A 1,088,340-nucleotide genomic window follows, 5' to 3' on the forward strand; every position below is an offset into this window, starting at 1 on the left:
ACAGCGTGTGAGGAGAGGAGGGAGCCAGTGCAGCAGAGCTTGTGGGCTGGATCTGAAGTGTCCACAGCGCTGATGTGTGTCCATCCCTGGCTCATCCATGCTCCATCCCTGGCTCATCTATCCACATTCATGCTCCATCCCTGGCTCATCCATTCATATTCATGCTCATCCATGCTCCATCCCTGGCTCATCTATCCACATTCATGCTCCATCCCTGGCTCATCCATTCATATTCATGCTCATCCATGCCCCATCCCTGGCTCATCATCCACATTCATGCTCCATCCCTGACTCATCCATCCACATTCTTGCTCATCCATGCTTCATCCCTGGCTCATCCATCCACATTCATGCTCCATCCCAGGCTCAACCATCCACATTCATGCTCATCCATGCTCCACCCCTGGCTCATCCATTCATATTCATGCTCCATCCCTGACTCATCCAGCCACATTCTTGCTCATCCATGCTCCATCCCTGGCTCATCCATCCAAATTCATGCTCCATCCCTGGCTCATCCATCCACATTCATGCTCCATCCCTGGCTCATCCATCCATATTCATGCTCATCCATGCTCCATGCCTAGCTCATCCATGCTCCATTCCTGGCTCATCCATCCTCATTCATGCTCATCCCTGCTCCATCCCTGGCTCATCCATCCTCATTCATGCTCCATCCCTGGCTCATCCATCCAAATTCATGCTCCATCCCTGGCTCATCCATCCACATTCATGCTCCATCCCTGGCTCATCCATCCATATTCATGCTCATCCATGCTCCATGCCTAGCTCATCCATGCTCCATTCCTGGCTCATCCATCCTCATTCATGCTCATCCCTGCTCCATCCCTGGCTCATCCATCCTCATTCATGCTCCATCCCTGGCTCATCCATCCAAATTCATGCTCCATCCCTGGCTCATCCATCCACATTCATGCTCCATCCCTGACTCATCCATTCACAATAATGCTCATCCATGCTCCATCCCTGGCTCATCCATCCTTATTCATGCTTATCCATGCTCTATCCATGGCTTATCCATCCACATAAATGCTCTATCTATGGTCATCCATCCTCATTCATGTTCATTCATGCTCCATCACTGGCTTATCTATCCTCATTCATGCTCATCCATGGCTCATCTATGCCACATCAGTGATCATTCATGCCACATCAGTGCTCATCTGGGCCACATCAGTGATCATCCATGCCACATTAGTTATCATCTGTGCCACATCAGTGGTCATCCGTGCCACACCAGTAATCATCCATGCCACATCAGTGCTCACCCATGCCACATCAGTGCTCATTCGTGCCACATCCATGCCACATGTGTGCTCATCCGTGCCACATCCATGCCATATCAGTCCAAGTTCACATTGCTGCGGGTTAGAAATCGTGTGAGTTCAGCTGAACTCGTACAATTTCAACTCGGCAATGCAGCCTGACTTTGGGGCCATTTGACAGACATCTGTGTGGGTTCCTGCAAAGATGTCTCTACAAATCACCTCCCGCAGTCGCCAAGAGTAGTACAGGAACTACTTTTGGGAATCGGTGATGCACCGCAAAGTCGACACCAATTCGAACGGTGCCTATGCCAGCAATAGGCGGCGATTTGATGTGTCAAATCGCGTGCCTAATATGTCCAATGTAAACCTAGGCCTACTCCTCGTTCACACTAAATACAGGTTTGAAATCGTGCAACTTCATCTGAACTCGCACGATTCCAAATCCGCATTTCAGTTTGACCTCGGGGGCAACTTGAAAGATATCTCTGTGGGTTCATGCACAGATGTCTATTGAACGCGCCCCCAAAGTCACCAAAAGTAGTGCAGGAACTACTTTTGAAAATGATGCAGTGCATAATGAAACCACAAGTCGTGATGCATTACAACTACACCATGGGAGGTGTGGACAGAGCTGACCAGGCAATGACATTTTATCCAGCGATGAGAAAACAACAAAAAAATATTACAAGAAAATCTTCAGGCATCTTCTTGAACAGTGTTTGTGGAATGCCTTCATTCTGCTAAAAAAAAGAGTGACACGCCTGTGGTTAATGCGGACTTTGTTTGGAAAGTTGCCAAAATGATCTTTCTGAAGCACCAAACACCAACGGCTGTAAACAGATCTGGACGTCGTGCTGCTGGCGTTGTGAACCCGGAACGCCTGACTGGTTGTCACTTTATGGACCACATTCCACCAATGGAAAATAAGTAAGCACCACAAGGATGTGTGTGGTTTGCTGCTCTAAGCGTGACGACACTGGAAGGAAAATCAGAAAAGAAACCCGGTTCTATTGTCCTGATTGTGACGTCAGACTTTGTGCTGTCCCATGTTTCAAAATGTACCATACCCGGGACGTTTACTGAAGCAATATGACTAGTAATTGCACCCTTGTTTGGCCCAAAAAAAATTCAGTGTTTTTAATTTGATTGACTTAAATGTATTATTATTATAATATTATTTGTTATTATTTATAGTTATTTATTATATTATAATTCAAGATTTCAAACTTTGTCATACCCGAGATGTCTACTAGACTCTGGTTTGGCCAGATTTAAGTGAGTTATTCCTAAGAATTACAGGCCTACAATATAAAATGCCAAATTTCCATGCAAAATATTTGTACCGCTTTCTGCATCTAATATCTGACATAATCATACCGCCAGGAAGGTTAAAGTGGTATTAAACTCAAAACCAGGCTGCATTCATTTTCTTTTTTAGGTTTTTCCTCTCTGATGGTGATCAGGCCACCAACACACCTCCTGTATTAAAGTCCCCACTCTGGATGAAGAAGCACAGGGGGCACCTTTGGACAGCAGCATTGTGTGTGTGTGTGTGCGTGAGGGGGCTAAATACACTAACACATTGAAGCTAAATTACAGCTAATACTAATAATCAGCTAATAATCAGTTACAGCAGACAGTTTTTTTTTCCTTTTTGTATAAACGTTTAACATGAATAATTAAAGCTGATCATTGTAAGCACCCCTGTCAATGTTAAATGGTTTGTCTAATCTCTGTAACTGCTATATCTGCAGGACAGCTTTTATTTTTTTTTTAAATAACAGACTTATTAGCCAGATCACCAGATGAAAATAGAAGAAAGAAAGCCTAATAAAGAAAACAAATGTAGCCATCGCTTTTGGGATTAAAGTGGTAGTAAACCCGCATGTAGATTTATCCTTACAGGTATACCTAAAATAAAGCTTACCTGTAGGTTAAATGAATATCTCCTAAACGTGGAGATGAGATATTCTAGCGAGCAACAGCCGGTGATGTCACCGGTGCATGAGCTCTAAAGCAACGACATGCCCATGTTGTTCCTTCCGGGCTATGTGCCGTGGCTGAGACTCCCGCATGGATGTTTGGCAGTGACATCATCGCGGCCAGGGTTCGCAAGGCCACGAACCTGGAAGAAAGATGAATCAGAATGAAAATGGAAGCCCTTGCAACGGTGACAGTGGGCCACTGGAGGGTTTCGTTTCAAGGTAAGTCTTTCATAAGTAGAAAAGAAGGTATGGACAGCCGCACTCTGAAAAAAACCTTGATGGTTGTCTTTATTTTAAAAGGATAAATGCACTACAAATCACAGCAAAACAATACAGGGATGAGCAGCTGACGCGTTTCGCACTATCAACTAGTGCTTAGTCATAGCTCATGAGCTACATTCCCTGCACCCTTGATCTCCTGAGAGGACATAGATCATTTAAACACATCCACCTGGAGCGGTAACTCCCTTCCCCTAAGTCTTTCATAATGTGCTAGTATGTGGTGCATGCTAGCACATTATGATATTGCCTTGCAGGAGGAATTTTTTTTTAACAATCAATTTTTATTAAGACATTTTCCAGATATAATATAAAATAATTATGACAATCAAAAGGTATGACAATAAGGCACAAGTAATCCAAAAAAAGACAGTTACATCACTTAGCCCACAAAACCATCACTTAACATTGTCCCCATGCAAATGCCTAGAATCAAGCAAGTTCAAGAGCCAGAAATTGTAGCATCCCCTGGAATCCCAAACCTTCAAGAGGGATCATATTTACTACATCTACAAACTTATACATTGTCGAATACCATCATTAGTACACAAACAGAAGTATCTCTCTCTCCTCCGGGAATTTGGAGAGAGTAAAGAAGAATAGAGTCCAGAAAAGGACAAGAGAAGGAAGAACAGAGTATAGGAGAAGTCGGCAGAATGCCAGAGAATCAGTACACCCCAAGTCCCAGCCTAGCCAGGATCTCTGCTATTCACAGGGGGTCAGACAAAAAATTGGATCCAGGGTTCCCATATCAAATTTAGCTTGTTTATCCAACAGAATTGCCAATAGACGTTCATTTACCATAATCCAGGAAAGCTTAGATTTGACTAGAGTGAAGGGAATCACCGGAGACCTCCACGAGCTAGCGATCGCTATTCTCGCTGTTGTAAAAATAAAAGCTATGAGTTCCCCCGCCCGTCTTGGGGTACCCTCTACTGCAGGGGCGTTGCTAGGTAGCAAAAAGACCAGGGGCTTCAGCCCGAAGCCGGAACTGGGGGGGGGGCGCGGTGCGACTCACCTGACCTATGCGCGCGTGTGTCAGTACACACACTGACGTGTGTGTGTGTATGAATGTCAGTTACACACTCCATGAGATCAGCATGCAAGGAAGCTCTTAGGCACACTAGCATGTCTTTCAGGGTTGTTTCTGACGCCTGACCTGTCCCACATACACTGGCCTGACCTGTCCCACATACACTGGCCTGACCTGTCCCACACACACACACACTGACCTGTCCCACATACACTGGCCTGTCCTGTCCTACATACACACACTGACCTGTCCTGTCCTACATACACACACTGACCTGTCCTGTCCTACATACACACACTGACCTGTCCTGTCCTACATACACACACTGACCTGTCCTGTCCTACATACACACACTGACCTGTCCTGTCCTACATACACACACTGACCTGTCCTGTCCTACATACACACACTGACCTGTCCTGTCCTACATACACACACTGACCTGTCCTGTCCTACATACACACACTGACCTGTCCTGTCCTACATACACACACTGACCTGTCCTGACCTACATACACACACTGACCTGTCCTGACCTACATACACTGACCTGTCTTACATACACTGACCTGTCCTGACCTACATACACTGACCTGTCCTGACCTACATACACTGACCTGTCCTGACCTACATACACTGACCTGTCCTGACCTACACTGACCTGTCCTGTCCTACATACACTGACCTGTCCTGTCCTACATACACTGACCTGTCCTGACCTACACTGACCTGTCCTGTCCTACATACACTGACCTGTCCTGACCTACACTGACCTGTCCTGTCCTGTCCTACATACACTGACCTGTCCTGTCCTACATACACTGACCTGTCCTACATACACTGACCTGTCCTACATACACTGACCTGTCCTACTAACACTGACCTGTCCTACTAACACTGACCTGTCCAACATACACTGACCTGTCCTACATACACTGACCTGTCCTACATACACTGACCTGTCCAACACTGACCTGTCCAACACTGACCTGTCCAACATACACTGACCTGTCCTACATACACTGACCTGTCCTACATACACTGACCTGTCCTACATACACTGACCTGTCCAACACTGACCTGTCCTACATACACTGACCTGTCCTACATACACTGACCTGTCCTACTAACACTGACCTGTCCAACACTGACCTGTCCAACATACACTGACCTGTCCAACATACACTGACCCGTCCTGTCCTACATACACTGACCTGTCCAACACTGACCTGTCCAACACTGACCTGTCCAACACTGACCTGTCCAACACTGACCTGTCCAACATACACTGACCTGTCCTACATACACTGACCTGTCCTACATACACTGACCTGTCCTACATACACTGACCTGTCCAACACTGACCTGTCCAACACTGACCTGTCCAACACTGACCTGTCCAACATACACTGACCTGTCCAACATACACTGACCTGTCCTACATACACTGACCTGTCCTACATACACTGACCTGTCCTACATACACTGACCTGTCCTACATACACTGACCTGTCCAACACTGACCTGTCCTACATACACTGACCTGTCCTACATACACTGACCTGTCCAACACTGACCTGTCCTACTAACACTGACCTGTCCTACTAACACTGACCTGTCCTACTAACACTGACCTGTCCTACTAACACTGACCTGTCCTACTAACACTGACCTGTCCAATACACACTGACCTGTCCAACACACACTGACCTGTCCAACACACACTGACCTGTCCAACACACACTGACCTGTCCAACACTGACCTGTCCAACACTGACCTGTCCAACACTGACCTGTCCAACACTGACCTGTCCAACACACACTGACCTGTCCAACACACACTGACCTGTCCAACACACACTGACCTGTCCAACACACACTGACCTGTCCAACACACACTGACCTGTCCAACACTTACCTGTCCAACACTTACCTGTCCAACACTGACCTGTCCAACACACACTGACCTGTCCAACACACACTGACCTGTCCAACACACACTGACCTGTCCAACACACACTGACCTGTCCAACACACACTGACCTGTCCAACACTTACCTGTCCAACACTGACCTGTCCAACACTGACCTGTCCAACACACACTGACCTGTCCAACACTAACACTGTCCTGTCCAACACTTACACTGTTCTGTCCAACACATACACTGACCTGTCCAACACTTACACTGACCTGTTCTGTCCTAGCCTCGGGCCCACAGTAACCTCGAGCCAAAGGCTAAAGGGTTCCTTCCACAAATTATGTTTGGGAAGTATACCTGACAGTGACAATCATAAAAAAAAAAACATATTAAGAATATTAAATACATCTTCGTCGCAGAGATGGTAAATAGGGCTTACTTTGAGTTGGACTAGCAGCTGAAAATGACTGACGCCGGCGGCCTGCTTCCTAAGTTGTCCGGGGCGGGTGGGGTGTCCTCCCGGGCCGGCTCTCCCCCTGGAGTCACTCACGCTGGCTGGCTGGCTGGCTGCTCTAGCCGTCGACTGGCCCAGCCGTTCTCCACGCCGGCGCCTTCTCCTCAGTCACACACAGACTCCAGTCTGTCAGCTGCGCCGTCAGGGAAGTCACGCTTTGCGCGCTTTTCCCATTTGAAGGGTCCGGCCAATGTAAACAAGACACGTCACGTCCCGGCTGCGGATTTGTCCACTGTGATGTCCATCATAACAGCACAGCGCGCCTATGATGGACATCTCACTGGCCAATCCTGGGAATAGCGTGCATGCGTCGCACTCGCACGGCACAGACAGTGAGCTTGAATGACTGCACTTGACTAATTTTACGGGGACCCGCCGATTCGGGGCTAATAATGTTAAATTAAACGGCCGAGACTCGGGGCTTTTCGGGGTACCATTCGGGGCTCCAGCCCACCAAGCCCCGCCCTAACGACGCCCCTGCTCTACTGGGCGTCCCAAGAGAGCCAGCTGTGGAGACTTAAGTAAATTCACCTAAGTAAGTAAATATATGAAATTGTAAACACAAATCAAAAAACGCTTCACCCTAGGGCAGGCCCACCACACGTGGAGCACCGTACCTTCCATCCCGCATCCACGGAAGCAGAAGGAAGAGGGTCTCGGGACGTAAGATGCAATTCTCGACCATATACCACCTCAACAACACCTTATAGTTCGCTTCAATCAAGGAAGTGTTTATGTATGACGCGTATATGCACGTGTGGACATCTTAATCCAATCATCTATGTCATAGGTTTCACCTAGATCCTATTCCCATTTTAACATATAGAACAGTTTTTCCGGTTTAGAAACCAGGATGGCATATATCTTAGAGATATGTCCAGTGTGTTTGTCATAGGTCCTACACAAACACTCCATCGATGTGGAAGTGGTGAGATCGGAAGTACGCTGTAAGTGATTCAAAAGAGAAACAATTTGAACATATCGGAAAAATTCTGAATCAGGAAACTGATATTTGTCCTTTAAAGTACTTTTAGATAAAATCCCTCTATGGTCACATAAGTCAGCAATGCGCAGTAGACCTTTATTGGTCTACCAAGCGAAGGCATGAGGATTGAGACCCGGAGTGAATGCCGGATTATGAACTGATGGTGCCAAAGGGGCGTGTGGCAACTTAAAACCATGGGACTTAACAAGTCTATCCCACAGGTGTAGTGAAAACGACAGCGTCGGACACATTATGACCGGCCTATCATTGGATCGCAACCACATCAAAAGACTTAAGCCCCATACACACAGTTTTCCTGATGGTTTTCTCTTCAGGTTTACCAAAACCATCTAATATGAGGTCAAACCTTAAGCGTTTCAATTTGAATGCAATCAGGCAGGTCCTTGTACTACATGGTTTTGGTAAACCTGAAGAGAAAACCATCAGGAAAACTGATAGTGTGTATGGGGCTTGACCGGTCTCAATGGGTATAGGGAAGATTCCAATTTCAAGTAGGTGGTGGAGACGACTAATGAAATCATATCAATTGGGCAATATGTGCCGCATGATAGTACTTGGCCAGGTCTGGAACTCCAAGACCTCCTCGCGACTTGGGCGTATATAGGGTATGCTTATTCACTCTGGGTCTCTTATTCTCAAAAACAAATTTCAAATGTCTATTCTGAAACTTGTCCAAATCAGACATAGAGATCTGGATAGGCAAGGCTCTGAGCAGGTATAATAATCTAGGCAACAAGTTCATTTTGATAGTATACAGTCTGCCGAACCATGACGGTGGATTGCGGTCCCATCGTTGGAGGTCTGTTAACATCTTTCGATACAGCGGAGGATAATTCGCCAAGTATAGCTTATCAATTGTGGGGGTAAGAAAGATACCTACGTATCGGAGAGCATCCGGCTGCCATGTGAAGGAGAAGGAACTTTGCAATTGTGTAATCATATCTGCCGCAAGAGAAAGGTTCATGGCGACCGATTTCGCATGATTTACCGTGAGACCTGACACCAAAGCAAAATGCCGCATAACCCGCATAAGAGATGGAAGGGGCGTAACCGGAGAGGTAAGCAACAAGAGAATATCAGTGGCGAATAGTGCACATTTGTGCCCCTAAGCCACCACACCATATCCCCTTAATATCAGAGCAATTTCTAAATTTGATAGCCAGGGGTTCCAGAGCCAATATAAATAATATGGGGGACAGGGGGCAACCCTGCCTCTTTCCCCTGTGGACATCTAATTGTTGCGAACTGTACCCCTAACTACCACCTTAGCCATAGGTCCGTTATAGAGAGCCTGTAGAATTGTCAAAAATCTCGGACCAAAACCATGGAAAAAATAAATGTTATTTCAAAAGTTTACTACTGCTTTAAATATTAGAAGACAGAAATGGCACGACACATCAATGACATAACATGAAATCCGTAATATAAGGACTCCATCTTCTGTACTGATATAATCACCTGCAAAACTAGCTTATTAACCAATTAACGACCGCCCATTGCACATATACTGCGGCAGGTTGGCCGATCTGCGCCAGATCACGTACCTAGTACATGATCCGACACTTCTGGGTCTGGGGCCTCGTACGTTCTCCACTGGCGGCCCTCTCCCGCTGTGATTCTATGAACTGCAGCCTGATCAGTACCAATTAAATGCAGCCTGATCAGTGCCAATTAAATGCAGCCTTACCAGTGCCAATTAAATGCAGCCTGATCAGTGCCAATTAAATGCAGCCTTACCAGTGCCAATTAAATTCAGCCTGATCAATGCCAATTAAATGCAGCCTGATCAGTGCCAATTACTGTAAATGCAGCTATACCAGTGCCTATTAAATGCAGCCTTACCATTGCCAATTAAATGCAGCCTTACCATTGCCAATTAAATGCAGCCTATTACCAGTGCCCATGAAATACAGCCTGATCACACAGAGCTGTGAAACGGATTTGAATATCCCAGTGGCAACTGTAACATATTCTCGCGTCCTATGATACATATCACACTGATTCAATGTATCATTGGATCGGTGTTCTGTCTATCTAGGAGGTGGGACTTTGCTACAGTCCCCCACCTCGCACAGATAGGGATGCCATCACATCCGCCTGTCACTCAGTCACAGACAGAAGACAGAGCAGCCCGAGCGGCTGCCGCAGTCGTGCTCCATTCGGGCGCTCAGGCTGCTCTGACTTCTGTCTGTGTTGACAGGCCCAGCTGGGAGATCGCCCGTCACTGGCGGGTGTCCGTGAGCCCGCAGCAAAATGCGGGAGACTCCCGTGACTTAAGATATCTGGATCCTGCAGAAACACAGATCTTTGCCTTGCCCTACTCAAAGCACCGCCCCAACAGTGGGTAAGCACAACCCAGGCATACATTTAACCCTTTGATCATCCCTGATGTTAACCCCTTCCCTGCCAGTGTCACTAGTACAGAGACCGTGTATATTTTTAGCACTGATCACTGTATTAGTGTCGCTGGTCCCCAAAAAAGTGTCAATTAGGTGTCCGATTTGCCCGCCGAAATATCGCAGTCCCACTATAAGGCGCTGATCACCAACATTACTAGTAAAATAAATAAATAAAAATATCCCATAGTTTGTAGACACTATTAGCCAGATTCATAAAGAGTTACGCCGGTGTATCAGTAGATACGCCGTCGTAACTCGGAATCTACGCCGTCGCAAATTTAAGTGTATTCTGGAAACCAGATACGCTTAAATCAGGCTAAGATGCAAGCGGCGTAAGTCTCCTACGCCGTCGTATCTTAGGGTGCAATTTTTCCGCTGGCCGCTAGGTTGCGCTTCCGTTGAGTTAGGCGTAGAATATGTAAATTACTATATACGCCGATTCACAAACGTACGTGCGCCCGTCGCAGTAAAGATACGCCGTTTCCGTAAGAGGTACCCCGGCGTAAAGATAAAGCTGCCCCCTAGTTGGCCTAGTCAATGTTAAGTATGGCCGTCGTTCCCGCGTCAAAATTTTACGTCGTTTGCGTAAGTCGTCCGTAAATGGGGCTGGATGTAATTTACATTCACGTCTAAACCAATACGCCCTTGCGGCGTACTTTGGAGCAATGCACACTGGGATATGTACACGGATGGCGCATGCGCCGTTCGTAAAAAACGTCAATTACGTCGGGTCACCACCCATTTACATAAAACACGCCCCCCTCATCCTCATTTGAATTAGGCGCGCTTACGCCGGCCCCATTTACGCTACGCCGCCGTAACTTAGAAGGCAAGTGCTTTGTGAATACAGCACTTGCCTCTCTGATTTACGGCGGCGTAGCGTAAATACGATACGCTACGCCGCCGCAAAGATACACACATGTATCTGAATCTGGCTATGTAACTTTTTCAAAAAAAACAATCAATATACGCTTATTGGGATTATTTTTTTTTACCAAAAATAAGTAGCAGAATACATATTGACCTAAATTGATGAAGAAATTAGATCTTTTCATATTTTTTTATTGGATATGTTTCATAGCAAAAAGTAAAAAAAAAAAATTTTTTTTTTCAAAATTTTCAGTTTTTTATTTGTTTATAGCGCAAAAAAAAAAAAACGCACAGGTGATCAAACACCACCAGAAGAAAGCTCTGTTTGTGAGGAGAAAAGGACATCAATTTTATTTGCATGACCGTTGTCAGTTAAAGGGGTTGTAAAGGTTGTTTTTTTCATTTTCGAAATAGGTTCCTTTAAGCTAGTGCATTGTTGGTTCACTTACCTTTTCCTTTGATTTCCCTTCTAAATGTTTTTTTTCTTTGTTTGAATTTCTCACTTCCTGTTTCTCCTCAGTAAGCTTTCCACCATCATCCGAGCTGTTCTGGCTGGGGGTTAGTGAGCCAGAACAGCTTACTGAGGAGGAACAGGAAGTGAGAAATTGAGACAAAGAAAAAAAAACATTTAGAAGGGAAATGGAAGGAAAAGGTAAGTGAACCAACAATGCACTAGCTTAAAGGAACCTATTTAGAAAATAAAAAACAAACCTTTACAACCCCTTTAAAGCGGGAGTTCACCCTAAAAAAATGTTTTAACCTTAGATTGATGCTCATTTTGTCTAGGGGAATCGGCTAGTGTTTTTTAAAATCGAAGCAGTACTTACTGGGCGTTCCTATTTTGATTGACAGTCTTCCGACAGGCTTCCGACGGTCGCATCCATCGCGTCACGAGTAGCCGAAAGAAGCCGAACATCGGTGCGGCTCTATACGGCGCCTGCGCACCGACGTTCGGCTACTTTCGGAAAATCGTGACGCGATGGATGCGACCGTCGGAAGCTTGTCGGAAGACTGTCAATCAAAATAGGAACGCCCAGTCCCGCAGCCCATACCCGGAAGCGGCAGAGAAGATCGCTCTCTAAAACGGTAAGTACAGCTTCGATTTTAAAAAAACTACCCGATTCCCCTTGACAAAATGAGCATCAATGTAAGGTTAAAAAATAAAATTTCCGGGTGAACCTCCACTTTAAGGTAACACAGTGATGCATCGCAAAAAATTCACTGAAGTGGTTAAAGCGGTGGTTCCCCTAAAAATAAACTTTTGACATTGCATTTGCTATAATAATTACAATTAGAATCGGCTGGTTTTATGTAAAAAATACCTCCGTACGTAGCGTTTGGTATATTCGTTCCCACCGCCACTTCCGTGTACGATGCTGGCGGTGGGCGTTCCTAATTTATGGACAGGCATCCGACCGACGCATCCATCGCGTCACGAGATGCCGAAAGAAGCCGAACGTCGGTGCGGCTCTATACGGCGCATGCGCACCGACGTTCGGCTTCTTTCGGCATCTCGTGACGCGATGGATGCGTCGGTCGGATGTCTGTCCATCAATAAGGAACGCCCACCGCCAGCATCGTACCCGGAAGTGGCGGTGGGAAGGAATTTACCAAACGCTACGTACGGAGGTATTTTTTACATAAAACCAGCCGATTCTAATTGTAATTATTATAGCAAATGCAATGTCAAACGTTTATTTTTAGGGGAACCACCCCTTTAAGAAAAAAAAACTGCGCAAACTAAAACCGAAACCAATCATTCCCGACAATGACAAGTCTCAGAGCCGAATTGTTGTTTGTAAAACTGCCACTAGATGGTGCCAATGCGACAAAGCGATCTCTATGGTAATAGTTGTGCTGATCATATGACCGGAAGCGTCTGGAAGAAGCTCTTTCTGTGGTTTCCCTGAATTCTTCCCATGGGAAGATAGGGGTCCCCCATGCAGCTAGGCGGTTCCTATACTCTGCTAAAGGGGTTCCTCCATCATTAAGCAGTAGAGGTCCGGCTGCTGGTCCATGCAGAGTGATACCTTCACCCTGGGAGCCCTGACACCCACCTCCTCACACCCACACACTGCAAAATGAGTCACCCAGGTCAGTCCACACAGCTAACTAGCCCGAGCAGATTCCCCTGTATGTGTAGCCTTGTCCCAGTCTATCTGTCAGGCATGGAGGACATAAAGAGAGCCTGTATACAGTAACCCCTGACAGCCCAGCTTCCCTGTACACACATCATCATCAGTGAGAATACTAAAGATCCTCTGCTGTCTTCTCCTCCCTGCTGAGCCCCTTGGCTGGAAGCTCCTCACTCCTTCTTCTAGGTAAGTACACAGCAGCCTTCTATCACCTCTATGTCATATATATTAGTATCACATGATCACTCATCTCTCTTGTCTTTTACAGATGGATAGTAACACAGTGCTGCATTCAGATAACAAGGAAGGTAATTCTTGTCAAATATCCTTTTTTCAAACACAGAAATGACAAAAATACAATTTTTGTTAAAGTTTCACGTTAATCACTTTGGCACTAGAGCAGTTCTTTGCACATATGTTAAAAATCTGTAATTGTATAGCCAAACATGCAGAAAACACCTGAGCTTTATACATTTTCTAAAAGCAGAGGATCTGTAAAATAAAAAGTTGTACATTTTTTTTTTATTAATGTCGCACAATATTTGCGCAACTGTTTATTAAATGCTTATTTTCAGGAAAAATTGGAATACAAATTAATTTCAGTCCACACAAACACAATATAATGGCCATTTTTTTTGGCAGTAACAGATGATGTTGCATTGATTAACTGCTTCAGCCCCAGAAAGGATTTGCCCCCTTAAAGCAGAGTTCTGCCAAAACTTTTTTTTTTAAAGTCGCTGCTGACTTTTAAAATATGGACACTTACCTGTCCAGGGTGTCCGTGATGTCGGCACCCAAAGCCAATCTGTCCCTCGGGTGCTCCTGCCTCCATCTTCGGTAAGGGAATCAGGAAGTGAAGCATTGCAGCTTCACTTCCTGGCTCACTACTGCACCTGCACGATCTGAATGGTCCCTGCTGTCTTCTGGGACCAGTGTGTCTCGCAGAAGACAGCAGGGGGGAGACGGAGGAGGTGCCGGATGTGGCATAGATATCTGCGGATACTGCGGCTATCTATGCCCAGAAGTGGGAGAAAAATACCTGTTCTAGACAGGTATCTGCCCTCCCCCCCCCCCGAATGGTGCCAAATGTGACACCTGAGGGGGGGGGGGGATTCTGAAAAGCGGAAGTTCCATTTCTGGGTAGAACTCCACTTTAATGCCTGGGCTATTTTTTGCGATACGGCAGTGCGTCACTTTGACAATTGCGACGTTGTACACCAGGGCTCGACAAATCCTGGGCGCCAGGGAGCTGGCACCATCTGGTGGTGAGTCGTTGGTATTACAAGTTATTACCACCAGATGTGTAAGCTGGCGCCATCTGGTGGTGGCCGTTGGTATTACAAGTTAAGCATTACAAGTTAAACAGCAATTCTAATGTAATTTTTCACTATTTTCACTGCCATCTTCTTCCCTCTAATTAGAACCCCCAAACATTATATATATTTTTTTATCCTAACACCCTAGAGAATAAAATGGCGATCATTGCAATACTTTCTGTCACGCCGTATTTGCGCAGCGGTCTTGCAAGCGCACTTTTTTGGGAAAAAAATTACACTTTTTTTTTATTAACCACTAGAGTACCGGGCCATCGTCAAATGACGGCTCCACGGTTACTCTGAAAATTCAACAGGACGTCATTTGGCGTCCTGTATTCTTGCGGCCACTGGGGGGCGCGCGAGCGCGCCGGCGGCCGCGCGCGCGCGTCCGGCGCGTCCCCGAGATGCCGATGCGCGTGCCTGGCGGTCGCGATGTCCGCCAGGCACTCGGAATCGGCGGCTACAGGGACAAGACGTGGAGCTCTGTGTGTAAACACAGAGCTCCACGTCCTGTCAGGGGAGAGAGGAGACCGATCTGTGTCCCTTGTACATAGGGACACAGCATCGGTCACCTCCCCCAGTCACCCCCCTTCCCCCACAGTTAGAACACAATTTAGGGATACATATTAACCCCTCCCTCACCCCCTAGTGTTAACCCCTTGAATGCCAGTCACATTTATACAGTAATTAGTGCATATTTATCGCATTAATCGCTGTATAAATGTGAATGGCGCCAAAAACGTGTCAAAAGTGTCCGATGTGTTCGCCGCAATGACACGGTGACAGTAAAAAAATCGCAAATCGCCGCCAATACTAGTAAAAAAATTAATAAAATAAAAATGCCATAAATCTATCAGCTATTTTGTAAACGCTATAACTTTTGCGCAAACCAATCAATATATGATCATTGCGATTTTTTTTTACCAAAAATATGTAGAAGAATACATATCGGCCTAAACTGAGGAAAAAAAATGTTTTTTTTTTTTTAAATTGTGATATTTATTAAATAAAAAAGTAAAAAATAGTGTTTTTTTTTTAAATTGTCACTCTTCTTTTGTTTATAGCGCAAAAAATAAAAACCGCAGAGGTGATCAAATACCACCAAAAGAAAGCTCTATTTGTGGGAACAAAATGATAAAAAAATTGTTTGGGTACAGTGTAGCACGACCGCGCAATTGTCATTCAAAGTGCGACAGTGCTGAAAGCTGAAAATTGGCTTGGGCAGGAAGGGGCGTAAGTGCCCAGTATGGAAGTGGTTAAAAAATAAGACAACAGTAAAGTTATCCCCATTGTTTTTAATATTATGAAAGATAATGTTACGCCGAGTAAATTGATACCCAACATGTCACGCTTCAAAATTGCGTCCGCTCGTGGAATGCCGACAAACTTTTACCCTTCATAGGCGACGTTTAAAAAAATCTACAGGTTGCATGTTTTGAGTTACAGAGGAGATCTAGGGCTAGAATTATTGCTCTCGCTCTATCAATCGCGGCGATACCTCACATGTGTGGTCTGAACACCGTTTACATATGCGGGCGCTGCTCACGTATGTCTTTGCTTCTGCGCGCAAGCTCGTCGGGACGGGGCGCGTTTTCTGGCTCCTAACTTTTTTAGCTGGCTCCTAGATTCCAAGCAAATTTGTCAACCCCTGTTGTACACAAACAAAATGTATGCCCCCCCCACCCCCCTGTCAAATAGAGCTTTCTTTTGGTGGTATTTGATCATGTCTGCGTTTTTTAATTTTTTTTGTGCTATAAACAAACAAAGAGCGACCAATTTTTAATATATATATATATATATATGTATATATATATATATATATATATATATATATATATATATATATATATATATATATATATATATATATATATATATATGTGTGTGTATATACATTTATTAATCAGTTTAGGCCGATTACATATTTTTGGTTAAAAAAAACGCAATAGGCATATATTGATATCGCGTCTACAAACTATGGGATTGATTTAGGGACTTTTATTAATTTTTTTATTGTTTTTACTAGTAATGGTGGCGAGCTGCAATTTTTATCGGGACTGCGACATTGCGGGCGGACAAATCTGACCCTAAATTACTTTTTGGGGACCAGTGACATTATTTCATTGATCAGTGCTATAAAAATGCACTGATCAATGTAAAAATTGCACTGGCAGTGAAGGGGTTAACACTAGGGGGGGGGGCGCAATCAAGGGGTTAAGTGTGTTCCCTAGGTGTGTTCTAACTGTAGGGGGGATGGGCTCACTGTTCCCGATCACTGGGAACAGAGGATCTCTGACATGTTGCCTGTCAGAACAGGGATCCGCTAGTTTACACTGGCAGATCCACGTTCTGCCTCTGTGCTAGGCGATCGTGGGTCACCGGCGAACATCGAGTCCGCCCGACCTACGGGCACACTCCCGCAGCATGAAGCAAGAGTGCGCCACCGTACAGGTACAGCATTCCGCACAGTATAACGACATCAGCTGGTCGGCAAGTGGTTAACTACTTCAGCCCCAGAAGGATTTACCCACTTTCTAACCAGGCCATTTTTTGCGATACACACTGCGTCACTTTAACTGACAATTGCGTGGTAGGGCGACGCTGTACCCAAACAAAATTGACATCCTTTTTTTTTTTTTTTTACTACAAATAGAGATTTCTTTTGGTGGTATTTGATCACCTCCTGCGGTTTTAATTTGTTTGTGCTATAAACAAAAAAAAGTGACAATTTTGAAAAAAAAACAATATCTTTTACTTTCTTTTTTAATATATATAAAATTATAATATAAAAAAAAATATTCGTCAGTTTAGGCCAAAATGTATTCTACATATTTTTGGTAAAAAAAAACGCTGCAATAGGCGTATATTGATTGGTTTGCGCAAAAGTTATCGCATCTACAAACTACGGGATAGATTTATGGATTTTTTTTTTTTTTTACTGGTAATGGCGGACAAATCTGACCCCAAATGACACTTTTTGGGGACCAGTGACATTGTTACATTGGTCAGTGCTATAAAAATTCACTGATCAATGTATAAATGACACTGGCAGGGAAGCAATTAACACAAAGGGGCGATCAAGGGGTTTGCTGTGTTCCCTGGGTGTGTTCTAACTGTAGGGGGGATGGTCTGCCATGCACATGACAGAGATCACTGTTCCCGATCACTGGGAACAGCAGATCTCTGAGATGCCTGCTGTCAGAACGGGGATTTGCCTTGTCTACAAAGGCAGTTCCCCGTTCTGCCTCTGTGTACAAAGATCGTGGGCGGACATTGAGTGCGCTGGACCCACGGGCATGTGCCTGCAATTTCACACGCACAGACCGATGTACGGGTACGTTGGTTCGCGCAGGAGAGCCGACCTGCCACAGTATATGTGCGGTGGCTGGTCAGCAAGCAGTTAAACAGATGCCAAACTATTTTTTGGAAAGAAAGGATACTAGAAACATATAGTATAGGACTTTGCATATGCCTCTGAGAACATAAAATGCCAGAAATATCGGTAAAAAGGTATATTTATTGAATTTTGGAAACCGATAAAAAATGCTTTATAGGATATAAACACACATATTGTATCATACAGTACAAACCGTATAGTCACATAATTATGTAAACAGAGTACGCTTGATCTGGTGACGCGTTTCGCGAACTTCCGTTTCTTCAAGACCATACAAGCAAGTAAAATATGTGACTTCAATACATGTGTAGCATAAATCTGCATCGTTATGATAAAAATATAGAATGATGTAGATGGTATATATACATATATATGATATCAAACCCCGGATACAGATATGTGCCTACCGACCCATGGGGGGCACACCACCCAGGTAATGCCAAAATCGGATACATATCCAAGAGGTCCTTTTATACTGTATATGGAGAGTGAATGGTTGTTCAAGGGAATGTTGAATGTTCCGGAGATCATCTCAAGATTACATTCCTATCTCATACATACACTGCTCTTCAAGACCACTCTCTGCATCATATCAGGAAACAGCCTATGTCAAACTATGGTATTCAAAAATCTCCATAGGCAATGCTTTAAAAGCCTTTACAGCTCATCAGTTTAGAGTTAAGGGATAAGTCCACCCTAACACTAAAATCTCTGCATCTACAGACATCCACCATCTAACACTAACCCTGTAAAGAAGAAATCTGTATACATACCTTTTTTGGAAGCCGATCCAGTACGGTCTCCAGCAACGAAAGTTCTGTAGAGGACACAGTTGACAACGGCTGTTAAATTAATGGGAAGTCATGTCACTCATAGACTTACTATGGGTCTTCTGTTGTTGGATGTGTCCTATACACCCACCTCCAAAGCGAAGCCGCAGCTGACAGCTCAGCGTGGGATTGAGTCAGATTGGTTTAAAAAAAAGGTATGTACACAGATTTCTTCTTTACAGGGTTAGATAGGTTAGTGTTAGATCGTGGATGTCTGTAGATGTAGAGATTTTAGTGTTAAAGTGGTTGTTAAACCACTTGTATAAAAAGCTCCCCTTCCCTCTGTATTAGAACAATAGGTTCCCCTGTGTCTATAATAAATATACTTATCTGTACTGATAACACAGTGTCCTCATGTGATCAGTTGCCCTCTCTCCTCTGCCCTGCTCACAGTTCCATTGGGCGGGGCCGAGCACTGCCACTGACATCAGGTGGGGAGGAGAGACAGAGCCGAGGAGTCGCATGATCACAGAAAGACGCTGTATTATCAGTAGATGAACATATTTATGATATAACACAGGGGAACTTCTTGTTCTAATACAGAGGGGATGGAAGCATTTAATGTTAAGTATGAGAGCAGCAGGAATAGGGGGGCAGGCGCTGTCATGAGCAGACAGTCAGAGAGGGGAGAGGATGGAGGAGAGGACACAGGAGACAAATGGCAGGGCTGCGGATGACTGAGGCACATACGCTGAAAACAGTGTCAGGGCTCTGCAGCCCTGATATATCGTGGTCAGTGTATAGGGGGAGGGCACAGTCAGCAGGATCAGACGGCTATTACAGGTGATACAGTGGGCCAAATGACATGATTTAACCACTTCAGCCCTGGAAGAATTTGCCCCCTCCTTGACCAGGCCATTTTTTGCGATACAGCACTGCGTCGCTTTATCCGACAATTGCACGGTCATGCGACGTTGTACCCATGGGTGGATGGTTATGAAGTGGTGTGACATCCAGACTGATATTTTAGTCAGTAAATTAGTGATGCATGTGGAGACTGATGTTGTGAGCTGAGGGCTAGAGGGATAGATTTGGGTATCATTGCCGTAGAAACTATATTCAAAGCCATGGGAGGTTAACAGCTGACCCAGGGAGGAGGTGTAGATTGAGAAATGGAAAGGTCAGAACCTTGGGGGACCCCGACTGAGAAAGGAAGAGGAGAGGAGGAAGTAGAATTGTAAGTGACACTGCAAGGGTTAAATGACCATTAATGCTAGAGGATGAGGAATAAGGTGTAATTCTTGCCTTAGGGTGGTTTCACAGTGCCATTGACCGCAACGAGGGTGCATTGCAGTGTACCCATTGCTTATCTGTGGTTTCCCATTTCTATTAGATGCGTTTTCTGAAATTGCAGCAAATGTCCTGCATGCTGCATCTTTGGTTCAGAAAATGCACAAAAATGTGCAATCTAGAAGATGTCTATAGGAAACTGCATAAAAACCCTCACTGCAAACTAAACCCCAGCACGGCAGTGTAAAACTACCCTTATTCTTTACTCCTTCAGCCTTTACATCAGGGGTGTCAAACTGAATTTCATCGTGGGCCGCATCAGCATTATGATTGCCCTCAAAAGGGCCGGTTGTATCTGTAAGATTAGATGTCCAGGACATCCCCTCCCCTTATATTAGATGTCAAGAGCCACCTCACCATCAGAAGTTGAGTCCCCTACTCTTCCTTACATCACAGTGTTACCCCCCTTTCCTTATGCTGCTGCTGGGAAGAAGCTGGATGCATTGCTTGAAAGCAGAAAGTCTAGAGTAGGACCAGAGGAGGGATGGAGCTCTGCTGCAGCTGCAGGAGAGGTGCGAGGGCCACATGAATTGGCCTGGAGGGCCGGATTTGCCACCTATGCTTTACAACCACTTTAACTCTATACTAATGATACTGTAAGGCAGGGGTCTTCAAACTACGGCCCTCCAGTTGTTCAGGAACTACAATTCCCATCATGCCTAGTCATGTCTGTGAATGTCAGAGTTTTACAGTGCCTCATGGGATGTGTAGTTGCGCAACAGCTGGAGGGCTGTAGTTTGAGGATCCCTGCTATAAGGGCTTTTAAAGCACCGCTTATACACAATTGTCACCGTAGATTTTCAGCGCTTTACCATATATTTAGTAACTATTTTACTCAATGAGACCTAATTTTTATATATATTTTTGGGGTTTGGGGGCTTAAATAATCGTTGGGCCTAAAATGTGCATGTTGACATGTACAAAAAAATGAAGATAAAAAAGACTTTGGTGGTTAAACGGTTTTTACCAATGAGTATTTCACATGTCTACTTGCCTTATATGATTTACTTTAGTATCATGAAAATGATCTTGTGTACCCCTGATTTGCTGGGGAAAAAAAATGCTTGTAAGTGCAGAAACAAGACACAGTAAAACCTTGGTTTGAGAGCGTTTTGCAAGACAAGCAAAATGTTTTAATACATTTTGCCTTGATATACAAGCGATGTCTTGATATAAGAGTAGTGTCATGTCACAACTGAGTATAAAAGAGAAGAGAGGCGCCTGTAAGTGTAGCAATATGGTTACATTTAATTAAGGTACAACATTTAGCAACTTATTGCTACACTTAGAGGCGCCTCTCTTCTCTTTTATTCTCTGTAAAAAAAAAAATTGAAATACAAGTGCTTTGGATTACAAGCATGTTTCTGGAACGAATTATGCTCGCAATCCAAGGTTTTACTGTAATGATTTCTACATCCTGGACTTGAAAATGTATGTATTGGGTAAAGTCTGATCTGCATATTTGTTATGGGATTCAGCATGATAGCCAGATGACTAGCATTTCCAGGAGGAGGATGCTAATGACAGCCTCTATATTTCTTTCAGACTGGTTCCTATTTTATGATTGGTACAGTACATTATGGCAGTATTGAGTACTAGTGTAAATGAAACACTCAAGCTGAGGCATGCCCTTCGAGGTTATGAATGAAGTGCAAAGTTTGTTTTTCATTTGACATGGTTTGTGTTATCAAGCATAGGTGAAAGTTTTCGATTTCTCTTGTTCAGACCATAGACTAAGTTTACTATTTGCTGCCTGCAAGATCCTGTGCAAATACAATACACCTGTGTACATGAACCTTTAATGGAAATGTAATTTATTCCTAGTTTTAGGATATTTCTGCAAAAAGAATGTATAACTGCAGTTGTAACAACTAATGGCAAGCTACCGTCGGCTAATGTCGCGCTCACGTCCTGTACGTCCAGGACGTGAGCGCGGAAGGAGCCGAGACTGCCCGACTATACACGAGTGTACTGCGCTCGATATATGTCGGCGCAGTATTCAAACTCGGTGGCGGGAAAGCAGGTATCGGCGTATATCGCGCTCCCGCGATTTTTCCCTTCTTTTCAGGGCAAAAAAGTGCGCGATATACGCCAATAAATACGGTAGTTACATATTTCTAAACAGACTTCCGATGATTTTCCCTCTCAAAGGAGAAAAATTGTATAATTTCAAGTACTGTATGTGCATTCAAGCCAATGAAAACTTTGGCTGAGTGTTATTGGGTAATACAGTAAAACCTTGGTTTGCGAGCATAATTCGTTCCAGAAACATGCTTGTTATCCAAAACACTTGTATATCAAAGCATTTTTTTTACAGGGTATATAAGAGAAGAGAGGCACCTCTGAGAGCCGGTTCACACAGGAGCGACGCGTCAGGCAACTTAGCTGGCTCACAAATCAAGCTACGCTCTGTTCAATGGAACCGTTCTAATAGAAGCGACTCAAGTCGCTCCGACTTGGAAAAAGGTTCTTGTACGACTTTGGGGCGACTTGCATTGACTTTAATACAGAAGTCATTTTGCAAGTCGCCTCTGAAGTCTTCTTGAGATCGCCTTGCCGAGTTGCCCCCAAAGTCGTGCCGCCGGTGTGTGAACCAGCTCTAAGTGTAGCAATAAGTTGCTAAATGTTGAACCTTCATTAACCACTTAACGCCCGCCGCACGACTATTTACGTCCGCAAAATGGCACGGACAGGCAGAAGGGCGTATATATACGTCCTTGCCTTCTAGCGGGTGGGGGGTCCGATCGTGACCCCCCCCCTCTGCGTGCGGCGGGCGGATTCCCGCGGGGAGCGATCCGGGGCGGCAGCGCGGCTATTCGTTTATAGCCGCTCCGTCGCGATCGCTCCCCGGAGCTGAAGAACGGGGAGAGCCGTGTGTAAACACGGCTTCCCCGTGCTTCACTGTGGCGGCGTATCGATCGAGTGATCCCTTTTATAGGGAGACTCGATCGATGACATCAGTCCTACAGCCACACCCCCTACAGTTGTAAACACACACTAGGTGAACCCTAACTCCTACAGCGCCCCCTGTGGTTAACTCCCAAACTGCAACTGTCATTTTCACAATAAACAATGCAATTTAAATGCATTTTTTGCTGTGAAAATTACAATGGTCCCAAAAATGTGACAAAATTGCCCGAAGTGTCCGCCATAATGTCGCAGTCACAAAAAAACCGCTGATCGCCGCAATAGTAGTAAAAAAAAAACAAATTAATAAAAATGCAAAAAAACTGTCCCCTATTTTGTAAACGCTATAAATTTTGCGCAAACCAATCGATAAACACTTATTGCGATTTTTTTTTTTTTTTTACCAAAAATAGGTAGAAGAATATGTATCGGCCTAAACTGAGGAAAAAAAATGTTTTTATATATGTTTTTGGGGGGATATTTATTATAGCAAAAAGTAAAAAATATTGCATTTTTTTCAAAATTGTCGCTCTATTTTTGTTTATAGCGCAAAAAATAAAAACCGCAGAGGTGATCAAATACCACCAAAAGAAAGCTCTATTTGTGGGGAAAAAAACTATGCTAATTTTGTTTGGGAGCCACGTTGCACGACCATGCAATTGTCTGTTAAAGCGACGCAGTGCCGAATTGTAAAAACGCCTTTGGGCATTTAGCAGCATATTGGTCCGGGGCTTAAGTGGTTAAATGTAACCATATTGCTACACTTGGAGGCGCCTCTCTTCTTTTTTTTATATTCAGTTGTGACATGACGCTACTACTTATATCAAGACATCGCTTGTATATCAAGGCAAAATTTATAAAAAACATTTTGCTTGTCTTGCAAAACGCTCTCAAACCAAGGTTTTACTGTAGTTATTTTTATAGACTGAAACAATAGGGTGGCAGACAGGTGCTGTTTTTTTCTCACCCCTGTGGAACGCTTGTTTAAAATTCCAGAACAACTATGAGATGGGTGTCTGTGAAAAGTTAGTCATGCTTTCCCATTGGAAACATGAACACAGATGTTGCTATTAAATTACATTGCAGTCAATTAAAAGATTGCAACCACCTACCTAGCTCAGCGTGAGCTATTCCTATCACAGGTATAGTTTGTGGAGAATTAGGTACTATTGTGTCCCAAGTGGGTACCTAGGCAGTACTGAAGTGGTCTCCAATCAATTAGTCCCAGATAAGGTGCCCTAGCAAAGCTACTTTAGTGCCGGTTCAACCTACAGCGACTTGGGATCCGACTTATCAGACCTCAAGTTGTCCCAAGTCGCTGGACATAAGAAATTCAATTGAAGTGAATGGAGCCGTCTTAATGTACACTCCAACTTCAGAAAAAGTTCCTGTACTATTTCAAGGCAACTTGTACCCATTGATTTCAATGGAAGTTGCCTCCAAGTCGAATCTCTGTCTTAACTGAAGAAACTTTACAGGAAAAGAAAATCCTTTACCCAGGCAAACCCCTCCCTCCCACAGAGCTGATTATTCTGTGATTGGACACAGGCAAAATCGCCTGTCCTGGAGGCGTCTTGAAGTCACGCTGTAAGTCGTGTTGCCCCTGTGTGTTCACACTTTGTGACTTTGTGTTGTGTTTTTTTTTTTTTTTTGTGGTAATCGATACAGAAAATATATCCAGCTGGACCTTCTGCAGTAGTCGCCTATCTTCCCTTCATGAGGTCTTTCAGCCTTCTCCCTGGCTTTAAGCCACATATCCTGTTTCTGCAGGCTAATGGTTGGAACTGATTTGTGGAGTAATTAAAGGCAAATCTCCCCATTCTTATTCATGTGCATTGGGCGGTGACGTGTTTTGATGGGCCTAAATGTTTCTACTACTCTCGGTAAGGACATGACTTCACATGTTACTTTGCATTCGAGAGACTCTTTTTGTTCGCACTACCACTGGATATTCTTGGGTGATTGTCTCATGAGATTAATCCTGCCGGGTCATATTTAAAGTGAGAAAACTTGCCCAACAGCCTCCTGAAAAAGCGACTAATATATGTGATTTATCTGTGGGGAGGATATTATTCTCTAAAGCCCTTATAGGTGAGTCTAATCTCGTGTGTCAAAAATTAGGGGAATAATGGGGAAAGGGAAAGGCAAGTAAAACAACTGATATACAGGTGACTTGTGAAGAGTACCTGTAATAGATCAAGCACCCTATTGGGCATTGTTGTTGTTCCTGTAACCAATAAGCATAAACAAACAGAAGAAGGGGGGGGGGGAGAAGGGAAGTATAGCCTATGGTTAGGCGGGCTGAAAGGGGTTACTCTTAGCAACAAGAAATTAACTGGACAGGAATAATCCAAAATTGATTATGTTCCGATATCAAAAGTTTAATACGTTAAAAAGTGCAGTTATAAAGAACCATTAGAAAATGGAATCAAATAAAGGTAATTACCATGGACAGAAATGACAAACTGACAATACATAAAACAAAACACAAGTCCGGACGTATGGTCCAGCCGCGAGTGATGAGCACCCTATTTCAATTAATGTATTGATTTGACCCTTAAGGCCCCTTTCACATTGAGGAGTTTTTCAGGCGGTACAGCGCTAAAAATAGCGCTGCTATCCCGCCTTTAAAAAACTCCTTCACTGCAGACTCAATGTGAAAGCCCGAGTGCTTTCACACTGCGGCGATGTGCTGGCGGGAGACAAAAAAAATCTTCTGTCAGCAGCATCTTTGGAGCAGTGAGAGGAGCGGTATACATGTATACCGCTCCTTCCCATTGAAAACAATAGGAAACCGTGGCAATACCGCCCGCAATGTGCCTCTATAGAGGCGCATTGCGGACGGTATTAACCCTTTATCGGCCGCTAGCAGGGGTTAATGCCGCACCGCTAGCGGCTGATTCCCGCGGCAATCCCGGCGGTATAGCGCCGCTATTTTTTAGCGGCGTTATACCGCCACCACGGCTCCCGCCCCAGTCTGAAAGGGGCCTAAGGGAAGGTTCTGTATTATTGTAGTTAAAGGGTCACTAAAGGAAAACATTTTTTTTGCTGAAATGACTGTTTACAGGGTATAGAGCAGGGGTGGGCAATTATTTTTTCGATGGGGCCACATGAGAAACTAAAAATATTTTGGAGGGCCGGGCCAAAAGGCTAAACTCAATACTGCATAAAATCAATTGTATTTCTTTATAAAAAGCAGTAAATATCATTGTTGGACAACTGGTACGAGTACTTGTTATAGACATGGCACAGGAGGGGGACAGAGGCTGGGGACATGGCACAGGAGGGGGACAGAGGCTGGGGACATGGCACAGGAGGGGGACAGAGGCTGGGGACATGGCACAGGAGGGGGACAGAGGCTGGGGACATGGCACAGGAGGGGGACAGAGGCTGGGGACATGACACAGGAGGGGGACAGAGGCTGGGGACATGGCACAGGAGGGGGACAGAGGCTGGGGACATGACACAGGAGGGGGACAGACGCTGGGGACATGACACAGGAGGGGGACAGACGCTGGGGACATGGCACAGGAGGGGGACAGACGCTGGGGACATGGCACAGGAGGGGGACAGACGCTGGGGACATGGCACAGGAGGGGGACAGACGCTGGGGACATGGCACAGGAGGGGGACAGACGCTGGGGACATGGCACAGGAGGGGGACAGACGCTGGGGACATGACACAGGAGGGGGACAGACGCTGGGGACAGGCAGCCACTGTTTAATCAATAATAATTGATTAAACAGTGGCTGCATGTGATGGCACAGTGGTTGCGTTTGATGGGCACAGTGGCTGCGTTTGATGGCATGGCACAGTGGCGACAATTGATGGCACAGTGGCTGCGTTTGATGGCATGGCACAGTGGCGACAATTGATGGCACAGTGGCTGCGTTTGATGGCATGGCACAGTGGCTGTGTTTGAATGCACAGTGGCTGCGTTTGATGGCATGTCACAGTGGTGACAATTGATGGCACAGTGGCTGCGTTTGATGGCATGGCACAGTGGCGACAATTGATGGCACAGTGGCTGCGTTTGATGGCATGGCACAGTGGCGACAATTGATGGCACAGTGGCTGCGTTTGATGGCATGGCACAGTGGCGACAATTGATGGCACAGTGACTGCGTTTGATGGCATGGCACAGTGGCGACAATTGATGGCAGTGGCTGCGTTTGATGGCATGGCACAGTGGCTGTGTTTGATTGCACAGTGGCTGCGTTTGATGGCATGTCATAGTGGTGACAATTGATGGGCCCAGTGGCTGCCTGCATATGATGGGCACAGTGAGGCTTCAATTTTTTTGTTTGTTTTTTCGTCTGCGCCCCCCCCCCCCCCCCCAAAAAAAAAAAAATTTGAGCACCAGCCGCAGGCCACTGGACAAACTAATGCAGACAGACAGTGCACAGTACCATGAGGAAGTAAAAGCTGCCCAGGCCCCAGGCCCCCAGCACACATGCCACAGCTATACTTACTTTTCTTTCAGTGTCTGAGAGGCTGGCTTACACACACTGTCAGTCAGGTCGGTGGTCGGCCACACTCAGCACAGTCAGCACTGCAGCTCTCTCACCTCCTTGTCCACTCCTCAGCCCTCAACCCCACACTTCCCTGAGTTCCCTCACGCTGTGGACTCGAGATGGGCGGACGCAATTTGCAATTAGGCGCGGAGGCGCGCTGTGAATGCTGGGGCGGCCGCGGCGTCCTCGGCTCCTCCTCCTGATGTCCTGATCACTCTGCTTGCTAGGTGCCGTTCGTTTGAACAGCTGTTTTCCCCGCTGCGCATAGACACTCCCCCTTGGACGGATCTGTCCAATCGCGAGCAAGGGGGAGTGTCTATGTGACTCCCCCTTGCTCGCGATTGGACAGATCCGTCCAAGGGGGAGTGTTTATGCGCGGCGGGGAAAACAGCTGTTCAAACGAACGCTGTCTGTAATGTTCCCCGCCGCGGTGATTAACGTGGCAGCTGCGATTTCGGCAGCGGCGGGGGGGCCGGATTAAAAGGTCCGCCGGGCCGTAGTTTGCCCAGGTCTGGTATAGAGACATACAAGTTATCTGATTCCTTTTAAAAATGATTAAAAATAGATAAAAAATCAATCATATAATGTGCCTGCAGTTTCACTTTAGTTTTTAAACTGGTTTCATGTTTCTGTGAAGTAAAGAGACACACAGAACAAAAACAAACAAATCCAGGGCAGTGTTTTGTTTTTAAAATGAATCCGATTGGTTCTGAGGAGTTTTAGACACACAGCTTGGACCACAGTGAAAAGCTGCCATGAGATTTTTCCTAAGGAGCCAGACAAGCAGGAAGTGTGGAGATCAGAGCAGAATTACAGCTACTTCAAAGCAAAAACGAACAATGAGTACATGAAACCAGTACTGCAGTAAGGTAAAGGAAGCTATTTAGCTAAAAAAATGTTTTCCTTTAGTGATCCTTAAAATACTTGATAGTATCTCACTTGGGGAAATCTTGTGTGTGCAGCTTTGCTGCAGAGGTTGAAGGGGTGGGTTCAGCCTGTCGGTGACCATACGCTGCACACTGCATCAAATTTGGTCTGCATGGCTGTCGTCCCAGAAGGAAGCCTCTACTAAAGATGATGCACAAGAAAGCCAGCAGTTTGCTGAAGACAAGCAGAGTAAGGACATGGATTACTGGATTAAATGTCCTGTGGTCTGATGAGCCCAAGATAAATGTATTTGGTTCAGATGGTGTCAATCGTGTGTGGTGGCAACCAGGTGAGAACAAAGACAAGTGTGTCATGCCTACAGTCAGCATGGTGGTGCTGGGGAGCTACAGTTCATTGATGAAACTATGAATTCAAACATGTACTGTGACATACTAACAAAGCAGTTTCAAGCTTCGTTAGCCTGGACTGCTACTTTAAATATCATCTCTATAGCACACTAATGAATTCTATGCTTTACCATGAGGCCTCTGCATTACCAGTTCAGGGCCTTGCCTTTCAGCTTCTTGTCTGTACCTCGGGTATTTACCAATATGCTGGCCCCTGTACTTACTCTGCTGTGTTCTCGTGGAATACCCATTGTGGGATACTTACAATACCCCTTGTTGAGGGAGCAGTCGGCATGGGCTCTTTTGGACAACTTGAAATTGACCATCCAGACTTTACAGTGATTTGGATAGATCCTGAAAATGGTTGTAAAGGATAAAAGTTTTTTACCTTTAGGCCCCATGAATGCATATTGATCCAGCGATGTGCACGAGAGCAGCAGCTCTCCTGGGTTTCTCTCACCTCTTCCTTCCACAGGAGAAACTTGAGACACTCCAGTCTTTCATTGGAAATATCCAGTTCATGAACTGTCGCACTCCATTCTATTTTGCATGAAAGTCCTAGGCCTGGTGGCTGCCTTTTTTTGAAGCGGTCCCATTTAAATATTTTAATTTGAGCATATTGGCAAAAGGCTTCAAGCTGTGTTGGCTACATGACTTGGCATCTCAGAATGTCTGTGTATTTTGGGCTTTACTGCTGTATGTCAGTTATACAGCTGATCGCTTTTGCCTTGGGACCCCTGCATTACCTGCAACAGGACTCCCCCGCCCCCCCTTTTTTTTTTCAAAGTAAAACTATAAGGACCCAAACACTAGTGACTTGCACTAGTTAAAATTATGTGTTTAGGGTAAATACATTGATCAGCCATAACCTTATGACCACCCACCCTTTTGATGCTCACATTTCTATTGTAGGTACTTTTGGCTGTGGGCATGGGTCAGCTTGGGCATTCTGATTAATGTACAGCTACACACAGCTCCATACACAACAAACTGTGATGCACTGTGTGTTCTGACACCTTCCTATCAGAACCAGCATTAACTTTTTTGTTTTTGAGCCATTTGAGTTACAGTAACTCTCTGGATCAGATTACATGGGCCAGCCTGTGCTCCCCATGGGCACCAATGAGCCTTGGCTGCCCATGACCCTGTTGCCATTTAACAGCTTTTCCTTCCTTGGACCACTTTTGGGAGGTCCTGACCACTGCAGACCAGGAACATCCCACAACAGCCACAGTTTTGGAGTTGCTCTGACCCAATCATCTAGCCAGTACAATTTTGGCCCTTGTCAAAGGCACTCAAATCCTTATGCCGCGTACACACCATCACTTTATGTGATGAAAAAAAATGACGTTTTTAAAAACGTCACTTTAATTGACTGTGTGTGGGGGAAAACGTTGTTGTTTTATGTCTTGTAAAAAACTACCAAAAAAAATTGAAGCATGCTTCAATTTTATGTGTCGTTTTTCAAAAGTGCACTTTTTACTTCACAGAAATTGACCGTGTGTAGCAAAAAACTTCGTTTTCTAAGACGTTTTTTCATCCACGCATGCCCAGAAGCTACTTATGAAGCAAGCTTCAATGGTAAAACGTGGTGGAACGTAACCTCACTTTGCAAGATCATTGTGAGAAAACGATGGTGTGTAGGCAACTTCGTCTTTGAAAATTGAAGTTTTTTTTTCATCACATAAAGTGATGGTGTGTACGCGGCATAAGGCTCCATGCTCACTGGAGCTCATAAACGGAAGTTTTTTGGAGTTTGGACGTTTGTTTTACAAGCCCATAAACTCCACTCTGTTATCCTATGTGTCCATGCACACATGGACAGTGGTGTTTATGGGCTGTTTTCTGAACTCCCTAAAATCGCGTTGAAAGTTTTTGATCCATTTTTAAAAAAAAGGCGCTAATGTGGAAAAATTATAAACGCTATTGCAAAAAGGTTAAACACTGCAAAGCTACTGCCATTTTTATAACAACATTTTAGCGTCCAGTGTGCATAGAGCCTTACACTTGAATTTTTTTTTTCTGTTTTTTAGCACATTAACTTTAGGGACAACATTTTTCACTTGCTGTAATATAAAAAATTATAGCATTTTAACACACTGGGGATTCCTGTCAGGCAGGGGGAGAGAAGACATCACATTGCATGGTAAGACCTACCCCGAAAATAAACCCTACTGTGTCTTTTGTTGCCAAAATTAATATAAGACCCGGGCTTATTTTCGGAGAAACACGGTATGTGCAAAAGCATTGTACAGAGCAGGTAAGTATAACATGTTTGTTATTTTAGAAAATTAAAAACAAGACTTTAATATTGACTTGAGAGGATATAGGCTATCAGTCAGGTTACAGGAAAGTAAGAAGTGAAAAGATCTTCCTTTGTTTTGTGATGGTGTGGAGTTGTGGACAGTCAGTAGGGCTTGATTATATGAACGGTGAATGAGGAAAGCAGGATTTGGCTCTATGTATGGAATGTAACAGGAATCCACTTGTTGATGAGCCGGACTGATGGTGTGACCTTTGTACAAGGTGAAGGCTTTGATTGCATGGTTAGCTGACTTGGTGGACAGTGTGTGTGTTCTCCTGGTTCTGCTGGGTGAAAGGAATTTGTCCCTGGTTTTCTCTTTCAGTGAGCTGGCACTATGTATCTGTCCTTTCAGTTCTTGTTAGAGTGGGTGTGAGGAATCTGACTTTGTACAACACTGTTATATATAGGAGATTGTTTTCCTTTGAAAGACAGAATGTGCTTGCTCAAGCCTGCACCCGTGACGTTTCTTCTGGTTCTCTAACTGCTGAGGAATGTCAGGTTTGGCTCATGTACACAGTTGTTTGTCAGGAGCACTAACCCCCATATGTGTGAGGCATGCAGCATTGCTAAATCATTTTATATTGAACTAGGGAACATTGAAAAATTGAATACATTTCATAAGAGATGACAAAATGTAGAAATGTTTGTAATTGCAAACGCTTCCACCCTTGTCGAGCATATGTCAGCAATATCCTAATGTGGTCATGTAAACTTCTACAGATCATTGTATGGTTTCTGCAGAATTCCAAAAGTCCATCAGATGTCAGTCATATGTTCATGTGTCTGTGCTAAACCAGTCCCTATGCAAGCAAGATTACCTTTCTATTTACAAATGGATTCTTAACCCAAGAAGTATCTTAAAGGGGTTGTAAAGGTTTGTTTTTTATTATCTATATACCGTGTTTCCCCGAAAGTAAGACCTACCCCGAAAATAAGACCTACCCCGTTTTTCAAGGAGGGCTGCAATATAAACCCTACCCAAAAATAAGCCCTAGTTTAGGCTGGTTGTGGGCTGCTGGAGTCCTCTCTATTGCTGCTGGAGTCTTCCCCTTCCCCCAGCTGTCAGCAGGGGAATTCAGCCCCCCCCCCCCCCCTGCAAGGCTCCGAGCGGGTAGAAGAACTCGGGCAGGTAATGGAATTGTCGAGCCACGCTCAGATGATCCCTGCTGCTCTCCTCTCTTGCCAGCTGTCATCGGGGGATCTTGAGCCCCCCTCCCTCTGCAGTGCTTGTGCCATGGACGAACAATCTGGCAGGCCACGGAAGCGCTGAACGGCGCTGTGGGAAGGTATGTGACATGGTTAGAGTGCAGAGACTCATACCCTTTACGCTGAGCACACTGGGGATTAAATTGCAAGCCCTACCCTGAAAATAAGCCCTAGAGTGTTTTTGGTTGCAAAAAATAATAGAAGACCCGGGCTTATTTTCGGGGAAACGCGGTAGGTTCCTTTAAGCTAGTGCATTGTTAGTTCACTTACCTTTTCCTTCCATTTCCCTTCTAAATGTTTTTTTTCTTTGTCTGAATTTCTCACTTCCTGTTCCTCCTCAGTAAGCTTGCCTCCATCATCCGAGCTGCTCTGTCTGGGGGTTAGTCAGCCAGAACAGCTTACTAAGGAGGAACAGGAAGTGAGAAATTCAGACAAAGAAAACAAAGAAAAAAAAAATAGAAGGGAAATTGAAGGAAAAGGTAAGTGGACCAACAATGCACTAGCTTAAAGGAACCTATTTAGAAAATAAAAACAAACCTTTACATCCCCTTTTTAAGTCAGCCATAGCTGGTGCGATTTATTTTTATTTTTTACGGCAACTACTGATTGCCGGAAAGAAAATGGCTTGAATCCCATTGGAGCTATTCTGTTCTCCTGGCGAGGGGAGGGGGGTGGGGGTAGGGGGGATTGTTCTTGTTGGGAGAATATACAGTGATTATTGCTAGCGGCTATAGCTGCTGGCAATAATTACATGGGGGGGGGGGGAATCTGACAGGCTGGTGTACCTAAGTCGATCGATCAACTTGGGTACAATCAGCCTGCCCATACATGGTTCGATTCCTGGCTCTGGTCCCTGCTGAACTGGCTGGGATTCAAACTGTCTATGGCCGGCTTTACTATTATGGTGTCTGTCTTTTTAGACAGAGTGGGAAAGGTTTGGACCTTTTGTCTGTCACCTAGTCATTACCAAAGTAAAGTCTACAAAATTGGAACCCACATAGTAAAAAAAAACAGATGGATCGTTATCACTTACCAAGTCTATTTGATTGTTGCTTTTATTGTTGTCTTTATGCCCATTAGGGAGTTTTTCTCTCACAACCTGTCTATAAGCCCTATGGTTCACCCTGGTGCGGCTTTAAAATTGTGCTACTTCAGCGTAATTTCTAAGCCGCTGATCAGTACGATTTGCAGCTTGCAATGAAATCACCAAAAAGTTGTGTAGGGACCTTTTTAAAAGACACTGCAACATGAATTATGGCAATTTCAATGGTTCCATTGCCAACAATGGGGTAAACTTGTCAAAAAACAAACAAAAGAAAAACATAAATATCCCCCCCCCCCCGTTTTTTATAAGTGTTGACATTCCCTTTGTTCTCAGCTGCTCTTGCTTCAGGAGACAGAATGCTCAGATGTGAACAGGGGCCATTTAAATCATGCCTAGGTGTGAACTGAGCCGTTCAAAGAGATGAACTTCGGTCTGTGAATGAGATCAGTTTAACCACTTAAGGACTAAGCCTTTTTCTGACACTTGTTGCTTACAAGTTAAAATCACTTTTTTTGCTAGAAAATTACTTGGAACCCCCAAACATTTTATTTATTTATTTATATATATATATATATATATATATATATATATATATATATATACACACACACACACACAGAGACACTAGAGCCGAACACTAGCGAACTTTGGCACCCAAGATGTTTGGGAACTACATTTCTCATGATACTCAACTACACTGCAGATGGCATGAGCATCATGGGAAATGTAGTTCCGAAACATCTGGGGTGCCAAGGCTCGCCATCACTGCCCTAGAGAATAAAATGGCGGTTGTTGCAATATTTTATGTCGCACTATATTTGCTCAGCGATCTTTAAAATGTTTTTTTTTTTTTTTTTTTGAGGAAAAGATACATGTCAATGAATAATAAAAAAAAAAGAATGAAACAGTAAAGTTAGCTCAATTTTTTATTGTGATCTTTATTCTAAGCAAAAAAGATTGATTCTCATTTTATCTAGAATCGTGCAGCTCTACTGGAGGGTATAGAAGTGTGTGCGCTTGTATGGCCAGGGCTTTCAGCATTACTGGAGCCTATTCAATACAAGTGGCCTTGTTGCTCATAGTGACTAATTGGAATTCTTTTTTTATTCCTTGAGATGAAAAATGAAACCTGACAATTTTCTGCTGGCCACAACTCTACTTTTTGTTCTCATATTCGTTTCTCCAGTTTAATAACTCAGTCCGGATGTACAAAAGCTCATTGAGTCCTCTATGGGCTGCCTTACCCTTGTTTGTATCACTTTGTACATCACCATGAGAGGTGATGGTGAAATATATATCATTAATCATATTAATACGATTTCATCATTTATGTATTATATAGCTGCAGAATAAATATTTGTAGATCACCTCTACTAAGAATTTACAGAAAGTCTAATGGTTCAATAATAACTGTGAAAAGCCTATGTGTTCAAAACTTGCCTAAAATTTCAATGTTAGGCCATTCATGCTGTGAATTGTGAAAAATAAACAGCTATCAGAAAAAAACAATAAAAGAATATATATCTTACATTATATAGGGATATATACCAAAGACAGGGACATCTTCAAAGGTTAATTTGTCTGTAAAATGATTGTTTTCTTCTCTTTAAAGTGGAGTTCTGCCGGAAAAAAAATATTGGGCGATGTCGGCACCCGAAGCCAGTCTACCCCTCAGCTCTCGGGTGCTGCCGCCATCTTCGGTAAGGGGATCCGGAAGTGATTGGGACCTTTGTGTCTCCCAGAAGACAGCAGGGCGGGGGGGGGGACAGAGTAGGCACCGGACGTGGCGTAGGTCACCGCGGTGATATATACCCGGAAGTGGGCGCAAATACCTGTATTAGATAGGTATCTGCTCCCTCCTCCCCCCTCCCCCCTGAAAGGTGCCAAATGTGATACCGGAGGGGAGGAGGATTCCTAATAGCGGAAGTTCCATTTTTGGGTGGAACTCCGTTTTTAAACACTTATATTTCAGGTACATTTGTAGTAATTGAAGGTGATTATAAAGTGTCAACAATTTACATATTTCTGCAGAGTATGTAATGGCTTTACACACATACAGCATAACCAAGGGCTCTCTTTCGTGAAGGGGATTGTCATTACAGGAAGGCATTTTTCTGTGCAGGGCGGTACTTAGGCCACATTAACAATAGCAAATTGGCCTAACATCGCTTACATGGGAGAACACCCAGTAAGGGTCCTGCTGATCGCTACATGCAAGCGGCAGCAATTAACTGTGGAAGTCGGCACCCCCATTTTCTTTAATTGGGGCTGCCTCCCACAGGATTTCGCCAGGACCCATGCTGAGGCTCTCGAATGTAAGCGCTGTTTGGCCAATCCATAAGGGTGAATGTGGCTGAAAAATCCAACACTTTACTACCAAGGGCACTGTCAACAAGATTGACAAGACACTTGTGAAACCTGTTAGGATCATAGGTTTCAATCTATCAGATTGTAGCCCAATTCTTTTTTAATTGCTTCTTTATATGCAGCATTTAGCATTTTTGTGTCTTCTCAGATGCCCCTGTCCTATTGGCAGAGCTACGTCCTGGCAGAGAGCAGCTGTATGATTGGAAGTCCAGTTGTGAGACGTGGAGTGTTGCCTTCTCTCCTGATGGCTTCTGGTTTGCATGGTCTCAAGGACATGGCATCATTAAACTCATCCCCTGGCCACTGGAAGAGGAACCGATGTAAGAGAGTTTACTTTTTTTTTTTTTTTTTTTTTTTTAATGCTTGTATCAAAATGAAAGTACACTAGCATATATAACCCCATCTTAAACCATCATTCAAAAGTCCTAGGAAGATGGCGTTGCTCTGCTCTTTCTCCGGCCATTCAGCTTAGAGGAAGCACCGTTCCACTACTACAGTACATCCGGAAACTACTCACAGCGCTCACTTTTTACACATTTTGTTGTGTTACAGCCTTATTCCAAAATGGATGAAATTCATTATTTTTCTTTTAATTCTGCAAACAATAATGACAATGACAACGTGAAAGAAGTTTGTTTGAAATCTTTGCAAATGTATAAAAAAAATGGAAAAAAATAAATCACATGCACATAAGTATTCACAGCCTACTTTGTTGAAGCACCTTTGGCACCAATTACAGCCTCAACTCTTTTTGAGTATGATGCCACAAGCTTGGCACACCATTCTTCTTTGCAGGACCTCTCAAGTTCCATCAGGTTGGATGGGGAGCGTCGTTGCACAGCCATTTTCAGATTTCTCCAGAGATGTTCAATGGGGTTCAAGTCTGGGCTCTGGCTGAGCCACTCAAGGAAAGTCACAGAGTTGTCCCATAGCCACTACTTTTGTTATCTTGGCTGTGTGCTTAGGGTCGTTGTCCTGTTGGAAGATGAACCTTCACCCCAGTCTGTGGTCCAGGAGCAGGTTTTCATCAAGGATGTCCCTGAACATTACTGCATTCATCTTTTCCCTCAATCCTGACCAGTTCTTGCCGCTGAAAAACATCCCCAGAGCATGATGCTGCCACCACCATGCTGCACTGTAGTGATGATATTGCCAGGTGATGGTTTCCTTCAGACATGACGCTTGCCATTCAGACCAAAGAGTTCAATCTTTGTTTTATCACACCAGAGAATTTTGTTTCTCATGGTTTGAGTGTCCTTCGGGTGCCTTTTGGCAAACTCCAGCTGGGCTGTCATGTGCTTTTTTACCAAGCCTGATTGGTAGAGTGCTGCAGAGATGGTTGTTCTTCTTGAAGGTTCTCCTCCCTCCACAGAGAAACACTGGAGCTCTGCCAGACTGATCATCAGGTTCTTGGTCACCTCCCTGACAAAGGCCCTTCTCCCCCAATTGCTCAGTTTGGTCGGGCTGCCTGCTCTAGGAAGCGTGCCGCCCAACCGCCCCCTCCTGGTTGTTCCAAATGTCTTGGGCCACTGTACTCATTGGGACCTTCAACGTTGCAGAAATTTTTCTGCCCCCTTTCCCAGATCTGTGCCTCGATGCAATCCTGTCTCGGAGGTGTACGGACAATTCCTTGGACTTCATGGCTTGGTTTGTGCTCTGACATGCACTGTTAACTGTGGGACCTTATATAGAGGGGTGTGTGCCTTTCCAAATCCTGCCCAACCAACTGAATTTAGCACAGGTGGTCTCTAATCAGGTTGTAGAAACATCTCAAGGATGATCGGTGGAAACAGGATGCACATGAGCTCAATTTTGAGTGTCATGGCAAAGGCTGTGAATACTTGTATACATAGGATTTGTTTTTTATTTTTAATAAATTTGCAAAGATTTTAAACAAACTTTTTTCACATTGTCATTATGGGGGTATTTGTTGAATTTTTAGGAAAATACTGAATTTAATCCATTTTGGAATAAGGCTGTAACAAAATGTGGAAAAAGTGAAGCACTATGAATATTTCCCTGATGCACTGTATGCCTGCTTCTGAAGCACTGCCTGCGTCATCCAGTCTCGTTCCACTGCTTATCTACAGTGACTTGGTCATCTCCTGCCACCTTTGACTGTCATCGGCACCATCTGTACAAGTTTGCTAGTATGCAAGGCTTTGAAGGCGGGGCTACACAGGGGCTGGCTCAATTTTGTTTGCCAGTGTCCCAGCCTCCTGTAGGAGGCAGTATAATCTGACTGTTTGAGAATTTCCGTGTCTTTTACAATGGATTGCTAGAAAAAGATTTTATGTTTAGTGCAAAAATCTTATTTTCACCTTCTGGTCGAAATGCTTGTATAGGAGCAGTGCCATTTTCATTTCAGTTACTGGGAAACCTTTTATTTTGCCAGACGAACACCATCCTACAGGACGAAAAGTCAATGCTACAAAAGTGCAGAGGTTAAAGGAAAATGTAATCTGAAAGAGAAAATTCTGGACTGTGGTCAGATTGTCTGGAGCTTAGCATTTGGCTCCTCCTCTTCACCAGCAGGATGGAAGTTGTGGCCACGTTCCAGGCAACAAGCATCTGGATCTCTTGGGTCTTGGCAGCTTCTAGCAACAGGACTTAGTGATGGTCACGTCAAAATATGGGAAGTGCATACAGGTAAATTGCATGAACTAAATGGCTTTTTTTCTGCATACTCTGCCACTGATCAGTGATTGTTTTTCTATATTGTAGCATCATTTACGATTGTATTGCAGTGTTCATAAACAGTATTTGTCAGGATTTGTGCTTTGCCTTTCCTGTCGGAAGGAAAGGAACTAATTACCTCTATTAATTTCACAGGTCGTATGCTCTTCAATTTATCTGGGCACCAAGATGTGGTAAGAGACATGCGCTTCGCTACAAATGGCAGTCTGACCCTTGTTACTGCATCCCGAGATAAGACACTGCGTATCTGGGACTTAAAAAAAGATGGTATGATTCTTTCATTTACAAGGACTTTTTATCTGCTAGAATAAACAGAGAATAAAAGATGATGCACAGGGGCAGTATTTTTTTTTCTAGCCTGAAAAACTAGATGTTTTCTAAATAAACTAGTTAAAGGGGTTATAAAGGTACAATTTTTTTTTCCCTAAATAGCTTCCTTTACCTTAGTGCAGTCCTCCTTCACTTACCTCATCCTTCCATTTTGCCTTTAAATGTCCTTATTCCTTCAGAGAAATCCTCACTTCCTGTTCTTCTGTCTGTAACTCCACACAGTAATGCAAGGCTTTCTCCCGGGTGTGGAGTGACGTGCTCGCCCCCTCCCTTGTACAACAGGAGAGTCAGGACGCCCACTAACACACAGCTCCTTTCTCTATCTGCAACGTAGAGAGTGTCCTGACTCTCCGGTAGTCCAAGGGAGGGGGGCGAGCACGACACTCCACACCAGGGAGAAAGCCTCACATTACTGTGTGGAGTTACAGACAGAAGAACAGGAAGTGAGGATTTCTCAGAAGAAATAAGGACATTTAAAAGCAAAATGGAAGGATGAGGTAAGTGAAGGAGGACTGCACTAAGGTAAAGGAAGCTATTTAGGATTATTTTTTTTTTTTTTACCTTTACAACCCCTATAATATAGTAGATCCCATGTAGAATTTTTAAACTGGTTGGACCCCTTTCACACTGGGGCGCTTTTCAGATCCTATAATGCTAAAAAATAGCGCTTGCCCTGAAACAGTGTGAAAGCCCCTGGAGCGGTGCGCTAGCAGGACGGTAAAAAAAAGTCCTGTTAGCAGCATCTTTGGAGCGGTGTGTATACGGCTCCTCCACTGCTCCTGCCCATTAAAATCAATGGGCACCGTGGCTATGCTGCCGAAAAAGCACCTCTGTGGTGGTTTTAACCCTTGGCAACTAGCGGGGGGTAAAAGCGCCCCGCTAGCGGCCGAATAGCGCGGCAAAATTGACAGTAAATCGGCGCTTTACTGCCGACGGACCCACCGCCCCAGTGTGAAAGGGGCCTTTAGTGTTTCTTGGTTCTTCTCATGCTTGATTCATTCTTTAAAAAAAAAAAATTCTTTGCCAATGGATCAACAATTACCACAGATGCTCCCATTGGAAAAAAAATGAAAGTGGTTGTATATGTATGTACCCAAAGTGAAATGACTGGCCTCAGGTGATACACGGGGATGAAAAAAATCCTCCTACATAAGTTTTATCTGTTTATCTGCAGCCATCTATCCTCTACATTTTTTTTTTTTTTTTTTAAACACAGGATTTACACAGAATCTGTCAGCAACTCTATCAGCAGCAGTGGGGGGGGGGGGGGGGGGGGGGGGACCTGACCTGACCTGACCTGACCTGAATGCACACACTGTACAGCTAAGGGAGAAGAGCTTTGAGTCTGATTGGAGGGAACATATCCCCTCCTCATACTGCACAGGAGCCATACAGAGCTGATTATATGAATCACAGGCGGTGTGCTGCAGCTCTCCTCCCTTTTCACCTTTTTATTTCTGTGTCGGAAAACTTGTCAGAAGTGATTTATACTGATGACAAGGGAACTAGACAGCAGACAGAAATTAAGCTTTTACTTTGGAAAGAGGCAGGTGGACACTATGGAAATATGTGGTTTGTTCATATTTCATGTGTGAGGTTTACAACCACTTTAAAGCTGATCTCCAGCTTTTAGAAGGATTCGAACAGTTTTTGAACCAAGATGCAGTGGATTTCAGCGCTCTATGAACTGTATGTAGCCTCAGCTACATACTGTATACAGTGCCATGTTCCAGTAGTGGCACAAGACCATCATGCCCCAGTCCTGGATCAAGATTGAGCTGAGCTAAGAGGCACGCATGCCGCGTACACACGATAATTTTTTGGCATTAAAAAAACGTAGTTTTAAAAAAAAAATGTCATTTAAAATGATCGTGTGTGGGCTTCACATCATTTTTCGGGTTCTGAAGAACGACAATTTTTTTTCCGAACATGCTGCATTTTTTAACGACGTTTTAAACAATGTCGTTTTTCGGGTTGTAAAAAATGATTGTGTGTGGGCTATATATACTCATGCTAGTATAGTTACCTGAAGTGTATTTGTATAGTTGCTTAATCATACATTTTCCGTGGTAAAAGCATTCGCATAGGAGAGTGTGCAAAAAGATTGTTGTCATTCTGTCTGGTTATATACAAAGATCACAAGTTCAGGTTGAAGTCATAGTCATTGTTTGCAGTCAGGGGTGTGTGAATTTCTGAAATAGTTCTGCATCCGTAGCTATGCTTTCAGGAAAGTACACACCCAGTTGTCATGTAGAACTGGAAATGCAACTAGTTAAAAGAGCACATAGACAGATACACGTAACAAGATAGTTTGCATTGAATTTTAACCACTTCCCGACGGCCGTACGAATATGTGCGGCCGCAGGGTGGTTCTAAATCTCTAACAGGACGCATATATGCGTCCTCCGCTCTTCCAGGCCACTAGAGGGCGCGCGCGTGCCCGCCGCATTCCTGAGATGCCGATGCGTGTGCCTGGCGGCCGCGATGTCCGCCAGGCACTCGCGATCGACGGCTACAGGGACAAGACGCGTAGCTCTGTGTGTAAACACAGAGCTCCACGTCCTGTCAGGGAGAGAGGAGACCGATCTGTGTCTCTTGTACAGAGGGACACAGCATCGGTCACCTCCCCCAGTCACCCCCCTCCCCCCACAGTTAGAACACACCCAGGGAATACATTTAACCCCTTCCATGCCCCCCTAGTGTTAACCCCTTCACTGCCAGTCACATTTATACAGTAATCGGTGCATTTTTATAGCACTGATCGCAGTATAAATGTGAATGGCGCCAAAATGTGTCAAAAGTGTCCGATGTGTCCGCCATAACGTCGCAGTCCCAATAACAAAAACCGCAGATCGCCGCCATTACTAGTAAAAAAAATGTATAATAAAAATGAATAATAATTCTGTCCCCTATTTTGTAAGCGCTATAACTTTTGCGCAAACCAGTCGCTTATTGCGATTTTTTTTTTTTTTACCAAAAATATGTAGAAGAATTCGTATCGGCCTAAACTGAGAAAAAAAAATATTAAAAAAAAAAAAAAAAAATGGGATATTTATTATAGTAAGTAAAAAATATTGACTTTTTTTAAAAAATTGTCGCTCTTTTTTTGTTTATGGCGCAAAAAATAAAAACCGCAGAGGTGATCAAATACCACCAAAAGAAAGCTCTATTTGTGGGGAAAAAAGGACGCCAATTTTGTTCGGGAGCCACGTCGCACGACCGCGCAATTGTCAGTTAAAGCGACGCAGTGCCAGAAGCTGAAATTTCACCTGGTCAGGAAGGGGTATACGTGCCCAGTAAGGAAGTGGTTAATAATGAATGGCCATTTACTCAACTATGTCATGAACTGCTAAAGTTAATTGGGCACATTTACAATGTATACTGTAAAGTGATTTTATAAAGGAGTCTCAGAAAATGACTGTCATACTTAAGCCCCGTACACACGATCCGAAAATCGTACGAAAAATGCCGCTTTCGATACGATTGTACGATAATCGGATCGTTGGTACAGAGCTTCCGAGAGCCGATCAGGACAGTTCATCTGATTTTATTCTATCGGACATGCACAATTTTTTTTTCGTACAATGCCAGATCGTACGATTTTTGTTTAATCCGTACAGCTGTCGTTCGAAAATGCAATACAAATGCATTATAACACATGACGTCACTTCCGATTTTTTTATTCTGCCGTATGAGAATTTTCGTGACTTTAGTAAACTCATCAGATTCGACGTGAGATTAGCATACCAAAAAAAAAACGGACGATCATTCGTCCGATAATCGGATCGTGTGTACCGGGCATTAAGCTGGCCATAGCCCTCGGGAAGGAAAATAGCTTGATTCCTCCAACACAGTCAGTGTAGATGCAACCATTCACTAACTCGTGCAGCATAGTAATACTAAGACTGGAGTTCTACTTTTACAGGTCGCAAAAGCTGCTGTACATTCTACTCCGATATGTGGACTGAGAGCTTGCAAAATTTGCAGTTATTTATATTTTGGGCTGTAAAAACACACCTCTATGACTAGACCCAAATGGAAGCAACCATTCACTGACTCATGCAGCCTAGTAATAGCAGAGGAGCCAAACTCGGTCACTTTCATTGAGTGTCTGGCCAGAACCTGGGCAGGCCCAGGATTTCTATATGTAGAGCTAAGACATTTTGGTAAGGGCTAATTGTATGTTTCTGTATTTTTAGGTAAATTGATCCAGGTGCTATCTGGACACGTCCAGTGGGTCTACTGCTGTTCCATCTCGCCAGACTGCAGTATGCTGTGTTCTGCTGCTGGGGAGAGCTCGGTGAGATACCCCATACTTTATCCCCTTTGTCAATCGCTACACACGGCTACCCCCATTAGCCTATTAAATCATATTTCTGGACTGTTACAATTTAACAACAAATAATTGCAGTCACATGTAGTGTTTTTCGGAGGTTTAAAAGGATTATGAAGACCCATGGCATCTGCTAGGAAGGATATGTTTGTTAGAAGATGACTTTATACCCTGGCATGCACTGACTTTCAGTTGGTTACAAAATCACTTTTAGGCCTCATGCACACAGGGCGTTTTTGCCATCTCTCCTGGATGCCTTTGCTCTTGGCAGCGGGGCTTGTAGACTTATGTAACATGTTTAATGCTTGTAAAAGTGTGTGACATGTTTAGACTTGTCAGTCGCTTGGGCGCTAATCTATTTAATTGGTCAGAATAATAATTTATTCTGCCCATTGAAATGTATTTTTATTATATAGGACTTATATAGTGCCAACAGTTTGCGCAGCACTTTACAACACAGGGGCAGACAGTAAACTTACAATACAGATCAATACAGGAGGGATCAGAGGGCCCTGCTCGTTAGAGCATATTAACGCCCAAGTGCTAAATGAGCCTAGCGACGCATCAACACGCTTTAAAAGGGTTGTATGGCTTAGTTTTTTTTTTTTTTTTTTAACCAGTTCCCGACCACCGCATGTACATATACGTCCACAATATGGCACGTACAGGCACATGGGCGTATAGGTACGTCCCCGCCTTACCTCGGTTCGGGGGTCCGATCGGGACCCCCTCCGGTACATGCGGCGGCCAGGAACGGTGTACGGGAGGTCCGGGAGGAGGGGGCGGCTATTGGTTTCCAGCCGTCCCCTCTCGATCTCCCTCTGCGAATCGGATTGCAGCAGAGCCCTCCCTGCCTGTGTAACTGTAAACACAGGCAGGGAGGAAGTGACGTTTTCTCCCCTCTGGCGGTCTTTTCGTTTGATTCCAGAGGAGAGAAGACGTCAGTACTGTGAGTTGCACCAACAGCACACTGACACAGCACACATAGGCACATAACCCCCCCCGATCACCCCCCCAGCACCCCCAGATCACCCCCTGTCACAGTGTCACTGATTGCAGTGATCATTTATTTTCTGATCACTGCTTTTAGTGTCAGTGTGACAGAAAAAAGTGTCAGGGCAGTTAGGTTTAGGCCCCTTTAGGTCCAGGGTAGCCCCCTACCCCCCCCCCAATAAAGGTTTAACCCCTGATTGCCCCTAAAGTTAACCCTTTCACCCCTATTGCCAGTGTCACTAAGCGATCGGTTTCTGATCGCTGTATTAGTGTCACTGTTGCCGCTAGGCAGTTAGTTTTTTTTGAGGTTCGCCGCCAGGTTTATATAGCGTTAGGTACCCCCATAAATAAAGGTTTTAACCCCTGATTGCCCCTAGAGTTAACCCTTTCACCCCTATTGCCAGTGTCACTAAGCGATCGGTTTCTGATCGCTGTATTAGTGTCACTGTTGCCGCTAGGCAGTTAGTTTTTTTTGAGGTTCGCCGCCAGGTTTATATAGCGTTAGGTACCCCCATAAATAAAGGTTTTAACCCCTGATTGCCCCTAGAGTTAACCCTTTCACCCCTATTGCCAGTGTCACTAAGCGATCGGTTTCTGATCGCTGTATTAGTGTCACTGTTGCCGCTAGGCAGTTAGTTTTTTTTGAGGTTCGCCGCCAGGTTTATATAGCGTTAGGTACCCCCATAAATAAAGGTTTTAACCCCTGATTGCCCCTAGAGTTAACCCTTTCACCACTGATCACTGTATAAGTGTCACTGGTGACGTGGTTAGCCAGTTAGTTATTTAGTTATTTTAGGTTCGCCACCAGGTTTTTAGAAAGCGTTAGGTACCCCCATATATTACCGAATAAAGGTTTTAACCCCCTGATTGCCCCCTAGTTAACCCTTTCACCAGTGATCACCGTATAAGTGTTACGGTTGACGCTGGTTGGTTAGTTTGCTGTTTATAGCATCAGAGCACCCGCCGTATATAACCCAATAGGTTTAACCCCCTGATCACCCGGCGGGTGATATAAATTTAATTTTAGCGCCAGTCAGGGTCTGCGTCACCCCAGGCAGCGTTAGGTTAGAGCCAGTACCGCTTACACCCACTCGCTAAGCATACACCCCCCTTAGTGGTATAGGATCTGAACGGATCGATACCTGATCTGATCAGATCTATACTAGCGTACCCAGCAGTTTAGGGTACCCAAAAACGCATTGTTAGCGGAATCAGCCCAGATACCCGCTAGCACCTGCGTTTTCCCCCTCTGCCCAGCCCAACCCACCCAAGTGCAGTATCGATCGATCACTGTCACTTACAAAACACAAGACACATAACTGCAGCGTTCGCAGAGACAGGCCTGATCCCTGCGATCGCTTACAGTTTTTTTTGAAGCGTTTTCTACATTTGCTTTTCTATAGTCAGGTGCTTTTTTTACCTGTGAATCCTTACCATTGTACCACTAAATTTAGAGTCCAAAATGGCAAACCGAAGGTACAATGATAAGCAGGCCTTGGAGTTCATGTGCATGTCAGATAGTGAAGAGGAGGAGGTCACGCATCTGACAGATTCTGGCTCAGAATATGAACCCATTTACGACAGCGGCTCCATGTCAGATAGCTCGCACGACGAAGTTGAGGTCCCTGCTAAGGCCAGGCGTACCCGATCCCATTCTGATGTTGTTGAGCAGCAAGAACCGCAGGACCCTCGTATGGAGCAGAGATCCAGTACTAGCGCCGCTATTCCTTCTGGTGAATTGGCAAGCACCAGCGGCCTAGTACACCCTGGTCGTTTATCCAGCACTGCAGTAACACTTGGTGACGTGGCGAGTCCCATAAGTGCAGTTGAAGCTGGCGATGTGGCAAGCACAAGTAGTGTCCCGCTGCCACCAAGAAAAAGACAGAGACAGGCCCGTCGTGCCCATAGTGCCCTTCCTGTAGAATTTGCCTATCCTGATTGGGTCCCCACCACTTCTACAGCACCTGTACTTCCCCCATTCACTGGCCAACCCGGTATTCAGGTGGATACAGCGAACTTTATGTCACTTGATTTTTATTCGCTGTATTTCACGGAAGATCTCTATAGATCTATTGTGGACCAGACTAATTTATATGCTGGTACTTACATCGCCGCTAACCCCCAGTCTCGCCTTGCCAAAGAATGGAAACCTCTCGAGGTTTCCGAATTTAAGACCTTTCTGGGCCTTACCCTCAACATGGGCATACACAAATTTCCGTCATTGCGGATGTATTGGTCCACACATCCCATTGACCATATGTACATTTTCTCTGCTCACATGGCCAGGAAACGATACGAGGCGATCCTGCGGTTCCTGCATTTCAGTGACAATGCACTTTGTCGTCCACGTGGAGACCCTGAATTTGACCGGCTCTACAAAATTCGGCCCCTCGTAAACCATTTCAACGAACGTTTTGCAGCCTTGTTTAATCCCCAGCAGGTTGTATGCGTTGATGAGTCCCTGATTAAATTTGCTGGCCGCTTGTCTTTCAAACAGTTCCTTCCCAGCAAGCGTGCCAGATACGGGGTCAAGCTCTATAAGCTCTGTGACAGGGCCACAGGCTACACATGGAGCTTTAGGGTTTACGAGGGAAAAGATAGTCAGGTAGAGCCGGAAGGATGCCCAGATTACATGGGGAGCGCTGGCAAGATTGTTTGGGACTTGGTGTCACCCTTATTCGGAAAGGGGTACCATTTGTATGTGGACAATTTTTACAGCAGCGTGCCACTTTTTAGCCACTTATTTGATCAACAGATTGGAGCATGTGGCACCGTGCGACCTAATCACCGGGGCTTCCCCCAGCGGCTTGTAGATGCCCGTGTTAGGCCGGGGGCGAGAGCCTGCTGCAGATGTAAAAATTTGCTCGCTGTGAAGTGGCGGGACAATAGGAATGTTTTCGTTCTTACCACCCTTCACGCAGACACGACAGTCCAAATTCGTACGGCGACTGGTGTTGTGGAGAAACCCCTCTGTGTCCACGAATATAACCTTAATATGGGAGGGGTGGACCTCAACGACCAGTTGATGGCGCCGTATCATATTGCCCGTAAGACGAGACGCTGGTACAAAAAAGTGTCTCTACATTTATTTCAATTGGCTCTACTGAATGCTCATGTCGTATACAGAGCTTCAGGACGGAATGAATCCTTCCTTCAATTCCAGAGGGATATCATCACAGAACTCCTGTATCCAGGCGGTATTGTACCTCACCATCTCCTACCAAATGCAGTAAGCCGACTGCATGAGAGGCATTTTTCTTATGTCCTCCCGAGTACCCCTACCCAACGAGCCCCCCAAAGAAAATGTCGTGTCTGTACCAAGCGCGGATTTAGGCGTGACACCCGTTATTTTTGTCCCAAATGTCCTGGCAATCCTGGTCTTTGTATTGGTGAATGTTTTGAACGCTTCCACACACACGTTAATTATTAGTGTAGGGTGAAACATTTCACAGGCTAGGCACACTCACACAGGGTCTCCCAAGATGCCATCGCATTTTGAGAGACCCAAACCTGGAACCGAAAAGTTGAAGTTACAGTTCACAGTTACAAAAAAAAGTGTTAAAAAAAAAAAAAAAAAAAGTAAAAAATAAAAACACACAAAAAAATATAAAATAAAAAAACCAAAAATAGTTGTCGTTTTATTGTTCTCTCCCTCTCTATTCTCTCTCTATTGTTCTGCTCTTTTTTACTGTATTCTATTCTGCAAAGTTTTATTGTTGTTATGTTTTTTCATGCTTGCTTTTCAGGTATGTAATTTATTTTACTGTTTTCAGGTACGCCATTCAGCTGTTGCGCGGACTTATTTATCTTGACAGCAACAGCGTTTGCTCCCACGATATATAAAGCCGCGACTCCAGTGCTGTAGGAGGTGATTTCACCACCACAGTTAAAAAAAAGAGCATATATGCCGAAGCATGCGGGCAGCAGGGGCGGAGGAGCGATTTTGCTCCTAATGCCGCGTACATACGGTTGACATTCCTACGGAGGCTTTCCCGTGGAAAAGTCTGACCATGTGTACACGGCATAGAAAAGTCCGACCGTGTGTACGCGGCATAGAAAAGTCCGACCGTACGCGGCATAACTTTTTTGCGGGAGGATGCCCCCATGCTTTGGCATATATATATATTTTAGGCACAGGTTGCGTTAAAAAATGTTTTATTTTTTACTATGTTTTTTTATAGGTATTTGCTTTGCAGGTATGGTATGATCTTACTGTTATACTGGAATGTTACTTTGTTTTAATGTTAACCATCATTTGCTTAGCAGGTACGCCATTCAGTTGCAGTGCGGATTTATTTAGCGTGACAGCAACAGCGTTTGCTCCCACGATATATAAAGCCGCGACTCCAATGCTGTAGGAGGTGATTTCACCACTACAGTTCAAAAAAGAGCATATATGCCGGAGCATGGGGGCATTAGGGGCGGAGGAGCGATTTTGCTCCTAATGCCGCGTACATACGGTTGACATTCCTACGGAGGCTTTCCTGTGGAAAAGTCTGACCATGTGTACACGGCATAGAAAAGTCCGACCGTGTGTACGCGGCATAGAAAAGTCCGACCGTACGCGGCATAACTTTTTTGCGGGAGGATGCCCCCATGCTTCGGCATATATAAATGGTGCATGTATGCCCATCATTAGAAGTGGGTGGATGAAGGGAGGTATTCTAATGGTGGGCATACCCACCGATCAATCTTTTTTTTGTTCAGCCAACAGACTGCATGAAAAAAAAAAAGATTACAATACATGTCCAACAAGAACCATCAACGTACTGGTATGTTGCAGGACTTTGAATGGTTATACCAGAATGATGCCTGCGGGTTTAGGCATCATCTTGGTATCATTCTTTTCAGCCAGCGGTCGGCTTTCATGTAAAACCAGTCCTAGCGGCTAATTAGCCTCTAGACTGCTTTTACATTCAGTGGGAGGGAATGTCCCCCCCCCCAGATATAAACGGCGCCATTGAGAATATGGGAAAGCATTTTATCACACCGATCTTGGTGTGGTCAGATGCTTTGAGGGCAGAGGAAAGATCTAGGGTCTAATAGACCCCATTTAAAAAAAAAAAAGAGTACCTGTCACTAACTATTGCTATCATAAGGGATATTTACATTCCCTGAGATAACAATAAAAATGGTAAAAAAATAAATAAATGGAAGGAACAGTTAACAAATAAAATAAAAAAAGCGAAATAAATATATAAAAAAATAAAAAAAAGCATCCCTGTCCCCCCCTGCTCTTGCGCAAAGACGAACGCAAGCGTCGGTCTGGAGTCATATGTAAACAGCAATTGCACCATGCATGTGAGGTATCACCGCGAAGGGCAGATCGAGGGCAGTCATTTTAGCAGTAGACCTACTCTGTAAATCTAATGTGGTAACCTGTAAAGGCTTTTAAAAATGTATGTAGTTTGTCGCCACTGCGCGTTTGTGCGCAATTTTAAAGTATGTCGTGTTTGGTATCCATGTACTCGGCCTAAGATCATAATTTTTATTTCATCAATAATTTGGGCAATATAGTGTGTTTTAGTGCTTTAAAATAAAAAAAAGTGTATTTTTTCCCCAAAAAATGCGTTTGAAAAAACGCTGCGCAAATACTGTGTGGAATTTTTTTTTGCAACACCTACCATTTTAATCTGTAGGGCCTTTGCTTTAAAAAAATATATAATGTTTGGGGGTTCAACTTTACTTTCTTGCAAAAAAATATGTTTTTATGTAAACAAACAGTGTCAGAAAGGGCTTTTTCTTCAAGTGGTTAGAAGAGTGGGTGATGTGTGACATAAGCTTCTAATTGTTGTGCATAAAATGCCAGGACAATTGAAAACCCCCCCAAATGACCCCATTTTGGAAAGTAGACACCCCAAGCTATTTGCTGAGAGGCATCTTAAGTCCATGGAATATTTTAGATTTTGACCCAAGTTGCGGGAAATATAAATATATATATATATATATATATATATTTTTTTTTGCGCAAAGTTGTCACTAAATGATATATTGCTCAAACATGCCATGGGCATATGTGGAATTACACCCCAAAATGCATTCTGCTGCTTCTCCTGAGTACGGGGATACCACATGTGTGAGACTTTTTGGGAGCCTAGCCGCGTACGGGACCCCAAAAACCAATCACCGCCTTCAGGCTTTCTAAGGGTGTAAATTTTTGATTTCACTCCTCACTACCTATCACAGTTTCGAAGGCCATAAAATGCCAAAATAGCACAAAAAAAACCCAAATGACCCCATTTTGGAAAGAAGACACCCCAAGGAAACTGCTGAGAGGCATGTTGAGTCCATTGATTTTTTTTTTTTTTGTCCAAAGTGATTGAATAATGAGAAAAAAAAAAAAAAAAAGAAAAATGTGTCACTAAATGATATATTGCTCACACATGCCATGGTTATATGTGGAGTTGCACCCTAAAATACATTCTGCTGCTTCTCCTGAGTACGGGGATACCACATGTTTGGGACTTTTTGGGAGCCTAGCCGCGTACGGGACCCCGAAAACCAAGCACCGCCTTCAGCATTTCTAAGGGCGCAAATTTTTGATTTCACTCCTCACTACCTATCACAGTTTCGAAGGCCATAAAATGCCAAAATAGCACAAAAAAACCCCCAAATGACCCCATTTTGGAAAGTAGACACCCCAAGCTATTTGCTGAGAGGCATGTTGAGTCCATGGAATATTTAATTTTTTTGCCCCAAGTGATTGAATCATGACCAAAAAAAATTAAAATAAAAAAATGTACAAAACATTGTCACTAAATGATATATTTCTCACACATGCCATGGTTATATGTGGAATTGCACCCCAAAATACATTCTGCTACTTCTCCTGAGTACGGGGATACCACATGTGTGGGACTTTTTGGGAGCCTAGCCGCGTATGAGACCCCGAAAACCAAGCACCGCCTTCAAGATTTCTAAGGACATAAATTTTTGATTTCACTCACACAAATCTTGAAGGCAGTGCTTGGTTTTCGGGGCCCCGTACGCGGCTAGGCTCCCAAAAAGTCCCACACATGTGGTATCCCCGTACTCAGGAGAAGCAGCAGAATGTATTTTGGGGTGCAATTCCACATATAACCGTGGCATGTGTGAGAAATATATCATTTAGTGACAACGTTTTGTATTTTTTTTTTTTTTGGTCATTATTCAGTGACTTGGGGCAAAAAAATTAAATATTCCATGGACTCAACATGCCTCTCAGCAAATAGCTTGGGGTGTCTACTTTCCAAAATGGGGTCATTTGGGGGGGTTTTGTGCTGTTTTGGCATTTTATTGCCTTCGAAACTGTGATAGGTAGTGAGGAGTGAAATCAAAAATTTATGCCCTTAGAAATCCTGAAGGCGGTGATTGGTTTTCGGGGTCCCGTACGCGGCTAGGCTCCCAAAAAGTCCCACACATGTGGTATCCCCGTACTCAGGAGAAGCAGCAGAATGTATTTTGGGGTGCAATTCCACATATAACCGTGGCATGTGTGAGAAATATATCATTTAGTGACAACGTTTTGTATTTTTTTTTTTTTGGTCATTATTCAGTGACTTGGGGCAAAAAAATTAAATATTCCATGGACTCAACATGCCTCTCAGCAAATAGCTTGGGGTGTCTACTTTCCAAAATGGGGTCATTTGGGGGGGTTTTGTGCTGTTTTGGCATTTTATTGCCTTCGAAACTGTGATAGGTAGTGAGGAGTGAAATCAAAAATTTATGCCCTTAGAAATCCTGAAGGCGGTGATTGGTTTTCGGGGTCCCGTACGCGGCTAGGCTCCCAAAAAGTCCCACACATGTGGTATCCCCGTACTCAGGAGAAGCAGCAGAATGTATTTTGGGGTGCAATTCCACATATGCCCATGGCATATGTGAGAAATATATCATTTAGTGACAACGTTTTGTAAAAAAATTTTTTTTTTTTTTTTTGGTCATTATTCAATCACTTGGGGCCATAAAATTAAATATTCCATGGACTCAACATGCCTCTCAGCAAATAGCTTGGGGTGTCTTCTTTCCAAAATGGGGTCATTTGGGGGGGTTGTGTGACATCTTGGCATTTTATGGCCTTCAAAACTGTGATAGGTAGTGATAGGTAGTGAGGAGTGAAATCAAAAATGTATGCCCTTAGAAATCTTGAAGGCGGTGCTTTGTTTTCGGGGCCCCGTACGTGGCTAGGCTCACAAAAAGTCCCACATATGTGGTATCCCCGTACTCGGGAGAAGCAGCAGAATGTCTTTTGGGGTGCAATTCCACATATAACTATGGCATGTGTGAGCAATATATCATTTAGTGACAACTTTGTGCAAAAAAAAATCAGTTTGTCATATTCCCGCAACTTGTGTCAAAATATAAAATATTCCATGGACTCGACATGCCTCTCAGCAAATAGCTTAGGGTGTCTACTTTCCAAAATGGGGTCATTTTGTTTTGTTTTTTTGCTATTTTGGCCTTTTGTGGCCTTCGAAACCTTGATAGGTAGTGAGGAGTGAAATCAAAAATTTGTGCCCTTAGAAATGCTGAAGGCGGTGCTTGGGTTTTGGGGCCCCGTATGCGGCTAGGCTCCCAAAAAGTCCCACACATGTGGTATCCCCGTACACAGGAGAAGCAGCAGAATGTATTTTGGGGTGCAATTCCACATATAACCATGGCATGTGTGAGAAATATATCATTTAGTGACAACTTTTTGTAAACATTTTTTTTTTTTTTTTTTTTCGTCATTATTCAATCACTTGGGACAAAAAAATTAAATATTCAATGGACTCAACATGCCTCTCAGCAGTTTCCTTGGGGTGTCTACTTTCCAAAATGGGGTCATTTGGGGGGGTTTTGTACTGCCTTGCCATTTTAGCACCTCAAGAAATGAGATAGGCAGTCATAAAATAAAAGCTGTGTAAATTCCAGAAAATGTACCCTAGTTTGTAGACGCTATAACTTTTGCGAAAACCAATAAATATACGCTTATTGCGATTTTTTTTACTAAAGACATGTGGCTGAATACATTTTGGCCTAAATGTTTGACTAAAATTTAGTTTATTCGATTTTTTTTACTTTTTGTTATAAGAAAAATCATTTTTTTTCAAAATTTACGGTCTTTTTGCGTTTATATCGCAAAAAATAAAAATCGCAGAGGCGATCAAATACCATCAAAATAAAGCTCTATTTGTGGGAAGAAAAGGACGCAAGTTTCGTTTCGGTACAACATTGCATGACCGCGCAATTACCAGTTAAAGCAGCGCATTGCCAAATTGTAAAAACACCTCTGGTCTTTAGACAGCGTATTGGTCCGGAGCTTAAGTGGTTAAATAACAAACATGTTATACTTGCCTCCACTGTGCAGTTCGTTTTGCACAAAGTGGCCCTGATCCTGGTCTTCAGGGGGTCCCTCGGCGACTGTCTCGGCTCCTCCCCGCAATCACTAACCCTATTCATGGGAAGCTCTCTCCCAAGGTAGTTACTGTATTTATCGGCGTATACGCGCACTTTTTTGCCCTGATAATCGGGGCAAAATCGTGGGTGCGCGGTATACGCTGATACCCGCTTTCCCGCGCCGAGTTTTAATACTGCGCCGACATATACCGAGCGCAGCACACTCGTGTATTGTCGGTCAGTCTCGGCTCCTCCCGCGCTGACGTCCTGGACGTACAGGACGTCAGTGCGAGAGTAGCCGAGCATTGCCGACAATACACGAGTGTTCTGCGCTCTGAATATGTCGGCGCAGTATTCAAACTCGGCGCGGGAAACGAGCGGGGAGGACGCCGGACCCGACGAAGAGGGCACCCAAAGCCGCAGACGGACCCGACGAGGCCGCCGATGGACGCCGCGCAAGACACCAAAACTGTAAGTACAAAAAAAACTTTTTTTCCACAGGATTCGGGGCAACTTTAGGGGTGCGCGGTATACTCGGGAGCGCGCTATACTGCAATAAATACGGTAGCTTGCAGGTGTGCTCCCGTAATACAGCCGGCGGCTATAGCCGCCGACTGTATCACTTGGCCTTGCCCCCCCAGCGCGCCGCATCATTGGATGTGATTGAAGCAGCACGAGCCAATGGCTGCGCTGCTTTCTTTCAATCTTCTTTTATTTGATTTTAAATAGCAAAGCAAAAATACACAGAACCCTAGGAGGCATTCCTCTGGTTTAAATCAGTCAACTCATATATAAGGGGGTTATATACCTGATAATACAGACAATACAACAAAAGATAATAATTCACTTTTCGCCCTGTCATTCCTGTCCTTCTCCATACATAACCGGGGATCGGGGAAAGAAAAAGAAAATCCGTAATACATTATATAATTCTCTCTTATGCTAATTCCCTTCCCCGTTACCCCAAATCTACTTCATTAATCCACTCCCCCAATACCATTTTGCCTCCGTACCCTTTTGCCCCCGTCCCAGCAGGAAATCCATGTCCCGTCGAGATTGGGGCAAGTACTCTGTCCCTCTCTGCCTTACCTCCCCTATATCCCCCCATCTGTAACGTAACCCAAAAAACAAAATCCCAGCAATCAGACGAGCAAAACAAAACAAAACACCCAACAAAAAAAAAGGAAAAAAGACCCCCCCCCCCCCCCCCGGACCTCCCCACGTCCCCCCCCCACCTCAATCCGCATCTATCAAGGCCTTTCCCTCCTCCGAGTATCTAAATATGTTCCACTCCGCCCACGTTTCCAAATATACCTTCCGTTTCTGCCTTGAGGTCCATACCAGGTCCTCCATTCTGTTCAGGTCTTCCACTCTATTGAGCCACATCCTAATAGTTGGAGGCCGTGTCTGCTTCCACATCCCTGGGATACATGCCCGGGCTGCATTTAAAAGGTGGCACACCATCGTTTTCCTATATCTCCTCACTGACATCTCCGTATCTTGCAACATAAAGAAGGACCACTCGTCTGGTAGTTGTTCCCCACTGAATCTTTGCGTTATTTCTCGGACCCTGCTCCAGTATCTTAAAATCTTGGGGCAGGCCCAGAAGATATGTATTAAAGTTCCTCCTCTCTTCCCGCACCTCCAACATCTGTCTATCATATCTGGGTAGCACTTATTCAGTACCTCCGGAGTCCGATACCACTGTGACAAAATTTTATAATTCATCTCTTGTGTCTTTACACACATAGAGGATTCAAAAATATTCCGAATTATTTTGTTCTTTTGCTCTTCTGTGAAAGGCCTTCCCAATTCACGCTCCCATTTATTAAAAAAAGGTATCTGAGACTCCTCTGTTGGGCTATATAAAAGCTCACTAATTCTCGATAGGGAGTGCCTTAAGTCCCCCCCCCCCCCGCTACAATACCTCTCAAACCTTGTCAAACTTCGGCCGTATCTGGCTGGGGATTTCAAAGTATCAAGGTAATGTTGTAGTTGTAAAGACCGCCAAAAGTCAAGTTGATAGGGTAACTCACCCATTGTCATCTCCTGCCTAGTGATCCAAGCCCCCTCCTTCAGGAAGTGCGAAGCCTGGAACCGCCCCTGTTCTATTAATTTGCAAAATGGTCCTTTCGTCCAACCTGGTTTGAACTGTGGGTTTCCCAGAATTGGGAAGAGCAGTGAATCCTCCGTTGATAGAATCCCTCTGACGAATAACTTATGTGCCACCCGAAGAGTGGGACCTATCAACGGATGATTCTTAATATCCATTGAGAGCCCCCGATAGCACCATGCTGCCCTCTGCAGCATACATCCGCATTGATCTTGCTCTAGCCCTGGCCATAACTTATCTCCAGAATGTCTGCTCCAGTCAATAAGTCGACACAATAACGCCGCCTGGTAATATCTATAAAGATCCGGGGCCGCTATTCCTCCATCGCGTTTAACCAGTGATATTACGCAAGCCGTTATTCTTGGACGTTTATTCGCCCAGATAAATCTATTAATAAGGGACTGTGCTTGTTTGAAAAAAAAATTTGGTATTGCAATCGGGAGGGTCTGAAAGAGGTACAGAAATTTAGGTAATATGCTCATTTTGATGATGCCGGATCTCCCGAACCACGAATGGAACCCCCTCTGCCATCCATCCAGGAGGGCCCGGGTTTTGGACAATAAGGGTAAAAAATTAAGTTTAAAAACTTGTGTTAAGTCCGCCGGGATGGATGTACCCAGATATGTAAGTGAGGTGTCCGACCATCTAAATCTAAACTTTGATTTCAATTTCCTTAATTCTCTCCCTGGAATCGCCATTCCCATCGCCTCCGATTTATCATAGTTAATCTTAAAATTTGACCACTCTCCATACACACTTAGTTCTTGTATCAGGTTGGGAAGGGATTCCATCGGGCTGGTCAGACTAAACATCATGTCATCTGCATATGCTGAACATTTATATTCTGTACCTCCCAGAGACACCCCCTTAATACCAGAATTCAGCCGTATCCTACTCAAGAGTGTCTCCACCGTCAGAGCAAACAATAGCGGCGATAAGGGACACCCCTGCCTAGTCCCATTGAAAAGTTTAAAGGGTGATGACAGTATTTCGTTCACTCTGACCTGCGCCACCAGATGTGTATAGTTGCTTGCAATCCATTGCAACATCTTTCTACCAAACCCCATGTGTCTTAATACTGCAAACATAAATTGCCAGTTTATCCGGTCAAATGCTTTTTCTGCATCCATTCCAAAAAAGACACATGGGGTTCGGGAAGTACCAACCAGGTGGATCAGGTTCATATTCTTAACTGTATTGTCTCGAGCCTCCCGCATCTGCACAAATCCCACCTGGTCTTTGTGAACCAATCCTGGAATGTTCCGCTGAACTCTCCCCGCCAGAATCCTAGCAAAGAGCTTCAGGTCTTCGTTCAGCAAAGAGATCGGTCTAGAATTCCCACATTGGGAGGGATCCTTTCCTTCCTTAGGAATAACTGCCATCACCGCCTTCAATGAGTCAGGGTGGAATGCACCCGAGTCCCCTAAGCCATTAAACATTTTTATCATAAATGGGCCCAACTCTGACAGAAAGGCTCTATAGTATTGAATGGTATACCCATCCGGTCCGGGTGCTTTTCCCCTTTTTCACTGCCTCCTGTAGTTCCTCTATTGTAATGGGTTTTTCCATCTCTTGACTCATTTCTGATGTTAGACTCGGGATGCCCGAGGATGCTATGTAGTTACCCATTTCCGCCTGATCCTGCGAACTTATTTGCAAATTATATAGAGAACTGTAAAAGTCTCCAAATCTCCCTGCTATCTCTCTAGGTAACGAGATTTTCTCTCCGCCTGTGCCCTGAATTATTGGAATATAGGTCTTAGTCTGTTGTTCTTTTAGCAAGCTTGCCAGTTGTTTCCCGCTCTTATTCCCAAACTCATAGTCCTGCCTTCTGCCGTTTTGTATAGCCCTTTTGGCTCTGTATAAAAGTATTTCTGTAATCTGCCTGCGGGCCGCCCGTAAATCCCGTTCTAACTCTGGGTTAGGGTACTGTTTTTATGTCTTGTTTCCAAACTTGCAATCTCTGTCATTAAAGATGTTACCTTCAGCTCCCTTTCTCTCTTGATCCTTGACCCAAACTTCATCAGAACCCCCCCTATTACCGCCTTATGAGCCTCCCAAACCACTCCCAGATTACAATTGGGGATATCGTTAGTCTCGAAGTACCACTTTATTTCCTTCCGTACCTCCTCTAATATAGCCTCCTCCTGTAGTAAACTTTCATTCAATCTCCATGACCCGGACCCTGGGGGCCGGGAATCTCCTAACGCGTATCTCAAAAGAATTGGGGCATGGTCTGTCCACGTAATCTCTCCTATTTCAACCTCTTTTACAGAGTGTAGCTGATTGTGTGGAATAAAGTAGTAATCTATCCGCGAATAACTCTTATGCGGGATAGAGTAAAAGGAGTAGTCTCGTTCCCCCGGATGCATCAGTCTCCATATATCTATTAATCTCGCCTGTTGTAACATATGTTGAATACGCTTCCGGGTTCCCCCCCTAACTGATGATCCACCAGTTGATGTATCTACCTTTGAGTCTAATGGCATGTTCAAATCTCCTCCCATTAACAACTGGCCTTCCTGAAAACCTGCCAAGTTATCCAAGAACTTTCTCATGAAACGATCTTGTTGTGTATTGGGGGAGTAAAAAGTAGCCAGAGTTATTACCATACCCGCTATGGTTCCTTTCAAAGCTAGATACTGCCCCCCTGGATCCACCAACGATTCTGTAAATGACCATGGGGTGTTTTTTGAAATTAAAATAGAGACTCCCCCCCCCTTTAACCTCTGGATTCGTCGCGTGACATACCCATGGGAACGATCTACTTACAAGAAAGGGTGGTCCCCCCGTCTTGAAATGAGTCTCTTGTATTAAAGCAATGTTACTTCCCCTTTTTTTCAAGTCTTGCACCAAAATCTTCCTTTTTTCAGGTATATTTAAACCCTTGGCATTAATTGATAACACCGCCAGAGGGTCCATCTCCAAACCAATGAAATGCCCCAAGGGGGTATCACACTCTCTTCTAACCAGCAGTATCGGGTCAGGTCGCCGGCGCGGGAAACGAGCGGGGAGGACGCCGCAGAAGGACGCCGGACCCGACGAAGAGGACACCCGAAGCCGCAGACGGACGCCGGACCCGACGAGGCCGCCGATGGACGCCGCGCAAGACACCAAAACTGTAAGTACAAAAAAAACTTTTTTTCCACAGGATTCGGGGCAACTTTAGGGGTGCGCGGTATACTCGGGAGCGCGCTATACCGCAATAAATACGGTAGCTTGCAGGTGTGCTCCCGTAATACAGCCGGCGGCTATAGCCGCCGACTGTATCACTTGGCCTTGCCCCCCCCAGCGCGCCGCATCATTGGATGTGATTGAAGCAGCACGAGCCAATGGCTGCGCTGCTTTCAATCTCCAATGACGAGCCGCGCGAAGCAGGGGGAAACCATTGCGGGAACAAGCCCAGGAGTTTTGTGGCTTAGGTAAGTAGAACGGGGGGGCAGGGGGGCCCAAGAATGCAAGGTGTTTTTTTACCTTAATGCATAGGATGCATTAAGGTGAAAAAACATGAAGCTTTACAACCCCTTTTAAGCATTTTTCTGCCAAAACACCACTGCTCCTGGACAGTGTTTATTTTTTTTGCTTTAAAGTGTATTTTGGTCTTATTTGACCAGAGCATCTTGTTTCACATGTTTGCCGTGTCCCCCACATGGCTTCTTGCAAACTGAAAACCGGACTTCTTATGGCTTTTTTTTTTCTTCTTGTCACTCTTCCATAGAGACCAGATTTGTGTAGTGCTTAACTAATACTTGTCCTGTGGACAGATTCTCCCACCTGAGCTGTGGATCTCTGCAGCTCCTCCAGAGTTACCATGGGCCTCTTGGCTGCTTCTCTGATTAATGTTCTCCTTGCCTGGGCTGTCAGTTTAGGTGGATGTTCATGTCTTGGTAGGTTTGCAGTTGTGCCATACTCTTTCCATTTTCGGATGATGGATTGAACAGTGCTCAGTGAGATGTTCAAAGCTTGGGATATTTTTTTATAACCTAACCCTGCTTTAAATCTCTCCAACTTTATCCCTGACCTGCCTGGGGTGTTCATTGGCCTTCATGATGTTTGTTGACTAAGGTTCTCTAACAAACCTCTGAGGGCTTTGCAGAACAGCTGTATTTATACAGAGATTAAATCACACACAGGTGGACTCTTTACTTATTGGGTGACTTCTGAAGGCAATTAGTTCCACTAGATTTTAGTTAGGGGTATCGGAGTAGGGAGGATTGAATACAAATGCACGCCACATTTTTCACATATTTATTTGTAAAAAAAAATAAAAAATTAAACATTTTATAATTTTCCACTTCACAATTATGTGTTGGTCTATTACATAAAATGCCAATAGAATACATTTATGTTTTTGGTTGTAACATGACAAAATGTGGAAAATGTGAATACTTTTTCAATGCACTGTAGGCAGAAAAGCAGTCCCCGGGGTTTGTGATGCTTAAAGTGGATGTAAAGCCACTCTCATCCTTTCTAAACTACAGCCATAGTGCTGATCTATAAGGATATACTTGCCTACTGCATGTATCCTTACCTGTCAAATCTCTCCCCACTGTCTATTATGAGACCCGAAAAACTGCAGATTCTGTGGGTGGGTCTGTTGTCTGGAGCATGGTGGGTGAAGTTGTGATGTCAGTAGACTCCCCGCCCTCCTCTACACTCCCCTTGTCAACATGCATTTTTTCCCTATGTATTTCTTACATTGAATTCTGCTATGATCACTAACATCCAGTCAAAATCCAGAAAAAGTAACCACATGACTACAGAAAAGGAGTGGGGGTGGGAATTAAAAAAATAATGCCTGTCTGAAGCTAGTGCATGGGATATGTAAAAACCTATCACTCACAGCAAGGGGGTGGAACGGTCTAAGGTTTTTCTCTGTAAGTCTGTTTTATTTCACTGAACAATAAAAGAGGATTGCTCAGAGCTGGATTAACTCTGTGTGGCAAGACTGGGCACAGATGATAGTAAATCTTATACTGTACATTGTGACATCAAAAAAAATAATAAAAAAATGTGGGTTTCCATTCACTTTAACCACTTCCATACCAGGCACTTATACACACCTTCCTGCCCAAACCAATTTTCAGCTTTCAGCGCTGTCGCAATTTGAATGACAATTGCGCCGTCATGCTACACTGTACCCAAACCAATTTTTTATCATTTTGTTCCCACAAATAGAGCTTTCTTTTGGTGGTATTTGATCACCTCTGCGATTTTTTTTTATTTTTTTTTGCGCAACAAATAAAAAAAAGAGCGTAAATTTTGAAAAAAAAATAAGTTTGTAAATGAGTACCTTTTTCTTCTTCAATGACGGGCACTGATATGGCTGCACTGACGGGCACTGATATGGCTGCACTGACGGGCACCGATGAGGCAACACTGATGGGCACTCATAGCTGGCACTGATGGGCATGGATGAGCACTGACAGGTGGCACTGTTGGACACTGGTGGGTGGCATTGCTGGGCATCACAAATTTTGTTTGTGCCATGATGGTGCCAGTCAGTTCCCATTTGTGGGCACTGATTGGCATATGTTATGTATACATTTGTACATGTGGATGGCCATGGGGACTTACCTGGCCATCCACATGTTGGGTTCTTCCCTGGTGGTCCTGGGCGGCATCCTGGTGGCCCAGTGTGGGCATCCAAGGGGGGGCTGCGCTGATAAACAATCAGCGCAAACCCCCCCCCCCTGTCAGTAGAGCCGCCGATCGGCTCTCCTCTTCTTGCGTCTGTCAGACGCGAGTGAGGAAGAGCCGATCAATGGCTCTTCCTGTTTACATTGTGAAAAGCCGTGATTGGATACGGCTGATCACGTGGTAAAGAGCCTCCGCTGGAGGCTCTTTACTGAGATCTGTGTTTGCGGTGTGTCAGACTGACACACCACACCACCGATCGCCGCAATGCACGCCCCCACCGGCGAGTGGCGGCTGTTATTTTGCAGGACGTCAATAGACGTCCAGTCAGAATAATACAACCACTTCCAATATGCTATTGATTGCGCGGGAAGTGGTTAAGGACTGATTTTCTGCCTAAGGTGTTCGTTTATCAAATTGGAGATAAATTATCGCATTACAGTTCTCAGAGAAAAATCTCCTCTGGCACCCTGTTTATGAAGCGGAGAACATTTGTTCTCAGAAGAAGAGATGAGAAGTTTTTTCCTGTGAGAACACCTGAGATCTGAGTACAAGGGGGGAGGCGGGGTACCTGTGTGATTACAAAGCAGCCGAGTTTTAAAAGTGAAACCAAATTTAAAAAGAGCGAGCGTGTTATTACGTGAAAATAATAAGCTCTGACGCTTTTTTAAACGCACATTATTTTTTTTTTTTATATATTAATAGAGTTTCTTTAAATATATTTGTTCAAGAAAGGTGATAATTTTTTTATTTAATTTTTTATATATGTTGGCTGGTTTTGCACCCTTAGGCTTTGTTTACACCTGCTTTTCTGTCTGAAGCACATTCGGTTCACTCTTTATAGAGCAACAGACAGCGGTGAGGAGGTGTTATATTGTCACCTTACTGCAGAGGTGCCCAAACTTTTGAAGAGCGAGGGCCACTTAAGCGACTTGGTAACTGGTCGTGGGCCACAATGAGCGGAGCGGGTGGATGGCATGTCAGTGTCCGCTCTGCATACACAAAGCGGACACAGACACACAGCCCACTATTGCGGATCGGATTGGAGTCGGTTTATATCTGCCACTACTTAGAGGTGAATGGAAGGTCCAATTGGTCGGACTGACTGTGTGAAAGGGGCCCATGGCTGCTTTCACACTGATGCAACACAGTGTACCTTTGGCTTTCCTGCAATTTGCAATAGACTTCTATTATATTCTGCAGGTTTGGTGCAGTTTCAGAAAGCCCACCAAACTCGCAGGTAATAACAGAAGTCTATGACCCACAGGAGCACTGCTCAGTTTAAAAGCAGCCCAGTAACTACTGCAGAACAGATTTGCCCATATACACTGTGATTTTAGTAATAAACTGACCTTTAATAACAGTATTCTGTTCCATCCCAGAGCTGGAGGTCGCGGGCCACATCAGAGTGCTCTGTTGGCCACATGTGGTCCCCGGGCCACTGGTTGGGCACCCCTGCCCTACTGCCTGTTTTAACCCCCTAAATACCAGACAACTTTGCACATTCTGCTCGGTTTTGGCGCGGTTCTCGTTTGCTTCAGAACATTTTTCCATCCCGCTCCTTCAAATTTTCTCATCGCTGTGATGGGATATGAATGTCAATTTGACCACCCTAACGATTAGAAAATCTTAAAGCAAAACATTTACAACCAAATTCTACTAGTGTATGGCCAGCTAGGCGTGGGTTTACCACTTTAGGGAGAGATTTTCTCAAATTTGTGTCTAGGATAGAAAGTGAAGGGAAATCTCTCCATTGGCACACACAAGTCAAATAAAACCCCACCCTGACTGGTTCTAACCTGTCCTTTTTTTTAAAAAAAATTTTTTTATAAAATTGCATACATTTTAGTTCAAACGGTTATATTTTCTCAGTAATATCACTTTGGTGTCCAGATCTCATTTGTACAGTACAAAAATTATGCTTTTAAATGCATTTTATCTGAAAAAGAGAATTTTTGATGTTAGTTCCTAGCAGTGCTAACTGGCATGAGTCTGTGTATTGTAATATTGGCTGAGTATAATTACACATTTTGTAGCAGGTGAGGTTTCACAGTTTCAGAATTAGGTTAATGAATCCATTTGTACTGTTGTTGTAGTTCTCCACTCGAAGTGGCTGACGCTTGGGAATGGATGCTTGCACTTGTTTGTGAACTTGTTTTTTCTCTATCTTGTGGTAGGTGTTGCTTTGGAGCATGCGATCGTACACACTCATTCGGAAGCTGGAGGGCCACCAGAACAGTGTCGTATCATGTGACTTCTCTCCAGATTCTGCGCTCTTAATCACAGCCTCTTATGACACTACCATGATTTTGTGGGATCCCTATACAGGCGAAAAGCTAAGACAGTTTCTGTAAGTAGTTGCTAGTTTTAGGAGTTGCTTTAGTTTTAAAACTCTTGACAAAGTAATCTGGTTGGTTAAATGATGATAGATGCATACAAAGAAGGAAAAAAGAGGAGGCCCTGGACTGGGGGATGCGGTGAAGGCCCTGGGCTGAGGGGGAGGGGTTCAGCGGAGGTCCCATGATGGGAGGAGGAGGGGGGCGGTTAGAGAAGGCCATGGACTGAAGGGTGCAGTGAAGGTCCTTGGCTGATGGAAGATGCGGTGCCGGCCCTGCCTGGGCTGGGTAGTGCAGAGGAGGTCCTGGACTGGGGGGGGGGGGGGTGCACAGGGAGGTGCTGGAGTGGGGGGGGGGCTGTGTGCAGAGGAGGCCCTGGACTAAGAGGGGAGTACACAGGAAAACCTTGACTGGAGGGTGCAGAGGAGGCCCTGGACTGGTGGATGCAGGGGAGGCCCCGGACAAGGAGGGGGAGTACACCGGAGGGGGGGGGTGTAGAGGAGCCCTGGACTTGAAAAGTGGGGTTAACATGTTTATTGAACAAGACTTTAATATCGCTTTTAGGGTAGCTGTGTGTAGTAAAGGATATGCAATAGAACAGTTTTATTTTATTAAAATGGGTATACTGTGGTTTGTACTGTCTGCCACATACATATAGTTTGTGTCACAGTCATTAAAGCATATGGCCCTTTAGGCCACTGTTAATGAAATCTGACCACACCCACATTTTTCGAGTGGTGCCTCCCCCCATTTTTCTTGGGGGGGGGGGGGGGGGTGCAAAAAAAATGTCTAGTCCCGGGTTCCAGTTTCTACACCACTGATTGTAATAATATAGATGGTGTGATAAATATTTGTAATGCTTAGGGAAATTGGAGTAAAATGTCTTTTGTTGACCGCTGTACTTTACTCTTAGCCATATTTCGCCGTCTCGTGATCTGGACTATAGCTCTCCAGAACCACAGCTCAGCGCTCTAAGATCCGTCTGCTTTTCACCAGAAGGACTGTACCTTGCAAGCTTGGCAGATGACAGGTGAGAAGAGTTTTGTGCATTCATATAGTACGATGAAGGATTAAATACATTCAAAAAACACCTGCTGTCTGAATAGTAGATCAAGCTGCGACTTGTACTGTTACAAGAGAATTTTTCTTATAACTGATGTTTATTGTGTTCTCAGTTGTTATGTGGCTTATCATGTATAAAGGTTATAAGTAAAGTGGCAAAAAGCTAACCAGGAAACAACGGGACTTTTGAGGTGCAATCCATACAGAGACGTCCACTATACAAGGTGTGTCTAAAAAGTTGGTGAATGGTATCAGAAAACAAACAGAACAGAACATACAAATAAATGATTGGCCTTCAAAACAATCGCCATCCTTCACAACACACTTTTGGCAACGTTCATAAAGCTTCTGGCAATTGTTAGCAATTGATCTCGGAACCGCTGTCACACATTCTTGGATTGCCGCCACATCTACAAAAAACGTCCGCCTTTCATAACGCTCTTCAGGTGGGGAAACAGAAGTCCGTAGGCGCCAGATCAGGGGAGTACGGTGGATGATTGAGAACAGGTACACGGCGCTGAGCCAAGAATTGGCGCACACGAATCGCACAGTGCGCAGGCACGTTATCGTGCAGCAGAAACCACGGCCCAGTACCGTGAAACTGTGGCCAAACATGGCAGATGCGTCATAGCAACTGTTTCAAAACTTCCTAGTAGAATGTGGCTTTCAGCCTAGGTTCACATTGGCCCAATTTGGCATGCGATTTGACATGTCATTGTGGGTGGTTTTAACCATTTTTCGACCGCTAGCAGGGATTAAAAGTGCCTTGGACTTTTGCAGGTGACTATTTGCGTCGCACTCGCTGAATCATGTCTGGGGTTCTGCTTGTCGTGTTTTCAAATAAATTTAACCACTTAAAGACCAGGCCTTTTTCTGACACTTGTTGCTTACAAGTTAACCACTTGCCGACTGGGCACTTAAACCCCCTTCCTAACGAGACAAATTTTCAGCTTTCAGTGCTCTCACATTTTGAATGACAATTACTCAGTCATGCAAAACTGTACCCATACAACAAAAAAATGTCACACAAATAAAGCTTTCTTTTGGTGCTATTTAATTACCACTGAGTTTTTTTTTTCTTTTTTGCGCTATAAATAAAAAATACAGAACATTTTGTAAAAATAAAAAATAATATTTTTCTTTGTTTCGGTTATAAAATTTAGCGAATTGGTACTTTTTCGTCATAAATTTTGGCCAAAATGTATACTGCTACATATAGATTCTACAAGCTATGGTGCCAATGCTGAAAATTTATCACACCCGATGTACCTGAAATGTCAGGAAAGTAAAAATACCCCCCAAATTACCCCTTTTTGTAAAATAGACATTCCAATGTATTTAGTATGGTGAGTTTTTTGAAGTTGTAATTATTTCCCACAATTCTTTGCAAAATTAAGATTTTTTTTCCCCCCACAAAATTGTCATAAGTTATTTCTCACACACAGCATGTGCATACTTGCAATTACACCCCAAAATACATTCTGCTACTCATATGTAGTTTTGCGATACCACATATGTGAGACTTTTACACAGCCTGGCCACATGCAGGGAGCACCATCAGGTGTTCTAGGAGCATAAATTACATATCTAATTTCTTGACTAACTTTTGCACGTTTTAAGGCCCTGGAAGCACCAGGACAGTGGAAACACCCCCAAAAATTTTTGGAAAGCAGACACCCAAACTTTTATTCTATGAGGCATAATGAGTCTTTTGAACATGTTCTTTTTCCACAAGTTTTGGGAAAATGTGGAAAGAAAATGAAAACGCTTTTTTTTTTTTTTTTACACAAAGTTGTCAATTTATACGTTTCTTTTTTTTTTTGTTTGTTTTTTAACACATAGCAATGATGACACCCCAAAATTACATTCTTCTACTCGTATGTAGTATGGCGATTGTATGTAGTGTGAGAGTTTTACACAGCTTGGCCACATACAGAGGCCCAACCTGCAGGGAGCACCAGCAGGTGTTCTAGGGACATGCATTTTAAATCTAATTTGGCTTGTTACACTTTTGTGAGGCACTTATGTGGCATGAATGTGGCACAGATGACTACTGATGTGGCATTGATATGTCACACGAATGAGCACTGATGTGGCACGAATGAGCACTGATGTGGCACTGATGTGGCACGGATGAGCACTGATGTGGCACGGATGAGCACTGATGTGGCACGGATGAGCACTGATGTGGCACGGATGAGCACTGATGTGGCACGGATGAGCACTGATGTGGCACAGATGATCACTGATTGTGGCACAGATGAGCCATGGATGGGGATGAAAGAGACATGGATGGATGAGACATGTATGCTTGCACAGATGAGCGCTGTGGGCACTTCACATCCAGCCCACAGCACTGCTGCACCCCCCTCCCTCCTCTCCTCGCACGCTGTACCAATCGGTGCAAGGGGAGGAGCTGAACCGGACAAGCTCCAGTTTGTTGACATCTGATCGCTTCATCATTGGATGAAGCGATCACGTAATAAAAGGTCGCTGTCATTGGCCCTTTACTCCGATCCGTGACGCGCTGGGTCTGGAAGACCCGACGGTCATGGACATTCCAGGGTGCACGCCCTCCCAGAGTTATCCGACCGTGCTGTGGCTGTTTTTCAGCTATGGCCTGGTCGGCAAGTGGTTTAAAATCAGAATTTTTTGCTAGAAAATTATGTGGAACCCCCAAATGTTATGTCGGAACCATTGACGTATCGCGGCATAGTGCCTCCATATACTTTTAGAATGTTTATACTGAAATATAAAATATTATTGTATTTATGGAAATATGCTTTGGGAGAATTACAATTTACCTACAATATCAAAACAAGAAATCCAAACTTATTTTATCCATGCTTTTTTTAAGACAATTATTACAAATGAATATTTAAAATATATATATTTATTAATTAAAGATATAGTGCAAAATTAAAATCAGGTACAGTTTGTGATAAAACAAATAATTGATATACTTCTACAATCAGAGATACATGATGGTTAAATGTTCAGATAATATTTACATTATATAACAAGGTAAATTCACAGCTCTTATTTAAATCATCCTGGTATATTTAAAACCTGGTAACGTGTAAAATAACCTTCCGTGACTATACGGCTTGTGTTTATCTCTTCTCAACACAAACGGATCTACTCTTTCTTACTTCTTATATGTATACAGATCAAAGAACATTTTATACACCAGCTTGGCAAAACAGACAAGCTTATTTTAAATTTAGAGAGAATTTATTTTCACAGACATCACCCTAAAACCATTGTACAACTGTTGGCATTTAGCTTTTTAAAGACAAACATAATTTGTGTATGTCTCCTAATATTTGGAATATAATTATTTCATACTGCAGTTAAAAATAATATAACCCAAACTGCTTAGCCAAATATATTTAAATGGTTTCAGTTATGTGTATGTAAAAACATTAATTACCAAAAGGTAAATAAACAAAATTATACATTACCAGTATTTAGGAGTTCTTTCTGTTTGAGAAGCAAAGTCCTGTGAGGGACCTTTTTCACCATGGCTACATGTTTGCGTTCAATCTCTCCTTCCAAAGATAGAGAGATAGCCTTCAGAGATAGAGTGAGAGCTCTCCCATCAGCGACCCTCCAAGATTCCTCCAAGATTGATCAGAGCCCCCTCGTGCTCTCTACAACTACTTTAACACCCCCAGAAGTGGGTGTGTATCTCACACTACTACGTCATTGACAATGTCAAATGATGCTATGTTAGGTAGGCTGTCATAGCAACCAACTATGCGGCCATTTTAAATAATGCCACTTTTGACCTGTAGGGGCGGTGGTGTATAAGGAATAATGATTCTAATGTTGACTGACGTGACCTTTGCCCCTAGCTTGGTGGAATACCATTACTTGTTAAACCATGTCAAAGAAATGACAATAAACCCAGACACACCAGCAACTGTTTAAATTTATGTCTTGGGAAAACGTATCCCACATATTGCTAATGAGTAGTTAACATTTCTAGGAAAGTGAGATTATTTGAAAAATAACTAAGCAAAACACTTCACAAACACAGGTTCTCCTCTGACACTTAGAGCCGGTTCACACTGGGGCGACTCGTCAGACGGCTCAACCGCCTGACGAGTCTCTTCCCATTCAATGCAATAGAACCGTTCTAATAGGAGCGATGCAAGTATGAATTACTAATACACATATATTGTTAAGATATTTGAAAGAAACAATTAAGATATATTATTACACCGGAATTGTAAATAAGCCCTTTGGTCCCATTATACAAAGACCACCCTACACAGCTTGTAACAGCCTATACTAATCACCCCTTATCTACAGATGTCAAACCTTCAAATTTATGGTCTGAGATAAAGATACAGAAAACTGCTGTAGAAAGAAAATAAGGTCCAAAAATGGCTTTAGTATTGTTCATAATATATAGGAAAAATACATAATATGCATAATATAAAGGCCTATATGTATATTCTTTTAACCCCAAATGTTCCGACAGTTATTAGCAGAGACCCAAGAGATTAAAATAGTGGTTGTTGCAATATTTTGTCACAATGCATTATTTGCGCAGCAGTCTCTTAAACACAGTTTTTTGTTGAAAAATTAAACTTCAATTACATTTAAAAAAAAACGAAACCGTAAAGTTGGCACAATTTTTTTGTATAATGTGAAAGATGATGTTACGCTGAGAATCTTTGATCTTTATTCTAAGCAAATAAAATGTGATTCTCATTTATCCAGAATCGTGCGGCTCTACTTTAGTAACTGTCTGCCTGTATAGGAGCTGTTCTGAGTGTCTGCAGGATCTCATTGGTGGCCAACGGGCATAGTTTCCTGGTTAGGTTTTTGCTAGTTTCTCTGTTGAATAAGGATGTCCGTACATTTACATGGGTGCTGTGTAGAAATCAAGACTTCCTATATGGCCCTGTTCACATAGGGTGATTAGCTGTGTGCCCCTTGCAGGGCTGTCTTTTACTGGCATGGGGATGCACAGTGTTGTGTGCATCCCCGTGCCTGCAGTCCTATAGATGTGTTACATCTGTGCGGGTGAACGGCCTTGAATGCACCCAGGTTGAGTTTGGGGCTGAGAAACCCACACTGATGTAACATTGGGACACAGCAGTTGTGTCTGCAGCCATGGGTCCCAAAACACATCTATAGGACTGCCGGCACGGGGATGCAGGCAACACCTGTACATCCCAGTGCCGATAACACACGTCCCTTCGCAGGGCACACAAGTGGACACCTCATTTAAATGGGGCCTATAAGTAAAATAGATGGTATAATTGAGTAAAACAAACTGTAATTTGATAGCTAAAACTATAAATAATTTTGTGAAATTTAAGTGGTCTTTGACCCTTTTTTTTTTTTTTTTTTTATACCAGTGCTTGTTCATATAATGTGTAATGTAACATTAAAAAAACGTGTGGTCCTTAGAGTTCAGAATGTCACACTTTTTGGCATATTAGTGAAGTACATTTTCCAATAAAAAAAAAAAATCATTTTGAATACCTCCATTATTTTTTTTATTTTTTTTTTGAGGTCCTTACATTTTTTTTTTTTTAAAAACACAAATACAGATTTCTGAGAATATGGTCCCTGGAACATGAAGAGCCCTTGTCCGCCGCTCCAGTAACAAATGGACTGTGTTGTACATTCTTTCCACATGGAGGAATTCTCGCTACAGGGTAAGTGAAATGCAAAAGTGCATATGTAGTAATCGTATGATTTACAATACACCCCAGTCATCTTATTACTATGGATACCTAATTGCTTACCAGCCAGCTCAGTGTACTACCACTTCTACATCTGAGATTTCATTTTTAATTCTAAATGAATTTCTAAAGGAGGTATTGTGGGGCCATCGTTTAGTAATGATATTACCACATGCATTCTTTACATAATGTCATTCCATTAATATGAGGGCAGTCTGGCTGTTCTGACCAACTATCTCCAATACTTTATAAACCCCCTACCTGAAAGAAGTATGCAGTCCAAATAAGTCAGAGAAAGTCGGAACTACTGACCGCATACTTACACTTTTTCATATCAATAACACAAGGTGTTACAGGAGGAGAGTCGCTGTGACAGTCAGCTGGCATTTTCAGAAGGAAAGGTCATGTGGCAGACCTCCATGTGCCTCTAATAAATGTTTTAACGACCAATAAAAGAAAGCTTAATCATTGTTTATTTCCAATAATGACAGAATTGGTTGTTCATCAACAGGGGCTTTATAGAAAATGGAGATATAATGGTGCTATAATTTTAAGGACATATCATAGGTACAGCCCTAACAGTCATTTTGGAAAATAACGATAATCTAAGTAGACAGTGTAGTATCAACATTTGTTTTGAGTGTAGTCTTTAGAGTGGGCACATGCCCAGTCCTGCTAGTATTATTTCCGATGTGAAGTAAACAGTAGCTAGAATATGAAAAATAAGGGCTTTTGTTGCTTTTAGGTGCATTCTGCTTTGAATTTTCACTTATGAGAGAAGGAAGTAGTTGTGACCTGAACAAAAGCCTATTGGAGCTTTAACTGTGTATGCAAACCCAAATAATGAACATTTTCTTATTTGCTCCCTTCTGTGCTTTCTGTCTGCACCAGGAAGGGTTATGGAGATAAGGAGGTGTGGTGTTCTTTGTAATGCATCAGGCTGAGGGGAATTTACCAAGACCGGAGCTGACGGAATCTGTGCTATGCAGCCAATCGGCTTCTAGCTTTCCCTTTCAAAGCTTACCTGAACAAACTGAAGTTAAAAACTGGTAACTGCAAAGTTTCTTCAGATTCTGCGATAAAGCTGTTCCAGTTTTAGTAAATTTCCCCCACTGGGGGGGGGGGGGATTTCTTTTTTTTGCCAGTGTCCAATTACCTGAAGGTGGCAGCATGATTCTATAATAATAGATATAAAGATCCCCTGTGTCCTGTGATGTACTCCAAGAAAAGGATTTTATGGGTAAACAAAACCACACGTCCGTAACCCCATCCTAAGACTGAACAGTGAAAGGAACAGAAGCAGACTGATGAGCTCATCTTCCCATCACTCTGCTCTCTCCTCTTATCAGCATGTTGCTTGCCCTGCAAGTGATTGGCTCTTTTGGCTGCATCTTCCTCCCCCAGTCTGAGCTCTGATGTATAGTATTTGAAGGGGGTGATTACAGGAGAAATTCAGGTACATACAGTACACTGATTGTATTTTAACCACTTGCCCACCAGGTAAATTCTGGCACTTCTCTCCTTCATGTGAAAATCACAATTTTTTTGCTAGAAAATTAATCAGAACCCCCAAACATTATATATTTTTTTTTAGCAGACATCCTAGGGAATAAAATGGCAGTCATTGCAATACTTTTTGTCACACCGTATTTGCGCAGCGGTCTTACAAGCGCACTTTTTTTTGGATAAAAATCACTTTTTTGAATTAAAAAATAAGACAACAATACATTTTGCCCAATTTTTTTATATATTGTGAAAGATAATGTTACGCCGAGTAAAATGATACCCAACATGTCACGCTTAAAAATTGCGCCCGCTCGTGGCATGGCGTCAAACTTTTACCCTTAAAAATCTCGATAGGCGACGTTTAAAAAATTCTACAGGTTGCATTTTTTAAGTTGCAGAGTAGGTCTAGGGCTAGAATTATTGCTCTCACTCTAACGATCGCGGCGATACCTCACTTGTGTGGTTTGAATACCGTTTTCATATGCGGGCGCTACTCGCGTATGCGTTTGCTTCTGCGCGCGAGCTCGTCGGGACGGGGCGCTTTAAAAAAATTTTTGGGGGTTTTCTTATTTATTTTTATTTAGTTTTATAATTTTTTACACTGAAAAAAAAAAAAAAATTGATCACTTTTATTCCTATTACAAGGAATGTAAACATCCCTTGTAATAGAAAAAAGCATGACAGGTCCTCTTAAATATGAGATCTGGGGTCAAAAAGACCTCAGATCTCATAATTAGACTTAAATGCAAAAAAAAAAAAAAATGTCATTTTTTCAAATGACAAAAGAGGCTGGGCGGGACTGACGTTTTGACGTCACTTCCGCCCAGCAGAGCTATGAGGACGGGTGAAGGAGATTTCTCCTTCAGTCCCGTCCCCGCTCAGCTGCTGGACACATCCGATCCCCTCCGCCGCTACCGACGGCTCCGGTAAGCGGCGGGAGGCCCTCTCCCGCCACCGATAACGGCGATCTCGCGGCGGAGACCGCCGTTATCGTGTACACCACCGCCCCCTGAAAAGATGAATATCTTGGTTGTGGCAGCAGCTGCTGCCGTTATCGAGATATTCAACTTTAAAAAGAGGACGTCTTTTTGACATGGGGCGGTGGTCAAGAGGTTAAGAAACAATGATGCATTAATAAACCCAGAGCTGCATTCATTGTTATCATTTTTTTTTTTTTGCCTGAAGTTCAGCATTAAATAACGGACATACATATTTTTATATAACCATTACACAAGAGGTAATCTGTGACATTATAGGCAAATGACATGAAATATTACCTTGAATTGATCTACAATTGGGTCATCTTCTGTATTTCAGAAATCGAGATGGACAGGTGCAGTTCTGGACGTCCCCTCAGGTCCTGTCTTCACTTAGGCACTTGTGTCGCAAAGCACTGCGTTGTTTCCTAACCACCTATCAGGTCCTCGCACTGCCGATTCCTGGAAAAATGAAGGATTTTCTAACATACAGGACTAATTATTAGTCTTCTTACAGTAACAAAGAATATTGAGGAAATGGACTGCTAGAATCTGAAACTTGCACAGTAGCTGCAGCTTGTAGGAAATAAACTTGGTCAGCAAAGGTCACTTGTGTGAAGGCAAAGATCATTCCCAATGGGATGGTTCCTGAGCCGACGACCAGGTTTGATTTTGCAGCTCTCTTGTTTAAGGATGATGTTTTTATCTTGTAGGGTGCAGGACAGAAGAAAGCATCCCACTATCTTCACTTCATTAGATATATTCTAACAGCCTTTAAAATATGTCTTTACTAAGGGAAAGTAGACCAAATCCAGAGCAGATTGTCTGCTTGTGAGCTCGTTTTCCAATTTGGCCAGACATACATTTTCTTAGTAGACAAACAAAAAAAACGCAATGACTAAAGTGGAAATCAAAATGTTGTGGTGGTAATTGTAAAATCCCAACTAATGTAATTGTGGTAATTGCTTTAGTACTGTGGAAGGGGTAAAGTTTAGTTCACACAGGATATGCCCTTCCCATTTTTAAAGCAGAGATATTTTTTTGTAAATGCTCTGAAATTGTAGGCTAAAAAATGATACATGCATACTTGTAAATATGTGTTAACTTTTACATTATCCATATTTCATATGTATGCCAGCTTGCCTTTTGTCATCTGCATTAGTGAGGTGATGAAGGCAGTACCACTCTCAGAGGACGGTGATGTTATAATATCTCCCTCCCAGGAACTGGACCTGTATTAGGGGATGTTCTATCCTCACCCTAATCGCCCCCTTTTTCTTTTTAAGTTTGATTGTTTTACTAAATACAGATGAGAGTCATTTTGTTCTGTGCAGTTGTTTACTCTGCCCCTTAGGGCTCATGCACATATGATTTTATTTTATGTAGGATCTTTCTGGCATACACCCCTTATATGTCCATATGAACTAGAATGCTCCCCGCTGTTCAGGGCCTCCGCCCGCTGATGCCTTCAGTCATTGTGCAAATGTGCCACACGTGTCATTCATGCAGCAGCTGCTATTGATGATCACATCAGTAGTGTATATCTGTGATCACTGCCTGCCGATTCTACAATATGCCTTCAATCATTCTGCGCATGCTCCGCTGGCTACACATTGATATTGACGTGTCACACCTGAGCAACATCGGCCAATAGGGACCCTGTATTTGTGTAAACATTAGTACAAACGTTTACACATGTCTAGCGTTATATGCAGGACCATGGATGCAGATTTAAAAAAAAAAATTTTTTTATCCAGCTCCAGATTGTGTGCATTGGCCCATAGCATATTGTACAGCTGCATCAAGATCCATTAAAAAAAATATTCAGGTTGTGGATCTGAACGTAGTCCATCTGCATGAGCGCTTTCAGAGGCCATAAAGATTTCAGGTCCCAGCAGCTAAAAAACTTTGTGAAAAAGCCACAAGACACAGTTTTACAAGTGTGCATGCATGAGTTTTAAAAAATGACACAAAAGAACCCTCTGAGAGAAATGTAGACGCTGCCATTGCTGGCCTCCTAAAATTGCTAGTTGCTTGTCTATTCAATGGCTTCTGTCTGACTCACAAAACATGCAGTCCCATAACTCCTGATCTGCGTGCTTCCTTTCAAGTGTAGATTCACCTTTTTCAGAAAAGGTGCTCGAACACCGTATATCCTCCCCATCTCTCTGATCCCTGCTTCACATACATCTGTGGGTGGCGAGCTGTCGGTGCCCAGGCAGCCGGTGCAGCGATCTGGGGATTTGAAATCCACGCTTCCCCATTTTTCCTTTTGTTTCTGCAGTGCTTCTGGGACAGATTAGAGATTCTGATTGGTCAGTGTCAACACCTAGCATTGCTGTGACCTGTCTTGGAAGCCCTGCAGAAAGAAGAAAGGATTTCAAAACTTTGGACCACTGACAGCCCCTCACCCACACCTGTAAAAAAAAGCATGGACCAGGAGGTGGGGTGTACAGGGTTCCTAAAAAGGTAAACTAACTCTTTAGGTCTGTGGCTTGATAGCATGATAACCAGGCAAACTAGCATTTTCAGGGGGAGAGATCAGTAGATGTTTTAAAGTAACTGAAAAAAATATTTAGTTAATTGGGGGTAGACTTCTGTTGCCCACATCAAGCACAGTCATATAGAAGAGCCATAATGGAATGGCTCTGCTGAGATTATTATTATACCTTTTTGGTTTAGTTTATTCTTTCATTTCAGAATGGAGAGGACCAAGGAGGTAATTGGATAAGGATGCCACTTTATATTGAAAAAATAGAAAGAACATTCTTAAATCTCTCTAACGATAAGTGTAGTTGCATCCAAACATACAGGGTCACAAGATTTCTAGAGGATAAAATAAATGTGTAAATCCTGTACTTGAGTAGAAAGCTCTGTCTTCCATGTGTCCATGAGAGTCTCTTCACTCCTATATTAGTGCTGGCTCTGGATGTATGGAAGTGGCAGTGCGTGTAAACACAGGCTGGCGGCACAATAGGTGATTGGGTACCAAGTCTCTTTCCAATATTTGCAGCCCTGCTCGTTTGGATGAACCAGCACTTTTCCTTTTAAACTTGCTTGAATCTATTACCAAAATGATTTGTTCTGATGACATTCCTTTTATAAATACTTTGTTTATTCAATTTAGTAGTGCCTAGTGTAAGAATGAAATTCTATCCTTACAGTAATTGGGATTTTATTTTTTTGTGTTGTATGTGCACAGAATATTTTCCTCTGTATTTGTGTTAACACATGTATGTGCCTTGGTAGAATGTTGTAACCGCCAGGCTGAAAAACCCAATGCTAACTACATTGAGTGTGATTATAAAATGATATTTATTTAAAGTATTTACTCTTCATTAAACATACTTTTGGAATTTAAACACTGACCTTTTGGTCCATTGCAAACATTTGATTCACTCTTGGCCAACAATTCAACTATCACCCTTCCAATGTGACATTTTACCTCATATTGTGCACTATAAATGAGCATGGGTGCATTGCAAATGGTACATTGTATTTTTGCAGAAAATATTTCTATACTAAAAAAGTAAAAATCTCCTGGTGTTGCAGTACACAAACAGGAATCTTGTTATGCTTTGTATGATCAGAATGTGGAGATGTAATGAAATAAAATGCCTTATAATCAGTGTGTTGTTTTTTTTGTACATTCCCTGCATAATAGAAGTAGGCCATGCATTATATTACTGAGGACCTTTGCAGTTCTTGGCTTTGGATGGGATTGACAATAATTTAGCCAAATGGATGGTTTGGTTTCAGAAAACGGGATGAGCAGACTCACCCTCTGAGCTGTAGACATTGTGTACCTAAACACTAAGCAGTCGTAACATTATGACCACTGATAGGCATTGATTATCTTGTTACAATGGCACCTGAAAGTGTGTAGGATATATTAGGCAGCAAGCAAACATGTTGTCCCTGATGTGTTAAAAGCAGGAAAAATAAATAAATGGGGAAGCATTATGATTTCAGTGACTTTGAGAAGGGCCAAATTGTACTGGCTAGATGACTGTCAGAGCATCTCCAAAACTGCAGCTGTTGTGGGATGTTCTTGGTCTGCAGTGGTCAGGACCTCCCAAAGGTGGTCCAAGGAAGGATAACCGGCAACAGGGGTGGTGCACATGGGGAGTGAAGGTTGGACTGTGTAGTCCGATGCAGTAGATGAGCTCCTGTAACTAATATTGCTTAAGTTAATGCTGGTTCTAATAGAAAGGCGTCAGAACATACAGAGCAGGGGGTCTCCAAACTGCGGCCCGAGGGCCGAATGTGGCCCTTTGCTAGCCTTCATCCGGCCCTTGAGCACTATAGCTCCCAATGATATGAGGCACTATTCCTCCCAATGACACCAACAATGGGGCACCATTTATTCTACTAACACCAATGATGGAGCACTATTCCTGCTCCTACTGACCACCAACACTGAGGCCGTGTTTAGTCTCACTGATGCTTGGCCCAAGGCATTTTCTACCACTGGTCAGAATCCGGCCCCCCTGAAGTCTGAAGGACAGTAAACTGGCCCTTTGCTTGAAAAGTTTGGAGACTCCTGATACAGAGCATTGCATATGGACCTGCGTTCACTGCCAAAAGTGCCTACAATGGGAACATGAACATGCATTTAAGAATGGTTTATAGCTCCAGTCATTTTTGTGTTTATTAAGTCAGAAGCTACAACTGTTGACTGCTAATAAACACACCCACCTGTCCCACGATCCAGCGATGTGCTCACCTGAGCCGTCCCTTCTTCTCTCCCTGGCATTGCAACTGTGGACACCACAGCTTGTGGCTTCAGTCGGGTGCCTACTGCACACATACAAGTCATGTTGAACCTCTTGAATGGTCTGGTAGTCTTCTGGGACCTGTGACATGTCCCAGAAGGCAGCAGGAAGGGAAGAAGAGAACTTTAAAACTAGGTACCCCCCTTTTTGGGTGAAGCTCTGCTTGACATAACTGCATGCGCTCAGGAATACTTCCAGGAATCAGTCTGTAAACATAGTTCACTGTGCCATCCAACAATGCAAGTTAAAGCTTTATCATTGGAAAGAAAAGACCACTTCTGGGCACAAACACCACAATCTTCCTTGGGCCAAAGCTCATTTAGGCCTCTTTCACTCTGACGGTCTGATCGGGTCTGCCTCTCAGTTTTTCAGGTGTAGCCAATCGGACCATCCATTGCTCTCGATGGAGTGGCAGATGTCAGCGGACATGTGTCCACCGACACCCGATCCACTAAAAACAGGTGCAACAGTGTGAAAGGGACCTTAAAATGGTCTGTTGCAAAGTGGAAAACCGTTCTGTAGTCAGACAAACCAAAATTTTACATTCTCTTTCTCTTGACAACCACGGGTGTTGTGTCCTCTAGACTAAAGAGGAGAGGGCCCTTTTGGTTTATTATCAGCGTCAGTTCAAAAGCCTACATCTCTGATAGTATGGAATGGACAGCTTGCACATCTAGAAAGGCACCATCAATGAGGAGCATATTATCCCATTCAGAAGACATATTTTTCAGGGAAGGCCTTGCATATTTCAGCAGAGCAATGCTAAACTTCATACTGCATCTATGGTAACAGCACGGCTTCATAGTAGAAGACTCTGGGTGCCTAACTGGCTTACCTGTAGTTCAAACCTTTGAAATAAAATAATATGACAAAGACCCAGGACTGTCGATCAATTAGAATCCTATTTCAGGCAAAAAAAACTCATGCAACCGGTCTCCTCAGTTCCCAGGCAATTTATGTTGTTAAGAGGAGAGGATGCTACACCATGATAAACATGGCCCTGTACCAACTTTTACAAAATGTGTTGCTGCCATCAATTTGTAAATTGCCTTTTTTTCCCTTACAAATTGTACATCTTCTCAGGTTTAAACATCTGATGTTTCCTCCTTTCTATTGTCAATAAAATATGGGTTCATGAGATTTGCAAATCATTGCATTGTTTTTATGTAGATTTTACACAACACCCCAACTTTTTTTGTTGTAATTGGCTGTTCACATATGGGTAGATCCAAACGTGCACACAATCTAATGCACGTCAAAGGTTGTGCAGAAGCTAAGTAATTCCCACACACTTCTGAAATTACTCGTTATTCAAGCTAAAATTTTGATGTAATCACTTTTTCCACTGCCCACACATGGCATTTAGGGTAGCTTGTGGATTTGTCAGTGTTATAGTTCAAAAAGCAATAGTCCACCATTTTTTTTTTTTTTTATGCTACGAATGACTCTTTTATTTCTTTTTTTAGGACTATAAACTCTGGTGTCATTTTCTTTTTTTTTTTTTTAATCAATACATTTTTATTGGGTTTATCAATTTACAACACTTGAGATAGTTGCGTTGCATTCAATATACAACTTGAGTAGTATAATCACCATGTACAGGCAAACATTTAACAGAAAAAGAATACGGTACTCAGCGACCTAGGCCAGCCTACCCCAATTGGGTACAAACTGTAGGACTGGGAGGTCACCAAGATGATCAGTGGTACACCTATACAGCTAAAGTAAAGACAAATAAAGGAGGGGGGGAAGGGATGGAGAAAACTGAAATAAAGGCTGCCGTTAAAGTCCACCATTTTCATTGACTGCTATTTTACCAGGAGTGTTAGAGCCCTTTCACACGTGCGGACCATATGTCCGCATTTTCATCCATCCGTTTGTGGATGAAAACAGGACATACTTGGGTCCCTATGTGATTACGGGACATGGGTCCCTATGTGAACATCCGCTGACTCCCGTAATTTGTCCACCTCTGCAAATATCCACATTTGAAGACGGAAGAAATCCTATTTTTCTTCCGTCTGCCGGATCGGATGAACCCGGACATACGGTCCATGTTCGTCCGATCCACCATAGGGGACAGCGGAGGAAACACAGGGCGGTCCCTGCACAGTGTGCGGGGACCGCGCTGCCAGCTCAGCAGGGATTTTACGGAGGATCCCCGCTGAGCTTTGCGGACACACAGAGCGGATCATTACTGATTCGCTCCATGTGAAAGGGCCCTTAGTGTTTCCTGGGGTTTTAATCATTAGCTTTGGTAGCTCAGGTTTGTAAAGCTGCTTCCAGGTCTTCAGTTAATTTAGTAAGGTTTATGGCATGAACTTTTACAGCCGCTGAGGATGCTACCTTTAGTGGGCATTCTTTTTTTTTTTTTTATCCTACATATAAAATATTACTACATGTGCACACAATTGATCAATGTGAGAACATAAAGATCATAATAAATGCATAAAAATTAAACAAAATATAGCAACTAAATATGGTGCTCTTGTCGCAGATGGTTTGCACATTGCCAATGTGATTCCTCCACCACAATGAGATATAGTTGAGCCCTCAACTTTCCAGATGGAGCTCACAGGAGCATGCCGGTGCATTTTCAGATGCATTCCAGGTGTTTTTTCTCCGCACTGTACTGGGGTCCAGTGCATTTTTGATGCAATTTACCACGTTACAGTGCAGGAAAAATACAATATACCGTAAATAAAGAAATTTATTGGAAAGGTATAAAATTAAAAATGTAATAAAAAAATAAGCTTCTGGAAACACCACAACAGGACAGTTAGTGATAGAAACAAATATTAAACAATCAAAATAATGCAAATAGTAAAACAGTATCGTATTAAATATATATATTTGTTTATTTTACACACACATTTTTGTATATATTTTATCATATCTTTTCATGTGGCAAAAATTAAGAAATTACACTTTGCTACAATGTAAAGTAGTGAGTGTACAGCTTGTATAACAGTGTAATATAACTCAAAACACAGTCATTAATGTCTAAACCGCTGGCAACAAAAGTGAATACACCCAAGAGAAAATGTTCAAATAGGGCCCAATTAACCATTTTCCCTCCCCGATGTCCTGTGACTTGTTAGTGTTACAAGGTTTAAGGTGCGAATGGGGAGCAGGTGTGTTACATTTGGTGTTTATCGTTCTCACTCTCTCATACTGGTCAGTGGAAGTTCAACATGGCACATCATAGCAAAGAACTCTGAGGATTTGAAAAAAATAAATAAAAATTGTTGCTCTATATAAAGATGGCTTAGGTCAGTAATGGCGAACCATGGCACTCCAGATGTTTTGGAACTACATTTACCATGATGCTCAGCTACACTGCAGAGTGCATTCCATCACTGACCTAGGCTATAAGAAGATTGCCAAGCCCCTGAAACTGAGCTGCAGCACGGTGACCAAGACCATACAGTGGTTTAAAAGGACAGGTTCCCCTCACAACAGGCCTGGCCATGGTCGACCTAAGAAGTTTAGTGCACAGCGTTGTATCCAGAGGTTTTCTTTGGGAAATAGACATATGAGTGCTGCCAGCATTGCTGCATAGTTTAAAGGGGTGGGAGGTCAGCCTGTCAGTGCTCAGACCATACTGTTGTCTCAGAAGGAAGCCTTGCGCTATACAAGTCATTCATTCATTCTAAAGATGACGCATAAGAAAGCCCAGTTTGCTGAAGACAAGCAGACTAAGGCAATGGATTACTGGAACCATGTCCTGTGGTCTGATGAGACCAAGATAAACTTTTTTGGTTCAGATGGTGTCAAGCGTGTGTGGCGGCAACCAGGTGAGAACAAAGACAAGTGTGTATTGCCTATAGTCAAGCATGGTGGTGGGAGTGTCTGGGGCTCCATGAGGGCTGCCAGCAGTGGTGAGCTACAGTTCATTGAGGGAACTATGAATGCCAACAGGCACTGTGACATAATGAAGTAGCGCATGATCCCCCTCCCTTTGGAGACGGGCCGCAGGGCAGTATTTTGACATGTATTCCACTGCCTTGCCAGATCTAAACTCTATTCAGCATCTGTGGGGCATCCTCAAACGGAAGGTTGAGAAATGCAAGGTCTCCAACATTTACCAGCTCCGTGATGTCATCATGGAGGAGTGGAAGAGAACTCCAGTGGCAACCTGTGATGCTCTGGTGAACTCCATGCCCAAGATGGTTAAAGGGGTTGTAAAAGTTAGTTTTTTTATTTTCTAAATAGGTTACTTTAAGCTAGTGCATTGTTGGTTCACTTACCTTTTCCCTTCTAAATGTTGTTTTTCTTTGTTTTCTTTGTCTGAATTTCTCACTTCCTGTTCCTCCTCAGTAAAGTGTTCAGTAAGCTGTTCTAAATGACTTTCCACCGCTCGGATGATGGTGGAAAGCTTACTGAGGAGAAACAGGGAGTGTGGGTAAGAGGCCTGCCCACAGTCCCTTCCAAAACACACAGCGACTGTGGGTTCTGTCACACTCACCAAAAAGCAATAATCAAGACACCTCAATATATGCCTGGATTAGTTGTTCCTTTTGTAGAAGTATGCCATAGGATTCCCAACAATTGTAGCAATATTCATTGCATACATCTCCACCTTTCAGTGATCTTAAATCCTCATAGAAAAGAAACGGCCATCATTGCGCAACATTCCCTTCCCTATATTTGTATTTTATTTATAAAACATATAACAAATGTGCACTCACTTGGTATGGTGCCTTTAGATCAGGGATATGCAATTAGCGGACCTCCAGCTGTTGCAAAACTACAAGTCCCATCATGCCTCTGACTGGGTGTCATGCTTGTGGCTGTCAGAGTCTTGCTATGCCTCATGGGAATCGTAGTTCTGCAACATTTGCATATCCCTGCTTTAGACCATCACAAGTCTATCCAGCATTCCGAGCGGAGCCCCTGCTCGCCGTTCCATCTCCAGGAACCAGCGTGCGTGCAAGCCTCAGTTTCGTGTGGGTTAGGGACAGGATTTGATGCTGGCACTGCTCACTCAGATGACCTTGACCACATCATCATGTGGCCCCCCCTTACATTAGGTGTTGGAACACATCGGAACACCAATTATTGAGAAGAGCATGCATCATTAATGCATATGTGGTGAAAGAAAGACGGACTACAAGATATTGTTTTGTCTAATCATATATTGTTATAGGACTTTTGTTATATATTGTTTCACTTAAAAATCTATTGATTACACAGTGTTGGTTTTATATTATTACAAGCATGGTTTTTGGTTATTTGCACATTTTCATTAGCGCCTCAACATATAAAACACTGTTTTCCACCCAGGTTTAAGCCTCCTAACACAGCTGTTTCAACCTACATATGGAATTCATGATCATTAGCACCTGATTGGTATAATTGGTTAATCATACACCTGACTCTAATCCTACAAGATCCTTGACTTTGCACAAGTATACAAAGTGTGCGAGTGTAAGAACGTATGCTGGTTTGAAGCCATTTTAAGAATACACGCGGTTTATATCAATTCAGTTTATACCAGTCTACATCTGTTTTTTCTTAGATGATGTAGAGACCAATCGGAGGTGATAAAAGTATAAAACGAAAAAAGTTTCTTGCCTAAAAAACAGAATGGCCTTAAACAGATGGCTTCCGTTCCGTCTAAACGAAAAAGGATGCAGCCTTGTTCAGCTTAAATTTAAAAAATACAAATGTGTACAGACACAGATGTAGGCTGATGCAAACGGACAATCAACCATTTATATCCGCTCATCCATTGACATACATTGTTAGTTTTCCAGACTGAACCACAACCTGATCTACACTGAACGGCCATTTGAAAGTAGCCTAATGTTACACTGCCCCCTACATGAGGATTAAAAAATTAGCATGAAAGTGCTCCTGGCCTCACAAGTCCACGGAGAAGCTCTCCTTGGCATGAAGACTTGCCCCCACCCATTTCTAGGGTGAGGGGCCAACTTTGCTGGTTTGCAGACCAACAGACCTCCCTACTTTCCAACAAGTGGGCCAACTAACTGATTTTATTAAGTTAAAAAACTATTTTTTTTCTATCCTCCAGACAAGTTTTCCTTAGAGTCTTCATTTCTGTCTCACCTGCAGGCTCTTCACAGGCGGTGCAGGATTTCTTCATCCAGGGTGCTGTACCTGGAGGGGTTTAGAACCCGTTTATGGTTTTGAAGAAGGTGCCCATCGGATTCTGGAACTCAAAGCCATTTCTTTGTGATAGTTCAGAGGTTCAAAATGGAATACATCTGTTCCATGGTGGCCTCCCTTTATCAGGGAGATTTTCTGGTTTCCACGGACATCAAGGACGTGTAACCTACACATTCCCATCTGCGCCAAGCACTAATGTTTCTTGTGCTTTGTGGTCAGGGATGCGCATCAAGTTTGTGGCTCTCCCCGTGTTTTAACCAAGGTGCTGGCTCCAGTCCTGGCATTGCTAAGACAGCAGGGGATTGCAGTGATAGGCTATCTGTATGACCTCCTGTGAGCAGTCTCATTCAGTGCTGATGGACAACATGGCAAATCACCATGCCCACTATACAGACCAGGTGTTTGGAATATCTGGGGCCGATTCTCGACTTGGCGCAGGCCAATTTATTCCTCCCACCGGCCAAGACTCTGGAAATCCAGACTGCAGTCCAGCTACTGGTGACCCTCAGGTGGTGGTCTCTGCGTTTTTGCATGCAGGTTTTGGGCATCATTTTGTCAATCCTCTAGGCAGACCTGAAATCCTACCCAGGTGGGACAAGTCTCCTATGTCCTTTCTCCTTCTCTACTGATTGGTGGGCACAATTGATGGTAAACTGTCTGGCTGGGGTTGTTACAGGTTTAGCCCCTGGACATTAGCGGAATCTCAGCTACCCATCAATGTCCTGGAGCTAAGGAAGATCAGGTTTCATCTAACTCATTGAATGGAGCAGCTTCGAGGGCACCTGATTAGGATCCAGTCAGACAGCGCAACAAGGGTGGCCTATGTCAGTCATCAGAACAGGACAAGGAGCTTGGCAGCAGTGCTGAAGGTCCTACACATTTTTTGGTGAGCAGAACGTCATCTGCTGGCTTTCTGCGGGTTTACATTCTCTACGTAGAAAACAGGCAAGCGGACTAAATTAGTCAGGAGCAGGATCAATTAGAGTGGTCATTGCATCCGGATGCATTTCATCAAATCTGCCTGGGGTGGGGCAAGTCAGATGTGGATTTGCTGCCCTCCCGTCTCAACAGGAAGGTGGTGAGGAATTCTCAGGCACATGAAACAGAGGCTCTGGTGGCACCATTACCAACTTCTCCATTTAATGTGTCTGAAAAACTTTTATGGCTACAATCAACATTGTATTTGACAGAGTTGAAAAGATTGACCCCATCACCAGAGGGATCAAGACTACTGTGAACTATCTAGGCATACAATTTGAAGTTCTGGCCCAGCACATCTTCATTCTGGTAGGAATCATCATTGTGACACCTTTCCCCTTCATCTGCTGCGCAGGATAGAGGCTGAAAGGGATTACTGTCATTCCAGTGGCTCTGAATTGGTTTTGGCAACCCTAGTACACCAACGCAGAGCGGACGTCCCCTGGAGGTTCTTTTTGCAAGATGATCTTCTGTCTCAAGGACCAAGCTTTCACCCCGCATTGCTGGCATTGACAATTTGGCTATTGGATGACAGTTGGTACAGGCATTATCAGCCAACGTCCAAAAGACTGTCCTGACCCTACAGGTTTGGGTGGATCCTAAATCACCAGAAGTCTGTGCTATATGTATAGGTCTGATCCTAGATATGACTCTGTACAAGGTTTCTCTTAGCCTCCTGGGTACATTTTCTGCAGGGCTCCAAAAGCCAGGCTACACTAATATGTAACTGGCATTTGTTGCTAAAAGTTTTGCCCACATCCTAAACCGTGTGTGTGTGTGCATACATTTAAGAAAATATATAGACTATTTTAACCACTTGCCGACCAGCCGTCAGAGTTTTACTGCGACAGGTTGGCTTGGCAAATCGATGATACCTTACGTTGCTTTTTCTTTTGGCCACTAGTCGATGCGAGTGCTGGGCACCCGCGACCGCTCGTAACAGAGCAAGAACCGGGATTTCTGTGTGTCAACACACAATTCCCGGTTCTTTTAGGGGGTGCAGAGACTGATCGTGTGTTCATACCAAGTATGTAGAGCTCTGTGATGAGTATGAACACTGATCTATCTCTCCTCCTAGACAGTCCCATCCGCCCTACAGTTAGGTAACACATTTAACCCCTTTATCGCCCCTAGTGTTAAAACCTTCCCTGCCAGTGACATTTATACAGTAATCAGTGCATTTTTATAGCACCAATCGCTGTATAATTTTCACTGGTCCCAAAAATTTGTCAAAAGTGTCCAATGTGTCTGGTGCAATATCAAAGTCCCGATAAAAATCGCAGATCGCTGCCATTGCTAGTAAAAAAAAATATATATATAAAAAAATTCCATAAATCTAGCCTCCATTTTCTAGAAGCTATAACTTTTGCGGAAACCAATCAATATACTTATTGCGACTTTTTTTACCAAGATTTTGTAGAAAAAAATGGGATATTTATTATAGCAAAAAGTAAAAACATTATTTTTTTCAAAATTGTCGCTCTTCTTTTGTTTATAGTGCAAAAAATAAAAACTGCAGAGAGATCAAAATAAAGCTCTATTTGTGGGGGGGGGGAGACATCCATTTTGTTTAGGTACAGCGTCGCACGACCGCGCAATTATCAGTTAAAGAGACATAGTTCCGTATTGCAAAAAATTGCCTGGTCATGAGCAGCCAAATCTTCTGGGGCTGAAGTGGTTAAAAACAAATGAAGGCCCTATGTATGCTAAAAAGAAAATGGTGCAACAATAATTTTGGTATGCAAAGTAGTTAAATAATTATTGCAGGCAGCGTTCATAAGTATGGATCAAAATTTCTCACTGAATTTAATAGGTCACATTTCATAAAATGATAGACAGGGGGATGTAGTGGCGCTTGCAAATACTAAAAACCGACAATAATTTAAAACAATAAAATATTCTAAACAATGATTCCTAAAGTATGAGAGTGAGTCCGTCCTCTACTGGGGTAAAATTGTGTTCCACTCGAGGTCTATGCCCAAAGAATAACATCCAACATCAATAATTAGATGTGGAAGGAACTGCGAGTGAATAAATAATGAAATCCAATGGATAAAAGTGCCTAACTGGCCGCACATGGGATAATAATCCTTTTTTTTTTAAAAATATGTGTCATAAATCCTTAAAGTGCTTGATAAAAAACAAGTGCAAAGTGCTAATAAATAAAACAATAATAGCAGTGAATGAAAGCTCCAGCTCTCCTGGAAAGTGGTTAATTACTAATTAGCAAACACATGCAGGAAAAAGCAACAACTGAAAAGAAGTCCAAAAATGCAAGTGTCCTAAAAACCTAAACGGTTCAATCATAAAACTGTTTTTCTGTGCGATGAAAAAAATATAATAATATAATAATAAATAAAAAATAAAAAAAATAAAAAAATCATAAATAATAGTCCAAAAACAGATAGTACAATATCACTGCAGGATTAGTGATGGTGAATAAAACTATATCCAGTGCACAATCAAGTGATAATGATAATATTAAAAATAAAGTCCAAAGTGCAAAGTGCATCTGTGCTCCATTCAACAATTCAGATGATCAGTGGTTAATTCAGTGAAGACTTGTTACATTGTGCTCATTCAATGAATACTTGTTACATTGTGCTCATATGTCTGTGAATCAAACCAGCCCGATTTTCCTCAGTGTGGGGATTATTTTTACCAGCCTCTTACCTTCCTGAGGCTTTTACCAAGCCTGTAACAGGAGCTGCTCTGCAGTCACATAGATAAAATCCAGGATCCAAAAACGAATACACTCACAAACATTGCTGTGTTAAACAGCGTGTGTACAAGCCGCAAAGCAGGTGACTTCACCAGCAAGCCCTCTGTGTCCTCCTCACGCGTATCGCGACAGCCCTACGTCTTCACTGAATTAACCACTGATCATCTGAATTGTTGAATGGAGCACAGATGCACTTTGCACTTTGGACTTTATTTTTAATATTATCATTATCACTTGATTGTGCACTGGATATAGTTTTATTCACTATCACTAATCCTGCAGTGATATTGTACTATCTGTTTTTGGACTATTATTTATGATTTTTTTATTTTTTATTTATTATTATATTTTTTTCATCGCACAGAAAAACAACAGTTTTATGATTGAACCGTTTAGGTTTTTAGGACACTTGCATTTTTGGACTTCTTTTCAGTTGTTGCTTTTTCCTGCATGTGTTTGCTAATTAGTAATTAACCACTTTCCAGGAGAGCTGGAGCTTTCATTCACTGCTATTATTGTTTTATTTATTAGCACTTTGCACTTGTTTTTTATCAAGCACTTTAAGGATTTATGACACATTTTTTAAAAAAAAAAGGATTATTATCCCATGTACACTGTGCGGCCAGTTAGGCACTTTTATCCATTGGATTTCATTATTTATTCACTCGCAGTTCCTTCCACATCTAATTATTGATGCTGGATGGTATTCTTTGGGCATAGACCTTGAGTGGAACACAATTTTACCCCAGTAGAGGACGGACTCACTCTCATACTTTAGGAATCATTGTTTAGAATATTTTATTGTTTTAAATTATTGTCGGTTTTTAGTATTTGCAAGCGCCACTACATCCCCCTGTCTATCATATGCTGTCAGTGCGTGAGCACTATTAGTTGTGGCTGCTGCTTGATTGTAACTTTTAATTTATTTGTACCACTATATTTTTTCCCGGGTTAGGCTGGTTTGCGCATTAGTTCCCCCCTTGTTTTATACACATTTCATAAAAGACTCAGAGTGCATAAAGCGATGGCAAAACATACTAAGCCAGCCTTCCTCTGTTTGAGACTCGAACAAACTGCCAGCGCTGTTGTTCTCTTGATTCTGATTAGAAGACTTTGAAAGCTGTACTTAAAAGACCACGTTTTTTATCAAGATGTGTTGCTGAGAAATGAAGTGCGATACGTTACTGCAAGCAAGTAGGATGCAATTAACATACAATAAACACTGCACTGAAATGTAATAATACTCAAGAAGATTGGAAAAAAAAGTGAATTTGTTTGTATTCCATTCAGCAATAAAAATATAAACCTTGTACATTTTAGAGAATATACAAGTCCGTGTTCTAGGCACGATGTAAATCAAAGTAATTTACTTGGGTCACTGCATATTGAAAAAGCATTACAATACAAGCAACTTTCTCTGTTCTTTGCAAAGAACATAACATTCACACTTCTGTGTGAAAATAAGTTTTGGCATCTCCAAAACTTGGTCTCTGATGTTCTTTAAATACACAGTTTTGCTCCACTGTGTATACACAAATGTGAAAAAAATACTTCTTGCTCTGTCCTCGAGTAACCTTGACCACATCATCATGTTGCTACTTCCCACTCTGAGCTTCAGCTACAATCAAGTCTCGGGTGACTTGGAATGCAGCTATTAAGGAGCTGAGCTGTATCTTCTCACTGGTCCCAGAAGCCAGTCTGTATCTATCAAAAAGTAATAATGGTTATTTTAGCATTGTTTATATACCATAGACAAATGTAATCTCAACAGCAAATAAAGCTAAATAAGAATTCAAATTTGTCCAATAGGATCACCTGGAAATTTATGCCATTAAGATTAAACTGGACTTCTTTCTTAAACCGGTTAGTTATTTTAACCATACCTGAAAGTACTGCTTAGATATAACAGATCATGGGCACAACAAAGATAACCAAATCATTCCGCATCATGAGTGGCGTCTCAAGTCCAAACACAGTAGGGTTAGTAATAATTCATCAACAACCTATTGAGTCCTACCATTTGAGAGAGAGATATGCTCTGAAGACTGCAGACTATAGATTAAATCACCAGCTTTAAATCTAAAAAAGAACTAAAATCAAGGAGTATGTAAAGACAAAACAATACATTTCTTTTATTTGCTACCATTGGAAGAGAGAGACTATTTGACAAGTGGCAAAAAAAAAAAAGCTGATTTTGCAGCCATAAGTCTTCTTAGATAAAATGTAAGAATTTCTGCACTGTGTGTCAACAAATAATGCATTGAAAAACAATTCCGGCAGCTGACACATTAGTATAGCCAACTTCTAGATCATAGAATAAGTGTAGCGCCCAGAATTAAAGTATCAGAACTTTTCAAAATACGGATAGATAGTAGTCATAACAGAGGATTGTGTGATAATAGAGACTAGTCCATAAAATACCGTAAGTTATATTCAGCAGATCAAATGACAGTCTGTAGTGGAGGCCACCATCCCAGTGATCAAGATGTAAAACGATCAAATCCAGACAAATGGCAAAATTGCACGCTCTCCGGACTTACTGGCTGCCGTTACAGCAGCTAAAGAGCGTCAAAGACATGGAAACATCTCTGGAAATAATGCAGTAAGTCTGGAGAGCGTGCAATTTTACCATTGGTGACAGTTCTTTTGTCTGGACTCAATCGTTTTACATCTTGGTCACTGGGATGGTGGCCTCCACTACAGACTGTTATTTGATCTGCTGAATATAACATCTTTTATGGACTAGTCTCTATTATCACACAATCCTCTATGTTATGACTGCTATCTATCCATATGTTTAACAGTCTGATACTTTAATTCTGGGCGCTACACTTCTTCTATGATAAATCTTAGCTGATAACTTCCTGCCTCTGGAGTGTTATCAGTTAGCATTGTTCACGGCTATTTTAGTAGACAACATGACCCCTTCCCCAATCATGGAAAACAGAGTGAGGTGTTATGTAGGGCAAACACTCCCTGTCTTATGGTGACACAGCAATTTAGTCAATGCCGAGATTGCCACCACCATCTAAGGACCAGTAATCTGCAAGATTACCAATTCTGTTTTTGGATTTAAATACACTTTAAAATATACATAACTCACTCTATATCTGCCATCTTCGTCAACAAATGAATGCGAATAGATGGTGGAAAATCCACTGTATTGAAGAAAGAAAGAAAGAAAGAAAGAAAGAAAGAAAGAAAGAAATGTTAAAATATGCTTTGAGCAGAAACATGCAAACAAAATATTCAGCACATCCAAATCGTTTGGATCCAGCTACTTTCTACAACATAAAGTACATCTCTAGCCAAAGTTAGGGTAAGAACCTTTGTCAATTTTTTTATTTTATTTTTTCTTACTGCGGTCTGTCTCACCATTGTACATTTTCTCTCAGCCACTGTACTAGCGACCATTATCACCAGGTCAAAAGGTGAGGAGAAATCTAAAGTTGTTACCTGAACTGGAATAGTAACTCCCCCAGTGATACGCATTTTCCCCTTACTTGGGAGAAATTTAATGGTCGTTCACACCAGCAAGTCTGCTGTGGTGCGTTAACGCACACCGGTTTGCAAATTAACCGGTTTGCAAATTAACCCTTTCACGCCGACGGATCGCATATATGCGTCCTCGGCTTTCAGGGGTTATACCGGGATGATGCCTGCAGCCGCAGGCATCATCCCGGTACCGTTGTTTAGAGCCGGCGATCGGCTTTCCAAACATAACAACCGATGCGGCTAAAAGCCGCTCGGTTGTTATGCCGGAGGAGCGGGAGGGGACATCCCCCCCCTCCCGCCGCTCTGACCGGGCCTCCCGTCCCACCGGGAGACCCGATCCACGATCCGGCGCCTCCAGCGTCTCGGCGCGCTCTGAAACAAAGCCGTAAACGGCTTTGATTCAGTGTCCGCATCGAAACCACGGAAGCGGCGTCATGACGTCACTTCCGGGTTTCTCAGATGCCAATGGCGCCGGATTTAAAAAAGTATACAGTATTCAGAATCGCCGTTTTCGGCGATCTGAATACTTTGAAGTGCAAAGGAGGGCTCGGAGGTGTTTTAGACCCCCGATCCCTCCATAAAGAGTACCTGTCACGACCTATTGCTGTCACAAGGGATGTTTACATTCCTTGTGACAGCAATAAAAGTGATCAAAATGTAAAAAAAATAATAATTTAATATTAGAAAAAATAAATAAATAAATAAGAAAACAAAAAAAAATTTTTTTAAAGCGCCCCCCTCCCCGCGAGCTTGCGCAGCAAAGAAAGCGCATACGGAAGTCGCGCCCGCATATGAAAACGGTGTTCAAATAACACATGTGAGGTATCGCCGCGATCGTAAGAGCGAGAGCAATAATTATAGCACTAGGCCTACTCTGTAACTCTAACCTGGTAACCGTAAAAAAAGTTTAAAGCGTCGCCTATGGAGATTTTTAGTTACCGTAGTTTGTCGCCATTCCACGAGTGCGTGCAATTATAAAGCGTGTCATGCTTGGTATCTATTTACTCGGCATAACATCATCTTTCACATTATGCAAAAAAATTGGGCTAATTTTACTTTTTCATTTTTTTAAAATTCATGAAAGTAAATTTTTCCCAAAAAGTTGTGTTTAAAACACCGCCGCACAAATACCGTATGACATAAAATATTGCAACAATCGCCATTTTATTCTCTAGATTCTCTGCTAAAAATATATATATAATGTTTGGGGGTTCTAAGTAATTTTCTAGCCAAAAATATGGATTTTAACTTGTAAACACCAAATGTCATACATAGGCATAGGCATGAAAGGGTTAAGACAGCCTATTCATTTAAACAGACTGCCAAAGTAAAACTAAGCAAAAACAGTGCATGCATTATCAGCAACGCACATCAGTTCATTGCTGAAAGTTGCACCGCTGTGCTATTCAGAATGAATGGCATTGCACCAACAAGGGTTACTGTATTGTGATATTGTGGATGGCCCCCTTACTTTTAATTCATATCCATACTTCAGGAAAAGAAGTACGACCTAACTTACCCAATACAGACAGCAATAAATACTTAAGAGATTTTAACCTTTTTTTAGCTTTATCTAAAAACACGAAGTGCTAGTTAAAGGATAAGTTCACTTTTTTGAAAAAAATTCATGCATTTTTTTTTTGCAGATAAAAAAAAAAAAAAAAAACCTGTGTGAATTTTTTTTTGGGGGCCTCCTAAGCGTTGCACCAGCAGATCACTGGCGCCATGCAGGTCTCCTCCAGATCCATCTGCAGAGTATCTGTGTGTGTGTACATCCCGTACAGGAAAGCAGATACAATCCAACAATCCAAGTGAAGTAGCGCGATTTCAAAGTAGCATCATTGTGAACCAGGCCTAAAGTGTATTTTTTTCACAAAAACCACTGCACAAATACTGTGTGACATAAAAAATTGCAACAATCTCCATTTTATTCCATAGGATCTCTGCTTAAAAAAAAAATAAAAAAAAATTACGATTGGGGGTTATAACCAATTTTCTAGCAAAAAATACTGGATTTAAACTTGTAAACAAACAGTGCCAGAAAAAGCCTGGTCTTCAAGTGGTTAAAAACTGAAGCAAGAGGTTTCAGGAATGGATGGATGTGTCAGAAGCCTGTTCTTTAACCCCATCACTGCCAGGTCCCCAATGTGATAAAAATAAATAAATAATTAAAAAATAAAATAGAAATTTAAGTTACACCCAAGCACATAAATCCCCCCCACATTGCCTATAAAAAAATAAAAGGGCGCATGCCAATTTAAAGTTTGACATGTTGGGCATCTACTTACTCAGTGCAACCTAGAGAAATAAATCTGGGTAATTTACCTTTATGGTAAAAACATGTAACAAATCAAAATTGCAACTACCACCATTTTATTTTCTAAAGTGCAAAAGGGTTAAGGGTACACACAGCCAGATGCTGATCAAGATCGGAACTGACGAAAGACCAAGATATGAATAACAGACTATTACCTGGGACTCACAAATGTCCAGAGCATTTTCTTGCTCTGGATAGTATGGCAATTATGGAATCAGATCAGACCAGTGTCTCAACAGCCATGCCACTAAAGCCAGCGGATGAGAAGAAGGGTGGAATAGGGGCCTTGCATCAGTATATTTGGTCGGTTTGGAAAAAGGCCAAAGCTCTTTTAACAGGAGTCTAAGTGTGCTTGTGTACCCTGTCCTGGACCAATTCACTCAAGGAGGATCACCAGAACCATTCTTACCTCCATCTTGTGCAGCAGTTAAGAGATAATTGTTATTGGAGGGAAAGCATAGATTAGCTTGGAGTCCAAGGAATTACCTGGGCATCTACCGTGAAAATTAGAGAATCCCTTGTGCTTGCTACAATTCTGTGCAGTTTGTTATTGAACATGAAGGACAGAATGTCCACATCTGTTTCCCTTACCATTAACAGAGAATCTGAAAGATATCCAGGTGCAGAGCCAATTCTCCAAGGTCTATGGGTTGACAGCTTAGAAAATCTACCATACAACTGTCCAAACCAGTTATTTGGATGGCAAAGATAGATGGCAAAATCTGTTTCCCTTAGGACAACTTGACTTCTGGTGACCCCTTATGGTTTACGTAGGGCCACTGCTGTGGTATTGTCTGACTGCAACCTTGCAAAACGAAGGTCCATTTTTGTAGAGATAATCTGATGGCTTTTTATTCTAGAATGTTGATGGAATTTATCAACTTTGCTGAGGACCAGGTCCCCTTTAACTGGTAAGGCTGGAATGTTGTCATCAGGAATTACTTCCCAGAATGCAGGGCAGAGTTGGATATTTTCCATGCCAGGGAAAGATTTGTCCGGCCAGAGGTGCATATGTTTGTTCCACGTCATGAGGATGTTCAGTTGAAGTGTCCTGCAGTAAAACTGGGAAAGGGTATTGCCTCAAAGCAGGCTACTATTAGGCTCATGCAGAAGCACACAGACAAGTGCCTTTTAGATTTGAGAGTCCGCATGTGGGACCTTAAGGCAGGGTTCACACTGCTGCAATGTGGGACAATTCCTGTGCGAATTGCATGTGGTGTTTCTGGGGTGCGATTTAAACCATGGATTTGTATGGCTCAAATCGCACCAAGCTTGTGCAGGACCTTTTTTGTCTGCACCAGAATCGGATTGCCTGGGTGTTCACACCTATGCAATCCGAATCTGCAAATCGCACTGCATTTTGCAAACCAATTTGGGGGGTTTGGCTTAACATACACTCTGCAATTGGTTCACATGTACGGGTTGCGATTTTGATGCAGTGTGGATTTGCACCGCACGTAGTGTGAACCGAGCCTAAAGAAGCAACATTTTATGAAGGAAGATTCTGGCTTTGCCTGTGCCTAAAATTGAACTCAGGTACTTCAGACGATGTAAGGGCTAAAGAGAAGGTTTTGGAAAGCGGATTATCAAGCTGAAGGTTTGAAGGAAAAAAAAATAGTCATTTGGAGTACTATTCTGGAGGACGTTGGCAGACAATTTAATGACAGGGAGGTTGCTTAGGAGAAGGTTGAACAAGTACACCAACATGTACCATGAATTTGCAGAGCAAGACCAAAGAATACAAACTGTTGATGTAAAGGAAAGATGGGGATATGTAGATAGGCATGTTGCATGCCTGCTGATTCCAGAAATTCCTTGTCCAGGAGTGGCAATGACCAATCTTGCCGATTCCATCTGTCATTTTGGTACACAAAGAAATCTGTTCAGAGACTAAGTCTAGAATGTGCTGGATGCCCACACTTGGTTTTGGGACGGTGAATAAAAACCTTGGGACCCTTCCTCTGAAGGAACTGGTACCACAATTGATTTGCCACAGCACATGCCAATCACTGTGTCCTAGCCAGTGATTGACATCAGGCACCTAGTGATTATCTCTGAGCTTCATGGAACACAGCTCTGAGCGTAAACAGCACATAGCTGTGTTCAGTAGGGAATGAAAAACAACTAGATCCCCAGTAAAAAGTAGGACATAGTGCACACACTATGTCACACACTTGTTGGGTAGATATTTAACAACCCCTTGATTGCCCTAGACGTTAACCCCTTCCTGCCTAGTGTCATCAGCACAGTGACCGTGCATATTAGCACTGATCACAGTAATAACGTCACTGGTGAGGTCAGTGGCAGGCAGTTATTTCCCACAAAGCGTCAGATTGCCTGTTGTCCCACTATAAGTCTCTGATCACTGCCATTACTAGAGAGTGCGTGGGTGCACAGCATCTCACAAAAGTGAGTACACCCCTCATATTTTTGTAAATATTTTATTATATCTTTTGATGCGATAACCCTGAAGAAATTACACTTTGCTACAATGTAAAGTAGTGAAAAGTAGTGAGAGTATACAGCTGATATAAGTGTAAATTTGCTGTACCCCTCAAAATAACACACAGCCATTAATGTCTAAACCGCTGGCAACAAAAGTGAGTACAACCCTAACTGAAAATGTTCAAATTGGGCCCGAATAGCCATTTTCCCTTCCTGATGTCATGTGAATCGCAAGTGTCACAAGGTCTTAGGTGTGAATGGGGAGAAGGTGTGTTAAAGTTGGTGTTATTGCTCTCACTCTCTTATACTGGTCACTGGAAATTCAACGCGACACCTCATGGCAAAGAACTCTCTGAGGATATGAAAAAAGGGATTGTTGCTCTACATAAAGATGGCCTAGGCTATAAGAAGATTGCCAAGTCCCTGAAACTGAGCTGCAGCACATCGGCCGAGACCATACAGCAGTTTAACAGGACAGGTTTTACTCAGAACAGGCCTCGCCATGGTTGACCAAAGAAGCTGAGTGCACGTTTTCAGCGTCATATCCAGAGGTTGTCTTTGGGAAATAGACATATGAGTTCTGCCAGCATTGCTGCAGAGGTTCAAGGGTCAGCCTGTCAGTTCTCAGACCCTATTTGCCGCACGCTGCATAAAATTGGTCAGCATGGCTGTCGTCCCAGAAGGAAGCCTCTTCTAAAGATGATGCACAAGAAAGCCAACATGTTGTCACATGAAAAGATGTAATAAAATATTTACAAAAATGTGAGGGGTGTACTCGCATTTGTGAGATACTGTGTGCGTACAGTGCTTTGCAAAAGTATTCACCCCTTGCCATTTTTCGTGTTTTGCTGCCTCACAATCTGGAATTGACATGGATTGTTTGAGGATTTGCATCATTTAATTTACAGAACATAAAATATAGACAACAAATCCTTGATTAGGACCAATAAAAAAAGGACTTCTTTGCAAATGTGTGTGCTCAATCAAGATAATTTATTGGATGCACGCTTGAATTAAAAAACTACTATCAAATGAAAAGGATATGATTAAAATAGACATAATGAATGAAAGCTCATTCGCATGGTTGAAATAATCCGAAAATTTGTGTATACGATACTGCCACCACTCCAGGTAACATAGGGTTAACATCCACAAGTGTGCTCCCAAGTCCTGATCCTGACTGGATAACCAGATGGCTAGAAAGTGTGGAGGGAAAATAAGGGTGGAGCTCTCTAAAGTGCAGCTGCCACCTTGATTTAGGGTGTCCGACTCACTGTGCTGCGGAGGTGTGTTATAGTCAATGCCACTATATGTTGGTGGTCAAGCAGACTGATCAGGCGAATTGACACCTAGCATCCTGGATGGCGCTCTGAGAGACGCGCACTGGATCCTAAATGCAGGAAGCAAAAGGTCAGGCCCGGAACAAAGAGTACCCGGATGCTGTGCACATCGCAAACTCGATGTTGCTATGGCGACCGTGACTTACATGTTTCACGTTTCTTCGTCAAAGCACAGGCTCCTGTGATAGACAGAACACTGGTCCAATGCCGGTGGTGGAACTTGTGTGTGATGTGAGAGCTGAGTAAACAGGAGATGACGGCTTGTGTCCCCCTCCTTTCCCTCTGAGGTACACCAACAGCGTATAACACGCACCCGTGACTTGCCCCCTACTTTCGGGGGGAGGGGGTGCGTGTTACGTTGAATATATATATATATATCTCTAATTCAGGTATATTGCTCATAGTTTGTGGACACTAACTTTCAAACATAACACTCATTGGGATTTTTTTTTTTTTTTTAACCAAAAACATGTAGCAGAATACATTTAGGCCACAATTTATTAAAAAGATTTTATTTATTTTTTATTTTTTAATGAGATGTTTATAGCAGAAAGTAAATTAAAATAGTTTGGTCGGCCATTTTTCATTAAAATAGATAAAAAAAAAAAAAACACAGGTGATCATATAGCACTAAAATATAGCTCTATTTTTCTATAGTTTGGGTACAGTGTTGCATAACCACACGATTTGCAGTTAAATAAGCGCAGCACATAGGAAAAAACTGTCTGGTCATGAGGGGTAAAACCTTCCGCAGCTGAAGTGGTTAAATTCTCCAGAGCATACACATGAAAAACAAAAGGCCAAGGGCATCAGCTGCAACTGTGAGATCCTCAAATACAGGTTAATATTCCCTATTCATTTGTTTTGTACAGTTAGCAAATATAGTTTATAGTCAGGCAAATAGACAGAGCAGCAATGGCTGAAGGCAAGACTGGTCCTGCAAGTGCAAATGAGGCCTTTAATAGGGATTCAGAATGTTTAACAGAACCCTTAAAAGGAGGATCATCGTCAAGAGGAACTGTAAGATGTTTATTGAGAACTGAAATGGAAGAGTCTATTACCAGAACAGCCATTTTCTTCTCAATTTTCCATAGGATACATTTCAGCAAAAAGCTGAGAAGGAGACTAGGTCAATCCTCATAACGCACCTTCAATTTGTGCATAGATACAGTATCTCACAACAAAACACGAAAAATGCCAAGGGGATGAATACTTTTGCAAGGCACTGTACATACACACACATACAGTATCTCACAGAAGTGAGTAGACCCCCTCACATTTTTGTAAATATTTTATATCTTTTCATGCAACACTGAAGAAATGACACTTTGCTACAATGTAAAGTAGTGAGTGTACAGCTTGTATAACAGTGTAAATTTGCTGTCCCCTCAAAATAACTCAACACACAGCCATTAATGTCTAACCCGCTGGCAACAAAAGTGAGTACACCCCTAAGTGACAATGTCCAAATTGGGACCAAAGTGTCACCATTTTGTGTGGCCACCATTATTTTCCAGCACTGCCTTAACCCTCTTGGACATGGAGTTCCCCAGAGCTTCACAGGTTGCCACTGAAGTCCTCTTCCACTCCTCCATGATGACATCACAGAGCTGGTGGATGTTAGAGACCTTGCGCTCCTACATCTTCCGTTTGAGGATGCCCCACAGATGCTCAATAGATTGTAGGTCTGGAGACATGTTTGGCCAGTCTATCACCTTTACCCTCAGCTTCTTTAGCGAGGCAGTGGTCGTCATGGAGGTGTGTTTGGGGTCCTTGTGTTGGAATACTGCCCTACGGCCCAGTCTCCGAAGGGAGAAGATCATGCTCTGCCTTCAGCATGTCACATATGTTCCCATGAACTGTAGCTTCCCAGTGCCACTCATGCAGCCCCAGACCATGACACTCCCACCACCATGCTTGACTGTAGGCAAGACACACTTCTCTTTGTACTCCTCACCTGGTTGCTGCCACACACCATCTGACCAACAAAGTTTATCTTGGTCTCATCAGACCACAGGACATGGTTCCAGTAATCCATGTCCTTAGTCTGCTTGTCTTCAGCAAACTGTTTGCAGGCTTTCTTGTGCATCATCTTTAAAAGGGGCTTCCTTCTGGGACGATAGCCATGCCGACCAATTTGATGCAGTGTGCGGCGTATGGTCTGAGCACTGACAGGCTTACCCCCTACCCCTTCAACCTCTGCAGCAATGCTGGCCGCACTTGTACGTCTATTTTCCAAAGACAACCTCTGGATATGAAGCTGAGCACATGCACTTAACTTTGGTCGACCATGGCGAGGCCTGTTCTGAGTGGAAACTGTCGTGTTAAACCACTTGTATGGTCTTGGCCAACGTGCTGCAGCTCAATTTCAGGGTCTTGGCAATCTTCTTCTAGCCTGAGCCATCCTTATGTAGAGCAACAATTCGATTTTTCAGGTCTTCGGAGAGTTCTTAGCCATAAGGTGCCATGTTGAACTTTCAGTGACCAGTATGAGAGACAGTGAGCGATAACACCAACTTTAACACACCTGCTCCCCATTCACACCTGAGACCTTGTGACACTAATGAGTCACATGACACCGGGAGGAAAAATGGCTAATTGGGCTCAAATTCACTTAGGGGTGTACTCACTTCCGTTGCGAGCGGTTTAGACATTAATGGCGGTGTATTGAGTTATTTTGAGGGGGCAGCAAATTTACACTGTTATACAAGCTGTACACTCACTACTTTACATTGTAGCAAAGTGTCATTTCTTCAGTGTTCTCACATGAAGATATAAAACAGTTACAAAAATGTGAGGGGTGTACTTACTTTTGTGAGATACTGTATAGCCCAGGGTCTATGAATATCTCAGCAGTTTTCCTGTACGATTAAAAAAGACCTTTTTTTATTTTGCCAGCCTCTTCGTGCCCAGAGGCCTGTCCTTGGCTGGGGAGAATCAGGTTATGTTAGGCAAAGACTAGTTTAGTGTGTTGACAGTGGAGAGCAGCTGTCAAGAAGCAATAGCTTATAAAATGCAGAGGATGAAAAATCCTTTGCAGCTTCACCACAGTATGTGTGTCCCCATCCATTTCCACCATTTCAGTATGAAAGGGGTTTGGGGGTTTCCGTCTCTGAATTAGAAACAGTATTATGGGGGAAAGGAAGTGTAGCGGTTTGACCCCTGGAAACTAAAGGTTATTCCCAGGACAATAAGCAGTCAGATCTTGATAAAAAGGTCTACTGGAGGTTTCAAAATTCACAGACAAGATCAAAATTATTCCAGATAAAAATTCTGTAAATTGACCACTTGACACTATTGCATATAACCAATGCATGACATGATTTCCAAAAACAGCAGCAGATCAGCAACAACTATTTTCTAACATTTCAAAATGTACACCCAAAATGTGTACATCTTATGGGCCCTTAAGATTTAAATCATTGTATTCTTGCGTGATAGCATGTTGCAAAAAATAAATCCAGTGAACAACTTAGATACAGAGTTAGAGCTCCCCCTTGTGGGTCACACATAATATCCACACCCATAAAAGGTAGCCGTCTATACAGTTCTGGGGGGGGGGGGGGGGGGGGGAGATATGCAAAACACATTTAAACAGATGGCACTTGACTTAGGACCTAGTCTAGTCCCACTGTGCATTCCCCCGTCTCCAGCACAGCACAACAAGGATATCTAGTATGCTTTTTACACCAGCTAGGCCCAAGAGAAATATATAGACGTCATTCATTTGACTCCAGGGAGAACAAACAACTCACCTTGGCAAATCCAATGTTAAATTAATAGACCAACACCAGGCAGCTTCATCACACTAATACAGCATTACATAATTATATGCTTAACACACACACAGACCTAGAACACTAATACAATAAAAACACACACATACAGTACAGTATATATCCATACAGTCACATGTCCTCAGACCCACAAACTCCTATGATACTTAAAAACCTTGTCATTGATTTTGGATAGAGTGGAGAGGGTACAGACAGAAATGTTTATTGCTGTCTGTACCCACATTAGGGGGATTCACTCTCTATTTGTTCCGTTTACCACTAGCATTAAAATGAAAAAATGAAAATTAAAAGTGAAAATAAAAGAAAATCCCACATTTTAGGTTGTCTTCAGAAGAGTAATAGAAGGGAAATTTGGGACACTATTTCTAGTGGCCTGGGGGTCCCAAAGCAATTCCCTTAAATTTGCAGGGATTTCCTCCCGCTTCACCTGTTTTGGCTATGGGACAGGAAGAAAAGCTAAATCTCCCCAATGGGGCACAGATGGCAAAAAAATAAGCCAACAAGAGGTATAACCCTTCCCTACTCTATCGAAAAACAATAACAAATAAATAAAAAAGTTTTGCCTACTTCAAAAGTACACATTTACTTTTCAGTTCTCATTTTTCAAGTTAAAGAGAACCTCCCTCTGCTGGTCTCCTAAAAATGGGATGTTGTTCGGTTGTGTTGGTCTTCTGTACAGAAGAGTTGTGCACCTTAAGCAAGCATGCAGCAAGTAAAATGACACAGAAAAATACTTTTTTCAAAATATGTTGCCAATTTGACTCCCAATGAACTGAAGCTACTGTATTAGAATGACAGCCAGACAAACTAGCATTTTCAGACCAGGCAAGGAATGACAACCTTCTACTGTAATTCTCTGACGACAGGTTGCCTTTTAAAAGAAATTGCTTTTAACACGTAAAAGAAAGGGGAATGCTGTAAATGGTATCAGTGGGTTGGGGAGGTTCATTAATGGGCAAGGTGACAGGGTCTCTATAAGCTGTAGTCTAATACAGACAGTTTACACAGAGCTCACTTGTGCACTAGGTGCATCCGATTCCTGAAGTCTATACTCTATAACCCCTCTTTATGCCTGAATTTGACTGGTGTCTGTGGGAAACCTCTAAAACTTTGATACAGCAAGAATTCGGTCCTGAACTAAAAAAAAAAAAGAAAAAAAAAAAAAAAAGGTCCATAAAAGCGGTTCTCAGGTCCCTGACATAAGGGAGTTGGGTGTAATAGTAATCTGTATCATCAATTCTTCAAAGAAAAATCTTAAGCATCTGAATATTTCAATTTAGGTTTTGACTTGAGTAGGTGTTGATGTTTAAATGAAGCGTTTTGGATAATCCCATAATTCTAACAGATTTGATGAATACACCAACAAAGATCAGTCAGAAGTTGTTTTGCGTTACCTCGATGAACATATAGGTGAATTTCTGTCAAGATGTCATGAAGAGCCAGGCCCTTTAACGTCTTTAATTCCATGATATCTGAAAATTTCACATTTAAGGAGCATCATTTTTTTTCTGAGCAATGGATTACATTTACAGACAGCAAATGAGAAAAAAACCTCTGACCACTTAAAACGGGAACCACATCATCTATCATTATAAAATTGCAGAAGCTTCCAGTGACCTCAGAGACCAAAACCAAAAGGTAATACAGAAAACCATGAAAACCAGCTACCAACAGGTAGAAATTAGTGAGATATACCCTGCTGTCCTGGAAGATTTCTGGAGCTTGGAGTTACCAGGCAACAAACTTCCTAATCATCTTCCAGGATAGCATATGACAAGGACAAAAACACCCATTAGGGAGGGAAGCTAGCCCAACTTCAGAACTTTTCTGCCAAAGACTTGGTCTTGGCTGGATAAAAGGTCAATCTGACTAATGACTTAAAGGTTTGTCTTGGAGGCGGCTTCCAAATCTCAGACGAAGCACCCACTTTTAGCAATTCAGCCCAACAATGATGTTGCAATAGTATTTTTAAACAATCTTGCCATTGCTATTTATTGTTACCGTTTTCCTTCTTTGAAACAGAACAGGCTGCAGAACTTCCTCCAAGATTTCATAATCTCTATAATTTTCTGACAGCTCTGCAGTAAAAAGCCTTGTCCTCATTAGTGGGGTTAATGCAGAAAGAATGGTTACTTCCCTTGTTCTGTGGAAGTAGCCACAGTTTGGTACCGAGATTGTTTTGTCTGGTAAAATAATGAACTAGGGCTCTACTACATAAAAGAAGAAGTCACAAATTTTACTAACTCTCCAATCCAATACCATTGCTACCAGAAAGACTGTTTTAGAAGTTAAAGTGGAGTTCCACCCAAAAATAGAACTTTCACTTTTTGGAACCCTCTCCCCCTCTGGTGTCACATTTGTCACCTTTCAGGGGGGAGCAGATACCTGTCTAATACAGGTATTTGCTCCCACTTCCTGGCATAGATCACCTCAGTGACCTACGCTACTTCCAGCACCTACTCTGTGCCCCCCTGGCTTCTGGGAGACACACGGCTCCAAGAACACAGCGGGGACCGGTGAAGACGCGCAGCGCTACTCGTGCATGCGCAGCAGGAAGCTGGGGAGCGAAGCCGCAACGCTTAATTTCCTGATACCCTCACCGAGGATAGTGGCGGGGGCAGCCGAGAGACCATCCTGCTCGGTCTCGGCTGCCGACATCGCGGGCACCCTAAACAGGCAAGCGTCTATTAAGTGTTTATTTAAAGTCAGCAGCTGCTGTATTTGTAGCTGCTGTCTTTTAATAAAAAAAAAATTAAGTGGGACTTCCGCTTTAAGATTTACTCTGAGCAATTTTATGAGGGGGAGGGGTTTAAGGACATTTTGCTTTGCATTTCTATTTTTAACTGAATATGTAGTTAACACCAATATTTTCTATTTGTTTTTTTCAACCTGCATATTTGGCATTGAGCCAGCACAATCACACTATCAGCCATTACAGACACCCCCCCTTAAAGAGGTTGTACAATTACGTTTTTTTTACCTTTATGCATTCTCTGCATTAAGGTTAAAAAAAAAAAAAAAAAAAACTGTAGCTTCTTCCTCCCCTCAATACTCACCTAAGCTTGATCTATCGCTGCTCCCCTGTATTGGATGAGAATACTGGGGACCACTGGTTACTGCTGCTCCCAGTCAAAACCTATGAGCAGATATTGAGGGTGGGACCAAGCCAGGCTGTGCCTAAATAGACACAAACAGCCCGCACGAGTGCCTTCTGGTTTTTCTATTCACTATCTATATCTGAATCAGACCTCAAATAAGAACCTACTAGTCTCTAGTAGTCACTTGTGTTTATCATTCTGGTGCACTGCAAAAACTGGAATCAACGTATTTGCCATAATGCTTTGGGTCTGCCCAAAGCCAGCAAATTAAACAAATGGTAATCTCTCATAGGCTTTAACATTTTGTTAAAGGGGTGGTTCCCCTAAAAATAAACTTTTGACATTGCATTTGCTACAATAATTACAATTAGAATCGGCTGGTTTTATTTAAAAAATACCTCCGTACGTAGCGTTTGCTATATTCGTTCCCACCGCCACTTCCGGGTACGATGCTGGCGGTGGGCGTTCCTAATTGATGGACAGGCATCCGACCGACGCATTCATCGCGTCACGAGATGCCGAAAGAAGCCGAACGTCGGTGCGCATGCGCCGTATAGAGCCGCACCGACGTTCGGCTTCTTTCGGCATCTCGTGACGCGATGGATGCGTCGGTCGGATGCCTGTCCATCAATTAGGAACGCCAGCATCGTACCCGGAAGTGGCGGTGGGAACGAATATAGCAAACGCTACGTACGGAGGTATTTTTTAAATAAAACCAGCCGATTCTAATTGTAATTATTGTAGCAAATGCAATGTCAAAAGTTTATTTTTAGGGGAACAACCCCTTTAATGCCTATGTCTAATAGTTCAGAGGAAAGAACATTATCACAAATACAATAAGTAAGCCTGTTTGCAAAATATAATGAGGCAACTACCTGGAGTTAATGCAAGTAAGCAAGTCACACCGGCAATTAAGGCCAGTAAGAATTGTAATGGCAGTTCCTGCTGCAGCTCTCAGCAGCTAGATGGGGCCACTAACCCCGTTCACCATAATGGAGAGGTTCACCAGTGGCTGCTATTCGCAGCTCCCTGCACAATCAGTAATTACCTGCAGTGATCGATTCTGGGTGCACATCCAGCAGCGATCACCACAGGTAATTCCTGTCTGTACAGACAGCAGCAAATTGTAGCTGTTGCCAGTGACCTGTCATGATGAACCGGGCTGGCGGCTGCACCTACCCACTAAGAGCCACAGCACGAAACTTTGAATTCTCCTGCTACTCTACCCGTAATGGCTGGCTGTACAGACAGTTGCAAATAGCTGCTGCCACCAGCGACCTGCCATTAAAGAAAACCAGGCCAGCGTCCGCACCTACCCACTGAGAAACGCAGCACAAATCAGATTCCTGCTGCTACTATTCACATCAGCCCTAATTGCCTGTGTAAATGTAGCCTCAAATTTATTTTTTACCTATCATAGAGCACACTGGGATAGTTTTTTTTAGAGAAAAGAAAATAGCAAAAACTGTTTTGTCAATAGCAACCAAACAACATTTTTTTTTCTATAACACCACAACAAAACAAAGCACCTCTACATGTAGACTTAAGCAAAATTTTTATTAAAACTCACAAAATGGCCATTCACATGGTAAGGCTTGTCAATCAAAACCAGGATTCGATCGCTCGTCTCTAGGGAGATAAATGTCACAAGAGATCTGTGCATCTAGCTACCTGCCAGATGGGGAGGAAGCCAGCCGAGAAACCATCCAGCATCCAAGAGAGGGCTGGAATGCACCTGGACCACACTGTTGGCGTGATAACGTCACAGGAACAAGCAATTTAAAATAAAATTTCTGCTCAAGTCTACATTTTAGCTTCTCTTGTTCGCTTTTTTTTGCCTATTAGAGTGTGCTTCTTGCTCCAGGGATCAGCCTGCCCAAGTTGATGGACTTATAGGACTTTACATAACTTTTCATCTTAGTTGACTTATTGAATTTGGTTTTCTGGAGTGCTGATTTCATTGTGCCCAACCCTTTGCATTTTTTCCAAAAAATGAAAGGTAAAACTAAAATGGTTGCTACTGCCATCAATTCCTACATAAGGTAATATTTTTTCTTGCTGCAATATATTTTTAAATCAATTCCCATGTCATAAACAGAGGACTCAACACTGGTAAATCGATTGCCCCCAATTGTTGTATTACAAACTGTATAGAGGATACTATTATAGGCGGTGGTGAAGTCTTTGTTGAGCATCCAGTCTAAAATGTTGGCTATATCCGATCTCAAAGGATGCCCAGTGCAGGTATATACTGTGTCTTCAGTTACATTTCCATAAGCCATGTTTGTACTCTGCAGAAAAAAAAAAAAAAAAAAATCTAAATTAAATAATTGCAGTTCAACAAAATGTCTTCTACCCCAATCAAAATGTTTTAAGGTCAATAAAAAGGATTTGGTTCTAAAATTAGGATTTTTGGACTACCTATAAAATCCTACATCACAGAACACAGAGGACTTCATATTCATGACTACTTGGGTTGTGCTGCCACCTTCAGCTAAATGGACACGCGAGAGAAACCAACCAATGCTTGGGTTTAGGACAAAAACCAGAGTTTTATTGAAAACATTAAAGGATAGGAATCCGGCTGTCCTGGAAGACTCCCAGAAAAGGTGTTATCGGTGAGTCTAACTCTGGTTTTCTCAAGTCGACTTCCAGGACAGCCCAAGACGATAAGCAAGAATTTACCACCTAGGGAGGGACCATTACCTGGAGGACTTTGCATCCAAATGCCTGATCTTGACTAGACAAAAGATCCAAGTGATAATGTTTAACAAAAGTTGAATAATTGGACCATGTAGCTGCTTTATTATACAGGATTTATATATGGCGCCAACAGTTTGCCCAGCGCTTTACATCAGGGAAGAAAGTACAGTTACAATACAATTCAATACAGGAGGGATCAAGTTTGCTCAGGCGAGACACCAGCTATCTTGGGTCATGATGTTGACAAGGGTCCTGTTGAATGTGCATTAATAAATGGAGGGGAAACATAAGCGTTAGAAAAGGCTAATTGTCTCCACCTAGCTATGGTGGACTTGGATGCACTATAACCCCTATGTGACCTGAAAAAAAAAAAAAAAAAATCTGACTCTCAAAACCCTTTATAACAGTTGATCTCAACCTGGGGATCAAATGACGATTTGCCAGGGGTCACTGAATCCTGGGCTGTTCCTGAAGCCTGCACCGCTCTTCCAGCCTTTTCGCAGCCACCCAGCTGGGCTGTTCCTGGAGCCTGTGGCCGCCCACTGAGCCTCTTCGCAGCCGCCCATTCAGTTCACATCATGGCTGGGGGGAAGATAGTAGAGGTCAGCTGACTGAAGTGGGAGGGGCTGGAGAAGACCCAATCTCCTGATTTTGGCATAGGTGTCACTGCTGCAAGACACCACAGAGTCGGAGACACAGTGAGTAACACTACCTGTGATTAGAGTTACCAATAAAAGTCTCCACTACATTTCTCAGATCAGCAGATGAACTTGATCAAGAGCACCCAAGTTGGCTGATCAGAACTCCCCCAGCACTGCCACTCATCCCATTCCCCCCACCAAGGAGTAAGAGAAGGAATACAAATAGAGAATATAAGGAAGAGAGAGGAAAAGTGGGGGAGGAACAACGAAAAAGGGTGAGAAAGAATAAGAGAAAGAACAAGAAAGACGGCTAGAGAGAGGGATGGGGGGGGGGGGGGCAGAAATTAGGATATAAAAGATAAAAGAGAAAGAAAGGAGAAGACAGAGAGAGTTGTACTTCCTAAAATGTACATCATAATAATTTTAAGGTTAGGGGGTCCCCACAGCTTGGGAAATTTGATCAAGGGGTCACGGCACTAGAACTGTTGAGAACCACTGCTTTATAACCTTCAAGGACCAAGACTTCTTACATCCAAAAGACTAAACCTTTCTTTTCCCTCATTACTGGGAGAGGAACGGAAAGTAGGTAAAACGACATCTTGAGACCTGTGGAAAGAAGAGGCTACCTTAGGTAAAAAGCCTGGATCCACTTTGAGGACTACTCTAGCCTCGAAAATAAAGAAGGGTTCCCTAATCGAATACGCTTGCAACTCGCTTACCCTACAGGCGAAAGAATTGCAAAAAGAAAAACTTTTTTCAATGTTAGAAGTTTTACTGACAATTCCTCTGGGGGTTCAAAAGGATTCAAAACAAGTGCTTGAAAGACTAAAGACAAATCCCAGGACAGGCAACATTTAAAAGTAGAAGTTCACCCTAACCTGCATCTACAGACATCCACAATCTAACACTAACCTATTTAGCCCTGTAGAGAAGAAATCAGTATACATACCTTTTTTAAGCCAATCCAGTCTCCAGCGGTAGACGTTCTGAAGAGAAGAAAGCCAACAACAGCTGTGAAACGAATGGGTAGGGATGTCACCCATAGAGTTACTATGGTGCTTCTGTTTTTGGCTGCCTCCTTTGCACCCACCTCTACAACGAAGCTGCAGCTGACAACTCATGGAATCGGGTCGGATCGGCTTCAAAAAAGGTATGTATACTGATTTCTTCTTTACAGGGCTAGATAGGTTAGTGTTAGATCGTGGATGTCTGTAGATGCAGAGATTTTAGTGTTAGGGCGGATTTCTGCTTTAAACACCATTGGCCTAGATCTGACAGCTTAAAAAAAAAAATTGCCACAAATGTGTACTGTAAGAGAGAAACCTGGATGAAAACACTAAGTGCAGAAGCCTGAACTTTAAGCGTGCTGACAGAAAGACAATGGTCAGCCACACCCTGGAATACATTAAAAATGTATCATATCTGGGGACTCTCGCTAATGTGTCACAAGCCAGGAGTTAAACGTCTTCCAGAAACAGCCCTGTCTCAGGCTTACGCGGTTAACCAGGGTCTTAATGACCTTGTCTGAAAATCCCTGGAGACATTATGAGCTGTTCTTCAGAAACCACAATGACAGTTTCAGGTATGCCACATGCAGATATAGTACCAGTCCCTGCGAGATCACGTATTCCCTCAATGGAAGAAAAAAAAAAAAAGGAGGACCCAAAGTCAGTCTCTTCAGAAGAGAAAACAGTCTCATGGCCCAAAAAGGAGCCATTAGAATAGATGTTTATTTACCGACTGAAATTTCTGGAGAACTTCTGGAATGATCTAGTCAATATTCCAATCGCACACGTTCCTGGACTTTGAAAATGGCTCGTGGAAAGAAGGTGGGTGCTGAAACGATCACCAGCTGGGCACTGGAACCATCAAATAAAAAATATTCAGCAGCACACCATGGATCGCAGATAACGTCCAAAAATGTTTAATACAAAATAGGCATTACAAAAAGTGCAACGTTTCGAGGCCACGCAGGACCTCTTCGTCAGGCAAGTAATCCTTCTGAATGAGCAAGAACTTCTGGAATGAGTCTCATTGGAGCTAACACATAGTAAAGGGCAAAGAACCAAGGGTTCCCCAGAGCGTCTATCCACATTGCTTAATGCAGAGGGTTTAGAGAAGAATTTTTCTACCTTCTAGTTGTCCCAGGAGGCAGAGATCTGCATCAGATCTTCCCCACATTAGAGTGATGGCTGAAAAGACTTCTGGATTGAAAGACCAATCGTCCTGCCTCACCTGGTAACGGCTGAGGTAATCTACTAGGGAATTCTGATCACCATTCAGATGAATGGTGGAGATTAAGACAAGATTCATTTCTGCCCAGAAAGAATGCTGCAGGCTATCGCCTAAAGAAAATGCCTTCTTGGGCCCCTCTCGTTTTATGAGGTACGCCACCATGGTCTCATTGACATCCTCAAATTTGATCATACAATCTTTTACTTCTTGAAGTTTGAGTTCTATTTATTTTCTGGAAACACTTTTTTATTTGCCATGTCTTCAAGTGCCTCCTGGAGACTAGGCCCAAAAAGACGATCCCCTGAGAATGGCTGACTACAAAGATTTCTGGCAACACAAGTGGAAGCCAAGACTGGTTTTAGATTGATAATAGTAAGTTCCAAGCCCTGCGCAACAAAAGATGGCAATATGGCATTAGCCTTCTATTAGATGAAGTGGCATCCGTGGGGAAGAAGCTTTAGAGGGGGAAAAGGCATTAATTAGCCGATACTGACCCCACGGTGCCACCAACGCATTGTCACGTCCCCCCATGGGTCTTTTGACCTGGCCACAAACCTTAATACCTTCCAATTGAGTCGCGAGGCCAAGAGGCTCAATAGAGGCCAAGAGACTCAATAAAGACCCCACATCTCTCCTCCAGGCTGGGAAGCATATGAGATCGAAAAAAAAATAATATCCACGATCCTATGCTTACCAGCCACGATCGCGGCTTTGTTTACAACCACGGCACGGACACGACGTCATAACGGTGTGCCTGGGCCTTCGAAGGTTATAGAGATGACTGGTGATCATCTGGTCACCGGAAATCTCTATGGTCGTCATCCGATTCTTTCTCCGGGTCCCCGATGGCACAGGAGAGCCCGGAGAAGCACCGGATGGCGGTGGGATGGGGGGGGGGGGGGGGGGATGTACAGATATGACTTCTTTGCACAACAGAGCTTTATCTTGCATTTTTGAATGGCACAGTGAACTGTTAAACAGAGAATGATTTTTGGTAGTATTCCTGAGCCCACGTCCATCACAGAATCATACCCGTTTAATGTAGTGCCTTCTGAGGGCCAATAGATAACAGGCATTCGGCCTTATCCCTTGCGTACAGATATTTCTTCATATTCTCTGGCTCTTGAGATTATGTACTGCAGATTTTGATATTTAAAGTCATTGCAATTTTATGCTGAGAAACATTCTAAAATTGTTACATTTTTAGACACAGCTTTTTAGATTGGTGATCCTCTGCCCATCTTTACTTTTGAAATACGGACTCTCCAATATGCTCTTTTTATATCAAATCGTGTTATTGTCCACTTGCTAATTAACTTAATTAGTTGCAAAATGTTCTTATGGCTATTCAATATTAATACCACTTACTTTGCTAGCTTTTTGTTGCCCTGTTCCAACGTTGAGATGTGTTGCTGCCATCATTTTCAAAATTACCTTTTTTTTTATTAAAATGGTAAATTTTCTCAGGTAAAACGTTTGATATGTTTTTTATTGTGAATAAAATGTGTTGATGTTTGCAAATCACAGAATTTTGAATTAAAAAAAGTTTAGATTTTTTTTGCAGATTTTACACAGCGTCTCGACTTTTTTTGAAATTGGGGTTATAGAATCATTACTTCAAGACCTTAACAAAATAGGGGGTAGGGCAGCCACATGGCAATGAGGGTCAATATAGAAAAATGTAAAAAAGGTATGCACTTAAAACGCCAAAAATACACATGCCAAATACATATTAGGAGGGGCTCCCCCTGGGAAAATCAATGATGGAAAAGGTTTTGGGGTACTTGTAGATCACAAACTTAGCAAAAGCAGGTAATGTCAAGCCACAGCTAACAAAGCTAGCAGGGCCTTCATGGACTCTATTAGCCTTCAGAGGGAACACGGCCCTGGACTTGTAAAGCACCAGCCCAGTAAGGTTACCAGATACATTGTACTCTGTAGATCAATGCCCATAGTATTGTTTAACATAACAAGCCCACACTTGCATGTGGGATTTAGGTACAGTTCCTTCTGGCCATAGGAAACCAAATCAGACACGGTACTGTACTTTCCTACAACTGCAGGGGAATTAGAGTTAAGCCCCTGAAAGGAGAGCTTCAGAGAGAAATGTGTAGGCACATCCAGCACCTAAAAGGACACTAGCTAAAAAGTGAGGCTTAGCTGAGCTGGGAGATGTTATGCCTGGGTGGGGATTCCTGCCTTTTCTGTCCATTTATCTGAAAGTGGCAGCATAACAGAAGTAGCCAGGAACATTAAGTCCTCTGTGTCCTGTGATGTATGATTAGTCACTATGTGCAAATGACTATGATGTACCTTTCAAATGGTATCTTTCAAATAAAAAATATATATATATATATTATTGCTTGCATCTATGTACAGTGCCTTGCGAAAGTATTCGGCCCCCTTGAACTTTGCGACCTTTTGCCACATTTCAGGCTTCAAACATAAAGATATAAAACTAACTTGTTTTGAATAATCAACAAGTGGGACACAATCATGAAGTGGAACGAAATTTATTGGATATTTCAAACTTTTTTTAACAAATAAAAAACTGAAAAATTGGGCATGCAAAATTATTCAGCCCCTTTACTTTCAGTTCAGCAAACTCTCTCCAGAAGTTCAGTGAGGATCTCTGAATGATCCAATGTTGACCTAAATGACTAATGATAAATAGAATCCACCTGTGTGTAATCAAGTCTCCGTATAAATGCACCTACACTGTTATAGTCTCAGAGGTCCAATTAAAGCGCAGAGAGCATCATGAAGAACAAGTAACACACCAGGCAGGTCCGAGATACTGTTGTGGAGAAGTTTAAAGCCGGATTTGGATACAAAAAGATTTCCCAAGCTTTAAACATCCCAAGGAGCACTGTGCAAGCGATAATATTGAAATGGAAGGAGTATCAGACCACTGCAAATCTACGAAGACCTGGCCGTCCCTCTAAACTTTCAGCTCATACAAGGAGAAGACTGATCATAGATGCAGCCAAGAGGCCCATGATCACTCTGGATGAACTGCAGAGATCTACAGCTGAGGTGGGAGACTCTGTCCATAGGACAACAATCGGTCGTATACTGCACAAATCTGGCCTTTATGGAAGAGTGGCAAGAAGAAAGCCATTTCTTAAAGATATCCATAAAAAGTGTCGTTTAAAGTTTGCCACAAGCCACCTGGGAGACACACCAAACATGTGGAAGAGGGTGCTCTGGTCAGATGAAATCAAAATCGAACTTTTTGGCAACAATGCAAAACGTTATGTTTGGCGTAAAAGCAACACCGCTCATCACCCTGAACACACCATCCCCACTGTCAAACATGGTGGTGGGAGCATCATGGTTTGGGCCTGCTTTTCTTCTGCAGGGACAGGGAAGATGGTTAAAATTGATGGGAAGATGGATGGAGCCAAATACAGGACCATTCTGGAAGAAAACCTGATGGAGTCTGCAAAAGACCTGAGACTGGGACGGAGATTTGTCTTCCAACAAGACAATGATCCAAAACATAAAGCAAAATCTACAATGGAATGGTTCACAAATAAACATATCCAGGCGTTAGAATGGCCAAGTAAAAGTCCAGACCTGAATCCAATCGAGAATCTGTGGAAAGAACTGAAAACTGCTGTTCACAAACGCTCTCCATCCAACCTCACTGCGCTCGAGCGGTTTTGCAAGGAGGAATGGGCAAAAATTTCAGTCTCTCGATGTGCAAAACTGATAGAGATATACCCTAAGCGACTTACAGCTGTAATCGCAGCATTAGGTGGCGCTAAAAAATATTAACTTAAGGGGGCTGAATAATTTTGCACGCCCAATTTTTCAGTTTTTTTATTTGTTAAAAAAGTTTGAAATATCCAATACATTTCGTTCCACTTCATGATTGTGTCCCACTTGTTGATTCTTCAAAGAAAATTACAGTTTTATATCTTTATGTTTGAAGCCTGAAATGTGGCAAAAGGTCTCAAAGTTCAAGGGGGCCGAATACTTTCGCAAGGCACTGTATGTGGTCATCACTTAATTGAAATTAAAGTGGTTGTAAAGGTTTGTGTTTTTCCACCTTAATGCATCCTACGCAAGGTAACCACCTCGGGAGAGAGCTTCCCAAGGGGGTTATCTATTGCAGGGAGGAGCCAAGAGAGCCGCCGTGGGACCCCAGAACAGGAGGATCGGGGTCACTCTCTGCAAAACTAACTGCACAGTGGAGGTAAGTATGACAGGTTTGTTTAAAAAATAAAAAAAAACACATTACAACCCCTTTAACTTCGGCAATACTAGATGTATATGAACTTTCCTGAGAAATTGATGGGTGAAATGTGTGCTTTTATGGAAGGTGGGCATAATTTACTGCTAGTCCACAATAGTGTAAAGCACTGGCATAATATATTACATACCTGCAATATATTTAGTGCTCTGCGCATGTCTCCATTGGAGAGGGTCACCAGGGCCTTCATTCCATCTGGGCTAATTTGCACACTATCAAAGAGAAGGGTTGGAAATTATTTTTCAGAAGAAGCAGCAGTTGGAAATTTGTTGGAAAACAGCTTTGAAAACTAACTTCTCTTGTTGGACTACATGCTCCAGTCTGGGAATCATCATCTCTGAGTTCAAGGGACCAAAGCGGAACCGTGTGCACCTGGACTGCAGAGCTGGAATAATCTTAGACAGGTAATTACAAATCATACAGAAACGGGTGTTCTCAGTAAACTTCTCAATCACTGTAAAGATATAAAATAAGGAGCACATGAAAACATTTTTGTTTAAAAGATACAGAAAATTGTTAACAAATCAATATTTACTTAAAGCGGGGGTTCACCCTAAAAACGATTTTTTAACATTACATCCAGCTCACTCTCTACATTGACAGAATTCCGTTATTTTTTTGCTGTACATACCTTTGTACAGCCATTTTCTTCCCCGACTTCCGGGTAGTGCCTCCCGCGGGAGTGGGCGTTCCTATCCTGCAGGTAATTGACGTGATGACAAAAACGACCTCCACCCGTCGCATAAGGAGCGTCACGGGTTGCCAAAAGAAGCCGAACGTCGGTGCGCAGGCGCCGTATAGCGCCGACTCACCGTTCGGCTTCTTTTGGCAACCCGTGACGCTCCTTATGCGATGGGTGGAGGTCGTTTTTGTCATCACGTCAATCACCTGCTGGATAGGAAGGCCCACTCCCGCGGGAAGCCATACACGGAAGCCGGGGAAGAAAACAGCTGTACAAAGGTATGTACAGCAAAAAAAAATAAAAAAAATAATGGCATACTGTCAATGTAGAGAGTGAGCTGGATGTAATGTTAGAAAATCGTTTTTAGGGTGAACCCCCGCTTTAAGAAAACGTACCAACTGCAAGGCTGAGACTATAATGGCACAGTTTTCAACAAAGGCCCACCACAGCAAGAGGCTAATATACTATCTTACACTGGAAAGGAAAATACTTTAAACACAAACTCTAATTAAGATGGAAGAAATGCCTAGTCTAGGGGAAACCTTTCACTTGGAGATCTATAGGAAGGAAATCTATAGGGAGTAACATTCGTTACTACTAATAGTGTTAGAGGTTATACAAGAAAATATTTTTCTTTTAAATATTGGACTTTTTTCTATCATGTTCTTTGCACTGCACAAACTCTTAACCACACCAGCTCTTACTGGGCATGTACTTTACAGGTACATTTTATACCTACTATAATGGGATATTTTTGGAGGTAGAGGGAGCCAGGACATTGTATCGCAAACTGTGCATTATATTCCAAGGTCCACTTAAGCACAAAATTACTAAAAATGAATATGTCCTTTAAATACCGATTACAAGTTACAAGTTATGCAGGATCCACAATTTTGTCCAATCAGAAGTTCTGTGTTGTCACCATTACCTTACTTCTAATAGGAGGGCATGGTAGAGAAGCAGATTGTTAATCACAGCCAGGTCATTCCATATCTTTCAGAAAGATAAAGCTTCTCAGCATCAACACCACATCTTGGTATGAAGACAATTTGAAAAGTATTTTTATGCTCCTAAAAGCCATGTTATTTTAATTCACAGGACGTGCAAGCCTATTCAATTTAATTATATCAGTTTCACTCTGTATAAATGAAATCTCCAGAATTTGTGTCTTGACTTGGAGAAAAGGCAAAGCATGTGTAAATGTTAACCACTCAAGGACCGCCTCCTGCACATATACGTCGGCAGAATGGCACAGGTGGGCACATGTACGTACAGGTACGTCCTGTACTAGTACCCAGCCGTCACCGCAGGACCCGCGATCGCTCCCCGGAGCTGAAGAACGGGGAGAGCCGTGTGTAAACAAGGCTTCCCCCTTCTTCACTGTGGTGGCAGCATCGATCGTGTCATCCCTTTTATAGGGGGACACAATCGATGACATCACACCTACAGCCACACCCCCCTACAGTTGTAAACACACTTCAGGACACACATAACCCCATCAGCACCCCCTGTGGTTAACTCCCAAACTGCAATTGTAATTTTCACAATAAACAATGCATTTTTTGATGTGAAAATTACAATGGTCCCAAAAATGTGTCAAAATTGTCCGAAATGTCCGCCATAATGTCGTAGTCACGAAAAAAAAACAACGCTCATCGCCGCCATTAGTAGTAAAAAAAAAAAAAAATTAATAAAAATGCAATAAAACTATCCCCTATTTTGTAAACGCTATAAATTTTGCGAAACCAACCGATAAACGCTTATTGCGATTTTTTTTTCCAAAAATAGGTAGAAGAATACGTATCTGCCTAAAATAAAAAATGTTATATATATTTTTGGGGGATATTATAGCAAAAAGTAAAATATATTGTTTTTTTTCCAAAATTTACGCTCTATTTTTGTTTATAGCGCAAAAAATAAAAACCGCAGAGGTGATCAAATACCACCAAAAGAAAGCTCTATTTGGGGGAAAAAAGGACGCCAATTTTGTTTGGGAGCCACGTCGCACGGCCATGCAATTGTCAGTTAAAGCGACGCAGTGCCGAATCGCAAAAAGGGGCAAGGTCCGGGTCTTAAGTGGTTAAATTAGAATCCCAATCATTATGTTCTCCATTATGGCACATTATGTAACAAAACACTAAGCTTGTGTAGTGTGCATATGAAAAAACCCATGTTTTCACAAACTCAGTAACTGCAGAGAATTTATTATTACAGCAAGTCGCTGTAGTAAAAATCATGATAGATTTGCCAACTGCATAAATTCATCATCTGTAACAAAGACAAGACAGATTGTTATGTCTATCTAAAATTTTCAAAAGATCTGGCAAATTTGTAGCATTTCCAGGCATATGGCAGTGGAATCGTTTGCCATTTTACCTCGTCGTAGAGCGTTCTGCGCATCCTGAGTCATTGCATCTGCTTCATCCAGAATCACAAGCTTAAATCCTTTTCTGTAATGGAGAGACAACTGTCACTTTAAGACAAACAAGACTGCTACATCTGTAAAATTGACACAATTTACCAAGAAAAAAAATAAAAGGGAATTTTGACTTGCCTGTAAATTCCATATATTGAAACAGTACAGGACACAGGCATTCATACACAATGGGTTATAGGAATTTATCTTTAGACCTTTAGATGATTGGACACTGACAAAGCTTTAAAGGACCTGGGCACCTCCCCTATAACCCTATCCAAGGAATGGAAGAGGTTGCCTGTGTCCTGCACTGCACACCAAGATATGAAATCTACAGACGAGTCAAAATTCCTCTGTGCTCAACTGTACAGTAGAGGACAAAGGCAGAGTATTTATACACCATAGAGTGTCCCAATACAATGAATAAGAAGGAGCCGCAGCAATGAGGCAAACTGTGCAAACAGACTCAAACAACAAAGTTCATAAGACTTCAGAGTGCTGCTGCAAGAACCTTGAGGTCAAAATCCACAAAGAAGAATCAGCAGAAGATATGTTCACCTGATAAAACCTTAAAAACGTATGAACACAAGACCAGATGGCAGCCTTACACAATGGGGCTGCAGAGGCTTGGGGCCAAAATCCCCCGGAAACTCCTATCGATCTGGTTGAACGGGCATGTAAAAAGTGCAGGAGTTTTCTCTTTGAGAATGTAAGCTTTCACGATCAGATTCCTTATCCGTTGTGCCAAGGTGAGCTCTGAAGTAGCGTATACCTTGCAAGATCACAAGGACAAGACACACTGAAATTCATCAATATGATTTGACCAGTAGCTTTGGGGTATACTCTAAGGTTCAAAGTATAGTGCAAAGTACAGCGTTTACCCTGGGATATTTAAGAGCAGGGCATGAGGATGGTAGTACAATGTCCTCATTGGAGGAGGAATACCAAGACCAACATCAGGAGAAAGGATGTCCCTTTAGTGTAAAGCAACTTTGTGACTGTGAAGCATGAAGAAAGGCTCTTTACAGCAAAGGCCTGTGAGTTCAGAAACACGTTTGACAGACGTGATGGTGACCAAAAGGGCTACTTTGCAGGAGAGACCCTCTGGATCAGGGGTATTGAATTAAAATTCTTAGAGGTTTGATCAGTAAATTTTCTTCCAGCAGAGGCCCGAAACGCATGTTTATGTCACATCACATTCCCCCTCTCCTCTTATATCACAATCATGCTCTTACATCAGCATCCTCAGTCCCCCTGCATACCACATCCCATCTTCCGTTCACATTTCCCCCCTTCAACTACGTCCTCTGTCCCCTCTTAACATCATAACCCCACCACAGCTGCCTTCTTTCACATCACTGCCCCCCGCAGCAACTGTTTGATCAGCTTGGAGGACGGAGGAGGGATCGGAGTAACAGACCCCCGACTCTCCATAGAGTGCCTACTACCCAAAGCTAACACAAGGGGTCTTGTTCATCCCTTGCGATAGCAATACATTTTAATGAAAATGATCAAATTTGCCCTGGAGAGCAAATCAGTTAAACCCTTACACCCAAGAACATATTTAAAGAGAGGAAGGAAGGAAAAAACAAACAAAAAAAAACACCACAGACATAAAACATAGTGTCATTATATACTTACTTAAATATGGTTCTAGTACTGGAAAAACTTAATATGGGACCTCTTACAATATCTATGCCACGGTCATCTGAAGCGTTCAACTTTGGAAAAAAAAATAAAAAGAATATAAAAAAAAAACACACACACACTACATCCATCTGTAAGAAAAAAAAAAAAGCATGAAACTTCGCAAAACTGCCTAGTGTGTACAGTATGTGCATTGATACACATCTGGCACAAATCTCAGCTACGTGCGACATATCCTGTGGGTGCATTTCTCATCTTAACACACACAATAACATTTCAATACAAAAACAAAACAAATACATATATAATAGGATTGTTGTGCTCATTATAAAATCTCATCATCTTGGATCCATCAAGGGGCATAGGACGATACATAATGTTGGGTTTTGCGGCTGCCGACAGGAGGGATTTATCCCTGGCAAACAAGAAAGTCTGTAGGCCATCCCAGGATAGCCCCCCTCCTAATACCAGTATGCTTCATTTGTTAGTAAGCAGTACAAAGAGCATGGTCATAAACTTAAGGAACATAGGTCCCAACCCTCTAACAGACTCCAAGAAATGGAATGTATGGTGAATACATAAATGGCATTTTCTTTCTTGGTCTTTAAGGTACATGGACACTCATATACTTTCATGATACCCAAAAAGCAGGGGTAAGCAAAAAAGGGAGTATGATGGGAGGGAAAACCTATTTCCCAACATGGAAGGAGTGATAGCCTGATGTGTCACTAACACAAAGAACAAACCGCTCTCTCCAAGAACTCAGACCAGATAGGAGGAAACCAAAAAACAATGTCCCAGTAAGACCAGAGAAGCTTCTCAGCTTCAACTTACCTGAACCCATAGGGTCCAAAAGAGAAAAAGGGGGGGGGGGGCAAATCTGAGGGATGATTTATGATTCCTTTATATAAAAAGAATATGAAAAAAAGAAAGTACTCCCGAGGCAGACATTTACCCAATTACATCACCAAGGTGAGGATTAAGCAGAAAGAACCCCCAAGGATGACTTGCTCAGAAGTATATACAAGGAGAGAACTTTGTGTTTTGCTGAATAGGAAAGGAGGCACACAACTTTTGTTCACTAGATCACAGCCCATTCCTTTGTTGTAATGACATATCTTCTTGAAGGTGGGGGGAGATGTCCCCATCAGGAATGGAGGATTGATTCATCAGTCCAGAAACCAATTAATCTCCAGAGGAAGACACGTTAGGTCTGCTCAGAAAGTTTACCAGAATGGTCTTTGCAGCTGTAGGAGTTCTGAAAAACCTGATACTGCAGAGAATAGGTCAATCCACCAGATGCAGCATAGCATGTGCAGCATCAATAAGAGCAAAAACGGTCTCTTGTAAATCAGACTGCAGTGGACCCCGACTAGTCAAAAAATGTCATCAGGGAGAGACCCTTGATCAAAGTCAGAATTATTTGTGACCTCTGGCCCGGCTGCCTCTAAAGCCACAGGTGAATCAGAAATGGACTCTGCAGGGGAAGGCACTAAAGCCTTGTGGTCAGTACCAGTGAGAAAGGGTTACTTTGGTCTTGAGTCACTGCAGTAGAGGCCCCAGACAATAAAGCAGTCCAGCGAAGCTGATGACTTTGATGACTAGGTAAACCTTATAATCATAGGGTAACTGGGTTTCAGGTCTCAGTACCTTTGGAAAACACAAAATAAACATCCTCAAACTTTAAAGCCTCGTACACACGATCAAACTTCCATCGGACAAATCCGTGGATTGTTGTCCGAAGGGCGTTGGCCATGAACTTGTTCTGCATACAGACGGCAGAACTTTTTCAGCCAACATACACGAAACAACGTTTTTCAGCTTTTTAGCGCTACCCTTTCGACAACTTCTGCTAATGTCTGATGATTAGCATTGGTTCGGAGCATGCACATTTGTACTTTGGATTTTAGTTCAACGGACTTGTGTACACACGATCAGATAATCCGACGGAACACATTTATTGTTGGACAATTTGAGAGCATGGCAATTCCAACAACAATTGTCCGATGGAGCATACAGACTGTCGGATTTTTCGACAAAACCCTTCCATCACACAATTGCTGTCGGAATATCTGATCGTGTGTACGGGCCTTAAGGAAAGTGTGAGCTGGGTTCACCTGTTGCAGCAGAACTGTCACTTGCGTTTCTATATAAAAAGGATGTTGCAACCGCATCACAGTGATGCACCTAAGCTGAGGGAAAAAGGCAAGGCCTTGGGTACTCAAAAAACACAGACATTTAATAAATCAGTGTGGATCAGATGGCGGGAGGTGACCAAAGCCAGTGTAGATAAGCAGCAGGAACAGACCAGAGATTGAGGTCTTTGCAAATCAGGAGTAGCTGTGGGGAACCTATTCCTCTTCCTTTCTCAACAGTAAAAGCAAGAATTTAAAGGCGCTTAGCAATCCAAACAGCGAGGTAGCTCCTGACACTGAGCCAGACTGGCCTACTCAAAGTGAATCTACAGAAAGGGCAAGTACTAAGGCAATACCAACACAGTTCCGGACCTGAAAAAGCGCTCATGGCTAACTTGTTACCAGAACAGGGGTCTGTAAAGTGCCTAATGCAGAACCCAATGTCCAAAGGGCACTCCCAGTCTAGCTCCACAACATCTAGTTCATCAGGGTCCATGTAAAGCAATCCAAAACTAGCTAAAAAAAGGTCGCTCTGGGGTGCCGCTATTGTAGAAACCAGCTTAAGCAGCAATGTAATGAAGAATCTTGTTTATAAAAAAAAAAAAAAAAAAAAGGTAGGTTAGACTATTCCCAGCAGAGCTGAAGAGATGAAATTCATCCTCCTAGGACAATGACAAAGAACTGATGCATGCTGGTAATAGGCTGGTCTAGAGATAGCTTTGTTTGCCAGTGTCCAATCCTTCTGTATGTAGCGGCCTGCTACTGTTTAGCCAGCGCTGCTTTAAATTTAGAGGGTAGCCTGAGTGTTAGTTGACTCAGACCATATAATTTTTTCCAAATTTGGGCCTCTGTTCCAGCCATGGCTGTACTGCGAGTGACCACTATTGTTGTCTGGGGTGCCGTTACCACCCCATGTCAAGGGTGGCAGCAGTCAGGTCAAGGTGATTTGGGTGTTCCCCTTCGGCAGCCAGTGTGAGTTGATCGTCCCGCTGTGCATGCTGAGGAGGAGTACTTAAGGGACAGACGCCATTGGACTGGGGTCGTCGATCCTGGGTTTGTCATCCCCCCCCCCCCCCCCCCCCTTGTGTGGCCCTCCTGGCCGGGGGTGCATGTTAAAGTGTTCCTGGCTCCGGCACCACGTTGGTCCGGAGTTGTGATCTACTAAGTAGGCCCGGTAGTTAGACTGGGTCTACGTTTGCAGAGTGGTCTTGTGCTGTCTGTCCTGGAGGGAGGAAGCCACTCGAAGAACCTATCTTGGAGAGCACCGAGCACGAGGCCGGTATCTCGGGAGAGGCCTTGAACTTTATTGAAGGACACACCATTACTGAGGGGCTGAATGATGGTCGCCTGTCAGTTCTAATGTCACAAGAAGTTAATCGGGAGAGATCCGGGTGCTTAATCCTGTGTGGAGAAGATTTTGGACCGAATATACCACCATCTGTGGCAGAGACTGTACCATATTCCGTGCGCCATCTCGCCTGCTAGGCTAGTGAGAGAGGCCTATCCCAGTGTGCAATACCCACTCTAGCTAGAGTGGCTTCGAAAGCTGTAGAGGGCCGTTGTATTTAAATTTTCGGGTCCTGCCGTTACCCCACCTTTCACCGTCTCAGTACCAAGAGTCTATGATGAGAAATGTCAGACAGATGTGAGTGCCAATCACTTAGTCTTTATCCAATTCTTTAATAAACGAACTTGCAGGAGTAGAGGGATGGAGGATTAGGGGAGATTCAGATATCTTATTGCAGATCACTGAAGAATTGCTTAGATCCAGAAGACAAACAGCTTTTCTGTCAGCGGATCTTTGCAACACCCGGATAGGCCTCTCACACTGACCTAGCAGCCGGTATGACACACACAGACAAGTCTCTGCCACAGGCTTAGAAATCAGTGGAACTCCTGGATAATCCTCTGCCACAGGATTGTTTAGCCAGCAATCAGTTATAGAACAGCTGCACAGTAGCAGAACCTTTAAGCCATCCGGCAGTACTGTGAGGTAGATTAACTTAAATGCATCCTCCAAACGAGTCACCAGGCACTTCCTAAGAAACCAGCCTTCCGCCCGGTTCTCTCCAGCAAGGTCCTCCCCTGGAATCTTCTCAGTTTGCTTGGCTTCTTCCGCGCAGGCAAGACAGCACAGGGCCACCTTCAGTTAAGTAGACCCCAGACTTCTGGGCCTACTTGTAGTAACACAGCCTCGAGCCAGCAGCGCCCGAGGTAGGAGAGAGCAGTTCTCACATACCTTAGGCCAGGAGAGCCATGAGATCAGAGTGCATGAGCACAGCCTCGGGCCAGCAGGGCCCCGAGGTAGAGAGAACATTAGCACATCCTCAGGCCAGCAGGGCCATGAGGTAAGAGACATCACATGGTTTCTGCCCCCTTAAATATCCTCTCCCAGAATGCACAGTAGCAAGAACACTCCCACAGAGCTGTTTCTGGGGAAAGAACAGTCAATGCACTTCAGCTTGCTGTATTTCTCACACTGGCCTGTGGTGACAGTGACACAACAGAAGCCAATTTAACTTTGTACAATCAAATCTGAACTATTTACAATTCAGACAAACACTACATTTACAGCATAGCCCCTGCACTTTAGGATCAGGGCACTACATATTTAAGGGTATTGTTTCACAAAGATTGGAGATGTATTAGGTTAGAGTGTTGCCCTATAAGGTGTGCAATCTATGAATCCTACATCAGTAGGGTGTTCTGTCCAAAAGTGTGGAGGTACTTCCTGCATCATGAGATTGGAAATAGGCATATCCTCGTAGTTTTCAGTTTTAGCTACCAAAGCTTTATCATCATCAGTGACAGAAAGCCTGTAGTGAGGAGCCAATTTATTCCATGCCTTGGCACATTTACGCATGTATTTCTTATATATATATATATATATATATATATATATATATATATATATTATACACACACACACACAGTCCTGATCAAAAGTTTAAGACCACTTGAAAAATTGCAAAAAATCATATTTTACATTGTTGGATCTTAACAAGGTTCCAAGTGGAGCTTCAACATGCAACAAGAAATGAGTGAGACAAAACATTTTTTTGAGCATTCAATTTAATTAAAAATAACGATTAAACTGAAACAGGCTGTTTTTCAGCTGATCAAAAGTTTAGGACCACATGCCTTTAAAAGGCCAAATCTGTGCAAAGATGTGGATTCATTGTCATCTCCTGTCAGGTAGTCACACGTTGTGAAGGCAAAGGCAAAAAAATCTCTCCCTTTTTGAACGTGGTCGGGTTGCTGAACTGCATAAGCAGGGTCTCTCAAGACACTGGACGATCCTCGACCCAAATTAAGGCCCTTACTGGTTCTGACTGCAGCCCCATAACCATCAGACGGCATCTGAGACTGAAGGGCTTCAAAAACAAAAAACGTCTTCAAAAACCTTGTCTCCTTGAACGCCACAGAACTGCTCGTTTGGACTTTGCAAGAGAGCACCAAACATGGGACATTCAAAGGTGGAAGAAAGTTTTATTCTCTGATGAGAAAAAATGTAACCTTGATGGTCCTGATGATTTCCAACGTTACTGGCATGACAAGCAGATCCCACCTGAGATGTTTTCTACGCGCCACAGTGGAGGGGGCGCCATAATGGTCTGGGGTGCTTTTTCCTTCAGTGGAAAAATGAAGCTTCAGGAAGTGCAGGGGCGTCAAACGGCCGCTGGCTATGTCCAGATGTTGCAGAGAGCATTCCTCATGACTGAGGGCCCTCGTCTGTGTGGTAACGACTGGGTTTTTCAACAGGACAACGCTACAGTACACAATGCCCGCAGGACAAGGGACTTCTTCCAGGAGAATAACATTACTCTTTTGGCCCATCCTGCGTGTTCCCCTGATCTAAATCCAATTGAGAACCTTTGGGGATGGATGGCAAGGGAAGTTTACAAAAATGGACAACAGTTCCAGACAGTAGATGGCCTTCGTGCGGCTGTCTTCACCACTTGGAGAAATGTTCTCATTCACCTAATGGAAACGCGAGGCATCAAGCATGCCGAAACAAACTTTTGAACTGATTAACAATAACGGCGGAGCTACTTATTACTGAGTTAATGTTTGGAAGTTGAATTTCTGTTTTGGGGGGGGGGGGGGGGGGTTAGGTTTTTTTTGGAGGTGTGGTCCTAAACTTTTGATCAGCTGAAAAACAGCCCGTTTCAGTTTATTCGTTATTTTCAATTAAATTGAATGCTCAAAAAATGTTTTGTCTCACTCTCATTTCTTCTTGTTGCATGTTGAAGCTCTACTTGGAACCTTGTTAAGATCCAACAATGTAAAATATGATTTTGATCAGACATTATATATATATATATATATATATATATATATATATATATATATATATATATATGTGTATATGATTTTTTAATACAGCTTACCTGTGAAATACTTTGCTTGGGAATACATCACAGGACACAGAGCCTTAATTACTTAACGGGTTATGTAGTCACCACAGGTGATTGGACACTGCCAAACCCAATTAAAATTAAGTTCCTCCCCCTATATAACCCCTCCCAAATGGAGAGTACCTCAGTTTTGTAGCAAAGCAATAAGTGTTCCACGTTAACTCCGAAGAGGGGTGGGAGCTCTGTGTCCCGTGATGTATTCCCAAGAAAACTCTTACCCCCAGTAACATTCTTAATAATGTCATCCAGCGAGGCTCTAAATAGCCTCTACCCCTTGAAGGGAAAATCTGCCAGGGCCTTCTTTAGATGCCTGGTCCGCAGACCAGCATTTTAGCCAAATTAGGCAACAGAGCACCACAGCAGATACTGAGGCTCTAGAAAGCAAAGGAGCCGTATCTAAAGCCGCATCACAGACATACTTAAGGCCATGCACTAACTGGTCTGCCAGCTCCACGCAGATTGGGGAAGCCTGTTGCTTTTCCAACTCACGGTGCAACAATTTCGCCCATTCAGTAAGCGTCTGGGACACCAGGGCCGTGGCCAATACTGGCTGCAATGCTGAACCCACCACTGTGAACATGGACCGGGAGACCTATTGGCGGGGTCCTTAACCACTTGTCCACCAGGCCTATTCTGGCACTTCTCTCCTTCATGTAAAAATCACAATTTCTTTGCTAGAAAATTAAGCAGAACCTCCAAACATTATATATATTTTTTTAGGGAATAAAATGGTGGTCATTGCAATTTTTTTGCTCGCACGGTATTTGCGCAATAATTTTTCAAACGCCTTTTTTGGGGGAAAAAAATGGTTTTGTGAATTAAAAAATAAAACAGTAAAGTTAGCCCAATTTTTTGGTAAAATGTGAAAGATGATGTTACGCCGAGTAAATATATACCCAACATGTCACGCTTTAAAATTGCGCACACTCGTGGAATGGCGCCAAACTTCGGTACTTAAAATCTCCATAGGCGAAGCTTTAATTTTTTTTACAGGTTACTAATGCATGCAGCGATACCTCACATGTGGGGTTTGAACGGCGTTTACATATGTGGGCGGGACTTATATGCGTGTTCGCTTCTGAGCGCGAGATTCCTGGAGACAGGGGCGTTTTAATTTTTTTTTTTTTTTACACTTTAATAGGTCCTCTTTATGAAGAGAGATGTGGGGTCAATAAGACCCTACATCTCTCCTCCAGGCTTGAAAGCATGAGATCGTGAAAAAAAAAATTCACAGATCTCATGCTGACAGCCGCGATTGCGGCTGTCTATACTTCCGGGTACCCAGGCGTGACGTCACAACATCGCGCCCGGGCCTCTCTATCGTCATGAGCCATCGCTGGCCGATTCGTTCTCCGGGCCCCCGAAGCCTATAAGAATGAACAAGCGGCGGAACTGCCGCTATGATTGTTCTTATCGTGCACAGAATCGCCGGCATAAGATGGTGATATCTGAACAATGCCTGTAGCTGCAGGCATCATTCAGATATCACCTCACAAAGTGAAGGACGTCATATGACGTCCTTGGAGGGCAAGTGGTTAAAGGCCGGGGTCCCCTCCACCAGAATCGTGGTTACCTTGTTTAACCTGGAGACCGGGGGGTCCACAATCGGGGCAGATGTCCATTTCTTTAGGAAACTCTCCTCAAAGGGGTACAGTACCGCCATGCGTTTTGGGACCGAAAAAGTCAGCTGCGGCCGGTCCCATTCTTTGTAAATAAACTTATCAAAGTTAGGCAGGGAAACACCCTAGCCGGCTTGTGGGACCAAAAAGGGACCGGCACCTCTGTAGATGCCCCCACCGTATCCTCCATTTTTATGGTATCCTGCACCGATGTAATAAGTGCTCCTAAAAGCGCCCTTTCCGGCGCTGGCCCAGACACAGAGTCATCCTCACTGTCCTGGTCTGCATCCTCTGAAACGTCAGAACAGCATGGGGAGGAGGGAAGAGAGGGGGAGAGAAGAGGAGAAAGAGAACCCGAATTCAACCTCCCAGGGAATGCCCAGCTGCTCCAACCTGCCGAGGCAGGCGGAACCATACTTACCCCTCCCGTGAGGACTGCTGGACGCATTCCGCAGACAGACCCATCACCCGAGCGGTACAGGGTGGCTGTCGGCCACGGCACACTGTGACACGGACAGCAGTAGCCTGGTCATATGTGTGCATTGAAGCATATAGCTCGCCGGCCACCCCTGGATCTGTCATGGCTGACCTAGCGTGTAGCTAAGGCCTGCTCACGCTTGATGGCAGGGCTGGGGAGACTACCAGGATCTATATTATCCAGCCTGTCACCCAGCTTGACTGTTGATAGTAGACAACAGCAATCAAAAGACAGAAAAAAATGAAAAATCTCCAGGACCAATAGTCCCCACCGGGAGCCAGGTCCTTCTACACTAGGCAGAAAAAAAACTGAGCTGCTGGATGCAGTGTTAGGGGTTATAGCCAGTAGGACTGGCCCCCGGGGGCGGTACTGTGCAGTTTTGCTGTTTTTAACATGTTCTGCCTAGTGTCCTGAAGGTGGCGATATAACCCTAAGGTCAAGATTAAAGTGCTGTGTCCGTCAATGAACGAAAGAGAAATCGTATATTTTAATTAAACAGTCATTTGCCGCAGATGCTGAATACACTACCTTATTTACACATACTGTAACCATTGTAGGAAAACTTACCAATATGTGTATTATACAATAGGGCATGGATATGCAATTAGTGGACATCCAGCTGTTGCAAAACTACAAGTCTCATCATGCCTCTGCCTCTGTGTGTCATGCTTGTGGCTGTCAGAGTCTTGCTATACCTCATGGGACTTGTAGTTCTGCAACAGCTGGAGGTCGGCTAATTGCATAACCCTGCAATAGGGAAACTATAAAAAAACTAAGATGGTGAAACACGCATACAAATAATTTTACTATAAGAGAAGTCAAATCTAATAACCTCACTTGAAAACTTCATAACTACAATATTAAAAGAAAAAAAAGAGATACCTCCAAAACCATAGAGTTAAACTCCTTTTCTTTGTAAAGCTGTTTTGCACAGGCTAGAATTGTGGAAGTTTTGCCGGTTCCAGGTGGTCCATATAATAATAGATGAGGAAGTTTGTCTTCACTGATGAACTTCTGAACTAGTATTAGGAAAAAAATAAAAATAAAAACACAACAGGAAAATTAATATAGAACACAGCACGAAAAAAAAAAACACAATCACACCGAAAACACTTGCTTCTAGCAAGTTCTGTCTAGACACATAACATTTTGTTTAAAGATGAATTTCAGATATGGATATTTTGTACATTAATCCAGCTTAGACCAATGTAACTATGCACATACCATACCTTGTCAATTGCCCAAGAAGCTGAAAATCACTTAAGTATGCACCACTATTCCAGGGATCTCTGCTTCGGGGTGTCCTGCCGTGTAGTAGGGGGCATATTGCTTTAAAACAGGGTTCGACAAAATTCAGGCGCCTGGTTGCCATTGTGACAAGAAATGGCGACCTGGCTCCCGGGGAAGCTTAGGCCTGCAGAAGGCCGCAGCCTCAATTACTGGCCGGCGCGATCGCACGGCGGGGGAAGTGGATACACAGGATACCCCCATCCTGTGTCTCTGTGCGCCCCCACCTTCCCCGCCGCACGATTGTGGCGGGCCGGCGCCGGCCGGTAATTGAGGCCGCGGCTTTGCAGGCTTCTGCTTCCTTCTGTGATCTGGCGCCATCTTGTGGTGCCCGTAGGCAACACAAGTAAAACAGCAATTCTAATGTGTTTTTCACTGTGATCTCCTTCCCTCTAATTAAAGCCCCCCAAACATTATATATTTTTTTATTCTAACACCCTAGAGAATAAAATGGCGGTCGTTTCAATACTTTGTCACACCGCATTTGCGCAGCGGTCTTACAAGCGCACTTTTTTGGGGAAAAAAATACACTTTTTTTAATTAAAAATAAGACAACAGTAAAGATAGCCCAATTTTTTTTTATATTGTGAAAGATAATGTTACGCCGAGTAAATGGATACCCAACATGTCACGCTTCAAAATTGCGTCCGCTCGTGGAATGGCGACAAATTTTTACCCTTTAAAATCCCTATAGGCGACGTTTAAAAAATTCTACAGGTTGCATGTTTTGAGTTACAGGAGGTCTAGTGCTAGAATTTTTTCTCTCGCTCTACCAATTGCGGCGATACCTCACATGTGTGAGCTTAGCGGGACGGGGCGCGTTTTCTGGCTCCTAACTTTTTTAGCTGGCTCCTAGATTCCAAACAAATTTGTCCAACACTGCTTTAAAGGCAGGGTTTGACAAATTTTCTTGGAATCCAGGAGCCAGCTAAAAAAGTTAGGAGCCAGAAAACGCACCCCGTCCCGCCAAGCTCACACATGTGAGGTATCGCCGCGATTGGTAGAGCGAGAGCAATAATTCTAGCCCTAGACCTCCTCTGTAACTCAAAACATGCAACCTGTAGATTTTTTTAAACGTCGCCTATGAAGATTTTAAAGGGTAAAAGTTTGTCTGCATTCCAAGAGCGGACGCAATTTTGAAGCCCGACATGTTGGGTATGAATTTACTCGGCGTAACATTATCTTTCATAATATAAAAAAAAATGGGGATAACTTTACTGTTGTCTTATTTTTTTATTAAAAAAAGTGTAATTTTTTCCCAAAAAAAGTGCGCTTGTAAGACCGCTGCGCAAATACGGCGTGACAGAAAGTATTGCAACGATGGCCATTTTATTCTCTAGGGTGTTAGAATAAAAAATATATATAATGTTTGGGGGTTCTAATTAGAGGAAAGAAGTTGGCAGTGAAAATAGTGAAAAATTACATTAGAATTGCTGTTTAACTTGTAATGCTTAACTTGTAATACCAACGGCCACCAGATGGCGCCAGCTCACAAAAGGAAGAGCTGGGGACTTCACCTTCCACCTTCCAAGCCATTTTCGCCAGGATGCTATTTCTAGTCGCCATGGCGACCTTGCGACCGGGATTTGTCGAGCCCTGTTTAACCTCCTGAGACCCACGCTATAGTCGAATGACGGCTACAGCGCGGATCTGAATATCCAACAAGCCGTCAATTGACGCAGCGGGGAACTTCTGTGTTGGCCGTGTCCCTTGGACACAGCCAATTACAGATCGCCGCGAACGGCCAATCAGAGTGGCCGTTTGCGATGCGATCTGTGCGGCCAATGAGAGATGATCTCATATGTAAACATATGAGATCATCTCTCATTGCCGGCTCACACAGAGACAGCGTCCTGTCTCTGGAGAGGAGACCGATCTGTGTCTCTTGTACATAGGGACATAGATCGGTCACCCCCCCCCCCCAGTCACCCCCCCCACCTACAGTTAGAACACTATATAGGGAACATATTTAACCCCTTCCTCACCCCCTAGTGTTAACCCCTTCAATGCCAGTCACATTTATGCAGTAATTAGTGCATATTTATAGCACTGATCGCAGTATAAATGTTAATGGCGCCAAAAATGTGTCAAAAGTGTCCGATGTGTCCGCCATAACGTCGCAGTCCCAATAAAAATTGCAGATCGCTGCCATTTCTAGTAAAAAATAAATAATAAAAAATAATAATTCTGTCCCCTATTTTGTAGGCGCTATAACTTTTGCGCTTTTTTTTTTTTTTTTACCAAAAATATGTAGAAGAATACGTATCGGCCTAAACTGAGAAAAAAATATATATATATATTTTTTAATTGGCATATTTATTATAGCAACAAGTAAAAAATATTGTATTTTTTTTCAAAATTGTCACACTTTTTGGTTTATAGCGCAAAAAATAAAAACCGCACAGGCGATCAAATACCACCAAAAGAAAGCTCTACTTGTGGGGAAAAAAGGACGTCAATTTTGTTTGGGAGCCACGTCGCATGACCGCGCAATTGTTAGTTAAAACGACGCAGTGCCGGAAGCTGAAATTTCACCTGGGCAGGAGGGGGGTATATGTGCCCAGTAAGCATGTGGTTAAAGGTATACTTATCCTTTAGGATTAACATGGTTGTAAAGTTTTTTTTTTATCTTGATGCATTTTCTGGCTTAAGGTAAACAAAAAACCTGTTATGTTCCCCCACAGCACCCCCCCAATACTTGCCTGTGCCCGAGAGCAGCAACGACACACTCTCTCATCACTGGACAAAGAGGGTGTCAAAAAAAGCCTGCGAGATGGGAGCAGGGCCAAACCACACTGTGTTTCAATAGGGGCATACAGCATGGCTGGGGGATCTAGCCCCACACAAGTGGCTTGTTATGGGAGCACTCAGAAGGGAGGAGGAACCAGGGGCACCAGTGCCCAAGAGAGACGTTTTGTGCAAAACCATTGCACATAGCAGGTAGGTATAACATCCTTATTTAAAAAAAAATAGGATTTTATGCTCACCGTAAAATCTCTTTCTCTGAGTTCATGGACGGACACAGCCTTAATCTTGACTTAGTGGGTATTAGCCTTCCTTTAGGAGTGACTAGGCAGAAATGTATATATAAAAGGTGAACTTATCATACACACCCTATAGCCCCGCCCAGGGGGCTGGCCCTCCGGGTATAACCCCTCTCTCTGCATCTCGCAGATTAGTTCGTCAAAAAGTAGTACAAACATAAAAAGGAGGGGTGGGTGCTGTGTCCGTCCGTCCTATTTTCTCTTTTGAAAAAACAGCCTTAATCTTGACTTAGTGGGACGTCCCAAAGCAGTGTCAAAAAAATGAGTGGTGGGAAGAGCAAAAAATTAAACTTCACCCCAAAACAGAGCTCCTCCACTGAGGAGTTGCAACTCTAAACAGCCGCCTGCAAAACTTTGCGGCCGAAAAAAGCATCCGAAGATCCACTCACATCAACCTTATAGAATTTGGTGAAAGTGCGGGCGGACAACCAAGTCGCCGCCTTACACACCTGGGAAACAGACGCTTGATGTCGGAAAGCCCAGGAGGCACCTATTGCCCTGGTCGAATGCGCCGTGATAGGAAAGGGGGGCGCCCGACCCCCTATGGCCTAAGCCTGAATTACTGTCTGTCGGATCCACCTAGAGATGTTGGTCGATGAGACCGCTAGGCCCTTCTTGGGCCCAGCCTCTGAAACAAACAGTGAGTCTGACCTCCGGAACAGAGCAGTGGCAGATAAATATACTCTCAGGGCTCGGACAACAACGTCTCCCTAGGGTGCGACGGGTTACGACACAAGGATGGAAGTACAATGTCCCCATTGAGATGGAAGGCCGAGACGACCTTAGGTAGAAAAGATGGCTGCGGACGCAGCACCACCTTATCCTTGTGGAAGATTAGGTAGGGAGCCCTATATGATAAGGTGGCCAGCTCAGAGACTCGTCTAACTGACGTGATCGCCACCAAAAAGACCACCTTCTGAGAAAGTGTCAATAAGGGAATCTCCCTAATTTCTTCAAACAGTACCTTCTGAAGCACCGAGAGAACCAGGTTTAGGTCCTACGGAGGTAGTGGAGGACGAACCGGAGGGGCCACATGCCGAACCCCCTGTGCTAAAGTTCTCACCAGAGAGTGAGTCGCCAGGGGTCGCTGAAATAAAACAGCCAGGGCAGATATCTGCCCCTTAATCGTGCTTAAGGCAAGCTTTTGGTCCACCCAGCGCTGTAAGAACAGCAGTATCCTGGACACAAAATAAGTTTGTGGATTCCATATCATTTCTTCGCAAAGCGCTAAGTAAGCTCTCCAAGTGCCATTATAAATCCTTCTAGAGGATAACTTCCTAGCCCTTCTCATGGTAGAAATTACGGAATCCGATAGGCCCCGGTCTCTTAGTACCTGGCTTTCAATGGCCATGCCGTTAAAGCCAGCGACTGTAAAGTAGTATGTAGTATGGGACCTTGTGACAACAGGTCCTTTCTCTGCGGTTGACGCCAAGGGACGTCTGCTACTAGCCGCACTAGATTGGCATACCAAGGACGCCGAGGCCAATCCGGGGCAATTAGGATCATTGGAATGCCTTCTGCCTCTACTCTGCAAAGTAGAAGAGGCAGGAGCTTTAGAGGAGGGAAGGCATAGATTAGCCGATACTGACTCCATGGCGCCACTAACGCATCTGTGGCGTCTGCCCATGGGTCCTTCGACCTGGCCACAAACCTCAATACCTTCCGATTGAGTCGAGACGCCAGGATATCTACGTCTGGCGTGCCCCATCTCTGTCAAAGGAGCTGAAACACCTCCGGGTACAGAGACCATTCTCTTTGGTCCAACATCTGGCGACTCAGGTAGTCCGCCTGCCAGTTTTCCACACCCGGAATGTATATGGCCGACAGTGCCAGTATGCTCCTTTCTGCCCATCTTAGAATGTGCGTGACTTCTAACGCTGCAGCCGAGCTTCTTGTTCCTCCTTGATGGTTGACATATGCCACCGCCGTGGAGTTGTCCGACTGGATCCTGACTGGACGCCCCTGTAGTCTCTGAGACCATGCGGCGAGGCACAGCCTGATCGTCCGAAGTTCCAGGACATTGATCGGCAGGTGGGAATCCTCCGGGGACCAGCGACACTGGGTCGACTGAATCCCCCAGACTCCCCCCCCACCCGATAAGGCTAGCGTCCGTCGTGATGACTGTCCAGTGATAAGGAAGGAACGACTTTCCGGACAGAAGTGCCGGTGAGGTCAGCCACCAAACCAGGGAGGCCCTGAACAGGTGGCTCACCCGGATCAGATAATCCAGGGATGATGGGCACTTGTCCCATCTGGACAGAATTTCCTTCTGTAATTCTCGCGTGTGAGATTGCGCATATGGTACCGCCTGGAAGGAGGCCAACAATGAGGCCCAGGACTCGCATGCAGAAACGGAATGACGACCATTTCTGGGACGTGAACTGCTGCACCGCAGTCCGAAGGGTCTGCAACTTTTCACAGGGAAGAACACCCTTGCTTCTGAGGAGTCCAGGATCAATCTCAGATACACTAGGTGTTGAGTCGGTCTCAATACCGATTTCTGAATGTTCAGAAGCCACCCAAAATGTCTGAGGGTCTGACATGTTATAGACATGCTCTCCTCTAATTCTGAGGCTGGAGGAGCCCTCAGAAGCAGGATGTCCAAGTAGCCCACGATAACGATGCCACGTCGTCTTAGTAGGGCGAGAATTGGGGCAAGCCCCTTGGTGCCGATGCCAGGCCAAAGGGGAGAGCTACAAACTGATAGTGGTCTTCCCCGATGGCAAAGCGCAGAAGTCTCTGATGCTTTGTGCATATGGGGACATGTAGATAGGCATCCCTGATGTCCAAGGATGCCAGAAAGTCCCCCGGCTGGAGGGTAGTAATGACAGAGGATTGATGTCATCTGGAATCCTTGTACCTTCACAAAGCAATTGAGGGCCCTGAGGTCAAGGATAGGACCTTCTTTGGTACTATGAACAGATTGGAGTAAAACCCCTGAAACCGATCCTGTACTGGGACAGGGATAACCACCCTGCGTTCCAGCAGGTCCTGAACTGCCCCATCTAGGGCTTCCTGACGAGCCGGTAGTAGCTGGAGGGAAAAAATATGTTTGGTGGGCAAGATAGGAACTCTTGTACCCTGATGAGACTACCACGCAAAGCCACCGGTCGAGGACCCGAGATGTCCACCGGGCCGCAAATTCGCAAAGACGTCCCCCCACCCGAGGAATGGGTGGGGGCGCACCTTCATGCGGACGTGGTCTTGTTAACCGTTTTTTTTTACGAAACCAGGGATGTCTCTGAGCAGGCGCTTTATTGGCCTGTGGGTTTCTTCCCGCAGTGCTGGGCGGGCGAAAAAAAAAGCTTGGGTGCGGTAAAGAAGGGCCCCTGTCGTCGACATGGCTCCTTCCCCTTATAGGTCTGTGGGAGCAATGTGCTCTTACCTCCTGTGGCATCCTTAATAATGTCATCCAGGCAAGCGCCTGGATGACAGAGTCTGTCGCCCTTAAAGGGTAGGTCCAATAGGGCCTTCTTGAAAGCTTGGTCCGCCGACCAATTCTTCAACCAAGTTAGACGGCGTAACACAGCCTGAGCTGAGGCTCTGGCCAGCAGAGGAATAGTGTCCAGGGCTGATTCACACACGAATTTTAGGTCATGTACCAGTTGTTCCGCTAGGGCTACCTCGTGGGTGGAAGCGTGATGTGTTTGTAACCCATTGAGCAGTAACTTTGCCCACTCCGTGAGTGTCTGGGTCACCAGCGCCCCAACTATGGTTGGGCGTACCGCCAAACCTACTACAGTGTATAGGTTACGGGAAATGGACTCTGCCTTCTTGTCCGCCGGGTCCTTGAAGGCACTAGCCCCCTCCACCGGAAGGGTGGTAAGTTTGTTTAGTCTGGACACAGGAGGGTCCACTATGGGGGGGCGAGGTCCATTTCTATAAGAAACTCTCCTCCAGTGGGTAACGTACCGCTAGGTTTTTAGGGACAAAAAAATGTTTTTTTGTGGTCTGTCCCATTCCTTGTATAAAAGTTTGTCTAAATAAGACACACAAGGTAACACCTTAGCAGTGCAGGTCGCCTTACGGAATCCAAAGGGGACCGGCGCTTCTTTTGCTTCTACAGACCTCTCTATCTTTAGGGTATCTCGCACTGCGGTGATAAGGTCACTCACCAGAGCCTTCTCGTGAGCTGACCTGGGTCCAGAGTCAACCTCACTGTCTGGCCGATCTAGGTCTGCACCGTCAGATACCTCAGAGTCAGGGTCCTGAGTGGTAGCTAGACCTGGCTCCGTATCCGAGTTGTCCCCAGAAGATGGCGGGGGCGCTTTCTAGCCCCCGTTCTTCCATGCGCTGATTCCACCTTGGCAATGAAGGCATCTAGGATTGCCGACATAGCGTCCACCGATACATCGGGTGCAGGGGAAAATTGATACATCAATTGCCAGCTCAGGTGTTTCAGGGGAAAAAAACGTCTGCTTCTGATGCCATGCTGCCCACACGCTTGACACAGGGATTCCAAGCAAGGTGGACAACCCACCCTCCTAACTGCAGCAGAGATGAGGGGTACCCCCCCCCCCAGAGGACTCACCACCCTGGAACCAGCAGTGCAGTGCGGTTTAGCGGAGCTGCTTCTTGTCCGCTGATAATAACTGTCAGTCTGCTGAATGGCTGCCATCTACAAGGCTGCTGTCCTTGTTTGCTAGTCAGCAGCGTGTGTCTGTTTGGCTGATGATTTATAAGATGGCCGCCGCTCAGGCGCTAGACGACAAGCATACTGAGGCCCCAAATGCATGGCCGCCAGTGCTGTATACTCGCGTGGGCTACGCTAAAGCTTCATGGGGAAATGCTGCCGGAGGATAGCCGTTCTAAGCACTCTTCTTGGGGCGCACCACGCAGGCCGCTGAGCGGCCGGGAAACGCGGTACAACCGCCAAGAAAATGGCCCCCGTAGTGCATATAGGCCCCAGAAGTATGGCGGCCGAGCTCCGAGTAGAGGCCAACAGCGTGGCTACAAGAAAACGACCGCCAGGTATACAAACAAACCAGCATGGTCACAGAAAAAATGGTCGCCAGATACACAGCAGCAGAATCTCTTATGCAGCTCTCTACATTGAAAGAGGGAAGCAGCAGCTGACAACTTGGACACAAATAAGCAATATCTATGCACTTATACTTTATTTGGTTCTCAGGTGGATCTCTCCAGGGCAACACCCACCTCAGCAGTCTAGGGAGGAGGGGAGAAGGGAAAAATAGAGCCCTTTACTCACCTCTCCAGGGATGCCCAGCTCTGTTCTCTTGCTGAAGCAAGGTAGTAGCTACTTGCCCTCCTGTGGTTTTATGCTGGAGCATCCTGGGCACTGCATCTTCCGCATTGGTAACGAAGATGACTGTCAGCCAGGCTACTGCGACTCTGCCCTGTAGACCGGTCTTTATGCAAGCCCTGGAGCGTATAGCTCGCCGGCCACCCATAGAGCGACGGGCATGTCGTGGACGACCCAGCGCGCAGCTACGGTCGGCACACACTCGATGGCCGAAACTGGAAAGAATACAAGGATCTAGGATCCAGCCTGTCGCCCAGTCAGCAGTTGATCGAAGATCGCAGGAAAAAAAATAAAAATACAGAATCTTGAACTAACAGCCTTCAAGCCATGGGCCTGAAGGGAACCATGTCTTCTCCTGAAACTAGGCAGAAAAAAACTGATCTGCGAGATGCAGAGAGAGGGGTTATACCCGGAGGCGGGGCTATAGGGTGTGTATGATAAGTTAACCTTTTATATATAAGTTTCTGCCTAGTCACTCCTAAAGGAAGGCTAATACCCACTAAGTCAAGATTAAGGCTGTGTCCGTCCATGAACGAAAGAGAAATATATGCTGAAGTGGGGCTTTAACGTTTAGCTTCACATTGAAGTTTTATATGCTAATTTAATGTAAACAGACTTAGAATTAAACAGTGAGTCTGACCTCCGGAAGAATAGTGGTTAGCTTGTTTAGTCTGGACACAGGCGAAAAAAACGCTTGTGCGCGGTGAAGCAGGGCCCTTGCCTGCGGCGTGGCTCCTCCTTTTTGGATTGTGGGAGCAGCGTGCTCTTACCTCCTGTGACATCTTTAATAATGTCATCCAGGGAAGCTCCAAGAAGTCTGTCGCCCTTAAAGGGCAAATCCATCAGGGCTTTCTTGGAAGATTGGTCTGCAGACCAATTTTTAACCAAAGCAGACGGCGTAACACCACCGCATAGCTTAACAAAAAAAAAAAATTGGAAATAAACCTCCAGGCCTATGGGCCCGAAGGGAGCCATGTCTTCTCCTGAGCTAGGCAGAAAAAAAACTGAGCAGCTGAATGGATATAGCCAGTAGGACTGCCCCCTGGGCGGGGCTGTTCAGCTTTGATGTTGTTAACACATTCTGCCTAGTCACTCCTAAAGGAAGGCTAATACCCACTTTGTCAAGATTAAGGCTGTGTCCGTCCATTAACGAAAGAGAAATGGGTACCACTGCTGAAGCACCTACAAAGCGCTTTGAGGGCCCATTTAACCGTTTCTTAACCCGCTAGCAGGGGGTTAAAAGCGCCCCCCTAGCAGCCGAATAACGCCGCTAAAAGTAGCAGTGCTTTATGGCTAACACGGCCCGTGGCTAAGTGTGAAAGGGTTCTGTGTGAGGAAATTAGCCCAAATTTCTCTTTCAACTTACTTGTGTTTAAGATATCTTGATGCGAGATCAAATCGTCAAGAGTCTGTGGCCGGTACTTTTCAACCCTGTATAAAATATAAAGTCAAAGATTTATAAACTGTTCAAATACTCAAAACTTGTGAGGGAACTTTTTCATCAAAAACTGAACTCTTTTAAATAAGTCTGATACCGATTTATGTAGGTGTTCTTCCACAGCTTATTAAAATTATTGTAATGGTACTCACCTATCTTATGTGAAACAGCAGCACACTGATAAGTTCACATACAAGCTTACTCCTCTTGTATGTACGCTACCACTGCTAGGTTGACGGCATTGCACGGTGCAAAAAAGCCTGGCTCACAGTGCTCCCTCTCCCCCTCTGAGTGCTGACATGCAAGAAATTATGCTAATTTGAAAAACATTTTACAGTTATGGTGGAAGCTAGAGCTGCACGATTCTGGCTAAAATGAGAATCGCGATTTTTTTTCCCTTAGAAGATAGATCACGATTCTCACGGCATAACATCATCTTTCACATTAAACAAAAATTGTGCTAAATTTACTGGTTTTTTTTTTTTTTTATTCGTTGAAGTGTATTTTTTCCCCAAAAAATTGCGTTTGAAAGACCACTGTGCAAATACAGTGTGACATAAAACATTCCAACAATCACCATTTTATTCCCTAGGGCAGGGGTGCCCAACCAATGGTCCGGGGGCCACATGTGGCCCGCGGAGCCCTCTGATGTGGCCCGCGACCTCCTGCTCTGGAATAGCGGGTTGGAATAAGCCAGGGTTTGACAAATTTGCTTGGAGTCAGCTAAAAAAGTTAGGAGACAGAAAACGCGCCCCGTCCCACCAAGCTAGCGTGCAGAAGCGAACACCCCTGGACCCCTTTACATTGCACAGCACCTCTAGACCCCTTTGCATTTTACAGCACCTTGCACCTCCGGACCTCTTTACATTACACAGCACCCTGCACCTCCGGACCTCTTTACATTACACAGCACCCTACACCTCTGGACCTCTTTACATTACACAGCACCCTACACCTCTGGACCTCTTTACATTACACAGCACCCTACACCTCTGGACCTCTTTACATTACACAGCACCCTACACCTCTGGACCTCTTTACATTACACAGCACCCTACACCTCTGGACCTCTTTACATTACACAGCACCCTACACCTCTGGACCTCTTTACATTACACAGCACCCTACACCTCTGGACCTCTTTACATTACACAGCACCCTACACCTCTGGACCTCTTTACATTACACAGCACCCTACACCTCTGGACCTCTTTACATTACACAGCACCCTAAACCTCTGGACCTCTTTACATTACACAGCACCCTACACCTCTGGACCTCTTTACATTACACAGCACCCTACACCTCTGGACCTCTTTACATTACACAGCACCCTACACCTCTGGACCTCTTTACATTACACAGCACCCTACACCTCTGGACCTCTTTACATTACACAGCACCCTACACCTCTGGACCTCTTTACATTACACAGCACCCTACACCTCTGGACCTCTTTACATTACACAGCACCCTACACCTCTGGACCTCTTTACATTACACAGCACCCTACACCTCTGGACCTCTTTACATTACACAGCACCCTACACCTCTGGACCTCTTTACATTACACAGCACCCTACACCTCTGGACCCTTTTACATTACACAGTACCCTGCACCTCTGGACCCTACAGTACAAACCCCCCCTATAGTGCATAGACCCCCCCTAGCAACACAGACCCCCCCACAGTGCACAGACCCCCCAACAATACAGACACCCCATACAGTGCAGACCCCCTATAGCGCACAGACCCCTCCCACAGTACAGTAGTAGTGGCTTTGCAGGGGAGGGGTATTGTAAGCTGCATCTGAACCAGTCAGCACACTGTGACCCGGCGCCATGACAGACCTTTCCCATCAGACCCACCCATGTACCTCAGACCACACATGAAGAGAACGAGGTAGGGGGAGGGGTAACGCGAGTCGCACCTGAACCAGTCGGCAGACCCAGCGCCATGATGATCCCATTCTCTCCGTGGTAGCGCGGACTCTTGGCTCTGATCAGTCTCGGCAGCCGCTGTCACAGCCGAGCAGAAAGTGAAGCCGCCTCCCCCTCCTCCTGCATGCACAGCACTGTGTAGGCATAACGGAGGAGGGGAGGCGGCTTCACTCTCTGCTCGGCTGTGAAAGCCACTGCAGAGACTCATCAGAGCTGCGACCACGAAGAGGAAAGAATGTGATGGTTGCGCCGGGTCCCGGGTGTGCCGACTGGCTCAGGTGCAGCTCGCAATACCCTCTGCAAAGCCACTACCTCGGGCTCTACACGTGTGTCCTGTGACCCCTCCATGCTGCCGCTGCTTAAACCCGCGGCACTGTCTTCAGTCGCGGGAGGGACGCCGCCGGCCTGACACCCCCCCAGTGGGTGTCACCCAGGGCGGCCCGCCCCCCACTTAGTACGCCACTGCCTCAATCCAGTCCCCTAGGAAGCATAGACCGCAAAGCCGCAGGCCCTAATTAGCGGCCATCGCGGCGCTACGAGATCGCGGGTGGGTGTCCGACGTGCACAGGATACCCCAGCTCTAGCTAAATAGCTTTCTTTACCTTACTGCAGTACTGGTTTCATGTCCTCATTGTTCGTTTTTGCTTTGAAGTAGCTGTAATTCTGCTGTGATCTCCACACTTCCTGCTTGTCTGGCTCCTTATGAAAAATCTCATGGGAGCTTCTCACTGTGGTCTAAGCTGTGTGTCTAAAACTCCTCAGAACCAATCAGATTCATTTTAAAAACAAAACACTGCCCTGGATTTGTTTGTTTTTGTTTTGTGGGTCTCTTTACTTCACAGAAACATGAAACCAGTTTAAAACCGAAAGTGAAACTAGAGGCACATTATATGATAGAATTGAATCTATTTTTAATCATTTTTAAAATGAATCAGTTAACTTTCATGTCTCTATACCCTGTAAACAGTCATTTCAGCAAAAAAATGTTTTTCCTTTAAGTGGCCCTCACTCTTCAAAAGGTTGGGCACCCCTGCCCTAGGGTCTCTGCTAAAAATATATATATATAATGTTTGGGGGTTCCAAGTAATTTTCTAGCAAAAAATACAGATTTTAACTTTGTAAGAAACAAGTGTCAGAAAAAAGTTTAGACTTTTTTGCCTCATTCACACTACGGGCCGTTCGCATCCATCTGTCACGGACCTGAACGGCCGCTCCATGCATTACTATGGAGCGTCGGATGTCAGCGGAGACATGTCCGCTGACATCCGACGCGATCCGATTAAAACAGACGTATGGGGGCCACGTCCCGATCCGTCCATGCGGATGGGATCGGGTAAGATCTGATGAAAATGGACATGCTGTCCGTTTTCATCAGATCGCTCCATAGGGAGACAGCGGAGCCCGACAAGCCCCTCCCTGCTCAGTGAGCAGAGAGGAGCTTGTCATCCGTCGGCTCAGCGGAGATCTGCGGACTGATCTCCCGCTGAGCCGACGGGAGCAGGCGGACTCCATAGCGACGGAGTCCGCCAAGTGTGAATGAGGCCTAAGTGGTTAAACGTTCTGCATTTACACATAGAAGTTTTATCCCTTTGATCTAAGTACAAAGAGTTACAATGTTTCTACTTATCTACTAGCACAGACAATGTTGTTAAAAACTTGGCAGACTGCCAGAGTGAGCAGAGAAGTCTCTACACTTGTTACATGAAAGAATCTGGAAACTCTGCAATAGAGATTGTGAGGGGAGTTGAATCAAGATTGCGATTTTTGTGCAGTTCTAGTGGAAGCTATAGTTCAGCAACTGATACAACATGTGTTAAAGAGGAAGAAAAGCACCTAACTATTCTTAATAAATGTTCCCTTTCCCCTCCTAACTAACCTGTATAAAACCACACACACACACACACACACACACACATATATATATATATATATATATATATATATAAAAAACAAAACATTTTGTCGCTTTGCATCCTGAAATTAAGACGGACAATTTGTGTGTTATCCAGCTGTGGTTCACATACGCAGGGGTTACAGTGGTGGGGCAAATGCGCAGCAGGGGGTTACAGTGGTGGGGCAAATGCACAGCAGGGGGTTACAGTTGTGGGGCAAATGCACAGCAGGGGGTTACAAAGATCTGAGGTGTGAAGGTGCATGAATTGGGACTGATCTGAGGTGTGGAATTGCAGGAATTGGGGCTGATCTGAGGCGAGAGTGCAGGATGTTAATTTCTCACTACTAAAGAAGTTTACAGCATTTACCTAAATCCTTTTCGTGATTGAGTGTGTGAAGTTGACATTTTTTTGTTATAAAATCGCTCAATTTCTTTGAAAACATTTTTCGGCACACTGTGCTTAAAAGGTTGCCTACCCCTGATCTAGCGGAAATCTAACACAGCTCACCATCTAAATAACATCATTCCTACAGTAAGCCCAGGTTGGGCTGCGGGAGGGTAGCACGATTTCACTCCCGCCTGTCAGCCGCGATTTTAGAGACATCTGTGCAAACCTGCACAGATGTCAATGTAAATCGCGGGCCGAAATCGCAAAAAGATGCGGCGTCGCACCGATTAGGACGGTGCCATTGTCGCCAATTTCCGCTGATTTGACATGTGATTTTACATGCGACTTTAAAGTGATTGTAAAGCTTCATTTTTTTTTTTTTTTTAACATGTCATACTAACCTCCACTGTGCAGTTTGTTTTGCAGTGTGGCCCTGATCATCCTCTTCTGGGGTGCCCCGTCGGCGTCATCGGCTCTTGCCTGCATCGTTTTACCCCCTAGGGTTACCTTGCGGGCGCGCTCCTGAGCCCAGCATTTGCGTCCATAGACGATGATTGACAGTAGCAGGAGTCAACGGCTGCGCTGCTATCAATCTATCCAATCAAGAGCTGAGAACCCCTGGAAGAGAGGTATAGCGTGTCTCCGCAGAGAGATCGAAGGGGGTCAAGTGAGTAAAGGGGGGGGGGGGGCTGGTCACTGTCAGAGGATAAAAAAACATGAGGGTTTACAACCCCTTCATATAAAAGAAAATAATTTGAGTAGTTCTCAAACTATGTGTGATTAACCTAAAATCGGTTGTGATATCCCTGTTTTACTAAGATGACAGCGTATTATTCTAAATAGGAAACCTTCATTTTTGTTTGCAAATTTTAAAGATTCTAACTACCAGCAAGAATAAGTCCTTACATTTATAGAGTACCTGTTATATCAAATCCATCATGGCAGCGTCGGTTAGAGGGCATCCACTCACCTGCTGCCGCTACATCCCTCACCTTGTTGTGTCACTTGCCGTCCCATTAAAATGAATGGGACTGTCGTGAGTCAACAGCAGGACAGAGGAGGAGCCGCTGCAGGACAATGATGACAGTTGCTCTTTAAAAATGTCAAGTTCATTTAAATAAAGCCTTTTTAAATCAAATCCATCCGGGGGGGCTGGTATGGATTCGGGAGGGGACCCCACACTATGTTTTTTTTTTTTTCAAATACATTTTCCATTGCTAACATTGCCTCTGATCACAAGTCAGATCAGTTAACTGCTTAAGGACCAGCCACAACAGTTGTACTGCGGCAATGTGGCTCGATCCAGCAAATCGCTATCACTGTGCGTCCGCTTGTATACAGCGATTTGCGGCTATCCCCTACTCTTTACCTTCAGGCGATCCCTAAAAAACGTATCTCTTCAGGGAAGCCTCTCCAACTAATCTTTTACCACATCCATCAGCTCATTCCCCACAGTTACAACCTTGTGTACCACCTGCCCCACCCTATTAGATTGTAAGCTCTTCTGAGCAGGGCCCTCTTAATCCTATTGTATTATAACTGTATTGTGTCCCTTTTATATTGTAAAACGCTGCATAAACTGTTGGCGCTATAGAAATCCTGTATAATAATAAGTGGTTAAGATACTGATCCGACTTGAATGCAACTTCTCTTAAATTCAAAGGGCTACAATCAGACTCAAGTCAGACCAGAAGAAGTGCAGGGACTTTTTCACAAGTCTGACCAGTTAAAGCGGTTCTCATAGAGAAACATCGATATTTACATGTGATGTGACATGTGCTCTCAAAGTTTTTATTGCTGGTGTAGCAGGATTAAACCTCCAATCATCACTCCTCTCCATCAGCCTATCATTACTGACACACACACAGTCTGTATTGTTGTCCACTCCAAGACTACAGCGCGCACACACACCGCTCTACCATGCATTCCCCTACCATGGCAGGTTCCTGCTCTGTGCGGGCTGAGACTTGGCTTCGGGCACCATGATAACAGAACACACTGACACACACACTGCGCTCCTCCGCTATACAGATCACATCCCAGGATGCGGCGCGCTGTGTCAGGAGGCGGGGCTTCGGTTTCGCGCCCTGCCGCTTCCCGCGAGATCTCCTCAGCGATCAGTCAGTGAGCGAGGTCACTTCCGCTTTCGTCAGCCGCTCTGTGACTTCTGCCTGGTGCTGCGCTCTGGTCTGTGTTACCGTTATGTCAGTCATTTCCCTGAGGGAAAGGATCTATGTGTTTTATTACCCAGGCAAACTGTGCTGGTTTAAAACGATTTTCCCTCTTAACTAGCTAACCTGTTTTCTTTACTGTTGTGAGAAATGCCCCCAGCTCCTTATTATTCCTCGCTTCTCATAACCAACCGATGGAAGGCGGCTTTTCTGGAATCAAATCTCTCCTCAGTCCTCTGGTTTGATGTATGGAGCTTAATATAAATCTATTCAACGTCTGCTCTACACCATTTTATTTTTCATATGTTAACCACTTGCTTACTGGGCACATAAACCCCCTTCGTGCCCAGGCGAAATTTCAGCTTCCGTCACTGCGTCGCTTTAACTGACAATTGCGCGGTCGTGCGACGTGGCTCCCAAACAAAATTGACGTCCTTTTTTCCCCACAAATAGAGCTTTATTTTGGTGGTATTTGATCACCTCTGCGGTTTTTATTTTTTGCGCTATAAACAAAAAAAGCGACAATTTAAAAAAAATATATATATTTTTTACTTGTTGCTATAATAAATATCCCAATTTTTTTTTTAAAAAAAAACTTTTTTTTTTCTCAGTTAAGACCGATACGTATTTTTCGACGTATTTTTGTAAAAAAAAAAAAAATCGCAATAAGCGACTGGTTTGCGCAAAAGTTATAGCGCCTACAAAATAGGGGACAGAATTATGATCTTTTTTATTATTTTTTTTTTTTATTAGTAATGTCGGCGATCTGCGATTTTTATTGGGACTGCGATATTGCGACGGACAGATCGGACACTTTTGACACAAATTTGGGACCATTCACATTTATACAGCGAGCAGTGGTATAAAAATGCACTAATTACTGTATAAATGTGACTGGCAGTGAAGGGGTTAACACTAGGGGGTGAGGAAGGGGTTAAATGTGTATCCTGGGTGTGTTCTAACTGTGTGGGGGAAGGGGGGTGACTGGGGGAGGTGACCGATGCTGTGTCCCTATGTACAAGGGACACAGATCGGTCTCCTCTCCCTGACAGGACGTGGAGCTCTGTGTTTACACACAGAGCTCCACGTATCTGCTGTGTTACCGACGATCGCGTGTACACGGCGGACATCGTGGCCGCCAGGTACACGCATCGGCTTCCCAGGGATGCGCCGGGACAGTGTTTACCCGCTGCGCGCCCCCCAGAGGCGCGCACAGGTAATGCACTTTAAATGACGTCCAGTTGGCACCTGAGAGCCGCGCTGTTGACATTTTTTGTCAATAGCGCGGGTCTCAAGTGGTTAAATGTTAAAAAACAATAAGTGTATATTGATTGGTTTGTGCAAAAATTGTAACATCTACAAAATAGATTTTTGGCATCTATTTTTTTTTTTTTTTTACTAGTAATGGCGGTGATCAGTGACTTTTAGTGGAACTGTGACATTGCGGCGGACAGATCGGATACAACTGACATTTTTTACTCTTTTTTATTGGGGAGGGGACAGTGATCAGTGCTAAACATATGCACTGACATTGTACTGATGACATTGGTCGCCCCTGACGTTAACCCCTTCCCTGCCAAAGGGTTGAAGTGGAGTTTCACCCAAAGATAGAACTTCCGCTGTTCGGATTCCCCCGCCCCTTCGGTGTCACATTTGGCACCTTTCAAGAGGAAGCAGATACCTGTGTAATCCAAGTATTTGCTCCCACTTCTGGGCATAGATCGCAGCAGTATCCGTGGCGATCTACGCCATGTCCAATCCTACTACCTACATTTGTTGCAACATATTAACTATTGGGATGATACCCTCCACTGCCAAATTTTTCTAGTTGATCACCTACCCTATATATACCCAACAAACACACAAAGAAAACCTCTTGACTTTTTGGGAACCAGTGACACTAATACAGTGATCGGTGCTAAAAATATAATGTCACTGTCTAATGACACTGGCTGGGAAGGGGTAAACATCTAGTACAATCAAAGGGTTAAATATGTGCCTAGCCAGTGTTTATGTGTGCACTGTGAGGCTCTTTCCCTAGAAGATAGACTAAAAGCCAGCAATTCCCTCTGACTGGACATAGCTCTCTCCTTTCTTCCTTCTCACTAATCAGTGGGTGTCGGCAGTCATCCATTGGCTGGCACTCACTGATCGGCTTCTGCTATGACTAATCACAGCACACCCGGCATGCCACCTACCTGGAAGAGCAGAATCGCGTATTTATACAGTATTTTGCACAGCCGGCCCGCACTGCAGCAGTAAAGCTACAGTCTGCTAACATCAAGTGGTTAAGACCAGGCCTGCTTTTTGACGCTTTTTGTTAAAATTTGTATTTTTTGCTAGAAAATTACTTAGAATCCCCAAATATTTTATATATATGTATATTTATTTAGCAAAGACCCTAGAGAATAAAATGGCAGTCTTTGCAATTTTTTATGTCACAAGGTATTTGTACAACGCTTAATTTTTTTTTGCAGGTTACTGGTTTAGAGTTACAAAGGAGGTCTAGAGCTAGAACTATTGCTCTTGCCAGAAAGTTTGCAGTAATATCTCACATGTGTGGTACAAATGTTTAGATATGCATGCGTAACCTACGTATGCGTTCACCTCTATGTGCAAGCATGGGGAGACTGGGGCGCTTTTAAAAAAAATATTTTAAATTATTTTATGAAAACATTTTACACTGTCCCTTTATCACTTTTATTGCTATCACAATAAATAAAAACTTGCCTTGTGATAACAATAAATCTATCTATCCTTAAGCCCTGGTTCACACTGGTGCGTTTTGACATGCGATTTGGCATGTCAAATCGCATGTCAAAACGGCGGTATTTGCCACAAATTGCGGGCAAATTTAGCAACCTGTCCCCTGGGGAAGGAAGCATTGGCCTGTAGAAGGCCGCAAAGACGCGGCCTCAATTACCAGCCCAACGCGATCGCATGGTGGGGGCGCACGGAGACCTGTGTCCCCATCTCCCCTGCTGCGCGATCGCGTCGGGGCGTGCCGGCCAGTAATTGAGGCCGCGTCTTTGCGGCCTTCTGCAGGCCTATGCTTCCTTCTGTGATCTGGCGCCATCTTGTGGTGGCCGTTGGCATGACAAGATTAATGGAGCTTCCCCTGTGTTTTCACTGCCATCTCCTTCCCTCTAATTAGAACCCCCAAACATTATACATATTTTTTTTTCTAACACCCTAGAGAATAAAATGGCGGTCATTGCAATACTTTTTTGGGAAAACATACACTTTTTTTAATAAAAAAATAAGAAAAGTTAGCCCAATTTTTTTTATATTGTGAAAGATAATGTTACGCCGAGTAAATTGATACCCAACATGTCACGCTTCAAATTTGCGTCCGCTCGTGGAATGGCAACAAACTTTTACCCTTTAAAATCTCCATAGGCGACATTTAAAAAATTCTACAGGTTGCATGTTTTGAGCTACAGAGGAGGTCTAGGGATAGAATTATTTATCTCGCTTTACCAATCGCGGCAATACCTTGCATGTGTGGTTTGAACTTCGCTTTCATGTTCCGGCACTACTCACATATGCGTTCGCTTCTGCGTGCAAGCTCGGCGGGACGGGCGCGTATCTGGCTCCTAGATTCCAAGCAAATTTGTCAAACCCTGCTGTAACGAATCCTCATGGCAAAAGGGTGGGAGAAAGCGCCTGAGTACCTTATAAGAGCTGTAGGTAGAAGTAGCATTAAAGTATGCACCTAGTGGTATGATATAACACCTGGTCATCCCTGTTGAGACTGAGATCTGTATGCCAAGGTGAGCTGAGCTCCCCAGGCAGGATCCAGTGCTAAAGCAACATTACAGACTGTCTTCAAAGCATGGCGTCTGTGTATGGCTCCCAAGGTTGTACCAATCCAGATAAACTGCTTTGGTAGACAGTGTGGGTTGGTTGAAGAATTTTTTAGGAAAACAATAAAGTAGTCAGTCTGATTTCTTTGGGAAGGAGAATAGGTCCATCATATACAGACACTAGCAAAAACTGAGGACTCACAGACTGGAGTGAGGGTATGGAGGATTCAACATATTCAGATCAAACTCATTCACAAATAAAAGGAACCAAGCAGATTACTCTTTCTACAGTCTTTATGTGCAAACAAATAGCTAACGATAGAGAGGAAATCCCTAGACCAGAAGATGAATGTTATGAACATGACTCTGTTGATGTGATTTGCTGCATCCCACCACTTGACAACAATGTCAAGATCATTCATTTGCTGGGAAGAGATATCCCAAGAGTGCACAAGGTACATGAATAGTGCAGTAATTGGCGTGGCGACACGGACTGTCTAAACTGACTTAGGTTGGGTCATTGGAGTTTTCAATACAGTGTGAAGTAAAGTTAAACAAGTGTTAAAGATGGTCAAGATGATCCTTTCCATTTCAAACTCTCTGTTGCAGAGATCTCAAAGAGATGCCAACAATAACAGCAAAACCTCTCATGCCGCATACACACCATCACTTTATGTGATGAAAAAAAACGACATTTTCTGTGAAGTAAAAAACGACGTTTTTGAAACTTCAAGACGAAGTTGCCTACACACCATCGTTTTTCTCACAATGTTCTAGCAAAGCGAGGTTACGTTCACCACGTTTTTCCATTAAAGCTCACTTCATAAGTAGCTTCTGGTCATGCGCGGGTGTAAAAACGTTGTTTTAAACGACGTTTTTTGCTACACACGGTCAATTTCTGTGAAGTAAAAAACGACGTTTTGAAAAACGACACATAAAATTGAAGCATGCTTCAATTTTTTTTTGTCGTTTTTCACAAGACATAAAACAACGTTTTCCCCCACACACGGTCATTTAAAGTGACGTTTTTAAAAACGTTGTTTTTTTTCATCACATAAAGTGATGGTGTGTACGCGGCATCAGTGTCAATGAAAGCTGCATTCAAAATTTGCTAACAGTCTCAATGAAACAGATTTACACACTACCACTGAAAGCATTGTGAGTACATCTTTTTCAGATGAACAAGAAGACTTCACTAATATTAAGATCCTGCAAAACATTGTTGATGCTAAGCAGTTCATGGGCTGCGTAACAAGTGATCTCAATCAAACTATTTACTTCTGAAAAAGCTAGTTATTTCAGAAGACCAGCTGCAGTCTTGGGCTTGGGCTTATTCTGTTTTTGATGGAGCTGTACCTAGGAACTGCAGTATCGTAACATCTCTTTATTCAAAGAACCCAATGCAAACTTTAAAGCGGAGTTCCAGTCATTTTTGTGTTTATTAAAACTCAGCAGCTACAAAAAGTGTAGCTGCTGACTCTAAATAAACACACACTCTCCTGTCCCAGGATCCAGCAACACGGCTACTCACACCCTTGCTTCTCTCCCTTGCCTCTTCCCGGCGCTGGTGTTGTGACAAAATTACCAAACTGACAGAATGTGCAGCCCGCGTCATTTCCTGTGATGTGGAATCGTCTGTATCTCCAAACCGATCACACCACGCACGCGCAACGCGTCATACATCCCTTCCAAGGCTAACTTTGGTGCCTGACAAAATGCTTGACTGACTACTGCGCATGCACACGGCAGAAATAAACTAATACTTATGACATTAACGTTTCTAAGAATCTAGTGATCTACTCTGCCAAATAAATAATGTAACTGCTCATGTGTGCACTGTACGGAATAATTGTCTGCATATCACATTCACAAACAACAATGATTTTATAATGAAAATTTGTGAGATATATATATATATATATATATAAAACCATTGTTTGTGAATGTGATATGCAGACAATCATTCCTTACAGTGCACGCATGCACAGTTACTTTATTTACTTGGCAAAGTAGATGACTATTTTCTTAGCAACGTAAATGTCGTGTTAGTTGATTTATGCTGTACGCATGCGCAGTAGTTGGTCGAGCATTTTGTCAGGATGTATGACGCGTGCGCTCGGTTTGGAGATACAGCTGATTCCACATCACAGGAAGTAACGTGGGTTGCACATTCTGCCAGGTTGGTAATTTTGTCAGAACTTCGGCATTACAATGGGGGCACCCTGCTGTGACAGCTTGTGGCTTCACAGCCGGGTGGGCTCGGTAAATGCCTGAGCCACGCTGCACATTCTCAAAGGTTGGGCAGTCTTCTGGGACATGTGACGTGTCCCAGAAGATTGCAGGGATGGGGAGAGGAGAACTTCCGCTCGAGTCTGAAAAGTAGTGGGTGCAGTCACCTGTCAAAACTAGGTACCCGACCCCCCCCAAAAGAAAAATTACATGCCAAATGTGGCATAAGAGGGGGAGGAATGCTTAAAGTGGAGCTCTCTGGTTCTGGGAGGACGTCATATGACATCATTCCAGTAGCGCACCTCCTGCATGCTTTGGCAGCCACGCTGCTGCTTGATCTGTCACCATGTCACCGCTCCCTCATCACTGGCTTTAATTGAGAGCCCTGGGAGCCAGTGGCTTCTGGTGCCCCAACAAAGTGAGACCAGGAAGTGAGGGGAGAGAAAATATGCAGACATGCACAGGACAGGATCAAAGAAAGGCTCAGGAATGCATTAAAGTGGTTGTATAGTGTGTTTTTTAACTTTTACCGCATGACGGTAAATGGTCGCTGATCACTTGTAAACAAACCAGCGTCATGTGATGATGCCGATTCCTCCCTCCCCTCTACAATCGGTACAGTGTGAGAGGGGGAGAGCAGATGGCAGCAGTACTGTGGGCTGGATCTGTGACAATTGCAGTTACAGATCCAGCCATCAATCCCTCCATGCTCAGCTATCCCCGCTAATACTCTGCCCATACTGTGCAATGCCCTGCCCCAAACTGTGCAATACCCTGCAATACTCCGCAATACACCACAATACCCTACAATACTCCGCAATACCCTGCAATACTCTGCAATATTCCGCAATACCCTGCAATACTCCACAATACCCTGCAAAACTCTGCAATACTCCGCAATACCTTGCAATAACCACTTCCCGCCCACCGGCCGTCACATGACGTCCTTGACTTTGTGCAGGGATATCTGAATAATGCCTGCAGCTACAGGCATCATTCACATATCAGCTTTTTCAGCCGGCGTTTTCCTACACCATAAAAACAATCATAGTGGCTGTCCCTCCACTTGATCGTTCTTACAGGAGGCGAGAGGGGACGACCCCCTTCCACCGCCCTCCGGTGCTTCTACCGACTCACCGCTACGATCAAAGCCAGGATTGATTTTTTTTTATTGTTTTTGTTTCAGGCTTCCCAGCCTAGAGGTAAGATGTGGGGTCTTATTGACCCCATATCTCACTGTAAAGACTCAGAGGACCTGTAATGCCATATTCATATTACAAGGGATGTTTACATTCCTTGTAATAGGAATAAAAGTGATCAAAGTTTTTTTTTTGCAGAAAAACGTGTCAAACTAAAATAAATAAAGTAAATTGAACAATAAAATAATTTTTAAAGTGCCCCTGTCCTCGTGTGCTCGCATACAGAAACGAACACATACGTAAGTCCCGCCCACATATGAAAACTGTGTTCAAATCACACGTTACGCCGGCTCTTTGTGGATCTGGCCCAAAAATTTCATATGGGTACAGTGTTGTATGACTAATTGTCATTCAAAATGTGAGAGCACCGAAAGCTGAAAATTGGTCTGGTTATTAAGGGGGTTTAAGTGCCCAGTTGTCAAGTGGTTAGAGACCTTGGCCCGGATTCAGAGAGAATTTACGCCGGCGTATCCATAGATACGCAGTGTAAATTCAAATCTGCACCGGCGTATCTTCTTTCTGTATTCAGAAAGCAAGATACGCCGACTTTAGCCTAAGATACGACTGGCATAAGTCTCTTACGCCGTCGTATCTTAGGGTGCATTCTCAGGCTGGTCGCTAGGTGGCGCTCCCGTCGTTTTCGGCATAGAGTATGCAAATTACCTAGTTACGCCGATTCACAAATGTACGTGCGCCCGGCGGTAGTTTTTTACGTCGTTTGCGTAAGGCTTTTTCGGCGTAACGTTGCTCCTGCTATTAGGTGGCGCAGCCAATATTAAGTATGGACGTCGTTCCCGCTTCGAAATTTGAATTTTTTGCGCAAGTCGTTCGCGAATAGGGCTGGATGTAATTTACGTTCACGTCGAAACCAATGACGTTCTTGAGACGTCATTTGAAGCAATGCACACTGGGATATGTACACGGACGGTGCATGCGCCGTTCGTAAATCACGGCAATCACGTCAGGTCATCACATATTAGCATAAAACACGCCCCCCTTCCACATTTGAATTACGCGGGCTTACGCCTGCCCCATTTACGCTACGCCACCGCAACTTACGGAGCAAGTGCTTTGTGAATACTGCACTTGCTCCTGTAAGTTGTGTCGGCGTAGCGTAAATACAATACGCTGCGCCGCTGTAACATAAAGCGCAGCTACCTAAATCTACCCCCTTGATTCTAGGGTTCGGGTGAGTCGACTGACCAAGTCCTCCCTAGTGTGGTGGCTGACATCTCCGGTACTCAGGAACGGAAAGTTGTTTCTGCCGTGTCACTGGACAGTGATCACAACGGATGCCAGCCTCTCTGGCTGGGGGGGTGTCTGGGGTGTCCAGTCAGCCCAGGGGCGTTGGACTCAGGAGGAGTCCCGTCTTCCGATCAATGTACTGGAGCTCCGAGCGATCAAATTGTGTCTCTTCAAGTAGTCTCTGGGCCTACAAGGCTGACCGGTCAGAATCCAGTCCGACAACGCCACGGCCGTGGCATACGTCAATCATCAAGGGGGCACACGAAGCTCGGCGGCGGCGAGGGAATTCGCGCACATCCTCCGGTGGGCCGAAAGCTACGTTCCAGCTCTGTCGGCAGTGTACATTCCAGGGGTGCTGAATTGGCAAGCCGACTATATGAGTTGCCAAAAGCTAGACCAAGGAGAATGGTCGCTACACCCGGAGGTGTTTCAGACTGTGCCAGAAATGGGGCACTCCAGACGTAGACCTTCTAGTGTCCTGTCTCAATCGGAAAGTGTCGCGATTTGTGACCAGATCGAGGGACCCGTGGGCGGACGCATCAGACAAGCTGGTAGCGCCTTGGGTCACTACCGCCTAATATACGCCTTCCCTCCCCTGCAGCTTCTTCCTCGCCTGCTTTACAGGGTGGAAGCCAAGGGGATACCAACAATCCTGATCGCCCCGGATTGGCCGAACCGTCCCTGGTACGCGGACCTGGTGCGGCTGGTGGCAGACGTTCCTTGGCGTCTACCCCTGAGAGAAGACCTGCTGTCACAAGGTCCTGTCTTTCACCCTGCTTTACAGTCGCTGGCTTTGACGGCGTGGCTGTTGAGAGCCAGGTGTTGAAGGACCGAGGCCTGTCGGGCCCGGTAGTTTTCTACCATGCTACGGGCACGGAAGTCTACTTCACGAAAGATTTACCATCGTACGTGGAAGGCCTACATCTCTATGTGTGAAGAGATGAAATGGCACCCCCGTACATACGTGGTGTCCCGAATTTTGCTGTTTTTACAGCGTGGAGTGAATCAGGCTCTAGCCTTGAGTACGGTGAAAAGTCAGATCTCGGCTCTAGCTGTCTACTTTCAGCGACCCTTGGCGTCGCACTCTCTGGTGCGTACGTTTGTGCAGGGGGTCCGGCATGTGGCCCCTTCTGTGCGTCCTCCGCTACCTCCATGGGACTTGAATTTAGTTCTTTCGGCGCTTCAAGAAGCTCCGTTTGAGGACATTCGGGAGATCCCCTTGTTGACTCTGTCTCAGAAGGTGGTTTTTCTGGTAGCAATTACCTCGGTCAAACGAGTATTGGAACTGGCGGCCTTGTCTTGCAAGGCTCCCTACTTAGTCATCCATAAGGATAAGGTGGTGCTGCGACAGCAGCCATCATTCCTTCCAAAGGTTGTTTCGGCCTTTCATATTAATGAGGACATTGTTCTTCCATCCTTATGCCCTCAGCCGAAAAACCCGAAGGAGACCACTTTACATTCCTTGGACATGGTTCGAGCCCTACGGGTGTACTTGTCTGCTACGGCTCCGTTTCGGAGGTCGGACTCACTGTTCGTGTCGGGACTGGTCCTGAAAAAGGTCTGGCGGTCTCGTCGGCCACCATTTCTAGGTGGATCAGACAAGTCGTGCTCCAGTCCTATGCCCTAAAGGGGTGGGCGCCTCCCTTTCAGGTCACGGCGCATTCGACCAGGGCGATTGGTGCCTCTTGGGCTTTCCGTCACCAAGCGTCTGTCTTACAGATTTGTAAGGCGGCGACCTGGTCGTCTATCCACACCTTCTCAACATTTTATAAGGTGGATATGAGTGCATCTTCGATGCCTCCTTTGGCCGCAAGGTTTTACAGGCGGCAGTTTAAGGTTGAAGTTCCTCCGTTGAGGAACTCTGGTTTGTTTTGGGTGAAACCTGGTTTGCTGAGTTTTGCCTGGGCCCAAACTCAGCTAGACCCCCCCCCCCCCTTAAAATGTTTAATGGGCCATCAGAGGGGTGAGGAGTCTGATAATTCGGCCTATTTTATTTTTGGTTTGAAATACTCACTCAAATAAATGTTATACTGATGTTGGACAAGGATGTCTTTTTGTAATCTGATTGCAATGTTTATGTGCTAAAGTACTATTTTTTGTTTGACTCCACAGTTTCCTTCCATGCCACATGAATGGCAGACTGTGGCATCCCATTTTGCCCAGCGGTGGGACTTCCCTAACTGCAGAGGGGCAATTGATGGGAAACACGTCCACATAGTGCCGCCACCCCGTTTGGGGTCCTACTATTATAATTATAAAGGTTTTAATAGTATTGTGTTGATGTCGGTGGTGTCGACACAGTATGAATTCATGTATGAGGACGTGGGGAAGAATGGCCGGATGTCAGATGGCGGAGTATTCGCACAAACAGAGTTTGCCCAACTTCTCCAGACTGGTGGCCTGGCACTGCCACCGGATGATGATAATGTGGAGGGACTGCTGTTTGTGTTTGTCGCGGATGAAGCTTTCGGGCTGGGAACACACCTGATGAGGTCGTTTCCCCAGAGGACCCTCACCCCGGAGAGGAGGGTTGTTAATTACCGGCTGGCCAGAGCCCGGAGGGTTGTCAAGAATGCCTTTGGGATAATGGCCAGTCGGTTTCGCCTGTTCCTGACAGCCATACACATGGCGGAATATAAACTTAACTCCATTGTCTTTTGCTGCTGCATACTGCACAATTTTCTGCGCAGACATTCAGTTTCCTATCTTTCAAACCTTGGGCCTGAGGCCGGACATTCTGAAACCCTGACTGGCCTGGACACTGGCCGTACTGGCTTGGCCCCCAAACTGCTCAAATTGTACGTCAAAAATACGTGGAGTACTTCACGGGTAGGGGGGCCATCGCTATGCCAGAGCACATCTAATTTTTTAGATTCCAAAAAAATAAACACCAAATTTGATCTTTGAAAAAACAGTTTTGTCATTCTTGCTTGTGCTTCTTTTATCTGTCTCCCTGGTTCTCCTAGTGCACTTGTAGTGCCAAATGTATTTCTCTGTTTTAGTAAATAACCACAATTGTCACAGTAATCACTCACTTGTAAATGTACAAACTGGTATTGAGCATAGAAAGAAGAAGCCACACAAATTTTCCTATTTTTGGGGGTTTTATTCTGTGCACAACTTGTGCATATTTTTTCTAATTTTCTGATAGAAAAATCCCAATTTTTTATTTTTTTTTTCCTAAAACCAGGCATGTTTAAAACAAGCAAATATCTACAAACAATGGAACTTACAAAGTTCAACCTTATTTGAAACACATGAGATGAGGTGATGCCACCCCGGAACAAGCCAAAATTTGAAGATGCACACATTTTGTTGGGCAAAATAGGGATTTCTATCCTGATCCCATGCCAAATGTCAACATGTGCTATCTGCCATCATGGAGGATCAATGGCTGTGTTTTTGGGGTGCAAACCCTTCGTCTCACCTACTTGAGTAGCGAGGAAGGGGTTGCACCCACAAAGCACAGACATAGATATGGCAGATAGCACATGTTGACACACTGGGCCGGATTCAGAAAGAAGATACGACGGCGTATCTCCTGATACGCCGTCGTATGTCTGAGTCCGGCCATCGTATCTATGCGCCTGATTCATAGAATCAGGTTACGCATAGATATGCCTAAGATCTGACAGGTGTAAGTGACTTACACCGTCGGATCTTAGGCTTCAATTCCAGGCCGGCCGCTAGGTGGCGCTTCCGTATCTTTTACGCGACCAATATGCAAATAAGCATTTACGCCGATTCAGAAATGAACGACCGCCCGGCACTTTTTCGGCGGAAAGTTACCCCTGCTATAGGAGGGGTAAGTGCGGCGTATCCTATGTTAAATATGACCGTCGTTCCCGCGCTGAGTTTTGAATTTTTTATGTCGTTTGCGTTAGTCGTTCGCGAATACGGCCGGATGTAATTTACGTTAACGTCGAAACCAATGACGTCCTTGCGACGTCATTTGGAGCAATGCACGATGGGAAAATTTGCGGACGGCGCATGCGCTGTTCGATCGGCGCGGGGACGCGCCTGATTTAAATTGTACAAGCCCCCTAGCCGCGGAATTTGAATTCCACCGGGAGATTTACGATACGCTGCCGCAACTTTAGAGGCAAGTGCTTTCTGAATAAAGCACTTGCCTCAAAAACTTGCAGCGGCGTAACGTAAATCAGATCTAAAGATCCGCTAACCTATCTGAATCTAGCCCATAGTGTGCATCTTCAAATTTTGGCTTGTGGATTATCCAATGCAAATTTGGGCGCAGAACACAACATAGAAAAATGTTTGGGGGAGGGGGGGGGGGGGGTCAGTCTACTATTTGCCCCAACATGTCAATGATGTTTTTATATTTTTGTTCAATGACATTCATCCTATTCCTCATAATGTCCATTTCACTACTGCATTCCATTATTTCTTGTATCACGATTAGTAGTTGCTGTGACACCACCATATTCATCCCCTAAAATAAAAAAAAAGGGTTTATTAGAAATATGCAGGCCTACATCTCTTTACCTGAAGCTATGGTGACAGACGTTGACCTGTTGTGCTGATAATCTCCACCTCTCCTTCTTCCACACCTCCTTCTTCCACACCTCCTACTTCAACCTCTCCTTCTTCCACACCTCCTTCTTCCACATCTACCTCCTCCACATGCTGAGGTTGGTGGTGTTTTGCATGTTTGTGCTTCCTTGCCTCCTCCGAATGATGTCCTCCCAGTCTTCTATCCCCTAATAATATGAAACAAAAGGTATACTCAGCACACAGATATTGTAGAGCAGAACTTTGCTTGAAAGTGGGGTACAATTTTCTGTTTGGGATCATTCCTAAAATCATCACGTTTTTTTTCTGAGTTTCCCCAAGCTGGAATACTGACGCTTTTTGTCAAAGTGACACACATGGAGGCACCCCAAAGTATCCTTTGTGTGAGACCCTAAAAAGGTTGTTTTTGTAGGACACACAGGTGCTCCTGAGTACAGATGTGTAACCAGCTGCTTAGTATCCTCTCCTTTACACTGAATGAATCAGGTTTGCATTTTACATTCTAGTAAGTTCGAACAAACACATCATCTTGACAACAATGTTTATAAACGTTGTTTTACGCCAAATAGGCATGACCACGTGCAGTTTTCCTGGATCTGCGGAAAACAACGGATTTTGGAGGAACGATGTTTACTACGAACGCAAAAATACTACACTTTGGCCACTAACCTGAAAGTTGCCATTGTCAATAATTTTCTTGATCTTTCTATATTTTTTACGGAGCTGCTCCTTGGATCTCCTGACCCCAAATTTATGGTAAAGACTCCTCGCCACTTTGTCCATTATTTGGGCCTTCCTCAGATTAGGGGTGTGGTATGGCCCATGATCGCCATCGTAATCTTTCCTCCGCAGTATGTCCACCATCTCTTCAAGTGACATATTCATGGCTTTGTATCCTCTGGGCCTGGATCGGGACGTTCCCGCCTTTCCTCGTCGGTACGGGATATACCAAGCACATGTGACACAGCCATATTGTCGTTTCCCACTGAGAAGGGGCGTGGAATAGAGGAAAAAGTTCATCCTGGGCGGGCGAAGAGGGCGGCGTTTCACGCATGCGCTGGTTATATAATGAGAACGACGTGACTACGTTGGGTAAGCGGAGTAAGGACGAGCGGAAGTGCCGAACGACTGAAACGAAGGTAAAAATGAAAATGGGGCCAGCAGCGGCCTATATATACTTGAGTCATGATATCAAGACAGGGATGTCGGGTTTATGTTGATTGGACCCTTGACCAAATTAATCTTGGGGCCCCCATGCAATTTTGCTCTCCATCTGCTCTGAGACATATATAATATATATCTGCGAGACTCAAAAACAGATTATTTTGCTGTGTATCAGATCAGGCAATGATTGTGATTGTTGGACAAAAGTGATTAAACAGTGTATCATCTCATCAATGCAGAGGCGCATGATATACACATGAATGGTGCCTTTATAAATGCTCTCATTAATTTTGCATATGAATGCCGCTTATTTATTTAGATGTAAACACAGGGTCTGCAGGTAAATCATCATTACACAACAATGGTGCAGAGCTGGGCAGCATTTAGTGGCAACAGTACACACTGCATTTAAAGGTCTAGATTGTGATAAGATTAGGACAATTTAAGCTGACCTAGTGTTTATATGTGTTTTGTTTGATCTTCTAGCAATTATTATGGATAAATTGAGACAACCGGATAACATGATGAGGTTCATCGACAAATACAGAGAAATGCGAAACCTCTGGGAGATAAAAAACAACCAGTACCACAACAGCATTGTAAGAAAGGTAACAATTGAGCAATTAGCCATTTATATGCAGACATGGATCCCAGACGCAGATTCAACCATGATAAACAACAAAATAAATAACCTGCGGAATTCGTATAAGAAGCAGTATAATGAGGTCCGTGCTTCGCTGAGATCAGGAGCAGCAGCAGATAAAGTTCATGAGCCTAAGCTGTGGTACTACAAACACCTCAGTTTTCTGGACGATCAGATAGAAGCCAGAGAATCACTTTCCAGTTTTCCCTCCAGCTTTCCTTCCACCGTTCCACCCACCCCTCAGAGGGTGCCGAGGAGCAGGCTGAGATTGAAGAGCCAGATCTGAACATCTTCAGTCAGGTATAGTAGTTTACAACATATTTCTTGGCATCAAATTATTGTTGGTTTAACAAGATGTTTTTTTAACCAAAATGAAAGATTTAAAACGTAAAAAAAAGGCATTGCCAGATATTAGTGTGACAGGGATGCCAACTGCAGGGGTCAGAATGAGAGTCTGTTCAATTTCGATAATAACATTCTAATTGCAACAGTCATGAGCTTTAAAATGTGTGTGATTGATGAAGCAAAAAAAAAAATGTCCCTTTTTTATACACAGGAAGAGCTCAGCCAAGAGGAGGAGGCTCCGGAATGTGGCAGCTAGGAGGAGGAAGGGGTGAGTGGCAGACAGGAGGAGGCTGGGCCAAGTGAATAGCCATAAAACATTTCAGAAATACAATGTGTAATTAACAAAGTAAACAACATCTTTGGGGGGGGGGGAGAATGTTGTTGTGATAACTTGATAAAAAAAATATATATCACCTGAAAATATTTAAAAAAGTCAAAACAAAAAAAAAGGAGATGTGGAGTAAAAAAAAATATTATGGAGATCTGGCTTTAAAAAAAAAAAACATTATTCATGAGATCACAAGCACAAATTAAAAGAAGTCAGTATGTGAGAACTCTGTCTAAATAACATCAGCAAAACAACTTCTTTATTCTAGCATTAGAACGAAGAAAAAAATGCGCTGCATTAAACCATGCAAGATTTTTAAAAATGTAGAATGTGCCAAAATGTGCCAAAAATGTAGAATATGCCATCTCCATAACGAACTCTAGTTTTGCCAGAGTGAGCGCTCCCATCTCCTAATTTAGTCTGAGCGAGCGTGGATTTTTAACCGATGGACGTGCCCACAGACGATCGTTTTTTTCTATCGTTTTTTTAACCATCAGATAATTTTAAAACAAGTTCCTCGTTTTTTCACCGATGGATAAAAAACCGATGGGGCCCACACACAATCAGTTCGTCTGATGAAAACGGACCATCAGACCGGTTTCATCGGACGAACCGATCGTGTGTACGCGGCATAAGAGAAATTCCTGGTAGACACCCTACACTACGGAATCCCTTGTCTCAAGCCCTACAAACGGATACGTAGCACATGTTTTACTTGTAGTACCTTATTTGTTGCTTAACAAATGCTATCTAATGTTGGCTTGTAAACTATCATCTTAACTGCTGTTTTGCTATGGTTGGTTGCTGAGGAACATCTTAAAGGAACATACTTCCAAAAACCTGCGCTATATATGCCTCTCTTATGTTGTTGCTATTAGTTACCACTATTCTTACTAACTTACGTGCTTGACATAAGTTCCTAGTTGTTAAAGGGCCCTTGCCCTAAGTTATAGAACATGTTCGCTCTAACTTTTCTATGCTAGGTGTTGAAGGTATTCTATACCTACTCCCTTAGTGGCCTAATGCACTACTGTATGTTTAAGGGATATGATGTATAGAACCCCCAAACTCCTGTTCTGAGATTGGAGTGACGCCTGGGGTCCAATACTGATAATCCCTTGCATACAGCTGTGCATTGGAATCTCCTAGTGCATTGTATCTTTTAAGTTTAGGGTATGGTCGCATGTTGTAATGCGCTCACCCCTAGTGGCTCAACACATCCCTTTATGTGAGAGAGACATGATGTAGAGAACCCCCAAACTCCTGTTTGTGTGGAGTGACGCCTGGGGTCCAAAACTGAATTCTCACATAGAGAGATGCATTGAAATTCCTTGCTAGCCGCAGTTGTGGTTCACTTCGTTCACCAGAGCTGTTACAAAATAATAGAACCTCATCATGAACCCAGCGGAACTTGCAAACCATGTTGTCACCCTTACTTAAAAGGTAGACGCTCTTGCTCAAACTGTACAAAATCTTTGCAAGATTTAGTTGCTTTGACTCCAAATCTGCCTTGCTTCCCCCTGAACCTAAGGTTTATCCACCTGCTCCCTTTTCTGGTGATCAAAAGACCTATAGAGAATTCATTAATGCATGTAAATTAATGTTTGAACTTTGGCCGCGCACCTTCCCCAGTGACAGAATTAAGGTACTTACCCTTATATCCTATTTAACTGGAGAACCTTGTGCTTGGTCAAATACCTACCTAGAAAAAGAGGATGCAATCTTAAATTCATGTCCACAATTTTTAGCGACTACAGGTCATTCTCAAAAAATTAGCATATTGTGACAAAGTTCATTATTTTCTGTAATGTACTGATAAACATTAGACTTTCATATATTTTAGATTCATTACACACAACTGAAGTAGTTCAAGCCTTTTTATTGTTTTAATATTGATGATTTTGGCATACAGCTCATGAAAACCCAAAATTCCTATCTCAAAAAATTAGCATATCATGAAAAGGTTCTCTAAACAAGCTCTTAACCTAATCATCTGAATCAACTAATTAACTCTAAACACCTGCAAAAGATTCCTGAGGCTTTTAAAAACTACCAGCCTGGTTCATTACTCCAAACCGCAATCATGGGTAAGACTGCCGACCTGACTGCTGTCCAGAAGGCCATCATTGACACCCTCAAGCAAGAGGGTAAGACACAGAAAGAAATTTCTGAACGAATAGGCTGTTCCCAGAGTGCTGTATCAAGGCACCTCAGTGGGAAGTCTGTGGGAAGGAAAAAGTGTGGCAGAAAACGCTGCACAACGAGAAGAGGTGACCGGACCCTGAGGAAGATTGTGGAGAAGGACCGATTCCAGACCTTGGGGGACCTGCGGAAGCAGCGGACTGAGTCTGGAGTAGAAACATCCAGAGCCACCGTGTACAGGCGTGTGCAGGAAATGGGCTACAGGTGCCGCATTCCCCAGGTCAAGCCACTTTTGAACCAGAAACAGCGGCAGAAGCGCCTGACCTGGGCTACAGAGAAGCAACACTGGACTGTTGCTCAGTGGTCCAAAGTACTTTTTTCGGATGAAAGCTAATTTTGCATGTCATTCGGTAATCAAGGTGCCAGAGTCTGGAGGAAGACTGGGGAGAGGGAAATGCCAAAATGCCTGAAGTCCAGTGTCAAGTACCCACAGTCAGTGATGGTCTGGGGTGCCATGTCAGCTGCTGGTGTTGGTCCACTGTGTTTTATCAAGGGCAGGGTGAATGCAGCTAGCTATCAGGAGATTTTGGAGCACTTCATGCTTCCATCTGCTGAAAAGCTTTATGGAGATGAAGATTTCATTTTTCAGCACGACCTGGCACCTGCTCACAGTGCCAAAACCACTGGTAAATGGTTTACTGACCATGGTATTACTGTGCTCAATTGGCCTGCCAACTCTCCTGACCTGAACCCCATAGAGAATCTGTGGGATATTGGGAAGAGAAAGTTGAGAGACGCAAGACCCAACACTCTGGATGAGCTTAAGGCCGCTACCGAAGCATCCTGGGCCTCCATAACACCTCAGCAGTGCCACGGGCTGATTGCCTCCATGCCACGCCGCATTGAAGCAGTCATTTCTGCAAAAGGATTCCCGACCAAGTATTGAGTGCATAACTGAACATAATTATTTGAAGGTTGACTTTTTTTTATTAAAAACACTTTTCTTTTATTGATCGGATGAAATATGCTAATTTTTTGAGATAGGAATTTTGGGTTTTCATGAGCTGTATGCCAAAATCATCACTATTAAAACAATAAAAAGGCTTGAACTACTTCAGTTGTGTGTAATGAATCTAAAATATATGAAAGGCTAATGTTTATCAGTACATTACTGTCAGGGCTCCATTCCCGGCTCCATTGAGCGCATGCGCGGGGCAACTGGGCACTGGCGCACGTCCGGGCGCAATATGCGCGCGCGCGGTACAGCGGCGCGCCGTGTGCGTGGACGCGCGCACGGGCGTGCACGTGACAGCTCTGTGGCCAATCAGAGGACTGACTCTCCTATTTAAACTGGCCTCATCCCCTGAACAAGTTGCTGGCTTGTCTTCAGCTCCTATGTGTTTACCTGTTGCCGTACCTGCCTGTTTTGACCCGGAATTCTTGACGACTCTCCTCTCACCTGGAACCTTTGACCCTTTGGCTAATGTTACCTGGATTGCTGTTGTCTCCTGCCCCTTGACCTTGGCTTGCACTCACGGACTCCCTCTGAACTCTCCTGCTCTTGACCCACGGCCTGTGACTCGGATTTGCCTTTGTTTCCTGTGGATCCTACCGGACTTACCTACCAGTTCCTGCCTGACAAACGCTTGTCTCCAGTCTTCTGCACCTGCCCTGCTTCTGTCAGCTGCACCAAGTCTGCCTACCAGTTCTCGGCACCGGTGCCTCCTTGTGCCGTCCCTCCTCTGTTCCAACTCCAGGGAGTGGTCTGCACAGGGTCGCAAAGGTGAGCCGCCCTCAGCATCTCGGTCTCGGTGAGTACAGGTTCTGACAGTACAAGCCAGCCAGATCTCTGAGACCGACAGGGCGCGCTCACCCTTTGAGACGCTGTGCCAACAGGTCTCCGCCTTAAAGCGGTAGTTCACCCCCCCCCCCCGACACATTTTACCATCGAGACAGGCATTGTAGCGCGAGCTACAGTATGCCTGTCCCGATTTTTTTAACCCCGGACTCACCTTGTAATCGGACATCGTAGATTTCGGCTCCCGCGGGGAATGGGCGTGCCTATGGAGAGGGAGGATGATTGAAGGCCGGCCCTGGCACGTCACTCTCCCCGAAGACAGCCGGAGTAGGTCTCGGCTCTTCACGGCGCCTGCGCACAGGCTATGCGCACGCGTCGTGAAGACCAAGCCTATTTCGGCTATTTCCGGAGAAGCGTGACGCGCCAGAGCCGGCCGTCAATCATCCTCCGTCTCCATAGGCACGCCCATTCCCCGGTATCTTCGATGTACGACTACAAGGTGAGTACGGGGGTAAAAAATTCGGGACAGGCATACTGTAGCTCGCGCTACAATGCCTGATTTTAAGGTAAAAGAAAAAAAACATTTTTTTTTCGTCGATAGGGTGAACCCCCGCTTTAACAGAGGCAGTCCAGAAGCTTCAGGAAGGCTACCTCCAGATTGATGGCCGCCTCCAACAACTGGCCGGTTCCCCAGGTCCATCCGCTGCAGCCCTAGCCTCTTCACCCGGACCTTCTGCTGCCCAAGCTCCTGCAAGCCCTGCCATGATGGGGAGTAATCCCGAACCTCGGGTCTCCATGCCCGAGCGATTTTCAGGTGACCGCCGGAAATACCGGGCTTTCAAGAATGCCTGTTCTCTTTATCTGGCCTTGCAACCTAGAACTTTTGTGACCGAAGCTGTTAAGGTTGGATTCGTAATCTCTCTCCTTTCTGATGAGCCTCAAGCATGGGCACACTCCTTAATGGAACAACGCAGTCCAATACTTGACTCTATTGACACCTTCTTCACCCACATGGGGAAATTATACGACGATCCTCCAAGTGCAGCCACAGCAGAGGGTACTCTGCACAACTTGAATCAAGGGAGACGGCTGGTGGAAGACTACACCGCCGAATTTAGAAAGTGGTCTGCTGACACAGGCTGGAATGAGGTGGCCCTCAGGTACCAATACCGCCAGGGCCTCTCTGAGAACCTAAAGGATGAGCTCGCAAGGTCGGCACCCCCTGCCTCTCTGGAGGATTTAATACAAACCGCCACTCAGCTGGATAGGCGCCTTCGAGAACGTCGTTCGGAGAGGTTCCAGTCCAACCGGCCTAACTGGGTTCCACCAAGATATGCTCCAGTACCTCCGCCTCACCCAGCTCCACCGAACACCTCACTACCCGAACCAGAGCCGATGCAGCTTGGTCTAGTACGGGCCCCTCTGACTCCAGAAGAGAGACTCCGGAGGCGTCAATCTAACCTCTGTCTGTACTGCGGAGCCGCCGGCCACTTTTTGCGCACCTGCCCAGTAAGGCCTTGTAAGTCGAAACCTCCATCTGCTATCAATTACCCTGTTACCAGTTTGCCTCAGACTTATGTTATCCTCTTTCTTTCCCTACAGCTCCCGGAAGGGGCAACACGTCTGCCGGCGATAATTGATTCCGGGGCCTGCAGCTGCTTCTTGGACTCATCCTTGGCCCAAAAGCTGCGTATCCCCTGCCGTACCAAGGATTTTCAGCTGCAAGTTCATCTGGCTGACGGCTCTCTCCCCCGTTCCGGATTGATTACCCAGGAAACCCTTCCTCTTTGTGCCATCTCAGATTCTGGGCACCGGGAGTTCCTCTGTTTGGACTTGATTCCGTCCCCCATGTTCCCTATCATTCTGGGTCTCCCTTGGCTACAAGTTCATCTGCCCTGCATTGATTGGCTCAAGAAAGAAGTCAGCTTTTCTTCCACCTACTGTTCCCAGCACTGCCTTGCACCCGTTCCAGTCTCCTGCTCCACGTTAGCTACTCCATCTGAAGACCTACAGCATGTTCCTTCAGCCTACCTAGACTTCAAGGATGTCTTTGACAAAAAACAAGCCGATTGTCTCCCACCACATCGGTCATATGACTGCCCCATTGACCTCTTGCCCGGATCTGAAATTCCCTTTGGGCGCATATTCCCCTTGTCAGAGACTGAGTTGAAGGCCCTCAAGGCCTATATTGAAGAAAATTTAAGAAAGAAGTTCATCCGTCCCTCCTCCTCGCCAGCGGGGGCGGGGATCTTCTTTGTCGAGAAAAAAGATGGATCGCTTAGACCCTGCATTGATTATAGGGAGTTAAACAAAATTACCATCAAGAACCGATACCCGCTGCCTCTAATCCCCGAGCTCTTTCAAAGGTTCCGATCAGCTCAGGTTTTTTCTAAATTGGACCACCGGGGCGCCTACAATTTGGTCTGAATAAGGGCAGGAGATGAGTGGAAGACTGCGTTCAGGTCCAGATTCGGGCACTTCGAGTATCTGGTCATGCCCTTTGGGCTTTGTAATGCGCCCGCCACCTTCCAGCATCTAGTCAATGACATTTTTCGACAATTTTTAGATGACTTCCTCGTAGTCCAGCAAAACTTTCAGAAGTTACAGGAAAGCATGCAGCAAGCTCAGCAGGACTATAAGAGGTTCCATGACAAGGGGAGGAAGGATTGCCCTGTCTTCAAAGTGGGTGAGAAGGTCTGGCTATCCGCCATCAACCTCAAGTTACCTATTCCCTCTCGGAAGCTGGGTCCGAGGTTCATCGGGCCATTTGAGATCAGGCGAGAAATCAACCCAGTAGCTTTTGAGTTGGCTTTACCCAGATCCTACAAGATCCATCCTGTGTTTCATGCCTCCCTGCTTAAGCCCGTTGTGTCTGACCCCTTCAACGGTAGAGAAGAACTGCCGCCACCACCAGTGGAGATTGAGGGGGAAAAGGAATTTGAGGTGGAAGCCATCTTGAATTGTAGGAAGAGAGGAAGACAATTACAATACCTCATCAAATGGAAGGGGTACCCCCCTGAAGACAACTCCTGGGAGCCTTCCCGAAATCTCCATGCCCCTCATCTGATTCGGGCCTTTCATGCGGAGCACCCTGAGGTGATGGACAGTTTGGGCGTCCGGAGTCCGCCCCTTGGGAGGGGGCACTGTCAGGGCTCCATTCCCGGCTCCATTGAGCTCCCGCGCATGCGCGGGGCAACTGGGCACTGGCGCACATCCGGGCGCAATATGCGCGCGCGCATGCGCGGTACAGCGGCACGCCGTGTGTGTGGACGCGCGCACGGGCGTGCACGTGACAGCTCTGTGGCCAATCAGAGGACTGACTCTCCTTTTTAAACTGGCCTCATCCCCTGAACAAGTTGCTGGCTTGTCTTCAGCTCCTATGTGTTTACCTGTTGCCGTACCTGCCTGTTTTGACCCGGAATTCCTCTCACCTGGAACCTTTGACCCTTTGGCTAACGTTACCTGGATTGCTGTTGTCTCCTGCCCCTTGACCTTGGCTTGCACTCACGGACTCCCTCTGAACTCTCCTGCTCTTGACCCACGGCCTGTGACTCGGATTTGCCTTTGTTTCCTGTGGATCCTACCGGACTTACCTACCAGTGCCCTGCCCTGCTTCTGTCAGCTGCACCAAGTCTGCCTACCAGTTCTCGGCACCGGTGCCTCCTTGTGCCGTCCCTCCTCTGTTCCAACTCCAGGGAGTGGTCTGCACAGGGTCGCAAAGGTGAGCCGCCCTCAGCATCTCGGTCTCGGTGAGTACAGGTTCTGACAATTACAGAAAATAATGAACTTTATCACAATATGCTAATTTTTTGAGAATGACCTGTATGTCTTTGCTATATGATGACTTTAATAAACAACTCACTGCTAAAAATGCGATTAGGAACCTCAAACAAGGTAGACGACCAGTTGAGTACTTCATAGCCAAATTCCAGAGATGGGCCATTGAAACTGAGTGGAATGATGTCACTCTGCATAACCAATTTCGCCTCGGTCTTTCCGAACCACTCAAGGATGAATTGGCTACAGCAGATGTCCCTCGTACACTTGATGACATCATACAACGTTCGATCACCATAGATCGTAGGTTAAGAGAGAGACGAGCTGAACGTCAATCAGGTCCAATAACATCTCCTCCTATGTCTCGAAAATTGAGTTTCATCCCCTTTGATGGAAAAATGGAAATTGGAACTACGCGTGCCCCACTTACCTCATCTGAAAGAGTCCGTCGTCGCTCATTGAATCTTGCCCCTTATATCTTTTTACTTCTTTTTTTTACAGTGGGATCAAGTTAGAATTCCTGTTAAGGCTATGTTGGATACAGGCGCATGTGGTAACTTCATTGATTCAGACTTCGTCTCTTCACAAAAAATTCCACACCTAAAGAAATATCCCCTTTTTCTGTGAGTTTTATCGACGGAACAACTTCTGCATCTGGGCCTATCCTATACCAAACTCAACCTCTATTGACAACTTGTGGAGATAATCATAGTGAATTTCTGACCTACTATGTTATCCCCTCTCCTCTCTTCCCTGTTGTTTTGGGGTTACCATGGCTTAAACTGCATGTCTACTTTTCTCTGGGATCAAGCTACTGTACTTCTGCAGTCATCTTACTGCAAAAAAGACTTGTTATCAAGTAGCTCCACTACTCCACCTTGCCTCGCAACAGATACCATCTCAGTACCTTGAATTTTCTGATGTATTCAATGAGAAGAATGCGCAGACATTGCCTCCTCATAGGATATATGACTGTCCCATTGAATTACTGCCAGGTACCCCTATACCAATGGGTAGGATTTATTCTCTTTCCCAACCTGAACTCCAACATTTAAATAAATATTTACAGGATAATCTAAAAAAGGGTTTAATTAAACCTTCAACTTCTTCTGCCAGTGCTGGAATGTTCTTTGTCACAAACAAAGATGGTAGTCTCAGACCTATCATAGACTATCGAGCCTTGAATAAAGTAACAGTAAAGAATCGTTATCCGCTTCCACTCATTCCAGAATTGATTGAAAGACTACAGGCTTCCACCATATTTACAAAACTCGATCTCAAAGGTGCTTATAATTTGATTCGTATTAAGTCAGGTGATGAATGGAAGACTGCCTTTCGCACACGTTATGGACATTTCAAATATACCGTCATGCCCTTTGGCCTATGTAATGCTCCAGCAACCTTTCAAAGCTTTGTGAATGATATTTTCAGAGACCTCCTCGACATTTGCGTAGTCGTATACTTGGATGACATACTCATTTACTCAGATGACTTGATACAACATCGGAAACATGTCAGATGGGTACTTGCAAGACTCAGAGCTCATTCTTTATACGCCAATCTTGATAAATGTGTCTTTGAACAAACACCATTTCCTTCCTCGGCTTTGTTATTTCTCCAAAGGGAATACAGATGGATCAGTCCAAGGTGACTTGCATTGTAAACTGGCCTACACCTACTTGTAGAAAGGCTATACAGAGTTTCTTGGGCTTCGCTAACTTCTACAGAAAGTTCATAAAAAGAAATGTCCCTACTGGTGAAGCCACTTAGCCAACTTACCAGCTCATTGGTAAAATTCACCTGATCAAAGGCGGCCCAAAACGCTTTTCAACAATTAAAACATTTTTACTACAGCTACAATACTGCAACTTCCTAATTCTAATTATCATTTTGTCTTGGAAGTTGATGCTTCACAGTGCGCCTTAGGCGCAATACTTTCTCAGAGTTTTGCTCCTGATTCACCACTCCATCCTGTTGCATTTCTCTCAAAGACTTTGAATCCAGCTGAATGTAACTACCCTATTGGTGAAAAAGAATTGCTTGCAATTAAATGCGCCTTAGAGAACTAGTGACACTTACTAGAAGGATCAACACATCCCATAATGATTTATACTGATCATCGTAAATTACAGTATCTCAATTCTAACAAAACCCTTTCCTCTAGACAGCTACGTTGGAGTATTTTTTTTGATAGATTTGATTTTTTGATCACCTACAGGCCAGGTGCAAAAAATGGAAAAGCCGACTCTCTTTCTAGACTTTCAGATCCTGTTAAAGAACCTCCTCCTTCTCTTCTCATTCCTTCCCATAAGTTTATGCTTGCTAATATCAATCTAAAACAGTTACTTAAACAAAGTTTGAATACACAAGACACTATTATTCCTCCAGATTTAACACAAGACGAAGATGTTTTTTTTACAGGCATAATCAACTGTATATTCCTCTTACGATGATTATCCATATATTAAAAATTCTACATGATGCTCCCTTGGCTGGCCATCTTGGAATAGAGAAAACCACGGATCTCATCCAACGTTATTTTTGGTGGCCTAATATGACAAGCACCATAAAAGATTATGTATCGACCTGTGAGGTCTGTATAAGATCCAAACATGAGAGAAGATCACCTTATGGACTGCTGATGTTTTTGCCTATCCCTACAAAACCTTGGGAAGCATTGTCCTTGGATTTCATTGTTGAATTACCTCCTTCCAATGGATATAACACCATTATGGTAACAGTGGATATGCTTACAAAAATGGCTCATTTTGTCCCACTTAAGAAATTACCTTCTTCTAAAGAAACAGCGCAAACCCTACTTGATCATGTTATTAAATTACGTGGCGTTCCTTCACTTCTGATTTCTGACAGAGATTCCCAATTTATTTCAAAATTCTGGAAAGCTCTATGTCATATTCTCCAAATAGACCATAGATACTCCACTGCATATCATCCACAAACAAATGGACAGACAGAACATGTGAACCAATGTCTTGAACAATTCCTCAGATGTTACTGTACCCATCTTCAGGATAACTAGTCTACCCTTCTTCCTCTCGCTGAATTTTCTTACAATAATTCAACAAGTTCTTTGACTCGTTACTCCCTTTTTTGCAAACTATAGGTTTCATCCTAATATGCTACCGGAGTCTTCATTACTCACAAATATTCCCTCAACTAATGATTATTGGTCTACCCTGTCATCCGTATTGCAAGTTTTGAAACAAAATCTCAAACGAGCACAAGATCGTCCAAAAAATCTATTATGATCTTAGGCATAGACCTTCACCATCTTACAAAGTTGGGGATCAAGTATGGCTCTCCACAAAAAACGTACGTTTGCACTTACCGGCAAGAAAACTCGGCAAACTATTTTTTGGTCCATTTCCAATTTCTAAAGTTATCAATCAAAATACCATGCAGCTTTCCCTCCCTCAGGAATTGAGGATTCATTCCTCATTTCATGTGTCTCTTCTTAAACCCTACCAACCTAACCAATTTTCTGGTAGGAATCCTCCTCCTGCACCCCCTATTCTAGTTTAGGGTGAAGAACATTATGAGGTTGAACGTATTCTAGACTCTAGGAAAAGAAGAGGACGTCTACAATACTTGATTAGATGGAAAGATTATGGTATACAAGAAGATTCAGAAGAAGTGCATGCACCTACTTTATGTAGTCAATTTCATTCTACATATCCTCATAAACCTTCACCTATTAACTACTTAAGACCCGGACCTTTAGGCAGCTAAAGGACCCAGCCAGTTTTTGCGATTCGGCACTGCATCGCTTTAACTGACAATTGCGCGGTCGTGTGACGTGGCTCCCAAACAAAATTGGCATCCTTTTTTTCCCACAAATAGAGCTTTCTTTTGGTGGTATTTGATCACCTCTGCGGTTTTTATTTTTTGCCCTATAAACAAAAATAGAGCGACAATTTCGAAAAAAAAACAATATTTTTTACTTTTTGCTATAATAAATATCCCCCAAAAATATATATAAAAAATGTTTTTCTTAAGTTTGGGCAGATACGTATTCTTCTACCTATTTTTGGTAAAAAAAATCGCAATAAGCGTTTATCGGTTGGTTTACAAAATAGGGGATAGTTTTATTGCATTTTTATGAATTTTTTTTTTTTTACTACTAATGGCGGCGATCAGCGATTTTTTTTCATGACCGCGACATTATGGCGGACACTTCGGACAATTTTGACACATTTTTGGGACCATTGTCATTTTCACAACAAAAAATGCATTGTTTACTGTGAAAATGACAATTGCAGTTTGGAAGTTAACCACAAGGGGGCGCTGAAGGGGTTATGTGTGACCTCATTTGTGTTTCTAACTGTAGGGGGGTGTGGCTGTAGGTGTGACGTCATCGATTGTGTTTCCCTATAAAAGGGAACACACGATCGATGACAGCGCCACAGTGAAGATAGGGGAAGCTGTGTTTACACACAGCTCTCCCTGTTCTTCAGCTCCGGGGACTAATCGTGGGACTCCAGCGGCGATCGGGTCTGCGGGTCCCACGGTCACGGAGCTTCGAACAGGGTCGCGGGAGCGTGCCGTGGGCGCACGCCCGCGTCCCACGGCTGGGCACTTAAAGAGGATGTACATGTACGTGCTTGTGCCCAGCCGTGCCATTCTGCTGACATAAATGTGCAGGAGGCAGTCTTTAAGTGGTTAAGATCCCCAGGAAGGTATCCCTTAAGAGGGGGGTACTGTAACAGGTGCCTGGCGCCATAATGCTTTTCTACGCTGGAGAGCAGTGTGACGACATCATCGCCCGGCGGCGCGAGCATTCCGGCCAGGGTGGCTTTGGCCAATTATGGCTCAGGGGGTTTAGTACACGCCCCACACTATAAAAGGCCGACTGGAAGTTGGCCTTGTGTAATGTGTTGCAGGGGTTAAGAGAGAGACAGAGAGAGAGAGTGTCATTTGTTGCACGTAGATAGAGCAGGCAGGCAGGCTAGTCAGTTAAAGTTACAGTGTGTAGAGGATATACAGTACAGACCAAAAGTTTGGACACACCTTCTCAATCAAAGAGTTTTCTTTATTTTCATGACTATGAAAATTGTAGATTCACACTGAAGGCATCAAAACTATGAATTAACACATGTGGAATTATACATAACAAAAAAGTGTGAAACAACTGAAAATATATTTCATATTTTAGGTTCTTCAAGGTAGCCACCTTTTGCAGCAGACACATCTCTAGAACTGTTAAGAGGAGACTGTGTGAATCAGGCCTTCATGGTAGAATATCTCCTAGGAAACCACTGCTAAAGAAAGGCAACAAGCAGAAGAGACTTGTTTGGGCTAAAGAACACAAGGAATGGACATTAGACCAGTGGAAATCTGTGCTTTGGTCTGATGAGTCCAAACTTGAGATCTTTGGATCCAACCCCCGTGTCTTTGTGCGACGCAGAAAAGGTGAACGGATGGACTCTACGTGCCTGGTTCCCACCGTGAAGCATGGAGGAGGAGGTGTGATGGTGTGGGGGTGCTTTGCTGGTGACACTGTTGGGGATTTAATCAAAATTGAAGGCATACTGAACCAGCATGGCTACCACAGCATCTTGCAGCGGCATGCTATTCCATCCGGTTTGCGTTTAGTTGGACCATCATATATTTTTCAACAGGACAATGACCCCAAACACACCTCCAGGCTGTGTAAGGGCTATTTGACCAAGAAGGAGAGTGATGGGGTGCTGCGCCAGGTGACTATCTTTTGAAGCTCATCAAGAGAATGCCAAGAGTGTGCCAAGCAGTAATCAAAGCAAAAGGTGGCTACTTTGAAGAACCTAGAATATGAAATATATTTTATTTATTTTTATATTTAGTTTTGATGCCTTCAGTGTGAATCTACAATTTTCATAGTCATGAAAATAAAGAAAACTCTTTGAATGAGAAGGTGTGTCCAAACTTTTGGTCTGTACTGTATATGCACCCCAGGTGTTGTATATATATTTATACACTGTATTGAGTTTAGCTAGATCCGCTCTTCCTAATATACTGACAGGCAGGCAGGTGATTGTGAAAGCTGCAGTATTCTCACGTGGTGTACAGTCTGTGTCCTCTGCAGTGTGCACCTAAAGCTATGTGGTGTGTGTACTGTATGTGTCCTCTGCACATTGTGCACCTAAAGTTACATAAAGCTGGTGTTTCTCATATTTATTCCTAGAGGCAGGGATCTGCTCATATTAATACCACAGGCAGGGGATATTTCTGCAAGTACTTTTTACGTGGTGTACTGTCTGTTTTAAAAAAAATCCCAAGATTATAGCTTCCCCACCTCTCCGGTACCCTTTCAGTGTGTGTATGTGTATATTGTGTGTCTGTGTATGTATACTGTATGTGTGTATACTGTGTGGCCCCATAATCTATTGCCTGGTGGCCCTATAATCTCCTATTGCCCGGGGGCCCCATAATCTCCTATTGCCCGGGGGCACCCTGAGTTGTCAGTCCGCCCCGGGTGTTCAAGTTCAGTTTAAGTGCACTTATGGTTCCAACATTATTTGCCCGAAGTCACACCACCATGCTAATCCTCTGTGGAGACACTTTGTCCCCCTGGGGTCACCCTACCCTTGGGGCCTACCTAGGCCTTTGTCCTATATTTGCTCGGCTGAGCATATGATGAGTGTGCTGTTTTTGACTCATAACCAGTTTACAATTGCTGTTATATTAATTAGGAAAGATGGCTGTCCCTGTAATATCTTAGAACGTAAGGGAGGGATCCGAGACCCCCTTAAGCATACCATGGTATCCACTGCTCTCCACAAGCACCTACCTGCCATATGTGTACTGCAGGAGACTCATTTGGTACCGGAGATGCTGGCATGCCTGCAATTCTCTTGGGTGGAATCGGCGTATCATTCTACTCATACCTCCTACTCCAGGGGGTGAGCGTTTTGATACACCGATCCTTAGATTTTCAGCTGTTTGACAAACTGATTGACCTTGAGGGCAAATATGTAAATCTTCAATGTAGAATATTTAAAGTTACATTTTTGCCTTCTTTGAACGCTTTGGTGCTAAGAACTCTCTTGATGTACAAGCTGGGCAGCCCTGACATCCACCTCATACTAGTTGGTGATCTTAATAGCTATCTAGATCCTGTACTAGACAAACACCCCCCACCCCCAGTGCTGGGGGCTATGCACCCTCGCAGTACATTATGGAAATTTATAGAAGAAGCAGGCTGGATAGACCCATAGCGGTGCCGCAATCCATTCCAGAAGCAATTCTCATGCTTCTCTAAGTCCCATTTGTCCCTGTCTAGAATTCATTTGTGATCCTCTGTACCCTGGCTGCCTCGCTTTTCGTCCAGGACGTACAATACCTTGTAGGAGGTATATCCGACCACTCTCCCCTGGTGATTTCCCTAATGGTGGGACCTACCTCGACACTCCAGAGAGCCCCAATGCCTTTTGGCTAAACCTTTTCCCCTCTCACAGTAGGATGAGATTTCCACATATTTATAGAACAATGGGGACCACTCTGATCCCCCCTGAGATGCCTTTAAGGCATTTCTGAGAGGCTTAATCATGACTGAGGTCAGTGCCATTAAACACAATACTCAGGTACAGAGGGAGTAGGCTGCGCAGCTGGTTTGGAGGCGGAGTTTATTGTCAGCTCGTCTGATGCTACTAGAGAAGCATGGATAGCTGCTCAAGCGGCAGTGGACTGCTTGGTGACATCCTCGGCCGATAAGAAGTGCTTCTTCAGTAGGCTGGCCTTTTATGAGGAGGGGGAGCAGACGGGTAGGCTTTTAGCCAAAATTGTGCAATCAAACCTGACTTCCCCAGCTATAGGAGCTTTACATAATCATCAGGGAAGGGTGGTGAATGACACGACTATCATTATGCAGGAACTGGTGGAATTCTACTCCGATTTGTATTGCTCTAGGCAGGATTACACCTCAGAGGAACTGCAGGATGTCCTCCAGGGGATCGAGCTACCCTGTCTGTCAGCCTCCCAGGGGCAGCTATTGGATTCCCCCATAACTGAAGAAGAGTTGCAAAGTGCGATTGATTCCTTTCCTAACTCCAAGGCTCCCGGGGATGATGGGCTCCCAGTGGAGGCGTTTAAGCAGTAAGGGGAGGTAATCCTACCCACCTTCTCAAGGTGCTCAATGCAGCCAGACCTACCTCCACGACTAAATCTAACATTGTTCTACTACTTAAACCTAGAAAGGACCCGCTATATCCGAGTTTGTACAGGCCCATATCCCTTTAACAGGTGGATATTAGGATTCTCCCCAAATTTCTGGCCATGTGACTTAAAGTGGAGGTTCACCCAAAAACTTAATTTTTAACATTAGATTGAGGCTCATTTTGTCAAGGGGTATCGGGTGTTTTTTTTTAAATCGAAGCAGTACTTACCGTTTTAGAGAGAGATCTTCTCCGCCGCTTCCGGGTATGGGCTGCGGGACTGGGCGTTCTATTTGATTGACAGACTTCCGACAGGCTTCCGACGGTCGCATACATCGCGTCACGATTTTCCCAAAGTAGCCGAACGTCGGTGCGCAGGCGCCGTATAGAGCCGCACCGACGTTCGGCTTCTTTCGGCTACTCGTGACACGATGTATGCGACCGTCGGAAGCTTGTCAATCAAATAGGAATGCCCAGTCCCGAAGAACATACCCGGAAGCGGCGGAGAAGATCTATCTCTAAAACGTTAAGTACTGCTTCGATTTAAAAAAAAACACCCGATTCACCTTGACAAAATGAGCCTCGATCTAATGTTAAAAATTGTTTTTCGGGTGAACTCCCGCTTTAATAAAGCCATAGCTTCAATTATCCATCCGACCAGTCGGGATTTATACCTGAGAAGTCTACTGTGATTAATTTGCGTAGGCTGTTCCTCAGTATTAGTATTGTTTGCATAGAATGGCAATACTTGTGGGCCTCCATGCATAAGTTTGGGTTTGGTCCCAACTTCCTATCCTGGGTGAAATTATTATACAGATCCCCACAGGCGGCCATTAGAGAGGCAGGACATGTATCCATGCCTTTTCCTTTACATAGAGGGACATGAAAGGGCTGCCCTTTATTCCCTCTTTTGTTTACCATTGAGCCACTGGCTGTCTTGATCCGTTCCAACCCCTTAATTTGTGGCTTTAAATATGGCAAGATACACAAAAAACTCATGCTCTATGCTAATGGTACCATGCTACTTTTGGGGGACACGTCTGACTGGCGTTTCCTCAGAGGAGACCTGTACAGATAATCAGGGCACTGATCATCGGTGCCCTGATGATCAGTGATGCCAATCTGTGCACATCAGCGATGCCAGTCTGTGCACATCAGTGATTCCAATTTGTGTCCATCAGTGAGGTCAATCTATGCCCATCAGTGATGCTCTAAAAAAAACTTTTTTTTTAAATGTTGGCCTTTTTAAATTTTTTGTAAAAACCCAATGGTAATTAAATAACACCAAAAGAAAGCTCTATCTGTGTAAAAAAAAAAATATATATAAAAATGTAATTTGGGTACAGTGTTGGTATTGTCATTCAATGTGCGACCATTGTCATTCAAAGTGTGACAGCACTGAGAGCTGAAAATGTTCCTGGGGAGGAAAGGGGTTAAAGTGCCCAGTATTGAAGTGGTTAAAGAGAAGGATTTTCAAGCATCATCTAAAGATGGATGGATTAGGAGATAGTCTGACAGATTGGGGTATCGAGCTCCAATGGCAGAAGCTCGGGAAAAATACCTGGGGGCAAGCATGGGAGGAGTTGACAAGGGAGTTAGAGAGCAGGAGATCTTGGGAGGACCGAAGAGAGCGGTTTGGTTGATATTATGAGACCAGGTTAGTGCTTGAGCTGGGGGCAGAGTTGTGGATGGCTTTGTAAGTTGTTAGTACTTTGAATTTTATTGTGTGAGCGGAAGCCAGTGGAGGGAATTGCAGAGAGGAGTAGCAGACACTGAACGGTTGGTAAAATGTATGAGTCTGGCAGCAGCATTCATGATGGACTGAAGGGGGGATAGCCTAATAGATTGCAGCTTACCAATCATTAGATGTGGTGGCTGCATTCGTTTTAGATTTTTAGGCATTTTTTCACCTCTGTTTTCACCTGGTAATCTGACCAGTGCCTACACTCTTGATGAAGGAGCACAGAGACAGAAGCATTGTTAATCTGGTGTGTGTGGGGAGAGATGTTAGATGCACTAGCAAGTTTGGATAAACGAATCAATTGAAATCAAAGTCCAGCAAGTTAGTTAGTTACAGATATACTGTATATACTCAAGTATAAGCCGACCCGAATATAAACCGAGGCACCTAATTTTACCATAAAAAATGGGAAAACATATTGACTCGAGTATAAGCCTAGGGTGAGAATGCAGCAGCTTCTGTAAGCGGGTCAACAATGCCCATCTGCAGCCTATCTAGACAAACGAGACACACAGCTCTGTTTCTGGTTCCGAAACGAATGAATGCTTTAATAGTAAACTCTCAGCTTTTTATACAGTTAGAAAGCATGCTGCAGTAATCACAGGGACAATGAAACACTCTACCCAAAACATCACACAATGGGTGCTTAACGAGTCCCCCTCAATCCGCATCTTAGACAGACATTCTGGCACCGAATCTACTTGAATCAATTACTATAGCTGACATGGCAGACATTACTTTTAGAGTGTGTTAACTCACAACACATATTAGCGTCAATAGAACTTTCACACAATACAGGGCTAGTTAGCATAGCACAATGAAATATCTTAGGAGCCAGACTCAATTAACACCTCAACAGTCTGTGTCCCCACATGAATGAGTCACTCTGCTATTGACCTGTTGGGGTCAGAATTAACCACCTGTAATATTCCAAGATATCATGCAATACATGAATTATCATTATTGTCCCATCTCATGTAATTCATGATATAATTTCTCAGTCATCATATGCCCCTATCAGACATAGGATGACCCTAGACCCAAGAGTCATTAGTGAAGCTGGCACAGGAGTACCCTGCATTCTTCAAAAGTCTCTGGGTATCACGGGCCATACCGTTACATCTCTCCCCTTTCGGTGGGAGACTAACACAGGAGGGGACCCCAAACGGGTTGACTCCGAAGTTAGTCAGTAGTTTCAGTCCTCCAATGCCAGTATCCACACAGTACCCCAAATATATTGCTCCCAACAGAGCATTACTCACCCAGCCAACCTCTGCCTCTCTCATAGAACATGCCTGCCGCTGGGGAGAGGCCTGGACAGGCCCTTCTCCCTGGAGTCCTTTCAGCCGCTGGAGACTGGGCTCAGTCAATCATGCTGTTGGGGATCTGGGCCAACTGCCCCCCATCCCTGGGGTATACCAGGGGAGACTAAAGTCCCACCCACTGATGGTAGGTGAAAATCCCCCGGTGCTTGCAAAGCAAAGCTGACATCCTCCTGTCTCAGTGCCGCACCATTTTCTGGGGTTGTGTCAGTGAAGACTGAAGTCCCATCCACTACTACAGGAACTCCCTCTCCTGCTAGTTGAGAGCAGAGGCTTGTGGCACTCTGCTCTGTTGCCAGCTCTTCTGCTGGGTTGCTGTGAGTGGAGACCACAGTCCCATCCCCCGATATCAGCTCAAGCTGCAGTGGTGTGCAGCGGTCAGCAGCATCCTGCCCCGCTGCCAGTGATTCAGCTAGGAGTAAAAGCTTTACAACCTCAGCTTGTTGCTGGAGAGAGGGGCCAACTGCCCCGGCTCCCTGGAACTCCACATCATCCGCTTCAGCTTTAGGGATGGCAATCATCAGCCAGGATTTCAGAGTTGTCATCTGAAATTTCCTTATAGTCCCAGGCAACGGGAGCCCCACCCTGCTGCTGAGCAGAGTCTAGCAGCTGTCTATAGGCGATCTCCAGCTCCCATTCCTGAATGGCCAGAAACTCCAAATCTTCCTGTAACCAGTGCCCTTCCGAGACACTCAATTTTTGCTCTCTCTGCTCCATTATTTCCTCCAAGCGCCACTCCCGATCATCCCCAAAGTCAGGGTTACTGGACATCCTCCAATACAATAATCCCAGGCCATCAGTCAAAACCTTCCGTGGGGCTGTCATCTGCTGACCACAGGCACTCTTGGGCTACATACCACCGGAGGGCTCTGTAGCTCTCGTCCAACCGCATCTCTGCCCGGATCAGCCTGCTTAACTCTACTGTCCACTCCTGCTTCTGTTGTTCCCCCAACAACGGCATTCGTACGTCATACTGCGGCCAGTACCTTACATGGATGGAGGGGAGGACCTTTCCCTGGTGTTGCTGCTCAAGAGCTAGCGCTTCCTTCCAGAGTTGGCAACGGATCAAATCCGACCATCCCAGCAGGGCCTCCTCTGATACTGATCCTCTGTGCTGTATCCGCATCTCTTGTAACATCCTTCCGAGTTCCTCTTCCATGGAGACTGGTATCTGTACCTCTCCTCTCTCTTCAGTTGGTGCTGCTGTGACTTCTGCTGCTGCAGCACCTCTTTGATGTAGCCAAGTGGCATTCACAGCCATTTCTCAGTCATCCTATGCCCCTATCGGACATGATGACCCAAGAGTCATTAGTGAAGCTGGCACAGGAGTACCCCACATCCTTCAAAAGTCTCTGGGTATCACGGGCCATACCGTTACACTTCTCATTTAACAGACTACACAGAGGATATTTTTCTGATCACCACACTTGCAAAGCATTACACATTGCATGCTCAAGTCATTGCTTTGGCAACATATATAAAGCACTGATGATCTCAATCAAGCAATGAGAATGATCTGCCTATTTAAAAAAAGTATTTTATGGAAAAATCTGCAGCTCTGAGCCTAAGGGCTTCAGATGACATCAGGTGGAAGAGGTTATAGATACTACATAGAAACAACTGTGCCAAACCTGATGAGAGCCGTGTCGTGCATTGCCTTCAGACAGCGGCCATCCAGTGTACAAAAGCTGCGCCTCCTCCTTGTTCTCGTCCGTGATAGGCGGAACACTCGGTTTCCCAGCAGCCAGCAGTGAGTTAGTGTTCCACCTATCACGGACATCCTCTCATCCTTATCCATGGGACGAGGACGAGAGGACGTCCGTGATAGGCGGAACACTGAACATTGACTCACTGGTGGGAAACTGAGTGTTCCCCTATCATGGACGAGAACGAGGAGGAGGCGTGGCTTTTGTACACTGGATGGCAACCGTCTGAAGGCAATGCATGACACGGCTCTCATAAGGTATGCAGACACAGACTCGAGTATAATCCGAGGGGTGCATTTTCAGCACAAAAAAATTTGCTGAAAAACTCGACTTATACTCTAGTATATACAGTAGTTTTTTTTTCATTTTGGGATAAAGGTTTTCATTCATTAAAAAAAAAGCTGATTACTGTAAGCGCTCCTTTCAGTGGTAAGTTGTTTGTCTCAAACCTCTAACTACTACATCTGCAATACAACATGTTTTGTTGAAAAACAACCGACAAATTACTGGCTGGATCACCAGGTGAAAATAAAAAAGAAAGAAAGACTAAAAAAGAAAACGAAGGGCCTAATCCACAGCCAGCGGGTGTAACTTAAATATTCGGATTTAAGTTACACCGCCGGAAAATTTCTACCTAAGTGCCCGATCCACAAAGCACTTACCTAGAAATTTTCTGCCGTGTAACTTAAATCCGGCCGGCGCAAGGCGTTCCTAATTTAATGAGGCGAGTCCCATTTAAATTAGGCGCGCTCCCGCACCGGACGTACTACGCATGCTCCCGACGTCATTTTCCCGACGTACTTTGCGCGGTTTTACGTTGCGCCGGGTTTAAAGAATCGCGACGGGCGTAAAAAAAAAATACGAGTTGCGGCGGGAAAAAAAAAATTTGAAAAAAAAAAGACAGCGACGCGGGATAGAAGGGTCTACTTTTACAAGGCCTGAACAGTTTAGGCCTTGTAAAAGCAGCCCTAATATTGCGACGGCAAACTAATACTTACGGAGAAAAAACTAAGCGTAAAAGCTTTGTGGATCTCCGTAAGTGCTAATTTGCATACCCGAAGCGGCATTCCGACGAGAAATGCCCCCAGCGGCGGCTGCGGTACTGCATCCTAAGATCCGACCGTGTAAGTCCCTTACACATGTCGGATCTTCTCCCTATCTATGTGAAACTGATTCTGTGGATCAGTTCCATAGATAGAAACAGGGATACGACGGCGTATCAGTAGATACGCCGGCGTATCCCTTTTGTGGATTACCCCCAAAAAGAACATGGCATCTAAGAATTGGTAAGCTGCATTATAATACTGTAAATGTTTGCTTCTGGGTTTTAAATAAATACAGAAAAAAACAAAAGGCTGACGCTGCGCTAGCATAAATTGATAAATAAAATAAATGAATAACGTGAGCAATAAGCTGCTGGCACTAAAAAATTGTGTACAACAATTCAGTAAGACATAAAAAACAAAAAGAAGTGCAGCGCTGATATGTGATAAATATATAGTTCATGAAGATTAATATAAATAAAAGTTCATTCTGGAATTACGAACAGAGCCAGAAAAATTAGGAGAGGTTGGTGTGAAAAAGAAAACAAGACCTCAAAAACCGTTAAGTGATAAAAATTAAATGAAATAGTCCAGCATTAATTCTTGTGAGAAAACAGCTGCCAAGAAAGGTGATGTGATGAACTCCAAGTTGCTGCTAATTGGGATAGATCTCCACACTACACCCGTGAGATAAGACTGCCTGCTTACCAGAAAGGAAGACTGCTTTGCATCAGTCTTATGGAGCATATGGGAAGTCAGGTCTCCCTGTAACCAATCCGTATGTTGTTCAGAGTGGAACTCAGCAATGGATCCGGGATAAATACATGGGCGATAAGAAGAAAGGAACTCTCATAGCGTATTAAGTATTCAAAGAGGTAGATTTAATAAGTGGTTGCACTTACAATTAATCGATGGGATTAGGGCACAGAAGTAATGAAAGCGGTAATCACTCCACTCCGATGTTCCGATGCCTCTCGCTACTCGATCGAAAACACCGGCTAATCCCCCGTTGAAGTCCTGTCGAGATTAAACAATTGTAGGGTGCCGTGACGTCATCGCGTTCCGTCCTGAATGCCGGCGGTGTTTTCGATCGAGTAGCGAGAGGCATTGGAACATCGGAGTGGAGTGATTACCGCACGTCGTAGTGTTTTACGTCACCGCGTTTGGACAAGGTCGGATTTTTGACCGATGGTGTGTAGGCAAGACTTATGAAAGTCAGCTTCATCTGATATCGGACTAAAAAATCCATCGGATTAGATTCCATCAGATATCCGATCATGTGTACAGGGCTTTACGTAGTATAAATTCTGCCTATATGTCAATGCTTTAGAAAACCAAAAGACTCAATAAATGTGTTAATCCCTTTTGGCAAGAGGGTGTCTAAACTATAGATTCAAGCTGTCTCTCTTTTAGACATATGGCATCTGCGATCAGCCCCTCTCCAATCCTTTCCACTACAACAATCCCTAAGAAATTCAGCTATCTGGCATTAGAGCCAAACAATATGTCTCTATCGCTAATTATTTATATGTTTTTTAAAAAAATCTATCTTCAATATTTAATGACACAAATATTAGTCTTAAGTTTTACATATTTTTTTTAAATATAAACAGCAATAAGAAACACACAACTGCCCATAGCATCTCATCTATAATAATATTTTTTGATCTGGCAACATTAAACTTCTGAAACTTGACTGGTTGCTTGTGGCAATGCTGCATGGCTGCTCTTTGTTGTATTTTTTTTCTACAGGATCTTCTTTAATTTTTACTTGTCAAAAACAGTTCTAGAAGGAAAATTATGTAGCAAGTCTGCCTGGATAATGATAGTCAGCCACATCCAAGGCTCTAAAAATAAAATGATGGTTAGAGCAATAGCCATCAAGATAATGAAGTTCAGAATGGTGGCTTGAATTCCCCAACCTGCTAAAATATTTCTATAAGAGGTAAAATGTTGGTAAATTGCAGTTCAATATCTGTGGAATTAGTTATTCCTTATCCCTATCTGTGTTCTTGTCTAAATAATAATGAAGACTACAATCAAAAATGGAACATACAGTGGTGTGGCAAGGGTGAAACAACTGTGCTTTAAAGTGTAAATCCAGCCAAAATTTCTTTCAGATTTGAGCCAGACAGGAAGTGATGTCTATGGGTGGCCATGCTGACGTGGACAGGGGTAGTAACGCGTTTTTCAAAACTTCTGCTCCTTCTTCAGACCTCATATATTAGCTTTGCCTCCTACCCTGCCCCCATTCTTAGGAAATCAGGTATGCCAATGACCTTACAAAGAGAAAACCATCTCTTCCATTCCTAAAACATAAAACATAGAAGATCCCCTGTCAGCAAAGTATCTCACACATTACATAAAATATCTTGACCAAAATTTGGGAGACTGATTAGATTTATTACAAGACCTAGATCTTCATACTGGCCACCTGAACTTGGCCACCTGCAATGGAGGTTGTGTCTAAACCTGCTAATATTGTATGAAATTCATTTTTCAACAGTATTTTCTTTAAATGAACTCAGCTCAGTTTGTTATCAGATATGGCTTGATGCACTTATAAAGAAGTAAAGTGCAATAAAATCTTTTTAATACTGGTCTAGAGAGTAAAGCAAGCCCCCTATATTCTGTGTGATACCGCATATACTCGAGTATAAGCCAACCCATATATAAGCCGAGGCACCTCATTTTACCACAAAAAATGGGAAAACGTATTGACTCGAGTCTAAGTCTAGGGTGTCCATGTGCATGCCTCACTGTGCCTCACTGTGTCCATGTGCATGCCTCACTGTGCCCATGCCTCACTGTGTCCATGATTAGACTGACGTTTAACATGGGAGTCTATGGAAGGGGTGCCTGGCTTTTAAAAATCGGACAATAAACTTGTTTGTAGAGGAGAAATGAGGCTACATGTGTGCCAAGTTCTGGGTCCAGGAGACCTACGACCCGCCGGTACCGGGTCCCCAAAATCACCAGAGAAATTACCATTTAACATGGGAGTCTATGGAAGGGCTGGCCTGCTTTGAAAAATCGTTGCTCCCCGGCCGTAGGTCCCCCGGACAACAAACTTTGCACATTTGTAGAGGAAGAGTGGGGCTACATGTGTGCCAAGTCCAAGGAACCTACGGCTGGCCAGTACCGGGTCCCCAAAGTGTGGGAGATCAGGCGCAAAAAGGTGACTTGAGTATAAGCCGAGGGGGGCATTTTCAGCACAAAAAAATGTGCTGAAAAACTCGGCTTACAGTATACTCGAGTATATACGGTAAGTCAAATTCCAGTCCTGGTACATGCAGTATTGCTGTCTCAGAAATACAATAAATAAATGAAAAGTGAATGTTTTCCTCCAGGTCCAGAAACTAATTAAATTCCTTGCATCAAATAAAATGTTAGAAATATTAAAACAGCAATCAGAAGCAGGGAGAGGCTGGAATTTTAGTTCAGCCTGTCCCAGGTACAGTGTCAGATTGTTTAGTGTGTCATTCAGTATATGGATGTTACTGGGCAAACTTATAAAGAAGTAAAGTACAATAAAACCTTTTTACCACTGGTCTAGAGAATAAAGCATGCTCCCTATATTCTGTGTGATAAGTCAAATTCCAGTCCTGGTACATGCAGTAATACTGCCTCAGATATACAATAAATAAATGAAAATTAATGTTTTCCTTCAGGTCCAGAAACTAATTAAATTCCTTGAATCAAATAAAATTTTAGAAATATTAAAACAGCATCAGAAGCAGGGAGAGGCTGGAATTGTAGTTCAGCCTGTCCCAGGTACAGTGTCAGGTTGCTTAGTGTGTCATATGGATGTTACCGGGCAAACTTGTGGTCAGTACTGTGAAATCTTTATGCCATGAACGTAAGGTTACTTACTACAAATTATGAATGGTTGCAATGGGTGCTGTATTTTGCTTCTTGCATTATTTTATTAAATACATATTGAATTTTTTATTAAGCTAAATAGATAGAAAATTAAATAGTACAATTTGGTTTTATAAATGTTGCTGTTCTGTAATGTACAAGTACACAACGTTCTATTTCACAATCACTTGCTTTCTTGCAGTTAGAAGGTAGTTGTGCATTAACAGTGCGTTTTTCGTGTCAGCTGTGATTAGATGGAGTGATGATGGCCATGTTTGAGCACAGTGTGACTGCATATTTGGAGAGTGCGGTGAGGGGCACCCCCTCTCTACCACTTTGCCCTGGGTGGCTTCCCCTCTTGCCCACCCTTTTTTCCTGACCCTGTTCAGTAATCTGTGTATTGTTAAAGCAAACAGTATCTAAATATCAAAACAAACGTCCAAGTAAAAATTCAGGAGCTACAGACGATACTACAACTTGATCACTGCAGCTTCTGTTCAGGTGTGACTATACCAAACACCTGGGCTCAAACCTGGGACCTCTTCTGTGTCTGGCGTTGACTCTTTCCACTGAGCTATCTGGGATGCTGGACAGCTTACTGCCTGATCTATTCTACCGCTCGCTACCTGATCCATTGGACAACCCTGCCTTGTGTCTTGATTGCTGTTGAACCTTGAACTTCTTGCTCCTCCCATGAACTTTCTATATAAGCCTTGTCTCAGCACTTACTCTTTGCCAAGTTTTTGTGCTTTCTCAGCCAGTGCCTTGCTCTTGTTTTCCCTGCTGCTGTCTGTATTTTGCTACCACTTGTAATCGACACTTGGCTTGCTTCTTGACTACTCTACTGCCTGATCCCAACCTGCAACCACTCCTTACCGACCTTTTGACTTGTTTACTGACCAAGCTACTGTTATGATCCATATTTGCTCATCCGCTACTGGACCCCAGCTTGCTCACACCCTTGTGGGGCAAACCTGAGGACTGCAATTTGGTACTAATGCACAGCTAAATCCATTTCCACCATCAGGAGCTCTGGTGAACACCGGTTTGTATTTAGACTCCACACCTCAGGTGAGTCTGTGTCATTTGCCAGGGTGACTGCCTGTGTACCTATTTTGCTGGTCGGTGGTAGTCCTGCTATAGCAACTGGTCTTCAAGCCTGACACCTGATCGTGACAAATGGACAGCTGTGCTTACTGTCTGCCTGTCATTGCCTTGTGCAGGTTGAACAGCTGCAAATATCTACATCCACATGTGAATCCGGCTACAGGAATCTGCTGGAATCTTGATGCAGCTGGCAGAAACGTGCAGTGTGAATGAGGCATAGGGCTGATGCCAGACCAATGATTCTGCCACTAGAGATAAATTGGGCTGCCTTCAATTTGTTTTGTTTCATAGGTTCCTTCACCCATTTGTCTTCGGTAACGCAGTATGGGTTCCTCCTTTATGGGTATTTGGCTTTGATTATGGGGCTTTTATTAGGATTACATTTTTATCTTATACTATTTTTTTTACTTTATTTCACTTTATATCAAGTATCACAGAGGATAGAGGACACCATTGAGCAACTGGTAGTGCCTAAACCGTACCGCAAGATGGTTTTGGAACTGGCCCATGGGCACATTCTTGGGGGACATTTGGGAGCAGAAAAAACCTGGGAGAGGATCACCCAGAGGTTTTATTGGCTTGGGATCACTAAAGAAGTGGAATTGTACTGCTCTTCCTGTCCAGTGTGTCAGATTACTGCACCCATGCTACATTTCCGCAGTCCGTTGGTACCCCTGCCCATTATCGAGGTCCATTTTGAAAGGATCGCCATGGACTTGGTTGGCCCCCTTACGGAAGTCCACTAGAGGGCACCAGCACATCTTGGTAATAATGGACTATGCCACCCGTTACCCAGAAGCGATTCCTTTCCGAAACACCTCTGCTAAAACCATTGCCAAAGAGTTGTTTCAGGTTTTCAGCCGTGTGGGTCTTCCTAAGGAAGTCCTAACTGACCAGGGCACCCCATTTATGTCTAGGGTGACTAAAGAACTTTGTAAACTCCTGAAAGTGACCCAATTACTTACATCAGTATATCACCCTCAAATAGACGGGTTAGTGGAAAGGTTTAATAAAACCTTAAAACAAATGTTGAGGAAGGTGGTGGATAAAGACAGAAATAATTGGGATTATCTGCTCCCTTATCTGATGTTTGCAATAAGAGAGGTTCCCCAATCGTCCACAGGGTTCTCTCCGTTTGAGCTACTGTATGGGAGGCACCCCCGGGGCCTACTGGACATTGCCAGGGAAACATGGGAGAGTGAGAGTTCCCCTCATCGAAGTGTGATTGAACATGTGGCCCAAATGCAAGATAGAATTGCCCAAGTGATGCCGATTGTGAAGGAACATTTAGCCCAAGCCCAATTGGCTCAATAAAGGATTTACAATCGTGGGGCCCAGGTCCGTTCCTTTGCACCTGGTGATAGGGTGTTGGTGCTGGTCCCCACGGTCAAAAGTAAATTCCTAGCCAAATGGCAGGGTCCATATGAAGTGTTGGAAAAAATGGGAGTGGTGAATTATAAAATTAGCCAACCGGGAAGACGAAAACCTGAGCAGCTCTATCACGCTGAAACCATGCAAGGATAGAGAGTCCTTGGTCGCTAAGACTACCCGATTTTCTGCTCCATTTAACCTGGCTGTCCCTGAAGTTGGGATAGCGGAGACTATCCAAAACTCAGAAACAGGAGGTTAAAGAATTTGTGCTCCGTAATAAGGAGAAGTTTTCAGACCTGCCAGGTTGGGTCTCCGGAGTTGAACATGACATTATCACCACACCAGGGGATAAGGTCAAGTTGAAGCCTTATAGAATTCCAGAAGCCCGGCGAGAGGCAATTCGCCAGGAAGTAAAAAAAATGCTTGAGCTGGGGGTGATAGAAGAGTCAAATAGTGATTGGTCCAGTCCCATTGTCTTAGTGCCCAAACCAGATGGAAGTTGGCGGTTTTGTAATGACTTTCGCCGCCTGAATAAAATCACTAAGTTTGACACCTATCCTATGCCCCGCATAGATGAACTGATTGATCGCCTAGGCACTGCCCGGTACATGACAACGTTAGACCTGACCAAAGGTTATTGGCAAATTCCTCTCTCGGAGTCGGCCAGTGAAAAATCAGCATTTGTAACTCCAGACGGATCTTTCCAATATCGGAGGATGCCTTTTGGGTTACAGAATGCTCCCGCCACATTTCAACGCACCATGGATAAGACCCTTCGGCCTCATCGAACCTATGCTGCTGCATACCTCGATGACGTTGTCATCCACAGTGAGGATTGGGAATCACACTTGCCAAAAGTTCAGGCTGTGTTGGATTCCATCTGGAAAGCCGAGTTTACAGCCAATCCAAAAAAATGTACCCTTGGGCTAGAAGAGGCGAAGTATCTGGGGTATACCATTAGAAGAGGTCTAATCAAGCCCCAAATAAACAAAGTTGAGGCTATTCAGGATTGGCTCCGTCCCACCAACAAGAAACAGGTTCTTGCATTCTTGGGGATCGCGGGCTATTATCGCCGCTTTATCCCCCATTTTGCCTCACAGGCTGCTCCCCTGACCAATTTGACCAAAGGGAAGGAGTCGTAATGACCAAATGGACTCCCGAAGCAGAAACAGCTTTTCAGGCTTTAAAACAGGCCTTATGTAGTCAGCCAGTTTTAAATTCGCCTGATTTTTCACGGGACTTTGTGGTTCAGACAGATGCATCAAATGTGGGCTTAGGAGCTGTACTGTCTCAGATTATCAAGGGGGAGGAACACCCTGTTATGTACCTCAGCCGAAAGTTGAAGACCCATGAGGAGAATTATGTCACCATTGAGAAAGAATGTTTGGCTGTGAAATGGGCTTTGGATTCTCTCCGGTACTACCTCGTGGGTAGACAGTTTGAACTGGTGACGGATCATGCCCCATTGAAGTGGATGGCACAGAACAAAGAGACCAATAGGAGAATAAATAGGTGGTTCCTGGCCCTCCAGGAATTTAGTTTTGTGGTAACGCATCGCCCCTGTGCTAAAATGGGGAATGCAGATGGGTTGTCCCGAGTGCATGCCTGCCTGGCAACCTGTGTCTCAACCCTAAGGTTGAAACAAGAGGGGGGGTATTTGACAGTAAGTCAGGTAAATCTGTGGGTGTTGTCACAGGCAGGACATACATTTCTGCCTTGCCAATTGTTATTAGGCTTCGGCTGCAAAAGTAGCCAGAAAAGGTCTAAGGGCGTTGGAAAACTTCAGCTGTTCAGAATGAGGCAATTAAGGCCTCTATAAGTAATCCAGAGGATTACCACTGATTTGCTGCATCCTGAGGCTTTGTGAGTAAAGGAGAGCAGTAGCTGAAAGTCTTCTGAGGAGGTGAGCTGGTGATTGATTTTTCTGTGTGATAAAAATCAAAACACTATTGTTTTTCTGCTGTATGACCAGCAGTGTCTGCCCAGCACTAGGCTGTGCCAGACTCCCTAGATAGGTTCTTGTGTGGTGAAGGTAGACACCCCAAGTGGCCAGGGTTTATTTTATGTTTGATTTTGTTTATGCTGTTTGGATGCTTGCACTTGTTTCCAGCAAGATGGAAGAATAAACCAAAATCTTTGTTTTCAACCGTCTTCGACTGCCTGTCTGTATAAATTCAGTGTGTAGTGAACCCATCCAGGGGGTCACACACCCCGCTACCGAGCTAACCCCTTACAATACACACAGGACAATACGCTGATCGCAAGAAAGGCTCGGGGGGGAATACGAGAGAGGAACGCTTTATTCTTTCACGTGTTTGCATACACGGCTGGAGAGGCTTGGTGCCGGCATACAGGCACAACAAAATGTGAGCGCAATATATGATTTGTATTTTAAACTAATAAATTCTCTTACCTACTACACTATGAGGGGCACTCTTTTTCTGTGAGCTTTTATAGAGAAAGAGAGACCATACTATTATACCCAAGACATTTTTTTTTTTTTATCAAAAAGGTTTTTATTGCTCACAAAACATACAAACAATGAAAGAATGACATCCTACACACTGTATTCCAACAGTCACGACAGCGAAATTGCAGGTCAAACATCAAAAGTACAAAAATAAATTATGTTGCATATTGAAAATAACCTCTCTACCAGCTTGACACATTTTACAGAACCCCCTGCCCCGCCCGCCCTTCCACCCCTCCACCCTCCAGAGATCCTACCAAATGACCAAGCAGAAGTCCCTGTTAGTTAGCCTCTTCCCCTACATCCCCCCAAATAGCCTTGCCTGTACCAATTCCGAGGGGCTCAGCCCAGGTGTCGCAAACCATGGATCCTATAGTTTAAGAAATTTCCCTGCGTTCACTCTGTGTTGGTATATGTATTTTTCCATTAAGAGTGTTCTACCCAGATGTTGTACCCATGTCTTGGTCGAAGGGGGTTCCCTCGATTTCCGGTGAAGGAGAATGAGCTTTCTCGCCTGGAACAGTGCCCTGGCGAATGCCACTCTGGTCACCTCCTCCGCTATCGCCCCCTCCAGAACACCCAGCAGGCAACAAAGTGGGTCTAGTGGAACGTTGGTCCGGAACACTGAATTCAGCGTAGCCAGGACCTCCGTCCAATATCTATGCAACTTGGGGAAACGCCAGAGTAGGTGAATCAGATCTCCCTGGGCTGCCCTGCAACATCCACACAGCGAATCGGGGGCCCGACCCATTCTGAAGATTTTTACCGGGGGAAAAGTGCACCCTGAGCAATATATACAACTGAGAGACCCTCTGCGACACATTGAGCGAGCAAGTATTCACGGCCTGTAGCGCCTCCTCCCACAATTCCCCCTCAATGGGCCCCATGTCTGTCTCCCATTGATCTACCGCCCTCACAGGATGCCCCTCCAAAAATGAGGTCAGGAGCATGTTATAGCATTAGGAGATCATACCCTTGGTATCCTGTGCAGCACATTATGTATGGAAAACCGGCGTGGGGGACTGGGCCCACTCCACAGCTGCCCCCTGAGCCCTCACTGCGTGCTGCAGCTGCAGGTAATAGAACTGCATAGTGTGCGGCAACTTAAATCTAGATCTTAACTCACTGAAAGGAAGCAGGGCCCCTCCCCGAAAGACATGTTTAAGGTGCGTGACCCCAAAGGAACTCCACCTGTGTCCCTGCTCAATCTTGGCCAGCTCCTCGTAAGAATCATACCCCCAAAGGGGGCTGAACTCGGTGAACCCCGCCACATTTTGAAGCTGCTTAGCCTTATTCCATACCTTCTGGACAAGAGCATACGTTGGCATACGCTTATTGGGTTTCTGAAATTTATGAGCCTCCAACCCCTCAGGTATCGCAGCTGCCCCCGAGCCCTGCAGCATAAGCCTAGCCACCGAGGCCGCGGGCAGCGGCCCCATGGCCCCTATCAAGTGCTAAAGCTGTGCCGCTAAGTAGTATAACCAGGGATTGGGTAAAGCAAGGCCCCCCCCTCCTTCGGGCGCTGTAATTGTTCTAATTTTATCCTAGGGGTTTTGGTGTGCCACAACAACTGCCTGAAGAGAGAGTTGACTACTCGAAATATTTTGAGGGTGAGGACAATGGGCGTGTTATGGAGAAAATATAGCAGTTGTGGCATCAATATCATTTTAATAAGGTTTGTTTTACCCGCTAGGGACATTTTCAGTCTGTTCCAAATTTGAATCTTATCCCTGAATTTGGACAGCAGGGGGTACACGTTTAATTTGCAGTAGTCCGTTATTGTGGGGGATATCCAGAACCCCAGATACTTAAAAGATGGCACTACAGGGACAGGGCACAAAAGGCTACTCCCGGGCGCTGGCGCCCCGTCTAGGAACATCAGGGCCTACTTTGTCCAGTTGATGGTAAGGCCCGAGAAGCGGCCAAAGTCAGTGATAATGGTCATGACCTGTCGCAGGGACTCCTCCGCGTCCTCTAAAAAGAGGAGCATGTCGTCAGCATATAGCATGATTTTTTCATGCATGTTGCCGTATCTAAACCCCCGAACCGCCTTGCCCCTCAGCAGGGCCGCAAGGGGCACGATAGCCAAGGCAAAGAGCAGGGGGGACAGGGGACAACCCTGCCTGGTCCCCCTGCCCAGAGCGAAAGCATGAGACATCCTATCAGACATACGTATGGCCGCCTTTGGCGTAGCATACAAAAGCCGGACCCACCTCAGGAACCTAGGGCCGAAGCCAAATCTAGCCAGTACCGCCCAGAGGTACCGCCAGCTGACACTGTCGAAGGCCTTATTGGCATCAAGCGACAACAGTGCCCTGCTGCCGGCGGAGTCCGAGGGGGTCTGCATATTTAGGTATAACTGCCGGAGGTTCGTTGCGGTGGACTTACGCGGCATAAATCCTGCCTGGTCGGAGTGGATGATGGACAGAATAATTTTATTTACCCGTAAGGCCAGTACCTTCGACAGAATTTTAACGTCGCTTTGTAGGAGAGAAATAGGCCTATACGACCCCGGATCCAGGGGATCCTTGCCAGCCTTTAGTAGTAGAATAATATTCGCCCTCATCATGGAAGGAGGCAGGTCCCCCGAGTCAAACGAGGGCAGCATCACCTTCCCATACTGAGTATACACCTCCATGGGGATCCCATCATCTCCCGGGGCTTTACACGTGGGAAAGGAGGCTGCCACCTCCCAGAGCTCCTCCAGGGTGAGCGGCTTCTCCATCTCAGTCCTCGCCCCGTCGCTCAAGGTCGGGAGAGCCACCGCACCAATGTAGCGCTGCAGCTCTCCGTCTGTGAAATCATCCCGCGACTTGTACAGTTCGATATAAAAAGTAGCCCAACTCCGTTAAAATCAACTCTGGTTCGTTCACCAGTCGCCCCTGGATCGCTCCTATGGCAGGGGACGGATCGCTCCTATGGCAGGGGACGCCTGCTGCGACCTGGCAATTCTGGCCAACAGGCGGCCTGTTTTCTCCCCCTCCTCATAATAGGCCTGCTTGGTGAAGAAGCGCTTTCGCTCCGCGGCGGAGGATCTCAGCCAGGCCAGGGAATCCTGGCCCGACATCCATGCCTCCCTCGCGGATTCCGAGGGGTCTACAACGTAAGTTCCAATTGCCTCAACTGGTCTTCTACCCGCTCTAAGAGAGCAGACGAGTTGTGTTTTATGGACGCAATCTCCTCAATAAACGTTCCCCTCAGACATGCCTTGAAGGCATCCCAACCCTGGGCCCGATCTTCCCCACCCCAATTTTCTAGGAAGTACTGATCTATCCGGCGCACAACATGGTCATGGGAAGTAAACAACTTCAGCCAAAAGGCATTTAATTTCCACGGGGCTCTGGGCAAAAAGGACACCAGGCGGGTAACCAGGTGAGCCACCAGTGGAGAGTGGTCAGATATCCCCCTGGGGAAATATTCCACCTTGGGGACCATATGGAGAACCTGAGGGGACCCCCCACACATATCTATACGGGACAGGGACCCGTGCGTCCTAGAAAAACATGAAAATTGCTTGGTTGTGGGGTACCTAGCTCTCCAAACATCTATACCCAAGACATTTGACAGCTGTGGTGACGCATAAAAGGAGTGGTTATCCTGGGAATGAACCAAAGGCATTTTTTGAATAGGATTTGGTGAGTGGCCATTTTTAACGATGATGGGACAATCATGGAAGTGGTGAAATCACGTTGTTTTTGAATACCCGACAGGAGGAACATTTATTGCCTAGAAGCACTTGGCTATCACATTGGGAATTATATTATATTAACCACTTAAGACCCGGACCTTTATGCAGGTAAAGGACCTGGCCAGTTTTTGCAATTCGGCACTGCGTCGCTTTAACTGACAATTGCGCGGTCGTGCGATGTGGCTTCCAAACAAAATTGGCGTCCTTTTTTCCCACAAATAGAGCTTTCTTTTGGTGGTATTTGATCACCTCTGCGGTTTTTATTTTTTGCGCTATAAACAAAAATAGAGCGACAATTTTGAAAAAAATGCAATATTTTTTACTATAATAAATATCCCCCAAAAAGATATAAAAAAATGTTTTTTTCCTCAGTTTAGGCCGATACATATTCTTCTGCCTATTTTTGGTATCGCAATAAATCGCAATAAGTGTTTATCGATTGGTTTGCGCAAAATTTATAGCGTTTACAAAATAGGAGATAGTTTTATTACATTTTTATTAATTATTTTTTTTTACTAATGGCGGCGATCATCGATTTTTTCCGTGACTGCGACATTATGGCGGACACATCAGACAATTTTGACACATTTTTGGGACCATTGTCATTTTCACAGCAAAAAATGCTATAAAAATGCATTGTTTACTGTGAAAATGACATTTGCAGTTTGGGAGTTAACCACTAGAGGGCGCTGTAGGGGTTATGTGTGACCTCATATGTTTTTCTAACTGTAGGGGGGCGGGGCTGGACGTGTGACATCATTAATATTGTGTTTCCCTATATTAGGGAACACACGATCAATGAAGCTGCCACTGTGAAGAACGGGGAAGCTGTGTTTACACACAGCTCTCCCCGTTCTTCAGCTCCGGGGACCGATCGCGGGACTCCGGCGGTGATCGGGTCCGTGGGTCCCATGGCCGCGGAGCTTCGGACCAGGTCGCGGGCGTGCGACCCACGGCTAGGCACTTAAAGAGGACGTACAGGTACGTGCTTGTGCCCAGCCGTGCCATTCTGCCGAAGTATATCTGCAGGAGGCGGTCCTTAAGTGGTTAAAGGGAAGAGGATTCACATAGGAATTCTCCCCCACATATTTATTATTTTTGTTATTATATATACTTGTTTGTGGTTTTGTGACACAATATTCTTTGTGAACCCGTGGCAGGGTAGTGCACGCTTTTTAAATGTAAAGAGCACTATTTAGACACATTAGCCCGTGCATGGTACATTTATGTGTTTTTTTCTTTTGAGGAAAGAGAAAAAAAATATATTTTTTTTCATATAGATCCATGGTGGATTGTCACTTAATAGTAAAAAAATTGTTGTGGAATATCACAAGGTGAGATTTATAGGTGCTAATAATTGCACATGATCAGGTGGATGTAGGTCACCCACCAGGGTAGCGCAATCCATATACTACATTAATTATACTTTGGGCGAGCCACCATAAAGTGACTTGCACAATTTTTTGATTGCAGCAAACCATCTAACATAGAACAAATTTGTTTTTTCCATTTGCGCCAGTAACATCCGTCCCACATGTGTAGCTGCTGGCTTTTAATTTATTTGGGCGGAACAGCGCTTTAACTTGTTTAACTTTTTTGCAGTTTGAGTATTTACATACATTTTCCTGAAGAAGTGAACTTATCGTAGTTTCACGAAACGCATTGAGCAAGTTTGCTGCAAATACATCAATGATATAGCCCAGCCAATCTATATTCTGTGAATATCTGATATGTTGCTGTGAATATTCCTCTAGGAATACCTGTGAATTCACATATGTTTTTAACTTGTTTTTTTAATTTTACTGTTATATTTTTTTTAAATACATTTATGATTGTTTTGTTTGCCGTTTCTTAGCAAAGTCCCTTGGGTATCAATTGTTTGTTTCCACGCGTGGTATACATTAAGCCCATCTGACATCAGCCTTATGCCGCGTACATACGGTCGTTTTTTGTCTTGGAAAAAAACGTTGTTTTTTTATCATGAAAGAAAACGACGTTGTCCACACACCATCGTTTTTTGAAAATGCTCTTGCAAAGCGCGGTTACGTACAACACGTATGACGGCACTCTGTTCCATTCAAGCTTGCGTCATAACTTGCTTCAGAGCATGCGCGGGTTTAAAAACGTTGTTTTAAACGTCGTTTTAGCCCACACACGATCATTTTTTATGACACAAAAAACAACATTTTGAAAAACGACATAAAAAATTGAAGCATGTTCGAATTTTTTTTTGGTCGTTTTTTAGAAGACAAAAAACAATGTGAAGCCCACACACGATCATTTTAAATGACGTTTTTTAAAAACGTCATTTTATATCATCACAAAAAAACGACCGTGTGTACGTGGCATCAGAATTGTAAAGCTGTAATATATACAGTAGATTATGTTTTTGTTCTTGTTCTTGCGCTTAGACACTTTAACCACTTAAGGACCGCCTAACGCCGATTTACGTCGGCAGAATGGCACGGCTGGGCACAATCACGTATGGGTACGTCCTCTTTAAGTGCCCAGCCGTGGGTCGCTGCACTCCTAAACTGCAATTGTCATTTTCACAGTATCAGTGCATTTTTATAGCACTTTTCGCTGTGAAAATGACAATGGTCCCAAAAATGTGTCAAAATTGTCCGATGTGACCGCCATAATGTCGCAGTCACGAAAAAAATCGCTGATAGGCCCGATTAGTAGTAAAAAAAAAAATATTAATAAAAATGCCATAAAACTATCCCCTATTCTGTAAACGCTATACATTTTGCGCAAACCAATCGATAATCGATTATTGCGATTTTTTTTACCAAAAATAGGTAGAAGAATACGTATCGGCCTAAACTGAGGAAAAAAATGATTTTTATATATCTTTTTTGGGGGTATTTAATATAGAAAAGGGTAATAATTTTTTTTTTTTCAAAATTGTCGCTCTATTTTTGTTTATAGCGCAAAAAATAAAAACCGCAGAGGTGATCAAATACCACCAAAAGAAAGCTCTATTTGTGGGAAAAAAAGGACGCCAATTTTGTTTGGGAGTCACGTCGCACACCGCGCAATTGTCAGTTTAACCGAATCGCAAAAAGGGGCAAGGTCCTTAACCTGCATAATGGTCCGGGTCTTAAGTGGTTAATCATAAATGGATTTCAGAAAATAAAGCTAAAATGTATACAGCAGTCTTTGCCAAACTGAGTTCTTTTAATAGTTTTTAGGGGTTCCTTGCAGAGAGAAGAATGGCAGATTGATCCCCTGCCTACACAGACCACCAATGTAAGGGGTCACTACATCTTTCACTGTCTGTGTGTGTTTTTTATTTTTTTTCTGCACAAGATTGTTATTTGTTTAATTTTAGTGTTTAAATTCCTATCTGCAAGGGCTGTCAGAGTTGTCTGCGCTTTGTGATCTGGGATGGCATTATCAGTTTGTGGCACTCCAACTTTTTCTGGCCTCCACTCCCTGGCCACTTACCAAGGTTTGGCTCAGCCCTTGTCTCACTGGGACCATCAAGATGATTTTGTCATAAAGATGATTTGGAGCTGCATTTTAGGCTGACATAAAGACACAAATTAATGCAGCTTTGTAATCAATAATTTATCATTAATTGCTGGGTGTTGGCTCTTGCATTCTCCCTGTCTGTGTTCACCTGTTAGGTGATTGATCTACTCAGTCACCAGATATAAGCAAACTGAACACTCTATCCCTCGCTTGTGATAGAGACACATCTACCTGTATTGTTCTAGACCAAGCTCCTGTTAGTCTGCCTTGTTTGTCGTTGGATCCCCTGTGTTTGACCCGGATTGGACTGGACGCAGTCTGCCCTTCTACCTGGAACGCATAGGCCTGCTTGCCTTAAGGGAAAGGGGGCTGCTCTGGATGAAGTGCACAGCAGCCATCTATAGTGTCTGACCACCTGTCTGACCACCTGCGTTGGGGTAGACAAAGCTGGGGTGGGTCCAGTATGACCTGGCCTCAGAGAAAGTGGGTTGAATAATGATAGCTATGAGACTAAGTACTGCAGTAAAAAGCTCTGGACTAAAGCTGGCTTTGTTCATTTATTTTTTATTGGGCTAGTTATATTCATCTTCTTGTTTTTTTTCCAGCTGGTGCTCTGCTTTAAAGTGTCACTAAACCTACATAATAAAAAAAAACTATTAATAACTGGACATGTTGTTCATACTCTGTCACTATGAGATTTATTTTCTGTATTCTGAAAAATACCTGATTGAACCTGCTATTCTCTAACTCCACCTTATGTTCATGTCCTCCATGCAGCTAGGGATTTTGTAGCTGTGGTGGCAACTCGTGGGTTTTCAGTGGTTTTCTATGCTGAGTATTTCCTCCCTATCACATCTGAGCAGCCCATGTGACTATAAAGTCACACATGTGGGTGTATACACAGTCATAAATGACGGCCCACTCTCTCCCTCCTCCTTCATGCCCACTAACCAATTAAACACAATGCAGGCATGTATTTTAATGGAGGCTTCACCTCCCTCTTATTCTAAGACACAGGCTGGAGGGGTGTGACACAGCCTGTGACTGGCAGAAATCCACCCACACCCTGTTAGTTTCACAAAATAATAAAGATTTGATTTTTAAATATATATTTGTATGCCAATATAAAACTGATTATTGATATTAATCATTTAGTTACTCTGTATTCCAATCTGTATTTTTATCTGAAAATTTGACCAGAAGCAGAGGACTAAGAGCTCCTCCTGCTTATTATTCCCTGCAGAAAGGCTAGGAGAGAGCTGGGTCACGTGACAGCTGTATATTGATTAGAAAAAAGGTACTTATATATATATTTTTTAATTAAAATATTTACAGTGCCATCATCCACATACAGAATAAAAGGGACAATGCTAATTAAACAGTATGGCCCGGATTCACAAAGCACTTACGCCAACGTATCTCCAGATACGCCGCGTAAGTGTGAGTATGCGCCGTTGTACCTATGCGCCATGCCCATAAACTGAGATATGCCTTAAAGTAGGCTTCATCCGACCGACGTAACTTTCCTACGCCGTCGTATCGTGGGCGCATATTTACGCTGGGCGCATTTGCCGCTCCCATTGATTTTCTATGCACATATGCAAATGGAGATATGCCGATTCACGAACGTAGTTGCGCCCGGCGCATAATATACGCGGTTTGCGTAAGTCGTACGTCCGGCGTAAAGTTATTCCACATATAGGAGGCGCAACTCAGGCAAAGGTATGGACTAGGGAACACAGCTGTCGTATCTTGTCGTTTACGTTGTACGTGAATATGACTAGGCGTAGGTTACGTTCACGTCGTAGGCAGTGATTCACGTATCTTAAGCAGTTGTTTCGACGTGATTCTGAGCATGCGCACCGGGATGCGGCCACGGGACGGCGCAAGCGCCATTCATTTTAAGTCCTTGTATGACGCTTGGCCCATCATTTGCATGGGGTCATGCCTCATTAGCATGGCTCACGCCCACTTCCACAAACGCTGGCTTACGCCGATGAAACCCAGGGTATCTTTAACAGCGAGTGGGAGCAAGTGCTTTGTGAATCCAGTGCTTGCCTCTGTGCACTGCGCCGGCGTAGCGTAAAAGAGATACGCTACGGCGGCATGCGCGGATGTATGTGAATCTGGGCCTATGTGTTTTGTATCACTTTAAGTACACTTTATTCTTTATTTTAAACTCTCTACAACCTACTGATCACACAGCTATACCTGGAGCTATAGTGGCGGTTCCCTGAGCTGAAAACTTTTTCAAGAGTTTCTCCATGGTAAAAATTCTGGGAACGGCTGGTATATTAGTATCAGCTACGAACAACCTCAGCACTTAACTGCTAATTTGCAAAAAAAAATCTGATGATTTTGCAGAAACCATAAAAATGGAAGCTTAGCAGGCGTCTGTAACATACAGCAGGGAGCTTGCATGCTCAAGCTAATACCCCTGTGCTGTCAGATATTTGAAACCAGTTGTCTTTACAGAGTAATTAATTAATAATTAATAGATGGCACACATGACAATATATTCCTTTGTACATTTTAATAGGGATGGAGAGTATCTAATGCAATCAGTGATGCTAATGGAATTACAAGCACTAGGTACAAATTGATAGAGTTTCAGCCACCACAGTAATGGTGGCTGTACATGCTTCAAAAAGCGATCAATTTATTTTATGATCAATCCCTCCTGATAATCAATCTATAGTTTATAGCCCATTTAATCTATGTGCCACACACACACACACACACACACACACACACACAGAATTGGATTTCAATGGATAGTTGGAAGATATGAACATACAGTAAGTCATTAACCATATCTCTGTTTCCACTATGTATCGTCATAATCTGATTGATCAAAATACAATAAATTTATGACCAAAGCATCTTATATATTAACACATACTTTGGTTTCTTTTTTTTTATCTGAATGATGTACCATTCAATTAAAATGATCATATCAACAAGCAATGGAATAGCCATAACTTCAGATGAATTTAGACTCAATTTAGATTGGATTTAATCAACCAGGGCAGAAAATGGATCAGCGGCACTGTGATACTTTATGCATGATTCCAATTGTATTTCTAGAAGATTATGAGAATACATGGTGGAAAAAGAGATGGAATCGATAATTTACAATTGTAAATTACGATCGCATCTTAACCACTTGACCACTGGGCACGTAAACCCACTTAATAACCAGACCAATTTTCAGCTTTCAGTGTTCTCACAATTTGAATGACAATTACTCAGTCATACAACATTGTACCCAAATTACATTTTCGTCCTTTTTTTCACACAAATAGAGCTTTCTTTTGGTGGTATTTAATCACCGTTGGGTTTTTTATTTTTTTGCGCTATAAGAGAAAAAAGACTGAAAATTCTGTAAAAAAAAAATAATTTTCTTTGTTTCTGTTATACAATTTAGTACATTTTGTATTTTTTTCTTCATTCTTTTGCATAAATGTGGAAGATGAAGTTACGCCGAGTAAATAGATACCCAACATGTCACCCTTCAAAATTGCACACGCTCGTGGAATGGCGCCAAACTTCGCTACCTAAGAATCCCCATAGGCAACGTTGCAGGGTATTGTGGGGTATTGCGGAGTATTGTGGGGTATTGCGGAGTATTGTGGGGTATTGCGGAGTATTGTGGGGTATTGCGGAGTATTGTGGAGTATTGTGGGGTATTGCGGAGTATTGTTGGGTATTGCGGAGTATTGTGGGGTATTGTGGATTATTGTGGGGTATTGTGGGGTATTGCGGGGTATTGCGGAGTATTGTGGGGTATTGTGGGGTATTGCGGGGTATTGCGGAGTATTGTGGGGTATTGCGGAGTATTGTGGGGTATTTTGGGGTATTGCAGCAGAGTATTTTGGGGTATTGCAGCAGAGTATTTTGGGGCATTGCAGAGTATTGCTGGGGCATTGCAGAGTATTGCCGGGGCATTGCAGAGTATTGCCGGGGCATTGCAGAGTATTGCCGGGGCATTGCAGAGTATTGCCGGGGCATTGCAGAGTATTGCCGGGGCATTGCAGTGTATTGCCGGGGCATTGCAGTGTATTGCAGAGTATTGCTGGGGCATTGCAGAGTATTGCTGGGGCATTGCAGAGTATTGCTTGGGCATTGCAGAGTATTGCTTGGGCATTGCAGAGTATTGCTGGGGCATTGCAGAGTATTGCTGGGGCATTGCAGAGTATTGCTGGGGCATTGCAGAGTATTGCTGGGGCATTGCAGAGTATTGCTTGGGCATTGCAGAGTATTGCTGGGGCATTGCAGAGTATTGCTGGGGCATTGCAGAGTATTGCACAGGGAGGGATGGATGGCTGGCTGGATCTGTGACTGCATGTGTCACAGATCCAGCCCGCAGCAGCTGCTGCTGCATGCGCTCTCTCCCCTCTCCTCTCTCACACTGTACCGTTCGGTACAGAGAGGAGAGGGAGGAACCTGCGTCATCACATGACGCCGGTTTGTTTACTAGTGATCGCTCCGTCATTGGACGGAGCGATCACGTGGTAAACCGCCGCTATCAGAGAGAGATTCCCGTGTGCGCGCCCCACAGGGCGCACGGGGGCGCGATTCTGGGAGGACGTACATTGACGCCCTCCCAGAGTTAAACAACCGCCTTGTAGACGTATTTCGTCTATAGGGCGGTTGCTAACTGGTTAAAGTGGATGTAAACCCAATTTATTTATTTTTTATTTTTTTTATGTCACAATGTAGAGTATACGATTTCCTATCATCTGTGCCCAGTCTTGCCACACAGAGTTAATCCAGCTCTGAGCAATCCTCTTTTATTGTTCAGTGAAAATTAACAGACTTCCAGATAAAACCCTGTCTAAATACAAAGGGCCAGATCCTCAAAAGGGATACGCCGGCGTATCTACTGATACGCCATCGTATCCCTGTTTCTATCTTTGGAACTGATCCACAGAATCTGTTTCCAAGAGATAGACAGAAGATCCGGCATGTGTAAGAGACTTACACTGCCGGATCTTAGGATGCAGTACCGCATCCGCCGCTCGGGGCATTTCGAGTCGAAATGCCGCCTCGGGTATGCAAATTAGCACTTTTCTGCTTCGTTTTTTCTCCGTAAGTATTAGTTTGCCTGCGTAACTTTAGGGCTGCTTTTACAAAGTGTAAACTGTTTACACCTTGTAAAAGTAGACCCTTCTTACCCGCGACGCTGTTATTTTTTTTCCCGCCGTATCTTTTTTTTTTCCCGACGCAACTTTTTTTACCCGGCGTGATTCACAAAACTCGGCGTAACCTAAAACCGTGCTATGGCCGTTGGGAAAATGACGTCACGATCATGCGCAGTACGTCCGGCGCGGGAGCGCGCCTAATTTAAATGGGACTCGCCCCCATTTGAATAGGAACGCCTTGCGCCGCCGTAATTTAAGTTACACACCGGAAAATTTCTAGGTAAGTGCTTTGTGGATCGGGCACTTAGGTAGAAATTTTCCGGCAGTGTAACGTAAATGGGAAAAGATAAGTTATGGCGGCTGGCTGTGGATCTGGCCCAAAGTCCTTTCCTCTCTCCTTGCTTTGAGTGACAGGTTATTTACATACAGTGCCTTGCGAAAGTATTCGGCCCCCTTGAACTTTGCGACCTTTTGTCACATTTCAGGCTTCAAACCTAAAGATATTAAACTGTAATTTTTTTTGAAGAATCAACAACAAGTGGGACACAATCATGAAGTGGAACAAAATTTATTGGATATTTCAAACTTTTTTAACAAATAAAAAACTGAAAAATTGGGCGTGCAAAATTATTCAGCCCCCTTAAGTTAATACTTTGTAGCGCCACCTTTTGCTGCGATTACAGCTGTAAGTCGCTTGGGGTATGTCTCTATCAGTTTTGCACATCGAGAGACTGAAATTTTTGCCCATTCCTCCTTGCAAAACAGCTTGAGCTCAGTGAGGTTGGATGGAGAGCGTTTGTGAACAGCAGTTTTCAGTTCTTTCCACAGATTCTCGATTGGTCCTGTATTTGGCTTCATCCATCTTACCATCAATTTTAACCATCTTCCCTGTCCTTGCTGAAGAAAAGCATGCCCAAACCATGATTTTGCCACCACCATGTTTGACAGTGGGGATGGTGTGTTCAGGGTGATGAGCTGTGTTGCTTTTACGCCAAACATAACGTTTTGCATTGTTGCCAAAATGTTCGATTTTGGTTTCATCTGACCAGAGCACCTTCTTCCACATGTTTGGTGTGTCTCCCAGGTGGCTTGTGGCAAACTTTAAACAACACTTTTTATGGATATCTTTAAGAAATGGCTTTCTTCTTGCCACTCTTCCATAAAGACCAGATTTGTGCAGTATACAGGGACTGATTGTTTTCCTATGGACAGAGTCTCCCACCTCAGCTGTAGATCTCTGCAGTTCATTCAGAGTGATCATGGGCCTCTTGGCTGCATCTCTGATCAGTCTTCTCCTTGTATGAGCTGAAAGTTTAGAGGGACGGTGGTCTGATACTCCTTCCATTTCAATATTATCGCTCGCACAGTGCTCCTTGGGATGTTTAAAGCTTGGGAAATCTTTTTGTATCCAAATCCAGCTTTAAACTTCTCCACAACAGTATCTCAGACCTGCCTGGTGTGTTCCTTGTTCTTCATGATGCATCCTATGCATTAAGGTAAAAAAACATCTGACAACACCGACCCCCCCCCCCCGAGCCCCCATTTTACTTACCTCACCCCTTTGAAAGTCCCGGACGCGTTCTCGTCATCCTGTTCGGTTACCAGCCTGGCTGTTGGTTGGCTAGACTGGGCGGATTGATAGCAGCGCAGCCATTGGCTGGCGCTGCTGTCAATCACAGTGGATGACGCGGCGCGCCGGGGGGCGGGCCGAGTGATACAGTCGGCGGCTATGGCCACTGCTGTATCACGGGAGCGCGCTCGCAAAAGCTTTCCACCATGCGAGGGAGCTCGCATGAAGGTGGAAAGCTTTTGCAAGGAGGAGCAGAGACAGCCGCCGAGGGACCCCAGAAGACACGGATCGGGGCCACTCGCAAAACGAACTGCACAGCGGAGGTAAGTATAACATGTTTGTTATTTTTAAACAAAAAAAAAATCTTACCTTTAGTGTCCCTTTAAAGATACATTGTCATATGTGCCATCTGTTACAATACCTAATAATTTAAGTGGTTTCTAACAAGGCTTAAAGCGGAGTTTGTGTTTTTTGTTTTTGTTAAAAGTCTGCAACTACAAAAAGTTTGGCCACCTGAACCCTCGCTTCTCTCCCTGGTGCCGGCATCACAAGTGTGGGCACCCAGCAGTGACAGCTTGTGGCTTGCACCACCTTAATGGTCGGGCAATCTTCTGGGACCTGTGACGTGTCCCAGAAGATTGCAGGAAGGGAGGGGGGGGGGAGGAGAACTTCCGCTCGAGTCACCTAGGTCGCCCGAGCGGAAGTTGGAGCAGGTACCTGTCAAAACTAGGTACCCCCCCAAAAAATGACATGCCAAATGTGGCATAGAAAAGGGCAAGTAGTGCTTAAAGTGATTGTAAAAGTCTAATTTATTTTCTAAAATAACAAAAATGTTATACTTGCCCACTCTGTTGCAGTGGATTGGCACAGAGCAGCCTGGCTGCTCCTCTTCTGTGCTCCTTGCCCCTTCCTCCTGTTGAGTGCCCCCACAGAAAGCAGCTTGCTATGGGGGCACCTGAGCCTAGCTGCAGCTCCATGTGTCCATTTAAACACAGAGCTGCGGTTTGGCCCACCCCCTCTCCTGATTGGCTAACTGCCTTTGATTGATGCTGTTGTGTCTCAGCCAACCAGGAGGGAGTGTCCTGGACAGCCGAGATACTCGTGGACATCGCTGGAAGACGATCGAGCTCATATAAGTATTAGGGGGGCTGAGGGGGGCATTATCTATGCAAAGAATGCATCAAAATAAACCTTCTGACTTTATAACCACTTTAAAGCGGAACTTCCACTTTTAGGTGGAACTCCGCTTTAATGTATTTTTTTTTTTTACCTAAATACAGTTTTTGCATTAATGTAAAAAACCTTCTGTGAACAGAATCCCCAGACCCAATGCAACCCCCCCCCCCCCTCCATACTTACCTGAGCCGAATTTCCATCCAGAGCTGTGTCTGAGAGCAGAGATTCTCTCTGTTCTCTCCTAACCAGACAGAGAGGCGCAGCAGTGGGTGTCATTGGGTTAAATCCTGTAGCTAGGGAGCAGGAAACAGGGCTGAGCCATGCTGTCTGTGTCTATGGATGCAGGCAGCATGGCTCAGGACTGAACCCACATAAATGCCCCCATAGAAAGTGGATTCCTATGGTGGGCACTTGCCAAAGAGGAGAAGCCAGGAGTGCCAGCGGGAGACCCCAGAAGAGGCTTGGGGCTGCTCTGTGCAAAACCAGTGTTACATGTTTGTTATTTAAAAACAAATCTGAATATTTGGAACTGCCATCAACCCATCCCCACATGTCAGTGTGCTGGGTGTTATCCTGGACACTGAACTCTCCTTTGGGCACCTCAGCCAATCACTTTCCAAAGCTTGCCGCCTCAACCTCCGCAACATCTCCAAAATATGCCCCTTTCTAACCAATGACATTGCAAAGCTCCTTATCTATTTCCTCATCATATCTCACCTCGACTGCTGAAATTCCCTCCTCATTGGCTTACCTTTACATAGGCTATCCCCCCTTCAGTCCATCATAAATACTGCTGCCAGACTCATCCGCCTTACAAACTGTCCGCGTCTACTACCCATCTCTGCCAATCCCTCCATTGGCAGCCACTCACCCAACTGATTAAATTCAAAATACTAACAATCAGGGCCGTCTTTACCGCAGGGCAAATGGGGCAGGTGCCCTGGGCCCTGTCACTGTTGGGGGCCCAAAGCAACCCCCTTTAAAAAAAAAAAAAAAAAATTTTATTATTTTTTTTTTTTTTATTTTTTTTAGGGGTCCGGAGGCCCCCAGGGGCCCGGAGGACCCCAGGGCCCCAGATGGCAACCCCCCCTTTTTTTAAAATAAAAAAAAAAATTATATATTTTTATTAAAGAGACAATTTAATATATTTTTATTTTATTTTTTATTAAAGGGCCAATTTTTTTTTAGAGGTCTGGGGGTCCCCAGGGGCCCATAGTTCCCCAGGGCCCCGGATGACAACCCCCCTTTTTTATAAAAAAAAATCTTTTTATATATATATATATATATATATATATATATATATATATGTTTATTATTATAGGACCCAGAGGTCCCCAGATGGCAACCCCCCTTTTTGTTATAAAAAACATTTTTTTTATATATTTTATTTCTTTATATATATATATATATATATGTATATATATATATATATATATATATATATATATATATATATATATATATATATATATATATTTTTTTTTTTGTTTTGTTTTATTAAAGGGCTCAGAGGTGCCCAGGGCCCCATGTGGCAAACACCCTTTATCTTTTTTATAAATGTTTATTTTTTTATTTTTGTTTATTTTTTTTTTATTAAAGGGCCCAGAGGTCCCCAGGGCCCCGGATGGCTACACCCCTTTTTTATATATATTTTTCTTTATTTCTTTTTTGTAAAGGGCCCCCCGTTTCTAAATTCGCGGCAGCCCCCCCCTGCTTCTCAATTTCAGGCGGCAGCACCCCCCATCCCGGTTCTCTGCTCCAGGGGGCCCATGCCTGAAGCTATGTAAGTGGCCCCATAATTCCTGATGGCGGCCCTGCCTCCCGTTAAGCCCCTGTGCTGCCCACAAATCAGGCTGAAAATCATCAGCAGGACGCAGCCAGTGACAGTACTGCTTCCCTTCCCAGTGTTTTAAAATGTACAGCACCCCTGGCTTCCCTTTAGACGTGCACTTCTCCCTTCCTGCCACTGGGTGCTGCTTGTATATAAAAGTGAATTAGAATGTGATTTTATAACATCCCCAGTTTGCTCTTCCCGAGGGTGACTTCTTCATGTCCTGCTCCTCAAGGCATGTCACTGTTTGCTAATCTATATTGTAAATTGAAGTTTTCTGTAGAGTGTGCCCAAAGTCTTTATAATATGTGATGATTCACTGCAGGTCTGGTCAGTGTTTTAAAAAGTTCCTCTATTTTACACATGGCATGGGGTCACAGCACCGTCTGTCCATTCTGCTTTAGCACCATGGGACCCCATGCCATGCCATGTGTAAAATAGAGGAACTCTTTAAATCACAGACCAGACGTGCAGTCCAGGCTGAGTAAGGCCTCAGAGCACATGGCATTACTGTCTGTATTTAACTGCTTGATGGGCTTATTTTGGGCCGGGCTGGTTCACATGTATGTGTTTTGGCGGCCCACATTTGCGCAGGCACAGCAGCCCATTCATTTGAATGGGCCGCCATGCCTGCGTTTCCTGCAAAGAAAAGCGCATGCCTCATGCAATAGGCTGCACACACGGCACGCCTATGCCCATCAAGCACTGAAATACAGCACTGTCTGTCCATTCTGCTGTCTGCTGTGACTTATCTGCAGTTCCCGCACTGTCAAACTTGCTGCATTTTTAGACATTTAGGTCACGCTTTTAAAAACACAGTGCGTTTGTGTGTGCAAGAACTGCAGGTAAGTAGCATGGTGCAAAAGCAGAATGGATTTCAAGGCAACTGTATTTTTAAAATGCTGAATGCACCTTTTTTCTGCAGGAAACAAAGGCATGGCAGCCCATTCAAATCAATGGGCTGCTGTACCTGCACAAATGAGGACCGCCAAAACATACATGTGAACCAGCCAGGCCCAAAATAAGCTGGAGAGGGGCCCAAAAAAAATGTTTGCCCTGGGCCCAAACCATATTAAAGACGGCCCTGCTAACAATAACTTACAAAGCCTTCCACAACTCTGCCCCCAGCTTCATCACTAACCTAGTCTCAAAATACCAACCAAATGCTTCTCTTTGTTCCTCTGAAGGCCTTTTGCTCTCTAGATCCCTTGTCACCTCCTCCCATGCTTGCCTCCAGGACTTCTCTAGAGCCTCTCCCATTCTTTGGAATTCCATACCCCAATCTGTCCGGCTATCTCCTATACTGATCCCTTTTAGGCGATCCCTGAAAACGTTTCTTTTCAGAAAAGCCTATCCTGCCTCCACCTTACAACTGTACTTTTATTTTCTCCATTAGCTCATCCCCTACAGTTATTATCTTTTTCTATCACTTGGCCCTCCCTCTTAGGTTGTAAGCTCTAACAAGCAGGGCCCTCTGATTCCTCCTGTATTAAATTGTATTGTAACTGTACTGTTTGCCCTAATGTTGTGAAGCACTGTGTAAACTGTTGGCGCTATATAAATCCTGTATAATAATAATAATACTTCTAATAATAATATTTAGAATCACCTTAAAGTGGAGTTCCAGGCAAAAATGTAACTCTGTTTGAAACAAAAGCACACCCCACCCCCTCTTGTTTTTGGATATATATATATATATATATATATATTTATTTTTTCCATACCTTTTTGCCATGTTTTCTTCTGGACTTGCGTCCCATGGCATCACAGCGAGGTACATAACTTCCGTGTTTTTTTGTGCCCTCCTCCCCCCATCGTCTTCTGGGACCATTCAGAAAATGGCACGTGACTTGCGCAGTAGGAAACAGGTTTTTGGACGGGTCGGCTTGGAATGCCGGCATCGTGGGCTCCCTGGACAGGTAAGCGTCCTAATATTAAAAGTCAGCAGCTGCAGTATTTATAGCTTATAGATTTTTTTTTCACCCAGGCTGGAATTCCGCTTTAAAGCGAAACTCCAAAAAAAAAAAAAATCTAAAGTCAGCAGCTACAAATACTGTATAATAATATTAGGACACTTACTTGTCCATGAATCCACCCCAGCCAATTTTTCAATCGGCTGTAAGGTGCCGTCGCCGCCAATTCCAATTAGGGAAACTGGCAGTGAAGCCTTGTAGCTTCACAGCCGGTTCTCTACTGCGCATGCGCAAAGCGTGCTATGCTTTGTGAATGGCCCTGCGGCGAGGGAAGGAGGATGGGGGGGGGCAACTTCCTGTTGACTTTGCCGGAAGTGTGAGTGGGTACCTCTCAAAACCAGGTACCCGCACCCCTGAAAGCTGACAAACAAGCGGAGCTTCCCCTTTTGGCAGCTGGTTCTCCTGCTTATCCTATCGGAAATAAATTGTTTGGAAAATAAATCGATTATTTATCTAAGCGTGCATGGCCCCCATTAGTGCTGTCGATCGATGAAAACAATCGATCATTTCCCACTGTGGCCGACTGACTCAGTTTGATCAGGAATTTATGCCTTTTGGATTATTCGCTCATATCGATCGGATTATAACATTTAAGCATGTATGGCCACTAAAAGGCAGCCAAGGCTAGGAAAGGCTACAAGGGTCCAGCCTGTGTTCAGTAGACAGGAGCAGCCATATTACTGGAGGAGGAAAGTTGCTTTTTCTTCCCTGACTCCAGCAACACATACACAGCAGCAACAGCAACCAGCTCTCACCTACACAGCAGCCCAGGGTCCTCCTGCCAGGTGCGCGTGCATGCTCCTACCCCCAGAGCTCCGCCCCTCCTCCCATCCGCGTCCAAGGCTCCCTTGATTGACAGGCAAGATGTCGGTGCAGAGAGAGGATGCAGCAACAGCAACACAGACTACAGCAGCAGCAGGCACCGGCTACAGCACACTCATGCAGCGATCACCCTAAGGGCCGACACATGCAGCCTCTAGTCTGTTCTTAATAAAAGGGGGCCACCTCCAGCCATCACCCCCCCCCCCCCTTGACAAGTGATCGCCTCCGATCTGGAGGCTTTGCAGGCAGATCCCACACGCTGTGTGTACGCATACATCTCCTTGTTGGCCCCATCCTCAGCACCGCTGCTGCCTGGTGTTGTAGAATCGAGGGGGGTGGGGGGTGGTGGGGGGGATAGGGGGACTCTAATGGAGGAAGCCTGAAGAGTGAGCCGAGGCTGGAGCTGATACATCCTTCTTCTACCTAGGCTGCCCCCCTCTATGCACCTGTGCTGAACACTGGGGGGAATTGTCGGGTGGGGTGGACTAGTGGCAGAAGGTTAGAGTAGGGCTACTGATCTCTCATATATATATATCTCATTTTTTTTCTTTGACTCTTATTGTTATTTGGGGGGGAGGGTGGGAGGGAAGAGGAAGGGTGTCTGCAGAGCAAAGTGGAGAAATGGATGAAGAAAATGTAGCCGGCAGCGACGATCAGCCCCTGAGTTTGCAGAAAGCCCTGCAGCAGTGCGAGTTGGTCCAGAACATGATCGACATCAGCATCTCCAACCTGGAGGGGCTCAGGACCAAGTGTGCCACTTCCAACGACTTGACACAGAAGGAGATCAGGACATTGGAGGTAGGTGACCAGCACCTCATTGTGCCATCTGATTCCTTGCCATTTGTTTGCTTTTATTCCCATTCCGATCCCCCCCAACCACCGCGATCCATGCTGCCAGTGGGTTTGTTTATATCCCCAGCTTGCTGTGCAGTGCCATAAATGAAGCAGCTGCAGTGAGATGGAGTGAGCCTGCGCATTCTGCAGGTGGTCGCAAAGGTGCTTCTATGGAACAGACTGTGCACTGTGCTTCTACACCCCCCATCCATCCTCCTTCATCTTCCCCAACCCACACCTTTCACACATTCTTGCTGAATTGTTGCAGATAGATGCCAAGAGTCTTCCATTGCTGGTGTATAGAGATGATGGCCCCAACCACTATCCAGGACCACAGCAGAATAGCATTTACAGAACCTGCTCCAGCTAGGCCCTTTATTCCACATACCTGACCTCTCTTATCTAGGCATTGCATGAGGCTTACCATCATTATACTGTAGATTCAGATAGTAAAGAGAACCTCAATAGATTCTTCCCTGATCATTCAGTTTTCCTAATCAATGTTATATATCTGTTATCTAGGCATTGCATGAGGCTTACAATCATATATACATATTGTATAGATTTAGATATTAAAGGGAACCTCAATAGCATCTTCCCTGATCAATACGTTTTCCTAATCAATGTTATATATCTGTTATTTAGGCATTGTATGAGGCTTATAGATTCCAATATAAAAGGGAACCTCAATAGATTCTTCCCTGATCATTAATTTCCCCTAATCAATGTTATATATCTGTTATTTAGGCATTGCACGAGGCTTACCATCATATATACCTATCATATAGATTCCGATATTAAAGGAAACCTCAATAGCATCTCCCCTGATCAATACGTTTTCCTAATCAATGTTATATATCTGCTATCTAGGCATTGCATGAGGCTTACAATCATACATTCCTATCATATAGATTCCAATATTAAAGGGAACCTCAATAGCATCTTCCCTGATCAATACGTTTTCCTAATCAATGTTATATGTCTGTTATCTAGGCATTGCATGAGGCTTACAATCATATATACCTATCCTATAGATTCATATATTAAAGGGGGCCTCAATATCATTTTTTTCTAACAATTTTCCAAAGCAATGTTCCCTGTTCTAAGCACAGAGATGGTGAACCTTGGCACTCCAGATGTTTTGGAACTGCATTTCCCACGATGCTCGTGCACTCTGTAGAGTATGATGAGCATCATGGGAAATGTAGTTCCAAAATATCACTGACATAGACCATCAGAGCACATTGTGGACAGGTGTAAATTAACATGACATAATATTCTTGCACACGATTGATATTCTGTAGGCTGCATATACATATAGGTATAGGACTACATGGATTTGATATCATGTCAGGTGCTCTCAGATTGTGTTTTGCATGCATGATATTTTCACATGCTGGGCTTTCAATCCCCAGTTCTTAAAGGGGTTGTAAAGGTTATTTTTTTATTTTCTAAATAGGTTACTTTAAGCTAGTGCATTGTTGGTTCTTTAACCCTTTCCTTTGATTTCCCTTCTAAATGTTTGTTTTCTTTGTCTGAATTTCTCACTTCCTGTTCCTCCTCAGTAAGCTGTTCTAAATGACTTTCCACCGCTCGGATGATGGTGGAAAACTTACTGAGGAGAAACAGGAAGTGAGAAATTCAAACAAAGAAAAAAAAACATTTAGAAGGGAAATCAAGGGAAAAGGTAAGTGAACCAACAATGTACTAGCTTAAAGGAGCCAATTTAGAAAATAAAAGACGAACCTTTACAACCCCTTTAAATTTGGAGGTTTCAGTAGTATAAGGCAGGGGTCGCCAAACTTTCTAAGCAAGGGGCCGGTTAAGTGTCCTTCAGGCTTTAGGGAGGAGGGTGGACTGTGGTCATCGGGGGTAGAAAGTGCACCAGCATTGGTGCCCCATCATTGGTTGTAATGAGAGGAATAGTGCCCCTACGTTGGTTGTAATGGAAGGAATAGTGCCCCATTGATTGTGTCAGTAGGGGGAATGGTGGCCTAGTGGACAACATAGCATCACTAGCCATAATAAAAGTGGCTTGTAGGGTAAGTTTATACCCTAAAGCCTAGTACACACAATGAGATTATCGGACAATTGATTGTCTGTTTTATCTTTTGCATGCTAGTCTCATATCGAAAATGAATAGGTTACTAAAGTATGAAAATTCTTGTACGACAGAATAAAAATTCAGAAGTGATGTAATGTATTTGTATTGTATTTTTTTTTAGACAAAAACTACTGATTAAGGCTCCATGCACACTAGTGACACCAATGGTGGGACACTATTCCTCCTACTGAAATCAATGATGGGACACTATTCTTCTCACTGACTCCAATGATGGGGCACTATTCTTCTCACTGACACCAATGATGGGATACTATTCCTCCCACTGACATCAATTATGGAACACTATTCCTCTCACTGACATCAATTATGGCAGGGTTTGACAAACCCCAGGCGCCAGATCGCAATGGCGACTGGAAATAGTGGCCTGGCTCCTGGGCTACACTGCAGCATTTGCGTCTTGTCCCCATGCGGTCCCCGCCCCCCGGGTGCCGGTAATTGAGGCCGCTGCTTTGCGGCCTGCTGGAGCGAGATGCTTACATCGGGGAACTGGCGCCCCCTTGTGGTGGCCAGGGCTGCGACAAGCAGTCACTGACAGCACCGAGGCTTTCCCCTGCCTGTTCTCACTGCCCATCTGCTTTCCAAAAGGTACAAAGTAACTTGTAGATACTCTTATTCTACTTTCATTCATCTGTAGATCAATGGGATGTGCTTCCATCTGATGTCAGTAAAAGCAATCTGATAAGTTTTTTTTTATTATTATAAAATGTGTTCCTATTTAAACCCTAATTAAAATGTATTGTTTTATTTATATTTTTCTAGCCATAAACATTTGAACTTCTTTTTTTCTTTTATTTCTTTTTTTTTTATTTTTAGTGTCAGTTAAAAAAACAAGCACTATTTGGGGAAAAAGCCAATTATTTTCTAAAAATACATACAATACATTTATCTGCAGTAACAAAATTATATATAGGGCTCAGCAAACCCAAGGCGCCAGGTCTCGACTGGAAATAGTGGCCTGGCACCTGGGCTATACTTGTACCCGTGCTGGAAAAAAAAAAACTGGCTCCTAACTTTTCTAGTTGGCTCCCAGATTTCAAGCAAATTTGTCAAGCCCTGAATTATGGGACACTATTCCTCCCACTGACATCAATGATGGGACACTATTCCTCCCACTGACACCAATGATGGGACACTATTCCTCCCACTGACACCAATGATTGGAAACTATTCCTCCCACTGACACCAATGATGGGACACTATTCCTCTCACTGACACCAATGATGGGAGACTATTCCTCTTACTGATGTCAATGATGGGACACTATTCTTCTCACTGACTCCAATGATGGGACACTATTCCTTTCACTGACATCAATGATGGGACACTATACCTCTCACTGACACCAATGATGGGACACTATTCTACTCACTGATATCAATGATGGGAAACTATTCCTCTCACTGACTCCAATGATGGAACACTATTCCTCTCACTGACTCCAATGATGGGACACTATTCCTCTCACTGACTCCAATGATGGGAAACTATTCCTCTCACTGACTCCAATGATGGAACACTATTCCTCTCACTGACTCCAATGATGGGACACTATTCCTCGCACTGACTCCAATGATGGGACACTATTCCTCTCACTGACTCCAATGATGGGACACTATTCCTCTCACTGATATCAATGATGGGACAGATACTATTCTTCTCACTGACACCAATGATGGGACACTATTCCTCTCACTGACTCCAATGATGGGACACTATTCCTCTCACTGACATCAATGATGGGACTCTATTCCTCTCACTGACATCAGTGATGGGGCACAATTCCTCCAACTGAGACCAATGTTGGGACACTATTTCTCTATTAACAAAAATAGGGCACTGGCCACAGTCATAGCAGTCTGAAGGACAGTAAACTGGCCCTTTGTTTAGAAAGCTTGGAGACCCCTGCTATAATGTGCTGATTTTCTTAACTACTGGTTTAAATTTGGCCATACCCTATACAATGCTCTTGTTCAATCTCCTTTAGATTTACCTTCAACTTTATAGTGTGGGGTCCTGCCTGATTGCATACAGATTACTAATTAATGGGCTGGTTATTGGTCATTACTAGAATATTTAGATCCCTGAAAGGTCCCGGTATATTTTATGATTTTGGTAAATCTAGAGGAAAATTGTACGAGAGAATTGTATAATGTGTGGCCAGCTCAAGGCTCATACACACGATGAGAATATCAGATGAATGATCGTCCGTTTTTTTTTTTGCTAGTCTCATATCAACAATGAAGATGTTAGTAAAGTTATGAAAATTCTCGTAAGGCAGAATACAACTTCAGGAGTGATGCAATGTATTGTATCGTATTGTAATGTATTCTTTCGTTTCCGAGCACGCATGGTCTTGGTCTTCTAAATTTTTCAGATGAATACTGATTAAATGAAATCCATACATCCTGATATCCTACAAGAAAAAAATGTTTGTGTTAGTCCCTTTGGATAATTTGCATGAACTGTCATGATCGGCTCTCGAAAGCTGTGTACCAATGATCAAATTATCGTACGATCGATTGGAAAGCGGTATTTTTCATCTGATCGTGTGTATGTGGCGTTAGAGGCAGATTCAGAATATTTTCTCCATTTTAATGCAGTTAAAATGAAAGTATATAACCCGTGAATATATAATGGAGCTCTCGTTCACACTACACGCATGTGATTCGCACAGGAATCGTACGCATGTGATTCGCACAGGAGTTCACACTACACGCATGTGATTCGCACAGGAGTTCGCACAGGAATCGTACGCATGTGATTCGCACAGGAGTTCACACTACACGCATGTGATTCTCCCATTCGTCTTGAATGGCTCAAATCGCACCGCATCTGCATCAAAAAGGTGTGGGCAGCTTTTTTTTTTGTTCGCACTGGAACTGGATCGGAGGGGTGTTTACACACAGCGTTTTGCGACCTGCTTTTGGGGTGTCATTAACTTTTATTTGACACCCGCAGAAGATCGCATGAACACAGTGCGATTGCTATGCGGTGTGGAAAACATGCAGGAATCAATGTGTTTCCTGCACCACATCAGCGTGAACCAGGGCTGAAAGGGTTTTATTACATCTGTTCAACAAGCGCAAAGAAAAAAAGCTGTTTATCCAGCTAGAAATCTGGTGAGCTGATAACTTCCTGTACTCTCTGCCTATAGATTGTTATCGGTTAGCATTGTTCCTTGCTATCTCCGTTTTCTTCAAAACACCTGCCCCTGTTATGGAGAATAAAGTAGACCTAACACACTGTTATGTTATCCAAACACTCTCTGCCCTCAGGAGACAGCGCTGATAAGTACGGTTGGCACCCTAGGACAGGAAGTAAGTTAATTGTAGGATTACCAGATTAAACTAAAGGGGACAAATTGAGAAAAAAGAAAACCAATGCAGCCACCAAATCTAAGGACTGGTAAGCTGCAATACTATCAATTTTTTCTTCTTGGTTTTAAATGCACTTTAACCCCTTCCTTACCGGGCCATAATAATATGACGCCAGCAGGAACCCTCCCTCCCTCCAGGTGGATATCATATGACGTCCTTTCTTCCTGGCCATCTAGGGGGGGGGGCGCGCGTGACCCTGGCTCGTGTGCCCGGCAGCCGCGATGTCCGCCGGGGCACCTGCGATTGCCCACGATCACGGCAGGAGTGTTGATCTGTGTGTGTAAACACGCAGATCCACCTCCTGTCAGAGGTGAGGAGACCGATGTGTGTTCCCAGTACAGAGGAACACAGATCTGTCTCCTTCCTTTGTGAGTCCCCGTCCCCTACAGTTAGAATCACTCTCTAGGGAACATATTAACCCTTCAACGCCCCCTAGTGTTAACCCCTTCTTTGACAGTCACATTTACACAGTAATCCGTGCAGTTTTATAGCACTAATCGCTGTGTAAATGTGAATGGTCCCAAAAATGTGTCAAACGTGTCCGATGTGTCGGTCACAATAAAAATCGCAGATCGCCGCCATTACTAGTAAAAAAATATATAAAAATGCCATAAATCTATCCCCTATTTTGTAGACGCTATAACTTTTGCGCAAACCAATCAATATATGCTTATTGCGATTTTTTTTTTTAAATTGTGATATTTATTAAATCAAAAAGTAAAAAATATTGTGGTTTTTTTTCAAATTGTCACTCTTGTTTTGTTTATAGCGCAAAAAAATAAAACCGCAGAGGTGATCAACTACCACCAAATGAAAGCTATATTTGTGTGGGGGGGGGGGGGACATAAAGATTTCATTTGGGTACAGTTTTGCATGACCACGCAATTGTCATTCAAAATGCAACAACGCTGAAAACTAAAAATTGGTCTGGGCAGGAAGGGGGTAAAAATACCCTGTATGGAAATGGTTAATAAAACACATACACATGCTAAGGCATCATCTTACAAAAAGGTTTTTTTTTCTGCAACAAATGTTATCCTGCTTCAGGAATAGGTGGCTAAATTCTAATGTCATCGATCATAATACAGCTTCTACCTTTGCAGTACCTCTGTGTAAAGTGAATATAATGGCAAAAGTGCTTACCTAAAGGGAAACTTCACCTGGCTATCAGAAAAATAAAAGTCAACAGCCACAGGCCTCCACTGCACACGTGTAAGATAACGGGATGCAGGGAGACTGGTTCTGTTCCCTTCTGGGATGTATGATGAGTAGCCCAGGAGGCTGTGGGCTAAAGGTATGTCATCTTTGCCTAGGCAGGGAATGAGGAAGTAGGAGTAAGTACCACCAGAAAACATACTCGCTTCCCAAAAAACTAACAAACAAAACAACACTGACATTTTGTAACAGACGGGAGGAAGAAGGGAAGGGAAGCATCTCTGGGCTGCCCCCACACCTCATTTAGGTCTAGGGGATGTCACAAAAAGCAGTTTTTATTACCCGATCCTCTGCTGCTAGTGCTCTTCTCTTTTATGCTTTGGTGGTGGACTGTTTCTCAGCATTCTCATGTCCAGGGCAGCGTTATGGGCCCTGCACTTAAAGGGGTTCTAAAGATTTGTTTTTTATTTTCTAAATAGGTTCCTTTAAGCTAGTGCATTGTTGGTTGACTTTTCTCATTTCCTGTTCCTCCTCAATAAGCTTGCCCCCATCATCCGAGCCATTCTGGCTGGGGGTTAGTCAGCGTGTTCGCCCCCTCCCTTGGGACAACATCCCTGCGAGGAGACACTTGTTAACCCCCAGCCAGAACAGCTGGGATGATGGGGGCAAGCTTACTGAGGAGAAACAGGAAGTGAGAAATTCAAGCAAAGAAAATATTTAGAAGGGAAATTGAAGAAAAAGGTAAGTGAACCAACAATGCACTAGCTTAAAGAGACCAATTTAGAAAATAAAAAACGAACCTTTACAAACTCTTCAATTGATGACATCATAGGACCTAAAACCATCTCAGTATAGGAAAAAAGAGGCTGCAGGTACTGGACTTACAGCCTATAGGAACCGACTACAGCAGAGGATCAGGTAAGTAGACCCAAACAAGCATTTAACCCTTGCAGTGCAGTGGCATCCCCACTGCAAGGGAGGATTTATCCTTATCCCGGAGTTCAGCCTCATGCCGCGTACACACAATCACTTTATGTGATGAAAAAAAACGACGTTTTTAAAAACATCACTTTAAATGACCGTGTGTGGGGGAAAACGTTGTTTTATGTCTTGTGAAAAACGACAAAAAGAAATTGAAGCATGCTTCAATTTTATGTGTCGTTTTTCAAAACGTCGTTTTTTACTTCACAGAAATTGACCGTGTGTAGCAAAAAACGACATTTAAAACAACGTTTTTACACCCGCGCATGCCCAGAAGCTAGTTATGAAGCGAGCTTCAATGGAAAAACGTGGTGAACGTAACCTCGCTTTGCTAGAACATTGTGAAAAAACGATGGTGTGTAGGCAACTTTGTCTTTGAAAATTGAAGTTTCAAAAACGTCGTTTTTTACTTTACAGAAAATGTCGTTTATTTTCATCACATAAAGTGATGGTGTGTATGCGGCATTACAGTGGAACTTCAGTAATTTTTTCATCTTTCCATCTATTAAATCTTCTGCCCTTGTTTGTTGTTTTAACTTTGTCTAGTAAAACATTTTTTTTCTGCCAGTAAATACCTTTATACAGCCCACTTCCTGTTTCTTGTATGGTCATTAGCCTAGGCATATGACATCATCCACAGCTTTCTCTTTCACTCTCGTGAGAGTTTGCTGTGAAGAGGGGGGGGGGGGATGAGTCATAAGAGGGCAAATGAGAGCTGCAAAGCTGGAGGTGTGCCTCTTTGTGTCTATAAATCCAGGAAGTGAACAGGCAGCAGCTTCAGCTACCCATAATTAAAATGATTGCAGCCAGACTCAGTGGAGGGAGATTTCTGCAGCATATATGGCAAGTACAGAATCACAGTATATATAAAATAGTATGCAAAGTGGTTGGAGGGAAGCTTCAGAATGGCAAATTATGTGAGCAGACTGCAGTTCCTCTTTAAGTTACAATTAGAGTTGCACTGATACCATTTTTTACCAGCGAGTACGAGTACCGATATCTTCTGTCAAATACTGACCTATACCAATACCTTTGAAAAATGGATGGACGCAAATCGCGCTGCAAAGAATCACATGCAGTTTGAACAGGAATGTGGTGCAATTCCTATCCAAATCGCATGCGGTCTCCCCCACCGCTCCTGTGTGATCCCAGTATAGAAAGACAGGGAAGCACCATTGTGGTGCTCACAGGGCTGGAGGAGATGTAGGAAGTTTCAGGACGGAAGTGATGTCAGCTTGGGGGTGGACCAGCTATGCACCTCCTCCAGCCCTGTGAGCACCACAAGCGACTGTGGTTTTGGATTTGACATGTGTAGCGCCCCTTTACTTTCAGTATGGGCACTACGCTAAAGTTAGTGGGGAATGGGAGAGTTATTTTTGCTCCCATTCACAATTTGCTAAATTCTGGGCTGCTGTCATTCCTGAACTGTCCTGTAGGTCAGTCTGCGCTCCAGGGGTGCTGATTCCACGCCTGGGCGACAGGTGGCGCTAGAGGGGTTCTTGCGGTGCCACTTTTCCCCAGCAGCCAATTGGAGGGGTTTTCCCTCGCGGGGCATGCTGGGGGAGAGTATATCTGTGGCAGAAGCCATTTTGTGTCGTTCTTCGCGGGTTCCAGGTGCGGCAACCACCTTCAGGGTGTGCGCATCTAACGGACCCCGGCGATGGCCTACCAGGCTGGGGTCGCATGCTACGCAGAGCTTCGTGTTGCTGAAAGGGGCCCCAGTGACTTACTGGGTTCCCAGCTCTACTGAGGAGATCCCAGGCTGTGTGCCGTTCAATGGGGGTGTCGGCTTGAGGAAAACCCGGAGGCAGGTTGTCCAACAGGGCTTGAACGAACCATCGGGGATCGGGTGACCGGGACATTGACAGGTACACTTCAACTGTCACCCGGTGACCCCTTACTCAATCTACTGGAAAGATTTGCTCAATCCATTCGGTTTCACTTAAAGTACTAGGCCTGTGGCAGAGGCCCTAGAGCCAGGCCTGTGGCAGAGGTCCGTTCCTCCCAGCAATCTAAAGTGACACTTCGGCTGCCAGGCTTGTGGCAGGAGTCTGTCCGGGGGCACTTCACCCACTCTGGCTAGAGTGGCGACGAACTGTTACTACTACTACTGTGCTGTTAAGAGCAGGATTGCTTGGTTCTTATCCAGGCCTGATACTGAAAAGTTCTCTTCTGCTTCATCAACCTTCTTGCTATACCTCATGTTGATGTTGGCTATGTTGGGCCTGGAAATAAAGCATTTGAAAACCTTCATTCAATGACTGGACATTCGCTCACTACTTCGCTTACTTCTCTGCTCATCAACTACACCCCTAGACAACACTGAGAGGTAACTCAATAGGCCGATCCCAACAACAACCAGCGGCTCCTGAGGGCGTAGCGCTACACATGCAAGATATATTAAGTACTATTAACATGTGAGTTGTGATAACATAATTTTTTTTTAATAAACTGTTTGTTTGCCCATTGCTGCACTTCTTAGATTCTTAGGGCAAACTGGTTGTACCAGGGGTGGACTGACAACTCATGGGGCTCTCGGGCAATAGGAGATTATGGGGCACCCAGGCAATAGGAGATTATGGGACCCCCGGGCAATAGGAGATTATGGGGCACCCAGGCAATAGGAGATTATGGGGCACCCAGGCAATAGGAGATTTTGGGGCCCCCGGGCAATAGGAGATTATGGGGCCCCTGGGCAATAGGAGATTATGGGGCCCCCGGGCAATAGGAGATTATGGGGCACCCAGGCAATAGGAGATTATGGGGCCCCCGGGCAATAGAAGATTATGGGGCACCCAGGCAATAGGAGATTATGGGGCACTCAGTACTGTATACACAATCACAATATACATACACACACTGAGAAGGTACTGGAGAGGTGGGGCAGCTATAATCTTGGGATTTTTAGACCCATAGGATGTCGGTAAGGGACATTTCAGGGACAGGTGTAAAAAACACAGATTTTTACATACTGTCCCTGGTTTTACTGAGGCTGGCAACCCTGATGGGGCCCCCTAGTGGCATGGGGCCCTCGGGCAGTGCCCGAGTGCCTGAATGGTCAGTCCGCCCCTGGGTTGTACTGAAGTTGTTCCATCGATCGACTTCAGTACATATTTTTTGCATGTGGGGGAATTAAACAATTTGCTTTCTTTCCAATCTGTCAGAGGCGGCTCTCTAATTAGGCAAATTAGGCAGTCGCCTAAGGCCTCACACTCAAAGGTGCCTCGCGGCCGCCTAATTTGCCTGTGATCAATACTAATATCGGCATCATCAGATCTCTCTATTACACCTCTCTTTCTCACCTCCCCCTCTCTCCCCCTCTTGCATTGGCCGAATATGTCTGATGGGTGAGGAGGGTGCCCTGGAAGTGGTGCTGATCACCTGTGTGCTAGATCCGTGCATTTTCTGCAGCCATTTTTCTTGCTTGAATTATTTTTCCCATTATGGGCGTGAGTGGGGCCTCATGTTTAAGGGGCCTCATGGCCTTTTTTCCTAAGGCCTCACAAAGCCTAGAGCCGCCTCTGCCATCCATGGTGAAATGAAAGAAAGTTGCACAATCTAAGGCAGGGATCCTCAAACTACGTCCCTCCAGCTGTTGTAGAACTACACTTCCCATGAGGCATTGTAACACACTGACATTCACAGACATGACTAGACATGATGGGAATTGTAGTTCCTGAACAACTGGAGGGCCACAGTTTGAAGACCCATGATCTAAGGCATGGGTGCTCAACCTGTGGCCATCCAGCTGTTGCAAAACTACAAGTCCCATGAGGCATTGCAAGGCTGACAGTTACAAGCATGACTCCCAAAGGCAGAGGCATGATGGGACTTGTAGTACCATAACAGCTGGAGGGCCACAGGTTGAGCACCAATGATCTATGGGCTGGTGAATAGTTCCTACTAGAACATTAGATCCCTGGAAGGTCCTGGTATATAGGTCACCAGCACATTCACTGTTCAATGCATATAAAAACAAAGGGCCAGATTCACGTAGATCAGCGGATCTTTAGATCCGCTCGATCTACCTGATTTAAGATCCGCTCCCGCAAGTTTGCGAGGCAAGTGGGTAATTCACAAACCACTTACCTCCAAACTTGCGGCGGTGGATCGTAAATCCCCCAGCGGAATTCAAATTCCGCGGCTAGGGGGAGTGTACTATTTAAATCTGGCGCGTTCCCGCGCCGATTTAAATGAGCATGCGCCATCCGCGGAATTTCCCGGCGTGCATTGCTCCCACTGACGTCACTAGGACGTCAGTGGTTTCGACGTGAGCGTAACTAGCGACGCGCGGGTTTCTGAATCGGCGTACGCAAACAACGTAAATTTTTAAAAGCGACACGGGAACGACGGCTATACTTAACATTGGCTGCGCCTCATAGAAGCAGGGGTAAGTATACGCTGGGAAAGCCGCTACCGAAACGTCGTAAGAACACTGCGTCGGGTCCGCGTACGTTCGTGAATTCGCGTATCTCGCTGATTTACATATTATTCAACGTAAATAAGCGGGAACGCCCCCGGCGCCATTTTCAAATTGAAAATAAGATCAGACAGTGTAACACAGTGTAACACTGTCGGATCTTAGCCATATCTATGCGTAACTGATTCGATGAATCAGACGCATAGATAGGACCAGTTTAAGTCAGAGATACGATGGTGTATCAGGAGATACACCGTCGTATCTCTTTGTGAATCTGGCCCAAAATCTTTATACCTGGTGATGCTAGAAACGTTTTATTTTTTTGTGCAGCTTTAGCCGTGAACAGCGCATCAGGGTTAGAATCTCCTGTACGGAAATTAGCGATAGTTTATTGGAGCTGTGTACTCTCACTGTCACTTTGTAACACACTTCCTTATTCCTTTCTTCCTTATCATACCTATTTTTAGTTTCTCTACATGTGTTGCATTACAACCTTAAAAAAAAAAAAAAAAAAAAAAAAAAAAAACATAAATCACCCAACCTGTTCTACAATTAAAAAGCATCTTTTTTATATAGATGTTGTTGAGAAATATTTAATGGAATATATAAAAGTAATAAAATATTAATAATAATAATAAACAAAACCTTTCCAAGGCGCAACATGGAGGCTGCCATTTGTGTTCTCTTTCCGGAAATGATGGTTTTGTTGGCTGGGATGCTAACTTTCTTACTTCAGGACTTTACTTCACTGACCCAGAACATGTTTGTACAGTGCCTTGAAAAAATATTCATACCCCTTGAAATTTTCCACATTTTATGTGATAGACCAACTCAGTGGCACACAATTGGGAAGTGGAAAGAAAATGATAAATGCGGTTTAAAATATTTTACAAATAAATATCTGAAAAGTGTGGCGTGCATTTGTATTCAGCCCCCTTTATGCCGCGTACACACGATCGGAATTTCCGATGAAAAATATCCGATGGACTTTTTTCATCGGAAATTCCGATCGTGTGTGGGCCCCATCGGACTTTTTTTCTGACGGTGTTAAGAAATAGAACATGTTTTTTTTTTCCATCGGAATAAAATAAAACAATAGGAAATTCCTATTGTCTGTGTGCAATTCTGACGGAGAAAAAACCCACGCATGCTCAGAATCAAGTCGACGCATGCTCGGAAGCATTGAAATGTATTTTTCTTGGCTCGTCGTAGTGTTTTTCGTCACCGCGTTTTGGACGGTCGGAATTTAGTCTGACAGTGTGTATGCAAGACTGATGTAAGTCAGATTCATCGGAATTCCGACGGAAAATTCCATTGGATTTTATTCCATCGGAAATTCCGATCGTGTGTTCGCGGCTTTACTCGAATTCCTCTGATAACTAAAATCTAGTGGAACCAATTGCCTTCAGAAGTCACCTAATTAGTAAATAGAGTCCACCTGTGTGTAATTTAACCACTTCCCGCCCGGCCTATGGCCGATTTACGTCCGGGAAGTGGTTCTGAAATCCTGACAGGACGTGGGGGCGCGCAGCGCGGCGATCGGTGATGCGGGGTGTCAGTCTGACACCCTGCATCTCCGATCTCGGTAAAGAGCCTCCGGCGGAGACTCTTTACCACGTGATCAGCCGTGTCCAATCAGGGCTGATCACGATGTAAACAGGAAGAGCCGTTGATGGCTCTTCCTCACTCGCGTCTGACAGACGCGAGTACAGGAGATCCGATCGGCGGCTCTCCTGACGGGGGGGTTCGCGCTGATTGTTTATCAGCGCAGCCCCCCCTCGGATCGCCACATGGACCACCAGGGAAGCCCACCCTGGACCACCAGGGTGGGCCAAACAAAAAAAAAAAGCATGAAAAAAAAAAAAAGTCTTAAAAAAAAAAAAAAAGATGCCATCAGTGCCCACAAATGGGCACTGACTGGCAACATGGGTAGATCAGTGCTGCCCCACAATGTCCATCAGTGCCACCCCAAGTGTCCATCAGTGACACCCCACAGTGTCCATCAGTGCCACCCCACAGTGCCCATCCATGCCCAGTGCCCACCTATCAGTAATTTTTTTTCAACATTTTCAGTCTTTTTTTAGTTGTTGCTAAAGCTCTATTTGTGGGGAAAAAAGGACGCCAATTTTGTTTGGGAGCCACGTCCCACGACCGCGCAATTGTCATTCAAAGTGCGACAGTGCTGAAAGCTGAAAATTGGCTTGAGCGGGAAGGTGCGTAAGTGCCTGGTATGGAAGTGGTTAATCTCAGTATAAATGCAGCTGTTCTGTGAAGCCCTCAGAGGTTTGTTAGCGAACCTCAGTGAAGAAACAGCTTCATGAAGACGAAGGAACACACCAGACAGGTCAGGGATAAAGTTGTGGAGAAGTATAAAGCAGGGTTAGGTTATAAAAAACATATCCCAAGCTTTGAACATCTCATCCAGCACTGCTCAATCCATCATCCGAAAATGGAAAGAGTATGGCACAACTGCAAACCTACCAAGACATAGCCGTCCACCTAAACTGACAGACTGGGCAAGGAGACCATTAATCAGAGAAGCAGCCAAGAGGCCCATGGTAAACCTGGAGAAGTTGCAGAGATCCACAGCTCAGGTGGGAGAATCTGTCCACAGGACAACTATTAGTCGTGTACTCCACAAATCTGGACTCTATGGAAGAGTGACAAGAAGAAAGATATTGTTGAAAGAAAGCCCATTTACAGTTTGTGATAAGCCATGTGGCAGAAAAGCAAACATGGAAGAAGGTGCTCTGGTCAGATGAGACCAAAATTTAACTTTTTGGCCTAAAAGCAATCTTAGTTAAGAGTCTGCAAAAGACTTGAGACTGAGTCGGAGGTTCACCTTCCAGCAGGACAGCGACCCCAAACATACAGCCAGAACTACAATGGAATAGTTTAGATTAAAGCATATTCATGTGTTAGAATGGCCCAGTCAAAGTCCAGACCTAAATCCAAATGAGAATCTGTGGCAAGACCTTAAAAATTGCTGTTCACAGAGGCTCTCCATCCAATCTGACAGAGCTTGAGCTATTTTGCAAAGAAGAATGGGCAAAAATGTCATTCTCTAGATGTGCAAAGCTGGTAGAGACATCCCCAAAAAGACTTGCAGCTGTAATTGCAGTGAAAGGAGGTTCTACAAAGTATGGACTCGGGGGGCTGAATACAAATGCACTCCACACTTTTCACATATTTATTTGTAAAATATTTTGAAAAACATTTATCATGTTCCTTCCACTTCACAATTATGTGCAACTTTGTGTTGGTCTATCACCTAAAATCGCAATAAAATGCATTGACATTTTTGGTTGTAACATGGCAAAATGTGGAAAATGTCAAGGGGTATGAAAACTTTTTCAAGGCACTGTAGATAAAGACTGACTTTACTTTGACTTTCTGGTTGTTTTGCATGTTCCAGGTCAGTGACTCAAATAGTATTGATGTGAGTAGGTCAGCATAATAGCCAGGCAACTAGCACTTTCAAAACAGCAATGACAAGTAGCTCCTATGTTTGTCTCTGGAAAAGGATCATTGAAACAAGCATAAGATATTTTCTGCACAGTATGCAGGTTCTTGCTGGCAGAACTAGCAGAAGATCCTGTGTAAAGAATGCATCTAAAGAACTCATGTGTAGATGCATTTAGATATGTACAATTCTTTTAGTGACTTTACTTGTATGCCCGTTTATACACATACACATGTAAAATCTGCAGATATAGCTCTGGAGCAACTACACAAAGTACACAGGGTACACAGATACCTGTGCGTATCTCTCCGGCCGGCGTAAGGTATCGTAGATACGTTACGCCACTGTAACTTTGGGCGCAAGTTCCGTACTTGCGCCCTAAGTTACGGCCGCGTAACGATTGTGGGCCGGCGTAAGCCCGCCTAATTCAAATGGGGATGTGGGGGGCGTGTTTTATGTAAATTTAGCTTGAACCCGCGTATTTTACGTTTTTTCTGCTCGAAAATCCGCCGCAAAGCATAGCAGTATATTGTATACTCCTGGGGCAGGGGAGGCAAACTTTTATAAGGTAGCGATTAGTGATTTTTTACATAATTCTTAGGCTGGGTATGTATGGGCTGTTTTAGGGAACACTCACAATGTACACTGAATGCATTCCTGAGCAAGCACCCTATCCTGAATGCAAGCTGAAGTGATTCGCTCAGTGAGTGTAATCATTCACACAAGTGTTCCCTTTTTGGTGCATATTGGCCATTAAAGAGGTAACAATAATCTGCAGCATTTCAGCCTTGCCTGTGAATTACAGGCTTGTTCACTATAATTGCTCTTCTGGGGTAGGCCTCTTCCTTGCCAAGAGGGTGTTTAAAGGCTGGATGGAATGTGGCTGGAAAACCACGCTGGCACTTGTTACAATTCTGCATCGCTTCTCTGCTTTTTGGCTAAGATCAAGTGTAGTATCTGTTCTTATCAGTTGCCAGTAGGGGGCGATCTGCTAACCGTCCTGAGTACATGGAGAGGTGGAAAGGAATGGCGGTGGCAGATGCAGAACCTGCTGGCGTGGAGGTAAAAGCCTTCTGATCAGGACGGAGAGGCATGAGGTCGAAGTGGAGGGCTGGGATCCCTGGCCTTCTGGTCTGGATTTTGTTCGGGAGAGAACACCTGCTCCCCTTCCGGTCGCGGGGGAGCGGTTAGTATTTCCCGAATGTGATTAGGAGGGAGCGATGGGAGTAGCAGGGCATGGGCTCTCCCTAATCTCCCAGAGCTCCTATCCTCCTGGCTGGGATGGGTGCTGCTTGTCCGGGCTGTGGGCCGGGGTTGTTGAAAAGCCTATGGTGATGTGCCCCTGGAGTGGCAGTCCAGGGGTGCCGTAATTGCACTAGTGTTTTTACCGGCACTTTTGTTTTTTGGCACCTTGGTCACGTCATCATACCACCTTTTTTTACACCTGCCTCTAGGGCCAGGCCTTTTGGTCAGGACCAGAGGAATTTTTAATTCCTGGCCGGAGGACCGCCAATTGTATTACACAATGGTCACTTTTTCACTCTCCTCATCTTTTTTCTCCCCCACTTTCTTTTTTATTTTACCCTCTGTCACTTTTATGTTTTATTTTTGTTTGGTGTCACCTTTTTTCACAGTGTGATGTAAGGGTGCTGGTCCTCGGGCCAGCCCTGAACGTCTTGGGAGTGGGTGGACATGGCCTTCTGGCTTAGTTTGCCTGCTCTTATGGGGTCTCCCTTCGGGTGAGCCCCACCTAGTACTGGGAGGGTTCTGTTTCGGCAGACCCTCCAAGGAATGGGGTCCGTGTGGGCTTCGGCTGCACGGACCATGTGAGTACCTCAGTCCCTGTCAGGAGCCTAACGCCCCGGGGGATCAGGGTTGGGTCCTTCCTTATGGAGGACCAATTGACGTAGCACCCGTCTGCACGTTTTTTGTCGCACCTCTTTATGTGTGTGCACAATTTTTTTTGCACCGGGTGGAGTTTTTGGGTGTGTTTTGCACACCATAGGCTTTTCAATAGAAAAATTCTGCATCCAGCTGATTGTGTACCTGGCCTAGTAACTAAGTCAGGCTTTAGAGACCCTTTCATCAACTTAAAAAATTCAGGTAAAAACACAAGAAAAGCAAGTGTTTTTAAGTGTTACTTGCTTTTCCTGCTAACATCACACCCAAGATGGCAGCGCCCACCAGCGGTCTGGGGCCTTTTGGATGTCTAGCCAAGGGAGGCTTTTACAGGTAAATAACTTGCATAAAATACATCATAAGGACATATAATCTTATGAGCAACAGGGTCTCTTTGAATTAAACTCAAAGTTTGTTTAAAACTGCTATGAAACTTAAAGCAGCACTGCAGGTTTTGCAAATCTTCTTGCTGGTCCTGTGAGGTCTTCCCCAGCTATTCTTCGGAGGCTGGAGGTGAGTGCGGCTCAGTCTTGGAGTACTGCGAGTCCTTGTGATGATGGGCTACCATAGAGGACATGTATACGACAGGCTGGGCTCACAGGAAATGGGCAGAATAATATTGCATCGATCTGCTCTGAAAACAACTGATGGCGATGGACCAAGGAGGAAGTTTGAGGCTCCGTTCACACCTAATGCCGATACAGATCCCAGCAGCCGCATCGGAGATATGTGAACCAGCTCCATAGAGAGCCATTTACATTCTCCTGCTATTGCGAATCAGATGCGGGCTCCACGCATCCAATTCGCAATAGTGTGAACCAAGCCTGAGACAATTTTTTGGGGCATGCAGGGGAAGGACCTATAAGGGAAAAAATAAGCTGAAGTTTTCTAATTGCAGAGTCATACCTACTATTGCCCTGTAGATATTGATATAGGCATGACAGTACATTTGCTGAAAGGAGGATTTTTCATTTTGGACAGAGTAAGGAAGGGTTAGAACCCCTGTAAAACATTTTGTGGTGATATCTGTAGTGTGGGCTCAAGTTGTCTGCAGGTTTCTGGTAAAAGCTGTGAACTATTTAAGGAAGAGAATGTAAAATCTTAAAAATCCTATGATTAATTGGGTATACCTGGCATGAGTGCATGGAAAAAATTAGTACTTTCTAGCAAGCCATGGCTGGGTACAGGTGGAAATGGCAAAGTTTTTGATACAAAATTACTTGTTTAGCAGTGATGTATATTATTGTTTTTGTTACAAAACTGGTGTTTGTCTAACCTACAAATATGGCAACATTTTATTAGCCTGTCTAAATATTTAAGGTAAGCCTGTGGCTACTTTAAAATGAGTAATCATAACTTTGATGAGCAGTGTGTGATCCCCAAGGGTTCGTACACACCAGAACGTGGTGTAAAAACCCCGATTTCAATCTGCCACGGGTGTCAATATTTTCCCAAATGAAGATTGCAAATAAGGTGCATTTGCCTGCACCAGATTGCATGACACTGCAGTACCATGTGATTTGGTATTGTGCATTTTTGAAAAGTAGTGTATGATTTATTTTGTGCAATTCCAACCCTTTCTAATGAATGGGAAAATGCACTACAAAAACAAGCAGAAAACGGGAACAGCCTATGCGTTTCACACTACAAATCAGTGCTTAATCATGCCATGATTAAGCACTGATTTGTAGTGTGAAACGCGTAGACTGTTATTCCTGTTTTCTGCTTGTTTTTGTAGTGCATTTTCCCATTTTTATATTAAAGACAGTGGAATATGGGGAAGAATTACCGCGCTGCTATAGAAAGGTGAAAAAGCTGCTGGCACTAAACATACAGAAAGATATGTGACAGAATTGGAAGTGGGATATGTGCAGCGCTAATGGAGAGGACAAAATCTAATAAATATGATAAGAGGGGGAACCAATGCGCAAATCCACCTAATCAAGGATAATTCTAAGCTAAAAACTAAACTAAAATTAATAAATAGCAGCCACGACGAAAAGTGTTCACACACTCAAGACAGATATGAATAATGTTTGGTGTAATGGCGCTAAAAACACTAAAAAACTTAAAAAGACTTTAAAATAATAATCTCATCACTAGGCCCATAAGTAAATAAGGAAATGTGTACGTGGTGAATCCTCCAAAGGATGTGAGTAAAATGTGTTCCACTCTGGGTTAATCCTGGAATACCATCCGACATCCACAAAAAATGTGGAGGGTATTTGTAGTGGTAAATAATAATACGTAACCAATAATGCGTGAACAGCTGTGCCAAAACACTGCACAATGTTGCAACAATATAATCAAAAGTGAATAATGAAAACAAATCCAGTATAATTAAAACACCAAAAACACTGGTCTATTAAAGTGCAGCGTGCAATAATTAAAGTGCAAAAAATATTAATTCAAGTGATCCACAATAAAAATAAATGACATGCAAAAATCAGCATGAAAATGAATAAAAAATGTCCAGTGAGATAATAAGATATTAACGATGTCTCTAATAGTCCACCAATTAAAGTTAGAGTAGAAGCAAAGTGATAATGATAAAGTGTTCCAGTGCATATGATGATAAAGAATATAAATTCATGAATGAATGTTCAGTGAAAAAAGTTGTGCTCCAAATCACAGATCCTTATATCCACAGCGTTCAGTGATCAAATGCTGGATGTGCATGCATGCTTAAACTTCCACCATCAGGCTTCCCAGAAGTGTCGGACAGACTAGGTGTTCCAGCCCCTTACCTCAGAGCAGCTTGTAATCAAGCCTCAATGGATATCTCCCAGGCAGTCTGCTGTTAATCCTGCACCTCAGTCTCACGATTCAATCACAAATGCTTGCAGTAGTATAAGTGATGAAAAGTCGGCGTGTACGATCTATGTGTCCACCCGCTCTGCGGCCGCGAGCGGGTGACGTCACCAGCAGCTCCTCCACGTCCTCACGCGTATCGCAACTGTTGCACGTTGCTTACTCATAGGATCAAGCATATGAGTAAGCAACGTGCAACAGTTGCGATACGCGTGAGGACGTGGAGGAGCTGCTGGTGACGTCACCCGCTCGCGGCCGCAGAGCGGGTGGACACATAGATCGTACACGCCGACTTTTCATCACTTATACTACTGCAAGCATTTGTGATTGAATCGTGAGACTGAGGTGCAGGATTAACAGCAGACTGCCTGGGAGATATCCATTGAGGCTTGATTACAAGCTGCTCTGAGGTAAGGGGCTGGAACACCTAGTCTGTCCGACACTTCTGGGAAGCCTGATGGTGGAAGTTTAAGCATGCATGCACATCCAGCATTTGATCACTGAACGCTGTGGATATAAGGATCTGTGATTTGGAGCACAACTTTTTTCACTGAACATTCATTCATGAATTTATATTCTTTATCATCATATGCACTGGAACACTTTATCATTATCACTTTGCTTCTACTCTAACTTTAATTGGTGGACTATTAGAGACATCGTTAATATCTTATTATCTCACTGGACATTTTTTATTCATTTTCATGCTGATTTTTGCATGTCATTTATTTTTATTGTGGATCACTTGAATTAATATTTTTTGCACTTTAATTATTGCACGCTGCACTTTAATAGACCAGTGTTTTTGGTGTTTTAATTATACTGGATTTGTTTTCATTATTCACTTTTGATTATATTGTTGCAACATTGTGCAGTGTTTTGGCACAGCTGTTCACGCATTATTGGTTACGTATTATTATTTACCACTACAAATACCCTCCACATTTTTTGTGGATGTCGGATGGTATTCCAGGATTAACCCAGAGTGGAACACATTTTACTCACATCCTTTGGAGGATTCACCACGTACACATTTCCTTATTTACTTATGGGCCTAGTGATGAGATTATTATTTTAAAGTCTTTTTAAGTTTTTTAGTGTTTTTAGCGCCATTACACCAAACATTATTCAAAATCTAATAAACATGTTTTGTAAAAGGAGATCAAAATATAGGCAAGTAAAACATGGTATTACACGATGACTACTTGAAATTAGCAAAAAATACTGAGTGCGTGAACAACCAGATGAGAATAACCAATAATAGTCCAAAGTAGACCTCAGATGAACATAGGAGTCTATTGAAAGACTGTATGGAGCAACAGATGACGGCAGTACCTGCCTCCAAAAAAGGGCCAACTCTGGGCATTCCCAGAAGATGTGAAGTAACGTGCCAGTCTGGGTACCACATCTCCAACACAGAGGACTATGTCCTGGGAAAATTGATGCTAGTACTGATGGAGTCCTGTACCATTGCGTCAAAATCTTGTAAGTGATCTCCTGGTATTTTCTACACAGGGAAGACTTATGTGCAAAGAAGAGGATACGGGTCTTTTGATCCTCAGTGAACATGGTGATAAAATCCCTCCCCCATTTCCCCAAGTACGGGGGGTCATGTTGAGAGGTGTGGGCAAGTAAAATGTTATAGGAAAAAAGAAAGGGACTTCCGAATAGGTTCTTCTTCCAGGCACAAATCTTCAAAGGATGTAGGTTGTCTGCGGAAACAGCCGCTATCAGGGGGAGATCGGATGAAGTGCGAGAGTTGAGATATCTTCCACCTGACTAAATTACAGGAGTTAAGGATGGGATATAGGCCCGTGGGGTCAATCCACTCAGAGGAGCCAAGAAAAGAAGTGGCCCTAACCAATCTCTGGTCCGGTTGGAGCCGAAAGGACCTATCCAAAATACCTGGTAGAAGTCCGGGTGCCCAATTATGGGCACTAATGGAGAAGGAAAGCTGGCCGTCTCCGCTATTGGATGTGAAGTAGAAAATCTGGAAAAACGTGTCCCGCTCCAAGGTAGGCCCGCTAGGGAAATTGGCACTGATTCCTGTTCTAGGAGGACCCACACTTTATGGGGTGAATGTCTGCACCAGTCCACTACTCTGTTCATGTGTACAGCTGTGTAATACAGGGCGGGATCAGGGGGGCCAACTCCTCCTCTGAGTTTTGGCTGCTGTAAGACCCCTTTCACACTGGAGTTTTTCAGGTGGTTTAGCACTAAAAATAGCACCTAAATACCGCCTGAAAAACTCCTGCCCTGCAGTCTCAGTGTGAAAGCCCGAGTGCTCCCCCTCCTCTGTACCCCTCAAAGATACAGAAGAATTTTATCACAAATCTGCACTTTTGAAAGGTTGTAGGCCAGAGAAGACCGCAGATAAATAAGTAAAACGTATGTAGGAGGATTTGTTTCATCTTTGTGTATCATCTGGGGCTATTCACTTCACTTGGTATATGTAAGGGTTTGCTATAATAAATATCCCCCCCAAAAAATAAATAATTTCTTCATTAGTTTAGGTCAATATGTATTCTTCTACATATTTTTGGTAAAAAATCGCGTATTAATTGGTTTGCGCAAAAAGTATAGCGTCTACAAAAAGATAGGAGATAGATCTATGGCATTTTTATTATTTTTTTTTTTCTAGTAATGGTGGTGATCTGCAGTTTTTAGCAGGACTGTGACATTGCGGTGGACAGATCGGACACTTTTGACACTTTTTTGGGACCAGTGACATTCATACAACGATCAGTGAATACACTGATTACTGTATAAATGACACTGGCAGGGAAGGGGTTAATAGGGTGATCAAGGGGGTTAAATGTGTTCACTGGGAGGTGTTTCTAACTGTGAGGTGGGGGGAGGGGACTGACAGGGAGTACAGAGAGATCACTGTTCCTAATCACTAGGAACAGACGATCACTCTGTACTTCCCTGTCAGAACGGGGATCTGTTTGTTTACATTGACAGATCCCCATTCTGGCTCTCTGAGGAGCGATCACGGGTGGCCGGCGGACATTTCGGCCACCGGCCACGCTCATTAGCTCACCCGCCATGCAACACCTGCAATAGCTGTTAAAGGAATCAACGTACAGCTACAGCGGTTCGCAGGAACGAGCCAACGTGCCGCCGTAAAATGACGGTGGCTGGTCAGCAACTTAAAAAAATCAGAAAACAAAAAAAATATGTTTTTAAAGCGCCCTGCCCCGATGAGCTTGCGCACAGAAGCAAACGCATACGCGAGTAGCACCCGCATATGAAAACAGTGTTCAAACCGCACAAGTGAGGAATCACCGCAATCTTTAGAGCAAGAGCAATAATTCTAGCCCTAGACCTCCTCTGTAACTCAAAAGATGCAACCTATAGAATTTTTTAAACGTCGCCTATGGAGATTTTTAAGGGTAAAAGTTTGACACCATTCCACGAGCGGGCGCAAGTTTGAAGCGTGACATGTTGGGTATCATTTTTCTTGGCGTAACATTATCTTTCACAGTATAAAAAAAAATTGGGCTAACTTTACTGTTACCTTATTTTTTAATTAAAAAAAAAGTGCGCTTGTAAGCCCGCTGAGCAAATACGGTGTGACAAAAAGTATTGCAATGACAGCCATTTTTTTCTCTAGGGTGTTAGAAAAAATATATATAATGTTTGGGGGTTCTAAGTAATTTTTGAGCAAAAAAAAAACAGTTTTAAACTTGTAAACACCGAGTCTGAAAAACAGGCTTGGTCCTTAAGTGGTTAAAATATTTATTAAAGTTTGGGTTGTTTCTGCATAAATGGCTACAAAGTGCAATGGGCTAGATTCAGGTAGCTGCGCTTGATCTTACGGCGGCGCAGCGTATCGTATTTACACTACGCCGCCACAACTTACAGGAGCAAGTGCAGTATTCACAAAGCACTTGCTCCGTAAGTTGTGTCGGCGTAGCGTAAACGGGGCCGGCGTAAGCGCGCGTAATTCAAATGTGGAAGGGGGGGCGTGTTTTATGTAAATCTATGATGACCTGACGTGCATTGCTCCCAAGTACGCCGCGACGACGTATTGGTTTCGACGTGAACGTAAATGACATCCAGCCCTATTCGCAAAGACTTACGCAAACGACGTAAAAAATTCAAAAATCGAAGCGGGAACGACGTCCATACTTAACATTGCGTGCGCCTCATAGAAGCAGGAGCAACGTTACGCCGACAAAGCCTTACGCAAACCACGTAAAAAACTACCGCCGGGCGCACGTACGTTTGTGAATCGGCGTATCTAGGTAATTTACATACTCTACACCGAAAACGACGGAAACGCCACCTAGCGGCCAGCGTGAGAATGCACCCTAAGATACGACGGCGTAAGAGACTTACGCCAGTCGGTTCTTAGCCTAATTTCGGCGTATCTTGCTTTCTGAATACAGAAAGAAGAAACGCCGGCGCAGATTGGAATTTACGCGGCTTATCAATAGATACGCCGGCGTAAATTCTTTCTGAATCTACCCCAATGTCTTTAGCTTTTGTTTTTTACTTAAAATGTATCTAAACTCTAAACAAGAAAACTTACAGGCACCTCATCTAAGGTAAATTGAAATATATTACATTTGTGTTTTTTGGTTTTAGATAAGCTGTGACATAACACCAATGGCTAAGCATCTTTATCTATTCTATCGTTTTTTTCAACGAAACATTTACATAAAAGCATTTGCTACAAAATGAAAACTCTGAAACTTTTAAATAAAATACATTGTGTAAAAAAGTATAATAGAGTGCGAAACTAGCATATTTCCAAAACAGAAAAAAACCCTGGACAGTCAGTCATGGACATTTTATACTTCCACTTAATGGTACAGGTAGCTTCTAGTTGGAATTTTGTTTATGGCCCCATTTACACCTTTTGTAGCTTGTAGCTCCAAAATACTGGAGGAGAAAAAAATCTATTATTCTCCATGGAGTTGGTTCACATCCCCACTCCAAGTTGCATGAGGCCAAATACCTGAAGCTCAAAAAAGTTCTGGAGCTTTTTTGTAGCTCAAATTTCAGATTTGCGCATTTTTGCCACGTTTTAAACCCCATAGAAATAAATAGAAATCTGTGATTTAACATGTTTTTGTGTGCTTTTGTGCATTTTATCGTGTGTTTTTGCGTGATATTCTGCTCAAATGCAAAAATGTAAAGAGCAAAAAATTTGTAAAAATATATGAATAAATAAATGTAAAATAAAGACACAAATAGCTAAAAATTGTCATAAATAAATAAAATTAATTCATAATATGTAATAAATAAATAATAATTAACCCCAACCTTTAAAAAATATAATACATTATTACTGTTATTAGTTATAATAATAATAAAATAATAGTAAACACCCAAACCCGAACAAAATAATTAATTAATTAATGATGATAATAATAATAATAATAATAATAACAATGTTTTATTATTATTATTATTATTATTATTATTATTATTAATAATAATAATAATTCATGTTATTATTATTATTATTTATTTTGTGCTAGGGTGTTTATTTATTATTATTATTATATTTTTTTTAAAGGGGTAAGGGCCATGGTTAGAGGTTAATTATTTAATTATTTATTTCCTTAGTATTACATATTATTAATTTATCATATTTATTTTTCTTCATATTATTCACTTATTATTTATTATATTTTTGTTAGGGTAGGGGTTAGAGTTAAGGTTGGGGATAGAATTAGGGGCCCCAACCCCTTAAGGAAATTCTTCTGTACCTCTTTTTTTTTTTTTTTTTTAATTTTTGATAAATGTTCTATTTAACTACCAAAATATTATATTACATGTTTTATCCTGTTATATTACACTACACTTGTATGCAATCTCTAACCGTCATTATTTATAAATGCTTATAAATGCTAACTTAAAGCTCGCCTAATAGAAAAGTAAAGGAGAAAAATCACTTTGTTGCTATAATGTTTTGCACATTAATTTTCGCAGTCAGCATTATTAGAGATGTGTTAGAGGTGTGTCCTCTGTATCCATACCTTCACTGCCACACCCGTTATAATATGATGCTACACTGCACTGGTGACGGTATTTAAAAAAAAATCTATAATTTCTTAATTTTCCAAATAATTATAACAAAAAATTACAACTTCAAAAAACTTGCCATGCATCTTACTAAATACCTTGGACTATCTACAGTTCAAAAAGGGGTCATTTGGGGGATGTCTGTACTGTCCTGGCATTTTTGGGCCTCAAGAAATGAAATAGGTCACCAGTACATCAGGGTTGATCAATTTTAAGATATATACCATACTTTGTGGACTATAACTTTCCTACGGACTAAATATTATACACTGATTTGTGTTATTTTCACCAAAGAAAATGGAGCAAAATACATTTTGACCTAAATTCATGAAGACAGACATTTTTTATTTTCAAAGTTTTTTTAACAGAAACAAAGAAAAACTTCAACATTTTTGGTCTTTTCTTTAATTTATTTTACAAAAAATAAAAAACCCAGTGGTGATTAAATACCACCAAAAGGAAGCTCTATTTGTGTGAACAAAATTATAAAAATTTCATAAGGGTACAGTGTTGCATTGTCATTAAGTGGTTCATAGATCCAAGAAAGGGAAATCCCAATGTAATTCATATGAAGATTTTTTAATTAAAGGGGTGTTCCAGGCTTTTTTTTATGTTTATTAAAGCGAAGTTCCGGACACAATTTCACGTTTTAAATATAAATACCCCTGTAATACACAAGCTTAATGTATTCTAGTAAAGTTAGTCTGTAAACTAAGGTCCGTTTTGTTAGGTTGTTACAGCATTTAGACACGTTATAAAATAGAAATTGACTGGGGCCATCTTAAGTGTGGGCATCATGAAGCCAGACTGTATGACTTCCTGGATTTCAGCCTTGCAGATCTCGCACATGCTCAGTGCTGCACAAGCAGTGTAATAGGTTTCAGATCAGGTTTCAGCACCTGTACTGTCCAAGTCACATGATTCTTCGAGACTGGGGAGTGCACAGACTCCTGGAATGTTACACCCACTACATTCCCAGGAGTCTGTGCGGTGTAGGTTAGGAAGCTTAAGCACCTAGGTGCAGGAAGAGGGAAGATTAACTATTCTGCCTAGCAACAACACTTTGAAGGCATCTAAAAAAAAATATTTTTTTCTTAAAGGACAAATGACATTTTTTTAAAACTACTGATGTAATGTTATATTTATGGGTGGAACTCCACTTTAAAAGTCAGCAGCTACAAAAAGTAGCTACAAAAAGTTCCCCGGTCCAGCGACGTGCCGCTGGGAGCTTCGTTCTGGTCCCTCCCTTCACCACCGGTGCCTCCACTGCAACTGTGGGCACCCGGCCTCGACAGTTTTCGGCTTCACGGGCCCGGCTAATGCGAATGCGCGAGCGGCGCTGCGCCATTTGATTGGACAGGCGATAACCTACAGGGAGGGGCTGCCTAAAGGCGATTGGAGTATTCGCCTTTGCAGCCCCTCAGAAGGAGGAAGTGGGACAGGAAGTCCCACTCCTCCTGAAGCCCCCACTCCCCCCCCAAAAAAAATTACATGCCAAATGTGGCATGTAAGGGCTGCGAGGCGTGGATTAAGCGGAAGTTCCACTTTTGGGTGGAACTCCGTTTTAACCACCTGCCGACCACTGCCCGTTATATAACGTCCTCGGGTTTGTGGTGGTATATCTGAATGATGCCTGCAGCTACCGGCATCATTAAGATATCGGCATTTTCAGCCGACGATTCCCTACACCATAAGAACGATCATAGCGGCTATTCCGCCACTTAATTGTTCTTACAGGCGGCAGGAGGGGACGTCCCTTCTCTCGCCGCCCTCCGGTGCTTCTACTGACTCACCTGTGTGATCGGTGAGTCAGTGAGAGGATCCGCTGGCCCCGGATGTTGATCATAATGATTTCCGGCGGACCAGATGGCAGAGAGGCTGGCTAAGCCTCTCAGCGAGCCACTGGGAGCCTGCCACTCCTGCCCCTCCACCACCGAGCTCTCCAGTGAGCGCTGGAGGGGCAGAGCTGAGAGCCAAAGACTGACAGTCACCACTCTCTGCTCAAAGTGGAGGGGAGAACTGAGCAATCAGCGGTGTTTGGTCACTCAGTTCTCCAGCAGGGAATGGATGAAGCATCGGATGGATGCTACGGCCCAGATGAGTATAATAATTTCTTACCCTTTTCCTTACTTTGCTGTTGCTGTGGGATTTCTCCATGGTAATCAAATACATGTTATGCTGGTAATGAGTGTCCAATGAAGCATATTATTACACTGGTCTCTTCTACATGATGGTTTGTTTACGGATGTTCCTTAGTAACCATGATCCAGAAGAAACCTGTCCACCCCATATCTCATGTTTGTTTTCCCATTTCACAAACGTGTATTAAAAGTATATCTAAAGCCAAAAGTTTACTTTCGTGTTTGAAGGAGTAGGGAATAGTTAGAGGGAAAATGCCCTTTTAAACAGTCGTCATTAGAACATGTGTCCTCATTGGAGGAATACCCATCTATTCCTATTTGCTTTGATATGTAAAAAAAAAAAAAAAAAATTCCCTTGCTTTTTGTCCCCATGGTTACCAGGACAAACTGTCACAAAGGTGAATGAAGTGAACTCTCATGTGAGCAGGCAATGTTGGATCCCTCAGGGAGCTACAGTGGGGTAGATTCAGGTAGCTACGTTATAATTTATGGCGGCATAGTGTATTTACGCTATGCCTCCGCAACTTACAGGAGCAAGTGCAGTATTCACAAAGCACTTGCTCCGTAAGTCGCGACGGCGTAGCGTAAATGGGGCCGGCGTAAGCGCGCGTAATTCAAATGTGGAAGGGGGGCATGTTTTATGGTAATATGTGATGACCTGACGTGATTGACGTGATTTACGAACGGCGCATGCGCCGTCCGTGTACATATCCCAGTGTACATTGCTTCCAAGTACGGCGTAACGACGTATTAGTTTCGACGTGAACGTAAATTACTTCTAGCCCTATTCGCGAACGACTTACGCAAACAACGCAAATAATTCAAATTTCGAATCGGGAACGACGTCCATACTTAACATTGGCTGCGCCTTCTAATAGCAGGAGCAGCCTTACGCAGAAAAAGCCTTTACGCAAACTACGTAAAAAACTACCGCCGGGCGCACGTACGTTTGTGAATCGGCGTATCTAGGAAATTAGCATATTCTACGCCGACAACAACGGAAGCGCCCCTAGCGGACAAAGTTATATTGCACACAATTCTACGCCGCCGCAATCAAGTTACGTCGGTGGAGGAAGCCTATTTTTTCAGTGTAACTGCCTTTGAGAATCGGCGTAACGCTACGCGGGCGCAAAATTTAAATTACGGCGGCGTATCTGGAGATACGCCACTGCAAAAGGTATGTGTATCTACCCCCGTATGTCTAAGGCTGGTCATAGATGGTTGGAAGGAAAATTTTACAGGAAAATTGTATAATGTATGGCCAGCCAAAGCTCCGCTGTTGTTCATTGCAAGCAGGCAGGTTTTTTTTTCATTTCCCCCTCTCTGTCCAGCCATGTCCACAGGTGTCTCAGCTGTCCGAGATTCTCCCTCCTGATTGGCTGAGACACAGCAGCGGTGCCATTTGCTGCCGCTGCTGTGAATCAAAGTCAGCCAGCCAATCAGGGGAGAGAGGGAACAGGGCCGGGTCGGGGATCCATGTCTGAATGAACACAGGGAGCTGTGACTCGGCTCGGGTGCCCCCATAGTAAGCTGTTTGCTGCGGGGGCACTGAACAGGAAGAAGGGCCGAGGTTTACAGGAGAGGGACCCGAGAAGAGGAGGATCTGGGCTGCTCTTCACAAATCCACTGCAACAGAGCAGGTAAATATAACATGTTTATTATTTTTATAGGGAAAAAAACAAGACTTTACATAAGTTTAAAGTGGTTGTAAACAATCAAATTGTAAAGCAACCCATTCAGTTTAAAATAGAAGTGAAAGTCAAAAAATTTTTGTATAGATTTAAAACATTATAAATACCTTTTTTCCCTTTTATATACAGTGCCTTGCGAAAGTATTCGGCCCCCTTGAACTTTGCGACCCTTTGCCACATTTCAGGCTTCAAACATAAAGTTATAAAACTGTAATTTTTTTTGAAGAATCAACAACAAGTGGGACACAATCATGAAGTGGAACAAAATTTATTGGATATTTCAAATTTTTTTAACAAATAAAAAACTGAAAAATTGGGCGTGCAAAATTATTCAGCCCCCTTAAGTTAATACTTTGTAGCGCCACCTTTTGCTGCGATTACAGCTGTAAGTCGCTTGGGGTATGTCTCTATCAGTTTTGCACATCGAGAGACTGAAATTTTTGCCCATTCCTCCTTGCAAAACCGCTCGAGCGCAGTGAGGTTGGATGGAGAGCGTTTGTGAACAGCAGTTTTCAGTTCTTTCCACAGATTCTCGATTGGATTCAGGTCTGGACTTTGACTTGGCCATTCTAACACCTGGATATGTTTATTTGTGAACCATTTCATTGTAGATTTTGCTTTATGTTTTGGATCATTGTCTTGTTGGAAGACAAATCTCTGTCCCAGTCTCAGGTCTTTTGCAGACTCCATCAGGTTTTCTTCCAGAATGGTCCTGTATTTGGCTCCATCCATCTTCTCATCAATTTTAACCATCTTCCCTGTCCCTGCTGAAGAAAAGCAGGCCCAAACCATGATACTGCCACCACCATGTTTGACAGTGGGGATGGTGTGTTCAGGGTGATAATCTGTGTTGCTTTTACACCAAACATAACGTTTTGCATTGTTGCCAAAAAGTTCGATTTTGGTTTCATCTGACCAGAGCACCTTCTTCCACATGTTTGGTGTGTCTCCCAGGTGGCTTGTGGCAAACTTTAAACAACACTTTTTATGGATATCTTTAAGAAATGGCTTTCTTCTTGCCACTCTTCCATAAAGGCCAGATTTGTGCAGTATACAGGGACTGACTGTTGTCCTATGGACAGAGTCTCCCACCTCAGCTGTAGATCTCTGCAGTTCATCCAGAGTGATCATGGGCCTCTTGGCTGCATCTATGATCAGTCTTCTCCTTGTATGAGCTGAAAGTTTAGAGGGAGGGCCAGGTCTTCGTAGATTTGCAGTGGTCTGATACTCCTTCCATTTTAATATTATCACTTGTACAGTGCTCCTTGGGATGTTTAAAGCTTGGGAAATCTTTTTGTATCCAAATCTGGCTTTAACCACTTGACAACTGGGCACTTAAACACCCTTAATAACCAGACCAATTTTCAGCTTTCGGTGCTCTCACATTTTGAATGACAATAACTCAGTCATACAACACTGTAACCAAATGAAATTTTTGTCCTTTTTTTCCCACAAATAGAGCTTTCTTTTGGTGGTATTTGATCACCTCTGCGGTTTTTATTTTTTCCGCTATAAATGAAAAAAGAAAGAAAATTTTGTAAAAAAAATGAATTTTTCTTCATTTCTATTATAACATTTTGCAGAAAAGTATTTTTTTTCATAAATTTGGCCTAAAATGTATACTGCTACATATCTTTGGTAAAAAAAAAAAAAATTGGGTTATTATTTAGTCTGGGTGAAAGTTATAGGGTCTACAAGCTATGGTACCAATTACTGAAAATTGATCAATTTGATCACATCTGATGTACTGACAGCCTCTCTCATTTCTTGAGACCCTAACATGCCAGAAAAGTACAAATACCCCCCAAATGACCCCTTTTTGGAAAGAAGACATTCCAAGGTATTTAGAAAGAGGCATGGTGAGTTTTTAGAAGTTGTAATTTTTTCCCACAATTCTTTGCAAAATCAAGATTTTTTTTTTTTTTTTTTTTTCACAAAATGTTCATATTCGCCGGTTATTTCTCACACACAGCATATGCATAACACTAATTACACCCCAAAACACATTCTGCTATTCCTCCCGAGTATGCCGATACCAAATGTGTGAGACTTTTACACAGCGTGGCCACATACAGAGGCCCGACATGCAGGGAGCACCATCAGGCGTTCTGGAGCACCCAGACCAATTCTGACATTCCTCTCCTACATGGAAAAATCATCATTTATTTGCTAGAAAATTACATAGAACCCCAAAACATTATATATGCTTTTTTAGCAAAAACCCTAGAGAATACAATGGCGGTCGTTGCAACTTTTTATCGCGCACGTTATTTTCGCAGCAATTGTTCGAATGTGTTTTTTTGGAAATAAAACGGTTTTGTGCTTTTAAAAAAAAAAAAAACATTAAAGTTAGCCCAATGTTTTTGCATAATATGAAAGATGAAGTTACGCCAAGTCAATAGATACCCAACATGTCACCCTTCAAAATTGCACACGCTTGTGGAATGGCGCCAAACTTCGCTACTTAAAAATCCCCATAGGCGACGCTTTAAATATTTTTACTGGTTACATCTTTTTAGTTGGAGAAGAGCTCTAGGGCCAAAAGTATTGCTCTCGCTCTAACGTTCGCAGCGATACCTCACATGTGTGGTTTGAACACCGTTTTCATATGTGGGCGGGACTTACGTGTGCGGTCGCTTCTGTATACGAGCACGCAGGAACAGGGGCGCTTTAAAAAAAAAAATATTTTTATTGTTCATTTCACTTTATTTATTTTAGTTTGATACGTTTTTCCCCAAAAATAAATGTTTTGATCACTTTTATTCCTATTACAAGGAATGTAAACATCCCTTGTAATAGGAATATAGCATGACAGGTCCTCTTTACAGTGAGATATGGGGTCAATAAGACCCCACATCTCACCTCTAGGCTGGGAAGCCTGAAAAAAAATAAAAAAAAATAAAACGATCCTGGTTTCGATCGTAGCGGTGAGTCAGAAGAGGCACCGGAGGGAGAAGGGAGGGGAGACGTCCCCTTTTGCCTCCCGTAAGAACAATCAAGAGGTGGAACAGCCGACATGATTGTTCTTATGGTGTAGAGCAGGGGTCTCCAAAGTACGGCCCGCGGGCCACATCCGGCCCGTTAGGAGGTTTTGTCCGGCCCGCATGTTCAGTCACCAGACTCACTGCAGGAACGGAGTCTGCTCAAATTGCGGGGCTTGCTTTGCCTTCTGACAGGCATTGAGGGAGTGTCCCAACAAAGCCTGTGTTTCAGTGCAGACCTGCTGCTCCTCCCAGCTCCTCCCCCGGAGTTAGATTAAGTTTCGTTTTTGCTGTAAGAGCTTGTCCGTGTAAGAGGGGCGGGACCCGGCAAGTGCAGTGTGTGTCTGCTCTAAACCAGCTCTTCAGAGAAGCAGCACAGAACACACTGATCTACGGGGAATAGCAGAAGGTGATGGGGAGAAAAATGTGCTGGAGGAGGCTGGGCTTCACACAAGTTAAGAGGGGGGCTCCGATGGGGATGTAGATGTTCAGGGGGGTGTGGAGGGACACATGTGTGCAGGAACTCTGATGGGGGGGGGGCAGACACATGTGTGCAGGGACTCTGATGGGGGGGGGGGCAGACACATGTGTGCAGGGACTCTGATGGGGGGGGGGGCAGACACATGTGTGCAGGGACTCTGATGGGGGGGGGGACAGACACATGTGTGCAGGGACTCTGATGGGGGGGGGGGGGACAGACACATGTGTGCAGGGACTCTGATGGGGGGGGGGCAGACACGTGTGCAGGGACTCTGATGGGGGGGGGGGGGACAGACACATGTGTGCAGGAACTCTGATGGGGGGGGGGCAGACACATGTGTGCAGGGACTCTGATGGGGGGGGGGGCAGACACATGTGTGCAGGGACTCTGATGGGGGGGGGACAGACATGTGTGCAGGGACTCTGATGGGGGGGGGGCAGACACATGTGTGCAGGGACTCTGATGGGGGGGGGACAGACACATGTGTGCAGGGACTCTGATGGGGGGGGGCAGACACATGTGTGCAGGGACTCTGATGGGGGGGGGGACAGACACATGTGTGCAGGGACTCTGATGGGGGGGGGACAGACACATGTGTGCAGGGACTCTGATGGGGGGGGGCAGACACGTGTGCAGGGACTCTGATGGGGGGGGCAGACACATGTGTGCAGGGACTCTGATGGGGGGGGGGGGCAGACACGTGTGCAGGGACTCTGATGGGGGGGGGGCAGACACGTGTGCAGGGACTCTGATGGGGGGGGGCAGACACATGTGTGCAGGGACTCTGATGAGGGACACATGTGTGAGGGGGCTCTGATGAGGGACACATGTGTGAGGGGGCTCTGATGAGGGACACGTGTGAGGGGACTCTGATGAGGGACACATGTGTGAGGGGGCTCTGATGAGGGACACATGTGTGAGGGGGCTCTGATGAGGGACACATGTGTGAGGGGGCTCTGATGAGGGACACATGTGTGAGGGGGCTCTGATGAGGGACACATGTGTGAGGGGGCTCTGATGAGGGACACGTGTGAGGGGCTCTGATGAGGGACACGTATGAGGGGCTCTGATGAGGGACACATGTGTGAGGGGGCTCTGATGAGGGACACGTGTGAGGGGCTCTGATGAGGGACACGTGTGAGGGGCTCTGATGAGGGACACGTGTGAGGGGCTCTGATGAGGGACACGTGTGAGGGGCTCTGATGAGGGACACGTGTGAGGGGCTCTGATGAGGGACACGTGTGAGGGGCTCTGATGAGGGACACGTGTGAGGGGGCTCTGATGAGGGACACATGTGTGAGGGGGCTCTGATGAGGGACACGTATGAGGGACACGTGTGAGGGGCTCTGATGAGGGACACGTGTGAGGGGCTCTGATGAGGGACACGTGTGAGGGGCTCTGATGAGGGACACATGTGTGAGGGGGCTCTGATGAGGGACACACGTGTGAGGGGCTCTGATGAGGGACACGTGTGAGGGGCTCTGATGAGGGACACGTGTGAGGGGCTCTGATGAGGGACACGTGTGAGGGGGATCCTTTTTTTAATTCTACTCTATTCCATAGCTGAGGAGTCATTTTTAAATAGCTTCTTTTTTTTTCGGCCCGCGAATATCTGTAAAATATACAATGTGGCCCTCGAAGTAAAAAGTTTGGAGACCCCTGGTGTAGAGAATCGCAGACTGAAAAAAATGATATCTGAATGATGCCTGTAGCTGCAGGCATCATTCAGATATCCCTGCACAAAGTCAAGGACGTCATGACGGCCGGCGGGCGGGAAGTGGTTAAAACGCATTTTTTCCCCAGAGTATTTTCTGGGTACTGCAGAGTATTAGCCGGGGTATTGCAGAGTATTGGTGTTGGGGTATTGCAGAGTATTGGTGCGGGGGGTATTGCAGAGTAATTGTGCAGGGGTATTGCAGAGTATTGCCGGGGAGTAATGCAGAGTATTGCCGGGGAGTAATGCAGAGTATTGCGCAGGGGAGTAATGCAGAGTATTGCGCAGGGGGGTATGCAGAGTATTGCGCAGGGGGGTATGCAGAGTATTGCGCAGGGGGTGGTATGCAGAGTATTGCGCAGGGGGGTATGCAGAGTATTGCGCAGGGGGTATGCAGAGTATTGCGCAGGGGGGTATGCAGAGTATTGCGCAGGGGGGGTATGCAGAGTATTTCGCAGGGGGGTATGCAGAGTATTTCGCAGGGGGGGGGTATGCAGAGTATTTCGCAGGGGGGAGTATGCAGAGTATTTCGCAGGGGGGGGGTATGCAGAGTATTTCGCAGGGGGTATGCAGAGTATTTCGCAGGGGGGTATGCAGAGTATTGCGCAGGGGGGTATGCAGAGTATTGCGAAGGGGGGTATGCAGAGTATTGCGCAGGGGAGGTATGCAGAGTATTTCGCAGGGGGGTATGCAGAGTATTGCGCAGGGGGGTATGCAGAGTATTGCGAAGGGGGGTATGCAGAGTATTGCGCAGGGGGTGGTATGCAGAGTATTTCGCAGGGGGGTATGCAGAGTATTGCGCAGGGGGGTATGCAGAGTATTGCGCAGGGGGGTATGCAGAGTATTGCGCAGGGGGGGTATGCAGAGTATTTCGCAGGGGGGGTATGCAGAGTATTTTGCAGGGGGGGGGGGGGGTATGCAGAGTATTTCGCAGGGGGATATGCAGAGTATTGCGCAGGGGGGTATGCAGAGTATTGCGCAGGGGGGTATGCAGAGTATTGCGCAGGGGTGAATGCAGAGTATTGCGCAGGGGGGTATGCAGAGTATTGCGCAGGGGGGTATGCAGAGTATTGCGCAGGGGGATATGCAGAGTATTGCGCAGGGGGGTATGCAGAGTATTGCGCAGGGGGGTATGCAGAGTATTGCGCAGGGGGGTATGCAGAGTATTGCGCAGGGGGGGTATTGCAGAGTATTGTAGGGGGGGTATTGCACAGTATTGTAGGGGGGGTATTGCACAGTATTGCAGGGGGTTTCAGGGATGGCTGAGCAGGGATGGATGGATCTGTGACTGCAATAGTCACAGATCCATCCACAGCGCTGCTGACACCCGCGCTCCCCCTCTCACACTGTACCGCTCGGTACAGAGAGAGGAGGGAGGAACCGGCGTCATCAAAAGACGCCGGTTTGTTTACATGTGATCGCTCCGTCATTGGACGGAGCGATCACATGGTAAACGGCCGCTATCAGCGGCCGTTTACCGCGATTCGTGATCGGCCGGGTCCTCTGGACCCGGCGGTCACGGATGTTCCCGTGTGCGCGCCCCAGGGGACGCGCGGGAGACGGACTCTGGGAGGACGTACATTGACGCTTTCCTAGAGTTAACCACCCGCCCTGTAGACGTATATTGTCTATAGGGCGGTTACCAAGTGGTTAAACTTCTCCACAACAGTATCTCGGACCTGCCTGGTGTGTTCCTTGTTCTTCATGATGCTCTCTGCGCTTTAAACAGACCTCTGAGACTATCACAGTGCAGGTGCATTTATACGGAGACTTGATTACACACAGGTGGATTCTATTTATCATCATTAGTCATTTAGGTCAACATTTGATCATTCAGAGATCCTCACTGAACTTCTGGAGAGAGTTTGCTGCACTGAAAGTAAAGGGGCTGAATAATTTTGCACGCCCAATTTTTCAGTTTTTTATTTGTTAAAAAAGTTTGAAATATCCAATAAATTTCGTTCCACTTCATGATTGTGTCCCACTTGTTGTTGTTTCTTCAAAAAAAAATACAGTTTTATATCTTTATGTTTGAAGCCTGAAATGTGGCATAAGGTCACAAAGTTCAAGGGGGCCGAATACTTTCGCAAGGCACTGCAAGTGATCACATTCCCTCTGTTCTCAGCTGTAAAAGAGCAAACTTAGCTTCCCCATGAATGGCTGTCCATGGGGGCGTGTCAGGACAAGTCTGATCATTGGAGGAGAGCATACTGAGTTACCAGCATAGCTAGAGAACTGACCACACTGTGCTATACTGCTTAGTATGGTCAGTTTTTATTGTGAAAGCAAGGGGACTAGCAGGAACACCAGGTATTTCACATAAAGGAAGCAATACAAAGAGAACAGGATACTTTCTCATACAAGTACATGGTACAGCAACCACACATCATGAATTTGAAGTGTTGGGGTAACAAACGCTTTCACCTGCCTGCTCACAGCATCTCCGGAGACGTAAACTGAGCTGCGCATGCACATCTCAGCTTACAGCAGCCGGCCCGCTCCCTGTGTGCTGGAATGAAGATGGCTGAAAACTGGCACACAAAAGAAAATGCATGCGTCAGCAAGGGACAGGACCATTGGAGGAAAGGTGAGTATAGGATCTTTCTAGTTTTGCTATAGGCTTTTAAAATGAAAGATACAAGCTGGTTTGTTGTCATGCACAGCTGCTACTGATTCTGTCTTGGTAATTTCCCTACACTATGTCCTTATGTCAACTGTTGACAAACAATTAGAATCATTGAACCTATTGCAGTTAGTTTTACATATTTTTTTTTTATTTTTTTTGCAAAAGTGCTGTGTATGCAGCCCTATTAATGTAATAAATCAGCAATGCACCTGTAATTATTACTCTTGTGGATGAACTGCCTTATGAGATCTCTACGTAATTTATAAATTCCAGGGGGAGTGCATGTTTCCCTGCTGTGATAGTGAGCGAGCAATTAGTCTGTCTTACGTCATGTCTGGGATAGCTTTGTATATACAGTAATTAACTCTTGCTTTGAGTTTTGTGACTTCTCTCTTTGTCTCCTTCTCATCTTCTTTTTACACCTTTGGCAGGTGGGGGTTTGGTCAATAATGGACGTTTATTTTTTATTTTTTTTATAGAAGATGGGGAATGCAGCAATCACATAAATCACAGGTGTGATCTAATATACAGTACCGTGTTTCCCCGAAAATAAGACTGGGTCTTATATTAATTCTGGCTACAAAAAACACACTAGGGCTTATTTTCAGGGGATGTCTTATTTATTTATGGTATGTACAAAAAAGTTTCTCCCCCTGTCAGCTCCGGAGTCAGCCTTGTGAAATTCTGTAATCCCAAAAATAAACCTTTGTTTAAAGACCTAATAAAATTATGTAATTTGTTCTGTAAAAAGATGATATGATGTGCAGTGTGTCTCCTTGTGTAACATTATTGTTGAAAATACCTAATTTACAGTGCCGCTGGCCGCTCACATGACCGGCCGGAGCTCTTCTTCCCCACTCCAAATAATGCAGAGGGAGCGGCCAAGATCCCCAATGACGTCAGCCCCACTCTGAGTACTGCAGTGGGAGGGGCTGCTGACATCAGCCGGGAGGAGAGGGGAAGAGCTTTGGCGGGTCACGTGAGCGACCGGCAGTGCTGTAAATAAGGTATTTTCCACAATAAATTTACACAAGGAGACACACATTATATAACCTTTTTACAGAACGGATTACATGTTTTACAAGGACTTTAACTAGGGCTTATTTTTGGGGTAGGGCTTATATTGCAGCCATCCCAGAAACTCACGCTAGGTCTTATTTTCGGGGTAGGGCTTATTTTTGGAGAAACAGGGTATATGGGTAGATCTGTTCAGTTGTATCTGACTCTCATTCATTTTGTGGGCCGGAGCATCGTGTCCAATATACTTGAAAGCCTTCACTATAGAATTTTCTTTGAAATATTTTTATGAGATCCATTGCCAAATTATTCTTTAACCCACTCCAATTGCTTGGTTTAGGATTTGCATGCAGAATGAGCAGTGGGCACAATAAGGAGCCCGCAACATGGGATTGTGATCGCCATACAGTTTATAAAGTTTTTGTTCTGAATTTTGTCAATATTAAATAATAATAATAAAAAAAAAAAGAGTTATTGTCACAGGGCTTTGAGTGGGAACAACGTGAGGGCACAGGTGGCTGGAGGTTATATAAGCCACCTGTGTGACAGGATTCCTCACAGCAGCCCCTGAGACAATTAGAATCGGAGCTCCCCTTCCCTACCACCCTGTCACTGGCACCATTATGTGGTTATGTCACCCTTGGATCAAGGGGGGACTTTGGTTTATCAATTTATTCATTATAGCTTGAATCCTATGACTGAGCCGGTTTAGAATTTGTTTGAAAAGTTTGAATTATATATTTATTTATATTTTCAATGATTGATATTTGAATAAAGATTTATTTATTTATTAAAGCGGGAGTACACCCGAATTTTTTTTTTTAACATTAGATTGATGCTCATTTTGTCAAGCGGAATCAGGTGTTTTTTTTTAAATCGAAGCAGTACTTACCGTTTTAGGCTGGGTTCACACTACTACACTACTTTCATCCTACTTTGCTCTGTGTTCAATGTTTCCCTATGAGAGCGTCTTGTAGCATCCTACACAAGTCGGTCCGACTTTGAAAATGCTCCCTGTACTACTTTTGGTCCTACATTGATCCTACTTCAGGCCCATTGAATATCATTGAAGTCGGACCAAAGTAGTATCCTGTTCATGAAAGTAGGATGGATGTAGGACCAATGTAGGATAAATGTAGGACCAATGTAGCAGAGCAAAGTAGGATGAAAGTAGTGTAGTAGTGTGAACCCAGCCTCAGAGATAGATCTTCTCCGCCGCTTCCAGGTATGGTCTTCGGGACTGGGCGTTCCTATTTGATTGACAGTCTTCCGACAGGCTTCCGACGGTCGCATACATCGCGTCACGAGTAGCCGAAAGAAGCCGAACGTCGGTGCGTCTCTATACGCCGCCTGCGCACCGACGTTCGGCTACTTTCGGAAAATCGTGACGCGATGTATGCGACCGTCGGAAGCCTGTCAATCAAATAGGAACGCCCAGTCCCCCCAGCCCATACCCGGAAGTACTGCTTAGATTTAAAAAAAAAACACAGATTCCCCTTGACAAAACGAGCCTCAATCTAATGTTAAAAATGAACTTTTTGGGTGAATCTCCACTTTAAACACCAATAAAGGTGACGCGGCCGTTTAAAACACCAATTTATTTGTATTGCCTGTTATTTACTGGGTTTTATAGATAGAGATAAGTGCGATCTACAATCCCATGTTATAAGACACATGCATAGCCAATCTGAACATGCATACTAGGGCCAATTTAGAACGGGAGCTACCAGCGTGTCTTTGGAGTGTGGGAACAAACCCAAAGATTAACCCAATGCAAACACAGTGAGAACATGCAAACTCCATGCAGATAGTGTCCTGGCTGAGATCTGAACCAAGGACTCTCTTGCTGCAAGGCAGACGTGCCTATTATGCCACAGTCACCCAATATAAAGGAAAGCAAATAGTTCAGTCAGTGTCCCATTTATTGGAATATCAGCAAAAACTTTGCACATTAAACACTTAAAGGGGTTGTAAAGGTTTGTTTTTTATTTTCTAAATAGGTTCCTTTAAGCTAGTGCATTTTTGGTTCACTTACCTTTTCCTTCCATTTCCCTTCTAAATGTTTTTTTTCTTTGTCTGAATTTCTCACTTCCTGTTCCTTCTCACTAAGCTGTGCAGTAAGCTGTTCTAAATGACTTTCCACCGCTTGGATGATGGTGGAAAGATTACTGAGGAGAAACAGGAAGTGAGAAATTCAAACAAAGAAAAAAAACATTTAGAAGGGAAATCGAAGGAAAAGGTAAGTGTACCAACAATGCACTAGCTTAAAGGAACCTATTTAGAAAATAAAAGACGAACCTTTACAACCCCTTTAAGGACCGATCTTGTTTTTCAGACTCTGGGGCAGATCCACAGAGATCTGCATGGGCGCAGTGTATCAGAGATACACTACGCCGCCGTAAATTTCCCGGCTTTGGTTCGAATCCTGAAAGATTGCGCGCCGAAAGTTACGGCTGGGTAGTGTATCTCAAGCGGCGTAACGGCGCTTTTTTCAAATCGGCGATTAGGGCGTGTGTTTCATTTAAATGAAGTGCGTCCCGCACCGAATGAACTGCGCATTCGCTGTCCCGAAATTTCCCGCCGTGCATTGTGCTAAATGACGTCGCTAGGACGTTATTTTTTTTTACTTACACGTGACTTACGTACATTCCGATTCACGGACGACTTACGCAAACAATTTTTTTTTCTTAAAATTACTTAGAACCCCCAAACATTATACTTTTTTTTCTAATACCCTACAGAATAAAATGGCGGTCATTGCAATACTTTTTGTCACACCGTATTTGCGCAGCGGTCTTACAAGCGCACTTTTTTGGGAAAATAATCCCTTTTTTGAATGAAAAAATAAGACAACAGTAAAGTTATCCCAATTTTTTTTACATTGTGAAAGATATGGTTACGCTGAGTAAATTGATACCCAGCGTGTCACGCTTCACAATTGCGCCCACTCGTGAAAAAGCGTCAAACTTTTACCCTTAAAAATCTCCATAGGCGACGTTTAAAAAATTCAATTCTACAGGTTGCATGTTTTGAGTTACAGAGGAGGGCTAGGGATAGAATTATTGCTCTCGCGCGGCGATATCTCACATGTGTGGTTTGAACACTATTTTCATATGCGGGCGCTGCTCACGTATGTATTAGGTTCTGCGCGTAAGCTCGTCGGGACGGGGCGCTTTAAAAAATATTTTTTTTCCTTATTTATTTTACTTAATTTTATTGATTTTAGGAGATATCCCCTGTATCAGCATGTGCCGACATCATCGGCGGGTTTTCTGCCAATCACAGTGCCAGAGCCCACGATACCCGGAAATAACTCTGGTAGGCATGTTGCCGGGCAGAGCAGTGTGCCGGGACTGCTGTGGGGACTTCGATCTAAGGTGTGTATTTCATAATGAGCTAGTATGCTAGGCATACTAGCTCATTATGCCTTTGTCTTGCAGGTTTTTTATTTTTTTAAATGGGTTTACAACCACTTTAAGTTTTCTGGAGCTTTAATACCTCTGTAACTTAACCTTACAGTAGAAGTCAAGGCAAAGAGCTAAATATACAGATTTAATCCATGTTTTCTGTTTTAGTTATAAAGTATGGTAAATCTGCCACATTGTTTTAACAAAGCAGAACTCATAATTTCGCTATGTAGTAATTTTCTTCTTAAAACTCTTTTGTAACATACACAATTAACATTTTCTCTTCACACAGTTCCATTTTTATTTTTATTGTGGTTATGGAAAATATAATGTTAAAGTAGCGATAGTTTCGTGGTTTCCCGCTACAAAAGGTGGGTGTTGTGTACAGTATTTTTTTTAATGCACAGTCTGTGTAGCTAGTGTAAGATATATGAACATCAAAAACATCTTAGAATATTATGTAATTTGTACATGTGGTGTGTGGAGGTAATGGTCGGTGTCAAGTTCTTGGTTAGATTACAACACACAATGTCAGATCTGTTATGTTATTGGTGACAGTTTTGTCAGTAGTGATTGGCTGGGAAACCCCAACACATATTTCATTCCAGGATATCTGCTACGGTCTTTTAACCACTTAAGGACCAAGCCTGTTTTTCAGACTCGGTGTTTACAAGTTAAAAACGCGTTTTTTTGCTAGAAAATTACTTGGAACCCCCAAACATTATAATTTTTTTTCGAACAACCTAGAGAATAAAATGGCGATCATTGCAATACTTTTTGTCACATCGTATTTGCCCAGCGGTCTTACACTTTTTTTAATTAAAAAAAATAAGACAACAGTAAAGTTATCCCCATTTTTTTTTATATTGTGAAAGATAATGTTACGCCGAGTAAATTGATACCCAACATGTCACGCTTCAATATTGAGTCCACTCGTGGAATGGCGTCAAACTTGTACCCCTAAAAATCTCCATAGGTGAGGTCTAAAAAATTCTACAGGTTGCATGTTTTGAGTTACAGAGGAGGTCTAGGGCTAGATTTATTGCTCTCGCTCTGACGATCGTGGCGATATCTCACATGTGTGATTTGAACACCATTTTCATATGCGGGCGCTGCTCACGTATGCTTTCGCTTCTACATGTGAGCTTGTCATGATGGGGCGCTTTACATTTTTTTTTTCTTATTTATTTTACTAAATTCTTGATTTTAACACTGTTTAAAAAAATAAATAATTGGGTCACTTTTATTGCTGTAAACATCCCTTGTAATAGAAAAAAGCATGACAGGTCCTCTTAAATATGAGATCTAGGGTCTTATCTTATATTTAGACTAAAATGCAATGCAAAAAATAAATAAAAAATGACAACAAAAAAATAGTTTAATGTGGAGTTAGTCCCGGTTCACACTGCTGTGACTTGTCATGCGACTTGTGACACATAAAGTTAAATGACAAGTCAAAACACATTTATTTCCATTGCAGCCATTCCAATCAGTCAATTACAAAAAATAGGTTAATTTACTACTTTGATGTAACTTCAATTCAATGTCCCATGAAACTCACATGGCAAGATAACATGGCAATGGGGTCGCAGTAGTGTGAACTGGGCCTTAAAGTGGAACTTCAGTCATTTTTTTTATCTTTCCATCTATAAAATTATCTGCCCTTGTTTTAAAGGGCACCCTAAAAACATGTATATAACTTTACATTCTGCATACTTCCAACATTTACAGTATGCTGTTTTTTTGTTTGTTTTTTGCTGTACAAATACCGTATTATTGCTATTTTCCACCCGGCTTCCGGGTGCTCACTCCTGCGGGAGTAGGCGTTCCTATGCAGAGGCGCAGTGTCATGTGGGACTTCGCCCAGATGACAGAGTGACATCGCATAGAGACGACTCGCAGTTCGGCTACTTTTGGAAAATCGTGAGGCGCCTTATCCGCCAGGGGGGAAGTTTTTCTCAAGACGTCAATCATCTGGGCGAAGTCCCACATGACACTGCGCCTCTGCATAGGAACGCCTACTCCCGCGGAAGTGAGCACCCAGAAGCCGAGTGGAAAATATCAATAATACAGTATGTACAGCAAAAAAACAAAAACAAACAGCATACTGTAACTGCTGGAAGTATGCAGAATGTAATGTTATATACATGTTTTTAGGGTGAACCTCCGCTTTAACTTTGGATAGTAAAACATTTTTTTTTCTGCCAGTAAATACCTTATACAGCCCACTTCCTGTTTCTCATCTGGTCATTAGCTTAGGCTTATGACATCATGCATAGCTCTCTCTCTCTCACTCTTGTGAGAGTTTTCCAGGAAGGGAAGGGGGATGAGTCATAAGGGGGCCAATGAGAGCTGCAGGGCTGCAGAGCTGGAGGTGTGCCTTTGTGTGTCTGTGTAAATCCAGGAAGTAAACAGGCAGCAGCTTCAGCTGCCCACAGTTAAAATGGATGCAGCCAGACTCAGTGGAGAGAGATTTCTGCAGCATATTTGGCAAGTTCAGAATCACAGTATATATAAAATAATATGTAAAGTGGTTGGAGGGAAACTTCAGAATGGCAAAGATGTTTTATTACAAATTATGTGAGCAGACTGTAGTTCCTCTTCAAAGCGTAACTCCACTTTTAATCGGAAAAAGAAAAGGCAAATGAAAAAAATAATGATATATAGCATATACAATTGCCGCACAAGTCAAATTGCAATTGAATGTTATTAAAAATTACCTTTATTTTTCAATCTGCAGCTCTGTCATTTTCTGTAAAATGCAATATTTCAATCTGTAGGTGTTCTGTACACAGATGGTATACAGAAGGCCTCCAGAAATGTCATTTCCTGCTTGTGTGATTGGTTCACAGATTTTCCCAGAATTCTGCACCTATACAAGACAATTTTTTGGCATCCCCTGCAACAAAAATGTATTTTAGTGAGGTACTCCCAAAGAGAAATTTTGTCCAAAGGGATGCAGACCCTGACAGTTTCCGCATTAGAGCCCTGCAGGTGCAGCAGCTGATTGATAATTATAAAACCACTCCGGCACAGATACACTCTGTACACAGACAAACAAACAGCTATTTTTTCAGAATAACAAAAGATAGGCATCTGCAACAAATTTGTTATAATCCCTGCAATGTACATAGAACACCCAGAGGGAAATGATTTTTTTTTCCTCAACAAAAGTGAAGTTACTCTTTAAAGTAGAGTGCATGGATATACCTAACTAATCTAAAAAAAAAATCCTCCCTTCCCCATTCTAACACCAGTGTGGAGTAATCTGTGTAAGCAAGATTTGTATACTACCAATTTTCAGCCTACTCCTGTCCAGACACGGGAGAAGAGAAAGTGCTGGCAGCAGATAGGCTATAGTAAGCCTAATGCCGCGTACACACGATTGGAATTTCCGACAACAAATGTTCGATGGGAGCTCGTTGTTGGAAATTACGACCGTGTGTAGGCTCCATCGGACATTTGCTGTTGGAATTTCCGACAACAAAAATTTGAGAGCTGGTTCTCAAATTTTCCGACAACAAGTTTTGTTGTCGGAAATTCCGATCGTGTGTACACAATTCCTACACACAAAATTCCACGCATGCTCGGAATCAAGCAGAGGAGCCGCACTGCCTATTGAACATGGTTTTGTTGTCAGAATGTCAGATCGTGTGTATCAGGGTGATGTCACTGCTCCCAGGCATTATCAGGTGTTGCCGAGCGATCTACCCTCTTCCCTGCAGCCAGCACTGGCTGACACAGGAGAGATCATATGACTGTACTGGAACAGCCTGATCATAGGTAAGTATTGATCTTTCGTACACAGATTTGCAGTGGCGGCTGGTGCTCAACATTTTTGGGGGGGCGCAAACGAAAAAGAAAAAAATTGCAGACTCACTGTGCCCATCAAATGCAGCCACTGTGCCATCAATTGTCACCACTGTGCCATGCCATCAAACGCAGCCACGGTGCCATCAATTGTCACCACTGTGCCATGCCATCAAAGGCAGTCACTGTGCCATGCCATCAAACGCAGCCACTGTGCCATCAATTCGCACCACTGTGCCATGCCATCAAACACAGCCACTGTGCCATTCCATCAAACGCAGCCACTGTACCATGCCATCAAACGCAGCCACTGTGCCATGCCATCAAATGCAGCCACTGTGCCATCAATTCGCACCACTGTGCCATGCCATCAAACGCAGCCACTGTGCCATGCCATCAAACGCAGCCACTGTGTCATCAATAGTCACCACTGTGCCATGCCATCAAACGCTGCCATTGTGCCATGCCATCAAACGCTGCCACTGTGCCATGCCATCAAACACAGCCACTGTGCCATAAATTGTCGCCACTGTGCCAATTGTCACCACTGTACCCTTTTAATTGTCGCCACTGTGCCCATTGATGTCACTGTGCCCTTTAATTGTCTCCACTGTGCCAAATTGTCGCCACTGTGCCCATTCATGCTGCTGTGCCAATTGTCCCCACTGTGCCCATTGTCCCCACTGTGCCAAATTGTCGCCACTGTGCCCATTCATGCCGCTGTGCTAATTGTCCCCACTATGCCCATTGATGTCACTGTGCCCTTCGTCGTCGCTGTGCCCTGTAAAATGCCCCTTCCCCCCCCCCCCGCCCGGCACTTACCTTTACTGGAGTCAGCCATCCACATCCCTCAATGTCTTCTCCCGCCCTCGATGACGCTTCAGCCAATCAGGTTACCGATAGCCAGAACCAGTGAACCTGATTGGCTGAGACGCCTGTCAGTCTTATTCAAGGAACGCACCGCCGGTACGTCCCGAGGATAAGCATTCGGAAGCCGACTACAGCCTGAGGGCTGTACTCGGAAAGCCTATCAGAGCCGATGGCTCTGATGAGCACTTCCATACAGCCAACCAGCTGCCGTTATTCAGGTGGCCGGCGCTCTAGGTCCGGCCATCTGAATAGACCAGCGGCAGTGGCGACAATAACATCGATTCATGCAATGCAATGAATCTATGTTATTAGTCAGTGGCGGTGCGGAGCCAGAGGGGGGGGGCGCTCCAGTGCCCTCTATGGACGAACCGCCACTGCAGATTTGTCTGAATAGGTGCTAGTAGAGGGGAGGGGCAATCGTTAGTTGCAGTCCTAATTAGGTTTATCCTGGAATTCTACCTTAAGCCCATTGGCTTCTTATGCAACGATCAGCCATAGCATTATAACTACTGACAGGTGAAGTCAGTAAAGGGAATAATATTGATTATTATGTTACAATGGCATCTGGATGTGGGTGAGATATACAGTATTAGGTGGCAAGTGGGCATGTAGTCCCTGAAGTTGATTGAGTGTTAAAAGCAGAAAAAATGGGCAAGCATCAGGATTTAAGTGCCTTTTGACAAGGGACAAATTGTAATGGGGTGACAACTGGGTCAGAGCAACTCCAACACTGCAGCTCTTGTGGGATGTTCCTGGTCTGAAGTGGTCAGGACCTATCAAAAGTGGTCCAAGAAAGGAATACAGGCAAACCGAGACATTTTTATTAATGCACATGGGGAGCGAAAGGCTGGCCCATGTAGTGCAGAAAAATGTATAAAATAACAGTTCGCTGCCTGTATACGGCTAACAGCTAATTGGATAATAGCTGTAAGCAAAGGTAGATAAAAGTGTAGCACTTAAATATCTTTATCAGAAAGGTGAAACCAAACTGTAAATATTAATGGAGGGGTATGGACCCCAGAAAGTAAAAAAACTCACTATGACAATAAAACAACATAAATAGTGCAGTGCAAAATGTAAAATCTACACACAACACATGTGAGTAAATTTAAAATCCATATATGATGCAAAATGTGCATGAAACATGAAAAAAGTCCACCGTGTATTAACACGGGAAGTGTAAAGAAGGAACACCAAAAACTTCAAAGTATTATGCAGACTTCTGAATGGTGAACAGGGACTTGTTGTATATAGTGTGCTGACCCATCATCGATAGAAGTGCAGGCTTACCGGATATATTGGACCCAGGGGAACATACGTTTCCGTGAGTCAATTAAGGCATGTGCTGTCAAAACCAACAGGATGAAGACTGGGAAATCCTCGGTTGTTAAACCATGTGGCACCCAGACATCCGTGGAGAAATAATCCACACAATCCACGGGGATATATAGGGCCAAATTCTCAAAAATCGTGCGTAACTTAACTTTAGGGAGTTAAGTTACACTGCCGCAATTTTCCGAAATTAAGTACCGATTCTCAAAGCACTTACCCGGAAAATTGCGGCAGCGCAACTTAACTCCGTCTGTCGCAAGGCGTTCCTAGTTTAAATGGGTGATTCCCATTTAAATTAGGCACGCTCCCGCGCCGGACGTACTGCGCATGCGTGTGACGTCATTTTTCCCGACGGGCAGCGCGCGAACGTAATTTACGCCGGGCTTTGTGGATCGCGACGGGACAATAAAGTTGCGTCGAAAAAAAAAAAAAATACGCGCCGGGAAAAAAAATTCAAATTTAAAAAAAAATCGCGGCGATCGAAAAAAAGGTCTGATTTTACATGGTGTACTAAATTTGCACATTGTAAAACCAGCCCTAGTTTTGCGCAAGCAAATCGTAACTTACGCAGAAACCACAATGCTTAAAAGCTTTGTGGATCTGCTTAAGTCCTCATTTGCATACGCAAAGCGGCATTTCAATGAGAAATGCCCCCAGCGGCGGATGCGGTACTGCATCCTAAGATCTGACAGTGTAAGTGTCTTACAGATGTCAGATCTTCTGCCTAACTTTGGAAAAATCCTTTTGAGGATCGTTTCCAAAGTTAGGCACAGGGATACGCAGGCTGAACAGCAGTTCCGCCTGCGTATCTCCTTTGAAGATTTGGCCCATAATTCAGTAATGTATGATATCAGAAAACTCACGCCAATGATGTAAAGATTGATAGGGGAATAAGAGAAGAAGAGGGCCACATCACGTGATTCCGTGAAAAAAGAGTACACAAATGTATTAAAGCTGATGACTTTACATTTAGCAGAAGGTATCAAGCGCTTAAATTAAAATATGGCGGCAGTAGAGTCCTCCCGACCGGTTTTGTCTTATTAGGCGTCATCTGGCCCATGTAGTCCAATTTCAATAGAAGAGCTGTTGTAGCTCAAGTTGCTGAAAAAGTCATCAGAACAGTGCATTGCAGTGCGTTGTGTATGAAGGTGTATAGCTGCAGACTGGTCAGAATGCCCATGCTAACCCATGTCCACAGCCAAAAGTACCTACAATGGGCATGTGAGCATCAGAACTGGAGCATGGATCAACGGAAGAAGGTGTCCTGGCCTAATGAAGAATAGTTTGTAGTACACAACAACGAGGTTGAGGTGCTTACTGGCCTCCAAATTCTCCAGATCTCAATCTAATCGGGCATCTGTGGGACCTGCTGGAAAAACAAGTGTGATCCATGAAGCCCCCACCTTCCAACTTACAGGACTTAAACGATCTGCTGCTGATGGCTTGGCACCAGACACTGCAGCATACCTTCAGAGGTCTGGTGGAGTCAATGCCTCAAAGGGTTATGGTGGGTGGTCAAAATGTTATGGCTGATCAGTGATCTACCACAAGGCTGTCTGGCTTTGGGGGTGTTCAAGTGTGCAATTGTGAATTAAATTTTAGCTGAGATTCATAATGCATTAATTAAAAACATGGGCTTCAATAAAGGATTTTTGTGAACTGGTATTTTTATTTTTATTTTTTTTAGCTCTGCACGATCCCCCTTGAAAAGCACCCCAGGGATCCTAATGTTGCAATAAATGTAGAAGTATGTGATGAATAATTTAATGATGGTGTTTAACCATCAGGAAATTGCCACAATTAAAGATGTGCTTTTACTTATGACAAAACATACACTCTTTAGTGTATACCCTGCCAACAGAAAGAGGTGGGTGAGTTCAGAACACCTACAGTCTGTACTGCATAACCAGAGGAAAACAAGACTTTCCACTTATTGGTTCGTGAGCCAAAAAGCTGAAAAGGGATTTATAAGATGCTTATCAGGACTGATAATAAATACAACTACTGCAACCATCATCTCTTCCAAGTAATTATACATTGCTTTGAAATGATACATTGCATTCTTCATTAAAAATTTGGCTTAAAGACCAGAATCTATGCTTCTTATTAAAGGATCACTAAAGGCAAATAAAAAATAAAATAACATTTTATACTTACCTCCACTGTGCAGCTTGTTTTGCACAGAGTGGCCCCGATCCTGGTCTTCTGGTGTCCCTCGGCGGCTGTCTCGGCTCCTCCCCACAAGAACTATCCACCTCCATGCAAGCTCTCTTGCATGGTGGTTAGTTCTTTCGTGGGACTTTCGAGGGGGGCCGCTAATCCTAGGATGTTTTTTCACCCTAATGCATAGAATGCTTTAAGGTGAAAAAACTTGTACCTTTACAACCCCTTTAATTGCCATTCTTAAAGGAATTTTTTTTTTTTTTTTGCTCAAATTACTGTTTACAGGGTATAGAGACATAATAGTTAAAGCGGTGGTTCCCCTAAAAATAAAATTTTAACATTGCTTTTCCCAAATAAATTACGATTAGAATCGGCCGGTTTTATAAAAAAAAAAAGGTCCGTACATACCGTTTGTTGTTTTCGTTCCCACCGCCACTTCTGGGTACGAAACTCCGGGTACCGAACGTCGGTGCGCATGCGCCGTATAGAGCCGCACCGACGTTCGGCTTCTTTCGGCATCTCGTGACGCGATGTCAGGGCTGGTGCAAGGATTTTTTACACCCTAGGCGAAACCTAATTTTGCCGCCCCCCTTGACCCCACCCTCTTTACCCTGCCCATGTATACCCCACCTTTCTAACGAAGAGCCCATCAAATACAGCCTCACTAGCACCCATCAAATACAGCCTCACTAGCGCCCATCAAATACAGCGCCCATCAAATACAGTGTCGCCAGCGCCCATCAAATACAGCGTCACCAGCGCCCATCAAATACAGCGTCACCAGCGCCCATCAAATACAGTGTCACCAGCGCCCATCAAATAGTGTCACCAGCGCCCATCAAATACAGTGTCACCAGCACCCATCAAATACAGTGTCGCCAGCGCCCATCAAATACAGCGTCACCAGCGCCCATCAAATACAGCGTCACCAGCGCCCATCAAATACAGTGTCACCAGCGCCCATCAAATAGTGTCACCAGCGCCCATCAAATACAGTGTCACCAGCACCCATCAAATACAGTGTCGCCAGCTCCCATCAAATACAGCCTCACTAGCACCCATCAAATACAGCGTCACCAGCGCCCATCAAATACAGCGTCACCAGCGCCCATCAAATACAGTGTCGCCAGCGCCCATCAAATACAGCCTCACCAGCACCCATCAAATACAGCGTCACCAGCGCCCATCAAATACAGCGTCACCAGCGCCCATCAAATACAGCGCCACCAGCGCCCATCAAATACAGTGTCACCAGCGCCCATCAAATACAGTGTCATCAGCGCCCATCAAATACAGTGTCATCAGCGCCCATCAAATACAGTGTCACCAGCGCCCATCAAATACAGTGTCACCAGCGCCCATCAAATACAGTGTCACCAGCGCCCATCAAATACAGTGTCACCAGCGCCCATCAAATACAGTGTCATCAGCGCCCATCAAATACAGAGTCATCAGCGCCCATCAAATACAGTGTCACCAGCGCCCATCAAATGCAGCCTCACCAGCGCCCATCAAATGCAGCCTCACCAGCGCCCATCAAATGCAGCCTCACCAGCGCCCATCAAATGCAGCCTCACCAGCGCCCATCAAATGCAGCCTCACCAGCGTCCATCAAATGCAGCCTCACCAGCGCCCATCAAATGCAGCCTCACCAGCGCCCATCAAATGCAGCCTCACCAGCGCCCATCAAATGCAGCCTCACCAGCGCCCATCAAATGCAGCCTCACCAGCGCCCATCAAATGCAGCCTCACCAGCGCCCATCAAATGCAGCCTCACCAGCGCCCATCAAATGCAGCCTCACCGCGTCCATCAAATACAGCCTCACCAGCGTCCATCAGTGCCAATCAATGCAAATCAAGCTCTGGGGGGGTGGGGGCAGATATTTTAATATACACATACATTTAAAAAAAAATTGTCATCACATACACAAAAGTTTTACTTTACTCACCACACCAACTTGAACGGTGAACCCTGTGGTGGCTGCCTGCCCACGCTCGCCCACACCACCTCTGCTGTTGTACAGTGGCACTGGGGTGCCTCTTTAATATTATGCTCCACCTGAGGCTGTCCCCCCAAGCCCGGGAGCCGCCAGTATCCCATGATGCATCGCGCGGCATCCTCCACACAGTGTGCCAGGACTCAGGAGAGGGACGGGTGCCGGGGGGGCGCTGTGCTGCGGTACACCTCTGGCTCCTGTCACACACAGTCAGTCAGTGTGGACACAGAGCTGAGAAGGAAGGGGCTGCTGCCTCATGTGAGTCGGCTCTGTGCTGGACACGGACGGACACAGGAGATGAGATGATGATGACACACACTCAGTACTGTATTATTACATGACACATCACATGAAACAGCGGTGGGCACCCAGGCTGGGGGGGACCTATCCTTTGACACAGACACACTGTCACTCGGAGCGGAGAACTCGAGCCGCGTTGGGGGGGCTGCTTGACATGTCAGGGCTGAGGGCGCTGCCAGCATTTTGTGGAGGACACAGTGCGGGACTCGGGAGTAATAGCGGCAGTGCGCTCTAGGAGGCAGTGCGCTCTAGGCGGTCGCCTAATCCGCCTAGTGGTAGCGCCGGCCCTGCGCGATGTATGCGTCGGTCGGATGCCTGTCTATCAATTAGGAACGCCCACCGCCAGCATCGTACCCGGAAGTGGCGGTGGGAACGAAAACAACAAACGGTATGTACGGACCTTTTTTTTTTATAAAACCGGCCGATTCTAATCGTAATTTATTTGGGAAAAGCAATGTTAACATTTTATTTTTAGGGGAACCACCGCTTTAACTGATTCCTTTTAAAAAACGATTAAAAATAGATAAAAATCAATCATATAATGTACCTGTAGTTTCAGTTTTGCATGTTATCCTGCCTCTGTGCTGTATAGAGCCATAGAGAAGTGATGGTTTGGAAAACGAAACTAGAAGCTCCCAGTACTGCGGTCATCAGGAAACAGACAACCAGGAAGTGTCCATAACAGAGCAGAATTACCGCAACATCAGAGCAAAAACAAACAATGAGGACATGAAACCAGGACTGCAGTAAGGTAAAGGAAGCTATTTAGGTAAAAAAAATCCTTTAGTGATCCTTTAAGCTGGTTACACATTATACAATTTTTTTTGTTCAATTTCCTTTAGGCTTAATGTACATGAGACATTTTAAAACCTTTCCTCAACGATTTAACTTGGCAGATAGTAACCGACGATTAAAAACTTCAGTTTTGTTGCGTTTAAATGCAGCGTTTAGCCGCGTTTGCGTTTAGAGGCGTTTTTTTTGTTTTTTAAATAGTCAAAAATGTATCTCCATTAAAAACACATGTAAACAAAACATGGCTAAGCGCGAGTTATCACGGTTACACACGTCTACAAGCTGTTATAGGCCTTTCAAATGCCTCTGAACATCCGTCCTGAATGCATTTTTTTGCTTTCCAAAAAATGCTTCTAAACTCAACTGCCTAGAAACGACTAAAAAAACGACCCTGTGTACATGTACTGATAAGATAACATAGAGGAGAGTTCAGGGGCAGCTGAAAAAAAAGTCCAACCACTCCTAAACATACGTTTACCAGCAGCAGTGTACATGAAACCTTCGATTTACCTTCAACTATGTAGTGCAAGGGCCTGCCTGATTGCATACAAATTGAAAGTCTATGTTTGACCTCATATTATATGGTTTTGGTAAATCTAGAAACATTGCACAAAAAAATTGTATGATGTGTAGCCAGCTTAACTCTCACTACTGTGCCTACCACCACCCTAACCACCCTTCCCTGACCACTGCCACCATTCCATCCATAAGTAATGCACTCAACTGCCATGGCCTGTATGCACGCTCACCGTGCAAGGCTCCATTGCTAAAGAAAAAGCATGTTGAAGCTCACCTGAAGTTTGTTGCACAACTTTTTAGACAAGCCTGTGAAATATTGGGAGAATATAATCTGATCAGATGAGACCAAAACGTAACTCTTTGAATGCCATAATACACACCATGGGCTAGATTCAGCAAGAATTTACGCCGGTGTATCTGTAGATACGCCGCGTAAATTCAAAGCTGCGCCGGCGTATCTTCTTTCTGTATTCAGAAAGCAAGATACGCCGAAATTAGCCTAACATCCGACTGGCGTAAGTCTCTTACACCGTCGTATCTTAGGGTGCATATTTACGCTGGCCGCTAGGTGGTGCTTCCGTCGTTTTCGGCGTAGAATATGCAAATGACCTAGATACGCCGATTCACAAACGTACGTGCGCCCGGCGGAATTTTTTACGTCGTTTGCGTAAGGCTTTTTCCAGCGTAACGTTGCTTCTGCTATATGAGGAGCAACCAATGTTTAGTATGGACGTTGTTCCCGCGTCGAATTTAGAATTTTTTACGTTGTTTGCGTAAGTCATTCACGAATAGGGCTTTGCGTAAATTACGTCCACGTCGAAAGCATTTTAGATTTGCTTCGGAATTTCGAGCATGCGCACTGGGATTCTTTCACGAACGGCGCATGCGCCATTCGTTAAAGATGTAATTTACGTGGGGTCATGTTTTATTTACATAAAACATGCCCACCTCTTCTCAATTTGAATTTGGCGCGCTTACGCCGGCTGATTTACGCTACGCCGCCCAGCCAATCACCTGACTTGAATCCAATAGAACATTTATGGAATGAACTAAAGATCAGAGTTTCAAGAGGCCCACAGAACCTTCAAGATTTGAAGACTGTGTGGAAAAATGGGCCAACATCACACCTGAGCAATGCATGCGACTAGTTTCTCCATGCAGGAGGAATCTTGAAGTTGTCATTACCAACAATGTTTTTTTTATAAAGTATTAAATACATTTCAGTTAGCTTGTTTAATACTTTTTCCCTGGGTCATATCGTTTTATTATACATAACTTAATTTTTGAACGTATTTGTTTTTGTTTCTTTGTATGTATGGATTGAATAGGTTGTTACCGACATGTGGTGAAGATTTAATGCCAATAGCATCTTTAGAAATAAATATACAGAGAGAAATGGTCCCACCAAAGTGAATACACCCCTTAAATTTTTTGAAGAAATGACACGTTGCTACAATGTAAAGTAGTGAGTGTACAGCTTGTATAACAGTGTAAATTTGCTGTCCCCTCAAAATAACTCAACACACAGCTATTAATGTCTAAACCACTGACAACAAAAGTAAGTAAACCTCTAAGTGAAAATGTCCAAATTGGGCCCAATTAGCAATTTTCCCTCCCCGGTGTCATGTGACGCTTAGTGTTAAAAGGTCTTAGGCCCCGTACACACGAGAGGATCTATCCGCTGGAATTTATCCGCGGATCAGTTTCAGCGGATAGATCCGCTGGTGTGTACAACCCAGCGGATATTTTTCGGGCCGATGGATTTCCAGTGGATAAAAATTTCTTAGCATGCTAAGAAATCTATCCGCTGGAATCCAGTCCAGCGGATTGATCCGGTGGTCTGTACAGACTCACCGGATCAATCCGTCCGATTCCATCCCTCGCATGCGTCGTAATGATTCGACGCATGCGTGGAAGTCCTTATATTACAGCGTCGCGCACGTCGCCGCGTCATCATCGCAGCGACGGCGCGACACGTCACTGCGGAGGGAATGGCAATGGACAATCTTCTGGGACCTGTGACATGTCGCAGAAGATTGCAGCGAGGGAGGGGAGAGAGGTGATCTTCTTTCCGACGCCATGGCGCCAGGGGAGAAAGTGGGAGCTGGGTGCCCTGTAAAAACAGCGTACCCGTTCCTCCCCCCCAAAAAAATTACATGCCAAATGTGGCATGTCAGGGGTCACCGGCACTTAAAGCGAAATTCCAGGCTTTTTTTGTTTATTAAAAGTCAGCAACTACAAAAAGTTTAGCTGCTGACCTTTAATAAACAGACACTTGCCTGTCCTACGGTCCAGCGATGTGGCCGCCCGGAGCGTCGCTCCTCTCCACCGGCGCCGTCATAGCCACTGTGGGCACCCGGCTGTGACAGCTTTCGGCTTCACAGCCGGGCACGCACTGCCAATGCGCGAGCCGCGTTCTCCCAGTGGACAGGCAATCTTCTGCGACCTGTCATGTGTCCCAGAAGATTGCCGAGATTGAGGGGCTGCCTAGGGGGAGAGGAGGAGTCGCCTAGGTGGCCTGTAGGTGGAAGGAGGAAGTGGGACAGGAAGTCCCCCAAAAAAAAATGCATGCCAAATGTGGCATGTAAGGGGGCGAGGAGTGCTTAACCACTTGGGATCCTCGCGCCGTCTATTGACGGCTACAGCGGGGATCCCAAAAGCCAAAGTGCCGTCAATTGACGGCCGCCCCTTTGGGCGGTCCCCGCGCGCGCTCCAGAGCGCGCAGCGGGGAAATTTTGTTTTGCCCGTGTCCCTTGGACACAGCCAATTAGAGATCGCCGCAAACGGCCAATCAGAGTGGCCGTTTGCGATGCGATCTGGGCGGCCAATGAGAGGAGATCTCAAATGTAAACATATGAGATCATCTCTCATTGCCGCCTCTCCCTCCTCACACAGAGACAGCGTGTGAGGAGAGAGAAGTTCTGTGAGTGATAATCGTTACAGTGTTACACAGTGTTACACAGTGTTACAGTGCCTGCCATCCATCCCAGTCCCATCCACCAGTGCCATCCATCCCAGTGCCATCCACCAGTGCCATCCATCCCAGTGCCATCCATCCCAGTGCCATCCATCCCAGTGCCATCCATCCCAGTGCAAGCCATCCCAGTGCAAGCCATCCCAGTGCCGCCAATCAGTTCCCACCTGTGCTGCCAATCAGTGCCCGCCTGTGTGCCAATCAGTGCCCGCCTGTGCCGCCAATCAGTGCCCGCCTGTGCCGCCAATCAGTGCCTGCCTGTGCCGCCAATCAGTGCCTGCCTGTGCCGCCAATCAGTGCCCACCTGTGCCGCCAATCAGTGCCCACCTGTGCCGCCAATCAGTGCCCGCCTGTGCCGCCAATCAGTGCCCGCCTGTGCCGCCAATCAGTACCTGCCTGTGCCGCCAATCAGTGCCTGCCTGTGCCGCCAATCAGTGCCTGCCTGTGCCGCCAATCAGTGCCCACCTGTGCCGCCAATCAGTGCCCACCTGTGCCGCCAATCAGTGCCCGCCTGTGCCGCCAATCAGTGCCCGCCTGTGCCGCCAATCAGTACCTGCCTGTGCCGCCAATCAGTGCCTGCCTGTGCCGCCAATCAGTGCCCACCTGTGCCGCCAATCAGTGCCCATCTGTGCCGCCAATCAGTGCCCGCCTGTGCCGCCAATCGGTACCCGCCTGTGCCGCCAATCGGTACCCGCCTGAGCCGCCAATCGGTACCCGCCTGAGCCGCCAATCAGTGCCCGCCTGTGCCGCCAATCAGTGCCCGCCTGTGCCGCCAATCAGTGCCCGCCTGTGCCGCCAATCGGTACCCGCCTGTGCCGCCAATCGGTACCCGGCTGAGCCGCCAATCGGTACCCGCCTGAGCCGCCAATCGGTACCCGCCTGTGCAGCCAATCGGTACCCGCCTGAGCCGCCAATCGGTGCCCACCTGTGCTGCCAATCAGTGCCCACCTTTGCTGCCAATCAGTGCCCACCTGTGCTGCCAATCAGTGCCCATCAGTGAAGGTTTAGCACACACCAGCAAAATGTCCAAAAGGTCCTATTCCCTTCAGGAGGCTTTCCAAATAATTTCTGCCCCCGACGAGAGCAACGTGGAGCTCTCTCTTTCAGAGTCCCTTTCCAACTCTGATTCGGAGTTTGACGTCGCTTATGAGCCAGCCATCAGTAGCGCAACACTGAGTGACTCAGAGGAGGAAGATAGCCGGCCGGCTAAACGAAGGCGTGAGGAGGCAGTGCCATCCACCAGCACCGCAGTGCCATCTGCCAGCACCGCAGTGCCATCTGCCAGCACCGCAGTGCCATCTGCCAGCACCGCCGTGCCATCTGCCAGCACCGCAGTGCCATCTGCCAGCACCGCAGTGCCTCGGCAACAAACTTCCAGGACCCATGCCAGCCTTCCCTATGCCCTTCAGAACCCCTTGTGGCTTCCTGCTACTTCAGGAGAAGCCAACATTCCCCCTTTCATGGCCCAGCCAGGAATCCAAGTGAACACGGAGAATTTTACCCCACTCGATTATTTTAACCTCATGTTTACAGAGGACATGCTATCCGAAATTGTGGCCCAGTGCAACCTATTTGCACAGCAATTTATTGCAAACAATCCCACGTCCTACTATGCCCGTCCCTTCCAGTGGAGAGACCTTACGTTGGACGAGTTCAAAATTTTTTTAGGCCTCACATTTTGTATGGGACTCAACCCAAAAAACACTTCACGTGCCTTTTGGTCCAAAAAGCCGATCTACCACATGCCCATCTTCTCCACCATAATGCCCAGAGCCCGATACTTTGCCATAATGAGATTCCTACATTTCAACGACAATACCCAGTGCCACCCCCGAAATCACCCAGATCATGACAGGCTCTTCAAAATCCGGCCCTTACTCAATTATTTTTCCGAGAAATTCCCCCAATTGTACACCCCGGACCAACACATCTGTGTGGATGAGTCCCTTATCAAATTTAGTGGCAGACTCCAAATAAAACAATTCATGCCCAGCAAAAGAGCCCGCTATGGTGTGAAGGTCTACAAATTGTGTGACCGAGTCACAGGATACCTGTATGCCTACAGAGTATACGAAGGCAAGGACACCCAGATCAATCCCCCTAATTGCCCAGACTACTTGGGATCAAGTGGCAAAATTGTTTGGGAACTAATCAACCCCCTATTAGACAAAGGATACCATCTATACGTAGATAATTTCTACACCTCTCTTCCCCTGTTCCACAACCTGCACCGGAAGCAGACGCCAGCATGTGGCACCGTCAGAAACAATAGGAAAGGCTTTCCTCAAAGCCTGGTGAACCAAAAGTTGAAAAGAGGAGAATCAGCAAGTCTGCGTAACAATGCGGTTTTGGCGGTGAAGTGGAAGGACAGAAGGGATGTCTATATGCTATCTACTATCCACAATGACACCATTGTTGAAACCCGCAGAAGGCGTGGCACCACCATCCGAAAGCCCACTTGCATCCAGGACTATAATTTGTTTATGGGGGGGGTCGACTTTAATGACCAGATGCTTGAGCCCTATCTTGCCACAAGAAGAACGTACCATTGGTACAAAAAAGTTGCCATTTATTTTTTTCAATTGGCCATATACAATTCTTTTGTAATTTACAGCAACTCCACCCAAAACCCCAAACGCTTCCTTGGCTACCAAGAGGACCTTATCACTGCCCTTATTTTCCCCAACGATGCACCCCAAACCATCCGATCTGATGTTTTAAGTCGTCTCGCCGAGCGTCATTTTCCCGATAAAGTCCCTCCCACAGAAACAGGCCGACGACGTCAAAAACGATGCAAGGTATGCGCCAGTGAAGGAGTCAGACGAGACACAGCTTACCATTGTGCCGATTGTCCTTCCAAACCAGGCCTCTGTATAATTGACTGTTTTCGCCGTTACCACACCAAACTAAAGTATTAATCCTCCGTTCCTGCCTTCACACACCTTCACACCCCTTATGCCACCGCCTGCTCTGTAACTGACCCCGGCTTGTTTTTTGACCACGATTCTGCCTAACGATTTTGTAATGCCTCTGCCCGATTTGGAATTGACCCTGGACTGTTTTTTCGACCATTCTTCTGCCCAACGATTCTGTACTGCCTCTGCCTGATCTGGAACTGACCTCGGACTGTTTGACCATGTTTTTGCCTGCCTCATGGACTGATCTTGTACCCTGCTACTGGACTAGTGGGAACACAGGGGTCTCACATATGTGAGGGGCGCCAGAAAAGTTTTTCTGGATGAAGAAAACTTTTTCGTTTTCTCATCCTAGATTAGGGTCTGGTTGCCCGGAGGCTTCAAAGAGATTTGGGTGGGAGAAGCCTCTACCCCTGTCCCCATTCTGTCCTGAACGAGGCCCTAATTCTGCCTGCTGCCTGTAGGACCTATGCCATCATGCCTCTGCCTGTTGCATGAACTGACCACCTGCACTAACCCTGACGGGACAGTATCCCTGCCTGGACATTGCTGACCAAGTCCCTGCCTGCTGCCTGGACCAGTGCTATCCTGCTGTAGAACTGCGCTACTATTACCACAGGTAATCTTTTGTTTACGCTTTGCTCAGCATAATGTATTTTGAGGTGTAATTCTTGGTATGTGCATACTATGTGTCTCTGGAACACCTGACGGTGTTCCTTGCATGTTGGATCTCTGTATGTGGTCAGGCTATGTAGAAGTCTCACACACGTGGTATTGTTGTACTCAGGAGGAGTAGCAGAATGTATTTTGGGGTGTAATTTTTGCTATCTAAATGCTATGTGTTGGAAATATCTTAGAAACATACAACTTTGTGTAAAAAAAATGAGTTTTCATTTTTCTTCCACATGTTCCAAAAACTTCTGGAAAAAAATGAACCATTCAAAAGACTCATTATGCCTCATAGATTATACGTTGGGGTGTTAGCTTTCCAAAATGGGGTCAGTGTGTTGGTAATTCCATTGTCCTGGTGTTCCAGGGCCTTCAAAAGTGTAATAGGTAGTCAACTAGTTAGATGTGCAATTTATGCTCCTAAAACCCCTGATGGCGCTTCCTGCATGTTGGGCCTCTGTATGTGGCCAGGCAGTAAAAAAGTCTCACACATGGGGTATCATTTTACTCAGGAGGAGTAGCAGAATGTATTTTGGGGTGTAATTTTTGATATGTACATGCTATGTGTTGGAAATATCTTATCAATGGACAACTTTGTGTAAAAAAAATGCGTTTTCATTTTTTTTCCACATTTTCCAAAAACTGCTGGAAAAAAATAAACCGTTCAAAAGACTCATTATGCCTCATAGATTATACGTTGGGGTATTAGCTTTCCAAAATGGGGTCACTTTGTGGGTAATTCCATTGTCCTGGTGTTCCAGGGCCTTCAAAAGTGTAATAGGTAGTCAACTAGTTAGATGTGCAATTTATGCTCCTAAAACCCCCGATGACGCTTCCTGCATGTTGGGCCTCCGTATGTGGCCAGGCAGTGAAAAAGTCTCACACATGGGGTATCGTTTTACTCAGGAGGAGTAGCAGAATGTATTTTGGGGTGTCATTTGTGGTATGTACATGCTATGTGTTGGAAATATCTTATCAATGGACAACTTTGTGTAAAAAAAATGCGTTTTCATTTTTTTTCCACATTTTCCAAAAACTGCTGGAAAAAAATAAACCGTTCAAAAGACTCATTATGCCTCATAGATTATACGTTGGGGTATTAGCTTTCCAAAATGGGGTCACTTTGTGGGTAATTCCATTGTCCTGGTGTTCCAGGGCCTTCAAAAGTGTAATAGGTAGTCAACTAGTTAGATGTGCAATTTATGCTCCTAAAACCCCTGATGGCGCTTCCTGCATGTTGGGCCTCCGTATGTGGCCAGGCAGTGAAAAAGTCTCACACATGGGGTATCGTTTTACTCAGGAGGAGTAGCAGAATGTATTTTGGGGTGTCATTTGTGGTATGCACATGCCATGTGAGAGAAATAAGCTATTACAATGACAATTTTGAGAAATTTTTTAAATGAAAAATAAAAATCTTTATTTTGCAAAGTATTGTGGGAAAAAAACACAACTTCAAATAACTCACCATGCCTCTTACTAAATACCTTGGGATGTCTACTTTCCAAAAAGGGGTTATTTTGGGGGCATTTGTACTTTCCTGGCTTGTTAGGGTCCCAAGAAATGAGATAGGCCTTCAGTACATCAGGTGTGATCAGATGTGACAATTTTTTATGATTTGCACTATAGCTTGTAGACTCTAAAACTTTCACACAGACCAAATAATTTCCAAAAATTTTGGGTTATTTTTATCAAAGACATGTAGCAGTATAAATTGTGGCCAAAATTTATGAAGAAATATTAATAATTTGCAAAATTTTATCACAGAAACTAAGAAAAAATCATTTTTTTTCCAAATTTTCGGTCTTTTTTCATTAATAGCGCAAAAAATAAAAAACCCAGAGGTGATCAAATACCACCAAAAGAAAGCTCTATTTGTGGGAAAAAAAGGACAAAAAAATCATTTGGGTACAGTGTTGCATGACTGAGTAATTGTCATTCAAAGTGTGACAGCGCTGAAAGCTGAAAATTGCTCTGGGCAGGAGGGGTGTTTAAGTGCCCAGTAAGCAAGTGGTTAAAGAGGAAGTTTCACTTTTGGGTGGAACTCCGCTTTAAAGCTGAAGTTCCATTTTTTGGTGGAACTCCACTTTAAGAGTGAAAATCATGCTAAAGTTGTGCAATAACATTGCTAAAATCCTCGTAATGTGTATAATTTGCAAGGTTATGTTCTCTTTAAAAGTGCATCTACTGTGTAATAATTGCAATTCCTACATATGAACAGTACAAGTACTCTAGACACAAATATCTAAGAAAAATGTATAGGTTGTCCTTTCTATCAAGTCACAAGAAGTAAGCAAAATGATGCATAACGTTTTTTTAATTTATTTTTTGTCTTTTGTGTGGATACTATAAAAAACCCTCCACTGTTCTATTATTTCACTCCGTGCAATTTGTGAGTGAAGTACAAAGTGTTTTGTGCTTACATAATACACAGATGTGATGCTTGGTTATCACCTAGTAGAGGGTCAGCGCACGTCTCCTGCAGTGCTCTGCTTACATAACATGCGTGTGTGAACTTTCATCAATACTGCGCTTGCAGAAAATGTTGCTGTTGATTGTTGTGCTTATTAAACGTATCCTTCTTGAACAGCTCTTATACCTGTATGTAAACTATTATACTTTATATTGATATCCACGTGTTTTTATCATTTTAGGTGATTGTAACGTTTTTTTTTGTTTTTTTTTTTATTAACAAACATGTCATACTTACCTGCTCTGTGCAATGGCATACTTCCCAACTGTCTGAGATGGGAATGAGGGACACCTACTAGCAAAAGTATGTAGACATAGGACACACCCCTTGCCATGCCCCCCTTAAACAAAAAATGTACAAAAAATGATTGGTTAAACCCACAAGTGCTTACTTACCACTTTTATTCCTTTATATCGGATTTTGAAATGTTCAAATGGAGCAATTTAGAATTTGGATGAAAGGTTTAGCACTGGGAAACACTTTTTGAAAGATAAATAGTGCATTTTATTTACAACTATATAGATCAGACCAAAATGAGGGACACATGAGGAGGACAGAGGGACTTTTTTTTTCCGAATGAGAGACAGTCTTTCGAAATCTGGGACAGTTGGGAGCCATGCAATGGTTTTTGCACAGAGCAGCCCCGATCCTCCCCTTCTGTGGTCCCCTGCCAGTGCTCTAGTCTCCTCCCCTTCTTCGTGGGCCACCAAAGGAAGCCTAATGCACTAGTGCAATGCACCTGTGATACAGCGCAGAGCAAAAGCACATGGCACTTTAAAAATAGTTGTGTGGTTTTGGCCACTCTGGAGTGTGTTGGTAGCCCTTTCACAATGACTGGACTGTCTTAACACAATGCATGTTAATGTGTGTGCCTTAAAGCGGGGTTCCACAGGGATTCACTGTAGCTGCTGACTTTTAATAAGGACACTTACCTGTCCTAGGCGCCCGCGATGTCACCCCCCGAGGCCGATCGCTTGATCCTGGCAGCTCCCAGCGCCACCACCCTTACTGCGGGAAACAGGCAGTGGAGCCTTGCAGGTTCACTGCCCGTTTCCTACTGCTCATGTTTTGTGAATGGGCGGCTGCTTTCTGGGATACACACAGTTCCCAGAAGGCAGCGCGCCCCATTCCCCAGAAGACAACGCGGGGAGGGCGAGGAAGAAGACCTGCCATGGTATTGGAAGAGGCAGATTAGGAACATCCGCATAGAAACCGCCATTTCTGGTAAGTAAAATAAAAAAATATATTTTTTTTTTTGCAGGATTTTGGTGCATTTTTGGTTTTTAGGGTGGACCTCCACTTTAACACACAGGATAAGTCCAATGGTGGCCGTACATGCTTTGATTTTATTATCTGATCAAAGTGCAACTGAATCATAATGATTGAACCAGGAGACAATCGAATAGCCATAACTTCCCTTTTGATTGATTTAGACTTGATTGAGGGCTAATTCACAAATAGCGCAGTGACATTGCATTGTAAAAAGCCTGTCACCGCAAGGACACAGAAAACAATTGTGTCCCATTCGCACTGCAACGCAGCTCAGAGCTGCACTGCAGCATGCTGTGAAAAATACGGACAAACTGCATTTTATCGCAGCGTGCCATACAGAAGTGCATGGCACCGTTGAGCAGCATGAATGAAGTATACTTTTGTACACTTCAAATAAAGTTTGTACAAATACAAAACATAAAAAGGAAGCTCTGTGTGATAAGCTGAATTCTACACCACACTGCTCCCTACTATAGTCGGGAATAGACAGCTGTCTGTTCCTGTGTAAATACAGCCTCACTAACCCACATCCAATTCGCACTAGTGTGAACCCAGCCTCAGGCCTCGTACACATGACCGAGTTTCTCGGCAGAATTCAGACAGAAACTCGATCGGAGCTGGATTCTGCCGAGAAACTCGGTCGTGTGTACAGTTTTCACCGAGGAAGCCGACGAGGAACTCGTCGGGCCAAATAGAGAACATGTTCCCTATTTCCTCGTTGTTCAATGAGGAAAGTTGGCCCGCCGAGATCCTCGGCGGCTTCACACAGAACTCGACGAGGAACTCGATGTGTTTGGCACGTCGAGTTCCTCGGACGTGTGTACGGGGCCTAAGTGTTTGCTCAGCTCCTCTGAATGCCTTTTCTCTTGGCAGGAGAAAAGCTGCTTAGAAACGTATTAAAAGCCATGTACTGCACGCGTGTTTATGCGTGTTCTCACGTTCAATCAGTATCTGGTCCATACCTTTGCATGGGTTGCGCCTCATCTATGGGGAATAACTTTACGCCGGACGTACGACTTAGGAAAACCGCGTATATAATGCGCCGGGCGCAAGTACGTTGGTGAATCGACGTATCTCCCTCATTTTCATATTTGAATAGGAAATCAATGGGAGCGCCACTCACGTCCAGCGTAAATATGCGCCCACGATACGCCAGCGTAGGAAAGTTACGTCGGTCGGATGAAGCCTATTTTCAGGCGTATCTTGGTTTCAGAGTGTGGCGCATAGATACGACGGCGCATATTTACACTTACACAGCGTATCTCGAGATACGTCGGTGTAAGTGCTTTGTGAATCCGGGCCTGTGTTTTTTATCTGCCCAAAAGTTCCCCTCGTGAATGCGCTGTTAATTTTTTTTTTTTGTACTGTATGTAAAAATTTCTCCTTTAATACACCTGTAAATGCTAACATAGAGGTGCATTTAGACTTTCACCCTGAAGCAGTTTTCAGGCGTATTAGCGGTAAAAATATCGCCTGAAAATTGCCTCTGGGGCAGTGCACTTGCAGGACGGGAAAAAAAAGTCCTGAAAGCAGCATCTTTGGGGCAGTGCGGGGGCGTGTATACACCAATCCCACACCGCCCCTGCCCAGTGAAATGAATGGGCACCGCCTCTGAAGCACCTGAAAAGTACTTTGGAAGGGCTGCATCACAGGCGCTTTTAACCCTGTTTTAACCCCTTCTTGGGGGTTAAAAGTGCCCCGCTAACACCCAAAAAGCGTTGCCAAAGCTTGGCTATAACAGCAGTAACATCGGCACTGCCCCAGTGTGAAAGTGGCCTAAAGCCTCATACACACAATTGGACTTCCATCTGACTTTTCCGTTTCCGATTTTGCTCCGAAGGGCGTTGTCCGTGAACTTGGTATGCATACACACGCAGGACTTTTTCAGCCAACGTAGTGACGTAATAGACGTACTACGTGGTTTTTCTGCTCTTTACCGCCACCCTTTGGGCAACTTCTGCTATTGTTGTCTGATCTTTAGCATTGGTTCTGAGCTTGAGTGTTTGTACTTTGGACTTTATTCCGATGGACTTGTGTACACACGATCGGATTACCCGAAGTAGGACATTTGTTGCCGGAAAGTTTGTCTGTTCACGCAGCGAACATTAGTCCGATGAAAAAGCGAAGAAGTTTGTCCGATGGAGCATACACACGGTCGGGTTGTCTTCAAAAACAGGTCCATCAGAGGTTTGTTGTCAAAAAGTCAGATCGTGTGTACGAGCCTTTACAGGCAGAAAATAAACATGCCAACTGCCTGTAAAAGCTGCGTTTTGTAGGGCCAGTGTGTATGAGACCTAAATCAGATAAATAAAAGAAGCACTGTTGGTAGTCATGCAAGACCGATCGCTATAAGAGATCATTTACATACATAATCAGTGGTCTACAGTAAGTATAGTCTTTGAAATCGATAAAGGGGTTGCAGTACAGAGCTTTGAGTGTAACTTCTAGTTTGCCTCTCGGGGGATCAGAAAGGAATTCTTTCCTCTGCTGTAGCAAATTGGATCACGCTCTGCTGGGTTTTTTCACCTTCCTCTGGATCAACTGTGGGTATAGGATTGTGTATATGGGATTGTATGTTTTTTTTTTTTGGTTAAACTTGTGTCTTTTTTCAACCTGACTAACTATGTAACTATGTAATTTAGGCATAACTTCTCATAATTGAATGTATTAGCATTAGGGTTGTCCCGATACCGATTTTAGTATCGGTATCGGGACCGATACCAAGCATTTGCCTGAATACTTGTACTCGGGCAAATGCTCCCGATGCTTCACCCGATACTTGTACAGTCAGCGGTGACCAGTGCGTGGGGAAGTTACAAGCACCGATCACCGCTGTATAGATTTAAAAGTAATTTCTCCGCTTCTCTCTCTCCCCCCACCTCCCTTTAAAATCAGCGGTGATCAGTGCTTGCAACTCCCCCACACACGATTACCGCTGACTGTCCCGTGTCCTCCTCCAGCCCCCCTCCGTATTGCTGCGGTCTCTCTCCTTCCGTGTCCCCCCCGTGTTTCTCTCTCCCTCCGTGTATCCCTCCGTGTCCCCCCCCCCGTGTTTCTCTCTCCCTCCGTGTATCCCTCCGTGTCCCCCGCCATGTTTCTCTCTCCCTCCGTGTGTCCCCCGCCGTGTTTCTCTCTCCCTCCGTGTATCTCTCCGTGTCCCCCCCCCCCTGTTTCTCTCTCCATCTGTGCTTCTCCGTTAAATCCGGCTCCTTACTGCTCCGAATGGACAGAGTCAGTGATCACAATGTTTCAGTTTATGAATAAAGAGAAGCGGCTGTCTTCACTCCATTCATTTTCAGCGCAGCTGATGCTGCTGAGAAAGGGACTGGGGAACATGTGTCCCTAGTCCCTTTCTCTGTCTCAAAGGGGAGATGTTAGAGGTCTGTTAAGACCCCTGATATCTCACCAAAGCCCCCCAACAGGGCAGAAAAAAAAAAAAAAAGAATAATAATAATAAAAAAAAAAAGAATAAATAAAATTATTGTAGAAAATAATAAAAAAATAAAAGAAAAAACACACATTGACACGGTCAACCCCCCCCCCCCCCCTTAAAAAAAAAGAAAGCATTATAAATAAAAAAAAATGTAAAAAAAATTGTAAAAAATTAAAAACAAATTGTTAAAGATAAAAAAAAAAACTAGAGTACTTGAAAAAAAGTATCGGTACTTGTACTCTTAAAAAAGTGGTATCGGGACAACCATAATTGGCATGCAAAGACTTTTTTATTATTTTGTATTCTATTTGTTTAATCACATGCCAGTCACATACATAATGATGGTTTTGGTATAAGTTCCTACTTGGGCCAATTAAAGTTTCCTTTTTCAACTGCTAATAATTTTTATTTTATTTTTACAGCAAGGGTTACATGATAATATAAATAAATATCCACTTGTGATGGGGCTTCTTGTGCACAGAAGTGCATTTTCTATTGATGTGCATTACTGCTGATTTACTAAAGTAGTTGAGAATCTTCATGTGATAAATTGTGTGTCTACATGTATTCACTTCAGTAATCCAATCATGTGCAGATAATATAAATAAACAAGAATTTGCTTTTCACATGATTGGACAATTGCGGTGAAAATCCACACAATTTATTGCATGAGGAGTCTTAATTTTTTAGGTAAATCAGCTACACTTGTACTGTGGTGTTGAAGGAACCTAACCAAGGGACTTCAATAGGACCGCTCATCAAAAATGCAGCATGCGGGACTGCAATGCAGTGCGACAGTGGGAACTAGTCCTGCAGACAACAAAAGATTTCCTTTTGTCCATGCACTTTGCCTTCATTGTAATACACTGCAGAATGCATGGCAACATGCCCAGTGTGAACAAACACTTACACTTTAAAAATATCAACCTGCATATTAGGTGTTTTGGGGGTCACAATGCTGTAAAGGTGAATTTTTGATATGTAGTTCAATTTATTGATGTAAAAAGCTGAGCATTTTCAAGCAGATGATCGTGCAATCCTGCCAGCTTCTTATAACATTCAGCCCCTTGCTGCAGCTTCGCAGTCACATGGCACGGTGCCAAACAGTGTGATCAAGAACAGCTTGCTGGATTTTCCTCATGAACCAATATATATTAGAAAGCGTCATCTTTATCACTTGTGTGCCCATTTGTAGCTCCCAGACTTTTACTAATACAGTATAAGCAACTCACTCACGCCAATATTACTTTACTCTTTTACATTGTATTATATAGTTACTGCAGTTATTTACAATAATGGCAAAAAAGAAATAAAAAATAACCCCCCCCCCCCCCCAAAAAAAAACGTGACATACAGATGACTGGGCTTTTCTGTATCCATATACTGTATGTACTCCATATGATGCAGCCTGCTACACAAAACACATGTAATTGTCCATACAGTAAAGAGGACCTGTTTGTGAAAAAATACAGTTCCCAGCCATCAGCCTCCACCCAAAACAGAAAATATTGTTCTCCCCATTCTTAACTCTTCTCAAAGTGCCTTTACGTGTTGCTATTCTCCCTACCTATCCGATACTGGGCAATATTTGTACACTGCACTGAGCGGTCTCTCTCTACACATCACCAAACTCCCTTGCAGATGCATGTGGTCCAGTCATTGAGAAAGATGGTTGACCTGTGCCCAGGATGGTTCATGTATATGTAATGACCTTTATTTCTTTTTGTAGCCAGACTGCATGCACACATGAGCAATTAGGAGTTGTAGAAAGACTTGTCACTGCACCATGTCTGGCTGTGGGAAGAATGGGACAGTTAGACCATATAAGGCTCAATTCACCAAGATAAGAATTTTTATTTTCAGAGAAGTAAGATTTAAATGTTGCAGTCACAATAAAATGTAAAAGTGTAAAATATCTTTATCGTTGTATCAAAGCTTTGTGACTTGATCCTATAGTATGTATCTGAGATCTGTATATTAATTTATGAATTTAATTAGAAGGAGTGGGAAAAGGTTCTATCTATCTTTCTTTTTTTTCTTTCTCCCTTCATCCTTTCTTTCTCTTTCTTTCTTTCTTTCTCACCTTCTATCTTTCTTTCTTTCTTTCTTTCTTTCTTTCTTTCTTTCTTTCTTTCTTTCTCACCTTCATTCTTTCTTTCTTTCTCAACTTCATTCTTTCTTCCTCCTCCTTTCTTTATTTTTTTCTTTCTTCATCCTTCTTTCTTACTTTCTCCCTTCATCTGGTAAAAGGTTCTAGACATAAATTAAGGTCTGCTCCAATGGATCCATGAATGGTATGGTTGGGTTGACTCTGAAGAGTTATGACCCCTGTTGTAATAGTTAACTCTACATCTATTGAAAGGGACACCAACGACAGTGGAAACAATTAAAAAAAATAGGGCTTGAATGTTTTTTTTTTTTTAACTATTTGTTTATTGAAAATGTATATTATACAGTGTGGTGAAAGAGGCATACAAGCTTGAGAAAATAATGTAAGTTACTGAATGTTACAGAAGATAGTACTTACATTTTAGGAAATACATTGTATATTTTTCTATATGCCAATACACTTTTAACACTACAAGTCTAGGAGTGTCATATATTGAGACATAAGTATGTAAAGATACTACAGTAATAAGATATAAAAATACAGAATATAACATGAACATAGTTAGCATCTTAAGAAAAGAGAGGAGGAAAGGTGGGTTAGTTAGGTAGGGGTTTGCGGGTAAGCTATAGGGGGAAAGGAGGGGGGTTTACCTAGTATGCCATCTATCGAATGTTCCAGATCGATCACTGATTTTGGGCTGAAGGAGAGAGTGGGGCAGATTCATCAAAGAGATACGACGGCGGATCTCCTGATCCGCCGTCGTACCTCTGAGTCCAGCCGGTCGGATCTATGAGGCGTATTCATAGAATCAGATTCCGCATAGATCTCCCTTAGATCCGACTGGTGTAAGTGACTTACACCAGTCGAATCTTAGGCTGCAATCTACCGCCGGCCGCTAGGTGTCATCGCTTTTTTTTATGCGTTGGATATGCAAATGAGGAGAACCGCCGATTCAAGTCCGTACGCCCGCTCGTCGCTTTTTTTTAACGTAGTTTGCGTTCGGCTTTTTCCGGCGGATAGCTACCCCTGCTATATGAGGGGTAGCTAATGTTAAGTATGGCCGTCGTTCCCGCGCCGAGATTCAAATTTTTACGTCGTTTGCGTAAGTCGATCGGGAATACGGATGGCCGCAATTGACGTAGCCGCCGCAAACAATGACGTCCTAGCGGCGTCATTTAGAGCATGTGCACTGGGAAATTTCGCCGGCGGTGCATGCGCAGTTAAATCGGCGCGGGAACGCGCCTGATTTAAATTGTACACTCCCCCTAGCCGCGGAATTTGCATTCCGCTGGGGGAGTTACGATCCGACGGTGCAATTTTCGAGGTAAGTGCTTTGTGAATACTGCACTAGCCTCGCTAAATTGCACCGGCGGATCGTAAAACACGTAGATCGAGCGGATCTAAAGATCCGCTGATCTACATGAATCTGGCCCAGTGTGTTTAAGGTGTTTGACAGCAAAAGGTTAATTTTAGTGGGAAGACATCAGGGTCCATGGAAGGTATATTTTATTAAACCCAACCAACTTTTTGTTAAACCGTGCAGTCAAATATACCATCTTCTGAAGAGGTGACATGCAGAAATCCATACTATTGCTGCACTCCTTGGTATCTTTATTGAAGCAATAAAATCACATCACAGGAATAAAAGAAACATTAAAAGGTAACGCGTTTCGTGCTAAAGCCAGCGCTTAGTCAAACCTACCATGTTAGGAACCCCATCTATGCATTTATAGTTCTATTGTGGATGGTGGTGTAGGCTTTTGCCATTTTAAAGCTGTTAGACACTTGGCTGCAATCAAGATAAGATTCATTAATTTAGTGTGGAGACTCGTCATGATCATTATTGATAAACCCAATACTTAGATCAAAGAGAATGATTGGTTGAGCAGTAATTCAAGGAGAGATTTGGTAGTTTCCCATTAGGGGCATATAGTATTTTAAGACTTTCCCAGTAGATTTCAGTTTCCCGCAGAGTTGTTGAATCTCCAGGTATTACCGGATTAGTTGTGTGGTGGAATTATGTGGTATCAGTGACATTTTTTTATTTTTTATTAATTCTTCTAGTATTGGATGCAAATTGCGGTTTTCTTTGCCATTGTACCATATGTCTTCTCATTCCTTCAAGTCTAAAGTTAATTTTAGCATGTTTTCCCATTTAAGCATGTATTTGTGTTTGGTGAATGGGTCACCTTGGATAGTTTTGAGGAGTCTGTAGATGTCTGAAAGAGGGTGTTGACTGGAGGACCCATTAGGCATATGTTTTCAAAGGAGGTTAGTCTGGGAAACTTTGATTTGTTAGTAAGAGTCTGGACATAGGCTTGAATGTCCTACTCCTGGACCTCTATGCTGCCTTTGATATGGTTGACCATCTCCTCCTCCTCAAAAAACTCCACGCCTTTGGTTTCCGTGACTGTACTTTTCACTGGTCCTCTTCCTACTTATCCAACTGCGCCTTTAGCATTAATTACAATTTTACTTCCTCCTCTTCTCTTCCTTTCTCTGTTGCGGTCCCCCAAGGTTCTGTTCTTGGACCTTTCCTATTCTCAATCTACATCTCCTCCCTGGGTCAGCTGATAGCCTCCCATGGCTTCCAATACCATCTCTACGCCGACGACACTCAAATTTATCTATCTACCCCTCAGCTCACTCCTTCAGTCTCCTCACATATCACTAATTTACTAACAGAAAGAGAGGAGAAGGAGGAGACGGCCAACCGTATCAAAGGCAGCAGAGAGGTCCATGAGTAGGACATTCAAGCCCATGACCACAGACATATCAATCTGGATGTCGCACCACTTCCCCAAACTCAATCTAATCGAAAACCAAACTTCCCCTGATCTCTCTGTCAAGATAGATGGCACAACTATTAACCCTTCCCCGCATTCCAAGGTTCTAGTTCAAGGTTCCCAGTGCTGCGTAAATTAATAGTGCTATATAAGTACCTGTAATAAATAATAAAATAAACATGCTCAAGCATTTATAGCCACATGGGTAATTCAGTCACCTTAATTTAATCTCCATGGAATGTGCCAAAGCAAATGTTAATTGTCCTGACACTTATTAGGACCAAAGAAGCTGATTGAATAAGCAGTGCAATATTTTCAAACTTTTTGAAAAAAGTCCAGTTAAATGTTACTAGCTACTAATAGCTATACTATAACCTGGATACATGAGAATTTTCATAGACACTATACGCATGACAATTCTCAGTTGCATTTCAGTGAGCCTTATGGTGACCACGCACGCTTCAGCTTTATTATTCAATCAGTGTGTGATTCGATCACAACAATCGACGCAAATAATAAGATAGTCACAGCTTTCCTTCTGATCGATTTAGACTCAGTTTCAATCATATTTGATCAAACTAAAACAATCTGCCAGGGTGGAAAACTATTGATCACTTTGCACCGATCAGCAGCACTGAGATCATTTCTTTAGGAATACAATCCTATTTCAATCGATCAGATTATAAAATTACATGGTGGAAACAATGATGCAATCGATAAGATGCGATTATATCTTCACTATCGCTCAAAATCTGCTTCCCCATGTGAGGTATGTCAATTAAATCCTTTATCAACTATTAAAACAAAGAAGGAGGGATTGGTGTGTGTGTATAACAAACCACTTGGTCTGTCTCATCCAGGAATTTGAAACAAAATGAAAAACCTAGTGCACAGGGCACGGTTTGAAACCCCTATTGGATCTATTATAGACAGACCAAGTATGTATATAAAAAATTCAAGTACAAATAAACATAGATATGGATAAGTACAATGGTGACTTCATATAAAAACAAAGTACATGGTACCCAAACTCGCAACAGTATGTGAACACACTGCCCTGGGGACAAGCGGGCTAGTGGTGATTCATACTGGCGTAGACACCTTACATGTTACGGACAAATTACAGTCCTTCTTCAGAGTTTTTTTTTTTTTTAATATCAAATGGGTACAAGATTTAAAGTAACACATACAGTAATGCATGTGTCTAAGGACAAGGATGGGAATGATGGTGGATCCCTCATGTGGCAAGCATAAACAAGTTCAAACTCAGATTGAATCAGGAGGATCAATGGGATATGGCAACAAGTGCTTCACTACAAGGACTCATAGCTGTGGAGCAAGGAGCTCCTGCCAATGGTGGGCCATCAGAACTTGCTTAATGAACATATGCAGCTTCTACCTTGCACTTCCTTGGCACATCGACACCTTTATCGACTATAGATTGATTATTCCAATTTAAAGAAAAAAAATCAAGAAAAAAATGATAATTTAATTGACGAGTTTATGGCCACTATTAGAAACTGCCAGCACAATTTCTCAGTCTCAGGCCTCGTACACACGACCGAGAAACTTGACGGGCGAAACACATCGTTTTCCTCGTCGAGTTCCTTGTTAGGCTTGTCGAGGAACTCGACAAGCTTGCTTTGCGTACACACTGTCAAGTCAAAATCTCCTCGTTCTCAAACGCGGTGACATACAACACATACAACGGCAGGGGAAGTTCGATTCCACTGGCTAAATTCTTGGGGCTGCTTTTGCTAATTTCATGTGTTTGCGTGTTAAATAAAAGTTTGGTAAGAGACGATTTGCACTTTTAAGTCTGTTACAGCTTTAAAAATGTGTTATCTCCATTACAAATGCTACTTTTACTCCCGTCTCATACTTTAATCTGAGCAAGCGCGGGTTTATTAGCATACACACGCTCGAGTTTCTCATCGAAAACCAGCCCGACCAGAAACTTGACGAGCCAAATCAGACTCCCGTCGAGGAAATAGAGAACTTGCTCTCTTTTTGGCTCGTCGAGGTTCTCGACAGTTTCCTCGACGAAAATGTACACATGACCGGTTTCCCCGGCAAGAAAATATCTCCCAGCAAGGTTCTTGCTGGTTTTTGCCGAGAAACTTGGTCGTGTGTACGAGGCCTTACTATAATGGAAACCTACAATGACAGGAAGACCATAAAAGCTGACCATCTTAGATCAGTATTTTTAGTAACTGACCTGGAATAGGTAAGCAAAAAAAAAAAGAGTTCTGACTTTTCACTGACTTTCTTATATGTAGAAGTTCTGGGTCAGTGATTGAGAAAGTATTTAGTTTAATAAGTCAGCAATTAGCTTTTTCAAAAGGAGATCAGCAATGGCAGCACCCATATTGTTTTACTGACAAGTTTACTTTTTCAAGTCAGGTGGTGTGATCCCAGAATTACATTTTGTATGAATGGACATTTCTGTAAGTAAACCAGAAAACAGTTCTTTGCTCAGCGACGCCTGGTGACCTCTTCAGCAGAAGTTACAGGTTCAGAGCCTGTTATGAAAGTAATTGCCACCTTGACACCTGCTGTTTTCCATTGATCTTTTCTCAGCAAAACTTGATCTTAAATAGAGCAGAGTGTGGTATACAGTATGCAGGCAGTGCAAGAGTTCTGAGAACTGCTTTCAATGTTCAGGCCATGTAGGGTGTACAATCTCTGCCAATAGCATAGCTTCCAACTACCCTGGAGGTTCTGTCCCTCTTTTGAGCCCACATCCCTCTGTCCCTCATGCAGCCTCTGCTGACCCTCCTTTTTGTCTGATGTGTACATCTTTATACAATATGTACTGTTACTACAAGAAGTCTTACACTGCACTAAACTAAGTATTCTTTTATATTACCGCATTTGTTATTTTGAAAAGCTGATATAAAGGAAAAAAGAAGTAAATATTCCTCTGGGTTGCCATATTGCATTTTACAGAAAATGACAATGCTGCAGATTGAAAAGGAAAAGTCACTTTTAATAACATTTAATTACAATATGACACAATTATGTGTGATATATATATATATATATATATATATATATATATATATATATATATATATATATACACAGTGCCTTGCAAAAGTATTCAGCCCCCTTGGCATTTTTCATGTTTTGTTGCCTCACAACCTGGAATTAACATGGATTGTTTGAGGATTTGCATAATTTCATTTACAGAACATGCCCACAACTTTGAAGATGTTTTTTTTTTATTGTGGAGCAAACAACAAATAGGACAAAATAACAGAAAAAGTAAATGTGCATAACTATCCACCCCCCTAATGTCAAAACTTTGTAGAGCCACCTTTTGCGGCTATCACAGCTCCAAGTCGCTTTGGATAAGTCTCTATGAGCTTGCCACATCTTACCACTGGGATTTTTGCCCATTCTTCCTTTTTTAAACTGCTCCAGTTCCTTCACGTTGGATGGTTTGCGCTTGTGAACAGCGATCTTTAAGTCTGACCACAGATTTTCTATTGGATTGAGGTCTGGGTTTTGACTAGGCCATTCCAACACATTTACATGTTTCCCCTTAAACCATTCAAGTGTTGCTTTAGGAGTGTGTTTGGGGTCATTGTCCTGCTGGAAGGTGAACCTCCATCCTAGACTCAAATCACACACAGAGTGGTACAGGTTTTGCTCTGTGGCTCACGCATGCGTTTGCAAATGCGTGCGGACCGAACCCCTGTTTTTAACACATACTGTAGACAGGTTAATTGTTTTTCTGCAAGCTGGTCGGTAAGTAGGCTTGGTTTTTCCCTGGGCATTCCCCAGGTTTTTGTTGTTATCTGCTTTAGCCTTCTAATGCTACTTACTGTTATGGCCAGCTATAGATGGGGGCAGTGGACATGTTTATGCTTCACCTGTGGTGTTTATATTGGTCCATCAGTGCACCAACACCTTTGCAGCCATTGTGCTATATGCTGGGTGCTTGGTGTGCTCTTGTACCTTTAAAGGAGGGGTGGCTCCCCTTCAGTTCACCTGCCCCTGTCTATCCATTAAAATGCATGTGCCTCCACTGTGGGGACGCTCATTGTTTAGTGTTAGGACCACAGATATTACAGGGTGCCTTGGCGCGGCTCTGTGGCTCACGCATGCGTTTGCAAATGCGTGCGGACCGAACCCCTGTTTTTAACACATACTGTAGACAGGTTAATTGTTTTTCTGCAAGCTGGTCGGTAAGTAGGCTTGGTTTTTCCCTGGGCATTCCCCAGGTTTTTGTTGTTTTCTCAAGAATATCCTTGTATTTAGTACCATCCATCTTTTCCTCAACTCTGACCAGTTTCCCAGTCCCGATACTGGATGGTGTTCTTTGGGTGATGTGATGTGATGTGTTGGGTTTGCGCTTGACATAGAGTTTTCTTTGATGGGCAAAAAGTTAAATTTTAGTCTCATCAGACCAGAGCACCTTCCTCCAAACATTTTGGGAGTCTCCCACATGCCTTTTCGCAAACTCAAAACATGCCGTTTCGTTTTTTGGTGAAAGTAATGGCTTTCTTCTGGCCACTCTGCCATAAAGCCCAACTCTATGGAGCGTACAGCTTATTGACGTCCTATGTACAGATACTCCAGTCTCTGCTGTGGAACTCTGCAGCTCCTCCAGGGTTACCCTAGGTCTCTGTGCTGCCTCTCTGATTAATCACTTCAGCCCCGGAAGATTTGGTTCCTCAATGACCGGCCCGTTTTTGCGATACGGCACTGCTTCGCTTTAACTGACAATTGTCGTGCGATGTTGTACCCAAACAAAATTGACGTCCTTTTTTCCCCACAAATAGAGCTATCTTTTGGTGGCATTTGACCTCTGCGGCTTTTATTTTTTGTGCTATAATTTTTTTTTTTTTAAAACACAATATCTTTTACTTTTTCTCAGTTTAGGCCGATAAAAAAAAACACAATAAGGTTATATTGATTGGTTTGCGCAAAAGTTGTAGTGTTCTCTGGTGGCTCTCCTGGGCGAAGCCATATATGTACAGGATTTCACCCAGAAGAACCATTCTGCCGCAGAAAATCTGCGTGAGCCAGTCAGGAACCGGTCAATGCCATCCGTGCCCGGTCCGTGAGTTTTAGTGTGTGGCCGTCTCTTGGCAGGTTTGCTGTTGTACCATGTTCTTTCCATTTGGTTATAATAGATTTGTTGGTGCTCCTAGGGATCATCAACGATTTGGATATTTTTTTTATAACCTAACCCTGACTTGTACTTCTCCACAACATTGTCCCTTACTTGTTTGGAGAGTTCCTTGGTCTTCATGGCAGTGTCTGGTTAGTGGTGCCTATTGCTAACGTGTTGCAGCCTCTGGGGCCTTTCAAAAAGGTGTGTATATGTAATGACAGATCATGTGACACTTGGATTGCACACAGGTGGACATCATTTCACTAATTATGTGACTTCTGAAGTTAATTGGGTGCATCAGAGCTTTTTATGAGCTTCATAACAAAGGGGGTAAATATATACGCACATGCCAATTATCAGTTTTTTATTTCTGAAAAATAGTTTTATGTATATATTTTTCTAATGTTTCTTTACCAACTTAGACTATTGTGTTCTGATCCATCACATATAATTCAGATTAAAAAAACATTGAACTAAAGGCTTTAATGTAACAAATTAGGTAAAAAAACAAGGGGGTGAATACTTTTGCAAGACACTGTAGATTACATGTTGTGCTTAAACTGTAGCCATGGCCCCAGATTTTATCGAAACAGACACGGGATGTGATAATAGTGATAGGAAATCCAAAATGTAACAGTTGCTACTGTTGTTGGAGGTCAGAAGAAATCTTCCAATGGGACACCTATTCTGTCATATAGCTAGATTCATAAAGAGTTAGGCCGGCGTATCAGTAGATACGTGTGCAGGGCCGACTCTACTATTCATTGGACCCTGGACAAACATTTTCTTGGGCCCCCCCCCACCTAAGAAATACAATAGATAGCAGTTAGACTCAAAATCTGTTTACTGCAGCAGATCAGGTACCGATTGTGATTGGTTGCAAGAGGTTACTGCACATAATTTCTGCTTGCTGAGTGGTTGCTAGAGGTTACTGCACATCCCTAATGCTCACTGATTGGTTGCTAGAGGTTACTGCACATCATTATTGCTCAGTGATGGGTTGCTAGAGATTACAGAAGATCATTACTGTTCACTGGTTGCTAGATGTTACTTTGTTACATTATTATCTCTGCCTTAAATTGTGGGTGTGGCTAACCTGCACTAAACAGTGAGGCATTGTTATATACCAGGATTTTAGGAGTGCACTATATAGACTGCTGGGTTCTGGAGTGTGCTACGCACAGAGTACAGGGATGGAGGAGTGTGCTATGTGCAGAATGCAGGGTTGAGGAGTGCACTATATGCAGGGTTGAGGGGTGCACTATATGCAGAGTGCTGGTTTGAGGAAGTGCACTATGTGTAAAGTACAGGGAGGAGTGCAATTTCGCCTATCACTGCCACCTTTCAGTGCTCATTAATGCTATCAGTGCCACCTATCAGTTCTTCTTAATGCTGCCTATTTGTGCTCATTAATGCCGCCTATCAGTGCCACCTCTGAGCTGAGAGCGTCTCTCTCATACAGCCCAGAGCCTGCACTGACAGTTCCCCCTACCTCCTCACTTGCACGGATGGGAGGGGAGAAAGCAGATTTGCTCCTTCTCCCACCCCTTTCCCCCTATGTGCTCCGTGGGGAGTGTGAATGACCAGATTCAGCTGCTGGGCATCAAACTTCCCACGGTGCACACAGGAGGAGAGGGGCAAGAGGGGAAGGAGCAGTTCCGCTCTCTCCTCTTCCATCTGTGCAAGTGAGGAGGGAGGGGAAACTGTCAGTGCAGATTCTGTTCTCTGAGTGAGAGACGCTCTCAGTTCAGAGCCCTCCGGTCAGCAAACCTGCTGGGGCCTCCTACAGTGGCAAAACACCAGGGCCGGTCTCAAGTGCGACCTTCGTGACCATGCTAGTTCTGCCACTGCCCCCAGGCCAGTCTGTCACCATTATAATCCCCCCAGGTCAGTCTGTTCCTCAGTACAATCCACACAGGTCAGTCAGACTGACCTAGATGGATCGTACTGGGGTACATACTGACATGGGGGGATTATACTGGGGGACAGACTGACCTGGGAAATGGGAGGACTGTACTAGGGAACAAAATGACTTGGGGTGTGGGATTATATTAGGGGACATACTGGGTAATCACAGTGTGCACAAAAACAACCTAACCTCCCCACACAGATCAGTCTGTCACAGTGTACAACCCCCACAGATCAGCGAAACAGTGTGCACCCCCCCCCCAGATCAGCAAATCACAGTGTGTAACTCCCCCAGATCAGCAAGTCACAGTGTGCAACCCCCCCCCCCCCCAGTTCAGCAAGTCACAGTGTGTAACTCCCCCAGATCAGCAAGTCACAGTGTGCACAGCCACAACCCCCTCCCCTAGATCAGCGAGTGACAGTGTGCATAACCCCAATTATTCTCCCCCCCCCCCCAAGATCAGGCACAATCACTCCCCATCCATATTTACACACAGAATGTGGCATGTGTAATTTCTCCCGGGCTCTTGCAGGTGCAGTTAGAATGCCATCATTGCCCCCCCCCCCGTAATGCCGATCACACACACACACAGTCACAGTCTGCTCCTGTAAATCAGCAGGGTCTGAGTATGACTGGAAGGGAAGTCACACAATTCTGTTGTGACAAGAAGCATAACTTACACAGGACGTCCGTGTAGGCTGCTGGCTTCATGAGGAGCTTGTGTCTGTGTAGATTCCCCGCCCCTCTCCCTCATCTGCTCTCATGTGTAGAGCAGAGAGGGTTCTAAACAGCCGCTGACAAAGCAGAGCAGCCAGCAAGTGAGCAGCGCAGGTTGAAGAACTCTGTCTTAAAAAAAGAACTAGCGGCCAGCAGCGTGGGTTTCAGTGCAGCTGCTTTGGGCCCCCAACAACGATTGGGCCCCCGGGCAGCTGCCTCATTTGCCCTGCGTTAAAGACGGCCCTGGCTGCGTGTCCCAATAGAAATGAATGGGACGCCGTCACTGGGATGCACAGGATGTGCAGGTCCACGCTTTCCTGCAGGAAAGCATACTATGTGAATAGACCCTTAAAGGGTTAGTTCACCTTTAAAGATTTTTTTTTAAAGTATATTAACACCGGACAACCTCCCCACTGCCCGGGTCCTACTATACTTACCTTTGGGGTGGACAAGCTGTCAGAACTTCTCAAGTTGCTCAAGTGGTCTGTAGATTTGAAATTCACACTCTTCTCTCTCTTCTCATTTGGCGCTTCCAGGATATACGGAATGGATTCTGATTGGTCAGTGCCGTCATATTGTAAAGTGTAGAAGTGCAGCTGTCCCCTTTGTTCCTGTTCTGTTGAAAACCATTGCTCCATTGGTCCCAAAGATGACCATATAATACCAATTTATCTCCCACTTTCTCTACTGGTGCAATAGTCACCATGACAGATGGTAAGGAGTTATCTCCCCGATGGAGGTTACAGGCAATATTGAAAATGACAGAGCTTCTAATGACAAAGTTTCTTACCCTTTTTCCTCATGCAAAAACAAAAATAACATTTTACCTGGGATTCTAATTGAATTGTTTCTTTTCCAAGGTTATTTATTTGGGCTAAATTGGGATATCTTGGAGGCTTAAAACATCAGTGGCTGTCTGTTTTTTGTCTCAATTTTCTGAGCCACGCAATAGGGATTATTTTCCCCATGAGTGGCGGGTATCGTTCACTTCAGCATAATCCCCCCGAATGGACAGAGACCTTGGCTGGTATTAAAGCCACAAGTGAGAGAGACCTTCCGTAACAGGTGGTCAATAGGAGCTGTAAAGCGGACAATTTATGAAGTGGAGGTTTTATTTTTGGTGATCACACACCACTGCAGTGATGGATAGTGCACTTTGTGATTGATTGGACTTCGCTTTATCACCCTTTGGAGTCTTTTTTTGTTGTTTGTTTGTTATTTTTCTTTCAATGTAATAGCACAACTTTAATTGGATTCAGGGATTATTCATTGAGACAAGTCACAGGTATGTCATTTAAAACCTGACCATGTGAAAATGAGCAAAGAGTTGCCAAAAAGAAAAAATAAATAAATATATATACACACACAGTATCTCACAAAAGTGAGTACAGCTCTTCACATTTTTGTAAATATTTTTATCATATCTTTTCATGTGACCGTGTCGTGGAGCAGTGAGTGCGGGGGGACCGTGTCGTGGAGCAGTAAGTGTGGGGGGACCATGCCATGAAGTAGTGAGTGTGGTGGCCCGTGCCGTGGAGCAGTGAGTGCGGGGGCCCGTGCCCTGGAATAGTGAGTGTGGGAACCCGTGCCGTGGAGCAGTGAGTGCAGGGGGACCGTTTCGTGGAGAACTGAGTGTGGGGGGACCATGCCGTGGAGCAGTGAGTGTGGGGGGACCATGTCGTGGAGAATTGAGTGTGGGGGGACCGTGCCGTGGAGCAGTGAGTGCGGGGGGACCATGGCGTGGAGCAGTGAGTGCGGGGGGACCATGGTGTGGAGCAGTGAGTGTGGGGGACCGTGCCGTGGAGCAGTGGGTGTGGGGGACCGTGCCGTGTAGCAGTGAGTGTGGGGGCCCGTGCCATGAAGCAGTGAGTGTGGGGGCCCGTGCCATGGAGCAGTGAGTGCGGGGGGGACCATGTCATGGAGGGGTGAGTGCGGAACCTGGGGGGGGGGATTTGTTTCCCACCCCACCCAAAAAGTTTAGCACCAGCCGCCACTGTGCAGAAGGCAAGTGGCACAGGAGCGAACCTAGACAAGTCGCTCTCGAAAATAGGGTGTTACTTGTCATGCGATCTTGAACTATCAAATCGCATTGGTGTGGACGAGGGCTTTACACTTGCCTGCTTGTACTTGTTGTTCATCAGTAGCTACTGTAGTACAGTTTGCTTTCCCATAATTGTTTTGGCTGTTTCCTAATTTAGGTGTATTAAAAACATAGACGTGAAAATATTTCAGTAACGCTGCTAACTTTCAATGACCTTTGGCCAGCTGATCAATCTTGGCGTTTGTCCTGTTGTAGAAATGAAAAGCGTCACCACTGGACGCAATGCTTCATCAGCCAGACACAAAGGTCATACACAGGTGTTTACATTGCAGTTAGCTGCATGTGGTACATATTAGTGGGATAACAAGTAGAAAGCAGCAGGGACTCCCACCCCAGGGAACACACACTGACGTATGCTTTACACACAAAACGTCATAGCTCTCTTTCCTATGGGAGTAATGATCAACTACACCAACAATACACACTGCAAGAAACAACACATACACATTACACATGTTCACATTGCATCATCATTCCTAAGTAAACAATTATAATACTGGGAGTGTTTCTCAAATGTGGCAGTTATTAAAATGTCTCAGTTAGGGTGTTGTACTAAAAGTTGTTTTAATCTAAAAAAGAACAAAAAAAAAAAACAGTCATTAAAAAATAAAATCACAGGCATTTATAATAATCTGAACTTCCACATTTAAACTGAAATATCATATGATACAATCTTGCCTATCAAGGTACATGTTCAGTATAAGGGCTCATGTAGATGGGCTCATGTAGATGGGCGCTCTTGTCTCCTGTTTCTATTCAGCCCAGCACATGCATTCAAATGTACTGTATAATGTCTCATGTGGAAGACAAAGGTGTCTCTTCACCTGCTGTACCTGTAGTTCAAAAGCACCTCAATAGGATATGCTTCACCCAAAGAAATGCATTGCAATGCAAAGCGTGTCAAACTCTGGCTCTAAACTCTAATGTGCGCTTCTCTGTTAAAGTGGAGGTTCACCCAAACATTTTTTTTTTATTATTAGATTGGGCCTAATTGTGGGAAGCAGAATCGGGTGTTTTGTTTAAAATCAATGCAGTACTTACCGTTTTAGAGATAGATGTTCTCCGTGGCTTCCGGGTATGGGCTGCGGGACTGGGCGTTCCTATTTGATTGACAGCCTTCCGACCGTCGCATACAGCGCGTCACCAGTTTCCGAAAGTAGCCGAACGTCGGTGCGCAGGCGCCGTATAGAGCCTGTTTCTATTCAGCCCAGCACATGCATTCAAATGTACTGTATAATGCCTCATGTGGAAGACAAAGGTGTCTCTTCACCTGCTGTACCTGTAGTTCAAAAGCACCTCAATAGGATATGCTTCACCCAAAGAAATGCATTGCAATGCAAAGCGTGTCAAACTATGGCTCTAAACTCTAATGTGCGCTTCTCTGTTAAAGTGGAGGTTCACCCAAACATTTTTTTTTTATTATTAGATTGGGCCTAATTGTGGGAAGCAGAATCGGGTGTTTTGTTTAAAATCAATGCAGTACTTACCGTTTTAGAGATAGATGTTCTCCGTGGCTTCCGGGTATGGGCTGCGGGACTGGGCGTTCCTATTTGATTGACAGCCTTCCGACCGTCGCATACAGCGCGTCACCAGTTTCCGAAAGTAGCCGAACGTCGGTGCGCAGGCGCCGTATAGAGCCGCTCCGACGTTCGGCAACTTGTGACGCGCTGTTGCCGACCGTCGGAAGGCTGTCAATCAAATAGGAACGCCCAGTCCCGAAGACCATACCCGGAAGCGGCAGAGAACATCTATCTCTGAAACGGTAAGTACTGCATTGATTTAAAAAAAAAAACACTCGATTCTGCTTCCCGTAATTAGCCTCAATCTAATGTAAAACATTTTTTTTCGGGTGAACCCCCCCTTTAAATTGGTTCTAAGCTTCAAGTTTTTTTTACCCTAATGCATTCTATGCAATAAGGTAAAAAACCTTCTGCACACTCCCCCCTCACCCCCCCCCTTGTACTTACCTGAACCCCATCACGATCCAGCGCTGTGCATTAGAGCTGCAGTTACATAGTTACATAGTTACATAGTTACATAGTTAGTCAGGTTGAAAAAAGACACAAGTCCATCCAGTTCAACCACAAAAAATAAAAAAACAAAAATAAAAAACACAGTAAAATCCTATACACCCAACTCCATTCCCACAGTTGATCCAGAGGAAGGCAAAAAACCCCAGCAGAGCATGATCCAATTTGCTACAGCAGGGGAAAAAATTCCTTCCTGATCCCCCGAGAGGCAATCGGATTTACCCTGGATCAACTTTACCTACAAATCTTAATACTCAAGTTATATTCTGTACATTTAGGAAAGAATCCAGACCTTTCTTAAAGCAATCTACTGAGCTGGCCAGAACCACCTCTGGAGGGAGTAACCAGTTCTCTTTGCTTTGTCCCTCCTCCCTGGGCAGATCGATAGCAGCGGGAGTAATTGGCTCCCACTCCTGTCAATCAACTCCATTGACGAGGGAGCGAGTGGGCGGGGATGAGTCCCACTGTCTTTGTCAATAGACGCAGCAGCAGGTCTCGGGCATCGGCTTCCCATTGGGGGCACCAGCAGGAAAGGAGGAGCCAGCAGCGCCGACGGGGGACCCGAGCAGAGGAGGATTGTGGCCGTTCTGTGCAATTCTTTTGCACAGAGCATCTAAGTATAGACATGTTTGTTATTTTATTTTCCATTACAAACACTTTAAAGTGTCTCTATAGCCAAAGCTTTTTTTTAAAAGAGACGTATGTGATTTTTTTTTTTTTTAGAATCATACTTACCTAGGTGGATGCAGCATCTGTCCCCCACAGGCTCTAAGGCTGGGTTTCACACTATCGCCGCATGCGGCTCACAGCGGGGTCTGGTGCGTCCCCATTCACCATTTCAGGTCCCATTTCAGCCCAAATTTTGGGCTGAGGTTGGACTTGAAATAGACCAAAAGACGGACAGGACTCCTGTGCAAATTTGCACCGGAGATATGTGAAGCGGCTCCATAGAGAGGAGAGTCAGTCACAATCTCATGGTATTGACAATTGGATGTGGGGAGCCTGCTTTAATTTTGCAATAGTGTGAACCCAGCCTGAGAACGGAGCAATCAAACACTGCCGATTGATCAGTGCCCCCTGAACAGAGAGCTGGTCTCAGTGCTCCCTGAGCAGAGAGCTGGTGACTGACAGTCACCTATGTATGCTCTGCCAACCCTCCCCCCCCCCCTATGCTCCCTGGAGCGCTGGGCTGTGGAGGGGGTGGGAGCAGGCGGCTCAGGCTCTCAGGGGTTCGCTGAGAGGCTGAGCCGGGTGTGCTGGTCCAGGCATGTGGGTGGATCCCGACCATATGGTCGTGATCTTTCCTGAGCCTGGACCAGGCTGCAGCCTGCTGTTTGCTGAAAATGGCTTTACATAAGTGCAGAAGGAATTGCACTCTTGTGATACACAGGAGAAGTACAGCCAAACGAGCTTTGACTGTGCTTCTCCTTTAAGTTTTGGACAGAATGAAGAAAGGCTAGAACCTTTGTAAGGTTGTATAGGTGAGCCCTGATTTTACCACCCCATAACCACTCCCCTTTAAACTGCAAAAGAAACAAACGGGTGTATACATGTGCATACCTCCCAACTTTTTGAGATGGAATGAGGGACACCTATCAGAAAAAGTATGCAGGCATAGGACACACCTCCTGCCACGCTCCCTTAAAGGAGAATTGTACAAACAAATAACAAGATTGTTTTTTACCACTACTATTCCTTTATATTGGCTTTTGGAATTTACAAATGCAGACATTTAGAAATTTAGATGAAAGGTTTAGCACTGGAAAACACTTTTTGAAAGATAAAAAGTGCATTTTATATACAACTATATAGATCAGACCAAAATGAGGGACAAATGAGGAGGAATGAGGGACAGAGGGACATTGCTCGAAATCAGGGACAGTTGGGAGCTATGCTTGTGTAGCACCCTTTTGAGGCTGGGAAGGTATGAGAAATGGCCCTCTGCAAACAGGATATTGCTCTAAACCTGTAGGTAAATAAGAGAACCAGAACCATTGCTATATGGAAGAGTGGGTTTGCTAATAAAGTTGGCAATGCCTCCACCCAGGACAGGGCCTCTGTGAACAGCAGGGGCTTCCCTCTAGGGCAGTGGTTCTCAACCTGGGGGTCGGGACCCCCTCGGGGGTCAAATGATGATTTGCCAGGGGTCACCAGATCCTGGGCTGTTATTGAAGCACCACTCTCTCTCCAAGCCTTTTTGCAGCTGCCCACTCACTGTTTTTGTCAGTTTATGGCATGGCTGGGGGGCAGAGACTAGAGGTCAGCTGACTGGTGATGAATGTGAAGTGGGAGGGGCTGGAGGAGACCCTATCTCCTGATTTCGATATAGGTGTCATTGCTATGAGACAACACAAAGTCAGAGACACAGTGAGGCCGGAGACAGTGAGTAACACTACCTGTGATTATAGTTGCCATTAAAAGTCCCCACTACAGTACTCAGATCAGCAGATGACCATGATCAGGAGCACCTAAGTTGGCCAATCAGAACTCCCAGCAGCACTGCCAATCATCCCAACCCGCACCAGCACTGCCACTCATCCCAAACCCCCCCGCCAGCATTGCAGCTCATCCCCATACCCCCCACCTACCCACTAAGGAGTAAGAGATGGAAATAAAATAGAGAATCCATGAAAGGGAGAGAAAAAGAGGGGAAGGAACAAATAAAAAGGGAGAGAAAGGGAGAGAAAGACAGCTAGAGAGGGATGGGGGTAACAAAACAAGAAGCTAGGATAGAGAGAGATAAAAGGGAAAGAAAGGAGAACAAAGAGAGTGGTACAGCCTAAAATGTACCAGAAGGATCTTAATACTGTACGAGTGGAAGGGTCTCGGGAAGCGCTAAATGCTTGTGGGTTAGGGGCGCAAACTACTTGTCTTTCCTTGGGTGCTGACAATCCACACTACGAAAATAATTTTACTGTTAGGGGTCCCCACAACTTGGGAAATTTTATCAGGGGGTCACGGCACTAGAAAGGTTGAGAACCACTGCTCTAGGGAAATTAATCAGTAATCTAAACAAAAGAATTAGAAGCAGAAAAACTACTGCAAGCAGCATATAACATTACCCATGCAATCCAGTGCAGGCAAACGCACTGGGCCAGATTCAGAAAGATCAGCGGATCTTTCTGCTGGCTGAACGTATGTCTTTTACCTTACGCCGCCGCAAGTTTTTCAGGCAAGTGCTTTATTCACAAAGCACTTGCCTGTAAAGTTGCGGCGGTATAGCGTAAATCACGCGGCGGAATTAAAATTTGGCGGGTAGGGGGCGTGTATCATTTAAATGAAGCGCGTTCCTGCGCAGAACGAACTGCGCATGCGCCGTCCGTAAAATATCCCAGTGTGCATTGCTCCAAATGACGTCGCAAGGACGTCATTGGTTTCGACGTGAACGTAATTGACGTCCAGCCCCATTCACGGACGAGTTACGCAAACAACGTAAAATTTTCTAATTGCGACGCGGGAACGACGGCCATACTTAACATTGGATACGCCAACTAGGGGGCATGTTTATCTTTACGCCGGCATACCTCTTACGTAAATGGCGTATCTTTACTGCGACGGCAAGCGTACGTTCGTGAATCGGCGTATCTACTCATTTGCATATTCTACGCCGAACTCAATGGAAGCGCCACCTAGCGGCCAGCGTAATTATTGCACCCTAAGCTACGACGGCGCAGGCCGTCGTATCTTAGGCAGGTTTAAGTGTATCTCAGTTTGAGCATACACTTAAACATACGACGGGCTTAGATTCCGTACGAGAGCCGTGAGGGACGGCTCGACCCCATTCATTAACGGCACGCTCATTGCGCCTACGCCGTTGTCGGTGCAGGCTTTTCTGCAAATATCACCTTAACCTACACGTTAAGGAGATAGTTCTTGCACCTACAGGTAATCTAGGCTTACCTGTAGGGCCAAGTGGTCTGTAAGGGTTTACAACCACTTTAACACTGCATATACTGTATGCTTTTATTGTGTTATTACTGATTGTTCTCAAACACAATAAAAATTCTTGTTAGCTGCCAGATTATTACTTTCAGGTCATAGTTACAACTCCTTCCTGTATTTATACTCCATAAAGTAATTGAACCATAGGGAATAGGTATATAGTGTAACAATTGGTACCACAGTGCCATCCTGTGGACAAAGTAGAAAGTACAGTTTTTTTTTTGTCTTTGCTTTTTTGTTGTTGTTGTAGGCACTATAAAAATATATATATTTCTCTCCCTCTTCATAAAATATAATCCACAGCAGCGCTCTTAAATGTGCCCAAAAAAGACAAAAAATGTCCTTAATAATGGAAAAATATATATATAAATATACGGTGAACAATATATATATATATATATATATATATATATATATATATATATATATATATATAAAGGTGAAAAAGTCTTGTGAATCCACACCAAAAAGACAGTCCCTATTGAAGAGTGGAAAAACAGTATGTGTATACGATGACACCAGTTCCTCCACCACAGTGATGAATGGGAGATCAACTCCTGTTAAGAAACAAGCTCACCAGATGTTGCCATTCGCTCTCGTGTTTGGCAAACAAGCTCAAAGATTATATTGAACAGCTGCTGTAAAACACCACACTCAGTTCACATGCCCGGGTTTGACTCTACCTGTAGAAAATAGAGGGAGAAATTGAGCCTCCAATAGTTTAAAATCATTTGAGATATTGATGTACCGTATTTATCGGCGTATAACACGCACCCTAACTTTAAGAGGGCAGTATCAGGAAAAAAAACTGCCACACCCCCCTTCGTATAACAAGCAGGCACAGTTTACCCTCTATTTTCAGGGTAAAAAAGTGAGTGAAATACGCCAATAAATACAGTATTTAAAATATATATTGCATGTACATCAAATAGAGTTATAACCAGCCTTTTTGTAACATAGTACAAGACATGCCGAGCGGCTCTGTGTTGCGATCTCACCACTGTCGTTAGACATCAGAACACAGTCCAAGCTTCAACATACAGTCGCCGTGTAGCCACGCCCCAATATGTGTTAATATGTGGTCACACCCCTTACCTGATAGTTTATATGCATGTACAAGCTATTGGGATTAGAGCACATGTAAATTTTGTCTCGAAATTGAGTATGACACCCCTAAATCCATCCCCATGCTGCTAAAAAGAAGTGGGTTTATTTTGTTTCACGTCTGTGTACTTTTTAGAGAGATTTTCCACCAAAAGTGGAACTCCTGCTTAATCGTCTCCTCCCCCCTCCAGTGCCACATTCCCTTACCGGCAATGGCGGCGGCTGAACCCCGACATTGCGGGCTACAGTATTTGTAGCTGCAGACTTTAAATTTTTCGTGGGGTGGACAGACCTCCGCTTTAATTATAGGAATAAACCCCACCATTACATTTTTTAACTATTGAGTTAACATGTTAACATGTACATGTGTTAACTATTGAGGGAAAGGTTGAATGTGTCTAGAACAGGCATGTCCAAAGTCTGGCCCGCGGGCCAATCGCGGCCCACATTCCGGTTTTGGACGGCCCGCCTGGTGATCTTGACATATATATCTTTTGTGGTCCCCAACAAATCTCCGAGAACCGGGGGCCACAAAAGATAGTATACTGGCTGCTTTGGAATGGATGGGAAGAAGGCCATGCATACAGGAGAGTATTTCCTGTTTACAAAGCGTCCTGTGTAAAAGGAAGGCCCATCTCCTGCGCTGCCATTGGACAACTGTTCTGTCCATCACAGGAGGCGGGACTTTCAATTAAAGAGGCCTGTCGAGTTTCTCCTGTTTGTCTGTTGCCGCTCGTCCTGCCCCCTCTGCAGGCTGCACTGACGATAATGGTGAGTCTGCTTTCATGGCAATACAATTGGTGCTGCATTCATGGCATTACAATGGGTGTTGCATTCATGGCAATTTAGCGGGTGCTGCATTTATGGCAATGTAGAGGGTGCTGCATTCATGGCAATACGGTGGGTGCTGCATTCATGGCAATACAGTGAGTGCTGCATTTATGGCACTACGGAGGGTGCTGCATTCATGGCAATATGGAGGGTGCTGCATTCATGGCAATACGGAGGGTGCTGCATTCATGGCAATACGGAGGGTGCTGCATTCATGGCAATACGGAGGGTGCTGCATTCATGGCAATACGGGGGGTGCTGCATTCATGGCAATACGGAGGGTGTTGCATTTATGGCAATACGGTGGGTGCTGCATTCATGGCAATACAATGGGTGCTGCATTCATGGCAATACGGTGGGTGCTGCATTCATGGCAATACGGTGGGTGCTGCATTCATGGCAATGGGGTGGGTGCTGCATTCATGACAATAGGGTGGGTGCTGCATTCAGGACAATGGGGTGGGTGCTGCATTCAGGACAATGGGGTGGGTGCTGCATTCATGGCAACTGTGAGGCTGCATTGATAGGCACTGACCCTTATTTTGCTTCACAGTTCTTTATTTTAAATTTAAGATTTTTTTCCTGAAACGTCCTTTTTTAAAGTGAAGGTGCGTGTTATAAGCTGATAAATACGGTATATCCAAATAACACGCCCAAGCTCTTCTCTTCACCACACACAGCCACAAAGGCAAGAGAATTCTTGTTGGGCTGTGTATTAGTGCTTGGAGGAACACACTTTTAAACTAATTTTAATGATTTAAAGAATGTCAGGCAAAATGCTCGGACTTCATCAAATCTGGCCTTTTTTGAAAAAAGTTTGGACACCCCTGGTAGAAAGTCTGGATTGTTTTCTAACAAAGGTGTGGGCTGCCTCTGTCCTTTCAGCACCTGGGAGGATGAACAGCTCCCAGAACAGGAAGAGAGACTTATGTAGCCTTAGTGGTCATTTGAGTTTCTCTCCTTCTCTGGAGGTGAGATTTTGCGGTACTGCGACCCACGCTATCAAATAATAAATCTTCTATGGCAGATAGGCGATATAAATCTCCCTGATAGAATGCAAACTACTGGGAGAGCGAGGCCTCTCATCAAAGGGCTAATGATTGGAATGCGATAATATTTATTCTTGTTCATTGAAAAGTAAAGCTGTTGCTATGGCCAACATAAACATTCCATGTTAGCACACATGTAATACATAAGCTATAATCGTGGCTGTGGTAGGTGTGCAGAGATCTCACTACTAAAGGTGATTCATCTTATTAGCATCTCTCAAAAACAAACATGTATAGGCCTGTATTTAAAACCATATCATTAATTTATTATGTGTGAATGAAAAACGTATATAACGCTGCACATGCGAACTGAATCGCCTCGTTTGTCCGTTTCTCCTTTGAACTCAAAAGAGATGGGTTTTGATCTTTCTCCTAAAGGCCAAGTGATTCTCCTCCAACCGAATGCTGGTTGGTAGAGCGTTCCATAGTCTAGGGCCTTGGACCGCAAATCTCCTTTCTCCTTTGGACTTGTATTTTACTTGGACTTGTATTATTATTGAGGGGGGGCACACATCTGTACTTACACAATTTTCCCGAGCAAAAGAAGACCTGATGGGCACTCTCTAAATGTAATATGTAAATAAAAACAAAAAAACAGTTAAATGTATTGATTAAAACAGCGTAAGACTTAGACCCCATACACACTATTGGATTTTCTGCAGATTTTTGTCAGATTTACCAAAACCATGTAGTGCAGGGGACTGCCTGATTGCATACAAACCGAAAGTCTTAAGGTTAGACCACCAATTATACAGATGATCATAGATAATCTTAGTAAAAATCTGTTCAACGTTTTAGCTCAGTGTCACTAAGGCCCCGTACACACGAGAGGATCCATCCGTTGAAAAATCTCAGCGGATCGGTTTCAGCGGATAGATCCCCTGGTGTGTACGTTCCAGCGGATATTTATCCGCGGATATTTCCGATTTCCAGCAGATAAAAATTTGTAGACATGCTTACAAATCTATCCGCTGGAATCGGCTCCAGCGGATCGATCCGGTGGTCTGTACAGACTCACCGGATCGATCCGTCCGAACCCGTCCCTCGCATGCTTCGTAATGATTCGACGCATGCGTGGAATTGCTTATATGACAGCGTCGCGCACGTCGCCGCGTCATCATCGCGGCGACGGCGCGACACGTCACCGCTGTGTAAATTCGGCGCGGATTTTCGATTTGGAGTACACTCCATCGGATCAAAATCCTCAGAGGATTTATCCGCGGATACGGTCCGGCGGACCGTATCCGCGGATCAATCCTATCGTGTGTACCAGGCCTTAGAGTAAACCTAAAGCCAAAGCTTTTTTTCTTTCATGACAGATAGCGTAGGGGATGGTTAAAATTGCTTTAAATAAGTCCTCTTTACTTAAAGTGGAGTTCCACCCAAAAATGGAACTTCCTCTTTAAGTGTAGGTGACCCTCTGACATTCCACATTTGGCATGTCATTTTTTTTTGGGGGGGGGGGGGCGGATACCCTCTTTTTAGAGTCATCCAGCTCCCACTTCCTCCCGGTGCTCCGCGGCGCTGGAAGGAAGTTCACATCGCCTTCCCTGCAATCTTATGGGACACGTCACAGGTCCCAGAAGATTGCCCGGCTATTCACAGCATGCAGCGCGACTCGCGCATGCACAGTGCGTGCCCTGTGAAGCCACAGCCGGGCACTCTGAGAGGAGGGAAAAAGGTGCACCTTTTACCTGTGTTACAAGTATTCTGTTCTTTTTGTATTTTTTCCTTTTTGTGAAATACCTGAAGACCCTACCAGTCCGTCTGCTTTCCCATTACAAACTAACCAAGCTAGGCATAGAAACACATCCATCAAAGTGAGGTCAGTTTTCTGGCATTCAGTGATTTATGGTAATAAAACGACATAATACTATATGAAATTCAAAAAATACAAAGTGGGGTGGGACTTTAAATGTGCCTTGGTGGGGTTAGAGAGAATGAATAAACGTTACCATAGTTTTTAAAACAACATAGAAAAAACATTATTCACCGGCCGTAGATGGATATTTTTTTTAAAACAAATCACAGTTTGAAAAAGGTTGCAGTTTTACTGTTTCTTTGGTGCAGGATGTGCAGATCCTGGTAAGATGTATCAAGGGTGTGTCCTATACGTTTCGTGGGTAGCACCGATTCGTCAGGACCTTTAGAATAGTGCACAAGGAAAACAATACATAGAAAAAATATTAAATAAAGCTTAAAGCCCTGTGCAAACAATCGGTTTGTCCGATGAAAACAGATCGATGGACTGTTTTCACCGGACAAACCGATCGTGTGTGGGCCCCATCAGTTCGCTTTCCATCTGTGAAAAAAAAAATCGAACATGTTTCAAATTTTTCCTATGGATAAAAAAACGATAGAAAAAAACGATTGTCTGTATGGAAGTCCATCAAGTCGATGCAGAATCAAGTCGACACATGCTCAAAAGCATTGAACTTAATTTTTCTCAGCACGTCGTAGTGTTTTACGTCACCGCGTTTTGGCACGGTCAGATTTTTGACTGATGGTGTGTAGGCAAGACTGATGAAAGTCAGCTTCATCAGATATCCGACGAAAAAATCCATTGGATTAGATTCCATCAGATATCCGATCGTGTGTACAAGGGCTTAAAAGTACAATGCTAACATCATTCTAAAATAGTGGTGAGTATACATATTATATATACTGCATATAAAAAGCTCTTTATATGCTGTGTGTATATATATATATATATATATATATATATATATATATATATATATATATATATATATATATATATATATATATATATATATATATATATATATATATATGCTGTATATATATATAATATATTTAAAGTCCCACCCCACTTTGTAATTTTTAATTTTTTCATATTCTGCAGGGAAGGTGCCTCCGTGGATTTATAATTCTTTCACGTCTACCCCTACTCTCATACATACATAATACTATATTATCCTTAAATAGTGCGGGAGACTTACAAATGATTGTATAAGGTTCAAATTTCTGCACCACTGCTATTGTAAATTACATGCAAAGGAGCATTTGCAACTGCAACTTAAAGTTTTTTACTTTTCAACCTGTTCTTTTTTTTACTATACTTTGATATCACAATTTTATATTTTGAACTTTATATATGGGAGAAAAAATTGGTAAAGCATTGCAAAGAAAAAACAATATTTTTCTGATCTTTTTTGAAAGGTACTATTGTATGGGTAACTTTCGTGTAGATAATAGCAGTCTCTAACTTACCTTTGCTTTATTTCAGAGCAAATTAGTGAAGTACTTCAGCCGTCAACTGTCCTGTAAGAAGAAAGTGGCTCTTCAGGAGAGAAATGCCGAACTAGAAGGATTTCCTCAGCTTATGCATTGGTTCAGAATTGTCAACATCCGCAAAGAAGTGATGGAGGTAATTAAGATTGTGTAGCTATTACACAGATACTCATGAACTAATCCATCTAGGCAAAGAAGGATCGGATAAGTGTAGTTCCCCATAGCAGTCAGAATTACATGTTTAATGATCTTGGTACAGTAATCTGAAACCTGGTTATTCTTTCCTTCTGCACACTATCATGTCTAAACATAAATTGTAGAGTCTCTGTACAAATAAATGGTTTAGGTTCCATTTTTGGTACTCATCATTGTTGCTCCATGTAGTACGCTATATACCGACATCCCTCCTAATTATTAAGTTCAGGCTCACAAAGCCAGGTCCATAAAGACCAGGGTTGAAGAATTTAGTGCACAAAAACACAAAAGCCCTGCACAAAGATGGAATGAATTGGAATTCAGATTGGAAGCCAGATCCTCTGTACCTGACCTTGCAAATGCTCTTTAGGCTAATTGGACACACATTCCCAGACATACTTCAAAATCTTGTGAAAAGCCTTCCTAGAGGAATGAAGGTCATAGATGCAAAGGGAGACCAACTCTATAATAATGCCAAGTGTATTAAATTGGAATGACCAATAAGCTCATATATGTGTGATGTTCAGTAGTCCCCAAACTTTTGGCTGTATATTATACTTACCCTCGAATGAGAGTGGCTACAGTCGTTATCAGGAACTTACAGAACATGTACAGAAAGTTGCAGCAGACAGTAAAATGAAAACAATTCTTCTTTTGTTAAAGTGGATGTAAACCCAAAAATTATTATTATTTTTTTTTATGTCACAATGTAGAGAATAAGATTTCCTATCATCTGTGCCCAGTCTTGCCACACAGAGTTAATCCAGCTCTGAGCAATCCTCTTTTATTGTTTAGTGAAAATTAACAGACTTATAGATAAAAATCTGTCTAAATAAAAAGTCCTTTCCGTCCCCTTGCTTCGAGTGAAGCCTCGTACACACGACCGAGGAACTCGACGGGCAAAACACATCGTTTTCCTCGTCGAGTTCCTTGTCAGGCTGTCGAGGAACTCGACAAGGCAAGTTTCTCCATTCCCGTCGAGGAAATAGAGAACTTGCTCTCTTTTTGGCTCGTCGAGTTTCTCGACAGTTTCCTCGACGAAAATGTACACACGACTGGTTTCCTCGGCAAAAAAATATCTCCCAGCAAGTTTCTTGCTGGTTTTTGCCGAGAAACTCGGTCGTGTGTACGAGGCCTGACAGGGTTTTTACATATCTCACGCACTAGCTTGGACACATGCACATTCCTGGATGTTCATCATAATATGGGGGGTGATCCACAGTTCATTGTGAGAGGTAATGTGTGTCACTCGAAGCAAGGGGACGGAAAGGACTTTTTATTTAGACAGGTTTTTATCTGGAAGTCTGTTAATTTTCACTAAACAATAAAAGAGGATTGCTCAGAGCTGGATTAACTCTGTGTGACAAGACTGGGCACAGATGATAGGAAATATTATTCTCTACATTGTGACATCAACAAAATTATTTTTTTTGGGGTTTACATCCTCTTTAATGTTCCCTACTGCTAGCATGGTCAGCATTTTTTGTGACATTATACTTACCAAGGGATCTAGTCTTACTTCACAGCTCTTCAACGATTCAAATATAATTAAATATATAATATAGAAATCTACCAAATATAGAAAAAAATTATAGTCCAGTTATGCAATTATAATAAAAAAGAAAAGAAAATGTCTTTACTACATTGGAAGGAAGCGTGTACTGAAATACAGTGCTGGAACATGGTCCTCCCAAGGCGAGTATGCCAATCTGGACCCTCATCCTCTGAGTTGAGAAGGATGAATCTTGCACATTCGTATGCACAGTAGCTACGATAGTGTAGTGGGTATAAATTACAATATTAGAATTGCCACCATTAAAAATCGAGTAGGATGAGGGAGGGGTGCTGTGATATGGTTAACACAAAAGTGATGAAATTCTAACCCTGCTTGTCTGTATCTGATAGACATGTGCACTGCCGAAAAATGTGTTAGTTTTCGTTTTTTTTTTTTTTTTCGTTTTCTGGCTCATTCTTTATGAATATAATTCATAAATTTGTAAATGTGAAAACTCATAAATTCGTAAATTGAAAAAAATCGTAAATTCGAAAAAAATTGTAAATTCATAAATTAAAAAAAAAACTTGGAAATTTCAAAACCCCAAAAATTTGAAAATCAGAAATAATAACTATCTAATAATAACTAAGCATACCCAACTTTTAAGTACACAATGGGGTTTATTTACTATCGCTGGAGAGTACAAAATCAGTCTCACTTCTGCATAGAAACCAATGAGCTTCTAACCCCAGCTTGTTCAATTAAGCTTGGTAATAAAACCTGGAAGCTCATTGGTTTCTATGCAGAAGTGAGCCTGATTTTGCACTCTCCGGCGATAGTAAATAAACCCCATTGTGTACTTTAAAGTGGGGTATGCCTGCGACTATTAAATTATAGGTATTGGAATTTCCTTTTAAATTTGGCTGTTAGTGAACATAACGAATACGGATTTATCCAAAGTTACACATTATCGGAATGCCGCATCTAAACAAATAGAACGGAACAAATTAATAATAATAATAAATAACAATAATAACTTTTTTTTATTATTATTAATATTTATTATTAATTTGTTTCCATTCCATTTGATTAGATGCGGCATGCGTTATTTCGGATAATTCGCAACTTTGGATAGATTTATATTTGTTACAGTCAAATTTGAAAGGAAATCCCAATACCTATAATTTAATAGTTAGCAATAGTTACAGTTTTAATGAGTTAGTTATTTTAGATTTCCAAATTTTCGAATTCCATTTTTTTTTACGGATTTATGAATTTTCGAATATTCTGAAAAGTTAGATGGGTTTTCGTTAATTTGCCCATTTCCGAACTAACAAATTTGTAGAAATTTATTTAAAAAATAAATTTTTAACTAAACGAATCTCACATGTCTAATATCTGAAAACGATGTTTTGGCTTTACATACACTTTAGTTTTAAAATATGAAGGGTATGTAAACTCAAAAAAGTTTTTATTTGCTCCCTAGGGTGACAACACTGCTCCTTCATAGATACAGTATGGGGAGTGAACATTGTCACCCTAGGACAGGAAGTGTTATGCCGCGTACAGACGGTCGTTTTTTGTGATGAAAAAAAAACGACGTTTTAAATCATGAAATAAAACAACGTTTTTGAAACTTCATTTTCAAAAACGACATTGCCTACACACCATCGTTGTTTTTTCACAATGCTCTAGCAAAGCGAGGTTACGTTCACCTCTTTTTTCCATTGAAGCTCGCTTCATAACTAGCTTCTGGGCATGCGCGGGTTTAAAAACATCGTTTTAAACGTCGTTTTTTGCTACACACGGTCAATTTCTGTGAAACAAAAAGCAACGTTTTGAAAAACGACACAAAAAATTTAAGCATGTTCGAATTTTTTTTGTCGTCGTTTTTTTGAAGACATAAAACAACGTTTTCCCCACACACGATCATTTTAAATGACGTTTTTTAAAACGTTGTTTTTTTTCATCACAAAAAACGACCGTCTGTACGCGGCATTATACTGGCAGGATCACTAGGTGAAAATACAAGAAAAAAAAGAAACTTAAAGTGGAGTTCCACCCAAAAATTGAACTTTCGCTTTTTCGGAACCCTCCCCTACTCCGATGTCACATTTGGCACCTTTCAGGGAGGAGGGGGGTGCAGATACAGGTATTTGCACCCACTCCCGGGAATACACTACTGCGGCAGTCACACCCCTACCCTCACCCCCCACTGTCTTCTGGGAAACACACTGTTCCCAGGAAAGAGCGGAGACCAGTGATAGCGCTCCGCAACGCTTCACTTCCCAATTCCCTCACCGAGGATGGCGGCAGGTGCAGCCGAGGGACGAGCGATTGCTCGTCCTCGGCTGCCGACATCGCGGGCGTACTGGACAGGTGAGTGTCCATATTTTAAAAGTCAGCAGCTGCATTATTTGTAGCTGCTGACTTTTAAAAAAAAAATTGGCGGAAACTCTGCTTTAATGCAGCCACCACATCTAAGAACAGCTAAGCTGCAATATATTAAATTTTTATATTTGGGTTTATATACCCTTAGTTCCCTTGAGCCCAACTATAACCCCCTAAGAACGTGTGTCGATGGGTAAATACTGCTTGATTTCAGTTGCATACAGCTTGACTGAAGCCTCGTACACATGACCAACAAAAACCGGCAAAAAACAGCAAGAAACTGCTGTTTTGTTTTTTTTTTTTTGCCGAGGAAACCGGTCGCGTGTACATTTTTCGACGAGGAAACTGTCGAGGATCTCGTCGAGCCAAAAAGAGAGCATGTCTTCTTTTTCCGCTACGGCAATGGAGGAATTTGGCTCGCCGAGATCCTCGACAGCCTAACAAGGAACTCGACGAGCAAAACGATGTGTTTCGCCCGTCGAGTTCCTCGGTCGTGTGTACGAGGCCTCAGATCACTTTGAGACACAATTCCCTGCAAGCAGCTTTTCCTCTGCTGTTTACTTAAAATGTATACATATCCCATGCTGCCTTGCTGACTGTAAGCAGTGATTCCTGTATTGACTCTGCCTCCTGAACCTTCTCCTCTCAGCACCTCTGTAGGTCAGAAGGCAGGCTCTATAAAATGTGTGAGACAGCAGTGCCTACTCACAGGTCATAGTGAGCACGTGTCACAGAATTCAAGGAAGTAAATCTTTGGGATTCTTACCAGAGTAAAGCCACATGTACCAAAAGTGTACCAAAAGTCAGAATACACAGAGAGAGAGAGAGAGATTTCACATCAACATTTCTTATGTTTATTTGGTAATCTGTGCTTGTATACCCAGTTTAACTTCAATACCGGGCACTACTCCTCTTTGGCTTTCAGCGCGGTTGCACTTTGAATGACAATTGCGTGGTCATGCAACGCTGTACCCATATGACATTTGTATATTTTGTTTTTCACACAAATAGGTGGTATTTGGTGGTATTTAACCACTTTAAACCCGGGAAGATTTGGCTGCTCAATGACCGGGCCATTTTTTGCGATTCGGCACTGCGTAGTTTTACTGACAATTGCGCGGTCGTGCAATGCTGTACCCAAACAAAATTGACGTTCTTTTTTCCCCCACAAATAGGGCTTTCTTCTGGTGGTATTTGATCACCTCTGTTGTTTTTATTTTTTGCGCTATAAAAAAAAGAAGAGCGTACACTTTGAATAAAACACAATGGCCCGGATTCAGATACAATAGTGTATCTCTCGGCGGGCGTAACGTATCTCAGATACGTTACGCCGCCGTAAATTAGGGCGCAAGTTCCGTATTCAGAAAGAACTTGCGCCCTAAGTTAAGGCGGCGTAACGTATGTGGTTCCGGCGTAAGCCCGCGGAATTCAAATGTAGATGATGTGGGCGTGTTTTATTTAAATTAATAGTGACCCCACGTATTTGACGTTTTTTACGAACGGCGCATGCGCCGTTCGTGAAAGAATCCCAGTGCGCATGCTCGAAATTACGCCACAAATCATCAATGCTTTAGACGTGAACGTAACTTACGTACAGCCCTATTCGCGAACGACTTATGCAAACAACGTAAAATTTTCAAAATTCGACGCGGGAACGACGTCCATACTTAACATAGGATACCCCTCATATAGCAGGGGTAACTTTACGCTGGAAAAAGCCTAACGTAAACGGCGTAAAAAAATGCGCCGGGCGGACGTACATTTCTGAATCGGCGTATCTCCCTAATTTGCATATTTCTTGCGTAAATCTACGGAAGCGCCACCTAGCGGCCAGCGTAAATATTCAGCCTAAGATACGACGGTGAAAGACACTTACGCCGGGCGGATCTTAGGGAAATCTATGCGTAACTGATTCTATGAATCAGTCGCATAGATACGACCCCGCAACTCAGAGAGAGATACGCCGTCGTAACTGCTCTCTGAATCCGGGCCAATATCTTTTACTTTTTGCTATAATAAACATCCGAAATTTAAAAAAAAAAATATTTCCTCAGTTTAGGCCAATATGTATTCTTCTACATATTTGTAAAAACAATCACAATAAGCGTATATTATACAGCGATCAGTGCTATAAAAAATGCACTGATTACTGTATAAATGTCCCTGGCAGTGAAGGGGTTAACACTAGGGGGCGATCAAGGGGTTAACTGTGTTCCCTAGTGTGTGTTCTAACTGTGGGGGGTATGGGACTGACTAGGAGAGATGACAGATCAGTGTTCATACTTTGTATGGACACAAAATCAGTCTCCTCTCCCCTGACAGAACCAGGATCTGTGTGTTTAAACACACAGATCCCGGCTCTCTCGCTTTGCCCAGCGGTCATCGTGCCCGTCGGGCCCTCACATTAGCTCCGGTGGCCAAAAGGCCAACCGATGTAAGGTAACATTGTTTCGCCCATGGGAGCTAACCTACTGCAGTAAAACTGCAGTGGCTGGTCTGGAAGAGGTTAATCATTGCTGGGTTTTTCATTTTTTGATAAAAAAAGACCAAACAAAAACACAAACACAAACAAAAATGTTTTTCTTCCTTATCTGCTTTACAATTTTGCAAATAAATAATCTTTCTTCAAAATTTAGGCCAAAATGTATACTGCTACTTTTCTTTGGTGAAAATGACCCAATTCAGTGTTCATTTATTATTGCCACACACTGTGGTATATACAGTAAGAGACATAGCAAGTTTTTTTGAAGTTGTGATGTAGGGTGCGGTGTGGAAAAATGCACATACTGCATATTTTTTCCAATGCGCTGGATAGTACCACATGTCACCACACTGTAGCAAAATCAACTATGCTGCTCTGTGGAGACATAAATGAAGTGTAAAGATGTGACATTTCAAATGAAGTTTGAAAGGAAAAAAGCAAACAATGTGATGGTCTGAAACGCGTGGATTAGTTTGAAGGAGCCCTTGGGACGATGTCAGAACTTTGTAAATTGAGCCTTATTTGAGTCAGCTTTTGAGATCTTGAAATATTCAGATATCAAAAGAATCCTGTAGATGTCAAATCTAACTGTAATAAGTCTAGCTACCCACCATGCTGTATGCTTTCATATGCCTCATTTAAAGTCCCAATCCTAGTGTCCTTTAAGCTACCCACCAATGATCAAGTTAGTTGTTTGTCTGCATATTCTGATGTTTGTTTTTTATCTATTATGTGACCCAACTTTGGAAATTATGCCAAGTGTTCTCATTGTTGGGTATCTAAAGGTGGCCATACATGGATCAAAATTTGACTGGTTCAGTAAGGACTGGACACATTTCGATCCATGTATGGGTAGACTGGTTGTACAGAAATTGATCTACCGATCAACCAATGTACAGTACACTCAGCCTGTTGGGTTTTCCCTGAACATTCAGTGCCGCCGGCTATAGCTGGCAACACTGATCAATGCGTTCTTTCGACAGGGAAGGCTCCCTACCATCAGAACACAATAGCTCAGCAGGACTGATAAAATGTGTACATTTCCTCAGTTTAGGCCAGGGATATGTAATTAGCGGACCTCCAGCTGTTGCAGAACTACAATTCCCATGAGGCATAGCAAGACTCTGACAGCCACAAGCATGACACCCAGAGGCAGAGGCATGATGGGACTTGTAGTTTTGCAACAGCTGGGGGTCCGCTAATTGCTGGTTTAGGCCAATATGTATTCTTCTACATGTGTAAATGCCCATGACTAAGCTCCAGGGGGCGGAGTGAAATGTGTTGGGTGTGTGGCCTGGTCAGAGTCCATGCTGAAGTTGCCACTCCATTCATCGCAGCAGATCACCGTAGATGTGCGACTTCCAGGGGTCACCCTTCATTTCGTGAACCTCAAATGTATAAATTGGATTTTTTTTTCATTGAACCTGCTGGTTGAACCAAAAAATAATTATTAATGTATGGCCAGCTTAACTGACCTGAAAAAGGACTGGCCTCAAAAAAGGAATTCATTAAAAAATGTTGCAGTACACAGCATGAGTAGACAACACTAAAGAAATAGTTTGCAAACAACCGATGCTGGCACATGTCTCACTATAAGAGACAGTAAACAGATAGGAAAGAAGTGGCAGCCGGATATTTTATGAGTACATATACATATAAATATACACCCACACTACATGCACACTGTGCAGATCTGCTTTAGTCATGTTCCTTCCAGCTTCAGATGCAAGATGTATGCTGGAGTCTGTCATTAGGAAAATATTGCCTAAGACAGAATTGGCTCGGTTTGCATAGCCTATGGCAACCAAATTCTGTCACTTGTCTTTACTCACTCTTTCATCCTTCCCTTGGAGAGGGAAAGGCGCAATCTGATTTACAGTGGCAGCACAGACTGCTTGAGACAGTTCTACTATAGGCTATCGCTCACTATAAATGATACCTGATAGTAGCTTGTCATTTTTACATCCTAGGCTACTTCCCTGAAGGCACTAAACGCACAGTGTTGGGACTATGGGGTCAATTCACTAAGGCCGCGTACACACGGTCGGTCCATCCGATGAGAACGGTCCGAAGGACCATTTTCATCGGTTAACCGATGAAGCAGATTGATGGTCTGATGTGCCTACACACCATCAGTTCAAAAACCGATCGAGTCCAACGCGGTGACGTAAAACACAATGACGTGCAGAGAAAAATGAAGTTCAATGCTTCCAAGCATGCGTCGACTTGATTCTGAGCATGCGCGGGTTTGGAACCAATGCTTTTGCGTACTAATCGGTCTTGATGTGTCGGTTAGGCGTCCATCGGTTGAATTTTAAAGCAAGTTCTCTTTTTTTGGACCGAAGGACAACTGACCGATGGGACCCACACACGGTCGGTTTGGACCGATGAAACTGAACTTCAGTCCGTTTTCATCGGTTTTGTCCGATCGTGTGTACAAGGCCTAAGAGTTAAATAACGGCCAATAAAATGCTGTAAAATAATGCTTGCGGTAAATCAGTTTTGAAAGTGCAATTCACTAAGAATTTTGGGCCAGATTCACAGAGATCTGCGGCGGCGTAACGTATCGTCTTTACGTTACACCGCCGCAAGTTTTCAGTGCCTGATTCACCAAGCACTTGCGTGTAAACTTACGGTGGTGTAACGTAAAGCCGTCCGGCGCAAGCCCGTCTAATTCAAATGGGGCGTGTACCATTTAAATTAGGCGTGCTCCCGCGCCGAATGTTCTGCGCATGCTCCGTGTGAAAATTTCCCGCCGTGCTTTGCGCGAAATTACGGCGCCCCGACGTATTTTTTGAACGGCGACGTGCGTTACGTCGTTTCGTATTCCCGGACGTCTTACACACAAAAAAATAAAAATGTGAAATTCGACGCGGGAACGACGGCCATACTTTAACATGGCTGTTCTAAATGTAAGCCATGAAAAAGCAGGCTTATGTTTGCGACGGGAAAAACCGACTAGCGACGACGTAAGAGAATGCGACGAACGCGAGTACCTTCGTGGATCGCCGTAAACAGCTAATTTGCATACCCGACGCTGGAAAATGACGCGAACTCCACCCAGCGGCCGCCGGAAAATTACACCTAAGATCCGAAGGCGTACGAAGCCGTACACCTGTCGGATCTTAGCCAAAAGCCGTCGTATCTTTGTTTGTGAATGACAAATAAACATACGACGCAGCAAATTTGAAAGTACGCCGGAGTATCAGCAGATACTCCAGCGTACTTTTTCTGTGAATCTAGCCCTTTGTGCTTAATAATAAATGCCGCTTCCTTAACAATGATTGAGTCTTTAGCTTTCTTCACCCCTCTTCCTTCCCGGGCTGCGGACTGGTTAGAGCTGCGTGACGTCACTCCCGCGCATTCACGCGGGAGCCGTCAATCACGGCCCTTGGGAGTGAAGAAACGGCACATAGGTCATCATCGACGCACGTTTAGGAGATATTTCCACTACCTGTAGGTAAGCCTTCTTCTAGGCTTACCTATAGGTAAAAGTGGAAATCCGGGGTTTACAACCACTTTAATTCATTTTCAATGTTCATAGCAAACTACCCCATTTATCCACGTTTCCATGCTTTATGTTGCTGAGAAATCACTGTAAAAAAAAAATACCCTTTCTGGCAGTGCCCATCTTGAGTAAGGGCAGATGATTAATGTAGCATTTACTCTCTGGAATCAATCCGCTCTTAGCCCAGGCATGCATGCAGGATGGTGTGCTTAAATGAGAAAACCCTTCCTCCTGTCCTGAAGACTAAAGTCTCCTATTTGACATCAGTTGCCTAGGCATGGAAATCAGGAAATAGCTGAAGAAATGTAGAGAAAACGTTTAAAACAAGTAAAAATAATATGCTTTAGTATCAATTAACTAATGCTAGTAGTATAAGTATTAAAAATAGTCAATGTTGATTTAGAAAGAGAAGTTCCTCTTTAGGCACTATTTGGGTTGGCAAGAGTATGAAGTGATGACAGATGAACCCGAAAGTGTGAGCTCAGTACACCTGCTTTTGGTCGGTGCATCCAACTGGATATAGTCTTATGCTGCGTACACGCGATCGGACATTCCGACATCAAAACTGTGGATTTTTTCCGACGGATTGTTCGCTCAAACTTGTCTTGCATACACACGGTCACACAAATGTTGTCAAGAACGCTGTCACGTAAAACACTAAGACGAGCTGAGAAAAAGCTCAATGATTCCGAGCATGAGTCGAATTGATTCCGAGCATGCGTAGGATTTTTCTGTGTCGGAATTGGCTACAGACGGTCAGGATTTCCGACAAGAACTTTTGTTGTCGGAAAAATTGAGAACCAGCTCTCAAATATTTGTTGTTGGAAAATCCAAAAGCAAATGTCCGATGGAGCATATACACGGCCAGATTTTGCGACAACAAGCTCACATCGAACATTTGTTGTCGAAAATTCCGACCGTGTGTACGTGGCATTAGGCTGAATTCACACTTTTTAAACGCGGATATTTTGTGTCCACATGTTGAGTGACACGCATAGGGCAGCCGATTAATTTCAATGTGCTGTCCTAGGTGTGTCAAAAGCAACAAAGTAGCTCATGTAGCTTTTTGCCAAATTGAGCCTTTTTTTATTGTTCATTTTTCAGTATTTGTTTTTCCAAGCAGTAAAATGCACATCTTTGACATGTTTGGGGAGCCATTAACAATGAATGGCACCGGAAACACGACACATGTTTTTAGTGTTTTCTGATTTTGCACGTTTGTATAAAATGCGCAAGTGTAAATGAAGCCTTAGTGAAACACAGGTACAGACAACTGCGGTAAACACAGCCATGGGAAAACTGTTCTCAGCCACCTAGGAACCAAGCTGCAACTTGTTTGAAAACTGTATTAAATACTTACCGTAATTTTCCTTTCCTGATGCCAAACCATGGCAGCATACTTGTAAAAGGCTCCGCCACTCTTCCACTCCCTAAGGACTAGTGAATAGCATAAATTAAAGGCCTAGTTAGGCCCCATCCCATTCTTTGTAATTAGCTACATACTGAAACATAAAAGGGTGGGTCCGTATGCTGCCATAGTTTGGCGTCAGGAAAGGAAAATTACGGTAAGTATTTGATACAAATTTCTGTTTTCCTGACGCCACCATGGCAGGATACTAGTGATAAATAACTAGCTGACAGGGTGGGTTCTACTTGTCGAATCAATTTTTTAATTAGAATGGGACAGAAGACGGAACAGTTCTTCCTCCGCAGTCCACTAATGACAAGACCCCCGGATCTACTCTGTACCCCTTGAAAAGTTGGGGCAACTATGATACTTCCCTGCAGATGTATTTCATGGAAACCTTTGAATGGGCAGTCCATGAGACCAAAACCAAAACCTCTTGAAGAGTATGTATCCACTGCTGAAGGAGGTTCACGACCCCTCGCCCTATATGCATGACCAAACCTACTAAGTCCAGGAGGTAGCCTCTTTTCCCTGAAGAATTCCAGCTGGAAAGATGAAAGGCTTATTACATGATCTGGTCTAATGGTTCTAACGGGCCGACTTCAGATTCTCCATCTTCAACCACCACCATATATACTCCTACTCATACTGAGTGACAGTTGTTAACTGTGCCAGACTGTTTTCTCTATTGTGCTAAAAATCCTAGCTTGAACTGTCAAAGTCAGAGCGCCCAAGGGATTATTGGTATGACGACATTGTGCTCCAAAGATTGAGGCACAAAAAAAATGGTCAAACAAGTGGAGATTACTGTCTTCAGCATTCCTTCTTTGACTGCCACTGTTTGTTCTGGTGGAAGCCAAACAGAGGAGTTGGCAGAGTACCTCCCAGCATACTAACTGATAAGTTAGAGAGGGTTAATAAACCAGCCATATGCCTACAGGGTGTTTATGAGAATCTCTTGGTGCATCAGCAATTGTTTCAGACCTCTGGATAGAAAAATAATGCTGTCCAGATAGCGGCGCATCCAGAGAACTTGTTCTCCGAGTGGAGCTAACACTGCACTGAGAACCCTTGTGAACAGTCTCGGAGACCTGCATAGGTCAAAAGGCAGACTGTTAAACTGGAAATGCGTCTAGACAATCGCAAGCTCACCAATTATGTAATAAATATTTTGGGATGTTTAGATTGTGAAGCAGTGGTGGTGCATCCATAAGGGGCGCACGGGTGCCGCCCCCTCTTTCCTGCCACTTATCTATCACCATAGATAGATTCATGCATTGCAGATGGATAAGTGCCGGGCGGGCGGGGGATGCACACTGGCAGCATTTGATGGGGCACAGTAGTGGCAATTGATGCGCACACTGGCAGATATTGATGTGCACAGTAGCGGCAATTGATGGGCACACTGGCAGCAACTGATGGGCACACTGGCGGCAATTGATGGGCACACTGGCGGAAATTGATGGGCACAGTGGCGGCAATTGATGGGTAGAGTAGCTGCGTTTGATGGCACAGTGGCTGCATTTGATGGCACAATGGCGACAATTGATGGCACAGTGGCTGCGCTTGATGGGCACAGTGGCGGCGCTTAATAGGCACAGTGACTACGCTTGATGGGCACAGTGGCGGCGCTTAATAGGCACAGTGGCGGCGCTTGATAGGCACAGTGGCGGCGCTTGATGGCACAAAAACTGCATTTGAGGGGTTTTTTTTCAGTTTGTCTGCACCCCCCCAAAAATGTTGAGCACCAGCCGCCCCAATTGATGGGTAGAGTAGCTGCGTTTGATGGCACAGTGGCTGCGTTTCATGAGCACATTGGCTACATTTGATGGCACAGTGGCGAAAATTGATGGCACAGTGACTGCGCTTGATGGGCACAGTGGCGGCGCTTAATAGGCACAGTGACTACGCTTGATGGGCACAGTGGCGGCGCTTAATAGGCACAGTGGCGGCGCTTAATAGGCACAGTGGCGGCGCTTGATAGGCACAGTGGCGGTGCTTGATAGGCACAGTGGCGGCGCTTGATGGCACAAAAACTGCATTTGAGGTTTTTTTTTTCAGTTTGTCTGCACCCCCCCAAAAATGTTGAGCACCAGCCGCCACTGTTGAACGTCAAGAACGCGGTCACCTACAGTATGTACAACGGCACAATAAAACGGAAGTTCCATACCAAGTGCGCCACCCTTTGGGCTTCTTCTTCTAATCTTGCGTTAGTAGAAGTTTGGTGAGAGACGATTCCCGTTTTTCATCTTCATGCGTTTCAGTCCGTTACTGCTCTTTGCAGCATGACGAATGTGATATCTCCATTACGAATGCTAGTTTTACCAGACCGAGCGCTTCTGTCTCATACTTGATTCAGAGCATGTGTGGAATTTTGTGCTTCGGAATTGTCTACACACGATTGGAATTTACGAGAACGTATTTTGTTGTGGGAAAATTTGAGAACCAGCTCTCAAATTTTTGTTGTCGGAATTTCTGACAGAAAATGTCCGATGGGGCCTACACACGGTCGGAATTTCCGACCAAAAGCTCACATCGAACATTTGTTGTCGGAAATTCCAAGCGTGTGCACGTTGCATTACATTGCAAAACGCTAAAAGATCTAGCGCTGAAGGCATCCGTGGGTTGGCAGCAAAAACGCGGAAGAAGAAGCTAGACACCAATTACATCTTCCAGCTACAATTACAGTGCAGGCTTATATTGGGAGGAGAAAAGAGCGTTAGAAAATGGTAACACAGGTGTTATTTTATATCATGCCGCGTACACACGATAATTTTTCGGCATGAAAAAAACGTCGTTTTAAAAAAATGTAATCTAAAATGATCATGTGTGGGGCTTCACATCATTTTTCGGGTTCTGAAAAACGACAAAAAAAAAATTCGAACATGCTGCATTTTTTAACAACGTTTTAAACTATGTTGTTTTTCTGGTTCTAAAAAATGATCGTGTGTGGGCTAAAACAACGTTAAAAACCCGCGCATGCTCAGAAGCAAGTTATGAGACGGAAGCGCTCGTTCTGGTAAAACTACCATTCGCAATGGTGTAAGCACATTCATCACGCCGTAACAGACAGAAAAGCGCGAATCGTCTTTTACTAACACGGAAACAACTAAAGCAGCCCCAAGGGTGGCGTCATCCGTATAGGACTTCCCCTTTAGAGTGCCGTCGTACTTTTAAAAAACGATGGTGTGTGGGCAACGTCGTTTTAATGATGAAGTTAGAAAAACTTTGTTTTTTCTACATGCCGAAAAACATCGTTTTTTTATGCCGAAAAATGATCGTGTGTACGCTGCATAAGACTGGAGCATGCAAAAACTGGAGCAGCTGTGCATGATAGCCAATCAGCTTCTAACTTCAGCTTGTTCAATTAAAGTTGTAAAGGCAGAAGTTTTTTTCTTTTATATCCTAATACATTCTATGCATTAGGATATAAAACCTTCCGTGTGCAGTAGCCCCTCTCAGCACCCCTAATACTTACCTGAGCCCCCTCTCAGTCTAGCGATGTCCAGCACATTTCTGGTCACGTCTGAGTCCCTTCTGGTTTTAAAACTTGGCAGTGGAACGCACTCTGGCCCTTGAACCGGGCGGTGGCAGTTCTCTTCCATCCCAAGTGCCAGGTAGGCACTTATAAATGTAAGCAGGCATTTTTTTAATGTTTTATATTACTTTTTAATAAGTGATATCATGCTATTGGTCCCTTATCTCTCATTTCAATGTGATCTTATGGTGGTGAGGAGGAGTTATTCTTGATCCACTTTAGAAGGAAAAAACACATGGCCCATGACTCAACCACTAAGCGCTAACTGACCCTGTTTTTAGTTAAAGAGGTCATGGTCTTCTGGTGAGTAGGACTTCCTATGAGCACTTTGGGCTGTTTTTGAATATGTGCTATAGCTGGTGATGGTCTCCCACATCTTGCCATATTGAAGATTTAGTATTGAAGACTATATGAACTGTTCTAGAGGACATTTTCTACTAGTTTGGCTAATACAGTAAAACCTTGGTTTGAGAGTAACTTGGTTTGAGAGCGTTTTGAAAGACAAGCAAAATGTTTTAATCAATTTTGCCTTGATATACAAGCGATGTCTTGATATAAGAGTAGTGTCATGTCACAACTGAGTATAAAAGAGAAGAGAGGAGCATCTAAGTGTAGCAATATAGTTACATTTAATGAAGGTACAACATTTAGCAACATATTGCTACACTTAGAGGCGCCTCTCTTCTATACCCTGTAAAAAGAATGCTTTGCTATACAAGTGCTTTGGATTACAAATATGTTTCTGGAACACATTATGCTTGCAAACCAAGGTTTTACTGTATTATGAACAAGCTGAATACCCGGCATTGCCCGGTCTTCCTATCTTAACCTTTTGGGGAGGAAAATCATAGTAATATAAATATACCCATCTTTTATATAAGGGTGTAGGTAAGGGTTAATTTAACTGTCATATATTTTTATTTGGCATATAAGTAATATGTGTACCAGGTATTATTGAAATATCTCCAGGCGTACAGAAGTTATGTGGGAACATACATTTCCCATTGATTTGCATGGGACTTTAAACAAAAACCCCGACCCTCACAAATGGGGGTAGTTAAGGGATACATTAACTATCCTATAGTTTAAGTGGACATATAAGTAACATGTGACCAAGTGTTATCGAAATATGTACAGCCGTTTGGAAGTTATGAAGTAACATGTATTTCCCATAGAGTTGAATGGGACTTTAAAGAAAAACCCTGACCATGGCAAATGGGGGTGGGTAAGGGTTAAACCACCTATCCTATGTTTGTTGCTGACATATAAGTAACATGTGTGCCAAGTTTCATGTTAATATCTTTAGCCGTTTGGACGTGATGCTGGAACATACATACATACATACACACACACACACGTTGAGTTTTATATATATAGATTCAGCACTTCACGTTTTATAAATTATGTCACGTTACGATCTATCTGTTTTTCAAATCATTGTATTTCATGTCAACACATGTTGTTAATAAATTCTCAAGTTATAGGTAAAGGTCAATTTTATTAGCACCCCTTTACACATTTTTTCTCACCACTTATAGTATAGTTTATCTACACTATTGGGGAACAACTTTTTCATATTTTTCTGTATATTTCTTGTCATAGTGCACCAACCCATAAGTGCGAGGTTCCTTTAATTCACAATTTAGACGTGCACGAGTGCCACAGCCACCCGGGACTCTCCCTCCTGATTTTTCTGAGACACAGCAGTGGCGCCATTGGCACCTGCTGCTGTTAATCAAAGTAAGTTAGCCAATCAGGAGAGAGAGAGGGGGCAGCTTCGTGTCTGAATGGACACACAGAGCTGCTGCTTAGCTTGGGTCTGCTTGCTGTAGGGCCCAAGAGAGCCGGTGAGGGTCCTGAGAAGAGGAGGATCTGGGCTGCTCTGTGCAAAACCAACTGCACAAGGCAGGTAAGTTTGACAGGTTTGTTATTTTTAAAGAAATAAAAAAAAACAAGACTTTAGTATCACTTTAAGCTTTGGCAAAAAACCTGGAAGCTGATTGGTTTCTATGCAGAGCTGCACCAGATTTGTCACTCCAGGTTTAGGAAAAAAACAGACAGAGTAACTACATTAATAGTGGAAGTTTCATATGAGTAGGGGGTAGGGGCGTTCCACTTTAACCTCTTGACCATCGCCCCATGTCCAAAAGACATCCTGTTTTTAAAGATGGATATCTCGGTAACGGCAGCAGCTGCTGCCACAACCGAGGTATCCATCTTTTCAGTAGGCGGTGGTGTACACGATAACGGCGGTCTCTTTTTGACCCCAGATCTTATATTTTTTTTTTTGTTTACAAAAGTTTTTTATTGGATAGTACAAAAAAAGTTAGGTACAAGCATAGGTATATAAAAGCATAGGACTTTTAAAAGGCATATCAGAAGGAAGGTGATACATGAGGTATTATGACAATAATTGACAGTACTTAAATGGTATACAATGTTGTGCAACACAAGAACTAAAAGTGTACCTGTCATGCTTTTTTCTATTACAAGGGGTGTTTACATTCCTTGTAATAGGAATAAAAGTGACCAATTTTTTTTTCTTTATTTCAGTGTAAAAAATTATTAACTAAATAAAAATAAATAAGAAAACAAAATTTTTTTTTTTTTTAAGCGCCCCGTCCCGACGAGCTCACGCACAGAAGCGAACGCATACACGAGTAGCGCCCGCACATGAAAACGGTGTTCAAACCACACAAGTGAGGTATCGCCGCGATCGTTAGAGCGAGAGAAATAATTCTAGCCCTAGACCTCCTCTGTAACTCAAAAAATGCAACCTGTAGAATTTTTTAAACGTCGCCTATCGAGATTTTTAAGGGTAAAAGTTTGATGTCATGCCACGAGCGGGCGCAATTTTTAAGCGTGACATGTTGGGTATCATTTTACTCGGCGTAACATTATCTTGCACAATATGTAAAAAAATTGGGCCAAATTTATTGTTGTCTTATTTTTTAATTCAAAAAAGTGATTTTTTTAAAAAAAAAAGTGCGCTTGTAAGACCGCTGCGCAAATACGGTGTGACAAAAAGTATTGAAATGACTGCCATTTTATTCTCTAGGGTGTTAGAAAAAAAATATATATAATGTTTGGTTTTAAGTAATTTTCTAGCAAAAAAAAACTGTTTTAGTCTCGTAAACACCGAATCTAAAAAACAAGACCGGTGGGAAAGAGGTTAAAGACAAGTCAGTAAAATCATTAATTGCTGGCAATTCGATATTTGAACTTGTTCTATTTTTTTTTATTAAACAGAAGTTCTTTAACAAATGCAGACACACATTGCAGTACAATAGTACTAAGAAGTTATCAATAACTTTCTGGCTGTTCAAGTGAACTTTAATTTGGTTTATACAAACTATGTTTATGGGTAAAATACTGGACATGCCCGTAGGTAGTGTTATTTCTGTAAAGATATTTGATATGTTATGGGCAATTAGGAGAAAAATTGAGCATAAACATTTATAATTATTTGGAAACAGAAGATACAACAGTAACTGTTAATTTGAAGCACATTAAAATGTTTTGTTTCAAAACCTTGGATTTTTTTGGGGGGGGAATGTACGAAAATGTTGTTTGTTTTAGATTAATGGGCCATGAGAAGTTTATGGTCTGTAAAATGTTCAGTCCTAATGATTATGAAACTAAAACATTACTGACATAAAGCATCTGTGCTAAAGCAGTAAACGTTGGGTGATCGTACTGTTAGATCACCACTAGGTGGCACTACTTAAAAGCAATAAATGGCTTAGCAAGTTCATAATAATGATCCAACTCATTGTTAAAATGCAACTTCTTTTGGGTAGGCATTATGCCGCAGTTTATGTTTTCCAGGCAGGTAAAGCCTTTGTGGCAGAAATTAAAATATATTTTTGTACTTGTGCACTTGTGCTTGTAAACTGGTTTATGGAAGCAGCAACACATTAGGGTAACAAAATTTCAGTGCAACTCAGGGCCGGATTAACATAGGGGCTATTGGAGCTGCAGCTCCAGGCCCCTTACCTTAGGCCCATTTGCCCCCCCAAAAAATGTTGAGGGTTGTAGCTCGGCGATCAGGGAGTAGGGGATATTGGGAGTATGTAGCTGAAGACCTACCCCACCAGTGGTCAAAATGTGGGCCTCCTATAATTTATGGTTCCAGAGATACGGGGCTCCTTGCGCAGCCTGTCAGAAGCTACATACAAAGCGGCCACTTTAAATACAAGCTGACACACTCTGCAGCAGATTGAGAAGTTGAGCTCACAGTTCTTATAATAATTTGTATATTACTTATGTTAATTAACCCCTTGCCACCCAGGCTAATTCTGACACTTCTCTCCTACATGTAAAAATCTTCATTTTTTTTCTCTAGAAATAGCATCAGATAATAACAATATATATTGTTTTAGCAGACACCCTAGGGAATAAAATGGTGGCCGTTGCAACTTTTTATGTTACATGATATTTGCGCAGCAATTTTTCAAATGTGTTTTTTTTATTTTTTTTGGAAAGAAACTGTTTCATGCATGAAAACAAACAAAAAAACACTAAAGTTAGCCCGACTTTTTGGTATACTAAGTGATGCTTTACATTTTTTTACAGGTTACATGTTTAGAGTTACAGAGGAGATCTAGTGCTAGAATTATTATTCTCGTTCTAACGATCGGCGTATGTAACTTGTGTGTGTCTGGCTCTGATACTAGCCAGTCCCTAACCAGCCACTCACCTCACTGCACTTGCCTGACCAAAATCTTAAAAATCCATTTGGACAGGGCTGTACGAATACAGTAGCTGTGATGCTTTACTTTACAGCTGTAACAGCTGCGATAATGATGATGTCCTACCGATCCAACCCCAAGCAGGTCTCCACCAGTCTATCTCCTCATGTCACCCGACTTTCTGATGGCACTCATGGCTTTCTGACCCAACCTGGTCTGGGCCCACAAGGCTCAATGTAGTTTCCCCACACACGTTCTTCCAGCAGCAAAGTCTCTCTCTTTCTCCTTCTTGTTCCCAGGCTTCTGCTTGTATATGGTCCAGCCCCCTGGTGCTTGCTCATAAACTGTGTAGTTTAGATGAAGCTTAACTGTGAAGAAAAAATCCCAGCAATCTCTGGAATTTTGTATTAAAGTGGTTGTTAAAGACAGAAGGTTTTTTAAAATAAAAAACCTTCTGTGTGCAGCAGCCCCCCTCAGCCCCCCTACTACTCACCTGAGCCCCATCTTGATCCAGCGATGTTGCAGAAAAGACTTGGCTGTCCAGGACTCTCTCTTGGCATTGGCTCCTGCTGCTGTCAATCAATGTCAGTAAGGCAATAAGGAGAGAGAGGGGATGGGGCCAGCAAGCTGCTTGCTGTGGGGCACTCAACCCAAGGAGAGGAGGATCTGGGCTGCTCTGTGTAAAACCACTGTACAGAGCAGACAAGTATGTCATGTTTGTTATTTTTAACAACAACAACAAAAAAGACCGAGACTTTAGTATCACTTTAAATGGGTTGTAAAGGTACATGTTTTTTCACCTTAACCACTTAAGACCCGGACCTTTAGGCAGCTAAAGGACCCGGACAGTTTTTGCGATTCGGCACTGCGTCGCTTTAACAGACAATTGCGCTGTCGTTCGACGTGGCTCCCAAACAAAATTGGCGTCCTTTTTTTCCCACAAATGGAGCTTTCTTTTGGTGCTATTTGATCACCTCTGCGGTTTTTATTTTTTGCGCTATAAACAAAAATAGAGCGACAATTTTGAAAAAAATGCAATTTTTTTTTTACTTTTTGCTATAATAAATATCCCCCAAAAATATATATAAAAAAATTAGTTTTCCTCAGTTTAGGCCGATACGTATTCTTCTACCTATTTTTGGTAAAAAAATTGCAATAAGCGTTTATCGGTTGGTTTCCCCAAAATTTATAGCGTTTACAAAATAGGTTTAAAATAGGTTCAAAATAGGTTCACACACAGCTCTCCCCGTTCTTCAGCTCCGGGGACCGATCGCCGGACTCCAGCGGTGATCGGGTCCGCGGGTCCCGCGGTCACGGAGCTTCGGACCGGGTCGCAGGAGCATGCCGCGGGCGCGCGCCCGCGACCCACGGCTGGGCACTTAAAGAGAACGTACCTGTACGTGCTTGTGCCCAGCCGTACCATTCTGCCGACGTATATGTGCAGGAGGCGGTCCTTAAGTGGTTAATGTTAATATATTCTATGCATTAAGGTGAAAAAACATCAGAGGATTAGCTGCCCCCCCCGTTTACTTACCTGACCCCTCGAAAGTCCCGCGCCGTGAACGCGCTGGCTTCTCGGCTCATTCATTGGTTTGAATGATTGAAAGCAGCACAGCCATTGACTCGCGCTCGCGCTGCTGTCAATAACATCCAATGACGCGGCACACAGTTAGTTCTTACGGGGAATAGCCAAGACAGACCCCAGAAGACCAGGTTCGGGGCCACTCTGTGCAAAACAAGCTGCACAGTGGAGGTAAGTATGACATGTTTGTTTTAAAAAAAAAAAAAAATTGTTTTTTACCTTTACAACAGTAGATGAACAGTAGATGAACATTAGTGCTTAACACTGCCATCTTGTGGGTTAATATAATTCTGCATTCACAGTGTTACATATAGTTATGATAATTCCAGAGCCTGGAGTGGTCCCGTGACGTCAACCGACAGCTGGCTTTAGCCCTCTGTCAGATGATTCTGGTTAACAGGAGAACAGAAGTGCATGCACTCCTGTGATCCACAAGAAAAGTATGGCCAGAAAAGCTTTTGCCATACTTCTCTCTTAAAGCGGGGGTTCACCCGAATTTTTTAACATTAGATTGAGGCTAATTGTGGGAAGCACAATCGGGTGTTTTTTTTTAAATCAATGCAGTACATACCGTTTTAGAGATAAATGTTCTCCGTGGCTTCCGGGTATGGTCGTTCCTGGGCGTTCCTATTTGATTGACAGCCTTCCGACCATCGCATACAGCGCGTCACGAGTTGCCGAAAGAAGCCGAACGTCGGTTCGGCTCTATACGGCGCCTGCGCACCGACGTTCAGCTACTTTCGGCAACTCGTGACGCGCTGTATGCGACGGTCGGAAGGCTGTCAATTAAATAGGAACGCCCAGTCCCGCAGACCATACCCGGAAGCGGCGGAGAACATCTATCTCTAAAACGGTAAGTACTGCATTGATTTAAAAAAAAACACCCGATTCTGCTTCCCTAAATGAGCCTCAATCTAATGTTAAAAATGTGTTTTTCGGGTGAACCCCCGCATTAACCTCTCGTGCCGCGTACACACGGTCGTTTTTCGGCATGAAAAAAAAACGACGTTTTTCAGCATGTCCAAAAAACTAAGTTTTTCCAACTTTATCATTAAAAAGGACGTTGCCCACACACCATTGTTTTTGAAAATGATGAACAAAGTGCGGTAACGTACAACACGTACGACGGCACTCTGAAGGGGAAGTTCTACTCGCCTTTGGGCTGCTTTAGCTGATTCCGTGTTAGTAAAAGTCGATTTGCGCTTTTTTGTCTGTTACAGCGTGATGAATGTGCTTACTCCATTATGAATGGTAGTTTTACCAGAACAAGCGCTCCCGTCTCATAACTCGCTTCTGGGCATGCGCGGGTTTAAAACATCGTTTAAGCCCACACACGATCATTTTTTACAACCTGAAAAACGACATTTTAAAAAACGACGTTAAAAAATGCATCATGTTCGATTTTTTTTTTTTTTACGTTTTTCAGAAGCCGAAAAACGATGTGAAGCCCACACACGATCATTTTAAGCACTTAAGGACCGCCTCCTGCACATATACGTCAGCAGAATGGCACGGCTGGGCACATGTACCCAGCTGTGGGTGACGGGCGCGCGCCTGCGGCGGGCTCCAGCGGCATGCTCCCGCGACCCGATCCGAAGCTCCATGACCGGGACCCGCGGACCGATCGCCGCTGGGGTCCCCGGAGCTGAAGAACGGGGAGAGCTGCGTGTAAACCCGGCTTCCCCGTTCTTCACTGTGGCGGCTGCATTGATTGTGTCATCCCTTTTATAGGGGGACACAATCAATGACGTCACTCCTACAGCCACACCCCCTACAGTTGTAAACACACATTAGGTGAAACATAACTTCTTTAGCGCCCCCCTGTGGTTAACTCCCAAACTGCAACTGTCATTTCCACAGTAAACAATGCATTTTAAATGCATTTTTTGCTGTGAAAATGACAATGGTCCCAAAAATGTGTCAAAATTGTCCGAAGTGTCCGCCATAATGTTGCAGTCACAAAAAAAATCGCTGATCGCCGCCATTAGTAGTAAAAAAAAAGAATTTATAAAAATGCAATAAAACTATCCCCTATTTTGTAAACGCTATAAATTTTGCGCAAACCAACCGATAAACGCTTATTGCGATTTTTTTTACCAAAAATATGTAGAAGAATACGTATCAGCCTAAACTGAGGAAAAAATATTTTTTTATATATTTTTGGAGGATATTTATTATAGCAAAAAGTAAAAAATATAGAATTTTTTCAAAATTGTCGCTCTATTTTTGTTATAGCGCAAAAAATAAAAGCTGCAGAGGTGATCAAATACCACCAAAGGAAAGCTCTATTTGTGGGGAAAAAAGGACGCCAATTTTGTTTGGGAGCCACGTCGCACGACCGCGCAATTGTCAGTTAAAGCGACGCAGTGCCGAATCGCAAAAAGGGGCAAGGTCCTTTAGCTGCATTTTGGTCTGGGTCTTAAGTGGTTAAATGACATTTTTAAAAACGTCGTTTTTTTTTTCATGCCGAAAAATGACCGTGTGTGGCATCAGCTCCTATTTTTTTTTTGCTTATGTCTTTTGCTCACGTGCATTAATCTCTGCCAGTACCCAGCACATGTGCATTTATCCCCTTAGCAGCCAGTCCTCAACACATATGTTGTTCCCCTCCATTCCTAGCACATCTGTGTTAACCCCTTAGCACTTAGTCTCCAGCACATTTAATTATTTGATTAACCCCTTGCATTTATTCAGTGTACCACTCCAAATATCAGTCTTATCTTCAATTACTTTGCTCCAGTAGGAATCTCTGCTTCACTGCCCCATTGCCTGTTTAAACAGAATCATCCCTGCCCCGTCTCCAAAGTCCCCAGCATTGCCTCCAATGTTCTGGGACTCCATTATAAAGTCATTGCTAAAACCTGATTACATTTCGGTGTCTTCTTTTTAACCTCCACTGCCCCCAGTTTTACTGGCATACTCCTCCTGTTTGAGTTTCAGTATCCTCCCCACCGTCTTCACAGTCCACAGAGCTGCTGACCAGATCACTACCAACCCCTTTGTCCCAGAATAACCTGCCTTCATTTTAGTGGGCCTGTTTCATGGACATTGATTTAATGACTTTTCTTCCTCTGTAAAAAATTATGTGTGAAGACTTGGTTTTGTAAATGGATACCAAATGCATTATGGGGACATTTCTTCACCCTGCCATTCACTTGTATGAGTATGACCAAATTGTTTAGTAATTTTATTGATAATTATGGAAAAAGATCAGTAACCACCATTTGCAGGTCAAAGGGTTGACTGTTCTGCTCACTGTCATACCTACCACATTCATCTCTCATACATAATGCCTGCTGTCATACCTTCCACAATTCTCTCCTGCACATACCGCTTAAGCCTCGTACACACGACCGGTTTTCCCGGCAGGAAAACTGCCAGGAGAGCATTTGGCCAGGAATCCCGGCCGGGTGTATGCTCCCTAGCAGTTTTCCTATCAGGAAAACAGCTGGGAATCCCGCCTGGAAAATAGAGAACCCTGCTCTCTATTTTCTTGTCGGGTTTCCCGGCAGAGTGTTTCCTGCTGAGAAAACCGGTCGTCTGTATGCTTAAATACAAAGAAAAAACTGCGCTAATTAAAAATCAAATACAAATTCTCAGAAACAACTGAGTGGATTAAGGAAGGCAGCAGCTTGCGTGCGATACACAGAACGAAATTGGGAAAGGGGTTAAAGCTGCGCCACTTGAACCAAAACATAAAAGTCCTCTGAGACCATAAGATGTTTAACTAATGTTCATCTTATGGTCTCAGAGGACTTTTATGTTTTGGTTCAAGTGGCACAACTTTAACTGCTTTCCCAATTTCGTCTGTATGCTTACCTGTCCGAAGGTAAACCCACGCATGCTCGATAAGCCTTTGACGCATGCGCAGTAGCATACAAGGCATAGTGTGGGGTGTAACAAGATGGCGGCGACGGCGGCATCGAATGTGACGAGGGCTGGCTCGTCGTAGTAGATGACGTTACACGTTCTTGCCATTCAAAAGAACGGCGAACGAGCAAACCAACCCTGTCCTATAAACTGTCATCTCCTTTTTTAAAGCTTTGGACCATTGACCCCAAGCTATCTTTACAGCAGTCCACCTGCCCAGTTAAGGACTACTACGTCACTGATTCTGCAAATTAAGTGCTGATACAGACTGGAAAGATGCTATTCTGCAGTATCAATTCTGCTTAGGACTGTCTGAGGCTTCTAAAGACGAGATGGTCAGGGTAGAAACTCCATACAACATGGCCCCATATGGATGTAACTTCAAGAACCCACGATTTCTTTGCCACCCATTCCTTTGCCATTCCAGTTTCTCTTACCTGGCTACAGCACAGCTTTAGTTCAGCCCACAAGCTGAAGAGCAGCCCCCTCAGTTACTTGCTAGTCTTCACTGGGTACGTGATACATTGCCTCTGCAGTCCTAAACATACTAGCCCCTGTTATACCCTCCCCACTTCATTCCTGCATGTATTGCCCTATCATACCCTCCCCACTCCTCCTGCACATATTGCCCTATCATACCCTCCCAACTCCATTCCGGCACATATTGCCCCATCATACCCTCTCCACTCTATTCCTGCACATATTGCCCCATCATACCCACCCCACTCAATTTCTCCACATATTTCCCCATCATACTCTCCCCATTCCATTCCTGCACATATTACCCATCATTCCCTCCCCACTCCATTCCTGCCCATATTGCCCCATCATACCCTCCCCACTCCATTCCTTTGCATATTACCCCATCAAACCCTCCTCACTCCATTGCCCGCTGTCACACCCCTGCATGCCTCTCTTGTACATACTGCCTCCTGCCATACCTTCCATACTACTCTTCTGCACATACCACCTGCTGTCTTGCCATCTACATTCATCAATTACTTCTGATTTTATATTCATGCTGCATAAACTGGTCTCCTAGCTATATTTAGTCAAGTGCAGAAATTAAATAACATAATAATTATATATAATAATTCTAATAATAATTATTTAATAATATTTTACAGATTTACAAAAAAAAAAAAAAAAAAGTGCTCACACTTTTCATTTACTGCCCCACCTATTACCTGTGCATATCAAAGAGCATAGGTGGTTCATAGCTAAAAAAAAAAAATGCAAGATGATTCACAATTATGAAATGCTATAAAGAGTAAAGATTTCAAATACATTTCTGTACAAAATTAGTATTGTTTAAAATTGTTCAATGACTACACATAATGGTGGGTGGAAGAGAGTCTACTTTGGTTTGTGGGAAATGTTTGTTAGTAATATAGCAAATAGGGTAGGTTTTCAAGACCATAATTATATATATTTTTTATAAAACACCCTAAAATTAATCTAAATCACTTTTTAGAATATGTTTATAGTAGTGTAGAGTTACCTAGCTTAAGAGTAATCCACAGCCCAAGTTGGCTGCAAACAAAATCTGTAGTTGAAATAAAATGTTGAATATGCTGTAGCCTCATTGGACACTAGAGGGCAGCAAATGCCCAAAAAAAAAAAAAACACATAACAGCTAATCCTGCAACTGTCTAAGACCTGAGTTCCCATTGATAACAATAGATTGTGAACATTCTGTAGGCATTCTTTTTCTTAATATGGACTTGACAGACCCATTTCATTGTATAGTAATGCAGGAAAAACTCTGAAATGGGGGTCTAATCAAGAACAATATGGCTTAAAGTTACCATACCATTTTTAAAAAATGTAATATTTACCCAGTATGTATAATTGTGTAAAGTCCTATTCATTATGTAAATATTTAAATAGTACCCCACATTGTGCTTTTCCAGTGAGTTTTTTATTATTAGTACTACAGACTTTATATGCAGACCAGTGTTTGTATCTGTAACCATTGCACATGTGTAAGGCCAAATGATAGGGGATAATTGGCCGTTAGCATCTCTAGCTTAGCACTTGATTTCATAATGTTCATTATTTGCTATGGCTGAGCTAGGCACACAATGGAGTTTGAAAAGGATGAAAATACAAGACTTATAATAAAAGCACATTTACCAGCCTTTGCCCCTAGATAACCACAAGAAAAAAGTCTGTAGTTCATGTATCCATAGCATCATGCCATTTCAGTGCAATTGCATGCACCCCAAGGTGTTTGAAAACCAAAAAACGAACTGGTTAGACTTTTAACCTGCCCCTCCCATCACTAGCCACATTCCCATCACTACCCACATTCCCATCTCTACGCACATTGTGGTTGGCCCATATGGGGTGCACTAAAGTGCAGAAGATTTTAACAATTCTTTTGGGATAACAAGCCAGTGTAATACAATGGCATATGTGTTTTTTGCATGAATACTAAAAGCGGATTAAACCCAAAACCAAAAATGTAGTATATTGCAGCCTGCCAATCATTAGCTGTGGTGGCTGCATTTGTTCCCCCCCCCCCCCCCCCCACTGTTTTCCCTTGGTGATCTGGCCAGGCCATCTAGAGCCCAAGGCCAGCATGCCACACTTGCCCCCACAAAAAAAGTACTAATGCCTTGTACACACGATCGGAATTTCCAATGGAAAAAGTCAGACATGCTCTCTTTTTTTACTTAAAAAAAATTCTATCGGAAATTCCATTCGTCTGTAGGGAACTCTGACGGAGAAAAAAAACATGCATGCTCAGAATCAAGTCGATGCATGCTCGGAAGCATTGAACTTAATTTTTCTCTGTGTTGTACGTCACGACGTTCCTTTCGGTCAGAATTTGGTGTGACAGTGTGTATGCACGACAGCTTGACGGAATTGCGTCGGAAAAATCCATCAGAGTTTATCCCGACGGAAAATCTGATCGTGTGTACAAGGCATAATCTGCATAATTTGCATCCCAATACAAATCTGTCCCTGTGTTGAAATCCCCCTATACAGATCAAACCTTTGGCCTCCCTCCCCCCCCAAAAAATCACCCCTCCTAGCTTAAATCCTTTACCACTAAAATTTTCTCTCCAAGTACACATCCTCTTCCCCACTCGAATCCCCCCGTCCCTGCACAAACTCCCCCCCAATCCCCAAATTCTCCCTTCTAGCACAAATTCCCCCAATCACCCCTATTAGCAAAACCCCCCCCCCCCCTAAAAAAATCTCCTATCACAATTCACAAATACCCCCACCTCTTTTAGCACAAAACCTCCTGAATCACCAATTTCTAGCTTTTTTTTATTGGGGGGGGGGGGGATGTAAGGTGTTATTAGCCAGCTATAGACTTCTAGAGAATTTGTTCAAGCGGAACACCGAGCAGAAAAAAAGTCACCCCCCCCCTGCATATACTATATATACTGCTGGTTTAGTCTGGGGGAAGCCTTGATAAATTGTAGTATAAACCTTACTCCATGATCCCAAAGACTTACTTCAGACTGGATGTGGCTACTCCCTCGCTGACATCATCACATACTATGCATGATTAGCAGTTTTTGCCTTAAAGAAGTGGCGATGGCCAGCAATACATTTTATTTAACATGTATAATGCATTTTTTTTTTTTTTCAAATTTATTTATTTATTTATTAAACAAATATAGATAATCAGGAATATTAACATGTACAGTGCATTTCACAAGGCTGACAATATCACACTTCTTGTACAAAGGAAAGCAAACAGTAATAATGCATTTATTCCAGTCTTGTAAAGATTAAGAAATATCTAGTTCATATAGAAATTGGGGATCCTCTGAAGGGAAGGGGGACTGACCCCCACCCGAAACCTTGAACGGGGGAGCAAAGATCCGCTCGGAGAGGCGTAGGTGATTAGGGACCCTATTTCGAAGAAGATTGCGTAGGAGACCATCGCCAATCCCATTCTCAAAACGTCCACCCCTAATGGGAACTACACTGTGGACGGGAGGATAATCGTGGTGTCAACCCAAAGGGGAGGGTTGACATGGTCCTTGGGCTCGTAGGGTCCCCATGATATAAACTGGGTAAAAGTAAGCCATATCAAGAAGGGGAGAAGAAGAAAAAAAAAAAAAAATTATCTCATGAGGGGTATAGGCTGATGACTATCCTAACATACACTTGGGTGAACTAACCAGATAGGATTGTCATCCTTAAAAGTACGTTTCCTCGATAGTGTCTATTGAAGTTTGAGCCCTAAACTCAAGTTCATAACCATTGAGAAAGATAGCTGAAAGAGCAAGGAGGGGGGGGGGGGAACAGGAAAGAAAAGGATGTACTTTTATCCAGCGTTTAAGTATTATCAGTTGGGGTCTGCTGGATTAGGTTATCAGAGGGGGCAAGCGGAGCTCCCTTGGATAAAGATTCCCTGTATTGCGTCCAGCACCCCCAAGTGTATCTAAATTTCTTAGCCCTGTCCTTTGCTTGATGAATGATCCGTTCCATCTCCTCAATTTTAATAACCCTATTGTGCCAGTCACCTATCGTGGGAGGTTGGGGATCCTTCCAGCGCACAGGGATGCACTGGGAAGCTGCATTGATACAATTGATTGTGTAGCACTACCCCCATAGGGGTTACAAGGTTCCCTACTGATACATAGCCAGGCATACAACTTCTGCTTCCACCCAGACACAATTAACAGTCCTTGAGCTTTGTTTTTATGTTTTATTTAGGGTGATAATAACTTGGGTAGGTAAGGAAATTATGGGATACCCAACTTGACAGTAACAAAACCAGGGACAACTTCCACCCTATTTACAGCTCTGATAGACTCTTCTCCTTTATCCTGTACAACTCCAATTTATTCCTCCTCCTTGGATTGCACAACTCTGATTAGCAAACAGTCTTTGTTAGATCAGAAACAGCCCAGGTTAGAAACTCTCAGTCCATCTTGAACATGTACAATGTGGTGTAAACTGCATCATACATCCCCTCTTTTGTAGACACTGGTCCCAGCTCTACCACTGCAGGAAATGCTAGCCCACGTGGCTGCTCTTCCACCAGCCTACCTGGCTGCTTCTCTTCACTCTACATGACTCAAGCCTTGTACACACGACCGGTTTTCCCGGCAGGAAATCTGCCAGGTGAGCTTTTGGCCGGGAAAACTGGATGTGTGTATGCTTCCTTGCAGTTTCCCCGTCAGGAAAACACCCGGGAATCCCGTCGGGAAAATAGAGAACCTGCTTACCTATGGGAAAGACTGCAAGGCAGTGCCGATAGAGCATACACACGGCCGGGATTCCAGGCCAAAGCTCCATGGCAGTTTTCCTGCCGGGTTCTTGGCTATCCCCTCGGTTTTCTCTGCAGACTTTTTACCGCAGAGAAAACCGAGCGTGTGTACAGGGCTTGACTCTCTTCACCAGTCTACCCAACTGACTCTCTGGAGATTTGCCAGAGCAAGGTAGGAAAGATTTAAGCACACAATGCTATCTTCCAGGGAGGCCTGCTACATGTGGCAGTCTCCCCCTTGTATGTCCCTGCACTGTGCTGTAGTACTCACACTGTCCTCACCTTCCAACTTCTCCTGTGGTAGGATCCTTCTTTAGTCACTTAGTCCTCTGCCATGCCCACCACCTGTGTATTTGCTAAATCCCTTAAACATGCAGAACAGCCCTCCTGGTCTCCACCCACTAACTTCTAGAAGTTTCTCCAAACTTCCAGATCCAGGGGGAGGTACCAGAGAGCTGCCAGTATGAGTCACCCAGCCCTGAACTTTAGTAATTCCTGACCCAAATTCCATGACTCAGGCTTAGCCCTGATGCCGCGTACACACCATCACTTTATGTGATGGAAAAAAATTTAAATGACCGTGTGTGGGGGAAAACGTTGTTTTATGTCTTGTGAAAAACTAAAAAAAAAAATTGAAGCATGCTTCAATTTTTTGTGTCGTTTTTCAAAACGTTGTTTTTTGTGTCAATTAAAATGATAGTGTGTGGGCAAAACGACGTTTAAAACAACGTTTTTAAACCCGCGCATGCTCAGAAGCAAGTTATGAAGCTAGCTTCAATGGAAAAGAGTGCTGAACGTAACCGCGCTTTGCTAGAGCATTTTGAAAAAACTATGGTGTGTAGGCATCGTCGTTTTTGAAAATTAAGTTTCAAAAACGTCATTTTATTTCATGATTTAAAACATCGTTTTTTTTCATCACATAAAGTGATGGTGTGTACGCGGCATGAGTCAGACTATAGTTTACCTACTCTCACACTAGTAGCGAACTAGAGGGTGCTACACTTGTATATTAAAGGGCCAAAAGAGAAAGCTTGGTGTATGTTCCTGATGAATGCAACCAGGAACCTTGTGTGTTAATATGGGGGACTGGTGTATAAAAATTGTGAATACTGATCTTATACTGAAAGAAAGCCAGTGCAGGTTATCTAGTGGAGTCCAGTTGCCAACAGTGCTCTTAACAGAGAATCAGAGCTCAAATCTGCGTGCCTTGGTGTCATGTTATAATGGGGACCTTTTTTTACTTTTACTGTCATTATTTCAATGACTATGCTTTTCAGCTATGCATGTATAATGTATGTTAACCTGTACTCTTTTTAGAATAGGAAAAATAACACATATGCGCCTAAAATATCTTATTTAAATACTACGTTTCTGAAAGTCTGGTTTTGCACAAGACTAAGTACCTCCCCTTGTGACTGCATCTGGGCTGATGAATGGCCACTTGGGCACAGAAAAGTGCATTGTGGGATTTGTTAAGCTCCAGCAGTGGATCCGGTTGGTGGGGAAGCGCGGTGAACGTAATTGCAGGCATCTTATAATGGCAACTATCCGGCATGTGCATTACTTGGACTAATAGGGGAAGATGACACTTTGTACATGTAAACAGATCTCTAATATCTCACTATTTGGCAGAAAGCTTATTCCTCTTTTGTTATAACCCTGAACAGTTGGGTTTGTGATTACTGTTTTATGTGCTCAGCCACTTTCACATATTCCACATTAACAAAACATGAAAAATTACAGGGAGACCACTGTGCAAGATTGAAAGATCTTAAGTGGTGTAGCACCTTTGAGAATTGTCATAAAGCAGATGCTTTCTGCAAGCAATTAACACCAATGTGCTTTTTCCCCCGTTTCTTTTTGCATGGATAGATGTTAAAGATATATTTGAACTTTTACGAGGATTGGGAGACTTAAGATTTAGAGCTTAACTGCCTGTCAGGCTTGCAAATTACCCTTAAATGAAGATGAAAATAAAAGACCTCCGTTGTTAAGAAGCGTGCAGGCTCCCATCACGCATGGGTTAATCAACAGCAGAGAAGGCTGAAGAATATTGTAACAAATGTATCCAGATATGTGGGCGTAAAGTGGAAGTGTCCAAGCAAAGCCTTTTCTATTAAAGCCTGAAGTTTGTATTAAGAATGAGTGTGTGTAGGCAGAGAAGGTGTACGCAGGTCACACTTGTGTGTGGGCAACATTCTTGTTACTCAACGTTTTGTAGGCGAAAAGTAAAATCTTAACGTCTTATATTTAGTGGCAAATAAAGAATTGTTGTAAAAAATAACTTATTTTCTTGCATGCGTTATCTGATGCTAATTTAGTGGTAATGTAGGGTTCTGTGGGTAAGAAGTAAAGAAAGGTAATTATAACACATTTTTAATAGGAAAGCAATCAAAATAAAAATCTTGCTTCTAATGGGTACCACATAGCCAGGGCAGATGGTTCAACTAGAGAGGTCAGAGGATCCAGCAACTGCAATGCCTACTTATTTACCAGCTATGTTATTACACTGTTAACTTTGCATAGAAAACAGCTTTAATTCTCTTTGCTATTTTTTTTTACAGTCTGAGGCTTTGTGTTGATATATTTAGTAGATATAAATCCTACTGCAATACATTTTAGTTTGCTAAAGCACTCATGCATCATAAACAATGACAGTGCTGCTGATTTCCTGCAGGTTCTTTGCAGTTACATTTTTACTATATGCAATTGTTGTCTTCATGGAGTGGGGGGGGACAACACAGAAGCACAGTTGGGAGACAGGGACATAGTATTGTCACTCAACAAGAGGAAGTGCTTCATTAGGTTTCATTTTAAAGGGTAGCTCCACTTTCGTGGGAAAAAAATATATACACTATATTACCAAAAGTATTGGGATGCCTGACTTTACATGCACATTAAACTTTAAAGGCATCCCAGTCTTAGTCTGTAGGGTTCAATATTGAGTTGGCCCACCCTTTGCAGCTATAACAGCTTCAACTCTTCTGGGAAGGTTGTCCACAAGGTTTAGGAGTGTGTCTATGGTAATGTTTGACCATTCTTCCAGAAGTGCATTTGTGAGGTCAAGAACTGATGTGGACGAGAAGGCCTGGCTCAGAGTCTCTGCTATAATTCACCCCAAAGGTGTTCTATCAGGTTGAGGTCAGGGCTCTGTGCCGGCCAGTCAAGTTCCTCCACCCTCGCTCATCCATGTCTTTATGGACCTTGCTTTGTGCACTGGTGTGCAGTCATGTTGGGGCCATCACCAAACTGTTTCCACAAAGTTGGGAGCATTATGTCTTGGTATGCTGACACCTTAAAAGTTCCCTTCACTGGAACTAAGGGGCCAAGCCCAAGCCCTGAAAAACAACCCAACAACATAATCCCCTTTCCACCAAATGTTTTGGACCAGTGCACACAGCTAGGTCCAAAAAGACATGGATGAGTGAGTTTGGGGTGGAGGAACTTGACTGACCTGCACCTCACGGGTGAATTAGAGTGGAGACTGTGAACCAGGCCTTCTGGTCCACATCAGTTTCAGACCCCACAAATGCGCTTCTGGAAGAATGGTCAAACATTCCCATAGACACACTCCTAAACCTTGTGGAGAGCCTTCCCAGAAGAGTTGAAGCTGTTATGGCTTGAACCCTATGGACTAAGACTGGAATGATATTAAAGTTCATGTGTGTGTAAAGGCAGGCATCCTAATACTTTTGGTAATATAGGGCCAGATTCTCGTACAGCGGCGTATCTTTGCGGCGGCGTAACGTATGCGATTTACGTTACGCCTCCGCAACTTAGATGGGCAAGTGCTGTATTCTCAAAGCACTTGCTCCGTAAGTTGCGGCGGCGTAGGGTAAATCGGCCGGCGTAAGCCCGCCTAATTCAAATGTGGGACAGGGGGGCGTGTTTTATCGTAATGTTCTGTGACCCGACGTGATTGACGTTTTTCACGAACGGCACATGCGCCGTCCGTGGAAATCTCCCAGTGTGCATTGCTCCTAATACGCCGCAAGGACGTATTGGTTTTGACGTGAATGTAAATTACGTCCAGCCCCATTCATGGACGAGTTATGCAAACGACGCAACATTTTCAAATTTCGTCGCGGGGACGGCCATACTTAACATTGGTACGCCGCACTTACACCACCATATAGAAGGGGTAACTTTACGCTGGGAAAAAAACCCGTAAACTGCGTAACTGTACTGCGTCGGCCGGGCGTACATTAGTGAATTCGCGTATCTAGCTGATTTACATATTTCGACGCGTAAATCGGCGTACACGCCCCTAGCGGCCAGCGTAAATATGCAGTTACGATCCGACGGCGTAAGAGACTTACGCCTGTCGGATTTAAGGGAAATCTATGCATTACTGATTCTATGAATCAGGCGCATAGATACGACCGGCCGGACTCAGAGATACGTATCTCCTCTGAGAATCTGGCCCATAGTGTATACAATTGTGACACAAGTCATATTTGTAATAGAATGTTATTACAAATGACCTTTCCTTTTCAATCTGCAGCTCTGTAATTTTCTGTAAAATGCGATGCAATATGGCTACCTGGAGGCGTTCTGTACACAATTCCTGCTTGTGTGACTGGCTCACTGATTTTCCTAGAGGTCTGCCCTTAGATACAAGTCAGATATCAGGCACCCCCTGCAACAAAATGTGGATTCTGATGCTATGCTCCCAATAATATATCACCTCTAAAGGGATGCAGGCCCAACAATTTTCCTCACTGGAGCCCTGCAAGTGCAGCAGCTGATTTAGAATTAAGAAACCACTCCCATTAGATACACTTTCCACATACAAACATACAGGGGTGTCTTCAGAATACCAAAGGGTATGCAACAAAGTTTGTTAAAATAATTTTAACCACTTGCTTACTGGGCACATATACCCCCTTCCTGCCCAGGTGAAATTTCAGCTTTCAGCACTGTCACGCTTTGAATGACAATTGCGCAGTCGTGCGACGTGGCTCCCAAACAAAATTGACGTCCTTTTTTTCCCACAAATAGAGCTTTCTTTTGGTGGTATTTGATCACCTCTGCGTTTTTTATTTTTTTGTGCTATAAACAAAAATAGAGCGTCAATTTTGAAAAAAAAAAAAAAAAATGTTTTACTTTTTGCTATAATAAATATCCAATAAAAAAAATAATAATAATTTTTTCTCAGTTTAGTCCGATACGTATTCTTCTACATATTTTTGGTAAAAATAAAAATCGCAATAAGCGTATAGTGATTGGTTTGCGCAAACGTTATAGCGTCTACATAATAGGGGATAGAATTATGACATTTTTTTTTTATTATTTTTTTTTTACTGCGATATTGCGGCGGACACATCGGACACTTTTGACAAATTTTTGGGACCATTCACATTTATACAGCGAACAATGATATAAATATGCACTCATTACTGTATAAATGTGACTGGCAGGGGTTAACACTAGGGGGCGATGAAGGGGTCAATGTATTCCTTAATTAGTGATCCTTACTGTGGGGGGAGGGGGTGACTGGGGGAGGTGACCGATGGTTGTCCCTATATACAAGGGATAGACCATCAGTCTCCTCTCCCTGACAGGACGTGGAGCTCTGTGTTTACACACAAAGCTCCACGTCCCTGTCTCCGTGACCGGCGATCGCGGGTGCCTGGCGGACATCGCGGCTGCCAGGCACGCGCATCGGCAACTGACTGACGTGGCAGGCGTGCGCCGCCCAGCGGCCTGGATGCCGGAGGCCGTATATAGACGGCCTCCCGGCAATTCAGAGCCACATTGTGGCTGTAAAAACCCGCCTGTGCGGGCGGGAAGAGGTTAATGTACATAGATCACCCGGAGGCAAATGTTTTGGAGTTACTCTTTTTAAGTAAAGATAAAGATATACAAATATTGCAAATGCCTTTTGAAATTATATTAACATGGTTAAAGTTATATGAGATTTTAGTGAATGGGTTTCGTAGTTTGTAGCATAGTTATAGGAATCTGATTTGTGACCAAAGCATTCCAGCCATTCCACACAAGAAATTATGTTCTCTCTTTCATGAGAAAAAGTAATTATTAATACCCAAAGAGCTTGTATGTATAACCTTGGTATTATTTATTGATAATATATATATATATATATAAAGATACATTAGGATATAGCCACTTGCTGAAAGAGTGTTTTTCAAAAGGTAAATAATGCATGAAAATTCTATTACAACTAAACACAAGAATGTTCTAATTTGAATAAAAATGACCACGAAAACAATATAACACATTATTCAAACTGCTGTACCCCACTGTGATATATCAGAAAACCGCTTTGATTTTTTTTTTCTTTTCAATTGAGGCAGATTATTTATTAGAAGCATTAGAATTTCTAATTCATATAGGATCCTGCTGAGAGAAGGGTACAGAAATACACATGAATCAGCATTCACAACAATGATTTTCAGCTCCTGAATAGCCAGTTACCAAAGCAGTCATATATGTCCTCCTGAAGCAAAACAAACAATAGCACCAAAGTGATAGATTTAGGGGTAGATTCACGTAGAATGGCGTATCTTTGTGCGGGCGTAACGTATCCTATTTTAGTTACGCCTCCGCAACTTTTACAGGCAAGTGCCGTATTCTCAAAAGAAAGTTGCGACGGCGTAGCGTAAATAGGCCGGCGTAAGCCCGCCTAATTCAAATTGTGAAGAGGTGGGCGTGTGTTATGTAAATTAACCATTGACCCGATGGGATTGACGGTTTTCACGAACGGCGCATGCGCCGTCCGTGGAGTTTCCCCGTGTGCATTGCTCCAAAGTATGCCGCAAGGACGTATTGGTTTCGACGTGAACGTAAATGACGTCCAGCCCCATTCACGGACGACTTACGCAAATGACGTACATTTTTCAAATTTCGCCGCGGGAACGACGGCCATACTTAACATTGGTACGCTGCATATACGCCTCATATAGCAGGGGTAACTTTACGCCGGGAAAAGCCTAACTTAAACGGCGTAACTGTACTGCGTCGGCCGGGCGTACGTTCGTGAATTCGCGTATCTAGCTGATTTAAATATTCTAGGCATAAATCCGCGTACACGCCCCTAGCGGCCAGCGTAAATATGCAGTTAAGATCCGACGGCGTAAGAGACTAACGCCGGTCGGATCTAATAGAAATCTATGCGTAACTGATTCTATGAATCAGGCACATAGATACGACCGCCCGTCGTATCTCCTTTGTGAATCTACCCCTTAGAATCCAACTATATTTATATTGTAATAAAGGTCTAGGATAAACAAGTCACAACACTCCTCAAGGGTTGTGCAGAACCTACTTCATCAGGCCCTACACTGCTGAATATGATAAAAAAAAAAAATAGCACTCAGGGGTTTGGTGAGTTCAAAAGTCGAATAAAGCCCCTTCTAATTTAGTAGCTAACTATGTGAGCTACAGTCATGGCTGAAATTGTTGGCACCCCATAATTTTTTCCAGAAAATCAAGTATTCCTCTCAGAAAAGTATTGCAGCAACACATGTTTTGCTATACACATGTTTATTCCCTTTGTGTGTATTGGAACAAAACAAAAAAATGGAGGAAAAAAAGCAAATTGGACATAATGTCACACAAAACTCCAAAAATGGGCTGGTCAAAATTCTTGGCACCCTTTCAAAATTGTGGATAAATAAGATTGTTGCAAGCATGTGATGCTCCTTTAAACTCACTTGGGGCAAGTAACAGGTGTGGGCAATATAAAAATCACACCTGAAAGCAGATGAAAAGTAGAGAATTTCACTTAGTCTTTGCATTGTGTGTCTGTGTGTACCGCATGGACAACCGAAAGAGGAGAAGAGAACTGTCTGAAGACTTGAGAACCAAAATTGTGGAAAAATATCAACAATCTCAAGGTTACAAGTCCATCTCCAGAGATCTAGATTTGCCTTTGTCCACAGTGAGCAACATTATCAATTAGTTTGCAACCCATGGCACTGTAGCTAATCTCTCTGGGGCGTGGACGGAAAAGAAAAATTGATGAAAGGTTGCAACGCAGGATAGTCCAGATGGTGGATAAGCAGCCCCAAACAAGTTCCAAAGAAATTCAAGCTGTCCTGCAGGCTCAGGGAGCATCAGTGTCATCGCGAACTATCCGTCAACATTTAAATTAAATTAAGCGCTATGGCAAGAGACCCAGGAGGACCCCACTGCTGACAGAGACATAAAAAAGCAAGACTTCAGTAAGCCAAAATCCTTCTGGGAAAACGTCTTGTGCACAGATGAGACCAAGATGGAGATTTTTGGTAAAGCACATTATTCTACTCTTTACCGAAAATTGAATGAGGCCTACAAAGAAAAGAACATGGTACCGATAGTGAAATATGGTGGAGGTTCAATGATGTTTTGGGGTTGTTTTGCTGCCTCTGGCACTGGGTGCCTTGAATGTGTGCAAGGCATCATTAAATCTGAGGATTACCAAGGGATTTTGGGTGGCACTGTAGAGTGTCAGAAAGCTGGGTTTGCGTCCGAGATCTTGGGTCTTCCAGCAGGACAATGACCCCAAACATACATCAAAAAGCACCCAGAAATTGATGGCAACAAAGCACTGGAGAGTTCTAAAGTGGCCAGCAATGAGTCCAGATCTAAATCCCATTGAACACCTGTGGAGAGATCTTAAAATTGCTGTTGAGAAAAGCCGCCCTTCCAATAAGAGAGACCTGGAGCAGTTTGCAAAGGAAGAGTGGTCCAAAATTCCGGGTGAGAGGTGTAAGAAGCTTATTGTTGGTTATAGGAAGCGACTGATTTCAGTTATTTTTCCAAATGGTGTGCAACCAAATATTAGGTTAAGGGTGCCAAGAATTTTGACCAGCCCATTTTTGGAGTTTTGTGTGACATTATGTCCAATTTGCTTTTTTTCCTCCCTTTTTTGTTTTGTTCCAATACACACAAAGGGAATAAACATGTGTATAGCAAAACATGTGTTACTGCAATACTTTTTTGTGAGAAAAACTTGATTTTTGGAAAAAATTCTGAGGTGCCAACAATTTTGGCCATGACTGTAACTACCCAGCTATCGAAGCCTACTTTAGATGAAGAAACCGTTATACTTCTGAACTCACCAACTTTTTCTGCAATTTTTATCTTAATCAATCTGGAGCTCTGATAAAAGGGGCCAGTACATCCCCTGAAACAAATTGTCATCTTTACCTTGTTTTTCATTAATAAAACCATACTGCCTGGGTACTGACTGGAATCACAGCAATATTTAGAAGGTGGAAACTGCTAATGACTTCTGTGATGTCAGTAGTCTTAAGGCCGCGTACACACGGTCGGACTAAACCGATGAGAATGGACCAAGGTTCAGTTTCATCGGTCCAAACCGACGGTGTGTAAAGCCCATCGGTCTGTTGTCCTTCGGTCCAAAATTTTAAAATATGCTTCAAAATCGAACCGATGCCCGATCAGTCCAAACCGATGGTTAGTACAGAAAGCATCGGTTCAAAACCCACGCATGCTCAGAATCATGTCGACGCATGCTTGGAAGCATTGAACTTCGTTTTATTCAGCACGTCGTGTGTTTGACGTCACCGCGTTCTGACCCGATCGGTTTTTGGAACGATGGTGTGTACGCACATCAGACCATCAGGCCACTTCAGCGGTGAACCGATGGAAATGGCCCGTCGGACCATTCTCATCGGTTTGGAACGACCGCAGCCTTAGGCCTCTTTCACACAGACGGACCATTCAGGTCTGCCTGTCAGTTTTGATGGCGGACCTGAACGGGCGCTCCATGCAGTCCTATGGAGCGTCGGATGTCAGTGGAGACATGTCCGCTGACATCCGATCCGATCCGCCATAATCAGACGTATGGCGATACGTCCATATCCGTCCATGGCGGATCGGATCGGGTGAGATCTGACAAAAACAGACATGCTGTCCGTTTTCATCAGATCGCTCCATAGGAATCAGCAGTGCTGCACAAGCCCCTCCCCGCTCAGTGAGCAGAGAGGAGCTTGTCATCAACCAGCTCAGCGGAGATCTGCAGACTGATCTCCCGCTGAGCTGGCGGGAGCAGGCGGACTCCGTAGCGACGGAGTCCCCCTTGTGTGTAACTGGCCATAGAAAAATGGGACCAGGAGGTACCCGTGTAATTAAGTTCCAGCACTGGCAAGCTTGATTTGGTGTATCCAAGAGTAGTTATGTGCAATTTGTCTGAATACAAATTCGGACACATTTTTGGTTATTCAGAGATTCGGATGTATCTGAATCGCCATATGAAATAGTAACAAATAGTAATGAATTGACATCACCCTTAAAGGGGTTGTAAAGGTTTGTTTTTTATTTTCTAAATAGGTTACTTTAAGCTAGTGCATTGTTGGTTCACGTACCCTTTCCTTCGATTTCCCTTCTAAATGTTTTTTTTTTCTTTGTCTGAATTTCTCACTTCCTGTTCTGCCTCAGTAAGCTGTTCAGTAAAATAATTAAAAGTGATTCTGCGCAACGTATCTCACATTGCTGTGACACATAAATATAAACACAAAAAATGTGAAATGATACTAAATTAGATAAAGTGTGAATGTAAATATACTGAATAGTCCGTGTATACAAGTGGTATAGGAGAGCTAATAGCTCAAATATTGCAGCAAAATAAAGGTGCAAAACCAGCAACTGATACAGAGCCAAACAAATGTTAAATAAAAGTGATGTGCAAAACGAGCAAAAATGAGTCCTTCAGTGAAACAAATTCCATAGAATATGTATAAAAACTGCCAGATGATCCGATCAGTATGCTGAATCAGGTGTTGAATAAGTGACTAGCAGATGAAGATCAAATCCTTCACTAGGCTCACCAGCCTCTTACCTCTAAGTAGATAAAGATGAGCATCGAATCACACCATGGAAATCCTTTATGGGTAATCCCTGTCACTTCTCCCCTTGAGCTTGTACCTCGTCTCTACGACCAATTCGTATAGTACTCCGCCCAGATAGAAAAAATTGGAGAGAGGGAACAAAAAGAGGAACCTCCGATAGTGAAGCACAGTAAACCAAGTTGTATTTTATTTAATGAAAAAACCTGTGCTTACATCTAAAAAACAACAAATGTGCAGCAGTTTTAAAAATGAGCGGCGTTCACAGCGCCGGCTTACGTCACTCCAGGTGTACGCCAATCCCTACGCGTTACGACACGACGTCACGTGTCTTCATCTGGGGCATCTGATTGGCGGACATTCTCTTGTTTATATATCCGGGAAAACGGAAATAGTATCGCCGCCATATTATTGAAGTCCAAATGATATGTATATACATTACATTGGAATGGCATATCTCCATCTAAGGATCATTAAACGATACATATCTCCACGGCAACTAGATGTTGTAGACTCGCTACGATGCAACACTGGGTTATATTTACCGCTGCATGTCAGACAAATAATTACAAGTAAAAATTAATATTAAAAATGAATATTTCCGCAATCTAGGGAGGGAAGTCATTCTCATCCCCGAGGTATCAATGGGAATAAATCCTCTCAACCAATTATATTATAGGGGAAATATTACATTGTACATATATAAATTCACCAAAAATGGTGATAGCAATCCTATTTAAAAACAGACCTATAGATTATAAAAAGGTAATATAAAACAAATACTACACGTATTCAAACGCAGTATTTGAAAATTAATATATAAAAAATATGTAAAATATAAAAATATAGATAAAAATACATTATTATAGTACAATCCAGATGATGGGTATCCATATATATAAAATTACATGTAGATATATAAACATATATATGAAAAATATAAAAAATTATATATATAAAAATAAGTGGGTGGTCGCACACCTGGTTTGTCGCATCACATACCCACAATCTACATATATAAAGATATTTCTTTCTCAAGTGTTCCTATTGACCTTCATGTATAAACCATTCTCCCTCAAATAGTAAGATGACAAATATACACAGAATAGCTGAATTCAATCAATCAAAAGTTACTAAGAAAACAATTGAGATCGAACTCAACGTTCATACCACCCGGTACAAGTGTACGCATAGTATGAATCCATTTAGATTCCTTTTGGCTGATTGTACGAATCTTGTGACTCCCTCTCCATGAGGGATTGTATTTTTCTACCCCCCAGAATTGTAATTGGGTGGGGTCACGATTATGTACTTGATCAAAGTGCCTTGACACACTGTGTTTCGGAAAGCCCTTAATTATGTTCTCCACATGTTCGTTAACCCGTACCTTCAGGGCCCTCTTTGTTCTGCCGACATATTGGAGGTTACAGCTACATTGTAGCACATAGACAACCCCCTCAGTATGACAACCAATAAACTCTTTAATCACGTGGGTTTCACCTGTATTTGTTGCTAGAAACTCGGTACGTTTCTTTTGAAACTTCTGTGATTTCTTACATGCATTACAGTTCTTGCATGGATAAAAACCCTTTCCTGAAAAGAAGGTATATCCTGGTTTTGGTGGTGGTTCAACTACTGTTCTCACAATCAAGTTTCTCAAAGTTGGTGCTCTCTTATACACTATCCTTGGTTTTTCAGGAAGTAGTTGCCCTAGATCCTTATCTCCCTTTAAAATGTGCCAGTGTCTCTCAATCAATTTGGCCACATCTTTATATTGGGAGTTATAGTCTAGAATAAGAACCGGTGCACTTTGTTGTTGGTGTATTTTCGGTTTATCCTGCAACATCAGATTCCTATCTAGCTTACTTACAGTATTTATTTGATCTTTCACCCATGGTCCATCATAGCCTTTTTCTTTAAACCTCATGCCAATCATGTCAGCTTGCAGCATGTAATCACTCTCTTTCGTACAGTTCCTTCTAATTCTAATCAGTTGTCCCTTCGGGATATTAAATAACCAAGGTTTAAAATGGCAACTGTCTATCGAAAGGTAACTGTTTGTATCAACATTTTTGAAATGTGTTTTAGTGACTACTTTATCTTTTTCTATACTTATGTTGAGGTCTAGGAAGTCTATAGACTTCTCATCAATTTTCCACACTAGGGAAATGTTCTTGTCATTGCTATTGAGTGTCTCCAGGAAGTTCTCCAAACCTTCTCTACTCCCATTCCACAGGATAATAATGTCGTCTATATATCTCTTATAGAGGGACAACTCAACTGGAGTATTCTCATATATAGCTGCCTCTTCCCATAATGCCATGAAGGCATTCGCTACACTAGGTGCGAACTTCGCTCCCATGGCAATACCAATAGCCTGATGGTAATAGCTCTGGTCGTACCAAAAATAATTACACTTGAGGCAAAGATCGAGGCACTTGATGAGGAACTTCCTTTGCTTACAGACAAGGCTGCTAAATTTGCGTAAAAGCCACTTAGCAGCAAAACAAGTATCATGGTGCTGTACAATCGTGTACAGTGATGTAACATCTGCTGTAGCAAGTAATGTGGTACCTTCACATACTGACACTGTATTGAGAAGCTGTAATATATGTTTTGTGTCCTTGAGGTAGGCTGGAGTCTTTTGGACAGCAGGTTGGATGAAATAGTCAATATACTGTCCCATCCTGGCAGTAAGAGAATCTATCCCATTTACTATGGGTCTGCCAGGTGGGTTTTCACGAGATTTGTGGATCTTAGGGATAGTGTAAATAACTGGTATCCTACACATTTCAGGTAACAGAAATTTGGCTTCCTTCTTATTTAGGATATCCTTTTTCTTTCCCAAATTTATAAGTAATGCCAGCTCTTTCTTGTATTTTGAGGTAGGGTTCCCCAAAAGTTTATTATACGTGTTACCATCTTGCAATTGTCTACTCAATTCGCTCTGATACTGTTCCTTTGATTGTATCACGACAGCTCCTCCCTTATCGGCTGGGCGGACCACAATGTCACTTCTTTTGGTTAATAGTTTGATTCCCTTCTTTATGTGGATTGGGTCATTTATTTTCTTTAGTTTTAGAGACTCCAGGTCTTGTAAAACTAATCTTTTAAAGACATCTATATGTTGGTTTTTGGCTATCTGAGGGTTGTAGACCGGTTGGAGACACTCAATAGCAATGACAAGAACATTTCCCTAGTGTGGAAAATTGATGAGAAGTCTATAGACTTCCTAGACCTCAACATAAGTATAGAAAAAGATAAAGTAGTCACTAAAACACATTTCAAAAATGTTGATACAAACAGTTACCTTTCGATAGACAGTTGCCATTTTAAACCTTGGTTATTTAATATCCCGAAGGGACAACTGATTAGAATTAGAAGGAACTGTACGAAAGAGAGTGATTACATGCTGCAAGCTGACATGATTGGCATGAGGTTTAAAGAAAAAGGCTATGATGGACCATGGGTGAAAGATCAAATAAATACTGTAAGTAAGCTAGATAGGAATCTGATGTTGCAGGATAAACCGAAAATACACCAACAACAAAGTGCACCGGTTCTTATTCTAGACTATAACTCCCAATATAAAGATGTGGCCAAATTGATTGAGAGACACTGGCACATTTTAAAGGGAGATAAGGATCTAGGGCAACTACTTCCTGAAAAACCAAGGATAGTGTATAAGAGAGCACCAACTTTGAGAAACTTGATTGTGAGAACAGTAGTTGAACCACCACCAAAACCAGGATATACCTTCTTTTCAGGAAAGGGTTTTTATCCATGCAAGAACTGTAATGCATGTAAGAAATCACAGAAGTTTCAAAAGAAACGTACCGAGTTTCTAGCAACAAATACAGGTGAAACCCACGTGATTAAAGAGTTTATTGGTTGTCATACTGAGGGGGTTGTCTATGTGCTACAATGTAGCTGTAACCTCCAATATGTCGGCAGAACAAAGAGGGCCCTGAAGGTACGGGTTAACGAACATGTGGAGAACATAATTAAGGGCTTTCCGAAACACAGTGTGTCAAGGCACTTTGATCAAGTACATAATCGTGACCCCACCCAATTACAATTCTGGGGGGTAGAAAAATACAATCCCTCATGGAGAGGGAGTCACAAGATTCGTACAATCAGCCAAAAGGAATCTAAATGGATTCATACTATGCGTACACTTGTACCGGGTGGTATGAACGTTGAGTTCGATCTCAATTGTTTTCTTAGTAACTTTTGATTGATTGAATTCAGCTATTCTGTGTATATTTGTCATCTTACTATTTGAGGGAGAATGGTTTATACATGAAGGTCAATAGGAACACTTGAGAAAGAAATATCTTTATATATGTAGATTGTGGGTATGTGATGCGACAAACCAGGTGTGCGACCACCCACTTATTTTTATATATATAATTTTTTATATTTTTCATATATATGTTTATATATCTACATGTAATTTTATATATATGGATACCCATCATCTGGATTGTACTATAATAATGTATTTTTATCTATATTTTTATATTTTACATATTTTTTATATATTAATTTTCAAATACTGCGTTTGAATACGTGTAGTATTTGTTTTATATTACCTTTTTATAATCTATAGGTCTGTTTTTAAATAGGATTGCTATCACCATTTTTGGTGAATTTATATATGTACAATGTAATATTTCCCCTATAATATAATTGGTTGAGAGGATTTATTCCCATTGATACCTCGGGGATGAGAATGACTTCCCTCCCTAGATTGCGGAAATATTCATTTTTAATATTAATTTTTACTTGTAATTATTTGTCTGACATGCAGCGGTAAATATAACCCAGTGTTGCATCGTAGCGAGTCTACAACATCTAGTTGCCGTGGAGATATGTATCGTTTAATGATCCTTAGATGGAGATATGCCATTCCAATGTAATGTATATACATATCATTTGGACTTCAATAATATGGCGGCGATACTATTTCCGTTTTCCCGGATATATAAACAAGAGAATGTCCGCCAATCAGATGCCCCAGATGAAGACACGTGACGTCGTGTCGTAACGCGTAGGGATTGGCGTACACCTGGAGTGACGTAAGCCGGCGCTGTGAACGCCGCTCATTTTTAAAACTGCTGCACATTTGTTGTTTTTTAGATGTAAGCACAGGTTTTTTCATTAAATAAAATACAACTTGGTTTACTGTGCTTCACTATCGGAGGTTCCTCTTTTTGTTCCCTCTCTCCAATTTTTTCTATCTGGGCGGAGTACTATACGAATTGGTCGTAGAGACGAGGTACAAGCTCAAGGGGAGAAGTGACAGGGATTACCCATAAAGGATTTCCATGGTGTGATTCGATGCTCATCTTTATCTACTTAGAGGTAAGAGGCTGGTGAGCCTAGTGAAGGATTTGATCTTCATCTGCTAGTCACTTATTCAACACCTGATTCAGCATACTGATCGGATCATCTGGCAGTTTTTATACATATTCTATGGAATTTGTTTCACTGAAGGACTCATTTTTGCTCGTTTTGCACATCACTTTTATTTAACATTTGTTTGGCTCTGTATCAGTTGCTGGTTTTGCACCTTTATTTTGCTGCAATATTTGAGCTATTAGCTCTCCTATACCACTTGTATACACGGACTATTCAGTATATTTACATTCACACTTTATCTAATTTAGTATCATTTCACATTTTTTGTGTTTATATTTATGTGTCACAGCAATGTGAGATACGTTGCGCAGAATCACTTTTAATTATTTTATTTCTATTTTTGTGTTTGGTAAAACACTGCTAGATTTTGCTGCACTGTATATTATTTGTTGAGGTGTTTGTATTTCAAGGATCTATAGTAGCGCGGGAGCACTTGTCACTTTATAAGCTGTTCAGTAAGCTGTTCTAAATGACTTTCCACCATCACCCGGATGATGGTGGAAAGCTTACTGAGAAGAAACAGGAAGTGAGAAATTCAAACAAAGAAAAATAAGATTTAGAAGGGAAATCGAAGGAAAAGGTAAGTGAACCAACAATGCACTAGCTTAAAGGAACCAATTTAGAAAATAAAAGACGAACCTTTACAACCCCTTTAACTATTTAAGAAATGTCAGACGGAGGAGCAGACAGTCCGCCAGGAGCGTTCGGCGTTTTTCTTTTTTCAGGTTTGGCGGTGCAGCGGGTGGTGTGAGATGGATCTACATCGAGGGACATTGTTTTTTTTTTTTTTTTATAAAAAACGCCTACTGTTTTTCTCTATTTTTGACACTTTTTTGGTTTAATGAGTAGGGGTGCAATCTACCCCATGCTCATTCACATGGAGGGGGGGGGATTTAGGGACCCCCTTATTAAAGGCGGCTTCCGGATTCCAATAAGCCCCATGCCCGCAGACGTCCATAACCACCGCCCAGGGTTGTCAGAAAGAACAGACAAGATTCTCACCGCTCCAGGTGAGCCCCGTGAGCAATCAAGGGTTGTTAAACCACCAGGGTGCTGGCTATGCTAATGATAGCAAAAATGGAAAGGAAAACTGGACAGCCGCACTCCAAAATCACTTAAAAAGAGATGTCTTTATTTTTCAACTGTACATACAGTCACTGCAAACCAACAAGATACAGTATGGCCGACGCGTTTCACACTGGCAGTCAGTGCTTAGTCGTGTCCAGTTTTCCTTTCCATTTTTGTTGTCAGAAAGAGGCCCTTGTTCCCATCAAAATGAGGACAAGGTGCTTTGGAGCAGTGGGGCAGAGCCTCCCCTGCGGCAAAGGACCCACCCCCCAGGTTGAGGGGATTTTTTTTAAATAGATGGGTCGGCAATTGAAAGCTTGAGTTATTTATTTTTCCACCGATCCGAATTCTAATCGTTCTGAAAATTTGGAATTCGTTAGAAAATTTATAAACAAATATTTTTTTTACAAAAATGAAACAAAAATAAACAAACTCCGAAACGACACTAAGGCCCCTTTCACAAGTTTTTTTGGCGGACCTGAACGGGCGCTTCATACAAGTCAATGGAGCGTTGGATGTTATAGGTGACCTTTTCCGCTGACATCCGATCTGCTAAAATCAGACGTATGGCGATACGTCGCCATCTGTCCTGGCGAATCGGATTGGGTGAGATCATCCGATCTCTCCATAGAAAAACAGCGGCGCTCGACAAGCCCCTCCCCGCTCAGTGAGCAGAGAGGGGCCTGTCATCCTCCGGCTCAGCGGAGATCAATAGATAGCTCTCCCGCTGAGCTGGCGGATGCCGCTAATGGATCCGTCTTGTGGGAATAAGGCCTAAACTAATTCCAAAATGGGGTGCCAGGATGCAAAAAACAGCAGTTGTGGTTTGGGTTGCCACTTTGTCTATTTCTCTAGTCTGGTTGGTAAAAATTTTACCCGGTGCTAATGATATTAATCAAAAAAAGTGTGGAATTTTTTTTTCCCAGAAAAGGTGGCCACTTTAGGCATTTGAGTCATGTAACCTCTTGTAATTAAAGGGTTTGTAAAGGATTTTTTTTTATCTAAATTGCTTCCTTTACCTTAATGCAGTGCTGTTTTCATGTCCTCAATGTTTGTTTTTGCTCTCAAGTTGCTGTAATTTTTCTCTGATCTCCACACTTCCTGGTTGTCTGTTTCCTGGTGACCACAGTGCTGGGAGCTTTCTCTCTGTGGTCACTAACTTCAAGGAGGTGTGATTACTGTGTGTCTAGTTTCTAGTTTCGTTTTCCAAACCATGACTGCCCTGTATGGCTCTGTAAGGCAGAGAGGCAGGAAACAACATGCAAAAACGAAACTAGAAACTACAGGTACATTATATGATTTTTTTTTATCTATTTTTAATCGTTTTTAAAAGGAATCAGTTAACTATTGTGGGGCAGATCCACAGAGAGAGTACGCCGGCGTATGTACTGATATGTCGGCGTACTTTCAAATTTCCCGTGTCGTATCTTTATTTTGAATCCTCAAAACAAGATACGACGGCATCTGGGTTAGATCCGACAGGCGTACGGCTTCGTACGCCTTCGGATCCAAGATGCAATTCTTCGGCGTCCGCTGGGTGGCGTTCCCTTCGTTTTCCGCGTCGAGTATGCAAATTAGCTATTTCCGACGATCCACGAATGTACGAGCGGCTGGCGAATTCCTTTACGTCGTCTCTAGTCGGCTTTAAAGCTGCTATTTCGTGGCATACTCAATGTTAAGTATGGCCGTCGTTCCCGCGTCTAATTTTAAAAATTTTTTTTTGCGTAAGTCGTTCGTGAATCGGGATGGATGTAATTTACGTCCAGGTCAAAACCAATGATGTCCTTGCGACGTCATTTAGCGCAATGCACGGCGGGAAATTTAGGGACGGCGCATGCGCAGTTCGTTCGGCGCGGGGACACGCTTCATTTAAATGAAACACGCCCCCCTACTCGCCGATTTGAATTAGGCGCCGTTACGCCACGAGAGATACACTACGCCGCCGTAACTTACGGCGCAAATTCCTTCTGGATTCGAAGCATTAAAAAGTAAGTTACAGCGGCGTAGCGTATCTCCCATACGCTGCGCCCATGCAATTCTACGTGGATCTGCCCCTGTGTCTCTATACCCTGTAAACAGTCATTTCAGCAATTCATTTTTTTTTATTTACAACCTCTTTAATCTTGCAGTTGAGAAAAGTGAGGATATAACTTGGCTGTGTAAATCTTGAATGACTGGATAAATATACAAATCTTTTGGCAGATAGAAGAGCTTCCATGTATGGATTATTACAGCTGCATATTTAGCCATGTGCCCACAGTTCAGCTTTTAAAATATGCTGAGAGAAGTTGAGCACCTGCTAGGCAAAGTTTGATTCTTGGCCTGTTTCCTACTTCAGCTCCACCAGGTTCAGGCTTAGCTGAGGCTTATTACAAATGCCAAACAGAGTAAGAGACTCAGAATCACCCACAGCAATATGTGTAATTTACTGTAAGTGTAACTAGCACAGTGCTCAGACTCCAGCATTATTTATCCTCTGAGGATCATTCATGTACAACGTTAATGAAAAAGGTTCATCGCCAAGTATCTGGTATTTAATGTAGGGATATGTTGTTGATATGTCCCTCTAGAGTGGTTAATTATGCAGTAGTTAATTATTCACCAGCGAACTGTCGTGGGATATGTCCTTAGGGATACCTCTCATTGCTTTGTTGCCTAAGGCTTGTGTAGGATTGCAGCCTCAGTGTAAGCAGCGTTTTCTTCTGTTATAAAGGCATTTTTATTTCAGCCAGTAGTCTTTGAATTATGCTTAAATGCATTTATCTTATATTTATTTTATGTTAATTTCTGTATAAAATATATTTATATTTATTTGTGCACATGTTTAATTTTATACAGTAAAACCTTGGTTTGCGAGCATAATTCGTTCCAGAAACATGCTTGTAATCCAAAGCACTTGTATATCAAAGCATTTTTTTTACAGGGTATAAAAGAGAAGAGAGGCGCCTCTAAGTGTAGCAATACGTTGCTAAATGTTGTACCTTCATTAACCCCTTCCTTACCGGGCCATAATAATATGACCCAGGCAGGAACCCTCCATCCCTCCGGGTGGACATCATATGACGTTTTTTCTTCCCGGCAATCTAGGGCTCGCGAGCGCCGCGGCACCGCTCTTGACCCGGTGTGCGTGCCCGGCGGCCGTGATCACGGCAGGAGTGTGGATCTGTGTGTGTAAACACACAGATCCTCCTCCTGCCAGAGGTGAGGAGACCAATGTGTGTTCCCAGTACAGAGGAACACACAACGGTCTCCTCCCCTTGTGAGTCCCCCTCCCCCTACAGTAAGAATCACTCCCAGGGAACATATTAACACCTTCAGAACCCCCTAGTGTTAACCTCTTCCCTGACAGTCAGATTTACACAGTAATCAGTGCAGTTTTATAGCACTAATCGCTGTATAAATGTGAATGGTCCCAAAAACGTGCCGAAAGTGTCCGATATGTCCGCCGCAATGTCACGGTCACAATAAAAATCGCAGATCGCCGCCATTACTAGTAAAAAAAAATAATAAATGAAAATTATATAAATCTATCCCCTTTTTTGTAGACACTATAACTTTTGCGCAAATCAATCAATATACGCTCTTTTGCGATTTTTTTTTTGTTACCAAAAATATGTAGAAGAATACGTATCGGTCTAAACTGAGGATTTTTTTTTTAATTGTAATATTTATTAAATCAAAAAGTAAATTTTTTTATTTTTTTTTAAATTGTTTCTATTCTTTTGTTTATAGTGCAAAAAATAAAAACCGCAGAGATGATCAAATACCACCAAACATTTGGATACAGTGTTGCATGACCGCGCAATTGTCATTCAAAGTGCAACAGCGCTGAAAACTAAAAATTGGTGTGGGCAGGAAGGGGGTGAAAATGCCCTGTATGGAAGTGGTTAAATGTAACTATATTGCTACACTTAGGGGCACCTCTCTTCTCTTTTATACTCAGTTGTGACATGACGCTGCTTTACCATGCCCCCTGCTTCCTAATGCATTGTACACACGACCAGTTTTCCCATTGAAAACTGCCATGAGAGCTTTTGGCCGGTAAAACCGTCCGTGTGTATGCTCCGTCGCAGTTTTCCCGACGAGAAAACTGACGGAAAAAAAAAGAGAGCCAGCTTTCTTTTTTCACGTCGGGATTCCCGGCGGACTTTTTACCGTCGGCAAAACCAGTCGTGTGTATGCTTTTCCGAGAGGAAAAAAACACGCATGCTCAGAATTAAATATGAGACGGGAGCGCTTGTTCTGGTAAAGCTAGCATTCGTAATGGAGATAGCACATTCGTCACGCTGTAATGGACTGAAAAGCACAAGGCTGAAAAGCGCAAATCGTCTCTCACCAAACTTTTACTAGCACGAGGATCAGCAAAAGTAGCCCAAAGGGTGGCACTGTTTGAATAGCACTTCCCCTTTATAGCCCCGTCGTACGTGGTGTACGTCACCACGCTTTGGACGGGCGGTATTTGGCCTGAACGTGTTTATGCAAGGCAGGCTTGAGCGGAATCCCGTCGGGAAAAACGTTGTTTGTTTTTCCTGCCGAGAAAAACGTGTCGTGTGTACGAGGCATCACAGGATGTTACTGACAGCAGCAGGAGCCAATGGCTCTCCCTACTCTCTCAGTGTAGCCTGTGAGAGCAGGAAGAGGGTAGAGAAAAGCTGCAGCTGGGCACAGTACTGGGTTAATAGAGAACTCAGGTATGTGTTTAGGGAGGAGGTGGGGGCAGCTAGAAGATGTTTTTACCATAAGTCAAAAAAATGCATTCGATTATTAAAATCTTTTTACTTTAGAACCACTTTAGATTTTTTCAATAGAAACAAAACAATTGCAGCATACAATGTACATTATTAGCATTGACAGAAGGTTCAATAGTACATTCCAAAGTAGGCATAACTCAAAAGTGGGAGTAAAGAGGTGGTAAGAGTTACAAGTTAGACAAGTCATCCCATAGCATTAATTTGCAGCAAGTATACAAGTAATAAGAATTTACTTCCAAGAAAGTTTACAGGACAAACCTCCTTCTTACCATGTACAAGTCTCACAATATCAACCTGGAGGATGGGAGGGATAGGACAAGGAGAGGAAAGGAAGGAAGGAGGGAAGTAAGGATGGGGAATAAGGCAGTGGGAACAACACATGGGGGGGGGGGGGTAGAGAGAGGATAAGAATGTAGAACTTATCAGAGGTAGATCCACCAGAGAGGAGGAAGTATTACATTCTCGTGCATATATGTAAAAGATCATCAGTGGCCCCATGGGGCAATCAAAGCATTCCAAATTTTGTGGAATTCTTTCCAGCAGTTTCTACTATTATACAGTATGTCAGTTTGTACATAGGCTAAAATGTTGTTGATAGTAGCATGTCAAGAGGACAGGGTGGGAGAGTTATGAGATTTCCAGTGAAGAAGAATCTCCCTTTGAGCATAAAAAATGGCATAGAAAACAACTAAACATATCGACTCAACTGTACACCATTAAGAATGCCTAATAGTTTCTTGTGAAAAAAAAAGAATGCCTAATAGCATCATCTTTGGATCGACACATTATTTTTCATTTGGAAACACTGATGAATATTAGGATAGGAGTTGCCTATCTATATAATGACTAGGACATGCCCTTACCATACAGTGGAATTAATATCAACATTTTTTTTTTCGTTTCAGGTAATTGACCCTGGGCAGATCTCTCTGGAAGACCTGTTAGATATGACTGATGAGCAGGTTTGCGAAACACTGGGAAAGTTTGGTGCTAGCACCGAAGAGTGTGATCGGTTAAATGCCTCCCTTTCTTGTCTACGCAGTGTTTACAAATCAGGTATAAAACTCTAAACTAGACATTGTATGTCCTGTTTATTCTGTCGGCAACTAATTACTACAAACCAAAAACTCTGATCAAGGTATAGCAGAAAATGTACCACATTGCATGCCTGTGATTTCTTGTATTTAAACATACGAGCCCTGAACCAGAGTGACAGGGGCTCTTGACTGTTGGGAACATGGAAAATGTTTAGACATGTGCACACTTTCTGTAGTTATACAAGGCAATTGAAATGACTGCTAGCTCAGAATAACAGCCTTTCTCACACCTTTTTATAACACAGAGTAACCCTTAAAATAGCTTTCTGGTCTCAGGGAACCCCTGCTAATAATTGCTTTATCTACTGCTCACTGTACATTGGCATGATGGTCACTGGGAAGAATGCTTCATACACTTGTAGTCATTGAGAGATCCCCCCCCCTTACAGGCAGACATTTTTCATTGCTCAAGGAACCCCTAGCAACCCCTGGAGAACCTTTTGGTTTCACAGAACCTGGGTTGAGAAAAGCTGTCCTACAGGAAGTGGATTAGCTTAAAGTGAGGTAGCTTATTATGGGTGCACAAAGAGGCCATACTCACGGAAGGTACAGCAGCTACTAGTTGCTACTGTTGAAGATTCAAAGCAAAAAATGGTGACTTTACTATGCTAAGTGAGCTGTGGCACTGTTTAAAATGGCAGTCTGGTTCAGGTTTTCTGGGAAGCAAGCACACTAGCTGTGTGCTGGGCTTATGTTAGAGACAGAGTTATGCCGCGTACAGACGGTCGTTTTTTGTGATAAAAAAAAAAATGACGTTTTGAATCATGAAATAAAACGACGTTTTTGAAACTTCATTTTCAAAAATGACGTTGCCTACACACCATCGTTTTTGAAAATGCTCTAGCAAAGCGCGGTTACGTTCAGCACGTACGACGGCACTCTTTTCCATTGAAGCTAGCTTCATAACTTTCTTCTGAGCATGCGCGGGTTTAAAAACGTTGTTTTGAAACGTCGTTTTGCCCACACACTATCATTTTCATTGACACAAAAAACGACGTTTTGAAAAACGACACAAAAAATTCGAGCATGTTCGAATTTTTTTTTGACGTTTTTCAGAAGACATAAAACAATGTTTTCCCCACACACGCTCATTTTAAATGACGTTTTCAAAAACGTCATTTTTTTTTTAAAACAAAAAACGACCGTCTGTACGCGGCATTAGAGGTTCAGTGGCCTCACCCTCATGAGTGGGTGAGTGTGTGAAGGGAACTGTGAGGTGCACATTGCACCGTACTGTCCAGGTCAGGACAGACAAAGGCCAGAGCCTGCAAGGATGTAGCTGCAGGAGAAACAGTCACGCTGACAAAGGTACAGTGTTTTGTGCACGAGCACAGTCCGTGTGTTTGACGGTCTGGCGGACCAATCATGAGGCCTGAGCAATAAAGCTGTAAAAAGATAACCATGAGGCTCAATTCTATGTTTTGTTGCATTGATGGTGAGAACCCCCCACATGGGAAACTATTCAAGTGTGAACTTTTTGATTTGGTTTACATAAAAGTGAGCAGAAAAGGCCCTGAAACATACTTCGGACGTTGACATTGTTTGGTGCTACCAATGACCTACAAATTCCCCAATTTGTCACAGAGCATTCACTTTCTTAAAGGAGTTGTAAAGGAAATTATTTTTTTGCCTAAAATTAATGTCTGCAAGGTAGACAGACAGAATAGTGTAATGATTCTGTTAAAAAACGAGTAAATACCTATTAAATTCCTTCATCTATATTACCTCCGGCATTCTAGTTTCTGTTCTCTCATTCACTTCCTGGTTTGCGGCGCTCGTTCATGTAAGAACTACATTTCCCAGTATGAATTGCGCCACGCCCAGTAATTTACACCTCCTTGAAGCCTCTAACACGTAGAGAGCGTCCTGCCAGACAGATGTAGTTCCCAGGAGGGGGCGAGCACGTCACTGACAGTAAAGTCAGTAAAGTCTCCCATCACAGTGGTCAGTAAAATCAGACAAGCAGGAAGTGAACAGAACAGAGAAGAAATAGGGCAACTTCTGAGCAAAAACGAACAATGAGGAAGTGAAAAGAGGAATGTCTGCAGGTAAAGGATGCTTATTATGAAAAAAATTGTTTTCCTTTACAACCCCTTTAAGTCACCAGCCTCTACTCTTTTAGTAAAATTCACTAGCCATGTGTATTGGTAACTTTTTCCTTCTTTACATTACTGCTTTTTTCCTTGGCTGCTCAACTTCTACATTTTCTAAATCTTCTGGCAGGGATCATTACTTAGATAACCTCTCAGACGTACCAAGCAAGTAGAAATGCATGTCGCTGTTCACATAAAAGTACCCTTTTACACAGGTCTGTGTTTCCCATAAGGCACTCTTGAGCCAGTGCCATGGGCAGCAAGGTTCAAAAGCGCAACACCTAGCTTCAACATTTAAAAATTGTGATAGTTGTACCAAAGGCAGCAAGGTCTATGATCCTGCAGGTACATTAGATTAGTGACCAGTAGATCTCGTATAAACTCCTCCGAGTGGCTTGCTAATCCCATATACTTTTAGGTTGACAGACATTCAGGGATTTATAGTTCGACTGCAGCTGGGAAGTCTAAAGTTCTTAGCTGCTGTTCTTTAAATCACAAATACAAACCCATTGGCTATGATGAATTATTTTGGCTGATACGCCATTATTCCCTCAATATAAGACAAACTCTAGAGGTATTTGTTATGAGCACAAGCGAGAAGTCTATGGACGCATATTGTTAAAATGAAAACATTTATTTGTATTATCTGTGCATGTCTAGTTACCATCTAATCTGATTGCTTTAATGCCCAGAAGTCTCTGGAGAGCGGTATGAGAAATAATGAAGTTGTTCAAAATAGGAAATTCCTTTTAAACTATTGCAGTGTGTTAGGGGCAGGATTATTGTACCAGACTTAGTATGTATGAAATACAAATCCTAGAAAACATTTCTGTAAGGCCCAAGATAAGTAAAAGATGTTTTTCATTGTAATAGTTATCATGCAATAGATGGAATTGCATTCCAGCCTACACCGTCCTATGGATGTACAGCTTCTGTTTATCTAGCAAGCACTGAACTAAATCCAGTATTATCTAGTCTGAAATTCTCCTATGGAAGCAATCTTTAGAAGCATTTTATTTCATTCTTCGCACCTCTGTGGATACCCTAATCACCTTTCTAGACTGGTGAGCATAGGAACTTAGAGCAGGACCCTGAGAATCAATCCGAAAATCGTCTGGGGTGCCGACATCACAGCTCCCTGGACAGGTAAGTGTCCATATAATAAAAGTCAGCAGCTACAGTATTTGTAGCTGCTGACTGAGAGGCGGAACTCCTCTTTAATGTGATACTAAACATTTTTTTTTTTATCTTTAAAATAACAAACATATCATACTTACCTGCTCTGTGCATTGGCTTTTCTCAGAGCAGCCTTGATCTTCCCCTTCTTGGGTCCCCCGCTGGCACTTTTGCTGCTTGCTATGGGATCACTCGTGCATGCTCGTCCCGAGCCAGCCCAGTGTGTTCATATAAGACCCATAGAGAACAGCATGCCATGTCCCTCCTTCTTTTCTCACTGGCTGTGCCAATGGCTCCCGCTGCTGTATCAAAGCCAATGAGGAGTGAGAGAGCCAAGCGAGCCTTGGCTCATTGGTCCTGCATGTGCGATACCTATGGGTTCCCCATAGAAGTTGGAAGTCGCTAGAGTAGGCACTGCTACTACAGTGAACTCCACAGCTTCTGGGTCCTATGTTGAGTGGCTGCCACATTGCATTGTGAACATGAGGGTTAGCCCCTTGGCATGAGCACAATCAGAACGCTATTTGCATTTTTTCAATGAATGAAAAGCATTCTCTCATTAAAAGATATAGAGAGGTGGGGCTGGGACATCATGTTGAACTCTGCTCTCATCCAATCAAAGGACAGTTCATTGAGAAAATTAAAAGTGTCCTCTGAATGGTGCCTGTGCTGAGCAGATGGTCGACCTCCTGTGTACTATATGCAGCAGGGCAGCTGCTTGGCACAGGACCTGGTAGCTACCTGCAATCACTGTATTAGTGGTGTCTACTACAGTGATTTCCAGCTTCCATGAGGATCCCACAGGTATGGAACATACATATTCACATTGGTCCAATGTAATTATGTAAAAATTGATATACCTGGCATTATGCTTTAAGCTTGCCAGACATGGCAGATTCTTGACGAATTGGCTGACACTCCAGCCGTAGATTGTCCTGTCAGTACCACCCGGCTCGACAAAAGTCGATTTTTTACTGAACTTTTGGCGAGTTAGTCAGGTGAAAAATTGATGGCTGAATAGTGACTGCAACTAATCAGGTGCCGCTGTCAGAATACAATAGCCAGCAGGAGAGATTTCTTTGCCCACGCTGTTTAATTGCTCTATGCAGCTTTCAGGCTTCATTCATGACCTTAGTGGTTATAATGACAAATAATTATCATTATAGCTTAGAGAAATAAGTCTATTATGGTTTTGCATATTGTCTTACCCTCTTATCAAAGGACCCTCATTGGACAGATCTGAGAACAGAAACATGATTCTGCTTTCTTCAAAAAGATTCATAGAAGCACATTTATAAAACAGTGAATGTGATGTTCACCACTCACTGAAGGTGAATCTTCCTGGTAAATGTGTTTTAAAATACAGCAATTGATTCTCCTGCAGTGAATGTTACAATCTCTGTTTTAAGTGTTCTTTGTAGAGGTGTATTCCAACCCTAGTTGTAATACATACATTCTTCCTGCTGAGGGTATCAGTAATCCACCAATGCATCATATTGGCTGTATGAATCTTCCATACCAAGTAAAGAGTGTTTTTTTTTATTTATTGTAAACGGTCCTTTTTTTGTTAGCCTATAGAACACAAACATCAATGTTCCATGCTATAAACACTTCTTATGCATAGGAATAAAAACAAATATATACTTATATCAACTGGATGTGCTTTTTGTGTTATGGAGGTTATGTAAGGTGCTATGACTATGTAAGAACTGCGTGCATTTGGTATCAGTTGTATATTTCAAGTCACAAATATTAATAAAAAAATAAAAAATAAAAAAAATCCCCCCCAAAAAAAACCCAAAAAGAAAGGAAGTAAAACACTATAATTTTTTTCTTATTCCTTGATGAACAGTAATATTTCTCTGCAGTATGCTTTACACTGTTCACAGGTTAATTAATATGGCAGAGAAAAGTGAAACAGATATCAACACTTGGGAAACCTATTGTAATGCATATCTCAAGGATTTGACTTCATTAAAGTAAAACGATTGCACCATGAATTTATACAAAAACACAAAATGTGCAATATTAGTGGGCAAAAAAAGTGTGTGAAATAAGAAATGTTTGCAGTGCCCTTAGCAGCCAATCAAATTACCAAAATAAAGAAAAACTGCTTTAAGCTGCATGTTTCTTATTTAATATCCTTTAGATTTACCCTCAACTATGTAGTGCAAGGAGGGCCTGCCTGATTGTATACAAATTGAAAGTGTTTAGGTTTGACCTCAAATTATATGGCTCGGGTATATTTAAAGGAACACGTTACAGGAAAATTGTATAATGGATGGTCAGCCCTAATCTAATTGGTTTATATGTGTAACTAATTCCTATTTATGATATTTTATTAAACAGGGGCCATTCTCCACATATATAGGGGTTGATTTCCTAAAGGCCGATAGGCTGTTCACTTTTCAGGGGACTTTTCCATTTCCTAGTGCATTTTCCCTTAGCTTAGTAAATGAGTTACAGTATCTCACAAAAGTGAATACGCCCTTAACATTTTTATAAATATTTTATTATATCTTTTCATGTGACAACACTGAAGAAATTGTATTGTAACGGTACTGACTTCCCTCACAGTGTAAAGTGCTGAGCAAACTGTTGGTGCTATATAAATCCTGTAAAATAATAATTTTTAGGGCTGTTACTGATTAAAATTTTCGTGTTCAATTAATGGTTTATTTTTTTTAATCAATTAATGGACTAATTCCGATTAATTATAACGCACATACAGATCCAACTACTTTTAGCTGATCTCATTGCAGGCCGATTCCCAGTGCAGCTACCAACCACTGGAAAAATGTATAGCAGGATACAAAAACACACAAAGGCAGCGCTCGATGGGAATAGCATTAAAACTTTTATAGTCTTTAAGAAGGTAACAAAATAAATATTGCACTTGAGATAAAATAGATGTAGCTACATAAACTGTAAAAATGGTGCCAGTAATACCAAATGGTAGCAAAAACAGTCATAAAAACATGTAGCTAAGTATGATACTGGTATAAAAATGTGTACAACGATACCACTGCTGAATCCAGATGAGGAGGGGTTAACATCAGTCCGTCGGCATGTAGATGTCCCGTGAAGGGAACTATCACAACTCCCAGTGGATGACTGTAGAATCCCAGGTTGATAGAGGGAAGTGTAACAACCCTTGCGTGTGGCATGCAGAGATGAAGGCACAGCAAAGGAGCTCTTCAGATGGACACGGCAAGCCCCGCCGGTTTCTGTGACATCACCGAATCTCCAATGGAACTCCCTGAAGACCCGGATGCCGACGGAGAGGTGAGCACCGATCAATAGAATTTTGATCGATTAAAAAAATTAACGATTAATAGAGGAATTAATAGTTAATTTCCACAGCCCTAATAATTTTACATGCATTGGATGCCTCCAGAGTCCCCATCAATGCTCACATTGCTAATTCCCAAGCTGACCACTAGTTGAGCATCAGCCACTTAAGGGTAACCACTACTGTATACAGTGGAACCTCGGATTGTGAGTAACGCAGTTTACGAGCATTTCGCAATACGAGCACTGTATTTAAAAAAAATCCTAACTCGGTTTGCGAGCAGGATTCAGGCCAAAGCAGCGGGCAGTACCACATTTGGCCTGAGGTGGGGGGCGCTGGAGCCAAACGGAGCCGGATGGCGCATATCACAGCCGAACGGCGCCTATTGCAGCCGATCAGCGCCGTTCTGAAATACACGGAAAATCCGCAAACCTAAAGAACTGAGGGCCAGATTCACAAAAGAGATACGACGGCGTATCTCCTGATACGCCGTCGTATCTCTGTGATCCGCACGTCCTAACTATGCGGCTGATTCATAGAATCAGTTACGCATAGCTAGCCCTAAGATCCGACAGGTGTAATTGACTTACACTGTCGGATCTTAGGATGCAATTCTATGCCGCCTGCTAGGTGGCGAGGCCATTGCGGTCAGCGTAGAATATGCAAATTACTAGTTACGGCGATCCCCGAACGTCCGCGTTACCCGTCGCTTTAACTTTACGTTGTTTCCGTCGAGATACGCGTCGTAAAATTAGGGCTGAGCCCTAGGTGTTCTAAGCTATGTTAAGTATGGCCTCGTTCCCGCGTCAAAATTTAAAACATCACGTCGTTTGCGTAAGTTGTCCGTGAATGGCGCTGGACGCCATTTACGTTAACGCCGAAACCAATGACGTCCTTGCGACGTCATTTAGCGCAATGCACGTCGGGTAATTTACCCGACGGGGGGATGCGCAGTACGCTCGGCGCTGGAACGCGCCTAATTTAAATGGTGCCCGCCCCATTTGAATTTGGCGGGCTTGCGCAGAGCGCATTTATGTTACACCGCCGCAAGTTTACAGGTAAGTGCTTTGTGAATCAGGCACTTACGCTGCAAACTTGCGGCGGTGTAACGTAAATGGATTACGTTACGCCGCCGCTGCGTAGCGGAAATGTATGTGAATCTGGCCCTGAGTCTTTCCGAGGTTTGCCGAGGTATCCACGGGCCTTTCCGGTCCTTTTCAAGGCTCTCCAGCACCCCCTACCTCTGGCCGCATGTGGTATTGCATGCCATTGAAGTCAATGCCGAACTAATTATTTTGGTTTTCCATTGACTTCAATGGGGAAACTCACTTCGATATGCGAGTACGTTGGATTACGAGCATACTCCTGAGGTTACACTGTACCATTCTTGTTAAAAGAGCTATATTTTGAAATGTATTTGTTTGTTTTTATTGGTTATGCTGATTTGAAGGTTTACATTAATAGGCTGTATGGTGTTATACGTGTGGGTTTGGATAAATACCAAAAGCGTTGTTTCTATGGTAAAGGAACCTCTTGGAGTCGCCTTAAAGTTTATGGATTGCTGGAAAAAACTTTTTTCATTACAACAAACTGCAGTTTGCCTTGAAAGTTTTTCATTTATAGCTTTAATTCATTCGAGAGTAGGCAGATGCCAGGGGTGGGGGAGTAAATTATGCTGAATGAATCGTTTGCGGCTCAACTGATACATCCTGCCTTTCAGGCACTTTTCATGTCATTAAACATGATATAGTGTATATGCAAATTATTTTTGTTTGCTGAAGGGCTTGCTCTCGTCTCACTTCCTGAGTACTTGTTCAGGTGCTTTTATAACTCTTTAAAACCAGAGCTCAAATGTTCGTTATATTACAGTTTTTTAACTTCTCCAAGTGATTTGAGAACTGCAACACACGGTTTTTGTCAACAGATAGGCCAACATGTAAACTCCTCAGGTTACATAACTCCTGAGATACAGTGCATAAAAAAAAATATTATTTATTTTATGCTAAAATACTTATTTCATCTGCAGATGATTTGAATATTTTAGTGAATACACAATTTAATATGTAAAGATTTTTATTTGCAGGCTAGAACCAACAAATCTTAAAGCTGCTCCCCCACTTCTAACTCCAAATCTAACTGCCCTGTAGAAGTAAGATTCATATACTTACCTATTCTCAGGGTACTCCAGTCAGGTCACATGATCCTCCCAGCAGCCGGCTTTAGGGGAGAGGGGAGAGCAGCGACAATAGATTGAATGCCTGGGCCGTGATGTCACCCATACGCTTGCTATGGGGTATCCATTGTCGGACTATCCCTCTTCTCCCCTGAAGCTGGCCGCTGGTAGCTGATCACATGACCAAATCAAAATGCCCTAAGAATAGGTAAGTATAAGCATCTTCTTTCTACATGGTAGTATGGTGTAAAAAGGGATGGGGACAGTTTTAAGCTTCATGATTTCTAGCCTGGGATTCCACTTTATGTGACTCATTGGGTTGGATTACACCAAGTATACAAATGTGTTCAGTGCTTTCAGATCTGTTATCTGCATCTAGCTGCGTATTGGCAGTGGTCTTGAATTATATTTGAAGATGTAGCTCCCTTTTTTAACAAACAAAATGGGTTAGTATAATGCAGGGGATAGGCAACCTTAAAGAGGTGGAGATCTACCTGAACAACATGGGAGAAGTCACCTCCTCACACCGGATTTAAACCTCTAATTGCTGTACTACCGTGTTACATTGCACGGCAATCATGGGTTTAAATCAGGTTGTGAGAAGACAACAAATCGCCTCCTCGCCGCCTATCAACACACACTTGGATCACTTTTCAGAGAAGCTACACTTGTGATTGAGCCCTTAGTTGCATTCAGCAGCAGCACCCTTAGGCCTCATTCACATATCAATTTGGGGGTGGTAAAACAGCAGGATGTAAGCAAAGCCTATGGCTAAGTGCAGCAAAGAAAGCTGCAGGTACACTGAACTGCACCCACAGCACATCAGTGTGAAAGCAGCCCTATACTATTATGCCCAGTGTATTGCTTACCACTGACCTGCTGGTGGAGTGCAGATGGTATCACTCCGCATGGGACAGAAGCCGGCACTACAGAGGAGGCATCAGCTAATGTGGCACTTGCTCCCTACTACAGCTCTAACTTTACAAATAGTCCCTCTGCATTGCACTCTGTTTGATGCCCTGGAATGGCAGGTCAGAAAACCCAGACTGAGATCTACCAGTCACCTGTCTGCGATCTACTGATTGCTGACCCCCGGTATAATGTATATGGTAGAACTAAAGCACATGCTTTATAATATGATATGGTACTACTCAATTAAAAGACTTTTCCTGGTCAAAAGTGTTACTGCACATCTTACTTTCATGGATGCCATATTGTACAATAAATCCTGTGGGTTCATTGCATTGCCATCGTTTGATGCCTTGTTTACAAAGGAAGACCTTGTTTACTATAACTTCTAGATGTTTAGATGTTCCATAAAGCATAACGCCTTCTTTGGTAACCAACCAAAACATTTTTTTTTTCTAGCTTTGGATAGAGTAGCAAAAAGCTAGGACCTCTGGTCATGTACTGGGCCTCACAAGTTTTTACTGGTATTTCTCTGTTTAGGTGATTTGCCCTCACTTCTTACCCTGGTAATACAACAGGAAATAAGAAGAGGAAAATCCCCATCTGTCACAGAAACACATACATACCATTTGGAGATTTCTCCTCACCTCTTGATCTGTGACTTCTGTAAAGTGTTACTTTTACTATTATTTACTGTTGCAAAGACTATGGTCACTTAGGGATAGGGGGCACATCTCTACATCAGGAACACAGATGGCAAAATAACCTGACAAAGGTTCTAACCCTTCTCTGCTCTAGTCAAAACTTGTTTTTTTGACTGATCCTCCCATGTTAAAGAAGGGTTCCGGGCATAATTTATTTTTATTTTTTTGCAAGATAAAATTAATAACATTAAAATAGTCCCTAAAACATATTAATAGCTCCCCAATCATTCCAGAAATCATTGCAAACACTTGCCTTATATCCTCCAGCTCATGTTGTGGCCGTATCCATCATATGTGTGGGCATGTGAAGCCCAGTTCCTTTTTCTTCCTGGTTTTCAGGGAGAGGTGCATGCTGAGCGATTTTTAGGCACAGTAATGCCCAGAGACTCCTGGGAAATTAGTGTCATTATTTCCCAGGAGGCAATGGGGTCTTAGGACAGGAAGTTGAACCACCTAGGACCAGGAACTAGGCAGATTACGAAATTTGCCTAGTAACAGCCAAATAGAAGTGAGTAAAAAATAAAAAAAATTAATATATATATATATATATATATATACTTTTTTACATTAAAGGCAAGCTGTTAATAGAAAGTTCATTTTTAGGGTTAAGTACGATATAGTATGTTTTTCTGCCCAGTATGACTCATTTGCTTATGTCACAATATATGTGAAGAATGTCTTTGTTTAAGTTATTTCTGATAACATCCATCTGTACTCTCTCATTTACTGCTGCAGTTAGAATGTCATTTATGGGATATGCCTAACTGCTGACATAGCTGCAAGGCAAAATGTTTAGTGAAATGTGTGATAAACAGAAAGGATGTACTTATTACACATTTCCTAATGATGATTACCAGCTTGGTTAGTATGCGCATAAAGTCATTTTTTTTCATAAAATAAAAATCTGAATTTTAGTACCATATTCCTACAGCAGATCTGCTGGCCTCCAAGGCCAATTAGCAGAACTGATGCTGCTCTGTTACCTAATGAGCACAGAATTAATCATTGGAATACCGTAAAAAGGAAATGATGCCAGGGGAGAGGTGCCTGTTTCATCCTCATCACTCTGTACCATGTTCCAGATGAGACCGCCTGCTTGTAGAGATCAGAAAGAATAAAGCAGCACATTCCGTTATCTTTGCCAGTTATCCCTATCAATAAAGGTAGACTGAGGATCACTACAGAAACATATTTTAAATGGTCCATATTTCATTATTAGTAACTATTTCCTGGATGTAAGGTTTGTCGTTAAAGAATAAAAGAGTAATGAGCTGCCAAATTACAATGAGGAAATTTTGCTTCGGATATTTGTTATAGTTGTATATGTTAGGACTACTTGTAAATATTACTTTACTTGGGCAATAATGTGGCTACTGGAGGAATCTTATAGCCTTTTGTATCAACGTGTTCTTACTAAGATCAGGAATTACTTCTATAAGCATTAGAGTCTGATTGGTGTCTTTAAGGAAATCCAATACTTAAAGTGTTTCTAAGGTTTAATTTTTTTTTTTTACATTAGAGAATTCCCTGCATTACGGTAAAAAACACTCAACTACTTGTATAGCCTCTCCTCCCATTCCCAAAACATTCACCTGGCTACTTTTATGGATTCAGCACTGTCTGCTTTGCAGCACTGCTCCTTCTTTTCCTTCTGTGAGGAGGGAGTGGGGGTGTGGCTAAGCTGTGCTGTGTCTGTCTATGGATGCACAGAGCTCGGTTTGGGAGCGTGCATGCACGTGTGCCCCCTTAGCACCTGGTTTGCCGAGGGGACACTCATAAGAAGAAGGCGTGGAGAGCATTGGTGGGAAACTCCAGAAGAGGGGGGTAAGGAACCACTTTGCGTAATACCATTACACAAATAAGGAAAGTATAAAAAAATATATTTTATAAAAAAAAAAAAGGCTTTATAACCACGTCAATTAAAACTGTAGAATTCAAAATCAGGAATATTCCATTTATTAATTCAAAGATCACAGCTCACAACATTTTAGGCGATATTTAACATTATGATATACTTGACTACCTGCACCTTGTGTTTTTCACCTGCGCAAGATGTGCAATGATCACGCAATGATCAGTTTCATGGTGTGATTTGTTGCCCTGTACACACAGCCTATAGTAGAGTAAATCTTCACATTCCTATGTCGGCATTTTCAGCTTGTATTGAAACTTGGCATGGCACTACACAGGTTGATATACAGAGGACTCTGTAATGAGGATTTAGTATCTCCAAGTAATAACATCATATCATCAGCATAAAACATTATTTTCTTGTGAAACTCTCCATAGCAAAAACCTGTAGTGTTTGGGTTGGACTAGATGAAGGCAGCCAATGGCTCAATAGCAATGGCAAAGAAGGAAGGGTGACAGTGGACAACATTCAAACACATGGGATGCCATGCCCACGCACACATGGCTAGCAGAGCCGCTTAAGTGTTAACCTAGCCTAAAACCTCCCCGGTCTGGTTGAAAAATAGATGAAATAACCAAATTCAGTCTAAAAACCAACACCTTGGCCAGATTTTTTGACATAATTTTGTAGCAGTGAAATATGTCACATAGAGCTGGGATCTATAAGGTCTTCTAATAAGAAAACAATGCTAGCACTTGACATAGATGGAGAAAGACGGTGGTTAGCACGAAAATAATTACATACCTCTAACATGTGTGAAAGTATAAATCCCCCACAACGATTGTATAACTTCATCAGTATGCCAATTGGGGAAATACCTAGCTGCCCTTTGTAGCTTCTCCAAATGATAGGAGCATCCAATTTCTGTTACGCTGCAGATAAGGTGTAAAAAGAAGATACTCTGGACATACTGGGCAACTTCGCTTTGTGAATGTCCTTCTCGTATGATAAATATCCACAGAAAATATAGCTAATTCATTTAATGTGAATGGGGGGTATTACTGTGCTAACCCAGTTATTCAGTCCCTCTGAGTCAGTACTTTGTAGAATTGCCTTTCACTGCAATTACAGCTGCAAGTCTTTTTGGATATGTCTCTACCAGCTTTGCACATCTAGAGAGTGAGATCTTTCCGCAGATTCTTAATTGGATTTAGGTCTGGACTTTGACTGGGCCATTCTAACACATGACTAGGTTTTGATCTAAACCATTCCATTATAGCTCTGGCTGTATGTTTAGTGTTGTTGATCCACTGGAAGGTGAACCTCCGCCCCAGTCTTTTGCAGACTCTTAACAGATTTTCGTCTAAGAGAGCCCTGTATTTGGCTCTATCTATCTTCCCATCAACTCTGACCAGATTCCCTGTCCCAGCTCAAGAAAAGCATCCCCATAACATGATGCTGCCACCACCATGTTTTACGGTGGGGGTGGTGTGTTCAAGGTGATGTGCAGTGTTAGTTTTCTACCATACATAGCATTTTACTTTTAGGCCAAAATGTTAAATTTTGGTCTAATCTGACCAGAGCACCTTCTGACACATGTTTGCTGTGTCCCCCACATGGCTTCTCACAAACTGCAAACAGGACTTCTTATGGCTTTCTTTCAACAATGGCTTTCTTCTTGCCACTCTTCCATAAAGGCAAGATTTGTGAAGTGCACGACTAATAGCAAACTCTCCTACCTGAGCTGTGGATCTTTGCAACTCCTCCAGAGTTACAATGGAGCTCTTGGCTGCTTCTCTGATTAATGCTCTCCTTGCCCTGCCTGTCAGTTTAGGTGGGCGGCCATGTCTTGGTAGGTTTGCAGTTGTGCCATACTTATTTCATTTTTGGATGATGGATTGAACAGTGCACTGTGAGATGTTCAAAGCTATATTATATTTTTTTATAACCTAACCCTGCTTTAAAGGGTCACTAAAGGAAAACATTTTTTTTGCTCAAATGACTGTTTACAGGGTATAGAGACATAAAAGTTAACTGATTCCTTTTAAAAATGATTAAAAGTAGATAAAAATCAATCATATAATGTGCCTCTAGTTTCACTTTCACTTTTAAACTGGCTTCATGTTTCTGTGAAGTAAAGAGACACACAGAACAAAAACAAACAAATCCAGAGCAGTGTTTTGTTTTTAAAATGAATCTGATTGGTTCTGGGAAGTTTTAGACACACAGTAATGACAGCTTAGACCACCGTGAGAAAGCTCCCAGCACTGTGGTTATAAGGAAACAGACAACCAGGAAGTGTGGAGATCACAGCAGAATTACAGCTACTTCAAAGCAAAAACAAACAATGAGGACATGAAACCAGTACTGCAGTAAGGTAAAGGAAGTTATTTAGCTAAAAAAAAAATTCCTTTAGTGACCCTTTAAACCTCTCCAACTTTATCCCTGACTTGTCTGGTGTGTTCCTTGGCCTTCATGATGCAGTTTTTCATTATGGTTCTCTTACAAACCCCTGAGGGCTTTGCAGAACAGGTGCATTTATACTGCAATGAAATTACACACAGGTGGACTCGATTTACTAATTAAGTGACTTCAGAAGGAAATTTGTTCCACTAGATTTTAGTTAGGGGTATCAGAGTAAAGGAGGCTGACTACAAATGGACGCACCACTTTTCAGATATTTATTTGTAAAAAAAATTGAAAACCATTTATCATTTTCTTTCCACTTCACAATTATGTGCCATTTTGTGTTGGTCTATCACATAAAATCCCAATAAAAGACATTTACATTTTTGGTTGTAATATGACAAAATGTCAAATTACAATGGTTATGAATACTTTTCAAGGTACTGTATGTCTCAGAGAAAAATTTTGAACTCTTCCCATCTCTAAATAGGATCTTGGTGGTGTTAATGATTAAGAAAAAAATTAGTAATGTGCTGTTTAGTGCCCTCATAGGAGGGAAACAACTTCAACCAAAATACACTAGGGCCCAGATTCACGTAGATGGGCGCAAAATTGTGCGGGTGTAACGTATCTCATTTACGTTATGCCACCACAAGTTTTTCTGGCAAGTGCCTTATTCACAAAGCACTTGCCTGTAAAGTTGCGGCGGCGTAGCGTAAATCACCCGGCGGAATTCAAATTCGGCGGGTAGGGGGCGTGTTTAATTTAAATGAAGCGCGTCCCCGTGCTGAACGAACTGCGCATGCGCCGTCCGTGGAATTTTCCAGTGTGCATTGCTCCAAATGACGTTGCAAGGACGTCATTGATTTCGACGTGAACGTAAATTACATCCAGCCCCATTCAGGGACGAGTTACGCAAACATCGTAAAATTTTCAAATTGCGACGCGGGAACGATGGCCATACTTAACATTGGCTACGCCACCTAAGGGGCATGTTTATCTTTACGCAGCGTATCTCTTACGGAAACGGCGTATCTTTACTGCGACGGGCAAGCGTACGTTTGTGAATCGGCGTATCTACTCATTTGCATATTCTATGCCGAACTCAATGGAATCGCCACCTAGCGGCCAGCGTAAATATTGCACCCTAAGATAAGACGGCGCAGGCCATCGTATCTTAGGCAGGTTTAAGTGTATCTCAGTTTGAGCATACACTTAAACATACGATGGGCTTAGATTCCGAGTTATGTTGGCGTATCTACTGATACGCCGGCGTAACTCTTTGTGAATCTGCCCCTAGGTTTCCAAGGAGCTCTAGGAATTTTTGTTGGGGGTTGAGCAGCAAGACATACCACCAGGGGAGAATGGTCCAACACACCTTGAGGGGGATAATTAATCTTGAATATAAGAGGGGCCATAGATAAAGTACCATCACAAAGATTGATCCTGGACATATGCGTTTTAGAAAAACAAGAAAAGTGTTTCATACAGGGAAAGCTAAGTCTCCATAAATCCAGCCATCCCACTTCTACCAGGAAATACAATAAACCATTGCCCCTAGTGCAGGTGGGCGAGGATACACTTCTAATGCCATAACCGCTGCCCCAGGTTCCCTTTTTGGGATGGCTACTTTCTCTTTCAGTATCTTATTGAGCCACACAGTATTGAAGGTTGTAAGCTGCAGGTCCTGGAGTAATAATTTAAACAGATAATTTACTAGGACATTTTTATTTTATTGTGCTCAATGTGTTAAGTAAAACAAACGGGTTTAATACAAATTTAAAGGTAAAGTGAAGTTAAAGAGGAAGTAAACCCTGATGGGTTTTACTTCCTCTTTGTTCCCCTGCAAAGTAAAAGCATAATGGGCTAGTATACATTGCATACTAGCCCATTATGTGGCACTTACCTGCAAATGAATCCTGCAATGTTCCTGATGTCCCTGCTTCCTGCATCCATATTCGCCCCTCTTCCTTCCTTCACGGCACTTGCGAGTGAAGAAACGACACAGAGGACCGTTTCTTCATAGCGCATGTGCCAATGACATCATCAGTGCACTACAAGGTAAATATCTCCTAAACAGCACACGTTTATTAGATATTTCCACTACCTATAGGTAAGCCTTATTCTAGGCTTATCTATAGGTAAAAGTGGCAATCACAGGTTTACAACCACTTTAATGGAAAGAAAATAACCCTAATTTACTAATTTCTCATTGCCTTATAAGGTAACACTCTAAAGCCCTGTACACACTATCGGTTTGTCTGATGAAACCAGACCAATGGACCATTTTCATCGTAAAACCGATCGTGTGTGGGCCCCATCGGTTTGTTTTCCATCGGTGAAAAAAAACAGAACATGTTTTAAAATTTTCCTATGGATAAATAAAACGATCGTCTGTGTGGAAGTCCATCGGTCAAAAATCCATGCATGCTCAGAATCAAGTTGACGCATGCTCGGAAGCATTAAACGTCATTTTTCTCAGCACGTCGTAGTGTTTTACGTCACCGCGTTGGAAACGGTCCGATTTTTGACCGATGGTGTGTAGGCAAGACTGATGAAAGTCAACTTCATCGGATATCCGACAAAAAAATACATCAGATTAGATTCCATCAGATATCCGATCATGTGTACAGGGCTTAACAGTGCTGAACTTATTGATAGGACTAATGCATACCACAGTTTAAAATTTTACAATCCTTTTGTTCACTATTCAGTGTGTGAGGCCTTTTTGATATCATCAATTCTGTACATGTGGGTGACTCATAGCACTGGGTTTGTTAGGATCTGATGACAATGATAAAGACTAATTGCTCCTGGAAAATGAAATATTTCATGTCAATGCTGGTTAAGATAAGCAAGAAGAAAATAGGGAAGGAGTTGATCCGTGTCTCACCTCCTCCCTGAATCTTTACAAGTTTCATATTCCACCGCTTTCCTTGGGGCTGCTGCAAATTTTTCTCATTCTTTTTGTCACAGTTTAGAAGTAGTCTCTTGTTGTATCGCAATTACGTACAGCTTTGTCTTCAATTAGCTAAATCTGTTTTCAGGAAGTACACAAAGATCTTAAGTGAGAAACACAGGCCCACTAGGCGATAAAGGGTATATACATGCATGAGATGCACTTAGCAGCAATATGTAAATGTGTAAACTTACATGACAGGGATTTATGTCCAAGGAATTGGAGTGATAGAAGCATATTTATATAGACAAGCTTGGTTGATCAAACAAATGTAGAAATAAAGGAAATATTGAATGTTATGATTTTATCGACCCGTTGGCATCGATTTTCTTATAAAAAAGTAGAATATAAATGAGAAATTTGGTTTTACCTGTGTTATTGCAAATCTATTATGAAATGAATATCATAAGAACATAGCAATACCGCAACACTGCAGTGTAAATATTCATCTTGTACGTTTTGTTTAATGTTAATCTGAAAGTAGATTTTTACTACTTTCAAATAAGTAATATGTTTGCTATGTTATAAATTCATGATTATATTTTATGATTTTAAATAATTGGGTTTAGATGTGTTCTGCGAGGAGTTCTGTTAATGTTACAGAATGCAAAGACATTATGGACCATTGTCAGCTTTTAACCTTGTGGATACAATTTGAGAAAGGCCCTTTTCTGCTCTAGCATGGCTGTGCGCCTCTAACAAAAAAAAATGGTTCATAGACACAGCTTAATGGATGTGATGTGGTAGAAATATGAGTGGCTTAGACAGAGCTTTGACCTTAATTCTTGTAGTGGGATATGGACATGTTACCCATATTTTTTTATCTCATTAATGTTAATTAGCAAAAGTATTATTATTATCACATAGCAGTTAAACTAAGGTACTTAATTCTTGAAGCCTGCAAAATATCTCATTACATAGCTGTCTTCTAACCTTGATATGTGGGATTCTGTTAAAGACACAAAGCGCTATCTAGTGTTCTCGTCCAAGTCTAAAACAAGTATAGGGTGGCATTACTTTCTGCTTTTTGGAGATAATTCAAGGTAACTACATGTGGTTCTATTGTTCAAACTATTATAAAGATTGACCATTGTCGGTTTTCAACCTTGTGGATACAATTTGAGGAATGCCCTTTTCTGTTCTAGCATGGCTGTGCGCCTCTAACAAAAAAAACTGGTTCATAGACAGTTTGATGGATGTAATGCGGAGGAACTTGAGTGGCTTAGACAGAGCCTTGACCTTAATTCTTGTAGTGGGATACTGACATGTTACCCATATTTTTTATCTCATTAAAGTTTAATTAGTAAATGTATTATTATTACATAGTTGTTAAATTACTTAATTCTAAAAGCCTGCAAAATATCTCACTACATAACTGTCTTCTAACCTTGATATGAGGGAGTCTATTCAAGACCCCTAAAGCTATCTAGTGTTCTCGCCCAAGTCCAAAACAAGTATAGGGTGGAATTACTTTCTGATTTTTGGAGATAATTCAAGGTAACTCCATGTGGTTCTTTTGTTCAAACTATTATAAAGATGGACCTTAGTCGGTTTTCAACCTTGTGGATACAATTTTCAGAAAGGCCCTTTTCTGTTCTAGCATGGCTGTGCACCTCTAAAAAAAACATGTCCATAGACACGGTTTGATGGATGTGATGTTGAGGAACTCGAGTGTCTTAGACAGAGCCTTGACCTTAATTCTTGTGGGATACTGACATATTACTCAAATGTTTTATCTCATTAATTTTAATTAGCAAATGTATTCTTATTACATAGCGTTTAAATTACTTAATTCTAAAAGCCTGCAGAGTATCTCGCTACATGGCTGTCTTCTAACCTTGATATGAAGGAGTCTATTCAAGACACGAAGAGCTATCTAGTGTTCTTACCCAAGTCCAAAACAAGTATAGGGTGGCATTACTTTCTGCTTTTTTGAGATAATTCAAGGTAACTACTATACATATGGTTCTATTGTTCAAACTATTATAAAGATGGCCTGCAAGCTCATATTCTTTGAACTTACCCGAATTGCTTATTCCTAGCCAAATTAATAAATTTGCTTCATAGGACCTGGTGTCAATATTTCGTATATTCTGTTTCACTTTTCTCAATGAATTGGGAATCCGATTGCAAGCCAGGTCTTTTGTTCAATAGCAGTACCTAATCTCTCAAATGCTTTTCTGTTGTTGAAGGGTCACTAATTCCCACAGGCACACTTCAAAATCTTGCAGAGAGTATTTCTAGAAGAACGGTGGCTCTTACAGCTGCAAAAGTGTTAAACAACTTAATTTTCATCTCTTTGACTTTGGAATGAGATGTCCAACAAGCCTATACAGTTGTCATTTGTCCACTGGCTCATCTGTATGCACAGGCTACTACTTAAATTGTAGTTTTAAAAGGGACCTCTCAGAAAATAACAATTTAATCTACTATTGGAAAACTGTTTTTTGAAGCTCTTGATTTGTCATCCGTATCCATTCTTAACTACTTGGTATGCCACTGACCTGGAATATGCTTGTTTATATCAATTATTAGGACATCTTAGGACACCTGGGAGGGATAACCCAAAAACATCTGCCATCAAAAACTAGAAGGCAACTCTCAGCTATGAGAGGTTCCCTTTAATTCAAATAGACCTCCAAAGTCTGATACACCATTGTATTTATTTTATAGTCTTTAGGCAATGAACCATCTGGAACTTATGTTTCCCGTACAATATTCTGTATTTGTTCACCTAATAGCCATTTCTCACTCACATCCCCAAGTTTTATAGAAATATAGAAGCTAAAATAAAAATAAATAAATAGAAAACTCCCATATACACAATCTTATACCCACAGTTAATCCAGAGGAAGGCAAAAAATCCATATGAAGCACGGTCAATTTGCTCCAGCAGGGGGGGGGGGGTAGTAATGTCCTTCGTAATACCCCAGAAGGCAATCAGATATTTAATGGATCAACAATCTTTGATGTTATTACCTATAAATATTAACATCCAGTTATATTTTGTGCATTTGGAAAAGCATCCAGCTCCTTTTAGACACCCTGTAACAATGTTATTCCACAACATAGATTGGTGTCATCTGCAAACACTGAAATAGTACTTTTGATACAAAAACTTTATGTCATTTATAAATATGTTAATAAGTAAGGCTCCCAACACTGAACCTTGCTAAACTCCACTAATAATCATATACTATCCAAAGTATGTATTGTTAACCACTTCAATACCAGGCATTTACACCTCCTTCCTGCCCAAGCCAATTTTCAGCTTTCAGCACTGTCGCACTTTGAATGACAATTGTGCGTATGACGCTACCCTGTACCCAAGCAATTTTTTTTATCATTTTGTTTCCACAAATAGAGTTTTCTTTTGGGGGTATTTGATTACTGCTGTTTTTTATTTTATTTTGCGGAACAAATAAAAAAAGACAGAACATTTTGAAAAAATAAATGGTTTTCTTTGTTTCTGTTATAAAAATTTGTAAATAAGTAAGTTTTCTACTTCACTGATGGGCACTGGTGAGGCTACACTGAAGGGCACTGATAAGGTGGCACTGATGAGGTGGCACGAATGAGGTGGCACTGATGAGGTGACACTGATGGGCACAGATAGGCGGCAATGATGGGCACTGATTATCGGCACTGGTATACAGCACTGATGGGCATTGATAGGCGGCACTGATGGGCTCTCATAGGTGGCACTGATAGGCGGCACTGATGGGCACCTAAAGAATGCACTGATGGGTACTTATGGGTGGCACTGATAGGTTGGCACTGATGAGCATGGATGGGCACTGATAGGTGGCAATGGGTGGCAATGATGGACACTGATGGGTGGTACTGATGGGCATCATTGATAGGGAGACATCTGGCAGACATTGGTAATGGCCACTGACTGGCACCATTTGTGGGCACTGATTGGCATATTTTGGGAACTGACTGTTATCCCTGGTGGCCATGTGTGGCATACCTGGTCATCCATCCATTGTGTGCCATCCCTGGTGGTCCTGCTGGTCCAGTTTGAGCATCTGAGGGGGGGAGGGGGCTCCAAACCAGTGATACCACACCAGTCATTAAACAATCTCTAAAAGTTTCTAAAAATTATAAAAAATGGCTTTGAAATAACAGAGCTCACGTGGGTGTAAGCCATCTGGTCCACGTGCTTTATTCACCTTTATTTTGTATATGGACCATATCAATTTTAGCCATTGTGTCTATTTTGGGGCTATGTCTATGCTATCACAATTATGTATTTGAGCTCCCCCATTTTTCTTTGTACACACAGAGCTGAAGAAGGTATTTAATAAATTTGATTTCTCATTTTCCCTAATCAACAGCTCTAAATTGTCTTATAAAGGGCCTACCTGCTGTGTTTGCAAATAATATGCAATAGTTTGTATTTATCAATGGTTTTGCTTTGTTATGCGACATTAAGCCATTCTGCTTGCATCAAATGTCTCTGGGGCCATTGAGGAGATTTATTAAGATGCGTATGACCAGATTGATGTTTACCTTATTGGCTGTTATGGAAAGCTTTTAGATACTATGCGCATACACCAGTGTTTGATTTAAAAATAGAATTTGGTAAGCAGAGATGATCACAATAATTACAATCAAACCCTAGCAAAATGTTCCTTCCATCTCCATAGTAGGTGTTAAGCTTGGCTAGCGAGCATAAGTAGATGGTGAACCTTGTGTTAGTACAGTGTAGATAGTTCTGTAGACTTTGGTACTATATCTGCTATATTTTTCATTTTTTGGATACGATGAGAAATAGTTTACCTTTTCACTTGATGTATATGCCTGGCAAGCTAGGTTTTTACAAATCCCTTTCAAATTTAACATGTCTTCCCTTGTCATCCAAGTTTTGCAGTTAGTTAAAAAACCTCAGTAATAGTATTTATACTGTATTTGACATCAAGCAGTATGTGTGCAGGATTTGATGTCAATGATAATGACTGATTACTTGAAGAAAATTAAATACTTCATGTCAGTTTCGATTAGAATGAGGAATAGAAAAAGGAGATGGTGTATGGACAAGAAGTAGGCAGGGGCTACTTCATACCCACTGAGTTGTGTTACAATCCCTAAACACTGATTGCCTGAGGAGAAGACAAATTCAATTTTTTTGGTTTGCTTCCTAGCGTGAGCATTCATTGCATTAACTGCTCCTGATTTGGGATGTTCCGAATATGCCTGGATTCAATTTTCTAGAACGTTTGATGAGCCTATCAATAAGGTCAGGAATTGTGAACATTAATGCAAACCCCAGGGTTAAAAAGACACTAGAAACTGGGCGCCGTCTGAGGGGACGTGTAGCAATGTAAAGATGTTTTAGCGGGGAACAGCTCTTTTAATAATTCTTAAAGTTAAACATTTAAAATACTCAATCCTTTTAACTGCATTCTGTCGGGCCACTGTACATATATGGCTGGATGGGAGCTTTGTAAATGAAGGTGGACGTATGTACATCTTCCTGTATAAGCTGCTCGTGCGGGGCTTCTACAGCTCGCAGTGTGTCCCTTGGACACAGTGAATCACAAAGTGAGGTACAAGGTCAATAAAAGAGTTTCTTTTTTTTTTACACACTGTCAGCAAAGCAAGTGCGGTGTCACTATGGTGACATTGTACTGCTGTGACGGTGATCATGTACAGTAGCTGGTTGCTCTAATATCACTGCATTTGACAGGTGGTGAGGAGGAGTTGTATCACCTTCTCATCGCCCACACAAGCTTATCTTTTCACTTAAATGAGTCGTAATCTGCTGCCACTTTACCCGTCAAAAGTTACAGGTGGTTTAATTGGATTGTACACCCCACCAACACCCATCATACCATAAGAACATACCTAAAATATAAAATAAAAAACACAACAAGGATTGTGGAGAAGTTTAGGCCGCAGCCCCTTTATTGGGTTTAAAAACAATTTTAATTATGAAATTAACTTTAACCTTTAATACCAAACAGAATCGCTGTTAACCATTAACAGACCAACATGCATAGTCACTAAGACTCAAGCAGCAATATCTTATACCAACCAAATACCAGTTTACCAACCACTGTCCACCCACAAAGTGGGCAACATTACCCAAAAAGATAGACCTTCAATATCAAACAGAACTGTTGGTAACCAATAACAGACCAACTTTCTTAGTCACTAAGACTCAAGCAGTAATATCTTATATAAAACAAGTAACAGCGTACCAACCACTGTCCACCCACAAAGTGGGTGACATTACCCACATAAAGGGGGACTGCAACAAGGGAAATAAAGGGGAGGGAGGGTGGGAGAGCAGGTCAAAAGATCCAAAAGGAAGGCTGAGGAGAATGCAGAGGTGAGTCCAGCTGTCAGACCTGAGGTAAATGCTGACTCCTCCCAGTGACAGGAGAGGATATAAGTGAAAGGTTACACTCATTGGCTAGATGTTTCCCGCCAAAGGATTTGTCACCAATCCAGTGCTCTGTAGCTGAGATAAATCTTCCTAGTAACAGCAGGCAGCTTGTCACCTGAAACACAAAACAGAAAGGACCAGCAAAGCAGCCATATGGAGACATGTACTTAACAATTATCATAGCCCTCTATTAAGAGTAACATGTATTTATTAAACAAATGGGTGACATTCCTGCCACAGGAGGAATTTGTTACCCACTGAGCTTGATTGGGAAAAGATACTGACATTTACACAGAAGACCTTTGTATCTGCTAGAGGGCAAGAGCATACTTTTAAAATTATTTATTGTTGGTATAGATGCCCCACAACTTTACATGCCATGGATCTGTGAGATGGAATGCTTGATCTCCTGGAAAAATGGCAAATGAGATACTTTTAAAACTACATTCAGATTTGGACTGTCTGTCATCCTTCTGATGTAAATGCCTTAGTTTTCTATACTTTTTTTTAGCCCTCATTTATTGCTGAGGCGATTCAGTGGACATTATACAGTTCCAAAATGTTTTTAATCTATCAGTATATTTTTGTTTGCGGTTTCTACCTCCTCCCTCCCATTCCCCCCCTTTTTTTCTTCTCCTCCCCTCCTTTTCTTTTAGTATGTCTTTCTCTCGTATACCTGCTACACTGAACAAATGGCCCTAGTATGTGTATGTATGAATGTGAGTTAGGAACCCTAGAATGTAAGCTCCTTGAGGGCCGGGACTGATGTGAATGTACAATGTATATGTAAAGCACTGTATAAATTGACGGCTCTATTTTAAGTACCTGAATGAATAAAATAGGCTGTGAAAACATCTTGCACGTATGGTATCGCTATATTCAGGAGGAGTACCAGAATGTGTTTTGGGTCATAATTCTAAGGACGACTTTGCTGTGTGATTTTTTTCAAGACACGCTATAATGTATTTTACCTCTGATCTTAAATCAGTTGATACCGCTTCATAAATGAAACCCACTGTCTCTTTAAAAAAAGGGCAGGAAGTTGTGGCTTTATTTTGAAAATAACGTTTTAGACCTTTTCGAGGAATCCTTGGTGTGCTGATGAAATTTCTTCAGTTTTTCATGCATGAAACACAGGCACAGCAGCTCGTTCGCTGTTGTGCACCATCAGCCTCCACAAAAAAAATGACAAACCCATTAAACCATGGGGGGACTCTTAAGTACCAATCACAGGTGACATAAAAGTGGAAATTTAAGAGGATAGCGGAAGACAACTCACTTTGGCCAAAACCAAATGTGCCTATCAAGGGGTGAGATTTCATACATGGTCTGCCACACTGTTGGCTGTGAGTAAATAACACGTATCTAAGTGCACATACTGGTACCTATTCTCAGGTATTGAAGCATGCATTTCATAAAGAGCCTACTGAGCCAATCGAAGGCCTTCTCCTCATCTGTCAAAATTAACAGACAGGATGGCCCTCAAACAGGTCAGGTGTATTACGTTCAGAGTTCTGCAGGTACCAAATAGGGAAGCCAGGAACTTGGTCACAGTAGACCAGTGTGTATACAAAAGGAATAAGACAATTGGCCACTATTTTTGTGATAATCTGAAGATCACATTTAGTAACAAGATGGGGCAATAATTCACACAGTCTGACCCATCTCCACCCTCCTTAAGAATTAAAGTTATTTGTGCATGCAGGGACTCTGTGTGAAAGGAGGTATTATCCAGAGGTGCATTATAGGAGAATACAAAGTGTGGTAGAAGAAACTTAGTAAAATTTTAGGAATAAACCAAGGAAAAGCCATGAGGTCCTGGGGCTTTTCCTTCTTTCATATCTTGTTTTGCTGCTAAGACTTCGGTTTCAGTAACTGAACACTCCATAGCCTCTCTCTTTGCTGAGGAGATAACTTAGGTAGGCCTGAAGTTTGAAGGTAAACATCAAACAAAGAGAGATTGGTTTGGGGGTCTGGCACAGTCCCACTCTGAGATAAGTTATAAAGTTTCTCATAGCAATCCTTAAAATAGTTGGCAATCTTCTGGGAGTTGTAGAGTTTGTGACCCTGAGGGGATGTCACCATAGGGATGTATGAACGGGGTTTCACCTCTTTTAACGCCTACGCTAAGGGCCTGCCTGGTTTACCACTTGTAAAAATGTCTCTAAAAATACATACGTTTGGTTTTCACTTTGGTGAGCAAAATAGAATGAAAAAAATCCCATAGATCGTTTAACTCAACAGCTGCGTCACTGGCTAATGACTGTTTGTGGATTCTCTATAAAATCTGTTCTAGAAGGAACTTGATTTCCTGTAGTTTGTCTTTTTTGACTCTGGCTAGCTTTTTTTTTTCAATACATTTCAGTTATATCCACAGTACATCACCAGGAATCTGGGCTAATTTGTCCAGAGCCCTCCCACATTTACTGGACGGTAGTAGTCAAAAACTGCTGGCCCTTATACATTAGATATTAGCTAGGTTGCACTAATCTTTGGTGTTGATGGCTCTTTCTAAAGCTAAGGTGAGGAGTCAGGAGATAATTAATAGCTTCCATTGCATAGAGTGTGTTTTTGTGGCTTGCAGATCCAGCAGATTCATTGTTCGGTCAGTGGGTTAAAACAAATAGAGAGAGGTCTGATGATAGATTGGTAGCACAAGCAATGCAGGCTTAGTAAGAAGTTAACAAAAATAAATCAAAGATAAGAGAATGACAATCAGAGAAGATTGTAAGGTCAGTGGGACGAAGGCAGGGATTGAATTGGGGATCGGAGTGTGGATTATTACCGGCTTGTGGTGAGCAGACAGTTTTTAGTATAAAACAAAGATAAAATAGTTTATCCTTCTTGGTGACATTCTATTGCTGTAAATTGTTCACAGTGTTGCGTATACACCAAATGCATTACCTCTTCATATTCTGTATGCATTATAATCATAATTTCAGCCATGAATCATTTAATGTAAACTTTAAACTCTTAGGGGGTAAATCTTTACCATAATGATAGGAAGGGAGATATAATTTCAAAATGAATTTGATGGAGAGTGGGAGGACATAATTTCATAAAACATGTGATTTAAACTCCTTAATCTCAAACACACAGACTGATAGCATCCATATATCCAAATCATTCTGCTAAAGCTTAATTATAGTGTAAGAATATTATAAGTGATAAGCTGCCTCTTCACTCCCTCCATCCCTTTTACTGTGAACCGTTCCAGCAAAGAAATAGCAAGGGAAATTAAGCCAAGGTAATTAATGCTTCAATAAATAGAGATGAATTAAAAAGGTTAACATTGTACCCAACACTAGCTTATTAGGATAAATCTTTAATTCTCAATGGAGCAGTCCTAGTATTTATAAGACACGTAGAATATGTCCTCAACACAGTTACAAAATTCAGGATTATAAATTGAGCTTTACTAATTAAAAATAATTTGATGTCACTTTTAGCAAATTAATTTTAGTATAATTTTTCCCACTGATACCTAAATTATACATTTTTATTACATGCATTGTAGAATCTGCTAATATATTACATGACCATATAAAAGAAGGTCTTTTCCATGTTCTCAGATTAGACACTCTCTAATTCTTTATTAATAGTGTATACAAATTTCAAATAATAAACTTTTTTACTTGCTGAGTAAAGCCCGGCTTCGCACTTTTTAAAGTTTTGGGTAGAGTGGAAAGAAATAGAACCCAATTTGTATTGCTGTATGCATCCACATTTGAAATAGTACCCCTCATTTCTTGTGTGGTTAACACCCTATACATATGTCAGGGGGGTGTAAGAGATGTTCATCAATACAGTAAGTAAAGAAAAATCTGCACACTGGGGACACAGGCAGCAGTATGTTTTAACATTTTATCCAAAACTAAAAAAAATGTTTTGGCTTGGATTGGGCATGGAATAGCGTATACAAGGTTATTTTGCTTAAAGCGGAACTATAGGGCACTGCATACTTGCACATTACAGCATACTAACGTCTGTTGATCCTCCTCCAGCGCTGACAATTCAGAGCAGTCCACACTGTTCCTCACCACTGTGTTCTTTGCCTTTGTCTTCCCCCAGGTTCACTTATGCCCCCCCCCTTTTTTGGCCATCAGACAGCCACTGATTATGCTGTGCTGTCTGATGGCCAAAATAGCTGCTGTGCTGTCAACTCCATTCTTGGCAACCTACAGATGCTGGGAGTGTACAATGCACCGTGCATGTGTTGTATGCACAACATAAAGTACTTGTGAAAGGAGAGGTTTTTTTTGGGCTGAAAAAAATTTGTATGTCAGATCTGCAAAAAAAAAGAAAAAAACTTTTTTCCACTTGCTCTACAATATTTTCTTGCTCAATCTTTCTTTAAATTACAGAAATAACAAGAATATAGCGAAAGCAAGTGTCTAGTACGTAATCATATACATTTGAAAATGTTTGCAATCCTTATACAAGTTGAGTAGGACACAAATGCAATATGTCCAGTACTAGCGAGGAGAGTAGAGATGGTGATTTACCAACAAATCAATAATAGGAGGGCAAAAGCAGATACGGAAGGCTCCACAATTTTTTTTCACATGCTTGGATATCAGAGAAAGTGAAAAAACAAGTACCACAATTAAGGTGATTTTAATTTTAAAATTTGGCATCTAAAGTTTTGAACATAAGTTTCTGTTGAGGTGTTGGAAGGAACTGTCAAGAGCTACTTGTGAGACATATAACATACAGTATATATATAAAGAGATGACCAGTATAATCCCCAATTTACAAAAAAAGTGTCTCTGTGGCCCATAGCCAGGGTTGTATTTACTATAGCGCACGTGTTGACTGGTGCCTAAGACAGCAGGGTAAGTAGGCAGAACCAGAGCTGGCACCATCGTATAGGCAGGTCAAGCAGCTGCCTTAGGGTGCCAGTATGGAGGGGGGGGGAAATCTAAACAAAGTACCCATGGTAAAAGGGGCCTCTAACTGTAGCATAAAAGAAGGTTTATTAAAAAACAAAAGCACAATGCATTTAAAAAACGAGAAGCTATCAAGCATTAAGTTGTGCAGAAAATGACACGCTGCTCTGGAATCACAGCCTGAATGGAGGAAAGGAGGAGGGCTGGTTTCTGCTAAAACAAGGTCCCACCCTCTGGAGCCTCTCCTATGATGGACAGCACACTGGTCCAATGCTGGGAAATTGGACCAGCGTGACCTCCATTATAGGAGCTGCTCCAGGAGGCGGGACCTTGTTTGACAGCGGCCAGAGTCTCAAGTGGTGTGAGTCACAGCGTGAGATCCCCTGTCTGTTCCGGCCGGCTCTCTACCCGATTCAGGCTGTGATCCTGGAGCAGTGTGTCATCTTCTGCACAGCTTTGTTTAATGACTGATCACTGCTTCTTTTGTGAGTGCATTTAGATCCTGTTTTTAATATAAATTATTGTTTTTTATGCTACACTTACAGGCTCCCTATTGTGCTGTTTTTTTTGCCTGTTTTTCACAGCTTGCGGTGCAGTGCATTTTCAGCCCATTCGTTTCAAACCCGTAGAAATTGCACTGCACCACACTGAAAGTAGTGCATGAACTACTTTTCAAAATGCACTGCAACTGGATCACATGGCACTTCTGTACCATGCGATCTGGTGAAGGCATTTGCAACCTGCACTTGAAGTGTCATTAACATTGCACTGACACCAGCTACAGATAGCAAGGGCAGTGCAGAGAAAGCAGGTTTCACCGTGTTCTAGTTTGAATGGGCCCTGAGAGATTTCTCTGCTCCATCACCCCAGGTTGAATAGGACTGATTCACAGTTTCAGCCCTGATTCACACAAATGTAATGCGAAAAATGCAGTGGTCCCTGTGCACCGCATTGCAATAGCATTGTGTTTTGCAATCTGCTGCATTTTTTGAGCTATGTGGTGACGACGTTGGGAGGTGTGGATAGCAAAATGCACCTTCATCTGAGTAGACAAAAATCCTTGCACTGGTCCTGGGCAGAACCAAATCTCTAACTTTACAAACTTCTTTCCCTATCTGGTCACATCTAGAAATTTGTGGCCAAGTTCAGAACTGTAGGGGCAGTGGGGTGCAGGGGTATTAAAAAAAGTCAGAAGAGTTCACAGTTTACATTAAACCATCTCTGCACCCTCTTTGTAGATCAGTACAGTTACAAATAACCATGAATGTAAATTAGACAACATGCCTACTCCAGTAGCATTTCTCTGTTATCACTTTTTAGTGAAATAATCGCATTCTACATGTATTGGAACTAAAATACAGGTTATCTTTTAGGTGTAGAAATGAGGATCCACACAACGGTTGTTGCTCCTAAGAAATCTTAATTTTGTTGGAAAGTCACAAAGTACAATTACAGATAAAATTAGTTGACACGTTTCAGCCTATAAGGCCTTAGTCATAACTACATTACAGACATAAAACTTTGAAATAAATAGTAGCTCTAATGATCACAGCCTCCACCCCAAGAAAAAAACAGCAGCAATACATGCTAGGTGGTCCATATGTATGCCACTACTTTTCACAGACCTTGTAGTAATAGTGTGTGTGTGTGTGTGTGTGTGTGTATGTATATATATATATATATATATATATATATATATATATATATATATATATGTATGTATATATATATATATATATATATATATATATATATATATATATATATATATATGTATATATATTTAAAAGACACTAGGGCATTATGATTCCATAGCATACACAATCTTGCACTTAACTACTTTGAAAATGTATGAAAATGAAAGAATATTATTGTTGGCTGGCCCTGACAAACACTGGAAATATTCTTTCTTCTACAAATTTAGTAGTCTGTGGTCCTACTCAATGTTTAGGTCATACACCTTAGCACAGGGGTGCCCAACCTTTTGAAGAGCAAGGGCCACTTAAGCAACTTGGTAACCATGGCCACAATGAGCAAAGCGGGTGGATGGCAGACCAATCGGCTGTATAGAGCCCACTCTACTCTCAGCACACCAAATTTTCAGGTAATAGAAGTCTATGGCTCAGTGCAGGTAACCCACAGGTGCACTTCTCTGCACCTTTAGATCAGTTTGAAAGCAGCCCAGTAACACCTGCAGAACAGATATGCCCATATATACAATGTGATTTTAGTAATAAACTAACCTTTAATAACAGTACTCTATTCTATTTTTTTTCATCCCAGAGCAGGAGGTCACGGGCCACATCAGAGAGCTCCGCTGGGCCACATGTGGCCACCCCTGCCAGATACACTGTTTCCACCTAAATAATGTGAATTAATTGCCTTACATGTATCGTGGTAAATTTCACTAAAGTATATTGTAAGTGATAATTAGTAGTTAAGTGCAGTTCACATAAATGATGTACAATTACTGAAAGGTGGTGAAATAATCTGAACTCTTACAATAAGCAGCTTTTATTTCAGTCGATTTCTTGATATGTAGCAGATATTGTTACATTTCTATTTATAATATTTATAAATAGATATAGCCTAATGTTTGTGTTCCATTGTATTAATATCTAGAGTGAAGTAATGCTTAGAAGTACGAACAACGTAATATTTGGCTTCAGCAAATATAATGGCAGTGAGTCCACGGTGAGGCAGCATCAAGTGAGCAAATTGTCTTTGAACTTCAGGAAGGATTAATGTGATATGGTCTCTCAGAAGTGCAGCCAGAGACTTGGGAGCTAATGGCCTGTGACTAGGGAGTGATGAGTAATTAGCCATTTCAAGTGGAGGAAAAAAATATGGTCTGCCATTACAGATTTGTCAATGGAGTATTTAACTAAGCCTTGGCAATTTCTAGATGCACAAAGGATAGGAAGAAGAATGATGTGGCTGCAAAGAGCAAGACGTTCTCAGATTCTTTATTTGGCCATGTGCTGCTCATTCACAAGACAAGATTGAGTGTCCCTGTTACCTTCTTGTTTCAAGAACGCATAAAACATCCACTGACTGGTCCCATCATCTCTTGTTCAAATGGTTTATTTTAGTAAATTGCCAAATAAAAAGGATTTGCAATTGAAAGTTATCAATGTAAATATGAAAAACTCTGATGTCCTTTATTTTGGTTTTTGATTTTATTGTGGAGGTTATTAATTTAAGAAACATATTGCACATGCCATGGCCATCTTTGTTTAGGAATTGACATCATATTTTCATGCAACTGATGTGTCATTTTATGTGGAACTCATAATATTCAGAGCAGTACTGTATACTTTTTTCCTCTTCATTTATATTCAGGCGAACACGGTTTCTAGATGAGGGTACTTGTTTTATAGAAGCATACATTCTCCACTACAAGTTTTGCAGACCCTGAGTTCACCACCTGTTCGAATGATAGATACAACTTCTTTACTGGTGTAGCATGCTCTAGTGTGCAGTGTAGTAAGGTAAATGTATGCTGACTCATAGTAGCTTTTGTGAGCCTGGTAATTTGCTGGGGGTTCAGCTTAAGGTCAGTCCTCTATTGCCTCCCCCTGGTTCTAGAGGTCCATGGAAACCTCTAGAAACTAGTGGGCAGACATAACGAGACTGGATCTTAATGTTGATGGGAGTTTGGACCAAACCCAAGGCAGGAGGCCTGGCAGGATGGTCAGGCTGGCCCATAAATATTGAGGAGCATGACCAGTTTGGGGGTTGGTTGTTGTCGGGTGGGAAATGGAGTGCTGAGGTTGATGTCGTGAAGCCTGGGAGGGGACTCTGGGGCTGGGGGTCTATTCCTCTATGCTGAAGCTGAGGAAAGTAAGAAGAGATGCTGAAGACACCCTGGCTAGCCTAGGAAGACCTGGACAGCAGGAGGCCTGAATGGCAGTCTTATCCAAAGCAGCAGTACAGTGTGAGTACCTCTAAACCCTCAGGGCCTACAAGGGACAAGGCTGCCAGATGCAATACCCAGCATGCTTTCACAGGGACAGTGTCACAGCCTAAATCCCTTGTTTTGGGCCACTTTTCAAAGCAGCAGGTGGGCTGGTATTTTCTACAAGTGTTGGGAATTTGTGAAGTTCTACTAAGGGGACACAGTGTTCCTACATATAGTGAGGTTCTACTAAGGGGACACAGGGCTCCTGCATACAGTCTGGGATTTTGCTATTGCTACCGAGTGGACACAGTGCTCCTGCATACAGTTGATACTTTTCTAGGTTTACCGAGGGGACATAGAGCTTCTGTAAGTGTGAGGACGTTGCTATTGACCCTAGGGGACATAAAGCTCATGAGAAGAGGAAACTTTTCTACTGATCAGTGAGAGATTGCTATAATTCCAGAGGGAGTACAGTCCAGGGTCTGCATTTTTGTGTACATAGTGAAGGACATTTGTCCTCAAGTTGTTCTACCAAGTCAAGTTTGGCATCCCATAATCCATTATCCCTATCCAAGTTGTTTTCCCTCAATGAAACAACAAAAAAATCCAATGAATTGGTTTTCTGTCTGGATGCAATTTGGAAAATACATGTTGCTTGGCTGTGCAGGAACAGGGGGACCCAAAATCCAGCGTCCCTCTAGAGCACAGGTGTCAAACACAAGGCCCTCGGGCTGAATCCGGCCCTCCAGGCCATTTCATGTGGCCCTCGCACCTTTCCTGCAGCTGCAGGAGAGCTCCAGCCCTCCTCTGGTCCTCCTCCAGACCCTTACTTTCTGTTTTCAAGCAATACATCCAGCTTCTTCCCAGCAGCAGCATAAGGAAAGGGGGAACATTAATTTAAGGGAGAGTGGGGGACTCTACTTCTGATGGTGGGGTGGCTCTTGACATCTAAAGTAAGTGGATGGGATGCGCTGGACATCTAATCTTACAGATACAACCAGCCCTTTTGAGGGCAATCATAATGCTGATGCGGCCCACAATGAAATTGAGTTTAATACCCCTGGGTAGCGCTACACTGGCTAGTAGGACATGCTGAAATTTGTAGATTTTTTAGTACTGCTTGAATCACTGAAGAAAGAAAACTGGTAGTTGTAAAAAAACATTAAGCTTTTTTCAGCCAGCAAAGATTTACAGTGTCACTAAGCCCACATCATAAAAAAAACTATCAATAAATGCTGTATTACATGCTGTTCATACTCACTCAGTCACTATGAGATCCGTTTTCTGTATTATGCAAAAAACCTGGTTGATCTTGCTGTTCCATATCACCCCCTTCAGTACATGTCCCCAATTCAGCTAGGGATTTTGCAGCTGTGGTGGCAACTCTGCACATGCTCAGTTTTCAGTGAGTTTCTATGCTGACCATTTCCCCCCTATCACATCTGAGCGGCCCATGTGACTTTAGGATCACACATGTGGGTGTATACACAGTGGTTAATGATAGTCCACTCCCTACCGCCTCCTCCATGCCGACTAACCAGCTAAACACAATGGCGGTGGGATATTACATGTAGATTAATAGAGGCTTCACCTCACTCTTATTCTAAGACACAGGCTGGAGAGGTGTTACACAGCCTATGACTGACAGAAATCACCCACACAATGACTGCTGTGTGTGCGGACCTAGCTGCAAGAACTTTTCTGAGCTGCTGACATTAATGACAAAACTGCAAAGGATTTTGATGGAAAGACTGCTACCGAGAGAGAAACATATTGGTTGCAGGAGGTTAACAGAGCAATACAGGACAGAGCCACAAAAAAATTGTTCAGAGCTGCTAATTATTCCCAATAGAGAAAAGGTTGTAGTTCCATGTAGTTCAATCTAGCCCTGCATCTGTGCCATGACTCCTTTCCAGGCTTCCAACCTTCCTGTTGTGAGAGGCATCTTAGCCACCAGCTTTGGTAATAACGTTGCATCCCTTGCTGCATCATCCTGAGATATTGGGCTGATTAATTTCAGTGGTAGATGCATTTTCAGTTAGCCCACACCTGACTGAGCTGTATTTTTAACGGCTAGCCAGCCCACAGTAGTTTCCTATGCAGGGGATTCAGCTTCACACAGCGAAACAGTCAACAGATGCTAAGCCACTTTGCTCACTTGTCAGCAGCGCTACTGATTAGGCCCTAAACCTTGGCCTTTTGCTTTGGACTGGTCTCTCAGACTATCTCACTCCTGGCTCTCAGCCTTCAGTCAAAGACCTTCAAACTGCGTCCCAATAGGATTTACTCGCTGCCCCCTGTAGCCACTGTAATTCCAGGTGTCAGCCTGGTCAGTGCAAACCTGCACTCGCTGCTCTCTGCAGCATGGGCTCATGCTCTGACCTCTCAGTAGGAGTTCTACTTACACCCTGGTAACTCTCACTCTGCTGAGACTCACAGACTACCTCAGTCCTCCTGGACTCGCCTAGTCACTTCAGCTTTCTCAGTCTCCCAGACCTGCTTAGCTGTCTCGGCTTATTCAGTCCTCTTGGTAAAGAGTCTCTCCAACATGGAGTACTGTCTCTTGAGTATATCATCTCTTCTCTCTCCAAATAGAAGCACATCACTGTCTCCTGATGGGGCCCCCCTCCCTCCTGGCTGGAGCCCTGAAATGTATCCAATCCTCGCTTATAACGATTGTGCACACCTGAAACACTTGGATACAGAATTGAAGGCTTCATCTCAACCAAGACACTTTGAAGCCTTCAAACTTAAAGCCCCAGGATTACAAAACCTGGAGAAAACGTAATACCCAGTTATCCCCGTTCAGCCACAACACTTTGGAGCTCGGCATTAGTGAGAACCCATTTTACTTTTCCCTATATTCACACATGGACGGGGCTTTCTACTGTCACGCTAGAAAGAGCACTCCTACTGGAAGTCCAGTGCCCCAAACCGGCAGACTGTATACATCACCACTACTATTACCACTGATGAAGTTTAGACCCATTGGATTTTTAGACAATAGATTAAGTCACCCTTAATCCTAGGCTTTTTTTACATTTAGTTGGAAATTTATAGTTGACCCTGTACTATTGTTGCTAAACTGTCCCCCCCCCTTTCTTTGCTGTACTTTATTAAAAAACCCTTTACATGTGTGTCAGTGAGATTGGGTTTAGCCACTTGAAGATGACAGAAGGACCGATCTATGCAGCTGCACCTATAGAACTTGCATTAAAATTAATTGCTGCAGAAAATATATTTTTTTTTAAATGGGAGGCCACATTTCTACTTAGAGAGTTTATTAGCTAGATTCAGAGACGTTTACGCCGGCGTATCTCTGAATCTACGTTGTCGTAAAATTAGGCTAAGATACGAGCGGCGTAAGTCTCCTACGCCGTCGTATCTTAGGGTGCATATTTACGCTGGCCGCTAGGTGGTGGTTCCGTTAAATTCTGCGTATAATATGCAAATGAGCTAGATACGCCGATTCAGAAACGTACGTGCGCCCGGCGCATTTTTTTACGTCGTTTACATAAGGCTTTTTCCGGCGTAAAGTTAGTCGAACAAAAAGCTGGCCTAGCCAATCTTAAGTATGGACGTCGTTCCCGCGTCGAATTTTGTAATTTTTACGTCGTTTGCGTAAGTCGTCCGTGAATGGGGCTGGACGTAATTTACGTTCACGTTGAAACCAATACCTCCTTGCGGCGTACTTTGGAGCAATGCACACTGGGATATGTCCACGGACGGCGCATGCGCATCGGGTCAAAATTAGGCCACCCTACCTGAATCCAGCTATATGTAATTTATCCTAAACTTCTAATTTGTTGTAGCCAGATCCAACATAATTCCTAACTTGTAGGCTAGCTATAGCTGCCTCCTAAAGCCTTTGCTGCTTACATTCCTTTCTGCTTGATTAATCAGATTCCGTTTCCCAGTGTTAGTTTGAAATTGATTGATGGTTGCAAGTCATTTCTAATTACTGAAACTTTGACACATCAAGCTTTCTGTATAAGACAACAGGGATTATGTTCATTTTATAACAGAAGTATTGTAATAACATTATAAACAAAAGCTACAATATGTATGACAACCCAGTAAGCTTACTTGAAAAATATTTCATGTTATGAGTTCTGCCTGTCTGCTATTTAGCTCTTTCTCTAACTTCCATGATTTCCTCCATGTTTTTCTGCTTCCCCTCTGCTTTTTAGTTTTAATTTCTAAGGACTATGCATTCCTCCTTTTAGCACCTCTGTAGTTCAGACAGGCTCTGTGAAATATGTGACACAGCAGTGCCTAACCATGAAACAAAGTGAATATGTGAGACCAAATTCAAGGAGTACATATATTTTCGCAAAGTAAGTTTACAAACTTAAGGATCATTGAGAGTAAAAGTAGTAAAAAAAAAATTAAATGCAATGAAGAAATTAATATGTGATTTTACATTTTGACCGTAGATATGCTTTAAAGGAGTTGTAAAGGCAAAGGTTTTTTTATCTTAATGCATTTTATGCATTAAGATAAAAAACTTCTGTGTGTAGCAGCCTCCCCCGCCCTCCCCAATTACTTACCTGAACCCCATTTCTCTCCAGCGATGTCTGCGAGTGTCTTAGCCGTCCGGGACACTCCTCCTGATTGGCTGAGACACAGCAGCGGCGTCATTGGCTCTCACGTCTGTCAATCAAAGTCAGTCAGCCAATCAGGGGAGAGAGGGGTGGGGCCAGGTCGGGGCTCTGTGTCTGAATGACACACGGAGCTCTGGCTCGGCTCCGGTGCCCCCATTGAGAGCTGCTGGCACTCAATATAAGGGAGGGGCCAGGGGCAGCAAAGAGGGACCCGAGAAGAGGAGGATCTGGGCTGCTCTGTGCAAAACCACTGCACAGAGGAAGTAAGTCTAATAGGTTTGTTATTTTATCTTTTTAACCACTTTACTACCAGCCGCCGACAATTGACGGCGGCACGATAGTGCTGTTGTTCTGGGAGGACGTCATATGACGTCCTTGCCTTGCTAAGCCACTAGGGGGAGCGCGCGCATCTGCCGCGTTACTGGGAACCCGATGCGCATGCCCGGCGGCCGCGATGTCCGCCAGGCACCCGCAATTGCCCAGTAACTGAGCAGGACAGTGGATCTCTGTGTGTAAACACAGAGATCCACGTCCTGTCAGGGAGAGGAGACCGATGCTGTGTCCTGTGCACATAGGGACACCGATCGGTCACCTCCCCCAGTCAGTCCCCTCCCCCTACAGTTAGAATCACTCACTAGGGTACACATTTAACCCCTTGATCGCCCCCTAGTGTTGACCCCTTCCCTGCCAGTCGCATTTACACAGTAACCAGTGCATATTTATAGCCCTGTTCACTGTATAAATGTGAATGGTCCCAAAATAGTGTCAAAAGTGTCCGGTGTATTACTAGTAAAAAAAATAAAAATGCTATAAATCTATCCCCTATATTGTAGCCACTATAACTTTTGCGCAAACCAATCAATATACGCTTATTGCGTTTTTTTTTTTTTACCAAAAATATGTAGAAGAATATGTATCGGCCAAAACTGAGGAAAAAAATGTGTTGTTTTATATATTTTTGGGGATACTTATTATAGCAAAAAGTAAAAAATATTGCTTTTTTTTTTTTTAATTGTCGCTCTTCTTTTGTTTATAGTGGAAAAAATATAAACCGCAGAGGTGATCAAATACCACCAATAGAAAGCTCTATTTGTGGGGAAAAAAATATTAAAATTTCATTTGGGTAAAGTGTTGCACGACCGCACAATTGTCATTCAAATTGTGACAGCGCTGAAAAATGGCTTGGGCAGGAAGGGGGTGAAAGTGCCCAGTATTGAGGTTGTTAAAGATGAGACTTTACAGTCACTATAAGGTTAACCATATAGGTTTAACTGGTCCTTCTAAACATTACTTCCTTTACATATCACTATTAATTGTCATTCCAGAGTATAGTTTATCTTTAATTAATTTAGTGTACAGATTAAGCCTTTGTGTGAGCATAAATATTAATATTCAGGTTCAGGTTATTAATATTGAATGTGTGCAGTACCTCAGAATGAAAGGAATTCCAATTCCCTGGAGTGATGCTCTAAGTACTTACTTTTATTTAAAACAGAACCATGCCTAACAATGCAGCCCTTTCTTAAAAGGATTAATTTTGTGAATTTCAGCTGTAATGGTTACTTCCTTCTTACATCTGTGCTACAATAAATGTCTCTTTATTTATTTTTTTGTAAATGCTTTTTGTGTTTTCTAAGGAAAAATAGCCAAATAACATAATTGTCCTAAAGAAAATACAACCCCCCCCCCCCCCCCAAAACACTGGTTTGTGTACGTAGAACGCTCAATTTGCTTTTTTCTGTTTTTGTGGGCACACATACACAGCACATCGCAGCTGTATATTTAAGGTATGAACACACTCATGTTAACTGGGGATTATTGATAAAAATTAACACTTTTTTGCATATTACAAATTTTTCTGTTCTGTCAACTAATAGGGCATACAAAGAAATCAGTTAAAGTGGTAGTAAAGTCTTTACTACCAAGTTTACCTACAGGTAAGCCTATAATAAGGCTTACCTGTAGGTATAAAGAATATCTCCTAAACCTATACGGTTTAGGAGATATTCCCCTCGCAATGCGCCGCTGATTGCAGCGGTGCATGCGCAACGGGGATCCTCGGCTAAAGGCCCGACAGCCGCCGGACCTTGCCGGAATGAAGTCTCCCACGCTCATGCGCGGGAATGACGACATCGCCGCTCCAGCCAATCACAGCGCTGGGGCGGCGATACCCGGAAGACACGCCAAGGCAAGATGACATCTCGCTCGGCGTGGACCAGGTAAGTTCTCTACACCTCGTTCCACAGTAAGTATTTCATAATGAGCTAGTATGTGGTACATACTAGCTCATTATGCCTTTTGCCTTTCAGGTGTAAAAAAAAAAAAAAAAAAAAAAAAAATATGGTTGTGGGTATACAACTGCTTTAAGTTTTAAATTATTGCCTAAGTAAGGACAATTTGAGGACTGGCATATACTGCATTTTTCTTTAGATTAAAAGTGAATTTTATTTGCTGTTTTACTGCCTTACTCTCCTAGAGTAACTGCATGTCTCCTGGAATCTCCTCTATGCTCTTGAGACTGTGCTGGGAGACACGGCAAACTTTCTGGCAATGACACGTATTGATGTGCCATGCTGGGGGAGTTGGACTGCCTGTGCAACCTTTATAGGGTCCAGGTATCGCCTTGTGCTACCAGTAGTGACACTGACACTAGCCAAATGCAAAACTAGTGAAAAACAGTCAGAAAAGATGAGTAGGGCAAAAAAATGTCAGACACCTCTACCTGAAAAACCCTTCCTATTTTGGAGGTCGTCTCATTGTTGCCCATCTAGTGCACCTGTTGTTAATTTCAATTAACAGCAAAGCAGCTGAAACTGATTAAAACTGATTGAAACTGTATACACCCCTCCCCCTCTGCTGCTTAACTGACCAGATCAATATCCCAGGAGTTCTGATTCAAAAGTGTTCCTTTAATTCTTTTGAGCAGTATGTATGTGTATGTGTGTGTATATATATATATATATATATATATATATATATATATATATATATATATTGTAAGGGGTTAGCTCGGTAGCGGGAGTGTGTGACCTCCTGAGTGGGTTCACTACACACTGAATTATACAGAGAGGCAGCCGTGGGTGGTTGAAATAACAGGGGTTATGGTTTATTCTTCCATATTGCTGGAAACAAGTGCAAGCATCCAAACAGCATAAACAAAACAAAACATAAAATAAACCCTGGCCACTTGGCCGTCTACCTTCACAACACAGGAACCTACCTATGGAGTCTGGCACAGCCTACTGCTGGGCAGACACTGCTGGTTTTCCAGCAGAACACAATAGTCTTTTTGATTTTTTTTATCACACAGCAAAAATGTCAATAACCACTTCACCTTCAGAAGTCTTCCTCAGCTCACTGCTCTCCTTAACTCAACAAGCCTCAGGATGCAGCATTGAGCAGTAATCCTCTGGACAACTTATAGAGGCCTTAATTGCCTCATTCTGAACAGCTGAAGCTATCCAACGTCCTTAAACCTTTCTGGCTACCTCTGCAGCCGACACCTGATAGTAATTGGCAAATTTTCTAAACAAGGCAGAAATGTATCTCCCGTCTGTGACAACACCCCAGATTTACCTGACTTCCTGTCACATACCCCCCTTCTTGTTTCAACCCTAGGGCACGCATGCACTTGGGACAAACCATCTGCATTCCCCATTTTAACACAGGGGCGATGCGTTACCACAAAACTAAATTTCTGAAGGGCCAGGAACCACCTATTTATTCTCCTATTGGTCTCCTTGTTTTGTGCCATCCACTTCAATGGGGCATGATCCGTCACCAGTTCAATCTGTCTACCCACGAGGTAGTACCGGAGAGAATCCAAAGCCCATTTCACCGCCAAACACTCTTTCTCAATGGTGGCATAATTCTCCTCATGGGCCTTCAACTTTCGGCTGAGGTAAAGAACAGGGTGTTCCTCCCCCTTGATAATCTGGGACAGTACAGCTCCTAAAATTATATATAGTGGTACTACAGCGCTACTACTTCTGATTAACAAGGAAAAAATATATATAGAAATAAAAAACTAAATAATACAGCTGCAGACACAAAGGGTGTACAAAACCAAAAGTGATAAGATAAAATATGTGTGTTGCACTAGTATTAACTTATTTCTAAGTACAAAATTGCATATAAGAGATCCCCTTGTAACTAGTAAAGGGGTATCATAAGTGCAAATAGACAACAAGCCATCAGATAATAAATGACATAAGGAAACAACCAGTGAAGTGCTAGAAATGAATAAACAAAAAAAGTCCTGTTTAAAACCAGCATACAATCTTCATGGAAAAAAACAGCAAACCAGTACAAACACTGTCAGGAGGGAACACTGTCAGAAACCTCGATAGTATAAGGCTCAGCTGTAAAGTCAAAGAACGCCGCTCAGTGCTTCAGCGATCTCCTCAGGTGGACGGATCTCCCGTCAATCGCGTCACTCGGCTCCTCCCCCACGCGTATCGTCACTGGACACTAGAACCCATGAATAAGTCACGTGTCCAGTGACGATACGCGTGGGGGAGAAGCCGAGTGACACGATCGACGGGAGATCCATCCACCTGAGGAGATCGCTGAAGCACTGAGCGGCGTTCTTTGACTTTACAGCTGAGCCTTATACTATCGAGGTTTCCGTGAGTGCAATCGCTGTATTGCAATTTCTCCCTTAATTTGATCAAACGTTATTTGCACCATATCTGTTTTTCCTTCCTTTTATATGAGCTGCATTGCCCTGAAGGAATAGGCTATCTGGGGGGTGAAGTCTGAACACACTGAATGCTCCATGAACATAGGACTGTGTTTGCCTTCCCTCCTGACAGTGTTTGTACTGGTTTGCTGTTTTTTTCCATGAAGATTGTATGCTGGTTTTAAACAGGACTTTTTTTGTTTATTCATTTCTAGCACTTCACTGGTTGTTTCCTTATGTCATTTATTATTTGATGGCTTGTTGTCTATTTGCACTTATGATACCCCTTTACTAGTTACAAGGGGATCTCTTATATGCAATTTTGTACTTAGAAATAAGTTAATACTAGCGCAACACACATATTTTATCAGTACAGCTCCTAACCCCACATTTGACTCATCTGTCTGAACCACAAAGTCCCGTGAAAAATCAGGTGAATTTAAAACTGGCTGACTACATAAGGCCTGTTTTAAAGCCTGAAAAGCTGTTTCTGCTTCGGGAGTCCATTTGGTCATGACAGACTCCTTTCCTTTGGTCAAATTCGTCAGGGGAGCAGCCTGTGAGGCAAAATGGGGGAGAAAACGGCGATAATAACCCGCGATCCCCAAAAATTCACAAACCTGTTTCTTATTGGCGGGACGTGGCCAATCCTGAATAGCCTCAACTGTATTTATCTGGGGCTTGATTAGACCTCTTCCAATGGTATACACCAGATACTTCGCCTCTTCTAACCCAAGGGTACATTTTTTTGGATTGGCTGTAAACCCGGCTTCCCAGATGGAATCCAACACAGCCTGAACTTTTGGTAAGTGTGAGTCCCAATCCTCACTGTGGATGACCACATCATCAAGGTATGCAGCAGCATAGGCTCGATGAGGCCGAAGGGTCTTATCCATGGTGCGTTGAAACGTGGCGGGAGCATTCTGTAACCCAAAAGGCATCCTCCGATATTGGAAAGATCCTTCTGGAGTTACAAATGCTGTTTTTTCCCTGGCCGACTCCGAGAGAGGAATTTGCCAATAACCCTTGGTCAGGTCTAACGTCGTCATGTACCGGGCAGTGCCTAGGCAATCAATCAGTTCATAACCACAATATATATATATATATATATATATATATATATATATATATATATATATATATATATATATATATATATATACAAAATTCAATATACAATGTCTAAGTGCATACAAACAATGCATTTATATGAGTTGGATATGTGTCATGGCTAAGCTTCTGAAATAAAAGACAAAGATCTCACCATTTTCCTAATCCTTACTTCCTCACATCTAAAAACTGATGAAGTTTGAAAGCCGTGAACTGTTTTACCTGCAAGTACGTTCCTCCTCAATTCCTCACTGATAACACTTCATTAGGAAACAGCCAAATTATTTAATGCGATTGAGATTAGATTTTTTTTTATCCACTTAAGTAGCTTTCCAGAAATTCTATTCTGGCAAGAACTAATGACATGTGGTTTAAAATAATCAGAGACTGAAATTAAAATGAAAGACAGGTGTAAATTGTAATGGGCCAGAACTACTATGAATTCATTTCATGATCAGAAAAAAAAATGATTTTGATGGCTGTGTAAATACAGCCCGAGCTTTACGCTGACCTTTTAAACCTGGAGAAAAAATATACGTGCCGTTGTTTCTGGGTCACTGACTCAGCAAGAGTTTGGAAGGAAAAAGGATATCATTCGTTGTGTGACAGGTAAATCCTGTCAAGAAAACCATTTTGAGTGACTTATCAAAGGCAAAAAGGTGTTAGGTGTGAACACCTGTCAGTTGGGTTGTCAATCAAGGTGACCATTGCTACACATCTCTTGCAATCTGCATGTTCTTCATCTTACTGGAATACCAAAAATTGTCAAGAAATGGGGATGCTTGTAATGCCGCGTACACACGATAATTTTTCGGCATGAAAAAAACATTGTTTTAAAAAAATGTCATTTAAAATGATCAGGTGTGGGCTTCACATCATTTTTCGGCTTCTGGAAAACGACAATTTTTTTTTTCGAGCATGCTGCATTTTTTTTTTTCAATAGTTTTTATTGAAGTTTTATACATTCATAGAAAGAAGTAGACATATAGTAAACTGAAACATGACCTGACGTACGTTCAAAACTGCCCGTAACAACAGTAAGTATACAGTCACAGATCAACTCAAACATTGTTAATGGACCAAGTTCATAACAAATGGCCAGGGCATTGCCCTCCTCCTCAAGCACCCCACTGGGAGTAAACTGCACTGTGGAGGAGAGGGCAACAGTTCCCAACACTTTCAATAGATTTTTGTGTGAGATAATATTTTGGGACATAAATATTATCACAATAACAAAATGTTCACATTTTCTGAAGATTGAGTAGATTGCAATAAAAACAAACAATGAAGCAAGTAGGGGAGGAGAAGGGAGGGGAGGTATAGAAGATAGGTAATGAGGTTGTTATTGACGTTTTAAACAATGTCGTTTTTTGGGTTGTAAAAAATGATCGTGTGTGGGCTAAAACGACGTTAAAAACCTGCGCATGCTCAGAAGCAAGTTATGAGATTGGAGCGCTCGTTCTGGTAAAACTACTGTTTGTAATGGAGTAAGCACATTCATCACGCTGTAACAGACAGAAAAGCGCGAATCGTCTTTTACTAACACGAAATCAGCTAAAGCAGCCCAAAGGGTGGCGCCATCCGAATGGGACTTCCCCTTTATAGTGCCGTCGTACGTGTTGTACGTGTGTTGTACATCACCGCGATTTGCTAGAGTATTTTTAAAAAACGATGGTGTGTGGGCAACGTCGTTTTAATGATGAAGTTGGAATAACTTTGTTTTTTTCTAGATGCCGAAAAACGTCGTTTTTTTTCATGCCGAAAAATGATCGGGGGTACGCGGCATAGGATAGACCCTTTTTCTGTTCTAATGAACCATACAGTAAAACAAATAGTTCCTGTTCCTAAATAAATAATCATAGATAAAATAAACCCCCAGGGCAATATTTTGTAAGGTAATCTAAGGAATTTGGCACCAAAGCATCATAATGTGTTTTTTTAAGGGGTGTATTTATAAAAAAACATGTGCATAGTTATTGGTCCATTGAAACTGCATGTAAATTTGCTCTGTGTTTTAAAGCTATATTCTCTAAATTTCCAATGTGTAAATGTGAAAATTACTGCATAATAGCCACTAGAAGGAGCTGAGGAGCATATCCATTTCCTATATTAGTCATCGCCATGTAGTGCCCGTAATGTGGTATTTTCTGCATTTGCATATGCAGAGTATAGCCTGAAAGCTTTCAATTGTGCCCTATTTGCACAGAATACATTTACATGCAGTTTCAATGGACGAACAGATATGTACATTTTTAAAAAAATGATATGCAAAAATACTGCGTAAGCTGGCTTTTTTTGTCTCTGCTAGTTGAAGTATTTCTAAAACCCCACATTTTTTTCTAACTTTTGAATACTAAAGGTGAGGGCCAAACTTTTTTTTTTTTTTTTTTGCTGTCTGTGTCTCATTGGAAAGATTTTCCTCACTTTCTGTCATTGGACAGAAAAAGAAGCAAAAGGAAATCTCTCCAAAGTAAGGGAAATCTTCTCCTTGTTTTCACAAAAGCAAGTGTCCCCATAGGAAGATTTTTCCCTATTATTGTAGCAGCCCCAAGGGTGGCGTCATCCGAACTTCCCCTTTATAGTGCCGTTGTACGTGTTGTACGTCACCGCGCTTTGCTAGAGCATTTTTTTTTAATGATCGTGTGTGGGGAAAACAACGTTTTAATTTAAGAAATTGGAAAAAAAATCGTTTTTTATAGAGGCTGAAAAACTTTGTTTTTTACAAGCCGAAAAATGATCGTGTGTACGCGGCATTAGTGTGGTCAGTTTTTAATAGGAAAGCAGAGGGACTGAGAGGAACACAAAGGATTTCACACAAAGGAAGCAATACAAAGAGAACAGGATATTTTCGTGTTGGAGTAATGCTTTAAATCTTCCCAGTGGGGTCAGCAATTAAAATATTGACAGAGGTTCTAAACCTTACCTACTTTTTCCAACACTAAAAAGAAAATAGGCAGTAGAGTTCCCCAATGAAGAGCAAAGTGAGGCCGGGGATGCAGCCCTGTGCAGGAAGCTGTCACATACATGCCAGCTTTCCAGCACAAGCACGGTCTGGTCTAAGTACCAATGTACTTCTGTACTCCAGTTCATAATTGGTCTTAATTACCACCAGTTTTTGGAGAACATGGTGGTAATTCTTTAAAGGGGTTGTAAAGGTTCGTTTTTTATTTTCTGAATAGGTTACTATAAGCTTGTTGGTTCACTTACCTTTTCCTTAAATTTCCCTTCTAAATGTTGTTTTCTTTGTCTGAATTTCTCACTTCCTGTTCCTCCTCAGTAAAGTGTTCAGTAAGCCGTTCTAAATGACTTTCCACCGCTCGGATGATGGTGGAAAGTTTACTGAGGCAAAACAGGAAGTGAGAAATTCAAACAAAGAAAAAAAACATTTAGAAGGGAAATCGAAGGAAAAGGTAAGTGAACCAACAATGCACTAGCTTAAAGGAACCAATTTAGAAAATAAAAGGCGAACCTTTACAACCCCTTTAGGAGTTTGATGCTGCCAAAGTGATAGATTCTTAAGGTGGTGATAGTAAGAACTACCTGAATTTGCCACATGTTTTGTTAACCGATTACTGACCGCCGCACGAACATTTGTCCGCCGGTATCCCGCGATCATGTCACAGAGCTGCAGAACAGGGGATGCCTGTGTAAATAAGGCCTGTTCCTGTTCTGCCTTGTGATAGGACACTGGTCTACTGCTCCCTGTCATCGGGAGCAGTCACCTAGTAGTCATGCCCCCTCACAGTTAGAATCACTCCCTATGACACACTTAACCCCTTCCTCGCCCCCTACTGGTTAACCCCTTCACTGCCAGTGTCATTTACATAGTAATCAGTGCATTTTTATAGCACTGATCTCTGTATAAATGACAATGGTCCCAAAATAGCGTCAAAAGTGTCCGATGTGTCTGCCATAATGTCGCAGTCACAATAAAAATCACAGATCGCCGCCATTTCTAATAAAAAATATATATAATTAATAAAAATGCCATAAAACTATCCCCTATTTTTTAGACGCTATAACTTTTGTGCAAACCAATCAATATACGCTTATATTTTTTATTTTATTTTTACCAAAAATATGTAGAAGAATCATATTGGCCTAAACTGTGGTAAAAAAATGTTTTAATGTATTTTTGGGGGATTTATTTATTTATAGCAAAAAGTAAAAAATATAATTTTTTTACAAAATTGTCGCTTATTTTTCGTTTATAGCGCAAACAATAAAAATCACGACGGTGTTCTAATACCATCAACAGAAAGCTCTATTTGTGGGAAAAAAAAGGACATACATTTTGTTTGGGAGCCACGTCGCACAACCGTGCAATTGTCAGTTAAAGCGACGCAGTGCTGAATCGCAAAAAGTGGCCCAGTCATTTGACAGCCATTTCTTCTGGGGGCTGAAGTGTTTAATGTTACCAACACTGGCGCAAATACTTGCGCGAATTACCCACATTATGGGCCAGATTCACAGAAGAGATACGACGGCGTTTCTCTGAAACGCCGTCGTATCTCTCAGAGTATCTATGCGACTGATTCATAGAATCAGTTACGCATAGATAGCCCTTAGATCCGACAGGTGTAATTGTCTTACACCGTTGGATCTTAGGATGCAGTACCTCGGCCGCCGCTGGGTGGAGTTTGCGTCGCTTTCCAGCGTCGGGTATGCAAATTAGCAGTTACGGCGATCCACGACGGTTTTCACGTTCGTTACGTCAGTGAAAGTCTTAGTTTCCCGTCGCAAAGTTAAGCAATCTTTTTCATTGCTTAACTTTACACCAGCCATGTTAAAGTATGGCCGTCATTCCCGCGTCGATTTTGAATTTTTTTTTCCCGGCATCAGTACGTTACGCACGTTGCGATTCACAAACACGTCGCGCCGCCGTAATTTTGCGCAAAGCACGTCGAAAAAAAATTGCGAACGGAGCATGCGCAGAACGTCCGGCGCGGGAGCGCGCCTAATTTAAATGGTACACGCCCCATTTAAATTGGGCGGGCTTGCGCCAGACGTGTTTACGATACACCGCCGCAAGTTTACAGGTAAGTGCTTTGTGGATCGGGCACTAACACTGAAAACTTGCGGCGGTGTAACCTAAACGGGTTACGTTGCGCCGCCGCAATTGTACCTGAATCTGGCCCATAGTTCTTAAGGGAACTACCGGCAGAAAAGTTGGCATTAGGACCATTTTGAATTCCCCTGAATATATTTTGGGTGTTCTGAAAAGTATGTGAAAGGACAATAGTATAAATAATAGTATATTATATTATACATGATAGTATATGATAATGTGCAGACTGTTGTTTTTCTTATATATTGCTTTTTTTTAATCAACAAAAGTATATTTTCACTTCCCCTACAAAAAAAATAAAACCTCCGATTTCTTTATTCACTGCCTCTCCCGTTGTACGATCCCTTATAAGCCCCATCTTCCTGTATAATTGAACACAGATAGTAGTTTTGGAATCTGGAGCAAACGTGTGCTAAAACAAATACTCACATTTCTGTTCTAGCCAAGTTACACTGATCCCAGGATTTGTATTGACTTTTAAAGTGGATAAATGTCTCAAAACAATTCCTTTATGTCTCCCCTCTGTGTTCTCAGAGGTAGGTAGCGCTACCATAATGCATGGTGCTAAAAGAAAGACTGATCCTGTTGGATTTTGATTGCTTAAATGACAGCATGCAGTAAGTTGATTTTAAATCCAAGACTATTGTTTTAAAATGTAAAGTAATCTGAAACAGTTTGTGGCTTTTGTTCAGTCCAATTTATCCTCACAGCTCCACATCTCTTGGTCTGATTGGAACTGTATCCACCAGAATTTAATCTTTACATACCATTTTGCAAGAAACTATAAACACATTGGGTTTTGTGACATCTGAATTTTTTCAGAATATCCAAATTACAGGAACATTTTGCTTTTTATTATGTTTTTTTCCTTTGGTCTGTGTTTTAATAGCTATATAGACTCCAAATGTGCCCGTTTATTTTCCATATGCTATTTCTTATATGCATTTGCTAGGGTGCCACCTCCTAGTTTAAAGTCTATATTACCCCAATTTTTCATATTCTTTATATCTGTCTATTGCACTATGTACTTGTGTTCTCTTTGTATTTCTTATACTAGCTCTATAAGCTACTACTAGCTTAGGGGGGTTTATTTTTTTCCATTATCTGTGCCCCTTTCTGATGATCATGTGCTGGTCGGAGCAGAGGGAATATTTCTTCAGTTTCGGGTGCATGCCTATTCAGCTCCGCACGCATGTTCTTCTGCCTTGGTTCAAGTCCCGGCCAGTCGCCTGCCTGTTTATCTCCTTGACGTCCCCGGCGGAGTGATCTTCCTCCGCTGCCCACCCAGTAGTAGTCGGGGCCCGGAGAGTAAGACTTGACATGCTGTGAGGCAGGCAGCGGCAGCGACGGGCAGGGAGTTGCTGATTGCCGCCATTTCAATAAAAAAAGAATAATGTCCCTGGATTTCATTTTAAAAATCTGGTCACCTTATCCTACCAGCCCCCCTGCTTTCCTATTTCAAATGGCCACACCAGACATAGAAGTTCATTCATCCCAGCCTGGTCAATTTTCTGTCTTTGCTGGGACCACAATCTGCCTGTCCTCCAGTGGCCAAGACTTATGCAGATGGCCCACTGTTTATCACTGGGAAAATCAGTGTACTGTATCCTAATGACATGGCCTCCTACAGTCTCTACCCCCACCTTTATACTCCCCTTATGCAGCTAAAAACAAAGGTTCTAAAAAAAAGAAAAAAAAGAAAAGGTATTTATATTTTATTTCTTGTTCAATATTTTTATTAGCTCAACAATAGGCAAGGCTCTTGAGTTACAAAGAATAGCGAGTATCACGATATATACAATCATGTAGGGAGGCATCACCATTCACAGCATTAGAAGAGAAAAAGAATATACAGTACAATATAAATCTCTTTTACTGTTTTTTGCACTGCTAGTGCTGCAGCAAGTGTTAAATACCCTTTGTTGGCAGCACATAGGGTCCAACCCCAGATGTCTCACATAAAGCAGTGGCCCAGCTTCAATGATCAGAGCCAAAACTTGACCAATGTCACACCCTTTTCACATAGAGCACATTTACAGATTGGTTGCTGTGACGGATCCTATCCCACACTCTGCTGAGTGCTTCCATCAGTAATACCGCTTCCTCCAGTCTGACCATCAGAGAGATATATTATTATAGCTGCATTGAATACAAGTCTAGCCGGAAATAGCTTGTAGCATCTAGCATGGATTTATACACTTTTAACACAATGTGTTGGATAAGGAGGTAGGGCTGTCTCATGAATACTCCCCACTCCCCTCTCCCAACACCTTTAGCAGACAACTATATAATTAACATGTTAATTAACACAGCACAGCCCAGGTGACCAGACAACCCGTCTTCAGAGTCCAATGTGATCAGCTCTTTCAATGTTAATGTATTGTTCAGAATTAACAACTAAGAATAGTCTTTGGGCAAATCTCAAAAATTTAACAAAAAGATTCATATAGCAATAACAAATAACAGGGTAAATGTGGCAGAAAAGGTGCCTGCAGCCAGTGTCCGCAACAGTTGCCTCTTGGTATAAGGTGCCTCTTCATACAGTTATAATTCATTTCCATTTTGTTACTTAGGCAAACCACAAGATCATCTTCAACTTAGTCAAACTATCTGTAAATTGCATGGACCCTGGAGAGTTGAATGTGTGGGCAGTGTGTTGAGCAAATTATCAGAAAACCTTGTTAGTGACAGGCAGGTAATTGACAATGATTAATGGCCCAAGGCAGTGGGCAGCACAGTGAGCATGGCCTGGGGACACAGCATGGGACATTATCATTTGCCTTTTGACATGACAAAAACAGCTTAAGGACTACGGGAAAGACACAAGAGTCATTTCATACATCATCATGAAGAAGAGACGCTTGAGGGGGATATGTTTTCTTTTTTACCAAATACTTTTATTCATTTTTTTCACAGAACAGTACAATTAATACAACATAAAATCAATATACAGACTAACATATATGGTCTCAGTATGTACCCCTTTAATTAAAAAAGAAAAGACAAATATAAACCCTGTATCTTCTTCTACCAATACTACATACTACTACTGGATTTCTCTATCACGTTCCACCCCAAGGCCGATCCTTCCCTTTCCACTCTCCATGGGAAATACCTATACCCATAGTGAGTGGAGGGGGGGAAGGACATAGGGAAAGAGAGAGAGAGAAAGAGGGGATAGAGAGAGAGGGAAGGAGACAGAAAGAGGGACAAAGAAAGGAAAGAGAGAGAGGAAAAAAAATAAAAATAAAAAAAAAAAATAAATAAAAGGGGACACTTTCCCCTGTGAAAACCAAATGAGACACTAAGTCCTACTAGAATATAGTGAGAAATGTAGGGGTTAATTCCCCTTATTGTGTATTTACTTAAATATACAATAACAAAAATAAATTATAACAGAAAAGGAAAAAGAAAAGAGTGAAAAATGTAGGGGTTAATTCCCCTTATTGTGTATTTACTTAAATATACAATAACAAAAGTGAATTATAAAAGAAAAAAAAAAGGGGGGTGAGACATGTGGGGGTTAATTCCCCTTATTATGTATTTACTTAGGTGTATAAAAACAAAAACAAAATTGTGAAGAGAAAAAAAGAAAAAAAAAAAAAAAAGGGGACACTTTCCCCTGTGAAAACCAAATGAGAGACACTAAGTCCTACTAAAATATAGTGAGATATGTAGGGGTTAATTCCCCTGGTTGTGTATTTACTTAAATATATAATAACAAGAGTGAATTATAAAAGACAAGGAAAGAAAAAAAAAAAAAAAAGAAAAAAAAGTAGTGAGAAAATGTAGGGGTTAATTCCCCTTATTGTGCATTTACTTAGGTGTACACAAACAAGAAAAAATTGTGAGGAAAAGAAAAAAAAACTAAGTCCATCTAACATATAGTGAGATTTGTAGGGGTTAATTCCCGTTATTGTGTAATTACTTGAGTGCACTAAAAAAATAAGAGGGGAGGAGAAAAAAAAGACTACCCCATGAGAAGGAGAATAAAACCAGGAACAGTTTCTTCAATATTGTAAAAGAGAGAGATAAATAAAAAAAAAAAAAAAAAAGGAAAAAGAAGAAGAAAAAAAAAAAAACACTAAATCTTACTAAAATATAGTGAGGGGTAGGGGTTAATTCCCCTTACTGTGTATTTACTTAAGTGCACACAAACACGATGGGATTGTGAAGAAAAAGGAGAAAAACTCTAAGTCCATCTAGAATACTAGTGAAGAGTGTGGGGATTAATTCCCCTTATTGTGTATTTACTTGAATATAAAAAATAAGAGGGGAGAAGAGGGAGAGAGAGGGAGAAAAAAAAAAAAAAAAAAAAAAGAAAAAGGAAAAAGGAGAAACAAATAAGACGGGGGGGCAGGAGGTTTCCCACCAACGGTCTCCCCTATTCCCCTCCAGACTCTCCTCCCTCACCTCCCCCCCCTCCTCCCCCCAGCCCTGTAATCCCTCCATCTCCTCCAAATCATTTCATACCTTGGCCCAGACTCTACCTGAAAGGACCACAGCTCCTCCATCACTTTCATTTTATCAATTTCTTGGAGCCATTCCCCTATCGTGGGTACTCTTTTTTCCCTCCAGTTCCTAGGTATTAGTGCCTTGGCTCCGTTCAATAGAAACGGGACCAAGGAACCTCTATACTTTTTCCTGGACATACTTGTAGTGTGAAATAAACATTCCCATGGGTCATATCTTATCGCATATCCGCAGATTTTTTTTATCAGTCCTAATATCTCCCGCCAATATACCTGTATGAGGGGGCATTGCCACCATATGTGGGCATGTGTTCCCTCCATCCCACACTCTCTCCAGCATAAGGGGGAGGCCTCACTATTCATTCTATGCAATTTAATTGGTACGTAGTACCATTTAGTGAGTAACTTATAATTGGTTTCTTTTACTTTTGCATCCATCGTAGTACCCTGGACGTATTCTAGTACCTGTCTCTTCTTCTTATTGGATATGGTTTGATTAAGTTATTTTTCCCAACTTTCTATTATTTTCAATTTCCCTAATTCTATCTTGGTTGTCAACATCTTGTAGAAACTTGATATTCCCCCTTTCCCAGATTCTCCTTGGGTCATAAGTTTTTCCCATTGATTTAGTTCATTCATAGTTCGCAAGGGCTTCGCTAGAGTACTAACAAAATGTTGGACCTGTCTGTGTCTCCATCTATCTCCTGGGTACTGTCCATATTTCTCTTGGAGTTCTCCCACCGAACACACTTCATTTCCTTTTATTATATCCTTCAATCTTAGGGTGTCTGAGGTTGCCCACCTCCGGTACAATCCCCCCTCCTTACCAGGCGGGAAGTAGTCCGTACCTGTCAGTGGCAGCAGCGGGCTATTATAGGGCAATTTATTCTTCTTACAAACCTTATCCCATATTCTAAAAGTTTCTTTTGTTATTACAGGCGTATCCAGGGGCAATCCTCTATATTGCCTCGGTACCCATATTATATTCCCCAACTCTTTTTTACTTAGACTTTCTTCAACTTCTACCCATTTTTTTTTGCTTCCACCCTCGCCCTGCACCCAGTCTGTAATCCTCCTCAATACCGCCGCTTCATAGTACCTTCTGAAATCCGGCATCTGTATTCCTCCTTCCTCTTTGGGTCTAATCAGAGTCTCCACTGCTATACGCGGCTTTTTTCCCCTCCATATGAAACCTCCTATTATCTTTTCCAAGATTTTAAAATATATTTCTGGAATTTTTATCGGAAGTGTTTGAAAAATATAAAGAACTTTCGGCAAAATCATCATTTTTATAGTACTCACCCTTCCCCACCATGATACTCTGTCTATACTATATCCTTTTAAATCTGATCTTACTTTGTTCAATAATAGTATATAATTGTCCTCATAGAAATATCTTTCCACGCTGGACAAGTATACACCTAAATATTTCATCCTCCTTTGCTTCCATTTAAATGGATAGAGCCCCTCAAGTTCCCTACGATCCTGTGGGCATAATGATATACTTAGTATCTCCGTTTTATCTTTATTAATTTTAAGATTAGAGATCTCCCCATACAGTTCATATTCCATCATTATTTTAGGCAGTGTCTCCCTGGGGTTCAATACGAATAGCATCATGTCATCCGCGAATGCGGATATCTTATGCTCCCTTCTCTCCAGTTTTATCCCTTCTATTTCCTGATTCATCCGTATTGTTTCCAATAAAGGCTCCAATGAAAGGACGAATAGGAGAGGCGAAAGCGGACACCCCTGCCGGGTCCCATTACCCAGTGAAAAGCTATCCGATAGGGTGCCATTCACCCTCACCTGAGCAGAGGGGTCCGAGTAAAGAGCCCCTATCCACCTGAGCATACTTGGACCAAATCCTATATGGGATAAGTTTGCTAACATAAATTCCCATTCTAACCTGTCAAACGCCTTTTCGGCATCTAATGACAGGAATACTACTGGTTCTTTGTTCTTTTTAGCTTTCTGTAACAAAAATATAACTCTTAGAATGTTTTCTCTCGTTTCTCTCCCGGGTACAAACCCTGCTTGGTCATTATCTATAAGGCCTATTAAGAGCGGTCTTATTCTCTCAGCAAGAATTTTTGAATACATTTTTATGTCCACATTTATTAAAGATATCGGCCTATAGCTGGCACACAAGGAGGGGTCCTTATCTTTCTTCCCTATCAGAGTTATGTGAGCATTCAGGGCCTCCTTACGCATTGCCATGCCCCCCCCTATTGAGTTCATGTACTTCTGGAAAAATGGTACTAGTATCCCCCCAAACCTTTTATAATATAATGATGTAAACCCGTCAGGGCCGGGGCTCTTCCCCATTTTGATACTCTTAATCACTTGACTTATTTCCTCTTTTGTTATTTCTTTTTCTAAGTCATTTATTACTTCCTCTGCTAGGCCAGGGGTCTTAATCTTTTCTAGATATTGTTTAATTTTTCCCCTTCTGTTCTGGGCTTCTATATCCCCTTGCCCCTTGTTGACATTATATAGGTTTTGGTAATATTCATAAAATATTTTAGTTATCTCGCTAGTAGAATGTCTCATTTCTCCATTTCTATCTTTTATTTTCAGGATGGAGTTCTGTATGTTTCTTGGTTTTATGGTCCTTGCCAACAGTCTCCCCGGTTTATTACCAAGGGCATAAAATTTGTTGTTCACTTTGTTAAAAATCCATTTAGTTTCCTGCTCAAGGAGGTCACGGAGCTCTTCTCTCTTACTGGTTAGAACCCTTAGGACCTGCTCTTCCTGTACTATTTTATGCTCCCGTTCAAGGGCCTGGATTTCTTCTAATAGTGTTTGTTTCCGTGCCTGCCTAATCTCCCTCCTCTTAACCTTTTCTGCAATCAACCTTCCTCTTACAAATGCCTTGTGCGTTTCCCAGAGCGTGGCTGGTGCGATGTTTTCAATATCATTTTCTTTAAAGAATGTACCTATGTCCTTTTCTAGATCATCGGCTGTCTTGGTATTATTTATTAGGGATTCATCTAATCTCCACACTGGATGTCCAGCCGGGATCTCCCCTGAGTCTAAGGACATTACCACTGGGGCGTGGTCAGACAGTGTTATAGATTTTATTTCCATCCTTATCAGTCCTTCAAGCAGCCGATGATCTAGTAGGACATGGTCAATTCTTGAATATGACCCATGGACCACTGAGAAATATGTGTAGTCCTTATCTTTTGGATGGAGGATTCTCCAGGCTTCCACCATTTGCATTTGATGTAGTTTATGTTTAACCATTCTAAGATATTTCCCTTCCGATCTCAATGAGATGGGTTGAGTGTCTAGTAGTGGATCAAATACAAAGTTTAGGTCGCCTGCCAGGATCACCATCCCTTCTCTAAAACCTTCTAATTTATTCAAAAATTTTCTCAGGTATACAGCCGGCCTTACATTAGGACAATACACATTTACCAGTGTATATCTCATATTCAGAATAGTACCCTTGACAAACAAGTATCTTCCATCGGGGTCTATTTCTGTAGCTTCTAGGGAGAACCGTGTGTTTCTATCGACCCCTATTGCGACTCCCTTTGCTCTTTTATTAGGAGAATAGCTATGAATCCATGTGGGGAATTCCTTAGAATTTAATCTAGTTTTAGATGTTATTTTTAGGTGGGTTTCCTGGAGGAACACTATATTGGCCGAGAGTCTCTTCATCTCCTGTAGTACCTGATACCGCTTGCTGGGGTTATTTAATCCTCGTACATTGTACGTGACCATTTTTAAAACACCCATTTATCATTTTTCACTTGTTCCCCCCTTAATGAGGTTCGGATATCATATCCCCACAGGACATGAGAGACTCCGGGCCTTTTCTCCAGCTGTAGAACAACCAAACCATATTCCTGATTCAACTTCAATCTCGTACTTTTAAACACACAAATCTTAATCGGAGTACCTCGAGACCACATACAAAACATATACCCCCCCCTCTCCTACCCCCCCCCCAACGCATTGAGCCTCAATGCTAAGACTCACTCGGTCAGTGCCCATCCAGGCCGCTTGCCGAGATAGCCTTTCCTCGGGACGTCTACTGTGACCCCCCAATTTCCAGGCCCCGTCCATAACAACGGGACGGGTCCTGGTCCAGGGACAGCATGTCAGCTCTTGTTTCCCCCCTCCCCAGGCGGCATCCCCTATTCTCTCTCTGAGTATTAACCTTACTGCAAGCTATTGTTACAAAGAGAGCGGGTAGAGGGGGAGATCAGGAGCAGGGGGCAGTCCTCCCAGATACCTGACAGTCAGCCCTCCTTATCCCCCAACCTCCCATTCCCCCCCATCCACCCCCCATCCCAGAACTCTAGAGAGGTCTCCCTTTAGCCCACCTAAGCCTAAATAGTCTATGCCCTATTCCATTCCTGTTCCCTCCATCTTCTCCACGCTGGAGGCCTCTTTTCCCAGTTCTCTATTTGCATTGGCTGAATATTCAGCTTTTTGCAAAATTCTTTTACGTCTTCAGGGAAACGGATAACTGCTGAGACCCCCATATTCTTAACCGACAGGCAGGCTGGGAAGCCCCATCTATACGGTATGTCCTTTGATTGTAGATGACTGGTTAATGGCTTCAGCGCCCTCTTTCGGGCTAATGTCTCTGCCGAGAGATCTGAAAACAAAAGTAACTTGACCCCTTTATACTCCATTGTAGCCGAATTCCTTGTAGTTTGGGATACCAGTTCTTTTTGATTATATTCTAGGAATCTGACTATGGTGTCCCTTGGTAGATCTCTCTGTGTGTTATAACATTTTTGTATTCTGTGGACCCGTTCAAAATGCATAGGGGCTGTCGCCTCCCTTTTTAGAGCTGTATTGAATATTCCTCTAAGCACCTCCCCCAGTTCTATGTCTTTGACTTCTTCTGGGAGGCCTTTTATGCGCAGGTTTTTTCGTCTGCTACGGTTCTCTTGATCCTCTAATTTATAGCGCGCATTTCTTATTTCTATCCAGTCCATGTCCGCTCTATCTCTTAGTTCCGTTATTGCATTTCTATGTTCCTCTAATTGTTCCTCTATCCCTTCAACTCTCTGTAACACACTCTGAATGTCTCTTCTCGTTGCACCCATTTCACCTTTAATAGTTCTTTCTAGGCGTAATATCATTTCTGACATGTCCATCATATCCTGCCTAGTTGGTGGAGCTTGGGTGTCTCCGAGAGAAGTATCAGGGAGCCAGCTAGATTGTATTTGTTGATTCTCGGGGGTTTTCAATACTTTACTTTGGCTTTTTATCGCGGGGGATTGATCCTTGTTTTTCTCCTTCTCTCTTCCTGGAGTCCCCCCCTCGGTTTGTCCTTTATTTTTGACAGGTGTCCCGGGGGTCCCGGGTATGCCCTTGTCACCATCTCCTTTGGGGCTGACCAGTATCCGATCTGGTCCTTCAGACACAAGGTATGACCTCATTGTGCTGCGGCCAGAGCTCCCCCCCTGCGCATTTTTTGGGGCCTTTCGAACCATTTTTACCCTTTTGTCCACAGCCTGTTTATGGAGATTTTAATAACGTTCGATGATAAGCTCACCGCCCCTCCCCGGCTGATACACTGCCCCTGTATTTTTAAGCCTGTGTCTGGGGCAGAAAAGAATGGAGCGGGGGAAAAAATGGAAAACAAAACTTAGCGCTTGTTCAGTATCCGTATTTCACTATCCCTTTCACCCACCATTCCTTATCAACTGGGACTGGGACTGAGACTGGAACCTCCGAGAACTTGAATCCAAACCTCCCAGGGGGATTCGGGGGGATTCAGGTTGAGCCAGTATCCGCGGGGCTGCTGTTTTCTCTCACTTTATCTCTCATATCTTGAAGCCCTTATTTTAATTAAATTATGACAGTCCTGTGGCCCCTTGGACCAGATCTCCTCTCTCTTCTTTCTTTTTTTTTTCCAGCGCTTTATATATTTCTAGGCATTCTTAGATATACATTTATGTGAGATTATAGCCAGCCTATACCAGTACACTCCTTTTAGCAGGACAGTAGGGTATCAGCCCAATGAACCCCCTTTAGCAGAACAGTATCACCCATACATTGGTTCAGATTAGCTCAGGTCAGCTTGGGAGTGCCAGAAAAAAAAAAACAGAAAGCCCCAAAGCCAGTTCAATTTACTATCGCTGCAATGTCAGTCTCCCAGCGTTTTCACTCACCTCCCCTCTTGTTCCTGGAGTTTCCACAAGCCGGCGATAGGGGGGGGGAGCCCTTCATCCGTTCTGCGGGGGGTTTACCTGTAACGGGAGCTGGCCGTCTATGGGTGTCTATCGGCGTCCTGTATCACCCGCTCCCTTCCGACTTACTCCCAGCAGAGCAGGGCTTGGTGTCCACGCTGGCGTCTGCGGCGTCTGGAATGGCACACGCCGAATCCTTGCAGAGCTCCCGCTTCCTCTGCTCTCACCTCCTTGCTCTCCTGCGTCACTCCGTCCCTACGTCTGCCGTCTAGTCACGTGAGGCTCACTGGAGGCATGCAGGTCCAGCTTCCGATACTCCGTACGGAGGGCACCGGGATCTCCCACTGCCGGCTTCCACCGTACACAGCCACCCACGCCACCCGTCGGACCAGGTAATCTTGCTAGGACAGTTCAACTGGAGATTCTCGGCGTTTCAGGGCAATTTTAGTCTCCTAATCCTCCTTATCTGAGTCGCCTGGAGAGGAACATGGAGCTGCTGCTGCTGACGCCCTGAGACCTTACGGCGCCATGATGTTACTCCGCCCCTCTATTCGAGTCAGGGGGATATGTTTTCAATTTACAAATACCACACTGGTGACCCCACAATAGCGATACAACTTTTTTGCGGAAGGGAGTTTAACAAGACACGTGGTGATATAATTTTCTGGTCAGTGATTGCAGTATTCTAGTCTGCATCTCCCCAAGGTAATACATAAAACCTGGCCTGTTAGTGGGCCCTGAGAGAAGAAAAAAGGTTTAACCTTAAACTACGTAGAGCAGTGGTCATCAACCCTGTCCTCAGGGCCCACTAACAGGCCAGGTTTTATGTATTACCTTGGGGAGATGCAGACTAGAATACTGCAATCACTAACCAGAAAATTATATCACCTGTGATGAATTTCAGTTATCTTGCAAACCTGGCCTGTTAGTGGGGCCTGAGGACAGGGTTGATGACTACTGACGTAGAGGGTTCTTTACTATAAGAGCGGCAAGGATGTGGAATTCCCTTCCACAGGCGGTGGTCTCAGCGGGAGCATTGATAGTTTCAAAAAACGTAAGCACCTGAACGACCACAATATACAGGGATATACAACGTAATACTGACATATAATCATACACATAGGTTGGACTTAACAGACTTGTGTCTTTTTTCAACCTTACCTACCATGTAACTATGTAACTATCATCACAGAAAAAAAAATACTGACTTGTATACAATTTGGGCTTACAATAACCCCTAAAAGGCCTCCACCATGAAGGTTTGGAAGTCCACAACTAGCCTTGGCAGACTGCATTTTGATCGAAAAACATACAGACCCAAGCTGCAGATCACTATTGGTGCTAAAAACCATTTTTGTAGTGAACCACAGAAATGATTGTAACAGTCTTTCTGTGATCCACAATCATATTGTATCTAAAGCCAAAACATTGAACACATTGTGACCACTCTTCCCATTTCTGTAAGCTTAAGTAAAGCCAAGAGAAATAAATCCTGCCCAATGCTGTGCAGCCTGTACCGATAGTAAGGCAGACTTCATAGCGCTCATTCCTTCTTATAAACATCATAGAAAAAGTCTGTAAACATTTCTATTTAAGCTACACACGTGCCTACATAATCAATCACTGCTCCGCTGTGTACTTCATTTCAAGCTTGTAGCTAACATGGCTATAGGATGGTCTGTGTTATACATGAGTCAATTTTGAAGTCTTCCAGCCAAAGTATGTTTGTGGATCAGGTTTTTAAATTCCACACTAAAGGTGGATGCTAGCCGCTGCAGCCAAACTATGAAATTAATGCCTTAGATCATATTGACATTGCCATTATTCATATTGAGGTTGCTTAGTTTCAGAAGGTGTTAAGACTCATTTGTAATAACCATATAAGCAATACTCCTCCTTACTCCCCCGTTTGCGCGGGGCCCTTTCTTTTGATCTATTCGCTATAATGTCATTTCTGATGAAGGTCACCTGTTTCTGCTTCTTCATTTAATTTTGATTACTAATGGTCTTTTGTTGCACTGTTCTGTAAAAAAAAAAAAATTAATAGCTATTGAATCTATCAGTAATACATTCTCCAGTGTGCAGGAGCAGTCAACGGTGACATTCATGCTAAAGAAAGTTTAATATATGAAGGCATACACAAAATGCTCACAGAATAACTAAGTATTCTTCACATTACGCTGCATTAGCTTTGTTTGATTGTAGTTGTAGAATAAAAACTTTACACAAAAGAGCTGATCACACCACAGAGACATTTAAACAAATAAAACAAATCTTGGAATGTATACCAAGGGATAAATATAGTATATGAATCTGATTTTAGTATTCTATCTATTTAAAGTGATTGTAAACAATCACCTTGTAAAACAACAACATTCAGTTTAAAATAGAAATTAAAGCTGATATTAGGCTCCAAATGAGCGGTAGATTAACCATAATGTTTCACTATTGAAAAGAGCACCAAATATACTAGCGACTCTACATAAATTTATATATACAGTATATAAATAAGGTCGATTCTTGTTTAGATAGATAAGTATTAATTTGCTGCATTGATCTGTCTTAATTTAATTCTTAACTAAACAATTATATGATGTCATATGTGACTAGACACATTCCTGTAATAAGATTATCTTAATGTTACAATGTAAAAATGTTCTCTTTTACTCATCACATTAAGGGGTAGATCCACAAAGAAAGTACGCCGGCGTATCTATTTATAAGCTGGCGTAATTTCAAAATTCCCACGTCGTATCTTTGTTTTGAATCCTCAAAACAAGATACGACGGCATCTGGGTTAGATCCAACAGGCGTACGTCTTCGTACGCCTTCGGATCTTAGATGCAATTTTTTTGACGTCCGCTAGGTGGCGTTACCGTCGTAATCCGCGTTGAGTATGCAAATGAGCTATTTCAGACGATCCACGAACGTACGAGTGGCCATCACATTCTTTTACGTCGTTTCCGTTCGGCTTTTTCCGGTGTATAGTTAAAGCTGCTATCTGGTGGCGTACTCAATGTTAAGTATGGCCGTCGTTCCCGCGTATAATTTTGAAAATTTTACGTCGTTTGCGTAAGTCGTCCGTGAATGGGGCTGGACGCCATTTACGTTCACGTCGAAAACAATGACGTCCTTGCGACGTCATTTGGAGCAATGCACGCTGGGAGTTTTGACGGACGGGGCATGCGCAGTTCGTTTGGCGCGGGAACGCGCTTCATTTAAATGAAACACGCCCCCTACTCGCTGCATTTGAATTCCGCGCCCTTACGCCGCGAGAGATACCCTATGCCGCCGTAACTTACGTCGCAAATTCTTTCAGGATTCAAAGAATAGCAAAGTAAGTTACAGCGGCGTAGCGTATCTCACATACGCAGATGCAGATGTATGTGGATCTGCCCCTAAATGTTTTCTGATAGTCTTTGGGGTTACAACCACTCTAAGATCGACATGATGACATGACTGTATTTGAATAAATGTAGATTATTGTACATACTGTAAATAAATAAGACATCCCCTGAGAATAAGGACTAGTGTGATTTTTTTGTGGCCAAAATTAATATAAGACCCGGTCTTATTTTCGGGGAAACTTTTTTTTTGCTTTTTTTTTTTTTATAAGTGATCAAATTTCCTCTGTTCTTAGTTGCATAAGAGCTGGGGGAAGAAGCAGCCGCAGCAGCACACTGAGCTTCCCAGTGAATAGCTCTACGGGGGAAAAGGAAAGTAAGGGGACTAGCAGGAACACCAGGAATTTCACATAAAGGAAGCAATACAAAGAGAACAGGATACTTTCTCATACGAGTACATGCTACAGCAGGGACATATCAGGAATATGAAGTGTTGAGGTAACAAACGCTTTATGTCACTGGGAAGGACACATCCGAAATATGGGGCCCCGTTTTGGTCACTGTTTAAAAAGGTCACAGGAGTTTTGGAGAAAAGACATTGCAGAGGTGATTTAAAAACTGAATGCAGGGTAAACTGCTAAATACACAGGTGAAATACATATATGGGAACTGTTTTACCTGCCAAAGAGTTTGTATTTCTGTCCGTTCAGTCCTGAGATTGACATGGCTCTGGCACTTTGTTCTGTATGACACTGCAGAAGACCTAATTTGTTTAGTTTGCAGATCCATAACAAATGTACTGTAAGTCACCTCTCCACCTTGGGACTGAACAGTGAAAAGAGAAGCAGCGTTCTCTTCCTAGCAGCGTACTTCTAGTATTGCAGCACAACTGAATGGCTCATTGTGCCCCTTCTTCCTTGGGTTTTACATAAATGAATAAAAACTGACCATTGTTAGCACATTTGTCACTAATAAATGGCTTTTCTCAACCCTCTAACTTCCACATTGTCTGAAAAAAAAAATCAGTAATTTCGTTTGAATTGGTGAGCTGCATTTCATTTTTTTTGTTTTTGGATTTAATACTATTTTAATGTTGCATTATAATTTTGCTTTATTGGCAGGAGGCACACGTCTAAAGTTAAAGATAGTTGTCAAGTACAAATCCCAGGCGCCAGGTCACCATCGCGACCAGAAATTGTATCCTGGCACCTGGGCTACCACCCAAATGCTCCCACACACCCTGTGCGGCCCCTCTATGTATCCTAAGCTCCGCTAGGTAGAGGGGATGAAGGAAAGTGAACAGACGTTCGCTCTCCTCCCCTTCTTGTTGCACGCCACTTCCTGGTCCTCATTGACAGTTTTCACAGCCTTCAAGGCCAGGAAAGAATGTTGTGCACTGAGATGTGCATTACATTGCATTCAGTGGAGCACAGGGGAGACATTGGGGGGTCTCTTAGGCCCTGGATGTCTCAGTAAAGAGAACCTGTTACCAAAAAACTCATCACATAGGGGACTTTTTTTCCCCCCATGTGATGGAAAAAAGAAGTCAGGTAAAAAAAAAAATGAAAGTTATGCCCAAGCATGTAAACCCCCCCCCCCAAAAAAAAATTGAGCCCCCTCCCCAATATACATATGCAAACACACGCTTCGGGCACTCGTGCCTAAAAAGGTCTATTGCGATACACATGTTACATATCACCGCGCACACTGGAATGAGAGCAATAATTCTAGGAGACCTCCTCTGTAACACCAAACTGATACCTATAGGGGGCTTTTAAAACATTACCTATGAAAAATATTGGGTACTTTAGTCTGTTGCCATTGGGTATCTGTTTATTGTTTATATTTTATCAAACAATTGAGTAATTTATTGCATTTTTGTGCCTCCTAAAACTAACTTTTTTTACTGAAATTGTTTGTTTTCTAGATCTTCGCAGTAATATCGTGTTACATAAAAAATTGGAACTACCACTATTTTATTCTCTAGGGTGTCTGCTTTCAAAAAATATGTAATGTTTTGGTGGTTTTATGTAACCTCCAGGGCTAAAATGATTTTTCAAATGTGCGCAAAATATAATGCAAAAATGGCTCTGGCAGCGAAAGGGTTAAAGGATAAGTTCACCTTTGGTAACGTGTTACATTTTCTACCTGTAAGCTTTGTTGGTTAAAAAAAAAATGGCTTCTAACTTTTATAACTAGCTCCTAGATTCAAAGCAAATTTGTCAAGCCCTGGTCTAGTAGTTCTGAAAAGTTGCAAGTCTTTCCTGATCATAGTGTAATATATACACCTGCTATGCATTTGAATGTTACTGGAAACTGACTATGCAAATCCTTGAACTTTAGCCCTGTAGTGGTGGAACCAGCTAAAAATGAAAGGAGAATGCTGCCTCAGTAATAGGAAAAAAAACGTTCCTGTTTTTTTTATTTACTGTGTGTAGCGGTACCCCCGTAGGGACTTCTGGTAATTGTGGTCCGTCTCCACCCTGCACAGCCAAGCACATGCATTTCCATACACACTTCAGTCAAGGAACAATCCTTGTACTTTGTTTTATTAGGGGAGTAGAACTTGGATGTGGATAGGATACATATGGGATACCTACTTGATTGAAGAGAGGAATACAACCTATTCTCTTCACCTCCAGCACATACACTTTCTTGCAGCTAGCACTGTGGTTAAGGCCTGACGCTGGCTCAGACAGGCCCCAAAGCAAATGCTCTTTGCAGGCAGGGACCGCGGGGCCCTATGGTGTAGCAAAACAAGGTAGTCCTTAGTGCTAGCTGTCCAACATGTGGCTACTGCTCCCAGTACCAGCTCTTCAGGCCCTGCCAGCTCTCCTGGGTGCAGCTGTCTCTTTTCACTGCCTGTGCCGCCACAGTTCTCCTTACTGGCTCTACACCCATCCCAGACAGTCCTCTCAGGCGTGTCTCCCTGTCCTCCTGACTGTGTGTTCCCCCCTAGAGACTTGCCTGGCAGTATTCTCCCGCTGTCCTCGCTCCCATGCCTCCTGTCCAGGACACCTCTGTGTGTTTTGAGAGGGTCCTGTCCACACCTGAGCCTAGGCCCAAGGCTCTCAGACTGGGGAGCTCCCTCAAATGCTACGACAGCCTAACCCTTCATCTCCAGCTTCCACAGAACAACTCCTCCCTAGATATGCTGACCCTGAGTATATAAGGGGGCCTGCTCCCTGCCAATCCAAGTTTGGGGGGATTGGTCAGGGCCCTCAGAATACTCCAGACAGTTCCACCTTTCCTCCCCTCCCATTCTTCTAGAAGGTACCAGAACATTCAAGAAAAAGGGGGGAGGTCTCAGTGATGCTGCCTGTGAGCCATTCAGATTTCCCTGGATTTCTGCCCAACCCAGGACAAAAACAGACAGGCTTGGCTGCCAGCCAAGCCTGTATAAATGTACCTGTACTAGAAAAAAAAAACTATTTACACTTCTAGCACTGGAGGGTGCTACAGGTGTGTTGTGGTTTCCTGGTAAGAACAAAAGTCCCGTAAAAAACACAGTAAGAACCTTAGCCACATGTAGTCTAAAATTACTTTTTTATAGTAAAATAACTAATGCAGTTTAAACAGTCTACATAAATAATAATATATTAAATGACATTCAAGGTAATACAATAAAACTGGTACAGTTGTAAAAGTTTAACTGAAATAGGTAAATGACTGTCTAAATCCCTTTACTGACAATGAAGTGATTAATGCAGAAACTGTTTTGCCAGGATTCCAGGAGAGAAGATGTTCTAAAACTGTAATTCCAATATCTCAAAGAATTGTTTTGATCCCTAATATTATATTTGTCCCTAAAATGGAGATACGGAAGAGTATTATATTTGTGGTTTGCAGGTTTTTGGATTGCACATATTGTTTTGTAAAAACATGTCAGGACACAATCATAATGTCTCCGGTACAGCTTGGGGCTTTTCTTGTTCCTGTTCCTCACTCATATTATCTTTATGATTGTGCCGCTAAAGTATGGTCTTCAGCAATACCAGCCCATCCCCCATGCATTTTACACTCCTGCTGGTAAGAACGTCTTCCTGGTTTCTTTTCTAGTTTGAATTCAAGTCATAAATAGCAAGTATGATTAACATGTCATAATCATTATTGCCTAGAATAAAGGCTTTTCGAAATATACAAACGTCAGTGCCATAAATACAATTGGGATTATTCATGAAGGCATTGCAGTGTGCACTGATGGGGTGCAAAGTGCAATAGAAAGCAACCATAAAAGACACAATTCTTTCAGTTTAGAGCAATTGAAATAATAAAAGATGATTGCTGATCGGTTGATATAGGTTACTGTCCTTTGTTCATGCCTTGTAACCTTAGAAAATAAGTGTGATTGTGGAAAATATTAACTGAAACAATGAAAAAGCTTGCCATTTAATAGTATCACTAGAAGGACTGTAGTACATGTTGGTCTTTTTACTGTGTTAAATTGTTCATGCAGTCTTATTTTTTTTTTTTAGTAAGTACAATTTAAACACTAAAATAATTAATATTTCGTTTATAGAACGGGTATAAGCATCAACTGCTGAATGAATTAATAAATGCATGGTAATTAATAATTAAAGTGGTTGTGAACCCTTACATATACCCAGTGACTAGCCTCAGGTGATACACAGAGATTAGAAATTAAAGTGGTTGTAAAGGCAGTTTTTTTTATCTTATTGCATTTTATGCATTAAGATAAAAAGCCTTCTGTGTGTAGCAGCCCCCCTAACACTTAACCGAGGTCCTTTGCTGTCCAGCAATGTCCACGAGTGTCTCAGCTGTCCGAGATTCTCCCTCGTGATTGGCTGAGACACAGCAGCAGCGGCATTGGCTGCCACTGCTGTCACTCAAAGTCAGCTAGCTAATCAGGGGAGAGAGGGGTGAGGCTGGGTCGGGGGGCTGGGTCTAAATGGACACAGGGAGCTGTGACTCGGGTGCCCCCATAGCACGCTGCTTGCTGTGGGGGCACTGAACAGGAGGGAGGCTGTTCTGTGCAAATCCACTGCACTAGAGCAGGTAAGTATGACATGTTTGTTATTTTCATAGGAAAAACCTATATAGGACATATCTTTTTATCTCTCTTCCCTAAAGCCTTCTAAAACACACAGATCAAAGACTTTTTCCCAGCTCCAATAGACAGGGAGTGGAGAGCTGATGTCATACACTGTACAGCACAAAGCTGAGTGTAATCTGAGACCTGAGTGGAGGGAAAGGATACCCTCCTTCTTGGAAAACAAGCATAGCTGAGGCTGTCAATCACCTTCAGTGTGTGGGGGGGGGGGGGGGCAATCTCTATTCTGTGGTGTCAGGATAACCCAGTGATTTATATATCCATCCTGCCCATGTATCTTTAAATTTATTCTGTTGGTCCTTAAAGCGGGGGTTCACCCTATTAAAAAAAAAAAAAAAATGTTTTTTTATTATACCATTACATTCGGCATCGTAGCGCGAGCTACAGTATGCCGGTCTTACATTTTTTATCCCCGTACTCACCGTGCTATGGATCATTGAAGATTCCGGGGAATGGGCGTTCCTATGGTGAGAGAAGGTGATTGACGGCCGGCCCTGGCACGTCACGCTCCTCCGGAAATAGCCGAAATAGGCTTGGCTATTCACGGCGCCTGCGCATAGCCTGTGCGCAGGCGCCGTGAAGAGCCGAGACCTACTCCGGCTGTCTTCGGGGAGCGTGACGTGCCAGAGCCGGCCGTCAATCATCCTCCCTCTCCATAGGCACGCCCATTCCCCGCGGGAGTCGGAAACTTCAATGATCGATAGCACAGTGAGTACGGGGATTAAAAATTTAAGACCGGCATACCGTAGCTCGCGCTACGATGCCGAATGTAATGGTATAATGATGTCAAGGAGGGTGAACCACCGCTTTAAGAGCTTACACAGGTTAACGAGAAAGGTGACAAGTTTAATTTAAGGAAAAGTTTTAGCTTAGCTTTTTACACTATTGTCGACCATTGCACTGTATTAATGCATGTGGGTTTAATGCGTGTTATGTCAAGGGAACCTTTTTATTTTGAATGGACTTCTAATGAACTGCAAAAGACCAAAAAATGTACAGTGCTCAGCATAAATTAGTTCACCCCAACAGATTTGTCAGAAAACCTTTCCTTTCAGAATCAACATTTTTTATGGGACACTATACTACAAAATACTCCCAAAAATGCAGGCTATTGATGTTCCTTTAGAGGTTTGCTGCCTGTTTTTACCGCCGGTGTGAATAAGGCCTTGAAGCGGAATTGCACCCAAAAGGGGAGGTTCTACTCCTCCTCTTCCTCCCCCCCAGCTCTGCCATATTTGGAAAATATATAGCCTTGCCATCCATCTGCAGCCTTGCCCCCATCCATCTGCAGTCCGGTCCAATGGCGTGACTGCGAGCGGAGCCGAGCAGAGCCTAGTACACAGTACACTTGGCTCTGTCTATTTCGGCAGCGCTCGTTCCCTCCGCTTCATGGTGTGCGGCTTATTTATCTGACTGTGAAGCCACAAGAAGTCACAGCCAGCTGCCCACAGTTACATGCTGGCCAGTGGCGGTGAATTTTTTTTTTTGGGAGGGGGGGCAAACAGTATGCCACCCTCCCCCCGGTTGGTCAGTAACACTAACCCCCCCATCAACAGCATGCTTCCCCTGCTCAGTCAGTGGCCTCCTGTTCTCCTGCTCTCCAAAGGTCATCACGTCAACGACGTTGGCGACTTCCGTTTCCTCCCTCCTCCTCGGCGGCCAATCGGGAGTATTCTCTTTTTGGCCAATCTGAAAACGGGTCTAACACCCACTTCTGATTGGCCAGATTGATGATCATTGTTTCAACAGCGAAAATGAATTCGCTGTTGTACCACACCTGGGTGGGATCCTATTTTGAAGCCTGCTTTAAAAAAACTAAAAAACGCCACTGTAATCCATGTACCCAGTGTCCTGAAAGGGGCCTGACGCATGAATTGGGGGTGGCTGCAGCGGCCATGGATAGATTCATGCTATGCATGAATCTATCTATTGCATATAGGGGGTGGTGTGGAGGAGCAGCCGGCCGCATAAATTACAGCACCTGGGCCCCCCTAATTGGCGGGCCGCCACTGATGCTGACACTGGGAACCTGAATACTGTTAAAGAACGGGCATACGCATAGCACTTTCATTTACCTTCAAGCCAGGGGCGGACTGACAACTCATGGGGCCCACGGGCAATAGGAGATTATGGGGCCCCTGGGCATTTGGAGATTATGGGGCCCCCAGGAAATAGATTATGGGCCAAAACAGTATACACACATACAGTATGCATACACAGTATACACACAATATAAACACACAGTATACACACACAGTATACATACACACAGAATACACACACTGAAAAGGTACTGGAGAGGCTGGGCAGCTATAATTTGGGGATTTAAAAAAAAAATATTTTTACATACTGTCCCTGGTTTTACTGAGGCTGGCAAGCCTGATGGGGCCCCCTAGTGGCATGGGGCCCTCGGGCAGTGCCCTAATGTCTGAATGGTCAGTCCGCCCCTGCTTCAAGCTAAATGACAGGCATACTGTATATAATAACTGTTTTCTCCAGTTTAGTATTCATAAAAAAAAATACAGTAATTCCCTGGGCAGAAGGGCTCATACTAGGAGAGGGAAGCGCAGCACTATGATCAAGTTGGACTACATTCCAGGGTGCTGTCATTCTCACATTGGGAGCTTTCTGACAGGTGGATAGAGCAGAGTGGTGATCTTATCTGTGTAGTGATACTTCACTGTCCCCTCAGCAGTGTTTCTTACTTGAGAACAGTAAGCTTACTACCCTGGCTTTCCCAATTGTCAAGGAAACAAGTCTCAAAATTGTCTCAAAAAATAAGAAGCCATGTTAAGATATTGAATTCATATATATGTTAAACCGAACATTCAACTTAGCTAAGATTACTGTATTAAGAAGTAAAGATATAAAGGGAACAATTTAATTAGTACTGTGCTGATTAAAAATGTCATTTTTCGAAGTCAACTTGTCGTCGCCCTATTTAAAAACTCAAGAAATAATCGTCTATTATGTGGAATAGGAAGACATGACTTCAGTTTCCAGCACAAAGAAAAAGGCAGAAAGATTAAGGAGATTGGCTCTTATTATCCAAAATAAAAAAGGAAAAGAAATTATTAAGTGGATAAAAACAACTTTTCTCTTTTAAATCCCATTACTAGATTTGCATGTCTTTTCCACTTCTATATAATTAAGGAAGATGATCAAAAGCAGCAGAAAATGATATCTGTTACACAGTCCAGCAGTTGGCCATTTCTAAAGGTTTCTGACTGCAATAAGGAGGATCTTGTCTGCAGGAGGCACTTCTGGTAATTAATCGTGGCTTCTTTTGATAACCGCAATCCCCAGAAGGGATGGAGAAGAGAATATCATATAGAAAGCAGAAGACGCTTCTGTTATCATCTCTGGTGTCACCCAGGAGATTGAATATGTCTGTTCTGCCCTCACTTCTCTGCTCTGGGATCACAAGCTAGCAACCACAAAAATGAAAAATAAAAAACTATTTCTTACTCTCAATATGTCCAGTATAACATTTCATTTCATTATAACCACGCTTGTAATGTGAGATTTGAGAATACAGTTTTTTTTTATGTAATCCTGATTTTGAAATCTTAAAAAAAATGTTTAACCACGTAAGGATTTTTTACAAGTTAAAAAAAAAAAAATTGTGCTAGAAAATTACTTAGAACCCGCTAACATTATAATTTTTTTTCTAACAGCCTAAAGAATAAAATGGCGGTCGTTGCAATACTTTATGTCACACTGTATTTAGGCAGAGGTTTTTTGGGAAAAAATACACTTTTACAGTAAAGTTAGCCCATTTTTTTTCATATTGTTAAAGATATTGTTACACTGAGTAAACTGATACCCAACATGTCACGCTTCAAAATTGTGCCCACTCGTGGAATGGTGAAAAACTTTTAGGCCTTGTACACACGACCGGTTTCCTCAACAGAATCCATCACGAAACATGGTGGCAGAGCTTTTTTGCAGAGGAAAACGGTTGTGTGTATGTTTTTCATTGAGAAAACTGTCGAGGATCTCGACGAGGAAAAAAAGCGTTCTCTTTTTCCTCGACTGGAGTCTCAATTTCCTCGTCGGGCTGGTTTTCGACGAGAAACACGTTCATGTGTATGCTTAGAAACCCGCGCATGCTCAGAATAAAGTATGAGACGGGAGCGCACCTTCGGTAAAAGGAGCATTTGTAATGGAGATAGCACATTCGTCACGCTGTAACAGACTGAAAAGTGCAAATCGTCTCTTACCAAACTTTTACTTAACACGCAGTAACATGAGATTAGCAAAGGCAGCCCCAAGGGTTGTGCCAGTGGAATCGAACTTCCCCTTTATAGTGCCGTCGTACGTCACCGCGTTTGAGAACGACGAGATTTGGTCTTGACAGTGTGTACACAAAGAAAGCTTGTCAAGTTTCTCCACAAGTCTAACAAGGAACTCGTCGAGGAAAACGACGTTTCATTTATGACGAGTTCCTCGGTCGTGTGTACGAGGCCTTACCCTTAAAAATCTCCATAGGCGACGTTTAAAAAATTCTAGCAGATTGGGACTCCCTTACCCTTCTTGTTTATATTTTCAACTGTCCCGTTGTGTTAAAGGGGTTGTAAAGGTACAATTTTTTTTCCCTATAGCTTCCTTTACCTTAGTGCAGTCCTCCTTCACTTACCTCATCCTTCCATTTTGCTTTTAAATGTCCTTATTTCTTCTGAGAAATCCTCACTTTCTGTTCTTCTGTCTGTAACTACACACAGTAATGCAAGGCTTTCTCCCTGGTGTGGAGTGTCGTCCTCGCCCCCTCACTTGGACTACAAGAGAGTCAGGACACTCACTAACACACAGCTCCTTTATCTGCAACGTAGAGAGCGCCCTGACTCTCCTGTAGTCCAAGGGAGGGGGCGAACACGACACTTCACACCAGGGGGAAAGCCTTGCATTACTGTGTGGAGTTACAGACAGAAGAACAGGAAGTGAGCATTTCTCAGAGGAAATAAGGACGTTTAAAAGCAAAATCGAAGGAGTAGGTAAGTGATGGAGGACTGCACTAAGGTAAAGGAAGCTATTTAGGAAAACAAAATTGTACCTTTACAACCCCTTTAAAGACTGATTGTTTGTTTTATCAGAGTCTTCCGTGGATACTATTTCACGTGCACTTTACACATGGACTTTTATGCTATTTATTATACACTTTATTCACATGGACTGTGATTATCTGTTGGAACACATGTTGTGCTACACTATGTAATGTATATTCAGTAGATTTGTTGCATTTTTAGTATATTCTTTTTAGCACATATTTATAGAGTAATTAGCACTACTTCAATATTTTACACAATTTTATGGGTGTTGGCAACACTACAGAAGTTGGCTGCTGTTTACACTTTTCACTTTAGCACTCTTAGGACTTTTGTTATTAATAACTATTGTTGAACACGTTGGTAGCGCATTAGTACTTTGTTTATTAAAAAATTCTACATTTTGCGTTTTTTGTGTTACAGATGAGGTCTAGGGAATTATTGCACTCACTCTACTGATCACAGCATTACCTCACATGTGTGGTTTGAACACCGTTTTCATATGCGGGCGCTGATCACGTATGCGTTCGCTTCTGCACGTGAGCCCGGCGGGACAGGGCGCGTTTACATTTTTTTATTTTTTTTTCTTATTTATTTTACCTTTTATTTTAATTTTTTACACTGTTCTTTTACAAAAAAAAAATGGTGTCACTTTTATTCCTATTACAGGGAATGTAAACATTCCCTATAATAGAAAAAAAGCATGACAGGTCCTCTTAAATATGAGATCTGGGGTCAAAAAGACCTCAGATCTCATATTTACACTAAAATGCAATAAAAGAGCCCTTTGCTTCTGTCCTGCTATGGTATGGAGACGGTGGGGGCCATCTTCCCCTCACTCTTCTCTATACCCAGCAGCAGAGAGGACCTGATCGCCTCCGCCGCTGCCGACAGCTCCGGTAAGCGGTGGAGGGCACAGGAGAGCAGCGGGAGGGGGGTCCCCTCTTCTGCCACCGATAAAGGTGATCTTGCGGTGAATCCGCCGCAGAGACCACCATTATCATAAACCGGACCGCCCACTGAAGAAGAGGATACCTGGGTTATGGCAGCTCTTCAAACAGCCAACGTATATCGGCGTGCGGCGGTCCAGAACTGGTTAATGAGGCCTTAAAGGGACATTCCAGACTAAAACAAAAGTATATGTCAATCTAACATCTTATAAGCTTTTAACATGTTATTGTAACTTTAAGGGTCATTTTTAGGCTTTTTAAATCTGCAACTTGGTGAGTGACCTGCCATGAAAGTCCAAGACCTGCCATGAATTGTGCTCCTGCATCGTCACCCTGACAAATGTAATTTTTAATGAAGACTACCCTTAGCCAATTTATCGAAACATTATATAAGGATCGTCAAGAAATGATCAGGAAACTGGCCCTGATAAACACCATGCAGCGATCCCTGGCTGGAATACATTAATGTAAAAAAGAAAGTGGCTGCAGGGGAATGCAGGAGATCAACAGCACTGAGATGCAACAAAATGAAAACAAAAGAAAGCAAGTAGATTATATATATATATATATATATATATATATATATATATATATATATATATATATATATATATATATATATATTATATATGTGTAATGCACAGTTCTTAGTAATTAAATATAATTCAGTAAGGGTTTAATCATTGAAATTAATACAGGAAACAGCCTACCAGCCCAGGGGTTCCGTTTTTTATCCAGTCATAGATGTACGGTATTTTACTAGGGTTACACGTTTTTTTCATCGGCTTGTACAAGTACAGATACTTTGCGATGTGATTTGCATCAATACAAAAAAAATTGTCTTAAATCACACTGTAAAGACGCGCATGCGATTTGAACAGGATTGGAGTGCGATTCCTGTCTGCAACACATTCGTTTTTCCCCACCGCTCCTGTATATGTGTGTGCGCCGAGAAAAGGATAAAAGTGCTATCTAGTGGGCAGTTTAAACAATGTTGGAACTCACAGTACATATCTGGTAGCAAATCAGGGCAGCTGGAGGTGCTCAAAGGGCTGGAGGAGAAGTTTCGGGAGCCAGTGGGTATAGGGCAAAAGTGATGTCAGCTTGCCTCTACATCTCCTCCAGCCCTATGAGCACCTCCAGTGGCCCTGATTTGCTACCAGATATGTATGTACTGTGAGATCTAAAATGTTTCAAATTCACCAATAGATGGCGCTTTAATACCTTCCTATACACACACATAGGAGCAGTGGGGGGAATTGCATGCAATTCAGACAGAAATCGTACAGCATTCCTGTTTAATTTGCATGTGATTTTTTGCAGTGCGATTTGCACCCATTCATTTTGTATCTACGCAAATCACACTGCAAATTATCAGTTTTGGTATCGGGAGCATTTGGGCGAGTACCGATACTTGTTCAAATGCCTTGTATCAGCACCGAGGGTATTGGTGCATTGCTATATTTTACCCTTCCACCCAAATCCCTTTGTGGCTAATATGGTGATCTGGAAACCCCTAATGCTGACCTGTTTATATTTTACGAGAGATATTCACAAGCAAATTTACTGTAAGCTACCCATATGCTGCCTCTCACACATAGAAAGCTTGGTTAAAAACTGAAGCAGGAGAAAGTATTTATTAGTAGCCTAAATTTTATAATAATGACTAGAACTTCAAAAAAGTATGTTCCTCTTTATAAAAGCCAACCTTCTGGGTTTTCCCATATATGCCTTGTCATGGGTAAATTTCTACCAGTGTCAACACATTATATACCAGCAGGGCTTTCTTTCTCAGAGTAAGGGCAGTTACTCCCCCCATTGCGAGTCACCCCTTGTCTCCAACCTCTACCGATGTCCAAGCACCATCCCTTTGTTCCACCACCTACCCACCTCCCCGTATCACTCCTTTTAGAGAAAACAGATCCAAGTATAATTTTGTGGTGCTTTGTAATTTGTATGGAATTTGTTAATAACAGGAAAACCAGTAACATAGATTTCCTGCAGCCAACAACATTAGATCCCTCCCAAGCAACAGTATAACCCACCAGCACCAGTAGACCCCTGCAACAAAACCCCCCCAGCAACAATAGATCCACCCCAGGTGCTAGAGACCCCTGCTAGTAACAACAGATCTCCCAGCAGCCAGCATTAGTAGATCCTCCAGCAGCCAGCAACAAAAGACCCCTCCCTCAACAGTAGATCCCTCCCAGTATCATAAGACCCCCCAGCAACATACGACCCCCTTCCCCAGCAACTGTAGACCCCTACGTCAATAATAGATTCACCCCCAGTGACAATTGATCCCCCAGCAACCATCATCAATGGACCCTCCAGCACACCTCAGCACAATTTACCATTGCATACATTCAATGCTGGAGTTGCTGAAACTGTCTTTCCCCACATTCCTGCTGAAAAATAAAGCCCTGTATATCAGTGATTTTCAATCAGGACGCCGAACATGAGACCCAGTTTGCCCTGGTTAAGAGAGAGATGGGGAATTTGTGGTGATGACGGACTCTGATGTGATGGGGATACTCTGGTGTGATGGAGGGGACTGTGATCGGAAGTGGGGTGTCTGATTTGAAGGGAGGCTTCTTTATTTATGAAGGTGGTTGTGTGCACCATCCCAGGCTCAAGTTTCCCATTGATTAGTAACATTTAAAGTGGTTGTTAAGCCACTCTAACCTGTATACGCTGCCTCCTATTGTAGTATACCTCTCTGTGTGATTTATAAAAATAAATGCTGCAAATATCTAATTTCACTGCCTAAATTGTGATCACGTGACTGGCCAGCTTTCTCCTTTCCTCCTCTGAGAGATGCAGTGGGCGGGGCTGAGATTCCTCTGCTGATGTCAGTCTGGAGGGGAGAAGGAGAGGAGGAGAGAGCTGTCCGGTCATGTGATCGCAATCTCGGCTCCTAAATTAGGTATTTACAGCATTTATATTTATAAATCATTCACAGAAGGGGGCACTGCAATAGGAGGCATTGCTGATGGTGTATACAGGTTAGTGTTATGAGAGCAGAAGGAGGAGGATGGTTGGCACACACACACACAGACGGAGGGTGGAGGGGAACACAGGAGCAGAGAGGAAAGCATATAGCAGGCTGCTGATGACAGAGGCACATAAACTGACCACGGTGTCAGGTCTCAGCAGCCATGATAGACCATGGTCAGTTTACAGAGGGTTAGGGAGAAACTGGCAGGATCTGCCAGGTTTTTTAGGTGTTACAGGGGGCCAAATGAGACAGGACAAGCACTGTGTCCATATAACATGCTTTAAAGGAGCAGGATCCATTTTTTTGGGGGGGGTTAACAAATGCTTTAAAGTGGTTGTACACACAAGTCAGTCCTACATCGATCCTACATTGGTCCGACATCTATCCCACTTTCATGAACAGGATACTACTTTGATCCGACTTTGTGTTAGTCTGACTTGTTCTTTGATCAATCAAAACAATCCCAGTGTGAGATAAATTCCTTTTACTGCTGCTGTAATCACATGTCGGATTCCACAAGTCGGATGGTTAGGACAAGGATCCTACTTTGATCCGACTTCAATGATATTCAATGGGCTGAAGTAGGATCAAAGTCGGACCAAAGTAGTACAGGGAGCATTTTCAAAGTCGGACCGACTTATGTCAGACCAGTTAAGACGACTCTCATAGGGAAACATTGATTTTCACACGTCATGCGACATGAGCTCCCAATGTCGGAGCGTTTGTCATACAAGTGTGAACCCAGCCTCAACCTACACGGTTTAGGAGATATTTACAATAGAGGCGATTGCTGATGTCTACGGCACAGGTGCACTTTAGAAACAGTGATAGCATAATTTCTAAAGGAGGTCAAGCCATGACTGGCAGCTCCCGCACAAATGCGCGGGAGAGACGTGATAGTGGCTCCGGCCAATCACAGCGCCGGAGCCGCGATACCTGGAAGTAACCCTAGGGAGAGTTTTTTGTGCCAGTAGCACTGATTTGTCACAGGTATATACTACTGTATAAGTATGGAGGGGTACCAACTTTAGGTTCACTTCCCATGGATCATATAAGGAATAAATATCCAGAGAATTAATACATCAAATTTTTGAAGAATTGTTGGTTTCTTTACTACATGTAGCTATTTTGTGTTATCCCAAGTGAATACATATTGATTTAACACCCCCCTGAGAGTGATTCTTTAATTGGGTCATTGTCGATGCATTTTCTAAGAACTACACATGTACACAGGTTTGCTAAAGAAAAACAATGTTTTTATTTACTACATTTAAAAGCAGGAGTTCTTTTTTTTTTCTTCTAAAATAACTTTTACAACTGGGAGACAGATGTGTGCTGTCATTTTCTCTGCATTGAAGTGTATCCAATTGTGGATAAAATGCTCTGCACTTCCAGAGTGGCAATAAAGATTCCCTATGGAAAGGGCTTTGCAAAGGCAGACTATCCATAGGGCATAATGCAATATGTAACACTTAATAAATTCCTAGCCATAAAATCTTTATAACCCTTGCAATGACATTAAATTAAATCTTTGCAGGTAATACATTTTAGAAATATCAGAAATGAAGGTAAGTCGTAAGTTATGGTCTGTGCTGCTGCCACAAATACTGTGTGTGGGAGTCAGACAAGACGGTATTAACCAGAATGGCACTGGTGGTCCAGAACTTAGGACAGAAGGCTTGGGGGTAGGGGGCTGCAGTAAGCTCTATATTGTACAAATTGTAATAAGCTTCTAATTTTTTTTCCTTCAGAAAGTGAAAATGTTCTATCATTAGGTTTTACTATAGTGATCAGATAACACAAGTGGGGAGCTTGTATATAAAGACAAAAATATTTTCCTCTTAAATTAAAGTCTGACAGTAGCTGATAAAGTAAAAAGTAATGTTTTGCATTATAACTAGTTTGATACCTGTTGAAATCGAGCTGTTTTATTCACCTCCGTCACTCCTGAATCATTATTCTCACTGACTTCCTGGTTTGCGGTGCGCATTCATTCTTGCTACATCACGGCCTAATGGGAACTACAGTTCCCATTAGGCTTAGCCTCCATGCCTGTGAGGGATAAGAGAGCATCTTCACGCAGGGCTGTAGTCATAGGGAGGGGGTGAGCACATTCTGCTTTCCACCATGCAAAACAGCTCAGATGCTGGTGGAAAGCAAGAAGAGGAGAGACAGGAAATGGCATTTTCAAACCTGGATTACTGTATTTTGGAGGTCAAAAGGAAAAACGAATGCTCTAGCTTACAGCAATCAATTGATCTAATAAAAACGAACCTTTAGTGTTCCTTTAAGGTAGCTTTATGTCTAATCATGACAAAGAGACAAACAAGGGGACTCACTGCACTATACAAGGGAGTGTTGGATTGTTAAAAAGAAGTAGAGATCTTTGTGGAAACAACAGTTAAAATGATAATATTCATTATTATTCTAATTTGTAATTATTATTTGTAAATTGTAAGTTTGTAATTGCCCATACAGTACCAATTAGAATAATCGTAAAATTCTCTTTATTCTGTGGTTTCAGATTGACGTAGATAGTTGATGTTCAGAAAATTATTTAAAGGGTTCCTACAGTGCCTTAAAAAAGTATTCATACCCCTTGAAATTTCCCACATTTTGTGATGTTACACCTAAAAACGTAAATGTATTTTATTGGGATTATATGTGATAAACCAACACAAAGTGGCACATAATTGTGAAGTGGAAGGAAAATGATAAATGTTTTTCAACATTTTTTACAAATAAATATGTGAAAAGTGTGGTGTACATTTGTATTCAGCCCCCCCGAGTCAATACTTTGTAGAAACATCTTTCGCTGCAATTACAGCTGCAAGTCTATTTGGGGATGTCTCTACCAGCTTTGCACATCTAGAGAGTGAAATGTTTGCCTATTCTTCTTTGTAAAATAGCTCAAGCTGTCAGATTGCATGGAGATTGTCTGTGAACAGCAATTTTCAAGTTTTGCCACATATTTTCAATTGGATTTAGGTCTGGACTTTGACTAAGCCATTCTAACACATGAATATGCTTTGATCTAAACCATTCCATTGTAGCTCTGACTGTATGTTTAGGATTGTTGTCCTGTTGGAAGGTGAACCTCCGCACCAGTCTCAAGTCTTTTGCAGACTCTAAGTCCCCGTACACACGAGAGGATATCCGCTGGAAACGGTCCGCCGGACCGTTTCCAGCGGATAAATCCTCTGGCGGATTTGGATCTGATGGCTGTACACACCATCAGATCGAAATCCGCGCGGAATACATCCACGGTGATGTGTCGCACCGTCGCCTTGACGATGACGCAGCGACGTGCGCGACGCTGGAAGGAAAATACTTCCACGCATGCGTCGAACCATTGCGACGCATGCGAGGGAGGGGAGCGGACGGACTGATCCGGTGAGTCTGTACAGACGACCGGATCAGTCCGCTGGACTGGATTCCAGCGGATAGATTTCTTAGCATTCTAAGAAATTTTTATCCGCTGGGAATCCGTCGGCTGGATTTTTATCCGCCGGGAAATGTCCGCTCGGACGTACACAGGACCGGATCTGTCTGCTGGAACTGATCCGCGGATCAATCCCAGCGGATAGATCCGGTCGTCTGTACGAGGCCTCATAGGTTTTCTTCTAGGACTGCCCCGTTTTTGGCTCCATTCATCTTCCCATCAACTCTGACCAGCTTCTCTGTCCATGCTGAAGAAAAGCATCCCCACAACATGGTGCTGCCACCACCATGTTTTCACATGCTCAGATTGGTGTGTATTGCTAGAGCGTTTTTAATTTCTTGGAAGGGTGCATGTGATCAGCACAGGGCCAATCACCACTGTCCAGACAGAGGGTCATGGGTCCTGCAGCCTCATAGGATAGCCAGAGGAGAATGAAAAGTCCTCCTACAAGCTTTAACCAGACACTCATATAAGTCACATGACTGCTGTCTACTGCTTATGAGAAAAGGCAGTTTTTATTTACTAAAATAATTGCATTTCCATGTTCTGTGTACTGTGGGAGAAAGAATGTAGGGAATGCAGGGTCCTGGGTTTAGTAACACTTTAAGGCAAACCATTTCAAGGCAATGTCCTTATAATAGATGGTAAAACTGAATATTGGATGCATAGTAAGCTTGCTGGGAGATGATGCTTTATAGATAAATTATTGTTGGCATTGCTGACATTCTCATCTTTTGTGTGAAGAATAATCGGAATGGCTGTCTCAATGATACTGTCATAACTATTTGTGTGCAAAGAATAGCATATATCAATACCCCACTAAAACAAATCATGGTATAGACAGGTATGGTTGAGGTTAGTCTTTTATTATTATCTGTATCATCTTAATTATTTTGCTGCTTTTCTTAGTTTTAAGTGTGCCTGCCAACAACGACTTATGCCATTATTAATGTCTAGTTAATTAGGTAGGCAGTTGTATACGCTATAGATTTAATTGTAAAGATATTGGGGCTCTATAATAGCAGTGAAAGATAACTGTAGTTTTAAAAGCACGTTAATTCTTTTAGTGTATCCAGGGATACCAAGGAACTTTGCATATGCAATATAACCTTGTAGCTCTGCCCTTTCTTTCCATTTGGTTTGGGAACTGGGATCACAGGCCCATGCTAATTTAAAACTCAGATTAAGGATATCTAATTAAAAGGACACACATGTAATATATTGCAGTTTACCAGTCCTTGCATGTGTTGGCTGAATTTTTTTTTTTAGGATTTTTCCCATGTATTCACTTGGCAATTATGCCAGTAACATGCTTCCTGTCCTAGGGTGTTGTTTACTGTACTGTATTAATGGGGGGGGGGGGGGCAGTATTGTCACCCTAGGTCGGGAAGTGTGCTAAGATTACACAGTAACTCCCCTTCTCTATTCTGCATTATAGAGAAGAAGCAAAAACAAGAAAGAAATCAGCTTCACATATAATGATTTAGGCCCAGATTCTCAAGGAGATACGACGGCATATCTCCAGATACGCCATTGTATCTCTGAGTCTGAGCCGTCGTATCTATGCACCTGATTCTTAGAATCAGTTACGCATAGATTTGTATTAGATCCGACCGGCGTAATTCTCTTACGCCGTCGGATCTTAACTGCATGTTTACGCTAGCCGCTAGGGGCGTGTATGCTGATTTACACCTAGAAATATGTAAATCAGCTAGATACGCGAATTCACGAACGTACGCCCGGCCGACGCAGTACAGATACACCGTTTACGTTAGGCTTTTCCCGGCGTAAAGTTACCCCTGCTATATGAGGCGTACATGTGGCGTACCAATGTTAAGTATGGACGTCGTTCCCGTGTCGAATTTTGAAAACTTTACGTTGTTTGCGTAAGTCGTCCGTGAATGGGGCTGGACGTAATTTACGTTCACGTCAAAGCCAATACGTCCTTGCGGCGTATTTGAAGCATTGCACACTGGGATATGTCCATGGACGGCGCATGCGCCGTTCGTTAAAAATGTCAATCACGTCAGGTCACATAACATTTACATAAGACATGCCCCCCTGTTCGACATTTAAATTAGGCGGGCTTACGCCGGCCTATTTACACTACGCCGCCGCAACTTACGGAGCAAGTGCTTTGAGAATACTGCACTTGCCCGTCTAAGTTGCGGAGGCGTAACGTAAATAGGATACGTTACGCCCGCTCAAAGATGCACCGATCTACGTGAATCTGGGCCTTAATGTTTTGAATTGCAGAATCCATACAAGATTTATAAGCTGCAATGCACGGCTGCAATAACTGGGATCACAGGCTGCAAGAACTCGGATGGCCCTAATAAATGTAACTGTGTGAAAAGAACATCTATTTCTAGACTAGGACTGAGGCCTCGTACACACGACAGAGTTTCTCGGCAGAATTCACCGAGAAACTCGGTCAAAACCCGGATTCTGCCGAGAAACTCTGTCGTCTGTACAGTTTTGGCTCGATGGAGCCGCCGAGGAACTCGACGAGAAAATAGAGAACATGTTCTCTATTTTCTCGTTGTCCGCGTTGTTCTATGGGAGAAGGCGGCCCGCCGAGCTCCTCGGCGGCTTCATCCCAAAACTCGACGAGGAACTCGACGTGCCAAGCACGTCGAGTTCCTCTGTCGTGTGTACGGGGCCTCAGAACCAAAAAGAAGCAGAAAGCCCTCTGTATTTACCTTCTGCTTTCTACAGAGGGTTGTCTGCATGTCCGAGATCACATATATAAGGAGTAGAGCTTATCTAAATCATGCAGGAGTTGCCTGCTTGCAGGAATGTTTAATCCCAACTGCATATGTTCATTGCAGCATAGAAATAATTATATATAGCTCTTGGCAGTGGAGACATTGAATCTGACACTCCTTGTCTGCAATTGCAGTGCAGACTGCAGATAAGCTGATTGTAAGCAGAGCGATGTCTAGCCTTTGATGACAGCGATTAAGGCGCATGGAAAGACATGGCAGACAGTAAGAGAATATTTTGGCAAATTTCATTGATATCACTGGATATATTAAATTCATACGTTTATGTATTGTACAAGTATATCTTTCCCTTAAATTGATAAATATATTTGAATTCTAATGCAAAGATATTACTGTTTTCTTTACATTTGTCTGTTTTATTTTAGGAAGCAGCCTGTCTAAGCAAGACTGGGCCATTCAGTGGCCAGCTACAGAGCCGGGGAAAGAAAATAGTCCGTTCACCCAAGAGACAGCCCAGTGGATTCAAACGCATCTTACACAGAGTCCCAAACTACAGTCCAAAGGCATCCAGCACTACTGCCATTTTCCTGTAGCTTATGGATCTATGTACACTAATGTAGACAGGTTGACTGTTGAAGCATATCCAGGCTCCTGCCAATCATCAGAGACTGGGCATCGCTCCTTACCACCATCACCCCGCCAACGACATTCAGCACACACTAATCCACCAAGGACACCTAACATAGTTACTACTATGACCCCTCCAGGCACTCCCCCTGTACGGCGAAGGAACAAGTTAAAGCCACCTGGCACCCCTCCACCTTCGTCACGGAAACTCATTCACCTTATACCTGGATTCACTTCGTTGCATCGAAGCAAGTCTCACGAGTTCCAAGTCGGACACCGTGTGGATGAGTCTCATACCCCCAAGTGAGTGAATATAAAATGATCTAGATCTGCGTGTCATAGGGAAAGCTACAGAGTCTATAGTATCTCATGACCTCCAGTATTGGGGAGAGCCTCTTATGCTAATGGTGATCCCAATTTAAATGGTTTATAAGAAGCATCGTTCAATACTAGTGAACTAGGTTTACTATTATACTATTTAACACAATACTGAGTATTTCAGAATTTTTTTATTAAATATAAATATGCTTTGTTGAAGGAAATGCAAATCAAGAAAATATGAAAGCTACCATTGCTGACTTCTTCCTTTAAGAATTTCAGTTGCCTGGCCCTAATCCTAGGCCCCAGTGTATTGGCCTCAGTATTTTGTGAGGCACTGGTTTGGATGCAGATGAGGAGCTCTGTTGTCACTCTTATGCCCTGTACACACGATCGGAATTTCCAATGGGATAAAATCCAATGGAATTTTCCGTCGGAATTCCGTTCAAGCTGCCTTGCATACATACTGTCAGACCAAATTCCGACCGTCCAAAACGCGGTGACGTAAAACACTACTACGAGCCGAGAAAAATTAAGTTTAATGCTTCCGAGCATGCGTCGACTTGATTCTGAGCATGCGTGTTTTTTTCTCCGTTGGAGTTCCACGCAGATGATTGAAATTTCCGATAGGATTCTTTCCATCGGAAAAAAATAAAACATGTTCTATTTCTAAACTCAGACAGAAAAAAGTCAAATGGGGCCCACACGGTCGGAATATCCGATGAAAAAATTCCGTCTGACTTTTTTCATCGGAAATTCTGATCATGTGTACAAGGCATTACTTTCAAATCTGCATGTTTTTTTTTTTTATGGAGCGGTGATAGTTCTAAAATCATAGACAGCCAGGCATCCAGTATTCATCTTAAAATGGCAGTCATTTTTCTCACTACAGGCTTCCTTTTACAAAGACTTTTTGCAAACAAAATCTTTACCAAGGCAGTTGTTTACTATGTCAAATAAATGAGGTAAGGCTTTACTTTGCAAAGAGTACCCAATCACGTGCAAGGAAAAGAGAAAAAACAGCATTTTTACTTGCACGTGATTGCTAATTGAAGTCAGCAGAGCTTCTGCTCATTTACTAAGCTCTGGAGTGCACAGTCTTTTTGCCTTTAGTAAATCAGCCCCTATGCCTCTACCTCTGGACATCAAACATACACTGGGATGGTGAAATCTCCATCACACAAATAGTGCAAAAATGTAAACATGGTTCAGGTCTTTCTTTGTTTCTGTGTAATAAATGCATGCCAATTACAGTGTGTAGCCAGCCATACCCTACAGACACATATATTTCCATTCAGAGATTCCTGGCCATGTGCAAGAAGGATGCAGAGATCCGGTCTATGTCGTTCACTAAGTCCTGCACAGTCTCACATGAGCAGCAGATAACGTTGTTTCACTGGATGGCTGTAACTGAATGTTGCATGCAAACTAGAGACCCAAATATCCCAGCAAACAGATGAGAATGTTTAAGAATTAATTACAGCAAAAATTATAAGCGGAGATGGGTGCGGGAAGCAGGACCCCACACTACAGCCTAATGCAGAAACTGCTTCCTGGATTTTTAATTTCACTTACTAATTTGCTGCTGTTTTGGACCAGATAAGTTTTTTTTATTTTCAGTAACCCTTTGGAAGCTTAGGAATAGATGCCAAAATTTGTCTTGGCATTTATCTCTTTACTGTAAGGGTACACTATTAGCTGGCACATGTCATTAAGAGTCCGTCACAAATAGAAAATGTTGAAAAAAAGCATATTTTGTAATACAAATCCATACAGCTTTATCTTGAATATACCGTATGTATAGCTCCCTCTTTACTTAAAAAAATATAGTATATTTATATACAGTGTGTAATATATATATATATCAGGGTGGATTTGATTTAAATCAACTCGATTTAAAACATCATTTTTAAAGAGCAACTATCATCTCTGTCCTGCAGCAGCTTCTCCTCTGACCTGCTGTCGTCTCACCGACAGTTCCATTCACTTTAATGGGATGGCTGGTGATGCGCCAGTGACACAACAAGGTGAGGGACGTGGCGGCAGCAGGTGAGTGGATGCCCGCTAACAGGCACTGCCGTGATGGATCTAAAATGTAAGGACTTATTCTTGCTGATAGTTACAATATTTAATATTTGCAAACAAAATACCTATTTAGAATAATAAGCTGTCAGGTTAGTAAAAAAGCGATATCAGAACTGATTCAATCATACAGTTTGTATTGTACATAGGTTTGCAAAACTTTGGTTTATTCTCATACTTACTGTGCAATTGTGTGAATGCATCAATGCAGTGCATGTTATCTCAGCTTGCAGAGCTTGAATTCATTGAATGAGTTTACCAAAAATGTAAATATTGCACAATATACAGCCTCACGCTACATAACTAAGCTCCATTCAGCTGAATAAACTAAATTATTAATAGAAAACTATCTTTAGATAGATTTTTACTCCAAAGGCATTTTATTAACCACTTGACAACTGGGCACTTAAAACCCCTTAATAACCAGACCAATTTTCAGCTTTCGGTGCTCTCACATTTTGAATGACAATTACTCAGTCATACAACATTGTACCCATATGAAATTTTTGTCATTTTTTTTCACACAAATGGAGCTTTCTTTTGGTGGTATTTAATCACTGTTGTTTTTTTTTCGCTATAAGAGCAAAAAGACTGAAAGTTCTGTAAAAAAATGAATTTTTCTTAGTTTCTGTTATAAAATTTAGCAAATTATTATTTTTTCTTCATAAATTTTGGCCAAAATTTATACTGCTACATATCTTTGGTAAAAATAAGTACAAATTGGTGGATATTAGTTGGTCTTTGTGAAAGTTAGAGAGTCCACAAGCTATGGTGCCAATATCTGAAAATTGATCACACCTGAAGTACTGACGGCCTATCTCATTTCTTGAGACCCTAACATGCCAGAAAAGTACAAATACCCCCCAAATAACCCCTTTTTGTAAAGAAGACATTCCAAGGTATTTAGAAAGAGGCATTGTGAGTTTTTTGAAGTTGTCATTTTTTCCCACAATTCTTTGCAAAATCAAGATCTGTTTTCTTTTCTTTTTTTTTTTCCACAAAATTGTCATATTAGCAGGTTATTTCTCACACACATCATATGCATACCACAAATTACACCCCAAAACACATTCTGCTATTACTCCTGAGTATGACGATACCACATGTGTGAGACTTTTACACAGCGTGGCCACATACAGAGGCCCAACATGGAGAGAGCACCTTCAGGCGTTCTGGAGCACGCAGGCCAATTCTGACATTCCTCTCCTACATGTAAAAATCATTTATTTGCTAGAAAATTACATAGAACCCCAAAACATTATGTATGTTTTTTTTAGCAAAGACCTTAGAGAATTAAATGGTGGTCATTGCAAGTTTTTATCTTGCACTGTCTTTGCTCAGCAATTTTTCTAACCCGTTTTTTACAGAAAAAAAAATTATTTGTGCTTAAAAAACCCCCAGTAAAGCTCAATCTTTTTGCATAATGTGAAAAACTAAGTTACGCCAAGTAAATAGATACCCAACATGTCACCCTTCAAAATTGCACACGCTCGTGGAATGGCGCCAAACTTCGCTACTTAAAAATCCCCATAGGCGACGCTTAGAAACTGTTAACTATGACTGCCATACATTTTTGACGTTATTCATATTTCTTCATTAAAACATTTTTATGCAGCAATTCCACTTTGTTTCTATATATATATATATGTATGTATATATATATATATATATATATATATATATATATATATATATATATATATACTGTATATATATATATATATATATATATATATATATATATACTGTATATATATATATATATATATATATATATATATATATATATATATATATATATATATATATACATCTCCACACCTCGAGAGAGAATCATTTTATCTATGTACTGGGCAAACAATATCATTTATTAATCAAAAATGTTTTTAGCACACCATCAACATTTGGAAGCAGTGGATGTTTATTTTTTTACTTTTGTATAATGGGCAGTGGATGTTTTCATGCTATAATGTGCTCACAGCAGATGTCTTGTTGTAATGTGATTTACATAGAGTAAAATGTGAAGGCAAAGTTCATAGAGTCTTAAAGCAGAACTGGAGGCAAACATTGACCTAAACTGTTTAAATATACATACTGATATACCTGCCAAAGGATATGTAATTGTGTACAACCAACTATGTGATTTACCCACCTATGTCACACTGTACAGCCAGATAGATGACACACTTATTTCCTGGTTGAGTAATTCCAATAGCTTTCATTGTCACCTCTCTACCTCCAGGTAATTCATTGGACAATGGGGTCGATCTACAAGCACATTGGGGGTTGTCCACCTTGCAAAGTGACTGTTCTCTTTGGAAAATGTACTATATGTTCACACCGCAAAGTAATGCCCCGCACACACAATCGGAATTTCCGATGGAAAAACACAGATGGACTTTTTTCATCGGATTTTCCGATCGTGTGTAGCCGATGTGATTTGGCCGGGCAAAAGCCAGATTGTGTGTACGCGGCATAAGGCTGATATCACATGGGCTAGCGATCCTCCAGCTGAAAAAACGGTCAAAATCCACAGCAGCAGGACTGTAAAGAGACATTCTGTTTGTCCCTGTGGAATCACTACATCTGGCCACAGAGGAACACACAGGTACCCCCTTGTTAGCAATCTCACTGTTGACAATTTGTTGCTAGCGACAGAATCGTCATTAGCCTTAATATTACTGTAGCTATGATCACTTTAAATACTCAATTAAGTTTGAAGAAAATAAATAATAAAGGTGTTTGAACATTCAAAGTGAACACTGCTTCTAACATATACTTGTAAACCTGCACTTTCCAAAGTGAACGGCTTCTAGGTGAACAGTACCAGTACCAGCAGCTGAACCAGTAAGTATAATGCCGCGGACACACGAACAGAAATTCCGACAGGAAAAGTTCGATGTGAGCTTTTGGTCGTGTAGGCTTCATCTGACTTTTTCCGACAGCAAAAATTTGAGAGCTGGTTCTCAAATTTTCTGACTGGAAAAGTTCTTGTCGGAAATTCCGATCATCTGTATGCAATTCCGACGTGCAAAAAAGCACACATGCTCGGAATCAATTTGGCGCATCCTCGGAATCATTGAACTTTTTCTCGGCTCATCGTACGTCTTGTACGTCACCGCGTTATTGACGGTCTGAATTTTGTGTGACCGTGTGTATGCAACACAAGTTTGAGCCGAAATTCAGTCAGAAAAAAAAACACGTTTTTCTTGTCGGAATTTACGATCATGTATGCAGCATAGGAATGATCTTTCTGGCTGTGCAGTGTGGAAGTGGTGTGGAAGTTATAGGATTGACTGTACAAAGTAACAAATCTTTTTATAGGTATGTGGGATAGAGTGGTAAAGGGTTAGAACCAATGTCAGGTTTTTATTGCTTTCTGTTTCCTTGTTAGGAAGATTCACACTTTCTAATTGTCCTCACTACCAATGTCACCAGGAAGGAAAATTAAGGTAAATGCAAAATTGTGCATTGCCACCTGAGCAGGAATAGAGGAAAATGTTCCCATTACAGCTGTCTACGAGGGGATTTCCCCCACATTGGATGGATATCCTCTCACTTCCTGTTGAGGGAATTCTCCTTAGGCACAGATGGCAAAAAATAACACCCTAACTGTGGCAGTGGTTTTACCATTCCCTGTGCCATCCAAAAGTAAAAAAATATATATTTGGGTTTAGATTTTTTTTATTAACCGCTTGCTGACTGTATACTGTAAATACAGCATACCTAGTAAGTGATCCTGCACTTCCGGGTCTGCGCCCGCACGTGCGCCATTGGCGACCCGCTCCCGCTGTGATTGGATACAGCGGGAGCCAATCAGCGGCTCCGTGGGCACAAGCAGAATGGCGGTCTGCCTATGTAAACAAGGCAGACTGCCATTCTGTCAGTAGGGAAGGTATTGATCCTGTGTTTCTGCAAAGCAGGAACAAGGATCTCTGCCTTCTCACATTACAAGCACCCCCTACATAGTAACCAAGCACAGGGTAGGCACACACTTAACCTCTTTATTGCCCCTGATGTTAACCCCTTCCCAGCCAGTGTTATTAGTACAGTGATCACTTTATTGGTGTCACAGGTTCCCAAAAAAGTGTCACTTTTGCCTTGTTTCCACTGAACGGAACGGTTCGGGTCAGTAAATTTGAAGCGGTTAGAATGGGACCGGTCTATTCTCGTGAGCGTTTCCACTGCAAATCGGACCGTCTGGGACCATTCAGGGTTTAGAAAAAATTCCTAGCGCATCCACCAATCAGTGGAATGTATTGTATCTCCGCCCTAATGGAACCGTTCCATTTTCTATGGCCCCACATCTGAAGCAGGACCCAGAATGGTCTGGTACGGTTCGGTTTAATGGCACACTTTCGTAATGGAAACACCCAAAATAGCGTACCGTACCGAACCGATCCGCTCAGTGGAAACGAGGCATTTGTGTCTGATTTGTCCCTGCTATTAGTTGCTAATCACCGCCATTACTAGTTAAAATCACTATATGCTTTTTGGGATTTTGTTACCAAAAAAATGTAGCAGAATACATATTGGCCTAAATATATGAGGAAATTAGATTACATTTTTTTATTGGATGTGTTTTATAGCAGAATATATATATATATATATATATATATATATATATATATATATATATATATATTCCAAAACATTTTTTTTTATTATTTATAGCGCAAAAAAATGTAAACCGCAGAGGTGATCAAATACCATCAAAAGAAAGCTCTATTTGTGGAAAAAATACATCAATTTTATTTGGGTACAGCGTCGCAAGACCACATAATTGTCAGTTAAACTAACACACTGTATGGCAAAAAATGGCCTAGTCATGAAGGGGGGTAAACCATCCAGAGCTGAAGTGGTTGTACATTGTGCTGGGTCAGTTTTGGGCTAGCTAGTTGCCCATGGTAAAACATGGAACATAGTGAAACAAACAGGGGAGAATTTCAGGGAATAGCATTGTGAGAGTAAAAAACAGCAGCTACAGGGTGAGTGAGGTGGAAATAAAAAGATTTGCCGGGAGTCAAGCTGTGAACTCCTACTTACAAGAGCAGCGGGATACCGCTTTGATTATGATGCTTTAAAGGTACGCTATTTTCTGCATGAGGAAAGGCAGTGATTGCATTATTTAAATGTACACCCTATCTAGTTCATGTTATGTCATAATATTGTTTTCATAAAATATCAATAGACGTATTGATAAAAAACTTACATCTGATTTAATAGAATTTCTGTATTTACCAGAATTTGTTACGTTGCCCATTCTCTGGTAATGGTAGAGTCAAGCTTTAAGGTTTCTCTAAACATGAAATCCCCTTGAGGACATGTTTACTCTATGAGTGACTTGATGACACACATTGTGAATATCTCCTGCATGCATTTTAATACATTCAGGTATAGCCTGAGTGTATGACTCGGCCCGCCCCCCGGTGGCCGCCTCATTGGAATTGATTGACAGCAGCGGGAGCCAATGGCTGTGCTTCTATCAATCTATCCAATGAAGAGCTGAGAACCCTGGGCAGAGAGACTGCATGTCTTCTGTGTGGAACTTTCCAGGGCTCAGGTGAGTAAAACTGTGGGGCCGCTGACTGACAGAAGTTTTTTCACCTTAATGCATAGGATGCATTAAGGTGCAAAAACAGGAAGGTTTACAAATCCGTTTAAGACTTTTTCATATATGCAAAAAAAATAAAAATGGCACTGGAGCCAAACTAGTTAATGTTTACAATTATTTTTACACTGGTCCCTTGTCTACCTAAAGATTTTATTTTCATCCACCTTCCTCTTCAAAAAGGTCCTCATTCTGAACTTTCAAAAATATGTAAAAGTGTGTTACAGGGTTCCAGAGTTTCCCCTCCTACTCTGCCCATTGCAGCCTCTCATTTTCATCCATCTTCCCTTTCAGAAAGGCCATTAAGCTAAACTGTGTTCCAGGGTTCCAGCTTTCTACTTTGTGCTTTGCAGCCTCACCAAGTTTTGGAGTTTAGAAGGTTGGGCAGTACAAAATCATGAAACAGCAGCCCTGTCATATACTGTAGTCCTGTACATTTTACTATTATGGATTTTGTAAACTCACTTGATTGGTCTTTCTCAAAATTAGTATTTTTTTGTATAGGTTTAGTAGTATACAGAATAATATTACTCCCTTGAGTATTTTTTTAAATCTTTGTATATGCTTGTTGCCTATAGATCCTACATGCCCTATGTTTGAACTTGTTTTTAATAAGATTTAGTGGTCAATAGATCTTTGGGCTGAAATCTTCAAGGGTTTACTCATGGGGGAACAGCTCTCAGGCCGCGTACACACGGTCGATCCATCCGATGAGTTTTCATCGGTTCACCGCTGAAGCAGACTGATGGTCTGATGTGTGTACACACCATCAGTTAAAAAAACGATTGGCTCAGAACGCGGTGACGTAAAACACACGACATGCTGGAAAAAACAAAGTTCAATGCTTCCAAGCATGCGTCGACTTGATTCTGAGCATGTGCGGGTTTTGAACTGATGCTTTTGTGTACTAACCATCAGTTTGGACCGATGGTCAGCCGTCCATCGGTTCGATTTTAAAGCAAGTTCTCTAATTTTTGTCCGAAGGACAACAGACCGATGGGCCGTACACACGATCGGTTTGGACCGATGAAACTGAACTTCAGTCCGTTTTCATTGGTTTGGACCGGTCGTGTGTACGTGGCCTTAGATAAGGTAGGGATTTTGGGCTGATAGTCCATTGTTTGTCATAGATCTCAGCAGTGCTATGGATAACTGTAGTTAGTTGTAGAGCAACAATGTACAGTAGCAATGGCCAAACATCACTATACAAAAGACTTCAACAGACCATGAATCGTTGTTTTTCAAATTGGTTATAATTGGTTAAAACATGACAAAAATGCAACAGAATTCAGAAATGCATTTTTAGGCATGCAAAGCAAAAATATATATAAATAAAATTTGAAGACAGACCAAAAACCAAATAAGAATTCTGAAGTGAAAGAATGAAAAGACGTTGCTGGAGTCATTTGAACCCTACTGAGTTTGTCTACTGCTTGATGTTGATTGTACTCATCATCACAGTCATTAAATAGCTCTTATAGAGTTAATGCCCATAGGAATAAAGAACCCAGTACGGTTCCCAAGTTCAAATCTCTTTATGATGATGACTAAAGGGTTTGTATGTTTATCCAAGTGGAGCAGCATAGTAATTGATCAAAAGATTCCCTGTTTCTGAATGAAAGGAAGAGGGGGAGATAGAGTTTTGTCAAATGAGATTACGTAAAGGGCAATATTTTTAACATAAATGTAGTGAACTACATCCTAATGGATAAATTGAGCTTGCAAATGCTTGTTTTAAATAGGCAAATTCTAAAGCACATAAGACTGTTGCTAGATGCTTCCGCATTCATGAAATTTTACTGTACCCTCAATGTAATCAGGCAGTTCCGTAACAAAAAAGAACTCAAATCTAACGTGGCCGAAAGAAAAGCAGCATAAGCTGATGTCTTTTTAGATACAAATTGAAAACAGTTTCAGTAAATGACTTTATTCAAATGATAAATATGAAGTTTTACTAAAAAAAAAAATGTTCATGCATAATTTGTATTAAAATATGTACAGGAAGGCAGATGTATTAGCTGGTATATCAGCTAATACATCTGCCTTCCTGTACATATTTTAATACAAATTATGCATGAACATTTTTTTTTTTAGTAAAACTTCATATTTATCATTTGAATAAAGTCATTTACTGAAACTGTTTTCAATTTGTATCTAAAAAGACATCACGGAAAGAACTATACTCTCCCTTTAAGCTGTGATCCAACATTCTTAGCTTAATGAAAAGCTTATTAAGAACATTCATAGACCTTGTCTGGACAGCTGCAGGTCAACTGGTCAACAAAATACAATTGTGCAGACCTTCCTGGAAAATAAGCCAGTTCTTTGGATAATAATGCCTCCGCAAGAAGTCGCAATGAACTCTGCCATGCAGTGACTCAATGTGATCTAGGAATGTAATTACTACATGAAATTTGAATCAATTTACTTGTAGAGATGAGTGTTATATTTTAAAATTGCGTAACGAACATCCTGGATAAAGGATTAACAAAATCATAGTGTATTTGTGTGTGTATGGATGACAATGGACTAGAATATATTATTATAGTGGTTTAAAAATGATCATGTTTCTTGCAGAAGGAAATGTGTTATACTCAGGGCTTTTTTTCAGGGGGAACTTGGGGGAACTCAGTTCCACCACCTTTGGCTCAGACCCTTTGGTGCCTGTTCACCACAATCACTTGTAAACACAGACGTCTGGTTTCTGTGTTTACAAGTGACAGCTCTGCACTTTGTGTGTAACCACCCGAACTCTGCACTCTGTGTGTAATGCAATCCTGGTATTTAATGCCCCTTTAAGACCCTTCTACTGTTTTTGAAATCTGGACGGGGTCGTTGTTGAGTTCCTGCACCTATTTTCTGAGAGAAAAAGTTCTGGTTATACTGTTTAGCATTTTAGAAATTCCCTAATAATTGAATGTTTCAAAAATATCAACATGTATTTTTATTTGTATTTGTGTTTATAAGAATGAGTTTGCTGACCTCTTGCTGTTCAGTTTTTAAGTATTAACATCCTTCTTTTAATCACATTATTTCTTACAAGTTTTTAATAGATTATGCTGCCTGTCGGTGCCCATCAGTGCCGCCTGTCAGTGCCCATCAGTGCTGCATATCAGTGCCACCTATCGGTGCCCATCAGTGCTGTATATCAGTGCCGCCTATCAGTGCCCATCAATTCTACATATCAGTGCCAACTCATCAGTGCCCATAGGGTACCGCCTTATCAGTGCCCATCAGTGAAGGAGAAAACAACATTTTATAACAGTTTTAGCAAAAAATAAAAACAGCAGAGGTAATCAAATACCACCAAAAGAAAGCTCTATTTGTGGGAAGAAAATGATAAAAATGTTGTTTGGTTTCAAAATGCGACAGCGCTGAAAGCTCAAAATTGTCCTCGGCAGCAAGGGGCGAAAGTGCCTGGTATTGAAGTGGTTAAAGTATTTATGTTTTTGCTGTCTGTGTCCACTTGGGGACATATCCCTTCACTTCCTGTTCTGGGGAAACTTTTGGCAGTGAAGGGAACTCTTTTCAAATAAAAAAGAATACCCCACTTAGTGTATACCAGGACTGGTATTACCAATGAAGGATTTACCTTTATTTATTGATCTGGTGACAACTATAACATTTTAGATTTTCTATCGCTTTAACAGTGGTGACAATGGTCTCCAGGAAAAAAGTGGGGGGTTGGGTAAACTTCGCCAACAGGGCCACAGACAGCAATGAACAAATGAGCAGGGTTCTAGCTCTATCCAGAGCTAAAAATAAAAATAAAAAATGACTATACATATACTTTAAACATTTTGGTAATAGACGGCGATTAGTAGACGGCTCACAAAACATAGTTTTCTGCACATATTAAAGTGCCAGTGCTTATCACACTGATCACAGAAGTTTGTACTTTGTAAATGGTAACCTTTTTGAACCAAATGGAAGGCCATAAGGAAAAATTGATAAGGTGATATATTTATTTTTCTGTCTACCCAGTGATTTTTATTAACCACTTAAGGACCCCTTCGCGCAGATATACGTTGGCAGAATGGCACGACTGGGCACAATCACGTACCTGTGCGTGATTCCTTAAGCCCAGCTGTGGGGTCGCGAGCGCGCCGGCGGCGGCACGCTCGCGACCCAGTCTGAATCTCCGTGACCGCGCTCGGCGGGACCCGCGGACCCGATCGCCACCGGTGTCCCGCGAATGGTTACCGGAGCTGAAGAACGGGGAGTGGTGTGTGTAAACACACCTTCCCTGTTCTTCGTTGTGGCAGTGTCATTGATCGTCTGTTCCCTGATATAGGTAAAGACGATCAATAATGTCACACATCCAGCCCCCCTACAGTTAGAAACACATATGAGGTCACACTTAACCCCTACCGCGCCCCCTAGTGGTTAACTCCTAAACTGCAATTGTCATTTTCACAGTAAATTTTTATAGCACTTTTTTCTGTGAAAATGACAATGGTCCCAAAAATGTGTCAAAAGTGTCCGCCATAATGTCGCAGTCATGAAAAAAATCACTGGTCGCCGCCATTAGTAGTAAAAAAAAAAAATATTAATAAAAATGCAATAAAACTATCCCCTATGTCAGGTCACCCGTGGCCAGGTGACAAGTGCACCCCGTAGGTGTCAGGGATGCACCACAGGGTAGTGAACCCTATAGCTGACTGCTGCTACAGAGAGGAATCGTGAACCCAAGATCACCCAAGGCGCGGAGTCTAAGACCCAGTTTTGTGTTCACCAGAGCCTCTAGTGGTGAGGATGGCCTTGGCCGCAACTGGACCCCCGAGATCCCCTAGGTCACACTCCGCAGGGAGAGAGGTCAGGGCAACAGGCAAACAAGGGTAACTGAGGACAGGCAAATGGTCAGGGGCACAGGCAAACAGAAGAAGTCAGGGACAGGCCAAAAACGGTACACAGGAAGATGATCATAGCACACTGCAAATAGGAACTTAGCAAACTACACTGTTGAACAGTGAAGCAGACTAGCAGTGCAATGGTTAATATAGGCTTCATGGGATGGCCTAGGGTGGAGCTATACAGGGAGGAAGGTGATAAGAGACAGTCAGAAGGAGGGTCAGGCCTCTAATGAACACATGGAGATCAGGTAAGCAGGCAGACTTTGTTGCATATCCATGACACCCTATTTTGTAAACGCTATAAATTTTGCGCAAACCAATCGATAAACGCTTATTGTGATATTTTTTGACAAAAATATGTAGAAGAATACGTATCGGCCTAAACTGAGGGGAAAAAAACTTTTTTTTTATATATTTTTTGGGGATATTTATTATAGCAAAAAGTAAAAAATATTGCATTTTTTTCAAAATTGTCACTCTATTTTTGTTTATAGCGCAAAAAATAAAAACCGCAGAGGTGATCAAATACCACCAAAAGAAAAAAAGGACGCCAATTTTGTTTGGGAGCCACGTCGCATGACCGCGCAATTGTCAGTTAAAGCGACGCAGTGCCGAATCGCAAAAAGGGGCAAGGTCCTTAACCTGCATAATGGTCTTAAGTGGTTAAAGTCCCCACAAAAAAAGATTATTTATAGATTATTTTTCTACAATGTAAAGAAATTTTCAGATTTTTGCTTTCATTGTAGTTATTTTCCTGCTTCGCCAAAGTAAATTAAGAATGTGCAGTAATTTTGCATTTATTATATTTTATAGCATTTTCTGGGTTAAATATTAATCCTTTATATGTTGTTATGACTGATAAATCAGCATAGTGAACGCATGTAAGGCAGGGTGCTTTGCTTCCCTGCCAGGTTCATATACCCAAGGCTTTCCTTGGGCGCTTGTCTTTCATGCAGCTTGCATTATTTATGATAATTGATATCCCCAAACCATCTGTTTTGATATACATATAACCACATTCTGTGGTTAAATTGTTTTCTCCGTTAGTGGCTTGTATGCTTATGGGCAGTGCTCTCTGTTCAGCTGACGTGTAGTTATGATTGCCCAGGCTAGGCACTGAATGTCATCTCATCTACAAAATAAGTTATAGCTAAAATGTTCAAAACAAAAAAATAATCTGTAAATGCCATTGAATTTAGACCAACGGATTTAATAATCTAATGTCCCTACAGCATTCATAATGAAACATTGATGCCTACGTGTATCAGGCCAAATTTTGCAGCAACAGCATGTATACGTTAACATAGCAATGACTCTATAGGCCCATACACACGATCGGATTTTCCGACAACAATTGTGTGATGGCAGTGTTTTTGTTGGATAATCTGACCATTTGTACGCTCCATCAGACAATTGTTGTCGGAATTTCTGACAACAAATGTTTTATAGCATGCTCTCAAATGTGTGTCGTCGGATTATCCGATCGTGTGTTCAAAAGTCCGTTGGAATACAATTCCAAAGTATAAACACGCATGCTCCGAACCAATGCTAACCATAGCACAACATACACACAGAAGTTGCCCAAAGGGTGGCGGTAAAGAGCTGAAAAACCATGTCGTTTTGTGTATGTTGGCTGAAACATTTCTGTCGTCTGTATGCAGAACAAGTTTACAGCCACTGCCCTTCGCACAAAATTCCACGGATTTGTCTGATGGAAATCCGATAGTGTGTACGAGGCTTTAGACTTATTTGCATTCCTTAATATTTTCTATACATACTGTATATATTTACGAACATAGGAGGCTTTTATTTGGTACACTGTTTTAATATTTAATTTATTTAAATATTAAACATTTTAAAAAAATATATACATTTAAATATTTGTTTCTACTTTTATTTTTAAGAGTACAACTGATTCTGACAATTTACTTTACAACACATTATTAATAGAAGGCACTGCACATGAAAACTGCATCCTGAAGTTATCAGTGTTTATCTGCAGGCTGAAGACTTTTTATTTTTGTCAATGAAGTCTCTAGCCTGCAGCACATGGTTGAGAATCCTTCTGATTGATTCATTATCATCAGTGGGGACCCATTTATCATTGATTGAAAGTCAGCAGCTGTGCAGATTGTGGGCTGTTTGCTCTCAAAGATTGATTATTAACCACTAGCTGTCCAGGGAAATTTTGAATTTTTTTTCACATACATGTTAAAATCTGTATTTTTTGCAAACAAATGACCTGGATCCCACAAACATTACATGTTTTCTTAAAGCAGAGGCTCTGGAAAAAAAATAATTGGTGTTTGTTGCATTTTTTTTTATGTCAGATGATATTTTGAGGGGGGAGGGGGGGACGAACAAGCCCCCTTGTGGGGGTTTTGGCAGGTATTCTTTAGGGAGACATCAGGGGTCTATTAGACCCTTGATGCCTCACCTTCCCTCAAAAGCAGCTGATCAAACACAATCTATTAGTTGTATAAGTTGCATTCCCGGCTCTAACAACTCTGAAACTGGAGGTGATCAAATCCTCATTGCTTTTGGCTTGCTTTGTCACAGAGGAGATCAAAGAATGAATGTTCCTCTATCTCCTCTGTGGGAAGCCATCTCCACTGCATACCATGGTCCTGGGCTTCTTGGAGAAATGGTAGAGCATTGGACCCACAGCAGGCAGCAGTGGGGTGGGGGAATGGTCCTTCCCAGCTCTTTAAAAGTGATCAGGCAGTTGCAAAGCCACCCAGATTACTTTAACATAACATTGATCGTGAGCTGAAAATCACAGTACCAGGATAATGGCTCAAGAAAAGAGAAAAGAAGGCGCCTCCAGGTTAACAACAAAAAAGCTTTAATAGGAAATAGGTAAGAGGGATCTGCTAGAGGTGAGTTGTTGGGGAGCCATTGAGCAGATCTATTGGATAATTTGGAATTGCTTGGCTATCATTGCTTGATCTCTGGTGGATTAATCATTTCAGTGGGAGGAAAGTTTAACATTGGAGCCGACAGAGCAGAATATCGCAGGTGTTTACCTTAATATCCAAGCGCGTTTGATCCCTATAATTTGGGATCTATCCTGTCTGGTAAGAGGCCAATTGTTTTTTCTTTTCCCTTGTGATATAAAATGGTACATGGTTACTCACTATATTTAATTTAATTTATGTTCATCTTTATGTGAACTTTAATCACTAATTTTCTTCACTGTTTTTTTCTCACTGTTCTTTCCTTCACTGATTTGTGATTTTCATAAGTCTCTAGGATTGCACAATTTTTTATGTGTATGTATGTGTAAAAAAAAAGTTTGGGATAAAGTAAATAATAACACATGTGAAGTATTGATGTGAGTGCAATAATTCTAGCACCAGATCTCCTGTGTATCTCTAAACTGGTAACCTGTAAAGATGTTTAAAGCATTACCTATGGAGAATATTAAGTACTGTAGTTTGGCACAATTCCACAGGAGGACGCAATTTTAAAACGTTGTTAGGTATCTATTTACTCAGGATAACATCATCTTTTATATTTTACAAAGTAAGTGGGTATTAAATTGTGTTTGTGTGCAGTAAAATTAATTAAAGTTGATTTTTTCCCCCAAAAATTGCACTTGAAAACCACTGCACAAATAACGTGTGACATTAAAAATTGCAACAGACATCATTTTATTCTTTAGAGTCTCTGCTAAAATATATAAATATATATATATATATATATATATATATATATATATATATATATATATATATATATATATATATATATATATATATTTATATATATTGTAACGAAACATCCCATACTCCGCTTGAGCGCTTCCGTCATATACCACTTCCTATCAGTCTGGATATAGATATCAGATATGCCAGCTGCCCTCAACACACGAGACGAGACTTGTTTGTGTGCTAAACATGGAGTGTTTAATAGAACCAAGAATGCAACCTTATATACAGTTTAAAGAGGAGGTAATCAGAACATAAATTAACATAAGCTAATTAACTAATCATTGGAAGAGAAAGGTTCCCCAGTTGGGACTTTTAGGCAGCAGGAAAATAAATTTTTTTAAATTGTTGTATAAAAATTGTATATTTAATGCCGAGAAACTCGGATGCCATAAAGAGTAAAACAAGAATTACAAGGATGATAACAGTTATACAGGTTAAAAAACATGACATTGCTGGAATAACATGAAATGCATGACATGACATGAAATAAATACATATCATGATTACAGGTATTATACAGTGTTGAGCCTCATGTGATGAACAATGTTTAAGCCCCGACGCGTTTCGACCAGTTGGGTCTCTTCAGGGGGACTGATATTTCTAGAAAATAATGGTTGCATAGAATCAGAATTAGATGAAAGGACATAGGTCAACAATACATCATAATAGATTAACCATGATATTGTAGTTACCACTGAGGCAAAAAGTGAACATTCTATAGAGCCATGGGGTGGAACGAGGGGGCCCAGGCTATTCCCATCCTCCCAGTACCGAACGGCCTACCCGAGACAGCTTGCAAGGAGCCACAAGGTGAACGCCCCTCAGGACAGTGGAGGAGCAAGCCTACAAAGAAACACCCATAATAACCTTAGGTTAGAAAAAAAATAACATTAGGGGAATTAGTAAATTCAAGGGAGAGCTGTACAGGTGACAGCTGACCCATATATATATGTAGTAATGGGTTTATATGATCTGAAAGTGGGCTGGCGCAATGTGTAAATTGCCACCATAAGTAATGAAGAGTGGGGCATCCATAAGGTCCAGAGGAGGTAAATTAATAAGTAGGGGTAATAATGTTATAATGAGTTAATTAATTTTTAATCAATAATGGGTTATCGATTGATTATTATATCAATGGATAGATATTGTGTTATTCCACTATGATGTTATAGTTTTTTTCACATTGCTGCATGGTATTAATTTTCATAGATGGTGTTCTTTTCTTAATTGGGAACACATGTGATTTTAAAAAACAGAAACATGTAGGTGAATTTAAATGAGAATTTATTGTAAAAAAGGAAATTTAATCACAGCATTGTAATTTACTCGGTCCCTGATGAAAGAAAAAATCAAAAGGTAAGAATTTTGTAATTAAGGAGAAATTAAAATGCAACATAATCTCATTGAGGGAATCATTAAAGCAGGGCTTTCTTATATCACGTATATCATGCAGTTATATTTTAATCATTGATTTTGAATACTTTGTGAATTATAGGCACATTTTCAGATCTGTACAGTTCATAATTATTCTTTATGCTTGATGTAAATTTAATTATTTGGATACCTACTCCAACTTATGAATGGACTGATTTTGTGTTGTTAGATTATAGAAAAAAAGAGGGTTAAAGTGGTTGTAAAGCCTTATATATACCCAGTGATGTGAGTAGCCTCAGGTGCTACACAGGGATGAAAAAAAAATCCTCCTACATAAGTTGGACTTGTTTATCTGCAGCAATATCTTCTCTACAACCTTCCAAAACACACATCATCTTTCAGCAGCAGAAGCAAGGGACGGGAATCTTATTTCACACACACTGCAGAGTTAGAGCACAGAGCTCAGTGAAATCTAAACCCTGATTTGAGAGAATAGGAGGGGAGGCACCACCTCCACACAGCACACATTTAACAATGTTAATCACAGGCTATGTGCTGACACTGCTTTTCCCAAGCCTCTCTGTTTCTTGGGCCCCATACACACGATAGAATCCATCCGCAGATAAATCCCAGCAAATGGGTTTCTGCGGATAGATCCTATGGTGTGTACACGCCAGCGGATCTGTTTCCGCGGAGAAATCTCCTCTGGGATGGATTCCAGCAGATCGGATATTTGCTGACATGCACAACAAATCCATCTGCTGGAATCCATTCCAACGGATGGATCCGCTCGTCTGTACAGACTTACCGGATCCATCCGTCCAAAGGGATTCCCCGCACGCGTCGTAATGAATTGACGCATGCGTGGAATTCCTTATATGACAGCGTCGCGCCCGTCGCCGCGTCATAATAGCGGCGACGGCGCGACACGTCATCGCCAGAGGATTTCAGCGCGGATTTCAATGCGATGGTGTGTACACGCCATCGCATAGAAATCTTCTGAAATCCTCGAGAGGATTTATCCGCGGATACGGTCCGCTGGACCGTATCTGCGGATAAATCCTCTCGTGTGTATGGGGCCTTGGAGTTGGAAAAAAACTGTCAGAAGCGAGCCATGAGAGGAATTACACTCAGTGCTTTGGATTCAGGCCAGTGCATAATATGCAAGGACATAATTTGCAAATTTTTCATGTCAGAGGTTTACAACTATGTTAAAGTAAACAATTGCCATTTATTTGTTCATTAAATCCTATTTTTACATATATTTCATCCTAGTAGGGCAACTGAACTATGGTCTCTTTCAGCAACTTCCTATCTACATGCTCCAATTTTTAGGTGTGCCCACTGAAGTCTATTGATGCCAAAAACTATTAAAACTTGAAGCTTGTAGCCCAAAAAAGCTCATGACGTGAACAAGCACAATGAAAACAAAAGGATTTTAGATGTTAAGCTTTTTGGTGCGTCTAACTACAAAATGCTCAGGTGTGAATGGGACCTTATAGCTGGATCACCAGGTAGATATTTAAAGAAAGCTGTACATAAAGAAAGATTGAAAATAACTTTTTTGTGAGTATTTACCCATTTTAACTAAGGGGACAATGGTAACTCTAAAGCCGCGTACACACGATCAGTCCATCCGATGAGAATGGTCTGATGGACTGTTGTCATCGGTTACACACGATCAGTCCATCCGATGAGAATGGTCTGATGGACCGTTGTCATAGGGGACAATGGTAACTCTAAAGCCGCGTACACACGATCAGTCCATCCGATGAGAATGGTCTGATGGACCGTTGTCATCGCGTACACACGATCAGTCCATCCGTTGAGAATGGTCTGATGGACCGTTGTCATCGGTTAACCTATGAAGCTGACTGATGGTCCGTCGTGCCTACACACCATCGGTTAAAAAAACGATCGTGTCACACTGCGTTGATGTAAAACACAACGACGTGCTGAAAAAACCGAAGCTTAATGCTTCCAAGCATGAGTCGACTTGATTCTGAGCATGCGTGGATTTTTAACCGATGGTTGTGCCTACTAACGATCGTTTTTTTCCCATCGGTTAGGAATCCATCAGTTAAATTTAAAGCAAGTTGGCTTTTTTTTAACCGATGGTTAAATAACCTATGGGGCCCACATACGATCGGTTTTGACCAATGAAAACGGTCCATCAGTCCTATCGTGTGTATGAGGCCTTAAGGAATCTCTAGAGAAACCTTCTCTGGGGCAATTTATCCCTGGATAGAGAAACGAAGAAAGTCATTGCTGAAAACGCATATCCATATTGAAGTGTAACAAAAGGCATGTCTTCATACAGCAAAAATTATAAAGTTCCTCTGGTCTGATGAGGCCAAAAGTTTACTTTTTGGACTTCGCAAAAAGACTCCAGGCATGACAGAATTAGCTCATCACCCGACAATACTTTCTCAATGCTAAAACAGCAAAGGTAGCAAAATGTAACATCATATTACAAAAATATGTTCCATTGGCGGGAACTGGGAAATAGATAATGATTGAGGGCAAAAAGGATGAAGCCATATACATGGAATTTTGGAGAAAGAGTTTTTCAATCTTCAAGAGACCTAAAAAATCTAATGTAGATTTACCATTTATCAGGACAGTGACTCTAATCACAAAGGGCCAGATCCACAAAGAAGTTACGCTGGCGTATCTATTGATACGCCGCGTAACTTTTAGTTTGCTCCGGCGTATCTTTGTTTTGTATCCACAAAACAAGATACGCCTGAAGCTGGGCTAGATCCGACTGGCGTACGTCTTAGTACGCCGTCGGATCTAAGGTGCATATTTACGCTGGCCGCTAGGTGGCGTTTCCGTCTATTTCCGCATCGAGTATGCAAATTAGCTAGATACGGCGATCCACGAACGTACGTCCGGCCGGCGCATTTTTTTCCATCGTTTCCGTAAGGCTTTTTTCAGCGTATAGTTACCCCTGCTATATGAGGCGTATCCTATGTTAAGTATGGACGTCGTTCCCGCATCGAATTTTGAAAATTTTATGCCGTTTGCGTAAGTCGTTCGCGAATAGGGCTTTGCATAGAATGACGTTCACGTTGTAAGCATTGGCTTGTCGCGGGTTAATTTCGAGCATGCGCACTGGGATACCCCCACGGACGGCGCATGCGCCTTTCAGAAAAAAACGTAATTTCCGTCGGGTCAAGACATATTACCATTAAACACGTCCCCATCTCATCCATTTGAATTGCGCGCCCTTCCGCCGACACAGTTAAACTACGCCACCGTAACTTACGGCGCAAATTCTTTGAGAATACAGGAAATACGCTGTAAGTTACGGCGGCGTAGTGTATCTGAGATACACTACGCCGGCCGTAAAGAAGCGCCGCGCTTCGTGGATCTGGCCCATAGTCTGTTGCAGGTATAGTTAATAGGTTGAGGGAGAAGCAATAGTTAATAGAAATTAATGGTGCCATGCAATAATGACTTGCAAGTGCAGGTATTCAGTAACGAGTTGCAACTGAACCCTGAGATAAGTTAGCAAATAATTTCATCTAAGAGGCATAGATGGATTTTTATAATAGTGCTGTTCAATAACATATTAATGGGGGTTATTGTGTTTCAGTTGAGTTTTGTTTGAGTTGAGTTTTTATTTTTACAGTGTTGGGAATTACTAGCTGGGGGACAATATCATACTGCCATATACTAAATGTATCCAACCTGTTAGGACAGTGTTGGGAATTACTAGCTGGGGGACAATATCATACTGCCTTATACTAAATGTATCCAACCTGTTAGGACTCATGACGTCTTAGTAGAAGCATCTCATTCATTTATAATTAATCTATTTCCACAAGTTTCTTGTAAACTAAACACAGAGAGAAATAATAAGTACCTTGTTGCATACAGGCAAAACATTATTATAGAAAAAAATGTGGTGAAGAAATATAGAAATACAAAAAGGAAAAAAGGGAATGTAATGTAAAAAAAAAAAAAGAGCAAATGACCTCTCACATGGAGCAGAGTGATATTCTACAACCCTGCGTAAGCATCAAGATGCAGCTCAGTGGATAAATTAAAGTGGTTGTAAAGTCAGAAGGTTTTTTATCTTAATGCATTCTATACACTAATGCCGCGTACACACCATTTTTTAAGCTGGTCATTAAAAACGATTGTGTGTAGGCTCCAGAGCATTTTTCACGACGTGAAAAATGGGCATTAAAAATTTAGATCATGCTCTATTTTTTCTCAACGTTTTTCACGTCGTGAAAAATGGTCGTGTTTAGGCTTTAACAACGGGGAAAAAAACGTGCATGCTCAGAAGCAAGTTATGAGAAGGGAAATTTGCACAATCAAGCACAAAGGGTGGCACCATTCAAATGGAACTTCCCCTTTATAGTGCCGTCGTACATGTTGTACGTCACCACGCTTTGCTCGAGCATTTTTTTTTTTTACGATCATGTGTATGCAAGGCAGGCTTGACAAAAATCATGTCAAGAAAAACGTTTTTTCCATGACATTAAAAACGGTCTTGTGTACACGGCATTAGATAAAAAACCTTCTGTGGGAAGCAGCTGCCCTCAGCCCCCCTAATACTTACCTGAGCCCTATCTCTCTCCAGCGATGTCCACGAGTTCCTCTGCCATCTGGGACCTGGGACTCTCCTCCTGATTGGCTGAGACACAGCAGTGGTGCCAATTGCTCTCTCTGCTGTCAATCAAAGTCAGTTAGCCAATCTGGAGAGAGAGGGGGTCGTGCCGGACCGGGGGTCCATGTCTGAATGGACACAGGGAGATGTGACTCAGCTCGGGTGCCCCAATAGTAAGCAGCACTCATCAGGAGGGAGAGGCCAGGAGAGCCGAATAGGGACACGAGAAAAGGAGAATCTGGGCTGCCCTGTGCAAAACTACTGCACAGAGCAGGTAAGTTTAACATGTTTGTTATTTTTAGAGAGAAAAAACAAGATTTACAATCACTTTAAACCTGTGGGAAAGCTAGAGTAAGATAAAAATATAAGCAGTAAATAAGTATAAGCAGCTTGTAGTGGCAATATTGCTTGGTCACCTACCTGCCCCCAACCTTTGACTGTAAAGTAGCAGCAGAGTGATGAGCTTTTTTCTCTGCTCACTCTGCATTCACTTTGCACTCTTCAGAACTGCTGGCTAGTAAAATTGAGACACACTCTCCATACTGGATTTTCTTTACATTAAATTAAATTTACATGGAGAAACAGCAGGAAAATTATAAATTGTGATAAGCAAATCGGACAATGTTTGGTTTGCGGGAGGGTTGGCCAACCCAGAAAAAAGTGAGCTAAACCAAAAAATGATGTCAAACCTTATTAAAGCCTATATGAGCTGAATCGTGTTAAAATAGGCTTGGGTAGTTTTGGCACGGCCATGGAGAAAGTACCAAAAAAAAAAAAACTAAAATACTGCTTGGGGGCAAGAGTGTTTTTTAATGTGTCTTATAGAGCATTTAATTTACATAAATCCTTTAAATAACATTCTTTGGGGATGCCCTAAACCTACACATGAAGTTGCAGATGCAGTACAATGTACTCGTTTAAAAGTGTCATTTTGTGTTTTCAAACAACAGCCGGGGATCTACTATTTAGCGATGGTATCACTACTGCCTGTAAATCACAGATTCCTATGAATGCTTGTAAACAAAGAGATCCTAAGTGACATAATGTACAATATTGAGACAAACATGTCCATTGGGATCCCCGTCAGTGAACTGTCATTTGTGAAGAGAGTAGCAGTGGAGCAGCATCGTCTTGCTGGTGGGTCGTTGTGTCGGCAGGTCAACATCGCTGAGTGTTGCTTCATTGTGATTTACATGGATCTACATCACTGGATAACTTGATTTACACTGGGAGACATTGTTTATATATTATTATAAATAAAGGACTTGATATAAATAAGTCCCTAAAAAGGGAATTTTTCTATGGTGTGGCCGTTTTTTCCCTTTGTAATGAATAGTAAGTGTTACTATGTACCCTGCACTCATTCACTTCAAAGGTGGGTCGAGATAGCTGGGGACCCCCTTATTCTAAGGCCTCGTACACACGACCAGTTTCCTCGGCAGAATCCATCAAGAGGCTTGGTGGGAGAGTTTTTTTGCCGAGGAAACTGGTCGTGTGTACATTTTTCATCGAGGAAACTGTCGAGGAACTCGTCGAGCCAAAAAGAGAGCATGTTCTCTTTTTCCTCGACAGGAATGGAAAGAATTGGCTCGTCGAGTTCCTCGACAAGCCTAACAAGAACTCGACGAGGAAAACAATGTGTTTCGCCCGCCGAGTTCCTCGGTCGTGTGTACGAGGCCTCAGAGATATATTGAGTAACCTGCTATAGACCCCCACATTCCTTTTTGGGGACAGAATGTAGTGATGAGGCTTTTGCTCCCACCATCATCACCCATCCCCCACCTCCCATGCAATATACCCTTCCAATGTTGAGAACATGAAGCTTAGTATGGTCCAGGAGTGGGCTGCATGCTTGTTGCTTTTCCTTTCCTGGTCAGCAAGGCTGCATGGCTGGCTAAGGGTATTTGAAACATTTTGTTAGTGGTCATGTAACTCATAAATTACCTTTATCTAGGCATACAGCTTGGGTGCCCAGGTAGGGGAGGGAAGTAAGGGTATTGTCCCTAAACCCCCCCCCCTCCCCAAACTATACCAGGCCATATGCTTTAACATTGGAAGGGCACCTTGCAAGGGACGTGGGAGATCTGGCCAGGCTTCCTTGGTGCCCTGTCACTCATCTCAACATATCATCCACCTGGTTGGCAAGCTCATAAGTAACTGACCTGGTGATCTTGTGCTATCCATAGGAGTACTCCACCCTAAATAGGTTTTAAGGCAGCCAGCTCATGAGCAGTGGACTTGGTGATCTTTTGCTATCCATAGGAGTATACCAGCATGGCATTGTATGGATTCCATTTATGATGTATTTTGCTTTGCAAGCAAATGTTTAACAATTTGAATAGTTCACTTAATATAAAATAACAGACTTTAGTAAACTCTTCAAGTTCTTTGGCTATTATGGCTATTATCTGTTACACATTCTTCTGAAATTCAATTTCTATAAATGCTTTTTTCTCAGTTGCAGTAGATGGCAATGTGCTTTTTAGCTCACATCAAAAATATAGCCTATGCGATTTAGCACACAAAGATTATTATTATGTTATGATGGTATTTCATTTTGAAAAACAACTTTAGATTAGAAACATACTTTGCTACAAGCAACGTGGACATTTGAGCACCAATTGTATTCTGTTGGAAGACATAAAAAAATATGTAGACCATGCACACATTGTAGCTAATCACACATGCTTTGTTGACTAGGAAATGAATGTCCCTGAAATGTTGAATGGCAGTTTATTTATTTTTTCTGCATGCCAGCTTGGACCAAATTTGTGGGACCCCTGTGGAATCAGAGAATAACTGTGGTCTTCACCTTCTACTACAGTGTTTGCTGCTGTCTTCTGGGTCCTGTGAGCACAGAATAGTAAACACACGTGGTCACTTGCTCAGCACATGTACCATTTACAGAATCACTTTGCATTTTTCTCAAGGAATGCAAGACATTCTCTGATTGGATGACCCGAAGAGGTGGGTCATTGATGCTTTGCATTCACAGAGAAAAAAATGGACGGTGCTCTCTGACGGGTGCCCTTTGTTCATTATGCAGCAGGGCAGTCGCCTCCAGGACCTGTATTCTCTGTTTTTTTTCAGAGGGCCCACAGGTGTGACATATGTATACTTACATTAGTCCAAGCTGGATATAACTATGCAACAAAATTTGTACCTAGAATTCAAACATCCTGCAAGGTGTTTTTCTGTGTTTACCTAGTGAAGCAAGTTATACTGACCTAAGTTCTCTGTTCAGGTCCCTCATTACCACCATCTCTGGATGTGGGGGACTACTAATCCAGTAATCCAGTGCTGTAGATGCATCTCATGCCTAGTACACATGATCGGTTTTCCCGACGGTCAAAAGACCGCCTGGAAAACCGAGAACCGGCTCGGTCCCTTTTTCCCTGTACACACGGCCGGTTTTCCCGACAGGAAAACTGCCAGGAGAACTTTGGTCGGGAAAACCGGCCGTGTGTATGCTCCCTCGCAGTTTTTCCCATAGGAAAACTGCGGGGGAAAAAACGATGCGATTCGCGGCGAAAAAAAAGAGAACATGTTTTTTAAACCGCAGTTTTCCTGTCGGGAGCATACACACAGACAGTTTTCCCGGCTAAAGGAAAACACTGCAGTTTTTCAGACGGGAAAAATGATCGTGTGTACTAGGTATGAGGCCACCTTTCCCCTACTATCCCCTCATATCTCACCACTCTACTTCTGGATCCTGAGAGGCCCCTTACACTCTTACCTTATCTCATTGCTTCTTTCTGATCACATCTTATCCATCATACTTCCCTTGCTGCTAGCCATAAGTAATGACCTTAAAAAGCAAAGTGGGCAAGCACTCCTTAAAAAGACCGTTCTCTTTTTATATACAGGTGTAAATGTTTTAAAAACACATGGGGCTAATATATGAGAAGTGTGCTAAGATGTGTTTCCTGTAGCAACCAGTGAACTTACAACTGTGATAATAATGGAACAAGGATTCTTAATGGTTGTTTAAAGTACCATAGTCAATGCTGTAATAAATTCAGGAAAAAGGAGGGTGTTCATTAGCTAACGCTCATTTTTATTGTGTTGCTTATTTATTTTGAGAAGCAGTAAGGAAAAAAAAACGTAGTTAAGGTGACGTGAAAGGAAAAGTGAGCGGGACCTTAGATGAGGCACAAAAAACGTGTCTTCATCCCTATATTGGTTACAAAGCAAAAAAGTTTGGGACTTTAAAGGAAGCATATGGCAGACCATAACATGTATAAAAGTATCTTTAAATATATAAAAGTATTTATTATCAAGGAGTATATCTAGCACATAATATATACATGCAGAATCGGTTTATGTACAAAACACGAATACAAGGAATATATTGTATTGGTGTCAAGGCACATGCTGGTGGCCGGTATTCATGGCTCCATATGATGAGTGAAAGATACTAATAATAAAAACTATAGGGATACAAGAGGAACATGGTGGTTTGAAGCCATGACTGCATCCTGAATAGGTCCGCCACGTTTCATGGTTTCCACTCATCCGGGGCGGATGAGTCGACATGTCTGAAAAAGACCAATAAATTTGAAAAGAACCTCAAAAGATAATATAGATATGTATAATAGCAAGGAAAGGAAGTATCCAGTCTTACAAACGTACATGGAGCTAGTAAGCAAGACATACGGTATGGTTCACTCAGGGACCCGTGGGATAGTTAAGATGACAAGTAGGGACCTATAAGCTAGTACAAGTAGTAAAAGAGAGGAAAAAATCCTGGATCAGACTGTTTAAATTAAAGCTAAGGCTTTATTTACCCAACATTATAAGATAGAAATACTCTGAGGCAGAGAAAAAACATAAAATATGTAAAATTAGGCTTTTCAAACCAATGGCGTGATAAACATGAGTTTTTATCATTGTGATATCTGGTAGCTGTTTGTATACTGAGCATCCTAGAGTCTGGGGTTCCCGGAGAACTCTAGCAGATGGATAAATATATTTGCACACACCTATTGCTTCCTGCTGTTATGTTTCAGTGTCAGTTTTTTTGTTCAAGTTGACTACAGAATACAATATATACAGAAATATACAGAAAGGATAAACTCAATTTAATTTTTTTTTTCCTACTAAGCAGCTGCTCTTTCCATGTTAAGCTAATATTAGTAGATTGTTGTGAATACTCCTACTGTGAAGTGACTTTAACTTCTACTTCTTACCTTACATATGAATTTAATTATAGGTGCAATGGCAGAATAATGAAAAGGTCTGACACCATGGAAACTAGAGCAAGAAAACATTCCTGTTCTGGACATGTTATATTTAAAGCCACAAATGCATTTTTTCCTGAGAATGATGTACATTATTTTACATGTTATTATTTTCAAAAATATTGTTAGGACTGACTGGACAATCAATGAGAATACATGCTGAATGAGTACATCTTGAGCTGCACAGAGGAATACATATATACTGTAGTGCAGGGGTGACCAACCAGTGGCCCGGGGGCCACATGTGGCCCGCGGAGCCCTCTAATGTGGCCCACGACCTCCTGCTCTGGGATGGAATAGAATACTGTTATTAAAGGTCAGTTTATTACTAAAATCCAGTGTATATATGGGCATATCTATCTGCCAGTAGTTACTGGGCTGCTTTCAAACTAATCTGCAGATGCAAAGCAGTGAACCTGCGGGTTACCTGCACTGAGCCATACACTTCTGTTATTTCCTGTAAGTTTGAGCTTTCTGAAAGTACAACAAACCTGCAGAATATAATAGAAGTCTATTGCAAAGTGTAGAAAAGCCAAAAGGTACACTGCGTTGTACCCGCGGTGCGGGTAAGCCGCAGCTCATCAGTGTGAAAGCAGCCATGGGCCCCTTTCACATGGTCCAATTGGACCCTCCATTCACCTCTAAGGAGTGGCCGATGTAAACTGACTTGTGTCCTACCTCCAATCTGATCCGGCTGTGTCTGTGTCCGCTCTGCATATGCAGAGTGGACATGGACCTGCCATCCGCCCGCTAAGCTGATTGTGGCCCGCGACCAGTTACCAAGTATCTTAAGTGGCCACCGCGCTTCAAAAGGTTGGGCACCCCTGCTGTAGTGGGTCTGTAATTGATTTAACTCCCTTTACCTCAAAGTTGGATGAAGACAGAAATCGTTTTCTCCAACTAAAGGGTATTATCCTTCTGTCAGTAGAAGTGAGGTGAGAGGATTCATTCTGTGGCAGCAGTTTCAGAAGTAATATCATCTAATGTTTGGTGGAGAGGGGAACTTGGGTTCACCACATGAACATGGAACAGCAACCACTTTCTGGGAGTAACCGGTTGCTGTTGGTCAAGTTTCCCCTGAGTCTGGTAAGAGAGTCCCGGAGAAGAGAACCAGGCATTATTGAACTTTCTAGCATGGGCCACTTAATTAGAAAGAATGAAGTTGCTAGTGAAAAACACCTGTAGCAAGTGCAGCATTGGAAAGATTGAACTAATTATGAGAAATGATGTTGTGCCTGTAAGGCTTAATGTACACGGGGTGTCTTACAACCTCTCCTGAACAATTTAAGTTGACAGGTAGTAACTGATGTTTAAAAACATCTGTTTTGCCATGTTTTACATGCAGCATTTTGCCGTGTTTGCTTTTAGAAGCCTTTTTTCCCCCCGATCGCCGCCGGTGTCCTGCGATCAGGTCACAGAGAGGAAGAACAGGCAGAGGTAAAATACTCCAGGGTTCAGGGCAATGGCAAATAAGACTGGACAAAGACAGTTTCATGCTTAAAGTATGCAACAAGACATTAGAAAGATATTGTTATACCATCTACCCCATGTATTCGACATTCCAAATATACGTTTTTAAAAGCAAATCAAACATACCTGGGACTAAAAAAGACTTTTATCTCTTAGGGGTCTATTTATAAAACATAAGCATTGTCATAAGCAATCATCCAGGTTGCACACACTATATTTATTCTATATTTTTTCGAATGCCGCGTACACACGGTTGGACTTTCCGACAACAAATGTTCGATGTGAGCTTGTTGTCGGAAAATGCGACCATGTTTGCTGCATCGACGTTTGCTGTCTGAATTTCCGACAGCAAATGTTTGAGAGCTGGGTCTCAAATTTTCCACCAACAAAAGTTCTTCTCGGAAATTCCGATCGTCTGTAGCCAATTCCCAAGCACATAAATCCTACTCATGCTCGGAATCAATTCAACGCATTCTTGGAATCATTGAACTTATTTTTTCTCGGCTCATCGTAGTGTTGTTTGTTACTGCGTTCTTGACGTTCGGAATTTCCGACAACATTTGTGTGACCGTGTGTATGCAAGACAAGCTTGAGCGAACATCCATCGGAAAAAAATCCACGGTTTTGATGTCGGAATGTCCGATTGTGTGTACACGGCATAAGACTACTTTCACACTAGGGCAGTAAGAGTGTCGACGGTAAAGTGCAGCACTTTACCTGTAGTTTAGCTTTGCTGTTCGGCCGCTATCAGGGCACTTTTAGCCCCTGTTAGCAGCCAAAGAAGGGCCAATAGCGCCCTGTAGTGCCGCTGCTGAAGCATTTCAATTGACAGGGACACCGCTCCTTCACCGCCCCCAAAGATGCTGCTTGCAGGACTATTTTTAACGTCCCACAGGAGAGGTGCTTTACAGGGGCTTTTCTGGCCCTTTTTTTCCGCGCTATTTTTAGCGCTAAAATGGCTGTAAAGCGCCTCAGTGTGAAAGTGGCCTAATACTATGACTTTCTATGCTTGTCAGCTTCATCTGATAGCCATAAGATGGTATAATTTTTCCTCTGAAAAATCTCAATCAGGTAATTGCCATTCAGACAAAAGTAGTCTCATTGGGTAATTCAAGCTACCACTTTAACTGAAACAAAAATTCTGGATTTTGACAGTTTCAGAGCATTGAGAGCATTGCTATAGTTCCCTTATATTAACATTTTTTTTTTGCTTTTTTCTCCGTTTTTCTTTACGGTATGTAAATGTCAATGTCTCAATAATGAATCACCAGAGGCTAAAACAGTCTTACCTATTTCAACTCTAATACAGCTGACGTAAACTGTTCGTAACATTGATTGGAACAGTGATTACTGTTATAGAGACTTTGAATAAGACATTGAATCAGCTCAATGCTGTACATTAAAAATATCTTGACCTCATGCTGGACTCACATTAATGTCACTATACTGGCCTAGGTATATGATGATAAATAATCTCTTCTATGGAGGAATGAAAAGTACGGTATATTAAAATATCACCTCAATGTTTTTCAAGTGATACGAGTCAATTCATTTAAATGTTGTTGTTGTTGCACTTTATTGCTCATATTTTTAAATGGTAATGAGATCACTTTTTTTATGAACCATAATTTTGGTAAAAATACAGTAATTGCTGGCGATTTAAGAAAACTGCATTTGCAGCTTCCCCAAGGCAAATCAAATTGTGCTACCCTTGCTAATATCTTAATGGTGCCGCACAGAGGACTAGTTATAATGTAGTGTAGTCAATTGCTTTGTATCTGATTGAGAAGAAAGTACCTCTGGGTCCAATATAAAAGGGTTTTGGGTATTTGCAAAGACGTGTTTGGCTTTTTCAAATAGAAAATTGGGAGCTGTATTGCTAGAAAATGTTTATTTTCTCATGGTCATACTCCAATTTATTTTAATGATGACTGAACTTTTTATTTGCATTTTTTTTAATTCTTTGTTATATTAAGGATAAAATATTTTGCTCTTTTTGTTTTGGTTTATGGACATCATATGAAGCATCCTTTTGACAGTAACAGGTCAACAAAAACAGTGTGATGAATTATGTCATCACTTTTTTCTGCACTTATTTCATGCTGTGTCAGTGGCTAGAGAGTAAAAATATACTCCTTAGTGAATACTTTTAACATATTTCCACTGCAGTCAAAATTGAGAAAACCCCACAGCACAGAAGAAGAAGAAGAAGACGTTACAGCACAGAAGAAGAAGAAGACGTTCAGCCCTGAAGGAGAAGGCACCGGACAGCGGGAGGAAGAACCGGGGTGCGCCGAGTCAACAGCGGAGAGCGGCGAACATAGAAGAAGACCCCCGGAGAGTGGAGAAGACCCCCCGGATAGCGGAGAAGACCCCTCCGGATAGCGGAAGAAGAAGCCCCCCCTGAGAAGCACACCACCCCCCGCCGAAGACGTCAGAGGAAACCCGCCGGGGGGTGGGCGCTTTTATAAAAGCGACCCCCCGGCGGTGGAAGAGAACCAGACGGCGGCGAAGAAGAGCGGCCCCCACCCGAAGACGTCAAAAAAGAAGCCCCCCCTGGTGAAAAGAGCTAAAGAAGACAGGGGGTGTCTCCGGAGCAGACTAATAAATTATTTTAAAAACCCTTGTGTCGTGTTTATTAACTTTAACATTTTTCCTCCAGGTGAATGGGTAGGGGTACGATGTACCCCATATCCATTCACTTAGGGTGGGGGGCCGGTATCTGGGGTCCCCCTTATTAAAGGGGGCTCCCAGATTCCGATAAGCCTCCCGCCCGCATATGGATACGGGTCTGGTATGGATTGTAGGGGCACCCCCTACGCCGTTTTTTCGGCGTAGGGGGGTCTCCTTACAACCCATACCAGACCTAAGGGCCCGGTATGCTCCTGAGGGGGGAACCCATGCCGGATTTTTATTTAAAATCCGGCGGGGACTTCCCCCTCAGGATTCATAACAAACGCTGCACACGTGTAGAATTGGCGGGAATCCAAGTCAGATCTCCCGTCGCTTCTATGACGGCTTTGTCTCCATCGCGGCAAGCCAGCTCGGTAGGTGGTCAATCTCGCCGAGAAAGGGAGCGAGATTGACACAATATCGCGGTCACCCACTGTAACAAATATAATGTAGGTGTTCTCCCAATTTTGTTGCAAAAGTGGAAATACACTTTAAAGTAGAACTCCAGTAAAAACTATTTTTCTCTAGTTTAGTATTGAGTGGGGAAATGTAAAAACATACGTCAGCTTTTTGTTTTTCACCAGAGTCATTTGTCAGGTGTTTATTATTACTGTCTGTGTTCCTTTTACTCACATCTGCCCTCACTATGTTTCCTATTGATCATTGTCACCTGGTGACAGATAGTTGTCCACACACTGTCCTCTTATTTTTTACATCCTTTTTATCATCTTTTGTTTAGCTGGTTAGTAACCTCTTTATATTTTATGTCTATTCTTAAAAAATCATATAGTCTTCTTCATTGTGCACTTATAATAAACATTATTCTATTGAAGATGACATGACCTATTTGAATTAGTGATGCAGAGTTGGACCCATTGTTTGTACAAGTAAACTGTGAGCTGACCTGAACTCAAACTGAGCTTAATTTGTTTTATGTTCCAGTGTTCATTTATCAATTAATGGCTATTATATATCCATATTTATACTTTTACTCTTATCCCATGTATTTTAGTGGGAATGTGGGCTGTTTGCTTTTACTAATTTAGTTCCGCCTAGTTTGCTAGGATTCATACCAAAACATTTTCCTCTTGGTTTTAATATTGCTCAACCCAGAAGACTAAAGCTGGCCATAGATGGGCAAAATTTCCAAGGAACATTTTTGGGAAAAGAAGGTTTTATGAAAGTTCTCTAAACCAACATTTTCAACCACAGTGACGAGAAACTTTGAAGCAGCAGGCTGGAAAATTTTTCTTCAACAAATTAAATTCTAACAGTATGTGTGTGTTTTTCATTTGGTAGAGTCCATTTATTCCAAAATCAAATGTTAAAATGCATACAAAATATTTTGAAGGACAAAAAAGTTCTAAAAATGTTTGTACAAATTTTCCTTTGGCTTCCTAAGGATTTTCGTTTGAAATTTTATCCATCTTTGGGCAGCTTAAATGAATACAGCGATTTGTCACCCTAAGACACACACTGCCCCTCAGCATGCAGAAGTGTTGCAGGACCACACACCAACTTTCCTGTCACAGCATGACAGCATATATGTAAGGGTAGGCTCCACCCCCTTCCCAATTCCAGGACCGGTTGTACTATATAAGTATGTCCTCCTCCCTGCAGACAGCATTCTAGTAACTTATTATCGCTGCGTTTTCTGGCGTTAATTGCTCTAAAGCATTGTGGGGGAATGCAATGAGCTGGAAGGAGAGGAACGAAAATTCCAATGGCTTCCTTAATGCGCAGGACCTACGGATTCTAAAGCTCAAATTAACTTATAATTCTGCTGGCCGACCCTACTCGGTGATTCGAGTGGGGAAACTTTGTTGCTTCCCGAAGAGAGTAGACTCAGCTTTAGGGAGACAAATAAAGATGATGACGGATTCTTTATTCTCCACTATAGTTTTCCCAGGTTTAACCTGTCATTCAATCTTCGTTACTTTGCCTTTTGGCCATCCTGGTCATTGGCGATTAACATAAGGGATTAATCCCCCTTCTAGATATCACTGGATTGGACATGAAAAGTCACCACTCTGACTTAAAAACGGTATGTGTTACTTGTGGGATGATCCATAAGGGTTAACTAGCCACAACGGACTACTAGAGAGACCGCATACCATCTTGCATCCACCGTGGCTGAACTGCATCACTGGCTACTCCATTTTCACTCCATTATCACTGGCCAGAGCTTGTTACACCTATAATACGAGCAAGTGAGACTATGTCCCAAAATGCGTAATTTGGGTTTTAATAATACCTATATCAAAATTACAATTATTTATTGTGACTCTTTTCCCAATTCCCATAGTTCCCATTATCATTTAATTGATGACGGCCTAACTGGGGATGTATGTCATGATTTAGAGGTTATATACCGTTGTTATGGCAGCAGCTGGCTGCCATAACCCTGGTGTTGTTTTTTCCCTTAGGCAGCCGGATTTCCGATAAAAGTGGCCCCAGCAACAGATTGTTTACAAGAGCACTTTTAGGCAGCGGCAGAGGTGCCCCACTTCCGCCGCTTCCCGGGTGTTTCCGAGCTTACCGGAGCTGTTGGTAAGTCCAGAAATGATCGTATGTGGCCAATGGCTAGGCAGGAAGCCAAGTAAGGGCAAGATAACCCCCACTCGGGTCTATGTTCTTGGAGGACTGGAACGCCCTCTGACATCCCTTCCAGTCTTCTGACAGATGGACGAGATTTTTTTTTCTTAAAGTCAAAATTACTTTTTTTCTCTGCTTTTAAAGGTAAATGAGAGATCTGTGGGGTCTTCTTGATATCAGATCTATCAAAAAATGCTTATTTCTATTACACGGATGTTTAAATTCCTTGTAACATGAATAAAAGTGATAACATATTTTTAAAGGGACAGTGTAAAAATAAAAAGTAAAATAAATAATAATAACACAAAAATAATTGAAAGCGCCATATCCCTCCGAGCTCATGCACAGAAGCATACGTAAGTCGTACACGCATATGTCAGCGGTGTTCAAACCACATATGTGAGGTATCGCCGCCATCGTTAGAGCAAGAGCGATAATTCTAGCACAAGACTTAATTTGTAACTCTAAACAGGTAACCTGTTAAAATTTTAAAGCGTCGCCTATATAGATTTTTAAGTACCTTATGCCAACCCCCAGGGAGAGCACTTCTCCTAGGATATTATATGATGCAGGGAGGAGCCGCGAGAGTCGCTGGGGAAACCCAGAAGTCGAGGATCAGGGCCACTCTGTGCAAAACAAACTGTACAGTGGAGTTAAGTTTGACATGTTTGTTATTAAAAAAAAAAAAAAAAAACGAAGGCACTTTAAAAAACAGTATTATTCTCCAATTCCCCTTTTCAGTCTAAACCTGTTGGCTAAGACAACCCACTCACCTCCCTTCATGGCAGGAGTACTGCAGCTTTTTTTTTTTATCAGATATAAGAATGAAATAGCTCCATTCAGGAGTAAAATTTATAACCTACTCACTACTGGTATTATAAAAAAAAAAACGCTTGCCATAACATTCGGAAGCTACATTGCTGCAAGTCATCAGCAAATAAAATAAGCAGTAATATATCTGACATATTTGTCTTTTCTTGTTACTGTTTCTTTTTAAATAAAAAAAATGACATCAAATATCTGTGCACAATCAGGCTTCCTGTAAATAATGAACAATGTCATCAAACCTGCTTCAGAAGGAAATTGTTCTTTTGTGTAAATATTTTGGTCTGTAACTTGATTTATGGGTGGGGAGAAATAAGATTAGTTGATGTAATAGTTGTAGTACAGGAAGCCAGTTTGGGAGATGTTGGCAGCCTTCGGAGTCTATGTGAAGTGCAGGGACAGAGCTGAAGGATGAGCTCAGAGATTCCGGACCCTGTTCAAGTATTAGTAGATCATTTTTTAATTGAACCTTATCATCTACTGTGGCAAAGAAGTTAAACCACAACAACAATGTACAGCAATTTTAAATAGACTTTTTCTATGTTAAAAATGGTATGTTATAGCTTACTGATTGACAGCTTATTCCATTCCTGTAAACCAGTGTCATGACCATCATGAAGCCTGCTGTTAGATTTAAGTAGACTTCTTAGTGTCTAAATGTTACAGAGGCAATGCAAAGCTATCTCGTTTCTGACATCGTCCCTACAAGAGGGAAAATGAAATGCCACTCAAAGCGATAGCTGCTTGTCAGAATGTTTAGCAATTCTGTGTATTGTCAGTGTGGACAGAGCTGGAAGAAAACAGAAACCTCACCCATTAAGCTCTTCTTTAATGAGATTCTTCATTGGTGGTTTGCAGTGGGATGCAGAAGACTTGAAAGTCCAGCATTTAGAGGGTGCTACAGTTGGCTAATGTACAAAGATGCTTGTGGCAACAGACAGCAAACAATAGACTTGGGGATTTTAGTTACATAAATGAATCATTGACTCCGGTTGCCTACTATGGTTTGCTTCATTGTGACTTAAAGCGGGAGTTCACCCAAATTTTTTTTTTAACATTAGATTGATGCTCATTTTGTCAAGGGGAATCGGGTGTTTTTTTAAAAATCGAAGCAGTACTTACCGTTTTAGAGAGCGATCTTCTCCGCCGCTTCCGGGTATGGTCTTCGGGACTGGGCGTTCCTATTTGATTGACAGGCTTCCGACGGTCGCATACATCGCGTCATGAGTAGTCGAAAGAAGCCAAACGTCGGTGCGGCTCTATACGGCACCCTTTGCACTGACGTTTGGCCACTTTCGAAAAATCGTGACGCGATCTATGCGACCGTCGGAAGCCTGTTGGAAGCCTGTCAATCAAATAGGAACGCCCAGTCCCGCAGCCCATACCCGGAAGCGGCGGAGAAGATCGCTCTCTAAAACGGTAAGCACTGCTTTGATTTAAAAAAAACTACCCGATTCCCCTTGACAAAATGAGCATCAATCTAATGTTAAAAATTAAGGGGCAGATCCACAAAGCGTACTTTTCAAATTTCCCATGTCGTATCTTTGTTTTGAATCCTCAAAACAAGATACGACGGCATCTGGGTTAGATCCGACAGGCGTACATCTTCGTACGCCTTCGGATCTAAGATGAAATTCTTCGGCATCCGCTGGGTGGCGTTCCCGTCGTAATCTGCGTCGAGTATGCAAATTAGCTATTTCGGACGATCCACGAACGTACGAGCGGCCGTCGCATTCTTTTACATCGTCTCTAGTCTGCTTTTTCTGGCGTATAGTTAAAGCTGCTGTTTAGTGGCGTATAGTTAAACCTGCTATGTTAAGTATGGCCGTCGTTCCCGCGTTTAATTTGAATTTTTTTGTTCATTTGCGTAAGTCGTCCGTGAATCGCGGGATGGATGTAATTTACGTCCAAGTCAAAACAAGGACGTCCTTGCAACGTCATTTCACGCAATGCACGGCGGAAAATTTGGGGACGGCGCATGCGCAGTTCGTTCGGTGTGGGGATGCGCTTCATTTAAATGAAACACGCCCCCTACCCGCCAAATTTGAATTCCGCGCCCTTACGCCGCGAGAGATACACTACGCCGCCGTAACTTAAGGCGCAAATTCTTTCTGGATTCGAACCAAAGAGAAGTAAGTTACGGCGGCGTAGCGTATCTCAGATACGCTGCGCTGGGGCAGATCTTTGTGCATCTGCCCCTTAGTTTTCGGGTGAACCTCCACGTTAAGGCCTGCACCAACGATCCAATAATAAGACGAAAAATACTGCTTTCGAAGCAATCGTACGATAATCGTATCGTTAGTACAGAGCTTTCAAGAGCCGTTCATTTCATTTAACCACTTTAGTCCCGAAGAATTGGCTGCTCAATGGCCAGGCCATTTTTTGCAATACGGCACTATGTCGCTTTAACTAACAATTGCGCGTTCCTGCAACCCTGTACCCAAACAAAATTTACATCCTTTTTTTTCCAGAAATAGAACTTTCTTTTGGTTGTATTTTATCATCTCTGCGGTTTTTATTTTTTGCGCTATAAACAAAAAAAGATCGACAATTTTGAAAAAAACACAATATTTTGTACTCTTTGCTGAAATAAATAGCCCCAATTGTTTTTTTTTAAAAGCAATTTTCTCCGTTTAGGCTGATATGTATTCTTCTACATATTTTTGGTAATAAAAATCACAAAAAGCGTATATTGATTGGTTTGCACAAAAGCTTACAGCTGAAAGAATCGAGCCTGAAGTTGCATTTTCACGAGTACTGATACGTGTGCACATGCTTACCTTAAAAGATATCCTATTCAATTATTTGATTGTTTTCTTTTCTTTTTTTTTTCATTTACAAAATAATCAATAAACTATATTTGTTTAATGGGTCTACTTTATAAGCCAAATGAATCCAAAGATATATTTTATGTATAGTGTAACAGGAGTTATTAGTAAGACTGCCTTATATATTATGAATCTTTAGGCCTATGAGAATTCCTCTCAGTGCAAGTTAAATCTAATGAGCTCCTCTATTTGCTGTGGTGGATTTGCAGCTGTGATTCAAACACCATATTTAAAAAGGAGCTTTAGCTTAATGATTATCCACTTTACACTTGCTGTGTTTATGTTAAGTGATAAAATTAAATATAGATTGCACATAAAAAGACAGCTCTCATGGGGAAAAATCCACTTAAAAGGAAGTTTTAATTATCTGGAAATTAATTATGAGGTTACTGTATAAATGCAGCAAGAGGTGTGAGGATTTTAAAGGTCTCCAAGGCCATCAGTCTGCCACAGAGGGTTAAGCAAACAATCATATAGTGGGCAATGTTGGTTCTGGCAATTAGGTGTAATGAGCATCTGGTCAGGGACGGATGAAGACTATTAAAAAGTTTTTGTAATTTGCAACTGATGAGTTTCATCAAAATATTCATAATTATAGTTATGCAATTCTGGCAGGAATGTCTGGAAAGTTAGAGTAAACATTTTATTGAGGTTTGGCGAGGATCTCAAAGCATAGAGATTCAAAGTAGCTTCAAGCATCTTTGGTTCGAACCATGGGGGTTAGGCAAATAATACCTTGCACTGTTAAGGTAAATGAGAAATTGAGGAACAGTTGACATTTTGAGAATCAGATAATCTGGTTTTTATAATCTCCCTAAACAATATGTAAGGATCAGTATACCCTCTATATTAAATAGACAGACTATTTCCTATTAAAATATATGCACATGTATTTGCATATGACTAACGACAATTCATGTAGAATTCAAAATGCTTATAACCATTTTTATCATTCCCCACAGGCAGTATGGCCCACTAGGGGAGCAATAGAAGGAAATTACCATGAGCAAGCCATTTAACAATGTTTTATTACACTGAACTGAAATCCCTTTTGGCGTGTAAGAGGCCCATTTTTAACAGCTGAACTGAAAAAGTTTCAGTTAGATAAAAAACAAAAACAGACGATAATACGTTAGTTTGGCTTAGAATGTCTTTTGTTTTTAGATCCATTATCACCCATTCTGGCTGGATTTGAATGGTAATGCTAGTATTCTTTCACTGGAATTTCCAACTATAATAGACATTGCTGTATGACAGTTCTCTGATAATTTAATGGATTGAAAACACATTAAAGCAAACTCGTTAGTTTGCTGCTATTGGAAAAATATGGCGATTATAGGAACTTTCACTGTTTTTTCGAAACACGTTGGTGTCCCTACGCTGAATGGACCAACCTGTAAACCCAATGACTGCAAGTTAACCATCAGCTGTGGGGAATACCATTTGGACCGCACTCTCTGATGTTGCAACCCTTTTTTTGTAAAACTTTTTTATACTATGTGATATAAATAGAAGTGGTTTAAACATTTTAAATTGATGAAATAAATGTTGATATAACATTTTTTTTTTTATTAGAAGTTGCTTCAAAGTCCTATTAAGAGTAATTTTGGTTTTCTATATACAGGAACTTTAACTGTTAACCCTAAATGTTATGTTTATACAGACATGGCAGGAAGGGGGGGGGGTAGGGAATTTTGGGACTTTAAATAAGGCATAGGACTTCTAGGTCCCGTGTCTCCATCCCTGTATAGCGATTGAATTGAAAGGAAGGTTGGGACTTTGTATGAAACATACACCTAAATGAGTGATAATGGACAATGGGTGTCTGACCAGTAGAATGCATGCTGAATCTCTATACTGAGCACACAGGACAGTAATACATAATAATAATATTTAATTCATATATATACATATATTACAATATAGCATAAAAGCATTGCGGTACTTGGTAGTAGTATACAAAAAATCAGGCAGATTAATCCATATAACATATGATAGCTATATACATGTCATGATTGTTACAGCATAATACATTTGAAAATTGTAAAATGATCCCATGTAGTACATGATAATAGCACCGGAATAGCTTGACGCGTTTCGTGCAACTGCACTCTTCAGGAGCTGATGCTAATGTGTATCTGAAATTAATAAAATATATAGACTGTTGGTACAGGGTCTTAAATGAGCTGGAGGGTGTGTATAAAAGGGGGGAGAAGGTAAAAACAGTATAAACTGGTGTGGGACATACTAAAAAGATATGTCCCAAGACTTACAAATCACCTGCGAATCTGATTGGCAGCGAGATGGGCTGCAAACTGTCAGGGCAAGTCAACAGTACCGGGAGCTAAGGTGGTGTATGCCCAAAATGGATGTTGAAGAGGACCCTCAGAGGACCTGACCCAAGGGGTAGTGTACCCCATGGATGGTGGAATAAAAAGTGATTGTGTAATCGTGAAGAAATCTGGGGGGGATAAAAAACGTAATAGTGTAAGTAGACTATACTATATAGTCTGCTACCTAGATATGCATCAAGCAAGACCAGTATAGTGCATCAGAGACATGAAAGTAAAATATAAAATATAATGACTACGTGGGGGTAGACCAACTCTAGATGGAGTGAAATAGTGGTGTATAAGTTTTAGAACTAGATACAGGAAGTAGGTAGTGATAAGTGAGGGATAAAAATGCCACAAACAAAAGTGGAGAACCACTATAACAGGTGAATCATAAGGCTACCTTGTCCTCGGGGTTGACCCATAGAAACCATATGGGTGTCAGAGTTAAACGGGGACCAACAACCTCATGGGAAATATATCAATCTGAGGGGAGTATAAATACTCTCAAGTGGGGAGTGACCACCAACGTCACGCAAGCAAAAACGAGGGGGAGGGGAGGAGCCATAGCCTGAGCAGGAAGTCTGCTCTGCAAATGGCGCCAATATCCCTAGTGCAACGCTGCTGTAATCACACAGCGTCTGTATGTCGGAGTCAATGAATGACGTCAGGCACACGGCGCTGGGGGCGTGGCGTCGATGCGCAGCGTGACGTGCGCCCCGTCCCTCAGCATCCGGAGGCGCAGAGGGAGAGGGAGGACACACGGTGTGCATCGCAGCTCCCGGAAACTGGGAAACACCCAGGTCAGATGCAAGCTAGCCATGATCGCAAACCAATAGCGCTGGTCATGAACTAAGTAAGACTATTCAATTGTTGGTAAACAATTGTAATATATTAAGCCCCCAACACTTTCCAAGATTATGTTTATATAGATTGTTTCATAAGGCCATAAATAGAAGGTGATGTGCAAAGTACAATAACCCAGTGCAGCCAGTCATATTTCACTATACTAAATTCATATCACTTGAAGCCTAATTCTATTGGTCACTGTGAGATATTATATCCTGGACTTACTGTATAATCAGTCAACAATTCCTTCACATTTCAATGTTTTTAATGGAATCTGCAAGGTCAGTAATTACCTCTCTGCATGGCATACATACATATCCTAGATGCCTGCATTTACCCACCTCATCAGCAGTTTGCACACTCTGCAATGGCAGAATGAACACATCCAGTTTGTCATATTGTCCTTTAGCCTATTTACAAATATTGTAGCACCTCTGCTTGTCCTTCTCAGAACTAAGGGGAATCTGGGTAACTGGCTGTCTAGGCAACCTTTTTTCTGAAGGATTCATCTCTGTCAAAGCTCCCAGCGAATGTCCAGTAGACAATTAAGCTGCTTCAGTCCTTTGGTTGGGTGATTAGCTTTAAAAAATCTGGATGCATCCCAAAGGTTTTTCTTCCAGAAAAGAAAGTTCTTTCTCTAAGGGCTCATGCTTAACTGAAATCCAAAAGAAATCCCACAGTCACATTTTTCATGAGAGTTCTGGGTTTAACGGTGGCCTCCTTCAAAGCAGGACTGAAGAACTCTCCAGTTAAGCATCTTATCAGCATGGAAAAAGTAGGTGCTTTCCCTGGATATATCCATGCACCTTTCCCAGCAAACAAGAATCTCCTTGTCCTGGTAGGTCAATACTTCAACTCTAATAATTGGCAAATCCATTCTTCTCTACAATTGGAAGGTTCTTACAAGGCCTGACTGCATTGAAAGAAGCAAGCTAGATCCTCTCATGGACAGAAACTCACTTTTGAAGTCCACATCCAAGGAGTGGAAAATTGTCAGGCATATTATCTCAGCTGCCACTGCTTTGAACAAGGGCAATGATCTCTTGTAGACGTCCTAGTCTCCAGATACAACAACAAACTAACTCTGTATACAGAACTAGGGATCGATGGCTGTTAAAACCCAGGTCCTAATGCATAGAGGGGTTTCTTAGTCAGCTTTTCTTGCTTTCTGCAAGGTAGAAATAGCAATTTCCAAGAAGACTTATTATCACACCTGTAAATATTTTTTTGCCTAGTGTGAGCACAGTAATTTTAATCCTTTATATAACTCTGTGCCTCACATTCCAGGCCATCCTACAAACAGGTCTTGACCAGAATCTAACTCTAGCAACATGAAGAGGAAAGTTTTGGCCTTAGTCATCCTTTTGCAAAGGTCTCTTGTTCCCTTATAGAAACCTTTATGCAAGGTATTTCTCTTAGCAGGCTGACTTTGCATCACCCTGTACTTCCATGAGACCTTAATTTGTTGGTCTCTGTCTTGCAGAAACCATCCTTTAAATCCATCAGGGATATTTCCTTTAGAGATTATTGCCAGCAAGGTCACCTTTCTGGTGGCCATCACATCTGTTAGACATGTCTCTGAACTAGCTGTCCTATCTGGTAAAGACCAGTGGTGTATTTAGGTTTTGTGCTTCCCTAGGCCTGACTAAACTTGTGCACCCCCTAATTTAAATATGTTCCACCCCTTCCTGTCAAGGACACACCCCTTGCTGTTTAAGACCCACCTTGAAATTTGAGTGGGGACACTAGTTCTGAGGGCCTGGGGGGCAATGGATTCCCTTAATTTGCATAGATTTCCTCTCACTTAATGTTTGGCAATGGGGCAGGAAATGAAGGTAAATCTCTGCAATGGGACAGGGATGGTAAAAAATGAACTGACAGGGGCTATAACCCTCCCTTAAGCCTCGTACACACGACCGAGAAACTCAACGGGCGAAACACATCGTTTTGCTCGTCGAGTTCCTTGTTAGGCTGTCGAGGATCTCGGCGAGCCAAATTTCCCCATTCCCGTTGAGGAAAAAGAAGACATGCTCTCTTTTTGGCTCGACGAGATCCTCAACAGTTTCCTCGTCAAAGTGTACACACGACCGGTTTCCTCGGCAAAAAAAAAACAACAGCAAGTTTCTTAATGGTTTTTGCCGAGAAACTCGGTCGTGTGTATGAGGCCTTACTCAATCCAAAATTAAAATAAAAGTGTTGCAAATAGTTCTACTTTAAACACAAATTTCTGATAATTTTATGGAGAGGACTAATGCCCTGTACACACGATCGAAAAATTCCGATGGAAAAAGTCCGACTGACTTTTTCCATCGGAAATTGCGACTGTGTGTATGCCCCATCTGAGTTTTTCCATCAGATATTCTGAGGAATTCCATCAGAGTTTAGATAGAGAACATGTTCTCTTTTACTCCGATGGAATTCCCGATCGTGTGTACGGGGCATAAGAAGATATAACCATGCCAATGATGCAGAAAACAGAAAACATATAGCACAATGAGGAAGGTTTGTGGTCCAGGATGATAGGACAGTCAAAATTAGAAGCGGTACCCCCCACCCTAACCCCCCCACAGTTGCGGAATTGCAGACCGCCCGCATACCGGTAAGCAGTTCGGCCGCTTGTGGGGGCGCTAGACTAATCTGCCTCTTATGCCCAGTCCGCCCCATTAAGTGTAGCACAAGCCAGCGGGGACTCTTTCCGTGCTGCCCCCTGCAAGTGCTGCCTAGGCCAACAAGGCCCAGACCAGGATACAGCATTGGTAAAGACCCTTTCTTCATACTTCCTAATGACATGTTCAGTATTACAACCTAGACCATCCTTTCTTCTAAAGGTTGTTTCAGCCTTGCATTTCAATGAGGACATTGTTTACCACCCTTGTGCCCTGCTACTAAGAACCCAAAGAAAATCTCTCTAGTTAGAGCTTTAGAGTGTACCTAAAAGCTACTGCTTCCATCAGACAAACAGATTTCCTATTTGTCCTTTCCTCGGCTCCAAAACGAGGATCTCTGCCTGAACTCTTTTGTACACATGAGATCTGTTGGAGTATGCACCAAGCCTTTGTCATCCAACTCTGTCAGGCCACCACCTGGTCTTCTGTTCATACTTTCTCAAAAGTTTACCAGATGGATGTCCAATCTTCTGCTGGCACAGCTTTTGGCTGCAAGGTTCTTGCAGCAGCACTCTGAACCCTGTTTGCTTTTTGGCCTGTTGGCACAGTTACGTTTGCCTGGATATTGCCCACCCTTATATTCATTGCTTGGGGACATCTCATGATATGGAGTTTTCAGGTAAGTCAAAATTCTGCTCTGTTTTAATAAATATGTGTAAGTGTCTAAATTTGACTTGATGTGAGCTGCTTGCAATCCCATATACAGCAGAGCTCAGTTTGGAAGATTCCAATTAGTTGTGCTTTCAGTTCTCATATGCTACCTGGAGCATGCAGAGGAGAGAGCAAAGTGACAGAGAGATGAACAAATAAGTATGCTGCATCTCCTTTCACTTTCTAATCAAAAACTGAGGAAGGGACAAAACCTGAAAGCATCTCCTATACACTGCCCTGGTCTCCTGCCCTGCAAGACTGTGTAACAGAGCTGTGTAAATCTTGAAAAATTACATGGTTTATATTTGGTTAAATATTACATATAAATTAACATTTGCTATATATTTTAGTCTGTTCACTTAAAGTAATATTAAAGACAATGAGCTAGATTCAGGAAGCCTTTACATATTGATACGCCGCGTAAGTTAGAAGATGCGCCGTCTTATCTATGCGTGCTATTCTGGGAGCTAGATATGCCTGAATTTCAGCTTCCTCCGATCGACGTAAGTGTTAGTACGCCGTCGTATCTAGAGTGCATATTTACGCTGGCCGCTAGGGGCGCTTCCGTAGATTTACGTCTAGAATATGTAAATGACCTAGATACGCCGATTCACGAACGTACTTGTGCCCGCTACGCCGTTTACGTAAGCTTACGTCCGACGTAACGTTACCCCTGCCTATATGAGGCGCAGCCACTGTTAAGGTATGAACGTCGGAACAGCAGTCAAATTTTACGTTGTTTACAAAAGTGGTACGTGAATGGGGCTGTGCGTAGTTACGTTCACGTCAAAAGCATTGATCAACGTTTCTTAGGGAGTATTTGCGACGTGATTCTGAGCAGTGCGCGCGCATGCGCCGTACAAACGGCCATTCATTTACATGGGGTCACGGCTAATTTACATGGAGCACACCCCCTACCTGCCTATTTTGAATTAGGCGGCTTACGCTGGCCTATGTACACATGCCGGCGCAACGTACGGCGCCAGATCTTTGTGAATACTGGTCTGGGCTCACTATTTTACATTGGCGTAGCGCATGTGAGATGCGCTACGCCGGCCAAAATATACGCCGAGCTACGTGAATCTAGCTCTATATTTTTAAATTAAAATACAATCTGCAACACTATCCATTACCCCATCTTCTGGAAGTCTTCTGAAAGCCCTGTCTGCTTCTCTTTGCTCTGGGTGACTCCTTAGTAAGCTTTGGTCTATGAGGGCAACCATGCAGGTGCTCTCCCGAGCCAGGTAGTGTGCGCCTATAGACAAACACAGCATTGGTAAGCCACGCCCCTGCTCCCTCCTTACAGGAGTTTGAGTGACAGCAGCAGGTGCTTATGGTTACACTGCCCTCTGTGTTTCCTGTGAAACCACAAAGAGAAGAGAGCAGTACTGCAATGAGGATTGAAACAGATTGTGAGAGGAGTTAGGTAAGTGTTTAGGGATGGGTAGGAGGGAACAATTAGTGCTTTTTATCTTAACGCAGTAATACTAATTACGTTAAAAAACAGTTTGAGTTTAGAATCATGTTAATCCCTAGATTTTTACCAACTCACTTTGAAATTCTGTCTGGAAACATTAGCAATTTACACTTTTCTATGTAACAAATCATTTAATATTTTGACCAGCTCCACTGAACGTAGCAATGAGATTTAATTAAAATTGCACTGATGTCTGCAGAAATATAAAACATACAGGGTAACGCGGGCCAAGCTCAAAAATGGAAATACTTACAAAATGAATACAGCAATAATACATTGTGCTAAATACATCTTCAGTACTATTCATAGTCCTTGTTTTACATGAATCCCTGTTGTGCCCCTTTTCTGTTGCAAGAATGTAGTTGTTGATTATGTAAATTAAGATGTCACTGAGATAAATAGACCAAAAAGGAAAGGCAAGTTGTTGTAAGAATGTCTCTAATCTTATAGCAAACGTAATGAGTCATCCAAGTTTATATGATGAAATGTTTAAATATACAGTATAAAGCCGAAGTTATTAAAAATGCCATAGAAAACATACCACTATATTTTATAAAATCTTTATTTAAGACAAAATAACATGTCATGTCAAACAGTTCCAGTAGTACAAAACCATAAGCTTAAAAGTACATGTATAAAATGCGGAGTACAAAAACAACAAGGAAATAAAAGGTACAGCGGTTGTATAGCAGAGTAACACTAGGGCTCTCCTCAATGGGAATTTGGGGTAGCCCCTATGGTACCGTCACCAACTTGTGTACTATATAAAAAAGGAAATGGAAAAGGCTTGACAAGAAAGCCTAGTAGCTAGCCCTAAGCTAGAAAATACAAAAGAAGGTGCTAAATTAACTACAGAGTAGCCTGGCCGGGGCCCAAATGCTGGGGGGGGGGGGGGCAAAAATTGCCTCCAACCAAACCCCCCAGCACACTAGCTACACCAGGGCCTCTGAGGTGTATTGTAACACACCGAAGGGAGAAAACCGCACCAACCTCAGGAGTGGTGGCCTCTCCCGTAGTGCCAAAACGCTAGAACTGCATGTCAGGCTAGTACATTATTAAGTAGTACATAAACCAAATTCCAAAAAACAAGAAAACATAGTCATTGTTCAAAGAAAAAAGAATATAAAAACAGGAACTTACCTTAATTTTCACTATTAGAACCCTTGCCCACACAAGCCCGTCATCATATAGTAAAGAAAATTATATACAATTGGGAAGAGTCGCATCCCTTCACAAGAATGAGCCCTGTCTCACTGCTGCCGAGGCTGAATACGTTTGTCTAAAGGGATGGTTCTGCCAATTCCCAGCCAATGCCATATTCTAAACTGGAGGACACTCGAGCTGGATCTATAAATGTCAGCCCGCTAAGATGGACCAAATGATGGTGATAGCCGTCACATGTACCCTTGACATACCACTATATTTAATAAACAATTCAAAAAGCAAAGTGCAGTCTAGTAAGCCGTAGCAACCAATCACTCATCACTTTGCAAAAAATCACAAAAATACAACGGGCCAGATCCTCAAAAGAGATACTCCGACTTAAGTGCTGTTCAGTCTGTGTGTAACTTTGGAAACGATCCTCAAAAGGCTTTTTCCAAAGTTACACAGAAGATCCGGCATGTGTAATTGATTTTACACTGCTAATTTTAGGATGCAGTACCGCATCCGCCGCTGGGGGCATTTCGAGTCGAAATGCCGTTGCTAGTATGCAAATTAGCACTTAAGGCGATCCACAAAGCTTTCTAGCTTCTTTTTTGCGCCGTAAGTGTTATTTTGCAAGTGTAAAATTAGGGCTCGTTTTACAAAGTGTAAAGTTAGTCACACCTTGTAAAGGCCCATTGCAGCGACGGCATTTGGTATGCTTTCCCGAGGGAGAACTCCACGTCAATTTGGAAAAAAACAAAACCGGCATGGGTTCCCCCCCAGGAGCATACCAGGCCCTTAGGTCTGGTATGGGTTGTAAGGGGACCCCCCCTACGCCGAAAAATTGACGTAGGGGGTCCCCCTACAATCCATACCAGACCCGTATCCAAAGCACGCTACCACCGGCCGGCCAGGAAGGGAGTGGGGACGAGCGAGCGCCCCCCCCCCTCCTGAGCCGTGCCAGGCCGCGTGCCCTCAACATGGGGGGGTTGGGTGCTCTGGGGCAGGGGGGCGCACTGCGGGCCCCCCCACCCCAGAGCAACCCTGTCCCCATGTTGATGAGGACAGGACCTCTTCCCGACAACCCTTGCCATTGGTTGTCGGGGTCTGCGGGCGGAGGCTTATCGGAATCTGGGAGTCCCCTTTAATAAGGGGGCCCCCAGATACCGGCCCCCCACCCTAAGTGAATGGATAGGGGTACGATGTACCCCATATCCATTCACCTGGAGGCAAAAAGTAAAAGTTAATAAACACACAACACAAGGCTTTTTAAAATATTTTATTATTCTGCTCCGGACGCCCCCCCTGTCTTCGTTATTAGCTCAATTACCAGGGGGGGCTTCTTCTTCCACTCTCCGGGGGTCTTCTCCGCTCTCCGGGGGTCTTCCGCTCTCCGGGGGGGCTTCTCCGGACTCCGGGGGGGCTTCTCCGGACTCCGGGGGGCTTCTTCCATCTTCTCCCCTCTTCCGCTCTTGACTCGGCGAACCCCGGTTCTTCTGCAGCTCTCCGGTGCCTTCTTCTTCAGCGCTGGCTGCCTGCTATGTTTGTGTGTTAGCTCGATTTCAAACAGGCAGCCGGCGCGGTCTTCTGTGACGTCAGGGTCTTCTGGTCTTCTGTTCTTCCGATGTTGTCTCGTCGCCTGTTGTCGCTGTAATGATGGAAGCGCGCCTTGCATCACATTTATATAGGCATCACCGTCCCATCATGCTCCGGTAGGTACCCACGTGGTGGGTGCACGTGGGTAGGCACCCACCACGTGGGTACCTACCGGAGCATGATGGGACGGTGATGCCTATATAAATGGGATGCAAGGCGCGCTTCCATCATTACAGCGACAACAGGCGACGAGGCAACATCGGAAGAAAGGAAGAGAAGACCCTGACGCCACAGAAGACCGCGCTGGCTGCCTGGTTGAAATCGAGCTAACACACAAACATAGCAGGCAGCCAGCGCTGAAGAAGAAGGCACCGGAGAGCTGCAGAAGAACCGGGGTTCGCCGAGTCAAGAGCGAAGAGGGGAGAAGATGGAAGAAGCCCCCCGGAGTCCGGAGAAGCCCCCCCGGAGTCCGGAGAAGCCCCCCCCGAGAGCGGCAGACCCCCGAGAGTGGAAGAAGACCCCCGGAGAGCGGAAGAAGAAGCCCCCCCTGGTAATTGAGCTAATAACGAAGACAGGGGGGGCGTCCGGAGCAGAATAATAAAATATTTTAAAAAGCCTTGTGTTGTGTGTTTATTAACTTTTACTTTTTGCCTCCAGGTGAATGGATAGGGGTACGATGTACCCCATATCCATTCACTTAGGGTGGGGGGCCGGTATCTGGGGGCCCCCTTATTAAAGGGGACTCCCAGATTCCGATAAGCCTCCGCCCGCAGACCCCGACAACCAATGGCAAGGGTTGTCGGGAAGAGGTCCTGTCCTCATCAACATGGGGACAGGGTGCTCTGGGGTGGGGGGGCCCGCAGTGCGCCCCCCTGCCCCAGAGCACCCAACCCCCCCATGTTGAGGGCACGCGGCCTGGCACGGCTCAGGAGGGGGGGGGGCGCTCGCTCGTCCCCACTCCCTTCCTGGCCGGCCGGGTAGCGTGCTTTGGATACGGGTCTGTATGGATTGTAGGGGGACCCCCTACGTCAATTTTTCGGCGTGGGGGGGTCTCCTTACAACCCATGCCAGACCTAAGGACCTGGTATGCTCCTGGGGGGGGAACCCATGCCGGTTTTTTCTTTGAAAATTGGCATGGAGTTCTCCCTCAGGAATGCATGCCGCTGTCATTTTTTTTTTTCCCCGACGCAACTTTAAGCCGTCGCGATCCTCAAAACTCGGCGTAACGTAACTTCGCGCATGCGCAGTACGGCCGACGCGCATGCGCAGTACGGCCGGCGCGGAGCGCGCCTCATTTAAATGGGACTCGCCCCATTTGAATAGGAACGCCTTGCGCCGGCGGAATTTTAGTTACACAGCCTGAAATTTCTAGATAAGTGCTTTGTGGATCAGGCACTTAGGTAGAAACTTTAAGCCAGTGTAACTTAAATTGGATTTTTTAAGTTACGTCAGGTTTTTGTGGATCTGGCCCAACATATTTAAAATAATTGGTTGCTGTGCATTTTGTTTACGGTTCTTTTTATTGAATACTTTGGTAATATCATTGAAAACTTGAAATAATTGAATTGTTTTTGTGGGTTACTAAACAATGAGCGAATATTCAGGATTTTTGCTTGCACATGATTGGATGATGGAAGTCAGAGCAGCTTTACCTCATTCACTACTTAAATTAATTTTCACTTTGCAAAGGGAATTTTAACTTGGCTTAGTGAATTGAGTGACGGTGCTCTGCTCTTTTGGGTTGATCTGACACGGACTACTCTGACAGCAAGAAGCTTGTTGTTTTTTTTTTTTGCCGAGGAAATCGGTCGTGTGTACACTTTTCAACGAGGAAACCGCCGAGGATCTCGTCGGGCCAAAAAGAAAGCATGTCTTCTTTTTCCCCGACGGCAATGGGAAAAGTTGGCTCGCCGAGATCCTCGGCGGCTTCACAAGGAACTCGACAAGCAAAACGATGTGTTTTGCCCGTCGAGTTTCTCGGCCGTGTGTACGAGGCCTGACACTGGTGACAGATCACCTGTGTGACATCAGCCTTAGTAAATCAACCCCACTTTATACTGGATGTTACTTTGAAAATTCAAGTAAATGTATGGGAAAAAGTGTTATGTAAGTTCTAATTAACATTTTGCTAGTTTAAAATCAAGGTGCAGTTAAATGAAAAACCTAAGAATTATAAAAGATTAATAGACATTGATTATGGAATTCAGATTTGAAATACTGTACTGACAATTCTGGTAAAGAGTCAGCAACTTGTTTTAATAGTAGGAGATAGTATTTGCACATTTGTGTCACCTAGGATTTACATGGTGGCTGATTTACTACATTTTAAGCTGGTCTGTGAAATTTGTGTTTAATTTAAATATCCATTCAGTTTGTGGATCGGATTTACAGGCATGATTCTCAGAGTCAGACTTATCCACTCTACCATTTTGCTCACCCTGTTGACAATTATCATAGCTGGGAATTGAAGCAGTCTAAAGCACTGAGCTCAAGCCAAGGTCTGGGTTCTGCAATGTGGAAAGGCATTCTTTATCCCTGTTCTGTTTAGAAGCAGTCAGAAAGGGACAGAAGTATGAAATTTGAATTGAAAATACACATGCATCATTTAGCACAGGAGTTTATGAACATGCATGGTTTAATAAAGTCAGTTGTTTTCTGTGTGATTATTCCATGTTTTTTGCCATGCATTTATTGTACTGCCCTGTAAATTAAAGTTTTTGAATTGCAATGCTTTTGAGGCAGATTTGTGTTATTAAAGGAGTTGTAAAGAATTATTTTTTTCACCTTAATGCAATCTATGCATTAAGGTGAAAAACATCTAATGATGCGCCCCCCCCCCCCCGTGCCCCCGTTTTACTTACCTGACCCCTCGAAAGTCCCGCGCACCTCGAAAGTGCAGATGGATTGAGAGCAGCGCAGCCATTGGCTGGTGCTGCTGTCAATCACATCCAGTGATGCGGTGCACCGAGGGGCAGGGCCGAGTGATACAGTGAGCGACTATGGCCGCTCGCTGTATCACGGGAGGCGCGCCTGCAAGGACTCATCACCTTGCAAGCTCTCTCGCATGACTGTGGTGAGTTTTTGCGGGGAGAACCAGAGACAGCTGCCGAGGGACCCCAGAAGACGTGGATAGGGGCCACACTCTGTGCAAAACAAACTGCACAGTGGAGGTAAGTATAACATGTTTTTTATTTTTAAGAAAACATTTTTTTTCCTATAGTAACCCTTTAAGGATGGAATGGAAATATATTGCAAATGCATAAAAAAGCAATACCCATGGATGCAAGAAAATGCAACTATAAAATACATTTGTAGTTACAGATTTATAGGGATAAAATGGATGTAGCAATGCTTATATATTTGAGCCTTAAATGAATGTAATACATGAACAGAGAGGAATGCAACGCATATATATTCTTTACTGCAGTTTTTGTATTAGCTACTGACTTATTGCTATTTATTGACATTCTGAATCGGTACTTCATGTGGATCCTCATCTTCATGCCAACTCAACAAAAAAACGAACAAAAGGAATATTTATACAGTTGCTAAACTCATCATAAAAATGTAAAGATACGTTCTTACTTACACTTACTTTTCCTTCCCATAAATATTTTTTATTCTCTTGCAATGTCTCTTTGAACTTAATAGAAAATGTAACTACTCCAGAATGAGTTGAATGAGCACAGCCCTCTCCTCCTCCTTACATAGTTGCCAGTTGAGTCAGTGTCACTTGAGTCTGCGGAGGCTGTGCACATGACATCCAAGATGGTGAACGTCTACACAAGGGAGGCTCTTAAAAGTAAATAACATGACTAAAGTGCATTAAATATACATTTAAAAGAGGAGTGCAGGAATCTAAAAAAACAAAAATATATACACACTTAGTTGGCTGCAGCATCGATCCTCTCTGGCTCTCTACACTGAGAACTAAGTGATCAATGACTGCTGATTACTGAGTTGTCAGTATTCAGTGAGCAGAAAGACAGTGACTGTCAGTCACCAGCTCTCTCCTCTGCTCTTCCAGCACTCTCTGGAGTTCTGGGCTATGGAGGGGAAGGAGCAGCTGGCTCAGGCTCTTAGCGGTGCACTGACAGTCTGAGCCAGCTGCCAGTCAGGCATCTGGGAAGATCCCGACATTATGTTTAGCATCTCTGCAGAGCCTGGATCGGCCCTGTGATGTCAGTTGACAGCAGGCTTTTTGTTCTGATGATATCTCCTTAAGTTTAGAGCACCCACACAGTTATGTAATACTTTACCTGTCGAACCTCCTGAAAATAGCTACACATCTATGTGGAGGTGACAGGACATTAGTTACACAAATCTGTATTTTTGCTAGAAAGTTACTTAGATCCCCCAAACATTATATATATATATATATATGATTTGAGCAGAGACCCTAGAGAATAAAATGGCAATCGTTGCAATATTTTATTTTACACTGTATTTGCAGTCTTTCAAATGCATTTTTTTTTCATGAATAATAAAAAAAAAACAGTAAACTTAGCCCATTTTTTTTGTATAATATGAAAGATGATGTTATGCCAAGTAAATATATACCTTACATGTCATGCTTTAAAATTGCGCACACTCATGGAATGGTGACAAACTATGGTACTTAAAAATCTCCATGGGTGACGCTTTAAAAATTTCTACAGATTACTCGTTTTGAGTTATAGAGGAGGTACTGTTCTATAATTATTACTCTCGTGCTAGCGATCATGCCAATACCTTATAGCAAACGTAATGAGTCATCCAAATTTATATGATGAAATGTTTAAATATACAGTATAAAGCCGAAGTTATTAAAAATGCCATAGAAAACATACCACTATATTTTATAAAATCTTTATTTAAGACAAAATAACATGTCATGTCAAACAGTTCCAGTAGTACAAAACCATAAGCTTAAAAGTACATGTATAAAATGCGGAGTACAAATAACAACAAGGAAATAAAAGGAACAGCGGTTGTATAGCAGAGTAACACTAGGGCTCTCCTCATTGGGAATTTGGGGTAGCCCCTATGGTACCGTCACCAACTTGTGTATATATAAAAAAGGAAATGGAAAAGGCTTGACAAGAAAGCCTAGTAGCTAGCCCTAAGCTAGAAAATACAAAAGAAGGTGCTAAATTAACTACAGAGTAGCCTGGCCGGCCCAAATGCTGGGGGGGGGGGGGGGCAAAAATTGCCTCCAACCAAACCCCCCAGCACACTAGCTACACCAGGGCCTCTTGAGGTGTATTGTAAACACCGAAGGGGAGAAACCGCACCAACCTCAGGAGTGGTGGCCTCTCCCGTAGTGCCAAAACGCTAGAACTGCATGTCAGGCTAGTACATTATTAAGTAGTACATAAACCAAATTCCAAAAAACAAGAAAACATAGTCATTGTTCAAAGAAAAAAGAATATAAAAACAGGAACTTACCTTAATTTTCACTATTAGAACCCTTGCCCACACAAGCCCGTCATCATATAGTAAAGAAAATTATATACAATTGGGAAGAGTCGCATCCATCACAAAGAATGAGCCCTGTCTCACTGCTGCCGAGGCTGAATACGTTTGTCTAAGGGATGGTTCTGCCAATTCCAGCAATGCCATATCTAAACTGGAGGACACTCGAGCTGGATCATAAATGTCAGCCCGCTAAGATGACCAAATGATGGTGAAGCCGTCACATGTACCCTTGACATACCACTATATTTAATAAACAATTCAAAAAGCAAAGTGCAGTCTAGTAAGCCGTAGCAACCAATCACTCATCACTTTGCAAAAATCACAAAAATACAACGGGCCAGATCCTCAAAAGAGATACTCCGACTTAAGTGCTGTTCAGTCTGTGTGTAACTTTGGAAACGATCCTCAAAAGGCTTTTTCCAAAGTTACACAGAAGATCCGGCATGTGTAATTGATTTACACTGCCTAATTTTAGGATGCAGTACCGCATCCGCCGCTGGGGGCATTTCAAGTCGAAATGCCGTTGCTAGTATGCAAATTAGCACTTAAGGCGATCCACAAAGCTTTCTAGCTTCTTTTTTGCGCCGTAAGTGTTATTTTGCAAGTGTAAAATTAGGGCTCGTTTTACAAAGTGTAAAGTTAGTCACACCTTGTAAAGGCCCATTGCAGCGACGGCATTTGGTATGCTTTCCCGAGGGAGAACTCCACGTCAATTTGTAAAAAACAAAACCGGCATGGGTTCCCCCCCAGGAGCATACCAGGCCCTTAGGTCTGGTATGGGTTGTAAGGGGACCCCCCCTACGCCGAAAAATTGACGTAGGGGGTCCCCCTACAATCCATACCAGACCCGTATCCAAAGCACGCTACCCGGCCGGCCAGGAAGGGAGTGGGGACGAGCGAGCGCCCCCCCCCCCTCCTGAGCCGTGCCAGGCCGCGTGCCCTCAACATGGGGGGGTTGGGTGCTCTGGGGCAGGGGGGCGCACTGCGGGCCCCCCCACCCCAGAGCACCCTGTCCCATGTTGATGAGGACAGGACCTCTTCCCGACAACCCTTGCCATTGGTTGTCGGGGTCTGCGGGCGGAGGCTTATCGGAATCTGGGAGTCCCCTTTAATAAGGGGGCCCCCAGATACCGGCCCCCCACCCTAAGTGAATGGATATGGGGTACATCGTACCCCTATCCATTCACCTGGAGGCAAAAAGTAAAAGTTAATAAACACACAACACAAGGCTTTTTAAAATATTTTATTATTCTGCTCCGGACGCCCCCCCTGTCTTCGTTATTAGCTCAATTACCAGGGGGGGCTTCTTCTTCCACTCTCCGGGGGTCTTCTCCGCTCTCCGGGGGTCTTCCGCTCTCCGGGGGGGCTTCTCCGGACTCCGGGGGGGCTTCTCCGGACTCCGGGGGGCTTCTTCCATCTTCTCCCCTCTTCCGCTCTTGACTCGGCGAACCCCGGTTCTTCTGCAGCTCTCCGGTGCCTTCTTCTTCAGCGCTGGCTGCCTGCTATGTTTGTGTGTTAGCTCGATTTCAAACAGGCAGCCGGCGCGGTCTTCTGTGACGTCAGGGTCTTCTGGTCTTCTGTTCTTCCGATGTTGTCTCGTCGCCTGTTGTCGCTGTAATGATGGAAGCGCGCCTTGCATCACATTTATATAGGCATCACCGTCCCATCATGCTCCGGTAGGTACCCACGTGGTGGGTGCACGTGGGTAGGCACCCACCACGTGGGTACCTACCGGAGCATGATGGGACGGTGATGCCTATATAAATGGGATGCAAGGCGCGCTTCCATCATTACAGCGACAACAGGCGACGAGGCAACATCGGAAGAAAGGAAGAGAAGACCCTGACGCCACAGAAGACCGCGCTGGCTGCCTGTTTGAAATCGAGCTAACACACAAACATAGCAGGCAGCCAGCGCTGAAGAAGAAGGCACCGGAGAGCTGCAGAAGAACCGGGGTTCGCCGAGTCAAGAGCGGAAGAGGGGAGAAGATGGAAGAAGCCCCCCGGAGTCCGGAGAAGCCCCCCCCGGAGGCCGGAGAAGCCCCCCCGGAGAGCGGAAGACCCCCGGAGAGTGGAAGAAGACCCCCGGAGAGCGGAAGAAGAAGCCCCCCCTGGTAATTGAGCTAATAACGAAGACAGGGGGGGCGTCCGGAGCAGAATAATAAAATATTTTAAAAAGCCTTGTGTTGTGTGTTTATTAACTTTTACTTTTTGCCTCCAGGTGAATGGATAGGGGTACGATGTACCCCATATCCATTCACTTAGGGTGGGGGGGCCGGTATCTGGGGGCCCCCTTATTAAAGGGGACTCCCAGATTCCGATAAGCCTCCGCCCGCAGACCCCGACAACCAATGGCAAGGGTTGTCGGGAAGAGGTCCTGTCCTCATCAACATGGGGACAGGGTGCTCTGGGGTGGGGGGGCCCGCAGTGCGCCCCCCTGCCCCAGAGCACCCAACCCCCCCATGTTGAGGGCACGCGGCCTGGCACGGCTCAGGAGGGGGGGGGCGCTCGCTCGTCCCCACTCCCTTCCTGGCCGGCCGGGTACCGTGCTTTGGATACGGGTCTGGTATGGATTGTAGGGGGACCCCCTACGTCAATTTTTCGGCGTGGGGGGGTCTCCTTACAACCCATGCCAGACCTAAGGACCTGGTATGCTCCTGGGGGGGGAACCCATGCCGTTTTTTTCTTTGAAAATTGGCATGGAGTTCTCCCTCAGGAATGCATGCCGCTGTCATTTTTTTTTTCCCCGACGCAACTTTAAGCCGTCGCGATCCTCAAAACTCGGCGTAACGTAACTTCGCGCATGCGCAGTACGGCCGACGCGCATGCGCAGTACGGCCGGCGCGGGAGCGCGCCTCATTTAAATGGGACTCGCCCCATTTGAATAGGAACGCCTTGCGCCGGCGGAATTTTAGTTACACAGCCTGAAATTTCTAGATAAGTGCTTTGTGGATCAGGCACTTAGGTAGAAACTTTAAGCCAGTGTAACTTAAATTGGATTTTTTAAGTTACGTCAGGTTTTTGTGGATCTGGCCCAACATATTTAAAATAATTGGTTGCTGTGCATTTTGTTTACGGTTCTTTTTATTGAATACTTTGGTAATATCATTGAAAACTTGAAATAATTGAATTGTTTTTGTGGGTTACTAAACAATGAGCGAATATTCAGGATTTTTGCTTGCACATGATTGGATGATGGAAGTCAGAGCAGCTTTACCTCATTCACTACTTAAATTAATTTTCACTTTGCAAAGGGAATTTTAACTTGGCTTAGTGAATTGAGTGACGGTGCTCTGCTCTTTTGGGTTGATCTGACACGGACTACTCTGACAGCAAGAAGCTTGTTGTTTTTTTTTTTGCCGAGGAAATCGGTCGTGTGTACACTTTTCAACGAGGAAACCGCCGAGGATCTCGTCGGGCCAAAAAGAAAGCATGTCTTCTTTTTCCCCGACGGCAATGGGAAAAGTTGGCTCGCCGAGATCCTCGGCGGCTTCACAAGGAACTCGACAAGCAAAACGATGTGTTTTGCCCGTCGAGTTTCTCGGCCGTGTGTACGAGGCCTGACACTGGTGACAGATCACCTGTGTGACATCAGCCTTAGTAAATCAACCCCACTTTATACTGGATGTTACTTTGAAAATTCAAGTAAATGTATGGGAAAAAGTGTTATGTAAGTTCTAATTAACATTTTGCTAGTTTAAAATCAAGGTGCAGTTAAATGAAAAACCTAAGAATTATAAAAGATTAATAGACATTGATTATGGAATTCAGATTTGAAATACTGTACTGACAATTCTGGTAAAGAGTCAGCAACTTGTTTTAATAGTAGGAGATAGTATTTGCACATTTGTGTCACCTAGGATTTACATGGTGGCTGATTTACTACATTTTAAGCTGGTCTGTGAAATTTGTGTTTAATTTAAATATCCATTCAGTTTGTGGATCGGATTTACAGGCATGATTCTCAGAGTCAGACTTATCCACTCTACCATTTTGCTCACCCTGTTGACAATTATCATAGCTGGGAATTGAAGCAGTCTAAAGCACTGAGCTCAAGCCAAGGTCTGGGTTCTGCAATGTGGAAAGGCATTCTTTATCCCTGTTCTGTTTAGAAGCAGTCAGAAAGGGACAGAAGTATGAAATTTGAATTGAAAATACACATGCATCATTTAGCACAGGAGTTTATGAACATGCATGGTTTAATAAAGTCAGTTGTTTTCTGTGTGATTATTCCATGTTTTTTGCCATGCATTTATTGTACTGCCCTGTAAATTAAAGTTTTTGAATTGCAATGCTTTTGAGGCAGATTTGTGTTATTAAAGGAGTTGTAAAGAATTATTTTTTTCACCTTAATGCAATCTATGCATTAAGGTGAAAAACATCTAATGATGCGGCCCCCCCCCCCCCCCCCGTGCCCCCGTTTTACTTACCTGACCCCTCGAAAGTCCCGCGCACCTCGAAAGTGCAGATGGATTGAGAGCAGCGCAGCCATTGGCTGGTGCTGCTGTCAATCACATCCAGTGATGCGGTGCACCGAGGGGCAGGGCCGAGTGATACAGTGAGCGACTATGGCCGCTCGCTGTATCACGGGAGGCGCGCCTGCAAGGACTCATCACCTTGCAAGCTCTCTCGCATGACTGTGGTGAGTTTTTGCGGGGAGGACCAGAGACAGCTGCCGAGGGACCCCAGAAGACGTGGATAGGGGCCACACTCTGTGCAAAACAAACTGCACAGTGGAGGTAAGTATAACATGTTTTTTATTTTTAAGAAAACATTTTTTTTCCTATAGTAACCCTTTAAGGATGGAATGGAAATATATTGCAAATGCATAAAAAAGCAATACCCATGGATGCAAGAAAATGCAACTATAAAATACATTTGTAGTTACAGATTTATAGGGATAAAATGGATGTAGCAATGCTTATATATTTGAGCCTTAAATGAATGTAATACATGAACAGAGAGGAATGCAACGCATATATATTCTTTACTGCAGTTTTTGTATTAGCTACTGACTTATTGCTATTTATTGACATTCTGAATCGGTACTTCATGTGGATCCTCATCTTCATGCCAACTCAACAAAAAAACGAACAAAAGGAATATTTATACAGTTGCTAAACTCATCATAAAAATGTAAAGATACGTTCTTACTTACACTTACTTTTCCTTCCCATAAATATTTTTTATTCTCTTGCAATGTCTCTTTGAACTTAATAGAAAATGTAACTACTCCAGAATGAGTTGAATGAGCACAGCCCTCTCCTCCTCCTTACATAGTTGCCAGTTGAGTCAGTGTCACTTGAGTCTGCGGAGGCTGTGCACATGACATCCAAGATGGTGAACGTCTACACAAGGGAGGCTCTTAAAAGTAAATAACATGACTAAAGTGCATTAAATATACATTTAAAAGAGGAGTGCAGGAATCTAAAAAAACAAAAATATATACACACTTAGTTGGCTGCAGCATCGATCCTCTCTGGCTCTCTACACTGAGAACTAAGTGATCAATGACTGCTGATTACTGAGTTGTCAGTATTCAGTGAGCAGAAAGACAGTGACTGTCAGTCACCAGCTCTCTCCTCTGCTCTTCCAGCACTCTCTGGAGTTCTGGGCTATGGAGGGGAAGGAGCAGCTGGCTCAGGCTCTTAGCGGTGCACTGACAGTCTGAGCCAGCTGCCAGTCAGGCATCTGGGAAGATCCCGACATTATGTTTAGCATCTCTGCAGAGCCTGGATCGGCCCTGTGATGTCAGTTGACAGCAGGCTTTTTGTTCTGATGATATCTCCTTAAGTTTAGAGCACCCACACAGTTATGTAATACTTTACCTGTCGAACCTCCTGAAAATAGCTACACATCTATGTGGAGGTGACAGGACATTAGTTACACAAATCTGTATTTTTGCTAGAAAGTTACTTAGATCCCCCAAACATTATATATATATATATATATGATTTGAGCAGAGACCCTAGAGAATAAAATGGCAATCGTTGCAATATTTTATTTTACACTGTATTTGCAGTCTTTCAAATGCATTTTTTTTTCATGAATAATAAAAAAAAAACAGTAAACTTAGCCCATTTTTTTTGTATAATATGAAAGATGATGTTATGCCAAGTAAATATATACCTTACATGTCATGCTTTAAAATTGCGCACACTCATGGAATGGTGACAAACTATGGTACTTAAAAATCTCCATGGGTGACGCTTTAAAAATTTCTACAGATTACTCGTTTTGAGTTATAGAGGAGGTACTGTTCTATAATTATTACTCTCGTGCTAGCGATCATGCCAATACCTCACATGGGTGGTTTGAACACTGTTTACATTTGCAGGTATGACTTAGGTATGCGTTGGCTTCTGCACAAGAGCATGGAGGGATGGGGAGCCTACATTTTTTTTATTATTAATACTTATTTTTTACACTGTCCCTTTAATTTTTTTTGTTCTGCTCCCTTTTATTGCTGTCACAAGGAATGTAAACAACCCTTGTGACAGAAATAGGCAGTGACAGGTACTCTTTATGAAGAGACCCGAGGTCTATAAGACCCTATATCCCTCATTTGTACTTAAAACCAAGTTTAAGTCTTCAGTAAACCGGAAGTGATGCCATGACATCGCTTCCAGGTTACTAGGTCTCATACCTCATACACACGACTAGTTTTCCCATCGGGAAAACTGCCGTGACAGCTTTTGGCCAGGAAAACTGGCCGTGTGTATGCTCCGTGGCAGTTTTTCCGACAGGAAGAAATGAGAAATCCGAACATGTTCTCTTTTTTCCTGCTGCGATTCCCGGCGGTCTTTTTCCCGGCAGTTTTCCTATGGGAAACATTGCGGTGGAGCATACACATGGCCAGGTTTCTCAGCGAAAGCTCTCATGGTAGTTTTCCTGCCAGGAAAACCGGCGTGTATAGGGGTAAAAAGCTGCCGAGCCGGTTCTCGGCTTTCCCCTCGGGTTTCCCGGCAGTAAAAAATCCGTCTGGGAAACCTGATCGTGTGTACGAGGCATGATACTCTATCAAAGCTGATTCCTGCTTTGTTAAGGTCTCCGGCCAGCTGGCACATGTACTGCCTGGTCGTTCATACCTCCCGGTGGGCAAGGGACGGCGGCGGGAGGGGGGCGTCCCTTCACGCTACTTGGGATAACAGCTGAGCGGCTCCTTATCTGCATCAATTGTTATCACAAAAAGGCCGGCCATTGTTTCTACGGTACCAGGGTGATGCGTGCAGCTGCATGCATCACCCGGGTACAGCCCCTTTAAGCTGAAGGCTGCATATTTTCGTTACGTCAATGTGAAGAGGTTACTATAAAAAATTTAGCCATTTTAATATTTAAATGTTATCTTAAAGTTTATAACTTATTTAATGATCCATATAACTGCAAATCTGAGCTACATGTATGTATTCTGTAAATGAATGGTAATCAAGATAAACACGCCCTCTTGATTTTCCACCACTGCGCTGGTTGAAAGAAAACTAGGAACAATAGCTGCCGCTTTTAATATGGTGAATAATGTGAATAAAATATAATGACTACTAAACCAGAATCAGTGTCAAAAATATTAAGCAGCGCATGTAAAAGTGTAAAAATATATATAATAAATACATCATAAATATCTTCAAAAATGTATGTGAATACTATAGTTCAATAGTTAAATAAATTAGAGATGGCTTCAACAAATTAATGTGATAGATGAAATATAGAACCCGTGAAAATAGTGTCACAAGTGATAAACATAAAGTTCATAGATGATGTATGTTCCTTGAATCTTCAAGTCTTCCACCACACCAAAAAGGTGTTCAGTGAATCCTTCACCCATCAAATCAAACAATCACCAGAACGATATGCCTAACACTCACGTGCTTTGGCATAAAAGCATAAACAAAACCTCTCAGGTAGGTTTACCAGAATTTTTTTTCCAAACAGTGAAATCCGGATTGCTCCACATATAAGTAATGAAAAAAAGGGGTGCACAATAGTGTAATACCGAATGGTCCGTTTTAATAAAACACCATGCAGAAATCTTCAAACATTGCACTCACAAAAAAATCTTTAAAACAAGCAGCAAGTCACAGCAAAAAGCGTTCCCAATTTTCTCAACCGGTGAAACAATGGTCACGGCGGACCCACGGTCAGCTAGATGTTTTTTCACCACTCAAACGTCCTGTATGAAATCTCTATTTCCTGGTTCCTGGTTCAGCTTAGTGTGTCACACGTAATTTGAATATAAGGATCCTGAATATTTAATCTATAAAGTACAATCATTTTAATATAATATTTGAGTTAATGCAATCTAAAAGCTCATTATTCTTTAATGACCCATACAATTGCATATCATCTTGACATGTTTTTCTTTGCATGGTGTGTAAGAACATAGAGGGGTATATTTATAAAAACATCTGAGCAATTTGTCCTGTGAATCTGCATATACATTCATTCTATGTATATAGGAGCAAAACGAATGTTATAAGGCTATTTTCTCACCCGGTTGAATAGAGTGAATTAGTAAAATACAGCATTATAGCCACGCTATATAGCTCGTGGTCATAGGCAATTAATACTTAAAGAGGAGTTCCACCCAAATTTGGAACTTCCTCTTAACCCACTCCTCTCCCCCTTACATGCCACATTTGGCATGTAATTTTTTTGGGGGGGGAGTGGGGGCTTCAGCACGAGTGGGACTTCCTGTCCCACTTCCTCCTTCCTGTAGGCGACTAAGCTTAATCGCCTTCAGGAAGTGGCTGCTGTAGGCGATCGCCTAGGACACGTCACAGGTCCTAGGCGATCTCCTGGCCAATTACACGGCGCGGCGCCGGGCCGCGCCGCTCGCGCATGCGCAGTGCCGCGCCGCTCGCGCTCGCGCATGCGCAGTGGGTGCCCGGCCGTGAAGCCGAAAGCTGTCACGGCCGGGTGCCCACACTGAAGATGAAGACGCCGGCCGGGGAGGGGGGGAGAGGAGCGGAGCCCCGGCCGGCGCGTCGCTGGAGCGCTGGAGCAGGTAAGTGCCTGTTTATTAAAAGCCAGCAGCTACACTTTTTGTTGCTGCTGACTTTTAATAAACATAAAAATGGCTGGAACTCCCCTTTAATTACTATGATCATAATTTGGTATTTTCCCAAACCATTTTTTCAAATAACTTTCAACATGGAGAGAAAATAACCTAATAACTCTTGGTTGTGTCCCATCTTATTAGCAAGATTTTTAAATGTTTTATTTTGTTTCTTTTTAATAATGCTGACCTTTGCTACTAACGCTTTCACTTTAGCTTTCCTAATACTTCCACTAACATTTTCTTATTTCCTTTCCTTCTCTTTTATTTTATTCCTCAATCTCTCTCCCAGAACAAAGAAAAAGAACAAGCCTCTGAACCTCAAGATTCACAACAGCGTGGGCAGCTGTGAAAATATCCCATCTCAGCGCTCACCTCTTCTCTCCGAACGTTCACTACGTTCTTTCTTTGTGGGCTACCCATCTTTCCTCCCCTCTACTCCCCCTGTTCATATTGAACCTTCTTCTGCAAGTAAGTCTGCATTGAACCAGCTTATGGAACACTTTTTCTTTTGTATGCATGCATGTGTTATTGGCCTCCATTGAAAATGCTTTAGTACAATATAATACCCAAGATGTTTTACAACTATAGAAGTAGTTAGAATTACAGATTTCCAGGTAAAGGTGCCTCAAAGATAGGAAGTGACTATGATAATTAAATCGGAGTTCCGGCCACAATTTCACTATTTAAATATAAATACCCCTGTAATACACAAGCTTAATGTATTCTAGTAAAGTTAGTCTGTAAACTAAGGTCCGTTTAGTTAGGTTGTTACAGCATTTAGACACTTTATAAAATAGAAAATGACCGGGGCCATCTTAAGTGTGGGCATCATGAAGCCAGACTGTATGACTTCCTGGATTTCAGCCTTGCAGATCTCGCACATGCTCAGTGCTGCACAAGCAGTGTAATAGGTTTCAGATCAGGTTTCAGCACCTGTACTGTCCAAGTCACATGATTCTTCGAGACTGGGGAGTGCACAGACTCCTGGAAAGTTACACCCACTACATTCCCAGGAGTCTGTGCGGTGTAGGTTAGGAAGCTTAAGCACCTAGGTGCAGGAAGAGGGAAGATGAACTATTCTGCCTAGCAACAACACTTTGAAGGCATCTAAAAAAAAAAAAAAAAAAATTCTTAAAGGACTAATGACATTTTTTTAAAACTACTGATGTAATGTTGTATTTATGGGTGGAACTCCACTTTAATAGGGATCTGCGAATATGAGAGCATTCATTTTCCCTGGAAACAGTGGAAATTAGGAAATTTTTGCTGCGTAGCATAACACATATTACTTCCAAATATACAATCGGAAAAAGAAATAGAAAAAAAATGCACAGATACATAGAACACTTAAAAAAAAAACTTAACTTCCCCCCATTATATACTCACCCAAAAAACAAAAACAAAACATGCTCTAAATATACAGTAGATCTATTTATTACAGGCAAGGGTGGGGGATTTACTAAAACTGGGTCACTAAAAATCTGGTGTAGCTGTGCATGGTAGCCAATTAGTATCTAACTTCAGCTTTTTTAATTAAGCTTTGCCAATAAAACCAGGAAGCTGATTGGTTTCTATGCAGAGCTGCACCAAGTTTTGCACGCTCCAGTTTTAGTAAATAACTCCTATTGTGTCTTATGCCTAGTACACACAATCTTTTTCCCGTCTGGAAAACTGCCGTGTTTTCCTTTGGCCCGGGAAAACCAGCCGTGTGTATGCTCCTTAGCAGTTTTCCCAACAGGAAAACTGCAGTTTAAAAAATTAGAACATGTTCCCTTTTTTTCTACGATTTTCCTATCGGAAACACTGCGAGCATACACCACGCCGTTTTTCCCGACCAAAGTTCTCCTGGAAGTTTTCCTGTCGGGAAAACCGGCCGTGTGTACAGGGGAAAAGGGACCAAGCTGGTTCTCAGGCCTCGTACACACGACCGAGTTTCTCCGGTCGTGTTTACATTTTTAGACGAGGAAACTGTCGAGGATCCCGTCGAGCCAAAAAGAGAGCATGTCTTTTTTTTCCTCGACGGAAATTGAGAAAATTGGCTTGTCGAGTTCCTCGACAGCCTAACAAGGAACTCGACGAGCAAAACGATGTGTTTTGCCCGTCAAGTTCCTCTGTCGTGTGTACGAGGCTTCAGGTTTCCCCTCGGTTGTCTTTTGACCGTCGGGAAAACCGATCGTGTGTACTAGGCATAGGAAGTTTTCAATAAGCAAAACTCACCACTTTGGTGAAATTTTGCAGGTTGCAGAAGTGATCATTTTGCAAAAATCCAATTTGCTGAAAGCACTCTGTTATCAAAAGTACTAGAGATCATTTGATACTGTATATCCTTCTTGATAAGTTGTTGTTGGGTGTGATTTTTTTACCTGCTCTTCTCCTTTGGTCTGTTAACATAAGTGTGTTCATTTGAGTAATCTGAACATCAGATTTCCTGTCAAAGTATTAAAAAAAAAAACTGTCTACATGACTGATTTCCACTTATGTATGAAGTATAGTTGGCTTTAGACATGATAGATCTTTACTTTTAATACAATGTAAAATAGTAATTGGATATAATAATGTTTAGCTGTGTATCAAGTTTGAGTACAACAGAACAAATATAGAAAGAGAATAAAAAGAAAATTCCAGCATGGCGGTACTAAAGTGTAGGCTGCACAAAGAATATAGATTCTAAGCTTGAAAAAATAAACGAAAATTCAATCATAATGCCTTTTTCCTTAAGGGGGTTGTTTCTGTACCTTGACCTCTTATAAGACATTTTGCTGTAGAAACATATGAGATGATATACAGTATATAATGAGAAAATACTTCTGGAAGATGTCAGGAAAAAGTTATTGTGTAATGTACAGGAATGCAAAAGCCAGAACCAAAATGAGGTGCACCAATGAATTTTATCTGATTATGTTTAGGTTTTACCTGCATCAAAACAGATTTATGAATTATATAAAAATGAATACATTTTCAGAAAGTATAGTAATTTAAACTTACAATTAAAAGCACGCTCCAGTCTAAATTAAAACTAAAACCTTCTGATGCATACAGGAAGCATAGCTCAGTTTCAATCTTGGAATTGTTGTAGTATACCATGCAAGCCAATATTTGTTAGTGATCTGGTAATCCTGCAATGAGGCTTCTTAAGATGCCACAAAACCCACTACAAGGTTACATACAGACAGGCTGGTGTACAAATGTCAATACTAATATGTTTATACACAACTACCAATCAGATTCATAACTGCCTGGAAACGTTTGGATATGAATGGTAGTACTGGAAACACAGAGAAAGGGAAAACTATACAAAACAGGCTCCCGGAAGTGCAGACCCACTGACCTAATAAATCTGTTGGGTGGTCTATGAAAATCTTTCTGCAATACATTACAGAAAGCTTTCATACAGTGAATGGCTTTTCTTATTTTAGGACAGTCACTGTGTGTACTTTATAGCATAGGGGGCTCATTGATTGCTTTCACCTATTGTCTGGAATTTCTCTTAAATTCGAACTCTATAATATACACACAATAATGCAAATATGTCATTCTGAATACATCATTTAATGTATTTTTTTAATGTGATCAGTGTAATTACCTTTATTTGACTTGGTAGCAAGCTTTTGCAGTACAGAGGGGGAGACGTAGCAGTACAAGTAGCCAATCAGTTCATCTGCAGACAAGGGGCATGCTGATTGCCCCTTGGTTTAGGTTGACAGCCTGGATTCACAAGTGGGTTGTATGGTGCTGGCCATCATTCAACCTGGAAGACAAAGGATATCTTTTATTTTTTTATTTTAGCATTTATTGGGCCATTATTTTTACTGGAGTTTTTAATCACTTAACCCCCGGACCATATTGCTGCCCAAAGACCAGAGCACTTTTTGCGATTCGGGACTGCGCCGCTTTAACTGACAATTGCGCGGTCGTGCGACGTGGCTCCCAAACAAAATTGGCGTCCTTTTTTCCCCACAAATAGAGCTTTCTTTTGGTGGTATTTGATCACCTCTGCGGTTTTTATTTTTTGCGCTATAAACAAAAATAAAGCGACAATTTTGAAAAAAAAATATATTTTTTACTTTTTGCTATAATAAATATCCCCCAAAAATATATAAAAAAAACATTTTTTTCCTCAGTTTAGGCCGATACGTATTCTTCTACATATTTTTCATAAAAAAAAATCGCAATAAGCGTTTATTGATTGGTTTGCGCAAAAGTTATAGCGTTTACAAAATAGGGGGTATTTTTATGGCATTTTTATTAATATATTTTTTTACTAGTAATGGCGGCGATCAGCGATTTTTTTTCGGTACTGCAACATTATGGCGGACACTTCGGACACTTTTGACACATTTTTGGGACCATTGGCATTTTTATAGCTATCAGTGCTATAAAAATGCATTGGATTACTATAAAAATGCCACTGGCAGTGAAGGGGTTAACACTAGGGGGCGGGGAAGGGGTTAAGTATGTCCCTGTGTGTTATCTTACTGTGGGGGGGGGGATTGGCCTCACTAGGGAAAACACTGAGCATTTCCCCTGCTGACAGGACCGAGAGCTGTGTGTTTACACACACAGCTCCCCGCTCTGTAACAAGCGATCGTGTGTGCCCGGCGGCGATCGTGTGTGCCCGGGGGCGAGCGGGGGGCGCGTGCTACGGGCTCTCGCCCAGGAGAGCCGACCTGCCGCCGTATAATGACGGTGCACGGTCGGCTAGTGGTTAAAGGACAGGTTCATGTTAGGATTAAAACTTCTCCCCACCTCAGTCCCAATACTATTCTAAGCTGAACCCCCTTCTTTCCAACAGTGGTGGAATCCTCATTCTGGCCAAGATTCACAGAGAGCGGGCGCACATTACGCCACCGTAGCGCAAACAATGTACGCTACGCCAACGCAGCGCAGAGAGGCAAGCATGGAATTCACCAAGCCAGTGCTCCCAACGCTGCGCTGGATTTCGAAGGCGTACGCCGGCGTAGGTGGAAGTGGGCATGAGCCATGCAAATGATGGGCCGAGCGCCAGACAGATACGTATCACGAACTGTGCATGCGCCGAGACGTGGACGCATCCCCCTGCGCATGCTCACAACCATGTCGGGAACAACTGCCTAAACTACGCCGGATCACTGCGTACGGTGTGAACGTAACCTACACCCAGCCAGACACGTCCAACGTAAAATACGCCGGCTTGTGTTCCCTGGTGCAGATTTTTGCATGTCTGCTGCTGGGTTGCACCCCCTTTATGGGGAATAACTTTACGCCGGACGTAAAACTTACGCTCACTGCATCACTGGCTAATCAATGGGAGCGCCACCATGCGTCCAGCCTAAATGTGCGCCCACCCTACGCCGTTGTAGGCAAGTTACGTCGGCGGGATTAAGCCTGTTTTTAGGCGCATCTTAGTTTGTGGGTCCGGCGCACAGATACGACGACGGACATTTGCACTTACGTCGGCGTATCTTGTTATACGTCGGCGTAAGTGCTTTGTGAATTTGGGCCTCTGTGTGTAAATCCTCACGGTCCTCACGGTAACTTCCTATAGACTTAAATATGGGCTTTCTCCAATGGTACAGGTTTGGCCTATTGAAGCCTATCAGTAGTTACTTTTCAAGCAGGCATCAGAAAGAGGTGCTGCCTCCAAGTCTCCTTACAATTGTTTGGTGAAACTAAATAGTTTAGTTATATTTAGGTGGCAAACATGGAGGTCAGTTATTGAAATGTCTTATCTTGTGTTTTAGTAGACATGGTTTTAGTTTCACCTAGTCCTTTTATAGCAGCAGAACTATTATTAATGAGGGCATTTAACTGCATCCTCTTGAAAAATGTCCACTGGTTTATAATTTCCTCCATTTGACAAAAAACAAACAAAAAAAACCCCAAAAAAACATTAACCCCCGCTGCTGTAACATATCATCCTTTTAGAAGAAAAACTATCCAATTGTGCTTAGTATACACCTGAATATACTGGACTAAACTAATGGGAACTGTCAGGTTCCTAGTCTTCTTTCTACTGGACTGCAGAGTGGGAGGGTTCTTTTTTGGCTACCTGCATCACTACCTGGTGACTTGGATACTTCCCATCGGGTGTCCATGCACAGGCTTCTCATAGGTTCCTAAATACTTCAGCAGTGTTGTGATGATGTCACATTAAGGATCAGCAACAAGACCTGTCCGATGCAGGCCTGAACTGCAGCAGTGGATCTATGGTCTTCACTAACGATGGAAGAGTTGTCATGATGGGTCACATCATGGTGGACTCCACTCAGTTAAAAAGCGAATTCGTTTTTTTTTTGTTGTACATTGGGTGTGTGTATGTGTGTGGGGGTATTTTGCACGAAAATGGGCTTTAATTCTGTCATCTCCACTATGCATTAATTACCTGTATGCATGTAAACTGCAAGAAATTAACATTGCTTTATAAGATCTTGCCTATATCATATGCTAGTAACCTGTGAACCTCTAGCATCACTTCAGTTGTAACAGATGATACCACAGCATTTTGTCTGTATTTTGTCTGCTCATCTAGACTTACGTCTCTGCTTCTTTGAAATCCAGCATTTCGATTTCCCCTCCTGGATACAGATGTTTTTAAAATGCCACTCAGCAGAGGTTGTCATGCAGCATCTTTGTATTCCTTTTGACAAGTAGAGGGGTATACAGAACATAGTATAATAGAGCTCAGGACCTTGCTAAATGTGTACATTTGAGAAACAATTAAATCTGAATGATCCCATTAAATGTCAATGACACATCTGAAGTACTTGGCTTTAGTGGCTTACGTAAGGCATCTTAACAAAATGCATAGAAAATCTGCTACTAACAAATGAAATGATTGAAGGGAGTGCTTTTAATGTGTCTGTTAGATTTGCACCTGCATAGTGTCTGAAAACAGACCTCTGTCTTGTACAAAGAGAACTGTGTGGGAAGTGCGCATTCATGTAATACCTATTATGACTGGCAATACAGGACTTTGATGTGCTCCTCCCACTCCCAACAGCGATTCATAATGAGATTAGCATTTTGGCTCTTTACAATTGAACGTTTTAGCCACCTAGAGTCTAAAGTGCTGCCTCAACTCCCACCTCAAGAACAAACTTACAGTACAGGGTTCAGGTAAATTAGAAAGATCAGTATCAACTCTAGTTAAAAGAACCTTATTTCACAATTTTGCAGTTCATTGACTGAGATTTATTTAAAGTGGAACAATTAAAGAGAAATTTCAGGTTCTAACTAACTAAACTTAAAATGCCTCTCACCCCATTTCTAACTTCAATACAAGCTGCCCTGTATACTTATATTTACCTATTATCAGGGCACTCCAGTCAGGTCGCATGATCGGCTCCCAGCGGCCACTTCAGGGGAGAGGAAGAGCAGCCGACAATGGATGCCCCATAGTAAGGTGATGTCACAACCCAGGCATTTCATCTGTTGTTGGCTCTCTCTCCTTTCCAGCGAGATCACTGGACCAGACTAGAGCTCCATGAGAATAGGTATGACTATCTTCCTTCTACAGGGTTGTTAGTGTAGCACCTGGCTACTTTTATAGCAGGTGCTGTTGTAAATTTAGAAGGGGTCAGAGAGTTAATTGGCCCTGACCATGTTAATTTGGCTAAATTTGAGGCCTCTGTTCCAGCCTTGGCTGTGCTGTGTGCCTATCCTCCTGTCTGGGGACTTCAGTCACCCCAAGACTGTAGGGGGCAGCAGTAAAATCAGGGTCGTGTGGATACTTCTCCTTGGCAGCTAATCAGGAGGGTTGATCGCCTCGCTGTGCACGCTGGGGAGGGGTATTTAAGGGGCAGACGCCATTGGTTCGGGTCGTCGCCGCCCCACGCCTTCCACCTGAGCAGTCGTCCCACCACCCCCTGTGTGTGGCCCTCCTGGCTGGTGTGTGTGTGTTGCTGTGTTCCTGGCTCCGGGACCACATTGGTCCGGAGCATTAATCTACCTCGTAGGCTCAATAAGCAGACGGAGTCTACAAATTTACAAGTGGGTCCTGTACTGTCCGCCCAAAGTGGAGGAAGCCGGTCGATGGAGAACCTGTCTGGGGGACACCGAGCCTGAGGCTGGTGTCGCAGGAGAGGCCTATCTGCTCATCTAAGGACACTCCGTACCTGAGAGGCTGGACAGTGGTCGCCTGTCAGTTATTTATGCAATTGAAGCTGTTTGAAGGAGATCCGGGTGCTGAATCCAGTTGAGAGGTATTTTGGACCGAGATTTTCTCCACCTTTAGGAGGGTCTGTGGCAGAGACTTTAACCTAAAGTTCCGAGTGACACTCTGGCTGCTAGGCTGGTGAGAGAGGCCTATCCAGGTGCACTGTACCCACTCTGGCTAGAATGGTGAAGAGATTTGTCATTGGAATCACGACTGTTTCCGTGCCAATTAACCCTAAATCCACCATTTCCATTTCTTCTATCCCTTCACCTATTTCTACCTTTATTGTTTTTTACCCACCTGGGTATTAAAAGCACAGAAAAGACACCTGTGGACTTTGACTTTAGTACAGCTCTCATCCAGTACCCTAGACGGCGAGAAGACAGAGGTAATGTGCCACCCAAATCAAACCAGCAGCTCCTTTGGGGGTAGTGCTACATTAGTATAAGCCTCCATGCACACTGGAAGCTAAAACAAAGCTATAAAAACCGCCAGTAGCTTTGCAGGGAGCCTTTCAAAGTTTTTTAGCGTTTTTGCCATAGCGTTTATTAGCGTTTTTCAGTGTAGCGTTTTTTAGGCTTTTTTTTTTTTAATGGATAAAAAAACACAAAAAAACGCTGGCGAGCTGTGTTTTTTAGCATTTTTTCTGCTGAAAAACAGCACTTTGAACGCAAATTTCTGCATTCAGAAAAAAGCCCATAAGCTCCACTGCTCATTAACACAAAAAAAGTCGGGGAGTTGGATCAGTTTTAGGCGTAGCGTCTGGTATTTTATTTATTTATTTTTATCAGATGAACGTTTTATTTAACACATTCAAGCATACATATGCCATAAACACTCACAAAAGGATGTAAAGTTGTAATGTACAAAAACAAATAGTCAATTACAGCTTCCAACTTCATAGCTGGAATTTTATTTTAATGTTTATCCTCTTGCAGAAAGAAAACTAGTCAATACACTAATGCCACGTACACACGATCGGAATTTCCGACAACAAATGTTCGATGGGAGCTTTTTGTTGGAAATTCCGACTGTGTGTAGGCCCCATCGGACATTTTCTCTCGGAATTTCCAACAACAAAAATTTGAGAGCTGGTTCTCAAATTTTCCCACAACAAAATTTGTTCTCGTAAATTTCGAGCGTGTGTAGACAATTCTGACACACAAAATTCCATACATGCTCTGAATCAAGTACGAGATGGAAGCGCTCGGTCTGGTAAACCTAGCGTTCGTAATGGAGATAGCACAATTCGCCACGCTGTAATGGACTGAAAAGCGTGATGCTGAAAAGCGCAAATCGCCTCTTACCAAACTTATACTAATATGACTGGTATTAAACCTCCCTTTAATAGCGCCGTTGTACGTTCTTGGTGATCGGAATTTCCGACAACATTTGTGCGACCGTGTGTATGCAAGACAAGTTTGAGCCAGCATCCTTCGGAAAAAAATCCATGGTTTTTGTCACAGAACCCACTGTCACTGTGTGTTTTGGAAGGGACTGTGGGCTGGCCACTTACCCACAGATTATGGCCCAGAAGAGACTGGGGACTAGCTGCATTGAAAGAATATAATGTAATGTAATGCCAAATCCCTTCTCCACCACCCCCCCTCTTGTTGTTGTGTCTAATTGTGTTGGTAAATGGCACATAGACAATGGTCTGGACTGAAGACATCTCTCCGCAGGGGATGTGTATCGAGATGCTGCCTGCTTACCATAATCCCTTTATGTTTATCTGTAGTCTGTTTCAATGTACAAGTTTTCAGTTCCCATTGGTTCTTTCTTGTCCCCTATCCCCTCCCCTCTATGACAAGGCTAAGAGGAGTGTCCCTAACTGTGTGTAAAAGTGTATGTTTTGTATTTAATAAACAGTTTATGCTCTGCATGTTTAACCCTCAACAACTGTGTGGCTTGTCTCATGATTGGCTGCGGGTGCGTTTGGAGGACAGGAGACACAGGTCTGGCGGATGTGCCTACCTGGGGTATCCGAGATCCATCTCAGTTTTGTTGTCGGAATGTCCAATCGTGTGTACGCGGCATAAGACATCACATGCAGGTCAACTTGGGAATTGAATACGTTTCTTGGAAAATTATAGGTTTAAAAATCAAGATGTCCTCCTACAAAAGAGAAAAGGAGGTAGATTGATATTTAACCACTTCAGCACTAGAGACATTTTTTGCACACATGTAAAAATCCAAATGTTTGGGTATAAAATTTGTTAAAATTCATTAAAAAAATTCTGAAAGCAGGAGACCTGTAGAATAGAGATAATTGTTGCAATTTTTCATGTCACGTGATATTTGTGCAACTGTTTATTAAAGACATATTTTACAGGAAAATATATAATACAAATAATTTTAGTGCAAACACACACAATATAATACCCAGTTTTTTTTGTAAATTATAAAAGATGAGGTTGCGTTGAGTAAATAGATTACACAAGTAAAGATATTCCAAGTCTAAAAATTGCATGTGTCCGTGATATTGCAAAAAAAACATTGGTACCCAAAATCTCCACACTCCAAAAGCTTTTAGTTCATTAGCTTAAGGTTAACTGTGAGATATGGTGGTAGAATGATTTCTCTCACTTTGACATTTGCAGGGATATCTCACGTATGGTATGGTGCAATCATGGTTTCCATACATGTGTGTGCAGGGCACTGGGGATTACGTGTATTTGTCTTTCAAAAATGTTGAACTAGGAAAATAGCTCCAGAGGAGCTAGTGTGGAATCAGAGATCCATAGAAAGAACGTTTCAGAGAATTAATCGGCATAAAGCATAACAAGAAAACAAATGATGAAGCCCTATAAACTAACTGGCATCATCCTTTGGGCTATTTTGGGCCTCTGAGACACGCCAAGTCACACATTACCATAGAGAGATCATGTTAGTCCGGGAGAGACCCCTTCTGCGCCCGACACCCCCAAGGGGGATCAAGCTGTGTCGGGAGGAGAGTCTCTAACCCCCGACTCTAACCCCTTTCTCACCACGGAACAGTAGTAAATGTACAATATTATAGCTACTCTCATAGGCATAAAATAACTAACTTTGATTTTTGTAAAAACCTCTGTAACCCAACACGTTTGCGTGTCATAGTATAGAGAAAATGGGATAGAATAGGTAGTAGGAGGAAAGGAAGATGTAGAGATAGAGGAAGTAGAAAGAGTTGAGTTTGTTTATCGTCAGGTTTTAGGAACAGTTCAGGGGGGTACATGGAGGCCAATCTGAAGGGTGTGTAATACCATCTAGAAATCACTTTCAGACTGTGAGGGATGTATTTAGAATGCCCTTAAAGGATTTAAAACAAGCAGACTGCCAGGTCCCAGTGGAATTGTAAGTCTGACTCCCAGGAAGTCATGACGGAAGATTTGGAGGCAAGAAGCACCAGTGACGAGTAGATGATCAAGATCCCTCCCCTCTGTTCCATACCCTGTCCACACCAGACTTTGTATGCAGTGAACCTGGCTTGTCTGACCAGATTGAGCATAAAAAGTGTGAAATTTGTCTGAATCTGAAGCGTTCTGAGATGGGTAAATCCAACTTATTGACGCAATGATTGAGAGAAAGAGGACTTGAGGGGGTGTAGAAATGTCCGATTTGGTACAGTCCCTTGTCTAGCCACCATTTAAATGCTAAAATGTTCATGCCTGGGGGAAGTCGGGGTTATTAAATAAATGGGACAGCGGCTTGCTCGTGATGTTAGGGCCGTCGACGTGCATAAAGAGTCCCACAGGGCTAGGAAGTGAGACAGGGTGGGTTTTTAGTGAACACCACAGAAAAAAATCCAAAGTGTGGTAGGGGGCTGCTTGTCTTTCAATTTGAACCCAGTCCGGTTTTTCAAATCTGGAGTATATTATTGAAAGCTAGGCAAGTCTGGCTGCTGAATAGTATTGGTGTAATTGTGGTAAGCCTAAGCCCCCCTTTTCCTATGACAATACAGTGTGCGTTGCAGGATTCTGTATCAGCCCTTTCCCCATGTAAATGTCAGTATCTTGTTTGTGGTCCCGTTTGATTGGGATGGGGAGGGAGCGAAACAGGTAGAGCAGTTTGGAGAGTTGTGTCATCTTTATGGAGTTTATCTGTCCTATCCAGGATGTTTGGACCAAGCCTTAAGATCTAAATCAAGTTTATGGAACATAGGAGGGTAATTACTGTAATAGGAAAAAAGAAGGCACAGCGCAAAAATAATAAATGAAAATAATGCTGTGACACAAAATTAAATAATAAATGAAAAACAACCACTATGTGTCACTGAAGGTGAACCTGTGATAGTGTGCAAATCGAAACACAAATATAAATAAGAAATCACAAACAATTAACATAAAAAATTAAGAAGTGGTATAAGCTATCCGTGCGTTAATAAGGATAGATAATATGTGCAAGATAGTGGCTCCAAGAGGAGTATTAGTCCATATATTCCCTGGTGTCTGAAGAAAAAAACTTCTTGAAACTATGAATTCCACAGAGGATGTCTTCAAAATAAAGGGTAATAGGAGACTGGCACCACCTTCCACCAAAGACACACCCGAGTGACAAATAAATCCCCTTACCGGATGTAATGACCACAACGGCGGTCAGACTGGGCACAGGTGTGTTTAGAGTCACCCAAAAGACTATATTCTGTATGCTGGAGCTGCTTCAAACAATGTCCTATCGACCAGGGCGGATGGATGGCTCTCCCTGCCCACTACTTTACAACCGGCACCCTGGGGATTACCTGGGCTGCTCTCCGGATCCAGGGACTAGACTGGCACAGCGATCACCTTCATTGGCACACACCCGAGCGATCCCCGGCCGATCGTGGAGTGACACCGAGCACACACTGAGGCTGGAGCACGTTTGGACACATACAGGAGAGTGTACAGGAGCCCAGATATTAACTAGGAAGTGACATCAAACGCCATAGTGAAGTCCTGGGTAATGTACTCCAATTACAATCAGCACGGTTGTTTTCTATGAATGCAGCTGAAAACAAAATTGCAAAATTTTAACCCTTGAAGCCCTGAAAGATTGTGTGTGTTTTCATGCAGGCACTGGGAACACATTTTTTTGCGTTGTGCTGTATACATTTGTTTATCTTTTCTACATAAAGAACTGGTTCTTTCGAACAAACTGAGATCTACTGAATGTTATTCCTCACAAACATTATGTGGAATAAGAGTGGTAAACCTTTATGAGCGCAGAATTCCTTTTCGTTGTAACCGCCATGCACTGTGAAAGTGATCAAGGCCTATACAGCTGCTGGATCACATTCACTCTACAACCGGAAGCCAGCTGAGGAAATAAAGCATCACCTAATGATGTACTTAGTACGTCCAAGGAGGGGAAATAGTTACATTTTTCATCCATCTCTGGCCAGCTTTTATTGTACCTGTTTATCCACAGCCATCTCTCCTCTACATCAGTTAAAAGTACTCAGATCAAAGGATTCTTCTCACACTACAGAATATGTGTTGTTCATTTTTCATGTTGGAGGTTTACAACCACTTTAAGTAGAGGCTTTACTTACATCTAAAGCACATGTGTCGAACACAAGACCCATGGGCTGAATCTGGCCTGCCAGGCCATTTCATGTGGCCCTTGTACCCCCCCCCCCTTCAGCTACAGAACTCCCTATGTCTCTGCCCCAACCTTGTCTTATCAGTCGGCATCAGAGAGGAAGTCAGAACTCCTCTGCCAGATCCCTGTTCAGCTGCATTGAGGTTCTTCTCTGCAACCCCTCCCCCTACATCTCAGCGACCAGCAGCAGAGAGAAAAACAGAGCTCCTCCTACAGATCCTGAGCCTTTCTGTGCAGCTGCAGCACCCCCATTGTCTCTGGTCTCATGATTCAGAAGACTGCTGAATCCAGCCCTCCTCTCCATTCCCTGCATTTTATGCTTCTCAGCTTCTTCCCAAGAGCAGGACAAGGTAAAGGGGGTACATTGTGATGCAAGTAAGGGTGGTGGGGCTATTGATGCCTGATGTAAGGGGGGGGGGGGGTGCAGTGCTCTGGACATCAATTCTAACAGGTACAACAACCAGCCTTTTGAGGTCAGTAATATGGCTGATGCGAGTGTAAATTTAAACTAGCTCATTAACAGAATATAAAAAAATATCCCAAGCTTTGAACATTACCCAGGGCACTGTTCAATCTATCATCCCAAAATAGAAAGAGTATGGCACAACTGCAAACCTACCAAGGCATGGCCACCCACCTAAACTGACAAACCGGGCAAGGAGAGCAATAAACAGAAAAGCAGCCAAGAGGCCCATCGTAACTCTGGAGGAGCTGCAGAGATCCACAGCTCAGGTGGAAAATCTGTCCACAGCACAACTATTAGTCGTGTACTCCACAAATCTGGCCTTTATAGAAGAGTGGCAAGAAGAAAGCCATTGTTGAAAGAAAGCCATAGGAAGTTCCATTTGCGAGAAGCCATGCGGGGGACACAGCAAACATGTGGAAGAAGGTGCTATGGTCAGATGAAACCAAAATTGAACTTTTTGGCCTAAAAGCAAAATGCTTTGTGTGGCGAAAAACCAACACTGCACATCATCCTGAACACACCATACCCACTGTAAAATATGGTGGTGGCAGCATCATGTTGTGGGGATGTTTTTCTTCATCAGGGGCAGAGAAGCTGGTCAGAGTTGATGGTCAGATGGGTGGAGCCAAATACAGGGCAATCTTAGAAGAAGAAGTCTGCAAAAGACTTGAGACTGGGGCAGAGGTTCACCTTCCAACGGGACAACTACCCTAAACATGCAGCCAGAGCTGCAATGGAATGGTTTAGATTACAGAATATTCATGTATTCGAATGGCCCAGCCAAAGCCCAGACCTAAATCCAATTGAGAATCTGTGGCAAGACTTGAAAATTGCTGTTCACGTGCGCTCTCCATCCAATCTGACAGAGCTTTAGCTATTTTGAAAAGAAGAATGGGCAAAAAGTTCACTCTCTAGATTCAAAAGCTGGTAGAGACATCCCCAAAAAGACTTTCAGCTGTAATTGCAGTGAAAGCTGATTATACAAAGTATTAACTCGGGCGCTTAATAAAAATACACGCCAAACTTTTCACGTGTTTATTTGTAAAAAAAATTGAAAAACATTTATAATTTTCCCTCCACTTCCACTTCACAATTGTATGTGCCACTTTATGTTGGTCTATCCCATAAAATAAATAACTTTTACGTTTTTGTTTGGTAACATGACAAAATGTGGAGAATTTCAAGGGGTATGAATACTTTTTCAAGGTACTGAAAAACAAGCACACCACGTGTCTTTAAATGTCCTAAAAAAAAAGCCCCACAGTATAAATCCATTATCAATCGTGCTGTCCAGCGATTTAGGGCCTATTCACACCAGCAGCTGCGCTAGAATTCACGCAGCACCGTTTTAAATAGACAATCCCTCTCCCATCATCAGTAAAAGTGCTGTTGAAAACATTTTGCTACTCTTCAATTTCCTACTATGTAATTAGTGTTTGTGATGATGACAGATGTGTATATATAGCCTCAAAAAGGATATATCCCACTCCCTGTGGCACTGCCAGCCTAAATCTTCATCAGCAATTTAATATAATCAGCATCACTGTCGTCACTTGAGTCATGGCTAGGTTCTGTGCTGGACTATGGAATGTCAGCCTGCTCTTAGAACATCAACTTATCCAAAAAAATAAAGGAAATCAGAAGTTGCAAGGACCCTTTGATTGCCAGAGGGAGCTTGAATGGATTGTTATGCAACATTAGTTACATGTGAATTGGCACATGCGTCAATACTGCATCTCTGGAAACAAGCCAGCTATATTTATGATGTTAAATTCTCCAGCTGTAAAATGTAGGGCTAATTCAGGAAATATACCTTGTATCTGTACTTACAGTATATTGTAAGGGGACATGCTCAGCTGGTATTCTCAGCTGTAACCACACATAAACCAGGGACACTTAGGAACAGCTTAAAGTGGAGTTCCAACCACAATTAGCATTTTTTAAATGTATGTCCTTTCATCCTGTGTTTTTATAATATAAATCTGGTCACTTACTATTTTACAATCCGCCACCGATCCGCATAGATATTCAAAAAAGATATTTTCTAAAACTATGTCTACACCGTTGTCATTTTGCTTTTGGGCATTGTGAAGCCAACAAGCACTTACTTCCTGGAAGTCTTGGATGGGGAGTGATAATTGGACAGTGCACTGCATCCTGGGAAATGATGACACACATTTCCCAGGAGCATTAGAGGGAGATGATGTCAGAATCCTATGTGCTTTCAAAGGCAGATTTGAAACCGTGGGACCGCATAGCAACAGGCATTTCCAGATGAGTAAAAAAAAATGTTTTTTTTTTTTTTTTTTACTTTTTTAGGTCTAATGAGCACAATAATGAAAAAAAAAAATTTGAGATGGAAACTCCACTTTAAGCAGGTTGGTTGTGCACTTTTATTCAGCAGGGTATTGCATTAAACAACTAAAACTATTAACTAAACTCGGGTCAGTTCCCGACTAACAGAATGCCCCTCAATAGGTTCCCTAAAACAAACAGGCAGTATGTAATCCTTTTTTAACCCCATCTATACTAGGCACTTTTGTCCCCTTCCTTCCCAGGCCAATTTTCAGCTTTCAGCGCTTTCGCATTTTCAATAAAAATTGCGTGGTCATGCTACGCTGTACCCAACTGAAATTGTTATCATTTTGTTCGCACAAATACAACTCCGTTTTTTTTTTTTTTTGCAATATAAGCAACAAATTTCGGAAATTTGGAAAATAAATAAATATTTTCTTTATTCTATTTTAAAAGAAATCCAATAAAATCTAATTTTGTCATAAATTTAAGCCAAAATGTATTCTGCTACATGTCTTTGATACAAAAAAATCCTGTTAAGTGTATAATAATTGGTTTGTGTGATCACTGACATACAGTATGTACGCAGATGATTATTTACAGATATACGCAGGTGATCACGGACATATGTGTGCAGATGATCATTGGGACATATGATTTTACTGTTACATATGTGGGCACGGCTGTCATGGAGTAAGAATGGGCAATCATAGAGCCCTCCTGCTGACCTGAGATGTGCCGTGTCCGGGTGACACGAGCGCATTGGGATTGCGTCACTGTGCAGGCTCACGAGTGTGCGATCCCCCTCCTTCTGAGAGATGTTCCTGCACCTCCACTCAGAAGGAGAGAGCACCCACCCGGCCATACATATGCAGTGGCCGGGTGGGAAGTGGTTAAGTGTTCTGTCAGCAGTTAGACTTTTCACCTAGCAGCAGGTTCCCGCAACAGAGATAGCAAGAGATCACCAAGCTCTTGTCGGCTCTTCATTGGATGATTGATGGCAGCACAGCCATTGGCTCCCGTTGCTGTCAATCAAATCAATGACGTGGCACACCGGGGGGGGGGGTGGGGGTGGGGCAGAGTGATACACTCGGCGGGTATGGCCGCCAAGTGTATCACTCGGGAGCGCGCGCGCAAGCTAAACCCCTTGGGAGAGCGCTTCCCAGAGGGGGGTTAGCTCTTGTAGGGAGGAGCTGAGACATGCACTGAGGGACCCCAGAAGACGAGGATCAGGGCCACTCTTTGCAAAATGAACTTCACAGTGGAGGTAAGTATGGTATGTTTGTTATTTTAAAAAAAATGAAACCTTTACTACCCCTTTAAAGCAGGGCTAAACCCATCAATTCACCTGTTTCCCAAAGCAGTTACATTTGAGGCATGCCGTGAATGATAACTATCACATTTGCGTGTGCTTTCAACCAAACTGACAAACCATCAAATGGCTGGTGTCAAAACTGATCACATGTGCAGTACCATGGCGCCTGCATATCAAACAGATGGCAGCTTCATTGGCTGTAAAGGAGAAGAGGGTTTAGGTCTACTTTAGGATCTTGAAAAAAATACCAGCCACTGACCCTGAAGCCCCACTGCTATGGACACCAAATGTTCTGTCTTTATTTTTAAAGGTTTATGTAAAGGGTGCTTGTTATATAACAGGAGGATGTTATTGGAAGAACCATGGATATCCCTTCTCTCATGTCTCTCTTTCAGAAAATTGCAGAAATGGTCTTTCATCCTTAACCTCCCTGGCGGTATGATTCTTTCAGAAAAAGGGTGCTGAAAGCGGTACCATTATTTGCAAGGACATTTGGTGATTTGTACTGTAGGCCTGTAATTCTTAGGAATAACTCACTTAAATCTGACCAAACAAGAGTCTTGTAGGCATCCCGGGTATGACATTTTTTTAAATTCAAAATTATAAATTATAATATAATAAATAATTATAAATAATTATAACAAATAATAATATAATTATAATAACAATTATTCAATAATGTAATCAATTCAAAATCACTGAAATTTGCTCAGTTGCAGAATTGTCGCTGTCATTACTTTTATTTTTTTATGACGAATTTCCCCACAAATCGCTATCGCACAATTCTGCAAGTGATTATAATTTATTATCGCTGTTTTCTAGCTGCTCTAAAACCATTTTTGACATAGAAATACACTTTTGGTTGCTATGGACAATCTACAGTTTGCAGGCAGAAAGAACAGTTTTTATTATATAGAAGTCCCGCTCGCTCACACAGCGTGGTGGCATCGCTGGATCCAGGGACAAGGTAAGTAAACACTGTCTGTGGATCCAGCGAGGCAAGCCCGAGTCTGACTCGGGGTTACCGATCCTAGCACAGAAATCTAACCCCGAGTCAGACTCGGGAATACCGCCAGGGGGGTTAAAGGGGAGTTCCAGGCTTTTTTTATGTTTATTAAAAGTCAGAAGTTACAAAAAGTGTAGTTGCTGTCTTTAATAAACAGACACTCACCTGCTCCACGTTCCAGCGACGCGCTGCCCGGAGCACCACTCCTCTCCTCCCTCTCTGTCCGGCGCCTTCATTCCTAGGCTGCTTTTGGTTTCACAGTCGGGCACTCACTGCACATTGTCAGGCTATCGCCTGGGACCTGTCACGTGTCCCGGGCGATCGCCTACAGGGAGGGGCCGCTGTAGGCGATATGATGTATCGCCTAAGCGGTCCCTGGGCGGAAGGAGGAAGTGGGACAGGAATTCCCACTCCTACTGAAGCCCCCACTCCCCCCCCCAAAAAAATTACACGCCAAATGTGGCATGTAAGGGATCAAGGAGTGGTTTAATCGGAAGTTCCACTTTTGGGTGGAACTTCGCTTTAATGTTTTTTTTTTAAGTTATACGTCCAATTTTTAAATATGAAGAAATGTCCGTATGGCTGCACTCCAATAAAATTCCTTTATTAAATCAAAAACATACTACACTCCATACAGCAAACGAGGGAAAAATATACAGCATACAATATATCTAACGTGTTTTACACCATACTCATAGCTTAATCAGCTATGTGTGCCCCCACTCTGGATGAAGGAGAACAGGGGCACCTTTAAACAGCAGCCTTGTTAGTTTGGAGATAGGGAAGTGTTAAATGTACTAGCAGATTTAGATACACTAACAAATTAATGCCAAACTCCAGCTAACACGTTATAAGCAGTGACAGCAACAGTTTATTCCTTTTTGGGATAAAGGTTTTACAGGAATAAATAAAAACTGTTGCAAGCATGTGGAATGGTTTGTCTCATCCCTGTAACTGCTAAATTTGAGAGTGTTCTTTTGAAAAACAACAGACTTTGGGCCAGATTCACAACGAGTGGGCGCAACGTAACTTTTCTGATTTAAGTTACACCGCCGCAAATTACACAAGTTAGTGCCCGATCCACAAAGCACTTACCTGGAAATTTGCGGCGGTGTATCCTAAATCAGTCCGGCGCAAGGCGGGCCAATTCAAATGGGGCGAGTCCCATTTAAATTAGGCTCGCTCCCGCGCCGGACGTACTGTGCATGCTCCTGACGCTATTTTCCCGACGTGCTTTGCGCAAAGTTACGTTGCGCCGAGTTTTGTGAATCGCGACGGGTAAAAAAGAGATGCGGCGAAAAAAAAATATTAAAAAAAAAATTTGACAGCGACGCGGGAAAGACGGGTACACTTTTACATGGCGTACTAACTTTACACTTTGTAAAAGGTACCCTATCTTTGCGACGGCAAACTAACACTTTCGGCGACTTAACGAAGGGAAAAAGCTTTGTGGATCTCCGTCAGGCCCCGTACACACGACAGAGGAACTCGACGTGCTTGGCACGTCGAGTTCCTCGTCTCGTTTTGGGATGAAGCCGCCGAGGAGCTCGGCGGGCCGCCTTCTCCTATAGAACAACGCGGCCAACGAGAAAATAGAGAACATGTTCTCTATTTTCTCGTCGAGCTCCTCGGCGGCTCCATCGAGCCAAAACTGTACAGACGACAGAGATTCTCGGCAGAATCCGGGTTTTGACCGAGTTTCTCGGCGAATTCTGCCGAGAATCTCTGTCGTGTGTACGAGGCCTCAGTGTTAATTTGCATACCCGACGCTGGATTACGACGAGAAATGCCCCCAGCGGCGGCCGCGGTACTGCATCCTAAGATCCGACAGTGTAAGTCCATTACACCTGTCGGATCTTAGGACTAGCTATGCCTAACTGATTCTATGAATCAGCCGCATAGTTAGAAACAGAGGGGCAGATTCATCAAGAGATACGACGGCGGATCTCCTGATCCGCCGTCGTATCTCTGAGATCCGCCGTCGTATCTGTGAGATCCCACGGTCGGATCTATGCGACTGATTCATAAGAATCAGTTCCGCATAGATCTCCCTTTGATCCGACTGGTGTAAGTGACTTACACCAGTCGAATCTTAGGCTGCAATCTCCCGCCGGCCGCTAGGTGTCGTCGCTTTTTTTTAGGCGTCGGATATGCAAATGAGTAGAACCGCCGATTCAAGTCCGTACGTCCGCCCGTCGCTTTTTTTTAACGTCGTTTGCGTTCGGCTTTTTCCGGCGGATAGTTACCCCTGCTATATGAGGGGTAGCTAATGTTAAGTATGGCCGTCGTTCCCGCGCCGAGATTCAAATTTTTTACGTCGTTTGCGTAAGTCGATCGGGAATACCGATGGCCGCAATTGACGTACCCGCCGCTAACAATGACGTCCTAGCGACGTCATTTGGAGCATGCGCACTGGGATATTTCGCCGGCGGCGCATGCGCAGTTAAATCGGCTCGGGAACGCGCCTGATTTGAATTGTACACTCCCCCTAGCCACGGTATTTGCATTCCGCCGGGGGGAGTTACGATCCGACGGTGCAATTTTCGAGGTAAGTGCTTGATGAATCATGCACTAGCCTCGCAAAATTGCACCGGCGGATTGTAAAACACGTAGATCTAGAGGATCTAAAGATCCGCTGATCTACATGAATCTGGCCCAGAGATACGACGGCGTATCAGTAGATACGCTGTTGTATCTCTTTTGTGAATCTGGCCCTTACTGCCCAGATCACAAGATGAAAATAGAAGAAAGTCTAAAAAATAATTGGTAAGCTTTATTAATATATATATATATATATATATATATATATATTTTTTTTTTTAGTTTAATACCACGTGGGTACCTACCGGAGCATGATGGGACGGTGATGCCTATATAAATGTGATGCAAGGCGCGCTTCCATCATTACAGCGACAACAGGCGACGAGTCAACATCGGAAGAGGGGAGAAGACCAGAAGACCCTGACGTCACAGAAGACCGCGCCGGCTGCCTGTTTGAAATTGAGCTAACACACAAACATAGCAGGCAGCCAGCGCTGAAGAAGAAGGCACCGGAGAGCTGCAGAAGAACCGGGGTTCGCCGAGTCAACAGCGGAAGAGGGGAGAAGATGGAAGAAGCCCCCCGGAGTCCGGAGAAGCCCCCCCCGGAGAGCAGAAGAAGAAACCCCCCCCGGAGAGCGGAGAAGACCCCCGGAGAGTGGAAGAAGAAGCCCCCCCTGGTAATTGAGCTAATAACGAAGACAGGGGGGGCATCCGGAGCAGAATAATAAATTATTTTAAAAAGCCTTGTGTTGTGTGTTTACTAAATTTTACTTTTTGCCTCCAGGTGAATGGATAGGGGTACGATGTACCCCATATCCATTCACTTAGGGTGGGGGGCCGGTATCTGGGGGCCCCCTTATTAAAGGGGACTCCCAGATTCCGATAAGCCCCCGCCCGCAGACCCCGACAACCAATGGCAAGGGTTGTCGGGAAGAGGTCCTGTCCTCATCGACATGGGGACAGGGTGCTCTGGGGTGGGGGGGCCCGCAGTGCGCCCCCCTGCCCCAGAGCACCCAACCCCCCCATGTTGAGGGCATGTGGCCTTGCACGGCTCAGGAGGGGGGGGGACGCTCGCTCGTCCCCACTCCCATTCCTGACCGGCCGGGTAGTGTGCTTTGGATACGGGTCTGGTATGGATTGTAGGGGGACCCCCTACGTCAATTTTTCGGCGTGGGGGGGTCTCCTTACAACCCATACCAGACCTAAGGGCCTGGTATGCTCCTGGGGGGGAACCCATGCCGGTTTTGAATTTAAAAATTGCCGTGGAGTTCTCCCTCAGGAATGCATACCAAATGCCGTCGCTGGAATGGGCCTTTACAAGGTTTGGCTAACTTTCCACATTATAAAACCAGCCCTAGTTTTGCGCCGGCAAATTCGGAACTTACGCAGAAATCAAAGTGCTGAAATGCTTTGAAAATCTGCTTAAGTCCTCATTTGCATACGCAAAGCTGCATTTCAATGAGAAATGCCCCCAGTGGCGGATGCGGTACTGCATCCTAAAATCTGACCGTGTAAGTGTCTTACACATGTCAGATTTTCTGCCTAACTTTGGAAAAAGCCTTTTGAGAATCGTTTCCAAAGTTAGGCACAGGGATACGCAGGCTGAACAGCAGTTAAGTCTGCGTATCTCTTTTGAGAATTTGGCCCTGGGATACGCAGGCTGAACAGCAGTTAAGTCTGCGTATCTCTTTTGAGAATTTGGCCCTTGATGTTTGGCAACATTGAATCATAGGAGATGACGGTTAGAAAATAAACTCTACTATGGCAGTTAATGGACAACTCAACTAGAGATCAGCTGTGGGTGAAGGATTATGTATATGGAATTGTCTTTTTTTTTTTTTTTGGTTGAACTAGATGGACTTGTGTCTATTTTCAACCTGACTAACTATGTAACTATGTAACATGCTGAATACCAAGGAATTTTCTCTTTGCTGTAAGGTGACCGAGGTGTGCACATCGCTGCTCCTGTGTGCACATTAAAGTGGTTGAAACCCTAAACCCTACGGCATAGAAACGGCACAGTGTGCCCTTTCTAACTCCGGTGTATTGTCACATTCTGCTGCCTATCGTAGAATGCTGCGTAAGTCACGTGGCGGACAACTGCGCATGCGCAATGCGTTCCAACCGCAAGTGTGATGCATTCCACAGGATTGACGACACTACCCTTCAGTGAACCCATCACAATTTGTCACTGAAGTGACGTATTACCATAGACGGAGCGGGGGGAGAGAGAGAGAGACACACATTCAGAGCGAGAGAGAAATAGAGATATAGAGATACTGAGAGCGAGAGAGAGATGGTGTACATATATTTTAGATAAGGGAAGTAATGCACATAGGGGAGGTAATCCCCTTCCTGAGCCCCAGTTCTCTCTCAGTATCTCTATATCTGTATCCCTCTCTCGCTCTGAATGTATCTCAGTATCTCTATATCTCTATTTCTCTCTCGCTCTGAATGTGTCTCTCTCTCTCTTTCCCTTCGCTCCGTCGATGGTAATACGTCACTTCCGTGACAAATTGTGATGGGTTCACTGAAGAGTAGTGTCGTCAATCCTGTGGAACACATCGCACTTGCGGTTGGAACGCATTGCGCATGCACAGTTGTCCGCCACTTGACTTCCGCAGCATTCTACGATAGGCAGCAAAATATGACAATACACTGGCGAATGCACAGGAGAAATTGCCGTACGGCGAATTGCAAATATCTTCTAGACCGTGCAGGTCTGGGAGATATTTTGAGCACCTACAGGTAAGCCTTAATTTAGGCTTACGTGTAGGCTAAAGTGGTTGTAAAGGGTCTGGGACCCAGACGGGGGAGCACGCAAGTCACTTGATTACCTGCTTCTACTACACTAAGTCACTTTGGAGTTGTTCACGGAGAATGAACTTGTCATGAGGATTTTTTTAATCAACTAATTTAGCATTTTTGGGTTTTCTCTGTTGTTATTTAATAACTTTGCTGGACAGTACTTTATACAATATTTGTACGCACTATTATTGGACTATTCACACATAACTATATTTTTCTTATATTTTTCTTATATGCATTTTTTCACTTTTTTTTTTTCCGTGGTAAACTGCCCGTTCAGTTGCTTATTGTAATCAACTTGTGTTCATACACTTTTTTATTTTTTGTCTTCTGGTCATTGCATATAGAGGCTTCACTGCACAGATTATTTATGCACAGCTTTATGGTATATTACTTACTATTCACTTATTGCTCTTAGAAGTTTTATATTGGAAGATCCCATCAGGAACGGATTTTATAAGTTACAAGTATTTATGTCACATTAGTGGGTCTCCCCCCCTGTCAGGAACCCCAGGTAGCGCCAACACCCCACCTGTGCTTTTCATATCAATCAAAAGACTCCCTTTGTGGAGCTCTTGTAGGGGGGCAGCAACCTTCTCTCTCCATTTTTTTATTCTGTCCTAAGCGCGGTACTTTCCTGTTTTATATTGTCTAGTGAACGGTGATTAACCTAACCCTTTAATTACTCATGTATGTGCATATTGATTTTTAGTGCAATCAATGTCTATATATTGGGTTCATTTACCACTAACCAGTCTGAAGTTTGCTTTCCTGGTGCCTCCATGGCAGCATACCAATGGTCATGGCTCCGCCCCCACTGACCCACAGGACCACGTAACTCTCTCAATAAAAAAGAGCTCCCCCCTCAGATAGGCATTCTTTTTTCTGTCCTCATCCCGCAGGATCATATATCAGCCCTACCTCACCATCCATGGTGTAACCGTTGCAGGTTCATGCTCTCCTGCAGGACGGAGTCCTATGGCTTGGGCTGCTAAAGGCGCCAGATAAGTATAGGAGCCCATTTTTTTTGAAGATTTTTTTTGGGGCACTTATTTTACCTCCAGGAGCTTATGCTATCTCCTCTTCAGGTATTTAGGCTGACTATTCCGCACCCCGGGGGTTCTCCTCCAGAAATAGGGCTTTACTATTAAGTTAAAGGATTTCCAGCTCTTACCGCCTGTATGTCTCTCTCCTCGGCGGGACGCCGGGCGTCTGTCCTCCCCACGAGCTGCAAGCGCTTTGCGCGGGTCACATGACTCAGTTTGTCATCTCGGGGGCGGAGCCGCGGCGACGCGGCCGCGCATGCGCACTGCGCGTTTGGCGGCCATCTTGGTACTCCTAAGACTTTAAAAGCAGCCTGTCCTTCTCAGTTGAGAGCAGACTGTCAGTGGGATAGCATCGCCAGCACTTGTCTCCTGCTGGATTTCCTCCACAAGAGCAATATGGATCCTTGCCAAGGTACTTTTGGACAGGGCAGTATATGTAAAAAAAGGGAAGAAAGGGTGTGTGTGTCTCTCATATATATATATATATATATATATATATATATATATATATATATATATATATATATATATATATATATATATATATATATATATATATATGTATGTATCTTTAGCTGCACATTTTTTTTTTCTTCCTTTTTGCACTGGTCTTTGTATATCTGGGGATTTGGATTGTTTATGTTTTTTATCTTGTTTAAAGCCAGATAGTAACCATAGGAAATTCTAAATTTGCCCTTAGCTGTCCTGGACATAGTCATGCCAATAAAAGATCCTCAACATTCCACTAGGTAAGGGCTGCTACAGAACAGGTAAAGTATTAGTAATAGAAAAAGAGCACTATCACAGACATACTATAAATCCTGTATTCTGGGATTTTGTCTCCGCAGCCCGCAACGAGACGCATCTTACAGATCCTCCCGCGACAGGAGCTCAGGAGGCCATAGGAGTTCAGGCCATCCACACTCTTCAGGCCGCAACTCTAGCAGCCATCGAAGTTCTTCCCACCAGTCCTCTTCCAAACCTAGGGGGGATGACTGTTGGGTCTGTGGGAAAAAAGCCCTGCCAGGCAAGTTAGCCTGCGGCCAATGCTTCTTGGAGGCTACTGCAGAAAAACAGGTGTCCACAAGCTCGATAAAAGATCTTATCAAAGTATCCATCAGGGAATTGGCTGCAGCACAAAGCACTTCTTCTCCTCCTTCTCCCTCGGCTGAGCAAGAGATCGCGGGCCCATCCACCCCATACCCGGGGGAAGAGGGCCTGGACGAGGACTTGGTATCAAATGAGGAAGAGATTTCAGCCTTTGACTTTGGTCTGGTGGAGCCATTTGTAATGGCAGTCAAGGACGCCATTCAGTGGGAAGAGGAGGGCCTGGAGCCTCCGTCCAAAACAAAAAAATACTTTCCGCATTTAACAAAGAGAGTATCTAATTTTCCACTTATGGAGGAGATTAAAGGGATCATTCTAGGAGAATGGCAGAAAGTTGATAAGAGGCCGGTCGCCTTTAACCGCCTACAAAAACTGTATCCGTTGGCCGAATTGGATGCTAAGATCTTTGAATCCATTCCAGCTGTGGATGCCTCAGTCATGAGGCTGGCAAAAAATACGACCCTACCACTAGAGGACTCGGTCTCCTTCAAGGATGCTTTAGACCGGAGGATCGATGCAGATCTTAAAAAGATGTACCAAGCAACTGGCGGGGCTTGCAAACCGGCGGTAGCCTTATCGTCTGTTTCCAGAGCCACCAGGGTGTGGACTGACAACATTGAGACAGCTCTCAGAGCAGGCATAGACACCGAGGAAGTCATTAAGGCATTAGACGAGTTAAAGCTGGCATCAGATTTCATGGCAGAAGCAGCGATAGATGTCTTAAGAAGCTCCTCCAGGGCCATGTTGTATTCAATCACGGCCAGAAGAGCCCTATGGTTAAAACCATGGGCAGCAGACCCATCTTCGAAGCAATCGTGGTGTCGCATTCCGTATGATGGGAAAGCACTTTTTGGGGAGAAGATGGATTCGGCAATTTCAAGAGTCACAGGAGGAAAGAGTGGTCTGATCCCTCAAGATAGAAACAGAAGGAAGAGATTTGCTCCCAGGCCTGGAGCTCAGCAGAGAGGAAGGGACTCAAGATCCTATCGCCCAGGTTATAGAAGGGGCTGGAAGGGGTCTCAAGCTTCTTTCCTTAAGCTGGGGAAACCAAAACCCACAACTTCTGTGGAAGATTCCCAGAAGTCTTTTTGACTCCCCTGCCACCCAGACCAGCCTAGTGGGTGCAAGACTCAAGGCCTATGCGCAGGTCTGGGTGGAAGGGTGCACCGACCCATGGGTGGTGTCCACCATCCTCAGGGGACATTTTTGGAGGTTCAAATCTCGCCCTCCTCCATACTCTTTCCAAGACACCAAGATCCCGGCGTCCAAAGAGAAAAGGGCAGTATTATTTCAGTACATCCAAATACTGTTACAACAGAAGGCAGTGTTACCAGTCCCAGCTTCAGAGATGAACTCGGGATTCTACTCTCCCGTCTTCTTAATTCCCAAGAGGACGGGAGGATGGAGACCCGTACTGGATCTAAATAAATTGAACAAGTATATCAGACTGGAACGCTTCAAGATGGAGTCTCTGAACACAGTAATCTTATCAGTCCAGCCCGGGGACTGGATGGTCTCCATAGATCTCCAGGATGCATATCTGCACATTCCGATAAACAGCCAGTTCCAGCACTTTTTACGGTTCAAGGTGGGCGGCCTACGTCTACAGTTCCAATGCCTCCCGTTTGGAATCTCATCAGCTCCCAGAACGTTTACAAAAGTACTAGGGGCCATTCTAGTGCCTCTTCGGGAAAAGGGGATACGAGTACTATATTATTTGGACGATATTCTAATCTTGTCTCAGCAAAAAAGCCTCTTAGAGGAGCACACCCAAACAGTACTAAGCACCTTGTCCAGATTCGGTTGGTTGATCAACATAGCGAAAAGCCAGCTAAAGCCAACACAGAAAATGGGTTACTTGGGGGCCCTATTCAACACCCCGGAGAAAACAGTTTCTCTGCCACCGGAAAAGGTTCCAATGTTGGTTCAAAAAGTAAAACGAGCAATGAGTTCCCGCTTCATGTCAGCGTCAGAGTGTCTGAGCCTCATAGGCTCCTTCGCTTCATGCATCCCAATAGTAAAATGGGCCAGATGGCACCTACGGGGATTTCAGCTAGGGTTCCTAGCCCAATGGGGGAAAGAACATCTCAAGCAGAAGATAATTGTGTCCTCTTCGATGAAATCCAGTCTATGGTGGTGGACAAGACCCTCCAATCTATTAGCTCCGCGAATCCTGGGTCCAATTACATGGACCATTCTTACTTCAGACGCCAGCCAACTAGGTTGGGGAGCACACACCCAAGACAAATTAGTTCAAGGGAGGTGGCCATTCAGTGCGGAGGGAGTGATATCCAATATCCTGGAGCTAAGAGCGGCCTGGGTGGGGTTTCTACATCTAGCACCTCTTCTCAGGGGCAAACCGGTCCTTCTTCAAATGGACAACCGTGCGGCGGTGGCCTACGTCCAGAACCAAGGGGGCACGCACAGCAGGGCATTATTCAGCGAAGTAACTCCAATAATCTCATGGGCAGAGAAGAATCTGTTCGACATACGGGCATCCTATATTCCGGGACCAGAGAACCAGTTAGCCGATCACCTATCAAGGTCGTTCTACAACAACAACGAATGGTCTCTAGACCAAGAGGTCTTCAACAGGATCTGCCAACTGTGGGGGACTCCCCAATTAGATCTTTTTGCCTCACCGCTCAACGCGAAGACTCCTCGGTTCTTCTCAAGAGCACCATGTCCGACAGCAGTGGGTACAGATGCTCTGATCCAGCCTTGGACATTCCAGTTGGGATATGCCTTTCCCCCAACTCCCTTGATTCTGAGATTCCTCCAGCGTCTGACAAAGGAAGAAGTAACCATCCTAGCGATCATTCCATATTGGCCAAGGAGGCCGTGGTTCCCGCTATTGGTCAGTCTATCTCTGGGCAATCCGACGTCTCTACCTCTCAAGAACAACCTGCTGACTCAGGGCAGTTTCATCCACCCGAATCCAGAGATTCTGGATTTGAGGGTCTGGATATTGAAAGGAGGAGGCTGGGGGATATAGGGTGTTCACAAGAGGTCATCCGAACCCTTTTGCTCGCAAGAAAGTCTTCCACGAACACCACTTACTACAGGATTTGGAAGAAATTTGTGACCCTAGCGGAATCCAACCAGTTCAATCCACTGTTTCCGGAGGTTCATAATATTTTGTTATTTTTACAGTCAGGCCTAGACCTAGGTTTAGGACACAGCACTCTAAAGGTCCAGGTGTCTGCCATCTCAGCCTTAACAGATGTCAGATGGGCACTTAATCCACTGGTGGACAGATTTTTGAAGGCGGTTCTGAGACTTCGCCCGCCCAGGAAATCTCTATACCCCAAGTGGGATCTGACAATTGTGCTGGAAGCCCTAACACGTTCCCCATTCACTCCTACAGAAGGTTGCTCACTAGAGGACATTACCTGGAAGACAGCCTTCCTGATTGCAATCATATCGGGGCGCAGGGTGTCGGAAATCCAAGCCCTGGGAGCCCAAGAGCCTTACATCACATTCTTTCCAGACAGGGTAGTACTACAGCCAATACATCAGTTCATTCCCAAAGTACCTTCGGTCTTTCATTTCAATCAAGAATGGGTACTTCCAACATTTGAAGGAGAGCAAGCATCCTCAAACCTGCATGAGCTAGATGTAGCCAGATCCTTAAAACATTATCTTAAGGTGACACAGGAATTCAGAAAGGACCAACGCCTCTTCATCATCCCAAAAGGGGCAAGGAAAGGAAAAGCAGCCTCCAAGTCAACAGTGGCAAGATGGATTGTAGGACTCATCCAGAAAACCTATCGGGCTAGTGGTCTTCCTATTCCCAAGGCAATAAACGCACATTCAACGAGAGGAGTCGCCTCGTCCTGGGCAGCCTTGGCAAGGGTCTCCCCGGAAACTATCTGCAGGGCAGCAAGCTGGTCTTCCTTCGGCACCTTTATGTCCCACTATAGCCTTGACCCGGCAGCCCTCACATCGAGAGACTTTGGGAGAAAATTGCTAGAACGCTCTACTCTATAATTATTAAATATATTTCTTTTTGAGCAGTACCCTCCCTGTAAAGCGAGTTATTTGACCATTGGTATGCTGCCATGGAGGCACCAGGAAAATGGAAAATTGAATACCTACCTTTCTGTAATTTTCCTTTCCTGGTGCCTACCCATGGCAGCATACACCCTCCCTTATGGACTGCTCTGCGGTCTGAGGGCTAGTAACTAGAATGCCTATCTGAGGGGGAGCTCTTTTTTATTGAGAGAGGTACGTGGTCCTGTGGGTCAGTGGGGGCGGAGCCATGACCATTGGTATGCTGCCATGGGTAGGCACCAGGAAAGGAAAATTACAGAAAGGTAGGTATTCAATTTTCCATTTTTTGATATTGAATCTTAGTTGTGTGCAGGATATTTATATTTGTGCTCCCAGTATCCATTTGCTTAACCTGGTGTGTCTGAAGGGCTAAGGTCTTTCACAGAGTCAAAAGAACATAAAACCAAATCTACCAAGCGACTCCCTGAACTAAAAGCGCTACACATATTTAGTTCAGGGAGCAAGCTGCTTGCTAACGGAAAGCATCTTTGATATAGAAAAAAGAGATTAAACCAGAAGGCCTCCCAGACAAAAAGCAGTAAATACACTAAAGTCATTTATTGAAAACTGAAAAGTTCCTTTTTATTTCTCTCATAGAAGGTGGCAGTAATCTACTCTGCAGGTTTCCAAAACATGAGTGCCAAGGTTGTTCTACAGCCAGGCGGTACTGCTAAATCAGATCCAGTGTATACTCCTTACAGCTGCTTTCTGTGTACTATGGCTTGGCTGCTTCCTTTTATGTTTGCCAACTAAAGCTATTCATTTTCCTTAGTAAATTGCTTAATAATCCATAAACTCAACTTGCAACCTTATACCTACTTCTTTCTGTGCCTATAACCTGCTGTTTTCAAATTAACAAGTAAATCAGTGAAAGTCATTGTATTTGGCTAATAGCAATGCAGCTGAATAGAGCAAGGTGAAAACGTGGGAATAAATGAAGGATGAAACGCTCCTGAGTATATAGATGGCAGACCATTCTAGTAATTACATTGTAATAATTTGTAATTTATGTGAGTTAAATATTAAGTAAAGTGCACTAAATTGTTATTGGGTAAGTCCACTAAAATATAATGTTCCAGTGTTGAATGGGCACTATTGGGAAAAATAACTCTTTGGCCTCTTTTTTAAATCAGATTTGTTTTATTGAAGTTATATGTTTTTCAAACAAACATACCACTTGTCAACTGTCCCTGCCTTATATTCACCTGTCACTTGACAGCTGCATCCCAGGCTGTGTCCTAAGATCATAGCGTGAATCCCTAAGTCTGTCACTACCACTGCCCAGCCTTGCCCTATTACTGTGTGCAGTGTATATAGATGATTCTGGCTGAACCGGATGATTTTCAGCCCCTGTGTACTAAAGTTTACAATGGCTTGCTGAACACACAGCAAAAAAGGTGTTCCTGTTTTTTTTTTTCTCAAATGTTGGCAACTATGATGAGACCAAGATAAACTTATTTGGTTCAGATTGTGTCAAGCGTGTGTGGCGGCAACCAGATGAGGAGTACAAACACAAGTGCGTCTTGCCTACAGTCAAGCATGGTGGTGGGAGTGTCATGGTCCGGGGCTGCATGAGTGCTTCCAGCACTGGGGAACTTCAGTTCATTGTGGGAACTATGAATGCCAACATGTACTGTGACATACTGAAGCAGAGCATGATTCCATCACTTTGAAGACTGGGCCACAGGGCAGTATTACAACATAATGACCCCAAACACACCTCCAAGATGACCACTGCCTTTCTAAAGAAGCTGGGGGTAGAAGTGATTGACTGGCCAAGCAAGTCTCCAAACCTAAACCCTATTGAGCATCTCTGGGGCATCCTCAAGCTGAAGGTGGAGGAGCGTAAGGTCTCTAACATCCACTAGCTCCGTGATGCAGTGGTGTATTTAAGTTTTGTGCTGCCCTAGGCCTCACTAAACTTGCACACTCCCTAATTTAAATATAACCTACCCCTTCCAGTCAAGGCCACGCCCTTCCTTTTTTAGACCCTCCCTGTCATCTTCATGGGAGGAAGACAGGGTGATGCCATGGGAGAAGGACAGAGGGATGCCGTAGGAAGAGAGCAGAGGGATGCCGCAGGAGGAGGACAGAGGGATGCCGTGGGAAGAGGACAGAGAGGGATGCCACAGGAGGAGGACAGAGGGATGCCACGGGAGGAGGACAGAGAGGGACACCACGAGAGGAGGACAGAGGGATGCAGAGGGAGGACAGAGAAGGGTGCTGCAGGGGAAGGACAGAGGGACGCTGTGGGAAGAGGACAGATGGAAGCTGCGGGAGAAGGACAGAGGGACACCGCGAGAAGAGGACAGAGGTATGCCATTGGTAGAGAACACAAGGTATGCCGTGGGAAGAGGACAGAGGGTCACCATGGGAAGAGGACAGATGGATGCCGCAGGAGGAGGATAGAGAGAGACACCAATGGATAAGGACAGAGAGGGATGTTGTGGCGGTCAATAGGGTCTAGAGCAATGTTTCTCAACTCCAGTCCTCAAGGCGCCCCAACAGGTCATGTCTTTAGGATTTCCTTCAGATGAAACCGCTGTGGCGATTACTAAGGCAGTGAAACTGATCAAGTCACCTGTGCAAAATAATGGAAAGCCTAAAAACATGACCTGTTGGGGTGCCTTGAGGACTGGAGTTGAGAAACACTGGTCTAGAGGATAGCAGGTTAGGCACCTCCTAACCGCTCAGTCCCTAGGAACAGTAATGGATAATGGCCAACAGGCCCTCTTACCAAACCCAGTTAAATTGCAACAGTGATCCCTCTGGCTGGACGTTCGCTCACTCTGGGTTGCCCAGGCTGACTCTAGTCAGTAGTGTAGCATGTCTATACCCTGGCGTTGGCTCTGCCTTTCTCTCCCTTTGGTGGTGCCGGTACAACGTGGCTCCCTCTCTGGTTGTGCGAGTAAAGTGTGGCTTCCTTTCTGGTTGTGCAAGTACATTGTGGCTCCCTCTCTGGTGGTGCGGGTACAGCGCGTCTCTCTCTCTCTGGTGGTGCGGTTACAGCGTGGCTTTCTCTCTGGTGGTTTGGTTACAACGTGGCTCTCTCTCTGGTTGTGCGGTTACAGCATGGCTCCCTCTCTGGTGGTGCGGGTACAGCGTGGCTTACTCTCTGGTGGTGCGGTTACAGCTTGGCTCTCTCTCTGGTGGTGCGGTTACAGCATGGCTCTCTCTCTGGTGATGCGGTTACAGCATGGCTCTCTCTCTGGTGGTGCAGTACAGCGTGGCTCTCTCTGGTGGTGCGGGTGCAGCGTGGCTCCCTCTCTGGTGGTGCGGTTACAGTGTGGCTCTCTCTCTGATGATGCGGGTACAGGGGTACAGCATGTCTCTCTCTCTGGCTTCCCCCTGCACAGTCCTCTCTTTTTCTCTTCTCCTGTAGCACTCTGCTTTTTGCTGTGTTTCAGGTTCCCCGCCCCCCCCCCGAGTGCATGCATGCTGGGGGACTGTAGCCCGCTGTCTGTGGATACACTGGGGCCGCCAATCTTCCATGCCTTCTGATTGACCCTCGGTTTGGCCCTCTGCTGTGGCCAATAGGGAGGGAATCAGAGTGGGCAGGATGCTGGGCGGTGTCACGGGGAACCCAATTAGAGCCGCTCTCTTTCTCTTCTCCTGTTCAGCTGACAGGAGAAAGGGAAGGGGGTGAGCGGGGGAGATACACAGACACTGTTTTGCTGATGGGGGGCGGCACCCACTACAACTGCTTCCTGGTGTCACCTGGGTGCGGTCCGACCCCGCACCCCCATAGCAATGCCACTGAATTCAGATGTACTCCCCTGATGGCGGCCCTGCGTGCGAGAGGAGGGTGCAAAGTGCCACCCTAGGCCTGGGCCTTATCAGCCTAGGCCAAAATACAGCACTGCCGTGATGTCATCATGAAGGAGTGGAAGAAGTCTTCAGTGGCAACCTGTGATTAATGGCTGTGTGTTGAGTTATTTTGAGGGGACAGCTTTTGCCACGCAGTTGTGTTTTTAGGGCTTTTGTTTTTATCTAATTTTATTACAAGAGAGTTCAATAATTCCCGGGGTTTTCCCTCACAGGGGTTTTTCTGCATTTCACAACCACAAAACAAAATTAAACAGCCTCCTGGCTTACACGTGCAGCCCTGCTGCTCTGACCTCAAACTTTAGGCCCTTTTGTTTGTGTCCCTAGCTGCACTGGCTCCCATCCGCCTTCAAGGTGGAGACCTCCTGACTCCTGGGCAGAGGCCTCCTCTGTCTGGGTGGAGTCTAGAACCATTGATTTATAATTCTACTGAAAGCCCTGCACACACTTGCACAATGAGTGTGCCAGTTGTCTGCAAAACCTGGTCCCAGGATTGGGGACTGCCAGTGGCATAGCGTGGGTTGTCAGTGCCCGGGGTAGACAAGAAATGTGCACCCCCTGACCTACGGACATTTAGCACTCCCTGAGTCCCTTCTCTTTCTACAATAATACTGACCAGCCAGATTCCTACACTGATCACTACACAAACCTACCTGCAGTGGCGGCTGGTGAAGTTTGTGGATGGGGAGGCGCCAGACCACGCCCTTCCTTTTTGATCCTTCCAACTTCTCATAAGCCGCACCACTTATATAATCCACCCTCTCCGTCCCCTCTATTCCCCTTGCTTCCACCCATAGTGCTAGGAGTATACAGCTCAGGATCACAGGACATAGTATACAGCCCCAGCATCACAGGACAGAGTATATAGCTCGGCCTCACAGATCAGAGTATACCCACTACAATGCCCACTACACTGTCCACTACAATACCCACTACACTATCCACTACACTACAATATCCACTACAATACCCACTACACTACACTGTCCACTACAATACCCACTACACTACACTGACGTCTACAATACCCACTACACTACACTGACCACTACAATACCCACTGCACTACAATACCCACTACACTACACTGACCACTACACTACACTGACCACTACAATACCCACTACACTATCCACTACACTGACCACTACAATACCCACTATACTACCCTGATTACTACAATATCCACTACACTACACTGACCACTACAATACCCACTGCATTACAATACCCACTACACTGACCACTACACCACACTGACCACTACAATACCCACTACACTATCCATTACACTGACCACTACACTACACACTACACTATCCACTACACTGACCACTACAATACCCACTATACTACCCTGATTACTACAATATCCACTAAACTACACTGACCACTACACTAAACTGACGACTGGAAGAGCATCAGTGACCATGCTGGGGAGGATGGAAACCCAGTCTGGAGGTTTAGCATCCGATGGCTGCAGGCTATGGGCAGCGACATAGGGTGGTACCTACAGTGTGGGAGGATGTGGGACTGGCCTGGGTCAAGCTGGGGATCCGAGGGGTCTGCCAAATGGATCCTTGTCTATGGAAAGGGAGGAGCTGGGGGCCACATTAACCCTTGTGGTGTCCACCAACACCTGCTAGTTTGACCACACATCTATTGTAAACCTTTTGTGGATTGTGGACAAGACCTCTGCTTTGTGCTAATCCTTACTTGGCCCTTCCATCTTGTGAAGGATATCTTCAGCAACAGCAAACACGCCCTTGACTATAAGCTGCTCTGCAGGCCCTCCATCTGACACAGCAGAAATATTGTCTAGCCCACTTTTACACACAAAGGTCTGCTTCAATATTGGCAACAAACTATCTCAATCTATTTTGTCTGCATGCCAGTCAAAGATTTCACCAATCCATCTGTCCATGAAGACACGGAAAAACAGAGTGGCTAAACAGCAGACACATTGTACATTTTATCTTTAATCATACCAGATTGGCGATAAGACCTTTTTTATACACAGCAGGTTGCCGTACCAAAATCCTACCCCTGTGATCTGTGCCGCTTCATTGCACACATTACCATTTTCATACATTTAATTTTCAACATTGACAGACTGCATTTTGTACACAATATACAGTATGTTTGATATATGCCATGTCTGATACGTGTACCATAGGGATGGTCTTGATGTTCGAACGTAAGTTTGGCTCGCACATCAGGCGTTTATTTGCTTGCAAAAATTTAACATATGGGGTGTTTGCGGCAAATTTCGAGTGCTGCGCAGCACCCCATAATGCACAGCGAGATCGCAGTGCATTGACAGCTGCTGATTGTCCAAAGCATGCACCTGACCTGCATGCTTTGGCCAAACACAGAGCACTATGCTGTGAGAACCATGATTGGCCAAGGGCAGGGTGTCTTTAGCTAATCATGGCTCAGGGGGCTAAGTCCACACCTCACACTATATAAGGCCGCTTACACGGCGGCCATATATAGTGTTATGAGTAACCTCCCTGGCGGTATGATTATGTCAGATTTTAGGTGCTGAAAGTGGTACCATTATTTTGCATGGAAATTTGGCGTTTTATATTGTAAGCCTGTAATTCTTAGGAATAACTCACTTAAATCTGTCCAAACAAGAGTCTAGTAGACATCCTGGGTATGATAAAGTTTGAAAAACAAAATCATAAATTATAATATAATAAATAACTATAAATAATTATAACAAATAATAATGTAATTATAATAAAAATTATTCAATAATGTAATCAAATCAAAAACACTGAAATTTGCTCAGTTGCAGAATTGTCGCTGTCATTACTTTTATTGTTTGATGACGAATTTCCCCACAAATCGCTATCGCTCAATTCTGCAAGTGATTCTAATTTATTATTGCGGTTTTCTAGCTGGTCTAAAACCACTTTTTATGTAAAGGGACACTTTTTGTTTGCTATGGACAATCTCCAGTTTCCAGGCAGAAAGAACATTTTTTTCTATGAAAAAGTGCATGTAGGACACTGGGCAGACCACTAGGGACAAAGGGGGTGTGTATTTATTTCATACAGTACTGTAAGCTATAAGATTACAGTATACTGTATGTACTATGTGTATTTCCTTTTTTGAATTTGGCGCCGATCTCCACCCCCGTGCGTCGTAACGTTGCAGGGAACAGAGCTCGGCAGCACACAGGCAGTGTGAATCAAGCGAGGAGACACAGCTCGATTACATAGCGGGGAGGCATTGCAGGATCCAGGGACAAGGTAAGTAACCTGTGCCTGTTGATACTGCGATGCGATCCCGAGTCTGGCTTGGGGTTACCGCTTTTGGTGCGGAAAATTCACCCCGAGCCAGACTCGGGAATACCGCTGAGGGGGTTAAGAGAATGTTAGCTAAAGGCAGGTTAGTTAGGGGCATGCAGGCAGTTTAGTGTATATACAGTATATATATATATATATATATATATATATATATATATACACACACACACACACACACACAGTGTAGTCAGTGTAGAGTAGACTATATATACAGTGCAGGCAGTGTATAATATATATATATATATATATATATATATATATATATATATATATATATGGGGGCATGGCTGGATATTGCTCTAGGCAGACATGTCTGTGAAGAGCTCCAGCAGTCTTGAGGCACTTTCATTACTTTTTCCCGCCAGCAGCCCTGCTTTTCTTCTTTCCACTGACCCCAGAGTCCCCCAGGCTGTCGGTTGCACCGCCTGGGGCAGTTGGCATTGGCATGTCGTGACGCTCCTTTCGGTTGCAGCCTCCTGAAGGAAAGTCTGCATCTCCGGCCTAAACACGGGGAACAGCTCTGCCTCCTCTGATGGCTGGTACATACTTATATTGTAGGGAGGGGATAGCAGTAAAACAGCATAGTCAGTTTTGCTTATTCCAGAGAGGAATGGACAGTCAGTCAGTGTATGTCTCGCTCATGGAAATCAGGTTACTGATATCTGCCAGCAACCAAAAATTAAATATTATAAATGTTCTGATCAGGCACCTGTCATCTCATGTCTGTAGGAAGCCACTAGTTGCCATAAACTTGCGTTTGTGCAGAATTTGCTCAGTGTTTCATCCAGTAAAACTGGTATTGAGATTGTGTACATGAAGGGTTAAAGACAATATATTTTTTGACATGATGTGCATCTGGCCATTGTGTCTAAATGAAATCACCATACAGACCGGAACCCAGGCACTGTTTACAATGTCTCTGTGAATTAGAGGCCTTCATCTTGCTATATCACAGAGGATTGCAATAACCATATATAACAGATAATACAAGCCTTTGATGCAATGAGAGATGATAGAAAGCAATGCTTCTGTGAAAGATACTGTTACTGAATCTTCTACATTCTTTCTTACATTCTGAGCTAATTTGATTAGATTTGCCTTTTTAAGAGTTACTACTTTTAAGCCTAAATTTATCAAGAAGAAAATCCAACAAAGGGAGTTGTTTCTTTACTGCACTTTTTAGATTATAACCTAAAAGTATTATTGTTATTAGAATGGCAACTCTTTTTACTACTATTATTAGTAATATCATCAATGTATTTATAGTTGGAAAAACAGTACTGCAGCCAATAGGTGGTGTGCTAAGCTTGCACTCAAAATGGAATTAATTAAAGTGTTTGTTACCCTTAAAAAAAATATTGATCCTGTTCCTTTAACCTCCCTGGCGGTATGATTATGTCAGATTTTAGGTGCTGAAAATGGTACCATTATTTTGCATGGAAATTTGGCGTTTTACATTGTAGGCCTGTAATTCTTAGGAATAACTCACTTAAATCTGTCCAAACCAGAGTCTAGTAGACATCCCGGGTATGATAACGTTTGAAAAACAAAATCACAAATTATAATATAATAAATAACTATAAATAATTATTACAAATAATAATATAATTATAATAAAAATTATTCAATACTGTAATCAAATCAAAAACACTGAAATTTGCTCAGTTGCAGAATTGTCGCTGTCATTACTTTTATTTTTTGATCACAAATTTCCCTGCAAATCGCTATCGCTCAATTCTGCAAGTGATTATAATTATTATCGCTGTTTTCTAGCTGCTCTAAAACCACTTTTGACATAAAGGGACACTTTTTGGTTGCTATGGACAATCTCTAGTTTCCAGGCAGAAAGAACAGTTTTTATTATATAAAAGTACATGCAGGACACTGGGCAGACTACTAGGGACTAGGGATGAGCTTCGTGTTCGAGTCAAACCCATGTTCGACTCGAACATCGTATGTTCGTCCATTCGTCAAATTACAAACGTTATGGGCCGTTCACGCCAAATTCGAGTGGCGTGTCACGTTCCATAATTCACTGCGGCATCGCAGTGCATTGCTAGCTGATGATTGGCCAAGCATGCCCTATGACCCGTATGCTTGGCCAATCACAGCGCGCAAAAAACGGAGAGCCATAATTGGCCAAAGCCAGGGTGGCTTTGGCCAATTATGGCTCAGGGGGTTTAGTACACGCCCTACACCATAAAAGGCCGTCTGCAGGTCGCCTTTTGTAGTGTGTTGCGGCGGTGGTTAGAGACAAAGAGAGAGTGTCATTTTTTCTAGGTAGATAGAGCAGGCAGGCTAGTCAGTTAAAGTTAATGGGCCAGATTCAGGTAGATCCGCGCAATATTTGCGTGGGCAAAGGGCAACGATTTTTGCTCTGCGCCCACGCAAATATTTTGATATGCCTGCGATTCACGGAGCAGTAGCTCCGTAAATTGCGCGGGCGCTATGCTAAATAGCCCGGCGTAAGGGCGCCTAATGTAAATGATCCCGCCGGGGGCGGGAATCATTTAAATTAGGCGCGCTCCCGCGCCGAGCGAACAGCGCATGCTCCGTCGGGAAACTTTCCCGACGTGCATTGCGGCAAAGGACGTCGCAAGGACGTCATTTGCTTCTAAGTGTACGTGAATGGCGTCCAGCGCCATTCACGAATCACTTACGTAAAAGACGTGAAATTTAAATTTCACGAGCGGGAAGGGCGGCTATACTTTAGCATTGGCTGCCCCTGCTATAGCAGGAGCAACCTTGCGCTAAAGTCGCCGTACGGAAACTCCGTATCTTGCGTGCGCAGGGCCCGCGCAACTTTTGTGAATCGGTGGTAGTATGCAATTTGCATACTATACGCCGATCACAATGGCCGCGCCCCCTAGCGGACAACGCAAGAATGCAGCCTGAGATATGAAGGCATAAGGAGGCTTATGCCTGTCATATCCTAGGCTGCAGTCCGCGTAGCGATGTTCCTGAATCAGGGGCATTCGCTACGCAGGAGCAAAACAGCTATTGCGCCGCGCAACCTATGGTTGCGGGGGCGCAATAGCTTCTTGAATCTGGCCCCGTGTGTAGAGGATAAATATGCATCCCAGGTGTTGTACATATATTTATACACTGTTTAGTTTAGCTAGATCAGCTAATTGTGATTGTGCTAGCTGCAGTATTCTCACGTGGTGTATTGCCTGTGTCCTCTGCAGTGTGCACCATAAAGCTGCGTGGTGTGTGTACTGCCTTTGTCCTCTGTAGTTTGCACCTAAAGCTACTTGGTGTGTACTGCCCGTGTCCTCTGCAGTTTTCACCTAAAGCTACGTGGTGTGTATTGCCTGTGTCCTCTGCAGTTTACACCCAAAGCTACTTGGTGTGTACTGCCCGTGTCCTCTGCAGTTTGCACCTAAAGCTACGTAGTATGTACCGCCTGTGTCCTCTGCAGTGTGCACCATAAAGCTACGTGGTGTGTGTACTGCCTTTGTCCTCTGTAGTTTGCACCATAAAGCTACATGGTGTGTACTGCCCGTATCCTCTGCAGTTTGCACCTAAAGCTACTTGGTGTGTACTGCCCGTGTCCTCTGCAGTTTGCACCTAAAGCTACTCAGTGTGTACTGCCTGTTTCCTCTGCAGTGTGCACCATAAACTACGTGGTGTGTGTGTACTGCCTTTGTCCTCTGCAGTTCATTAGTATGTCTGGAAGGACAACAAGGAGAGGCAGAGAGTCACGAGCCGATAAAAGAGGACAAGCAGGCTCTGCATATAGAGGCAACAGCGCTGGTCGTGGACACGGTGCATCCTCATCAGCACGTGGCCGTGGGACACGCTCGTCCTTGTTTTCGGCAGCTGGCCGTGTTGAGCCGCAACATGCCGAAGACTTGGTAGAGTGGATGACCAAGCCGTCATCCTCCTCATCCTCTCTCACCCAGGCTCAGGGTACTTTGTCTGGCAAAGCAGCTGCCAAGGCGTCCTCTTGCCTCTACTCAATGCCATCAGTCACTCCTTCCCTAGCCCCACCATGTCCTCCTGAGGAGTCCCCCTAACTGTTTGAACACAGTGTTGGGTACATGCTGCATGAGGATGTGCAGCGATTTGAAGGCTCCGATGAAGGCAGTAACGTGAGCCCAGAGAGAGAGGGTGCCCAAGAAGGACAGCAATCTGGCAGTCATGTTCCCCCATGATGAGGAGGGAGGGGATGATGAGGTCACTGACTCTAGGTGGGTGCCTGATAGGAGAGAGGAGGAGGCACAGGCACATCTCCAACGAGGCACGATTCCCTCCAGGGGCCATCTTAAGGGCAGCACACCGACTGCATCACAACGCAGAGCTACGCATGTGCAGGGCGCTGCTGTGTCTCAGCGTTATTCCAAAAGTTCTTTGGTGTGGGCCTTTTTTGAGACGAGTGCATCAGATCGCACCGCTGCTATTTGCAACATATGTCTCAAGCGTATCTCGTGTGGCCAAAACATCACCCGCTTGGGCACCACATGCTTGACCAGAAATATATCTACCTGCCATGCAGTTTGTTGGCAAGCGTACCTCAAAGACCCACACCAAAGAACAAAGCGGACCTCCCCTTGCCCCTCATCAGCTGGGATCTCCAACTCCACTATACCCTCAGTCCTCTCTGAAGCCTGCACTGATAGGACTGAAGGTGTAGAATTTGGTGTGTCACAGCCTAGTACATGCGGTACTATCGGTACACCGATGGCAGATTGTACCAGGCAAATTTCCCTGCCCCAGCTGCTGCAGCGCCGAAAGAAGTTCTCTCCCAGCCATCCACATGCCCAGCAGTTAAATGCTAGCTTAGCTAAATTGCTAGCACTTCAACTGCTGCCATTTCAGTTGGTAGATTCTGCCCCCTTCCGTGAGTTTGTGGAATGTGCGGTACCTAAGTGGCAAGTTCACAAACACCACGCCAGCTTAAGCCAGGAATGGTGGTTTGCGACAATGGCACCAACCTCCTCTCCGCCCTGCGACAGGGACAACTGACCCATGTGCCCTGTTTTGCTCATGTCCTTAATTTGGTGGTGCAGCGGTTCTTGGGCAGGTACCCGGTGTTACAGGATGTCCTGAAGCAGGCCAGGAAAGTCTGTGTGCATTTCCGACGGTCATATAATGCCAGTGCTCGGCTGGCAGACCTCCAAAGGGAATACAACCTGCCCAAGAACTGCCTAATCTGTGACATGCCCACCAAGTGGAACTCTACGTTGGCCATGCTGCAGCGGCTGCACACGCAGCAGAGGGCCATCAATGAGTATCTGTGCCAATATGACAGCAGAACTGGGTCAGGGGAGCATTTTTTTTCCCCACGCCAGTGGGCCATGATCAGGGATGCATGCACTGTGCTGTCACCATTTGACACGCCACGAGGATGGTGAGCAGTGACAGTGCATGCATCAGTGAGACTGTCTCTCTTATTCACATGTTGGAGCACACGCTGCGTGGAATAATGGACAGGGCCCTTGAGGCAGAACAGGGGGAGGAAGAGGAGGACTTCCTTACCTCTCAAGGCCCTCTTTATCCAGGCAGTGTTCCTGCTTGCCCGCCTATCACACAGGAAGAGGATGAGGAGGAGGAGGAGGAGGAGGAGGAGAATTGTGTTAGCATGGAGGTAGAGCCTAGCACTCGGCATCTGCAGCAGTCTTCAAGGGATCAATTACAGTCCCAAGGAACCCATGTTCGGGTATTGCACAGTAATGCGCAGGGGGTATTGCAGAGTATTGCGCAGGGGTATTGCAGAGTATTGCGCAGGGGTATTGCAGAGTAATGCGCAGGGTTATTGCAGAGTATTGAACAGGGGGTATTGCAGAGTATTGAACAGGGGGTATTGCAGAGTATTGAACAGGGGGTATTGCAGAGTATTGCGCAGGGGTATTGCAGGGGGTATTATACAGTATTGCAGGGGTATTGCAGGGATGGCTGATCAGGAATGGCTGGATTTGTGACTGTAATAGTCACAGATCCAGCCACAGCGCTGCTGACACCCGCTCTCCCCCTCTCACACTGTACCGATCGTTACAGAGAGGGGAGGGAGAAACCGGCATCATCAAATGATCATTGGACGGAGCGATCACGTGGTAAACGGCCGCTATCAGCGGCAATTTACCGCGATCCGCTGAGTCCCCTGGACCCGGCGGTCATGGACACTGCCGTGTGCGCGCCCGATTCTGGGAGGACGTCCATGGACGTCCTCCCAGAGTTAACAAACCGCCCTATAGCCGTAATTCAGCTATGGGGCGGTGATTAACTGGTTAAACAAATGTACAAATAATTTCACAATCTCTACATTCAATCATTTTTATTATTACTTTTTTTAATGCTAAATGTTTGGATTTTTTGTACTATTCAACCTAAAGTTAATAAGCTTTTTGATCATGTTGTATGATTTGTGGAATTTTCTAGTTGGTGTTTTATACAGTATCTCACAAAAGTCAGTACACCCCTCACATTTTTGTAAATATTGTTATTTATATCTTTTAATGTGACAACACTGAAGAAATGACACGTTGCTACAATGTAAAGTAGTGAGTGTACCGCTTGTATACCAGTGTAACTTTGCTGTCCCCTCAAAATAACTCAACACACAGCCATTAATATCTAAATCGGTGGCAACAAAAGTGAGTACACCCATAAGTTAAGATGTCAAAATTGGGCCCAATTAGCCATTTTCCCTCCCCGGTGTCATGTGACTCATTAGTGTTTTAAGGTCCCAGCTGTGAATGGAGAGCAGGTGTGTTAAATTTAGTGTTTTCACTCTCACTCTCTCATACTAGTCATTGGAAGTTCAACATGGCACATCATGGCAAACAATTCTGAGGATCTATAAAAAAATTTTTTTTTGCTTTACATAAAGATGGCCTATGCTATAAGAATATTACCCAGACCCTGAAACGGAGCTGCAGGACCACTCAGAACAGGCCTCACCATGGTCAACCAAAGAAGGTTGAAGGGGGTCAGCCTGTCAGTGCTCAGACCATAGACTGCACACTGCATCAAATTGGTCTGCATGGCTGTCGTCCCAGAAGGAAGCCTCTTCTCAGTGGCTTAGACAGATTGTTCAAGGTTATTGTCTTAAGTATTGGGTTACGCTCTTTTCTGTTAAACTCCCCTCCACTAGATCTCTTAGTGCCTCTTGGGCTTTTTGGCATCAGGCAACTGTGTGCCAGATATGAAGGGCTGCTACTCAGTCTTCTCTTTACATGTTTTCTAAGTTTTACTAGGTGGATGTTCAGGACTATTCTGATGCCAGCTTCAGGTGTAAGTTTCTTAAGGTAGCCCCGAATTATGTTGTTTTTTTATGAGGGTCTGTTAATGTTTTGGTACTGTTGTTCACCCCTCAGTTGGACTGATTTTGTCTCTTAATTTTGTGTCCCTTAATGAACGAGAAATAAATAGTATTTAGGTACTTACTTTAAAATCTGTTTGTTGGAGTTCATTAAGGAACATTGGTCTTACCCCTCTGTTTTTCAATCTCGCTGCTATTACTGCTTCTTTACAAACTGAGGTATGCTCAGGTTGGGAGGGGTTATACCAGTCTGGTCACATTTTGTGTTCTTGCCAAACTCCAAATCCTCCCATAGGCAGCATATCTCTAAATCCATACCCCTTAATGAACTCCAAAAATTTTTATTTTATGGTAAGTAAAAGGTTGTTTTAGTTTTTATAGCAAAGCACAGGTTTGCTTGAAAACTTTTTACAGTGTGCACAAAGTGCAATGGTGATATGCAAGCACTTAGATAACAGGTTACTGTAATATGATTGATTAAAGATGATTTCCAATTGGTTGCAGAAGCTTACTGCCCTCGTCAATCATCCTTGCTGATTTCATTTATTGAATAAGCCAGCCGAAGTCCAGTTCTGCTATGATTGACATGTGGCAGAAGAAAGGTTCTTATAAGTCTCACCTATGAGATTCACCTCTTCTGTAGTAATTGGAAATATAAATGATTTGCCCTGCCCATTATGTTTGAAGGACAGTAGACACCCTATGTATACTATTAATGCCATGACCTGCAGCACAGATCAATTACCGGAGATCAAGGAAAGGGAGATGGCTTTTGTTGATCAATTGCCAAAACTGTTTTTTATCAAGTTGTTACAAAAAAAAAAAATATAACCTTTAATTTACTTTATTTTTATTTTGTTACAGTTTTGACCATATTTGAAAACTAGTATCATATTAATAATGTATACCATTCTTATTCACTAATGTAAAGCTAATCCACCAATCTGCTTGTATGTACATTATTTGCAGTCTTCTTAAGTGAGCTGAAAGAAGATTACCATAGGTTTCAATTGCTAAGAAATAACTCTGATGGTTAATTATCAATTGGTGAAAGACAAATACACTCTCTTTGTCTCTTAATAGCTACTGTAGATCAATTCCTACACATTTTGTTTGGTGTTTCAAAAGATGCACTTCCCTTGCTTGATTTATTGTAAGTAAATCCAGTTAGCTTACTGCATAATGAAGTTAATTAATTGGAATGTCTTTATGTTGAGTTTCTGAAAATAGTTTTATTCATAAAAGAATTTTTTATGTTCCAACCGAATGATGCAGAAATTACAAAGCTGAAACTGATATTAATTGCAGACAGCCGCCATTAAAAAATGTAACTACATTAGAAAAAGGTGTTCTAATAGTTCTACAGTTAGGAGAAAAGACAAGTGGATATAAAGTATACTAAACATTTAAAAATATCAAAGCAATTAATCACTTTAATTATTTGTTATATATATATTTAATTTTTTATTTTCCTGTGGAAAAAAAGCATAATAGATAGAAAGGCTTCATCTATCCTAATTTGTTTAAAGGTAAGAAAGGACACTGATCAGAGAAAATCGTATATCATTGGTCTACTCTACACTATTAAGCAAGATATCAATTTTAAACCCGCTCTAGGATAATATACTATGAAAAACTATACCTCTTATTGTGTAATCTCCTGGTGCATGGCTGCCCAACCTTTTGAAGAATGAGGGCCACTTAAGTGACTTAGTAACCGGTCGCGGGCCACAATGAACGGAGCGGGTGGATAACAGGCTTGTGTCTACTCTGCATATGGAAACAGGACACAGACACAGCTAATTTTACTCTATGGGCCCTCTGATCCAATCAGCACAGATGGAACAGACACAAGACCGTTTACATCTGCTGCTCCTTAAGGATGAATGGAGGGTCGGACTGATCGTGTGAAAAGGGTCCTAGGCTGTGGTTCACCCGCACTGCACCTGTGGCTTTCCTGTGCGTTAGCTGAACTTTGCCATCAAATTTTATTATATCCTGCAGGTGTGGTGCACTTTCTGAAACTGGACCAAACCCACAGGTAAAAAACAGAAGTCTATGGCTTAATGCAGGTAACCCTTAGTTTGAAAGCAGCCCAGTAACCACTGCAGAACAAATATGCCCATTTATACGCTGTGATTTTAGTAATAAACTTACCTTTAATAAGTCTTCCATTTAGGTATCACCGGCTGTTGTGGCGCGAGACAAAGTGCATTTGGCATTACTCTGCCTATGACAGGAGCCAGTGCTATACAGGAAGCATCAGATTATGTCTCTCTGCTGCGCAGCCGCTTTATTGCGCTACCGCTGGCTTCATTCACATGCTCTGGGATGGCAGATCGACAAACCGTGATCTGGGCTTGCCAACCCACCATCCCAGAGCTGGAGGTCGAGGGCCACATCAGAGGGCTCCATGGGCCACATGTGGTTGGGCACCCCTGTCCCAGTGATTAATGTGAATTAATAAATCATGAACTTTTATGACCGGCTACTGCTCAAGTGAGGTGCTATACCTATATAACTAAACAAAAAATAAATAAAGAGCTACCTAGACTTTTACATGACTACATAAATTATTAAACAAATGCGCAAAAAGTGTAAATCATATATTTAAAAAAAAAAACTCTTAGTATAAACAATAAAGAAATAGTAGTACCATCATCCTAGAAATCATTTAGAATAGAATTAGGACTAGAGGGACCCCAAGGACCCAGGAGACCAAGAAAAAGGGGGGCAAGCGGACTATATCGGTACTGTGTAGAGAGATAAACTCGAGGAGTAGAAAAAGTAAAATATATATATCAATTTATTAACATGATATCAAAAAGAGACAAACATGGTCATAAAATATATCAAAACAATAATAACAAGCAATAAACATATTGCGAGACCAACCATACAGGTCACCAAGCTAAGATGGTCCCCAGATAGAGGATCACGGTGAAGAGGGAGGTCAAGCAACGCGGAATCTCAACTAGTTTCGCAACTGGGTTGCTTTGTCAGGAGAATTCTAAAAATGATACATAGTTGTTGGCATAAGGGGCTATATATACAGATGATAAACATACATAAGCCAATTAAATGTCAGCAAACAAATATTGGAGTATATCGTTTATATAAAAATACATTACTTAGGGGAACAAACGCTGTGTGGCTTACCTATAGCTCTCTTTATAGGTAAGCCACACAGCGTTTGTTCCCCCAAGTAATGTATTTTTATATATTGCTGATACTCCAATATTTGACCGATCGTGTGTACGCGGCCTTAATGCTTCAGCAGACCAAGACATTTTAGACAATTTCATGCTCCCAACTGTGGGAACAATTTTCCAACATGACAGAGCACCAGTGCAAAAAGCTAGGTCCATAAAGACAACCCGATATTGGGTCCTGGCATCATTCTTTTTCCTCAGCACATATTGCAGAAGTGACATTTCATTGCAGCTTGACTTCACCCACATCCTTTCCCTGGATACAAGAAACAAAAAGTGTTTTCCGGCATTTAAAAAAGAAAAAAAAATTCTGCACATCTGCTTAAATCAAATTTATAAAAAAAATTCAAATGTATTTTTTTATACACCAGAATCCACAGTGACAGCTGCAACCTGCCACTGCATTCCAGCAAAGAAGATGTGTGTGTTGGGTATTGGTGACGGCAATGGGTTGGTGTGCATTGCTACATTTTGTTGTGACAGGTTCAGTTTAGTAGCCACATTTGGTAATGAAATGTGAATATCTTTAGTAGATCAATAAAGTTATTGCTTGACTCTTAAAAAAACAAAAACAAAACAAAAAAAACAATGATCTTGACTCTCTTAAAAGGGTAATATGCAGGCACTAGATCATATTAGGGTGTACAATTCTTGTCAATTGTTTGTACCTTAACCACTTACCCCCCGGACCATATTGCTGCCCAAAGACCAGAGTACTTTTTGCGATTCGGGACTGCGTCGCTTTAACAGACAATTGCGCGGTCGTGCGACGTGGCTCCCAAACAAAATTGGCGTCCTTTTTTTCCCACAAATAGAGCTTTCTTTTGGTGGTATTTGATCACCTCTGCGGTTTTTATTTTTTGCGCTATAAACAAAAATAGAACGACAATTTTGAAAAAAATGAATATTTTTTACTTTTTGCTGTAATAAATATCCCCCAAAAATATATAAAAAAACATTTTTTTTCCTCAGTTTAGGCCGATACGTATTCTTCTACATATTTTTCGTAAAAAAAAATCGCAATAAGCGTTTATTGATTGGTTTGCGCAAAAGTTATAGCGTTTACAAAATAGGGGGTATTTTTATGGCATTTTTATTAATATTTTTTTTACTAGTAATGGCGGCGATCAGCGATTTTTTTTTTGGTATTGCGACATTATGGCGGACACTTCGGACATTTTTGACACATTTTTGGGACCATTGGCATTTTTATAGCGATCAGTGCTATAAAAATGCATTAGATTACTATAAAAATGCCACTGGCAGTGAAGGGGTTAACACTAGGGGGCGGGGAAGGGGTTAAGTATGCCTGGGTGTGTTCTTACTGTGGGGGGGGGGGGGGTGGCCTCACTAGGGGAAACACTGATCCTCGGTTCATACAGTGTATGAACCGAAGAAAAGCATTTCCCCTGCTGACAGGAACGAGAGCTGTGTGTTTACACACACAGCTCCCGTTCCCCGCTCTGTACCGAGCGATCGCGTGTGCCCGGCGGCGATCGCGCCCGCCGGGCACACGCACGGGAGTCGGGGGCGAGCGGGGGGCGCGTGAGCGCGCCTCCGGCGGCGCGCGTGCGCCCCTAGTGGCGGCTAAAAGGTAGGACGTCATAATACGTGATCTCGCCTAGGAGAGCCACCTTGTGGACGTATTATGACGGTGCGGCGACGGCAAGTGGTTAAACATGAATTACCTGAAGCCTCCATTGTTTGTAATTGAAATCCCCCACTCCTCTTTCATTTTCGCCTTTGTAATGACAAGAGAAGCATACAGTGCTAGGATTGATGTGTGCCTTGACATAAAATCCTGGCTCTTACAACAAAGCATTTAATTCCATGGTCACTGCCAAAATGGACTGGATTGGCATTTTATTTTCCTGTCAAGGAATGATTACCAGGGTGAACTTTGGCCTGAGCAGTTTGACAAATATGAAGTGACATCATGTCATCCATTTTTTTTCTAATAGAGGTGATAAAAGTATATCTGTAAACATTTAAATATATATAGTATCTCACAAAAGTGAGTACACCTCTCACATTTTTGTAAAATGTTTAGATATATCTTTTCATTTGACAACACTGAAAAAATGACATGGGGCATAAAGTGACAACACTAAAGAAATGTTTTTCTACAATGTAAAGTAGTGAGTGTACAGCTTGTATAACAGTGTAATTAAACTGTCCCCTCAAAATAACTCAACACACAACTGAGCCATTAATGTCTACAGCACTGGCGACAAAAGTGAGTACACCCCTAAGTGCAAATGTCCAAATTGGGCCCAAAGTGTCAATATTTTGTGTGGCCACCAATATTTTCCAGCACTGCCTTAACCCTCTTGGGCATGGAGTTCATCAGAGCTTCACCTCCACTTCCACATGACATCACAGAGCCGGTGGATGTTAGAGACCTTGAACTCCTCCACCTTCCATTTGAGGACACTCCACAGATGCTCAATAGGGTTTAGGTCTTTAGACATGCTTGGCCAGTCCATCACCTTTACCCTCAGCTTCTTTAGCAAGGCAGTGGTCACCTTGAAGGTGTGTTTGGGGTCGTTATCATGTTGAAATACTGCCCTGCGGCCCTGCCCCCGAAGGGAAAGGATCATGTTCTGCACAATTTGTCAATTGGGTAAGGTTGCTATATGGGATGCCTAAAGCAAAAGTGAGTGTAAACAATTAATGCTTTGAGAGGTTTCCATTGGCCCGAGGGATGAGACAGAGGTATCCCCTATCGCCCCTGTTCATCATCGTAAGTGAACGAGGACTGCACTAAGGTAAAGGAAGCTATTTAGGGATTTTTTTTTTTACCTTTACAACCCCTTTAATTGCTGTAGTGTATTGCATCACTTTTTTCAGAAATTCATAGCTGAGTAGGTATGTTCTGTGCTCCTTTTAAGGAAAACATTTCTAACACACAAATTAAATGATGATTCAGCCATTCCCAATGTTCTGTAATTGATACAAATCACCTTAGCTTAGTATTTATTGTAGTATTCATTTATACTAGCATGTCATTTTCCAATTACACCCTGCTTGGTAAAACATTGTTTTTTTGGGAACACTGTGTAATTTTTTTTACGGATTCTCATTGTTTTTAAACTGTCTGCTTGCAGGGCACCAAAATGATCATATTACATTATTCAACCACATGATTTCCTAGTAGTGATGTGTATAACCATACTCCTGATGATGTATGTAAACACAAAACACTAAACCCCATGCTGTTTTGTATTATCATGTCATGAATGTGAAATAAGTTATGGGCATCCCAAGAGGTTGTGTGAATTGAACAGATTTAATTGTCTCAGATAAGACCCAAGTTGGATAAAAGATCTGCATTTTTTTTACTTTTCACCTGCTTTGGACTTCTGTTTTCTATCCAGGCAAAGCTGGACCTCATCAGTCTTACCTAGGCTATGCTTTACATTTAAAACACTTGTTACTTGAAACTGTTTAGGACAAGGATCCTACTTTGATCCGACTTCAATGATATTCAATGGGCTGAAGTAGGATCAAAGTCGGACCAAAGTTTTACAGGGAGCATTTTTAAAGTCGGACCGACTTGTATCGGACCAGTTAAGACGGCTCCCATAGGGAAACATTCATTTTCATGCGACATGAGCTCCCAATGTTGGAGCGTTTGTCGGACAAGTGTGAACCCAGGCTGACTCAGAGGTCAACGGTCTGAAGGACCGTTGTCTTAGGTTAACCGATGAAGCTGATTGATGGTCCGTCACGCCTACACACCATAGGTTAAATAACCGATCGTGTCAGAACGCTGTGACGTAAAACACAACGACGTGCTGAAAAAAACGAAGTTCAATGCTTCCAAGTATGCGTCGACTTGATTCTGAGCATGCGTGGGGTTTTTAACCGATGGTCGTGCCTACTAACGATCAGTTTTGACCTATCGGTTAGGAATCCATAGGTTAATTTTAAAGCAAGTTGGCTTTTTTTTAACCTATGATTAAATAACCTATGGGGCCCACACACGATCGGTTTTGACCGATGAAAACGGTCCTTCAGACTGTTGTCCTCTGGTTAACCTATCGTGTGTACGAGGCCTTGTTATTGAAGTTGCAACAGGTGTTTTCCCAATCCCTATAACAAATATGCAAACTGTGATGTGGGAAAAGAACGATCTCTTGTTTTTCCTGGTTAATACATATCATTGACTCACTAGGTATGATGCTAGAATCAGGAGGATCAATCTAGAGCCTTCTCCAATAAAGAAAAAGTTAGCAGTACAAGCTTAAGCCTCATACATACGATCAGCCTTCCATCTGATTTTTCCGTGTTTTTTTGTCCGAAGGGGCGTTGGCCGTGAATTGGTATGCATACACACGGCAGAACCTTTTCGGCCAACATTCACCAAACCAGGTGGTTTTTCAGCTCTTGACCGCTAACCTTTGGGAAACTTCTGCTATTGTTGTCTGATGTTCAGCATTGGTTCTGAGCATGCTCATTTGAACTTTGGATTTTAGTCCAATGGACTTGTGTACACACGATCGGGTTATCCTCCATCAGACATTTGTTGTCGGAAAGTTTTAGAGCATTCACAGCGAACATTTTCCTGTTGAAAACCCGAAAACAACTGTCCGATAGAGCATACAGCCGGTCGGATTGTCCGATAAAACATGACCTTCGGACCGTTGTTGTCAAGAAGTCTAATCGTGTGTATGGGCCTTTGGACTGCCTTTTTGGCAAGTGCAATGGACTTTTTGACTTTGCTACAATGTTTTCTGGATAACAGTTCAGTGTTAGGTTTTACTTGTTCCCTGCAATTTTTCTTTAATGTCACAAAGTTAAAGCAGGGCTCCAGACAAAAATAACTGCAAACAAATTAATAGAATATTGAAATATAAATGAACAAAGCCAGGGTTTGCTGAAATTCAGAGGATTCTGCTGCAGTACTTTTTTTGTTCCACTGGATGTCCTCATTCCAATGGTAAGCATTAACCACTTGCTTACTGGGCACTTATACCCCCTTCCTGCCCAGGCCAATTTTCAGCTTTCAGCGCTGTCGCTCTTTGAATGACAATTGTGCAGTCATGCAACACTGTATGACGGAAAAATAATTGAATGAGTTGGAACAATGCTATCAAAACAAATGGATTTGAAACAATGGTTATCTAAAATATAAATCTTTATTACAAAATATGTTGATTTTAAAAGGACATAAAACAATGCAAAAATAATTCAGAAATCTTGACACTTGAAATCAATCGATGAAAATTTCACTATAACCACTGATGTCCCCGCTGATTCTGGCCAGCGGGGACTACCCATGGTTATACCTTTTGGTCTTCAACAGACTCTCATACCCCTTTGGGGAACTCGTGGGAGTGGCTACACACTTGGTGAGCCCCCTTCTATAGAAGGAAGCCTGTTGATATGCCTTCACAAGGTTCCAGCACATTAAGCTGAGGACTGGAAGCATATTTGAGTGGATAAATTCAGTCACTCTGTGGAGCTATATATTACTGATTGGGGCGTAGCACAACAATCTTTGATGAAATTACCAACAAACATGGCTAGATCAGAGGTGGAATTTTCATCACTTGATATCACGTGCCAGGATTTCTGAATTATTTTTGCATTCACATTGGTGGATAGAAACTTTGGTTTCTTAATTACCCTTTGGGGTGTCCTGATATCTGATTCTGAGAATCACCAGCATCTACCCAGTAATGTCTCGAGGAAGTATTTTGCGAAACGCGTGGATAAAAGTTCATGGGGGAATTTATGGACCCTGTTTATTAAAACAACTTGTATAGTATATGTGTCCAAATGGAATTCACTTATATCCATATCTCCAAGTTTATCATAGTGGGTATTGTTGATTCTGTTGGTCAGAAGGGGGCTGTGTATGTTTTATGTCCTTTTAAAGTCAACATATTTTGTAATAAAGATTTTTATTTTAGAAAACTATCGTCTCATGTTGGGCCCACAATTCTTTTTTTTTTCTAAATATAGGATTGTGGCATAGTGGGGGTACTCCCTTTCTGTACCCATATGACATATTTATGATTTTTTCCCCCACACAAATAGCTTTCTTTTGGTGGTATTTAATCACCACTAGGGTTTACATATTGTTGCTAAACAAACAAAAAAAGACTGAAATTTTGAAAAAAAAGAAAACAAACATTTTTTCATATTTTGTTATAACATTTTGAAAACAGGTAATTTTTCTCCTTCACTGATGTGTGAAGATGAGGCTGCACTGATGGGCACTGATGAGGCAGCACTGATGGGCACTGATAGGTTGCACTGATGGGCACTGATGAGGCAGCACTGGTGGGCACTGATCAGAAGGCACTGATGAGGCTGCACTGATGGTTGGCATTGATAGGAGGCACAGAAAGGTGGCACTGATAGGAGATACTGATGGGCACTGATAGGTGGCATTGATAGGCACTGGTAGGTGGCACTGATAGGCAGCACTGATGATGAGGCACTGATTGGCAGCACTGGTGGGCATTGGTAAGTGGCACTGGTTGGCACTAAAATGTGTCATTGGTGGGCACTGATAGGTGTTACTGGTGGGCGCTGATGGCACTGATTTGCAGCACATTCGGGCACTAAGGGGACCAATGTCCTTTTAATCGAAGGTGCAGCTTTTTTTTCCTTCACACTGACAGCGTAAAGGAAAAAAAAACAGATAACCATCCTGTTTATTTCTGTCTTCAGCTGTCATTGGCTGACAGCTTATCACGTGATAAAAGGACTACTGTGATTGGCCATTTACCTGATCTATGATCAACCGAGTCTCACAAACTCTGCAATCACAGAGCACTCAACCAGCGCGCCCCCTGGGGGAAAGCGCAAGAACGGGAGGACGGCTATGGATGCCCTCCCAGCAATTTAAGTCTGCGCTCTAGCCGTCTTTTGGATATTATGTGGGTGGCAAGTGGTTAAGGAGGAGCAAACCAGGCAAAGTTCCTTTTTGCAAGAACCCAACAGGAAGTCCTTGATTCTTGAACATAGTGCTGAGACCTGTTGAAGTCTATGGAAGCCAAATCTGACCTTTTTCAAGACTGATTTGTAAGCTAATGTTAACAAAAGACGTGTAGCTGTCCAATGCCATAAGAGACATGTACCAATGCAAAAAAAAAAAAAAAAACATTCTGTTTGGCAGTCTTAACCTTTCGGCCTCATACACACGACCATTTTCCTTGATGGATTTTGCCGAAGAAAACAGTCGTGTGTACGAGGTCTGAGATATGCTTGGAGATTCACGCAGGTCTGTGCAGCTGGCCACCTGTCATTGATTTCCACATTCTGCATGGGTGAAGACAGCCCTTTACACAGGCGGACATAGACCGTAGTGTTAAGAGTGCTAAATGACAGAACCCCAGCCAGTTTGTTTACAAACCAGAGCCAGGATTCACACTGGTGAACTAACCACATTTGGCCACCTTTACTAATGTTCACCCACTCGTGAACATCATACCTCGTGAGAGTTCAGCTTAAAGGATCCATTCCATATACATGCTGGTGTGTAAACGTTTTGTTTTGTTACCTCAGTATGACAAAACTATTTTTTGCTAAGGATGTCACCTAACTCTATTTGCTGTGTACATAGGGAAAGTGCCCCTGGGTTATAAATTGCCAGCTGCTGGGGCTATCGTCCATTCTGTTTGGTGCTTCTAGGCATTTGTAATACTGTATAAGTCAATGGAAAATACATTTGGTAATACAGCATTAATAATATGAACTGCTTGTCTGTGTTATGAAAGTAACCTTGGTATGCGTGTATTAATCATTCAAACCTATAAGATCTCTTGCTGAAGAAGAATATAGAGATAATAATAAATGCAGGTTTAGGCTGACCAATCATGTACAGATCATTCAGTGAGAAGGATGGGTGGGGGTAAGTTTGTCTGTTTTTGTATGAGAACCTGCTATAGAGTATGGAAAAGATCAGGGAGAGAATGGAAAGGCTAGAAGAGATGGCATGTACAATATTTATCATTCCGTAATCATGCATAAAAAAACAAGGTTGGCTTATTTATTCTTGACCCCCACCCCCAGTCAAAATCTTTGCATTTATGTAAAAAAAAAAAAAAAAACAGCACTGTGCTGTTTAATCTGCCACTTTAACCACTTAAGCCCCGGACCATATTGCTGCCTAAAGACCCAAGGGGTTTTTACAGTTCGGGACTGCGTCGCTTTAACAGACAATTGCGCCGTCGTGCGACGTGGCTCCCAAACAAAATTGGCGTCCTTTTTTCCCCACAAATAGAGCTTTCTTTTGGTGGTATTTGATCACATCTGCGGTTTTTATTTTTTGCGCTATAAACAAAAATAGAGCGACAATTTTGAAAAAAATTCAATATTTTTTACTTTTTGCTGTAATAAATATCCCCCAAAAACATATATAAAAACATTTTTTTCCCTCAGTTTAGGCCGATACGTATTCTTCTACCTATTTTTGGTAAAAAAAATCGCAATAATCGTTTATCAGTTGGTTTGCGCAAAATGTATAGCGTTTACAAAATAGGGGATACTTTTTTTGCATTTTTTATTTTTTTACTACTAATGGCGGCGATCAGCGATTTTTTTCGTGACTGCGACATTATGGCGGACACTTCGGACAATTTTGACACATTTTTGGGACAATTGTCATTTTCACAGAAAAAAATGCATTTAAATTGCATTCTTTATTGTGAAAATGACAGTTGCAGTTTGGGAGTTAACCACAGGGGGCGCTGTAGGAGTTAGGGTTTACTTTGTGTGTGTTTACTAGTGTAGGGGGGTGTGGCTGTAGGAATGACGTAATCGATCGAGTCTTCCCTATAAAGGGAATGACGCGATCGATGCGCCGACACAGTGAAGCACGGGGAAGCCGTGTTTACACACGGCTCTCCCCGTTCTTCAGCTCCGGGGAGCGATCGCGACGGAGCGGCTATAAACAAATAGCCGCGCCGTCGTCCCGGATCGCTCCCCGAGCGGACCCGACCTCCGCATGTACCGGGGGGGGTCCCGATCGGACCCCCCACCCACGTCTAGGCAGGCACGTACAGGTACGTGATTGTGCCTGTCTGTGCCATTCTGCCGACGTAAATGTACATGAGGAGGTCGGGAAGTGGTTAATACCTGCCTCTGCTTTCCACATAGGAGAGTGTGACATCAAAATCCTTCTGGTGAGATCCTTGGAACGCCAAGTATGTCAGATCTCACAAGTAGGGATAAGCCGAACACCTCCCCGTTTGGTTCGCACCAGAACCTTTGAACGGACCGAACGTTCGCGCAAACATTTAGAACCCCATTGAAGTCTATGGGACTCGAACGTTCAAATTCAAAAGTGCTCATTTTAAAGGCTAATATGCAAGTTATTGTCATAAAATGGGTTTGAGAACCCAGGTCTTGCCCCAGGGAACATGTATCAATGGAAAAAAAAAGTTTTAAAAACAGTCGTTTTTTCTGGAGCAGTGATTTTAATGATGCTTAAAGTACCTGCTGGGTGTTACTATAAGAAAAAAGTAATTTAAAACTGCTTGCTGCTTTAATGTAATGTCTGCAATATGGATGAAAATCATTGAGAAAAATAGCTTGGGTTTCCCCGCCCCCCTCCGCCCAGGTCATTACCAGCCCCTTTGGCCCTATATACTTTAAACAGCAGTATACAGGTGGTGCAAACAAGACAGGGACTGTAGGTTTGTTGTTAAGTAGAATCTGTTTGTAATTTTGAACTGGTACTTTTTTTAAAGTGTAGCTCCAGCCAAAAAATCTATTTTTTAAGCTTTTTGGAAAACACGGAGAGGGGTTATCACCCCTGTAACATTTGTTTTGCTTTCTGTGCGCATATGTTCAGAAGATTGCACCTCACTTTCTGTCCCAATGACAAATGATTTTTTGAAAATTTGTTTTTTTTTGGTGAAACAAGGATTGGTGACAGGACAGGAGACAGTGGACAGGAGACACCTTTTACAGAAGAGAATTTCCCTTCCTAGGGGTAGATTTGCTCTCACTGCCTGTTGTCTCCTTCTGTTTGCAAGTAGGAGTCGTTTGTAAGTTGGATGTTTGAAAGTAGGGGCCTGCCGTATATACTCTGTAAGCCCTCACAGTTACTCTTGGTGGGCGCAGGAATGGGCACAGTGAAAATACTTGCTGATCAGCCACTGCCTGTGGTATTAATTTGACAACAACAGCAATTGTATTTACGTAGCTTTAGGTGCACTCTGTGGAGGACACGGCACACCACGTGAAAATACTTGCAGAATTATCCCCTGCCTATGGTATTAAAGAAGATCCCTGCCTTTTAGAGCTGCACGATTAATCGCGAGAATATGGCGATCTCGATTCACCCCCCAGCGCGATCTCCACACGGGATGACCCGTGATCTTTATATGTAGCCGCCGGTTCCACGTAACCAGCTTGAAACACAAATGGCAGATATCGGAACTGACGTCAGCAACTGGAACTGACGTCAGTTCAATTCGTGAAGCGTCGCGTCGCTGGGCATGGGCGGTGCAGAGACACAGACAGTGTCTCACGCTTGTCTTGGGAAACGAGGGGCACAGCTCTAAATCTTTTTCTAATGATGATTCATTGCAATTAATTAAGCATGATCTGATCGTTTTTTGCGTGCTCTGATTGGCCAAGTATGCAGGTCATAGTGCATGCTTGGCCAATCATCAGTCAGCAATGCACTGCGATGCCGCAGTGAATTATGGGTCGTGACACGCCACTCGAATTTGGAGCGAACGGCCCAAAACTTTCGTAATTCGACGAACGATCGAGTCGACAGTGAGTTTGACTCGAATACGAAGCTCATCCCTACTTACAAGAAGGTGCTTCAACACTGTGCTGGTGCATCTTTTCGTAAGATTTGAGATTCTCATCATTCCCAAGATCCCATCAAAAAGAGTGTGACGTCACCATGGCTGGAAGGCAGGCACGATGAAAGTTTATTTACTTTTTTAACCTTTCTTTTACACTTTAATGTGGAGTTTTTACATGAAGGGTGGAAGCCCTGATGTTCCATTGCTGAATAATGTAAATTGGTTATAGGCATTCTTTGTCAATGCAACAAAGCAAAAAGCTAAAATACGATGCAAAGACCAGTAACCAGTTACTACCTGATTTATGTTAACTGCAGGATACCCAATGAAAGATTAATTTTTATTGGTTACTTTACCTCCCACATCGGTCCTTACTTACCTTATTCATGAAAACCCTGTTATTTATAAATACTTCTCACAGCTATATTTGATATATACCATCAGTTAACAGTGTGCAGTTGGATTTGTCTAATGATCAAGCTATTTTAAACATAGTTAAATCATTGTTGCTTTCTGGGTGGAGGAGCACAGCGGGGTTCATAATTCAATATCATTGCACCAGGAAGAATATTGTTCTTATGGTCATGTCAGAAAAGCCTATTTGCAGTTATTCTATATCTTATTTTTAGCAGTTTGTAACAGCTTTTTATAGATTACTAAGTGCATACTTTCAAAGGTGGAATTGTCACCTATCACTTTGACAATGGGCAGCTTGGTGTCATATATTAGAGACCTTCTTCCTATATCTACATTTTATTTTTGCATAATGTCTGTCCCCTCTGCTCTAGGCTCATAACCATAACAAGAGGATCAGACTGATGGCTGATGCTGTCTCTCAACCTCTACCTCTGAATGCAGAGAAAGTAAACGTGGACCTGTCATCTGTCAACGAGAGGTCTTACTTTGCTGTCACCTATGATAATAGGGCTGTCACCCATCCTCCTCCATTTATACCTATGCTAGGCTGTGTTAAAATGTGGACTAACACAGAGAATGCCAAGTTACTTCCACACACACACCTGGCAAACAACATGCAACACACTTGACAAACAGAATTTGGGAAGTGATGAATATGGAGGCGGTAGGGTTTTCCTGGAACAAGCAAGCTTGTGCGGCATATCCTTCTGTATCTAGCAAAGGCAATGTTATGGCTTCAATTATTATTGCTTATGTCTTGAATTAGTTAGCTCATGCAGGATTGCATGCATGGAATTGTCCATATAGAAGTAAAAGAGACCCTAATAAAGTTGTATTTCCCTTCACTTGTATATGCACCATTTAATAATACAGAGCTTTCAATGGAGTCTTTGTAAAACACATTGTAAAGCCAAACTCTATCTTTTAATACAGTAGAAGCCAAGCACCAGTTTTGTACTAATGGACTCCTCTTTTCTAAAAAGGAATACTCATGCAGCAGTTTGTATATGTTCTGAGTGGATTTAAAAGATTTCGGATCAGGTAATGCAAAGGAAACTGGCAGTGGTGGCTGGTGCTCAAACAAACCTACCCCTCTCACTCGCACTACCGCGACCGCTTGCTCCAGCTTGTTGTGGGAAGCAACGGGCGGTTGCTTCTCCTCCTGGCCAAACAGGAAGTGGGTCCTGAGACCCGATTGGCTGGGAGGAGAATCAGGAAGACAATAGTGAAAATTTAAATCGCTAATGTCACGCAACTGGGTGCAGTGCTCTGCGTCCCGAGCCCACCCTTTTTTGAAGCCAATTAGAGCCTTTTTCTTTAAGCGCGTGCTTCAAAAAGAAAAAAAAAACATTGGAATCCATGCATCTGGCGCCCTGCATGTAGATTAGGGTCTGGGTGCATGGATTAGGGTCGGGGGCGCCCCTAATGGAGTGGCCGTCAGTGGAAACTTGTAATACAGAGTGGCAGTAAAACACTGCAGAAAACCTTTGGTTAACTGACTCTAGAGTCCCAGTTCCTTAAGCCTTGTACAGACGATCAGTCCATCCGATGAGAACGGTCCGAAGGACCGTTGTCATCGGTTAACCGATGAAGCTGACTGATGGTCCATCACGCCTACACACCATAGGTTAAAAAAACGATCGTGTCAGAATGCCTTGACGTAAAACACAACAACGTGCTAAAAAAAACGAAGTTCAATGCTTCCAAGCATGCGTCGGCTTGATTCTGAGCATGCGCAGGTTTTTAACCGATGCTTTTGCATACTAACGATCATTTTTGACCTATTTGTTAGGCGTCCATCGGTTAAATTTTAAAGCAAGTTCCCAATTTTTTAACCGAAGGTTAAACAACCTATGGGGCCCACACACGATAGATTTTGACTGATGAAAACAGTCCTTCAGACCGTTGTCCTCTGGCTATCCTATCGTGTGTACGTGGCCTAAGGCTTCATTCACACAGAATCACATGACAATGGAAATCACATTGGTTTCAATATTGTTCATTTACATCAATGCAACTCAGCGCAACATGGTTTTGGAAAAGGTTCCTGTACTACTTTGGTGCGATTCCAGCGCAATCTTGTCCTCATAGAATAAGCAAACCACATCCAAGTTGCAGTACATAATTGCACTGAAAATCGGATCAAAATCTGATCACAGAAAAATGAACCTAGCCTTAGAATGGTAAATAGGAAACATTTATTTAAAGTGGTTGCAAAGGTTTAGAAAAACTGAACACATCATACTTACCTGTTCTGTGCAGTGGTTTCGCACAGAGAAGTCTCAATCCTCCTCTTCTCGGGTCCCCTACTGGCGCTTGTGGCCTCCCTTACCTAGTGCTCCCATATCGTGCTGCTTGCTCTGGGGGCACTTGTGCGCGCTTGCTCCTGAGCTGTCTCTGTGTGCCTATGGGACATACAGAGCGTGGCTCAGCCTCCTCACTGGCTGTGATTGACAGCAGCAGAGGCCAATGGCTCCCTCTGTTGTGTCTTAGCCAATGAGGAGGGAGAGACCTGGGAGAGCCACTGCTCTCATACACAACGTTGGATCGAGATGGGGACTGGGTAAGTATTAGAGGGGGCTGCTGGGGGAGCTGCACACTGAAGTTTTTTTTACCTTTATGCATACAATGTATGAGGTAAAAACCTTCACCCTTTACAACCAGTTTAAATATGTCATATATATGTTAGAGGAAATGTGTAAAATGCGTGTATTCTATAGAATGCCTAATTTCACACACTGCCTGTAATAAATATACAGTTTGTATATATATATAACTAACTGACATCTCAGCATGGATGTTGCACCACTTCCTTAAACTAAATCTCTCTAAAACTGAGTTACTAATATTCCCCCCTGCCCGTGCCCCCCCATGTCTTTTCCATCAAAATCAACAATGCAACCATCAGTCCCTCCCCTCAGGCCAGGGTATGCCGTCTAATCCTAGACTCTGACTTGTCATTTTAGCCTCAAGTCCAATCGTTGTCAAAAGTTTGTAGAATTCACTTCTGTTACATCTCTAAAATTCGCCCCTTTCTAACAAATGAAACCACCAAACTCCTCATTCACTCCCTTGTTATCTCTCGAATTTACTATTGCAACTCCCTTTTTATTGGCCTGCCTCTCTATAGGCTATCCCCTCTTCAGTCTATTATGAATTCTGCTGCCAGACTTATCCACCTTACCAATTGCTCAGTGTCTGCCAAACCTATCCTCCAATCCCTACACTGGCTTCCTATCACCCAGCAAATTAAATTCAAAATACTACAACCTACAAAGCCATCCACAACTCTGCCCCAAGCTACATCACCAATCTTGTCTCTAAACATATCCCAAACCGTCCTCTCCGCTCTTCTCAAGACCTCCTACTGTCAAGCTCTCTTGTCTCCTCCTCCCATGCTCGTCTCCAGGATTTCTCCAGAGCCTCTCGCATCCTCTGGAACTCACTACCTCAACCTGTCCGGCTATCCCCTACTCTTGCTACCTTCAGGCGATCCCTGAAAACTCACCTCTTCAGGGAAGCCTATCACATCTCCAACTAATCTTTTACCACTTCCGTCAGCTCATTCCCCACAGTTACAACCTTTTGTACCACCTGCCCCACCCTACTAGATTGTAAGCTTTTCTGAGCTGGGCCCTCTTAATCCTCTTGTATTTTATTACATTGTAACTGTATTGTCTCCCTTTTATATTGTAAAGCGTTGCGTAAACTGTTGGCGCTATATAAATCCTGTATAATAATAATATTAATCTATATACCTACTGTATATATATATATATATACACACACATACACACACATATGTATATATATATATATATATATATATATATATATACACACAGCAAAAGCAATTTCCCTGGGTATTTATATATGACCAAAAATAAATAAGAAAATATTATCAAGAGTATAAACCAGACAGAGAGAAATGTTTGCCAGAACACATTATAACAGTTGCACATGCAAGACCTCTTACATTTGACATATGCATATAGGGATTTTATGATGGTCACTATTTGAATTAGCATATGCACTCCCCACTTGACAATGCCTGGGGATGATGATCGGTCATTCAGGTCCTGGGCATCGCATTAAGGTAGGGTGAAAGGGGACATGTATGTTCTCTACTATCAGTAGTGTTCCTGGTAGCCAGAGGTAGGATTGATGTGGATATACAACCCCAATTCCAAAATAAGGATGCTGTGTAAAATCTACATAAAACAGATTGCAATGTTGTGCAAATCTAATAAACCCATATTTTATTTTAAAATAGAAAACATATTAAATGTTTAAACTGAGAAAATGTACCATTAAAAATAAAAATAAATACATTTTAAAATTGATAGCAGCAATATATCTAAAAAAAAGTTGGGACAGGGCAACAAAAAGCTAGCAAACTAAGTGGCACTAATGAGAAAGAGCTGGAAGAACATTTTTCAACCATTTAGGTTAATTGGTAGGTCAATAACATTATTGGGTAAAAAGAGAGCATCTTAGAGAGTTAGTGTCTCAGAAGTAAAGATGGGCAGAGGTTCACCAGACTGTGAAAAGTTGCATCTAAGAATTGTCAAACAATTGCAGAATAATGTTCCTTAATGTAAAATTGCATAGACCTTAAATATATTATCATCTACAGTACATAGTATCATCAAAAGATTCCGAGAATCTGGAGAAATCAAGGAACAAAGCCGAAACGCAATATTGGATTGGATTGGATGTAAGTTTTGGTGAGATACTCTCTAAGGGATAATCACTTCTAAAGGGGTAGACACTGCAGATTTTCTCATTTGAACACAGAAAGTGCATTTACTGATTATTATGAACCATACCCTCTCATTCAAAATGAGCATGCAATCAATCTGGTGAAACAAAGCTATTTCTTTACAGCAACAACAAGTAGGAATATACTACATAGCTTGTTAAAATCTCTGCAATGTGCATTGATCACCCAGAGGTTGTTTTTTTTTTCAAAAAGAGGGGAGTTACTCTTTAACATTTGTCTAGAATTTGTCTGTGCTTTTCTTTTGGTAAACCAGCCTAATTCAGGACAAATTTAAATGATAAGTTTGTAGCGATTATAAACAAATGTATATTGTATAGCTACATCAGTGTTTCTTAAACTTTAAGTTGGGAACCAAATTGGGTTGCAGATGTATTTAGGATGGGTAGCCACTTGACTTTGTGTCCAAACAGATTATTGGGGATTAATAGCACATGGACTTTGAATAACAACACAGATGTGTATCAGAACCTGGAGTGTGTGTGAGGTGGGGGACAGAGGCAACTAACCAGACAAAAATATAAGGTGAGGAGATTCTCTTGGCTTTAATAAAGCTTTCAGTAAGACCCATTTCACACTGAGGCAGAAATAGGTAGAAATAGAGCCTGAAACTGCCTCTCATTCTGCAATGGGTGCTTTCACACTGGGGCGGTGCGCTTGCGGGATGTTCAGAAAAGTCTTGCAAGCAGCATCTTTAAGCAGGTTGGGAGCCCTGTATACAGTGCTCTCAGCAGTGATTTACCGTGAACGCCCCAGTGTGAAGGGGGTCTAATGGAGAAGAATGTCTGCAAGATGTGCTTTCTAGAGAAGTTCAAAAAGCCTTAAAGTGTTTGTAAATGTTCACCTTGTAAAACAAGCAATTCAGTTTAAAATAGAAAGGAAAAGCCCCACGGTTCTCAGCTTAATAAGAGCTGGGGGCAGGAGAATCAACAATACATTGAGCTTCCCAGTAAATAGCTGTGCAGCGGGGGCATGTCAGGACAAGTCTGATCATTGGAGGAGAGTAGACTGAGTTCCCAGCATAGCTAGAGAACTGACCACAATGTGCTCTCCTGCTTAGTGTGGTCAGTTTTTAATAGGAAATCTAGGGGACTAGCAGAAACACCAGGGATTTCACATAAAGGAAGCAATACAAAGAGAAGAGGAGACTTTCTCATACAAGTACATGGTACAGCAGGCACATATTAGGAATATAAAGGGTTAGGGTAACAAACACTATAAATTTAAGTTCAAATGGGCATTTTTGACAAAACACGTACAGTATGAAAATAAAACAAACCCATTGAATTATCTATTAGTAAGACAGCAAGTTTAAAAACTGTATTTCAACTGTAAAAGGTTAGTTTTCTACAAAGTCAGCTTGTAAGACAGTAGCTGTAGAGAGCATCCTATCGTCAGTTTAGCTCGGCCTGTTTTAACCTTTTCACAGAGGAAACTGTGAAATAACTCATGTTACATCAGTGTGATGGTCAGTGGGAATAATGCTCCTTATGCCTCTTACACACGTACGGGTTTCCCGGCTGACTTTTTACCCCCGGGAAACTCGAGGGGAAAGCCGAGAACCGGCTCTGCAGCTTTTTCCCCCTACACACGGCCGGTTTTCCTGGCAGAAAACTTCCACGAGAGCTTTGGCCGGGAAACCCGGCTGTGTTTATGCTCCACCTCAGTGTTTCCCATAGGAAAACTGCTGGGAAAAAGACCTCTGGGAATCTGTTCTCATTTTTCCCGCCGGGTTTCCTGTCAGGAAAACTGGCATGGAGCATACACACGGCCAGTTTTCCAGGCCAAAAGCTGTCATGGCAGTTTTCCCGACGGGAAAACTGGTCGTGTGCATGTACGAGGCATCACACTTGTAGTCATAGAGAAGAAGCCCCCCCCCCCCCTTACAGCTAAAAAGATCAATGGTGTCAATGTGTCTGAGAGGCAGAATTTGCTCATTGCTGAAGGAACCCTTAGCAAACTCTGGAGGAAGCCTAGTGTTCCATGGAACCCTGGTTTAGATAAACATTGTTCTGCAGTAATTCTCATGTGCATTTTTAATGTATTATGAATTTGCGTGATTCCGTTTTTTATTATATAGCTATGACTTTTTGGTAAAATTGCTTTTTTTTTTCAGTCCCAGTGCAGCAACAATTTATTTATTTGGGTACTCAGAATAAAAAGTTGAGGAACCCCTAATCTAAATAAAATGACTAACAATATTTTCTGGGGTTCTCAGCTTGAGTTTCTGGAGTTTGGTGTAAGCCGTGGAGAGACAAACATGCACACATACATATATCTTATATAAAAAAATCTAACTATTTATAATTGCAATGGAAGGGCAATAGTGTGTGTATGAGATTAGATAATAAACTTTGATGTATAGGTTTAGATGAAGTTCTCTGTTGACCTTTAAAACTCACAAACTGATACCATAGAGAACTTCATAGATGCAGACAGCAGAGTTTACTCAATTACTTCTGTCCCAGAGCTTTTCTCTGAACGTTTAGAGGACCCATCTATAATTAAAACCAAAATAATCCTTATGATGTGCAGTTGATAGTCTATGGTCATTTCCCCCAAGTTGTCCTGGTGAATGGAAGGCAGATACACAGATTGCATCTATTTGGACAGCAGCAACAGTTACATATTCTTTTAATAATGTATATGTAGTTATATATGGTGCATATCTGCTTAAAGTGTATGTAAAGCTTACTACTTACATTCTCTTATTTTGTTACATCTGTTTATTAACTGCCAATGAATACCTGTTGATCATGTCAGAAATCTAGAGCTTTTCTGTGTCCTTTCTGTTTCATCTCACTGAGTCTAATTAGCCCTCCCAGTTCTTATCTTGGAGTCCCTTAGTTGTGGAGATGAGGAGAGGAGGGTGTATTCAGTAGTTTAACAAAAGACAAATGGGCAGAAGTGAACCGTATCTTGTAAATGTAAAGTGGTTGTAACCCTAAAAAATAATTAAAACATCCTGTTCCTTTAATGTATAATCCATAGCACACTGCATGTGCTGTGTCATTTGTCCCTTCCTATGTTGTAATATACCTGGTTGATCCTGCCTGTTTCTGTGTCCCCCTGTCTGTGATGACCGCGGCAATCATGGCTGCTGAGCCATGATACTGTGGTCAGGTCACGTGCCTCTGTCAGCCCACTCTCTGCTTTGAATCTCTCCCCCTCTCCCCCTCCCTCCCTGCCTGTCAGCATGAAAGTGTATCTCCTTCCTGCCCCTCCCACAGCTTTAGCCTACGGGGTTTGTTTAAATTATGCACCACAAGCCCTTTGTCTCCTGGTTGCAACCACTCAGTAGAGCCCCACAGAAGTTCATGGGACCCATCTACCTATGTCTGAGGACACTGATGTAAAAAGTAGGCACTATGATTGAGGGTGCTGTTATGTGAAGGGAGAATTGAAGACACTAATGTAAAGGAAGGGTTGTGATGTGAGGGTGGAGGGCTGGGACGTGAAGAGGAGGCTGTGATGTGAAGGGGGAGCTGTGATATGAAAGGGGAGCACTGATGTGAAGGGGGAGTTGTGATGGGAGGGGCGGACTGTAATGTGAAAGGGATGTAAGGGATAACAAATGCAGGTGTCCAGCAACAGCAGGGATTAACAGATACGTTTAGCTGTACTTAGAAAACTAAATTCAGACTGAGTAAGATTAAAAACGTTTATTAATGCACACAACACCAATCCAACACCAACAGACCATAAACATAGCAAAAGTGAAACATTAACATGACAATAAAGCAAAACAAATCCAACAACCTAACTATAACGCTCTATACCAACGGAGGGAGGCTGGCATTAACAGTGACACAGCTTGGGTCCAATGTTTGACAGATCAATGGCAATAGCTAAACATGTATACATTGCCCAAAAATACAGCAGTAGTATTTTTTTCCCCATTGTATTAGAAGACAACAAAAACTGGTCTTGTGCAGACACTTTTCCTGATAGAACAATGCCATATGTTTAAAAAGGTTCCTGCTGGAAACTGATGTTCTTTTACTAAACAACTATAGAGATTTTTTTATGTAAATCTGAAGAAATCTGACCTAATATAGAGTGTAAACTGTGAAGTGAAGTGAGTGCTGTGATATTAAGAGAGACTGTGATGTGAATGGGGCTCTGTGATGTAAAGGGAGGGGGCTGTGATGTAAAGTATCTGAGTCATAGCACTAATATAAGATTTAGACCTCTGTCAAAAAAAAAAAAAAAAAAAATATCGGACCTCCTGAAATTTGATTACAATGTCCCTGCCATACATCAACCTGTTTCCCTATCTGATAACTATTTTAGCAATAGAAACGTAGAAGTCAATGAGTAACTTTCAGATTTCTTATTGAAACGCTTGAAAGTGTGTGCAATAATCGGGTTGTAACATATTTAGTTTAAAAAAAAAAAGGCAACATTTTATGTTGTGTGGGTTAGATATGTCGAAGAGTGGAGTGCATCACATCTGTAGTTAATTTGTAAAAAAAAAATCCCACAGAAAGATATTTTATGATGTGAAAAATGAAAAGACCGTTTAATAATTGTATTTTTATTTATTAAACAGTGTAATTTTAATGTAACATAGATAGTATTATCCCAAGTTAATAAATAAAAATCACAGCTAATGTGGACGAATTCAGTAATGATCTGTTCGTAAATTTTAGCACATTATCAAATTAAAATGGCTAGCTGTGTTGAAGGAGATTAGCAAATGTTTATGGAATCCCTGAGCTGGTATTCTAATAACACAGCATTGGGATACCTGAACGTATGCTGAATTCACTGATAACATATCAAATGCATACAGTATATAAGGTATATAGTATGTAAGTTAAATCATCGATTCTATACAAGTAATTGGGTTTATGGTGTGAGGTGTGGGATGCTATTGGTCTTGTACTCATCATGGTTTATTGCTTTCAGACACACTATCAGTGCCTCGCTGGTCTCCACAGATTCCACGAAGAGATCTGGGAAACTCCATCAAACACAGGTAAAGTGGCTCTGCATTAATCATAAGAAGAAATTACAAACAGGAAATAGAAAAACCCATAACATGGCATCTGTGAAATGCTAAAGTAATCAGACATGTTGCTCCTGGGTTTACATTGTGTATTTGTTAGGAAAGATATTAACTAGTTCATTTGAGAAATGCTTTAATTTAATGCCTAGAACATCTTTTCAGCACTTAACGGAACACTTAGCCTGTTTTCTTCTTGCTTAGGTATACATTCTCAGATTTCCCTTAGCACAGGTTAAGATTTTTAGCAGTTCCAAAAAATATTAAAGAATAAATTCTCTAATTCAGCAAAAGGTATACCACACAACTACAAGTGTGCATAAAAAAATCAGTGGCTCTTAGTCTTTCTGTTCAGAAAAATGAACCTATCGTTAACAACTTGAAGACCAAGCCTTCTCTAGCACTTTTTGGTTACATAGTTAGTCTATTCCACATTTTCACAGCTCTTACTGTGAAGAAACCTTTCCATATTTGGAGATTAAATCAATTTTCCTCTAGACATAAAGAGGTAAAGAGTGCCCCCGTGTCCACTGTGTTTATCGTAAAGTGACTAACTCAACACCAAGTTCACTATATGGACCCATTATATATTTGTACATGTTGATCATATCCCCCCTTATTCTCCTCTTCTCAAGAATGAATAAATTCAGTTCCTCTAATCTTTCCTCATAGCTGAGCTCCTCCATGCCTCTTATCAGTCTGGTTGCCCTTCTCTGCACTTTCTCCAGTTCCCAGATATCCTTTTTGAGAACTGCTGGAGCCCAAAACTGAACTGCATATTCCAAATGAGGTCTTACTAATGATTTAAATCAGTATATGTTTGTTAGAAAATTACTTCTAACCCCAAACATTATTTATATATATATATATATATATATATATATATATATATATATATATATATATATATATATATATATATATATATATATATATATATTAGCAGAGACCCTAGGGAATAAAATGGAGATTGTTGCATTTTTTTTGTCACAAAGTATATACGCAGTTTTTCAAATGCAATAAAAGAGCATTTTAATGTATTAACCTCTTCCCGACCAGCCGCCGCAGTTTTACGGCGGCAGGTCGGCTCCCCTGCACGAGAGCACGTAATATAACGTCGGCTCTCGCGCGCAGGCCGGGCACACGCGATCGCTCGTTACAGAGCGGGGACCGGGAGCTGTGTGTGTTAACACACAGCTCCCGGTCCTGTCAGGGAGAGAAATGCCTGACTGTCTGTTCATACAATGTATGAACAGCGATCAGTCATTTCCCTTAGTGAGGCCACCCCCCCTACAGTTAGAACACACCCAGGGAACATACTTAACCCCTTACCTGCCCCCTAGTGTTAACCCCTTCACTGCCAGTGGCATTTTTATAGTAATCCAATGCATTTTTATAGCACGGATCGCTATAAAAATGCCAATGGTCCCAAAAATGTGTCAAAAGTGTCTGAAGTGTCCGCCATAATGTCGCAGTACTGAAAAAAATTGCTGATCGCCGCCATTACTAGTAAAAAAAAAAACATATTAATAAAAATGCCATAAAAATACCCCCTTATTTTGTAAACGCTTTAACTTTTGCGCAAACCAATCAATAAACGCTTACTGTGATTTTTTTTTACGAAAAATATGTAGAAGAATACATATTGGCCTAAACTGAGGAAAAAAATGTTTTTTTATATATTTTTGGGGGATATTTATTGCAGCAAAAAGTAAAAAATATTATTTTTTTTCAAAATTGTCGCTCTATTTTTGTTTATAGCGCAAAAAATAAAAACCGCAGAGGTGATCAAATACCACCAAAAGAAAGCTCTATTTGTGGGGAAAAAGGGACGCCAATTTTGTTTGGGAGCCACGTCGCACGACCACGCAATTGTCAGTTAAAGCGACGCAGTCCCGAATCGCAAAAGGTGCTCTGGTCTTTGACCAGCAATATGGTCCGGGGGTTAAGTGGTTAAAAAAAAAGAAACATAATATATAACCCATTTATTTTGTATAATTTCAAAGATCATGTTATGCCAGGTTAATAGATACCTACTCGTGGAATGGAGACAAACTATGGTACTTCTCCATAGGCGACGTCTTAAATGCCTTTACAACTGTTTAGAGTTACGGATGAGGTCTAGTACTAGAATTGTTGCTTTCGCTCTAATGTTCGCGGCGATATCTCACATGTGTGGTGCAAACACAGTTTACATATACACGAGCGACTTATGTGTCTGCTTCTGTGTACGAGCATGCAGGGTTGGGGGCTCAAAAGCAAAAAAAAGTTTTGATCTTCTGCTTTAAAGAAAAAAAAAATAGTTTACTTGGCGTCACTCCGGTCCTACAAGGCCATACAGACAATCAAAGATGATCTACTCCTCTACTCTTTGATTGCCTCTGTTACCAGCTGGTGGCACCATCGGATCATTTCTTGGGCGAGGCAGTAGAAACGGTAAGCCCCAAAACATCATACTTAACAAAAGGGCCCTATTGTAATATGCTCATATGAGAGTATAGTGCACTGTAGGGTATAATACATGTACATAAATAATTACATACACATTTTTTGTAAGCCTTGCATCACTGATTAACTCCACCCTGGAGTATTTAGAACAGAACCTTTGTTTGTAAAGCTTGGTCCGAACAATGTGGCAGTTGGGGCAATGACAGGTCTCTTATCACCCATCATTCTTTCATCAATATAAGTCCACCCTCATATTTATAGTACATAATTCTGCATTTACATAGTTACCCCTTTAAGTTCAAATAAAATATTTTTCAAAAAGCTTTTTTTTTTTAACTAACAATCTTCAGAATGAAGGCAATGCTTAATCATAGTGCTAATTTGATAGTTGTAGACATTTAGGGGCAGATCCACAAAGAGAGTACGCCGGCGTATCTACTGATACGCCGGCGTACTTTCAAATTTCCTGCGTCGTATCTTTGGTTTGAATCCTCAAACCAAGATACAACGGCATCTGGGTTAGATCCGACAGGCGTACAGCTTCGTACGCCTACGGATCTTAGATGCAATACTTCGGTGTCCGCTGGGTGGAGTTCTTGTCGTTTTCCACGTCGAGTATGCAAATTAGCTATTTCCGACGATCCACGAACATACGCGCGGCTGTCGCATTCTCTTACGTCGTCTCTAGTTGGCTTTTTCCGGCGTATAGTTAAAGCTGCTGTTTTGCGGCGTATAGTTAGACTTGCCATGTTAAGTATGGCCGTCGTTCCCGCGTTTAATTTGAATTTTTTGTTTTGTTTGCGTAAGTCGTCCGTGAATCGCGGGATGGACGTAATTTACGTCTAAGTCTAAACAATGACGTCCTTGCGACGTCATTTCACGCAATGCACGGTGGTAAATTTAGGGACCGCGCATGTGCAGTTCGTTCGGCGCGGGGACGCGCTTCATTTAAATGAAACACGCCCCCTACCCGCCCAACTTGAATTCCGCGCCGTTACGCCGCTTGAGATACACTACGCAGCTGTAACTTACGGCGCCAAATCTTTATGGATTCGAACCAAAGCCAGGTAAGGTACGGCGGCGTAGCGTATCTCAGATACGATGCGCCGGTGCAGATCTTTGTGGATCTGCCCCATATTATTTTTAAAGACTATCATTTATACATTTTTTCCACAGAGACAACCATCACTACCGGTAATTGTTTTTTAGTGAATTCAGTAGCCCCAGCACATTAAATACATTGTACAGAAATTCTAATCTGTGCAAGATGTGGAATGTACTAATTCACAGGATTTACAGTAAACATGCCATCTGACATGTATTTTAGCCTGTGTTTGAACACTTTCAGACCTGTGTCCTTCCTATTGTAAATAAAAAATACACACAAAAGAAAAAACTAGCTGGTGCAAATTAGACAAGTCAAAGGGTGCTGCTGCTCTTTATGGATCATCTGGGTGTCAGGAACACATCTAGACAAAACACAAAAGAGGAGAGTGCAAAGCCACCCTAGTGTAACTCGGCTTTAATATGGTAAAAACAATACAATTGTCAAACTCACATTGTGTGAAGATAGATACAGCATGAGGATTCCACTGTGGCTGCACTCCTAAAACCACCTCAAGACCCTGACAGGGGAAGGGGGAACCGTGGAGATTCAACGAAGCTGCCTGGATCCTGGCAGCACATACGGTGACCTGAGGAAGGTGGCCTTGTCTATGAAACGCATTGTCATGGCAACTGTGTGATGTCCTCACTCTCTTCCCCCCTGTATCCTGCTCGTGTGGGTTTGTGTGTCCTTGGAGTGTAGCGCTGGCTGGATCGGGCACATGTACATTAGGATCTGCACGTTGAACGTGGTGGTAGATAGCCTCGGATGTGCTTTCAGGATCCAGGCAGCTAAGTTGAACGTCCACAGCTCCCCCTTCCCATGTCTGGATCTTGAGGTGGTTTTAGGAGTACGGCCACAGTGGAATCCTTATGCTGTATCTATTTTCACACAATGTGAGTTTGACCATTGTATTTTTAACTTTACTATTTTTTTATGTCACAATGTAGAGTATAAGATTTCCTATTATCTGTGCCCAGTCTTGCCACACAGAGTTAATCCAGCTCTCAGCAATCCTATTTTATTGTTCAGTGAAATAGAACAGACTTCCAGATAAAAACCAAAGTCCTTGCTTCTGAAAAAAAGTGCACAATTCACATCCCCTCACCTGTGTTTTGATTAAATGTTTTCAAAATATGGGGTGAGTCACAGTTCAGTGCCATGAGAAAATGCAACAGCCATCAGAATATACATAGAACTGGAGGGAAGAGGGGAGGGGGATGTGAATTGAGCACTTTTTACAGAAGCTGTGTATGTCTGCAAGCCGTGCACGAGATATGTAAATAACCTGTCACTCAAGCAAGGACTTTGGTTTTTATCTGGAAGTCTGTTTTATTTCCCTGAACAATAAAAAGAGGATTGCTCAGAGCTGGATTAACTCTGTGTGGCAAGACTGGGCACAGATTATATGAAATCGTATTCTCTACATTGTGGTTTACATTCACTTTAAAGCTGAGTTACACTTGGGTGGCTTTGCACTCTCTTGTTTTGTTTTTTCTTTCATGTTGTGCCTAACATGCTTCAGTATAAACTTTCTGCTTAGATGGGTTGAATTATGCAGGGAAACTGCATTATAATTCAAAATTTGGACTAACTAAAGGCTCTTCTTGAAGGTCATCCACGTATTGTACACTTAAAAACACTTGCAATCATTTATGTGCACTGGGCTAAACTGTGTTCCATGCCAGTCAAATTACATGATCCAACAATGGCTTTGATTTTCCCATGAGAAGTCACCATGGAACTATGCATGCAGATTGTATGTCCTGTTTAAGAACAGTCATTCTGTCCTGGATTTACCTGCTATGCAATCATCAAGCAGGGCGAATGGCAGTTACTTGCGATGTGGTTGGTTCTCTGAGGTACATAAATGCCTATGTTTACTGATTTAGAGTGGAGTGGTTAGAAAAACACAATTGACACAATGTTCCTTGTAGGAGAACAGTACGATCTGAAAAGGTTTTCCAAACGGACAAATCAAGGTCTCCCCTATAAGCAGTGGGTGGTTGGACATCTGCCTATATCCTAATTGATATTAGATCATGACTCTGAATTTATCAGTTTCAGTTTAGAGGAAAGAAAGCTTTGTGTAGCGAGAAGTTTTTTTTAGCATAGCTGAGTGTCTTATTTTAAGGTAAAACTAAAATACAGAATTACATGAACTAATGGGCTATTATTGATGGTTAGCTAATTCATTCTTAGTATTATTTGCTTGTGTTTGTTTTCTATGCTTTCTTAGTGCTTTATTCCATAGTGGTCACTTATTACCCCTGCATTATTAACTGTTTGTGAACCTTATTATTGAATTTATTATTCATGATTCACTGTTTATCACTTATCACATGCTATTTGTTGCTCTTCACTTATTACTTGTTACCAATTCTTCATCCATTGTCATGGTATTGCTCATGTCCTTTTTTCAACTTTTGCTTTTTACTCACTTCAATTTGGATGAATGATTACTCCTGGGTCAGGTGGATGTTGATGTCCCATATGGTGAGCTTATGATTGATATCATTGCTTTTGAAATTCTTTCTAGTACTGAAGTTTAATTCTGATGAAAGATGATAGCCATATATGACAACTATTACGTAGAGTCATATGTAAGAATCTGGTGACTCCCACTCACCTCTGTGGGTTGAGACCAGACAGCATCATGCAATCAAGTAATTCCTGATGAAGACTGGATGATCTGTAGTTTCCAAACTTTAGAGAAATCCTCTCTTCTCACTGGTAACACAGGGCCAATCCTTAAATATGACAGCATTATGGGCAAAGAAAGGAAGAAGTTTTTTTCTATAATTTTAATTATTGTATTTTAAATTTTGCTTGAAGTACAGTAATTTAAATTATAGGGAAAACAATTACTCAAACACAAACCATTAAAGCTGAAATCCAGCCTTTGTCTCAGCTCTACATGCTCCTCCCCTGTATTGAAAGTGTGAAATCTGATTTCAGTGTATACCATGAGCTTCTCACAGTGTGCATTAGAAGCTTCGGCAAATCATATAGAGCCCTCCTTTTTTTTCTAGTTGGAGGATGTCCAGCACAATCTAACCCTTTCCTATGCTTGGGCTGCTTCTTTCATTCATGCTATTATAGTCCTTTAAATCATGAAGGCTTATCATCACATATAAACTTTGTCTAGGGCTGACTGGATGCAGATTAATCTGCCTAGGAACAATTAGTACTCCAGACACATACATGTCTTTTAAAGTATTTTGATATTCATATAGCTTCCCCCAGGAGCCATCCCTCTGCTTGCGTCAGGGGTGAGGGATCTTGAGAGGGAATGTACTGTCATGTTTTCAGGAAGCTATCCACAACCCCTTCCACCAGCCATTGGCCTGTTTGCATTGCACAGAGAATCACAGAGATCGATTGAGGACCACTTGGTTCAAAATAAGATATTTCATAAAAGTGAATAGGTTTTATTAAACAATTACATTTGCATGTTGATGGAAGGAGGATGGATAAACAAGGGATAAACAAGGGAAAGCAAAATATAACCAGATTACATTTCTTCGTTAAATCGGTGTTCATAATTCTGCCCCATAAAAGTAGAAAGAGCTTCCATATCGTGTTAATATTATCTTTGTAAACCAGTAGTCGTCTGGTTTGTTTTGCTTTCCAAATAAACAAATTCATTATTAAGCACAATGAGGTCTGAAAACTTCATTCCTGTTTTAATACCAAAGGGATCCTACCTTTTTTCAACAACAAAAAACTCCTTTTTAAGCATGATGATGAAATAGAATAACTAAACCCTTTGCAGACATTTAGTTAATTAATATTTTTACTTTTAATTTAATTCCAGATTAAATGTTTCAAAAGATATGAGGTACAATCCTCTTTCTTAGTATAAATATTCTAAAAATGAAAAGATGGTTAAATACCTTGCATAAATTAAAAGTATACCACCAACAACTGAAGCACATACACGAGAGGATAAATCCTTTGGCGGATTTGGTTGGCTGTACTCACCATCAGATCGAAATACGCGCGGAATCCATCCGCGGTGACGTGTCGCGCCGCGACGATGGCGCGGCGACGCGCACGACGCTGGAAGCTAAAGACTTCCACGCATGCGTCGAATCATTACGACGCATGCGAGGGAGGGGAGCAGGTGTACAGACCACCGGATCAATCCGCTGGACAGGATTCAAGCGGATAGATTTCTTAGCATGCTAAGAAATTTTTATCCGCTTGAAATCCGTCGGCTGGATTTTTTTCCGCCGATAAATGTCCGCTCGGACGTACACACGACCGGATCTATCCGCTGGAACTGATCTGCGGATAAATCCCAGTGGATAGATCCGGTCGTGTGTACGGGGCCTAAGGGCCCTTTCACACGTACGGACAAACGGTCCGTTTTTTACAAGTCCGTTTATGGACTTGTAATGCATCCGTCTGGCGGAACGGATCGGATGAATACGGACACACGGTCCGTATTCATCCGATTCCCCATAGGGGAGAGCGGAGGAAAGACAGGGCGGTCTCTGCACAGTGTGCGGGGACCGCTCTGTCCGCCGACAGCTCAGCGGGATTTACGCATGATCCCCACTGAGCCGACGGACACACACGGGGCGGATCAATACGGATCCACTCCGTGTGAAAGGGCCCTTACAATACAGCCAGATTTCAGGTGGGCTTGCCTTTGAAGAGGGTGATGTCACAGACCTTTTTTAAGACCCTTGAAGAGCTGATAATCCTAGATCCCACAAGAATGCCTCCCATTAAGTGTGAGATTTGGGATCCTCAACTTTTCAAGGGTCCAGTGAGAAGCTGAATGTTGTTACTAATGCCCATATGAGCATGGCATTACGTCCAAGGTTTACATTTTGAAATGGGGTATCACAAATGAACATTGGTCCAATTTTCCAGATCATTCCCCTAGAACAAAGAGTATAAGTATATGAAGAGTTAAACATGTTATTTCAGGAGAGTGGAAGTAAAATGCTTTTTTTTTACTTAATACGAGGTGATTGGTTTCCCTGTTTAGGAAAAGTAAAGACTAAGCCATTCTTCTACCTGAGAGCAATCTCATCTTATTCTCTTTCTTGCTCCCTTACTCATCTCCCAAGAAGGAGGATCTGGCCTGAATTTGAATCCCATTTCAGAAGCTGAACTATTAAGATGAGATAAAACTCAGCAAGGATGATAAAAAAAAATCAAATTAACTTGAGGCTTGGCAGTTCTGCAATACATTTTTCACAAGGCAGAAAAGGAGGCATTTTGTAAGTGCATTTGAGATAGAACCCAATCCCTTTTCCCCAACCTTGCACCGATAAGACATTTTCTGCATTGAATATTGGACTAGGTTAATGCTTAGTATATAAAGTTTGATATCAGGCAAGCGTAGTGATGTCCATTCTGCACACACTAGAAGGTACTTATTGTTGCAAAACTCAAGTAGCATTGTGAAAAATTATAAAAATAGGTCTACAGGAACTGTATGTTATGAGAGAGACAGTGGTGAATATAAATAGCGAAGACCTGGACATACGAGTAGATCAAAGCCATAGAAAAAAAAAATCTTTCTTGTTATATTAAATTAAATTCCAAATGAGAGGACATATTTTCTTCATAATGGCTATTTGAGGATGTGAAACTGATAAGTTTCTAATTTATACTTACTAATATATTAGTGAGCCTTTGACCAAATTATGCACACTAACGTATTTGAATATTCTGAACAAGCAATAACAGTACTTTAGGAGTAACTGCACTTTTGTTGAGAAAAAAACAGTACACTTTGGGTGATCAGTGTACATTGCAAGGATTTCAACAAACTTTGTTTCTGCTCTGAAGAAAAAGCTGCTTGTTTGGTTTTGTCAATGTGCAAAGAAAATATGTAAATGACTTTTTCATTATCAATCAGCTGATGTACTTGTTGTGTTCTAATGAAGAATTTGCAGAGGATGCCTAAAATCTGACGTATCTTAGTGTAGACAACTGGGAAGATCAGTGAGCCAATCACACAAGCAGGAAATTACATTTCGTGGGAAGTTCTGCACACCAACTGTATGCAGAATGCCTCCAGGTTGCTATGTTGCATTAAACTTTAAAGAAAATGACAGTGACACAGTATTCTGGTGTCACATATTTTGCATGGGTATTTTTTTTTTTACATTTACTTTATTAGTTTCGCTTAAATAGAGCATCATCTAATTTGGTTCCTTAGCCACTCCCCTACCGGCTCCCATACCCATATGGCGGCAGGTTGGCTCTCCTGCCCAAATCGCCATATATGTTCGTAGGCTCCTATAAGAACCATAGCAGACACGCATGCACGCCCGATACACGATGGGGGACCTGATGCGTGCCGAAGCCACCTGCGATCGCAGGCACGAGGGCCAGAATGGGGATTTGTTTGTGTAAACCCCTTCCCTGCTAGTAGCATTTATACAGTAATTAGTGCATGTTTATAGTACTTAGCACTGTATAAATGTCAGTGGTCCCAAAAAAGTGTCAAAAGTGTCCGATCTGTCCGTCGCAATGTCGCAGTCCTGATAAAAATCAGATCACCGCCATTACTTGTAAAAAATAAAAAAAATAAAAATGCCATCAATATATTCCCTATTTATAATATTTATAATCAATATATGCTTATTGAGATTTTTTTTACCAAAAATATGTAGAAGAATACATATTGGCCTAAACCGATGAAGAACATTTATATATATTTTTTAAATTGTCGCTCTTTTATTGTTTATAGCTCAAAAATAAAAACCATAGAGGTGAGCAAATACCAGCAAAATAAATTTCTATTTGCTGAAAAAAAAGGACGTCAATTTAGTTTGAGTACAACGTCGGATGACCACGCAATTGTCAGTTAAACTGGCACAGTGTTGTATCGCCAAAAATGACCTAGTCATTAACCACTTCCAATCCGCGCTATAGCCAAATGACGGCTACAGCGCAGATCTACTTTGCCGGGAGGCCGTCAATAGGCGTCCTCCTTTTTGCACGCAGAGAAAGAGGCACATCCGCCTCATCAGGTGGATGTTTAATTAACATAGCCGAATGACGGCTACAGCGCAGATCTACTTTGCCGGGAGGCCGTCAATAGACGTCCTCCTTTTTGCACGCAGAGAAAGAGGCACATCCGCCTCATCAGTGCCCACCAGTACTGCCTGCCAGTGCCACCTGCCAGTGCCCACCAGTGCAAAATGGTGCCACCCATCAATGCCCACGAGTGCCACCTATCAATGTCCACTAGTGGTGCCTATCAGTGTCCCCTACCAGTGCTGATCAGTGCCCATCACTGCCACCCATCAGTGCCCATCACTGCCACCTATCAGTGCCCATCACTGCCAGCTATCAGTGCCACCTATTAGTGCCAATTCTCAGTGCCGACCAGTGCCACCTATCAATGCCCTTTGTGCCACCCATCAGTGCCACCTCTCAGTGTCACCTCTCAGTGCCCACCAGTGCCACCTTATTGGTGCCCATCAGTGCTGCCTTATCGGTGCCCATCAGTGCAGCCCCTAAATGCCTATTAGAGCAGCCTATCGGTGCCCATCAGTGAAGCCTCATCAGCGTACTTCAATGAAGGAGAAAAATTACCTGTTTGCAAAATGTTATAACAAAATATAAAACGGTTTTGTATTTTTTTTTTATTTGGTCTTTTTTAATAAAAAAAAATATAAACCACAGAGGTGATCGAATAACACCAAAAGAAAGCTCTATTTGTTGGGAAAAAATAATAAAAAATGTATTTGGGTATGGTGTTGTATGACCACACAATTGTCATTCAAAGAGTGAGAGCACTGAAAGGTGAAAATTGGTCTGGATAGGAGGGGGGTTTAAGTGCTCAGTAAGCAAGCGGTTAAGGGGACAGATCCTTCCGGGTCTCAAGTGGTTAAAAAATGAAAAATTTACTTTTTACGTAGTTTTGGCAGAGACACCTGATTGTTTTTATCCAGCCTTCAAAAGCCTGCACTGAGTGGTGGAAGCTGTAGCCACAACAGCTATAAAACATGATTCCCAAAACATCCAAAAAATAGACTCTAGTTATGTGATAGAAATTGGCTTGTGTCAGGACAGTATGTATGCACTTGAATAGGCAGAACATTGAGAGAGCTTTGCAGTGTGGGCCTCTTTTACTGTATCTGCTGCTGACATCACCATTGGGGTGATGTAGCATGCGTGCAGCATACCAGCACTGGTAAATTTACTAGCCATTTGGGCATCACATGCATAAGGAATCATATGAGTATGCACCAAGCTTGTTGAAAGTAACACATTAATGAGACTAGTTGGCAGCAAAAGGGTTTGTACTCTTCTTCGAATTGTTTGGTGCCTGATAATTTGCCCTTTTCCACCTGCTTAAGGATGCACATTTTAATAATTTCTTTGTGGCACTTTCCTCCCCTTCACTTAATTCCACTATATCCCCAATTCTTTGAGACGTGGGCAAAATGTATAGAATAATATGTCCAGGACAATCCCACAGAAATATGAAAAGGATGAAAAAGAATGTTGGGGTGCTAGTGGTGAGAAGTAGAATTGGGGAGAAGGGTTGGCAGTGCTGGAGGTGGGGAGGAGGAGGAGGGTAATCTGGGGGATTTAGTACCACCATCCAAGAGGAATTTCAAAATGCAGGTAGTGGAGGTAGTGCAAAAAAAAACTCTGTTTTTAAAGATTATACAGTATTTTTATCAAAGTTTTCCACACTGAATAAAGACTACAGAAATTGTCAGTCAGAACAGGTAAGAATCTATTATATGATCTCAAAGAATAATAAAGAGTAGGTCATTGTCGATTCCTAGGACATACATGAATGTGTTCTTTTTTTAACAAATTGACATTACATGAACAAATATGTCACAATATGCTAGCATCATTTTGTTGACTGCAAAGAGTAAAAATGATAATGCCTCATCCTCATGTTCTGCTGACAAAAAGGAGAAAAGAAAAGAGATGGAAAAAGAATACTGGAAAGGTTAAGAGGAATAGAAAAAAGGGGAAGAAAAGGGACAGAGGGAGAAGCCAGGGGTCTCGTCGCAGCTATTACCTCACAGTATCTGGTACTCTGTAAATTCAGAGAAAGGGTAAATTTGATTCCAGCAACCTTAGATTTAGAAAATAAACTCTTTGGTGGTCTTTCTGGTGATCCCCTACAAAACCAATGCCATAGGCTGCCCACATTCCAAAACACAAGGGGAAAAGCCAGCAGCATCAAATAGAGGGGGGAAATCTTAAGGTCAGACAGAAGCCAAAATTACGTGCACAATCCTATGATTAAAGAAGACCTTCCCTGCCCTACACCAGCATACTGAATGAAGAAACAAGAGGTAAATGAAGAATGCAAGGGAAATGAATGTTGGGGAGCTGGCAGTTAGGAGCAGCAGAAATATTAAGGTGTTGGCTGTGGGGAGGGGGAAATGTTTTGGCGGATGCATCAAGGGTAATATTTCTTCCCTCCCTGATACAAAGGGGCAAATTGGTGAAATCTACTGCCACAATTCCAGAGAAAGCCCAAAATGACCTACTCTGATAAGTCGGTACAAAGAAACTCTTTGCTGCATTTATTGCTGGTGGCTGGATCCACTGTACTCTAGGCATAGCTGCAGGGGAACACCTAAGGGCTTGGGCTGTCTGCACTTCCACAAGGTGGCTTTAGGTTTACACTTTTTGCTGACACAGGCAAAGATGTCCCTTAGTTCTCAATATATTCATTGAGAACTACAAGCCGACATTCACAGAACTGAATAAACGATGAGTCTGGGTTGGTGGAGCCCTACATGGCCAAGTTTCTTTTTAAATTGGATTCAATTTTGGGGAGAAGAACTGAGGCTTGCATCTGACCTGATCATCAGGTCAGGGAGCATCTATAACAGTGGGAACATGTGGCATGTTCCACCGTAAAAACAGGTGGAACATCTCACATGTTCCCAAAGGTAAACTTATCCTAAAAAAAAAGGTTTTAATAACCAAGATTAAGGTATTGAATTGAGAACCTTTAGACATGATAATGAATGCATGAGCGTGGCTAATGATCCTTTGAAGGCCAAAAAAGTTGTCACTAAGGAACAAAATGTTTCATTGACTTTACATAGTCAAGAAGATAATTGGAGAGAGAACCAATTGGTAAAGGAAAGGATTTAGGCTTGCATCAATGTGGTAGACGTGGACCTAGTAACAGACAAATGGAACAAATTCCACTCAATCCTAAACTCTTTAGTCAACAACCTTATGTTGAAGTTGAGCACCTGCCACAAGATGAATGTTTAATGATGCTAGAGATGCTAATGCATTCTCTTCAAACAGTTTTGTAAGGATTCAGATTCTGCATTTCAAAAATTTTAGAAATTGAAGCAAGCATGATTATTGAGCTTTAACAATGTAAGGAATTACACCCATAGGGCCAGATCCACAAACGAGATACGACGGCGTATCTACTGATACGCCGTCGTATCTCTGTTTCTAACTATGGGACTGATTCATAGAATCAGTTACGCATAGCTAGCCCTAAGATCCGACAGGTGTAATTGAATTACACTGTCGGATCTTAAGGATGAAATTCTAGGCCGGCCGCTAGGTGGCGAGGCCATTGCGGCCGGCGTAGAATATGCAGATGAAGACTTACGGCGATTGCCAAACGTCCCGAACGGCCCATCGATCTAAATCTACGTAGTTTCCGTCGGGTTACGCCGCGTAAAACTAGGGCTGAGCCCTAGTTCTCTTAAGCCATGTTAAGTATCGCCGTCGTTCCCGCGTCAAAATTTAAACATCAAGGTCCGTGAATGGCGCTGGACGCCATTTACGTTAACGTCTAAGCAAATGACGTCGGTGCGACGTCAGTTAGCGCAATGCACGTCTGGTAATTTACCCGACGGAGCATGCGAAGTACGTCCGGCGCGGGAGCGCGCCTAATTTAAATGGGACTCGCCCTAATCAAACACCGCTGCAAATTTCCAGGTAAGTGCTTTGTGGATCGGGCACTAACTTGGAAAAATTGCGGCGGTCTAACTTAAATCGGGAAAGTTAAGTTGCGCCCGGTCTACGTGGATCTGGCCCATAGTTCTCTTGCCATTACCTGCACATCGTTCTTTGATGTAAAACAGCTATTTGATTTGGCTTGACCTGGGCTCATTTGATAACGTGGGGAAGGGTATTGATGGCTAATGCAAAAAGTTAGACTCCTTGAATTCCAGGAGCCGTGACGTCACATGTAGGCTCTTGTGAACTTTTCCACATTTTGTCATGTTACAGCCAAAAATGGAAATGTAATTTATTGGGATTTTATGTGATCGACCAACACAAGTGAGATATAATTGTGAAGTGGAAGGAAAATGATAAATGGTTTTCAACATTTTTAACAAATAAATATGTAAAACGTGTGACGTGCATTTGTATTCAGCCCCCCTGAGTCAATATGTTGTAAAACCACCTTTTACTGCAATTACAGCTGCAAGTCTTTTTGGGGATGTCTCTACCAGCTTTGCACATCTAGAGCGTGACATTTTTGCCTATTCTTTGCAAAATAACTCAAGCTCTGTCAGCTTGGACGGAGAGTGTCCTAACAGCAATTTTCAAGTCTTGCCACAGATTTTCAATATGATTTAGGTCTGGAGTTTGATTTGGCTAACGCATGAATATGCTTTGATCGAAACCATTCCATTGCAGCTCTGGCTGTATGTTTAGGGTTGTTGTCCTTATGAAAGGTGAACCCCCACCCCTGTCTCAAGTCTTTTGCAAACTCTAACAGGTTTTCTTCTAAGAGTGCCCTGTTTTTTGCTCCATCCATCTTCCCATTAACTCTGACCAGCTTCCCTATCTGCTGAAGAAAAGCATACCCACAGCATGATGCTGCCACCACCATGTTTCACGGTGGGGATGGTGTGTTCAGGTTGATGTGCAGTGTTAGTTTTTTGCCACACATAGCATTTTGCTTTTAGGTCAAAGAGTTCAATTTTGGTCTCATCTGACCAGAGCACCTTCTTTCACATGTTTTCTCGCAAACTGCAAAAAATACATTTTTTTTTCAACAATGGCTTTCTTCTTGCCACTCTTCCAAAAAGGCTAGATTTGTGGAGTGCACAACTAATAGTTGTCTTGTGAACAGATTCTCCAACCTGAGCTGTGGGTTTCTGCAGCTCCTTCAGTGTTACCATGGGCCTCTTGGCTGCTTATCTGATTAATCCTCTACTTGCCCGGTTTGTCAGTTTAGGTATATGACCATGTCTTGGTTTGCAGTTGTGTCATACTATTTCCATTTTTGGATGATGGATTGACATCCGCAAGATGTTCAAAGCTTGTGATGCTTAATTAGGCTGCAATTTAAGAGGGAGAGACAAGGCAAGTTTTTATTATGAAATAAAAATTAGAGTGTATTATTTTAAGGACAACTGCCAAAAATATGTAAACAGCCTTATTGGGCTCGAAGTTAAGAGGGAGAGGCCAGGTATGTTGTAGCATGAAAAAACATTTAGTATACAGGCATACCCCACTTTTAAGTACACAATGGGGTTTATTCACTGTCGCTGAAAAGTGCAAAATCAGGCTCACTTTTGCATAGAAACCAATGAGCTTCCAGGTTTTATTACCAGGCTTAATTGAGCAAGCTGGGGTTAGAAACTCATTGATTTCTATGCAGAAGTGAGCCTGATTTTGCACTTTCCAGCGATAGTAAATAAACCCCATTGTGTACTTAAAAGTGGGGTATGCCTGTATATTATTTTAGAGACAAAAGCCAGAGATATTAAGGTGATTTCATACCACCTCATACACACAATTTACCATTGTCCCTGAGATTTGTTCTTCTCCACACCCTTTTTTTCTCTCTAGTATACTATTGATATTTTAGATTAATTAAATTGATCTATATTCTACCCAATCGAGTGTACTTAACATTTCTAACTTTAACCACTTGCTTACTGGGCACATATACTTCCTTCCTGCCCAGGTGAAATTTCAGCTTACAGTACTGTCACGCTTTGAATGACAATTGCGCGGTCCTGCGACGTGGCTCCCAAACAAAATTGGCGTCCTTTTTTTCCCACAAATAGAGCTTTCTTTTGGTGGTATTTGATCACCTCTGCGATTTTTATTTTTTGCACTATAAACAAAAATAGAGTGACAATTTTGAAAAAAAACTTAATTTTTTACTTTTTGCTATAATAAATATCCAATAAAAAAAAGATTTTTTTTTTTTCAGTTTAGTCCGATACGTATTCTTCTACATATTTTTGGTAATAATAAAAATCGCAAAAAGTGTATAGCTCGCGCGCCCCCCAGTGGCCTGGAGGCCGTATAAAGACGGCCTCCCGGCAATTTAGAGCCACAATGTGGCCGTAAAACCCGCCGTGCGGGCGGGAAGAGGTTAATAGAAATTTTGGAAAAGAAAAGTGAGTGATATTGTACACACTCACTGCACACTATGTAAGCAGCTTTAGTATTCCACAGAGGAAACGGACAGTTATACTTTATCATGAAATAAAAAGTAGACTGTATTATTTTAGAGATGGTAGTCAAAAATATAGTACATACTTGTTGCACAGCATGTAAGCAGCTTGATCAGGTTGGAATGTAAGAAGAGACAAGGCAGTTTTATCCCAAATAAAAATTAGAGTGTATTATTTCAGACAATAGCTATAAATAATATACAGTCATGGGAGAATATGTAAGCATCTTGATTAGGCTGCAATGTAAGGTAAAGAGACAGGGTTGTATTTATTCTGAAATTAACATTAGTTTAGTGTAGTATTTCATAGATACAATGACCAAAAAATGTTTTTGAGTGCTGGAATATTGGAATAGTCTGCAGATGAGGAGACACAAAGCATGATTTACCTTGCAGCCAACCTTAGAAATGTTTCAATTAAAGAACATAGTCAGAAACATTAGGAGGGGAATTTAAAGTGATTCTAAAGGCTTAGTTTTTTTTACCTTTGGTTTGCATCCCCCCTAATACTTACCTGTGCCTGATCTAGATCCAACGATGTTCACAAGAGCAGAGGATCTCAGCTATCTTTCCTCTTTGGCTCTGGAGCCATTGTCAATCACAGTCAGTGAGGAGGGAGTGGGGGCAGGGCCAACTGCGCTCTGTGTGTCTTATGGAGCAGGGTTTGGAGCAAGCATGTGTGTCCCCATAGCAAGCAGCTTGCTAAGGGACGAGTCAGTAATTGTTGTGCTGAGGTCCAGAATGGGGCTATTAAAGGTCATGTCCAGTAAATGTGGAAAAGAATGCCCCTGTCTTTCTTGCAGTGCCAGCATCGATCAGAGGTGGAGGGGTAAATTTTATGGAGCACGTCTGGAGTCAGGTACCAAAAGAAGAGAATCTCATAAGCGTTTTTCTTTATAGAGGGTACATAGGGAGCTCTTGGCAACCTGACTCCAGATCGCCAGCCAGGCCTCCACAGCAATCTCTTCCCCCAGCTCCCTCTCCCAATGGTGCATGTGTTTAGGATCTGGTATATATCTGAGATCAGTCCTCTATGTGTGTGGCCCTCAAGTATGATGCGTTCAAATGGGGGGGTGTGGAAAATTGCAGGTGCGGAGTTATGGTTTGGGCATAGTGTCGAATCTGCAGATAGCCGTAGAACACCTGTCGGGGTAGGTCATGTTTGGTTTGGAGCTCAGAGAATGGTAGTAATTTACGGGATCTGGGATCTACTAGGTGTCTGAAGTGAAATAGGTTCCGTGAGGCCTAGGGCCATGACATCTGAAGGGGCCTGGTTTGCTGGCACTTTGGGATTGCAATGGAAGGAGGTCATCAGTGAACATTCGGATTTAAGCTCACATTCACAGGATAGCTTTTGCCAAAGCCGTCGGAGCTAAGACATTGACCCTAATAGTCGACCAGGTTCTACCTCCACATTTGTGTTCCAGAGGAGGCTGTTCAAGTGTACAGGTGCCAGCCAGATTTTCTCTATCTCTGTCCATTTATTGTATGACTGTTGGGGAAACCAGGAGACGTAGTTGGGCCGCTTGGTAGTATTTAACTATGTTGGGAAACGACAGGCCCCCGTCGGCGCGTTATGCCTTCATGACTGAGCGAGTTATCCTGTGTCCTTTATAGTTCCACACATATAGCAGTAGGTCAGCCTGTAGTTTGTGTAGGTGGCCATAGGGGACGGAGATGGGTAGTGTCTGGAATAGGTATAGGAGCTTAGGAAGGAGGACCATCTTAACAGATGTGATGCGTCCCACAAGAGAGATTTGATGGGTCTTGCATTTTTTAAATAGCTCCCTAATTGACCTATATAAAGGAGGGAAATTAGCTTGATACAGGGAGGCGAAGGACGGAGTCCCAGTTGTGAGTGAGTGAGAAACTTAAATAGCGAACTGAATCGCCTCTGGGCACTTAGTATGCATTCCCTGAATGAACTTTTTGATCTCAGAAGAGATAGGTTTTGATCTTTCCTCTGAAGGCCAAGTGGTGTCAATTGGATGGTGGTTGGTAGAGCATTCCACAGTCTAGGTCCTTGGACTGCAAATCTTCTTTCTCCTTTGGACTTGTATCTGGCTTTGAGTATCTGGAGTAGATTTTGGTTGGTGGATCGCAGAACGCGATTGGGTTTGTGAGCTTTTATTTTTTCGCATAGATATTGGAGGGCATTTCCTTGGATACACTTATGCGTTAGGCAGAGTGCTTTAAAAGTGATTCTGTCTTTTACTGGGAGCCAATGAAGGGATCTTAGAGAAGGTGAGATTGATTCCCATGGTTTTTTCGCAGTCACTAGTCGAGCGGCCGTATTTTGAACGACTTGCAGATGAGTGATTTGGTATTTGGGGGGGTCCGAGATAGAGGCCATTTGCATAGTCCAGTCTGGAGTTGATAATTGTACCCACCACGACTGCTATGTCTTCTTTAGGGATAAAGGGAGTGAGTCTGCGTAGTAGGCGCAGCAGATGGTGCGATCCACTGACCACTGACCCTATTTGTGCATCCATTGTCATGTTGGTGTCGAAAATGACTATGCTAGGGGTGGTGGTTTTACCCAGAATGGGCGGGGTGTCCATGTTGTTACTGGATGATTTTTCCGGTTGGCGTGAAACAGGAGAAGTTCTGTTTTTGAGCCGTTGAGTTTTAGATAACTCTTTGTCATCCAGTTTTCTATCATAGTAAGGCATTTCTCTAGTCCGAGATAATGATCCTTATTGTTGCAGATCCGAAAATACAGTTGTGTGTCATCTGCATAAGAGTGGTAAAGTAGCTTCTGGTTACTGATGATTTTAAAAAGAGGGCGGAGATAAATATTGAACAGAACAGGCAACAAAGGGGATCCCTGAGGGACTCCGCATGACACCGTGCGTTCTTCAGAAGTGAAAGGCCCAAGTTTCACTATTTGTGATCGGTTTTCCAAAATGGAGGAGAACCAGGATAAATCACATTCCGCGACTCTGGCTACTTCAGCTAGCCGAGTCAGTAACATTTTGTGGTCTACAGTATCAAAAGTAGCACTTAGGTCCAACAGTACCAGAAGACAAGATTCTCCTTTGTCTGCTGCCTCGAGAGCGTCATCCCATATTTTGAGCAGTGCTGTTTCTGTCCTCTGACCAGGACGGAAACCCGATTGAAACGGATCGAGTAATTTATGGGTGTCTAAATGCTGTTGTAACTGTTGTACAACTTCTTTCTCCATTATCTTGGAGAGGACATTTAGGCCTGTTATGGGTCGGCTATGGTTTGGATCTTTGGGGTCAAGGGTGTTTTTTTTTTAATTGGTTTAATTATGCCTTGTTTCAGCAGGGTTGGAACCGTGTCCTCCTTGAACGACTGGTTTATGAGCTGCGTGATAGCTGGTGCCAAAATATCGGCACATTCTTTCAGCAGTTTGGTTGGGATGATATCATTGAGCGCTGTGCTGTTTCGCAGAGTAGCGATGATATTTTTGGTGGCATTGATGAAATGGGTTTTAGAGTGAAATTAGTTGTTTGCGGCGATTTTATATGGGTATTCGGTTTGTGATTTGGGGAGGGGTTGATGACGGTTCTATTTTGCTGAATACTTTCACAGATTTTTTTCAATTTTATTAATGAAATAATCTGATAATTCGTTGCAAAATTCTTGTGAATCAGAATTGGGGGCCTCTAAGCATACTGGGTTCATAGTCTGAGTGACTAGCTTGAAGAGTTCGTGGGGACGGTTGAGGGCATGATGTTGGAAAAGTGATTTTTTTTGGCCATAAAGATTTCTTAGTTATTATCTTATAAATGGTGTGGTTTTCCTCTGAAGAGCTTCTTTTCCAAGCTGCTTCCGCTCTTCTGTGCTCTTGCTTTAGCAACGACAGTTGGTCATTAAACCAGCTGGAGTTGTTTTTCCGGATGCAAGTTTTGAGTTTTGGTGCTACTAAGTCGGCTGACTGTAGTAGCGCTTTGTTAATCGCGTAAAGTGTTTCTGTGGCTGTTAGATGTTGTTGGCTTGTTTTTATTTTGTTCCCTAATGTAGTTTTGAAGAGTTCCGAGTGGAGCTTCTTCTGAGATCTAGTCCAGTGAGTTGTCACTGATTTTATCGTTTTTTTTGAGGGGGCATTTTTAGTATGTGAATTTAATGGCATGGTGATCTGTCCATGGTTGTGGCTCAATCTCCAGAATGTCGATTTCCAAATCTTGTTTGAAAATGAGATCAAGCGTGTGACCTGAGGCATGAGTGGGCTCATGTACTAGTTGCTGCAGACCTAATCTTTCCAGATGGTCGATGCAGGCGTCGGCGACGGGGTCCAGTGAGGAGTTGGCCCAGAGGTTCAAATCCCAGAGCAGCAACAGGTGTTTAATGTTAAGGGTATAGGTGGAGATGAACTCCGTCAATGACGTGAAAAGGTGTGTTTTTGGACCGGGTGGTCTATAACAGAGTAGTATATGGACAGTGTCCTGGGGATTTGTTTGCAGTTGCAGAGTGAGGGTTTCCATGAATGGAAGCGAGTTTTGAAGGTCTGGTTTGGTGATCGAGAGGTGAGTCTTGTGGATCACCGCCAGGCCTCCTCCTCTTTGCCCCACTCTGTTTTCCATTTGAATGCAGTAATTTACTGGTACCAGTTCTCCTAGAATGGTGTTGCAGTCAGCTGTCTTTTGTTGACCAAAGCGCATGATATGAGCTTTGGCTGGGGCAAATGGGTGTGATTTTTGACTGTCGTTCGATTCTGAACAGTTGCTCAGTTCTTAGAGCTTTTTTGGTGAGGGCAGGTAGTATTGAGGCGAATGGCTTTAGACCCCAAATGGTTTCTGCAGAGTATCTCAGATTAGCCATAATCGCAGAATGTCGGGGGGGGGGGGTTGTTGTTTAACAGGAAGGTTTTTCAATGATGATGGGAAGGAAGATTTCAAGTGGGTCGCCCAACTCGCTGAATCCTCCCTCCCTGTTTGATCCAGAGGAAGGCGAGAAAAAACCCTAGCCGTGCAATGCCAATATGCAGCGACAGGGGAAAAAATTCCTTCCTGACCCCTCAGGGGCGATCGGACGAGCCCTGGATCAAGTGCTAAATGGTGGTTAAATAACTGTTTGGGGGAGAATGGGGGGAGGGGGGGTGAACTCCCTCCTGAGTTCACAGATGGGAACCAATTCCCAAGCTTTTGGGTTCTGGAAGGGGAGTGGGGGTGAGTGCTGGAGAATCACAGTTACTGGGGTGTACCAAGATGGCCACCAACTGAGATCAGGCCCAAGCCAGGGGCTGTGTGTCTGGGGGGAAACCAGACTGCAGGTGGTGAATTTATTTATATAAAGAGTTTTTACTTGCGACATGGGGTTAGTATAAAGGTGTTGTACTGCTCGCAGGAAAGGTCCTCTAAATCTCATGTGGCGTAATGTGGCGAACATGAAAGGCCAACCAAGTCGGTGAAATGCCTTTTCTGCTTCTAGACTCAGGATCAGGGATTCTGAATTGTCTCTATTGGCCACATCGATTAGGTCTATGACCTTTCTCGTGTTGTTGCCTGCTTGGTGGAGGGGGACGAAGCCCACCTGGTCCTTATGGATCAAGATATGTAGAATCACGTTCAGGTGGATCGAGAGGATTTTTGTGAATATTTTTAGATCAGAGTTTAATGGGGCTATAGGTCTATAGCTGGCACAGGAGGAGGGTCTTTGTCTGATTTTGGGATCAGGGTTAGAAAGGAGCTTTGCATGTCATTTGGGATGGGGGTTTGCTGGAGGAAGGCATTGAACAGTCTGGTCATATGCGGGAGCAGTAGGGGAGGAAGGTTTTGTAGTACTCGTATGGTAGCCCATCCGGTTCAGGGGATTTGTAAGTGGGGAGGGCTTTTATGGCCATAAATGGTAAACCGGGGGGGGGGGGGTGGTAATAAGAAAGTCAACCTCTTTGGTGTCTCGGCCGAGACCAGAACGTGGTGTGAATCAAGGTTGAAGCAGAGGCATTCGGGGAGTATCGCTATGGTAGAGCGTGGAGTAGCTCATGAGTAGGGGCCAGATTGTGGTGTGGCCAAGTCGAGCAAACGTAAAGGGCCAAAAAGGTTAACTGAACTGAAGTTTGCTGCATAGTGGGGTCAGCCATTTCTGTGTTTGTTGGCTTTGCAGGAGGAGTCCAGTCCTCCAGAGCGTTTGGTAGGAGGGACCTTCTGAAGAGATGATACCGCTCTAAAAAATATGCTGATCCCTTGAGTGGCTCCCGCCCTACTGATGCATGGGATTGTAAAGAAATCCTGGACTGCCGCACTTGATTAAACAATGTCTTTATTAGATAAAATAAAATCAAATCCAAACATGATCCAAAAATCAATAAAGATGTCGTTTAACGGAGTGCGGCAGTCCAGGATTTCATTCCAATCCTAGGAGGGACCTTCTGCCAGACCACCGGTGGTGGGGGTGCGGTGGCCACCGGGTCCCAGTATGGTAGCTGAGGGATGGGGGTTCCAAGGGTATCGCAGAAGGTATTCAGGTCTTCTGGGTAGCGTGATATAGAAGATTTCACCTGATGTCTTGCAGTCAGGCTGAAGGGGTATACCCATCTGTAGATAATGTCCTTATCTTGTAAGGTGTGGAGAAGGGGTTGCAGTAGTCTACGTTTTTGAAGCGTGATCCAGGAAAGATCCGGGTAAATCTGTATTGGGTTATTGTCAAAGACCAGTTTGGTGGGGTGGTCTTTACGCATGATATCTTCTTTCAGCGGGTAGGAGTGCACCCAGCAGATTACATCCTGTGGTTTAGAAGCGGGACCTTTAGGTCTAAGGGCTCAGTGGGCTCTGTCCATCTCAATATGTTTGTCAGCGGCTTCCCCCAGTAGGTTATTAAACAGGGCCTGTAGGCTGCCAAAGCACAGAAAGAGGAGGAAATTACTAAATCTATTAACAAAGAAGATAAAATCTTTTTTTAGGTACATTAGTGATAGAACGAAAAACAAAATGGGATCACTAAAAACTAGGCACAAAAGATATGTTGAGGGAGACCTGGACGTAGCAAACCTTTTAAACAATTACTTCTGTTCAGTCTTCTCAGAAATAAATTGCCCTAACAAAAACAACAAAAAAGTGCAGAGACACATTCCTGGAAAGGACAGGCCAGTCAGCCTAACATCAATAGTAGGTAAATTATTGGATGGGATGATAAGGGACTATATCCAAAAATGTACTGAAGAAAACAGTATCATTAGTAGTAATCATAATGGGTTTGGAGGAAAGTTCAAAACTAATCTTAGAAAGTATCATTTTACTGAAAGTGTAGTTGATGCTTGGAATAAACTTCCACCAGAGTTAGTGAGACAATCAACAATAAATGGCTTCAAACATGCTTGAGACAAACATAGATCTATACTTAGACAAGTTAAAAAAAGCACAAAAAATTCCCAAAAACAAACAGAAAAAAAAGGGGCAGACTCGATGGACTACTCGGTTTATTTTCTGCCGTCACTATTCTATGTCACTATGTTTCTAAAAAAATTGTGAATGAAAACATTCCTTCTTCTTCCCAGTAATTTCCACTTCTGTGTCCAGTGCTATAAGCAACAAAAGGTAACACCAGATATATGACCTTGTATCCCTAAGAAGGTCCTAAATTGCCAGATAACCACAGTTGGTTCATGCATTAAAAACAGACAGCTTCTATAGCGTGATATTGTTTAAAAGATTAAATTCAAATTAAATACAATTGCTTAGTCACAAAGAATCATTTGTATCCTGTATATTACGCTACAAAAGCCCAGTATACATACCGACAGATAGGAGACCTCCGCTTCAACATGTTTCACCACATGGACTTCATCAGGAAGGAGATAGTAACTGGTGGGGGAGTTTAAATGCACTTTTGGAATTATTCAAATTGATATATGATATGATCCGATTGTATGGAGTCACAATTTTTTGTTTTCTAATGGAGGTATATAGTGCTGGTATTTTTTATGAGAGTTTGCTAATTATACAGGGTATGGGGATGGGGGGGGGGGGGGTTGGGTTACTAGTGCAGATTTTTGTTTATCTGTGAATGGTGTCAGGCCAGCAGAGGAAGCAACAGTTGGTATCTCTTCCAGCTAAATGTAACACAATACATTACTGTGTATATCCCTGTATAATGCTGTGTTTCAGGGGTCTCAAACTGATGGCCCTCAAACTGTTGCGACCCATGAGGCATTGCAAGGCTGACAGTTATAAGCAGAAGCATAAGCAGAAGCATGGAGGGCCACCAGTTTAAGACCCCTGGTTTAGAACATCTATCTCTCCCTAATCAAACACTGTCAGCTCTCCCTATCTACTCTAAGTATCCAACACGCACTGACAAAAGGCTGCTGGAATCCTTGCCTTTTAAATTGAATAGGGTTGGTGTATAGGAAAACCCCCATTATTGGCCCTTTTAAGCCACCGGACCATAGTTCAAAGTTCTCTATATGCATTATTGGAATTGGTTGCTATAGCATCAGTTCACTGCATTCCTGAACCGCAAACCACTTGGATTTGCCTTGAACTCATGTTCAACCCAAACCCCACAGCTTATCCACAAGGACCCTAATGAGCAAATTGCAAACATAAATAAATACATTTACTTACTAACCTAAGCCCTTGGCAGTCCAGTGTTGATTAAAATGACTTTATAGACAATCCTACTTTATCTAAAATGTAAATAATATGTATAATTGGTAAACAATCCATTTTATAATTGATAAGGTTTGAAAGTTTCCTTCCACTTTCAATTTACAGATGCAGTGACTTTCATAAAATGTTAAAAAATTCAAAATGTCTCCATCTTGGAACATAGCTACCTAGAGGAGTTTTGCACAGTACTAATGTCCTGAACATCCCCAGAAAATCATTATATGCTTATGTATTGGCTCATTGCTTTCTCATACGTCTGCACTAAGCTACAAATGCAGTTAGAGGCAAACAGATTTAACTTTTTGGTGATATCCGCTTTAAAGCCACATGCACACTGAGCCCTTGTGTGTCCAATGTTGGCATTTTAGTCCACCAGGCAGGCATATATACCAATTGTCCCTAAACACATAGGGCCTTAAACGCAAGTACCATTTGGTACAGCATTCATCCCCATCCATCTGCAGCTTATTTCAGCCTGCCATAGACTTTGACAAGATGCAGGTGGCAGGGCTGGATGCTACACCTGTGCCTGCCAGGCACACTAAAATGCTGGGATTGAACGCACATAAACACCTTGGGGCAGATCCACGTACCTCTGCGCCGGGCGCAGCGAATCTAAGATACCCTACACTGCCGTAACGTTATTCTTTTTTTTCGAATCCTCAAAGAATTTGCGCCGTAAGTTACGGCGGCCTAGTGTATCTTTGGCGGCGTAATGGCGCGGAATTCAAATGGATGTAATGGGGGCGTGTTTTATGTTAATACATCGTGACCCAAAGTAAAACAAAGTTTTTTTTAACTGCGCATGCGCCGTCCGTGGGGGTATCCCAGTGCGCATGCTCGAAATTAACCCGGAACAAGCCAATGCTCACGACGGTGACGTCATTCTACGCAAATCCCTATTCGCGAACGACTTTTGCAAACAACGTAAAAAATTCAAAATTGTACGCCGGAACGCCGGCCATACTTAACATTGAGTACGCCTCATAACAGCAGCTTTAACTATACGCCGGAAAAACCCGAACGCAAACGACGTAAAAAAATGCGCCGGCCGGACGTACGTTCGTGGATCGCCGTAACTAGCTAATTTGCATACTCGACGCGGAATTCGGCGGAAATGCCACCTAGCGGCCGCCGAAAAATTGCAGCTTGGATCCGACGGTGTACTAAGACGTATGCCTGTCGGATCTAGCCGAGATGCCGTCGTATCTTGTTTTGAGGATACAAAACAAAGATACGACGCGCAAAATTTGAAATTACGTGGCGTATCAAGAGATACGCCGGCGTAATATCTTTGTGGATCTGCCCCCTTGTGTGCACATGGCCTAGGGATCGTCCATTTTTTAAGGACATGCATACATTACAGCCTGTCTTTGTTTTATAGCTTGGAGATTGTAACAGGTGAGTACATTAGGACCCTCTCATTCACAAATCAGTTTGATAAAGAACATAGTAATACCAACCAATAGCGTCAGAATACCGGCATACGTGAGTACCACTTGGCACAGCATTCAGCCATGTCAGCGTGTCAAAGTCTTTGACAAGACTCTGCACCTATGCCTCCCAGGTTTAATAAAATGCCAGAATTTAATGTATGCAGGCTAAATTCCCAATGTGCATGTGGCCTACGGGTCATTCACATCTAAAAGAAAGCAGACACTGTAGTTTGTCTTTTCATAGCTCTGGAATTGTAATGCATAACAATGTAAAGACCCTCTCATTCACAAATCAGTTTGAAAAAATAATATTGTAAAAACCAACCACAGTGTCCTTTAGAACAGTGAAATATAAGCACTGTACAGTATATCCATATGTCAATCATAGCCAGTGAGCCAAAGGAGATAGTAGGGGGTGTGGCCACAGATCTATGTGTCTTATAGATGCGTAGAGAAGGGTTTGGGAGCCGGTGCCCCCATAGCAAGTGGCTTGATATTGGGGGCACTGGTCAAGGGGGAGGAGCCAGGAGCGCTGGCGGGGACCTGAGAAGAAGAGGATTGGGGCTGCTCTGTGCAAAACCATCGCACAGTGCAGGTAAGTATGACTTTTTTTTTAAGGCCGAACCTTTATTACCACTTTAAGCTGTGTGATCGCATCAGGTCTACATTGTTGACAAGTATGACGACAAAGTCTTTTTCCTCTTAGATCAGATAATATGCAGATATCAGCACCTATTGCACTGACACTGGTTCTCTGGGTCACATGACCTGGGACCAGTTCACTCTGGGATTGTAGCTGAGAGATAAGTATATTGTTAGTTATATACATTGTTATTCAGTTCAAATGATGCTAATGCAGTTGTATGACCTTGCATGGAAGCAGAACAGTCACAGCTGAGTTTTACTAAATACTGACCACCAGAATGATAATTTTGGAGCTGGAAAGTATGCAGGTGATTATTATTGTTCTCTCCTGACTAAACAGAGATAAGCCGATGTCATGTTTATCCTCTATGGAGTGTTGTCCTAAGGTGTACTGTCTATTGGATGTGAATTTTTTCAAATGCCTGACCACATTCCCACGCATCTTGTGAACAATAGACACGTGTTATCTCCATGTAATTACCGTAACTATTTATTCATCACTTTATCATTATCACATAAGACAAGAATGAAGCGAATGCTAGACTCCCTTACCCTTAAAGTTGTGCTGCCACATAACCAGAATTTTCCACAAATTCATCCTGTCATTAAAAATGTCAAGCACCACAGTTTGATAAAAAAATGTATTTTCAGTAAAGTCTCTGTAAAGTATTTCACAAAAGTGGAAGCACTTGGCTTTTTCATTTTATGAAATGAACAATGTTCCAATCTTTTTGTAACCTCCACTGTTGGGAAGGAAACACCACAGACAATGGCTGGTAAAATGTCAGTGTCCACTTTGCTGCCCTGCACTTTATTTTGGAACCGGTGACAGCTATTATGAAAAATAGTTTAGACCATAGTTGTAGTGGCAATGCTGGTGCTAACAGAAATGATCCTTTATCAAGAATATATGAAGTTTGGGGGGGAAAAAAAAGATCTGAGTCACTCCAGAAATGAAAAAGTTTGACTCACAAAATATTTTTAGCTGGTAGATAGACATGTTGATTATCAGTAGTAACAAGTGCATCAATATTACCAGAGGTACAATTTATTCTGCTTAACATTTATATTTTCATCATGAGTCAGCCTGATGTCCTTTTCTTGCTTCCTAGGTTTTCTACCAAGTACTGGATGTCTCAGACCTGTACTGTCTGTGGGAAAGGGATGCTGTTTGGACTGAAATGTAAAAACTGCAAGTACGTTATCCAATTTTAATCATGTGGTCTTACAATGGAAAAATTACAACAGATTTGACAAACATGTTGTTGAATGACATTATTTGCCCAATTGCACATGTGATGACATCACTTGGAATTAGACCACTTTCTCACTGGGGCGGTTTTCAGGTGCTCTGGCGTTAAAAAAAATGCCTGTAAAGCGCCTGAAAGAAGCCTTATCTGCAATCCCAATGTGAAAGCCTGATCTACAATGAATACACAAAAGAAAACAATAAACATGTATAGAAAAATAGGAAAACAGTAAGTTCATAGATATCAAATGAGCATCTAAGTGTACTGGATTAGATAGACAATATACAACCTCGTGGGTTACATTTATGTAATTTGTGTTGTTCCACTGAAAGGGACCTAAGCCATACCTCCAAGGGAAAGTCGGAAATCCTCCCATGCAGCGAGACTTCGCCAATCCCTGTGAAGCAGGTGCCTGCTGCCTTATGGGGTAGAGCAACACTGCATCACATGTAAGTCTTATATGGTGTTATCCAACAGTCGATCCTAATGAGGGAAACAGACAGGCTAAACCTCAAACTCAAAATGTGGGAGCCCAACATAAAATAAACTGTATTAAAAACCGAAAATATGTAGAGAAAAATAGGAGGATAGATACACAAAATAAAGGTAAAATTCCCATAGTGTTCTACTGTGCCCAGGTTGGTCAAAAGTCCACCTAGAGCACCAAAAAGTATGTACATAGTTTATAAACAAAAAATGTATATAGAGGGGACCACTTACATATGTATAGAGTAGGTCTTATATGTTACAGAATTAGATACTGATTAGAACGATTAAATGTAATTTTAGGGTATACATTGATGTATTTACTGATCTTTTCATCCGAGGTTAACAGGTACCAAAATTTGTTATATATTTTTCTAATTGACGCATGCTGGCGATTATAGCGGGTAATGATGCGAGTTGTGCCTGACTTGGTTATTTCTTTCGACTTATAGATCAGGGTATTCCTCTCTTGTGTATTGGCTTTATTGTAAGCTTTTCGTAAACAGGTTTTTTGTACCCCCTATCTCTAAGATGGGCATAAAGTTGTTTTGCTTCCCGTTTGAAGTCATTTAAATCAGCTGTTATGTTATGACATACAGCGCATGCGCAGTTTGTCCCAGGCACTATTCGATGGGGAGGACACTTCTCGACAGAACACCAGCATCTACTCCTGTATCCCATTTTTCAATGGCTGGCAGGGCATGACATCACACCTGCGCTTACACAGGAGCTAGTCATTCTGGCACACAGGGATCGGTCTAGCCACTTTAAGTTGAGCTGCATTTGCACAGCTCAGTGTACATTGTGGGGATCGCTGTGAGCAGGCAGGTAAAGGTATTTTATTGCAGAAGAGACATCAAATGTCTCTTCTGCAATAAAAAGCCTGCCTGCTCTTACATTATGTAGCAAACCAACTTTAGTTTCGCTTTAATATAAACTATTAGGTATATAGCCACAATGAACATAAATCCACTTTGTGTGTACTAGATATTATTTCAAACCTAGATTTTACCTTGTTACAGTAGAAGTAATATATTCACTGTGCTGCACATAATATGTTCAGAGAGCAGAGCTGGGGAGGGACCAAGCTGCCTGCAGAACACTACAGGTACGGCAGATACAAGACCAGACAATGCACAGAAATCAGGAGCAGCATTAACTGGTATTTTTTAACCACTTCAGCCTCGGAAGGATTTCCCTCGCGACCTGGTCCTAAGCTCCGTGACCACGCCCGGGGGACCCGCGGACCCGGTCGCTGCCGGTGTCCCGCGATCGGTCACTGGAGCAGAAGAATGGGGAGAGGTGGGTGTAAACACACCTTCCCTGTTCTTCCCTGTGGCAGTGTCATTGATCGTCTGTTCCCTGATATAGGGAAAGACGATCAATGACGTTGCACCACCCCCCTACAGTTAGAAACACATATGAGGTCACACTTAACCCCTACAGTGCTCCCTAGTGGTTAACTCCTAAACTGCAATTGTCATTTTCACAGTAATCAGTGCATTTTTATAGCACTTTTTGCTGTCAATGATCCCAAAAATGTGTCAAAATGTTCCGATGTGTCCGCCATAATGTCGCAGTTATGAAAAAATCGCTGATCGCTGCTATTAGTAGTAAAAAAAAATTATTAATAAAAATGCAATAAAACTATCCCCTATTTTGTAAACGCTATAAATTTTGCGCAAACCAATCGATAAATGCTTATTGCGTTTTTTTTTACCAAAAATATGTAGAAGAATACGTATCGGCCTAAACTGAGGGAAGTTTTTTTATATATTTTTGGGGGATATTTATTATAGCAAAAAGTAAAAAATATTGAATTTTTTTCAAAATTGTCGCTCTATTTTTGTTTATATCGCAAAAAATAAAAAACGCAGAGGTGATCAAATACCACCAAAAGAAAGCTCTATTTGTGGGAAAAAAAGGACGCCAATTTTGTTTGAGAGCCAGGTCGCACGACCGCGCAATTGTCAGTTAAAGCGACGCAGTGCCGGATCGCAAAAAGGGGCAAGGTCCTTAACCTGCATAATGGTCCGGGTCTTAAGTGGTTAATCACCATGCCATTTTTTTGCGAATAGTCACTGCATCGCTTTAACTGACAGTTGCGCGGCCGTGCGACACTGTGCCCAAACAAAATTGTCGATTTTATTTTTTGCACTATAAACAAACAAAAAAAGCAATCATTTTGAAAAAATATATATTTTTTACTTTTTGCTATAATACATATCCCAATTTTTTTTTAAAATCTATTCATCAGTTTAGGCCGATATATATTCTTCTACATATTTTTGGTAAAAAAAAATCGTAATAGGCGTATATATGATTGGTTTAAAGAGACTTTCATTTTTTGTTATTGTTTCTACTGGTAATGGCGGAGATCTGCGATTTTTAGCAGGACTGTGACATTGCGGCAGACACATCTGACCCCAAATGACACTGTTTGGGGACCAGTGACATTATTAAATTTATCTGTGCTATAAAATGCACTGATCAGTGTAAAAATGACCCTGACACAGAAGGGGTTAACACTAGATGGCGATCAAGGGGTTAGGTGTGTTCCCTGGGTGTGTTCTACCTGTAGGGGGGATGGGCTTACTGGAACATGACAAAGATCACTGTTCCAGATCACTGGGAAATGTAGATCGTGTCATCTGGCAGAATGGGGAATCACCTTGTTTACATAGGCAGTTTCCCATTCTGTCTCTCCTCACCGTGATCACGGGTCACCGGCGGACATCGAGTCCGTGGGACCCGCGGGCAGGCTCCCATGGTGCATAGCGGGCATGGGCCCACCATACTATTTTTATGGACCGACGTACAGGTACGTTGGTTCACATGGGAAAGCCGACCTACTGCAGTATATCTGTGTGAGCTGGTCGTTAGTTGTTAAAGGAAGCTCTTGCACAGAAGCAATATTTCACACTGGATTATGGCACACATCTAAATGATATACACAAAGCACACCAAGAATCAAGTACGAATACACATACAACTTGTATTTGTACAATATTTGCTTATCCTGAAGTTTAGCTTTGAAATTTGGTTCAATAATTCAGATTTTCTATATAAGTTGTAGAGAGAAGCACGATTAGCCAATATGACGGGTGACTGGTTCTGTCTCTCTTCTGCCTTTTATTTTCACCTTCACACTTTAGATTTAACAAATAAATCTAATGGCCAAGAACAGTCAAGAACACACCACTAAATAATATGTCTTTTTCACTATGTACTGCAGAGACATCATTGAGATGCTTGACTGTTTTGTGTTTGAAAATAACCTTCACAAAGTTCACAGCAGCTGGGAATGTAATGTAAAGAACTCAGGGCCAAATTCTCAAAAGAGATACGCAGACTTAACTCCATTTTTCTAATTTTACACGGCGCGTATATTTGCGCGCGATCGTCAAAATGACTTAAGCAAAGATTTCCGTATTTTCAGCCGTACTTAAAGTAGTTACACCTGCGCATTCCCGGGCGCAAATTACGCTAGGCTCGCCGCTGTTTTTGATAGGCAAAGATGCAAATGAGGGAGTTAGGGCGATTCTCAGAATTAAGTGTGTGTGCCGTATTTTCCGCCCTGTGCGCACCTGTTAGTTTTTCTGACTAAATTTCCACATTATAAAACCAGCCCTAATTTTACACATGCTGTGGAAGGGTTTGCAGAAGGGAGTTACAGCTCTAGTTGTGAAGTTTGTTGCTGAAAAATGCCAGGACCAGCAATGATTTTGACGGCACTTGCTGCCTTACAGGCACAAAGGAGGAGGAGGGCACAGAGGAGGAGGATGAGGGCACAGGCGCGTGTTTATCGGCCACGCCGTGATATTTGGCAAATGCCAGTTTATGAGGTCATTGGCAACTACCGATTTGATCGGGAGGCCATCCTGGAGATTACCCAACTCCTTCATGAGGATCTAATCGCCCCAACCCTACGTTCCCATGCCCTGACACCTCTGGAAAAAGTTATGGCAACACTGCATTTTCTAGCGAGTGGCTCCTTCCAGCGAGCATCTGGAGGTGTGGCTGGGATGGTGCAGTCCACCATGAGTAAATGCCTACATCAGGTGGTCCCTGCCATACTGCGGCGCATGAGCCATCAGTTTGTCATGCCCACCCAGGAGGACCAGCGTGTGCAAGCCATGACAGACTTCTACAATATTGCTGGCTTTCCTAAGATCATCGGTGCGATTGACTGCACCCATGTGGCACTCCAGCCCCCCCATGAAACTGAACACCTGTTCAGAAACAGAAAAGGGTGGCATTCCATCAACGTCCAGATGATTGTAGATGCCCATGGCCTCATCTGGCACGTTTGTGCCAAGTTTCCAGGGTCGTGCCACGACAGTTTTATTCTACGGCAGACCAAGATCTACCAAGACTTGGAGATGAACGTTTATGGAGACAGCTGGCTGATTGGTGAGTGACATTGGTGTCAGGTATGCCCCCTCCATGATGGAGACATCACAAGGGGCACATGCATGACTAATATCCTCCTGTCTTTTCCCTTACAGGTGACTCAGGATATGCATTGGGACCCCACCTGATGACCCCCTTTAGAAACCCCCAAACACCAGGAGAACGAAAATACAATGAGGTGCACGTCCAGACCCGGGCTATAGTTGAGCGGACTTTTGGCATGCTAAAGTCACGATTCCGATGCCTGGACAAGACTGGGGGTACACTATTGTATTCCCCAGACTTTGTCTGCAAAATTATTGGTGCATGTTGCATACTGCACAATTTTGCATTAAGAAAGGGCATGCATGTGGACATATCTCCTGACCTGACCCCCCACCCAGGCAACCCCCCCCCCCAAACCCCTCTACCCGGTCTGCTGAGGGCCAGGCAATCAGGAGACAACTGTCTGAAGGCATCTTTGCCCAGTAAATGCATCCTAATACAATTTTTGTTTTTGATTTGCCAAGACCAAATCACAGAGATTATGTGACCTTTAAATCTTTATTTTGTTAAATAAATGCACATTACTTATATGCCAAACAGAATGTTTATTTTGATTTACAAAACGCACATTAATTATCTCACAATGAGAATGCATGAATGCACGTCACTGTGGTCCCTAGCACAGACACATCACATGCACATAGAATTGGATTAGATCCAAGTACCCCCCCCCCCCTTTGGTACTTGGGAGCAGTAACGCCCCGCCACGGCTCCAATTATGTCACTGTGCATTCATACACCATTCAGGAACCTAGGATGACTTCTCCCTGGTCCTGGGGATCCCTACTCCACCAAAACTGAGGGTGACACCCTTATGTTTTCAGGAATGCCATCCCCCCACATTCACACATCATTCACACACATATACCAAATCATAAGTACAGTGTAAAAAAAAACAAAAAAAAGTACCCCTGCAAATTAGGGATGTTGCCGAGTGCTCCTTCTGGGCTGCCCACGGGCACGGGCACGGTCACGGGGACGGGCACGGGGACGGCCACGGGGACGGCCACGGCCAACTGGGGGATCTTCACGGGGGGGGGTCTGTGCAGGGGAGGGAGTATTTTCAGGGGGGGGGGAATGTGCAGGGGAGGGAGTATTCTCAGGGGGGGGGACTGTGCAGGGGAGGGAGTATTTTGAGGGCGGGGGGACTGTACAGGGGAGGAAGCAGCCTCCCCTGGTGTCTGTCCTCCTGCTGGCCTTCCCTCCAAGGCAACGGCTATCCTTGTCAGACAGGAAGTTATGGCAGCCGTATTGGCCTGCACAGCCCGGGTATTGGCCTGCACAGCCTGGGTGAGGGCAGTCACCTCCTGGGCCACACCTGTTGTGGCGTTCCTCATGTCCCACAAACAGGTGATGACCCCCACGGAGTTGGTGGCCACGTCACCCAGTGACTCCCTCATTGCACCCAGGCTGCGCTCCACCTTGCTGATAGTTTTTTGTATTGCAGACAGACTGCGGGTCTGCCGGACATTGTCCCTCAACAGACTGACCGGCAGACGCACCAACCCCCCCCTGTTTTCAGGGGTCGGCATCCTACTTGCCCCTGAGGCTTGTGGCCTTGGAGGAGGAGTTGGAGTGAGCCATGGGTGCTGCTGCATGTTGGAGGAGGGTTGGAAGGGGCGACCCATGATGGTGGCCTGACTTCTGGGCGCCTGTGGGGTTCCCTCAGGGGATGATTCAAAGGTCATATCTTGGCCCATCATTATTTCCTGCCCAATCAGAATATTGTCATCTTCCTCCCCCTCATCCTCCTCCCACTCAACATCCAAATTATCCTCCCATGGCGAATCCTGCCCTTCTTGGGACTCTGCATGAGCCTGTCTTGGGGGTGGTGCAGCAGCCTGCCCTGATGGGCCAGCAACCTCCTGACCTGATGGGCCAGCAAACTCCTGACCTGATGGGCCAGCAACCTCGTGACCTGATGGGGCTGCCACCTCCTGGGCTGATGGGGCTGCCACCTCCTGGGCTGATGGGGCTGCCACCTCCTGGGCTGATGGGGCTGCCACCTCCTGGGCTGATGGGGCTGCCACCTCCTGGGCTGATGGGGCTGCCACCTCCTGGCCATCTGGGGAGGACACAAAACAATCACAGGTTGTTGTATCCACAAACTTGGCACATCTTCCCTTCCCCCACCCACACATGCTAATCACCAGATAGAAATTCAAAAAAATTACCTGTCCTCATAAGAGGATCATTGTCAAAGCCAGGCAGGCCCACCACCTGCTGTGGGTGGAAACACTGGGCCACTGCCCATTCCTCCTCACTCATCCTGACTGGGCAGGGTCCCCCTCCTCCAGTGCCCCTGGTATGGGCATGCAGCGTTGCCAGCTTGTTCCGGGACACGCTCCTCAAGTCATTTATTTTTTTTTGAACTCCAGCGATGGTCCTGGTCTCCCCCCCCCCCGCCGCATTGATCCGATCGGTGATCTTTTGAAGGATCTCCTTCCTCCTGGCCGGGGTGGTGGTGTGGCTCTCAGGGCCATGGAGAAATCGCCCAAATTTAAGGACGCCCTGAGCAAGTATATGCTTCTCTGCCGGTGAAAAATTTAGCTTCCTGCGCTTGGGAGCCATGACAGACAACACCCAGCAACAGGGAACTCAGCCAACAAACAAACAACAATACACACACACACCAAAGAAAATACAAACAAGCCAAAATAAAAAATAGACAGACAGCTACTATTAATTCGAAAACAAACAGGCAAAAAAGAAAAACAAAAAATATAAACAAAACCCAAAAAAAACTATTAGTAAAAACAAACAGGCAAACAATCAAAACAAAAAACAAATTAGCAAAAACAAACACCAACTATACCCTCCAACTCCACAAACACTTTTCTCACAAAACAATCTTACCAACAAACACTGACAAACGTTCAAAGCAGAAGCAACTTGCTTTAGGAAGGGAACACAGGGAAATACTTTTGCAATTGAAGTGTGTTTGACTGGGGCTATTTAGCCACAGGGCGATCTTCAAACTAAGTACGCTTGGCCTTTTACCTATCTCACTGATTGCGCTGACCAAAGTTCTGCACATGCGCATTGAGGTCCAGATTCGTGCGCGCATGCGCAGTACGGCCGGCACTTCATTTGCATGGGGTCACGGCTCATTACAATGAAGCACGCCCACTTCAATCCCACTTGCCATAACCACGCCTTAGGCATTGAAACTTAAGTTAAGGATGGCGCAGTTTTGAGCGCAAATGCACTGAGAATACGGTAGTTACGACACCAACTTAGGGCGCCCTAACTTAAATGACATAAGTTAGATAATCCTAAATTTACACATGGTTTTGAGAATTTGGCCCTCAATTTTTAGACGAAAGATGAAAACCAGAAAAAACAAAAATACAATTTCAACTTGATGGCCATTTGATCACATATACTGCCTATAGCAGAGCAAAAATGTGATCATTATTGGGCGAACAGGTATATGGGTCTACTAAACAACTTTGTTCTCATTTTTAACCCAAGAAGGCCATATTAAGAATGAATTAGGACAGGTATTATACTTTTATATAGTGATTTGGTAAACTAAAATTGGCCACATACAATACCATCTGATATCTGTAGATTTTCTTTTACATTGATATACATTTATATACAGCTTGGCCCTATATTATATGTTTGTAAATATAAAGAGATTGTACAGAAATTGTACAACCAAATGCCCAGCCTAAAGCTTTTCATTGACATAACACTATGGGGCACAGTGGGACACAGCAGACCACATCAGATGCTTCCATCAAGGTTACATTGTTTTTCCTAGGCTAAGGGGCAGATCCACAGAGAGAGTACGCCGGCGTATCTACTGATACGCCGGCGTACTTTTAAAATTTCCTGCGTCGTATCGTTGTTTTAAATCCTCAAAACAAGACGGCATCTGGGTTAGATCCGACAGGCGTACGTCTTCGTACGCCTTCGGATCTAAGATGCAATTCTTCGGCGTCCGCTGGGTGGCGTTCCTGTCGGTTTCCGCGTCGAGTATGCAAATTAGCTATTTCCGACGATCCACGAACGTACGAGCGGCCGTCGCATTCTTTTACGTCGTCTCTAGTCAGCTTTTTCCAGCGTATAGTTAAAGCTGCTGTTTCGTGGCGTATAGTTAGACCTGCTATGTTAAGTATGGCCGTCGTTCCCGCGTTTAATTTGAATTATTTTTTGCGTAAGTCGTCCGTGAATCATGGGATGGACGTAATTTACGTCCAAGTCAAAACAATGATGTCCTTGCGACGTCATTTTGCGCAATGCACGGTGGGAAATTTAGGGACGGCGCATGCGCAGTTCGTTCGGCGTGGGGACGCGCTTCATTTAAATGAAACACGCCCCCTACTCGCCAATTTGAATTAGGCGCCGCTACGCCGTGAGAGATACACTACGCCGCCGAATTCTTTGTGGATTCAAAGCTGCCAAAAGTAAGTTACAGCGGCGTATCGTATCTCACATACGCTGCGCCCATCTAATTGTATGTGGATCTGCCCCTAAAGATTTAAGCCTGGTACACACTGATAGTTTTTTTTCATTCAACCCAGTAGACTGAACGAAAAAAAACTGACAGCTCAGGCAGGAGCAATATTAGTACAATGATCTCCCCTGCTGTTCTATCGTGTTCTGACAGGCCCCATCCCCCCCGCCAGAACACTCCGGTCAGCACAGAGCGGTGATAGTAAACCGGTCGGCAGACCTTTTTCAGACATGCCTCTGTCGGCTGGCTTCTGTCGGACTGGCTGCGGTACACACGGGCCAATTTGGACTTGAAGGGCCTGGTATGGATGAGGGGGTGACCCCATGCTGTTTTTTCATATATTTTTCATTGCCAGGATTCTGTAGTTTACATTCAGCTGTCAGTAGAGAAAACCTCTCACAGCTGGTGAGTCATCAGTTTTTAAGGACGCAGCGGCCAGCTTCCCGGCCTGCTGCTTAACACCCAGCTATTCTTCGTATCAATTTTCAGCTGATTCTAATTCAAATCGTTCTGCAAATTTGGAATTAGTTACAAAATAAAGGAATTCAGTCATGTTCAGAAAACAAACAAACCTTTTTTTCCATTTTCCTTTAAATGATTGGGCATTCAAAGTGCCCTGAGCTTCACTTGCAAAGTTTGCACCCACTTTGCTAGGTGAATAGTCAGCCTCCACTCCTTTTGTACAAGTTAACCCTTATAAGTTGACCCTGGTTAAGACAGAAGATATGTGTTATAGCATTTGTAGGCAGTAGCAAATGGAAAGTACTGTATAGGTATGTGGCAGGGAACTTAAACAGCAGAAATACCCTTCTGATAAATTGAGGAAGCAATGCAGAGATTTTATTTTAACTGCGTACAAATCTAACTTAAAACAAGATTGTGGTAATTTGTAATCAGGGCCACAATGCATCTCTGAACAAATGTATGTACATATAGCATTAGTGAGCTAATATGCATTATGATTCCAACAAAGAAAAAGGTTTTCATACTTATGTATGTTATACCACCTTGAAATCAGTCCTGCGCATCAGTACAAACTTTAGATACAAACATATTGAGATAAATATCCATAGCAGCTTGTAGCAAACCTGGGCAATGAAACCAGTTGTTTTGTACATGTCTTTATTTATATCCATGACTATGTTGTTGTTGTTTTTTTGGTTAGGTAAGTATAAAATGTGTTATTCATATACTATATTTGCTTTTCTTTTTATGATTTCCTCTTGTCTATTTACACCATTGATGTTTACTGAACTTAGTAGTAGTTCAAAGTACAATTTACAGACTGGAAGTAGAAAGTTGAAAGGCTGCTACTACTGTTAAACCAAGATTATAAACATAAAATAAAAAGTAAAATGATATAAAACAACAGTTTAAGAATATATTAAATTGAAAACATATATATATATTTTCCAATATTTTAAAGTTGTTACCCAAGGAGAAATCTTCTATTGGTGATATTTCTTCTAGTGGCAACTGTCAAATGGGGGGCTCCCAGATTATCGGAATAAGCCCCCCGCCCGCAGACCCCGACAACCAATGGCCAGGGTTGTTGGGAAGAGGCCCTGTCCTTATCAACTTTGGGGCAGGGTGCTTTGGGGTGGGGGGCCGCAGGGCGCCCCCCTGCCCCAGAGCACCCAACCCCCCCCATGTTGAGGGCATGCGGCCTGGTACGGCTCAGGAGGGGGGGCGCCCGCTCGTCCCCACTCCTTTCCTGACCGGCCGGGCGGCGTGCTTGGATACGGGTCTGTTATGGATTGTGGGGGAACCCCCACGCCGTTTTTTTGCCATAGGGGGTTCTCCTTACAATCCAGACCAGATCTAAGGGCCTGGTATGCCCCTGGGGGGGGGGGGACCCATGCCGTTTTTTTATTTAAAATTTGGCGTGGAGCTCCCCCTCATGATTCATACCAAACGCCGCGGCTAGAATTGGCGGGAATCCAAGTCGGATCCCCGTCGCTTCTATGATGGCTTTTTCCCATCGCGGCGAAATGGCTACCGCGACGGGGCTCGTAGGTGGTCAATTGCGCCGAGAAAGGGAGCGAGATTGACACAATATCGCGGTAACCTACTGTACATAGCCAGATAAAAAAAAAAATACCCCCCCGTAGTAGACGTCCAGTGTATCCCCTAAGCACCCAAACTACATCCTGCCCTACCAAAGCCCTCTGCTTTTGGACACCCAAAATGGCAACAGCCTTATGCAGCTTTATTGTCAAACACAATTAAATATGATTTAATTAGTTAATTTTCAGTCACTCACATGCTGCCATTTAGGTCTATAGCTTGCATGCTTTATAAATTCACAATAATTTGTAACTATATTTGTGTATTGGTTTGCTCGTATTTTCTCATTAGGTATGCAGGCTGTGCTTCCTGCTTTCCAGTGCTGCGCAATGGTTGTACTTTTCTGCCTCTTTATACATTGCATTTCTGTTATAATATATTGCATGTGCTGTTGTACTTTAAATAGAAGTTTTTATTTGTATTTTTTTTAATAGGGATAAACGGTTAAAGGATTAAAAAGACATTTTTCATTACCACAAATAAAAAGGGATATTTTAACTAAGAATGCTCATTGCAGAAATATAGTGGTGGTAGGGTGCCTCGACCCACCTAATCATTTTGCAGTCAAGAGCTTGTTAAGGGATTGCATCAACAGGCCCCGAGCTTGTGCTAATTGGAAAATGCAGTTTGCTTTCTTATGCATTCTGCCTGCATCTCAGGTCAGTTTAGGATGCCTTTTGACACTGCCTGGTCACTGTTTCAAGCTACTTTTTCATTCTCATTGACTTGTACACTATATTACCCAAAGTATTGGGATGCCTTCCTTTACACGCACATGAACTTTAATGGGATCCCAGTCTTAGTCCGTAGGGTTCAATATTGAGTTGGCCCACCCTTTGCAGCTATAACAGCTTTAACCCTTCTGGAAAGGCTGTCCACAAGTTTTGGGAGTGTCCATGGGAGTGTTTGACCATTCTTACAGAAGTGCATTTGTGAGGTCAGGCACTGATGTGGACAAGAAGGCCTGGCTCAAAGTCTCCGCTCCAATTCATCCAAAAGGTATTCTATCGGGTTGAGGTTAGAACTCTGTGAAGGCCAGTCAAGTTCCTCTGCCTCAAACTCGCTTATTTATGTCTTTATGGACCTTGATTTGTGCACTGGTCCTAATAATTTGGTGGAGGGGGGATTATGGTATGGGGTTGTTTTTCAGGAGTTGGGCTTGGTCCCTTAGTTCCAGTGAAAGGAACTCTTAAGGCTTCAGCATACCAAGACATTTTGGACAATTTCCTTTTCCAACTTTGTGGAAACAGTTTGGGGATGGCCCCTTCCTGTTCCAACATGACTGTGCACCAGTGCACAAAGCAAGGTCCATAAACACATGGATGAGCAAATTGAGGTGGAGAAACTTGACTGGCCTACACATAGTCCTGACTTCAACCGATAGAACACCTTTGGGATGAATAAGAGCAAAGACTGCGAGCCAGGCTCTCGTTTACATCAGTGCCTGACCTCACAAATGCGCTTCTGGAAGAATGGTCAAACATTCCCATAGATACACTACTTAACCTTGCGAACAGCCTTCCCAGAAGAGTTAATGCTGCTATAGCTGCAAAGGGTGAGCCAACTCAATATTGAAATTCACGGACTAAGACTGGGATACCATTAAAGTTCATGCACGTGTAACGGCAGGTGTCCCAATACTTTTGGTAATATAGTGTATGTTGAAATAGGCCTTGAATTCTTTGACATTTTATTAAGATTGCAGTGTGTATGGCCAGCATAAAGGTTTGGATAATTGGATGTATATTGTTTGCATTTGACAGTTTGCAACACATTTATGGAGGAGTATGTGCTAAAACTGACCACAACCTTATCTCAAATGCCTGTGTATGCTAATCCTTAAATATATTGTATTGCATTGAACAATAATCATTTGCATATTATAGAATGTGTTAGAAGGATGCAAATACCACATTGAACACATGACTTACTTCAGTGCTTGTTGTGTCACTTGCAATTAATTGAATGAATTTGCTTTAATCTATATATATCTTAACCATCTGTGCACTCATCTGTTTTACTGTATATCTAATGAATTGTTATTTAACAAGAAAAAATATATATTTTTTCCTCTTGGAAGTCAATGTCACCAAAATGTCTTTCAACGAATCTATACAAAATCAACAAAATCAACAAAACAAATCTATGTAGAAATGGCTAATTTTGCTACTATAATAGTAGCAAAAATAGCCATTTCTACATAGATTTGTTTTGCAATTAGAATTTTGAGATCACTACCCTTTTATGGCTTTTTTACACATTGAGGGGTTTTAATACATTGGGCACTACTACATTTAGTGTACTGCTCAGTAATGTAGCCATACACTTGCAGATCTGACGCATCAGCATAGTTTTTAGCTGATATTGCTATAGATGTGACTGACTAAATCTAAAATACCTGATCTGGATTATGGGGAGAACAAAAATAAAACACATACACATAAACTGAAATGAAATACAAAAGTAAGAGAAACCCTACAAATCCTCATTTTGCAATAATTATTAATTGGTTTCATCATAACAATTGAATGCACCCACAAACTTTTAGTGTATAAGGTGTATCAAGGCTCATAGAATGAGGATCCAAACTCCTCCAGAGTCCTTGCCCTGACATGAATTTGCTGAGGCTGTTGTTATTCGAACCTGCAATACAAGTGCTGCCTATTCAAACACTGTTTCAGTGTTTTATGCCACGATATGTGATTTCTCACCCCTTCACTTATCAGGGGTTCAGACGTGTTTCAGGTACTACTGTGGACTATGAATTTAATTTACCATTTCTGTTCATTTAACACCCATGCTATATGATATAATGTATGAGCAGATAACGGTTAGTCAGTCAAATTGGGGCACCTCATAGACAGATGGAAAATTAGATCTAAAATTATACTTTTATCCTATAGGCCCTACTATAGCTGGAAATTCCTTATTTTTTTCTAACCCATCATTTTACAGCTGGCATTACTTTCGAGTTAAAATGGAAAACGTTCATAAATGCTGTTCTGCGGGTGACTTTGAATGTTCGGAAAAGTAATGTTGTTGGGATATTTGCTTTCATTTTCTAGCCTGAATTGGAAATATGACAAAAAAAAAAAAAAAGATTGGTTACTGTGTTCAGCATTACTTTTTCTACAAAATTATTCTGTGGAACAGTTTTTTAAAATGCACACTGAAGCTCATATTTATTCACCATTCTCCACTGAGATTAGAAATGTGTATATGATTTATTTTTTGTAAATAGTAAATGAATCATATTTTATTGTCAGCATGAATTAAGATGTGATACCTGTATTTTCAGGCTTCTGAACTCTGATGATATTGGAAAATAAAGCGTGCTATGCAGGAGAGGATGGCTTAAACCTGGCCTTGTTTATCAGTTTATCAGTATGAAAAGGTGACACTACAGCTTCCAATCAGACTTTCAGAATTCAACTGGGTTAGTTTGAATCTGATTGGTGGCTGGAGAACATGCTATATTAACACTAGCAATTCTTAATATGGAGATACATGAGGTTTGGTATCCTCTGCAGGTTTACCAGTGTTCTGATTTTTGATTAATTGCTATATAAATTTAATGTTTCTGTTTTTTCCTGTCTCCTTATTAGATTAAAGTGCCACAATAAATGCACCAAAGAGGCTCCTCCATGTCATTTACTAATCATACACCGAGGAGGTAAGTGTCAGTTCTAGAGTTAAGAATAACAAATGAAAAAAAAAATGATTTTGTTTAGAAGTCATATTCTTGTTTTGCTTTTAAAGAGTATTAGCTAGATTCTAGATATCTTTAGGTCGGCGTAGCGCATCCCATTTGCACTACGCCGACGTAAGATAGTGAGGCAAGTACTGTATTCACAAAGCACTTGCCTCCTAAGTTACGTCTGCATAGCGCAAATGGCCCGGCGTAACCCCGCCTAATTCAAAATAGGTAGGTAGGGGGCGTGTTGTATGGTAATGGATTCACAATTCATTACCATACATGTAAATGAAGCGCCAATGGTACGGCGCATGCTCAGTATCACGTCGCAAATACTCCTTGCTTTCGACGTGAACGTAACCTACGCCCAGCCCCATTCTGAATCGGCTTACACAAACGACGTAAACGACGTGAAATTCGACGGCTGTCCCGACGTCCATACTTAACATTGGCTGCGCCATCTTTTTGGTGGTCTATCTTTACGCCTGAAAACGCCTTACGTAAACAGGGTTTCTTACTGCGACGGGCGTGCGTACGTTCGTGAATAGGCGTATTTTGCTCATTTGCATATTCTCGGCGTAAATCGCTGTACATGGCCCTAGCGGCCAGCGTAAATATGCAGCTAAGATACAACGGCATAGGAGACTTACGCCGGTCGTATCTTAGCAGCAGAGAAGCGTATCTCAATTTGAGCATACGCTTAAAGATACAACGGATTCGGACTTACGACGGCATATCTACTGATACGCCGTCGTAAGTCTTTATGAATCTAGCTATATGTGTTCTGCTAATACAGGAAAATGCAGTTGGTTCATTTTAATGGATGCCTGCAAACTATCTATATGCCCTTTCCCTTTGCTTCTGTACTGCTCCATTTGACTGCTGGAAATAACGAAAAATATCCAATACTTTAGGTATAGGATTCATGTGACCATTACTCTTCTGTTTCTTTAATGCTATTGTGCATGGTGATTGGCCACTTAGACACCTAGGGCCAGATTTACAGAAGAGATACGACGGCGTTTCTCTGAAACGCCGTCATATCTCTCAGAGTATCTATGCGACTGATTCATAGAATCAGTTACGCATAGATAGCCATTAGATCCGACAGGTGTAATTGTCTTACACCGTCGGATATTAGGATGCAGTACCTCGGCCGCCGCTGGGTGGAGTTCGCGTCGTATTCCAGCGTCGGGTATGCAAATGAGGTTTTACGGCGATCCACAAAGTTTTTTCGCGTTCGTTACGTCGTTGCTAGTATAGTTTCCCGTCGCAAAGTTAGTCGTCGTTTTACCTGCCCTAACTTTACACAGCCCATGTTAAAGTATGGCCGTCGTTCCCGCATCGAATTTCAATTTTTTTTTCTTGCGTAAGACGTCCGGGAATACGAAAGTACGCTACGCATGTCGCTGTTCGAAAAAATGACGTCACTTCGCGCAAAGCACGTCGGGAATTTCAAAACGGAGCATGCGCAGTAGGTCCGGCGTGGGAGCGCGCCTAATTTAAATGGCACACGCCCCTTTGAATTACGCGGGCTTACGCCGGAGGCCGCCGGCGTAAGTTTTCACGCAAGTGCTTGGTGAATCAGGCACTTGCGATGAAAACTTGCGGCGGTGTAACGTATATATGATACGCCGCCGCGATTCTACGTGAATCTGGCCCCTAGTGCCATTACATAGGAGTGGGAAGAGAGAATTTAGACCACGTGACTATTACACAGCTGTGTATTTAGTTGTTTGCCTATTTTAACATTTTTCATTCTTTATTTTTTAGAAATAAAATATTATGAAACATATTTTATGAATAGGTATATGCTAAGGTGGTACACAGTACCTACTGGCATATGTGTTGTTTAAATCAAAGAAACGGAGCAGGAAAATTGTAATCTTGGTCAGTACACTAATAGGAACCAGAGCTGGGGACAGAAATTGTTAAACTGCTTCCAAAGGCAGAAGTTTTTTTTTATTCTAATACATTCTATGCATTAAGATAAAAAACCTTCTGTGTGCAACAGCCCTCATTCAGGCCCCCTAATACTTACCTGAGATTCCTCTCGATCCAGCAATGTACATGAGTGCCTTGGCTGTTCAGGACTCTTTCTGCTGACACACAGCAGTGGCGCCATTGGCTCCTGCTGCTGTCAAAGTCAGTTAGCTAATCACGAGAGGTTGATGGGGCCAAACCGCGGCTCCATGTCTGAATGGACACACAGAGCTGCTGCTTGGTTCGCATGCCCCCATAGCAAGCTGATTGCTGTGGGAGCACTCGACAGGAGGGGCCCAGAGAGCCAGAGAGGGACCCTGAGAAAAGGAGGATCTGGGCTGCTCTGTGCAAAACCACTGCACAAAGGAGGTAAGTAAAACATCTTTGTTATTTTTAAAGAAAACAAACAGAGATGACTTTAGTATCACTTTTAGGAAGAAGAAGACATCATTGCAGGGAATTTACTTTTACCATTAAAGAGGTTGTAAAAGCAGATTTTTTTTTTTTCTTCTGCATTAGGCATACAAGGTTAATATAGGTGTTGGCCAGGAAGACCAGAAGCTCTAAGAGCAAAACATCTACACTATTCTGACAAGTAAACATATTTCCCTTACTGCACAGCTTGCAAAGGGGATCTGTAACTAGTGGCAATGATTCTGAAGTATCCTCCTGTATGTCTGATGTCATCTCTTCTTGGCTTGAAATGTCACGAGGGGGGTACTGGGTCAGTGTCAACAACAGTCTGCAAACCTTAATGATACACCGCTGGGTTTGTGTTTTCTTTACATGCCCAAAGACTTCCTATGTTTAAATTGCCTCAACAGCCCTCATCATGGGAAAATCATCAATCCCCAGGCTGCTTGGCAGTTGCATGGGATGCTATGGCTAAGGTTATAACCACTGGTATATATATTGTAGTTTGTCTTGTTTCTCTAATTCAGTGTTTCTCAACTCCAGTCCTCAAGGCGCCCCAACAGTTCATTCTTTCAGGCTTTCCATTATTTTGCACAGGTGATTTGATTAGTTTCACTGGCTTAGTAATTACCACAGCCGTTTTATCCAAGGGAAATCCTGAAAACATGACCTGTTGGGGCGCATTGACGACTGGAGTTGAATAACACTGCTCTAATTGATATAGATACTTTTAATGTTGGTCCATATTGTGTCAAATTTTGGAGTGAATTAAAAGGCTAAATATGTCTAAATAAAAGGCTTAAAGGTCACATTGTTAGTTGCTAGAGTTAGTTTCACCACAATAGAACACTTGACTGGGCCCCCAGCATTGGTTTAACAAAAAATTGCATTTTCTTTCTACTTTCAGCACGACTAGTCAGGACTGAATCTGTACCCTGTGACATCAACAATCCTTTGAGAAAACCTCCACGGTATTCAGACCTCCATATAAGCCAAACCCTTCCCAAAACCAACAAAATAAACAAGGTAAGCCACCATACATGCCTTAACATAACCTTTATTTTTGCTATCAAATTAAACTACGCAGATAGAAATTTCTCATTTAGCTTTCATAAAATTGGAGAGTGGATGTGCAGGCTAGAAAAGTAAGTGGATACATGTTAATCAATGCAAGCATAACTGTCCTTTCTTCTAGTACTAAGTATAGAAAAAAACGTTATACAATGGGGGTTATTTAGGAAAGGCAAATCCACTTTGCACTACAAGTGAAAACTACAAGTGCAAAGTGCACTTGGAAGTGCAGTCACTGTAGATCTGAGGGGGATATGCAAGGAAAATAAAAAACAGCATTTTAGCTTGCACATGATTGGATGATAAAATCAGCAGAGCTTTCCCTCATTTCAGATCTACCCCTCAGATCTACAGCGACTGCACTTCCAAGTGCAATTTCAGTGCAATTTCAAGTGCACTTTGCACTTGTAGTTTTCACTTGTAGTGCAAAGTAGATTTGCCTTTCGTAAATAACCCCCAATGTATCTGGTTCATTATGCATGAACCGCTCTTAAAATGAAATAACTGCACTTCAACAAATATATTAATTCCCATTGTGGTTCATTGAGACAGCAGACTGTGTTAGGCAGTCCATTCAAAATCAATGATCTTCAATCTACCTCATCACACAAACTAAAAGAAAAAAATATGTAGAAATCTTACAGCGCACGGCAACATGCAATGTACACAGGTATGCTCTGACTGTGGGTTGGGCTGCCATTCTAAACTAATGGCACCGCAATGCACTAACATGTTAATGGTGCGCTACTGCCTTTTGCATTACCATGTGCATTGGAACCTAAATAGTATTTTTATAGGGCAGGTTTATACAGAAATACATGCCTTGGTTTTTAAGAAAGCTTTTCATTATTTAAAGTACATCTGTATTGTCACTTTACTTATATATTTACTTTCATATATGGGGCAAAGTAATAGGTTCATTTGATGAGAACCGTCCACTCCGATACATACCTTCCCGGTGCTCCTTCATAGTCCTGCTGCAACATATGAAATTGGCAGTATTTCTGACAGTATAGGAGAACATTTGACCTCTCTTTCCTCCCACAATGCAGTGGTTACTGTGTTTTCCATTGCCATACTTTAGCACATGAGCACTTCTAAAGCCCTGTACACACGATCGGTCCATCTGATGAAAACGGTGTGATGGACCGTTTTCATCAGTTAACCGATGAAGCTGACTGATGGTCAGTCGTGCCTACACACCATTGGTTAAAAAAACGATCGTGCCAGAACGCGGTGACGTAAAACACAACGACGTGCTGAAAAAAGCATGCGTCGACTTGATTCTGAGCATGCGTGGATTTTTAACCGATGGACGTGCCTACAAACGATCGTTTTTTTTTTCTATCGGTTAGGTATCCATCGGTTAAATTTAAAACAAGATTTCCTTTTTTTAACCTATGGATAATTAACCGATGGGGCCCACACACGATCGGTTTGGTCAGATGAAAAAAGTCCATCAGACCGTTCTCATCGGTTTGACCGATCGTGTGTACGCGGCATTAAAGTTATTAAAATTTGAGGGGGGGGGGGTCATGCTTACACCATTTCCTGGCCAACTAGGCTGCATGCTCAGATTAAGGGTTTGGTATAGATTTTTAGGGGGATCTCATGTATTTTTTTTTCTTTGCAAGAGGTTTCTCCTTATAATACATACCATACTTGAAGTCTCGCTCTATTCAAATTTTTTCTATATTTGCTATGACATTTATAAAGAAAAAAAATGATAGTTTAAATTGATTAATATACAACACAATATGCATATGCTGCTATATCCACCAACTACAAGGTGCAAAAAAAAAAAAAAAAAAACTAGCACCTTTTTGATTTATCACAAACTCAAAACATAAAAATCTCTAAATAATAGTGCAGCACTTTTCTACCTAAATTCTTATATCACAAAAAATACATGTGAAAAGAAAGATAACACATAACAAAGAGAAAATAAATATAATAAATAAAATGTATCTGCTATACGTGATGGTACTCCGGTCACATGGATCAAAATCATATACTGTTAGTGAATAATAAAGTAATCTTATAATATGAATAAATAAAATAGTGACCATAGTGCCCATTCACAAATATTCATCTAAAATTATCACTAAATAATCAGGACAGGCGGGATGTCTGTGAGTCTGAGTAGGAGCTTATTTTATTAATTCATTTCATAAGATTACTATATTACTGTATTAATTTATATGATTTTGATCTGTGTGATTGGAATATTTTATTACGTGTAGCATATACTTTTTTTTTTTTTATGTGTTATTTTTCTTTTTACGGGTATTTTTGTGATATAAGAATTTAGATAGTTTACTTTGACAACAAAGACTTCATTGCCAGCTTCTTTTTTTATTTTCTTGTTTCGTTTTCAACTAAGAAGCAGGAGGGAAATGTCATTTGCTGACTCTTTTTTTCCCTTGTAAATGACAGTTCCAAAAAATCACTGCTCCTGGTCCTGTTCCCCAGGGAAATGCTCACTCCACAAGTTATTTCTTCGCACCCCCTTGCATATTATCCCAGAAAATGGGCATTTTTAATTTGACAGATTTTGCTCCCATTGATTTTAATGAGGTTTGAATTTGACATCCAACTTCTTTGAAGTTCAGCGAACCTCTGCCTAACTGACCCCAGGACAGTTCGGCTCATCACTACAGACATTGCTAAATTGCTACCTTACAATTAGCAGCTTGTAATGTAAGTTCCTTCAGTTGGCCATTGTGCTACTTGATAGCCCACTGTCATGGATCTGCAGTAATGTTTGTTTGTTCGTTTACCTCTCCATGTGTTCAGCTTAAGAGACCAGCTGCTCTTCACCTGGCTGCTTAAGTAATCTCTCCTCAAAGCATGGCTCCACCCAGCCCCTATCAGGAAACACTAACCTGTGCACTGCAAGCCAGCCCTGCAGATCAATATTGTGTGTTTGCCCTCTGTGTGCTCCTTGCTGTGTGTCATATGTCTGATTCTAGTTACCGATCTTGGCTTTTCCTTGTCTGGTTCATAGCCTGACCTTGGCGAGTTCCTTGATTATCCTTACCTGCTTGTTGCCCCAACCTTTGGCTATCTCCTGACTATCCTTTGTTGTCGCAGTCTGCTGCTTCCTCTCTACCTTCCTGTAGTCTACCATGAGCGTGAGCTGGGAGGCCCTGGGGGTCATGACCTGGAGCCAGACTGCAGCTAAATTCATCCCCACAACTAGGGGATTCTGGTGAACACCCACTGGCTCTTATATTGCGTGCCCTGGGAAATCTCATGCTCTAGCTCCCAGTGTGATCCTTGTTGACGCTTCAGAATACCTCCTCTCCTGAATCATTTAGAGCTCCATCTAGCCGTAGGGTCCACTACCTTGCAGTGCACTTTTGACACCAACGGGGTGCAACTGTCACCTGGACCCTCTTTAATATCCAATGCAATATTGATGACAGGTTAATTAAGTATTATATGTTCTCTGCTGACTTAAAACACCCACCTTTGGACCTACAATAATATACAACAAGTTTGCTGATAATTAAGTACAGGTACAAAAACCTAGTAGGTGAGAAAATCATCTACAGGCCTGCCATGCAAATTTGCATTTACCCAGAAGTAATTTCTCTGTTTTAAGAGAAGCTTATTTGGCTATTGGTGTAAGTCTTGGTTTAGTTAGTAAGTTATAGCAAAGAGGGGCTTAATCTAGAAAGCCTTGTGAGCTGATCATGTTTATATCTGTTATCAGCATCAATAGCAAATGCATATGGATATACGTGCTGGAGAATGTACAGGCCTGGCACAGATAATAATCCATTTGTACAGATGAATAGAGTCAGGGACAAATGATAAATACGCACATCCACACCAAGCAACAGATAACAGGAAACACAGGGCTGATTGCATTACATTGATTTGCTTTGTGCCAGTCATGGCAATTACTGCATGTTTTTCCCATTTATAATGTAAAATACGACTCATGGTCATATCACGATCGGAAGCACTGTACTTTCCAGTGCCTTCATACCATATTACCCGTTATCTGAATATGTTGTCTCTTTTAGCTACTGTCTCTAGCCTCCAGACTTCAAAACCCTTACATCTTTCTTTTCTGCTTGTCCACCCAATTGGAAAATACAGAACTGTGATAACAGTACAAGCAAAAAACAAGCTACAGTTAATAATCAAACCTAATGCAAAAAGAGATAATAGGGGGAGGCACTAATACCCAATGCAACTTAGCTTTTAATCATATATCCAAAACACAATTCTGTGTCATTCATGTGTTTGTATTACATTTGGAGGCTGTTGAGTGGATTGAATTAGTCTCCAAAAATTGATACTTTATGAATCTACTTAAAGCAGATCTAAACCTATCAATTTAACTGTTTCCCAAAACAATTACATTTAAGGCATAATGTGAATTATAACTGTCACAGTTGCTTGTGCTCTCAACTGATCAAGTGGCTGGCATTATTGCCGAGACAAGGTTATCCAGTGCAAAAGGCAAAGATTGGAAACTGTGGCCGCCCTTGTCCTCCTCCCCCCGAGTGGAGGAGGCATGAGGCTAACAGCAGCACATATGTAATGTGTGTAAAGTTTGTAGCATGCGCCAAAAGCATACCAATTATTAATGGTAGACTGCAGCAAACTGTAGAGTTTAAAATTGGTGCACAAATATGGTGCTAACAGTGGCAAAGAAAAAAAACAACGATGCATCAGTGGTGTCACTGGAAAGAACAAATGGTCCTGCGTTGGAGGGTGTCACTGGAAGAAAAAAAAAGTCTCAACATTGGTAGTGTCACTAAAAAGAACAAATGTCCCGTGTCGGTGGTGTCACTAAAGTAAAACAGTTGTCCCTGCTTTTGTGGTATTACAATAAGGAGAAAATGTCCATGTGTTTGTGGTTTCACTGAAAATAAAAAATTGGCCCTGTGTGGGTAGTGTCACTGAAAGAAAAAAACAGTCCCTGTATTGGTGGTGTCCCTGGAAGGAGAACATGCCCTGGCAATAGAGATTTCACTGATGAAAAAATTTCTCTTAGTCGGTGGTGACACTTGAAGAAAAAAATGCCCCAGTACTGGTGGTGTCACTGAAAGGAAAAATACATCCATGCATCAGTGGTGTCACCTGAAGGAAACAATGTCACTGCATTGGTGGTGTTGCCAAGAGGAAAAATGGCACCACGTTAGTGCATTGCTGTCAGTCTCTGGCGAATTGATTGGCATCTATGTCAGTGGAATAAAGGAGGGGGGAGAGATGGCAGGTGGGCTATGTGGGGTTCCTGGAACTAAAGGGTTCTGGAAGGGCTGTGAGGGAGGAAAAGGGGTCTCAGTGCCCTCTGTCCTACAGCAGACTCCTGCTATTTCTTACACTACAGTGTCAGGAAAAATATTTGAATTTCCAGAATACTCTCCTTTAACAGTGCCCAGGGCACATGTCCCTTCAGCCCCTCCCCTTTTCTTGCTTGACTGGTGTCCAGTGGCGGCCCGTCCATAGGGGGCGCCCCCCCCCCCCTGTAGTCATAAAAAATAAATAAAAAATACAGGCCCTTTAAGACATTAAGAATGTCGTTCTGCAGCGCCGCCCCCTCTGGCTCTCGCAATTATTGTGGCCAGCTGCCGCTGGTCTATTCAGATGGCCAGACATAGGGCGCCGGTTACATAGGGCGCTGGTTGGCTGTGCGGAAGTGCCTATCAGAGCCAGCGGCTCTGATAGGCTTTCCGAGTACAGCTCCTCGGCTCCCGGATGTCTTATCCTCGGAAAACATACAGGGGCTGCGTCCCTTGGATAAGACTGACGGCCGTCTCAGCCAATCAGGTTCACCGATTCTGGTTACCGGTAACCTGATTGGCTGAAGCGTCATTGAGGGCGGGAGAGGACATCGAGGGACGTGGAAGCAGAAAGGTAAGTGCATTTTACAGGGCACAGTGGCGACAATGGGCACAGAGGCGACAAAGGGCACAGTGGCATCAATGGGTACAGTGGTGACAAAGGGCACAGTGGCATCAATTAAAGGGCACAGTGACATGCCCAGTGGCAACAATGGGCACAGTGGTGACAAAGGGCACAGTGGTGATAATGGGCACAGTGGCAACAATTAAAGGGCACAGTGACATGCACAGTGGCAACAATGGGCACAGTGCCAACAATTAAAGGGCACAGTGGTGACAATTGGCACAGTGGCAACAATTGAGGGGCACAGTGGCTGCGTTTGATGGCATGGCACAGTGGTGACAATTGATGCCACAGTAACTGCATTTGATGGCATGGCACAGTGGTGACAATTGATGGCACAGTGGCTGCATTTGATGGCATGGCACAGTGGTGACAATTGATGGCACAGTGGCTGCGTTTGATGGCATGGCACAGTGGCTGCGTTTGATGGCATGGCACAGTGGTGACAATTGATGCCACAGTGGCTGCGTTTGATGGCATGGCACAGTGGTGACAATTGATGGCACAGTGGCTGCATTTGATGGGCACAGTGAGGCTGCAATTCTTTTTTGTTTGTGCCCCCCCAAAAATTTTGAGCACCAGCCGCCACTGCTGGTGTCTTAACCAGTGGCGTATCTAGGGTATGGCAGCTATGGCAAGTGCCATGGGCGCCATAGGGAGGGGGGCGGCAAAAAGCCATCCCCGCATGAAAAAAAACGCACCTGTCCTCCCGCGGCTGCCTCCGGCACTAATCTCCCAGCGCCGCAGCCACCCTGCTGGAGCGCGGCACCGGCACAGCAATTGCAAATATTTCTCCTTCTGTCTGAGAAGGGGAGTGACAGGTGCCCCCATGACGTCCGATGATTGGCCAGACCGGATCCACGTATGCCTAATGCTCTGCCTTCCCTATCATTTTATCCCTCAGAGTGGGGAATGGGACATGAGGTGAGGAGAAGAGAGGACAGGAGAGAAGGAATGTATGGCGGCCCAATGGGGAACCCTGGCCCCAGCAGCAGCACCAAGGATAGCAGCCAGGTACTACAGTACTTGATCCTCGTCATCATTTTCATGTGTGCCAACTGCCAACCAGAAGCAAGCAGCAAAATATAATGCTCAGTGGATTAAATAAATATGCATAGCCATATCATAAATAAACTGTAATAAAGTGATTTGTGAACAGCTGTTGCACAAATCACTTTATTACACTTTATTAACCTCTTTACCACCGCGCTATAGACAAAAGACGTCTACAGCGCGGTGGAGTTATTCTGGGAGGACGTCCTCCCAGAATCCTTCACTCGCGCGCCCCCTCAAATGACGGAGCGATCACTTGTAAACAAACCGGCGTCATGTCATGACGCCGGTTACTCCCTCTTCTCTCTGTATCGATCGGTACAGTGTGAGAGGAGAGGGGGGGAGAGCGGAGGCAGCAGCAGCTGCTGTGGCTGGATCTGTGACAAATGCAGTCACAAATCCAGCCATCCTTCCCTGCGCAATACTCTGCAATAAAATCAATACTCTGCAATAACCCCCCATACACTGCAATACCCCCATACCCTGCAATAACCCCCCATACTCTGCAATAACCCCCCCCATACTCTGCAATAACCCCCCCCCATACTCTGCAATAACCCCCCCATACGCTTCAATAACCCCCCCATACACTGCAATAACCCCCCCCCATACACTGCAATAACCCCCCCATACTCTGCAATAACCCCCCATACTCTGCAATACCCCCAATACTCCGCAATACCCCCAATACTCCGCAATACCCGCTAATATGACAGAAACAAGATTTTTTTTTTTTACAGAATTGTCAGTGTTTTTTCTTTTATAGCGCAAAAAATAAAAAACCCAGAGGTGATCAAATACCACCAAAAGAAAGCTCTATTTGTGGGGAAAAAAGGACAAAAATTTCAGATGGGCACAATGTTGTATGACTGAGTAATTGTCATTCAAATTGTGAGAGCACCGAAAGCTGAAAATTGGTCTGGTTAGGAAGGGGGTTTAAGTGCCCAGTGGTCAAGAGGTTAATGATATCTATGGCTATGCATATTTATAATTTATTTAATCCAAATTGAGCACTACATTTGATGCCTGCCACACACACAAAATCGCACATGATGATGACTGATGACTTAAAACTTTTAAGTCATCATGAGTGATTGAGCCCCCACAAAAAACTTTCAGCACCAGCTGCCAGTGGTCCCCAGTGTCCCTCTCTGTCCCCACCATGTCCCTGGTTATCTGAAAGATGGGTTTCAAATGTTTTGACAGGGGCGCAGTTTCAGTGCTCGCCATAGGCGCCATTTTCACTAGATACGCCTCTGGTCATAACTTAGCACATGTGCAGCACCATGGCAAGTGCAGATCAAACAGAAGTTAAGGCAGCAGCTTCCTTGGCTGTAAAGCATAGAAGGGTTTAGCTCCACTTTACAGTGTGGTTTGGTGTTGGCTTCAAAGTGTTTCACAAATTACCTACAATAACTATATTTAGTAGGAATCATAGCAAGTTTTCAATGCACAAGATTCCTTTCTCAGCTGAGGGCCTTGTTCAGAGAATTAGTTATGAACCAACAATGTCGTAGATTTGGTTGTAACCATAAAAGAGAGATGCAAGCCCAAATTAAAGAAAATTAAAAAATATCCCAATTTAACTCAGTTCTATAAGCATTAAAAGACCATCCATGTATACCTCTATCTATATATTTTTTTATAGTAAAGGAAGGGTTAGAACCTCTATTAGGTTTGTGTTGATATCTGTGCCCCCTCTAGAAATATCCCCCCTCTGTAATTATCCTGGTGGCCAGTGGAACTGGGAGAGAAAGTAATGGAAATAAATTATAGTTCTCTCTGTTACAGGAGGTAAAGAGAACTTTTCCAATTACATCAGGTGCCAACTCTTAGGCCCCGTACACACGACCGAACATGTCTGCTGAAACTGGTCTACGGACCAGTTTCAGCAGACATGTTCGGTCGTGTGTACGGCCGATCGGACAGGATTCCAGCGTACATTTGCCCGCCAGACCGTTTTCGAGCGGACAAATGTTTCTAAACTTGCTTAGAAACATAGAAAGTGAAAAAATGCGCATACCAAAAAAAACAGGTTCTAGAACAGCAGCACACTCAAAAATGTTATACAACATAAAAACGGATAATAATGAATGGGAGTTGCGCTAAAAAAAGGAATATATAGGTGACCATATGAAAAACAAAAATAAAAAAGTTGTGCTAGAGACACCTCTTAATGATGACCACAAGGTCAACTGAATACAAAGTCCCAATATGTGTACACATGTAACACGGGTGAAACAAATGTGTATTAATCCAAAAAGAATAAATGAGTTCAATTCTGTGGATAATGCTGGATCAATTCTTGTGGATAATGCTGGATCTGTATCCGGGTAAACACATTCAAGCTGACCCTTACCAGAAGTATAGATCCCAAGGATCAAAATAAGCCATCCACGATGTAACCAATGAGAGATCCAATCTAGATTGGTGCAGAAACTCCAACTTCAAAGGACTCGACCCAGTAAAAAAGAAAAACAAAGAAAACAATAGTGCAAAAACGTATGGTGAACAGACACTCTGGCTAACTCCCAGTGACTAATATTGACAGACACTGTGAAGGGAAGAAGGAGCACCACCACCAGAGAGAACACACTGACCCTTACCGGAACTAGGCGACCCTCTGGGGATCAATATTGCATAGTAGTGTGTTAACGGTAATCGGCGGAGAAGCGTTCTCAAAAGGTCCTGCAAGGCTGAAACCTCTCAGATCACCGATCACACACAATGGTTACAGTAACCATTGTGTGTGATCGGTGATCTGAGAGGTTTCAGCCTTGCAGGACCTTTTGAGAACGCTTCTCCGCCGATTACCGTTAACACACTACTATGCAATATTGATCCCCAGAGGGTCGCCTAGTTCCGGTAAGGGTCAGTGTGTTCTCTCTGGTGGTGGTGCTCCTTCTTCCCTTCACAGTGTCTGTCAATATTAGTCACTGGGAGTTAGCCAGAGTGTCTGTTCACCATACGTTTTTGCACTATTGTTTTCTTTGTTTTTCTTTTTTACTGGGTCGAGTCCTTTGAAGTTGGAGTTTCTGCACCAATCTAGATTGGATCTCTCATTGGTTACATCGTGGATGGCTTATTTTGATCCTTGGGATCTATACTTCTGGTAAGGGTCAGCTTGAATGTGTTTACCCGGATACAGATCCAGCATTATCCACAAGAATTGATCCAGCATTATCCACAGAATTGAACTCATTTATTCTTTTTGGATTAATACACATTTGTTTCACCCGTGTTACATGTGTACACATATTGGGACTTTGTATTCAGTTGACCTTGTGGTCATCATTAAGAGGTGTCTCTAGCACAACTTTTTTATTTTTGTTTTTCATATGGTCACCTATATATTCCTTTGCTTAGAAACATGCCCGCTGGAATCCTGTCCGTCGGACATGTTCGGTTGTCTGTACAGACTTACCGTACATGTCTGAGCGGCCGCCATCCCTCGCATGTGTCGAATGACTTCGACGCATGCGTGGAAGCATTGACCTTTCAGCGTCGCGCACGTCGCCGCGTCATCGTCGCGGCGACGGCGCGAACACGTCACCGTGCTGTCTGTCCGCGCGGATTGTCTCTCATTTCTGTATGATGGTGTGTACAGCCATCATACAGAAATCTCCAGGCGGGCATGTCCGCTGAAAACGGTACGGCGGACCGTTTTCAGCGGACATGTTTGCCCGTGTGTACAAGTCCTTAGAGGGGGCTTACCCTCACTTATGAGCAATTCCATCTCACTTCCTGCTGTATCTCTGGCACAGGAAAAATGAAGGGAAATCTCACTGGGACAAAACCAACCAAAATAATAGTTGCAAGGGTTTCATTTTTTCTCTAATCTCTCTTATGCCGCGTACACACGATCAGGCTTTTGCCTAGCCAAATCACATCGGAATCCCATCAGGAAAAAAATAGAACATGTTCTATATCTAAACTCCAATGGAATTCATTGGAATTTCCGATGAAAAAACTCTGATGAGGCTACACACGATCGGAAAAGATGGACTTTTTCCATCGGAAATTCCGATCGTGTGTACGGGGCATAAAAGTAACAGGAAAAGTGTTTTTACTACAGATGCACTTTAAATATGTTCTATGATAGTATCTTGGTTTGTTTTTATATTAGTCTTTGGTGATTCCCTGCTCAGCATGATTATGGTTAAGAGAGAATGGGGCAGCACTGTAAACCAGTCAGTCTTGACACAGGTAGCTGATGAGGCTGGAAGAACACATGGTGGGACTATCCAAAACCTAGCTGCCTTGTTTTACTACAATAGAGAATAATGAGTTTAAATGGTGACTTTGTATTTCTTTGACAGGAGTTTCTTCATTAGAAAACTTGCTTAATTTGTTTTCTGCAAAGTAGTTAAAAATGTGAAAAACAACGCTCCTCTGTGACCATGAGAATACCAATTTGGAAAGCCAAGCATGTGGGCTGGTATCCATATGGCAGGGGGGCAGTAAGTGTGCAGCCCCCTACTGATGAGCATTTAGAATTTCCAGAGCCCCCAATACCCAGTAGACAATGTGTGTATAGGTGGCAGGTTTTGCACCACCTATAAAACCTATCCCCAGAAATGGCAAGTAGGTAGTCATTTCCCCCTGGTAAACTAGTAACCAACTCACCAATTTTGTAAATTATTAAAGAGGTAGTAAGTAAACTGCAACACCCCCAGCAAATTAAGAGTTTAATGTGCTAGTATACATCACATACTAGCACATTATGAAAGATTTACATTAAAACAAAGCCCTCCTGAGCCATGCTGTCACCGCTGACAGGGCTTCCATCTTCACAAGGTCTTCCTTCCGGGTTCATGGACTCTTGCTGATTGAATGGCTGTGCCGTAGTGAAATCACTCCTGTGCATGCCGTCCATTGAGTGTGCAGTGCGCATACGCCGAAGACGTCAATGACTGGTACTAAACTAAATACTGTATCTCCTAAACGGTGCATGTTTAGGAGATATTTACTGTAGCTACATGTACAGGCCTTATTATAGGCTTACCTGTAGATATAAATAAATAAGCAGAGTTTACTACTGCTTTTAACAAACAACCTATATAAAAACTTTTAAAAATAGATGAAATATTCTTAACTTAACTAAACACATTTTATGGTATCTGAAGATGTGTCATGTTCAATACCAGGTTTTGTCTTAAAGTGGAGGTCCGCCCACCCCACGAAAAATTAAAAGTCAGCAGCTACAAATACTGTAGCTGCTGACTTTTAATATATGGACACTTACCTGTCCAGGGAGCCTGTGATGTCGGCACTGCAGCCATTTCCAGTAAGGGAACCCGGCAGTGAAGCCTTTCGGTTTTCACAGTGGGTTCCCTACTGTGTCAATGTGCAAAGCGTGCTATTCTTTCTAATTGGCCAAGTGGCAGAGGAAGGAGGAGGCACCGTCTCTGGAAGTGGGAGGGTGGCCTTGTTCGCCCTTGCCCCCTGAAAGGGGGGGAGGAGACGAATAAGTGTAAAGTTCCACCTTTGGGTGGATCTCCGCTTTAAGTTTAGGATTTCAACATAGGAAGCATTCTTTATTCTATCTTGATTATTGACATATGTTTGCAAAATTGAAGTTTCAGTTCCTTTACCAACATTTCCAGAACAGTAATAATCCTTGATTATGATCCTCAAAACCTCACATTTATAATTCATGATCGAGCCAGTTTAACTCTATAAATGCATTTTATTCTCAATGCTCGAAACTATAACTGTGTTAATAGTTGGAAATCTATGGAGGTACAGGGGGCAATTCACTGCTTGAGGTTACTAGCTGAAAAACGTGCTTATTGTGAAATGTGGTGAGGGTTACAACGGCTAGGTTGTATTCTTAATATTGTGATCCTAGTGGGTGAAGGGGTTGTGCTGAGGGCACAATGTTTACATCTTTCATGGTACAAAGTAAGTGTATGGCTGCAGAGCCATCTGCTAACCCTGTCTTTCCAGATGGTATGTAGAGATTTTAGGCAATGTATCTTTACATATAAATAAAATGAGATAATAACAAAACAAACACTGGTGAGGGGGAGGACACTTGAAGCTGAGAAAATGTGTGGGATAGAGAAATGAGTCTAGGACCATAAAGATTGTCATGTTGCAATATGATTTATTAACCAAACTTGTAGGTGGATTCAGAGAGAGTTAGGCCGGCGTATCAGTAGATACGCCGACCTAACTCGGAATCTGCACCGTCCTAAGTTTAAGTGTATTCTCAAACTGAGATACACTTAAACCTATCTAAGATACGACAGCCTGCGCCGTTGTATCTTAGGGTGCAATATTTAGGCTGGCCGCTAGGTGGCGCTTCCATTGAGTTCGGCGTAACATATGTAAATAACTGGATACGCCTATTCACGAACGTACGTGCGCCCGTCGCAGTAAAGATATGCCGTTTACGTAAGGCATTTTCAGGCGTAAAGTTATTCCATCAAATAGCTGGACTAGTAATGTTAAGTATGGCCGTCGTTCCCGCGTCGAAATTTGAAAATTTTACGTTGTTTGTGTAAGTCGTCCGTGAATAGGGCTGGACGAAATTTACGTCCACGTCGAAACCAATACGTCCTTGCGGCGTACTTTGGAGCAATGCACACTGGGATATGTACACGGACGGCGCATGCGCCGTTCGTAAAAAACGTCAATCACGTCGGGTCACAATTAATATGCATAAAACACGCCCCCACATCCTCATTTGAATTAGGCGCGCTTACGCCGGCCTATTCACGCTACGCCGCCGTAACTTAGGAGGCAAGTACTTTGTGAATACAGTACTTGCCTCTCTGACTTATGGCGGCGTAGTGTAAATACGCTACGCTATGCCGCCGCAAAGATGCGTGCCCCTACCTGAATCCAGCTATTAAAATTAATCCTTTTCTAGAACATTGAAGGGAGTTCATTAGGAATCAAAAAGGTAGTGTACATGTTAACTTTCCTAGGCGTTAGAGCTCACTGATTGGTTCCACCGAGTGAATGGTTCCTCAAAAGTGGATGCCTACATTCGATGGGAATAATGCCCCGTACACATGAACTGGCTTTTGCCCGACCAAACTCACACCGGAATTCCGACGGAACTCCATCGGAGGAAAAGAAAACATGTTCTCTATGTAAACTCCGATGGAATTCCTCGGAATTTCCAATGGAAAAACTCCTATGGCCATGCACACTGTCGGAATTTCCGATGGAAAAAGTCTGTCTGACTTTTTTCATCGGAAATTCCGATTGTGTACGAGGCATATGGGTGTCTCTCTAAGTGCTGATGCACCCATGAAGATTCACAGAGTTTTTATTTTATTATAGAGGGCATAAATATTAGTAGGCCTCACAATGGCTATTCTCATTTTGGGTATGACTGCAGGAATCGTATATTGCCATGCCTGTACATGTTTTTTTCATGAAGGATGTAGTTTAGTAATATTGTCCTTTGATGTCAAAGTACGTCTGTTCTCCTCTCATCTGCCTCCCAATGTGTTATCTCTTTTGTTTTCCCAGGACCACATTCCAGTGCCCTACCAGCCAGATTCCAGCAGCAACCCTTCCTCTACGACATCCTCCACACCGTCCTCACCTGCTCCTCCGCTTCCCCCCAGCGCCACCCCACCCTCTCCTCTCCACCCATCCCCACAATGCACCCGCCAGCAAAAGCCGTTCAACTTACCAGGTACCGAAACCCACCTGGAGCATGAGCTTTCTACCCAATTCTCTGCTGAACTAGTGGCACAGGAAAGATAAATATTTATGGTTCTAAATTAATTTGAAGGCAACTTCATAAAACACTGTTTTGCTGATTAGGCAGAGATTAGTTACTCACCCCTCTGTCTCCATTAAACTATTCTTCTGCTTTAAAGTTCCTGGGTCTCATCAGCTGATGGCTTCTTCTGTCTGTGTTAATGACTTGCTTTATAGAAGTTTAAATAAAGTCTAATACACTAAGCTAGGGGGAGCCACTGGTGTGTTTTACCTGTGAAAGTTTTAGCCTGCATATTATAAGATTTGGGGCTTGGATTGCAGTAAAGTTATCACACCCCACTCCCCTTACAATTGGGTTTAGTTTAGTAGTATGTTATTTAAATAAGTTATTTTTGATGTTCTATTGCAATACTGCTGTGAGCTATAGTAACTCAAATGTATGGGAAAATACCAAGGTTTTACAAGATCTTGCATGTTTCATATTGTTGTCAAATGTAAGCAAACAATTGAAAGTACATAAAGTGACCTGCATATTAGTTTTTAATAGGTCTAGGGTGTATAACATACAATTGGCTCCCCTGTGAACAATGCAGAATTTGCAGAATCTTTAATGTTTACCCACCAGAATATGTCTTATTTAAATTGATCAGACTACAAAACTGCAACATTACAAAATACTTTTTTTATTTATTTATTTATTACTATTTATTTGGGAAGCGTTTGACGTTTGTGTCTTTCCAGTTCTACAATTAATATGTAACACAGTTGAAGTGATTGTCTAAAATATGCTTTTAGTCAGCGACTAGTAAATCAGACCATTTTTTCCTTAGCAAAACTCTATAATATACATCAGCCAACCAAATATAAAGGCTTATCTTTGCATCTGTACTAACTCCTAAAGGTTATATATGCCCGGTGAAAAGCAGTCATTTTTGTACATACACTTGTACTGGATTTTGAACTTTGTTACAGATACAGTTGAATTCCTAATATAAAAGTATCTGTTAAAAGATTTTAAGGTAATTGCCTGGCTTAAAATTACTGTATATTATTCATATTGGGAAATAAATATTGTTGCATTTTGGAAACTCTCTATCAGCAGAATGTGTTTTGTACAAAACATTTTACCCAGGCAAAAAAGTGAGCATTCTTTTAATTCTAGAGATCTTTTAACAAGACAGCAAGTTTTTAAGATTAAAACTTCATTACATCAAAAATGTGCACACTTACTTATATTTGTACTTCATAAGTGATGTTTAAAGGTTAAAGGAAATTAATTATGGGGTATGTATGTATAGTTGAGCTTTGTGATACGTTTATGAACAGTGCAGCAAGTCTCAAGGTAGAGGTTATCTAGGACAAATATAAAAAAACAGAGAGGAAATCAGCCCACCAGTACTTAAAGGGATGTAAACCTGATTCATGAAATTTGAGATAGGCACAAATATCTGTTATGTTTTCCTATCCCTCTCCAAAGCCCTAAGTGTCGTGTCTTTCTCCTGCTCTGTTCTTCTGTTATAATAACTTCTGACAAGTTCTCTGTCAAATGTGATAAAACCAGGCTGAATTTTGTGTCAGGGTGGGTGCTATAGATTAGCAGAGAGCTGGCCTACTCAAAGCACAGCTCTGAAAGTATCTGCCTATGTGGAGGGGGTGTGTACCTTTCCTCCAATTAGCTGACTCCCAGTGTAAGCAAAGAACCCACACCCAGTGCTGAATGAGGAAGTGAAAATTCTTACATGACGTGCACTTTCTAAACATTATATAAAGCTGAAGACAGCAGTTATACATGTACAATTTATGTAGGGAGATTTGTTTCATCTCTGTGTATCATCTGAGGCTTTTCACTTCACTGGGTATATGTGAGGGTTTACATACACTTCAGAGCGCGTTTGGGGGACCAGGTTCAAGTGTCTAGTATTTTTTTCCCCCAATAATGTATTAAAGTTAATTTATCTTCTGCATTGTGGCTGAAACTCCCTTAGAAGTACAGCAAAAGTATATAGTATCTTTCAAAGTTTCCTAATTTGGATTCAAAGATCCGTCCTCTAACTGCACTCTCTTCTTCTCAGTAGAACTTAGATGTACAGTATTTTCCTTAAATAAATAAAGAACAGTCCACTATTTTTTTTCTTTTGAGACACTGGAATTACTCTAGTCTATTGGGGAAAATGTTAAGAAACATTTTCTCTGCAGTTTAGTTTTATCCCAGTGACCTAAAAGAGATAAACTAACAATTTTACCCACAATCTGAATAGTAATACTGCTGTGTGTCCTGCAGAGTATGCATCTCCCAGAAATATATTCTTTTTAGTATAAAATATTGGCTTGGGTTGAGCAGACGTGTTTGTATTTTATCATTTTATATGGTTTATCATTTTGCTGCTGGGATGAAGCTTCCATCTGCTGCAATGTTTATTTTTTGGCTCAAAAGCTTTCAGTACGTTTTGACTGATTTAAATTATTTTAAAAATGTGATCATAAGCTAAGTCTGTTTAAGTGTATCCTTCTATAAGAAACCTGAAAATCTAGTTTTCATATGCAAACAAGAAAATACATAGAATGGGATATTTATCTTTTTATTATCTTCTATTCTAATGACATAAAAAAGTTATATTGATATAAATGATTACATTTGTAATACAATTCAGTAGCCCCCTGTCACAAATGATTAATGGGGTTTTCCACATAATGCAAAATCTACATACAACAGGGCCTCTCTTCATTTATTCTTCACATTGCTCTGTGACAGAGGAAAATCTGTAGAACTGGTGATCTTTTGACTAGTTTTATAAAAGATTGTGTATGTTTTGGTGAAGGGGGAGTAGACCTCTCGGTTTTCCTGCAGTGGGAAATGGGGGACACTGATTGCTGAGCAATGACATTTTGAATAACAGCAGGGCATTGCTGAAAAACCACAGGCTTGAGAGGGGGTGTACTGAGAAATAAAGTGCTTTCTAGAAACTTGGAGGATGAACTTCTCCACAGTGTCTGCAGCTGCAGAGGTCAGTAAGCACCTGTTTTAAAGTTTATTTACGGCTTGTTATGAGTATAAAAATATGTTAATGTCTGTAACCTGATCACAGTGCTACTTTAAATCCATATTGTATAATGTAAAGGAGAACAGTGAACTAACGTCTTAGTACCCATAGTCTCTCTTTACATGTTGATGTACAGGCATGACTTTTTTAAAATGATAAAGTTCAAGGAATGTTCAAGCGGGGGAGGTGGGGGCTCACAGAGACACAGGATGGGGTATTCTGTGTCTCCGTGCGCCCCCACCTTCCCGCCGCACGATCGTGTCTGGCCGCGCCGGCCGGTAATTGAGGCCGCGGCCTTCTGCAGGCCTAAGCTTCCCCAGGCGCCAGGTTGCTAATTCTAGTCGCAATTGTGACCGGGCACCCGGATTTTGTCGAACCCTGCTATTATCTACATACTATTACCAAATGTCTGGGGTTGTTGTGGATCTCTAGTGCCTAGGGATCAAGGCCCAAACTGTGGTTAGAAAAAATCAGAAGAAGGCCCTTCTTAGTGGCCATAACTTACCCTGGGGTGATAGAAAGCATAAAGGCATAGTTTCACCTTGCAAATTACATTTGATATAAAGCCTAATCAGCTCTATAATTTAATAACCTGTATTGATAAATATGGGCACACAAAAATGTTTTTTTAAAACCAGATTGTGTTCACAAGCTTTTCTTTCCTACAATTTGTCTTCTGGCAAATGCTGAATTTAGCAGAACTGTTTGTCTCATAACTGCTAAATATAGTGCTAATTTGCAGGTGATTTGGAAGTTTAATTTGTATATTGGTTTTCTGTTTCTCACGCAAAGCTATGTTTTAAAGATACTAAGAAAGTTATCACACTTTTGAGATAATAGAGCAGGATATGCTTTATTAATACAATTTCTCTGTTTTATATTTTCTTATAGGGTCCAACAGTACGACTCATCCGTGTCCCTCTTTGCTGCAAGGTTCTCATTACTACAAGTATAAACAGCAGTTCATATTTCCAGGTAGGGTTAATATCCAAGAAGCTTTGTGTGGTCATCTCTAAAACACAGAACGTAATATTCTGGAAATATGTGGCAGGTGATATTGTTGACTCATTAGGTTCAGGTCAGCCTTACATCAGGACCCCTCACTTTATTCTTTATTCTTTTATCTCTGTGTTGCTTTTGATCAATATTTGAATGGCATGCCTTGAATGTGTCATGTACAGTAACATCCAATGCTTCTGCTTAGGAACTCCTGTCTTTACATTTTATATGTTCAGTGTATTTTTGGAATCAAGCCTGTAAAGGCACACCAGTTATATGGTACAAATCTTTTCAAATCAGCTACATGTGTGTTTGTTTAATTGTTTAGTAGCATGATATTAAAGCTGAACTCTGTTCAGATATGAAATGCACAGACCGAGATCTATAGTCATTTAATATATAATTTTTTGCAAAATACTATTTTTTTCATCCCTTGGTTTAACATTTGACGGTCAGCCATCAATGCGTGCGGAGCGTTTTTTTTTATTTCCGGGTGCGGTGGGCGACACGATTCACAAAAGATTTACATTGGGGGACACTGTTTTTTTTATTTTGTAATAAAGAATTGTCAAAAACTGTGTCTCTGTGTTTGTATTAATGTTTTGACACTGGTTTGGTGAATGGGTAGGGGTACTATGTACCCCATACTCATTCACATAGGGGGATGGGATCTGGGGGCCCTCTTGTTAAAGGGGGCTACAGATCCCGATAAGCCCCCTGCCCGCAGATCCCCACAACCACAGCCCAGGGTTGTGGGTAAGAGACTCTTGTCCCCATCAACATGGGGACAGGGTCTTTTGGGGTGGAGGGACAGAGCACCTCCTGTCCCAAAGCGCACCCCCATGTTGAGGGCATGTGGCCTGGTATGATTCAGGCTGCATGCTCAGATAAGGATCTGGTATGGATTTTGGGGGGGACCCCATGCAGTTTTAAAAAAAAGATTGGTGTGGGGCTCCCCTTAAAATCCATACTAAACCCATTTTTTTTCCTTTCTTTTTTTTCCCAATATCTGGGTGCTGGCAATTGCAACCACAAGTCAATTTAAATGTGTTTTGACTTGTTTCTTTCTTTAAAAATGTCATTTTTTGCTCTATATATGCTATAGATGTGCCACTTTACAGGCAGACTAAGAGGGCCCCAAAAGGACTATATTTAAAGGATTTTTTAATTTTTATTGTTGCATTTTAAGTATCGTTAAAATGACTCCTTTTAAAAAAACATTTGTGTTTAAAAAAAAAAAATGCACTGATACATGTGCCCCAGGGCAAAGGCCGGACCCCCTACCCCTTTTATGGCCAATTACTTGCATATAAGCCTTCAAAATGGGCACATGTTCGGCCCCCATAGACTTTAATGGAGTTCGCTGTTCGGAGAAGAACTTTTCCCCTGTTCGGGAGTTCTGCTGGCACGGCAGCCTGGGTTCAGAAGAACTAGGTTGAATGATGCTGGCTGTCATTCAACCCAGAAGACTGATGACATCTAGTGGCAGAAACAAAGTACTTTGGGGGACAGCTCTGGATTTAAAGTGAGTATCGCAACAAAGCTGCTTTCTTATTTAACCTTTTAAAGGGCTATTATTTTTAACTTTATAGCTCACCAAAGCTAAGAACATTGCAAGTGTAGTCATCTAACCTATAGTCTAATCTGACGTTTTATGGCAGAAGCTTAGTATATTTTGCTGGTACACACTGAAATAGCCAGAGACGATGCAATAAGCTATCCAATGTCATACTGAAATAGGAGCAGGCTATGGGGAAATCTGTCTTAAGCTAGGTTCACATTGGTGTGATTTGGCATGCAATTTGACTTGTCAAATCGCATGTCTAATTGGCGGCTATTGCCGGCAATGGCACTGTCCAAATTGGTGCGATGACATCTTTGTGGCACTACACCGTTTCCCAAAAGTCGTTTCTGTACTACTTTTGGCGACTTCAGGAGGTGATTTAAATAGACATCTGTGCAGGAACCCACACAGATGTCTGTCAAATCGCCTCCTGAAATCGGACTGCATTGCCGGGTTGAAACCGTGCAAGTTCGGCTGAACTTGCACAATTTCAGACCGGCTCCAATGTGAACCTAGGCTTAATGTTTGTTGCCAGCATACACACTAGTGTTCAACTAGCATCTTAACACAGTGTGGGAGGTCACTAAGCCCCAGGACCATGTCTCATATGTGTCAGACCTGTGCTACCAAAGTATTCTTTCATATATACAGAGTTTTAATAAACCACGTAATCTCCATTACTATGAGAATGAATGATGACTTTAAAATATTTAATCCACATTCTTTAAATAAATAACATTTTACTATATATGCTTGGACTAGTGTATGCTTTTCAAGATTTTGGGCTTTAGTGTTCACGTCTAAACTAGTTATAGTATTGTGGATGGTCATACAGCTATGCTCTTTGTGTATTAGTTTGTGTTTACAGAGCCTTACTCCTAATTACATTTGTATTCTCTGCTCATGAGAGGGAAGATGAGAGGCAATGCTTCTTACATGCTACAGTCATCATCTGCTGTAGCTGCCCGAAAGGCCATGCCATCAGGCACTGTGTTGTCTAACAAGCAGAAACCTTTCAGCACACTTCCTACAGACTTACTGGGTAAACTAATGGCCCTGGTGTGTAACTGCTGTTATTATAGTTTGTTGTATTTATCTAACGCAGTGCTTTAAATATACAGTGAGTAAAAAAAGTATTGAACACATCACCATTTTGCTAGGTAAATATATTTCTAAAGGTGCTATTGACATGAAATTTTCACCACATGTCGGTAACAATCCATGCAATCGATACATACAAAGAAACCAAAATATACAAGTTCAGAAATGAAGTTATGTGTAATAAAATGGAATAACACCAGGAAAAAGTATTAAACATGCTAACTGAAATGTATGTAATACTTCATATAAAAATTTGTGTTGGCAATGACACTTTCAAGACTCCTCCTGTATGGAGAAACTTGTTGAATGCGTTGCTCAGGTGTGATTTTGGCCCATTCTTCCAAACAGTCTTCAAATCATGAAGGTTCCATGGGCCTCTTCTATGAACTCTGATCTTTAGTTCTTTCCATAGATTTTCTATTAGATTCAGGTCAGGGGATTGTCTGGCCCATTCTAGCAACTTTATATTCTTTCTTTAAAACCAGTTGAGATTTTCCTTAGCTTTGTGTTTGGGATCATTGTCTTGTTGAAATGTCCACCCTCGTTTCATCTTCATCATCCAGGTAGATGGCAGCAGATTTTTATCAAGAATGTATTGGTAAATTTTTCCATCCATCCTTTCTTCAATGCTATAGAGTTTGCCAGCACCGTATGCTGAAAACCAGCCCCACACCATGATGTTCCCACCTTCACTGTTGGTATGGGGGTGTTTTTGGGGTGATGTGCAGTGCCATTTGACCTCCAAACATGGTGTGTATTATGGCATCCAAAGAGTTCAATTTTGGTCTCATCTGACCAGACTATATTCTCCCACTATTTCACAGGCTTGTCAAAATGTTGTACAGCAAACTTTAAACAAGATTTAACTTGCTTGTTCTTCAGTAATGGAGCCTTGCATGGTGAGTGTGCATGCAAGCCATTAACCTACCAGCATGTCTTCGGAGTGAGGGAGAAAACCCACACAGGCACAGGGAGAACATGCAAACTCCAAGCAGGTAGTGATGTGGTTGGGATTTGATGAAGACCCTAGTGCTTCTAGGCAGAAGTTCTAAACCACTTAGTGTAGAACATCTCAATGCACCTTTGAAATACCAAGATGAGTGGCTATATTGGGAGAAATGTGTACACATTGGAAATTAGTCTTGACACATATTAACTTCGACTTCTAAAATCTGACCCTAATGGTTCCTAGATCACAAAATGCCTAATAATTAGCCCAACCTTTAAGAAGGTTGCAGTAGGTTATGGAGGGATTGAACTCTCAGAGCTCAGGAGAGGGATACTTAAGAACATACATGATGAATGAATGAATGAATGAATGAATGAATGAATGAAAAACTTATAAAGCGCGGCGCATGCGAACTGAATCGCTTCTGGGCGCTAGTTGTTCGTGTCTCATGACATCAAAAGAGCAGAGTTTTGATCTGTCTTCTGAAAGTCAGGTGGTTTTCCTCCAACCGAATGCTGGTTGGTAAAGCGTTCCATAGTCTAGGACCCTGAAAAGCAAACCTTCTTTCTCCTTTGGACTTGTATTTGGTTTTTGGTACCCTGACCAGATTTTGGTCGGTGGATCGCAGAACGCGATTCGAATTGTGAGGTTCTATCTTGTCGCAAAGATATTGCGGAGCCTTCCCATGGATGCACTTATGTGTCAGGCAGAGTGCTTTAAATGCAATTCTGTCTTTTACTGGCAGCCAGTGAAGGGTTCTCAACGAAGGTGAGATTGATTCCCATTTTTTTTCCCCAGTCACCAGTCTGGCGGCCGTATTCTGAACGACTTGCAGACGGGAGATTCGGTACTTTGGGAGTCCGAGGTACAGGGCGTTAGCATAGTCCAGTCTGGAATTCACGATTGTTCCCACCACGACTGCTACGTCTTCTTTGGGGATAAATGGAATAAGTCTGCGTAGTAGGCGCAACAGATGGTGCGCTCCGCTGACTACTGACCCTATTTGTGCATCCATTGTCATGAAGGTGTCTAAGATGACCCCGAGACTTTTGACTTTGGAGCTAGGGGTGATGATTTGGCCCAGAATGGGCGGCGGTGTCCAGGTTGTTGCCAGTTGACTCTTTCGGCTGGCGTGAAACATAAGGAGTTCTGTTTTTGAACTGTTGAGTTTAAGATAACTCTTAGTCATCCAGTTTTCTATCAAAGAGAGACATTTCTCTAAACTGGGATGATGATCCTTTTTGTTGCAGATGCAAAAATACAGTTGCGTATCGTCTGCATAAGAGTGATAGAGTAGTTCTTGGCTACTGATAATATCAAAGAGAGGGCGAAGATAGATGTTGAAAAGCACCGGTGACAGGGGGGATCCTTGGGGGACTCCACATGACACCGTGCGCTTTTCCGACGTGAAAGAACCCAATTTAACTGTTTGTGATCGGTTTTCAAGAAAGGAAGAAAACCATGGTAAATCACCTTCTGCGACTCTGGCTACCTCAGCCAGTCGCATCAGTAACAGTTTGTGGTCTACCGTGTCAAAGGCTGCGCTTAGGTCCAGCAGAACCAGGAGACAAGATTCTCCTTCGTCTGCGGCCTCGAGGGCATCGTCCCATATTTTGAGTAAGGCCGTTTCTGTCCCGTGTCCGGGACGGAAGCCTGATTGTAATGGATCCAGTAGATTGTGGGTATCTAGATGCTGTTGCAGCTGTTGTACCACTACTTTCTCCATTATCTTGGAGAGAACATTTAGGCCTGTTATGGGACGGCGGTGAGTTGGGTCCTTGGGATCCAGGTTAGGTTTTTTCAAGATGGGCTGGATTGTGCCCTCTTTCAACAGGGATGGCACTGTGCCTTCCTTAAATGACTGGTTTATAAGCTGTGTGATGGGTGGTGCCAGGATGTCGGCACATTCCTTCAGCAGTTTGGTGGGGATGATATCATTGGGCGATGTGCTGTTCCGCAAAGCACCAATGATATTTTTTGTGGTATCGATGGAGATCGGTTCCAGAGTGAACTTTGTTGATTGTAGAGCGTTTCTGTGGGTGTTTTGTGGTTTATTGACGGTGGGGTTGAGGGGGGTATTGTTTTGCATGATGCTTTCCCGGATTCTTTCAATTTTGTTGATGAAGAAATCCGATAGTTCATTACAGAACTCTTGGGTGTCTGAGTTGGGGACTTCAAGACATCCTGGATTCATGGTCTGGGTGACCATCTTGAAGAGTTTGCGGGGGCGGTTTAGGGCGCTGTTAATCGCCATAGAAAAATGATGTTTCTTGGCTTTGAAGATTTCTTTATGATATCGTGTTGTTATTGCCTTGTAGATGATGAGGTTATCCTCTGCAGGGCTTCTTTTCCAGGCGGCTTCCGCCCTTCTGCGTTCTTGCTTCAGAAGCGACAGCTGGTTGTTGAACCAGCCGGACTTTCTTTTTCGGATGCAGGCTTTGCGTTTCGGTGCTACTAAATCGGCTGACTGTAGCAGGGCTGCATTTATGGCATCCAGTGTATCTGCGGCTGTTTGATGTGGATGGATTGTTTTCATTCTGTTTCCCAAGGTAGATTTGAAGAGTTCCGAATGGAGCTTCTTCTGAGATCTAGCCCAGTGTATTGTCACCGGCTTGGGTGCTTTTATCACTGGGGGATATCACATAAGCTTGTGTCCCCTTTTACAGGCAGGTAATACAAATGATAGATAAGTGGATAACCTGTGTAATGATATTCTTCTTAAATGTATTGAACTTTGTTGCTGTAAACTTTTTATTATCTCTATATTTTGTGATCTTTTTTGTAATCTTCTTTTTTATTTGTAGATGTTGTGCCTGAAGTCCCTCCCCGAGCACCCCAAGTAATCCTTCATCCAGTGACTTCTAACCCAGGGTATGTGGTCCTTTCTCCTATCCACTGTGTTCAGTTAATAAGAGTTTATACTTTACCTCAAAAAATAGAAGATCTTTTATGTCACAAAAACATGGACAGAGCTCCTAGGGCCTACATCCTTCACCTCCTGACTGGTGTGACAATCCATTCTTGATGACTACAGATAAAGAGAAAGCTAGCACATAATCTATGTATATAAAGCTTTTTGTTTGTAGCATGTCTTAAAGCGGTTGTAAACCGTGGATGTTCAAAAAAGAAAAAACCTGCAAGGTAATGGCATAATGTGCTAGTATGCACAGCATACTAGCACATAATGAAATAGTCACCTTTGAACAAATACCTCCAGCACTGTAAATTCACCATTAAGAGGGCTGATATCTTCCCATTGTCTTTCCAGATTTGCGATCATGGTCCCAGCATGAAGCTCTAAAAGTTCTGGCAAGGTATGCCGGACCTTCAAAGTGCATGCACCAGTGATGTCACTAGCTACGTGCACCGTTTAGGAGATATTCATTTTACCTACAGGTAAGCCTTATTATAGGCTTACCTGTAGGTAAAAATTACCAAGCAGGGTTTACTACTGCTTTAAGAGCCAACATGAATGCAAGTTTGTGGAAAGGCTGGTTTGCAAACTGATATTTGGCTGATAGGCACAATATACTACCAAGCAACATTACATAATATAAAGGTATGAAAGCCTAATATGTGTTTTCAAAAAGATTAAACACTTGTTTTGAATTTCTTTAAAACTGAAACAAAGGGATTAATTAATACATATTAAATCTGTTGTTTTATTTTTCTTATTTATTTATTTTTTTATTAGAATTAAACCACTTTTTTTTGTTTTGGACAGAGTTGGATAGGTATAGAAAGCATCTCATGGAAATTTCCTGGTCAGACACAGACTGCAACACAAGCAAAGTCTATCAAAAACTAAAAAGTATTGACTTGTTTAGGTCTTTAAATATTCGTGTTTTTCAACGTGCGTGTGTACACTTTGGCAGCTCCTGCCCAACCCCCCCTCCGTCCCGCCCCTGTCCGACCCCCACCTCATCTAATTCTTTTTTGGCTCCCACTGTATGCCAGGCCCTGCTAGAAGAATGACAGGGGCAGAGGCTGGGAGGAGAATCGGCTTCTGTTAAACCCTGCATGCCAATGGAGCCTCTCCTCCCCTCTGATGTGGCTCCACACTCACCCTCAGCTTATTTCCACTCGCCTATTGCAAGCAGACGAGTGGAAATTTTGAGGGCTGTTTATTTGACTTCTGTTGGAGAGACATGCTGGAAAACTTTTGTTGATCAGTGGCTGCAGTAAGTCACTTACAGGTACTGATCAATGTATTTTGACAGTAGCCAGTCCCACTTTTTAAAATACAGTCAGCTTCTATCATGCTTTTAGTAACTTTTAACTGGAAGTGGGAGTGTTCAACAGCTTGCAGGATGAAAGGAACACAGTGAGAGCCTCAACAGCATGGTGGTAATTCGTTATTGTCTAATGAGCAGAAAGGAGACCGATATTCCTAAAGTCAATGCTTGTGTCACTATTTTAGCTATACATTATAAGGTGCAGTAGTTTTTTGGGGGATGGCAAACAGTACCACCCCCCCCTCCCCGGCCGCTCAGCAGGCCGGTCAGGTGCACTTACCCCATCTATGCAGCACTTGCTCAGCTCTATGCTTCCCTTGCTCACAAGCGGTGGCTTTCCCTTCTTCTGCTCTCCACAGACATTGGCGGCTTTTGTTTCCTCCCTCCTCCTCGGTGGCCAAACGAGAGTGTCTTCTCTTTTCGGCCAATCGGAAAATGGATCTCAGACCTGCTTCTGAATGGTTGGATTGAGGATCAGTGTTACAACAGCGAATTTTTATTGCTGGGAACATTCTTGTTATATATTGTCTGACAGGGTTTACTTTGGGTACTCAGTTGTACTCTTAACAGTATTAGCCTTGATTTAGGTTTATGTGTCACTGACTGGATGAATAAAGTTTAAACATTGAATTATATTAATTTTAATTATTTGGAGTAACAGGGAATGTGAGTAAATGGTGATGTTCACCTCTTAATTGCAAGGTGCCCACACAGACCACCGTGTTTAAAGTTCTATTACTAGCACACCTTTTGGTTGCCTTGTTCCTTTGCTCCTTTTGTCTGTCCTGATACAGTTACCTCCTAGTGTGTTTATTTGGTCAGTGCTTTGGTGACCTTCTTGGGTCAGACATAGTCTATTTAAGACCATGGCTCCCAGGTTTAGCATTTTGTGTGTGGCTAGAACAGGGACATGACACCTGTCTGGTAGGGAAAGTGCTTAGAATCAGGGAGAGGTTCCTTTCTGGATGACTCCCCACTTGGGTATGGACCGGCAAGGTCGCATTCTATTCCTTCAGACAGATGCTGTCAGCATACCTAATACCTAGTTCTACTGACATATTTCTTTTACATGCTGTAAATGTTCCCAGTCGGGTTGCCTAGTCTGTATTGCCGAACTTCAGTTACAGTATATTTCTGTTTTTCTTCACTGGGATGAGTATTTTCTGATGCCTCACAATACTGCACCTACCCACAAGCATTTCCAGTCGCAGATACTATAAATATATTTTAAAGCTGCATGTCCATCTTACCAGCTAATGATGTAAGTATAAAAAGAGATTTCGTGTTTAACGTCAGAGATGAAATAAAATAACAGACATAAATTAATCCTCCGGCAGGGAGCAGTGTGGGCAGCTGTATAAACAGGGAAAATAAAATGAATTGGCAATAACTGCAGCTCTTGATTCTGTCATGTTTTTATTTGCATCTAGTTTCATTCCAAGAGTTCAAAATATAAAGAATATAGAGAGGTACTTCATGTGATTGTTTTTTATTTTTTTTATTTATAATTGCGAATAAATAAAATGCAATACAATATTACGTGTCAAAGCAGTATTTATACAATCTTATTAGAGCAGATTGTGTGAGGGTAGTGTTACAAACAGGGATGAGTGTAGCCAATTTTTCTATTAAATATAATAAATATCAAAAAGATTACCGTATTTATCGGCGTATACCGCGCACTTTTTTCCCCTTAAAATAAGGGGAAAATCGTTGGTGCGCGATATACGCTGATACCCGCTTCCCGCGAGTTTGAACTGCGCCGCCGACATATACAGAGTGCAGTACACTCGGGTACATTCGGCCAGGCTCGGCTACGCTCGCGGTCACGCTCTGTGACGCCTCCTAGCCTTTATACGTGAGAAGCCGAGCGTGCCCGAGTGTACTGCACTCTGTATATGTTGGCGGCACAGTTCAAACACAGCGCGGGAAGCGGGGATTCGACTCAGAGACAGCGCAGGAGGACACCACCGAGGTCTGCAGACGGACGCCGGACCGGACGAGGCCGCCGATGGATGCCAGGCAAGACACAGACGAGGGGCATTCAAACTGTAAGTATTTTTTTATTTTTTCTGAAATTTCCCTTCTCGGTTGGGTGGTGCGCGCTATACGTGGGTGCGCGCAATACCCCGATAAATACGGTAACTGTTCTTGCTAAATTATATGATTTCCTGAAAATTGGACGTATCAGCATGCATAAATTCAAAAGAGCCAGAACATTTGCGATTTGCTGATCAGCAGATTTATTTGTTTTTCAGATCAGTTCACTTACCATTAGGTTTTGACTAGTTCATGGAACTTCCAAACAAAATGGTGTTATATAGCTAGATGAGCTGGGCTTTTATATGAAATAAAACGTGTCCTTTCACACACTTGCCCCAAGCCCCTTCAAATGTAAACTCTTATGCCTCGTACACACAATCGCGATTCCCAACAAGAAAACTGAGGTGTTTTTTTCAGCAGGAAAATGGCTGAAATTTGCCTTGCATACACACGGTCACACTAATCTTGGCTGAAATTTCGACCATCAAGAACGCGGTGACATACAACACATACGAGGAGCCGAGATGAATGAAGTTTAATAGGCAGTTTGGCTCTTCTGCTTAATTCTGAGCATGCACGTTTTTTGCGCGTCGTAATTACATACAGACGAACGCGATTCACGATAGGATTGTTTCCTGTCACAAAAATTGAGATCCTGCTCTCAATCTTTTCTTGGCAGGAAAACTGACAGAAAAAGTGTGATGGAGCATACTCGCGGTCGGTTTTCCTGACAAAAACCTCACCGCACTTTTAATGTCACGAAAAGCGATTGTGTGTATGAGGCATTACAGTTAGGTCTTCCCTCTTTTTTTTTTATTGTATACACAGTATATATATATATACAATTATAATGTTTGGGGTTTATTCAATTTAGTGTAGAGCTTACCATTGAGTCCACGCCAGTTCTGCCGTTTAAGGGCTTGTTGGCCCACTTTCATTTACAAAAAAAAAACATCCAGGATTCCCACACAGTGGTTTAAACTTTACATAGCAACATTGTTAACAAAAATGACTACGCCACCTGGCTTGGTGCAGCACCACTGCTCAGGCTTTGGACCTCAGTCCTCTTGACCATGTAACAGTGTGCCTGTTCTGTACACACTTTGTACTGCTGCTGACACTCTTCTTTCACAGCTTCCTTGCTGCTCCAGTCCACAGGCTTGGGACCTCTATCTGCTCTGTCAGACTGCACCATGCTTCTCCCTTGTACACCTGGACTCCTCAAGGGGATGGACCCCAGAACCCTGGTCCTGTCTTTTACAAAAATCTCAGCACACACCTGCATAATTGGTGTGCTGGCTTGTCCTAAAACCTGGTCCGAGGACTGGAGATTTCATCCCACCCGGATCACTACAAAATCTCCAGGCTCCAGGTCCCAAACCAGATTCTACCAACTACGGCGTAAACTGGAAAAACTGTTTCCTCCAAATAAAATAAGCATCCTGGAGCCCCTCAACCTGCCTTGTTGAGAATCCTGGGTGACATACACTGTGACAGGGAACCGTTCAGTCACAATATAAATATATATATAGAGATATATCTATCTATCTATATATATATATATATATATATATATATATATATATATATATATATATATATATATATATATATCTATAGATAGATAGATAGACATATTTTCTCTCTCTCTCTCTCGCTCTCACTATATCTATATCTATATATCAATCTATATATATATATATATATATCTATCTATCTATCTATCTATCTATATATATATATATATATATATATATATACAGTGATGAAAATAAGTATTTGAACACCCTGCTATTTTGCAAGTTCTCTCACTTGGAAATAATGGAGGGGTCTGAAATTGTTATCGTAGGTGCATGTCCACTGTGAGAGACATAATCAAAAAAAAAAAATCCAGAAATCACAATGTATGATTTTTTTTAAACTATTTATTTGTATGATACAGCTGCAAATAAGTATTTGAACACCTGAGAAAGACAATGTTAATATTTGGTACATTAGCCTTTGTTTGCAATTACAGAGGTCAAACGTTTCTTGTAGTTTTTCACCAGGTTTGCACACACTGGAGGAGGGATTTTGGCCCACTCCTCCACACATATCTTCTCTAGATCAGTCAGGTTTCTGGGCTGTCGCTGAGAAACACGGAGTTTGAGCTCCCTCCAAAGATTCTCTATTGGGTTTAGGTCTGGAGACTGGCTAGGCCACGCCAGAACCTTGATATGCTTCTTACAGAGCCACTCCTTGGTTATCCTGGCTGTGTGCTTCGGGTCATTGTCATGTTGGAAGACCCAGCCTCGACCCATCTTCAAAGCTCTAACTGAGGGAAGGAGGTTGTTGCCCAAAATCTCGTAATACATGGCCCCGGTCATCCTCTCCTTAATACAGTGCAGTCGCCCTGTCCCATGTGCAGAAAAACACCCCCAAAGCATGATGCTACCACCCCCATGCTTCACAGTAGGGGTGGTGTTCTTGGGATGGTACTCATCATTCTTCTTCCTCCAAACACGGTTAGTGGAATTATGACCAAAAAGTTCTATTTTGGTCTCATCTGACCACATGCCTTTCTCCCATGACTCCTCTGGATCATCCAAATGGTCATTGGCAAACTTAAGACGGGCCTTGACATGTGCTGGTTTAAGCAGGGGAACCTTCCGTGCCATGCATGATTTCAAACCATGACGTCTTAGTGTATTACCAACTAACCTTGGAAACGGTGGTCCCAGCTCTTTTCAGGTCATTGACCAGCTCCTCCCGTTTAGTCCTGGGCTGATTTCTCACCTTTCTTAGGATCATTGAGACCCCACGAGGTGAGATTTTGCATGGAGCCCCAGTCCGAGGGAGATTGACAGTCATGTTTAGCTTCCATTTTCTAATGATTGCTCCAACAGTGGACCTTTTTTCACCAAGCTGCTTGGCAATTTCCCGTAGCCCTTTCCAGCCTTGTGGAGGTGTACAATTTTGTCAGCACCTAATGACCTCAAACAGGTGCATCTAATTTAGGATAATAAATGGAGGTGGACATTTTAAAGGCAGACTAACAGGTCTTTGAGGGTCAGAATTCTAGCTGATAGACAGGTGTTCAAATACTTATTTGCAGCTGTATCATACAAATAAATAGTTAAAAAATCATAAATTGTGATTTCTGGAAAAAAACATTTTGATTATGTCCCTCACAGTGGACATGCACCTACGATGACAATTTCAGACCCCTCCATTATTTCCAAGTGGGAGAACTTGCAAAATAGCAGGGTGTTCAAATACTTATTTTCCTCACTGTATATATATCTATATATATAGATTTATTTATTTATTTATATCTCTCTCTCTATATCTATCTATATCTATATATAAAACATAGCTGATAATATCAACAAACAAGCTTTTTACTTTTTTTGCCTGGTACAGTTTGTGACACATTTCCATACACGTCCAAATAATATTTATCCCTAGTTCAGTTAAAATATCCTTCTGAGTTATGTGGAAAAAATCGTTATAATGCATAAGATCTGTAAGGGTCTTACCATTAATCATGTTTATACAACAGACATGGTAGAATTGCATCTCATAGGAATGTGTAATTTCTTGTTCAAGTGACTAGTAATGGAAAAAAATACAGCAAAATAAGAAATAAACATGTTCCATAAATTAGATGTACTTATTATATCTTGAGTTAGCAGGCACTCTTCCTTCGTACACCTGTCTAAAGCCAGTAATTATGTCCATCTTCTCTAAACAGTAAAGCTGCTTTTTCATAAGCTATGTTGGATGTGCCTCGATTTATTATGATTTGAAGCAACATAAATAGATTTGTAATGGAGACTATGGGTCTTTGGCTCAAACTGGCAATAAAAACCACTGCAGCCTTAGTTCAACAAGGATTACATATGGTGCTTCATGAACATTTTCTAAGCAGGTTTTAGTAATGAGTGAACCTGGCCAGGTTCAGTTTAAGCCGGGTTCACCCAACTCAGCAGGAAGTCCATGAAACCTGAACTTTCTTCAGTTTTTTTTTTAGGTTAAAAAAGGGTGTGGGTAGCTGGACGCTGCCATATGCCAGTGTGAAAAAAGAAAATGTTGAGTGTAGTAGTTAGGAGAGGATCTTTTCATGCAGCTTAAAGCACAACACTGAAAATACACAAATACTTTAAATAAGGTGGATCCCGAGAAATGTTATTGACCACATAATTGTCTTGATCATATGTGGTCAATGACGTCATCTGGGATCCTCACCCCTGGGGTTACACTACCACAGCACTACAAATCTGTTATTTATTTATTTTGGAAGTGCGGCTGGAAGACATTTCCAGGTGACAATTGGCCAGATTCCGGTACATCTGCGGCGGCGTAACGTATCACATTTACGTTACGCCGCCGCAAGATTTACGGGCAAGTGCTTGATTCACAAAGCACTTGCCTGTAAAGTAAATCCCTCCGGCGCAAGCCCGCCTAATTCAAATGATCCGGGTAGGGGGATCATTTAAATTAGGCGCGTTCCCGTGCTGAACGTACTGCGCATGCTCCGTTTTGAAATTTCCCGCCGTGCTTTGCGAGAAATGACGTTGCACCGACGTCATTTTTTGAATGTCGACGTGAGTTACGTCCTTTCCCATTCACGGACGACTTACGCAAAAAAAAAAAATTCAAATTCGACGCGGGAACGACGGCCATACTTTAACATGGCAAGTCTAACTATAGGCCACAAAATAGCAGCTTTAACTATACGCCGGGAAAAGCCGACTAGCGACGACATAAGAGAATGCGACGGCCGCGCGTACCTTTGTGGATCGCCGGAAAAAGCTAATTAGCATACCCGACACGGAAAACTACGCGAATTCCACCCAGCGGGCGCCGAAGTATTGCACCTACAATCCCTGCTCAGCAAGGATCAAAACAGGATGAATACCCACTTCCGTGAGGCTGCATATATGCATACAATTGTCATGAGGGGATTAAGGCTAAAAATGATTTCCTAAGTAAACTTAGAGCATTTACTACATTAGATGACGGCTGAAAATTTTCAGGAATGTACATGTCATCTTTGTATACTTGAATACCTAATGCAAAGAGCCTGTTGGCGTTTAGGCATTTTTTTAACTATGCAAAGCTGGAGAACTTTTTCCATGAGTATCTTCTCAAATGCCTTGCTTTTATACTTGAATACAAATATTTTGCATTTGAAGGGACAACATATGCACCAATATGTGGCACTGCCATGGGAAGCTCGGTGGCCCCCTTATTTGCTAATCTTTTTATGGGTTTCAATATTGAGTATGACATCTATCCATCCACTGCTTTTTCTGATCATGCCAAATGCTGTATATGTTATATTGATGACATCTTCCTCATTTGGGTTGGTAATGAAAGATAATTTTGCATGTTTTTTGATTTTCTAAACAATATCTTTCCTGGGCTATTGTTTAATGCAGAGATTTTATCACAAAGTGTTACTTTTCTTAACATTAAGATCACTAATGCACATGGTACCCTGATGACAGGAATATGTTTTTACATTACCAGAGTGCACACCTTATGCATTTTTTAAATTGCCTATTTATCTCACAAATTAAGGGATGCAAATGTTTGCTCCAAATACACATATAGAAGATGTCAGTTAGAAATAAGATATAAGGGATTTCCAAATTGTGGGTATTCTACTACATTAATTGATCAAGCTCTGGCCAAATTCCTCACTGGCTTTGTTTACGCATGTGTTCAATCGCAAGTCTGAACATATCACTTGGGCAATAATTATTGTTGAGAGGCATAATATAAAATTCTGTAATATCCAAGCTGAAAAGCAGCACTGTGTGATAAATTCCTGTGAAGCAATAACATATACTATACTAAAGGTTTAACAATAAAAAAATGTGAGTAAATCTTCCACAAAATTACGTGAACAACCAGCATATTGTGAAGTCAAGTTCAAGTCAATTTCAGGAGTCTGTAATAGTTAGCCCTTGTAGTTCACCAACTCGTGGTTCCCCAAGGCACAGAATCTAAGCCCCAACCTACTCCTTCACCAGGACCCCTGAGGGAGGGGGTGGACTTGCCGCAAGCTTGAACCAGGTAGTGGGCCCCAGGTACATTCAGCTGAAAGCACGGAGACCACTTAACGTGTCAGAGTACAAGGGAAAGCCAGGAAACAAGCCAAGATCAGGGTGGACAGCAGGCAAGCACAGACAGTGGATAAAGCAGGGGTCAGTACACAGGTAGTCAGACAGTATACACAAAGTAGTAGTAAGCAGCTAAAGCTCCGAGAACTGTTAAGTTTCTCAGGCAACATGGGCTGGACTGAGCACATGTACATATAGGAAGCAAACTGGGAGGCAAGCCAGGAAGTGACTAAGGGAAAGGAAATATAAACCCAGAGAATAGCATGTGATGCCTATAGGTGAGCGCAGAAGCCAACAACACGTGAAAGGAATCGGAGGACTAGGAGAAGCACAGCAGCAAGGAAGTAGGAATACACAGGCAGGGAAACTGCAGGCTAAATCATGACAGTCAATATTTTCTTATTCCAAACAATTATCCTTCCACCGGTGCTCCATTCAGTGTTTATAACCTCCACCGACAAATGGAAAGCCACTCACTAGACCACCTAGCCTGATGTCTTGTCTGGTCCTGCTGCCTTTCTGATGTCAAACAGAGGCCGGACTGTCACAGAAATGTATCTCACTTTGCAGCTTGTATATCACTGAACCTTATATTTTTGAGGGTGGAAGATATACAACAGTGTATATATTTACACGAGAACCTTAACATACTTTGAGCAGGCAGTTCCTCAATGCCCAGTCTTAAGGTCTTGCTCTTACTGGCACATAGATGAAATAGGATCTTACGTGACCTTTTGGTACAGACTGTTCCCAGACAAAAAATGCAAAGGCACCCTATAAAATGTCATAAATAAGAGGGTACTACATATGCCCGTACAGTGATATATGTGGGTGTAACTACTGGTCCATTTAAATGGCACTTTGCCCTAGCAAAAATAGAGAAGGGCAAACAGATCAACCCGAATAAACCAGTAGCAGTACATTTTGTCACAAATAAACATCAGGTCCATAAACTCAGAGGCATGGTGTTTGAACATGTCAAACAATGCATGAGAGGCGGAGGCCAATATTGTACCCTTTCACACTGTGAGGCCTTCTGAATGTATGTTATTGGTGACTCCCCTGTTTATATTTTTAACCACAGTTCTTTCCAGTATGGAAGTCAGTATTGGGCACTTACCCTTAATACCTCTCTTCTCCTTTCCTCCTTTTTTCCCCTCCCCTTCTCATTCCTTGTTTTTTTACCTCTCCCCATCCATCTTTTCAATGTCTATCTTCCCCTCCCTCCCCTTTTTCTCTAACCCTTTTTCTTGTATTTCTATTCTTCTATACTCTTCTTAAGTTCTTCTATTCTTTCCTTCCCTTTACCCCTCCCCCTTATCTTTATTTTTCCTCTAATTGTATATTTCTTTTAATTAATTTTTCCTTTTTTTCTACTGTTATTGTTTTTCTCTTTACTCTACCTCACTCCTGCTTAGTGTTCTTTACCTTACCTTCATCTTATCTTGTTTTTTACCCTTCTCATTCTTGCAACCCGCTCCTTTTCCCTTCCTAATATTTCCCAACTTTATTAATGTTCTTAGTTTTCTCATTTTGTTCAGTTTTCCTGTTCTGTTCCTACTGTTGCGTTTTTTGTCTGTTTACACACTGCACGTTGCTTGGTGTGGGCTATTCAATTTCTCTCTTTTTTCACCATGCCCCAACAGGCTCTTCCTATTTACATTGCAACAGCCTCACTTGTTGTTTTGACAACTGGTGGCCAGTCAATTGGCCACAGCGACACCTCGACTGGTACACCTCGTAGATCAGGCAAATCTAGTGCTCGGGATTGCGTGGTCATGACCCAGAACTCTAAACTAGGATATTCATTTGGCTATGCACCATCTGCTTAGTATACTGGACCCAAGACATTTCTATTGACATACCATATACATATGGGATAAATTGTATAACAGGGACATTATTAGATGGTTTTGGCGGGTTTCATGATGTCATATCATGTAAGAGGTTAGGGGTGGCCTGCCGTACTGGGGGTTACCACTTTAAATGTCACTTTAAATGTTCTTCACACTGTATCATGCTCTTATCACGTTGCCTGACAAAGGGGTTCTTTGTGGCCCTGAAACATTGTACTTTACCACAGTGATGTAATTACTGTATAAATTCTTGGACATTATTTCAATGATTATTGGTGTGCTGGTGACAAATACTTTGGTTTATAGTATTTGTTTCCAGGTGGCATTTGCTGCTGCACCACCCATTTACTCCATACCTTTTCCAGGAACATGTACGATGAGAATTTGTATACATACATAATCCTATTTATAATTGGGGCTTCCAGATTCCTACAATCCCCACCAACCCCCATAAATCCCCATATTCCTTTAAAGCATGTGTGGGGAAGAGGTCTTTGTCCTCCAACTTTAGAACAAGGTGCCCTGCAACAGAGGGGGGGAGGCTTTGACACCCTCTCTGCAAGGTGCCCCCTCCTCCCATCTGTTGAAAGACATGTGGCTTGGTATGGTACAGGTTGCTGTGTGACCTCCCTATTTAACCACCCAGTCTGCTTGCAATAATTTTTCATTGTATTGGACTTAAAGTACCTTTTTCGGGTGTTGATTTATTTACTTTTAACTCTTTCTCGGAATGAGTGATAAAGGACTACATCATATTCTTCTGTAACACCATGTGCAGTTTTAAGACATGGCGAAAGGCTTTGTGAGTTTATCTCCTAGAAGATGAAAAAAAAATGCATTTTCTTAGCTATTCCTTAAGAGCCGGAGCAGAGCAGATGGATTTTGGAATAGCTATAGGCCCTGACATAATGTATGAGCTACTCCTGTGTCTGTTAGCCTGAAGTTTCACTTTAAATGCACGATTTCCCATTTACTGAACAAGAGCTGTTTATGCTTCAGCTTCTACTATGTGACAGTAGGCTATCTAAGTTTCCCTTATTTGAATTTCCCAAATTTTATGAGATCATACAAATATCAGTAATTATAACTGAATTTTTTATTATTTATTCCAGTAATGAAGGAAATCCATTACTTCAAATTGAAGTGGAACCAACATCTGAGGTAAGATAATCAAGCTATTTAATTAAGTGGAGAACAACAAAATGTTCCATTATTTTCCTAATCTCTGACAATTTGTAGCAAAACTCACTATTTAGTAAATATGGGAACATAATTACTTACAGTAGCGCATTTGCATAATTAAAAGTCCTTTAGGTATTACTATCAAAATGAACTAGCTATTATATGTATCCCTGTCAGGTGAAAATACATTTCTAGACTTGTTGTAGATGACAGTATTGACCTGTTGTACATGACTATAATTTTATAAGTTAATATGAGCTCCTAAACCCTAATGGACTAAACACATTAATAAACCTACTGAAACAGACAGCAGGGATTTTTTTAATCTGGAGCAGGCCAGTGTAAAGGGCCCTAAGGCCAGAAAAGTGTTGTTATGCCTCTATTGAATTCCCCCAAGTTTATCTAATAATCATTCACTGTATCTGTTATTGTGGTGGGGAGGTTAGAAGAAGTGACAACGGGAAACAATGGCCAGTATATTGCTGCCAATAGTTATTTAAAAAGATATTTATCTTGCCATATGAAAGGAAACATGCCACTTTATAATACTTGAGCAATCAAGCCCTGAAAGTTTTTGAATATCAATTTTGTTTGCAAGAAATTGCCAACAAAAATCTAATACACCTTCCTATTCAATAACTGATACAGTACCCATAACTGTATCAGTTATTGAATTGTAAGATATTGGCAGAGTTGTGATTTCTGTGCTGCTTGATAACTGCTAAAGAGTACTACATTTTATAAAAATGATAATCCCTCTCTCAACCAAAGTGAAATTATTGCCATAAATTACAAATGTGTTAAGTGTTTTATCCTTACTATGACCAATTTAGAATGAAGAAAGCAATGAGAAAGCAGAAGAGTCTGAAGATGACTTTGAGGAGATGAACCACTTGCTGCTATCAGCCAGGAACTTCCCCCGTAAAGCCAGTCAAACCAGCATATTCCTACAAGAATGGGACATCCCATTTGAACAGCTGGAAATTGGAGAGATGATTGGCAAAGGACGCTTTGGGTTAGTGTACCATGGTCGCTGGCATGGAGAGGTAGCAATTAGACTTATTGACATTGAGCGGGATAATGAGGACCAGCTAAAAGCATTTAAGCGGGAAGTGATGGCTTACCGACAGACACGACATGAGAATGTGGTACTCTTCATGGGAGCCTGCATGAGCCCTCCACACCTAGCAATTATCACCAGGTAATCCTTCTCATTTTGTATTTTGCAAAAAGTCCATCCATAGGCATTTTTTTTTACTTTTTGTTTTCCGTTTTCCATTTCCTACCACTTTTGATGCCTGTATTGTTTTTATTAAAAATATAATATATATATATATATATATATATATATATATATATATATATATATATATATATATATATATATTATTAAAGCTCCAGTGAGGGCTATAGCACTCTTAATGTCATCAAAATCAGGAGGAAGAATGCAAGAGGGTTCCCTGAGTCACTTCCCCTGGTGTGCTCCCAGGAGATGTGGGGAGTGCTATGCTATTATTCATAATACCTGTGGAGGAAAAAGCATGGCCAGTGCTAATTGGCATTAAGAAGAAAGCTTTTCAGTGGTGACAACACTGAAAATTCTTCTTTGTTATCTGTAGGACAGCAAAGTAAAAGTTACAGGCACTGGAAGCATCACAACAAAAAAAATGAAGACTTCCCTCAAATATTTGATGCTTGATTTTCATTCATTGAGATGAATCTGTGGTAATGTTTTGTGAAAAAAAATTCTATGTTAAAGTAGAAATACAGTCAAGGCTTGTTTGGTTGTACTTCTCCTGTGGATCACAGGAGTGCAGTTCGTTTTACACTCCTGTGACCTACTTTTAGCAGACAGTAGGCTTAAGCCTGCTGTCAGCTGATGTCACAGAGCCACAATGAAGTCAGGATCCAACCACATGTCTGGACCGACACCAGGTTTTGCCACTGAGAGCCTGAGCTGGCCACTTCTGCCCCCTCTCCAGCCCCGCGTTCCAGTGAGCGAGGGGGGAGCAGAGCAGAGAGTGGTGACTGATAGTCACCAGCTCTCTGCTCAGGGAGCCCTGAGAACTGAGTGATTGGCAGTGTTTGATTGTTCTCTCTCAGTCTTATGCCGTGTACACACGATCATTTTTCGTCATGAAAAAAACCGACGTTTTTCGGCATGTAGAAAAAAACGACGTTTTTCCAACTTCATCATTAAAACGACATTGCCCACACACCATCGTTTTTTAAAAATGCTCTAGCAAAGCGTGGTGACGTACAACACGAAAACAAATTTGGTAGTTTTTCAGAAGCCGAAAAATGATGTGAAGCCCACACACGATTTTTTCATGCCGAAAAAATGATCGTGTGTACAAGGCATTAGAGCCGCCTAGGTAAGTATGATTGTGAATTTTTTTCTAATACCTCTCTTTTAACCCCCTTAGCGGTATCCCCGAGCGTGACTCGGGGTTGTTTTTCTATGCTAAGATCGGTATCCCCAAGTCACGCTCGGGGTAGATGTGCAGAGCGTGCGACGTTCCCTGCGACGTTACGAGGCCCGGGGGCGGAGAACGGCGCCAAATTAAAAAAAGTAAACAAACACATTACATACAGTATACTGTAATCTTATAGATTACAGTACTGTATGCAAAAAATACACACACCCCTTGTCCCTAGTGGTCTGCCCAGTGCCCTACATGTTCTTTTATATAATAAAAACTGTTCTTTCTGACTGCAAACTGTAGATTGTCCATAGCAACCAAAAGTGTCCCTTTATGTCAAAAATGGTTTTAGAGCAGCTAGAAAACAGCGATAATAAATTATAATCACTTGCAGAATTGTGCGATAGCGATTTGTGGGGAAATTTGTCATAAAAAAATAAAAGTAATGACAGCAACAATTCTGCAACTGAGCAAATTTCAGTGATTTTGAGTTGATTACATTATTGAATAATTTTTATTATAATTATATTAATATTTGTTATAATTATTTATAATTATTTATTATATTATAATTTATAATTTTGTTTTAAAAAAAAATCATACCCGGGATGCCTACTAGACTCTTGTTTGGTCAGATTTAAATGAGTTATTCCTAAGAATTGCAGGCCTACAGTATAAAACGCCAAATTTCCTTGCAAAATAATTGTACCGCTTTTGGTACGTAATTCCAGACAGAATCATACCGCCAGGGAGGTTAAAGGAATATTACATTCTAACAAGAAGAAAAACATATGGCTACAACATGGGACAGAAACGGATTCAGAGTAATAAAACCAGAAGGTGTTAAATTGTGTTTTGTTATATTCTTACATTGATAAACAGGTCTTTGAATTGTTGCATATACATACATATTTAATACTTCCATATTCATTATAGCTAATAAACTAAAGAGCATCTATCATTCATAATTTTTTTTTTACAGTACTGTCCCCTATGGGACAAAGTACATGTAATACGTAGTCCTTTCTTCTAAGCGCTTTCTAACCCTAGTTACTGTATGAGCTCCGACCCTTTATACACACGATCGGAATTTCCGTCGGGATAAACTCAGACAGATTTTTCTGACGCAATTCCGTTCAAGCTGTCTTGCATACACACTGTCACACCAAATTCCGACCGTCCAAAACGCGGTGACGTACAACACTACGATGAGCCGAAAATTAGGTTCAATGCTTCTGAGCATGCGTCGAATTGATTCTGAGCATGCATGTTTTTTTCTCCGTCGGAGTTCCATACAGAAGAATGGAATTTCCGATAGAAATAGTTTTCATCGGAAAAAAAGAGAACATGTTCTCTTTCTAAGTCCGACGGAATTTCCGATGGAAAAACTCAGATGGGACACACACACGGTGGGAATATCCGATGAAAAAATTTCGTCAGACTTTTTCCATCGGAAATTCCGATCATGTGTACAAGGCATTACTTGTACCGATGGCCGATCAGAAAACAGCTATGAAGGAAACAGTTGTATCATAGATGCAGCGTGTCCTGGCTGTAAACACTTCCCCAAAATAAATAATGGAAAGAGCAATGCAAAGACTTGCACATCCCACCACCCTCTGCATTCTTCTTGCTGTTGCTTGCCTTGGGAAAGTGGTCACAGCATAGACACGCTTCAGCTATGAATCAGCTGTCTTTCCTCATAGCTTTTGTCAGATCAGCAGTGGCAGGAAAGGAGGGGGCAGGTCGGACCTCATAACGGGTTAGGAAGCACTTAGAAATGTGAGACAACATATGTACTTTGTACCATAGGGGACAGAACTGTAAAATAAAAATTCTTATGATAGATTACTGAAAGAGTTGAGAATCCTCATGCAAAGAAGGCTGATTTACTATTGAGAATGTTCACACAATAAAATGTGTGATTCTCTTCAATTATCCAGTCATATTCAGATGAGATAAGTAAACAGTGATTTTCATTTCACATAATTAGATAATTCAAATGAATCGTTAATTGTGTGCACATTCTCAAAATCAGCTTCAGTAAATTGTGTAAATATTTGGCTCAATTATCCAAATTCCTGTTCACATTTCACTTATATTTGATTGGATAATTGTAAATATTTACACATTTTATTGTGTGAAGGTCCCAACTTCTTTGGTAAAATTAAATCTTTCAAAAATTAACATGTAGAAGGTCAGTTAAGTTTCCGAAAATAACAGAATATCATTCTTCAGTTATGTACTATAAGTAATTAGTTAAGATATATTATGTATTTTTATAAATTCGCTATTCACACCAGACCAGTATACCTCTTGTTTTAAAATTCATCAATTGGTTCCAGGTTACATTCTAACAATGCATTTGTTAATTTGTTTCCAGCATTTCAAGAAATCATTTTGGTGATAGGTGGATTTAAAAACCAGCATTTGTATTACTACAATAATAATAGTAATAACAACATTAATGTTCCAATGTATACAGTAAATAGATTAGACAAATATTCATGAGATAGAGGAGCATCTCCAATATAAAATGTTTAAGTTTGGGTTACATTTGTAAATCTATGTAGTAATGTTATACAGTAATTATCATGTTCTTACAAGTTTTATTTTTCGCCAATTTAGTGGTAGCATGGAAACATTTTAAGGCTGTATACAACATCAATTTCCTTTATCCTGCATTATCCAATAATCAAGCCACGAACACTCAAAGCTAGTGCAAATCCACTTTCATTTGCCCATCCTTATTATAACATTAAAGTAGTTCAGACCTGAAAAGTGGACAAAGCACATCCCTTTATAGTGTGTACTAGCCTGAATTCAACGCACCACGTGTGGTTCTTTTCTGATCTATCCTTTCTGCTCTTTGCATTAGACACTGATAGAACTCTGAGCCAACACCTCAGTCTCTAAGGAGACGATCCACCCCTTCAACACACAGCACTCAACTCTATGTTTTTTTCTATGAGCCAGTCAGAAAGGGGGGGGGGGTCTCTCTCTTCCCTTCAATCAGCTATCAGATTTCAAGGATTTCTTTGTTCTAGCTCTGCAGTGTGCATGACAACAGATCCCTGCCACCCACTTTCTGCTGCTGATAGATGCTGTGTAAAAGGTGTGTTTTGGAAGACTGTGGACAGTAGATGTTTGTAGACAAACAGGTACAACTTATGTAGGGGGATTTGTTTAATCACTGTGTATCACCTGATGTGCATTACATCAATGGGTATATGTAATTGTTTACAATCACTTTAATGCTGTCTTAAATTAGGTACTTATAACCAAATGTGCCACAGATTAATAGTGTAGCATTACAGAGAAAGAGTCGCCCTTGGGACTTGAGGTGGTCACAGTTTGCCACTGAGTAACAAAGGTAGTAACAGTATAAATGTTTATTAAAACTGATGTACATACTTGAATAATATAGCATAATAGCTCAGCCAACGGATTTGCACATAATAAAGAGAATAATTAAAATTGATACAAACATTATACAATGCAGTGTATACAAATGCACGGATCAAAAAACCCGACGCACGTTTCGCGAGATCATTGCTCGCTCATCAGGGGTGGATGCGGATGGGATGTATCTAAATAGATAAAAAGATGTGTCACAGTGGTAAATGTAAGAACAATGGCAGAATTATTTTAGTTTTTATAGTGTAGCATTAAATAAGCTACAATGCACACAATCGCATATCTATTAAATTGTATTAAAAATACAAGGAATCAAATTTCATATATAAAAACCGAATACTTTTTTTTTTTTAAAGTTTGCTAAATTCTTGTAAATTTTTTTAAAATTTAGTGCTGAACTCTGGGTAGATATAAAAGAAGCGCATCACTCAGTTCTGTAAAAAATAAATATTTAATTAAATGCAAGCAGTGTAATGCCACGTACACACGATCGGTCTGTCTGATCAAAACGGTCTGATGGACCGTTTTCATCAGGCCAAACCGATCGTGTGTGGGCCCCATCGGTTATTTATCCATCGGTTAAAAAAAATGGAACTCGCTTTAAAATTATCTGATGGATACCTAACAGATAGATAAAAAACAATCGTCTGTGGGTACGTCCATCGGTTAAAAATCCATGCATGCTCAGAATCAAGTCGATACATGCTTGGAAGCATTGAACTTCATTTTTTTCAGCACGTCGTTGTGTTTTACGTCACCGCGTTCTGACACGATCAGTTTTTTAACCGATGGTGTGTAGCCACGACTGACCATCAGTCAGCTTCATCGGATAACTGATTGACCGATCGTGTGTACAGGGCATTAGTACTTTTATATGGCTTGGTGTTAGCCTCATACAGTCTCTGTACAGTAGAGCTCAGACTGACAGAGGCAGAAAGAGCACAAAGAGCCAGTTAGTTGTACTGCAGTGCTCATGTACAATCAAGGAACATGCTGATAGGAAAGGAGAACAGAGATGAGCTAATACGTCTGATGCTTCACCTTCAGTCACAGGCTAGGGGAGGGACCTATTAGTGTTAGATAACCGCGACAGAGGACAATTAGGTTTCCTGTCTTACCAGCCAGATCTGTGCTGTGAGCCAGCCTAGGTGGACAGAAATACAAATACTTTGGCAGGGAAAAAAGCAGCTCCCATATATGTATTTAATCTGAGTTGTTAGCTGTTTGGCTGGAGTTCAGCTAATAACAAAATTAAAAAATTAAAATATTTTCCTGGCAGCTACATCAGATTATTTATTTATTTTTAATCAGAAAAAGGTTCTGTTGTGTCACATGGTCAAATGTACAAAAAGAATAGTACAAAATATCATCAGCGTATACATTAGAAACAGTATAGTATACAGGAAATGATGCAAGGTGCATAAAACTAAGACATGTCAATTCAATTCACAGCTGTAAATACTTATGACGGGGCTGTCCCATCCTGGGCCTTGTCACCATACACTCTAATGATAAGCGAACAACAGATTAGCGGACACAATCGTAGTCAAATAACCAAGGGCGCTGTAAATGAACTAACTACCTTCCAACGGGAAGGTAAACTAACTGGAAGTTCTTATCATAACGAAGACCCAAGAGATTACGCCTATTATCTTCGTTAGCTGACCAGTAAGAGAAGGGAAACTAAAATTGATTGTTAGTTTTGTGATCAAACCCAAAGCCTATAAGTTGTTGTGGTATGCTGAAAGTAATTAGCAGTTGTTTCTAGGAGCTGAGGAATTACATTTGAAGAAGTCGGCTGAGGACTAGTTGGGAGGGATATTAGATTATTAAACCATTAAACTAATAACATTGGCTAACAATTGAATATTTTTAAAGGATAGAGTAGATACATTTTTTATTGCAAGTTTTACTTTCATAGTAAGTAGACATACTTTACTGTACAAATAGTAATTGTACACATACTGTCAAAACATACTCACAATGCTTGTACTCTCCTTATATTCAAAGGTCATACACTATTCCATTAAATTGTATCTAAACCCTTGGCATAAAAAATAGGCCCGTGCTTTCCCTAATGCTACACCTTTTTTTAACTCTTAATTTTGTTTGTGATTGAGTCTCAGTAAATGCTTTAAAGCGGGGGTTCACCCTTAGAGGGCACTTTTTCCCCTTAGATTCCTGCTCGTTTTCTCTAGGGGAATCGGCTATTTGTTTTAAAATATGTGCAGTACTTACCCGTTTACGAGATGCATCCTCTCCGTCGCTTCCGGGTATGGGCTGCGGGAATGGGCGTTCCTTCTTGATTGACAGTCTTCCGAGAGGCTTCCGACGGTCGCATCCATCGCGTCACGATTTTCCGAAAGAAGCCGAACGTCGGTGCGCAGGCGCAGTATAGAGCCGCACCGACGTTCGGCTTCTTTCGGCTACGAGTGACGCGATGGATGCGACCGTCGGAAGCCTCTCGGAAGACTGTCAATCAAGAAGGAACGCCCGCTCCCGAAGACCCATACCCGGAAGCGACGGAAGAAGATGCAGCTCGAAAACGGGTAAGTACTGCTCATATTTTAATACAAATAGCCGATTCCCCTAGACCGAACGAGCAGGAATCTAAGGGGAGAAAAAATAATTTAATAAATGGGTGAACTCCCGCTTTAAATTGGGTGTAAACCCTCACATATAGTCTCAGATGATACACAGAGATGAAACAAGTCATCCTTTATAGGTTTTTCCTTCACCCCTTCAAAAGGGCAGAAAAATGTTAATCTGTTTCATCTGTCAGGAGCAGAGAGGAGGTGGCGGAGAGGTTGCATTTACAGTGTGTGAGTGCTGATTGGAGGAAAGGCAGACACCCACCTCCACAGAGTAGAACGGGCGTTAGCAAACTGAATATTGCAATCTACGAGTAGATCGCGGACAGGTGACTAGTAGATCTCGGTCAGGGCTGGCTGACCCTCCATTCCAAAGCATCAAACAGAGTGCAATGCAGAGGGACTACTTGTAAAGTTTGAGCTGTAGAAGGGAGCTGCTCTGTAGTGCTGGCTCCTGTCCCACATGGAGTGATACTAATTGCACGCCATCTCTTATCCCTGCTAGTGGTCTACAGCAACAGGAAATAAGAGATCTTCAGGTCAGTGTGAAGCAATACACTGGGCATTATATTATAGGGCTGCTTTCCTACTGATGTCCTGCGCTTTACCCACCCGTGGGGGGCAGTGCAGTGTACCTGCAGCTTTTCTGCGGGTTTGCTGTGCTTAGCCATAGACTTCTATTATATCCTGCTGTTTTATCACACCCATCTTTACGTGTAAACGAGCCCTAAGGTGCCGCTGTTGAATGCAACTAAGGGCTCATTCAAATACTGCTCCTCTGAAAAGCAATCCAAGTGTGTGTTGATGGGTGATGAGGAGGCGATATGCTGCCTTCTCACCACCTGATTTAAACGCAAGATTGCTGTGTAATGCACATGTTTGCGACACGGTTGAACTGCAATTAGAGGTTTGAAATCAGGTGTGAGGAGGCGACACTGTGCCCAGTGATCTTTGACTTCTCCCGTGTTGTTCAGGTAGATCTCCACCTCTTTATTACCCCTGCAGTAGAAGAACTGTGTTGTGAATAGACAAGCTCTGTGCTTATCTCCCTCCCCGAGACACATTTTATCTCATGTGTTGGGAAAACTTCTCAGAAGTGACTCATGCTGATAACAGAGGAAAGAAGCATCAGGGAGAAATGACACATAGAGCTTTGGCGAGAGATAAGTAAACACTACAGATATACTGTATGTGTTTTGCTCAGATTTCATGACTGAGGTTTACAACCATTCTAATAGATTTTCTTGCTTTCCTAATAGGGTAACATTGCTGCCTTTGCATTTATTTTTATTGAGTGGTAGGATTCTCACCCCTCTCTGAGTGTTCTAAACAAAAAACACTAATGGATCTCCTGATACACAGCATAACAATACTGCAAGCATTATTTTGCTTCATTAGTTGCGCATGTCATTTGATAGCCTCAATGGTGCCCACCACAGTGTAACTAGAGCTTTCAATGGATTATGCCCTCTTTTAAAGGAAGTACTGCAACACTTTAGATAAAATGGAAGTAAAATAATAAACATTACTGAGGGTAAAACATTTTATAGCTAATACTAGATTTCAAAGTTACCAATTGAGGGTAAAACCCTTTATAACTAATACTAGATTATTTTATTGCTGTAAGTGAGAGTTTTGTTTTTACAAACTTTGTATTTTTAAGATGGGCAGATAAAATATTTCTATTTTTTGGAGTGCTTGATTTGGACTTTCTTTGTTACCTATAATCTACATAAAATAAGTGAAGGGTCTTTTCTTGGCAATCATAAAAAAAATGGGTTTCCAAAAAGAGAGCTTTAGATTGGGCTTATTGAGTATTGCCACACGAACAAACGCTGTACAGATACAGTACTTTTAATGAGAGCAAATCCACAAATAGGCAAATTTGTCAGGGTAGAAGGTGAGTAAATAGACTCAAAACCCAGATATACTGTATAGTCAGGGCTAGTTAGATCAGCAATCACAATGCATGGTATGGGATAGAGAAATGTATACAAGGAGCAACAGGAAACTATGCTGTCCTACTGAAAAAAAAGCCTAAATGTACCACCTGGTGACACCTCAAGCATACTGAAGCATGTCTAAACTGCAGGGGCCTATTTAACTATTAAGCAGTGCACATACAAAGTTCACACCAAACAGCAGTATGCTCAAGCCAGGGGAGTGAAAGCTGTTTTGGAAGTCGATCACGTAGGTGAAGGAAAACAGAAGTTATGGGCAATCTGCAGTTGCTGTATATGGCCCTTTGATCATATACCAGTTTATGGCATAATATCAATCTGCCAATATATTTTTTTAGCAAAATGTTTTTAAAAGACAGCAGAGCAGCATAAAGGTTCCACAAGGGCTAGTAGGTCATTAGGCAACTTACAATAAGTGAAAATTAATCTGTTGTGTCATAAATATCAATAAACTATTTGTACAATTCACCTAAAGGATTTATGTCTGACAGCATTTCTCCTATTTGCTGATGAGTTGGCAAAATGTCCCTGTTGCTCTGTGATTGCTGAACATGTGTTGAGCTGGGAAATGCCTCTGAAGCGATCCCTTTGGGCAATGCCTGAGAAAGTGAGGTCTGATCAAAGATGAACATCAAGAGCCTTTCTCGTTATGCTGAACACAGCAGGGACATTCCCATGGCACTTGTTTTTGGACACAGTATCTGTAGAGAACAGCCAGACTGACAGCTGCCCAAAGCAATGTCAGGTCTTTTATGTTACATATGACCACTGTCTAAGAATTATACATCACAAATATTATATATTTATTATATATACCCTGTGGTGTGGTCTTTTTTTTTGTATCCCATAATTAAGTGTATGACGATGGAACCACCCATAGGAGTCTGCCTTTATATTTCTGACATTCAGAAATAAATATACCATAAATGATGACATATTTTGAAATAGGAAATATCAATTTTAATTGATGGAAAGTTTGAAAGTGCTCAGTTAGGGGGGGGGGGGAGAAACCACCCACTGCTGAACACCAGTGATCGCAAAAAAAAATGTTCTTCTTTTTCACTGCAAGTGAAAACTTTCTATTTTAAATTGTCCGTATATATGTAGGTGTTGAAAGATTGTAATGACTGTAACATCATCTCTGTTTTTTACATTTATTTAAGAAATATGTGCATGTATATTTGTGTTGCAAAGCAAAATAGCATATTTATTTTTGCTGGTTATCCCTTACTGACTTACTGAATGTACTGTAATTAACCAATTATTTCCAAATAATTATGGTTCTAACAAGGCTAGAACAGAAAGTGATGAAAGTGTAATGTACTGAATAGTACTACACCCGTGTACTGCTAATTTCACCCTTTCAAAAATATCTTCTAAGGCCCCGTACACACGAGGGGATCTCCGCTGGAAACGGTCCGCCGGACTGTTTCCAGCGGAGATTCCTCCTCCGGATTTGGATCCGATGGCTTGTACTCACCATCGGATCAAAATCCGCGCGGAAATTCATCCGCGGTGACGTGTCGCGCCGTCGCCGCGATGATGACGCGGCGACGTGCGCGACGCTGGAAGGTAAGTACTTCCACGCATGCATCGAATCATTACGACGCATGCGAGGGAGGGGAGCGGATGGATTGATCCGGTGAGTCTGTACAGACCACCGGATCAATCCGCTGGACCCGATTCAAGCGGATAAATTTCTTAGCATGCTAAGAAATTTATATCCGCTTGAAATCGATCGGGCCGAGAAATGTCCGCGGATAAATATCCGCTAGGCCGTACAGACGACCGGATTTATCCGCTGGAACTGATCCACGGATCAATTCCAGCGGATAGATCCGGTGGTGTGTACGAGGCCTAAGATGCATGTTCTAGTGGTTGTTTTTTCCCTTTTCTCCTTACTAAATCAATACTTGGAATTAGATATAGCCATCTTATGCCGCATACACACAATCAGAAATTCCGACAAGAAAACCGTGGATTTTTTTCTGACTGAATTTTGGCTCAAACTTATGTTGCATACACACGGTCACACAAGTGTTCTCTGAAATTCCGACCGTCAAGAATGCGGTGACGTACAACATTACAACGAGCTGAGAAAATTTAAGTTCAATGATTCCGAGAATGCGTCAAATTGATTCCGAGCATGCATGTTTTTTTGTGCGTCAGCATTGCATACAGACGATCGTAGTCTCCGAAATTCCGGCAGAAAATGTCCGATGTAGCCTACATACGGTTGGAATTTCCGACCAAAACTTTTCATTAGAATGCCTCTTCCTGTGCCAAGCATTGAAGCCAGGATTTTAAATCCCACCTTCCCTTGCAGCACTTCCGATTTACTGTAGGCACTTCCGATTTACTGTAGGCACTTCCGATTTACTGTAGGCACTTCCTCAATGATGAAAGGGGGTATCGTTGAGTGACAGCTGGTGTGTCCACAAATAGTTGTAGCCTGGAGGATGCAGTAGAGAGGAAAGTGAGAACATTGCAGTCATTTTTTAAACCTTTTTTCAGAATTTTTGCCCTCAGGAGAAAATTTGGTAACAATACCAATACTGGCAGGATCACAAGGTATTTTGCCAAATAAATAAAGAGGGCAATGTTTTTAATGCTGCAAAAAGATCTCATTCTGGTAACAAACATGACCACCCATGAGGTATGTTTTAAATTTGGTGTTTGAAATGGAAAACGCTTTTTTTGCCTAAATTCAAGTACATTTTTTTGTTGTTATATTATGCATAAATTACATTTAAAGATCTTGTGTTTGGATTTGCTTGAATTTGTGGCAAGAATAAGTGAGGCCTCGTACACACGACTGAGTTTCTCGGCAAAAACCAGCAAGAAACTTGCTGGGAGATATTTTTTTGCCGAGGAAACCGGTCGTGTGTACATTTTCGTAAAGGAAACTGTCGAGAACCTCGTCGAGCCAAAAAGAGAGCAAGTTCTCTATTTCCTCGACGGGAGTCTGATTTGGCTTGTCGAAATCCTCGACGGGCTGGTTTTCAACGAGAAACTCGGACGTCTGTATGCTAAGAAACCCGCGCTTGCTCAGATTAAAGTATGAGACGGGAGTAAAAGTAGCATTTGTAATGGAGATAACACATTTTTAAAGCTCTAACAGACCGAAAAGTGCAAATCATCTCTTACCAAACTTTTACTTAACACGCAAACACGTGAAATTAGCAAAAGCAGACCCAAGAGTTTATCCAGTGGAATCGAACTTCCCCTGCCGTTGTATGTGTTGTATGTCACCGCGTTTGAGAACGAGGAGATTTTGGCTTGACTGTGTGTACGCAAAGCAAGCTTGTCGAGTTCCTCGACAGCCTAACAAGGAACTCGACGAGGAAAACTATGTGTTTCGCCCGTCGAGTTCCTCGGTCATGTGTATGAGGCCTGACATTTTGTTCCCTTTGGTACTGGACTGGGACAAAAATGTGGCCCTGGACTTCATCCAGACCGGCCCAGGGCACAACACATCAGGGTACAGTGCACATCAGGGCATGGGGCACATCAGGGCACAACACGTACAGGGCACATCACATCAGGGCCCATCACAGCACATCAGGGCACACCACATTGAGGCACACCACATTTAGGCACTCCACATTGAGGCACAGCACATCGGGGCATAGGGCACATTAGGACACAGGGCACATCAGGGCAAAGGGCACATAGCACATCAGGGCACATGGCACATCAGGGCACAGGGCACATCAGGACACAGGGCACATCAGGACATGGGGCACGTAGCACATCAGGGCACATAGCACATTAGGGCACAGGGCACATTATGGTGCACATTGTTTACCATCCAGTATGCAGAGTAGCACAGGAAGCGTGTAATATGTTCTCTCTCCTGTCACAGAACTCACTCGGCTCCCCGGCGGCCCCTCCTCTCTTCTCGTCCATCCCAGATCATGTCACAAGCAAATGGAGATGGACGAAAAGAGAGGAGGGGCCGCCGGGGAGCAGCATGAGTGCCGTGACAGGAGGGAGAACATATTACACACGCTTCCTGCGCTACTCTGCATGCTCGCTAAATCTCGATCTACCCGTCAGGTGCTAGCTGTCGGCGATTGACGGGTAGATCACCGCGGACCTCTGTCCGGCCCACTGAGCCTTTGGCCCACTGGGAATTTCCCGTAGTCCCGATGGCCAGTCCATCCCTGGTACCGTTGATAAAACATTTTTGCAATCTTTGTCCAGCCAAAAATCTTATTGTCCTTTCTTTTCCATTTTTGTACGCATACATATTATTTGTGGATACTGACTGGTGCTATCTAATGCTTGGATAAAGGGTGCATTTTAAGGTTTACATAGTCAGAGGTTTGTCTTCCGTTTTTATGGCATTGTTGTCAAGTTGGCATTGTATAGTGTTTTTTATATCTAAATAGGATAAGCAAGTGCACTATTCTGAGGTTCCCACCTGGTTCTTTTGGTACACCAATTAAATTATTTATGTCAATTTGGATAAATTCTGTTACGTCGCTCTGGGCATCATTACTGCTTCATGATGTTGTTTTTAAGTCGTAGCATTTTTCAAAACCAGGATTGGGGGGACTCGGTGATGGAAAGCAGATAAACAGTTAACACAACACCATGGGTCTATTACCACTTGTCACTGCCTCTCCTCATTGAGATTAATGAAAACCATCCAGCACTCATTAGGTGCAAAACTATTAGGAATGGTAGCAGAATTTATTCATTAAATGGTCGCCTCCTCTTTTTTTGGAATACATAGATTTGCTTATAAAATTGCATATGTGATACTATCTGTGCATGCAATTTAAACTTCTCCACTATGCCTATCAAATATAAATTAACTACAGCTGTCAAACACCATAAATTGCAATTCTTAGCCTATAGTGAATCATTGTACAAATGTTAAATAGAAGGCAAGTGGTGACTTTAGTACTTTTAAAATTTACTTTATCTAAAATTGCTAGACAATACTGTCTGATGCCCACATATTCCTACCACATACAGACAAAGGCAATGCACATTTTTCTGCTGGTAAATTAATTATATTTTTCATCAATGTTAAAACAAAATAATACAATATGAATTTTGGCTGCAATAGAGTAAACACACAGAAATGCACAAAAACAAGCATCAATGAAGTAATAGTGCCATGTATGAAAATCTGTAAAAATCAATAACAGTTAACATGGAACTATAGCCGATGGTGAATAATGAAATTCCTTGTTCTGCTTCCCCAGAGCAAAAGAGATGAAACCTGACAGGTCACTATGGCAACAGTTGGGATTTTTTTTTAGTAAATACCCCATACTAAAGCTGGTCATATACTGATCAAAATATAGCCAGTTCAGCAAAGAATGGGCACATTTTAATTAGTGTGTGGTAGTCCCTTCCGAAATAAGTTTATTGTTTAATAAACTTGTGTTGAAGGGACGTGTTGGGAAATTTTTCTTGATCAGCAACTGCAGACGCTTAATAGTGTATTCTGACAGCTGCACCCACCCACCACTGAGGCCCTTTACACACGATCAGTCCAAACTGATGAAAACGGACTGAAGTTCAGTTTCATCAGTCCAAACCTACTGTGTGTATGACCCATCAGACTTTTGTCCTTCAGACCAAAGTTTTAAAACTTGCTTTAAAATCGGACTGATGGACTGATGACCGATCGGTCAAAACCGATGGTTAGTACGCAAAAGCATCGGTTCAAAACCCGCGCATGCTCAGAATCAAGTCGACGCATGCTTGGAAGCATTGAACTTCGTTTTTTTTAGCACGTTGTTGTGTTTTACGTCACCGCGTTGGACCATCAGACTTCAGCATTCAGTCCGTTTTCATCAGTTTGGACTGATCGTGTGTACAGGGCCTAACAGTGTATGGCCAGCTTTAGTATGATCTTAAGCAATTTGGAACAGAAAGGTTATGAAGATTTACCACTGGAAAAGTTGCTTTACGCCCAGGCCAATTCTGACACTTCGCTCCTACATGTAAAAATCATCATTTTGTTGCTAGAAAATTACATAGAAACCCCAAACACTATATATGTTTTTTTTTTAGCAGAGACCCTAGAGAATACAATAGCGGTCATTGCAACTTTTTATCTCGCACGATATTTGCTTTAAAAAAAACTGTAAAGTTAGCCCAATTTTTTTGCCTAATGTGAAATATTAAGTTACGCCGAGTAAATAGATACCTAACATGTCACGCTTCGAAATTGCACACGCTAGTGGAATGGCGCCAAACTTTGGTACTTAAAAATCCCCATAGGCGGCGCTTTAATTTTTTTTTACTGATTACATGTTTTGAGTTACAGAGGAGGTCTAGGGCTAGAATTATTGCTCTCGCTCTAACGTTCGTGGCGACACCTCACATGTGTGGTTTGAACACCTTTTTCATATGTGGGCAGGACATACGTATGCGTTCGCACACAAGCACACAGGAACAGGTGCACTTTAAAAAAAACATCCCTTGTAATAGGATTATGACATGACATGACAGGACCTCTTTACAGTGAGATATGGGGTCAAAATTACCCCACATCTCACCACTAGGCTGGGAAGCCTAAAGTAATAAAAAACGATCACCGCTTTACAACCAAAGTGGCAATTTTTTTAAATGCAGAGGCTGGGCGTGACATCATAACATCGTGCCCGGCCTCCGATGATCATAGAAACTCCGGCGACCATCTGGTCTGCCGGAAATCTCTATGATCACCATCCGTGGCTGGCGGATCCTGTCTCCGACTCACCGATTTGCAGCGGAGAGTGGGGAGAAGCACCGGAGGGTGGCGGGATGTCCCCTTTCACCACCCGTAAGAATGATCAAGCGGCGGAACAGCCACTATGATCATTCTTATGGTGAAGGGAATTGCTGGCTGAAAAGCAATATCTGAATGATGCCTGTAGCTGCAGGCATTATTCAGATATACCACCACAAAGCCCAGGACATCAAATGACGTACTCTGGGTGCCAAGTGGTTAAAGTAGAATTAAAGATAAATCCTTTTGATTTTGGATAAAATAAAGGAGGGTTATATATATATAAGTTTTCGTGCCATCTGTATCCCATTGGGGAGATTTTCCTTTACATTCTGTCCCATAGCCAAAACAGGAAGTGAGTGGACATACCATCAAAGTGAGGAGATCCCTGGTTGTCACCAGTGTCACCAAAATCAGTGTTGCGAATTGAAAGATTTCCCCTCTAGTACTGTTTTGGTTGGATTTTCTTTCACTTTCATTCTCAGGAACATGGACAAAATAGAGAGGGTGACTCTCCGTATTGGGTATGTAGACAGCAAAAAATACCTGACAGATATTCGAACCCCTCTCCACTCTATCCAAAACTAAAAAAGTTTGGCCTTTAGTTATATTTTTAAATTCATGACTAGGTTTATAAAAGGAACTCATACTTCAGTGTTGGTGATCAACTGCAGTTTGCTTGTAAAGTGAGTGCAGTGATGGGTGTCTTAAGCCTCGTACACACGACAAGTTTTCCCATCGGGAAAACTGCCATGACAGCTTTTGGCCGGGAAAACTGGCTGTGTGAATGCTCCATGGCGGTTTTCCCGACAGGAAAACCCATGGGAATTGCAGCAGGAAAAATGACAACATCTTCTCTTTTCTCCTCCCACGATTCCTGGCGGTCTTTTTCCCAGCAGTTTCTCTATGGGAAACACTGCGGTGGAGCATAAACACGGCCAAAGCTTTTACCGCAGTTTTCCTGACAGGAAAACCTCTGGTGTGTAAAGGGGGAACGTTAACAAGCAGGTTCTCAGTTTTGCCCCCGGGATTCCCGTCAGACTTTTTACCGCCGTGAATCCCGGTCATGTGTATAGGGCTTTATAATTGCATACTGAAAGCCCCTGAGTTCAAGTCCTAATATAAATTTTTGAACAAATATTACAATTCAGATCAGGGCCTAAAAAAAACACATTAATGTATAATATATCATTAAAATATGGCAAAATGAACACCATATGGTTATTTCATCAAATCTTTCTGGGATTGCATAAAGAGACAGAAGATTTGAGGCAGCCTACATCCACAGAAGATCTGTGGTTAGTTCTCTAAGATGTTTGGAAAAACTTACCTGCTGAGTTCCTTCAAAAACTGTGTGCAAGTGTACCTAGAAAAATATATGCTGTCATGAAGGCAAAGGGTGATCACACCAAATATTGATTTGATTTGGATTTCTCTTCCGTTAATTTGACTTTATTTTTATTCATTTACACCTACCTAAAACGTTTGCATAGTACTCTGTAATATATATATATATATATATATATATATATATATATATATATATATATATATATATATATATATATACGTATATATATATATATATATATATATATATTGTCGAAAATGCCAGGTCATTGTTTTGGATAAATGAGTGAAACTGCTGGCCATCTGTGTCAAAATGGTGGAAATGTAAACTTAGGTTAGTGGAATAGCTATCTTGGTTTGAGTATTGTTCAATGCCATTGCTGTCATATGCTCAGAATTAGGTGTAATTCATTGAGTTGCAGGTAAACTAATTCCTTCAGCAAAAATCATAGCCATTCTCCAAAAAAATATGATCATGAATCATTCTATTAAAAGATAAATAGGGAGGCAATGGAGCTCTAGAGCATGTACTTTATATAAGGCTATTTTTATAAATGATTTTATTTGCGCCAGCAGCTTTAATTACTTGCATCAACAAATTTAATTAACCAGACTTTGTTGACTTTAGCAACTGCTGCTTGAAATGCTGACTGTATGTTTATGTATACCTGTACCTAAAACTAGTGAGCATAAATATACTTGTCCAGTTTGTCTTATTTAAAAAAAGTCACTACGGTATATTCACTGAGAGATTTTACCTTTACTAATGAATCTGATTCTAGTATGCAAAAATCCAACAAAAATGATGGGAACACATACTACAAACAAGCAAGGATGATGTCTAGTTGTTCCTATCTTTTGTAGAAGATTTGGCACTAACTTAGCATTTGTTTTTAAAGCAGCTTTTCCTCCACACAACCCAGTGTAAATACCAGAGCAACACAAAGCAACTTGAAGTAACTCTGTGTTAAGCTACCCATAAATGGATCGCAACTCAGCCTGTTGAGCAGTAACTGGAAGAATTTTGATTCATCTATGGCCATTCACGTTCAACAGGTATTGATCTACTCCTCTCTAACAGAACTGTTGGTAAATTGTCTTTTGATCAACACTGCAGCCAATCGGATGTAGCACTGATTAGTGTATTCTGACAATCCATGCTGTAAGAATACAATAGTGCAGCAGGGAGGTTTCCTCCAGTCCATTAAAATCCTCCCATGATCGTGCTGCCCACGCGTTCTATAATCGCTGTGTCCTTAGGACACAGCTGATCATAGACTGGGGTAAGGGGCCAATCACAGCGGCCCCTTACCACATGATCAGCTGTCACTGTTCAGTCCTAACAGTGCCCACAAGTGTTGCCAATCAGTGCCCACAAGTGCTGCCAATCAGTGCCCACCAGTACTTCCAATCAGTTCCCATCAGTGCCTCCTCCTCAGTTTCACCTATCAGTGCCGCCTATCATTGCCATCTATCAATGCCCATCTGTGACGCCTATCAGTGCCATCTATCAGTGCCTCCTCATCAGTGCCCATTAGTGCCCATCAGTGCCGCCTCATCAGTGCCTATCAATCCACATCAGTGCAGCCTCATCAGCACACATCAGTGAAGGAGATAAATGACCTGATTGCTAAATTTTAACAAACTATGAAAACATCTTTTCTTTTTTAAATTTTCGATTTTTTTCGTTTGCTTAGCAAAAAATAGAAAACCCAGTGGTGATTAAATACCACCAAAAGAAAGTTATATTTGTGGAAACATTTAAAACAATAAAAATGTAATTTGGGTACAGTGTGGCATGACCATGCAATTGTCATTCACAAAATGACAGCTCTGAAAGATGTAAATTGGCCTGGGCGGGAAGGGGGTAAAAGTGCCTGGTAAGTAAGTGGTTAAAGAAACAATCAGCTCTAGAATCATGAAATACATATATGAGAGGTTGAGGGATAATGAAAAAAAGAATGATTCTTTTAAAGTTCATAGAAATGAGAGTACTATAGCCCAGGCTAGTCTTTGTTTGATTCATTCATGGTTCATCACATTGCACACTTTTGAGAAGTATACGTTTTTCATCCTGTATTCTGTGGGCTTTCCCTTTCCTTCTATGAGAGATATTTCTTAGCAGTATTTAATGTAATGAATGCCATTAATCTAAAGTTAAAGAGATATTGGCGTCCAGTCAGGAGGAAAAGCTGGGCACATTGATCAGGCAGGGAAAAGCTGTCCTACCATCAATACAAGGCTATGAGACCAAATCAGCCCTAGTAATGAATCAAAACAAGCAAATGATTGGTCTTTATATCTATCTAGTACACAATTTAGTAGGAAATCTTCTTTTCTCAACCTTCCTTTCAAGTATATTAAACTCAAAGCAGATTATTTATGAAGTTAACTCCTGACATAAAGAGAAAAATTAAGCATTGCTTTAATAGGTAGATTTAAAGAAAAGCAATACAACATTTTTTTTTTTATTAAAAAAATAAATAAGGTAGGACTCCAGCACAAATAATGTTAATTTGTTTAAATAGAGATAGGAAGGGCTAGAACTTCTGTCAGAGTTTTATGGCGGTCTGAATCCCTGATAAGGGAATTTGCCATCACCTTTCGAACCTGTCACATAGACAGTACATACAGAAAATAGGAATATCTCAATGGGCACACGGATCATTCCAAAAACCTAATGGAGATTCTAAACCGCTCCTACTCTAATAAAACTAAGTGGGTTATTTATGAAAAGCAAATCCACTTTGAAAGTGCGCTTGGAATTGCAGTCGCTGTAGATCCGAGGTGGACATGCAAGAAAAATAAAAAACAGCATTTTAGCTTGCACATGATTGGATAATAAAATCAGCAGAGCTTCCCCCCATTTCAGCTCTACCCCTCAGATTTACAGCGACTGCACTTCCAAGTGCACTTTCAGTGCAATTTCAAGTGCACTTTGCACTTGTAGTGCAAAGGGATTTGCCGTTCGTAAATAACCCCCTAAGTGTCTGAACCACTGTGCAATGTATATGGTTTTTAAACAGAATAAGCCATAAGCATATGTACAATTACGTCCTCACTCATTAGTAGCCTTTTATATCTACCTGCCCTTAAAAGTGTTGACTGTTGGCACAAGAAGAAGGCAAGTGTAGTGTATATAAAGCATTCACTTTCATGATTACCGTATTTATCAGGGTATAGCACGCGCCATCTTATAACACACACCCCAAGTTTAGAAGGGAAGTTTAAGGAAAAAAATTACATTTTGGATATCTTGCCCGGCGTCCATCAGCGGCCTTGTCCGGCATAGCGGCCTTGTCCGGCGTCCGTCTGCGGCCTTGCGCAGGGTCCGTCCAGCATTGTCGGTGTGCGTCTGCTGTCTTGCCCGGTGTCCATCGGTGGCCTTGTCCGGCGTCCGTCTGTTTCAGTTTGGCGCCTCGGTCGAGCTGTGCAGAGCCAGATTTCCGGTGTGTTCGGCTCCTCTCGGCTTTTCTCGGCTCTTTTCGCATGGCTGTGGGCAAAGCCGAGCATTGCCGAGCGTGGCCGAGCCTAGCCGAGTGCCCAGTACACTCGGCTCGGCTCGGTCTTTGTCGGCGGCGCTCTGAGACAGCCGACAAATACGGTGGGTAAATTTCCAATTAGCAGCTTATTGGTTTTATCAACCAGATGTTTCTGGGAAAAATGGGCACCGATAAAAAGGAGGAGCAGGACTTAGTTAGCTGAAGATGCTTAGACCCAGATTTTGAAGGCCTACATTGGATAATCCAGATATGAAACTCAGTGTGAATCTCACAATGTACAATGTACAATGTTCTTATCTGTCAGCTAATCTCCCCTTACTAGCTTCATGGAGTTGCCCCTTAACAGAACTGAGTTATGTATCCAAAAGTAAAATCACATTACTATATCAGCACATGGCTGGAGCTCAATAAAGTGTTTTTTTTTTTAATTTTGAAGACTTTTGAAATGGAGCTTCCAAAAAACATGTTTGATATGCATAATTAAGATGTGCTGTTTTAAATTGCATTTAAATACTCTTGCTCTGTGGATTTATTTTCTCCGCAATGGGGTGCGTAAAGCACATGTACAAAATATAAAATAACATCTGTTGATAAAAAGAAAAACTACCTTAATTGAAGATGTCAATTATAAATTTAGTTTTCCCACAGAGATTATTAGCTCCTTGCCGCTTTAGATATCAGAACACCTAGACTAGAGCATACAGTTCCTTTTGCAAAAAGCTCTTCACACAGTTTTACTGCCTGATCATCCATCTAAATTTCACCAGCCATAGAGCACAATTATCCCCTGAATTTTCTCATGTAACCGATGCCTAGAGCAAATAGTAATAAAGAGTTTATATAAGAGATTAAAAAAAAATGTGTTATACTACTTCTGTTTTGAAATGAGGCTTTTATTTACTGTATTTATTGGCGTATAACACTCACTTTTTTACCCTAAAAACAGAGGGTAAACTGTGCCTGCGTGTTATACGCAGGGGGCTGTGGAAAGTTTTTCTTCTGAAACCTCCCTCTCAAAGTTAGGGTGCGTGTTATACGCCTGTGCGTGTTATACGCCGATAAATACAGGTAGTCTATAATATCAATGAAAAATGTTGCTAAATACTATAGTGTTGGCTAACTAATGGTGTAGAGTCAATCTCATCTGTGTTTTCCATGTGCCTGTGACTACTGGAAACATTTGCAGAAAGTTAAATTTATGTAGCCAATTCTACTCTGCATCCAAAATTTACTAGCACAGGCAAGTTTTTACTGGCATTTCCAAAAGTTACAAAATTACAGTTTTAAGTGAAAATCCGAGTGTTTAAGCTACAAACAAATACAATATGCAAGTCACAATATGATTTAAGGTAGATAAGGCAAAAAACATATTTTTTATTTTATTTTTGATATAGTAAGTAAGTAGCTCAGGGACAAGACTGGAGGGCAAGAAATTAGAATGTGACACACATATAAAACTGACTCTCTTAGTGACACTGACAGCAGTGTGCAGCAGCACAGATGATGATGAGACCTCACTGACACAACATGTCCCCTCCTGAGTCACAGTGGCAGTCTCTCTAAGCCAAGTGGTCCCTCCAGTCCACTCCAGTCGAAACAGCACCGACGGCCCCGGACCCAGCCTGTCTTGCTCCCGTATCGCAGACCCACACATGAGGCTCTGGCTGCTCTGCTTGGCTCAATTGAACCATGACATCACACAACATGCTCAGGCACCGCCTCCGCCAGAGCCACCCAATCACACTTTAGCAGGCACTTGGATAGTCTTAGACAGATCTGGACCAACCCGAGTTTCACAGCCATATTTTTTAATGGCAACTTTTTAATTTTACTGGCATTTACTGGCAGGAGAAAATTGCCTGGTTTTTACTGGCTGCCAGTAAAAATACTGACGGTTGGCAACACTGCTCTGCATATCATAGCCACGTGTGTTGGCATTCCAACTTTCTAGCGCTGGTAAATATCTGGCCAAAACTTTTTTTGGGTTTGTAAAAGTGGAGAAAGGTTAGAACTTTTGCCAGGATTTTATTGCTATGTTTCTAGTGGTGATATTTCTTCTTACTTCCTGTCCTGGTGAGCAGATAGGAAGTAAATAGAACCACCCCGGTAGAGACATGGGAGAGATTTACTTAAACTGGTGCCCTCAGATTTGGGTGCAGCTGTGCATAATAACTAATAAGCTTCTAACTTCAGCTTGTTAAATTAGGCTTTGCCAATAAAACCTAGAAGCTGTGCACCAGTATTGGTAAATCTCCCCCTATAGACTGATTTGTTAAAGGAAAAGGTAATCTTTTCTCTATAATTTATAGTTGTGTTTACTTGGAATACTCAATCATATTTAGAGTAATAGAATAAGAATTTGCCTTTCACATGCTTGAATAAAGTGAATCTTCAGTCATTTTGTTAAAGTGGAAGTAAACCCTCCTATCGTTTTCAACCAAGGAAGTGGCCATCTTGACCTCTGTTTAATCTGCAACTGCCATGCTGCTGTACATGTGACCTGTTATGAAACCAGCCATTGGATGGTTTGGCAGTTTGGTTGAGAGCACAAACAAATGTGACAGCTAGCATTTCCGGCATGCCGGGAATGTTAACTGTTTTTGTAACTATGAAATTGAAGGGTTTACTTCCACTTTAAGTGAAGATTCCCAACTCCTTCTGTAAATCAGCCTCATAGACTAAAATAATTCTAATTAGAGTTGAGTTATTTAACTCCATACTTAAAGCGGTAGTAAACCCCAGTGCACAAATCCTCAGAAAAAGTAAGGCCACTATGCTATCTATTTCTCCACATACCTCAGTACTAGTTACCCCCATAGCATGTTTCTTACTGTATTTTTCTGCTTGTCATATTGCTCCTGTGTTTCGGCTGAGTCTGCAAGATAATCTCACGCATGCGCAGTGATCAATAATGGGAATGGGTCTGAAATCTCGTGAGATTGCTATGCAATTCCGTGGAGTGCTCTGATGGTGGCACAGCACCCGTATGAAGAGACTGACGGCACAATGAGCCATCAATTGGGGACAAAATAGGTATGTGCCAGTGACGTCATGCTGACAAAAATCTGATGAAATCTCCTAAACAGCATGGGTTTGGATAACATAAAAGACACCTAGATGTAAGTAATTTCACAATGCTTTACATGGTGCACAATAGGTCAGGAGACTTTACCACCACTTTAATGATTTTGAGTTCGAAGGAAAGCCCTATAATAAGATATACTAAAATATACTATTGGTTTTGTGTCTTTTTGGACCTAACTAATTTGACACCAAACTCCTGTCCATTAGATGAGTTATTCTCATGCTTTTTTCATATTACCTTGGCAGGGTGAAAGCAATCGTTAATCTTTATTATGACACCAGTCTGTAGTTGACTGTCATGTCGGCAAAACTAATGGATGAGTTGTAATGGAGAAGAAACTCATTATATGAATGACAGCACATTAGATAATGTGGTAGACATTTCCTCCTTTTCCCATTCACCTTTCCTCTCGCTCTCCTCATCTCCCTCCACTATTATTCTTCTTCATACTTACCATTGATTAATTTGCACAGTTTTCTTTCTCCATATTTTTTTCTTTTTCATTTCCTTTCTTGGCAATTTGACATAGTGGCTCACATTTGTTTATATTTATTTACTTGTCTAAGGTGAAATAAAATGTTCTTGGAGTTTTTAAAAAAGCACACTGTACCTTTTATTGCTTAGCAATATTAACATTCATAAACCTTTCCTACTACCATCTAGATCTTGATCAGCTACAAAATAAAAACCTTAGATGATAACTTGTAGACTGTGAGGCCTCGTATACACGACCGAGGAACTCTTCGGAAAAGACGCATAGTTTTCCTCGACGAGTTCCTTGTTAGGCTTGTTGAGGAATTCGACAAGCTTGCTTTGCGTACACACGGTCAAGACAAAATCTCCTCGTTCTCAAACGCGGTGACGTACAACACATACAATGGTAGGGGAAGTTCGATTCCACTGGCACAACCCTTGGGGCTGCTTTTGCTAATCTCATGTTACTGCGTGTTAAGTAAAAGTTTGGTGAGAGACGATTTGCACTTTTCTGTTACAGCGTGAAAAATGTGTTATCTCCATTACAAATGCTACTTTTACCGAAGGTGCGCTCCCGTCTCATACTTTATTCTGAGCATGCGTGGGTTTCTTAGCATACACACGCTCGAGTTTCTCGTCGAAAACCAGTCTGACGAGGAAATTGAGACTCCCGTCGAGGAAAAAGAGAACCTCGACAGTTTCCTCAATGAAAAACGTACACACGACCGTTTTCCTCTGAAAAAAAGCTCTCCCACCAAGTTTCTTGATGGATTCTGGATTCTGTCGAGTTTCTCGGTCGTGTGTACGAGGCCTGACTCTAAAGATGCTTGAGATTCACAGCTACAACTCAAGCATGCATTGACCATGCTTGGACAGCCATATTTTTTTCTAGTCTTGTTAGCTTTGACTTACTTAACTGCAAACGCATGCACAGGTTGCACGTGCATGTATGTAGACATTGATTGCGCTACACATGTTATGTATCACTGTGAACACTTTTGGTAAACTCTAAGCTGATTAGCTGTAAAGGCATTTAAAGCATTGCCTATTGATATTTTTGTACACCATAATTTTTCACTTTTGCAGTTTTAACCTCCCTGGCAGTATTCCTGAGTCAGGCTCAGGGTGGAAATCCAGTACCATAAGCGGTATCCCCGAGCCAGACTTGGGATTGCATCGCAGTATCCAGGCGGAGATTACTTACCTTGTCCCCTGGATCCTGCAATGTCTCCCTGCTGTGTGATCAAGCTGTCTCCTTGCTCGATTCATACAGTGCCCGTGTGCCACCAAGCTCCGTTCCCTGCGACATTACGACGCACGGGTGAGGAGATCGGCGCCAAATTCAAAAAAATAAATACACAGTACATATACAGTATACTGTAATGTTACAGATTACAGTACTGTATAAAATAAATACACACCCCCTTTGTCCCTAGTGGTCTGCCCAGTGTCCTGCATGCACTTTTATATAATATAAATATAATAATAATATAATAATAATAAATATATTATAATACAAACTGTTCTTTCTGCCTGGAAACTGTAGATTGTCCATAGCAGCCAAAAAGTGTCCCTTTATGTCAAAAGTGGTTTTATCGCTAAAAAACAGCGATAATAAATTAGAATCACTTACACAATTGAGCGATAGTGATTTATTGGGAAATTCATCATCAAACACTGAAAGTAATAATTGTTATTATCATTATATTATTATTTGTTATAAATATTTATAGTTATTTATTTAATTATAATTTATGATTTTGTGTTTCAAACTTTATCATACCTAGTCTACTAGAATTACAGGTCTACAATATACAACGCCAAATTTCCATGCAAAACAGTTGTACCGCTTTCAGCACCTAAAATCTGAAAGAATCATACCGCCAGGGAGGTTAAGGCTTTGCACATTTGGTATCTACCTCTTGTTTTATTTTGTACAGAAAAATGGAAAATACATTGTGTATGCATGCAGGAAAAGTATTTAGTGTATTCCAGTTCCTGAAAATATAGATTATAGATTTATTAAACAGTTGTGCAAATTTTGTGCAATATAAAAAATTGGAACTACCTACCCATTGTATTTTTCTACGTGGCCTCTGCTTTCAGAAATGTATATAAAATGTTTTGGGGGTTTTAGGTATTTTTATAACTAAAAATGCAGATTTTACCATGTGTGTAAAAAATAAAAAAAAATATTCTAGAGGAGGAATAACACACTGAGGCCTCGTACACATGACCGAGTTTCTCGGCAAAAACCAGCAAGAAGCTTGCTATTTTTTTTTTTGCCGAGGAAACCGGTCGTGTGTACATATTTCAACGAAGAAACCGTCGAGGATCTCGTCGGGCCAAAAAGAAAGCATGTCTTCTTTTTCCTCGATGAGAATGGTAAATTCTGTCTCGCTGAGATCCTCGGCGGCTTCACAAGGAACTCCACGAGCAAAACGATGTGTTTCGCCCTTCGAGTTCCTCGGACGTGTGTACGAGGCTTGAGGAGTTTTTCAGGCGTTTTAGCGCTAAAAATAGCGCCTAAATACCACCTGAAAAACTCCTGCCCTGCAGTCTCAGTGTGAAAGCCTGAGTGCTTTCACATTGGAGCGGTGCGCTAGAAGGACCGCTCCAAAAGTCCTGCTAGCCGCACCTGTGGATCGGTGAAGGAGTGGTGTGTTTACCGCTCCTTCCCATTGAAAGCAATGGGAAACCGCAGTAATACCGCCGGCAATGTGCCTATGCAGAGGTGCATTGCGGGTGGTAGTAACCCTTTTTCGGCCGCTAGCGGGGGTTAAGACCGCACCGCTAGTAGCCGAATACCGACCCAATTCCGACGGCATAGCGCCACTAAAAATAGCGCCGCTATACCGTCAGCGCACCTGCCACCCCAGTGTGAAAGGGGCCTAAGGATAGAGTAAAGTAGGGTTATAACTTCTGTCAGATTTTTTTTACATTTCTGTCCCACTGGGGAGATTTATTTTCACTTCTTGGCCAACGGGCAAAAAAGGAAGTGAGAGGAAATCCCTTTAAAGTGGTTGTCACCAGGGCCACCAGAACTAGCATCCTAATTGGAATATTTCTCCTCTATTACTGTTCTGGGGACAACCTAAAAATGTGTATTTTCATTCACCTTCACTTTTTTAAAAGCCAGCAGCTACAAATACAGCAGCTGTTGACTTTTAAAAAATTAACACTTACCTGTCCAGCGCGTCTGCCAAAGCCGAGCGGTAGCTCGGCTTTCGGCTTCCCCCGCCGCCATCCTCTGTAAGGGAATTGGGAAGTGAAGCACTGCGGCTTCACTGCCCGGTTCCCTACTGCGCATGCGCGAGTCGTGCTGTGCAGTTCCACTGGTTCCCGTTGTGTTCTGGGAGCCGAGTGTTTCCCAGAACACAATGGGGGGTGACGCGGAGGGACTGGACTCCCGCGGGAGTCAATACCCGGAAGTGGTGCAAATACCTGTTTTATACAGGTATTTGCACCCCCTCCCCCCTGAAAGGTGTCAAATGTGACACCGGAGGGGGGGTTCCGAAAAGCGGAGGTTCACTTTTGGGTGAACCTCCGCTTAAATGAGACTGGAAAATGGGGTAAAATCAACTGGGGACATAGACTGAAATAAAACCTTCAGCAGTTCAGCTGTTGCAGAACTGCATACCCCATGAGGCATTGCAAGCTGCTGACTGTTACAATCATGACTCCCAAAGGTATTGCGAAACTTGTAGTTCCACAATGGCTGGAGGGCCACAGGTTGAGCACTCATGATCTAAGGCAGTGTTTCTCAACTCCAGTCCTCAAGGCACCCCAACAGGTCATGTTTACAGGATTTCCCTCCTGTATGAAACGACTATGAAAATTACTAAGGCAGTGAAATTTATCAAATCACCAGTGCAAAATAATGGAAACCCTGAAAATATGACCTGTTGGGACACCTTGGGGACTGGAGTTGAGAAACACTGATCTAAGCTCCATGAGTACTTTTAGTTTCTCCTGTTCAAATACCGGGCTGTAAGCAACAGCACAAATTGGCAAAATATTTCACATAGCTCCTGACCAACAAATCCTGTATTCATAGCCTGTGAGTTTCTCTTAAAGCATTTCTATAGTTACAGTATACTTTCCTTTTATAATATGAGCATTGTATTAGAAAGTTAGCAGTTAGTTTTGACAATCCAGTATAAGTTTACTTGAAAAACTGCTTTCATGTAGTAAGTGCTGCCTGCCGCTGGTCATCTCCTTTCACAATTAGATTCCCAGCTTTTCTTCTACTGTTTACTTTCAATTTCTACATATGCTTGCTGCCTGCAGGCAGTGATTCCTATGCTGATTCTGCCTCCTCTGCACTTCTGTCGGTCAGAAGGCAGGCTCTGTGAAATGGGTGACACAGCAGTGCCTACTCACAAGGCATAGTGAATATGTGTCACAAAATTCAAGGAAGTAAATGTGTGGGAATCTTCATAAAGTAAGTTCAAGAATATTCAGATTAATAGGCATAGACTAGAAGTAATTGAAATACAATAGATATGCTTTAAGCAGTTCCTTGTTATAATGCCTTAGTGGTTATTAACCACTTCAGCCCCAGAAGAATTTACCCCCTTCCTGACCAGAGCACTTTTTGTGATACGGCACTGCGTCGTGCGACGTTGCACCCAAACAAAATAGACGTCCTTTTTTTCCCACAAATAGAACATCTTTTGCTGGTATTGATCACCTCTGCTTTTTTTTTTTTTGCGCTATAAACAAAAAAATTATGAAAATTTTGAAAAAATGCAATATTTTTAACTTTTTGCTATAATAAATATCCCCCCAAAATATATATATATATATATATATATATATATATATATATATATATATATATATATATATATATACATTAAAAAAAATATATCTCAGTTTAGGCCGATACGTATTCTTCTACATATTTTTGGTAAAAAATCGCAATAAGCGTTAATTGATTGGTTTACGCAAAAGTTATAGCATCTACAAAATAGGGGATATCTTTATGGCATTTGTATTACTATTATTTTTTTATTAGTAATGGCGGCGATCTGCGATTTTTATCATGACTGCGACATTGTGGCGGACACATGGGACACTTTTGACACAATTTTGGGACCGTTGTCATTTATACAGTGATTAGTGCTATAAAATTGCACTGATTACTGTGTAAATGACACTGGCAGGGAAGGGGTTAAACACTAGGGGCAGATCCAGGGGTTAAGTGTGTCCTAGGTAGTGATTCTAACTGTGGGGGGGGTGGGCTCACTACAACATGATAGAGATTACTGCTTCCGATGATAGGGAGCAGTAGATCACTGTCCTGTCACTAGGTAGAACAGGGAAATGCCTTGTCTACATAGGCATCTCCCTGTTCTGCAGCTCTGTGTCACGATCACAGGCTCCCGGCGGACATCGAGTTTTTTACCTTATTATGAATATTTTGTAACTTTAACTCCCTGTGACATCAAGACGCAAAATGACAGGGTGGCTACCACTGGGGCAGGGGGTATTAATAGTGGTATAATTATGGGCTAAAATAGGTTTTTGTTTTCTCTGTGCATCTAAGTTGGAAAGATTTACCATCTACTTTGTGAGTGAAGATCTCACAAGGAGGGACAGAGGCAACAGTAGATTCCCGACAGAGGCTCTAACATTTTGAAGCTCTATACAAAACAAAGTAAACAATTTGGCTACTGCTCGCCTTTAACTAGTTATACATCCTATTGCGCATTTAAATTTTGCATTACAATGTCTCCTGGAATACATGGGGTAATTTTGTTAAAGGAGAAGAGCATGTTCACTCTGCAAGGGAATTTATTTGTAAGGGGACTTTAATTTACCTTGTTGAATATAGGGAAGCTGCGCTAACTTCCGTCGTAAACCAGCAAAACTAAAAAAAATTTCATTGGCATATGATTAGATATTTACAAGTGAAGTGAAAATTCCCTTTAAAATTGAAATTCCCTTTGCAAGTCAACTGGTCTTTTAGTAAATTAACCTCTGAGGCCGTGTACACACGGTCGGTCCAAACCGATGAAAACGGACTGAAGGACCATTTTTATCGGTCCAAACCGATCGTGTGTGGGCCCCAGCGATCAGTAATTTTTCGGTCAAAAATGTTAGAACTTGCTTTAAAATCGAACCGATGGACGCCTAACCGATAGGTCAAAACCGATGGTTAGTATGCAAAAGCATTGGTTAAAACCCGCTCATGCTCAAAATCAAGTCGACGCATGCTTGGAAGCATTAAACTTTTTTTTTCTCTGCACGTCGTTGTGTTTTACGTCACCGCGTTGGACTCGATCTCATCGGATGGACCGAACCGTGTGTACGCGGCCTAAGTCTCACCTTAGGGATGCCTTTACAGTAATACCAATAAATTAATAATCAAGTCAGTAATTTATCTAATCAACAGATCACTTTGTCACAGGGATTTACAGCATAAACAGTTCCATTGCTAGAACTGAAATATTGTATATGTACAGTCAAGTGAAAATTTGGTTATCTGATACAGTAGAAAGCTACGCCTTTAGTTTTCGCTGTGGAAGGTTTTCTGGACACTCTCCAAGTTCCAGCAACATTTTCTAATTTGGACCCAGTGACTGGGCCACCAAAATCAAAGCGTAATTATGGCTGAAATGTGTAAATTAGTCATTTATGGAGCAAGGGTCTAAAATGTGTGATTATGACTATCTTCTCTCCTCCAGGCTGCTATGAACCGCTGTCATTTATTAGCACACAAAAGCCATGTCATCCGCTAAAATAGCATGGATCAGTGACATTTGTATGCTCAGACACTGGAAGAATTTATGAATGAAAACTCCACTGGAAAGGTCAATTAAGACAGGTCTGATGTGTAGCTTAGTCAAACGATTCAGCAAATACAAGTTGTATTTCTTAGAACGCCATCCAAATAAAATAACTCCCTACTGTAGAGCTAGGGTAGTGAATGCAGAGGATAACACTCAAGGGTCATATCAGGATACTTTTTAACTGAAGTAAGAATTCTGGCCTATAGTTTTAAATCTTATAAATGACACAAATTCAGGAAATCTTTTTCTTGGCACATTAGGTTTTGGTATTTGGACCCTGGTGGATGTAGATTTTAGGATGTTTTTGGTTAAAACAGAATAGGAGCAATTCACATTATGCTTTACATTAAAGTGGTAGTAAAGTATTTTTGGCACTTGTACCTACAGGTAAGCCTATAATAAGGCTTACCTGTAGGTACAGTGAATATCTCCTAAAACTGAACAGTTTAGGAGATATTCACAATGAATGCAGCCGGTGATGTCACTGGTGCATGCGCTCTGAAGGGATGGCATAACCTGCTGTCCCTTCAGAGCTACGTACAGATAGGTAGATTCACACACATTGGCCTAAATTTAGGGCGGCCTAGTCTAGCCTTTTTAGGCTACACCGCCGTAAATTAGTTAGGCTGGTAGTGATTCACAATCTACTAACCTGCTAATCTACTGCGGTGTAGCCTAAAATGAGCGGGCGTAAGGGCGCCTAATTCAAATGACTTGGAGGGGGGCGTGTTGTATGGAAATGAGGCTTGACCTCATGTTTTTTGACGTTTTTTGACACTGTGCATGCGCCGGGCGACTACATTTCCCAGTGCGCATTGCGGACGTAAACGACGTAACTCCCGATTCGTGGACGACTTACGCAAACGACGTAAAAAATTCGAACCTCGCGGCGGCCATACTTTAACATTGTTATTCCACCTCATAGGTGGAATAACTTTAGGCCGCCTAAGGCCTTACGGAAACAACGTTAATCGACTGCGGGGGGCTCGCGTTCGTTCGGGAATCGTCGTAAAAGCTCATTTACATAATCTACGCCGGCCACAATGGAAGCGCCAAATAGCGGTCAGCCAAAACATTGCAATCTAAGATAGGACGGCGCAAGCCGTCCTATCTTAGATATGTTTAAGTGTATCTCTGTTAGAGAATACACTTAAACAAACGCCGGCGTAGATTCAGAGTTAGGTCGGCTTATCTACTGATAAGCTGGCCTAACTCTTTGTGAATCTACCTAATAGTCTGCAGGAGTGACATCATCACAGCACAGCCAATCAGATGGATGGAAGCCCTGTCAGCAGCAACAGAGCACCGGTGGAGGGCTTCATCCTAAGGTAAGTATTTCATAATGTGCTAGTATGCGATGCATACTAGTACATTATGCAATTGTCTTGCAGGGTTAAAAAAAAAAATCTTAACCACTTAAGACCCGGACCATTATGCAGGTAAAGGACCTGGCCAGTTTTTGCGATTCGGGACTGCGTCGCTTTAACTGACAATTGCGCGGTCATGCGATGTGGCACCCAAACAAAATTGGCGTCCTTTTTTCCCCACAAATAGAGCTTTCTTTTGGTGGTATTTGATCACCTCTGCGCTTTTTATTTTTTGCGCTATAAACAAAAATAGAGTGACAATTTTGAAAAAAAAAATGTTTTTACTTTTTGCTATAATAAATACCCCCAAAAACGATATAAAAAAAACTTTTTTTTCTCAGTTTAGGCCGATATGTATTTTTCTACCGATTTTTGGTAAAAAAAATCGCAATAAGCGTTTAACGATTGGTTTGCGCAAAATTTATAGCGTTTACAAAATAGGGGATAGTTTTATGGCATTTTTATTAATATATTTTTTTTACTACTAATGGCGGCGATCAGCGATTTTTTTCGTGACTGCGATATTATGGCGGACACATCAGACAATTTTGACACATTTTTGGGACCATTGTCATTTTCACAGCAAAAAAATGCTATAAAAATGCATTGTTTACTGTGAAAAATTGCCACAATAAAGGACGGGGAAGGTGTGTTTACACACACCTCTCCCCGTTCTTCAGCTCCTGTGACCGATCACAGGACACCGGCAGCGATCGGGTCCGCGGGTCCCGCGGTCACGGAGCTTCAGAGCGGGTTGCGCGCCTCACGGCTGGGCACTTAAAGGGGATGTACAGGTGCTCAGCCGTGCCATTCTGCCGACGTAAATGTGCAGGAGGCAGTCCTTAAGTGGTTAAAAAAGTGCGGTTTACTACCACTTTAAGGCATGAGTATTAACGTAACTTTGCATACTTCTCTTGGAAACAAACACCCCTGTCTCTCTTACCTTCACAGCTGGCCATCTTTTAGGTCCCGTGCACAAGTATGTATACTGTAGATACATGGCCAATTTATTTAACAAAGGCTTTAATAGTGCTGTGTACTTTTATATCCACCATGTAAATTGTGTACTCTCAAATACTAGTTTAAGGCCCCTTTCACATGTGCGGACCGTATGTCCGCATTTTCATCCATCCGTTTGCGGATGAAAACGGGACATACATTGGTCCCTATGTGATTGCGGGTGTCAGCGGATGAACATCCGCTGACACCCGTAATCACCCGCCTCCGCAAAGATCCGATTTTGCGGACGGAAGAAAATCCTATTCTTCCTTCCGTCTGCGTATCGGATGAACACGGACACACGGTCCGTGTTCATCCGATCCCCCCCATAGGGGAAAGCGGAGAAAAGACAGGGCAATCCCTGCACAGTTTGTGGGGACCGCCCTGTCATCTGACGGCTCAGCAGGGATTTTACGGAGGATCCCCGCTGAGCTTACGGACACACAGAGGCGGATCATTACTGATCAGCCCAGTGTGAAAGGGCCCTAAAGAAAAAGTAGCAGCAACGAAATTATTAGTGCATAAGTGATGTGTGCGTTTCAGTCCTCAAGTCCCCTCAGCAGGTCATGTTTTGAGGATTTCCCTCACCTTGCACAGGTGCTTTAAATCAGTGTCAACTATTTTATTTTATTTTATGACAACTATTTTACCTAAGAGAAATTCCCAAAACGTAACCCGTTGAGGGTACTTAACCTCCCTGGCGGTATGATTCTTTCAGAAAAAACATGCTGAAAGCGGTACCATTATTTGCAAGGAAATTTGGCGTTTTATACTGTAGGCCTGTAATTCTTATGCCGCGTACAGACGGTCGTTTTTTGCGATGAAAAAAAACGACGTTTTGAAAAACGTCATTTCAAATGACCGTGTGTGGGGAAAACGTCGATTTATGTCTTGAGAAAAACGACCAAAAAAAAATTCGAACATGCTCGAATTTTTTGTGTCGTTTTTCAAAACGTCGTTTTCTGTGTCAATTAAAATGATAGTGTGTGGGCAAAACGACGTTGAAAACGACGTTTTAAACCCGCGCCTGCTCAGAAGCAATTTCTGAGACGGGAGCGCTTGTTGTGGTAAATCTACTGTCCAGAATGGCTTCAGCACATTCGTTCGTTTTAATAGTAATGAAGAAAAGACTGCGCAGCATTTGACACAATGCATTTAAATGCTACACTAAAACCCTAGTTTGTTGTGGCTCATCTTGTTACATAGTTCTGACAACCTTTTTTGTTTTTGAATTATTTTTGTTAATTTTCTTTTTTTTTGGTTTATGCACATCTCCATGTCCCTTTTTTATTTTGGGTTGTTTAATGTATTTGAGCAAATGAATACCATGTTTAATGTTTGTTATTTTGGAGTGTGTGAAGTCACCACAACAACATAATATCTTATTATGCAAATTACCCACAAGGAGGTTGTTGTCCCTTGTTAATTTTTTTTTTTTTTTTTTGGTGAAATGTGTTTGCCTCCTCACTAATGATCTCTATATATGTTTCAAAAAAACACATGTGAACTTTTTTCAGAAACAAACAAATACATTTATTCATGTATAAAATAAATAAAATAAACTTAAACACATCTGTCAAACCAAAACATATAAACAAAAAAAAAAAAAAGCCCGGAATAAAGTAAAGGAGACCCTGCTTGGATTTTGCAAGGCAAGGGTCCAGCAAGCAAATAATCCAGGCTGGCAATGCCAATGTTTTGGGATTAGGGGCACCATCTCCTCACTTCTTCCTCTTTGGTTGAGGCTTCCCTGCAGGCTTCCCTGCAGGCTTCCCTGCAGCCTTCCCTGCAGCCTTCCCTGCAGCCTTCCCTGCAGCCTTCCCTGCAGCCTTCCCTGCAGTCTGCCTCCTCGGGGGCTGGGTTTCATGAGCCAAGTTTGTGGCAGGAACCAGAGCAGGCTCAGGAAGAGGAGGAGAAGGATCAGGAGCAGGAGAAGGAGCAGGAGTAGGAGAAGGAGCAGGAGTAGGAGAAGGAGCAGGAGAAGGATCAGGAGCAGGAGAATGAGCAGGAAGAGCAGAAAGCACAGGAGTGGGAATCAGCCCAAGATCTATATTTTCATGTAGGTTGCCCAGTGAGGCCATGCTTATGGCCTTGAATATGATATATTCGCAGCGCACACGCTGGGCCCGCTCTAGATTTTGTAGCTTGGCTGCGATGAGCGCTGCGAATCCCTCTTCCTCAGATGGTTGTTCTCTGATGGCCGCAGCTGCTTGACGGAGAATGGCCTGGGTCTCCTCCTCCATTTGCATCAGTCTCCTTGTTCTTTTTCCTGGAGCGCGAAAAGGAGGGATCTGGGAGATGCAATCCCGCCTGCGTGACTCCTGTATCCCACTGGGGCCTGCCACCTCCTGGCTCCGAGTGGCCTCTGCCTCACCCTGTCTCCTTGTTGGGCCTGCCACCTCCTGGCTCCGAGTGGCCTCTGCCTCACCCTGGCTCCCTGTGGGGCCTGCCTCCTCCTGGCTTTGCTCTGTGTGTGTCTACAAAAAAAAGGATATTATTTAATTTTTTGGCTTCATTAATCACACACATTTTACAAATCATGACATATGCGAAGTGAATGCGGAAATAGATTTAAATGAGGCCCGCCATCCCTAATTATGTTGCCCCTTACCCAGCTTCAGATATTTGCCCCCTGGAGTTGTGTGGGGGGGGGGGTTGATGCTGACTGAACCTGCTAAGTAGGGTGCGTTTCTCAAAGCTAGGAATGTCTGTTTAGTTAAAAAAAAGTAGAAAAAATGTTAATGAACACAAAGTTTGTTAGATATCTGTGACCCCTTCCAGGTGTCTAGCGTTTACCCCCCTAATGGCGTAACATAAAATTACCCACAATCATTATGACCTCTGCATTTATGTATCTTGTCCCCATTCTGTTTTGGCCGTATTGGCTATTGCTATTTTACCAATGTTTTGACAACTCAGCTAAATTTTACACCACTTCTAACCTACATTTCTAATCATTATTATACTTTGCATTTCATTAATTAGTATTAAAATGCAATACCTGGCTCGATGGGTCACAATCTGTGTCCTCCATGAAGTCTAGATCTTCATCAGATGTAGCCTGCTCTTGGCTGCCGGGAAGACTGGACTGATTCCTTGGGGGAAGGGTAGACACGGATGCCCGTGTTTCGAGCTGGTCATCAATGAACTGCATCTGACCATAGTACCACAGGTTGGGTTTGTAGATGCTGTCAGCTGCAGCTCCAGATCTCATAGAGGCCAGGACTTGTGACCGTTGGGTCCTGTAGGTGCCCCTAATCGAATTAATTTTGTTTTTGACCGTGTCAGTAGTTGCGTGTGGGAGCCTTGGGCTAACAAATGCAAGCAGGGTCTCCAGTGCTTGCTTCCTGGCATCTTTGTTTTTGTTGATTTTGCTTTTTGTTTGCCAGAGCACAGGAAGTTCTTTCCAGCGTTGTATAAACTCCGTGAAAAATTCTGGCTCCTTGAAGGGGTCCATAATTTCTGTATGTAAAAATTAAATAAAAAACAAAGTGTCAGTAAAGCCACTACTACTACAACAAGCTTTTACCCCAGGGATCTGCAATTAGTGGACCTACAGCTGTTGCAAAACTACAAGTCCCATCATGCCTCTGTCTCTGGGTGTCATGCTTGTGGCTGTCAGAGTTTCACTATGCATCATGGGACTTGTAGTTCCGCACCAGCTGGAGGTCCGAGAATTGCATTTCCCTGTTTTACACCATATCATCTAGCCCACAAACTGATCCACTCTTCAGTAATAGAAATGTCAAAAATAGAGTTACGTACCGTCGTATTTCACGATCGTTTACTTCCGCCTTTTTCTTCAGACTGTATACGTCGCTTTCAATGACGTCGGATCCCTTTAAACACTGCGCACGTGTGACGCAACGCACGATACCCCGCCCCTGACGTTCCGTCTCGTCCTTTACACGCCCCTTTCTCGTTCTTTTTTTGTGGGTGTGATTTATGGTGTTGGAAGACAAGCAGCAAAAAATGTCAGGCTCAAGACATGAGGTAGGCCAGGCCCAGGCAACAGGAAGATCCAGGCGGAGGTACAAGGCCAAAAACATGGCATTCCAGGAGATGGTAGAGATGGTCACCATCTTCACTAATGAAGATTATGATGGGAAGCACGGGCCTTACCTGCACCCCAATAAGGTTAAGGCGGACATTACTGATAAAGTAATCAGAAGGCTCCGGCTGAAATTTGGTGAACGCAGGTCAAGAGAACAAATAAGAAAGAGGTGGTCAGACCTGAAAAAAAGAGAGCCAGAGCAACTTCGGGCAATAAAAAGATTGATTCGAGCAAAAAGTAAGTGAATTTTATGTTCCCTAATTTTAGGTGTTTGTTCTTTGTGCCATGTGCTTTTCCATTCAGGTTGAAATGTATTTGTGTGGGCACTAAAAATTGTCGTATGTGTTGTCGTTCATTCGTTAATTTAACTAATATAAAACGACGAGATTCCCGATAATTTGCAACATGCCTATTTCACATGGACAAATTGTAGTGCAATCACTGTATCAGCCACAAATAAAAACGTATTTGTCTGATTTATGTTATAACGAACGACGACTCATACGACCATTTCCTGTGTTCCCAAATATTCCAGTTACAATAAATTTATTGGGTTTAATGTGACATCAATTTGTAAACATTTATGTACATGTTTACCTAATTAGATCTTAATAATTTCGATATAAAATATGCACAAAAAGGACAGTGTACTCAGCAGAGGATTTATACACATAGGGATTTATTTGTTTGAAAATTGTGAGCTAAAGTTTCATCTAAAATTTTTCCATTGTGTTTTCCCTTTCTTCAATCTCGTAGGGCGAAAGGAAGCATCAAGGCAGGACGCAAGTTCACAAGCCACACCCCCGAGGGATCTTGATGAATGTGAACCTGCCACCACATCTGGTAAAGTATCATATTCAAAAGATACCCAGGTAATGTAGATGTAGGAGAAACATATTTGTAATACATGGTTTGCTTGCACATTTCAGGAGCAACTCGTGCTGGCTCCTCAATTGACAGGGACACTGCCCAGCTCCTCATTGCCGAAATTTGGTCCTGCCGGGAAAAAAATGAAGAACTACAGATAGCAGCCCGGAAAATAATCAAAAATGCAAAAAGTGTTGAGGTCCAGTTGAAAAATTTACTGGATGTTTTGGGTAGGGTGTGAAAAAAACCAAAAAAAAAAAAAAAAAATTATTTCATCTCATTCTTGAATTACAAAAAAATACAAAAAAATAAAAAAAAAGATTTTATATATGTTGATTGATCAAAAAAATACAAAAAAATGAAAAAAAAGATTTTATATATGTTGATTGATCAAAAAAATACAAAAAAATGAAAAAAAAGATTTTCTATGTTTACTGATCAAAAAAATAAAAAAAAAAAAAAAAAAATAATATGTGATTTTACTTGTTCGACCAACCAAAAAACACATGTGAGACTGAAAATTTGGTTTCACAAAATATGTAAAATAAAAATTATGCAGATCAATATATTTGTGGCTTGTTATTTTAGATCAATGATGACATTAAACCTAAAAAAAAGTGAAATTTAGGCTGGGAACATAGAACGAGGAAGGATATTTAGTCCATCCAAAACACATGCAACTATGATAACCTAGGAGACAAAGAAAATACACAAACATTCAAAACAATAAGAACAAAAAATACAATGTTTCTTGCATAAAATATTTATTATGTTCATTCACCAAAGATCAGGCATTGGAATGGCCCCCCTACCCATAAAATAGTCAACATATGCCTGGTGCACTGCACGTGCGTTTCGGGGGGCCAAGCCTGGATGGCCTGCCTCATGGGCCGCCTCTGGGACATCAACTCCCTCATCAGGCAATAATGTCAAATAATTTGAAGAATGTCTTCGTAGAAAGTTATGTAATATACAACAACATAAAATAATATTGTTCCACTTATATTCTGCCATGTTTATGGCGGTTAAAAACAAGCGAAATCGACTGACCATAATGCCAAACGCATTTTCCACCACTCTTCGGGCTCTGGCCAGCCTATAATTAAAGACCCTCCTCTCATGGGTGAGGGCACGTTGGGGAAATGGCCTCATGAGGTGGGGACCCAAGGCAAATGCCTCATCACCAATAAAAACAAAGGGCAGCCCCTCTTCATTATCCTCCGCACGTGGCAATGCAAGGTCCTCCGCCTGAAGCCGTTGGGCAAACTCGGTCTCGGCAAAGACCCCGCCGTCTGACATCCGCCCATTTTTCCCCACATCAACATAGAGAAAGTCATAATTGGCAGACACCACCGCCATCAGTACGACACTGTGGAACCCTTTGTAGTTGAAATAATGGGATCCAGAATGGGGTGGTGGCACGATGCGGACGTGCTTGCCATCAATAGCTCCTCCACAGTTTGGAAAATTCCATCGCTGAGAGAAGTCCGCTGCCACAGTCTGCCATTCCTGTGGTGTTGTGGGGAACTGTAAATAAAGCAGAATTTTTTTTTTAAGATAGTACATTACTAACAGAATATCAGCAAAGATTATTGGATCCTAAAAATAAAAAATATTAGTTCAGGTATTATTGTAAAAACAACAATATTAAGGGATCACTAAGCAGATTAATCACACCCTCTCATGGTAAGAAAAATTAACATAAAAGTGTGATGGGGGCCCCCCCCCAAGATCAGTTTGTGACCTCCAAAAAATGATGGTTTAACATCAAATTAATACAAATAGACAGTTACAAAAATAACATTGGGGGGGGGGGGGGTTGGTCGTGCACTACAATGGAGAAAAAAAATCAAGGGGGATATAGGGACTAAGCTAGGTGGGTTTGCCACTAACAAAATAACCCAAAATGGACATGTGGGCTAGATAAAAAATGCATGTAGGACCCAAAAAAAAAAAAAATATACATGCATGGAGACAAAGGTAACATTACCAGCATATTATTAAAAAAAGGTTAATTAGGGACTGTTTAAAAAACAAAAGAAGAAACATAGTCTATGCATTTAAAGGACAGAACTTACCTTAATATAGTCCTCCTGCAAAACCTGGATTATGGCAGAACACGTCTCCGGGATTATGACGCCCAGAGACTGGGGGGAGATGCCCGTCGAGAACTTCAAGTCCTGCAGACTTCTCCCTGTTGCAAGGTATCGCAACGTAGCAACTAGCCGCTGCTCAGCAGTTATGGCTTCCCGCATATTGGTGTCCTGCCTGGTGATATATGGCGACACCGAAGCCAAAAGCTGCTGGAATACGGGGTCAGACATCCGAAGAAAATTCCTGAAATCATCAGGGTTATTTTCTTGGATCTCCCGCAGCAGAGGCATATGAGAGAACTGGTCCCTGCAAAGAAACCAGTTCTTGGCCCACAAAGTCCTTCTCCTCCTCCTCAAGGACCGGAGCCGGGATGCAGCACACATCATAACAACATGCACAGCACGATCTCGGCGACGAGAACGTACCCGCAACATGGCTAGAAAACGGTCGTCAAATCAGATCGGACTAAAAATTCTGCCCTGAAGTACAGAAAGGCCTCTGAAGAACGACCTGCAAAACAGCAACGTGCACACAAGAACGCACTTGCAAAACAAATACGTCCTAAATACAAGCACTGTATCACAGATCCGACTACAAATACACAAACTGTACGACAGAAAACGAAATTTTAAGCACAACCACTGAAAAGCACGAATCGTCTCTCACCAAACTTTTACTAACACGCAGCAACACGATATCAGCAAAAGAGGGCGTCTTCCGCATGCAAATTACCCTTTATAGTCCCGTCGTACGTGATGGACGTCAGCGCGCATTGCTAGAGATTTTGCAAAAAACGATGGTCTGTATGCTACATCGTTTTTGAAAATGAAGTTTCAAAAACGTCGTTTTTTTCATCACATCAAACGTCGTTTTTTTTTCATCGCAAAAAACGACCGTCTGTACGCGGCATTAGGAATAACTCACTTAAATCTGACCAAACCAGAGTTTAATAGGCATCCCGGGTATGACATTTTTTTAAAAACAAAATTATAAATTATAATATAATAAATAATTATAAATAATTATAACAAATAATAATATAATTCTAATAAAAATTATTCAATAATGTAATCAACTCAAAATCACTGAAATTTGCTCAGTTGCAGAATTGTCGCTGTCATTATTTATTGTTTTTATGACGAATTTCCCCACAAATCGCTATCGCACAATTCTGCAAGTGATTATAATTTATTATCGCTGTTTTCTAGCTGATCTAAAACCATTTTTGACATAAAGGGACACTTTTGGTTTCTATGGACAATCTACAGTTTTCAGGCAGAAAGAAAGGTTTTTATTATATAAAAGTACATGCAGGACACTGGGCAGACCACTAGGGACAAGGGGGGTGTGTTTTTTTACATACAGTACTGTAATCTATAAGATTACAGTATACTGTATGTATAGTGTTTGTTTAAGTTTTTGAATTTGGCGCCGATCTCCGCTCCCGTGCGTCGCAACGTCGCAGGAGGACGCTGTGTGAATCGAGCGAGCACCCACTCGCTCACACAGTGCGGTGACATCGCTGGATCCAGGAGAAGGTAAACCAGCGCGCGCTGCAGGCTCTGCACAGCTACCCCGAGCGTGACTCGGGGTTACCGATTTTAGCCAAAAAAATCAACCCCGAGTCACGCTCGGGAATACCGCCAGGAGGGTTAAAGACCAAGGTTGGGAACCACTGGTCTACATGATTGGTGTATCTGTAAAAGAAGTATATTTTACCTAAATGTTTTGCAGATAAAAATGTGTCTAATTTATAAAGATGAAAAGTATGTGTAACAGCAATATATATATATATATATATATATATATATATATATATATATATATATTATATATATTTATAGAAAAATGGTGTCCCCAAGCCTGTGGTGGAAAACATGAATAATTTTACTTTCTTTGTTCCTGTGTGTGGTTACCCCTCCTCAGTATATTATTGCAAAGTAGATAAAAGCTAGGAAGCTACATCTTATCAGATTCTGTTGGAGCTCTTCCTGTGCGTCTGTACAGAAACTGTGCTAAACATCAACATGGTGTAATGGATGGAATGAGCACAGATGTGACTTTTTCAGGCCTTGGGCTGCAAATTAGCCATTCTTACTTTCTAAGTAAATTAAATCAAAGTTTTGCTTGGTTGCATTTAGAGATTGTATTCATTCTTTATTTTAAACAATATGTTGTTTTCAATTGAAACTGAAGTTCTTTTAAAACAGTGTGGGATCTGTCAATGGGCTCTAAGGATTAAAAAAAAATGTAATGCGGGAGCTGCGGTGGCTCAACGTGATTGGCACTGCGCTGACAAGCCATTCACCTCTGCAGCTAGGGGTTCGGTTCCCGGTCTCGGCTACATGTGAATTGAGTTTGGTGGTCTCAGCCCGGCTCCCGGTGGGTGTGCTATGCGAGGTAAGCCTGCGCTTAGTGCGCCCACTCCCCTCCCACAAAAACCACCACACCTACACACGCACTCGAAATTGGGTTAACACACACGCACTTTGACCATGCGGTCTCTAAAAGAGAGGCGAAGGACTAACGGGGCTGGTTGAGTGGGCTAATCCTCTCACTCCCTTATAGGGAGTCCCTCTGCCCCATTGGGCTTCAAAGCGGAGCAGGTAGGGCGGGCTGTGTGGGAGGATCCCCTCACACACCCGCCATTGCCACCCGGGGAGGGGGAGGCCTGCCTACTCCCAACTCCTGCAGTCCAGCTCCTCTCTCGAGTACACGCACAAAATACACTTTTAAAAAAAAAAAAAAAAATGTAATGCCTTGTACACACGACCGGTTTTCACGACAAGAAAACTGACATTTTTTATATTGGTCTTGAAAACCGGTCGTGTGTATGCTCCCTAGCAGTTTTCTTGACAAAAAAGCTGCCCGCATTTTTTTTTTTAAACCAGCTCTCTTTTTTCTCGTCGTGTTTCCTGTCAGTCTTTTTCTCGTCGCAAAAAACGATCGTGTGTATGCTTTTCCGTGGGAAAAAAAACGTGCATGCTCAGAATCAAGTATGCAGTCCAAAGGGTGGCGCCATTTGAAAGGAACTTCCCCTTTATAGTCCCGTCGTACGTGTTGTACATCACCACGCTTTGGTCGGATGTTTTTTTGCATGAACGTGTGTATGCAAGTCAGGCTGGAGAGGAATCACGTCGGGAAAAACTTCTTTTTTTTTTCTGCCGAGAAAAATGGTCGTGTGTACGAGGCATACGAATATAAAAATGTGAAACTTTGCTGAGAGGGGGTTCTTGTTTATACAGTGTAGTAATTATATATTACAGTGGTCTTTCAAGGTGAAATAACAAGTTTGTTTAAAATGACCATACTAGCCTTGAATCTGAGGTAGCCTATCAACTTGTGGAAATTTATGATGGCAGATGAAAAAGGAATGACTCAGAAAAAACTGTTTGTACTTTACTTTCCTAGTAAGACCTTCTATGAGGTCTGTGAGAATGCCACAGCTGCAAATGTATGTCAAGATAAAGTTTGATTAGATTTAAAAAATAAAGAGAAAAAGCCATTTAAAACGTTTTAAGTGAGCATAAATCAAGGCCTGCGAACAGTACAACTGATGTGAACAATTTGTGTTGTGTATTTATGTTGTCACACACATTTTCTTTACTAACTATGCACATTTTTATAAAATCTGCTCATGTTATTAGTACAGCACTTGCAAACAGCCAACTTAATGATGTAAATATACTTAAAGCAGACCTTTACACCCCCAAATTACTTTACCTCAGTGCACTTCCCATGCCTCTGTAAAGTAAAAAATATTTTTTCTATTTGTTCATATATTTTTTTCTCTCAACTTGGACACCCCCTTACCATTCTTACCTAGGTGAGAAAGATGTGTTCTGCTCCTGTAGCCTTCTGGGATATTGATGTTATATATCCCAGAAGGCTACAAGAGCAAGAACTCACAGTGGCCTGTGGGAGACCTGATGGTCATCATCAGGGGCTGACCTGATGGAACACAGAAGAGACAGCTGGCTTCTGATGACTGAGGACAAAGATGGGGCACAGGAACCTGCCTGTTGCAGCTGAGCAGCAGATTGCAGAAGGACCATGCTGGATTGGGTGGGTAAGTCAGTTTGTGAATGGGCAACCTAACAGAATAGGTAAGGATGGGGGAGGTAAAAAAAAAAAAATAATAATCAGGGAGGAATGAAGTTCCTCTTTATTGTTTACATCAGCTAAATATATTTCAGGTGCTTTACTTCAAAAGGTGTTTAAAGTCGTAGGCTTCATGTACACATAGCCTACTTTAACCATTGCCCACAGGAAAATGCAAAAGGCAGAAAAATCGAGCTTCGGTTTTACAGTGAATTTGCCTAAATTTGCGGCCAGTGGTCAAAACTTTCCTATCCTAAACGTGATTCTTCCATGTTCAGGAGAATGAGGTTGAGTTGAACCTCCCCTAACCGCAGCAGCTCCTAAAGTCCTAAAAGCCTATGTGTACAGTAGGGATGAGCCGAACACCCCCCCCCCCCCCATTCGGTTCGCACCAGAACCTTGGAACGGACTGAACCTTTGCTCAGAACCCCATTGAAGTCTATGGGACTCGAACGTTCGAATTTAAAAGTGCTAATTTTAAAGGCTAATATGCAAGTTATTGTCGTAAAATGGGTTTGAGAACCCGGGTCTTACCCCAGGGAACATGTATAAATGGAAAAAGTTTTAAAAACTGTAGTTTTCTCTGGAGCAGTGCTTAAAGTGAAAAAAAAAATTGGAAAAGTTCCTTTAAATATCGTACCTGCTGGGTGTCTATAGTATGCCTGTGAAATGGCACGTGTTTCCCGTGTTTAGAACTGTCCCTGCACAAAATGACATTACTATAAGAAAAAAGTCATTTAAAACTGCTTGCGGCTTTAATGTAATGTCTGGTCCCTGCAATATGGATGAAAATCATTGAGAAAAATAACATGGGTTTCCCCCCCCCCCCCAGTTCATTACCAGCCCCTTTGGCCCTATATACTTTGAACAGCAGTATATAGGCGGTGCAAACAAGACCGGGACTGTAGGTTTGTTGTTAAGTAGAATCTGTTTGTAATTTTGAACTGGTACTTTTTTAAAGTGTAGCTCCAGTCAAAAAATCTATTTTTAAGCTTTTTGGAAAGCATAGAGAAGGGTTATCACCCCTGTAACATTTGTTTTGCTCTCTGTGCGCAACTGTTCAGAAGATTGCATCTCACTTTCTGTCCCAATGACAAATGATTTTTTGAAAATTTGTTTTTTTTAGTGAAACATGGATTGGTGATAAAGCATCAGTGGACAGGAGAAACCTCTTAGAGAAGAGAATTTCCCTTCCTAGGGGTAGATTTCCTCTCACTTCCTGTTGTCTCCTTCCGTTTGTAAGTAGGAGTCGTTTGTAGGTTGGATGTTTTGAAAGTAGGGGCCTGCCATCTTTGGGCCCTGGGCCCCAGAAATTTGGGCCCTAGGTGTTGGTGTTGCCACAACACTGTAAGCCCTCACAGTTACTCTTGGTGGGCGCAGAAATGGGCGCAGTGAAAATACTTGCTGATCAGCCACTGCCTGTGATATTAATATGACAACAACAGCAATTGTATTCACTTGGCTTTAGGTGCACACTGTGCAGAGGACACAGCACACCACGTGAAAATACTTGCAGAATGATCCCCTGCCTGTGGTATTAATATGAGAAGATCCCTACCTGTAGGAATTAATATGAGAAATACCAGAAAATCAATTGACGTAGCTTTAGGTGCACACTGTGCCGAGGCCACAGACAGTACACCACGTGAAAATACTTGCAGAATGATCCCCTGCCTGTGGTATTAATATGAGAAGATCCCTGCCTGTAAGAATTAATATGAGAAACACCAGCAAATCTATTATGTAAAACAGGGAGTGTAATGGCGCTTGCTAGTGGGAAATTTCAATAACAAATAATAAATAATAAAGTGCAATAGACGACGCACAGCAACGTATAAATACTAATCAATATGCGATAATATACGTGTTCCACTCTTGAAGGCCCTTAATAACATCCACAACTGGAATGTAAAGGGTTGTGGATCCAGTTGTGGATGTTATTAAGGGCCTTCAAGAGTGGAACACATATATTATCGCATATTGATTAGTATTTATACGTTGCTGTGCGTCGTCTATTGCACTTTATTATTTATTATTTGTTATTGAAATTTCCCACTAGCAAGCGCCATTACACTCCCTGTTTTACATATGTCATTGGGTGCGTGAGCACCGTTTTAGTAGTGGCTGCTGCTATATTAACATTTTATTAATCTTAATCTATTTAGTATAGTTGCCCATAGTTAGTTTGGTTAGTTTGGTTTTGCGCATTAGTTCCCCCCTGTTTACAGCAAATCTATTGACATAGCTTCCCTCAGAGCGCCTGGTGGACCATATACCCATTCCATATGTGTTGGCACAACCACATGTAGTCTTCACCAGGGGTGACAGCCAAAAAGTACAACTGGAAGGCAGTTCATAGCAGGACCTCCAGGTAATCTTTCAATACAAGCTGTATTAAATGTTTTAAAAAGTTAAAGATAATGTTAAAAGATTGAAAACAACTTTTGAAATTTACATTTTAAAGCTTATATGAAATTTAAGAGATTTGGTTAGTTACCTATTATGTACCAGACAACATAACAAATTGGTTCACGTTTCCTTTGGTGAATAATTAGCTCCTCAGTCTCACATATTCTTCCACCCTAAAGGATTTCTGCTTAGATACATGAAACTATCAACTAATCAAGACAAAATGTTTATTTACATAGTTTTCAAATAAAAGGCCTTTCTATGTATTGATCAAAAAGTTTTGGTTTATCCCAGCAATTAGTGCAGATGAGGTACATTTAATGAATGCCCAATTAGAACTTCAAGGCCCAATGTATCACTAATGGAGATTTTTTACTTGGGCTAAGCTGTGAACATAGCTATTGACTTGTGTTCTGTAAATGTCTGTAAATGAATTCCATACATATAAACCAGATTTATCCAAAGCACTACCTATTATGTGCAATAAATCATCAGCCAATCAGAAATCGATTTAGTGAAATCAGTTTAGAGGGCTTCTTTTTGTGTGTGGGGAGTGATGAGCTTTGCACTTTACTTCTTGTGCTTTTTTTTCCTTTAACCTGAACTTCTGAACAGTCATGTAAGGGTAATGCAATTGCTCCAAGAAATATAGATGCAGCTACATACAGTTTATACAACACATCCAGCGACCTGACATGTTAGTGAGAGACATAGTTCGTTTGGGCCAAGCTGGCCCAAATAAACTATATAAAGTGCATGAAAAATTGGAGTTCAGCCTTATATAGACTAGTTGAATACAAAGCTGTATAGGATTAGGTACTGTAAGCTTCAGGGTAGTAGATAAGGGGGGGAGGGGTCAGGGCTGTTTAACCCCATCGGCACATGCGCACTAGAGCAAACTGAAGCAATAGTACGTATATGCCATTACTTCAGTCAGTGTGCCGTTGACGTCAGCTCCCGCATGCGCGGGTGTGACGTCATTGCGGCTCCGTCCAATCACAGCGTCGGTGCCGTTATACTCAGAAGTAGCCCCCAGGAGGGATGTCGCTGGCCGGAGGGGGGTACGAGGACCGCTGCGGGGCTTCGATGTGAGGTAAGTAATTCATAATGAGCTAGTATGCTATGCATACTAGCTCATTATGCCTTTGTCTTGCAGTTTTTTTAATATAGGGTTTACAACCACTTAAAGCGGGGTTCCAACCACAATTAGCATTTTTTAAATGTATGTCCTTTCATCATGCGTTTTTATAATATAAATCCGGTCACTTACTATTTTACAATCCGCCGCCGCTCTGCATAGTTATTCAAAAAAGATAGTTTATAAACGATGTCCACTCCGTTGTCATTTTGCTTGTGGGCATTGTGAAGCCCACAAGCACTTCCTGGATATCTTGGATGGGGAGTTATAATGGGAAAGCACACTGGATCCTGGGAAATGATGACACACATTTCCCAGGAGCATTAGCGTACTGAGGGAGATGATGTCAGAATCCTAGGTGATTCTGAAGGCAGATTTCATGGGATTTTATGGGACCGCATAGCAACAGGCATTTCCAGGTGAGTAAAACATTATTTTTTTTAGGTCTAATGAGGACAATAATGAAAAAAAAAAATTGGGATGGAAACTCCACTTTAAGGGAGACCGGGGATGCAGGAGTTTTCCTGCTTCTGTACCTCTCTGAATCTGAGGTCTGGTAATTGGAGAGGCATAAACTGGGGGAGTTTCTTTTGGTGGAGGTTAAGGAAAGGGGTGGTTTTGTTTTTGGAGAAGGAAGGAGTTTCTTGTAGAGAAGTTTACAGGGACTCATAACTGTCAGCCCCGACTCTTTGCTCTACCCTCCCCCACACTCACTGGATCCCCGGGCTGTGGAGGGGGCAGGAGCAGCTGGCTCAGAATTTTAGCGGCTCACTGAGAGGCTGATACAGCTGCTGGTCTAGGCATTCCCCAGCTTGGAGCTGCTGAGCGATGTCAGCTGACAGCAGGCTATAGTCGGCTGTCGGATAGAAATGGGTCACAAATATGCAGAACGAACTACACTCCTCCCCAGGATAAGTACAACCAAGCGGTATGCCGTCCCTTAAGTGCACATGTGCTGGTGACGTCACCGGCTGCTTCCCATGTAAATATCTCCTAAACACCACATGTTTAGGAGATATTCACTGTACCTACAGATAAGCGTTATTATAGGCTTACCTGTAGGTACAAGTTCAAAAGCTGTATTTACTACAGTTTAAGACTGACTACAAGCCAACCTTATTGTCCAGGTGCAAAGGGCACCATCCTGTGGTAGGCAGTGCACAATTATATATTTTTTTAATCTTTTAAAACTTTTCATAAGTTTTTTTTTTTTATGTACTGCCTACCACAATATGTTGTCCCTTGCACCTGCTCAATACGCACAATAAGGTTAGCTAAAATCCAGTCATGGGTTTCATTCATACATCCTACATGACCATGGTGTGGCAGGTATACTGCAGATACCTGCGCCCGGGATCTCAGATGTTCCAATCTCTGCTCAGCCTGTAAAACTGAGTAACAGGCTGAGAAGAGCCAAGGCTGTCTGCTTCTGTAAACATTTATCCACACATCCAGTGGTTACCTGCAGGTAGGGATACATTTTTGCCCATGGACAAAAGCTCTCTGCATCCAGGGTCAAAAACTTGTCCCTAACAGCAGGAAACCACTGGGACCCACAGTTCGTTAGTGTGCCGCTCAGGCTCAATCGATGTGGGAAGTAATGTAAATGATACCGCAACCAGCTGCAGGAGTTCCGGCGAGGGATGTAGCTCATCCCAGCTCCTGTAGTCACTGAAGGAAAGAGAGAAAAGAAAAACCTGGTGCCGCACATCCATGGAGTCCTATGGTAGTGTAGTAGTGATGGGAGATACAACCTCAGCCTGGGCTCCCACCAGGCAAAGCCCCCAATGCATTACGCTCCACCCCCCGAAGCTTAAACTTCAGGACCACTGGATTTGCAGATACATCTTAACAGCAGTGGACAGCCTTGGCTCTTTTCAGCCCATTACCCAGGTGTACAGGCTGAACAGCTCACAAAAATTGGAACATCTGGGATCCCGGCTGTAGGTATTCATGGTATACTTGTTATTCCATGGTCATTTAGATCATATGAATGAGATCTAAAGCCTGGTTCACACAGTAAGTTTTTTTAGTTCAACCCAGCAGGCTAAACAAAAAAAACTGAGGATCTCAGGAGGAGATGCTAATTATGCAATGCTAGTACAGCGATCTACCTGTTGAGCTATTGTGTTCTGACAGGGGGACCTCCCAGGGGACAGCTTCCTCACCACCCATTTCAGTCCCTTAAACCCTGTCCCACTGCACCACAACCTTGTGCATTACATTCTATTCAGTTGAATGGGGATCATTTTATCATTTTTGCTGTGCTGCAGTGAAAAGCCTCATGATCCCACTCTGCTGTCACATGTTTTTACTGTACCTCCCCAACATAAGTGTAAACGATGCCTTTGAGTGTGAATCCCCCCCCCCCCCCAGGAAAAAAAATTATCTACAGCCCTGGTAAGCGATTTAAATTAACAAGGAAAAAGGGCCTAGCCTCGTAGTAAAATCATACTGAACTCATACAACAGTCTTCTCTATGCATTGGTTCCCAAAGTGAATGCAAACCCATGATTAGTAAACCTAAAAAAATAAATTGTGCTCAGAGAAATTAAGTGAAGCAGCTGGCACATCAATTGATATAAATTGTATCCGAATCTCTGAATGATATAGTCATGAATTTTGTTGAAATTTGTTTAAATTTGTTTTGTTTATTCATATTGTAACACATTTACATTTTCATAACAATTAGAATTTGCATCAGTCGAAAAATGATCGACCAATTTGAATTATGTGTGAAGAATAGCTGGTTGTTAACCACTTCATTACTGGGCACTTAAACCCCCTTCCTGCCCAGACCAATTTTCAGCTTTCAGCGCTGACGCATTTTGAATGACCATTGCGTGGTCATACAACACTGTACCCAAATTATATTTTTATAATTTTTTCCCGCTAATAGAGCTTTCTTTTGGTGGTATTTGATCATCTCTGCGATTTTTATTTTTTGCGCTATAAACAAAAAAAGACAAAAAAAAATGAAAAAAACTCAATATTTTTTACTTTTTGTTATAATATTATCCCAATTTTTTTTTTCTTTTTTTAAATTTTCCTCAGTTTAGTCCGATATATATTCTTTGATATATTTTTGTTAAAAAAAATTACAATAAGCGTATATTGATTGGTTTGCGCAAAAGTTATAGCGCCTACAAAATAGGGGATAGATTTATGATTTTTTTTTTACTAGTAATGGCGGCGATCTGCGATTTTTTTTGTCAGGCCTGCGATATTGCGGCAGACATATTGGACACTTTTGACACTATTTTGGGACCATTCACATTTATACAGCGATCAGTGCTATAAAAATGCATTGATTACTGTATAAATATGACTGGCGGGGAAGGGGTTAACACTAGGGGGTGAGGAAGGGGTTAAATGTATTCCCTGGGTGTGATTCTTACTGTGTGTGGAGGGGACTGACTGGGGGAGGTGACCGATGCTGTGTCCCTATGTACAAGGGACACAGCAACGGTCTCCTCTCTCCCTGACAGAACGTGGAGCTCTGTTTTTACACACAGAGCTCCACGTCCCTGCTGTCACTGCCGATCGCGGGTACCCGGCGGACATCGCGGCCGCCAGGCACGCGCATCGGCATCTCAGCGATGCGCCGGGCACAGTTTTTCCCCGCTGCGCGCCCCCAGCGGCGCACGCGGGGAATGCAAGTAAAAGGACAACCAGGGACTTCCACCTGGCAGTTGAGAGCCGCGCTGTGTACGTCTTTCGTCTACAGCGCAGGTCTCAAGTGGTTAATCGGTGGACTTGGAAGTCGGCCGCCGCGTCCCTAACAACCCATGAGTCATCAACTGTCAGCTGGCTTCCCCACTGACAGCTGAAATGTAAACAAAACAATGCCAGCAATAGAAATTAAAAAAAGGGCCTGGTATGGATTTTAAGGGGAACTCCATGCCAAAATGTAAAAAAAAAAAAGGCGTGGGGACCCCCCCAAAATCCATACCAGACCCTTATTCAAGCATGCAGTTCAGATTAGCAGCAGACAGCCTTGGCAATTGAATTTGAATTGGTCGATCATTTTTGAACTGACCTGAATTCAAATCATTCAAAAAATTTGGAATTTGTTAGAAAATGAATAAACAAAATTAAATTAAAAAAATTCAAGAAACCATGCTGAACGAATACCAAAGAGTCAAAACTAGTAACATAATGAATATATACGAAACAAATGTTTACATTCTGCATATGTCTAATAAAAAACATTCATCATAAAAGCCATCAAGTGGTTTTGAATGGAAGAGATTCAAACTAAATGGGGGAAACAAAAATAAAATTTGAAACACTAGTAATGTTAATAAAAAAGAGGTTGCACCTTATTGGTTCAGAAAATACGCAAATAAAATCAAAATTGACGTGGAACAGGATGGCAGGTAAAATGTTTATTAATAATATTTTTAGTTTGCATATGTCACTGGTTTTTGCACATTTGGACTTACTGTATGTATATTATGATTTAGGTTAACTGTTTATCATTGTTGTAATAGCACTGCACTTTTAACCATACTGTAAATCCTTGATTAGTGTTTGCTGTCATAAATAGAATGGTACATATATCGCTAAGAGTGCATGTAAATACCCTTTATCAGGGGTGTCAAACTCAATTTCATTGTGGGCCGCATCAGCATTAGGATTGCCCTCAAAAGGGCTGATTGTATCTGTAAGATTAGATGTCCAGCACATCCCCTCCCCTTACATTAGATGTCAAGATCCACCCCACAATTAGAAGTGGAGTCCCCCACTCTCCCTTACGTAACAGTGCACCCCCCTTTCCTAATGCTGCTGCTGGGAAGAAGCTGGATGCATTGCTTGAAAACAGAAAGTAAGGGTCTGGAGGAGGACCAGAGGAGGGCTGGAGCGGTGCAAGCGTGCAAGGGCCACATGAAATGGCCTGGAGGGCCAGATTCGACCGCGGGAATTGTGTTTGACATCTGTGCCCTATATTATAGCCTTTGTTGGCCAGGTGAAACATTGCCACGTGCCCACATGACAATTATGATAATTTATGTGGACTGGATAAAGAATCAAAGCAGAAGTACTCTTCTGTCAATCAAGAACCTTGTCTTGCCCCTCCTCATGTGCAGAGGAGTCACATAGAGTGACTATCTGAAAGAAATATAGAAAGATCACCACTTCCGGAGAGCATGAACAGAGTGGCAACAGAGCAGACTGGGGATTGCCTGCAATACTGTTGTCACTCTGCATAAGTGGACCTGTCAGGATCACCAGATTAATAAAAACTTGATGAACTTATGAAATAAATGAATAGCAACCATAGTCAGACATAGTAATTGTTTACCTTATGATGACTTTTCATGTTTTAGGTTTACTAACGCTTTACACCTTAAAAGTAAACGTATACCTTAACCACTTCCCGACCTCCTCATGTACATATACGTCAGCAGAATGGCACGGACAGGCACATGTACGTACCTGTACGTCCTCTGCTAGACGTGGGTGGGGGGTCCGATCAGGACCCCCCCCGGTACATGCGGAGGTCGGGTCCGCTCGGGGAGCGATCCGGGACGACGGCGCGGCTATTTGTTTTTAGCCGCTCCATCGCGATCGCTCCCCGGAGCTGAAGAACGGGGAGAGCCGTGTGTAAACACGGCTTCCCCATGCTTCACTGTGGCGGCGCATCGATCGGGTGATTCCCTTTATAGGGAAGACCCGATCGATGATGTCATTCCTACAGCCACACCCCCCTACACTAGTAAACACACACAAAGTGAACACTAAATGTTACAGCGCCCCCTGTGTTTAACTCCCAAACTGCAACTGTCATTTTCACAATAAAGAATGCAATTTAAATGCATTTTCTGCTGTGAAAATGACAATGGTCCTAAAAATGTGTCAAAATTGTCCGAAGTGTCCGCCATAATGTCGCAGTCATGAAAAAAATCGCTGATCGCCGCCATTAGTAGTAAAAAAAATAAAAAAAATAAAAATGCAAAAAAACTATCCCCTATTTTGTAAACGCTATACATTTTGCGCAAACCAACCGATAAATGATAATTGCGATTTTTTTTACCAAAAATAGGTAGAAGAATACGTATCGGCCTAAACTGAGGGACAAAAAAAATTATATATGTTTTTTGGGGATATTTATTACAGCAAAAAGTAAAAAATATTGAATTTTTTTCAAAATTGTCGCTCTATTTTTGTTTATAGCGCAAAAAATAAAAACCGCAGAGGTGATCAAATACCACCAAAAGAAAGCTCTATTTGTGGGGAAAAAAGGACGCCAATTTTGTTTGGGAGCCCCTTCGCACAACCGCGCAATTGTCTGTTAAAGCGACGCAGTCCCGAACTGTAAAAACCCCTTGGGTCTTTAGGCAGCAATATGGTCCGGGGCTTAAGTGGTTAATTGAGTAGTATTCGGTTTGCTTTATAACAGTTGCCATTTCTTATACAAAGTAAATTATTGTTTTGCCTTTTTGCTCACTGATTCTGTCTCATGCAACCTCTTTTCAACCATTTATTGTCCAAATATATGCACTCCTGTGATGGCTATATGGGTTGCTATTCAGATTGAACAACACTGGCTATTGTGTGCTGAAACAACCACTTTTGGTCTTCATATGAAGCTTGTGTAAAGGTGACAATACAAGAGGAGCACAGTTAGGAGACAGGGACATTGTCACCCTCTAACAGATATTGCCTGAAGAGGGACCTTAATGACAGGATCATCAGGTATTATTTTAATGACAGCTGCTAATTTAAAAATATTGAAAATAACTTATGAATGTACTTGAATATGTTAAGGCTTTTATTATATTTTTTCTATTGATTTTAGCTACATATTACAGAATTTACAGTTACAGTATGTTGCACTTTTTAAAAATTGTATTTTCCTTTTTAATTTAACATTAGACTACAACCTCTATGTTCACCAACCACTGTTCCATGATCTATGTAGTTTCTCTTGGTGTTATTGTTTAATAATCTTATATCAAGACATCGCTTGTATATCAAAACAACATTTATTAAAACATTTTGCTCATCTTGCAAAACCCTTTCAAACCAAGTTACTCTGAAACCAAGGTTTCACTGTACTTTATCTGGGAATCACAGTGTGCAGTTTGTTTTGCACTCCTGTGACTCATTTTCAGCAGACAGCGGGCTGAAGTCCACTGTCTGTTGACGTCACAAAGCCAGTCCAGGCTCGGTAAGATCGCAACCATATGGTCAGGATCCACCCACATGCCAGGACCAGCACCCAGCTCAGCCTCTTAGCGAACCGCTGAAAGCCTGAGCTGGTCGCCCTCTCCACAGCCCATTGCTCCAGAGAGCTGTGAGAACCGAGCAATCAGCAGTGTTTGATTGCTCATTTCTCAGTGTTAGAGCTGCTGGGTGACAGATACATCATCAGATCAATGCTGCATCCACCTCGGTAAGTACAAGTTCACAAAAAAACTGATTCTCATGCTTCTCTTTTTATTATTTTTCATACAGACTGAATTACTAGACTTCAGTACATTAAAACATGAACTTTCATTAATCGAATTATAATTATGTCATGTGAGTAAGAACGAAACACTAAAGAAAAATCCATGTTTTAGCTGTTCAGTTGGGCTGGACCTGGATCTGCTTTTTATACATTGTGAGCTGTTTCTTACTATAGATTAGTCCTACTACATAATATAAGGATCCTGTCACATACATTAGGCACAGCTTATAACTTCCATGTAACTGTTTGTGTTTCAGCCTGTGCAAGGGAAGAACATTATACTCAGTGGTCCGAGATGCAAAAATAGTTTTAGATGTCAACAAGACCAGACAGATAGCACAAGAAATTGTGAAGGTAAGTGTTAATTTCAGAAACGGGTTACATATCTGTTGTTCTACACATGCACTGTATATTGGTATCTGTTGTCCTGAAGTCCCATTCTCCAGTTACACCTACATTGCTGGAAATAAAAAAACATTATGTGGGGAACTGCTAAATTACAGTAGATGTAAACCTAAAGGGGAACTAAACCCTCCTATCATTTGTAGCCAAGAACGTTGCCGTATTCGCCTGATGTTGATATTACTAGTATGGGGGCAGGGTCTCTTTAAAGTGAATACAACATCAGTGGGTTAAGTGAAAAATAGATTTTGGGTATTCCATACACTTTAATTAATCAACTCTATGACTTTAGGTGATGTACTGTATCACTGAAGGCAGAAAATTCTTCTTAAAAATTCAGGAAAAATTTGATTGAGTATCCATCAGAAATAATGCATGTGCGAACTGTATTCTTAACTGAGAGAAAGCACAACGAATGCCTCCATGACAAACAATTGCTAATAGGTTGTGATATAATATGAGATGGAAATAACAATCCTACAAATCAGAAACAAAAGATTAAAAATCATTGTATTTAATATGTATTTTCTATCATGTTTTGAAGTGAGGGAGGGTAAGAGATAAATGGCATAGTAAGTAAAAATTTTTGATGCATAGCTCATAATTTAGGCTGCATTGCAAGAAGGTAATTGCTTCATGCTGCTAAAAATGTTCCGATCTGTGAGCTCTTGCTGTGTAAGCAGGATTGTGCTGCAAACTATTGTAAACTAAACATCTGACAATGATAGATGTAAATCATTTCCCAACAAAATGTTATGCAGCACACATCAAAAAGAGAGGAAAATTACAAGACCTAATTATCTGCTTCACTAAGTCCATAGAGGTGAAAAGATCACAATGCCCTGAACGTGTTGTTATGTCATTCATGTAATTAATTGCGTCACCTTTGTATTTCTTTAACGGAAGATCATTCTTAATATATGGCAGCAGAACTAGGTAAACCTTTCCATAATCAAACTCAACTCTTAATTTGGTTGCTTACCCTTTTCATAATCAAAGCTTTTGGAATTTTCAGTTGTTTACTATTTTCATATTTGCTAGTTAACCCCCCTGGCGGTATGATTGTTTCAGATTTGGGTGCTGAAAGCGCTACCATTATTTTGCATGGAAATTTGGCGTTTTAAATTGTAGGCCTGTAATTCTTAGGAATAACTCACTTAAATCTGTCCAAACCAGAGTCTAGTAGACATCTCGGGTATGATAAAGTTTGAAACACAAAATCATAAATTATAATATAATAAATAATATAATAATAATAATAATAATAATACTTTTTATTCAATACATTTTAGTAAATAATATAATCAAAAACACAGAATTTTTTTTTGTCCAAACAAGGGTGCAATATTAGTAGTCATATTGAAAATTTTAAAACATGGTACAGTTCAAAGTCCGATGTCACAATCAGGGCAATAGAACCGGGTTTCTTTTCTGATTTTCCTTCCAGTGTCGTCACGCTTAGAGCAGCAAACCACACACATCCTTGTGGGTGCTGTCTTCTTTTCTGTTGGTGGAATGTGGTCCATAAAGTGACGACCAGTCAGGCGTTCCGGGTTCACAACGACAGCAGCACGACGTCCAGATTTATTTACAGTTGGTGTTTGGTGCTTGAAATATAAGTTTGGCAACTTTTTAAACAAAGTTCGCATGAACCACAGGCGTGTCACTCTTTTTTTTTTGCAGAATGAAGGCATTCCACAAACACTGTTCACGAAAATGCCTGAAGATTTTTTTGGAATATTTTTTTTGTTGTTTCCTCATCGCTGGATAAATTGTCATGGCCTGGTCAGCTCTGTCCACACCTCCTATGGTGGTGTTGTAATCCATCACGAATTGTGGTTTCATTACGTCTTTTCCACCTTTTGTGTGTACCATGACAGTAGAGGTGTTGTACTCATTAGGCACACATCTTTTTTGTCGCGCAATCTCAGTGCCATCATTTTGCCTTTCTGCCAGGCAACTATTTCTCCTGCCTTAAGCTTTTTATTGCCAAAGGTTGGTGGCATGTGACGCCGGTTAGCCCTAACGGTCCCATATGCATCTGTCTTGTTGTGTAGAAGGAACTCATAGAGTTCTGGAGAAGTATAAAAATTGTCTGTGGTTACACAGTAGCGCTGATTCAGCAATGGCTCAATCAAAGTAAGAACCAAAGCGGTTGCCATTCCATAATTGCTGAATCTTTCGTTGAATTTGGTTCCTTTCCCGGTGGTGTATAGGACCGAAATTCTATATGTAACCAGTACTTGATTCACATAGCATGAATGATTTTATGCCATATCGTGCTCTCTTTGACACCATATACTGTATCCAGCTGAGTCTTACTTTGTAGGCCATTAGACTTTTGTCTACTACTACTACTGATGTCTCTATCTGGTACATAGGTCTGCTGGAAAATTTTCAGAATAATTTGATAAACCTCCCAAATCTTTTTGAGTTTTGGAGCTGGATGAGAAGTCTCATCAAATTCTTCATTATTTGCAAAAATATTTAATTATCAGATAAAATTTGTATTCTGACATGACCATGCCTGAAAAAGGAGTGGCTAGTAATTTTCTGGTTGCAATTGTCCAATACCACTTCTGCAAGGGTTTCCCCACTACTCCCTGAAGAATTATTAGGCCCAGAAACGTCCAGATGTCCTCTTTGGTCACTGGTTCCCACTTTCTGCTCCTTAAAAATCTTTTGCCGTGTACACACGATCATTTTTCGTCATGAAAAAAACGTTGTCTTAAAAAAATTAAAATGATCATGTGTGGGCTTCACATTATTTTTCGGCTTCTGAAAAACGACACATTTTTTTTTCGAGCATGCTGCATTTTTTAATGACGTTTTAAACAATGTCGTTTTTCGGGTTGTAAAAAATTATCGTGTGTGGGCTAAAACGACATTAAAAACCCGCGCATGCTCAGAAGCAAGTTATGAGACGGGAGCGCTCGTTCTGGTAAAACTACCGTTCATAATGGAGTAAGCACATTCATCACGCTGTAACAGACAGAAAAGCACAAATCGTCTTTTACTAACACGGAATCAGCTAAAGCAGCCCCAAGGGTGGCGTCATCCGCATGGAACTTCCCCTTTATAGTGCCATTGTACGTGTTGTAGGTCACCGCGCTTTGCTAGAGCATTTTTAAAAAACAATGGTGTGTGAGCAACGTCGTTTTAATGATGAAGTTGGAAAAACATGCCGAAAAACAAAGGGTTTTTTTCATGCCGAAAAATGATCGTGTGTATGCGGCATTAGATGTGTAGCAGCTTGTTGCTCCTGGTACCGATTTGTCTCCGTAACAATTTTTCCAATAACCTCATCGGTCTAAAAGAGTTGGAGGTATGCCAAGGGGTTGTCATCCTCAACATCCACTTTGATACCAGGTGCTCCATTAAACGTGAATATTGGGGGTGCTACGTCCTCCTTCCGCAGTCAATCGAGCACCAAGTCCGCACATCACTGAGCACAGTCGCGGGATCATCGATGAAATCGCTTTCTGTGTCTGATGACAAACTTCCCCACGAATCGCTATCACTTAATTCTGCAATCAATTCTGTATCGCTGTCGCTGTTTTCCAGCAGGTCATATACTGCTTTTGAGGTGGAGGCGTGCTTTTTTGATGCCATGGTCGTTCTGCATTTTCCAGACACAAAGTACAGTAAAACTGCATGCAAGGGCACTGGAGAAAGCACTGGGGGGCAAACTAAGGTCAATTTATTTTAGTTAGTAATGTAATCCAATAGGATTACAATGTCTAACAGTGTGTTTTATACTTTTTGTTTTATTCTTTTTAAATTTGCCGCCGGTTCCGTCCCCCTTCGTCACAACGCTAGCAGGAAACGGAAGCCAGGCACAGTGCATCGGCCAGAAGATCCGGCGGCCGTACACTGCGGGAATACATTGTGGGATCCCGGGGACAAGGTAAGTTAACCTCTTCCAGGATAAAATCATGAGTGTGGCTCTGGATTACCGCTAATGGGACTGAAATTCCACCCCGAGCCACACTCGTGAATACCGCCAGCTAGGGGTCTGATTATTACATCAGACTTTCCTACTTAATCTAAAATCACTGTATGATTGCAGTAAAAAAATAAAAATTGTTAGAAAATATATTTACTGACATCACATATCTTCTTTTGAAATCCAGGGAATGCTAAGGGTCTTAAATCTCATTTAAAGATGCTCTTATAACATACAGTATCAAATCTTCACTTTTTGACTTCATGTCTGCTTTAGACTAGGTTCACACTGCTGCGATACATTTTTTATCCAACTGTCAGTGAGATTATGTTGTGTCACTTGGACGCAACTTTAATAAGGTTCATGGGGCCGAAATCATATTGCTTTTGCTTATTGCCCCATGCTGAGTCGCATTGATGTCCACAGACACCATTGAAAACAATGTGATTTCCCTTCTCATGCGATTCTGTGCCACTGAAGTCACATCTGAAATCGAACTAGTGTGAACCAGGCCTAATAACTGGAATGTTTTAACACTTTTATGACCAATGTTTGTGTTTAAGAGGAGCCTGTGACCTTGGAAATAACATTTACAATATTTGCGCTAACAGGAAATAAAACAACATGGTATTGAATTATGGCCTAGAGCTACTGGATGTTCACAGGTGTCTATAATTTTAATTCCCCTGAGGAGCCCACAACCTTAACAGGATTTTTGGGAATTCGAAGAGGAGATGTAACACAACCACTTTTTCCACTGGGACCTACAATGTTTCATAGTCATTCTGATCATAGTCATAGACCTCTGATCCACTTTTTCTTAAAGGATTAAAAGTATGTCTGCACATAGCTGTTTATATGCTGACAAATAAAAAATATGAATGTGTACCTGTTATGAGAGCAGATGTGTCTTGTAAATTGTAGGGTTGATGTATGCTCAGTTTGTAAGGTGAATTTGTTTAATTTGACTATATAATCACGTGGAATATAATAAAACAAAGGATTTTTGCTTTTACATGACTGGATCTTAAAATTAACCGTGTCATCTTTTTTTTGACAAGTGAAAGTGAGACAAGTGAAAATACACTTTTTAAGGTGAACATTAATTACTTCTTTAGCAAATCAACCCTGTGGCGTAAGAAATGATATGTATCTTTTAGTGTGGCGAGAATATTGCAGGAAGTTTAGGTGCAGAGAAAGATTCCTTACCCTAAGATACCCCTGTCACCTGTTTCTATGAAATGATATCATGGCTGATTCTAAGATAGAGTTGGATAAACAATTTGAGCCTGTTGGCGAACACCCACATTTGTGGGGCGTTTGGCGAGTTGTTTAACCGCTCTGCACAGTGCATTCTAGGACCCATTGCTATATACCCCTTTTTATTTTATGGTTGGTTGCTAAGTTTGTTTGTTTTTTTGTTCCGTGCCTGCCCCGTTTTTTTTAATTTTTTTTATAATTGTTAGCTGGAGTTTTTCTGACTGCAAAGCTGTTGTTTTCCCTTTTTAATTTTTTAATTTATTTTTTATAGTTTTTACATTTCTGTCAGCGGCATTCCTCAATTTGAAGTGCACCAAACACCACTTTTCATGGAATAAAGTGCATCCAATTACACATTTCCCAGTATCTATTCAATTTGGTTATTAACCTCCCTGGCAGTATGATTATTTCAGATTTTAGGTGCTGAAAGTGGTACCATTATTCACAGGGACACTGTGAATCGAGCGAGGAGACACAGCTCGATCACACAGCACGGCGGCATCGCATGATCCAGGGACAAGGTAAGTAAACCCTGCCTGTGGCTGCTGCAAGGGGATCCCGAGTCTGGCTCGGGGTTACCGCTTTTGGTAATGAAATACCACCCCGAGCCAGACTATGGAATACCGCCAGGGGGGTTAAGCCTCCATTATGTCTGAGAGGACAACAAGGATAGGCAAAAGTTCCCATGCGACTATGAGGGGACCAGCAGTGCCTGTGTCCAAATGCGAAGGTAGACGTGGTCTGTCCTCAGTCAGGGCATGTTTTCCTCTGTTTAGAGATGTTGCCTGTGTTATCCAGCCACAGCATGCAGAGGAGGTGTTGGCCTGGCTTACTAAACCATCCTCATTCTTCGCATCCTCTATCACCCAAGCTGAGGCTAGTGCGTAGTCCACCGTAGCTGCCAGAGTGGCTTACATGCAGCAGATGGCAATCAACGAGTACCTGTGTGAGTATGGCACAAGAACAGGCTCATGGGCTGCTGATAAAGGATGTGTGCACTGTACTGTTACCATTGGAGCTGACAAGGATGGTGAGCCGTCACAATGCATGCATCAGTGACACGATCCATCTTGAGTTCCTGCTGGAGCATACTCTGTGTGGCATTATGGCAGAGTAGCAGGAGGAAGAGGAGGACTTCCTTTTCTCTCAAGGCCTGCTTTATGCAGACACCATTCTTGCCACAGAACACAGAGGAGAGGGAGGAGAAGGATTCTGCAGTTTTGGAGGCATTGGAGCAGAGGAAGGCATGCAGTATGTCGAACCTTAAGAGATGGTTTTCAGCCCCCAGAAACCTTGGGAGTAGTACGTGGCTGGAAAGAGGCAGTTACAGATAGTGTAATCCTCAGTGACCCCGATAATTCTGCTTCTCATGCCTCGGCAAACTTGCGGTGCAAGGGCTCCCTGATTCTTCAAAGCCTGTGAAAGAACCAAAGAATAATTGGCATCAAGAGAAGAATCATTATTGGTTGGTCCTTGACCACCATTACATGGGGAAAGTCTCAGAGCTCATCCAGCTATCGCAGAGGGAGCACAGGATAAAATATCTTGAGTAAACCCTAAAGAGGAGTTTATGTAACACCTTTCCAGAGTCTGGTAGTTTACAGTCTTATGGAAAAGGTATTTTTGCGGCTTCTGTTGGTCAAAGGAGGAGCAATGGAGAAGGGTGCTGCCTAATTGATCCATTTAAAACATTTTTTAGTCCTCAGCGCCCAAGGCTGTCAGCTTTAACATTCATCGGATGCATCATATGGTGAAAGATTATTTAGGGGTGAAAACAGAAATGGAGAGCTTTCCTGTGGACAATCCACTGGGTTGCTGAGTCATGAGAATAACCACTGGCCAGAACTTGCCCAGTTTGCAATTGAACTGCTGGGCTGTCCTGCACCCGGCATGCTTTTCAAACGGGCTTTCAGGGCTGCTGGAGGTTTTGTGACAGATGAGAGAGTGTGTCTGTCCACAGACTCTGTTGACCAGCTGACATTTGTCAAAATGAATCAGTCCTGCATTAGCAGCAGCTTTCAAGCCCCTGATGCCATTGCCGCTGATTAAATGTTTTTGGGATCTCTTCAAGACTATCAAGGCTGCCTAGCTTTGTGGATGTTGATTTTATCTTGAAGTAATTTTTGGGTATCAGTTTCATGGGCACAATTAACACCCAAGGACCAATATTTCCACACCTGTTTGACAGATGCATATAATGTACATTGTTTACATTTCATTAAGAGTACCTCTATAGGGTTATGGTGTAGAGGCACCACCAACACACAAAGCCTAATTTTTCCACACCTGTTACTTTTATCAAAAGTCTGCCAAAGAGACACCAGAATTTGTCCAAAAGATCTCTAATCTTGTTTCAAGTGCACTAAATTGTGGCTTCATCATACCGACTGGCTCCCCAAGCCGTTGTTTACAAAATAAAGAAGGCTTACAGGGAAAATCAATATAAATTTAATTTTTGTTCTTTATAAATGTATTTTTTTCCTGCAGCAGGTTCTATACATGGTACAGATGCACCACTTTACAGGCAGACTAAGGGGAACCCCGAAGCACTATATTTAACCACTTGCCGACTGCCCGCCGTCATTATACGGAGGCTGTTTGAAGAGGAATACCATTGTTATGGCAGCAGATAGCTGATTCGCCAATAGATCAATTTTATCAAAGGCGGGGCAGGGCCACGCTCCGGTGGTCTCCGCCATTTATGGGAGCCGCCGATAGCGGTGGAGACGATTGGGTCCTCTTCTCTCAACAGCCTGGAGCCAAGTAAGGGAAAGGTGGCCGCCACTCGGCTCCATAGCATTGGAGGGCCAATGCTCTTAAAGGGGAAATAATTTTTTGGGGTAATTAACAAATGACATTTTTTTATTGCATTTTTGTATAAATATGAGATCTGAAGTATTTTTGACCTCAGATTTCACATTTAAGAGGTCCCGTAATTCTTTTTTTTCTATTAAATGGTAATGTGTACATTCCTTATAATAGGAATAAAAGTGACCCAATTGTTTTTTAAACAAGACAGTATAAAAATAAATAAGAAAAAAACATTTTTAAAGTGCCCCACCCTGCCGAGCTCGTGTGCAGAAGCGAACGCATACGTAAGTCGCACCAGCACATAAAAACGATGTTTAAATTACACATGTGAGGGTTAGAGCGAGAGCAATAATTCTGTCACTAGAGCTCCTCTGTAACTCAAAACTGGTAACCTAATAAACCATTTAGGCTAACTTTACTTTAATTACAAAAAGTGTATTTCCCCCACCCAAAAAATGCACTTGTGAGACTGCTGTGCAAATACAGTGTGACATTATTGCAACGACAGCCATTTTATTCTCTAGGGTGTTTGAAAAAAATATATAATGTTTGGGGGTTCTAAGTCATTACACCAAATCTCAAATTAAGGGCTCTGTCCTTAAGTGGTTAAAATAATTTTTAATTTTTGTTGTTTCACTTTAAGCATTATTAAAATCACTGCTTTTACAGTACCCGGGCCCCCATACCCTTAATGGCCAATAACTTGCATATAAGCCTTTAAAATGGACAAAATGGACACTTTTGATTTTTCTAATTCAGATCACATAGACTTTAATAGGGTTTAGAGTTCGGGTCCGAACTTTTGCAATGTTTGAGAGTTCTGGCACGAACCAAACCGAGGGGTGTCTTTGTTCCAACACAGACTGAGCTCTACCCATTAACATTAAATGCACAAGGGCAGTTTCAAAATGTTTAACCTTTTCTTAGAACAATGTTCCAATCTAGTTTACAGTTGATAATGATTGTGTAATTATGTTAAACATTACCCAATAGCCCCATTCTAAACATTACAAAGTAAGAAGGAATGGGAACATGAAACAAATATAGTCTACTTTGGCTGTAAAAGTTTAAAGCTTTATCAGTGATTATAACAAACTCTATCTGTGAGTACTGGCAATTTCCCTCTCTCTCCCAATTTAAAATTACTGCTATGCTGTGCCTAAGTTCTAAGTTCTTCATCCCCACTATTCAGTTTTCCATAACCCAAAACAGCATCTATGCAAAAGTCAAAGCTTCTCTAAACTACCACCTAGGCAGAATACAAAGTGTCAGCGGGTGTCAACACTGCCCAATCCCAATATGGATCAAGAATTAGATAGTCTGGGCCAGATTCACAGTACAAGTACGCCGGCGTATTTACTGATACACCGGCGTACTTTCAACTTTGCCGCGTCGTATCTTTAGTTTGAATCCTCAAACCAAGATATGACAGCTTTTGGCTTCGATCCAACAGGCGTACAGCTTTGTACGCCTTCGGATCGTAGGTGCAATATCGTTTTCCGCGTCAGGTATGCTAATTAGCATTTTCCGTCGATCCACGAAGGTACGCGCGGCCGTCGCATTCTCTTACGTCGTCGCTAGTCCGCTTTTCCCGGCGTATAGTTAGAGCTGCTATTTCGTGGCCTATATTTAGACTTGCCATGTTAAAGTATGGCCGTCGTTCCCGCGTCGAATTTTAAAATTTTTTTTTCGTAAGTCGTCCGTGAATAGGAAAGGACGTAACTCACGTCAACGTTCAAAAAATGACGTTTGTGCGACGTCATTCCACGCAAAGCACGGCGGGAAATTTCAAAACGAAGCATGCGCAGTATGTTCGGTGCGGGAACGTGCCTAATTTAAATGATCCACGCCCCCTACCCGGATCATTTGAATTAGGCGGGCTTGCGCCGGAGGGATTTACGCTACACCGCCGCAACTTTACAGGCAAGTGCTTTGTGAATCAATCACTAGCCCGTAAAACTTGCGGCGGTGTAACGTAAATGTGATACGTTACGCCGCCGCAAATGTACCTGAATCTGGCCCTATGTGTTTCCAAGCAAATAATGTGGCCTTAACACTAAAGTAGTAGTAAATTAGGGTTGACTACTTTTGGAAGTACAGCATTAGCTAGCTCTAGATCATACAAGTCAGAGTTCTTAGTGGAGTTTCAACCATAATTTGTCTTTCTGGGGAGAGAACCAGTACTTCATCTGATCTAAAATGGCAGCGTAATAGTAATTCCTGATATCTGGTAAATTCATGCCTCCATGAGTTTTAATGGTGGTTAGGATGGAAAATGCAATCCTTGTTTTTTTTTTTATTCCAAATAAATTGTTTAAGTTTTGTATTTAATTGCTGAAAAAATTTGGCAGGTACAGGGATAGGAAGGCACTTAAAATAATAAAGTCTTTTTTGCAATGTCTGCATCTTAAATGCAGCTATTTTCCCAACCCAACAAAGTTGAGTCTTCTGTATGTTTATTAGGTCTTGATTAATACGATCTAAGAGGGGTGGAAAGTTATTTTCATAAATTTTTGGATGGTTGTGAGGTTAGTTGTATTCCTAAGTAAGTTAATGAGGTGTTGTTCCAGCTGAAACCATACTGTGTCCTAAGGTTGTTTGCTAATAAATTCGGTATGTTCATGGGTAGGATATAACATTTATTTTGATTGATTTTATAGCATTTCACGGCGTTGAATTTTTCTAATGCTGCAATTACTGACGGTAAGGATATTTCAGGGTTAGCTAAAGTTAGTATAATGTCATCGGCAAATAAACCTAATTTGTGTTCGTCTTGACCAATTGTAATACCTTTGACATCTGGGGAGGAACGTATATATTCCGCTAGGGGTTCTATCGCTAGGGAAAATATTAATGGGGATAGAGGGCATCCTTGTCTGGTCCCATTTGTAAGTGCAACATTTCTAGAGAGCGTGCCTGATGAGAAAACCCTTTCCGTGGGATTAGTGTATAAAGCTATAATGGCAGAATGAATAAAGCCATGAAGGCCGAAATTAGTCAGAGTTACAGAAATATATTCCCAATGCATCCTATCGAAAGCCTTTTCAGCGTCTAATGCTACAATTAGGGTGGGACTACGGTCATTATGTATTCGATTGATAATATTTAACATTCTTCTAGTGCTATCGGGTGCTTGTCTACCTTTGACGAAACCTACTTGGTCGGGTTTGATTAGTGAGGGGGTTATGTTAACTAGTCTACTAGGACTACTGGGAAACATGATGCCTATCCCAGAAACCCTTGCAAATAGCCTAGGCAAATAAGGAGGAGGAAGTAATGAAGGACTACAAAATAAAGGTATTTACAAGCAACAAAATAACTAAAAATTGTCCATTCTGAACACTATGAGATTAGAGCATACAGCACAGACAAACATAAAAAAATGGGTGGAACTCCACTTTAATAAAGAAATAGGTCTGTAGTTTAAGGGAGATGTAGGGTCCTTTCCGGATTTTGGTAGTGTTATTATTATTGCTTCTAGAAGCTCTTTTGAGAAGGTTTTTGAAATTGCTGCTTGGTTGAACAGTCTGGACAGGTAAGGGATTAAAACGTCTTTGAATGGGGGGGCGTGACCGGAAGCCAGCCTGGAAGGAAGCATCCCCTGAGAGCTCCTCTCCAGCCCGCAGCTAACAGGCAAAAAACCGGGGGTAATCGCCGCCATCCATGGGCGGATCGCGGACCACCAGATCCAGCAAGACAAGGGGATCATCCCAACCCCCGCCAGGCTCCGCTGCGACCCTCAAAGATTACTTTAAACCGCCCGACATGCCGCCGGGCGGAGGAGACAAGATGGCGCCGGACGCGGCCATCAACAGAACGGAGGTCTCTCCGCATCGCTCCCTCCTGCCTCACCATCCGGAGCCATCCCCGACGCGAGGGCAGTCCACCGCTCCATCCCTGAGCCAGGATGGCTCACAGCCATGGGTGAGTGAAGCTAAGCACCCCCATCCCCCCGCAGCGGACCACGAGTCACAGGCCCCAGCCCTCACTGCCTCTCTGGAGCGGGACACGCCATGCACGGGGGCCTTCCCCCGCCTGCTACGAACGGCCCCGGACCTTGAACAGCACGGCGGCTCACAGTTCTCCCCCTCCCTCACGCTTGAGGAGGATTTTCCGGCCCTGCAGGCCTCCGCATGCTCCCAGGCCTCCATGGGCCTTCCAGAACGCAGCAGCTCCTCTGCTACTACTAGGCCGGGATCCACCTCCCCAGCAGCTCAGAGACAGACCCAAACACCCACTCACCTGGAGCCTGGGGTTCAGCCGGGGATCTCTCCCCCCTCATATGCCTCCATGGCCAGCACGAGCGCTCCATGGCACGGGAGGGCCCACACCCCACCTGGGGATCAGGCTGAGGCCTGGTCCAACCCATGGGAACTACCCCAGCAACCCCCCCGAGAGGCTAGACAGCACAGGGAACCAGCTTCCGCTCGCTACCCTTCCCCCACTGACCCACTACAGTCCACCTATGATGCCAGGGGACCCCCCTACCACCCCCCCCCACCATGGCAGTCCTACTTGCAAGCCATCCCCACTAAAGATGATTTCAAACAGCTTGTGGAGGACGTTAAGGCGACATGCCGCGCTGAAATTCAAGTCCTCCAAACGGGCCTCAAACATTTAAACGACAGAATGGAAATGGCAGAGGAGGAGATTCAAGAGACTAAACTAGCGGTACATCGCACCCAGACCCAGGCATCAGACCACCGTCTCATGTTAAGGGACATGCAGCGGCATGTTGAAGACCTGGACAACAGGGGGCGCCGCAACAACATCCGCATACGCGGCCTCCCTGAGGCAGACGGGGCAGAAGATCTGCAGCTCACCCTTCAGAATTTATTTAACGAAATACTGGGGGAACCAACAGACAAGACCATTGAGATGGACAGAGCCCACCGAGCCCTTAAACCAAAGGGCCCAGCCTCCAAACCACGGGACGTCATATGCCGCATAAACTCCTACCCGCTGAAGGAAAACATAATGCGCAAAGCCCGTCCCATGCGCAACCTCCGCTTTGACAACAACCCTCTACAGCTCTACCCGGATCTATCTTGGATCACGTTGCAGAAACGACGCCTACTACAACCCCTGCTCCGCACCTTGCAAGACAAGGACATTGTGTATCGATGGGGCTTCCCCTTTAGCCTGTCCGCCAACCACCAGGGGACCTCAGCCACCCTACGCTACCCAGAAGACTTGGATGACTTCTGCAAAACTCTGGACATTCCCGTCCCCCGGCTGCCGGATTGGGACCTCGTGGCCACGCCGCCCCCTCCACCAGTAGTCTGGCAGAGAGTCCCGCCGTCTAAACGTCCCAGGGGCCGGGACCCTGCCCGCAACTCCCCCAGGCACAAGCACACCTAAGTTGGTCGCCCCGGCCACGAAATCCGCCTCGAACACTGCGGGAGACTCTCCGGTCCTATTGCTGTTTTTTGGACTTTTGCTTTTTTCTTTGCTCTTACCCCACTATTCACCCCCGGTTGCCCTAGCCTTACCCCTATGCCACACATCGGGCCTATCTCGGATGAGAAGTCGAAGAGGCTGTCCTTTTGATCATGGACCCCCCCATGGCTGATAGCCTAAGAGTTCCTATTCCCCTAACCCCCACAGTGGAGTTCCTCCACGCCACCCCCCTGCCCCCCCGACCTATGCTTTCGGACTTTTTGGTCGGGAGGTCCTTAAGGAACTGTTGGGACCTGAGGGCCCTCGGGCCATTCGGGCCCCCATTGTTGATTGTTGAAGTGTTATGTTTTGTCTTTGTTCTCACTCTTTTCTCTCTTTTCAGACACCTCTCTCTCCTCTCCCGTGCAGGCAGCACCCGACAGCACGCCTTGGTTGCCGTCGCCCCGGCGGTCTCCCCACTCGCCCTCCCAGAACCAGATGCAGCTCGACCAACTCCAGCTAAGTACAAACCGCGTTCTCTCCACCCACAATATGGCTAAGTTGCTATCTCTAAACGTACACGGGCTTAACTCTAACAGAAAACGTCACCTAGCACTTAGGGAATTCAGGCAAACAGGAGCAGAGATTATAATGGTACAGGAGTCACACTTTTCCAAGGGCGATTCCTTTACCTTTGCATCCAGGTATTTCCCCTTAATATACCAGGCCTTCAGTCCACGCAAACGGGCAGGGGTCGCAATCCTGATCAAACGGGGAACTCCCTTCACTTGCACAGACTCCTACATCGACCCCCTGGGCCACTTCATCATTCTGAGGGGGACATGGCACTCTCGGGACATAACTTTATGCACCTTGTATGCCCCCAACGCACATCAGCACAGATTTCTAAGTCGGGTTCTTACCCGCCTGGCTAAATCCCCCCACGACCTACTGGTAGTGGGGGGGGACTTTAACTTGCCCCATTCGGCGACCTGGGACCGCCTGGTGGTGAACCCCCGAGCCTCTCAAACAAAAGCCCTACGGGACTCTAAACTCTTCCGTCAGCTGACGAGGAAACATGCGCTATTCGATGCATGGAGGGCGCTTCACCCAGGGGATCGCCAGTTCACATTCTATTCATCCCCCCACCATACGCACTCACGTATAGATTACTTCTTAGTCAACAATACTACATTACGTGTTACTGACTCCGCACAGATCCTGCCCATCTCCTGGTCCGACCATGCCCCCATAACCTTGACCATTGACCTCAACACCCCCACCCGCAGGCCCTATAACTGGCGCCTGAATGACTTTCTCCTGAAACACACCCCCTCCAAAATGGAAATAGACTCCACCCTGCAACTTTACTTCAGCGAAAATGACACACAGGACGTCTCCACTACCACACTGTGGGCCGCCCACAAGGCGGTAATTAGGGGACGGTGCATGGCCATATCCTCGGCCCTTAAGAGGAATGCCGAGTCGGCTAGAAAACAGGCGGAAGCGCAGCTCCGGGCCCTAGAGATTCGCTTACAGTCTTCCCCCTCCCTGACGCTACTGAAACGTATCGCCCTGGTACGCTCAACACTCCGGGACCTCGCGTTGGGTCGAGTCGAGAAAGCTCTAGTACGCCTCCGCCAGGTATACTATGACAAGGGTAACAAGGCACAGGCGCTACTGGCGAGGAAACTAGCAGACCGCTCGCTCGCGTCCACCCCGCACCAGGTCCAGGACGGCTCGGGCAATATTATATCACACCCACAGAGTATTGCGGATACCTTCGCAGCATTTTACGCCGACCTGTATAACAAGCCAGAAATCCCGCATGACCCACCCCCCCCCCGACCTGCTAGACAGGATGACACAATACCTATCTCGGGCGGGCATTTCCCGGTTACAACCGGACGACCTAGCCTCCCTTAACGCTCCCATTACAGGAGAGGAACTGACCGCGGCCATTAAGTCCCTACCCGCCCACAAATCCCCAGGCCCTGACGGGTTTCCATACGAATACTATAAGACCTTCCTCCCCACACTCCTCCCTCACATGACGAAGCTCTTCAATGCCTTCCTACAGCAGACCCCCATCCCGCAAGACATGCAGCGCTCATTCATCACCCTCATCCCCAAACCAGACAAGGACCCCTCACTATGCGCTAGCTACAGGCCGATAGCCCTGCTGAACTCTGATCTCAAGATCTTCACAAAGGTCCTCTCCCTCCGCCTAAATGTAGTTTTACCCTCTCTGGTCCATAAAGACCAGGTGGGCTTTGTTCCCCTCCGCCAAGCGGGGGACAACACGAGGAAGGTGATTGACCTAATTGACGTGGCGAGCAGGGAGGGACCGGAGTCTTTGCTCCTGAGTCTGGACGCAGAAAAGGCGTTTGACCGCCTTGGCTGGCCCTTCATGCTCGCCACGTTAAGGCATATGGGATTTAGGGGACCTTTCCTCCGGGCGGTCCGGCACCTCTATACCAACCCGATATCGCAGGTGAAAACGCCCTTTGCCACTTCATCCACCTTCCCCGTTACTAATGGAACACGCCAGGGGTGCCCCCTCTCCCCCCTCCTCTTTGCTCTCTGCGTCGAGCCCTTAGCAGCGACGATCCGAGGCAACCCGGACATCCGAGGAATCCCAGTAAGGGGGAGGGAATTTAAGATCTCCCTCTTTGCCGATGACATCATCCTGACACTAACGCGCCCCCGCATCTCCCTGCCTAACTTACACAGGGAATTAGAGTGCTACGGGGCCCTCTCGGCATATAAGACTAATACGTCTAAGTCTATGGCCATGCCGATCAATATGCCCGAACCAGAGGCCCTACACCTGCAGTCCGTCTTCCCGTACCACTGGGAGCGTACCTCCCTGAAATACCTGGGGGTCCAATTGACCCCAAGCTTTGCATCCCTGTACCAAGCCAACTTCCCCCCCCTATACAGCTCAATAAGGGCACTGATCCACAAATGGAAGTCCCACCAGATATCCCTATTGGGCCGGATAGCGGCAATAAAGATGGTTGTCCTCCCAAAACTACTATACCTCTTCCAGACCCTCCCTGTCCCGGTCCCCTGCGCGCATCTGCGAACCCTACAAACTGACCTCCTCCGGTATGTGTGGAACTACAAACGCCACAGGATCCCACGTTCGGTTATGACGGCATCACGAGCCGAGGGAGGTCTGGCCTTTCCAGACCTGGTCAAATACTACCAGGCCTCGCAGCTCCGGGCGGTGGCATCATGGTTCCCCCAGAAGTCTTACAATAGATGGACGGAGGTGGAAAAGATCTGGCTGGCGCCGATACACCCCAACAACCTCCTGTGGAACGCGGATGCGGCAGTGGAGCCCGGACGCTTACTGGGCTCCATGCGGCAGCTTCAAAGTACATGGAGGAGGCTAGCCCGAGACGGTCGACTTCGGTCCGATAGCTCCCTGCTGACCTCTTTCCTCTACAACCCTAAAGTACCGACCAGTCTCACCCACCAGATGTCCTGGCCCTGGGCTTCACGAGGCCTATTCCACTTTGGTCATTTAGTAGACCCCAGATCCCGCACCTTACACTCCTTCACTGATCTCCAAGCCAAGCATGACATTCCACGGCAAGCTTTTTTCAGCTACCTACAGATCAGGCACTACGCCCAAACAATCGCTCCCCGGCTCCTCTTCTCAAAACCGACCCCATTTGAGCGAATCATCCTCGAGGGCACTGCCCGAAGGGGTCTCATATCAGACATTTACCAAATACTTAATGAATACCCCATACAAACCAAAGGCAAACATACTTATATGCTCCGATGGGAGAAGGAGCTGGGGGAGGTACTCTCGGAGGACGAGTGGGGGGCGGTTTGGAGGCAGGCGGCCAAGAGTTCAATCTGCACCCTTTATAAGGAAAATATGTATAAAGTGCTGTTCTTTTGGTACCTGACCCCGGACGTCCTCCATAGGATCTACCCCTCCACCTCTGACCGATGCTGGCGCTGTGGCCAAGCTAAGGGCACACTGTTCCATATCTACTGGACGTGTCCCCTGATTGTCCCATTCTGGACTCAAACGCAAGAGCTCCTATCTCGCCTCCTGGAGGCGCCCATACCCTTCTCCCCGAAGCTGTTCTTACTAGGCCTATCCCTCCCTCGCATAGCTAAACCCTACAAGAAACTGCTGAGACACATAACCACAGCTGCGAGGTGCTTGATAGCGCTTCATTGGAAGAAACCAACCCCCCCATCACAAGAAGCCCTCTATGCTAGGGTCAAAGATGTAGAACTCATGGAAAAAATGACGGCTAGGATCCAGGATAGGTTGGATGCCCATGATCTGGTCTGGGAGAGGTGGCACGTGGTGGAGGACCCGCCGTGAGTCGACAATAGGCCGCCAAGGTACGCTGCTCACCCTGACAATCTTGCCTGCCTCCCCCCCCCCCCCCGTCTCTCCTGTCCCATCTCCTCTTTACCTTTTTCCTTCTCGCTTCCCTCCCCGCCCTGTCCCCCCCTCCTCACCCCATTCCCTCCTTACATCCACCCCCTCTCTTTCCCTATTTCTTCTTTTCTTTACTCTTTCTTTTAGATCTCCAATTGGGTTACATATCACCGATAGCAGACATAGAGATGGAGCCACTGTGTAAGCCCACCTAGCTGGAATTTTGTATCTCCGCTCATCTTCGGTACTTGAACTGCTGCTATACTCTGTACTGAAATTTTTTTGAAAAATAAAAATTGTTATTTGAAAAAAAAAAAAAAAAAAAAACGTCTTTGAATGTCGAATAATATTCTCCTGATAGGCCATCGGCACCTGGTGCTTTATTTTTAGGTAATTCATTTGTGACTTTCAGAATTTCCTCACTGGAAAATCGGATTATTAAGCTTTTCTAAGGATAATGGGTCAATGGAGGGCAATTTAACTTTGTCTAGAAACACTTTTATTTTATTGGTGTCAGGTTGAGGGGTGTTCATGTCTTCTTTAAGGTTGTACAGCGCCTCATATTATTGTGAGAATGTGTCTACGATGTCTTGGGGGTTGATTGATACTTTACCTGAGCTGTGGTGAGTTCATTTAAGAATTTTATTTTTTTGTTGACGTTGGCGCAATTGGGAAGCAAGGAGTTTACTTGCTTTATTTCCTTCGGAGTAATATTTTAAATTTAGTTTTCTAAAGTACTTCTCCTGATCAGCTATTAGGATAGATTTGAGTTCCTCTCTTAGGTTGGAAAGTCGACGTTCTAATTTTACGTCTATAGGATTCTTTTTATGTAGATCTTCCTGGTTTGCTATCTCTTTAAGTAGTGAATTTACGTTGATGTTTTTTTTCCCCCCTAGCGGTTATTTGTATTAGGAGGCCTCTAACATAGGTTTTATGGGAGCACCATAAAGTAGAATCATTAATATTGTCATTATCATTCAGTACAAAAAAGTCTTCAATGTATTTCTTCATCACAGACTGATGTTTCTCCTGAGAGAGAATACACGTGTTATTCCTCCACAAATAATTATTGGGGCTGAATTAGTTGGTCGGACCATGTTAAATTGTGAATTTTAGCATCTACTATTTTGGGAAGGAGATTTTTGTCTGTGGTGAAGTAATCCAATCTGGAGTAGGATTTGTGCACACTAGAAAAGAAGGTGAAGTCTTTTTCTGTAGTGTGCAAACATCTCCATGGATCATACATATCTTCTATAGAGAAAATGTTGGCTAATCCTCTTCTGGGAGTCTTCCCCTTTTTTGACGTGTCCATGTCAGGATCCATTGGAGCGTTGAAGTCCCTGCAAATAATGAGGTGACCCTTCTGTATTTTCTTTGCCTTCTGAATCACTTTTTGGAGTGGGTTTTTGTTGGGAGCGTAGATGTTGACAATCATGTATATTGTATTGTCTATTGAGGCCACTAAAATTATGTATCTTCCTTGGGCATGCGTTTTGATTGAATTATTCCATGGTTACATAGAATTTTTGTAATTGAATTTAGGTTTTTGCGAGCTAATATTGTCGCCTGAGAGAGATCCGTGTAGAGAATAATTCCTGCATAGGGGTCAGGAAGTGGTGAGTTACGTTGAACATATTGCATAAGTTGATCCTTCACCCCAAAAAAATTTATTCTGGCAATGACATCTCGCGGTAGTTTCTCTGCTATATGCTGCGGTTTAGGTAGCCTGTGAGCTCTATCAATTTCCAGCTCTTGTTTTGAAGTTGAAGGAATCAGGTCTGATATCATGGTTTTAATGAAGCATTTCAAATCTGATGGTTTCACATTTTCCGGTATTCCTCTGAACTTTATATTGTTCCTCCTGCTTCTATCTTCAATATCTCCGACCTTAATCATGAGTTGTCTCACTTCTTCTTCCAGGTCATAATGAGAGTCCACTAATTTGTTGTGCGCTGAGGTAAAGTCGCACATTTTGTTCTCAACATCTACTCTTTCTCCTATTGCCTCAATTTCCACTTTAGATTTATGCATGTAGCTCAGCATGTCATGCTGCAGGGCCCCTTTGAGTGACATTATCATATCTTTAATTGTTGTGTCCAGAATGTGTTGCCCTGCTGTCGGTATAGCATTCAATTTGTCATCATATGGGTTGTTATCTGGGCTATAGGCATTGTCAGGGTTAAAAAAGGCAGAATTACCTCCATTAGCAGAAATCCTCCTCTTCTGTTTCACTGGGCTGAGAAACTCATGCTGGTGATCAATGTCGCTCTGTGTCTGTGAGGCATACTGTTTCTCCTCATCCCTATCAGAGCATTCAGAGCTTGCAGCATGTTGCTCTGTGTGTAAGAGAGGGGCATGATCAGTGCCATCTTGGTGTCTCTGAGGCCCAGCTGGGTTGCAGAATGCGCTCAATTTACAGGGTCCCTCTCTGGATTTCCATTTAGCCGCCATTACCGTTTTGTTCTCGCTTATCTCCGGAACAGATCGGTACCACTTAGTGCTGTATAGTCGCTCGGTAATCGGCTCAGGAAAGTCTGATATAGCAGAGCTCCCTTACACTGCAGCCATACACTTCAGTGGATAGCCACGCCCCTCTATGGATCAAGAATTAGAAAGAAACATTTCTTATTAGAATGTGTATGTTTTTATTAATAATCTGGCAGCGTATCAGCTGTAAAGAGTAGTCATGTTTTTTTTGTTTTGTTTTTTAAATAAAGCTGTGTTTTTTTACAGTCCAGTTCTAAGTTCAACTAACTCCAACTATACTAGTGCAGATAGTATTCTTGGAGTTTTAGTGAATTCTAATACCTATTTTGGATAAGTTAGTTTCCTGATTGGATGCCATCTTCCTGAGTCTGACGTAATAACCCCCCTTTAGTATGCAGGGGATTTTAGAAACTGTTTGTCCAGACATCTTGTGGGCATTAAGGGAGAGTAAGCTTGGATAAAGCACCACAATCATAGTATCACATATACAACTGAAATGATTATCTATAGTGGTACAGATCCATGTTGATATAGTCCACAGACACCCTCCCCTATTTGTAAACAGTTACATGATTACAGTGGCCTTCTGATAGCAAATCAGTTTTACATTGTATTTGAAATGTCAGCCATGTGTACTAAAAATATTAACATTCTTAATGATATTATATCACTATTTAGGAAACATAAATGTATACAATGGTATCCTGTAAATGCTGTTTCAGAATAATTGCACTTGTTAAAAGCTGAATATATATTTAAATCTGCTTCATTTGCAGTGTACTTTTTATGATTTTATCGCTTTTTGCAATCTAATGCACCCTATTGTTACCACACAATGAATGGGAAATGGGTACACATTAATAGAAAAAAAATGTAATTTTTAGTGGTAATTCTGCATTGTAGTATACAATGGTTATGCAAAGATAAGATTTTGTTATGTAGCCCTAACAGTTTTGCAAATGGTTTACTACAGTTAAGCCTAAGACTGCAGTCATATATGTTATATAAAAGTTCCCACTCTTTGATAAATGTGTTTCAGATATTTGCACTCCACCCAATATACTGTATGTACAGTTGCAGTTTAAAAAAATACTAAGAGATAAAGTGTATCTAATAAAAAATGTTGGTTATGGATATCCTGGGAAGGGATAGGACCTCTGTATTTTCGCCTGTGTCCCCATTCGGGAGCTTTATTCTTTTATTTGTCCTCTGGAATAGAGATTTCTTATTTCAAAACTGTTCAAAATGTTAAAAAAATTGGCAAACTCAAACTTAAAGGCAGATCTCATTGAAGTCTATAGGGGGACAAATTGTGTTAATACATTTTGTTTATTTTTAGGGCTAATCGGTAAATTACTGTACAAAACAGTTCTGGGAAACTGAGTACTGCCATGGAGAACATATACCAAGACAAAAAAATATTGTTATTTTTTTTTTGTTGCTTTTTTAAATATCATACAGCAGGGGTCTTTTCAATTCTTTAAATAACATTCTTGGGAGATGCCTTAAAGCTGTAAAACATTATATGGATAGTACAGCAGCTAAATTCAACCACAAAAAAATGAAATACAAAAAAAAAAAAGCCAGCAGCTTACAATTTTATTCTAGAGCATACTATGCCATTTGTATTCTGTAAAATTATGGTTTATTCTGGTTTATTACCTAATAAAAATGTCATAATGCTGCTGTCCAATGAAGGCTATGCTGCTCTTCCATAGATACAATGAAGGACAGTGTAGCCACTCTAAGGCCTCGTACACACGACCGAGTTACTCGTCGGGCGAAACACATCGTTTTCCACGTCGAGTTCCTTGTTAGGCTTGTCGAGGAACTCGACAAGCTTGCTTTGCGAACACACTGTCAAGACAAAATCTCCTCGTTCTCAAACGCGGTGACATACAACACATACAATGGCAGGGGAAGTTCGATTCCACTGGCTAAACTCTTGGGGCTGGTTTTGCTAATCTCATGTGTTTGCGTGTTAAGTGAAAGTTTGTTAAGAGACGATTTGCACTTTTCAGTCTGTTACAGCTTGAAAAATGTGTTATCTCCATTACAAATGCTACTTTTACTCCCGTCTCATACTTTATTATGAGCAAGCGCGGGTTTCTTAGCATACACACGCTCAAGTTTCTCGTTGGAAACCAGCCCAACCAGGAACTCGACAAGCCAATTTGAGACTCCCGTCGAGGAAATAAAGAACTTGCTCTCTTTTTGGCTCGTCGAGTTCCTCGACAGTTTCCTAGATGAAAAATGTACACACGACTGGTTTCCTCAGCAAAAAATCTCTCCCACCAAGTTTCTTGATGGATTCTGCCGAGGAAACCGGTCGTGTGTACGAGGCCTAAGACAGGATATAAAGGAAAACAGCCTGAAAAAGAGAAAACCCCTGAAGACACCACATTTGCTGGCTGCATAACTGGAATATATTAAATGTTTGCTCCTGAGTTTAGATACACTTTAACTTCTCTTTTTCTCATATGTACAGTGGAACCTCGGATTGTGAGTAATGGGGTTTACAAACATTTCACAATATAAGCTATTTAAAAAAGAAAATCCTGACTCAATTTGCGAGCGTTGTCTCGCAAGACAAGCAGGATTCAAGCTGCTGAGGTGTACAGTACCCCATTTGGCCAGAGGTGCGGGGGCGCTGGTGATGCTTGAACACACTTGGAGACACTCGGAAACACTTGTATTTACTATGGGGAAACTCACTTTGATATACGAGTGCTTTGGATTACAAGCATTCGTCTGGAACGAATTATGCTCATAATCCAAGGTATTACTGTATACTCATATTTAATGTTCCTGTACCTGTACAAGTTAGCATTTCTCAGTATTGTCAGCCTTAGCACTACACAATATATCTGCACTGGCAAGCAGAACATATTGTATATTTCTAACGACCATCTGCACAATAATTGAGTGAGTGCATCTACATTCTGTAAGATCTGGTTAAAACACAATAACAACTGTAAAGCAGTTTTGACTTATGATTGTCTATGCTGGGATTCAGAGCTATGAATTATTGCTGAGGCAAGGGTTTGTGAGGAAAGGAAATATTATGTGCTTCAGTCACTGTCTGGTAAAGTCGATGAATCAATATAGTGGCACATTAAGCTTTTGCTTTCAATATGGTACTTATTAGGAAAGTTAATTTGAGAGACCTGTGTCTCTACTACTAATCAGCTGTTTCACATGTGATCTTTGTTTACAGATGGCCTTATGCCACATACACACGACCAGTTTTTTTCTTCGGAATAAACTCTGACGGGTTTTTCTGACGGAATTCCGCTCAAGCTGTCTTGCATACACATGGACACACCAAATTCCGACCGCCAAAAACGCGGTGACGTACAACACTACGACAAACCTAGAAAAATTAAATTCAATGCTTCTGAGCACGCGTGTTTTTTTCTCAGTCGGAATTCCATACAGACAAACGGAATTTCAGTCGGAAAAAAATAGAACATGTTCTCTTTCTAAATAAATAAATGAGACTCCGCGCTTAGGTAATTGTGTAAAGGTTGCGGCCTACCTAAAATTCTCCCTAGGGAGGACAATAAAGTGAAATGGTATAAGATGGGGTGATGGCGCTACCTATTAAGAGTGTCCAAATAGTGTGAAAAGAACTTCCTAATAATAAGGCACAGAACGTGTAAACATAAGTCAATTGTATAAAAGTGAACTCACATTATATTGAGTGCATAAACCTAATAAATGTGTTGAACACTCGGTAATTATCTGAATGTGGTGCAAAAAAAGTCAACTGGTATAAAGGGAGTGATACCCCAGGTTAATAATGAAGGCTAAACCTCCTCACTGATTGCTAAGTGAACAAGTGATATAAATGATATAAACATAAACAGTATATCAACCAACTAAGATCAGCTGCATAAAATGACATAGGCTATCCAACATATACATGTGCCAATGTACCACATTAAACCAAGTAGCAGTTCAATCCATAAACCATATGTTGTATATATGCATTCCAAGCTGTATCGGGCCTTGTAGAAAGATATCCAGTACAACCTAATGACATCTCATGTTGCACATAGCCCTCTAGATTACAGCTTAAACTGAGTTCATAAGAATCCCAGAGATCTCCATATACAGATATAAATAATTAAAACTGAGAGGGATGTATTCATAAACAGTTCATGCAGTGATAGGTGCTCTGTGCTGACAGGGGTACACTCATATGACTTTGGTGATCCCCCACATGTGTCCCCACTCACCAGATCCCAACGCCCCTACAGGGGCAAATATCGTGTAGGGTAATTTCCACAGCAGACTTCTGGAACTCCTAGTAACTGCTCACTCGAAATGTTCAATCCTCCTCTCCAGCTCCATGAAGGCAAGACACTGAACACTATAAGTTCCTCAAAGTAAAAATAAATTGGCTCCCATAGTGTAGTATTAATATTTATAAAAGCTTTGTTTCTTAAAATTGACAGCAGTAAAGCCGCTAGAACACCAGACTGACAATAGCTGCTGGTAGGCGTACAACAAAACAAAACAAACAGGTGAGTAGTCGAGAACTAGGAGTCACGGCGTGCGCACCACCTGCATTCCACTAGTTGCTCAAAGGACCTGGAAGTGACGTATTGTGCGTAGGCTCCGGCTTACTAGTTTCGTCGTATGACGTCCGTCTGAATTTCCGACAGAAAAAGTCAGATGGGGCATACACACGGTCGGAATATCCGATGAAAAAATTCTGTCTCACTTTATGCTTGATTTTCTGTACACAAGGATGCTTGGAAAATTTGTATGACATCCAACTAATTTTATTATACCTATTTTTCCATTTAGGGAATGGGATATCTCCACGCTAAGGGCATTCTACATAAAGACCTCAAATCGAAAAATGTTTTCTATGACAATGGAAAAGTCGTGATCACAGATTTTGGCCTCTTTAGTATATCTGGTGTGCTGCAAGCTGGCAGGTACAGTATTATAATTTTTATTTATTTTCTTAAGAATTCATGTACAGTTTTCAGCTACTTACGGTTATTTTATCTGCCTATGAGTAGAAATGCAGTTGTGTATATAGTGTAAGTCCTTCTTTACAAAAAGAAGAAGAGCGACTACTGTGAATAACCTGTGATTCTGAGATCAATCATACATATAGTACTGCCTAAAAGGACCTGGGTTTTGGAACATTGACCTAGTGCATGCATGGCTTCCTATCGTCCTTGCTTGTTTTCAAATAGTTTTATTGGAATAGAATACATAGTTTAATATGTGTATACAAAAAAAAAGAAAACTAAAAGGTAGATAAGAGATTTTCACACAAGCAAAGCCCTTCCTTATCCTCCACACCCCAACAATCGGAAAGGGGCGAGTATGTATAATAATGACAACAGTATAGGAGTAATGTAAGGATAGCACTGTGAAACATACAGAGGTATGACAATGACAGTGTCATTATCAATCAGGCAGTATGGGAAACAAGGGTTTTTTTCTTCATAGAATAGGTGCAGGAACTCAACCCCCCCCCCCCCAGTAGGGAGGTCTTAAAAGGGCATTGTTAAATACCAGTTGTGCATTACAGAGGGGGAAGGAGTTTCCTATATACAGAGTGCAGAGTTCAGGAGTGCACTACATACAGAGTTCAAGAGTATGCTACATACAGGGTGCATAGTTCAGCAGTGTGCTACATACAGGGTGCAGAGTTCAGCAGTGTGCTACGTGCAGTATGCTGGGTTCAGGAGTGTGTGCTACATTCAGAATGCAGGGTTCAAGAGTGTGCTATGTACAGTGTTTGGGGTTCAGGGGTGCACATGTACAGCGTTCAGAGCTGAGGAGTGCACTGCATACAGAGTGCAGGGTTTAAGAGTGTGCTACATATAGAGTGCAGGCTTGTGGAGTGCCCTATGTACAGTGATTAGAGTTCAGGAGTGCCCTATATATACAGTCAGGTCCATAAATATTGGGACATCAACACAATTCTAATCTTTTTGGCTCTATACACCACCACAATGGATTTGAATAAAAACAAACTTTAACTGCAGACTTTCAGCTTTAATTTGAGGGTTTTTATATCCAAATCAGGTGAACGGCATAGGAATTACAACAGTTTGTATATGTGCCTCCCACTTTTTAAGGGACCAAAAGTAATGTGACAGATTAACAATCATAAATCAAACTTTCACTTTTTAAACATTGGTTGCAAATCCATTGCAATCAATTACAGCCTGAAGTGTGGAATGCATAGACATCACCAGACGTTGGATTTCATCCCTGGAGATGCTCTGCCAGGCCTCTACTGCAACTGTCTTCAGTTCCTGCTTGTTCTTGGGGCATTTTCCCTTCAGTTTTGTCTTCAGTAAGTGAAATGCATGCTCAATCAGATTCAGGTCAGGTGATTGACTTGGCCATTGCATAACATTCCACTTCTTTCCCTTAAAAAACTCTTTGGTTGCTTTCATAGTATGCTTCGGGTCATTGTCCATCTGCACTATGAAGTGCCGTCCAATGAGTTCTGAAGCATTTGGCTGAATACTGTATGAGCAGATAATATTGCCCGAAACACTTCAGAATTGAATCCGATATAGTGTAACATTTAATAGCACTCATAAATACTGTAGGTAAAACATAGCTAAAAGGAATGGACTTACAAAGGAAAAAAGGTCAGGAACAACACCAGCGCAACACAAGGAAAGTTTTTGTCTAACTAGCACCAACTAGGGAAAGTTTCAGCATGCTTGAGTTTTCCAGCCACACACACAAGAGATCAGAGATTCCTGCCCACTGATCAGAATGTACGGGCCTGGGAGGTTCTTTGACAGCCACTAAGAGAGGAGCGCTGTCACTTGTAAACACAGAACCCAAACTTCTGTGTTTACAAATTACAGTGAGCAGTGAGTGGCAAGCGCACAGCGAGCATTGGAGATAACGTAACATAGTTTTTTCTGACTGAAAAAAGCCCTGATGAGAACATTGATTAAATTGTAATCATTTCCAGCTAGAGAAATGTCATACAGTTACAACCAGTATATTACCAATACACATTTTAACCAACAATATGGTACATATCTCACTAAATGCTATCACAATGAGAGCTAGGAAACTCATCTTACTGTAGCAACTATTGTATCATGAATGAATGAGGGGCCAAAGCCAACACCATCATCCATCCAAGCAACGGTTTCAGAAATGTTTGTGGGAAGCCTCTCTGTTGAAATATTGATTTTTCTCTGGCTATGTAATAATTATTTTCCTGTGTTTTTGAGATGTCTGAGGCAGTAAAGGCAAAGCATTCTCTTACTGCTTGTCAGAACCCCAGATCCCTCTCCCAATTTGATCTATAGGACAATGTGGTGGGATGCTAAGCACTTCCATCATGAGGCAGTTGGAGGCCAGGTCATTCGCTAGTAAACTTCAATATCACACCTTTGTCTTAAAGATAAAATATGGACAACTATGAAGGAAAATATGATATGATGTGGGCTTTGACCCACTCCCATTAATGGCTGCGTGTTGAGTTATTTTGAGGGGACAGCAAATTTGCATTGTTATACATGGTGTACACTCACTACTTTACATTGTAGCAAAGTGTAATTTCTTCGGTGTTGTCATATAAAAAGATATAATAAAATATTTACAAAACTGTGAGGGGTGTACTCACTTTTGTGAGATACTGTACAGACAACAAAGAGCCAGTCAATGCTGGGGGAAGATCACAACATATATGGTTGAGATCAGCCCAGAAGCCTAGAGCGGCACCTGGCTTAGCTTCTCAGCGAGCCACTGAGAGCCTGAGCAAACCACTCCCACCCCTCCACAGCCCAGTGCTCCGACTGACAGTCACCAGCTGCCTGTTCACTGTGTTTTATATCTGTATAACTGTGACCTAAACTTCTGTACTTACATTTTCCAAGCTTTTTAGACTTGATGCGTGTGCCTTGGAAGATGGTTCTGAAAGTGGCTGTTTAATGCCCTTGGTTTTCTTTTTGCTTGTGTTTTCTCTTGTTGGGCCGGTTTGTCTGGGTTTGATTTGGTATGCTATTTCCTCTATTTGCACTGTTTTTGAGCATTCTATGTTGCTTAATTAACACCAAACTGTTTCTCTCAAAGGACAAAAGAGAAAATAGGATTAATGTTCTGATTGTAAAATATTTTTTTGTAGTCTGTTGAGGGGCACAGCTCCCTCTCCTTATATGCCTTTGTTTTTTTTATTTTTCAACTGCTTGCTGCAAGTGGGCATGTATGAGGTAGGAAGGGTTAGGGCCTTAAGGGGGCTGGCCTTCAGTCTTCTTGTGCCAAGTGTCAATTTCTTCTGTATGTGGCAGAATAGCCCTAGATTGCTTAGTTTTCTTAAGGCTGTTTCCCCTATTGCACTCTAAGAAAAAGATGTTGTATATCTGCAGATCCCCCAAAAAGCCCAAATGAATGACACATTTCGAGCCTTATGTACAAAGTGTTTTCAAAGGGAAGTGTCCATACCATGCCATGTTATGCACAATTTCTCTGTGTGGAGGCAGTACACTCTCACACTGCAGAAATACATCTGAAACTGTGAAGCTGTAGGCACATTTACCTGAAAGTGACCTGCTATTTTTCAGGTGGAATTACAGACAAAAAGTACATTTTAGGAAATTCCAGAAAGAAAGGTTTAAACCTTTAAAAACATGTTAATGTTCAAGAAAAGAAAGAGTAATACTCTGTGGAAGAATTTTAGTGTAGTCTGCCATTGGTGGTTGCTGGAAATGTTATTTAGTTTCTCACTTGGTAGAGATTTGTGGATGTTTCTCAATCCACTTGTAATTTGCTGCCGTTTAATACCATCACATAAAAAAATTGAATTCGATTTTTTTCAAACATCCTGGCCCGGATTCACAGACATCTTACACCGACGTATCTGTTGATACGCGGCGTAAGTTCAAGGATGCGCCGTCGTATCTATGCGCTGTATTCAGGAAACAGGATACGCCTGAATTTTGCCAAGATACGACCGACGTAAGTCTCCTACGCCGTCGTATCTTGGGTGCATATTTACGCTGGCCGCTAGGGGCGCTTCCGTTGATTTACGCGTCAAATATGTAAATTACCTAGATACGCCGATTCACGAACGTACTTGCGCCCATCGCAGTAAGCTACGCCGTTTACGTAAGGCGTACGTCCGGCGTAAGTTTACCCCTCATAAACCAGGGGTAAGTCATGTTATAAAATGTCGAAACAGCCATCGTATTTTACGTTGTTTGCGTAAGTCGTACGTGAATGGGGCTGGGCGTAGGTTACGTTCACGTCGTATGAATGGAGCCGGCGTATCTTAGGGAGTAAATTCAACGTGATTCTGAGCATGCGCGCGCATGCGCCGTTCGTTCGGCCATGCATTAACATGGGGTCACGCTTCATTATAATACAACACGCCCACTGCCTTGCTACTTTGAATTAGGCGGGCTTACGCTGGCCCATTTACGTTACGCCAGGGTGAATATGGGAGCAAGTGCTTTGTGAATACTCAGCTTGCCTCTCAATGTTACGTTGGCGTAGCGCATATGAGATGTACTACGCCTATCTAAAGATGCGCCGATCTCTCTGAATCTGGCCCGATGTGTGCAGAATGCTGACTTATATTACACTGCTGGAAAGACACAAACAAGAATGCCTTCAGTGAAGAAGATAGCAGCCCTTCAGCGCTTGATTAATTAGGGATATACTAAAAAATGTCCTCTTCTAAATAAAATAAGCATACTGTTGATAGGTACTAGGTTCTTTCACACCACCGGTGAAAGATACCACACACAGAGGCTGCTACTTGACACCCTTCCTCAAAATCTGGTACTTTAGATCTATGGACCTCTAACGTGTTTACCATGATGCAAATAAAAATATATCAAGTTTTTGTTTAAAATAAATATTATTAAAAACAATATATTACCTCCATTCAAGTTGATTAAAATATAAAAAAAAAAATCTTCAGCATCTGTATGAGGTCTTCTAACTTATTCTGTCAGACTCCAGTCTTTTTTTTATCTGTAAACACCCCCATTAAGGCTTATGGGTAGCAAAAGCTCAAAGGTATTTACACTAAGGCCTCGTACACATGATATGATAGCCAGAGGACAATGGTCTGAAGGATCGTTTTCATCGGTCAAAACCGATCGTGTGTGGGCCCCATAGGTTATTTAACTTTGGTTAAAAAAATAGGAACTTGCTTTAAAATTGAACCGATGGACGCATAACCGATTGGTCAAAACCGATCGTTAGTATGAAAAAGCATCGGTTAAAAACCTGCGCATGCTCAGAATCAAGTCGACGCATGCTTGGAAGCATTGAACTTAGTTTTTTTCAGAACGTCGTTGTGTTTTACGTCACCGCGTTCTGACACGATCGTTATTTAACCTATGGTGTGTAGGCGTGACGGACCATCAGTCAGCTTCATCGGTTAACCTAAGACAACGGTCCTTCGGACCGTTGTCCTCTGGCTATCCTATCGTGTGTACGAGGCCTAAAACCTCTCATAAGTGAATGACTTGAATAGTGAGTGTTAACAGTAGTAATTGGAGAAAGTCCTATGTCCATTCCCTGCACTGTCATTGTGAATTAGTTTACTTATGTTCTAGAAAGAATGGTGGTGACATTATTTTCTTTGTAACCATAATGATTACAGTTGAATGAATGCTCCAGTAAAGAGTGATAACAGGGAAGCTGGACTGTATTTCCCTGTGTATTCCATAGTCCAATAACTACAATGATTTTCTATTAGTCATCAGCTCCAGAGTACAAATGTGCAGGAGCTTTAATATTGCTTGAAGGTGTTTTTGAGTACACCTGTTTCATAATGGCTAGGGATTCCTGAGGTTTATGTTTTTTTGTTGTTATTATTAAAGCAGAGAATTGGGGTGGCATTTTGCATAGTTCTAATGTTAATGTTAAATCTGTTGTATGATCTTGTCCTTTTTTATTTTTTCAGTGGAGTACAGGAAAGGGGGTTTACGCAATGTACTCTATCTAGCTTACATCAGGCAGTGCAAAGAGTAATGAGGATGTGCAATATGCTGTTACCTATTGGAACAAATTAGAATTATTTCTGAACTGAGTTGGCAGGAGTGATTTAATATTTGATTACTTGTTGTGGGTTACTCTATTTATCATCTTTGTTCTTACAGATTAACCCTAATCAATACCAATGAGCTTTGTCTATATTTGACACATATCGTAGTGAGTTTCATTTATCATTTTCCTTAAGTAATGATGTATATTGTCTCTCAGAAATGGTTCAGATTCAAACCTGCATTGGAAAATTAGAGATTAAAAATCTGATGGTATTAGGGCAACATAAATGCCTTGTCTAATGACATTGGCTAATGACTGTTATACCATACAGGTACATTCTACGATGATAAGTGCACAATGGTAGAATACTCCTATCTGGACAGTATATAGCTTTCTAGATCAGTGAGGGTCAGAGAGACCATAATGAGCAACTTCAGAAGGAGATTTACAATGGCATTCCCCAAATTTCTCCCATGACAGGTTTACTTTAAATCAGATCCATAAGAATATTAAAATATTAATCTTGCACCTGTTTAATCCAAGTTACAATTAATTGCCCTTATGTATGTTGGAAAGAATGGTAGTAGTTTATAGAACTTCCTGTAAATTAGTAATTATATGCTCTCTAATTACCAGCATCATCATTTAATGCTGGCAAGCGTATTTGAAGCATAAATTATAATTTATACATTGCATTTTTTGTATTTATGGCATTATATAAGGGTGGGAGATTAAGGTTAAGGCCCTAACCCAGCCACAAAGATCATTATTGTTAGCTGTTATTACATACTGATTATAAATTGTAAGCTGTCAATGTTAGCACTGCCTCAGCGGGATTCAGGTGTAAAGTATTCCTGTCTGACCCGGTAGTGTCTCTGTATTTAGACATTATTCTTTTACTTGGTGTCATAGAAACAGTTGCTTAGCAACTTTTCAAGCATTTTCTAACTAGTTCTTTTGGCCAAACATATCATGAACAGTTCTTATAGCACATTGCTTTCAAAAACTGTATAATTCTTTTGTGGAAGATCTGTTCTCTATCACCAGAATTTTTGTTGAAGTGTATGAGTTAGGGGGGTTAATCTATTCTTTTTGGTTTGAAGGTAATTTATACCACAAAACTATGGATAAAAAACATTTCCTATTATTATATCGTGACATTAGTAGTATATCTCTTATTCATAAACTAGAACAAAGTATGCCACCCTGCTACTAAAGGATACTAGCCTGGCAACAACAGACATAGGCCATAGCTCCTTTAAGCAAGGAGACCCTCTGCTACATTAATGCCAGCATATACAGTATGTGGATTATTTGCCACCCCCTACTCTCCCTTAGTTGTTTTAGCACAAGAGATAAGTACTTTCAGCCTAGAAAATGAGCTTCAGTTTAAGTCTTTAAGAAATAATTGTGCTCATTTAACCGGGTACAGATTAAGATTGAGCAATTGTCCTTAACACTCAGATTTCAACTGTTCTTTCTCTAGTGAAATGTGAAAATTGGAGCAAAATTCTAGAAAAAAAAATGGTAATAAATTGACAGAAAGAGCAGCCGCACACTGTTGAGCTCATCCTTCTGCTTTCTCTTTTCTCTTCTCATAGAAGAATGTTTTATGTCAGGACATATGCACTGCAGCACACCTGTTTGGCTCCTAGCACATATTTTCCTTCTCCTATTCTGAGCTATGCTCTACAGTGGATTAAAGCAAGCTAGACTCATAACCATTTTTATGAGTAAATGACTGCATTATTTCGTGTTATGGTTATGTCTGCTTGGAGTTCAGCTTTAATGCACAGCTATATTAATGCAAACACCCCTTAAATGCACTACTACTGATACACAGTTTGTGCCTATACACATTGATCCCACTCCCATCATACGCTGTGATTATCACTGGCGAGTAGTGTTGGTCAAACAGTTCAGCCCAAGAATGTGTTCAGGCCAAATATCGCCTGTTCGTCTTATTCAGGGAACACCCGGATTTGCAGGGTGTTCTGCGGTTGTTCCCCCCCAAACACCCTGCAATGCACTGTGCGCTGTTGGGTTCCCCCCAAAGGCCATACCAGACCCTTGCAGGTCAGGAAAGGGGGGACGAGGGAGCAGCACCCCTCCTAAACCATACCCTTCCACATGCCCTCAACATGGGGGGTGCTTTGGGGCAGGGGGGCTCTGTCCCCCCCCACCCCAAACCAACGTGTCCCCAAGGTCCCGTCTGACAGTTATTATATAGGTAACGGCAGGCTACCTGGCGACTTCACACAATCGCACAGCCCCCTTGTGACATCACAGACCGGTGCATGCTTGGTCAGTGATGACACAAGGGGGCAGTGCCACCAGGTGATATCGCCAGGTGGTTCTGCCCCAACCTATATAAGAACTGTCCAACAGCGGAGATGGCATTTTTCAGTCAGCCATCAATGATTGTGGAGCTATTTTTTCGGGTTTTGGTGGTGCGGTGGGCATTGTGATTGATGATGGATTTACATTGGACAACAGAAACGACCCAATTGACCCTGATCAAAAGTTTACATACCCCAGTTCTTAATACCGTGCATTGCTTCCTTTAACTTCAATGATAGCTTGAGGTCTTTTGTGGTATTTGTGGATGAAGCTCTTTATCCTCTCAGATAGTAAAGCTTCCCTATTCCTCTTGGCAAAAAGCCTCCAGTTCCTGTAAATTCTTGGGCAGTCTTGCATGAACTGCATGTTTGAGATCTCCCCAGAGTGGCTCAATGATATTGAGGTCAGAAGACTGAGATGGCCACTCCAGAACCTTCACTTTATTCTGCTGTAGCCAATGACAGGTGGACTGGGCCTTGTGTTTTTGATCATTGTCATGTTGGAATGTCCACGTACGTGCCATGCGCAGCTTCCTGACTGATGAATGCAAATGTTCCTCCAGTATTTTTTGATTACATACTGCATTCATCTTGCCATCAATTTTGACCAAATTTCCTGTGCCTTTGTAGCTCACACATTGCCAAAACATCAGCGATGTTGGAATGGTGTACCTTTCATCATAGGCCTCGTTCATCATAGGCCTCGTTGACTCCTCTCCAAATGTAGTGTTTATGGTTGTGGCCAAATGGTTTTGTGCCAGAAGGTTTGAGGCTTGTCTCTGTGCTGTTTGGCGTATTGTATGTGGGATACTTTGTAGCATTTGTGTAGTAATGGCTTTCTTCTGGTGACTCGACCATGCAGCCCATCTTTCTTCAAGTGCCTCCTTATTGTGCATCTTGAAACAGTCACACCACATGTTTTCAGGGAGTTCTGTATCTCTTCTGAAGTTATTTATGGGTTTTTCATTGCATCTCGAACAATTTTCCTGGCAGTTGTGGCTGAAATTTTTGTTGGTCTACCTGACTGTGGTTTAGTGTCAATAGAACCCCTCATTTTCCACTTCTTGATTAGAGTTTGAACACTGCTGATTGGCATTCTCAATTCCTTGGATATCTTTTTATATCCCTTTCCTGTTTTATACAATTCAACTACGTTTTCCCACAGATTCTTTGACATTTACAAGCAAACAGATCACAGGTGAGGATGGTTACCTTTTCATAGCTATTCAAACCCCTTTGTGTCAACTTGTGTGCATGTTTTCAGGCCAAAATCACCAGGGTATGTAAACACAGTTGATTGATAATAAATGGCTTCAGCTAAACACTAACCACGAGTGAAAGAAATGTTTTTGTGTTATCAGTCATATTCTCTAAAAAATGGCCAAGAAATCATAAATTGGATGTAAATTTAAGAATTTTCAGTAGCACTGTACAGGACAGCAGAAACGATCCCTCTCTGGACTGACTCTGCGATCTATCCCTACCTACTCCAGGACTATCCAATAGAGTGAGTGTTTCTGTGACTCAATGAAACTATTGTGTTTCAGCAATTGCCAGCAGCAACTATCTCTCCCTGCACAGACTTTGTTTTCTATGCCTATATGCTTCAGAACTTTTCAACAAACACTGAGAATATTTGTGACTCAATGTAAGTATAGCCGTTTATACCATTTACCACAAATGACAAAATGTTTTGCTTTTCACAATCAAAACTAGAACGTGTATAAATGCTACACAAGTAATTTTGTAATTTAAAGCTGAATGCCAGGCAATATAAGTGAGATGCATACATTGAAGCAGTTTTACTTACTAAAAGATTTGTATTTCTGTAAATGCAGTCCTATGATTTACACCACTTTTCTAAACAGCACAGCCCTGTCTGGCAGGAGACCTAATGTTTCTCTTCTGCAGTTCAGTAACCCTTACAGGTATTGTCCCTCACCCAACCTGTGACTGGACGAAGAAGTACGCTAAAGGGGTATAGATGCTGCTGTTTATTGTAACATTAAGATTATTCATGTAAAAATATTGAAAACAGAATCTCCTGCGAGAAATGACATGGGAAGGAAATCATGAATGTGTATGAAGTGGAGCAAAGGATAGGAACTACAATAAAGTTTGTTATGCCGCGTACACACGGTCGGACTTTTGAACCTGCTCTCTATCCAAGTCCGTCTGACTTTTTCCTTAGGAAATTACCACCATGTGTACACGGCTTTAGATTCATTGCGATGTACACCCTTCACCTAGAGTGGATTATTTGATTTCTCAACAAAACTAGAGTTGCACTTAAAATACATGCATCATAGAGTGCCTGCATGTTTTTGTGGTATGCTTAAATAGAAGTTTGGTGATTTTACAAATATTGTTTTTTTTTATTATTATTGTCAGGACTAAGAAAAATTGAGCAAGCAAGTGGAGTTTTAGGGTCCTTTTTCACATTAAACTGGCTCTCTATTTGTTTTTATTTTGATTAAAAAAGCCTTATATATACATTACCAGTAAAAAAAGTTTTAGAACACCCACATTTTTCCAGTTTTTATTGAAATGTATGCAGTTTAACGGCTGAATGTACTCTGAAAGTAAGGCATAGAACGAATAAACAATTGGACATAAAAAATAAATGATTAAATCATTTTCTTTAACAAAATGTAATCTAAATTTTTGATTCGTCAAAGTAGCCATCTTTTGCAGATATAACAGCCCAGTGTATTCTTTCTACAACAGAAATCAAATATTGTTCAGAAAGTTCTTCCCAACACTGTTGCAGAAGTTCCAACAAATGTTGCCCTTATAAGTTGGTTTGCTTTCACCCTTCTGTCAAGTTCATTCCAAACCAGCACAATGGGGTTTAAGTCTGGACACTGTGCTGGCTATTGCATGATTTGAAGGCTACTGTTTTGTTCTTTTCTTATAAGGTAGTCCTGACACAGCCTCAAGGTATGTTTTGGGTCATTATCTTGCTGTGTAGGATAAACCCCTGACCAACTAGGCGTATTTCAGAGGGTATTGTATGATGCTGCAAAATGCTGTGGTAGTATTTTTAGTTCAGGGTGCCGCTCACTCTGTGCAAGTCGCCGACTCTAGATCTAGCAGAAGAGCCACAGACCATCAAGCGTCCTCCTCCATGTTTGATAGTTGGTGTCACACACCATGGAACCATCCTGTTACTTACTCAATGGTGTATAAAAACCCTGTGATCAACTAAAGATCTCAAATTTTGTTTCATCAGCCCATAAGACCTTCTTCCAGTCTTCAATACTCCACTGGTGGTGCTCCGTGGCCGGGCAAGCCTCTTTTTTTTTTATTTTGAAAACGTAACATTGACTTTCTTAAAGCTATATAAACTATCAAACCTGCAGCTTGAAGTCTTCTCTTCACAGTTGAAACCGATACTTGCTTACTTTAATCAGTTTTAAGCTGTGCTTGAAGTTGCTGTCCTGTGAGCCACCTGCCACACAAGCTGTTGACTCTCAGAAACTTGTCTTCTGATTCTGTAGTGGCTTTGAGTCTGCTAGACCTCCTGTCAGAGTTTCCCCCAGTTTCCAAGTGCCTTTTGATGGTCTAGGAAACTGTACTCACTGACACCTTGGCTTTCATTGCAATTTCACTAAAGAAAAGACTCACACTTTTAAGGTTTATTATAATCTGTCTGTTCTTCTTTCTCACCATTTTGCAATATGCTACTTCCTGCAGTATAATACTGTGCAAATATTGCTTAAAGCGGGGGTTCACCCTTAGAGGGCACTTTTTCCCCTTAGCTTCCTGCTCGTTTTCTCTAGGGGAATCGGCTATTTGTATTAAAATATGTGCAGTACTTACCCGTTTTCGAGCTGCATCTTCTTCCGTCGCTTCCGGGTATGGGCTTCGGGAATGGGCGTTCCTTCTTGATTGACAGTCTTCCGAGAGGCTTCCGACGGTCGCATCCATCGCGTCACGATTTTCCGAAAGAAGCCGAACGTCGGTGCGCAGGCGCAGTATAGAGCCGCACCGACGTTCGGCTTCTTTCGGCTACGAGTGACGCGATGGATGCGACCGTCGGAAGCCTCTCGGAAGAATGTCAATCAAGAAGGAACGCCCGCTCCCGAAGACCCATACCCGGAAGCGACGGAAGAAGATGCAGCTCGAAAACGGGTAAGTACGGCTCATATTTTAATACAAATAGCCGATTCCCCTAGACCGAACGAGCAGGAATCTAGGGGAAGAAAAAATTTTTTTTTAGAAATGGGTGAACTCCCGCTTTAAAACGGTTCTAGTAACACAGTCTATTTCAACACTGCTTTTATACAGAGAGCTTGTAAATCATCAAAACTGGGACACCTGTAGAAATGATTTGCATAAAGTTTCAAGGCTTAATTTACTTACATTGCTGCAGAACAACTGTGAGTTGTTACCCCATTACTACTTCCCTGAAAAAGGGCATGTACATTACTTTTTAGTTTTTGTTAACCTACAATTTTTTTTCACCTCTGGTAGTTTACTGTTTACCTTTGTGGGGTAGTGTAATGTAGTGCATACTGATCTCAAACTGAAACTTACAAGGGCATAATTACTCATCTCTTACCATATGGCTCATTTAAAAAATAGTTACTACTGTATTGGCTCTTTATTTAACCAACAGTGCTTAGTGATTCCATTGTCATGTTTTAAATGAATATTAATTATGATCGTATATAGATGGTGTCAGGTCACCTGAGGTCAGGAGTGCACCGCTAAGGTAGTGGACCTTATGGCTGGCTGCGGCGGATGGAGCTCTGAGTGGTTCAGGAAAGCAGATCCTCTGAAGCACCAACACAGATCCCACTGGGAGCTAGAGCATGAAATTCCCCAAGGTGTGGAAATTAAACTGAAGGGCATACTGTCCCACGGAAAAAGACTCTTGGCAAAGATGTAAAAGGGCACTGGCCGCAGAAGAAACCCAACCCGTTTCCTCAAAGATATTCCAAAAGAGGTTAAAATAGTCAGACAGGCCTAGAAACCACTGTTTCATTCTTCTCCCACAGGGGGGCAGCCCAGGCTAAAGCCTCTCTGGAAAGGAGGGAAATAATATATGCTACCTTTGCCCGATCAGACGAGAAGTTTAGAGGCTGGAGTTTGAAGTAAATGGTGCACTGGCTGAGCAACCCCCTGCAGGCCTTTGAGTCCCCAGAGAAACGGGACAGAGCTGGTAGTTGCAGTGAATGTGTGGCTGCAACTGCGACTGGAATAGGTACAGCTGCCGATTGTGATTGAGGTTGCTGAATCGGGGTCCCTAAGGAGGCCGGAAGCAGGAAGCCAAATCCTGGAGGAATCGCATCAACTGAGTCTGATTAGATTCCTGCGTCTCGAGTCTGCGGACCATGCCCTGCAATGGATCATCTGTGGGTAGCGGCACATCAGCCGGGTCCATGGCTGATCAAACTGTCAGATCACCTGAGGCCAGGTGACAAATGCATGCTGTTGGGGTCAGGAGTGCACCGCTAAGTTAGTTGACCTTACGGCTGACTGCCGCAGATGGAGCTCTGAGTGGTTCAAGAAAGCAGGGTCCTCTGGAGCACATGGATCCCAATGGAAGCTAGAGCATGAGATTCCCCAGGGCGCAGAGTCTAATGCTGCGTACACACGATCGTTTTTCGGCATGAAAAAAATAGGTGTTTTCAGCATGTCCAAAAAACGATGTTTTTCCAACTTCATCATTAAAAACAATGTTGCCTACACACCATCGTTTTTGAAAAATGATGAACAAAGCGCGGTGACGTACAACACGTACGACGGCACTCTAAAGGGGGAGTTCTATTCACCTTTGGGCTGCTTTTAGCTGATTCCTTGTTAGTAAAAGATGATTCACGCTTTTTTTGTCTGTTACAGCGTGATGAATGTGCTTACTCCATTATGAATGGTAGTTTTACCTGAACGAGCGCTCCCATCTCATAACTTGCTTCTGGGCATGCACGGGTTTAAAACGTTGTTTTTGCCCACACACGATCATTTTTTACAACCCGAAAAACATTTTTTTTAAAACGACGTTAAAAAATGCAGCATGTTCCAATTTTTTTTTTGGCGTTTTTCAGAAGCTGAAAAACGATGTGAAGCCCACACACGATCATTTTAAATGACGTTTTTAAAAGCGACGTTTTTTTCATGCTGAAAAACGATTGTGTGTACGTGGCATAAGAGCCAGCAGGTGTTCAACAGAGACCCTAGTAGTGGGGATGAACTTTGCTGCAACTGGCTCCAGGTTGCACCCCCCAGGGTCTCCCAGCTCATGCTCACAGTAGGGTACTGGAGCATAGAGAGGGAGCAGAAGACCGGGAAAAGAAGGGATAGTCGGAAGATAAGCCAAAAGGTTGGGGGAACAAGCAGATAGGGTTGTCAAAGAACATGCCAAAGGTCAGGGTATAAAGCAGACAAGGATAGTTAAGAACAAGCCAAGAATAGTAAACAGAATCAGACATAGAGTACACGGCAAGAAGCACACAGGAAGCCAAACACACAATATTGATCAGCGAGGCTTGGCTGCAGTGCATAGGCGGAGCCATGCTTGAGGGAAGATTACTTAAGCAGACAGGTGAAAAGGGGCCGGTCTCTAAGTTGAACACAACAGAGAGGTAAGTAGACAGACATGAACAATACTGCAGACTCTTGACAGATGGTGTAAATATATATACAGTAAAACCTTGGATTGCGAGCATAATTTGTTCCAGAAACATGCTTGTAATCCAAAGCACTTGTATATCAAAGCATTTTTTTACAGGGTATAAAAGAGAAGAGAGGCACCTCTAAGTGTAGCAATAAGTTGCTAAATGTTGTACCTTCATTAAATGTAACCATATTGCTACACTTAGAGGCTCCTCTCTTCTCTTTTATACTCAGTTGTGACATGACACTACTCTTATATCAAGACATCACTTGTATATCAAGTCAAAATGTATTAAAACATTTTGCTTGTCTTGCAAAACGCTCTCAAAACAAGTTACTTTCAAACCAAGGTTTTACTGTGTATGTGTATATATATATATATATATATATATATATATATATATATATATATATATATATATATACACATACACACACAATACCTTGAAAAAGATTTCATTCCCCTTGACATTTTCCAAATTTTGTCATGTTACAAACAAAAGCGTAGATGATAGACCAACACAAAGTGGCACATAATTGTGAAGTGGAAGGAAAATGATAAATGATTTTCAAAATCTTTTGCAAATAAATATCTAAAAAGTGTGGCGTTTGTATTCAGCCCCCCTGATTCAATACTTTGTAGAACCACCTGTTGCTGCAATTACAGCTGCAAGTCTTTTTGGGTATGTCTTTACCAGATTTGCACATCTAGAGAGTAACATTTTTGCCTATTCTTCTTTGCAAAATAGCTCAAGCTCTGTCATTGTCCTGCTGCAAGGTAAACCTCTGCGCCAGCCTCAAGTCTCTTGCAGACACTCAAGCCCTGTACACACGATCGGTTTGTCTGATGCAAAACGGATCGATGGACTGTTTTCATCGGACAAACCGATCGCGTGTGGGCCCCATTGGTTTGTTTTCCATCGGAGAAAAAAAATAGAACATATTTTAACATTTTCCTATGGATAAAAAAATTATCGTCTGTGTGGAACTCCATCGGTCAAAAACCATGCAAGCTCAGAATTAATTTGACGCATGCTCGGAAGCATTGAACTTAATTTTCTCAGCACGTCGTAGTGTTTTACGTCACCGCATTGGACACGGTCGGATTTATGACTGATGGTGTGTAGGCAAGACTGATGAAAGTTAGCTTCATCGGATATCCGACGAAAAAATCCATCGGATTAGATTCCATCAGATATCCGATCGTGTGTACAGGACATAACAGGTTTTCTTCTGAGATTGCCCTGTATTTGGCTTCATGCATCTTCCCATCAACTCTGACCAGCTTCCCTGTCCCTGCTGAAGAAAAGCATCCCACAACATGATGCTGCCACCACCATGTTTCATGGTGGGGATGGTGTGTTCAGGGTGATGTGCAGTGTTAGTTTTCTACCACACATAGCATTTTGCTTTTAGGCCAAAAAGTTCAATTTTGGTCTCATCTGACCAGAACACCTTCTTCCACATGTTTGCTGTGTCCCCCACATGGCTTCTCGCAAACTGCAAAAAGGACTTCTTATGGCTTTCTTTCAACAATGGCTTTCTTCTTGCCACTCTTCCATAAAAGCCAGATTTGTGGAGTACACGACTAATAGTTGTCCTGTGGACAGATTATCCCACCTGAGCTGTGGATCTCTGCAGCTCCTCCAGAATTATCATGGGCCTCTTGGCTGCTTCTCTGAATAATGGTCTCCTTGCCTGGCCTGTCAGTTTAGGTGGTAAACCATGTTTTTTTGTCAGGTTTGCAGTTGTGCCATACTCTTTCCATTTCCGGATGATGGATTGAACAGTGCCCCGTGGGATGTTCAAAGCTTGGAATTGTTTTTTTTTATAACCTAACCCTGCTTTAAAAGTCTCCACAACGTTATTACTGACCTGTCTGGTGTGTTTCCTGGCCTTTCGTAATGTTTGTTCACTAAGGTTCTCACTAAGGCTGAATTCACACCTATGCATTTTTAGTGCTTTTTGCATTTTGCAGATTTGCACCACAGAACGTGTTCCATAGGAAACCATGTTAAATGGACTATAGTGCAAATCTGCAAAATGCAAAAAGCACCAAAAATGCATAGGTGTAAATCCAGCCTAATGGCTTCACAGAACAGCTGTATTGATGCTGAGATTAAATTACACACAGGTGGATTCTATTTACTAATTAGGTGACTTCTGAAAACAATTGCTTCCACTAGATTTTAGTTGGAGGTATCAGAGTAAAGGGGGCTGAATACAAATGCACATCACACTTTTCAGATATTATTTGCGAATAAAAATGTGAAAACCATTTATCATTTTCCTTCCACTTCATAAATATGTGCCACTTTGTGTTGGTCTATCACATAAAATCCCAATAAAATACATTTATGTTTTTGGTTGTAACACAACAAAATGTGGAAAATTTCAAGGGGCACTGTATACACGAACTTTGAATACAAAGGAATACAAATATCTCTGGAGTATGGATCCCACCCATCTTAACTAACTAAAAATCAATGCAAGGGGCATTTTTTGCCACTGGTATGCTATAATCAACTTGTTAATGGCCAGGAGGGTTACTTTGTGGTGCCTGCACTTAAAGTAATACTGTTACATTGCCTATTGAGGGTAAAATAAAAGTTTCTATGCACCCACCTTCCCAGCTGGTCACAGCAGCTGGTATTAGAGCTTAGAGGGAACAGTAATGTCATCTCTTCTCATTCATGTTACAGTGCACTCTAAGGCCTCGTACACACGACGAGTTTCTCTGCAAAAACCAGCAAGAAACTTGCTGGGATTTTTTTTTTGCCGAGGAAACCAGTCGTGTGTACATTTTTCGACGAGGAAACTGACGAGGATCCCGTCGAGCCAAAAAGAGAGCATGTCTTCTTTTTCCTCGACGGGAATGGAGAAACTTGCCTTGTCGAGTTCCTCGACAGCCTAACAAGGAACTCGACGAGGAAAATGATGTGTTTCGCCCGTCGAGTTCCTCGGTCGTGTGTACGAGGCCTCACAGATCTTTGATATTTTTCTTTCTAAAATATCAGATATCCTCATAATGTGCAACTAGTTTCAATAAAAGTATTGTTTTTCAAAAGTTGCAGAGGCACGCTTGGCTGACCTTTTACCCTGGGTTTATTTATGTCTTTAAACAAACCTACTTCCTTTCAATATATAAAGTCCATTGTTCGAAAAAGTCTTTCTACATGTTATCAGTTAGTGCAATAGCTTGCTGGAAATTAACTTTCAAAATTAAATGTTTCTCTGCACTTGGCAATCCCAATATAAAGCATGCTATTATAACCCAACAGAGGTTAGATGTGAAATGACTCTGCAACCCTCTCCTCTAAGTGCAAAGCTTTGTCAGTTACTGCCATTAAGTTTAATGGCCTGACTTACTTACCTCCTACTGTTATTGAAATTCTTTTCCTGAATCCTGATGAACTGTCACTGTGGAAATGGAAATCCTTCACCCTCTACTTGGTATTATCTCTGTGTATATCAATATGTATGTTATGCACAGTCTGTCTAAAAATATATGCAATATCTGGCCATATTATACATCCTTTGAGAAGAGACATGATTTTTTCAGCGGGCTCTTAGTATTTTGCAGTAATGCCAGTTTCAAATTACCTGCACCTCATAATTATTGGTATGGCTATAATATTATACTACATTTTCCCCCCAGACTGTGCAAGTCAAGCTATAAAGCATTCATTAAATGTGATTTTTTTTCTTGTTCTCATCTTTGTATAATTATGCCTTTTTGAAGTAAGCATGAAAAGGAATATAATGAAAATATAACAAATTACCTTTTAATTAATCAAAAATTATAGAGGTTGGTTTGTAAAAGAAAATAAAGACTTAATAGAAAAATATTTTCACTACATTGATTTGTGATTAAAAGTGTCAATAAATTCATGTACACCAAAAACAGAATTTTAGCACTGCATACACATTTTGGGTCCTGCATCACATTTTTAATCAAATATTAAAGCGGATGGCTGCTGAAAAAAAAATATTAAAAGTCAGCAGCTACAAATACTGCAGCTGCTGACTTTTAATATCGGCACACTTACCTGTCCTGGAGTCCAGCGCCGTCCGCAGCAGAGGACGAGCTATCGCTCATCACTCTGCTGCCCCACCGCCATCCTTGGTGAGGGAACCAGGAAGTCAAGCGCTCCGGCTTCACTGCCCGGTTCTCTATGGCGCATGCACGAGTCACACTGCGCCTGCTGATTGGCTCCCGCTGTGCTCTGGGAGCCAAGTGTTCCCAGAACACAACGGGGGGGGGGGGACTGGAGGTGATATCCTGCCCACAGTCTGCCCGCAGACTGTGACCGGAAGTGGGTGCAAATACCTGTCTTTAGACAGGTATCTGCACCCCCCTCCCCTCTGAAAGGTGTCAAATGTGACACCGGAGGGGGGGATCAGCGGGAGTTCCACTTTTGGGTGGAGCTCCGCTTTAACTAAAGCCTTTACTTATTACATTATTCTAAACTGTAATATTCTAAATAAATGTCATATAAGCTACAAAACACAGTAGAGCCTTTTTTTAAAAAGGAAGTTATTTGCATATTTAACTAGGTTTCACTATCTAAAAATAAGGGGGAATGTATGTATTATTTTATGATAGTGGTTGGAGCATGGAATACATTATTTAACCATGTCCGCCAGGCACCCACGATTGCTCGTCACAGAGCAGGAACGTGGATCTGTGTGTCAGGTGAGAGGAGACCAACCCATGTGTTCCCATTACAGAGGAATGCCGATCGGTCTCCTCACCTTGTGAGTCCCCTCTCCCTAGAGTTAGAAACACTCCCTAGGTAACATTTTTAACCCCTTCATCGCCCCCTAACGTAAACCCCATTCTCTGCCAGTCACGTTTATACAGTAATTAATGCATTTTTATAGCACTAATCGCTGTATAAATGTGAATGGTCCCAAAATAGTGTCAAAATTGTCTGATATGTCCGCCGCAATGTCGCAGTCATGATAAAAATCACAGATCGCCGCCATTACTAGTAAAAAAAATGCCATAATTCTATCGCCTATTTTGTAGACGCTATGGCCCAGATTCAGAAAGGACTTACGACGTCGTATCTACAGATACGCTGTCGTAAGTCCAAAAGCGCGCTGTCGTATCTAGGCGCTTATTCAGGAACTGAGATATGCCTGAATTTTGCAAGATACGACCGACGTAAGTCTCCTTACGCCGTCGTATCGTGGGTGCATATTTACGCTGGCCGCAAGGGACGCTTCCGTAGATTTACGCGTCGAATATGCAAATGACCTAGATACGCCGATTCACAAACGTACTTGCGCCCGTCGGATTTAGCTACGCCGTTTACGTAAGGCTTACGTCCGGCGTAAGTTTACCCCTCATAAAGCAGGGGTAGGTCATGTTAAGGTATGGACGTCGGAAATGTCGGAACAGCGTCGTATTTTACATCGTTTGCTGAAGTCGTACGTGAATGGGGCTGGGCGTAAGTTCCGTTCATGTCGAAAGCATTGAGCCGACGTATCTTAGGGAGTATTTGCGACGTGATTCTGAGCATGCGCCGTTCGATCGGCCATGCATTTACATGGGGTCACGCTTCATTACAATACAACACGCCCACTGCCTTGCTACTTTAAATTACGCAGGCTTACGCCGGCCCATTCACGCTACGCCAACGTAACTTTGGGAGCAAGTGCTTTCTGAATACAGTACTTGCCTCTCAATGTTACGTCGGCGTAGAGCATATGAGATGCGCTACGTCCGCTCAAAGATACGGCAATGTATCTGAATCGCGGCCTATAACTTTTGTGCAATGCAATCAATATACGCTTATTGCGATTTTTTTTTAACCAAAAATATGTAGAAGAATACATATCGGCCTAAACTGAGGAAAAAAATTGTTTAAAAAAAAAAAAAAAAATTAGATATTTGTTATATCAAAAAGTAATATTGTGTTTTTTTTTCCAAAAGTGTCGCTCTTTTTTTGTTTATAGCGCAAAAAATAAAAACCGCAGAGGTGATCAAATACCACCAAAAGAAAGCTCTATTTGTGGGGGAAAAAAATTATCAAAATTTATTCAGGTACAACGTCGCATGACCACACAATTCTCATTCAAATTGTGACAGTGCTGAAAGCTGAAAATTGGCCTAGGCAGGAAGGGAGTGAAAATGTCCTGTATGGAAGTAGTTAACCACTTAAGGGCCGCCTCCTGCACATATACGTTGGCAGAATGGCACGGCTGGGCACAAGCACGTACCTGCTACTCTTACAGTAAATAACCCTCTATGTAGTTTAAGGTTAAACCTTTTTTCTTCTAATTTTAATGAATGGGCCATGTGTTTTGTTAAACTCCCTTCCCCAAAAAAGTTTTATCCCTATTGTGGGTTCACCAGTATGGTATTTGTAAATTAAGAGAAAATAAGTTCAGTGCTCGCAACCTTTCCTCATAACTAATATCCTCCAGACTCTTTATTAGCTTTGTTGCCCTTCTTTGTACTCGCTCCATTTCAAGTACATTCTTCTTGAGGACTGGTGCCCAGAACTGGAGCGGGAGAATAATCGTTTTATCTCTGGAGTTTATCCCCTTTTTAATGCATGCCGATATTATGTTTGCTTTGTTAGCAGGAGCTTGGCATTGCATGCCATTGCTGAGCCTAACATCTACTAGGACCCCCCAAATGCATTATTTCATATTTTTCTACATTAAACCGTATTTGCCAGGTAGTTGCCCACCCCATTAATATGTTCAGATCTTTTAACAAGGTTTCCACATCCTGCAGAGAAGTTATTGCCCGGCTTAGCTTAGTATTGCCTGCAAATATAGAGATTGTTAGTTTTACAATTACTTACTGCCTTTTTTTGGGTGGAAAATAATGCTGGACATTAAATGTAAACTCTAGGCATTGTATAGAGTTATTCAACTAATAGATTTTTGTACATACTTCATTTATAGATTTTCCAGGCATAAACTGTTATATTACCAAAACACAAATTAAAACAATAGTGGGTATTCAATAAAAATGTTTTTGGTTTAAATTTGTTTAAAATACAACATTTCAGAACTAAATTCACTATTAGCAGGGTCAGATTAGCAGAACTAAAATAGATGAGATGTCTTTTATCATGAGCAAGCAATTGAACACTCCCCCAATGTGTGCAAACAAATTAGTTTTTTTTTTATATAAAGAAATTAAAGTGGTTCTGTCTGTCACTGCTATCCCTAACAGGTAGAAGAACAGCCCATCTAGCAGGGCTGGTGAGAGTATTGAAGGAAGGCCTGGACAGTTGGTAATAATAGGGGATTCCATAGAAGGACTGAATAATTTGTTGCCAGGATTACCTCAACTGAATGGTTTACTGTCTCCCTGGTGCAATGGATTTGGCATGTGGTGAAATGGGTTAATAAATTACCGGGAGGGCCTGGAGATAACCCAGTTGTCTTGGTCCATGTTGGGACCAATGACAGAATACATGGAAGATTAAGGCTCCTTGTGACGGTATTAGAATGATATCCCCGTCAAGCATTCCCTTCTCCCCATACAAGAACATCCCCTCCTGGAATCGCCATAATAAGCCACACATGCCAAGGCTTAATGCTGGAACAAGAGACTTTAATGACACAAAAACTCAGCTTATATGTGGTTACAACCTGTTAGGAACAATGAAATCTCTGCCCCCCCTCACACAGTGGGGTTTCCCATACAGATTATAGGAGACAAGTTGGAGCCGACCATGCAGACACATTTCTTTAGATAAAGACATCACTGGAGTTAATTACTACACTGAAGCAATCAGAATAATTAACATACCACTTCTCTAATCATTTAGTCTGATGATACAATACACATCTTTTAAGGGTAAACACAGATCTTCTTCACACAACACAATAGATCAATTAACGTTTAGAATAGTGAGGGGACATTAGCACTTCAATAACCTGTTAGAGGAATGAATCACACATGAAATCCCTTTCTACCTCTAACACACATACATGGCTAGCAGGGAGATTTAAACTGAGACATATAGGCAAATGCATCACAATGGCCCCCCTTTTTCTCCCTGCTCCGGCAAACCCGGTTGGACCTTTCCTGGTCCAGTAGGGTTGACGGGTTCAGAGCTTTTAGTCCGAGGTTAACTCCGTTTGGCATGACTGACCTCCCTTGGCAACTGCTTCCGACTTAGGTATGTCACCGGGTCGTCAGATCACACGCTGGTCAGTCCCCAAGTCTTTGTGCGATCTGCAGAGTCACCAGAAGTCAGTGTGAAGACGGCGAATGGGTCTATGCGCCGCCATCTAGGTGTCCCGCTATGGGAGGGACAGGTTATGGCTCTGAAGTGACAATCACAGGAGATTCATAAAAATAAAAAGTTATATTTGTTGAAATGCTGTAGCACTGGTGCTCAGAGTCCGGGGGGGGGGATCAGTGCCCCATAGGGTCAGCCACCCTCTGCTCCCTCTGCAGCCGCCGGTTCTCCTCTTTGAGCTTCTCCAGCTCCATCTCCAGTTCATGGAGCCTGGGGGGGTCAGCCTGCTGTGACCTCAGGTGGTTGTTCTCCTCCTCCATGCGGCTTATGCACTCTTCCAGCTCTATGTACTCACGGATCAGCTCCTGCTTGCTCATGTCCTGCAGGCTCTCCACGTGGTCCTTCATCATCAGGAACTGGGTGGTGGTGTAAGGGGCCACCGGTGGGCCCTTGGCGAACATCTCGGCCCGCATCTGGGACGCCCGCTGCGACTCCCTCTCCAGTCGCTTCTTCTCCTCCCAGGTCAGCTTGTTATACGGCTTCCAGGACCTCTTCTTCTTGGGGGATAGCCGGCGGTGCCTCTTTCTGCCCAGCTCCCTCCAGGGCCCCTCCGGCTCATGGCTGTCGCCCATGACCAGCTGACAATGGTGTTCCCTGTTGTCCGTAATACCAGATTGTACCGTGTGGACTTCGTAAATGGTGTCCAATGGTTCTTCCGGACCCAGCTCCTGGAGATCCCAAGCCGAGTCTACACAATGGGCTGCTGCTGGTGGGCGGTACCCAGGTTGAGACCAATTTGACCTGGTGTTGTCGTTCATGGGGCAATTCTGCTTGAAGTGACCCAGCTGTTTGCACCGGAAGCAGCGTTGTTCGTTGTCCTCCTGGCGTGGATAGCGAGGGCTAGATGTCACTGGTCTGTTAGGAGGTTGGTATCTAGCGGCTGGTGGGTGTGAGGGCACCGTTGGTCGTGGAGGTTGTACCCGTGGTGTGACCTGGTTTGTCTTGCGAGTATCCGCATATTCATCCGCCAACTTCGCGGCCTCTGGTAGAGTCATGGGCCTGCGATCTCTCACCCAATCTTTGACATCCGTCTGGATGTGATTGTAAAATTGCTCCAGGAGCATTAGTTGCAAAATGTCCTCTGCGGTGGTAGCCTGGCTGCTGTTAACCCAGTTAGAGGCCGACAGGGATAACTGGCATGCCCATTCCGCGTAAGAGTCTTTCGTGGTTTTGCGTGAGTCCCTGAACTTCTGTCGGTGGGACTCTGGGGTTACTGCATAACGAGCCAGGAGCGCTTCTTTAACCCGGGCGTAGCTATGGATATCCTGATCTGGCACGGTCCGGAAAGCATCAGAAGCTTTGCCTGACAGTTTGCCTGACAATATTGCAACCCACTCTCCTCTAGCTATTCGGTGCAGGTTACATTGTCTCTCAAAATCTGCCAGGTAGTTATCAATCTCACAGTCCTTTTCATCAAAAGCTTTAAAAGCGCTAAACGGAATCTTCCTTGCGTCTGCTGTGCTGTACTCACTGTTTGGAGAATGTGCGGCTGCTTGTTGGACTGCTGCCAGTTTTAACTGTAGCTCTGCGTCTCTTATTTGTTTATCCTTCTGTAGTTCTGCGTCTCTTATTTCTTTATCCTTCTGTAGTTCTGCGTTTACTAACAGGTCCATCACTTTCAGCACCACATCCAGCGTTGGGTTCGGACCGAACCAAGCTAGCTTCTCTCTCATTAGCTTGTTGGTTGGTGACTCCTCCTGAATCACTGGTCTCTCCATCTCTTGTACTGCTGGTGTTGCTGCAATCCCATCCTCTTGGTCTAGCTCCATTAATTCTGCTATGATGACCCGCTTGGTTTTGTTGCTAGCAATCCTTCCACGAACTTCCAGTAGTTCTTCCAGTGTCTGCTTGGAATCCGGGTGTAAAGGGGAATAGAAGGGAAAATCCCGCTGCTTACAACCATTTGTGACGGTATTAGAATGATATCCCCGTCAAGCATTCCCTTCTCCCCATACAAGAACATCCCCTCCTGGAATCGCCATAATAAGCCACACATGCCAAGGCTTAATGCTGGAACAAGAGACTTTAATGACACAAAAACTCAGCTTATATGTGGTTACAACCTGTTAGGAACAATGAAATCTCCGCCCCCCCCTCACACAGTGGGGTTTCCCATACAGATTATAGGAGACAAGTTGGAGCCGACCATGCAGACACATTTCTTTAGATAAAGACATCACTGGAGTTAATTACTACACTGAAGCAATCAGAATAATTAACATACCACTTCTCTAATCATTTAGTTTGATGATACAATACACATCTTTTAAGGGTAAACACAGATCTTCTTCACACAACACAATAGATCAATTAACGTTTAGAATAGTGAGGGGACATTAGCACTTCAATAACCTGTTAGAGGAATGAATCACACATGAAATCCCTTTCTACCTCTAACACACATACATGGCTAGCAGGGAGATTTAAACTGAGACATATAGGCAAATGCATCACACTCCTTATTAACCAATTTAAAGAACTGCAGAGTGCAAGCTCATTCTGCCAGGGGTGGGGGAACCTCCTGGGCTTTTCGTCATCAGGTATTTTTGGCTCAGATTTGTATAGCTGCTACCTGGTCTTCAGTGCACTCATTTACAAGAGTTTATCAGGTGGATGTTAGAGCAGCAGAGGATTCAGCTTTCGGCCATAGTGTACTACAGGCTGCAGTATAAAGTCTGATAGCTATTTTTTTGGTAGGGTGTCTCCCTCCCCTCAAGGCTATTGCTCTGGTATATCCCAGTAAGTAAGGAATAATAGCCTAATGCCATGTACACACGACCGTTTTTTATGTCATGCAAAAAAACGATGTTTTTCTCAGCGTGATTTGTTGTGATTCCTCTCAAGCCTGCCTTGCATACACACGTTCGTGAAAAAAAATGTTCTAGCAAAGCGCGGTGACATACAACACGTACGACAACACGTACGATGGATGGACAGAACGAGCGCTCCCGTCTCATAACTTGCTTCTGAGCATGCATGTTTTTTCCCCCTCGTTAAAGCGTACACACGACCGTTTTTCACGACGTGAAAAACGATGAGAAAAAATAGAGCAGGTTCTAAATTTTTAACGGACATTTTTCTCATCAAGAAAAAAATGCTCTGGAGCATACACACGATCGTTTTTCACAACCAATTAAAAAAATAGAATTTTTCTCGTCATGAAAAACTGTCGTGTGTACGTGGCATAACTCTTTGCCCCATGATGTACAATATGTTTAATAAAGAAAATATAATTTTTTCATCATACTTGTAAAATCCTTTTCTTTGAGTACATCACAGGTACACAGTGGTCCCTCCTCTCTTTTGAGATTTCAGTGCTTGCTACAAAACTGAAGTACTTCCTGTATGGGAGGAGTTATATGGGGCAGATTTCCTGTCTAAGATTTTGGTCTACCAGTGTCCATTGACGAAAAAATCTTATTTTTACACTGCCCATTTACTATGTCTGTTTCCTAATAAATAGCTCTATTTTGTGCCCATTCCATATAGACCAGTGGTATAAAGTTTACAGGCCCTGCTGTTACCAAAAATAAAATCAGACCCCTCAGGAGTTAAATTACTAAAGACAAATAGTCTGTTCACATTGTAAGGAATTTGCGCTTTGTCAGGGAATTTTCTCCAGAACTTGGTGAATGTGGTGAAGTTTCACTTTGCAAAGAAGGAAAATAAAAGCAGCATGGTGCTTGTTTGTATATGATTAGAGGATAGAAGTCAGAAGTGCTTCACCTCATTCTATGAACTCTGGGGAAAATTCCCTTGTAAAGTACAACTTCCTTTGCCATTTGTGTAAATATGTACAATATAATTGCACACTATGACACACTTTGAAAGTTCTATGGGAATTCTGATACATTCGCATAGCACATGTTTTTATAAATAGAACCTATAAAGAAGGAGTTATGCCGCGTACACACGATCATTTTTCGACATGAAAAAACGTAGTTTAAAAAAAATGACATTTAAAATGATCGTGTGTGGGCTTCACATCATTTTTCGGGTTCTGAAAAACGACAATTTTTTTTTTCGAACATGCTGCATTTTTTAACGACGTTTTAAACAATGTCGTTTTTCGGGTTGTAAAAAATTATCGTGTGTGGGCTAAAACGACGTTAAAAACCCGCGCATGCTCAGAAGCAAGTTATGAGATGGGAGCGCTCGTTCTGGTAAAACTACCGTTTATAATGGAGTAAGCACATTCATCACACTGTAACAGACAGAAAAGCGCAAATCGTCTTTTACTAACACGGAATCAGCTAAAGCAGCCCCAAGGGTGGCGTCATCCGCATGGAACTTCCCCTTTTTAGTGCCGTCGTACGTGTTGTACGTCACCGCGCTTTGCTAGAGCGTTTTTTAAAATGATGGTGTGTAGGCAACGTCGTTTTAATGATGAAGTTGGAAAAATTACGTTTTTTCTACATGCCGAAAAACTTCGTTTTTTTTCATGCCAAAAAATTATCGTATGTACGCGACATAGCAGAGGAAAAAACACGCAGATAAGTAAAGGAAGACACAGAGATGTCAAAGTTTAGAGAAAAACATTATAAATATATGTTACAGTATTGTAATAAATAATTTATTTTTGTTTGGGGAAGCACTATTTGCTATGGAGCCCTTTGAGTTCTAGTTACATCTTAAAGCGGGGGTTCACCCGTAAAAAATGTTTTAACATTAGCTTGAGGCTTATTATGGGAAGCACAATCGGGTGTTTTTTTAAAAATCAATGCAGTACATACCTTTTTAGAGATAGATGTTCTCCGCGGCTTCCGGGTATGATCTTCGGGACTGGGCGTTCCTATTTGATTGACAGGCTTCCGACCGTCTCATACAGCGCATCACGCGTTGCCGAAAGAAGCCAAACGTCAATGCGGCTCTATACGACGTTCGGCTACTTTCGGCAACTCGTGACGCGCTGTATGCGACGGGCAGAAGCCTGTCAATCAAATAGGAACGCCCAGTCCCGCAGACCATACCCAGAAGCCGCGGAGAACATCTATCTCTAAAAAGGTATGTACTGCATTAATTAAAAAAAAAAAAAAAACACCCGATTGTGCTTCCCACAATTAGCCTCAATCTAATGTCAAAAAAATGTGTTTTTTGGGTGAACCCCCGCTTTAAAGATTTAAAGGGTCTATATTTTATATCAGACTGAGGGGAATATTGGGGATGTTTTATAAAGCAAAGTGGATACTACTTTCCAGAGCTCCCTATGGTAAATACGCCACACTGCTCCTGCATTTTACATCCCATTCCTAAAATGCACCTTTTGGTGTTGAGCCTGTGGTGTCTTTCAGAGTGTTCTCTATGTAACACTACACTGTACACTACACTGTACTTGCCACGTGACCTGACGTCTCTTCCTCTAAGCACTATTAAAGTGAATGGGACTTTGCTTGCTTGTCCCAAAGGATGCAAAATGAAAAGCACAGTTGTGATTTATAAAAGTCTTAGAATTTCTTTTTTTTTAAGTAATGGCACTATTAGTGTACAATAGTAATAACAATGAGTGTTATCCAAATTAAAAAGTAACTCCACATAGTGATCTATGTACACTGCAGGGATTTTAACAAACTTTGTTGCAGATTCCTATCTTTTGTTATTCTGAAGAAATAACTGTCTGTGTCTATATGCTGAGTGAGCCTGTATGGGAGTGGTTCTAAAAAGCAATCAGCTGATGCACCTGCAGGGCTCTAAAGAGGAAAGTGCAGGGTCTGCATCTATTTAGATGTGATTTCCCCTTGAGGGTATCTCATCAAAAATTACATTTTTGTTGCAGAGGGTGCTCAAAATCTGATTTGTATCTTAGTGCAGTCCTGGAAAATTTGTGAGCCAATTACAGAAGCAGGAAATTACATATCTGAGGTGGCGTTTTGTACACAGCTATGTACAGAATGCCTCCAGGCTGCCATATTGGATTTTACAGAAATTTACAGCACTGCAGATTGTTAAAGCAGTTGTAAACCCGCATGAAAAAAAAAAATTCCTCCTGTAAGGGAAAAGTCATAATGAGCTAATATGCACCGCATATTAGCTCATTATGAAATACTTACCTCGGAACGAGGTGCGTATCACTTACCTGGTTCACGCCGAGCGAGATTTCATCTTGCCTCCGCGTGTCTTCCGGGTATCGCCACTCCAGCGCTGCGATTGGCTGGAGCGGCGATGACGTCACTCCCGCGCGTGCGCGCGGGAGATTTAAAACTCGGCAAGGTCCGGCGGCTGCCGGTCCTTTCGCCGTAGATCCCCCCTGCGCATGCGCAGCGGCGCATTGCGAGGGGAATATCTCCTAAACCGTGCAGGTTTAGGAGATATTCTCCTTACCTACAGGTAAGCCTTGTTATAGGCTTACCTGTAGGTAAAAGTACAAAAAGTGGGTTTACAACCACTTTAAGGAAAGGTCATTTTTAATAACATTAATTTACAGTATGACTTTTGTCGCAACTGTATACACTATATTACTTTTTTTTATTTGCTCATTTGTTTTCCCACAAAAGTGGAGTTACCTTTTAAGTAGGACAAAGCAAGGCAATGCCCAGGGTTTAGTAGTTAGGGTAACAATATACATATATGTGCAATGACAAATGGTATTGACTTGCACTTTTGTGTTAAAGAGAATTTTCCATTTTCTTTCAGCGCCAAAACACCTAATCCCACTATGTCTAATACTCTCAAAAATGCTTGACATTTTTTTCTCAAAACCATGTTAATGAAAACCTTTAGTTCCTATAGCCACAAGTAAATACCATTTAAATTCAAGAAATGCTGTTATAAACTTATAGTGCAGACATTCAAGGGGCATGGCTGCACTCAGTTTGTCAGCTGGTTTTGTGGTGATGTTATTTCTTCTTGATTTAAAAGTAATGCACTTAAAAAAAAAGAATGATAATGATTGCATTTATATGCCATATTTTAAAAAAGCAACAGTGAAAAATACCATGTACCACAACTGATGAGAAATGTTCAACAAAAGTAAAACATCCAGATGGAACATAATGGCTTTTTCTTTTGAATTTAGGTTGGGTCACACCATGGGAGATTTTTTTTAAGAATTCATAGAATTTTAAATGTTCTTAAGCCTAAAATAAGTGCTTTGTTTAATGCACAGCCAGTAGTAGGAGACAGTGAAAGGAATGCATATTTGAGAGTCAAATAAGTTCCATTTGTCATTATAACAGGTGCAGATATTTAAATTAGGACATATAATCCTTAAAATTTACACTATTACACCATCAAATTCATATTTAATAAATGTAATAGTGATATGGAAAACATGGAACTATTTGTGGAAATATGCTTCTAGTTGCTGAAAAAGTAATTTGACAACACAAAGTTGGCAAAGTGTACCCCAATATGATCTGTATTGCTCTCTCTTTAGCATTGCTAATCCAGTACTACTCTTTGATTACTACATTTCTACTAATGTTATCACTGTAAGTAGCCATTTTTTCATATTATACTTTCTGAGTGATACATACACATGCATACAGTAAACTCTGCATTTCCCAATGTATTGCTGTCACTGATGCATTTTAAGTATGTAATTTATTATGAGTGTTTTCGGATAAGTATCTTTTTTTGTATTCACTCCCTAAGGAAGAGTAATACAGTGGAACTTTGGATTGTGAGTAACGCGGTTAACGAGCGTTTCGCAATACGAGCACTGTATTTTTAAAAATCGTAACTCGGTTTGCGAGTGTTGTCCCGCAAAACAAGCACAATTCAGTCCAAAGCGGTGTGCAGTACCGCATTTTGCTTGAGGTGGGGGGTGCCGGAGCCGAGCGGCGCTGATCGCAGTCGATCAGCGCGATTCGGAAATGCACGGAAAGGCCCGAGGATAGCTCGGCTGACCTTGGCAAATCTCGGGAACAAAGTCTTTCCGAGGTTTGCCGAGGTCAGCTGAGGTGTCCTCTGGCCTTTTCGACCATTTCCGAGGCTCACCGGCGCCCCCCACCTCTGGCCGCATGCGGTATTGCATGCCATTGAAGTCAATATGGAACAAATTATTTTCGTTTCCATTGACTTCAATGGGGAAACTCGCTTTAATATACAAGTACTTTGGATTACGAGCATTCTCCTGGAACGAATTATGCTCATAATTCGAGGTTCCACTGTATACTGTTTTTATTTTTTAGGTTCCTGGGCTACTCTATATCCCAGATAGCAAGCAATTGTGCTGCAAGTTTGAAAATGACTTGCTAAGCATTGCATGACTCCAGATCAACTTTCTTTGTAAACATTCTTCAAGTCTGCAGCAAGTTTGGGTTCACCTACTGTATGTTGTACAATAGTCATCCCACCACAGGGGTCACTGTGACTTGCAGAACTCTTGCTGTAGACTCACCACTGTAACTTTGCTCTTGCAAGAGACTTGTCACACACATTTGCTACACATTGGACATGTGTCAACTAGAACTTGTGCTTCAAGTGCTCTGCAAGTGTATAACTTGCCAGTGAAAATGTGCAATAAGTTAACAAGGCTTACAATCCAACACAAATTTGTAGCAACTTATCCTTGCATTGGCATATAATGTAAATTGTCTAATCTCCAGTAATATATATCCACTTCCTAAACTACCCATAGCAGTTATACTGCTACAGGGCGGCTATTCTGTGCAGAATCACGTATATACTGTAGATGTAAATCTACACTTCTGCCCATAAAACGTGCTGCGGGTTCCGGGCAATTGATGTCCACCAGCACTCGCCGATCGTTGAGCAGAGACACAGGATGGAGCTCTGCCTATGTAAACGAGACAGACCTCCGTTCTGACAGGGGGAAAGTGATACATAAACATTAACAACATACTCATTAAAAAATTGGAAAATTACACATAATCATGTTGTCTGAACTCTTGTACTTTTATAGCACTTTACACATTATCCCTACGCGATTCGACCTTTACTGGTCTTCTTCAGGGGATTTTTTCTAAGTGGAAAGGAAAAGATTTACCGATTATTCAAGTTATGGATACATCATTTATATAATTAATATGTTCTGATGCAACAGAGTAGTATATATCTACCATCTTCCAATAAGAGAGCCATGTCCTATGGCCAGAGGAGTCACTGTTTCTCTAAAAGCACATCAAGCCCCGATGGTCCCCGAATGTCCACATATTTTATTATTTTTAATTGTTGGTTTTGTTTTTATATTAAATGGTGTGTGTGGATGTGAGTAAAGGTACAATGGAATAATTAAATAGGGTAGTTGTGTAAAAATAAGAATAACAATTATAAAATATGATACAATGATTATATATAAAACTTATCAAAAAAGTGCACCTATTAAATTGAAAAACTGAAGGCAAAATTGTGTTGGTATAGATAAATGTGCAATGGATGAGGTGCTTAAGGGGTGAATACAAAAGGTGTTTTACCTTAAATCATAAGGATTGTCCACACAGACAACCTTTGGCAGTGTAAAACAGTGACTCCTCTGGGCATAGGACATGGCTCTCTCATTGGAAGATGGTAGATGTATACAGGGCTTTTTTTCAGGGGGAACTTGGGGGAACTCAGTTCCACCACCTCTGGCTCAGACCCTTTGGTGCCTGTTCACCACAATCACCTGTAAACACAGAAGTCTGGTTTCTGTGTTTACAAGTGACAGTTTTGTAACCCCTTGAACTCTGCACTCTGTATGTAATGCAATTCTGGTATTTAATGCCCCTTTAAGACCCTTCTACTGTTTGTGAAATCTGAACAGGTCGTGGTTGAGTTCCTGCACCTATTTTCTGAGAAAAAAAGCTCTGGATGTATACTACTGTTGCATCAGAACATATTAATTATATAAATGTTGTATCCATAAATTTAATAAGTATGTTAATGAGTATGTTGTTAATGTTGGGGCCAGAATTTTTTTTTTACGATTTTGACCTTTTATGTGATTATGTAAAATATCCTTGGTTATCTAACCAATAAATACAACTTTTTATGCAATATCTTTGCTTTTCAAAACAAATTTTGCTGCTAAAAAAAAACCCTTGAGGGATCTTCCATTCGAAAAGTGATAGATATTGTGTCCCTGCAAAGCAAGGAATAAAATCCATCCCTTCCCTCAGTAAAAGCAGACCACAGTTTACACAAAAAACACTGGCTAGGGACACATTTAACCCTTTTAAACTCCTAAGTGTTTATTCCCTTCCCAGTGTCATTAGTACAGTGACAGTGCATATTTTTATCACTGATCACTGTATTAGTCACTGGTTCCCACAAAGTGTCAAAAGTATCAGATAGTGTCTGATTGTCCACTGCTATATAGCAGTCCCACTTGCTTTTTAGAACCACTCCCAGTGATAACCTTCATAACTAGTATAAATCATCCAGTAGATATACCATAGTTTGTAGACGCTTTAACTTTTGTTAAAACCAATCAATATATGTTTATTGTGATTTTATACCAAAAATACAGTGTCTTGAACATTTCCACATTTTGTCATGTTACAACCAAAAAACATAAATGTATTTTATTGGGATGGAAGATGGAGATAGAGTGCTGAGGGGACTGTTGGTGACCCTTGAGGTGAACCCCCTAGTCTGGGGTCTGGGGGGGGTGCCCTGCCTCAGGATGGGGCTCAGGGCTGACCTGGAAGTGTCTTGACAAACAGAAGCAGTCTGGAAGGAGTCTTTCCTGAGAGTCAGTGAGAGCAAGGAGGACAGTGTGAGTACTACAGCATGGTTCAGGGACTTACAAGGGGAGAGACTGCAACACTTAGCAGGTCTCTCTGGCAGATAGCGGTGTGCTTAACCTTGTCCTGGGAGATCAGTCCGGTAGACTGGTGAAGAGTCAGTCAGGTAGACTGGTGAAGAGTCAGTCAGGTAGACTGGTAAAGAGTCAGTCAGGTAGACTGGTAAAGAGTCAGTCAGGTAGACTGGTGAAGAGTCAGTCCGGTAGACTGGTGAAGAGTCAGTCAGGAAGACTGGTGAAGAGTCAGTCAGGTAGACTGGTGAAGCTTCAGTCAGGTAGACTGGTGAAGAGTCAGTCAGGTAGACTGGTGAAGAGTCAGTCAGGTAGACTGGTGAAGAGTCAGTCAGGTAGACTGGTGAAGAGTCAGTCAGGTAGACTGGTGAAGAGTCAGTCAGGTAGACTGGTGAAGAGTCAGTCCGGTAGACTGGTGAAGAGTCAGTCCGGTAGACTGGTGAAGAGTCAGTCTGGTGGACTGGTGAAGAAGCAGGTGGGCTGGAATTTCCTGCAGATGATAGAGCTGGGATCAGTGTCTACAAGGGAGTTGGAGGTACTCCAGGATGCTGTTCACAACGCTTTGTGCTATTTTCTAAAGGGTCTGAGAGTTCCTAGTCCTTAAGGGGAGTTTTATTTTCTAACAGAGACTGTTAGCTGCCAAAAGAAGAATCAATCAGAGTCGTACATAATTACTATTGTTACTATCAAGTTGGACATCCCATAATTCCTATTCCACATCCAAGTTATTACCCCTAATTAAACATCAAAACAAAGTTCAAAGACTGTTCTTGTCTCTGGGTGAAAGCTGAAAATGCTATTTGCATGGCTGAGTAGGAGTGGGGAACCCTTTATCTGCAACCCCTACGGGGGTAGTGCGGCACATGATGGGGGATGCCAAGAAGCATGACTTTAGTCATGTCACAGTTTAATTGAAGGAAATTGTGAACCATCCAAGTTTTTCTATCACAATACAGTTAGATAAGAGAGAAGCTGCCAAAGGAGAATTTGGTTTAGCGTTGATGTATACAGTATCTGAGCTTCATCAGCATAAAAGTTCTCCCTATGTTTACATGCGTTGCTTTGTATGTTCTAGTTTGTTTTCACAGTCAAAAAAATACACTGGAAGGTTAACTGGATTTCACACAGACTAATATTTTTGCATGTATGTACTGTATGTGCTTATAATGAGGGCACTAACCGTGAAAGGGGCATTGAGATTATCTGGGACCAGGGTTGTGTCAGCACTATAGTTATTATAAAAAAATCCTAAATGGTATATATGGGGTACACATATTTTCTGTTTTCTGGAAATTATTGTAATATATCAATTATATGGTGTTTGTTATACAGTATAATGTTTCCTGGTGACTGCTTGGGTACCCTATACATTTTACTCTAGGTCAGGGGAGCTGCAAAAATGTGTCTAAATTGTATTTCTCTGAATGAATCTGACAGAGATTGAGTATAGTACCAATAGTAAGGGATTCTAAGAGATTACCATGACCCATGGTAATTACCATGATTACCATGATACTCTGTCAATCTCATGTAGTTCATCAGTACTGAAACGAAAAAAACGAAAAAGCAACACTCATGGTTTTCATGCTATGACTACACAAATCTGTATGCTTGGTGTGCCAGGCTGGTATGGTTTATGACAGGTGGACCATACATTTCATGGGTTTAAAAAATAAAATAAAACATCTGTACTCAGCTAGGTGGATGCAGCATCTGCCCCCTGCCACCTCTACAATTAGAACAAAGCAATCAAAGACCTCTGACCACTCAGTTCTCGGTCTTCGGTGAGCAGAAATCCGGTGACTGTTAGTGACTGGTTCTCTGCTCTGCCCCTCCAGTGCTCACTGGAGTGCTGGGCTGTGCAGGAATGGGAGCGGCTGGCTCAGGCTCTCAGTAGCACACTGAGAGCCTGAGCCAGAGCTAGCTTCTGGTTAGGCATCTGGGTAGATACCGACATTAAAGTCAGGATCCCTCCAGAATCTGGACCAGTTGAATGATGTCAGCCAACAACAGGCTTTAGCCTACTGTCAGTTGAAAACAGATCACAGGAGTGCAGAATGAAGCAACTTCTGTGAGCTATAGGAGAAGTAGGATCAAAAGAGCTTTGGCCCTACTTCTCCTTTAAATTAAAAATAACTGCTGAAACAAGCAATTTAAAGATCTGTTGACCCTCTGTCAAATCAATCCATGAGACTGCTATTGATGTCTTATAGTGGTAAACATCACTGCAGAAGTAAAAGGAGCTCACTGGGTTTAATTTACTAAAACTGGAGAGTGCAAAATCTGGTGCAGCTGTGCATGGTAGCCAGTCATCTTCCAAGTTTTATTTTGAAAGCTTAATTGAACAAGTTGAAGTTAGAAGCTGATTGGCTACCATGCACATCTGCACCAAATTCTGCACTCTCCAGTTTTAGTAACTGTCCCCCATTGTTTGTGCTGACTGGTGTCGGAAGAGAGGGGAGATGGCCAGGAGACATTAATGCCCCATGCAGATGTAGCACTACCCCCGAAGGAGCTGCTGGTTTGTTTTGGGTGGCATGTTACCCCTATTTCTCTGCCATCTAGGGTACTGGATGAGAGCTGAAACAAAGTCAATGTCCACATGTTGCGTTCCTTTTTCTCTGCTTTATTTACCGAACGTGGTAAAAGAACGAACAATAGATTGAAGAGGTGAAATAGGGTAAAGGTAGTGGGTTCAGGTGAAGAACTTGATTGGAAGCACTCCTGCTTCTAGACATGAACTATCGTCGCCACTCTAGCCAGAGTGGGTAGTAGGGGTGCAACGGATCACAGTTGATCCGTGATCTGAACGGGTCACCCCCTTCGGATTGGAACACACTGTGATCCGCGGATTGCCAAGGCTCCGGAGCTAGGCCGAAGCCGCGGCCTTTCCTAATGTTACGGCGGCGGCTCCAGAGCTAGGCCGAAGCCGCAGCCTTTCCTAATGTTATGGCCGCGGCTTCGGCCTACCTCCGGAGCCGGGACCATAACGCTAGGAAAGGCCGCGGCTTCGGCCTAGCTCCGGAGCCACCGCCGTAACATTAGGAAAGGCCGCGGCTTCGGCCTAGCTCCGGAGCCGCGGCCATCTTGGTACACCCGGCGGCGGCCCTCCTCTGTTTACACCCACAGAGGAGGAGCCCGCACTCGTGTCTGTCGGTACTAGCTGGGGGGGGGGTCACACTGTACTGAGAGAAGGGGGTGGGGTCACACTGTACTGAGAGAAGGGGGGTCACACTGTACTGAGAGAAGGGGGAGTTACACTGTACTGAGAGAAGGGGGTGGGGTCACACTGTACTGAGAGAAGGGGGGTCACACTGTACTGAGAGAAGGGGGGTCACACTGTACTGAGAGAAGGGGGGTCACACTGTACTGAGAGAAGGGGGGGTCACACTGTACTGAGAGAAGGGGGTGGGGTCACACTGTACTGAGAGAAGGGGGGGTCACACTGTACTGAGAGAAGGGGGGGTCACACTGTACTGACAGAAGGGGGGGTCACACTGTACTGAGAGCAGGGGGGGTCACACTGTACTGAGAGGAGGGGGGTCACACTGTACTGAGAGGAGGGGGGGTCACTGTACTGAGAGGAGGAGGGGGGGTCACTGTACTGAGAGGAGGAGGGGGGGTCACTGTATTGAGAGGAGGGGGGTCACTGTACTGAGAGGAGGGGGGGGTGTCTGCACCGAGGGGGTACTATAGTTGGTGGGGGGAGGGGAAATGTGGATATTACATTGGGGGAGATTTTTTTTTTTTGCCGATCCGAAAAATGATCCTGATCCGAGGAACGATCCGAACCGTGAGTTTTTTGATCCGTTGCACCCCTAGTGGGTAGTGTGCCCCTGGATAGGCCTCTCTCACTAGTCCTAGCAGCCAGGGCGCTACATGGAACCTTGGTACAGTCTCTGCCGCTGACCTTCCCAAAGGTGGAGATACGTTCGGTCCAGAATCCTCTCAATTTAGGATTAAGCACCCGGATATCTTCTCAAAGTAGTTACTTGTGTAATCAGGAAACTGACGGGCGATCACTGCTCAGCCTTTCAGTAGTAATGTGTCCTTTAATGAAGTTCTCCAGACAGGTACTTCATTCGGTGGCTTCCTCCCTCTAGGATGGATAGTGCAGGACCACTTTGTCAATGCAAACCCAGTCTGAATACTGGGCCCGCTCGGCAAGACACGACTCCAGACCAATGTGGTCCCGGAGCCAGGAAACTCTGAACACTCACCCTCAGCCAGGAGGGCCACACACAGGGGTGGTGGGACGACTGCCCAGGGCGGACGACGATGACCCAGAACCCGTGATGTCTGTCCCTTAAATACTCCTCACCAGCATGCACAGCTAGGCGATCAACCCCCACTGATTGGCCGCTGAGAAAGAATATCCAACACACCTGGATCTGACTGCTGCCACCCTTGGCCTGGGGTGGAACTGACACCCCAGACAACAATAGTGGTCACCTGCAGTACAGCCACGGCTGGAACAGAGCTCTAGGTCTGGTAACTAACCCTCTGACTAACCTCTAAATTTAGAGCAGGGTCAGCAAAGAAAACAGCTGCCTGCTACACAGGCAATAGAAGATGTATCTAAGATTGGCAAATATTCTACAAATAAAAGAGTATGGCCTGTGTTTTCTGCATGGTTAATATGTGTACTTCAAAGGGTTTTGGATAGGCCTTTGTGACATAAAATTTGTATATTGATAAATATGTTCACATGGACAAACGGTGTATACCACTGCTAGAAGCAAACACGGAAAAATAGCATTATGTGTATGTATATATATATATATATATATATATATATATATATATATATATATATATATTAGGGCTGTTACTGATCAAAATTTTTCTGTTCGATTAATCGTTTTTTTTTTTATCGATTAAACGACTAATTTCGATTAATTATAACGCACATACAGATCGAACTACTTTTAGCTGATCTCCTTGCAGGCTGATTCCCAGTGCAGCTACCAACCACTGGAAAATGGATAGCGGGATACAAAAAACACACAAAGGCAGCGCTCGATGGGAATAGCATTAAAACTTTTATAGTCTTCAAGTAGGTAACCAAATAAATATTGCACTGGAGATAAAATCGATGTAGCTACACAAACTGTAAAAATGGTGCGAGTAATACCAAACGGTATCAAAAGCAGTCATAAAAACATGTAGCTAAGTATGATACTGGTATAAAAATGTGTACAACGATACCACTGCTGAATCCAGATGAGGAGAGGTTAACATCCGTCCGTCGGCATGTAGATGTCCCATGAAGGGAACTATCACAACTCCCAGTGGATGGTTGTAGAATCCCAGGTTGATAGAGGGAAGTGATAGAGGGAAGTGTAACAACAGCCCTTGCGTGTGGCAGATAGTAAGGTCCCGCCGGCATGCAGATATGAAGGCACAGCAAATGAGCCCTTCAGATGGACACGGCAAGCCCCGCCGGTGTCCGTGACGTTACTGGATCTCCGACGGAACTCCATGAAGGCCCAGAAGCCGGCGGAGAGGTGAGTACCAATCAAAAGAATTTTAATCGATCAAAAAAAGATTTTGAGCGATCAAAAAAATTTAAGATTAATCGATTAATTAAAAGTTAATTTGCACAGCCCTAGTATATATATATCCCTATGGGACTGGAGGAAAAGTACAGAAGCTGTCCATAGTTATCAATCAAACTCTTTGCTTAATTGCATTAAGTGGCACATGCTTTGTTCCACTGGCTAGCTGATAAAATACCAACCAGGTGGGAACCCTGCTGTAGCCCAGTCTAGACTCCAATGCATTTGAATCCTTATAGCTCTATCATATGCTGCACATAAATCAGAAGGAAATTTTGTTTTTGTGTTTTTTTTACATTGAATACCAACCACAGGGCACAAAGCACTTGCTGGAAGTGGGCACATTCTAAATTAAATCAGTACCACTTTCTATGTACAAGTTTGTAAAACTATTTCAGCATTTTCTTGCTGCTGCAGCCTTGTAATAATCAAGAATTGAGAGCTGCTTAAAAGCCAAGAGACCTTGATTCTGCACTAGAAGTATCCAGTAAAGAATAGCAGCAACGTATGAAGTCCCTGAATCTCTATCTAAAATAAATCTCAATGCAGTGACAGCAGGGGGGATGCACAAAGTTACTGGCAAAGTAAATTGCTATGAGTAAAAATAGCAAAGCAAAAAGGGCCAATGCCATCTCTTTTCTGTTTACGAAGTACAGTATTTTGTGAAACCAGAAGGCAGGACCCAGTATCATGCCAGCATAGGTCCTTTTTTATTTCACTGTATCCAGCTAACGTATAGTTTTGCATGCAAATCAGACATAAAACCTGATAGAGACAGCTGCTGATTATCACTCCAATGGCCTCTTTCTCTTTCTACTGTCAGGGTCATTGTTAGTTAATAGGACCAAGTTTGTAAACAAGTGTTAAAAGTGCTGTTAGCAGCTGTAAAGTTTCTGCATTATTATGTGGGAGATCCTTTCTTCCATGCCTTTTATGAGGAGCGTTTCATTGTAACATAACTTGCAATTAAAACACAGCAAAAAATGATGTTGAGCAATTATTTTTCTTATGATGTTGTCAGGATAAGCTGCACAGTCAGGAAATGGAGACACCTGGTACAGTCTACTGTGGGCTTTCTATGCTGCCTCGCTGGGGTTTGAAAGGCTTGGGATGCATTAAACATCAGTTCCAAAGACAGAAAACCTTCTAATTATACGCTTCAAGGTTATCTTTAAACACCCGGCTTCATTGTTCTGTGGTCTTAGGGCAGGCAAACTGCGGAGGTTGGTAGCCTTTTACCAGACATGTGCAGAGAAAATGTATCCCATATTTAACCATGTGCCTATGACAGGTCATTGGGTATCTCAGTATAATTCTCATAATTTCGAATTCAAAAATTCTATAGTGCTTCACTCAGCCTTCCAACATGTTTGATTATATAACTGCTTACCTCTTCCCTGTTAAATTATATATATATATATATATATATATATATATATATATATATATATATATATATATATATATATATATATATATATATACACACAGTGCACCAGGAAAGTATTCACAGCTCTTCACTTTTTTCACATTTTGTTATGTTAATGCCTTATTCCAAAATGGATTAAATTCATTATGACAATGTGAACAAAGTTTGTTTGAAATCTTTATAAATTTATTAAAAATAAAAAACAAAAAAAAATCACATGTACATAAGTATTCACATGACACTCAAAACTGAGCTCAGGTGCATCCTGTTTCCACTAATCATCAGTTGATTGGACATGATTTGGAAAGGCACACACCTGTCTATATAAGGTCTCACCATTTAACAGTGTATGTTAGAGCACAAACCAAGCCATGAAGTCAAAGGAATTGTAGACAGGATTGTATCGAGGCACAGATCTGTGGAAGGGTCCAGAAAAATATATGCATATGTCCCATTGAGCACAGTGGCCTCCATCACCCATAAATGGAAGAAGCTTGGATCCATCAGGACTCTTCATAGAGCGGGCCACCCAGTCAAATTGAGAGATCTGGGAGAAGGGCCTTAGTCAGGGAGGTGACTAAAAACCTGATTGTCACTCTGACAGAGCTCTAGTGTTCCTCTGTGGAGAGAGGAGAACCTTCCAAAAAAACAACCATCTCAGCAGCACTCCACCAATTAGGCCTGTATGGTAGAGTGGCCAGACGTAAGCCACTGCTCAGTAAAAGGCACACGACAGCCCACCTGGAGTTTGCCAAAAGGCACCTGAAAACAAAAATCTCTGGTCTGATAAAATGAAGATTGAACTCTTTGGCCTGAATGGCAACCGTTATGTCTGGAGGAAACCAGGCACTGCTCATCACCTGGCCAATACCATCCCTACAGTGAAGCATGGTGGTGGCAACATCATACTGTGGGGATGTTTTTCAGTGACAGGAACTGGGAGACGAGTCAGGATCGAGGGAAAGATGAATGCAGCAATGTACAGAGACATCCTTGATGAAAACCTGCTCCAGAGGGCTCTAGACCTCAGACTGGGACGATGGTTCATCTTCCACATGACAACAACCCTTTAGCACACAGCCAAAATAACAAAGGAGTGGCTATGGGACAACACTGTGAATGTCCTTTAGTGGCCCAGCCAGAGCCTAGACTTGAACTCAATTGAGCATCTCTGGAGAGATATGAAAATGGCTGTGCATCGATGCTCCCCATCCAATCTATTGGAGCTTGAGAGGTCCTGCAAAGAATAATGGGAGAAACTGCCCAAAAATAGGTGTGCTGAGCTTGTAGCATCATACTAAAAGACTTGAGACTAATTGGTGCCAAAGGTGTTTCAACAAAGTATTGAGCACAGGCTGTGAATACTTATGAATACTTACGTACATGGGATTTATTTTTATTTTTAATAAATTTGCAAAGATTTCAAACTTCTTTCACATCCTTTCGTCATTATGGAGTATTGTTTGTAGAATGTTGAGGAAAATAATGAATTACATTTATTTTGAAATAAGACTGTAATGTAACATAACAAAATTTGGAAAACGTGAAGGGCTGTGAATACTTTCCCGATGCACTATATATATATATATATATATATATATATATATATATATATATATATATATACATGTATATATATATATATAATATTTTTATAGCCAAACCTTTTTTATTAGCTGCAAATTTATTTTATATTGTATATATTCACAGTTCAGCACATCTTTTTTTTGGGGGGAGGGGGATTATGGTAATAGTACTACAGGAAAAAATGTGGCTGAGATTCTGCTTCATCAGTTACTTTATCTTCCTTAACCTGGACAATGATTGAATTGACAATAAAAGAGCAGCAACATATAGATGAGGCATTAACTTCATTCTTCTACTCATGTTTTAGGCTGATAAACAGGAGGTAGACCTGAGGGTCTTACGTACATGGGATTTATTTTTATTTTTAATAAATTTGCAAAGATTTCAAACTTCTTTCACATCCTTTCGTCATTATGGAGTATTGTTTGTAGAATGTTGAGGAAAATAATGAATTACATTTATTTTGAAATAAGACTGTAATGTAACATAACAAAATTTGGAAAACGTGAAGGGCTGTGAATACTTTCCCGATGCACTATATATATATATATATATATATATATATATATATATATATATATATATATACATGTATATATATATATATAATATTTTTATAGCCAAACCTTTTTTATTAGCTGCAAATTTATTTTATATTGTATATATTCACAGTTCAGCACATCTTTTTTTTGGGGGGAGGGGGATTATGGTAATAGTACTACAGGAAAAAATGTGGCTGAGATTCTGCTTCATCAGTTACTTTATCTTCCTTAACCTGGACAATGATTGAATTGACAATAAAAGAGCAGCAACATATAGATGAGGCATTAACTTCATTCTTCTACTCATGTTTTAGGCTGATAAACAGGAGGTAGACCTGAGGGTCAAGAGGCAGAGCAGAGGGGCAAAATGTAGAACAGTGGTTGCCACCTGTACTGCACAGACATTGCATGTGATTTGCGCTGCAGTGCGGTGCGAATCACATTCGATCACGCACAGCGCACTAATGTGAACTGGCCCTAAGCTCATTCAGCCTTACTGGGTGTAAGTATAAAAAGTGAGAAATCCACCCCTCCCCCACATAACACATCCTGGTGATGGAAAGGAATGTTGCAACTGTGATCAGGTGACCTCAGACACACACACTGCACTATAACAATAATCAGATCACTCAAGCTTCTCCTCTGCCCAGCTCTGACTAAATACATCTCCCCCTAATCACTTGTCTATGTATATTCTGATGGCTGTTCACTGCAGCATACATTTCCTTGTTACACTGAACTGTGGATAACACCCCATGATGAGAAACATCCAGTAAAATCACAGGAAAGGCAGACAATCGTGGGAGAGCTGGAGGGGAGGGGAAGGGTATGTGAATTGTGAACTTTTTACACAGTATACGCATGTCTCAGGCTAGTGCATGAGATATGTAAATAACCTGTCAATCAAAGCAAGGGGGTGGAATGGACAAAGGCTTTTCTCTGTTTGTCCGTTTTATCTCACTGAACAATAAAAAAGGATTGCTCAGAGCTGGAATAACTTTGTGTGGCAAGACTGGGCACAGATGATAGGAAATCGTATTCTCTACACCAGGGATCCTCAAACTAAGGCCCTCCAGCTGTTTTTGAACTACCCATCCCATGAGGCATGGTAGCACACTGACATGACTAGGCATGATGGGAATTGTAGTTCCTGAACAACTGGAGGGCCGTAGTTTGAAGACCCATGCTCTACATTGTGACATAAAAACAAAAACAAATTCGGGTTTACATCCACTTTAACTCAGGGTGCTCCTGCTTCCATTTACCAGTCCCTATTTACCACTTCCATTTGCAAGTGCTGCTGTGCAAGAGATTGCAGCAGACTGATTTCAAGACCCCTTAGGACATCAGTTCTATGTCTGCAGCAGCACTAACATGTAAACAGACCCCCAACTGCCACAGCAATTAGAAGTTTGTTAACCTTTTTACATTGAATAGCTTTCCTGTAAATGTCATACATTCCAACAGCCTACCATTGTAGGCAGTACATAGGTGGGCTAGTTTACTATCAGCAAAATGTGCATATGTAATCAAAACATTATTAGTGCTATGTGCACAATATGAGAGCATTCATTGTAATATCCACAGTGGGAATCATTGACAGTCATTTGTTGACCAATGAGGTTTCTTCTTCCAGTAAGGTGTCCCAGAAACAAGAAGTGCTTGGCATCAGTGAGTGCTTGCCATTCTGAGCATTATGATGGATACGTACCCCAGGACTGTGTTTTGTGGTGTACAGTGTATGGATCGCTATTCCAGCAGTACGAAACATCACAGCTGCTATGTGCAGCGGGGTCCCGGGGGTGGCCAGGATATTTGAAGTTAGTTCATCTGATGCCTCATAGAAGGACAACATCCTGTTGATCAAATTCTTGATAACCAAGTTACTTGCCATAAATATTATTTTATACGATTTTATACACCTTCTGCCTGACTGTATTTTCTCCTGTGAGTGGATGGTTGTTTTCTCCTTTTGACTCCTGAATCGTATACATTTTATTGACTCTTTCAATAAAAGAAAAAAGATTGAAACCAAAAAATCCTATCCATCCTTGATCCATCATAGATAAACATGACCTGGGTAGAGTCTGGATTTGTTCAGACCGGTTTATTCATGCATAATCATAAGACACTGTAGTATAAATATAAATTGATGTTGGATGCCTCAGACAGCAACTACAACTCTTATTAAAAAAAAAAAGTACTTTCCATCTCTATGCATACACAGAAGATACAAAGTATGTTATTGTTGTAGCTGTAGTTTTGACATCCTCTGCCTGAAGTATGAGCATACGCTGAATATTAGTAATAGATAAGAGGGAACTATATACAGTATCTTATCTTTATCTTTTTCTGTGATATTGGTTCCTCTTCTGCTCTCTGTTTTTTTTTTTTTTTTTACCCTTAAAGGGGTTGTAAAGGGAAAAAAAATGTTCATAATAAGCATCCTTTACCTGCAGACATTCCTCTTTCCACTTCCTCATTGTTCGCTTTTGCTCAGAAGTTGCTCTATTTCTTCTCTGTTCTGTTCACTTCCTGCTTGTCTGATTTTACTGACCACCATGAAGGAAGGCTTTACTGCGGTGGTCAGTAATGTGCTCACCCCCTCCTGGGAACTACATCTGTGTGGCAGGACGCTCTCTACGTGTTAGAGACTTCAAGGAGGTGTGAATTACTGGGTGTGCCGCAATGCATACTGGGAAATGTAGTTCTTACATGAACGAGGAAGTGAATGAGAGAACAGAAACTAGAATGCCGGAGGTGATATAGATGAAGGAATTTAATAGGTATTTACCAGTTTTTTTAACAGAATCATTACACTATTCTGTCTGTCTACCTTGCAGACATTAATTTTGGGCAAAACAATGTTTTCCTTTACAACTCCTTTAAGTATACAGTATACATTTTACCTATAGTACAAATCAGAGTTTGACCTTACAATAACTATCAAACAAGGGTGTTAATACCAAATAATTAGTTATATCTGCTCTTGGTGGCTTTATGGATCTCCATTCTTGTCAGTTGGTTACAATAATTACTTAAAGCTGAAAGTGATTGTAAAGTCTGTTTTTCTTTTCTATAAAAATAACAAACATGTTATACTCACCTGCTCTGTGCAGTGGTTTTTGCACAGGGCAGCCCCAAACCTCCTCTTCTCTGGTCCCTCTTCTGTACTCCTGGCCCTTCCCTCCCGTTTGGTGCCCCCACAGCAAGCAGCTTGCTATGGGGGCACCTGGGCCGAGCTGCAGCTCTGTGTATCCATTCAGACATGGAGCCGCCCCCTCGCTCTCCTCATTGGCTATCTGACTTTGACAGCAGCAGGAGCCAATGGTGCCACTGCTGTGTCTCAGCCAAACAGAAGGGAAGTCCTGAACAGCCAAGGCACTCATGGACATCGCTAGACCGAGAGGGGGCTCAGGTAAGTATTAGGGTGGGGGCTGCTGCACACAGAAGGCATTTTATCTTAATGCATAGAATGCATTAAGATAAAAAACTTCTGCCTTTACAACTACTTGAACTTACTGAAAGCTGACAAATGCTATACACATGGGTAAAATACCTGTATATGAACTTTCTTACCTGCCAAAGGATTTGTAATTCTGCTCAGGAAAAAAACAGGCATGCCAGGCTGAGAGCATATCTAGGGCCATGATCTCCAATACAGTTATTCCATACAGCTTGAAAAATTACTTACCTTAGGTTGCTGGTTTAACAATGAATTGGCAACAGCATACAGTCTTCATGTTTACACACTGACAGGGCAAAATGCATGCAAAATAACTGTGCCCCATTTGGCTACCTAATCCCAAATCCTGCACTCTATGTGTTGTCTACTCCTGACCCCTGAAGAGTAGGTACAGTGCTACCTACTTCTGACCCATGTACTCCGTGCATTACCTATTCCTGTCCTCAGCACTCTGTGCACTACCTAGTCCTGACCCCCCCCCCCCACCCTCTGTGTGATACTTACTCCTGACCCCTGCACTATATACACTATGTTTTACATTTCATACTCCTAAAACTTACATTCAGTTCTACATCCTTCTGAACCATGCTATTAATGCTATAATGTATGTTACATACTCTTGGACACAGTTTTTTTTGTCTTATTAGTTGCTGGTTACTAAGTAGTCACTGACTATTTTAATACATTTCCTCCTTAGGCCTAGACAATGTGTCAGCGCTCTGTCTATATTTTTTGTGCAGAAAAGTATATGTAATGGAAGAGTTTAATTTTCAAAATTGATTGTGCTGTATACCGTATTTTTTGCTCCATAAGACGCATTCCCCCCCCCCAAAAACGGGGGGAAATGTGTGTGCGCCTTATGGAACAAATACTGACCAGGAGAGCCACAGAACGATGCCCTATGCATCACTCTGCCCCAGCTAAATCCTGTTTCTCCCCTGCCTTCAGCTGCTACAGGGAGAGAAACGAAAGGGTATTGTTCTTTATTTAACCCCCACAAGATCGGCATTGATATGTAAATTTTGTGGGCCTTGTTAATGATGCAGGCTGCCGCGATTCATATGCAAATTACGCCCACACCTCTGCATGCTGCTCACCTAGAAGGTGTGAACAGCATACAGGTGAGTATAGGGGGCATGTAGAGGGGATCAAAGAGGGGGGTTTGAGGTTCAGAGGAGGTGATTAGAGGCATGCAGAGTTGAATGGGAAGGAGGGGTTGGATTGCAGAGGTTAGCAGAGTAGGGGTTCGGGGGATAGAGGTTAGCAGATGAGTTAGAGGGGCAATGTTGTACGGAGAGCAGTGCTTTAAGTGGGCCAAAAGAGGTGCCGGTACTCTATTAGGCGCCGGTGCTCCCCCCCCCCCAATACTGATATATATATATATATATATATATATATATATATATATATATATATAATGAGCTCTCATGGAGGTAACATGGAGGGAGGGAGCTAACAGAAATGAAAATTGTCCATCACCACCAATAAAATGGTATTTCCAATTGCCATCAAATTACGTTTTTTCCTGACCTACCTTGTGGCAGCAGAGCGAGGCAGGCACTGAAGTCGACGGGAGCAGGCTGAGCTTGACTCAAGCACGTAGCCGACGCCGCCCGCACGGCCGCGGAGACTACAACTCCCATGATAATTAGCGGCACTGTGGCGACGTCACATGACAATAACAGTCATGATTCCGTCATTCAGCGCTGCAGACGGATCGCGGACAGCCGCGGCGGCTATTGTTTCGCGGTCTGTCTGCAATACAAACAGACAACATTACTTGGGGGGGCACACAGTAAAATTGGGGGGGACGTGGCCCGCTCAGGCCCCACCCTGGAGACGCCCCTGACTACAATGCTGTAGCTAGCTCTCCGCTGCGTTCCGGTACCGGAAACCCACGTACTGGGCGCACGGAGAGGTGCTGGTACTCTCCAGGGCCATTTTTGGAAGTGGCGGTACTGAGTACCGCCGCGTTCCGGCCCACTTAAAGCACTGACGGAGAGGGAGATAAGAATGCAGAGATTAGTAGAGAGATGGGGGGGGGGAGTTACTGTAAATACGCCATTTACATCACTGGTCAGTGTAAATTTCTTCTATGCAGGTAACAAGCTGAGATTAGGAGCACTCTCTTAAAGGGAGTGCTCCTAATCCCAGCTTGTTACCTGTATAAAAAGCACCTGTCCACAGAAGCAATCAATCTATCAGGTTCCAATCCCTCCACCAAGGCTAAGACCAAATAGCTGTTCAAGGATGTCAGGGCCAAGATGGTAGACCTACACAAGGCTGGAATAGGCTACAAGACCATCGCCAAGCAGCTTGAGAGGGTCACATCAGTTGGTGAGATTATTTGCAAATGGAAGAAACACAAAATAACTGTCAATCTTCCTCAGCCTGGAAGATCTCATGCAAGATCTTACCTTGTGCAGTTTCAGTGATCATGAGAATGGTGAGGAATCAGCCCAGAACTACACGGGAGAATCTTGTCAATGATCTCAAGGCAGCTGGGACCATAGTCGCCAAGAAAACAATTGGTAACACACTACGCCATGAAGGATTGAGATCCTGCAGTCACCGCAAGGTCCCCCTGCTCAAGCAAGCACATGTACAGGCCCGTCTGAAGTTTGCTAATGGACATCTGATTGATTCAGAGGAAAACTGGGTAAAAGTGTTGTGGTCATACCACATCAAGCACTTTGGCATCAACTCAACTCACTGTGTTTGGAGGAGGAGGAATGCTGCCTATGACACCAAGTACACCATCCCCCCTGTCAAATATGGAGGTGGAAACATTATGATTTTTGGGGGGGGGTTTCTGCTAAAGGGACAGGACAACTTTACCGCATCAAAGGGACAATGGATGGGGCCATGCATTGCCAAATCTTGGGTGAGAACCTCTTTCCCTCACCCAGGGCATTGAAAATGGGTTGTGGGTATTCCAGCATGACAATGACCCAAAACCCACAGCCAAGGCAACAAAGCAGTGGCTCAAGAAGAAGCACATTAAGGTCCTGGAGTGGCCTAGCCAGTCTACAGAGCTTAATCCCGTAGAAAATATGTGGAGGGAGCTGAAAATGTAAGTTACCAAACGTCAGCCTCGAAACCTTAATGCCTTGGAGAGTATTTGCAAAGAGGAGTGGGACAAAATCCCTTCCTAGATGTGTGCAAACCTGGTGGCCAACTACAAGAAACGTCTGATCTCTGTGATTGCCAACAAAGGTTTTGACACCAAGTACTAAGTCATGTTTTGCTTAGGGGTCAAATACTTATTTCACCTAATGCAAATCAATTTATTACTTTTTTGAAATGTGTTTTTCCTGGATTTTCTTGTTGTCATTCTCGTTCTTATCAAGACTGGGTGAAACTCCTGCGCTGTCTTAGATAGGTGAATGGGGGAGATGGGGAATGTGGGACGTGAATGGGAACACTGCAGCAGACAAAGAAAGTCTATCCTAATTAGACAATAAAAGATAATTTGCAAAAGGTGATGATGTCTGCGCTGTGAATAATTACCACTGTGGGCAGGGGAGAGAGGAAGGTGAGGGGAAGGTGAGGGGAAGACTAAGGTTAAAGGGGGGAGGGGGGGTTGAAGTCAGGTGGGTCTCTGGAGCAGTAATGAAATCACAAAAATGGTAGAGGTGCAGTTGCAAAGTGGTGATTAAATCAACATAAACTAAACAAAACTGTGCATATCACTGAAGAGGACTGAGAAAAAACTACAGTACATATATGTGACAGTCCCAAGTTAGATGAAAGAAAGAACCAAAATCAAATTCAAAAAGTGCTGTTGCAAGAAAGCATACTGAGTGAATAATCAAAAATAAAGTTCCAAAAATAAAGTTCCAAAGCCAATGATGAATGAAGATGTGCGGGAAAATCAAATCCAAATGAATGAAGATGTGCGGGAAAATCAAATCCAAACGAGTGCGCCCACACCGTTAGTGATCCAAGCAGCTTACCTCCTGGTTATCATTCAACAACCCCAAAAATGGGTGCTCTGGTCTTTCATTTGGTGGGGATCTTCCTGGTGAGTCTCAGTAGTTGGTCATGTATGGAAAATATATAATAATAAAGATAATGTGGCGTGATGCTGGTATCACATAAATAAAACAAAGGGGGAGCTCTATATAGGATGGATGGAAACTCACACAACTTACACGCTGTGTAGAGATGGAGTGCTTGTCTCCACGAGCGCCGAGCTCGTCTCCCTAGATTCTCCTGCACAACTTTTCTTCCCTAGATGTCCGCGGAGCAAATGGCTCATGCGAAGGCAGAGGGGGTGGAGGAAGGAGAAGAAAGGGGGCACATCGCGTGATTCCGTATAAAAACAATTTAATTAAAACATAAAACAATCTTAAAAGACTCACATATAGCAGTCTGGTATCGGTTACATATCCTACGAGCGCCGCGCTCGTTTACCGTCCGTCAGGTGCTGCTGCCAGTGCTTAGTGTCCCATGGGAGTCTTTTAAGATTGTTTTATGTTTTAATTAAATTGTTTTTATACGGAATCACGCGATGTGCCCCCTTTCTTCTCCTTCCTCCACCCCCTCTGCCTTCGCATGAGCCATTTGCTCCGCGGACATCTAGGGAAGAAAAGTTGTGCAGGAGAATCTAGGGAGACGAGCTCGGCGCTCGTGGAGACAAGCACTCCATCTCTACACAGCGTGTAAGTTGTGTGAGTTTCCATCCATCCTATATAGAGCTCCCCCTTTGTTTTATTTATGTGATACCAGCATCACGCCACATTATCTTTATTATTATATATTTTCCATACATGACCAACTACTGAGACTCACCAGGAAGATCCCCACCAAATGAAAGGCCAGAGCACCCATTTTTGGGGTTGTTGAATGATAACCAGGAGGTAAGCTGCTTGGATCACTAACGGTGTGGGCGCACTCGTTTGGATTTGATTTTCCCGCACATCTTCATTCATTTGGATTTGATTCTCTTTCTTATGCCGCGTACACATGATCGGAAATTCCGACAAGAAAACCGTGGATTTTTTCTGACGAAATGTTGGCTCAAACTTGTGTTGCATACACACGGTCATACAAATCTTGTCGGAAATTCCAACCGTCAACAACGCGGTGACGTACAAGACGTATGATGAGTCAAGATCAATGAAGTTCAATAGGCAGTTCGGCTCTTCTGCTTCATTCTGAACATGCGTGTTTTTTTTGCATACGGAATTGCATTTTTTACATTTCGGAATTGCATACAGACAAGTGGATTTTCTGATAGGAACTTTTTTCGTCGGAAAAATAGAGAACCTGCTCTCAATCTTTTGTTGGCAGAAATTCTGACAGCAAAAGTCCGATGGAGCATACACATGGTCGGAATTTCTGACCAAAAGCTCACATTGTACTTTTCTTGTCGGAATTTCCGATTGTGTGTGTACGCGGCATAACTGTTAAAATAAACCTACCATTAAAATTATAGACTGATAATTTCTTTGTCCGTGGCCAAATGTAAATTCAGGTTTAGGTTTCATGTCCCTTTAAGCATCTTCCACTGTTAATTTGGCCACAGCTACCATTTTGTGTTGGATGTTAACCTTCTATCCCTCCTCTGGGTGCCCCAGGTCTTTTACAATCCTAGCAATGCCCATTGTGGCTACAGAGAAACATTAATAAATATCTTTGAATGTAAATCTTGAATTTGATACATTTCTAGTTGCATTGCCTTGATTGCATAGCTAAATGTAATTTCTACATGAACGGGCATTGTAGGGTTGTTAGTAATTGAGGAGAAGCTAGTTCTAACGTCCATTAACCACTTGACAACTGGGCACTTAAACACCCTTAATAACCAGACCAATTTTCAGCTTTTGGTGCTCTCACGTTTTGAATGACAATAACTCAGTCATACAACATTGTAACCAAATGAAATTTTTGTCCTTTTTTTCCCACAAATAGAGCTTTCTTTTGGTGGTATATGCTCACCTCTTCCTTTTTGGAAAGTAGACATTCCAAGGTAGTTAGTAAGAGTCATAGTTAGTTTTTTGAAGTTGTCATTTGTTCCCACAATTCTTTGCAAAATTAAGATTTTTTTTTTTTTTTTTTTCATACCAATATTGTCATTATAACAGGTTATTTCTCTCACATGGCATGTATATTCCACAAATGACACCCCAAAATATATTCTGCTGCTCCTCCTGAGTATGGCGATACCACATGCGTGAGACTTTTACACAGCGTGGCCACATACAGAGGCCCAACACCGAAGTAGCAACTTCAAGCATTCTAGGAGCATAAATTACACATCTAATCTTTCACCCACCTATTACACTTTTGAAGGCCCTGGAGCACCAGGACAATGGAAACGCCCACAAAGTGACCCCATTTTGGAAAGCTAACACCCCAACGTATAATCTATGAGGCATAATGAGTCTTTTGAACAGTTCATTTTTTTCCAGATGTTCTTGGAAAATGTGGAAAAAAATAAAAACGCATTTTTTTTTACAGAAAGTTGTCCATTTATAGGATATTTCCAACACATAGCATGTACATAGAAAAAATTACACCCCAAAATATATTCTGCTGCTCCTCCTGAGTATGGCGATACCACATGTGTGAGACTTTTACACAGCGTGGCCACATACAGAGGCCCAACACCGAAGTAGCAACTTCAAGCATTCTAGGAGCATAAATTACACATCTAATCTCTCAACCACCTATTACACTTTTGAAGGCCCTGGAGCACCAGGACAATGGAAACGCCCACAAAGTGACCCCATTTTGGAAAGCTAACACCCCAACGTATAATCTATGAGGCATAATGAGTCTTTTGAACAGTTCATTTTTTTCCAGATGTTCTTGGAATATGTGGAAAAAAATAAAAACGCATTTTTTTTTACAGAAAGTTGTCCATTTATAGGATATTTCCAACACATAGCATGTACATAGAAAAAATTACACCCCAAAATATATTCTGCTGCTCCTCCTGAGTATGGCGATACCACATGTGTGAGACTTTTACACAGCATGGCCACATACAGAGGCCCAACATCCAAGAAGCACCATCAGGTGTTCTAGGGACATAAATTACACATCCAATTTCCTTACAATCTATCACATTTTTGAAGGGCCTTCATATTTCTAACACAGCATGTACATACCAAGAATTACACCCTAAAATACATTCTGCTGAGTAATGGGTAAAAAAAAAAGAAGATTACCTGTGGTTTTAGTAATGCAATTGTCCACAGAAGGAGAGCCCCGATCCAGGCAGCAGGCAGGGACGTGGTCACTGGTCAGCGACAGTGAATGGAATTGTCCAGGCAGCAGGCAGCAGGCAGGAATATTGTCCATAGTCAGTACAGTGCCAGCAGTGGCAAAATATTTGTCCTGGTAGGAACATGGTCCAAGTAGCGGGCCATGGGTAGGGGAATGGGGACAGGGGTAGAGGCTTCTCCCACCCAAATCTCTTTGAAGCCTCCGGGCAACCAGACCCTAATCCGGGAATGAGAAAACTAAAAAATTAGTTTTTTCATCCAGAAAAACAATTCTGGAGCCCCTCACATATGTGAGACCACTGTGTTCCCACTAGTATAGCAGGGTAAAAGATCAATCCAAGGGGCAGGCAAAAAACGTGGTCAAACAGTCCAGGGTCAGTTCCAGAGCAGGCAGAGGTAGGTACAGTTTAGGGTTAGGCAAAAGAGTGGTCGTATAACAAGCCAGGGTCAGTTCCAGAGAAGGCAGAGGTATGTTTAGGGTTAGGCAAAAGAGTGGTCGTATAACAGGCCATGGTCGGTTCCGGAGAAGGCAGAGGTATGAGTGCAGTGGCATAAGGGGTGTGGGGGGGAAATTACAGGAAATTAGAATTGCGTTTACCATACGTCCCTAATAATGAAGAAACGTATGGTAACGGCGGAAACATGTTCCAATACAGAGGCCTGGTTGGGAAGGACAATCGGGACAGTAATATGTGGTGTCTTTTCGAATTCCTCTTCTGGAGCACACCCGGCACCTCTTCTGATGTCTGTTGCCTGTTTCACGGGAGGGGGTTTGCTCAGGAAAGTGACGCTCGTGCAGTCTGCTCACAGAATCAGAGCGAATATTTTCCGGTGGGTTTTCAGGGTACAAAAGGGCGGTGATGACTTCTTCTTGATAGTCCAGATATGATACGGGGTTCTCGGATGATTTTTTGTAAATTACATAGGAATTGTAGAAGGCCAAACTAAAAAAATAAATGGACACTTTCTTATACCAGTGGCGGGATTTTCTTGTGGGCAGGTAGGGTTCTAACATCTGGTCATTGAAGTCCACTCCCCCCATGAACAAATTATAGTCATATATGCATTTTGGTTTTTGGATTGGGCCGGTTCTTTTGGGGACTTCCACGTGGGTGTCATTGTGGATTGATGAAAGCATGTGGACGTTCCGTTTGTCCCTCCACCTGACAGCCAATATCTCCTGGTTCCTCAATGCTGCAGACTCCCCTCGTCTGAGCTTTTGATCCACCAGTTTTTGCGGGAAGCCTTTCCTGTTGGGTCTTATTGTGCCACATGCTGGGGTATTCTGAAGGTAAAGACAGCGAAACAGGGGCAAGCTGGTGTAGAAATTATCCACATAAAGGTGGTATCCCTTTCCAAAGAGTGGATACATCAGATCCCAGACCACTTTTCCGCTGACTCCCATATACTCTGGACATTCAGGGGGATGCAGTTGGGAGTCCTTTCCTTCATACACCATGAATGAGTAGAGGTACCCTGTGGCTCTGTCGCAAAGCTTGTACATTTTGACCCCATATCGGGCCCTTTTGCTGGGGATGAACTGCTTGATGCCCAGCCTGCCTGAGAATTTGACAAGGGACTCGTCCACAGATATGTTCTGGTCAGGGGTATATAATTGGGGAAATTGTTGAGCGAAAAAATTTAGAAGTGGCCGAATTTTATATAGCTTGTCAAAAGCAGGGTCATTTCGGGGAGGGCACTGGGCGTTGTCGTTAAAGTGGAGGAACCGCATAATTATTAAATATCGGGATCTTGGCATAAGGGAGGAGAAGAGTGGCATGTGGTGAATGGGTTTGGTGGACCAGTAGGAGTACAATTGTTTTTTTTTTGAAAGTGCCATAGTAAAGGTTAGGCCTAAGAACATTTTAAATTCGTCCACGGTTAGCTCTCTCCACTCAAAGGGGCGGGCATATCTGGAACCAGGGTTACTTCTTAAGTACTGTTGTGCGTAGAGATTGCACTGGGCCACAATGGAGGAAAGGAAATCTTCGGTGAAAACTAAATTAAAAAAATTTATCATAGAAAAGTTTTCTGTGTTCACCTGGACACCTGGCTGGGCAGTGAAGGGGGGGATATTTGCTGCTCCGGAATTGGGGGGAAGCCACAGGGGGTTTTGAAGGCCATAGGGAAGGCTGGCATGGCCCCTATCCCTTTGGGGCTGAGATGACACCCTACTGGTGCCTGGGCTTTGTTGCAGTGGCACATCGCTTGAGGTGGACGGCACAGCTCTTGAGGTGGACGGCACAGCTCTTGAGGTGGACGGCACAGCTCTTGGGGTGGACGGCACAGCGCTTGGGGTGGACGGCACAGCGCTTGGGGTGGACGGCACATCGCTTGGGGTGGTAGGCACAGCGCTTGAGGTGGACGGCCCTGCGCGTCTGGGAGTAGGCCGCTTCTCCACGCCAGCACCCCTTTTTTTCCTGGGCACATGTTCTTCTTCAGACTCTGAATCGGACCCACTGTCTATAACGGGTTCATAGGCCGAATCAGAATCGGACAGAGACTCCTCGCTGCTCTCATCGCTCATGGCAAGTAGAAGATGTACGGCCTGCTCGCCGGTAAAGATTTTTTTTGCCATACTGGTGGCTGGTGAGGCTGTACTGCAGAGTACTGTGGTGGCACTGGTGGACACAGGTGGGCACAGGCGGCACTTATGTGCACTGTAGTGGCACGGGTGTGGCTCTGGTGGGCACAGGCGGCACTGGTGGGCACAGGCGGCACAGGTGGCTCTGGTGGGCACAGGTGGCTCTGGTGTGCACCGATTAGCAGCACTGGTGGACACAGGCAGCACTGGTGGGCACAGGCAGCACTGGTGGGCACAGGCGGCACTGGAGGGCACAGGTGGCCGTGGTGGCACAGGCGGCACTGGTGGGCGCAGACGGCACTGGTGGGCGCAGACGGCACTGGCGGGCGCAGACGGCACTGGCGGGCGCAGGCGGCACTGGCGGGCGCAGGCAGCACTGGTGGGCGCAGGCGGCACTGGTGGGCGCAGGCGGCACTGGTGGGCACAGGCGGCACTGGTACGGCACTGTTGTGGCAATATTATAGGACTCTGGTGACTGGTGCGGCTCTGGTGACACTGGTGCGGCTCTGGTGACACTGATGCGGCACAGATGTGGCACTACTGGGCACAGATGTGGCACTGTTAGGCACAGATGTGGCACTGTTGGGCACAGATTGGGCACTTTAGGCACAGATTGGGCACTTTAGGGCACAGATTTGGCACTTTAGGGCACTTTAGGGCACAGATTGGGCACTGATGTGACACTATGGGCAATAGAAAACTCACAGTTTATCTCCTCTTCTCTCCCGCTGATACTGTGTGAGGAGAGGAGAGGAGGTAAACTTTCCCTGACCTCCTGTGTTTACATTGTGATCGCGCCGTCATTGGACGGCGCGATCACAAGGTAAATGACCGTTGTTGCTGGTCATTTACTTGGATCTGTGTAGCGCCGGGTCTCATAGACCCGGCGCGCACAGAAATTTCTTTGTGCGCGCCCGAGGCGGCGCGCATTGCTGCTTCTGCGGGGCGCCGTTTCAGAACGGCGACCCCCAGTTAAGCAACCACCTTGCCGCCGTTTCCAGACGGCGGCTGGTGGCGAAGTGGTTAACAATATTACAAATTATGAATCTCAAATAGGAAATTATAGCCATGGAAAACTAAGCAGTAGCTATTGGACCTAGCAGCACAGAGGACCTAGTGGTTATTGACTGCACAATGATTTATCAAACATTCCATAGCATCTAAAGTATAAGTTTGTATGAAATCCACATTTTTAGTGCTTTATGTGCAGGAAAAATCTTGCAAGCAATGCTGGTCAGTTTACACACAACAGTGAGTAGCTCTGAAGTCCATTACAAGCTGATTGCATTTCAATTCGTTAGTAAAGACAATAATTTCATATATATTATTCTGTATCTCTGCAAGTAGGTGGGTATTGAGGAGTGAGGGCTACACTAATGGTGAAAAGAACATAGCACCCCTGAACACCTGATCCAAGTGACTGAACAACATGTTTCATTCACAATTTATTGTTCTAGTAGCTGTGTGAACAACTCATAAAGCCACTGCAATTAGCGCAGATCCCATATCAATTGTTTAAAAAAAATAACCCATATAGAGAGGTAGAAAAGAGCTAAATTCTCAGCTTCAATTATTGTTGGAGCAATCAAGTCACTTAGCTCAAAAAGCCAAAGTGTGTTGTATAGCTGGTGTACCTTGTTATCTACAATATTTACTGTAGTTAACATAAAGACTGATATTTTAGGAGAATGTGATAAATAAAGAAATAAATTATAATTGTATTTGTTTCCCCTTATCTTTATAATGGTACATGTTATTGAAGGAATATAAAAATTAAGCATTTATGCAGACTCTACTCCTCAAGTAATATTGTTAAGAAAAAGCATTATAAGTACTTTCTAATTGGAATTCACAGAATTCTATTACCTGGTTCTAATTTTAAATCTGTGTAGCCACAATCAGCCTGTCTCTAATTACAGATTTTATAGTTAACGAATTTGTGATACAACTTGTTGTCTAGAGTAGCTATTGGCAAATAAATTAACTAAACCTAATGTCAGCATAATGTTTTATTAGTTGTAGGAAGCCTCATTAATCTGCTAGCATGATTTGCGTAATTATAGATAAATAAATGAGTCCAGAGGTCAATGTGACCTCACCACTGCTGGATGCTGATTCCATTGGTCATGGTATCTGGGATCCATTCAGAACCAAAGAAAATAAAATCGAAGAAGCATTAAGTATTGTGTGTCTAGTAGAAAAACGTATTGCTCAGGACTTGCAGATTATGCTGCTCTACGAACGAGTTTTTCATATTACTCCTGGGTTGTTTTTTTTTGACCGTTTCATGAAATAGCACACCGAAAATCAATAAATCAGTGTAATGCGGGTGATCATTTTGTGCATTCTAAATTAATCAGATTGGAAATATAGCTTTTTAGAAGATCATCTGGCAGATCCCAAAGCTGTGTGGGCTCTTAAAATATATTTAATCAGTCAACCTTTTGCTACACACTTAAGGTGGTCATACGTTATACAATTTTCTTATTCAATTTCCTTTAAATTTACCTTAAAGTATGCACACTTCAGTAATGAGAAAGTGAGATTTTAAAAGTACTTACATAGAGGAGGTTGGTTGATTGGTCCTTTTTTTTGCCTCTCCTGCGATACACCACATGCCTCCCTGGTTCACTCTTGAATGCTAAAACTGGAAATCCATGTTTTAAAATAAAATATTTCTTCCTTCCCCAGATTGGGATTTCCCCCTTATGGGGCATAAAGTACCTAAATTGGAAGTGACGCAAAGATCCATTTAAATCTTTGAATCTTGTGCCTTGAAAAATTATTCATACCCCTTGACATTTTCCACATTTTGTGATGTTACAATCAAAAACTTAAATGTATTTTATTGGGATTTTATGTGATAGACGAACACAAAGTGGCACATAATTGTGAAGTGGAAGGAAAATGATAAATGGTTTTCAAAATGCTTTACAAATAAATATCTGAAAAGTGTGGCGTGCATTTGTATCCAGTTCAGAAGTCACTTGATTAGTAAATAGAGTGTACCTGTGTGTAATTTAACCTCAGTATAAATACAGCTGTTCTGTGAAGCCCTCAGAGGCTTGTTTGAGAACCTTAGTGAATAAACAGCATCATGAAGGCCAATGAACACACCAGACAGGTCAGGGATAAAGTTGTGGGGAAGATTAAAGCAGGGTTAGGTTATAAAAAAATATCCCAAGCTGTGAACATCTCATGAAGCACTTTTCAATCCGTCATCCGAAAATGGAAAGAGTATGGCACAACTGCAAACCTACCAAGACATGGCCGTCCACCTAACCTGACAGGCAGAGCAAGGAGAGCATTAATCAGAGAAGCAGCCAAGAGGCCCATGGTAACTCTGAAGGAGCTGCAGAGATCCACAGCTCAGGTGGGAGAATCTGTCCACAGGACAACTATTAGTCGCTTCTCGGCCTTTTGGCTAAGATCAAGTGTAGTATCTGTTCTTATCAGTTGCCAGGAGGTGGCGCTATGCTAACCGTCCCCAGTACACGGCAAGGTGGAAAGAGATGGTGGTGGCATATGCAAAGGCGAAGGCCTTCTGATGAGGATGGAGAATCATTGGGTCGAGGCGGAGGGCCGGGGGTTTGCCTGGCCTTCTGGCCGGTGTCGGTGTTGGCGATGCTCCTATCGGCGTCCGGTGGAGGAGCTGGTGTAGCCCGGTCTGGGGGGCCTGGGTGAGCCATGCAAATCTGCTGGATTGATGGGGGCCTGGAAGGGTTATTACCGGTGGAGGTTGCTATGATAGTCGGTGTGGCTCTACCTGAGAAAACCCAGAAGGGCTCTCGATCTGGTAAGAGAGGAGTGCCACTCTGATCTGGTCGGGGGTTGGATAGGAACCAAAAAGCCTATGGTGAATGTGCCCCTGGAGTGGCAGTTCAGGGGTGTCATTACTGCACTAGTGTTGCCCTCAGCACTTTTGAGTTTTGGCACGATGGTCACTTAACACACTTTTTTAGCACCTGCCTCTAGGGCCGAGCCTTTTTGCTGGGACCAGAGGAATTTTTGATTCCTGGCCGGAGGGTCGGCCATCGTATTGCACGATGGTCACTTTTACTCTCCCTCTTCTTCCTTCTCCCCACTTTCATTTTATTTACCCCTGTGTGCGTCACTTTGTTACACGCATTTTGTCACAGAGTGATTAGTAGGGTGTAGGTCCTCGGGCCTGCCCTGAACATCTTGGGAGTGGGTGCACATGGCCTTCTGGCTTATTTCGCCTGCTCTCATGGGGTCTCCCTTCGGGGGAGCCCCACCTAGTACTTGGGTGGGTCTGTTTCGGCAGACCTTCCAGAGAACGGGGTCTGTATGGTTTCGGCCAGATGGACCACGTGAAGTACCTCAGTCGCCGTCTGGAGCCTAACGCCCCGAGGGATCAGGGTAAGGTCCTTCCTTGTGGAGGACAAGTTGCATGTTTTGTGTCACTGTTTTGTGCACTTTTTTTGGCACCTGGTGGAGTTTTTGGGTGTGTTTCACACGCCATGGGCTTTTAAAAAAAAAAACGTGTTTCAAAAGAATATACCCTTTTCATGAAATCTACCATGTTAGTTACACTACTTGCCTTTAGATGTTCTCAGTACAGAGATTACTGTTATCAAGCTCCTCGCTTCCTCTATTAATAGGGAGGGACTTAAAAAATGAATGGCTACAAGGAGCTGCCGTTTGGCTCGGGTGCCCCCATAGCAAGCTGCTTGCTGTGGGGCACTCAACAGGACGGAGGGACCAAGAGCTCCAGCCAGGGACCCGAGAAGAGGAGAATCTGTGCTGAGCTGTGCAAAACCAGTATAACATGTTTGTTTTTTTTATACAAAAAAAATGAGACTTTGCAATAACTTTAACTCATTAAAAACTGCAGTATGCGGGCACAACAGACATGTCGCAGGATCGTAACAGTAATAATAATAATAATAATAATAATTGGCTAATTGTCTGATTTCTAACAATGAGATTAGGGATGTGATGCCAAGGCTATGTCCCATAAGTATATGAATAGGGTTCCTTACCATATCATCAAGTAGACCCATAAAGTGTTGGATTTGAGCAGCTAAATATCATAAATGCAACACAATAGCAAGTATTATCCTTTATGTTTTTTGAACAGGCGGGAAAACAAGCTCCGGATCCCTAATGGTTGGCTTTGCCATTTGGCTCCAGAAATAATACAGCAGTTGTCTCCTGACACAGAGGAGGATAAACTTCCATTTTCAAAGCACTCGGATGTATTTGCACTTGGGTAAGTAGAATTCTAAGCAACTTTGTAAATGTAACATCTTACCTCTGCCTTTCTTTTCCCTACGCATTCAGGGCTTCAATGCTAGGCCTAAACCATTGTCAAAAAAAGCTGCAAATAAAATCTATAAGCACTTAGGTCCAGGTGTAGCTGTAGTACCTGTGTAATACCTGGCATAAATGGTTGGAATGCCAGTTTTGTAAACAAGAAATTGTAGTTTATATGGATGAAAAATCATAAAATTAAAAAGCCATGCAATCACTTGTGTAAACAACCTCGAGGGCTATATAGTGCTTACTTGTCCGCAGTTCGAGAAGTTTGAGATGTGTCTCACTACTTCTAAGCTATAGCATAGGCATGTGTCAGCTGGGCTAAGCAGAGAAATCCAGGAGCTGTGGGGGAGCCACTGTGTGGATTGCCATACGTGGTGCTGGGGAGGAAACAACGGCAGGCTGTGGCAAATAAAACCTGTGGAGACAATGTTGGAAACGGTGTCTAGTGATGATGTCACTTGCTGCGCCTAGCGGACGCAGAAGCCAGTGAGGAGGAAACACTTGGAGAGCAGGCCGATTGTGTAATGTCGATATGACTTGACAAGGTGCAGGAGCGCGAAACATGTCATCATAGCGACGGGATAAACACGATTGTCTTGCTCTCCAAGTGTTTCCTCCTCCCTGGCTGCGGCTCCTGTCCACTGGCGCAGCGAGTGATGTCAAAGCTAGACACCATTTCCAACAATGTCTTTACGGGGATAACTTGCCACAGCCTACGGTTATTTCCTCCCCAGCACCGCATATGGCAATCCACACAGTGTATCACCCGCAGCTCCTGGATTTCTCTACTTAGCCCAGCTGACACACACCTATGCTGGAGCTTACAAGTGCTGAGACATATCTCAGACTTCTCCAACTTCGGACAAGTAAGCACTATATAGCCCTAGAGGTTGTTTACAACACATGACACAAGTGATTGCATGGCTTTTTAATTTTAAAAATTTTCATTCAAATAAACTAAAAGTTACCAGTAGTTTCTTACCAAAACCGGCATTCCAACCATTTATGCCAGGTATTACACAGGTAATAGAGCTACACCTGGACCTAAGCGCTTATGGATTTTATTTGCAACTTTTTTTATGGTTCTTCTCCCCAGGAGCAAGTCCTAGCAGCTAAGGTCTGCTGGATTGTCAATTTGTCATTTCCTCTACTATGTTGTCCCTTTCATAATTTTTGGGGCTAAACCAGTGTCAACATTACTTTATTTGACCCAGTTTGTTATTAGTTTGTGCTGCACAGCAGAGCACAATATGTCTACTAAGCAGGACTGGAAACAGAGAGGGCATTGGGGACTGCTCTGTCTACAAAAGTTGATGCCTGGAATCGTGGGGTGGGGTGGGGAATGGGGGTAGAAAAATAGGAAGTCTTTTTACACTGGGGCTGCTTTCAATGCTTTGTCAATAAAAGTAAAAAGTGCAAACCCAATTGATGTAGGAAGTCCATAAAAACTCCATGAAACATAAATATCATGAAATGTCATAAAAGACCAACCACTGAGGGCTGCCACCATGTGGGAATAGAAGCCAGATTTCAGCAAAGCTGTAACTACAACAAAGGAGAGAGGCGCCTCTAAGTGTAGGAGTAAACATGATTTATTGGACTCATACAAATAGCAACTTACATATGTGGAAGAATAAAAAGTCACATCTGTAAGTAAAGGATCCCGAGGGATGTCATCGGTGGAAGGTCATAGTTCCTCTGCTCCTGTCCCAGCCAAGCACTGGTATCCCCGCCGGTCACTGCTGTGATTGACGTACGGTCTTTTATCACAGTGGGGGATACCAGTGCTCGGCAATGACAGGAGCGGAGGAACTGTAACCTTTCACCAATGACATCCCTCGGGATTCTTTACTTACATATGTGCCTTTTTATACTTCCACACGTGTGAGTTGCCTTTTGTATGAGTCCAATAAATCGTGTTTACTCCTCCTTTGTTCTTTCAAATTTTTGTGTTTAACTCTTGCACTGATTACAGGAGTGCAGATAGAAATGATTGTGTATAACTCCTGGAATTAAAGGCACTGAGGCATATTTACTAAAGGAGTTGCAGATAAATAAATAATAATTTGCTTTACACGTAATTGTATAAAGAAAATAAATCTCAAATTTTTGTGTGAATCTCAATGCTTTTATTAAATCAACCTCATTGTATGAAACAGTAGAATGTATGTCTTCTTAGTAATATCAGTCTTTCTACACTATACAGTGCAGACCGCAGACAGGCTGAATTTAAAGAAATCAGTGTTTACAATTGACTAGACTGTGATGATAGCTTTCAAAGCACAGAGGAAAAAAGGCGGAAGTAACGTTTACATTTTTCCACACATAATGAGTGTCTGTTGCACTATGCTTGGGATACAATTTATTTAATATTTTTTGATCTTTAGAGATATGTATAGTTAGGTAACCTCTTAAGCATATTTTTCAAGTTTAATTTTATTTACAACTTGAACAAAAAGAAGGTTTTGAGATTTACATATAGGTAAATGATTCCCAGGCAATGTAGATAATTAAAAATAATAGCCTGGCATTACAATCATCCGTCATGTCTAATGTCTGTCCCTGACTAGTTGCCCTGGGCATGATCTATGACAGGGGTCTCCAAACATTCTAAACAAATGGCCAGTTTATTGTCCTTCAGACTCTTGGAGGGCCGGACTTTGGCCAGCGGGAGTGAAAAATTTCCTGCCATCAGTGGGAGTAAACATCTGGAATTGGGGGGGAATAGTGCCTCATTGCTGGTATCATAGGGAGGAATAATGCCCCATTAGTGGTGTCAGTGGGAGAAATGGTGCTCCATTGTTGGTGTCAGATGGCAGAATAGATCTCGTATCATTGGGAGGGATAGTGCTCCAAGGGTCGGATAAAGGCAAACAGAGGGCCGCAGTTTGGAGACCACTGATCTATGGTATTTTCATGAGCCTGTAAGGAATAAAGACTGAACGCATATACTGCTGGTGACATGAGCCTGACGTAGGATAACACTGACCTTTTCTTACCCCACAGAACTATTTGGTATGAGTTGCATGCCAGAGAATGGCCATTCAAAAGTCAGCCAGCAGAATCAATTATATGGCAAGTAGGAACAGGCATGAAGCCAAATCTTAGCCAAATCGGAATGGGAAAGGAAATATCGGTGAGATAATGTTTTATATCTTTATTTGTATTCAATACAGTAATGGACCAGACAACTGAAAACTGATATGATAAACCTGCTAAACTATATCCGCAACTTTGTTTATATCCCTGAAGAATCCACTGGCAGGATTTTCCCGTGGTTGCTTGTGACTCCAGCCTCTCCCAAAATAGATGTACAAAGATGTTTTTTTGGGTAGTCGAGCTATTTTCCTTTATTGCAGAGAACTATATTATTGTTTAGTTTTGAAATACAAGAGCAGTTAAGCGTGAATTGGGGATATTGGGAGGCATCTCTTGCTATACTGCTGAATATTTTATATAAGAAGCAATATGCTTATTATGGTGGACTGACTCTTTACAGGAAATATAGTGAGTTGTATACTTTTTCTTTATTATGCTAAGTCAAAAAGGAGGGGAAAGGGGATTGGGAATTTGAATGAAGCACGTAGGTATAAAGAATTCAGTTTATTATATAAATTAACATATAAACGCATAATCGTGAATAAGTGTATATCCAATACAATTCAAATAACTGGTACAATTCATGAAAATTATAAACGATTAATATAAAAAATTATACATACTGACAGATATCAATTGAATCATAGGGACATGGCATATAATAGCTTTATGCATTTTGTGGATTGATCCACTCTTCAGGAGCATGCACATGAGTTCAATAAAATAGAGTTTTAGTATATAGTATAATAGAAGAAGTTGCTGTATGGTGTGATTTTACCCAAGGAAAAAGGAAAATCATAAAAAATAAAATAAATATAAAACCAAATACACTTTACCATACTTACAAGGTCGACTATATAATAAAAGTGTGGCACTGTAGATCTTGGGGGTTCCCTGATCTATCGTGCCACACTTTTATGTTATTATAGTCAACCTTGTAAGTATGGTAGAGAGTGAGGTTTTTTTTTTTTTTTTATGATTTTCCTTTTTCCTTGGGTAGGATCAGACCATACAGCAACTTCTTCTATTATACTTTTTATTGAATTCATGTGCATGCTCCTGAAGAGTGGATCAATCCATTAAATGCATAGAGCTATTATATACCGTGTCCCTATGATTCAATTGATATCTGTCAGTATGTATAATTTTTGATATTAATCGTTTATAATCATGTGGCAACCCATCTTTACTTTATGCATAGATATACATTTTTATGAATTGTACCAGTTATTTGAATTGTATTAGATATACACTTATTCATGATTATGCGTTTGTATGTTAATTTATATAATAAACTGAATTCTTTATACCTACATGCTTCATTCAAAGTTCCAATTCCCTTTCCCCTTCTTTTCGACATATAGATAGGGATGGAAGCAATTGACCTTACCAGATCACCGTCTCATATAAAGTCCCAATTGTTCTCCTTTTTCTTTTATTATGCTAAGAAATAAAATATATAGATTTTTTATAAGCTAATTATTAAATCTTGCATATTTCATAATTCCATATCAATCTGGCGAGTGGAGCTCAAGGTTATTTTTCACATTTTACAAAGCTGGTCGTATCTACTTTGCCAACAAAATATTTTAAGAACAAAGCTCAATGGCTGCAACTCAAATTTACACAGGCATTTATATAAGTTATAGGAATGATTTCAGTATCGTCATGGATGCACCTTATATTAAAGCCTAAGTTTACAGAAAAAAAGAAAAAGCACAAGGGACATTGCCTACCGTCACCGTGATGTTTTCCTTGTGCTATTTCCTTGTTTACCAAAAACGTTCCTCCTTACGATAACCCCCCCTACACACACACACCTCTGCTGTCATAATCTTCTGGTAGAACGCTTAGGGTTTAAATTCTTCAGGGTTTAACCACTTGTGGACCACTCGCAATATTCTGCTGGCAGGCAGCCCATGCAGGCACAGCGACGTACCGGTATGTCGTTGCCTGTTTCCATTTTTAGGCTGGGTTCACACTGGTGTGATGTTAGATATTGCATGTGATTCGCACCACACTGCTGTGCAGATCACACGAGATATCCGTGCAATGCAAATTCAGCCATACAGATTGTATAAACCAAAAAAAGCACTGCTCAGCGCTCAGGAATCACCAGTCAAGGTAATCAGCAAACATAATATAATATGAAAAATGTGTAAAAGCAGCTGCTTAAAACAAGTGAAACATTAATAAAACAGTATTATTAAAAAAACTCTAAACGTCCCAGAGTCCAATATAGTACTGTAGCAGTGCGATATATTCCCCTTTCACCAGGGGAAATATATCCCCCCATGTGGTAAATATCCCTTGGTGAAAGGAGCACTATGTAAAGACTTTTGATCAACTACATCCATTTTCCTCTGCACGATTATTGTTTCCTATGTGTATTACATATAGAAGTCTTTCAAATGGTGGTTTGATGGTAGCGCTGCTACAGTACTATATTGGACTCTGGGACGTTTAGAGTTTTTTAATAATACTGTTTTATTCATACAGATTGTATGGCTGAATTCGCAATGCATTTGCACCAAAATGGTGCAGCACCCTTTTTTGGACAGCACTGGAATCAGATTGCATGGGTGTTCACACCCATGCGATCCACTTCCTGCACCATTTGACAGTTTGCTCTGCATTATGCAAACCGATTTAGGGGTGTCATTAATTTTCTATTGATAACTGCAGTGGTTCTATGCGAGTCCTATGTGATGTGGGAACCGGCACTGGAATCATACTGGTTGCCGCATGGCACTAGTGTGAACCGCCACTCCAGAGCTTGAGAAAATGCATTGTGTCACAGGCCAGGTCAAGCACTTTGTTTTTTTCTCAACTGTTCACTAATGTTTTTTGCTGAATCAGGCTTCCAGGGAAATTCATGTATTCTTTCTACTAGTATATAAAAAATATGAAAATTTTAAGACATTTGTTAACAGATGATTTGTTTAAGAATCCTATGAGAGAACAAATGTATAATTCCTCATAATGTAGTTCTAAATTCAGCCTTAATAGCTCTCTCTGGAACTTTCTCACCAGTAGGGAATAAGTCCATTTTTAATGAGAAAGAAAATATATGTTATGCTCAGAAGTGGAATGGTTAAGAGGTTCTGCCAGCGGATATGTTAAACAGCTTCAATAAAGTTAAATATACAGTGCAAGTATGAGCTTGAAGAGGCTGTAAATTATTTTCAGCAAAGCAATATATAGCTGTTATATCTTATATGAAACAACAGTGCAGATAAGAAATTAAATGGCTAATTGTATAGGGAAAAATACGATTTTGCAAAGCCCAGGAACCCATGACAACTTATCAGCAGACATAACTGCACTAAAGTGCAGAAACGTAAGACCTGAATGGTTTCTATGGGTAACATCGATGCAAGGTCTTGCCTGACTAAAATAAACCTACATTTAGCCCATGCAATGCAAAGCAACTGATTTTGCTTTAATTTCCAACCCCTCTCCAGCATATACTTTCTTACTTATCCTGCATAGACAAAGCCCAGGTTCACTTTGAAAGCCTTATGCCATAGCCAAAAATGTGATACATTGTGAAGATCAATATAAAGAAATTGGATTCCCAGCATTTTCTTGTCATGTTGGCTAGGCATTCAAGATGAATCTTGAGAGTTGGATGTCAACAGAATCTATCCAAAAGTCAAGCAATTTGTTAAGATATGATGACTGTAAAATCATTGCTAATACGTGTCTAATAAAATATGCAGTGACTGTTGCAAAACAAAGTATTTTGCAGGATATAAAATATGTGTAACATTTTATATATTTTGGAGAGAGCAAAATTTGGTACAGCTCTGCATAGAAACCAATGAGCTTCCAACTTCAGCGTGTTTAGTTAAGCTTGACAAAATAAAACAACCTGGAAGCTGATTTTGCTTGAGACCTGGTTTATATGCAGAGCTGCACCAGATGTTGTACTCCAGTTTTAGTAAATTGACCCATGCATAGTCATGTGCATTGACACATGGTTAAGAATCAGGTAGTTTCATTTGGAGAAATAGAACATGATTTATGCTTGGATGTTATGAGATGCCACATCTTGCTGTACTCTTAGCAACAAATTGCAGTCTGATCATTGCCACACCAGTGCCAGTGCCCCAAACTGTAAAACCAGCAATAGTGCTCCTGATTGCTGTCACACCAGTCCCAGTGTCACCACAGCCAGTGTAGCCAGCAACAGTGTCAAAGATTGCCACCACATCAGTGGCTCCAGACCAGTGTAAACCAGGATCAGTTTTCCTGATCACTTCCACACCAGTCCAAGTTTCACAAGAACAGTGTAAGCCAGTAGCAGTATTCCAGATCACTGCCACATCAGTGCCAGTTCTGCCAGACCAGTGCAGCTATCAACAGTGTTCCTGATCACCACTACACCAGTCTCAGTGTCACCAGACACCAGCAACAATGTTATTAAATAACAATTAATAAAGGATTTTTTTCTACGGTGTCTGTGTTTTTTTTTTTAACCATTTACACTTCCTTCGTGAAATGGTAGAGGTACAGTGTACCCCATTACCAATTCACATAGGGGGGGGCAGGATCTGGGGGTCCCCTTTGTTAAAGGGGTCTTCCAGATTCTGATAAGCCCCCCGCCCGCAGACCCCCACAACCACCGGGCAAGGGTTGTGGGGATGAGGCCCTTGTCCCCATCAACATGGGGACATCCTCCCCATGTTGAGGGCATGTGGCCTGGTGAGGTTCAGGAGAGGGGGGGGCGCACTCTGTCCCCCCCTCTTTTCTGCGACCGGCCAGGTTAACGTGCTCGGATAAGGGTCTGGTGTGGATTTTTGGGGGAACTCCACGCCATTTTTTTTTATTTGGGGTGGAGTTCCTCTTAAAATCCACATCAGACCTGAAGGGTCTGGTATGGATATTTGGGGGGGAACCCACGTCATTTTTTTTTAAATTGACGGCGGGGGTTCCCCTTAATATCCATATCAGACCTGAAGGGCCTGTTAATGGAATTTGGGGGGACCCCCAGCTTTTTTATTTTTTATGAATGAATCATCTCTGAATTGTCAGAGCCGACAATTCATTAGAGCCGCAAAGCCGGTTTTAAATGCCTTTTTTCCTTTCAGAAATGACACTTTGTGCAGGGACAGTTCTATGTATGGGAAACATGCGCTTTTTCACATGCTGACTTTACACCCCCCCTAGGTACGAAATTTAAAGTAATATTACACTTTTATTGTTTCACTTTTAGCATTATTAAATTCACTGCTCCTGAAAAAACGGCCGTTTTTAAAACTTTTTTTTTGCATTGATACATGTTTCCTGGGACAGGACCCAGGTCCCCAAACACTTTTTAGGACAATAACTTGCATATTAGCCTTTAAAATTAACACTTTAGATTTCAAATGTTCGAGTCTCATAGACTTTAACGGGGTTCTAAAGTTCACAAGAACATTTGGTGTGTTCGCAAGTTCTGATGCGAACCGAACAGGAGGGTGTTCGGCTCATCCTTACTCAGGAGGAATAGAGGAATGTGTTTTGAAGTGTAATTGTAAGTTTTCCCATGCTTTGTGTGAGAAATAACTTGTTAAAATGACGACTTGTTAAATAAAATCAAGTTTTAGTTTCCAAAAAAAGTATCTACCTTTCAAAAATGGGTAATTTGGTGGTGAGTTTGTACTCTTTTGGCATTTTAGGTAGGGCCCCAAGAAACAAAATCGGTAGTCAGTACATCAAGGTTGATACATTTCAAATATATACCATAGTGTGTAGACTCAATACCCTTCACACAGTCCAAATAATATACACATTTTAACCAATGTACTGTAGCAGAATACATTTAGGCTGAAGTGAAAAAAAAAAAAAAAACAGTGGTGATTAAATGTCACCAAAATAAAGCTTTATTGGTCTCAAAAATTATATAAAATTTACTTGGGTACAGTGTTGCATGACAGAGTTCAACATTGTAATTGTTAGTCAAGGTATCACAGTACTGAAACATGGTTAGGACAAGGAGGAGGTTTAACATGCTGGGCTTCAAGTGGTTAAGTTATACAGTTGTGATGGTTGTGAACCTCAAATGTGTGCAAATTCTATTGATGTTCCGAATTGTAAAGTGTAGATTTGTGTGCACGCTGGGAGTAACTCACTGACACATCTGTTCAGTTCAACTACTTCCTTATATGCAGTGCCAAGCTTTTTTTACACACATCACAATATGTCACTATTATGTTAATGTGAGTCTAAAAAGCACATCTGATTGGCTGAAATACAAGAGTACAAAAACTTGATGGTCAAAGCTTGATTGTCCGCTGGTCTCCACATTTTTTAGCATGCGTGGATACAAGGGGCAAGCGCCATCTTTATCTTCAGTCATCCTTGACTCAGTGGGAGGGGGTTTTATTAGAGGCTCTCTTGAGTAAGGAAAAATTAAAGCAGTTGTGTACATACAAAAGCAATATAGACTTTATAGTATAGAAAAGATACATAGAGAATAGGCATTTTCTGGTTATCATTATGCTCATCACATTCTTTCACACAGTTGCCAAACTAAAGGCACCAGTATCTTTAATATTAGATAAGACCACTTTCAGACCATTAACCTGTCCATTTTGTTTGTTAGAGATAAGACCACCAACAGTGACATGTCTGTTGTACATGGAGACTGGTATGCTCTGTCACTCCATTTTCTTAGAGTGGCAAGAGTTCCCTGCTATACATACTGGTTATATTCCCACTGACGTTGGCTTTTGGGGTACAGCTCCCATTGCGATATTCCCATTCTTTCGATTGCATGTTCCATAACATTGAATCAAATAAAAATGTAAATCTAATAATGGCTGTGGCTGGGGTGCAGACCCATGTTAAAGTGTAGATCCCCTCAGCCACTGAACAACCTAAGAGCTTTTAACTGATTTAATGATCCATATTTCTATGTTTAATTTAAGGAAGGTTAAAGGGTAATTTAAGGAGGCTTTAAAGCCAAGCATATTTGTCTTGGATAGAGTGGAGGGGCATTATTACTCCTGCCATATTTGTATTGTTGTCTTATGGATATACACTCAATCTATTAGCCTTGGTGACCATCATCACTGCTAAAAAGTGAACAAAAAAAAGTTTTTGGAATTATCACTGTAACGGGAATAGAGCGCACATCTTCCATTAGGGACACATGTTCTGGTGACAACTTTGTAAGAAGGATTTTTCTCACATTGGAGAAATTGCCCTTCACTTCCTGTTGTCTCTACGGGTCAGGAAGTGAAGGGAAATCTCCCCATTGGGACACAGTTATACTTTTTTTGTATTTTTTTCCCTCTATGCCAGAACATCTCTAATCTGTGTCTTAGCTCATGATATTGTGTCATACTTTGTTAGGACATTCTACTCTTCTGCTGGGCCTATGAGCAAGAGGAAAGACCAACTTTTACCAAATTGATGGAGATGCTGGAAAAACTGCCAAAGCGGAACAGACGCCTCTCTCATCCAGGTCACTTTTGGAAATCAGCCGAGTGAGTAACTCACCTAAACTATTTGTCTTTACAAGGTCTTAGTTGATATTACGCATACTTTGATCTAAAAGGACTTAGCTACGCAAAAGATAATTGTTTCATGTTAGCCCTTAGTTCCAAATAGTGCTATATTTACTACTAGTGTAAGGCACCCTTAAAAGGTTTGGACTATTCTATAATGAAATATGTGGCTTAAGCAAGCACATTTTTGCAACCAATAAATACATAACTTTAGCAGTGCACTTAGCATATCTCTGAAACTATCCAAAAATGTCCAACTTTCAAGCAATCAATGTGCAGTCAGACACACTCCAAATGTGATTTTGTAAAATGCTTTGCAATTGTTTACCTCAAGGGTAGGCAACCTTACAGAGGTGGATCTCTACCTGAACAACACAGGAAAAGTCAAAGATCACCGGTCACAGTCTCGCCACCTCATCCCTGATTTAAATCTCTAATTGCAGGACTACCGTGTCGCAAATGTATGGGTTTAAATCAGGTGTTGAGAAGACAACATATTAACACACACTTGGACTGCTTTTCAAAGGAGCAGCACTTGTGCTCCTTCACACGTAAAGTTGGGGGTGGTAAAACAGCAGGATACAATAAAAGTTTATGGCTAAGCGCAGGTACACTGCACTGCACCCATGGTGTGGGTAAACCGCAGCACATCAGTTTGAAAGCAGCCCTATACTATAATGCCCAGTGTATCGCTTTGCTTCACACTGACCTGAAGATCTCTTTTTTCCTGCTGCTGGCACCACTCTGGAGACCGCTAGCCAGGATAAGAGGTGGAGTGTAGTTGGTATCACTCCGCATGGGACAGGAGCCAGCTCTACAGAGGAGGCATTGGCTTATACGACTCTTGCTCCCTACTACAGCTCTAAGGTTACAAATATTCCTTCTACATTTCACTCTGTTTGATGTTCTGGAATGGCAGGTTAGCAAACCCAGACCGAGATCTACCAGTCACCCGTCCGCAATCTACTGGTATATCGCAATCTACAGGTTACTGACCCCTCAATAAACATTGTGAGGGAAATTGACTTAAAGGGTTTGATTTCCTGAAGGCAAATAGACATTTGAGTTTGAAAGGGAAGTTCAACTTTGCAAGGAAATTATCCCCAGAGCTTAGTGAATAAGGTGAAGCTCTGCTGACTTCCATCATTGAATAATGTGCAAGCAAAAATACAATTTTATTTTATTTTCCATGCACGTTATTGGGCATTCTTTGCAAAAATTCATCAGATTCACTAAATTCTGGGAAAATTACAGTGCAAAGTGAATCTTCTCTTGCACAGCAAACAGCATATTTACCTTTAGTAATTCAACTCTCTAGTATATGCCAAGCCAAAAACTTTTTTTTAATCCTGTTAGAGAGATTTTGTCTCACTTTTTGTTTTGGTGACAATTTCATAAGATATAAATTGCGGGACAATTTGCAATGGAAACACAGGAAGAAATAAAACAGGACTTCCAACCCTACTCTACGAAAGGAGAAAAAAAGAAAATTTTTATATTTCTGCATGTGTTGCTGTTAGAATTCCCCCTCACATCTTGTCTGGTAAAACATTGTAAGCAGGATAGGAAATGAGGGGAAAGCTATATAATGAAACCCTGGGTAGCAGTAATTACCCAATCAACATTCTAAGCCTATCCCACGCTTTAAAAAAAAAAAGAAAACATTTGGGCTGGACACACATTAAATAAAGAATCTACAGATGCAAGGATGTTTAAAATGTAATATGTATTTTAGAAATGTAATAGAAGTAATCTTCCTATAAAACAAAATCTTCAGATATTTTGCAGTTAGGCAGGTATTAGGCCAAGTTCATTGTTGAATTTGAAGCGTTAGGTGATACGCCGAGTGTATTTGGGTCTGTAAGGCGTGATGAGGAGTATAGAGAGGTTGCTGTTGCTGTGATTACAGGTGTATGCGAAAAGCTGCGGCTGGGAAGTCTGTACAAAGCAATAATAGGTTGACAGGAGCTGCAGCTGTTCGCATGTACCTTCATATCCAGAGATTCTCTGCAGTTATGAGCAGATGTCCGACCCTCAAACATCTGCTATTTGTCCCTGATCACCTGTGGTAATATACATATCTGTAGCTGGCACCTGTAAACCCATTGGGGTTTATTTACTGAAGGTAAATAGGCTGTCCACTTTGCAAGATCATTTTTCCTTAGTTTAGAGAACATGGTGAAAACTCACTTTGCAAAGACTACCCTTTTCACATGTAAGGAAACTTAAAAAAAAAAAAATATATAAATCAGCAGAGCTTCATCTGATAAATGAACCTAAGGGAAAATTCCTTTGCAAAGTGTACAGCGGCCTATATGTCTTTTGTAAATCAATTCCATTACCTTTCTTTGGGTTTAATCATCATATAGAAGTTTTTTTTAAGACAGCTTCTGTTAATGTACAGGTAACTTAATGCTTGACCAAGCTGTGGATCAGTTGAAGTATTGTCCAGAAAACTTAACCATTTAAGTGCCTGTACATGGGCCAATTATTGATAGAACAGGCCATTTTAGTTCTATTCTTCCAGTTGTTGGTCTGTGTATAGTCCTTCCCGGATTTTTAATTTAGACATATCTACTCAGATACTGAACAGCTGAAAAGGAAGATGCACTTGTATCAGTGTCACACTATGTGCGCAGCTTAAAAAAATGGTTGTTTGCGTTATCTATTGCATGATTTGAGGGTTTATTAATGGCTAAATCAATTGTAGATCCAGGCAAGGGGTGCAAAGATAGAGCAGCACTGAGCAGCCCTCTCTGCCCATGTACTGGCAAACTTAGTATCAATTACCCTATTCTGCATATTATATTGAATATCTAGACTAACTATGACTTTAATTTTTTCCAGGCTGTGACAGATATCGGGTGTGGTACATTAGCATCTCGGTATCCCCTCTTCTACATCTGCCTTCTCCCTGTCCTGAACACTACTGTTCTTCCCCTCAAGCTATGGGAAATCTGAAGGTGGAAGAAATTGTAGGAAAGACAGTGAAGATTAAGAGCAGGTGGGAGTATTGCACTCTAAAGCGAGAGCGAGCCCAGTGCTGCCTCATCTGCCTTAGCCAACCAATGGATGGAAGTGCTACTAAGGGAAGTTCACCTCTCCTTAGAGACTGGAGCACTAGAAAGAGGATAGAAAATGTATGATTTGGCTGGAGCAATTGTCGTTCTCAATGGTCACTATATGCGCTGTATTGATATATGAGGGCCAGTTATGCACATACCTCTAAAACTGACCCTGTTTATGCACCTCGATAAGCTAGAAACAGGATAGTGTGACATCATGGCTTTGCAGTCCTCTCTAGCAGTAAATGTAATCGGGGAAAAATAAATCTTGTCGTCAAGAAGGAAATTCCTTGAGTATGCCCTTCACTATCTAAAGGGATAAATGTTGGGAATTCCAAAACACCAATTTTATTTTTTTAAGATGATTTTTTGATGAACGAACCTGAGTAGAAAATGTGAAGACTCTGTACAGTTTTAGGCATTTGACTGACTGAATGAAGATTGTACATTGGTGACCGGAATGATTGCAAAATGTCTTGAATTATTGTGTTTTATCTGTGTCTATTTGTGTTCTTAGATTAAGTTACTGGCAGCATGCTGCTTATCTTATGCAGTACAAAGGACATGTACACAGAGCATAAATCTTCATACTTGAACACTTGTTAAAACTAACCACTACAGAGGAAAAACTATTTGAATTAAATAAAGACATTTAATTACAAGTATATAATGTTGCCATGTCTTGGTAGCAGTACTACAGTACATTAATTACTTGTGTAACCCCACCCTATATGATGCAGGGGTTTAATTTGTATGTGTGTGTAAATAAATAAATTATATATATATATATATATATATATATATATACACACTGAGCAAAATTATAAATTTAACACTTTTGTGTTTGCCCCTATTTATCATGAGCTAAACTTAAATATCTATGACTTTTTCTGTGTACACAACATTTGTCCACATCTGTGTTAGTGAGCACTTCTCCTTTGCCGAGATAATCCATCCACCTCACAGGTGTAGCCTATCAAGATGCTGATTAGAAAGTATGATTATTGCACAGGTGTGCCTTAGGCTGGCCACAATAAAAGGCCACTCTAAAATGTGCAGTTTTAATGTATTTAGGGGGTGTGGGGTGCGAAAACCAGTCAGTACCTGGTGTGACTACCATTTGCTTCACGCAGTGCAGCAAATCTCCTTTTGTATAGGGTTGATCAGGTTGTTGATTGTGGCCTGTGAAATGTTGGTCCATTCCTCTTAAATGGCTGTGCAAAGTTGCTGGATGTTGTCAGGAACTGGAACACGCTCTTGTATACGCCGATCCAGAGCATCCCAAACATGCTCAATGGGTGACATGTACGGTAAGTATGCTGGCCATGCAAGAACTGTTTTCAGCTTCCAGGAATTGTGTACAGATCCTTCCAACATGGGGCCATGCATTATCAGTGCATGCAGTGATGGTAGTGGATGAATGGCACAATAATGGGCCTCACCTGTGTTCGTTGTCCAAAGGCATTCGCCTGCCCATACCATAACCCCACTGCCACCATGGGCCACTCGATTCACAATGTTGACATCAGCAAACCGCTCACCCACACAATGCCATAAACACTGTCTGCCATCTGCCCTGTACAGTGAAAAGCAGGATTCATCTTAGAAGAGTACACCTCCAAAGTGCTAGATGCCATTGAATGTGATTTGCCCACTCAAGTCGGTTACGACAATGAACTGCAGTCAGGTCGAGACCCTGATGAGGATGACGAGCATGCAGATGAGCTTCCCTGAGACGGTTTCTAACAGTTTGTGCAGAAATTCTTTGGATATGCAAACCGATTGTTGCAGCAGCTGTCCAGGTGGCTGGTTTCAGACAATCTTGGAGGTGAAGATGCTGGATGTGGAGGTCCTTGGCTGATGTGGTTGCACATGATCTGCGGTTGTGAGGCCGGTTGGATGTACTATCAAATTCTCTGAAACGCCTTTGGAGACGGCAGCTTATGGTAGAGAAATGAACATTCATTTCAAGGGCAACAGCTCTGGTGGACATTCCTGCAGTCAGCATGCCAATTGCACGCTCCCTCAAAACTTGCGACATCTGTGGCATTGTGCTGTGTGATAAAACTGTACATTTTAGAGTGGCCTTTTATTGTGACCAGCCTAAGGTACACCTGTGCAAAAATGATGCTGTATAATCAGCATCTTGATATGCCATACCTGTGAGGTGGATGGATTATCTCTGCAAAGGAGAAGTGCTCACTAACACAGATTTAGACAGATTTGTGAACAATATTTGAGAGAGATAGGCCTTTTGTGAAAAAAAGTCATCTTTAAGTTCAGCTCATGATAAAAAGGGGCAAACACAAAAGTGTTGCGTTAAGAATTTCTGCTCAGTATATATATATACACACACACACACACACATGTACACATACGCACACACACACTGTATATATATATAAATATAATATAAATATCACGTTTTATTTCAGGTGTGGTCAATTTTGGCATGGTTTCTCCACTCAAACTCAGTTTTCAATATGTAATATGGGGTGAGGTTACATGTTAACTAGTGGTTCTATGAGGTTCTATCCTACAAAGCTTTTGAGCTAGAATGCACCTCCTGTCATCATGATTAACCCCATCATTAAGAAATTTGCTGGTAGAAGGTTTCTGCACCTCACAGTCAGCGCCATATTAAATATGTAGAAATATGCTGTAAAAAGATTTAGGTTTGGAGAGTGCCAAATTTCATGTACACAGCAAGCTAAAATGTTGATTTTGAGTGGAGAACCCACTAAGTTCAGTAGCAAAGCAGTGCAGAGAACAGGTGCAGTTTTGACATTGAAATACACAGATTTACTGAATGATACTGAGTGGTGAAAAACTAAGTTGTCAAAGTACGTAAGGCATTTTGATGTGTTAATGCTGCATGGGCTATCATAAATATCCATTTTACATGAACACATGGTTATTGGGTGAACTTGTGTCTTTTTTAAACCAGACTATGACATGCTTTTTACATGAGAAGTTTACACTGATTTCTTATTGATCAATTTTGCCAAAATGCTTATCCAGCAGTCCAGATTTTGTACAATATCTTTTCAAAATAATGTTTATAGTCCAATACTCTCTCTATTCATTGAACATTCCCTTCATCTTGGCTCAACCCCATTGACCACCCTATTAAGTTTGAACATTTTTGTACAGGTTAGGTAAACTTGCCATGCTTTCATAAGGGCATATTCTACATTAGGCAAGGCTCATTCTCCCTCTTCCCCAAAGTGGAAGGATGTATTTAGTTATATATTATATAGAAGTATAACTTATTCATTCATCAATAACCCATTATATCACCACATTAGTGCTATAGAGCTTATGTACCATAAGGAAAGGGTTTAGTTCCAATGTTTAGCAAATGTTTTGTGCAGAAGAAACTATTTGGGGGCCATTACAAGCTAAACAATAATGAGCTAAATATCAATATATAGAAAATTTAAAAAAAGACCCACTACAAAGTTACAATGTAGACCCTCTGGTCACTAATTATTTCTGTATACTAACATCAATGTGTAATTTTAATTTCAGCATTGTTCCCTGCATGTGAATTTTTTTTGTTGAACTTATTTTACACCATGACTAAAGTTTGGGGTTATGCTGCCTAGTGTGTTGTGGAAGAGCAATTCTGCTAAAAATACAAGCTGCTTACACATGGGATCCAAGAGTTCAAATTTCTTGCAAAAAGATGACAGAAAGGCAATTGTGAGGTGTTAGCCCGGCAGCGGGTGTGTGTGACCCCCTGGAAGGGTTCAGCACACAAAAACACTAGGCACAGCAGACAGTGGTAGGAGGAAAACAAAAGGGTGCGGTTTTATTTGAACTAAATACATATAAAAATATGACAGAAAACAAAAGAAATACAAAAATAAATCCTGGTCAACTTGACATGCTTGCTATAAACGTTGGTGTCCCTAACTAACAACTGGGTACAGCCTTGTGCTGCCCCAGTCCCTGACTCCCTGTTGTTTAAATCTCTAAGCAAAAGCCACACAGGCTTGGTCTCACCGCACAGCGATCACACTCCCCAGTCTAATCACACAGATCTGGTTCCAGGTTGGAGCATCTCTCTGTGCATGCTGGGAGTTTTTGTAGAGGATCTAATGAGTTCACCTAAATCAGCTGGGCCCATCAAGTCCTCCAGCAGGACTCCCAGCACTCCCCCTAGAGGTATAAACTGGCATAAAGCCTGAACCTAGGGGATATATACACTGCATTCTGGATGCAACCAGAGAATTTAACCTGCCTGCTGCCACACAATACATATTAAAATAGATGAGTGAGGCCATTTGCAAATAAAGGGGACCGGCACAGTAATTTATTCCACACAGAGTTACAGTGGAAAAATCATTATTGTTTTAGGAATGCATGACCACTTAATCAGATGCACCCTTTAAAATATTCAGATTTTTCTTCAATATTGACTCTTAAATTAGCAATATTCTTAAAGTCAGACAGCAAAGTGGGATCACTCTAGTAAGCAAGGGTGTTGTTGTTAATGTTAACCACCAAAAACCACTACACTCATGGTTCCATACAGGGGCGCTTACAATTAAGGGATTGAGTCCTCTGCACCCTATTTCTCACAGGGAATTACAATTTACTTATATGTAACGTCATCATTCAGGTTTTTGGTCTTAGGGAGAAGGCATCAGTCTCAATCTGTTGGCAGTGGCTCACATTTTTGATATACACACATATATATATATGAAAACAAAAGTCACTTTATTTTCTCTGCAAAACAATCACAAATGATCAAATTTAACAAACAGACAAAACAACAGGCTTATCCTTCAGCACACAAACCAAAGTAGTTAAAAGGTCCTAACAGGCCTTGACATTCCCTGTGCATGTCATAGTATTTTCTGGCTTTCCTTGGTTGGCAATATTGTACTCCTTCTTGGCGTCAACAGACAGCCTTTCTCCTTATTTCTTCCATTAACTCATACACTTTTCTCAGCTCATAGTTACATTGTTACATTTATAGTTAAATGGTTAGGTTGAAAAAGACACCAAGTCCATCTAGTTCACCTCACAACTCACAAAACTTAAGTGATACAGCTTGGTGCCAGATATGACAACATACCTTCAGAGGTCTAGTGATGGGTCTAGCCTCAATGGTTCAGGGCTGTTTTGATGGCAAAAGGTTGGCTTACTCAACATACTCAATATTAGGTGTGTGGTCATAATGTTATGGCTGATTGGTATATGTATATATATATATATATATATATATATATATATATATATATATATATATATATATATATATATATATATATATAATTTCCTGCAATAAAGAGTTCATTAAAAAAGAATATGACAAAAACAAATGAAAATATAATTTTTAGTTTTGCCTTTACATTCTCAGTGCATCTATGTATTAAATAATACAGCCTATGCTTTTATCCAAGACCTTTTTGTACTAAAAGAATACTTGTCCACCAAGCTAAACATTTGTGGATCTTTTCGTACAATCAATTATCAATTATTGCTAACCACTGCACAATAACTACAATGTATTCAATCTGATTAAATGTTTTATACCATAGCTTTCAGAATAGAATGATTCCAGGATCTATTTTATCTTCTACAATTAAACACCTTCTCAGAGAAAGTATTTTTTTCAGGTAGACTGCCTTTCCAAGTAAATATATTAATGGCCTCTGGCTTTACAATGACAGAACATTTTCAGGCTTGAAGATTCTTTAGCTTGTGTTGGATGTTTCCAGCTCAAACAGAGACAATCTAAACTTTTTTTTCGTAATGATCAAAAGATCAGGGTGGGTTTGGCCAGAATAAAATAAATACAATTTAAAATTTAAGCTAATGTATGTAAAACAATTTCAGATAACATATACATATATGTAAAAATCTGCTGCTAGCTTATCAGCATAAAAGATTTTTAGGATAACATTTGCCCATAAGTGAATGCATTTCTCCATGCATTTCCCTCCATTCACTGTTTTTTATGAAATATATGGCATTTAGAACCACCTCTTTCCTACAAAAAACTTGATTAATTACAAGTTAATGGTTCATGTCCTCCTTAAAAAGTAATAAAGCCAGATTCAGTGACTGCCCACAGTGTATGACAAACTGACCATACATGCAGTGGTGTACAGTAAATGCTTCTAATGCAGCTAAAATAATGAGCTGTGGTCGATGGGCAGACTCCATGTGCTACCAAAAGAAAGAGTTACATGTGGCTATGTAATTCCTCTTTAACAGTCCACTCACACTTCTGCCCACATTTTCAAGCATTGGAGTGTATTGTCCATTCATTTGCAGGGAACCTTTATTGCACATTCAAAGACCAAATTTTTTTTTCCAATGCTTCACAAGAACATGCATGTTAAACAGGGATTTTTTAAAACTTTGTGTGTGCATTATAGTGCCATTAAAAAGAGTTAACACTCTGCAATGTGCATAAACAGCAATCACACATGATAAAGATTGTCAAGAAATACCTTAACATGGATGCAACACTGTGTTTGTGGCTTAACCACCTCAGTACCAACATGTTATACCACCTATCTTAGTCATTTTTCAGTGATGTGATAGTTTAATTGATCATTTTTGGTCATGCAAACTCAGAAATGCAAAACTGCACCCAAATGAACTGTTTATATAGCTTTAAAACACACAGAGCCTTTTTTTTTGGCGGTAGTAAATAACCACTGGATTTGTTTATGTAATATACTGTACATGTATACAGTATACAGGAAAGAAGAAATAAAACCGTTTTTCTTACTTTCTGTTATAATACATATCAATTAAAAATATCAAATAAAAATACCACAACTTTACAAACACCCTCAAAATGATCCCTATTTGGAAAGTGGACATCCCAAGATGATCTTATTTTATGCCACAATTTTTTAGGAAATGAAGAAACATGCTGTTATTCAGGCAGTTAAGATTTAATTGTGCTTAGCCTTTAAAAGTTGCCCCTTAAGCCAAGTGCAAGTCTTCCATTATTAGTGGAAGAAAGTTCCCTGTGTGACTAGATATCATGGATACAGCCCCCACCACCACCACCACAATCCTTCGTGGTCAGTGGCATTTTAATCCCCCCAAAAACAGTCCCACAACATTGGTGGTCATCGGCACTGTAACCAGCCAAAACAATCTCACAATCCTTGAGAGGAAATATCATGTTAACCCCCCACATAAATGGCGGTTGTTGACAGTTTAACCTCCCCCCCCCAAAAAACATTGCCTGCACAGATCTTCCCTTTCCTCTTTAAAAGCTCTCAAGTGTAAACAGTTGTACTTTTTACTGATTGCTCTGATTGGCAATCAATGTCATCACAAGGCACAGAGCCACTCTGATTGGCTTCCGCTAGTGCCCATTTGAGTACAATGGTCAGTAACTTTGAAAGTCAAATTCATATCAAAACTTTATACATTCTTGTTCTATTTCGGTGACCCAGAAACAAATCCAGTCTTTGTAGCAGTATGACATTCAGGCAAATAATATTTTTTTAGGAAAAACAAGGCCATGTTATACTGTAGGTTTCCTGCTAGAATGTGTTTTGCTCTTAGCGGTCTTTTCTAGCGGACTCCATGTAGAAAAATTATTTTTATTTCCCTAAACTCTACCTAAAAGATGGGATGACCCACCATGTTAATTCAAGAGCAATCAGATTTTAGAGGAACCCCTCGGAACACCCCTTAAAACATTACACTGCTAAAACACATTTCACAGCCATCTAAAACATGCAGCATTTTCCTTTGCCTTGCATTAGAATTTCATTTTTTTTTCACATGCATTATCTCAGCTGGGTATCAGTTCAGTAACTTAATTTTCTCCTCCAGCTAAGAAGAGCTAAGAATTCTCTGACTTCCATACACTTGCCAAACACGCAGCTTTTATGTGTTAGTTCAGATGAAGCAAATCTTTTTATTCCATCTGCAAATGTCTCTGCTAAAAACTTTACACACATCTTTAAAGTCTACCATTTGCTTTGTTACAGTACACACAGCCATCTTGTACAGTAAACCAATCGGCCTCAGCTGACAGGAAACCAGTGGTATGATGGGATTTTAAGGCACTTTAGCTGAACACACTAAATGGCTGCCAAGTTTTATAATAAGATGGTCAGTTCTGGCTTCACTATGTGACAGAATGCATTTGTATGTGGTTGTTTAGATTGTAGAATATTTAGTTTCCTATATTGTGGTGAAAGATGGATATCACTAGCTGTGCAGTCATGAAAGAACAATGCTATAGACTGTGATAATGAATCAATTTTGGGGGAGGGCAGGATTAGATAGAAGGGGTCTTATTCTGTAAATTTTGTACAGAAAACATTTCTAACATTTTCTACACTTTCAAAAAAAAAAAAAAAAGTATTTATAATTTTAAGCTGAATGTCAAACTGCAGAAAACGCTGTTCAGATGGGAGCTAAATTTAAGGGCATGGCGACAGCTCAGTGCAAATCTGATGAGTGACAGAGCTTGTGCTAAGACAGTGCATTGATCTTGAAATGTGTTTTTTTTCCTCCTACCCACCTGTGTTTTCTCATGCAGTGTTTCGTAAAAGTGCCGCTGTCTTCTATTACTTATGCCAATAAAGAATTTGAAAGGGATTGCATCATAACTTTGACTGGTTGCAGCTTTTTATTTTTTGATGTCCATAACTGTTTGATATCACTTATTTCACAAAAGGATTACACACATGTAAATGATGTGTTTGTTTTGGCAGCAGAATAAGCACTGTGTATACATTCTACTACATGTATAATGACAATGTATATTTGGATGGGTTTCTAACATGTTACCTCTCAGCTATTCAAACTGTGGGCACTACTAGCATGTAACTAATGACTTGTCAGTGATAATTTGTAAAGTGTCCATGCCTCCAGCTGGATTGCTGTTCTAATTGGGAACAGTTTTCACAGCTACTCAGGAATTCAGTAACACGGCTCTTTTTTGTAAAGAAATTAACAATGTATTATCTATAGTAAAGTACAGAACTTTTACTAAATTCAGAAATGCCTTCATATAATACCAAAACGTTTTAGGATTTCAAATAGGGTGGACCTAAAACCCTTCTTGGGTTGCCTGTGTTCCATTGGTCACCAGGACAAATAGAAAGGATAAATCTTCCAATTGGGGATATAGACAGTAAGTAAAACCTGAGATTCTAACCACTCAACACTTTATCCAAAATGTTGCCTTTAGATGGGCTTTAACAATTAGTCAATACACCATGTAAGTGAGTTGGTCTATTTGCTAAATGGATACAGTAAATACTAGATAGCATTTAGCCAAAGCAAGCCAAAAATGTGCTTGGTGTGCTAATGCATAATATTGTTTCCTAAACACTATACAGTATTGCAGGAAAGAAAACCATTTGATTCCCCCATCAACACAATCAATGTTGATGGGGAAATCCCTCCCATGAAGCTGTTGTGTTCTCCCAGCTGGGGGGGGGGGGCAAGGGAGCCATCCCTGCTGAGAGAACACAGTGATTATTGCCAGCTATATGTTAGAAATTGATTTGGATACAATCAGCCTGCCCATAGATCCGGTCCCTGCTGAACTGGTGGAAATTTGAACCATCTATGGCTTGCTTTAGACATTCCCAAAAAACTGCCTGCTCCCTGCATGACTGGACTGTCTCCTGAAGTTTAATTGGTTTACCTCTCTGCCATAGTGTTTCTATACATATAATGCCATACTTGTGTTAAAAAGCAGACCAACATAGAACATTTGGGTGCACTATCCCTTTAAATAAAAAGTGCCTCACTATTGTGCAAAATTGCAATCACAGTCTTAAAAAATCAATCACATCAAGTGCATAGAATCATTAAAGTGCAACGTGTTAAATATCACAAATAATTGATAAAAAATATACATTATAATGTGCTGTTGCAAATAAATACAATTTCATATGGCAAAATATACTACAAATTGTGCTGCCGGATATTTGTGCCAACTTCTCTACAAACCACAACCTTGTGCAAACATGAAATCAAGTGCTCATGCAATTAATAAAGTCCAGAAAACAAAATTTCATAAATATTCCAAAAGGTTCTTTGCAAAAATGATGAGAAGAATGTGTGTGAATCCATTACAAGCTATTTACACAGGATTCTGTGCAGCATCACCCAAAAAACCCACTCAATCTTGTAGTGCAAAGTGGATTTGCCTTTATTAAATAACCCCCTTTGTCTCCAAAGCAATGCAGCTGATGAGATAACCTTCGCCCTAGAGCAGAAAGAGGTGGTGGCCATGCCACTTCCTGTTTATTCTTTCAATTGTTTTCACCTGAATTTAATCAAATTTCAAGTGAGTGGCCGATTTTTTTTATCCCCTGAAGATGTCCATTTCACCAGTCGAATGCTTATAGGAAGAGGTCAGTTGCATATGATGTTGTACACCCGCTGTTGATCCCTGGTGTGATGTGTTTTGCCTGTTTTACACTACGTTTTGTGAGTATATCCACTTTTAATAAAACATGGTTTTAGCATACTGCCCCCATACTGCCCTTTGTTCTTTCTTTTACTGATTATTACTTTGAGATGATGGCTTTGGATAACCAGTGAAAGACCGTGGAGGTGGTGGTATCCTGAGCGGTGGACACCCAATTAGATGATTTATGTGTTGTTGATCTCTTATTATTTGGAGATAATTACTGTTTGGTAAGGGAACTGACACACTTGTATGCAAGGTGGTTTGGGACATGTGTCAAGATATCACATTTGGACTTTTATTGATTTCTCTTTGAAGCTTACTTCTTTGTTATGCTTAAATTAATCTATTGTACTCTTTTGTTGTATTAACCCCACTGTTTATCTGTGTATCATAACCTGTAAGTTTGGTTTCCTGCTCATATTTTTTCAGTGACACTAAGGCTCCATGTACACGGGACATTTTTACAACTGCTTCTAAATCATTAAGCTTGACAGATAGTAATCTACGCTTAAAACACCCATTTTGCCGCATTAACATGCCGCGTTTAGCGGCGTTTTGTCGCTTTTGCGTTTAGAAGCGTTTCTAAAAAAAAAAATTATAAATGGCCAAAAACGAAAAACGCCTATAAACGCAAACCCGGCTAAATGCCAGTACTGCATTTAGCCGCGTTTGGCTTCTGAAACGTGGAAATCTCAGCGTCTGAACTAATTTTTTTGCTTTCAAAGAAACGCTGTTAAAAGCATCTGCCGAAAAATGACTGTAAACGAGACTGTGTACATGGTCACATAAGATATTCAGGGGCAGTTGAAAAAAAGCATCCAACTGCCTCTGAAAGAGCATTTAACAGCAGCAGTGTACATGGGGCTTAAAATTACCAATGTGAGGTAACTACATATTTTTAAACAAGCCAACCAAATTGGTCTGTGGCATATGCTGGTCAAAGGACAGACAGTTAAAACACGCATAATAATCTTAATTCACATAATTTGTACGTTTTTGGTTTTCCAGGTAAAATTTTTTTTGAAGAGTGATAAAATATTGTCAGGGCCAAATTACAGTAGTGGTCTCAGTGACCATTTTTTGGTAAGATAACTATGAATTTCCTTTAAAAACAAGCCAATCAGATCTTCTTCTGTAGTAATGGTACATATAATGGGGTCTAAAATGGAAAATACAAAATCACTCCCAGAAACCATTATTATTGATTAATGAATCATAGCAAAAACCCTAAGAAAAAAATATGCACCTGTACAAAACTGAGGGGCATGTACACAAGTGCCAAGAGCCTAGCTAATAAAATGGAGGAACTGTAGCTGCTGTTGCACCAGGAGGATTCTGACTTTGTGGGAATATCATAAACTTGGTTTGATAGCTCACATTACTAGCTGGAAACTATCCAGGGGTATTCCTTTTGTTAGAGTGACAGAGAGGGTAGAAGAGGGGGAGGGGTATGCCTATTTATCAAGAATTATTTACGGGTGGAAGAGAGGAATGACATAACAAATGGGGCAAGGTGGGGTGGAATCAGTGTGGGTGGAACTCCAAAGTGAACAATCAAGTGGAAAATTAATAGTGGGGGTATATTACAGGCCCCCTAACCTGAAAGAAGAGGAGTTGGATCTCCTATCACAGTTAGAAATGGCGGTGAGGCAGGAAAATGTTATCGTAATGGGGGATTTCAACCAGATATTGGCTGGGCAGAAGAGACAGCTCACTTATTAAAGACCCATCACTTCTTAAATGTCTTACAGGACAATTTCATGTTCCAATTGGTGGATTCCTCGACTATAACATGAGACAACTTGAGAACTAGCAATCACAGGATAATTACATTTAGCATAAATCATAGAGATGACTTTTCTAAACTGTGCTCAAAACTTCAAGATATTAAATGGGATAAAATCCTAGAAACATTGAAAACTGAGGAAAAATGGGTGTACTTTAAGAACATATTAAATACATGTATCCCCGAGTAGAGAAGAACAAAGGTTAAACCTGGGTGGCTAAACCATAATGTAAAAAGTTATATTAAAGAAAAAAAAATGGTCTTTAAAAATTGTAAAGCAGGGGTCATTGTCAGAATTCCAACACTACAAGGAATGCAATAAGAAGTGTAAAAACACAATCAGGGTGGCAAAAATGAGAGACACGTATAAGAGGAGAGTAAAAAAAAGTCCCAAGACATTTTTTAAATATATTAACAGCAAAAAAGCAAGGTCAGAGCACATTGGCCCCATAAAGGATGATGAAGTGAACTTGGTTACAGATGACAAGGAGAAGGCAACTGTATTAAATGCATTGTTCTCCTTAGTTTTTACACAGGAAAAGGAGTGGTATAGTAATGCAGACTGTATCATCGGCAACGCATCACAGAATGTATCCTTATGGCTAACAAAAGCCGGTGTCCAGAAAAGACTAGAAAGCTTAACACAAATAAATCACCAGGACCGGGTGGCTTACACCCAAGAGTCTTCAAAGAACTCAGTCAGGTTATAGCCAGACCATTATTTCTAATCTTTATTGACAGCATACTGACAGGAATGGTACCAGCTAATTGGTGAAAAACCTATGTGATACCAATTTTAAAAAAAGGGCAGGGATATATTCCTGGAAACTAGAGGCCTTTCAGTCTAACATCGATAGTGTGTAAATTATTGGAATGGATGATAAGGGACTATATCAAAGAATTTGCTGATGAAAACAGTATCATTAGTAGTAATCAGCATGGGTTTACAAAAGGTCGTTCTTGCCAAACCAATCTGTTAACATTCTACAAGGAAGTGAATAAAATAAATGCCTCCCATAGTGTAAAATTATGAAGTCACGTGACATGATGTAACACTTAGGGCGTGGCCGGAAGTAAAGAGTGGACCGGAAGTGCCGTAAGATGCAATGCCGTTGTTTCAGTTCATATGCGTTTTTAATTCAATTTATGTAAGCTTCCATTGGGCTTTTTAATAAATCTTCAGTTGTTTAAATGTTTTACACTATAGGAGGCATTTATTTTATTCTCACATGGTACCCGGAACCCTGAGTGACATATCAATACCTGGTATCTGGGAGCCTGGAAGTGAAAGTTTGCCATCATCCTAGATACCCTTAAGGCTGATTTACCATTACACAGAGGTGAGAGTTCTGTGAGCACTAAGCAGTTGTGTGAAGTCAGGGGAACATTGCACGAAAGTCTAATTTAAAGGACTGTTTAATACAGGCATACCCCACTTTTAAGTACACAACAGGACCAGAGCATGGATGTAAAACGAAAATGTACTTAAAGTGAAGCAATGCCATTTTTCACTTCTAGGCTGTAGTGAGGGTGCCAGGGGCTTTAGTGGGGGCATCAGGGGAACACTCACATGTAAATAAGCTCATCTGATGTAAGGGGGGGGGGCGCTCCAATCCATCCCCCGGACTGTGGACATCGCGCTGTGCACAAAGGACAGTGCTATTGAGAGGCTGGATGGCATTCTGTGGCTGACAGGGAAGCCTGAAAAAACACAGAGGGGATGTGATGTCACCGGAGGTGGGGAGGCAGCCAGGATACAGTAAGAGCACACTGGAACTAGCAGGCTAAGTGCTCAGAACTTCAGTTCGATCTAATGTGGGTGCATGGCGCGGGAATATTTGTACATGTGAGACACTTTACGTACACTCGCGGGCATGTCCGTACTCGCGAGTGTACGTAAAGTGAATGTCCGTAAAGCGGGGTATGCCTGTATACACTTGGGAGAATGTTTTGGACTGTAGTTCAACCACTTTGCACTTTAATTGTTTGTGACATCTCGAATGTGGAATGTCACTTATATTTGATAATTTTACTATATATTATCTCTTCTACACTTGTTTTTATTCATAATTTAGAAATTGTGCTGATCATTTTATATTTACATTTATTTAGGTGCACTGTGTACACTATAGGTTTAGCAGCAGTTTCGTTTATCACTTTTGTAAATATTTTTTATTCACTTGGTAGCACGATTTCTACAAGGACGTGAGCTGCCATCTAGATAAAGGTAGGCCTATAGATGTGGTGTATCTGGATTTTGCAAAAGCATTTAATACAGTTCCTAATAGATGCTTAAAAAAAAGTATCCCCTGATGTAAATCCGTCGTCAATCATGCCGCTCGCCGCACCCAAAGAAAAAACAAAAAAAGCTCCCGCTGTCCATTAATGCTGGCCGTCACCTGGTGGCACTGCCTCTTCTGATGTCACTGACCCAGCATGCACCGATCCGTGGGGTCAGAAGGGGGCAGTGCCATCAGGTGACATAGCCCCTTATCTATATAAGAACTGTCAAACAGCTTAGCCTGCAGGAGATGGCCAGCCTTCATGGACAGCAGGGGCTTTTTTTTTCCTGGTGCGGTGGGCGGCATGATTGACAATAGATTTACATCAGGGACTCCGTTTTTTGTTTTTTTTTAATAAAGGAATTGTCATGAACTGTCTGTGTTTTTATTAACTTTTTACACTTTTTTGGTGAATGGGTAGTGGTACAATGTACCCCATACTTATTTACATGGGAGGGTGGGATATGGGGGTCCCCTTGTTAAAGGGGCTTCCAGTTTCTGATAAGCCCCCACCTGCAGACCCCCACAACCATCAGCCATGGTTGTGGGATGAGGCCCTTGTCTCCATCAACATGAGGACATGGTGTTTTCTGCCCCAAAACACCCACCCCCCCATGTTGATGGTTTATGGTATGGTATGAATTTTGGGTGGGACCCCATGCAGTTTTTGTTTTTAAAATTTTTTAAAATATTGCAAATCATTTTAAATGAGATTTGACTCTTTTTTTTCTTCAGAATTTTCATTTTTGCATGTTCTATGCATGCTACATATGCGCCAGTTTACAGGCAGACAAAGGGGACCCCTCACGCACTATATTTAACCACTTGAGGACCACCACATGCATGTACGTCCCCTTTAAGAGTCCAGCCGTGGGGCGTGCTCATGACCCGGTCCTCTTCTCAGTAACCATCCCTGCGGGAACAGTGGATCTGATCGCCACCGGTGTCCCGCGATCGGGTCACAGAGAGGAAGAACGGGGCGAGGTAAGTGTAAACAAACCTCTCCCGTGTTTCCTAGTGTGGCTGTCACTGATTGTCTGTTCCCTGTGTTAGGGAACAACAATCAGTGACGTCACACGCACAGCCACACCCCCCCACAGTAAGAACACTCCCTTAGGGCATGCTTAACCCCTACAGCGCCCCCTCCTGGTTAACCTTTTCACTGCCAGTGTCATTTTTACAGTAAAAATTACAATGGTCCCAAAATAGTGTCAAAAGTGTCCGATGTGTCCGCCATAGTGTCACAGTCACAATAAAAATCGCTGATTGCTGCCATTACTAGATAAAAAATTGTTAATAAAAATGCAATAAAACTATCCCCTATTTGGTAGACGCTATACATTTTGTGCAAACCAATCAATAAACGCTTATTGCGATTTTTTTTTTACCAAAAATATGTAGAGGAATACGTATCGGCCTAAACAATATGTTAAAAATATGTTTTTTATGTCTTTTTTGGGGGGATATTTATTATAGCAAAAAGTTAAAAATATTGATTTTTTTCCAAAAATTTCGCTCTATTTGTGTTTATAGCGCAAACAATAAAAACCGCAGAGGTGATCAAATGCCACCAAAAGAAATCTTGTGGGAAAAAAATGACGTCAATTTTGCATGGGAGCCACGTCGCACGACCGCGCAATTGTCAGTTAAAGCGACGCAGTGCCGAATCGCAAAAAGGGGTCAGGTCCTTTACCTGTATAATGGTCCAGGTCTTAAGTGGTTAAAGGAATTTTTCATTTTTATTGTTGCATTTTAAGCATCATTAAAATCACTGCTCTTGAAAAAACTAGCACAATATGCAGGGATATGGGAAATGATTACCGACATGAACACACACACACACACAGGTTGAACTGGATGGACTAGTGTCTTTATTCAACCTTACCTACTATGAAACTATATGGGACTCTTCATTTTCTTTAATGAATTATGTTTGCAGCATATTTTTATTAAAAATGGATTACTTATCTAAAAACCTGTTGCATAATGTGTATTATTAATGCTGTCAACTCAAATTTTATCTGCAAAAGTTAAGAGGAGTGGGTGTGGGATTACTAAATTAATAGCATGTTAGTAACTCCTAGTTGGACCAAATCCTATCTACTTATAATATCACATTTACTACCCTCTTCTGTTGGTCATAGAGATATTCGGTAAAATAAAAATCACTCTTGCAGTGGGACTTCCCCATCCTGCAAGGGTGAAATGCTAGCTTTTTTGTCTAGGGGCAACAGCATGACAATACTGGTGTGTTTGTCATTTTTGCTAATGCTTGTCTTGGGGAACATTTAGCCCTTCACATTGAACACGGCTTTAAAATTGTGTGACTTCATCTGAAGCTGCACAATTTCAAAGCACCATGTCCATACGACTTCAGGGGCGACTTCAAAGACACCTGTGTGGCTTCATGCACAAATGTCTATTGAAGTTGCACCCGAAATCAGAAAAAGTAGTGCAGGAACTACTTTTGCAAATTGATGCAGCGCCGCAAAGTTGACCTCGCACCTGTGCCGTTGCTGGCAATAGGCTGCGACTTGCCATGCGATTTGACCTGTCAAATTACATGACAAATCGGTTCAGTATGAATGAGGGCTAAGGGTAGCTTTACTTACTTTACCTCTTTCTCCCACAGCAGCTGGCACTTTCCTCTCTGACAAACCATGACGGGCCCATGATGCCTTCACTTACAATGCAGAACTGCCTGTCTTGCATTGTACAGGATGACAGGTGATGCAGCTAGTAGGAAGCCCACTGAGCTAAGAATAAGATAAGTAAAGCTGCTTCCAATGTTGCTCTTAACAAAAATGATTAAAAACAACAAATGATGTCTGGGGAGTAAGCTTAGTGAATTGTATACCCCAAGCTACCAGTTATTTCTCTCTACTCCCATCACTGAACGAAGCATAGGCAACGCACAAGTTCACATTGAAAACAAAAAAAGTATTACTTTTTAACATATACTGTGCTTCCTTGGCATCTGAAATCTTTAAAGCTGACAGTGACTGGGGATCTCTGTCACATCATGTGTGCATAGCTGCAGGCTAATACAGCCAAGTTAATTAGTGCACAAAACAAAATCATATGACAGGAATTAGGAGAACAGACCTACAGTATGTATATCTAGCAATACTGTATAATAATTGTCCATACTTAAAAAAAAAAAAATTGTAATGAAAAATAAAACGTATTTTATGCCAATCTGTTTAATGCCACTCTGGTGTATAAGTAGAAAACATTTTTATAAATGATTTCACACAAATTTCACACAAGATTTGCACATTTTCTAATTTGATTCAATTTGGAAAATGTGTGAATCCTGAATGACAATTTTGAAAAGATGTGAAAACATTTATAAATAAGCCTCTAATCATTCATGTATTACAATGTCCATCATGGTTGCCCTTAATAGCTCCACAAAGAGTATATCACAAAATTCTTACTTGGTAACCATGGACATTTTGTGTAATATATAGATACAGCATAAATACTATAATATGTATGGCCATTCTCCTTTTGGATCACAGGAGTGCACCTTTTCTTCATTCTTATGACCCAAAAACAGCGTGCTGAAGCCTGCTGTCTGCTGACATAACAGAACTGTTCAGGCTCTGCAGGGATTTCAACAATAATGTTGGGATTAACCCAGATGCCTAACCGGCAGCTTGCTTGTCATTGAAAGCCTGAGCCAGTGGCTCCCACCCTCTCCACCAGCCAGCACTCCAGTGAACACTGGATAGGCAGAGCAGAGTGCCGGTGACTGACGGTCATTTCTCTCTGCTCTGGGAAAACTGAGAACTGAACAATTAGTCATGTAATGCTCAGTTCTTGTTCTTAAAGCTGGTGGGGGACTCACCATATCAGTGAGTATGTATGTATATTTGTTTTTTTGCTATCCTAAACTTTTTCTTCCAGACAGTATGCACCCTGGGATAAATGCCTGGAGCACCAGAAGTCTGTGTTCAAGAGTTTCATTCCTGAGTGCATACTGCCCAAAACATACATACCAATAGGTTCTCCATTGAGATCCATCCAGCTACAGCATAGCCTCTCATAGAGTCTGACAGGCTACCTGCAGTGGGGCTTGGCGTGCGCCTGTGCCCTCTGTCTGCAGCTAAATGCCAGAGCCCCACATTTAGTGTACATGGGCCTTTATGAGTAATTTGTTAAATTCAAGTTGCGATATAAATTCTGCAGTGTCCTTCGGAGTAGAGTTGGGTGAATGGTTTGGGCCAAGCAAAAGTTTGGCCCAGACATTGCCTGTTTGCTCGTTCGGCGAACACCCGAAATTTGCGGGGGAATAATTTGGATGTTCGCCTACTGAGCGACCCACATGCTCTGGTACCTACCCATGTGATACCTACCCACGTGGGTAGGTATCACATGGGTAGGTACCAGAGCATGATGGGACTGTGAGGCCTATATAAGTCAGATGCAAGCCGCGCACCTGTCATTGCAGCGAGAAGAGCCGGCGTGTCAACATCGGGAGAAGAGAAGAAGAAGACGTCACAGCACGGAAGAAGATGAAGACGTCACAGCACGGAAGAAGACGTTCAGTGCTGAAGGAGAAGGCACCGGACAGCGGGAGGAAGAACCGGGGTGCGCCGTGTCAACAGCGGAGAGCGGCGAACATAGAAGAAGGCCCCCCGGAGAGTGGAGAAGACCCCCGGAGTGCGGAGAAGACCCCCCCGGATAGCGGAAGAAGAAGCCCCCCCCTGAGAAGCACACCACCCCCCGCCGAAGACGTCGGAGGAAACCCGCCGGGGGGTGGGCGCTTTTATAAAAGCGACCCCCCCCGGCGTTGGAAGAGAACCAGACGGCGGCGAAGAAGAGCGGCCCCCACCCGAAGACGTCAAAGAAGAAGCCCCCCCTGGTGAAAAGAGCTAAAGAAGACAGGGGGTGCCTCCGGAGCAGATTAATAAATTATTTTAAAAACCCTTGTGTCGTGTTTATTAACTTTAACATGTTTCCTCCAGGTGAATGGGTAGGGGTACGATGTACCCCATATCCATTCACTTAGGGTGGGGGGCCGGTATCTGGGGGCCCCCTTATTAAAGGGGGCTCCCAGATTCCGATAAGCCTCCCGCCCGCATACCCCGACAACCAACGGCCAGGGTTGTCGGGAAGGGGCCCTGTCCTCATCAACATGGGGACAGGGTGCTCTGGGGTGGGGGGGCCCCGCAGTGCGCCCCTCTGCCCCAGAGCACCCGACCCCCCCATGTTGAGGGCATGCACCCTGGTACGGCTCAGGAGGGGGGGTGGGCGCTCGCTCGTCCCCACTCCTTTCCTGGCCGGCCGGGTAGCGTGCTTTGGATACGGGTCTGGTATGGATTGTAGGGGGACCCCCTACGCCATTTTTTCGGCATGGGGGGGGGTCTCCTTACAACCCATACCAGACCTAAGGGCCCGGTATGCTCCTGAGGGGGGAACCCATGCCGGATTTTTATTTAAAATCCGGCGGGGACTTCCCCCTCAGGATTTATAACAAACGCCGCACACGTGTAGAATTGGCGGGAATCCAAGTCGGATCTCCCGTCGCTTCTATGACGCGCTTGCTGGGATGTGCTTTTACTATTCCAGTGAGTGCGAGATGTCGGCACCCTGTCGCCGAGAATCAGCGCGATGCCGTCGTGCTAAAAACACATTCTCGGCGGCAGGCACTGTACACACAGTCTGATTTTCCGACAACAAGCTCATATTGAACATTTGTGTGTACGCGGCATTAGTGTGTTCACTTATTGTGTAGAGTGTTAGTGTAGTGTGAGTATAGTGTGAGTATGTGTAGTGTTAGTGTAGTGCAGAGTTTTACCCTTTTTTTTCTTGTTCCCTGTCTGCCCCCTTTTTTTTATTGTCATCCACAGTTTTTCTGACTACAATGCTGGTGTTACCCCTTTTTTTAATGGTTTATTTTTTTAATAGTTTTTAAACTTCTGTCAGCATCAGTTCTCAATTTGAAGGGCACCAAGCACCACTTTTCAATCAATAAAGTGCATCCAACCCACATTTGCCAGTTTCTATAAAATTTGGGTAATAAGCCCCCCCATCATGTCTGGGAGGCCAACAAGGAAAGGCAGATGTTCCCATGCCACTATGAGGGGGTCAGCAGCATCTGTGCTCACAGGCAAAAGTGGACGAGGTCCGTCCTCAGGCAGGGCACATTTGTCTCTGTTTAGTGATATTGCCGATGCTATCCAGCCACATCACCAGTAAAATAGAAAGAGAAAAAAAAAGAAATATAATTCTGCTCCCCCCGTCCCCCCCCCCCACACCCCATCATCCTACCCAGGGTCAAATACCCCTCTATATTCTCCAATCCCCTTTACAACATAAAGAATTTAAAGACTTAATTCCAAAAACTAGGAATTGAATGACAGTACTAAAGAATTGATCTGAAGTTATGCCAACATTTCGGAGATGTGGTAGGATATCATTTTGATAGCTTATAGGGGGTGCGTTATCATCTACGCACTATTTTATACATTAACTCCCATTGATCAGCACATAGGGTTCAGGTATGTAAGTACCTGGTAGCTCAAATCCATTTTTGGGCTGGAAAAGCCCACCTTTCATTTAATGTGTTATTTGTAAAGTGAATGCAGACAGAACTCGGAAACTGCTTAAGTAACCACTCCTTAAAACTTTGCTGTGTGGGAGGGCATCTCTTAAATCCCAGCATGTCTAACCTTGACAATGATGACCTACAGTAGCAGAAGATCATTTAATTTCTTTCAGCTAACAAAAGCAAAACCAAGGTCACAGTGGACGCTGGATCACAATAACTTGACTTTAGGTCCACTGCTCAAAAAAGTCTATTAGAATGCTGAAGTAATAACCTTTTAATCGGTAGGATATTCCATCTGTGTCCCAGTGGATGAGACTCTACTTCAATTTCTGTTGCCTGGCTTCGGCTCTGTATAAGGCAGGACACTAATTGGCTGCTAGGGCACAGGCAGTGATGAGTCAGTGCCTTTTCGTTACATAATCTTAGCTGCATATTTTACAAAGGTTTAGAAGCCGCACACTGCCATTGAAAGATTCTGCATATATGGGTCCTACTGCACACAATGGCAGAATATATATATATATATTTACTGTATATATATACTTAACTTACTGGAATGGAAAAGTGCTTCAACTTGAGAATTAAACTAATTCGGAGCCAATCATCTCATCTCGAAGAAATAAGATGACATCAAAAACGGCCTTACTTAACCTAAAACCGGTTAATGTCCCGCACGTTCACTTTACTTTGATAAACCAGCTTCTAACGGCAGCTAAACAGACTATAGCGAAAGCCTGGAAATCTCCAAACTTACACTTGAATGAAGTTATTAACAGAATGAACGTTGCTATGGTATATGCCAAGATGTCTGCTATTGAAGCTGACACAATCACCAGATTTGAAAGCGTATGGAAGCCCTGGCTGGATTATGTAACACAAAACACATTTAATGGAGAAGTACTCAAGCCATGGTAGCCCAGTCATCTAGTTGGTGTCCGGCTCATTGATATGCACAAGGTTGGTAGACTCCTGTTCTGACCCCGCAGACCCCTCTTTCCCTCCCTCCTCCCCCCCCTTTTTTTTTCTTTTTTTTTTTTCTCTTCCTTTTTACTTCCTTTTTCCATTTCCCTCACATCTTCTTCTACTCACCCAAGACCGATTTTCTTTCTTTTTTTTCCTTAAGCACCCATCTTTACCATACTAATTAGATGTATAAGGATAGTCATGAAGTAACTTAGTAAATTTGTAGTCACGCGCTACTCAGGAAGCCTTAGAAGAAGCAAAGTATGCTATAGATCCTAGGGCCAGTAGCACTTAGCCACAATTCCTGGACTGTTATTAGTTTTTAGTATAGACAGGTTTAACACCTCTATGCTCCTGATTATCATTTTGTTTAATTCTTATGCCATAAGTGGAGGGAAAGGCTAATTATAGGGCCACCTATATTGAATTTACTTACGTTATTATTTGTACACAGGCTAGATACGGAAATACTTTCTGTTCAATACCATTTAATTTTATTATTACTGTTCCCAAATGTATACTTGTCTTTAATACTGTTCAATAAAGATATATTGACAAGGAAATAAGATGACATGTTCCTCAGTTAATTTACTGCCAGAAAAAGGTGGACATGAGATAAGCAATTACCTGCACATTCCCCAGCACTTTATTTTTTATTTTTTAATTGGAAAAACAACTTTATTGAAGAGTACATGCACGGTACATGAATCGATATAAACCATTGTGACCAAAAGAAAGGTAATACATACATTAACACATTGGATTACCTGAGTGACATAAAAGTATAGACCCAACGGAGGTGGAGCCAGCACACACTATAAAAAAAGGTACAAAGAGGGAAAAGGAAGGGTGGGGGAGTGAGCGATAAACACATCACGCACCTTCTCATACTTAAGCGGACACCCTCTATGGACATAAATCAGTTTCTTATATGGGAGGGCATCATTGACTTCTTTTTTCCAGCACTGAATTGTGGGGGGTAGGGCCTGCATCCAAACACGGGCCACCACCTTTCTCGCCAAGAAGAGCGTCTCATGTAGAAAGGTACGCAGGTGTTTATCAGCGTCTAATTCCGGCAGCAGACCGAGCAGGCACATCTTTGGGTCTAGAGTAGCAGGAGAGCCCATCTCGTCGTGCAGAAAGCGTATCACTTGCATCCAGTATGCTTGGATAACTGGGCAGGACCATATAAGATGATAGAAGGAGGCTGGGGACTCAGTACTTTATTTTGCTTTCATACTTGACATACATCAAAAGAGTACAGTAATGAACAACTCTTCACTAAATATTATACAAATTTACACTTACATTAGCAAAACTATCTGATCAAGCAGACCTCTGCTTTCATTCAGCTCGTTGTAAATTACCTTTGCTGTGTCTTTGACTTACAGGGCCCTGGTGGCTTTTCTAAGCCCCACTGCTGCCCACGGAAAGAGTGCTTACATTTGCTTGCTTCCTTCACCATTCTCACAATCATTTAATCCTTCTGAGTACATTATAATATTTCTATACCTATATCCAGTCCAGTCTTCTTCATCACAATTATACACTATTGGTCTCATTATTTACATTCCACAACAACTGTCTAAAAATAGTACCACCCTTTCTGAGAGTAATTGGATCCTACTTCATGATTTGACCCTAATTCACAGACCTTTTTGGTGCATTTCTATAAGTTTTACAGCTTATTCAAATTAATGGGCTGCCAAGTTGCAACACACATTGACACATAGCATAAAGTGCTTTAACATTAATATGCTAATGCACCTCAAATGTGTTAATGGGTCTTAAGGGAGAGTTAGTGATCTCTTATGAAAATACATGTGATACTTGTGATCTCAAGGTTGACTTAGTTTGATTGGTCAAGTGAGTTCAGTAAAAGTGGGTAATAGGTGGATCATGGCCTGATAGAGCTATAATCAACTCAGTTCTAAAGCTAAGGGAATCACAAAGCAAAACAGGTTTCCTAGCAACTGAAAAATGGAAAGAATAAAATAAGCAGAAATAATACAAGGAAATATTGTAGCTTACATTGATTGCTTTGATAGGAATGAACTGTCCATGCTCCTATATAAAAACAACAGTATACCTTTAAAGACAGCCTGCTAGGAAAAATATTCTACAAGCCAAGTTTAGTTTGATATAATAGGGATACTAGTAATCTTGAAACCAAAACTGTAAAACAAGACTGCTGGTAGTAGGCTTTCTTGCTCTGTTCCATTTTTTGGTGATCAAAGACTGGTTGAATGTTGTCTAAAGCAAGCCCAGGGGGGGGGGGCTTTCTTTTATATAATTGCTCCTCTGTGTAAACCTTGCAGCTATCTATATCAGGCATAAAGTGTTATTAAACCCTCCACAAGAAAAAAATAAATGTAGCAACATACCTTATGCTATTGCTCATTTGCTGTCCTCTTGTGCAGACTATTGTCTGGCTATGTTACTTTGCAGGGTCTCCCTGGAGGTGCAGCTTAGCCATCTAGATGTTCACATTAGAACCACATCATTAAGTACCACTTTGTGTTATGCTCAGATATTCTGTTCAGGAAAAAAGTTACATGCCAGGATATACTGTATTAGGCCTCGTACACACGACCGAGGAACTCGTCGTAAATGAAACATCGTTTTACTCGACGAGTTCCTTGTTAGGCTTGTCGAGAAACTTGACAAGCTTTCTTTGCGTACACACTGTCAAGATCAAATCTCATCGTTCTCAAACGCGGTGACGTACAACACATACGACGGCAGGGGAAGTTCGATTCCACTGGCACAACCCTTGGGGCTGCTTTTGCTAATCTCATGTTACTGCGTGTTAAGTAAAAGTTTGGTAGGAGACGATTTGCACTTTTCAGTCTGTTACAGCGTGACAAATGTGTTATCTCCATTACAAACGCTACTTTTACCGAAGGTGCGCTCCCGTCTCATACTTTATTCTGAGCATGCGCGGGTTTCTAAGCATACACACGAACGTGTTTCTCGTTGAAAACCAGCCAGACGAGGAAATTGAGACTTCCGACGAGGAAAAAGAGAACTTGTTCTCTTTTTTTCTTGTCGAGTTCCTCGACAGTTTTCTCGATGAAAAACATACACACAACAGTTTTCCTCTGCAAAAAAGCTCTGCCACCAAGTTTCTTGATGGATTCTGTCGAGGAAAACGGTCGTGTGTACGAGGCCTTAGAGTGTACTTCCAGCCGAAACATATTATTTTAAGGAACCATATAGAAAAGGTACCCCCAATATACTCAGGGGACTTTAAAGGCAACTGATAAGCAATTAGGTTATAGTAGTATAGACATTGTATTAATAGTGTTAAAAATTTGGTGCATACATCACCATATAGCAAAATACATAAAAACAATAGCAGAATCGGACCATATGGAGGTATTCTCCTAGTATTGTGCCCTATGCTTTTTTAGGACCTGTTAGGAGTCCTTTCTTCAAGGGAACTCCATACGGAGTATTTATATTATATAACATTCTAAAATGAAACAACACAGATTAAAATCAAGTTACAAAAACAGAAGGACAAGAGCATCGTTGCAAGTAAGTTTGAAAGAACATACCGATCTAAAAGGGGGTCTGCGCTTTTAGTGCCACCAAATACAAAGCAAAGGATTTAAGAGTGCTCTGGTATCTCTACAGATCCCTGATAGATGATAAACCTGGAGCAATCTTTATCTCTTTTAGGTTGTTTTGAACATCCAAGAGTTTTAAAGAGTAGGAGGTATTTCAATGGGTAACGGACTTTAACGGTACTGCACCAATGAGAACTAATGTGAAAATGGTTAAAGCAGCCACTTAGTGAAAATGTGATAAATATCTGAGATTAAACCTATTAATCACATAATGTGTAAATAGGAAAAACAGTAGCACTAAAAAGTGTCACACAATATAACACCAACTATAAACGCTGACAATATTGATGTATAACATGAATATTAAAAATATCACCCAGTGACAAGTGATAACTTAATAGTCCATAAACAAAACAAATGTTGAAGTGAAGATATTGAATGCAAAAAATCCAATGATGAATATTCTTATATCTTAAATCTTCCACCACACCAACGTGTATGTGACACCACTCCCTCTGAAACTGCACTCACCAGCTAATCTTGCCTCACACTTTCGTGTTTGGCTCAGATGCTTTTTAAACCACACATGGGTTAAAATGATCATCCACTATTCAACCGTGCTTCAAAATAGGATCTCTCCACATGTGAAATGAAAAAGTGCTCCAATAGCGTGATATCGTTTTAACCAGTTTATTTAAAATCACACAAAACCTTCAATCTTTGCACTCACATTTCAAACAAATAAAAACAGCCCGTAATGAAAAACCACAGCAAAGCTTAAAGTGTTGACTCAGCGGTGCACTGCAGTCACGGTGGGCCTGAACTGTGCGCTCGATATAACCTCTCACCTACTCCAAAGCTCTGAATCAGAGTCCTGCTCTCAGCTCAGGTGTCACACGTCAGTATGGATGATTGCTGTATAGCCACGCCCCCGACATGTTTCGTCACATTGACTTCCTCATGGGATTGCTATCCCCTGCACCTGGAGGAAATGGGAGCCATCGAATGAAAAGATATTGTGTGAAAGAATGAATTCTAATGCTGAGGTGATGAATTTGGCAAATTTTCCAATCATCCTTATGGGTTTGCTATAGTATGTGTTTTATCGATGCAATCCCCAGATGGTGGGGGATAGAGCTATAGAGTGCCTCAACATCTATTGCTACAAGTAGAGTTTCAGGAGTCAGGTGAATACCCTCTAGATTTTGTAATAGGTGTATAGTATCTTTAATGTTTTTTATATGTTCTTTCACAGAAATACTCCTCATTTCTTGTGGCATATGGATACATTTCCAATCAAACCTACAGTACCGCTAAAGTCTGTTACCTATTGAAATACCTACTACTCTTTAAAACTCTTGGATGTTCAAAACAACCTAAAAGAGATAAAGATTGCTCCATGTTTATCATCTATCAGGGTTCCGTAGAGATACCAGAGCACTCTTAAATTCTTTGCTTTGTATTTGGAGGCATTAAAAGCGCAGATCCCCTTTTGGATCGGTATGTTCTTTCAAACTTACTTCCAACGATGATCTCGTTCTTCTGTTTTTGTAACTTGATTTTAATCTGTGTTATGTTTAATTTTAGAATGTTATATAGTATAAATACTCCGTATGGAATGCCCCTAAAGAAAATAATTCCTAACAGGTCCTGAAGCGTGTTGGTCACAATACTCCATATGACCCAATTTTGCTATTGTTTTTATATATTTTGCTATATGGTGATGTATGCACCAAATTTTGCCAAAAAATTTAAAGTCCCCTGAGAATATTGGGGGGTACCTTTTCTATATGGCTCCTTGAATTGTGATATTGGCAACACTTGGGTCTTCCTGGGTGGATCTTCATACAAACATATTACTTTAGTTTTGTTTTGGTTTTGGATAGAGATGGGAAGGATTGGAATCCCTGTTACTGCTTTCTGGAGCTCCGCTTACTGTTATGGTGACAATGGTTTCACCAAACACAAAGTGAGGAAAAACCTGCAGGAAATAGAAACAAAACAGAAAAAAACAGCAATAAAAACAACTTTGCATAAAAGAGGTGAACTGTTGGTCCTGCATTGTACCGGATGATGTCTGAGTACAACCGCTGGCTGAAAGGAAGCTGTGGAAGTGGGTTCACAGATTGGTGGAAGCCTGCTGGAGTGAGGAATAAGTGTTACAGCCTATTTCCATCCAAAATCTTAATGAACATCTATCCCTTGCCATGTGGGAAGGCCCCACTTCAAAGGTAACTTTTTCCTGCTGTGTAGAGTTGGGCTTTAACATTGTAAGTGTCTGCACTCCTTTTTGCACTTGCAGCTCCCATCTCGTGAGATTACATAGTTGTTACACTTGTCCAGTTTGAACCCAAGCAAAGAGCTTGGGGATATACTACAAAATTATAACAGTTTTTTTAAATGGCAGTACTCGTCACAAACATATTAATATCTATCCTGAAATAAAAAGGCCAGAGGTTTGATAAAGTAAGACATATATTTTATAAAAATGCTTAGTGTTTACGACACAATTTACAGCCTTTATCAACAGGCTTTGGGCTTGTGTTAATGGTATCAGTTTGACAGCAGTTGAGACTGAGATCAGTCAGAATTTATTGACAGGTGCATTTTACCTTTTTCTGACTTGCATTTGGGCGAACAGTTCGAGCTGAGCAAAAGTTTGGCCTAAACATCGCATGTTCGCCTGTTTGGCAAGCACCCAAATTTGCTGGGGCACTCAACAGGATGTTCGCCTGCTGAGCAGCTGATAGCTGAATGAAAAATTAAACATTGGTGACAATAGCAAGAAGTAAAAAAAAATATGTCAGGGTCCCCCCCATCCATACCAGGCCCTTCAGGTCTCATATGGATTTTAAGCGGAACCCCATGCCAAAAAAAAAATAAAAAATGGTGTCCCCACTAAAATCAATACCAGATCCTTATCAGAGCATGCAGCCCAGCAGGTCAGAAAAGAGGAGTGGGGGCTTCCAGATTCTCAAAACCCCCCTGCCCACAGACCCCCACAACCACCACCCAGGGTTGTCGGTAAGAGGTCCTTGTCCTCATCAACGTGGGGACAAAGTGTTTTGGGGTGGGGACATGCTTGGATAAGAGTTTTTTACATTTTGGAGTGGGGTTCCCCTTAAAATAGATAGCAGACCCAAAGGGTCAACAATTTAAATGCAATTTTTTATTTGTTTTATAAATGTCAGTTTTGCTGCAGCAGGTTGTATACACAGTACAGATGTGCCACTGCAGACTATGGGAACCCCCCAGGCACTATTTTTAAAGGAGTTTTTCATTTTTATTGTTTCACTTATGGCATCATTAACTTCTCCTGTAAAAACTCCTCTAAAAATCTTTTTTTATAAGAAGTGTTTGCATTGATACTTTTTTACGGCTAATAACTTGCATATAAGCCTTTAAAATGGACACTTTTGATTTTTAAAGTTCGGGTCCAATAGACTTTAATAGAGTTTGCGGGTCCGAACTTTTGAGATGTCCGAGAGTTCTGATGCGAACCAACGTGGGGGGTGTTCAGCCCAACTCTACTTGCATTTGATTTTCTAAAGGAGGTTTTGCATTTACTTTGGCTGTGTATGGGAATGCAATACTGGTTTGAAGCAAACAAAGTTCTGTCCTTAAAATGTCTGTTTAGCCAGTATTGGTTAGATAAATGTTCCCTAATTTATTTAGCTGCTTAAGCTGCATATGTTTCTCTGTGTGATCACAAAAACTGTAACCTGATATACAGTATGCCTAAACTCTAAGTTGTGTACAAAACAATGTTAAGGTGAATGAGGAGCACCAGGTCAAAACTCTCAATCCTTATACAGTCTTAAGTTTATTGATAAACGTGTACAAATACAACCAACATGTTTTAGGCCCCGTACACACGACCAAACATGTATGCTGAAACTGGTCCGCGGACCAGTTTCAGCATACATGTTCGGTCGTGTGTAGGCGCGAGCGGGCCGAATTCCAGCAAACATTTGCCCGCCGGGCCTTTTCCCAGCAGACAAATATTCCTGGACGTGTTTTAAAACCGTCCGCTGGAATCCTGCCCGCTCGAACATGTACGGTCGTCAGTACAGACCTACCGTACATGTCCGAGCGCCCGCCGTCCCTCGCATGCGTCGAATGACTTTGCACATGCGTGGAAGTCTTTAAATGGCAGGCCCGCCCACGTCGCCGCGTCATCGTCGCGGTGACGACGCGGACACGCACCGCATATTGTTTACGCGCGGACTTCTGTACGATGGTTAGTACAGCCATCGTACAGAAGCCCTCTGGCAGGCATGTACGGTGAAAACGGTCCGACGGACCGGTTTCATCGTACATGTTTGCTCGTTAGTACCCGGCCTTAGGGTTTTGGGGTGCTATACATCTATGATACCTGCAGATTCACTTCACCCACACTGAATCACATACTAAAGAACCCAATAAAGTTTTTAGCCCTGAAGAAAGGAAGAACCCCCAAACATACAAAAGCTAAAAGCTAAAGAACTGAGCCATACTGAGCCATAAACAATGTTTACTGCTGATCCTGTCTTCAAGCCTCTGAGACCAAGAGGGACTTCACATCATGATCATCTTCCTGGGCCCTTGTGACAGAACTTTGCTGCAACATTCATAGTGGTGTCTTTAATAATAGCTTTAAATACCCAGGGAGTATGTGCACAATTCCACAGTACTCTCTTCGCTAATAATACCTGTTTGTACATTGAATGTATATACTATTTTTACTTCTTTCTTGTATAGAGATTATAATAATTTCCATACTGGTGTGCATCCATACACGTATGGTTTATTATCAAACCCACTCTTCCACTTAGTGACGGTTCTAGTTTTCATATTTACCTAAAGGTTTAGCTGAATATCCTATTGGGGAGGGATATTTCTCATTGCCTTCTCCAAAACAGGGCTACATTCTCTTTAATCTTTAATTAACTAATCAAGATTATTAACACCACATTTAACTCTAGATCTACATTAACTAGCTTGATTTTCTCTGTTCATTATTTATATTCTCTCTTCATGGGTTTCATGAATTGAACAGGCTAACTTCCTTGATAGCAGAGTCCTTGAAATGCACATGACGTGTGTACAAATGGCTTTTGTGGGTAGAGATTTCAGCAATGTCTTTACTGTTGTCTACAGGGATTTCTAAAATTCTCAGCCTGACATCCTCCCTTTCCAATGTTAGGTGCTTTTGAACGATTTCACTGACTGTGTTAAAAATTTAAAAAAAAAAACAGTATTTACAAAGATTATTAGAAAGCCTTTGTAGTGGAAGGTGACATGGAAGACAAACAGGCTTCACAAGACACCAGGAAAAAAATCGAGGTTATTTGATGCCCACAGTGTGTGGATTATGCTAGTCAAGGGTATACACAAAGGACATGAGCTGTTATTTGTTTAAATTCTTGTTGAAATTAGTGTCATTTCATTAATACTCTGGTTGCAAAAAATAGAGGTGCTGAGATAGCTGAGCATACAGAAGCATTAATAAACACACATGTGTGCAGTCATGATCTTATAAGAAAATATGTGAATGCACACAGAAGTGCCCTAGTAGAGTGCAGTATGCAAATGTTCAGTCTTATGTACAGAATCAGTTTTGAGCAAATCAGTTTTTACAAGGGTAAATGGTAACCACATCTTGCCAATGTTTACCAATTTCTGGGAGGTTGCCCATGAGTTAAAAAAATTGACCAGAACATGTGGGTCACATGCCCTTATAATATGTTACCCAATTTATTATTTAAAAGTATAAATGGACTTTTACTAAAAGTTATAATTTGTAATTGCCTCAGCAACCTCTAAAAAAAATAGTATTTTTTGTACTCACCGTAAAATCCTTTTCTCTGTCGTCCATGGACGGACACAGCCTTCAAAGTCTTGACATATGGGTTATGTTTCTGTTCATAGGAGAGGACTGGGCAGAACATGTTAGATATTTAAATACATGTAACTTTAACAGAGTTGAACAGCCCCTCCTCCTTGCAGCATGCAGCCTCAGTTCGTAACAAGCAGTACAAACCTAAAAATGAGGGATGGGTGCTGTGTCCATCCATGGACGACAGAGAAAAGGATTTTACGGTGAGTACAAAAAATCCTATTTTCTCTTATCGTCCATAAATGGACACAGCCTTCAAAGTCTTGACATATGGGATGTCCCCAAGCAGTGTCAAAAAACGGGGGGTTGGAACAGTATCAGTAAAAACAATTTTACTTCACCCCAAAACAAGCAGAGCTCCTCAACGGAGGAGTTGCAACTTTAAACAGCCGCCTGCAAAACCATGCGGCCGAAGGAAGCATCTGAAGATGCACTCACATCAACCTTGTAAAATTTGGAAAAGGTGTGAACGAACGACCAAGTCGCCGCCTTACACACCTGTGAGACAGATGCTTGATGTCGGAAAGCCCAGGAAGCACCAATTGCCCTGGTTGAATGTGCTGTGACCGGAAAGGGGGGCGCCTGCCCCTTAAGAGCATAGGCCTGTATGACGGTCTGCCTGGTCCACCGAGAAATGGTGGCCGACGAGACTGCCAGGCCCTTTTGTGGACCAGATACTGACACGAAAAGTGAGTCAGACCTCCGAAACGGAGCCATAGCGGACAGGTACACCCGCAAAGCACGTACCACGTCTAAAGTATGAAGTGCAACCTCCTTAGGATGCGCTGGTCGAGGACACAAGGATGGACGTACAATGTTCTCGTTAAGGTGAAAGGCCAAAACCACCCTCTGAAGAAAGGAAGGTTGCAGGCGCAACACCGCCTTATCCTTATGGAGGCCGAAGTATGGTGACTTGGGGGGTGTATAATAATAAGGAGGCGCTAATAGTAGGTGATAAATAAATTCCAAATTCTAGCTTGAAACACTATATTAACTATAAGGTCAACAATACAATAGTGATTTAAAGTGCAAGTGCTTATATAATAACAACATAAAAAAAAATAGGTGCAAACAGGTCCAAAAAATGCAGCAATGGTCACTAAATGATAAGCATTGGTGAGTCATTGCATTAAATGGTTGACTTGAAAGTAGACACCATTACTACGGAACAGATATAAAACTAGCGACACCCGGTGAGAGATAGAGGTAAGTGCCTACTTACCAGACCACCATGACACTTTGTTTTAAAAAAAGGATCAGGTGAAGCTTTAGTACAGTTGGTGGCCTAAGGTCTGTACTGGTACCTGGATGGGACTGGCCAGGAATAGAAGGGAAGGAACGACTTCCCGGACCGAAAAGTCAGAGATCTCAGCCACCAATTCAGAGAGACTCTGACTAGGTGGCTTACCTGAATCTGGCAATCCAGAGACAATGGAGATTTGTTCCATTTGGATAGGATCTCCTTCTGCAATACTCAAGTGTGGAACTGGGCATATGGTACTGCCTCGAAGGAGGCTACCATCAGACCCAGGACTCACATGCAAAAAACAGAGAGACGACCATTTGCGGGATGCCAACAGCTTCACCGCAGACTGAAGAGTCAGCAATTTTTCTAGGGGAAGAAAGACTTTCACCTCCGCGGAGTCCAGAATCAACCCCAGGTATTCCAAACGCTGATAGAAAAGATGTAGTTGCACTATAATAAATTGAAAAAAACGAAATGAACTATAGCAAGTGACAAAAAAATATATGAAACAATAACCGCTGTGTAAATCATGTGTTTCAATCGGAATAAATTCTTCTGTAATTCAAATTGTAATTCAAAATGTTGAAAAAATCCACCACCAAAAGTGAAGACACCACAAGGAATGCAGGCTTACCAGATGGCAAGCAAAGATGGCTTGCGGCTGTAAACCCCAGCCCGGGCCTTTAGTTATGGACTGCAGCACACACCAGTGGAAATGGATCCTCAAGGCACGGATGTCACCAGATGGATGGGATACCCAAAAAATAATAATGGGACTCACAATAGTGAAATACCGTAGTACAAAATGTAAAATTTAATGAGATAAAACACTTACAAGAAAACGATCACATAGAAGCATAAAATAAAGCCGGCCGGCTAAAACGAACGCCCGTCCACTCGGACTGTCACGCAAAACGTCAGCACGTCTCCTCTCCCGACGCGCGTTTCATCACACAAATGACGTCGTCTAGTGCCCCTTGAGGATCCATTTTCACTGGTGTGTGCTTCAGTCCATAACTAAAGGTCTGGGCTGGGGTTTACAGCCGCAAGCCATCTTTGCTTGCCATCTGGTAAGCCTGCATTCCTTGTGGTGTCTTTACTTTTGGTGGTGGATTTTTTTAACATTTTGAATTACAATTTGAATTACAGAAGAATTTATTCCAATTGTGTTATCTTTGGACTTCACTGAACACATGATTTACAAATCAGTCTCCCATCCGATCCCTGACACGGAATGGGCAAACGTTTTGCACCAGACTGTGGAGGAGCATCAGCTACCTCCTAAATATGTTAGACTGGCCGACCAGTTGCTTCATATATTTTTTTGTCACTTGCTATAGTTCATTTAGTTTTTTTCAATTTATTATAGCGCAACTACATTCTTTCTATTGTCTGTTTGGTGTGTATATAATTTTTTAGTTGCAGCTTCATATTAGTGTTCTACTTAGCGCGGTCATTTCTTTTCTAAATTCCAAACGTTGAGTCGGTACCAGGACCGACTTCCGGATGTTTAACACCCACTCGAATTCTCGGAGGGCTTGGCTGGCAATAGTCACATCCACCTCTAATTTTGAGCCAGAAGCTGCTCGCAGAAGAAGATCGTCTAAGTAGCCCACGATGGCAATGCCTCGCTGTCTTAGCAAAGCTAGAATCGGTGCGAGCACCTTGGTGAAAACTCTTGGTGCTGACGCTAGGCCAAAGGGAAGAGCCACAAACTGATAGTGGTCTTCTCCTTTTGCAAAGGGCAGAAACCTCTGGTGTCCTGCACAAATTGGGACATGCAAGTATGTGTCCTTGATGTCCAAGGACACCAGAAAGTCCCCCGGATGGAGCGCAGCCACCACCGAGCAAATGGATTCCATGCGGAACTTCCATACTCTCACAAAGGCATTTAGGGCTTTGAGGTCCAAGATTGGACGGACCCCGTCCTCCTTTGGCACCGCAAACAGATTTGAATAAAATCCCTGAAACCTCTCGTCCTGCGGTACAGGTAAAATTCCACCGCAACTCAGTAAGTCTTACACTGCCCCCAATAGGGCAGACCGATGAGCCAGAAGGAGAGGGAGATTTGAGGGAAAGAATCTGTTCGGCGGACAGGAAAGAAACTATCTTTTACCCCGAAGAGACCACCTCGCAGACCCACTGGTCAGAGAGCAGGGAAGTCCACTAAGCTGTGAACCTGCAAAGCCGTCCCCCCACCCATGAGTCGGGCGGGGGCAAAACTTCAAGCGGTGGTGGGTTTGGATGCCGGTTTGTTCAGCTAACGCACCCAGGGACTTTCTGTCCCTCAGCAGAACTACCTACTTACTAACTACCGCAGAAACAGAGGCTCTGGATATCAAGGGGGCTGCATCCAGGGTAGCATCACAGACATATACAAGGCCCTGGAACAACTGGTCGGCCAGTCTAACATATTTAGGAGGGTGCTGATGCTCCTCCACAGTCTGGTGCAAAACGTTTGCCCATTCAATGTCAGGGATCGGATGGGAGACTGATTTGATGAGGTCGGCCTCTCTTATATCTCCTGTCCTGGCTCCGCTGAGGGGGAGACAGAGGTAGCCGAAGGACAAGAGGGACACGAGTGCCTGGAGTAGGAGGTCCCGGAGAACAGCTTGACAGGGTTCAGCGGCCTGGAGTAGACTGTGATGAGCTGAGCAGGAACAGGTAACAGCCGGCAGGCAACCGAGAGTTAACAGCAACCAGGAACATAGACAGGAGCAAGGTCTCAGGGATAGCCAGGTTCGTCAGCAGGTGGGGAGTGAGGTACCAAATCATAGACAGAGCCAGAGTCAGGAACGGAGCCGGGTCAGAGATGGGCATCAGTACAGGAACAGAACACAGAGCCAAGGTCAAGAGCAAGCCGGGTCTAAATACTGGGAGGACACACAGGATCAGAGCAGGATTCAGGAACACAGCTGAAGATCAGTCAGCAAAGCACAAGAGCCCAGACTTCCTTTAAATAGGCTGTCTGGCCCCAAAAGGAATTAGGCTCATACGTGTGTGCGCATGCTCGTACCTGTGCGCATGCGTGTCCGCAATTGCGGGCTCTGGCGCGCATGCGCACGCCTGTGTGCCATTCGATGGCAAAGGCTATGTGCTTGCGCACGTCTGTGTGCAAAACGTCTCACAGGAGTTCCCTGACATTCAGTGAGTGTCTGAGACACCAAGGTTGCAGCCAAAATAGGCCGCAATGCAGACCCTAGCATGGTAAGCATGGAGCAGGTCACCGCCTCGGACCTCCTATCAGTATGGTCCTTGAAAGCAGGGGTCCCTTCTATAGGGAGAGTGGCTACCTTGTATAACCAAGCAACTGGGTGGGTCAACCACCATTTTTTCAAAAGGCTGTCCTCAAAAGGGTAACGGACCACTCCCACAAAGGACTTCTGCAGCCGTTCCCATTCCTTTTCTATGAACTTATCAAAGAAAGTTTCGCAAGGAAAAAATTTCACAGAGAGGTTAGATTTGTGCGACCCAAAGGTGACAGACCACTCTGTGGAAGTCCCAGCTGCATCTTCCAGCTTGAGAGAGTCCCTCACAGCATCAATAAGTGCAATCACAAGTGCCCTGTCTTGCACTGACCCGGACGAGGGGTCTTCCTCACCAGGGAGGTCCTGGTCCGCATCCTCTGACATATCAAAACCAGGGTCCTGAGCCGCAGCCAGGCCCGAATCTGAGTCAGAGCATGCCCCAGAAGATGGCGGGGGAGAGGGCGCTTTCCCCCCCTTCCACCCTGGCAACAAATGATTCCAGGACTGCTGACAGTGTTTCCATGGGAACTGCAGGTGCAGGGGCACTGTTTGCGGCCTCTGGCAATGTAGGGGAAGAAAGGCCAGATACTGACTCCATTATCACCCACTGACCTTGCTGCACCGACCGGAGGGGGGGTTACCCAGGCAGGGCCAGATTAAGAACATCATGGGCCTGGTGCTGAGGATTTTGGTGGGGCCTTTTATAAATAATAAATAAATGCGTGGGAATGACATGAACGCAGCCCGGCCAAGGAAAGTGACCAAAGGCACAGAACCCAGAAGGAAGACCGGGTGAAGATGGAAGTGCCCGGGCCCCGCCTGATTCATCACAGCGCAGCACTGGAGGGCTCAGTCTGAAAATTTAAGTGTACACTAATGTGCTAATATGCTGTGCATACTTGTACATTGTGGCATAACCTACCCTAGGGCCTCTAAAAAGTAGTAATGTCAGGAAAATGTACTACCACTTTAATATCACAGGATCCCAGGAGCCTCTCATGGGGCCCCTACTGACCTAGTGGCCTTTGGGCAGTGCCTAAGTGCACAGTTGCCAACATTTAAAAAATATTTTTAGGAACACTTTTTTATATAAGTGCTATATTTAGAGTGGCTGAGATCCCCAATGTTCCTCTATACATCATAGTAGTAATCACAAAATTAAATGAGTAATAATAATGGGGCAGGACAAATATGAGAACTGAGATTTCCTTTAGTTGAACTATCAAAAGTGTGTGCCAATTATGCAGAGACCAGCCATAGTCGATCTATGTATGGGCTAGCTGGTTTTACACAAGTCAATCTATTAATCGACTTGAGTACAACCAGCCTGTTAGGTTTTTCCCAAAACAATCAGTGCTGCCAGCTATAGTTAGCAACACTGATCATTGTACTCACTGGCAGAACACAATAACACTGCAGGAGTGATTCCCCTATCCACTGGTCAGCAGGTGAGAGGGTGTGTGGGGACAAGCTGGGGAGAGATACTAGTCAGTGGCTGGGTAGGCACTGGTAGTATCAGAGCCAGATACACACAGGTTACATACGCCACGATCGTTAGAGTGATAACAATAATTCTAGTACTAGACCTCCTCTGTAACTCTAAACATGTAACCTAAAAAAAATGTAAAGCATCGCTTAGGATACCAAAAAAAATCGTGCTAACTTAACTAACTAGTGTTTTTTTTAATGAATGAAAGTTTTTTTTCCAAAAAAAACATGTTTGAAAAATTGCTTCGCAAATACCGTGCTAGAGCTGCACAATTAATCGTTAAAAAAAATTGTGATCTTGATTCAACCCCCCTGACGATCTCCAATGCAGAGTTTGCCGATTCTTTCATATAACAAGTGGAGAGACTTTCAGCTATCAAAAGAAAATATCTGGGGAGTCTGCCAAGTTTTTAACAGGAAACATTGTAACTAACGCTTCCTTCTTGGATCAAAGGGATACACTTCTGTGTGTAAAGAAAAAATCTGGGCAGTCTGCCAAGTTTGTAAACAAAATTAAACATTGTAACCAACTATCTTCTTAGATCAAACTTCTGTGTGTAAATGCAGGAAATTTAACCACTTAAAGCGGGAGTTCACCCTAAAAAAAAAATTTAAGATTAGATTCATGCTCCTTTTGTCAAGGGGAATCGGGTAGTTTTTTTTAAAACGAAGCAGTACTTACCGTTTTAGAGAGCGATCTTCTCCGCCGCTTCCGGGTATGGTCTTTGGGACTGGGCGTTCCTTCTTGATTGACAGTCTTCCGACAGTTGCATCTATCGCGTCACGAGTAGCCAAAAGAAGCCGAACGTCGGTGCGGCTCTATACGGCGCCTGCGCACCGACGTTCGGCTACTTTCGAAAAATCGCGATGCGATAGATGCGACCGTCGGAAGCCTGTCGGAAGACTGTCAATCAAAAAGGAACGCCCAGTCCCGCAGCCCATACCCGGAAGCAGTGGAGAAGATGTATCTCTAAAACAGTAAGTACGGCTTCGATTTAAAAAAAACTACCCGATTCCCCTTGACAAAATGAGCATCAATCTAATCTTAAAAATTGTCATTTCCGGGTGAACCTCCACTTTAAAGTCCAACACTTGTTTCTTAAGTTAAAAAGCAATATTTTTTGCTAGAAAATTACTTGGAACCGCCAAACATTATATATATTTTAGCAGAGACTCTAGGGAATACAATGGCAATTGCTCCAATATTTTATGTCACATGGCATTTGCCCATTTCACTGAATAATAAAAACCATAAAAACACAACAGTGAAGTTAGCCCATTTTTTTTTTCTTGTTTTAATGTGAAAGATGATGTTACCGTGCAAGAATCGTGAGAGAATCGTGATCTATCTTCTAAGCAAAAAAGTGTCAGAATTGGCCTGGGTGGCAAGGGGTTTAATTGCCATGAGTAATATACAAATAATTATTATAAGCCCTGTGATCCTATCAGTCTGCTGCAGTGTGTCAGCTTGTATTTATATTGGCCGCTCTGAATGTAGCTTCTGACAGGCTGTGCAAGCAGGCCCGTATCTCCAGAACCATAAATTATAGCCGTCCCATATTTTGACCAGTTGTGGGGTAGGTCTTCCTCTGCCTACCCCCCAAATGTGGGGTTTCTGTGACCTCTGGTGGTCGAGCTACAATCCCCGAAGTAAAAAAAAATAAAAAAATCAGATTTTTTTTTTTGGGCAAATGGGCCTATCTTGAGAAAGGGGCCTGGAGCTGCAGCTCCATCAGCCCCCTTGTTAATCCGGCCCTGTACCCAGGGGACTCACCACCCAGAGGGAGGCCACTCAGCACAGCTGTCCGCCTTCCTTGTATACACAGCGTGTGTGTGAGGAAAAAACTGTGAGGTAAAAACTGTGAACTGTGCTCCGTTCAGAAAGCCAGTGCTAGAGACTTCCCAGGAGACAGACCCCCCCTCACAGAAAGCGGACCCTGGCGCCCCACAGGGACCCAAAGCCCCCCCACAGGTACACCCCGGTTGCAGCGGGCCCTAGGGCAGGAGGGGAAAGGGCGACAGAGAGCAGGGAAAGGGAGGACAGGAGAACCCCTTAATCCCGGGAATGCCCAGCTGTTCCATCCTGCCGAGGCAGGAGGAACCGTACTTATGCGTCCTTGCGAGGACATGCTGGCGCATCCCTGACAGACCCACAAACATCCACTGTGAGTGAGACAACAGAACAGCACAGTCATGTGTGGACCCTGGAGCAAAAATCCCACCTGCCACCCCAGGAGTTATGGGGTATGTCGTGGCAGACCCATCGCTTAGCTAAGGTGTGCTCGCGCTCGATGGCCGGACTGGGAAGACTACAAGGATCCATATATCCAGCCTGTTGCCCAGCCGGCAGTTGATAGAAGAATCTTAAAACAAAATAAAAGAAAAGAAAATAAAAAATTTCTTCAGGATGCTGGGCCCAAAGGGAGCCACATCCTCCTCCTCTGCTAGGCTCCCGCTTAAATTTTCTTTAGATTCAATTAAAGTTGATGACCTTTTTATAGTTTAAAAAAAAAAAGTAAATGTTCTATTTCTCCAATCAACAGTTTTCCAACTGTGATAAGCACAGTGGGCCAGATTCACAAAGAGATACGACGGTGTATCTACAGATACACCATCGTATCTCTGACGTAAACTGGTCCTATCTATGCGCCTGATTCATAGAATCAGATACGCATAGATAGGGCTAGATCCGACAGTGTTACACTGTGTTACACTGTCGGATCTTTTTTTAAATTTAAAAATGGAGCCGGGGGCGTTCCCGCTGATTTACGATAAATAATATGTAAATCAGCGAGATACGCAAATTCACGAACGTACGCGGACCCGTCGCAGTGTTCTTACGTAGTTTCCGTAGCGGTTTTCCGTCGTATACTTACCCCTTCTTTTATCAGGCGCAGCCAATGTTAAGTATAGCCGGCGTTCCCGCGTCGAATTTGAATTTTCCTACGTCGTTTGCGTACGCCGATTCACGAACACGCGCGTCGCAAGTCCCGCTCACGTCGCAACCACTGACGTCCTAGTGACGTCAGTGGGAGCAATGCACGCCGGGAAATTCCACGGACGACGCATGCGCATTTAAATCGGCGCGGGAACGCGCCTGATTTAAATATGACACTCCCCTAGCCGCGGAATTTGAATTCCGCCGGGGGATTTAGGATCCGCCGTCGCAAGTTTGGAGGTAAGGGGCCAGATTCACGTAGCTCAGCGGATCTATAGATCCGCTCGATCTACGTGAATTAAGATCCGCTCCTGCAAGTTTAGGAGGCAAGTGGCTAATTCACAAACCACTTACCTCCAAACTTGTGACGGCGGATCCTAAATCCCCCAGCGGAATTCCAATTCCGCGGCTAGGGGAGTGTCATATTTAAATCAGGCGCGTTCCCGCGCCGATTTAAATGCGCATGCGTCATCCGTGGAATTTCCCGGCGCGCATTGCTCCCACTGACGTCACTAGGACGTCAGTGGTTGCGACGTGAGCGGGACTTGCGACGCGCGTGTTCGTGAATCGTCGTACGCAAACGACGTAGGAAAATTCAAATTCGACGCAGGAACGCCGGCTATACTTAACATTGGCTGCGCCTGATAAAAGAAGGGGTAAGTATACGACGGAAAACCGCTACGGAAACGACGTAAGAACACTGCGACGGGTCCGCGTACGTTCGTGAATTTGCGTATCTCGCTGATTTACATATTATTTATCGTAAATCAGCGGGAACGCCCCCGGCGCCATTTTTAAATTTAAAAAAAGATCCTACAGTGTAACACAGTGTAACACTGTCGGATCTAGCCCTATCTATGCGTATCTGATTCTATGAATCAGGCGCATAGATAGGACCAGTTTACGTCAGAGATACGATGGTGTATCTGTAGATACACCGTCGTATCTCTTTGTGAATCTGGCCCAAGTGGTTTGTGAATTAGCCACTTGCCTCCTAAACTTGCGGGAGCGGATCTTAATTCACGTAGATCGAGCGGATCTATAGATCCGCTGAGCTACGTGAATCTGGCCCAATGCCTATATCTGTTGTAGATCTGCTGGTGTTGGTACACCCTATAATAACATGCAACAAAATATTTTCTGGAAATTGTACAATTGTATGGAATTAAAATGAAAAAATCACCCTCTGTGTAACTTTATCTTCCATATGACATTTTACCATTTTATTTTCCTTGTGGCCCAAGGGACTTATTGGATAAAGGGTTAAAGGTGATTCTCTTCTAACCTAAATAGCCTAAATGCATAACAGACTGCTGTTTTCTGGTTGTTTTTTATTTGTTATTGGACATTTCAGAACTTGTCTACTAGTTTTAAAAAATCGATTTTTTAGATTTAAGGAAGCCCTCTCACGTTAAAACAATATGCAAATCTGACCATTTCATCTTCCTTCCCTCTCCTTCAGAACTTCAGCCTTCACAAGATTCTTAATTTTTCAACATCTCTGTGGCTCCATCCTTCGACCAATATATCTTTGCTAAATTTTTGACTAATTCATGCCAGAGACCATCGAGATTCTTACCATTAATTTTAAGGCCTGATGAATGGGGTATTTTGGTTTGTTCTTTTGAAGTTTACTGATGAAATAAACTCTTTGTTTTCTCTCAATATTTGGTCTGGAACTCCTGTTTATTCCTGTTCTTCTTGTATGTACTTTCTGCTGCTGTTAGGGACCGTATTTGACAGGTGTCAGACAGAACAGAAAATGAGGGGCAATCCTTGCTTCCCCCCCCACCAAGCACACAAGCAGAAATAAATGTTAATAAGGACAGTTTAGCTCTGTCAAGATTGTATTGTTGTCTATATCATCACTAGGCAGGTTTAACTTCTTTTCCTGTCCAGATGACAGTTGACAGAACAATAAAAGAGACATTTCTCTATGGGAAGATGGCGATTGTTTAAAATCTCACAGAAAAATTCTTCAATGGCGACAAAGACAGACTTTCAAGCTGTACAAAGACCTTTCCCCACATATAATCAAAATAAAATAATAATTTATCACAGATACCTGAGAGTGTACATTTTTGGGGTTGAATTCAATATGTGCAAAGAGAGATCACACAAATACTTACAGTGCCTTGAAAAGGTATACATACACTTGAAATGTTCCACATTTTGTCATGTTACAATCAAAAACTTAAATGTATTTGGGATTTTATGTAAAAGACCAACACAAAGGAGCACCCTTTGGGGGTGGACGTTCATGCGCCATAGATCGACGTCATCTTCTGTGTGTTGCAGGTGTGGTGTCACTGCTGTGGCACCACCCCTCCTTTCCACGGAAGTACCATCAGACAGCTAGATGGAGGAGTGTACTGGCACCAATGTCGGGCGGCTCCCCGCCCAGCCAAGGACACCTTCCTCCTGCAGTGCACTCCTACGTGACGTTTTTTGGGAGCGTGTGATCGGCGTGCCCTTATAGGCTTCATCCAGGGACGTCAGATTCACTTTGGTGTGTCGTCGCTCACTTCGGTTCACTACATGAACCATCTTGGATCCTATCACTTTCTAACTGGTAATTAGAATTCACCTCCAGTTGCTCTGCACTGCTAGATTGTTTTAGTCAACCTTTCTTGGTGATGTCTTTATATCCTTATCACTTTTCACTTTCACACCTTGGCTACCACCAATACCTTCTAGTACTTCAATCCCCCTGTTCTTTGCCGAGCACAGGACACCTTGCACCTGTTTTACTATCAGTGGCGGTGCGTCCATAGAGGGCACAGGAGCGCCGCCCCCTCTCTCCTGCACCCGTCAATCTCCAATAGATAGATTAATGCATTGCATGAATCTATCTATTGTCGCCGCTGCCGCCCCCTTTCAGGTGTCCAGCCCCTTGTTGGGCACGGGCATCTGAATTACAGCGGCGGAGGTGTTTTTGGAAGTGCATGATTAGAGCCATAGGCTCTAATAGGCTTCCTGATTAGAGCCATGGGCTCTAATAGGCTTCCAAATTGGTAAACAGCAGGCGCAATGCTGTGCGCTCGCTGTTTACACAGTTGTGTATCAGGCGTCCAATTATAGCAGAAGAGGATGGGAGAAGACATAGAGGAATCAGAGGGAGCAAGGAGGGCAGCGCTGACCCAAGACAGGTAAGTGCTGGGCGGGGGGGGGGCACATTGGCAGCAATTGATGGGGCAAACTGGCAGCAATTGATGGGGAACACTGACGGCAATTGATGGGGCAAACTGGCGGCAATTGATGGAGCAAACTAGTGGCAATTGATGGGGCATACTGGCGGCAATTGATGGGGCAAACTGGCGGCAATTGATGGGGCAAACTGGCAGCAATTGATGGGGCACACTGGCGGCAATTGATGGGGCAAACTTGTGGAAATTGATGGGCACACTGGCAGCAATTGATGCGGCACACTGGTGCCAATTGATGGGGCACACTGGCAGCAATTGATGGTTACAGTAGCTGCATTTGATGGCACAGTGGCAGAAATGTATGTGTGGCTGTGCTTGATGGGCACAGTGACTGCACTTGATGGCACAGTGGCAGCATTTAATGGGCACAGTGGTGGCAATTTATAGGTACAGTGGCTGTGTTTGATGGGCATAGTGGCTTCGTTTGATGGGCACAGTGGCTGCGTTTGATGGCATAGTGGCTGCATTTGATGGCATAGTGGCTGCGTTTGATGGGCACAGTGGCAGCAATTGATGAGCACAGTAGCTGTATTTGATGGGCACAGTGAGGCTGCAATTGATTTTTTTTTCCGTTTGTGTTGGCGCCCCCGAAAGAATTTTGAGCACCAGCCGCCACTGTTTACTATAAATATATAAAATATATATATATATTTTAAAAAGTCCTTCATTGATGTTTCAGCACTTATGGTCACTCTGACTACTTCAATTTTGTGAAAATCTGTCTCCCCTGGATGATTTTCTTTGCTTGACAGCAGGCCACTCACACCACCTCAGAAGCCGGTGGAGATGCCCTCCTTTAGGGGTCCCCGATCTACAGTGCCACAATTTTATTATTTAGTCAACCTTGTAAGTATGGTAGAGAGTGGGTTTAATGGGGTTCGGATTCAGCACCCAAACTTTAGTAATGTTCACCAAACCTGCCAGAACCCATATACGTTCGGCTCATCACTATTAAAGAGTATTTAACCCTTGCAGTTTGGGGCCACACTGCAAGGGTATTTTTTCCAGCCCGGAGTTGGACTTTAATCCTTTGGCCTGGTTATACTTACAATATAATGTATATAAAGAGTAAAATTGCACGCAGTTAATTAAAGAATGTAAGATACTCCTTTTTTATGTGTCACATAGTAAAGCTTGTTAAAGCTTTGCATATGTGTGGGAAAAAAGAAATGTGAAATATTTAAAGGAGTACTTTTTTTTTTAACCTGTGTATATATTTCCACTGTAAAATAATGAAGATCCTTGCTGTAACTTGTGGCTTAGCGATCATTTGCTTTTAAGCACTTGACTACAGCACATACAGTGGCAGAGGGCGTGCACAGTTTTCACATTTATAGATACAAATATGTAAGAAACGCTTATTTCTACACCTTCGCCTTGTGAATAATAGGGCGTATTCGATGTCATTGTTAATGAAGCTGTTCAATTGAGGAACACCAGAGCAGCGAAAGGGGCTAGAGGGCTTTGGGAAACGCAGTTTGAGTATCCTGAGGGGATTTGCAAATGTGAGTTTACCCGATGTCTCCTTTATATTGTGCGAAGGAGGAGATTGCATGGGTGCTAGCTTTACACAGAGAAGGAAGGTTAATCCCAGTACAGTCCCCGTTACACAAGCAGTAAAGCAACCACAGGACTCCCACTGAGTAATTAGCACTTTGAAACTCCAGATGTAAAAAAAGGCCTGATAGAGGTGGGGGCTTAACGGAATATGAAGGCAAAGAAGAAAGAGAGAACGAAAGAGATGGCTGGACTGAATAAATGCATCAAAAGAATCATGAAAGTAAGATTTTTACTAATTGTTTGCCTAAGTAGCTTTGTCTGTGCGAACTGTGCTAACAAGCCAAGAATGATCGGATATTAATGCATGTTTTTCAGATCGATGTCATTAGCAACTTGTAAACATTAGCTAGAAGCATTCCTTTACATGCTGAGGTTACATTAAGGTAGGAAACTTGCCTTTTTTTTGGAGGGGGGGTTATTAGAATGCTTGTATAAATAGGTAATGATGATGAAAAGTATATGCATGTTACAATTAAAATCAAAGCATTTGTCCTCAAAGTAAGGTTAGATTACAACTGACTGATGTTTAGGAATATATTTTGCTGTTCACCTTCACAAGGTCTCATTGGAACTAGTACTGGAGCAGCACAGTATGTATTAATGGTTCTATTTAAATATGACAAGTCAGTGGAAAGTTAATCTGGAGTAACAGGCATGTAAGTTGATGGATGGAAGGACAGGAGACACAAGGTCACGGTTATTAATTTGTCCTTGTTCTAGCTCCACCTATTATGTTCCTGTTCTCGCATAAATATTTCCAAGACTCTGGATTATAAAACAGTAGATTATGAATTTGTATATTAAGCATTCATTGAATATTAAATATATATAAATATAAATATTTAAGGTATGTGTTTTGGTGAATCCTGAATTCAGGATGCTTATGGATTGCTAGGTGACATCCTGCAGTCTCAAGGTACATTCGAGAGATGGAGGGGAGACATTGGTTACTAAAAATAGTTATCTTTCCTTTCTTTCCAGTATGAAAAAACTGACATATTTACGTACTTAGCGTTAGCTGTGTCTGGTATCTCTAGCAACAGCATATAATACTACTAAGGGCCAAAGGGGGACACCAGGGACATTTTAAGTTATTGAAAAGGAATGCATTTTTGTTTGAGAGAACTTATTGAAATAAACTATTACTAATAAATGGAAACACAAAGGGTTCCAGTTCAGGCTGTCTGCATTTTTAGCTGAACGTGTTTGTACACAATAGATGAGTTATCAGAATTTCCCTGCTGATAAGTGCTAGAGGATTAAAGATTCATTGGCAGTCATTGAAAGAAGGACAAGATAAACTTCCCGCATGTTGCTGCTTCTGAGAGGTTGGGGGGGTAGAGGAGGAATGATGGGAGATCTATATAGAAACTGCAAGGTTGCAGATAAATAGTGGTGTCACAGATGTAAACTCAGCTCCTGTAGAATTGGATCAGCCAGGAGCACTTGACGTAGCAAGTACATCCTTGGCTGCATAGAAGCAACCCACCAATGGCAAACATGTGATGGCCGCTGACAGCTAAAACTTTAAAGAGGATTCCGTCATGAGTATTTCTAAGAATGTAAGAATGCTAGTTCCCTGGCTGTTAAACTGATGCTTTGGGTTCAGTGTTGTCTAAACTGATGATTCAAAAGAGGTATAGAGATAAGGAATTCGGACACTTTCTAGCACTCATTTAAAGCATGTTTGTTCCAGATCCATGATTTAAAAGTAGTTAAATTAAACAGAGCCAGGTAACCAGCATTTTCAAAATGAGTCCAGCAATATCAGACACCCATACTTCTCTCATGACAGAGAAACTTTAAGGTGCTGTTATCACTAGTAATGCTAGTTAGAAATTGTATTTATGTGCCCAACAAGACTGGTGACCTGGAATAGACCCAGACTGGTTGCAGTTTCTAATTATTTTTTTCTGCTGTTAAGGTAAGGGCGAAGGTCTTACCAGGAAAATTGCAGCATTGCATGAGCTGTGGGCCCCTAAGGTAACAATACCACCTTGTCTGAAAAATCACATTGCTATTATTATTATTATTACTATACAGGATTTATATAGCGCCAACAGTTTGGGCAAGGCTTTACGATATAAAGTGAGACCATACACCAACAGTGCAATTGAAAAATAATAGGGTTAGAGTGCCCTGCTCCTGCAAGCTTACAATCTAAGAAGGAAGGACTGGTGAAATGAAAGGTAGGGAGTTTGAGGGATGAACTGAGGAGGGCAGTAGACGATTCCGTTGTTAGCTATCAGGATAGGCCTCCCTGAAGAGATGAGTTGTCAGGGATCACCTAAAAGTGGACAGAACAGGAGGTAACCTGACAGATTGGGGTAAGGAGTTCCAGAAGATGGGAGAGGCTCTGGAGAAATCCTGGAGATGAGCATGGTAGGAGGAGACAAGGGAGCTAGAGAGCAGAAGCTCTTGGGAGGAGTGGAGAGGACAGTTTGGGTGATATTTGGAGATAAGATTGGTGATGTAACTCAGGGCAACATTGTAAATAGCTTTGCATGTTATTGTTAGTGTTTTGAATTGTATTCATTTGGCAATGGGAAGCCAGTGGAGGGATTGGCAGAGAGGAGTGGTGGACACTGAATGGTTGGTAAGGTGGATGAGTCTGGCAGCGGCATTCATGATAGACTGAAGAGGGAATAGCTTGAGGAGAGGTAGGCCAATGAGGAGGGAGTTACAATAGTCAATGCTATAACATGTATGCAACATTTGCATATACTGTAAAGTTATTCCTAAATTATCAGGATTATATTTACCATAAGGTACCCACAGCCAAGTGCAAAGCGCAGTGAGGTAATACCAGCCAAACTCAAGCTTCAAATTGTAATAAGTCCACACTAGTGTTTCCTTCTTTTGGTCATCACCAGACATTGAGCCATTGTGGAAGTTTCCCTTCACTTCCTGTCCCATGGCCAAACAGGAAGTGTGAGGAAACCCCTGCAAATTAAGGGAATTCCTTGGGGACAATATAAATAAGAAGCAGCGAGAGAAGCCGAGAGCCGAGCTACCAATCGGCTTCGGCTGCCGACGTCGCAGGCGACCTGGACAAGTAAGGCCGCGTACACATGGTCGTTCCAAACAGATGAGAATGGTCCGACGGGCCATTTCCATCGGTTCACCGCTGAAGTGGCCTGATGGTCTGATGTGCATATACACCATCATTCCAAAAACCGATCGGGTCAGAACACGGTGACGTCAAACACATGACGTGCTGAATAAAACGAAGTTCAATGCTTCCAAGCATGCGTCGACTTGATTCTGAGCATGCGTGGGTTTTGAACCGATGCTTTCTGTACTAACCATCGGTTTGGACCGATTGGGCAGCGGGCCATCGGTTCGATTTTGAAGCATGTTTTAAAATTTTGTACCGAAGGACAACAGACCGATGGGCTATACACACGGTCGGTTTGGACCGATGAAACTGAACCTCGGTCCATTCTCATCGGTTTGGAACGACCGTGTGTACGCGGCCTCAGTGTCCATTTTTTAAAAGCCAGCAGCTGCTGTATTTGTAGCTGCTGGCTTTTAAAAAAAAAAATCAGGTGAACCACCGTTTTAAGAAACATGAAATCATCTCTCCTTTTTTTGTCTGTTTAGTTGAAATGTAGCCTTGCAGATAAAAACGATTGCTTGCTCCCATCAATAGTGCATTCTAGAATTAGTTGTACCACTACAATCACATGGCACATGAGACAGAACTTCCTGGACACTGGAGAAGTCAAAATCTGGTGCAACTCATGGAAATTAATCAGCTTCCAGCATTTTTGTCAAAATTTTAATTGAACAAGCTGAAGTTAAAAGCTGATTGGCTATCATAAACAACTACACCAGATATTGTGCTCTCCAGTTTTAGTAAATCAACCCTATAATATCCAAATTCAGCCCTGTATATGTTTTGTATATTCAGAAACTAATACCTAATTAAAATTACTACTTTTTCTTTATCATTTATAGTTTTCTAAATATAGGTTTGTAGGCCTCCACTGCAGGCCTCCACTATTCAGGAAGGCTGGTCTCTTGCCCTCACTGGCTCTGTTTTTCTGTCTATTGTATTTAAGGATGGACAAATCTGCTCAGGTTCGATAAGAGACATTTAACAAAGCTAAAACATAAAAAAAAAAATCAAACATCAGGTTCCCACTGTTGGTGGCACCAACATTTTTGCCTCCTAGTACCTTTCTACCTTCGTCTCCTTCCACTTCTTCTCTTTGCCAAACAATCTCAGTGTCAGAGCTTTAGCTCTTTTTAAATTTGAAGCAGTCACATATAAAAAGAGCTGAAGCTCTATTTTTTTTTAAAGAAAACTCTGTTCATTTAGGACTATGCTTATTGTCTTGAAAATGTCATGCCAGTGGCCAATTCACCCAATACTCGAGTCACAATGTCTAACAAACCACCTAGTATTCACAAGCCCACCCTGCAAGGAGTGTTGCACTTTACTGCAGAACAACTTCTATATTGTGGCCCTTGGGTTTACTCAAAATGCTCTCTTAAACAAAATGAAATTATTGACAAAAAAACTGCCTTGTGTCTTCTATTGTTGGCCTATTGAAGTAGCTCATGGTGAAAAATGGTAAAAACTCTTCTCTCCTCAACCCCTCAGTTCTCAAAGATACACAGCATTTTGCTACCCACATGCCATTCAGTAAGGCTTTACAGTAGCTACAAGCCCTAGACTAATCTCTGCCTATGCAATTTTGTCAACAACACTCCTTTATCACAGATAAAGCACATTGTTAATATGGCTGCTGGGACTTTACACTTTTATCCAAATGTGCCCTGGCTTATCCAAAGGTCAATTTATTGGCCCTTTTAAACTAGCCGACCTAAGTTCAAAGGCCAGGCAGTGCGTTATGATTATAAAGTATTTGGTCTATTAATTTGCTACAAAAGGTTCACCTCCAACCCATGGTGGCATCAAACACAAACCTCATCCCTAATTGTATTTCACTGCTTGTAAGCTGAACTCCAGGAAAAACACATATTAACTCTTGGTGTGCTCTGTGTTTTTCTTCCAGATCTGTGCTATAATTCAGCACAAAACCTTTCCTCTGTGCAGGATATTCCTGTAAAAACACAACTTGTGCAGAGTGATTGGTCTTGAATCTGTCCTCCTACTATAGCTATCTGCAGGCAGCCTATATTGATATCCCTGGAGGTTGTGGATGGCTGAGGATTTGTAACTTCTGCTTAGACGAGTAACAATAAAGTGGAATGATGGAGGACTGAAAATAAGGTATATACAATATACAAAAAATAAAATTAGTTTGTAATTTTGTCAGAGACAGGAGGAAAAATGGGAATTGTATGGTGAAATGTTCCATTTAATGTGTCTTTATTATTAAGATCAATCAAGAAAGCGAAACTTTAGGCAAACCTTTTTCAATACTGCGAGTGGGTAAGGATTAGGTCCTCCCAGTGGGGAGAGCGACAACTGTAAATGCCTAAGAAAGTTATGTAACTGTAGCACTACCCCTGAGAGAGATGCTGGTTTAGATTTGGGCCTGCCGTTACCTTACTGTTCCATACACTCGTTTCAGGGGTCCTCCTTGAAGAGCTGTCCATAAGAATGTATGCACCAACACAAAGTCTCTTTCAAGGGTTTTATTAAGCAAAGTTCTCCAACAGAGGGGGTAGAGGGACAGGGAAAGACTCAGGTACTTTTGCTTTGCGGATCACGGGTACAACTTAGATCCAGACAATTAACTCAGCTCCACACTGGATTTCAGCAACCACCAGATAGGCCTTCTCTCACTAGCCTAGCAGCTGGTGCGAAGCTGGACAAAGTCTCTGCCACAGACTTGATAAGTGTCGTCTGGCCGTCCTACGATCTTCTGCCACATGATCGTGTAACCAACTGCACTCTTGATATCGTTCCAGCAAAAGTTACACAACTCACGGTGCCTAGAATCTTTCAGCCGGACCGGCAGCCCAGTGAGGCAAATCCGCCAGGGTACGTCCATCAAATGAATCCCACTGGTTCAGCTTCCTTCCGTAGATAAGGCAGCGAAGGACCATCCCTGGTTCAGTAGGCCCCATAAACTCCTGGGCCTACTCTCAGTTGCTAGGCCTCGGGCCAGAAGGCACGATGCTACAAAACAGCTCAGCATCCCTGAGGCCAGGAGGGCCATCAGGTGGGGATCGGAAGACGAACCCTGCCAAACAGCGTCTGTCCCTTAAGTACCCCTCCCCAGAATGCACTGCGGGTTGACCACGCCCCCTGAGACACTTCTGAGAGAGAGATGCCCAATACATTCAGCCTGTTGCCTTTCCAAACCTTACCTGCGGTGACAGCGACACCCACCGCCGGGGGGGAAACTTTTGCAACTCAGCTGAACTGAACAGAACCAACAATTTAGAATAATTATTCTGAGCCGAACTATTGCTCAGACAACTATAATTTAACACATATAGCGCCTACTCAATGTGAGCATGGCGCTACATAACATTTACATGTTCAAGATTTGCAAGCCATTCCATTCAAAAGCAGAATGGTATGTTCCCTCATACACCATATGCAGGGGTTGCTCATTGTCTGTCCAAACAAAGCATTGGTCTGCAAATAAATGCATTTATTACACAGAAGGACTTCCCTGGGCCACATACATTTTACATTCTATCATACACAGCTAATATTTTACTACATGCTTTCTACTTTTTATACACCATAAAGAAAGAACAAGCTTTTGTCCCCATTCATTGTATACCAAGCTTCACATCAGGTTGCTTTCAATGGTATAATGCTGAATTACCATAAAATTGCATCTTTCTCCTACGCATCAAATTCTGAGCTCAGGTGGAAGTCACATAAGCTTAGTCATAATGACAGACAGGTTAATTGTACTGACATAGGAATCCCTCTCTTCCGCTGTGTATTGTGAGAGATTAGCATCAAATAGATAGCAAATATAGTGGAAGCATATTTTACATACAATTCCAAAACACACCTTTAAGCACTTTCTTGACTGGGACCCAAGTGCCACTCCACATGAAATGTCAGTTAATGGGTTTTCCTACTCATTTTAATCTTCAGCAGCAAACTTTAACATAAGGTTCTTCCCTGCAGGGAATACGCAAGCATTTCCAGCCATCTGGCTTACAGTGACTCTCACTTTAAATCTTTAGCATCCTTAAGCCATATACTTTAGCAGCCTTCCTGATCAGCATTCCAAAATATTTGCTGATGTAGCCCTTTCCTCTGAAGGAGCTTGATGTATTGGATCCACTGTTCCTGTGCCTCTAACACACTGACACATTTGGTTAAACAGGTAAGGTTTATTTAAGGTAGCCTCAATAATTAATCAATAATAGTTATACTTTTCAGAAACAATAATTGGAGGGGGTATCCCATAATAGCAGGTCAGCAGTCAATAATATACTACACTATTTCCTCCTCTGGCCAGCTTGTTATGGTGGAGCGCTTAAAGTGGATGTAAAACCCCCCAAAAAAAAAAAATTATGTCACAGTGTAGAGAATACGATTTCCTATCATCTGTGCCCAGTCTTGCCACACAGAGTTAATCCAGCGCTGAGCAATCCTCTTTTTATTGTTCAGTGAAATAAAACAGACTTCCAGATAAAGACCAAAGTCCTTTCTTGAGTGACAGGTTATTTACATATCTCATGCACTAGCTTACAGACATGCACAGCTTCTTGTCTATGTATATTCTGATGGCTGTTTACACTGAACTGTGGATCACCCCATATTTTGAAAACATTTAATCAAAACACAGGGAAGACAGCCAATCCTGGGAGAGCTGGACGGGAGAGGAGAGGAGGAGAGGGGAGGGGGATGTGAATTGTGCACTTTACAGAAGCTGTGCATGTCTGCAAGCTAGTGCACGAGATATGTAAATAACCTGTCACTCAAGCAAGGACGTTGGTCTTTATCTGGAAGTCTGTTTTATTTCACTGAACAATAAAAGAGGATTGCTCAGCGCTGGATTAACTCTGTGTGGCAAGACTGGGCACAGATGATAGGAAATCTTATTCTCTACATTGTGACATCAAATGGGTTTACATCCACTTTAAGGTATCACTGTGTTTCTTGCAGACAACACTCTTCCTCTTATCCAGATGTAATGCAGGGTTGGCCAGCAGCCTCTCACTACTCTATGTTAACAAGGGGTCTGCTTAATGGCAAAGTGTAACCCACCCAGTGTCCTCAGTGCCTGGCTCTTCAATTATGCAGCAGGCTAAACCAGCATCCAGGCACCATCTGATGCTCTGGAATGGCTGCCACTGTTTCTCTCTTTCTCCTAGGTGCAGCTGTCCACTTGCAGCATTGGTTTCTCTGCCAGTTTTCTTTCTTTCCTCTCCTCAGCCTGGGAACACAATTAAAACACCCCCCTTCCACTCCACCACAGTGCAGCTGGTAGTTGAAGTCCAAGAACAAAACTGTAGTACAGGCGTATTCTCTTTGGAAACTACATCTACCATAGTCCTTTACATTTCCTCTAGCAGCCTACAGCCTCAGTTTGCTCCCTAGTGGAGGGAGGGAGGGTGACTTAACACTGGTTGCTCTATGCTCTACAATAGAAGTTTCTTCCTGTGAATGTGACCATGTAAATGTCTTCTCTACTGGCAGACACAAAATCCTTTTCACAAACATGAACTAGAGCAGCAATATAAACAGTGAGCTGATTGTCAGATCCGCATGGCTGCTCCTCTCCTGGCAGTTCTCCAGACCTGGCTATACTGACTTACTAAATCACTGTTTTATCAGGAATAATTTTCTTGTGACTCCACAACAGCACAGAAAGAAAAGGGCATGTAGTCCAGTAGTAATGCTCTCTGACCACCAAAAAATGGGAGAAATACGTGGATGACATTCAAAATCCAGGCTGAATACAGTATTTGTAACACTAGTCATAGGGTTGCACTGATACCACTTTTTTAAGACCAAGTACAAGTACCAATACTTTTTTTCAAGTACTCACCAATACTGATTACCAATACTTTTTTTTTTTAATGTCATGTGACAGTGGCACTAATTTGCAGCGATGATGGGCACTGATAGGTGGCACTAATGAAGCAGCACTGATGGGCACTGATTAAGTGGCACATATTGGCACTGATAAGGTGGCACTGATGAGGCGTGGACTGTGTCAGTGTTTTTTTTTTTTTTGTTTTTTACAATTTCATTTTTTACAATTTTTATTTTATTTATTGCTTTTTACCACTTATATTTTTGTTATTTTTTTACAATCCTTTCTTTTTTTTTTGGGGGGGGGGGGGTACTGTGTCAGTGTTTTTTTTTATTTTATATTATTTTTACAATTTACAATTTTTACAATTTATTTATTACAATTATTTTATTGATTTCTTTATTTTATCAGCCCTGTTGGGGCGTTGGTGAGATATCATTGGTCTAAATAGACCCCTGACATCTCCTCTTTGAGACATGCAAAGCGACTGAAGACACAGATTCCCCAGTACCATTCTCAGCAGCCTCAGCTGCACTGAATATGAATGGAGAGGAGACAGAGGCTCCTCTCCATTCATAAACTCAAGAATCATAAACACAGTGGGCGATGCTCAGTTATGAATGGACAGAGTCAGTGATCACTGTGAATTCAGAAAAGAAAAGAGACAGTAAATTACATATTTACCAGGACCTTCCTCTGCTCTATATCCTGACAGATCCAGGACGGTGGGGGGGACGACTGGAGGAGGAACCAGGGAGCAGGAGGGGAACCCGGGGAGTTGGAGGAGGACACAGGGGGACATTCGAGAGTGATCAGTGCGGTGGGGGGGTGTTACAAGCACCGATCCCCCTGCGTGGCTTTCATTAAAGCAGCTGAGAGCTGCGGGAGGGCTATGGATCGGTGCTTGTAACTACCCCCATGCCGCACTGTTCATCTGTAAGGCTAACCCGCCACCCCCACTACTCAGGGGACGCCGGGTGAAGTGGCCTGTTGCCAGGAGGTATCAGATCAAGCATCAGAGCATTTGCATGAGTACAAGTACTCGTGCAAATGCTCGGTAACGGTACCGATACTGGTATCAGAATCCGGGCAACTCTAATTAGTATCATAATTATCTAAATGATAGGACTTCCTCCAAAGATTATTTTATTATATCAGACCGTTTTTTGTCTATTCTTGGATTGGTGTAATACTTTTCCTGCAGGATGTGTACCTTCCTATCCTGCACATTATGGTTGACTTACCTTGTCTAACGAAGCCTTCCACACTTCCTGGTCTCAGCCCTCCCTAGTAGCAGGTGCTGCATCTTCACCCAGTTTTCCTTCGGGGTTCACTCATCACACATAGAGGTGCTGAAAATGCATGCCAAGCTGAGCATGCACGGTTCACTGTACATTACAACTGACAGGCAGGGGAAAGCATTTGTGGTAAATGAGAGTTTAATACCACTTTAAGTCATACCTGTCTGTCCACACCTATTTCTATTATGCCACATCCATATATAACGTATCCTTTTCTGTATATGAATGTTTTTTCTTTACATTAAAAATACTGCACTTTTGCTTTTTCTGTGTAGCTTATTCTTGTTTTTTTTTCTGTCAGTGTTCCCTATGCTAAATAGCTGATATACTATATGAAGTTTGAGATTGACTTTTCTTTGTCAATGCAAATTTTTCCTGACCTTTTTATGAAATCTGCCCAACACCTTCTGTACCTACTTCCTGTATATACTGTGTATCCATACAACCAATTTAGTTGTCCTGGGACTTTTGGTTTACAGCTCTTGATTCATGTAGCTACTTTGGGTGTCATCATGGATTGCCTACCCACATTGAATCTACTTCCTGTCGGTCCCCTTGTGTTCTCATAGAGTCACATTTCCACAGTTCACAGATTAGACTCCCCTGCCAATCACCATTTGGAAATATTGTCATATCTATTCTTAGCTGATTTATATATGCATCTACACCTGAAGAGGTGAACCAAGGGCTACAAAACGCGTCAAGTTTTTGGATGCAATGCTTGTATCAACAGTTGGATTGTATATGGTCAACATTATATTTAATTAGGTATGAAATGCATCATATGGATTCTTTACAAATCAGCTTGTTACCATTTTATCCTCCTTTTTGTATGAAATATTTATTCATTTATTAAACAACAATGTTGAAAACTAGTTATTGATTGGTCGTATGTCTTGTGCCTCATTTAAAATCCCAGGACAATATATTTGTTGTATGGATATAGTAATGAAGGGCTGGAGGCAGATCACTGGGTTCACCAGGCCACATTCTATTTTATTACTCCCTGCATATAAACATGACACAATTTCAGACACACTTAGGGAAGACTGCTAATTTAAACCTCGGTCATACACTCATGAACTGCTCCTCTTTCTCACACTGCAGCCACTATCACTCTCTGAGTGTTAAAAAAATCATCCAATGTACAGAAAAATACAATTCTGATTTGAAATTAAACCATTGATTATATTTTTATGAGAATAATATTTTCGGACACATGAATAGCTGTTATAGTTTTTTTTTTGCAGATACTTATGCTGATCATGTCAAAGGGTTCATTTGAGGTGCCAAATACATTTTACTAAACACTTTCTCTGTAAATGATGTTCTTTTGAGTTTAACCCTTTCTCAGTGGTCTTTAGCACTTGCTTCTGATTGCTTTAGCTACTATAACCATAGAGCGAAACTACAATCATAGTAGCCCAGGCAACTGCTAAGGGGTCTAGCTCAGCCCTCAGACAGAGCTTCTGATGTAATCTGGGTGATCATTCTAATTGTACTTTATGGACTTCCAAAAGCCTTCAGGGGACTCCAAACTTTTTAAACAAAGGGCCAGTTTACTGTCCTTCAGACTTTAGGGGGGCTGGATTGGGGCCATTGGATATAAAAATGGTCCTGGTGTTAGTGGGAATAAACAGAGCATCATTGGTATCAGTGGGAGGAATGGTACCCAATCATTGGTATCAATGGGGGGAATAGAGCCTCATTGTTGTTGTCAGTGGGAGGAATAGTGCCCCATCATTGGTGTTAGTGGGAGGAATAGTGCACCACCATTGGTGTCAATGGGAGAAATAGTGCCCTGTTGTTGATGTCAGTGGGAGGAAAAGTGTCCCAAGGGTTGGAAAAGGGCAAGCGAAAGCCCCCAGGCCACAGTTTGGAGACAACATGCTGTGCATCATTACTACAGGTTTCCCACTATAACTATCATGGTACAACAGCTGTAAATCTTTTCTGACTCGGAGTGATTACAATCATTGATAAATAGGCAGTAGATTATGTACCGTATATACTCGAGTATAAGCCGACCCGAGTATAAGCCGAGGACCTAATTTTACCACAAAAAAAAATGGGAAAACGCATTGACTCGAGTATAAGCCAAGGGTGACAATGCAGCAGCCACTGTGGAAGCGGAAAAGAGGGTCAAAAATGCCCATTTTCATGCCTCAATGTGCCCATTGCAACCTCACTGGGCCATACCAGAGGCGATTCAGTTCGCATGTGCCGCGCTATATAAGTTTTTCATTCATTCATTCATACCTCACTGTGCCCATTGCAGTCTCATTGTGCTATACCTCACTGTACCCATTGCAGTCTCATTGTGCCATACCTCACTGTGCCCATTGCAGTCTCACTGTGCCATACCTCACTGTGCCCATTGCAGTCTCATTGTGCCATACCTCACTGTGCCATACCTCACTGTGCTCATTGCAGTCTCACTGTGCCATATCTTACTGTACCCATTGCAGTCTCATTGTGCCATACCTCACTGTGCCTATTGCAGTCTCACTGTGCCATACCTCACTGTGCCCATTACAGTCTCACTATGCCCGAGTACCTGCATTCTTGACAGGCGTCCATTTTTTAAAAGTCGCGGCTTCCTCCTGGCATTCCGTTCCGTGATAGGCATTTGACATTGTGTTCCACCTATCATGGAGGTCTGCTCATCCTCAGCAGACACTGTGTTCAGTGTTCCGCCAATCACGGACATTCTTTCATCCTCGAAGAAGAGGACGTCTGCAATTGGCAGAACACTGAACACAGTGTCTGCTGGGAAACTATCCGAGGATGAGAGGACCTCTGTGATAGTCATTTGAAACTGTGTTCCGCCTATCACGGAACGCCAGGAGGAAGCCGCGACTTTTAAAAAAATGGACGCCTGTCAAGAATTCAGGTACTGACTCAAGTATAAGCCGAGGGGGGTATTTTCAGCCCTAAAAACAGGGCTAAAAAACTCGGCTGATACTCGAGTATAAACTGTAATAGGAAGACAGCCTTTTTCAGGGTGTCTTACGTTTACATTTCACACACACATGATTACTCTTAACCCTTTTCCCACTTACCTCATATTAAACCAGAGAGCATTACTTTCTGTTTATGTTACTCTGATATATTACAATTCACAAATCTCTGTTGTTATTGTAATATGAATTGAGCCTGTATGCTCTGTCCCCCCTGCTATGTTTGTGGAACTGTAGCTCTGTACAAGGAATACCGTACAGAGATGTGGCATACATTTTGACTTCTTCAGTGACTCACGCATCAGTTGCCATCATATCTTAAATTAGTTTCATCATGTCTGAACTGCTAGTGTAGATAATGGTTTTCAAAACCAATGTAGAAAATTGTGCATACGTTTGTGCCTCTGTAGTGTGCAGTATGATGCCGGGTCCAGGGTAAACTTGGGCTTGATTGTTGTGTGTTACATCTTTTCTGACACGTCTCCCTGCATTATGTTACTATAATTGTTTGTTTTGTCCCTGCACTGTTCCCACAACTTGCTGTTCCTTTTTCTTCTTACACTGGATATTATGATTTGTTCTCATTGAACTTGCTTGAACTTGTGTCATTATTTTACATGTGCATGGAAAGACAGAGCTAGCCTTTAACTGAATACAGTGTTCATTCGTAAAAGAAAAAAAAATAAACTCCTTTTCCTTGCAGTGAACAGCCTGCTTGATGTTTCAAAACAAAATGTCCTTCCTGACATTTGTTAAAGTGTATTCAACAGAAAGTTTATATTTTGCAGCATACCAGTTCTTAGATATGGTGGACGCATTCATTTTATTTATTTTTCCATCTTTTTTAATCCGCCATTTTTAGCTGATGATCCTACCAGTAGAACACCTCCTCTCCTGGGGTCAAAGCGCTCAAATACTGTCATCAACCCACAGAGAAGCAGCATTGTCACGTTAGGTCAGGAAGTGTGCTAGAAAACTCCCTCACTCCTCATCTCCATAACATAGGGGGGAGGGGGGGTCTTCTGTAGATCACAGAAGAGAACTTGGAACAACCAGACAGAGAGCTTAGGAGGTTGCCAACTCACATATGTTCTGGCAGGATCAACAGGTGGTTTTGCTCTTATTAAAGCAATAGTATCCCACTGTGTTTTTTTTTTTGGAACCTACAAGGTAAAGCCATAGACTGCTTTCACACTGAGGCACTTTTCGGGCGCTTTCATGCTAAAAAAAGCACCTAAAAGCTTACAAAAACTTCAGTGTGAAAGGGGCTATAATGTGCTAGTGTGCATTGCATTCTAGCACATTATGTGAAACTTACCTTAGAACGAAGCCCTCCAGCGTGAGCTTTCCCCGCTGCAAGGCTTCCGTCTTCACGCGGTCTTCCTTCCGGGTTTGCGGATTCCAGTTGTGTGAGTGGATGAAACCACGATGATGCCACTCCTGTGCATGCACGCAGGAGCCGCCATTTATGGCACAGTACTCTGAAGGAACAGCCTGGGTGGTCGTTCCTTCAGAGCACATGCGTGGGTGACATCACTGGCTGCATGTACAGTAAATATCTCCTGAATGGTGCATGTTTAGGAGATATTTACAGTACCTACAGGTAACCCTTATTATAGGCTTACCTATAGGTACAAAATATGCATGGGAGTTTACTCCCACTTTAAACAGATATAATAAAACTCTTTGATTGGAGCAACAAGGAGCAAATAATAGAAATGTATTGTTAGGGATTACATACAATTACATTTTTGTGATGAAGTAACAGCAGGAAAAGTAGCCAAATGTAGGGTAAGCAGCACAAGTAAGTAGTGACAGGCCACTGTGGCATCATTGATCATGTTGGATCTACATTGCTGGAAAAAGTGATTGACATTTGCCCACTAATTAATATCAGTGGACAATGTCTATTTTTTTTTAATAAAGGATTTTTCTTTTCACAGTGTCTGTATTTATTTACAATTTTCCTTTTTTGGATCCTGGATAAGGGTCTGATATGGATTTTGAGGAGGATCCAAAGGAAAAATAAACAAAGAAAATGGTTTGAGTTCCCTCTGAATTCCAACCATACCTTATCCAGGCATGCAGCCTAGCTGGCCAGGAAAAGGGAGAGCAGTGAGACTGCGGCTCCTTCTTGAACCATCGGTAGGTTACATTGCCAGGGAGGCCCCTGCGAAGTCACCTTGTCCCTAATGTTAATCCTCTCCTACCAGCTTGCTGCTTAATGTCAACAAACTGGTCAGGGAAGCTGGCTTATGTCATTGACCATATATTGACCATATATGGTCATGACTATACTGTATATCATCAATGACATTCCTGGGATCTCCACCCATTTGTTTAAGAAACAAGCCAGTGTGAAGGAAGTGGTCATTTAGTGGAAGTAGCGATTAATGGCTTCCAGGCGCAGCAGCCAGAGGTCTGGACAGGTGTTTTGGCCAAATCTGGCCATTTATTTCACCCATTCAGCAAACTGTAAAAAGCCTGGGTTTGGGTCGAACTCGGGTCAAGTGCATATTCACAAAGTTGTACTGACAGCACTGTATAAAGCAATGGTGCTCTCACTGGTTGCAGTGGTATACTACTACTGCTAAAAGTGACAGCTTCCTGCTCATGGCTTCTGGTTGTTAGGGAACTGGAGGCTTCTGTCTGACTGCTGCATGCTTCGCTAAGGGTCTGGTATAGCTTTTGGGGGGTAAATCCATGTCTTTTTTTTTCTCTTTATACAATGGGTTCCCCCTCAATATCCATACCGGACTCAAAGAATTAGTATATAATTTTGGGGTCTTGTTTTTTTGTGGGTTCCCCATGTCATCCATACCAGACCCTCATCAAAGATAAGGGTTTACTTTGTATTGTAAGGGGAACAGAAGAAAGCAAGTGGGAGCTGTCATTTACCGGTTATCCAAAGGCATTTTATGTAAATGTATATGTAAATGTCAGTTTTGCTGCAGTAGGTTGTATAGATCATACAGATATGCCACTTCACAGGCAGTCTCCAGGCATTCCCTACACATGTTATTTTAAGGATTCTTTCATTTTAAAGCTGCCCTTTGAACATTATTACAATTGCTGCTCCTCCAAATGGAATTTATTAAAACATTTTTGTTGGTGCATGTTTCCCAGGGCAGTGCCCAGCCCCCAGGGCACCAGGTCCCAGGGGTTATGGACATTGTAATAGTGCCCCCTCTCTCAGACAAAACAGCAATGGGGACGGGTGAAGATGTTGCAGGTGAAGCAACGTGAGCCACAGATCCCTCTGACATCCACAAAGCCCCAGACCACTCCTCAAGTTCCTCAATAGGGGCTAAAGGCATACATACCACCATCGACTGTGGCAGTTCCTTAGCGGGTGGGGCAGATGGATGTACCTCCGATGGTCCTAGAGAACCACTTCCCTCTGTTGGGTGTGCTGCTGTAGGTGGCATTGCCTCAATCGCCTCCACAGATGGTACCTCCAATGCAGTTTCTCAGCAAAGCTTGACACCACTGGCACTGGGGAAGCCATCAACCCTGTGGTCCTCCATGGTGAAGCCCTGGTGGGTACTATCCTCCTCCACCAGGTCTGGAGGACCTGGGTGGGTGTTCTGCAGATGACGTGGCCACGATGGTGACCTTAGCAGAAATGGTTCATAGTGCATTGTGTCTTGGCAGGGTACTAGGTAGTCACACAGAGTCACCTTAAAGAGGAAGGCCCACCACTCCCCACAACAGGCTCAGGGTGTGAGAGCTGATATCAGGGCTCTGCATTCAGGACATACAGAGACCAAGGTTTCTGCGATCCCAGAGCTTTCTGGGCATGACACAGTCCATTATCCAGAGAAAAATCACGGATATCAGGTGATATAAAGTGGGACAGTATCAACCGAGCTACAGGCTGTTTTAACATTTCATAATTTTTGGGGGTGTATCGCTACCCCCGGAGGAGCCGCTGGTTAGATTATGGGATGGCGTGTTACCTCTATGTGTGTCTAGGGCAGTGTTTCTCAATTCCAGTCCTCAGGCCCCCCCAACAGGTCAGGTTTTCAGGATTTCCCTCAGATGAAAAGACTGTGGTGATTACTAAGGCAGTGAAACTGATCAAATCACCTGTGCAAAATCATGGAAATCCTGAAAACCTGACCTGTTGGGGGGGCCTGAGGACTGGAATTGAGAAACACTGGTCTAGGGGTAGATAGATGAGAGCAGAAATGATGGAATGTCTAAACAGCAGGTGTCTTTCTTGTGCTTTTAGTCTTGCCCAACACGGCAAACAGTGAACTTGAGGTAGATAGGTAAAAGATGGGTGAGGAGGAGAATTGCAGATTCAGGCCTAACAGCAACGGAAACAATCCTGCTTCCAACGATACTTTTAACTTCGTCGCCACTTCCAGCCGGAGTGGGTATAGTGTACCTGGGCAGGCCTCTCACACCAACCTGGCAGCCAGGGTATCATTCGGAACCTTGAGAAGAAACAAGTCTCTGCCACAGACTTGGTAGGGATGAAATTTAGAGTGGAACCTCTGCCACAGGCTCTTTCTCTAAAATGTCTACGATAATTAAGTAAATCTTACTTAATAGTATCGGTGCCTGAATCCCCTCAGGTAGTTTTCCTTATTTTGGGTCACCGACTGACAGGTTGCTGAAATCCAACCTCTCAGTGTCCAGTCACCCTGATCCCCGATGACTTGTCGAGGCCCTGTTGGATTGCCTTCCTCTCTTGGCTCTCCTCAGGCTGACTCCTCACCGAACAGCTACACTATAACATTGCAGTAATGCTCACTATATCACGCTTTCTCAGATCACTTGCATTGCAGCTGCAGAATACTGCATGCATGATTTTTCATCCATTTTGGTCCGTTATTGTGCATGCATTTAACATAGCGTAGTGGACCGGACTGGTGAGAATTTACCCTTAAAGAGAAAATAAGCTATTTTCTACCACTTTGTATACTGATGCTTTTTGGTATACTTGCCTTACATACTCTGGTATAAAAGGAAATGTGGAATGATACCGATGAAACACACATTAGTAGAAAAGCACCTCTGGGAGCTGTTTCGTTATTTACTGGTCTGTGCCAATCGCAGTGTGGGTCACACCTTCATTTTCAGATATTATGTGACATTCAGTAATTGCTTTTTATCAAAAGAACTGATGTGTGCCACAGAAACAAACCTGATTTCAGTTAGCTCCCTGGAATATAATAATTTAATAGCATTTGTATTGGAGGGGGGCTTCCTTAGGAGTGTTGCTGCAGAGTCCCAGTGGCATACTTTGAATATGATGAAATGTGGTGAACTATTTCATAAATTCATGTGTTTCTGGAGAGGAGAGTTCACTGAGATGTGCAATAATATTTTTCATATAGTTTAGTATAAATTGAAGATTTTTTTTATCCGGAGGCAAAACATTTGCTGGGGTGTATACTCCTCTGGGACTTAATAAGTAGAGAGTTGGTGCCAGTCAGTCACCGGCTCTCTGCTTTGCCCCTCCAGTGCTCACTGGAGAGCCGGGCTGTTCAAACTCTCAACAGCATAATGGGAAGCTGAGCCAGTTGCCGGTCCAGGCATCTGGTTGGATCACAATGTTGGGATCGCTCCAGAGCTTGGATTAGCTGAATGATAGCTGAATGATGGCTGACTCACTGCCAGCTGAATACAGGTCACATGAGTGCAGAACTAAGTGCACTCCTGTGACCCACAGGAGAAGTAGGACCAAAAAAGCTTTGGCCCTACTTATCATTTAACCCCATATCGTACTATATACACCGATAGAATGGCACGACTGGGCAGAGCAACGTATATTTACGTCGCCTTTGAGGCCCGGGGTTGTGAGCACGCGCATGCTCCCGACGCAAGCTCTGTGAGTCTGACCGCGGGTCCTGCGGTCTCGATGTCCGCTGGGAGTCCCGCGATCATCTCATGGAAAGGAAGAACAAGGAAATGCTAATGTAAACAAGCATTTCCCCATTCTGAATAGTGACAAGGACATTGATCACAGCCCCCTGTGATTGGAAGCGGTGATCAGTGTCGTGTCACACGTAGCCCATCCCCCTACATTTATAACACATCCCTAGGACACATTTAACCCCTTCATCGCCCTCTCCTGTTTAACCCTTTCACTGCCAGTCACATTTACACAATAATCAATGCATTTTTATAGCACTGATCGCTGTATAAATGTCAATGGTCCCAAAATAGTGCCAAAAGTGTCCAATGTGTCCGCTATAATGTTGCGGTCACGATAAAAATCGCTGATCGCTGTCATTACTAGTAAAAAAAAAAATATTAATAAAAATGCCATAAAACTATACCCTATTTCTAGACGCTATAACTTTTGCGCAAACCAATCAATAAACGCTTATTGCTATTTTTTTACCAAAAATATGTAGAAGAATACGTATTGGCCTAAACTGAGGAAAACAAATGATTTTTATATATTTTTGGGGGATATTTATTATAGCAAAAAGTAAAAAATATTGCTTTTTTTCAAAATTCGCACTCTATTTTGTTTATAGCGCAAAAATGAAAACAGCAGAGGTGATCAAATACCACCAAAAAAAAAGCTCTATTTGTGGGGAAAAAAAGGCATAAATTTTGTTTGGGAGCCACGTCGCACGACCACGCAATTGTCAGTTAAAGCGATGCAAAAAGTGCTCTGGTCTTTGGCCAGCCAAATGGTCTGGGGCTGAAGTGGTTAAGAGCAATTCTGGAACTCCAATGATGTGACATTATTCAGTTTGGGATTATATAATCAGTCTTCTGCAGGTAGAAGGACATGCAGCGGGGTCATTTGTGATAGAAAAGACCTCTAGGGTCTCTTATGTTTATAAAAATCCGACTGCTGTGCTCCGATGAAGAGGCCCTAGACGCCTCGAAACGCGTCAGATGGCAGTGACACACCTCTACATCCCCCCCTATTTTGGAGTGTGGTTCGAGGGGTATCCATTTTTAACGTTGCTGATAAAGCTTTCCATGTCAGTCTTCTTTTAAGTAGTTTTCTACTATTATTTCATTTGATTAAACCCGTCAACGGTAACACACTAGGCTGGTGCGCCTTTCTTTCTTTGCTTTTGTCGTTTTATAAAAATCCTACCTGTCAGTAGCAAATGTTTCTCTTATGCCCTGTACACACGATCGGTTCGTCTGATGAAAACGGACTGATGGACCGTTTTCAATCGGACGAACCGACCGTGTGTGGGCCCCATCGTTTTTTTTCCCATCGGTGAAAAAAAATAGAAGCTGTTTTAAAATTTTCGTATGGTTAAAAAAACGATAGAAAAAAACGATCATCTGTGGGGAAATCCATTGGTCAAAAATCCATGCATGCTCAGAATCAAGTCAACGCATGCTCGGAAGCATTGAACTTCATTTTTCTCTGCACGTCGTTGTGTTTTACGTCACTGCGTTGGACACGATCGGATTTTTAACCGATGGTGTGTAGGCAAGACTGATGAAAGTCAGCTTCATCGGATATCTGATGAAAAAATCCATCGGTTCGTTTTCATCAGACGAAGCGATCGTGTGTACAGGGCATTCGATTTCATCCCAACCTATTAAACAGAAAAAAAACGAAACCCATATTTGATAATGTTTGTACACATACAAAGCAGAGCATTCTATATCCCGGCAAAGTAGAATATAAGTATTGCTGGCTACTAAAAAGTAATTTCTAAAAAAATACACAGTCATTTTTATCAAGAGAGAAAATACACAGTACTTTATGTCAGAATGGGACAACTTGTATGCGCCAAGTGCCAACTGAACACAATGAAACTACGAAATCACGCATGCAAGAAAAACAAACAATACTACACAAAGCAGATGCTCTGTTTTATATGTTTTATTTTGAAATCGCCCAACAAGTAGAAAAAATAATTGCAGATACAGAACTTGTCTATAGGGCTCATTAAACAGCAGTGTACGCTGCACTTTTTAATTGCTTTTATGTCTGTTTTATTGCACTGTGGTGCATTTGCTTTACTGGAAAAATGTGCCATACATATGAATTGCTTGTTTTCCACATAATTTGGATGTGAACTTCTTAGGCCCCATACTCACGACCAAACATGTCTGCTGAAACTGGTCCGCGGACCAGTTTCAGCGGACATGTTCGTTCGTGTGTAGGCAGTAACGGACAGGATTCCAGCAAACATTCGTCGGCCAGACCGTTTTCCAACGAACAACTGTTTCCTGGTCTTGCTTTAAAACAGTCTGCTGGAATCGTGTCCGTCAGACATGTTCGGTCGTCTGTACACAAAAGCAGCGTACAAAAACCCCGCGCATGCTCAGTCCAAATGAGGAGACGGGAGCGCTCGTTCAGGTAAAACTCGCGTTTGTTTGGGATATGGCACATTCGTCATTAGAAACCTTTTATTCTAGCAAGAGAACAATGTCTTAAAAAGGCGCACTAAACCACATTTTCTTGCCTCGTTTTATTAATTCTTCTCTTGCTAGAATAACCCCGTTCTCTTGCTGATGCAATTTCAATAGAGTTGTCCCATACTGAAATGTCACATTTCTTGCTTGTGATGTAATCCTTTAATAATGTTTTCTATGCCAGACGTGTGTTTTGGTTGGTGGTCCTCCATAATTTATAGTAGTCATTTTTGTAAAGGAATGTGCATCTTTTTTTGTTTTTTGTTGTTTCTAGTTATGTCACCATTTAGTTTAATATTTTTTAACATGTTTTTTTATTTGTATTTTTTTTTTTGTTTTTTTTTGGTGTTTCATTTGAGAATATTAAACCATGTTGGCACACCAAATGTCCCCCCCCCCCCCAAGGAGTGTGTCCTTTGTAAATGACCCATTGTATATTTATTAAAGGTTTGCTGCCTAATAATCCCCACAGTATAACAAACAATAGACATGTTTTCAAATGAAAGCAAAAAGCCTTTTATTTAGGCAAATGTCATCACAAAAAAAAAACAGAACGGCAGCACTAGAATAGATAGCAAACTATATGCAAACTTGCATTTCCAACATGGTGAAGGATAAACTTCCAAGCCTCAGGAGCCAAACCCAAAAATATGAAGCAGCAGCACAGAAACAAAGGAACCCAAACTGTGGTAGTCCAAACAATATGTCCTTTATGTGGAAGGAAATGGAAGGCAGAGAATCAACGTTTCCTCCTCTTTCCAGCCTTCCCTCCAGGCAGCCTTCCAGCGGATCTAACACGGGGTCTTGCAGGTGGGGTCGATGTGGCAGCAGGAGGATGGTGTTCCGCAAGCCGGGCCGGGTCACATAGGCCAGTGTCTGGGGTCAGCAGGCCCTTCTGCATCCACCAAAGGACCTGGTTCATCAGGGCCTTTGCCAGTCTTCTCTGGTCCTCCTCCCCTTCATTCAAATCGTGGGCCAATGAGGCACTGAAGGCCTCTGTGGGGTTGAGGGGGGCCCTCATGATGGCGCTTGCCTCCTGTATCATGCGGAGGCTTGCCTCCTCCACAGGCCTCAACTGCCTCCTTCGGCCTGATGGCCTCACCTGGGGGGGAGAAGACTGGCTGGTGGTGGTTCTCCTGGCCGGGGGGACCTGCTGCAGGCCACTGGGCCCAGCCTCCTCCTGGCTGCCACTGACCCCGGCCTCCTCCTGGCTGCCACTGACCCCGGCCTCCTCCTGGCTGCCACTGACGCCGGCCTCCTCCTGGCTGACAGACACGTGAGGATCTGCCACCTCCTGGCTGATCTCTTCTTCCTGTGTGCCAAAAAAAGGACATTTTTTACAATTTCGCAAAATAAAACCACACTCATTTTCATGCTTTTCGTTTAGTATTTTCTGTTCATTATTACTTGAATACACTCTACTTCTGACCCCTGCAGTTGTCATCCCTGACACCTATTTGTCTGTACACCTTTTTTTTTTGCTTTTTCCCAGCTTGACTTTTCTTTTACAATATCAAATCATTAATCCACCAAGAATTATTTACGCAAGAAATATAGAGGAAACTACTATACCTCCTCATCGAAGGGTGGCAGATCTGCATCTCTGTCAGCCAGGCCCTCTTCCTCCGACTCTGCAGGGCTGTGGTCATCTGGGGAATGTCCGCTGGAAGGTAGCATGGAGGAAAGGTTGGAAGAAAGACTCGACATCGTTTTCCTGCCTTCCATTTCGTCCCGCAAAAAAGCCATCTGTTTATAATACCACAGTTTGGGTTCCTTTGCTTGTGTTGCTGCTGCTCCCGATTTTTTGCTTTTATTAGCTTTGTATGCTCTCCTGTATGTGCTTCTGAGGTTGGCAAGTTTATCCTTCACCATGTTGGCAGTGCATCCTGGCACCCATGTTTGCATATAGTTTGCTAGCTCTTCTAGTGCTGCCGCTCGTACATCTTTATTACAATATAACGAGTGCTTGGAATTCCACAGGATGGGCGTCTCCTGATATTTTTGGAGTAAGGCCTCTATAGCTTCCTTTGTTTGTAGGAGGTCCATTTCACTTTTTGAAAAATTATATTTCTTTTGGAGTCTAGATTTGCAAAACATAAACCAAAGAAAAATAAATATTCAAAAGGATCAGCGTTGACCTTGATATAATATGTGTCTTCAAATTTATAACCTATATCTAATTACAAACACAGTCTATCTTGTTTAAACAATGATTGGCAGCTCGGCCGCATTGGTTGTACCAAACATTGATTTGCTAGATGCAGAGCCATTGTTAACATTGCAGTAAATATTTTGAATATACAAAAATAAACAATGCTTACAAATGACAGTATTCATCTAGGCACTCTTTCATGTGTAAATCTCATGCCCCTGACAATGGATGACATAAAAGACACTTCCTAATGACCTCTGTACAACCAACACTTGAACAATACTTTGCCTGATCTGAATACACCATTCAAAAACTTGTCAATGTGGTACAGCATTGTTCACATCTCTATTTTGTGAGTTGTCCAAAAGCATTTGGATACCAAACTAACATTGTGGTACCCCATAGACAGAATAGCTTAAAAAGGGTGCAACCAACAGCCCAAACCCCCATCCCATGTGTCTACATTTTCCAGGCCTCTGCTGATCCCATTTTTAATTTCCTTACCTTCCTGTCTCTCGCTCCTCGTTTCTCACGCTCGCCTAATTACCGCGTAAGATGCGTAATCACGGCGTGCACCTTTTAAACACTCCGCGTATTTATTAAACCCCGCCCTCGTCACCTTTGCTAGGCCCCTAATCAATGAGTTTAGGAAATATGGCGTTAACTGTGTATGTTCAGGATGCGATCGAAGATTCTCCGCGTAACCTACGTAAACACGTTGTTTGCATTCTCTACACTCCGCGTATGTATTAAACGCCGCCCTCTTCTCCGCCCATGGCGTAAGAATTCATCTTTTCCACGCCCCTAATCTCTGTGGGAAAGGAAAGATGGCGATGTCACACGAGCGGGCACGATGCTCTCATGCCACAAGTGAAGGGACAGAGGCAGGGACGTCCCGATCAAGGCCAAGAAGATACAAAGCCACTAATATGCGGTTCCAGGAAATGGTGGAGTTAGTTTACATCATGCGAAAGAAGGACTATGATGGTGAATTAGGGCCATACAAGACCCCTAACCGCCGAAAGGCACATATTATGGACAAGGTGGCCAGGAGAATGCAGAGGATGTTTGGGATCACCAGGTCCAAGGAACAGCTGAGGAAACGCTGGTCAGACTTAAAATTGAGGGAGCCACATCAGATGAAGAAAATACTTAAAATTCTGCGTAAAAGTAAGTAAATATATATTGGGGTTGGGGGGGGGGGTGGGTGATTGTCTGCAATAATGTGTTGCCATGTATATTTCACCATCTGCCACCTTGGCCTGCTTGTAATTTTAAAGACATGTTGTCATTTATTTTTAATGACATAAATACCTACATATTTACAAATAGTGTTCTTAGTAAACCACGTAACATCACATAGTTTCTCAGAAAGGCTCGGTTATTCCAGGAACAACACACCTGGACATGGCTCACTGGCCAAAAACTTTGTTTGTAAACATTGTGTAAAAGCTAGTTCTAAAAAAAAAAATTAGGAGAATGGGAAAGGCAAACAGGATTCATTCTAAAAACAGTGGTAATAAAGCAGATGTTTTCACATCTGCAATGCAGAGCACCTGTGTCTCCCCAAATCAAAAATGTGTTTTGGTAGGGTCTCCCAGAAATACTGTTTAGGGGGGACATCCATGTGTGTCACTTTCCTAAAAAGGGGCAGGATCAGAGCTTGCCATAGAAGTAATTCCAAAATGTAGGTTTGGTGAAAGATAAAAGTAACTAAATGAAAGCCTCTTCTAAGCAATGTGTGCGATTTCTGCTCTCCAATATCTGTGTGCTGATGAGTATACATTTTTTTTTTTTATTTCAGGGGAAAGAAGTCGCCAGCATTTGGAGGAGGCAGAGAGGGCCAGACAAGGCCAAAATCTTCCATCTCGCCATGTGGAGGAGGAGGAGGATGTGGAAGGAGAAGAGGATGTGGAAGGAGAAGAGGATGTGGAAGGAGAAGAGGATGTGGAAGGAGAGGAGGATGTGGAAGGAGAGGAGGAAGGAAGAAAGGAGGAAGGAAGAGAGGAGGAAGAAGTAATTTTGGACTTAGAATTTATAGCAGATGAAGGGCAAGTGGCGGAAGAACAATTTGGCGAATTGAAAGAAGGTGGATTGATGGATGAAGGAGGAGTCCAAGATGATGGGGAAGTGGTGGAAGAAGGAGGAGTGATAGAAGATGATGGGGAGGTGGTGGAAGAAGGAGGAGTGATAGAAGATGTCGAAGAGGTGGAAAGGAGAAGCCCATCAGGTCAGTGTCACCCTAGCTTGATTCCAAAAAACATATGTAGATAGGCCTCCTCGAAAACTAATTTTGGAAATGACCATTTTTTTTTTTTTTAGGGGAGGAGGATGGTGTGTCAATATTTTCACGTGCAAGTGCTGCTATAATTATTCAGCAGGTAATGGAGTGCAGCACTGAAATGCACAATATGCGTGAAAGGATGTTTCTCATGGAACAGAATGTAACAAATGTCCTTTTGGAATGCAGCACGGAAATGGACAATATGCGGCAAAGAATGATGGTCATCGAATCTAATTTTAAAAATATTATTGACATGATGGGCCGTGTCAAAGACTGAAACACCCCCCGCCCATCCCCCGCCCCCACAAACATTTTTACTGTTTTAATAATGAATACGCCAAAATTTGAAGATACACACACAGTGTGCCAACATGTGCTATCTGCCATCACAGAATATCTAGTGTCTGTGCTTTGTGGGTCCAACCCCCTCCTCCATCCTCAAGTAGTTGAGAGGAAGGGTTTGCTCCCACAAAACACAGACATTGATCACCCATGATGTCAGATAGCACATGTGGCCATTTGTCTGTTGAACCAATGACATTTGGCGAGTTTGCACTGAATGTGTGTATCTTCAAATTTTGGCGTGTTCCAGTGTGAAAGCACACCATGACTGACTGCTGTTGTGAGTTTTTATATTTTTTAAATTTTATTTTTTTACTTTTTGACCATGTTGTACATTTTTGGATACTATAAAGTTTAGACCATAAAGAATAAACACCAAAAAAAAATAAAAAAAATTGTAAAAAAAAAAAATTAAGAAATATTGGTTTTGGTGCATAAAAAATATGCCGAGAAAAAAAAATACTAAGGCGGTAAACACCCCACCAAAAATATTCTAGATATATATATATATATATGTAAACAATAAATCGAACTATATTTGATAAACAAAACTGTGAAATTGTTAAAAAATGTATAATCTTCATAATATTTTTTGTTGAATTACCTGAAAATACTAAAAAAAATATAAAAATTTTTGTAGACTCCTAAGTACAAAAGCAGGGAGTAATGAAAAAAATAAAAAATAATTTTTGGGGTCATGAACAAGCAACAATTAAAAAAATTGACCTCAAAATTAAAAAATGGAGTTGCTTCTTATTTCTAGACTCAATACCCTGTTTGTAGATGAGTGAATACTGTGCTAAATGTGGTTATTTACTAAAAGTGGAGAAATCAATTATGCAGTAAAATTGAAGAAGTTAGTTAGAGAACCAGGAAGACAGATAAAAAGAGAAAAAGCATTAATGACAAACAACTGTATAAAGTCCAATGGTCTAATTATTTATTATTTGTGAGAATATTCCTTTCTTTGGGGGCCAAATTAGAAAGAAATATGATCTGGCATAGCAATGGCCCCCCGACCCATGAAGTACTCAACATATTTGTCGCGTACCTCACGAGCTGATTGGGGGGCCAAGCCAGCGCGACCAGTGTCCAGCCCGGGAAGGGGATCTGAGGGTAGTCTTGCCTCAGAACCGATGTCGGGTAGGTACGTCTGGGAGTGCCTGCGTAAAAAGTTGTGCAAAATGCAGCAGGCAAATACAACGGTGTCCAATTTATATTCCGCCAGATGTATCGATGTCCTGAACAGGCGGAACCGGTTGGTGAGTATCCCAAAGGCATTCTCGACTACCCTCCGAGCCCTGGCCAACCGAAAATTAAACACACTCCTCTCTGAGGTGAGGGTCCTCTGGGGAAAAGGCCGCATGAGGTGAGGACCAAGCCCGAAAGCCTCGTCCGCTAGGAAAAACCAAGGAGTTTAGCATACTTTATGGCTCAGCAGGCAACCCTAAATTTTTGTTTTGGAGCATAGTCCAATATCCTGCTATATGCAGCTGAAGACTTTGTGAAATAGTGTGTCCGCTAGGAACACAAACGGAAGTCCTTCCACATTATCTTCATCTGGTGGCAATGCCAGACCACCAGCTTGGAGACGATCATAGAAATCAGTCCGTGCGAACACTCCCCCATCAGACATCCGGCCATTCTTCCCCACGTCCACATATAGAAACTCATACTGTGCCGACACCACCGCCATCAACACGATACTATGATAACCCTTGTAATTATAATAGTAGGACCCCGAGTGGGGTGGGGGCACAATGCGGACGTGTTTCCCATCTATTGCTCCACCGCAGTTCGGAAAATCCCACCGCTGGGCAAATTGGGAAGCCACAGACTGCCATTCCTGTGGTGTGGAGGGTAGCTGTGGGGACAAACAAAAAAAGAGATTTAGTACTTTGGAACAAAAACATCCTACAAGCATCCTTGTGACACTTCAAAGTATTAAAATTGCATTAGAAAAATGTGCATGGAGAATTTGGGAAATGAAATATATAGGGCCACTTCATTAAGAGACTCCACAGCCCTCTGATGGGGACAATAAAAGTTTGAAGGGGGGGGGGGGACACAAAAACCAAAAAGTCCTGTTTTAAAAAATGGCAAGGTGGGTTTGTCCCTAGGATAGCATGCTGGACAGGTTAATATTGGGTAAGGGACAAATATGCAGGTAGGCCAAGATTAAAACATGTAAAGCTTATATCAACATGCATAGGGAGAAAAGGGAACGTTAGTTAAACACACAGCATATCTGGGAAATTAAAAATAAAGTTAGTTGGCAACATTATTACAGCCAGGAAACTTACCTTAATATACTCCTCATGCAGAACTTTAATGATGGCAGCACACGTGTCCGGTATGATGACCCCAAGCGCCTGCGGAGAGATGCCTGTCGAGAACTTGAGGTCCTGCAGGCTCCTCCCAGTCGCCAGGTACCGCAACGTGGCAATAAGCCTCTGCTCGGCCGTGATGGCTTGGCGCATCACAGTGTCCTGCCTCGTGATATAGGGGGACAGAAGTTCCAGCAGACTGTTGAATACGGGGTCCGTCATGCGGAGAAAATTCCTAAAGTCATTAGGATTATTCTCCTGGAGTTCCCTAAGCAGAGGCATATGTGAGAACTGGTCACGCTGGCGCAACCAATTCTTGGTCCAGAAACGCCTCCGCCCCCTGTTTCTGGCCAAAGTACTGGAAAAATGAACATATCCAGCAGCCATCCCATAAACAGCACCAACTCGCGAAAATTGACGCTGCTGCTCCATCATGGCTTCAAACCGGCCGGCTGGTCAGTCAAGAACACACTCAAACAGAAAGCACTCGCAAATCCAGCACTACCTGCGACGAACGTGTGACAAACAGATACGAGCGCACAGGATGCAACTGCTAAAGCAGAAACAACCTGCTAGCCTATAGCCGAATGACAACTACGTTACCGCAAGCACACGCACTGAACCCGTGAATACACGCTGTCAAAGCCTGGAGACCGAGAAGCGCGAATCAGCTCTAACCAAACCTTCACTAACACGAGCAAACCCGTAACTAGCAAAAGAGGAACAGAGGGCGGCGCCATTAAGTTTGGTCTTCCCCTTTATAGTGACGTCGTACGTAGTTTACGTGCACGCGTTCCGGTACGATGGTAATTTGGTCCGCTGGTGTGTACAAGCCAGCGGAACCAAACAAAAATCAGCCTTGTACGCCGGAAACTGTCCGGCAGACAGTTTCCAGCGCACAGATCCGGTCGTGAGTACAAGGCCTCAGGGATAGTTGTGCTTATTTATATACATGTGTATAATTGTATTTAAAGATGTAAGGTTTATATTTCTAGGAAACCGATTTTATAAGGAAATATATTACTATGAAAATTAGGCAGCTATCCACCTTTGGGTTTGGTTGTTGCAGGTATGTTAACAGGAAAAACCAAGGAGTTTAGCATACTTTATGGCTCAGCAGGCAACCCTAAATTTTTGTTTTGGAGCATAGTCCAATATCCTGCTATATGCAGCTGAAGACTTTGTGAAATAGTGTGATAGAATTTAAAGTTCTTAAAGCTCTGCTGAAATGTTTTCTTTTTTAAAGTCAGCAGCTACAAATACTGCAGCTGGTGACTTTTAATATATAGACACTTACCTGTCCTGGGCGCCCGCAATGTCGGCACCCGAAGCCGATCTGTACCTCGGCTCTTGTGTAGAGGCGCCGCCATCTTCGGTAAGGGAATCAGAAAGTGAAGCCTTGCGGCTTCACAGCCTGGTTCCCTACTGGGCATGCACGAGTCACGCTGCGCGACTCCAGTGGTCCCTGCTGTTTTCTGGGACATGTGTGTCTCCCAGAAGACATCAGGAGGAGACGGAGGAGGCGCCGGACGTGGCGTAGGTCGCAGAGGCGACCTATGCTCAGAAGTGGGAGCAAAAGTGCCTGAAAAGCTCTAGAAACATGCTTACCTTTAAAATCAACGAATGGGCTCACACTGGGGCGGTGCACTTCTGTTGCGCTAAAAAAATTCTGCTTGCAGCATCTTTGGAGCATGTTTGGGGAGCTAAAAAAAATGCACCAAAAATGCTCATCCCCACTGAAATATGGGAACCGCCTCAAAAATGCCCCAAAAACACCCCAAAACACCTCAAAAGCACCCCAAAAATGCCCCAGTTAAGCATTTTTGGTGCAGTTTTTAAATGTTCTTTAAAAGCTGAACCGCAAATGTTGCAAAAACGCAGCAAAAATTATCCAATAACGCAAACTGACAGTTTTGATGCAAACCAGTGTGAAAGTGCCCTAAGTTTGCACTTACTTTAGAAATCTTCTATTTCTACAATGTGTTCATGTACCCCAAAATCAACCTGGTATCAAATCCTTCTACTACTATATAGAAACCCAGACTGGGAAGAAAAATGGGGAATTAGGACTTTCTGATACCAACTAAAATATGTATATAAACAATAGGGATGAGCTTCGTATTCGAGTCGAACTCATGTTCGACTCGAACATCGTATGTTCGATCGTTCGTCGAATTATGAACGTTATGGGCCGTTCGCGCCAAATTAGAGTTACGTTTCACAGACCATAATTCACTGCGGCATCGCTGGCTGATGATTGGCCAAGCATGCACTATGACCCGCATGCTTGGCCAATCACAGCTTGCAAAAAACGGAGAGCCATAATTGGCCAAAGCCAGGGTGGCATTGGCCAATTATGGCTCTGGGGGTTTAGTACATGCCCCACACTATAAAAGGCCGCCTGCAGGTCGGCCTTGTGTAGTGTGTTGCGGCGGTGGTTAGAGAGAACAGAGAGAGACAGAGAGAGTGTAATTTTTTGCAGGTAGATAGAGCAGGCTAGTCAGTTAATGTTACAGTGTGTAGAGGATATATATATACATTACATATATTTATACACTGTATAGTTTAGCTAGATCAGTTCTTCCTAATTTACTTGCAGGCAGGTGATTGTGCTAGCTGCAGTATTCTTACGTGGTTTATTGCCTGTGTCCTCTGTAGTTTGCACTTAAAGCTACTTGGTGTGTATTGGCCGTGTGCTCTGTAGTTTACACCTAAAGCTACTTGGTGTGTACTGGCCGTGTGCTCTGTAGTTTGCACCTAAAGCTACGTGGTGTGTGTACTGCCCGTGTCTGTGCTATTTTTCGCAATGATTTTCATCCATATTGCAGGGACCAGACATTACATTAAAGCCGCAAGCAGTTTTTAATTACTTTTTTCTTATAGTAATCTCATTTTGTGCAGGGACAGTTCTAAACATGTGCCACTTCACAGGCATACTATAGACACCCAGCAGGTACAATATTTAAAGGAATTTTTCATTTTTATTTTTTTTATTTAAGCATCATTAAAATCACTGCTACTGATTCAAGAGCAGTGATTTTAATGATGCCTAAATAAAAAAAATAAAAAAATGAAAAATTCCTTTAAATATTGTACCTGCTGGGTGTCTATAGCAGTGTTTCTCAACTCCAGTCCTCGAGGCGCCCCAACAGGTCATGTTTTCAGGCTTTCCATTAATTTGCACAGGTGATTTACTCAGTTTCACTGCTTTAATAATTACCAAAGCCATTTCATCTGAAGAAATCCTGAAAACATGACCTGTTGGGGTGCCTTAAGAACTGGAGTTGAGAACCAATGGTCTATAGTATGCCTGTGAAAACGTCTTTGAGAACCCGGGTCTTGCCCGAGAGAACATGTATCAATGGAATTTTTTTTTTTTTAAACGGTCGATTTTTCAGGAGTGATTAATATCACTGCTCCTGAAAAAACAACCATTTTTAAAACTTTTTTTCCATTGATACACGTTCCCTGGGGCAAGACCCGGGTTCTCAAAGACGTTTTACAACAATAACTTGCATATTAGGCTTTAAAATTAGCACTTTTGAATTCGAACGTTCGAGTTCCATAGACGTCAATGGGGTTCTAAATGTTCGCGCAAACGTTCGGTCCGTTCGAAGGTTCTGGTGCGATGTTCGGCTCATCCCTAATAAACAATATGCAAAGAAAGAAAAAAGTTATCTAAAAATACATAATTTTATTGAAACAATATACAAATAACCTTTTAAAAAGCAGTGACAATATGATACAACATAGTACTAGAAAACAGAAAAGCTAAAATGTTATAAAATACAAGCTTGTGTTTACAGCACTAACGTGTATGATTGATAGAAAAATACACCTTTAACGAAACCCTAACATGTTTCAACTATTTTAAAGGTGTTGTAAAGGCAGAATGCATTCTATGCATTAAAATAAAAATCCTTCTGTGTGTAGCAGCCCCCACCGCAGCATGCCCTAATACTTACCTGAGCCCTATCTCTGTCCAGCGTTGTCCACGAGTCCCTTGGCCACCCAGACTCTCCCCCCTGATTGGCTGAGACACAGCAGCGGTGCCATTGGCTCCTGTGGCTGTCAATCAAAGTCAGTTAGCCAATCAGGGGAGAGAGGTACAGGGCAGGATGACAGCTCTGTGTCTGAATGGACAGATGGAGCTGCAGCTCGGCTCGGGTGCCCCCATAGCAAGCTGCTTGCTGTGGGGGCACTCGACAGGAGGGAAGGGCCAGGAGCAGCGAAGAGGGACCCAAGAAGAGGAAGATCCAGGCTGCCCTCTGCAAATCCACTACACAGAGCTTATAAGTATAACATGTTTGTTTGTTTTTTTAAATGAGACTTTCAAATCACTTTAAAGCAGAGTTCCGCCTAAAAAAATGTAATTCAACTGCTATAAATACTGCAGCTGCTGACTTTTAAAATAAGGACACTTACCTGTCAAGGGCTCCGGCAATGTCCTCACCTGAAGCTAGCATTTCCCTCGGCTCCGGGTGGAGACACCGGCATTGCTAGTAAGGGAATCAGGAAGTGAAGCCTTGCGGCTTCACAGCCTGGTTTCCTACTGCTCATAAGCGAGTTGCACTGTGCGTTCTGAGTGGTCCCTGCTGTCTTCTGGGACCTGTGTGTCTCCCAGAAGACAGCAGGGGGATGGAGGAGGGTCTGGACATGGCGTGTACTGCAGCAATCTTTCACTGGAAGTGGGAAAAATACTTAGAATTAGACAGGTATCTATTCCCCCCTCCCCCTGAAAGGGGCCAAATGTGACAACGGAGGGGTGGAGGAATCAGGACAGTGGAAGTTTCATTTTTGGGTGGAACTCCACTTTAAGTCTTCCTCAGGGGGTTAACAATCAATTGGTGGTTCCATAGAATCTATTTAGAAAACAGCATAAGCAAAAAAAAAATATCACAAGTTTAACACATGTTGGATGTCTCTGCATTTCCATCTGTTATCTCCATCAGACTTCTGGCTGACAACAAATTTGTCCTAAGACCTTACAGGTCCTTGGGGACCTTTTGATATACCCTGTGCTTTCCTTAGGACCAGTGGATAAACATTTGATGCTGCTGTCTTCTCCCAGAGACATCCAACATATGTTGATGCTTATGCAGTTTTCTAAATACACTCTATGGGACCACCAACCAATGTTAACCTCCTGAGAAAGACTTAAAATAGTTGAAACACATCAACATTCAGTTGATGGTGTATCTGTCTATCAATTATGCACATTGGTGCTCTAATCACAAGCTTGTATTTTAGTTTTAAATTTGCACATTTTAAAGCTGAACACCAAGCAATCAGCTAAACACATATGCTAGTGAGCAACCGACATGTGAGCAGCTCTGAACCCCGAGCTCCGTGCAGGACAGAAAATCCTTCAGCCATCCTGGGCTTCAGAGGCGCATATTCTCAGCAGCAACGGCACCCCCTGGCTCCCGAGACCATGCCGATCACGGAGGCATGGTTAAATACGGCCAGGCACCCATGGAATCGCCCCAGAACCTTTTTTCCAAGTTTGCCTGGGGATCCCAAGATGGCGGCGGCCATGCGGCGGACGATCAGGGCCCTAGCTCTGCACAGCATGATGGCGCTGACTGGCCCCCTCTTCCCAGTGGCAAGGTAAGCCAGTTACCCCCCAGAAAGGGAAAGGGAATGAGGAAGAGATTGCCCCTGGCCGGGATCACCGCCACAGGCAGTGGGGGAAGTGGAGCCTAGCATGGGTGAGGGGGAGCCCTTCCTGAAGCAGATTATGGAGGCCATCTGCACTTGCCAAGCCACACTGACTGAGCATATTAATGGCATAAGGGCTCAAATGTCATTCCTCAAACATGATGCGCAGACTATCAGAGAGAGGGCTATTGAAGTGATTTAGAGCTGTGTTTTTCAACTCCAGTCCTCAAGGCACACCAACAGGTCATGTTTTCAGACTTTCCATTATTTTGCACAGGTGATTTGATTAGTTTCACTGCCTTAGTAATCACCACAGCCGTTTCATCTAAAGGAAATCCTGAAAACATGACCTGTTGGTGTGCCTTGAGGACTGGAGTTGAAAAACACTGATTTAGAGGATGTGGTGCGTCCCTTGGACAATAAATTGCAAAATGTACACTGTGAGCTGATAGCTCATACTGATAAGCTCGGGGACATGAAGGACCGTCAAAGGAGGAACAACATCCGTTTGGTAGGCTTCCCTGAGAAAGCAGAAGGCAAGCAGCCTGAAGATTTTCTTGAGCTGTGGCTTTAAGATAACATGGCGGACACTACGTTCTCACGCTTGTTTGCCATAGAAAGGGCTCACAGGGTGCCATCGAAAACCCCCCTCCTGGTTCTCACCCGCGCCCGATGATAGCATGTATTCTGCACTTCAGAGATCGTGAAAATATCCTCCATGCAGCCCGCACTATAGGAGACCTCCAATTTAATGGGAATTGTATTTCTATTTATCCTGACTTCTCTGCAGCTATGCAGAAACAGAGAGCTAGTTTTCTGCATGTCAAGAAGAGGCTCCGGGACTTGCACATGGTTTACAGTATGATGGACCCAGCAAAGCTCAGAGTGGTCGACGAGGGCAAAGTTTTTTTCTTCAATTCTCCTACAGATGCTTTGCACTGGCTGGACACTAGGGGGCGCCCTAGTCTGGGAAATGGTCACTGAATGAGTGTCACATGCCTTGGACTCCGTCTATGTCTCATGTCTCATGGCCTCGCTGCTGTTTTGTATGTCCTGCGGCTGACAAATACTTTTCACCGATCTGATATTCCAGTTCCATTGAGACATGTCCTGCACGGATCCACCTGCAGATTGAAAGAACTACCTTCTTTGAACGTTCCTGTCTGGTTCACGGGTGAACTTCTCCCCCACACCCCCTTGTTCCCCCCCCATTTTTATCTCCCCCCTTTTGTTATTTCTCTTCTCCCCACCCCCCATTTGTTTTGTTTTGTTTGTTTCTCATTTTTATTTTTTCTCTGTGCTAGGACTGAGACTCTTTTTATATTTATATATGTGTATTTGCACTGAAGACCTGCAGTCCATACTCTCCAGTGGGAGTCTGCAGGCAGGGGGCGAAGGCCTTATAACCCCCTGAGGTTGTTTGTTGTTATGGTTATGGGATGATCATGCGGGCACTCAGCATGTTGGGGCTGTGTGCAGGGTGGGAGGGGAAGGGTTGTTAAGTTTTGTTGGTTAGTATCGTGTGCTGCTGTCTCTCTCTGTTTTGACCTCCACAGGTTGCAGGGGCTGGCCATGAACTGGTTGGCTGACGCTCCTCTGGATATAGAGTTCTGGTTCGCTTGCTCACTCAATGGCGGGTAAGATAAATATACTGTCCTGGAATGTCTGAGGTATGAATTCGAAGATAAAACGGTCTCTTGTCTTCAACTTTATATGGAGGTACAGACCCCATATTATTATGTTACAGGAGACACATCTCCAGGGTTCTAAGGTTTTGGCGTTGAAGAAAGCTAATATTATGAGGGTCATACATGCTGAATACTCTACTTATTCTTGGGGGGTTGCCATTTTGGTCACTAAGAAGACAGCGGCACATATTTTACAGGTTAAATCTGATCCCAATGGGAGGTATGTTATCCTAGTTTGTCAGCTCTTTGGCATGTGTGTAACCTTAGTGTACGTATATATCCCACCTCCATTCTCTTTTGGAGGGCATTATGAGTGCCGCAGTACAGATAGCACAGGACCCGTTACTATTGCTGGGTGATTTCAATGTGGTGTCGGATGGGGTGCTTGACAGGCATGGGTGTGCAACTGACTCGCGCCTAACTCTTTCCTCCTGGTTGGACAGTTATGCTCTCGCGGATGTGTGGCGCCATCACAACCCAGGAGTCATGGCATACTCATGCCACTCGGGGACGCATAAGACGCTGTCTAGAATAGATATGCTGCTATCTTCTGTAGATGGTCTGCCCATTATATCTGGGTTCAGGTACCTTCCCAGAGCCCTTTCGGATCACTCTCCTGTGGAAGTCACATTGAATTTGAAGGTGCCCACTGAGAGATGGATGTGGCGTATGAAGACGCAGTGGTTGGAGGAGAAGTATGTGACACTAGGCTGTAAAACGGCTATGGGCCATTATTGGAGTGAGAATGGTTCGGACACTATGGTACATAATCAATGGGATGCCTTTAAAGCCGCCATGAGGGGGGTGTTTACTAAGGAGACAAGGGATCTGGTGAACGCATTGAACTCTGACGTGAAACAGGCGGAACTTGATGCTGCCGCTGCTGAACAGCTTTATGTACAAAACCCATCCACCGATACCTATCACTTGTGGCAGGACTTGACGAGACAATATAAGTTACTGCTGACTGATCAGACCATGAAGAAGCAATTGCAACAGACCAGATCCATTTTTGAATTTGGTGACAAGGGTGGCCGCTTGCTGGCCTTTTTGGCGAGACCCAGGGCTTTTTTTCAGCAGGAACGCGGGGGAACGCAGTTCCGGCACCTCCAGGACTGAATGTGTGCAAGGGGTGCTGGGGTGTGCTAAATGGTCTGCTGATGCTGGCTGCTGGGTGATCTATTGTAGCTGGGGGGTCTATTTTGGCATGGGAGGGTCAATTGTTGCTGAGGATGTCTGTTGTTACTGGTGGGAGATCTATTGCTGGTGGGGGTGGGTCTTATGTTGCTGAGGGGGTAAGTTGTCGCTGGGAGAGATCCACTGTTGAGGGAGGGATCTATAGTTGCTGGCTGCTGGAGGGTCTCTTGATGCTGGCTGTGGGGATATCTGTTGTTGCTGCTGCCGGGGGTCGCTAGTTGCTGGCGGAGTCTATTGTTACTGGGGGTCTATTTTTGCCTGGGGGATATTTGGCAGCTGGTGGTCCATTATTGTTTTAGGAAGATCTATTGTTGCTGGAGGTTCTATTGGTGTTGCTGGCTGCAAGGGATCTATTTTACTGCTTTTCTTGTTATTATTAACAAATTCCATACAAATTACTTGGCACCAAAAAATTATACTTGGTTCTGTATTCTCTATAAAGGGCACTACTGGAAGGTGGGCAGGGGGTGGAGCCAAGGAACGGTCCTCGGAGGTGGGTAGGGGAGGAGAAATGGGGCGACTCAGAAAGGGAGAGTTCCTGCACCTATACTCTGAGAAAAAAAGGCCTGGCGAGACCTATGTATGCCCCTACCCCGGTATTGCAACTTAGACACCCAGAGGGTGATTTAGTGAGCGATTCTCAGGGTATCCTATCCACGTTCCTAGACTTTTACGATAATTTATATCAATCCCAATCTGGGTGTACTGATCAGGAACTTTCCTCCTATCTAGACAACATGACTCTCCCATCCTTGGCGTCGGGTGACAGTGCTGCTCTGGAACAATCCATCACACCTGAAGAAATAGCTGTTGCCATTTCCTCCTTTAAACCGGGTAAGTCGCCTGGATTGGATGGTTTCCCGGTGGAATGGTATCAGCTACACGAAGAGAGCCTAGTTCCCCGTCTTCAGAAAGTATTTATAGCAGCAGAAAAAGAGGGTATATTGCCAGAATCCATGCGTGAAGCCTTGATTGTAGTGATTCCAAAGCCAGGTAAGGATCCGATGGAGTGTGAGTCATACAGACCAATCTCGTTGATCAACACTGATGTCAAAATATTGGCCAAAATTTTGGCCAGTAGATTGCAGTCGGTGATACTTAAACTGATCAACTCGGATCAAACCGGTTTTATACCGGGCCGATGTACCCAAATGAACCTTAGGAGGTTATATGTCAATTTACAAATGCCTCACGTCAATACACGTAAACGAGTGGTGGCATCTTTCGATTCCCAAAAAAACGTTTGATTCGTTCGAATGGAATTATGTCTTCGCCCTACTTTTGAAATTTTGCTTCGGACCACGATTTGTAAACTGTGTTAGGCTACTTTACAGTGAACCTAGGGCTAGTATTAGGGTCAATGGACTTATCTCAAATTCATTTAAGATTGATAGGGGGACGAGGCAGGGCTGTCCCCTGTCTCCACTCATGTTTGCATTGGCCATAGAGCCTCTTGCAGTTAGGCTTAGAAGTCAGGCTGACATCAAGGGGCTGTTGTTTGGGGATTTGGAGGAACGTGTATCATTATACGCAGATGATATGCTGCTGTACTTGGGAGATCCAGACATCTCCTTGTCTACTGCATTTACCCTGATACAAGAGTTCGGAGATTTCTCTGGATTTAGAATCAATTGGTCTAAGTCGACATTGTTTCCTCTAGATCCACAGCTAAATCTGACTCTGCCCACTCAGTGCCCTCTAAAGGTGACGACCCACTTTAAATATTTGGGAATACTTATAGAATTGCCAATAGACAAGTTTTCTGAGGTGAACTTATGGCCTGTGATTAGGGACTTCAGAGACAGGGTACAGCAATGGAAGGATCTCTCGCTTACGTTGTTGGGTAGGGCTAATTTATTTAAAATTATTTTTCTCCCAAAATTTTTGTATGTTCTCTCTAACGCCCCATTATACATTCCTAGGAAGACGTTCAGATACATTGACTCCCTGCTGACCTCTTTCTTGTCGGGCAGCGGGGTGGCCCGGGTGTCACTGACCGCCTTGCAGTTGCTGGTAGGGAGGGGAGGTCTGGTGATTCCCGACCTCTGTTTGTACTACTTGGCGTCACAGCTGGTCCAGGCTCACTGGCGAATGTTCCCGCAGCTGAACAATGCCGCTACTGCAGTGGAGGCGGCTGTGGCGACTTCTTACAAGACGCTGCTGAGCTTTTTCTTTAAGGGGGAGGTTCCCACGGTGGGTGGAATGGCTGTGCTCAAATCAGCTAAGCAGGTGCTTGAGATTTGTATGAAACATGTACAGGATGGTCCCTTACACTTATGACCTAACGCCCCACTATGGTTTAATCCCAGGCTAACAGATTTTTTCCTGTTGGATGATGGTCATAGATGGGCCAAATTTGGTCTTGTCTATCTGCACCAACTATTTGATAAGGGGGAACTCAAAACATTTGTGCAATTAAAGGAATGAGCACGAAGGAGCACAACATACACATCCTACTGACTGTAGGCTATGTGCCCTGTACTGATTTTTGGGGTTTTTAATTAGGTTGTAAGGTTAAATTATAACAGAGTTGACAGCATCCATAAAAGCTATTAAAATGTGTTTGGTAGGAGGGTGGAAACTCTCCTAAATTCACTCCCCTTTGATATCATCCAGGGACATTGACCCAAGAGATGTTGGATTATAGTAAAACTAAGAAAAGAGACTATCTTTTTGGGTACTTGAGAGGATAATGTGTTTGCATGCCAAATGACAGGAAATGGCATAGAGCTGACATTGACATTTTACATAAAATTCTAGCCTTAGGACAAACAGTGTATTATAATATTTACATTTTGCAAAATAACATTACATATGCATGCAGAAAGCCAAAGAGTTGGATTAATAAAATGACTCACGGTGTATAGCTAGATTATGTAACGTTAGAACATATACTGTATATCAAGGGCAAAATCCTGATTGTGAGACAGCAGTTATTACAGCTGTGACACAAGGCAGTCAAGGATGGAGAGACCCAGCATCAAAGTAATATCTAAATAAGGACATGTTCAGCTATTGAAACATATTGTACCATCACATGGAACACAATCAGTTATTACCTGCTCATAAGTTTCTCATGATAAACACTGATTGTGACTTCTCTTTATCTGAAATTGTTAATATGGTTTAAAATGTATCTAAAGCTGAACTCTAGTATGATATAAAATTCACAAATCAATGTAGCTTTGTATTCATTAATACGTCATTAATTTTTTATTTATTTTTTACAAGCCGCGTAAGCACCTGAATTCGACTTGTTAGCTGCCTCCTGCAATCCCTATACAGCATTGTTCATATTGAAGATGGGAGCCACTCAGTTGTGCTGCAATACTCATGTGTGCATGTGCTAATAACATGCTGATATTAGGAAAGAAAAGAGGGACTGAGAGATGAGCGTATTCGTGTGCTGCTTCCACATTCACTGTCCAGCAACAGGCTGGAGAGAGACAAAACCTGTAAATGTTATTTAACCATAGTAAAGAAAAATCAGACTGGGCTTTTCTGTGTGGCATAGCTGTCAAAATCGCAGGACTAGACTGACAGAAATACAGACATATTGGCAAGTGAAAGAGCTTCCATATACTAACATACTAACATATGTGTTTTTTTTTTTAAAGGTTTTTATTTGCCAAGTACACATACAAAGCAGATAACAGAGTACACAAGGTACAATCATAACTGTAAACATCCCTAAAATGTAGGGAGAAAAAAATCCCCTTTTTTCCTTTATCTTTACATGCAGTATCATTTCAGAAACAATCATAACATGGATAGATATGTAAGTGAAAATAGCGTTTTCCTGCCGTATTCAAACTATAAAACATCGCATTCCAGTCATAGGTGTACAGTACATTACATCAACTTATATTATGGAAAATAGACACAGAGCACTGAAAAGAAAAAAACAGGTCAAAGAATATAGACCAAAAAATAAAAAACAAAAAAGGAACAAGAACATAAACCATGGAGGTGAGCACATCCTAAACCAGTGTGTTGTGTGCCGCCGTCTCCCTGACCTCCAAAGTACTCCCCCCTATCAATTCACATTGAGCAATGTTCAATTCAACCAAAGATACTGTAAGTTCCCCTTAAACAACCTCAGGAGTAGTGTCCTTGGAGTCCACCCATCTACCCCATACTTTATGAAATGTTTTCCTACTGCCTCTTGCCTCATAAGTCATTTTATACAGCGTGACATTTGCATTACCAGGCCTTTCCAAGAAGATAGAGTAAGATAATCCCTCTTCACCCAGTTTAGAACAATCAACTTCCTGACATAGTAAAAGAGCAGCCTCAAGAATGTTCGCATATTATTACTCATTACTTCATCTTCTATAATACCTAGGAGGCCCAAAAGTGGACTACATATGTTCGGAAGATCAAAAGTATCCGCGATTAACTGGGTTACCTGTGACCACAATGGACGTATCCTGTTACACTCCCACACCATGTGAATAAAAGTACCTTCCGCCACCAGGCACTTATGACAAATAGGGTCATCTCTGATGGACTAAATGAGGATAGCCTGTGTAGAGGTAGGCCAATAAGGAAGGAGTTGCAATAGCTGAAACAAGAGAACAAGTGAGTGATTTTTCCCTACAGGTAAGTCTCTAATAAGGTTTACCTGTTGGTAAAATGAATATTTCCTAAATGTGCACCGTTTAAGAGATATTCGCCCTGGATGTAGCTGGTGACATCACTCACATGCACTCTGAAGTTCTGGCCTACCTTGCTGGAATTTCAGAACTTTGTGCCGGAACCGAGGGCTCCCCCACGCATGTGCGTAAGTTTTCTCATCGTGGCTCCGGCCAATCACACAGCCGGAGCATGCAAACCCAGAAGAAGGACCAGGAGAAGATGTCAGCGCTCTCAGCGGTGTCATCGCGCTGCGGGAGAGCGTAGTGCATACAAGCACATTATGCAATTGCCTCACAGGTGTTTTTTTTTAACCAGCAGCGACTTACAACCGCTTTAATGACTGCATTGACCCCTGCATAGATTTAATAGGATTTGTCATGAAGTTCGGATTCCCTGAATGTCAAACAGGATTTGCCAAATCTTTGGCAATCAAACCTGAGCAGATTTACTCAACCGTAGTCATGGTGACGGGATGGCAATAGAAGAAGAAGTGATTGAAAATCTATCTATCGGGGCCACATTAAACAATTAATACTTTTTTCTTTCTAGTGAAGTTGGGAAGTGTTAAAGCATATGTCAAGTTGTATAGTTTTTTACTGTCAGTGTTCCTTTGTATTTGTGTTACTCCATGTATTTGCTGCCCTAGTATCACAAAGGCTGGAAATAAAACTTCCCAGCAGAAGGTTAAAAATTCTCCACTGTATTCAAAACTGACAAAAAAAACTTTGGCTGGAGTTTACCTAAAAGAAATACTCTGCAGATCACTTTTTAACTGCACATTTTATATTATAGCAATTGTGCATGTCACGTATCAGGTGTGACCAGACTGTGTGGATTGCAACAGAGGAAACCAAAAACGCATATAAGGTGAATAATAATAATAATAATAATAATAATAATAATAATAATAATAATAATAATAATGTTTATTAAAGATAGGTGATAAATAAGTAAATACAAATAGTGCACAACCAACCAAACAGAAACCCAAAGACAATAAATAGTTGTATACAACATAGGGGAGTACCAGAATCATACACGTAAGCCAGGCCAGGGTCATACACAGCAGATCAGCAGATGGACAAGAGATGTTCCAGAAACATAAACGTAACCGAGGCCAAGGTCATACACAGGGAGATCAGCAGATGGGGTAAGGAACACATGTCAGGGAGAGGATGGATGGATCAGACTGCAGGGCAGGGATGCAAGGTAACAGGTGGGGCAGGTTAGGGATCAGGACATGGAGACAGGATCAGATACACGGGAAACAGGTTAAGGGCACATGAACAGGTTCAGGATCAGATAACAAGATAGCAGGTCAGGGCGCAAGGACGATACCAAGGCGATGAGAGGTGGGTATTTATGTGAATGCCTGTAATTGGCCTCAAGTAACACCTGAGCACAGGAGGTGCAGTCTGCACCACACTGCCGGGATACACCCTCTGGTGGACATAGGTACTACAGCCAAAAGATCCAACAGTGCCACCAGCAGATGAGTCCTCTCATTACAGGTTCTGAGTGTAGGAAGACACGCGCTGGTGGACACTGGTACTGCGAAGAGACCGACAGCGCCACCAACGGGTGAACCCTTTCCTGACAGGGCATTAGGCTCCAGACAGGGACTAGGATACTTTACACTTGGTCCATCTGGCCAAAACCAGACAGACCCCATTCTCTGGAGGGTCTGCCGAAACAAACCAATGAAAGTACTAGGTGAGGCTCCCCTGAAGGGAGACCCCATGAGAGAGGGCAAACCAAGCCAAAAGGCCAAGTCCACCCCCTCCCAAGACTTTCAGGGCAGGCCCGAGAACCTACACCCTACCAGTCACACATGCAAAAATGTGTACAAACACAAACATACAAAAAGTGACACACAAAGGTATAAATAAAAAGAATGTGGGGGAGAAGGAAGTAGAGAGGAGAGAGAAAAGTAGCCATGCCCTCTGGCCAGGAATAGAAAAATCCTCCGGTCCCAGCCAAAAGGCCCAGCCCAGGGGGCAGGTGAGAAAAAATGCATATATATGGTGCAGTGATCGTGGTACCATAAATCAAAGTGACCCTCGCTCACAGTGATCGTACGGCATCCCTGGACTGCCACTCCAGGGGCACATACACCATAGGCTTTCTTTAGCAATCCGCCCTCGGCCGGACCAGTGCAGCCCTGGTCCCTGCCAGATAGAGAGCCCTTCTAGGTTTTCTCAGGGAGAGCCGCCAGATACATAACGGAGTAGACTTGCAGCTAAGAAAGAAAAAAAAAAACTTAAAAATACCTTATACCTACCACTTAAAAAAACGGGGACAGCACCCAAAAACAGTTTCATACCAGCAGTTTGTCCCCCTTTAATAGTCAGGGTGCTAGCTTATCAAAAAGACCCCTTATTGTTCCTCCTAAGCCTAATGCCGCGTACACACCAACATTATTAATGTCATGAAAAAAAATGATGTTTTTCTCGACGTGATTCCTCTCAAGCCTGCCTTGCAAACACGTGATCGTGAAAAAAAAATGCTTGAGCAAAGCACGGTGACGTACAACACGTACGACGGCACTATAAAGGGGAAGTTCCATTCAAATGGGGCCACCCTTTGGGCTGCTTATGTTAATTTCCCCGTCTCATAACTTGCTTCTGAGCATGTGTGTTTTTCCCCCCTCGTTAAAGCATACACACGACCGTTTTTCACAACGTGAAAAACAACAAGAAAAAATAGAGCAGGTTCTAAATTTTTGACGCCCATTTTTCTCGTCGAGAAAAATGCTCTGGAGCCTACACATGACTGTTTTCCACGACCAATTTAAAAAATTTAATTTTTTTTGTCATGAAAAACGGTTGTGTGTACGCGGCATAATAGTTATAGTTCAAAGGCCATGCAGTACATGATGTCTTTACAAAAACATTTTCTGGACAAATTTGCACATAAATTCACCAGGACTGTGAATCTTGAACCTGCTGGATTTCCCTCAAGCCCATAGCAGCGATGCACCCAACCTCATCCCAATCCATAGCAGGATTTGAAGAAAAATTCTCCCTATGGGGCCCACATACAATTATACCTAAGGTTGTAACCCTTTCTCCTTTCTATCCAAACAAAAACATGTTTTATTTGGAGCAGTACTTTTGGTAAGCAATAATATACAAATAACTGTAGGAGCCTGTTTTCCACTGACAACTGATGATGAAGCTATACTTATTACATGGTCACACTTATAGCTCTCCTACTCACCTGTTTCTGACCCGGTGAGATATGGCTTACTGCATAGCTTCTTGTGAAAATGTTCCAAATCAGGTTCCCACTCATTCCTTTGGAGCCATTCATTCCTATGAAGCTTCAACGTTGAAATGCGGAGTGCATATATGAACCTAGTAGGGACATTTTGACAAACGGTTGGTGATAGATGAGCATAAGCATAAATCTGGGAACAGGGTGGGGGGAGATGTTTGGGATAGGTGCAATTTCACTTTAATGAGAACTGTCTGCAGTACAAGATATCAGCCAAATGAAAGTTAGTTTGAGTTGGTTGTGGCGCAATACCAATAGCGTTTCTAAAATTGCATTGAAAACACAGAGTCCAAAGAGCTACTGTTTTCTCTTTAACCTTACCCACATTCTTTAGTACTTTCTGTCCATTTTCTAACTGCAGATTGCTTCTTATAGCATAATGATGGACAGCCAACAGTGCTTTACATAGTCGAAATGATTTCCAAGCTATGCATAAGAGTGGCACACAATGCAGTGACTCATACTATATGCAATATTAGTGTATATTATTTGCCATTATTTAGCTTACGTTTGCTAGAAAAAAAAAAATAACAGTGACTAATCCTAAGAGTGAAGCAGCTTAATGGTGGCAGAAAATATGCCCTAGAAAGAATGTTACAGATTAAAATGGGAATTTTTTTTTATCTTTAATAGGGTCATTGTGGCATATGGCTTAAAGTGTCTCTACCACTGCTGTATGTTATATGGGCATCATAATGGGCAGGATAAAACAGCAGGAACAAAGCTTTTTATTAGTAATATGATTTTTATGTTTTTGAACATGAAAAGACAAAGCTACAACACAGAGACTGTGGTGATGATTACTTACAAATTATTGACCTTTTTAAATATACTTTTTTTTATAAACATCAAGATTTTTTAAACTTTTAAGACATATGTGAAAGGGACAGAGAGGGGTCTGATTTTTTTTTTTTGTTAATGGGGAGATTTCTTTCTACTTCCTATCCTGTAGTTACAACAAAACGTGGCAGATAAATTCTGCAAAATAAGGAAAATGCCTTCCTAGAAAGTTGTTACTGCAACAAACATTACCACTAATGGATTTCCCCCTCTATTCATATTTTGGTGATATAAGTTCTAATGGCGCGTACACACCATCAGAAATTCCGGCAAGAAAATTTCGATGTGAGCTTTTGGTCAGAAATTACGACCATGTGTAGGCTCCATCTGACTTTTTCTCCGACAGCAAAAATTTGAAAGTTGGTTCTCAAATTTTCCGAAGGGAAAATTATTTTAGGAAATTCCGATCGTCTGTATGCTCGTTGTAGTGTTGTACGTCACCGCGTTCTTGACGGTCAGAATTTTGTGTGTCGTGTGTATGCAACACAAGTTTGAGCCAAAATTCAGTGGAAAAAAAACCCACTGTTTTCTTGTCGTATTTTCCGATCTTGTGTACAAGGCATAACCCTTCCTATCTCTTTTCAACACAAAAAAATTTAAGTATTGGGTAGAAGTACATATTTTAATGTGATTTTTGCAAACATGTATAATCTCTAATTAAATGTCTACATAAAGACAGTCATATTTGTTCATGACAAGCTCTGCTTTCTGACTGTGCCTTGCAGATCCTGTTGTTTCAAGAGAGCTTGATCCAGGGTAAATCTGATCTGGAACAATAGGCTTTCTACAGGTTATGTCTTACAATGCTTATGGGTAAACAGAGACTATGATGTCTAGGCTGGCTTTAATGTCCTTGCCATGCTAGGGAGCTTTCTATTTTTGGGAGTACATTTTAAAGTGATAGATGGCAGTTGGCTCTAATTTATGTAAAGTGGGAATTTTATTGATAGCTCCAGGAGATAATATATTTCTACATAAGGCATATGTGGAAAAAAAACAACTAAAATGCATTAATAGAGTAAAGTGTGTTTCATTAAATCAATGTATTGATATTTATTAGGGGACAAAGCATTCAGGGACATTGGGGTTATACTGAGAAAAATAAAACTGATCAGCCTAGTATAACCCATCCCACTCCCAGCATGCCTACGTTTTGTAGAAAAGCAGTACTTGGAGTGGGATAACAAACACAGAGGGGTTGGACCTTGGACCTTAATGAACTTATTGAAACAATTTTACAGTAAGTACAAAAATAATATATTCTTTCTCATTTATTAAGTGACAGAGGATTCAGAGACAAGTGGGATGTCCACACGTAGTCCAACTGAAGGGGTGGCAACAGCACAAAAGAAAAAACAATCTCATAAAAAATAGAACTTAGGGCTGCATGTAGCTCAAAAAGCTGCCTGAACTTATGTCCAAGGCTAACATCACATGAGGCTTGAACATTTACTGTACCTGGCCTAATTTAGAACATTTGTGAGCAGCAGACCAGTTGGCAGTCTTGCAAATCTGGAAAGAAGTCTGAGCAGATCAGAGTACCACATTCATCTGGGCCAGTTCATAGCTATGAAATTGCTGGAATTCCCTCCATCTTAATCCTGTGACCGTACAAGTCATCCAATCCAGTAACGTTCTTTAGTGAGGAGACCCCTGTGGATATTATTATTATCATTATATGCATCTCATGATCTCCTATAATTAGGAGATCATGGTCTTTTGGTAAGCGGCAGTGTGTCATTGTGGTGGGCACTTTTCTATCATCACTCCTTCTGGATGCTGTGGATTCATGTGCACTTTGGAGAATATTTAGAGTTTGAACATATTTATGTTTATGGACTTCACGGTGGATTGCAGATGACTACATTATTGGTCTGACTGTTTCACCTTACACACAAGGACTGATTCTGTTCACCTTTATTGTTAGTACATTGAGGTCTATTGACCCTGATTTTTTTTCTATACACTTGGCGCTGACACCAGCGCAATACATTATAACTTTTTTCACTAGAGCAGCTTTTTTCTTTTTGCTTACTTTGTTTAATGTTGTATAACATTTTTAGTTGCTGCTTGACACTATTTTGAATCAGCGCAGTATTTTTCTTTACCATTGCAGGAACAACGATATGTCTCCTCCCCCAGTCAGTCACATCCCAATACAGTTAGCAACACTAACTAGGGAACACATTTAGCCCCTTGATAATCCCCTAGCGTTAAATATTTCCCATAGTTTGTAGACACTTTAACATTTGTACAAACCAATCAATAAACGCTTTTTGCATTTTTTTTTACCAAAAATATGTAGAAGAATATATAATGGCCTAAACTGAGGAATAAAATTGTTTTTTAAAAACATTTTGGCGATATTTATTATAGCAAAAAGTAAAAATGTTGTTTTTCTTTTTTCTAAATGGTCACTCTTTTTCTGTTTATCGCGCAAAACATAAAGAACCGCAGAGGTGATCAAATACAACCAAAAGAAAGCGCAATTGTCAGTTAAAGCGATGTAGCGCCATATCGCAAAAAAAAATGGCCCGGTCATTAAGCAGCCAAATCTTCTGGTCTGTAAGTGGTTAAGATTTAACAGACTAATCAGTGAAAACAATATTTTGGAAAGAGTTTCTAAATGTATATCAATGGGAACCTTAAAGCAGAGTTTCAACCTTTTAATGTTTATTAAAAGTAAGCAGCTACAAAAATTATAGCGGCTGACTTTTAATAAACAGACATTTGCCTGTTCCACGGTCCAGCGATGCAGCCGCATGGAGTGTTGCTCCTCTCCCCGCTCCTCGCCTCGATGCCTCCATTCACATTCTGGGCACCCGGCTGTGACAGCTTCCGGCTTCACGGCCGGACACGCACTGCGCATGGACATGGACAGGTGGTGTCCTGTGAACTGTCACATGTCCCAGAAGATTGCCTAGAGGGAGGGGCCGCCTAGGGGCAGAGGAGGAGTTGTCTAGGCGGTCCCTAGGTGGAAGTTGGAAGTGGGACAGGAAGTCCCACTCCTACCAAAGCCTCCACTCCCCCCCCAAAAAGTTACATGCGGCATTTAAGGGGGCAAGGAGTGCTTAAAGTGGAAGTTCCACTTTTGGGTGGGACACCACTTTAAATGCTGGTGCATCCTAGACAGGAATTATCTGTGCTTTATTAGGATGGAACACCACCAGATTTACAGTGGCTACTTTTTAGGAAGCGCCTCCTCAAATGGATTTTGGCCAGTAAAACACTTAGGAGAGTTTATCAGCAGTTCCCCAGTCTATGTACAGGGGAGTAGAGTGTGTACTTGAAATGTTTTACTGTTTTTTAGGGAACCCAGATGAAGAGAATGCAAGTAAAAGCATTAGCCTGTTCTTACATGTTTTGATTTTGATTTAAATCTTACCTAAAATACAATGTGGTTGATTTACTAAAACTGGAGAGTGCAAAATTTGGTGCAGCTTAGCAAAGAAACCAATCAGCTTCCAGTTTTTTTTTTTTTTTTTGTCAAAGCTAACTCAAACAAGCTGAAGTTAGAAGTTGAATCGCTACCATGCACAACTTCACAAGATTTTGCTCTCCCCGATGTATCTTTTTTTCCATACAAGAGGAGAAAACACACACAGGGTTAGGATCAGCTTTAGAGTGACTCAATACTGTAATAGCCAATCAGAGGCTATCACAGCGATCATTAGTACGAGCCTCAGGGCTCTCTGTGAGAGCTCAGTCTCTGTGGTTGGAGCTCGCTGTGCAGCGTGCTCTCAGCACAAACACAGGTATGCATATATATGACCCTATGGAAAAAGACCCACTTTAGTGAGGCTGCATATATATTTATACAGTTGCCAGGAAGAGGCTAAGAACAAAAATGGTTTCTGTAAGCTTGGGAGATATGGCAAATGCCTGCAAATCCTCAGGAACCAAGCCTTCGAACCCTAATTCATGAGACTTTTCTTTAGATAAAGCCTTCATAGCAGAAGGCTCTGAAACCTCTACATTTGAAAATAAATCAGTGTTCTGGTTGAGAAGTAATTGAGGTGTGCTTACAACCCTTTCATTCAGAGTCAGCAATCAAGGTTGCCAATTGTCCCATAAATTCAGAGGAGGTTGTCCTACCTGATGCTGCTTTAGAAGATTTAGAGCAATGTAGGAACTCAGTTGGGGGACAATGGTCAAGGCTACCGAGCCCATAAGAAGGAAAACTGTAGTTAGTCTTTGAACTGTTAGTAGATTGTGAGTTGGAGAGATCCAATGCAGTGAAACTGCTCTCTTTAGGATTTGACATGTTGCACTGCTTAGCATAGACAAGTAATCTTAGAGCACCAAAGATAAAAACTTTAGTATCTATGCATTGACTGCTGTGACCAGGAGAGGTTTAACAAGTCAGATGTGGCCAGGTCACTGTAGGCGTCAACAATGGCAAACCAAGATCTTAGAATAGGAGCATGGGCAGAAATGCTGAAAAGGTGGGAACACAGCATGAATTGTACATGTGTGCCACCTAGTGGCACAGCTACAAATTCTAGAGTTTTGTTGAGTCAGCTGAAAAAGAGGGTGCCCAATGGTTCCAATAAAAAAGGTCGCTCTTGGTGCTTAACCACCATGGCCTACTGATAAATGAGTCTCCATTGAAACAGTTCCACAGTTCTGGGCCTTGACATCATTCTGTGGCTAACACAGAACACAAAGACCTGGAAAGTACCATAGGCAGGGCCCAGGCTCCTAAGGTCACATTGCAGTGATCTTTAGTCCAGTGGGGTCTGGTTATGGCCTAAAAAGCTATTGCAGAATTCTAGATTGAACAGAGAAAAGAAAATAATACTAGTACAATAATGTCTATCCTCCTAAGACACTAGCAAAACACAGAGGCTTGCTGGTGGTGGCAGGGGTTTTACCAGGCAGGTATACCAGTGTCTAAATCCTCCTGTAGTAGGATGTCCATGTCAAACAACAGAATGAGAACCAAAAATTATAAATTGTACAATCTCTAAAGGAAATCTCATATGCTCTGTTGCGCTCACTATTTATGTTCTACACATTGTAAACGTATCCATTGCAACCAATGCTGTATCCTGGCCTAGGCCAACAAGGCCCAGGCCTAGGGCAGCACTTTGCAGGGGGGCAGCATGCAAAGAGTACCTGCCAGCTTGCACTACACTGTCAGGCCCCGTACACACGACCAGTTTCCTCGGCAGAATTCAGCTTCCGACCGAGTTTCTGGCTGAATTCTGCCGAGGAAACTGGTCGTGTGTACACTTTCGGCCGAGGAAGCCGACGAGGAGCTCGGCGAGGAAATAGAGAACATGTTCTCTATTTCCTCGTTGTTCTATGGGAGCTCTCGGCCCGCCGAGCTCCTCGGCGGCTTCAGGGCTGAACTGGCCGAGGAACTCGATGTGTTTGGCACGTAGAGTTCCTCGGCCGTGTGTACGGGGCCTTAGTGTAACACAAACTACTTCTAATTTTGACTTTGCTATCATCCTGGACAAACCTTCCTCACTGTGCTATATATTTTCTGCTGCACTATTGGCATAGTTATATCTTCTTAGTTCTCTTCATAAAAATATCAGAAATGTGTGCGTAAAGTAGAACTATACACTTCTTTCTTTCATTTTGGATAGAGTAAGGGAGGGTTATAGCCCCTGTCAGTTTATTTTTTACCATCCCTGTCCCATTGCAGAGATTTCCATTCACTTCCTGCCCCATAGCCAAACAAGAAGTGAGAGGAAATCCCACTTTAACATTTCAGGGCGGATCTTAAACAGAAAGGGGTATGTCCTTGACAGGAAGGGGTGGTCCTATTTAAATTAGGGGGTGCACAAGTTTAGTCAGGACTAGGGCAGCATAAAACCTAAATACACCACTGATTGCAACTACATGATTGTCCCAGAATCCTAAACATTTATGTAGGATCATTTAATGATTTAAATGTCTTCAGTCATATTGCAACCTCAACTAATTATTCACACTTCAAGGAGCTTTATAAAGCAGTGAATTTTTCATTCTCTAAACTTTCACTGCAGGTCAATTTTTCTAGTAATTGAGTGTTCATTTTAATGTGCAGTGAATGATTCCCCACCAGTGAATATTTGTTCAATGGCACATGCATTACCTAATTAATTCGCTCCTAAAAAACATTAAATTTGGTCAGATTTTACTGGCCATCATCTATTGTTACTCTAAAGTAAGGCCAGCACCATGAAAAATGCATTGCTTATATAATGCAATTGTGCTTGTCTGATCTATTGAAAGACAGATTCCTTATAGGTTAATTGGAGTGAGCACCAAACCATTCACTCTTAAAACTAACATCAGATGCTTGCTGAAATTTTAACGACTAGAGGAGTCTATACACCATCCAGTTCCTACAAAACTTAAGTTGGCTTTCTTACCTAGAATGTGGAAGATAATATTTTAGACACAAGATCTAGTTCATCCTAAATTGCCTTGTAGCTACCAGCATAAAGGACAGTCATAAAAATAGCTGAAATACATCACTCCAGGGGGACAGATGTCATTTACACAGCAGTGCTGCAGCTTGGCAACTATTACATTTTAACTTACTTTTTATAGTCTAAATAAGAGTAGTACTGTACAGTACAATGCAAAACAAGAGCTAACTTTGCCTGATTATGCTACCTCAAGATCTATTGCTTTACCTTTATAGTAATGGATAACCTACTGAGGACTTACTGTAATTAGATCTGAATTCATTTTATAATACATAAGGTGCATTTTAAATACACCAAGCGTGAGCCAGCATATTCTCTACATGCTAAAAGATGAATGTAAACTATTTAGGCAAGAAGAAACTGTAATAGTATTAACAGTGCACCAAAATGCTGGCGCCTATAAATTCTCAATAAAAGGTTCAGTTCAACCAAATCTGATATTGTTTTAATTTTTAGCAGATTCTGGTATACTTTCTTATATTTCTTGGTGCCTCTACTGGTGAAATCTTTGTTTAAGTATCAAGAGAGGGTGCTGTTTGTTTTGGTAAATTTGCAATTTATTTTGTATTATGGAGAATGCACCTGGGGTGCTGACCATACAAATGTGGGAAGGAAAATCTAATTCCCAAAACAGGCAAGAAAGATTTAGGAATTATGTCATGTAAATCTCAACATATAGGACTCCAGAGCCTGACTCAGTCTATAAGGCTTTACCTATGACTAAAATATCACATTTGGATGAACTGTCCCTTTAAATAATGTTGGTAACAGGTTATGCATAGTGTGCACCTAGTAGCATAATATGGAGAGGGACCTGCAAATGTTAATTATACAAGCTGACTTTCAGATTCTCTTTTTTCTTTGAGAAATACTCTCTTTCCCATGTTGATAGATTACACGTTTTTACAGGTTTATGCTAATGTTACGGGAAAGAAAACGCACATATTTTATTTTTGAGCCTAAACGCCCAAATCTTGAATTTTTATTTTTGGGCCTAAAGGCCCAAATCTTGGAATTGTAAAAAAAAAAAAAATAAGAATTAGGCTCAGCAAGTCTTAAAATGGTCCATCACCAATCTTTTTTTGAGTTGAATGAAACAAAGAAATGTAACCCACTTCCTACAGGTCAGATCAGACCATAATGTGAGGTGTCATCATCAGGGCTCAAGTCCTGCGGGAACGCGTGGGAACGGCGTCCCTGCACTTTTTTCACAGCAGGAACGCAGTTCCCTTTGCAGGACTAGACCAACCGAGAGCAGCTGAGCCGCCCGAGCCAATCCTTCACTAAGCGGCGATACCCAGCTCGAGTCACTGTGAGGCCCCGTACACACGACAGAGGAACTCGACGTGCTTGGCACGTCGAGTTCCTCGTCGAGTTTTGGGATGAAGCCGCCGAGGAGCTCGGCGGGCCGCCTTCTCCCATAGAACAACGAGGACAACGAGAAAATAGAGAACATGTTCTCTATTTTCTCGTCGAGTTCCTCGGCGGCTCCATCGAGCCAAAACTGTACAGGCGACAGAGTTTCTCGGCAGAATCCGGGTTTTGACCGAGTTTCTCGGTGAATTCTGCCGAGAAACTCTGTCGTGTGTACGAGGCCTTAGGGGCAGGCAAACCTTAGTAATCCTTTATGTTACTGGCCGCTTCTTGTATATGGATTCATCGGGTAGTGTGCAGGTATTCCGTCACTTCCTCGATGCCGCAATGTCTCCTGGGAGCTTTTGTCATTGTTCCCAGGAGACATTGCGGAGGTCTTCCGCAAGTTATCGCGGGATTTAGAAAGAACTTGCTTACTCCGGCCAGTAACATAAAGGAATACTAAGGTACAGTGGATCAAAAAAACAAAAAAACATGCGGTTTAGTAATTATGCATATGAGCGTATCATTTTTTTTGGTGGGGGAGTGGATCTTGGGTGAGAGTTCCCACACTTTTTTCCCCAGGACTTGACCCCTGGTCATCATGTCACCCTGGGCCCACCACACTGCTGAACAGGACAACCATTAACATAAGCCCTGCTCTATGCAGGAGTAAGGACCACCAACTTCTGGATGGAAAACCAAGAGGATGAGGACCTCACCCACCATTTGGTTAGTGATAAATGCCTGGAATTAAAGGTATTAAAGGTATGTATATTAAATGTATATTAAAAAATAATTTTGAGGGTCTGGTTGAAGGAAGGCAGAGGAGAACTTACTGTAAGGAGGTGGTTTGGGATCGATCTGGATGTGGACTTTAAACTTTTCCTTCTTGTCCAGATTCACACTTTTTATTCATCCTGCAGCTTAAAAATGTAATTGGATGGAGGGGGTTAAGATAACCAAACTAGACAAAAATGCATCTTAGACTGGTGATTAGATAACTTTTTGAGGTATGCATTCCTTATCTAAAATCTAATTTCTTAGTTAAGGAAAATTTGAATTTGGTAATGAAGCAAAGAGTGAAATGTCATTAAAACAATGGCTTTCATTTGATTTAATGAAGTATTTCCATTCTACCTAGCGCTAAATTGACATTTGTATTTAATGTACTATACAGTGTTTAACTTACTAAAGTATCAATGTGAAGCAAGTGAATCATTGTACATGCCACATTAATTAAATACTCTTTGTATTTGAGAAATCTTAATTAGAGGCATCTACAATCTAAAGGCACAATAAGTTGATCCAAAATAAATACAGTATCAGCTTTATTCTTAATAAACAGTTTCATAACTAAGATATACCAACAAATCAGAATGTTCTCCTACTATTCTATTAAAGAAACTATATTGTGTGATCCCCTGATAACAGACATATGTAAAATATGTAAAAAGAATCTCAAGATGCACGCAACCAGCATTATATGACTAAGAACAGTCATAAAAGGAAATTAATAAGAGCCAATATAGAACAACATTTAATTGCAAAATACAGTAACCTATAGAGCAACCAGATTTATAAAAAAGCAAAACAGATCATGGAGTAATAAATATGCTTTGCATGTTACTGTTAATCCTCGTTTTTCTTTCCGGACCAGAGTTGTTCTTTAAAGTACGGTCTGTGATGCTTTTTCATTTACTCGCACATACACACACATATAAAAGTGATAAAGACATGTAAATCTAAGTAATTAGGGCCAGATTAAGGTACATTTGCGGCGGTCTAACGTATCCCATTTACGTTGATTCACAAAGCACTTCCCTGTAAACTTGCGACGTCGTAGCGTAAATGCGTCCGGTGCAAGCCCGCCTAATTCAAATGGGGCGCGTATCATTTAAATTAGGCGCATTCCCGCGCCGAACGTACTGCGCATGCTTCGTTTTGTAATTTCCCGCCGTGCTTTGCGCGAAATGACATCGCACCGACGTAATCTTTTGAACGGCGACGTGCGTTACGTCCTTTCCTATTCACGGACGACCGTACGCCTGTTGGATCGAAGCCTAAAGCCGTCGTATCTTGGTTTCAGAATTCAAACTAAAGATATGACGCGGCAAATTTGAAAATACGCCGGAGTATCAGTAGATACGCCGGCGTATTTCAACTGTGAATCTGGCTCTTAGTTTTTTGTTTCCTAAAGCACTGTCACTGGAATTCAAAAAGAGTATTGTAGACACTCTTTAGAGTTTAATTGCACATTCAGACAGAAAATGGTGGTGCTTGCAACATATTCATGTACTGTACCTGTCAGGCACAGGAAATATGGAGTTAGGCGGGCATTAAAATTACAGGCTTGGCAGTAATCTCTCTCCCTAGCCCTGGTTAACAGACAGACACATGGCTGAGGAGCTTTGTTGCAATAGCAGCTATAAAAAAAAAAACACTACAGTCTGCTAAAAGATGGACTTGATGAGGTCTCAGTGTTCCTCAGACAAGTCCCAAAGCTCCTGATCAGGCTCTGCCCACCCAACAACTCAATTCCATGAATGCTGCACCTGTTGGGTTAGCAGATACTAATGGGGAACTCTAAGAAACTAGTGCCCCATTGCTGCTTTTGAACTAAATAGGCTAAATAAGACTAAATGTAAACTGCCCACTTCTGTCCATTGTCAGTCACAAGCAAGGTGGACCAGATGGGGAACTAGTATAACAGAGTTCCCCATCAGACTTCACCGACTCCCAGTGTGCCATGTATCAATAGTTGCTGGGATGTTGGCAGCCTGCCTTCTAGCAACTAATGAAGCTAAAAGACAAAACATGATAATAAAGTTAAAAACACAACACCTCCACCCTTCCCAACATAGCTCTGGCTTGTCTGTATGCCAACTCTATATTGGTCTTCATTACCTCTAGGTTTGGTATCCATGAATTTGAGGTAATTCATTTTTAATTTGTTGTGGCCACAAAGAGACTGTAAAATCAGTTGCAGATGAGTGTAATATTTTACTAATGTTTAATCAGTAAACACTAACAGAATGACATGAAGCTTTCTAAAGCCCTGTATTATGCCGCGTACACAAGATCAGGCTTTTGACCGGCCAAATCACATCGGAATTCCGACGGAATTTTATTGAAAAAAAATAGAACATGTTCTATATCTAAACTCTGATGGAATTAATCGTAATTTCCGATGAAAAAACTCTGATGGGGCTACACACGATCGGAAATGGTTAAAAACAGTGAAAACAAGTCTTTTATTTTCAAAATATAACAAGTGTGTATTATGACCCGTACACACAATCGGAATTTCCGATGGACTTTTTAACCCTTTTATTTCCTGTACCTTCTTAGCATCTGCCTTCATGCGCAATAGCATGCCTGCATGTGTATACAAATGGCTTGTAGCCTGTATGGCAGGATGACAAATCAGGAGCACAATCAGGAGACCAGGACATAACTTTTTCGACCTATAACAGGAACTGTTTGAACAAGGATCTTCATGGCAAGATTGCTAGGTATTATTTTAAAAATAAAGGCTATAAGTGTAATAATACTGAAAATTACTTCTCAAATGACATTAACATGGTAAACATTATATGAGACTTTAGTGATTAGGTTTACATTTATTTTAAGAAAAAATTCTCGCGATTCATTTGGCAATCCATTAAAGTAACAAAATGTACAACTGCGGAAAAATAAAACATTACATGTACATTTTTTGTTGACTCACCCTATAATTTATATGTGTTGTAAAGGGAAAGCTACTCATTACAATTAGTTTTGTTTGTGTTTTACTTACCAATGTATATATTAGCTTTATGATTCACAGTGCATGCTAACCAATGGGGGTGAGTTTTAAGTGAGCATGTAGGGCCAAATCCTCAAAAGAGATACGACGGAGTAACTGCTGTTACTCCGTCGTATCCCTGGTCCTAACTATGGAACTGATCCACAGAATCAGTTTTCCATAGTTAGGGAGAAGATCCGGCACGTGTAATTGAATTACACTGCCGGATCTAAGGATGCAGTACCGCATCCGCCGCTGGGGGCATTTTGTGTCGAAATGCCGCCTCGGGTATGCAAATTAGCACTTACGGAGATCCACAAAGCTTTTCTGCTTCGTTTTTTCTCCGTAAGTATTAAGTTGCATACGCAAAATTAGGGCTGCTTTTACATGGTGTAAAGTTAGTACACCATGTAAAAGCAGACCCTTCTGTCTAGCGACGCGTTTTTTTTTCGAATTTGATTTTTTTTTTTCGAGCCATATCTTTTTTTTTTCCCGACGCAACTTTATTGACCCGTCGCAATCCATAAAGCCCGGCGTAACGTAATTTCACGCTATGCACGCTGGGAAAATGACGTCACGAGCATGCGCAGTACGGCCGGCGCGGGAGCGCGCCTCATTTAAATGGGAATCGCCCCCATGAAATGAGGAACGCCTTGCGCCGGCGGAATTTAAGTTACACGGCCAGAAATTTCTAGGTAAGTGCTTTGTGGATCGGGCACTTAGGTAGAAATTTTAAGGCAGTGTAACTTAAATTAGAATTTCGCCGTTACGCTGGGTCTTTGTGGATTTGGCCCGTAGTTTCCATCAGGTTGGTCATATACAGGAGAATATCATTTATATTAATTCCTGTCAGAAACACCCATTGCCAATAAAGTGGTAGTAAACTCTTTTTTTATTATTATTTTTACCTACAGGTAAGCTTATAATAAAGCTTACCTGTAGGTAAAATTAACATCTCCTAAACGTGAACGTCTAAAAAATATTCTAGTAAGCAGCAGCCAGTGATGTCACTGGTGCATGAACTCTGACGTATGCGCCGGTGAACGGCATATCTGTGTAGTTCCTTCAGAGCTGTGTGCCATTGCCGAGACTCCCGAAACGCATGCATGGGAGTGACGTTATCTTGGCTCATCCAGTTAGATGGCTGGAGTCCCCAAACCCAGAAGAAAGACCAGATGAAGAAGGAAGCTTCTGCAGTGGTGACAGTGTGTCGCTGGAGTGCTTTGTTTTAAGGTAAGTCTTTCATAATGTGCTAGGCTGCTGGTTGGGGCTGTACACTCAACACAAATACATTCATGTGCAGAATCTTTAAGGGCAAACAGAGGGTATTTAGCTATGTGCGTGCCACTTAGGGGGGTAAACGGTTCAATTATTTGATTACTTCTGAATGTTAATATATTACCATTTGAAGACCAGGCCTTTTCTGCGACTTTTTGTTTAACCACTTCCATACCAGGCACTTACGCACCTTCCCGCCCAAGCCAATTTTCAGCTTTCAGCACTGTCGCACTTTGAATGGCAATTGCGCGCTTGTGCGACGTGGCTCCCAAACAAAATTGGCGTCCCTTTTCCCCCACAAATAGAGCTTTCTTTTGGTGGTATTTGATCACCTCTGCGATTTTTTTTTGCGCAACAACTAAAAAAAGACTGAAAATTTTGAAAAAAAATTACGTTTTTATTTTTTTCTGTTAATTTTTTTGTAAATAAGTAAGTTTTCTCTTTCAATTACGGGCACTGATATGGCGGCACTGATGGGCACCAATGAGATGGCACTGATGGACATCGATGAGGTAGTACTGACGGGCACAGATGAGGTGGCACTGATTGGCGGCGCTGGTATGCGGCGCTGATGGGCACACATAGGCGGCACTGATGGGCACACATAGGCGGCACTGATGGGCACACATGGGCGGCACTGATGGGCACACATGGGCGGCACTTATGGGTGGCACTGATGGATACTTATGGGTGGCACAGATGGGCACTGATAGGTGGGCACTGGGCATGGATGGGCACTGTGGGGTGGCACTGATGGACACTGTGGGGTGGCACTGATGGACACTGTGGGGTGGCACTGATGGACACTTGGGGTGGCACTGATGGACATTGTGGGGCAGCACTGATCTACCCATGTTGCCAGTCAGTGCCCATTTGTGGGCACTGATTGGCATCTTTTTTTTTTTAAAAAGCTTTTTTTTTTTTTTAAGCCTTTTTTTTTTTCAATGCTTTTTTTTTGGCCCACCCTGGTGATCCAGGGTGGGCTTCCCTGGTGGTCCAGTGTGGCGATCCAAGGGGGGGCTGCGCTGATAAACAATCAGCGCAAACCCCCCCTGTCAGGAGAGCCGCCGATCGGCTCTCCTATACTCGCGTCTGTCAGACGCGAGTGAGGAAGAGCCATCAACGGCTCTTCCTGTTTACATCGTGATCAGCCGTGATTGGACACGGCTGATCACGTGGTAAAGAGTCTCCGCCGGAGGCTCTTTACCGAGATCGGAGATGCAGGGTGTCAGACTGACACCTCGCATCACTGATCGCCGCGCTGCGCGCCCCCACGGGCGCGCGCGGCATGAAATCCTGCAGGACGTCCATGGACATCCTGTCAGAATTTCAGAACCACTTCCCGGACGTAAATCGGCCATAGGCCGGGCGGGAAGTGGTTAAAAAAAATAGTATTTTTTTTGCTAGAAAATTACTTAGAACCCACCAAAAATTATATATATTTTTTTAGCAGAGAACCTAGAGAATAAAATGGCAATTGTTGTCTTTGAAATGCTATTTTTTTGGTAAAAATACACATTAATGAATATAAAAAAAACAATAGTTTCCCAATAGTTTTGTATAATGTGAAAGATGATGTTACACCAAGTAAATGGATACCTAACATGTCATGCTGTAAAATTGCGCACACTCATGGAATGGCAACAAACTTGCTTGCACTAGAATTTTTGTCCTCGCTCTAACGATTTCGACACTACCCCACATGTGTGGTTTGAACACCATTTACATATGTGGGCACGACTTATGTATGCATTTGCTTCTGCACGTGAGCACGGAGGGATCGGGTGCCTTAAATTATTTTACTTTTTATTTTTACACTGTCCCTTTACTTTTATTTATTTTTTATCACTTTTATTTCTAATACAAGGAATGTAAACATCCCTTGTAATAGAAATAAGGATGACGGGTCCTCTTTATTCAGAGATCTGGGGGTAAATAGACCCCAGATCTCTTATTTACTTTTAAAAGGAATTTTTTTTTATTTGTTTTGGCCCCGAGAACTAGAAGTGACGTCTAGTCCTCAAAGCACATGTGGTGACCACCCTGGCCTCGATTTCCTGGCCATCAAACAGCCATATTGGATCGCTCCCGGGAAGCCCGGGAATGACCGGCAAACGGCGGGAGGGGTGAACCCCTCCCACTGCTTCTAACAGTGATCCTGTGGGGAATCTGTCCACGGGATCACTTTTAGCTAATGCAGAAGCGGCCATAGTAAAAAATGATACTGGGGTTATGGCACCTAGCTGCTGCCATAACACCAGTATTAAACGTCAAACTAATGACGTATTTTTACTATGGGCTGGTTGGCAAGTGAGGAGCATAAAAAATACAAATTCCTATACAAAACATATTGAGTATGCACGGTGAACATATAAAGTTCTTATTTAAACAAGAACATACAATGTTGCAATAAAATATGTTTTAATATTTAAAATAAAAAAGGTAATATTCATTCATGCATTCCAATGGAAATCCTTAGTTTGAAAAGCCACGTTCAAATTCATGAATGCTCTGAACAGTGTCTCCTTCTCTCCAGGGTTTCCTAAACCTTTGCCAGTCACTGAACTCCGGGGCACAGTAATGATGTATTTTCAAATAAGATAAAGTAGGTGTCTCCAAATCCACTGTTGATATTGTGAATATGCTCTCTGATCCTTTTTTCAAAGAGCACCACATCCGCATACTGAAGGCCTTACAGGCATGTGCCACACTTTGAGAAAAAAAGGATCAGTCAGCACATTTATAATATCAAAAGTGAAGCTTGGTTGTGCACATTACAATATGTGTTGAGCTGGCCAGCTGTGTCAACGGGGTGTCATGTCTGGCCAATTTTACATTAACCACAAGATAATAAAAATGTAAAAGTATGCAAAGTGGTGTGATTTAAATTGGCTTACTATACATTGCATACAATAAATATAAATATTGAAATACATAGGTGTGCACAGCCTGTTGCATTAGGGTGTTCACCTCAAAGCTCAAACACATTTGCGCGTCTGTGCACGTGTATACAGTATATACTGACGTTGTCAGCAGAGCAGTGGACGGTGTCCGTAGGGCAGAGAACGGTGTCAGCAGGGCAGTGGACGGTGTCCGTAGGGCAGAGAACGGTGTCAGCAGGGCAGTGGACGGTGTCAGTAGGGCAGAGAACAGTGTCAGCAGGGCAGTGGAGGTTGTCAGTAGTTTTTATTTTTATTGTTTTACGTGTTTATTATTTTTTACAATTAGATTTTTTTTAGGAGCCCCGTTAGAGGGCTTTAGTGAAAAATCAGGGGGCTAAACAGGGGTTATCTATGCCACACTGGGTGATTAGGGTGTGCCCATGCACACCTGGCACACCCTGTGCGCACGCCTATGTTGAAATAGTAGATAGATAAATAGATAGATAGATAGATAGATAGATACAGTGCTTTAAGTGGGCCAAAAGAGGTGCCGGTACTCTATTAGGCGCCGGTGCTCCCTCCCCCCCCCAATACTGAACATGAAAATACCCTGATGAATAACATCCATTATTCTATCTATTTTCTGTGGTGTCTGTCCCTTGTCATGCTTTGTGCCCATTTTATCTTCTCTTTTTTTAGTTTCTGACATCATCAGCTGGTTTATGTAATTTTAGCAGAAAATGCACCAATATATTGCAAACCATAGCTGCTATGGTTTGCAATATATTGGTGCATTTTCTGCTAAAATTACATAAACCAGCTGATGATGTCAGAAACTAAAAAAAGAGAAGATAAAATGGGCACAAAGCATGACAAGGGACAGACACCACAGAAAATAGATAGAATAATGGATGTTATTCATCAGTCACTCTGAGCAGTCCATGTGCAAGCTTGCAACAATAATCATACAATGAACATCTTCCTACTTTTCAAGACGGTTTAAAATAAACATAAAAGGAAAATAACAGGGCAAGTCTGCATGGCTGTCTGAAACGAGCCATGATAAATTGATAGGAGAAGTGTATACATATCAGTCTGTGAGCAGCCATAGGTAGCAACAAAACACTCACCAGTACTCTGTACTTCAAAAGTTCAGATCCAAAGCAAAGTCCGGTGTTTTTCACTTTGCTGCACCGTCCTGACTCCTAGGAGGGCCAGTCACCCGCTTACATTCACCACACCGCACTGATCCCTCCTCACAGGCGCGCGGAAAGGAGTTGACGTCACCTAACGTGAGGTCAACTCCCTGCCTGCGCCTGCACGTACGGCTCAAGCCGTACTCTGCACACGGCCCGCCCCCCTCCACTAGCTGATGGCCGGCCCAGCCAATGACATTATGGAGGAGAGAGACGGTGCGCGATGTAATTCGCCCAGCGCCGGCCAGCCACTACAATGCTGTAGCTAGCTCTCCGCTGCGTTCCGGTACCGGAAACCCACGTACTGGGCGCACGGAGAGGTGCTGGTACTCTCCAGGGCCATTTTTGGAAGTGACGGTACTGAGTACCGCCGCGTTCCGGCCCACTTAAAGCACTGGATAGATAGATAGATAGATAGATAGATACTCTCCCTTTGTTCTTTCTTTGCTCTAATTTTGGTCATTAAACGTTTGAGGAAACTGTAAAGAATATTGGAAATATTGTTGCTGATCCCTTTCTGAGCATAATAATTGAGTATCTGTCATGCTCATCTAATTGTCTAGATGCTTCCTGATTCATTGACCAAGAACAAGTATGCATATCAGCCTCCACTGCCAGGTACCAGCATTTTAAGGAGGCTACTTTAATCCCCTCTCCTTTACACTTCGGTTCTGTTTACCATGACTTGTATAGAGAAAAAGCTCATGTAAATTGTTTGCGTTCATCATTGCCTAATTGGCACCCCTCTTCTGCATTGATTTAAATAATATTTGGCAGATATCCATATGTATTCTAAGACCTGGTAAAGCATTTTTTTTAAAGAGCAGGGATCTCCTAACCAGATCTCCTAAAGCCCCATACACACTATCAGTTTTCCTGATGGTTTTCTCTTCAGGTTTACCAAAACCATCTAATATGAGGTCAAACCTTAAGCGTTTCAATTTGAATGCAATCAGGCAGGTCCTTGTACTACATGGTTTTGGTAAACCTGAAGAGAAAACCAGCAGGAAAACTGATAGTGTGTATGGGGCTTCAGAGATATGCATAATTTATTTTTGATCTAACTCTTCTAAAAATGTAAATATCATATTTACCCTTTATATATGATATTTATCATTATTTCAGGGTAAAAAGGCCGTGATGGCAGATTTCAAAGCATACGCAATAACATTAGAAGTAACAGGTTATATTTGCAAAATTGTATGTTTCCAGGGATATACAGTAGAACCCTGGTTTGCGAGCATAATTTGTTCCAGAAATCCAAAGCACTTGTATATCAAAGCTTTTTTTTTACAGGGTATAAAAGAGAAGAGAGGCACCTCTAAGTGTAGCAATAAGTTGCTAAATGTTGTACCTCAATTAAATGTAACCATATTACTACACTTATGCCCTGTACACACGATCGGTTCGTCTGATAAAAACGGACCTATGGACCGTTTTCATCGGACGAATCGATCGTGTGTGGGCCTTATCAGTGGTGTGATTTAAATTGGCTTACTATACATTGCATACAATAAATATAAATATTGAAATACATAGGTGTGCACAGCCTGTTGCATTAGGGTGTTCACCTCAAAGCTCAAACACATTTGCGCGTCTGTGCACGTGTATACAGTATATACTGACGTTGTCAGCAGAGCAGTGGACGGTGTCCGTAGGGCAGAGAACGGTGTCAGCAGGGCAGTGGACGGTGTCCGTAGGGCAGAGAACGGTGTCAGCAGGGCAGTGGACGGTGTCAGTAGGGCAGAGAACGGTGTCAGCAGGGCAGTGGAGGTTGTCAGTAGTTTTTATTTTTATTGTTTTACGTGTTTATTATTTTTTACAATTAGATTTTTTTTAGGAGCCCCGTTAGAGGGCTTTAGTGAAAAATCAGGGGGCTAAACAGGGGTTATCTATGCCACACTGGGTGATTAGGGTGTGCCCATGCACACCTGGCACACCCTGTGCGCACGCCTATGTTGAAATAGTAGATAGATAAATAGATAGATAGATAGATAGATAGATAGATAGATAGATAGATAGATAGATAGATACTCTCCCTTTGTTCTTTCTTTGCTCTAATTTTGGTCATTAAACGTTTGAGGAAACTGTAAAGAATATTGGAAATATTGTTGCTGATCCCTTTCTGAGCATAATAATTGAGTATCTGTCATGCTCATCTAATTGTCTAGATGCTTCCTGATTCATTGACCAAGAACAAGTATGCATATCAGCCTCCACTGCCAGGTACCAGCATTTTAAGGAGGCTACTTTAATCCCCTCTCCTTTACACTTCGGTTCTGTTTACCATGACTTGTATAGAGAAAAAGCTCATGTAAATTGTTTGCGTTCATCATTGCCTAATTGGCACCCCTCTTCTGCATTGATTTAAATAATATTTGGCAGATATCCATATGTATTCTAAGACCTGGTAAGAGATAAAAATAAGACTTCTAATCATGCTTTTTAATGTAAGCTATAAAGGAATGCAATCCGTGATAAACCACTGACCTAGACAGCTGTGGTACTTAAGATCCTTTCCTGTGTTTATATTTTAAATCCTTACATAAAGTACATAGTTAATATTGCATGTCAGTTGTGATTTAAGAGCTCTCCAGTTTCCAACAACCCTGTAAGGGTGAATTCACACCACAACACAGAGCAGGTGGAGCAATTCACTGCTCCAGCCACTCTGAGTTGCCGGCTGTGCTAGGGTGCAGTGTGGTGGGTGATTTTTTATCGCATCACATGACTCCATTTTTTTTTGTACGAGCCAGACATTTCAGTGTGATTCAGCCAGGTGCGCTGGGATAAAATGCAGAATATCTGTATTTTACGGCAGAATGCTGGAGCACAGCGCTAGGCTGCATTGTAGTGTGAAAGTAACACATAGGAAACAATTGTCACGTGGATGGGGGGCACATGGCTGGGGTTCTTTCAATAAAGTGGGTTCTTTAATTAAGCAGGCACACTTCGGCTCTACCTCACCTAAACGTCTCATCTGGAATCTCTTCTCTGGCCCAACACAGGCATGCTGTTGCTTTGCATCCACCTAAAACTGAAAACTGTCTGATTGCTTTCATAGTGACAGAGAGGTTGATTCACCAAAGGCTAATATATTGTGCACTAGGTGTATATCTCCCTGGAATATATATATATATATATATTTTTTTTTTTAACTTATTATTTTGTGATTCACACATTATGGGTTTGTAGGGTAGCCATGTGTTTATTGTTAGTCCTTATTCTTATTTATATTTTATTTTGTTTTCTATACATTTTATTGATATATTTATCACTTCATTACAATATAGCACCATGTATTAGGGTTGTTATGTATTCACACCGAGTTCACAAATTTTGCACATATTGGAAATTTTTGTGGCTTGGACTTTATATATTTTGTTAGTCACCAATTGATTACAGCCCTCATGTGTTTGTGTATGAAGGGCTGGTGGGTGTTTCCTATCTGACACTATTTTTTTTTAGCAGCTCAGCACTCTTTTATTCACTTAGTGATTTGTTGATGTAGGAACACATTTCTGGTGCTTGCAGCAGCTTGACTAGTCAGTTTTTAGTTTCTTCCAGTACTGTTGGCAGCACATGAGAATAGCCCTTTTTTGCTTCACCCTATTTATGTACCTGTCAAAGAATCTGTTGGAGAACAGCATACTGGACACTTCAGTGTGCTCCCTCCCTGGCCACAGTGTCAGATAGGTGCTTAGACATTCCACATTGTGGAGCCTGATAGGGGACTGAGGGACTACTGCAGTTCTCCATCAGGACTGGTCTGCTTTGCCTTTGATTGATAGTGCACAGAAGTGTCTGGATCCATAGCTGCTTTTCAGTTCAATAGAAGCTTTCTATTCTGCCCACTTCCATTTGCTGTCAATTTCCATTTTTGGGTAATGACATCACCACTATCCCTGCCCCTTTGTTTTTATTTAGCTTTTGGCTAGGAAATCTCCCAAGAGACAGCTAAATTTGGCCTGGGACAGAGCCCTGTGTAGAATGTTGTCACAAAAATACAACTTATCAGCACAGACATGAGCCCTCTTTCAGCATTACCATATCTCTGTATACCAGTTAAGAGCAAGTCTTGATTACCGCCATTTTCCTAATCGGCAAACTGGTGATAATCCTTCAACAATCTGACAGATTTCTAAGGTGGCAGTAGTAACAGCCAAAATTTGTCACTCATGTTAGTAATGTTACCAAAACTAGTGCAAATGCATGCCTAAATGATGTGCCCACAGGTAGATACATTTTCACTGGAAAAGTCTCATTAAAATTATTATAAACCTTAGACATGAAATATGAACAAAGCATATCCTTTGATACTGTGTACTTGCCTCTATAAAAAGCGCTGAATGTGATTCCTCTATACTGTCTTGTTCCTCTGCTATCAGCATTAGTCACTTCTGAGGCCCCGTACACACGTCCGAGGAACTCGACGGGCAAAACACATCGTTTTGCCCGTCGAGTTCCTTGTGAAGCCGCCGAGGATCTCGGCGAGCCGAAATTTCCCATTGAACAACGAGGAAATAGAGAACATGTTCTCTATTTCCTCGCCGAGGTCCTCGTCGGCTTCCTCGGCCGAAAGTGTACACACGGCCGGGTTTCTCGGCAAAATTCAGCTCCGACCGAGTTTCTGGCTGAATTCTGCCGAGAAACTCGGTCGTGTGTACGGGGCCTGACAGTTTTATCACCCAGCGATAAAAAGGTTTCAGCACACAGCCTATCACTGATATCCACAGCTGTGCGTATTCTCCATGTACTGTGTAAAGGTCCCTTCTCTCCTATCAATCCTTTGAGACTTGTGTTTTTAGAACAATCGACAGAAGAAATGGCTGCAAATAAACAGGTATAACTCATGTCAAAGGATTCTTTCATCTCTGTGTATCACCTGATGCTAATCACTTCACTGGATATACAGTATGTAAAGGTTTTCAATCACTTTAAGCCTTTTTTGACAGCATTTTTTTTAAAGAGCAGGGATCTCCTAACCAGATCTCCTAAAGCCCCATACACACTATCAGTTTTCCTGATGGTTTTCTCTTCAGGTTTACCAAAACCATCTAATATGAGGTCAAACCTTAAGCGTTTCAATTTGAATGCAATCAGGCAGGTCCTTGTACTACATGGTTTTGGTAAACCTGAAGAGAAAACCAGCAGGAAAACTGATAGTGTGTATGGGGCTTCAGAGATATGCATAATTTATTTTTGATCTAACTCTTCTAAAAATGTAAATATCATATTTACCCTTTATATATGATATTTATCATTATTTCAGGGTAAAAAGGCCGTGATGGCAGATTTCAAAGCATACGCAATAACATTAGAAGTAACAGGTTATATTTGCAAAATTGTATGTTTCCAGGGATATACAGTAGAACCCTGGTTTGCGAGCATAATTTGTTCCAGAAATCCAAAGCACTTGTATATCAAAGCTTTTTTTTTACAGGGTATAAAAGAGAAGAGAGGCACCTCTAAGTGTAGCAATAAGTTGCTAAATGTTGTACCTCAATTAAATGTAACCATATTACTACACTTATGCCCTGTACACACGATCGGTTCGTCTGATAAAAACGGACCTATGGACCGTTTTCATCGGACGAATCGATCGTGTGTGGGCCTTATCAGTTTTTTTCCCACAGTGAAAATTTTTCGTACGGTTAAAAAAACGATAGAAAAGAACGATCGTCTGTGGGGAAATCCATTGGTCAAAAATCCACGCATGCTCAGAATCAAGTCGACGCATGCTCTAAAGCATGGAACTTAATTTTTCGTTGTTGTGTTTTACGCCACCGCGTTGGACACAGTCGGATTTTTAACCGATAGGTGTAGGCAAGACTGATGAAAGTCAGCTTCATCGGATATCTGAAGAAAAAATCCATTGGTTCGTTTTCATCAGGCCATACAGGTCTCCTCTCTTCTTTTTTTATACTGACATGACGCTACTCTTATATCAAGACATCACTTGTATATCAAGGCAAAATTTATAAAAAAAATTAGCTTGCCTTGCAAAATGCTCTCAAACCAAGTTACTCTCGAACCAAGGTTTTACTGTATTAAAAAAAGTTTTAAAGCTTTTTTTTTTAGATAAAGAGCTATGATATTACACATGGAAATCTTACGGGATTTATTTCTGTAAGATAGGCAATCAACACTCACCCAAGATTATCATGGACTCCTTCAATCATTTAATGAAACTTGCAGCCCCCCATTGACATTTTTAGTCATCTCTATATATTTGGTGGATAAATCATTCCATGATCACTGTGCATTCATCCACACACATGCCTCAACTGTGCACAGTTGTGCGATAACCACACCAACAGGTGAGTGTGTGTCAAGCAGTCATTATGGTGCAATTTTTAGATGATATGCCTGAAAAGTATTCAGAAATTACCCAGGCGGTTTAGATCTTATAATATACAAAATAAACTATACATTTAGTACTATCCAGATCTAAGTTCTATTCTTGCAGAGATTACATCAGTACTCTAATAATGGTATTATCAATACATATATTTATTTACTTGTGCAGTGTAAATGACATCTGTAGGCATAACTACATCTACATAGAGTTAAGACCACTCAGGATATTTTCAACATATAAAAAAATCATTTTTTCCACAAGTAGGAGTAGGAAATCAAATGAAATAAAATAATTTTGTATGGCTTAATTAACATTTAAAACATCTATTGCAAAACGTTGTGTGCTTTTTTTTAGTGTAAATCCCAAAGCCATGACAATACAAAACAAAAAAAACACTCAGGATTTGCAAGGTTTCAAAGGTTTGCAGTTAAATAAGAGAACAGATGGTAAAAGCTTAGCTACAAAAGATATGTCCGTTTAAAATTTCCTGGTGCCCATATGAGATTTCCACAATATAAAGACATAAAGACTTCGCTGAGATATTTTGTGTGTGGCTCAGGCGGCTGAGGACTCGCACAATGCCAATAAGCCTGCAGGCTTTGTCAGTGGAGAGAAGCAAGAAGATTGTGCCACCTGTTTTTGTTCTCATGCTTCCATCCTTGTTATTTGGCTTACTTATACGCTGGCCATGACGGGTCTCAAGTTCAGCTACTGTACCGTACAACTCTGGCCTTAACAAGTGGACAATGTTGACAAAATGCTATCACCACAATACTGCATGACAGAATACCGGACACATGAAAGTTCCGATAACACAAAGGTAAGATAATCTATGAGTAGCATCAAACATATGTTTACTGTTGGAAGGGGAAAGCCTAGTGAGTTATATAACCTCAGTGTCATTTTATTCTCAGTCATTTTCTTTATACTATCCGCATACAGATGTCTTGCTGTCTCTTGGTGTAGACGGCAGTATTGGAGGTGGTGTGGCTGTTTGTGGATTTATTTTGTGTAGAAACATGGCAGTAAGCTCCAGAGTTTGTACAAAGTGCAGTAACCCAAAGTTTTTTCACTGTGGGTAGAAAATAAAGAATGGTTGCTATATAATATCTATCTATCTATCTATCTATCTATCTATCTATCTATCTATCTATCTATCTATCTATATATATATATATATATATATATATATAGAGAGAGAGAGAGAGAGAGAGAGAAAGAGAGAGAGAGAGAGAGATCTATACATACTGTATAACAATGCTTTGTGCAATGCTGTTTGTCTTTTTAAATAGGTCTGAGAATTGTAGTTTAGACCTGTTCAGAATTTAGCTTGAGGATCTGTGTATAGAGAGGGGAATCAGTTTTGTGGCCCCTAGATAGATATCCTACAACCCCAGCATGCTCTGTCAAGGAAAGTGCCCACAAAGTACTTCCCATTTCTATACTCTAGCACCTTATTTATAGTTAATGTTATACAGTGAGGAAAATAAGTATTTGAACACCCTGCTATTTTGCAAGTTCTCCCACTTGGAAATCATGGAGGGGTCTGAAATTGTTATCGTAGGTGCATGTCCACTGTGAGAGACATAATCAAAAAAAAAAAAAAAATGAAGTAATCACAATGTATGATTTTTTTAACTATTTATTTGTATGATACAGCTGCAAATAAGTATTTGAACACCTGAGAAAATCAATGTTAATATATGGTACAGTAGCCTTTGTTTGCAATTACAGAGGTCAAACGTTTCTTGTAGTTTTTCACCAGGTTTGCACACACTGGAGGAGGGTCATCCTCTCCTTAATACAGTGCAGTCGCCCTGTCCCATGTGCAGAAAAACACCCCCAAAGCATGATGCTACCACCCCCATGCTTCACAGTAGGGATGGTGTTCTTGGGATGGTACTCATCATTCTTCTTCCTCCAAACACAGTTAGTGGAATTATGACCAAAAAGTTCTATTTTGGTCTCATCTGACCACATGACTTTCTCCCATGACTCCTCTGGATCATCCAAATGGTCATTGGCAAACTTAAGACGGGCCTTGACATGTGCTGGTTTAAGCAGGGGAACCTTCCGTGCCATGCATGATTTCAAACCATGACGTCTTAGTGTATTACCAACAGTAACCTTGGAAACGGTGGTCCCAGCTCTTTTCAGGTCATTGACCAGCTCCTCCCGTGTAGTCCTGGGCTGATTTCTCACCTTTCTTAGGATCATTGAGACCCCACGAGGTGAGATTTTGCATGGAGCCCCAGTCCGAGGGAGATTGACAGTCATGTTTAGCTTCTTCCATTTTCTAATGATTGCTCCAACAGTGGACCTTTTTTCACCAAGCTGCTTGGCAATTTCCCTGTAGCCCTTTCCAGCCTTGTGGAGGTGTACAATTTTGTCTCTAGTGTCTTTGGACAGCTCTTTGGTCTTGGCCATGTTAGTAGTTGGATTCTTACTGATTGTATGGGGTGGACAGGTGTCTTTATGCAGCTAATGACCTCAAACAGGTGCATCTAATTTAGGATAATAAATGGAGTGGAGGTGGACATTTTAAAGGCAGACTAACAGGTCTTTGAGGGTCAGAATTCTAGCTGATAGACAGGTGTTCAAATACTTATTTGCAGCTGTATCATACAAATAAATAGTTAAAAAATCATTAAATTGTGATTTCTGGAATTTTTTTTTTTGATTATGTCTCTCACAGTGGACATGCACCTACGATGACAATTTCAGACCCCTCCATGATTTCAAAGTGGGAGAACTTGCAAAATAGCAGGGTGTTCAAATACTTATTTTCCTCACTGTATATCTGGTACACCTACCTCCCATATCTATTCTCAGGGCTCAAGTCCTGCGGGAAACGCGTGGGAACGGAGTTCCTGCACTTTTTTCACAGCAGGAACGCAGTTCCCTTTGCAGGACTAGAGCAGCTGAGAGCAGTTGAGCTGCCCGTGCCAATCCTTCACTAAGCGGCGATGCCCAGCTCGAGTCACTGTCAGGGGCAGGCAAACCTTAGTAATTCTTTATGTTACTGGCCGCTTCCTGTATATGGATTCATCGGGTAGTGTGCGGGTATTCCGTCACTTTCTCGATGCCGCAATGTCTCCTGGGAGCTTTTGTCATTGTTCCCAGGAGACATTGCGGAGGTTATCGCGGGATTTAGAAAGAACATGCGGTTTAGTAATTATGCATATGAGCTTATCATTTTTTTTTTTTTGGTGGGGGAGTGGATCTTGGGTGGGAGTTCCCACACTTCTTTCCTCAGGACTTGACCCCTGTCTATGCTCCTCTACCTTATATATTTCCAGTGCATATTAATTATTTGGTACACCTACCTCTCATATCTATACTCCAGCACCTTATATAATTATTGTGTATAGTAATTATCTGCCGCACCTACCCTGCCTATCTATACACCAGCATCTTATGTATTTCCAGTGACTGTTTATTATCTGACATACCTACCTCCCATATTTATACTCCAGCATTTTATATAATTCCTGTGTATAGTAATTATCTGCCACACCTACCCCACATATCCATACTCCAGCACCTTATTTATTTCCGGTGCATATATATTTTCTGCCACCCCTACCTCCAATATGTTTACTCCAGCAGCTTATATATTTCCAGTACATATTAATTATTTGGTACATCTACCTCCCCTATCTGTACTCCAGCACCTTATATATCTGCAGTGAAAATAAATTATCTGATACACCTACCTTCCATATCTATACTCCAGCATCTTATGTATTTCCAGTGCATAATACTTATCTGCCACATCTCCCTCCCATATCTCTACTCTTGCACCTTATGTATTTCCAGTGTGTAATAGTTATCTGGAAATCTACTTCCCATAGCTATATTCCAGCAATTGATATGCTTTCAATGCTTATCAATTATCTGTCACACCTACCTCCTATATCAACAATAAACTACAGCATCACAAGTATTCCCAGGGCATAATAATTGCTTGTTACACTTACCTCCCATATCTATAGTCCAGCGCTGTATGTATTTCCGGTGCATAAGGGCAACATGTACTTGTCTGTGACATCTACCTTTCATATAAAATATTATCTAATCTAATCTAATATAGTAACCCCTCCTTCCTTGCCTCAAAAAAGAAATTGATCTGAATTCTCATGCTGTCATTTTCATGCAATTAACAGGTTTGCCATGGGAAAATGTGAGAAAGTGAAAGCACCCTGGATATAAAGGGGGGAGTTAACATTATACTGGAGGAATTTAAACTATAAATGTGCAATATTTGCCCTACATCATTCATTACTTTTTACTGATAGTGCAAACTGTTTACTTTTGAGCTATTTTAGAAGATTCTACTGTACTCCTGGGCAGTCTGAAAACGTGGGCAGAATCGCAAGTTTCTGCCCCCGTTTTCATAAACACAGCAAAACATGCAACGTGATGCCAGTATTTCTTAATGACACCCCAATGCATGGAAAACATGCAACGCCAAACGCGCTTGGCTGAGTGACAAAATTTGGCACATAGGCTTCTTTCGCACGTTTGTCACAGATAAGGCAGCCTATCAGGTGAATGGGCTACTCTATGCGCCAGCGCACAGAAACACAAATAAACTGTTAGCAGGAATGCATGTCTCCACCAGGCTAAGTGTGAATGAAGTCTCACACCTGAGCATTTAGTTGTTCACACTTTCTTTACTTGTTTTTATTGTGACAGCATATTGTAGCCAATTCACTTGAATAAACTTCCCAATGTATGATAAATATGCAAAGTAGCTCTTGTACCTTTTTTTTTTGGCAGTGAGTCAGATGTGTTATGCATTCCTGTTTGGTGGGGAGCAACAATTTTAAGAATGCTTAAAATGAAACATTAAAAATGCAAAATATACATAACCACTTGCTGTTGTACATTAACTACTTGACAGCTATCTTTAAAAAAGGCTTCCTCTTTGCTGTAGAGTTGGCTGTTTATAAATGGGCATCTGATGAAGGGGTACTGCGTGGCTCCGAAACATTTCTTTCCGCTGTAATTATGTGATCACTGATTAAACTTGTGGACCCATATTTGGAGATTCTGGTGTGCTGTTGACATTACTTTCTTTCTCTAGCACCCTCACACACTTTGATGGTTGTGTCCATTGAACACAGCAGATCAAAGGCCAGGTACAGAGCCAATTAAAACTTTATGATCACCATGACCAATCACAAGGATCACACATGTAAACAAAGACTGCATTTTGCAGCTACCACTCTGTTAGCTGAGTGGTGGTGTCAAGAAATCAGTGTCAGCAACTACGTTCCTGATCACTATGTATACCAGTCACAATGTCACCAGACCAGTGTATGCCAGCAACAGTGTTTCTGATTGCTGCGGAGCAAATTTCACCTGAGCAAGTGCAGCCAACAAAGATGTTTCTAATCACTAGCCAAATCAGTTTCAATGTTGCCAGATCAATACAGCCAGTAGCAGGGTTCCTGGTAATCGCCACACCAGTCTAAGTGTCACCAGACCAGTTTAGGCCAGCAACAGTGTTCGTGATTATTTCCACACTAGTGCCAGTGTTGCCAGACCAGTGCAGCAAGTAACAGTGTTCCTGATCACTACCCACATCAGTTTCAGTGTCACCTGAACCAGTACAGCCAGCAACATTATTCCTTATTTTTTCCAGACCAGTTCAGCCAGCAACAGTGGGCCATATTCTCAGTGAAGTTACGATGGAGTAAGTCAGATACTCCATCGTAACTCCCTTTTTTGGCCCGTGTATCTATGCTCCTGATTCTCAGAATCATTTTTGCATAGATACACTTAAGATCCGCCATCTGTAAGTCACTTACACTGGCGGATCTTAAATGCAATGACGCCGGCCGCCACTAGATGGCATTTACGTGAAGGAGTCATTTGCGTATGCAAATGATCCTTCTACGCCGATTCCCGAACGAGTTTGCGTCGCGTAACCGTCGCTAACGTCGTTTGCGTAAGTGGAAACTTACTCCTGCTATATGAGGGGTAAGTTTCCGCAAGTCTCGCGTAGGCCATGTTACGGATGGCGTCGGGTCCCCGTCGTGTTTTTTCGTCGGGTACGTCGTTTACGTAAGTCGTTCTTGAATACGACTTTACGTCAATGACGCACACGTCGGCGTCATTGACGTTTTCCGCCGAGAACTGGAGCATGCGCACTGGGCTTTTTGCAGCCCGGCGCATGCCCAGTTCTTTCGCATCGGGGGCGCGCTTCATTTGAATAGAAGACGCCCCCTTGGAGATCCGCCAGGCTACGCCGGGACACTTACACTCCGCTGTCCCAACTTATGGAGCAAGTGTTTGGGGAATACAACACCTGCTCCAGTAAGTTGGGACAGCGGAGTGTAAGTGCCCTAAGCGCAGCAGGCGGATATTTAGAGAGAATATGGCCCAGTGTTCCTAGTTGTGGCTACACCAGTGCAAGTGTCACCAGAGTCAGTGCAACCAGTATCAATGTTCTGATCACTAGCCACTCCAGTGCCAGTGCAACCAGTAACAGTGTGCTGATCACTATTCACTTCAATACTAGTGTCACCAGTGCCAGTGCAAGCCAGCAACAGTGTCCAGATTGCATTATGGTGACACTGTAGTGGGCTGTCTAGTTATCTGGGACACTGGCTGGTTTGCCAGTAGGGCAAGCCAATGTCCCTGATCACTTGCTACTGCAGTAAAGCATCACCAGACCAGTGGAGCCAGCCACAGTGTCTCTGATCACTGTCCTCATCGTGCAGATTTACTGGAACAGTGTAGGTTAGCCACTATATCTATGATTGCTAGCCACAACAGTCCAAGTGACACCAAACCAGAGTGACCCAGCAACAGTGTTTCTGATCACTGCCACACCAGTGCCAGTGTCCCCAGAGCAACTACAGCAAGCAGAAGTGTTTCTGATCACTGCCATACCAGTCTAAGTGTCACCAGAACAGTTTAAGCCAGCAACACTGTTCCAGATCACCACCACACAAGTGTCAGTGTCACCAGATTAATGCAGCCAGCAACAGTGTTCCTGATCACTAGCTACACCTCAGTGTCACCAGAGCCAATAAAGCCAGCATAAGTGTTTCTGATCACTAGCCACACCAGAGAAAGTGCAACCAGTAAACGTGTTTCTAATTGTTAGCCACACCAGTGCCAGTGTTGCCAGACAAGAGAAGCCAGTGAAAGGGTTTATGGTGATTGGCACACCAGTCCTAGTGTCACCAGTGCAGCCAGCAACATTGTTCGTGATTCTGGCTACACCAGTGCCAGTGTCACCATATCAGACCTGCCATCAACAGTGTTCCTGATCAATAGCCACATCAGTGCCAATATCACCAGAGCCAATGCAAATAGTAATGGTGTCCTGATCACTAGCCACACCAGTGCCAGTGTAAGCCAGCACCAGTGTTCTGATCACCACCAAATCAGTAAAGTGTCATCAGAGCCCATGTAAGCTAACAACAGTGTCCTGATTGCACTATGGTGACACTGTACTGGAGTGGCTAGTGATCTGGGAAACTGACTGCCTGTCTTGTTGACACTGTATGTCAATACAGCCAGCCAGTGTCCCTGATTACTAGCTACAACAGTAAAGCATCACCAGACAGAATATATACCCCTTGAAAGCCTGAAGGTGCTCCTTGAATTGTGGCCCCCTCTATGCAGCTAGGCTCTGAAAAGGTCTCACATGTGCAAAATGCCAATACTCAGAAGGAGTAGCAGAATTAGGGATGGGCAAACGGTTCGGCCCAAACATGAGTTGGGGCCGAACTTTCACTGACGTTCTCCAAAACAACCGAATTACAGGGTTGTTCAACCATTTGTTCGGTCTGCCGAACAATGCATTGAAAGCCCTGATTGTCTGAAGCAATGAAAGCTACGCCCAATAAGGGCACAGAGCACTATCAGAGACATGAATGGACACTGTCACAATGATTGTATCCAGTGATGGCTCATTGCTCTTAATGCTGCCCCATGCTATGAAAGTATTCTTTCCATAGCGGCCATTTGTAGCATGATAGCAGCGTGGAGAGAGATAGAACAGCGCTCTGTTCAGTGCTATTAAACAGTTAGTGTGCTATTCTGATTCTGTTGTCTGTGTAGAATATCAGTTTAGTGTGCATCTAGGGATAGTTCCGTGTGAGTGTAGTGCGACCATTCATCTTTACATTAGTGTGAATGCAAATTTAATGCTGTATAGTTCTGTGTGTTACTGCAAGTTTAACACTGTAAATTTCATTGTTTTACCCCAAGATTAACACCGTATATTTCATTGTGTTACTGCAAGTTTAACTCCATATAGTTCTGTTAGTTACTGCAAGTTTAATGTTGTATTGTTCTGTGCGTTACTGCAAGTTTAACACCATATATTTTATTGTGTTACTGCAATTCGCCTGCAATAACCCAAGACAGGGACCTGTACCGCCCCCTGGAGTACAATCTCTAGGAGCCTCACTAATAGAAGAATTAATGGTTGACTTCACTGTTATGCCCCCCCCCCCCCAGGAGGATACATATATTTGGTAGAAGACATTTGTACCTATTCAGGCTGGGTAGAGGCATGACCCACACGGACTGAGACTACGAAAGAGGCGGTCAAATGCCTGACTCCGGAGATTATCCCCAGATATGGAATCCCCTTCACCATATGCTCAGACAATGACCCTGAAGTGTCTTCAGGAATTAGCAACAGCACTTAAGATTACTTGGAAACTACACACCGCATATAGGCCCCAAAGCTCTGGAAAAGTGGAATGAATGAACCATACCCTTAAGTTACAACTAGCCAAGCTCTGCCCATTGCTGTGCTGAGAATTTGGAGTACTTCAACTGGGAGGGCAAATTTGTCCTCTTTTGAAGTACTGTATGGTAGGGCCCCATCCATCATAAAGGGTATCAAGGGAGATTTATAAATATATTACAATATGCCATTCAATGCCACATCCAAGACACCCTCGGAGCGAGTAAAGTCAGAATGGCATCTAAAAACCTCAATAATTGGGAAGCACTGTATAGCCAGGTTAGGCCCCTTGTATAAAACTCATGTAGGAGAGATGGCCTACTTAGGACAACATTTTTACAATGACATTTCTAAAAATATATCCTGGTTGAGCGATAAAGATGTGCCCATGCCTGACCCACTCCCTTCTTCCAATTTCACCCACTTAAAGGGGGTATGGGAGGAGCCCACCAAAGAATCTATATGAACGAAAATGCTACCGGCGCAAAGTAAACAAATAGATCTCTGTTGATATCAAAGGAGACAGGAACAACAAGCGCCCAGAGGCGATTTAGTTTGCATGTGCTGCGCTATATAAGTTTTTCATTCATTCATTCATTCGGTCTGCTGCAACCAGATGTATGCCACCCTAGAGTGGAATAAATGTAATGTAACCAATTGTGGATTGCGCTGACTATTGTTCTCAATTTTCTATCGTGCAAAATACGTCCACCAAAGAATCTGACTGGAAAGCCCCAGAGAACCTGTACTGGATTTGTGGGAACAAACCCAACCTTTTAGAGCTTCCCCAAGACTGGACAGAAGCCTGGGTCCTAGGTACACTGAAACCCTCATTCTTTCTCCTTCCTCTGAGAAGTGAAGAACACCTGGGAGTCCCTGTGTACACTGAATCAAAAAGAAAAAGAGCATCTGGTCTAAAGCTAGGGAATTGGAAAGATAACGAATGGCCTCCAGAACAATGGTCCTGCAACGTGGGCTGAAGATGGAACTTTTGGCTATAGAACCCCCATTTACATGCTTAATCGAATAATACGTTTACAGGCTTTGTTAGAAATAATTACTTATGAAACTGCTACTGCTCTTAATTAATTGCTAAATAAGGAACTAAATCAAGCGCTCACATTTTAGGTTTGCCTTAGGCTTAGATCTGTTAGCTGCTGAGGGAGGGGTATGTGGAAAATGGAATCTGAGTAACTGTTGTTGGAAGTGGATAACACAGGAAAAGTCATTGAGGAGATTACGGATAGGATAAGAAAGTTAGCCCACGTGCCAGTCCAGACATGGGACGGGTTCAACTCTGGTAGCTGGTTCGGGGATTGGTTTCCTAGCACATATGGGCTAAAGGCCATATTGGGAATAATTGTAACACTATTCGCAGCTTGCTTGTTCCTCCCCTGTCTGATCCCCCTCGCGACTAGAATGATCCAGAGCTTTATTAAGGCCATTGTAGAAAGAAAGGCTGCAACCCATATGTGGAAGTACCAACCATTAACTCCCCAGGACTAAGCAGAACCCCTATCACGCTGGGCTCTGTGGCTCATTAAGGAAACTGTATGTTACTTACTCTCACTCAAATTATCGCTATGATTATGATCAAAGGGGGGGAATGTGGCAGTGGGGGTCAGTTTAGAGCTAGCTAAAATTATTCTTCACAAACATGTTTATCCCTTACTTGTAAAATTGTAGTTAGACACAGTCACTGAACCTACTCCCTCCTCCCCTCACAGACAGACATCTGTGGTCACCACAGCCGTGTAGCTGCATGCTATGTGACATTTCACTCACCCTCTCACCTCAGATAAGACACTTCACAGTAGCTTGCTTGCTGATAATTTAGAACAGATACCGCAAAGGCAAAGCTGCTGAAAAAACAAGAAACCATGCATAGATATGTCATGCTAAGATGTGTGCTAAGAAATACTAAGGGTTAACTTCTGCTAACATTTCTAACGGAAATATATATCACTTGTGACGTAATATGGAAAAAATATGTTTACTGACAAGACCTGAAGCTGGGCATTCAGCTTCTGAGCGTTAGCCTAAGCTGAGTGTGACATCGGCCGGTGTCAAATAAACGTTGTATTCCTTTGAGTCTGTGTCTGGTAAGCCATTTCCTGAATATCTCCTACGCTACACAATTACAGTGATCACAGCTGAAAACAAAGTTTGCATGCTGCAGCCTCTGCTTTGTGTTTCCTCTCACAGAGACCGGCTGTGAGAGGAAACTGTAGGAAACATTTAATGTGTGGGTAAAAAAAAACATTCACACTCCTGGAGCAGTACAGTACAGTGTCACTATGGTGACACTATCACTAGTGTGCCCAGTAAACAGGGAAACTGCCTGGTTTGTCTGATAACACTGTACGTCAGTGGAGCCAACAAGTGTACCTGACTACTAGCCTAAGGTGACCAGATTTTTAAAATTAAATCCGGGGACATATTTTTTTTACTAGTTATGGCGGCAATCAGTGACTCTCTGCCCGTCACCGCCCACCTCACGGCTTGTCAAGTCTTACTCTCCGGGACCCGGCTACTACTGGGTGGGGGGCAGAGGAAGATTACTCCACCAGGGAAGGCAAGGAGATAAACAGGCAGGTGGCTGGCCGGGACTTGAGCCAAAACAGAAGAACATGCGAGCGAAGCTAAATGGGTATGAACCAGAAACTGAAAAAATAGTCCCTCCGCTCCGACCAGCACATGATCATCAGAAAGGGGCACAGATAATGAAAAAAAAATACACTTCCCTTAGCTAGTAGGAGTGGCAGAGCGGGAGTGTGTAATTCAGAATTATTATTTTTTTTTCTACACTGACTGTCTTTGAAATTGCCCCAGACCATTTTCAAATCCAATCCGGGGACAAAACCAGGGACAGACTTGGTCCGGGGACAGTGTCCTCAATCCGGGGACTGTCCCCTGAAAACGGGGATGTCTGGTCTTCCTATACTAGCCCCACCAGGGCCAGTGTCACCAGACAAGTGCAACTGGTCAGCCCTCATCCACACGGGGCATAGTACAGCATATGCCTGTTTGAGGGCTGTGTTTACCGGCACAGGGATGCACAGCGGCACAACAGGGCTCGCATAGTGTAGTAAGTAAAAACAATGTATTAAAGGGGTTGTAAAGATAAAAAAATGTTCCCCTAAATAGCTTCCTTTACCTTAGTGCAGTCCTATTAAATTAAAACCACCTAGGTGATCAAATACCACCAAAAGAAAGCTCTATTTGTGGGAAAAAAGGGACATACATTTTATTTGGGTACAGCGTCACATGGCCACACAATCGCCAGTTAAAGCAACGCAGTGCCGTATCACAAAAAATGGCCTGGTCATGAAGGGGGGTAAATCTTCTGGAGCTAAAGTGGTTAATAAGATCTCAGAAAGGGAGTGAGACAGTGCCTTTGAAAGAAACCACTTGTCTGTTGCCGTGTATACAATTGATCACAGATGCCGCTCTCAATCCTGACAGGAATGTCACGAAGGGAATACTGCTCTCTTCCACCCTAGAAATTGTCAGAACATGTTTTGAAGAAAAAATCTTCCTCAGTTTAAGCTGGGCATGGGGTTTCCAAGACTAATACAGGTGGGCTGAGAAGATTAACCCCTTGAGTACCCAAATTAAAATGTTTTTTTTTTTCTCTTAAACGCTACTGATTTACATTTTCTGTCAGCATAGGTGTGCGCACAGGGTGTGCCAAGTGTGCCCAGGCACACCCTAACAACCCTTGCAGAACAGATTCTCCCTACTGACCTGGTTCCCCCCCTTCCCCCCCACAGAACTGCCAGCTTCCCTCCTCTCCCACCCGTTGTTGCTGTGGATGTTTTAGAATGAGTGGGGGAAGGGGCCAGTAAATATGACATTTACCGGCCCCTTCCCTTTCTGAATGAACATTGTGAGTGATCGGTAGAGTGTGTTTGAGCTTTGGGGTGCACACCCTAATGCCAAAGGCTGCGCACACCTATGTCTGTCAGTATATGCTGACCAACAGGAACAATTTTTTTTCTGCTTGAAGTCAGCAATAGTGTTCTTGATTGCTAGCCACACCAGTTCTTGTGTCATCAGATCAGTGCAGCCAGCAACAGTGTTTCTGATTGCCTCCAAACCAGTCCCAGTGTTACCAGACCAGGGTAAGTCAGCAACAAGGTTTCTAATCACTACATACACCAGTGCCAGTGTTACCAGATATGTGTAAGCTGTTTCCGGCGTTCCTGACTGTTGCCACCTTAGTACGGTGTCACCAGAGCCAGTGCAGCCAGCAAAAGTAATTATGATCACTGCCATAATTGGTCACAGTAAACATACCAAACAAATTTTATTTACTTTCTTCATGTTCGATAAAAATGTGGCCAAAAACGTACAACTTAAAAAAACTCACCTTTTACTAAAGACACTGGGCTATATACCTATATACCGATAAGGGGTCATTTTGGGGGTGTTTGTGCTGTTCTGACACTTTACTTGCGCCCGTCCGATTTAGCTACGCCGTTTACGTAAGGCTTACGTCTGGCGTAAAATTACCCCTGCTATATGAGGCGCAGGTAATGCAAAGTATGGACGTCGGAACAAGCGTATATTTTTACGTCATTTACGTAAGTCGTACATGAATGGGGCTGGGCGTAGGTTACGTTCACGTGGTTGCCATTGAGCCGTCGTATCTTAGGGCGTAAATTCGACGTGATTCTAAAGCATGCGCGCGCATGCGTTCGGCGCTTAATTTACATGGGATCACGATTCATTTCAATACAACATGCCCACTACCAGCCTTCTTTGAATTAGGCAGGCTTACGCCGGCCCATTTACGCTACGCCGCCGTAACTTAGGGAGCAAGTGCTTTGTGAATACTGTACTTGGCTCTCTATGTTACGTCGGCGTAGCGCATATGAGATGCGCTACGCCCGCACAGAGATACGCCGATCTCTGTGAATCTGGCCCTATAACTTTTACGCATACTAAATAATATACACTTATTTTGAGTTATTTTAACTAAAGTAATGTAGCAGGATATATTTATTTGTTTTAAAGCAGAAAGTCAGGAAACTGATTTTTTTTTCAAAATATTTAGTCCTTTTACTTCATATAGTAAAAAAAAACAAAAAGAAAACTGAGGTAAGTAAGCGTCACTAAGGCTGCATTCACACCTGAGCGTTTTGTCGCCTGAAGCATGAAGCTCCAAAACGCTAGAGGGGAAAAAATACATTATTCTCAATGGAGATGGTTCACATCTCCACTCCAAAACGCCTGACGCCGAACGCCTGAAGCTCAAACAAGTTCTGGACCCTTTTTTGTCGCTCGAATTGAGCATATATTTGTGTTTTTAACATTGGTGACCTTAGACCTGTCGAAATCGCGCTAAAAACGCTGTGACAAATCGCGGTAAAAAAACACTGCAAATATCGTGGCAAAACGTGGTAAAAAACAAGGCAAAATGCTACGCTCGGGTGTGAATGCAGCCTAAAAGAAAACTCTGTCTGTACAGAAAACCCAATATCTCCAAGTACAGGACACTCAGTACAGACACCCCCCCCCAATTCCCCCCTCAGGAACAGTATCCTTAGTACAGTAATCCTTCCCCCCACATCATGCAACAACACTGACATTTACCAAAGAAAATAATGCTGTTTTAATTGCCGGTAAATGACAGCTCCCAGACACTTCTGTCACTCAGTTTGTAAAACAAAGCTGGTGGGAATTCCTTTTTATCTATACTAGACCCTATTTCTAGAGGGTCATATAGTGATGTTATTAGGGGATCCAACATGAAAAAAATGCCATAGGGTCCCCCAAAAATGCAATACACACCAGACCCTTATTTTGGATGAGGGTCTGGAATGGATGTCAAGGGAGACCCACTAAAACAAATGGTGTGGGGTACCCCCTAATTCTGCACCAGACTCCTATCTAAGCATGAAGCTTGTCAGGAAACGGTGAGCATGCACCCCCCTCCCCTTCTGAGTCATATCAGGCCACATACCGTAATCATTGGGGTATCTTTCCATGGCACAACCCCCTGGCAAAGCACCTTGTTGTCATGTTGATGAAGATATTTGCCTCTTCCATCAAACTCTGACCTAGTAGTTGTGGGGTTCTGCAGTCGGGGAGCTTATCAACATCTGAAAGCTCCCAGTGAAAATATATGTGTATACATTTATCTAGCACCTGAAAAGTCCCAGCATGTACTGTATTTTATATTTTCATATAAAAACAACTGGGGATGTGGTCAGTTGATTCATGAGACCAGCCATAATTTATATTAAAGTGATTGTAAAGTCTAGTTTTTTCCTATAAACATAACAAACATGGTATACTTATCTGCTCTGTTGCAGTGGATTTGCACAGAACAGCACGTTTTCTCCTCTTCCCGGGTCCCTCTTCTGTGATCCTGGCCCCTCCCTCCTGTTCAGTGCTCCTACAGCAAGCAGCTTGCTATGGGGGCACCACGCAGAGTCACAGCTCCCTATGTCCATTCAGACACGGAGCCCGACCCAGCCCCGCCCACTCTCTCCCCTGATTGGTTAGCTGACTTTGATTGACAGCCAATGGCTGTGTCTCAGCCAATCAGGAGGAAGAATCTCGGACGGCTGAGACACTCGTGGACATCACTGGGCAGAGAGGGACCTCAGGTAAGTGTGAGGGGGGCTGAGGGAAGCTGTTGCACACAGAAGACTTTTTATCTTAATGCATAGAATGAATTACGATAGAAAACCTTCTGACTTTACAACTGCTTTAAATACTGCATGTCATGCAATATATAGGTAGTGCTAATTTTACCTTTAGGTAATGTGAATTTGACCTATTATTTTCCTCAAGTAGGCAATTTTCTGTGTAATTACATTTGATTTAGGATTTCTACCTTTTACACATTTTAGTGTAAGTGCATACTATGTCCTGCATACAACATCATTCCATCAACTTTCATGGTGGCAAGCAGAACGGTCTACTTACTCAGGAAGGTGTGAGTCCTAACAGGTAAACACAGTATTGAAATTTGATTTTCTTTTCACCAAGACAGGATTTAAGGTATACATCAGTAAAAATGGGGGTGGTTAACCTGCCTGGCGGTATTCCCGAGTCTGACTCGGGGTTAGATTTTCCTGATGCGAGCGGTAACCCCGAGTCAGACTCGGGCTTGCCTCGCTAGATCTACAGGCTTGGTTTACTTACCTTGTCCCTGGATCCAGCGATGCCACCGCGCTGTGTGAGCGAGCGGGACCTCGCTCGATTCACACAGCGTCCTCCTGTGCCGCCGATCTCCGTTCCCTGCGACGTTACGACGCACGGGGACGGAGATCGGCGCCAAATTCAAAAAAGTAAACAAACACTTTACATACAGTATACTGTAATCTTATAGATTACAGTACTGTATGTAAAAAAAACACACCCCCCTTGTCCCTGGTGGTCTGTCCTGTGTCATGCATGTCATTTTATATAATAAAAACGTTTCTTTCTCCCTGCAAACTGTAGATTGTCCATAGCAACCAAAAGTGTCCCTTTATGTCAAAAATGGTTTTAGATCAGCTAAAAAACAGCGATAATAAATTATAATCACTTGCAGAATTGTGCGATAGCGATTTGTGGGGAAATTCGTCATAAAAAAAAAAAAATAATGACAGCGACAATTCTGCAACTGAGCAAATTTCAGTGATTTTGATTTGATTACATTATTGAATAATTTTTATTATAATTATATTATTATTTGTTATAATTATTTATAATTATTTATTATATTATAATTTATAATTTTGTTTTTAAAAAAATGTCATACCCGGGATGCCTACAAGACTCTTGTTTGGTCAGATTTAAGTGAGTTATTTCTAAAAAATTACAGACCTACAATATAAAACGCCAAATTTCCTTGCAAATAATGGTACCGCTTTCAGCATGTTTTTTCTGAAAGAATCATACCGCCAGGGAGGTTAAACTCATGATTCTATCAGGCAGTTAGTCTCTGCTTATTCATACCCCTACTCACCCACCACTTTATTAGGTACACCTGTTCAATTGCTTGGTAACACAAATTGCTTATCAACCAATTACATGGCAGCAACTCAATGCATTTAGGCATCTAGATGTGGTGAAGACGACTTGCTGAAGTTCAAACCCCAAGCATCAGAATAGGGAAAAAGAGTAATTTAAGTGATTTTGAATGTATATAAGCGGTATTTTTTTTAATATTATTTTTACAAGTTTAACAAAAATATGTTAAAGCTCACAATTATATGGTATGTTACTCCTGATATGTTTGGATTGGGTTCATGACAGCCAGGGCTCAAAAGGAAGAGGATACGTTCAGTATAATTACAAATAACCCTTACTTTCAAAGTACAGTAAATCTCATTGTGGTCTCCTGTTTGAGAAAAGAAGGCCCGGTGTATCCTCTCCCTTTTAGAGGTTTTTATCACCCCCTCCATGCAAGGGAACCCTTCTTACACAATATGATGCCTTGCAGGGAATGACATATAAGGAAATTATATTACAGGTCATGCTCGGATTCATTGACACAGGTTACTATCCTCTGGATATCCAGTTACGTTTCGTACATTTTGTGGAATAAACAGAATGAAAAATCTGCAGAAGTTGTTTTTTTCATAAGGTAGTATGCAATCCCCCTTAGCAATGAATCAAATTAACATTTACAGCAAACTAAGAATTCTGATTAGCAATGGGTTACAGCATATACTGCCATATTACTTATTATTGATAAGTGATAGGACTTTGTCATACTGCCAGGAAGACTATTACCCTCCAGCAAGTCAGGTACTTCAGTCATAGAAACTTTCTCTTTAAAGGGGAACTCTAGTGCCTTAAAGAATACAAATGACATCAGCTGGAAATGTATTTATATAAGTCTGTATTATTGTTTTTCAGTAATTATTTCCTTGTACAATGCTTACTTATGTTCAGTATATAAGCAGGGTGATTATAAAAAGCCACAACTGCTAAAAACAAGATAACAAAATAATAAAGCCATTTTGTAAAAAGCTATATACTGTATATACAAGTTCTAGTTGAAAGGTTAATGCAATTTTTAATTATCACACTTCAAAATAGACTCCATCATTTTTGACACATCTGCCAAGCAGGTTCTTAGACTGAGAATACATTGCATACTGATGCACTGGTTTTTCTTGAATTGGGATTGTTGATCTGGTCTTAAATCCATCCAAAATAATGAGGTTTTGGAGAGTAAAAACGTTTTTTGACATGGGTAATTCAGTGATTTGGCAGTAATTGAGTCAGGCCAAACAGAACTGGCCAAGCATGTTACAGTTAGTTAATTCTATGTTTAGGTAGAATGTTACACGATTCCAAAGGTAAGTGGGATTACATCAAATCCAGTGCATTCATACCACTAGGATGATGATGTATGATCCATTAATTAGAAAATGTTTGCTAAGTATATTTTAAATTTGGCATTCATATTACAATTGGAGCATACAATCTGTTATGTTTTGGTTCAGTGGCACAGAAACAATATTTGACAAAAAAATAAAAAAATCTACACCCACGCAGACAAGGGGAATGAAGGTAACCCCCTCATGCTGGGACATTATATTCTGACAGTGACACCTGTGAAGGAGTACTGAAGACACTTTTGTAAAAGGGTAACTGTGATGTAAAGGAGGGGGCTGTGATGTAAAGGAGGGGTTGTGATGTAAAAGGGAGACTGTGATGTAAAGGAGGGGGCTGTGATGTAATGGAGGGGCTGTAATGTAAAAGGAAGACTGTGATGTAAAGGAAGGGGCTGTGATGTAAAGGGAAGACTGTGATGTAAAGAGGGGGCTGTGATGTAAAGGGGAGACTGTGGTGTAAAGTGGGGACTGTGATGTAAAGGAGGGGGCTGTGATGCAAAGGGAAGACTGTGATGTAAAGGAGGGGGCTGTGATGCAAAGGGAAGACTGTGATGTAAAGGAGGGGGCTGTGATGTAAAAGGGAGACTGTGATGTAAAGGAGGGGGCTGTGATGTAAAGGAGAGACTGTGATGTAAAGGAGGGGGCTGTGATGTAAAGGGAAGACTGTGATGTAAAGGAGGGGGCTGTGATGCAAAGGGAAGACTGTGATGTAAAGGAGGGGGCTGTGATGTAAAAGGAAGACTGTGATGTAAAGGAAGGGGCTGTGATGTAAAGGAGAGACTGTGATGTAAAGGAGGGGGCTGTGATGTAAAGGGAAGACTGTGATGTAAAGAGGGGGCTGTGATGTAAAGGGGAGACTGTGGTGTAAAGTGGGGACTGTGATGTAAAGGAGGGGGCTGTGATGCAAAGGGAAGACTGTGATGTAAAGGAGGGGGCTGTGATGCAAAGGGAAGACTGTGATGTAAAGGAGGGGGCTGTGATGTAAAAGGGAGACTGTGATGTAAAGGAGGGGGCTGTGATGTAAAGGAGGGGGCTGTCATGTAAAGTGGAGACTGTGATGTAAATGAGGGGGCTGTGATGTAAATGAGGGGGCTGTGATGTAAAGGGAAGACTGTGATGTAAAGGAGGGGGCTGTGATGTAAAAGAGGGGGCTGTGATGTAAAGGGGAGAGTTTGATGTAAAGGAGTGAGCTGTGATATAAAGGGAAGACTGTGATGTAAAGGAGGGGGTTGTGATGTAAAGGGTAGACTGTGGTGTAAAGTGTACACTGTGATGTAAATGAGGGGGCTGTGATGTACAAGGGAAAACTGTGATGTAAAGGAGGGGACTGTGATGTAAAAGGGAGACTGTAATGTAAAGAGGGGACTGTGATGTAAAAGGGAGACTGTGATGTAAAGGGGGGGGGGCTGTGATGTAAAAGGGAGACTGTGATGTAAAGGAGGGTGCTGTGATGTAAAAAGGAGACTGTGATGTAAAAGGGAGACTGTGATGTAAAAGGGAGACTGTGATGTAAAGAAGGGGGCTGTGATGTAAAAGGGAGACTGTGATGTAAAATGGAGACTGTGATGTAAAGGAGGGGGCTGTGATGTAAAAGGGAGACTGTGATGTAAAGAAGGGGGCTGTGATGTAAAAGGGAGACTGTGATGTAAAATGGAGACTGTGATGTAAAGGAGGGGGCTGTGATGTAAAAGGGAGACTGTGATGTAAAGAAGGGGGCTGTGATGTAAAAGGGAGACTGTGATGTAAAGAAGGGGGCTGTGATGTAAAAGGGAGACTGTGATGTAAAGAAGGGGGCTGTGATGTAAAAGGGAGACTGTGATGTAAAGAAGGGGGCTGTGATGTAAAAGGGAGACTGTGATGTAAAGGGGAGACTGTAGACACCGATGTTAAGGAGGGAAACTGTGATGTAAAGGGGGAGATTTGATGTTAAGAATGAACTGTGATGTAAGTGAGACTGTAATGTTAATTGGACTATGAAGTAAAGGGGGGGGGGGCACTGAAATGTGAAAGGGGGGTGTTGAAGACACTGGTGTAAAGAAAGGGACTGCGATATTAAGGGAGGGGGGGTTGGGGTGCTGTGATGTGAATGGGGAAACTGAAGTAACTGATATAAATGGGGATGTGGTGTGAAGGGGGGACTGAAGACACTGATGTAAAAGGGGACACTATACCTTAAAGGTGGAGGGGTGGTCTGTCATATAAAATAGAGCACAAACAAGAGATTTGGAAATGTACTGGAAGAAAATGTTACTGCTGGATCTCCGTGATTTGTATTAAATGCCCCAGGCATAGATAACTTAAAATTATACATCAGACAGGAGGCTCATATCTTATGCATTATCTTTCTTTAATAATGCCCATAGCAGAAATACAGTAAACATTTATTGTAACTTAAAAAATTCAAAGAACTACCCTTCCCAGCAGTCCCTGGGCCAGTGTAGCCCCTCCCAGACCGTAGCCTATATAAGGGACTGTCTGAGGTAACCTATTCCTCTTTCTTTCTGCTCATAGCCAGAACTCAGATAAGTACATTACTCTATGTTTATAATTTTTATGTAGGCTTGCTTGTTATTTGGTTATCAGCAGCCTTTTTAATTTGTGTAGATCCTAATGTCACATCGTCTTTCCACAGGGTGCTGGGGATCCCCCCCCCCCCTCCCACCCCGGCTTTTATTACAGCTACGGAGGTTTTTCCCTCCTCCGCTATTCCCTTCAACTTCCACCTGTATCTGTATATACCCTCTGATCCCCTCAGACCTTCATCTGTGTGTTGTTCTATCAACCTTCTGTCTTATGAAGCACAACTGATATTTCTAAAAATGATAAACGTTTAGTTTTTGCTGTATGTTTTTCCCACTTTGCTATCTGTGCCACGCGTTTTGTAGAGAACGCGGTTTCCTCTGATGTGTACATCTTACAGTCATTGGGCTTCTTTATTTGTTTATTTTACAATATACCGCTGCTTTGCTTCTTTTGTTTCCCCCCGGTGCGCTCTGCACACTGCTCGTTTTCTGACTGGAGGTAGGACGGCGCCATTTTAACATCTCGGCGCCTTTTTTCCTACCTCCCTTCTTCTCCTTCTCCTCAGAGCGTCTCATCTCTGAGGGGGGCGTGGCGGTGAGGATCTCCCTGCACCAATCGCGCTATTGTCGCGAATCGACGGCGCCATTGCTGCGGACCTGTCCTGGGGACCCCATCCTCCGTGTGCTAGACCGTCTCTCCCCATCGCCGCCACGCCAGGGTGCGGGTGGCTGTATGGTTGGAACTCTGTGTAGATCTCACTGATCTATGCGAATCACGTTAGGCCGTAGTCTCGCAAGACTACGGCCCCGAGCCTCACGTCTAGCTCCCCTTGTGGTGGGGAATATCTCCCCTCATATAACTTCTGTCACTCACACCTAGCTGGTGGGGAATTCCTCCCCTCCCCTGCTTCTGTCACTCCTTCACCTTCAGTCACATTAAACATCAGTTCTTGTTCTGGGAATTTATTCCCCTGTAGTCTATTCTACATATAATGAATATATTAATACATGTAAATAAATAATACATTTAAATAATTATACGAATGAATAAATTATTGACTTATTAAATAAATATAAATAAATCAATGAACATAAATGTCTATAAATAAATAATTTATACAATCTATATGATTGAATAAATAAATATATAAATATATATAATAAACAAATTTTAAAATATAAACTATTAACTATACTTTATATATAATTGAATAAATAAATACATATATATATAAATAAATAAACAAATTATAACAATAATTGAATGAATTATAGAAATTACTATACAAGTTATAGTACATAACTTCCGTATCTTCCTGTGCTGCACGGCCGTGCTGTCCGCAGACAGCTGACTCTTCTCCTGTGGCTGGTGACAGATCCTTTACTCCCTACTGGTGCCACTGAAGTGGTGGACGCAGCCCTGGAAGGCCCTACCTACCTCAGTGCTGCACTGGTTCCTGAGCTGGTCAGTAGGTCCGTCCAGACTACCAGGGCATCGGTTGTTCCAACCCACATGCACCCCTATGTCCGGATCTCCCGGCAAGGATATAACGCCCCTGAGTAGGGCATGGCGTCCCGTATGCGCCGTCACATTAATGTGGCCTCCGTCTCCCTGGCAGGGGAAGTAATTAACATGCCCCAGGCAGTACCCTCCCAGGACTGCTGACCCATTGACTCCCCGACAGGGGAAGTAAATAACATACCCCAGGCAGTACCCTCCCAGGACTGCCGACCCTCTGACTCCCCGGCAGGGGAAGTACATAACATGCCCCAGGCAGTACCATCCCAGGACTGCCGACCCACGGACTCCCCGGCAGGGGAAGTAAATAACATGCCCCAGGCAGTACCCTCCCGGGCCTGCCGACCCACTGCCTTCCCAGACTCCAATCGACCCCCGAGCCTCGGGGAGATGCACATGCAGAGGCAGCGATCCGCTAGACGGACTGAGCCAGACTCCTCGTGGACTCTTCCAGAGTCGTCCGCGGAGTACGAGGCGGCTAACACCTTTGAGTCTGAGGATGAAAATGATGATGATAATGATGATGATTATGTGAGCAGTGGGCACATGGCGCTCCATGATGACGCCAACCCTAGGTCCCAGGGTAAAACCTTATTGGACTCTTGTGGAGTACCATTTTTCGATCAGGAGGTGATTGGCCACCCACACTCCGGTGACTGGGCACCTCTACCTGAGGTGATCCAATAGATCGAATGCTGGACCCGGAGATCGATCGGTACGCTAACCGGACAAGTTGAGGGTGGAATACTCACCCTTCCATTACCAAATACGGTGGTGCTCACTCCAGAGGTGGATCCCATAATCATTCAGTATTCCAGGAAGGGAATAGAGAGGGCCTTTGGGACCTCACAGTACTGGGTCTTAGATCTCTGGACCTATCACCTAACCCTACGCCTTAGTGAGCAGGCTACCGCCTCTGTAAGCCGGTTGACCTAGCACAATGGGATCACGCTAATTGATGATATCTTTAAGACGGTAGGACAAATGGAGTTATATTACCAGGCGTATACCTGGTTCACCATCCCATTCGGTTTTTCAAACCTAAACACCGTCCTAATGGACAACAGGTTGCTAGTCCTTGGACCAAACAGCCGATAGTAGAGATGGACCCGCTCTCTTTGAACTTCCTCAACAACATCTTCCCGATCAGGAAGAAGAAAGGCGGTTTTTCGTCCGGTGGGAGCTTGAGAAATCTCACCAACTTACTGCCCTGTGGAACAAGGGTGAGGTTGAACATCTACTTGAACGACCTACTTCTAATGGCTGGTTCCCCTCGCCTAGCGAGCGAACACGCCTCCTGGATGGTCGGATCACTTCGCGATCTGGGACTCCTCATAGATCACGAACACCTATTATCTCCCCATTTCAGGAGATAGAGTTTTTGGGGTTCTTGGTGGACACCAACCGAGCGATCCTTCGGCTACCCATACCCAATTAGCCGCCATCCGCAAAGACATCAGTATCATGCTGGGCAGCAGCGGGTGTCCTTACGCGGACTGACTCGCTTAGTTGGCCTGTTCCCGGTGTCAATCCAGGCCACTCTCCAGCCCCTCTTCACTGTCGAACCCTCCAGAGACTCGAGACTCTACATCTTCGCTAGGGGCTTCGCTATACAAACTAAGTGAAGCCATGGTGGACCTACGGTAGTGGTTACGTCATGCCGTCAAACGGAACGGCGAGACATTTTCAACTCCTCACCGGATTTCGTCATAGGGTCGGATACCAGCCGCCTCGGCTGGGGTGCTCGGTGCAGTCCCTCGTCCTCCGGTAGGACGTGGTCCGCAGAGAACCCTCGGCTGCACATCAACACGTACACCCCTGACGGCCTTTTTTGCCATCGGAAGTCTGTTGCCACGCACATCCATCTGCTGTGTGCTATTGCGTTCGGACAACGTACCCGCAGTCCGGTACGTCGATCGCTTGGTGGGCCCCTGATCCAGAATCCTAGCGGATCTAGTAAGACTTCGGGCACTTCTGCCTGGAATGCAACATCGTCCCGATTGCGGGATATGCCACAGACTATCCCTATAGGGTGGCAGATTGGATTCTCGTTACCTGACCGATTCCAACGATTGGCGACCGCACCGGTCAGGGTCCCTGATCCTCGCTCACTTCGCGGATCCTTCTCTATGGACCTGTTCGTTCCCCGTATCAACCACCAGTTTCCGCGCTCCTACAACCGGAGGCCGGATCCGGAGGCGCACCATGTGGACGCCCTCCACCAAACGTGGTCACAGGGGACACATTACGCGTTCCCCTGTTCCCGGTGACCCTCAGGGTTCTCCTTCACTTAGCGAGCCGTAGGGCATCAGTCGTGCGGTTCACTCCGTGGTGGCCGACGCAGCCATGGTTTCCCCTCCTTCTGAGGATGACGGTGGAACTCCCCAGGTTGTTTCCTCATTCCCCCCACCTCCTCGCTGGTCCGAACGGGGATCTGCACCCTCTACTCACGAAGCACATCCTACCTCTCCTCACATGGTTAGTATCGGGGTTCCGGTCGCAGACTACGACCTTTCGGGAACAGCTAGGGATTCCCTGCCTTGGACTGGGCCCCGGGACTAGATCGGCATCTCGATCTACCTGGGGACTCTGGGTTACTTGGTGTGATCAACGACGGGTCGACCCCGTTCAAGCGCCAGGGTCTGTAATAGCCAATTATCGGGCGGACTCTTTGGATCCGTTGGTGTGTCAATTTTTAAGGCGTTAAGTTTAAATCGCCCAATGTACCAGCACACTTGGGATTTTTCCAAGGTCATGATCATGTTCTCGGGCTGGGGGACGTTGACACTCTGTTTTGAGGTTACTGTCTTTCGAGCTTACTGTCTTCTTGTGTCTGATTTCCATCATCGTGGGTCAGACGTCAAGGCTTTGGACATATCCAGGCGTCATTCCTCGCCTCAGAGATTCAAGTCTTTTTCCATCGTGCGTTGGACCAGACGGTACTTCGATCGGTTTTCTACCCGTTCTTCCCCGCACATCCACAACTGTATGTGGTCCGCTGTCTACAGACTTATATGTCCTTGACAGCCTCGCTGCGATCTTCGCAAGTCTTTCAACTCCTCGTTTCCTACGTTAATCCTCTCTTCCCGGTTTCCTCTGTGACTTACTATAGCGGCGGACTGTTGTCAGCGACCGCTTTTCCGCCAATCCCGCTTTGAACAGGAGGTACACATATCTATGTCAGTGTTGTGGATTATTTTGATTGTTATTAGTCATATGCATTGTTATAGCTTTGAACTTGCATAAGATATGAGCCTCCTGTCTGATGTATAATTCGAGATTTTCCTAGCTTGTGACGGAAAATATTAATTATATGAAGACAGGAGGCGAGTATCTTCCCTCCCAACCCAACCCTGTCACGAGGTTGTCTCTCTCTCGTTCTAGACTGATGAACCACGCACCCTGCAAGTCGGAGGCTGGTACGCCCCGGGAGTTCGTTTTCACTATCCCTGTTGGGATTGCTGTCCGTTTCCATCAATGGGTTTAGTTCACAGCAGATGGAGGTTCCTACTGCGTTCCAGATCCGGAGTCGGGATGCCGTTGACTGAATCCGTTGGTCCATGTTCCTGAGGACAACTGACCGGTCGGCTCCGAATGGTTTGGGTTTCCTATAGTCCCCGTTGGGATGAAGCTGGTCTGGATGAAGTTGGTCCGTGTTGGCCTTGTCCTATCGTTTCCTCCAGATTCGGATGTTATGTTCCGGTCGGAAGGTTCCCGGCAGCCGCGGAGATGTCTAATTGGACTTTCGGTTCCTGTTTACACTAATTCGCATGAAGAAAGAGGAATAGGTTACCTCAGACAGTCCCTTATATAGGCTACGGTCTGGGAGGGGCTACACTGGCCCAGGGACTGCTGGGAAGGGTAGTTCTTTGAATTTTTTAAGTTACAATAAATGTTTACTGTATTTCTGCTATGGGCATTATTAAAGAAAGATAATGCATAAGATACTCGCCTCCTGTCTTCATATAATTAATATTTTCCGTCACAAGCTAGGAAAATCTCGAATTTTGCCCCAACTATTGGTCAAACGTTATCACTTTTTCAAAACTGTATCTATGATTGCTAGGCTAACTTCCCAAATGGTTCTGTTTAATGGATGGTGAGAATGCTCCTACAGCTGCCTTTGTGACCCAACTGTTCCACCAAGCTTAGTAGGTGAACATTGAGCTGAATATATATAGTATACACATATATATATATATATATATATATATATATATATATATATATATATACATATATATACTGTATATGAAACGAGAGACACAGAGCAAGAGAGTGCTCATTTCATACTATATGAAAAAAAAAGGTATTTAAATAACTATCTATAAAAAGAGACTTATTTACTCCGTCTAATCCACAGTATTTACATTTCACAAATATTTTTACATGGGTTGCTGCTCCTTAAAATACAGTTATCTTCTGACTGGTGATAATTGTAAGATTTTATGAGGAATCTTTTGAGGAGGACAGAAGATAGAGGTAAAAGAACAATTTGTTAGCAAAAAAATGAGTTAATGAGAAATTAATGTTTTTTCTAACGATTATTTGATGGGAAAAATCATTTCATTGGCAAAATTATTGTAGGATACAATAGCGAATGCAAGGAAATTAACTCATGCATCCTGGTTAACTAATCACACCGTTATTTTCAACAACAAATAAGACATCTGAGTCACAGTGTTGTTGTTATCCTCTGTGTTATACTCAATTTTTGAAGTGAACTTTTCAGAATCCATAGCACTTGTATGATCAACTCTCCAGCTCACACCTCAGTGCCCATGCCACCAGTAAAATCAGCTAGACATTTTGGACAATTTCATGCTCCCTACTTTGTGGGAACAGTTTGAGGACGGCCCCTTCCTGTTCCTACATGACTGTGCACCAGTTACATAGTTACATAGTAGGTGAGGTTGAAAAAAAACACAAGTCCATCAAATCCAACCTATGTGTGTGTGTTACGTACCTGGTGTATCAGAGTATGGTTGCAGGAGGCCTCTCTTACGGCTTTGGCTCACGAGCTGCTGGAGTGGGAACAGCGGACTCGGAGCACAGCGGGGTAGGAGTGCCGGTGTTGTGATGAGCAGAAGTAGGTAGCTGAGTCTCTCTGGCGTGGAGGTGCAGACGGCACTGAAGCAGAGGAGGGGGTCAGCGACCCTAACTGGAGGTACAGCAACAACGGCAACAGCTGATGAAGTAAGCAGGTTAATAAGCAGCAAGAAACAGCAGGATCAGACAAGCCAGGTCACAACAGGTAATCAGATGGTTCAGATGCAGATAACTTGAGAGTAGTCGTGGTGTAAGCAGGTAGGTCTGGCAGCGGTGGATCAAATCAGAAGGGTAAGTCAAACAAGCCGGAGTCAGGGATTAGAGAGATACGGATAGTCAGCAAGCCGGGTCAAAGGTTCAATCAGCAATTCAGGATCAGGTCTCAGGATCAGGTTTCAAGTGCAAGTTCACTCCAAAACTGCAGATCAGGCAGCAATGTGTTGAGTCCAGCAATGACTTTTAAAGTGAGCTTTGGCGCCAAACGTGCACGCGCTCCCGCTTACTGTGCGCGCGCACCCGTTGTGCACGTGCGCGGAATGCGCGGCGGCGCGTCAACACAGAGGGACACTGCTGTTTCTTCAGCAAAGACTGGAGGGTAAGTCCCTGACAGTGTGATTATAAGTGAGTATTACCTTGTATATCCCTGTATGTTGTGGTCGTTCAGGTGCTTATCTATCGATGTCGCCCCACTGAGACCACCACCTGTGAAAGGGAATTCCACATCCTGGTCGCTCTTACAATAAAGAACCCTCTACGTAGTTTATGGCTAAACCTCCTTTCTTCTCATTTTAATGAGTGGCCACTTGTCTTGTTCAATTCCCTTCCACAAAAACATTGTATGCCTATTATGGGGTCACCAGTACGATATTTGTAAATTTAAATCTTATCCCCTCTCAATCGTCTCTTCTCCAGAGAGAATAAATTCAGTGCTCGCAACCTTTCTTCATAACTAATATCCTCCAGACCCTTTATTAGCTTTGTTGCCCTTCTTTGTAATTACTCCATTTCCAGTACATCCTTCCTGAGGACTGGTGCCCAGAACTGGACAGCATACTCCAGGTGCGGCCGGACCAGAGTCTTGTAGAGTGGGAGAATTATCACTTTATCTCTGGAGTTAATCCCTTTTTTAATGCATGCCAATATTCTGTTTTCTTTGTTAGCAACAGCTTGCCATTGCTGAGCCTATCATCTACTAGAACCTCCAGGCCATTTTCCATCCTAGATTCCCCCAGTGGTTCTCCCCCTAGTGTTTAGACTGCAGTTGAAAAAGCAAGGTCCGAGATGAGTGAGTATGGGGTGGAGGAACTTGACTGGCCTGACCTCAACCTGATAAAACACCTTTGGGATGAAGGCCTCGTACACACGACCGAGTTTCTCGGCAAAAACCAGCCAGAAATTTGCTGGGAGATATTTTTTTGCCGAGGAAACCGGTCGTGTGTACATTTTCGTTGAGGAAACTGTCGAGAAACTCAACGAGCCAAAGAGAAAATTGGCTTGTCGAGTTTTTCGACGGCTTCACAAGGAACTCGACGAGCAAAACGATGTGTTTCGCCCGTCGGGTTTCTCGCTCGTGTGTACGAGGCCTCAGAGTGGAGACTGCAAGTCAGGACTTCTCCACATCAGTGCCTGACATCACAAATACCCTTCTGAAAGAATGGTTAAACATTCCCATAGACACACTCCCAATCCTAGAAGAGTTAAAACTGTTATAGCCACAAAAGGTGGGCCAACTCAATATTGAACCCAACGGACTAAGACTGGGATGCCATTAAAGTTCATGTGCGTGTAAAGGCAGGTGTCCCAATACTTTTGACAATATAGTATGTGTATATATATATATATATATATATATATATATATATATATATTGAGGATGTTTTAAACAATTTTTCAAATTAAAGTTTCAAATTAATAGTATATAAACTACTAATTCAAAAACTTGCGAAATTATTAAAACAAAATGTTAAAATACAAATATAGATTCCTTTTTAATGAGTTACAAATAATAATTGTGAATGTTTATGGGACATGAAGAGAATTTATTTGTAACTCAATCTTGTGTATATAAACTTGCTGTTCCAAAGCTAGTTGCTGAGTAAGTAGAATTTGGTATGGCTCCCTTCACACTATGTGGTTCAGCATTTAGAGGCATTTGATTACTGCACAGTAGGATAAGGAGTAACCGGAGGCAGTTGAAAGGTACTGCTGACAAAAGCTGAACAAGCACATGTTCCTCAAAAATAAAGATATATAAACTGTTCTGACAAATAAGGAGCAAAGAACTGTCATGTTGATTATCTCTCTATAAGACACTTTCACTTAATATTCTGCACATTTTTCAGATGGTCGCCAGTCTATTGACATATCATGGAAAGCACTGTCTCTGAAGAGGTGCACCATGCTGCAATTCATTATTATCATGCAGGAGCAAACATAAATAAACCATGATCCTGCTATCACGTAGGGTAGCGGTAGCCAGCTAGCTCAGGATGTTTTTGTAATAAAATTGACCTAACCTTTGACATGTGTGTAACTCTTATGGGTTTTGAAAATTCTATTACAACAGCAGCAGTTTAAAGATCCTCTATGACATGTTAAGTGTCAGAAATCTATGGCTTTCTAGCTACTGTTGAAATATAACCCTACAGCCTGGAGATACACACTGGAAGTTTTAATTTAACATTTTGTTTTTCTTTAAACCATATGTACAATAAGAGAAAAATAGGCGTTGATGTGTGGCTATTTTCAGTTGCCATCCCTATTAAGTATCTAAATACTTTTTTTTTTATAACACTGAAATAATTAAGCAATAACTTTAAAATGCCTTTTAAATGGTTTGCACCTCAACCCTGAATTTTAAAGTATTGCAAAGTTGGGGTATCTGTGCAGGCACCACCAAAAGTATTACAATTCTGTCTAGGAATGAGCAAGATTTTCATTCACCTAAAAATTCATAGTCAATTTTGGCATGTGCATGGAAGTCAACGGAGAAGGTGACATTAACCACTTAAGGACCGGACCAATATGCTGCTAATTGACCCAAGGGGTTTTTACAATTCGGCACTGCGTCGCTTTAACAGACAATTGCGCGGTCGTGCGACGTGGCTCCCAAACAAAATTGGCGTCCTTTTTTCCCCACAAATAGAGCTTTCTTTTGGTGGTATTTGATCACCTCTGCGGTTTTTATATTTTGCGCTATAAACAAAAATAGAGCGACAATTTTGAAAAAAAAACAATATTTTTTACTTTTTGCTATAATAAATATCCCCCAAAAACATATATACATTTTTTTTTTCTCAGTTTAGGCCGATACATATTCTTCTACCTATTTTTGGTAAAAAAAATCGCAATTAAGCGTTTATCGATTGGTTTGCGCAAAATTTATAGCGTTTACAAAAAAGGGGATAGTTTTATTATTTATTTATTTTTTACTACTAATGGCGGCGATCAGCGATTTTTTTTGTGACTGCGACAATATGGCGGACACTTCGGCAAAAATGTTTACACATTTTTGGGACCATTGTCATTTTCACAGCAAAAAATGCATTTAAATTGCATTGTTTATTGTGAAAATGACAGGTTCAGTTTGGGAGTTAACCACAGGGGGCGCTGTAGGAGTTAGGGTTCACCTATTGTGTGTTTACAACTGTAGGGGGTGTGGCTGTAGGTCTGGCATCATCGATCGAGTCTCCCTATAAAAGGGATCACTCGATCGATGCAGCCGCCACAGTGAAGCACGGGGAAGCCGTATGTAAACACAGCTTCCCACGGCTTCTTCAGCTCCGGGGATCGATCGCGAGGGGGCGGCTAGAAACGAATAGCTGCACACTCGTCCCGGGCATTGTTGGTTCACTTATCTTTTTCTTCGATTTCCCTTCTAAATGTTTTTTTTTTCTTTGTCTGAATTTCTCACTTCCTGTTCCTCCTCAGTATGCTTGCCCCCATCATCCAAGCTGTTCTGGCTGGGGGTTTCTTCAGCGTGCTCGCTCCCTCCCTTGGGACTGTGAACACAGCGTCTCCCTGCAGGGATGTAGTCCCAAGGAGGGGGGTGAGCACGCTGACTAACCCCCAGCCAGAACGGCTCGGATGATGGGGGCAAGGGTACTGAGGAGGAACAGGAAGTGAGAAATTCAGACAAAGAAAAAAAAACATTTAGAAGGGAAATCGAAGAAAAAGGCAGCAGGAAGAGATTCCATGTAGAAAGCAGAGATGGAGAAGGGAGTCCCAAATAGGTGACTTAAGATACTAGTTCCTGTCTGCATACATTACCGGCCCTTGGCTGTGGTAAAAGAATAAGTGTACTTTCAAACGAAGCCCACACTCTGCCCCTCAAGTTGCATACTACATCCCACAGTAGATCTTTAGTGCATTGGCCATGAATAGGGCAAAAGTGATGTGTAGTTTGAAAATTGATTTATTTCTAGGACCTAGCCCTAGCCAATGTCTAATCTTTATATCAGTAAGGGCACAATTTAGGCTGCATATGTTTGGGGGAAAAAAGTGCCTTTGAAATAAGTGATGGTGTGTGCTTTTAGGCAGGTTTAAATGTGTGTGTGTGTAGTTCGTTATCCAGCAGCCTAGGCTGGGGAAAGGGTTAAACATTTTTTTTTGTTTGTTTCATAAAGTTTTAGGGTTAAACATTTTCAGCTCAGTTCCTGGGCTTTTGGTTTAGGTGGGCCCACCTGATATACCTGGAGAATGGGTAATGGTGGAATGAAAGAAATGAAAGAATGAGAAACTGAGGATCACAGACAGTATCCAAGCAATAGACCTTGCCTTTCTGGACTCTTTCCTCACAGATGTATGACTACATTATATTAGATAGGATTAGAGAGAGGACTATATTCGTTTTGTATTGCCATGCTCAGGACAGAAACTGGGGGGGGGGGGGGCAGTGGGGGGGCTTCTTCCCCAGGGCGTTGCAATTCCCCTGTCAGCTCATTGCTGGGAGCATTGAGGAGAGAGCCAAAGGTGGTGTTCTCTCTCTCCCTCCTTTTCCCTGCCAGGGTAGTGCATCTTTACCTGCAGAACAAGAAAATGCAAGCAAACATTGGTGTGCAACTTTACAACACAGGATGAATCTTAGCTGAGGATGCCTTCCTCCCAGCCAGGGCCAGAACAAAGGGGGAAGAGCACAATAGGAGCTTCTGGCTTCTCCTGCTCCTTACTGACAGGCAGCGGGTTTAAACTGATGCTGCCTCTGAATCTGTTTTTGGGTCTGCCAGCCACTTACAACTAGTAATGGGCTTGGGCGTGTTTGAATCAAACCCGCCAGGAAGCCGCCTTGCACATGCCAATCATAGGCATTGAGGCATTTCCTGGCTTCCTGGCGGTTTCGATCCAAACACGCCCAAGCTCATTCTTACTCACAACCTGTGACCACGGGCAGACTTCAGGTACTGCCTGGTGGGAGGTTGTGGGCAGACCAGGATGGGAGTAGGTGAGGAGGCAGGACTGCCAGTGACGAGAGTGAAGGTGGCAACAGTGTGGTCACCCTCCCTGATGTTGTAAGTAGCTCATCTGTGAGCACAACATGCAGCTTCTGATGGAACCGGCAAGCAGCTGGGAAGGTGAAAGGAGTTTGTGATATTAGATGACATGACAGAACACTGACTCGTTCACCATGTATAATGTAGTGATCAGGGAACCCTTCTAATAGGATCCAGGTACATTACAGGCATCTGAAAGTTGTAGAACGTTATACAGATGTAATTTTGAGTGGGTGAGGGGTCTCCTGGGGTAGTATGGGGGGGATAGGGGAGTCCCCTCCAATCTCTCAACGCCTCTCTTTCTCACCTGTCACCCTGACCCCCCCCCCCCCACCTCAATTTTCTTTGACCCACTCCCCTCTTTCTCTCTCAGCTCCCTTTCACTCTCCCCCCTCACCTCCCTCTCTTTCTTTCACCCCCCCACTCTCTTACCTCCTCCTCTCTTTCTCACCTTCCTCTCTCGCTCTCACCTCCCCTCTCTCACCCTCCTCACTCTCTCATCCCCCCTCTCTCTCTAATCCCCTCTCCCACCCCCTTACCTCTTTTTCTCATCCCCCCTCTCTCCCCTTCATCCATCTCTCTCCTAATTTCCCATCTCTCCCTTTCAGGCAAAATTGAATCTTTGCCCCTGGTGAAAGAATGTCTAGCTTCACCACTGGCCATGCCGCATTTTAAAACTAAAATGTATGCTGTTCTAAGGCTTCATGCTGGTTCTGACGTATTCCAATGACCTGCTTCTGTAAAGCACATATGGGGAATGAAGTAACGCTACTTACTCGGCAAGACAAGAAGAGGATTGCAATTGCTTTTGGTAACTAAGTGAAGGCACATGCTACAAGCAACCAGTGATTAAGTGTGGTACCTTGTACCTTGTCCCTTAGCGGGACCCCATTCTGTTACTGGGAGTAAACTAACAAAGATACGCTGGACTGGTGGAGTGGCCACGGGCTCAGCACGTCCCTCCTAATGCAGCATACAAGTTACAGTGTGTAGTGATATGGGGCAATTTGCTTTTAAAAGGAACTCTGAACTTTATTCTGAACATAAAGTAACTGCCTTAATGTTTGATTTTCTTTTTTTCACATGCGTGTGCTCTGTGCTATAGTTACCCCACGTGCATGGGTGCAGAAGATTCCAACCACACGTTTTATGGTATTACTATGTTCATGTACAGTAAAACCTTGGATTGCGAGCATAATTTGTTCCAGAAAAATGCTTGTAATCCAAAGCACTTGTAATCCAAAGCACTAGAAACTCAAATGATTTGTTCCACAACCATTTATTCATAAGTCCTTCAGTTTATAGGCCATATAAAAAGATTATACAATGTGACCAGGTTGTGTAACCATAACATTTCTATCCACAAATGGCAGCCTCCACAAGGGGATTAGAAGCTAAATCCAGCAGGAGCTCCAGAGTATAAAAGAGAAAAGAGACACCTCTAAGTGTAGCAATATGTTGCTAAATGTTGTACCTCTATTAGGCCTCATTCACACAGACGGACTCCGTCGATACGCAGTCTGCCTGCTCCCGTCAGCTCAGCGGGAGATCAGTCTGCAGATCTCTGCTGAGCCGATGGATGACAAGCTCCTCTCTGCTCACTGAGCGGGGAGGGGCTTGTCGGGTACCGCTGTGTCCTATGGAGCGATCTGATGAAAACCGACAGCATGTCCGTTTTCATCAGATCTTACCCGACCCGATCCGCATGGACGGATGTGGACGTGGCCCCCATACGTCTGTTTTTAGTGGGTCGGATCGGGTCGGATGTCAGCGGACATGTCTCCGCTGATATCCGACGCTCCATAGCGATGCATGGAGCGGCCGTTCAGGTCCGTGACAGATGGACCCGAACGGCCCGTAGTGTGAATGAGGCCTTAAATGTAACCATATTGCTACAATTACAGGCGCCTCTCTTCTCTTTTATACTCAGTTGTGACATGACTATACTCTTATATCAAGACATCGCTTGTATATCAAGTCAAAAGTTATTAAAACATTTTGTTTCTCTTTCAAAGCGCTCTCAAACCAAGTTACTCTTAAACCAAGGTTTTACTGTATTTGGAAATTGAAAAGGTTTATTTTATTTCAGGTTTCCTTAGATTACATACATACTTTCTGACATGTGTCTACTTATTTAAACCCATTTTAATAAAAGCCATCTGTATCGGTGTCTATTAGCAGTATTTTTGCAAATAACAATGGTTTTACTAAAAGCTGTGCGCAGCATGGAAGCCTGCCTGTGAGGTTTGTTTGTAGAAGGATCTAATGAAAGATGCTATATAAACAATTAGACGCCCCACTGGAGAGCTGCTCCCAACTATGACACGAGGAATGGTTGGAGTGCTGCTACATGTATATCACTCGCTCCCATTAATAATATGCCTAGCTAACTGCATGGGAATGAAAAATATATAAACGCAAGCAGGCTTATCTGTCACCACATGGCCAGGAGCTGTCCGTCATTATTATTTCAGTTTGAAATAACTCTGTCACTATCCATTCACTTAGAAAGCAAAGCACAATGCAGACATTGACTGTATTCAATCATCTGCTCAGAGGTAAGGGGAGGTAAAGGCCATACAGTATACATAAAGCACCCACATCTCCAAGATTAGAAAAGTACCAGGAGGCTTATTTATCAAAATCATGTGGATGCTGATAGAAAAGAACACAGAGGAAAACTAGTCATGCATGTAGATGATTATAATTGTTAATGAAAATTGTCCTTACTGCAGCATTAAATCTCTATGTGACTGCTAAAAATTAGTAGCAGTTTTCATTAACATAGAACAGAAATAGCTCTCACTTTACTGTAAATGACTAGCAGGTAAGAAAGAGCAGTATTAAATAGAGACTAATGCTGTCCTTCTTCTCTGGTAATTCCATCACTTCTGGTGAAGAGGTCACATTTGTATATCACTCAGGCTGTATGTCTTGCAGTAGGCTGTGGAGAGGAAAGCAGATGGTATCGCCCAGGCTCTAATTCGTTTTACTGTTTTTTATGTCACTTGATTGGGCAGCTGCTGTTATTTTTAGTGTCAGTTTTCCGTCACACACAATGCATGTTTTTTGTTCATGGACTGATTGACCTTTTAACCATTTTATGTAGAAATGTAAGCTATTTCAGTCAGGATGTCATGACTTAGGGATCCTTGCAGACCACCCCCCCCCTCTTTTTTTTCTAATAGTGAAGATAGACTTTATATTCAGCAATCATTAGCAAATCTTAAAGTGGAGGTTCACCCAAAAAAAAAAATTGTTAACATTACATTCAGCCGAGTTGTCCTAATGACAATCAGCTGTTTTTTTTTGGTTTTTTTTTCGTACATACCGTATTTTACTGCCGCTTCCGGGTATGTCTTCTGCGGGACTGGGCGTTCCTATCTGATTGACAGGCTTCCGACCATCGCATACTACGCGTCACGAGTTGCCGAAAGAAGCCGAACGTCGGTGCGCAGGCGCCGTATAGAGCCGCAGCGACGTTCGGCTTCTTTCGGCAACTCGTGACGTGTAGTATGCGATGGTCGGAAGCCTGTCAATCAGATAGGAACGCCCAGTCCCGGAGAAGACATACCCGGAAGCGGCGGTGAACTACGGTATGTACGGGGAAAAAATAAATAAAAACAGCCGATTGTCATTCGGACATCTCGGCTGAATGTAATGTTAAAAAATTTTTTTGGGGTGAACCCCCGCTTTAAAGTGGAAAATGTATTCCTGATAGATCACTTCACAATGTGCCCCTTTTTCTGGCATAGCTATGTAAAACATTCAATATAAGTAAGTAAAAAGTGTGGCGCTATTGCTGTAACAGAGAGATAAAAATCTTAATGTTAATACCCTCCTTTATAACAGCATCAAAGACCTCATTGGGTGTATCCCTTAGAGGAAATGTTACATTGAAGTGTAACATAAAAATATGAATCTCCAAAGTGCATCTAAATAAAATTATAAACATTTATTTTGATATTCCAACCACCTGTGTACATGAAACATTGATAGCAATGAACGATATAAATATCCCTAAAATTAGGGAAACAAATATATAATAAACAACGGCAAAAGTGCACTAAGTGATAAGTTCACAATGTTAAAATGTTATTATAATAGATATCATCACAGCTTCGTCAATGGACTAGTGATAAGCCATAGGTGATCCAATTGTCTTTGGACATAAGCTGGAAACCACGTAAGATTACAAACACACCCGGGAGTGCCTCCACTGTCAGAATAGGGGATAAGGATGGGTACTCTTACCGGACAATATGGATCCAACTCACCATATGGTGGTGGATCTTACAAGCATGGAAAACTAGATCAATCAACGGGAGTCCTCATAGGTGCTTCCGATTTCTCCTTAATGTATTGATGCCGTGGTATACACACTATCCAATGTGTACAACATAGGATCCTCGTCCGATATAAGAAGAAATCCCAGTCCATGTACAGTCCGGGAAGATCCCGTGCCGACCAGATGACTCCAAACACTGTCCGGACCGGGGCCGATCAGTGTGCGTCAATCAACGGGGCACTGATCCACATCCTGTCAGGGAGAGGAGACCGATGCTGTGTCCCTTGTACATAGGGACACAGATCGGTCACCTCCCACAGTCAGTCCCCTCCCCCTACAGTAAGAATCACTCCCAGGGAACACATTTAACCCCTTCTTTGCCCCCTAGTGTTAACGCCTTCCCTGCCAGTCACATTTATACAGTAATCAGTGCATATTTATAGCACTAATCGCTGTATAGATGTGAATGGTCCCAAAAATGTGTCAAAAGTGTCCGATGTGTCCGCCGCAATATCGCAGTCCTGACAAAAAACACAGATAACCGCCATTACTAGTAAAAAAAAAAAAAAACAGAATTCTATCCCCTATTTTGTAGCCGCTATAACTTTTGCGTAAACAAATCACTATACGCTTATTGCAATTTTTTTACCAAAAATATGTAGAAGAATACGTATTGGCCTAAACTGAGAAAAAAAATTGTATATTCATTATAGCAAAAAGTAAGAAATATTGTGTTTTTTTCAAAATTGTCGCTCTTTTTTTGTTTATAGCGCAAAAAATAAAAACTGCAGAGGTGATCAGATACCACCAAAAGAAAGCTCTATTTGTGGGGAAAAAAGGACTTCTATTTTGTTTGGGAGTCACGTCGCACGGCCGCGCAATTTTCATTCAAAGTGTGACAGTGCGTAAAAAGTTGAAATTTTGCCTGGGCAGGAAGAGGGTATATGTGCCCAGTAAGCAAGTGGTTAAGTGTTACTAAATTCACAACAGTAAAATCAGTCTGTATATGCAGCATAGCATGCTTTTTATACTCACTGTGGAACTTAAGCGGTTAATCCTCTGCATTGTGTAAATCGGCTGTTTATCATGTATGCACAGATCCTTCCCTCCTGCACTGTCTATTTGGGGAAAGCCAGCTAACACAGGAAGGGTAGCCAACCTGCACATGCTCAGTTGTGTCTTTTATTCTGGAGAGAACATATACTTGTTCTCAGAGATAGCCAGGTCTCCTGATATTGTATTGCATCACACATGTGGTAGTGTATACAGGCTGCAGTGGAAATCTCCTCCGTACTAAACTCTCCGCACTGGAGAAACTGTGCAGTTTATCACTGACCATGGTAGACAGATCAGCCAAAAAGGTATATAGTGGCAATATTTTAATGTAAAAAGAAGATTTATAAGCTGTGGTCACTGTGGCGGTGGTGGGGGATTAACTATTTTCATATTACTGGGTTTAGTAGCACTTTAAGCTGTACAGGTTTTTTTTCACAGGGTGATAAGGATGTGGAACCCCTTCCACAATTGGAGGTATCAGCAGGAAGTATTAATAGTTTTAAAAGACTCTTGGACATGCATCTTAGCGAACACAATATACAGGGATGTTGGAAATGATTATTGACATGAACACACATACACAGGAGTAGTGTCTTTATTCAAGCTTATCAACTAATTTTGTTAGCATAATACCTTAATGTGGAATGTATGTTCCTTGCTAAAAAATGTTATCAAGCTGTTATGTACAGTTACGTTTTAACTTATAAAGATTCCCTATTGATTTTTTTTTTCAGTTGCAATTCACTATTATCCCTCTTTAATAATTAGAAGTCTCTCTAGTCAAGGTCAGCATTACCTTTGAGAGTTCCTCCTGCAGCAGAGAACGCAGTCTTCACCGAAGGGTGCATTGGGAGGCAGAAAAATATCAGAGGATGAATAGACTGCCCATTAGTCTGCTGTGCAGTTTGACAGGTGGATTTGTAATAATACAGCAGCTTCCAAGTGCTAATCGTGCACATACAGGTTTTCCAGTCTCAGATGTTATCCTGCCTTTTGCTTTGTCATTAATGCACTACACCAGCTTATTGGCAGGTCATTAGGTAGCAGAGTTCATGTCTGGAATGGCCTGCAGAGCAGAATTAGGCAATCTCTTGGAGGTTATCCTGACATTCATATATCAGCTTTCACTTTCTTATGCCAATACATACTTTAGAACTTTATAAAAAAAAAAAAAATATTAACATATTTTTACCTGCTTGATCACACTGCACATTGAGTTGTGCACACCTAGCTCGGCGTACCTCTTTGTCATCTACTGAGATAAGTGAACTGTTGCACATGCAAGGCAGTGATGTCATCTTGGCCCAGCCAATCAAAAGACATAGAAGAAGACCTGTGCGAATATATCAGCAGCCAGCAGGGAGCTGCTGAACACTGCATATCTGGTGTTCTGAAACACCTATTATGTATCCACCACTAGGGTTGAGCCCGTACCCTCTGCTACGTCACTGGGGAAGCCTGGCTTCTCTCTTCCTGGGCTTCCCCAGTGACGTAGCAGAGGGTACGTCAGAGGATGCGTGGTCACGTGACGGGTGGCCCTGCCTCCTCTATATAAGTAATGTCACAGCTCCAGCACGTCATTCGCTGGGCTGTGTCCAGCGCTGAGAGGAGGTCGGGGATGCTGCGCTCCGGATGGATCTTCTCATCGCTGGAGCGGAGATCACCCGGCCGTCGCTTGATCTTCTCATCGCTGGAGATCACCCCGCAGCCGTCGCAGGATCGGGACAACGTTGGAGCAGGAAGCCGGGAACGAGTGGATTATCACCGCTTTTTTTTTTTATTAATAAAGGACTTTATTCTACGGTGTGTGTGTGTGTGTGTTTTTTTTACAAGACTTTACACTTCCTTCGTGAAATGGTAGGGGTACAGTGTACCCCATTACCATTACACACAGGGGGGGGGTCAGGATCTGGGGGTCCCCTTTGTTAAAGGGGTCTTCCAGATTCTGATAAGCCTCCCGCCCGCATACCCCCACAACCACCGGGCAAGGGTTGTGGGGATGAGACCCTTGTCCCCATCAACATGGGGACATCCTACCCATGTTGAGGGCATGTGGCCTGGTGCGGTTCAGGAGAGGGGGGGCCGCACTCTGTCCCCCCCTCTTTTCTGCGGCCGGCCAGGTCAACGTGTTTGAAAAACGGGTCTGGTTATGGATATTTAGGGGGAACCGCACGTCATTTTTGTTTTAAATTGACGGCGGGGTTCCCCTTAATATCCATACTAGACCTGAAGGGTCTGGTTATGGATATTAAGGGGGGAACCGCACGTCATTTTTTTTTAATTGACGGCGGGGTTCCCCTTAATATCCATACCAGACCTAAAGGGTCTGGTTATTGAATTTGCGGGGACCTCCGCGCATTTTTTTTTCTAAAAGTCTGTGTCCCATTGACTACAATGGGGTTCAGAGTTCGGGTTCGGGTTCCCGAAACCCAAACTTTTTTTTTTAAGTTCGGGTTCGGACCCGAACCCGAACATCCAGGTGTCCGCTCAACTCTATCCACCACTGTGCATTGAATTTGGTTATGTATGTATAATATCTTTGCACTGAAGCCTAGTGGTAATTTGTATAGCTACAACTTGCGATGCAATGTTTGTAAAATGGTGCAATCCAGTTACCGATATGTTTAAATTAATTAGTTTAGTCCTTAGCTAGACCCCTCCCTTCTTCTTCATGTTCTTCAGAGATTATCCAGCCTTCATAGTGGACATGGTGTAAAAGATTGTTTTTCATTCACACTCTGATATGACCGCTGAACATCCATTTATTGCATTTTACAAGTAAAGCTATGTTGGATTAAAGTGCTGTGTCTTATTGGAGAGGAATGCTGATTCAACAGGTTATCATACTGGCTGCATAGGATGGGTATGTCAATTATAGGAGTGCGCACAGGGTGTGCCAGGTGTCCCCTACTGCCCTGGCTCCCCCAAACTTGAGATAGACCTACTTTAAAGGGGTTGTAAAGGTTTATTTTTTTTAACAAACATACCATACTTACCTCCACTGTGCAGTTCGTTTTGCACAGAATGGCCCCAATCCTGGTCTTCTGGGGTCCCTCGGCAGCTGTCTCGGCTCCTCCCCGCAAGAGCTGACCCCCCTCTGGGAAGCGCTCTCCCAAGGGGGTTAGCTTGCGGGTGTGCTCCTGTATGATACAGTCGGCGGCCATGGCCATGGCCAAGAAGTATCTGAATTTGATCTGGTATCAGACTCTTGCAGTCCATGTACAGCTGAGCTTAGACTGGTAGAAGAAGGAGCAGAGCAAGGCACCATCACACTTCTTAAAGGGGTTGTAAACCTACGTGTTTTTTCACCTTAATGCATCTTATGCATTAAGGTGAAAAAACACCTTGCAGTGTCCGGTCCCCCCGTTTTACTTACCTGAGCCCCGAATTTTTGTGGTCGTGTCCCGGCCATCCTTCTCTCATTGGAGTCCCGGCTTTGATTGGATAGATTGATAGCAGCGCAGCCATTGGCTCCTCCTGCTGTCAATCAAATCCAATGGTCTATGGACGCCGAGTGTATGACACACACTGCAAGGTAACCCCCTCGGGAGAGAGCTTCCCAGAGGGGGTTATCTAATGTGGGGAGGAGCCGCGAAAGTCGCCGTGTGACCCCAGAACAGGAGGATCGGGGCCACTCTGTGCAAAACGAAGTGCACAGTGGAGGTAAGTATGACATGTTTGTTATTTTTTTTGAAAAGGGAACTTTTAGTGTCACTTTAAGTGCGTATGTGCTAACCAGATTAGCTCATCAGTTTTCTGATTTTCATTTCACTGTTAAGTCACAGACTGGGGGAGAGACAACACCTTAACCACTTGGGATCCGCCTGCCGTCAATTGATGGCTACAGTGCGGATCCCAATTTCCAAACTGCCGTCAATTGACGGCCGCCCCTTAGGGCGGTCCCCGCGCGCGCTCCAGAGCGCGCTGCGGGGAAAATCTGTGTTGGCCGTGTCCCTCGGACACAGCCAATTACAGATCGCCGCGAACGGCCAATCAGAGTGGCCGTTCGCGAGGCGATCTGTGCGGCCAATGAGAGAGGATCTCATATGTAAACATATGAGATCATCTCTCATTGCCGTTTTACACAGAGACAGCGGTGCTGTCTCTGGAGAGGAGACGGATCTGTGTCTCTTGTACATAGAGACACAGATCGGTCACCCCCCCAGTCACCCCCCCTCCCCCACAGTTAGAACACTAAGCAGGGATACATTTAACCCCTTCCTCACCCCCTAGTGTTAACCCCTTCAATGCCAGTCACATTTATACTGTAATTAGTGCATATTTATAGCACTGATCACAGTATAAATGTGAATGGCGCCAAAAATGTGTCCGATGTGTCCGCCATAACGTCACAGTCCCATTAAAAATCGCAGATCGCCGCCATTTCTATTAAAAAAAAAATAATTAAAAAAAAATAATTCTGTCCCCTATTTTGTAAGCGCTATAACTTTTGCGCAAACCAGTCGCTTATTGCGATTTTTTTTCTTTTTTTTACCAAAAATATGTAGAAGAATACGTATCGGCCTAAACTGAGAAAAAAAAATGTTTTTTTTTTTTAAATTGGGATATTTATTATAGCAAGAAGTAAAAAATATTGTATTTTTTTCAAAATTGTCTCACTTTTTTGTTTATAGCGCAAAAAATAAAAACCGCACAGGCGATCAAATACCACCAAAAGAAAGCTCTACTTGTGGGGAAAAAAGGACGTCAATTTTGTTTGGGAGCCACGTCGCACGACCGTGCAATTGTTAGTTATAGCGATGCAGTGCCGAAAGCTGAAATTTCACCTGGGCAGGAGGGGGGTATATGTGCCCAGTAAGCAAGTGGTTAAATAAAGCCTTGCATAATGGTAATATCAATTGTTTTATGTATTTTCTTTTTTGTATTCCTGTTCCTCTTTCATTTCTACCTGGAGAAGTGCACCGGCAGTTGGGGATGGTTTAACTGCAGTGAGTGCTGGAATGCAGAGCACAGTTTGTACTGCTTAGAAACCTTGTGCAGCTAAAAATTAGCATATAATACAAGCTTTTCTAAGACTTTTAAAGAAGACATCAGGCCACTTATAACAGGAAAATTGATTTTTAATATGAATTATTAGAAACAACAGAGGAAAGTGTAAGAAACACTCCATACACAGGCAGCCAGGGGGCAGTAAAAGCAGATGGTTGAGCCACAGTCTTATCACCCCCATACTGCATACCTCCCAACCATCCCAGATTTGCCAGGATTTTGATGTTAATCCTGGTGTCTGGGCGAATCAAAGCTAAGTCCCGGAGTGGCGGTAAGATCCCACCAATAGAGATTAATGACAAAGGTGTTCTCCCAATGCAGCTAAAAAACGAAACTAACCAACTAAAAAAATGAATATAGGCCAGGACAGCCCTACTGAGATTTGCTTAACATAGATACACTGTAAGAAAGTGAAAGTAAGAGTTAATATTAGTGATTTTTTTTATCAATTTACAAAATGAAAAGTCAGAAGAAAAATCTAAATCAAATAAATATTTGGTGTGACTACCCTTTGGATTTAAACCAGCACCAGTTCTTACATGTACACACTTTGTAAATGTTCACAAAGTCAGTGATGTTGTAGGATTAGAGTCAGTTGTATGATTAACCAATTATACCAAGCAGGCACTAATGATCATCAATTTCATATGTAGGTTGAAACACAGTATTAACTAAAACAGAAACAGCCGTGTAGGAGACTGTGTGAGGAACAGCCAAACTCTGCTACTAAGGTGAAGTTGTGGAAGACAGTTTTATGTCACAGGTCATACACCATGGCAAGACTGAGCACAGCAACAAGACACAAGGTAGTTATACTGCCTCAGCAAGTTCTCTCCCAGGCAAAGATTTCAAAGCAGACTGGGATTTTAAGATGTACTGTTCAAGCTCTTTCGAAGAAGCATACAGAAACTGGCAAAGTTGAGGACCATAGGCCAAGTGGTAGGCTAAGGAAACTTTATGCAGCAGATAAAAGACACATTATGCTTACTTCACTTCGACATCAGAAGATGCCCAGCAATGCCATCAGCACAGAACTGGTGGTAACCAGTGGGACCCAGATACAGCCATTACCTTCCTGGAAGAATTGTGGCCAAAAAGCAATACCTCCGACGTGGAAACATGGCTAAGCGACTCAATTATGCATAAAAAACAAACAAAAAAACTGTGATGCAGAAAAATGGCCTAATGAGTCAAAATGGCTGTAGCAGGAGGTAGTTTTCTCACTGAAGAGCTGGAGAGCTGTACAAAAATGAGTGTCTGCAGGCAAAAAGGAAGTATGGTGGAGGTTCCTTGCAAGTTTGGGGATGCATTTCTGCAAATGGAGATTTCATAAGGATCAATGTCATCCCCAATGCTGAGAAATACAGGCAGATACCTATCCATCATGCATACCATAAGGTAGATGTGTAATTGGCACCAAATTTATTCTGTAGCAGGACAATGACCCCAAACATACAGCTAATGCAATTAGGAACTATCTTCAGCATAAAGAAGCACACGGAGTCCCAGAGGCGATGGTTTGGCCTCCACAAAGCCCTGATTCCAACATCATCGAGCCTGTCTGGGATTACATGAAGACAGAAGGATCTGAGGCAGCCTACATCCACAGACGATTTGTGGTTTATTCTCCAAGATGTTTGGAACAACCTACCTACCGAATTCCTACAAAAACTGTGTGCAAGTGTACCTAGAAGAATTGGTGCTGTTTTGAAGGCAAAGGGTGATCACACTAAATATTGATTTGATTTGGATTTCTCTTCTGTTCATTAATTTCCATTTTGTTAATAAAACAAAACGATTAACACTTCTATTTCTGAAATCATTCCTAATTTACAACATAGTAAGTTAATGTTGGCTGGTATTATGACATGAGAAAGTTGAGAGAGAAAGTAATACTTTTTTTTTTCATTCTTTAAATACTTTTCTTTGAAAAAACAAACTCTACAAGTGGCAGCTGTAGTTACTAGTGATGTGTAAACGGTAAGGATAAAAATAAGGATTAAAATACAGATTATTACATTGACACTAACAAAATCCTTATTCTTCAAAAAATAATCCATACAGATCCACTACGGCCTTGGCCATGTAATCTATTTTTCACAAAATTGTTTCTAATGCCGCGTACACACGATTGGACAACAGAACCGTGGATTTTTTTCCGATGGATTGTTGGCTCAAACTTGTCTTGCATACACACGGTCACACAAATGTTGTCGAAAATTCTGAATGTCAAGAACGCGTGTTGTACAACACTACGACAAGCCGAGAAAAGTTCAATGATTCCGAGCATACGTCGAATTGATTACGAGCATGCGTAGGATTTTTGAGCGTCGGAAAAATTGAGAACCAGCTCTCAAACATTTGTTGTCGGAAATTCCGACAGCAAATGTCCGATGTAGCATACACACCGTCAGTACATCCGACCAAAAGCTCACATCGAACATTTGTTCTCGGAATTTCCGACCGTGTGTACACGGCATTACTGTGTTTTTCTGCCTCCTAGTAACATTATCCTTGAGCTGTGGTTGTCTCCATTACTCGCTCACCTCTGTTTGTTTGGAACAAGCAGTGTACGTTCGTTGCAGTTGCACTGCTCTAAAGACATTACAAATCCCATAGCCCACAATCTATCTCGGGAGTAAGCAGGAGAGAATGGCTACATTCATACATAGGCCTCGCACACACAACCGTTTTCCTCGACAGAATCCATCAAGAAACTTGGTGGCAGAGCTTTTTTGGCAAGGAAAACGGTCATATGCATGTTTTTCGTCGGGAAAACTGTTGTGGAACTCGACGAGAAAAAAAGAGAACAAGTTCTCTTTTTCCTTGCCGGGAGTCTCAATTTCCTCGTCGTGTTTCTCGTCGGGCTGGTTTACGACGAGAAACACGTTCATGTGTATGCTTAGAAACCTGCGCATGCTCAGAATAAAGTATGAGACAGGAGCGCACCTTCGGTAAAAGTAGCGTTCCTAATGAAGATAGCACATTCGTCACGCTGTAACTGACTGAAAAGCGCGAATCGTCTCTCATCAAACTTTTACTTAAAACGCAGTAACATGAGATTAGCAAAAGCAGCCCCAAGGGTGGCGCCAGTGGAATCAAACTTCCCCTTTATAGTGCCGTCGTACGTGTTGTACGTCACCGCTTTTGAGAACGACGAGATTTTGTCTTGACAGTGTGTACGCAAAGAAAGCTTGTCAAGATTCTCGACAAGCCTAACAAGAAACTCGTCGAGGAAAACGACGTTTCATTTCTGACGAGTTCCTCGGTCGTGTGTACGAGGCCATAGAGTGGGACCATGGAGAATGAATGTAGCCACCCTCTAACAAGAAGACAGATCACAGCAGCAAAAAAGGAATTTGGAGATTTGGAGGAAGCTGAGAGCAAAAGAAGGTTCTTTTTAAGAATTTAAGAATACATACTAGAATTTTCAAAAGAAGAATTTAGTGTCACTGTCAAGAAAAGCAAAGCAATAAAGGAAGGAGCTAACAGTAATATGACAAAGTATAATCTCACAATGCTGCTTCTAGCTGTGGGCAATACCTCTGCTCACACTTCCATCTGGACTTTCTTTTTATTAACTCTTTCAATTATTTACCCTAGTTTTTTTTTTTTTATCAAGTAAAACATTATTTTATGAAAATAAGAACCAAGGAATTTGCAGGCCTCTGTGTAGTTTTGTAAGGGAACTTAGTGAAACATTTATGTTTTTTTCTATTTTTTTTTATTATGTAATGATGCAAACACAACATAGACAAAAGATTGCATTGCTAAACTCGTTTTCTTTCTTAGTTGCCTAGCGTAATGAATGTGTAAATGCTTCAAATACTCAATGAATGCTGAGCTCTAGGCAAACAGGTAAATGCACAGGTGTAATACATATATATGAGAGCTGTTTTATTCATCAAAGTATTTGTATTTCTGTCCACCCATTCCTGAAATTCCTCAAACAGCCATGTAGGTGATCCTGGTTACAGTTATGCCGCGTACAGACGAGCATACATGTACGATGAAACCGGTCCGCCGGATTTCTGTATGGTGGCTGTACTCACTATCATACAGAAATCCGCGCGTAAACAATACGCGGGGCGTGTCCGCGCGGGCGCCGCGACGATGACGCGGAGACGTGGGCGGGCCTGCCAGATAAATGCTTCCACGCATGCGTCAAAGTCATTCCACGCATGCGAGTGATGGCGGGCGCTCGGACATGTACGGTAGGTCTGTACAGACGACCGAACATGTCCGAGGGGACAGGATTCCAGCGGGCTGTTTTAAAACAAGCCCGGAAATATTTGCCCGCTGGGAAAAGGCCCGGCGGGCAAATGTTTGCTGGAATCCTGCCGGCTCGGACCAGTTTCAGCAGACATGTTCGGTCGTCTGTACGGGGCCTCACAGAATGCAGTGGTGTCCTCTCTATCCGCCCACAGCCTCACTGGATATTGAAAGAGCAGTAGCAGACTTATATGATCATACCTCTGCTCTCTCCTCCTATCAGCATATTCCTTGTAAACTTGAAAAAACCCTGCGAGCTACCAGAGATAATCTTAATATCTGTACAGTATTTACAGCTGCTGGCACCATAGACACCCCCATATGTTGTGCTTAGTAAATTATAAATATATAAAATTTGTGCCACGCTATACACTGTTTTCAGTTTTTCTTTTGTGCAATAAATACCGTATTTGCCGGCGTATAAGACGACTCGGCATATAAGACGACCCCCTAACATGCTGCTAAAAACGGTGGTTTTGTAGTCTACTCACCGTATTAGACGACCCCCTTGTGTGGAAGTAATGAAGAAGCCCGCCGGGTGCTCTGTACAGCTCTATGTAGTTTGTAAAATGCGCGCCGCGCTTAGCACCGCGCTCAGCCAATCACTATGCTCGATCGATGTCAGCTGCCGGGTGCTCTGTACGGCTGCATTTATTCTGTATATGAGCGCTCAGCCAATACCGATGCACTGTGTGATGACAGAGCATGCTAAGCCTGCTCGGATTGGATAACAACCTCTGCCAATCCGAGCAGGCTACATAAATGTAGCCTGCTCGGATTGGCAGAGGTCGTTACTCCAATCCGAGCAGGCTTAGCATGCTCTGTCATCACACAGTGCATCGGGATTGGCTAAGCGGCGCATATACAGAATACATGCAGCCGTACAGAGCACCCGGCAGCTGATATCGATCGAGCAGCTGCTATACCCGGCATATAAGACGACCCCCGGATTTTGGCTGTGAAATTCCGGTGTAAAAAGTCGTCTTATACGCCGGAAAATACGGGTAATATTCAAACTTGTGCCGCGCTATACAATATTATCAATTATATAGCAATACAATATATATATATATATATATATATATATATATATATATATATATATATATATATTATAAATCGAAACAATCTTTACTGTGCAATAAATTATTACAAATATTATTCAATAAAATAATTAGTGCATGCTTATTAACAAATTGCTGGTGTGCTTATATTGTGAACCAATAATAATTTTCATTTGTGTATCCCGTTTAATGAACACACAAATCCCTGTTCTGTCAGGAGAGGGGAGACATATCGTTTGTTCCTACTAAGTAGGAACAATGATATGTCTCCCTGTCAGTGACATTTATACAGTAATCAGTGCATATTTATAGCACTGATCGCTGTATAAATCAATGGTCCCAAAAATGTGTCAAAAATTTCCGATCTGTCCATCACAATGTCACAGTACAACTAAAAACACTACCATTACTAGTAAAAGATTTAAAAAAATGCCATAATTCTTTCCCATAGTTTGCAGACGCTATAACCTTTGTGCAAACCAATCAATATACGCTTATTGCATTTTTTTTAAACCAAAAATATGTAGAAGAGAGAGGAGCGGTGGAGATGACGGGCACCTAAGTGATGCATTGCTCAATTTTTTTAGTCTTCACCGCCCAGGGCTGTCAGCTTCCACATCCCATCAGCAGCGTCTGCATCGCATGGTGGACAATTATCTAGGGGCAAAAACAGAGATGAAGAGCTTTCCAGTCGACGATCCACTGGCTTACTGGATTATGAGAATAGACCACTGGCCAGAACCTGCCCAGTATGCTATTGAGGTGATGGGCTTCTCTGCATCCAGCATGTTTTCCGAATCGGTATTTAGTGCTGCTGGAGGTTTTGTTACTGATCATAGAACACGTATGTTCACAGACTTCACAGACTCGATGGACCGTCTGAATTTTATCAAAATGAATCTGTCCTAGGTTACCAGCAGCTATGAGGCCCCTGATGCCGATGTCACTGATTAAGTGTTTTTGGGATATGGAATCTCTGCAGGCCAATTCTTGCTTTCATCAAGAGTACCTCTATAGGGTTACGATGTGAAGGCGCCACCGACACCCAAAGAACAATCTTTCCGCATCTGTTTGACAGGTGCATATCATTAAAAATGTTTACAGCAAGGCCAATTCTTGCTTTAATCAAGAGTACCTCTATAGGGTTACATTGTTAAGGCGCCACCCATTACAGAAATAGAAATCCAAATCCTGTGGTAGAGACACCGGAATTTATCCAAAAAATCTTGTTCCCAGTGCACTACATTGTGGCCTCATCATACAAACTGGCTCCTCAAGTCGTTGCTTACAAAATAAAGAAAGCTTACAGGAAAATTTTTCTTTTTTGGGCTCTATAAATGCAATTATTGCTGTAGCAGCTTTTATACACGGTGCAGATGTGCCACTTTACAGGTGGACTAAGGGGACCCTCCAGGCACTATATTGAAAGGAATTTTTCATTTTTATACTTTCACTTTAAGCATCAATAAATCACTGTTTATTTTAAAATTACATTGTTTACAAACTTTTTTTCATTGATATGTAGCAAGGTTCCGAGCCTCCAGAGGACTAATGGTGACCTCAAGAATTAGGGAGAGCTGACATCCTTCCTTGTAGAGTGGGTTACCAGGTATGGTGGGTTTAATGTAAGATGAAATGATGTGCGCCAGTCACTTTCTGAATGTGTACAAGAGATTTATTGTCTCTTAACAAGAACTGTGGAGGAAAGTGGGTTAGGGCCAGGACACCCTTAGGTAGATGCAATGGTAATTGGCAGACTCAGAGAGACTATAGGTAGACAGCTCTATAGAGAAAGGCTTCCAGCTGAATGCCATGTCTGTATAGCTAGGACCGCTGTCTTCTATGGCAACTGAACTTGTAACAGTCGCTAAAGGTAGTTGTTCCCACTTCTTCACTATCCCCAGCTGGTGAGAAGACTGCTCTGGTACTTGCTCGAGCTTACTCACACTAGTCTCCAGTAATAAGGTTGATGGTTCCTTAATGGCGACTGCTTCCCCTTTACCTCCAACCACAATTATTTTCCCCGTCCAGCTTAACCTTCACAACTTGGTTGGACTCCAATCCTGCAGTCCCAACCCTACACTGCTTCTCCTGCTCCTGGATAGGCCTTGGGCAGCCTAGCAGCCAGGTGTCCTCAGGATAGGACTCTGGCTTCCGGCATAGCAACCCGGGATGACATAACATACGTCCACCTAGACAGCCGTCCAGATGGCACAGAACCCCAATCACCTGACTTCACCCATATAAATAGGCTATCCCAGCAGCCCAAGGGACTAAAGAAATCCCTGCCAATTGGCTGAGACACCCATCCATTCATAATCTGACTTCGCTAAGCCGCTGTCAAGCTAATGTCACCAGCCACAGTGCCACCTAGTGACAGAAGAGAAAAGGTGAAGCAATTTCCAGAATTAGAGAGGAATGAGTGGATCTCTTAACAATTAGCCAGGACAATTACTACCTAGCAAACTAAATGTGTTAGCAACTCTGCCTAAACACCAGGGTGCTACATCTACAAGTCCCCCAGGGCAGTACCTGGACCCCCATAACCATTGTATGCCCAATTACTTGCATATAAGCCTTCAAAATGGTCACTTTTGATTTTTCACATTCGGGTCCCATAGATTTCAATGGCTTTCATTATTTTGTTTCAAACTTTCCTGATGTTTGAAAGTTCTGGTGCGAACCGAACAGGGGGTCGTTCAGACCATCCCTACTTCTGACAATGTTTTTAGGGTAGTCTGTGCTGCTCTGCCCCAAAGTCAATAACTTCCCCTATGTCTTGCATGGGCAAGAAAAATGGGACAGTCTGTGCAATGGAGTCATAAAAAACCTGACAGAAATGTCACTCTGCCCCACTTTATCCAAAGCCCAAAAAAATTGTGGCATTAGGCATTAAGACACTTGCTTTGGACACAGTCCAGTCCTCATGTTGACATCAGCAAACTGCCTATGTACCAGGCCTATAGGTACTATCACTGAAGCCAAATTGCTGATTTTAATCACTGTGGAAGTCAGTGTCATACATACTGAACTGGCAGTCTGTGGTTTTCAATGAGTATTTGCAGCCTGTTTATAAATCCGCCTATGTATGATTTATGCTATCATCATTTTACTGTTTTGCTCTCTCATAATCCGTGAAGTACATCTCTTGCGCTACATCAGTATTTCACAGATAACAGTGTAGCTCTTTGCTGCAGAGCTTGTCATGGCAATAAGTCTATCCATTCACATTGAAAATAGGACCTTTATCCCGACTTTGCCTTTAAATTGCTCTGGTCTTATCACACATGCTGCTTGTGAGGGGACTTGGTTGTACATTTTTTAAAATCCCTGGATGTAGCTCCATGTGTCTGTTTCATAAAATAAATTATATTTGTGGCAGATTGAAGTACTTATTGTAGGACATTTTTCCCTCCATGTTATGTTAATTTCTATAGTAATATTAAAGCATTTCATACCATTAGTAGATACTTGAAATATTTCATTTTTATATAAATACATGAATGTGTAGGTGCATTTCTTTAAATGACTAGTTGAATTAAAGGGGTTGTAAAGGTATTATTTTTTTTTAAATAACAAACATACCATACTTACCTCCATTGTGCAGTTCATTTTGCACAGAGCGGAACAGATCCTCGTCTTCTGGGGTCCCTCGGTGGCTGTCTCGGCTCCTCCCCGCAACAGCTAACCACCGTTCTGGGAAGCTCTCTCCCAAGGGGGTTAGCTTGCGGGCGTGCTCCTGTGATAGAATCGGCGGCCATAGCCACTGACTGTATCACTTGGCCCCGCCCCAGGTGCACCGCGTCATAGATTTGATTGAAAGCTGTGGGAGCCAATGGATATGCTGCTATCAATCTCAAATGAAGAGCCGCCTCAAGCTGGGGGAAACCATTGTGGAATTGAGCAGGTAAGTAAAATGAGGGGGGGCTGGGGGGCCCGAGAGTGCAATAAAATTTTTCAAATTTCGACGTGGGAACGACGGCCATACTTAACATTGGCTAGGCCACCTAGGGGGCAGCTTTATCTTCACGCCGGCGTGCCTCTTACGGAAACGGCGTATCTTTACTGCGACGGGCGCACGTACGTTCGTGAATCGGCGTATCTAGTCATTTGCATATTCTACGCCGAACTCAACGGAAGCACCACCTAGCGGCCAGCATAAATATGCACCCTAAGATACGACGGCGTAGGAGACTTACGCCGCTCGTATCTTAGCCTAAATTAAGCGTATCTGGTTTCCAGAATACGCTTAAATGTACGACGGCGTAGATTCAGAGTTACGACGGCGTATCTACTGATACGCCGGCGTAACCCTATGTGAATCTAGCTATATGTTATCTTATCAGTACATGTACACAGGGGCGTTTATAGTTGTTTCTAGGCAGTTGAGTTTAGAAGCATTTTTTCCGACGGATTTTAGCTCAAACTTGTCTTGCATATACACGGTCTCACAAATGTTGTCGAACGCCAAGAACACGGTCACGTACAACACGTAAGACGGCACTATTAAAGGGAAGTTCAATACCAGTCGTGTTAGTAGAAGTTTGGTGAGAGACGATTCACGTTTTTCAGCCTCGTGCTTTTCAGTCCGTTACTGCACGTTGAATGTGCTATCTCCATTACGAATGCTATTTTTACCAGACCAAGCGCTTCCGTCTCATACTCGATTCAAAACATGCGTGGAATCTTGTGCTTCGGAATTGTCTACACACGATCGGAATTTACGAGAACGGATTTTGTTGTCGGAAAATTTGAGAACCAGCTCTCAAGTTTTTGTTGTCGGAAATTCCAACAGCAAATGTCCGATGGAGCCTACACACGGTCAGAATTTACGACAACAAGCTCCCATCGAACATTTGTTGTGGGAAATTCCGAGGCGGGTGTACATAACAGAACATAACAGTTTGTATACACGGTTACTCGTGTTTAGCCGTATTTCGTTTTTAATGGAGATACATCTTTGACTGTTTAAAAAAATGCTCCTTAACGCAAAAGCAGCTAAATGCAGCATGTAAACGTGACAAAACTGATGTTTTTAAACTTTGGTTATATTTCTGTCAAGTTAAATCGTTCAGAAGAGGTTTCAAAATGTCCCGTGTACATTAGCCTTCTTATCCTTACATAAATCAATCCATGATACTAACATGTTTATCCTCAAGGCCACATTTTCCCCTCTATATGGGGTATATGGTATAATGGTATAATCCAAAGAAAAAAAAAAGTTAGAATACAGTCCCACAGTCAAATACGACAAGAAAAATAACTATGTTTGTTTGATCTCCCAGTATTGACTATTCCTAAAAAGCAGCCATGTGTGATTTTCAGAAATGTAATATCAATTTCTATTCCCTATAAAAGACAGAAGCAAAGGAGAATAGATAAATTCTATCCAGAGTGTCCATGCTTCTCTAAACTTGGAAAAAGCAAACCAGATAAAGAGGTGACAAGCGTATAAAAAAAATGTATTGGGTACAAAAAAAAAACACATAAATTAACACAGTGAGTTTCTAAAAGCAGGGATTTACAGTCATACTATATAATGGTAGGGTACAGCAAAGTTCTGAAACACACGATTGATCTCACTGTAGTAGACCAAGCTAAGTGTATGTACACAGTTTGGGATCTGTGTACATACACCTTTCTTGGCCTCCTACAGTGAGATCAATCGTGTGTTTCAGAACTTTGCTGTACCCTACCATTATATAGTATGACTGTCAATCCCTGCTTTTACAAACTCACTGTGTTAAAGTGGTTGTATATCCTGTACAACCACTTTCGCCTACAGGTAAGCCTAGATTAATTCGCTATGGCTACCGACTCTTCTATCCGTATTATAGTATTCATTTCCACTACCCATTCCCGTATTGATGGTATTGCTGGAGATTTCCAGTGCCTGGCAATCAATGCTCTCCCTGCTATCAACAGGAATAGAAATACTTTCATTTTAATAGTTTGAATCAATCCCTGTATCATAGAAAGGGGAGCTACCCACAGTCATGTCTGTACGGTGTATGGACCTGGCAATAAAAGGATGAAAGCTTCAGACGAGGCGGATTTCTTTGCTACTGAGTCCACCAATTCCCACCAGCTCAGCGGGAGAGCTCTCCGCTGATCCCCGCTAAGCCGGCAGATAACAGGTCCCTCTCTGCTCACTGAGCGGGAGGGGCTTGTCCAGTGCCGCGGTCTCCTTTGGAGAGATTGGACGAAAATACACAAATGATTTCTTTTTGGGCATACAGGATTTATATAGGGCCAACAGTTTACACAGCGCATTACAAAATAAAAGGCAAAAGTGTAGATGGGGAGTGTTACTGCGCTAACCCAATAAGTGAAAAAAGAGAGTAAAAGAGCTGCTACATAAGAATGTGACAAAAATTCGGAGTACAGAATGATGTGAGATGTATCGCTAAGGGTAGTGTACAGTAAACAGTGTACCAATAGTATATAAATAATAACTTAGTGATAAAAATCTTCAATTATGATAATCGTATATAAAGTGGATAAAAACACAGATGAGAAAAGCCCAAACAGTGAATGAATCCTGGGGTGAGTATATAAAGTCCACCACAAAATAGTTGTTAGTCCAAGATAAAAATGGCTTTTGACAAGCAGGTGGAACATCCGGAGGAATATGTCATCCAACAAATAGGAGGAGTATGTACTCTTCCTGGAAATGGTGGACTCAAGTGTCAGCGACAACGAGTCAGCCTAACAGGGGTGCCCGAATCCGCAGATCTCTGTGACATTCAAAGAAACCCAAGGCGCTCTAAGAGCAACTCTAGAGGATCGTGTAAGTAACCGCCAAGCTGAAATTCAGATGACCAAACTGGACAGCCAAGAAAATTGTCATCCGGGAGGGTATGAAAGGAAAAAAATTGCCTCCATATAGTGTAGGTCGAAAAGAGGGTTTTGTATTGCAAAAAAAACAACATCCATGGATAAGAATAAAAAATGTGATCACAGAATAAAAGCAATGTGGGGAGCAATGAGCCAAGTCTGACACATTTAGTCCTAATGGACTTCTACTGGGGCATCTAAAAGGGAGACAATACAATAAAATACAGGAGGTTTAAAAGGGCCCTGCTCATAAGGGTGTGGTACAAAAGGTTATAACTGTGGGGGATAAGCTGATGGTAGTGATAAAAGATTAGTTGGAGGCGTGATAGGCTTCCCTGAATAGATTCTTTTTCAGGGATCGCCTAAAGGCAGCCACAGTAATGGTTTGTTTCAACCCTCTAAGACCGCGTAAAACACAATAGGATTGCCAGAGGAGAACGGTCTGAAGGACCGTTTTCATCAGTCCAAACCGATCGTGTGTAGGCCATATAGGTCCTTTAACCCCCCTGGCGGTATTCCCGAGCGTAATCAGGGTGGATTTTTTGTGCTAAATTCTGTATCCCCGAGTCACGCTCGGGGTAGCTATGCAGAGCCTGCAGCGCGCGCTGGCTTACCTTGTTCCTGGATCCAGCGATGCCACCGCGCTGTGTGAGCGAGCGGGACCTCGCTCGATTCACACAGTGTCCCCGTGTGCCGTCGATCTCCGTTCCCTGCGACGTTACGACGCACGGGAGCGGAGATCGGCGCCAAATTCAAAAAAGTAAACAAACACTATACATACAGTATACTGTAATCTTATAGATTACATTACTGTATGTAAAAAATACACACCCCCCTTGTCCCTAGTGGTCTGCCCAGTTCTCTACATGTTCTTTTATATAATAAAAACTGTTCTTTCTGCCTGCAAACTGTAGATTGTCCATAGCAACCAAAAGTGTCCCTTTATGTCAAAAATGGTTTTAGATCATCTAGAAAACAGCGATAATAAATTATAATCACTTGCAGAATTGTGCGATGGCGATTTGTGGGGAAATTCGTCATAAAAAAATAAAAGTAATGACAGCGACAATTCAGCAACTGAGCAAATTTCAGTGATTTTGAGTTGATTACATTATTGAATAATTTTTATAATAATTATATTATTATTTGTTATAATTATTTATAATTATTTATTATATTATAATTTATAATTTTGTTTTTTAAAAAAATTTCATACCCGGGATGCCTATTAGACTCTTGTTTGGTCAGATTTAAGTGAGTTATTCCTAAGAATTACAGGCCTACAGTATAAAACGCCAAATTTCCTTGCAATGGTACTGCTTTCAGCACCTAAAATCTGAAATAATCATACCGCCAGGGAGGTTAACCTTCGGTCAAAAAAATGTGAACTTGCTTTAAAATTGAACCGATGGACGCCTAACCGATAGGTCAAAACCGATCGTTAGTATGCAAATGTATCGGTTAAAAACCTGCGCATGCTCAGAATCAAGTCGACGCATGCTTGGAAACATTGAACTTCGTTTTTTTCAGCACGTCGCTATATTTTACGTCACCGCGTTCTGACACGATTGTTTTTTTAACCGATGGTGTATAGGCGCGATGGACCATCAGTCAGGTTCATCGGTTAACCGATGACAACGGTCCTTCAGACCGTTCTCATCGGATGGACCGATCGTGTGTATGCGGCCTAACTGCTACTATACACAGCTTGCTGGTCAGTTCACCAGGTGAAAATAAAGGCAAAAAAACAAACAAAAAAAAGGAAAACAAATGCAGCCACCACATCTATAAATTGGAAAGCTGCAGTATAATACATTTATTATAAAAATATTTAAAGCCTGATTTGATCACAAATACAATTTTAACTAGAAGGCATGCTGCACTGCTAGAGAGCATGTTGGTATAGCCGAAGCACACTCTAATCATTTAACCTTTTGCAAACCAGAGAATTATTTGGGATAATATTCATAGATATATACAGTAAATGCATTCTTTTACTTGCACCTTATGGCAGAAACTCCCTCTGCAGATGGTGGTTTAGTTCTGGTTTAAGAAAGGTTTAAATCAGTAAAGAAAAATATCCAATATGAGTCTGTGACTTTCATGTCTGTAAAATTCCTGTGCTAAAATAAGAAAAGGAAATATGCTATGGAACATGTTTATATTTCCACTGGAATTAGTTGTAATAACATTACTGCATGCTAATGTACTTATCACATACGTTGGTTTAGAGTAGACTATAGTTCAAGCCATATGTAATATTCATGGTATTTATTTCCCTGCACTAATATTATTATATATTATACCTATGGGGGAACATTGACACAATCAATTCAGCTTTTTATTTCAATGGTGATCTATGTAATGTACTTCTACAGGGTTCCAGTCTCTTGCAATCCATCAACATAAAGTTTCACATTGTTCCTTCTCAGATACTGCGCAGAATGATGGAACTGGTCATTTTGCAGCAGTAATGCTGAAATATGAAGTGTCAGGGAAATGTATAAGTTTAGTACAGTATATCCAGGCAGTTTGTAAGCTTCTCACTAGTGGACAAGTCAAGTTCTTGTTGTCGAGTTTCACATAAATGGCAGTCATCAAGTCCCAAATAAGTGATGATACAGCATAAAAATCCCTTTACTTTCAGGTTAGTTTCACACCTGCACCTTAGGCCTTGTACTCACGAGCAGACATGTCCGATGAAACCGGTCCGCGGACCGTTTTCATCGGACATGTCTGCCCGGGGACTTTTGTTCGATGGCTGTACACACCATCGAACAGAGGTCCGCGCGTAAACAATACGCGGGGTGTGTCCGCGGTGTCGCCGCGTCGATGACGCGGTGTTGCCGCTACAACGACGCGGCGACGTGGACGGCCTGCCTTTAAAATGCTTCCACGCATGCGTCGAAGTCATTCGACGCATGCGAGGGATGGCGGCCGGCCGGACATGTACGGTAGGTCTGTACAGACGACCGTACATGTCCGGGTGGACAGGTTTCCAGCGGACTGTTTTAAAGCAAGTCCAGGAAACAGTTGTCCGCTGGAAACCTGTCCGATCCGCCCGAAAATGGTCCGCTCGGGCCTACACACGGCCAAACATGTCTGCTGAAACTGGTCCGCGGACCAGTTTCAGCAGACATGTTTGGTCGTGAGTACGGGGCCTTACACCAGCACTTGTGCATTATGCCACGCAATAACATCTGTACACCAAAATGCACAAAAATTGTACCAACACAGCTTACCACAATGCACAATTGTGTTATCACGTGTTGTGTTGGGCTGCAACATACACTATATTGTCAAAAGTATTGGCACACCTGCCATTACACGTACGTGAACTTTATTGGCGTCACAGTCTTCGTTCGTAGGGTTTAATATTGAGTTGGCCTACCCTTCACAGCTATAACAGCTTCAACTCTTCTGGGAAGGCTTTCCACAAGGTTTAGGAGTGTGTCTATGGGAACGTTTGACCATTCTTCCAGAAGTGAGTGCATTTAGAAGATGCATTGGGGTGTCATTTAAAATGAAAGCACCATAATGCAGCAGTACGTGTAGCTACAATGCAATGATGTGAAGGGGGCTTAGTCTGTTCTGCCTTCTAGATTTTGTCAGTCTAAAGCCTGGTACACACGATCGGATTTTCCGCGGACAAAGCATAGGACTTTTGTCTGAAGGGCGTTGGCCGTGAACTTGTATTGCATACAAACGGCATTGTTGGGCAATAAACACGAAACAACGTGATTTTTCAGCTCTTTAGCGTCGCCTTTTGGGCAACTTCTGCTAATATTGTGTTATGGTGAGCATTGCTTCTGAGCATGTGTCTTTGTACTTTGGAGTTTTGTCCGAAGGACTTGTGTACACACAATTGGATAATCCGATAACACACATTTGTTGCCGGAAAATTTGAAAGCATGCTATCCAACATTTGTTGGCTAAAAATCCGACAACAATTGTCCAATTGATCATACAAACGGTCGGATTTTCCGACAACAGCCTACCATCACGCAATTCCCGTCAGAAAATCCGATCGTGTGTACGGGCCTTTGGTTTACTGTTGCAGAGTCTGCTGGTCTGTTCAAAATGATGGCAATTAATTGATGAGCTGGCTCTTTAGACCACTAAAAGTGTGCATGTAGGCAAAATTTATAAAATTAAAGCCCAGCCAACCAATCTATGTACATTTCCTCATGTAATAATTTAGGAAGCCTGTATGGAAGGGGTATGGTGCATGGTACCCAATCAGCTTCTAAATTCAGCTTGTTCAATAAAGTTTTGACAATGAAACCTGGAAGCTGATTGGTTTCTCTGCAGAGCTGCACCAGATTTTGCACCATGCAGTTTTAGTAAATAACCCCCAGTCAATGTTCTGGGCACACACAGTCTCCTGCTTTAGTGCATTTATATGTGCAGCAGCTGGGCGTTAAAGCTCACCTTTCTTGCCACCGCATATACTGTATGCATTACACTGCCAGCATAGGAATAAATAAGGAGAGAGAGTGATCAAATTGATCAAATTGAATTCCAATCGCGTATAAGTGTATGCATATGATTGAAGTCAGCATAGTTTCACCTTACTCACTAAGTTAGATAAACAGTCTCATTTACTAAATTAAAGGGTAACTAAATCCAAAAAAATAAAATACAATATATTGCAGATTACTACCTTTAGGTGTGGCAGCTGCATTTATTTTCTTCTTTTTTTTTCAAGCTAAGAACATTTTTATCAAATACAGAAAATACCTGTTGATCTTGCCTTCAATGCAGCTTCCCTGTCACTTCCCGTGAGCTACACTAAAGATTGCCTTCATTCCTAACTATCTTTTGTAATCCACCAATTGGCCTATCCCCATGTTATGGAGTTGAAGAGGTAAAGACATGCTTGTAGTCCATATAGGAGAGCGGGCTATGGGTGACAACCTTTCTCCCTCCATAGAGAACAGTGTAGGAGTGACATAGCCACCCAAGGACAGAAATGTGTTATTTGCAGGATTACTGGGTGAAAATAAAACAGAAGAAGGTTGAAAAAAGAAATTGAATGTAGCCACCACACCAAGGACTAGTGAGCTGCAATATATCACATTTTTGCTTAACCACTTAAGGACCTTGGCTGTTTTTTAGATTTGGTGTTTACAAGATTAAAATAGTTTTTTTTGCTAGAAAATTACTTAAAACCAGGGGTCAAGTCCTGGGGGAAAAAGTGTGGGAACTCCCACCCAAGATCCACCCCCCCCCCCCCACCAAAAAAAAAAAAAATTATGCGCTCATATGCATAATTACTAAAGCGCATGTTTTTTTTTTTAAAGCAAGTTCTTTCTAAATCCCGCGATAACTCGCGGCAGACCTCCGCAATGTCTCCTGGGAACAATGACAAAAGCTCCCAGGAGACATTGCGGCATCGAGGAAGTGGCGGAATACCCGCACACTACCCGATGAATCCATATACAGGAAGCGGCCAGTAACATAAAGGATTACTAAGGTTCGCCTGCCCTTGACAGTGAGTCAAGCTGGGCATCGCCGCTCAGTGAAGGATTGGCTCGGCTGCTTTAGTCCTGCGAAGGAAACTGCGTTCCTGCTGTGAAAAAAGTGAAGGAACTTCGTTCCCACGCGTTCCCGCAGGACTTGAGCCCTGCTTAAAACCCCCAAACATTATGGCCCAGATTCACAAAGGAGTTACGACGGCGTATCTCCAGATACGCCGTCATAACTCTGAGTGTGAGGCGTCGCATCTCTGCGCCTGATTCATAGAATCAGATATACCTCACTGTTGTCTAGATACGAGCGGCGTAAGTCTCCTACGCCGTCCTATCTTGGTGTGCATATTTACGCTGGCCGCTAGGGGCGCTTCCGTAGATTTACTCGTAGAATATGCAAATGAGCTAGGTATGCCTTCGCTTCTGCGTGCGAGCTCGTCGAGACGGGGCACTTAAAAAAAAAAAAAAAAAATCTTATTTATTTTTATTTATTTTATTAATTTTTACAAAAAATTAAATAAAACAATGGGTCACTTTTATTCATATTACAAGGAATGTAAACATCCCTTGTAATAGAAAAAAGCATGACAGGTCCTCTTAAATATGAGATCTGGGGTCAAAAAGACCTCAGATCCCATATTTAGACTTAAATGAAAAAAAAAAAAAAAAAATGTTGTCATTTGAAAAAATGACAACTATAAAATATTGCTTTAAGAAGCGTCACTTCCGCCCTGCTATGCAATGGGGACGGGTGGGGGCCATCTTGCCCTCACTCGTATGCCAGCCGAGGACAGGAAAGGACCCGATCACCTCCTGCCGGCGGCTCTGGTAAGCGGCAGAGGTGCGGGAGAATAAAGCACGGTGACGTACAACACGTACGACGGCACTATAAAGGGGAAGTTCCATTTGGATGGCGCCACCCTTTGGGCTGCTTTTGCTGATTTAGTGAAAGGCGGTTCGCACTTTTCAGTCTGTTACAGCGTGATGAATGTGCTTACTCCATTCCGAACGCTAGTTTTACCAGAACGAACGCTCACGTCTCATAACTGACCGTGCGCATTTTTTTCACATCGTTAAAGCCCACACACGACCATTTTTTACGACGTTAAAAACAACAACGTTAAAAAAATTAGAGCATGTTCTAAATTTTTAATGCCCATTTTTTACATCTTGAAAAATGCTCTGGAGCCCACACATGATCGTTTTTAATGACATAAAAAAAAACGTCATTTTTTTACGACCCGAAAAACGGTCTATTTTTGTTTACCTAGGCAGATTGAATATTCTTTTTCTGCTCAAATTTGTTATAATATCTTTTATTTATACACATTTTATTTAAAAAAATGGACACCGTTAATGAAATTTTAAAATACTACAAAATGTAAGAGATTTCCTACTTAAGATAAGAGAATATTACAGAGATCTTGTTTGCACATCTGCATTAATTTTAAGAATCTGTGAAATCAGAAGGCACGTTGTTTTAATTCATTTTGTGAAATCATATCCTAAAACCTTTGAATAAAATACATGAGACCAAAAATTCAAGATCCAACCTAATGACTATATAATCCACTAAAAATAAATGTTTACATTGACTCTACAAAACGATTCTCATTTCAAATGTCCAGTTAGGGCCAAAGGATTTCTAAAATCTTCACTTACCTGACCAAGGTAATTGAACCTCAGGTAAGTGAAAATTTTAGAAATCCTTTGGCCCTAACTGGACATTTGAAATGAGAATCGTTTTGCTCCAATTAGATCCACCTGTCAAGTTATCAGGCGGATCTGAATGAAAGCTCAATGTTAATCTAGGGGCAGGCGGATGTAAATGGATATGTGTCCATTTACATTTGAGTATATCTGTGTCTGTCTATGTATGAAAAAAAAATGGAAAAGGTCAGCATCCTTTTTGTTTTGTTTTTTAAGACCTAAACACAACGGATTGGAGGTAAAAAAATGTAGAACGGATGCTAGCCCTCAGGCCTCGTACACACGACCGAGAATCTCGTCGTAAAAGAAATGCTGTTTTCCTCGACGAGAATCTTGTCAAGCTTTCTTTGCATACACACTGTCAAGACAAAATCTCATCGTTCTCAACACAACACGTACGACGGCACTATAAAGGGGAAGTTCGATTTCACTGGCGCCACCCTTGGGGCTGCTTTTGCTAATCCCGTGTTACCGCGTGTTAGTAAAAGTTTAGTGAGAGATGATCTGCGCTTTTCTGTCTGTTACAGCATGACTTTTATCGAAGGTGCGTTCCCGTCTCATACTTTGCATGCGCAGGTTTCTACGCATACACACGAATGTCTTTCTCGTAATAAACCAGCCTGAGGAGAAACACAACGAGGAAATAGAGACTCCCGGCGAGAAAAAAGAGAGCATGTTCTCTTTTTTTCTCGTTGAGATCCACGACAGTTTTCTCTGCGAAAAGTATACAGACGTCCGTTTTTCTCTGCAAAAATGCTCTGCCAGCATTTTTCTTGATGGATTTTGCCAAGGAAAATGGTTGTGTGTACGAGGCCATAGACCTAACATGGGTCGGTTAAGCTTATTTTTTTTTCCTCCATCACAAGATAAAGTTAAAATCTAAATGAACATGGAGGTCATACAATTGACATCCATTTTGTTCTGCCTTTGCTACAGCAGGGGATCTGCTCATGGATGCACTGCTGATCGAACTGGATGGCACCAGTGTGAAGGCACCCTTTATTCAAAATCAAGGGGAAAAACACACATTTCTTTGGTATGTGAAAAGTTTTAGATCCAAGGATTACAAAAAAAAAAAAAAAATTTCATTATTGTCAGAATAAAAGTATATTTACATTCACGGTTGTGCACGCTTGTATATTTACACCTTTCTTTTTGCTTATTTAAAGATAAGGAACACTTGTCCTGGGCACTGCAATATGTACCTATCACAGGTCTTTTCTGAGATTTTCAATTACAGCAACATTGAGGCTGGGTTCACACTAGTGTGAATTGGATGCAGGTTTCTCCACATCCAATTCGTACAGCAGGAGATTGTGACTGTTAGGCCCCGTACACACGAACGAGTTTCTCTGCCGAATTCAGCTAGAAACTCGACCAGGGCCGTATTCTGCTGAGAAACCCGGTCGTGTGTACACTTTTGGCCGAGGAAGCCGACGAGGATCTCGTCGGGCCAAATAGAGAACAAGTTCTCTATTTCCTCGTTGTTCAATGGGAAATCTCGGCGGCTTCACAAGGAACTTGACGAGCAAAACGATGTGTTTTGCCCGTCGAGTTTCTCGGACGTGTGTACGGGGCCGCACTCTGTGGAGCTGCTTGACATATCTCCGGAGCCATTTGCACAAGAGCCCTGTGTGTCTTTTGGTCCGTTTCAGGTCCAAATTCAGCCAAAAATTCAGGCTGAAATCGGACCCAAAACGGTGAACGAGGACGCAGCGGACTCCTGCTGTGAGCCGCTGCATGCTCATATGTGAACCCAGCCTCAATCGCTTTCCTTTTCATACTCTGTGCTACAGTATTAGGATGTTTCGTAACTATTTATATTGTTATATCACTAGATACATTGCAAGGTTTTTCCAGTTTATACCCTTTAACAGAGAATCATTGTCTCAGAGCCTGAATTTCAAACAAAGTGATCTATTTCAGAACAGATCCCTCTTCATATTTCCCATAAACTCCATCTATCTAATGGGGCCAACAATACATTTATCACCTTTTAATGACTTCTCCCAAAAGCCTTCTCCATAATGTCATATTCATTAATCATCACCAAGAGTTGTTAAGTTAATGGTCAATATGGACATGAGGATGTTCTGGATGGATATAAGGAGGAGAGTGTAACCTTTGTGGAAATGTTTTTCCCTCTCTGTGGTTTTATAGCTAAAATCATCCCAATCCTTAACCCTTTCATGTCTGTGCCTATTTAATAAGCCAGTAAAAGAGCATGATCATCTGCAAAGTGCAGAAGGCCAAAACTAGCCATAGCATACCTTCATTTATTTGTTCACAGAGGATAAAACAAGAAAGAATTACTGCTGGATGGATTATGGCACTCTGAATATTTCTACTTTGTTTTATATGCCCAGTAGTGTCATCTTCACATTACAGATTAATATCTAAAACTGGTTCTATGTTCTCTCAACTGTAAAACGCGCAACCTTTTTTAAAGTGGACCTATAGTTACCACTTGACTTCACTGTTACAAGCAGCTTCCACAGCTTTATTGGGCTGTCCCATCCCACCGGGACACCCAATCAACCAGCTGGCATTTCGACCGGCCGATCATAGAGACGAACAAAGACTGAAACCGTTCAGTTCACCTCTAGGATGTATGGAGCTTACATCACTTCCGTTTTACCTGGATGTAAATGGTGCCATTTAAAAAAATGAAAAGCACACAGATCTTGGTGTGATCAAATGCTTTTAAGTGCAGAAGAGGGATCTGGGGTCTTATAGACCCGAGATCTCTCCATAAAGAGTACCTGGCACTTGCCTATTGCCATCTTAAGGAATGTTTACATTCCTTGTGAAAGCGTTAAAAGGGCACAAAGCATAAAAAATTCACTTTTTGCAGTCTACTTTGTTTTTATGTTTATTTTAGGCTTTTGATTAAAGTATGGCAATTTGATGTAAACAATATGTCTACAGCAGAACTGTACTGCAGACATAAAAAAATGATAGTATGTATAGTTTTCTGGTAGAAGATAAATGCAAAGACTCTTCTGCCAAAAAAAACTCATCCCCTGGATCCTATCAGTGCACAATGCACTACACAGTCCTAGTTCATTCCTACAGATGCTGAAAATGGAGCTGAGTGCCGGGAAGATTTGAAGTGCACATGTGTAGAAGATACATGATCTGTGATTGCCCAAGGGCAAAGCCAAAATGTGTTGGCCCCAGAAGAAGATTTGCTAATGATATCAGAGGCAGTGAAGGGACAACAAGGAGGATGGATGAAGGCACGCTGACATGCACATTAGGCCAAGACCCAGTCTGACTCTAAGGACAATAGAGTTCTGCTTGAAAGATGAAGTGCAGAGCATTAATGTAGACAAAGCCATCACAATAATTGAATCTTTGATTGGGTAGTCTAAGGTTTACATGGACGAGCAGATATCTTTTTGACAATGGTATGCAAGAACGATAAGTCCTGCTACAATTCTTGTTCAACATTACTTTGGATTCTTCCCAATTCTTTATAGATCAGTGAGGGATTGGGAGCCCTGGATGGACAGGGACATATTTAGGAAAATCTTCCTGTGCAATAAGGAACACCTACAACTGTCCCAGGCTGGTATCCCCATAGTGTAAGATTAGAAAGGCAAATCTGCTTACTTTGCCTATAGACATGCACCTCCATGCTGGAGATAGTGTGTGTGTCCTTCAACAGACTTGCAAGCAAAGTGTTAGGATCATTTCATACCTTCAGCAAGTACAGGCTGTGTGCAGAGAGAATAATAATGAGTCAGGTGCTTTCAGTGTCTAAAAAGTAATGTTGCAGCTTTACCTGGGAACAACTAGGGTGCTGACACATACATTGTGATATTGCTCATTGTTACTTCTACCTTGGGTTCTTTTGTGTTTTTCTTCCAGATCTGCACAGTAATCTAGAGTACAACATTGCCTCTGTGCAGGAGTTTCCTGTAATGAAGACCAGTCAGTGCTGCTCTCTGTCCTTGTACAGGGTGACTGGTTTGGCACCTGCCCTCCTGTAGTTTTCTGAGGGGAACCTGTAATTGGGTGGACCTGCTTGGTCCCTCCCACAGCTCTGCTCTCTGTAAACGTTGTGGGCAGCATATGATGAGGCGACAGCTACTTTTACAAGGTCATCTCTAAGTTTATAAGTTCATTTAGCAAACGCAGAGTAGATTTATTGGCTATTGAGGAATATACTTTAATGAAAATGTTTGTTCTCTAAATTAAAATGAAAATATCCTGCCAAAGTAACAATTCTAAGGCCTCGTACACACGACCGTTTTCCTCGACAGAATCCATTAAGCAACTTGGAGGCAGAGTTTTTTTGCCGAGGAAAACGGTCATGTGTATGTTTTTCATCGAGAAAACTGTCGAGGAACTCGATGAGAAAAAAAGAGAACAAGTTCTCTTTTTCCTTGTCGGAAGTCTCAATTTCCTCGTCGTGTTCCTCGTCGGGCTGGTTTTTGATGAGAAACACGTTCGTGTGTATGCTTAGAAACCCGCGCATGCTCAGAATAAAGTATGAGACGGGAGCGCACCTTCGGTAAAAGTAGCGTTTGTAATGGAGATAACACATTTGTCACGCTGTAACAGACTGAAAAGTGCAAATCGTCTCTCACCAAACTTTTACTTAACACGCAGTAACATGAGATTAGCAAATGCAGCCCCAAGGGTCGTGCCAGTGGAATCGAACTTCCCCTGCTGTTGTACGTGTTGTATGTCACCGCGTTTGAGAACGAGGAGATTTGGTCTTGACAGTGTGTACGCAAAGAAAGCTTGTCAAGATTCTCCACAAGCCTGACAAGGAACTGGTCGAGGAAAATGATGTTTCATTTACGACGAGTTCCTCGGTCGTGTGTACGAGGCCTTAAGATTGCAAAATGTTTGTGGGAAGATGTTTGAGATCATACAGCTTATTGGTAGTAGGGGTTAATCCACTAGCTACAGTATTGCTTGGAATATTCATGCTCCTTTTCATCAGCATTGAATAGTGTAGGTGCCAAACACCTGCATGCTTTTTACAACTTCTCTATATACAGTACAGCGTGAGCTCTGTCTTGAATCTTGATAGCTTTGTTAACAAGTGCCCTCAGGAAAGTTTATTCCAGTGTTTCATGTCCCTGGTGGCTCAAGATATATGGAAGAACACTGTGCTGGGTAAGCATCCTCTCCAGTCTCTCAAAGCATGCAGGTGCTCCCTATACACTGTAAGACCCGTCACAACATCCTCTGCAACAAACTTGACACCTCTCTGTTCTCAGTCGCTTTGTGTGCAAGACAAGATTGAAATAAGCAAGTTGTTATGCAAAACATCAATTAAACCAATTTTTTACCATCTTTAGGATTTTCCCCTCTAGTAATTTAATGCTGTGAATGTTATGCGTATCTACATAACTGTTCTGTTATGGCTTTATTCAATTTGTATCGGTGCTTACAAGGAGAAAATCCTGCACATTTTCATTTAATATAAATTAGAGTACCTTTCTTGTTGATTTCTCTGGCTATTGAACAGAAGAATATCATGATTGGTAACGGCAATAAAACAGGTTTAAAAAAATGAGGAAAATATTATCTGAAGTATGCTTTTTTACTTGCTCTTCACACTACTTAATGCTTCCAACAACACAGAGGGGCTGACTCAAGAGAACTAGGAGGAACAAAATCAGCCAACAATTGGAAATTTTGGCCATAGCAACCAGTTCTGGTTTAATTGTGCTAATTTTTTCCTACAGTTCTCATGAATTACTCCTAAAATGCCTATTAAAATCAAACCTTTGGTTCATCAACATATATAGTTTTCCTCAACATTCACAATTGCTTTATGTTGAAGAAAGTATTAACATTTTCTTATTCAGTTTGAATGTCTTCTTGCTCATAAATGACATGATTGTATATTAATAAACAACATTAATGCATTTGTTTCTGATTGCATGTACACAGAAGCATCAAAGTGGCAAACTATTTGACTTACAGTACCTTAAAAAGTGATAGACCAACACAAAGTGGTAAAAATTGTAACGTGGAAGGAAAATGATAAGTGTTTTTTGACATTTTTTTCAAATGAATACCTGAAAAGTGTGGCATGCATTTGTATTCAGCCCCCTTAACTCTTATACCCCTAACTAACTTGATCTAGTGGAACCAATTGCCTTCAGACGTTACCTAATTAGTAAATAAAGTTCACCTTTGTGTAATTTAATCTCAGTCTAAATACAGCTGTTTTGTGAAGCCCTCAGAGGTTTGTTAGAGAACCATAGTGAACAAACGGGATCGTAAAGGCCAAGGAACACACCAGACAGGTAAGGTATACAGTTGTGGAGAAGTTTAAAGCAGGGTTAGGTTATAAAAAAATATCCCAAGCTTTGAACATCTCACGGAGCACTGTTCAATCCATCATCCAAAATGGAAATAATATGGTACAACTTCAAACCTACCAAGACATGGCCGTCTACCTGAACTAACAGGCTGGACAAGGAGAGCATTAATCAGAGAAGCAGCCAAGAGGCCCATGGTAACTCTGGAGGAGCTGCAGAGATCCACAGCTCAGGTGGGAGAATCGGTCCACAGGACAACTATTAGTTGTGCACACCACAAATCTGGCCTTTATGGAAGAGTGTCAAGAAAAAAGCCTTTGTTGAATGAAAGAAGTCCCATTTGCAGTCTGTGAGAAGCCATGTGGGGGACCTAGCAAACATGGAAAATGTGCTTTGGTCAGATGAGACCAAATCTAAACTTTTTGGCCTAAAAGCAAAATGCTATGTGTGACGGAATACTAACACTGCACATCACCCTGAAAACTCCATCCCCACCGTGAAACATGGTGGAGGGCAGCACCATGTTGTGGGGATGCTTTTCTTCAGCAGAGACAGTGAAGCTGGTCAGAGTTGATAGGAAGATGGATGGAGCCAAATACAAGATAATCTTAGAAGAAAACCTGTTATAGTCTGCAAAAGACTTGAGGGCAAAGGTTCACCCTAAACATACAGCCAGAGCTACAATGGAATGGTTTAGCTCAAAGCATATTCATGTTTTAGAACGGCCCAATGAAAGTCTAGACCTAAATCCAATTGAGAATCTGTGGCTAAACTTGAAAATTGCTGTTCACAGACCCTCTCCATCCAATCTGACAGAGCTTAGCTATTTTGCAGAAGAATGGACAAAAATGTCACTCTCTCGATGTGCAAAACTTGTAGAGACATACCCAAAAAGACTTGAAGTTGTAATTGCAGCAAAAGGTGGTTCTACAAAGTACTGACTCAGGGGGACTGAATACAAATGCATGCCGCGCTTTTCAGATGTTTATTTGTAAAAAAAATTGAAAAACAATGATAATTTTCCTTCCACTTCACAATTATGTGCCACTTTGTGTTGGTCTATCACATAGACCAGGTCGGCTCGGCTGCGCAAGATCACGTAATATTACGTGATCTCGCGTATCAGCCAATAGGGGCGCATGCCCCCGCTCTCCCCTGGTCCCGACGCGCGTGCACGGCGGGCGCGATCACCGCCGGGCACCCACGATCGTTCGCTACAGAGCGAGAACCGGGAGCTGTGTGTGTAAACACACAGCTCCCGGTCCTGTCAGGGGGAGAAATGCCTGATCGTCTGTTTATACAATGTATTAACAGCGATCAGTCATTTCCCCAAGTCAGTCCCACCCCCCCTTTGGTTAGAACACACCCAGGGAACATAATTAACCCCGTCCTCGCCCCCTAGTGTTAACCCCTTCCCTGCCAGTGGCATTTTTATAGTAATCAGTGCATTTTTATAGCACCTATCGCTATAAAAATGCCAATGGTCCAAAAAATTTGTCAAAAGTGTCTGAAGTATCCGCCATAAGGTCGCAGTACCGAGTAAAAATGCTGATCGCCGCCATTACTAGTAAAAAAAAAATATTAATAAAAATGCCATAAAACTATGCCCTATTTTGTAGACGCTATAACTTTTGCGCAAACCAATCAATAAACGCTGATTGCGATTTTTTTTACGAAAAATATGTAGAAGAATACGTATCGGCCTAAACTGAGGAAAAAAAAATGTTTTTTTATATATTTTTGGGGATATTTATTAAAGGAAAAAGTAAAAAATATTCATTTTTTTTCCAAATTGTCGCTCTATTTTTGTTTATAGCGCAAAAAATAAAAACCGCAGAGGTGATCAAATACCACCAAAAGAAAGCTCTATTTGTGGGAAAAAAAGGACGCCAATTTTATTTGGGAGCCACGTCGCACGACCGCGCAATTGTCAGTTAAAGTGACGCAGTGCCGAATCGCAAAAAGTGGCCCGGTCATTGACCAGCAATATGGTCCGGGGCTGAAGTGGGTAAAAGTAAATGCACAAATAAAATAGAGCTAAACCCAACCAATCAACCCTCATATATGCTGTAACAATGTATTTTCAAAAGGTTTTTACCTTTTTAAATCTTCAGCTTTCATAACACCTGGTCTAGTAAAGCCTTCTCTTAAAGTGTTACTAAACCCAGGAATCTACATTCACTATATCTGGTCTCCTGCATTACACATAACATGGAAATGCAATTATGTTAGTAAATATAAACTGCTAGATACCTTTTCTCATCAGCAGTATATAGCAGCCTTGTGACTTCTATCAGTGCCTAGTAAACCTTGTAGGAGGAGTTTTCATTTTCCACTGATCCTCTGTCTGAACAGTGCTAATTGGCCCTGTACTGATCACATGCAAAAAAAATACTTTCTAACAATACACACCAAACTGCTACTTTAACACAGACACGCTTTACAGGCGCTATAGCGCTAAAAATAGCGCCTGCAAAGCGCCTGTAAAGCGGCTTTTCTGTCACTCCAGTGTGAAAGCTCGAGGGCTTTCACACTGGAGCGGTGCGCTGGCAGGACACTAAAAAATGTCCTGCAAGCAACATCTTTGAGGTGCTTCAGAATCGGTGATTACACTGCTCCTAATGCGCCCCTGCCCATTCAAATCAATGGGCAGCACCATTGAAGCAAAGCGCGCCGCAAGCATCATTTTTCGACCACTAGCGGGGATTAAAAGCGCCCCGCTAGTGGCAGAAAAGCGTTGCAAAAATTAGTGTAAAGCGCTGCTAAAAATAGCAGCACTTTACCAGAAGAGGAGGATTCAGAGAAGACAGGATCAAACAGCCTTTATACACAAAGCAGAGGATTAATCCCTTAGGTTCCACAGTAAGTATAACAAGCATGCTATGCTGCATATACAGACTGATTTTACTGTTGTGGGTTTCGTAACATTTTAAGCTCTTTGGGTACATCCTGATATGGCCTGAGAACTATCTTTCTATTGTGATGTCGCAATATCACCCTGTCACATGTGTCCGCAATTGTCAATATCAATAAACCAGTCCAAAGAAAATATGTGCAGCGGTTGCTGGAGAGAGTGCATGTAGAAAGAAAGTGGCTGGAAGGGTCTGGAGGAGATCAGCAACACTTAGATGCAAAAAAAGTAGAAAAAAACGAAAATTGTATTTTGTAAGAAAAAAAAGTAATAATAGTTTACTTTTTTTCTGAAGCATAGCAAACAGAGGAAAGGTGCAAAACTACAAGCCGTGCCCACTTTGTTGGCTTCAACCCTATGTGTCTGGCAGTTGGCACGCTTTTGCACAATTTTTTTCATTTCAGACCTTGCAAGGTGTCCCTCCTAATTATTTACATATATTGGCAACTATGAAGTAACAGCTTGTAATATGTTCCTACTTCATAGCACAGGTTCCTGGGCACAGGTTTAGTTTACAACAAGCTTTAGGCTGTATTCACACAGCAATGATTTACACCTCTCCATTGCCGCCTGCGGTAGGAGGCAGTGGGGTGTGCAATACAGTAAATAACAAGGCTACCTTTTTTGTTTTACAACTTTTATTTAAAGTATACAAAACATACACTCTATCCACGGCAATATACAGCAGTGCGATGTGCTGCATTGATGTACATTCGGTGTGGTGTACTGCGATAAAATGCAGCATATCTGCATGTTATCGCAGCGTGCTGCAGGAGAGCCATAGGCAGTGTGATTGTGACACATAGGAAACAATTGTTTCCTGCATGTCCCTATGGTGACAGACATTTTTCCATGTGGAAAATGTCTGTCATCACATATAGGGGTTGATTTACTAAAGGAAAATATACTGTGCACAGCAAGAGCAAGAGCACTTGCTCCAGAGCTTAGTAAATGAGGTAAAACTTCACTTTGCAAAGAATTCTCAATCACATGCAAGGAAAAAAAAATCAGCATTTTTGTTTGTATGTGATTGGATGATAGAAACCAGCAGAGCTTCCCCTCATTTTAGAGCTTCCCCTCAGATCTAGAGCAAATGCACTTCAAAGTGTACTTGCATTGCACAGTACACAGTATATTTGCATAGCTCCCAACTGTCCCTGATTTCGAGTGACTGTCCCTGATTTGGAACAAAATCCCTCGGTCCCTCTTTCCTCCACATTTGTCCCTCGTTTTGGTCTGATTTATATAGTTGTATAAAAAAGGCACTTTTTTATCTTTCAAGAAGTGTTTCCCAGAGCTTAACCTTTCATCCAATTTCTAAATGGCTGCATTTGTATATTTCAAAGCCAATATAAAGTAATAGTAGTGGTAGAAAAAAGCACCTGTGGGTGTAACCAATCATTTTTTTTGTATATTTCTCCTTTAAGGGGGCGTGGCAGGGGGTGTTTTCTATGCCTACATACTTTTCATAATAGGTTTTCCTCATTTACATCTCAAAAAGTTGGGTGGTATGTATTTTGCTTTAGTAAATCAACCTCTTTTAAGGCAATTCATCCTTAAATTGCACCTGTGCCCATTAACACTTTTACAAATTCCTAACAAACATTAAAAGAACTTTAAAACAAGTCATCCCTGACCTCTCTAGCTGCATGTATTGTGAAAGAATTTATCATTGGGCCTCATTTGCATGGCAAAAATACAGCAGCTGGGGCAAGAGTCCAGTAGATTGGAATAAGGGGCCAAATCCTCAAAGGAGATACACAGGCGGAACTGCTGTTCAGCCTGCGTATCCCTGTGCCTATCTTTGGATCTGATCCTCAAAAGGATTTTTCCTAAGATAGGCAGAAGATCTGACATCTGTAAGACACTTACACTGTCAGATCTTAAGATGCAGTACCGCATCCGCCGCTGGGGGCATTTCGAGTCGAAATGCCGCTTTGCTTATGCAAATGAGTACTTAGGCAGATCCACAAAGCTTTTTAGCTTTGTGTTTTCTGCGTAAGTTACGTTTTGCATACGTAAAATTAGTTCTGCTTTTACAAAGTGTAAACTAGTAACACCTTGTAAAAACAGAACTTTTTTTCGATCGCCGCAATTTTTTTTCAAATTTTGATTTTTTTTCCCGGCGCGTAACTTTTTTTTTACCCGACGCAACTTTATTGTCCCGTCGCAAAGCAATGGACGTCGGGAAAATGACGTCACACGCATGCGCAGTACGGCCGGCGCGGGAGCGCGCCTCATTTAAATTGTAATCGCCCCCCGGAGAGGAGGACCGCCTTGCGACGGAGAAACTTAAGTTACACGGCCTGAAATTTCTAGGTAAGTGCTTTGTGGATCGGGCACTTAGGTAGAAATTTTAAGGCCGTGTAACTTAACTCGGAAAAGTTAAGTTAAGCTAGTTTTCTGAGGATTTGGCCCAAGGTGTTTAATATTATCAGACGAGTCACGGGCTGTAGCTTACATCAGTCACCAACTATAGCTTTACTTAATGGAATGTTGCCTCAGATTTCGAAGGTTACCAGACAACTCATCCTATTCATTTTGACAGGTGCTAGAATACACTGCTGCGGCGGCATGGAAGAAACCGACTGTTTCTATCTTATACATGAAGAGAAAGGTTACATGGATCATGGAACAGGAAAAGAGGATCTGTTCCATGTTAGATAAATCTATTCTTTTTCATGAAATATGGGAACCTTGGTTGAAATACATGGGAATATCTTATACCCCTTGAATTTAAAGATTATTCATGCGACTTCAAATTGAGACCGACCATTGGCCTATTTCTCTTACTCTTCTTGTTTCCTTCTTTTACTTCTCTTTCTTCTCTTTTTTTTTTTTTTTTTATGTATGAAGATGTTGTCCTTTGTTTAATACATCCTTAATTCAATCTACTTTGAAAGGATATGTTTATATATACATGGTTGTAGTATTCCCTCTTTCCTCTCTGGAATTTAAGTTAGGTGAGGGTTTTCTAAATGTGTTTTCGGATACCAGTTTGATCCAAAATTGATTTAGAGATGCTAGTTGGATTGGCTGGATGGCTCTACCTCTTAGGCCTAGTACACACGAGAGGATTTATCCGCGGATACGGTCCACCGGATTTCCACGGATTTGGATCCGATGGAGTGTACTCACCATCGGATCGAAATCCTCGCCGAAATCCCCTCGCGATGACGTGTCGCGCCGTTGCCGCGATGATGACGCGGCGACGTGCGCGACGCTGTCATAAAAGGAATTCCACGCATGCGTCAAATCATTACGACGCATGCGGGGGATCCCTTCGGACGGATCGATCCGGTGAGTCTGTACAGACCACCGGATCGATCCGCGGGAGCCAATTCAAGCGGATAGATTTGTAGACATGTCTACACATTTTTATCTGCTGGAATTGGGAAATTTCCGCAGATAAATATCCGCTGGAATGTACACACCATAGAATCTATCCGCTGAAACCGATCCGCTGAGATTTTTCAGCGGATGGATTCTATCGTGTGTACGGGGCCTCAGACACAGGTTGATCCCGTTAGGGGTGTCTGAGAGATGGAAATGTTCTAGGCATCTACCATTTCAGTAGATTCATAATTTTAATCTGGTATATGCGATATACCTTTTTTATATTGGATGATATTGAGGATTTATGAATTCCTTGGTATATGTGATCACTTTTTTTTTTTTTTCCATGAATCGTTATTTTTGATAATTTTTGTTATTTACCCTTTTTAACATGATATCAAGCCTATGTGCTTGTTGGATGTCGTGACAAAGGAAGATAGATAGGGATTATATAATATGAAATGTGCTTTGTCGATATTATATATATCAATGATATATATTCCACTATTTTATTCGATTGTATCTTCTTTTATTGAAAATAAACTAAATTTGAATGAAAAAAAAAAGAGTCCAGTAGATTCTCACACCTTGATTTACAGGTTGATGCGAGTAGGTGCAGTCACTGAGCCGGTCATACAGTACATGTATCTATAGCCAAAAAGTATGTATTATATCAATTCTACTTAAAAAAAAGTTGGTAAACTATAAATGCATGAATTGTAACATGTTTCATATCAAAGTAGACATACACTCAGAAGAGTACATATAATGGCCCAGATTCACAGAGAGCAGGGCGCACATTACGCCGCGGTTGAGTAACCACTGTACGCTACGCCAATGCAGGACAGAGAGGCAAGCATTGCATTCAGCAAGCCAGTGCTCCCAACTCTGCGCCAGCGTGGCGTGGGTTTCGAAGACGCACGTCGGCGTAGGTGGAAGTGGGCGTGACCCCATGCAAATGATGGGCCAAGCGCCAGACAGGTACGTATCACAAACTGGGCATGCGCCGTGACGTGGACACACCCCTATGCGCCTGCTCACAACCACGCCGGCAAAACTGCCTAAGCTACGCCGGATCACTGCGTATGCCGTGAACATAACGTACGCCCAGCCAGACACACGTCCAACGCACAATACGCCGGCTTGTGTTCCCTGGTGCAGACCTGAGCATGTCTGTTGCTGGGTTTCACCTCCTTTATGGGGAATAACTTTACGCCGGACGTACAACTTACACGCATCTCGCGTAGCATGAGCCGGGCACACGCACGTTCGTGAATCGCCGTATTTCCCTCATTTGCATGTTTGAATGGCTAATCAATGGGAGCGACACCATGCTCCCAGCCTAAATGTGCATCCACTCTACGCTGGCGTAAGCAAGATACGTCGGCGGGGTGTAGCCTGTTTTTAGGTGCATATTAGTTTGTGGGTCTGGCGCACAGATACGACGGTGCATATTTGCACTTACGTCGGCGTAACATGTCGGCATAAGTGCTTTGTGAATCTGGGCCAATGTTATGCCTTGTACACATGATCAGGCTTTTGCCTGGCCAAATCACATCGGAATTCCGACGAAATTCCATCGGAGTAAAATAGAACATGTTCTATATCTAAACTCTGACGAAATTCCTCAGAATATCCGATGAAAAAACTCAGATGGGGCTACATACGATCGGAATATTCAATGGAAAAATCCCATCTGACTTTTTCCATCGGAAATTCCGATCGTGTGTACAAGGCTTTAGAGTTAACTGCATAACTTGTTAGCAATAGATGGCATAAGGAATAAAGGGCCAGATTCACAAAAGGGATACGACGGCGTATCTGCTGATACGCCGTCGTATCCCTGTTTCTATCTATGCGACTGATTCATAGAATCAGTTACGCATAGATATCCCTAAGATCCGACAGGTGTAATAGTTTTACACTGTCGGATCTTAGGATGCAGTACTGCGGCCGCCGCTGGGGGGAGTTTGCGTCGCAAACCAGCGTCGGGTATGCAAATTAGCAGTTACGGCGCCTAATTTAAATGGTACCCGCCCCATTTGAATTGGCCCGCCTTGCGCCGGACGGATTTAGGATACACCGCCGCAAATTTCTAGGTAAGTGCTTTGTGGATCGGGCACTTAGACAGAAAATTTGCGGCAGTGTAACCTAAATCGGTTACGTTACGCTGCGCCTGGGCTACGTGAATCTGGCCCAAAGATCACAATAATTATATGCAAAATGTATAATATATTACATAACCTATATTTAAATTCAGTTACATATACAGAATACATAACTAACTCTTCAGACAATATAACTCTTCAGACAATGTTTGCCAAAAGGGGAAAGATAATAACATAGAATACTGCTTTATTGTGACAATTACATGGTGTTAAATACTCTTAACATGGTAATGCTTATTGCATGCTACCAAGAATAGTTTATATAGACAGATACCCTATGCCAGGATTATATATACCAAACCCCCCTTGAAAACACATCCTGCATCTGGATGCAGATAATAGTGAAAGATCACTGCCACCTATGGGAGAAACGTAGAGCAGCACACAGACAGGTGACATACATTGCAGGAAAAGTCATATTACCGTATTTATCGGCATATAACACGCACAGGCGTATAACACGCACCCTAACTTTAAGAGGGAAGTTTCAGGGAAAAAACTTTCCACAGCCCCCTGAGTATAACACAGGCACAGTTTACACTCTATTTTCAGGGTAAAAAAGTGAGTGTTATACACCAATAAATACAGTACTTCACTGTACCATCTCAGATGAGGTAACCTAAGTAAAATCATTTTAGGAAAAAATTATATTTAGTCAGGATGGGGTTTTGTAGCAATCTGTTTTTTATGCCAAAACCAGCCGTCCTGAGCATTTTTTTTTTGCCATTTGGATTAAACAGGATTTAATCATGTGAAGCAGTACAGCTGGAAGTTGCCAAAATGTCTGTGGTATGTAGTTGGCAGTCAGCTTTGTCTTGCACAATAAGTAATATAACATACCAAGGTAAATGAAGTTTGTATTATACTTAGGTCACAGTTTTTCCCTCTTGCTGATGACAATTTTTTTTTTTAATTAGCTTTATTTATTTGTATATTAAGAAAAAGGAAAGGACATATACAACTTGGTCCCCTTTAGGATTGATTAGTTTAACCAGTGCCGGCCCTACCATGGGACCCGATGGTACCATTGTACCAGGCAGCACTTTTAGGGGGGCAGCAAATTTCCTACCCGCACGCCATCCCATTCCGCCAGCTCCACTATCCACTCCACTGTGGGGCTAATTGCCGCCCGACCGCTCCTCCCGTTGCGCTCTCCGCTCCACTGTGGGGTTAATTACATGAATAGAGCCATAACAGGTCCTTTTTATACTCCTATATACATGTATAGAGCCATGATAGGTCCACTTTAGTTATCATGATATAAAATAATGGATGTGAGGGCATTTTAGTGGGTGTAATTTTTTTTGGGGGGGGGGCAGCATTTCATTGTTGGTACCAGGCAGCACAATGTCTTGGGCCGTCACTGAGTTTAACATACACCTGGGCACAGCGTTTCTTTCTTTCACTCTTACCCCTTTAGCTGGTGACTGCTGATCCTGAACATCCAGAGGATTAAACACCACTACCATCTCTATACAGAGAACTAGCTGCAGGATTAAAGACTCTATAAGACCTATAAGAAAGTGCCACAACAGGGGGTTCTTGTTAATCCCTTGTTTTTCTACTTTCTGCATTCAGATATATTTCACCCACTTATAGAGAGCTTACCTTAAACTTCTGATATCATTTGTTATGGGCCAGTACATTGGTTGATCCTTTGGATGGATTTGGTTTGGTGGTTGGTCCTCTATGCTGGGTTACTTCCCATAGTGTGCCCTTGTACTTGGCCCAGGTGAGCTTTTAGAGTGACAATATCCTGAATTACTCCACACTACTCCTGAAAAAGCAAAACATTTCTGAAACTCAGCTATATGTGATGGATGGGGATTCAGTAGCGTTGGGAGGGGGGTGGAATGGGCTATATCCCTGGGTGGGCCCCCAATAAGCAATAAGTGTACTGCGCTCGGTATATGTCGGCGGCGGCGTTCAAACACAGTGCGGGAAGCAAGTATCGGCGTATATCACGCACCCACGATTTTGCCCTGATTTTAAGGGCAAAAAAGTGCACGGTATACACCGATAAATACAGTAAGTGTGTTTTTATTCCTTTTTACATAAATCAAATACAGTTTTACACTATGGGAGCTATCTATGTTTTTTGGCATGATATCTGCTATTGGAATCCATTGAGTCTGTGAGTGTGCTGACCTGAACAATCGTCATTTGGATTTGGCTGGAGCAGATTGAGCTGTTTTATTTCAAGGCTGTCTTTGATCCTCTGTAATGGGGGGTCATTGAGATCTGGTAGTCAGGCATTTCTCTCGGTGGTGGATCTTATCAAGCAACTTTCAGTGTGAAGGAATCACAGCATATGGAGGAAGGGATTAGAGACTTTTCACACGGGTGTTTTAAGTCTCAACTTTATTTCACCAACTTGATAAGCATACCTCCCAACATTTGTATAAGCCAATGCGGGACATTACTGTTCAGCGCGGGGGGGAGACGGGGGACGACCAAATTTGTTGATCGGGGGGGGGTGGCGGCGGATGACCGAAGTTGTGTTGTTGAGGGTGGGGGGGCGGACGATCGCGGGTGTTGAGCGGGGGCCCCGACAACCAATGTTGTTACAATCACTTTAAGTAGGGACACTTAAAGGAAATTTTACCAAGAATGCAAAGTTTGCCAGCAAAATCTCCTTCTTAAAGAAATACAGGTTCCAATGCCAGTGTTAAAATAGAGCACCCATCTTTGCCTATTCTCATTTTGTACCTTTTGTGAAAATAAAGTTGATTATGTTTATTTTCATGGTTGTTGGAACACATAATAGAAATTTTGTAAACTCATTTATGTGAGAGCACATACAGTATGTAACTAGTTATATTGATCCTGGCTGGAAACCTTGGGATGTGGCCTTCACTTGAATTTCTATGCAAGCAATAATTGTGCTTTGGGGGAACAATATATGCTATAAACAAATTGTAGTGGATGTATTGTAGCAGGCATTGGAAAAATTGAATTTATTCTGGTCCACCTTGCTATAATTCTTCATGATTTCACAAGATTTTTCAACAATTTATTTTTGGAATTAAAATCTTCTCCTTAAAAAATATGTGTTTAGGGTAAGCATGTGATCCTTTCATTAAGGGGATCTCATGCTGGTAATAAAAGAGAGCACCCATCTTTATCTATTTGAGCTTTATAGCTATTTTATGTGATACATTAGCTTAAAGTTTGTTTTTTAGAATCGTTGGAACACATAATAGAAGATTTGGAAACTCAGTTATGTGAGAGTACATCTGTAACTAGTTGTTTTGATCCTGTCTAGGAACCTTGGAATGTGGCTTTCACTAGAATTTCTTTGCAAGCAATAATTGTGCATAACAGCTTGGGGGGGAACAACAGATGTCATAAAAAATTGGAGTGTATATATTATAGTAGCCATGAGAAATTTTGTTTTTTACTCTGCTCCGCCTTACATAGAAGGTGAGGTTGAAAAAAGACCATCAAGTCCAGCCTATATCTGTGATTATATGTCAGTATTACATTTTATATCCCTGTATGTTGTGGTCGTCCAGGTGTTTATCTAATAGTTTTTTTAAACTATCGATGCTCCCCTCTGAGACCACCGCCTGTGGAAGGGAATTCCACATCCTTGCCGCTCTTACAGTAAAGAACGATCTACATGGTTTTTATTTTATTTATTCTTTATTGGAAAATTATTATTATACAAAACACACCCACATTAGTATATACAAACGTAATAAATAATTCGATAAATATGCATTTTTCCTAAGTTTTCCATTTACCCGTTTTCCCGTGCCCCCACCCATGCATCTCTCTGGGGTAAAATGCCAACATAACATACTCTTGTAATTTGCTTCAATCGTAGTTACCATATTTATCGGCGTATAACACGCACTTTTTTACCCTGAAAACAGAGGGTAAACCGTGCCTGCTTGTTATACGCCGATATCTGTTTTTTTTTACCAACAGGGGGCGGGGATCGGGCCGGCCACCCCACCTCTCCTGGCCATGGGACAGAGCTGGCAGTAAACTTTGAAGTTCAGAAAACATTACTGCCAGTCCTTTGTCATCCCGCTCCTCCTCTGTAAACTCTCAATGTAAATCTAAGCCTCTGCAAACCTTAATTAACGGCGCTCGTTGTGGCTGCTCTCCTCCTCCCGCTCCGCCTCCTCCTCATGTGTAGCTTTTGATTGGAGGAGGAGAGCGGTCATGTGACCGTCAATGAAGCAGAGGAGAGCAGTCACATGACCGGGACCACGAGAGAGAACGGCGTTAATGGAGGCATTTTTAGAACTTTTCTTTACAATGAGAGTGACACAGTGTATGAGAAGAGGCTGAGAGTGTAAAGTTTTCTCCACTTTAGAGTATGATGGCAGCGCTGTCCCTGTCCCAGTGCTGGGAGTGCAGGGGGGGGGGGTCTTTATAATGAAAGGGGACTGTGTTGTTGTACAGGGGACTGTGTTGTTGTACAGGGGGCTGTGTTGATGTACAGGGGGCTGTGTTGATGTACAGGGGGCTGTGGGGTTGTACAGGAGGCTGTGGGGTTGTACAGGGGGCTGTAGTGTTTTACAGGGGGCTGCAGTGTTGTACAGGGGACTGCAGTGTTGTACAGGGGTCCGTGTATTATACGAGGGGTCCGTGTATTTTCCTGAAATTTCCCTCTTAAAGTTAAGGTGCGTGTTATACGCCCGTGCGTGTTATACGCCGATAAATACGGTATATTGTAGTTATATCATTTGTAAACTGCTTCAATAATTTGTTTTTCCTCTATTTCTTTCTTTACCCAGTTCATGTTTCCATTTTTCTATGAAGGGTAACGGACCTTTAATTTCTATTTCTGTTAGTATTTCATACTGTATGCCTGTGATATACCGTGCTTCAGGGGCTTTCCTTTATTGCATAACTTTTCTATTGAATTTAGTGTTTTTTCATTTCTAATTGGTTGTGGTATAGCGCTAACTAAGTGTTTTAACTGAAAATACTCCCATTCGCTAAGCACCTATGTGTCGTAATTAAATCGTGTCTTGTCCTTATTTTACCTAGTTTAATAATATCTTTCAATTGTGCGGTTCCCAATTGTTTACCCAGTCGTGTACCGTTTCCTGGCGTAAAAAAACCCTGTGCCTGCTAACGGCATTAGTGGGGAAATATATGATGATGTTCCTTAGAACGAAACACGTCGGGAAGGACTACTGATGCCACTGTTATTATCGATTTTATAAGCGCTTTTTATATCACCGCAAATGTGAGTGTTATTTCTTTTTAATAAGTGCTGTGATATATCCTGCAGAATTACACTATGTGCGCCCCTGTTCTTCTCTTTTTTTATATTTTTACCTACAATATCGATTGGGTGTTATAACGTATCGTATGACATATCATTGGGAGCCCCATCGTTGTGTTTCTGGTACCTGTATTTACTGGATTTCCTTCCTGAGGTGTACTGATCTTACAAGCCTGAGTGACCTATAAGTTTCATCGAAAAATCTTGGTATATGAGCCGGCTGTGATATCTCTCCTGTGGTTCAATTGACCTTAAAAGTTTGATTGACCTAGTGAGTGTATACTTATCTGGGTTCAATCCTTTTGCTAAGCCTTATGACATATGGTGGTGGATCTTCTATTAACTTTCCTTAAAGTGGAGGTTCACCCAAAAAACAAGTATCTAACATTACATTCAGTATACCTCAAACATGTACAGTATGCCAGTGTTTTTTTTTGGGGGGTGTACATACGGTATTATCAATATTTTCCTCCCGGCTTCCGGGTTCTCGCTCCCATGGGAGTGGGCGTTCCTGTGTAGTGCCGCAATGTCATCTGGGACTTCGCCCATATGATTGACGTGCCTGAGAAAAACTCCCACCGGCGGATAAGGCGCGTCACGACTTTCCGAAAGTAGCCGAACCACGAGTCGTCTCTATACGGTGCCTGCGCAGTCAGCTCTACATGGCTCCTAGTCGGTGCGCAGGTGCCGTATAGAGCTGACTCGCGGTTCGGCTACTTTCGGAAAGTAGTGACGTGCCTTATCCGCCGAGGGGAGTTTTTCTCAGGCACGTCAATCATATGGGCGAAGTCCCAGATGACATTGCGGCACTGCACAGGAACCCCCAGTCCCGCGGGAGCGAGTACCCGGAAGCCGGGAGGAAAATACTGATAATACCGTATGTACACCCCCCGAAAAAAAAACACTGGCATACTGTACATGTTTGAGGTATACTGAATGTAATGTTAGATACTTGTTTCCTCATAACTAAGATCCTCCAGACCCTTTATTAGCTTTGTTGCCCTCCTTTGTACTCACTCTATTCCCAGGACATCCTTCCTGAGGACTGGTGCCCAGAACTGGACAGCATGCTCTAGGTGCGGCCGGACCAGAGTCTTGTAGAGATGGAGAATTATTGTTTTATATCTGGAGTTAATCCCCTTTTTAATGCATGCCAATATTATGTTTGCTTTGTTAAAAGCAGCTTGGCATTGTAGCCCATCATCTACTAGGACCCCCAGGTCCTTTTCCATCCTAGATTTCCCCAGAGGTTCTCCCCCCAGTTTATAGATTGCATTCATATTTTTGCCACCAAAATTCATTATTCTACATTAAACCTAATTTCCCATGTAGTTGCCCACCGCATTAATTTGTTCAGATCTTTTTGCAAGCTTTCCACATCCTGCGGAGAAGTTATTGCCCTGCTTAGCTTAGTATCGTCCGCAAATACAGAGATTGAACTATTTACCCCATCCTCCAGGTCATTTATGAACAAATTAAATAGGATTAGTCCCAGCACAGAACCCTGGGGGACCCCACTACCCACCCCTCACCATTCCGAGTACTTCCCATTTATCACCATTCTCTGAACTTGCCCTTGTAGCCAGTTTTAAATACATGTACTCACCCTATGGTCCATGCCAAAAGACCTTATTTTGTACAGTGAACATTTATGGGGAACTGTGTCAAATACTATTGCAAAATCCAGATACATCACGTTTATGGGTCTTCCTTTATCTAGATGGCAGCTCACCTCCTCATAGAAGGTTAATGTTATTAATGTTAAGTTTCCCAAGTCTAATATTAATTATGTCCTCTGTTAACCATGGAGGTGCTTCCTGTGATGTGTCATGAGGATAAACACTGCAGTTTTAGGTTACTGAAGCTCCCCAATTCCCTCGTGAAGACTGAGGGTAAGAATAAATTCAATACCTTCGCCATCTCCCCATCCTTTGTAACCAGATGTCTTTTCTCATTCTTTATGGGGCCAATATGGTCTGTCCTTTTTTACTGTTTACATACTTTTTTTTGCTCTCCTCTGCTATGTACCTTTCATTTTAGCCGCACTAATTGCACCATTACATTTCTTGTTGCATACTTTATAAAGTCTGAATTCTGATGATGATCCCTCAACCTTATATTTTTTTGAAGGCCTTCTCCTTTGCTTTTGTATGTATTTTTACATTGGAGTCAAGCCATCTATCCTTTTGTTTGCTCTTTTAAATTTACTACCCAATGGGATGCCACTATTTAATATGCTCTTAAAGCAAACCCAGCTCTCCTCCATGTTCTTTGCACCTAAGATTTTATCCCAATTCATGCTTTCTAGCAAGGTCCGTAGTTTAGGGAAGTTGGCTCTGTTGAAATTCAGTGTCTTTGTATTCCTCTTACTACAGTTCATCATGATTTCTCAAGAATTTCCCAACAACTTACTTTTAGGGGGTAAGCTTAATCACTTGAAGCAATTTCCATGGCCATCTGTATTGGGTTTAGAAAACAGAAAGGTAAAGTATATTTAAAGGTATTTAAAACAAGTGCAATCAAATAAAAAACAAAATAGTCACGCTTGATCAATGATAAACTGCAAATGTACCATAGAGTAGTGACTTAGGGCCAGATCCACAGCCAGCGCCGCAAATTAAGTTACTCAAAACTTATGTCATTTAAGTTACGGCGCCCTAAGTTGGTGTCGTAATTGCCGTATTCACAGCGCATTTGCGCACAAAATTGCGCTTGCGTAACTTAAATTCCGAGGCGTAAGGCGGGGTTATTGCAAGTGGGAAGGAAGTGGGCGTGCTTCATTGTAATGAGCCGTGACCCCATGCAAATGAAGGGCCGGCCGTACTGTGCATGCGCGCACAAATCTGCTGCTCACTGGGCATGTGCAGAACTTTGCTTGGCGCAATCAGTGAGATAGGTAAAAGGCCAAGCGTACTTAGTTTGAGGATAGCCCTGTGTATAAATAACCCCAGTCAAACACACTTCCCTTGCAAAAGTATTTCCCTGTGTTACCCTTCCTAGAGCAAGTTGCTTCTGCTCTGAATGTTTGTCGGTGTTTGTTGGTGAGTTGTGTGTGATAGAGAAGTTTTGGAGGAGTATAAGATAGTAGTTGGTGTTTGTTTCTGCTAAGTGTATTTTCTGTTTGTTTTTTTCTGAGTGTATTTTTTTTTTTTATTGTATATTGTGTTTGTTTTTTTCTGATTGTATTTTGTGTTTGTTTTTTGCGTGTTTGTTTTTGAATTTGTAGTAGCTGTCTGCTTGTGTGTTTTGCTTTGTGTGTGTTTCTTCTGTGAGTGTTTTTGTTTGTTTGTTGTGTGTGTATTTTTGTTTGTTTGTCCTGTGAGTTTCTTGTTGCTGAGTGGCGCAGGAAGCTCAGTTTTAATCAGGTTGAGAAGCAAATCCTTGCTAGGTCCATCGTCCTATATGGGCGCTATTTATTGGTAAAAAGATGAGGGATGGACAGCCGCACTCCAAACCAAACAGGTTGTCTTTATTCAAATCAACAGCAAGAACACAGCAGATCACAGCAATAGGAACAGGAGTATTAGGAATATTTGCCTTAGTGCATTGCCTGCACCCTTGGAGTCCTATATTTTTGAAACGACCCTACAATAGACCTACCTTGAGCGGTGATCTTCTCTCTCATGGGCGCTATTTACATGGGCCTGATAGCCGGAACACCTCCCCGGCCCAGAGTAAGATGATATTAAAAAAGGTTACGGATCAGATCAATGCGGCGGGGGGGGAGGCGAGGACCCCCGCTGGCATACAAAAAAAGATAAATGATCTGAAGAGCGTGGTCCGGAACAAGGTGGCTAAGATCACTGCCCATACCAGGGGCACTGGAGGAGGGGGACCCTGCCCCATCCGTCTGAGTGAGGAGGAATGGGCAGTGGCCCGGTGTTTCCAGCCAGAGCAGGTGGTGGACCTGCGTGGATATCAGACAGGTGTTCCTGTGGGGCCAGGTAAGTTTTTAGTTTTTCTATCTGGTGATTAGCATGTGTGGGTGGGGGAAGGGAAGATGTGCCAAGTGTGTGGATCCTCAAACCTGTGATTGTTTTGTGTCCTCCACAGATGACCAGGAGATTGCAGGCCCATCAGGCCAGGAGGTTGCTGGCCCATCAGGCCAGGCTGCTGCACCACCCCAAGGACAAGAGGCTGCTGAGGATTCCCCAGGGGAGGGGAGTGGCCAAACCTCCCCTCATGAGGAGGTTGAGGGGGAGGAGGATGAGGGGGAGGAGGATGAGGGGGTGGAGGAAGAAGATCTTCAAATTGGCCGGGAAGTCCTTTTGGCCTCTGATATGATGACCTTTGAGGATACCCTTGAGGCTATACTTGAGGCTACCCCTGAGGCTACCCCAGAGCCTACCCCAGAGGCTGGCAGCAGTCAGGCCACCATCAGGGGTAGCCCCTCCCACTCCTCCCCCAACAGGCCGCAACCCACAAGGGTCACTCTCCCCCTCCTCCCAGGCCACAAGCCTCAGGGGCAGGCAGGATGTCGACCCAGGAGACCAGGGGGGGTGGCCGAGCGTCTGCCGGCCAGTCTGCAGAAGGACAATGCCCGACAATGTCCGACTTTTATCCGACTATGGGTCAGATAAAAGTCACTCTGACCCAGATGGAGCACAGCCTGGGTGTAATGAAGGAGTCACTCGGTGATGTGGTCACCAACTCATTGGCGGTCATCACATGTTTGTGGGACCTGAAGACCGCCACAACAGGCGTGGCCCAGGAGGTGACTGCCCTGACCCAGGCTGTGCAGGACAATACCCGGGCTGTTCAGGACAATACCCGGGCTGGCCAGGCCAATACGGCTGCCGTCACTGTCTGTCTGACAAGGATAGCAGTGGCCTTGGAGGGCAGACACCAGGGGAGGCTCCTCCTTCCCGTGCTCACCCACCCCCCCATGAAGATACTCCCTCCCCTGCTAACACCCCCCCCATGAAGATTCTCCAGTTGGCCATGGCCGTGGCCGTGCCCGTGCCCGTGGGCAGCCCAGACGGAGCAAACGCCACCGAAATTAATTTGCAGGGGTACATTTATATTTTTTTTTTTTTTTTTTTTATGATTTTGTTTTGTATACTGTACTTATGATTTGGTTTATGTGTGTGAATGATGTGTGAATGTGGGGGGGTGGCATTCCTGATTAAATAAGGGTGTCACCCTCAGTTTTGGTGGAGAAGGGATCCCCAGGACCAGGGAGAAGTGATCCCAGGTTCCTGAATGGTGTATGAATGCACAGTAACAGAATTGGAGCCGTGGCATGGCGTTACTGCTCCCAAGTACCAATGGGGGGGGGGGGGGACTTGGATCTAATCCAATTAGATGTGCATGTAATATGTCTGTGCTAGGGACCACAGTGGGTGTGCATTTATGCATTCTCATTGTGACATAATTAATGTGTGTGTGTTTACTATGCAAAGATGCATTCTGCGAGGCGTCTCCTGACTGCAATTCCCTCAGAAGAGGGGGTACCCTGGGTTACTAAAGTCGCTAGTCTAGCTATGCGCATGGATGCCCCTGGCATGTTGGCATACAGATTGTAGTCCAGCAAGTGTGTGTGCTCAGCTCTTCCTTAATGGTGTTGCTTTAGCTGACCATTACACGGCATGTGTAAAATTAGGGCTGCTTTTATAAAGTGTAACTTTACACATTGAAACTAACAGAAGCGCACAGGACGTAATCTACGGCGTACACACTTAATTTGGTGGATCGCCCTATCTCCCTCATTTGCATCTTTGCCTATCAAAACAGCGGAGTTTCTAGCGTAATTTGCGCACAGAAAAGCGCCGGTGTAATTATTTTAGGTAGGACGGAAAAACAGGATTTTAAGGCGTATCTCGTTTTGAGGATCAGGCGCAAATATACGCGCCGTGTAAATTTCAATTACGCAGCGTATCTCGAGTTAAGTCGGCGCATTTGCTTTGTGGATCTGGCCCTTAGTGCATATTAAAAAAAACAAAGCATTGGAATAGAAAACGTGAAAAGGATATAAATGGAGATGTTTTTAAATAAAATTAAGATAAAGTTCTGGAAGATACAGGAAAGTTCCCAAAATGTAAAATTCAACAGGATATTGTGATCAAAAAAGTTCCACCACCAAGAAAAACAGGCAACTCTTTCTGTGATAATCACTCTGTAAATGAGGACTCTTACCAGAGTGATTATCACAGGAAGATTGCCTGTTTTCCTTGGTGGTGGAACTTCATGGATCACAATATCCTGTTGAATTTTACATATATCCATTTTCACTTTTTTAAATACCGATGCTTTGTTTTTTTAATATGCACTAAGTCACTACTCTATGGTACATTTGCGGTTTATCATTGATCGAGTGTGACTATTTTGTTTTTTATTTATGTTCACTATGATTATACCACATGGTTTGTCGCTGCTGTTTTAATAATTTTTTGCACTTTAGCGCGGTATACCACTTTATATTTTTAAGTGCAATCAAATGTCCATGCTCTGTGGTCTGTAGCATTTCTGCAGGATGGGAGAGACTACATGGTTGCAGTGACTTATAAAGGTCTTTAGTAGGCTGATTCTCTTGAAAGAGTTGGTCACTTAAGACAGACTCATCTGTTAAAACCCTGAAAATGGGGCAACTGACCAGTTTTAAGTGTAGTTATGTATTATGTGCCATCACTGTATGGCTGATCCTGAACAGCACAATGTGCAAATATTAAAAAAAGCTCTATTGTCTGATAAATAAAACTATTTCAGCTTTTAGGCAACTCATTGTTATAACAAAAACTCTGCGCCAGTCTGTCCCAAGAGATCCAGTTATTCCTCCTCTGGGCACAGACATCTTGCCTCTTGCTTCTCACTGCTGCCTGGACATAAATGTCAACTTAGACCTTTCTGTGACAGTCATATTTTACTTGTTTATTTGCATACCGGTATGTTAGCAGCTTGAGGTTAATGGTTAGAGACAGAAGTGATAGATTAGCTTTTTACCTAATAAGTATACATCTACACATTAGCACCAGCTACTTTTTAAATGCCTTAATTTTGTCAAAAGAATGTGGAACCACAGCTGTGAATAATTAGGACAACCAGTTGGATGAGCTTTAAGTGACATCCAGCCAAACAATTAGATAGATACACCTTTAGACGTAAAGCCTTGAGGAATAAAAGCTGTTTATGATTTACATAACTTCTGTAAGACCCTTTTCACACTTGGGCGTTTTTCAGGCGCTTTGGTGTTAAAAAAAAAGCTCTTGTAAGTGCCTGAAAGAAGCCTCATCTGCAATCCAAATATGAAAGCCTGAGTGCTTTCAGAGCCCTTTCACACTGCCAGCTCCCAAAAAACGTTGGTAAAGCTCCACTAAGACCCCTTTCACACTGGGCGTTTTTACGGCGCTTTGGCATTAAAAAAAGCGCCTCTATGGGAAGGGGCACTTTAGGGCCCTTTCACACGGGGCGGATCAGTAATGATCCGCCTCCGTGTGTCCGTAAGCTCAGCGTGGATCGCTCTGTATATCCCCGCTGAGCCGGCGGCTGACAGGGCGGTCCCCGCACACTGTGCAGGGACCGTCCTGTCATTTCTCCGCTCTCCCCTATTGGGGGGATTGGATGAACATGGACCGTGTGTCCGTGTTCATCCGATCCAATCTGCAGACGGAAGAAAAAATAGGACGTTCTTTCGTCTGCAAAATCTTTGCAGAGGCGGGTGATTACGGGTGTCAGCGGATGTTTATCCGCTGACACCCGCAATCACATAGGGACCAATGTATGTCCCTTTTTCATCCGCAAACGGATGGATGAAAAAGCGGACATACAGTCCGCACGTCTGAAAGGGCCCTTAGGAGCGGTGTATTTTCCTAAAGAGCTGCAAAAAAAAACTGCTTGCAGGACTTTTTTTGATGCCCTGCCAGCACTCAGGCTTTCACACTGGGATTGCAGATACGGCTTCTTTCAGGCGCTTTACAGGCACTTTTCTTAACGCTAAGGCGCCTGAAAAACACCCCAGTGTGAAAGGGGTCTAACACTGTAGAAAATGAAAATAAATACAGTGGTTATAACAATGATGTGAATACAAATACAGATGTTTTAAAAACAGAGAATGACAGGTCTGCCCAGAAGAATTGAAAAGGAATGGGGGAAGCTTTGCAAGGGAGCATCGACAAAGTGGTAGTGTTGTAGTAATATTGTGAATGTGAGAGTGATTCAGAAATCAGCCATAGAGTCACCCTTCAGAACCGCTTTCTGGAGTGAAGAGAACTTGGCTTTTTCAAAGTTTAATGTTGGAAAAAAGGATATGGCAGATATCTAACAAATGTTACACAGACAAGAAGATGTTTTGTTAAAGGATATGTGTTAATAAATAATAATAATAAAAAAATAGATATCCACAAAAAGATGTGAATATTTGTATAGATCAAATACACAACCATAGCTGCATGCATGCATGGTGGTCTCTACATTTCCTATGAGGTAATAAAGGAAAATACAAAATTTTCCCTAATTATATTTGCTTATTAGTATATCCGAATAGAGCTTTAGATGAAGTTTTAACTTATTGGCTCTTTTGTTGCACTGGCATTGGTTCTCTGATAATACAGTACATAGGGAGATTGTTACTTGATATAATCCTCTATATGACCATCTTTATATTTAATACACACATTAAATTATTCAAAACTTTTTTTTTGTGTTTCTAAAGTCAAAACAGTTTTTTCATTTTGAATAAAGTAGAGAAATGTTAGAAAACCCTCTCAGATTTTTTATGCTGTCTGTGCCCTCTTAACGGAAATGCACCCACTCTATTTATCCTAGTGACAATTGTTTTGGCTTTATATAAACTTTAAATTTACTATTTATAAAGATAGAGTACATTTTAGAGGCTTCCTACATTCCCATGCTGAGCTATTGCTAAACAGGTATTCTTATCTGGACAAAAGAAAAGCCGCGCCACAAACAGTCTATTAAGTCACAATCAATAAAGATGTAATTTGTTCCGTAGTTGATCAGATGGCACAGGTTATTCGGATACAATCCTTGCAATGGCAACTCCTACGTTCCACACCACCCAATGACACTTATGCATGAAGTGACCCTCCACCGGAAAAAGAAAAACGCTTACCAGAAGGCAAGCGGTTAGGGCAGATGGCTATAACCCAGCCTAGGCCTAGGTATTCTTATCTAAACCACAAGATTGTGGTATTCTTCTACTTGCAGCTTCCTGGGACTTTATTACCTTTTCTGTGCCCTCTACCCCACCACACATTTGCACCACAATTTCTATTCTTTAATTCAGTGTTTCTCAACCTCAGTCCACAAGGCACCCCAACAAGTCATGTTTTAATGCTTCCCATTATTTTGCACAGGTGATTTGATCAGTTTCACTGCCATAGTAATTACCACAGCCGTTTCATCTGAGGTAAATACTGAAAACATGACCTGCTGTGGCGCCTTGAAGACTGGAGTTGAGAAACACTGCTTTAATTGAAAGGGCAGTAAACATTTGCAGATGGGTCCGCCACTGAATGGAAACTGCTGTGTGCACATACAGAGGAAGCACTGGCCAATTGTCAAGCTTGTTAGGAACATGCCATGTGATACCAGTAGGAGATTATAGGAAATAGCAAGAATTTAAAAGTTACAAAATGCTGTTAAAAGATTTGTTAAAAGTGTAGGAGGATAGTTAATATATTATATACTATACTTACTATAGGAGGATAATTAAAAACACTACTTTGAGCTTATCAGTGTCTTGACTGAAAACACAGTAAGTAATATCATACAGTTTTTTTGTCCACAATTACTAATTTTGGTTAAAGGCTATGCAGTCAAAAAACTGAAATCAATTCAATGCTGCAACAAATGCTGCAGCTGTGCTAAAATCAGAACATTAAATCCATTTACCTTAATCTGAGTTATCTGTAATTCGCTGTAGATAGATTTTCACTAACCATCTAACAGGGTCAGTAGAAGGGCAGCAGTGATATACTCTTTGAAGCATTTTGCATTTAAACTTTGAAAGCAGGTTTGATGATAATTGATAGCTATGGCAAACCTTTTAGTACTAGCATTTTGTTTTGCTATCTGCTTTCTCTATGTGGGAGATGACAATAAACCTGCAGAATGAACCATCATATTTTAGAATCACCAGATTACCAAAAATATGGGGGGAGAATTGGTACGGTATAACAGTGTAGCAATGTCTGCAGAAAAAATTAGGTACCGAGTAGAATATGTTCCTATTATGCATCTCCAGGTTTTGTTTTAAATGGAGGGTACTGTCCAGGGGTCAAGTCCTATGCAAAAAAGTGTGGGAACTCCCACCCAAGATCCACTCCCCCACCAAGGAAAAAAAATGATACGCTCATATGCATAATTACTAAACCGCATGTTCTAGAAGCAAGTTCTTTCTAAATCCTGCGATAACTTGCGGCAGACCTCCGCAATGTCTCCTGGGAACAATGACAAAAGCTCCCAGGAGACATTGCGGCATCGAGGAAGTGATGGAATACCTGCACACTACCCGATGAATCCATATGCAGGAAGCTAAAGGTTCGCCTGCCCCTGACAGTGACTCGAGCTGGGCATCGCCGCTTAGTGAAGGATTGGCTCGGGCGGCTCGGCTGCTCTAGTCCTGCAAAGGGAACTGAGTTCCTGCTGTGAAAAAAGTGCAGGAACTCCGTTCCCACGCATTCCCGCAGGACTTGAGCCCTGGTACTGTCCCATACTGGTTGCTTTTAGTACCTAAAAAGGGCCAAAGTTCTTTCTCGGTTTCTGGAACTTTTAGATCATAAGGTATGTAGCGCCCTGCTTCTGTTGAACAGGCGCTGCTTTAAATTTAGTGGGGTCTGAGCTGTTATTTGGCTCAGACAAAAGTAATTAATGGCAATTTAGCCTCTGTTCCAGCCGTGACTGTGCTGGAAGTATCCACCATTGTTTGCCTGGGGGTGTCATTACCACCCCAGGCCAAGAGTGGCAGTAGCAAGGTCAAGGTGTATTAGGTATTCTCCTTGGCAGTGAATCAGTGGGAGTGTACAAGCTGTACTTTTTTAAACTCTCACTGACTACAAAGCCTGAGGCGTTTGGGTTGATTTACTGTACTAAAGGCAAACAGACTGTGCACTTTGAAAAATGCAGTTGCACTCTGCAAGAGCAGGTGCTCCAGAGCTTAATAAATGAGCAAATGTTCTGCTGACTTCATCCAATCATGTGCAAGCAAAAATGCTTTTTTTTATTATTTTCCTTGCTAGCGACTGGGTACTTTTTGTAAAGTGAAGCTTTACCTCATTTACTTATCTCTGGAGCAACTGCACTTGCACAATGCAAAGTGCACAGTCTATTTGCTTTTAGTAAAGCAACCCCAATGCCTCAGGCTTTGTGGTCAGTGAAGCCTCGTACACACGACCGAGAAACTCGATGGGCAAAACACATCGTTTTCCTCGTCGAGTTCCTTGTTAGGCTTTTGAGGAACTCGACAAGGCAAGTTTCTCCATTCCCATCGAGGAAATAGAGAACTTGCTCTCTTTTTGGCTCGTCGAGTTTCTCGACAGTTTCCTCAATGAAAATGTACACACGACCGGTTTCCTCGGCAAAAAAAATCCTCCCAGCAAGTTTCTTGCTGGTTTTTGCCGAGAGACTCGGTCGTGTGTACGAGGCCTGAGAGTTTAAAAAAGTACAGCTTGGTCAATAGGAGGAAGAATAGTGCCCTATCATCAGTATTTGTGGGAGGAATAGTGTTCAATTTTTTCATGGCTGTGGGAGGAATAATGCCCCATTATTGGTGACAGTGGAAGGAATAGTGGGGGCTGTTTACTAAAGGCAAATCCATTGTGCACTGCAAGTGTACGTGGAAGTGCAGTCCCTGTAGATCCAAGGGGAAGATCTGAAATGAGGGAAATCTCTGCTGATTTTATCATCCAATTATGTACAAGTAAAAATGCTGTTTTTTTATTTTCCTTGCATGTCCCCCTTTGCAAAGTGCACGGCTTATTTGCCTTTAGTAAATCAATCCCATTGTTTATTTCCATAACAATGGGGCATTTTTTACTACCACTGACCACAGTCTGGCCCTGCTAAAGTCTAAAGAACAGTACTGGCTGTTACTTTAGAAAGTTTGGAGACCCATAAAATCTACAACTCTCGCTAGCAGTAGAACAATATGGAAATTTGTGGAGGTTTTCATAAAAATGAATCCTTTAACAGCAAAAATATGATAAATAGTAACCAATAAATCTATTAATCAGAATATTCATGACAGTGGAAGGTATGTCTCTTTATACATAACATGATGATATGCATTCGCCTACGTCACATATTGCTGCATAAAATTACTTCTCCTCTAGTTTACACATAAAATTCACAGACTGATTAATCCAAATAAATCATTCAGTTTTTTAAGATGGGAAAACCATTTTTTCAAGGCCAGTATCAAATCAGCATTTTTTTCCTCAGGTTATTAATGTCACAATGTCAAAGAATGAGAAACTGTAGTAGAAAAAAAATATATTTCGGTAAATATAAATAAAACTATGTAAAACGGTGTAGATCTGTGTGCAGGTAGATGTGTCAGGTAGAAATTATTATTGATTGCTGTGGGGGAATATATTAAATAGAGAAGTTGGTATTTATTCAGTCTTAGGTTTAGCATTTTTATGCAACAAACGAGAAAAGTTCTGTCAAAGGAAACTAAGTCCTCTCTCACTATATGCAGGCCTATTCAACAGGAGTGATAATTAGACATGTGAACACTGGGGGGGAGTGACCGGATGAAGTAGTGAGAGGCGGGTGTGTGTGTGTGCGTGTCTCCCCTCTCCGCGCCATGCTGGCTGACCATGGAGCGCGCTGAGCTCTGTGTTCCCCTGACGGAGGAATTCAGCTGGCGGTATAGCGGCTTGAGCGTTCCATCTCCGCCACTCATGTCATTTCCCCTGGTCCTCTTCCCGGTCCTCCCCGTGACCGCTGATCACCCGTCCGTGTGTGTACTACACAGGCGGCAGAGGAGCCACCGCATAGCCCTATAGCCTTATAGCCCCTCGGTGCTCTGCACAGCCCCTCGGTGCTCTGCACAGTCTTACGGCGCTCAGCGGTGTTATTAAGGAGAAGAAAGGAGGCAGACGGCTGTACAATACAGGGTGCTGGGTGAGCAAGATACAAAGCTGAGTGACACCTGGAAGGCTCCGGGACTGAACCCTGGAGCTGCTGGCAGCAGTTTGAGCGGGACGTGCATGGTGTACTTGAGCTGAACTCTGTGATCCTATGTTCTGTAAAAAACAACAAGCCTTCTCTCGGGGAACTGAGGAGCCCCCCTCCCTCCCAATAGACAGGTCACATTAGTAACGGATTACAATAGACTGCTATTGCTACTGCTATTGAAATGTCATTGGGATGTTGAGCGCTGTTTTTTTTTTGTTTTACTCCTCGTGGCTGAATCCTCCCAAAACTGCAGTGGGAGTGATATACAGTAAGCTGGGAAGTTTGTATGTTGCAATAGATCGCAAGTGATCACATAAGCACCTGTGTTTTTTATATTTTGATGAGACCAAAAATCTGCCGCACGTTTATTGAGTCGCTCCTACTATGGGATATTGAGAATACTGGAAATAAGGGGGAGACGGACTGACATCATATAGAAGTTGGCTGCTTTTGAGGACTGTTTTGCCACTTTTTTTTATTTTTTTTGCCTGATGATTTTGAATGCTGATTGAAAATCGCAATCATTAATTGCCATTAATCGCTAACCCTGATGCTAACGCTGACATTGAGTTTTGCTCTTCTCTTTGTATGCTGGAGTATAGTGTTTTGCCTTGACTCTCAGATATAACTGCGTCTGCTCATTGGGGACTTTGAGTTAAACAAGCATATTCTGCACTATCTGCACTACTAGCTTGATTAACGCTCAGATTTGTAGTAGAATTGAGGGCTTAATGCTGTACAGTATTGAGGCACTGGTATAGGGGACAAGTGTACCCCCTTAAAGGGTTTGTAAAGGATTTTTTTTTTATCTTAATAGCTTCCTTTACCTTAATGCAGTGCTGTTTTCATGTCCTCATTGTTCGTTTTTGCTCTCAAGTTGCTGTAATTCTTCTCTGATCTCCACGATTCCTGGTTGTCTGTTTCCTGATGACCACAGTACTGGGAGCTTTCTCTCTGTGGTCACTAATCAAAAAGGTGTGATTACTGTGTGTCTAAAATCCCACAGCACCAATCAGTTTCGTTTTCCAAACCATCACTGCCCTGTATACTGCCCTGTATTGGCTCTGTGGCTCTGTACATCACAGAAGCAGGAAACAACATGCAAAAACGAAACTAGAAACTGCAGGTACATTATATGATTGATTTGTATCTATTTTTAATCATTTTTAAAAGGAATCAGTTAACTATTTTGTCTCTATACCCTGTAAACAGTCATTTCAACAAAAAAATAATTCCTTTACAACTCCTTTAACTCTAAAGTGCAGAGATGCAGCAGCTGCGCTCCGCAAAAGAGAAGAACTCACAGCAGGCAGCAGCCACGCCAAAACTGGAGCAATATGCCCATTCTTCTGCCCAGACGCCTACGCCAACAAAAAAGGTGACACAGCTTTAAGCACAACAAGGAGGCGTGGCGGATAGGAAAAGTCAAGGGAAACCAGTAGCTTTAATATCACAAGGCTCAGCAGTGACATCAATAACAAAGACATCAAGTAATAAAACTCTAGGGCCGATGGAACAAAATACAGGTGTAACAGTCGAGTCGTGTTTACCATCAGAGAAGTAGCCAACACTACAGGATGTATTTATAGTTGTGCACGCATGTAAGAGCACATTAAAAGAACTTTGTGATCAGATGAAAGAAGTAAAGGAGGATTTGATACTGGTCCGGCTAGATTTACAAAAAATAGCGGAAACAACAACTGCCTTGTAAGCGAGGACAAGTCAACTGGAAGATGATGTATTCTCATTAAAAATGAGGTGAAAATCCTGAAGGAACAGATGTGCAGGTATGCGTCAAAAATGGACGAGATGGAGAACCGGGTCAGAAGGGACAATATCAGACTGGTGGGGTTGCCCGAAAAGAGCGAGGGTCCTAACCCCATAGAGTTCCTGGAAAAATGGTTCATCTAAATTTTTGGTAGAGAGACATTTTCAACAACGTTCTCAATTGAAAGAGCACATAGAGTCCCCTTCAGGGCTCCACCAGCAGGGGGGCATCCCAGGCGCTCCTTCTGAAATTTCTAAATTATAGGGACAAAGTGAGACTGTTGCGGATTGCAAGAGTGGCAGGAAATATCTCCTTTAAAGATACTAAGATATCATTGTATCCCGACTTCTCACCGGAATTACAGAGACGTAGAGCAGAGTTTATTCCCGTTAAGTGTATACTACAAAAATACAAGTTGACTTATGCCCTTCTCTACCCAGCACGGTTACGAGTAGTGGCACTGGGAGGAACCCAGATTTCTGATACCCCGGCGAGTGTAGAGAGGTGGTTGGAAGAGAATAAGCGTAAGATGTAGATAACCTAGGGGATGGGAGAGGAGATGTAGAGAGAGGGGGGGAGGAAGTGGGAGAGGGGGGAGAGAGAGACGTGTTTTTTTCTCTCTTTTTTCTTTCTGATCCCTTTCTCTCTCTCCCTCTCTTAGGGGGAAATAAAATTTTAAATAAATTATGGGGAGGGGGGGGGGTAAGATGATGAATGGGATGGGGCGGGAGTGAATATGAGGAACAAGTGGTGTGGGAAACGGTCACTGAAAACCCCTTAGGGGAACACCAGGATAGGTGGAGGGGTGGAAGGGGGATGGGGGAGGGGCAGGAGGACGGTGAGGTGGGGGAGGAGGGGCGGGAGGAGGGTGGGGAGGGGAGAGGGAGGAGAGTGGAGGTGAGGTGAAGGACTGGAAAGTGTAAGTCTCATAGGAATAAATTGTTCACCAATGCATGTAAAATATGAACCAAAGGACCGTATAGAAATTAATGATATTGCACAAAAGAATAATATAATGAAACACACTGGGAGGCCGCAAGGTAATACACAGTGGGAAAAAGACTGCTATAAAAAGCTGCAAGGTAACACACAGTGGAAAAGAGGGTGGAGTCCGGGCGTTCAGCAATATTCCTGCTACTCAAGCATGCACGCCACACTCTCCAGGATAGATATGGCCTTGGGGAATGATAGAGCGTTACAGGCCGTGGAAAACATAATTTACCTGCCAAGAGGAGTGTCGGACAATTCTCCAATGGTTTTATCTTTAAAATTAGGGGGGCAAAAAACCCAGAGAGAGTGTAAAATCAATCCATATTGGTTTGTGCTAATGAAGGAATCGCATGAGGTCCTGCCCAAACTGAGGGAATTTGTAGATTTGAATGAAGGCTATACAGGAACTGGGATACTATGGGACACCCTGAAGGCATACCTTAAGGGTATCCTGATCCAGCAGGTGGCCAAATGTAATAAAAAAGTTAGGGAAGGGGAGGAAAATACCCGCAGAGAGGTATTGGTGGCAGAAAATAACTATGTAATAGATCCAACATTGGAGAAGAAGGAAATATGGTTAGAGAAACAACAAGCATAAAAGATAGTAGAGACCAGACGACTCTTTTTGCGGCAGTCCTTCTTTGCAGAGGGTGAGAGTGTCGGAAGGATGCTGGCGCAATTGGTGAAATCCAACTCCCTCCCCTCCGATATCCGGTCTATTAGATCAGCAGGAGGGGTAATAACATCAGACACCTCAGAGATAGTGCAGACCTTCCAGGGGTATTATGAAAAACTTTATACTGCACAGAAGGTGGGGATGGAAGGAAAAATGGAAGATTTCCTGGGGAGGTTAGAGATCCAGTCTATTACACAAGTAGAAAGGGAAGAATTAGAAACTCCAATATCACTCGTAGAAATCCAGCAGGCAGTAGCAGATATGGAAAATGAAAAGTCGCCTGGCCCAGACGGACTCCCGACGGGAATATATAAATATTACGGAGAAATACTACTACCAGAGCTCATAAAAGCATTAAATGGAGCGGCCACGAAAGGAAGACTCCCTGTGTCGATGCTGGAAGCAATTATTATAGTTATACCAAAAGAAGGGAAGGACCCCTTAGACCCTGCAGCATATAGACCAATTTCCCTCTTATGCTCCTATGCCAAGATAGTAGCTAAGGTTTTGGCATCGAGGCTTAATAGGCTTATTTCAAAACTGATCCATCCAAATCAGATGGGATTCATAGCTAACCAGTATGAATATCAGAAGGACATATTTAAATTTACAAACCCCTACGGAGATTAAGGGGACAAGGGCGGTATTGTCACTGGACGTGACAAAGCGTTTGACAGTGTAGAATGGGGTTATATCTGGAGGGTGCTGGAGAAACTTCAGATTTGGTCCGATTTTCACCGGCTGCATAAAAATGCTTTATGATAATCCTAGCGCCAAACTTAGAATTAATAAGGAACTCTCAAAAAAGATTCTCCTGGAGAGGGGGTCGAGACAGGGGTGCCCTTTGTCACCCCTGCTCTTCGCCCTAGTGATTGAACCTTTGGCGATAGCCATAAGGTCAAGCACTGAGATAACCGGATTTCAAAGGAATACGGGAGATGAAAGAATCGCGCTATATGCCGATGATATTCTCCTCTACCTGGGAGAAATGGAACAATCACTGTGGGATATTGGTGACGAAAAACCCCAATCAATATATAAACAAAAATCTAATCCCCCTATTGGCTAAATTTAAACAAAAAATGTATATTTGGAAACGGCTCCCCCTGTCAGTGGCTGGTAGATGTAGCTTAATTAAGATGATTTGGTAGCCACAACTGCTGTCTATAATGCATAGCTCAACTGTTTCAAGCCAGAAAGTTAATAGCCATAAGATGGCAGGCAACAACGCCCCCGGCAGTAAGAGAATGGGTAATAAATGAGTCAATCTGCAAAGAAAGAGCAGTCTACATAAAAAGAGGTACCCTTAAGGACTTTGAGGAGACGTGGAAGCCTTGGTTGGAGAAACAGGGTGCTCCTCTCTAGGGGGTAAGAACTATAGTAGGGGTGGAGAATAACCAAAATAGAATATCTGACTGAAAAGCCACATGCGTGATACTTCAGTAGTGTCATGGTTATTGTAGTCTTGGGACCTAGATGGGGGGGGGGAGACAACCGGGTGAGGGAACTGCCCTACGAAACCAACGGTAAAGAGATTAATGGAGTAGTACTAAGTGGGGAGGAATAAACAGTGGGGAGGGATGAGAAAGAGTACAATTATAATATCATAATATCAAAAGTGGGTAAAATAATATATAGACTTCCTGGCCCGATTGTCTGTTCTAATCCAGTAAATGTTATTTCTTGTTTTCCCTTTGTTGTTTTTTTTGTTCTCTCTTTCCCATTAAGCCAATTAAGGCGATCTCACTTTCTGTATTTGTACTAAGATTACGATATATGTAAGGAATAATTATATCCTGTTTTTAACGAATTGTTAAATATTTGTATGAGATTTAAAAAAAAAAAGAATAAAGAATGAATATAAAAAAAAAAAAAGACATGTGAACACTGAAATATTTTCTTTCGGAATTTTGTTTTCGTCCAAAAAATAAATTTATTTAGTTACTCCCGAAATTCGTTTTTATTTATTTTATTTCGTTATAAAATGCATTTGTCCAAAAATCCGAATTAATTAAGGTCGAATCTGTCAATTGAAGGCTTATGGTGTCTGTCGAATGTTCTAAGAAGATTCGATGGAGCAGCTAAACTGTATGTCGAATCGTACATTTCCGGTCGAAAGTTCTGCCTACAAGCTATAGAAGAATTCTAATGTTGTATGACATGATATTTATAAATTATTATTACTAGTCAACTAACATTCAAATTCTTCTATAGCCTATGGGCCGAGCATTTGACTGAAAATGTACTATTTTGGCGTCGTACAGTTTAGCTGCTTGTAGAATCTTCTTTGAACATTCGACAGACACCATAAGCCTTCAATTACAGATTCGACATTTGTATGTTTTTCTCTGCTTTGTCGAATCTTCATCGTTCATGTGGAATGGTCTACCCCAACACTGTCTCTATAATGTCGAATCTTTTCTATGTAGAATAATCTTGGACTAATAGAGTTAAAGGGGTTGTAAAGGTAAAAAAAAAAAATCCCTAAATAGCTTCCCTTACCTTAGTGCAGTCCTCCTTCACTTACCTCATCTTTCGATTTTGCTTTTAAATGTCCTTATTTCTTCTGAGAAATCCTCACTTCCTGTTCTTCTGTCTGTAACTCCACACAGAAATGCAAGGCTTTCTCCCTGGTGTGGAGTGTAATGCTCGCCCCCTCCCTTGAGGGGGGGCGAGCAGGAGAGTCAGTACGCCCACTAACACACAGCTCCTTTCTCTATCTGCAACGTAGAGAGCGTCCTGACTCTCCTGCTCGCCCCCTCAAGGGAGGGGGCGAGCATGACACTCCACACCAGGGAGAAAGCCTTGCATTACTGTGTGGAGTTACAGACAGAAGAACAGGAAGTGAGGATTTCTCATAAGAAATAAGAACATTTAAAAGCAAAATTGAAGGATGAGGTAAGTGAAGGAAGACTGCATTAAGGTAAAGGAAGCTATTTAGGGATTTTTTTTTTTACCTTTACAACCCCTTTAAGGTTAGGCACTTTCAACCACAGGTTCGATAGACACAGATTGCTATTGTCAGCGTCATGTCGAATCTCCTATCTATATCGAACTGTTGTAGCAACGAAAACGAAAATAAATAATTTTTTATGTCGGATCTTTCGGATTTCGGATTCTGCGCATTTGTTTTCATTTGTGAAAACGAAAATACCCAAAATTCGAACGAAAATGCATTCGGACGAAAAGGAATGCACATGTCTAGTGATAATGATGAGTGTTGACATATTAGAAACCCAATAAAAATAATATCTTAGTCAAGCTTGCTAAAATAAAATGATTGGTGGTTCCAGGGAAAGGTACTTTGCATATCCTTTTTACTCATTGCACTGCCTTCTTGAATAAGAATATGTAGAGAGGCAAATGCTAGTGACTAGACAACTTTAACAATTTCTCCCCTCTTCTCCAGACACCTGTTACAAGAACCATATTTACCCTGTTTTGGATATCAGTTTCTCTTCCAGATATGCAGGAACCACAAAGATACTTGCACTTTAAATCATGTTATAGTTATATTAAATAAGGTTCGACCAAAAAAATTATAATGAAAGAAGTCACCTTGCATCAAACAAAACCTTAAACCTGCAAATGATCTGGAGGAGAACAAACAACACTGTAAAGCCATCTTTATTTATTAGGCATTTAGAAACAAATCCAGTCACTTTTAAGAGTGATCTGCTGAGCCAGCTTGAAAAAGTTCCCACAGAACTTCACATTTTCACTGCGCTCTAATGCCTTGTACACACGATCGGAATTTCCGATGGAAAAAGTCAGATGGAATTTTTTCATTGGATATTCCGACGGACTTAGAAAGAGAACATGTTCTCTTTTTTTCCGATGAAAAAAAAATTCTATCGCAAATTCCAATTGTCTGTATGGAACGCAAATGGAGAAAAAAACATGCATGCTCAGAATCAAGTCGACGCATGCTCGTCGGCATTGAACTTCATTTTTCTCGGCTCATCATAGTGTTGTACGTCACTGCGTTTTGGGCGGTCGTAATTTGGTGTGACAGTGACAGCTTGAACGGAATTTTGTCAGAAAAATCCGTCTGAGTTTATCCTGATGGAAATTCCGATCGTGTGTACAGGGCATTACAGTAAACAACCCTAATGCAAAGTTAAACCTCTCTCACTCCAGTGGCAAAAGTGTTCATGTTTCTGGAATTGTGCAGGTCCCGCATCGCATATGTGTGAACCCAGCCTTAGCCCTCATTCACACTGATGCGTTTTGACATGCAATTTGACATGTCAAATCGGCGTCATTTGCCGGCAGTTGCCAGCAATGGCACCATCCTAATCAGTGCGACGCTGCGGCGCTACACTGATTTCAAAAAGTAGTTTCTGTACTACGATTTACATTGACAGCTGTGCAGAAACCCACACAGATGTCTCTGAAATCGGGACTGACAAGCGGGAGTGAAATCCTACGAGTTCAGCTGAACTCGCACGGCTCATTCCCTCAGCCCAGTGTGAACCTGGGCTTAAGCAGAGTCTTAAGCAAATTAAGTATTTATGAGCATATCCTAAAATTGCATCACTTTAAAAATACCATACTACTTCTACTCTGAAAATACTACTATTTTACAATACAACATCACAAAGTTACGTTAATTATGCCAGTATAGCTATTTATATAATATTAACATGTAAACAGAAAGACACACAATGTAATTACAGGGAAAGTACAGAGTAATGTGCTTTTAATGGACACAATTAGAAGATTTCTTTAACTAGATAAGTCTTTGGCGCCATGCACTTTAGGTTAGTGAGCACTTTCTCGTGTCACACCAAATATAGCTCTGTCTACTGCATGAAAAACAGAACTGTGTGCACAGTGCAGAAAGGGTACATAGTTGTGGTGTACCTAGAAAAGTTGCCACAAGAAATTGAGTTTTTCAAAACGTTTATTACATTTTCTAATAGTTGATAAGGTCAAATTAATGACCATCCTAAACCATAATGAGAAGGGAAATTGAAGAAGGGTGGACTTTTTTTTTCTCCAAAGATTTATTGAAAATCTTAACAGAGAATGTGGATTTAAAGCATGAAGAACAGTACAGTGCTTGTGCTGTGTAATTTGTCCCTTTGTATCATCTAAAATACCTGGTTGATCCTGCCCTCCCCTCTGTAAACTGACCACGTTTATCATGGCTGCTGATCCATGATACTCTGGTCAGTTTATGTGCCTCCATCATCACCTTGTCTCTCCTCTCTCCCCCTCCCTCCCTGCCTGTCAGCTAGCCTGTGGCGATCTGCTCCCCTCCCCTCCTGCTGCTAAAATAACTTAGTTGTATTCCTAGAATCCACTGTGTAGATTTTGTTTTGTGCTCCAGTGTACATGCTTTATATAAAATATGCAGCTTTATAACTATTTCAGAGTGCCGCTCTGCGCTCACGTGACCACCTGCTTCTCTCCTCCTCTCCTCCCCTCCTTCCGGCTGACATCAGCGGGGGTTCTCAGCCCCTCCCTCTGTAGTTATCAGATTGTGAAGGAGAGTGGTGGAAAGTCACATAATTGCCAAACGGTTCTCTAAAATAAGGTATACAGCTGCATGTTTTTTTATAAAGCATGTACACTGGGGCACATAACTTAATCTAACACAGAGGATTCTAAAAATGAGACAAAGTGGCTTTACATGTGCATCCCAAAATCAAACATAGAATTTAAAACATTAGTGTGGCAATTGAACAAAAATTATTTTTTTCAAATAACATTTTTCAAGTCCATCGTGATATTATTAAAAGCTCTGGTAAATGATTTGTTCTTGATTTAGAGCTTCACTGGTAATGCTTTTACATTTGTTTGCCATTTGTTGGCAATTTGTTGGTAAACATCTAATTATTCGCACTTTCATTTCTGTCTGTTAAGCTCCTTTCACGAAAAAGTAATGCGGCTTGCATTACGACTTTACAGTGCAACTTTGATGCTACTTTTGGTGTGAATTTGATCTGACGGTACATTCTCTGGACCAAAGTCGCATTAAAAGTTGAATCAAAGTATTGCAGGAACCTCTTCTGAAGTCGCAGTGACTTCTTCAGTGTCAGTAGGAACGGCTCTCATAAAAATACATTGAATTTCACAGGTCCTGCAACTTGGGGTCTCACAAGTGTGAAAGCCTTAAAAGTAAAGTGGTTAATCCCATTTGTAGCCCTCTCTTTTGTAGATCTTGCTAGTTAAAGTGTCTACGCTACAGCCAAGCGTTTCACAGAGTTAACAGAATGTTTTTGCTGCCAGCTCAGCTTCTTACAGCTGCACCAGTGAAATCTCAATGTAGCATAATGCTAGCATTATGAATAATGCCTGGGTATATCAGCCTTTTAGCTTGAGGGAGGTACAGTGAGTTTGAAAGATAACAAGCAGAGGGTGCTTCTAAGATGTAAGAATCAGTATATATTGCACATTTTTTATTTATTAAATAAGTATTTTCCTATTGTGTGTCCGTCTCATCATAACTCCCCTAATGTAAAGATGTATTAAAAACATATTAGTTAACTTTTAATATATATTGTTATACTCCTGTTATACTCCTGTACAAAATTCACATAGTCTTTTATTGTAAGAGTGCGGCACCTTGTGAAGCTAGTTCTAATTACTTATACCTTACTATTACATTAATTACATCTATCTCTATGATAACAAGGCAGTTGACGGAATAAAAAGCACGTTCACACACACTTCACAAGTAAATAGATAGCATAGAAAACCAGAGAATCATTTCATACTTTAGATCCTCAAGAAGTCCTTGAACTCTTTTAGTTAAATTTTAACGTAACATGTTTCAGACGATTTATATGAATAAAGTTAAATAAAAACAACCTGGACAAAATCCTGAGTTTCCTTAAAGGGAATCACTCATTATGGAGTCATGGATCGTTTTGCAATGTAAGCAGGGTGATTTTGTTGAAATTTGCCAGAATATTTAGCTACTTTTTTCAGGGGGGGGGGTATTTAACCACTTAAGGACCGCCTCCTGCACATATACGTCGGCAGAATGGCACGGCTGGGCACATCAATGTATATGTATGTTGATCTTTAAGCCCAGCCGTGGGTCGCGGCGTGCTCCCGCGACTCGATCCAAAGCTCCGTGACCGGGACCGCGGGATAGTTATATACTATGATTAAGCCCCACATTAGGACAAAAAGAGTTAGCAGGAAAGGGTCCAGGTGGGGAATATGTGCAGATCACCTTACTGATATATGAACTAATGCCACGTACACACGATCGGTTCATCCGATGAAAACGGACCGATAGATTTTTTCATCAGATATCCGATGAAGCTGACTTTCATCAGTCTTGCCTACACACCATTAGTTAAAAATCTGATCGTGTCCAACGTGGTGACATAAAACACAACGACGTGCAGAGAAAAATGAAGTTCAATGCTTTCGAGCATGCGTCGACTTGATTCTGAGCATGCATGGATTTTTGACCGATGGATTTCCCCACAGAAAATCATTTTTTTTAATCGTTTTTTTTAACCATCAGAAAATTTTAAAACAGGTTCTATTTTTTTTCACCGATGGGAAAAAAAACGATGGGGCCCACACACGATCGGTTCGTCCGATGAAAACGGTCCATCGGACCGTTTTCATCAGACGAACCGATCGTTTGTACAGGGCATTAGTGTATGCTGATATTAGTGTGCAGAGATTTGCCTACACTTGCTATTGCAAATTGGGGACATGCTCATTGGTGTTACTGTTACCCTGCAGTTGTGTGTGGAAGCTATTCTTTGGGGCCTGGAGCAGTGTCAAATCACTTTAAATTAATGTGGGACTAAACCCAAAAACAAAAATATAATATATTGTAGCTTACCGATCATTGCATATAGTAGCTGCAGTCATTCTCTTTTTTCTTGCTTTTATTCCCTTATTTTTGTTTAGTCATCCGCCAGTAACTTGTCTTAGAGTGGCTACATTCACTCCTCCACAGTATCTATAAGGGAGCAATATTGGTAATCAGTATTGGTAATCAGTGCAGAGGGTGGTGTAGGATGGACTACTAGGACTACATAACTGGCTAACAATTTAAAGCCAAACTCCAGCTAATACTTATTAAGAAGTTACAGAAACTGCTTTAGCCCCTATTGGGATGAAGGTTTTTACATAAATCAATAAAAGGCACCCCTGGCAGTGGTAAATGGCTTGTCTCAACCATCTAACTGTTACCTTTGATGAATAGCTTGGTTTGTTAAAGGGAGTTAAAAACAACAGACTTGCCAGATCACCAGGAGATAAAATATGTTGTTGGGTGGACTCAGAAGACCAAAGACTGCTGTTAATGCTAGCAAGAGACAATATCATATATGTAATTTTTATTTTTTGGCCATATTTTCACTTCAAGGTAGTTTTGATTGTTTAATTTAGTATGATAATATATATATATATACATTTTTGGTGTATTTGCTGTTTGTGTAAATTTTTTATTAAGGGCTGTTTTTTGGGCATCCATAACATGTCCATGCTAGTTTAAAGGAGCTTCTTTAACCCTTATGAGCCATATAGAAGCCATTTCACCCTTAAAATCCTTCCTATTTTCAAAATGCTTGCTGTCTCCAATGCATTTTGATAAAATAGTGAAACTTCACTGAAATCTCCTGATTGTCCTCACAATTTCGGGGAACTGGAAACACTCAGTTTTGCTTGTCCCTATTAACTTCTTACTGAGTAACAAGATATCGAGAACCTGCTATACATATGATTGGTCCAGGTCAGGTACAAAGAAATGAGCAAAGATGTGGATTACAACCCCTAAACCATTATCTTAAAAAAGCAAGTTAGTCTTAGCATTTATATTCTAGGCATGAGCTTGCATTGAGAGCCCACAAGGACAGGAGACACAGTACACAACATACTATGTTGAGCAATTGTAAAAGGATACACAGTACACAACATACTATGTTGAGCAATTGTAAAAGGAGCAGATCTCAAAAAATCCTAACATTTCCTGTAAATTGTTTCTGGCCATGTATGACATGTTTGCAGGTAAGACATTTTAACTTCCTGCATTGAAACGTAGATTAGAGTGTAGCCTGGCCAGATTTGAGATTTTTTTATAGGCTTTACTTTACTTGGAACCACCTTACTCAGTGATTGCAGTCTTCAAATGAGGGTCTTGGAGTAGAATGAACCAATGTTTTCTTAAGATTTTCTCCATTTTCCGATGTTGACTGTGAAATCGGGTCACAAACCTCTCTGTGGGACTACCATTGATACTTAATGTTTTTTCCCCCTTTACGGTGGTCAAGTATAGAGAATACGATTTCTCAATTAAATCTGGTGGGAACATTCTGTTCAATATAATCATCATCTCTGGTAAAGTTATGCCTAATGCCGCGTACACACGATCGGTTAAACCGATGAGAATGGTCTGATGGACCGTTTTCATCGGTCAAAACTGATCGTGTGTGGGCGCCATCGGTTATTTAACCCTGGGTTAAAAAAAAGCAAACTTGCTTTAAATTTAACCGATGGATTCCTAAACGATAGGTCAAAACCGATCGTTAGGCACAACCATCGGTTAAAAATCCACTCATGCTCAAAATCAAGTCGACGCATGCTTGGAAGCATTGAACTTCGTTTTTTTCAGCACGTCGTTGTGTTTTACGTCACCGCGTTCTGACACAATCGTTTTTTTAACCAATGGTGTGTAGGCGCGACGGACCATCAGTCAGCTTCATCGGTTAACCGACGAAAATGGTCCATCGGTCCGTTATCATCGGATGGACTGATCGTGTGTACGCGGCATTAGTCTATAGAACTGGCTCTTGGGAATATCTTTTTTCATCTGGGATGATGGCAGCTAGTGTAATGTAAATATGAACTAAGTTCAATAAATGCTAAAGAGCTGGTGTTGCACACAGATGTGAATTCAAATCCAAGCTCAATAATTTTACAATGGGTCATAAATTCACTGACAGATGACTTGGTACCATCCCAAATAATGTCATCAATATAGTGGCCTAAAGGACCATATCTTATTCTGGGTTTTTACGCTTGGTAAAGAAATATCATAATTTATTTAGCAGCCATAAAGGTTTATAGCTTTCAATTTCAGACTACAGTAAAATAAACCCCAACTTACCTATATGGAGGAAGAAATGGTCTTCTTTAAATCTAAAGTTCACTTGTCTTTCTATGTCCTGAGATACGATCTATTTTAAAATAATTTAATGCCCTTTTTTGCCTCTTTAGTAAAACAGCACAATTAATAATAGTGTTTGACATTTTATTACATTTCAAATATACAACTTCTGATTAGCTTTAGGTCCATGTGAGGTGGAAAATAAAGCAGGTTGTGAGGCATACACTCTGAAAATTTAAACCAACATTTAAGTGTACATAACCCCTTAAATTTTGAAATTCATAAACAATAAATAAAATACATTATAACAAATTAATGTGTTATATAGATCATGGAAATAATAAACCTTAACCACTCAACTACCGGCTGCCGTCAATTGATGGCGGCACAGTAGCTCAATTGTTCTGACGTCCTTGTCTTTTAAAGCCGCTAGGGGGCGCGCGTGACCGACGGCGCGCGCGTGCACCTGCCGCGTTACTGGGAACACGATGCGCATGCCCGGTGGCCGCGATGGCCACCGGGCACCCGCGATTGCCCAGTAACTGAGCAGGACTGTGGATCTCTGTGTGTAAACACAGAGATCCATGTCCTGTCTGGGAGAGGAGACCGATGCTGTGTCCCTTGTACATAGGGACACAGATCGGTCACCTCCCCCAGTCAGTCCCCTCCCCCTACAGTTAGAATCACTCACTAGGCTACACATTTAACCCCTTCCTCGCCCCCTAGTGTTAACCCGTTCCCTGCCAGTCACATTTATGCAGTAATCAGTGCATATTTATAGCACTGTTCACTGTATAAATGTGAATGGTCCCAAAAATGTGTCAAAAGTGTCCGATGTGTCCGCTATAATGTTGCAGTCCCAATAAAAATCGCAGATCACCGCCATTCCTAGTAAAAAAAAATCTCAAAAAAAAATCATAATTATGTCCCCTATTTTGTAGGCGCTATAACTTTTGCGCAAACCAGTCACTATACGCTTATTGTGATTTTTTTCAGAGAGTGTATCACACATTATTTTTCATGTCAATAAACATGTTTCCCTTTTATATACTCCCACCCTGTCCTGAACCTCATTTAAAGTCCCAATCTCCTTGTTTCATAAATGTGGACAGCTTTCCCCCAGATGCCGGCATACTTAGATGTGCCTGTTTTAAGCATCAACCATGTGAGTTGCTAAATATTGTACCTTCAATAAATGTAACCATATTGCTACACTTAGAGGCAGCTCCCTTCTATTGTATGCTCAGTTGTGACATGACAACACTCCTATATCAAGACATCACTTGTATATCAAGTCAAAATGTATTAAAAAAATGTGCGTGTCTTGCAAAACGCTCTCAAACCAAGTTACTCTCAAACACATTTTCTCATGTGCACCCATACATTGATTTTATCTAGTTACGATGCCAATTGCTCTAAAGCAGAGTTTGTGAGCATACGTTAAGTAAAACGCAAATAAGAATAAACCTTTATTTGGCACTAGCTTAAAATTTACTTCCCAGTCTGGAAATTATGTTTAACTCGGATGAATATAAGCACAATCGGTTGGAATTATTTCTTAGTGGTTGCTATGGGAATGTGGAGTCTTTCCCAAGCCTAATTGGCAAAGTCACAAGTTGGTGTTGACAGTATATGATATAGACATTCATCAGATTGATAGGTAAGCTATTGTAGCATTAAAATGAATTGGTTCCACCCCCTCCTTCCTAACCCGAGCAAATGTTTTATTGTTCAGGTAAAAGTTAGAACATATGACTCTTTCATTCTCACATTTGTTTCCTTTTGTATCCAATAGAGAACACACTGTATTTCTGTAAAACCAGTTACATAATTGCTGTGTGTGTGTTTTACTTCTTCCACAATTCCACACACCAGCTAAAATATCGTAACAGACTATAATGGTTTTGTAGCTTGTGCCAATAACCTAACACCTTTAACCCACATATATCCACAAACTGACACATCCCACACAGATTTTTACCAACAACAATATCTAAATATTGCTGTTGCCTTTGCTAGTATGTTTTATATAACAAGTATAATACTGCCTCACCTAAAATATACAATGGTACAAGAAAGAGGCGTATATAACAATAGGCTGTCCTAGTAGAAGGACATGCATGTTACAAGAGACTGCCATGTTAGAAATAAAAACAGATTCTGAACTTCTGGAAAATTATTTGTATAGAAAATTAGTAATAGAGTGTTATGTCAGATTTGATAGTATAGCCTGATTTTTAAGAGTAAGGCCTCGTACACATTACCGTTTTCCTCGACATAATCCATCAAGAAACTTGGTGGCAGAGCTTTTTTGCAGAGGAAAACGGTCGTGTGTATGTTTTTCATCGAGAAAACTGTCGAGGAACTCGATGAGAACCTCGACGGGAGTCTCAATTTCCTTGTCGTGTTTCTCGTCAGGCTGGTTTTCGACGAGAAACACGTTCGTGTGTATGCTAAGAAATGCTCAGAATAAAGTATGAGACGGGAGCGCACCTTCGGTAAAAGTAGCGTTTGTAATGGAGATAGCTAATTTTTCACGCTGTAACAGTCTGAAAAGTGCAAATCGTCTCTTACCAAACTTTTACTTAACACGCAGTAATATGAGATTAGCAAAAGCAGCCCCAAGGGTTGTGCCGGTGGAATCGAACTTCCCCTGCCGTTGTGTGTGTTGTACGTCACCGCGTTTGAGAACAAAGAGATTTGGTCTTGACAGTGTGTACGCAAAGAAAGCTTGTCAAGTCTCTCCACAAGCCTGTCGAGGAAAATTATGTTTCATTTACGACGAGTTCCTCGGTCGTGTGTACGAGGCCTAACCCTGTATCACCTTATTGGTAGACAATGCAATGTAATATTTGGGTGTACATTGTGATAATTGGTAACCATATAAGTAACAAATGCAGTATAAAACACGAAAGCAAAACTCCAATAAAATCTATTTTTGAATAACGTAAAAAAGGATAACAATCTCTGTCAAGTTTTTGTTGCTGTCTGAGTCCCTGTTGGGGAGACACACTCTTACTATTTGTCCTGGTGACTGTAGTCATTAGAAGAAAAAGTCAGACAAAACCAATATTTTGCTGTTGTCACTAGAACACAAGGTTGGGGAAGATATTTCGACAACGAAGACAAGCTTACAAAGGTGGGATCTGTATTTATTTTGTGAAGATTGCTATTCACTTTCTGTCATGTCTCTGGGATGGGAAATAAGTAGAAATCTTATGCCTCGTACACACGATCGCGATTTCCAACAAGAAAACCACAGTTTTTTTTCAGCAGGAAAACGGCTGATATTTGTCTTGCATACACACGGTCACACTAATCTTGTCTGAAATTCTGAACGTCAAGAACGCAGTGACATACAATACGTACGACAATCCGAGATCAATGAAGTTCAATAGGCAGTTTGGCTCTTCTGCTTGATTCTGAGAATGCGCATTTTTTTGCGTATCGTAATTGCATACAGACACATTTTTATGTGATGGAGCATGCACATGGTCAGAATTTGTGACAAAAAGCTCACATCGCACTTTTCTCTTTGGGAATCGCGATCGTGTGTACGAGGCATTCCAGATGGGAACTTAAAAAGCAATAAAACCCTGGCAGAGGTATTAACCCTTCCCCACCCCCATGCAAAGCTAAGAAACAAAGGTTTCAGCTTAAATTTCACTTTAAGAAGTTTCAAAATTATGCAGGCAAAGCTACGCTCACAGAAATCCTCCACCTTTGTGAAAAAATCTATGCTATTTAATAAATTGCTAGGAACAGAAGGTTTGAACAGTAGGAAGGTACAATGTTCAATACTCTTGCTGTGTCATATTGAAGAGCTAGGTTGAAATCTTGCCAGATCCATGTCTGAAGTTTGTACACTGCACCTGTGATTGTATGGGTTTCTTCCAGGTGCTCCAGTTTCCACCTCAATTTCAAACACATACTGTCGGTCGGTTGGCACGTACCAATACTTGTCCTAGAAAGTATTTATGTATGCTCCACAGGAATTGCCATGAATGGTGAAAATGTAATGCACTGTGTATTTATATAGACAATAAATAATGATGTGTAAGAAGAAAATGAGTCCCGAACAATTCAGGAATCGCTTACAGATGTTTATAAACCTTGATCTTTACTACCCACACCCCATTCTTTTTTCACGCTCAATATCTTCTTAGTTGCTTTATCATTTTGTTGCCTACAGAATGAAAACAACCTTCAGTCATTTATTGTATTCGTTTATATAGCAACAACTGACTGTGTCTTTGGAGAAGTTTACAAACCTAATTTCTCTACCACAGTCAGGCCCCGTTTTGCTCGTCGAGTTCCTTGTGAAGCCGCCGAGGATCTCGGCGAGCCAAGTTTCCTCATTGACTAACGAGGAAATAGAGAACATGTTCTCTATTTGCATCAAAGTGCAAATAAGTGCAAATAAACATAAATAGAAAATGCAATTAAGCATAATTTGTGAATACTGGTGCCAAATAATATGACAGTCCCGTGAAGGATCAGCATAGAAACAACTTCCTTGGAAAAAAGACACACTGCACAGTCACTATGGTAAGGGAGAAAAAACACAAATTCAATCCTGTGATAAGGGATCCTGTAACAGACACTGCAACAAACTTCACCCCTTCAGTTTCCTCTTCCTTCAGCGATGCCGCTCATAAAAGGAGAGAAAGAAAACCAAACATGTTGCAAATAACGTTTAAGGAGATAAATAATACAGGCAATACAGCGATTGCACTCACGATACACTTCTTCAGTCAGAAAGCTGAGCTGTAGAGTCAAACGCCGCTCAGTGGGACGATTCTCCCATCAATCGCGTCACTTAGGCTCCTCCCCTATATATTAGGGGATCTCTTATGCACTATTGTATGTTACTTTAAGTTAATATCAGCGCAGCACCCATTTTTTACTTTTGGTTTTGTACACTTCATGTGCTTTGCAGCTATATTATTTATTTATTTATTGTAATAATGTTTTTCTTGAATTATTTAGTAGTAGCCCTGTAGTACCATATTTTACATGTTCTCTATTTGGCAGCATGATTTACTAAAAACAATCCTGACATGATAACTGCCTGAATGCCATTGCTGAGCCTCTTGCTTCAATGCATTAAAATACTGAGCATTCAGATAAGGATTTCTGACCTTTCTCAACATTGCTGATTTGCAACCTTGTGCCAGGTAAGATGAGAACATGATATTACATCTGAGGGGTAATATATACTAAGGATATTATCTCTTTTCGGATGAGATGTTGAGTGCTTCTTATAGTGGTATCAGGTATTTTTGCAGTCAAGTCCATGGTTGATGTTGGAGAGAGATGATGTTCTTAGTTTGGAAGGTACAAAATATCCAATAAAAGGGTTTTGGCTTCATTGCCACCTGGAGATTGCTATCTTCATGTAGCCTGTCCAGGAGTCTCAAGGTGACATAATGGACTCCACTTTTTAAACAACAGCCATACAAGAGATAGGAGCATAGGCGTGCACACAGGTGTGCCAGGTGTGCCCAGGCACACCCTAATCACCCTGTTTATCACAGATTCCCACTACTGCCATGGCTCCCATCTTTCCTCTGCAGCGCTGCCAGCTTCCCTCCTCTCCTATTGGCTGTTGCTGCTTGGATGTTTTAGGAGTAGGGAAGGGGCCAGTAAATATGAAATTTACTGGCCCCTTCCCTGTCTGAATGAACATTGTGACTGATCGGTAGTGTGTTTGGGCTTTGGGGGGCACACCCTAATGCAATGGGCTGCGCACACTTATGGATAGGTGGAGAAACACAGAGTAGAGAGCAGTTTGAATGCAGTTGGGCAAAGATTGGTATTTTTTACCTAAAGGAAACCTGCAGGACTTCTTAGGAAATTTACAAACTAATTCCAGAGATTTCTGGCAGGAGTCAAAGTGCTGATTACTAAGCCTCTGTGCTAGCTAAACAAAACTCATCCCTTGGATTTGTCAGAGGTTTTATTTCCCAATAAAAGATAAAGTATAACTTATACTTAAGTAGAACTAATGTGTTTAGATTTTGCATAGAGTGGGGGAAGGACTATCAGTGCCTGGACAAAGTCATTTAGCGCTCAGGGTGAATATGCCAAGCTGTGCCCCCCTGCCAAAATGTATTAGCATAATGTGTCAGCAAAAATCCCTCCATAAAAACACTGAGCACTAATCTGCATACTTACCCTCTAAGTATAAACCCCCCTCCTGCAGATACAAATCTGCCTCCCTGCTGAAATCCCCCCTCTCAGCACAAATCATTGCCCTCATCCCCCAAATCCCCCCAGCACAACCCCCAGTGCACAAATCTGCTATACCAAAAAATTCTCAAATCTAGTACAAATCTTCTCCCACTCAATTCACATTTCCCCCTCCCAGCATCAATTCCTCCCGGATCCCCCTCCTAGCACAAATCTTCTTCCCCTTTCCCCCCTTCCAACACAAATCCCCCCAAATCACCACTCTTAGTACTCCTGCATCCAGATTTCCCCTCCTATAATAATACTTACCCCCTGCCATCCCCAAATTACCCTTTCTGACACCAATCCCCTCCCCCAATCTCCTTGTGGTGCCCCCCCCTATAGTGCCCAGGACAGCTGTCCTTTCTGCCCACCCTTTGTCCCAACCCTGAGGGCTAGGATAGTTTTTTCTTGCTGCATACTTCTTGGAAAGATTTCCCCTCCTTCCAGTCCTGGGGCAGAATGTGAATACTCAATGGTAACCCAAATGTTGACAGTTGTCATCTTTTCATGAGGAAATCTCTCAATCCGGATACCTTTCTGAAGATTATTAAAAGTGTTTTTTTTTCCAATTTTGAGAAATTTTCTTCGTACATCCTGTAGTGTGTTTGGAACAGGAAGTGGTTGCAAATCTCTACAAATGGCACACAGGCAAAATATTTTTACTAAATGTTGGGGTTTATTTACTAAAGGAAAATAGGCTGTTCACTTTGCAAAGGAATTTTACCCTATAACCTGCAAGGTGAAAAATAAAAATAAATATTTTTGTTTGAACATGATCGGAGGTTAGAATTTGGCAGAGCTACTATGGGAAATTTCCATTGCAAAGTGAACAGTCTTCTTGATGTTAGCAAATAAACCGATTTGAAATTTGAAAGAGACAACATGAAATGATCCTTTCACTGTACATGTGTTATAAAATGGAGTCTATCAGGGTAGACACAGGTGAACTGCCATTGCAGACTTGTTTTTAAAGACTCTATTTTTTTTGTTGCTTATGGCCTGTACATACGATCCGAATATCGTACGAAAACTATCGTCCGATGAAGAATCGTACGATTTTCGGATCGTGTGTATACTGCTTTCGAGAGCCGATCACGACCGTTCATCAAATATTTTTCGATCGGACATGCACGAAAATTTTCCTCGTTCGATGTAAGATCGTACGATTTTCGTTTAGTTAGTACAGTTGTCGTCCGACAATACAATACAAATACATTACAACACATGACATCACTTCCGATTTTTTTTTCCGGTCGTACGAGAATTTTCGTGACTTTAATAACCTATTTCATTTTACTTGCGACTATTAAGCGAAAAAAGTCGTACGATCCATCGTACGATATTCGGATCGTGTGTACGGGTCATTAGGGTTTATTTTCTAAACAAGGAAACAATGTCACCTTAGCAAAGTGAATGTTCAGTTAGCCTAATGTATAATATGAAACTATGTTCACTTTCAATACCCAACCATGTGCAATGAAAAAAATACAGGATTTTTGATTGCACATGATTGGATGATTGAGAAAAACACAGCTTCCCTGTACAGTACTCGCTAAGCTAAGCGCTAACCTTTAGTAAATCAAACCCAATGAGTCAACCTAGAGCAAGAGTTCATTGGCTGCAAATCTGTTCCATATCAGTGACGATAAGAAGTGAAACAATGGAGAATGCACTTTTATAAACAACTGTAGTGCCTATGTATCTACCCTAACAAATTAAATTTGATCAAATTATCTGTGTAGCGCCGGGTTACTTCTAAGTACCGGCGCTGGCCAAATTTAGGGGGTGATCAGAGTGTAGGTGACTCTGATTTCAATTTGAATTCTAAAAAAGGGGTCTCTGTTTCACCTTGGCTGTTCTGTGGGCTCATTCTGTTGTTGCTGGGGTGTTATGCCACCCCAGGACGACAGGTGGCACCAGTGGAGTCGAGGCTTGAGTGCCATTCGCCAGCAGCCAATGAGGAGAGAGGTTCTCCCGCGGGGAATGCTGGGGGAGGGTGCTTCTGGGACAGACGCCATTGAGGCGGGATCTTCTTCTGGTGTGGCACCCACCTTCAGGGTGTCCACACATTACGGCCCAGGCGCAATAGCCTACCAGGCCTGGGTGTTCGTGCCACGCGGTGCTCCTAGTTCCGTGACCATGATGGTTCGGAACGTTTAAGCTGTGGCGGGGCCCCAGTGATCGACTGGGTCCCCAATCCTGAGAAGATCCCAAGCGTTGTTCCTTTGTGAGGAAGCTGTTCGGTGGGGAGTCCGCCTGAGGAGAGCTAAGAGAGGCTGGCCTTCCAACAGGGCCTTAACAATCCACCGGGGATCGAGGTAACCAGATACTGAAAGGCTGGACGTCTGTCACCTGTCAGTTGGTACCTAATTGTAAAACTACCTGAAGAGGATCCAGGCAAAAAGTCTACTGAGGAGAAGTGTCTCCACAATTCAAGTTCTGTGGCAGAGACTCTTTTCCCTTGATGTTCAGAGTGATGCTCTGGCTGCCAGGTCAGTGAGAGAGACCTGTCCAGGGTACGCTAAACCCACTCTGACGAGAGTGGCGACGAGAGAATGAAGTGTGATTGGAAAAAGGACTGTTTCCGTGTCGTTATGCCTGAGTCTGCTGTTTCTCCTTCTGCTGTGTCTTAACCCCTTCATTGAAAGTCCTGTTGTTTTACCTTGTTTGGGTAAATAAAAGATCAAGAAAAAGACACCTGCTGTGTGGACATTCCATTGCTATGGTTCTCTTCAACTACCCTAGACGGCAGCGTCACAGAGGTAACATGCCACCCAATTATTCACCACCGGCTCCTGCGGGGGTGAGTGCTACATCTGAAACAATTAAAAAAAAAATTGTAGCCACTACAGGTGTTTGTCAAAATATTTGGATAACAGACAATCAATAGATCCATCATTGTTATTGAGAAAAATCTAGTCATCATATCATCATCACTTCATAATTGCACTCGCTTACTGTTGAAGCACTAGCTGTAGTGTATTATTAAATGACTTCTTTTATTATACTGAGTGCAAATCCATCTAATTATCCAGATAAATATATTTTACCAGCTAACAAACATGTTAGCAGCTGCACAAATCACTAGCTTTCCCGATCCCTAGTATCATTTCACTGACTTGTACCCAACCATTATCTTGAGAAGGAACATTCGAAAAGGGAATTTTCCACATATTAAGAATTTATCTATACATTGCTAAGGACTCTACAAGTAAATGCACAATAACCACATGTATAAAATGCAATTCCTACACAGATGTAATGAGTCATCCTACAAGCATTATGTTGCACAATAGACACATAACAAGTTAAAGGGACATAGTCATGCGAGAAATACCTCTGCTGCCATTTTAACCTCATTCCAAAAATCTCTGCCTGGCTCGCAGTGGATCCTCTGATTTCTCTACCTGTCTTATTGATTGATTGACCCAAGACAGGTATGTGACCAGTGAAGTCAGCATCCCAAGCCTGTATATTTGTTCTGGGCTAGTGATTGAATATGTAGTAAACAAAAAAGAAAGCCCTAGGGCTAACGCTGCGCTAAAATTAATTAATAGTTGAATAAACAGAATACCATATACAGGTGGTTCTCAAAAAATTTGCATATTGTGATAAAGTTCATTATTTTCTGTAATGTACTGATAAACATTAGACTTTCGTATATTTTAGATTCATTACACACAACTGAAGTAGTTCAAGCTTTTTTATTATTTTAATATTGATGATTTTGGCATACAGCTCATGAAAACCCCAAATTCCTATCTCAACAAATTAGCATATTTCATCCGACCAATAAAAGAAAAGTGTTTTTAATAAAAAAAAAAAGTCAACCTTCAAATAATTATGTTCAGTTATGCACTCAATACTTGGTCGGGAATCCTTTTGCAGAAATGACTGCTTCAATGCAGCGTGGCATGGAGGCAATCAGCCTGTGGAACTGCTGAGGTGTTATGGAGGCCCAGGATGCTTCGGTAGCGGCCTTAAGCTCATCCAGAGTGTTGGGTCTTGCGTCTCTCAACTTTCTCTTCCCAATATCCCACAGATTCTCTATGGGGTTCAGGTCAGGAGAGTTGGCAGGCCAATTGAGCACAGTAATACCATGGTCAGTAAACCATTTACCAGTGGTTTTGGCACTGTGAGCAGGTGCCAGGTCGTGCTGAAAAATGAAATCTTCAAGCTAAATCTCCTAAAGCTTTTCAGCAGATGGAAGCATGAAGTGCTCCAAAATCTCCTGATAGCTAGCTGCATTCACCCTGCCCTTGATAAAACACAGTGGACCAACACCAGCAGCTGACATGGCACCCCAGACCATCACTGACTGTGGGTACTTGACACTGGACTTCAGGCATTTTGGCATTTCCCTCTCCCCAGTCTTCCTCCAGACTCTGGCACCTTGATTACCGAATGACATGCAAAATTTGCTTTCATCCGAAAAAAAGTACTTTGGACCACTGAGCAACAGTCCTGTGTTGCTTCTCTGTAGCCCAGGTCAGGCGCTTCTGCCGCTGTTTCTGGTTCAAAAGTGGCTTGACCTGGGGAATGCGGCACCTGTAGCCCATTTCCTGCACACGCCTGTACATGGTGGCTCTGGATGTTTCTACTCCAGACTCAGTCCACTGCTTCCGCAGGTCCCCCAAGGTCTGGAATCGGTCCTTCTCCACAATCTTCCTCAGGGTCCGGTCACCTCTTCTCGTTGTGCAGCGTTTTCTGCCACACTTTTTCCTTCCCACAGACTTCCCACTGAGGTGCCTTGATACAGCACTCTGGGAAAAGCCTATTCGTTCAGAAATTCCTTTCTGTGTCTTACCCTCTTGCTTGAGGGTGTCAATGATGGCCTTCTGGACAGCAGTCAGGTCGGCAGTCTTACCCATGATTGCGGTTTGGAGTAATGAACCAGGCTGGGAGTTTTTAAAAGCCTCAGGAATCTTTTGCAGGTGTTTAAAGTTAATTAGTTGATTCAGATGATTAGGTTAAGAGCTTGTTTAGAGAACCTTTTCATGATATGCTAATTTTTTGAGATAGGAATTTTGGGTTTTCATGAGCTTTATGCCAAAATCATCAATATTAAAACAATAAAAAGGCTTGAACTACTTCAGTTGTGTGTAATGAATCTAAAATATATGAAAGTCTAATGTTTATCAGTACATTACAGAAAATAATGAACTTTATCACAATATGCTAATTTTTTGAGAACCACCTGTATACTCGAGTATAAGCCGATCCGAATATAAGCCGAGGCACATAATTTACCACAAAAAACTGGGAAAACATATTGACTCGAGTATAAGCCTAGGGTGTCCATCTGCATGCCTCACTGTGCCTCACTTCGACTCACTGTGTCCATGTGCATGCCTCACTGTTTCCATGCCTCACTGTGCCCATGCCTCACTGTGTCCATGCCTCACTGTGCCCATGCCTCACTATGCCCATGACTCACTGTGTCCATGACTAGACTTACGTACGTACTTACGCCCGTCGCAGTAATCTACGCCGTTTACGTAAGGCGTACGTCCGGTGTAAGTTTACCCCTCATAAAGCAGGGGTAAGTCATGTTAAGGTATGGACGTCGGAAACGTCGGAACAGCCGTCGTATTTTACGTTGTTTACGTAAGTCATACGTGAATGGGGCTGGGTGTAGGTTACGTTCACGTCGTAGGCATTGAGCCGGCGTATCTTAGGGCGTAAATTCGACGTGATTCTGAGCATGCGTGCGCATGCGCCGTTCGTTAGGCCCTTCATTTGCATGGGGTCATGGTTAATTAATGTAGCACGCCCACTACCTTCCTACTTTGAATTAGGCGGCTTATGCCGGCCAATTTAAGTTACGCTGGCGCAAATCAGTGCGTCCACCAGTGCCACCTCATCAGTGCCCATCAGTTCCACCTATCAGTGCTGCCTCATCAGTGCCTATCAGTGCAGCCTATCAGTGCCCATTAGTGAAGCAATCAGCAAACATCAGTGAAGTAAAAAAATTACCCTTTTGCAAAAATTTTATAACGAACTATGAAAATATGTTTTTTGTTTTCCAAATTTTCGGTCTTTTTTGTTTGTTTAGCAAAAAATTTGTTCACGTCGAAAGCATTGACTATTTGCGACGTGATTAGGAGCATGCGCACTGGGATACATTCACGGCCGGTGAATGCGCCGTTCGTGAGAAACGTCATTTACGTGGGGTCATGTTTTATTTACATAAAACACGCCCACCTCTTGACAATTTGAATTTGGCGCGCTTACGCCGGCAGTTTTACGCTACGCCGTTGCAACTTACGGAGCAAGTGCTTTGTGAATACTGCACTTGCCCGTCTAAGTTGCGGAGGCGTAGCGTAAATAGGATACACTACGCCCGCACAAACTTGCGTCCCCCTACGTGAATCTAGCCCCTAGTCTTCAAGTGGGCTTGCCCAATGTCAATCCCAGGTATGAGCACATTTCTGAATAAACTTAAAAGTTAACCACTTAACCCCCGGACCATATTGCTTCCCAAAGATCAGAGCACTTTTTGAGATTCGGGACTGCGCCGCTTTAACTGACAATTGCGCGTCGTGCGACGTGGCTCCCAAACAAAATTGGCGTCCTTTTTTCCCACAAATAGAGCTTTCTTTTAGTGGTATTTGGTCACCTCTGCGGTTTTTATTTTTTGCGCTATAAACAAAAATAGAGCGACAATTTTGAAAAAAAATTATATTTTTTACTTTTTGCTGTAATAAATATCCCCCAAAAATATATAAAAAAACATTTTTTTTCCTCAGTTTAGGCCGATACGTATTCTTCTACATATTTTTCGTAAAAAAAAAATCGCAATAAGCGTTTATTGATTGGTTTGCGCAAAAGTTATAGCGTTTACAAAATAGGGGGTGTTTTTATGGCATTTTTATTAATATATTTTTTTACTAGTAATGGCGGTGATCAGCGATTTTTTTTCGGTACTGCGACATTATGGCGGACACTTCGGACACTTTTGACACATTTTTGGGACCATTGGCATTTTTATAGCGATCAGTGCTATAAAAATGCATTGGATTACTATAAAAATGCCACTGGCAGTGAAGGGGTTAACACTAGGGGGCGGGGAAGGGGTTAAGTATGTCCATGTGTGTTATCTTACTGTGGAGGGGGGGGTGGCCTCACTAGGGGAAACACTGATCCTCTGTTCATACGTTGTATGAACAGAGGATCAGCATCTCCCCCGCTGACAGGACCGAGAGCCGTGTGCCCGGCGGCGATCGAGCTGGGGGAGAGCGGGGGGCGGCTCAAAGAGCCGCCGTATAGCTACGGGCTCTCGCCCAGGAGAGCCGACCTGCCGCCGTATAATGACGGTGCGCGGTCGGCTAGTAGTTAAAAGAATTGTGAATTTGAGGAGGTTACGGCTGTCATCCACAGGTGGAGTCATGTTCAACATTCAGGGCTCCGGTCCTAGCCTTTTCTCTCCCAGGTTAAATGGTGCTGTACAGGGGCAAACTCAGATATTAATAATGATGTAGAGCTACATTAATGCGTGTATTTTATCTGATTGGAGTACAGGTTTAAATATAATTGATTATTTTGCTGAAAACCATTTATGGGTATTAATATTCTTCTTTGGGTTTGATGGTCAAAGGAACTGTAATCCAAATTTCTAAATTATAGGCATACACACACTTGAAGTTAAAGTCAGGACCCACATAAGTGCATTATGCAGTGGAAGTAATTGTTATAGCTCAGCTTTCTTATTTAAATCTTAAAGTGGTTCAGCTTTTTTTAAAACAACAATGTCATACTTACCTACTCTGTGCAGTCATTTTCAACAGAGCACCCCGATCCTCCTCTCCTGGGGTTCCCGCCAGAGCTCCTGGCTCCTCCTTCTTGACCAGTGCCCCCAATAGCAAGCGGCAAACAAAGAATGCATGGAGGTAAAAAAAAACAACTTAAGCCTTTACATCCACTTTAAAACGATTCTAAACCTATTTTTTAACAAACTGGTCATACTTTTTAGCGTTGTGCAATGGTTTTGCACAGAGCAGCCTAGATAATCTTATTTAGGGGTCCTCTGATGCCTTCTCAGGTTCTCCTGGCTCCTCCCCCATTCTGAGTGCCCCCATAGCAAGCTGATTTATATGGGGCCACTTGTATGGGCTCGATCCCATGCTGTAATTTTTGTGTCCATTGACACACAGACCATGGCTTGACCCCAGCTTTGCCCCGGCTTCCCAGTCACTGGGTCTGATTAACATTGGTTCTAGCTGCTTAGCTGAGAGAGACACTTTGCTTGTGCCCAGTGCTGGATCTCAGTCAGGCCCTGGTAAGTTTCAGAGGGCTTGGCCGGTAGCTGTACGCAGAAGTTTTTTTTACCTTAATGCAGAGAATGCAAAAAAAAAAAAATTCTGCATATAGTACAGCAGGTACAACATGTTTCTCAGGCACAAATCTTCCCAGGTGCATGCACTTCCACTCTGGAATCACTCCTCTTAGGCAGCAGCGAAAGACAACTTCCACTGGAACAGACAGGGCTTACCAAGGATCTAACAGAAATCCAGTGATAGTGTAGTAGTTTGAATCAATGTTTATTGTAGAACAGAGCTAGTTATCCAGTTAAAACAATATGACAAATGAAAAAACAGCAAAAACTCACTGAGAGCCCCTGATGAATGGGAATCGTACAGCGGCGTGGCATCAGCACTGAGACTCTTCCCTGACTAGTTTCGTCCAACCAGACATTCTCAAGGGGTCCTCTAGTGCCTGACATCAATCATCGTTTTGTGGTCAACTTCATCCCACCTACAGGAAACAACAGGCTACTCAACCATGTTGCCATAGGGCTGAATCACCACAGAAACACCCCAAATATATGCAATTCAGATAAAAAAAATGCTGGTAGGTCTGAAACCTCTCAAGATAATGAAAGGGTCATATAATTACTCACAGTCCAGCCGTAGTAAAGAAAAAAACTCATACATATCAAAGTTGAAACATGTATATGCAAATATAAATAATTTATGATCTTACTTTAAAATACCCCAATGATTTTAGCACTGTTTTTTTATGCTGTTTTATAGTATTATATGATTTGATTTGATGGATTTTATACTAAATATTAAATTATTGTTGATCATTATGTATGTGGTGTAATCTATTTACTCAAAGGCTGCTCATGCTGGATTATTAGTTAAATCAGATAATATTTTTTTTGCCATATGCAGGTTGACCTTTGATATGTATGAGTATTTTTACTATATTGAGCCTCAGTTTTGAACTATTTAGCAGTAAGGAAGAGGTGTTGATTACACCTAATTAACAAATTGGGAAGTAATCAATACAGAAGGAGCTGATTTAACAGATATGGGAAGGTTCTAGGTTCCTGGTCTAGCATTGTTTTGTTTTTTCCTAGAGACACTGCTAGTTGTCTTCGTGTTCAGCAGTTCCATGGAAGTACATGGCAAGTCGGCAGCCATGCTTCTCTACTTTGAAGTGCCTATGCAAATATTTCAGCTATAAAGCAGATGCAATGCACTGATATCTCATATTCCTTCAATGTATGAAAAATGTGGCTTCTTATCGATGACTTTCTGTATATAGTAGATTTTGTTTTTAGCATCACTTGGCAATAGTAATTATTTCTTGTTTTGTAGGGTCATTACATACTGCACATCATAGTGTTATCATATTTCAGTTTCTTTAATTTATGTGTTAGACTGACAAGCAATTGTGTTCACAAGGTCACACTGTGTAACAGGCTGACAAAGTTTTCAATGTGGTATTTGATGGATTTGAGAGAACAAAATCAAGTTTTTTCCACGTGAATGGGTTAGGCAATATTCTCTTCTGTATTCCATGTAAAGAAATACAGGTATTGCAATATAAACCATTCCTTCAAAGAAAGAAAGAAAGAAAAAAAGAAAGAAAGAAAGAAAGAAGCGAAAGCTCCCCCCAGAACTGTTGTTCAGTGGGCATAATAAAAGCCCCCTGTATTGGTGTTCATTGGCACTTATCACTCCACGCACCACTACTACTGAAACTATATTGGCACCACTTCTGCACAATATTTAATTTGATTACTAGGTGCTTAAAGTGGAGGTTCACACAAAAAGTGAACCTCCGCTTTTTGGATCCCTCCCCCCCTCCGATGTCACATTTGGCACCTTTCAGGTGGGAGGGGGTGCAGATACCTGTCTGAGACAGGTATTTGCACCACTTCCGGGTTCTGACTCCTGCACAGAATCCAGCCTTGTTACGTCACCCCCCTGCTGTCTTCTGGGAAACACTGTTCCCAGGAGAGAGCGGGGACCAGTGACGGCGCGCCGCGATCCTCACACATGCGCAGTAGGGAATTGGGCAGTGAAGCCACAAGGCTTCACTTCCTGATTCCCTCACCGAGGATGGCGGCGGAAGCAGCCGAGGACCGAGCGATTGCTCAGCCTCGGCTGCTGACATCGCGGGCGTGCTGGACAGGTAAGTGTCCATTTCTTAAAAGTCAGCAGCTGCCGTATTTGTAGCTGCTGGCTTTATAAAAAAAAACGGCGGAAACTCTGCTTTAAACACAATGCTTTGCCAAGCTTTGCAACAGCTGCCACTCTGTATATAGCATGTGCAAGGAATTATCATTGCATGGTTTAGTCTAAGGCTACTAGTTGTCAATGAGTTTGAGGATTGGTACTTTGAAAATATCTGATATTTTTATATTGGTTGTAAAAGCGAGGTCTTTGTGAAAAAAAATATGTAAAGAACACAAAATACCTGTATGGTTATAAAATCTTCTTTAATTTTGCACTATCATTATTTTTATTAGTAGTAGTAGTAAAGTGGAACCTCAGATTACGAGCATAATCCGTTCCAGGAGAATGCTCGTAATCCAAATTACTCGCATATCAAAGCAAGTTTCCCCATAGAAGTCAATGGAAACGAAAATAATTAGTTCTGCATTGACTTCAATGGCATGCAATACCGCATGTGGCCAGGGGTGAGGGGCACCAGAGAGCCTCAGAAACACCCGGAAGGCCCGAGGACAGCTCGGCTGAACTTGGAAAACCTTGGAAAGGCTCGCGCCCCTCCCCCCCCACCTCAGACCAAACGCTGTACTGCACACTGCTTTGGCTTGAGTCCTGCTCGTTTTGCGAGACAATACTCGCAAAACGAGTCAGGATTTTTCAAAATACAGTACTCGTATTGCAAAATGCTCAATAACCACGTTACTCGCAATCCAAGGTTCCACTGTATTATAATATAGTATTTATATAGTTTGCACAGCACTTTACAATAGGAGGGCAGACAGTACAGCTACAATACACTTCAATACAAGAGGAACCAGAGAATCCTGCTTCATAAAGCTTACAATCTAAAAGGGAGGATCAAATGATACAAAAGGTAATAACTGTGGGGGATGGGCTAATGAGCTAATGGAGAAAAATAAATGTACAGTTGGAGGCAGGATAAAAGAGAAGGGTTTCATGGATCACCTAAAAATAAGTAGGAGATAGTCGGAGAGACAAAGTAGGGAGTTCCAGAGAATGGGAGATGCTCTAAACAAGTCCTGAAGGCGAGCATGGGAGGAGGTAGTGAGGGAGTTAAAGAGCAGGAGGTCTTGGGAGAAATAAAGAGAATAATTTGGTTAGTATTATGAGATCAGGTTAGTGATGTACCTGGGGACAGAGGTGTGGATGACTTTGAAAAGCTGTTGTATTTTGAAGTGTATTCATTGGTTGAGTGGAAGCCAATGCAGGGATTGGTAGAAAGGGGTAGCAGACACTGAATGGTTGGTAAGGTGATTGAGTCTGGCAGCAGCATTCATGATAGACTGAACGGGTGATAGCCTATGTTAACCACTTAAGGACCGCCTCCTGCACATATACGTCGGCAGAATGGCACAGCTGGGCACAGGCACGTACATGTACGTTGCCTTTAAGTGCCCAGCCGTGGGTTGCGCACACGCACGCGACCCGTTCCGAAGCTCCGTGAAAGCGGCCGTGGAACCCATGAACCCGATCGCAACCGGTGTCCCGCGATCGGTCACAGGAGCTGATGAACGGGGAGAGGTGTGTGTAAACACACCTTCCCCGTTCTTCACAATGGCAGTGTCATTGATCGTCTGTTCCCTGATATAGGGGAAAGACGATCAATGACGTCACGCATCCAGCCCCACCCCCTACAGTTAGAAACACATATGAGGTCACACTTAACCCCTACAGCGACCCCTAGTGGTTAACTCCTAAACTGCAATTTTTTTCACAGTAATCAATGCATTTTTATAGCATTTTTTGCAGTGAAAATGACAATGGTCCCAAAAATGTGGCAAAATTGTCCGATGTGTCTGCCATAATGTCGCAGTCATGAAAAAAATCGCTGATCGCCGCCATTAGTAGTAAAAAAAAAATATTAATAAAAATGCCATAAAACTATCCCCTATTTTGTAAACGCTATAAATAAAACGCTTATTGCAATTTTTTTTACCAAAAATAGGTAGAAGAATATGTATCGGCCTAAACTGAGGAAAAAAAGTTTTTTATATCTTTTTTGGGGATATTTATTATAGCAACAAGTAAAAAATATTGATTTTTTTTCAAAATTTACGCTCTATTTTTGTTTATAGCGCAAAAAAAAAAAAACGAAGAGGTGATCAAATAACACCAAAAGAAAGCTCTATTTGTGGGAAAAAAAGGACGCCAATTTTGTTTGGGAGCCATGTCGCACGACCGCGCAATTGTCAGTTAAAGCGATGCAGTGCCGAATCGCAAAAAGGGGCAAGGTCCTTAACCTGCATATTGGTCCGGGTCTTTAGTGGTTAATGTAATCCAATGAGCAGAGAGTTGCAGTAGTCGAAGTGAAAAATAACCAGGGAATGAATTATAAGCTTTGTGGTGTCATTGGTAAAGAAGGAGCATATTTTGAAGATGATGAAGCGGTTGAGGTGGCAAGATTTGGACAGTGATTGGATGTGAGGCCCAAAGAAGATTTGAAGAGTCCAGGATTACACCTAACATCCTGGCATGCAGGCATGGACTTATGGCTGTGCCATCGATCTTAATAGAGAAAGTCAGCAGAAGGGGCAGGTGAAGGAGGGAATATTATAAGCTGAGTTTTGGATAAATTGAGTTTGAGGAAGTGGTGTGATATACAGATGGATATGCCAGTCAGTAAATTAGTGATGCGTGAGGAGACTGATACAGTAAGCTGAGGGGTAGAAAGATAGACTTGGGTTTCATCAGCATAGAAATTGTATTAAAAAGCCATGGGAGACTATAAACTGACCCAGGGAGGAGGTACAGATTGAGAATAACAAAAGTCCAAGAACAGGACCTTAAATGGATAAAATCAATTATGATAAAAAAAGTAAAAAATATATCTAATCAATATTCACTAGAGGATAAATACTCTTATAAAAATGAGAGTTCAGTCAAAAGGGTATTATTATTGTACGTATGTGTGTGTTGTAAGATTTCTAACAAAGCTAAAATAAAATCTTAAAATTTTAGTAATGGCCCTTTGAAAGTCCGTAGGGTTGATTTATTAAGAGCGTAAAGGCTGCTCACGTTGCAAGGTAAATAATGGCAAATAATGGGAGCTGTGTTCACTTTGAAAAAACAACTATGTCAGGCTGGTGGGCGGAGCCTAGCGGGTAGGCAATGCTGAGCTAGAGCTCCGCTCTGTGACAGAGATTGACTCGCAAATAACGGAGGAACACCGTGGGCATAATCACCCAGAATACTGGGCAAAGCTTCAGGAAGGGTGAGAGAACATTTTTATACGCTATGGTGCTGAAAGGAACGAGAGGAAAGGGGAAATTTCTTCACAGCAGCAGCGCGCAGCATCCCCAGTCTCCTCAGCATCTCAAAATCACCTCAGAGAGAAAGGCACCAGCCCCCTCTGAGGGATTTACCTCAGTGAAGCAGAAAAAGGCCAGCATTAAAAGCGCAAAACAAATGGCTTCTCTCAATACTACTGTCTCAGATAGTGAGGAGGATGACAATGTGACAAACCCCACAGCAATATGTCACAGCACAGCGGTACCCACAAGTCTCCTGAGGCAATTTGAAAAGATGCTGCACAAGGCGCTCCAGACCACTTCAGATCAGATAACAAATAGCCTGACTAAAGAAATTAGGGAGCTTGGGGGCCGCACAGAAGTACTTGAGACTAAAATGGATGATTTAGAAGCTTACACTCAGGACTGTGTATCTGAAATTGACACCTTAAAAGAGGAAAACTTGATATTGCAAAATAGATTGGAGGAATTCGAAAACAGAGCCAGGAGATCAAATTTGAGGTTCAGGGGACTACCGGAATCTATCATTGACCTAAATGGTACAATGTTGGCACTGTGTCAGGAAATATTACCTGGGATACCAGCTGACAGGCTGGAAATGGACAGAGTTCACCGAGCACTAACGTCCAGGAAGGCTGATGGTCCCCCTAGGGACATCATAGCTAAATTTCATTTCTATCGAACAAAGGAGCTGATTCTGCAGACCACTAGAGAGAAGAGCAAGCTAACTTTTCAGGGGAATGAATATCAAATCTTTGCGGACATTTCGCAAATGACAATCAACAAAAGGAGAGAAATGAGACCCCTCCTATACGAATTGCAGCAACGCCAAATCAAATATCAATGGGGCTTCCCTTTCTCCCTGCGATTCACCTGTCAAGGCACAAAAATTGTGTGTAGAACACCAGCTCAGCTTCAACAGGCCCTGCTGGACTTCAAAATAATTGACAGACCTCCGTCGGCAACTGCAGCCCGCAGAAGATCAGCTTCCACTTCGCCACGGGACAACTCGCCGCTTCAGAACCACAACAATGGCATCCAGCAATTACATAAGAGAGGCAGATTTGTGGAACAAGCACAGGAGCAAGAAGACACGATGGACTGAGCTCTGCAAGCAAGTCAGTCTTACCTACCTTTAGACTTCTAGTCTTTCACCCAAACCTTGGTTGTATGACTCAATGAGTTTACAAGTTTAAGTAGAAGTTCATGAGTTTCTAAGTTAGCAAATTTATTAGAGCAGAAGCTCCTTATTATCATTTTTAATTGAGTTAGTGCTTTCCCTTTTCTCTTTATTATCAATCTCCCCAGACTTTCCAGGCTCAGGGGCTATATATCTTGCCTCATATTCACTCAGCAACTCCTAATCCCTTTGCCGCGTGATTGGCACACTACCCCACCTACTGGGTGGCCAAGCCACCCTGGTACCCTAGATGTACCTAAAGCAATTCTCAATCATCCTTTTTCCACAACACTTTGCATACCAACAGTAAATGGGAATGCCAGCACTTAGGCCATTCTTCACAATAGGCCATCTGTTCGATAGCATCAGTCCATCGCCCCAACCATAATGTTTCTGATGTAGGATTCCTCCAGTACCCTTTATTCAAACACAGACACTTCTTGATGCTCCCCTTTATCACCTTATCACCTTGACTTGCAAATTACCCTCCATAGATAGACTAGTAGCCCCTACTTTTCCACGGAATCTCCTATAACGTTGCACTCACGGTTTCCATTAGGGATGCTTACCGGAAATTTTTAGGACGCGGGTCTCCCTCGATCGGAACCCACATGCGCCACACACGGCTCCCCTCTGACCCCCGCAGTTATTTGCGAGGGTCTGACGTGGGCCCAATTCTCCCTGACCGGGCACCTCCCCCCCCGTTCACGGACCAGACTTACAAGTTTGTTCTACGTATTGATGCACATATGTTTATTTTATTTTAATGTGCTGTCTTTTTCTTTGGAAATTTTCGTTTTTAGGTCTCCCCCCCTCCCCCCCCCTTATCCTCAGTCTGCATGGATTAGATCGGGAGATCGATGTACAGGACACCAAGGTAAGAACATTGAGATGGTTTGGCTATCATGGCTCCTTTGAATGTATTAACCTTAAATGTACAGGGCCTCAACATACCACAGAAACGGGTTAAGGCGTTTAGACACTTCCAAGCTAAGAAAGCACATATCATATGTTTACAGGAGACGCACTTCACTCCCAGTACGACCCCTAAATTCTTTCATGCCTCCTATCCACAGGTCTTTACCGCATCAGCTAGTTCCAAAAAAAGGGGCACCCTCATAGCCTTTCATAGATCAACGCCATTCACAATTAAGTCTGAAATCATAGACCCTGAAGGTCGTTACAACATCCTGACAGGCCACATCTTGGATAAGGCGGTAACAATTGTATCGTATTATGCCCCAAATTTAAATCCCTTGCCATTCATGTCGCATCTGCTGCAAGTGATAAACTCGCATAAATTCGGATCCCTTATTATTTGTGGGGACACTAATCATGTCCTTCTCCCTTTTTTGGATAAAACACCATTCTCCCCCGCGAAACAAGTCAAAAGAACCCTATCCACCTTGCTGGCTAAATATAATTTAGTGGACTCCTGGAGGGAAACGAACCCCACTAAACGCAAGTACACGTACTATTCGAGCCCCCATAAGTCGTCCAGCCGCATAGACCACATACTCCTGACGATAGGCATACTGCCGGAGGTGTTGGATTCCGACATCGTGCCTATTCCATGGTCGGATCATAACGCGGTTCTCACTACATTAGCCTCCATAATCCCCAAAAAACAGGACCCAACATGGTATCTACCAGACAAAATTCTCAAACACCCCATGTACAGGACTATAGTTGAGCAAGAGTTAAGTGAATATATAACATTAAATAAGACCCCTGACGTCTCCCCGTTAACTCTTTGGGAAGCCCACAAGCCAGTGCTAAGAGGGAAAATACAGAAGCACGCTGGGACTTTTAAAAGAGAACGAAAGCAACTTTCCTATAAATTAGAAAAAGAACACGATTTGGCCTTTGAGGCCTTCCAATTCGATCACTCACCTAAAGCAAAAGCCCGACTAGATAAAGCTCGTATGGAATATGACCTATTCCTCTCGGACTCGGCGGACAGGGCGATACTCCGGACCAAGCACTTTTTTTACAAAAACGCAAATAAATCAGGAACTCTTCTTGCGAAGTCGCTCAACTCCATTAACAAAGCATATAAGCCTATCCAACTTAAAACGGCAAACAGTATAATCTCTAGTAACCCAGTCAAAATAGTACAAAAATTCAGCTCTCACCTTAAAAAACTGTACGCAGAAACTAACACATTTAGCAAACAGGACACGGAAGACTTCTTTTCTGATTTACATTTGCCACAACTAAACACGTCTCAAAGTGCTCTAATGGATGAACCGATCACGCAAGAAGACGTCCTACAGGCTGTCGCTGAACTAAAATTAAATAAAAGACCGGGTCCGGACGGGTTCACTGCCCGTTATTATAGATCATACAAAGACCTACTTTCTCCCATGATGGTGGAAGCCTTTAATGATCTACTAAATCGGAGGTCCTTTAGACAAGAGTCTCTCACGGCCACTATCTGCATGATTCCCAAACCGCACTCCGATTCCACCTGTTGCGACAATTACCGCCCTATATCCATGATAAACACAGACGTAAAATTACTAGGTAAGATCTTAGCCAATAGATTGAACAAAATCATAGGAACCCTGATACACCGTGACCAAGTGGGCTTCATGCCCAATAGGCAGGCAGGGGACAATATCAGAAGGGCATGCTTACTGGCAAATATAGCTAAAAAGAGGAAAATTCCAGCCTGCTTTCTTTCCCTAGACGTCAGGCAGGCCTTCGACTCAGTCTCATGGTCATATATGGAATTTACGCTGAAGAAATGGGACTTTGGCCCCAACTTTACAAATTGGGTCCTGCAATTATACCAGAACCCTAGAGCGTACGTGAAATATGCGGGCTACAAATCTGAAACCTTTAATATACAGAGGGGAACCAGACAAGGCTGCCCACTTTCCCCATTATTATTCGCCCTCCTGATAGAACCCTTAGCCCAAAAGATTAGAGTGGATCCTAAAGTACTCGGTATCGAGTTGGGCGGCGTTACTCACAAACTTTGCCTCTATGCTGACGATATACTGTTGTTCCTCTCCTCTCCACAAGTAACGGGTCCAAACTTACTCCCAATCTTACACCAATTTGCGTCCATATCAGGCTTGGTAATAAACCCCAGGAAATGCTCGGCATTGAACATTTCTCTTTCTAGTACGGAACTGTTGGCAGCAAAAGTGGGCCTCTCTTTTGAGTGGCCAACTAGAAGCATTTCATACCTGGGAATACATTTGACTGCAGACATTTCAGATCTCTATGCGCATAACTATCCAGTCCTCCTGAAACATTTGACGACTTTATTAAAATCCTGGGCCCTACTCCCTCTTTCCTGGTTTGGAAGAATTGCGGCTGTGAAAATGACCTTACTACCCAAGCTCCTATACCTTTATAGAGTGCTCCCTATATCCATACCGGCCCACTACTTCAGGATAATACAAAGGAGAGTTTCATCCTTCGTATGGGGTACCTCCAGGCCAAGGATCAAACCACAAATATTACATCGGCCAAAGTCAGCAGGAGGGCTAGGATATCCTAGCTTCGTAAATTATTACCGAGCAGCACAAATGGCCACAATAGTCAAATACCATGCTAAGCAAGAGGCACCATTATGGGTGTCTATCGAGGCGATGGAATGCGACCCAATTTCAATTTCGAACCTATTGTGGATCACCCCTAAACAAAGAAAGCACATAACTAATCCCATCATGAAACATTCACTCTCCCTGTGGGACAAAATTAAAAATAAACACCGCTTGATGTCTCCTTCAGCCCCCCTGCTGTCTTTTATTAAAAACCCTGCTTTTTACCCAGCCTGGGTCTATCCTAACTCCTTTAAGGAATGGACGGATCGAGGCTGCATACGAAAATATCAATTCTTCGATTCAACAGTAGTGACCCCTTTCCCAACCTTAAACAAAACTCATGGCATACCCCCGAAGGAAATTTTTCGATACCTCCAGATAAAAAACTTCTTTCAACCCTCAGCCGATACGACAATAGTGTCAAACCAATTGTCCGCCTTTGAAACTATTTGTAACGGTAATCCTCATGCCAGAAAAGTAATTTCTATCTTATACTCCCAGCTACTCACGCACCCGAGGTCAGGGAAGTTGTCTTACATGAGTAAATGGGAAGATGATTTAGGCATTGAACTGGCACAAACGGAATGGGATCAAATATGGAACAATACCAAAACGGTATCCACTAATATAATAGCAGCAGAAACAAACTACAAAGTACTCTCCAGATGGTACTTAGTCCCGACCAGGGTGGCAAAATTCTCGCAGACATATTCTGATTTATGCTTTAGAGAATGCTCAGACAAAGGAACTTACTTCCATACCTGGTGGTCGTGTCCAAAAGTGCACGAGTTTTGGCTGGAAATTTTCAAATTAATCAAAGTCCTCACGAATAAAACAATCCCCATGGACCCCAAAATTGCCCTGCTCAATTTTAAGCCAGACGGTATTTCACATGCTCGATTCACTTTGACAAGGCAGCTTTTAACAGCAGCAAAACAAACCATTGCGAAAGCTTGGAAGTCCCCAAATGTGAATCTAAACGAAACTATCAACAGAATGAACACAGCTATGATATACGCCAAGATAACTGCGATAGAGATGGACACGATCGCCAGGTTTGAGGATACATGGAAGCCCTGGTTGGAATATGTCACGAAAAAAACGTTTAATGGTGATGTTTTGATGCCATGGTAGCCCAGCCATTACACAGGTATCCTGTCAGAAACTTCTGCTCTACTGAAATGTCCCCGATCTAGTCCTGCAGACTCCCTGACCCCACCCTTCCCTCTCCTTCCTCCCCCTTTCAGTTCTCCTTCTCCCTTTTATTTTATTTACTTATTTGTTTTCTGTTACTTATATTACTTTCGAATGTGTTTCACCTTATTGTGTAGTCTTTCTCATAGCACTAAGTACCTAAATAATAAGCCATACCTCTTTGATCGACCTGAGGCTTTGGTCAAGATGGAAGTTCCATGAGACGCATATAACCGAACCACAAAGACTAGCAACAATTGCTAACAATAACCAGAACGTTTTTGGACTATAAACTGTACTGTTTGTTCCCTCTTGATCCCTGTTTAGTTAATAGTTAAGCCATTGATGCTAGAGAAATGTAATGAGCTAAGTAAAGACACCACTCTTTATTAGTTAATTCACTTGTAAAAGCAGGACTTTCTTTTCGCCTAAGGTCGATTTTGTTTGATAACATGCTTGTACAAATGTCAACTACACAATAAAGATCTTTTGACAAGGAAAAAACAACTATGTGTGAGGAACATGAATATGTGTTGGTCAGATTGAAGTACACAAAGTTTCATCTTATTTAATAAGCTCTGTGGACTATTACTTTGCCGATAGAAAATTCATACGGCTAAGTAAGCATTCCTTATTGCTTTATTAAATCTACCCAAATGTGGGAAACTATTGCAGCTTCTCTCTAAGACTGGGTTCACACTTGTCCTACAACGGTCCTACATTGGGAGCTCATGTAGCATGACGTGTGAAAATCAATGTTTCCCTATGAGAGCTGTCTTAACTGGTCCGACACAAGTCGGTCCGACTTTAAAAACTACTCCCTGTACTACTTTGGTCCTACTTTGATCCTACATCAGCCCATTGAATATCATTAAAGTAGGATCAAAGTAGGAGCCTTGTTCTAACCATCCGACTTTTGACATCCGACTTGTGATTACAGCAGCAGTAAAAGGAATTTATCTCACTCTGGGATTGTTTTGATTGGTCAAAGAACAAGTCAGACTATCACAAAGTCGGATCAAAGTAGTATCCTGTTCATGAAAGAAGGGTGGATGTAGGACCAATGTAGGATCAATGTAGGACCAATGTAGGACCAATGTAGGATCAGTGTAGGACCAATGTAGCAGAGCAAAGTAGGATCAAAGTAGTGTAGTAGTGTGAACCCAGCCTAAAGCCACAAAATCTTTAAAAAAATCTTATTTAACAGAAGCTCTATAAAGCTTATTTACATATTGCAAACTCATGCTGTCAAAAATGGTGAGTAGAAGTAGTTTTTTTCTAGTGGAGAATCTCACAATTGCTTCTTTTTGCAGTCTTGCGCATGTGCATGCCTAGGGGACACTCTGACCTTGCTTACTAGGGGCAAAGAGTGACTTTAGTAAAGGCCCATGTCCAGGGCCGATCCTAGGGTCACAGGCGCCTGGGTGCAGAAATATTTCAGGCGCCCCCACATGGGCGTCGACATTTTACTAACTCCTCCCCATTGCAAATGTTTCTATGGCAATGACTCAACCACAGAGATGCTCCCCCACAAAGTCTTCATTAACCTGGGATCCTTGCATTATCTCTTAACAATAAATACAGGAAGAGAAGCAGAGAACTTTATTGGGACCTGGAGGGGGGCCTCTGTGATGGACACAAAGAGGGCTTCTGTTAGAGAGTCTGTTAGATGTTCGGCGCACCCACTTCTGCAGACGCCTGGGTGCAATGCACCCTGTGCACCCTGCCTAGGATCGGCCCTGCCCATGTCACAATGGTTATACTCCACTTATAATCCAATATACTTTTCTTGCGTTTCCCAACCATTTCTGCCTCAATTACAGTTGATGACACCATCCAGCACTACCTAGAATTGGGATAGTGTTGATTTTAACGTAAAATTTTGATTAAGTTTTAGTCATAGTCTTTTGACTAAAATGCCATTTTATTTTTAGTCATATTTTAGTCATTTGAATTGTTTTAGTGGTATTTTAGTTGACTAAAATCTCCAGTACCTATTAGTCTACTAAAATCTCCAGTATATTTTAGTCTACTAAAATCTCCAGTATATTTTAGTCTACAAAAATCTCCAGTATATTTTAGTCTACTAAAATCTCCATATCATAAACACACATAAATATAGCTTTTTGAAAAACATAAGTGCGGTGTTAACCTCCCTGGCGGTATGATTCTTTCAGAAAAAAACATGCTGAAAGCGGTACCATTATTTGCAAGGAAATTTGGCGTTTTATATTGTAGGTCTGTAATTTTTAGAAATAACTCACTTAAATCTGACCAAACAAGATTCTAATAGGCATCCCGGGTATGACATTTTTTTAAAAACAAAATTATAAATTATAATATAATAAATAATTATAAATAATTATAACAAATAATAATATAATTATAATAAAAATTATTCAATAATGTAATCAAATCAAAATCACTGAAATTTGCTCAGTTGCAGAATTGTCGCTGTCATTATTTATTTATTTTTATAACGAATTTCCCCACAAATCGCTATTGCACAATTCTGCAAGTGATTATAATTTATTATCGCTGTTTTTTAGCTGATCTAAAACTATTTTTGACATAAAGGGACACTTTTGGTTGCTATGGACAATCTACAGTTTGCAGGGAGAAAGAAACGTTTTTATTATATAAAATGACATGCATGACACAGGACAGACCACTAGGGACAAGGGGGATATGTTTTTTTTACATACAGTACTGTAATCTATAAGATTACAGTATACTGTATGTAAAGTGTTTGTTTACTTTTTTGAATTTGGCGCCGTTCTCCGTCCCCGTGCGTCGTAACGTCGCAGGGAACGGAGATCGGCGTCACACAGAGGCACTGTGTGAATCGAGCGAGGTCCCGCTCGCTCACACAGCGCGGTGGCATCGCTGGATCCAGGGACAAGGTAAGTAAACCATGCCTGTGGATCCAGCGAGGCAAGCCCGAGTCTGACTCGGGGTTACCGCTCGCAGCAGGAAAATCTAACCCCGAGTCAGACTCGGGAATACCGTCAGGCAGGTTAAAATATATATATATATATATATAAAAAGACTGTAAACTCTATTGGCTGTAATGTCATTGCACATATTAGCTGAATATAAAAACTTTAACAGTTATCTGTTAATAATGAAAACAAGTAACATCTTTATAAATAAAATGCAAGTTTCGTAAATAAACAAGAATATTGCTTTTTGAGCACTGTTAATTTTGACGTCAAATTTCGATTCAGTTTTATTTTATTTTTACTAAAAAGACATTTAATTTTAGTTGAATTTTAATCATCTGCATTGAAACTGAATTTTATTTTTGTTTCGTTTTCATCACTGAAAACAGCTGACGAAAACTATGACGTAAATATTTTCGTCAACGAACTTAACACTGATAGGGATCATGTGACCTCCTACCAATTGACAGTGCTTGAGTCTAGCCACCAATCACTGTACATAGCACTGTTACATGACTTAGCTAGTGACATCACTACTTCCCTTACCATTTGACATCAGACAACACCTTGAATTTCAGTGCTGGCTAGTTGTAAGAGCAAGACTGGCACATACCCATGTTTGGGTTGCACCCAGTGTAATAATGTTTTGAAGGGTGATGAAATATATCATACGCTTCATATACATGATTATTATAATTGGAGTTTCCAGTTAGCTGTATATTTAATTAAGTGTCCTTGTTGCTGCTGTGCAGGCTTAGTTCTGATGTGTTAGAGCTAAGGTAGTTCCCATCGGTCTCCTTTAGAAAGCTTGAAGGAATAAGCTCTGTGGTAGAGCACTGGCTGCAGATAAAGAGGCCCTTGGTACAGATCTTGGTGCTATTCAGCAATGATAGACTTTAGGAATGTTTAGCTTATGTATTTACAATGATAAAGTTATCCAGTAGACCTGTTGTGCTAAGTGGGTGAGGATATGATACAATTTTAGGGGAATAAAAAAATAAATTAACTGAAAAGGTTTCCATATGTAAGATAAACAAGTCAAATTTTGCCAAAGAGAGGTAAGAGTGAAAGGAAGGAGCTAATAAGGCTACTTTCACGCTGAGGCGCTTCTAAACTGCCAGTAAAACACTGAGCGCTTTTGAAGAGCTTTTCAGGTGCTTTTGAAGAACATTGTATTCATTTCAATGGAGAGGGGTGTTTTTTCACCTCCCTGCCAGAGCACTGCCCCACCGTGAAAGCATTCATTGATTTGAATGAAAATAGTTTTTTGTGAGCTTTTTGGGTGCTTTTTTTTGCATGAAAGTACCTGAAAAGCACCTCAGTATGAAAGGGGTCTTAGGGTTAACTAAGACCCATTTCACACTGAGTCGCTTTTCAGGCGCTTTCGCTCAAAAAAGCTAAAAACTGTTTTCCCACTGGGGCAGTGCGTTGGCAGGGAGGTGAAAAAAGTCCTGCAAGTCCTGCAAGAAGCATCCTTAGAGCATGTTTGGAGTGCCTAAAAAAAACCTCAAAAACTCCTCTCTCCTTTGAAAGGAATGGGATGCGCTTCAAAAGTGCCTGAAAAGTGCACAAAAAGTGCTTTAAAAGCACCGCAAAATGGTTCTTTTGAGTCACTTGACCCAACGTTTTATGGGCAGTTTTCAAGCGCCTTGGTGTGAAAGGCAAACAGAAAGGGGAGAACTGCCACTCCAGGTGAGTGTACTAAGCAATCAGTGTCCTCTCAGAACCAGATGGGTGCCGGCAATGCACGGAGCAAAAACTTGGAAAGAAAATATGGACAGCCGCACACCAAAAAACCTTAAAAAGGTAGCCTTTTAATGGTAAAAGAAAGAAGGCACTACAAAAAACAGCAAGCAGTGGGGTATATAGCTGACGCGTTTCGCACTGGGCTTCAGTGCCTTCTTTCTTTTACCATTAAAAGGCTACCTTTTTAAGGTTTTTTGGTGTGCGGCTGTCCATATCTTCTTTCCAAGTTTTTGGTGTGAAAGGGGTCTGATTGTTAAAAAAAAAAAAGTCTGTTTCCTAAAAATTGATTTTATATTTGTGAGGTTGCTGTGCTTGCATGTTGTAATGATAACAGGACAAACCTTTGATGTGCACATAAGTACTACAACAAAATACATTGTAATCATATAGTTGTAATGTAATAATGAAGTAGAATATGCAGTCTCTGCTTGTACCTTGTATACCCAAGGTCTTTAAGTAGTTAAGAACCTGTTTACGCGTTATGTGGATTTGTTCTGAACATGACAAGAATAAATGAGTGGACTGATATCAGCAAAATTGATTTCACCATGAACTACCAATTTCACTGTTGACAAAATTTGGCAAAACTACTTGCCATCTTGGCTAATTCTGACATTTCTCACATACATGTTATTTTTTATTTATTTATTTTACCATAAAATTACCTGGAACCCCCAAATATTAATGTATTTGTGAAACCAGAGGCCCAGGAGAATAAAATGATAATTTTATGTTTCACAATATCTGTATGTCGCACAATATTTGAAATATATTTAACACATTTTATTGCACCCAAACACATTATAATACCCAATTTTTGGTAAAATATAAAAGATGATGATATGTGGTGTAAACAGATACCTAAAGCCTCGTACACACGTATGGGATTCCCAGCGGGGATTCCCACCTACACACGACCGGGTTTTCCGACAGGAAAACTGCCATGAGAGCTTTGGTTGTGAATCCCGGCCGTGTGTTTGCTCCATCGCAGTGTTTTCCATAGGAAAACGGCCAGTTTAAAAACCACCGGGAACCCTGGCGGGAAAACTGCGATGGAGCATACACACGGCCAGTTTTCCCGGCCAAAAGCTCTCATGGCAGTTTTCCCGATGGGAAAACCGTCCGTGTGTACGAGGCATTAAAATTGTGAACACACATGGAACGGTGACAAACTTTGGTGCATTTAATTATCCATAGGCAAAGCTTTAAAAACCTTTACATGCTACCAGAACAGGTGCATCCAGGCTACTACCTCCAGTGTAATGCCTGGGGAGATTCAAGAACACAGCACTTAGCCTGGAAAATCTCTGCAAACCTCCATGAAATCCATGCAAAAAAAGGGAGAAAAGCTGGTGCCATGGAAGTCGGCTAAAACATTGTTTTATTATTGTAATGTGAACAACAGTCAAAAAAGCCAACACATTTTTGCCAGCAAGGCCATAATCATGACTAACAAATAAGTGACACAAAATAGCTTAAATAGTGTAGTATTTAATGACAGTCCATGACATAAGGCCAATCTGGAGGTACATACTTTTTCAGTATACTTTTTCACTATACTTTTTCAGTATATTTGATCCTGTTCCTTTTTTATTTTTGTAATACATGTTTTATATATATTTATGTACGTGTATGTAATTGTATGCTTATAATGGTCTTTTTTTGTATCTTTTGGAATATGCCGCCACCACTTTTTTGGGCCACGTGATCCCTGGAGTTGACCATGTGATTTAGGCTGCATTCACACTTCGGCGTACAAAATCGCGGCGTTTTGTCCCGCAAATTGCGGCGACAAATAGCGGCGTTTTGTATCGCGATTTGCGGCGACAAAATGCTGCGATTGTGAATGCAGCCTTCACCCCCTCTATGGAGATGGTTCACATCTCCTATGCCGAACGCCGAAAGCCGCCTGAAAAAAAGGTCCGGGACTTTTTTTCAGGCGGCAGGCGTACGGCGTTCGGCGTGGAGATGTGAACCATCTCCATAGAGGTGCCTGTGTTTTCGTCCCTCTGGCGTCTCGGGGCTGCTGCGGCGTCACACTACAGGCGACAAAACGCCTAGGTGTGAATGGGGGCTTAGTCTACACTATTTAAGCTGTTTTGTGTCACCTATTTGTTAGCTATGATTAACCACTTCAGCCCCGGAAGGATTTGCCCCCTTAACCACTTGCCGACCGCCGCACGCATTTATACGTCGACAGAATGGCACTCCTGGGCAAAAGGACGTATATATACGTCCCCTTTAAGGAAGCGGCATTGTGGAGGCGCGCAGACTGCCGGCGGTGCACGCGCGCGGCTGCCGGCGGTGCACACGCGTGGCCGCCGCAAGCTCTGTGGGCCTTGATCGCCGCTGGGATACCCGTGATCGCCTCACGGTGAGGAAGAAGAGAGGGGAGATGCTGATGTAAACAAGCATTTCCCCACTCTGCCTAGTAACAATGACAGTGATCACAGCTTCCTGTAATCGGAAACAGTGATCACTGTCTTGTCACACACAGTCCATCCCCTATAGTAAGAATCTCTCCCTAGGGCACATTTAATCTCTACAGCGCCACCTAGTGGTTAACCCCTTCATCGCCAGTGTCATTTTCACAGTAATTTTGATTTTCACTTGATTTTATAGCACTGATCGTGTCCGATGTGTCCGCTGTGTCCGCCATAATGTCGCAGTCACGATAAAAATCGATGATCACCGCCATTACTAGTAAAAAATATTAATAAAAATGCGATAAAACTATCCCCTATTTTGTAGACGCTATAACTTTTGAGCAAACCGATCAAAAAAAACACTTATTGTGATTTTTTTTTTACCAAAAATATGTAGAAGAAGACGTATCGGACTAAACTGAGGAAAAAATATGTTTTTTTTAGATATTTTTCGCAATATTTACTATAGCAAAAAGTAAAATATATTGTATTTTTTTCAAAATTGGCGCTCTATTTCTGTTTATAGCGCACAAAATAAAAACTGTAGAGGTGATCAAATACCACCAAAAGAAAGCTCTATTTGCGGTGTAAAAAGGACGTCAATTTTGTTTGGGAGCCACGTAGCACGACCGCGCAATTGTCAGTTAAAGCGACGCAGTGCCGAATCGCAAAAAGTGGCCTGGTCTTTGACCAGCAAAATGGTCCGGGACTTAAGTGGTTAATGACAGGCCATTTTTTGCAATATGGCACTGCGTCATTTTAACTGACAATTGTGCTGTCGTGCGACGCTGTACCCAAACAAAAATGTTTCCTACAAATAGAGCTTTCTTTTGGTGGTATTTGATCACCTCTGCAGTTTTTTTCACATTTATTCATCAATTTATGCCAATATATATATTCTTCTACATATTTTTGGTAAAAAAATCGCAATAGGCGTATATTGATTGGTTTGCGCAAAACTTATAGCTTCTACAAACTATGGGATAGATTTAGGGACTTTTTTTTTTCTTTTACTAGTAATGGTAGCGATCTGCGATTCTTAAGCGGACTGCAACATTGCGGCTGAAAAATTGGACCCGAAATTATACTTTTTGGGGACCAGTGACATATTACATTTATCAGTGCTATAAAAATGCAATGATCAATGTAAAAATGACACTGGCAGGGAAGAGGTTAACAGTAGGGGGAGATCAAGGGGTTAACTGTGTTCCCTGGGTATGTTCTAACTGTAGGAGGGATGGGTTGGCAGGGACATGACAGAGATCACTGTTCCTGATGATTGGGAACAGTAGATCGCTGTCATGTCCCCTTTTAGAATGGGGATTTGCCTTGTTTTCAAAGGCAGATCCCCGTTCTGCCTCTGTACTAGGCGATTGTGGATCGCCGACGGACATCTAGTCCGTCCGACCCACGGCACGCTCCTGTAGTGTGAAGCGCACGAGCTATTGCTCCTGCTCGAGCCACTATCCAGCTATGGTGATTTGCACAGGAGAGCCGACCTGCTGCTGTATAACGATGGTGGCTGGTTGGCTAATGGTTAAGGCCTGATGGCCCAAACGCATTTTTTTTTTACTGTTGTTTACATGCAATAATAGAGCAATGTTTTAACTGACTTCCATGGCACCAGCCTTTCTCACTTTTTTGCATGCTTTACATGCCACTAGTATAGAAATAGAGATCTGGTGCTAGAATTATTGCTCTCACTCTGACGTCCATGATGATGCCTCACATGGGTGGTGTGATCTCCATTTACATATGTGTGGGCCCTATGTGAGTGTTTGTATTTGCACATGAGCACGGGTGGACAGGACCACGTTTAACCTGCCTGGCGGTATTCCCGAGTCTGACTCGGGGTTAGATTTTCCTGCTGCGAGCGGTAACCCCGAGTCAGACTCGGGCTTGCCTCGCTAGATCCACAGGCACTGTTTACTTACCTTGTCCCTGGATCCAGCGATGCCACCGCTGTGTGTGAGCGAGCGGGACCTCGCTCGATTCACACAGCGTCCTCCTGTGCCGCCGATCTCCGTTCCCTGCGACGTTACGACGCACGGGGACGGAGAACGGCGCCAAATTCAAAAAAGTAAACAAACACTTTACATATAGTATACTGTAATCTTATAGATTACAGTACTGTATGTAAAAAAAACACACACCCCTTGTCCCTAGTGGTCTGCCCAGTGCCCTACATGTACTTTTATATAATATAAACGTTTCTTTCTCCCTGCAAACTGTAGATTGTCCATAGCAACCAAAAGTGTCCCTTTATGTCAAAAATTGTTTTAGATCGGCTATAAAACAGCGATAATAAATTATAATCACTTGCAGAATTGTTCGATAGCGATTTGTGGGGAAATCCGTCATTAAAAAAAATAAATAATGACAGCAACAGTTCTGCAACTGAGCAAATTTCAGTGATTTTGATTTGATTACATTATTGTATAATTTTTATTATAATTATATTATTATTTGTTATAATTATTTATTGTATTATAATTTATAATTTTGTTTTTAAAAAAATGTCATACCCAGGATGCCTATTAGAAGCTTGTTTGGTCAGATTTAAGTGAGTTATTTCTAAAAATTACAGGCCTACAGTATAAAACGCCAAATTTCCTTGCAAATAATGGTACCGCTTTCAGCACCTTTTTTCTGAAAGAATCATACCGCCAGGGAGGTTAAAAAAGTTTTTGTTAATTTTTTTACACTGTCCCTTTATTTTTTTTATTGTTTTCAACAACTTTATTACTATCATAAGGGATGGACAACACTTCTTGTGAAAGCATGGGCAGTGGCAGGCACTCTTTTCTGGGAGATCTTTCCTCTGCCCATAAAAACATCTGATCAAACTGAGATCAGTTTTATAAGATGCTTTACAAGTCCGTAACGGCTTGTAAACAACAAACCAAAACTGCAACTGATGAGTTCCTCATAACTTCCAGTTTCATTCATCACAGAGGAGTGGTGAGTAGGAATGTACCTGCCTTTCCTCTGTGAGACAGACGGGTTGCAGTGGTCCTGGGCTCACCGATTGCACCAGAGAGCCTGGAAATGGTGGAAGGTGGCAGTCTGAATTGCATAGATCAGTGTTTTTCAACCTTTTTTCAGTCAAGGCACCCTTTAAAATTATGAACAGTCTCGAGGCACCCCATTCTAAAATGTAAAGGACTATTCTAATAGTTTTCCATAATGCAACAACATCCACACGTAGGACACCCAACGTTGGAGATGACTGATTCAAAGCAAATACACTTTTGCACACTTGTACTAACTGATTCCTGCTATGTTCCTCTTCTCCCTCAATTTTCTCTAATGTGACCCCAGTGCTGAAGGAGAGGGGCACAGGAGGGTCAAACAAGGATGCTGTGGAGGCTACGTACATCATCCTTATCAACTGATGACATCATTGGTTGTGTCTAGAAAAGTCGTAATGATGCATAATTAAAACTCGTGGCTTTGTGTAAATAAAAGGCAGGCTGGATCCACCTGCTGGCTTGTATACAGTTTTTGATCATTTGTTTTAGGCATTTTGCCAAGGCACCCCTGAAGAAGTCTCAAGGCACCCCTGGGTGCCTGGGCACCCTGGTTGAAAAAGGCTGGCATAGATTAATAGTGTCCCCATTCAAATGAAAGCAGAAGCCCACATAAGCAGTGGATCTATTTAAAATCGGCTGTGGTGATTAATCCTTCCAGCATGTTTGACCTTAGCTTTGGCGGGTCTGATTATCTGGTAAGCGCATCTGAATGGTGATATAGCGTGTTAGTAAAAGCATCAGTGAATGTTTCATTTAGCAGTGGATTTTTTACTGACACTGATTAAAATGGATGAACTTTTTCACTGACACTGATTAAAGTGAATAGATTGTTTCACTGGCACTTATTTTATGGATGGACTTATCATTTAAATCCTTTTCTGTTTAAAAGGGATATTTTAGCGCAACACTTTTCTATTTAAATATTTTATGTACACCGACCATAGTATTGAGTGCCACTATATTTAATTGATTGATGACTGATTAGCACTGAGTGCAGTTTACTTCACACTTTTTTCATAGTTCCTAGCAATTAGTCATCACCTGGCACTGACTGCTGAGAGCATATTTAGTCCCTCTTCTGATGCTCCATTTCACCTTGGTGTTTTGCCCATGTACCTCTGACCTGCGAATTGTGCTCTTGGTCCTGTTCCCGTTCCTGATCTCTCATCTGCTTGCCTGTTCCTGCTCCTGTGTACCCTTTCCTTTTCCTGGCTTGCTCCCTGCTCCTTATGCCTAATATTCAGTGTATTACCCTGGCTCTGATACTGACTATGGGCCAGATTCACGTAGTTCTGCGGCGGCGTAACGTATCGCATTTACGTTAAGCCGCCGCAAGATTTACGGGCAAGTGCTTGATTCACAAAGCACTTGCCTGTAAAGTTGCGGTGGCGTAGCGTAAATCCCCCCGGCGCAAGCCCGCCTAATTCAAATGATCTGGGTAGGGGGCGTGGATCATTTAAATAAGGAGCGTTCCCACGCCGAATGTACTGCGCATGTGCGGTCCCTAAATTTTCCCGACGTGCATTGCGCTAAATGACGTCGCAAGGACGTCATTGGTTTCGACGTGAACGTAAATGGTGTCCAGCCCCATTCACGGACGAGTTACGCAAACGACATAAAATTTTCAAATTTCGACGCGGGAACGACGGCCATACTTAACATTGGCTACGCCACCTAGGGGGCAGCTTTATCTTTACGCCGCGTATCTCCTACGGAAACGGCGTAAATTTACTGCGACGGGCAAGCGTACGTTCGTGAATCGGCGTAACGACTCATTTGCATATTCTACCCTGACCGCAATGGAAGCGCCACCTAGCGGCCAGCGTAAATATTGCACCCGTCGTATCTTAGGCATGTTTAAGTGTATCTCAGTTTGAGAATACACTTAAACATACGACAGGCTTAGATTCGGAGTTATGTCGGCGTATCTGCTGATACGCCGGCGTAACTCTTTGAGAATCTGGCCCTATGTTTCTTAGGCCGGGTTCACACTTGTCCGACAAACGCTCCGACATTGGGAGCTCATGTCGCATGACGTGTGAAAGTCAATGTTTCCCTATGAGAGCCGTCTTAACTGGTCCGACACAAGTCAGCCCGACTTTGAAAATGCTCCCTGTACTACTTTGGTCCGACTTTGATCCTACTTCAGCCCATTGAATATCATTGAATTCGGACCAAAGTAGGAGCCTTGTCCTTATCATCCGACTTTTGACATCCGACATGTGATTTCAGCAGCAGTAAAAGGAATTTATCTCACTCTGGGATTGGTCAAGAGCGATTGGTCAAAGAACAAGTCAGACTATCACAAAGTCGGATCAAAGTAGTATCCTGTTCATGAAAGTCGGATGGATGTAGGACCGATGTAGGACCGATGTCGCAGAGAAAAGTAGGATGAAAGTCGTACTACTGTCCTGTAGTATAGTGTGAACCCAGCCTGAGCCATATCCTCTTGCCTGTACATTATTTGGTTGTCTTAGGTAGTAGTTAGCACTGTCACTCATTAGATTTACTGGTTTTGGTTCATGGTGTTTTAGTGTACTGGCTTTAAGTTTATATTGTTGTTTTATTCACTTTATCTTTAATAAATCACTCTATTTACGTATGTGTGGTGTTCTCTGTGCAAGTCCATACATTTGTGGTGATGCATGTTTCACAGGATACCAGTACTTGGTATCTCTTACATAACACCAAGGACAGTAATGACCAGAAGTGCCTGCACAGGGCTCTGCTGTTGTTTGCTGCAAGATTCATCCAGAGGAGGTTGTTTACTGTGCCTTGCTAATGTCAGAGGAAAAGGAATACTGCCGCCAACATACTGAAAGAGCAAATCAGGCATCAGCTGTTGAAGTGCATTGGTTTTGTTCACTTCCTTGTTGACCAAGACAGAATTTTGTTTGTTGATGTTCAGCCATTGATTCAGATATTTAGCATGTTCACAACAGGTGCTAACGCATTGTGTTAACGTAGTGTAGTCTTAGAAAGTGTAACCTGAGTTTTGTTAAACCCTTACCACAAGCCTGGTCAGATATATTGCACTCAGCCTCAGTCAGCTTGCGCCAAACCCACACCTGCTGCTGGACACCAGCTTTCTGAAACATCTCCCTCTCTGTTCCCATTAGCAACCACAGCTGCAGTTCAGTTTACCTTGCTCCCAACTGTATATCAGTGCATATATCTGTCTCCACTAGCTGTACATTCTCTACATTTAATACATTGAAGATTCTCCCTACTACTCTGTTGCCCTTGGCAACCCCTCCGAAATCCTCCTTTGCAACTGCCACCTCTTTTTCACCAGCTTAGTACTGTTACTACTCCTCCACCAGCTGCACAATCGGTTCATAGCCCTGCAATCATTCGCAGGACTCTTGTGAAGAAAACGTTTTTCCCAACTAACTCATACAATTCTGCCACTATCCTCTCCTGCCTCCATACCAGTTGCTCTGGTCCAGCTTGCAACCAAACCAGATGCTCTGGTCCAGCAGGCTACCACACCAGTTTCTCTGTTCCAGCCTGCCACCCCACCAGTTGCTCCAGTCCAGCCTGCCTGAATGCCAGTCGATCTGGTCCAGCCTGCCTCCTTGCCAGCCGAAACGGTCCTGCCTGCCTCTACGATAACCAATTTGGTCAAGTCTACCTCCACATCAGCTGATCTAGCCCAGCTGGCCTCCACACCAGTCGATCTGGTCCAGCCTGCTTCCACACTAGTTAATGCATATCAAAATGCGTGCGCCGAGCTCGTCCGCGTCACCTTCGGTTCTTGTAACGTCCCTACACGTATCGTCATAGATCCCCTGATGAAGTCACATGATCTATGACAGTGGTCATCAACCCTGTCCTCAGGGCCCACTAACAGGCCAGGTTTTATGTATTACCTTGGGGAGATGCAGACTAAAATACTGCAATCACTAAGCAGAAAATGATATCACCTGTGAAGTATTTCAGTTATCTTGCAAACCTAGTGGGCCCTGAGGACAGGGTTGATGACCACTGATCTATGACAATACGAGTAGGGACGTTACAAGCACCGGAGGGGATGTGGACAAGCTCAGCGCTCGTATTTTGATATGCATCTTATTTCTATTTTAATTGTGAGTACATTGTTTTTATTGCACAAAATAAAAACTGTTTGCCGTAAATACTACACAATCTTGGGATTCCTTCGCCTTTCCCCTTATACATGCACGACATTTTTTGGGACAGGGGTTAAAGCCGTTTAGGATATTCCATTCCCACACACAAGGCAGCTATCGACACTCCACAATCCGGCGAACACGACCCATACGAATTCCCCCATTAACGAGACACACAGCTCTGTTTGAGGTTCAACAGAAATAGACAATCTTTATTGAGAAAGCAGGCTCTTATATACACAAAAAGAATACTGCAGTAACCAAATGAACAATGACCCAACTCCACCCACAACATCACACAATGGTTCCTAACGAGCCCCAATACACATCTTTTAGTAGCCATTCTGACTCTGGCTCTGACCTAATTTACATGAGCTTATTAATTACAGCTGATAATTCAGACACCTGACCTTTAGGCTGTCTGTTAACTCACAATACACATTTATCATCAATAGACCTTCACACAAAACAGGGTCAATTAGCACAAGCCACAATGAAAGATCCTTAGAAGCCATCCTAGATTCATTTACATTGCAACAGACAGACAGGTGGGCTGCAGCCCAAGACATATTCTGCATGTCCATTATTTTCTGGATTCAATACACATTTATCACAGTAGCATACTTAATTACCACAGCAAATTTAAAAGTACACAACAGCCAACACACAATATATATACAATATATACAATATATACCGCATTAAATCTGACTAGCACAGACCCTAGTGGGGTTCTTGTTCACCCTGTGCCCCTATTAGAGACACAGGGTGATCTACACATAAGAGGCATCAGGGAGCTTCTGGGTCCCACGGGCCCTTCCGTTACAGTCACCATAGCAATTATATGCAGTCCTTGGAGTTAAGAAAGATTAGTACTGGCTGTCACTACTTTTATGTCACAATTCTTTTGCACAGTTGCACTTTACCATTACTTCAGCACTTGCTGGCAGTAGAAGATACCTTACTAATACAGCAGTAAATTAAGGTTCAGATTGCTTGAAATTATCTTGTTATCATTGCCATTTTGTTCAGGATATTAATGGTTAAACTCAATTAGTGCGACAATTTTTTAGTACAAAAGTACACAAAATTTTTGGTACAGCACTTGTGTTACCATGGAAAATCGCACAGTGCACTTTATATATTTTAGCTTTATTTAACAGCTCAGCACTACCTCTTATATATATTTAAATGGAGACCTGTTGGAAAAAAAATTGTTCCTGTATTTGCCATCATGTATAAAGTGACAAAACTGTCTTTGCTGCTATAAGCTGGCCATAGATGAATAGAAAACCAAAAGTTCTGTTAACCGTAAACTAAAATGGCGCACAAGATTGTGCCATCCTTTGTTACGTTATTCTAAAAAAATCAGGCATGTTGGATCAGGCACTTTTGATTGGGTCACAAAAATCGCATGTTACAGCTGGCACACCAATGATGTACAAAATGAATGATCTAACGATCAACAAGAATTTTCATTACATTTTTGTTTTTGGCCTGCTATAGCAAGCAACACTAATTACTCTTACGGGTATCTAGCATGGGGAAAAGCTTATTGGCCATCAGTTCATTAAGATGCTATAACTTGGAACTTACGTTTTTTTTTTTTTTTTTTACAATCTCCTGCCCCCTCCTAAACTCACACACAAGCCATATAGCAAAAAAACAAGCAAAAAAAAAATCTATCTGATTTAGTGGTGTCATGGGTCCCTCTTCATCTACAGCATCATCAGCCCTTCCTCCTGTATTGAACTGTGCAAGTGTAATAATGCATGCGCTCCCTTCAGTGTAGTGGTACTTTGAGTACAAGCCAGCATGTAACGCACCTCCAGAGGGTGGGTCCATGATAGCCTGGGCTCACAGGAAATGTGATGAATAAGATTGAAGTTAAATTAACCTGGATGACTGATGACATCTAAGGACAGAAGGAAATTAGTGTTGTACACAGCTCCAGGCTGGAATAAGGTGAGCCTTGTAGCCAATGCTGTGTTTTTATCTTTTTTTTTTGTATGCCATTTTGAAATTTTTGGAACTCGAGTTCCACTTTAAAGAAACATAACAGAAACAGATGCTTGTTGTCATTCCTATCAAATAACTTCAAAATGGTGTGGGTCACATGCTCAGATTAAAGCCTCGTACACACGACCAAGGAACTCGACGGGCGAAACACATCGTTTTCCTCGTCGAGTTCCTTGTTAGGCTGTCGAGGAACTCGACAAGGCAAGTTTCTCCATTTCCGTCGAGGAAAAAGAAGACATGCTCTCTTTTTGGCTCGACCGGATCCTCGACAGTTTCCTCGTCGAAAAATGTACACACGACTGGTTTCCTCGGCAAAAAAAAAATCACAGCAAGTTTCTTGCTGGTTTTTGCCGAGAAACTCGGTTGTGTGTACGAGGCCTTAGTATGCTGAACAGGAAAATCATAGTGAAGTCAGAATTCCTGATTTACACACTTATTCCTGATTGACAACTTAATTATGAATTGAAACATAACAGCCAGGCACGTCGCCTTTTCAGCTGTGGCAGCCTCCACTGTATTTTTCCTGTGACAGGATTTCTTTAATAGATGTGAAAAAGTAGTATTTCTATGAACATATGATCTGCAGTTGATCATTTCATAAATTTTAAAGAGCCTCACCCTAATTATGTAAAACTTAAACACATTAAAGCCTCTTTCAAATGGGCAGCTGGGTTGGGTGGTAAAAACACGTGGCTGAGCTGTGGGTTTTACTACCCCAGACCGCCCACCTAAAGCCTACCAGCGAAACGGGGCTGTTCACATGTCAAATGTATCACAGAATGTCAAGTTGACAAGCAGCAATGCCAGTCAAATTGACTCATTCAAGTAAACAGAGCAGCCCCACAACCGCTAGCCAAGCATTTACAAAGCATCAGTCCCATTGAACGTTTCAATTCTGAAAAAAAGAAAAACTGCATTTATGAGGCATCAGCATTGCTTCTTAAACTCCTGGTAATGACTGCTTATCCGGACTCTGAAAATCGGTCCACTTCAGATTGCTTTTCAGAGACATAGCACATCTGAACTTATGACCTGTGTACACTATCTTTTGTTTGCACCAGAACAACTTCTCTCACCATACCATTTAAGGGAAATGCAAAAGCTGCTTAAAGCAGATTCAAGAAGCTTACAAGAAAATGTAATGCAGTTGAGGAGGCCAAATGCTCCTGTCAATGAACTCTGAATGATGTCAAAGTATCTTAGGTTGATGTCAAAGTATCTTAGGTTGATCTCAAATGCACGCTCAATGCATCTGCATTAACCAGACACTATGAGGTGTGACTTGTTAGCCTAAGTTTTGGATGACTGGATGATTGATTAAAGTATATGTAAAGACATTTGTTTAGGATTTTTGGATATAGTGTGGATGTGTTGAACCCTTTGTTAAATTTATATTGCTGTCTGTGTTCGTCGCTGGTTACATTCACCCTTCAATTTGTGTGACCACTGTAACCAAGACAGAAAGTAAGGGGCTATCCAAAAATTTTGATTTGTCATTAGAGAAAGAAGTGAGAGAAAACCCACCAATGGGGAAAATTGTTTTGTGACAATTCTCTGATGCCCTATACACACGATCGGAGTTTCCGTCGGAATAAACTCAGATGGGTTTTTCCGACGGAATTCCGTTCAAGCTGTCTTGCATACACACGAACACACCAAATTCCGACCGTCAAAGCGCGTTGAGGTACAACACTACGACGAGCCTAGAAAAATGAAGTTCAATGCTTCCGAGCATGCGTCGAATTGTTTCTGAGCATGCATGTTTTTTTCTCCGTCTGAGTTCCATACAGACGAACGGAATTTCCATCGGAAAAAAAGAGAACATGTTCTCTTTCTAACGCCACCAGAATTTCCGACGGAAAAAGTCCATCTGACTTTTTCCATTGGAAATTCCGATCGTGTGTACGAGGCATAAGATGAGATTCAAATCACTTTGGAGAGATTCCTTCTAATTTCCTGTTGCTTCCACAGAGGGAAATCACTGAATGGGGACACAGATGGCAAAAAATAACCTGATGTGGTTTTGGTTCTAGTCCTTTCCCACTCTATCTAAAAAAATAGAAAAATAGTGAGATATGGGCTATATTTTCTGGATCAGCTTGGGGAACAATAAAATCAGTCATGCAGTCACTACTAGTCACTAGTCATAACAGACGCAGTCATCTTTTCTCTTTATGATCAAATTGATTACCAGTCCCAATAGGCTCCTATGCCACATAGACTCTGATGCCGCGTACACACGATCATTTTTCGGGTTGTAAAAAACGACGTTTTTCAGGCTCTAGAAAAAACAATGTTTTTAGGAAAGCGCAGTGACGTACAACACGTACCACGGCACTATAAAGGGGAAGTTCCATTCGGATGACGCCACCCTTTGGGCTGCTTTAGCTGATTTAGTGTTAGTAAAAGTTGATTCGCGTTTTTCTGTCTGTTACAGCGTGATGAATGTGCTTACTCCATTACGAACGCTAGTTTTACCAGAATGAGCACTCCCGTCTCAAAACTTGCGACTGAGCACGCGCAGACTTTTCACGTCGTTAAAGCCTACACACGACAATTTTTTACAACCCAAAAAACTACAACGTTAAAAACATTGTGAAAAAATAGAGCCCGTTCGAAAAAAAATGCCCATTTTTCAGAACCCGAAAAATGCTCTGAAGCCCACACACGATCGTTTTTAATGACATTAAAAAAAAAAACGTAATTTTTTAGAACGCGAAAAACGGTCGTTTGTACGCGGCATGATTCTGAATATTTGATTTAGTCATTCAGCTGGTAAGATGAACTGTCAAACTTCTGTGCTACTCACTTTCAGATGACTGAACACATGCACTGACTGTAGTGATGGTTACACCATACTCCTGATGAATCATTTTTACTCACAGCAGATTTTACGCTTTTGCAACATGCATGCTTAGTCGTATTAACTTTCAGTGACATTTGTAAAATTTTCCTAAAGGCTTTAGAAAAATACTTGTTACCTATATTAAGCAATATTGGGCCGGATTCAGAGACAACTTACGCCGACGTATCTGTTGATACGCCGCGTAAGTTCTAGGATGCGCCGTCGTATCTATGAGCCGTATTCAGGAAACAAGATACGCCTGAATTTTGGCTTAATACGACCGACGTAAGTCTCCTACGCCATCGTATCTTGGGTGCATATTTACGCTGGCCGCTAGGGGCGCTTCCATTGATTTACGCGTCGAATATGTAAATGAGCAAGTTACGCCGATTCACGTACGTACTTACGCCCATCGCAGTCATCTACGCCATTTACGTAAGGCATACGTCCAGCGTAAGTTTACCCCTCATAAAGCAGGGGTAAGTCATGTCGTACGTGAATGGGGCTGGGCATAAGTTACGTTCACGTCGTACGCATTGAGCCGTCGTATCTTAGGGAGTATATGCGACGTGATTCTGAGCATACGCGCGCATGCACCGTTCGTACGGCCATGCATTTACATGGGGTCACGATTCATTTTAATACAACATGCCCACTACCTGCCTTCTTTGAATTAGGCGGGCTTACGTCGGCCTATTTACACTACACTGGCGTAAATATAGGAGCAAGTGCTTTGTGAATACTCAATGTTACGTCGGCGTAGCGCATATGAGATGCGCTACGCCGGCACAAAGATACAACAATGTACCTGAATCTGGCCCATTATGTTTTAGACAGCAGATAAACAGATAGTAACTGGCGATAATCTAATTTGCAGAACATAAATCATCAAGCCTTTTTCTTTATGTCTAAAGGGGTAGCTATATGGGCCAGTGGCAGATCTTGGGCTTGCGGGCAGGAGGCTCTGATGTAGGATTTGTCATATTTGTAGGAAATATTGTGCATATATGAGTGTCATTAGGAACTGGCTAAATATCACAACAGCAGTCACAGCCAGGCATGGCTAGTGTATATTATTACATCATTACTGATCTTTGCTAATGTTTCTAAAATACAAGTTATAAAATGAACCAGAAGCATTAGCCTACAATGCCAGCATCTGTGCCATCTCATAGCAGCAGATTACTGGTGTGTACTATACTGTATAAAGGTCAGTATTGCCAGCTTTTAAAGCAAGATTATAGCAGCAATCCTAGAGGTTGTATACTGATAATGGTTAAATATAATTGGATTTTGGAAAGCAGAGGGGAAACAAAACACAGACAGAATCTCTTATTTCTCAGCCCCCATGGGATCTGTTCATGTGGGATGCATCCAGTAAAATATATTCAAACAAGGAATAATACAACAGCACAGCCCTGTACATCCAGGAATATTCTACACACCACATGTCTACATTATCTTGGACCCTTTACAAGCCACCCCCATGCTATTCAAAGACATCCTCTGGCTGCTTGCTAATAAGCCACACTGTGATATATCATGACCACATCATACAGGGGTTGCAATACCCACCTGGCTCTTGATTCATCTTCAAGGGGAATTGTCGGATCTGTGACTTATCTCAGTTATTTCGTTTGCAAGAACTACGCCACAGTCTAATGAGTACTTCAGCAAAACCTTCTCAATCTCATTAGCACTAAGTGTAAAGTGGAGCCTTGTCAACAGGTAAAGCTCACACTGACATCAAGAAAAAAAGAGTACAATGACTCCTTTGGTTTTATTGGTAATGGTTCCTAATTGCCCACATGGTGTGCTGATGTGAGGGAATTAAGTTATGTAACAGATGCCCTTTTTTTTGTCTGCTGGTTTTCTGTTAATGAGGACTGTTTGGTTTCATTCCACACCCATAAAACTCTGGTTGGATGTCAAAGT

The 1,088,340-nt window shown here is 42.6% G+C and overlaps 3 protein-coding genes, 1 long non-coding RNA gene and 2 pseudogenes across 6 annotated transcripts; 4 read left to right on the top strand and 2 right to left on the bottom strand.

The window, feature by feature from the left end:
• Positions 1-13,142: 13,142 nt before the first annotated feature.
• Positions 13,143-76,552, top strand: WSB2 (WD repeat and SOCS box containing 2). 2 transcript variants are annotated; one of them, XM_040345824.1, is made up of 10 exons: positions 13,143-13,615; positions 13,698-13,737; positions 36,030-36,201; positions 38,277-38,530; positions 38,714-38,845; positions 43,108-43,208; positions 63,516-63,688; positions 64,588-64,704; positions 70,307-70,414; positions 73,265-76,552. In XM_040345824.1, the coding sequence occupies exons 2-10, from the start codon at positions 13,698-13,700 to the stop codon at positions 73,428-73,430; spliced, it is 1,263 nt and encodes a 420-aa protein (XP_040201758.1). In that variant the 5' UTR covers positions 13,143-13,615; the 3' UTR covers positions 73,431-76,552. The 2 variants fall into 2 exon arrangements, with proteins under 2 accessions (XP_040201758.1, XP_040201750.1); XM_040345816.1 differs by having other exon boundaries at positions 13,143-13,610; positions 13,696-13,737.
• A 6,265-nt stretch (positions 76,553-82,817) lies between these two features.
• Positions 82,818-85,973, bottom strand: LOC120932950. The gene is made up of 2 exons (XR_005748050.1): positions 84,710-85,973; positions 82,818-84,159 (listed from the first exon to the last, which is right to left on the bottom strand). It is a non-coding gene; the product is annotated as an uncharacterized LOC120932950 (long non-coding RNA).
• Positions 85,974-88,789: 2,816 nt separating this feature from the next.
• On the bottom strand, positions 88,790-144,655 carry RFC5 (replication factor C subunit 5). The gene is made up of 11 exons (XM_040345842.1): positions 144,444-144,655; positions 138,216-138,280; positions 128,138-128,274; positions 118,600-118,679; positions 116,919-116,992; positions 114,155-114,314; positions 113,991-114,072; positions 106,185-106,314; positions 102,320-102,397; positions 90,635-90,689; positions 88,790-89,235 (listed from the first exon to the last, which is right to left on the bottom strand). Exons 1-11 carry the CDS (start codon positions 144,491-144,493, stop codon positions 89,127-89,129), a joined length of 1,020 nt encoding a protein of 339 aa, XP_040201776.1. The 5' UTR covers positions 144,494-144,655; the 3' UTR covers positions 88,790-89,126.
• Positions 144,656-210,935: 66,280 nt separating this feature from the next.
• On the top strand, positions 210,936-818,672 carry KSR2 (kinase suppressor of ras 2). 2 transcript variants are annotated; one of them, XM_040345855.1, is made up of 20 exons: positions 210,936-211,136; positions 305,971-306,111; positions 359,340-359,490; positions 442,377-442,881; positions 506,303-506,481; positions 574,851-574,920; positions 603,681-603,764; positions 618,900-618,967; positions 622,293-622,411; positions 636,926-637,094; positions 641,056-641,139; positions 647,582-647,648; positions 660,134-660,182; positions 661,037-661,404; positions 717,283-717,379; positions 742,543-742,676; positions 804,166-804,297; positions 807,354-807,483; positions 814,788-814,921; positions 817,790-818,672. In XM_040345855.1, the coding sequence occupies exons 1-20, from the start codon at positions 210,960-210,962 to the stop codon at positions 817,794-817,796; spliced, it is 2,865 nt and encodes a 954-aa protein (XP_040201789.1). In that variant the 5' UTR covers positions 210,936-210,959; the 3' UTR covers positions 817,797-818,672. The 2 variants fall into 2 exon arrangements, with proteins under 2 accessions (XP_040201789.1, XP_040201798.1); XM_040345864.1 differs by lacking the exon at positions 817,790-818,672 and having other exon boundaries at positions 814,788-814,925.
• LOC120925189 lies at positions 227,612-227,746 on the top strand (annotated as a pseudogene).
• LOC120925188 lies at positions 802,469-802,699 on the top strand (annotated as a pseudogene).
• Positions 818,673-1,088,340: the final 269,668 nt, after the last annotated feature.

Source organism: Rana temporaria, chromosome 1 (genome assembly GCF_905171775.1).
Source record: "Rana temporaria chromosome 1, aRanTem1.1, whole genome shotgun sequence".
In the NCBI taxonomy this organism is placed as follows: domain Eukaryota; kingdom Metazoa; phylum Chordata; class Amphibia; order Anura; family Ranidae; genus Rana; species Rana temporaria.

Coding starts and splice junctions, on each gene's coding strand:
- WSB2 (XM_040345824.1), top strand. CDS start 13,698: ATGGATAGTAACACAGTGCTGCATTCAGATAACAAGGAAG. Junction 64,705..70,306: donor GCAAGCTTGGCAGATGACAG/GTGAGAAGAGTT, acceptor ACACAAATACAG/ATTTCTGAGAATATGGTCCC. Junction 70,415..73,264: donor GGAGGAATTCTCGCTACAGG/GTAAGTGAAATG, acceptor TCTGTATTTCAG/AAATCGAGATGGACAGGTGC.
- RFC5 (XM_040345842.1), bottom strand. CDS start 144,493: ATGGTGCCCGAAGCCAAGTCTCAGCCCGCACAGAGCAGGAACCTGCCA. Junction 106,315..113,990: donor GAGCACTAAATATATTGCAG/GTATGTAATATA, acceptor TTTTTTCTGCAG/AGTACAAACATGGCTTATGG. Junction 102,398..106,184: donor CTTCACCACCGCCTATAATA/GTATCCTCTATA, acceptor TGAAATTTTCAG/ATATCATGGAATTAAAGACG.
- KSR2 (XM_040345855.1), top strand. CDS start 210,960: ATGGATGAAGAAAATGTAGCCGGCAGCGACGATCAGCCCCTGAGTTTG. Junction 661,405..717,282: donor CACCTAGCAATTATCACCAG/GTAATCCTTCTC, acceptor TTTGTGTTTCAG/CCTGTGCAAGGGAAGAACAT. Junction 807,484..814,787: donor GAATGGGAAAGGAAATATCG/GTGAGATAATGT, acceptor ATACTTTGTTAG/GACATTCTACTCTTCTGCTG.